The sequence below is a fragment of the Thalassophryne amazonica genome, chromosome 4, assembly GCF_902500255.1.
Source record: "Thalassophryne amazonica chromosome 4, fThaAma1.1, whole genome shotgun sequence".
NCBI classification, from domain to species: domain Eukaryota; kingdom Metazoa; phylum Chordata; class Actinopteri; order Batrachoidiformes; family Batrachoididae; genus Thalassophryne; species Thalassophryne amazonica.
This window is the reverse complement of record NC_047106.1, coordinates 102,373,105-103,526,537: the sequence shown is the minus strand read 5'-3', so window position 1 is coordinate 103,526,537 and position 1,153,433 is coordinate 102,373,105. Positions and strand designations below refer to the sequence as shown.

The window sequence follows — 1,153,433 nt, the reverse complement described above, 5'->3', positions numbered from 1 at the left end:
TTTAGGCTGTTCCAAATACGTTTTCCACCTCATGCAGTGCATGAGAGAGAGTGGAAAGAAAAGCTGCAGATGAAACAGTCCTCCGTGATTCCAGAAACGATTTGAGGTGTTTTCAACAGCCAAATTCTGAGTGAAAATGATTAGTCCGCTACAAAATAATTTTTTTATACACAGTGTCCAGCACACAAAGCAGGTGGGATTGTCATGTAGACGTGTGCGAGAGTGCGGTGCCAAAGTAGCCTGTCCAAAATAGCCTGTCCTGTTTGTGTAGCCACCAGGTAGTCGGATAATGGCTTTCTAACAGCCTCGTCCTCACCACTAGCATTCCTCAAAAATCCTTGTTTGTCCTCATAGTACCTCATACACAAACTGCCCCATGATGTTTTTGCTAAATTTTGAACTTCTCAAAATTAGCGCCATGCTCACAGATGAGCCTCGTTAGCCAAATATTCTGCTTCTAAGAGCCTTTAGGAGCCACTATGCTCCCACGTTTGTTGAATACCACCACTCATACCAAAAAAAAAAAAAAATCATTCTATGTTGCTCATTATTCATCGTTCATTACTCGGTGGGACCAGGGCTTTATAGTACTATGTAGTTACAACCTACAGACCCTCTGAAAGATATGGAATGAGGAGTCCATTTTTATTTCTTTAGAGCATTTAAATATGACAGAAACCATTGAACATCGCACTAAAAAGTCTATAGCAACAACAAATGTACTGGACTTGTTGTTCCAGTACTTTCAGTAGGTATTATCGTTGGTTTTGTAGGGTTGATGGTGTAATATTGCCACCACTGATATATGAATAGAATGAATTATTCTAATGAGTGGACCCATGTATTGAATAGGGTCGTCCAGGCATGCCAGTTTCCATGAAAAGCAGCATTGGTATATATTCCATCATTTGTTTTCCATGTTGTTTGTGTGACTTTAGGATCACAGTTATATATGTATCAGTCACACGAAAAGACAGTAAGGCTGAATCTCAATTCTACCCCTTGACCCTTCCCTTCCCCTCTGTTTTGCATGGGCACAAGAGACAGAGGGGTGTCTCAATTCTCTTTTTGGAGTGAGGCGGAGGGGTAGGCGGAGGGCTACAAACCCCTCCGTTTGGAGTGAATCTGGATGCACACTCCGTTTGGAGAGGTAGGAGGAGCTTACTGCTGTCTCAGAAAAAAACAAACATGGCGCCGAAAGAGCTGCACAAATGAAGCGGCTTTCATTACAAATTACACTGTTTAGAAAGTTATAACTTGGCAAAAAACTATGACAGCAACATGTATGCTGCTGGATGCATGTTGCGTAACCACACTCGCCTGTGCGCTGAGGCGTTATAATATGCATACACACGAATGCTACAATAAGACACTTTTATATCTCACAATGGAGAAAATCATGAGAAAGGATAAGCATGTTAATTTGTATGTTCATAAATCTTTGGATAATAGCGATTCCTGCTGTTGGATTTCAAGGTCTGTAACGTGTGTATTTTGTAAACAAACAGGGAGCCCTGAACACACTCGTCTCCTAATAAACTTTCAGGCAGAAAATGAGAAGTTTCATCAATGGGAGTAAGTTGGAAAATATATACACACACATGTATATGTGTAACACATAACCTGACGTCCTAATAGACTGATATTATTTGTCAAGGAAAATTCTAAAGGAAATAGGGCTGGATGCAAAAAAAGGGAGAATTTTAAAAAGAAATATAAGGTTAACAGAACTAGATGCAGCCCAGAACATACATACAGGTGCTGGTCATATAATTAGAATATCATGAAAAAGTTGATTTATTTCAGTAATTCCATTCAAAAAGTGAAACTTGTATACATTCATTGCACACAGACTGATATATTTCGTGTTTATTTATTTTAATTACTAATTAATTAACTGCTTAATTAATTACTAATCAATCAATTAATGATTAATCAACCAATATTAATTACTATTATTGATTAATTATTATTAGTATTATTAACATTAATTAATTAATAATTAATATTAATACAATTAATTATTATTATTATTATTATTATTATAGATTACAAATTAATTGCATTAATTAACATGACATGATTGTGATGCCTCGAAGAAATCTGCGACTTCTATTTCTTTGCATTTACGCAGAAACACAAGAAAATAAAAAGAGCAAACAGGCTACGGCAACAAGTAGCATTTCAGTTGCCATGTTAACAAACAGTGAAGACAGCAGTTTGACACAGGCAATTTTTTTCTCCTAAGACAGAGGGGTGTTTCAATTCATAGGGCTAGAGTCATACCCCTTCGCCTTACCCCTTGTTTTAAAGGGGTAGGTGTAGGGGTAGGGGTAGGGCCAAGGGGAAGGGGAAGGGGTACAAAAGAGAATTGAGATTGGGGGAAAGTGAAAGTATATTTTAATCATTCCATCCTCAGACTATTATCGGCTGGGTTTAGCTCACTTGATTGAAAAATAATGATGTTAAAGGCACAATATGTAAATTCAATGAGACCAATCTACTTCCCAGGAATCTCAATAAATTAGCAGGATTACGTGTTGCTACGATCCACTTTTATCCATGTTGTGGGGCCTTTCTTCCAAACATATGCTGGCTGCTTGTTCAAGTGTAGCGCCAGGTAGTTTAGCTGCACCTGGTGCCAGTGGGAAGTGGAAGTGCCTTTGGGCCTCTGTAGGATTGTTTCTCTTCTTCTGCCTCACATTGAGGTCCCATTTTTCAAGGCGGTTCCTTCAGAGTCTGGGCGAGACTTTTGGAAAAACACCTGTTTTCTTAGTTAAGGTCAATGTACAAAAAAACAAAAAATTGGTTACTGTAATTTATTTATTTTTACCTCCGCCAAGGAGGTTATGTTTTTGTTTGTTTGTTTGTCTGTCTGTCTGTTTGTCAGCAGGATAACTCAAAACGTTTTGAACAGATTTTGATGAAATTTTGTGGAGTGGTTGGAAATGAAAAGAGGAACACATGATTAAATTTTAGTGGTGATCCGGATCACGATCCGGATCCAGGAATCTTTTAAAGGATTCTTCACTATTGCGGGATAGGGGCAATTTTGACATTCTAGTTTATAACTCCACAAAAGGCAGAAAGGCTTGAAAAAAAATTAGGGTGTAACATAGTCAAATGTTCTATCAAACAACAAAGTTTGGTGATGATCGGATCCGGATTCCGGATCTGGTGATCCAGAATATGCAAAAATATAGGGAAAATAGAAAATGTGTCAGTGTGAGGTGAGAAATGAAGCTAGAGATGCACAACTAACACCAAATTTTAGCTGAATCTGTACTCATTCAGTAAGGTGTCATCAGATTTGATGTAGCTTCAAATGTTATGGAGCTAGATCCAGAAGAAAACTGCCATTACCGAAAAATTGTTTTTATACAATAACGTTTGAACTAATAAAGACATAAAAGTGATTCCAAGTTCTAGTGGTATGTTTTGATGGTCAAGGATGTCAAATATAAAGGAAAGAAAAGTGTATGTATCATAGTTTTGGTTGTAACACTGAATTGTTGAATAGATCACTGTGCCAAGGAGGGAATCTTTTTAGGGTCAGTGACCCTATGGCCTTGTGTAGCACATGCAACACTTAAAAAATAGTTCTATCTCAGAATTTAGTTATTTATTTAGAGAAGTGTTTCATAAATGTTAAAAAATTCATATATTTGCAGTTTAGTTGAATAATAAATTGAATTTTCTCTCTTATTTGTTTTTGTCTATAAGCACATGCAATATCAATATCAATGCTCAGATGACAGTAGCTTCTGGGAAAGGTGCAAGTTGCAATAAACTGTGATGCCAAGCGCTAAGGATACATGCTGTCCAGTCACAGCAGATGAAACTTTTTTACTACTGAGCAAACATCATTGTTAGACTTTTTTAGGTTCAGTGATTCCATGGCGTGTAGATGTTATGGTGTCAGTGACCCCATGGACTTGGCGGAGGTTTGCACTCTCCGAGTGCTTCTAGTTTTTCAATAGATTTCAAGAAAAACAGTTTTAAAATTCCATTTGAACTAAATAACCAAACAGAGAGTGTTTGTACAATGTCACTATTTTGATATGTGGCTTAGATCCATATGATTTATGTGGAATGGAGGCAGATTGTGCCTGATTTGACCCATAACTGATGGCTTGGCCTGTAGCATGTTCTTATTTCCCCTGTGTCACTCACATAATCCATCTCCAAGAGCAGTTTCCTAAGCCTCGCAGATACAATATCTGGTGCATTTTTGCGGCCGTGGGCGTAGCACTTGGTGTGTCCTTGACAGGCGAATGGGCAGCTTTGCATACATACACATACAGTCTGTTTGGACTATGTGTTGTACAGAGTGTGTGTGATGATTTGTCTGTCTTATCACCCTTGAAGAAATGCTGTCAAGCAGAGTAGTCAGGACGAGCGACTATCAGAGATCAATAACGGCCGAGATCCTCTCCTCTCATTTCATATGGTGTGTTTTATGGGCAATGCAGTGAATTAGAGGCTGAGCTAAGCAAACACCCAGCTCACCTGGGGCTTTTCTGTAAGCTTTCAGGCCTTTGTTTTTTCCTGTCGGCACATTATATTTTACTGTTCCCTGCTCCCGTGGTCAGTGTCTCAGTTCTAATTCATCACACTTGGGTATTTTTTCTTAGCCTTAGGGTTCCAATATACTTCAAATGATGTATAATAAAACACATCAGTATATGCGAGCAAACACAGGCACAGCATGCAGTACAGACCTTTAAAACCCACGTCTTTTTGTTCCAATCTACACACCAGAAACTGGAGTGCCATAGGGGAACTTTGACATTCTTCAACCTGGGCTTTATTTTTGATTTTTCGGTGGGTTCACCTTTTCACTTGGGCAAAAATTAATTTAATCATTATAATATTGCTTTAGAGCTGAAACACCAACCAGCTACATGCTATGAGGGAATGTGCTCCTCAAAAGCAATCAACTTGTAATGACAGTGGAACAGAGGAACCACTGAATGGACTGGAGGCCAAAATTAATGCATAACTGTATAGTCACTCATCTTAAGAAGTTTCTTTTCATTTAGTGACATAACCATGGGCATGCTTACCTCCATAGGGACTCTCTGTATGCTACCAGAGACTTGTCATGGTGTTTTAGCTTGTTCAGTTGCGTGTTTATAGCTTGCCCCATGCAATTCCATTGTAAGGTAGTACACACCCAAAATTGTCAATTTATGGGGTTTGCCTTGATGAATATGCAATTTGTGGCTTGTCCTCCCGAGTGTGCAAAATTATGGGAGGAAACATGAAAATAGGTGAGGTTTGCACATGTACCATGATTTATCAAGGTCAACAGAACAATAGCAAGTGCTGATAGTGTCGGTATGTTGTGAGTTTGAAACCTTGGCATGAACTGATTGTGCTTGACAAAAAGCTGTTCCAGCATAGAGCCTGCACAGAATTCAAAAACAATATAACATAATGCTAAAATACCCTCGTCCATATGAGCATTGTCTTCTTTATATTTTGTAGTTGTTTAATTGGTATCCCAGTGCATATATATATATATATATATATATATATATATAGTGCACGTTGGCCTCCACCAGGGCTGCCCTTTGTCACCGGTTCTGTTCATTATTTTTATGGACAGAATTTCTAGGCACACCCAGGGTGTAGAGGGGGTCTGGTTTGGGAACCACAGAATCTCGTCTCTGCTGTTTGCGGACGATGTGGTTCTGTTGGCTTTGTCAAATCAGGAACTTCAGCGTGCACTGGAGTGGTTTGCAGCTGAGTGTGAAGTGTCCGGGATGAAAATCAGCACCTCCAAATCCGAGGCCATGGTTCTCGACCGGAAAAAGGTGCTTTCAGGTCGGTGGAGTGTCCTTGCCTCAAGTGGAGGAGTTTAAGTATCTCGGGGTCTTGTTCACGAGTGAGGGACAGATGCAGCATGAGATCGATAGACAGATCAGTGCAGCATCTGCAGTGATGCAGTCGCTGTATCGGACCGTCGTGGTGAAGAGAGAGCTGAGTAGGGGGGCAAAGCTTTACCGATCGATCTACGTTCCGACCCTGACCTATGGTCATGAGATTTGGCTCATGACCGAAAGAACGAGATCGCGAGTACAAGCGGCCGAGATGAGTTACCTCCGCAGGGTGGCTGGGCGCTCCCTTAGAGATAGGGTGAGGAGCTCGGTCACTCGGGAGGAGCTCGGAGTCGAGCCGCTGCTCCTCCATGTCGAAAGGAGTCAGTTGAGGTGGCTCGGGCATCTTTTCCGGATGTCCCCTGGACGCCTCGCTGGAGAGGTGTTCCGGGCACGTTCCATTGGGAGGAGGCCCCGGGGAAGACCCAGGACACGCTGGAGGGACTACATCTCTTGGCTGGCTTGGGAACGCCTTGGGGTTCCCCCGGAGGAGCTGGGGGAGGTGTGTGTAGATCGGGAGGTCTGGGCGGCTTTGCTTGAGCTGCTGCCCCCGTGACCCGACTCCGGATAAAGCGGAAGAAAATAGATGGATGGATATATATGTGTGTGTGTGTGTGTGTGTGTTCAATAAAGCACCTATCAATCAGTCAATCATAAACAATATTTACGTTTTAATGGCGCATACAGGAGGCCGTGCGTGTGTGCATACATGAGCTTTTGACAAGAGTGGAAGTTAGCTTTGAGTTAGCAGAAATTATCCAGGAAATGTCTTGTAAATCACTCCAGAGATGTTATCAGGTTACAATTACAATATTTTACATTTTAACATGTTTATTTTTTGCTAGCTTTTACATAATATATGACAAAGAGGTTATATTTACACACAAACGAAACTGACTTTTCAGCTACGTAGCTAGACCAACCTGTGACATTACCACGGTAACGTCCACGAAATGTCTTGTAAATCACTTCACAGGTGTTATCAGGTTACATAAACAGTGTTTCAGTTTTATAAGTGTTTATTTCTTGCTAGCTTTGCATAATATATAACAAAGATGTGCACAACCTTCTAACAAATAGTTTAGTCTCCTTCTCTGATGGTTTGGATTTCTTAATATTTCTTCAAGGCCTCACTGAAACAGGGACACATCACATTTACAAGACTTTTTGAAAATGATTATATAAGTAACATGACACCTTGCTAAGAAACTAAACTATTTGAGCAAAAGCAAATCTTAGAACAAAAGCAAATGTAATCATAAACATAACACACCTTTAATTAGATAAACACAATACACAGTACACAATTCAACAGCATTCGAACATATAACTCAAAAATATTTGAATATATAGATATCATGTAATTAACCTTAGGTATTGATTATGTGTTTAATAAGCATTGATAAATATTGATCACTATGAGCATATGAGTAATATATTCTTCAACAGCAACAAGCTCTATTAATATATAAATGATGACTTCTAAACATTAAAACACACTCATGTAATAATAGATTTTTAGCTCAATAAAAGATAAATAATATTATGATGATTCTGAATGGGGAAAAAACACAAACGGTTAATGCATATTTAAGCACATTTAGGATATATTCCTTCAGATGTTAAATTTACACACAAACAAGTGTGCAGCTAGCTAGACCAGCCAATCTACTGTGATTGGCTGTCATTCCTGGCCCTAAAAAAATAAAAAGGAACAGAATGGAACTGAATATGACTTTTGAACCTCTTTAACCCTTTAAAGACTGTAGTAATCAGAAGTCCAGTAATCAGACTGGACTTATGCTGAGCATAGACAGACAGATGGACAGACACAAAGTCTTTACAATACCCGATTGCCATACTTGATGGCCTTGGGTAAGAAAAAAAATAAAATAAATAAAAGTATTGGACTGGTGTTCATTTTAACACCATACAAGTTGTATGAATATTTTTTTCTACTTACATGTGTTCTAAATTTATAGATATCTAGGGTTAGGGTTCTCCTTTATGAAGTCTAGCAACATTAAAAGCATTCTAGCAGCATGTTGCTCCACCAGCAGTGGAAGTCATGAAAGAGCCCAGTGAACAATGCGGTTGTGCCTGCTGTTTCATTAATACTGTGTCCAGTCACAGCTGCACAAAGGATTAGAAGTAGAAAATACAAAAGAGAAATTTCTGTTTTGTGAGACTGCACAAAGAACAGTGAGAGAACAAGAATCATCTCAGCTGGAGCTCTGAAAATGTGTTCCTGCTATGAAAATGTGGACGTCACTTAACCATTGTGTTTGCTTTAATCAAGCCCACCTCTCTTTGCTTCTGTCAAGTAATGTAGCCAAGCCTTCAATAATTTTATGAATGGGTTTTATTCATGTTGAAATGTGCACACTGTAATTATTTTGTATTTCTTCCAGTTATTACGCACTCAGCTTTACATGCCTGTTTGTCCCCGTGTTTCCAGGTAAGGACTTCCGGGACGTGATCATGACTGGAAACAGAAACAACAGCATCACGGAGCAGATCACCGACGTGGTGAAACAGCCGGCTTTTATCGCCGGCATTGGGGGAGCCTGCTGGGTCATCCTCATGGGCTTCAGCATCTGGCTCTACTGGAGGAGAAAGAAGAGAAAGGGCCTGAGCAACTACGCAGGTTAGACTGCCCACAGGGTTGGAATTCCTCCTCAGAAAACTGATTTCTCTCTCTCTCTCTGCTGTTGCACAAATATATTCCTACATCTACAAATGCGAACAAGGAAATGGTTTGCTTCATTGTTAATGAGTGGCAGATGAATGGAATGCTGTAAGTGCAGCGAGCAGAGAGGTTGGCTGTGGTGTTAAAGCTCAACAGGCAAACAGATGTCAGTTTGAAACATTTCCCGAAGGCTGCAGCTTTTGACTAATCTACCCACAGCGTTGGTTAATAGCTCACGGCGGTTGAGCTGAGTGGGCAGACTGGACTCTGCTGGTCAGTGAAGTTGGAGATCATCCAGTTCTCCTCCCACGCACTGACCCTGATTTTTTTTTTTTTTTTTTTTTTACTGAGAGACCCCCAAGTTGATACAAGCAACAACCCAAGTACAACATTTAATTAGAGAGCAGAACATTTGACTATATTCCAGCATCAGTTCTCGCCTCATTAATATTTCTGTAAGATTTTAGGCAGCTATGACATGATGGCTTGGTTTCTTTTACGCTTCATTTATGTTTGTACCATTTTTTTCTGTACATGTTTTGTGTGTTTCTTTGCTTTGCGCCACCCTCTCTGCACCTTTGAGCTGGCTGCTTTCCTGGCTGTTGCTCTACACACTGGGCGATAACACACTTGTGTATTTTGTGACCCCCAGTGTGCAGATACTCCTAAAGCACCGCTTATCTCTGCAGGCTTTTAACACACAACTTCTCTGTCTTCTTGTTTTGCAGTTCAGTCCTTCACCTTCACCCCTGCAGGTACTGTTCATTTGTCCCGTCTCCATTTTTCACCCCAGGTTCATTCCCCGCCCGCGTACACTGTGCACAGAGTCGTGGTCATGGCAAATGCAAATGCAAAGCCTTCGACTGATGAATGCACTTTAACCCACCAAATGCCAAGATGTTTTTTGTTTTGTTTTGTTTTTTCCCCCAGATTTTGCAAGAAATCCAGATTTGGTATTGGCCATGACCACAGTCCTGCTCAACCTACAAACTTATTTAGTTATTGTGTCGCATTTGTGTGTCTTTTGTGGCTGTTTTTGAACATCTTGTGTATCTTTCTGTATGGCGGTCCTGTAGCAACACTACATTTCTCATCTTTCCCAAATAGTTTTAGTCCTCTTTTGTTCCTTTTCAACAGTTAAATTATGTTCCACTGGAATTGGTACTAAAATGACTTAGATCAGTCGTTTTTAAAAATGCAGAGACTTGGAAAGTAGGAATTTATTCATGTTTTCTTCTGACGTCATTATTAACAATATCAAAATAAGTTACATTGTTATTATTATCCATCGTCCATCTAGTTTCTACACCCACTTACGTAAATGGTTGGAGTAAGTGGTTGGAGCCAATCCCAGCAGTCATGTGATATGAGGCGGGGTGCACCCTGGACAGGACACCAGTTTGTCACAGGGCCACATGCAGACAGACAAACACATTTACACCCGCACGCACACCTACAGTCAAATTAAAGTTTTCAAAACACAACACTTGCATGTCTTTGGATATGGGAGGAAGCTGGAGCAGCTGGAGGGCACCCATGCAAACATGGGGAGAACTTGCAAACTCCACACAGAAAGACCTTAGGTGAGAAGCGATCCCATGACCTTCTTGCTATGATGCAACAGTACTAACCACTAAGCCACATTGCATTATTATTATCATAGACATTATACAACCCCGACTCCAATGAAGTTGGGACGTTGTGTAAAAGGTAAATAAAAACAGAATACATTGATTTACAAATCCTCTTCAACCTATATTCAATTGAAGATATTTAATGTTCAAACTGATAAACTTTATTGTTTTTGTGCAAATATTTGCTCATTTTGAAATGGATGCCTGGAACACATTTCAAAAAAGCTGGGACAGTGGTATGTTTACCACTGTGTTATATCACCTTTCCTTCTAACAACACTCAATAAGCATTTGGGAACTGAGGACACTAATTGTTGAAGCTTTGTAGGTGGAATTCTTTCCCATTCTTGCTTGATGTACGACTTCAGTTGTTCAACAGTGCGGGGTCTCTGTTGTCATATTTTATGCTTCATAATGCGCCACACACCCCCATACCATCACAGATGCTGGCTTTTCAACTTTACACTGGTAACAATCTGGATGGTCTTTTGTTCTCTTTTGTCCGGAGGACACGACGTCCATGATTTCCAAAAAGAATTTAAAATGTTAACTCATCAGACCACAGCACACTTTTCCACTTTGCATCTGTCCATTTCAAATGAGTTCGGGCCCAGAGAAGGCGGCGGCGTTTCTTGATGTTGTTGATGTGTGGCTTTCACTTTGCATGGTAGAGTTTTAACTTGCACTTGTAGGTGTAGTGATGAACTGTGTTAACTGACAATGGTTTTCTGAAGTGTTCCTGAGCCCACACGGTAAGATCCTTTACACAATGATGTCGGTTTTTAATGCAGTGCCCCCTGAGGGATCGAAGGTCACCAGAGTCTATGTTGGTTTTCGGCCTTGCCGCTTACGTGTAGAAAGCTCTCTAGATCCTCTGCATCTTCTTATATTGTGAACTATAGATGATGGAATCCCTAAATTCCTTGCAATTGAACACAAACATTGTTCTTAAACTGTTGGGCTATTTTTTCACACAGTTGTTCACAAAGTGGTGACCCTTGCCCCATCTTTGCTTGTGAATGGCTGAGCCATTTGGGGATGCCTCTTTTATACCAGTCATGACACTCACCTGTTCCAGTTAACCTGTTCACTTGTGGAATGTTCCAAACAGGTGTTCTTTGAGCATTGTTACCACTGTCCCAGCTTTTTTGAAACGTGTTGCAAGCATCCATTTCAAAATGAGCAGATATTTGCACAAAAACAAAAAAGTCTATCAGTTTGAACATTAAATATCTTGTCTTCATGGCGTATTCAATTGAATATAGGTTGAAGAGGATTTGCTAATCATTGTATTCTCTTTTTATTCACATTTCACACAATGTCCCAACTTCACTGGAATTGGGGTCGTGAAGAGAAGAAGCCACATCAACCGGTACTGCCTATTGGTGCTGACGAGCTGCGGGGCCACCATCATAGACCAGTCATCCGGCCAACTCCACTCAGTGCTGTTTAAGTCTCTGAGTACTAAACTGATTTTCACTCGGGTTTTTTTTTTTTTTTTTTTTTTCTGCAGACATCATATATTGCTGTGATACAGGACAAATGTTTTGGCGTGTTTTAGTATTCATAGTGGGATTAAAGTAATAGAATATGCTGATATAGCCTTGACTGTAGACGGGTATTTTGCAAACACTGTAAACACACACATTATACATATACACACACACAGATATATGATAGAGAAGCAGATAATGGCAGTGAAGTCAACTATTTTAGTAATTTGAAGAGACAATATATGATTAGGCTATATATAAATATTTATACTGACTAATGAATATATTATATTTCTATATAAAACATAGCAATAGATATAAGTTATATATCAGAATATATATATAAATTTTTCAAATTGTCATTATGGGGTATTGTGTGTAGAACATGGAGGAAATAATGAATTTCATTCACTTTGGAATAAGGCTGTAACATAACAAAATATGGAAAAAGTGCAGCACTGTGAATACTTTCTGGATGCACCGTACCAGTCGATTTATGATCCTATCCTCACCTATGGTCATGAGCTTTGATAATGATTGAAAGAATAACATTGTGGATACAAGCGGCAGAAATGAAATTCCTCTGTCAGATATCTGGGATTACACTCTGGGACAGGGTGAAAGGGTCAATTATCTAGGAGGGACCTGGACTAGAGTCACTACTTCTTCGCATCGAAAGGAGCCAATTGAGGTGGTTTGTGCATCTCGTGAGAATGCTCAATGGTCACCTGTCTAAGGAGGTCTTCCAGGCACGTTCAACTGGGAGGAGGCCCCGGGGAAGACCCAGGACACGCTGGAGAGATTATATTTCCCAGCTGACTTGGGAACGCCTTGGGATCCCCCAGGAAGTGCTACAGGACTTGGTTGAGGATAGGGAAGTAGAGTATGAGCTGCCACTGCGACCCGGATCCAGATATGTAGCTGAAAATGAATGAATGAATTGTTCCTATTATTCAGTAAAAGTCTCTTATAATGCTTTGCAAAAATAACATACCAGGAACCAGGAAATCTCTTTTGTTTGGCCAGAGCAGAAACACTTTCTCCTAGCTGCATGCAACTTATGTGATGACATTGGGAAGTGTAATAAAAATATAATTTTCACCTAATACAAAAATTTATTTCATTTTGATTATTGCACAGCAATTCTACAGTTGTGGAATTACAATGACAACAAAATGTGTCTATATTTTAGCTAACTATTAAACATTTGCTTTGATTGTAATTCCATTACTGTAGAATTACCCTGCAATGTTGGTCTTAAATTGCATTGACTTACATTAAAAAGTGTTAAAATGTGTTAAATCTATTCTATCTTGCCTTAAGCTATAGGAACCCTGTACACAATAATCTTGAAAAGATAATATTGAAGTAGGTGTGTAGCTCTGAGATTGTGTGATGATTTCTGAGAATACAGCTGTAGCTAGCTTGCTTAAATTGACTTTTTTGTGTAGGTGGTGAACTGGAGCCATGTTTAAAAGTATAAGAGCATGATCCATGAAGTTAATGTTTCTCCTTTGCTGAAGCAGTCTCGGAGGCACCATCACTTCAAATCACTCTTGTCTGCATCGACTGCACTCTGATGATGACATTCTGACACAGGTTAGGGTCCTTTCTCACTTGGGGTGACTGTTGGAGAGCAGTTGGAGACACGAATTAGCGACCAAACACATGAATGAGCGACAGTGTCGCAGTTGGTACGTCACTGCACACGCACCGATTTGCAGAATGATGTCCATGCTGAGTCTACTGTCCTATCTTTCATGTCCAGCATATAATCCACCACTGGTATGATCCTTTGGTCCGCGGCTCCGACATACATGCACAGCGATTGTTCCCACACTGAGCCAGCCTATTCTCCATGATGCAGCAATTGCCAGCTGCACTTCAGGGATGGGCGTCCTTTGATTTCATTTGATTTACTTGGCAGTAACATTGTCAAGTCCCTCCAGCTGTTCTCTTGTTTGTTTTTATTTTCACTCGGAGTCTACACAGCAGAGCTGAGGTGGATCTGCATGTTGGTTTGGCACAGATACTTCCTCCTCCATCCTCCTGAATTTTGGCTCTGATGGACATATGACATCACATTTCCATGGCACAACATTTAGCAGAAAGATTTTCTGGTTTGAACACACACATGTGCGCTGTTGGAGCTGGATCTGAGCAGAGTGCCGTTTAATGAAAGCATATTTCCTCAGTTTGTGTGTCTCCCCGCAACAAACAGAGATGGATCTGCATGTTAATTTGAAGTTTTACGCCGGTGTCACCGACCAAACGGTACCCCCTAAAAATCAGTCCGCCCTACCTTCACTGCGTCAGCAGCAATTCATCGATTATCGCCTCGTTTCTGCTTAAAACTGACTTTAGAATGATTTAAGAGGTTTTATTTTGTCATCTGATGGTTAATAATAGCATTATTCCCTCTGATCGCTTTGGGTGTAGAGAGTCAGACTTACAGAGTCAGACGCAGACGCGCTGTTGTGGAGCTTTGATCGCTCTCCTGTCTTTTATTATGAAATTATGCTGAATTTATGTGGAAATGATTGTTGTACAAAAGCTTCAGATATCTGTCGCTGAGATAGATGATGACTGGAGTGTAGTTTTCAGCAGAAACGAGGCGATAATTGGTGAATTGCTGCTGACACTCCAAAATGATGCATGCGCAGTAAAGGTGCTGTGAAGGCGGGGGGGACCGATTTATAGAGGAATCGTTCAATCGGTGACACCCGATAACCTTCCTGACACAACTCCACATTACATGGTGAATGGGCAGGGGTGGATCTTCATGGTGGAAGCAAGCGCACTATCCACTTAGCCACCACCCCTGCTGGAAACTAGTTATAGAAACCAATTTTTTTTTGTAAACATGTTTTAATCCTGCTGTAAATCTGAAAATTTTAAAATGGGCTTCTGTGGGCAGTGACTTGCTTTTGGAGTCAGAATCAGGTGGTCATTCAGGGAACTGCAAATTTGACACATCCATATTGGATTAATTTTTCAGCACCATATGTTGCCAGTGACCCACTTGATAAGGCAGCCATGATTCAACTATGGCAGCTGTGATGGAGTCATTCTGTCCCGGATGCAGAACTAATGTGCATTCTGTCATGTTTTTTGTCATTAATGACACTTTTCATGAAAACATAGATGCACCTATATTTCAGAACAGCCTATATATAACTCTGGGCTCCGCAGCAGATGTAATGGCAAACTATAGAATGCCTAAATATGTGCAAGACACAGACCTGGCATTTTAAATGTGAAACACGCCTTATGGAAGGCACAGTTAAGTGAGATTATTGAAGAGTTTGATACGAAGCAATAAACAAGGTTAAAAATAACAGGAGGGAAAAGTGACCACGAGTCAGAATGGGAGCCGCCTTACACTGCTGCTCCTTTCTGTGCAGACAATTAGTTGATGCATTGTAAGTGTCCATCAGCCTCTTAAAACTGTCATTACGGAGGAGATAAATCAGCACACTGTTGCCATGCATGGCCAGCAAGAAGGAGATTTGATGGAATTTTTATATGTTGATTATGTCTTCCCCCTTAATGCTTATTAAAGGAGATTAATCTGCACTCATATTGGAGAAAGTGCTTATCTGGAAGACGGAGGCGAGAAGCACAGCTGTGCCTCCGTGTCACTCTGGCTGACATTAAAGTGTTCCACACCAGAGCAGAAATGTGCCTGAGCACAGATAGGCACTTCTGAGGCCTTCCTGCTGTACAGGCTTCACTCGCCTCCACCTCCTCCTGTCAGTCCTCTCCCAGACATCACTACAACATTTGCCAATGGTGGAATAAAGACAACAAAGAAAGGGGGCTTGGCTACTCTTTCTGCAGCTTCTAAAGTTGCCATATCATTTGTTTTGTGGGGATAATATGGCTGTTTGAAACAACTTTAATTCTGCTTGTTTTCTGGTTTGATGATAATAATAGTAATGATAATGATAATAATGATGATTGTTGTTGTTGTTATTAGTAGTAGTAGAAATAAATTACATTAAATTGAACCATCTGCTGTTCAAACCTGGACAAAAAAGATGAGTTTTGGGGCCCCTGATGTGTTACATGGACACAGGAACACCTCTGTGTCACACATCACAAAATGGAGCATAATACTGAGAACGGAGGGCACATAACACTCAAACTATTTCTGAAAGATTAGACCAGGGCTGGCCAAATGCACTCCTATGTAGGGATAAAAATGAGTCTGGGTGGTGAGGCTACTGGACAAAACAAAAAAGAAAAAAGAAATTTCTGTTATATCAAAGTATATTATATTTTATTATATGGCTACAACGCTAAACTCTCTCTGATTGGCTAATTTGCAGTCTGATATTTTCCCATATTAGTCCGTTACCATGACAATCGGTCCAGATCATGTATCAGATTTGCGACTTTGTTGACAATTTTCATGGCATGAAATAAAACAAAACAAAAAGCGAATAAAGAAAATGGAGGAATAAACAGCAAATGAGCTCGAACTGGACATGCAAAATGAAACACAACAAAATGAAAACAGCTCCGAACAGTCAAGAACAGATTAAAAACTTCATTACAAACCAGAATGCCAAAAACACGATTAGAAAAACCAAGTTGAACATGAACATACTCCACAAATATCTAATCAGCATCAGAAAAAATACACAAATTGAAAGCTTACCAGCTAACCTGACCATCTGTAAAGCTAGTTCTTCATTCCCTCTATTGAGGTTTCAAATCCCGCAAAATCTTGTCAAACTTCGGAGAGGTCGCCGCTCTGCGAGATGTCATTAACACTGAGAACTGCATTGAGTCGGTCTGATCAGGCTGCACACAGACAGCAGCATTAACATCGCAACATAAAACTCTTTGTATATTGTGCCTAAAACTCTTGTGAATATATTGTCTGGGTTTATAAAAGTTGTTATTGTGTTTGTTTTATGTAAACATGAGAAGCTCAGGTTGTTCCTCTGTTATTTTCAACGGGAATCGGTGTGAGCTGCGATTGCTTCCTGTTCTTGTGGTTCTGGGGGAAGTGAAGTTTGCTCTTTAACGTCCTGCTTATTGTCCTTTACAACACTGTTTGTCCTGTTTCTTTCAGAGGAATATATATAAAATGAATTCAGTTTGTGTTTATTAAATTCCATGCAGATTAAATGTAGCAGACACAGAATATTTGGAATATTTGTTTTAGCAAGTTTTCAGGCTCTCATGAATGCAGTCTCTTATTATCATGATGAAAAGCACAAAAAATTACATTTTGGTAATATAATGCTCATTTGCAATTGTCGTCATGTGGTTTCTCTGTGTTCTGTAGACTGCAGTGACTCTGTGGTGCATAGGGATGTGTATCGAGAACCAGTGCTTTTCGGGTATTGTTAAGCAATGACTCGATCAGCCGACATCAATAGCCTTTTTGCTTAACGATCCCCTTATCTGTCCTTCAGAGTGGCCGTTGTTTTTGGGGGTATTTGTTGGGAAAATGATCATTTCTCTACATTGATTACAGACCCTGCAGCGGGGCTGTAATCAACCGTTTCTGCAGCGTGGCTTTGCTTTGAACCTTCAACCAATGAAGCAATGCTTCAATCTCCTGCTTCGCTGGTTCATTGTTTTATTTTGCTTTATCTTATTTCCCCCACTAAAACCCTAAAGAGCATATGTCTATGTTTATGTTAAACTGACCTGTTATGTTCTTCGGAAACAGTTGATAGATGTATTTTATAACTTAAAAACAGGACCGATGCTAATGCGTTAGCAAGTCTACACCGTTTTCAATGTTAAAGTTAGCATTAAGCTGTTCGCATGTCAGCACATTTGCGTGCATTTGTTTTCTGTATAATAATTAATGGCTTAGCATTTTTTGTCGTAAAAGAGTCAAATGTATTACAAATTGTAATATTTTTTGAAATTTACTTTTATTTATATATTAATAATGCAGCTGATCTGCTCTGTGTCAGCCTGATCCCATCAGATCTCAGAAGCCAAGCAGTGTGGGACCTGGTTAGTACTTGGATGGGAGACCTCTTTGGAACACCAGCGGATGTGTGTGTTTCTCCAGGTAAAACTGGAGTTGCATCAGGAAGGGCATCCTGCGTAAAACTTGTGCCAACTACCTGTGCGGATCTGGCTGTATCTGCAGTGGCGACCCCAAACACCAAACAGGAGCAGCCGAATGGACACCACCACCATTTATATATTAATAATAATAATAGCAACAACAACAGCAATAATAGTAATAATAACTAATAATGCTACAACACAATTTCAGAGAAAGAGACAAAAAGAACCTGATAAAACAAAACACAACAGAAAAGATAAAACCAACTAACAATGAACATAAATAAATAAATACAGAAATAACTGTTTCCTGTGAACACCAAGTGACTCTTACACCTCCACTTCATCACTGTTTTATTTATGTTGAATGACAATTTGTTTCGGTCAAACCATATTTTCTATTTGTTAATTTCTTCAGTGATTTCCTCCAGAACTATCTGCCAAGGTAGAAAACTGCTGCATCCTAGTAAAAGCAGAATACTACTGGAATGAATTTGAATAAGGACAGTTGGGTTTTTTCCTCATCTAAATGGATGCTGCACTCACTGCAGTTTATTGTCTGGAATAGTCCCAGATTGCACTTCAGAGCTTCTAGAATTCAAACATTTTCATGCGGGTGGTGTTGGGGAGTAATTTTGGGTTACAGCTTTTTTTTTGTTTTTCATCACTTTCATCACTGAATATGTGAGTCACTTTTGTGAGGATTAAAGTCACTAATTGGGGCTCCTGTCTTGTTACGAGAAAGTTCTGTTCACACAGCTCCAAACGCTGTGCGACTCTCTGCCGAGTCAAGTTAGAACGATAGAGTCCAGTCGGAATTAGTAACTTCATAGCGAAACGCCATTTAAATCGATTGACACCTCTTTCCAAATGTAGTAATACAAACTGCAATTGATCAAGACGTTTTTTTTCCTCCCAAAATGAGACGTCCTGCGCTGACATGCAGCAGCCGGCTAAGCTCAGCTCAGAGATATGGAGTGACATTCATGCCAAAATGTCTGAAAGGAAATGCTTTTGACAAAAACTACAGATTTTATATTTTTATTTATGTCCAGAGATCAAGGATCCAGTGATTAATTTAAAATGTTGACACAGAAAACCTGTAAAGTCTACTTTTAGTACACAGAAAATTCACAAGTGGTATCGATAAGGGAATTGATAAGCAATCGGATCGATAAGTGGAATCGATAATGGCATCGATATCGATAAAATCTTATCAATACCCATCCCTAGTGGTGCGCAAGGGATTATGGGATATCTCAATAGGGTGAGTGGAGGTGAAGACAGCAAACGGGTCTGGCTACAAGCCCAACACCATCAGCAGCTTTCATATTTGGGAGATACCGGAAATTTGTGTGTTTTTATATATATCTATATATATAAAACAGTATGTATGTATGTATGCGCATGATTTGTGTTCGGCGTGAACTTCTGCAACGATTCAGCGATCGACACCAAACTTGGTATGGTGACTGTGGGCATAGAGGCGGCCGTCATTGGGGCCTTTGTGTTGAAAACACACGTGTGCGAACACACGTAAATATATACACACACACACTAGATTAAAGCATCACACACACATTACAGTAATAATGATTAAAGCTGAATTAAATAAATAGACTAAAGAGAATAGATTAAAGCATTAAATTATTTGTTGTCCAGTAACCATAAAGGATTAAAGTGAAAGTTCTTTTTGTCTAAGATTTCTAGCAATAATGATTAAAGCTAAATTCTGTAATAGATAAATAGATAAAGAGAATAGATTAAAGCATTAAATTATTGGTTGCCCAGTAACCATAAAAGATAAATAGATAAAGAGAATAGATTAAAGCATTAGCCCAGTAACCATAAAGAATTAAAGTGAAACTTCTTTTTGTCTAAGATTTTTAGCAATAATGATTAAACTGAATTCTATAATAGAGCTGTTGATTATTTCTAGCAATAATGATTAAAGCTGAATTATGTAATAGATAAATAGATAAAGAGAATAGATTAAAGCATTAAATTATTGGTTGCCCAGTAACCATAAAAGATAAATAGAAATGCTTCTAAATTATAAACAGTAAATGCTTGTGGGCAGTGCTACGTACAGGCCCGGCATATGTACTACAGCATTTTCAAGTGGTGTCACAGGATCTGCTAGAACAGACATATTTCATGAATGGAACAATTTTGAAAATGACAAAGAAAAAGACTGCATGGGGAAGCCTTTAAACTGTAAAATAAATCATACATTTCTGAATTTGTCAGCATCTACTGGACACGGAAGTAACTGGATTATTTAATGAAAGATTTTGATGGGAGCTTTTTTTTTTCATTTTCAGCTCAGAGCGGAGAGTGACGCTTCACTTTGTTGATCAAAGCTGTACACTTACGGCAGTAATGCGTTTCTCTCAGTGCATTCCTACGCCAGCCTTTCACTGGTGTCCGGCATGACGAGCACAAAACAAATGCAGCGAAAGCGGTAACTAGTCAGCGATGTTATTACGCATTTCCTGCTTTTTAATTAGTACGTGAACTAAATATATTAATTAATTTTTCCAAACTACTTTGTTGATTGAAGCTACACAGTTACGGCAGTAAAGAGGTTTGCTCAGTGTATTCCTATGCCAGCCTTTTGCTGGTTTCCGTTTCTACGCCATTTCTATGCTCATGCACCTTGGTCTCTCCCATCATACGTCCTGTGTACTTCCTGTTTGCCGTGACGAAAGTACTTCCGGTGAGTGGTCATGAAAACGGAGTTGGATGGACTACGACACTCACGCTCGTCTGTCATCATTCTCACTAAGCACGCCTGCTCCACCACTTTGCATGCTGCTCAGTGTTAACCTCTCCTCTTAACCTTGAAAAATTGATGAAAATATTTACAACACTTGTTATGCATTACAAAATGCCCACAGATAGATCTTGCATTGCCATTTTCAGTGATGTACTAGCAATGGCATAATGAGACATCATAGAGAATTTTGGAGGGGGTGAAGGAGCGAAATTTGTGAGCCCACTTGATGGCTGCTCATTGCAGAAACTCCACAGGCTCAGCAGTTAGTGTGCCTCTTTCCAGAGTGGAACATTATTTGTTCTAAACCACCCTTGCTCATTGCTCATTTCCATGTAATGTGGAGTTGTAGCATAAAATCTGTGCCAAATCAACATGCATATCCATGTAGTATTTGCTGTCGTGAACCTGAGTGAAAATGGGAGAAGGTGAAGGGACATACGTCACAGAAACATCACATCACCCCACAATTTTTACATGTAAAATTGTAGTCAGTGATGGAACTGCAGTAAACCTGGAAAGACCACTGATGGAGTAGAAATGGTGGGGCAGACATGCCCGTGGGCCCCAAATTGGAGAGCCCTGAATTAGTGCACAATCATTCAAAATTGTATATATCCACTACAAAACCATGAAATTCACCATCACAATGAACAGGGAGCCTGTGAAAGGGGGCTAACTCTGGACCACCAACACGATATGTTGCTATCGGTATGCGAAACACAAGCACAAATGTGTCCCTCACTATGTTCAAGATTTATATGATGAGGCTGCTTCATCCACATGTTGATTGTGTGCAGTGGATATTCTATTCTGACATCTGAGAGGAAAAAAAAAAAACATATGCAGGGATATTGTTTCCGGTCACGTGTGTCTGTTTGTCCAATTACGGTGAGCAAAATAACTGGAAGAGCATTGAGCTGATATGGACCACGTGTGGTGGAGGGACCGAGAGTCAGCCAACAGCAAAGTAACATAATTTTGATAAACATGGCTATTTTGAAGAATTGGTAAAAGGTGCACCTACGGTTACTTTTAAGCACTAATATGAAGTCATATATCAACTTTCTTTTGATCAAATGGCCTTTGACATTGGATGGCCTTAAAAATCAACCTCAGTGTCATAAGCCAGAGAAACGTGATGGATGGGTTATGTGTCCATCAAGGATGAAGTGGTTAATTTTAGACATAAATGATCAAATGTCAAGAAACATATTGTGCTTGTGCTCTTCCTGGCCCTGGGGTCAGGCCTCGCCTCTTGTCTGGGGGCTGGGCCCCGCCCTCGTGTGGCTCGGTGGTCCCTACCTTGTGCTTTGGATTCGGTTGCGGTGGCTTCTTTGCTCCCTGTCCTTGCCACCGCTCGCTCCCGCCCTCGGGGGCCGTGGCCCAGGTGGCGTGGTTCTGGGTTTCCCCCTATTGGTGGGCCCATGCCGGCGCCCTGTGTGCTTCCCTCGGGTTTGGGGCAGCTCCCTGTGACCCCATGGGGGGTGTTGTCGGGGTGTGTTCCGGCGCTGTCGGGCCGCTCCCCTGTTGGTTTGCTGTGCTGCCCCGTGGCTGCGGGGGCTGCCTTTCCTGGCCCCCGTGCCCTTCCACTGCCCCTATTCTCCTGGTTCCCCCAGGACCCTGCATCCTGGACCCACTTCTGTCGTTGGTCACGGCCGGCCACGTGGCTTCTGACGTGCCGGAGTGGTCCATGTCATATGGTAAGGTTCTGTACTCTTGTCTTGGCCCAACACACCAGCCACAGTAGTGATCGGATATTTAGCTGTGATCGGGGTCTCTGTGTGTGGATGGTTGCGTGTTTGTGGCCGTCACCACAATTCGTTTTTTTGGGTGCTCTTAAGGGGATTAACACTATGGTGTTCTGGATTAGGGCATGGATGCTCACTAATTAGACAACAGACTGTTGCTGTCACTGTTTGTGACAACTGTATGTTGTATGGTTGGGGCCCCGTCTCCTCAGTGTCTCATATCACAGTTATTGTCTTCACCACTTGTCTCTCGTTCTTGTCTGTCTTTGTGTGTTTTGGTAGTCGGCCCTTCCTGATAGAAGCTATCGGTTGGCTTTGAGTAGGATGTTGTAGGCTGAAGTGTAAAAATGACAAAATATATTATGTTTCCACCTAAATTAGTTAAAGCTGAGAAAAACCTTTTACCACTAAGGAGTTTCATTCATTCATTTTCTATACCTGCTTACTCCTGGAAGGGTCACGGGGGGTGAAGCCTATCCCAGCAATCATGGGGGCAAAGTAGAGTATACCCTGGACAGGACAGCAGTCTATTGCAGGGCCACATGTAGACAGACAAACACATTCACACATGCACACCTACCATCAATCTGGAGTCACCACTTCACCTAATCTGTATGTCTCTGGAAGTGGGAGTAAGCCGGAGCACCCAGAGGGAACTCCAATGTGGGGAGAACATCCAAACTCCACACAGAAAGGGCCAGGCAGGAAACGATCCCAGGATTTCTTGCTGTGAGTTAACAGTGCTAACCACTAAGGCACTCGTGCCGCCCCACTAAGAAAAGATTCACTAAATGTTCTACTTGTGGAAAATGGCTCACAATTCTCCCGCCTCATTGCTAGTAATCATGTAGAGTTCTGAGTCAAATAGAGATGTGTACAACAAAATACTGTGATTTCCTTCCTGTGTCCTTTGAGCCAGAATGTTCAAAATGAGAAAATATTAAAGAACTGCATTCATATTTGGTAGTTTGCACCAAATGACGCAAACTTTGACGCAACACGTCACATAGTGATGCAAAGGGGCACTGACCGAACCTGAAATTGTGATGATTTGGGAATGAGAACATCTAGTTCTTTCAAATCTCAGTAATATGTTGTCTCCATTTCATGTTAAATTGGATGAATTTGGTTTCCTAAAGACAAAACACACACAAACAGTATCTCTCCTGGTGCTGTAGGTGACACTTGTCGCTCCAGTGGCAACACACATATAAAAAGACAAACAGCACTGGAGATATTCTCAGAACGATGGAGATGTACAGCAAAGTTTTTTGTGGAATATAAACAAACCAGCGAGTCTTGTGTCCCGTCTAAAGTCCTACAACTATTCCAAAAGTAAGAGAAAAAATAAAAATAGGATGAAATAAGCTCAGGGAATGTTTACAATCTATCAAAATTTCCTGTTAACGCTCCCCTATAATTATTTTGGGGAATTTCCTTTCCCTATCAGGTGTGTTAGTGCATCAGCAGCCCCTCTGTGTGGCCCGTGTCTGGGCTTGTTGTTGAATCAGCCTGAATGAAGCAGAAAGACAAGGAATGTTCAGCCTCCTTCTCCCTTTAATCTCCATCAGTGGAACAAACTCTCTCTCTCTCTGTATCTGTCACACACTTTTTCTCTTTCACAAGGTGATTTTCCAAACTCCTGCTGCTTTTTTTTTGTGTGTGTTTTCTGCCATTCATTGAAGTTCTTAAAAGTCTTGATGCCTCCTTGTCATGGCGGCCACTGAACAGAGATGAAATGAATCCTTTCCAGCCGTCTCTTGAGTTCTTTCCGACAAAGTGCGGCCCTTGTTATCTCGAGATCACTGCAATGAACGGCCCACATGCATGGCTTGTGGGGAGCCATGCAAACTGAAGGATCAGTAACTCAGCCATCACGCCCGTAGATAGGAAATTCAACGTGATTAATGAGCCCTCTGCCGTTTCTAATCATTTTTTTGGCTGGAGATTTAATCACAACTCTGATAATAACTCAGGAGCAAAATAAGAGCGGCGAATGAGTTTTCTCTCTCATCAGGCGTCATGTCCTTGAGGAGCACATGACGTCCTCCACTTATGAAGAGCAAAGCAGCGCTCATCATCACCACCTGTTTTTATTTTAATGAAAGGCAGTGGACACAGGGGGACGTCTGCATCGCTTTATGAGTCCATCAACAAGCTGCATATGAAAGAAAATGAACAAAAGAATACATGGCAGTGAAAGCACATGGGCAAATCTAGATACTGTTATGTTATAATAATTATGGAAATTAAGCCTGCATCACTGTCAAGAAAAAGTTCTCCGATGTGTCAATGTCTCATTTTCCCACTTTTTTTGTCTTTCTTTCTCTTCTGATTTTAGTCACATTTCAGAGAGTTGATGGTGGTCTGATGAGCAATGGAAGGTGAGTCATACCACAAACAAACCACAAGAACAACAAGATGTATTTATTTATTTTAGTCATATCACCGCCAACGGAGTTGGAGGACGTTATGTTTTGTCCGTGTTGTGAACAGCCTGGAGCCCACAATTTTTCAGATAGTTATGATTATTTATTTATTTTATTTTTTTTTACTGAAGACTATCCTGATAGGCAAGAACTGATTCAATTGTCAAGGTCAAAGTCATCTGATCCAGATTACAGATTTTGTAGCCATTTAAATTTAACATTGAAACCCCAATTAATGTATATTTTACATTATATCTTCATCAAATGTACCCTAATCACTCTCATATTTGAAAGTGAGGTGCAGACTGGCACTCACTATAGCCTGGCAAAGTTTTATCCAGATTGTGGATTTTGTGGACATTTGAATTCATATTGAAAAGCCCATTTGGTGTACATTTTGCATATATCTCAATCAAAAGTGCCTCAATCACTCTCATTTGAAATGACTTGATCTTGAATTTTTTTTTTTTCAAGGTAGAATTTGGAATTGGAAACTAGTGTTGGAGGAGATCTGCACTATCCGAGTGTTGTGCTGTAGTTTATTTATGCCATCATGGTGTTTACAATGTGTCTAAATTTGGAACCTTATTCTGAAGCAGTTGGTTTATTTTGTGTTTCAAAACAGGGACTTGTTCCCTGAAGGAAGGAATCCCCACTCTTCACTTGATGTATCCACCATAGTACTTTCAGCATTTTAAGCCAATAATCATTATTTTGAACAATTGTCCCATTTAGTAATTTAACCTTTTCTGGCACACTGCATCACTAGCTAATAGAAGTCTCATGAAGAAAATACAGGGTGGCCTTTACTGGTCATAAAATGTTCAAATTAATAAAGTAATTATTAAACAAGTGCCACATATATGAGTATTGTTTCCATTCTGTCTATCTGATTTGGACAAAACTTGGGTGACAGGACTGAAGTAGCTGAAGTGATTTGATTTTGGGAGAAAATTAATGCTAATGTAATATGCATATGTCGCAGACATGAATGAGCGAAGCTGTTCAGCATCTCACCATGTCATTGAGGTCCTTCATACTTTCTTTGAGCAAATGCTTCAGGGAGGATTGGCATGGCTAAAACCTTTCAGCTTCTGGGGGAGCTCTGCACCCCAGACCCCCCACCTTTTTAAACATTTTTCTTTATTTGCCTCTCACATGCCTGGAAGCTCCTCACCATCTAACCATGGCTTTTAGGTCCTTCATAATTTCTTTGAGCAAATGCTTCAGGGAGGATTGGCATGGCTAAAACCTTTCAGCTTCTGGGGGGGGGGAGCTCTGTCCCCCAGACCCTCCCTAATTACAGCCCTCTTAAACCCCTGTCACTTTAAGCATTTTTAATGTAGATGTAAATTAATATTCAAAGTTTTCAGCTTGTTGACAGTAGGGCTGTACTATAAGGCTAAATTATATGTCAATATTGTCATATCAGTATGATATATAATATGACTATGATTTCACACAAAGTGCATAAACAGTGAAATTGTTGAAACAGTGAATTATTGCTGTTAACAGCTCTCCCTGCATCCCAGTTTTATGTCTTTTTTTCAGGACAACCCATGCTTTCAGAAATATATGTTTTGTTGTGTTTTATAAGTATAATAAAGGTTTAGAATCAAAATAGGCAAAGAAAAAATAAAGCAAAAAATAATTTTCCACACACATTTATTCAAACACACAGCAAACTATAAAAACAACTATTTATAAGGTAATTTGAGGTCTTGTGTGAAAGACTGTACAACAAAAAGGTTCCACCAATAAACACAAGTGCACATTTTGAACAATATATACAAAATGGTCTATGCGTTTTGTTGTCCATTGATATGGTAAACAATGCTTTATGCAGACAAAGCAACAGAGTTATCCAGTAACATTCACATGCAAACTAGTGGAGCAATCCTGATAATTACACTTTCTTTGTTTGAGCACCTGAGATTGTCATCAGAGGCTCTCTGTCTGCTCCTGCTTTCACTGATCGCTGTGCGTAATGGCGCAGGGCACACTGAGTATGTACTAATAGTATGTACTCATTGGAGCACCTAGGGGGCTATTCAAATGGGCCAACTAGTAACATATCACTCCTGAAAACGATCTTTGGCTTTTCACGTGAGGTAAATCTGCCGTACGATTGGATTTTGAAAAACCATGTGACGGTGAACAAGTTCTGATTGGACACTCACATTGCGCACATCATCACACAGCTTCTATGAGGAGTACAAAGATGGCCGATGGCTGGCTCGAAAGTCTGCGGAGTTAACTTTTCAGCAAAAAAAAGTAAGTTTCTATCTCATATCATTAAAAGTTATTTATAATTTAGTAAAGCTTGGTCTTAGCCGTCGTATACGATGGTGTCAGCCCCAGAGGGTTAAAACAGTATTAATAACACTCATTTTGCACTCATCATAAGGTTAGAGTACTGTGCCCTCCAAAAGTATTGGAACACTTGGTATTTCACACATTTTAATTTGTTTATGCCATTTAAAGTGCAAGAAATACAAAAAAATATAAAGAATATTCTAAAATTATCTTCCTCAAACTCAAAGCAAATATCTAAAACTTGATAATACCTGTAAATAATAATGAGTTTTATTGCCAGTTTTCTTCAGACAAGTCAGGGGATGGAAACATGAACATTTCCAAGTCACTGAATATGTCTTGGACTATATTTACATCAATTATGAAAAAATACAAACTTTCTTTCACTAAACATTAAATTTAAGCTTTCATCTCAGATGTTCTTTCTGGCAAATTGTAGCTGAATGTTCAGGGTCTTCTTTTTAAGAAAATCCTCCTCTACACCACTTCATCAGGAACTTGGATTTTATAGTTTTAATTTATATCAAGTTGTAGAGATTTGCTTTCAGTTTGAGTTTAAGGAAGATAAATTTAAATTTATTATCTAAAGTTGTCACTGGTCTGTCACTCAGACAGCAAAATTAAGAGGTTAGTTAATCAACAGCTGCCTGCTCCTTTAAAAATTACTGGAAAAACACATATATAAGGCAACCCGAATTAAAGGAGAAATGCTGTTTTTAATAACCTGGACCTCATTTCTGGCTCTTGATCTCACCTTATGGGATCCAGAAAGTGTTTGACATTTGACATTTCCCATTTCAGTGTGGACTCAAAATTTCGCAATTCCTGTTTGGGACTCACTGTAACATGAGCAAGCTTTGTGCCGCTGCGTGTCGCTTCGCTCATATAATGGGATTTTTAAAATTGCTACATTGAAGAAATGCTTTAACATACACTATGAAACATTAAGGGCCTTAACTTCCACCATGTGCAGAATGGTACACTATGCAACACAAGTGTCATTGCAAGGTTCCAACTAATGTAGTTGTCATTTTCATGCCCAGCACCAATTTTCCTTTGTATGTAGGTAATATGTAGGTTAGGTGGTACTGGAGGACCATGGTTAAGAACCACTGGGCTGGACAAGCATGGAAGAATTCAGTTCTAAAATAGGTCAAGATACATTTGAAAAAAAAAAAAAAAACATATCATCTTATAATAAATGCATCATTAAGATGTGTAAAAACCCATGCTTTACCACAAAAACACATCTAACAGACTAATCACACACTCAACTTTATAACAGATGCATGAAACTCACTCCAACTGCTTCACAATGCTCAGATACAACAAAACGCGGTTCATGAAAAATTAACAGTTCTTAACTTACCTTGCAAAGGGTCATGCAAAGGGTCATCTGCGTGGATGAGGTCCAAATCAAAGACCCCCATGCTCATTCCTTCCAAGCTCATCCATTTCTCACCAGTAACTTCTACACCATTCAGCACCACAGTGTAGTGCATCTTGTGTGCAAGTTTAACAGGTGACATTCTGATTGCCCATGATAGTGTGCCATAGGACCCGAGGTTAGGGCCCTAATATGAAGTCATATCATTCCCCTGTTTGTCACATGATCTTTGACATTGGGAACTTGAAAGGTCAAACTGAATAATAACTGTTAAACTTTTGATCAAATTTCATGGCCACACAGAACCATATATCTTGGTGTAACTGAATCAGAAAGATTTTTTTTTGTATGAATCACTGTCAAAGGTGCAGAAAAAGGAAGGTGCAGAAAAAGGAAGGTGCAGAAAAAGGACTGAGTGGCCTTTCTAATTTTAACATGGTGTTTGTTTTCATCAGCAATCATTACATTTTTTTTTTAAAGATATTTTTTTATAAAGTAAAATGTTCATTTACATTGGAATAGTTGAGGGGGTTGAAACTGAAAACACACCTCATAACTATCTTAGATAACAATGTCCATGACATTGCATTAGAGCAAACATTAAAGTACAGTAGCTTCCCATCATTGCAACTTTACGTTAACTCTGCTCCTAAGCTTCGTATGGCATATTTATAACATGCCCTCGACAGCCACGCCTTACATAATACTAACACTGATGAATGGCTGATAAATTGATAGATCACCAATACCTGTTTGTGTGCTTTTTAATGCATGCCCTGTGTGCAAATATACATTTTCAAACACATCTCCTTCATGCATCTACAGATGAACTCATAAATCTCCTAAACAGAATTAGAGAAACATTTAAGCAGAGAGTGCTTTTTATTTTGTCATTTATCTTCTGCTGCTGGCTACAGGCAACCCAGAAGCCCCCCAGGTGATAAATTTGCCTGTCACCTCGCTTGGGCGGCTGGGATCTGAGCACATGTAATAATGTAAAAATAATTACCCAGGGAGAGGTGTGAGGAGGTACCCCCCGCGTGCACCCCCCATGCAGCCTGCTCTGTTTCTGTAAAAGAGAGATGGGCTACAGAGACTGGGCACGTCTCAATGACACCAGTTACTGAGCCTTTGTGGCTATCAACAGACTCCCCAGAGGATCACCAGTTCCATCTAGCTGCTGCTTATCACACCTCGACTAGGTAAACCTCCAAGATCTCAAACAATCTGTGAGATTGCCAACAAATCTCAACCTGTACAGCTCTGCACTTTGGGGAATGTGTCTATTCTACAGTTTGTTTGTTTTTTTCTTCCTCGCCTTCTTCATACTGTTTGCCTGTCACTGGATGCTACAATGGAGACTTTTGCCTTAGACTGTTCCGTGTGCTGCAGGCAGGCTCTCAGTGAATTAGCCCACCACTTGCCGCGCTTTTCCCATCTACTTTATGCTGTAGTGTTTTCCTTCAATTTTCCACATAACTGCTTTAAAGAGCAACAGGCTACGGCAACAAGTAGCATTTCAGTTGCCATGTTAACAAACAGTGAAGACAGCAGTTTGACACAGGCAATTTTTTTCTCCTAAGACAGAGGGGTTTTCAATTCATAGGGCTAGAGTCATACCCCTTCGCCTTACCCCTTGTTTTAAAGGGGTAGTGTAGGGGTAGGGTAGGGCCAAGGGGAAGGGGAAGGGGTACAAAGAGAATTGAGATTGGGGGAAAGTGAAAGTATATTTTAATCATTCCATCCTCAGACTATTATCGGCTGGGTTTAGCTCACTTGATTGAAAAATAATGATGTTAAAGGCACAATATGTAAATTCAATGAGACCAATCTACTTCCCAGGAATCTCAATAAATTAGCAGATTACGTGTTGCTACGATCCACTTTTATCCATGTTGTGGGGCCTTTCTTCCAAACTATGCTGGCTGCTTGTTCAAGTGTAGCGCCAGGTAGTTAGCTGCACCTGGTGCCAGTGGGAAGTGGAAGTGCCTTTGGGCCTCTGTAGGATTGTTTCTCTTCTTCTGCCTCACATTGAGGTCCCATTTTCAAGGCGGTTCCTTCAGAGTCTGGGCGAGACTTTTGGAAAAACACCTGTTTTCTTAGTTAAGGTCAATGTACAAAAAAACAAAAAATTGGTTACTGTAATTTATTTATTTACCTCCGCCAAGGAGGTTATGTTTTTTTTGTTTGTTTGTCTGTCTGTGTTTGTCAGCAGGATAACTCAAAACGTTTTGAACAGATTTTGATGAAATTTTGTGGAGTGGTTGGAAATGAAAAGAGGAACACTGATTAAATTTTAGTGGTGATCCGGATCACGATCCGGATCCAGGAATCTTTTAAAGGATTCTTCACTATTGCGGGATAGGGGCAATTTTGACATTCTAGTTTATAACTCCACAAAAGGCAGAAAGGCTTGAAAAAAAATTAGGGTGTAACATAGTCAAATGTTCTATCAAACAACAAAGTTTGGTGATGATCGGATCCGGATTCCGGATCTGGTGATCCAGAATATGCAAAAATATAGGGAAAATAGAAAATGTGTCAGTGAGAGGTGAGAAATGAAGCTAGAGATGCACAACTAACACCAAATTTTAGCTGAATCTGTACTCATTCAGTAAGGTCATCAGATTTGATGTAGCTTCAAATGTTATGGAGCTAGATCCAGAAGAAAACTGCCATTACCGAAAAATTGTTTTTAACAATAACGTTTGAACTAATAAAGACATAAAAGTGATTCCAAGTTCTAGTGGTATGTTTTGATGGTCAAGGATGTCAAATATAAAGGAAAGAAAAGTGTATGTATCATAGTTTTGGTTGTAACACTGAATTGTTGAATAGATCACTGTGCCAAGGAGGGAATCTTTTTAGGGTCAGTGACCCTATGGCCTTGTGTCACATGCAACACTTAAAAAATAGTTCTATCTCAGAATTTAGTTATTTATTTAGAGAAGTGTTTCATAAATGTTAAAAAATTCATATATTTGCAGTTTAGTTGAATAATAAATTGAATTTTCTCTCTTATTTGTTTTTGTCTATAAGCACATGCAATATCAATATCAATGCTCAGATGACAGTAGCTTCTGGGAAAGGTGCAAGTTGCAATAAACTGTGATGCCAAGCGCTAAGGATACATGCTGTCCAGTCACAGCAGATGAAACTTTTTTACTACTGAGCAAACATCATTGTTAGACTTTTTTAGGTTCAGTGATTCCATGGCGTGTAGATGTTATGGTGTCAGTGACCCCATGGACTTGGCGGAGGTTTGCACTCTCCGAGTGCTTCTAGTTTTTCAATAGATTTCAAGAAAAACAGTTTTAAAATTCCATTTGAACTAAATAACCAAACAGAGAGTGTTTGTACAATGTCACTATTTTGATATGTGGCTTAGATCCATATGATTTATGTGGAATGGAGGCAGATTGTGCCTGATTTGACCCATAACTGATGGCTTGGCCTGTAGCATGTTCTTATTTCCCCTGTGTCACTCACATAATCCTCTCCAAGAGCAGTTTCCTAAGCCTCGCAGATACAATATCTGGTGCATTTTTGCGGCCGTGGGCGTAGCACTTGGTGTGTCCTTGACAGGCGAATGGGCAGCTTTGCACATACACATACAGTCTGTTTGGACTATGTGTACAGAGTGTGTGATGATTTGTCTGTCTTATCACCCTTGAAGAATGCTGTCAAGCAGAGTAGTCAGACGAGCGACTATCAGAGATCAATAACGGCCGAGATCCTCTCCTCTCATTTCATATGTGTGTTTTATGGGCAATGCAGTGAATTAGAGGCTGAGCTAAGCAAACACCCAGCTCACCTGGGGCTTTTCTGTAAGCTTTCAGGCCTTTGTTTTTTCCTGTCGGCACATTATATTTTACTGTTCCCTGCTCCCGTGGTCAGTGTCTCAGTTCTAATTCATCACACTTGGGTATTTTTTCTTAGCCTTAGGGTTCCAATTACTTCAAATGGTTATAAAACACATCAGTATATGCGAGCAAACACAGGCACAGCATGCAGTACAGACCTTTAAAACCCACGTCTTTTTGTTCCAATCTACACACCAGAAACTGGAGTGCCATAGGGAACTTTGACATTCTTCAACCTGGGCTTTATTTTTGATTTTTCGGTGGGTTCACCTTTTCACTTGGGCAAAAATTAATTTAATCATTATAATATTGCTTTAGAGCTGAAACACCAACCAGCTACATGCTATGAGGGAATGTGCTCCTCAAAAGCAATCAACTTGTAATGACAGTGGAACAGAGGAACCACTGAATGGACTGGAGGCCAAAATTAATGCATAACTGTATAGTCACTCATCTTAAGAAGTTTCTTTTCATTTAGTGACATAACCATGGGCATGCTTACCTCCATAGGGACTCTCTGTATGCTACCAGAGACTTGTCATGGTGTTTTAGCTTGTTCAGTTGCGTGTTTATAGCTTGCCCCATGCAATTCCATTGTAAGGTAGTACACACCCAAATTGTCAATTTATGGGGTTTGCCTTGATGAATATGCAATTTGTGGCTTGTCCTCCCTGTGCAAAATTATGGGAGGAAACATGAAAATAGGTGAGGTTTGCACATGTACCATGATTTATCAAGGTCAACAGAACAATAGCAAGTGCTGATAGTGTCGGTATGTTGTGAGTTTGAAACCTTGGCATGAACTGATTGTGCTTGACAAAAAGCTGTTCCAGCATAGAGCCTGCACAGAATTCAAAAACAATATAACATAATGCTAAAATACCCTCGTCCATATGAGCATTGTCTTCTTTATATTTTGTAGTTGTTTAATTGGTATCCCAGTGCATATATATATATATATATATATATATATAGTGCACGTTGGCCTCCACCAGGGCTGCCCTTTGTCACCGGTTCTGTTCATTATTTTTGGACAGAATTTCTAGGCACACCCAGGGTGTAGAGGGGGTCTGGTTTGGGAACCACAGAATCTCGTCTCTGCTGTTTGCGGACGATGTGGTTCTGTTGGCTTTGTCAAATCAGGAACTTCAGCGTGCACTGGAGTGGTTTGCAGCTGAGTGTGAAGTGTCCGGGATGAAAATCAGCACCTCCAAATCCGAGGCCATGGTTCTCGACCGGAAAAAGGTGCTTTCAGGTCGGTGGAGTGTCCTTGCCTCAAGTGGAGGAGTTTAAGTATCTCGGGGTCTTGTTCACGAGTGAGGGACAGATGCAGCATGAGATCGATAGACAGATCAGTGCAGCATCTGCAGTGATGCAGTCGCTGTATCGGACCGTCGTGGTGAAGAGAGAGCTGAGTAGGGGGGCAAAGCTTTACCGATCGATCTACGTTCCGACCCTGACCTATGGTCATGAGATTTGGCTCATGACCGAAAGAACGAGATCGCGAGTACAAGCGGCCGAGATGAGTTACCTCCGCAGGGTGGCTGGGCGCTCCCTTAGAGATAGGGTGAGGAGCTCGGTCACTCGGGAGGAGCTCGGAGTCGAGCCGCTGCTCCTCCATGTCGAAAGGAGTCAGTTGAGGTGGCTCGGGCATCTTTTCCGGATGTCCCCTGGACGCCTCGCTGGAGAGGTGTTCCGGGCACGTTCCATTGGGAGGAGGCCCCGGGGAAGACCCAGGACACGCTGGAGGACTACATCTCTTGGCTGGCTTGGGAACGCCTTGGGGTTCCCCCGGAGGAGCTGGGGAGGTGTGTGTAGATCGGGAGGTCTGGGCGGCTTTGCTTGAGCTGCTGCCCCCGTGACCCACTCCGGATAAGAAGAAAAAAATGGATGGATATATATGTGTGTGTGTGTGTGGTGTGTTCAATAAAGCACCTATCAATCAGTCAATCATAAACAATATTTACGTTTTAATGGCGCATACAGGAGGCCGTGCGTGTGTGCATACATGAGCTTTTGACAAGAGTGGAAGTTAGCTTTGAGTTAGCAGAAATTATCCAGGAAATGTCTTGTAAATCACTCCAGAGATGTTATCAGGTTACAATTACAATATTTTACATTTTAACATGTTTATTTTTTGCTAGCTTTTACATAATATATGACAAAGAGGTTATATTTACACACAAACGAAACTGACTTTTCAGCTACGTAGCTAGACCAACCTGTGACATTACCACGGTAACGTCCACGAAATGTCTTGTAAATCACTTCACAGGTGTTATCAGGTTACATAAACAGTGTTTCAGTTTTATAAGTGTTTATTTCTTGCTAGCTTTGCATAATATATAACAAAGATGTGCACAACCTTCTAACAAATAGTTTAGTCTCCTTCTCTGATGGTTTGGATTCTTAATATTTCTTCAAGGCCTCACTGAAACAGGGACACATCACATTTACAAGACTTTTTGAAAATGATTATATAAGTAACATGACACCTTGCTAAGAAACTAAACTATTTGAGCAAAAGCAAATCTTAGAACAAAAGCAAATGTAATCATAAACATAACACACCTTTAATTAGATAAACACAATACACAGTACACAATTCAACAGCATTCGAACATATAACTCAAAATATTTGAATATATAGATATCATGTAATTAACCTTAGGTATTGATTATGTGTTTAATAAGCATTGATAAATATTGATCACTATGAGCATATGAGTAATATATTCTTCAACAGCAACAAGCTCTATTAATATATAAATGATGACTTCTAAACATTAAAACACACTCATGTAATAATAGATTTTTAGCTCAATAAAAGATAAATAATATTATGATGATTCTGAATGGGGAAAAAACACAAACGGTTAATGCATATTAAGCACATTTAGGATATATTCCTTCAGATGTTAAATTTACACACAAACAAGTGTGCAGCTAGCTAGACCAGCCAATCTACTGTGATTGGCTGTCATTCCTGGCCCTAAAAAAATAAAAAGGAACAGAATGGAACTGAATATGACTTTTGAACCTCTTTAACCCTTTAAAGACTGTAGTAATCAGAAGTCCAGTAATCAGACTGGACTTATGCTGAGCATAGACAGACAGATGGACAGACACAAAGTCTTTACAATACCCGATTGCCATACTTGATGGCCTTGGGTAAGAAAAAAAATAAAATAAATAAAAGTATTGGACTGGTGTTCATTTAACACCATACAAGTTGTATGAATATTTTTTTCTACTTACATGTGTTCTAAATTTATAGATATCTAGGGTTAGGGTTCTCCTTTATGAAGTCTAGCAACATTAAAGCATTCTAGCAGCATGTTGCTCCACCAGCATGGAAGTCATGAAAGAGCCCAGTGAACAATGCGGTTGTGCCTGCTGTTTCATTAATACTGTGTCCAGTCACAGCTGCACAAAGGATTAGAAGTAGAAAAACAAAAGAGAAATTTCTGTTTTGTGAGACTGCACAAAGAACAGTGAGAGAACAAGAATCATCTCAGCTGGAGCTCTGAAAATGTGTTCCTATGAAAATGTGGACGTCACTTAACCATTGTGTTTGCTTTAATCAAGCCCACCTCTCTTTGCTTCTGTCAAGTAATGTAGCCAAGCCTTCAATAATTTTATGAATGGGTTTTATTCATGTTGAAATGTGCACACTGTAATTATTTTGTATTTCTTCCAGTTATTACGCACTCAGCTTTACATGCCTGTTTGTCCCCGTGTTTCCAGGTAAGGACTTCCGGGACGTGATCATGACTGGAAACAGAAACAACAGCATCACGGAGCAGATCACCGACGTGGTGAAACAGCCGGCTTTTATCGCCGGCATTGGGGGAGCCTGCTGGGTCATCCTCATGGGCTTCAGCATCTGGCTCTACTGGAGGAGAAAGAAGAGAAAGGGCCTGAGCAACTACGCAGGTTAGACTGCCCACAGGGTTGGAATTCCTCCTCAGAAAACTGATTTCTCTCTCTCTCTGCTGTTGCACAAATATTTCCTACATCTACAAATGCGAACAAGGAAATGGTTTGCTTCATTGTTAATGAGTGGCAGATGAATGGAATGCTGTAAGTGCAGCGAGCAGAGAGGTTGGCTGTGGTGTTAAAGCTCAACAGGCAAACAGATGTCAGTTTGAAACATTTCCCGAAGGCTGCAGCTTTTGACTAATCTACCCACAGCGTTGGTTAATAGCTCACGGCGGTTGAGCTGAGTGGGCAGACTGGACTCTGCTGGTCAGTGAAGTTGGAGATCATCCAGTTCTCCTCCCACGCACTGACCCTGATTTTTTTTTTTTTTTTTTTTTACTGAGAGACCCCCAAGTTGATACAAGCAACAACCCAAGTACAACATTTAATTAGAGAGCAGAACATTTGACTATATTCCAGCATCAGTTCTCGCCTCATTAATATTTCTGTAAGATTTTAGGCAGCTATGACATGATGGCTTGGTTTCTTTTACGCTTCATTTATGTTTGTACCATTTTTTTCTGTACATGTTTTGTGTTTCTTTGCTTTGCGCCACCCTCTCTGCACCTTTGAGCTGGCTGCTTTCCTGGCTGTTGCTCTACACACTGGGCGATAACACACTTGTGTATTTTGTGACCCCCAGTGTGCAGATACTCCTAAAGCACCGCTTATCTCTGCAGGCTTTTAACACACAACTTCTCTGTCTTCTTGTTTTGCAGTTCAGTCCTTCACCTTCACCCTGCAGGTACTGTTCATTTGTCCCGTCTCCATTTTTCACCCCAGGTTCATTCCCCGCCCGCGTACACTATGCACAGAGTCGTGGTCATGGCAAATGCAAATGCAAAGCCTTCGACTGATGAATGCACTTTAACCCACCAAATGCCAAGATGTTTTTGTTTTGTTTTGTTTTTTCCCCCAGATTTTGCAAGAAATCCAGATTTGGTATTGGCCATGACCACAGTCCTGCTCAACCTACAAACTTATTTAGTTATTGTGTCGCATTTGTGGTCTTTTGTGGCTGTTTTTGAACATCTTGTGTATCTTTCTGTATGGCGGTCCTGTAGCAACACTACATTTCTCATCTTTCCCAAATAGTTTTAGTCCTCTTTTGTTCCTTTTCAACAGTTAAATTATGTTCCACTGGAATTGGTACTAAAATGACTTAGATCAGTCGTTTTTAAAAATGCAGAGACTTGGAAAGTAGGAATTTATTCATGTTTTCTTCTGACGTCATTATTAACAATATCAAAATAAGTTACATTGTTATTATTATCCATCGTCCATCTAGTTTCTACACCCACTTACGTAAATGGTTGGAGTAAGTGGTTGGAGCCAATCCCAGCAGTCATGTGATATGAGGCGGGGTGCACCCTGGACAGGACACCAGTTTGTCACAGGGCCACATGCAGACAGACAAACACATTTACACCCGCACGCACACCTACAGTCAAATTAAAGTTTTCAAAACAAACACTTGCATGTCTTGGATATGGGAGGGAAGCTGGAGCAGCTGGAGGGCACCCATCAAACATGGGAGAACTTGCAAACTCCACACAGAAGACCTTAGGTGAGAAGCGATCCCATGACCTTCTTGCTATGAGGCAACAGTACTAAACCACTAAGCCACATTGCATTATTATTATCATAGACATTATACAAACCCCGACTCCAATGAGTTGGGACGTTGTGTAAACGGTAAATAAAAAACAGAATACATTGATTTACAATCCTCTTCAACCTATATTCAATTGAAGATATTTAATGTTCAAACTGATAAACTTTATTGTTTTTGTGCAAATATTGTGCTCATTTTGAAATGGATGCCTGGAACACATTTCAAAAAAGCTGGGACAGTGGTATGTTTACCACTGTGTTATATCACCTTTCCTTCTAACAACACTCAATAAGCATTTGGGAACTGAGGACACTAATTGTTGAAGCTTTGTAGGTGGAATTCTTTCCCATTCTTGCTTGATGTACGACTTCAGTTGTTCAACAGTGCGGGGTCTCTGTTGTCATATTTTATGCTTCATAATGCGCCACACACCCCCATACCATCACAGATGCTGGCTTTTCAACTTTACACTGGTAACAATCTGGATGGTCTTTTGTTCTCTTTTGTCCGGAGGACACGACGTCCATGATTTCCAAAAAGAATTTAAAATGTTAACTCATCAGACCACAGCACACTTTTCCACTTTGCATCTGTCCATTTCAAATGAGTTCGGGCCCAGAGAAGGCGGCGGCGTTTCTTGATGTTGTTGATGTGTGGCTTTCACTTTGCATGGTAGAGTTTTAACTTGCACTTGTAGGTGTAGTGATGAACTGTGTTAACTGACAATGGTTTCTGAAGTGTTCCTGAGCCCACACGGTAAGATCCTTTACACAATGATGTCGGTTTTTAATGCAGTGCCCCCTGAGGGATCGAAGGTCACCAGAGTCTATGTTGGTTTTCGGCCTTGCCGCTTACGTGTAGAAAGCTCTCTAGATCCTCTGCATCTCTTATATTGTGAACTATAGATGATGGAATCCCTAAATTCCTTGCAATTGAACACAAACATTGTTCTTAAACTGTTGGGCTATTTTTTTCACACAGTTGTTCACAAAGTGGTGACCCTTGCCCCATCTTTGCTTGTGAATGGCTGAGCCATTTGGGGATGCCTCTTTTATACCAGTCATGACACTCACCTGTTCCAGTTAACCTGTTCACTTGTGGAATGTTCCAAACAGGTGTTCTTTGAGCATTGTTTACCACTGTCCCAGCTTTTTGAAACGTGTTGCAAGCATCCATTTCAAAATGAGCAGATATTTGCACAAAAAACAAAAAAGTCTATCAGTTTGAACATTAATATCTTGTCTTCATGGCGTATTCAATTGAATATAGGTTGAAGAGGATTTGCTAATCATTGTATTCTCTTTTTATTCACATTTCACACAATGTCCCAACTTCACTGGAATTGGGGTCGTGAAGAGAAGAAGCCACATCAACCGGTACTGCCTATTGGTGCTGACGAGCTGCGGGGCCACCATCATAGACCAGTCATCCGGCCAACTCCACTCAGTGCTGTTTAAGTCTCTGAGTACTAAACTGATTTTCACTCGGGTTTTTTTTTTTTTTTTTTTTTTTCTGCAGACATCATATATTGCTGTGATACAGGACAAATGTTTTGGCGTGTTTTAGTATTCATAGTGGGATTAAGTAATAGAATATGCTGATATAGCCTTGACTGTAGACGGGTCTTTTGCAAACACTGTAAACACACACATTATACATATACACACACACAGATATATGATAGAGAAGCAGATAATGGCAGTGAAGTCAACTATTTTAGTAATTTGAAGAGGACAATATATGATTAGGCTATATATAAATATTTATACTGACTAATGAATATATTATATTTCTATATAAAACATAGCAATAGATATAAGTTATATATCAGAATATATATATAAATTTTTCAAATTGTCATTATGGGGTATTGTGTGTAGAACATGGAGGAAAATAATGAATTTCATTCACTTTGGAATAAGCTGTAACATAACAAAATATGGAAAAAGTGCAGCACTGTGAATACTTTCTGGATGCACCTGTACCAGTCGATTTATGATCCTATCCTCACCTATGGTCATGAGCTTTGATAATGATTGAAAGAATAACATTGTGGATACAAGCGGCAGAAATGAAATTCCTCTGTCAGATATCTGGGATTACACTCTGGGACAGGGTGAAAGGGTCAATTATCTAGGAGGGACCTGGACTAGAGTCACTACTTCTTCGCATCGAAAGGAGCCAATGAGGTGGTTTGTGCATCTCGTGAGAATGCTCAATGGTCACCTGTCTAAGGAGGTCTTCCAGGCACGTTCAACTGGGAGGAGGCCCCGGGGAAGACCCAGGACACGCTGGAGAGATTATATTTCCCAGCTGACTTGGGAACGCCTTGGGATCCCCCAGGAAGTGCTACAGGACTTGGTTGCGGATAGGGAAGTAGAGTATGAGCTGCCACTGCGACCCGGATCCAGATATGTAGCTGAAAATGAATGAATGAATTGTTCCTATTATTCAGTAAAAGTCTCTTATAATGCTTTGCAAAATAACATACCAGGAACCAGGAAATCTCTTTTGTTTGGCCAGAGCAGAAACACTTTCTCCTAGCTGCATGCAACTTATGTGATGACATTGGGAAGGTAATAAAATATAATTTTTCACCTAATACAAAAATTTATTTCATTTTGATTATTGCACAGCAATTCTACAGTTGTGGAATTACAATGACAACAAAATGTGTCTATATTTTAGCTAACTATTAAACATTGCTTTGATTGTAATTCCATTACTGTAGAATTACCCTGCAATGTTGGTCTTAAATTGCATTGACTTACATTAAAAAGTGTTAAAATGTGTTAAATCTATTCTATCTTGCCTTAAGCTATAGGAACCCTGTACACAATAATCTTGAAAAGATAATATTGAAGTAGGTGTGTAGCTCTGAGATTGTGTGATGATTTCTGAGAATACAGCTGTAGCTAGCTTGCTTAAATTGACTTTTTTGTGTAGGTGGTGAACTGGAGCCATGTTTTAAAAGTATAAGAGCATGATCCATGAAGTTAATGTTTCTCCTTTGCTGAAGCAGTCTCGGAGGCACCATCACTTCAAATCACTCTTGTCTGCATCGACTGCACTCTGATGATGACATTCTGACACAGGTTAGGGTACTTTCTCACTTGGGGTGACTGTTGGAGAGCAGTTGGAGACACGAATTAGCGACCAAAACACATGAATGAGCGACAGTGTCGCAGTTGGTACGTCACTGCCACGCACCGATTTGCAGAATGATGTCCATGCTGAGTCTACTGTCCTATCTTTCATGTCCAGCATATAATCCACCACTGGTATGATCCTTTGGTCCGCGGCTCCGACATACATGCACAGCGATTGTTCCCACACTGAGCCAGCCTATTCTCCATGATGCAGCAATTGCCAGCTGCACTTCAGGGATGGGCGTCCTTTGATTTCATTGATTTACTTGGCAGTAACATTGTCAAGTCCCTCCAGCTGTTCTCCTTGTTTGTTTTTATTTTCACTCGGAGTCTACACAGCAGAGCTGAGGTGGATCTGCTGTTGGTTTGGCACAGATACTTCCTCCTCCATCCTCCTGAATTTTGGCTCTGATGGACATATGACATCACATTCCATGGCACAACATTTAGCAGAAAGATTTTCTGGTTTGAACACACACATGTGCGCTGTTGGAGCTGGATCTGAGCAGAGTGCCGTTTAATGAAAGCATATTCCTCAGTTTGTGTGTCTCCCCGCAAACAAACAGAGATGGATCTGCATGTTAATTTGAAGTTTTACGCCGGTGTCACCGACCAAACGGTACCCCCTAAAAATCAGTCCGCCCTACCTTCACTGCGTCAGCAGCAATTCATCGATTATCGCCTCGTTTCTGCTTAAAACTGACTTTAGAATGATTTAAGAGGTTTTATTTTGTCATCTGATGGTTAATAATAGCATTATTCCCTCTGATCGCTTTGGGTGTAGAGAGTCAGACTTACAGAGTCAGACGCAGACGCGCTGTTGTGGAGCTTTGATCGCTCTCCTGTCTTTTATTATGAAATTATGCTGAATTTATGTGGAAATGATTGTTGTACAAAAGCTTCACGATATCTGTCGCTGAGATAGATGATGACTGGAGTGTAGTTTTCAGCAGAACGAGGCGATAATTGGTGAATTGCTGCTGACACTCCAAAATGATGCATGCGCAGTAAAGGTGCTGTGAAGGCGGGGGGGACGATTTATAGAGGAATCGTTCAATCGGTGACACCCGATAACCTTCCTGACACAACTCCACATACATGGTGAATGGGCAGGGGTGGATCTTCATGGTGGAAGCAAGCGCACTATCCACTTAGCCACCACCCCTGCTGGAAACTAGTTATAGAAACCAATTTTTTTTTGTAAACATGTTTTAATCCTGCTGTAAATCTGAAAATTTTAAAATGGGCTTCTGTGGGCAGTGACTTGCTTTTGGAGTCAGAATCAGGTGGTCATTCAGGGAACTGCAAATTTGACACATCCATATTGGATTAATTTTTCAGCACCATATGTTGCCAGTGACCCACTTGATAAGGCAGCCATGATTCAACTATGGCAGCTGTGATGGAGTCATTCTGTCCCGGATGCAGAACTAATGTGCATTCTGTCATGTTTTTTGTCATTAATGACACTTTTCATGAAAACATAGATGCACCTATATTTCAGAACAGCCTATATATAACTCTGGGCTCCGCAGCAGATGTAATGGCAAACTATAGAATGCCTAAATATGTGCAAGACACAGACCTGGCATTTTAAATGTGAAACACGCCTTATGGAAGGCACAGTTAAGTGAGATTATTGAAGAGTTTGATACGAAGCAATAAACAAGGTTAAAATAACAGGAGGGAAAAGTGACCACGAGTCAGAATGGGAGCCGCCTTACACTGCTGCTCCTTTCTGTGCAGACAATTAGTTGATGCATTGTAAGTGTCCATCAGCCTCTTAAAACTGTCATTACGGAGGAGATAAATCAGCACACTGTTGCCATGCATGGCCAGCAAGAAGGAGATTTGATGGAATTTTTATATGTTGATTATGTCTTCCCCCTTAATGCTTATTAAAGGAGATTAATCTGCACTCATATTGGAGAAAGTGCTTATCTGGAAGACGGAGGCGAGAAGCACAGCTGTGCCTCCGTGTCACTCTGGCTGACATTAAAGTGTTCCACACCAGAGCAGAAATGTGCCTGAGCACAGATAGGCACTTCTGAGGCCTTCCTGCTGTACAGGCTTCACTCGCCTCCACCTCCTCCTGTCAGTCCTCTCCCAGACATCACTACAACATTTGCCAATGGTGGAATAAAGACAACAAAGAAAGGGGGCTTGGCTACTCTTTCTGCAGCTTCTAAAGTTGCCATATCATTTGTTTTGTGGGGATAATATGGCTGTTTGAAACAACTTAATTCTGCTTGTTTTCTGGTTTGATGATAATAATAGTAATGATAATGATAATAATGATGATTGTTGTTGTTGTTATTAGTAGTAGTAGAAATAAATTACATTAAATTGAACCATCTGCTGTTCAAACCTGGACAAAAAGATGAGTTTTGGGGCCCCTGATGTGTTACATGGACACAGGAACACCTCTGTGTCACACATCACAAAATGGAGCATAATACTGAGAACGGAGGGCACATAACACTCAAACTATTTCTGAAAGATTAGACCAGGGCTGGCCAAATGCACTCCTATGTAGGGATAAAAATGAGTCTGGGTGGTGAGGCTACTGGACAAAACAAAAAAGAAAAAAGAAATTTCTGTTATATCAAAGTATATTATATTTTATTATATGGCTACAACGCTAAACTCTCTCTGATTGGCTAATTTGCAGTCTGATATTTTCCCATATTAGTCCGTTACCATGACAATCGGTCCAGATCATGTATCAGATTTGCGACTTTGTTGACAATTTTCATGGCATGAAATAAAACAAAACAAAAAGCGAATAAAGAAAATGGAGGAATAAACAGCAAATGAGCTCGAACTGGACATGCAAAATGAAACACAACAAAATGAAAACAGCTCCGAACAGTCAAGAACAGATTAAAAACTTCATTACAAACCAGAATGCCAAAAACACGATTAGAAAAACCAAGTTGAACATGAACATACTCCACAAATATCTAATCAGCATCAGAAAAAATACACAAATTGAAAGCTTACCAGCTAACCTGACCATCTGTAAAGCTAGTTCTTCATTCCCTCTATTGAGGTTTCAAATCCCGCAAAATCTTGTCAAACTTCGGAGAGGTCGCCGCTCTGCGAGATGTCATTAACACTGAGACTGCATTGAGTCGGTCTGATCAGGCTGCACACAGACAGCAGCATTAACATCGCAACATAAAACTCTTTGTATATTGTGCCTAAAACTCTTGTGAATATATTGTCTGGGTTTATAAAAGTTGTTATTGTGTTTGTTTTATGTAAACATGAGAAGCTCAGGTTGTTCCTCTGTTATTTTCAACGGGAATCGGTGTGAGCTGCGATTGCTTCCTGTTCTTGTGGTTCTGGGGGAAGTGAAGTTTGCTCTTTAACGTCCTGCTTATTGTCCTTTACAACACTGTTTGTCCTGTTTCTTTCAGAGGAATATATATAAAATGAATTCAGTTTGTGTTTATTAAATTCCATGCAGATTAAATGTAGCAGACACAGAATATTTGGAATATTGTTTTAGCAAGTTTTCAGGCTCTCATGAATGCAGTCTCTATTATCATGATGAAAAGCACAAAAAATTACATTTTGGTAATATAATGCTCATTTGCAATTGTCGTCATGTGGTTTCTCTGTGTTCTGTAGACTGCAGTGACTCTGTGGTGCATAGGGATGTGTATCGAGAACCAGTGCTTTTCGGGTATTGTTAAGCAATGACTCGATCAGCCGACATCAATAGCCTTTTTGCTTAACGATCCCCTTATCTGTCCTTCAGAGTGGCCGTTGTTTTTGGGGGTATTTGTTGGGAAAATGATCATTTCTCTACATTGATTACAGACCCTGCAGCGGGGCTGTAATCAACCGTTTCTGCAGCGTGCTTTGCTTTGAACCTTCAACCAATGAAGCAATGCTTCAATCTCCTGCTTCGCTGGTTCATTGTTTTATTTTGCTTTATCTTATTTCCCCCACTAAAACCCTAAAGAGCATATGTCTATGTTTATGTTAAACTGACCTGTTATGTTCTTCGGAAACAGTTGATAGATGTATTTTATAACTTAAAAACAGGACCGATGCTAATGCGTTAGCAAGTCTACACCGTTTTCAATGTTAAAGTTAGCATTAAGCTGTTCGCATGTCAGCACATTTGCGTGCATTTGTTTTCTGTATAATAATTAATGGCTTAGCATTTTTTGTCGTAAAAGAGTCAAATGTATTACAAATTGTAATATTTTTTGAAATTTACTTTTATTTATATATTAATAATGCAGCTGATCTGCTCTGTGTCAGCCTGATCCCATCAGATCTCAGAAGCCAAGCAGTGTGGGACCTGGTTAGTACTTGGATGGGAGACCTCTTTGGAACACCAGCGGATGTGTGTGTTTCTCCAGGTAAAACTGGAGTTGCATCAGGAAGGGCATCCTGCGTAAAACTTGTGCCAACTACCTGTGCGGATCTGGCTGTATCTGCAGTGGCGACCCCAAACACCAAACAGGAGCAGCCGAATGGACACCACCACCATTTATATATTAATAATAATAATAGCAACAACAACAGCAATAATAGTAATAATAACTAATAATGCTACAACACAATTTCAGAGAAAGAGACAAAAAGAACCTGATAAAACAAAACACAACAGAAAAGATAAAACCAACTAACAATGAACATAAATAATAAATACAGAAATAACTGTTTCCTGTGAACACCAAGTGACTCTTACACCTCCACTTCATCACTGTTTTATTTATGTTGAATGACAATTTGTTTCGGTCAAACCATATTTCTATTTGTTAATTTCTTCAGTGATTTCCTCCAGAACTATCTGCCAAGGTAGAAAACTGCTGCATCCTAGTAAAAGCAGAATACTACTGGAATGAATTTGAATAAGGACAGTTGGGTTTTTTCCTCATCTAAATGGATGCTGCACTCACTGCAGTTTATTGTCTGGAATAGTCCCAGATTGCACTTCAGAGCTTCTAGAATTCAAACATTTTCATGCGGGTGGTGTTGGGGAGTAATTTTGGGTTACAGCTTTTTTTTTGTTTTTCATCACTTTCATCACTGAATATGTGAGTCACTTTTGTGAGGATTAAAGTCACTAATTGGGGCTCCTGTCTTGTTACGAGAAAGTTCTGTTCACACAGCTCCAAACGCTGTGCGACTCTCTGCCGAGTCAAGTTAGAACGATAGAGTCCAGTCGGAATTAGTAACTTCATAGCGAAACGCCATTTAAATCGATTGACACCTCTTTCCAAATGTAGTAATACAAACTGCAATTGATCAAGACGTTTTTTTCCTCCCAAAATGAGACGTCCTGCGCTGACATGCAGCAGCCGGCTAAGCTCAGCTCAGAGATATGGAGTGACATTCATGCCAAAATGTCTGAAAGGAAATGCTTTTGACAAAAACTACAGATTTTATATTTTTATTTATGTCCAGAGATCAAGGATCCAGTGATTAATTTAAATGTTGACACAGAAAACCTGTAAAGTCTACTTTTAGTACACAGAAAATTCACAAGTGGTATCGATAAGGGAATTGATAAGCAATCGGATCGATAAGTGGAATCGATAATGGCATCGATATCGATAAAATCTTATCAATACCCATCCCTAGTGGTGCGCAAGGGATTATGGGATATCTCAATAGGGTGAGTGGAGGTGAAGACAGCAAACGGGTCTGGCTACAAGCCCAACACCATCAGCAGCTTTCATATTTGGGAGATACCGGAAATTTGTGTGTTTTTATATATATCTATATATATAAAACAGTATGTATGTATGTATGCGCATGATTTGTGTTCGGCGTGAACTTCTGCAACGATTCAGCGATCGACACCAAACTTGGTATGGTGACTGTGGGCATAGAGGCGGCCGTCATTGGGGCCTTTGTGTTGAAACACACGTGTGCGAACACACGTAAATATATACACACACACACTAGATTAAAGCATCACACACACATTACAGTAATAATGATTAAAGCTGAATTAAATAATAGACTAAAGAGAATAGATTAAAGCATTAAATTATTTGTTGTCCAGTAACCATAAAGGATTAAAGTGAAAGTTCTTTTTGTCTAAGATTTCTAGCAATAATGATTAAAGCTAAATTCTGTAATAGATAAATAGATAAAGAGAATAGATTAAAGCATTAAATTATTGGTTGCCCAGTAACCATAAAAGATAAATAGATAAAGAGAATAGATTAAAGCATTAGCCCAGTAACCATAAAGAATTAAAGTGAAACTTCTTTTTGTCTAAGATTTTTAGCAATAATGATTAAAACTGAATTCTATAATAGAGCTGTTGATTATTTCTAGCAATAATGATTAAAGCTGAATTATGTAATAGATAAATAGATAAAGAGAATAGATTAAAGCATTAAATTATTGGTTGCCCAGTAACCATAAAAGATAAATAGAAATGCTTCTAAATTATAAACAGTAAATGCTTGTGGGCAGTGCTACGTACAGGCCCGGCATATGTACTACAGCATTTTCAAGTGGTGTCACAGGATCTGCTAGAACAGACATATTTCATGAATGGAACAATTTTTGAAAATGACAAAGAAAAAGACTGCATGGGGAAGCCTTTAAACTGTAAAATAAATCATACATTTCTGAATTTGTCAGCATCTACTGGACACGGAAGTAACTGGATTATTTAATGAAAGATTTTGATGGGAGCTTTTTTTTTTCATTTTCAGCTCAGAGCGGAGAGTGACGCTTCACTTTGTTGATCAAAGCTGTACACTTACGGCAGTAATGCGTTTCTCTCAGTGCATTCCTACGCCAGCCTTTCACTGGTGTCCGGCATGACGAGCACAAAACAAATGCAGCGAAAGCGGTAACTAGTCAGCGATGTTATTACGCATTTCCTGCTTTTTAATTAGTACGTGAACTAAATATATTAATTAATTTTTCCAAACTACTTTGTTGATTGAAGCTACACAGTTACGGCAGTAAAGAGGTTTGCTCAGTGTATTCCTATGCCAGCCTTTTGCTGGTTTCCGTTTCTACGCCATTTCTATGCTCATGCACCTTGGTCTCTCCCATCATACGTCCTGTGTACTTCCTGTTTGCCGTGACGAAAGTACTTCCGGTGAGTGGTCATGAAAACGGAGTTGGATGGACTACGACACTCACGCTCGTCTGTCATCATTCTCACTAAGCACGCCTGCTCCACCACTTTGCATGCTGCTCAGTGTTAACCTCTCCTCTTAACCTTGAAAAATTGATGAAAATATTTACAACACTTGTTATGCATTACAAAATGCCCACAGATAGATCTTGCATTGCCATTTTCAGTGATGTACTAGCAATGGCATAATGAGACATCATAGAGAATTTTGGAGGGGGTGAAGGAGCGAAATTTGTGAGCCCACTTGATGGCTGCTCATTGCAGAAACTCCACAGGCTCAGCAGTTAGTGTGCCTCTTTCCAGAGTGGAACATTATTTGTTCTAAACCACCCTTGCTCATTGCTCATTTCCATGTAATGTGGAGTTGTAGCATAAAATCTGTGCCAAATCAACATGCATATCCATGTAGTATTTGCTGTCGTGAACCTGAGTGAAAATGGGAGAAGGTGAAGGGACATACGTCACAGAAACATCACATCACCCCACAATTTTTACATGTAAAATTGTAGTCAGTGATGGAACTGCAGTAAACCTGGAAAGACCACTGATGGAGTAGAAATGGTGGGGCAGACATGCCCGTGGGCCCCAAATTGGAGAGCCCTGAATTAGTGCACAATCATTCAAAATTGTATATATCCACTACAAAACCATGAAATTCACCATCACAATGAACAGGGAGCCTGTGAAAGGGGGCTAACTCTGGACCACCAACACGATATGTTGCTATCGGTATGCGAAACACAAGCACAAATGTGTCCCTCACTATGTTCAAGATTTATATGATGAGGCTGCTTCATCCACATGTTGATTGTGTGCAGTGGATATTCTATTCTGACATCTGAGAGGAAAAAAAAAAAACATATGCAGGGATATTGTTTCCGGTCACGTGTGTCTGTTTGTCCAATTACGGTGAGCAAAATAACTGGAAGAGCATTGAGCTGATATGGACCACGTGTGGTGGAGGGACCGAGAGTCAGCCAACAGCAAAGTAACATAATTTTGATAAACATGGCTATTTTGAAGAATTGGTAAAAGGTGCACCTACGGTTACTTTTAAGCACTAATATGAAGTCATATATCAACTTTCTTTTGATCAAATGGCCTTTGACATTGGATGGCCTTAAAAATCAACCTCAGTGTCATAAGCCAGAGAAACGTGATGGATGGGTTATGTGTCCATCAAGGATGAAGTGGTTAATTTTAGACATAAATGATCAAATGTCAAGAAACATATTGTGCTTGTGCTCTTCCTGGCCCTGGGGTCAGGCCTCGCCTCTTGTCTGGGGGCTGGGCCCCGCCCTCGTGTGGCTCGGTGGTCCCTACCTTGTGCTTTGGATTCGGTTGCGGTGGCTTCTTTGCTCCCTGTCCTTGCCACCGCTCGCTCCCGCCCTCGGGGGCCGTGGCCCAGGTGGCGTGGTTCTGGGTTTCCCCCTATTGGTGGGCCCATGCCGGCGCCCTGTGTGCTTCCCTCGGGTTTGGGGCAGCTCCCTGTGACCCCATGGGGGGTGTTGTCGGGGTGTGTTCCGGCGCTGTCGGGCCGCTCCCCTGTTGGTTTGCTGTGCTGCCCCGTGGCTGCGGGGGCTGCCTTTCCTGGCCCCCGTGCCCTTCCACTGCCCCTATTCTCCTGGTTCCCCCAGGACCCTGCATCCTGGACCCACTTCTGTCGTTGGTCACGGCCGGCCACGTGGCTTCTGACGTGCCGGAGTGGTCCATGTCATATGGTAAGGTTCTGTACTCTTGTCTTGGCCCAACACACCAGCCACAGTAGTGATCGGATATTTAGCTGTGATCGGGGTCTCTGTGTGTGGATGGTTGCGTGTTTGTGGCCGTCACCACAATTCGTTTTTTGGGTGCTCTTAAGGGGATTAACACTATGGTGTTCTGGATTAGGGCATGGATGCTCACTAATTAGACAACAGACTGTTGCTGTCACTGTTTGTGACAACTGTATGTTGTATGGTTGGGGCCCCGTCTCCTCAGTGTCTCATATCACAGTTATTGTCTTCACCACTTGTCTCTCGTTCTTGTCTGTCTTTGTGTTGTTTTGGTAGTCGGCCCTTCCTGATAGAAGCTATCGGTTGGCTTTGAGTAGGATGTTGTAGGCTGAAGTGTAAAAATGACAAAATATATTATGTTTCCACCTAAATTAGTTAAAGCTGAGAAAACCTTTTACCACTAAGGAGTTTCATTCATTCATTTTCTATACCTGCTTACTCCTGGAAGGGTCACGGGGGGTGAAGCCTATCCCAGCAATCATGGGGGCAAAGTAGAGTATACCCTGGACAGGACAGCAGTCTATTGCAGGGCCACATGTAGACAGACAAACACATTCACACATGCACACCTACCATCAATCTGGAGTCACCACTTCACCTAATCTGTATGTCTCTGGAAGTGGGAGTAAGCCGGAGCACCCAGAGGGAACTCCAATGTGGGGAGAACATCCAAACTCCACACAGAAAGGGCCAGGCAGGAAACGATCCCAGGATTTCTTGCTGTGAGTTAACAGTGCTAACCACTAAGGCACTCGTGCCGCCCCACTAAGAAAAGATTCACTAAATGTTCTACTTGTGGAAAATGGCTCACAATTCTCCCGCCTCATTGCTAGTAATCATGTAGAGTTCTGAGTCAAATAGAGATGTGTACAACAAAATACTGTGATTTCCTTCCTGTGTCCTTTGAGCCAGAATGTTCAAAATGAGAAAATATTAAAGAACTGCATTCATATTTTGGTAGTTGCACCAAATGACGCAAACTTTGACGCAAACACGTCACATAGTGATGCAAAGGGGCACTGACCGAACCTGAAATTGTGATGATTTGGGAATGAGAACATCTAGTTCTTTCAAATCTCAGTAATATGTTGTCTCCATTTCATGTTAAATTGGATGAATTTGGTTTCCTAAAGACAAAACACACACAAACAGTATCTCTCCTGGTTGCTGTAGGTGACACTGTCGCTCCAGTGGCAACACACATATAAAAAGACAAACAGCACTGGAGATATTCTCAGAACGATGGAGATGTACAGCAAAGTTTTTTGTGGAATAAACAAACCAGCGAGTCTTGTGTCCCGTCTAAAGTCCTACAACTATTCCAAAAGTAAGAGAAAAAATAAAAATAGGATGAAATAAGCTCAGGGAATGTTTACAATCTATCAAAATTTCCTGTTAACGCTCCCCTATAATTATTTTGGGGAATTTCCTTTCCCTATCAGGTGTGTTAGTGCATCAGCAGCCCCTCTGTGTGGCCCGTGTCTGGGCTTGTTGTTGAATCAGCCTGAATGAAGCAGAAAGACAAGGAATGTTCAGCCTCCTTCTCCCTTTAATCTCCATCAGTGGAACAAACTCTCTCTCTCTCTGTATCTGTCACACACTTTTCTCTTTCACAAGGTGATTTCCAAACTCCTGCTGCTTTTTTTGTGTGTGTTTTCTGCCATTCATTGAAGTTCTTAAAAGTCTTGATGCCTCCTTGTCATGGCGGCCACTGAACAGAGATGAAATGAATCCTTTCCAGCCGTCTCTTGAGTTCTTTCCGACAAAGTGCGGCCCTTGTTATCTCGAGATCACTGCAATGAAACGGCCCACATGCATGGCTTGTGGGGAGCCATGCAAACTGAAGGATCAGTAACTCAGCCATCACGCCCGTAGATAGGAAATTCAACGTGATTAATGAGCCCTCTGCCGTTTCTAATCATTTTTTGGCTGAGATTTAATCACAAATCTGATAATAACTCAGGAGCAAAATAAGAGCGGCGAAATGAGTTTTCTCTCTCATCAGGCGTCATGTCCTTGAGGAGCACATGACGTCCTCCACTTATGAAGAGCAAAGCAGCGCTCATCATCACACCTGTTTTTATTTTAATGAAAGGCAGTGGACACAGGGGGACGTCTGCATCGCTTTATGAGTCCATCAACAAGCTGCATATGAAAGAAAATGAACAAAAGAATACATGGCAGTGAAAGCACATGGGCAAATCTAGATACTGTTATGTTATAATAATTATGGAAATTAAGCCTGCATCACTGTCAAGAAAAAGTTCTCGATGTGTCAATGTCTCATTTTCCCACTTTTTTGTCTTTCTTTCTCTTCTGATTTTAGTCACATTTCAGAGAGTTGATGGTGGTCTGATGAGCAATGGAAGGTGAGTCATACCACAAACAAACCACAAGAACAAACAAAGATGTATTTATTTATTTAGTCATTATCACCGCCAACGGAGTTGGAGGACGTTATGTTTTTGTCCGTGTTGTGAACAGCCTGGAGCCCACAATTTTTCAGATAGTTATGATTTATTTATTTATTTTATTTTTTTTACTGAAGACTATCCTGATAGGCAAGAACTGATTCAATGTTCAAGGTCAAAGTCATCTGATCCAGATTACAGATTTTGTAGCCATTTAAATTTAACATTGAAAACCCCAATTAATGTATATTTTACATTATATCTTCATCAAATGTACCCTAATCACTCTCATATTTGAAAGTGAGGTGCAGACTGGCACTCACTATCGCCTGGCAAAGTTTTATCCAGATTGTGGATTTTGTGGACATTTGAATTTCATATTGAAAAGCCCATTTGGTGTACATTTTGCATTATATCTCAATCAAAAGTGCCTCAATCACTCTCATTTGAAAATGACTTTGATCTTGAATTTTTTTTTTTCAAGGTAGAATTTTGGAATTGGAAACTAGTGTTGGAGGAGATCTGCACTATCCGAGTGTTGTGCTGTAGTTTATTTATGCCATCATGGTGTTTACAATGTGTCTAAATTTGGAACCTTATTCTGAAGCAGTTGGTTTATTTTGTGTTTCAAAACAGGGACTTGTTCCCTGAAGGAAGGAATCCCCACTCTTCACTTGATGTATCCACCATAGTACTTTCAGCATTTTAAAGCCAATAATCATTATTTTGAAACAATTGTCCCATTTAGTAATTTAACCTTTTCTGGCACACTGCATCACTAGCTAATAGAAGTCTCATGAAGAAAATACAGGGTGGCCTTTACTGGTCATAAAATGTTCAAATTAATAAAGTAATTATTAAACAAGTGCCACATATATGAGTATTGTTTCCATTCTGTCTATCTGATTTGGACAAAACTTGGGTGACAGGACTGAAGTAGCTGAAGTGATTTGATTTTGGGAGAAAATTAATGCTAATGTAATATGCATATGTCGCAGACATGAATGAGCGAAGCTGTTCAGCATCTCACCATGTCATTGAGGTCCTTCATACTTTCTTTGAGCAAATGCTTCAGGGAGGATTGGCATGGCTAAAACCTTTCAGCTTCTGGGGGAGCTCTGCACCCCAGACCCCCCACCTTTTTAAACATTTTTCTTTATTTGCCTCTCACATGCCTGGAAGCTCCTCACCATCTAACCATGGCTTTTAGGTCCTTCATAATTTCTTTGAGCAAATGCTTCAGGGAGGATTGGCATGGCTAAAACCTTTCAGCTTCTGGGGGGGGGGGAGCTCTGTCCCCCAGACCCTCCCTAATTACAGCCCTCTTAAACCCCTGTCACTTTAAGCATTTTTAATGTAGATGTAAATTAATATTCAAAGTTTTCAGCTTGTTGACAGTAGGGCTGTACTATAAGGCTAAATTATTATATGTCAATATTGTCATATCAGTATGATATATAATATGACTATGATTTCACACAAAGTGCATAAACAGTGAAATTGTTGAAACAGTGAATTATTGCTGTTAACAGCTCTCCCTGCATCCCAGTTTTATGTCTCTTTTTTTCAGGACAACCCATGCTTTCAGAATATATATGTTTTTGTTGTGTTTTATAAGTATAATAAAGGTTTAGAATCAAAAATAGGCAAAGAAAAAATAAAGCAAAAAATAATTTTCCACACACATTTATTCAAAACACACAGCAAACTATAATAAACAACTATTTATAAAGGTAATTTGAGGTCTTGTGTGAAAGACTGTACAACAAAAAGGTTCCACCAATAAACACAAGTGCACATTTTGAACAATATATACAAAATGGTCTATGCGTTTTGTTGTCCATTGATATGGTAAACAATGCTTTATGCAGACAAAGCAACAGAGTTATCCAGTAACATTCACATGCAAACTAGTGGAGCAATCCTGATAATTACACTTTCTTTGTTTGAGCACCTGAGATTGTCATCAGAGGCTCTCTGTCTGCTCCTGCTTTCACTGATCGCTGTGCGTAATGGCGCAGGGCACACTGAGTATGTACTAATAGTATGTACTCATTGGAGCACCTAGGGGGCTATTCAAATGGGCCAACTAGTAACATATCACTCCTGAAAACGATCTTTGGCTTTTCACGTGAGGTAAATCTGCCGTACGATTGGATTTTGAAAAACCATGTGACGGTGAACAAGTTCTGATTGGACACTCACATTGCGCACATCATCACACAGCTTCTATGAGGAGTACAAAGATGGCCGATGGCTGGCTCGAAAGTCTGCGGAGTTAACTTTTCAGCAAAAAAAAGTAAGTTTCTATCTCATATCATTAAAAAGTTATTTATAATTTAGTAAAGCTTGGTCTTAGCCGTCGTATACGATGGTGTCAGCCCCAGAGGGTTAAAACAGTATTAATACCACACTCATTTTGCACTCATCATAAGGTTAGAGTACTGTGCCCTCCAAAAGTATTGGAACACTTGGTATTTCACACATTTTAATTTGTTTATGCCATTTAAAGTGCAAGAAATACAAAAAAATATAAAGAATATTCTAAAATTATCTTCCTCAAACTCAAAGCAAATATCTAAAACTTGATAATACCTGTAAATAATAATGAGTTTTATTGCCAGTTTTCTTCAGACAAGTCAGGGGATGGAAACATGAACATTTCCAAGTCACTGAATATGTCTTGGACTATATTTACATCAATTATGAAAAAATACAAAACTTTCTTTCACTAAAACATTAAATTTAAGCTTTCATCTCAGATGTTCTTTCTGGCAAATTGTAGCTGAATGTTCAGGGTCTTCTTTTTAAGAAAATCCTCCTCTACACCACTTCATCAGGAACTTGGATTTTATAGTTTTAATTAATTTATATCAAGTTGTAGAGATTTGCTTTCAGTTTGAGTTTAAGGAAGATAAATTTAAATTTATTTATCTAAAGTTGTCACTGGTCTGTCACTCAGACAGCAAAATTAAGAGGTTAGTTAATCAACAGCTGCCTGCTCCTTTAAAAATTACTGGAAAAACACATATATATAAGGCAACCCGAATTAAAGGAGAAATGCTGTTTTTAATAACCTGGACCTCATTTCTGGCTCTTGATCTCACCTTATGGGATCCAGAAAGTGTTTGACATTTGACATTTCCCATTTCAGTGTGGACTCAAAATTTCGCAATTCCTGTTTGGGACTCACTGTAACATGAGCAAGCTTTGTGCCGCTGCGTGTCGCTTCGCTCATATAATGGGATTTTTAAAATTGCTACATTGAAGAAATGCTTTAACATACACTATGAAACATTAAGGGCCTTAACTTCCACCATGTGCAGAATGGTACACTATGCAACACAAGTGTCATTGCAAGGTTCCAACTAATGTAGTTGTCATTTTCATGCCCAGCACCAATTTTCCTTTGTATGTAGGTAATATGTAGGTTAGGTGGTACTGGAGGACCATGGTTAAGAACCACTGGGCTGGACAAGCATGGAAGAATTCAGTTCTAAAATAGGTCAAGATACATTTGAAAAAAAAAAAAAAAAACATATCATCTTATAATAAATGCATCATTAAGATGTGTAAAAACCCATGCTTTACCACAAAAACACATCTAACAGACTAATCACACACTCAACTTTATAACAGATGCATGAAACTCACTCCAACTGCTTCACAATGCTCAGATACAACAAAACGCGGTTCATGAAAAATTAACAGTTCTTAACTTACCTTGCAAAGGGTCATGCAAAGGGTCATCTGCGTGGATGAGGTCCAAATCAAAGACCCCCATGCTCATTCCTTCCAAGCTCATCCATTTCTCACCAGTAACTTCTACACCATTCAGCACCACAGTGTAGTGCATCTTGTGTGCAAGTTTAACAGGTGACATTCTGATTGCCCATGATAGTGTGCCATAGGACCCGAGGTTAGGGCCCTAATATGAAGTCATATCATTCCCCTGTTTGTCACATGATCTTTGACATTGGGAACTTGAAAGGTCAAACTGAATAATAACTGTTAAACTTTTGATCAAATTTCATGGCCACACAGAACCATATATCTTGGTGTAACTGAATCAGAAAGATTTTTTTTTTGTATGAATCACTGTCAAAGGTGCAGAAAAAGGAAGGTGCAGAAAAAGGAAGGTGCAGAAAAAGGACTGAGTGGCCTTTCTAATTTTAACATGGTGTTTGTTTTCATCAGCAATCATTACATTTTTTTTTTAAAGTATATCTTTTTTATAAAGTAAAATGTTCATTTACATTGGAATATGTTGAGGGGGTTGAAACTGAAAACACACCTCATAACTATCTTAGATAACAATGTCCATGACATTGCATTAGAGCAAACATTAAAGTACAGTAGCTTCCCATCATTGCAACTTTACGTTAACTCTGCTCCTAAGCTTCGTATGGCATATTTATAACATGCCCTCGACAGCCACGCCTTACATAATACTAACACTGATGAATGGCTGATAAATTGATAGATCACCAATACCTGTTTGTGTGCTTTTTAATGCATGCCTGTGTGCAAATATACATTTCAAACACATCTCCTTTCATGCATCTACAGATGAACTCATAAATCTCCTAAACAGAATTAAGAGAAACAATTTAAGCAGAGAGTGCTTTTATTTTGTCATTTATCTTCTGCTGCTGGCTACAGGCAACCCAGAAGCCCCCCAGAGTGATAAATTTGCCTGTCACCTCGCTTGGGCGGCTGGGATCTGAGCACATGTAATAATGTAAAAATAATTACCCAGGGGAGAGGTGTGAGGAGGTACCCCCGCGTGCACCCCCATGCAGCCTGCTCTGTTTCTGTAAAAGAGAGATGGGCTACAGAGAATAGGGCACGTCTCAATGACACCAGTTACTGAGCCTTTGTGGCTATTCAACAGACTCCCCAGAGGATCACCAGCTTCCATCTAGCTGCTGCTTATCACACCTGACTAGGTAAAACCTCCAAGATCTCAAACAATCTGTGAGATTGCCAACAAATCTCAACCTGTACAGCTCTGCACTTTGGGGAATGTGTCTATTCTACAGTTTGTTTGTTTTTTTCTTCCTCGCCTTCTTCATACTGTTTGCCTGTCACTGGATGCTACAATGGAGACTTTTGCCTTAGACTGTTCCGTGTGCTGCAGGCAGGCTCTCAGTGAATTAGCCACACCACTTGCCGCGCTTTTTCCCATCTACTTTATGCTGTAGTGTTTTTCCTTCAATTTTCCACATAACTGCTTTTGATTCTCACTCCAGTGAATGGGATTTGAAATGTCTGTATTTCTGGTGCTCTATATTTGTCATATCTTTAGTCTGGAGGAGCGGCTGACACAATTTTCACAATGCTGGAATAGGATGCAGTCTGGAACCCTTATTCGACCATGAGCCTCTGATCCGCTAGTCACTCCAGTGCCATCAAATCCCAGATGTTGCAACTTCCCCATCTGCCCCAAGACTGAAAATATGAGGAAAAATGTCACTGGGAAATGCATTCATTTGTTAGATGAGATGTTTATTGCATTAATCAGACAATAGCAAATGAAGCTGCATCTGTTTCCAGTTTCTCTTTGGCTCCTGCCAAATTGCCCTGACTGAACAATTACACTTAATCGATCACAAAATAAATGTTTCATGGAAGATGAATAGGCTGCAGATTAGTGGACCTGGACAATTTGACTTTGTCTGCTCAATTGAAATTGATAAAAGCCAATAAAGCCTCATTCCTAATCCCTCTGCCAATAGGGAGATGGTAATTAGGAGCTAGTAATAACTTCCTGTCTCAAGTTTTGATCAATATTTTAGTAAAGGAGATTTATTCCTATAGGCAAGACGAATCGGTGGAGTAGTCGTGAGCAGATTTGACTAAGACTGTTGCTATGGAGATTCCTGTATATCTCAGGACCTGAATGCTAAATGACAGCATGTTCCCTCAGAGTTAATTTAGAAAGTAATCTGTGTTTTCCATCGCTCTAAGTGTTACTAATGTCTACATTTTTAATCTAAGTTCCATTCACTCGTCTGTAGGACCATAAACACCTGATTTATGAACTTGCTTTTGAATGAATGTCTCGCCCGATGGATTATTTATGGGATGCCCGGTGACAGGCGTCTTAGCTGGTATTTACGACTCCCTACCTATCACAAGTAACTGAAATGTCGAACGCGTAGAGGAAAAGCTCCAAATCAAATTTTATCTGCCAAGGTTGCCATTCATCTTGGGTTAGGCAGAGATTAAAATTTGGACATCAACTTTTCATTATATATATGACCCTGGAGGTACCCTCACCCACTCCCCTATTACCCTGCCATCAAACACAGTCTCAAAGAGTCACCCACCCGCATAACAAATATCCTCTGCAGAAATCAGTTCTGTTCTAATTATCCATAGTGGGAATACTGCTGTGTGATAAACACAAGGACGATACTGCCATTTCCAGTGTCGGCTCCTTGTCTTTGAAATGGTCGTTCTCTAGTGGGGAGGGCGCAGACTAACTTGAGTTGATAATAAAGGCACAGCATTTTTGTGCAGGCAGTACACATTCAGAGTGTAGTGTAGCTACTGTGGATGAAGGAAACAATGCCCTCTTGGTGTTAAGCTGCTTTGAGGCTTCAGTTAGAGAAAATTAAAGTGTGCAGAAGGAAGGAGGGATTGAAAACAGTGGTGGTGCATGGAGGAAAATAAAGGACAATGGTGTTAGGGTGGGATGGGTGTGCAAAGAGAGAGAGAGAGAGAGAGAGAGAGAGAATGATGAGCGTGAGGGAACACAGCGGCCAGAAACAGAAGGATGAGCAGAGATGTATTACCCTATAAAAGTGCATGTGTCTGATGCAGGGCCATCAATTTGAATGACTTGTCTCCCCCGAGGGTCTGTTTTGGCATTCAGGAACCACAGTGAAGACTCTTAGCTTGCCAGTGCTGCAAGTTCATTTGAACCCCCCTTCTGTGGAGTAGCTCTCCTCATTAGTACCTATAGCTGAGAGAGAGAGACTGACTGCGGTGTGCTCATTTACCTGGTCTTGTCCTTAGGGCCTGTCTCTCTCCCAGACCATCCGATTCTACACATCACCCCGTTGGAACTCAGACTCCGCCAGGCAGCCAGGTTGCTAACTACCGTGCTCCACAGCTGCTCTGAGTGCTCAATGTGTCTAAAGTCTGCTCCACATGCTGCTTCTAGGCACTGATGATGCACTGTTTTGTGTTTGGAAGCAGACAAAGCCATTCACCTCACCACATGTGGCACTTTAGGTAGTCTGCAGCCATCTCAGGGTAGAAGAGTTAAAAAAAAAAATGAAAGTAAAAACAAAACACACAAACAAAAATCAGCTTGATTCTCATATTTTATTACACCCATGCAGAATAGTGCATGGGGGGGTGGGGGTGTATGTCTGACACACTGTTAATCACAAAAATGAAGTTATCTATCACCTTTGTGTTGGTCATATGACCTTTGGTTTTGCGTGTCACTGAAATGTCAGATTCAAGTTCATAACCTTTTAACTCAAAAATATTAAACAATATGGATTAAACGTGGTTGTAGATGTTCATCAAGGAAAGAATTATTTATGAAATGTCAATGCCACACAGAACCTTATATTATCAAGTCAAATCTGGGGCCATATGCTGGTGTTGCACTTCACCGTATCCACTACACAGCTTTGGTAACCACCCAGACAGAGAACTCGTCCATCCCCACATCTTTAAAGTGACCATTTCTCTGCCACAGCCAGGTGAAGCATAAGCATCCCCATGGCCTTACTCAAAAAACTGACTCACTTGATTGAATTTCCATCTAATAAATATATGTAGTCTCAACTAAATTAAATTAAATTATCTTGCATGGATGTGTTTTTTTGAGTTGGTGCTACATATAATTATCAGATGGAAATCCTGCAAATAATTTAATTGTGTTCATCCAATAAGTCATTTTTTTGTGTGTACAGGGTCCTCAATGCTCAGGCATTTATGTGCTGGATCATGCATAGAAAAACATGCCATATGTCCAAAATGTTGAAGGTGACACTCCATCACAATTATATTCCTCATCTTAGTCTCCTTCTGTAACTACTCATTTGACACAGTCATTCCAGCATTAACGAAGGATCTTTCAAAGAGACTTGGTACCAAAGACATCCAGTCAGCAACCTTATAAGGTTGAGGGATGCTAACCAATGTCATATATGACAATGGTTAGCATCCATGTCTCACAACCATTCAGTAAGACAGGAAGCACCAGGACCCATAAGACTTGGACCTTTGTTCTCCTGCAAAGATGTTGACGTCACCAAACACCTCTCTCCAGTGACCTCATGACTCCATTATCTTGTCCCAGCTGTGTTTCAACCTCAAAGGCTGAGAACTCAAAGACATGAATGTCACATGAGAAGTAAGTGAATATCACATGTTCAGCACTTTCACAACATACAGATACACTTCTCTGCAGGAAGTCTTTCAAAGCCTAGATCATACTTGGTTCATGACAACTGCAAACCCAGATTCTCTGATTCCTCAATCAGCTTCTCAAGTGCTACAATCAAAGTATCCATCGGTTCTACAAAGATCACAGTATCGTCCAGGATGTCAAGGTCAGTAAACCATTCCTTGCCAACAAAATCAACTGCTGGATACCACAACCTGACATAATACCCAGTCCCTACACCCACTGAACAGTGTAGGATGAAATGTCAATGCCACACAGGACACATTCCTGATGAATGGCAGTTTTCACTGGGAAATGTCCAGCTTTTTGGGGATCCCACTAATTCTAAGGATGTCCCAGACGGCAGTCGATCAACACAATTGAACACTTAGAAAAAATCAACATCGTCTGCAAAGAAGCACTATCGATATTCATGCTTGTGTTGTATGAGTTCCCACTGGGATAAAATGTGGTCTATTGAATTCTTCAATGTAAAGTCAGACTGTTCCAATTGCTGAGCAGCAAGTAACTAAAACTAAGAATAATTCTTGCAAGCACCTTCCCTGGCTTTAGAGAGAAGTGTAATACCCCTATAGTGTTACAATCCATGTGATCACCATTTCTTTTCCAGATTGAGACAGCGTCATTTCGTCTAGTCTATAGGGATGACACCGGTCTCCCAGACTGAAAAAAAATGATTGTTTGCTGCAGTGTCAGAAGAACAGCATCTCCACCCGGCTGAGGAGCTCAGGTTCAATGACACAGATCCCTACAACTTTTCTTGCTGTCAGCTGTTTCACAGCTATTGCAATGTCACAAACACTTGGTGATTTACAGTTAACTGGAGACTCATCCATATATTATATATTCACTTAATAACAAAGAAATAATTTCCTTGAACTGCTGTCAAACATGTCTGTCAGTCAGTAAGTAAGCCATTTACATATGCTTGAATTTGTAATGCATTCACCTTCAGTTATTTATTTCACTAATCAATAAAAATTAATAAAGCATGATGTATCACATAAATAAAAATCTTTGACTTCATCTCACATTCTCAGTGAAACTCCACCCGTGTCACTGTGGTAACAAGCTTCAGACGTGATTGTACAGTAAAGTGGCCATAATGGCCTCCCAGCAGTCATCCATGGCAGGTTAAAGTCTTAATAGCTGCTTTTTATGATTCCCGTCTCCTCAGGAGGGAGGCAACACCTGTTAAATGGTGCTGCCCTCGCCCATATGCATGCATCCCACAAGTGGGCTGGGGGGATCACAGTGGGGCTTGGGCTGAGGTTTGACGTCTCATCAAGTAAGATTTAAAGTGTCTGGTCATCACCACAAGGGGTTGATGGAAAAACGCAGCAGAACGTTTGAGATATTAATGAAAAAGAAAATGTATACAGTGTGTGGGTGTGGGGCGGTCAGTGGTGCACATGTGTGCAAACAGCTGATCCATGCATTCTTGTCTCCACACAGTGGTTTTGCATTAATAACGCAAAGGATGGGACAAAGACACAGTGGGAGAAACAGAGTGATAAAGGGCTTTGTTTCCAATTCACCTGACCTGCATGTGTTTAGATGTGGGAGGAAGCCAGAACACCCAGAGGGAACCCACGCAAACATGGGGAGAACATTCAATCTCCACACAGAAAGGCGGGAATTGTTCAGGTGGGAATCAATCCCATGACCTTCTTGCTGTGAGACAACAGTACTAACCACTAAGCCAACATGCTGCCCACAATGGACCACAATGGAAATACGTGTTTTCACTCTCTTGTGTCATCCATGTATTTTAACGTATTTACAATTATATTATGTACTTACATTGAACTTACTAAATAAAATGATGCATGCATGCACTCACGCTTTTAATATAAAGATGATTTACCATCCCCTGCTGGAATGGTGTGTTAGTCCAGAATGTAATTAGCAATGTTAGCAAATATCTGTAGTTTCTCAAAAAAATATTAGTCCTATCAACATTCCATTATTCGGCATTCATCCTTGACCCAAAATACATAAGCATACCAAACGGCAAATGTCAGCTCTCCACAGTTTGTCCATGATTGAAGATATACACACACGCGCGTGCATGCATACATGGATGACTATTTGTCTTTTCTGCTTTCTGCAGCAAGCAGGTGCTTCTATTTTTAGACATGCACAAACAGAGGTGGTGGCAGAAGACATTAAAGGCAATATACTTTTCACTCATGTTAGCAACAGGACACTTAACTCACTCATGGTAATGGTACCATGATGCTTAATTAAACTGACTAAACCAGTTGAACTACAAAAACACAATAAATCAATAACACAAACAACACTGTTAAACTAACATGAACCACAATAATATTTAAAACCCCAAAACCCCCAATGGTACATTGCGGCATTGTTTACTCGTTAGCTAAAATCACAAATTTCTCAAAAAGTATTTGTCCTATCAACATTCCGTTATTTGGCATTTATCCTTCACCCAAAATACATAAGCATACCAAACGGCAAATGTCAACTCTCCCTGGTTTCTCTGTGATCAAAGCCAAATGCGCGCATGCACACACACACACACACACACACACACAGAGGCCACTTGGCTAATATAATATACAACCCCAATTCCATTGAAGTTGGGACGTTGTGTAAAATGTAAATAAAAACAGAATACAATGATTTGCAAATCCTTTTCAACCTATATTCAGTTGAATACACCACAAAGACAAGATATTTAATGTTCAAACTGATAAACGTTATTGGTTTTGTGCAAATATTTGCTCATTTTGAAAGGGCAATTATTATTATTAAGCTGCATGTCAAAGGTTGTCTGTTTGCTTCTTTTCGGACTCTTCGGTTTTGATTAAGGGGTGTGAAAACTATCCTGGACCAGGCTCCTGATGAAGATACTTTTTTAGTCTGACCAAATGCTTTTTGTTGTTGTTGTGGATTAGATAGTGTCATGGTTTGGTTTGTGTGCAGTGTGGAAATAGGAATTACCAAGAGGTAGTGGATTATTTGCTCCTTAGTTTTTCTTGTCTGCAATGAGACAGTTTTCACAAGATTATTTATTTGATGAATTAAACAGTCTTGTGTATTGTATGTAAAGTTGTTGCTGCTGGTAATAATACCATAATAATGCTATCACAGTGGCAACAAAATGAACTGAAATTAATGCGCTTACTTTTCCACAACTTAGTTAGACTGTAATATTGTTTGAATTGACATCATGCTGATGTCAAATGCATGACCATCTACAAACATAACATTTACAAGCATGAGAAAAACAAACAAACCAACATACAAACAAACAAACAAAAACAATTACAATCAAAGGTACCACAAGTGAGGATGACAGGGCAAGCATATGCCTGTGGGATCATCTTTCTCATGCTCAGATAATTGCAATCTAAAACCAATCCAAACTGCAACAAAATAAAATAAACAAACAATAAAATAAACCAACTAACTTACAAAAACATCCCAAACAAGAAGTATGTTGTGACACTGATGTCTTTGCAGGAGAATGAAAGCCCAAGTCTTCATGGTCCTGCTGCTTCCTGTTTTACTGTATGGTTGTGACACTTTGATGCTAACCAGTCACCTAAGGCAACAACTAAATGTCTTTGGTCTCTATGGAGAATCCTTGGGTTCTGCTGAAATTACTTTGTTTCAAGTGAATAGCTATTTAGGAAGATTAAGGTGAGGTATATCACAATTGCACAGTTGCATCATGAGGATATGTCAGCTACAGCATGTTGGCCATGTGGTGTGTTTCTCTGGATGTGACCCACTGCACAGCTGCTTCAGTGTTGAGGACCTTAATGACTGGTAAACATCAAGTAGCTGGCCATGGTTCACCTGACTATGGCATATATGGTTATTACTGAGAGGTATGGATGGACGTTTTGGCCGCCTGGGTAGTTACCATCCAGGACATGAGGTGGTTTCCTAGTTCCACCTGACCTGACCTGACCTTAGTGCAGACTTTGGCCTAATATCTATCTGTGGTGACAGTTTGTCAAAATCTCTGCAGTCGTTTTGACGTAAGCCTGCGAACAGACAGACAGACAGAGACAGACAAATACATAAATGCCGATGAAACTGACAAATAAGCTCATGTCAAGGATGTTTACCATGAAACTCTATTCACATTTAACCCTACAAAGTAGACTTAAAAGTTCTACCTTTAGTACATGTTTCTAACAATATATTAGGGACATTTGAGGTTAAAGGAATTTACATCTTATATTTAATGTTAGATTTAATTAATTTTCAACCCTGTGTTTATACATAGCCGGCCAGGACTACTGAATGCAAGTGACCCAGGTTACCCCTGGTTAGCAGATTCCTGGCCAGCTACCAGTCTGCCTGTCAACAGCAACTCAGGGGGACCCAATGACCTGAGCAACTTTGGCCGAGGAGGTGAGTGGAGGTCTGCTGTGGTAATCTCCCAGGCAATTTACTCTCAGAGATTAGAAAGAGATCATTAAAGATTAACATTTATTGTCTGACCTGCTTCATATTCCACAGGATCTCCTGATCATCATATTTTCATTACTAACAGAGCTGCAGGAATGCATACATATATGAATATTGCATGTGTTTGTTTGCATATATCACATCGGAGGTGAGGTAGAGCATTAACAGCAGGGCGTCTGCTGTCAGCAGGCTCAGTAATATTGCAGCCTGGTGTCACAGCCCATACCTCAGAGCAGGAGAACGTGAGGGGAGAGACAGGCAGAGGAGGCACAGAGCAGGGGGTGGACGGTTGCTCAAAAAGGATGGTCTTGAGCAGCCAGTCATGAAGGACAGGCACAGCTTGACTGGCGCAGATGCGGACACTTCCGCCACGACTCTACATCATCTCCCCTTCAGTGGATATGCAAAGCAGGCATTCCAGAGGGTCTGCTCACTCTTTTCCAGTTTTTATTTCATTCTCTTTCAGTCCCATCACATACGCTCATGCAGGTATTTTACTTCTTAAATATATCAAACAAAAGAGAGGGGAGTGAGATATCTCCACATGAGGAGGGAGTAATAAGAAGACTAGTCTTCCATGTAACGAAAAGAAATCTCTTAGAAGTGAGCTGCAGTAGTGTGAACCTTCTCTGTGTGTGTTTTCCAGATCTCCCCAGTGGGCAAGGGGATAAAACAGGGACCATGCTCTCTGATGGAGCCATCTACAGCAGCATAGACTTCACTACAAAGGCCAACTATAACAGTCCTGGACAAGGATCTCAGGCCACTCCTTATGCCACCACCCAGATACTCCACTCCAATAGCATCCATGAGCTGGCTGTGGATCTGCCTGAATCCCAATGGAAGGCCTCACTCCAGGCAAAGCAGGAGATGGCTAACTTGGGCTACTCCCTGCCAGACAAAAACTCATGTAATAACAGTAAGTTGAACTGAGAAACTGCAAGCAAAACAATTCATATGTTTAGGTTAGCATCTGAAGGCTCATTTATGCTTAGCATAAAATACGGACAGAGCGTTCTCTGCACATTACTGTTATTATGAGTCCAGTCTTGATCTCAACTTGATTTTACCTCCTTCAAAGACTCAATTTGGTCTCAACTATTCCAAAATCAAGTCCAAGTCCAAGTCAAGGCCAGGTCTCTGGAAAAAGGGTTCAAGTGCCACAAAGTTACAATGTAGCCAGTAGTTAGAGAGAGACACAACCCAGGAACAAAGGTGGTTCATTACTGGAAAATGTTGGCAACGGTTTTATATATGCAGTGGGTAAAATAAGGATTTACACATCACCCTTTTTCTCTCGAAATACATTTCCAAAGGTGCTATTGAAATTAAATTTTCACCAGATGTTGGTGTGTAATAATGCGAAATGACACAAGGAAAAATATTGAAAACCTGAAGAAAGAGGTGCAAAAAAGCATGGAAAGCCACGACACCAGCTGGAATCCATCCATAATTAGAACGCAATCCTGCTTCTTGTCAAGACAAATTGGTTAAGTCCCAACTGATAGCCTATAAAAATGTGTATAAAAGCAAAGAGCTTTCTCAAGATCTTTGTAATCTTATTCTTGCAAAATATACTGATGGCATTGGTTACAGAAGGCTTAGGTTCCAGTGACTGCTGTTGGAGCAATAATTCAGAAGTGGAAAGCACATCATTTCACCATAATCCAGCCATGACCAGGTGTTATATATATATATATATATATATATATATATATATGAAGTCTGCTAGAAAAGTATCGGACCTTTTTATTTTTTGCAAAAACCTGATGGATTTGAATCACGTGTGCTTGCATGAGCCAACCTTGAACCTTCGTGCGCATGCGTGAACTTTTTCACACCTGTCGATTGCATAATTTTCTAGTAAGCAGCCAATGTGTGAGGACGTGCAGTGCGCTCGGCAGATTTTCATTTCAAGGAAAAAGACGGAACGACTGGAGCAGCTCCACATCAAGTTTTGCCAGAAACTGGGCGACAGCCAGGTGGAAACCATTCGGATGATTCAGACAGGTTTCGGTTACTTTTCAGTCGTGTGACTATCCGAGAAATTGTGGAAGAGGTCGGCATGTCACAGCATGTCCTGTGAAACTTCCAACACGGAGGCGCTTTTGCACCATCGTCAGCAGCAGCATGAATTTCACCACCAATCTTTTCATGACAAAATCTTCTGTCACAGTGGAATGTACTGAAAAAGTATTGATGTCCACCTCTTCCGCAATTTCTCGGATAGTCACACGACGGTCCCACATCATCACAGCATTCACTTTGGAAATGATCTGGTCATTTCAGCATGTTGATGGCCGACCGGAGCGTGGCTTGCTCTCCACCATTGTGCGGACATCTTTAAACCGGTTGTACCGCTCCTTAATCTGTGTGATGCCCAAAGCATCATCACCGAAAGCCGTCTGAATCATCCGAATGGTTTCCACCTGGCTGTCGCCCAGTTTCTGGCAAAGTTTGATGCGGCGCTGCTCCAGTCGTCTTTTTCCTTTTTCCAGGAAATGACGCAATCAACAGGCATGAAAAAATTCACGCATGCACACGAAGGTTCAAGGTTGGTTCATGCAAGCACACGTGACTCAAATCCATCAGGTTTATGCAAAAAATAAAAAGGTCTGATACTTTTCTAACAGACCTCATATATATATATATATATATATATATATATATATATATATATATATATATATATATATATATATATATATATATATATATATATATATATATATATATATATATACGCATATTATCCACACACAGTGCATCCGGGAAGTATTCACAGCACTTCACTTTTTCCACATTTTTCTTTGTTACAGCCTTATTTTAAAATGGAGTAAATTTATTTTTTTCCCTCAAAATTCTACAATATAATAACATAAAAAAGTTCTATTTATTTTATTTAATTTTATTTTTATTTTTTATTTTTTCAACTGTATTCAAGATAAATAGCAAATAAAACATATACATTGTTGATGCACCTCAAGTCTTCTTGAATATGATGCCACAAGCTTGGAGCACCTATCTTTGGGCAGTTTTGCCCATTACTCTTTGCAGCACCTCTCAAGCTCCATCGGGTTAGATGGGAAGCATTGGTGCACAGACAATTTCAGATCTCTCCAAAGATGTTCAATCGGATTCAGGTCTGGGCTCTGGCTGGGCCATTCAAGGACATTCACAGAGTTGTCCTGAAGCCACTCATTTGATATCTTGGCTGTGTGCTTAGGGTCACTGTCCTGCTGAAAGATGAACTGTCGCCCCAGTCTGAGGTTGTACATTGCTGCATTCATCTTTCCCTCAATCCTGACTAGTCTCCCAGTTCCTGCTCCTGAAAAACATCCCCACAGCATGATGTTGCCACCACCATGCTTCACTGTAGGGATGGTGCCTGGTTTCCTCCAAACATGACTCATGACATTCACGGCAAAGGGTTCAATCTTTGTCTCATCAGACCAGAGAATGTTGTTTCTCATGGTGTGAGAGTCTTTCAAGTGCCTTTTGGCAAACTCCAGGTGGGCTGCTGAGTGGCTTCCATCTGCCCACTCTACCATACAGCCCTGATTGGTGGATTGCTACAGATTTGATTGTCCTTCTTGAATGTTCTCCTCTCGCCATTACAGTTGCCCCAGAATCCTATGGGCTCCTGTCATATCACCATGCTGCTGTCTTGAAGATAAAATCTCTAAATGAAATTTTAGCAGCAAAAATAATGTGGGCCTATTTTTCATGAAATTAAAAAAAAAAAAAAAAAAACGTGGGGTGGGGGTCTATTCATGCCTTGTAGTAACAGGCAAAGATAGAGGTGTTTTATAAATAATCTTTATTTAATATTTATTTACTGATGAGGTCAAAAAGCTGCTGTTTAGTTCACACAAGTTAGGTTTTTATCTCAGTGAGGGTGCACGTCTGTTTCCAACGCAACATAATTACTAATTGTGTGCTTCGAGGAAATAAAGAACATGTATGGATGAGGATGTATGTTATGACTGCAGCAACACATTGTATTTGCAGTTCCATTCTTCTGCCAGTAGATGCTGAATGGTCAGGTATGTGTGTACATTTACATACATTCCTAATTCAAAGTAGAAATGGATAAAGTCTACATTTTGCGTAGAAATGTTCATATGCATATGTTTAAGCACAAGTACATCTGTGTGTACAAATAATTGATAAATGAGACCCCTGGTCTAAAGCTGAGGACAAAGTTTTCCTGATATTTATAATGAACATTTTTTAGATACACCTTACATAAGTGGGTTCATTACCAGAACATGGTAAGCTTGTCTGTCTTTATTTTATATTATGGCCATTGTGCATATTAAAAAATGGCAAGATGGCCTAAAATAGGAGGCTCGCTGGTCCTTATGTGTATCTACCAGAACCCAAAATTTCAGAAATGAATATGCAGTTGTTATATGGATTTACTTACAGAAATTAAACAGAACCACTGACTCAGTTGTCTGATTGGCTCTATTTATCCTTTGCTATTCCCAGGGAATAGCAGAATGTACTTGTACACACACCAAATGCACATGCACTATGCACTGTTGATCATGCTTCACAGATCATCAAGAAAGGGTCCTTTGTGGTTTGTCCCATGTTTTCCCCCAACAGGTGTAATTTCTACAATAAATCCACATTTCAGATAGCTTGCTGACTGTATGAGCCCTGCAGAGAAACTTTCCTGTGTGTCTAATGCTTGCTAAATGCCCTAACTGCATGATTGCATGTGCTTATGCTAACTGCCAGTCACCTGATACCACTGTGATTTTTGCCCTTTAACCTCCACTGTAGCACTCCTTTTCATTCCTGATTACCGATTGGCCGACGGATTGTCTAATAGAATACCACACAACCAATCACAAGATTTCAGCACCACCAGCTCTCACAACAGCTCAGAGCGAAGCGGCAGTCTCTCAGGTTGGTTTCCACAGAAGACTTTTTTTTTTTTAAACAAAGCCCAGTGGGTTGTCTCTAGGGTCCCACTGGCCGAGTTTATGATTGACTGATTTGTTCATGGTTTCATTGATCTGTTACTTGCATGTATACCACTGACACATTATTTGCACAGCCCCACTCCCCTTTTCTCACTCACTTCATGTTGCTTAATGTTCATTACATGTTGATGTTTATTCAGTGGAATTAGCTTGTGATTACAATGGTTCCCATTTTGTGGAGTAGGATATTGGGATTTACTGGAGTTTTTAAAAGCAGCATATTGAAACAAAGCTTCAACCCCCGAAACCAATGCTGAAGTGCCAAAGCCTGCAGTTTCTTGAATGGCCTTTTGTGGCTGGCTCCAAAAAAGAAATCAGTCCCCATAACCCCATGCAAAAATGGACAACATTACAGCATTAATAAATGTGTTTACATCCTGGTACAGTTCATAAGTTTGGTCGCTATTGCAAGTTTACCAATTCAAAACATCTATATACAAAATGGGAGGGGGACTTCCTTATAACTCAATATAAGCTGTTTTAAGTGGTAACATTATGAATAATTTGAAGTGTGGTCACTTTTAGTGACAGCTAATGTGTGACACGTCCAGATAGTCACTGCTAGCCACCTCTGCTAGTGATTGCCCACTAGCTGTGGAGTTGACCATGTTTGTTACTTATGAACCGTTAACTCTCTGGGGTCAAAGGTATAATTGCCCGTTTTTGACTACTTTTGGTTTTACCTTCAGAATTTACCTTAAAAAAACTGTTTACCTTGCCTTGTTTGGTGTCGTTTTTTTCAGCACAACCTCACCTATGTGACTTTACAGTTTTTCTTTCATTCTGACATACTAAATTCACACAAAAACAAAAACAAAAAAAAATCTGAATAGAAAAAAGGGTCACACTTTATATTAACTGCACACTGTAAAGCATTATTAAAGCATTTATAAAGTGTAAGTAAATGCTTAAATAGCTACTTGTAAAACATTTACAAAGCTATTTTATTAGCTACTCATTGGTAAGAACATAAATAGATGGCTTAATAATTATTAATAACAAAATATGTAATGTCTTTATAAAACATTTATAAATGATTTTTAAATTCTCTATAAACCATTTAAGAAAAGTTGATCATTAATAGTTCATCATTTACAAACGTAAAATCACACACTATGCATTAGTGATAAAAATACGTTACAAATCATATTTTTAGAATCTTTACATTTTTTCCTCACAAATTATTAAGCCTTTACTAAGCATTAATAAACCTTTAGTTGATGCCCAATGTATCAGTTATAACATTTGTAAAGACTGCATTAACTACTTTTCCTTATTCCTCAATACTTTATGTATCATTTGTTAATGTACAAACCTAAAGTCTCTTTCCCCATCACTATAAGTATGCAGTTTTAAAGACTTTATCTATGTACGAGTTCTTCTTTCAATGTATGAATAAGCCTTAACTGAACATTAGGTAAGTATTTGTAATATCCTTGTGGTGATTAAATTTGTTTTATAAGTCATTTGTATATGCTTAATATATATTTTAATCACAATTTCAAACAGTTGACCAATTCACTTTTATATGTCCATTTATAAATGCTTATCAATACATTAATAAACTTAAAAATAGTGTTATAAAGCCTTTACAAGCTGTTAGTAAAGTATTTGGTGTGACCTTAACTAAAGTGACGGTTAAATTTGCATTTTAACTCATTTGTAGATGCTAATTACATATTATACTCAGAGTCAGCAACAGTTGACCAATTCACTTTTATATGTCCATTTATTAACGCTTATCAATACATTAGTAAACTTAAAAATACTATTATAAAGCGTTTACAAGCTGTTAGTAAAGTATTTGGTGTGATCTCAACTAAAATGATAGATAAATTTGCATTATAACTCATTTGTAGATGCTATTTATATGCGTTTCACAGAATCACCAATCACTTTTATATATCCATTCATAAATACTTATTACGCATATTTTGTTTTGAGGAACTGGTACGGTACCTATTAGTGGTTCATCACATTCCTCTTCTGTCTCTACTTCTTTCCTCTTTTCCTTTTTAGCTTTCTCAAATACTGTACCTCCAGGTAAGGAGGTCCTCATATTGCGCTTTTTCCCAGTGCCATTTTTTTTATTTTTATTATTAATATTATTATTTTATTTTTAATTATTTATTTATTATTCTTGTTATTTATTAGTCCTTATTTTTATTTTACTTAATTCACTTTCTTATTTTAAATTTTTACCACCCAATCGTTTATTTATTTTATATTTTATTCACCCGAACCCTATGTTTTTTTTCAAACCAAATAAGATGTGATTTTATTTACCTCGCTGACAAATGGCTGCAACACCACATGCAAATGATACTATATCACTGAAAGATGGCAGCACCTCACGCAATTGTTCAACAAATTAAAATGGCGAGGAAGGTGTCCTACGACACTTCCTATTTTTGTTCTCATTGACGATGAACGTCCGAGGAGAAAGATTAAAATGAAAAACTGGTTTTAACCATTTTTCGGACCGTATGGACTAATGTTGCTTAATCACTGGTGTTCTCACACACACTTTCAGCGGACACCTCACTGAAAACGATGGTTAATCAGCTATGTGCGTAAGTGTTAGTGAAAGCTAAGCTAAAGCTGCATTGGCTAACCGTTGTCATACTAAACCTAACTGCTTAACGTATTCCAAGGTTGAAAATCATCAAGTGGATGCTTTGTTTCCATCCGAGAGGCTATCCACTTGATCGATGTGAGTTTATATTGTCGGATGTAAAGCCTTGTTAGTTTTTTTAAGACCAGTTAGCCAATTAGCTGCTATCACTTAGCGGCTAACGACGACCCATTCTGAATAGGGATGTCCCGATCAGGTTTTTTTGGCCCCGATCTGATTCCGAGTCATCTTATTTTGAGTATCTGCCGATACCGAGTCCAGATCCGATACTTTAAAAAACTGAATGAACAATGAACAAATGTTAAATATATAGTATTTTTATTTTAATCACCTTATTTTATTATTTATCACTTAAACAGTGCACTTCTCCTTGAGGTAGCTTGAACAATCAAGTAATAATCTACCAGACTTAAAAATGTACAAATTCCCATGTTATTTTATTTGTCTAAAAATAAATGTCCGATGTTCCTTATGTTAAATAAATAAATAATGAAATAACAGGTGGTTTTAATTTACAGATGAAAGGTTTCTAAAGAACCATTTATTGATTTAGCTATTTTTAATTACAAGTGTTCTAAACTTTTTTTTAAACAGTAATCAGAAATTTTGAGGTAACAAACAACAACAACAAAAAACATTTCTGAGGATTTTTCTTCAGAAAACTGCTCCTGTTTTGTACAGATCAGTGGTTTCTGCCACTAGTCTTCCGTGTTTTGGCCCGACTCATCTTTCCTATTGGACAGCGCAAAGCTATGTCACAGCTCAGAGCGTTGAAAGTTGGATTGGGTTGAATTTATGTTTTTTCTTTTGTTCAATAAAAAAATAAAATGAAATTAAAAAAAAGATTGGGTGGAACTTTGACCACGTCAACCTGCTGACAAGCGGCAATGCGTGCTCCTGTCAGAAGCATCGCTTTAGTTTGGCTTTTGACGCGACGCTTCTGACGCCTCTAAAAAGCAACACGTCTCATTGAAAATAATGCTTTTTAGACCGATTCTTGACGCCTCTGATGCTTCCGACGCGTGAAAGGCCCATTAATCTGCAGTAATGAGCTTGAAATAGTGCTGATCAAAATAATGAGGATGAAATCTATATTGGATTCCTGATCGGGATGCAATGTCCGATTTCGATCAAGTATGAAACCACGTGATCGGGCCTGATTTCCAACCATGTGATCGGATCGGGACATCCCTAATTCTGAACCCACGTTTACCCATTGGTTAGCAACTAATGGCGGCTCAATTCCTCGCAAATAGACACCACCTCCTAACCGAGCATCATTTTAACATTTCACGGCGAATATCCGCACTCCTCGTCTAATACCGCCATACCAGTTCCTCAAAACAAAATATGCATTGATAACTATTTCTGAACGATATATAAAAGTGAACTGGTCAACTGTTGGTGACTCTGTGTATAATATGCATAATATATAGAATCTACAAATGAGTTATAATGCAAATTTATCTATCACTTTAGTTGAGCTCACACCAAATACTTTACTAACAGCTTGTAAAGGTGTTATAATAGTATTTTTAATTTTACTAACGCATTGATAAGCATTTATAAATGGACATATAAAAGTGAATTGGTCAACTGTTGGTGACTCTGAGTATAATATGTAATTAGCATCTACAAATGAGTTAAAATTGCAAATTTAACCGTCACTTTCGTTAAGCTTACACCAAATACTTTACTAACAGCTTGTAAAGGCTTTATAACAATATTTTTAAGTTTACTAATACATTGATAAGCATTTATAAATGGACATATAAAAGTGAATTGGTCAACTGTTTGAGATTGTGTTAAGGTTTATTCATATATTGAAAGAAGAATTTGTACATAAATAAAGCCTTTAAAACTGCATACTTATAGTGATGGGGAAAGAGACTTGAGGTTTGTACATTATTAACTAATGATACAAGTAGTTAATGCAATCTTTGCAAATGTTATAACTGATACATTGAGCATCAACTAATGGTTTATTAATGCTTAGTAAAGGCTTAATAATTTGTGAGGAAAAATGTAAAGACAATAAAAATATGATTTGTAAAGTATTTTTATAACTAATGAATAGTGTGCGATTTTACATTTGTTAATGAGGAACTATTAATGATCATCTTTTCTTAAATGATTTATAGAGAATTTAAAATCATTTATAAATGTCTTATAAAGACATTACATATTTTGTTATTAATAATTATTAAGCCATCTATTTATGTTCTTACCATTGACTAGCTAATAAAAACAATGCTTTGTAAATGTTTTACAAGTAGTTATTTAAGCATTTACTTACACTTTATTAATGCTTTATAGCATGCAGTTAATATAAAGTGTTACCGAAAAACAAAGTTTTGTTTTTTTTAATAACCACAAACATGTTTAACAAACCATTGTTATAACTTAGAATGCAAATATAAATTGTTAATTTAAAAAATATATGTATAAATGTACTATTTGGAAAATGTGGGAAATGTTTCAGGCATTTTTGTACAACTATTTCCAAAACAATAAGACTGCACACAAATTATTTGTGCCACTCAGCAAAAGAATTCCTATCCCACACAAGACCTTTCTGTCTTGTGTTGGACATGTCACAGGCCTGACACTTTGCCATTCCTCCTGTTGTCCACCTGGAGGCAGTGTTGGCACCTTTGCCTGTCTTTGGTGGCTTTTTTTCACCTCTGTCCTACAGCTTGATGGTGCTTACTCAATAAGGAAATGAGACTCCCCTTTGGTGTGGGTTTCAGCAAGTACAAACACCAAAAATTACAATGATATTCAGGAAAAAGCTCTGCATGTATTATTATTCAAGTTATACTAGGCCTATCAACAGAATTTAAAATCTCGTATATAGTTTTAAGTCCACACTTTGAACATACATTGAAATGGAGACTCAGAGTTTGATGGGAGGACCGCTTAATTCGGTCATGTGACTTTTATGCGGAGACACATCAGACAACTGCGAGGGGTCAGTTACAGTGCCTATGATTATATGTTTGTCTGTTTTGTTATTTGTAATAACAGACCATCTAAGAAGTCAGTGCTTCAGTATTTCCATAGAGTGAAATTTTAATATACTTCAATTTGTATATGAGAAGCACAGTGGCTTAGTGGTTAGCACTGTTGCCTCACAGCAAGAAAGATCATGGGATTGCTTCCCACCTAGTCCTTTTGTGTGGAGTTTCCATGTTCTCCTCATGTTTGTGTGGGTTCCCTCTGGGGGCTCCAGCTTCCTCCCACTTCCAAAGACATGCAGGTTTGGTGAACAGGTGTCTCTAAATTGGCTGTAGATTTGTATGTGAGAGTTTGTCTGTCTATATGTAGCACTGTGATAAACTGGCATCCTGTCTAGGGTGTATCCCACCTCATGCCCTATGACTGTTAGATTGTCTCCAGCCCCCTTGATTGGAGTAAGCGGGTATAGAAAATGAATGAATTGGCTAATTTGTATGTTAGCACCATGAGCACTAATTATCAGGTATCAGTAGCTTGATGACATTAGTTACCCTGTGTAATGAGGCTGTAGCCACTTGTTATAAAAACCACCCATTCCCCAAAAAATATATTAATTCCTTGCTTGTTAACCTTAGCTAGCTTGGTAACTTTGATATAGGTGCACATGGTTGGACTTCGTTCATCCCGGACTAGTTGTGCCAGTCATACTCATGCTCCACATGCTCTTTACATATTTATGAATCAGTGGGGAATTAGGAGGAGTCAGGCAATGCCTCAATAGCAACATCCAACACCAACCCAAACCAGCTGTTCAGAAAACCTATGGGTGACATCACACATGGTTTGTCCACTATATCTACATTCTACTCAACAAAAATATAAACGCAACACTTTTGGTTTTGCTCCCATTTTGTATGAGATGAACTCAAAGATCTAAAACTTTTTCCACATACACAATATCACCATTTCCCTCAAATATTGTTCACAAACCAGTCTAAATCTGTGATAGTGAGCACTTCTCCTTTGCTGAGATAATCCATCCCACCTCACAGCTGTGCCATATCAAGATGCTGATTAGACACCATGATTAGTGCACAGGTGTGCCTTAGACTGCCCACAATAAAAGACCACTCTGAAAGGTGCAGTTTTGTTTTATTGGGGGGGGATACCAGTCAGTATCTGGTGTGACCACCATTTGCCTCATGCAGTGCAACACATCTCCTTCGCATAGAGTTGATCAGGTTGTCAATTGTGGCCTGTGGAATGTTGGTCCACTCCTCTTCAATGGCTGTGCGAAGTTGCTGGATATTGGCAGGAACTGGTACACGCTGTCGTATACACCAGTCCAGAGCATCCCAAAGATGCTCAATGGGTGACATGTCCGGTGAGTATGCCGGCCATGCAAGAACTGGGACATTTTCAGTTTCCAAGAATTGTGTACAGATCCTTGCAGCATGGGGCCGTGCATTATCCTGCTGCAACATGAGGTGATGTTCTTGGATGTATGGCACAACAATGGGCCTCAGGATCTCATCACGGTATCTCTGTGCATTCAAAATGTCATCAATAAAATGCACCTGTGTTCTTCGTCCATAACAGACACCTGCCCATACCATAATCCCACCGCCACCATGGGCCACTCGATCCACAACATTGACATCAGAAAACCGCTCACCCACACGACGCCACACACACTGTCTGCCATCTGCCCTGGACAGTGTGAACCGGGATTCATCCGTGAAGAAAACACCTCTCCAACGTGCCAAACGCCAGCGAATGTGAGCATTTGCCCACTCAAGTCGGTTACGACAACGAACTGGAGTCAGGTCGAGACCCCGATGAGGACGATGAGCATGCAGATGAGCTTCCCTGAGACGGTTTCTGACAGTTTGTGCAGAAATTCTTTGGTTATGCAAACCGATTGTTTCAGCAGCTGTCCGAGTGGCTGGTCTCAGACGATCTTGGAGGTGAACATGCTGGATGTGGAGGTCCTGGGCTGGTGTGGTTACACGTGGTCTGCGGTTGTGAGGCTGGTTGGATGTACTGCCAAATTCTCTGAAACGCCTTTGGAGACGGCTTATGGTAGAGAAATGAACATTCAATACACAAGCAACAGCTCTGGTTGACATTCCTGCTGTCAGCATGCCAATTGCACGCTCCCTCAATTCTTGCGACATCTGTGGCATTGTGCTGTGTGATAAAACTGCACATTTCAGAGTGGCCTTTTATTGTGGGCAGTCTAAGGCACACCTGTGCACTAATCATGGTGTCTAATCAGCATCTTGATATGGCACACCTGTGAGGTGGGATGGATTATCTCAGCAAAGGAGAAGTGCTCACTATCACAGATTTAGACTGGTTTGTGAACAATATTTGAGGGCAATGGTGATATTGTGTATGTGGAAAAAGTTTTAGATCTTTGAGTTAATCTCATACAAAATGGGAGCAAAACCAAAAGTGTTGCGTTTATATTTTTGTTGAGTGTATGATTAAAACCAAAGAATAAGTAAAATAGTGCCCTGATATGACAGATTATAGCTAATGCTAGGTTTTGTAAAGGCTTTTTAAAGACAAAATATAGAAGAAGAGAGTATAGACTATACACACTACACACATACTTACATTAGAGATGGTTGGCTGGATAAAGTGGTGAAAGTACCTCCTTGGCTGGCTGCACTAAAACACATGTTCAATGAATTACAATGTCATTTACAGGACACGGTAGCAGCCTCTGCCTGCCACCTCTCTGCTCTCCTCTTTTATCTAGTTACAAGCCGCTACCTTAACTGGTGTTGAGTTCAAAGTAGTGCCAAACTGTGGGCATGGGGACAGACCGATTATTCTCATCACCCCAGAGGTTAGAAAAAGCCCTAATTGGACACGGACCACACTATAATGCTTATTATCGCACAAGATAAGAGTTCAACTCAAAAATACATTCTTTCTTGAGCACTGTTTCTGTGACAAGACTGTACTATTGAAAGTATTGTCACAGAAGAGGCATTAAAATGGTTCCAGTAAATTCAGAGAAGAAAAGAAAGATGCTCAGTTCAGTCTCCAGTACACTTCAGAATAAGAAATATCAAATCAAAAACATCTTTGTCAGCTTTCATTGCATCCGTTGTGGATGGCCTTTTATTTCTGTACCCTCCCAAAGGCAATGGTGCTATTGGAAGGTGTTCGAGTTTGGATTGAAAGTACTGCACCGGGTGTCTGTTAAAAATAGGCTTTTTTGAAGCGTAGAACCAAATGAAACTGCATCACAAAAATTTTCTAAATGCTGTGAAATCCATATTGATGTTCCTACAACCTTGGCTAGTGGGCAATTCCCTTTGGCTGACCTGGTAGACCATTGGTCTTGTGAGCTACAAACCGGGTGTTTGAATGCCACCAAAACCACAAAGATATATCACTCAGTTAGAAAATAATTGATTTCTTCAAAATACATCAAACACTGACATGAACTGATTTGAGGTTTCAACACTTCGAACAAGGACAAGAGATGGTCTAAAGGTTTGAGAATGGGGTTTATTACATGTCTACACAGATAACCTGGATTGAGTCTTGTTGTAGAACAGCACTTTTCGGACTTTAACATACGAGTACCGCCATCAGCCTTTCTTTGAGCAAGGCTCTGGATCTCAAACAGCTACAGTGGAGCTGCTCAGGGTCCAACTCTGGATGTTCTGGGCAACGTCCAGGTGTCAGTGTGAAAAATGTGTGCATGCATATATACCAGATTTTCCAGAGTATACAAGTAAGTCACCAGTGTTTGGAAAATTATCTCCAAAATGTAACACATTATAGACTACTAGTTACTATTATTTCAAAGTAATTGGTTACATTGCATTACTGTCATTGATTTATAATGTTTTACACAACTCCTGTATTACTTTATGAGTTACTTTCACCAAAATAACTGCAGAATTAGGACATGGCATTCTAAAATGCTAAAATGTAGTTTACTGCAGCTCATTATACATCCAGTGGAGGGTGATGTGGTGTAACATAATTACAATGACTGTAGGTCCTTAAGACTCCAAACAACAATATAATTAACATAACTGGGACAGTGAAGGCTCAAGGCGCATCCAAATAACAATCTCAGCAAGAATCTCAGGATTAAAGTCTGGCAAAATCATGACAGAGATGGTGTGAATATTTAAAGTCTCGGCCAATTCATATTAAACACAATGGAGCTATAGCTCACTATAATGTAACCTATAGCCTAAATGACACAATCTATATATTTTCATTTCCATTCCTTTATTCTCTTTCCATTCAAGAGGTTCACAGCACAAAATTGGCCTGACCAAAGCTGGTACACTGGCATGATGGAAATAATTTATATTTTTAGGATTATGAAGTGCACTTGGACATTTAGCTCTCGGACTCAAGGGATGTAGCTCAGTCATATTAGTCCAACTTCAAAAATTATCATATAGGCTAAACAAAGCCTGCAACTGCTAAGAAATAAAACACAGGCCAAGCAGAAAAACCTGACTAGGCCTATATGTCTATATATATATATATATATATATATATATATATATAAAAACACTTTTGCCTACATGGAATCAGACTCCCAGCAAGATGGAAATCATCTGAAAATGCAGATACTGATTTTTCAAGCGTTATTTATTACCATGTGATTGCACAAATTCTTCTGGCCATACCTGTGGAGTTTCAGCCAGCTCTGCTGTGCATGCTCGATTTAGGAGGCTTAGACTAAATCACTCAAAACCAGTCTTGTTACAATAAGAATAATAATAATAACCAGATTCTCCTACTTTGAAGAAGTAATATATTTAATGTATTATTGTTATTATTATTATTATTATTATATGCAAAATCTGTCTTTAAAATTTCTTTAAAATGCCTTCAAAAGTGGACCTTTAGGGAATTTGGGGGCAGGGAATTTCTCATCCCTCACCCCTATGGGTCTGCCCCTGTATGATCTGTGTGCAAACTGCAGAACACACACGAAGAGAAAGAGGGTGCGCTGGTTGTTTTTAAATCTCTGTCTCGACTCTGCATGTTTAGTACTATCAAATAGAGAGACAGACATGCTTTGTTGATGATCCAAAAGAGACTTACTGTATATTTAACCCCTTAATGCCCATTGTCGCATATATGCTACAGTCTCTGACTCAAATATGCAACTTACCAAATTGACCTGTATGCCCGTTGTCGCAAATTTGCAACATACCATCATTATTATTATAACATTATAACATAAAGTCATTACCAGAATACCCAATATTACTATCTAGTTTTTGTGCAAAAGTGAAATTAATAATCTCAACATTATTTACCATCTACTTTAAGGCAAAAACACACACAAAACATTTTTTTATATACAGCTATATAAATTCGGGCGTTAAGGGGTTAAACTGAAGCAGTGTGTTCATCTATTAAAACACACACACACACAGAGTGCTGTGTGATGATCCCACCTGTAAACATTGGCTGCTCGCTCCACCTCGCAGATGACGCGACAGGACGCACTTTTTTAGTGAATTAAGTTTAACTTACTAATTAAAAATTGCCTTTATCGGGTTTATCCTTATTGGATTTGATCTGAGTTTTGATCGATTTGTCAACAGGCCACACAGCGGATTTGTGTTCTAATGCGTGTTATTGTAATATGTAATGAGTATAATATTACTACTTGAAATTTATTAGTAATGGCTTACATTACTTTGTTACAGCAAACAGAAATGCATTACTGTAATTGTGTTACTTTTGTAACGTATTACTTCCAACACTGTAAAGGCACCTTGACGCTTGTATGAATTTGATCCGTGCAATGGCACTCAATCTTGCGTGCCAATGAGTAAACTCATCGTAAACTGTGCATGGTGCAGCTGTGTGCCAGTGCACAAAGAAAACTTTGAAATGCTCAAAGTTTGTAGCACGCATTAATTTCGTGCCACTCATGTGAACTGTTATACTGTTATACAAAGGAGTTTTATGGCGACATGTTAGCGGAGCCATAAAACAGCTTTTTGTGACTGTATAACAGCATGAACGTCTGCAAATCATCAGACACAAGGGGGTTATTCCCATTCTAATTCAATTCCATCGTTTGCACGGTTTATTTTTCTGTAGGTAATATGATCGTGAAAATCGTGAAAATCCATCAAATCTATCAAATATGAAACGGTAATTCTGTGTCGGAATCCACATCAATACTTTGGTATGGTAGCTTAAATTCACCCATTTAGGTGGCGGTGTCGGTACATGACTTTCTCTCACTCTCAGCTAACAGCGCTAACAGCTAGCAACATGCGCAGCTGGTGTTCTGTGGAATTGTGCGTGTTGTCGCATAAATCGACAGTTCCGCGTCCTGACAATGAGAACACACATGAATACTTTCGTATAGTAGCGTAAATTCACCCATTTAGGCGGCGGCTTCGGTACTCGACTTTCTCTTGCTCCCAGCTAACAGCCAAGCAGTGCGCACGGCCAGTGTTTTGTTGAATTGTGTGTCTCGTCGGTTTTGTGTCCCGACAATACTGCACATGCGTATGCGTGCACGTGTGCACATGCGCAACTGCGCAGAGAACAGGAATGATATTCGACAGGAATGACATCTCATCAGAACTCCAGTCAGGGCACGGAGTAATACATCCAAATGTGAAACGGTCGAATATTTTGCTACTGTTACCCCGATATTATACGGTCTGAAATCTCACACGATTAACCAATCAGATTCGCGGAAAAAATGTAATTGGATTACAATATTGGTTATGATGTGGTGGATGTGATGATGCCTGACAGCACATGGTGCTAAATTTGACTTTAATGTTGAGAGAGTAGAGTAAATGTTTCTTCACAATTTATGTCTTCATTTATTGTTTCTGGAGACGTTAGCAAATTCACATATATTTTGAAACAATGTTTTTGTGTAAAAACAATTCAGCTGGGACTACAGTAGTCATTCAGAGTGAATGATCAGAGGAACATGTACTAACTAATTTGAATTGTACTAGTGAGGACCACAGTGGAAACATGTTTTTGTGCTTTTTTTTTTTTTTTTTTTTGCTATCTTCATGATATGTACATGTGGATAGTACGTATGCACCTTGACATGTATAAGTATTATGAAATAATGCAATCCGAACTGCATATTGATTACTGAGGGAGTACTGTAGGTGATTGGCATTGCTTATTAATAGCAAAGAAAAATGTATGGTGAATAATTTAAGATTTGTATTTTCTTAATCATGTTTATTCATATTGTATTCATTGTACCAAACAATATAAGCATAAGAATCAGCTCCTGCTGACGTACTCCACTGTACATTACACTCTCTGCAGAGCAGCACACAACATCAATGGAAATTTGAATCAGCACAAGCTGAGCTTTGAGTTAGAGTTCGACCGAAGTAAACTCAGCATTTGAAGTGGAAAAAAGTTGCTGTTCCATTGCCTCGCTCTCCCTGTGAGGAGACAGAACGAATAACGAATGTCAGGTCTGAAGGAGGAGAGTGGGATGAAAAGGAACAGAAATAGAGCAGCTTTCATGGCAGTGTGTGTCTCCGCTGGGGACATAAGGCTGCTCATTAAAGCCTATCTTCATGCAACCAAAATGTAGCTGTTGTTTTCTGCAGTGTGCTAAGACCCCGTGCAAGCCCCGCCCGCCCCTCACCATCACTCTGTGCCTCAAACTGCAGAGTCCATGATTATATTAGGTTGGGCACTCTATCAAAACGGCATCTCCCTTCAGTATCTAACAACATTCTTTGCCTAATTTATTTCCTTAAATACCGCAAAATGAATGTTGCTAAAATAATCGATACACTAAACTAACCATTTTCAATCTCAAAAAAGAGATCGATGCCTTTCAGCTTGTTCAGATGGCCGGTTTGAGATTATTCTCTGCTTCCTAAATTATATGCAGCTGCATAATCTTGCTGGAATTTCTGCTCTGCATTTTTTTTACCCAATGAAAACAATGCAAGCTCCAAGGCTCTGCAGCAGTACACTTATAGGCCAGGAGTGTCCAAAACCTTAGGAATAAATAGCCAACTCTGAATCTATATTTAGTAGATGTTCTCCTTTGAAGAGAGGCCCAGTTTTGTCAGAGGAGATGGGTTTGCTGTGTGATTCGTGTCTAGCTCCGAGCCTCAGCCATCCTCTGTGTTTTCATATTTGGGGCTAGCTGGTGTAATTCCAGAGCCCGTTCACCCTTCTCTAGAAGTGTCTTATTTGCAATATTGATGGCTGGTCTTGTGCAGAGAGACTAGAGATGATTGAACAATCGTGTCAACTTTCCATTTTTTTGGTTAAAGTCAAGTGTCGCCCGGAGGTACGATTAGGACAGACAATTACTTTCATATTGTACTTTCACTGTGGTACTTTCTGCCCTGGGCTTACAGTTGTTTCTTTTATTACTTCCATTCTTTATTAATATCATTCTGTCATCACCTGTATCTCAGGTTTGATATTTCCTCTCCTGCCCAGCACTTCTATAATGTGTCACTGGTGCTTTTGTTGGTGTGCTAGTAAATGTCTACTTTTAATGCACGACTGACATATTCTTCCATCTAAGAATCAATAGGAACACATCTTGTCGCTTCTGTAAATTTTGATGGCATTTATCCACTTATAAATGTTGCGTTAGTCAAGCTGGGCTGTTAAATTGCAGTGCATGATGTAACTTTGCACAAGATGCAGTATTAGCAGTGTTTCTGTGTCTGTGGCGAATGCAATTACAGGCTTTTGACAGTGAAGGCTAACCAATATATGACACATACAGATGTGTTCAGCAGTTTTCCAGAGATCATTTTTATTACCTTGTGTGGCTGATGACATCAGTTTGTGGCTTTTTTTTTTCTGGATGGAGATGTAAGCTTGAGTTGACCACAAATGGACTTATATTTGCAAATGCTGTATGTCTCATTTCCTTCCCATATGTGTAGTGCAGGAAGTGTGCTATATCAATGGGACAGTACAGGATTACATAGCAGTCAGATAATCAATGCATGACAAACATGATGGATGGTGTGATGCAATGTAGGTTGCAATAAAACAGAAAGTGGGACTGATAATGTGCCTGTAATTGTGTGATACATGTGAATGAATGAATGAATGAATGAATGAATGAATGAATGAATGAATGAATGAATGAAAATTGTTTATTTCGAACATTTGATACAACAACAACAACAATACATACAACAACCTTCCCACTGGAAGGTTTTGTTAATGGTCTCATGTGTCTCCATATCAGTCATCTCACTAAACTCAAAACCGATTAACAGTAATAATAAAACATCTATGACAGACGAGTGAACTGCCCAAAAAATGCCCTCGGACCCCAGAGGGTTAAAATATTTCATGCATGGGAGAGTGGCATGTAATGCAACAACAATCTCTCAACCAAGGGCATACAGTAGGTTTGGTCTTAATATTGGTAAAGACACAACCATGGGCAAATCCAGGAGGTGACTAGGAGTGATGGCCACCATGCTTAAAGTACTGCCAGTTCACTAGACCCCACAACTAAAAGGATGTAAGTCCCTTCGGCTGCTCCCTTGTTTTGTACTCAGGGTCTCCACAGCAAATCCAACGTGGATCTGCATGTTGAATTGGCACAAGTTTTACCAAAGGATAAATGTCATAAAGATATTAAAGGTAGACTGGTGTCCTGGGTCTACCACACCATTCACCCAGTGATCGCTGGGATAAACTCCAGCTTCCCTGTTACTCTCCAGTTCCCCCATGACCCTTAATTGAAATAAGTATTATAGAAAATGAACGCATGTCCACTTCTTCAAGGGTTCATCACTTTACATACACCAAGATGAATCATGCCTCCATAAACAGCATAGAAGATTCCAGAAACTGATGCAGTTAGTACTTGTAAAAACTTCAAAATGACTAACAGGCATTCAAGGATAATTGGGGAACTTTTGGTTGTATTTGTGGGCCTACTTGTCAAACAAATGCCTTCATGCATTAAAGTGTCTACTCACATGAGCCACCTTAGATTTGGAACTCTTGGTTCCAAACTCTTGGTTTGTTTGTTTGTGATAATGAATGACTCTTCGACCAATGTCGTGTATCAAAATTGGGTAGTCACATAAAATCAAACAATTAAACAACATGTAATTTATGACACACAATACATTTAAATGAGCTTGTATACAGCAAGATTTCAAAAAAGGCAAATAAAAAGGATAAAATGTAAAGGAGCAAAATCAAAGAAAACATTTTGATCAATTGATTTTGTGTTTTTTCCCTCGTGTTAAAAGTTGGTTTGGATTCATTTTTGTTTTTGGAATTATAATTAAAAAAAAACACAAAAAAAAAAAAACAGGAAAAAGTATGAAGAATAGGTTAACTTGTGGTTTACATGCAAGCAGTTTTTTTTCACAATGGAGATTAGATGTGGTTGCTCAGTATGGCTGTACACCAAGGTCGGGGCTCTGCTGCTGGTGGGCATTGTCAGTCTGACTTGTTGAAATTGTGGTTTTAACCATCCATTCGTTTAAAAACTGACAGACTGGTAGGGAACAGATTCATATGAGCTCATAGAGCTCATTCAGGGCATGTCTACAGCATCTATATGGCTTATTGAGTAATTGGAAATCAGGGTCATTCATGTTTACATTTCATGATCATGTAGACTTGCAAAACTGAATTATGTGTATCCAAAACTTTGAAAGACAGATGAGAAAAAAAAAGCATATAAAAGCATATTTACTGCATATTTTTGCTTTTGTGTGGACTTAGTGTGATGGCTGCTATAAATACATACGGCATATATCGCAACTTAAAAACACATTCAGACTTAAAGTATCTTTAAATGAAAAAAAAGGTGTCTCCTAGTGACCAAATCACATAAAACCCAATATTGACCTGGCTGGCAGATTTATAAAGATGGATGGGGCAGAGGAGAATCTGGTGTTGGAAGGGTATGAGTGGAAATGGATGGGGTTAGCTGCTCTCTGGTGTAATAAAAGAAATGAAAGTAGTAATAGACTCTCAGTGGATTCCATTAGGGACACACTGACACTACACAACCCATTCATTATGATGATGCTGTGAAGTGAGATATTTCAGAGTGGAACCCAAAGACGGGTGTGAAAGGGGACACTGAGGGATGGGTAAAGAATAAAGGTCTGTCTCAACCTCGTTTACTGCCATTTTCTCCTGTTTCTATGGAGATTTGAGGCTTTTCAGCCAATCAATCAATGGAAGCATGCTTTTCATCAGGAACCTTGAGGTTTTCTATGGATGCACTGATAGACAGGAGCCCTTTGGAATTCATGTTTAAGCTTTCGTACAAGTTTCCAAGGTTGTGTTGCAACTGAATCAAAATGAATCTGTAATCTAAGTTGTGTGTGCATTAAAACAGGATTTCTTTATACTACATATGTGCTATTTTTGCAATGCATATGATGTTACAACATACTGAATTTTAATAGATCTCTAACACTCCAATATCAGTGAATGTGCCAGTCATATCCAGTCCTGCACTTTTTATAGGTGGAAAGGGAGGAAAGAAGAAAAAGACCAAGGCTGCCTCAAAACCCACTAAAGTCAACGGGTCCAGCTGGGCCAATGTTCCTTTGCCTCCTCCTCCTGTTCACCCTTTGCCTGGCACAGAGGTGGACCACTATCCCAATGATCATCATGACGGAGGAGGGTATGTCAACTAATTTAATCTCACCAGCAATGTTGTCTTTTCTTTGTCTTGATTAGTGTGTATCATTTGTAATATGTATTCTTCCCTCTGAAAGTCATGTTGTATCTTCAAAGAATAGTCAGCTAGCCTTGTCCTCGAAGCTTCATCCCACTGATTAGCTGTTTTAAGATAAAATCAGTAATCATACAAAACATATACATGAACCCATCAGTATGAATATTTGTTCATTGTGTCTCCAGGCAAGGTCATAACTAGAAAATAAAGTGAGGACCGTATTAGGGTGATTCTTAGACTATGGGCACTTATTATGTCCTTTGATCATATTGTATGAAAAACAGAAAAAAGGGGAAATTTCACACTTTTATAGTTATCTTTACAATGAAAGTGTGTTAAGAAATTTGTTCTAGTAGTCTATAATGACTTTTTCACCTTTTTTCAGCATCATTATATGCAAATATTGCCATTTTGTGCTTGTCCCACACCCAGACTTTTGATCTTCAATGATAAAAATGAATGGTAAAGAAACATTTTTTCTAATGTTTTAAAATATCTCTGAATAAAATATCAGTAAAATAATCAAAACATAATTGGGGTATTCAATGTCATACAACTGTTGTGATTTTTTTAAACAAAATGTAGTTGTCCCACACTATTGCCGTAATTTCCACCACAACACTGTAATGTCCCTTTAAACAGTTTGTATGAAAGATTGTTTGGGTAGTTTCTATGGAGATAAACAGTGACATCAGAGCACATGTATATAGCGCCAAATCACAACAAACAGTTGCCCCAAGGCGCTTTATATTGTAAGGTAATGGTGTGGTGGAAATTACATTTACAAGGCCAATAGTGCCTGTAGTTAAAGAATCACCCATTATGGCATTACTATTGCCAAGGCATAGATGGTTTTGGAGTCATCATTAGGGAACAATCCTAATTGTTGACTTCCATAACCTACAGAGACTACAGAGATTATACCAAGAAAGTGTTTTTCACCAACATAGATAGAAGTTGAAGTTAAAAGCACCATACTTTAATAATAATTTGTTGTTTTAACACACTTTACTGTGCTTTTTGTTGGTACAGCATAAGATATGCTTATTTAAGCGATAGTGTTTATGTCTCTTTGTCGGTCTTGTAGGTGCTTTGCCCTCTTACTCCCACTCCCAGCCTGGGAGGGTCATCTGCTTTAATGGGCTATCTGGCAAATGACGAGTTGTGCACACTGTAAATCTGAGGCAGCTCTTAATAGCAACAGATTAAAAGTGTTATGTCCTATGGAGTGTGCACTGACAAATTTCTTTAATGAACATTTTCTTTACGACTAGTATCATTTCAGCATCACGAAAGCACAGTTATGAGGAAGTGAAGCTTGTAATTCTGCTCAGGGCTGCTGTAAAACTGATTCGTTTGAAAGTTGGACAAGGTCACCAAGCTGTAATCCTGGCATAAATGAACTCCTCCTAAAACATCCCCTACCTCCGCTTCCACAGACCCATAAATTCACACTTTTTTATTTGCTATAATACATTTCTCAGTTTATTTATGTCTAATAGCAACTATCTGACTGACTACACAATTTTATACATCAGCTGTGATGAGTCACCATCTCTTCTTTCTACAGATATGAGAGTGATGGTTGGGGCCCGGCCATGCCCGTGCAGACTTATCTTCATCAGGGCATGGAAGATGAACTGGAAGAAGAGGAAGAGAGGGTTCCCACTCCACCCATCCGTGGGGTCGCTTCTTCCCCAGCTGCAGTGTCTTTTGGTCAGCAGTCCACAGCCACCCTCACGCCATCTCCCAGGGACGAGATGCAGCCGATGCTCCAGGCCCATTTGGATGAACTGACTCGAGCATATCAGCTAGACATGGCGAAGCAGACATGGTAATCACCAAAAACATGGCTATAGTACTCATAATATCAGTTTTAATGCATTTGTATTAAGATAGATAGCCTGTTGTTGTTGAATATATTTGTGGTGTAATTAAAAAAAGAATAAGTCTTGTATAGGCCCTGAGGCCTGTTGATGCTGTTACATATCTCCAGACGTCTGTAGAGTGAAGTGGATAAGAGTTAATGACTTCCCCTGGACAGAAGTACAGTCTGATGCAGTTATTTTCTTAGCCAAGGGTGATACCCATTTCGAGCTGGGTAGACCGGGATAATGAGGATACACTATCTTGTCCAAAATCATAGACAAGTTGATGATTGCTAATCAAACCCGGGTCTGTATAATGGTAGCCCAACTCCTTATCCCATTGAGCTACACGGTCTGCACATAGACATGTGGTGAAGAGGTTTTAAAATGAACACTCTACATTTTCTTGCTGCCAGGATTTATTTTGTTCAGCACTCTTCCTTATGTCAGCCATGTGTGCACAGTGGAGATAAACCCATTAGTCATTTCATTTTAATGGCCAATGCAACCGCTTAGGTGACGGCGGTATGTTGAGACAATTTCGTACACATGGATGTTTACCCCCACCTTATAGCACATTCCATTGTTGTGCTCATGCAAGTCAGATGAAGGCCATGCTTCATTCTGTCTACAGAGCAGCAAGAATGAGAGGCTGCTAATCATTCATAATAGTGAATGGGGGTTGCAAGGAAGCCTTGTCAGGAAGGCGACGTCACGTTACCCAGTAATGACTATGTTGGTTGGAGCACGTCCCTGACAACACCACAGTGCCAGTAATTACAACCAATTCCCATTGCAAACCTTGTCAAAGACACTACACCCCTCAAACGAGTGTGGCTGTGAGCGTAGCAGGCTGACAGCGAGGTGACAGTCATGTGTCGACAAGCCTGAAGAGCTTTCCTTTATAGCATGTGTGAATGCAATTAGTGAGGCATTGTGTTAGCATGCATGCTGCAGCATAGAATTAGTGGAATTGTCTAAGTTTTTCAGCACATCAAAAATGAATGCAGTTTCGATTAAGATCAGCTGTTCCACACGTTTATGTTTGTATTTTTGTTTATTTCATTTTTAAACCATGTGGTTAGAATGTTTTGACCATCAGTGGTGAATAATGCAAGTACACTTAGGGTGTGTCGAACTTCAGTTTCCTATTTAAAAGACACATAATGTGAGCACAAAGCAGGATGCAGAGCTCAACAGGGTTTGATTTAGTTACTTAGTCATCGGTATGTTTTGGGCATTACATGAAATATGCCAATCATAGTGTTATCAGTAGTTCTCTTCAGAGCCAGAGGGTGTCAAAAACCAATATTGAATAAAATGAACTCAAGTGAGACATTAAACAGCTCTCCAACAATGCTTTAAAGTTCATAAGTAGAAAGTAGCCACCAAAGCCCCCTGAGGTGAAGCAATGACGCACAAAGGTGAAGTTCTGCATTTTTACTAGTTTATGTTGTTTAATGTTGTTTTAAGTTCAGATTTTTGTGTTGACAATCAGAGTGTACTTGTGTCAGGAATCTTTCTATGTATGTAAGGAAAGTCTGACTGTTGTACTGTATTAGAACATATTTGTGCTTTAGACCAAGTTTTTTCGTAGTCAATTGCACAGTCAGTTTCTACTACTCCATGATAGCAATGTTCCAGCACTGTGCCTGACAATACCTCGTATTAAGTCCAACACACTCATGGGCGCTGGGCATGAAAATGACAACTGTGCAGTTGCACTAAATTAGTGCCATGCAGAAGATAGGGTCAAAAGTAACAGACAATGCTTTTCCTGACAGGCACATGCAGGGCGGCTCTCTTCCTCCTCAGGCTCCAGCTCCTCCGGTGGGCTATGTGTCTAGTACACTGGTTTCTGACCTGGAGACTGACCTGGCTGATGAGGATGAGGAGGAAGAGGATGAGGATGAAGGCTATGGGGCAAGACATCCTTGTGGTATTGAGCACACGCCAGGTTCGAGCATGGACAACCTGGACAGCTCTTTGACAGGTAAGACAGCTGAATTCCAAGCTGGTTGTCTTCTTTTTTTTTTTTCTTGGATGTACTGATGTTGATGTTCAAAAAATCTATAAAAATCTTATGTGTGATTCAAAAAATAATTGTAAAGCAGAAACTAGAGCATCACCAACAGTAGTTTCCAATTCCACAAAATTTTACCTAATTTTTTTCCAAGGTCAAAGTCCTGTTAGAAGTGACTTTTATAAGCTAAATTAGATGTGATCAAATGTCAGGAGTATGGGTTTAGTTCATGTACTTGAATCTAAGTTGTTTTTTTTTTTTTGTGGTGTTGTCAGATTTTTTTTTTTTTTTATTTTTTTTTACTTTTTTGGTTTCTGAATTCTTTTTCAGATAATATTCACAGAACATTGGTTATCTCTGCTGTGCACAATTTGCCATTGCTTTTTGACACTTGGTTTCCAAATGATAACTGGAAGACAGACAGCGAGGTGACAGTCATGTGTTGACAAGCCTGAAGCCAATCAGGCATCAGGCATAAAATTTGAACTTCCATCCAATTTTGGTGGTGTAGGTAAATCCATAACAGAAAAATGAGAGTGACTGAGGCACTTTTGACTGAGATATAATGCAAAATGTACACCAAATGGGCTTTTCAATATTAAATTCAAATGTTCACAAAATCCACAAAACAGATCAGATCCAGATCAAACTTTGTCAGGCGATAGTGAGTGCCAGTCTGCATCTCACTTTCAAAAATTGGGGCATGTTTGATTAAGATATAATGGAAAATATACATAAAATTGGGTTTTCAGTGTTAAATTTAAATGGCCACAAAATCTGTAATATGGATCAAGGCTGAATCAAACTTTGTCATTCGATAAAGGATACCATCCTACATAACACTCTCAAATATGAAAGAAATTTGATCTTTTTTGACAGAATTCTGAATTTTTGAAAATTCTTTCAATGTTGAAGAGAGGGAGTATTCCAGTATTGTAAGATTTTCCCTGACTTTGACCTTTGACCTATGAACCTGAAAATTGAACCAGTTCTTGCCTATCAGCATATGAATCTTTGGTTAAAAAAAAATCTCAACAGTATATGAAAAAATTTGGGCTCCAGGGTCAGGTCTGTTTGTTCACAAATAAACAGACAAACAAACATAACCTCTGCTTAACTTCATTAGCAGAGGTAACAAACGGGCAAAGCCAAGACCTCCTCCAACTTTATTGGTGGAGATAACAATCTGAATATCAAATAATATGCAATAAAGAGTCCAGGCATTAAACGATAACCAAAACAAATATGGCAAAGGCTATACGCCCAACCGTTGGGCAGATAAATATAACGTCTTACCTTATTCGCCCAACTGTTGGGCAGATAAATATAACGTCTTACCTTATTCGCCCAACTGTTGGGCAGATAAGTCATACATTGAATGTTACATGCACAACCGTTGGACAGATAAATATGATGTCTTATCTTAGTCGCCCAACCGTGATCGTGTATTTGACACGTTTTGTGCATCTAAACTACATTTTTTACACCACTTTTTAAGGCTCTATTGCGGTGTATGTTTGACACATTTAATGGCGCCGTCTTTAATTAATGCAAAAACACCGATGAAAACATGATGTTTGTCTGGATGAAAACAGACAAACTTCATAAGCATTTTGAATGGAAGCCTGTTAACGATGAAACAGTTTTTGAACAAAATGCTGCTTGTTGGCTGTAAGATGGTGTTAGTTTGACACAGTTCCCCATGAGCCAAACAGAACCACTTTAGATTTAGATCACAGCTCCTCCGCGGGCTGAGAACCCTCCCGCAGCCGGCGAGAAAATATCCGCCTTTTTTCCCTCTCGCGTTGAAACCGGAAGTGAGCTTACAAGCGCGCTCATTGGTCGGCTGTGGTTGGGCGTATATGCTCGCAAATTTACTTTATTGACCCAACGGTTGGGCGTATAGCCACTCCGAACAAATATCTTTGTGACTGCCATTTATGTATAAATATCTACCATTTGTGTATGAATTTGAATTTGAATCCTAAAAGTGTGCGGCGCCTTGTTTATATAGTGTATCTGGATAGATAGATATTCATTCATTCATTCCATTTTACAAGGTACATGGCAAGGCTTTTTCTAAAGCCCATAAACAAACAAATAAATAAATAAATAGCATAACTAATGGTTTCTATTCATACTTTTAGTCACTTCTGAATTAATGTGTTAAACACTTGTGTACAATGAATGGGTAAATTGTATTCATGTTGCGTCGTTGTTGTCTTGTTGTACAGTAAATGGTTTGTTGTTTGCCACATGTTCTTCCCAGGTCTGTTAGGTTCTAATTTGTATGTGAATATGCTTGCTGCATCTGCCTCAATCAAGTTTTTAAGCACTTTTGTCAGAGTCTGGGGAATTCTAATTATCATTTCCAAAAAAGAGATAAGAAAGTCCATGAATTTTAAACAGGATAGTGAGAGCGAAATTAAGAAGTGGGAGGGTGAGGCGGTGCGAGTGGCTGTGATTTAAGTCACATGCAGCACTAGAGCCAGCCTCACCCATATCTTCCCTGGGAGATTTGAAATAAATTTCACGTGTGGCATATTCCATTCCAGACTGGAGGCACCATTTCCATTTTTACAACTCGCTGAAAACTTTTACAGCCATCTGTCATGGGGATGGCTGAAGGGCGTGACATTGCAGTGGTGCAGACAGCAGAGCTGCTGCTCTCACACTGACCAGATCACCTCATCCCCCTATAAACCAGAGGTCAAAACATGTGGAGTGATTTGGGAATAATGTGTGAAATGTGGCTCTTGTGTAGAAGACGGTGTGAAACATTCTGAATATCCACCTCAGATTTCCCAAACAAATGATCATCTTGTTGGTAGAAACTTCGTGGGTGAAAATAAAGAGGGAGAACTGGGGAGGTGATGGTGAAGATATTAAGACAGGCTTGTGATCAGACAATCTTTGGTTCCATTCCTCACCAGGCCATAAATTCATAAACGGCCCTTGGGTAAAGTCGTTAATCTGCAAATTGCTCCTGGGGTGCAGTTCAGTTTATATTATCAGTGTGTGAATGGGTAAATGTGAGGTAGCAGTGTTCATTTACCATTTAGAACATAGATCATGTAGTGACATCCATAAGTATTTGGTCGGTGACAATCCCCTCTGTACACCACCATAATGGAGTTGAGATTAAACACTCAAGATGTACTTGTATTGCAGATTTTTAGATTTAATTTAAGGGTGGGCATGGGGATGGGGGGGTTGACAGAAATATCAGATTAATATCAGATCATCCGTTTGGAATTATGACCATTCATACATATAGTTCCTCTGTTTTCAGAAGCCATAAATAACTGGACAATCTAAATACAAGGATTAATACTGTTAGATAATATCTGTGCTAATTCTTTATTTTATGTTAGCTATCAACTATTTGTGTTATTTGTTTGGAAGTTCTGAGAAATATAAGTTAAGTTTTACTTGATTATGTGTCCAATTCTCAGACACAGGGAGATCTCCCCGTTGGTGAGAGCCAGTAAAATTAGAAATGTGAGACTAAACCACACCCATGTTAACACCCACAAGGTATAAAAAGTGTTGTATGACTCATTTTAGGGGCCTTTTCACAAGATGGACACTGTCTGTGAGGGTCCCAGGCCTGGTTTCTAATGTGACCTTGAATAAACTCAGAATGAGGAATACAATTGTTTGGTTTATGGTAAGGGGCATCATTTTACATAAAAGAACCAGGTAGAAATAACAATACCAATCATCAATTTCACAGCCAGTTTTTTTTTTTTTTTTTTTTAGACAAGTCAGAGGATGAATATGTGAACATTTCCAAGTCACTGAATATGTCTCAGTCTTCACTGACATCAGTCATTCACAAATACAAACAGTAAGATACTGGTAACTTACCAGTAACATACTGTTTGTATTTACCAGTGGTAAATCTGTCACAAAAATGAGTGACCATGTAAGGAGATGAGCGAGGAAAGCCACCAAGACCCCTAGACATCTCTAAAGGAGCTATGGGCTTCTGTGGCTGCATCATGAAGAAATACAAGAGAGAAGGCTTTCCATAGAAGAAAACACATCAGATCAAGTCTCCCGTGTGCCTTCTGATGAATTGTATTTGACATTTGACATTTCATTGTTCAAAAAAAATTCTTCTGCAATTCCTAGATAGTTAATGTGGGATTTAACAAAAAGAGAAAAAAAAAAATCTTGATCATTTCTTTTGAAAGGGACACGAAGGCAGAATTGTAGAAATTGTGTCAATGTCCAATACTGACTGTGTGTATTTCCAAAGCCATAGAGTCAGAAAGGAGTAGAATAAGAAGGCTGACATCTTTTTGATCTGTGTTGTCAGCAGCAGCCCTAAAGACTAGTTTTCCACGGGATGATGGAACTGCGGTTGAGCTAACGCTGACACATGCTCCTGCTGATGTATTTAGTGGAATATAAAGCAGCAGCCGGGCCCTAATCTGCGGCATCTCCTCCACTGTATTACTCTGAAGACAGCACTATTTCTTCTTATCTCTCTGCAAGTCTGCCTCGCGCCCTGGCGTCTGACAACGCAGACACACTCGCAGCTCCAGGGTTAGCCGGAGAAACAGAGGGAGAATTAGGCGGGAGGGCGGTTGAGATTTATTGCGGCCACCATTTTGAGGCCATCCAATTGGGAGAGGGGTGGGCGAGTGAAATTCCTGTCAAGCCTCGCGTGATAGATTTGTCGTTGTTTTAATAATATGGAAATAGGTCTGTTTTCATAATGATACACCAAAGGCCACTAAATCATACATTTTCACTGATGCAACAGAATAAAGCCAGAGCTCTCCTTGGGGGCCATTTTTCAGCAGCAGACTGTCTGTACTGACTTCCTAATGTGTTATTCTCTGTTCTGAGATAATACAATCCGTTATATTGGAGATAAATGTAAATCCTGGTGTTGGGTGGTCTTAACTGAGCCTGAGAGACAAACATGCAGGTATTACCCGGCTTTGTGTGTTGAGTAGGTGGTATAGGTCGCGTAAATCCGACACGTGTAGCTGTACAGCTTGTTATGCCTACAGTGAGCTGAAAGCCGGGCTGTTTTAGGCGATTACTCTCCCATAAAGCCTTGCCAAGTTTGTGAGGAGCAGGGTCACATCTCCTGACGGCAGGTAGAGATGCCTGTTCATCAGGGCAAATGATTTTCCCATTTAACGACATGCAGATTAGGGTTTCCGTCAGCATAAATCAGTTTTAGTGGCAGGAGGGACCTTGACCGGTTTTACTGCCCCCTGACCAGCTTCTATTTATGGGATTTGCTCAGCGGAGAGCAAGAGGTGTAGCAAAAGGTGTAGCAAGCGCTTTTTCCATGACCCTTGCTCTGTTTCAGAATGTGATCAAATGAGTCACCCGGTGTGAAAAACTGAGCGAGAACCACCAAAAAAAGAAGCGGCACACTTCGACAGCAAAAAGCCAAAGTTAGATTGACTTTTTATCAAATTATTTGACAGTGTTCCCAGTTTGATTGGACTGGTGTTTCTGAAAACAGAAGTGCTCCAGAGCTTCGGCAGTAGAAAGTGGCAGTTAGTGCGGCCGAAAAGTCATTCTGTGATGTGATTTGCTGAGGCAGTGTTCCTCTGCTGAGCCAGAGGAGTTGGAAGCTTCACTGCTTTGGCTGGCACTGCCTATACTTCATTATCTGGTCTATTCTTTGTGGGAGGACTGAACCCAGTGGAATTGCTGTCTTTCGTTCTTACAGGAAAAAAAAAAACTCTTGGAAAAGAATTTGAAAGAAAATTGCTAAGCAAGATGGAGGTCTCACAGTAGTCGGTAGCTGTGGATTTCAGGCAGCGTGATAAAAATGGAATTTATAAGGAGGTTTCTGTGTGGGAGCCTTCTATTCTATTCACATGTAGCATCTGAGAAGGCACTTCTTTGTGACTAGTGATTGAAGAAATGAAGAAATCAGAAAACAGAATAAAGTTGATTTCATAGTGAATTTGACACGACAAATTACAGACAAATTTACAGTTACTGCATCCAGTGTTAAATTTGTTGTAATCCACATTAAGTCCGATCTGAGAGGTCCAACTATCACTGCAGTTGGGGGTTGTCTTTATTTTAACCTGCAAGTCCGGCAGTTTGGATTAGGTCCTTCTGCTAACTTTTTGTCGACCCTTACCCACACTCCTCCCTTGTTCTGTGTTACATCAGGCTGTTCACTCGCGCCACTTTTGTGTTCTGTGTGCATGTGTGAGAGAGAGTGCGAGAGTAGAGCAGTTGGGTTAGTGCCGCTTTACAAGCTCTGCCAAAGCAGTCTTACAGAAAGCTGCCACATTAGCCGACTGTTCTCCGTGCTCTTGCTTGCCAAAGTGGCAAAATGTTATTGGCAGACTGATACTTTTATGTTTTAAATGGTGGACTGTATTGCTCTTTATCTGAAAACTTGAACAAGTGAAGTAATTCTGATATATATACATAAACCTTTTTTTTTTTTTTACATAATAATAGAATTTGAGTTTTTTGCCTGGAGCTCAATTGGGCTGTCTTTCAACAGAACTGTGTCAAATTTGGCACAGTGGTCCTCCACAAACTGAGTCAGTGCACATTTCATTTTCATTAAGATATTACTGGAACCTGAAAATAACCTCTTCTTTCCTTATTGGATGGACAGTTGTGGTAAGATGTTTAAATCCACTCATTGTGTACATGAAAGCCATTGCAATGTTGGGCTTACTATGATTTCTATCAATTGTTGTTTTTCTAGAGCACAGTGATTGTACAACATACATATTAAACACAAAAAAAATTATACGTCTTTTGGGTTTTCTGAAATCAACACTGCATCAAGATACATACGGGATCAAAAACATACTTACAGCCTCTTAGATTCATTCTAAAAGTTCCTAAATGCCAAGAACTAATAACTTCTTGTTAATGATGATGTTTGAAGACAGCTGGTAGTTTCTCTGTGCCAACATGAAAACTGTGTGTTTGACAGCACTCATCAGATTGACCAACACACAGTAAAATTAGAACGTTCAAACAGCGCGGCTCACAACTGAGAGGGAAGATTAGAGATTCACACATCAGGAATGTTTCTTGGTATAATTTTATTTCCTTTATATAGCGCCAATTCACAACAGAGTTGCCTCAAGGCACTTCAATCAATCAATCAATCAATCAATTTTTTTATATAGCGCCAAATCACAACAAACAGTTGCCCCAAGGCGCTTTATATTGTAAGGCAAGGCCATACAATAATTATGTAAAACCCCAACGGTCAAAACGACCCCCTGTGAGCAAGCACTTGGCTACAGTGGGAAGGAAAAACTCCCTTTTAACAGGAAGAAACCTCCAGCAGAACCAGGCTCAGGGAGGGGCAGTCTTCTGCTGGGACTGGTTGGGGCTGAGGGAGAGAACCAAGAAAAAGACATGCTGTGGAGGGGAGCAGAGATCGATCACTAATGATTAAATGCAGAGTGGTGCATACAGAGCAAAAAGAGAAAGAAACAGTGCATCATGGGAACCCCCCAGCAGTCTACGTCTATAGCAGCATAACTAAGGGATGGTTCAGGGTCACCTGATCCAGCCCTAACTATAAGCTTTAGCAAAAAGGAAAGTTTTAAGCCTAATCTTAAAAGTAGAGAGGGTGTCTGTCTCCCTGATCTGAATTGGGAGCTGGTTCCACAGGAGAGGAGCCTGAAAGCTGAAGGCTCTGCCTCCCATTCTACTCTTACAAACCCTAGGAACTACAAGTAAGCCTGCAGTCTGAGAGCGAAGCGCTCTATTGGGGTGATATGGTACTACGAGGTCCCTAAGATAAGATGGGACCTGATTATTCAAAACCTTATAAGTAAGAAGAAGAATTTTAAATTCTATTCTAGAATTAACAGGAAGCCAATGAAGAGAGGCCAATATGGGTGAGATATGCTCTCTCCTTCTAGTCCCCGTCAGTACTCTAGCTGCAGCATTTTGAATTAACTGAAGGCTTTTTAGGGAACTTTTAGGACAACCTGATAATAATGAATTACAATAGTCCAGCCTAGAGGAAATAAATGCATGAATTAGTTTTTCAGCATCACTCTGAGACAAGACCTTTCTGATTTTAGAGATATTGCGTAAATGCAAAAAAGCAGTCCTACATATTTGTTTAATATGCACTTTGAATGACATATCCTGATCAAAAATGACTCCAAGATTTCTCACAGTATTACTAGAGGTCAGGGTAATGCCATCCAGAGTAAGGATCTGGTTAGACACCATGTTTCTAAGATTTGTGGGGCCAAGTACAATAACTTCAGTTTTATCTGAGTTTAAAAGCAGGAAATTAGAGGTCATCCATGTCTTTATGTCTGTAAGACAATCCTGCAGTTTAGCTAATTGGTGTGTGTCCTCTGGCTTCATGGATAGATAAAGCTGGGTATCATCTGCGTAACAATGAAAATTTAAGCAATACCGTCTAATAATACTGCCTAAGGGAAGCATGTATAAAGTAAATAAAATTGGTCCTAGCACAGAACCTTGTGGAACTCCATAATTAACTTTAGTCTGTGAAGAAGATTCCCCATTTACATGAACAAATTGTAATCTATTAGACAAATATGATTCAAACCACCGCAGCGCAGTGCCTTTAATACCTATGGCATGCTCTAATCTCTGTAATAAAATGTTATGGTCAACAGTATCAAAAGCAGCACTGAGGTCTAACAGAACAAGCACAGAGATGAGTCCACTGTCCGAGGCCATAAGAAGATCATTTGTAACCTTCACTAATGCTGTTTCTGTACTATGATGAATTCTAAAACCTGACTGAAACTCTTCAAATAGACCATTCCTCTGCAGATGATCAGTTAGCTGTTTTACAACTACCCTTTCAAGAATTTTTGAGAGAAAAGGAAGGTTGGAGATTGGCCTATAATTAGCTAAGATAGCTGGGTCAAGTGATGGCTTTTTAAGTAATGGTTTAATTACTGCCACCTTAAAAGCCTGTGGTACATAGCCAACTAACAAAGATAGATTGATCATATTTAAGATCGAAGCATTAAATAATGGTAGGGCTTCCTTGAGCAGCCTGGTAGGAATGGGGTCTAATAAACATGTTGATGGTTTGGATGAAGTAACTAATGAGAATAACTCAGACAGAACAATCGGAGAGAAAGAGTCTAACCAAATACCGGCATCACTGAAAGCAGCCAAAGATAACGATACGTCTTTGGGATGGTTATGAGTAATTTTTTCTCTAATAGTTAAAATTTTGTTAGCAAAGAAAGTCATGAAGTCATTACTAGTTAAAGTTAATGGAATACTCAGCTCAATAGAGCTCTGACTCTTTGTCAGCCTGGCTACAGTGCTGAAAAGAAACCTGGGGTTGTTCTTATTTTCTTCAATTAGTGATGAGTAGAAAGATGTCCTAGCTTTACGGAGGGCTTTTTTATAGAGCAACAGACTCTTTTTCCAGGCTAAGTGAAGATCTTCTAAATTAGTGAGACGCCATTTCCTCTCCAACTTACGGGTTATCTGCTTTAAGCTACGAGTTTGTGAGTTATACCATGGAGTCAGACACTTCTGATTTAAAGCTCTCTTTTTCAGAGGAGCTACAGCATCCAAAGTTGTCTTCAATGAGGATGTAAAACTATTGACGAGATACTCTATCTCCCTTACAGAGTTTAGGTAGCTACTCTGCACTATGTTGGTATATGGCATTAGAGAACATAAAGAAGGAATCATATCCTTAAACCTAGTTACAGCGCTTTCTGAAAGACTTCTAGTGTAATGAAACTTATTCCCCACTGCTGGGTAGTCCATCAGAGTAAATGTAAATGTTATTAAGAAATGATCAGACAGAAGGGAGTTTTCAGGGAATACTGTTAAGTCTTCTATTTCCATACCATAAGTCAGAACAAGATCTAAGATATGATTAAAGTGGTGGGTGGACTCATTTACTTTTTGAGCAAAGCCAATAGAGTCTAATAATAGATTAAATGCAGTGTTGAGGCTGTCATTCTCAGCATCTGTGTGGATGTTAAAATCGCCCACTATAATTATCTTATCTGAGCTAAGCACTAAGTCAGACAAAAGGTCTGAAAATTCACAGAGAAACTCACAGTAACGACCAGGTGGACGATAGATAATAACAAATAAAACTGGTTTTTGGGACTTCCAATTTGGATGGACAAGACTAAGAGACAAGCTTTCAAATGAATTAAAGCTCTGTCTGGGTTTTGGATTAATTAATAAGCTGGAATGGAAGATTGCTGCTAATCCTCCACCCCGGCCCGTGCTACGAGCATTCTGACAGTTAGTGTGACTCGGGGGTGTTGACTCATTTAAACTAACATATTCATCCTGCTGTAACCAGGTTTCTGTTAGGCAGAATAAATCAATATGTTGATCAATTATTATATCATTTACCAACAGGGACTTAGAAGAGAGAGACCTAATGTTTAATAGACCACATTTAACTGTTTTAGTCTGTGGTGCAGTTGAAGGTGCTATATTATTTTTCTTTTTGAATTTTTATGCTTAAATAGATTTTTGCTGGTTATTGGTAGTCTGGGAGCAGGCACCGTCTCTACGGGGATGGGGTAATGAGGGGATGGCAGGGGGAGAGAAGCTGCAGAGAGGTGTGTAAGACTACAACTCTGCTTCCTGGTCCCAACCCTGGATAGTCACGGTTTGGAGGATTTAAGAAAATTGGCCAGATTTCTAGAAATGAGAGCTGCTCCATCCAAAGTGGGATGGATGCCGTCTCTCCTAACAAGACCAGGTTTTCCCCAGAAGCTTTGCCAATTATCTATGAAGCCCACCTCATTTTTTGGACACCACTCAGACAGCCAGCAATTCAAGGAGAACATGCGGCTAAACATGTCACTCCCGGTCCGATTGGGGAGGGGCCCAGAGAAAACTACAGAGTCCGACATTGTTTTTGCAAAGTTACACACCGATTTAATGTTAATTTTAGTGACCTCCGATTGGCGTAACCGGGTGTCATTACTGCCGACGTGAATTACAATCTTACCAAATTTACGCTTAGCCTTAGCCAGCAGTTTCAAATTTCCTTCAATGTCGCCTGCTCTGGCCCCCGGAAGACAATTGACTATGGTTGCTGGTGTCGCTAACTTCACATTTCTCAAAACAGAGTCGCCAATAACCAGAGTTTGATCCTCGGCGGGTGTGTCGTCGAGTGGGAAAAAACGGTTAGAGATGTGAACGGGTTGGCGGTGTACACGGGGCTTCTGTTTAGGGCTACGCTTCCTCCTCACAGTCACCCAGTCGGCCTGCTTTCCCGGCTGCTCGGGATCTGCCAGGGGGGAACTAACGGCGGCTAAGCTACCTTGGTCCGCACCGACTACAGGGGCCTTGCTAGCTGTAGAATTTTCCACGGTGCGGAGCCGAGTCTCCAATTCGCCCAGCCTGGCCTCCAAAGCTACGAATAAGCTACACTTATTACAAGTACCATTACTGCTAAAGGAGGCCGAGGAATAACTAAACATTTCACACCCAGAGCAGAAAAGTGCGGGAGAGACAGGAGAAGCCGCCATGCTAAATCGGCTAAGAGCTAGTAGCTACGCTAAGCTAGCGGATTCCTAAAAACACGCAAAGTGAATAATGTGTAAATAATTTAGAGGTGATTAAGCAGAAGGAGTGCTTTAGTTAAGGCACGTAAAGATTACACTGGGAAACAAATCGTAATCTATATAACTAGATCAATCTAACTGCGCAGATTAAACAGCTAACAGATACAGAAAAACACCGCTGTGCTCCGGAACAGGAAGTGATACAATACCGCAGTGAGAGCCAACTACCAGTAGAGGCAAGCAAGGTACTTCACACAGGTAAGGTCTAACCTTACCAACCCCCAGAGCAACAGTGGTAAGAAAAAACTCCCTCTGAGGAAGAAACCTCAAGCAGACCAGACTCAAAGGGATGACCCTCTGCTTGGGCCATGCTACAAACATAAATTACAGAACAATTCACAGAACAATTCATGGACGAATACACAAGAATTGCTGTTGGTGCACAGGACAGGAGGCTCGCCAACACAAACACAACTCCCGTCTTTGGATGGAGCTGCACCTTAAACAGAGAAAAAGCAGAATCAGGCATCAGAAAGACAAAAAATACTGTATAATTTGACAGCATTAATCAACAAGAAAAACAAAAGAAATACTAAGGTGATCGCCGGCCGCTAGCCCTAAGCTTCACTAAAAGACCCAGAATTTAGGTGAAGTTGAGGCCGCGGCCCACTTCAATTACTAATAACATGAATTAAAAGAGTAAAAAGCATAAAACAAAACTGCACCAGTATGCTAGCCATATGAAAGGGAAATAAATGCATCTTAAGTCTGGACTTGAAAGTCTTCACAGAATCTGATGTTTTATTGACGCAGGGAGATCATTCCACAGAACAGGGGCACGATAAGAGACAGCTCTGTGACCCGCAGACTTCTTATTCACCCTAGGGACACAAAGTAGTCCTGCACCCTGAGAACGTAAAGCTCGGGCCGGTACGTAAGGTTTAATTATGTCAGCTAGGTAGGGAGGTGCCAGTCCATGAATAATTTTATATGTTAGTAGCAGAACTTTAAAATCTGATCTCACTGGGACAGGAAGCCAGTGAAGAGACGCCAAAATGGGTGTAATGTAGTCAAACTTTCTGCTTCGTGTCAAAAGTCTGGCTGCTGCATTCTGAACCAATTGGAGACCCCTAATGCTAGACTACGGTAAACCAGAAAATAGAACATTGCAGTAGTCCAATCTAGAAGAGATGAACACATGGATCAGGGTCTCAGCATCAGCCATAGACAGGATGGGACGAATCTTCGCTATATTTCGCAGGTGGAAGAAAGCAGTCCTAATAATATTTCTAATATGGAAGCCAAAGGACAACGAAGGATCAAAAATTACCGCAAGGTTCCTCACTTTGTCAGTGTGATGTATGACACACGAGCCTAGGCTGAGTGTTAACTGGTCAAATTGATGCCGATGTCTCACTGGACCAAGAACCATCATTTCAGTCTTTTCAGAGTTTAAAAGTAGGAAGTTTCTAGACATCCAACTTCTCACTGCTGCAAGGCAGTCTTCTAAGGATTTTATGTGAACGAGATTACCAGCAGTTATCGGCATATATAACTGAGTATCATCTGCATAGCAGTGAAAGGTAATCCCAAAACGCCACAATATGTGCCCAAGGGGTGCTATATAAAGGGAGAAAAGCATGGGGCCTAAGGCAGACCCCTGATGAACCCCAAATTTCATGTCACTAAGGTTAGAGGTAGTGTTACTGTACAAAACACAGTGAGAACGACTGGTCAGGTATGACGTCAGCCATGCAAGGGCACTGCCAGTAATCCCAAAATGATTTTCCAGCCTATCAAGTAGAATATGATGATCCGCTGTATCGAATGCAGCACTGAGATCTAACAGCAACAGAACCATAGTGGTGTCTGAATCCATTGTAAGCAGAAGATCATTCACCACTTTAGTGAGAGCCATCTCTGTGAAATGATATTTTCTAAAAGCAGACTGCAGCGACTCAAAGAGATTATTCTCAGTAAGATAGTCTACAAGCTGCCGTGACACCACTTTTTCCAGAATTTTAGAGCAAAATGATAGATTTGATATTGGCTGATAGTTTTTCAATACACTAGGGTCAAGATTAGGTTTCTTAAGTAATGGTTTAATCACTGCAGATTTGAAACCTTTAGGAACAGATCCAGAAGTTAAAGAAAGATTAATCATTTCCAGCACAATCGGCCCAAGAGTGGGCCACAGGTCCTTAAACAGTTTTGTTGGTATAGGATCAAATAAACAGGTTGTGCTTTTTGTTGACGTTACGAGTTTTGTCAGCATGTCTAGAGAGATACCATCAAATTCTGTAAATCTAGGTAATACCTCAGTAGTGGCACCCACCTCAATAGCAGGGTGTAGTGGCTGGGTTAAGGCATGCTGGGATATGTTCAACCTAATGTCATCTATTTTCTTCTCAAAGTAATCCAGGAAATCTTGTGCTGTAAAAGGAGAGCGAACTACAGGTAGTTGTCCATGAATAAGTGTTGCCACCGTGTCGAACAAGAACATTGAGTTATGCTTGTTTTTGTTGATCAAATTAGAGTAATAGGTCCGCTTTGTAGCCAATAATGCATGCTTATAGTCTAAGATAGCATCACACCATGCAAGGTGGAACACTTCTAATTTTGAACGATGCCATTTCCGTTGTAGACCTCTTGCTTTATGCTTGAGGTCACACAGGTAATCATTGAACCAGGGTGACTGCGATTTGGGGGAGCGCGGTTTCAACACAGGTGGTGCAATCATGTTGAGTGTTGTTTTGAGCACTGAGTTTAAACTATCCACAAGTCTGTCTACTGACTGGGTATTTGTCAAAAGTGAGGCTAAGACATCAGGCAGTCCAGCTTCTAGTTCAGTCTTAGTTGAGGAGTTGATGCATCGCCGTAATGATAAATAAGGTTGTTGTTCCACTAAACACGGCAGTGAAAGTGTAAACTTAATAAGTGAGTGATCAGAGACCACTGATGTAAGAGGCATGATGTCAATATTCGTGACAGCAATACCACGTGCGAGAACCAGATCCAGGGTATTTCCACTAATGTGCGTCGAATCCCGAATGCATTGCCGAAATCCTAATGCATCCACAATTTCCATAAATTATTTGCAGAGGGGATCAGAAGGCTTATTTATATGAACGTTAAAGTCACCAATGATCAGAATGTTATCTGCTCTCATTGACAAGTTAGAAATGAACGCACCAAATTCATCTAAGAATTCAGAATATGGGCCAGGAGGCCTATATAAAGTGACAAAGTAATACGGCTGATTTTTATTCTTCTGACCTTGGCAATGCGTAATATCCTGAGTGGAGCAGAGAATCAGATGCTCAAATGAGTTATATTTGTGACCCCCAACAGCTAATAAGCTAAACCTAGATTTATAAATAAGAGCTACACCCCCGTCTTGCTTCGCATCATGAGGGATGTGACTAAATGTACGAGGTCTGTCCGTAAAGTATAGGTCCTTTTTATTTTTTTCAAAAACTATATGGATTTCATTCATATGTTTTTACGTCAGACATGCTTGAACCCTCGTGCGCATGCGTGAGTTTTTCCACGCCTGTCGGTGACGTCATTCGCCTGTGAGCACTCCTTGTGGGAGGAGTCGTCCAGCCCCTCGTCGGAATTCCTTTGTCTGAGAAGTTGGTGAGAGACTGGCGCTTTGTTTGACCAAAATTTTTTCTAAACCTGTGAGACACATCGAAGTGGACATGGTTCAAAAAATTAAGCTGGTCTTCAGTGAAAATTTTAACAGCTGATGAGAGATTTTGAGGTGATTCTGTCGCTTTAAGGACTTTTCACGGTGCGAGACGTCGCGCAGCGCTCTCAGGCGGCGTCATCAGCCTGTTTCAAGCTTAAAACCTCCACATTTCAGGCTCTGTTGATCCAGGACGTCATGAGAGAACAGAGAAGTTTCAGAAGTCGTCGGTTTCAGCATTTTATCCGGATATTCCACTGTTAAAGGAGATTTTTTTAATGAAAGACGTGCGGGCGGATTGCAGCATCGGCTCGCAGCCGCCGCGACGCTCCGCCACAGGAAAAACACCTCTGTTGGAAGCCTTGAGGACAAGTTGGAACATCTCCAGCTGATAAACAATTTCTCATATACTCACTCCACTGAAAGCCATCAAAAGCCAATTGGATTTTAACAAATGGTTGTCAACACGGAGGTGTTTTTCCTGTGCCGCCGCGTCACTGAAGACCAGCTTAATTTTTTGAACCATGTCCACTTCGATGTGTCTCACAGGTTTAGAAAAAATTTTGATCAAACAAAGCGCCAGTCTCTCACCAACTTCTCAGACAAAGGAATTCCGACGAGGGGCTGGACGACTCCTCCCACAAGGAGTACTCAAAGGCGAATGACGTCACCGACAGGCATGGAAAAACTCACGCATGCGCACGAGGGTGCAAGCATGTCTGACGTAAAAACATATGAATGAAATCCATATAGTTTTTGAAAAAAATAAAAAGGACCTATACTTTACGGACAGCCCTCGTATATGCTGGTGGGCAGGCTTCATTTAAGGGGAGGACAGCTGTAGGTTTAAGCCAGGTTTCACATAACCCAATCATATCTAAGTGATGATCAATAATTAAATCATTAATCAACAATGATTTTGAGGACAGTGATCTTATGTTAATGAGACCCAGTCTAAGGACCTCAGTGGGTTGACAGTTGAGCTGTTTGGGTTTAGGGGTGGTTCCAGAGTGGCATATATAAGATGCCTAGAAGTAGGTTTAGGTTTGAGACATTCCACACGTGTTGTAGGTAGCAGACATGAAATCTTTGATATTGCTGGAACAACCATTGGGCCATCCTCAATTTCAACATGATCCAATATAGTAATGGGTATTAAGTTTGCAAAGCATATCCCTCTATGATTTTTATGTTTTTTATGGACACGGCTACGGGAGCAGGCCACAGTCTCAACTTGTTGAAATTCTCTCCTGGCAGATAAAATGCACTATCACCATAGTGGATTTTCTGCACTAATTTCCCCGCTAAGCTAATGGATTCCACATCCACATTTGTTATAAGCCTTGCAGGGTCTCTAATCACCTGCTCCGTCGCCTGCTGTAGATTCCTAATGTTACCCTCCCTGTAGAGCTCTATCTATGTTCGCAGACAAGATGGCGGCGCCTTCCCCAGTAGGATGGAGGCCGTCCGGCATCAGCAGGCCACGGCGGACCCAGAACAAAGGCCAGTTATCAATAAAGCTAAAGCCTTGCTGTCTACAAAACTGCGCCAGCCAACTATTTAATGATGTCAGCCTGCTAAACCTCTAGCCTGCTAGTCCTCTCTATGTCCATTTTTGTGACCTCTGAGTGCTTCATCCTGATATCATTGGTGCCAACGTGAATAACTATGTGACCATATCTCATGGCATGTTCCTTCATCTGTCTTCCCTTCTGCAGTGTCAGCACCCTAAGATGAGATGCAGTGTTGGGAGCTCTGGCCCCAGGAATACATTTAACGTCAGCCGACGTCTGTAACCTGAGTTTGCAGGTGATAGAATCCCCTATCACTAAAGTCCGGTGTTTCGGCCTGGAGACAGGAGTGGAAGTCACTCGTGGACTCAGAGAATTTACATCTGGCACATCCAAGGGGGAGAACCGATTCACAGCTCACACTGGCGAGTGTGATCAGGGTGCCACAACCGGGCACCAAGCCCTACGGGGCTTCCTCCGCCTAGCCACAGTCCGAAAGCCGTCCTCCACAGCCGGCGTTTCTAAGCTGATGCTAATGGGCTCGCTAGCCGGCCCAACACTAACCTCATCTGGAGTGCCCGTAACATCTAACTCCACTGCGCTAAGAAGCTGCTCTAACGTAAGGACACGGCTCTCTAAAAGAGCCACCCTATCTTCCAACATCACGCAGGATTTACGGAGGGTGTAAAGTAGAATTAGTAGTGTACTTTGTGCACTAAGAAATTCAAAAATGTAGCCAAGCAAACACGAGCTAACCAATAATGGATAAGCTAACCACTCCTAACGCTCACACAGAAGCAGATAAATGAATTAAAATTCACAGCAGTTACACCGAAAAACTAACAGAAGTATTAAACAGGTAAAAAAGCAGCAGCTATAAAATACACTAAACAGATAATTAACTATCAGGAGTGTAAAAAAATGAAATGAAAAAATGATGACAGGGTCAGAAATAGCTAACGCAAGCTAACCACTAGCGAAAATGCTAGCCGCTCCTAAGATTTTACACAGGAGTAAAAATTACTTAAAATTCATATCAGTTCAACTAAAAACGAACAGATGTATTAAACTGGTAGAAAAGAAACAGCTATAAAAAGTAACAACGGAGAGGGGAGGGGTCGACCTAGCTAGCAAATGCTAACCGCTAGCGATTCACAACAGGACTGTTGTTAAATAACGTTCAGAGTAGATACAATTAATAACCAGAAGAGTGCTAAACAGAAATAAAAGAAGCGTATACAACCGTGTGAAGTTCAGAGTGCCATCACAGCAACAAACAATCCATCAGAAGCAAGTTGCCAGATCTGTGACACAGATGATCACAGCTCCACCAAACTACTCACACTACTACTACTGGTATGATTTCTAAACAGCTAACAATTTTAAGATCATCAGTACAAGCGATTACAAGGGTGATGGGGTCGTGGGATTGCTTCCCACCCTTTCTGTGTGGAGTTTGCATGTTCTCCCCATGACTGCTTGGGTTTCTCCGGGCACTCCGGTTTCCTCCCACAATCAAAACATGCTTATTTAGGGACTGCTCCTTTCTCTGCCCCTGACCAAGGCAGCGTCTCTACATCTGGAGTTGGTCCCCGGGTGCCGGACTGTGGCAGCCCACTGCTCCTAGTGGTTGGATTGTGTCTAACTGTAATTAGGATGGGTTAAATGCAGAGGGCACCTTTTGTTGCAGATATGTAGTGACAATAAGGCTCTTCTTCTTCTTCTTCTTCTATTATTGGCTGTAGCTAATTTGCTAGGATCGAGAAGAAAAAAAAACTTTGACCCTTCAATGAAAGGAAATCAGATTGGAATGTCAGGAACGACCCAGGAACCACTAAGGTACAGGTCTGCGATGAACTGGAAGCTGCTAGAACATCAATGTCACTGTCAACACTCAAGCCAATTTTAAATTATCATTATTCAGGTTCAGTATGTAATTTTGTTGGCCTCTTGGGGGGAGGAGGGAGGAAACTGTCAATTTTTTTTGGAAAAGTTTATTGTGTAAGTATTCAGAAAAAAACTATTTCCATTTGCATTAGAACAGATTCACACCGGGGTGAATGTGAGGCATTGTAAAGTGCCTTGAGCGTCTGATGCAGATGGAAAAGTGCTATATAAATGCAGTCCATTTACCATTTACAAAATGTAAAAGAATTTCAAAACACAAATTTCACTTTATTTATGTAAATCTGTTGCTGTGAATTCACATTTTCAATTGCATTGTTCCCCATTTGAGAAAAACAGGTCTTTTGAGTTTTGCATCTAAACTCTTCATATGTAATGTCTGACCACAACTGTACGATATATCCCTGTATGATGTATCCCATTGAAATGTGGCACACAGATTCACCTCAGAGGTGACCGGTGCACACCATTTTTATCACAACCTAACCCGAGCCTCATAAATGACTGGGGTTAAAAAAAAGCCTATTGTCAGAGTTTCTTTAGAGCTGGACAGTTTTTGTAAGTCATGTCAAAAACCATTTTATGATTGCAAGTGCAACATCTTACAAAATTGCAATTTAACATATGTATATCAGTGTTGTAGTTGAATCATTAAAACTCAAGTCCAAGTTAAGTATTGGGTCTCCAGTGTTCGATTCATAGTCCATAAGACATGAGAGAAGAGTCAGAGCTGAGTCCAAATTACAGGATTAAAATTAATATAACCATCAAAACCCCTATCAAGGAGAGTGGTTCCTGGCCATGGAGCAACTGACCCGTTCTTCACTCTCACAAGTATCCTGGAGGGTGCCTGGGAGTATGCCCATTCAGTCTACATGTGTTTTGTGGATTTGGAGAATGCATGATATGGTACCCCAGGGGATGCTGTGGTAGATGCTGCGAGAGTATGGAGTGAGGAGGTCCCTTCTGAGGGCCATCTAACCCCTGTACTCACAAAATAAGAGCTGTGTTTGGGTGCTCGGCAGTAAGTTGGACTCGTTTCCAGTGGGGGTTAGCCTCCACCAGGGCTGCATCTTGTCACCAATCCTGTTTGTAATATAATGGACAGGATATTGAGGCGTAGTCTTTGGAAGGAGGGTGTTCATTTTGGTGAGCTCATGGTCTCATCACTGCTTTTTGCAGTTGATGTGGAGCTGTTGGCTTCATCGGTAGCTTAGCCGCCGTTAGTTCCCCCCTGGCAGATCCCGAGCAGCCGGGAAAGCAGGCTGACTGGGTGACTGTGAGGAGGAAGCGTAGCCCTAAACAGAAGCCCTGTGTACACCGCCAACCCGTTCACATTTCTAACCGTTTTTCCCCACTCGACGACACACCCGCCGAGGATCAAACTCTGGTTATTGGCGACTCTGTTTTGAGAAATGTGAAGTTAGCGACACGAGCAACCATAGTCAATTGTCTTCCGGGGGCCAGAGCAGGCGACATTGAAGGAAATTTGAAACTGCTGGTTAAGGCTAAGCGTAAATTTGGTAAGATTGTAATTCACGTCGGCAGTAATGACACCCGGTTACGCCAATCGGAGGTCACTAAAATTAACATTAAATCGGTGTGTAACTTTGCAAAAACAATGTCGGACTCTGTAGTTTTCTCTGGGCCCCTCCCCAATCAGACCGGGAGTGACATGTTTAGCCGCATGTTCTCCTTGAATTGCTGGCTGTCTGAGTGGTGTCCAAAAAATGAGGTGGGCTTCATAGATAATTGGCAAAGCTTCTGGGGAAAACCTGGTCTTGTTAGGAGAGACGGCATCCATCCCACTTTGGATGGAGCAGCTCTCATTTCTAGAAATCTGGCTAATTTTCTTAAATCCTCCAAACCGTGACTATCCAGGGTTGGGACCAGGAAGCAGAGTTGTAGTCTTACACACCTCTCTGCAGCTTCTCTCCCCCTGCCATCCCCTCATTACCCCATCCCCGTAGAGACGGTGCCTGCTCCCAGACTACCAATAACCAGCAAAAGTCTATTTATGCATAAAAATTCAAAAAGAAAAAATAATATAGCACCTTCAACTGCACCACAGACTAAAACAGTTAAATGTGGTCTATTAAACATTAGGTCTCTCTCTTCTAAGTCCCTGTTGGTAAATGATATAATAATTGATCAACATATTGATTTATTCTGCCTAACAGAAACCTGGTTACAGCAGGATGAATATGTTAGTTTAAATGAGTCAACACCCCCGAGTCACACTAACTGTCAGAATGCTCGTAGCACGGGCCGGGGCGGTGGATTAGCAGCAATCTTCCATTCCAGCTTATTAATTAATCAAAAACCCAGACAGAGCTTTAATTCATTTGAAAGCTTGTCTCTTAGTCTTGTCCATCCAAATTGGAAGTCCCAAAAACCAGTTTTATTTGTTATTATCTATCGTCCACCTGGTCGTTACTGTGAGTTTCTCTGTGAATTTTCAGACCTTTTGTCTGACTTAGTGCTTAGCTCAGATAAGATAATTATAGTGGGCGATTTTAACATCCACACAGATGCTGAGAATGACAGCCTCAACACTGCATTTAATCTATTATTAGACTCTATTGGCTTTGCTCAAAAAGTAAATGAGTCCACCCACCACTTTAATCATATCTTAGATCTTGTTCTGACTTATGGTATGGAAATAGAAGACTTAACAGTATTCCCTGAAAACTCCCTTCTGTCTGATCATTTTTTAATAACATTTACATTTACTCTGATGGACTACCCAGCAGTAGGGAATAAGTTTCATTACACTAGAAGTCTTTCAGAAAGCGCTGTAACTAGGTTTAAGGATATGATTCCTTCTTTATGTTCTCTAATGCCATATAACAACACAGTGCAGAGTAGCTACCTAAACTCTGTAAGGGAGATAGAGTATCTCGTCAATAGTTTTACATCCTCATTGAAGACAACTTTGGATGCTGTAGCTCCTCTGAAAAAGAGAGCTTTAAATCAGAAGTGTCTGACTCCGTGGTATAACTCACAAACTCGTAGCTTAAAGCAGATAACCCGTAAGTTGGAGAGGAAATGGCGTCTCACTAATTTAGAAGATCTTCACTTAGCCTGGAAAAAGAGTCTGTTGCTCTATAAAAAAGCCCTCCGTAAAGCTAGGACATCTTTCTACTCATCACTAATTGAAGAAAATAAGAACAACCCCAGGTTTCTTTTCAGCACTGTAGCCAGGCTGACAAAGAGTCAGAGCTCTATTGAGCTGAGTATTCCATTATCTTTAACTAGTAATGAGTTCATGACTTTCTTTGCTAACAAAATTTTAACTATTAGAGAAAAAATTACTCATAACCATCCCAAAGACGTATCGTTATCTTTGGCTGCTTTCAGTGATGCCGGTATTTGGTTAGACTCTTTCTCTCCGATTGTTCTGTCTGAGTTATTTTCATTAGTTACTTCATCCAAACCATCAACATGTTTATTAGACCCCATTCCTACCAGGCTGCTCAAGGAAGCCCTACCATTATTTAATGCTTCGATCTTAAATATGATCAATCTATCTTTGTTAGTTGGCTATGTACCACAGGCTTTTAAGGTGGCAGTAATTAAACCATTACTTAAAAAGCCATCACTTGACCCAGCTATCTTAGCTAATTATAGGCCAATCTCCAACCTTCCTTTTCTCTCAAAAATTCTTGAAAGGGTAGTTGTAAAACAGCTAACTGATCATCTGCAGAGGAATGGTCTATTTGAAGAGTTTCAGTCAGGTTTTAGAATTCATCATAGTACAGAAACAGCATTAGTGAAGGTTACAAATGATCTTCTTATGGCCTCGGACAGTGGACTCATCTCTGTGCTTGTTCTGTTAGACCTCAGTGCTGCTTTTGATACTGTTGACCATAACATTTTATTACAGAGATTAGAGCATGCCATAGGTATTAAAGGCACTGCGCTGCGGTGGTTTGAATCATATTTGTCTAATAGATTACAATTTGTTCATGTAAATGGGGAATCTTCTTCACAGACTAAAGTTAATTATGGAGTTCCACAAGGTTCTGTGCTAGGACCAATTTTATTCACTTTATATATGCTTCCCTTAGGCAGTATTATTAGACGGTATTGCTTAAATTTTCATTGTTACGCAGATGATACCCAGCTTTATCTATCCATGAAGCCAGAGGACACACACCAATTAGCTAAACTGCAGGATTGTCTTACAGACATAAAGACATGGATGACCTCTAATTTCCTGCTTTTAAACTCAGATAAAACTGAAGTTATTGTACTTGGCCCCACAAATCTTAGAAACATGGTGTCTAACCAGATCCTTACTCTGGATGGCATTACCCTGACCTCTAGTAATACTGTGAGAAATCTTGGAGTCATTTTTGATCAGGATATGTCATTCAAAGCGCATATTAAACAAATATGTAGGACTGCTTTTTTGCATTTACGCAATATCTCTAAAATCAGAAAGGTCTTGTCTCAGAGTGATGCTGAAAAACTAATTCATGCATTTATTTCCTCTAGGCTGGACTATTGTAATTCATTATTATCAGGTTGTCCTAAAAGTTCCCTAAAAAGCCTTCAGTTAATTCAAAATGCTGCAGCTAGAGTGCTGACGGGGACTAGAAGGAGAGAGCATATCTCACCCATATTGGCCTCTCTTCATTGGCTTCCTGTTAATTCTAGAATAGAATTTAAAATTCTTCTTCTTACTTATAAGGTTTTGAATAATCAGGTCCCATCTTATCTTAGGGACCTCGTAGTACCATATCACCCCAATAGAGCGCTTCGCTCTCAGACTGCAGGCTTACTTGTAGTTCCTAGGGTTTGTAAGAGTAGAATGGGAGGCAGAGCCTTCAGCTTTCAGGCTCCTCTCCTGTGGAACCAGCTCCCAATTCAGATCAGGGAGACAGACACCCTCTCTACTTTTAAGATTAGGCTTAAAACTTTCCTTTTTGCTAAAGCTTATAGTTAGGGCTGGATCAGGTGACCCTGAACCATCCCTTAGTTATGCTGCTATAGACGTAGACTGCTGGGGGGTTCCCATGATGCACTGTTTCTTTCTCTTTTTGCTCTGTATGCACCACTCTGCATTTAATCATTAGTGATCGATCTCTGCTCCCCTCCACAGCATGTCTTTTTCCTGGTTCTCTCCCTCAGCCCCAACCAGTCCCAGCAGAAGACTGCCCCTCCCTGAGCCTGGTTCTGCTGGAGGTTTCTTCCTGTTAAAAGGGAGTTTTTCCTTCCCACTGTAGCCAAGTGCTTGCTCACAGGGGGTCGTTTTGACCGTTGGGGTTTTACATCATTATTGTATGGCCTTGCCTTACAATATAAAGCGCCTTGGGGCAACTGTTTGTTGTGATTTGGCGCTATATAAAAAAAAAATTGATTGATTGATTGATCGGCCTGTGACCTCCAGCACTCACTGGAGTGGCTTGCAACCGAGTGTGAAGCAGCTGGGATGAGGATCAGCACCTCCAAATCTGAGGCCATGTGTTGGGAAAGTGTAGGAACACGGACCCACAACAGGGGGCGCAAATGAACGGACAATGGAGTAAGTCAAAATAACAACGCTTTACTGTTGTGAATGTGCACAACGAATACAACCAATCACAGCAATGGACAACAGTCAATTCACAAAAGTGTCGTGTGGGCAGGCTCGAAGATAGGAGACGCTTCTCCAAGGTAAGACCGGAACCACACGGCTTCCTCCGCCACAGGACCCCGGGAATACTGGAGCCGCCAAGTCCCGAACTCCCAGGTGGCCACTGCCTCCGCGTGTCGGACCTGGTACTGCTGGCGAGGAGCAAAGAACAGTTAGATGGGGGCGCGTATGCACCCAGGACTCCGAACAGCAGGAAAGGTACCTCCACCTCTCGTTGGAACAGTAATCCAAAAAACTAGCTCAATCCAAAAGATGCACTCTATTTGCTTTGATACGTTACTTCTCTGGTAGAAACGATATCTCGGCAAATGAGGTGGAGATGCCGTCCTGCTGATATACCTCCGTAGTGATTGGGATCAGCTGTCTCCGGTGATGGGTAACAGCTGTCATCCTGGCTGCTCCTGTAAGGCGGCAGCGCCCTCCGGTGCCTGGAGCCCGCACTCCAGGCAGGGCGCCCTCTAGTGGTGGTGGGCCAGCAGTACCTCCTCTTCAGCGGCCCACACAACACCATGGTTCTCAGCAGGAAAACAATAGATTGCCTATTCCGGGTAGGGAATGAGGTGTTGCTCCAAGTGAAGGAGTTCAAGTACCTTGGGGTCTTGTTCACAAGTGAGAGGACAATGGAGTGTGAGATTGGCCAGAGAATCGGCGCAGCAGGGGTGGTATTGCATTCACTCTGCCATACTGTTGTGACATAAAGGGAGCTGAGCCAAAAGGCAAAGCTCTCGATCTACTCATCAGTCTTAGTTCCTACTCTCACCTATGGTCGTGAGGGCTGGGTCATGATCGAAAGAACTAGATTGCAGGTACAAGCAGCCAATATGGTGTAGTGTATTATTGAATTTATTAGAGCCTCCACACGGAACCAAAATAATGTAGTGTTTAATAAATTTACAGATATTCAGGCCATGCAACGGGGGACGATAAAGATGTAACCCAATTATTAAATAAAACGTCACACATGAGCACCATAAGAATGTAGTGAATAAGCAGTTAAACTCCCAAATTTAATTAGATCTGATTAGGCCCATCTGATGAGTCATCAAAATAATTAACAATTTAGGGTTTAATACTTATTATTTAATTATTACTCGGGGCACCACCTATTTATAGCATAGGTACTTTAATTTAAACATTCATTAATTTATCAGTCTCAAATGAATTAATCAGTCTCAGTTTAATTAAATCAGTCTCTGATCTGAAGTTTGAATTCACAATGGGATCAACCAAGGGTTTCCTTCTGAACACAAAATGAACCACAGCAGAAATATTTACAATTTATTTATAAGTAATGAACAGTTTACTGGCATTTTCGTGGACAGTGATTAAATAAGTTCATTCGTGGAAACAATTTTCTTACTCACTCATGAGACGTTGGAAGAGAAGGAGAGATACATTTAAAGGCTTTAAGTAAATCTAATTCGAATTTAAAGATGAAATTTGAAGCCAATTATTAAGAAAATTATTAACCAAGCATATAAATATGCTTAAAAGGAAGAATAATAATAAGGAGGAGATACTTTGTATCCATTAACAACAAACCCTTTTTCTGGAACCTTTAACTGGGTCACTTAGCTTGTCCATTTGAAGAGATGGTTCGGATGATCCATCCATCCGTCGTTGATGTTCATGCTCTGGGCAGCGTGAGCTCACTTGGGTCAAGGGGTTAATTCAGTGGTCTCCCTGGCGATTCCAATGGCTTGTGTCGGCTGGCTTTACCGACAGGTTGGCTGCGGTTTTGAAATCAGCTCCATCGTCAGCTTGCAGGAACCCAGAGGTAGAAGGTGTTTGTTGAAAATGGTTTGTGGTAGCTTTTAAAAAGTGTGTTGGAACCAGATTAAAAGTCTTTGTGAATTTAGAAAAAGGTTAAAACTTTAAAAGCATTGAAAAACAAAATAGGAAAAGGAGAATCACGTTTATGTAAATTTGCTATTAATTTGAAAAGCTCAGCTTGGAAGTTCTCTTAAAAATTCAAAAGACTTGATGCACCTTAAAGCATCAGGTTAAAACTTTAAGTTTGTCAAAAATAAAGAATGAATGAATGAGTGCCACATGATAGCTTAGCTTAGCTTAGCAGTGGGGCCTTGGCCCAAAAATAAAAATTAGGCATTTAAGGAAGAGAGAGAAGAAAAGAAGCGTTACCGGCAGAAGAAAAAGAGAGAACCGAGGAAGAGGGTGGAGAAGGGTCTGTCCTAAACTTTTAAAGGGGAATTACATCATTAAATTCCATCCATTTAGGGTGTGTAATCTCACAGAAAACCTCATGTCCTCATGTGGCAGACAGATATGATTCAACTATTTAAACGCATTAACAATTTTGGTATACTATTTGTTCTCAGACATTCAAATGGACACACATTATTACTCGTCAGACACATCCTTTGGATAAACAGAATATTTCACCATCAACATAATAATGCAGAAAGATCACGTTCTGTGTGGCAGTTGTAATGAGATTTAAACAGCGTTGTCCTCCTGTACAGACAGCAGACTCAGCACACATCAGGATCCAAAATCTGACAGACTCTTGCAATAACATATCCCTGACTTTTTCCAATGTAAGAAATATATGGATACACACAGCCTGCAGAAACAGCATTGTGGTGGTGTTTCAGCTAAATGTCCAAACAACCAGTTAAAAGAGCATCGTGGAGAGTTTCACATGCGCCTGCGTTAATTGCGGCAGTTATAAGGGGATTGATTCAAACAGCGTCGTCCTCCTGTAGAGACAGCAGACTCAGCACCCATCAGGATCTGAAATCCGACAGACTCTCTCAAAACATTAAAAGAGTTTGGGGTGAAGTGTGTGAAGAAGTCTTTCAGAAAGCGCTGTAACTAGGTTTAAGGATATGATTCCTTCTTTATGTTCTCTAATGTCATATACCAACACAGTGCAGAGTAGCTACCTAAACTCTGTAAGTGAGATAGAGTATCTCGTCAATAGTTTTACATCCTCATTGAAGACAACTTTGGATGCTGTAGCTCCTCTGAAAAAGAGAGCTTTAAATCAGAAGTGCCTGACTCTGTGGTATAACTCACAAACTCGCAGCTTAAAGCAGATAACCTGTAAGTTGGAGAGGAAATGGCGTCTCACTAATTTAGAAGATCTTCACTTAGCCTGGAAAAAGAGTCTGTTGCTCTATAAAAAAGCCCTCCATAAAGCTAGGACATCTTACTACTCATCACTAATTGAAGAAAATAAGAACAACCCCAGGTTTCTTTTCAGCACTGTTGCCAGGCCGATAAAGAGTCAGAGCTCTATTGAGCCGAGTATTCCTTTAACTTTAACTAGTAATGACTTCATGACTTTCTTTGCTAATAAAATTTTAACTATTAGAGAAAAAATTACTCATAACCATCCCAAAGACGTATCGTTATCTTTGGCTGCTTTCAGTGATGCCGGTATTTGGTTAGACTCTTTCTCTCAGATTGTTCTGTCTGATTTATTTTCATTAGTTACTTCATCCAAACCATCAACATGTCTGTTAGACCCCATTCCTACCAGGCTGCTCAAGGAAGCCCTACCATTATTTAATGCTTCGATCTTAAATATGATCAATCTATCTTTATTAGTTGGCTATGTACCACAGGCTTTTAAGGTGGCAGTAATTAAACCATTACTTAAAAAGCCATCACTTGACCCAGCTATCTTAGCTAATTATAGGCCAATCTCCAACCTTCCTTTTCTCTCAAAAATTCTTGAAAGGGTAGTTGTAAAACAGCTAACTGATCATCTGCAGAGGAATGGTCTATTTGAAGAGTTTCAGTCAGGTTTTAGAATTCATCATAGTACAGAAACAGCATTAGTGAAGGTTACAAATGATCTTCTTATGGCCTCAGACAGTGGACTCATCTCTGTGCTTGTTCTGTTAGACCTCAGTGCTGCTTTTGATACTGTTGACCATAAAATTTTATTACAGAGATTAGAGCATGCCATAGGTATTAAAGGCACTGCGCTGCGGTGGTTTGAATCATATTTATCTAATAGATTACAATTTGTTCATGTAAATGGGGAATCTTCTTCACAGACTAAGGTTAATTATGGAGTTCCACAAGGTTCTGTGCTAGGACCAATTTTATTCACTTTATACATGCTTCCCTTAGGCAGTATTATTAGACGGCATTGCTTAAATTTTCATTGTTACGCAGATGATACCCAGCTTTATCTATCCATGAAGCCAGAGGACACACACCAATTAGCTAAACTGCAGGATTGTCTTACAGACATAAGGACATGGATGACCTCTAATTTCCTGCTTTTAAACTCAGATAAAACTGAAGTTATTGTACTTGGCCCCACAAATCGTAGAAACATGGTGTCTAACCAGATCCTTACTCTGGATGGCATTACCCTGACCTCTAGTAATACTGTGAGAAATCTTGGAGTCATTTTTGATCAGGATATGTCATTCAAAGTGCATATTAAACAAATATGTAAGACTGCTTTTTTGCATTTACGCAATATCTCTAAAATTAGAAAGGTCTTGTCTCAGAGTGATGCTGAAAAACTAATTCATGCATTTATTTCCTCTAGGCTGGACTATTGTAATTCATTATTATCAGGTTGTCCTAAAAGTTCCCTGAAAAGCCTTCAGTTAATTCAAAATGCTGCAGCTAGAGTACTGATGGTGACTAGAAGGAGAGAGCATATCTCACCCATATTGGCCTCTCTTCATTGGCTTCCTGTTAATTCTAGAATAGAATTTAAAATTCTTCTTCTTACTTATAAGGTTTTGAATAATCAGGTCCCATCTTATCTTAGGGACCTCGTAGTACCATATCACCCCAATAGAGCGCTTCGCTCTCAGACTGCAGGCTTACTTGTACTTCCTAGGGTTTGTAAGAGTAGAATGGGAGGCAGAGCCTTCAGCTTTCAGGCTCCTCTCCTGTGGAACCAGCTCCCAAATCGGATCAGGGAGACAGACACCCTCTCTACTTTTAAGATTAGGCTTAAAACTTTCCTTTTTGCTAAAGCTTATAGTTAGGGCTGGATCAGGTGACCCTGAACCATCCCTTAGTTATGCTGCTATAGACTTAGACTGCTGGGGGGTTCCCATGATGCACTGTTTCTTTCTCTTTTTGCTCTGTATGCACCACTCTGCATTTAATCATTAGTGATTGATCTCTGCTCCCCTCCACAGCATGTCTTTTTCCTGGTTCTCTCCCTCAGCCCCAAGCAGTCCCAGCAGAAGACTGCCCCTCCCTGAGCCTGGTTCTGCTGGAGGTTTCTTCCTGTTAAAAGGGAGTTTTTCCTTCCCACTGTCGCCAAGTGCTTGCTCACAGGGGGTCGTTTTGACCATTGGGGTTTTTACGTAATTATTGTATGGCCTTGCCTTACAATATAAAGCGCCTTGGGGCAACTGTTTGTTGTGATTTGGCGCTATATAAATAAAATTGATTGATTGAATTGATTGATTGATTGTGCTGTCTCCTGTCTGGACTGAATGATCTGAATGATGCGTGTGTGTGCTCTTCTACACATTCGTGAGCCGGTAGAAAGTCCTGAAGATAATTTATTCCTGCCTTTTTCCAAGTATCTGCTCACAGGTCCACTGATCTGAAAGAATGCTGAGTGATCACTTTCATATGAATGGTCAGTAGTTTCATGATCTGATGTTGCAACACTCTGTCTGTTCACCATTTTGCTGTTTCTGCATTTGCTCGGACTGGCGTCACCTGCTGAGAAATGGCTAGAAATGCAGAGTAAAATGTTTTCCAAAAATGTACTTTCTGACTCGCCAAGGGAGAGCTTTTATTCTAGAGGTCGGCGCCACGTCACTTCAGCGAAGTGGCCAATCCGAAGGCAAGAATTCATACCTCCATGACTGTCCGCTTGGTGGAAACACACTCGGGCTGTACGCTCTCCTACTGAAATCAGCCGGTTTGCTTTTGTCTCTAACTTGGTTCTATCAGCCAGCTAACAGGGGCCATACTAAAACATGAAATGGAAGAAATGGAGCAAAATGGGGACTGATAATCATGAAATGGGGTAAAAAGTAAGGAAATGGAGCAGAGTGAATCACACTTACTCCAAATAAGTATTTTTATTTAATTGTTTGGCTTTTGTGTTTACTGTGAGATGCACTCAGTACATGTAGTAGGGGCAGGTGCGTCATCTGGTGTTCAATAGATGGAACTTCAGTCAATGGGTCAGTCTGCTCCATTTCGTTACGTTATACCCCCATTTCTTTATTATCAGTCTCCATTTCATCCCATTTCGCTAAAAGAATGAAATAAAAGTACTTTATTGAATCATATTTGGAGACAGTTTGCTCCATTTTGCTATGTTTTACCCCCTTTTTGTTATCATTTCCCATTTTGCTCCATTTTGCTTCAAAATAATTGAATAAAAGTACTTAATTGAATCATATTTAATCATATTTGGAGTTAGTCTGGGTCAGTCTGCTCCATTTCGTTACATTTTGAAATGGAGACTGATAATAATGAAATGGGGGTAAAACATAATGAAATGGAGCAGACTGACCCATTGACTGAAATTTCATCTATTGAACACCAGATGGCGAAACTGCCCCACTACATGTGCATGCCCTGAAATTAACTATTGTACATTAAATTGACTTTATTGATGAGTCTGTTTTCACAGACAAAACTTGCCCCTAGAGGTTAAATGCCCGGATGACTGACCTTGAGAATTAGCAATGAAGTACGTCAACAACAGTGGGGGGAACAGCTAACCAAAAAGTTAGCTTTGATAACCATTAAGTCGCTAACTAAAAAGTTGACTTTTATAACGCTAAACCGATAAACCACTAAAAACGTTAGCGGAAGTTATCGCTAACTTTTAGTATTGACGCAGTCGCAGCCACATCGTATTGTCGGCTGTCACTGTTGGCTACTGATAAGCCAGTTTCGCGTTTAAGCACTGCAGGGGCTGCTGGGCATTCCCAGGATCACAAACACAAAATGAACGCATGAAAAATAAATAAATAAAATAAATTACAAATAAAACACTATCATCATCTTTATCAAAAGTAGTAAATCACAGTATTAGAAGTCACAGTTTATCTCTATAGTATATATTTAGAAACCATAAATGGCACTATGGCTCACCCGTATTGGATTCACAAACACAAATACATGAAAAATAGCTAAATAAAAATACTGACTTTTGAGCTGGTTACATACCATTTTTGTCCAACAGTGTAACTTCTTTTGGCTATATGTTGCAACAACAGCAACGCTTGTGTGCTTTGACCGGTTAACCAGAAGTGTTCGCTAGCTCTCTGCATTCATAAACAGGAACTAATATGTATGATTTTAGGGTTTACAAATTTTTTGACCGTCACTTAACCAGCAAAAAAAAAAAAAAGTGTTAGCAGACTGAAAGTTCGTGGAATTAATTCAGCGGAAGCTAATTGTCTGCTGATGGTTTTCAAAGTTAGTTGAAAAGCTAATCTACTAATAAAAACATTAGCTTAGCTAATTAGTGGTTAGCAAAACTGTTCCCACCACCGGTCAACATGTCCACTGATTGACTTACAATCAGGAATACTGTGATGTTATGTCATTAAATAGCACATTACATAACATGCAACATGTCCTTTAAACTTTTGAGTCCAAATACACTCAATGCCCAAGTCCCAGTACAAGTCTGAGTCATTAGTTACCATCAATCCTTGACTCAAGTACTGTAAGTCTGGTGTTTGGGTGGATGTTTGAGGTATATATGACTTGACTACAAAGTAAAGGGCAGCTGTACGTGAGAAAACCTGATCCTGAATTGCAGACAGCATTAGTTGTGTACTTTTTTATAGAAATAGCAAGGCCAGGTTTGTTCTCACACTACTTCATCTGTGTCACCTGAGGCAGTTCAGCAGTTAACTCTGCTCTACATAGGTGTATTTGTTGTTCTTTATCAAAAGAAGAACAGATTCTGCTGCCACTCAACAGTGCACATGCCGACGTGTCCTTGTGTGTACTTGTGTTTGTGTGCATGCAGTGTATGTATGTGTGTTTGTAACAGATGACAGAAGGCAGGCTGGAACAGCATGATTGAAGCACTCATCTGCAAGAACAGCAATGCCCTGCAGGAAACAGAAATCCATTAAAGTGTGGGACATTAAAATACCTCTTTTTATCCGATTACACGACTCAAGTATCCATGTAGATGTGGAGCCACTGCACAGATGTTTATTATAGCAGAATACATATTCATTAAGGTTATGGCCACTGGGCTGAGAATTATGAAAAGGATGAGGCTGAATTTGAATGCACACAGTTTTCGTCTCACACTCATATGTCAGTTTTCTGAAACCTGCGGTGTTCCATAGGATCAATGGTGAATGGATGGGGCTCAGCCTCAGAGGATGAGCGTAATTTCTCCAGCCATCGGTCCAGTTTGGGCAGCTCATCTGATGGCTCCATCTTTACCCACTGTAGCTTTGCCCAGGCCCTAGTGGCGGCTGCAGACAAGGCAGGCTACCACCTGGAGGGCACTAGTCTCAGCAAGAGAGGTTGGTGTATGTGTACGTGGGAGGCTCACTGCCTACAACCTGCTGGTTGGAACCTCTACCCGTGGCAGATGATTTGTTCCTTTCTGCTCTGATCATTTCTGCCATCATCCATTCCTCTCTACTGCTTATCCACTGTCTAATCAGTTTGTGCATGACACCTATTCTTTATGGCTGGACTTTGGTTGATGCCTGTTCTTAATTTTAACTCGGGCCCTCTTTCACTACCACTTTCTTGGGTTGAAGAAATGTTGTCAAGGTGATACATTATGTTGTAACCTTGTGCTTTCTGAACTAATAAAAAGCTCTGCCTTTGTTTTGCTGTCAGTTTTAGGTGCTGATTGATAACCTTAGCCTTTTTTAATGACAGCATAAGCCACACTGACTTGGCCTTGGCTCCTTAATGCCTTTATTAACCAAATGGCCCGTGTGTCTGCATCCCCCCTGCAGGTAAAGGCTTGTCCCACAGGCCCAGGCCCAGCAGTCCATTCTCTACAGATGGCAGCACAGTCGGCACACACAGCTTGGGCCACCAGAGGGCCACCAGGCCCACACGGAAACCCCGAAGCCAGGGCATGGCAGCCCACCGGAAAGATGCTTGCGCAGATGGTAAGACCAGCTGATTGAACACACACAAACACCCGCATCTTCAACTGCTTATCCAAGACGGGGTCACTGGGGGTTGGAGCCTATTGCAGCAGTCATAGGGCGTGAGGCAAGGTACACCCTGGACAGGACGCCAGTCTATCACAGGGCCACATATAGACAAACAAACACATTCACACATGCACGCACACCTCTGGACAATTTGAAGTCTACAATCCACATAACCTGCATGTCTTTGGATGTGAGAGGAAGCCGGAGCACCTGGAGAAAACCCACGCAAACATAAAGAGAACATGCAAACTCCACACAGAAAGCCCACAGGTGGGAATTGATCCCATGACCTTCTTGCTGTGAGGCAACAGTGCTAACCTGTAAGCCACCATGCTGCACCCAATTGAACACATTATATTAAATGCTGTGTGTAGAAATGTACACAAAACATCTGTTACAAACAATAATTCATAGCAAAGTTGCACAGAAATGATACGAGTCCAGTCTAGTCTGGGAGCATGTGCTGGTGCCACACATTGCCACATTCACCACACTGTGAAACCTGCTTGGGTCCTGGATGGCAACTATCCCAGCAGGCAACCAGTCGATCCCCACCTCTCAAAAGTAACAATCTATGTATATGCCACAGCCAAGTGAAGTGTGGGCATCCCCTTGGCCTTCTCCACCCTCTGCAGTCCTGAATGCTGAGGCACCAAGGATCCTCTAAATTGGGTATAAGACTGAGTTGAGTGGATGGCATCATATCACTTGACTGTGACAGACAGTTTTGACTTTCTGGACATGATGATGGACCAGTTGTCTGCTTGTCTGCAACAGTTTTGTGGTGTGATGGATGCAGCAGCACACAGCACTAGCGTGTGTCCCCAGGCTTGACATAATCACTTGTAATACATATCTTAAACATTTGTGGTGCATTTACAGTGAAAGTATTCATAGCACTTCACCTTTTTCCACATTTTGTTATGTTACAGCCTTATTCCAAAATGGAGTAAATTGATTTTTTATTGTCACCCTCAAAATTTTACACATAACATCCCATAATGACAGCATGGAAAAAGTTTTTTTTGATTTTTTTTTTTTTTTTTTTGGCAAATTTATTAAAAATCCAAAACTAAGAAATCAGATGTACATAGCTACATATTCACAGCTTTTGCTCAATACTTTGTTGTCCACCTTTGGCAGTAATTACAGCCTCAAGTCTTCTTGAATATGATGCCACAAGCTTGTTGCACCTATCTTTGGGCATTTTTTTCCATTCCTCTTTGCAGCACCTCTCCAGCTCCATCAGGTTGGATGGGGAGCGTCGGTGCACAGCAATTTTCAGATCTCTCCAGAGATGTTCAATTAGATTCAGGTCTAGACTCTGACTGGACCACTCAAGGGCATTCACAGAGTTGTCCTGAAGCCACTTCTTTGATATCTTGGCTGTGTGCTTAGAGTCAGTGTCCTGAAGTGTCACCCCAGTCTGAGGTCAAGAGCGCTTTGAAGCAGGTTTTCATCCAGGATGTCTCTGTACATTGCTATATTCAGCTTTAGTTCAATCTTGACTAGTCTCCCAGTTCCTGCCACTGAAAAACATAACCACAGCATGATGCTGCCACCAGCATGCTTCACTGTAGGGATGGTGCCTGGTTTCCTCCAAACATGACAGCTCACATTCACACCAAAGAGTTCAATCTCTGTCTCATCAGACCAGAGAATTTTGTTTCTTATGGTCTGAGAGTCTTTCAGGTGCCTTTAGGAAAATTTCAGGTGGGCTACCATGTGCCTTTTTATAAGGAGTGGCTTTTGTCTGGTCACTCTATCACACAGGCCTGATTGGTGGATTGCTGCAGAGATGATTGCCCTTCTGGAAGGTTCCCTGATTAAGGCCCTTCTTCTCCAATCACTCAGTTTAAACAGGGAGCCAGCTCTAGGAAAAATCCTGGTGGATCTGAACGTCTTCCATTTATGGATGATGGAGATCACTGGGCTCACTGGGACCTTCAAAACAGCAGAAATGTTTGTGTACCCTTCCCCAGATTTGTGCATCAAGATAATCCTGTCTCAAAGGTCTACAGACAATTCCTTTGACTTCATGCTTGGTTTGTGCGCTGACACGCACCATCAACTGTGGGACCTTATATGTAGACAGGTGGGTGCCTTTCCAAATTATGCCCAATCAACTGAATTTACCCCAGGGGGACTCCAGTTAAAGCTATAGAAAGATGTCAAGGATAATCAGTGGAAACAGGATGAAGCTGAACTCAATTTTGAACTTCATGGCAAAGGCTGTGAATATTTACGTGCAAGTGATTTCTTTTCTCTTTTTTTAACAAATTTGCAGAAATCTAAAAAAACCAACAACTTTTTTTCAAATTGTCATTATGGGGTATTATGTGTAGAATATTGAAAAATGAACTTCATCCATTTTGGAATAAGGCTGTAACATAACAAAATGTCGAAAAAGTAAAGAGCTGTGAATACTTTCCAGATGCACTGTAACCTGTTTCCAGCACTTTCACATTTTGTCAGGTTTGTTTTAGCACAAAAAAAACCTTCAACATCACAAAACAATTTTACGCAAAAAAGTGATTTTCAAGTGATTTGAAAAGCCTTATTTTGAAAAAATACAATGGGAACACTTTTTCTGCTTTTCAAGGTTACACAAAGTGCAGAACGTGTCACTAGACTTTCTAAAATACATGACACAGCATATGTGGATGAAGTAAGAGATGGACAGCTTTTTAAATGTTATAAGATGATTTTGTGGCATTATTGGATTTAAAAAAAAATGTCAGCATTTTGCAAGACTGACAGTTCTGTTGCCATGATGACTGGAATTAGAGTTTTTGTGAGAGCATTGTGAGAATAACAGTTATTGTGAGGGGACAAAACCCAGCACTTTCATTCAATGGAACAACCAGTCTCACACCCAAGTCGTCACATTATGATGTAAATGGCTCAAATTGACTAAACATCAGTCTGTGACCAGTTGCGTACCCCTAACCCTAACCAAGACCATAACCACCACCGAAACAATGATGAATGTTCGCTGATGATGCGGAACTGGAGCAGATAGTTCTGTGCGCTGTCAGAGAGAAATGATACATCATATACATCACTAAAAGGTCCCTTAGACAGAACAGCATCCTTTGAGAGTCCATTGTGCACCCAAAATATCTGCCAAGACATACAAAGGATGCAAAAACATCTTTCTATGTAAGTGCTTCACTGTCCCCTGTGCATTGTTTCAGCGTTCTAAAAAGTAAATTTCTTGGAGATCTATGTGTTCACAGAGGAACCTCTGTGCCTACTCCATGTGACCACCAGTGACCATGGAGTCTTGTACATCTACTGAGCTTCCTTTGAGCTTCCTATGTGCATCTTCTGTGCTTCCTCTGTGACACATTGCAGCTGCAAATGGCATGGTTTGAGCATCTATTCAACTGTGTTTTTGCCTCCTAGTAGACCCCTGAGCATTTTTTGGGCGACACTCACGTTTTGCCTGGCTGTTGAAGAAGAAACATCCTCTGTCTAATTTGTTGGACTTATTTTAGACACGAGCCTTGGGTTATGCTGCTGTCCAAGGTGCTGAAACAGTCGAGCGAAAACACCCCCTGTGGGTCTGTGCTGCATAGCGCTCCAGCAGTCATCACCACGGACATCACATGTCTGATCACATCGCCTTTCTTAAAAAAAGAAAAACCTTGTGCATCAATTGCTTTTCCAGTGTTTATACAATAGCAACTGATTGGTCAGATGAATTTCGCTTGCCGTTGCATTCGCTACATTGTAAATACAACAACAACAGTGATAATGAATTTCATTCATAATAATCATGGCAAGCAGCCCCAATTGTGCATTCATTCAGCATCCACTGGCCAACCGTGGCATTATCTGTATCATCTTTCGGCATCGTCTGTGCCTTCTTTGAGCATCCTCCAGCCTCTGCATCCCTTCTGTGCTTGTTTTGAACATGCTCCAAAAGTCAGACTACCAGAGCAAGAATTTTAGCTGAGGAAGCTTCTGTGATTTGAAGCGAAACATCCTCACGTCAAGCAACCCAGTCCAGTCGAAGATTCAAGCTTCTCTACTATGCTGAAAAATTTGCGGCGATCAAGGCGCCCTGTGTGTTTCCACTGAGCATGCCTTGTATGCCCTAGACATGCGCTGTGCCGTCCTTTAGTGTCCTGTGGAGACATCCCCAATTTTCTGGTCACATAAGGGTTGTAGAAGGGACTTCATCCATGTATAAGGGGGGTTTAAATGATACAATGTGGCTGCCAAAGTCATCACATCATGACAGAAAGGGGCACTGACCAAAATGTGACAAGTTGGGAGTGAGAAGGTGTAGAATGGAAATGCTGTCATTTTGTAATTTGTTTTTCTTTTTTAAATTTTCATTCTGAAAGTATGCTAAACTTTGCACAAATCTGTAATGGAAATCCAGCAAGAGTAATATCAGTTTTTTTAGATGTGAAAAGCCTCACTTTTTTTTTTCATTTTATACATTAACACTCAAACGTAATACCATGAGTACATCATGCATGCATTTGCTTATATTTTGGGCTTCCCGTTGCACAGACCTACCTCCTCCGCCTGAGCCTCCCCCCTGCCAGGGGCAGGGTTGTATCCAGGGAGCCCGCAGTGTAACCAGCGTGGGGCCATCTTCAGACAGAAAGGCTTCGTCTTTAGAACGCACGCCATTGTCAGGACCCCTGTCTGCGCAGGAGGACATAAAGATCTCCATTGACAGACAGACTCGCACATCTCTGGAGCATCATCGCCAGGTTCAAGAAAGGCTGGGATCCATTGAGCGAGCTGATGATGGGCGCAGAGGACACAAAACAGGTATGACTGACACCAGAATAAAAGCGTCAACAACTGTTTCACTTATTAGGTACTGCAAAGCAAAACTGATGGATACTTGACAAGGTCTATGACAACTTACACCTGCAGAACACACAATAGGTCCCTTGGTACTGCATCCCAGGCATTATGTAAGTATTTTGTGGTCACTTGAAAATGGAGGTAAAGATAGAGAACCCTAACAAAGATTTAATGCTTTAATTTTTGGAATTATTTATGCTATTATTTAGGCTATTTATGCATATATATATATATATATATATATATATATATATATACAGAGAGAGAGAGAGAAAAAACAGCAAGGTTGCAGCATTTGTGGTGATGCTGTGGCGAACAGATTGCGCTGTCTGCCACCTGTTCTGGTTTCCAGAATGCTCTCCTTGTCCCTCCCTCAGCCCCTGTAACTGTTGCCAATATTGGTCTGCTCCACTCCAACTAAGGCAGCAGGCTCCCAGCAACTAAAAAACACTCTAATTGCTTTGGTTTTCTCTTCTCACTCAAACACCATCCACTCTGCACACCATCTGTGTGCGTCTGTGCTCATGTGACGTGTGGGACCTACATGTGCGTGCTTTTGTGGCCATTAGAGATCTCTTCACTGTGCGCCATGTCCTGCTTGTGCCAGGACTTTAACAGTCAGTCAGTTGTGGAGATACAGAGGCTGTGCAGCAAGGACAGGTGCTACAATCAGCATGTTTGCAGAAAAAAACCCATAGGTGGATTCCCATAAGTGTCACAGTGCTGACTGATGCTCCATGGCATTTGGGCCAGCCTCTATTACAGTCATTAGTGAAGCGGTGGGGAGCACTTTGATGAGATTTCATGCAATGATGAAGACTGCTGAGGGTCAATGTTATGCTGCCCTGCAGCAGGAGGTGCTACAGCAGCCACTGGCCTCTCTCTGAGTCTATTTACCCCCATATAATGTACTGCATCCTCATGGCCATGTGTGAGGCTGAAGGTCCTCTCTGTGGCACAACCTGGCATCGCCTGTTGGCACCACCACTCTGCAGATGTCAGAAAGTGTGGGGGTTAGCAAAGTGATCTTTGTCTCCAAGCATCAGCTGTTAGTCGCCTTGTGTGTGTGTGTGTGTGTCTGTGAATGTTAGCAGGATTACGTCAAAACGACTGCACAGATTTTGATGAAATTTGAAAGATTACATCAAACTACTTCACAGATTCTCAATAAATCTGCACCACAGATAGATATTAAGAAATGGAAGACTCCACTGAATTTTGGAGGTGATCCGGATCCAAATCCGGATTCTGGATTAAGATTTCCCTTTATATCGGCTTTGAAGGATTTCTTCAAAACTACTTCACAGATTCTCACCAAATTTGTACCACAGATAGATATTAGGGCATAGGTGATCTGGATCTGGATTGGCAGACATCAGAAGTCTCAGATTGTTTCTTTTTGTTTTTTTCTCTGCTCCATGCTGCCTATAATGTAAAAAATAAATAAATAGGGATGTAACTGTACACAACAATCATAGTTTTTTTTACATTTTCAATTTAGTGGCAACAAAAAACACAATATTAAATATATTTTGATTCTGTTCTGCAGCCTCAGGTGTGAGTGAATTGTCAGTTATTGTTACAAAATGTTTTATTCTTCATTTCTTGTGAAATATATGTTTCAAAAATCAGTGTGACTCATGTTCCGTTCTGATTTACATTTTTTTCTCTCGTTCTTTCTTTCTTCATGAGACATTTTTACATCCGACAAGGATGGAATAAAATCATCAGTGTTTATTTATTTGTCTATTTTGACATGCAACATACTCCCGTGCAATTTGTATCATATGTTTATATCATATTTAGAAACTCTAGTATTAATTAGGTTACTCCAGCTGAAACTACTGTCATCCTGTTCAAACAGGACGCAGATAAGATGGCATATTGGGTGCTGATTTGCAAACACGTCTAATGTCTAAATCTTGTCAAGACATTACACAAGTCAAGTACTTGTTTGTATAGGTATGACCAGTACTAATACACACAATGGTAAGTCCACTACTAATGCAGTGGATTAGTTCGAATTATTTCTTTCTTTTTGCTTTCTTTTCAGTTTGCTTTAGGCAAAACCATATCCAATCCAAAGCATTGGCAAAAGCATCTGGTGTAAAACTTGTACCAAATATTCAACATTTAAGCATTTGAATTGTGCCGAAAACAAATAAAAAACTTGCTCTTGTTTTCACTGTTTTTCACTCTTTTTCACTGTAATAGTCAAAGCTGTGCTTTCTATTGTACACACATAATAAACACCTTTGGGTTGTTCTGTGTGTTTTTAGAGGAGGGATGCCTGCCCTACAGTAAGCCATCATTTCCCTCCCCTGGTGGCCACAGCTCCTCTGGTACAGGCTCATCTAAGAGCTCAACAGGACCACGCAAGCCTGAAGGCCCACGACAGCCACATCAGTGGACAGCCACGGAGCACGCTGAATTCTTGGGGACCAATGGACAGGGACAGTACTCAGGAGATTTATGTATGTAGTTTGCATTATTTATGTGTGTTGTGGCTTTTTATTTTTTAACAATGGATAACAGGGTTTCATTGCATAAATGTGATTATGTTGGTGTTACTACTGTATTATTGCAATCGAGTCCAATATAACAATTTTAAATAAAAACTACATTTCTTATTTTGCTCACATCTGCTTTTGTTGTATTGATTCACATTAAATATCATTTGTTTTTCCACAGAGTGATCCCCAGGGAGTTGAACTGGAGAAAATCCTGGCCTGTGCCAGAAAGAATGGCACGTCGCTTGCGGCGGTGACCTCTGCCCTTACCCGTGTGCTCTCAAAGGGAAGAATTGAAGCCGAGGGCGCCGGGGAAATGCAGTCACAGAACTGTAAATGTGATGTATAGACACAGACATACTGTACATCTCACTATGTTTTTGTCCTTGAGAAAATATTTTCCACCTCCTACCTTATTGTAATTTTCATGTTGTTAGAAAAAGGCAAGTTTAAAAAAAATGAAGACATCTATATCAGAATAGTTTTTCTGACTAACTGCCCTTTGCAGGAAGTGGGACATTTTTTGTTTGCTGTAAATATTTTCTTTACCTTGTTGTTGCATTGCTATGCAAGCCAAATTCAGTTTGAGCTTTTGATTTACATATACAGGTCTGGTTATTTGTACTATATGTGAATTGAGTGGCTGTTGTGCCATAAGATAATTGTTTTATAATCCATTGTTTGTTAATATTTCCCATTAATTATTATTATCATTATTATTGTTAATTATTGTTTTTGCACTGTAATTTTTGGTGATAAGCACAAAAACATAGCTCCTGCTGACATGAAGAACCGGACAAATATGTGAAGAGGAGTTTCTGTACTGTAAAGTAGAGAGAAGAAAATTATATACTAATGTACAGAGAGATATTAAAAGAGTAAAGATTTGCTCAAACACAGCAACAATTAAAGCACCCATTTCCATATAAGCGGGAATAACTGGGTGGCAGGCACAAAGTTCCTGAGGCTGGAAGAATAATACACACAACACACTATACTCAGTTGGTTATTTCATTCTTAATTAATGGTTCAAAAATAATAATATGTTCACAGTAACATTCAACTTTCAGTGCTTTGTGCACCTCCAGGCATTGTCTTGTTTTCACAAATGAACAGGATAACCACTATGAGTGGATATAAATGTGTCTCCAAGCATTTCCAGTATTTTATTTTATTTTATTTTTATTTTTTGCCACACGGAGTTTACACTTTTCATTCAGCACAAGTGTGTGATTAAAAACTGGGAGAAATGTGCACACAGACAGTCAGAGTGCTTACAAATGTACATTTAGGATTCTTCCTGCAGCCTTAATAATAATGTTGACATCAAGGGAGTATTAGTGACAGCCAGTCATATGGCAACAATACTCACAAACACACCCAAAATATTACAAGTGGAGCAACATTTGTTTACATTTCCTCTCTGTTCATTTTTTTGTCTTTTTGTTCAATCCATTTGCAATATTTCTTTCTTTTTATTATTTCAAAGCACTTAATTGTTTTATGTTTGTTGTATTGCTGTCATAGAAAACAACACATTGTCATGTTGAGCCCGGCTGAGTCCTGTAAATGTGGTGACATATTAAAGGGGTCATATTGTGCAAAATCAGTTTTATTCACCTTTTACAGTTAAAATGTGTTTGGGGGTTCTTGTTTAACATCCTCAAAGTCCTACAACTATGTAGCTGTGCAGGTATACCCTGCTTGAATATATCTTCAGGCATGAAACAGCTCATTGCACACGTCACAGAAGTCCAGTTCTGGATTCCTGCTTACACCCAATGAGATGCACCCACTCAGCCTGCAATCTGTGCAGTATGACTGCACATCTGTGGGAGGGTAAGTGTATAATATAACCCCTTTAAAGTGGCTTACGCTATAATCAGCACAGTCTTGTGTCAGTTCTGTTCACATTTGAGAAGAAATGTTCACAATGTAGCTTTTGATCCCAAACTGTACAGTAGTTTAAAAATGGAGAAAAGCCTTGTACACTAATGAGCAGGTCCCACTGCCTCCTTGTCCACAGTCACAGTGTGGAGTGGAATGCTTTCTACCTGCTGGACCACCACAACACAAATGCACACTTGCAATCTGCAGCTTTTGACTTCTCAGCCTGTGACTCTCGATTTAGATTTTTCTGATTTGATTTGTTGTCCTTTTTAAGGAGAAGCTTGTTTCTTTGTATGCCTTTTATGAAATCTGAAACGCTGCTTACAATGTTTTCAATATTAATGTTCAGCATATATGTGGATCAATGACTGTTTGTCTCTTTTTTGTACTGCTAATGTTGATAAAGGAGGGGTAGAAACTAAAGGCCATCAGAAGCTGTTGTACTGTTGTGGTCATGCCATCGTCATTTTATATCCTCCACTCAGTGACCAGTGTTCTGGAAATGAGGTGCAAAGAGTATCTCAGGTTATTTTACATTTTGGTGGTGTTTATGTACATGTATAAATTATACATACATAATCGAATCGTGTGTGTGTGTGTGTGTGTGTGTGTGTGTGTGTGTGTGTGTGTGTGTGTGTGTGTGTGTGTGTGTGTGTGTGTGTGTGTGTGTGTGTGTGTGTGTGTGTGTGTGTGTGTGTGTGAGTGTATATATATATATAGATAAAGTTGGAATGACATGGGAGAAAATGCACATGGTTACTTCTACTTTGTCTTCTATTCCGTTGCAAACAGTATGAACCTGAGATATTTCATGTTTTGTCTGATGAGCTTCAGTTCATTTATTAAAATACTCCTCTTCATGCATTTCAGGTGTACAATACTTTCCAAAAAGGTTGGGTCTATAGTATTAGTAGTAGTAGTAGTAGTAATAGTAGTAGTAGTAGTAGTAGTAGTAGTAGTAGTAGTGGTAGCAGTAATACCATGAATGCAGAAAAGTACACTGAGATTGTAGAGCAATATATGCTGCATTCAAGATGACATCTTTTCCAAGGATGTCCATGTGTTTTTCAACAAAACAATGCAAAACCACATTCTGCACATGTAACAAAGGCATGGCTGCAGAAGAAGAGACTATGGATACTAGACTGGCCTGTCTGAAGTGCTGACCTGTCCTTAAAAAAGAATGTGTGGATCATTTTCAAATGAAAAATGCAACAATGACTACCTTATTCTGTTGTACACCTCAAAACATGCTTGCCGAAAGAATGGGACAAAATAAAATGTGAAATGCTTCATGGCTTGGCATCATCAATGCCTAAACCTCTTTTAAGTGTGATGAGAAGGAATGGAGATATGACAAAGTGTTACATGCTTTGGTATGCCAATTTTTTTTATTTTTTTTTTTGGGGGGGGGGGGGGGGGGGGTTGCAGACCTGAAATGCAGGAATGGATATATGTACTGCATATTAACAAATAAAATGAAGTTGACCACACATATCTCAGGTTCATATGTCTGCAGTAAAATAGAAGGCAAAATAAATTAAGGAATCACTGGGTGGGGTTATCTGAATTTTCCATACTGGCCCAGCTTTTCTGATTTGGGAATATATGTATATATATATATATATATATATATATATATATATATATATATATATGCACACACCACATAGATGGGTGATTCTTAGACTACGGGCACTTATTATGTCCTTTGATCATATTGTATGAAAACAGAAAAAAGGGGAAATTTCACACTTTTATAGTTATCTTTACAATGAAAGTGTGTTAAGAAATTTGTTCTAGTAGTCTATGATGACTTTTCACCTTTTTTCAGCATCATTATATGCAAATATTGCCGTTTTGTGCTTGTCCCACACCCAGACTTTTGATCTTCAATGATAAAAATGAATGGTAAAGAAATGTTTTTTCTAATGTTTTAAAATATCTCTGAATAAAATATCAGTAAAATAATCAAAACATAATTGGGGTATTCAATGTCATACAACTGTTGTGATTTTTTAAACAAAATGTAGTTGTCCCACACTATTGCCGTAATTTCCACCACAACATGTAATGTCCCTTTAAACAGTTTGTATGAAAGATTGTTTGGGTAGTTTCTATGGAGATAAACAGTGACATCAGCGCACATGTATATAGCGCCAAATCACAACAAACAGTTGCCCCAAGGCGCTTTATATTGTAAGGCAATGGTGTGGTGGAAATTACATGTACAAGGCCAATAGTGCCCGTAGTTAAAGAATCACCCAGATATGGCATTCCAACTTCATTGCTATAAAAATATCCCTCTCATGTGTCTGTCATCCATTCTTTTCTTTCTGCTGTGGATTTTGATTGAGTACAATGTGCTGGCTTAACCGCTTGAAGACAAGATGTCAGTGAAAGAACATACCAAATCAAGATTGATATTTCTAATGTCTAATGCGTTTTAGTGTCTTTTTTAAATACTCATTGATTTAAATCAGTGTCGTTTTTGTATTTATTAAAATGATAATAAAAGTATATTGTGAAATATGCATAAAGATTTGTGGAATATAAAACTTTTTTTTTCTTCTGAAGCTGTCAGATCTGAGCAGCGAGACCATAAGGAGAAGATATGATTGATGGTGAAATGCCACATCAGTGCTTCTCCAAATTTTTTGATTTACTCTGTGTCCTGCATGTTCAGCACACTGCTTCTTTAATGTTGAAAGTAAATAAAACCATTTTGAACATGAGGAGTAAAACTGGTCACAACATTCTTGTCATTAAAAAAGTCATTATGGAAGGATGGATTTGCCTCTTTAGTTGGCTTTCTTAATATTGTTGGTTCTTTGTAGCCTATGTGTGTGTTGCCTTTTTGCTATAAAACAGGATTAAAAATGACAAAAAGAGAAAGTTGTTGGGTGAAGTCTTTATGTACAGTGCAGGGTGAGATGACACCCTAATCCAATGCCATTTCTACAGTACATTCTGCTTTTTTTCTGTGAACCACTTTCGATATTCCCTTGCATGTCTTTGTCAAAACAAGAGAGTGGATCTTGAAAATAAACTTTTACAGCCTCATTCCTGTAAGATAAATCCACATTCTTTTTTCCTTGTACCTGGATCAATATCAAATAAAAATATTTTTGAAAAATGAAAATGCGCAAACTTCTATGATTAATGAATTTAGTTTAGGGTCGACTGAAGCTGAGGTGGTAGAGGTAGTTGTCTATTTAATGATAAGTTCAGTTTTTGTATGTCCCACGTATATTAAACTGCAATCAAGCATGCTTTGTTTCCCCCTAGAAATCCATTTGTTTCAGAAAGAATGAATGAAAGTGAATATGACATCACAGGAGTTAAAAGTAAACTGCTAAAAAAATGTATTTTTATTACAGTTAACTGATAACTGAGTATTGATTCGGAAGTGGCCACATCAGATTACACTGTCGGCTTCTGATAAATCAGTTTCACTTTAAGCGCCGCAGGGGCTGCTGGGTAAATTCAAGGAACACAAACACAAAGAACACACAAAAAATTAATAAATAAAAAATAAAACCCCAAACACTGTCATCATCTTTCAAAAGCAGTAACACACAGTATTAGAAGTCACAGTTTATCTCGATATTAAATACACCGTCATTTATGAACTAAAAGCTGCCAATTTTTTCACATGCTTTGAACCCTGCAGCTGGGGTCTGAGGGCATTTTTTGGACAGCTCACTTGTCTGGTATAAATGTTTTATTATTGCTGTGAACAGCTCTCTCTGCATCCCACAGTCAGGTTTTATGTCTCTTTTTTTCAGGACAACCTGTACTTTCAAAATATATATGCTACAGTTGTGTTTTATAAGTGTAATACAGGTTTCCAATCAGAAATAAGAAAAGTAAAGCAGAAAATAATTTTCCACACATTTATTCAAAACACACAGCAAACTATAATAACTGTTTTGAAACTTTATAAAGGTAATTTGGGCTCTTGTGTGAAAGACGGTAAAACAAAAAAGGTTCAAACAATAAACACAAATTCACATTTTGAACAATATATACAAAATGGTCTATGCGTTTTGTTCATCTCTCAGCAATTTCTGTTTGCTATAACACAAAGGTCACATCAGAAACGTGTACTATGAAGTTGACTGTGTGTTTGTTCTCTCCTGCTCTGAAAGCAACATTCACACTTCAAGGCTCATTCAGTTTGAGGAGCACCCCTCCCCCCCTTGCTCCATTGATATGGTAAATAGTGATTTACGCTGGAGCGAGAGAGCTTGCCACAGGCTTATCCAGTAACATTCACAGGAAAACTAGTCAAGCAATCCTGGTACTCACACTGTTTGAGCACGTGAGATTGTATGAGAGGCTCTCCGTCTGCTCTGTCTGCTCACTTTGACTTTCGCTGTGCGTAATGGCACAGGGCACATTGGAGCACCCAGGGGGCTATTCAAACAGGTCAACTAGTAACACATCACTCCTCAAAACAATCTTTGGTGTTTCACATGAGATGAATATGCCCTAAGATTGTATTTTGGAAAATGTGACGGTGAGCCAATTCCTATTGGACACTCACATTGCTCACATCATCACACAGCTTCTATGAGGAGTACAAAGATGGTGGATGGTGGCTCGAAAGTCTGCGGAGTTAACGTTTCAGCAAAAAAAAAAAAAAAAAAAAGTTTCTATCTCATATCTTTAAAAAGTTATTTATAATTTAGTAAAGCTTTGTCTCAGCCATTGTATACGACGGTGTCGGCCCCAGAGGGTTAAACTGTTGAAATATGTCCATTAATGCATTTATTGGCAGAGTAAAAGACACACGTAGTAAATATTAATTCTTACCTGTTAGTTTCAGTGGGATCCTCTGAAGAAATAATCCATATAAAGTGTCCTGCTTATCCAAACGGTGTCTAAATGGTGAAGAGAAGTCCCTGTGCACAGCTGCACCGTGATAGCCCCTCTCTCCCACCGAGTCTTGGTGATTAAATTATCCCGTGCCACAAAGAAATAAAATAATGTTAAAATTAGTCCATTTTGTTTTTCACACTTTTATAGTTGAAAAGCTAATCTGCTAGCAAAAACATTAGTTTTGATAATTATCAGTTATCGGATTAGCTGAACAGTGCCCACCACTGTATATTATAATAGCAAAGTGGCCTCTGTATGTGTTTGTGCATGCGTGTGTTTGTATGGCTTTGGTCACACAAAAACCGGGGAGAGCTGACAGCTTTGATGTTTGGCATGCTTAAGCTGGGTAGACACTGTACGATATTTTCAATCATTGTACTTGGCTCCAGCTCAAACTGTGCGACAAAACTGCACGGTGTAAAAGTTCAGAGCGCACAATTTATGTTCTCACACTGTACAGCCCGATGCTCTGATGCGATCTGACTGCTCACATTGTACGTTCAAAAACCACACGTCGGACTCGTGTTTCCAGAAGCAAAATGTAAACAGAAGGTTTTTTCTTTTTTCTTTTTTTCAAACTTTATTTACATTTCTTATTTTTACAAAAACTCGATGGGAGACGTCAAGTTTTTTTTTTTTTTAAACAACAACAAGACTTTACATGAGTTGAAGAATAATGGGGGGAAAAGAAACAGAAGCTGCTGTCCCAAAGAGATGATCACTGTTTGCTCTCTCTGGTGTTTGCACATGCACAGTGCGAGGTAATCAGCGCATAGACGCTTGTAGCGCTTGAGCAGTGGGATACCCTCACGATAGCCGACCAGAATATCAAACAGGTTTGATTTTCATCCGACCATACGATTGCTGATCAGGAGGTGGTCGTGAGATGTTAATCGCAGCTCGTTACTCCATGTATACTGCATGATGTAGGACGCATGATTAAGCTGAAACTCGGCGCGATCCAAAAAATTCTCACACAAGTGAAAAATCAGCTGAAAAAGGGCCAAAACTCACACAGTGTAAGCCCAGCTTTATGTATTTTGGGTCAGGGATGAACGCTGTGAAAACAGAAAGTTGATAGGAAATGTTGATAGGAAAATATTTTTGGATAAATTAGCAATTTTAGCTCACCATTTAACAATGGACATTGTGCTCCAATGTACCATGGGAGTTTGCAGTTTTGAGGTTTTAAATGTTGTTATTGTGGTTTATGTTAGTTTAGCAGTGTTGTTAGCATTATTGATTTCTTGTGTTTTATAGCTTAGTTTAGTCAGTTTAGTTAAGTATCATGTTGCTATTACCATGAGTGACTTCATGTTGGTACTATGAGTGAATTGTGTAGTGTTTTTAATGTGTTATGCCATTGCCTTTGTTTGTGAAATTAAAAGCACCTTCATACTGCGGCTGCACGTGCATGTGTGCACGCAACTTCGATCACAGAGAAAGTGTGGACAGATGACATTTGCTGTTTGGTATGCTTATGTATTTTGGGTCAAGGATAAACATGGAGAAAACTGAACAATGGATGTTGCTAATTACTTTCTCGACTCACACGCCATTCCAGCAGGGGGTGGTAAGTCATCTTTATACGAGCGAAGCATCATGCAGCGGCGCAAAACTCGCTCATGGCACAGGGAGTCCCAAACAGGAAGTGCCAAATTTTGAGTCTACAGTGAAAAAGGAAATGTCAAACACTTCCTGGATTGACAGATGACATCACATGGAATCTCGCAGGAACTTAGTTGACAAGTTCACACTGAAAAAGGAAGCGCCAAATTTTGAGTCCACAGTGAAACAGGAAGTGTCAAATGTTGAACACTTCCTGGCATGGATGGAGCTAGAGCAGAGGCCAGGGTTGCACTGGACTCCCCTGAAATGATGGGACACAGATGAATGACATGTCACAGCACCACACGTCTGATTGAAAACAGCTGCATTTTGAAATCGGTGAGTCACATTGACTGCTAGGTTCCTCCTGTCCAGTAGTTCATGCTGAGTGCCACAAAAAGTTCTAATCCACCTTAGTAGAAGAAGAAAAATGTTTGCCTCAGATTTGAACTGAAGACATCATTTGAACCATGGACTAATAATGACACCAAAGTTATATTGGTGAGTAAACAACTATATTTTATGCCAGAAATGAGGTCCAGGTTGTTAAAAACGTCTCCTTAACGTCTCATTCTCCTTAAGAATTTCTCCTTTAATTTGTGTTGCCTTATATATACACGTGTATTTCCAGTGATTTTTAAATGAGCAGGCAGTTGTTGATTAAATGGCCTCTTAATTGTGCTGTCTGAGTGACAGAAGTGACTAGATTTAATGTTTTGATGAAAGAAATGTTTATATTTCTTCATACGTGATATAAATATAGTCCAAGACACATTCGGTGACTTAGAAATGTTCATGTTTCCATCCCCTGACTTATCTGAAGACAGCTGGCAATGTTGTTGTTGTTCATTCGGCTGCTCCCGTTTTGTGTTCGGGGTCGCCACAGTGGATACAGCCAGGTCCGCATTGGTAGTTGGCACAAGTTTTACGCCGGATGACCTTCCTGACGCAACTCCAGTTTTACCTGGAGAAACACACACAGCCGCTGGTGTTCCAAAGAGGTCTCCCATCCAAGTACTAACCAGGTCCCACACTGCTTAGCTTCTGAGATCTGATGGGATCAGGCTGACACAGAGCAGACTGCTGAAGAAGGCTGGCAATAAAACTGATTATTATTTACAGGTATTATCAAGTTTTAGATATTTGCTTTGAGTTTGAGGAAGGTAATTTTAGAATATTCTTTATATATATATTTTTTTTTTTGTATTTCTTGCACTTGAAATGGTATGAACAAATTAAAATGTGTAAAATTCCAAGTGTTCCAATACTTTTGGAGGGCACAGTACTTTAACCTTATGATGAGTACAAAATGAGTGTGGTATTATTACTGTTTTGTTTAAGAATGTTTAATTTTCACTGTTGCTGCACTTTGTGTGAAGTCATAGTCATATCGTGTATCATACTGATATGACAATATTGACATACTATAATTTGGCCATATTGTACAGCCTTACTGTCAAGTAGCTGAAAACTTGAATATCAATTTACATCTACATTTAAAAAAAAATGCTTAAAGTGGCAGGGGGTTAAGAAGGCTGTACTTAGGGGGGGTCTGGGGGGTGGACCCCCCCACCAAAAGCTGAAAGGCAAAAAAAGAAAAATGTTTAAAAGGCAGGGAGTTGGGGTGGAGTAGTGTGCTCTTAGCTGTCCGCTGAGTGTGTGTCAGGGCTGTGAGGGACGGAGTGGACAAAACTGACATCCGCCCACCTGCTGCTACTGCTTTTTACCACATAATATGCGATTTATTTAATTTTTTTGTTTAAGTCATTATCATCACAATTAATCAGCTAGGCGAATATCTCCGTTTGACAGACTCAGCTGTCTCTAAAATTTGCAACCCTATAAAAGTAGTTGTATTAAAAACCAGTGTGCAAATACGAGTAAGTGCAAATGCTAAAGTGCTAAGTAAGATTATGTCCACCGAGGATGTAATAAAATCATCTGCATTTATTTATTTATTTGTCTGTCTGTTATGTCAAAACTACTGTAGGCTTTTAAGGATTACAGTAAAGCTACTTCACAGATTCTCACCAAATTTGCACCAGAAATAGATATTAGGACATGGAAGACTCCACTTAATTTGGGAGGTGATCCAGATCTGGATCCAAATTCTGGATCAAGATTTCACTTTATACAGTCTTTGAGAGATTACGTCAAAACGCCTTCACGTATTCTCACTAAATTTGCACCACAAATAGATATTAGGGCATGGAAGACTCCATCAAATTTGGGAGGTGATCCAGATCCGGATCCAAATTCTGGATCAAGATTTCACTTCATATAGTCTTAAAGGATTATGTCAAAACTACTTCACAAATTCTCACCAAATTTGCACCACAGATAGATATTAAGGCATAAAAGACTCCACTGAATTTTGGAGGTGATCTGGATCTGTTTTGATGGACGTCAGAAATATCAGATTGCTTTTGTTAAGGAGTGTAATGGACATTGGAATGAAGGAGTGCTTAAGACAGTTTTAGATTTGATCACTCTGTACCATCTGCCTGAAGGTTGCAGCAGGTCATACTCAGAGAACAGAATGTATGATGGTATGGTCTGTTGGGATGGCTAATCTTTTATGCCCATCATTTTCATTGCTGTTTTCACCATATACATGATTTTTGATTTTAACTGAACAATCCAAACTATGCTGCCGCATGTGTTGCTCCAAAACCTGGATGTACCTTTCAGCATTGATGGTGCCATCACAGGTGTGTAAGTTGCCAATGTCATGGGCACTAACACACCCCCATACCATCACAGATGCTGGCTTTTGAACTTTGCGCTGGTAACAGTCTGGATGGTGTTTTTCCTCTTTTGTCCAGAGGACACGACGTCCATGGTTTCCAAAAACAATTTGAAATGTGGACTCATCAGACCACAGCACACTTTTCCAAAATGACCTTGGATCCAGAGAAGGCAGCGGCGTTTCTGGATGTTGTTGATGTATGGATTTCGCTTTGCATGGTAGAGTTTTAACTTGCACTTGTAGATGTAGTGATGAACTGTGTTAACTGACAATGGTTTTCTGAAGTGTTCCTGAACCCACACGGTAAGATCCTTTACACAATGATATCGGTTTTAAAGCAGTGAAGGATCAAAGGTCATGGGCATTCAATGTTGGTTTTCGGCCTTGCCGCTTACATGTATAATGTTCTCCAGATTCTCTGAATTTTCTGATTATGGACTGTAGATGATGGAATCCCTAAATTCCTTGCAATTGAAGATTGAGAAACATTGTTCTTAAACTGTTGGACTACTTTTTTCATGCAGTTGTTCACAAAGTGGTGATCCCGCTCCATCTTTGTCTTGTGAACAACTGAGACTTTTTGGGATGCTCCTTTTATATCCAATCATGAGTGTCCTCAGTTCCCAAATGCCTTATTGAGTGTTGTTAGAAGGAAAGGTGATGTAACACAGTTGTAATAACATACCACTGTCACCAGGCTTTTTGAAACATGTTGCAGGCATCCATTTCAAAGAGCAAATATTTGCACAAAAACAATAAAGTTTATCAGTTTGAACATAAATATCTGTGTTTGTGATGTATTCATTGAATATAGGTTGAAGAGGATTTGCAAATCATTGTATTCTGTTTTTTTATTTACATTTCACACAACATCCCAACTTCATTGGAATTGGGGTTGTACTTTATTTTGTCTCTGCTGGTTTTCTGTCACTGTCATGTTTGATTGGAGTTTTGGTGGAGGGACTTTTCTTGTCTGCTGTCTAATGTTTGATGATGGGTGTAACTGGTTCAGATGCAAGTCTTGCAACCACACAGTTAAAATAGGAGCACCAGGAACCTAAACACTTGGACCTTCATTCTCCTGTAAAGATAATGCTCTGTCCAACAACAACATCATGACTCGCCTTATAACACCTTTTGTGAAAAGAAAGTGCATGCAAACAGAAGTCAAACCATATTGTCAGCTGCATAGAATGTTTAAACAGCACAAGAAGGCTAATAAATGCTGAGGTCCAAAGCACCATGGCATGTTTCCCACCAAAATGCTATCATCCATAGTGCTTTCCCATTGCTCCCTCACAAATTTAGCAAACATAAAATAAGCGTAAGCAGGGACCTATTTACACCTTTTCCCCTGCTTGTGTATGGGTAAGAGGTTGAGTAGGAGGAGTAATAACTGCTCTTCTCCAAGCCAACAAAGCAACTTTCCATCTGCACTCATCTTTTATTTCCCGCTGTTTACTGCTGGGTGCTCTTTCCTCATTTCTCACTTCCACCAAAATGTGCAAGAGATTTGCGGTTTGCAGTAATGTGTCTCCATCTCTGCATCTTCCCTGTAGCTACTGATGCACGGGCTGTGCAGCTTTGTAATTGTTGCATCAGATACGGTTGGACATGGTCTGTGGAGAGAGCAAAAACTGGTTAGCCAGGCAGAAGGAAATAAGCTTTGCTCAGCAAATACACGTGGCAAGATAAAAGTTATCAGCGTGTGTCTGAGAGAGTGTGTGCACTGTGCAGTGGAGAGTACTGTGTGTCTGTGTGTGTTGATCAAAGGAAGCATCTATTGCTTGTGCTGAGGGATTTTTTTCCTCTTTGTTTCTGGACTGGTGACAATGAGTGGAGGTGAGAGGGCAGCGGTGCCAATGCAACACCATTCATCACACATGTCAAACAGCTACAGCAGCTGCTGGAAACAAGAGGCAGGAATTAGCAATTCTTCTCTCCTCCTCTCTCTCTCTGCCTCTCGCTCACTCTGTCTCACCCTTAATCTCGTGCTATATTACCGTAATAGCGCCCCATTTGATAAATGACTCCAGGAACCACATCATTTTCCACCTGTTTGGATGAAAACATGGCATTATTGAACAAAAGTATATTGAGCTTTTTACTGCCAAATAGCGCAACCGTGCTGGCGATGGAATGACATTTAAGTCAATATTAAATAAATAACTAAATATATGCATAAATACATTAAAATGGCCTGTGAAATAAATACAGCTCTGAAATAAATCCTGAAATACATAAATGATGCATTATTTATGAATAAATGTACATATAAATATTTAAATTGCTGAAAACAGCTCAATAAATAAATTATTTCTTATTTCAAAATGACATTTTTCAAAGGACTGCATTTATTTATTTCAAGATACTCTTATTTCTGGATCCCACAATTTTTTCTCAGCTCTTTTATTACCTCCGCCAATGAAGTAGGAGGAGATTATGTTATTGCCCCTGTTTGTTGATGTTTGATTGTTGTTTGGGTGTGAACAGCCTGGAGACAACAATTTTTCCATATATTGTTATGAAATTTTTATTGAGTATTCATATCTTGACAGACAAGAACTGATTAATTTTTCATGCTCATACGCCAAAGGGCAAAGTCAGGAAAAATCCCTATCTTTAACTGAATGATTTTTTCAAAAAATGATAACTTAAACTTAACTAAACTTAACAAAAAATGATGCTATTTCTTTCATCTTAGAGGGTGCTAATGGTATCCTTTATCAACTGACAAAGTGTGATCCAGATTACAGATTTTGTGGCCATTTAAATTTAACAATGAAAACACCATTTAATGTACATTTTACATTATATCTTAATCAAACATGCCCAAATCACTCTCATATTTAAAAGTGAGGTGCAGATTGGCACTCACGATCACCTAACAAAGTCTGATCTGGATCTGATCCGGATTGTGGATTTCGTGGGCATTTGAATTTAATATTGAAAAGCCCATTTGGTGTACATTTTGCATTATATTTCAAAAAGAAGTGCCTATATTTAACCCTAACTTTTAAGATTGATGTAATTTTATTACATGACAAATTCCCATTTACTTTTTTTTTTTTAGATAATTTTAATACAAAACTACCAAATAAACCTTACATGATGCATATTCATTACTGTAATAAATCCTGTTTATTTGAAATGAATAATCCTCAGCTTTATGTATTTATATTAATAAAATGTAATTACTCTAAATCAATAATAAAGACAGTATTTATTTAAAATACATAAAGTATATTGTTTGAATTGCATAATAATAATTATGTTACCTCTACAAGATAAATGGCATAGGTAACATAATTATTTAGAGTCATTATATTTCATTAATACTAAATACATAAAGCTGAGGATTATGCATTCCAAATAAAAGGATTTATTACAGTAATGAATATGCATCATGTAAGGTTTATTTGGTAGGTTTGTATTAAAATTATCTTAAAAAAAACTAAATAATAATAAATTTTTCATGTAATAAAATGACATAAATCTTAAACGTTAGGGTCAAATATTTCTGTGAGTGTAGACATCTGATATGTACTGCGGATATTTGATTTTTTAACATTGAAAAGCCCTTTTGATCAATATTTTGCATTATATTGTATCTTATGTAAAGCCACTTCTAACAGGACTTTGGCCTTGAATTTTTTTTTCCAAGGTAAAAATTTGTGGAATTGTAAACTATTGTTGGCAGAGGGTTGTGCTCTACGAGCGCGGTGCTCTAGTTTTCCATCTGTTATATGAAAATGAATGGAGCATAGTTATCTCACAGATTCAAGCCAAAGTAACCAAAACATTGGTGAACTCGACATGGAGGGACAATAAAACCTCAACATCAAGCTAAGGCAGCATTGTGAAAGGCCATTGTTGTAACATTGAACTGAAAGTTGTTCCTGTGCCTCCAAAACTGGCCATCACTGGGCGCTATATTGGCATCACTAAACACATCTGTCCAACAACATTATGACTCCATAAGCTCTTTTCAGGCATCTCTCAATCTTAAAGGTCAAGGACCCAGAGATATGAATGTCGCTACCGACATAAGTGTCATGGTTGGGCTTGTGAGGTGGTTCTTAGGTTTTCTTCTTGGAGTTTCAGTTGGTGTTTTTCTGATTGTACCTTCTTGTTCTTTGTTTGGGGATGGATCTGGGTGTGTCTGTTCCTTTTATTTGTCTCACCCTCTTCCTGGTTGTTCTCCTGCACCTGTGTCTCATTGTCAAATCATCACTCCTGTTATTTAAGCATCACGTAATTCCAGGTATGAATTAGATGTTAATTCTGACCTGGACCAAGGACCACTTTGTGAAGTGGTCCTTGGCTCTTGGCCAATTCTTCTGATAATTCTTTTCACTCCTCCATCAGAAATCTTGTGAGGAGCACCTGGTGGAGGCCAGTTTATGGTGAAATTATTCCACTTCTTTCCACTTCTGGATTATTGGCCCACAGTGCTCACTGGAACATTCAGAAGTTTAGTAATCTTTTTGTAACCAATGCCATCAGTATGGTTTGCAACAATAAGTCTGTGAAGATCTTGAGAAAGCTCTTTGCTTTTACACATCATGAGATGTTTCTTGTGTGACACCTTTTTATAGCCCATCAGTTGGGACTGAACTACCTGATATTAATTTGCACTGACAAGGATCAGGATTGCTTTCTAATTACTGATAGATTTTAGCTGGTGTCATGGCTTTCCATGTGTTTTTACACCTCCCTTTCTTTAGCTGTTCAATACTTTTTTTTCCTGTGTCATTTCACATTATTATGCATAACTTCATTTGTAAACATCTATGGTTTGATTTCTTTGTACGCATGGATTACTTGGGTTGTTACCGACATCTGGTGAAATTTTTATGTCAACAGCACCTTTAGAAATATTTTCTGAGAAAAATGGTGATGTGTTCCATCCTTATTTTACCCTCAGTAAATGTGTCTTCTGGGATGATTCGAATTCTGGTGTTCACACAATGTCTGACTAACTTTGGTAATCAATCTCTGGAAATGACATCATGTTTTGAAAAGGTATCTTTTGTGAATCTTCCATTTGAACCTTTTTGGTTTGAGAATGGTACTGCATTTCTATTGCACTTTTCCATCTCATGCAGAGACTCAAAGTCCTTTATAATGAATGATACCTCACATTCACCCATTCACATACACCACTTGAGCCACCACCTATCCAGAAGTGAAAAGCATGGTTATCAGTTCTTGTTTAATGTACACGTACCACCAATTTCTATTCATTTCTGTTTTTGTCTCTTTTGTTTCACAAATATTTGAACCTGCGATTAGTTTTTTTGAGTTTTCATTTGGGTTGTTTCCCCTGACAACTGAGGGAAAGGAGGGTGAATTAGCCCTGCTTTTCTTGTCTCAAAAACTGGTTCATGCAATGTATTACGATGACATTTTGTAAAGTAATCAGGGAAAGTTGAGCAAATTTTGGTAGTGCTGTGAATGTAGATTTTTTTCTTCTTCTTCTTCTTTGGGGGGTTTCAATATTTTTAATATTCCTTTTCTCTTCTTGTTTTTATTATTTTTTCTTCCCCCAACAGATGGATGGTAACTGTCAGACTGGCATCCTGCAGAAATGTTATTCTTCGTCCTCTTCTCTTTTCATACACTCCAGCATCCTTTCCTGCCTACACACTGATTTCTCTGTGCTATCGGCTCTCCTTGAGATTTGTTGCTCTGTTAGGTGTGGAGTGGATGGCAGCATTACATTTCACCTTGCAGTCTTTTCAGAAAGCAACCATTCATACATGCTGAGCAGCCCAGTTGCACGCTTTGTTTTTCGTATCCCATCACGAAAATAGTCACATTTTCATGACGCTTTTTTAAAACAATTTACTATTTCTAACCCTCTCCCTTCCCCTAACCCTAACCATAACTCTCCCAAAACCCTCCCTGCCGTGTTGCCCCGCATTTTGTGCTCCCGTCACAAAAGGTACCACATTTTTCATAGATTGACTTTTTGTGATGTTACTACAAAGTGGCATGAGATTGGGTTGTGCTGAGAGCAGGGACGTTCATGAAAGCAGATATTTTATTCAAAAGAAAACTGTTGGCACAAAATAAATATAATTGATTGTCATCTATTTTAATGGCTCCCAGTACACAAAAACTGTTGAAAAGAAACCGTAGAAAGGATTTAACTTTCCTGACTTTAATAGTCTGTTTGTAGGCCATTGCCACTAGGTGTTCGTAAAACGTGTGTCATGTACAGACGAGTTGTATGAATTGCTTGTTAAAATACCGTAGATGCATCTTGTTCCTGTGGGTTTTAGCATGCTTGTGGCTGTTGGTGGGGCGGTTTGATGAACAATCTCTTAATCAAAGCATAATTGTTTTGCATGATCCTGAATGACCTGCTTAATAGAACTCCCCCTTGATTAATGATGTGTGGTAACGAACACAGTGGGAGACACCCCAAAACCTTCAGTGCGTCTCACTAATTAAAGGCTGCGTTTCTACAGTGACTAGGTCTGGATTATGCAGCGTGACGCCTCTAAAGTTGTGCTTGTCAGTGTTCGTAGGAGTGCAGAACAGCTGTGAAACTGGTTATTTTTCTGTTGCTGAATCACATTCAGTTTGATGCATGAGTTGCTGGGATTTGCAAGACCTTTGCATGCAAACTGTAAAATGTAGAGCTGACTACATACAGAGCGATGTGAATGAGTCCATTCCCTCCAGATTGTTGCCATAAGTTAAAAACAGTAAATGTTATCATCATGTATGTCTCCATATTAAAAGAACATACGGTGCTTTTAACCTTAACATTATTCATAAAAGGGACTAATTTAGCAGGGTTTATTACTGATAGAAATATCAATCAATGATAGTGTGGCAAGGTGGAGTTAAGTTGGGTTTGTTTGTTCTGATTAAAAAGAAACTGTGATTTAATTTTAATCTTAGGGAAAAGGACCGACAACACCAACCAGGGCCCACGGACCATTCAAAGCCCAATTTGTTACAAATAGGCTGCGCTAGGTACGGGAAACAGAAAGGTGTGTTTATCACAACGTAGATTTATTCTTCACAATTGATTTAAAATATATAAAACATATCACAAATTACACATTTATCATTTCATAGCAACGTTTTTCACAGCTTTACCATCAGGCTTTTATAGGAGGTGGCGACTCGAACGTGCGCCATCTGCTCTGTGGTTCCTCATGCCTAAATGAGAGACATTAGTATAATTAAACAATGACTGCATTAGGTCAGCCTGTGTGGATGGCATCTTACCTGCCGGTGGAGGCGCGCGCACCCGGAGACAGCCGGAGGAGAGAGAGCCGTGACGGACTTAACAACGAGGTCCCATATCCCAGGCTCTAAAGCAGAATTTAGCATCAGCCATAACAAGCGCCCAAAGCCAATGCGACAATGAACACACTTACCCCAGTAGAGAGTCTTACAGCGCATGTCCACCCGCACTCTCAACAACCATGAAGGAATCCCCCACACAGACCAGACCTCTGCCCCGGAAATCGCAGCGTTTGGCGTAACACTTGCCCAGAGTCACACACAAGCGCGCCGCCACCCGGAACCCACTCCAGGTGGTGTGTGTATGACACGCAATGTGCACGCTCCGGCTTTCAAGGCCCTGTTAGCACCACCCACCATTTACCTTAAAGGTACACCACACACCAACATACCACAATAGTATTACTTTTCATGGTACAGGGAGGCCAAAACAGAAAGTGTCAAATTTTGAGTCCACAGTGAAACAGGAATTGTCAAATGTCAAACATTTCCTGGATCGACACTTCCTGGTTTGACAGATGAGATCTCATGGAATCTTGTGAGAACTCAGTGTTAAGTTCACACTGAAACAGGAAGCGCCAAATTTTGAGTCCACAGTGAAACAGGAAATGTCAAATGTTGAACACTTCCTGGCATGGATGGGGCTAGAGCAGAGGTCAGGGTTGCACTGGACTCTCCTGAAATCTGATTGGACACAGATGATTGACATGTCATGGCACTGCATGTCTGGTTGAAAAGAGCTGGATTTTGAAATCAGTGAGTCATATCCTCCTGTCCAGCAGTTGGTGGTGTGTACCACAAAAAGTTCTAATCCACCTTAGTAGAAGAAGAAAAATGTTTGCCTCAGACTTGAACTGAACACATCCTTTGAACAATGGACTAATAATGACACCAAAGTTATATTGGTGAGTAAACAACCATATTTTATGCCAGAAATGAAGTCCAGGTTGTTAAAAGTGGCATTTCTCCTTTAATTTGGGTTGCCTTATATATACACGCGTTTTTCCAGTGATTTTTGAAATGAGCAGGCAGTTGTTGATTAAATAACCTCTTAATTTTGCTGTCTGAGTGACAGACCAGTGGCAACTTTAGATAATGTTTCCATCTCCTGACTGGTCTGAAGAAAACTGGCAATAAAATTGATTATTATTTAGAGGTATTATCAAGTTTTAGAGGTTTGCTTTCAGTTTGAGTTTGAGGAAGCTAATTTTAGAAAAAAAAAATTATTATTATTATTTTTGTTTTTGTATTTCTTGTATTTGAAAAGGCATAAACAAATTAAAATGTGTGTAATTCCAAGTGTTCCAATATTTTTGGAGGGCACAGTATCCTAACCTTATGATGAGTGCAAAATGAGTGTGGTATTATTACTCTTTCGTTTAAAAATGTTCACTGTTGCTGCACTTTGTGTGAAGTCATAGTCATATCATACTGTATATCATACTGATATGACAATATTGAGATATGGGAATTTGGCCAAATTGTACAGCCCTACTGTCAACTAGTTGAAAACTTTGAATATTAATTTATATCTACATTTAAAAAATGTCTAAAGTGGCAGGGGGTTAAGAGGGCTGTAATTAGTGGGGTCTAATCCCAGCCCAACCACATTGGTGAAGCAAGATGGCTGCCTGAGTGCAATGCTAAAATAATCAAACAAGGATGAATGTAAAGTCTAGATGTGCATATGAAAAGGGCAGGGCAGACAGAGACAGGGGAAAAATGGTGAATGATCATGGAGCTACATGAGGTACATGATGTTGTGCTGGTTTTAATATAAAGGCACCAGTACCAAAACATGTTGCGTGCATAGCAATCTAATTTGTGGAGTTTTATTTCACCATGGGCATATTTTTTCTTTTCTTTTCTTTTCTTTTTTTTTTTTTGGTGCCATTTCTGGTTTGTGGCTTCATCTACCATTGAGTGAGCTTACGAGAATTTTTTTTGTGCCATTTCCGCTCAAACGTGATTTCATCCAGTGGGCATATTCTTTGTGCCATTTCCAGTTTGTGCCTTCGTCCACCATTGAGCGAGCTTGTATTAGTGATGTTGATGATTTACATGAGCATTTTGCTCAATGTTCACAGTTTTAAGAAAGCATTCCATTTCCAATGGGCCTGTTTTGTGCAATAAAGTGAATATTAACCTCAACTCAGACTCAACTTCCTTTTTACCATCTCCAGTCAGAATAATTCTATATTTGTCCTCCATTGGCCTCTAGTGCTGTTCTGAACTTCAAAACGGGGATCCTCTTTCTTTCATGTTAGCAGTAGCAGTCTGCTCAAGCAATGGGACAAGGTGGCATATACTGGCTTCTTGCGTCCTGTTGCAGGATTACGATTGGTCATACGTGTTGAATGGAGCTTCCTGGTGCAATGGAGCAGCTGGAAGCTGAAAGAGAGTGATGAAGTGATGTAGTGAGCTTTTATTCTGTCTCTGTCATCATGGCCATGGCCTTGGGGGTGGTGGTGGCTAGGGGCACTTTAACATGGCATTGTTACATTGTTTGGTGCATGCCTGCACTCCGCAAGTCGCTCATGTGGAATGCTGTGGGAAGCAAGGCGTGTTAATGTGGACATCCGTGCTCTGTGTAATTACACAGGCATGCCTGAATTTATGAATAAGATTGTAACTTGCCCCACAAAGAGTGGACAAAGTTCCTTAAACATGTCCCAGATATGACAATCAGCAGAATAAGACGATATTTAGTACAGAACATTGGCGCTGGCAACTGTAATCCTGTATGCACTGTGTGCACATTTTTTTCATGGCAGTATTCATGAAAATCATTCAATATTACAACAATAAAAATAACTTCACTTAACTATCAGAGGAGATGTCGGTCTTGGATCTGGAGGGCATCAGCTCCTGCGCTCTGGAGACCCACTCTGCAGCTGTGTTTTGGAGGAATATGCACTTAACACTGTGCTCCCTGGGCTGACAGTGGAGCTGGGAGTTCACGCTTTGTCGCATGAGATGTAAACACCACTGAGCATGCCCAATGAAGATGTAATAACGGTCTGTTGCCCCATCATAAAACTCATACCCAGGCTGACTTCTAAACTGTAGGCCTTCATTATTCAGAGCACATGGTCTGAGGGCTCAACAGCTGAATCTACATGTAGCTTGTCTGCCACCTGTTACACATATCTTTGCTTGCTGCAGGGTATAATCTTATCATCACATGCACAATAGCTTGAAACACATTTGCCTGTAAGTTTCTTTTATTTCCCAGGCTGAGGTCTGGTGGTCACCAAGTCCGCCTCCGCTTGACATCACGCATGCTTTAGAATATCTACAACATTTTCTTTAATATGGTACTTTTATCTGTTCTGATCAGAGTTCTGAAACAGATGAATACACAAATGTTTTCACTGAATGTGGACAAAAGTGACACCTGCACCTTTGCATGCCCTTCACCAAAGAAAAAAGAAACAGCTCTACCAAGGCCAGCTTTGGTTTCTAGGTGTATGAGGTGAGATGGAAATATGCAGATATTTTCTGTTGTTCCTTTCACACATGTACATAATGATGCACTGCATCCAGAAAGTATTCACAATGCTTCACTTTTTACACATTTGTTATGTTACAGCCATATTCCAAAGTGAATGGAATTCATTTTTTCCTCAAAATTCTACACACAATACCCCATAATGATTTTTGCAAATGCATAAAAAATAAAAAATAATAAATCACATGTGCACAAGTATCCACAGCCTTGCCATGAAGCTCAAAATTGAACTCGGATGCATCCTGTTTCCACTGATCATCCTTGGGATGCATAACTGCCAACGTTTGAATTTACCAATGCGGGACACCCAAGCGTAACTAAGGGCATGTGCAGGCCCACACAAATGTGGGACTATTGGGTGTCCTGCACACACATGCAGGGTTGCGGGACACAGGGGTAAATACCAAGACTGTCCCACCCAACGTGGGATGCACTGGAGATGTTTCTCCAGCTTAACTGGAGTCCACCTGGAGTAAATTCAGTTGGTTGGACATGATTTGGAAAGGCACACATAAGGTCCCACGGTTGACAGTGCATTTTCAGAGCACAAACCAAGCTGGAAGTCAAAGGAGTTGTCTTTTATACCTCCATGACAGGATAGTCTTGAGGCACAAATATGTGGAAGCAGACAGAAATATTTCTGCTCCTTTCAATGTCCCAATGAGCATAGTCATCTGTTAATCGAAGAAATTCAGATCCACCATGACTCAGTGCTGGTTGCCCTTTCTCCCAATCACTTCACTTAGACGGGCGCATGTGTCCCTTTTGTCCACATTCCTCTGTGGACAGAGGAGAACCTTCCAGAAGCAGTATAGCATGCAGAATTTTGAGCAAAGAAATTAATTTACTCCATTTTGGAATAAGGCAGTAACATAACAAAATGTGGAAAAAGTGAAGTGCTGTGAATACTATCCGGATGCACTGTAAATAAAATGACTGAGTTTATCACTTTTATTAAACAAAATATACTTAATTAAGTGACCGTAATTGAGTAAAAAAAAAAAAAAAACATGGTGAACTATAAATGTGAATTTATTTATTTTAAAATGTGTGAAATTAACTTTTAAAATGTGTGAAATGAACTTTGAACTTAAGCCTTGTCCACACGAGCTTTCCCTATGAAATCTTTTTCTTTGTCATTTCACAAAGTATTCCATTAACATTGCACCATTTCAATAAATCTCTGCATCCAAATGAAAACATTCAAATCACCTGAAAGTGCAGTAGTACATATGCCAGGCCTTTATGTGGCGGTGTAACATTTCCCAAAAAAATTGGAGAAGACGACACAGAGCATGCACATAACCAATGTTACGGCCTCTCCCCCTCCCTCCTGCCAGCGGAACTGATTAGTTACACCTGCAGCTGCATCAAACCTGCTTCAATCAGCGGCGTCCTATATAAGCCTGGGCTGAACTGAAGGATGTCACCAGATCTTCCTGTTCCGGAGCACAGCGGTGTTTTTCTGTATCTGTTAGCTGTTTAATCTGCGCAGTTAGATTGATCTAGTTATCTAGATTACGATTTGTTTCCCAGTGTAATCTTTACGTGCCTTAACTAAAGCACTCCCTCTGCTGAATCACCTCTAAATTATTTACACATTATTCACTTTGCGTGTTTTTAGGAATCCGCTAGCTTAGCGTAGCTACTAGCTCTTAGCCGATTTAGCATGGCGGCTTCTCCTGTCTCTCCCGCACTTTTCTGCTCTGGGTGTGAAATGTTTAGTTATTCCTCGGCCTCCTTTAGCAGTAACGGTACTTGTAATAAGTGTAGCTTATTCGTAGCTTTGGAGGCCAGGCTGGGCGAATTGGAGACTCGGCTCCGCACCGTGTAAAATTCTACAGCTAGCCAGGCCCCTGTAGTCGGTGCGGACCAAGGTAGCTTAGCCGCCGTTAGTTACCCCCTGGCAGATCCCGAGCAGCCGGGAAAGCAGGCCGACTGGGTGACTGTGAGGAGGAAGCGTAGCCCTAAACAGAAGCCCCGTGTACACCGCCAACCCGTTCACATCTCTAACCGTTTTTCCCCACTCAACGACACACCCGCCGAGGATCAAACTCTGGTTATTGGCGACTCTGTTTTGAGAAATGTGAAGTTAGCGACACCAGCAACCATAGTCAATTGTCTTCCGGGGGCCAGAGCAGGCGACATTGAAGGAAATTTGAAACTGCTGGCTAAGGCTAAGCGTAAATTTGGTAAGATTGTAATTCACGTCGGCAGTAATGACACCTGGTTACGCCAATTGGAGGTCACTAAAATTAACATTAAATCGGTGTGTAACTTTGCAAAAACAATGTCGGACTCTGTAGTTTTCTCTGGGCCCCTCCCCAGTCGGACCGGGAGTGACATGTTTAGCCGCATGTTCTCCTTGAATTGCTGGCTGTCTGAGTGGTGTCCAAAAAATGAGGTGGGCTTCATAGATAATTGGCAAAGCTTCTGGGGAAAACCTGGTCTTGTTAGGAGAGACGGCATCCATCCCACTTTGGATGGAGCAGCTCTCATTTCTAGAAATCTGGCCAATTTTCTTAAATCCTCCAAACCGTGACTATCCAGGGTTGGGACCAGGAAGCAGAGTTGTAGTCTTACACACCTCTCTGCAGCTTCTCTCCCCCTGCCATCCCCTCATTACCCCATCCCCGTAGAGACGGTGCCTGCTCCCAGACTACCAATAACCAGCAAAAATCTATTAAGCATAAAAATTCAAAAAGAAAAAATAATATAGCACCTTCAACTGCACCACAGACTAAAACAGTTAAATGTGGTCTATTAAACATTAGGTCTCTCTCTTCTAAGTCCCTGTTGGTAAATGATATAATAATTGATCAACATATTGATTTATTCTGCCTTACAGAAACCTGGCTACAGCAGGATGAATATGTTAGTTTAAATGAGTCAACACCCCCGAGTCACACTAACTGTCAGAATGCTCGTAGCACGGGCCGGGGCGGAGGATTAGCAGCAATCTTCCATTCCAGCTTATTAATTAATCAAAAACCCAGACAGAGCTTTAATTCATTTGAAAGCTTGACTCTTAGTCTTGTCCATCCAAATTGGAAGTCCCAAAAACCAGTTTTATTTGTTATTATCTATTGTCCACCTGGTCGTTACTGTGAGTTTCAGACCTTTTGTCTGACTTAGTGCTTAGCTCAGATAAGATAATTATAGTGGGCGATTTTAACATCCACACAGATGCTGAGAATGACAGCCTCAACACTGCATTTAATCTATTATTAGACTCTATTGGCTTTGCTCAAAAAGTAAATGAGTCCACCCACCACTTTAATCATATCTTAGATCTTGTTCTGACTTATGGTATGGAAATAGAAGACTTAACAGTATTCACTGAAAACTCCCTTCTGTCTGATCATTTCTTAATAACATTTACATTTACTCTGATGGACTACCCAGCAGTGGGGAATAAGTTTCATTACACTAGAAGTCTTTCAGAAAGCGCTGTAACTAGGTTTAAGGATATGATTCCTTCTTATGTTCTCTAATGCCATATACCAACACAGTGCAGAGTAGCTACCTAAACTCTGTAAGTGAGATAGAGTATCTCGTCAATAGTTTTACATCCTCATTGAAGACAACTTTGGATGCTGTAGCTCCTCTAAAAAAGAGAGCTTTAAATCAGAAGTGCCTGACTCCGTGGTATAACTCACAAACTCATAGCTTAAAGCAGATAACCCGTAAGTTGGAGAGGAAATGGCGTCTCACTAATTTAGAAGATCTTCACTTAGCCTGGAAAAAGAGTCTGTTGCTCTATAAAAAAGCCCTCCGTAAAGCTAGGACATCTTTCTACTCATCACTAATTGAAGAAAATAAGAACAACCCCAGGTTTCTTTTCAGCATTGTAGCCAGGCTGACAAAGAGTCAGAGCTCTATTGAGCTGAGTATTCCATTAACTTTAACTAGTAATGACTTCATGACTTTCTTTGCTAACAAAATTTTAACTATTAGAGAAAAAATTACTCATAACCATCCCAAAGGCGTATTGTTATCTTTGGCTGCTTTCAGTGATGCCGGTATTTGGTTAGACTCTTTCTCTCCGATTGTTCTGTCTGAGTTATTTTCATTAGTTACTTCATCCAAACCATCAACATGTTTATTAGACCCCATTCCTACCAGGCTGCTCAAGGAAGCCCTACCATTATTTAATGCTTCGATCTTAAATATGATCAATCTATCTTTGTTAGTTGGCTATGTACCACAGGCTTTTAAGGTGGCAGTAATTAAACCATTACTTAAAAAGCCATCACTTGACCCAGCTATCTTAGCTAATTATAGGCCAATCTCCAACCTTCCTTTTCTCTCAAAAATTCTTGAAAGGGTAGTTGTAAAACAGCTAACTGATCATCTGCAGAGGAATGGTCTATTTGAAGAGCTTCAGTCAGGTTTTAGAATTCATCATAGTACAGAAACAGCATTAGTGAAGGTTACAAATGATCTTCTTATGGCCTCGGACAGTGGACTCATCTCTGTGCTTGTTCTGTTAGACCTCAGTGCTGCTTTTGATACTGTTGACCATAAAATTTTATTACAGAGATTAGAGCATGCCATAGGTATTAAAGGCACTGCGCTGCGGTGGTTTGAATCATATTTGTCTAATAGATTACAATTTGTTCATGTAAATGGGGAATCTTCTTCACAGACTAAAGTTAATTATGGAGTTCCACAAGGTTCTGTGCTAGGACCAATTTTATTCACTTTATACATGCTTCCCTTAGGTAGTATTATTAGACGGTATTGCTTAAATTTTCATTGTTACGCAGATGATACCCAGCTTTATCTATCCATGAAGCCAGAGGACACACACCAATTAGCTAAACTGCAGGATTGTCTTACAGACATAAAGACATGGATGACCTCTAATTTCCTGCTTTTAAACTCAGATAAAACTGAAGTTATTGTACTTGGCCCCACAAATCTTAGAAACATGGTGTCTAACCAGATCCTTACTCTGGATGGCATTACCCTGACCTCTAGTAATACTGTGAGAAATCTTGGAGTCATTTTTTGATCAGGATATGTCATTCAAAGCGCATATTAAACAAATATGTAGGACTGCTTTTTTGCATTTACGCAATATCTCTAAAATCAGAAAGGTCTTGTCTCAGAGTGATGCTGAAAAACTAATTCATGCATTTATTTCCTCTAGGCTGGACTATTGTAATTCATTATTATCAGGTTGTCCTAAAAGTTCCCTAAAAAGCCTTCAGTTAATTCAAAATGCTGCAGCTAGAGTACTGACGGGGACTAGAAGGAGAGAGCATATCTCACCCATATTGGCCTCTCTTCATTGGCTTCCTGTTAATTCTAGAATAGAATTTAAAATTCTTCTTCTTACTTATAAGGTTTTGAATAATCAGGTCCCATCTTATCTTAGGGACCTCATAGTACCATATCACCCCAATAGAGCGCTTCGCTCTCAGACTGCAGGCTTACTTGTAGTTCCTAGGGTTTGTAAGAGTAGAATGGGAGGCAGAGCCTTCAGCTTTCAGGCTCCTCTCCTGTGGAACTAGCTCCCAATTCAGATCAGGGAGACAGACACCCTCTCTACTTTTAAGATTAGGCTTAAAACTTTCCTTTTTGCTAAAGCTTATAGTTAGGGCTGGATCAGGTGACCCTGAACCATCCCTTAGTTATGCTGCTATAGACGTAGACTGCTGGGGGGTTCCCATGATGCACTGTTTCTTTCTCTTTTTGCTCTGTATGCACCACTCTGCATTTAATCATTAGTGATCGATCTCTGCTCCCCCTCCACAGCATGTCTTTTTCCTGGTTCTCTCCCTCAGCCCCAACCAGTCCCAGCAGAAGACTGCCCCTCCCTGAGCCTGGTTCTGCTGGAGGTTTCTTCCTGTTAAAGGGAGTTTTCCTTCCCACTGTAGCCAAGTGCTTGCTCACAGGGGGTCGTTTTGACCGTTGGGGTTTTACATAATTATTGTATGGCCTTGCCTTACAATATAAAGCGCCTTGGGGCAACTGTTTGTTGTGATTTGGTGCTATATAAAAAAATTGATTGATTGATTGATTGATCTTAACATCCCTGGAAGTGGTAACCTGGCCTCCTAAGTGTTCCTAGATTCAGTGTTGTTTTTTTCTAAGTTTGCTCTTGGGCCCAGTTTCATAAATCAGTCTAATCTTGTTTAGTCAAATAAACTCACTGAGTTGACTAGTTTTTTGATGTTAGTTGTTGCACAAAGCGCTTAGTCAGCTGAAGTTTCACGTTACCCGACTAAAGTTTTTAGCCTGGTACAGAGGAGGCTAATCCTATTTTCGTCAATAAAACTTCAATGACTACGTTTACATGCAGCCAATAACCCTTTCATAACCAGAATATTATCAATAACCCAGTTGCGCACGGCCATGTAAACACCCGCAAAAACCCGAATATGCTCATATTCCGGTTTGTGAAAACCCAAATAAGACCCCTGAGTTACTCCTTTTCTAACCCAAATATCAGGTCATATAAACGCGCATCTGGATATCCCCATAGAAAGGAACATTATTTTGTGTTCTGTGCATGTCCTATCCGCAAGGAATCTTGGTCTTTTGAGTATGGCAACTACTTGTATGTGGCGCGCGCAACCCACCGGACACTACAGAAGCAGACATAAACAGCGCATTGTGTACTGCATTCTTATCAGGCGTGCCGGTCGCGGCACCGTTCACCGCGATTGCTCTGCCTCCGATGCGCTACTGAGTCTGCAGGGTCGGTAAATGCCGCAGTGGGCCACTCACACCGCTCCCCTCTCTGCTGTGCGGAGCTGCGCCAGCTGTGGCGACGGGTTCAGAGACTACGCTTGCTGTTTTGATGCAGAGGCAGCCCGCAAGGATAGATTTCTTGTGGAAAAAAATCCACAGCACCGCAGGGTCTCGGTATACTGCAGCCACAGAGCTCCGTGGTCATGACATGGATTCTTTGCGGGTCTCGCATCCGTACCCCCGGAGGCAGTGAGCGAAGGGACAGCACGCGCATTGTGTTTTGTGTGTGTCTATTTATAATCTTCTCGCCCGGAAGAAAAAAGAGAGTGTTTACACATGAGAGAAAAATGAGAACATGTTAATGCCTGTTTGAGAAAAGTGTATAAAGTGTGTAGTGAGGGGTTTTACACGAAGCAGGATTTGCACGAATACCAGATCAAATCAAGCACCGGTGGAAGACGTGCATCGCTGTTTAGATGGGGATATTCCAAATGATACCAATGACCATGTACACAGGAGTAACTCTGTCTGCTTAAGCATGTAAACGGGTTATTCCTAATGATTCAGAAACCGGAATATTGACCTTAACCCGAATATTAACAGCATGTAAAAGTAGTCAATGTCTTACCTCAAAAAATGGCAGCTACCATGTACCACCACTTGATGGAACACTCACCCCTACATTGCTCCTGTTCTTTCAAAAGGAGAGCTTCCTCTGCTTTTGGCCGTGGTTGCAGTAGACGACTGTCATGATGTATTTGTGACAGTTGTCACATGAGCCACCAGGTGTCGCTGTTACGCTGAGCAGTGTTGTGTGAACAAAAAGTTTGACAAAAGTATAGAAGTATAGAAGAGTGAAACTACTAGGTTAAGTGCAAAGCACGTCGTTCTGCAGTTCTTATGGGTCTGTAAATGTTAATACAGCCAGTTAACGAAACACAGGTTGGATAATTCATGACAACGACCAACCCAGAAGTAAACAAAACTGTCGCACATTGGAGCTGTCTCTCGGCAACAGCACGCGCAAGGCCATTATGCCCATGAAAACAGTGGACTAAGGTAAGATAGCTAATCTACAAATTTAGCCATCGATGTGAAACGATGATTAGACAGATAATGTTGGGTGACTAACTCTATCTGGTCCACTAAGAAAGTTTAGTCGACTGAAAGATGAGATTGCTTTATGAAACCAGTGTAACAATTTATCCCCCCCGGATATCTTACCCCCAGCGGTAAGATATCCTAGGATATCTTACACCCGGGGAGGAAGATGTCCTAGGATATCTCACCCCCCCCCCACCCTGGATATCTTACCCCCCACCCCAGTATCTTGCCAAAACGAAGTTTTGCAAAATATATTTGTCAATATGTATGTTTTTTTGTTTGTTTGTAATCATTACATTTTTCACCTTTAACTTGCTGTGCAGCACACAGTTTACATCGCAGACTCTTGCAAGTTCACATATAAGTAGCCCGAGTAAGGTACCATTCAGTACACAAATTTCCAGGGTGGGGTGGAAGATATCCTAGGAAGCTATACTGTTACACCGGGCCCTGGAGTATGTGTCTACCTACTCATTTTTATTCTGTTCTTTTTCGCAGTCGTTAGGCGCCACCCCGCTCCGCTGGCCCACCTGGGAACCCTCTTCCCGGTGGCTCCGTCTCCCTGGTCTCCACTTTGGCTGCTCAATCTCATTGCACACTTTTTACAATTCATTTTTACCATTGTTTTCCTCCACTCTTGCCTGCCTCATTTTGCATTTGGATCTGCATTCAGTTCCTGGTTGACACAATATAATAAATGTAGCAGCAGAAGCGAGAACTTTACAAAGAGGCACACTAAATAAATATAAAGTCTTAATATGACCTGTTGCGTCCTTTCAGCTGGATTCATCATCACAGACAAAAACTGTTATACATGTGATGCTCTCTAGGCATTTTATTTTCAAGAACAAGGGTGATGTGCAGAGCTGCAGTAACTACAGAGGCATAAAGCTGATCAGCCACAGCATGAAGTTATGGGAAAGAGTAGTAGAAGCTAGGCTTAGAAAACAGGTGAAGATCTGTGAGCAGCAATATGGTTTCATGCCGAGAAAGAGCACCACAGATGCAATGTTTGCTCTGAGAATACTGTTGAAAAAGTACAGAGAAAGACAGAAAGAGTTACATTGTGTGTTTGTGGACTTAGAAAAAGCTTATGATAGGGTGCCAAGAGAAGAGTTGTGGCATTGTATGAGGAAGTCTGGAGTGGCAGAGAAGTATGTTAGGGTCGTGCAGGACATGTACAAGAATAGTGTGACAGCGGTGAGATGCGCAGTCGGAATGACAGACTCATTCAAGGTGGAGGTGGGATTACACCAAGGATCAGCTCTGAGTCCTTTCTTGTTTGCAGTGGTGATGGGCAGGTTGACAGATGAGATCAGACAGGAGTCCCCATGGACTATGATGTTTGCAGATGACATTGTGATCTGTAGTGAGAGTAGAAGAGCAAGTTGAGTCTAGTCTGGAGAAGTGAGATATGCTTTGGAGAGAAGGGGAATGAAAGTCAGTAGAAGCAAGACTGAGTACATGTGTGTGAATGAGAGGGAGCCCAGTGGAATAGTGCAGTTACAAGGAGTAGAAGTGGTGAAAGTAGATGAGTTTAAATATTGGGGTCAACTGTTCAAAGTAATGGAGAGTGTGGTAGAGAGGTGAAGAAGAGAGTGCAGGCAGGGTGGAGTGGGTGGAGAAAGGTGGCAGGAGTGATTTGTGACCGAAGAATATCAGCAAGAGTGAAGGGGAAAGTTTACAAAACAGTAGTGAGACCAGCTATGTTGTATGGTTTAGAGACAGTGGCACTAACAAAAAGACAGGAGGCAGAGCTGGAGGTGGCAGAGCTGAAGATGTTGAGATTCTCTTTGGGAGTGACAAGATTGGACAAGATTAGGAATGAACATATCAGAGGGACAGCTCAGGTGGGACATCTTGGAGACAAAGTCAGAGAGGCGAGATTGAGATGGTTTGGACATGTGCAGAGGAGGGACCCAAGGTATATAGGGAGAAGGATGCTGAGTATGGAGCCACCAGGCAGGAGGAGAAGAGGGAGACCAAAGAGGAGGTTCATGGATGTGCTGAGAGAGGACATGCAGGTGGTTGGTGTGACAGAGGAAGATACAGAGGACAGGGTGAGATGGAAACGATTGATCTGCTGTGGCGACCCCTAACGGGAACAGCCGAAAGACAAAGAAGAAGACTTCTTGAAACACTTAACCTCCTTATTGTGGAAATTACTTATGAATAAACACAGCATTTTTAAAGAAGTCTCTTGGTGCATTTCTCAGCCTCAGCTGGAGGACGCTGGTGCTTTTTCCTACCACAAACAAGAAGAAGAAAAAAAAAATTTTAATAGCTGAAAGTCTTTTCTGCATTTATTTAATTTGTGTCACAATGGTCCCTTTATTCAGGACTAGCCCCCAAAAATGGCAGTTCCGTGTGGACGAAATGCCAATACGATAAAAACTTTTGTGGGTACACCTAAACCCCTCTCGATGTGGACGAGACCTTATTCAGGATGTCCACAGTGGTGTGTGATGTAAAATCTTTAGGATCCACTGATGAATGTTACCTATGCCATTTATCTTGTATAGGTAACATAATTATTATGCAATTCAAACAATATACTTTATGTATTTTAAATAAATACTGTCATTATTATTGATTTAGAGTAATTATATCTTATTAATACTAATACATAAAGCTGAGGATTATGCATTTCCAAAAAAATAGGATTTATTACAGTAATGAATATGCATTATGTAAGGTTTATTTGGTAGGTTTGTATTAAAATTATCTAAAAAAGTAAATGGGAATTTGTCATGTAATAAAATTACATAAATCTTAAAAGTTAGGGTTAAATATTTCTGTGAGTGTACTGATTTACAACAAAAAAAAACAATATAAAACAGTATAACAGTGTAGGCAGTGTAAGTATAACAGTATCATGCTGTAGAATAGAATTTAAAATTCTTCTTCTTACTCATAAGGTTTTGAATAATCAGGTCCCATCTTATCTTAGGGACCTCGTAATACCATATCACCCCAATAGAGCGCTTCGCTCTCAGACTGCAGGCTTACTTGTAGTTCCTAGGGTTTGTAAGAGTAGAATGGGAGGCAGAGCCTTCAGCTTTCAGGCTCCTCTCCTGTGGAACCAGCTCCCAATTCAGATCAGGGAGACAGACACCCTCTCTACTTTTAAGATTAGGCTTAAAACTTTCCTTTTTGCTAATGCTTATAGTTAGGGCTGGATCAGGTGACCCTGAACCATCCCTTAGTTATGCTGCTATAGACGTAGACTGCTGGGGGGTTCCCATGATGCACTGTTTCTTTCTCTTTTTGCTCTGTATGCACCACTCTGCATTTAATCATTAGTGATCGATCTCTGCTCCCCTCCACAGCATGTCTTTTTCCTGGTTCTCTCCCTCAGCCCCAACCAGTCCCAGCAGAAGACTGCCCCTCCCTGAGCCTGGTTCTGCTGGAGGTTTCTTCCTGTTAAAAGGGAGTTTTTCCTTCCCACTGTAGCCAAGTGCTTGCTCACAGGGGGTCGTTTTGACCGTTGGGGTTTTACATAATTATTGTATGGCCTTGCCTTACAATATAAAGCGCCTTGGGGCAACTGTTTGTTGTGATTTGGCGCTATATAAAAAAATTGATTGATTGAATTGATTGATTGATAGTGCAAATGGCAGTGTATGAATGTAAACAGTATGACATCAAATACGATGCAATGGATAACAGCATAATACAGTATAACTAGAAGCACTCAGAGAGTGCAAACCTCTGCCAAGGCCATGGGGTCACTGACGCCATAACATCTACACGCCGTGGAATCATTGAACCTAAAAAAGTCTAACAATGATGTTTGCTCAGTAGTAAAAAAGTTTCATCTGCTGTGACTGGACAGCATGTATCCTTAGCGCTTGGCATCACAGTTTATTGCAACTTGCACCTTTCCCAGAAGCTACTATCATCTGAGCACTGATATTGATATTGCATGTGCTTATAGACAAAAACAAATGAGACAAACTTCTATTTATTATTCAACTAAACTGCAAATATATGAATTTTTTAACATTTATGAAACACTTCTCTAAACAAGGCCATAGGGTCACTGACCATAAAGAGATTCCCTCCTTGGCACAGTGTTCTATTCAACAATTCAGTGTTACAACCAAAACATGATACAGACACTTTTCTTTCCTTTATATTTGACATCCTTGACCATGAAAACATACCACTAGAACTTGGAATCACTTATGTCTTTATTAGTTCAAAGGTTATTGTATAAAAATGATTTTTCGGTAATGGCGGTTTTCTTCTGGATCTAGCTCCATAACATTTGAAGCTACATCAAATCTGATGACACCTTACTGAATGAGTACAGATTCAGCTAAAATCCAACAAGACCAAGCATTCATGATATGCACTCTTAAGGCTATGAAATTGGGTGGTTAGTAAAAAAAAAAGTAGGAAAGGGGGTGTTCACAATAATAGTAGTGTGGCATTCAGTCAGTGAGTTCGTCCATTTTGTGGAACAAACAGGTGTGAATCAGGTGTCCCCTATTTAAGGATGAAGCCAACACCTGTTGAGCATGCTTTTCTCTTTGAAAGCCTGAGGAAAATGGGATGTTCAAGACATTGTTCAGAAGAACAGCGTAGTTTGATTAAAAAGTTGATAGGGGGAAAACTTATATGCAGGTGCAAAAAACTATAGGCTGTTCATCTACAATGATCTCCAATGCTTTAAAATGGACAAAAAACCAGAGACGTGTGGAAGAAAACAGAAAACAACCATCAAAATGGATAGAAGAATAACCAGAATGGCAAAGGCTCACCCACTGATCAGCTCCAGGATGATCAAAGACAGTCTGGAGTTACCTGTAAGTGCTGTGACAGTTAGAAGATGCCTGTGTGAAGCTAATTTATTTGCAAGAATCCCCCGCAAAGTCCCGCTGTTAAATAAAAGCCATGTGCAGAAGAGGTTACAATTTGCCAAAGAACACATCAACTGGCCTAAAGAGAAATGGAGGAATATTTTGTGGACTGATGAGAGTAAAATTGTTCTTTTTGGGTCCAAGGGCCACAGACAGTTTGTGAGATGCCCCCCAAACTCTGAATTCAAGCCACAGTTCACAGTGAAGACAGTGAAGCATGGTGGTGCAAGCATCATGATATGGGCATGTTTCTCCTACTATGGTGTTGGGCCTACAACTAAATACTAGTTTAGTGATTCACAGGATTGCTAAAAAAGCAGTTTGAACATATTAGTTTTGAGTTTGTAGCGTCAACAGCAGATGCTACTATTATTGTGAACACTCCCTTTTCTACTTTTTTTTTACTAATAGCCCAATTTCATAGCCTTAAGAGTGTGCATATCATGAATGCTTGGTCTTGTTGGATTTGAGAGAATCTACTGAATCTACTGGTACCTTGTTTCCCATGTAACAATAAGAAATATACTCAAAACCTGGATTAATCGTTTTAGTCACATAGCACTACTATTATTCTGAACACTGCTGTAGGTTGAAGAGGATTTGCAAATTATTGTATTGTTTTTATTTACATTTTACACAACGTCCCAAGTTCATTGGAACTGAGGTTTTACCAAGCTGTAGAGATTTGCTATGAATTTGAGTTTAATTAAGCTAATTTTAGACATTAGAAAACTGCTGTTTACTCACCAATACAACTAGGAGTCTGTGGTTCAGGCAATATGTTCAAATTCAAAACTGGCTCAAACCTTTTTCTTCTTCTTGTAAGGCGGATTAGAACTTTTTTTCTGGAACACAGTACTAATACTACTATGGAGGATGAACCTCACAGTCAATATGTGTCACCAATTTCAAAATGGCGCTTTTCAACCAGACGTGTGGTGCAGTGACATGTCAATCATCCGGGTGGCACCTGGGGTGTCCAATCAGATTTCAGGGAAGTCCAGTGCAACCCAGCTACACCCATGCCGGGAAGTGTTCAACATTTGACATTTCCTGTTTAACTGTGGACTTAAAATTTGGCACTTCCTGTTTCAGTGTGAACTTGCCACTGAGTTCCCATGAAATTCCATGAGATCTAGTCTGCAGTGATTCACTAGTATAAATATTACTTGTTTATAATTATACAAATAGAGCCCAAAAGAGTTGTCCATCGGCCATTGACCCATGGGATTGTTTGGGCCATGAAGGATACACCTGTTGTGTCCTATGTTTTCAGGAGAAAGAAGGCTCCACACATCAGGCACTCCATAAGCAGCCTTTGAAGCAGGACAGGCGAGTCGCATCATTTACGACATAAGTGGCTGATGTTTACAGCCTTTGAGGTGTGCAGCTGCTGAATTAGGACACAGCTTATAGCAACTCACTCATCCAAGACAGTGTTGTAGTGTCTTCATGTACAGCATTCTACCTCAGGTACCATGTCCCCTACCTCCCACAGACCTTGGTCTTGGTTTTCGATGCTTTGACAGTTAAAAGCGTTTATCATCTCAAGCAGATTCAAGGCATTTTCAAGACATTTGGAATTTTGCTATTATTAAATACTCATTACTTAGAAAATACAGAATGTTGCTTTTCCTGGAAACAAGTGGTGCTCTTGAAGATCGTTTATGAATTTTAATATTGATTCAATTTTGTTTTGGTTTTGACTACAACACTGATCTAATTGGCTTCTTCAATTTTAAAAGTCAAAGTGTCATGAATAGACTCAACAAAGCAGTTTATAAGCAAGATGTGTTTGGGACAGATGGCCTTCAGCAATTTCACTCTCTGATGGGGAATTGTACTTAGGATCTACTGGTCACAAACCCACCTTTCTAACCTCAAGACCCCATCACTTCCCCTTAATGCGACACAGAAATAAAGATAAATATTCTTTAGTGCTTACATTTAATATAGTCAGATGAAAGAATGAGTGGTTTCTCTTTGTTCAGCAAAAAGCTTTCCAACATTCACTATTGTGACACGTTCAAGATTCCAGGATTTGTTGACCCTTTTCGGAATGTATAGAGCAGAATTTGCTGACATACATATGCAAGAGGAAATAATAATTGAAACAGTCAGCTAAAAGATTTATTAGATTATCAACAGATGTAATCCTATCAGTTACTGTGTGAAGCACCATTTAATACAGAGATTGCAAGTTACAGTATGTTTTCCATGCAGCCAGCACAATTCACTCAAGCCTTTTCCCCATGATTATCTTGTTGGTTTTGTTGGCTTTTGTTACTGCCTTCTTGTTCAGACCCAAGAACAACCACCTCAAACCATTGGCTGTTTTTGTGTTGCAGTATATCAACCATTGGTTTCTTGAATTCTTGAAGTTCTACTATATATTGCAACTTGGCGCATCAAGAAAGTATTCACAGCACTTCACTTTTTCCACATTTTATGTTTCAGCCTTATGCCAAAATCAAGTAAATTAATTTCTTTCCTCAAAATTCTGTACACAGTACTGCATAATGACAAGGTGAAAAACAATTATGAGATTTTTGCAAAAATATAAATAAATTAAAAAAAATCTATGAAATCACATGTACATAAGTATTCACAGCCTTTGCCATGAAGCTCAAAATTGAGCTCAGGTGCATCCTGTTTCCACTGATTAGTTGATTGGACATGATTTGGAAAGGCACACACCTGTCTGCATATAAGGTCCCACAGCTGACAATGCATGTCAGAGTACAAACCAAGCATGAAGTCAAAGGAGTTGTCTGTGGACCTCTGAGACAAGATTGTATCAAAGCAAAAATTTGGGGAAGCGTACAGAAACATTTTTGATGCTTTGAAGGTCCCAGTGAGCACAGTGGCCTCCATCATCCGTAAATTGAAGAAGTTCGGATCCACCAGGACTCTTCCTAGAGCTGGCCACCCATCTAAACTGAGCGATCAGGGAAGAAGGGTCTTAGTCAGGGAGGTGACCAAGAACCCGATGGTCACTCTATCAGAGCTCCAGCATTACTCTGTGGAGAGAGGAGAACCTTCCAGAAGGACAACCATCTCTGCAGCAATCCACCAAACAGGACTGTATGGATGAGTGGTCAGACGGAAGCCACTCCTTAGTAAAAGGCACATGGCAGCCCACCTGGAGTTTGCCAAAAGGCACCTGAAGGACTCTGACCAGGAGAAACAAAATTCTCTGGTCTGATGAGCCAACAATTAAGCTCTTTGATGAAAATGCCAGGTGTCATGTTTGGAAGAATCCAGGCACCATCTCTACAGTGAAGCATGGTGGTGGCAGCAACATGCTGTGGGGATGTTTTTTCGATGACAGGAACTGGGAGACTAGTCAGGATTGAGGGAAAGATAATGCAGCAATGTACAGAGACATCCTGGATGAAAACCTGCTCCAGAGTGCTCTTGAACTCAGACTGGGGCGAAGGTTCATCTTTCAGCAGGAGAATGACCCTAAGCACACAGCCAAGATATTAAAGGAGTGGCTTCAGGACAACTCTCTGAATGTCCTTGAGTGGGCCAACCAGAGCCCAGACCTGAATCTAATTGAACATCTCTGGAGAGATCTGAAAATGGCTGTGCATTGATTCTCCCCATCCAACCTGATGGAGCTTCAGAGGTGCTGTGAAGAGGTATGGGTAAAACTCCTCAAAGATAGGTGCTCCAAGCTTGTGGCATCATATTCAAGAAGACTTGAGGCTGTAATTGCTGCCAAAGATGCATCAACAAAGTACTGAGCAAACGCTGTGAATACGTATGTACACGTGATGTCAAATTTCAAATCCATGGTAAAACAGGAAATGTTCAAATGTCAAACACTTCCTAGATTGACAGACAAGACCCCATGGAATCTCGTAGGAACTCAGTGGCAAGCTCACACTCAAACAGGAAGTGCCAAATTTTCAATGACAGTGAAACAGGAAATGTCAAATGTTGAACACTTCCTGGCATGGGTGGAGCTAGAACAGAGGCGGGTTTCACTGGACTGAAATCTGATTGGACACAGATGATTGACATGTCACTGCACCACACGGCTGGTTGAAAGAGCTGCATTTTCAAATCAGTGAGTCACATTGACTGCTTGGTTCCTCCTGTCCAGTAGTTACTGCTGTGTACCACAAAAAATTTCTAATCCCCCGTAGCAGAAGAAGAAAAATGTTTGCTCCAGATTTGAACTGAACACGTCGTTTGAACTATGAATTTCTAATCACACCAAACTTATACTGATGAGTAAACAACCATATTTTATGCCAGAAATGAGGTCCAGGTTGTTAAAGCAGCATTTCTCCTTTAATTCATGTACACATGTTTAAGCTAACAGTCAGCAGCTGGTTCATGCTCTGTTGGCTTATTAGTGCAGCCGATAACTGAAACAACCCTTCAAATGGGGATACAAGCACCAAATTCAGCACAAATATGGCTGGAGGAAAATTAATGGAGCAACTTTAACTTTTGACCCCTGTACAAACTGAAACTGAGCTTTGTTACCATTCCTGCTGCTTTTACCTCATAACTCCATAACATTCAGTCACAGATTGTCCAAACAATACCTTTTTGGAATCTTTATGATCAGGCAAATAATGTGGTTTAGTTTTCTATATAATTGGAGCATCTTTTAATTTTGACCCCTGTGTAATTCTTCAATTGACCCCTACCTGGCTGCCTATTGAAAAGTCAAGTGGCCAATCAGTTTTTTAAAAAAGTTAATGTCCCTGATTATTTGTGTCAAATTTGATGCTTGTATCACTATTTGCAGGATTCCACTCTAAATATTCTCTTATCTGTTGCACTATATATATGAGATGTATGATGCTGCTCCTCAGTGTTTCTCAATTGCCCTCAAAAGTATTGGAACACTTGGTATTTCACACATTTTAATTTGTTTATTCCATTTCAAAAACATTTTTTTTTCTAAAATTATCTTCTTTAACTCAAACTGAAAGCAAATCTCTACAACTTGATTTAAATAAATTCAAAATATAAAATCCAGCTTCCTGATGAAGTGGTGTAGAGGAGCCTTTTCTTAAAAAGAAGACCTGAAAGTTCAGCTACAATTTGACAGAAAGTACGTTTGAGATGAAAGCCTAGGTTTGATGTTTTGGTGAAAGAAACTTTTGTATTTCATCATAATTGATGTAAATAAAGTCCAAGACATATTCAGTGACTTGGAAATGTTCATGTTTCCATCCCCTGACTTGTCTAAAAAAAAAACTGACAATACAAATGAATATTATTTACAGTTTTTTATCATGTTTTAGATATTTGCTTTCAGTTTGAGTTTGAGGAAGATAATTTTAGAAATTTTTATTCTTTATTTTTTATTTTGTTTGTATTTATTTTATTTAAAATAGCATAAACAAATTAAAATGTGGGAAATTCCAAGTGTTCCAATACTTTTGGAGGACACAGTATCCTAACCTTATGATGAGTGCAAAATGAGTGTGGTATTATTACTGTTTTGTTTAAGAATGTTTAATTTTCACTGTCACTGCGCTTTGTGTCAAATCATAGTCATGTCGTATATCATATTGATATGAAAATTCAGTAAGGTATATCTTCTATTATACATTCTAAATCTAAGGTGGAACTCTACTAGTGCATACTAAGGTACACCTTGTAAGTAAGTCCCTTCGTCTGCTCCCTTGTTTGCACTCGGGGTCACCACAGCAAATCCAAGGTGGATCTGCATGTTGAATTGGCACAGGTTTTACGCCGAATGCCCTTTCCGACGCAACTCCACATTACATGGAGAAATGTGGCAGGGGTGGGATTTGAACCCGGAACCTTCTGTACTGAAACCAATCGCTTTAACTACTTGGCCACCACCCCTGCCAGTAAGGCACACCTAAATATCTTTCAAAAAAATGAGAGCGTAGAGCCACTTAGGTGCCTGGTCTTGAGAACCAGGGATGGTAGGTTAAAAAGCTTTGTTATCCGATGGGATCTCTCCCTACCCACCTAAGTGGCTCAAGAATATGGACAGCATGTATACAAGTGACATTTACATGACAATTTATATGGCAATATTGAGATACGATAATTTGGCCATATTGTACAGCCCTACTGTCAACTAGCTGAAAACTTTGAATATTAATTTACATCTACATAAAAAAAAATACTTTCAGTGGCAGGGGGTTAAGAGGGCTGTAATTGGCTATCAGCTGAAAAGCAATAAAGAAAAATGCTTACAAAGGTGGGGAGTATGTGGGGCAGAACCTCTCCAGAAGCTGAAAGGCAAAATAAGGAAAATGCTTAAAAAGGTGGTGGTGGTGGCGGTGGTGGTGGGGGGGGGGTCTGGGTGGGCGGAGCTTCCCCAGAAGCTAAAAGGTTTTTACCATGCTAATGCTCCCCTGAAGCATTTACTCAAAATAACGTCTGAAGGACCTAAATGACATGGTGAGATGCTGACTCACTCATGTCTGTGACATATGCATATTAAATCTGCAAAAAAAAAAAAAAAAAACAACATTTTATGTTGTCATTATGGGGTGTTGTGAGCAGAATTTTGAGGGGAAAAAACTGACTCCATTTTGGAATAAGGCTGTAACGTAACAAAATGTGGAAAAAGTGAAGCGCTGTGAATACGTTCCAGACAACCCTGTCTCACAGCAAGTCGTGATTCAGGAGCACAAAATATACATTAATCTATTGGTTTGTGATATTGCGACGAAAAGTGACTCATTTTCATCACGGCAGCACAAATTCATTCTCATTCATTCCGTGATGGCTGCACAAAATTAAAAGTGAAGCGGGGGGTGGTTCTGGTTAGGGTGGGGCAAGGAGTACGATTAGGTTATGGTTAAGGTTAGGGTTGGGGGTTGGAGTAGAGTTAGTAATACTGAGTTTAAAAAAGCCCCGTCTTGAAAATTTGACTCATTTCGTGCCGGGAGCACGAAAAAAAAAGCGTGAGACTGGGCTGTTCCAGATGCACAATCTTCATACCAAAAACAGGTCATTTCACTGTTCAGCTCATCTACCAGCCTGAAGCATTTAAATAATTAGAAGAAGGTGGTTTATTGGGTGAATGGAACAAATATGTGGTCGGACTTCAACTCACTGAATTCGGAATTACCTACGGGTTTCCCACCTGTGATTATGCTGAAGGTGAATCTTGCTCATGAATGACATGGAATTCATTGTGAGAAAAAAAAAAATGCAGATTGAATTGGATAAATTGAGAAAATTTTGCAGTTAGAAACTTTTTTTTACCACTATAATCAATAAGGCATGGGAAATGAAATTGTGCATGCAATTGAAGGATGAACTGTGGGATAAAGCTATTGATAGAGTAAAATCGACTTTTTCTTGTTCACGTCTTAGACTTATTCAGTTTAAAGTACTACATATGGTTCACTTTTCTAAATCAAGACATTTGTGAAATATGTCATGCCTGTCCTTGCCATCTAAGTCATATGTTTTTGCTTTGTCTGAACTGACATACTTTTTGCCTTGGTTTCATTGACATTATGTCCAAGGTCCTTGGAGTCACTCTGCAGTGATGCCTATTGTTTGCTATATTTGGAATTCCTGATAGTTCAGTTCCATTAACCTCCATACAGAAATATATTTGTGCTTTTGTAGCATTAATAGCTAGATGTACTATTTTGTTGCATTGAAAATCAGATACATGCCCCACAATTTGTCAATGGTTTAAGGAAGCCATTTTTCTTATAAAACTGGAGAAAATTAAATGTACATTGAGAGTAGAATTACTGTTAAACAATTAGAAAATTATACTTTATTTGGTTGATTTAGTAGATATAAATGTGTGGGGAAACACCCTGTGTGTAATTTGCTCAATGAGAGAGGATAGATCTAGCAATCCAGCCATCTAGGTACTCTGTCTAGGCTTTTCAAAAAATGAGGAAAAACAGACTAGTGTTGGCTTAGCCATTTAACCTGCAGGCATTTCATAACATTGCAGGCATAGCAAATCATGATGCTATGTGTATCTTGTGCAATAAAGGTTATCACTGTACTTTGCTGCTGTAAGTCCAATATATGTTATGGTTAGGGGTTCTGGTGGAACTGAACCATTTCAGACTATGGACCCAAATGCAGGGAGCTGGACACGGAGAGGAGTACAAAAGGAAAATATATTTATTTACAATATATTAAACAAAATGCTGAGCTGTGGTGCCTGCAGTATGGAGAGTGGCCTGCCCTCTAATGGTGAAATTAGGGAGCTGCAGTATCCCGAGCCAGTCTTGAAGGAGTGTGTCAACAAAGGATTCTATAGTCTGGGCCAGGTGGGATTCTCGCCTCTGCAACCAGGAGCTAAGGAAGAAGACACACAGGGTGAGTGAAATGCACTCATAACGCTGGAGCTTCAAACAGTCACAGTTCATGAAAGGGTTAACACAGGTTGTTTCGCAGTTTGTGAAATAGTTCGTGTTACTCCATGCAGTCTACATGGAGTAACGAGCTGCGTTTAACATCTCATGACCACCTCCCGATCGGGAATCGTATGGTCGGATGAAAATCAAACCTGTTTGATATTTTGGGCAGCCGTCGTGACTCGTGAGGGTTCCGCGCTGTTGAAGCAGCACTACAAGCGTCTACGCACTGATTACCTCGCGCACTGTCCATGAGCAAACACCGGAGAGAGCAAACAGTGATCTCATGTAAAGTCTTGTGTTTTTTTTTTTTATTGCATTCCCTCGCAATAACCTAATATCATATTAAAGGTCATGCCTATCAGCGCGCACAGTGAGTGGAATCAGGTGGGGGAGACTGAATGTATGTGCGCGCGCGTGCACACACACACACAGCTGACAACAACAGGATTTACGACAGATGAGGGAGTAAGTTGCTACACCTTGCACAGCTGTATGACTCCTTATGAAATATAGTTTATTTATACAACAGTGTAAGTAGCAACACCTGTTATGAATGTTTATGTTTTCTTTTTTTACCGTCCTCTCATGAATCATGTTGCTGTTTGCTGTGTTGAAGCACAGCGCCAATTAAGCAGGACTTGATACAGCTGGGCTGGGTTCTTCAATTGTTTGATATTAGAGTTCATGCAGTTCTTAAACAGAGTTCTTGGAATAGTTCTTTATCATAGCACAGTCACAAACAAGGACAAGTGAGAACGGGATCCCACTGAGATGAAGGAGAACTTAACTGGCGTTTAGTTGAGACACGTGCCACGCCAGGAGCCGAGGAGTTTCCAAAATGACATTGCGCTGCAGGTAGTTAGTGTGAGCCATACTGGAATCGTCTGGAACATCAGGAAAAGACAGTTTGCTCTAATGAAGGAAATAAAGGGGGAGGCCAGCGTTACCTGAGCTTAAGCTGTGGAAAGTGTTGCCGTCTTGAGCGCACAGCTGTTAAGGTCACAAGGCAGCAATCAGGTTTGGTCCTCCTGGTATCTGTCTGGATCATAGACAAGGCTTCAGAAGCTGGTGAGGGAAAATGAGGAAAGCAAGGCAACAGACAACAAAGGACATGCGACATGCAAGTATCTGGCAATTCTCTAACAGAAGCTCTGAGTTTATATAGTCTCTCAAATCAGTCACTCATAAGATCCAGGTGAGAATAAAAACTGAGGGCACCATCTGGTGGGGAGCAGAACACATAACATGAGTTAAAAACAGAGTTCAGAGCAGATCCTGACAATATAGGCCCTGAGGCCCACTGGTACGAGCACTACTGTAGCATGATGTGCATGACAGTCTATAACTCGCCATGGACAGCACAGCATTCCATCACAGGTTCACCAACTAAGGCTGGTACCCAATTAAAGCTGGGTTGACTGGGACAATGAAGATAAAGTTGTTGTCTGATATAGCCTTATCATAGAGTCTGATAGAGCCTTAAATCAGAAGTGCCTGACTCCATGGTATAACTCACAAACTTGCAGCTTAAAGCAGATAACCCGTAAGTTGGAGAGGAAATGGCGTCTCACTAATTTAGAAGATCTTCACTTAGCCTGGAAAAAGAGTCTGTTGCTCTATAAAAAAGCCCTCTGTAAAGCTAGAACATCTTACTACTCATCACTAATTGGTTTCTTTTCAGCACTGTAGCCAGGCTGACAAAGAGTCAGAGCTCTATTGAGCCGAGTATTCCTTTAACTTTAACTAGTAATGACTTCATGACTTTCTTTGCTAATAAAATTTTAACTATTAGAGAAAAAATTACTTATAACCATCCCAAAGACATATCGTTATCTTTGGCTGCTTTCAGTAATGCTGGTATTTGGTTAGACTCTTTCTCTCCAATTTTTCTGTCTGAGTTATTTTCATTAGTTACTTCCTCCAAACCATCAACATGTCTATTAGACCCCATTCCTACCAGGCTGCTCAAAGAAGCCCTACCATTAATTAATGCTTCAATCCTAAATATGATCAATCTATCTTTATTAGTTGGCTATGTACCACAGGCTTTTAAGGTGGCAGTAATTAAACCATTACTTAAAAAGCCATCACTTGACCCAGCTATCTTAGCTAATTATAGGCCAATCTCCAACCTTCCTTTTCTCTCAAAAATTCTTGAAAGGGTAGTTGTAAAACAGCTAACTGATCATCTGCAGAGGAATGGTCTATTTGAAGAGTTTCAGTCAGGTTTTAGAATTCATCATAGTACAGAAACAGCATTAGTGAAGGTTACAAATTATCTTTGTATGGCCTCAGACAGTGGACTCATCTCTGTGCTTGTCCTGTTAGACCTCAGTGCTGCTTTTGATACTGTTGACCATAAAATTTTATTACAGAGATTAGAGCATACCATAGGTATTAAAGGCACTGCGCTGCGGTGGTTTGAATCATATTTATCTAATAGATTACAATTTGTTCATGTAAATGGGGAATCTTCTTCACAGACTAAGGTTAATTATGGGGTTCCGCAAGGTTCTGTGCTAGGACCAATTTTATTCACTTTATACTGTACATGCTTCCCTTAGGCAGTATTATTAGAAAGCATTGCTTAAATTTTCATTGTTACGCAAATGATACCCAGCTTTATCTATCCATGAAGCCAGAGGACACACACCAATTAGTTAAACTGCAGACATAAAGACATGGATGACCTCTAATTTCCTGCTTTTAAATTCAGATAAAACTGAAGTTATTGTACTTGGCCCCACAAATCTTAGAAACATGGTGTCTAACCAGATCCTTACTCTGGATGGTATTACCTTGACCTCTAGTAATACTGTGAGAAATCTTGGAGTCATTTTTGATCAGGATATGTTCTTCAATGCGCATATTAAGCAAATATGTAGGACTGCTTTTTTGCATTTGCGCAATATCTCTAAAATTAGTACTGCACTTTAAATTTGACATACTGTACATCCAGGACAATAAGTTATGACTGGAGGTAGTGTGATGCATCCCTACAACAGGATTTCAAAATCTGTAGCTTTCCAGGACATGTGCTTATTTTTAATACTTTTTTCTGTTTAAAAGTGTAATTGCATGGCAAAAAACAAAACCAAAAAAAAAACAAAACTGCTTGGCCTTCCTGAGTACCATGGTATTTACAAGCTTCACTGTCCTGTGCACATTTGAGAAGGTTAAGTACAGACATTTCTACCTGAACATATTTCCTGCCTTCTGTTCCTCTAAAGCATTATGTCCACTGAGGAGGACACCACTGGTCTTTTATCCATGAAGGTCACAACCCCCTGAGGCATAAACCGCCCCCAGACAGGCAAGGTCAGCATAGGTGCACGCTTCCCAACACTTATCCTCCCAACTCAAACCACACAGGAAGCAAGAGAGCAGCTGCAAACAAGACATGGCCAGATGCTTAAACTAAAAAAAAAAATGATGTCCAGATATCACATCTAATATATTTGACTTCACATAATCTAAATTATTTCATTTCACAGAATCTAAATTATTTAACTTCCTATAACCTGATTATTTTATGTTAATATAAACAATAATATTTCAATGGATTCTATCTAAATGCTTTGACTTGATCCAAATTAATGTTTTTGTTATTGAATCAAATTAATAAATTAAAACTGACCTAACCTATCTAAATCAATATTAATGTAGCTAACTTAAATATGGCTATTATTGACAATACAAAACACTCAAACTTGAATTATCAGCAACAGCTTTGCTACTACGTTTATTGTTGGACAAAATCCACATGGTGCATCCACATCTGCCTGGCTCCCCGAAGGCGAATGAGACCAGTGCAATGCACATGCACAATTCACATTTGAGTCAAACTAAAAATATTAATTGCAGGTGATAAAGAAGAAGAAAACAATTGAGCGAACTAAAAAAAATTGTTTTGAGTCCATTAGCTATATATTTAGTTCAGTTCAAATCAAACTTGATGTCACTAAATGTAAAAAAAAAAAAAAAAAAATGAGTTTCACAATCAAATCAATATTTTTATCTTGTTTTAAATGACAGTTTTTAGTTCGAATGAACAACTGCATGTTACACTTTTTTACAGTGTAAATAAAAGTTTGACATTGTCCTGTATCTACAAGGTTTGTTTTTGTTTATTTTGTTTTTTGTTTTTGTTTTTTTTAAGCAAATTAAATATCAATTTGGCACAATTGTGGTGGCACAAGGGTGGTGTATTACTACATTCATGAGCAGAGCAGGTTGCACAATGTAATAAGGAGTTGGACAACCGATATGTAGACCTACGTAGGTTCGATTCCTCACCACACTACTGGTCTGTGTCCTCAGACAAAACATTTCCTGTGCATTGTTCCAGCCCACCCAGCTGTCAGTAACCTGTGATAGACTAGCATTCTGTCTAGGGGGAGTCATAGAATATCATGTGCTTTGGTATCCTGCAGTAAGCTCAAGAAACAATAGGCATCGGGCCCTGTACAAGGACTTAATACCGCATGCATGCTGTAGGCTGCAAGATGGACATGCCTAAATAGGGCAGTGCAGTCTCGTTTGAACCCCTGCATGACACAGCATCACTTCACACGGAAAAACGGCTGCAACCACTGAAGCAGTCGCAAAAAGTGCAGGTTTTTTGTTCCCAGTGGAGATGGCAAGACAAGGCAAATAGCAGAGGTCATGTCGGTAAGTTTACCCTACACAATTTGACAGAGTAGCTGCGTTCTCTTGCCTGCACAACCGCCTTGACATGTTTGAGCTCCAGGTCCTAAACAAACCACAACACATGTCCACTTTCCACCATATCGTCACTTTTTCTGTGTGTTACCAGGTTTTAAATACGCAGACAGTCAACAGTATAGTCTATATTATTTATTTGCACTCAAAATAAATATATCACATTCCTGCTTCAACTGCGCCACCCTGAGGACACTTTGTGCACAACCCAATCACAAACACACCAGTGTCAACCACGGCAAACTGCAGACGGACCAGTGTACCACATTTACATCACAGCACTTCAGAGGATTGGGAGACAAAAAGTTTACCTCGGCAGTGCAGGTTTAGGGAAATGACCAAACAATATAAACAAAAAATAAACTAATTAGTCCTTACAAACACTAATTCATACATCAACAGGCTAAAATTTAGACGGACTAACTAGGAGAAAACAAAACACAGCAGAAGACAGTGTATCACTGTAAAAGAAAAAACAAGACATAAATCAATATTTAAATCCCAACTACTTTAATAAAACTAAAGTAGTAGAACGGATGTACCTGTGTGTTGAATTCCCACACACACACACGTCTCGCTTCTTACTGCATCTGTTGTTCAGCCAACACGAAGCGTCGAATCAAATGCAACCCTGTCATCAAACAATAAAAAAGATTTACTTCTGCGCTAATAATTTAGACCATAAAACAATAAAAACTCACCAAACAATTCATTGCATCAGCACAAAACATGGACCCAGGTAACGCCCGGCCTCCGACGGAAACTCGCACTTGCCACCCCACTTCCGCTTCTTATAGTAGTCCGTGGGGCAACAGCGACACCCCACAGTTCCATCCTCAACATGTGCATTTTCACTTTGTTTGCAATGTAATTTGCCCAAAAAGAGAGAGAAAGTGCTATGTTTCTGATGGGGACATATGAGGGCTGTCCCCAGATGTAGGATTACTGCATCATACCCATCATATTTGAACCCTTTAGCGCCCAGCCTCAAAGGAGACTGTGCTACCCAACAGGTGTCGCTCACTTCCCTCGAGGTCTCACATCTGTGTTAGTCCTCATTGCTTTAAACCAAACTCAGGAGGTGTGTTAGTCACCTGCTCACCAATGCCTTCTCAAAATTTCGCTTTGACTTCCTTCACTCAACATTTTTTTGTGACAGACAACAGCAGATAGTGCAGCTGCCACTTTAATTTTCTTTATTAAAGAGACGTCTGCTTTTTGCGGTTTAAACCCATGAAACTGCAACATCATCCAAACAGTCAGGCCCTTTTTTTATGGCAAAATAAACATGGACCAAGTGACCAACCAGGTTAGGTAATAGAGAAGCTTGAATCTTCAACTGGACTGGGTTGCTTGACGGTTCTTCTCTACAAGGATCAAGACAGAAGTCAGACTACCAGAGCAAGAATTTTAGCTGAGGAAGCGTCTGCGATTTGAAGCAAAACGTCCTCGCGTCAAGCAACCCAGTCCAGTCGAAGATTCAAGCTTCTCTACTATGAAAACCACCTGGACAACTGAGAGCCTACACAGAAACAACCAGGTTAGGCTTCAGTTTGTGTTGCTCCTAGAACAAAACACACTGAACATCATTGTGACTATGTTTTCATCTTGCCATCTGCTACAAGTAATGTTTCCACCCGTGAAGAAGCAAATCCCTGTGGCTGTGTTCAGTTATTTTCTGAGCGGGCGAGATGTGTTGCGCTGAGGCAGAGACCAAGGGAGAAAGCGGCAGATGTTAGGCTCTGACAATCCTTTATGTCTTGAATCCGCAGCAACAAAGCAGCTGAGGGAAAATGTCATCCGTGCATCATCCCAGACAGCCCCGCGGGAATGAATAATTACTCTACTTTGACTTGGGTCAGGAAAAAAAATGTTTAAAAAAAAAACCCTCTAAGCCTCTTACCTTGAAACATTTTCATAAAAGCTAACCCTGCATCATGACGTGTGATAAGACGCTGACACAGAGGAGGCTGTGACATGTCGAGATCCTTCAAAAATAAAAGATTTCTCTCTCGGCAGAACGCTCAGGGAAATGAAATGATTCACCCCAGCAATTCAGTACGTGCTCTTCCACAAAAAAAAAAAAAAAGAAGGATGAGGAGGGGACAAGGGGTTCATCTGTGGAGAGGAATGAGGCCGGATTGGTTGGCTGTATTGAGCTAACTGCATTGGTGCCAGGAAGGAAGCAAGGCTTTAGAAATGCGTCACTGTCACCATTATGTTTAATAATTTGAATGACATCTTGGCGCATGACTCAGAGGCACTTGTAAGGAGGGGCGGGGAGCTGATGAGGTTATTAGAAATGACTCCCCCAATGATGCGTGTCACTGAAGCAGCAAATTAACACAAGGAGACGGAGGCATGTTAAACGCGGCGGCGTGCGGGCAGGAGGAAGGAGGAAGAGACGTGGAGGGGAACGGTGGAGATGCCGAGCGAGATGTTGCTATTTTTGCCCTCTTTGTTAGCTGAGATGCTGCAGTTGTGGCATTTCAGCTCCTGCTCTGTTCGAGCGTTCTCTCTGAACGCCAGGTGCTCCTTTTGTGATAAATGATTCTCAGCTGGGCGAACAATGGGAGAGGCGTCGAGACATATCCCTCGTCAAATAGCTTCGCAGCTCCTTTCCACAAAGTGCACCGGATTGCACTCTGGTTGTTTGTCTTGCCACCACATAAAACTCAAGACATTTTTTTCCCTCTCTCCTGTGTTTGGCGCGCTGCTCTTACGGGAGCCAAAAGATGATACAGACAGATTCTGTAGCCCGTTGACCGACCAATTCCGTCTCCTTCACTTTGTGTCTGATTCTGTGCATCTCTTCCTCTCTCTTGGTCATATTACATTTTGCCCATTCTTTTTATCTTGCTCTCCTCAGCTCCTGTGCCCGTCTTTGTTTCCCTGTCTGCTGTGTCTGACAGCAGAGGAGGGATGATACATGTATGGCGCCTTCACCTTTTTCCCGTCTGGTAATTTATGCTGTCAGGGGGGTTTTCCTCTGTTTGGATGGTCAGGCTTTCATGTGTGTGTAGAACAGTATCTTGGGATGTTGACATGCTCCTCTGTGTTCAGCATGAAGCAGCCTACAGCAGGTAATTGATGGGGGCGGACTGCCACGGGCATGCTGCACAACCTGGGTGGAACCCCACCCGTCAATTTAATCTCACCAATTCCATGACCACAAATGTTGCCTCCATGAGCTCTTTCCACATTTCTGTGTCCTAAAACTTGATAAATAGGCAGTCCCTTTCTGAAGATGCAATGGCTCCAGTTACCCTCAGGTTCTTAAATATTTGCATATTTACCACAATTGTTATTTGTGGTTTTGATCACAAAGTATTAGTGCAGCAGATAAGTGAATATTTACTGAGGGATCCTTCAAATGGTGATGCAAGCACCAAATTTGGCACACATACTCCTTAGACATGACTCTTTTAAAGATGCTGGGTACCCACGTGAACTGAGCACTATCAATAGGCGGCCAAGAAGGGGTCAATTGAAGTATTATACAGGGGTCAAAATTTAAAAATACTCCAATCATATTGAAAGGTATTCCATATTATTTGTCTGATCATAAAGATTATAAAGTTATGGGGTAAAAACAGCAAGAACAGTGACAAAGGTCAATTTCAATTTGTACAGGGGTCAAAAGTTAAAGTTGCTCCAATTTTGGTAAAAAGTGATGCAAATTATTAGTTGGGTGAATACGGTTTTAAAAAGGAATAGTTTGCATCATGTATCATGCTTAGTTATCATGTTACAGGGTGGCATATGTCACATGTCATAGAATCCAATGGATGCTGATATTGTTTAACCTTTACTTTGGAAACCAAGCACGCAACACAGTCAAAACTATTCCATTTATTAATCCTATTAGCTCAACCAGTAATTTGCACCACTTTTTTTTTACCAAAATTGGAGCAACTTTAACTTTTGACCCTGTACAAACTGAAATTGACCTTTCTCAGTGTTCTTGCTGTTTTTACCCCATAACTCCAGACCATTCATTCACAGATAGTCCAAACTATACCTTTTTGGAATCTTTATGATCAGACAAATAATATGGAATACCTTTCAATATGATTAGAGCATTTTTAAATTTTGACCCCTGTGTAATTCTTGAATTGATCCCTTCTTGGCCGCCTATTGATAGCGCTGCGGCTATGACCCAAAAAGAGCCTTAAAAATGGATTTAGCTTGCATAACGTTAGAACAAAACAAATTAGGTATCATTTTGTTCGTTGGGATGTCTACTATAAGGAAATTGAGGTTGTACTCGTCAAATCTACTTTCTACAATGTTTATTAACCCATTACGTGCGGCAACCATGAAAACTCTGAAAATTTATGTCATTTGTTTGTGTTTGCTACTTTGCACCGACAGGTGGAAATAAATCATATCTGTTTCCTCTGCTTTAGTTTCAGACATGTACACCCCTTCCTGCTGATTTGAAACATTTTCATAGGTTTCTACTCAATATTAACCCTTTATTTTGCAGGACAAAGTACACATCAAGAGCTAGATTCAGCTCTTCTTGAAATGACCTTCAATGGATAATGATTATAGAGTAACCAATTAAATATAGATGGCTGTACTGTCTGTCTTTTGTTTCTTATTCAATGAGGTGAAGCCATGATGACCTTGAAGTCTCAATTTAAAGTAACATTTGACAGAATTTGACCTAAAAGTGGAATTTGTAGTGGTCATATCAGGTGAATTTCAAGTGCTACAAACAGGAGAAAATTCATGAAATAGATGACAGTTTGTAGGTCTTACATCTTAAAATTAGCACGTGTGGTTTCATAATATTCAGTGCTTGCCATGCAGTACATGTGATATGCATACACTATGTGTATATGATGTTGATTCATAATCTAGAGAGAGAGGTCTCCTGCCAGCCCCTATGGTATCATGAGTTACTGCAACCCATACAAATATTGCTGAAATCTCATTTTTTATCATCCTACAGGTAGATGAAGTCATATCATAGACAATTTTGATGAAACTGTTGCACCTCAGCAGAGACATTTGGTGTTCATTTCAGTAACTAAAATAAATGCTTCTCCTTATGGGCTTGTTCATTAAAGTGACGTTGAAAAAATCATCCGACCTCTGCAATGTTTTTGCACCGAGAGCAAGTCGGGTACTGTTACCACTGGCGGCGCCTGTACCCATTTTGTCTTGTTCTAAATTTATGCAAGGTACCCCAAAATTAAGGTCCCTGAACCACAGCACTATGAAAGTCCATGTGGGTATCCGGCAATTTTAAAAGAGTAATAATGTCTAAGGAGTATGTGTGCCAAATTTGGGGCTTGTATCACCATTTTAAGCATTTTTTTTTCAGTTATCCGCTGCACTATATGAATTACAGCAAAGTATTGGCCATGAGACTTTAATTTAGATGGGAAGGGACTCTCAGAGAGTACAATACCTGTACTTTAATTGTTTGCCACTGATTCATGCATAGAAAGTCTTTATGTTTCAGTGATACTCTACAACATAAACCAATAGCCATGTCATTGTGACCACCATGACACTGTATCATGCTGGCCACCATGGTGGAACAGCCATGACACTGTGACCAAAGGAGGACCAATACTGTTGTATTGGTCCCCCTTTAGCCATGAAAACAGCTCTGATCTATTGAGGCATGGATGATGCTACACCTCTGAAGATGTACTGTGGTATCCTGATGCTGTGGTTGGATTGGACCACACAGGCCAGCCTTCACTCCACAAGCACATCAGTGAGCCTTGGCCACCAATGACCCTGTCACTGGTCCACCAGTTTTTCTTCCCTGGACAACTTTTGATAGGTACTGACCACTACAGCCCAGGATCATGCCACAACAGCTGACATTTTGGAGATGTACAGGTCCAGTTGTCTTTCTATCAAAATTCTTTATCTTTATGGATCCCTGTGTTTCTTGCCTCCAACACATCAGCATCAAGGACAAAATGTAAATGCATTTCCTTATTTTCTTAAATTTTTATTAAAAAATAAAGAGTTGCATTTCGTGTCATAAATGTGATTTACCAAAGGTAAAGGAACAAACTTAACATATGTGTTGTTTATATTACTTGGAATTGGGATGAAGTAAACATCTGGTGAATATTTTAACAAAAAAAGTGTGATTATGTTGAGTTAAAAGACCCAAAATGCAATGGGTCCACCAGACCCCGCAGAACTCCCTGTGTAACAAAAAAAAAGAAGATCCTAAAAGGGTTAAAAATCATAACAATGTGATTTTCAGGAGATATATATATATATATATATATATATATATACACACGAGGTCTGTTAGAAAAGTATCCGACCTTTTTATTTTTTTCAAAAACCATATGGATTTGAATCACGTGTGATTGCATCAGCATGCGTGAGTTTTTTCACGCCTGTCGGTTGCGTCATTCGCCTGTGAGCAGGCTTTGTGTGAGCACTGGTCCACCCCTCTCGTCGTTTTTTTATTGCGAATAAATGTCTGAACGATTTGGAGCTTTGCTGCATCAATTTTTTCCAGAAACTGTGAGAGACCTCCAGGTGGACACCATTCGGAAAATTAATATGGCTTTCAGGGATGATTTTATGGGGATTACACAGATTAAGGAGTGATCCAGAAGGTTTAAAGACCGCCCACAGCTGCTGAGAGCGCACCGCGCTCCGAGCGCCGATCGACAGGCTCAAACCCTGCTGAAACAACCAGATCATTTCCAATGTGAAGGCTTTGTTGATCCGGGACGTCGTCTGACTTTCACAAAAAGGCAGAAGGCGTGGGTATCAGCACTTTTTTGGCACATTCCACTGTTACAGGAGTTTTTTTTCATGGAAAGAAAGGTGGAGGGACGCGCCACGGAGCCGTTCATAACGCGGCACAAAACCACCTCTGTGTTGGTCTCACAGGACGGCTTTCAGGTGGATTTCAGACGGCTGTCGGTTGCTTTTCAGTCGTGTGATTATCCGAGAAATTGAGCATGAGCTGGACATGCCCCAACATGTCCTGTGAGGCTTCATCACTGCGTTGCTTTGCGCCATGCGGCTCCACCGCGATGCGCGGAATTCCGTTCCTCTTTCCATGGCAAAAACCCCTGTAACAGTGGAATGTGCCGTTCATTTCTAAACTGGACGCTGTCTTGATCTGGTATGTCGTCTGACTAGCACAGGAATTGTGAAAAGACGTGGACATCAGCACTTTTTCAGCACATTGAGACAGACGTGCAGAGGATGGCGCAAAGCAACGCCATGATGAAGCCTCACAGGACATGTTGGGGCATGTCCAGCTCATGCACAATTTCTCGGATAATCACACGACTGAAAAGCAACCGAAAGCCATCTGAAATCCACTTGAAAGCCATCCTGTGAGACCAACACGGAGGTGGTTTTGTGCCGCATTATGAACGGTTCTGTGGTGCATCCCTCCGCTTTTCTTTCCATGAAAAAAACTCCTGTAACAGTGGAATGTGCCGAAAAAGTGCTGATATCCACACCTTCTGCCTTTTTGTGAAAGTCAGACGACATCCCGGATCAACAAAGCCTTCACGTTGGAAATGATCTGGTTGTTTCAGCGGGGTTTGAGCTTGTCGATCGGCGCTCGGAGCACGGCGCGCTCTCAGCAGTTGTGGGCGAATGACGCAACCGACAGGCATGAAAAAACTCACGCATGCGCACGAAGGTTCAAGCTTGGTTGATGCAGTCACACGTGATTCAAATCCATATGGTTTTTGAAAAAATAAAAAGGTCAGATACTTTTCTAACAGACCTCGTATATATATATATATATATTCTGTCTCTCACAGTTGAAGTCTACCGACAATAAAATTTCATACCTCTCCATTCTTTGTAGGTGGGAAAACTTACAAAATAGACAGTGTATTAAATACTTATTTTACCCACTGTACATGTACACAGATGCCAGTTGGCTTTTAATACATTGTGGTGAGCTGCGCGGAAGAACAAAAACCAAGCCAGAGCTTTTTGTCTTTTCTGCACTCTGCTGCAAGCAGGTGTTTATTTTACACACCCGCAAACAAAGACAGTGGCAAAGATACCAAATACAGTACACTTCTCACTCACAGCATGACACTTAACTAGACTGAGTAAACCAACTGAACAACAAAAACACAATAAATCAATGACACTAACAACACTGTTAAACTAACATGAACCACAATAACAACATTTAAAAGCCCCAAAACCCAGAAGAAAATGGTCAAACAAAGTCTGTGACATTCCTTGACTGATTTATTAATATAAATATGACAACAAGTTGATCTGGACATACTCGCTTGTTTGTGGACCACAGAAGATTAAACAATTCAAGGAATCTGGAGGAATTTCAGCACATATAGGGCAAGGGCACAAGCCTAAGCTGAATACCAGTGATATCCAATGAAAACTGAATCATGAACCATCATTCACCAATAGCTGATATATCTACATGGTCAAGGGATTACTTTGGGAAACCTTTGTCGACACCAACACACAATGCCACTTGCAAGTGCCACTTGCAAATTTACTGTAATATACAGTTTTGCCCACTCAACTTTCCAGCACCTCTCAAGCTCCATCAGGTTGGATGGGGAGCGTCAGTGCACAGCAATTTTCAGATCTCTCCAGAGATGTTCAATCGCATTCAGGTCTGGGCTCTGGCTGGGCCACTCAAGGACATTCACAGTTGCCCTCAAGCCACTCCTTTGATATCTTGGCTGTGTGCTCAGAGTCATTGTCGTGCTGAAAGATGACCCATCATCCCAGTCTGAGATCAAGAGTGCTCTGGAGCAGGTTTTCATCCAGGATGTCTCTGTATTAAATTTAACATTGAAAACCCCATTTAATGTATATTTAAAATTCTATCTTTATCAACTGTGCCCCAATCACTCTCGTATTTGAAACTGAGGTGCAGACTGACACTCACTATCTATCACCTGACAAAGTTTAATCCAGATCTGCTCCAGATTGTGGACTTTGTAGACATTTGAATTTAATATTGATGTACTTTGGTGTACATTTTGCATTATGTCTCAATTCAAAGTGCCTCAATCACTCTCATTTGTGACAACAAGGTGCAAGGCACTCTCAATGAATAAACTAAGTTTGATCTGCATCTGATCCGTATTACGGATTTAGCGGATACTTGATTTTAACATTGAAAAGCCCTTTTGATCTATATTTTGTATTGTAATTTAATGTATGAAAAGTTGCTTTTAACAAGACTTAGACCTTGAAAATTTGGTCCATGTTAAGTAAAAGAAAAAAATGGAATTGTAAACTAGTGTTGGCAGAGGTTTGTGCTCTGTGTGCACAGTGCTCCAGTTGTAATGTTTTTGGATGTAAAAAGAAATGTTAAAAAACCCAGACAGTATAAATTATTCCATGGTATCAGTCCTGTTGGCTCTTAGCAGATGTCCATCCATCCATCCATCCATTTTCTATAACCGCTTACTCCAATTTTGGGTCATGGGTCATGGCTGGAGCCTATCCCAGCAACCACAGGGTGTGAGGTGGGGTACACGCACCTACACCTACAGTCAGTTTAAAGTTTTAGATTCACCTAACCTACATGTCTTTTGAGGTGGGAGGAAGCTGGAGATCTTAGCAGGTGTTTGCACTCTAAATATTTCTTTAGATGTATCTTGCATCCATCAAAGCATCTAGTATCATTTGCATCATTGCATTTGCATCTAGTATCATTTTATTCAGGTGTTACCTTAAAATTTTTGCATATTTGTATTTTCTTCTCATGACACTCATTCTCCCGCAGCTTCTTGTCCTCAGACTAAAGCCTGTTCCCCTCAGTCCTCACACTACTGTTTGAGGCGTACTAACCAGGAATGTGATAAAACCCCATTTATCAGATGGAATGATCAGATGACTGCAGATATGTCCAATCTCTGTGTTTTTGATGCCAGTATCACACCAGTATGAATTTGGCCGCCTTGCAGACCCCCCCCCAATTCATTACGCGCTCAAGCTCAGGATCTCATTACTGAATGACTCTACTTGCTAATGAAATTGTCTGTAATCATGTTATTTGTAACAGTCACACACAGTTTTGGATATAATCCCAACAGGAACAAAAGAAACATGCATTTCTCTCTGGGATTTATTCATTTATTCTGTTCTGGTTGATTTTGCAGTTTATTTCCAGAGGTAGTTAATAAAAATGTTAGGAAGAGTTTTGCAACAGCTGAATGATGAAAATATTTGGATTATTCATTATAATTATTGTTTTAATTGTTCAAAAAATTGTGGTTTATTTTATTTTATTTTTTACTTTATTGCTGGACCTGTTAGCATTTGCTCGTAAACATTCTGTGCATGTCATAAAGCTTTTTGAAAATGTGCAGTAGCAGCTTTGTTCTAATCGCTCTGCAAATATTGCCTCGGAGGAATAAAAATCACATCACGCTTAGATCCAATTTGTGCTACACTCTCCAATTACTTTCACGGTCCACTTCCCGACTAATACAGAAAGGCCAGATTATCCGGGAGATGTCTGGATTCTGCACACCCTAATTACAAACACAAACTGGAAAAATGCAACTTGTGACGAAAAAAAAAAATGTAGCATGTGATTGTCTGCTTTCCAAAAAAAAAAAAAAAAAATTTGCAGTAATTTATGTTGACTGTTGTTGACAAAAGAGCTGGTTCCTGAGAAACTGATGTCATTGTTTGAAGAAATGTGATTTTTTTTTCCATCTCTTTCTTAGTCTTTTGCAACTATCAGCAGTGCATCACTGCAACCTATGATGATTTTCGGATGTATGATTCCTTTGATCACTTTGATCTCTGGGACATCTTGAGAATTTGTGGGACCATCAGACATACACGTCACTAAAGTGGTGAACATGTAAAGATATTAACTTATTTCTTCAGTGACATTCATATGCTGGATCCTCAATGTGAAAAACCTGAGGAGAGTCTTTTGGGTCAAGGTGTTTCCTACTTTACCGTGTACTTGTGAGGATAACCAGTAACTGTCAGGTTCCTGTTTTTTTGGGTTGTGTTTGTATTCTCTGTCTCTTGTTCCCTGGGACAACGAGTTTGGCTTTCCACGCGCCACCTGCCACTGCGTGGAGTGCCTCGGAAACTAGCTCCCAGGTTCTTTGGCCCATTCCCGATATCCAAGATCATTAACCCTGTCTCTGTCCATCTCCGCCTTCCAAGGTCCATGAGGGTTCACCCTACTTTCCATGTCAGCCACCTGAAGCCTGTGCGGTCCAGCCCTTTGTGTCCGCCGGCTGATCCCCCGCCTCCCGCCCGCTTCGTGGATGGGGGGCCCGCCTTCACGGCGCAGCGCCTTCTGGGTTCCCAGCGGCGGGATCGTGGTTTCCAGTATTTGGTGGATTGGGCGGGTTATGGCCCTGAGGAGCAGTCCTGGATTCCCTCCCGGTTTGTGTTGGACCCCGCCCTTATTCGTGAGTATCATGCTTCTCACCCGTCTGCTCCTGGGCCGTCAGGGGTCGGCCCTTGAGGGGGGGTACTGTCAGGTTCCTGGTTTTTTGGGTTGTGTTTGTATTCTCTGTCTCTTGTTCTGTCTCTGTTGTATCCTTCTTCTTGGGTTTTCTCTGTCCTGTTGTTTCTTGCCTTTCTCTCCTGGCTCTTGGTGGTGGGTGTCTCCCTCTGTCTGGCCACACCCTGGTTCTGGGAGTTTCTCCACACACCTGTTCTGAATCTGCAGTTAATCACCCAGGTGCTTTATAAGCCTCACAGTTTGTCTCTGTCCTTCACCAGATCAATGTGCCTTGTGCCTCTTTCCAGTTCAGTTCCTTGTGTTTTTGCCTTGATTGCTTTATCGTGTTTTTGATTACCTGCCTGTGTACCTCGACCACGCCTAAGCCTGATGATTTTGTTACTGTTGCTTCTTTTGGACTGCTTATCTGTGTACCGACCTCTGCTACTGAACCAAGTAAATGCTTTTTACTCCACTGAGCTGTGTACTCGCGTCCTGCATTTGTGTCCAGCCTGCTTCACCAGCCAACCCTGATAGTAACCTAAGGTGATGACTAGATGTCACAAGGTCTGTTTGGAAAATCCTTGGGTACCACTGGAAAGGTATTATGTCAAACAAATAGTTACGTAGGGAGACTCAGATGTGGAGTATTACTTGTAATATGTATATGTCGCAGACATGAACAAGCAAAGCTCTTCAGCATCTCACCATGTCATTTAGGTCCTTCAGACTATTGTCATTAAATGCTTCTGGAGAGTATTAGCAGGACTAAAAATCTTCAACTTCTGGGGGGCTTTGCTCCCCACACCCCCAAACTACGGCCCTCTTAAGCCCCGCCATTTTAAGCAGTTTCTTTAATTGCATTTCACATGTCTGGAAAAGAGTCCTCACTTGTTTTTCAGTAAATGATTCTGGGGAGCATAAGCATGGTTAAAAAAAAAAACACTTCAGGAGCAGCACCCCTCTTAACCCCCTGCCATTTTAAGCTTTTTTTTTTTACGTAGATGTAAATTCATATTTAAACTTTTCAGCTAGCTCACGGTAGGGCTACACAATATGACCAAATTAGCTGAACTTTCAGGTCTTCTTTTTAAGAAAATCCTCCTCTACGCCACTCCACTAGGAAGCTGTATTTTATATTTTTAATTAATTTCATACCAAATTGTGGAGATTTGCTATCAGATTGAGTTTAAGGAAGATAATTTCAGATTTATTTATTTATTTATTTTTGTATTTGAAACGGCATCAACAAATTAAAATGTGTGAACTACCAAGTGTTCCAATACTTTTGAGAATGAGTGAGAAACACTTGGGCAGCATCTTACATTTCGAATAAGCAAACAGAGCATGAATCAGCTGCTGCCTACTCATGTTATGAATCTAAAATCACCAGAGAAACATGTATATATAAGCCGAGTTAAAGGAGAAATACTGCTTTTAACAACCTGGACCTCATTTCTGGCAAAAATGCAGCTGATTTCTCACCAATATAACTAGGAGTCCGTGGTTCAGATGACGTGTTCAGGTTCAAATCTTGCTCAAACATTTCTCTTCTTCTACTAACATGGATTATAACTTTTTTGTGGAACACAGCACCAACTGCTGTACAGGAGGAATCTGGCAGTCAATATGTGTCACCAATTTCAAAAAGGCTCTTTTCAACCAGATGTGTGGTGTTGTTACATGTCAGTCATCTGGGTGGCACCTGGGGTGTCCAATCAGGTTTCAGGGGAGTATCCAGTGCCACCCCGCTACACCCATGTCAGGAAGTGTTCAGCATTTGACATTTCCTGTTTCACTGTGGACTCAAAATTTAGCACTTCCTGTTTCAGTCTGAACTTGCCACTGAATTTCTTTGAGATCCCACAAGATCTTGTTTATTGCCAAACCAGAAAGTGTTCAACATTTGAGATTTTTTTTTATTATTATTTAATGTGACAAAAAAATTACACAGAAACCTTACAGAAGATTAAATACAATGGCAAACACATCATACCAAGGAACAGGTTAATTAAAAAAAAATAAAACAGCTCAAAACTAGGGGGAGAATTACAAAAAAAAAAAAATAATTCCAAAGTTAAACACATTTTACATTTCCTGTTTCACTGTAGACTCAAAATTTGACACTTCCTGTTTCAGTCTCAAATTGCCATGGAATACCCATGAGGCCCCGTCAGATTCAATTTATTTCATTTGTTCAATGCATTTCATGTATATAGAGCCAAATCACAACAAAGTTGCCTCAAGGCACTTTACACAAGTAAGGTCTAACCTTACCAACCCCTAGAGCAAGCACACAGGGAACAGTGGTAAGGAAAAACTCCCTCTGAGGAAGAAACCTTAAGCAGATCAGACTCAAAGGAGTGACCCTCTACTTGGGCCATGCTACAACACAACTGACAATACACTATAAAAGAAATTTTGGGAGTCCATGCTGGTCCACAGGATGGGAGGTCTACAGAAGAAGGCACCCACTCCCATCTCTGAATGGAGCCGCACCTCAAACAGAGAGGAAAAAACAGAATCGGGTGGTCAAAAGACAACAAATACAGTATAATTTGTCAGCATTAAGCAACAAGAAAAACAGAAGAAATACTAAGGTGATCGCTGGCCACTAGCTCTAAGCTTCACTAAAAGACCCAGAACAGAATTTAGATAAAGTTGAGGCCTGCGGCCTGCTATGTTTACTAATAAGATTAATTTAAATGGGTAGAAAGCATAGCAACATACTATGTCGGTATACTAGCCATACGAAAGGGAAAATAAGTGCATCTTAAGTCTGGACTTGAATTTCTCTATAGAATCTGACTGTTTTATTGATGCAGTGATGAGATCATTCCACAAAGCAGGTGCACGATAAGAGAAAGCTCTGACACTCGTAGACTTTTTATTTACCCTCGGGACACAAAGTGGGCTCCACATTTGGCACTTCCTGTTTCAGTGTGAACTTGCCACTGAATTCCAGCAAGATTCCATGAGATCTCGTCTACTGTCAATCTAGAAAGTGTAGATCCAGGAAGTGTTCCGCATTTGACATTTCCTGCTCTCTGTGGACTCAAAATTTGGCACTTCCTGTTTGGGACTCAATGTGCCATGAGCTGCTTTGTGCCTCTGCGCAGCGCTCTGCCCATATTATGAAGGAATGTTAGCTATGAAATTTTGGCCATGTGGCACTTGGTATGATCTACCACCCTGTTGCTGCAATGTTGAAGACCCCAACATCTGAAAAGATCCAAGGGGACAGCCATGTTTCTCATGGCTGTGGCAGATAGATGGTTACTTTCTAGAGGAGACCAGTTTTCTGTCTGAGTGGTTGCATAACAGCATCCAAGGCATTTTTCTGTAGTGTGGTTGATGCAGCAAAGCACCCAAACTTGACCTGAATATCAAATCAACATGTCTGCCACCTGTTAAATGGTTAGTAGATGATGAATTGATTATTGCAAATTTAAACAGCTGTGGCAGTTATGAGGGGCGACTGAGAACTTTTGAGCCTGACCCAGAAAAAGTAAGGGGTAATTCTCCATATTTTGCATCGTTTGAGAAATGTTGGTTTCTCAAAATACTAAAGATGGAGACTCAACCCTTACTTTTTCTGGGTCAGGCTCAAAAATTTGCAATAACGTGTCATACATGCAGCTAGTCTACCCCCTGCTGCCACTGAGCACATTGTGTGCTTGTCAGTGCATTGTGGCCTTTATGCCAAGCTTGCAACAACAGGGATAAACATAATACCCAGTACATAGTCATTCATTATGTAGCACTCTTTCCACTATTATCAGATTGCGAATCAATATGACTGATGCTCTTCCATAGCAGACGATTCTGGGACAAGTTGTTTAGTAACTGCCAGTCAGAGATGCCTGTCCAAGTTTTGATGTTGTCCTACCATCTCTGTTTTGGCCTTCCTCTCCTGCGTTTGCCCTCATGGTCGAATAGTGGCTGAAATGTACAATAGCACAGTAAAACCAGAATTGAAGAGTTGATGGAACGTGAGCCTGGGAAAAATGAAAACATTTTGCGAGTACTGCTGTGGATACCTTTGACATCCTCTGGGATTATTTTTACCTGCTCCTCCACATGGCTGCAGCTACTCTAATAATTAGTGCACAGCATTTTAACATGCTTGCTACTTCCAATTCCATTGTGGTTTACTCTCCAGGGTTTGGTTATTGCTGCTTCCCTGGTTTTGTATCCTGCCGGTTAATTTTGATCTGTCAAGCCACCAACCCTTGTCTTTTGAGCCTGTTCCTCCCAACTTTGAGATCAACCTGAGCCCTGAAGGACTCATCTGTTATTTTTGCATTTTCCAGTTCCATCTCTGGCTTGCTTATGGGCTGCTACACCCTGCCTACTGAACAAAAGGAGCTTCCTGATGCATTCAGTAAGCACAATTGCGGTGAAGAGGATTATGATGGCATCTATGATTATTGGGAATGTACAAATTACAGTCTGTATGTTGGTGAAGAGGATTTATTCTCTGCCAATTTTTCTGCTCTGTATTAACCTCTGTGGATTGCATTCCACTGTATACAGGATTGCAATACTCACCATGCAGAAGTTGTAGTCTGTCCATTCACTCAGCCCAATAGAACAGAGCAGAAATAAGTACCGTTCCTTGCATTCAGTCTGTTGTCAACGTGATGCTTTGGGATTCTCTTGTTACTCACAAAAAGTACTGTCAGTTAGTGAAGGCCAGCTCAAGACACTGCTTCTAAACATTTCAAAACATTTGAAGGATCTCTGTTACAAAATTGGGCCAGAATCCATATGTTAACTTCCTTTTCTCTCAAAAATTCTTGAAAAGGGTAGTTGTAAAACAGCTAACTGATCATCTGCAGAGGAATGGTCTATTTGAAGAGTTTCAGAATTCATCATAGTACAGAAACAGCATTAGTGAAGGTTACAAATGATCTTCTTATGGCCTCAGACAGTGGACTCATCTCTGTGCTTGTCCTGTTAGACCTCAGTGCTGCTTTTGATACTGTTGACCATAAAATTTTATTACAGAGATTAGAGCATGCCATAGGTTTTAATTGCACTGCGCTGCGGTGGTTTGAATCATATTTATCTAATAGATGACAATTTGTTCATGTAAATGGGGAGTCTTCTTCACAGACTAAGGTTGGTTATGGAGTTCCACAAGGTTCTGTGCTAGGACCAATTTTATTCACTTTATACATGCTTCCCTTAGGCAGCATTATTAGAAAGCATTGCTTAAATTTTCATTGTTACGCAAATGATACCCAGCTTTATCTATCCATGAAGCCAGAGGACACACACCAATTAGTTAAACTGCAGGAATGTCTTACAGACATAAAGACATGGATGACCTCTAATTTCCTGCTTTTAAATTCAGATAAAACTGAAGTTATTGTACTTGGCCCCACAAATCTTAGAAACATGGTGTCTAACCAGATCCTTACTCTGGATGGCATTACCCTGACCTCTAGTAATACTGTGAGAAATCTTGGAGTCATTTTTGATCAGGATATGTCCTTCAATGCGCATATTAAGCAAATATGTAGGACTGCTTTTTTACATTTGCGCAATATCTCTAAAATTAGAAAGGTCTTGTCTCAGAGTGAAGCTGAAAAACTAATTCATGCATTTATTTCCTCTAGGCTGGACTATTGTAATTCATTATTATCAGGTTGTCCTATAAGTTCCCTGAAAAGCCTTCAGTTAATTCAAAATGCTGCAGCTAGAGTACTGACAGGGACTAGAAGGAGAGAGCATATTTCACCCATATTGGCCTCTCTTCATTGGCTTCCTGTTAATTCTAGAATAGAATTTAAAATTCTTCTTCTTACTTATAAGGTTTTGAATAATCAGGTCCCATCTTATCTTAGGGACCTCATAGTACCATTTCACCCCAATAGAGCGCTTCGCAGTCAGACTGCAGGCTTACTTGTAGTTCCTAGGGTTTTTAAGAGTAGAATGGGAGGCAGAGCCTTCAGTTTTCAGGCTCCTCTCCTGTGGAACCAGCTCCCAATTCAGATCAGGGAGACAGACACCCTCTCTACTTTTAAGATTAGGCTTAAAACTTTCCCTTTTGCTTAAGATTATAGTTAGGGCTGGATCAGGTGACCCTGAACCATCCCTTAGTTATGCTGCTATAGACTTAGACTGCTGGGGGGTTTCCCATGATGCAGTGAGTGTTCTTTAAACTCAGCCACATGGGGTGTGCAGCCAGTACATTCTGAGTGCCGGTCCCAAGCCCGGATAAATGAGGAGGGCTGCGTCAGGAAGGGCATCCGGCGTAAAACAAGCCAACCCAACTATGCAGACTCAGAATCGAATTCCCATACCGGATCGGTCGCGGCCCGGGTTAACAACGTCCGCCACCGGTGCTATTGCCCAACAGGGTGCCGGTGGAAATTGGGCTACTGCTGGGCGAAGACGACAACGAAGAAGAGGAGGAAAACGTTGCCACGAACAGTGGGAGAATAAGAAAACTACAAGGGTGGAAATGAGAGTGGGGACTTTGAATGTTGGTAGTATGACTGGTAAAGGGAGAGAGCTGGCTGATATGATGGAGAGGAGAAAGGTAGACATATTGTGTGTGTGCAAGAGACCAAGTGGAAGGGAAGTAAGAGCAGGAGCATCGGCGGTGGGTACAAGTTGTTGTACCATGGTGAGAACAGAAAGAGAAATGGTGTTGGGGTCATTTTAAAGGAAGAGTATGTTAAAAGTGTGTTGGAGGTTAAGCGAGTGTCTGACAGGGTGATGAGTGTGAAGTTGGAAATTGAAGGGGTGATGATGAATATCATCAGTGCATATGCCTCACAGGTAGGTTGTGAGATGAAGGAGAAAGAAGATTTCTGGAGTGTGTTAGATGAGGTGGTGGAGAGTGTGCCCAAGCATGAAAGAGTGGTGATAGGAGCAGACTTCAATGGGCATGTTGGTGAAGGGAACAGAGGTGATGAGGAAGTAATGGGTAAATATGGTATCAAGGATAGGAATGGGGAAGGACAGATGGTAGTTGATTTTGCAAAAAGGATGGAAATGGCTGTGGTGAATACCTACTTTAAGAAAAGGGAGGAGCAAAGGGTAACATATAAAAGTGGAGGAAGGTGCACACAGGTGGACTACATTCTTTATAGGAGATGCAAGCTAAAAGAAATCACAGACTGTAAGGTGGTAGCAGGAGAGAGTGTCACTAGACAGCATAGGATGGTTGTTTGTAGGATGACTTTAGAGGTAAAGAAGAAGAAGAGAGTGAGAGCTCAACAAAGGATCAGATGGTGGAAGCTGAAGGAGGAAGACTGTTGTGTGAAATTTAGCGAGCAGGTGAGAGAAGCACTAGTTGGAGGGGAAGCAATTTTGGACAATTGGAAGAGTACTGCAGATGTGGTGAGGGAGACAGCTAGGGCAGTACTGGGTATGACATCTGGACAGTGGAAGGAAGACAAGGAGACTTGGTGGTGGAATGAAGAGGTCCAGGAAAGCATAAGGAGAAAGAGGTTGGCGAAAAAGTTTTGGGATAGTCGGAGAGATAAAGAAAGTAGACAGGAGTACAAGGAGATGCAGCGTAAGGTGAGAAGAGAAGTGGCAGAAGCAAAGGAAAAGGCATATTGCGAAGTGTACAAGAAGTTGAATAGTAAGGAAGGAGAAAAGGACTTGTACCGATTGGCCAGACAAAGGGACAGAGCTGGAAAGGATGTGCAGCAGGTTAGGGTGGTAAAAGATGCACATGGTAATGTGCTGACAAGTGAGGAGTGTGTGCTGAGAAGGTGGAGGGAATATTTTGAAGAGTTGATGAATAAAGAAAATGAGCGAGAGAAAAGGCTGGATGATGTGGTGAGAGTAAATCAGGAAGTACAAGAGATTAGTAAGGAAGAAGTGAGGGCTGCTATGAAGAGGATGAAGAGTGGAAAGGCAGTTGGTCCAGATGACATTCCAGTGGAGGCATGAAAATGTCTAGGAGAGATGGCAGTAGAGTTTCTAACCAGACTGTTTAATAAAATCTTGGAAAGTGAGAGGATGCCTGAGGATTGGAGACGAAGCGTGCTGGTTGCTGTGTTTGTGGACTTAGAAAAAGCTTATGATAGGGTGCCAAGAGAAGAGTTGTGGCATTGTATGAGGAAGTCTGGAGTGGCAGAGAAGTATGTTAGGGTAGTACAGAACATGTACAAGAATAATGTGACAGCGGTGAGATGCGCAGTCGGAATGACAGAATCATTCAAGGTGGAGGTGGGATTACACCAAGGATCAGCTCTGAGTCCTTTCTTGCTTGCAGTGGTGATGGACAGGTTGACAGATGAGATCAGACAGGAGTCCCCATGGACTATGATGTTTGCAGATGACATTGTGATCTGTAGTGAGAGTAGAGAGCAAGTTGAGTCTAGTCTGGAGAAGTGGAGATATGCTTTGGAGAGAAGGGGAATGAAAGTCAATAGAAGCAAGACTGAGTACATGTGTGTGAATGAGAGGGAGCCCAGTGGAATAGTGCAGTTACAAGGAGTAGAAGTGGTGAAAGTAGATGAGTTTAAATATTTGGGGTCAACTGTTCAAAGTAATGGAGAGTGTGGTAGAGAGGTGAAGAAGAGAGTGCAGGCAGGGTGGAGTGGGTGGAGAAAGGTGGCAGGAGTGATTTGTGACCGAAGAATATCAGCAAGAGTGAAGGGGAAAGTTTACAAAACAGTAGTGAGACCAGCTATGTTGTATGGTTTAGAGACAGTGGCACTAACAAAAAGACAGGAGGCAGAGCTGGAGGTGGCAGAGCTGAAGATGTTGAGATTCTCTTTGGGAGTGACAAGAATGGACAAGATTAGGAATGAACATATCAGAGGGACAGCTCAGGTGGGACGGTTTGGAGACAAAGTCAGAGAGGCGAGATTGAGATGGTTTGGACATGTGCAGAGGAGGGACCCAGGGTATATAGGGAGAAGGATACTGAGGATGGAGCCACCAGGCAGGAGGAGAAGAGGGAGACCAAAGAGGAGGTTCATGGATGTGCTGAGAGAGGACATGCAGGTGGTTGGTGTGACAGAGGAAGATACAGAGGACAGGGTGAGATGGAAATGATTGATCTGCTGTGGCGACCCCTAACGGGAACAGCCGAAAGACAAAGAAGAAGTGAGTGTTTCTTTCTCTTTTTGCTCTGTATGCACCACTCTGCATTTAATCATTAGTGATTGATCTCTGCTCTCTTCCACAGCATGTCTTTTTCCTGATTCTCTCCCCTCAGCCCCAACCAGTCCCAGCAGAAGACTGCCCCTCCCTGAGCCTGATTCTGCTGGAGGTTTCTTCCTGTTAAAAGGGAGTTTTTCCTTCCCACTGTCGCCAAGTGCTTGTTCATAGGGGGTCATTTTGACCGTTGGGGTTTTTCTGTAATTATTGTATGGCTTTTGCCTTGCAATATAAAGCTCCTTGGGGCAACTGTTGTTGTGATTTGGCGCTATATAAATAAAATTGTTTTGATTTGATTTAACCCCTTAACGCCTATTGTTGCATATATGCTACAATATTTGACTCAAATATGCAACATACCAAATTGACCAGTATGCCTGTTGTCGCAAATTTGCAACATACCATTATTATTATTATAACATTATAACATAAAGTCATTACCAAAATACCAACATTACTATTTATTTTTTGTGCAAAAGTGAAATTAATAATCTCAACATTATTTACCATCTACTTAAAGGCAAAAACACACACAAAACATTTTTTTATATACAGCTATATAAATTCGGGCATTAAGGGGTTAAGGACGCCATCACCATAAGTGCCATAACTTACAGCAGAATAGGAAACTAAAACTGGAATTAAAGAATACATTGAACTTGTGGCTGAGGATGGTGACAAACTTCTCATTGGTACTGAAATTTGAAAATAACTCAGAACATTGCTTCACAGTATTTTGAAACACCATGTTTCAAGCATTGCTTTGGAGTCTGCATGAAAAGGAAGCGATCACTCACAGCTTGTTCAGCTTGTTCAATCATGAATTCCAGAATTAGAGTACAGTCACCACAGGGTCAGGATGTAGGGACAGAAATTTGACTTTGATCACTGTCTGACATCTATTTCTTTATCTGCTTGTTACAGTTCAGGGTTATGGGGGCTGGAGTCTTAAGCCTATCCCAGTGGTCAATGGACAAGAGGTGTATCCACCCTAGACAGGCTTACTCGCTGAACATTCATTTTCTAAACCCACTTAATCATGTTAAGGGTCACAGGTGGGTTGGCAGCAGTGGTGGGGGGGGGGGGGGGGATTGCTGAATAACCCAACCAAAGTTAAATATACCTGCAAATTTGGTCAAAATTATTTGAAGCATTTTTAATGTACAGTACCAGACAAAAGTTTGGACACATTTTTATGGGAAAGTCTGTTGAAATGTTTGGTTAGTAGTGTATTCCTTTCAATGAACAGGGCAAACACAGGAATAATGGCATGAGTGCCCTTATGGCCATGAAGGACATTGTTATTTGTCTTGCTAACATAAAAAAAATAAAAATATTTATGATAGACACGCCTGTCTTTTTCTGGTGTGGTCGTTGTGCTGATGTGAAGATGCCCACCTGGCCTAAAATAGGAGGTTCACTGATCACCTGTATCTATCAGAAATCAAATATACTGTAAACGTCATGGAGTTAGACAATTTTATGAACCCATTGACTGACTCACTCAGTCACTGACTCATTAATATGACACAGAGAACATAATTTTGGAGACCAAGGTGATCACAAGACCATGTGATTCAAGTGGGGTAGCTAACAACTTAATCAACAGGCAGCTGAAGTGACTGTTGATTACATTCATTTTAATGCCACTAATAGAATCAGTAATTAATAGTATCCCTAATCCACATCGGTGGATTAGGATTCCTCACGTCAAGGAAAACTAAGTTCACATTTGCAGGTTTCAAAGGAGAATTTGCTCCAATGAAATCTCCAGACTCGTGCAGAATCGTATCTGCTGCTGAGGCATTTGGAGCTTTTTGAGACAGAGCAGCTCTGCTCAGCCACTCAGGAGATAGATGCTTCCCACCACTGTACTAATTGGCTGTCAAAATCATTGTCTGAGGAAAAGTGGCAATTGCTGGGAAGCAAAATGGAAGTGACAATGATGGAGAAATGAGAGAAAGAAAAGAGGGAGAGGGTCAGAAAGGAAGAGAATGTGAGGTGCATGCTGGGTAAAGGTCAAGGTTGGTGTTAACTGGGTGGTAGACTTGGTCACTGTTTAAAAGATGTGCAGAGAGGATATGGCTTATAAATATTTGAGATATACATTTGTGTGTGTATGTATATATATATATATATATATATATATATATATATATATATTCTAAAGTTAAAAAGTTAAAAGTTCAATGAATAATTAATGTATTGGACACTCTTCTGTGATGAATTACGATTAACTGCACATAAAGAGGGCAACACATTGGATTAGTGGTTAACACTGTTACCTCACAGCAGTAAGGTCCTGGGATCGCAGGACCTGGACCTTTCTGTGTGAAATATTCTTAGGCATTATGTTGTTTGCATGGGTAGGGGAGGTGATGGTCTAGTGGTTAAGCGTTGGGCTTGAGACCAGAGGATCCTCGGTTCAAATCTCAGCCTGACCGGAAAATCACTAAGGGCCCTTGGGCAAGGTCCTTAATCCCCTTGTTGCTCCCGTTGTGCCGTGAGTACCTTGTATGGCAGCACCCACACATCTGGGTGAATGTGAGGCATTATTTGTAAAGCGCTTTGATCGTCTGATGCAGATGGAAAAGCGCTATATAAATGCAATCCATTTGTTTGCATGGGTTCCCTCTATGTACTCCAGCTTCCTTCCACCTCCGAAGACATGCATGTTGGGTAAATTGGTGACTAAATTGGCCATATGTGTGAATGTGTTCTATATGTGGGCCTGTGATAGACTGGCGTGCTGCCCAGTTTTCCCTCACCCATCTCTTTCGCCCCTGCCCCGTGACCCTTGATTGGAGTAAGTGGGAATAGAAATTGAATGAATGCGCCTAAAGTTTACATTAAAAAATTAACATGGAATCAACTGAAAGGATGTCCATTTTAACATTTTAATTTAAATAACTTCAGATTAGCACTCATGACACGCAAATTATTAATTATTCACAACAGAAACAGTACTTGATCAAATACAAGCTCAATTTCATACAAAGTCACATGAACAGAAGGTATTTTTTAAAGAGACTGGATGTATCACATAGAAAAAAAAAGAAGAAAAAAAAACTTTACTTCAGCTGGAGATGGAAGGAGAGAGCTAATGTACATTTTAATTACTTTTTAAATGATAAACTATCATGAAAACACTATTTTACATAAAATTAAACACGTCTGTTCTGTACTTAAAAATGACAATATTTATGGAAATTTGAATGTGGGTCTCAAGCAATGTACAAACAAAAACCAGTTTAAAATGAAGTAAAAGGGCATGATTCTCACTAGGTACTAGGCTGAGGTGGAGGATTGATAATTATTAAAATTATATATATATATATATATATATATATATATATATATATATATATATATATATATATATATATATATATATATATATATATATATGTAGTGTGTTAGTCCCACTGAAATCAGACCTGGACAAATGTGGAGGGAAACCGGAGCACCTGGAGGAAACCCATGCAAGCAGGAGGAGAACATGCAAACTGTTGTGCTTGGGACTCAGATGAGGGCGGTCGCATCTCCTCCACTCTCCCTTAGCGTGTTTTGTCTGAGGCTGCTAGCCCTTCTCCTCTGGAAAACGGCAAAATGGATCTGATCTAGTGGTCTCTGAACGCAATTGATACTATTTTTTCCACAAGACACTCGGGAGCGGATTACCCGACCTGTCCTGCCGGGACACATGTGGCAGGTTACGTGATGGACAGCTGGAGGTGGCAAGTCATGTGCCTGTACACATTGTCTGTGGAGGACGTTGAAGATGTTTACTTATTTGGAGCTGTGGTGACTGGGTTTCTGCTGTGTGGAGCGGCTACAGCACTGGTCTACCGGAAAATTAAGAAGGTGGAGGCGGCATTAATCGGCCCATCCAGGCTGCCCCACATGATTGATTCGATTGGAAGGGCAGTGTCAGCTCAGTCGGCGCGTGTCAACCGCACATTGGAATCCATCTCGGGGAGAATGGCTGCACTGGAAAACCGCTTTGATCGTCTGTAAGACCACATCTCTCCTCTATTCAGATGTATTGGGAGCCACTCTGAAGTTTCAGACTGTGGAATCTGCCAGGCGTCTGTTAATCTGGACATCTATTTGGTTTCCAAACACCAGCTGTCCTTCAAGGCCGCTGGGATAAAATCCTCCCCCCGAGGAACACTCCTGATAGCTTCGCTCCTCGTCCCCCCCCTTGTCTCCCCCCCTTCCTCCCTCCCTTCCCAGTCCTGAGATGTTGACTGTGGGACCTTGAGACTCTGGTGGACTGATTCAGGACTGGGATCCCCTCAGGATGGACAGATAAGGCCTGTCGATGGCCTTATTGTTGCAAAGCATACTGATGGCATTGGTTACAGAAGTACGTATTTCTAAACTTCTGAATGTTCCAGTGAGCTTTTGGGGCCATAATCCAGAACAAATTTCACCAGGTGCTTCTCACAGGATTTCTCACAGAGTAGTGAAAAGATTTATCAGAAGAGATGTCCAAGAGCCAAGGACCACTTGTGGAGAGCTTCAGAAAGACCTGGAATTAGTACGTACAATTGTTCCAAAGAAAACAATTGTAATCATTCAACTGCCATGGCCTGTATGCACGCTCATCTGCAAGACTCCATTGCTGAACAAAAACCATGTTGAAGCTTCTTTAAAGTTTGCTGCACAACATTTAGACAATCGTGTGAATAATGGGAGAAGATAGCCTGATCAGATGAGACCAAAACTGAACTCTTTGGATGCATAATACATATCATGTCAAATGGCGCCAAAAGCACCTTAGCAATGTTTCAAGGTACTAACATCATGGTGAAAGACTATTTTTCAGCACATGGCACTGAAAAATGTCCCATAATTGAAGGGAGGATGAATGGATAAAAATCTACTGCCATCTACCAGGATGATGACAATGAAATGAGGGTGGACATTTCAGAGAGACAATGATCCCAAACACAGAGAATGAAAATAAAGCTGCTGGAATGGCCCAGCCAATCACCTAACTTAAATCCAATAAAAATTATCAGATCAGAGTTCATAGAAGAGATCCATGACTGTTTGTGAGTAAGAATGAGCCAAAATCACACCTGAGCAATGAATACAACTAGTTTCTCCATACAGGCGGTGTCTTGAAACTGCCATTACAAAAAAAAAAGTATTTTGTACCAAATAAAATTTCTTTACTTATTTGTTTTGGTTTATTTGTATGTATGGATTACTTGTGAAAATTTCATGTCAATAGCACCTTTACAGATACAATTAACGTGTGCAATACTTAATTTACTCACTGTGTGTGTACGTATATATATATATATATATATATATGAAGAGCAGGGTGGCTTTGTGTTTAGCACTGTTGCCTCAGAGCAAGAAGGTCATGGGATTGATTCCCACCTGTGGCGTTTGAATGTTCTCCCCGTGTTTGCATGGGTTCTCTCCAGATGCTCCGGCTTCCTCCCATATCCAAAGATGGTGGATCGCAAACTTTAAATTGTCCATAGGTGTGCATGCGGGTGTGAATGTGTTTGTATGTCTATATGTGGCCCTGCGACTGATCGGCATTCTGTCCAGGGTGTACCCCACCTCACGCCCTGTAACTTCTGCGATAGGCTCCAGCTGCCTATCACCCTTAAATGGAGTAAGCGGGTGAAGATGAGTGATTGATTGAGAGACAGTTCTTTTAGAGATGTGGGAATGGACCGGTTGTCTGCCTGGGTGGTTGCCATCTAGGACCCAGCTGTGGTTCTGTGGTGTCATGGATGTGGCAAAATGCAGCAGCAGTGCATTCTCAGATTTGATTTGTAATGCTTTAATCACCCCTACATGGCTATATAGCTACCACCCTGGGTCGGCCACCAAAGACTTTTGTCTAGGCCATGGTAGACTCATGCTGTACAGTAAGTGTTGTTTAATCTACTTAAGTGGTACCATTTGGGTCAAAATTGGCTTCAGACTCATGGAATCATACAGAGAGAGAGAGAGAGAGAGAGCATTGTTTTAGCACATCTCATTAAAACAATGGTGATTACTGGGACATTTTTCCTTGCTGTTATCTACTTGTACATTCCAAACACTACAGCAGCCTCACTGTTAAACAATGACTGCCAGGAATTCAGGTTGATCAAACAACAGCAGTTAGTCAAAGGATGTGGCAGGTCTGATAAAAAATAATGAAACTATATGACTTGGCACACTTGCTTCATGTTTAATGCAGGACTTACCAACTAGGGGTGGAAGTTATTGGGGGTTTCTTTCCCCTGCGGGATGTTAAAGTGATTCGGTCTTATGCAGATGTCTGCCATGCAGAAGTACAGATAGTAGCTGTTAGCTGCAAGATGGATGAGTTGAGGAAATGAGAGAGACACAGCCTAAAGATTGGCCCATGATGAGGATACCAGCAACAGACGCAGAGTGACACAGTTCAATGCTAACAACAACGAGGAGAGGAAGAGCGCCGCTGTCACATCTTCGAGTTGTTAATGGCAATGTCATTCCAGGAATCACCTAGTATAGCCAGAAGATAAATGTGAGTCTCTTTAATTGCCTGACCCATTAGCGTACAGGCAGAAACCAATCACATGATCCTAAAAGGGCCTCTATCATAAACAGCACCAGCTATTGACACACTGCGATAATGGCCCACCTTAGGCTGGAAGCTTCACACAGACTGATGACCCATGCTCACCTGCAAGCCGCCACTTTTCTCTTCATCGATGCAATTACTGCACTGAGGCATGGCTTGGTAGAGCCCCTTAGCAATGAGGGGATCCCAATTCGCGCTTCCCTCTCTTAGCGCTCATCCTACAGCAAAAAATGCCTCCGAAAGCAACAGTGTGACTGCAAAGTGGGGAGCTAATTGGTTAATTTGTAATACTGAAATGGATACAGGGGATGCTCTGCACACAGGTTGTCATGAAGCATTCATTATTGTTGATGCTCACACTCGCATGCGTCTTTGACCCCCACCAGTGAAAAATGAGATGACAAAAGAAGTAATTTCCCCTTTCTCTCAAGACGGTGTGTAATTGTGTGAGGTAGTGAAAAAGAGAACGGGCTTGTGCAAGGGTTCTACCGCCCCGTTCCTTATGACAAAGACTTTAAACACTGTAATTATACAGATGGATTGAAATATACAGCAAGACAGGGAATCACTCCAATTATCCAGAGCTGATTAAAATTTGGACCCCATTCCAGGGTGCTGCAGGAGCATGGGAGGAGCTGAGATATGCACCAATGAAATACAGCGTCATTAACATCTGCACCATGAGGTCCAACACACAGGTTTGTGTATCTTTAAAAAAAAAGAAAATTATCTATCACCGTGATGGGAAGCTGAGAGGTATCGATACACAACTTGATGGTCTGGTGCATAGAGAAGGGTTTGTGTTCATGACAGAAGGCAAAGTCGTCATGTTGAAATCTCTTAGGCTCCTAATGAAGATGGATCAATGCTGTTCCTTCACTGACAACCGCACACAGCGTACGGCACAGCCCGTCTCCTGTGCCGCATCACGGCTTATAGCCACAGTGTTTATGCGCAGAACTGGGGATAAGTCCCTGGCATCTGGAAACCATGGTCAGCAGAGAAGAACGGGGAAGGAGGAAAATGGAGAACAAAAAAACGGAGCCTAAAAGAGAAACTGACACGGAGACAAAGAGAATGAGCGGGAGGTACGAAGTGAAAAGGGCGAGACATTTGTCACCCCCTCCTGTAGGATCATAAGAAGAAAGAACAATATCATTAATCTCCTGACATTTCAATATTGTATTAACCTTTCTAGTGAAATTCCTGGGGCTCATTAGTCTTTTCTGAGGGAGAGAAAAATAATAATCAATACTACAGGCTCTGGAAATATATGGCAGTCCAATAACATATAACCTCCAGCCAGTCGTGTGATGTCGAGCCGTCTTCGGCAATCGTTCCGTTGATCTATGATGAATCAGTTGGTTAAAATACAAGCATATCAAATACAAAGAAGAATGAAGGTGAAAGGGAGTTGGTTCTGGTAGTAGGTCACCATCACGGAGGAGAAAAACAGCGGGGCTATAAAACAACAGCTAAAATGGCAACACAAGTGCATCAGCCGTCTCGTGTGTGTGTGTGTGTGGGGGGGGGTAACGTGCAGCCCAAGGCCACACAAAACGTGATGAACTCATGTCTCATCTCCTCAGCTCGGTCCGTCAGCAGCCTGTCACAGAGAGAGAGAAGAGAGAGAGAGAGATATTCTTGGAGAACGGATATCGGAGGAATCCACATCCTTCAAACTCCACCTTCTCCATGATTGTGACCTCCATCGCAGTCTCAGCCATGAAGTCTCAACCTTCAATCAACAATCCTTTAAGAACACCAGCCATTCAAATTGGTGCCACTACCCAGGCATTTTGATTAACCAAACACTCTAATTTATCCCCCGTTATGTACCCGAATGGAACACTGATTGCTGCCAGGTCTTTGGCATGACATGCATTTAGCCTCTGTGATTGGGCGTGTCAGTTTTTGGTGCTTTTAGGAAAACACAATGCTTTGAGTGCTGTGATTGTATGTTTATCTTTGGCATCCTTAACCTTAGAGGAGGAGTCAAATGGATTCACAGGTCATTTCCAAAACATTATAATGGATTCATCCAAGGCCTTTGCTTATACCCCCGTCACACTAGAGGCCGAATCAGCCAGAATGCCGCCTGAATGGAAATTCAACTCACATTCGGGAAGTGTCGAGGTGCATTCCAAACAGTCGGGCACAGTCGTGTGGCCAGCTGAATGTCGAGCACATGCACCAAACTGTCGAGGTGCTTTTGAGGTGGAAATATATTGAATGGCAGTCAAGGTGGACTCTAACTGCATTCTGACTGCATTCTAAATGTTGTCACGGTGTCAAAACAGCATTCAAAACAGTCTAATCACATTCGAGGGAAACTCGCCATGAACAGGCATGTCAACTCCTGCCGGCATGTCCCGGTTGTGGCAGGAAGAGCCGGACTTCACCCTGGTGCATCCTGTTTGGGCTGCGCAAAGGAAATATAGTAATGTCTAGGATAAAAATTCACAAGAGTTCAAAAACAACAACAACAAAGCATTTCATTTAACTTCTGCTAAATTTTATTGTGGTTTAGTGTTATAAATTTAACTTTTCAGTTAGTGGATTAGCGGTTATCAAAGCTAACTTTTTGTTTAGCTGTGCCCACCACTGCTTGTGATACAGTTTTATATAACGGCTGAGAAGATTCTTGTAATTTGATTGGTGGTTTGTATGTCACTTAACATGGGTTATTCGTACCATTTGCCATTGTGTTTCATTTACCATGCAATAGTGCTTTTTAGCATGCAACTTTGGCATTATAAGAAATGTACTATTGCACACCCCGACCACCTAGCGCTCTCACACTACCAGGGGTGGCATTTAGCTAAACATGGCAAAGTTTGTTTTGCTGACGGACGACGATTTGACGCAACTACTTGACGGTGCTAATTCTTCTAACACACAAAAAAACAAAACAAATCCACTAAGACGTAAGCCATCTGGGGGTATGAAGAGCTGCTAGCATTCAACAAGGTGAAGCTGTTCCATCTTTCACCTCAATAAATATTTGTACCATTGAACTCATAAACATTCATTGTATAATTTTTGTGCTTTAAATGCATATATCCAGTCTGCAGTTGCACATCAGACTTGAACAAAGTTGGCAACCCGGCATCTGTAAAATGTTGAAGCTTGCATTAGCTGAATCCAACTGTGTCATGAACTAGTGCTTCGTAGCACCTTGTGAGCACAAACAGTGAAGTCAGGGACAGGAAGCCAAGATGCAACATGACTATTGGTAATAAAAATGGCAGCTGGCCAAAGAAAATAAAGTCACTGAGTACTGTTTCATTTGGTGTCGAAGCCGTGACTCCCGGACTTCACTAAAAGCTTCATTATTTGAAGTGTCATATTAATGTTTTCTTCTTTTGGCTAGTGTGTTTGGGGTCACTACAGCAGCTCCTTATCATCATGGCCTCTACTGGTGGTTGGCTCTCACTGCGGTATTGTATCACTTCCTGTTCCGGAGCACAGCGGTGTTTTTCTGTATCTGTTAGCTGTTTAATCTGCGCAGTTAGATTGATCTAGTTATCTAGATTACGATTTGTTTCCCAGTGTAATCTTTACGTGCCTTAACTAAAGCACTCCTTCTGCTGAATCACCTCTAAATTATTTACACATTATTCACTTTGCGTGTTTTTAGGAATACGCTAGCTTAGCATAGCTACTAGCTCTTAGCCGATTTAGCATGGCGGCTTCTCCTGTCTCTCCCGCACTTTTCTGCTCTGGGTGTGAAATGTTTAGTTATTCCTCGGCCTCCTTTAGCAGTAACGGTACTTGTAATAAGTGTAGCTTATTCATAGCTTTGGAGGCCAGGCTGGGCGAATTGGAGACTCGGCTCTGCACCGTGGAAAATTCTACAGTTAGCCAGGCCCCTGTAGTTGGTGCGGACCAAGGTAGCTTAGCCGCCGTTAGTTCCCCCCTGGCAGATCCCGAGCAGCCGGGAAAGCAGGCTGACTGGGTGACTGTGAGGAGGAAGCGTAGCCCTAAACAGAAGCCCCGTGTACCCTGCCAACCCGTTCACATCTCTAACCGTTTTTCCCCACTCGACAACACACCCGCCGAGGATCAAACTCTGGTTATTGGCGACTCTGTTTTGAGAAATGTGAAGTTAGCGACACCAGCAACCATAGTCAATTGTCTTCCGGGGGCCAGAGCAGGCGACATTGAAGGAAATTTGAAACTGCTGGCTAAGGCTAAGCGTAAATTTGGTAAGATTGTAATTCACGTCGGCAGTAATGACACCCGGTTACGCCAATCGGAGGTCACTAAAATTAACATTAAATCGGTGTGTAACTTTGCAAAAACAATGTCGGACTCTGTAGTTTTCTCTGGGCCCCTCCCCAATCGGACCGGGAGTGACATGTTTAGCCGCATGTTCTCCTTGAATTGCTGGCTGTCTGAGTGGTGTCCAAAAAATGAGGTGGGCTTCATAGATAATTGGCAAAGCTTCTGGGGAAAACCTGGTCTTGTTAGGAGAGACGGCATCCATCCCACTTTGGATGGAGCAGCTCTCATTTCTAGAAATCTGGCCAATTTTCTTAAATCCTCCAAACCGTGACTATCCAGGGTTGGGACCAGGAAGCAGAGTTGTAGTCTTACACACCTCTCTGCAGCTTCTCTCCCCCTGCCATCCCCTCATTACCCCATCCCCGTAGAGACGGTGCCTGCTCCCAGACTACCAATAACCAGCAAAAATCTATTTAAGCATAAAAATTCAAAAAGAAAAAATAATATAGCACCTTCAACTGCACCACAGACTAAAACAGTTAAATGTGGTCTATTAAACATTAGGTCTCTCTCTTCTAAGTCCCTGTTGGTAAATGATATAATAATTGATCAACATATTGATTTATTCTGCCTAACAGAAACCTGGTTACAGCAGGATGAATTTGTTAGTTTAAATGAGTCAACACCCCCGAGTCACACTAACTGTCAGAATGCTCGTAGCACGGGCCGGGGCGGAGGATTAGCAGCAATCTTCCATTCCAGCTTATTAATTAATCAAAAACCCAGACAGAGCTTTAATTCATTTGAAAGCTTGTCTCTTAGTCCTGTCCATCCAAATTGGAAGTCCCAAAACCAGTTTTATTTGTTATTATCTATCGTCCACCTGGTCGTTACTGTGAGTTTCTCTGTGAATTTTCAGACCTTTTGTCTGACTTAGTGCTTAGCTCAGATAAGATAATTATAGTGGGCGATTTTAACATCCACACAGATGCTGAGAATGACAGCCTCAACACTGCATTTAATCTATTATTAGACTCTATTGGCTTTGCTCAAAAAGTAAATGAGTCCACCCACCACTTTAATCATATCTTAGATCTTGTTCTGACTTATGGTATGGAAATAGAAGACTTAACAGTATTCCCTGAAAACTCCCTTCTGTCTGATCATTTCTTAATAACATTTACATTTACTCTGATGGACTACCCAGCAGTAGGGAATAAGTTTCATTACACTAGAAGTCTTTCAGAAAGCGCTGTAACTAGGTTTAAGGATATGATTCCTTCTTTATGTTCTCTAATGCCATATAACAACACAGTGCAGAGTAGCTACCTAAACTCTGTAAGGGAGATAGAGTATCTCGTCAATAGTTTTACATCCTCATTGAAGACAACTTTGGATGCTGTAGCTCCTCTGAAAAAGAGAGCTTTAAATCAGAAGTGTCTGACTCCGTGGTATAACTCACAAACTCGTAGCTTAAAGCAGATAACCCGTAAGTTGGAGAGGAAATGGCGTCTCACTAATTTAGAAGATCTTCACTTAGCCTGGAAAAAGAGTCTGTTGCTCTATAAAAAAGCCCTCCGTAAAGCTAGGACATCTTTCTACTCATCACTAATTGAAGAAAATAAGAACAACCCCAGGTTTCTTTTCAGCACTGTAGCCAGGCTGACAAAGAGTCAGAGCTCTATTGAGCTGAGTATTCCATTAACTTTAACTAGTAATGACTTCATGACTTTCTTTGCTAACAAAATTTTAACTATTAGAGAAAAAATTACTCATAACCATCCCAAAGACGTATCGTTATCTTTGGCTGCTTTCAGTGATGCCGGTATTTGGTTAGACTCTTTCTCTCCGATTGTTCTGTCTGAGTTATTTTCATTAGTTACTTCATCCAAACCATCAACATGTTTATTAGACCCCATTCCTACCAGGCTGCTCAAGGAAGCCCTACCATTATTTAATGCTTCGATCTTAATATGATCAATCTATCTTTGTTAGTTGGCTATGTACCACAGGCTTTTAAGGTGGCAGTAATTAAACCATTACTTAAAAAGCCATCACTTGACCCAGCTATCTTAGCTAATTATAGGCCAATCTCCAACCTTCCTTTTCTCTCAAAAATTCTTGAAAGGGTAGTTGTAAAACAGCTAACTGATCATCTGCAGAGGAATGGTCTATTTGAAGAGTTTCAGTCAGGTTTTAGAATTCATCATAGTACAGAAACAGCATTAGTGAAGGTTACAAATGATCTTCTTATGGCCTCGGACAGTGGACTCATCTCTGTGCTTGTTCTGTTAGACCTCAGTGCTGCTTTTGATACTGTTGGCCATAAAATTTTATTACACAGATTAGAGCATGCCATAGGTATTAAAGGCACTGCGCTGCGGTGGTTTGAATCATATTTGTCTAATAGATTACAATTTGTTCATGTAAATGGGGAATCTTCTTCACAGACTAAAGTTAATTATGGAGTTCCACAAGGTTCTGTGCTAGGACCAATTTTATTCACTTTATATATGCTTCCCTTAGGCAGTATTATTAGACGGTATTGCTTAAATTTTCATTGTTACGCAGATGATACCCAGCTTTATCTATCCATGAAGCCAGAGGACACACACCAATTAGCTAAACTGCAGGATTGTCTTACAGACATAAAGACATGGATGACCTCTAATTTCCTGCTTTAAACTCAGATAAAACTGAAGTTATTGTACTTGGCCCCACAAATCTTAGAAACATGGTGTCTAAACCAGATCCTTACTCTGGATGGCATTACCCTGACCTCTAGTAATACTGTGAGAAATCTTGGAGTCATTTTTGATCAGGATATGTCATTCAAAGCGCATATTAAACAAATATGTAGGACTGCTTTTTTGCATTTACGCAATATCTCTAAAATTAGAAAGGTCTTGTCTCAGAGTGATGCTGAAAAACTAATTCATGCATTTATTTCTCTAGGCTGGACTATTGTAATTCATTATTATCAGGTTGTCCTAAAAGTTCCCTAAAAGCCTTCAGTTAATTCAAAATGCTGCAGCTAGAGTACTGACGGGGACTGGAAGGAGAGAGCATATCTCACCCATATTGGCCTCTCTTCATTGGCTTCCTGTTAATTCTAGAATAGAATTTAAAATTCTTCTTCTTACTTATAAGGTTTTGAATAATCAGGTCCCATCTTATCTTAGGGACCTCGTAGTACCATATCACCCCAATAGAGCGCTTCGCTCTCAGACTGCAGGCTTACTTGTAGTTCCTAGGGTTTGTAAGAGTAGAATGGGAGGCAGAGCCTTCAGCTTTCAGGCTCCTCTCCTGTGGAACCAGCTCCCAATTCAGATCAGGGAGACAGACACCCTCTCTACTTTAAGATTAGGCTTAAAACTTTCCTTTTTGCTAAAGCTTATAGTTAGGCTGGATCAGGTGACCCTGAACCATCCCTTAGTTATGCTGCTATAGACGTAGACTGCTGGGGGGTTCCATGATGCACTGTTTCTTTCTCTTTTTGCTCTGTATGCACCACTCTGCATTTAATCATTAGTGATCGATCTCTGCTCCCCTCCACAGCATGTCTTTTTCCTGGTTCTCTCCCTCAGCCCCAACCAGTCCCAGCAGAAGACTGCCCCTCCCTGAGCCTGGTTCTGCTGGAGGTTTCTTCCTGTTAAAAGGGAGTTTTTCCTTCCCACTGTAGCCAAGTGCTTGCTCACAGGGGGTCGTTTTGACCGTTGGGGTTTTACATAATTATTGTATGGCCTTGCCTTACAATATAAAGCGCCTTGGGGCAACTGTTTGTTGTGATTTGGCGCTATATAAAAAAAATTGATTGATTGATTGATGACATCGACTGGCCAAATAATTTGTAGGACAATACAATAACATTATGATTAAAACTCAGTTTGTTTTAGCTTTGCCAGCAAATAGCCTTATAGCCACTATTGACTAGATATATAGAGAAACTCCAAATCATCTAGATCTTAAATTAACTGCTACAGATTTTTTTTTTAATCTATTGTAGGTCAGCAGATAACACAGCTATGTCACAGAGAAAACTAGTACAACACAAGTACATCGAAAATCACAGTACAAATCAGTATGAGAGCTATTTTGAAGTGAGTGATTTTCTTTTTTTTCCCCCGGTGCTTCATCGCTGCACTGGATATAATGGTTCCCCCACCTGCCAAATCCCACTTTACCCCCTGCTAATAAACAAGCAATGTACACACTACCACATGGACACACCATGCTCTGACTATCGCCTTCAAACATGAAATTCATAATTAGCTATGGTTATAGACAGGTGTGCACATAACTGGTACACATGGTGCTTGTATGTGCAAAAAAAACAAAAAAAAAACATTAATGCACAGAAGAGGGAAACACTTTTCCTACAATCTGTCATTGCTTTCCTCTTATGAAGCACTTCTGATGGGGAATTTTCAAGATACTTATCAATTATTAATGTCTTTGATTATGTCTTTGATCCTGTCTTTGTTTCTGTCATATATATATATATATATATATATATATATATAAGTGTGATCTCACTTAATATTACTTTCTAAATTAATCACTGAACTGCTAAAGTAATCATTAAACTGCTCACACGGGAAGATGAACTTTTGCTCACATGGAAAGTGTGAGAGCAGTAGCCTTGTTTTTCACTAAGCGCAGATGTACATTTTAACTAACAAAGCAGCCTTGGGCAGAGAGCGATGTGACCTGCACACTAGCTCAGGGTTGGCGCTGTTTTGTTTCATGAGACTGGAGGTGGAGAGTCATAATACTTTTCATATCAATGTGGGAAGGGCGCCGCTCTGTTTGTATGCTGTCTGCTCCATATGTCTGTATGTAACTTTGTTTCAATAAATACAGGAGCAGAGTGGGCAGACCCTTCAGGGCTGACGGGACGTTAGTGATGACGGTCTCCTGATTGGGAAAGAAACTCAGTGTTTCCTGCGTGATCATTCTCTGTGTTAATTGAGTTGTTCTCTTTCTGCAGGCTCAACTCTGACAACTTCCCTTTGGTTTTCTGCTGTGCATCATTTAGTATTAGCATGCACAAGCACCATGAGTACCAGTTATGTGCATGCCTGATTATAGAGGGTCTACACATAATATTCCAAAATCGCGGTCCTGACATCCTCCTATCAAACAGTGCCACCTGGTCTTTTAATTTCAGTTAAGTTTGACAAAATTTTCGCATTAATCATTTAGGAACTGGGGCCTTTCTATTTTCAGAGTTCATAAATAATCAGACAAACTAAATATCTACAACCCCTGGCAATAATTATGGAATCACCGGCCTCGGAGGATGTTCATTCAGTTGTTTAATTTTGTAGATCACAGACATGACACAAAACTAAAGTCATTTCAAATGGCAATTTTCTGGCTTTAAGAAACACTATAAGAAATCAAGAACAAAAAATTGTGGCAGTCAGTAACGGTTACTTTTTTAGACCAAGCAGAGGGAAAAAAAAATATGGACTCACTCAATTCTGAGGAAAAAATTATGGAATCATGAAAAACAAAAGAACGCTCCAACACATCACTAGTATTTTGTTGCACCACCTCTGGCTTTTATAACAGCTTGCAGAGATATAGGCATCTGTGGCTGTGACATGTTGCATTTTGGACTTTAGTCTCGGTTTTTACTTTTAATAAAGTGACTTCGGACTCCTATGTCTGTCTCCATAAAGTTTTAATTGTATTTTTTCTCCACCCTGTGCATCAATGGTAAATTTGGCAAATTTATCCAACTAATCAAATAGCTTTATGACAATATTAATGGCTATCATAAACAGAGTGATGATTCATTGACGATATTAAAGTTTAAAATGATGAAATCAGCTTCCAGAGGCGGAGAGGACAGCAAGCTGAGAGAGGAAAGATTCTCGGGGACAGTTGGAGGAGGTTATATTCCTCTGGGTTAATTGTGCGAACCCCCTCAGCACTAAATAAGGACGTTAGAATGACTGGCTAAGTGACAAATGGATGTACAAATCACCTAGATTACTCCCCAGTTATTAAAAAAAAAACTTGAATTTGGCTCTGTTCCACACTTCCTCTTTCATATGTTGGGAGTCCTGCAGTCTTTTGCAATTGCTCATCTCATTTCACTTTTCACAAGTTAAAGCGAACTCAAGTGTTAGCATTGATTCCAAGCGATTTTGTGTAATGATGCAAATTGGTGATGAGTTGATTGGTGAGATCACTGAGCGAGGAATGAATTTTGATTGATTGTCTGAAGAGGTGGCGTTTGACCTGCAGCTGGAGTGTAAATGGCCATGGAGAGGCGCCGCTAAGCTCTGTAAATGACGAGCACCTGTGATGACGAGCTCCTTGGTGGCAGCCTTGCAGAGAGTAGCTGCAGTAAGATGAGTTGTCAGACAGTACACAGCTGTTCACTTAATTACCTCCTAGTTTGGGAAGGAGGTTAATGAAGCAGTTTGGCAATCACAAACGAGAGGCAGCCTGAATGTGCACAAAAGAAATTAGTTTCTGGCTGATGCAACAATGTGGAACACAACAGCAGTTAACATATTTGATTAGAAAAACTGAAACGGTGAAACCATAACGGAGGCGGAAGAACTGCACTTTACAGATTTGCATGATTAGCATATTCCTGCATGGAATAATAAAGCGTCATTCTCACACAAGTACAGTATATTAGATCTCATATGTGCATCTTAAACATAATTAAACATGAAAATGTTTGAAGAGTGATAGATTACCCACATTGACAATGCTGCTTTTCTGTAAAGTGAAGAGAGCCATATGACCTGGTAGAGGAGACAAAAGGTTAAGTAAATGTCCAACTGCTCCTATTTCAACAAATACAAAATACAAGATGTTTTTATCATTATTTCATAAAAGAAATGAATCAATCATCAAATTATATGACTCAGTTTAGTAGAAAATATTTTCTGCATGGTGCATGTCCACACACAGATAGTTGGAGACAATCACTCAATAAAATAATTGTAAAAACCTGATCAACTTCAACATAATTTCCTTATAAATGACCTCAGAATGCCTACAGTAAATTATGTAATTCCCTCACCTAATTGGAATATATCTAAAATGCAAAAAAATATATATCTTTTTTATGTCTCATTGATATTTATTTAGAACATTACATATTTCACAATTTTGACCATAATGACTCAGGAGGCAAGAAAAAGTTACAGATTTGAATCCATAGTAATAATGTATAGGATGGTTGAACTGTTTTGGCGGTGGTCCCCATCACAATGGGAGTGTAGATCTCAGCACACCTCAGCCCATCCATTAAAACCTGCTATGGAGGAGAGTCACGTGGGACCGCTGACCGTGATGGCCACCTAAAGCAGATCTCCTGAGAAATCTCCATTTTCCCCTATGTTTTTCAAGTGACTCCTTACTTTCTACAACATAAACGTCTGGTCGCGTTGAGAGAGCACTGGTACAACTGTTTTTTCGACGGGTATATCATAAAATGTCAACTATAATGAGGCAAGCAGCGAAGCAGGTGGTGCGAAGCATTATTTCAGAGACACTGGGCGTTGATTTGTCGGATACTGAGCTGCAGCGAGTTCACCGCACATCTGGCCCACTACCGAACGAGGGACAACCTCCGAGACCCATTGTTATACGTTTTCACAACTTCTTGGAGAAGGAGCGAGTCCTTGCAGCTGCAAGACAAGGCGCACGAGGCGGAGGGAGGATTCTGTGGAATGGCAGCAGAATCTCTTTCTTTCCTGATTTCACCAAGGACGTGATGGAGAAGAGGAGAAAGTTTAACGAAGTCAGAAAGAAGCTTCACGAGCTGGATATAAGATTTAGCATATCCGGCCATTCTCCATTTTACATGGGAAAAGGAGAGGAAACGTTTTGAGGATCCTCGGAAAGTGATGGAGTTCATTAATAGTCGTTAGGACAAGCGAGCGGTACCGCTGATGCTTTTCAACGGGAATATGACTGGGTTTGTCTTTTATTTGTTTGTCCATCAGCAGTGGCTGATGGTGTAATACGGAGTGGAGTTGCTGGAACAGAGCAGGACTTGGAGGCGGACAAGTTGGTTACTTTTTGAAAACAAGAAATGGGGGGTCCATTTTGACTTAAGGGGGATTTGTTTTGAGTTCAAGGGTTCGACGCAATATTATTGTTTATACGGTGGGCAAGCACAAAAATGGGTAGAAAATAAAAATCTAAATTATGGAGACTTGGTGGGATATTTGTGGAGGTGACCCATGGTTGCGCCTCACGGACCATTGAGAGGGGTAGTGGATAGGATGGTTGGCTGTTTTTATTTTATTTTTTGGGAGGGGTTGGGGGAGGGGGGGTTGACCATCTCAGATTTTCTGCACAGTTTGGTTATTATTTTTATATGTTCTTAACGTGTGTTTGTGGTTGGGTTGGGTTTGGTTGTTGTGCACAGACTTGAGTTTTATTACAGCAAACTGCAATTGTTTTATGTCTCTCCTTGATTATAGTGAGGGTGCTACGTTTATTAACATTCAGCTGATAGTCATAAAAAGTGGCAATGGCTAAGAACCTCAGAATTATTACTTGGAATGTAAATGGTTTGTCCAATCCTGTTAAAAGGAAAAAATGCCTGAGTTATCTAAATTCTCAAAAGGTTGATATTGCATATCTCCAGGAAGTGCACATGATGGATAAAGAAGTGGTGAAACTTAAAGGCATGTGGGTAGGTCATGTTTTTCACAGCTGTTTTAATAGTCAGAAACAAGGTGTTGTCATCTTGGTACATAAGAAGTTAAAATTTGAGAAATTAAATCAACACAAGGATGAGGAAGGCAGGTTAATTTGCATTGAAGCAAGGATTAATGGAAGCAGGGTTGATCTATGTAACATATATGCACCAAAGATGGAAGATACCATTTTTTTCACAAAACTAATAGTATTCTGGGAGCACTGGGCAGGGAAAAATTAATATTAGGAGGGGACTTCAACCAGGTTCAGGATGGTATATTGGATAAATCAAATTATACAAAGCGGGTCCCTAAGGACAGGCAGGCAAGTCATCAGCTAATTGAGGATCTAAGTTTGGTGGATATATGGCGGCTTATCAACCCTAGAGAAAAATAATATATGTTTTTTTTTCCCACAAGCACAAGTCAGCTTCAAGAATTGATTACTTTTTAATTTCAAATTGTTTGAGTGGTGCCTGTGTTGATTGTAGGATTGGGGCCATTGCACTTACAGACCACACAACTGTGGTGCTGGACATGATGCTTGGGGAGGAGGCAGCTAGGAGCAGTAGGTGGAGACTCAATACATCTTTATTTTGGGACCCAGGATTTACTGAGATGTTGAATGTAGAAATTAAATCATTTTTCCAGATTAATACTGGATCTACAGAGAAATTTAGTACTGTGTGGGATACTTCCAAAGCTTTTGTTCGGGGCAAAATTATTGCTTACTCAAGTAAGAAGAAAAAGGTAGATGAAGCAAAACTTATAACTTTGGAGTCCCTGTTGAAAGAGAAAGAAACTCAGTTGGCCACAAACTATTCTGAATCTCTATCGCGACAAGTCTGCAAATTAAAATTGGATTTAAATGAGATTTATAATAAGAAAGCAGAATATGTACTCTTTAGAACAAAGGCAAATTTTTTTGAGAATGGGGAAAAGGCTAGAAAGTTATTGGCAAGACAATTGAAACAGCAAGAGGCATCTTATGTGATTCCTGGGATTCCAAATGAACAAGGGGAAGTAATAACAAAATCACATGAAATTAATCACAGATTCCAAAGATTTTACTCAAACCTATATTCTTCAGACACAGCAATAGATAAACAAAAAGTGGAAGATTTTTTTGGCTCCAATTGATTTACCTCAACTCTCCTTACAACAGGCTGGAGCAATAGATGCAGCAATAACTGAAGCAGAAGTTGGGTCAGCAATACGGGCCATGAAAGTGGGAAAGTCTCCAGGAGTTGATGGATTCCCAATAGAATATTATAAACACAATTTAGATGTCTTGGCCCCGATATTAACAGAACTCTACAGTGAGGCGGTATCATTGGGATGTCTTCCTGAAACCTTTCACAAAGCCCTCATAACATTCATTTTTAAGAAAGATAAGGCCCAATTAGATCCTGGCAGCTTTCATCCAGTCAGCTTAATTAATGTAGATTGTAAAATTCTTACAAAAATATTAGCCATGAGACTGGAAAGAGTTTTACCCTGCTTTATTTATTCTGATCAAGTAGGTTTTGTTAAAGGGAGGTCCTCTTCTGATAACCTAAGGAGGTTACTTCACTTGTTTTGGCAAAGTCATGAGAAAGACGTTCCAGTGGCTGCCTTCTCCCTTGATGCAGAGAAGGCGTTTGATAGAGTCGAATGGAGGTTTTTGTTCTGTGTGCTAGAAAAATGTGGATTTGGGAAGGTTTTCTTGAATTGGATTAAAATAATGTACACAAAACCAAGTGCAGCTGTGGTTTTTTTTCAGGCTCTTTAGGGGAACTAAGCAGGATGATCCTATTTCCCCAATTTTATTCATATTAAGTATTGAGCCATTAGCTGTTTCAATACAGAAGGAGACAAACATTAAAGGGGTTGTCGCAGGCGGTAAAGAACACAAACTTTTTCTTTATGCTGACGATATATTGTGTTTGGTGTCAGATCCTTTGGCCTCTACTCAGGCTCTTCTTGATAAGGTTGATTTTTTTTTCTACAGTATCTGGCTATAAGGTTAATTGGCATAAATCAGAGGCTATGGCTGTGTCCAAAGTATGCCAACCAGCTATGGTTAGTGCAAGTAATTTTAAGTGGCTTTCAACAGGCATGAAATATCTGGGTGTGAAATTATGCGCTAACTTACTAGAAATAATGCCAATCAATATGACTTCTCTCCTCACTAAAATCAAGAATAGCCTGGAAAAGTGGAAAATGTTGAATTTAACCCTTTTGGGGAAGATTAACACTATAAAAATGTTATTGCAACGCAATTCAATTATCTGTCAATGATGCTTTGAATGAATGAATGAATGAATGAATGAATGAATGAATGAATGAATGAATGAATGAATGAATGAATGAAAACTGTTTATTTCGAACATTTGATACAACAACAATTACAAGCTAGATCAGTAAAGACAACAACAAAAAAGTTCCTACTGTGTACCCAACATGTCCGAAAAGGGGTAGGTGAAGCATCAGCTTATTTATCCCTACCCCTTCTTCCCACAACCAGTAATACCCTTTGCCACATATCACATAAATTCCTACACACCTAAACCGATATCAATATATATATATATACATATATATACACACACATACATATACACATCAACATACACATATATACACATATATATACACAAACATAAATATACACCTACACATACCTACTTACATACAAAATACTATATATTTACAAGCCGAAGCAAACAACAAAAACACCCTAACCCTCATTACCCTTCCTCCTCCCTATACCCAGAAAAAACCATATTTTTGTACCGCTGTTTGAACTGGTTCATGCTTGGACATTGCTTGAGCCCCACTCCCAATCTGTTCCACATCCTCACCCCACAGACAGAAATACAGAAACCTTTTAATGTTGTTCGTGCCCACTGATGCTTTAAATTAAATTTCCCCCTCAGACTGTAATCCCCTGATCTGTTAAAAAACATATTTTTAATATTTGCTGGAAGTAAATTGTTTATTGCTTTATACACAATTGTACTGTTTGAAAATGAACCAAGTCTGTGAATTTTAAGAATTTGGATTGTAAAATAGTGGATTTGTATGATCTCTATAGCCAGTATTATGAATAATTCTTATAGCTCTTTTCTGCATTACTGATAGTGATTGTGTTGTACCTTTATAAGTATTACCCCATACCTCTGCACCAGTACTGTAAATATGGTAAAACCAGTGAGCAGTAAAGAATGCGGAGTGAGTTGTGGTCCAGAATATGTTTCGCTTTGTTTAGAACTGAAATGCTTCTTGACAGTTTACTTTGTATATGTTTTATATGAGTCTTCCAGTTATCTTATCATCTATTATCACCCCCAGAAACTTATTTTCATGTACCCTTTCAATATCTACCCCCCTCGACTTGTAACTGAACCTGTATATCTGTATTACAATAGCCAAATAACATGTATTTTGTTTTACTTAAGTTTAATGATAATTTATTTCTGTCAAACCATATTTTCAATTTTCCCATTTCTATACTGATCCTCCTCAGTAACTCCTGCAAATCCCCCCCTGAACAAAAAATGCTTGTGTCATCTGCAAATAATACTAATTTTAATATTTGTGAAACATTGACAATATCATTTATATAAATTAGAAACAGTTTGGACCCAATACTGACCCCTGTGGGACGCCACAAGCATTGTCCAAGCATGATGATGTATATTCCCCCAACTTCACAAACTGTTTTCTGTTACTTAAGTAGCTTCTCACCCAGTGCAACACCAACCCCCTAATCCCATACTGTTCAAGTTTATTGATTAATATGTCATGATTAATTGTATCAAAAGCCTTTTTAAGATCTATAAATATTCCAACTGAATGTAATTTGTGGTCTATGGCGTTTGTAATCTCCTCAACTGATTCTATTAATGCAAGTGATGTTGAACTATGTGCTCTGAATCCATATTGACTATCAGTAAGTAATTTATGTTTATTTATGAATTTGTCTAATCTATTATTGAATAACTTTTCTAATAATTTGGAAAATTGTGGAAGCAAAGAAACAGGTCTATAATTTGTGAAGTGGTGTCTATCCCCAGTCTTATACAGCGGCACAACCTTAGCTATTTTCATTTGATTGGGAAATTTACCGGTTTGAAATGATAAGTTACAGATGTATGTTAATGGTTCTACAATCCATTCAATGACCTGTTTTACCACCACCATATCAATTTCATTTAAATCGGTAGATGTTTTATATTACAATTATTCACAATGTCTATAATTTCATTTCCATCCACTGCTGTGAGGAACATTGAACAGGGATTTCTTTCTATGAGATTATTATCCAAATCCTCAGGTTGGGAATCGGGAATTTTTTCTGCCAAGCTTGGTCCAATATTTACAAAAAAATTATTAAAACCGTTGACTACCTCATCCTTATTTTCCTTCTTGACATTATTATCAATGAAATACTGAGGGTAACTCTGTTTTTTATTACCATTTTTGATAATGCTATTTAATATATCCCATATTCCTTTAATATTGTTTTTGTTATTATATAATATGTTACTATAATATTCCTTCCTACATACCCGTATAATATTAGTTAATCTATTTTTGTATTTCTTATATCTATTTTCTGCCTCTTTAGTCTTTAGTTTTATGAATTCTCTATACAGTGTATTTTTCTTATTACATGCATTTCGTAACCCTTTCGTCATCCATGGTCGAGCTTGGATTTTTTGTTTTCTGTAGTCTTGTTTAATTGGACAATTTTTATCATATAATGATGTAAATATTTGTAAAAAAGTTTCATATGCACTATCAACATCACTTTCACTGTATACCTTTTCCCAGTTTTGCTCCTGTAAATCCTTCTTTAGTGTGTTCATGTTTTCCTCTGTCCGCACTCGCCTGTATTTTATTTTCTCCTCTGGCTGATTCCGCCGATGGTTTCTATTATAAACGATGAAAACTGGTAGATGATCACTAATGTCATTGATTAATAATCCACTCACAGTGTTATTCTCAATATCATTGCTGAATATATTATCAATTAAGGTGGCACTATGGGATGTAATTCTGCTTGGCCTGGTGATTTTTGGATATAAACTCATACTGTACATTATACTGATAAATTCATCTGTTATTTTATGCTTATTTGGATTGAGCAGATCAATATTTAAGTCACCACAAATGAACACAGTTTTTTGATTAGTTTTTGAGAACATTTTTCCCATACAGTCAGTGAATGTTTCAATACTAGATCCTGGTGCTCTATATATACAGCTGACCAATACATTTTTGCTTTTTTCTTCACATATTTCAATAGTTATACATTCTAATAAGTTATCAATCACAGTTGTCATATTGTCTACTATTTTATAATCCATGTTCTTATCCACATACACAGCCACTCCTCCTCCACTCTTATTCTTTCTGTTTACACAATTAAATTCATATCCATCCAGTTCAAAATCCATTCCTTTATCTTCATTGATCCATGTTTCTGATATAGCAATTATGTTAAATATTTTTTTAAACTGACTTAAATATTCTTTAATGTTGTTAAAGTTTGCATATAGACTTCTGCTGTTGAAATGGATTATTGATAATTTGTTATCCGTTTTAATGATCCGATTAAACTGTTCATCTGTATAATAGCAACAACTGTCATTGATATTTGAGAAGAAATTATTGTCTGGGTCTATATCGTGCTCCAAGTCCAGTACATTGTGGTCTGTGTATTTAAATGTTCTCAGTTCTACTTTTCCATGATCAGCAATCCTTTGAGTTATATCCTTCTTGTCTCCAGATGTAGATGAATAGGTAGTAGATGAATAGGTTCCTCTGGTCTGTGTCATGGTGTTGTGATGTGTTTGTGTCCTCATACCTTATTGGTCATATCAATATGATGCTTCCTATTTTAATATCTGAATATTTTAGGCAATACAATCAAATGGTAACAGATTACACTATGTAACACAATTTTTGATCCTGGCTTCTAAGTGTTATATTTCAACTGCTTATGTCTAAAGTCTATGGAAAAATGAATACATTCAGCACAAACTTTGATTTTATTTTATTTATTTATTTATTTATTTACATTCTAGAAAGTTCTAAAAGTTTCTTGAATTTTCTAGATAATTCTGGAAACTTCTAGAAAATTCTGGACAGTTCTAGCGGTTAAAGAATATTCTAGAAGACTATTCAGTAGTAGTGAAGGCGAATCAAGATTATTCTTGAAAACAGACAAATTTAAAAATATCATTGTCCTGATCACAGAAGCAAAGTTTCTGTGGAATAACAGTTATTTTCTATTTATTTAAGGCATAACAGGTTAGGAAAACACACTCTGTACCCAGGAACAAAACAAAAATAAAAATTTGTTACATAGTGTTATCTGTGGAATGGCAAAAATCCAAAGATAAAATTACAGAAGTTGTATATAATACGAAGGGATGGCGGGTTGTCATTGCCAAATGTGGAACTGTACAACATTGCCTTTGAGATGAGCAAGCTTGTGAATCACTGTAAAAGGGGGGGATACTGATATCAGATGGGTAGCTATTGAGCAGGAGAATACCGCTCCCTTTAGTCCATTTGATATACTGACACAAAAAAAAAATCCATGCAAAGGCCAAGAGCCTAATCCAATTTTGCGACATTCTAAAAATGTTTCCCCATATACGAGTATACAATTATATTCATCACTTTGGAACAATCCAGCAATAAAAATGGGAAGGAAAGTTGTTTTTTGGGCTTCCTGGCTGTCTAGGGGCATCAGAAGCATATCGGACCTTGTTGAGGACAAAACAGTCAAAGCTTATCTGGATTTCAAAACAAAATTTAATTTGGGAAATAAATGTGAATTTTGGAAATATCTGCAAATGAGAAGTGGTTTGAGTAAGATAGTTAAGCAGATATCTGATCAAGACAATGTTGTACAGGCTTACCTTGAGTTACCCCAAAAGTCTGTCAGCCTCTATGTTTTATAAAATGTCATCTAGAGCAATGTATGATAAAAGTGACAGTCTAAGACTCGTTTGGCAGAGGGATCTGAATTAGGATATTGATAAGGACTCATGGCAAATGATAATCTCCTCTGTGGGATGGTTCACAGGAGAAGCACGAGGAAAACTCACTCATTATAAGATTCTTCATAGATTTTATTATACACCTACATGACTTTTTAAAATGGGTATCTTTAAGAATCACATGTGTTGGAAGTGTAACCGTCAAGAAGATACTTTTACTCATGCTATGTGGGCTTGTCCTGTGGTTCAACCATTTTGGAAAAGAATGGTTGGGTACACGCTTGCCTGAGTCTGCTCAACTCTGTCTGTTGGGAGACAGAACCTGTCTTCCCAATATTGCTAAAAGTAGTAGTGCTCTGGTGCTAACAGGCTTTGTTCTAGCTGCTAGAGTTATTCTTCGAAAGTGGAAAAATCCAGAGGCTCCTGTCTTTAAGGAATGGGTTAAATCCATGACGGATATAGCTTCATATGAACTTTTGGTTGCCAAACTGCAGAATCAGAAAGAATCATACTTACAAGTCTGGGAAGTATTAAGATCTTATCTCTTATCTAAGGAGTTAGACAAATTTTGTTTTATTTCTGGTTAATTCGGTATACTTGTATTTTGGTTTTAATGTACACCTGGAGTAGTGTTGCTGTTATGTTCAGTCTGTGCTGTTCTGTTTTTGTTTGATGTTAAAACTGAATAAATACTTTAATAACAAAAAAAAAACAAAAAAAAAAACTGCTATGGACGTGGGTGCTACCACTGAGGTGTTACCTAGATTGACAGAATTTAATAGTATCTCACTAGACATGCTGACAAAACTCATGGCATCTACAAAAAGCCCAAATCGTTTATTTGAGCCAAGTGGTTAATGCGCTTGGTTTCAGTTCAGAAGGTTCCAGGTTCAAATCCCACCCCTGCCACATTTTTCCATGTAATGTGGAGTTGCGTCAGGAAGGGCATCCGGCATAAAACTTGTGCCAATTCAACATGCAGATCCACCTTGGATTTGCTGTGGCGACCCCAAGTGCAAACAAGGGAGCAGCCAAAGAGACTTACTTACCAACAAACCTGTTTAAGGACCCGTGGTCCACTCTTGGGTCGACTGTGCTAGAAATGATCAGTCTGTCATTAACCTCTGGATCTATACTGAAATGTTTTAAATCTGCAGTGATTAAACCATTACTTAAGAAATCTAATGTTGACCCTAGTGTATTGAAAAATTACAGGCCAATATCAAATCTATCATTCTGTTCCAAAATTTTAGAAAAGGTGGTTTCACGGCAGCTCGTAGACCACCTCTCTGAAAATGATCTTTTTTGAGCCACTGCTGTCTGCTTTTAGAAAATATCCTTCCACAGAGACAGTGCTCACTAAGGGCCCTGTCCCACTAGGGAGAGGATTAATTGCGCATGAATTGAGTATAGAAAGTCCAGGCGTTCCTTGTCGTCCGCAACAAAAATGGCCAAAAATGACAAATGTCCCAGTATGAATTATGGATATATTAATAATATATAGTGAATATATGATGAACAATCACGGTTGTATAACGCATATAGTGAGGAAACGGAGCAGACGCATTGCGATTATCACAGCAGTATTACGGGTGTATTATGATGCAACGTGCACATGTTGCTGTTGTGTGGGCCGCTGAAGAGGAGGTACTGCTGGCCCACCACCAGATGGTGCCCTGCCATGCGGGCACCTTTTTGCCCTGAAGAGGCAAAGAGGCACTGGCCTGTTGGCCTCTTTTGGCACCACCAGGTGCACACCGCTAGGCTGTCATCAGCTGTTTTTCATCATCATCACCACACCATAAAAGCCTGGGAGAGACACCATAACTCTGCCGAGTTATCAGCTTACCCTACAGGTAAACCTACTCAGCCTTTTTGTGCCGTTCACACATTTATTGTTTCAGCTTGGAGCTGGGTTTGTGGAAGTTTTGGAGGAGCTGGCGTTTCCACTCCTCACCTTCCACATTTCTAAGTATACTACTGGTACTGCACGCTCTCAGTTTTCCTCTGCTGTCTGGGAGTTTCTAGTTATTTCCTACCCGAGGATTACTGTGTTTTGCTGACTGTTTGCTGGGTGTACACACATCCACCTAATCTGTTTTTGCTCCTGCCTACAGTACCGGTCCGACAGCCTCGAGCGGTGGCCACCTGGGGTACCAGGACTTGGCGGTTCTGGTGTGTTGCAGACCTCCAGCTGGCGGAGGAACTACGTGGGTCCCGGCTCTTCTCTGGATAGGCGTCTCCTATCCTCGGGCCTTCCCACGTGTCACCATTGGTTACTGAATTGGACTTTGCATATTTGAAACCTTGTTTGCACCTTGCATAATAAATTGTGATTTATTCGTATCCTATTGACCGCTCATTTACGCCCCCTAACGTGGGTCCATGCATTCACTTTCCCAACGCATGTTGCGCGTGCACGGCATCTGCATTGTGGTCATAAATGAAGCACACTCAGGCCGTCGGCATCACTATTCACACCAACAATACAGCCTCTGGAGCATTTTCTGGACTTGGACAAATTGATTGGAGTAAAGAAGCAGTGAACAGGGTGAGTGGTGACGTCAGCGGATCGTACCAGAGTGCAGCTCGTCTGAACGATTATAACAAGAAGTTAAATCTGTTATAAACACAAGAATAAATACTGTAACAGCTGCAGACAAGAAGGAAAAAAACACGCAACTGTTTTATCAAGCCTTGACAATGTAAACAAGTCAAATAATTACCTTTTTAGACGGCTCAAAATGCTTTCTGCAACTGGAGCCGTTCGCGCGCATGTGCACGCTCCAGCTGCAGAAAGCTCCCTCTGTGATTCAGGAAGTGATTAGAGCCGTTTTCAACAGGCAATTTGCAGAATAAAATGATTAATCCACCACGAAATAATTATTTTATATAGGCAGCATCCAGCTCAGAGCACATGGCAGCCAGTAGAACAAAGAACGGCGTCCAGTTGTGAACACAGCGCATCTGATTTGCATCCGCCACAAATCAGATGCAAAGCAGACGTAATAAAATGCTTTATTCGTGGACAATCTGTATGCAGTCGCTACAACTAATTATAGTTTGTGATGTGGACATGATGGACACGCAAAATATCCATTTTACACACTGTCCCAGTCCGCTGCCAAGCCGCAAACCCTGTCAGTTGCGGATATCAACAGATGACAGCAAATATACAGCACATATATGAGTATGTATTTTGTATGAATTGAGTATGTATGGAGTATGTAAGGCGGATGTCATCCGCAGCCAAAATTTTGTGCAGCTCAAAAATCCTGGAAACGGAAAAACGTGCCTCTGCGGATAATTGCGGACGTGCGGGTGTCGGCCGACTCATACAAGCATGTTTCACGCATATTGCGGATGTTAAGCGAATATGAGCCAATTTTGTGCGCAATCCATGTGCTGAGTAAGATAAGATAATCCTCCTAAACGCCAGTGGGACAGGGCCCTAAAGTAGTGAATGATCTTCTGCGAGCAATGGACTTAGACACTACTACGGTTTTGGTGTTGTTAGATCTCAGTGCTGCGTTTGATACTGTGGATCATCATATTTTGCTCGATAGGTTGGAGAATCCTTTTGGGATTACTGGAAGTGCCCTTGCGTGGTTGACGTCATATCTGTCCAGTCATTCTCAATGTGTCTTGTATAATTACACTACTTCTAACCTTAGTGACATGAGATTTGGGGTTCCACAGGGATTCGTTTTAGGCCCCTTGCTTTTCTCCCTGTATGTAGCACCCCTTGGGCGTATACTGCAGAGTTTTGGGATTGCCTTTCATTGTTACGCTGATGATACTCAGTTGTACATGCCGATAACTGCGGGAAATCTCACTCCCATAAAATTCCTGGAGGACTGTCTTCTATCAGTAGAAGTTGGATGTCTAGTAACTTCCTACTTTTAAACTTTGATAAGACTGAAATGATGGCTCTTGGTCCAGTGAGACATCGGCAATCAGTTTGACCAGCTGGCACTCGGCCTGGGTTCATGTGTCATACATCATACGGACAAAATGAGGAACCTTGGGGTAATTTTTGATCCCAAGCTGTCTTTTGACCTCCACATCAGGGATGTTACTAGGACTGCTTTTTTCCATCTGCGAAATATAGCGAGGATCCACCCCATCCTGTCTATGGCTGATGCTGAGACCCTGATTCATGCTTTTGTTTCTTCTAGATTAGATTATTGTAATGTTTTATTTTCAGGGTCACCGCAGTCCAGCTTTAGGGGTCTTCAGCTGGTTCAGAATGCTTTTGACTTTTGACACATAGCAGAAGGTCTGAACATATTACACCCATTTTGGCATCCTTGCACTGGTTCCCTGCCTCTGTGAAAGCAGATTTTAAGGTTTTGTTATTGACTTATAAAATTGTTCATGGACTGGTGCCGTCTTATCTGGGTGATCTGATGGAAATTTACGTGCCGGCCCGGGCTTTGCGGTCGCAGGATATGAGACTTCTCTGTGTTCCCAGGGTGAAGAAGAAGTTCACAGGTCAAAGAGTCTTTTCTCATCATGCACCCACCCTGTGGAACAGTCTTCCAGTGACCGTGAGGCAGTCAGAGTCCATGTACATTTTAAGTTAACACTGAAAACCTATTTTTATTCTCTTTCTTATGAATATTTTTTTTTTATCTGTTTTATTCTTTTACTTCTGTTTTTAATTATGTATTTTAAATTTTTTATTCATTTTTAATTTATTTATTTAAATTTTATGTTGAATTGCTTGCGTGTAAGGCACCTTGAAATGGCTTTTGCTGTGATTTGGCGGATTATAAGCTAATTAAATTGAAACTGAATTGAGTGTAGGGGTACGTAGATCTTACATCCTGCTGTAAAAAGAAGGACAAGGCTTCAGCCAGGGACAAACTGGTGGTGATGGTGGTGTTGATGATGGAGGAGGTAACATCGAGGTCAGTGACTGCAAGCAACACGAGTTAGAAAGGGCATATTTTAAAAAATGTGCACATTTCCTACTGGTTGTGAGTTGATGACTGAAAGGGGGACCAGCCACTTCCCATCAGAGATCATGGCAGTTATTGATAAGGTGAATCTGAATGAAACCTTTGAAATCTGAGTCTTCTTAGCATGGCTTTGACTATGAGACATGTCTCTGATTACACCTGCACATAGTATTTTTTCAATTTATTTTCATTTATATAGCGCCAAATCACAAGAAAGTTGCCTCAAGGTGCTTCACACAAGTAAGGTCTAACCTTACCAACCTTTATTGTGCAAAAAACGTGCCTAAAACACACTGAAATTCAATTTGTGAAATGGAATGTGATCATTCTTATGCATATGTAGTATGATGCTACAACAACAAATCTGTTTCTATCCTATATTTTGGAATTGTTGTCAGACGTTTACATAAATCTATTGTGAGCATGGGTGTCAATCAATCAATCAATTTTTTATATATAGCGCCAAATCACAACAAACAGTTGCCCCAAGGCGCTTTATATTGTAAGGCAAGGCCATACAATAATTATGTAAAACCCCAACGGTCAAAACGACCCCCTGTGAGCAAGCACTTGGCTACAGTGGGAAGGAAAAACTCCCCCTTAACAGGAAGAAACCTCCAGCAGAACCAGGCCCAGGGAGGGGCAGTCCTCTGCTGGGACTGGTTGGGGCTGAGGGAGAGAACCAGGAAAAAGACATGCTGTGGAGGGGAGCAGAGATCGATCACTAATGATTAAATGCAGAGTGGTGCATACAGAGCAAAAAGAGAAAGAAACAGTGCATCATGGGAACCCCCCAGCAGTCTACGTCTATAGCAGCATAACTAAGGGATGGTTCAGGGTCACCTGATCCAGCCCTAACTATAAGCTTTAGCAAAAAGGAAAGTTTTAAGCCTAATCTTAAAAGTAGAGAGGGTGTCTGTCTCCCTGATCTGAATTGGGAGCTGGTTCCACAGGAGAGGAGCCTGAAAGCTGAAGGCTCTGCCTCCCATTCTACTCTTACAAACCCTAGGAACTACAAGTAAGCCTGCAGTCTGAGAGCGAAGCGCTCTATTGGGGTGATATGGTACTACGAGGTCCCTAAGATAAGATGGGACCTGATTATTCAAAAAAAAAAAGAATTTTAAATTCTATTCTAGAATTAACAGGAAGCCAATGAAGAGAGGCCAATATGGGTGAGATATGCTCTCTCCTTCTAGTCCCCGTCAGTACTCTAGCTGCAGCATTTTGAATTAACTGAAGGCTTTTTAGGGAACTTTTAGGACAACCTGATAATAATGAATTACAATAGTCCAGCCTAGAGGAAATAAATGCATGAATTAGTTTTTCAGCATCACTCTGAGACAAGACCTTTCTGATTTTAGAGATATTGCGTAAATGCAAAAAAGCAGTTCTACATATTTGTTTAATATGCGCTTTGAATGACATATCCTGATCAAAAATGACTCCAAGATTTCTCACAGTATTACTAGAGGTCAGGGTAATGCCATCCAGAGTAAGGATCTGGTTAGACACCATGTTTCTAAGATTTGTGGGGCCAAGTACAATAACTTCAGTTTTATCTGAGTTTAAAAGCAGGAAATTAGAGGTCATCCATGTCTTTATGTCTGTAAGACAATCCTGCAGTTTAGCTAATTGGTGTGTGTCCTCTGGCTTCATGGATAGATAAAGCTGGGTATCATCTGCGTAACAATGAAAATTTAAGCAATACCGTCTAATAATACTGCCTAAGGGAAGCATATATAAAGTGAATAAAATTGGTCCTAGCACAGAACCTTGTGGAACTCCATAATTAACTTTAGTCTGTGAAGAAGATTCCCCATTTACATGAACAAATTGTAATCTATTAGACAAATATGATTCAAACCACCGCAGCGCAGTGCCTTTAATACCTATGGCATGCTCTAATCTCTGTAATAAAATTTTATGGTCAACAGTATCAAAAGCAGCACTGAGGTCTAACAGAACAAGCACAGAGATGAGTCCACTGTCCGAGGCCATAAGAAGATCATTTGTAACCTTCACTAATGCTGTTTCTGTACTATGATGAATTCTAAAACCTGACTGAAACTCTTCAAATAGACCATTCCTCTGCAGATGATCAGTTAGCTGTTTTACAACTACCTTTTCAAGAATTTTTGAGAGAAAAGGAAGGTTGTAGATTGGCCTATAATTAGCTAAGATAGCTGGGTCAAGTGATGGCTTTTTAAGTAATGGTTTAATTACTGCCACCTTAAAAGCCTGTGGTACATAGCCAACTAACAAAGATAGATTGATCATATTTAAGATCGAAGCATTAATTAATGGTAGGGCTTCCTTGAGCAGCCTGGTAGGAATGGGGTCTAATAAACATGTTGATGGTTTGGATGAAGTAACTAATGAAAATAACTCAGACAGAACAATCGGAGAGAAAGAGTCTAACCAAATACCGGCATCACTGAAAGCAGCCAAAGATAACGATACGTCTTTGGGATGGTTATGAGTAATTTTTTCTCTAATAGTTAAAATTTTGTTAGCAAAGAAAGTCATGAAGTCATTACTAGTTAAAGTTAATGGAATACTCAGCTCATGGCAGTTTTGGGATTTCAGTAATTTCTTTCAAATGTTCTTTTGCTGGAGCAAAATGATTGCACATGTACATCTTTAACAAAATAATTACCTCAAGTATTGGTGCACAAGTTTGAATTCAGTTGAGCTGTTCTGAAATCAACACAGGGTCAAAATTGTACATACACATTCAACAATATATGTGTAGAACACCTAATATTTGGCTGAAAGTCTATTTGCAATTGTGACCGTAGGACCTTTGTGGCCGGGACGGTGGTGGGATCGAACCCGAATGGCTTGCACTAAAGACCATTCCTCTACCCGGTCAGCCAAAGGGGAATTCCCCTTTAGCCAAGCTAGTGGGAACGTCTTTTCAATCAGGACCTGGGACCTTCATCCCACTACACAAGTTTCACTTTGACCACACTTGGCAACCATCAACAAGTTTCTTGCAGAATTTTGACTGGGTATTTGTTCACTCTTATCAGCAGAATTGGTAAGGTTCAGTAGGTAGTCTGGCTTCTTTGGTTTTGCATACAAGTTGTGCACTAGTTCCACTGGCAGGAAAACAGTGGAACTGATTCCACCACACCAGTTGTTAAATGTCCTTGGGGCTGAATGTCTCACAGTGGCTCCTCAAAAGATCCTTTGGTCACTGTAGCTAACAAACTCCTCCAGAAGATTTTTTTCTTTGTTCTTGTGGTCAGATTTAAACATGAGTCGAGCTTGGAGGTGTTGGTTTTGCAGCAGGTGAGGCTTCTTTCTTGAATGAAGGCCTCAGTCCATATTGTGTTGTAAAAGTCACTTGACTGTAGACAATGACACCGATGTTCAAGCAGCTTCCAGTTCATAGTAAACGTGCTGAGGGTGATAGTTTGGTCTTCTTCCGGCAAAGTGGTTCCACCTCCCAATAACCTGTACTGTAAACGATGTTTAAAGATTGATATTGACTAGTCACTTATCACACGGTTATGGCCATCATCGCATCATTATGGCATCCCATAACTCACCCCAACTTCATGAGATTTTCCCCAACAAGAGAGTCAGACAGTCCATGAAAAGCCAGGAGAAGTGGCCAACCAGTAAATTCATGAGGACTGACCCAAAATTCATGCCATTCTCCTTGTGGTCTTCAGCACTGTGCATGCAAAAATTATGACTGGAAGGACGACAGCATTGAGAGAAAAAGCTTAAAGCCAGTGTCATGCCAGGCACCTCATTAGGACACGACACACCAAGATCAGTACATGTCCATCAGCGTGATGGACCACAGGCAGTGTGTGAAGCATGGTAATATATGATCTCAATATGAGACAATGACCCGGTTTTTCAGTGCAGGAAACAACAACAGGCATGACACTATAGTGGTTACGACGGTGGTCACCCCTTGTTCTACAAACCACCAGCAGCCACTACCATCCACCGCTGGCTCAAACCACAGCAACAAACACTGTGATGCTTTCCAAACATCTGGACCACATTGGATACTTACACTAGAAAAGAATGACCACAAGCTTCAAAAATTTCACACAGTGTACACGGACATTTTCTGCCTCTGTATAAACAAGGACAACTTAGCACAAAATATCACCTCAGCTACGCACAAGTGAATCTTGAGTGAGTTAATTGTCTTTTACGTTGACATTTTATTTATTTTTTATTTGACATGTCAGCTTTTTTCATCTTTTTTCACAGTTAAATGACACTTCTAGTAGACACGTGTTGTTATTTCTACTTGTTTCTGCAAAAATGTGTTTTAAGCCATCAGCATGTTCGTAGATACAGATTATTGCTGGCACTTCCTTCTCAAGTGATTTTGTTAATGATGTCATCAGCAGCTAGTCAACCTCAATTCCACTTTTTTATGTGCGCAACTCCTAATTGTTATAGATTTAAAAATATAATTATTTTCATAGCAGTAACATTAAATCATGAAGCTTTTAAGTGTTGATGTGAAACAGTTAACAGAAATGAACAATCCTTTGTAACAATCTTTTGTAGAGTGTGGTGTCAGTATACAACCATTAAGTATCTCACATTTTTCGGGCATCGGAGGGAAAGTGTAGCACGCACACATTCATACTTTTCCATCCTTCGTGAAAATGTCTTGGACCTGTCACGAGCCCCTGGAGCTTCCTCCAGGCACTCAGATAGGGAAAGTGTAATGGCCAAACCAGGCACCATCCTGCCTCTGCTTCTCATTGTGCATATTCATGCCATTATAGGGTGAGTAACCTTGGCAACCAGTGTCCCCGCTTAATGTCCTTAATCACCTGCATCTTACTGTATGACCTAGACACACCTCCACTCATTAAAATGATGGATGGAGGCATGAAGGGATGGTCTCCTATCTTCCAGATTTGTTCTTATTTAGAAAGGTGCTTATTAGAGAACACCTGGGGGAGTGCAGGCGGGAAGGAGCTCCTAAATCTCAGGCTGTGGAGGAGGCAAGCGCAAATCGTGGCACTAGTCATACCAAAAGCACTGCAAAAGATAAAATATATATATATATATATATATATATATATATATATATATATATGTGTGTGTGTGTGTGTGTGTGTGTGTGTGTGTGTGTGTGTATATATATATATATATATACCACTTTTCTGTCAAATAATTTATGTTGACTGATTTATGAAGAAAAAATATTGAAGTGCTTAACTTTTTCCACATTTTGTTATGCTACAGCCATATTCCAAAATTATTTTTTTTTCTGTCAAAATTCTACTCACAACACCCCATAATGACCCAATGATAAAGTTTTTTTTTTTTTGGCAAATTAATGAAAAATAAAAACTAATAAATCACATCAGTTATTAATGTAACATGACTGACGACTAACATGACTGAATACAAGTCTTCAAATTCTTTGTTCAATACTTTGGGGATTCTTAGGTTTTAATCTGGCTGCAGCAGATAGATGGTTACTTTAGAGATGTTGTAATAGACCAGTTGTCCAAATGCCTGGTTATTATCCAGGAATCAGTGTGGTTTCATGGTGGTGGAGCGTGCTCCCAAATCTGCCATCAACTTTGCTTTTTATAAGGTGGGTAATCTGAGCACAAAGTGGGGTGCAGAGCGTAAAGGGGTTATATTTACAAGTAGTTTCTTGCGGGTGTCTTTTTTGGGCAAGAAATAAATGAATTAGATTTTTGTCTATCATTTCCTTTAAGAGTTGGTGCCCTTGAACCCGAAGCACAGCCATTTCAACAAATGAAAGGCTTTCTAGTGAGTTAATGGATCTGCATGCAACATGCCAAAGCTTCCAAGCACAGACCATCCACCAAAGTTCCCTGAGGTGAAGACGTGAGGTGAAGTTTTGCATTGTTTCCATCATAGTTTACTTTAAAATTACTGTTGTTTCAATTCTGTGTCATTATGTGTATCCAATGTGTGTAAGTGCATCATAAATCCACCTATGTAAGACAAATTTGAACACTGCACTATATAAATACTAGAAAAAACACTGCACTTGACTTCAAACCAGGTTTTGGTGGTCTATAGCACAACTGCTTTATGATGTTTCTCAATGCCAATGGTCCAACACCTCATTTTAAGACACACATGCCCACGGGCATTGGGCGTGACAATGACTGTTTCATTGGGTGGAAACTAACAATTGCACTCACACTGTGCTGTTTACTATTGTTTTGTGCCATGTGAAAGGTAAGACTTTATGTTTGTGCAACCACAGCATATATTAGATGTTTGACAAATAGTGGTGGTTGTTGAGCCTCCTGGCACTGATGGCTCTTTGTAGAGTCAAAGTCATAACTAGGGTGGGCAGCACTCATCATTAGCCTGCAAATATAAGACTTCTGCTTCAGCTGCTTGAGACACAGAAGGGAGCGTAAAGGGTTGGAACAATCTCTCTTTCTTCATCACTGATGTTTGAATAAGCCAGACAGACAATGGTTGACATTAAAGACTCCCAGAGGCCAGGTTATTGCCTGTGTGAGAACAAGCAGTCAGCAGGTTAGATGTAATAAACTGGAACAAATGTATTTCGGTCTCCAATTAGGATAAGTCACTGTCGAGAGTCACTCTTTGGCAGCAGTGTCATCTTCTGATTTTATGGATATTTTGTTTTGCCATGTCAGCAGCTGTCTTGCCAGCTAGAGAATGATGGGTACTGTATGCTCTTTCTTATGTAACCTCATTCAAGCCTCCTTATGCCTAATTGGCGGCAATCTAGGCCTGTCAAATTGAATATAATCCCTTCACCGATGGTTTTAGCTTCCCTCTATGGCTCCAAATGCCTTTAGTGAATGACATGGGAGGCTGATATTATGAATAATGGTGCACACTAATGGAATTGGCATTAGGTAATACATTTGAATAGCTGGCGTGGAGAACAGAAATAGCTGTTTAGCCACTGAGCTGAGGGTATTGATAGTTTCCTTTGACAGAGTGGAAGGAGGTTGAGGATGAGGCCAGTGCAGATGGACTGGAAATTAATATGCAACAGATACAGTGACATGGAATTATATTGCAGTGATGACAGATGTGAATATATCTACAGATGTGTCCAAATATTTACTGAATGGTCTGCAGATCTAAAGTTTCCAGTATATAAATAATGAATGTTTATGAGTTCAGTGGTACCAATATTTTTTGTGTCCAAAAAATGAGGTGGGCTTCATAGATAATTGGCAAAGCTTCTGGGGAAAACCTGGTCTTGTTAGGAGAGACGGCATCCATCCCACTTTGGATGGAGCAGCTCTCATTTCTAGAAATCTGGCCAATTTTCTTAAATCCTCCAAACCGTGACTATCCAGGGTTGGGACCAGGAAGCAGAGTTGTAGTCTTACACACCTCTCTGCAGCTTCTCTCCCCCTGCCATCCCCTCATTACCCCATCCCCGTAGAGACGGTGCCTGCTCCCAGACTACCAATAACCAGCAAAAATCTATTTAAGCATAAAAATTCAAAAAGAAAAAATAATATAGCACCTTCAACTGCACCACAGACTAAAACAGTTAAATGTGGTCTATTAAACATTAGGTCTCTCTCTTCTAAGTCCCTGTTGGTAAATGATATAATAATTGATCAACATATTGATTTATTCTGCCTTACAGAAACCTGGTTACAGCAGGATGAATATGTTAGTTTAAATGAGTCAACACCCCCGAGTCACACTAACTGTCAGAATGCTCGTAGCACGGGCCGGGGCGGAGGATTAGCAGCAATCTTCCATTCCAGCTTATTAATTAATCAAAAACCCAGACAGAGCTTTAATTCATTTGAAAGCTTGACTCTTAGTCTTGTCCATCCAAATTGGAAGTCCCAAAAACCAGTTTTATTTGTTATTATCTATCGTCCACCTGGTCGTTACTATGAGTTTCTCTGTGAATTTTCAGACCTTTTGTCTGACTTAGTGCTTAGCTCAGATAAGATAATTATAGTGGGCGATTTTAACATCCACACAGATGCTGAGAATGACAGCCTCAACACTGCATTTAATCTATTATTAGACTCTATTGGCTTTGCTCAAAAAGTAAATGAGTCCACCCACCACTTTAATCATATCTTAGATCTTGTTCTGACTTATGGTATGGAAATAGAAGACTTAACAGTATTCCCTGAAAACTCCCTTCTGTCTGATCATTTCTTAATAACATTTACATTTACTCTGATGGACTACCCAGCAGTGGGGAATAAGTTTCATTACACTAGAAGTCTTTCAGAAAGCGCTGTAACTAGGTTTAAGGATATGATTCCTTCTTTATGTTCTCTAATGCCATATACCAACACAGTGCAGAGTAGCTACCTAAACTCTGTAAGTGAGATAGAGTATCTCGTCAATAGTTTTACATCCTCATTGAAGACAACTTTGGATGCTGTAGCTCCTCTAAAAAAGAGAGCTTTAAATCAGAAGTGCCTGACTCCGTGGTATAACTCACAAACTCGTACCTTAAAGCAGATAACCCGTAAGTTGGAGAGGAAATGGCGTCTCACTAATTTAGAAGATCTTCACTTAGCCTGGAAAAAGAGTCTGTTGCTCTATAAAAAAGCCCTCCGTAAAGCTAAGACATCTTTCTACTCATCACTAATTGAAGAAAATAAGAACAACCCCAGGTTTCTTTTCAGCACTGTAGCCAGGCTGACAAAGAGTCAGAGCTCTATTGAGCTGAGTATTCCATTAACTTTAACTAGTAATGACTTCATGACTTTCTTTGCTAACAAAATTTTAACTATTAGAGAAAAAATTACTCATAACCATCCCAAAGACGTATCGTTATCTTTGGCTGCTTTCAGTGATGCCGATATTTGGTTAGACTCTTTCTCTCCAATTGTTCTGTCTGAGTTATTTTCATTAGTTACTTCATCTAAACCATCAACATGTTTATTAGACCCCATTCCTACCAGGCTGCTCAAGGAAGCCCTACCATCATTTAATGCTTCGATCTTAAATATGATCAATCTATCTTTGTTAGTTGGCTATGTACCACAGGCTTTTAAGGTGGCAGTAATTAAACCATTACTTAAAAAGCCATCACTTGACCCAGCTATCTTAGCTAATTATAGGCCAATCTCCAACCTTCCTTTTCTCTCAAAAATTCTTGAAAGGGTAGTTGTAAAACAGCTAACTGATCATCTGCAGAGGAATGGTCTATTTGAAGAGTTTCAGTCAGGTTTTAGAATTCATCATAGTACAGAAACAGCATTAGTGAAGGTTACAAATGATCTTCTTATGGCCTCGGACAGTGGACTCATCTCTGTGCTTGTTCTGTTAGACCTCAGTGCTGCTTTTGATACTGTTGACCATAAAATTTTATTACAGAGAATAGAGCATGCCATAGGTATTAAAGGCACTGCGCTGCGGTGGTTTGAATCATATTTGTCTAATAGATTACAATTTGTTCATGTAAATGGGGAATCTTCTTCACAGACTAAAGTTAATTATGGAGTTCCACAAGGTTCTGTGCTAGGACCAATTTTATTCACTTTATACATGCTTCCCTTAGGCAGTATTATTAGACGGTATTGCTTAAATTTTCATTGTTACGCAGATGATACCCAGCTTTATCTATCCATGAAGCCAGAGGACACACACCAATTAACTAAACTGCAGGATTGTCTTACAGACATAAAGACATGGATGACCTCTAATTTCCTGCTTTTAAACTCAGATAAAACTGAAGTTATTGTACTTGGCCCCACAAATCTTAGAAACATGGTGTCTAACCAGATCCTTACTCTGGATGGCATTACCCTGACCTCTAGTAATACTGTGAGAAATCTTGGAGTCATTTTTGATCAGGATATGTCATTCAAAGCACATATTAAACAAATATGTAGGACTGCTTTTTTGCATTTACGCAATATCTCTAAAATCAGAAAGGTCTTGTCTCAGAGTGATGCTGAAAAACTAATTCATGCATTTATTTCCTCTAGGCTGGACTATTGTAATTCATTATTATCAGGTTGTCCTAAAAGTTCCCTAAAAAGCCTTCAGTTAATTCAAAATGCTGCAGCTAGAGTACTGACGGGGACTAGAAGGAGAGAGCATATCTCACCCATATTGGCCTCTCTTCATTGGCTTCCTGTTAATTCTAGAATAGAATTTAAAATTCTTCTTCTTACTTATAAGGTTTTGAATAATCAGGTCCCATCTTATCTTAGGGACCTTGTAGTACCATATCACCCCAATAGAGCGCTTCGCTCTCAGACTGCAGGCTTACTTGTAGTTCCTAGGGTTTGTAAGAGTAGAATGGGAGGCAGAGCCTTCAGCTTTCAGGCTGCTGTCCTGTGGAACCAGCTCCCAATTCAGATCAGGGAGACAGACACCCTCTCTACTTTTAAGATTAGGCTTAAAACTTTCCTTTTTGCTAAAGCTTATAGTTAGGGCTGGATCAGGTGACCCTGAACCATCCCTTAGTTATGCTGCTATAGACGTAGACTGCTGGGGGGTTCCCATGATGCACTGTTTCTTTCTCTTTTTGCTCTGTATGCACCACTCTGCATTTAATCATTAGTGATCGATCTCTGCTCCCCTCCACAGCATGTCTTTTTCCTGGTTCTCTCCCTCAGCCCCAACCAGTCCGAGCAGAAGACTGCCCCTCCCTGAGCCTGGTTCTGCTGGAGGTTTCTTCCTGTTAAAAGGGAGTTTTTCCTTCCCACTGTAGCCAAGTGCTTGCTCACAGGGGGTCGTTTTGACCGTTGGGGTTTTACATAATTATTGTATGGCCTTGCCTTACAATATAAAGCGCCTTGGGGCAACTGTTTGTTGTGATTTGGCGCTATATAAAAAAAATTGATTGATTGATTGAATATTTCATGAGATGAAAGCTGGAACATACCATTCAACGAGGCGAAGCCGAGCTGAATGGTTTGTTCCAACTTTCACTGAATTAAATATTTGTTCCATTGAAAGAATGTTAAAACATTCATTATTCGTTTTATATAAGGGCTAAAATAGATCCTTGTCATTTGATATTTTATTAATTTCTAAACAACAGAAAAGGACTTACATTTTGGAGTCCCACTGGTGCTAAAGTCCAAATTGTGATGTGTGGTCTGGTGAATGACTGACTTCGGACTTCCATAATAATAAAAAAAAAAATGACTGTGTAGTTCCTCAGTCCAGCCAAAAATCACATCAGCTTTTCATCTGAACAGTTCTTCATGCATCCAGATGGCTTACAGCAGAGTGGATTATGTGTGTGTGTGTGTGTGTGTGTGTGTGTGTGTGTGTGTGTGTGTGTGTGTGTGTGTGTGTGTGTGTGTGTGTGTGTGTGTGTTATAAGAATTTGCACCATCAGTTAGCTCAATCAAATCATCGTCTCGCTTGTGTCATTGTCCTGCACGTATGAGTATGCTCACACAGTGGCGTCAGTGCTTGTGCGTACATGTACTACAAATAAATAAGACTGTGTACATCCTCAGTGCAACGAAAAAAAATCACGTCAGAAATTAGTCTAGCTTTTCATTCTAACTTCCTGCAAACAGCCTCCAGATAGCGCAGTGGATTTGTTTTGTGTGTGTGCGCATGTGTGCACACATGTGTGCGCACATGCGTGCACGAATTTATGTGTATGCGTGTGTGTAGGTGTATGTGTGTGCAGAGTGCAATGTATCAAACGTATAGAACCAAATTTGCACTCTAAATGGAACCAAATTACACTCTAAATGCAATGTAACACAAATGGGACGAATATTCCATGTCATGTGACATACAAAGCACCAATCAAATGACAAGGATCCACTCAGTTGTTATATAATGTCACATATTATGCATGACCTTTCAATCAGAGTAATAGAAGCCCATTTTTCGAAAGTGCATTTATTCATTGTCATGCATGACACTCTGTAAAATTGCAAAACATATTTTCATTTTTTTTTCTTGAACATGTCTATAATTTGTGAGCAAATACCATATTTATCCAGTCTTATTCCTGCATCATGTGCTGACATGTTTTATGTGCATGAGTTTCAATACTATACTTTTTAGCACTTGTGCAATGCACAAAGTGAATCACACAAGTGCATTTGGTGCATGCCCAACACCACTTTGCTATTTGCGCAGCACTTAATCTGAGCACAAAGTAAGCCTAAGGGGTTGTCTTTAGTAAATAAATGTTGAGTGTGCTTTGGGTGTAATATTAGATTACACCCAAAGGGATTAATAAAGATAGCACTTTATTAATCCCTTGGGAAGACTCCCTCTGGGAAATTGAGGATGAATATGAATTAAAAACAAAGTTTCATCTGTCATTATCTTTAAGAGCTGGGTATTCTGGAACCTGGCACATTACTGTTTAGGTAGGAGATTTAGGGGAGAGGTTGTCTGGAGAGGTAACAGTATGTGGAAACTGTCAAAGTGTGTTGCAGATCACTTACAGTGAAGCAGTAAGAAGAAGTTGTGCATTTGTACTAGGGATGCCAAAGTTAACAAGATAATGCATTAATGCAAATTCCTTCCTTTGATACAGGATTAATGTATGCACCTTCTGTGACCCTCAGCCTGTGAGTTAGTTTGGGACATCAGGAATGCCTGCAGCAGTGTGTGGATGGCAGTGAAACAAACCTCTTTCAGCAGAAATGATCAAGCAAGCCATTTTTTGATTGAACTCTATTGGATTAATTAAACGTGAGTCACCAAATATAAATGTGCTCAAGTTGTCTGTTTTACTATGAGCTCGGTGTCAGATCTTTAAACAGTGTGAGTCTGGCTCCATTTCATAAGTGGTCACAGGTTCAGAGGTCCCACAGTGAATTCTAAAAAAAAACAACAAAAAAAAACAACACTTCAAATACACACTATGTTTCTGACTGACTGTGTGTGTGATATGACCTTCCTCCTGTCCAATCATATACTGATTTCCACCAAAAAAATAAAAAAAAACTTTAAAAACTAGAAGCACTTTATGTCTTTATTAGTTCAAAAGTTATTGTATAAAAACAATTTTTTTGGTAATGGCGGTTTTCTTCAGGATCTAACTCCATAACATTTGAAGCTACATCAAATCTGATGACACCTTACTGAATCAGTACAGATTCAGCTACAATTTGGTTTAGTTGTGCATCTCTAGCTTCATTTCTCACCTCACACTGACACATTTTCTATTTTCCCTATATTTTTGCATATTCTCGATCACCAGATCTGGAATCCGGATCCGATCATCACCAAACTTTGTTGTTTGATAGAACATTTGGCTATGTTACACCCTAATTTTTTTCAAGCCTTTCTGCCTTGTTTTTATGGAGTTAGAAACTAGAATGTCAAAATTCCCCCTATCCCACAAAGGTGAAGAATCCTTTAAAAAATTCCTGGATCCGGATCGTGATCTGGATCTCCACTAAAATTTAATCACTTGTCCATCTTGTCATTTCCAACCACTCAACAAAATTTCATCAAAATCCCTTCAAAACGTTTTGAGTTATCCTGCTGACAGACAGACAAACAAACAAATGCGACCGAAAACATAACCTCCTTGGTGGAGGTAATAAACTTTTCCTTGCCACCATCTGTTTAACTCCCGTTTACATAGGCAATGCACAGGCATGGAGAGAAAGTCAAAAGGGCCCTGCCCCCTTGTGAAACTACAGGTCCACTATGGGTCCATCATCATTCAGCCACTGTTACTCTGACTGTCCTTGTTTTACAACCACAATTTTGCACTAAGTTTAATTTATTTATCCTGTGTTAACTATGGACAGTAATGCTATTAATCTATTTAATCAGTCTCATACTCCAACCTACTCCCACTAAGGAACAAGGCCCTGAGAGGAGACAATCTACCCTTTTCTGACAGAAGACCATGTACTCAGATTTGGAGGTGCTAATCCACATCCCAGTCACTTCACAGTTGGCATCAAACCTGTCCATATCATATCATATGCAAACAACAGAGATACAATTTTGAGGTCACCACTTTGGACACCACCCAGTCCTCACTGTTCTTTGAAATCGTGTCCATGAACATCAGGAAGAAGTGAACAGGGGCTGTCTTAGCAGAGTCCAATACCCAGTGGAAACAGGTGTGATATGTTGAGGATGCTCCTACAGCTCATACTTTGTACATATGGAGTGCGCGTTCAGCAGTTTCAGGAACACATACTCCCACAGCATCCCCCACAGGACACCTCGAGGGACCCAATTGTATGCCTTTTCCATGTACGTGAAGCTTGTAGACTGGTTGGTCATACGTATTCCCAAGCTCCTTCTAATATCCTTGCAAAGGTAACAAGCTAGTCTGCCGTTCCATGACCAAAACTGAACCTGGATTGTTCCTCCAGGTTCTGAGGATCAGATAATAGGCAAAGTCTCCTGTGTGATCTTCTATAATTGGAACACATTCTCTTCCATCCCTACAGGACCTGTATGCCTGCAGGGCCCTGAGACGAGCAGGGAAGGTTGTGGCTGATCTCTCCCATCCAGGACATAAACCTTTTGTCACCCTCCCCTCTGGCAGGAGGCTGAGGTCCATTAGAACCAAAACCTTACAAAACAAAAAACAGCTTCTTTCCATCTGCAGCTGCCCTCATAAATAATGCCAGAGACTCCTACTTTCTCTGCCTCCCTCCTCCACTACCGTAAACCACAGATTTGGTCACCGCTACACCGAACTGCACTGTACATCTGTACACCGATCACCTGTTTTTGCAAACTGTCCCATTCCATTATGGTTAATTTAACAGTGAATACAGTTTTTTTCTTGTATATACTTTATTTCTTGTTTGTTTTTATGCACTAACAACATCAGATCAAATTCCTTGTATGTGCAAACTTACTTTGAAAATTGATTCTGATTCTTCTATAAAGATGGGGACAATCACCCAAGTTTGCCAATCCAGAGTTTGTTTGGTTTTTTTTTTGTTTTTTTTTTTTGTCTACCTCAGTGACTTCCATTAGGATGATGGTGTGAGATCTGCCCAAGTATTCCATTTAATTTAATTTAATTTAATTTATTTCATTTATGTAGTGCCAAGTCACAACACAGTTGCCTCAAGTTGCTTCACATAAGTAAGATCTAACCTTACCAACCTGAACTTGAACATACAACACACACACACACACACACACACACACACACACACACACACACACACACACACACACACACACACACACACACACACACACACACACACACACACACACACACACACAGTGTACCGAAGAGATACACACATTTGTTCAGCTGACATCTAATGCTTTCAAAAACTGCCAAGCATTGTGGCAGTTAAAGGAAAGCTTTTGAATTTCTCATTTGAATTGAAAAATTGTCAAATAGAAAAATTGTATGCAAATTGTACAATTTTTCTGTTACATGAACTGTTCACACCTTAAAATGTATCAAGCTAGAAAATGCATTGTCCACTGTTTGAAAGGCGTCTCATTGTCTCAGCTCAAGGCCTCTGACCCCTCCCATTAGATGATGTGTGCACAGTTATTCTGTGCGCATGCCTTTTTTCTTTTCTCTTTCTTTTCTCTGCAAACTGCATGTATACAGAGTGACCTGTTTTTGTTTGTTCGAAGCTTTGAATAAATACAAGACAACAAAGACCATTGAGCTTTAAGACAGCTGATGTAGAGAACCTTTATTATCATTTTTCACCGTATTCAGATAAAACATATGTTCCACAACATGTTACTGCTGTGCATTTATGATATGATGCCACTTACAGTAGTGTTCAGAATAATAGTAGTGCTATGTGACTAAAAAGATTAATCCAGGTTTTGAGTATATTTCTTCTTGTTACATGGGAAACAAGGTACCAGTAGATTCAGTAGATTCTCACAAATCCAACAAGACCAAGCATTCATGATATGCACACTCTTAAGGCTATGAAATTGGGCTATTATTAAAAAAAAGTAGAAAAGGGGGTGTTCACAATAATAGCAGTGTGGCATTCAATCAGTGAGTTCGTCAATTTTGTGGAACAAACAGGTGTGAATCTGGTGTCCCCTTTTTAAGGATGAAGCCAGCACCTGTTGAACATGCTTTTCTCTTTAATAGCCTGAGGAAAATGGGACGTTCAAGACATTGTTCAGAAGAACAGTGTAGTTTGATTAAAAAGTTGATTGGAGAGGGGAAAACTTATACGCAGGTGCAAAAACTTCTAGGCTGTCCATCTACAATGATCTCCAATGCTTTAAAATGGACAAAAACCAGAGATGTGTGGAAGAAAATGGAAAACAACCATCAAAATGGATAGAAGAATAACCAGAATGGCAAAGGCTCACCCATTGATCAGCTCCAGGATGATCAAAGACAGTCTGGAGTTACCTGTAAGTGCTGGGACGGTTAGAAGATGCCTGTGTGAAGCTAATTTATTTGCAAGAAACCCCCGCAAAGTCCCTCTGTTAAATAAAAGACGTGTGCGGAAGAGGTTACAATTTGCCAAAGAACACATCAACTGGCTTAAAGAGAAATGGAGGAATATTTTGTGGACTGATGAGAGTAAAACTGTTCTTTTTGGGTCCAAGGGCCGCAGACAGTTTGTGAGACGACCCCCAAACTCTGAATTTAAGCCACAGTTCACAGTGAAGACAGTGAAGCATGGTGGTGCAAGCATCATGATATGGGCATGTTTCTCCTACTATGGTGTTGGGCCTATATATCGCATACCAGGTATCATGGATCAGTTTGGATATGTCAAAATACTTGAAGAGGTCATGTTGCCTTATGCTGAAGAGGACATGCCCTTGAAATGGGTGTTTCAACAAGACAATGACCCCAAGCACACTAGTAAATGAGCAAAATCTTGGTTCCAAACCAAGAAAATTAATGCCTTGCAGATATGAAGAAATCATGAATAACTGTGGTTATACAACTAAATACAAGTTTAGTGATTCACAGGATTGCTAAAAAAGCAGTTTGAACATAATAGTTTTGAGTTTGTAATATCAACACCAGATGCTACTATTATTGTGAACACCCCCTTTTCTACTTTTTCTTACTAATAGCCCAATTTCATAGCCTTAAGAGTGTGCATATCATGAATGCTTGGTCTTGTTGGATTTGTGAGAATCTACTGAATCTACTGGTACCTTGTTTCCCATGTAACAATAAGAAATATACTCAAAACCTGGATTAATCTTTTTAGTCACATAGCACTACTATTCTTCTGAACACTACTGTATGTGCTTTAATGATTTGATGTCACTTCTGTGCCTTTATGATTTTATGATTTGATGTATGTTTCCTGCCCTACCTGTGTCACCCAATGACATGGACCATTAACTCTTCACTTATGTCTAGTTGATATTTTCCACTGCTAGACCAATGTCTAGTTAAAATACTTTTCGTTAGTGATTAAAATTGTTAGACAAGACTGGGGATTTTTTTTTTTTTTTTTAATTTGCACCTTAAAATAATGAGATTATATTGACCTGCACGGTGCCGCTCACAGTCACACCCACACATAGAGATGTGTACCCACACCACTGACTTCATGAATGAAACTCGGTCAATAAAGGATACTTGTGTAAAAATATAATATGTATATAAATGTATTGTAATGGTTTTAGGAACTGCGTTGAACAGCAGCTGCAGGACGCCTCAGCTCAGCAGCTTGAACAGCACAGATCCGTGTAACTTTCAACACTAATATTTGGGAATGTGTGTGTGTGTCCGAGTAAGTTTAATACTTTCCTGACATAATTTAATGTAATTTAATTTTACTGGCTCAATATCCAGGTCAAAATGGCATTTTAACATGTATTTTGCGAGCATTTTTCTGAGTGTGTTCAGTCGCGGATCTCCATTGAAAATGCATTAAGATCCGTGTACTTCATCAATATTTTGCCCGGTTAGGAGACGTCATGTCGCTGTCCATGAAGGGACGTTTTCGTTTCAAAGAACAAAAAAAATATATACAGATTATATCATAAAATGCATTAAAATTGTAATCCTGCGAAGTAATCCCCATTTTTACTAAATATACCTGTAATCTGAATAAATCTTTTTTTTTCTGTAACTGTAGCGGCATACAATTACGTAACGCCATTACATGTATTCCGTTACTCCCCAAGCCTGTTTATATAAGGTCGACTGTGTGTGTCACTTCTGTACTTTAATGATTTGATGTCATTTCTGTGCCTTTATGATTTGATGTCACTTCTGTGCTTCAATGATTTGAAGTCACTTCTGTGCTTTAATGATTTGATGTCACGTTTTTATGATTTGAAATCAGAATCACCTTTATCCTTACGAAAAAACTTCTGAAAATCCACTATGGTGTCAAAGTCTTTACAGTAAGTAGTAGGCACAAAGGAGAGGCCTTTACTCAACGCTGATACACAGGTCTCAGATAACGTTTTACTCGACAAAACTGTACATGAGTAAAACGTTATCTGAGGATAGGCACGGATAGGCTTACAATCATAAATAGTATTGATGCTGTCTTCATAACTGGGATGTTAAAAAACATGAGACATGTCCTTTAAACCTGATGGCTTCTCTTACCGCAGGTGTCCATGAGTGGGTTCTTGGGTCGCCGCCACGACAAGCACTGAACAGTCTGGCCACAGTTCACCAGTTCAAGCAGCCACCTCAACAATGGAGGTCTTGAACACAAACTGAATTTTGATTCATATTCATTTCATTTCCTCCTTTTGTATCTGCGATTTTGTTCTTTCGGTCATTACCCAAAGTTCATAACCATGGGTGAGGACAGGCATGTACATCAACTGGTAAATTCAGTCTCACCTTCATTCTCACTTCTTTCTTTCCACGACAATCCGGTTCGGCGTCCACAGGGCCTGACACACCCAGCAGGTTTTTGAGACCTTCAAAGGAGCAGAAATGTTTCTGTACCCTCACAGATTTGTGCCTTGAGACAATCCTGTCTCAGAGGTCTCCAAAGAATTCCTTTGACTTCATGGTTTGTTTACTCTCTGACATGCACTGTCAACTGTGGGATCTTATATGTAGACAGGTGTGTGTCTTTCCATATCATGTCCAATCTCCAATCAGCTGAATTTATCCCAGGTGGACTTCAGTTAAGCTGTAGAAACATGTCTCGGATGATCAGTGGAAACAGGATGCATCTGAGCTCAATTTTGAGCTTTATGGCAAAGGCTGTGAATATTTATTTCCAGCGATTTTTACCCGAGGCCATCAAATATGGCCATTGGGCATTGCAAAGGCTTTTCATCCGCTCATCCGTCCGTCTGTGCTCAGCATATGTCCAGTCCTATTACTGCCAGACCTTTGAAATTCACAGGGAAGATTCTTGGGACACAGACCTTGGACAAGTTTAAAAACATATATGTAAGATGTATCATATATTATGTACGTTGTAAAAGCTAGCAAGAAATAAACCCTTCTAAAACTGAAAACACTTTTTGGAACCTAATAACACCTCTGAATTTATTCACAAGATATTTCATGGAGGTTAGCACGGTGATGTCATTTCCTGATGTAGCTACTAGCTAACAGCTTCCTTTCTGGTATGCAGTGGTGGGCACAGTTCCACTAATCCACTAACCTCTAATTATTGAAGCTAATGTTTTCATTATTGGATTAGCTTTTTAGATAATTTTTAAAACCATCAGCATAATTATCTTCTGATAAATTTTGGTCCGATAATTTTTAGACTGCTAACATTTATAAAACCTCACATCAAAGATTTGAGTATAGTGGATGGGCAGTTTTATCCTCTGCAAACAGAGGAGAGCTAGTTTCAGAAGAAACTGCTCTATCCTATGCAGAGAAAGGAGAATTGCTCACAGAAAAGAAAAAAAAAACTCATTTTTTTGACCCCATACTAGTTTGCTGGCAATATCACCCAAGTCATCCAGAGGCATACAGTTTTAACTTATGGTTAAAATTTTAACCAAACTAATTTTGGACAAGTTATTTAAATTAACATCACGTCCTAAGTTTTATAAAGTGGGAATATCAGCTATACGTTTTTGTTTTAGTAGTAGTAGTAGTAGTCTTTATTGTCATTGTTACTTTTTACAAAGTCACAACAAAATTAAAAGTGCTTCGGCTCATGAGTTAAGAGCAATAAATAGTTTAAGAACATATAAAAGAATAAAACATATTGCACTGGCTATGAACAGGAATAAAACATCTAAAAGAATAAAACATATATTACACTGTTAAGGACAGGAATGGTATGATCACAGATCGTACCATTTTAAAGTATTGCATTAATTTTGAAGGTTTTAATGTGGAAATGCTGTGTCCAGGTGCATTATGGGTAATCTCAGTACAGTCACGACAGGAGAAATGCATTTGGGACGCTCTGATCAGGCTCCGCATGGACAACAGCATTAAACCCTTTGTATATTGTGCCTAAAACTCTCGTGATTATATTCTCTGGGTTGATAGACATTGTTATTGTGTTTATGTAAAAATGCTCAAAGAAGCTGAGGTTGCTTCTCCATTATTTTCAATTGGAATCTTTGCGAGCTGCAACACTCCATGTTTGTTCTTTAACATCTTGCTTTTGTCAAACACTGACTGTCCTCTTTGTTCCAGAGTAATATATATAAGATGTCTGAAATTTGGTTTGCGTTTATTAAATTCCATACATCTTAAACCTAGCAGACATGGACAGATTATTTATTTGGAATATTTGTTTTAGCAAGTTTTCAGTCTCTACTGCCATCTACTGGCCAGTAGTGTTCATGACAATATTTGCCTTAAGTACTAACCATCTGGGCACCAGTAGATGGCAGTGTTCTATTTATTTTGACACCGGTTTTATATATATAATCACAACTTGGCTTTGTTTTGCAAATGAAAAAGTGCAGCACTGTGAATACTTTCTGGATGCACTGTATTGTTCAGGTTAAGGTTTTGATTAAAAAGTTATACTTTTTAAAATGATTCACATGTAAGGGGATGATGACAAAAGACAACATTAGCATGTGTTTGATTTTTTTATTCATCTTTTTTTGGTTCTTTTTACTTTTTTTGCATTACGAAACAAATGTTTGCAGATGTTCTATGAATAAACAATAGCACCCTTTCCCCTTAGAAAAGGGTCCTTTGCCACGGCCTCACCCTGAAAAGAGACTCTTTTTGTCCAGTCACATCCTCTCCAGTTTCCAAAATGACTTCCTGTATTTGACATTCATTTAAGTGCATTAGCAGTCAAAACAACCCTCGTGATTAATGTGCAATAGCTGGATTTATGTTCAATGTGAAAATATATTTACATTGCAGCTATGGCTCACATTAACTGTCTTGATCATCGGTCAAGCTAGCATCAGAATCGGAGAGGGAGACTATTACAATGCAAGGAGTCTCCTTTCAAACAGTCTTTGTAAACAACCGTCTGCCTTTACCTACATCATCATCATCATCATCATCAACATCATCTTCAAGATTAACTAGACACTTTTGTCATACCTGTTTTCCTCCAGTAAGACAAAAAGGTTAATAGATCGAATGGTTTAAAATAAAGTTTAGTGATTGTGCTTTTAAAACCAAAGTAAAACAAACATTGACAACACAAAACATAACAGTGCATTACAAAAAGAAAAAGAAAAAAAAATCCCAAAGTGGCACTTTCTTGGGGCAGCTAAATAATATACATTTACAACAAGGATGGAAATGATAAAATAATAATTATATTTACTGGCATAATAAAATTAGAATTTGCAAAACAAGGAAGACAAACATTTTTTTTTTGAGGTACCACATTGGGTAAAACAAGAGGACATGATGTTTACATGTATATTTACAGACAGTCCATCCCTCTCTGCTTGCAGCTTTTTAAATTACAGTAACATGTCACTGTATGGGGCTCTCGAAGTTTTTGTCAAGGCAAGCTGAGTCATGTCAATGTCTGGAGTAACACTTCACCCCATATTGCATTGGAATAAAACATATATATATACTGCTGTGTATTTTGTTTTCAATGCACCATTCTTTTTCTTCACACTTTTTTTTTAAAATGGACATAAAAATGATGTTAAGAAAAAAAAAAAAAAACAGTGGTCTGTTTTCCAGATGAAAAGAAACACTACTGAAGTATGGTATGATTTCAGCCCACATGATGGTGAAATACTGAGTTATTCAAAATAGTAAGAGAAACAATGGTGCTCCACTGTTGGAAAACTCAGGACAGTTCTTCCTCATCCACATCTCTGTTCTTCAGCTTTCTACCATCTGGGTAAAATGGGGACAGGAGGAGAGAAAAATTATTTTTGGTTAACATGAATCTTTCCTGGCTGTTCCTGATTAATGCATAAATCTGCTCAGGTCCACTGATTTTATCCTCTGAATACCCTTCAGTACCTGTAGGTCTTCATCTCCTTGTTGAAAGGCCCCCGAAGTGTGGAGGCCCATGTCTGCAGGGTTCCTGCGACCCCCTGGTCTCCCCTCTCTCCGTCGGCCTCCTGAGCCCCTGGAGGACATGGAGCTGGAGGAGCTTGGGTCTCTGGGACTATTGACTATAGGGAATTGTGGCCGGCTGTAGGGCATAATGTCCTCTGTACCTATAGGGAAGTAAAATAAATAATATGTAATTTGCAGGCAGCACTGACCTGGGCTGCACACCCTAGCCTCTGGTCATGAGCAGATTTGAAGCTGATCCAGTGTCCACAGGACACACTGCAGAAATGATGCAACAGCAGGCCCATTTTGTTCAAGTGCACACTGCTATTTAAACAGTGGAAAATATCAGTACAAACAAGGGTGCAGGGCAAAATGGGCCTGGTTTAATACTGCACATTATTCAAGGGCGTTTTCTGGGAATATCATGAAATTAAGCAACCAAATTGGCATTTGTCTTCCCCTTGGTCTGCATAGAACCTGATGAACACAGGAGTAAGTTGTTTAGTGTGGAGGAAACCAATTTGGTACACAATGTGTGTCTGAAACTAGCAGTCAGAAGAAGAATACTGGAAGTTAGAGTGACTGGTATGATTAACATGGGTAGCATCCACTATCAAGTCAAGTTCAAGTTCATTGTTTATTCGCCTCATCATATATACAGATACATACAATGTGGAAACCATTTTAGTCCTACGCGCTCTCTTAAAAAAAAAACAAAAAAAATTACATAATAAATACATTCACCACGTTAACACAAAACAATTTTACAGCAAATAAAAATCATATATAAATACTCTACTACAATTTGCTTGTTAGCAGGCGGACGGCTGAGGGGAAAAATCCAGAATAAGATCTGGTTGAAGTGGTTGCTAATGACCGGTATCTTCTACCTGATGGGAGTAGCTTGAAAAGTTCGTTGGCGGGATGAGACTTATCAGCCTGGATCTTTCTAGCTCGCCTCTCCATGCGTTGCAAATATAAATCATTCAGCGGAGGAAGCTCCACTCCCACAATCTTTGACGCCGTGGAAACCACGGCATCCAAAAGACTATGGTTTTCAATGGTAGCTCCTCCGTACCACACTGTAATCGAGAGTGCCAAGACGCTCTCGATGACAGAGTGATAGAATTTCAGGAGAAGACTACTGTCAACGCCAAATCCCCTCAACCGCCACAAGAAAAACAACCGGCGTCTGGCCCTCGCAACGCAGTGCTCGACATGCACCGACCAGGTCAAGTCGCTGGAGATGTGGATGCCGAGAAACTTGAATGTATCTACAAACTCTACCTCAGAGCCATTTATCACCAGAAGTGAAATTGGAGTCTTATTCCTACGGAAGTCGACTACAATCTCCTTTGTCTTGGCAACGTTCAGCTTGAGGTTGTTCTCGGCACTCCACCTCAACAACTCGTCTACCTGGCGGCGGTAGTCGCCCTCATCTGCATCACGAGTGAATCCGGCGACGGCCGTATCATCTGCAAATTTGATGACTAGATTGTTATCAGAAATAGCTGCACAGTCTGACGTCATCAGAGAGTACAAAACACAGCCCTGTGGTGCGCCAGTATTCAGAACAATACTCTTTGAGACGTGCGTACCAATTCTAACTACCTAATATTTGTAAAATCCAAAATCCATTTACAAATATTACGAGGTAAACCTAATTCAATCATTTTATAGTACAGTTTACACGGTAAAATTGTATTAAAAGCGGAACTAAATCAATAAATAACAAACGGACATAGGTACGAACATTTCTGAGATCAAGATGCTTCATTACATTGTATAAAGTCAAAGAAACTGCATCGTCCACCGACCGGTTGGCCCGGTAAGCAAACTGGAATGGATCCAGTGTTGATGGAATCAGTGTTCCGAGAAACCTCAAAAGATATGACTCCATCACCTTCATGCCCACAGAAGTGAGCGCAACCGGGCGGTAGTCGCTCAGTGAAGTAATTACAGATTTCTTTGGCACAGGAATAATACATGACTTTTTAAAAACAATCAGAATATGGAGAGTGCGCAGAGACCAATTGTAAATTTCAGTAAAGATGCCAGTTAACTGATTAGCACACATCCTAAGAAGTCGCGGGCTGATATTATCAGGCCCGGACGCTTTACGTACATTTAATTTACTAAAAGCCCGCTGGGTGTCTCTCATTGATACAATGAAGGGCGCTTCTATGCCCTGTGTTTCACTAAAAATACCACTCCCATTTCCTGGTTTATCAAACCGACTATAAAAAGTATTCAACTGATCAGGCAGTTCTGGATCATCAGGTACCCTAGCGGCCGATTTAAACTCATAGTCCGCTATTTTCTGAACACCTTGCCAAAGTTCACGCGAGTTATTTGTATCAAGTTTTTTCTGTAACTTATCTTTGTATACCCGCTTAGCGCTTCTAATAGCACGGGACAAGTCCTTCTTGGATTGTTTGAATAGGGTCTTGTCACCGGTCTCATAAGCAGCAGCCTTGGCCTTGACCTTGGCATGGAGGGATGAGTCAAACCAAGGCTTCTGATTCGGGTAGGAAACAACAGTTTTGGTCGGAACACACAGATCTTCACAAAAGGTCACGTAGTCTGTTACTACTTCAGTGCATTCATCCAGTGAAGCTGACGACTCAAGGAAAATATCCCAATCAGTACATTCAAAACATCCACGGAGTGATTCAATAGCCTCCGAGCTCCACTGCCGAACGATCCGCTTGACTGGTTTTTCACATTTCAGTTTTGACTGATATACTGGAACTAAATGGATCATATTATGATCAGAATCCCCAAGGGGAGCACGACAGTATGACTTATAGTCACCTTTCATTTTCGTGTACAAGTGGTCTAGAATTCGTTCCTGTAGGCACAGTGACATGTTGAAAGAAATTTGGCATAAATTTCTTTAAACTAGTATGATTAAAGTCACCGGCGACAATAGGAGTAGCAAACGGGTGGCCTGCCTGATGTTTTGTGATGATCTCAGTCAGTTGTGTCATAGCTGATTGTGCACTGACTTCAGGAGGAATATAGGCCACGGTAAATATGATAGAGGACAGTTCACGGGGCATGTAGAATGGTTGGCAGTGGATGGTGAGAGTTTCCAGCTCAGGAGTACAGGTCCGTGACAATATTCGACAGTCCGTGCACCATTGGCTGTTCACAAGAAAGCATACACGACCACCGCACTTCTTATCTATGTCATCGCACACACAATCTGATCTATAAAGGACGAATCCAGGGGGCGTTACTGCAGAATCAGGGATATCGTCATCCAGCCAAGTCTCGGTAATGGCAAAAACGTTACAGTCTCTAAAGTCTTTTCGGGCATCTAAAAGACAGGCGAGCTCATCAGTCTTGTTCCGCAGCGAACGGACGTTGGCTAGATACACACTCGGCAGCGGGATGTGAAAATTACGCCTGCGTAGCTTAACTTGTACACCTCCGCGCCAGCCTCGCCTCCGCCCCTTTTTGCTGAGCCCGGCACTACTGGTATTTACAGGCATGAACAGAACTTCATCGATGGATTTTAGACGTTCAGAGAGAAAAGAACTTGGCCCACCGCAGCTGGTCCTGATGTGCAGTAATTCCTCTCGTGTATAAGTCCAATTTGCATTAATTCCAACAACCAGAAAGAACAAAAACAACACAAAAATCAGGGAGCGCAGGACCATGTCGCCAAAATTGATTGATTGATTGATTGATTGATTAATTGGCGCCATCTTGGAGGGGTCCGTAACGTGATAACTAAGCCTATGTATGAAGGTTTTTGAACAAGACGCAACTGTTGCAGCCTTTGAGATTGTCCTCACATCAGTTTCCTGAATGAACTGAGACCCATCGGCTGCACTACTTATGAAGGTCATCCAAGCTGCCAAATGCTCCTAGTGGCTGGATTGTGTAATTAGGATGGGTTAAATGCAGAGGACAAATTTCATTGTATGTATGTATAATGACAATAAAGGCCCTTCTTCCTCAATGTTACAATACTTTCAGTAATTCCCCTTTTAAGGTACTTTTCTATATTATTATAGCCATGTGACCTCTGTATGTGTGTATGCATGCATGCATGCGTATGGCTTCGATCACGGACAAACTGGGGAGAGCTGACATTTGCCATTTAGTACGCTTATGTATTTTGGGGCAAGGATGAACGCTGCAGAAACAGAAAGTTGGTAAGACTAATATTTTTGGAGGAATTAGCGATATTAGCTAAAAACAGTGAACAATAGAAGTTGTGCTGCAATGCACCATGGGAGTTCGGGGTTTAGGGGGGGTTTAAATGTTAGTTTAATAGTGTTGTTATTTGTCACATTCTTCCTGCAAATATGCCCTGAGGTGTGCCACAGTACGTTGCAGTTTTGAAATTCTCCACACATTTCCTATTGGGGACAGGTCAGTAGGTCTGCCATAACTTTTGCTGGACGATAAATATATTGTACAATTTTATCATTGGTGTAGTTTTTAAGACCATTTTATGCCACTCATATAGTGATAATATAGCAAAAAAATATGCAAGTACATCCTTTCAAAGAGCAATGAATTTATAATTCTCAAGAATATTCAACACTGGAATTGAAATGTGAAATCAGTGTGAAATCTGAAATCAGTGATTCAAAAGGTTGGTATGAGGTAATGGCTCTCAGTGGCTGAAATAATGGGCCTTTTCTCCATATGATGGGCCCTTTTCACATATCAATGGACCTATGCAAAGCAGAATAATATAAACATATTACATACATACACAAATAAATTTAATCGAACTGAATTGAAGCATTTCAATAAATTTCTCATGCATGAGAAATTTAAGAGAGAAATTTTCATGTTGACAAACTGAAGATCTGCCCATCTTTGCTCATCAAAGACTCAGCCTTTCAAGGATAATACTTTTCTATGAAACCATGACTAAAATTATCTGTTTGAAATGACAGTATTTAAATTTCATTACTTGCTCTAAATCGCACTCTCAACTTTTTTTTTTTTTTTTAATGTGTTGCAGACCTGAAATGCAGGAATGGAATTATGTTAACAAATGAAGATAACCACATCAAACATCAAATATATTTGGTTCATACTGTTTGCATGGGGCAGTGGTGGATTGTGTATTTGTATTTTGCCATTCCAACCTTTTGGAATGGGGTTGTATTTGTTTTGACTGATTCTGAACAAATGAAGCCATCAGTGAAAATGTCCCTGCATATGAATGAAGAAATCAAACATTTGTTCATGTTGTACATGGTATTTTACCTGGTTGTTGGTGTGTCTTCCCAGCAGTGCTACTCTCATGTTTACTCCCCTTCCCTCCATTAGCAGTCTTTTTTCTCTCCTCAAGATATTTGCGTTCATTTGAGCTGGTTCTGGGGTCGGAACCCTCTCTGGGCCGACTGCCTCCTGATCCTCCTCGCCTGTCTCGACCCTCACTTGCCTTGGAGGGAACCACTCCCCGGCCCTCCAGTGCTACCTTGGAGGGATGTGTTGGAGACTTAAGCACCGCTGGAGGTGGAATGGGAGGAGGTGGGAGATCTGAAGGATAAACACAGGACGTATGATCACATTAGCCACCATGATCAAAAAGTCTGGTTTTTGGTAACACAAGCAGGAGGAACAATAACCTGAACCCTTAAAAATCACAACAACTTCTCTGGGAGTGCGCTACACTTTGCCAAGTCAAGTCGAATGTAGGAGCATGTGCTGATGTTGCATATCGCTGCATCCACAATACCAAAAACTCCTGGATGGCAAACACCCAGACAGACCACAGATCCATCCCCCCCTCTCAAAAGTGGCAGCTACAGACCACTGTAAATATCCACATGGGTATAACTGTCCTCCATGTTTGACTCTTTGATGTTGCTGTCATGATGATCATCACTTCCTGGCACCATGGTATTGCTGCTGGAGGCTGTTCCTGAGGTCACTGATGGGATTTTGTAGCTGGGGTTGATGGGGTTTAAAAGGGGGGTTGTCCATGTGAGTGACAGCTGAGCTAACAGGATCAGTCAACTCAAGCTCATTCATGGCTGCAGCCTGGTGAAGTGTGGACATCCACTTGGCCTTCTCCAGCTACTGGGTTCCAGAACATTGAGGCAACTGGGTGATGCATCATGCACAGAAGAATGTGCCCTATATCATCGTTTCTATTTTTTATGAAACTGCAACATAGAAAAATCAATGAAAAGTTTACTTTCCCTGCAACAAAATGAGCCCACTAACAACAGTCTTTCATACCATAAGCCTCATAAAAAATAATAAAATATGTATTTTTTAATACACTAAAAACTCATAATATATTCCAGGTTAAAAAGCAGCTTCCTTACATCCTGATGATGTTACTTCTGTCTATATTTAAAGTCCTTCACTGTACATTTACAGTAAGATGGCAGTGGATTTGATTCATGGGTTGGTGGCCCAATTAGCTTTTATTTAGCAACTGCAAAGGCAGGTTTCCTACGGGTTAAATAATTATGTAGTTTTCTCTGGGCCCCTCCCCAATCGGACCGGGAGTGACATGTTTAGCCGCATGTTCTCCTTGAATTGCTGGCTGTCTGAGTGGTGTCCAAAAAATGAGGTGGGCTTCATAGATAATTGGCAAAGCTTCTGGGGAAAACCTGGTCTTGTTAGGAGAGACGGCATCCATCCCACTTTGGATGGAGCAGCTCTCATTTCTAGAAATCTGGCCAATTTTCTTAAATCCTCCAAACCGTGACTATCCAGGGTTGGGACCAGGAAGCAGAGTTGTAGTCTTACACACCTCTCTGCAGCTTCTCTCCCCCTGCCATCCCCTCATTACCCCATCCCCGTAGAGACGGTGCCTGCTCCCAGACTACCAATAACCAGCAAAAATCTATTTAAGCATAAAAATTCAAAAAGAAAAAATAATATAGCACCTTCAACTGCACCACAGACTAAAACAGTTAAATGTGGTCTATTAAACATTAGGTCTCTCTCTTCTAAGTCCCTGTTGGTAAATGATATAATAATTGATCAACATATTGATTTATTCTGCCTAACAGAAACCTGGTTACAGCAGGATGAATTTGTTAGTTTAAATGAGTTAACACCCCCGAGTCACACTAACTGTCAGAATGCTCGTAGCACGGGCCGGGGCGGAGGATTAGCAGCAATCTTCCACTCCAGCTTATTAATTAATCAAAAACCCAGACAGAGCTTTAATTCATTTGAAAGCTTGTCTCTTAGTCCTGTCCATCCAAATTGGAAGTCCCAAAAACCAGTTTTATTTGTTATTATCTATCGTCCACCTGGTCGTTACTGTGAGTTTCTCTGTGAATTTTCAGACCTTTTGTCTGACTTAGTGCTTAGCTCAGATAAGATAATTATAGTGGGCGATTTTAACATCCACACAGATGCTGAGAATGACAGCCTCAACACTGCATTTAATCTATTATTAGACTCTATTGGCTTTGCTCAAAAAGTAAATGAGTCCACCCACCACTTTAATCATATCTTAGATCTTGTTCTGACTTATGGTATGGAAATAGAAGACTTAACAGTATTCCCTGAAAACTCCCTTCTGTCTGATCATTTCTTAATAACATTTACATTTACTCTGATGGACTACCCAGCAGTAGGGAATAAGTTTCATTACACTAGAAGTCTTTCAGAAAGCGCTGTAACTAGGTTTAAGGATATGATTCCTTCTTTATGTTCTCTAATGCCATATACCAACACAGTGCAGAGTAGCTACCTAAACTCTGTAAGGGAGATAGAGTATCTCGTCAATAGTTTTACATCCTCATTGAAGACAACTTTGGATGCTGTAGCTCCTCTGAAAAAGAGAGCTTTAAATCAGAAGTGTCTGACTCCGTGGTATAACTCACAAACTCGTAGCTTAAAGCAGATAACCCGTAAGTTGGAGAGGAAATGGCGTCTCACTAATTTAGAAGATCTTCACTTAGCCTGGAAAAAGAGTCTGTTGCTCTATAAAAAAGCCCTCCGTAAAGCTAGGACATCTTTCTACTCATCACTAATTGAAGAAAATAAGAACAACCCCAGGTTTCTTTTCAGCACTGTAGCCAGGCTGACAAAGAGTCAGAGCTCTATTGAGCTGAGTATTCCATTAACTTTAACTAGTAATGACTTCATGACTTTCTTTGCTAACAAAATTTTAACTATTAGAGAAAAAATTACTCATAACCATCCCAAAGACGTATCGTTATCTTTGGCTGCTTTCAGTGATGCCGGTATTTGGTTAGACTCTTTCTCTCCGATTGTTCTGTCTGAGTTATTTTCATTAGTTACTTCATCCAAACCATCAACATGTTTATTAGACCCCATTCCTACCAGGCTGCTCAAGGAAGCCCTACCATTATTTAATGCTTCGATCTTAAATATGATCAATCTATCTTTGTTAGTTGGCTATGTACCACAGGCTTTTAAGGTGGCAGTAATTAAACCATTACTTAAAAAGCCATCACTTGACCCAGCTATCTTAGCTAATTATAGGCCAATCTCCAACCTTCCTTTTCTCTCAAAAATTCTTGAAAGGGTAGTTGTAAAACAGCTAACTGATCATCTGCAGAGGAATGGTCTATTTGAAGAGTTTCAGTCAGGTTTTAGAATTCATCATAGTACAGAAACAGCATTAGTGAAGGTTACAAATGATCTTCTTATGGCCTCGGACAGTGGACTCATCTCTGTGCTTGTTCTGTTAGACCTCAGTGCTGCTTTTGATACTGTTGACCATAAAATTTTATTACAGAGATTAGAGCATGCCATAGGTATTAAAGGCACTGCGCTGCGGTGGTTTGAATCATATTTGTCTAATAGATTACAATTTGTTCATGTAAATGGGGAATCTTCTTCACAGACTAAAGTTAATTATGGAGTTCCACAAGGTTCTGTGCTAGGACCAATTTTATTCACTTTATATATGCTTCCCTTAGGCAGTATTATTAGACGGTATTGCTTAAATTTTCATTGTTACGCAGATGATACCCAGCTTTATCTATCCATGAAGCCAGAGGACACACACCAATTAGCTAAACTGCAGGATTGTCTTACAGACATAAAGACATGGATGACCTCTAATTTCCTGCTTTTAAACTCAGATAAAACTGAAGTTATTGTACTTGGCCCCACAAATCTTAGAAACATGGTGTCTAACCAGATCCTTACTCTGGATGGCATTACCCTGACCTCTAGTAATACTGTGAGAAATCTTGGAGTCATTTTTGATCAGGATATGTCATTCAAAGCGCATATTAAACAAATATGTAGGACTGCTTTTTTGCATTTACGCAATATCTCTAAAATTAGAAAGGTCTTGTCTCAGAGTGATGCTGAAAAACTAATTCATGCATTTATTTCCTCTAGGCTGGACTATTGTAATTCATTATTATCAGGTTGTCCTAAAAGTTCCCTAAAAAGCCTTCAGTTAATTCAAAATGCCGCAGCTAGAGTACTGACGGGGACTGGAAGGAGAGAGCATATCTCACCCATATTGGCCTCTCTTCATTGGCTTCCTGTTAATTCTAGAATAGAATTTAAAATTCTTCTTCTTACTTATAAGGTTTTGAATAATCAGGTCCCATCTTATCTTAGGGACCTCGTAGTACCATATCACCCCAATAGAGCGCTTCGCTCTCAGACTGCAGGCTTACTTGTAGTTCCTAGGGTTTGTAAGAGTAGAATGGGAGGCAGAGCCTTCAGCTTTCAGGCTCCTCTCCTGTGGAACCAGCTCCCAATTCAGATCAGGGAGACAGACACCCTCTCTACTTTTAAGATTAGGCTTAAAACTTTCCTTTTTGCTAAAGCTTATAGTTAGGGCTGGATCAGGTGACCCTGAACCATCCCTTAGTTATGCTGCTATAGACGTAGACTGCTGGGGGGTTCCCATGATGCACTGTTTCTTTCTCTTTTTGCTCTGTATGCACCACTCTGCATTTAATCATTAGTGATCGATCTCTGCTCCCCTCCACAGCATGTCTTTTTCCTGGTTCTCTCCCTCAGCCCCAACCAGTCCCAGCAGAAGACTGCCCCTCCCTGAGCCTGGTTCTGCTGGAGGTTTCTTCCTGTTAAAAGGGAGTTTTTCCTTCCCACTGTAGCCAAGTGCTTGCTCACAGGGGGTCGTTTTGACCGTTGGGGTTTTACATAATTATTGTATGGCCTTGCCTTACAATATAAAGCGCCTTGGGGCAACTGTTTGTTGTAATTTGGCGCTATATAAAAAAAAATTGATTGATTGATTGATTGATTATCAAATACAGAGCTGCCAACCATCCCGCATTCGGCAGGATTTACCCCCGTGTCCTGCATGAGTGTGTGTGGGATGCCCATTAGTCCCACAGTTGTGTTGGTCCAGGCACGTCCCCAGACCCCTCTAGTTAAGCCCTGGTCCCACCGAATAATAAAGGCATGAATAATGAGCCACATATAGATTTGTCAGAAATTTCAGTGACTATTTGAATAATGAGCCACATATATGATGATCTTCTGAAGGAATTGCAGGAAACAGATTTTAAAAAAGGCTACAAGAGCTTTCTCAGAGTGGAACCTGCTCTGTTTGCAGGTAGCCTGTCCTATCCTTGTAGCCGCCAGATACTCTAACAGCCTCGTATTCACCACTAACATGCCTCTAACATCCTCGTTTGTCCTCGTACACAACTTGCCCCGCGCTAATTTCACAAAATTTTGAACATTCTTGGAATTAGCGCCACACTCAGAAATGAGCCTCGTTAGAGCCACTGTTCTCCCACATTTCTTAACTTAACTACACTCATACCAAAAAAAAAAAAAAAAAACCATAACACGCTATGTGGCTCATTATTCATCGTTCATTATTCGGTATGAACAGGGCTTTACGCTTTGGGCTGTTGGCACTCGCTGCCACGCATGGGTGTCCTGCATTGTGATGTCAAATGTTGGCAGATGTTTAAATGATGGTTCCCTGAGACAACTAAACAGCTGTGTGTAAAGGCCCCCTGACACGAGCATGCCTTTGACTCATGCACTAGCACGACCTGTGTCGTGCTGGAGAGTAAACTCGTCTTTAACGGGTGCAGACAGGATGCGAGAGGGGCGCCGGGAATTTTGAAATGTTAAAAAATCTTTCATGCAAAAATGTTGTGCTACATGGCGCGATCTAATCGCCAGAACGATGTGCAGCTCGTCAAGTGGCGTAAAGAAGTGAAGAGAGCAAGTGGTGACGTCAGTGGATCACATCAGAGCGCAGCTCATCTGAACAATTATAACAAGATGTTAAATCTTTCAAAAACACACTTTAACAGCTGCACACAAGAAGGAAAAAACACACAACTGTTTTACCAAGCCATGACAAATAATTACCTTTATAGATGGCTCAAAATGCTTTCTGCAGCTTGTTAGGCACGTGCATGCGCTCGCAAGAACAGCTGAAGCTGAAGTGATCCTCTGTGATTCAGGAACTGATTACAGCCATTTTCAAAGGCCAATTTGCAGAGAAAATGATTAATACGACACAAAATAATTATTTTATATACTGTATTTTCCGGACTATAAGTCGCACCGGAGTATAAGTCGCACCAGCCACTTTATCCATTATAAAGAAAAATAAACCATAAATAAGTCGGACCGGAGTATAAGTCGCACCAGCCACTTTATCATTATAAAGAAAAATAAACCATAAATAAGTTGCACTGGACTATAAGTCCCATGGACATACAGGTATGTTAACTTAACATGAAAAGTTCAGATGATAATATTGTGACGGCTACCGTTTTCAGATGCATATTTCACCAGTCGTAACTTACAATCTGCAGAGTATGATTTTCTTTTTGGTGGCATTTTTTCGGGCCTTCTCCGTTGTCTTGTTAAGTTATCAGTAACGTTGAAATTTTTATTTTTCTATGGTAGTCAGAAGTCGCAGGAACAGTCACACAAGCCTTGAGTGCCCTCTCGTGAGCTGCATTTTACCTACAGATATGTTTGTATTTTGCGGACCACATTGCGAGCCGAACCATGCAGCACCTACCTGCGCAGCTCATGACCACCCAGCGTTGTCGATCCAGCTCCTTCCAAGTGCAGACGCTAATCCTCCGCCGTCGCTCAGTGCTCCCATGCAGCTCTCAGCGTCAACTCTGCTCACACTGATATCCAAGGGTTGAAGCTGTTTTGTTAGCCGTCCCGGAATAAACACCATGTTCGTCTGCTTCAAACGCTATTCACAATCTTCGACGCCAGCTCCTTCCAAGTGCACACACTAATCCTCCGCCGTCGCTCACCCGGTGCTCCCACGCAGCTCTCAGCGTCAATTTAAACACTCTGCTCACACTGATATCCAAGGGTTGAAGCTGTTTTGTTAGCCGTCCCGGAATAAACACCATGTTTGTCTGCTTCAAACGCTATTCACAATCTTCGACGCCAGCTCCTTCCAAGTGCACACACTAATCCTCCGCCGTCGCTCACCTGGTGCTCCCACGCAGCTCTCAGCATCAACTTAAACACTCTGCTCACACTGATATCCAAGGGTTGAAGCTGTTTTGTTCGCCATGCCGGAATAACAGCAAGCACCGTATTCGTCAGCTTCACACGCTGTGGGTGAGGTGAGGAATACGCGTCCAACGTTCTGTTCTCTGATTGGTTATCGCGACCAGCGTGACTTATAGGACGGCCGCCATACTACAGTGTCCATGATGCATTGCATTTCCTTTTCTGGTGGCCATTTTAAAACATAGATCGACTCTGTCACGTAAAATTGTTTTGTTACAGTAAATTAATTGAGATCCTACCGGTATATTTTTCATTTATAAGTCGCACCGGAGTATAGGTCGCACCCCCGGCCAAAACATGTAAAAAAGTGCGACTTGTAGTCCGGAAAATACGGTACACAGCGTCCAGCGTAGAGCGCATGGCAGCTGGTAGAACAAAGAATGGTGTCTAGCTGGGAACATCATCACGACGACGTGCATGCTACTGCGTGAATCAAAGACATGCTCATGTCAGGGAGCCTTAAGGAGAAAAAAAACAAAACAAAAGGCTTTAAAAAACAAGTGTGTGTTGGTGTTTTTCCAATGTGTGAAAATGATGTAAGTTTGCATTTGTTTTTATGTTTTTGTTGGGAAGTGTTGCAAAATTCGCTTTTGGTACAACATTGTCTACTGTCCAAATGCGAGAATACTTTTTTCAATTTGTTCAATAGTTCCAAGTCTTTTTGCAATTATCCACTTTACCCAAGAGATAGATTGCTTTATTCATGAACTATCCATTTCAAAAAATGTGAAACTTAAAACAAAATGCAATGTTCAGCTAAATATTTTAGTGATTTTGTCATTGTTGAACCTGTTGAAATGTTTTCTGTTGGAACAGTAAATAACTCCTTTATTACATATTCAAGCCTCTACTTTTTGGTATTTCTTTTAGGTACTTTTTGGTATTACTTTTAAGCATTTCATTGATGCATACTGCTCAGAAAAGCTTCATAGGCCATAAAGGGTTGAGTGTATCTGTCACTCAGCTTACACCTGCAAGGTGAAAGTCGTGTAGCAGTAGTGTGCATACAATTTGCTGAGAGGAAGCTCCTCTGAACAAACAGTAAACATGACAGCTAACACTAGACAGGCCAAACGTGAGCAGAGACTTATGAGAATTGAGCGAGCTGCAAGACAGGACAAAGAGGGGAGTGTGACGTTCAGCAGCTGGTTCCGTGACCTGCTCGACTTCCCCTGTCCATGAATCAATGCAGCTTGTCCTTGAGCCATTATTCATATGAACCCGTTTGTGGGTTTCCTGGACACTTGCACATCGCACAACCACCTCAACAAATGGCAGAGAGAAAAGACTTGTCTCTCAGCCAGCGCCTGCAATCGATGGCTTTTCATCTTCTAATCAGCTTCTGACCTGAGAGATGGCAGTCAGGCCCACGAGCCGCACAGGATTACAAAGTTAATAATCATCAAGTGTCAGCTCTCACACCGAGCATCCCGATGGCTGCCTTAATCATTTCTGGGATTGTACAAAGCATGCAACTATTTGAAAAGAATCTGAGCTTGTATTCTATTCTCCTTTTCCCACAGGCCTACGGGCCAGGTGGTGTCTTTGCTGAGTGTTGTTGAAGAGAAAAAAGAAAAGGGCAGCTTTTAATACACTTTTCTGATTGTCTTCTGCCGCAGTCCACTCCTCCTGAATACAAAAGGGGGCAGTCAATATCATACAGCATGGAAGCAGCTGGACTTTTTTTAATATCTCTCCCGCCTCTCGAGTCCTGCCTTTGAGTCCGATCAATGCCATAGTCTGTGAGATATGGCATGCTACAAGGGAAGTCCAGCGCCAGTGTTAGATTTATGAGAAAATATTGGTGAGGACGGAGCTCCGATCTGAAAAGCCTTTCTGAGGGTTAGCTGTGGAAGGTGTATCTGAGGTCCTAGTTGTTAATAAGACATGGCTCAAAGAGACAGCAAAAAGGCTGAGGTCAGAGAGGAGTGCTGGAGTCAAATGTAATATGAATCATGGGAGAACATAACTTGGGGGTTTCCACATCCAATGTGCAAACAAGAGAGAAATTAGGAGGTCAGGCAGGAGTAAGTGTGGGGGTGTAGGAGCACTGCTTCCCTGGTCATTCACTTATCTTCTTCAGTGATCATATTTATAGCAGTGTGCAAAGAAGCACGCCGGTAGTTTTGTTCAGTAGAGTGTCATTTGAAAAAAATTGGGCAATGTCTACAAAAATTTACATTAAAAAATAGACAATGTCTATTTTCTTGAAGAAAGCAATTTATGTTGTGAGGTTCATAAGTTGTGGGGCATTCACACAGTTTTTGTAATTTTACCTCTGTACATCACGATAATGGACCTGAACACTGTCATGTTTTAGTGTTTGGGTTTAATCTCCTTGTACTTATACCCGTAGTATTATTCTTTGTGTTATCACTATTCTCCATGTTTTCTGGTTTATTTTCCCTCATAGAAAACAATCTCAATCTCTGGCATATTACAATTCATGTGTTTCATTATTTCTCTGGCCTCTTCATTGACATCCTTTCTCCTTCTCTCTGTTGCTGGTCTCTGGCTCCCTTTAGGTTCCTCTGTCTGCCTGTCTGCACTACATGGCCTCGGATGTTTTCAATGAGTAATTTCCATAGCTGACTCCATCATTTTTGGTTTCTAGAGTGGGACTACCAATTTATAGGCTGGGGTTAATTTCTCAGTGTGTTCTTCAAGCTACCTCTCTGTGTGCATAGACATGTTACTGGCATTGTTCCTGTCTCACCAGCTGTAAATGGATACTGGCCCTGGCTGAGACAATAACCTGCAATGGACAGCCTTCCTATCCAGGGGGGATCATATTTGGGGCTTAACAAAGGTCCAATGGGCCTCAGGACCTGTATAGGACTTACTTTTTCATCTTCTGAAAATGGAAGGAGTGTGTATAAAAAATACCTGTAATTCTGTAATGGTTAATGAAATGCTTTTGTTAAATACCTTGAAATAAAGTTGAGAATACACACTACAAACACATCCTGAACATTTTATCACAATTTTAAGTCCATTTTGCACAGAGGCAAAACTACAACAATTACAAAAAAATGGGACTGTCAAAACACTACTGCACCCGACTATACCTTTTACAAAAAGAAAAATGTGATTACTTTTTAGTTTTACAGAACAATGGATGATTCTACAAAGATAAGAAATAATAGTCACAGAATAATAAAATAATAACATCTTGTAGTTATTAGTAGGGAATGACATGTTTAGCCGCATGTTCTCCTTGAATTGCTGGCTGTCTGAGTGGTGTCCAAAAAATGAGGTGGGCTTCATAGATAATTGGCAAAGCTTCTGGGGAAAACCTGGTCTTGTTAGGAGAGACGGCATCCATCCCACTTTGGATGGAGCAGCTCTCATTTCTAGAAATCTGGCCAATTTTCTTAAATCCTCCAAACCGTGACTATCCAGGGTTGGGACCAGGAAGCAGAGTTGTAGTCTTACACACCTCTCTGCAGCTTCTCTCCCCCTGCCATCCCCTCATTACCCCATCCCCGTAGAGACGGTGCCTGCTCCCAGACTACCAATAACCAGCAAAAATCTATTTAAGCATAAAAATTCAAAAAGAAAAAATAATATAGCACCTTCAACTGCACCACAGACTAAAACAGTTAAATGTGGTCTATTAAACATTAGGTCTCTCTCTTCTAAGTCCCTGTTGGTAAATGATATAATAATTGATCAACATATTGATTTATTCTGCCTAACAGAAACCTGGTTACAGCAGGATGAATTTGTTAGTTTAAATGAGTCAACACCCCCGAGTCACACTAACTGTCAGAATGCTCGTAGCACGGGCCGGGGCGGAGGATTAGCAGCAATCTTCCATTCCAGCTTATTAATTAATCAAAAACCCAGACAGAGCTTTAATTCATTTGAAAGCTTGTCTCTTAGTCCTGTCCATCCAAATTGGAAGTCCCAAAAACCAGTTTTATTTGTTATTATCTATCGTCCACCTGGTCGTTACTGTGAGTTTCTCTGTGAATTTTCAGACCTTTTGTCTGACTTAGTGCTTAGCTCAGATAAGATAATTATAGTGGGCGATTTTAACATCCACACAGATGCTGAGAATGACAGCCTCAACACTGCATTTAATCTATTATTAGACTCTATTGGCTTTGCTCAAAAAGTAAATGAGTCCACCCACCACTTTAATCATATCTTAGATCTTGTTCTGACTTATGGTATGGAAATAGAAGACTTAACAGTATTCCCTGAAAACTCCCTTCTGTCTGATCATTTCTTAATAACATTTACATTTACTCTGATGGACTACCCAGCAGTAGGGAATAAGTTTCATTACACTAGAAGTCTTTCAGAAAGCGCTGTAACTAGGTTTAAGGATATGATTCCTTCTTTATGTTCTCTAATGCCATATAACAACACAGTGCAGAGTAGCTACCTAAACTCTGTAAGGGAGATAGAGTATCTCGTCAATAGTTTTACATCCTCATTGAAGACAACTTTGGATGCTGTAGCTCCTCTGAAAAAGAGAGCTTTAAATCAGAAGTGTCTGACTCCGTGGTATAACTCACAAACTCGTAGCTTAAAGCAGATAACCCGTAAGTTGGAGAGGAAATGGCGTCTCACTAATTTAGAAGATCTTCACTTAGCCTGGAAAAAGAGTCTGTTGCTCTATAAAAAAGCCCTCTGTAAAGCTAGGACATCTTTCTACTCATCACTAATTGAAGAAAATAAGAACAACCCCAGGTTTCTTTTCAGCACTGTAGCCAGGCTGACAAAGAGTCAGAGCTCTATTGAGCTGAGTATTCCATTAACTTTAACTAGTAATGACTTCATGACTTTCTTTGCTAACAAAATTTTAACTATTAGAGAAAAAATTACTCATAACCATCCCAAAGACGTATCGTTATCTTTGGCTGCTTTCAGTGATGCCGGTATTTGGTTAGACTCTTTCTCTCCGATTGTTCTGTCTGAGTTATTTTCATTAGTTACTTCATCCAAACCATCAACATGTTTATTAGACCCCATTCCTACCAGGCTGCTCAAGGAAGCCCTACCATTATTTAATGCTTCGATCTTAAATATGATCAATCTATCTTTGTTAGTTGGCTATGTACCACAGGCTTTTAAGGTGGCAGTAATTAAACCATTACTTAAAAAGCCATCACTTGACCCAGCTATCTTAGCTAATTATAGGCCAATCTCCAACCTTCCTTTTCTCTCAAAAATTCTTGAAAGGGTAGTTGTAAAACAGCTAACTGATCATCTGCAGAGGAATGGTCTATTTGAAGAGTTTCAGTCAGGTTTTAGAATTCATCATAGTACAGAAACAGCATTAGTGAAGGTTACAAATGATCTTCTTATGGCCTCGGACAGTGGACTCATCTCTGTGCTTGTTCTGTTAGACCTCAGTGCTGCTTTTGATACTGTTGGCCATAAAATTTTATTACACAGATTAGAGCATGCCATAGGTATTAAAGGCACTGCGCTGCGGTGGTTTGAATCATATTTGTCTAATAGATTACAATTTGTTCATGTAAATGGGGAATCTTCTTCACAGACTAAAGTTAATTATGGAGTTCCACAAGGTTCTGTGCTAGGACCAATTTTATTCACTTTATATATGCTTCCCTTAGGCAGTATTATTAGACGGTATTGCTTAAATTTTCATTGTTACGCAGATGATACCCAGCTTTATCTATCCATGAAGCCAGAGGACACACACCAATTAGCTAAACTGCAGGATTGTCTTACAGACATAAAGACATGGATGACCTCTAATTTCCTGCTTTTAAACTCAGATAAAACTGAAGTTATTGTACTTGGCCCCACAAATCTTAGAAACATGGTGTCTAACCAGATCCTTACTCTGGATGGCATTACCCTGACCTCTAGTAATACTGTGAGAAATCTTGGAGTCATTTTTGATCAGGATATGTCATTCAAAGCGCATATTAAACAAATATGTAGGACTGCTTTTTTGCATTTACGCAATATCTCTAAAATCAGAAAGGTCTTGTCTCAGAGTGATGCTGAAAAACTAATTCATGCATTTATTTCCTCTAGGCTGGACTATTGTAATTCATTATTATCAGGTTGTCCTAAAAGTTCCCTAAAAAGCCTTCAGTTAATTCAAAATGCTGCAGCTAGAGTACTGACGGGGACTAGAAGGAGAGAGCATATCTCACCCATATTGGCCTCTCTTCATTGGCTTCCTGTTAATTCTAGAATAGAATTTAAAATTCTTCTTCTTACTTATAAGGTTTTGAATAATCAGGTCCCATCTTATCTTAGGGACCTCGTAGTACCATATCACCCCAATAGAGCGCTTTGCTCTCAGACTGCAGGCTTACTTGTAGTTCCTAGGGTTTGTAAGAGTAGAATGGGAGGCAGAGCCTTCAGCTTTCAGGCTCCTCTCCTGTGGAACCAGCTCCCAATTCAGATCAGGGAGACAGACACCCTCTCTACTGTTAAGATTAGGCTTAAAACTTTCCTTTTTGCTAAAGCTTATAGTTAGGGCTGGATCAGGTGACCCTGAACCATCCCTTAGTTATGCTGCTATAGACGTAGACTGCTGGGGGGTTCCCATGATGCACTGTTTCTTTCTCTTTTTGCTCTGTATGCACCACTCTGCATTTAATCATTAGTGATTGATCTCTGCTCCCCTCCACAGCATGTCTTTTTCCTGGTTCTCTCCCTCAGCCCCAACCAGTCCCAGCAGAGGACTGCCCCTCCCTGAGCCTGGTTCTGCTGGAGGTTTCTTCCTGTTAAAAGGGAGTTTTTCCTTCCCACTGTAGCCAAGTGCTTGCTCACAGGGGGTCGTTTTGACCGTTGGGGTTTTACATAATTATTGTATGGCCTTGCCTTACAATATAAAGCGCCTTGGGGCAACTGTTTGTTGTGATTTGGCGCTATATAAAAAAACTGATTGATTGAAATTGATTGATTGTAAAACTAAGGGCGCATCTCGATAAACCACCAGCAATACGATACATACAGCGATACATGACGATACTGATGATACGATGCAATATGATTCACCCCTGTTCCCAATTCAATGTGATTTGATATGTATTTGATGACGGTTCAGTTCCTCACAATGCGATATAATGCGATTTGGTGCGATTCAACATGATGCAAAGAAATTATAGCAAAAATTTAAATAGAAAATAAGAAGCTGCATTTCAGTATGGTACTATGGTATTCTTCTTCTTCTTCTGATTCTGCTAGAGGCAGAGGATTTGTTTTACTCCTTATAAGCAGCAAATTTACCAGATTCAACATTACGGAACAGGAATCAGTTCCCTCATATGTGGAACCTGCTTCATCACAAAGTAAGAACTTAAACAGTAAACAGTAAGACAACATCACTCTCAATGAGTGACTTAAAGTGAGTCACTCGCTGACAGAGTACCGCCTTGGCAAAAGTAATTTGACATACTTTTCTCACCAGAGTTTTGCTGGAGCTCGCTTGAGAGTCTGAGGAATATCCGAGTTGCGCAGCGGCGGCCATATGGTTTAGCAGCACACCGTTCTTTACAAACGACCTGTGTATTGTGAAGTTTCCCATCTTTTTTAAAATAACCAAAGTATCTTCAAATGCCTGATTTAAATGTTTTAGGTGTGTCAAAAATCTCAAACTGCTCGCGGACCTCCATTTTGTTGTGGCAGAAATGTGCTTTCTGGCTTCTGCCTGTGTTCAAAACAAAACGCGAAGCAGGGATTCATTCATTGTGTCTTGGAAAAAAATTGACGCAAAGACACAGCGAGCGATGCGATCACGATTTCACCTGTCAATTGAATCGATGCACACTTGCATCATGCATGTTTGTATCTAGATACCGATTCGTATCGATTAATCTCCACGTGCCTATTGTCCACCCAAAGAATTCAGGTTTAAAAAGAAAGGGTTGTCACAAGACAGGTTTTTGTTGTTGTTTTTTGTCTTCAGTGATTAACACTAAATTATAAATGATTATGAAGGAAAATTTTTTTTTTTTTCATGCATAAGAATTCTGCACAGTATTGTTTTCCATGTTTTCCAGCAATGTTGAATGCATAGATATTTTATTGTGATCTGCATTATGACGTAGAGGTACTTCAAGTATTGTAGTCCACAAAAGGAACAAAAAATATGACATTCGGTGTGCAACAAAGACAGTTTGCGCCTTTTCTTTTCCTGCCCTCTTTGAAATTTGATTAGACCACCTCCCCTTACCTATCACCTTAGCACTGGCCTTCTAGATGACAGGCGGGGCATGTGGAGTGGGGGTGGGACAAAGGACAGGGGAGGCAATAACCACCAAATGAAAAACAATCCATTCAGATCAAATGCAATCAGCAGCAGCACTGATGGACAGATGGAGCTACGGAACTGTCAGTCCGACCCTGACTGCTCAAACAAAGACGGACGAGAGAGGGAGGAACATGAGAGGAGAGAGGGCGGAGGAGATCCCTCCAAAGGGAGGGGCAGAGGATGGAGAAGATACAAAGAAGATGGCTGGAGGAGGGAGGTGGATTTTCTGCAGTGATATAGCTGGTCTGTCTCCCAGTGAGCTGGATATTAAATCTCCCTGTCAAGTGCTTCCAACACTCAAGGACACCTGACACTACGAAGAGCGCCATCTGTGGTACAGCACATTGTGTGCACATACTCAAAGACAAATTTTAAAAAATGATAATGGTGAGGAATTGAAACTGTGAAACTGCTGAAACAATCGACTGCTCGTTTACTTTAGGTTTAAGCTTTTGAACCGACACTTCGCTCCCGTTGGTTCGTGTCCGGCTCCTCAGGATGAACTGGAGCACATGGATCAGGTTCACCAGTGTCTACCGTGGAGACACATCCTGGTATCAGTACAGCTCAGTCGGCACAGCTCCCTCGAGACAACTGCACTTCCCTTCTCTCCAACATGATCCTGGCCTCTAGCCGAACAGCTCAGTGCCGCTGCCGATGAGGAGTGATGCCATGTGTGCATGTGCATAAACGTGAAAGAAGACGATTAAAACTCTGGCTCACGACACATTTCCATCCATCTGAGGACACTCCATCATAGTAAACTGCACTTTTCTTCCCATAACTACAGAAGGTCTGGATGGACAGCCATTGAAACAAACTGGCCATCTGTGTGCTACTGCCATACATCAATCCAGCTACACATCTCTGTTTTTGCCTAGTGACACTGTAAAATCACAAACACATGGCAATGTAGTGTTTCTAAATTATAGATATTTTTGGTACCTGCACAAATTTTGCTGAGTAAAATTTACTCTGCTGGGATTTTGTCCCAGTCTAAACGGAGTAAAATATACTCTCCCACAGGGCTAAATCAACTCAACATAGTGTGAAATCAACTCTTATTGGAGTAAAACCGCTTTCATTGACTAGACGGTGTCGCCGACCGAACATCCGCCCTAAAACTTGGTCAGCCCAGCCGTCATGCATCATCAGCCGCGGTTCACGGATTAACACTAGAGCCCGACCGATATATCGGCCGGCCGATATTATCGCCCAATACAAGCCTTTTTAAAGTACTCACTATCGGCCAAAATTTTGCCAATAGAACGCTGACAATTTCTCATAAACAGAACAGTTACTGAAATAATGTTTGTGTCAGCAATGTAAAATGTCCTTGCACCGTTTATCCAGTAGATGGAGCTCTGACTCCATTCAACTGAGAGCTGCTTACACCCCTGCTTAAATGTGTTCATCACTGCTTAAATGTGTTCATCACTGGCCCCCGTAGTTCGCCGTTACACTGCACTGTTTGGCTGACAAAAGCATACAAGTTTATAAGGATGTTGTTTGTAAACTTTGCGATTACATTCACCCCACATTTCTCCCATTTCAGTTCAACTCAGTTTGATTAACTCAGTTTATGTAGTAATGTGTCAAATGTGCTTCATTGCGTCGGTCAGGCTTTTTATTAAGCCCACGTTGTGTAGACCTTATTTCTAGCATGAAAAACTTTTGTTTACTGCTAAGAGGTTGAAACATTCAGATTCACTGGTCGTCCGGAAGGGTTCTGGGAATTACTGCCGTTTGCCATAACCCTCTGGGGCCGACGCCATTGGATACGATGGCTGGGACCAAGCTTACTAAATTATAAATAACGTTTTAATGATATGAGATAGAAACTTACTTTTTTTTGCTGAAAAGTTAACTCCGCGGACTTTCGATCCACCGTCGGCCATCTTGGTTACACCTCATAGAAGATGTGTGATGACGTGCATAGTGTGAGTGTCCAATCGGAATTGGTTCTCTGTCACATGGTTTTCCAAAATCCAATCGTAGGGCAGATTTACCTCACGTGATATGGCAAAGATCTTTTTCAGGAGTGATATCTTACTAGCTGGCCCGTGTGAATAGCCCCCTAACTGCTCCAATTGCATTTTTGCATTTTTTGAACTTGAAAATTATTCTCTGTTATAAAGTTAATCAATATGAGGACAAAGCTTCAGCTTTTAGCTCATACCTTTTTTGTTAAGGGTCCAAAAAGAACATTTTATTCATAAAAAAAAAAATAATAATAATATCGGCTGATTTATCGGCTATCGGCAAATCAGCCGATTTATTGATCATCTGCATTTTTTCATCCAAATATTGATACGGCATCGGTCTCAAAAATCCATATCGGTCGGGCTCTAATTAACACCTCGTTTCTGTTTAAAACTGCACTCCAGTCATCATCTATCTCAGCAACAGATATCTGAAGCTTTTGTACAACAATCATTTCCACATAAATTCAGCATTATTTCATTAGATTAGGCAGAGGACGCAATCAGAGCACCACAGCTACACGGCTGCTAGCTGTTGCATTCAGTGACCATCCGTCATTTCAAAGCATCACAGATTAACACCCCGTTCCTGATTAAAACGGCCTTGTTTCTGCTTAAAACTGACTTTAGAATGATTTAAGAGGTTTTACCTTAATCTGATGGTTAATAATCACATTAATCCATTTGATCGCTTTGGGTGAAGACAGTCCATCCACAGAGCGGCTGTGTTCCGAAATGGCACCTGCGCAGTGGAGGCAGGACGGGGCGGGGGAACTGTTCGGTCGACGACACCAGTAGAGCTGATTTCACTCTACAATAGTGTTTTTTACTCTATTTAGACTGGGACCAAATGTTATCCCAGCAGAGTAAATTTTACTCAGCAAAATTTGCTGTGTGATGTACTACATTTCATGCACTAACACAGCAGTGGAACTAGTCTTGTAACAAAGATGTAGCATTGACGATCTACAGGCATAAAAGCTCTTCTAACATTTCCACACAGTAAAAATTAAGGGATTCTGAAACAAATACATGCAACAAGCAATGTGTGTGCTAACTATAGCCTTTAAATATGAAACGGTGTGATCCTAGGACATTCACTTATGGATGATTATGTTTCAGCTATGGCTGTCAAAGTAATTCATTAATTAAGATTAATTAATTACAGCATCAAGAATGGATAAATGTTTAAAATGTAGAATAATTGCAGTCCGATCCTTCTTGTTTTGATGTCACTGACTTGGTTTGTAAATAGTGTTTTTGAGAGCAATAACTGGTTTGGATGTGCATGCCTTTGAACACGTTTTAGCATGGTTTAAATAACAGCACCAGGCCAGAATTATTATTTTATCAATAGCACCAAGGAAAAACAACATTCTTAGCACATCCACAGTACATCGATTATCTTGTGTTGTTCTCTAACATGAGCAATAAAAGAGCCTTGTTATGTTTACTCCTGCTCAGCAACACATGTAGGTGAAATACCTGTTAAATACTTTTCATACCAAAGAAACATGCTTTAATAACTGTCATTGCTATATCTGCAATCATTAATTAACCACCACACAGAGCCCTTGCAGGTTTAAAACAGTGTAAAAACTGATCTTCCTCATGCAGATTTTAATGTTCAATGGGTAGATTTAAAAATGAAATGGTGTTGAATCAATAACATAATTTTTAAAGGGGTCATATTGTGCCAAATCACTTTATCTCTTTTACATTTTCAGGTTTGATATTTATGTTCAATATCTCCAATGTCCCACAATTATATGAGTGTTTCAGAGATAATCTCTGGATTAAGCAGAATTTATGACTCACTTGTTTAACACCTCTGTGGCATATGTAACAGAATAACTCAGCCCTCAATTCGTCAGTAATCAGATTAAAGTTACTTCTCCAAGTCACTGTGCGTTACTATTATTTTGCATTGGGGTCGATAGCAGCATAAACTCGGTCCGCGGGAAAGGGGTCGGGGTTCTATTGAACTGCCCACTTTAAGCGAGCTGTGAGCTTTTCGTCCGTGGTTTTCTGCAGCAGCTACGACTCATCCTCACCTCTTAAAGCACGGTGACAACATCACACCTGCACTGAGACATTTTTATGCTTTTTTCTCCTTTATTTAGAATTCTGAGCTGAGCCGCTCGTATCTGCTCGCTAAAAACAGCTGATCCTCCGCGACGCGTCAACAACTAACACTATTTTCCACTCAAATGCACCTAAACTCTCCTTCTGAGGACCACATGATGTGAAACACAATAAAACTTCTTACCTGTAAATTTGGTCATGTTTCTGCTAAATAAATGTTATCCATTCTTTGTGCTCAGACGCCAAAGCAGGGGGAGAATCCAGATGGAATGATAGATTAGAGGTAGATCTAACGATTAGATTAGATTAGATTATCAGTTGAACATTAATATCTTGTCTTTGTGGTGTATTCAATGAATATATAGATGAAGAGGATTTGCAAATCATTGTTTTCTGTTTTTATTTACATTTACACAACGTCCCAACTTCATTGGAATGGGGTTTTAGTAGAATATATGAAAAGTTTTGTCACCATCCACAGCCACATGTTGCATTGTTTAAATCCAGTTTTAGTTTCCTTTTCTTGTATATTTTATCCAGTACTGTTGTAGCAGTTTCGTCGGGTCTTAGTCTTGCCATCTCCAAAGAGTTGGTCTCTCATACACGCCTAAGTCAAGAGGTCAAGACTGAACTTTGGGACTCAACTGGACTAGACTTTACAGCACTGTAATCCAATACTTGTCCATGTAGAGGGCTGCATGTTTCATCCGGCAGTTGCTAGCTTGTTAGCTGGGCAGAGAGCAGTGTAGGATGTGTCCCATGTTCAGAAGGCAAACAATATGTGAATTGTTTGGAATTTTTGACAATTTATCCAATCCCAATGTAACAGTTGGTAATTTGTTTAACTGGTGCTGAAGTGAAGGCAGGTGACTCCACGAGCAATCCAGCAGTGGAAAACACACCTGTGAGATACTATGACAGTACTCCCAGAACGTTTTAAACTTTTACACATTTGAACTGTGTAACTACATTAAAACAACAACAACAAAATTAGGCTTCTTTATGTTAAAATTTTCTAAAATGATGCTCTATAAAATCAACTAATGAAATAAAATGACATAAATGAACAGGAAAATAAATGGTAAATGGACTGCATTTATATAGCGCTTTTCCATCTGCATCAGGACGCTCAAAGCGCTTTACAAATAATGGCTCACATTCACCCCGATGTGAGGGTGCTGCCATACAAGGGCTCAATACACACTGGGAGCAATAGGGGATTAAGAACCTTGCCCAAGGGCCCTAGTGATTTTCCAGTCTGGGATTTGAAACTAAGGATTGTCTGGTCTCAAGCCCAACGCCTTAACCACTAGACCATCACCTCCCCCATGATGAACTCATCCCATCTGCTGTTGATCAGTGAAATCACCTGTGGAGTTGGTGGTTACAAAGAAACCTGCACCCCCTTTGCCCTTTTCTGGAGTCAGACTGACACCTATGAATCAAAAGATGAATACATGAGCATTTCTAAATCACTGAATATGTCTAGGGCCAATCTTGTCTTTGCATCAGTCATTAAGAAATGCAAACGGCATGGTACTGTGTGGTAAATCTGTGTCAAGTAGGCTGTTCTCAAAAACTGAGTGACCATGCTGGAATTAGACAAGTGAGGGAAGCCAACAAGACACCCCATGACAACACTGAAGGAGTTCTAGGCTTCTATGGCTGTAATTGGAGAAATTGCGCATGGTGCAGCTTTGTCTCTTGCATCAATACTCACGCTTCATGGTTCAGAACACTCTGCATAAGTCATGATTTAGGTGTTATACTTTAAGGTATGCATACTTATACACGTCATTGTTCAGGTTTTAATTTCTATTTAATTATGCCATGTTGGAGAGACTAGTTTTCAATCAGAGTGTCATTTATTGTTTTTGAATTATTGTCTCAATCAGATGACTGGGATGGACTAATGTCCCTTTCAGATGAAGGTGGCAATTAACATGCATCAGTGACATCAGTCATGTAGGAAGTAGTGTTAGATATATTTGTGTGTTTATTGTTTCCCAATATTGATATTAAGGTAGTTATTTTACTTAGAATTATATTCTTAGTTTTTACTCTTATACTTATTTTTACTTTCCTCTGCTGGATGTGCATGGTGAACGGGATTGGCAAGTTCATACCATTTAAGACGAAGAGAGTTAGGTTACATTATAAATCATATATGTCCCTTTACTGCGCGGGTCCTGGGCAGGGGGTTGGACCTCCCTTGAATGCCCACAGGGACCAATAAGGAAAGGATTTTGCAAAATAAGGTCTGCCTTTGTCATGCCTATGAAATGTTTTATAAAAACTGTTTGTGTCCATTGTTTGAGATTTTGTAAGGGCGGATCTTGTCTGTGAGAGACGTTCTACAGAATCCAGGCTGATATTTTCACTGCAACTTTGAATAAATTTAAAAGTGTGGAATAGTTTGAGTTTGTACTTTGTGAGGGGCAGTGTTACAGAAAGAACCATGGGAAAAAAATAACAGTAGTAAGGGGGCAGAGTTTGCTACATCACAACTTGAAAAAAGCTGAGCGATCACCATCTTGGATTTGCCATCTGTAGAACCACAAAAAGCTTTAAAAAACAGCAGTTAGAATGACTCTCCCATCACTCTACTGGGAGAAGCTTTTTTCAGCTACTTTTTGGAGTGATGCCGAGCCGAGGGAGGACTGACGACTTGGTGGGGTATCAATCGAACATGACAGTGGGCAAAGCCCGCACGGAGGAGCCAGAGTTCATACCTCATCGCCGGGCAGAGCAGGCAGGCAGCCGGGATGATGGCACAGAAACGATTCAATCCGAAATTCCCCACTTTTGGATATATACAAACACCACTTTGACCAACCGAGCTTAGTTCTACAGCTTACTCAAGGTGAGAATATTTTTAAAAATAAAATGTGATGTTTATTGCACTGCTGAAGTTTTTAATCCTCAGCTAATGTTATCTTAGCCTTTTAGCACAGTGAGCTGAGTGAATGCTTAATTTGTAAATGGTATTATTTTTTTCCAAATAAAGCTACAGATTTTTTTTGTTACTCCTGTGACCACAAAATTCTCAACTTTAAATAACTTAGATTTTTTTGAGTGTTTTTCCAAGGTTTTTTTTTTTTTGTTGTTGTTGCTTTTTTTTAACTGTTTAATGTTTCTTTATATTATTTGTTATTTGTTATATTATTTGTCCCAATCAGGAACATTGCTGTGCAAGCAACCAAAATTCAGACGCACTTCAAAACTTTCAGTGATGAGCTGAACACCATGAATTCCAGTCAGACGAAACCATCTCTACTCTTCAAAATGGGACCAAGTGTCTTCAACAACTCCACCCAGAGGTCAAAGCTTCAGAAGGACACCTTCATCTGGTTAAATGTCCTGAGAATCCAGCAAACCAACCACCTGCTTCTATGCTTCTAAATAAAACAAAGGTGCTGTAAACCAGCCAACTATTTTATTTTATTTTATTTTTTTTTAAAAGCTTTGTCATTTTATATTTTAACAATAAATAAATGGATCATTAAAATTGTCCACAAATCAAAGTTAAGTCAAAAGACATTTGCACAGGTTAGAAGCCCTGTCCCTATTGTGAACAGTTTTAAAACATTCACAATCACTAGTCAAATTCATATTTTGGAAATGACTCTGTCCTGATCACAACATTAAAGGATATCACATACTCTGACGTAATTACAAGTTGAAATGACTCAATTAAAAAAAAAAAAAATGATTTCATCATGAAGTTTATGTCACAGAAATCCAACTTTACAATCACATTGCAGTCACTGATAAATTATCACCTGTTCCATTTATAATAAACATTTGTATTTATTTACAGTGTCTGTTTTTCTGGTTAAAATGAGATATGAATAATCTCTTATTTGTCTAAAAATAATGTCCAAGGTTCCTTATGTTAAACAATAAATCATCTAATATGAAATAAAAGGTAAGTTATGGATTAATTTACAGATGAAGAAAGGTTTTCTAAAGAATCTTTTTTTTTTTTTTTTTTTTTTTACTATTTAATTACAAGTGATCTAAACCTTTTTTTTTTTTACAGTAATCAGAAATTAATTTTGAGGTAAAAAAAGAAAAAAAAAGGATTTTCTTCAGAAAATTGCTGTGTATAAATGAGTAGTTCTGTGACCACATTTCTGCCACTGATCTGTATATAACAGTGTTTTATACAGATCAGTGGTTTCTGCAGTCTTCTGTGTTTTGGCCTGATGCCTTATTTCTATTGGACAGCGGAAAGCTATGTCACAGCGCACACTAGCGAAAGTTGGACTGGGTTGAACTTTGACCGTGGCAGCCTGATGACAAGCAGCAACGCATGCTCCTGGCGAAGCATCACTTTTATCTCGGGTTTGTGATGCCCCCACCTCTCATTGAAAATAATGCGTTTTCGACTGATTTGCGACGCTTCTGCCACGGCTGACGCTTCTGGTGTGAAAGCCCCCATAAGTCACTCCACTTCATGTACATTTTTGCTGTCCAAGCCCTACGCTGTACCAACACAGGAAATTTACATTAAAACAACAACAACAACACACACTCATCTTCAACTGCTTATCCAAGATCGGGTCACGGAGGGCTGGATCCTATCCCAGCAGTCACAGGGCATAAGGCGGGGTACACCCTGGGCAGGACGCCAGGGCCACATATAGACAAACACACACATTCACACGCACAGGCACACCTACGGACAATTTAAAGTTTTCAATTCACTTAACCTGCATGTCTTTGGCTGCTGGAGGAAGACGGAGCACCCGGAGAGAACCGATGCAAACACAGGGAGAACATGCAACTCCATGGTGCTCACAGCATGGCTTCTACACAGAAAGGCCACAGCTGAGAATTGATCCCATGACCTTCTCGCTGTGAGGCAACAGTGTAACCGCTAAGCCACCGTGTTGCCAACAACAACAACAAAACAAAAAAAAAACATGTGCAGCAGCAAATTTTATATTTCACTCCAGGACACAAGTTAAGAACTTCAACAATATACTTCTCATTCCACCGTCATTTAAAACCTTTTCTTGATAATTACCACCACAGTGCAAAATTTCAAGAATAAGTAAGATGTGACATAAGACCCCAAAAAATGAAAATGTTTTCTCTAAAATTATTTCTTCTCTTTTGCTTGCTTGTAGCAAAAGAGAGTGAAAATGAGGTGAAAGAAAAAAATGTTCTTGTGTTAGGTGGTACAAGGTCCATGATTGTTTCAGGGTCATTTTGTAATCTGTTTTTATTTGCTTCTCTGCTTGTCTTTTACTGTTTCATTTGAGTATATGTAGAAATGCTGCAATAACAAAAATCTTGTCCCAAATGACTTTAGACTTTCCACTTTTTCTTAAACTGTGACCCAATGAGTCAGTTTGCACTCTGTGACATGATCATGATGACTTTGGGTAAAAATGTCATGACAAAGAGAAAAGGAAGAAGTGTCTGCTTTCGCTGCATTCATAGAAAATCTTATCTGCAGAGTTGTATGATCTTGTAACAACTGTTAAACAAGCAGAAATCATGTTAACAACTGAAGGGGATGGATTCATTGTTTTATCGAGTTCACTGCAATTTACAGGGTACATACCTAAACTTTTCCCAAACCTAAGCCCAGGGAGAAAAGTAATAAAACAGATAACAGTCTTTAGAACAGGAGAAATGGGACAGTTCTTTTGTACACTATACATCATTGCAGACTTGCGGATTCCCTGAACGGCCTTGGGTACTGGATGGCAGACAACCAGTCCAGCCCCACCTCTTGAAAGCAACCATCTAGCTGCAATATCAAGTAGGGCCACATCCGCCCACTTGGCCTTCTAGCTGCTGGTGTCCTCATAAGGATCCTGCAAGTTGGATGATGCTCAGAGAAACACCCCACCCAAATATTGTAGTCGTCATCCTGTCACAATTGAGTAAAAATCTACAAAAACAGTGTTTGCAGTACGTTCAGAGTGCACAGTTCCTACAGGAGCTGCGTACTTATCAGGATCATCAGTTAATGTATTTACCGCTTGTGTAACAGTGTGTACCTTCGTTATAACCTTCACGCCGCTGGTTCCCAGGATGCCCTGCAGGGTGCTGTTTCTGCTTCTTAGGAGGCCTCCTGTGTACTGCTGCCATACTCATGTTGCTGTCTGTAGACACCGGGCTGCCAGGACGGTGGCCTGATGGGGCTATTTGGTATTTTCGTGCTGAGAAAACACAAATGTGTTTCTTAAAATTCTTGGGCATTGTGCAGCAGCATTTCTTGTGGATGTGCCGACACTAAACTTACCTGAAGCTCCTCCTACTTCCTGGCCCTCTGTGTTTGGATACTTGGGAAGCCTGATGCCTGAATACTCTGCAGCTGCTGCAACAGCTTGAGCAAAGTCGGCATCTGTGAAGAAGGATCCATCTGACGAGCTGACGGCGCTGGACCTCCCTGAAGAGACATTGTCCTCTTCAGAGGCTGATCCCCACCCATTGATCATAGAGCCGGTCACAGAGCTTTCCAGGTCGCCCATGCTGGATGCAGGCGTCTGTTCAAGCCCTCGCAGTAACAACCGTCGTGGATGCATCTGGGGGTGATGGGGGTGTGTGTGGGGGTGGGTGTGATGGTAGTGCATCTTGGCCACCTCTGCATCTGTGTCATCACCTTCCTCTTCCTCTTCTAGTATCTCCTCTTCCTCCTCCATACCGTCAGTGTCCAAGGCCAGTGGGCTGGAGATATATCCATACGTGTGAGGAGAGACTGGGCGGGGAGGGGGTGGGGGGCTCACAGTGTGGCGTCTACAAGAAGGGAAAAAAATTAATAAGAAGATTGGGTAAAGTGTGAATTGTAACAATTTGAGTGGATGTACGGCGCATCCATAAAGTATCACAGCGCTCACTTGTTCCACATTTTATGTTACAGCCTTATTCCAAAATGGAATAAGTTTTTTTTTTTTTTTCCACTCAATTTTTTCCTCACAACACCCCACAATGACAACATGGAAAAAATGTTTTTTTGGAAATTTTTGCAAATTTATATATACATATATAAATTTATATATACATATATATACATACAAGCCCCTAAGAAATCACATGTACATACGTATTTACACCCTTTCCTCAATACTTTGATGATGCCCCTTTGGTCGCAATTACAACCTCAAGTCTTCTTGAATATGATGTCACAAGCTTGGTGCACCTATCTTTGGGCAGTTTTGCCCATTCCTCTTTGTAGCACCTCTCAAGCTTCATCAGGTTGGATGGGGAGCGTCACTGCACAGCCATTCTCAGATCTCTCCAGGGAGTTCAATTGGATTCAGGTCTGGACTCTGGCTGAGCCACGCAAGGACATTCACAGAGTTGTCCTGAAACCACTCCTTTGATATCTTGGCTGTGTGCTTGGGGTCACTGAGGTCAGGAGTGCTCTGGAGCAGGTTTTCATCTAGGATGTCTCTGTACATTGCTGCATTCATCTTTCCCTCAATCCTGATTCGTCTCCCAGTTCCTGCTGCTGAAAAAACATCCCCACACCATGATGCTGCCACTGTATGGCCACTCTACCATACAGGCTGGATTGGTGGATTGCTGCAGAGATGGTTGTCCTTCTAGAAGGTTCTCCACAAAGGAATGCTGGTGCTCAGACAGAGTGACCATCGGGTTCTTGGTCACCTCCCTGACGAAGGCCTCTCTCCCTTGATCGCTACTTTAGACAGGTGACCAGTTCTAGAAAGAGTCCTGGTGGATCCGAACATCTTCCATTTATGGATGATGGAGGCCACTGTGCTCACTGAGATATTGAAAGCAGCATAAATGTTTCTGTACCCTTCCCCAGATTTGTACCTCAAGACAATCCTGTCTCAGAGGTCTCCAGACAATTCCTGTGACTTCATGTTTGGTTTGTGCTCTGATATGCACTGTCGATTGTGGGACCTTATATGTAGACAAGTGTGGGTGCCTTTCCAAACATGTCCAGTCAACTGAATTTACCCCAGGTGGACTCCAATTAAGTTGTAGAAACATCTCAAGGGTGATCAGTGGAAACAGGATGCACCTGAGCTCAATTTTGAACTTCGTGGCAAAGGCTGTGAATACTTATATCCAGTGATTTCTTCATTTATTTTTAATAAATTTGAAAAAAAAAAAAATCATACTGTCATTATGGGGTATTGTGTGTAGAATTTTGGGGAAAAAAATTATTTTGTCCATTTTGGAATAAGCCTGTAACATTAAAAAAACTGTGGAAAAAGTGCAGCGCTGTGAATACTTTCTGCATGCGCCGTATATGAGTCTGCTCTGATGCTTACAAATAGTGTTGCCACAGTTACCTTGAAAAGTTACTTTTTAATTACTTGATACAGTTACTCCATTAGCAGCTTTATAAAGTTACTTTATTAACAGCTGCTGCTCTATGTAACTAATCTAACTTGGTTACTCTTAAGATTGAATAATTAGCAAAGTAACTAATCAGCTGAGTACTCAATCTTAAAAATAACCAAGTTCAATTACTAGTTACTTTATTAGTTACATTCAGCAGCTGCCAACAAGTTGTCCACAGCTGCTAATGAAGTAACTGTATAATACAACTGTATAAAGTAACTAATAAAGTAACTTTTCAAAGTAACTGTGGCAACACTGTGTACAAAACCATTGAAACTCGGGGTAGTAACATATTGTAAAGTAGAAGATCGCATTATTTCCAGTGCTAGCAACACATAGGGCTTGGTCAGCAGAAATCGGACCCGGCGCCACGAGTGGGCGTTTGGGGGCGACGCCCCCTCACGTCATCAACCCTCGCCCCCTTGGATGTAAGAGTTATCAAAAAATAAAAATAAAAAAGAAAGAAAAAGAAATACTGGAAAATATAGCAAAATATTAGTTATTCAATAATATCACGTATTTAACAAATAAACCAAATTAATTAACCAAAGTAATTAATTTTAAAACAAATGGATATGGCGTGTGTCTGTGTTCAAGCAATTTGATAGGTTGAGCGTTGGTAAAAGAGATTAGCAAGGAAGAAGTGAGGGCTGCTATGAAGAGGATGAAGAGTGGAAAGGCAGTTGGTCCAGATGACATTCCAATGGAGGCATGGAAATGTCTAGGAGAGATGGCAGTAGAGTTTCTAACCAGATTGTTTAATAGAATCTTGGAAGTGAGAGGATGCCTGAGGAGTGGAGACGAAGTGTGCTGGTTCCTATTTTCAAGAACAAGGGTGATGTGCAGAGCTGCAGTAACTACAGAGGCATAAAGCTGATCAGCCACAGCATGAAGTTATGGGAAAGAGTAGTAGAAGCTAGGCTTAGAAAACAGGTGAAGATCTGTGAGCAGCAATATGGTTTCATGCCGAGAAAGAGCACTACAGATGCAATGTTTGCTCTGAGGATACTGTAGGAAAAGTACAGAGAAGGACAGAAAGAGTTACATTGTGTGTTTGTGGACTTAGAAAAAGCTTATGATAGGGTGCCAAGAGAAGAGTTGTGGCATTGTATGAGGAAGTCTGGAGTGGCAGAGAAGTATGTTAGGGTAGTGCAGGACATGTACAAGAATAGTGTGACAGCAGTGAGATGTGCAGTCGGAATGACAGACTCATTCAAGGTGGAGGTGGGATTACACCAAGGATCAGCTCTGAGTCCTTTCTTGTTGCAGTGGTGATGGACAGGTTGACAGATGAGATCAGACAGGAGTCCCCATGGACTATCATGTTTGCAGATGACATTGTGATCTGTAGTGAGAGTAGAGAGCAAGTTGAGTCTAGTCTGGAGAAGTGGAGATATGCTTTGGAGAGAAGGGGAATGAAAGTCAGTAGAAGCAAGACTGAGTACATGTGTGTGAATGAGAGGGAGCCCAGTGGAACAGTGCAGTTACCAGGAGTAGAAGTGGTGAAAGTAGATGAGTTTAAATATTTGGGGTCAACTGTTCAAAGTAATGGAGAGTGTGGTAGAGAGGTGAAGAAGAGAGTGCAGGCAGGGTGGAGTGGGTGGAGAAAGGTGGCAGGAGTGATTTGTGACCGAAGAATATCAGCAAGAGTGAAGGGGAAAGTTTACAAAACAGTAGTGAGACCAGCTATGTTGTATGGTTTAGAGACAGTGGCACTAACAAAAAGACAGGAGGCAGAGCTGGAGGTGGCAGAGCTGAAGATGTTGAGATTCTCTTTGGGAGTGACAAGAATGGACAAGATTAGGAATGAACATATCAGAGGGACAGCTCAGGTAGGACGGTTTGGAGACAAAGTCAGAGAGGCAAGATTGAGATGGTTTGGACATGTGCAGAGGAGGGACCGCGGGTATATAGGGAGAAGGATGCTGAGGATGGAGCCACCAGACAGGAGGCGAAGAGGGAGACCAAAGAGGAGGTTCATGAATGTGCTGAGAGAGGACATGCAGGTGGTTGGTGTGACAGAGGAAGATACAGAGGACAGGGTGAGATGGAAACGATTGATCTGCTGTGGCGACCCCTAACGGGAACAGCCGAAAGACAAAGAAGAAGAAGGGTTGCGCTTGTCAGTCCGGCAGAGGGCAAGGATCCTGAGTCCAGCAATTATGGCAAGGTGGACGAATTAAAGCATGCTCGATTTATTCAAGCAGTGTCAGAGCTGGAGTTCCTGGGATTCATCAAGTCCACCAAGCAAAAGGCAGATCATGTAGCATGACTCACTTAGGGTGTTAAGATTTTGCACAGTGGAAAAAGCCTAGTGATCACAGACGCAGCATGCTGCATGAACGAAAGGCAAACTTAATAAGGCTGGCATTTGAGAATGACCTAACCAGGAAATTCAACAGAGAGTGGCGAGATGTCCTTCTCAGAAGATTCAACGCGCCATCCAACCGAAGGCTTCAACTCTTCTGAGGTAGGCTAGCATCCAGTTTCCACACAGAATTTTATGTTAGGATATGGACTTTTATGGTAAGATAAAAGTTATGTATTGTTGTAAATACAGTGGTCCCTCGCTATAAATTGGTTCACCTTTCGCGGCCTCGCAGTTTCGCGGATTTTTTTAGTCCAATTTTGCATCCTTTTTTTTTTTTTTTTTTACAGTGCATTGTGTTCTGCGTCCTCATCAAGCAGGCTGGTTGCGGCACCGCAAAGGGAGAGTACGCGCATTGTGTTCTGCGTGTCTGTTTATAAGAATCTTCTCGCCCAGAAGAGAAAAGAGCGTCAACAACTACCCATAACTGTGTTCTTCACTCGGAAAAAGACACCTGCAGCGAGGCCTTCAGCGGAGCGGCGCCACGATGAAGAGGCGCGATCAGAGGAACTGTGAAATACTGGTCAGTCACTATTAATAATTTCTTATGTGTCCAACCTCGTAGGTTGATCGTTAAAATTAAATTTGTTAGTTCTAAAAGCCATCATAATTATTTATAGGAAAACGTTCTATTTTTATTTCTCAAACAAATGTTTGGGCCTGAAAACAGGTTGGTCTTATTTTTCTACTAAGGTTTGAACTTTGAGCGTGTTTACACACGAGAGAAAAGTGAGAAAATGTTAATGCCTGTTTGAGAAAAGTGTATACAGTGTGTAGTGAGGGGTTTTACAGCATTAAAACGTCTATAATAATTGTAAAAAATAACGCTGACTACTTCGCAGATTTCGTCTATTGCGGGCTATTTTTAGAACGTAACTCCCGCGATAAACGAGGGACCACTGTATATCTACATGAAAGGTTTATCTTTGACCCGTTGTGTGACTGTCATGCCCAATTGTGCTGTCTTTGCGCTTGTGATGGAGGGCTGTATGTGGGGTTAATCTACTGTCTCGTGTCATTTCTCAGATCAGTTGTTGGTTTGGTTTTGTGGTATGCAGGAGATCACTTGACCGAGGGTCTATACGTTCAAATAATAATTAAAAAAATACTGTCATCACTCTTTACTCTTACTCAGTCAGTCTCTTACAACGGTGTAGCCTAAATACACGAGCTTTCTAGGAGCGCACCCAATTCATTACGCACGCTCAGAGGCAGGTACCCTCCGGTGCGCACTTTTTTTTGGGGGGGGGGGGGACCCCGCCCCCTGTGATAAACTCATCGCCCCCTTAATTTTTTTTTTTTTTCTGGTGCCGGGTCTGCACCAGTGACACCAGATCAAATTCCTTGTATGTGAGAACTTATCTGGCAATACATTTGATTCTGATCTGCTGCCTGGTCAGTGGAGTACAAACAGCAAAGTCCGTATGCAGAAGTAAAAACTTTGTTTGTTTGTTTTTGATTGGGGAGAATAAAACAAATGACTGCAGATATACTGTATCAACAAAAGCAAAAACACCTTCAATATTGGTCTGCTGTTTTATTTCCAGTTAGGTGTAGCCTTGAATTTTTTTTTTTTTTGGTATTGAAATTATTAGTTTGTGACTTGCTTGTTTCATTTGTGCAACATTAACTTGGTGAAAACAAAGGTCCACCACATGTCCTTGTCCATCTAATGTTGGCAACATCATAAAGGTCTACTAAACAAATACTTTAAAAAAAAAACTTTTCTGAACCACTTTTAAAGCATACTGCATAAAGATAGCTTGTGACAATGTGGGAATTACTGTACATCTGTTGTCCTGAAATAAGACTATGAACTGTGAAACTCATTACATTTTTTTGAAAGTGAAACCTGAACTATCTGTAATGTTCTTGAAATACCAAACTAGGAAGCAAGATTCCAGATCAGTTCTGACCACAGTCTCTGTATACTGGACAAACCCTCCGTTATACCATCCAGAGGTTTTCTAAAGATTGGCTTTGAAGCTGAAATGATGCACCTTTGGATGACAACATCTTGTCACTGCTGAACTCCACGTAACTCCTAGCCCAACCAAAAAAATGGGTAAACAGGCAGAGTGTGGGCATGACCTGGACTGTACGAATGAAGCTCCAACATGACCCCCATCTCAGAGCTCCTAACAGGCTATGGCTAACAGGTTAACTTTGATTTTGGTGTTTGATCAATGGATATTATGGTGGACTAGGCGGTGGTGTTGATCACTCCTCACTCAGGGGGAGGAGGAGTAACAGGAAGACAGAGGACGGGAATGAGAGGAACAGTAGTAGCCAGTAAACCAGTAGCAAGCAGTATTTCTGGTATTTATATTTGTGTATTTGTATATTTGAGACAGACACCCTCTCTACTTTTAAGATTAGGCTTAAAACTTTCCTTTTTGCTAAAGCTTATAGTTAGGGCTGGATCAGGTGACCCTGAACCATCCCTTAGTTATGCTGCTATAGACGTAGACTGCTGGGGGGTTCCCATGATGCACTGTTTCTTTCTCTTTTTGCTCTGTATGCACCACTCTGCATTTAATCATTAGTGATCGATCTCTGCTCCCCTCCACAGCATGTCTTTTTCCTGGTTCTCTCCCTCAGCCCCAACCAGTCCCAGCAGAAGACTGCCCCTCCCTGAGCCTGGTTCTGCTGGAGGTTTCTTCCTGTTAAAAGGGAGTTTTTTCCTTCCCACTGTAGCCAAGTGCTTGCTCACAGGGGGTCGTTTTGACCGTTGGGGTTTTACATAATTATTGTATGGCCTTGCCTTACAATATAAAGCGCCTTGGGGCAACTGTTTGTTGTGATTTGGCGCTATATAAAAAAATTGATTGATTGATTGTATTTATATTTGCAAATTGTTTTTTTTTTTTTTTGCTTTCACTTTTGATACTCTATCTAATTTAATCTAACTGCCAGCATGTAACAACTGATGATGTAGGAAGGAAATGCCCATTGACTGTGGACAGTGAGTGTCCTCTGTAAAGCATCATGAAACTGTGCAGCTGCTTTCTGCAGAATACTGAACTTTGTGTTTGTACATTGATGTTTTATTTGTAGCTGTTATATTGCACAGATGTAGTGACTGACAAACTGACATGCTGCTTGCACATCTGAGTCACCACAACGAGTGCTGGACGAGTCAAGACAAATTTGTTTTCTTACTGTGCTGGTATAATTTCAATACTTAAGTAGTACCCATAAAAACGAGCCATGATTGCTGTTTGTGCATCCTTTCTGATAGTACGATCATTGTTTCAAGTCACAACAAAAGGCATGTCCACTTGAGCTGCAGTCACTGCTCCTAACAAAGCTCAGAATTCAGCATTCCCTTCCTAATGCACATTTAGAAGAACCTGTGCAATGCAGCACCCCCTCCCCCTCCCAAAAAAAAAAAAAAATCCATGACGGTTCTGTCATTTACTTCTGGTGAAGGTAACTTGAACACTTTCCAAAATACAATGTGTTTTGATTGATTGATTGATTCATTCATTCATTCATTCATTATTAAAATACCATTGTATAAAATAGATACACATAATAATAATAAAAGGATAACACAATAAAGCAACTAGCACTTATTTCCATTGTGGTCTCCTTCTCTCACTCAATAAAATTAATAACAAGGCTTTGCAATTATTGTTGACATGTCTATGGTGCCCCCTACTGGACAATACAATAATGACAAAAGCCTAATTGTTGATCCTGGTGTTGATTTTGGAAGCAGCATGAGAATTTCACATTAAAGTAACACTTCTTTTGATCATCAACTAAACAGCTAAATAATTTGGATTGTACAGATGTTTTTCATTTGCTGCGAACAAAGTAATAGTGCGTTGCTGAAGGAATCCATATGAAAATACATGATTGTATTTCATTGTATGCCTTTCTTTACTCTGCAGGAAATGAGCTATAATAAAATCCCCCACAGCTCAAAAGGCACAGCAGACACTAGAACTCTGATAGCTTGTGGTATGCTTTGAAAGTTGAACAATAGTGATTTAAAGTGTATGAATTTTGCCGTTAATGACATTTAAAAACATTTTAAGACTTACTGTCTCTATTGTGGTTCCTTAGACACTCAAGAGGGAATGTTACTGTATCTATATTTTAACAGCCAAATGGCCTCTGTATGTGTGTGTGTGTGTGTGTGTATATGGCTTCGATCACAGACAAACTGGGAAGAGCTGACATTTGCCATTTATTATGGTTATGTATTTTTGGTCAATAATAAATGCTGCAAAAACAGAAAGTTGATAGGACTAATATTTTTTTAGCGATATTAGCTAACACCAGAGAACAATGAACAATGTGCTACAATGCACCATGGGAGGTTGGGGGTTTTGTGGTTTTAAATGTTGTTATTGTGGTTCATGTTAGTTTAACAGTGTTGTTAGCGTTATTGATTTATTGTTTTTGTAGTTCAATTAGTTTAGTCAATTTAGTTAAGTGTCATGTTGCCGTTACCATGAGTGAAAACTGTACTGTGTTTGATGTCTTCTGCCACAGTCTCCGTTTGTGGGTTTGTAAAATTAAAAGCACCTGCTTGCAGCAGAATGCAGAAAAGACAAAAAGCTCTGCGTGTGTGTGTGCGTGCGTATAACTTTGATCACAGACAGATCACTGAGTGTGGAGAGCTAACATTTGCAATATGGTATGCTTATGTATTTGGGTCAAGGATGAACGCAGCCAAAATGGAACATTGATAGGACTAATATTTTTGGAGAAACTACGGATATTAGCTAACAACACTAAACAACGGATGTTGCTAATTAGATTCTGGACTCACACGCCATTCCAGCAGGAAATGGTACATCATCTTTATGTTAAATTTATTATTATTATTATTTTTTTTTTTTATTTAGTAAGTTCAATGTAAATACATAATAAATTGTAAATACATTAAAAACACATGGATGACACATGACAGTGAAAGCACTTATTTCCATTGTGGTCCATTTAAAAAAGAAATGTAAAATGGTAAATGGACTGCATTTATATAGCGCTTTTCCATCTGCATCAGACACTCAAAGCGCTTTACACATTCAGTGCCTCACATTCACCCCGATGTGAGGCTGCTGCCATGCAAGGTGCTCACTAGACACCGGGAGCAACTACACAGTAAAATCACCAGTGTTAAATTAACACTGGCAGTGAACATGTGGTCCCATTCTGACCAGAGTAGGACCATATGTACTATGTACCCTGGCAGTGTTAATTTAACACTGGCAGTGAACATATGGTCCCACTCTGACCAGAGTAGGACCATATGTACTATGTACACTGGCAGTGTTAATTTAACACTGTCAGTGTTAGTTTTACACTGATGATTTTACTGTGTAGGGGATTGAGGACCTTGCCCAAGGGCCCTTAGTGATTTTCCAGTCAGGTTGGGATTTGAACCAAGGATCCTCTGGTCTCAAGCCCAATGCTTAACCATTAGACCATCACCTCCCCAAAATAAATGACACAATAGAAGTAATCATAAAAAAATAAATAAATAAATAAAAATAATAATAATAATAGTGTGTATATGATAACAAGAACCTAATAATTTATAAATACATTAAGAGCATATTAACATAAAAAAATTGGGTACTGGACATGAACAACTGCATTGGACGTACATGAAGAATGACGCTGTACTCTATGCGAGGTACACAGCACCCCTTATGATGCTTGAAATTTGACATCATGCAGATGTACCTGCGCTCATGGTTGCTGGGTGGGTCCTGGAGCATCGGCTGCATCTCCTCCTGGGGTGAGGGGGTGAGAGTGGCTGTGGACTGGTGGCTATAAGACACAGCTGCCGGCGATGAGGCGGCCCCTCGGACAGGAGGGGTGGGTCCCCTCTCCATCTCCTCTTCCTCCTCGAGGTCATCAGGCTGCAGGTACATGTGGGAGTTGGGCACGGCGCACTGCATGTCTGGGTCACAGCTGCCAACGCAAACAAACAAGCCTCATTACCTTCACATCACTCACAAAAAAATGCTTTCACATACTGAAGGCAGCAACACACAATAAATATTCATGCACTCCTTCACTCACGGATAGACATGTAGCGAGCACGAATAGATGGAGCAGCTTCAGGGCACATACTTGTAGTGAATGTGAGAAACGGCAAAAATGGCATAAAGAATAAGTTGCTACTTAAGTACTGCATAAGTGTGTGTGTGTGCATTCTAGTCTGATTGTGTCTTTGTGTCTGAGCAGACATGTCTCACCTTTCTTCCATGGACAGTGAGAACTCCTCTGCGTTCCGACTAGGGGGCGGGTTTGCAGGAGGAGGGGGCAGGAGGTCGGCCCAATTCATTGTGCTCTGTTTGGGTAGTTTGGGGGTGCGCATTCCCTTCTTCTGACCCTGACTCCCTACTCAAAAATGTGACGGAGACAGAGAGAGAGCGAGAGACTCCTTCAGTCATAAAGCAACCTGCAGACATCTATTATTAATGTTGTAGAATTTGCACAATGATGACGATGGATTGGAAAGCGGGTAAAATGTTAACTGATGACGAGAGTGCAAAACATAAAAGTGAACTGCTTATACAACCCTTCATTTGTGTGTTTCTATGTTGATGGGAAATACTGTGAAAAACATTCCTGTAATGTTACTAAATACCAAGATGAAAATGCAATAAAAGGCTCCAACTGATGCCAAATGATTAGAATCATGAATCAATGAGCTGTGAAGTGTAGCAAGCATTAAGGGCTTCTCTTTAATGGCTTGAACTTCAAAATGCAATACCAGAATGGATACGTAGCATTAAGGTGGCAGTGTTGCATGCCGCCTGCAATATGTTTTCATTTGTCCTTGTCCACAGACAGACATTGAGGCACTGATGAAATTAAACTGGTGCATACCAGAATTAAAGGAAAGCCAATTAATGGATGCAATGCATACTAACAAAGGACATAGAGAACAGAAAGAAATAGAATGGGCACTCAAAGTGCAACATGCACACCTTAAATGCTTGTTACAAATTTATGCAAATTAATTCTTGTGATTCAGTGTTTGCATAAGACTTGATCAAATTCCTCAGTCCAAAACTGAACCACTTTATTCATGACTAACACACAATCCTTTCACAGTGTTTAACCGATATTGGGTCAAACCTCTGAGTTAAATGTTTATAACCTTGAGCTTGACCTCTCAAGGTCACCCGAGGTCAAAGGTTCATGTGACCAGCCGGAATTTGTTATGACTTCATATTAGTGTTTCACAGGAACCACAGGTGTATCACTAACCAAGTTATCGAAATAGCCGTTCAAAATGAGTTTGACCTTTTAATTTCACCAAAAACTCGAAGTTTCTGTGATCATTAAAATATGATATACGAAGACATATCACTACAGGTGTAACCTAAAAATCTATTGCTTTTGTCTTCTCAAATTTTTGGTTGTAGTCATGACAGCAGTTCTAGTATATCTCATGGCGTTTTCCCTGTTTTATGCCGGATTCCCTTTCCTGATGTAAATCCGGATCGACAAGGACACTGGGGCATCGGTGGCCTTGAACTGGTGACCTTCCCATTGGGAAGCAAGCATATGAACTGCTTGTACCACAGTGTTGCCCATAGATGCATGTGTGAAATAGCTATTTTAAAAGACTGACAGTTCAAGGTCACCTAAAGTCAAAAGTCAAGTGACCAATAGAAAGGAGGCACAGGACTTCATATTAGTGTTAAATAGTAACCACAGATCTGCATCAACACAGGGGAACAAAAGCCATCCCTAACTAACCCATGCACTACTGCTACATGTGAGAATATAGAATACAAAACAAAAAGGAGAGTCACCAGAAAATGACACTTTCATTGCGTGTATTTTAAACACATCTTGGATGACACTGCACCCTCAAAACAAAAGGGACCAGAAAATTACTGGCATCCTGTTCATGCCTTTGTTTGGCGGCATTGTTGTGAGTCTCCTCTTCTTTTTTATTCAGCAATTTTCCACTTCCTGCAGGCATCTCCTTTTCAATTCCTCCTCAAGAAAGGCTGACATGGAAATTAATCAAATTACCATTTTAAAGCAGGCATTATTAGCATCTCAATGTGATTTATTGCTTTTGAGGAAAAGTGGGCTCTTTAAATTGAGCTTGGGGGTGTAATGTGAGTGTGTACAATAGTTCACAGCCATAATAAGCTGAGAAAACACTCAGACATTTAAACGAGAAATGCTTCCAAGAATTGAAAGTTCAGACAACAAACCAAATGTTGATTCCATACCCTCTGCACACCTTTCCTTCTGTTGTCCCATTAAGGTGCCTTGACACTTGCACGAATTTGATCCGCGCACTGGTACACAATCTGCCATGTAACCTCGTAAACTGTGCACGGCTTCGTGCAAATGTGCAAAGAACATTTTGAAATGTTCAAAATCTCTGGCACACATTAATTATGTAAACTTCACGTGGACATTGCGCAAACAAAAACACAGAGTGTCTGTGCGAGTCACTGCGTCAGCACAGCGCACCACAACGCAAATCATCTGAACAATTATGACGAGAAGTTGATAGTGCAGCGGATAAGAGAATATTTAGAGGGGAATCCCGCAAATGGTGATAAAAGAATCAAATTCGGAAGAAATACTCCTCAGACAATCCTCTTTTGAAATAACCGATTGGCCACTTGACTTTTCAATCGGTGGTCAGGTAGAGGTAAATTGAAGAATTACACAGAGGTCAAAATTAAAAGATGCTCCAATCATATTGAAAAATATTCCACATTATTTGCCTGATCATAAATATTCCAAAAAAGGTATAGTTTGGACTATCTGTGACTAAATTCTATGGAGTTACGGGATTAAAAACAGCAAGAATGGTGACAAAGGTCAGTTTCATTTTGTACAGGGGTCAAAAGTTAAAGTTGCTCCAATTTTGGTAAAAAGTGATGCAAATTACTAGTTGAGTTAACACGGTTTGAAAAAGGAATAGCTTGGCCCATGTATCATCCTTACTTATCACGTTACGGGGTAACATATGTCACATATCATAGAATCCAATAGACATAGACCTTGTTTGACCTTTACTTTGGAGACCAAGCATTCAGCACTGTCAACACTATTCCATTTATTAATCCTATTAGCTCAAGCAATAATTTGCATCACTTTTTACCAAAATTGGAGCAACTTTAACTTTTGACCCCTGTACAAAATGACACTGACCTTTGTCACCATTCTTGCTGTTTTTATCCTGTAACTCCATAGAATTCAGTCAAAGGTAGTCCAAACTATACCTTTTTGGAATCTTTATGATCAGGAAAATAATGTGGAATATTTTTCAATATGATTGGAGCATCTTTTAATTTTGACCTCTGTGTAATTCTTCAATTGACCCCTACCTGACCACCGACTAAAAAGTCAAGTGGCCAATCGTTTTTTCAAAAGAGGAGTTTCTAAAGAGTATTTCTGCTGAATTTGATGCGTTTATCACCATTTGCATAATTGTTTCACTTATCTGCTGCACTATGAATTTATAACAAACATAATTTTACAGATACTCATAAGAAGGAATGAAAATGCAACTGTTTTACCAAGCTATTACAATATAAATATTACAAATTATAGGGCAGCGCAGTCTCGTTTGAGGGTGGGCACTAAAGGGGTAAAATATGATGTATTATGTAATTTCTCTACTTCCGGGGTATAAACCACGGCAGTTTCAATGGGGTTTTGGGCAAATTACACGCAAACAAAGTGGAAACGCAAAGAAAAAGTGACGATGCGGTGGGAAAGTGGACGTGTTGTGGTTTGTTTATGATCCGGAGCACAAGTGTGTTGAGGCGGTTTTGCAGGCGAAAGAACGGAGCTACTCTGTTTAGTTGTGTAGGCTAACACTTACCGACATGACGTCTCCCACCTCCTTGCCTTTTGTTCTCCACTGGGAACCAAAAAAAAAAAAACCTTTTTGCGACTGCATCGGTGATTGCAGCCAAAAACAAAACAGTACACCATTTATCCATGTGAAGTTATGCTGTGTAAATATTAAATGGAGGTCCCCGTAAGTGGTCAAATCCCGTAATATCACAGAGGGTTCAAATGAGACTATGGTCTCCTATTACCTTTTAGACAATTACAAATGCGTTCTCCACATCATGAAGCGCACAAGAGAGAGAGAGAAAAAAGCTGCACCTGTAGAAAATTGCTCTGTGATTCCGGAAGTGATTAGAGGTGGTTTCATCAGCCAAACTCTGAGAGCAAATGATTAATCTGTGACGAACTAATTATTGTATATAACACAGCGTCAGCGGCACAAAGCGCAGCATCCAGCAGAACACAGCGGGTCGCACTGACATGACGAATTGTGCGGCAGTGCGGGGGTTAAATGCATACAAGTGTCAAGGCACCTTTACTGTCCATGCTGTTGTGTGTGCTTCTTACCGGAGGTACTGCTGCTGCCTCGGTCAGAGCTGTTGTAGCAGCCTCCAGTGTGGCTGTCGTGGGTCTGGTTGTAGGGAATGGTGGCTGGCATTGGGTTGTCACCTCCTCTGTAGCGATCTGACGGTAGAGACAGTGTTGTTTATGGTGACTACAAACCAGGGCAGAAATTTAGCTAACCCCAGTGGTGGGCACAGGTAACCTGAAAGTTAGGTTCGATAATTGTGAATCCACTAACTGAGAAGTTAACTGTGATCATGTCAACTCATAAACCGCTAAAATATTTAGCTGAAGCTATTTCTGCTATATTTTATTAAATGTATGCAGATTTTTTTGGCTCTTAAACCCTGAAAAACAGACCTAAAGTGCTGAAATTTTAATATGTTGAAGTGTAAACATGAAGGTCACCAAAAATGGTTTACCATGCCAAGATGAGTTTATACACATTTTGTTTACAGCACAGAAAGTATTGGGTGAATAAAAAATATTTTTAATAATCTAATTAATGCATTTTCTCTAACTTGACCTCCTGTTCCTTCATCTCCTCCTGATGCTTCTCGCCTGCATGCCATGTATCAGTTTTGTTAATTAGTGTATGAGTCAACAGGAAAAAACAAAAGTATGATTATAGGGTTTACAAACGTTTGTGACCATTAAATTTTATTTTCAAAAAAAATATGAGTTGACTTCAAGTTAGCGGAACTGAATTTAGTGTATACTAATTCAGGGTTGGATCCAGAGTGAAAATCTGACAGATGCATTTTTGCCCAATGATAAAATAAAAATCATACGCGTCTTGTTATTCATTAATCTTCATTCTTTTATTCGTGTGCAACATACACTGTCACACTTCTTTTAATATATTTATTATACTTCATGGACCATAGTGAACAATTCTTATTTGTATAAATATGATGTCCTAAAAAACAACACTATAACAAAAATTGACTGTAAACAGGATCAAATTTATTGCCAAAATCTTTCAATTATACCTGAATCTATATATGATTTTTTTTTCAATTGATAAAATCAATAAAAATATGACTGCATATATTCTTAATAATAATATATTGAGATACAGACAGTTCACAGAAGACATTTTCCATTGATACCAATCAAAATTAGAAACAGTACAGCAGGTAACAATATTCATCATGTCCATATACATCACAATTGTACACATATCACAGTTGTGATATGTGTACAGTTGTGATGTGTTTGTTTTAGTATATTTAGATTTTGTTGTGATTTGGCACTTTATAAGCTGATTCATTTGAAATTGAATTGAAATTGAACATTTTATTGAGTCTTAAAGTAAATAAATATGAAATTGGTTACTGGATCCTTAAACTTTGGACATAATAAACTCTACATGGTGGATCCTTGATCTCTGGACATAAATAGGAATAAACAAAATCTGTAGTTTTTGTCAAAAGCATTTCCTTTCAGACATTATTGGCATGAATGTCTTTCCATATGTCTGAGCTGAGCTCTAACAGCTGCTGTGCTTCACTTCAGGATGTAATTTGTAAAGAAATACAGCACGTTTCATTTTGCGAGGAAAAATAACATTTTAGTCGATAGTAGGTTCTTGTCTGTATTATGACGTTTGGAAAGAGGTGTAATTTTATTTAAAGTGGTGATTCATTTTGAAGTTATTCCGACCGGACTCTGTCTCGACAGAGAGCCGCGCAGCGTTTCGAGCTGTGTGAATGGAACGGAGGACGATTCTCGTTTCTTGACTGCAACAAGACAAGAGTCCCAGTTAGTGACTTTAATGCACACAAAAGTGACTCACGGTATTTTAATGGCTTTGAGAGGGGTTAAGAAGCGGACTTGCCATTTTGAAGAGCAGCGAATCAAAGAACCAACAAGCTACTGGATCAAAGCATTGCTTCAATGGTTCACGGCTGCAGAAACTGTTGATTACAAAGCCGCTGCAGACAAAACCCTGAATATCCGACTTTATTTGTATGTCCAAATGACTCTGAAACTCGGAAAAATCTGTATAATTTAGGGACTATAGGTTGACATGAAAACCACTGAAAAGCTGTGTTCACCGCGGGGACACGTTCGGCACTATTTGGGATTATTCAACTTTTTTTTTTACCGATGACGAACGATGCATAAAAAAATTTCAGTCCAAACCGGTCTGGATCCGGGCCTGCTAATTGATCCAATAATGGTTTTCAAAGGTAGCTGAAAAGCTAGCTTCGCTAATTAGCTGCTAGCTGACTAGCTGAACTGTGCTCACCACTGGTCAACTCGTGCTCTTTTGTACAATGCTTCTGCCTTGTAATATCTAAGGGACATGAAGGTACAAAATATTTCACATTGTGCATGTGAAATGACTTTACGTTCACCACAACAGCGTCGTATTGGCATTTCACTGACCAGAGAGTGCAGTGCCACTGGTGACATGAGGCATGCAATTCATGCTTGATAGTTTTTAAATGACCATTTTAACACATGCATCATGCACAAAAGTCTCTATCCCATCACACCACGTCGATCCTTTCTGTGTGTACAAGGTGATGATCGCTTCATTCAAAGAGTCTGCAGATCCAGGAGTTATCTTTGTCTTTTCCCTTAGAAATCTGACACCAAAGATAAACCCCCACACCTGCCCTCATTGCAGAAAGACAATCCCAACACCATACAACCATAGAAAGTCAAGTGCTGCCCACATTCAGCTGCAAAGATTATGTGTGATTGCGTGGAGGCTGATGAGGGGTTACATGAAAGCGATGCAGACAGAGGTTAAGGAAGAAAGAGCGATGGTGCTTTTGTTGGAAGGCGTAAAGCAGAACCAAGAAAAATATGATGACACTCTTCTACAGACACCTGAAGTGCAGATGAAAGTGCTGGGAGGGGAGAGGACAGAAGGAAATATCATGTGGATGAAGCTCATGGCTCGGAGTGGAGTGCTTTAACCATGGCTGCTGGGTATTCCACTCACCCTTATTGAGCTTGTTTTGCTCCATGATGTTATACTGTAGCTGAGAACCTATTTCCTGTTTCTGTTGCTGGGCTGTGGTGGGCTTCCAGCAGTGTTTCTCATTCATATCCCCGCCACCCCCAAGACCAACTCCACTCCCTCCGGTTCCTCTGTCTGCGTTCATGTTGTTGCCCACGATAGACGACTGGATGAGCTGGGTGGTGGCATAAGGTGTCGGCTGGCCCCCAGGGCAAACAAATCTTCCATCTTTCAGGTTGGGGCTATTGAAGGTCTTCATCTCATTGATCTTGTTGGACAAGTCTATATCTCCATAGACACCAGATTCTGGCACCATGAGGTTGGTCTGCTTGTTTTCCATCTGGTTGTTATAATTGGCGATGCAGTCAGCTGGAGGACACGAGGAGGTTATTTAGTTTCATGTGGCACCCAATACTGACTAGGGATGCACCGATCCACAATTTTTCACTTTCGATCCCCATATCTGAATTTGGATATCTGCCAATACCGATACTTTTCTGATCTGATACCAGAGCTCTGTTTGCTTTAATAATATTAATTTTCATTAATGTTGATTTTATATGAGGATTTTCTTAAAAAGGAGACCTGAAAGTTGAGCTGCAATTTGCTAGAAGGTGTATCTAAGATGAAAGCCTAGATTTGATGTTTTGGTGAAAGAATTAAGTACTTTTTAATAAACTTTTATAGCCTTATTTTTATAGACTTAAAGAGAAAAGACAACACTCTCTCTGACTGTCTCTCCTTCTGCCTGGACGGACAAAATTCCAGCAGACAAAATCCCAACCCCTTATTACAAAAGTGGACAAAATCCCAGTCTCATGAATAAATATAAATATAAAATATATATGTATAAATATAAAATAATAACACATATATACATTCAAAATATTTTATTTATAGTTCATCACACACATTTAATTACATTTTTTTCACACTTTCAAATAGAATATCACAGTTACTTTAAACAACTATGGTGTCACCTCAACACAACACTCAATACTTTGAAAAAGCTGAAACCTCTTAACAAGTGAAATGAGACTTTGGAATGAGACTGGGATTTTGTCCAATTTTGTAATAAGGGGTCGGGATTTTGTCCGCTGGGATTTTGTCCATTGGGATTTTGTCCTGTCACCGTCTTTCTCTCTCTCTTGCTGTCTTTCTCGCTCGCTTTCTCTCTCTTGCTCGCTTTCTCTCTCCCGCTGTCTCTCTCTTTTTCTTCCTCTCAAAAACAGTGGTTTTCGTGCCGCGCAAACTTCAAATTTTTGGAAACACGAAGCCTTGCAACTGTAAAATAAATGTATCATCAATGACACTCACGCACAGGATTTTAATGGAAACTTTTTCCCTTGCAGCGGACAGAATCTCTGTTCACTGTCCTCCTCGGCTGCACGCTGAGCTGGCGTTTTACATGCTCGGGACAGTGAACTTTTTAGCACACATTTTCAGCAACAATTCAGTCAATTTTTCTGAAAATCCGTGCTCGATAAACAGACAATCTGAACCCGAGAGCTGAGCAGAAATTTGCCGCTAACTGCAGCTAGAACACTGTGGAAGAGAGCTCTCTCAAACAGCCCGGCTTCGGAAAAACTCCCCCCTCCTCCCGCTCGGCAGTAAACAAGCAGAGAGCAAACAGCAGTAGTTGAGAGGATTCACAGTGGCTCTTCTCCAGTGTCGGAAAATGTCACATGTTGGATCAGTATATTCTGATATGTGAATTAAGTCGGTATCGGGTTCCGATACCGATCCGGGATCGGATTGGTGCCATCCCTAATACTGACTGCATGAGAAACAACGTGCCACGATGGTGAATGTTTGAGGCAATCGGGCACAATCACACCAACTCTTTAACTTAAAGAATTTATTTCAAGAAATATGATGCACAGGCATGTATTAACATATTGCTCTGAATAGAACACAACCTTGATGATAAAGAAGACTGACACCCCCCCCCCCAAGACATATTTTTGGAAAAAGACTTTCTGAAGTAATTTATGCTTATATTAGCAATAATGCAAATGGTATAGAAAGCCCCTCTCTTTTTTTATTTATTTTAGTCAATTTTGCTTGAAAGCAGCCTTTTTTAGGTTTACAGTAACTGTTGACATTTTAAAGATACTGTTTTTGAGCTTGGTCTTCTCACATTACACTCTCACACTGTATTTCTTGGCTGTTTGAAAGTTGTTTCATGATGCTTCTGCATTTATTGCCATGAGCATACATTTTGATCATATCATCTCTTTTTTTCCAGCAGAAAAGTCTTGGCATGCTGCTGTGGGTTTTCTTCAAAGCCGTCATTGTTATCATCTGTGATAACAATGAGCAGCTAAGAATGAGCTTACAATGCAGATGGTTGTAAACACAACACTTAGTAACATTTAGACCCAGTCCACCTGCTTCCATAGAAAAGTAAAGGGGTGGGTTGCTTCAACCCTGGGGTGCACAGTCATTTGATGGGTATTTGATGCCACCTACTGTTTTGATGTATTGACCTCTAGACCCATAATATGAGAATGTTTTTCCCAGATGTACTTGAAAAATGGAAAAAAAAAATGCTGTCTTACGTTTGGAGCAATATAGTAATTGGAAACTGTATTTATTTTTCATTCATTTTTGGAACCACTTATTTAAATTAAAGATCATGGGGGGCTGGAGCCTATCCCAGTAGTCACTAGGCAAGAGGCGAGGTCCAACCCGAATGGGCCACCATTCCATCGCAAAGCCTTACTTATGTATTTATTTAATTTACTAAATCATGACAAAACTGTTGGGTGGCACGGTGGCTTCATGGTTAGCACTGTTGCCTGACAGCAAGAAGGTTGTGTGATTGCTTCCCACCTTGTCCTTTCTGTGTGGAATTTACATGTTCTCCCTGTGTTCATGTAGGCTCCCTCTGGTTGCTCTGGGTTCCTCCTACTTCCAGGTTAGGTGAATTGGACGCTTTAAATTCACTGTAGGTGTGCATACAAGTGTCAATGTTTGTCTGTTTACATGTGGCTCTGTAAAAAACTGCAATCTTGTCCAGGGTGTACCCTGACTCACACCCTATGGCTGCTGGCGTGGGCTCCAGTCCCCACTGAGCCCATGATTGGAGTAAGCGGTTACAGAAATAAATGATAAAACTGTGAATGACACAGGTGTTGTTACACCTTTCTGCTCATTTTAGTTCCCTTTTTGCCTCTTCTTGGTCACACCCATGACTCTGTGTGGTTGTCACCTTTGTTCTTTTCCATCTGATGGCAGAAGCAGCTCTACTCATTGAGTGGGACAGAGAAACGTCTGTATCAAAGACCGAGAATGAGGCGTGCAGTAAAGGCACAGCTCCACTGACAGATCCAATTTTCCTTGGCTCATAAAATATTCAAATCCTCCCGCAGATCTGAGAGCCAGCCCTTGCAGTAAATACCAAATGCGGCCATAGGTGCATGCCGCACGTGCCATGTGCATCACATTTTAGAGGCATGGAACAGCTCGACACTTCAAAGGTGGTTGTGTGAAAGCTCCCCTATGACTGAGATAAAGGGACATTAACTCTGATTTCTTTGCTCTGTCACCTAGTCAGTGATCCTCTTAATGTTTTGAGTTTAGGTTTGGCACACACACAAAGCATGCGTCTGGCAAGCTCCTTAGTGTCATACAGTGGGGTGTCATGCTCAGAGTCAGGGCTGCCTTTAGCCTGTTAGACATCTCACACCGTGTTAGGCTACAGTTAAACCTTAGAAGAGTCTTTAGCACAGTGAAAAAACACAACCTGATGGCTAAAGTCTACAAAATGAATTATTAATCCTCATTGGGAAAGGTCTGAAGTGAGAAAGTATTGAATGGCTGGATGGTTATTAAGCAGAACGGCTGGATAGGAATTATGGGCTGCCCTTAAAGGCATTGTCCCAATGTGCATAATTTAGCACATAAAGTGCTACGCTACAGTCCAAGTTTCCGAGAATACGGTTCTTTAAAACTGGCTGAAAATTAATAATAACATTAAGGCCGAGTCAACCAAACTATATCAGATATTTTGCTGCCAGTTTAATTCTGTTCTGCTTTAATTAACATAGGTCACCACTGAATGCCCGTGTGCAAATTTTGGCCAACCAGTCTACTCTACATTGCTTCTTTTATGTAGCTTTGCAGTTGAGTGCAGGCTTTCTGCTTCTTCATTACTTGTTTCTCTGCTCATCCATCTAGTCTTTCAGGTGTACCTTTTTCTCCTCCGTCATTCTTTTTCTCTTTCGCCTGCCTCCTTTAGGTCTGGCCTCCGTCTGCAGTCCAGCCTTGACCTCTACACCCGCTGCACATTTCTTAAATAACTGAGCACTTAGAGGAAATTACATTACTGGCTATAACAACAGTATGGAAATCAGCAGAGCAATTCGATTAGCAACAGAGTAGAGCCATAAGCCCCTCTCACTGTGCTCCTTTTATTTCCTGCCTAAAAGAACTCTACTTTAACCTTAGATAAATCAAATGCATGAGCACACGGCATGCTTAATCCTGATATTCCTGTAGGTTTCTTGCATGGAGGCCGACAGAAAGGATGAGATCCACTGAACAACTCTCCAGGGAGCTAACCTAGATATCGGATTTTACTTCTTTCGCTGAACTCTTACGTGTTAGGGAGGGTATTTTGTTAAGGACTGCATTCTCACATTAGAAGAGGGTTGCCTAATTATGACATGGCTGCCTGGACTTACCTGGGCGGCTGTATGTTGCCAGGTTGCTGTCACTGTTGCCATTGCCTGCGGTGCAGCAGTTGATACTGCAGTCATTGTGGTTGGAGCAGGTGTTGGGCCACGTGTCCGCCAGCCAGGGCTGAGTGGCAGACTCTCCGATGTTTAGCAAGCCAGGCCTGTACACATCACAACCAAGAGTACGAAACAGCATCACAACGGTGACATTTGTTAGCCCGATGTGAGCAGCATTATCAGATTTGAAAGAGCTTATTGCAATGGATTTCTCTTCCCAGTGACTGAGAACAGCAGAATGAGAAATGCAGCTTTTGTACTTTGCCGTTTTGTCACATTGGGTTCCAGACAATAACAGACAAAGCTAAATATACGAGGTCTATTAGGAAAGTATCCGACCTTATTATTTTTTCAAAAACCATATGGATTTGAATCACGTGTGATTACATCAGACATGCTTGAAGCCTCGTGGGAATGCGAGAGTTTTTTCACGCCTGTCGGTTACGTCATTCGCCTGTGGGCAGTCTTTGAGTGAGGAGTCGCCCACCCCCTCGTCGATTTTTTCATTGTTTAGGAATGGCTCAGAGACTGCTGCTTTGTTTGATCAAATTTTTTTCAAAACTGTAAGGCACAACTGAGTGGACACCATTCGATAAATTCAGCTGGTTTTCGTTGAAAATTTTAATGGCTGATGAGAGATTTTGGTGTGTAAGTGTTGCTTTAAGGACGGCCCACGGTGCCTGATGGCGATCTGCGCTCTGAGGTGGCGTCATCTCGCTGTTTCAAGTTTTCAACTTGAAACAGCGGACAAGTTGGAACATGCCCAAGCTGTTAAACAATTTCTCAGTTACTCACTTGTTGAAAGCCATCAAAAGCCGCCTGAATTTTACAAATGGTTTTCAACACGGAGGTGTTTTTCCTGTCGCGGCACACACAGATTCGCCGAGTCGTCACGGAAATGACTCGGCGAATTTGCGCGCACGTTCTTTCATTACAAAATGACCTTTAACAGTGGAATGTCCGCATAAACTCATCATGCCGGCCTCTTCTGAATCTTCTCTATTCTCCCACGACGTCCTGGGTCAACAGAGCCTTAAATTAGGATGTTTTCAGCTCAAAAGAGTCAGACGACGTCGCCTGGGAGCGCTGCGTGACGTCCCGCTCCGTGGGAAGTCCTTAAAGCGACAGAAACACCCCATAATCTCTCATCAGCCGTTAAACTTTTCACCGAAAACCAGCTGAATTTCTCGAATAGTGTCCACTCAGATATTCCTCACAGGTCCAGAAAAAAGTTTGATAAAGCAATGCGCGCCGTCTCGAGCAGCGTCTCAAACAAAGGAATTCAGCCGAGAGGGCGGGACCAGTGCTCACTCAAAGCCTGCCCACCGGGAAATGACGTCACCGACACGCGTGAAAAAACTCACGCATGCGCACGAGGGTTCAAGCATGATTGGTGTAATCGCACGTCATTCAAATCCATATAGTTTTTTTTTTTTTATTATAAAACTGCCGGTTAGTTTTATAAGATACCTCGTATTGTGTGCACTCTGCTTCCCCACAGATGACACGTTCTCTGAGCACTGGCATTAGCAATCTGCCCATATTAGAAAGCAATAGTTCCCTCCAAATGTTGCAGAATGTGGATTCTGAAACACTTCGTGAACTATTAACACAGTGCCATGAACATATTCATCACTCTGAAGGGTTTTTTAGATGTGCAAAATGAAAAAAGTTCCACAACACAAACTCTTGTAGGATGGTTCTAAACAAAATCTGGTAAATTAACTCATTTTTTTTTCTATGCCTTGCTGTTTTTTTATTTAGCATCTAAAAGCCATCAGCAACTGGAGTTGTAGCTGGTCTACAAGACATTTTGCATACTCATACGCAAGTGAGTGTAATCTGCGTCACTTCACCCCACACTGGGCTTGAACTCATAGCCCACATAATAGGACGTAGGCATCTTACTAAGGGAGCTACGAACACTACCTTTGCACCCCCCCTCCAGGACTAAACCAAACCAACTGTTTTAGGTTCCTTAGATGACCTCAAAACACAATCACGATGTTCCCAAAAATAAAAACTGGCCTCAAGCAGGCGCAAAGCAACGCCGTGATGAAGCCTTCCAGGACATGTTGGGGCAGGTTCAGCTCAATCACAATCACAATCGGATAATCACATGACTGAAAAGCAACCAGAATCCATCTGAAATCCACCTGAAAGCCGTCCTGTGAGACCAACACCGAGGTGGTTTTGTCCCGCGTAATGAACGGCTCCGTGGCGCATCCCTCCGCTTTTCTTTCCATGAAAAAAAATTCCTGTAACAGTGGAATGTGCCGAAAAAGTGCTGATGTCCACGACTTCTGCCTTTTTGTGAAAGTCAGACGAGGTCCCGGATCAACAAAGCCTTCACGTTGGAAATGATCTGGTTGTTTCAGCGGGGTCTGAGCATGTCGATCGGCGCTGAGAGCACGCCGCGCTCTCAGCAGTTGTGGGCCGTCCTTAAAGCGACAGTAACACTCCTTAATCTGTATAATCCCCATAAAATCGTCCCTGAAAGCCATATTAATTTTCCGAACGGTGTCCACCTGGAGGTCTCTCACAGTTTCTGGAAAAAAATTGATGCAGCAAAGCTCCAAATCATTCAGACATTTATTCGCAATAAAAAATGACGAGAGGGTGGACTATTGCTCACACAAAGCCTGCTCACAGGCGAAAGACGCAACCGACAGGTGTGAAAAAACTCACGCATGCGCACGAAGGTTCAAGCTTGGCTGATGCAATCACACGTGATTCAAATCCATATGGTTTTTGAAAAAAATAAAAAGGTCAGATACTTTTCTAACAGACCTCGTATTTTAAGTTTAAACTTTGGCAAAGAATACAAGAGTCATCTTCAACATTGCCCTTAATTTGGATAAACACGTCAGCTGAGTTGTCAAAACTAGTATCTATTTTAAGATGAGCATTTTAAGTATTTTATCGCTGCTCTTTTGCTCTTGAAAGATACATGAAAATGTGACCTGATCACTATCCGCTCTTCCGGTCCACTTCAGAACTGAATACGACTGCAAATGCTACACTTAAAAACCAACATGGGTGTTGTTGGTTTATATGAAACATGTAGCTTCTACGATACAGAATCAAGTTTTATAAAATTATGGAAAGCATTTAAACCCAAGTAAAATGCGTTAACGTAGCCAGAAACAATTTTGTTGAGTGACCTAAATGTAAATTTGTTGGATCAACATGATGAATTTGCGTTACTGTTACTTAAATACCATGAGTTAGGCCAACTGACCCATGGTAATTAACTCACTTTTTGGCTTTCAAATCAGACTCAGTCTGATGTATTAAGTTTTTGTTTGTGTTTTAGCTTTGGAGTTTGATAATTGTTTTCTCTTACTTCCTGGTTGGCTTCTTCTGAGAATTTTATGGCTCCTACACAATTGCACTATATTTCTTTAAAGCATTTTGCTTAATACCTGTTTCCAGTGTGCTTCAGAAGTAAATCAGAGTTGAGCTGACATTGGGTTAAGAATGTTTAAGAAAGTAATGAAAACCTTCCCTACAATATAAAAGAAAGTGAAGAAAAGAAAGAAAGGAATGGTTAGAACCAGATTCAGATCACTACAGAAAATCGCACAACAGTTCCTTGATCTGAGAACTATCTCCCCTCAAAATGTGTCTCTATTCTGTAAACCACTTATGGAGTAGTAGCATCCTCTACTAACAAAGAAACACAAACGGTGGATTAAGTTTACCTCCACACTCTGTCAGCTAGCAGCAGCAATAATGTAGCTTAAAATGACTGAATAAAGAGCCTTTTATTCCTCATGAAACAACTCAATCTACCGTAGAAGAAAAATACCAAACTATGGCCATAGATTGTTTCAGTATTCAGATTTCCACAGAATGACTCCCAGTTTGCATATTCCACAACTGCATTAGCTTTGGATCACTTTCCCTCTTTCCCAGTCTCACGACTCATTTGTTGGATTCATTTTGGGTAATGAACACATTTGTCTTGTACAGCGAAATGCAATTTCACAATAGCTCTTCAATCACCTCTGCTGTTGTATGTTAATGCTGAATGGCTATTGTCTTTGAGCGGCGCTGACACAGCCGTGCCACATACATGTATCAGTCACACAAAACAGAATGAACACAGACATACTGAGCTCATGACTCTGAGCTTACTGCTCATTAACACACACCAATATAGACATACAGTATTGTGTATATTTTGAACAGGAAAAAAAAAAACAGCATTTTTTTCAGATTTTCAGTGTTTCTGACTGAAAACACACCACATGACACCCAGGGGAAATGCAAATGAGCCAGATAAAGTGTTTGTGGTGCCTAACCCTACACACGCTCACTGCTTTTTTCCACAATGCACCATTTCACGACACATGAAGGTGGGTTGTGTCTGCTCTGTGGGTGTGTGTATTTGGGTTTTATGGTGACGCTCTGGCACAGCCTTGTGGTCGTCTGTGGCTCTCCACCATCTGGGATGAGGATGGGCTGTTGGCAGACTGTGCTGGGCTTTGTTCGTGTTCCTATCATAACATACTTAATGCACCTCCTTACCCATCCTCTGCTCTCTGAAAGTTACAGCACTCCCCCTAGTGTTATACAAAAGAAACTGCATTTGCAGCCCCACCCATCTTTTCATGCACACAATTTCTTTAATGCTCCTTACTGTTAATACATTCTTCATGTGTTTTTAAGAATTGGAATATTGGGATTGACCCAATAAAGGGTAAATAGAGTCTTACCTTCCAGCGCTGCTTACAGCTTCTCCCCCTCTCTGATATGCCACTGAATAAAAGAGAAAGACACAAATGAGGTTCCTTCATGATTTCACCTCTTGCTGTTTTCATTACATCACTGGCATTGCCATTCCCATTCAAGGTGAACAACCTAGCGGACGGTGATGTTGGCCGCCACCTCAGTGTGCATGTATGTGTGCACATGACCAAATATATGTGGTGTGATTTTTGGTCGAGTCACCCACAGCAACTGGAGGAAGCACCATAAGAGGCTTATAAAGAATAGAGCTGCAGAGCTGGTTGTCTGGCTTCGGCGTGTTTGAAGCTCTGTGTGCTGCAGCAGCCGCACGTTTTCAACGAGCTCTAAGCTGGCAGCGTGCAAAGGAGAGATAAACTTCCAACTTTAATTACAATATTTTTCCCAGAAAGGAGAGCAAAAGGGAGGTAGTCAGGCCTTAGCTGTGACGATTCCCCCGGAGGGGAAAAATCTTGTGGCTTTGGCCACAATCAAGGCTGCTGAGTTGTTAGATCAACTCTGTCTATTGCAAACTGAAGTACTACAGTTTTTATTGCAACATCCAGGTTTTGCATCACACACCTGGGTATGGAATCTCTGCAAACTCCCACCACATTTAGCTCAGAAGGATGTCTCTGCACACTATGAAACAAGTTTGTATGAACAAAAACGAAAGTTCTCAGAGGGCTGATGCATACCCTACACACTCTACACATCACGCTATAGATACAATATCTACAATACTATACAACACAATGTATATATACAATATGCATGTGTTTTTGACATTGCATGAATAAATCATATTAATTTTGAAGTCATTCATACCAATCAATTACAAATATTTCTGCTGATGAATATATGCTTTAGATCATCTATCTCGGGTTCTTGGCTGTAATGTGGTTTTCATGCCAAAATTACACCAAAATTTAATCACCTCTAGACCTCTATCCAAGGCATATTCGCACCATGCTGAGTGAAAGACAGAAACAGTCTGAACAACAACAGATCAACAGATCCTCCACAAGGCTGAAAGAATCTTGTCTTTGTCAGATCTTGCTCTTTTAGGGGAGTTTTCTCTGCTTCCTTCAGGACGTCGTTATGCTTCACCAGTTTGTACCAACCGTTTTTTAAAGTCATTTATCCCTTCGGCGATTCAGTTTATTCTGGCTACCCATTTTAACTCAAGTCTGTTTTTTTTTTATCTGTTTTTATTCGTTTTATTGTTGTTATACGAGGTCTGTTAGAAAACTATCCGACCTTTTTATTTTTTGCAAAAACTATATGGATTTGAATCATGTGTGATTGCATCAGCCAAGCTTGAACCTTCGTGCGCATGCGTGAGTTTTTTCACGCCTGTCGGTTACGTCATTCACCTGTGAGCACGCCTTGTGGGAGGAGTGGTCCAGCCCCCTCGTCGGATTTTCATTGTCAGGAAATTGGCTGATTGACTGCCGCTTTGCTTCATCAAAATTTTTTCAGAAAGTGTGAGAGACAGCCAAGTGGAAACCATTTGGAAAATTCAGATGGCTTTCGGTGAAGATCTAATGGGGATCACACAGATTAAGGACAATTACAACTGGATTAAAGATGGCCCACAGCGGCGGATGGTGCGCCGCGCACCGAGCGGCGATCAACAGGCTCAAACGACCAGATCATTTCCAAAGTGAACGCTTTGTTGATCCGGGATGTCGTCTGACTACCAGAGAAATGGCAAGACAGCTGAACATAGCACTTTTTCAGCACATTCCACTGTTACAGGAGTTTTTGTAATGGAAAGAGGAGCGGAGACATTCGCCACGGAGCCGTTCATGGTGCAGGATGAAAGCACCTCCGTGTTGGTGTCACAGGACAAGCCCTAACATGCCCAGCTCTTGCACCATTCAGAAAATTCAGATGGCTTTCGGTGCGGTGGCTTTTCAGTCGTGTGACTATCCGAGAAATTGTGGACGAGCTGGACATGCCACAACATGTCCTGTGAGGCTTCATCACGGCATTGCTTTTTGTTCTGTGCCCTGCGCCTCCGTCCCGACGTGCGAAGTCCTCTGCACGTCTTTTCATGACAAAAAAACTCCTGTAACAGTGGAATGTGCCGTTCATTTCCAAAGTAAACGCTTTGTTGATCTGGGACATCGTCTGACTCCCACAGAAATGGCAGAAGAGTTTGACATCAGCACTTTTTCAGCATGAAAAGACGTGCGGAGGACTTTGCGCGTCGGAACGTAGGCGCAGGGCACAGAACAAAAAGCAACGGCGTGATGAAGCCTCACAGGACATGTTGTGGCATGTCCAGCTTGTCCACAATTTCTCGGATAGTCACATGACTGAAAAGCCACCGAAAGCCGTCTGAATTTTCCAAATGGTGCAAGAGCTGGGCATGTTAGGGCTTGTCCTGTGAGACCAACACGGAGGTGCTTTCATCCCACGCCATGTGCGGCTCTGTGGTGAATTTCTCCGCTCCTCTTTCCATTACAAAAACTCCTGTAACAGTGGAATGTGCCGAAAAAGTGCTATGTCCAGCTGTCTTGCCATTTCTCTGGTAGTCAGACGACGTCCCGGATCAACAAAGTGTTCACTTTGGAAATGATCTGCCGCTGTGGGCCGTCTTTAATCCAGTTGTAATTGTTCTTAATTTGTGTGATCTCCATTAGATCTTCACCGAAAGCCATCTGAATTTTCCAAATGGTTTCCACCTGGCTGTCTCTCACACTTTCTGAAAAAATTTTGATGAAGCAAAGCGGCAGTCAATCAGCCAATTTCCTGACAATGAAAATCCAACGAGGGGGCTGGACCACTCCTCCCACAAGGCGTGCTCACAGGCGAATGACGCAACTGACAGGCGTGAAAAAACTCACACATGCACACGAAGGTTCAAGCTTGGCTGATGCAATCACACATGATTCAAATCCATATAGTTTTTGCAAAAAATAAAAAGGTCGGATAGTTTTCTAACAGACCTCGTATGTTATGTTATTGTGTTTTTTTTTTTATGGGCTGCTAGAATTTCATTGCCCCTTGCGGGATTAATAAAGTTGTTTGATTGATTGATTAATTGATTGATTGATTGATGCTTGAGCCATCTAGGCTTCTTGGTTATTTAGATATACAAAAAAAGAGAGATTTTTTTAAACCATGTTATCCTTGATCTATGACCAAACCACTCCAAATTGTAATCACCTCTAGATCTCTATCCATGTAATAGTCACACCAAGTTTCATCTATGCTTCTTGGTTGTTGATATACAAAAATTTAGTTTTGTTTGCTCTTGTTTTGAGTATAAGTCACTGTAGTTTTTTTTTTTTTTTTTTTTAACTAGTTTGGGAGGCCCTGCAACTTGTACTCTGGTGCATCTTATGTACCAAAAAATCACACTTGTTTTTTGTAATAGTAATTATAGCAACTATTTATAAAGGATTTTCCCAGGAATCAAAGCACAAAACAAAATAAACTCCAATAATAAACTAGAGACATTCGTCATGAACTGCCCAGCGAGCAGTACTATTTTCCATGTATAGTGCAGTAATATGTACATGTGTGGAGTAGGTATTTGATTGAACCCTCATGCGTTTGATGTAAACTGGGATACACAGTGGAAAAATTAGAGATTGACATTATATTTTTTTAGAGAATGTGGCTAACAGTGAACATAAAAAGTCAGTAGCCTTCGAACAAATGCAACTATTGGTAATTTTTTAAAAGTAGGTCAAGGTCACTGGCCTTCGAACCCATGCAAAGTACTCCTCCAAGGCATGTACCCACCAAATATGAAGTTTCTGCGAGCAATAGGTGCAAAGCTACGTTGCGGTGAAGGATTTGACAGTTGTGACCACTAGTGACCTTGAAAAGTAGGTCAAGGTCACCGGCTTTCGAACCCATGTGAAGTACTCCTCCAAGGCACGTACCAACCAATTATGAAGTTTTTGCGAGCAATAGGTGCTGGGCTACGTTGCAGCAAATGAATTGCGGCTGGACGGACAGACGGATGAACAACCTGGATGCTATATGCCCCGCCTTGCGGCGCAAGCGACGCGTGGGGCATAAAGAATGAATGCCAATTATAAAAACTGCACTACAACAATGCACAAAAATCCAAATTTAAGAGCTGATAATACAGATAGAAGGCGTGAATTATAATCTGGTGTGATTTATACTTTTTCCTCTTCGAGAGGCATTTTTCTCACAGGTGTGAATTATATTCCAAAAAAAGTGGTAATTATACATCTATGGAAAGACAGAAACAATACTTGTGTTATGTGTTGCCTTTGCACAGAAAGGTTTAGCCAGAGGAATCACAAACACACACTTAAGGCTGTAACTTACACCCGGTAAAATCAACACAAATGGCACTGCTAGTTTAAAACTGAACTAGTTACAATTTCACATATAGCACACATAAAGTGTAAGGTGACAGTGTACCTGTACTCATCTGTGCACCCATGAGAGTGTTGGTCTTAAAATGAGTTGTAGTCATAAATAGTGCTGTTGCACTGTTGTGTAACAGCAGAGAGTGACTGCGCAATAGGCCACCAAAAACCCGATCTAAAGTCAACTGCAGTTTTCTCCTGTCTACACACCACAGTATTCAGGTACACCTTACATAGGTGGATTCACAAAGCACAGGCACTCCACTTGTACACACAGGAACTCACATTATCACATCAAACTACAATGAAACTGAACTCAAAGCAACAATTTAAAATGATATAAAAGTTCAATTAATTGAGAAGTACATACTTTAATCACTTGTTTGTATGATATTTTACAGTATTTTTCATCCTCCCACACTCCATGTAGTTGGGCTGTCAATATGGAGACCTGGGTTTGATTCCTGGTCAAGCTACCTGTCGGTGTGTTTGGATAAGATACTTCAGCAGCATTATCTCAATCTACCCAAATATGAATGTGTATCATCCTTGGGTGGGGAGGTAACCTGTATCAGATTGGTGTCCCCTCCAGAATTAGCTGTAGAGTGTCATACGCTTTATTCTACAGAATCCAGGAAAAGCTCCGGCATCAATGGATCTTGGGCCTGTAGAGGACTACTGTAATTTCTGGACTTTTTTCACATGCCTTGAACACTGCAGTTTTTACAATGATGCGGCTAATTTATGGATTTTTACAGGCTTTTTCATAAGTCAAAATAGGTCAATTGATGCTGTCAATTGATTTCCTGAAAGCTATGCTCCTCATGCGGTGTAAATTCACACACAGTGTAAATATAAGGTCTTACCCGTTCATTTTAGTGAAGAAAAGTCCCTCTCCGGCACTCTGCACCGTCAGATCAGTTAGCAGAGCGCAGTCTTCTCCCCCCACCCTTCCAAACCGGTTCTCTGTCTTGGCGCAACAAGTTGAAAAAGTCACAGCGCCTCATTAACGACTCATTTACCATTTATCATTTACTCTATCTGATTCTGGCTGCACGCGATGAAAGTTAAAAAAGTTGCAAAAACTTAAAATTACTCAGTTCCCCGTGTGGAGCAGAGACACCGTGTGCGCGCGTGCTGCATGATGTGTTTATCAATATTTATGTGTAACACTTCAGGGGAAAAAAGCATTTACGGTACATATTTAATTAAAAGTTAAAAATCTTTCTGTCTAACATATTTCTGTTTAAATATCTCATGTTACAACGTGGAGACCCGCGACTTATTTATGTATAATTCCTTTTTTCTTTTTAAAATTGGTGGGTGCAGCTAATATTCAGGTGCGCTCTACAGTTTTTTTTTCATTTATATAGCGCCAAATCACAACAGAGTTGCCTCAAGGCGCTTCACACAAGTAAGGTCTAACCTTATTAACCCCTAGAGCAGCAGTGGTAAGGAAAAAACTCCCTCTGAGGAAGAAACCTCAAGCAGACCAGACTCAAAGGGGTGACCCTCTACTTGGGCCATGCTACAGACACATATGACACAACAATTCACAGAAACAATTGACAAAACAAATATACAGGTTTCACAAAATGAATATACAGTCTATAAATTATGGTAACTACTACTTTCATCCTCCTTGGGTTTGCTGGCAGAGAGCACTAAAATACACAATGGGTGGGGTAGCGTGGTGGGGTCTGACTGTAGCTCATGGGAGGGAGGAGATGAGATGGTTGGCAATGGGGGACGATGTGTTGCAGGAATGACCCACCCAAATGCTACACTACACCTTAAGGAGCTGTGTGGCAGGTAAATGATCCACTCGCGCTTTGGACACTTTGCGCACAGGTCAGTTTCCTCAACAGAAAACCTCTCACTTCACTCCATCTAAATAGCAATGCACCTGGCTCCCAAAGATAAAGATGACAATGTGATTAGTGTAATACCTGTTCTGTCCAAAACAAACCGAGATCAACTGACTAAATACAACCCTGACCCAAGATGATGGGATTTACCCTGTGCACTGTACATCATCTGGATACAGACCTTTTGTCTGTTTTCTAGCACCCACTTTAGCTTTATCTCACCCACACACTGGCTCAAATTTACCTTTGCATTGAGTACTGCCAACATGTTTGACATGCCTCTGGGCAACACAAAAATGTCAGTCTGATGAAAGAAATGCAAATGTTAGAGAGTGAAAAGAGACAGAGAAAGAAAAAAATAAGCTTTTCTATCATCTGTTTAACACTGTCACTTCAGATCACAGCTAACCCCTTTAGGGCCCCCCCCACACACACACATCTATCTAATTGGTGTGTTGGAGTGGCTGTGTGTCATTCTCTTAAATCCCATCTGAGGCTGCCAACAGCCCTTTGATCAAGTTACTACTGGAGAGCTTCTTGGTGGAGTGGCCCACTCCTCTTGAAGCACCGCGTTCTGACATGACCCAAACATTTGATGGAACATTTATTTCTTGGTGGATCCTTAAAGTGCAAATAACCGGCTCCTTTTAACAGTACAAACTGAGTGGCTCTCCTTCAGCTCTCTGCACTCGTTCCGTTGCTCTCAAACATCACAAAATGTCTTGTCCTTGGGCTTGAAAAGTGAATAAAACCAATCGTGTGGTGTATGAAAACACTGCTTACCTGTTGGTGTGAACGTGAATGATGGCACTGTAGGAAAATACAATAAAGGAAATGAATGAGCACTTTGATGTTAAGAGTACGACATACAACATTTTCCTTCTTCAACATGTTTGCACTTTGTTTTTACAGGCTGTTTGCTGCCCCCTGCCTTTGAGCTGCTCAAATGTCCAACCAGGGAAAAGTGAGTGTTAAATCAACTGAAGCTTGAACTCCCCACCCCAAGTGTCACAAGCCTGATGGGACGGGGCCACACACTGGAGAGCAATCAGTTCTTTTCACTTAATCGCTTCCATAGCTCCATTACCCACTTGTGTGTCATTAGCATTAAAGTATCGCACGACCTGAAATATGTGATGTCACTCCTTGCTTTCAACTTGACGATGCCTCAGAGTGTGAAGTCTGAGAAGAAAGATGTTCCCGTAAACAGTATGTCTGATAACATTGTCAACAAATGTTCTATAAATACCATCTTTTTTTGACTGTCACAGAGGTCTAAAGATTTGTGGGGGTGGTGACCAAGTGGTTAGTGTGCTTGGTTTCAATGTGGAAGGGTCCCGGTTGGAACCCCACCCCTGCCACATTTCTCCATGTAATGTGGAGTTGTGTCAGGAAGGGCATCCAGCCTAAAACCTGTGCCAATTCAACATGCAGATCCACTTCTGATTTAGATTTGTGCACTTGGATGTTTTTAATCAGGATGATGAATACTTTGAAGAGGAGAAAGCCCAAATTTGAACAGCGAGGTATTTTGTGATAAGCATGTACTGTATGATATTGTAGAATATAAATGAGATTTCCAATCGTAACAAATGCTCCGTCACACACCAGATGGAACGGACTGCTCTCATGTCTTTCAATTCAATTCAATTCAATTTAATCATCTTATAATGCGCCAAATCACAACAACAGCTGTCTCAAGCCGCCTCACACAGAACAATTCAATATAAAAATTAAATAAATAATTAAAAATGAATAAAAAAATTCAAATACATAATTAAAAACAGAAGTAAAAGAATAAAACTGATAAAAAATAAAAACTATTCATAAGAAAGAGAATAAAAATGGGTTTTAAGTCTTGACTTAAAAATGTCGACGGACTCCGACTGCCTCACGGAAGATGGAAGACTGTTCCACAGGTGTGGGTGCATGATGAGAAAAAGCTCTTTGACCCGCTGACTCCTTAACCCTGGGGACACAGAGAAGTCCCGCATCCTGCGACCGCAAAGCAATGCACCTGTTGTTTGTCAAGTAACTGTATGGTAGATACAAGTTCTGGCTTTAGTTAGCCAATTTGTTGTTGTTATTATTCTTCAATGCTTTTGAGATCTTCACAATTTTAATTAACTAAATTGACAATGCACAATGTGGTCATAAACACAGGAGCATGTCTTTCCTGACTGCATTCATTGGTAGAGAAATAATGAAAAATGATGTAACTTTTGAAATAAGTTGACAAATTTGAATATGAACTTTTTTTTTTTCTTTTGGGATGGAAGACAGCACTAACAAACACTTTAGTTGTGCATCTGCACACACGCACGCACACACACTTCAATTTGTTTCATCCTGAGTGCAGAATATTGCTTCATGTGTTTGCAATTACACTCTTCTCAAAACATTCTTAGTTACCAGTTCCAACAAAGACCATGGCCTCTTGAGGTCTAGGTACATGAAGAGGAGTAGGAGGAGGAGGAGGTGCAAGCCAGTGACTACTGTTGCCCTGAAGAGCTGTGGGAATTTATATAAGCAAACATCAGCCTAAACACTCACAGAGATCAATCAGCCCACACATTATTTCACTCGCTCTCCATTTAGCTACTGAAAATGACTGCGGTCATAAATTCTTCATCTGGCCTCTTCTCAAATGTTCTGATTTGTCTGAATACCTTCAAAGCCTGCTTCCACACCTGGGAGAGTTCAGCGCCTCAGCATGCCTCATGTTTGTCCCAGGGAGAGTTAGTACAAGTTGGGAAAGGCCAGTTAAAGTTGTGCCAATTTTTCATGACCTCAACCAGACTACCAGCCTCGCCCACAGCCTCATGCTCTGCTATGATTGGTCCGGTGCAAGTTTAATGCAATTTGGCATCCAGTATTCACACTAGGCAATGAAAAAAAAAAAAAGACCTTGTGATATAGGTAGACGATGGCATGTACGCTAACTTTGCTGAGAATTACACCGAGAATTACACCGACTCAAACCATTTCTGCCCTGTCAGGGATGAATCCACTAAGAAAAAATGACTTTTCCCCACTTTTGCAGAGTACTGTTTCTGCTCAGGAGGACTCCACCCTCAGCACTGCCAGGCAAGTACTGCTCTGGGAAATTAGTCAAGCTGCCAGAACCTGGCCCATTACAGTGAGGAACAACAAAAAACACAACCAAGTGTGAGAGGTGCTTTACTGGTACAACACAGTTGAAATTTTCAAAACCAATTCAAGCCTTAAATGGGGGGGAAGTAGCTGTTCTGACATTACTGAGCACATGGGTATGCATAAAGGAGCTGTCACACTGTGATACATTGAGGAAATGTATGAGTAATAGATACGACATTTTGATATCGGTTAGTGTCTGTTTTTGTCCTGTACAAAATTTCTCATTCATTACATGTGTTTCTTGTAAGCTGATGTCCAGCTTGTCAGATGGAAAGTTTTGTGCATGCTCAAAACTTGTGCCTCTAGCTTTATGACCACTAATCATTCCAATGTTTGGCAATGTTGCAGTAGATTCAGATCCATCCTGTTTATTCTGTGTGACAGCAACATCTAAGCAAAATATGTTGTCTGATGGTGTCATGGTTTCAGGGTGCCTCTCCTATGACTGCAGTAGTTATTGGTGAACCTGAGCACAGGAGTGTGACTGGTGCAGGTAGCACTCACAGGCAGCAGCTGCACAGCCCAAGGCCACACATTAAACCAGCCCACACATAAATGAGACACAGAGAGAAAGGCTAATAGCTCTCTTTGTACTCTAACTATTGTGGCTAGAGGTTGGGCATGTCATGAACTCTGTCACTTCAACTCAGATCAGATAAGAACCCAGTAGGTTATGTGGACGTCACTGTGAAAGGGTTGAAATACAGCCAACACATAAACATGTAGAGCTTGTTGGATTATCAAAACATATTAATGTTTAACTCCTCCATGTCCAAGCATCACTTTATAATGACACCAAGAGTATTTCAAGCATGTGAAAATGTCAAGATGTCCTTGATAAAGAGAGATTACAACAAGCAACGCCAGAAGGGAGTTGAAAGGGGGAGTTGTTTGGCCACAAAATGCACTTTTGAGAAAACACTCTTCAAAGACACCACAGCACCATCAGTGTGACACAACTATGAAAAGAGAAATAAAGAAGATGACTTCATGTGGCACTGTGTGGGAGCTAACATCATATCTTTAAAGTACTTTCAGTTACACTTTACTGAGCGTATTCTGAAAAAAAAACAAAAAAAAACATCAGTGTGTGTGTGTGAGAGAGAGAGAGAGAGAGACAGAGCAGCATGAGATATTCTGAGAGGCTTTTGGGTAGAAGATAATGAAATGGCCTTGCACTGTCTGAACAAGCTTAACCTTTTATGACCTCTGTGTTATTAAGCAATTTCTGCATGAATGACATAACCAAAAGCAAAGTCTCTTAGACACACGATATACGACTTATTCACTTTGTGCCAAGTCACAAAAATCCTTTGAAAAGCTCAGGAAAATGAGTTGGCGTCAAGTTTCAACATCATCAGATTCAACAAAGATGATGAAAATACTCAGATATTTTGGTTAACATGAGTTGTTTTTTGTTGTTGTTGTTGTTGTTGTTGTTTTATGTTTTTTATTTCAGGTGATACATTTTTCAAAATGGTTGCTGCCTGTGTAGAATTTTGAGGAAAAAAATAATTTCATCCATTTTGGAATAAGGCTGTAACATAAAAAAAAAATGTGGAAAAGTGAAGCGCTGTGAATACTTTCTGGATGCACCGTAGGTTGGGCTGAATTTGTTTCAGATAAGGTACACTTTACAAACAGTGCCCTGAAAAAGTATTCACCTCCTTGAGTTTTAATTTTTTTTTTCTGTTCTTTCAGATGCAAAAAGTAATTCAGGCTTTTCTTTTTAAAATTTCTAAAATTATCATCCTTAAACTCAAGCTGAAAGTAAATCTCTACAATGTCATAGAATTCTATAAAAACATCAAAGCAAAATGAAGAGTTGCATAAGTAATGACATCCTTTAATATAACAGAGGTAAATCATTGGTTTTATTGCCACTATTCTTTAGACAAGTCAGGGGATGGATACATAAACATTTCCAAGTCACAGACTATGTCTAATACTTCATTTACATCAGTCATTAAAAATACAAACAGGATAGTACTCTATGGTATATCTGTCTAGAGGAGACAGTTCTCAAAACTGAGTGACTTTATGCTATACCATTACTTATGCAACCCATCATCTTAGCTTTGAAATTTTTACTTAATTTATTTCAAGTTGTAGAGATGTGCTTTCAATTTGAGTTTAAGGAGCAACATTTTTTGAAATGGTAATATACAGAAACCTGAATTTGTTTTTGTGTTTGAAATGGCATAAACAAATTAAAATGTATAAAAGTACAAAAGAGTGAATACTTTTGCAAGGCACTATATATTGACATTTCATTGAGACATATCAATTATAATTATATAATATATAGTTTAATAAATGCTACTTATTGGGTGCTGGACCGGCTGCTGGTCACTGTGGTTCTAAGGGCTTTTATGTGAGAAAATAACCCTTGCAGTGTAACATAAATCAACAATTCAAGTAGAGAGCTCTGGTTGTGTGTATACTTGTACTGACCTTTGCGTATGCCTGCATAGCTGCTGGAGAGGCCATTTCTCTTCTTGCGGTGTCGGTATAGCCAGATGCTGAAAACCATGAGGATGATCCAACAAGCAGCTCCTATGCCTGCTATAAAGGCCGGCTGTTTGACCACATCAGAGATCTGCTGGGACAAGGGGTTCTGCTGGTCCACCACACTGTCTCTCATTCGACCAGAGGCATCTGAGGATGTGAAGTCAGAAAGGGAAGAGCGGAATAAAATAACAGCAACAAAATAACAGATCTACATTTCTGAAGTTCAATAATTAGGTGGCACATCACTTACTGGAACTTCAAATTTGAACTTTCGGAACAAAAAAATGTGTTTTTATGGCCTCAGATGCTGTGATTTATGTTCAAGAAACAGTAAGATTTTAGTACGTTATTGGCATGAGTGAAACACATCCTCTTTCATCACAGTGTGGCCCATGATCATGTGCATGTTTATATACAACCCCAATTCCAGTGAAGTTGGGACGTTGTGTAAAATGTAAATAAAAACATAATACAATGATTTGCAAATCCTCTTCAACCTATATTCAATTGAATACACTCAAAGACAAGATATTTAATGTTCAAACTGATAAACTTTATTGTTTTTGTGCAAATATTTGCTCATTTTGAAATGGATGCCTGCAACACGTTTCAAAAAAGCTGGGATCACCTTTCCTTCTGACAACACTCAATAAGCGTTTGGGAACTGAGGAACTCATGACTGGGTATAAAAGGAGCATCCCCAAAAGGCTCAGCCATTCACAAGCAAAGATGGGGTGAGGATCACCACTTTGTGAACAACTGCATGAAAAAAATACTCCAACAGTTTAAGGGCCCTGTCCCACTGGCGTTTAGGAGGATTTGCACATGGTTTGCGCACAAAATTGGCCCATATTCGCCAAACATCCGCAATATCCGTGTAACATGCCTGTATGAGTCGGCCGTCATCCGAACTTGCCCGTGATCATCCACAGAGGCACGCATGTCCGCAGCCAGGATTTTTGAGCTGTTCAAAAATCTGGATGCGGATGACATCCGCCTTACACACTCCATATATACTCAATTCATACACAATACATACTCACTCTATGCGCTGTATATCTGCCGTTAACCGCTGATATCCGCAACTGACGTGGATTTGCAGCTTGGCAGCGGACCGGGACAGTGTGTAAAACAGATATATATCATGCCCATCATGTCCACATCACAAACTAAAATATGCTGTAGCGAATGCATACAAATTGGCCACAAATAAAGCATTTTTATTACATCTGCTTTGCAGCTGATTTGCGGACAATCTGTGAATGCATAACAAACACGTCACATAAACCCAAAGTACTATATGTGGCAGAAAGCGACATACCTGCCAGTCAGTGCCGGTCCAGCTGTGTAAATCCACAAAGACGTAGCTGCTGCAATCCAGGACTTTTATGTAACACCAACAAAAGGAAGAGCTGCTGTTTATCAACAACTCAAGCTGAAGTATGTTTTCTGTGACACTTTCAAAAAAAAAAAAAAAAAAACACTGTCTCACACCCTGAGCAGCTTCCCCCCTCCCGCTCCCCAAACTCATGAAGCGTTAACCCTCGCATGACAAAATGAACATTGACTCTGTGATCAACTTTTCCAAATCCACCAAATGCTCCAGAGGCTGTACTGTTGGTGTGAATAGTGATGCCGAAAGGAGCGAGTGCGCTTATTTTATGACCGCAATGCAGATGCCGTGCACGCGCAACACGTGCGCGATGCATTCATAATACACCCGTAATACTGCCATGATAATCATCAATGCTGAAAGATACATCCAGGTTTTGGAGCAACACATGCTGCCATCCAAGCAACGTCTTTTTCAGGGACGTCCCTGCTTATGTCAGCAAGACAATGCCAAGTCACATTCTGCACGTGTTACAACAGCGTGGCTTCGTAGTAAAAGAGTGAGGGTACTAGACTGGCCTGACTGCAGTCCAGACCTGTTGCCCATTGAAAATGTGGTGCATTATGAAGTGCAAAATATGACAATGACAAATACGACAACTTCAGTTGTTCAACCCCGGACAACAACTGATAAACGGGTGATAAACTTTTTTTTTTTTTTTTTATGGGGCCTTATTAAGTCATAGGCAGTGGGTTAAATGGTAGCAGCAGACTGTAAACTGTCAATGAGAGGATGTAAAAATTAATCCAATATGATCTGAGAGCACGGACTGCATACTGTGTTGCCACTTGCCATCAAAAGTAAAAATTTTCAACTTTTACTGCTTACGAGAGCAACAATAACACAAATACTTTCTATGAACTATAAACAACAAATCAACACAAAAACTGATAAACCAGTGACAATTTATTGTGAAAATACCATGACCAAATACGTACTATTGATAAGTAAAGGACTGAATGTTTTATCACAAATTCACTATTATAATATCACAGGCAATAATCAAACTATCACAATATATATTCTGTTTCCATCAATATTGCATCATTTTGTATCCACCATTTCACAAAACAATAATAAAATGTCATATCTGGTGTGTCCCAACATGGTGTCACAGAGATTCCCAAGTTTGAAAAGTATTTGAAAAAATATTTGTAAAAGTATTTGGAAATACTTGGGATCGGCAATGTATTTGAAATACAAATACAAATACTCTGAATTCAAAATCAGAAAATACAAATACTCTGAAAAATGTATTTAAGTATTTTCAAATACAAATACTTTTGTATTTGGCCCCATGTCTGCACCCACCACCGACCTTGCCCAGCCACTGGCGTCCTCCACACGAGGCACTTGTATGCTGGATCACGCACAGAGAAATGTGCCACATTTCAAAATGTCATGGCTGACATTCCTTTATAATAATATGAGGTCTGTTAGAAAAGTATCGGACCTTTTTATTTTTTTCAAAAACTTGATGGATTTGAATCACGTGTGCTTGCATGAGCCAACCTTGAACATTCATGCGCATACGTGATTTTTTTCACGCCTGTCGGTTGCGTCATTTGCTTGTAAGCAACATTTGTGTGAGGATGGGTGGAGCCACTCATCGTTTTTTCTTTGCAAGGAAATGGCGGAACGACTGGAGCAGCGCGACTGCATCAAATTTTGCCAGAAACTGGGCGACAGCCAGGTGGAAACCATTCGGATTATTCAGATGGGTTTCGGTGATAATCCTCTCGGCATCACACAGATTAAGGAGCGGTACAACCGGTTTAAAGAAAGCCGTCCGAATCTTCCGAATGGTGCAAGATCTGGGCATGTCAGGGCATGTCCTGTGAGACTTCAACACAGAGCTGCTTTTGCTGCACCACCAGCGTTGTGCCGATGAATTTCGCCCCGCTCTTTTCATGGCAAAATCTTCTTTCACAGTGGAATGTGCTGAAAAAGTGCTGATGTCCACCTCTTCCGCAATTTCTCGGATAATCACACGACGGTCCCACATCACCACAGCGTTCACTTTGGAAATGATCCGGTCGTTTCAGCGTGTTGATGCCGATCGGAGCGCGGCTCGCTCTCCGCCGTTGTGCGGACGTCTTTAAACCGGTTGTACCGCTCCTTAATCTGTGTGATGCCCAGAGGATTATCACCGAAACCCGTCTGAATAATCCGAATGGTTTCCACCTGGCTGTTGCCCAGTTTGTGGCAAAATTTGATGCAGTCGCGCTGCTCCAGTCGTTCTGCCATTTCCTTGCAAAGAAAAAACAAGAGACTCCACCCATCCTCACACAAAGGCTGCTTACAAGGAAATGACGCAACTGACAGGCGTGAAAAAAAAATCACGCATGCGCACGAAGGTTCAAGGTTTGCTCATGCAAGCACACGTGATTCAAATCCATCAGGTTTTTGAAAAAAATAAAAAGGTCCGTTAGTTTTCTAACAGACCTTGTACAATAACATGCTTTTGGAGGGCAGTATGCATTTTCAGAGGCCCGATGTTCACGCCCAGTCACCCAAAATGACAGATATTCGCCCGAGTTAGACAAGGGCGAATATCTGTCATTGTGGGCGACGGCATGGACGGAGGGACTCAGAAAATGCATACCGCACGACAACAGCATGTTATTGGCATTATTATCACTTTTTCCTGAGATACACAACACGTAACGCGTACAAAAGTTGGCTCACTTAACTTTTGTCGTGTCGGCTGGCGCGTGCTGCTCTCCAAATTCGGCAGTGCGTCCTCATCAAGCTGGCTGCTTTGGCTGCTGTTCATTGTTGTACTATCCATGAGAAAATCATCCTGAATATCCATATTGGGACCAACACACACTTCTCGCCTTTTCATCTTTTCCTCTGTGGAGTTCTTGGGCTGCGTGCGTGATATGACGTCATTTGTTTACGCACAGCGGGCGGATATAGCCAGGTTCCGTCGACGTAAATCTACGATACCGGCCTAGCAACGCCTCGGTAAAGTGATAATAATGTACAATACTTCTCATCTAAGTCTCCCGAAGTAACCACTCATTTGACACTAAGTCATTCCAGCAGTACAAAGAATCCTCCACAGAGAGCTGGAACCAAAGACATCCAGTCTAAGAACTACACTGTACTAGCAGAAATACCCATTAGTTAAATGCAGAAGCACGGACCACATTATATTAGTCAGAGAAAGTGGCAAAACAAAGGTTATTGTGATCATCTTTGAGCATACTTCTGCTTACTTTGCTGAAGCAATTTGAAAAAAGTATTTATTGTCTTTGAGACATCATCATGATCATCATGTTCACTCTGACATTCACAAAAGACTTTTATTTGTTGTCCTGCACAGGTAAGGTTTCACCTACACTTCACCTTTTTACCCATATGTGGGCTGTGGGCACACGCGCACGCACACACACACACACACACACACACACACACACACACACACACACACACACACACACACACACACACACACACACACACACACACACACTATGTTTAGCACTTTATATATAGGATATTGTTCACTGATCGCTGCTTTAGACTTTTTGCATTTCGTCCTCTGAAGTACATTGACAACTTTCGGTAAAAAGACCCAAATAAGGCAAGAAGCTGTGATTGTTCAAAATCTAAAGGAAAGTGAAAAAGCCCACCATAGGAAACACACATTTCATGTAAATGGAGGCAGCAAAGCACATAAATATGACATCCCCCTTTCATCTGGAGCTCAGAAATATTATGGTCTCAGTGTGTGAAGGTGAGGCTGGTTTTCTTCTTTCTATTATTCAAAAGGCTTTCATAGCAAATCCCAGCCAACAATGGCAGGTGAGCTGACAAAAGCTCGAGCAGACGCTCAAGCAGCGCCTGTGATCTACACACATCTGATGAAACCCGACAGAAAATCACGCCAAGGCTCCGTTTTCACCAAGCACCGGCGGCTTCACGACTGCGTGAATACAACCGATGACATCACTGGCGTTATTTAGCACTACGTTAATTAGCAAACAGAAGCACAGCCGTGAAAAAGCCAAGGTGAGAATGCCTTGAAGCTGTTTCTACTCTGCAATTCTCTGAGTATAACGGAACCAACAGTGTGCACAGGCGCTCGCGACTATCCATCTGTTTTTCTCATCTGTTTATTCTCTCCGCTTCAGCCTCGTGCGACACAGGAAAGACTTCTCAGCCGTGCCCCGCCCCCTGCCACTCTAAAATTTCTTTGCCGTTCCTCATACGCCTTCCATGGTGGAGTCACTTTTTTTTATTCAATCCACAGCCACCTCCCCCCCCCCCCCCCCAAAACACACCCCAAAAAAGCAAAGTGACTCTCTTTCTCTCCACATCCTGTATGGCCATGTGCGCGGTGTGCACCGACGTGAAGAAGCAGCCGCGGGGGAGCGTACAGGTGGCGTGGCTGGGATGACGCGTTACAAGCTTACAGCGTGACAAATGCATTTGGGTAGAACCGGTTGATCCCTGAGGCACATTGTTCCACTCCAGCGTTGAAACGTGGCAACGATCGCCACAGGAACTCTTGAAGTAAGAGGAATTGTATCAGTCACAGCCGACACTGCTTCGTGCCCATCCCGGCCTACTCAATCACACATTTAAAACCAGATGGAGCTCTCTCTCTCTCTCTCTCTCTCTCTGTCTCTCTTTCTCGCTCTCTGCCTCGTACCACTGTTCATGCATTTTTCATCCGTCTCTGAAGCGGTCTGCTTGCCTGCTTTGGGGAATAAAAGTGACAAGCTCACTCAAAATATATTTGTCTCAAGGGGTAAAAAAAAAAATCAAGAAATAAATTAAAACAACTAACCCTGATAGAATGTTTGCTGTTTCCTAGCATTGATAACATGACCCGTCTGAGCCTGCAGTGCAGAATTCATTACCGCCTTTGTTGTTTGAAGGAAAGCTGATGCAGGAAACATTGCATCCTTGACTGGATCAAGGCGTAGGGTGGGGCCGCAAAAGAGCTCTGCTACACAGGAATGCAATGTGCCATGGTAACCACCGCGCCAGTTTCACGGTGCACAAAAACAGAAGGACCTGAACCCACAGATTTCAAACTCATCAACGACTTCTGTGGCAAGTTTGATGTTGGTGTGACTGTAATCATTTCAATTACAGTTTTTAAGCTTTGCTGTTGGTAAAGAGGAAACAAGCAGAGGCTTGAACGTGCCCTTTTCTACAAAGAAAGGAATGAGGGGAAACTGGGGCATGGTGAATCACAGGGCAAGTGAATCAGTAGCTATATCTGCAAAACTACATAAATATTTGCAGCAGTTATGCCATATTTTTATGCATAAAGACATCCCCCTTATAAATTTGTGTGTTTTTTTTTTGTTTTTTTTTTGATACATTAAGGATAAAACTAAGCGGCAAGTGAAGTCAGTTTTTTCCTATCAAAAGTGAATTTTGTGGATGTCAGTGTCTTTGTATTTATTTCTCACAACAGAAGAACGGTGGTCCAAAAAACTGTTATTAGTAAGAAGACTACCCCATCCAATTGATGAGCATGTGTTATGTCTTCCCCAGACTATCAGCTATTTGATAACATGACTCATGTGTGTCACATGCACCCAGAGCACAGTGAATCAGTCTAGAAAGTGATTTACTAAGCCCCAGCATCAAGTGGATGACAAATATGACTTGTTGAAGGTTATACATTTATTTTTCCATGAATTATTATTATAATATGTGTATATAAACAACTGTTTTCACATCTGAATAGAAATTATGACAGCTGTATTTATAATAGTTTTGAAAGGACTCATATTACTATATAAGACATTCACACATTACATAGCTGGTTTGCTGGATTATAGTTTGTATGTGCATCAGCATATATTTAATAATTTTGGATAAGTCTTTATAATCGTGTGTTTTTTCATTATACTCCAAGTTGATTCACTGTGCCCTGGACATTGAGTCACTGAATCAAAAATTTTAAAATCGATTTTAAACACCTGTAAATTACACTTGGGGAGACATAAATAACACATCCTTATAAACAATAACTTGCTGTATTAAATCCACAATAGAATGACGTAAACCTATGCATAATGTGTTTATGCTGCCACAAAACAACATTTCTGATCCACTGTGCTCCGGCTTCCTCTATATAAATGCATGTTTGCTTGACAGACTGGTGGAAATTAAAAAAACCTTTAGTTTGAGCTCAGTGGATTAATGCCACAATTATTTGTTACAATTACAATTCCTTGTACAGTATCTCATTGAAGCACAACTGGTGGCCAAAGAGAATTAGAGTAAGTCGACTTGAATAAATCTAAATAGTGCAGCCGATAACCAAAACAATTGTGCAATGGTGATACAAGCACTAAAGTTGGTACAAATACTCTTAGATATTACTCTTTTGAACAAACTGACTGGCCACTTGAATTTTCAATAGGTGGTCAGGTAGGGTCAATTGAAGAATTACACAGGGGTCAAAATTAAAAATGCTCAAATCATTTTGAAAACTACACCACATTATTTGTCTGATCGTAAAGATTGCAAAAAGGTATAGTTTGGACTATCTATGACTGAATGATCAGGAGTTATGGGGTAAAAACAGCAAAAATGGTGACAAAGGTCAGTTTCAGTTTGTACAGGGGTCAAAAGCTAAAGTTCCTTCAGTTTTGGTAAAAAGTGATGCAAATTATTGGTTGAGCTAATAGGATTAATAAATGGAATAGTTTTGATTGTGTTGAATGTTTGGTCTTCAAAGTAAAGGTCAAACAAGGTCAACGTCCATTGGATTCTATGACATGTGACATATGTTACCCTGTAACATGATAACTAAGCATGATACATGGTCCAAACTATTCCTTTTTAATAACCCGTTAACTCAACTAATAATTTGCATCATGTTTTACCAAAATTGGAGCAACTTTAACTTTTGACCCCTGTACAAACTGAAACTGACCTTTGTCACCATTTTTGCTGTTTTTACCCCATAACTCCAGAACATTCAGTCATAGATAGTCCAAACTATAACTTTTTGGAATCTTTACGATCAGACAAATGTGGTGTAGTTTTCAAAATGATTTGAGCATTTTTAATTTTGACCCCTGTGTAATTCTTCAATTGACCCCTACCTGGCCGCCTATTGAAAATTCAAGTGGCCAGTCGGTTTTTTCAAAAGAGTAATGTCTAAGGACTATTTCTGCCAACTTTGGTGCTTGTATCACCATTTGCATGATTTTGCTCTAAATATTCTCTTAGCTGCTGGACTAAAAGGTTATTTGTACTCACCAAGCCAGAAGAAGGTGATGTCACTTTTAACTCCTGGCCCTGCTCCTGTGCTGGCTGCTACCTCCACACTGTAGCGAATTCCAGGTGCCAGACTGGGAATCACCACGGAAAAGGTTGAGCCATCAACTGTTCTGTTGATGTGGTATCTGCTCTCATTCCCTAAGCACCAAATCTGTTGGAACATAGACACAGAAATTGAAGCATGAGCAAAATAATGGTCTACGTGACATTTAGTGCCCTATTAAACCATCTTGAGTGCACAGTGTAAAGCGTGTAGGGCAGAGGTGGGCCGAAGTCACTGTCAAGTCATTCTCAAGTCATCAATCTGCAAGTCCCAAATCAAGTCTCAAGTCAGCTTGCAAACAATTGGTGGCCATTATGACTTGAAACTTGACTTGGGACTTGCTGATTCATGACTTGAGAGTGACTTAATGGTAACTTTGTCCCACCTGTAGTGTAGGTCAAGTGCATTTTAGGGCTCAAAGCACATTGCTATTAACATGACAGGCTCAGTAGGTAGTGGCAAGGAAGCAGATCTTTGAAAAAGCATCACAGCATTCAAGCAGATCATTTACAGATCTGCAGTCATCTGCCAAAGCTTCCTGAGGTGATGCAGTTTAGTGCCTCATTCCTACAACCCTCCTTCACCTCCATCTACCCAATCACCTTCATAATCCACTATGTGCAGAAAGCCCCCACACTTGGACCATCCCATGGTTAGTGCTGTATTGTTGTTACCTACCTGTGAACCCGGGGAGGAAAAACATTGAGAACAAATATGGTACAAACCATACAAACAGTTTTTTTCTGTTCGATTTAACTTTGGCATCATTTTAAATTTTTGTTTTTAAATACAATCTGATGAGTGAACAGGAGGAAATTGATTGCTAATGTACATCTTTGAGTATACAAACAGAGCATACATATGTCACAAACCTGCCTATGTAAAGTGTCTGAATATTGTGATCTATAAGTAGCAGAACAACTCTTTAACTTTAGATCAGGGTTTTGGTGGTCTGTGGTGCAATCACTTTCTGCTACCTCTCAACAGCAATACACCATCACTGGGCCTGGCCACGCCTTAACTTAAGATCAAAACACAATTTGCTAAGATAGAGCTATTATTCTGGTTACTGGAACCTTCTATTTGGTTGGTGCCACACTATTGTATATCATATCAAGCATACAGTATGACTATGTTTTCCAGCCAGTGATCATTACACAGTTGGCTGGGGCAGGCATAACATAACTTAGTATAACCTTCAGCCTAAGAAAAACAAACTCTGAATAGGAGAAAACTGCTGTCACTCCCCACAAGGAGGGTGGGCTTCCTCACAAACTCAAACCAGGTATATCGGCAGCACCTCAACACCCGACCCCCATATATTCACCCCACCTCTCCCTACCAGTTAATTGATTAACGTACACATTTCCTCGAGTTTACTTTGAGAGACTTTTTACTTCTGTGATGGAACTACAGAGCCCTGACATTTTCTGTATATCAAAATTGCAGTGGGGAGAAATGCCGCGAGGGAGTGGGTGCAGTAATGAGCAAAGAACATTCTGGAGGTGGACTTAAAACCCATGAAATTACTCCAAAGCCTATCGCCAGAAAACATTTACCTGGAAAATTAACAATGGATTAAATCTGGCTCTCCTCTCCTACCACTAACCTATACTCTCTTTGACACAAACAGGCTTACCACAGCATAATGTATGAGAGGACAATGCTGTCCAAAGTGAGGCATGGATATTATCAGGTAAGGAGGAGCAGAAGGGGTCTTTGACAGAGGTGCTATAGGTTGAAGGATAAATGAACACAACCCCAGACTGAAGAAATGACTAGAATCATAAAATAAATCTTTATCATTCTTTTGTCCTTGTTTGTTACGATAGTCTACTGTCCTCCAATCCACCACATATTACTTGCTTGTAAATCAATGCCCACACTAAACCCTTACATCTAAGTAGTTTTACTCAGTTTAAAGTAGTTGTGGATCTTGACATTATGACTTCTTTTGAGTGTGATAAAATAATTACACCATTTGATAAGTTATAAATAATTTGAGTAATTTAGAAAGAAAAGTATTAAAATTGAATCTGTAGATTCAAACTCTTTTAGTTTGGTGATAGCAAAAATGATCACAACACCATTTAACATGCTTCGTTGTATTTAAAACAGTCAAAACTAAAGGTGAAATGTTTCAATGACCTTTATTTTGGCTGATTTACAAATAACCTGGTTGTAAATTGCTCTGACCAGAAAAAATACAGGTCTAATTTAATAGAAATGATTTTAAATTGTCTTTAAACCAAATACTGGTTGTCTCTGAACTATTTTTAGACATCTATATGTCATCAGTGAACTGGTTTGAACTGCAAGTAAAGCAGTTGTATGTCTGAAAAATGTTTTGGATTGTTTAGTCGAAGTAATCTAAAGTTATCTCTTTGGACTCTTTGAAATTGTCTTGATATATTTAGAGTTTAGAGAATAAACAACCAAGGGTAAAGAATAACCAACAGAATATTGGTTGTGAAATTAAGGCATGAGTTAAGGCCCCCCTGACACTTGCATGACTTTGATGCACGCACTTGCACGCACGTCACTGTGACAATCCCACCCGCTGTGTTCCCAGCTAGAGGCTGTGCTTTGTTCCACAATGACTGCCATGCGCTGTGCACTGCATATATAAAATAATTATTTTGTAGTGGATTCATCATTTTCTCTCCGAGCTGTCTGTTGAAAACAGGCTGGGGAAAGCATTTGTAGCCATCTAAAAAGGTAATTATTTGTCATGTTTACATTGTCATGGCTTGGTAAAACAGTTGCATGTTTTTTTTCCTTCTTGTGTGCAGCTGTAAAAGTATGTTTATGACAGAATTAACATCTCGTTATAATCATTCAGACAAGCTGCACTCTGATGCCATGCGCTGACGCAATCACTCACACTGTTCACTTCTTCTTTACTTGACTTCATGAGCTGCATGTAGTGTTGGTGAGTTGATCGCACAACGTTGCACTACATTTATGCGTGAAAGATTTTTTGAACATTTCAAAATTCTCTTTGCCCAACCGCACGTGCCGACGCCCCTCTTGCGTTCAGTCTACACCCGTTAAAGACGAGTTTACTCTCCTGCACGACACACGCCGTGCAAGTGTGTGCATCAAAGTCGTTGCAAGTGTCAGGGGGCCTTTACTATGCCCCTAATGCCCATAAATATTGCACCTAACATATCTGTGACACAACGCTAACCATTTCATGTCCATTAACCCTCCCCCCCCAAACAATTATCAAAAGTACCCACCTTTCAATGAAAATAGTTATTAACAACCACAGTTTATTTTTCCACATTTACAGCTGAGGGGGGTGATGACAGCTCAGTCCTGACTCCCTAGAGCAGAACGTGTCTTTGAGCAAGAAACTGAACTGCTGCACTGCTCACCTTTGGGGTATAATTCCCCCTTCAACCTAAGACATATGTGGGACAAAGACATGAGAGAGAAAGATGACTGAAATGCCAAATGGTGTTGACCATATCCAGCAGATGGCAATGTTTCACAACATTTGTCCAGCAGCTCCTCTCCTGCTTCCACTCTCAAAGCCTCTATCAGCACAGCAGAACAACACAGACCAAACAAAAGTGCCTCAGCCAGGAAATCATTACCTGTCTGTGCCTGTGCAGTCTCTTTTTTCTGGCGCCGTGTCTGCACCCTTCTTATAGTTATTTGTGTTTCTCACCTTCTTTTTGTGTCTTTACATTACGTCTCACTCTTGGATAGGCTCAAGCTACCTAATCTGACTTTTTTGTGGTTGTTCTTTGTTTTTTACCTTGTACTCTTGCACCACACCATTCTGCTCCTCTTCTGGAGGAGGTTGCCAGGAGACCACGATGGCAGTTCCATTGTCCCCGCTCTCCATCACCGTAACCTCGCGAGGAGGGGCACTAGGAGCTATGGAGGGCAGACAAAAGATATATATTGAAGAAGAAAAAAAACCTTTCTACTGGTTCCAGATTGTTTTTCATTTTCATAACTCAGTCTGTTGTGTTCCCTTCATCCAATTTAGTTGTCAGAATGTGGATTTATCTCTGAGACTGAAGCTGAGGTGAGAACAAAGGACTAATTACCCAAATTAAAAATGTGGGCGCTTTCATCTGTTAACTGTTTAATGTAGGCGCCTTTATAACGGCACGCAACTGTGCAGACAGGAGCACTACGACGATGGAGTGCGTGCTAATGTGCGAACAGCAAACCAGTGGTCCGGTGGTAATTAAACTCAAAACATTATGAGCACAGCTTCAAAGGCGTAACAACAGTCTTCCAAATATGAGCCGTTTTCTGCTTAAGTGAGAACAAACATTATCGTAGTGGCTCAGAAAAACAACTATCAACATGGCTGTGAAGAAAAAAGAATTCTGCAGGAAAAAAAAAAACATCAGAGTCCCGTACATGCAACACATGCGCACACACCTGGTAAACACAAATTTCTCTTAAATACTCCCTACAGATTTATACTTGGGTTTCATCCAAACCTCAAAAGTCAGCCACGACCAAACCTGGTGTGGCAGACCGAACGGTCCCCCTAAAAATCGGTCCCCCCGATGACATGGTTCACAGATTAACACCTCGTTTCTGCTTCAAACTGCACTTCAGTCATCATCTATCTCAGCGACAGATATCTGAAGCTTTTGTACAACAATCTTTTCCACATAAAATCGGCATTATTTTATCATAAAAGGTGGCGGAAGCGGTCACAGCACCGCGGCTAAATGAGCTGCTAGCTGATGCATTCGCAGAGCATTGAACATTTCAAAGCATCACAGAATTTTGCCTCGTTTCTACATAAAATGGCCTTGTTTCTGCTTAAAACTTACTTCAGAATGATTTAAGAGGTTTTACCTTTATCATCTGATGGTTAATAATCCCATAAATCCATTTGATCACTTTGGGTGAAGAGACTCCGTTTCAGGCGTGCTGCTGTGTTCGAAATGACGCATGCGCAGATGTAAAAGGCGGACCGATTTTTAGGGGCGGACCGTTTGGTCTGCGACACCGGCAAAAAAAAAATAGTACAACATGTGATGGGTTTCCATAAGACCCTTTCCAGAGCAAATGTCCCAGAATACACACCATTTTTACACAAGACAATCACACACCTGCTGAGTACACACCTATCATTCACACTCGCATATGCATGCTTTGTATTTAAAACTGTGTCACCACAAAAGCATACATGCGCAAACATTCTCTTACCTTCCTCTAGTGTTTTGCCAATTTTAACATCACTGTCAGTTCCCTGGAACTCGTTGAAGAAGGGACGGACTTTGAATTCATATGTGACTCCCTTTCGAAGATGCGGGACGACGGTGCTGTCCTCGCCAGGGGTGCGAACCTCAAACACAGCCCAGTCGCTCCTCTGTGATCCCTCCGGAGAAGGGCGGTACATCACCTTGTAGCCTTGGATGTACTGGGACTGCTGCTCCACCTGGTGAATGGCAAAGGGAACACAAAGGTCAGATAGGGTCACTGTTGTTGTTTACCGTGACAAATGACAGTGAATGTCCTCCAGCTGTGATGGGCAGCCATGTTCTATCATGTGTCAACACCTTGCATTGCAGGTTATTGATCCAACTTATCCCAGATGAGATGCTCCAAGAAACTCAAAGCAACCTACTGAAGTGACCTGTTGGATCAAAATCTGCAGACTACCACCCTTTCAGGTTACATAGAGTAGCTGCCCATCGATATTTTCCCACTGCAGTATTACTGAACAGCTAAGGCTTTATAAGCCTCATACTGCAGACACTGACTGGAATGTGGCACAAACCATCACATCACCCCTGTTTATCCATCCACATCTATATCTTTCCTTTCAACTGAATGTCTATGCGTCATTTGGAGCAGCAGCGATTTGTGCAAACCACAGCATGAGGTCATCGGCCAGAGGTTCCGCTAAGTCTGGAGCTGGTTAAACAGGGCCCAAGCTTCCAGAACAGCCTGTCTCACCCTGTCGATTTCTCCAGTTTAACGACTGACTACCGAAGGCAAGAGGATAGGAGGAAAAAGTGGACCAATGCAAGACGTTTAGATAATGTTTAAATATAGAACGGGTAGGGATTTGTTTATTTAATACAGTGCTGGGTTATGTTGCACTGGAGGAAAAAAATAATGGTTACCCAGTACACCAATGCCTCCAAACATCCCTGTGGAAGGCAGGCAGCGCTGGCTTGTAAAGACTTTAGTGATTTTCTTCATACCTGTAATATACGTTGCCAGCTCAGGTGGTCTTCATTAGCCTGAACACTGTGCGACCATTTACCACAACACAAACGAAAATATAGCACCAATAAACCTCTCGTTGGGGATAGATTTAACTCTATGAAACATAGAAATTATACTCTTTAACTACAACTTCAGTATCCCTTATGTCACTTTTTTCTCCCCTTTTTTGGAACATTCCAACCAGACAGGGTAATTGGGCAGTGAAGTTTTAAATCAGTCTTGACATGTCACATTTCCTCAGTTCCATCCATCACTCAGCGTGACAATCCATAGTACCTGGGAATGCAGAGGTAACCTTACTTCAGAGGAGCCAAGAGTCATGCTAAACACTGCAATTGTGTCCAGGTAGCTGTGCTCTGTCAGCTTTAATGTCACATTCTCAGCTACAAGTGGACAACAGTACTTCATATTTAGCTTCCAGCAGCAAAGAAACACCTCAGGAAACCTTCTAGTTCTCCTCTGTCCTTTCCAACCTACCCCCTGGAACATCTGTAAGTGATTTCCACTTAAGAGCATGAGTTAGCCACCTCTTCCTTCTCGCTTGTATTATTTTAACAGCTGTCAAGTGTTTTCAATCTGAGGGGGCACAGCCTGGCACGCCACACACTGGATTACAGTATGAACATGGTCTCTCTCAGAAGGCTTTGTTCTGTAGTAGAATGTAACTTTTGGTAGTTATTAGTTACTGCACATAGCTGCTGACCAGCACACTCATTTCTAATTTATAATGTATTTTTATAAAAATAGTTCTAAAGATGTGCTTATGTTCGCCTTTATAAATATCAGTCATTGAAAAATTGTACATACATGAATGAGCGCGAGTTCTGCTCCCATCTTGAGCCATGAAAGGATGTAGACAATCCCTCAATAAATCATTGCGATATAAAAATGCTGTGCGCCACATGTTACTAGACCTTTCACCCATTGTGAAACTAACATACCCATTGGAGAGATGGAGAAAAGGGAAACACGTTTTATTTGATGGTCTCTACTGAGGAATCATGAACAAAAGAAAAAGAACCAGATTGCAAAATGTAACACGGTGCTCATCTTGCATAGAACATATGGTTACAATTCTTTATAGCATTATAGCACCTACAATTAGAAAATAGTAAGTACATAAATGATTAAAAAAAACACTAAAGGGGCTATTAAAGTTTCCTACACACTTACTAATTCAGTACAATGCCATTTGGGAATGTAAATCATATATAATAATATAGGCATGTGTCTGATCAGACACAGTATTTTAATGATAATCAGAAATGCATCCTCTATGTCAAATTCTGTCTTGCCTTACTTTTCATTTTCATTATATCAGGCTTGACGATGTGAAAAACGTGAACGCATGGTCTGAAGAATGTATGAGATATTCACATTCTCACTGCACATTCTTCCTTTTACAAATGCCAGTTCACATGTGGTGAAAAGGCAGACATGTTTTTTGTTCTTGAAGATTAGCATTGCAGGCGCAGGATTAATGGAGTCAGTCGGTAAGTCACTGACTCACTGAGCAGGTCCACAAAATTCCCATAAGTAACTCTGCAAAAACTACTGCATATTCAGATTTGAAACTTTGAGTTCTGATAGATATAGATGAAAACCAGTGATCCACCCCATTGGGGCATGATGGCAAAATGGAGAAAGCCCATAACATAAAAACAGACAGACCTATTAAGTTACTTGTAAAGCCTAGTTGAGAATTACAAGATCCTGATGGCCACAAAGGAAAGCACATTATTCCTTTTGTGTATATATTATTTCTAAATGAGTCCCCATATTGTGAATTATTATTATTATTGAAATGACTCCACTCTGCATATTGTGGGGCACGAGCCTACATAAAAGTAAATGCAATTTAATCACAATCAGCTGCATTTATGACTATCAGAAGAGTTTTTAAATATGACATATTTGACAAGAGGGCATGCTTTTTATGAACTTTGCCCTTTCAAATATGAATATAGGAAGCATTTAAAACAATAATAATAAATAAATGGAAGAAAAAAATATACAAAAAGGAAAAGATTAATAATCACAAGAAAATGGACAGGAAACAAAAAATGAAATGAAAAAAGAAATGCAATTACTTACTAAGACCTTAAAATGAATAAATCCAACCATACAAAATAATACATTAGAAAATTATCTCACTGATGAAGTGCCCTACTTCTTTTTTTCTTTTATTTATTAGTTGTACTCTTTTGCCATCGTGTTTATTCTGTTTTAATGTTTTCTTATTTGCTTAGTCTTTTTTCTCTATGCATCTCTTATTGTGCCTAATTTTCAGAATTTTTTTGAGTTTAGAAGGATTATAACTGCCTTAAAGTTTATACATTTGAAGTTTACAGTGAAGAAAGAATTTTTTTAAAAAAGTAGGTAAAAAAGGGGTGAGAATAAAACGATCCAAGCAGAGAAACGCTGACTCAAACCTCTGCCATGATGACTCTTCTGATAATGGAACATAAATATAAACACATGCGCACTTGATCCCATGTGTGTTTATACAACCCCTGGCAAAAATTATGGAATCACCGGCCTCGGAGGATGTTCATTCAGTTGTTTAATTTTGTAGAAAAAAGCAGATCACAGACATGACACAAAACTAAAGTCATTTCAAATGGCAACTTTCTGGCTTTAAGAAACACTATAAGAAATCAAGAAAAAAAGATTGTGGCAGTCAGTAACGGTTACTTTTTTAGACCAAGCAGAGGAAAAAAATATGGAATCACTCAATTCTGAGGAAAAAATTATGGAATCACCCTGTAAATTTTCATCCCCAAAACTAACACCTGCATCATATCAGATCTGCTCATTAGTCTGCATCTAAAAAGGAGTGAACACACCTTGGAGAGCTGTTGCACCAAGTGGACTGACATGAATCATGGCTCCAACACGAGAGATGTCAATTGAAACAAAGGAGAGGATTATCAAACTCTTAAAAGAGAGTAAATCATCACGCAATGTTGCAAAAGATGTTGGTTGTTCACAGTCAGCTGTGTCTAAACTCTGGACCAAATACAAACAACATGGGAAGGTTGTTAAAGGCAAACATACTGGTAGACCAAGGAAGACATCAAAGTGTCAAGACAGAAAACTTAAAGCAATATGTCTCAAAAATCGAAAAATGAACAACAAAACAAATGAGGAATGAATGGGAGGAAACTGGAGTCAACGTCTGTGACCGAACTGTAAGAAACCGCCTAAAGGAAATGGGATGTTAGATTATTAGCCTGGTTGAATTGCCTAACAGTACTACAATAGATATCACAAATCTAGCCTCCAAACGTTAGTGAACAGCTCCAAAACGGATCCAAACGGGAATCTGTTAAAAATGACGTTACCATTGGGCTGTGTTGGAGAAAGCAATACTCACTGTCCACTGCACCCTGACAGAAGAGGAGGAAAGAATGGTAGGGTTGTGAAGGTGGATGACAACTTCTCCCAACTCCCTCTGGATCTGACGGTGGTCCACACCTTGACTGGTGGGTGGGATATCTGTACAGAGATATACTGGCATTGAAAAATTATGACCTCAAACTTGCATTAATGTTCATAAACAATCATCTCGCACCTTGTGTTTTCACAGCATCAGTGATGGGACTTGGATCACTCAGTCCATAGGCATTGGCTGCCCGCACTAAGAAGAGGTAGACCGCACTGGGCTTCAAGCTTTTCAGTACAAATGACTCTGTTTTCACATGCTCTGCCAGGGTCTGCCAGCTGCTCCCTGATGAATGACTGTGGACATGCAACAAGAAGGGGTTAAATGAGTCATGGGAACATAGGAGGTCTGTACAATATGACATAAACCTGAGATATGCAACATCACTTCATTACTGCAATGACGATATAACTTTCAATAAATGAACAAATACTTAGATGACAGTTAATGGAACCTTTGTGGTCAAGCACATCAGGAGAAGATGAAACTTACAAATAAAATTTACTTCCCATCCAAAAATGGCCAAATATAAACTGTTGATCAAACAGCCTATTTTATGCTTCTGTGAAAAATAAGTAGACTTTATCTGATGGTGAAATTTAATGATTTCCAGTAGTAAACCTATGAAGCTCAGGCTGTTTGTTTCTTTTACAGGTGCTGGTTAAAATCTTGCCCTTCCAATTTCAATACTCACTCACTCACTCACTCATCTTCAACCGCTTACTCCAATTAAGGGTTGCAGGGGCTGGAGCCTATCCAGTGGGGTACATCCTGGCCACATATAGACAAACAAACACATTCATACCTGCACGCACACCTACGGACAATTTAAAGTATCCAATCCACCTAACCTGCATGTCTTTGGGTGTGGGAGAAAGCCGGAACACCCGGAGAGAACCCATGCAAACACAGGGAGAACACGCAAACTCCACACAGAAAGGCCACATGTGGGATTCGAACCCATGACCTTCTCACTGTGAGACAACAGTGCTAACCACTAAGCCACCGTGCTGCCTCAATTTCAATACTATCAGTTCAAATTACTGTGAAATTTATATATTTCCAGCTTATACTTAAAACAGTAAGTTGACAAGCATTTATGTGTGCTCAACCAATTAAGAGCTAACAACCAATTTTAGCACCTTTTAATAGCACCCCTTTAGTCTGCTTGTAGGCTATTCATAGCAAGGCTGTATTTGATCATTTTAATTGTATATTTATTGTATTATCATGTCAAATGACAATATGGCCAGAGAGGAGAAAGGAGGAAGAGAACTCCCGTTCGCGTGCATACTGCACGAAGCACCGCAGGAAGTACCGCTCTGCACGAAGTGCTGCTCCACACATTACCATAACATAAAAGCAAAAGCCTGGTGAAAATTATTTATCATGATTCCAGTTTTGTTGGGCCTATCAACAAAATTTTAAAACTGGTATACGAGGTCTGTTAGAAAAGTATCCGACCTATTTATTTTTTTCAAAAACCATATGGATTTGAATCACGTGTGATTGCATCACCGCGTAGTGGTGGAGCCGCATGGCGCAAAGCAACGCCGTGATGAAGCCTCACAGGACATGTTGGGGCATGTCCAGCTCATGCACAATTTCTCGGATAATCACACGACTGAAAAGCAACCGACAGCCGTCTGAAATCCACCTGAAAGCCGTCCTGTGAGACCAACACGGAGGTGGTTTTGTGCTGCGTAATGAACGGCTCCGTGGGGCATCCCTCCGCTTTTCTTTCCATGAAGATAACTCCTGTAACAGTGGAATGTGCCAAAAAAGTGCTGATATCCACACCTTCTGCCTTTTTGTGAAAGTCAGACGACATCCCGGATCAACAAAGCCTTCACACGTTGGAAATGATCTGGTTGTTTCAGCGGGGTTTGAGCCTGTCGATCGGCGTTCGGAGCGCGGCGCCCTCTCAGCAGTTGTGGGTGGTCTTTAAACCGTCTGGATCACTCCTTAATCTGTGTAATCCCCATAAAATCGTCCCTGAAAGCCATATTAATTTTCCGAATGGTGTCCACCTGGAGGTCTCTCACAGTTTCTGGAAAAAAATTGATGCAGCAAAGCTCCAAATTGTTCAGACATTTATTCGCAATAAAAAAACGACGAGAGGGGTGGACCAGTGCTCACACAAAGCCTGCTCACAGGTGAATGATGCAACCAACAGGCGTGAAAAAACTCACGCATGCGCACGAAGGTTCAAGCTTGGCTGATGCAATCACATGTGAATCAAATCCATATGGTTTTTGAAAAAAATAAAAAGGTCGGATACTTTTCTAACAGACCTCATATAGCTTGATGTCCGCACTTTCAACATACATTCAAATGGAAACTCAGAGTGTGGTGGATTTAATGGGAAGACCACTTAATTCAGCCATGTGACTTTGACATGTCTCCATGTCAAATGACTCCAGAGGGTTAATGCCCCCATCACTCCATAGTGAGAAGGGAGTCAAATCAAGTCAAGTTTATTAATATAGCACATTTACAAGAAGCAAAGCTGCCCAAAGTGCTTCACAGGTACAGAATAAAAAAATATAAAAAATACAAAAATGCAAAATCCAAACACTAATAAATACAACAAAAATTAAGAAATGTTAATTCATTTATTTATCTTCGTTTGGCTCTGCAATGATCTCAAATATGCTCTTTCTGGAGTTCAATTGATGGAAATCCATCAAGGTGATGGATAACCTTGGGTACTGCTGCAATGAATTTCTGTCAAATGAATGCTTACTTTGAAAGACTCAGGTGAGGAGTAAAACTCGCATTGTGAGGGAATGCCAGAGGTGGGACCACCAGCAAGTCACCAGCAAGTCACTCTCAAGTCATGAATCTGCAAGTCTCAAGTCAAGTCTCAATCAAGTCCCAATTCAATTCTAAGTCACAGTGACCACCAATTGTTTGCAAGCTGACTTTGTTTGTCCCACCTCTGGGGAATGCTACCTGCAACATTTTGGCCAAATGGCATTTTCCTCATGGGATGATTTGGATGGGGATGGACTGCTTGTCTGCCTGGACCTAAAGTGGTTCCATAGTGTGGTGGTAGATGCTGCAACACGTGGCACCAAACTTGAATTTTCAGATTAAAAAATATTTAAACAAAGCCCTGCAGTGATGATCTGCTTTACCTAAAGGCCTCTATCACATAGGAGGTGGGTGTGGCTCCAGCATTCAGGTTGGGTTTCCAGGAAAGGGTGACAGACGTTCGGGTAACATCAGTGACCTCAGGTTTTGAAGGAGCGCTGGGGATCAGGTTTGGGTCAGTGGGTCTGTTTGGCTGTACCGGGACTCCAAACTCTAAATGCAGAACAGAAGGAGAAATGTGAGAATGTTGTTCATTACATTGTCAATACCCAAAGTCAACAAATTCACATCAAACAACTCCAGACTCTGACATCTTCTTTTAGACCTACTTTCAAAATGTAATAATTAAGGGTGTCACAGATTACAAAAGCCACAGTTTAAATTGGTTTTTAAACCACGGATCCGATCGTTTTTTTAAACCATGGATTGGATCATTTCAGATCAGCCAAAGTAAAATACAATAAATTAATTTTAAAAAAAGTTTAAAAAAATACAAATACTTCTTTGTTTTACATTTATAAAAAGAACTTAATGGTCAAAGAAGAAAGTTTTGCCTGCAGTCATAAAGGAAAACAAGGCGTCCAATTAAGGGTCATGGGGGGGGCTGGAGCCTATCCCTCAATGTTTTACATAATATTTCAACATAAAAATATTTCACTGTTATATTAAACTGCAATATGAACAGTAACTAGTCAATAAAAATTGCTTTGCTCCAAATCATGAAAAGTAAAAAAAAAGAAAAAAAAAAGAATTGTCTGGTGGGAAGGAGAACAATTATAACAATTATAATTATAACATTATTTGGAAAAAGTTTTACTTGGAAAAAGTTGGGAATATAGTTCTCATTATTTTCTGGAGCTGTGGACTTTCTGCCAGCTCGACTGTGTATACACTTTGAGTGTGACAGTCAGTTCAGTGAGTCTTGACCGTACAGTGAAGAGATGATGGACACTGCATCATCAAATCCTTTATCTTTGGATCCAGACGTATGCAGAGCCTGTTTTCTGTACCAGAGCTGTTTGAACCAAGTTTTAAGAGGCTGCATAAATGTGCAGCTGTATTTCTTCCATTCACACATTTCACCATTACTACATTAACAACAGACACTTAATGAGCGTACACCAAGCACTGTAATGGAGCGTGAGGCTGTTTTTAATAGGTTGTGTTTGAGACGGAACAATGTGCATTCACATCAACAGCTCCTCATCTCAGTGTGATTTTATCATCGAAATTAATGCAGTTATCACTTTAAAAACAAGTCATTACAACACAAAATCTACTTACATAGACTAATTAATCCATGGTTTCTGAACCATACAGCCCACAGATCAACTGTGATCTGTTATAGCACTAGTAATAATAACAACACCTGTTCTCAGAAAACAGCTCCTAAAGCAAAAATCCTACAAATCCATCCAATAACACTTACCTTGAACCTCCAAGTAGGCTTTCCATGATGCCTCTCCACTGGGAGTAGACGCAATACATGTGTAGGTGCCAGTGTCACCAAGCTGGATAAAGAAAAGATATTTCATTAAATGAAAATTCTTTCAGTGTATGCCACAGGCTCCTAAAGTCACAGTGGTTTCTCTCTTTTTCCACCTCTTGCAATCTCCCACCATCACAGCTCTGCTCATTGACATTCTGGTATCATCTGCAGCAGGCAGCTGTCATTGCCTGATAATCTCACTATCATCCCTTTCATCGCACAAACTGGGGAGAAGCAGCTGGAAAGGCCAAGTGGCAGACCATTCTTAGTCAAATGGAAAAGATTTTCACAGGATCAGAGACTAATTGGAGACCTTTTTTACTCTTCGTCGTCCCCTTGAGTACCAAAACATGGAAGTGACTGCTGTGCGCAACAGACGTGCTGACAATCTGTGCTGTCGATATATCGTGCCACCTCCAGCATTGACAAACTTTTGCAGCTTTTATTTTTGTTGTGAACAGTGAGGTAAATTCTCAGAGCTTATTTAAAATGGAACGTCTGTGCACTCATATTGTAGATTTATCTTCTTCGTCGCTGTTTGCCATAAATAATTCTTTATAAAATACTCAGAACTCAAACCACTCACTTTCTCCAAAACAAGACAGACCATACGTGGACCTTTTTGTTTGTTTGTTTGCTTGCTTGTTTGTCTGTCTGTTTGTGAACAGCCTGCAGCCCATAATTTTTCACATATGGTTATGAAATATTTCGTGAAGATTCATATCCTGATAGGCAATATCCTGCAATGATTCAATTTTCAAGGTCAAAGATCAAAGGGCAAAGTCAGAAAAAATTTAGAAAAATTGGAAAATCCCTACTTTAAACATTTAACACATTTTCAAAAATTCAGAACTCTATTAAAAATATTTTTTTTTTTTCATATTTGACAGCATTATGTAGGATGGTATCCTTCATCGACTGACAAAGTTTGATCCAGATCTGATCCAGATTACAGATTTTGTGGCCATTTAAATTTAACATTGAAACCATGAACTGTGAATCGGTTCTCCCCCTTGGAATTGCCTGATGTGAATTCTCTGAGCCCACGAGTGACTTCCACTCCTGTCTCCAGGCCGAAACACAGGACTTTAGTGATGTAGTTTTTAAATGTAACATTCTTAAGGGTCCCTTCACACATAACACAATGTTTTGCGAAAGACACAGAAACCGGAAGAAAATCCATGAACCAAAAATGAAATGGGGAACCGTGACACATTACACCTGCTGTCGGGAAGGACACACGGTCGGACAGGCATGCACAATACCGCTGCCGTATCATGCATGCTTGTGTTCGTGCGCACGAACATAGTGCGAGCACATGGGAAGTCGTGCACACATCAGTGGAGCAAAATATATATATAAAAAAATAAACACCACAATTTATAATATTTAATTTTTGTTACAAAGAGCAGACTTAGAAGCCACATAGTCATATACCAGGAAGTCATGAAATGACGTGGATTACTGTTCTCCCTTTTATGTTTTACATGAATTACCTGATGCGCCCTCTCATGAAGACATCAGCCGGGCTCCCGTCTCATGAAGAGTCAGCTCCAGCATTGACGTGTCTAGCAGCAGTGACCGCGTTGCAAATGTGATATGTGTTTTAATTATCACAATGTGGGGAAATCCCTCAGTGACACACGCCAAACAGTGATTTTCTGCATGACACGGTATTCACCAGCATTGCGCTGCACTGACAAGGTGGTCAGCTGAAGTGATATATTTTAATTTATTTCTACATGAGGACAGCATGCTGATGTCCGCGCTTCACGGTGAAGTTATGCAATGTCATATTCTACTAGCCACTACAGGTGTTCTGCAGCTGTGACTTGCGAGCACAGATATCTCAACAGGTGCCAGTCGCTGGGACATGCCCCCCTTTGTCTGCAGATGTCACTGCTGTGGGAAAAAAAATAAAAACCACACACCATAAAACAACACCGCAATTTATAATATATTACAATACAAGCATGAACCTTCTGTTCCTCTGTATATGACCCATGGTCATAGACGTACAGTCATGAAATGATATGAATGAAGCACTGTGCTCCCATCATGTCCACATCTGCTGGCCCGGCATGTCCAGATGGCCTCCTCCTTTGCTAAGGGCTATCCGGTCCCTGTACGACCGCAGCAGGAGCTTGGTTCGCATTGATGGTAGTAAGTCAAACCTGTTTCCAGTGCACATTGGCCTAAGCCAGGGCTGCCCTTTGTCACCGCTTCTGTTCATTACCTTTATGGACAGAATTTCTAGGCGCAGCCAGGGTGTAGAGGGGGTCCAGTTTGGGAACCACAGAATCTCATCTCGATGTTTCTGTTGGCTTCGTCAAATCAGGACCTTCAGTGTGCACTGGGGCAGTTTGCAGCCAAGTGTGAAGCATCTGGGATGAAAATCAGCACCTCCAAAATCCGAGGCCATGGTTCTCGACCGGAAAAAGGTGCCTTGCCCTCTTCAGGTCGGTGGAGTGTCCTTGCCTCAAGTGGAGGAGTTTAAGTATCTTAGGGTCTTGTTCACGAGTGAGGGACGGATGGAGCGTAAGATTGACAGATGGATCGGTGCAGCGTCTGTAGTGATGCGGTGTCCATAGTGGTGAAGAGAGAGCTGAGCAGGGGGGCAAAGCTCTCGATTTACCGATCAATCTATGTTCTGACCCTCACCTATGCTCATGAGATTTGGCTAATGACCGAAAGAACAAGATCGCGAGTACAAGCGGCCGAGATGAGTTTCCTCTACAGGGTGGCTGGGTGCTCCCTTAGAGGGATGGTGAGGCGCTCGGTCACTTGGGAGGAGCTCGGAGTCAAGCCGCTGCTCCTCCACAATGAAAGGAGCCAGCTGAGGTGGCTCGGGCATCTTTTCCGGGTGCCCCCTGGACGTCTCGCTGGAGAGGTGTTCCAGGCACGTCCCATCAGGAGGAGGCCCCGGAGAAGACCCAGGACATGCTGGAGGGACTATATCTCTCAGCTGGCTTGGGAATGCCTCTGGGTTCCCCCGGAGGAGCTGGGAGAGGTGTGTGTGGATCGGGAGGTCTGCGTGGCTTTGCTTGAGCTGCTGCCCCCGCGACCCGACCACGGATGAAGCGGAAGAAAATGGATGAATGGATGGATGGATAGCTGGATAGATTTATCACAAAATAAATTTTGCAGGGTAAAATAAGTACAAATGGTTCCACTCAATTGTGTTAAATCAACTCAGCACTATAATAGGGCAGATTTAATACTGCCACAGTGTTCTATGTAGCTGATTATCTGGCAGGGAAGTAGCTGCAAGGTGCTAGCAAGGAATAGATGCTTCATTTACCAAATAAAGAGACTTGTCTGCTTGCCACAATTCAAATACAGTAGTTTCAAATGAACACTACTGCAGTGTAAAATCAACTCCACCACATCTTCTACTTTCACAGTGTTGAATCGAGTGACTGAGTGGCTGAGTGGACCCAAGAAGGAGAAGAGAGGGTTCCTTATTCTTTCTCCGGTGGAACTTGACAAATGGGATTGATGAAAATTATATGGTTCTTGTTCTTTATTTTTGTTGTAATATGTGATAAATATCTAATTACATGTCTGTTTATGTGTCATGCCCTGTATCATGCTCTGATGTTTCTGTATCAGCCAGAGTCCAAAGGACGAGGGCTGATACAGGATCCAGATAATTTCATTCAACCAAGAGATGTCTGATCAAGGCGAGAGAGTTTTAGCCTCCACAGCATTCTACAACTTGATTCTCATACTGAAGTTGTGAGGCATCAATGAAAAGGACACTTTATAGAGAGACATAAGAACATTATATGGTTCTTCTTCTTTATTTTTGTTGGTATATGTGATAAATACCTTCAGACGAGGGCTCATACAGATACGAGGGACATGATGCAGAGTGTGATACATAAACAGACATGATAAGGTATACATACTGTATATATAACACAAGGTGCATGCAAAAGGTTTCCAACCTTATGCTATTCCATGAAATCAAATGCAGCATGGGAGGTGTCATTTGATGTAGGGAACCTTGTGGCACATGCGTGGATTTTTTCTATCCCACAGCGCATGTCAGACATGAGCACCAAATCGATATCCATGACAGAATGACTTGAGGCCATCCACAAGCCAAAATCACTAAGTGATTGACAGAATATGGATTTTGGTCATGGATGGCTATCATGTCATCATACAAGAACTTGCAGAGGATGTGGGGATTAGCACAGATTCCATTTTGACAGAGCATTTTGGCATGAGGAGAGTGTCAGTGAAATTTGTGCCAAAACAGCTGACAGCAGAGGAGAAGCACCTGCGTCTGGATGTCTTCATTCTGCTCAGTTGATTCTGACTTTCCTGGCCAGACACCACATTCCTGTGATTCGTCAGACTCCCTACTGTCTCTCACACACTCCTACCAGTGGTTCTGCTATTGATATAAGCATTTTGGGAAGTCCTCTTTTGGAATGGTGTTCATTTGGGCCATCGTGACAAATTGAGTAGCTCTTTGTGTAATTTTGAACAGCCAAAAATCAGAGACAGCCATAACAGTAGAGTAGGAAGTCTGACAAATTACAGGAGTGATGTGTTTGACCAGGAAAGCCTGAATGAGCATGCCCAAATCATCCGTCTAACGTCCCCGCCTCAAGTCTTTCCATCATGTTAAAATCTGACGGAGGCACATTACATGTCTACACTCTCTGGTTTGGTGCTCAGGTCTGACATGTTCTGAAGATGAGAAGACATTCATGCATGCTCAAGAAGGTTCCCTTCACCTCTCCACCAAATGACAACTCCCACACTTCATTTGTTTAAGTATATATAATATATATATATATATATATATATACATATATATTCAGGTTCCATCATCAAACTTGTCATGAGAGAAAACAAGGGGAAAAGGATAAAATAAATGCTTTAATGTTCAAATTTATTTCATTTTAATGAAGCTTCTTGGATCTGCACCATAATTGTTCTGTGCACATGGAAATAATTCAACAAAACTCTATTGAAATCTGTTGACAGGTTTTCCAGATATTATGTTATTTTCCAGACAAACAAGCGCTGGAAACACATCCCTTTTGGCAGTGAGAAAATGCTAGGCCATATTTTCTCACAGCCCTATAAATAAACAAATATACAAACAAACATCTGCTCTCAAGTACATTGGAGATCTGTGTGTAAGACAAATAGTTTTGTTGTGTTTTACGGGTGATGCATCATATGCCAAGGGCTACTGTTTGTGACTGTGTGTGTGTGTGTGTGTGTGTGTGTGTGTGTGTGTGTGTGTGTGTGTGTGTGTGTGTGTGTGTGTGTGCAGGCGCGCGCACGGGTATGTGTAAGCTGAGACAAACAGAAAGATAAATGGTTTGGAGTAAATGAGTGTGAGTGTGTCCTGCCAACATCCCTCAAGGTGTGCTTGGATTTATTTTATTTGCCTGACAGGTAAGAAAATGTATTAAAATTCAATAACAATAACCCTCGCGTGACAACATTAGTAAAATAAATTACCTTGTGCATCAAAAACATCTTCATTAAAATGCTGTCAGGCAGAAATGACATTCATTAAAGTGCCTGCAGAGTTTATGGGACTACAGAGTGTGTGTTGCTTGGATGCGCCCCCTTCTGTCTGTCTCTTCCTGTCCACCCAATCACACCACGACCTGTCAGCACCACACTCGCCAGCATTCATCACAACACCACACAGTGATGTGACCTCTGACCCCCTGACGCCTCTGTCTCGATTAGGCGTCAGCACCCCCTAATTGTGTCTCCCTAAGAGTGTGTTGAATGTCACACAGCATGCCATCTGTACACATGAAACCAACTGTGCTTGCTGAGCTACAGACTGTTCGACTTCACAGAGTCCATTTCAAACCCACAACAACTGAGTGACAGCCCACTGAAGTCTGCTGCAGGCAGGGAACACATGCCTTATTTACCAGCCAGCAGGGACTCATACACAACTTTATGTGATATGTGATAACTCTGAAGTTACTTCAACGTGTTTAGGAATTAAAGGCATTCTCATGGAAAATATATTAAAGGCCCAATTACAGATGTATACTACAAAGTCATTTACTTCAGTAGATATGGGCAAAACAAATCATTTTGCAGTGTTTAAGAAAATCTTATTTTTTCCCACTTAGAATGAAGTCATGATAACAAATTCTGCTGGATGATATATTGTCTCAGAAAATATTTACATAAATGATAATATCACTATATTATCATCAATGTCATTTTCAGACTATTTTATGCCATAGATATGATAATATAGCATAAAAATGCAAGTACAGTGCAACTGGAAAGTATTCACAGTGTTTCACTTTTTCCACATTTTGTTATGTTACAGCTTCATTGCAAAATGGATGAAATTCTTTATTTGCCTCAAATTCTACACACAATACCCCATAATGGACAATGTGAAAAGTTTTTTGTTTGTTTGTTTTTATTTGTGCATTTAAAAAAAAAAAACCTAAAAAAAAAAACCACTGAGAAATCACATGTACATAAAGTTATTCACAGACCCTTACCATGAAGCTCAGGTGCATCCTGTTTCCACTGATCATCCTTGAGATGTTTCTACAACTTAAACAGAGTCCACCTGGTGTAAAATCAGTTGATTGGACACCTGGGATAAAATCAGTTGATTGGACATGATTTGAAAAGGCACATACCTGTCTACATACAAGGCCCCACATTAGACAGCACATGTTAGAGCACATACAAAGCATGAAGTCAAAGGAATTATCTCTAGACCTCCAAGACAAAATTGTCTTGAGGCACAAATGTGGGGAAGGGTACAGAAATTTGTGCTGCTCTGAACGTCCCAATGAGCAGAGTGACCTCCGTCATCAGTAAATGGAAGAAGTTTGAATCCAGCAGGACTCTTCCTAGAGCTGGCCGCCCATCTAAACTGAGCAATCAGGAAGAGGGACCTTAGTCAAGAAGGTGACCAAGAACCCAATGGTCACTCTGTCAGAGCTCCAGTCCTCTGTGGAGCGAGTAGAACCTTCCAAAAGGACAACCATCTCTGCAGCAATCTACCAATCAGTCATGTATGGTAGCGTGGCCAGACGGAAGTCACTCCTTAGGCAGCACTTGGCAACCTGTCTGGAGTTTATGGAGTTTGGAGTTTGCCAAAAGGCATCTGAAGGACTCTCAGACCACGAGAAACAAAATTCTTTGGTCTGATGAGACAAACATTGAACTGTTTGATGTGAATGCCAGGTGTCATGTTTGGAGGAAACCAGGTAGCATCCCTACAGTGAAGCATGGTGGTGGCAACATCATGTTGTGGGGATGTTTTTCAGCAGCAGGAACTGAGAGACTACTCAGGATTGGGGGTAAGATGAATGCAGCAATGTACAGAGCCATCCTGGATGAAAACCTACTCCAGAACACTTTTGACCTCAGACTGAAGCAATGGTTCATCTTTCAGCAGGACAATGACTGTAAGCACACAGTCAAGATATCAAAGGAGTGGCTTCAGGACAACTCTGTGTGGGCCTGGAATCTCAGAATGCAATTGAACATCTCTGGGGAGATCTGAAAATGGCTGTACACAGATGCTCCCCATCCAACCTGATGGAGCTTGAGAGGTGCTACAAAAAGGAATGGGCAAAACTGCCCAAAGATAGGTGCACCAAGCATGTGGCATCATATTCAAGAAGACTTGAGGCTGTAACTGCTGCCAAAGGTGCATCAACAAAATATTGAGGAAAGGGTGTGAATACCTATATACATGTAATTTCTTCGTTTTTTTTTTCTTTTTCAATAAATAAAAAAAAAAAAACTTTTTCATGTTGCCATTATGGGGTGTTGTGAGTAGAATTTTGAGGGAAAAATTGAATTCACTCCATTTTGGAATAGGCAAAGGCTATTCGCCCAACCGTTGGGCAGATAAACATAATGTCTTACCTTATTCGCCCAATTGTGATCGTGTATTTGACATGTTTTGTGCATCTAAACTACGCTTTTTACACCACTTTTTTAAGGCTCTACGAGGTCTGTCAATAAAGTAACGGTCCTTTTTATTTTTTTTCAAAATCTATATGGATTTCATTCATATATTTTTATGTCAGACAAGCTTGAACCCTCGTGTGCATGCGTGAGTTTTTCCACGCCTGTCGGTGACATCATTCGCCTGTGAGCACGCCTTGGGAAGGAGTGGTCCCGCCCCCTCATCGGATTTTCATTGTCTGGAAATGGTGGAATGAAAAGGACTTTTTTTCCATCAGAATTTTTTCAGAAGCTGTTAGAGACTAGCATGGCACCTGGAAACCATTCGAAAAATTTATCTGGCTTTCGGTGAAAATTTTACGGGCTTCACAGAGAATAAGGTCTGTTACTACAGCTTTAAGGACCCCTTTAAGGACGCTTGGCGCGCCATGCTCCGAGCTGCGACGACGCGGCACAAGCCACCGGACCATTTCTAAACGGATGGCTCTGTGGATAAAAGACCGTCATGTGCTCTTTCTCTGGTTATCACAAGAGCTGGACATCAGCCATTTTCCGGCAGATTTCACTTTTAACAAGAGATTTTGTCATGGAAAGCCGCGCGGAGGCTTCCCGCGTCATGACCGATTCGCTTTGGAGGCGAGACAAAGGAACACCTCCGTTTCGGCGTGTCAGAGGACAAGTTTGGACATGTCCAGCTCTCCACAATTTCACTGATACTTACTGGACTGGTAAGCATTGATAGCCGAGATAGACATGTCCAAACTTGTCCTCTGATATGCCGAAACGGAGGTGTTCCTTTGTCTCACTTCCAAAGTGAATCGGTCGTGACGCGCTAAGCCTCCGCGCGGTTTTCCATGACAAAATCTCTTGTTAAAATTAAAATCTGCCGGAAAATGGCTGATGTCCAGCTCTTGTGATAACCAGAGAAAGAGCACACGACGGTCTCGTATCCACAGAGCGATCCGTTTAGAAATGTTCCTGTGGATTTTGCCGCGTCATCACAGCTCGGAGCGTGGCACGCCGATTGTCCTTAAAGGGGTCCTTAAAGCTGTACTAACAGACCTTATTCTCTGTGAAGCCCGTAAAATTTTCACCGAAAGCCAGATAAATTTTTTTGAATGGTTTCCAGGTGCCAGTCTCTAACAGCTTCTGAAAAAATTCTGATGGAAAAAAAGTCCTTTTCATTCCGCCATTTCCAGACAATGAAAATCCGACGAGGGGGCGGGGCCACTCCTTCCCAAGGCGTGCTCACAGGCGAATGACGTCACCGACAGGCGTGGAAAAACTCATGCATGCGCACGGGGGGTTCAAGCATGTCTGACGTAAAACATATGAATGAAATCCATATAGTTTTTGAAAAAAATAAAAAGGACCGTTACTTTATTGACAGAACTTGTACTGCGGCGCGAAAAGCGGCGTATGTTTGACACATTTAACGGTGCCGTCTTTAATTACTGGGAAAAAAAAACACCGCAATGGATGAAAGCAAACTGCATTTTGAACGGAACCCTGTTGTTGTGTGGGCCGCCAGAAGAGGAGGTACTGCTGGCCCACCACCAGAGGGCGCCCTGCCTGAAGTGCGGGCTTCAGGCACGAGAGGGCGCTGCCGCCATGGACACAGCCGGGGGTGACAGCTGTCGCTCATTACCTCTTGACAGCTGTCACCCATCTACTCAACATCATCTCACTCCATAAAGACCAGACGTCATCTCCACCTCGTTGCTGAGATATCACACTTCATAGGAGGTACTACTCTCAGCCTTTTTTTGAGATTTATAAATCTGTGATTGTGAGTGTTTGCAGGAGAACCGGTCGTTTTGGTGGAGGCTGTGCATGACGGCGCTCCTTTTCCTCTGAGACCACTGCAACGTGTTGAGTGAGAGGTGGAGGTGGCATTCCCACCATTGTTGTTACTGGGTGTACACACACCCACACTTGACTGTCTTTGTTCTTCGCCAGCAGTACCAGATCCGACAGTCGGGGACGGTGATCACCTGGGAATTCGGGACTTGGCGGCTCCAGTATTCACCAGGTTCTGGGGCGGCGGAAATCGTGTGGTTCCGGCTCTTCTCAGGACAGACGTCTTCTATCCCGAGCCTGCCCACACGTCACCTCTGTGTATTGACTGTTATGATATTCTGTGATTGTCTGTATGTTCGTTGTGCACATTCACAACATTAAATTGTTATATTTTGGCTCATCTATTGACCGTTCATTTGCGCCCCCTGTTGTGGGTCCGTGTCACTACACTTTCCCAACACCTGTTAACAACGATGAAAGAGTTTTATGAACAAAATGCTGCTTGTTGCCTGTAAGATGGTGTTAGTTTGACACAATTTCCTGGGTGTGATGAGCCAAATAGAACAGCTTTAGATCACAGCCCCTCTGCGGGCTGCAAACCCTCCCACAGCCTCAGAGAAAATATCTGCCTTCCCCAGCCCCCCGCACGTTGAAACCGGAAGTGAACTTACAAGCGCGCTCATTGGTCAGTTGTGGTTGGGCGTATATGCTCGCGTATTTACTTTATTGAACCAACGGTTGGGCGTATAGCCACTCCGTTTGGAATAAAGCTGTAACATGAATTTTGGAAAAAGTGAAATGTTGTGAATACTTTTCCAGATGCACTGTACATCCTTTCAAAGAGCAATGATCTTTTATTTTTCAAAAATATTCAATATTGGAATTGAAATGTGAGAAATAAATAATAAAAAAAATCTAAATGAATGAGTCATATTTCTAAATGGTGGTATGGGCTAATGGCCTCTCAGCACATGAAATAAGTTATTAAAGTAATTAAATAAATTTTGTGACCCCAACATATCGTAAAAAGCAAAAAAAAAAAAAAGCAAAAAAAAAAAAGTTTTCACAAGAATTTCTCTTCGCTTCTATGTCTTTCCTGTGATGACATCATCATTGTGCGCTGGTCTTTCCCAGAGCCCAGTAAATGTACTGGGTGACCCTAACTTTTGCTTTACTTGGAGAATTATTTATTTAGTTTTAAATTCATTAACTATTTTACACATGCATGCATTTTTTTTTTGGGGGGGGGGGGGGGGGGTGCTTGTTTGTTTTCTTTTAATCAGCAGTAGTCACATGACAATGATGTCAATTTCAGCTTTTGGAGTATGAGAGTTTTACACACATGTGAAACAGATTGGCAACTGTCTGGTATGAAACGGATAAGTTATTTGTGATGAAATCATATGTGTTACTGTATAACACTGTTTTATTAAGTATTATTATTACATATTTGTATGTACAAGCCATTCACAAAAACGGTAGCTCAGCGGGATAGCAGTTGGCTACTGATATGTAGATCTACCAATACACAGACCTGAGTACATGTCTCGGTCACCCTCCCTGTCTGTATCCTTGGACAAGACACTTCATCCACATCGTTCCAGTCCACTCAGCTGTAACTGGGTACCACCCTTAGCTGTGTAAGTAATTTGTGATGGATTGACATCCCATCCATGGAGAGCTTAAGACTCATCCGCTTCATGAAAATTCAGTAAGGTATATCTTATATATTATATTCCAATTCTAAGGTGGAACTATGCTAGTATATTAAGGTATATCTAAATATCTAAAAAGGAAGAGTAAAATAGAAGAGTAGAAAAGAGTAGAGTAGAGCTACTTAGGTGCCTGGTCTTGAGAACCAGGAATGGTAGGTTTTTCTCCCTACCCATCCAAGTGGCTCAAGAAAAAAGTATATATAATGATAATAAATAATAAGACATAAGAAAGATAAGACGTCATATATATAACTATATTTAAATATTAAGGGTAATAAACAACATATACAATAAACATGGCACTATATAATATACAGGAGTAGGTATTAAAACCTAAATATTAATACAGGAGAAGATTTGGTCATGGTCATGGTATTTTATTATAGAAACAGAATCTATGATGTAATGTGGATTGTTATCTGTCTAAAGTAACTCTGCTAGCATACTATAGGAAAATAAAAAGCATAATCTATATGCTATCAAATGGAAACCTAAGAACTAAGGTACTATATGTTGATATCTTTAAAAAGAACACATAAACCGATGAATCATTAAAAATCTACACCATGTAAAATAAAATTGTAAATAACGAAAATAAGCTAGTTCTAGTTAGAAGAGCTAAATTAGCCATTAATAAGCCAACTGTACCTAGCAAGCTAACAAGATAAACAAAAACGGTAATTAGTGTATAAAGTATAATAGCGTAGTTAAACCTACAATAACGGTATTAACAAATACATATAAAAATAAATGTGGACAAAAGTATGAATGAATGTGGGTTATCAAACAGAAAAGAACCAATTATTTTGTAAGCTACGTTATGCTATGTTATTTAAGGATAAGTACTGGCACCAAAAGGCCTTGGGCCTGTTTAGGATATACTTGTTTTTTGATTATTCATATAATGCAGTGTAAATAAACATGTACTAAGGTGTCTAAGGGTGTTAGTCGTTAGGGTGTAGTATTATTATTTCTCTTATTTGTTCTGTTAATTGTGCATGCCATGTGCTGCTCATAAGTTGATCAGCTCCATTATTTTTGCCATTCCGTGGCTTTTCTTTTGTTTGTCATTCCAGAACTATTCATCCATCTATTTTCTGAACTCACAACAGGTCACAACAGGACAACAGGTCTAACACAGCTTCCAGTGTTTTGCGGTACTTTGACAGGAGCTGTTGTATTGTCCATGTCCATGCCTAATGCTTCTGCTTGCGTGCATTTTGTGTTAACATATATCCTTGCCAGAAAACATCTTACTTCTGAGTTTGTCCTCTGAATAGTAATGCATCAGATGTTGGTGCACGTATGGTATGTCTTAAAGAAAACGTTAGATAACATTCTTAGATAACATCCTTGTGGAGGTGATGGTCCAATGGTTAATTAAAGCAGTGGATTTATGACTAGAAAATCCTCAGTTTAAATCCCGGTCCGACTGGAAAATCGCTAAAGGCCTTTGGGCAAGGTCCTTAATCCCCAAGATGCTCCCGCAGTGCAGTTGAACGACTTGCATGGCAGTACGCCGACACCGGTGTGTGTGTGCGAGGTGAATTTGAGGCATTACTGTGAGGCGCAATGAGCATGAAACCACTATATAAATGCAGCTTATTTCTATTTACCATTTTATGGCTTACGTATTTTGTGCTTACGCTGACACTACACTCCCCAAGTTGATTTGTGCTATGTGCTTTGGACTGTGTATCTCAGACAGCCAAGATGGGACCTTTAATGTGCCTAAACTACAACACAATGAGATTTCACATTAATAATTTCATAGTATAAATGTGACAGTGGAACACATAATACTGTGTTGTATATGTTAATATCATTGTACATTAAAAATGCATCTGTGTGTGTATGTCTTACCTTTGCATAGCGTATCTGCAATGCGCCCGTGTCCAGCTGTTTGACCCTGGAGTCATGAGTGGACACCAGCGTGCCATCTTTTCTCCACAGTATTGTGGGAGCAGGGTTATCTGATGCCATGCAACTGAGGACAACCGTGCCATCAACAGCTACCGTCTGATTGGTCGGGCCCTGCCGAATAACTGGCGGAGGGCGGTCTGACACCACTGCGGAAGGAGCGAACAGAATCGGATATTACATGGAGAATTAACAAGAGGAGGAGAAATAATATAATGTAGCACAGCAGGGCCACACAATTACACGGAGGTTGCGTGAGGAAATGCGCTGTGAACGGTGAGAATGTGACAAACATCTTGTCGGCACGTGAAAACTGTAAAATGCGATCCAATTTTCGGAACTGGAAGCAATTTTCTAATCATTCAGCAGCAGGAGTCGAAGTAAGCCAAATAAAAGCAGAGCAATTAAAACGAAGCAGCCTCGGATACTTCAGCGCTCTCAGTGCAGCTCGAGCAGATGCCTGGCACAACACACATGAACACTCGCAGCCAGAAAGCCAACGGTCCATCCCCCAGCCGCACAACACAAAACCAGGGGGAAAAAAAAGTGCTTCAAAAGCATCGCACAGCAACAGACAGTATTATTAGCATGAGGATTGTTCGAACTCCTCGTCACTACCTCCCAGGGTGTGATCCTAGGGGAGGAAAAAAAAAAGTAACAATGATGTCTGTAATGCAAAGGCAAGCAAACACAGGAGAGGAACAAAGGAAGCAAAAGAATTAAACAATTCTTTGTCTCCGTTGTGTCTCATTCATCAAGTGTCTTTCACAGTTTGTCTCCAGCAAACTGATTATTATTTTTATTTATACCACTGTACATGACGATTGCTGTCATCTCCTCTGATTTGCAGTTTAGATCCAGCGAAGAGTGTAGGCTGCATTTTAAACAGGGCTTCCTAATGATGTATGCATGTGTGCATAGATCGTCCCAGCTAAACTGCGGTGAGTAATCTCTGGTCTGCTTTGTCTTTGCTTTTGTGCTGGGGATGGTGCAATTACTAAAACACTGTCAGCATGACCTGTAATTACCAGATCTGCCTGCGGAGAAGCGGTGGCCTCAGAGCGGCCTGCTCACTTTAATAACTGTTATTATTATCCAGAGAGCACGGCAGAATGAGTGGGGGAGTGTGGAGGGAGAGAGAGGGGACATACCATTGTAGGCCTGAAATGAAGAAGGACATTTGGCAAATGAAGGGATGACTCAAGGTGTGTCTTCAACAAAATAATAGCTGCCTGATCTCTGTGGGAATGAAGCCAAGGTTAGTCCGCCGGGCTGCCAGAGATGGGCTAGCAGAGCAATTAGAGGACTCGTTCCAGACCTCGCCACATGGCCACAGTCTTCCATCAGAGACATTAGCCAGTGTGAAGCCAGCGAAGACCAACAGTGCGCCGCGCTCTGGGTGCACAGGCACCAGACAGTCTCTACCTCTGACAGAACACATTGAACGGGCCAGACCCAAACCTCACAAACCTCAGTTCGGATATTAATACACTCTGGAGCACTGCTGCCACATTTCAGATGAACAGCACTGTCCTCACAAGCCAGAGATTATCTGAAGCACCAGCATTTATTCACTTAGGGTTTCTTTTAGTGTTCCTGTCTTTGAGGCATTCATCCACGCAGACACTATATCTCGAAGGCTGTCGCTCACCATCAGTAACCTCCAGCAGAGCCTTGGTGATCACGCTGCCAGCAATGTTGAGGGCCTGGCAGCTGTAGTATCCCACGTCTGAGCGTTCGGCATCAGTGATGGTCAGGTCTCCACTCTGAGATACAGAAAAGCGGCTGGATGGTTGAGGTGGCTGGTAGGAGAACAGAAGGTTCTGTTGGGGATGAAAGTCAGAATTTTAACAGCTGCGTGGCATTCTTTTCAGAAGAAATTTGTTTGATGGCTTGAAAATTGTCACTCCGAAATGGAATATGCACTTTCCGAAAACCTACAACGTTTTTAAAAGATAATTTTAAATAAAGCAAAAAAAAATCTCTCACATGAACTGACTGAACTACAAAACTTTGCCCAAAGGATATAATTCTGAAATTATGAAAGATCAGTCTGAAACGGCACCATTTAGAAAACAGCATCAGAGCATTCTTTGGCTGGATAATCTGGTTTACTGATAGCATTACAGAGCATTAAAGTACAGGTCTGAGAGCTTATTAATTTTAAGATTTTTCAATAGGTCGCCAATGAAAGCACAACTAATCATGAATCATTGTAAAAAAAAAGGAACAAACTTAACAACTGATCATAAAGTGCCCATACAACTAAGGATTGTTGGCTTGAAAGTCAAATGAGAAGCAACTGATGAAAATGATTGTCTTAAGCTACTATCAATGAAACAGAATTATTTTTCCAGTTGATGAACCAATTAAAATCCTGAAAAGATCACAGAAAGCTTTACTGATTACAGATGCAGGAAGGTTAAGAATCACTGACGTACCCAGGTACACAGAAGACCTGATTTACTAAGCTCCCATATAGTAAGACCATTCAGCTGCTCCCTTGTTTTGCCACAGCAGATCCGAGGTGGATCTGCCTGTTTTTTTTTTTCGTTTTGTTTTTTTAATGCAAGATGCCCCTTGTGATGCAATTTTGTATTACATGGGGAATGTGCAGAGGTCAGTTTTGAACCAGGAACCTTCCTCACTGGAAACAAGCATAATTAACCACTTGTGTACTACCCCTATCCACTAAGAGCACATATATAACGGGTGCTAAATTGCGTAGGCCTTCCAAGCATTTGTACGTTGGGGTGGAGAATGTTTTGTGCAACATAAGACAAACATACATTTTTTAACTGAAAATGTTATTTATTGAACAATTTAAAAAAAATATTTACCTTTGAGAATGGTTTATCACAGGAGGTAGGCAGTGTTTGACACAACCCCACTTTCAGCACTGTTCTCATTTAAAGCCCTGGTCAGGCTGGATAACAAACAATGAATAATGAGCCACGTAGCATGAAATTTTTTTGTGCGAGTGGAGTTATTCAAGAAATGTGGGAGAATAGTGACTCTTAGAGTTAGATTATTCAGCTAACGAGGCTCATCTCTGAGCGTGGCGCTAATTTTAGCAATGTTTAGCAAAAATAACGCGGACGATTTGATTTCTATGAGGACAAACAAGGATGTTAGAAGGCATGTTAGTGGTGAGTACGAGGCTGTTAGAGACCCATTATCTGAGTACGTGGTGGCTACAAGGACAGGATGGCTACCTGCAACAGAGCAGACTCCACTCTGAGAAAGCCCTTGTAGCCTTTTTGAAACATCTGTTTCCTGCAATTCCTTCAGAAGAACATCTTATACATGGCTCATTATTCGAATAATCAGTGAAATTTCGGACAAATCCATACGTGGCTCATTATTCATGGCATTATTATTCGGTCTGACCATGTCTTAACTGTCTGTTTAAGGCAATGATCTTCAAATGTGCATCTCCACGACAACATGATCACTTCAGTGTTAATATAGTGTCTTCATGTTCACATAACTGGAGGGGATGGAATGAGAATCGTTTGTGTATGTTGTTATATGTGGGTAGCTGTGGCTGCTGTCCACACTGACCATGGAACTGTAACAAGTCTTGACCATAGTATGTGGTGACCAATGACAGCCACTGTGGGCAACAATGCATCACAGCTGAACGGACATGCACAACATAGATACACACAAGACGATCAATTTATTTTTCTGTTACATGAAAAGACATGATAAATGCAATGTTTAATTTGATTTATTCATTGAATGTTTTGTTTGATAAAACAGGCCATTATAAAGTCTAATTATAGTGTATTCTGTGTTAAAGATTACTGAGTTTAAATTTAAAAACATGCATACCCAAACAGCTCACAGGGAATGACTTTAAATCAGATTTATGTATGGTGGCATTAATCGCACTACACTGGATAAGTGAGCACCCAGATTTCAAATGTGCTAAATTAGAGATGCAATTTCAGCCCCTGAAATTGCTTTTAATCATGTTGCATGTTCAACACCCACAATGTAGTGCACTCCGGTGGACACACCCCAAATTGCATATGCATGAACATAAAAATTTCCACATTGGAAAGATGCAATCCTCTGTGTTAGTAAATCAGCATGTACATATATTTGCAAGTGCTACAGTGTTTGTACATATTTTTACAAACTGTGCCCTTAAAGAGGGATAGACTCCATGGACACAATGAATCAAAGCTGGACTCCCACATTACATAGGGCCCCTTCACACATAGAATGAATGTGGTCGAATTGCGCATGAACTGCGCATGAAGCAGGAATCGTATGCTAAACATTTCATAGCTGCCTCCAATGCCTCGTACACCTGTTGCTACAACTATTTGCGCACACCAGTGGCTGAAAAGACAGCGTGTGTGCTGTACGAGCCCATGGAACCCTCTCATGGCAGGTGTCGGCCAAATTCCAGGTGACATGCACGCACATCTAACACCGCTCGTTTGGTACTTAGAAAATGGGTGACCATTCCCACTATTAGCATGAAAGCAGTCAGCAGACAATCATTGTTGAGCTGTATGTGAAATTTGTCTTAGTGCCCCACGACTGTGAAGTTCCGTGCTCCTGGATGTCCCAGCTGGAGACTATGTACCGTGTTTTGAAGGACATGAACTTCCAACATTCCTCCGTGAAGCGCCTGTCTCTGCCGGCTATTCTCATGTGGGAATACATAAAAACATACTGGAACGGACCGTCAGATCATGTGGACACACAGCAGGGGATCTGAATGTCACGTGTGTCCTGGGAGCATTGCAGGACCATATGACAAGCCAACAGTGTGACAAATATGCCACTTTCAATCATGTATCAGCAGAAATAAGCCGTAACAAATGCTGTTTGATCAGTTGTCACAGCGCTTTTTTCTTTTTTTTAAAAATACATTTATCTGCTTGTTGATTTTAGCCATTTCACACTCCTGTTATAAGACAGTGATTGTACTGCAGTGGTAAACGTTCCATCTGGTAATCAGAGGTTGTGGGTTTGAATCATGTGAGTGGCATTTATTTATTTTTATTTAACCGCGGGGTTCTGTATTGTGTCCCCTTTTATTTATTATTTATATCAACCCGGTGATATTTACCAATTATACAGCTGGTTTTTATATTATTGTTCTCCACATCAGCAGCACGATGTGGTGCACCACGTCCCAGCTGCTCGTACTGTGTTCCTGCTCGCACAACACTGTCGGGTGCATGATACCATTGCAGAGGGATCGTGCACGCCTGCCCGTTGGCTCCATGCTTTCGAGGTTTGCTCATACAAGCTGTTCTGCCGTGATTCGCCCTGAGTTCGTATTATGTGTGAAGGATGCCCTTAACCATGTGACTTGCAGAAAAATCACATCATAATCAACCTATATCCAGATATCATGTCCCCTTATCAAGAATGCAATCTACGTTTATTCAACTGGCTCAGCACCGCTGTAGTACAATTGTTACCTGGGTACGATATTAACACCTCAGATTGTTTAAGAGAAGTAGAAAAGTATGTGTATGTAATCCATTAAATTGGCCAAAAGGGCAGAGTGCAAACTTGTAGTTTAAAGTGAGTTCTTTACTGATTTACAGGGAGTTAAACTGTCCAAAAAAAATTAAATAAATAAATATTGCACATTTTATGTTTACTTCTTGCAACAACATGACTTCTTGTTCAGATGTCTTTGAGTCATCAGGGTTCATTACTTGAACCTTCATTTAAGAGCTCATTACAGATGACTAATATCTAAGGGTTAAATAATATGCAGCACACCTCATATGTTATTACAGCCACATAGCACAATTGTTTTGAAATTTAACAGCAAACAATATTCACCTTATTCAGGAAGTAAAGGTGGGCAGCTCCATTTTGTCAAGGAACTTCCGGTTTGCCACCGTGTCTAATGATTAGCTATGTGGGAACACAGTACGCTAGAAGTGTCCAAACATGAACAACATTAATTGTTCAGTTCGTGGGTGCCACAACAACTGGAAGAAGAGGAAACTATTGCTTTCAGAATGATGTTTTGAACATGGAAAGCAGTGATCTGAGTGCTGTGGACAAGCATTTAACTTGCTCCCTCCTCCATCGAAAGACGAGGATCTCTGATGCTCGCTAAAGGCGCTGAATTTGAAAAATCCACCCAAACGTCCCTATGGCTGTTCTTTTTATTTTATGGAGAAAAAAACCCACACCACTGGATCTTTACCCAGAGAAATGGTTGGACTATAACGCTCCATTGAAGAAGCCACGGCGGATGCTAGTGAGACAAATGGGTAAACTGTGTTTGTAGTGTTAGCTGCTATCTAATTTACTCATTTTGTGGCATTTGATACAACCAAGCACTGCATGAAATAACACCATATGTATATTAACGTTACGTAATCTTGGCATTACAGTGGTACTACTTGTCGGGTAGTATTTTAACTTGATTGTGCTTGTATACGAGTAGTTCCTCATAGCCAAACCATCCACACTGAGTGACAACACAAAGTAGTTAAAAATAATCGAGGGCCACTTTTTCATGTCATCTTCCCACTCTGTTATGACCCGTGGGTGAGCCAGAGTTGTTCCCTTTGAGCTTTTCAAAAAGGTTTTTGTTTCTACCCATGGAAGATCTTCCGTTGTTCTGTATTGAAAACACGCTCAGCGGAAGTCCTAAGACAAAACGGATATGTCTCTGTTGTAAAAGTGGGTGGGGCTGAATAAGGTGAATAAGACAGCAATATCACAGTAATTTATGACTGCTATACTCTGCTGGATAGATAAGATTACATCAACTACAGAACAGTAAGTTTTGTTCATATCAACTGAGAAAATGAATATGAGAATTAAATTAACTCTTAAAACAAGATAAATTATGTAACACTTCTAAATCAGCATTTTTTTTTAAATCTTGGTAAGAACCAAATAATTTGCAGTGTACCAACATAAAAAAAACAGATTAGAAGTGTTATCGTGTTTTTGTATTTTAAGTGTTCAACATGCTTATTTCTAGATTTAACAATCTAAAGCCCCTGTCACACCTTGACGATTTAGCCTGATGATTTGCCAGCCATATTAAAAACTCTGGCACATGCTGTCGTACGTCTAATAAATTAATGCAGCTGTCACACCTTGACGATTATCCAGCGTCTACCGACAACCCCGTCGGACCTGGCGCCACGAGGGGGCGTTTGGGGGCAACGCCCCCTCACATCATCAACCTCGCCCCCTCGGATGTGAGAGTTATCAAAAATAAAAAAAAAAGAAAGAAAAAGAAATACTGGAAAATATAGCGCCTCGCAGTTTCGCAGATTTTTTTAGTCCAATTTTGCACGCTTTTTCTTTTTTTCTTTTTTTTACAGCGCATTGTGCTCTGCATCCTCATCAAGCAGGCCGGTGTTCTGTCGAGATGATGGGACACCTGTTGCGGCACCGCGAAGGGAGAGTAGGCGCATTGTGTTCTGCGTGTCTGTTTATAAGAATCTTCTCGCCCAGAAGAAAAAAAGAGCGCCAACAACTACCCATAAGTGTGTTCTTCACTCGGAAGAAGACACCTGCAGCGAGGTGTGAGTGGAAAAAGGCACGACAGTGGCGTGGCGCCACGATGAAGAGGCGCGATCAGAGGAACTGTGAAAAACTGGTCAGTCACTATTAATAATTTCTTATGTGTCCAACCTCATAGGTTGATCGTTAAAATTAAATTTGTTAGTTCTAAAAGCCATCATAATTATTTATAGGAAAACATTCTATTTTTATTTCTCAAACAAATGTTTGGGCCTGAAAACAGGTTGGTCTTATTTTTCTACTAAGGTTTGAACTTTGAGCGTGTTTACACACGAGAGAAAAGTGAGAAAATGTTAATGCCTGTTTGAGAAAAGTGTATAAAGTGTGTAGTGAGGGGTTTTACAGCCTTAAAACGTCTATAATAATTGTCAAAAATAATGCTGTCTACTTCACGGATTTCGCCAATTGCGGGCTATTTTTAGAACGTAACTCCCGCGATAAACGAGGGACCACTGTATATCTACGTGAAAGGTTTATCTTTGACCCGTTGTGTGACTGTCATGCCCAATTGCGCTGTGTTTGCGCTTGTGATGGAGGGCTGTATGTGGGGTTAATCTATTGTCTCGTGTCATTTCTCAGATCAGTTGTTGGTTTGGTTTTGTGGTATGCAGGAGATCACCTGACCGAGGGTCTATACGTTCAAATAATAATTAAAAAAATACTGTCATCACTCTTTACTCTTAGTCAGTCTCTTACAACGGTGTAGCCTAAATACACGAGCTTTCTAGGAGCGCACCCATTTCATTACGCACACTCAGAGGCAGGTACCCTCCGGTGCGCACTTTTTTTTGGGGGGGGGGGTTCAGGTTGGTACTGCACCGTGTGGTGTGCGTATTTTATTTTTTTATTTTCCGTTTTTTATCTTGGTGGACCATTTTCATTGTGTACAGAATGCTGATGAGTGGACTGGCTGTGGAAAACGCTGCCGTGAATGAATGGAGGGCTATGACCCTTTAAACTTTTAAAGCACCGAGTGGCTGCTTCCTGATTAGCGGACCTGAAAGTGCCAAGTGGCAGCTTTCAGGTACATTGATCAGACCTGAATAATGAAAGCACCAGTCGACCACGATCAGGTGTGATCTGAAGGAAGTACTGTGTGATCTATCGGTGTGGTGATCACCGACAGCCACTGCACTTTAAATGTTTAAACAGTGCATTAATCAATCGATCAGGTCATCTGATGATCACACCACAGCGATGGCTTTAAAAGTTTAATCATCACAGTGCTTCTGTGTGATCAGAGGGCACAGCACGGGCATAAAAAATGCACCTGCAGCAGAAAAAAAAACAACAGAGGGACTTGCTTTAAAACGCTGCATTTACAGCCACGAATTAAAGTATTTTCAGAGGTCATTTTCAAAAATCAGGAGTTTTATGTGGATTCATGTCCATCTGTGATGGTGAATTGGACTGAAATGAACAGCTCAGACATTATATTTTTTTCATGTGTGAGTGAAACAGTCGTTCTGCATACGGACCGCGGCTTTTAGCCAGTCAGTCGCCAGCATGAATGGACGGATGAGTAAATTACAACAAACGTCTGCCAACAATCACATAACTTACCTACAACTTATGTCCAGCATGTGTGGGACGTATGAGTCACACGCTGGCACCCATTGAAAATTTTCAGCATGCCCAAAAATTTTTGAGGAGCTCAGCTTATCTGGACGTACATGAGCGAGCTTCAGTGTGTTTCAACGAGCTTCAACTTGCTCTTAACTTATAAAAAACTTACCCTTAACTTATTGGACTTATGCCAGCGTTTGTTAATATGGTCGGCATACGCTGGCTAAATGGTCATGGTGTGACAGGGCCTTTAGTTCAACACATCTTGTCAAGTGAAATTATCTGTCCATGCAGCAAGATATTTTCCCTTAGATTTAGTGTTTTTATCTTGTTTTGAGACACCCGGTTTTTTTACAGTGTAATACTGAGGCCTGGCTGTGGAAACAGACTGTGAATCACACAACATGGGTTCTGTTGTTTATGGGAACTTCACTTTTTGCATAGTGAATATAACTGAACATTCCACACTTAATTTTATGATCCTTGTAGTAAAAAAACACAACCTGATGATTCTCATTGATGTCACACAGCCAGAGATGTACAGAAACCCGGATGACATATGAAAGTGAACATATTTGGACCACTTCAGCCTGAAATGTAAACACAGTGTTACCTGACTGCCCTCTCTCTGCCAGAAGATGGCTGGCTGGGGATTGCCAGTAGCCTCACACTGGAAGGTGACGGTTCTGCCAACACCAACCACCTGGTTCCTCGGTCTCACCACAAAAGCTGGAGGCACTGGAGGACAGCCATTAAACAAATTAGTAACAAAACACCTGAATACCATCTTGTACAATGCTACTGTTATCTATAACAGTTGGGTTATTCAAGAAAAAAGAAATGGTGCCAGTATTAAAATGTTACTGAAGACTCAGAATGTCTTTCAAAACTTGCTGATGCTGTGTCTGTTTGGCAGATTAAAACAGTGAATTATTCAAATTCAAAACACAGGTGTATTATACATGTAATGAATAGTACCAGAAAACAAAACAGAATTATTCTCATGTCCCCTCATTTGCATGAACAAGGGCAAAGACTATTAAAATTTACATGGAAATGGGGAATAAATTTGAGCCATCTGTCCATGCTGACACTCTCCAATAGTGGAGGCCTCAAAAAGGATGCAGCATCCATGCATCTTAATGACAAAATCCATCTCACACTAAGTGTGGTGCCAGAAGAACACAATGTCATCTGTGTAGCTTACACAGTGACACCAGGTCTCGCTCGTCCAGAATGTAAAGGTCAGGAGGCAGGCCAGCTACATCTTCAATAAAAAGGATGCTGGACAAGTTCTCAAAATATCACACAAACGTTGACATTTTCATTCCTTTAAGCAGGCGTTGTGCGATGCATAATGATGATCGACCTGATGACTGTCATTTGAGATACGTAACGTAACGTGCCCATGGAGAAGATGGCGTGTTTGGTGATGCATAAAGGGGAAATGATAGAATGAAATGCTGTGGCTTTACCTTGGTGGCCCAAGCTGAGCACCGTTTTACCCAATAATGTCCTTTTGTCCCTGTTGCCCGTGACAACAGAAACATGAAGGCTGATTGGGGGGTGGAGAAGTGATGAGAGGTGGATGGAGGGGGTTGTGACAGCTTCCTGTTTGTGTCACGGTAGTGAAGAGATGACAGATGACATTTCAACTTACCAGACACGACTAAAAGGAAACAAAAAAAGACAACAAGAACCCAAAGATAAATAAATAAATAAATAAGTTAACAGCATGGCATAAACTGGAGAGATAAAGAAAACAATGTGATGGATACAAATAATAATACAGTCAAATACAGTTATAGTTAAATACAGTCAGCTCTGATGTTAAGAGTAAACTGTCAGTACATACTGTACAAGTTTGCATGGTAGCATATTTTGTAACTTAATTGGTATTAGTCTTGATAAGTTTGGTACTGCATGGAGAAAGGCGCACAGATGTCTTTTTAAATTACCATACACTACTCATAACAACTTACTACCCCATATTTGTGATATTCTTCCACATGATATTTTGATACATACGAGGTTTATTAATCATGTTATTGCAGGACTTACACATGATAATCCTCTTGTACACCACTTGTTTCAATTGTGTCTAGGGACACAATTGTCAAGAACAGGTTATAATTTGCTATACTTATGTCATTTACTCATACATGGTTTAGACCGGTTTCAAATAAAAAATATGAGTAAGGGTCATGTCAAAGCTTTAATACACAAGAGATTTGTGGAGCCAACAAATGAAGTTGATGTTCAACAAGGTGTACAAATCAGAGAGCTTGTACAAATTAGGGACTCTGAGTTTAATAATGATTTTTTTACTGTCAAAGGATGAAGTATGTGAGACAATAATGTACCTATGTACTAAATAAGTTGTTACCTTTGTGTTATTAATTTTTAAATTTGATTTTACTTCACTTTTAATTGTACATGTCTATTTTTGGACAAATAAAATGTTATATATAATTATGTTATTTACTAAATACAACACATCTAGTTTCTAGTTTCAAGGCCCTTAATCCCCTAGTTGCTCCCAGTGTGTAGCAGGCACCTTGCATGGCAACAGCCTCACATTGGGGTGAATGTGGGGCATTACTATAAAGCGTTTTGAGCGTCTCGTGCAGATGGAAAAGCGTTATATAAATGCAGTCCTTTTACCATTTATTTACCCTGCACTCAAATCGTATGGATCACATGCACCAGAGAGTAATTACAATGAGTAGTCAGGAATACATTAAAAACACAAATAAATGACTGAAAACCATCTTCTGCAACTTTTTGTTTTAGGTCTTGGGAAATGACAACGCATACACACATCACAGAGCAAAAAAGACAGATGTTTTATGCGTAGTAGCATTATTTCCTTGTTTATTTGCTGGCTCTTTGGAAGTGTCATGTGAAGGTGAATGTCTTTGCACACTTAATGAGGTTTGGGACAGCGAGACCACAATCCCTACAATGTTGCCTTGAAAATGTAGCCTCGTCCATAAAAGCACAAGGTGAATGTTAACTGTTACTCTTTGGTCATAAATCTCTCACAGCCAATCACTCACCTTATCTAATCTGTCTGCTTCAACGGCTCCCATGGAAACATAAATGCTGTCAGTCAGATTAATAACCGGGCCATCCCTCCTCCTTCCACCACCTATTGCCTATCACTTGGCCTTTAAAATGCAGATAAGGCTTACATCAAACAATCCGAGGAGAAGATGCTCATGGTTATGTGTGTGTTGGACCAGGGGAAAGGCCCGGCGCAAACACACTAACCCCTACGACACTTACAAACATCTATTCATGTGTGTCTAAGCCTTTAATGAGGAAACCCGACCTGACCCATGCTGCTGTGATCACAGTTGCGTACCTTGACGGGGATGTGAGTTTTAAATATGACTGGGTTGCTTTGTTGTGGGCTTTTAGTGCTGAGGGCAGTCGATCAATAAGCTGGTCAGAGACACCAAAGACTTTTTCATACATACTCTGCCACTGTGAACTTGTCTAGTAGACCAGGGGTCACCAACCCTGTTCCTGGAGGGCACCTGCCCTGTATGTTTTCTAACTCTCCCTGTTCCACTCCCAGGCAATTAACTCTGTCAGGTGTGTTCCAATCAAGAGCTGGAAAACACCACTTTAAAAAAAATCAGGTGTGACTTGAGTAGGTGGACGTGGAAAACATGCAGGGCAGGTGCTCTCCAGGAACAGGGTTGGTGACCCCTGGTCTACACCTTACCCTGAGGATCTGTACAGAGAAACACAAATGTCAAGACACAAAACAGACCTTAACGTGCCAGCTCCCATGTCAGGTCAGGAAAGATCTCGAAGCATATGCTGGTACTGCACATCACCTCATCCACCACAGTAAAGAACCACATCGAGCCCTGGTTGTCAAATAACTACACAGACAAATGGCTGATCCCTATCTCGCCAAAGCAGCTATCTGTCTGTTTCAGCCAGGCGATGCATTGGTATCCTCTTGGTCTGCTCCAGTTGCATGGTCCCCAGGACTGAGGCACTTTGGTCTTTGATCGTACTTAGAAAAGCAAGCCAGGTGGTCATAGTGCCATACTGTAGCTGCCATTCTCTCACAATGAAAGTAGAATGCCTGAGTCCAGATTTCACTTTAGGTCACTGGTGAGCAGCCAAGTCTCAGAACCTTGAAGTGAGACTGCAAGTAACAGGACCTGGAAGACTGGGACCTGCCTATTTCTATCTGCCAGATACCTCTGTCCAGCGATTTCAAAACTCCATAAGGTTTTGCAAGTCATCTTTCAGATACAAGTGAATCTTGGTCCAAATTCAACAAATTCTACAATTTCACCACAGATTTCTGACGGCTAAGTCCAGGAAGTTATTGAAAGTGCATATGTTATTCTTGATCTTGGACAGTGCTTCGTAATGCAGCTCCTCTGGGTCCAATGTACTGCATAATTTACATTTAACCCTGAACAAATCAGAGTATATCATATCAGTGAGGGTTGTTCAGCTAATCACCAGCTGACTGAGCAATGAAGCACATCTGACTGAACCGATCTGCTCTGATTAGTTCAGTGACAAATGGAAAATGTGCAGTATGACTGGGAAACACTCATCTATCACAATTGCAAACAAGCATCTCCAGCTCTAATGCTTCTGTGGTGCAACCAGCACATCCATTGGTTCCATAAAGATCACAACACCATCTCCAAACTCAAGTTCAATTAACCTTTCCTAACCATATAAAGCACGCATCTGATGAGTGTGAGAATTCATTCAGAAGAAGTCATAGATCCTCCTCCTGCTCTGCACAGTACTCACAGTTCCTGTGTATAGGTCAGCTATCATGTCCAGCAACTTACTGGGATCCTGCAAATTCCCAGGATGACCCAAAAAGGAGCCCGATCAACTCAATCAGAATCTTACCTAAAATCAGTATGGGTTACAAAGAAGCACTACTGATATTCATGCTTGCATTCAATGAGGACTCACAGAGCTGGAATTCAGTCACTAGTAGACTTTTGTGACCATGAAACCAGACTGCTCTATAGTTGCTTAGCCAGACTGAATCCTGTTGGGACCCACCCTTGTAAATTCATGGCATGGCACAGAGAGCAGTGTAATTCCCCTGTAGTTGTTGCTATCACCCTTTCCATTCCAGAGAGGGACAAGTCCCTTGATCCAGACTGTGAAGGTGATACTTGTCTCCCATATGGAGGGAAAATTGTTTGTAGTTCCAAGAGAACTGCATCTCCACCTGCTTAAAAGAGTATAGCTCAAATTTGACAGTTCTCAGCAGATATGCCCACCCACAGCTCTTTCACCCACTTTGTAGTCTCACTAAGATTTGGTGGGGTGAATTGGTGGATCAGCTACTAGAGCTCTGGCACCAGAGAAACGTTTGACGGACAGGTGATTTTCCAATAAAATGCCCTCTGTGGGTATCCAGACTTGGATGAATGTAGCTGTGGATATCACAATGCTGTGTGTGAATACATGCAGTGATTATTTAATTGATATTAATACAGAACATTAAGACTAATTGTGACTTAAAAGTAGAGCTACAGACAAAGATAAAATGTTAGCTGTGTGCGAGGAACTCCTCACCGACAAAAAAAGCTTTCTCTTTCACTCACTCCTGACCTTTTTCCAAACCCTCTACTTGGCTTATTAGCAATACTGCCCTAGGAACTACCATTGTATTCATGGCATTTCTACACAAACCACTGCAAACTGCAAATTTAACGGGCTTAGAATATTAAGGAACAAAATGTATTCAGGGATTACCAGTATTCCTGTGATATAGGTTCACTAATACCAAAACACTGCAAACACTATGTGACCTCATCAGGCCCTGATCAATATGGCATTGCCGAATTCTGAAATGTTACATGGTATACATTAACAAATACGCACATCTGTAAGCACACTCTTGTGTCAATTTCTTCACCTGTACATTTTCATGTGGCATAGATTATCACTTTGCCCATTCATCTTGACATCTTCATACATCCAAAGGAGTGTAATAGCGTTACAAATACATGTGGAAGACAATATTTCAGTGATAGCACCAGTAACAAGAGCAGAGCCCATTGAAAGAAAAATAGCCCAAGGTGCTACTGCACAACATCCAAACTGATCTACTCCATTCTGTGCAACAAAATAAAATAAACTAAATACCCCCCCCCCCCCCCCAAAAAAAATAAAAAAAAAATAAATAAAAAAAAAAAACGCTTTGTCCTGAAAAATACTTATAATAACATAGCTACCTTCTACAGGGGATTTTCTTTGAATGGTCAAAACCTGCAACATGTGTAGCTTTGCTATCCAACCAATACCATCACATATTGCATGACAATGATATGCAAACTGCAAGAATGCATTGCAGGAAATTATTTTGATATTTAAACATTTAAAAAGTTTCACATCAAATTTAATTCACTTGGTTTAAGCTTTCATTATTAGAGATTTGTTAAAATGTGACTTCAAAGAACATTCATTATATTTAAAAAGACATTTATTATATTGTGCAATTGTTCTGTCTGGAGTTCACACTGAAATGATGGTGAGCCACTGCTTGACGAAATTTCATTCTATACCTCAGCAATACAGGCTGACAACACTGCTGTCTGAACCCCTGCATCTGCTTTATTTGTCTTTCCTACTTCAACAACATCTTCCTACCTATACATCCTTTCTGCAACTTTGGCCTATTCAGACCTAGAATTACCAGGATTTTCTTTCCTTTCCTAGGTCAGTGTCTGTAATTAGAAGCATGTTATTTCCGGGCGTGGGACTGTGGCCTGCTTGTCTTTAATTAGGTGGACTACTCAGTGCCCACAGCTTCCCTGGCCTTCTCAGTTCCTAGTCTGGATCATGCTCAGGGAGATTGGGACAAAATGGAAAAGGTTACAGGAATTTAAAAAGCTTGCCATAATAAAGGTTCAGCCATCAGTCTGATGTAACCATGAGAGATCTGCAGTCAGATTATTATTTATAACCCATTATGTGAATCATTTGACTCTTACATTCTCCAAAAGCAAACTTCTGTTTCTATCCATTTGAAATAAATGATGTAAAAACAAAAAGGGGCTTGATGTTTAAGAACATCACATCCACTGAAGAAGACACATGAGCTGTTTAGCATTTATCATTTTGATTATAAGCCCAGCTGGCTGCTTATTGAATGTCTTGATCAATGCAGTCCTTTTTCATTAACTGAGCTTTCACTAGGATGGGTAAGAACCAAAAAATAAATAAATAAAAGAAGCAGAGAGATATATACTGATGAGTGTGTATTGGCAGGTGAGTTTAAACTTGCTTTTCAAACTATTCTAAACATTGTGGAGAAAATCAAGAAACTATTGTAAAGTGTAGCCATGTGAAGATGAAATATGTATTTTATGGGTGGGGGTTTAATTGCCTTGCCTCGTCTTTATATCTCTGCTGTGCCAACTGCTGGAAGTGACATTAATATGACTGACCCCACCACAGAAACCTCTTTACCACACCAGACTTTTCACCACATTCACCCGCAGTCCCAATTCACAAGTCATTCTGCATCAGTGATGAGCCACCACCAAGACCAACATACTATCCTTTGACCCAATCCCCATCTCCAGCGTACCAAATATACTCCTCTTTGCCTTCCCTCTTCTCTCACCCTTCTCCTGAAATTCCCATTAGTTTGTCATTAAATGGCTCCTGTGTTTCTCTGATTCTCCAGAGGTTTTGGGGGATCCCAGCCCCCAGTTGTACTGAATGGTTTCTTTCTGGATGTTCACACTCTGTGACTGGCTGCTTTATATTCTAAGTGTGTTAATAAGACGTCCAGTGGCGAGCGCCACAGGGGACACACAGATATTCCATAGGCTCACAAATAATGCTGTAGGTTTTAACCTTGATGGAAGACGGGCCTCTGGAGAAATGCCACTTGTGTACGGCAAATGAAATCAATTGATGGTTTGCTCCCATGTGCACATCACTATGGCTGGTATGGATTTTTCTGTTACTTTTTAAAAATTAAAAATCAATCAGCTAATTGAGAGAGAATAGCTGAAAGTGTTGAGCTTGTAGTAGTAAGGCTGAAGGCTATTATTGCAATATGGCCTGGCCTAAATTGTATTAAACATATTGAACTTATCAAATTGAATTTAGCATCACAACAGATACAATGAGACACAGAACTCATAGTTGGCCCAATGCAAATGAAATATGCCACCAGCAAAATGTTACTGTGAGGCAAGCTGCATGTGCGGTGGTCATACCGTGGACAGTGAGCGTGGCCGATGCCTCTGCCTTGCCCACCATGTTCTCTGCTACACAGGTATAGGAGCCTACATCAGCTGAAGTCAGACGACGGATCTTCAAGGTATGATCCTCACGAATCTCATATCTGGATTGAAACATGTACACACACATATCAAAGGTAAGCCAAGGATACAAACACATAATGCAAAAACTGAAGCAACAGAAACAAGTGAATAGGGTATTTCAAATTGATGAGTCATACCTTCCTTTCGGCAGGTCACCATCGTCTTTCCTCCATCGCACAGTTGGAACTGGGTCACCTCGGGCTTCACACCTGAACTCCACACTTTGATCCACTAACACCACCTGGCTACCAGGACGACGTACAAAGCTTGGACGTTCTGTATGTATTTAGAAATGAAAAACTCATTGAGAAAATATCCCATAGAACAGTTTCAGTAATGAATATTATTCATTCATTTAAAGTTCCTGCACATGCAGGAAGCTTATATCAGCATTGGATGGTGGCTTGTGAGTCAGGCACTGGGTGGAAGAGAAAACATTGTGGATAACGGCACAACTACTGTATAAGTGGTGAGGGAGACTGCTTGGTAGGTACTTACTGCCATTGTAACATCCAGACAATAAGTGGTGAAATGGAATTGGGATATCCAAAGAAACGAAGGAAGGAGACATGGGGATTAGGAGGTGCAGTGTAAGGTGAACAGTGAGGAAACAAAGGTTAAGGAAAGGGCAGATTGTGAGCTGTATGTGAAGCTGAACACTAAGGAAGATGAAAAAGCCTTGGACTAATTAGCCAGACAGAGGAACGGAGCTGGAAGAGATGTGGTGTAAGGGTGATAAAGGATGCAGAAAAAAGTGTTGAGAAGTCAGGAGAGTGTGTTCAGAAGGTGGAGGAAGTACTTTGAGGAGCTAGTAAATGAAGAAACAGATACTGGATGATGTGGAGACAGTGAGTCAGCAAATGGGATTAATTAGTAAGAATGAAATGAAGGAGGAGGCGTAGAAAGGTAGGTGGTCCAGATGACATAACACTGGAAGCATGCAGACATTTAGGAGAAACAGCAGAGTGTTCAACAAAATTTGGAAAGTAGTACTGCTTAATAAGGGTAATGTGCAGAGCTGTAGTAATTAGAAACTATGAAGTTGATCAGTCACATCATGATGTTAGGAAATGAACATGGAAGCTAGAATGAGAAGAGAAGTCAAGCTCTGTGAGCAGTAATATGCTCTCATGCCAAGAAACAGCATCACAGACACAATGTTTGCTTTAAGAGTGTTTACATAGAAGTGTAGAGAAAGCCAGAATAAGTTGAACTGTTTGTTTTTGGATTTAAAGAATGCTTATGACAGGGTGCAGAAAGAGATGTTGTGATACTGCATGAGGGAATCAGGAGTGTCAGAGAAGTACTGTATGTGAGTGTTGTACAGGATAGACAGTTTGACAGCAGTCTCCATGGACTATAATATTTACAGATGACATTGTGACCTGGGAGCAGGTTGAGATGAGCCTGGAGAGGTGCAGATACACTCTGGAGAGGAGGGGAATGAAAGTCAGCAAGAGCACGAGAGAATATATGTGCATAAATGAGAGAGAAAGCTATAGAATGGTGCAATTGTAAGGAATAGAGGGGAAGATGGTGGATGAGTTTAATTTGTAGAGAAGTGGTGATTTTCACAAAAATGCAGTGTTTGAGGTGATAGAGATGACATGCTGTAATTTTCTTTAGTAGTGACAAGGATAGATATGACAATCAATGAACAAATATGAGAGACATAACATTGTGATAGTTTGGGCACATGCAAAATGAGAGAAGCAGAGTATATCTGTATATCTGGAGAAGGACGTTGAGGATGCATTATATTTGATGATTTATATTTAGGCTTTAATGCTGTTTATCCAAGTCAAATTCTAATATACTATAGACAAGTTGCCCTGTGATAAATTGCCGCTCTGTCCAGGGTGTACCTCACCTTGTGCCCTATGACTGCTGGCATAGGATCCAGCGCCCCCATGACCCTTAATTGGAGTAAGTAGGTATAAAAAATGGATGGATGTAGACAAGTTATGGCAAAGGACACTACATATAGAAGAAACTACAAAAGGACTGGACAATACATTAAGGGAACAACATAAATTAAAGAGCAAAATTTCCAATGCTACAGTGTGTATTGTGTAAAGCATATGATATACTGAACTTGGATAGTGATTTCTCCAATATGTATCCAGAACTTTTAAGAGCTTTCCTTTTTGTGCCAACAAGCAGGCCAATCACTGGCACCAATGGTCCCTGAGGCCCACTGCTGCCGGTGACCATCAACAGATTTTGTAGTGTGAGCTGGATGAGAGTCTATGATTCCCCCTGGGTGTGACGGCAGTCCAGTCCAGATATGGACCGTACCTAGCCCATGACCTAGTTGTCATGCCCACTGATGAAAAGTCACAACATTAGGTTTCACAAGCAATCCATGTCAATTTGGCAACTTGTAGTCGCTCTGCTATCGTTTACTGATAGGCTTGGTCCCAAAATTTAAAATTGCTTCAGGAGTGTTAAAAGTAGTTTATGATGGTCACTCGGACAGATACAAACAAAATGGAAGAGCGTGCCTATGCCTCATTTCAATATGAGGAGCTATGTTTCATTTATTTTGATGATGTCGGCTTTGTTGTTGTTTCTTGTGAAGATTGCTAGAAAGTCTATGTAGAGAAGAGGTGAACTCTGTGGAAAAACAAGGTGATACAATCTCCTATTTGCTGTCTGCTTGGAACACAGGAGAGGTCAGAGGTCACTCATGGTGAAATAGGGTGCAGCTGCTCAGAGGAGACAGCAGTGTGGGCTTCACCGTTATGTGTGACATCAGGGGTCAGCTCGCACTCTATTCGATAAAGGTCAGTAACACCATTTAGTTTTCTGGGAGATAGACAATCACACATTCACATCTGGATCCTGCCTCACAGCAGGAGAACAATGTGGATGTGTGCAAGCGTTTGTTTGGGGTGAAATGCAGAGAGAGAGTGACGTGTAAATCAGGTACAGAAGAGTTAATTACCGAGTACAGTTAGTTCAGCTATTTCACTTTCCCGCTCTCCAACCATGTTGGTGCCGACACACACATACTTCCCAGCATCACTTTTCCGTGCGTTTGTGATCATCAGCTTCCCTCCACGTATCTGAGGAACAGAAGAGGATGTGAGTGGGGAAACAGTAGTATATCTGTCCAGATCACAGTTGTAGACCATGGAGAGGATTGTGTTCAAACCTGTTAGTGATTGCACTTACATATACCTAATAAATTTGGTCAAAATGTGTAATTTGGACCAGCACAGCCCATCTGAGTCTAACCTGATTAAACCTCTATTATGTTCCCTTCTGTCATCAATCATCAAACTGTTTCAATACAGCTGCCCTGATAATAGGGTCATTTTTGCTCCCACGTGCACTAATGCATGCAGGGCTGTTGGTTTTGGTCTTGACTGTTCGTCCATCTGTGTGTGAGAAAAATGTATAATAATAAGAAAGTAAGACTTTTCATATGATTTCGGACCAAATTTGGTGGAAAGACTGCGGGACAGCTAAGGTCAAAGTGCTTTGATTTTGAGTAAATTTGGTTCAAGGTCAAGGTCATGACACATCAACATTATGGCTCAGTGCTTATGTATAAGGTATGTTTAGAACAGAAAATCAAAATTTAAAAGTGGTCTTTTTTTGTGAAATGTTATTTTAGGTATGGTTATATATATCAGAGTTTTAATATTTCTATTGGTCTCAGTTCAGTCATTGCTAGAAATTATCAGTGCATATATACTATAATGTGCATAACGCTTGCGACAACAGTTGGAGGTATCTTCTTTAGTCTGCAGAAGCCTGAAACAAAGACATTCTGTCTATTAGTTCCTGGTATTATTGAACAAGTAATATAGTTATTCTATTGAAGCAGAGTAGGAGATATAGCTAAGGTTTTGACACAAATAAATCAAGGACTTAATCTCAGCGTTATGCTTGTGACAGTTTTACCTTGCTTTAGAAACATGATGTTTTTTTCTAGGAAATTACATGTCTACCTTTACAAAAATGTATTATTGTGTGTTAGTATGAAACACAAACAAACAAACTTACTCCCTCGTCTCCCCCCGCCCTCAGCTTCTCCAGCTCTGACGTTGACTGTGGACAGTGGACTGTTCAGGGCTGGGCCCCTCCTCCCTCCAGAATGGACGAACAAGGCCATTGATGGCGCCTAAAGGCGGCCTCCGGAGTGTTCTGTCTGATAACTGGACTCTTACAAATCTTGGTCGTCGTCTCTCGTCCTGTTGTTGTGTGTGATCATTGTTCATTGTGCTGATGGGTTTTTTTCCCTGCATTGCTGCTGCATGATTCAATGCAGCAGCAATGAAGGTTTTTCTTTCCCAAGTTTTACCTTGTGTGTGCTTTTTATATGTGTTCATGTACCGGGCCGGCTTATGTGTGTTGTGTGTTATGTGTGTGTCGTCTGTCGTCATGAGGCTGGTCATGGTTTGCTCAGTCCTGCTGTTGACCTATGGCAGGATATACATCTGGAGCTGGTCCCTGGGCGCCTAAAGGCGACTTCTGCTCCTAACTGGCAATTAGGGTGGGTTAAATGCAGTAAACACATTTCATTGTGCCGGGAACATGTTCCTTTGTGCATATGACAATAAAATTCTTTTGAATCCTTTGAATCATTTGAATAATGGCCTCTCATTTAATGCTCATGTAAGGGAATCGGTAAAGAAAATTAAGTTGTCTTGGTTTTTGTTTTAGACACAATTCTTATATCTCAGTTCTGTTTCTTCAACTCTTTTTTAAATCGGCACTTAATTATAGTGATGCTACTGATCCCGTTGCCTTGGCTCAGTCATTCTTTGCTTTAGATTCTGTTCATCATAGAGTTTTAAGAATCATGACTAATTATGTAGCAAGTACATATTATACTTTGTATGATTGTGTTGGGTAACCCCTCCTTGACTAACACTTTGGTTCATTAAAAAATAAATAAATAAATAAATGTTTCTTAGATATTGTCACCCAACAGAGCTAGATTAATAATGTTTGGGTTACTGGTCTTACTGCTGCCACTGTTGAGATAGCTATCACACTCTTGCAGCACAGTATAATAAGATAAGATCAAATCAACTTTATTCATTTATTATTATTATTTTTACATTATTTATATAATGTGTGTATGCAAGGAATGTATCATTCTCGCAATGCCTTTAATTCAGAGGTTACATGTGCATTCGCGTAGTCTTTAAATATTTTTTCCACTTTAACATATTTAAACATAAGCCAATGCAAGTAAACCTGTATTGAATGTGAAAAGCTTCTCATCTGCTGACCCTTTCAAATCAGCTTCACACTTGGGGATGCACGACTGCCACAGAGAAAACACAAAGTGGCACAGATGGAACATAAAATGCTTCCTGATTGCGCTCAATGAGCACCGACTTATCGATGGCCCGCCATGAAGAAAAGTACTGGCACACTTTGTAGTACTCACCATTTGTGAGTACAAGTACTCTCTGTGCTGAACAGCCCAATCTTCAGCTTCTCACTGTGCTGACCGAGACAGACACCAACCCAAGTACTATCTTGCTCAGCATTTTGTGATACTCCAACTCGAATTCCATTTGACATCTTAATCGCTGTCAGTCACCCTATGAGCCAAAAACAAAAAACAAAAAAAAGCTTTCCTTGTCCAACACAACTGCAGGACCCCGAGGGTACACCTGAGGCACTGCAGTTCAGGAAGTGCTTTTGTAGACCTTCAGGTTCACAGTACTGGGGTGAATGCTTCAGGAAAGGTTTTCGGTGACTTTTCTTCTGTGTACACATGCCTACACGTGACATACGATCACAGATGAACATGTGCTTGTCCAGGTGAATGTCATGTCTGTCATTCCCCAGGGCTGTGATTACAGGCCAGAGGGGGTGCTTTGTTGTCAGAGAGTCCGACAGGCAGCCTGCACCCAAATACAGGTCCCATCATCCTATCAACTGACAATCACACCAGTCAGTGCAGCCACAGACAACAGCACAGTGCACCAATGATATCTGCCTTGATGGCTTAAGGTTTTAATAACACATCTCATTCTTTAAGACCAGGATCATCACCTGCAAACATGTAATCGATACCCTTACTGGAGGAGCAGTTTGCAGACATCTTGACATGCCGTACTGTAAACCTGCTTCCTCTGTCAGTATTGTTTAACCGTACAACATGGGTGTTGACTTGCATGCAGTGCAAGGTCTTGGTGTAAGAGCTCCAAACGGTTTGCATATTGACAGTCACTGAGCAGAACATTTTAATCACTGTCCCATAATGACCAGAATTCATTGGGTCTGTATTGAGTTGACTTTACAGAGCAGCTGGGGTAAATCTGGGATTCTTGAGGGACAATACAGCCCGCTTTTCAAACAGACATATTTTTTTTCTGGGTTCTAAAGCATTCCTCAACCCTTCACCCCTGTTTAATATTCATGGTGAAGCAGGAGGCAGAGAGACGTGAAGACGCTTTGGATGTCCGGCTTATTTAAGGAACCCTGCAGTGCCTGAGGGTTTGAAGTATCATTATGTTACTGTTTGTTTGAGGAAAGGCTTAACAGCTAAAACACTGTGACACTCACAAAGGCCCAAGTTCAGGGCAGACTATACAGCAGAGACAGAAGGGGGGGGGGGGGGGGTGTACTGTTGGTCCCATTGGGCTTTGCCATGAGGATCCACTTAAAGCCCAGTCCACTCCATCTATATTTTTACATCTGAGTGTCTGTGGCACTTTGCCCATTCTCCACAGGCATATTCGGAGTGCCAGAGCTGCAGGGGTTCTGAGAGCTGGCTGAAGTAAATGAATGCAGCACCAATCCTCCTTTTCTCTACATTTGTATCCTCTCGACACCACCGTACTCACAGGCCGCTGAAAGCTCACACAATCGGACCATTATCTGTACAATACAGGGAGACCGCTCTATCATGTTGCCTTTTGTTTCATGACATTTGGCAATACTGATAATGCAGGCATTTCCAATCACCATGCACTTTGTTGGTATTATGACAACAGTTCATTTTCCAGAATGATAATTAGTTTGGATTATTATACAAAAGGAAAAGGACAATGTGCAGTAATTTTGTCATTTAGGATCTCACCAACCAATGTTCTTGGCTTAAACAGTGGCATTGTTTCTGCTTATTTATCCTGCAATCGTTGTTCGTGAAAGACTTTTTCACACTCACCTGGCATGAAGTCTTAAATACATGTGAAGACACAAGAATAGGGGTATAATTTCCAGACCAAAAGGTACAATAGTACATCGAACAGGTGTGAGGTGAAATCCTGGATATCTCATGCCATCAGTCTCAATCTCAAACCCAGACACTTCAACCCCTCACTCAGCTGCTCAAGTGCTGCTAAAGAGCATCCATTCATTCTGCAAAGATCATAGCATCATCTGGAAAGTCAAGGTTAATAAAAAATGTCTTACTGACAAATCCAACACCTACACCAGTATTCCAGAAAGGACAACTTTGTGCAGATAGGATGAGTTCCTCAGTGTTGGAGTCAGTGGCTGCAAAGAAAACCTGCACCCTCTTGGCTCTTTCTGGAATAATTTGGACACCACTGACCTACACCATGCAACCGTTAGAGTAGGAGCCACAAATGCCAATGGAAAAAACTCATAGATACTCTGCCACTACTTTTCACAATACTCACAGCACCTGTGTATAGGCCAGCCATAATGTCTAGCAACTTTTTACATCCGCCAAGGGTGTAATAAAATTATTGGTGTTTATTTATTTATTTGTCTGTATGTTAGCAAGATTACGTCAAAACTACTAAAGAGATTTTGACAAAATTCTCACCACAGATAGATATTAGGTCATGGAAGACTCCATTAAATTTTGAAAGTGAACAGGATCTGGATCTGGATTCTGGACCAAGGTTCAAGGATTGCTGTTAGCAGGATTACGTCAAAACTATTTCATGGATTCTCACCAAATTTGCACCACAGATAGATATTAGGGTATGGAAGACTCCACTGAATTTTGGAGTTGATCCGGATCCGGATTGGCGGACGTCAGAAATGTCTGATTGCTCTTGTTAGGGATGTCATGATTGTTAGGATGTCAAAGACAGCCAACTTAAATTACTTTATGAACTTCAGTGTAGGCACTGAAGACATACTGCTGATATTCATGCTTGTGTTTAATGAGTACTTGCAGACCTAGGATGCAGTCAATGGTTGACTTCTAGGGTGTGAAGCCAGCAGAGAGAGCAATGTAATACCCCTGCTGCTGCAATCCCAGTGATTACCATTTTCTTACCAGAACAGTGGGATATTTTGAATATAACATGAAATAAACCAATGTCATCTGTCATTCCCTTTAAGGTCCAAAGTGTGCCAGGAGAAAAGTGCTCTGCTACTGAGAAAGCAGAGTCAATTAAAAGGTTTTTTTCTGTTGAGTAAACCTCTATTCTACAGGGTTTCATTCTACTACGAGAGTTCATGATCCCCAAAAAAGTGTAAAAAGGGGATGAAATGGTTTAAAATCTGGCTTAAAAATGCAGACCTGGTAATCTGCCTGAAAATTAAGGAAAGGAGCTCTGCCCTCAGTCAACCATGATTAAGTTGTTCAACTTTGAACAAAAATCGCAACAAACACTGCTTCAGCTTCAGATTTTTACCCCGACAGAGCACAATCAAACAAGTTTCAAGCTGTAGCCACAACGAAAACCCTGTTTAAAGAAGTTCAAACATGACTGAAGCCCTTAAGACTGTGAATAACCTGAAGTTACCATGTACTATCAACAATTTCAAGAATCGTGATGAAATTTTTGAGTAGTTCGAAAATTGGTTCCCAATTCTAAATCTGGTGCTGATGTTGGCCGTGACTACTGTGTACCAAATTTGTTCAAGACTGATAAATATGGATCAAGAAGTTACTATGATGCTTCAAAACATTTTGTAATTAAATGGGAAGGAATGACGGTCTGAGGAATAGTCCATAATAGACATGCAGCAACCTGATTTTGTCCAACAGTGGAAAACAACAGCAAAAGCTCCCTGAGGTGAAGCAGTGATGCAGTACAATCAAGTTTGTATTCACACAACGGTGTTTATTTGTACTTTTATTCTATTTTATGGTTGTTTTCAACTCAGATTCATTGTATACACAAGCAGGAGGTATGTGCACCATGAACCCACTCATGGAATGCACGATTGAGTTTTGCACCTTATAATAGTACAAATACAATACACTGGACTTTAAAACAGAATTTTGCTGGCCTACGGCAAAATCACATTCTGTTGTAAGATAAAACCAATGTACCAGCAATGCACCTGACTTCACCTCATTTTTACATCAACACACCCATGAGCGTAGGCATGAGGGCAATTCTAATCAGTATTTAGATTTGGAGTGGGCAATACTGTGTCATGAAGGGCCCAGTTGGTGAAGGTTTTCCTTGCTACTGATCACCTCAACAGGCGCTTTCGCAGATGATCAGGACTTTATGTTGAGGACAGGAGCTCATCAATGAAACCACCTGCTGAGGTGATCAGTTGAAAGGAAAACCTGTACTGTGCCAGCCCTTGCTCAAAATGACAAATAACATTTGCACTGCACTGTGTGCCACTTTGCATCAGGTGTAAGGCAAGGCCCCATACTGACAATTTGATACCCTTCATCAACTGTCTGTATACTAAAACCTCTGTCAACTTGGGTGATGTTCTCTGACATGTACAGATAAATAAGGGGCAACAGCATTTGTAGTGTTTTAGGACAACTCTTGTACATTGATTGATATACAGGCTGCCACTGGAGTTCATACACAGTTGACTAAAATAGATTGGAAAACCAAAGGGCACCTTCATATGTATCTGCCTCTGAAGTTTTCTCCCTCTTTTTATAACTTGGAGCCAAGTGAGCTTTCCCAACAAAGTGTAGTATGGAGAGAAAATCCCCACTGCAGGTGGTTAGGGATCTTGCTGTGATGATCAGTGATCACCAAGGAGACCACACGTTCTGGCATGTTGGATTGTGACGAAGACTGGATTCAACCAAACACAACAATGTAGGCTGGGGTGAGGGGCCTTTTGACGAGCTCAGCTGTTCATCACATTAAAAATGTTCCAGCCTCTACTTTTCCCTCTACATTCCCACATTAACACAGATCAAATTTACAACACCATAAACCTACTCTAGACATCAGCCAACCACTGCTCTGTTTGTAATACAACTTGGGCCATCCAAATTAATTTGCTCACACTCATTTTGTGCTTATTATGGAGCATACTGTGTGAGCTCCTGCAATTAATGGATACTGTACAGTAAATGACATCAGCAGGTTAGCACAGTGCCATTAAATCTTGCAAACACTGTTCTCAGTTCCAATGAAGGTATAAAACTGCCGCAGGCTGTAAGGGCACAGGGCAACATTCAGTGTTTTAGCAAAACACTTCATGCAATGTACAATAAATGCAACTATAGCCTTGGGCGCCATCACACCTGCACTTTGTAAAAGACACAAACTGACAAACAAGCTTATTTCAAGGTACATATAATTTCAAAACCACACACATGTTGAGAGAGACAGAATGGAGAAGTGTCTGCTTCGGCTCCTTTCACACAGAATCCTTTTCATTGAGTTGTTTGGAGACCTGACTATTATTCGACTTTTACAAGGTAACATGTTAAAGAATGAAAAATAATGGTTATTTCTACAATTTAGTAAATTTCTGTGTGTAACAGTCAATATTACTGATAACCACACAACTAAATCATCATCACTCCAACATTCACTAATACCCCGTCACACATAGCCGGAATCATGCAGAGTGGCGTCGGAATTATGAATTGGCACCATGCGAAATGTGTCGGATTTCAGTTCCAAAACGTTCAGACAGCCATCTGCGGAAGTCAACACAGTTGGTCAAAATCGGCCGGTGGCCCAGAGTGTAATGCACATGTTCAAAACTCTCCAGGCACCGTCGAGATGGGACACCTGTCTGACAGCGGTCCATGTATAATCTGACGACCATCTGACCGCAATTTACATAATCTGATGGCGGCAAAATGGGATCCGAATGATTGAGCGCATACGAGGAAACCTCGAGATGGATCTGGCATGGTATGCCTGCCCGTATGACCTGCATGTGCCACGTATAACAATGTCTGTCTGAGCTCCAACACTGCTGGCCACGCCTCTTTTCCTCCCAACTGTGTCGGATTATGGCAATATTTGCCATGTCGGGCATGCTTCTGGCAAATTCTTGCTACGTGTGACGGGGACTTAACTATTCACTATGTGGCAGACACTGTAGGATAACAAAAGAAAAAAGTATTTATTTTGATTGATCTGATGCACCAACATTCACCAGAGCTGAATGAGTGCATTTACATTATATGCTCTTTTACTCTTGTGAATAACAAGATCAGGTATTACGAAACAACCTTGGGTCATCAATGGCAACCACCCAGGCAGCATCTTAAGTAGAAGAAGAGCATTTATTATCATTGTACGTGCACACATACAACAAAACTTGACCTTTGTGTTTAACTCATCCCAATTATAGGTAGACACAATTCAACCACTAGGACCAGTGAGCAGCCACAATCCAGGTCCAGATATATACACCGTGCCTCGGCAGGGAAAGGAGCATGACCCTAATGTCCACATTTTGATGTGGGGAGAGCATCAGTGGAATTGAACCCAAGACCTACCTGCATAAGGCAAGAATGTTCACCACTGGGACACTGCTCTGCCCTTCTGTGGATCTGCCTTAACATTTAATAAACTCTTCCATTGACCAAGGACGAGCTTGCCAAAACTTTTCATTGAAAACTGTCCCCTGCTTTGAGAATTATCATGTATACAGCCAGAAAAACGAACACAGGCAGTCACATGTTCTCTGCTTTCCCTTGGCATTTGGCAAAGGTAAAGCAAGCAGCAGGAAGGACAGAATTCATTGTGGACACTTTATCTAAACAACAGAAATGAATGGGGTGTGCTGTATTCAGCTGGACAACAACATAGTGTAATTAGGGGGAAGGCCACATGCAGGAGAGCTGTACAGTGTATTCATCTCATTTGATACCTCACAAGTTGATCACAAAGACATTTCACATTTTACACAGTAAAAGTCACAGATAGTTTTCCATTATGTGATAACTAAATGAATGACATTTTGTCAAGCAATAAGAATGGCCAAGAATTAGTACATCTAACAGACAGAGAAGAACGGCTTAACACTGAGTCATGGCCCTATTAGACTGGCTTCCTACCATGGCCTTTATGTAAGCAGACTGGGGGTTACTGCTGAAACACCTCCCATTTACTACACTGTAGCCAAAAGAGGATTCATTTTTGGTTCTGATTCAGTTTCAATTTAATGTGCATTTCTGTGCACAGAGTGTGTGCTGTTAACTCACCATGTCAGGCTTTCTGAATATTGTGTTTTTTGAATAGTAGCACAGTAGTGGTGTTAACACTTTCTACTACTACACAGCTTAGTTTAAGACCAACATTGTGCCATATGGGAAATTGAACCCATGGCCTCTTGTTTCTTCCAAACAGAAAAAAAAACTGAACTTTTTAATAGTAAGAACTGCTTTCATTGACAACCAGCCCTCACTGAGAAAAAAAGTGTTCAGTTAACTAAGTTTGTCCAATCTTCAGAGGAGGGCATTACATATGTCTGGACTTAGTCATGAAAATATATGAGTACAACAAGTACAGTGCAATTTCAACACCACACTAAAGGCGTACAGATAATTATTATCTGGTAAGATTTGATTTTCCACGACAGTACCATGTTAGTAACTGGAGGACAATTAATTTGATTTTATAACAAATCCACAATGTGCATCCACATCCAGACTCACTGCTCAATCTACACTATCTGCTCATGTGGGCTGAGGACTGACTAAGAAGTCTGACTTCCCTCAAGGACTCATCCAAGCAAACTAATCAAACAAAAGTAAAAGCCTGTTTCTGCACAAGAAAAATGAAAGGAGTTGTGTTGAGTTGAAATAATCTGAGTCAGGATATTCAATTTGTTATTATTAAACTTATAGAGCGCCAAATCCACGACAGTGTCGTCTCAAGGCGCCTTCACATAAAACAACTCAACAATAAAAGCCAAAACAATTCAATCAAAAAAATCAGAGCTTGATGAAAAAGTTAAAAACATGATGAAAAAGTTAAAAGGTTAAAAAAGGATAAAGAATAAAAGCATAGTAAAACAATATATTATCATATAAAATAGCAAAACAATTGTGTCTTCAGACCAGACTTAAAAGGTCTCCACAGAGTCTGACTGCCTCACTAAAACAGGGAGGGTCATTCCACAGGAGTGGGGCACAATTTTTATTCACTCTAGGGAAACAGCAATCCTGCATCCTGTGAGCACACAGACCAGGCCGGTACGTAGGGCTGAAGTAGATCCACCATCTTTTTGTGCCATAGTGACTGATGACTGATCTATGGATTCATGCTGACCTCTAACCTAGGTCGCTGGCTGGAGTCCGGCTCTCACCAGTAAGATAGTAAGACTGCAAGTACCAGGACCCTGAAAACCTTTGTTCTCTTTCCCACCACAAGTCTACAGCTTGTGACTCCATCTCAAGAGCTAATAGGCCAAGATCACAGAGACATGAATGCCCTGCCCAGATAGTGCACTGTTAATATTTGACATTTTCAGCACATATAAATAAACTTGTGATGGTTGAGGCGAGGGTGTCACTGTTAGATCTTAGTGTTGCAATCACAGCATCATCCCCAAAGATAAGATGAATCTCTGCCTCACTGACAAACACACCCATGTCACTGAACTTCCCAACCCCACCTAGCACCCAGTCAATGCAAGCACTGAGCACAGCAACAACAAGAGCACATCACTGACAAACACTAGAATTCACTGGGTAGTGCAGGCAGAGCCAAGCACAAGCACTCACAGTGCTTGGCTGTGATGTCCATCCATTTTATGAGGAGACTGTGTAAGTCTCATGATATTCCGACGATCAGCTCAATCAACTGAATGGAACACTTTTTCAAAAATCAACACAACCTAAAGAAGATGATCTGCCAAGATTCACACGTGTTCAATGAATCCTCGCAGAGTCATGGTTGACTTCTTGGATGTGATTGCAGATAGCCAGGTTGCAGAGAATGACCCTTATAATTATCACATGGCCAGCATAGTAGCTGTTGTAACACAAGTGATCATCATTTCCATTCCAGGGAGGGACAATAAGACCTGTCTTCTTTTTGTTAGGATGATACTTGCCTCCCAAACGGAAGCAAAGACTGTTTGCAGAGAGATATAAACAGCACCTACACCCACCTGAAGAAGTTAAGCCCTGACACCACAGATCCCTGCAGCAGTACCAACCCTCAGTTGCGGTGGCAGCATTGTTAGGAAGTCCCTTCACCTGCTCCCTTGTGGTTTTTTTTTTTGCACTCAACAAAAGTGGATCTGCATGTTGAATTGATACAAGTTTTACACGGAATGTCCTTCCTGACGCACCTTCACATTACATGGAGAAATGTGGCAGGGGTGGGGTTTGAACTGGAAACCTTCTGCATTGAAACCAAGCACACTAACCACTTGGCCACCCCAACTTTGGTAACAATATTGTTGATTTATTTAAGATGGAATATTTGGTGATGTAAATTAAATATACAGATGTTTGAAGGTGTTACCTGTATCACAAAAAATCATCCAGTTCTTTCCCCCATCCTACGTAACTGCCTACAAGCTGATTTCATCAGCAAGACATCGCCAATCAATCCACTTCTGCTGACAAATGGAGCAGGGCTAACTCTATTCCTCACTCATTAAAGGATTCTAGTCACCAAAATGGACTCCTCTGGGTTTGGTAATGGCTTTATGTGAATAATGAGCCAAACAAATCAGTTTCTCAACACCAACACTGGTGATGACTTGGCCTGCATCACTGGGTCATTCTCCATGAAAACACAACATCCTTAAATAAACATCAGTCTTCATGCATCAACAAGTGTGTCTATGTGTCTGTAACAACATTAAAATAACTAAACTAATAAAAGAATTTGAGTTGATTTACACATAAAATGGTCAACAGGGGTACTCACAGTGATTCGCTCGTCTCGGTCATCAAATGTTGGTTCCATCCTTTTTCCAGGATATTGTGGGTTCAGGATGGCCGCGTGGAGGCTGACACTCGAGGACTGCTGGCTCTCCTGCTGCTACTATCACATCTGCAGGGTTCTGTCTGAAATCATCACGCAGAACTGCAACGGGACACAAAGAAGAAAAAACATGAATGAAATGTCAACATATACCCAATAACACTTTAAGCACTTTCTGCATTCTTAAAACTGTGAGGAATACGCACATCATTACAGGCCATCTGAAAATAAAATCTGAGACCATCCAAGAAAACTGCAACCATTCAATAGTTATGACAGAAAGTAAGTCTAAGAACATGCAAAGAAACTCAAATGACTCAAAAGCTGTACTGTGGCTTATAATACCCATGCATTCATCCAAGAACCTACTAATATATATTTGCTTCACATTTTGTGGAACAAGTTATCACAACAAAACCACTCTTACGGCAGTCTCCCATTACCAATTTTAGCATCCGTATATCCCAGCATCACATATTTTTTTAAAACATGTTCATAATTTTTCCAATCACTCATAATGTTGTTACTTTTACCAGTGCATACATCAGGCGGGCAACTGGGTATTTGATGATTTATTTGTGCCAAAAATGTAAATATTCAAGCATCAGGATTCATCATCAAGATACAGTGAGATAAATAAGTATTTGATCCACCATCGCTTTTGCTAAGTTTTCCCACCTACAAAGAATGGAGAGGTGTAGGTACTGTGAGAGACACTGTAAGATTTTTAACTAATTAATTTGCATTTTATTGCATGAAATAAGTATTTGATCACCTACCAACCAGCAACAATTCTGTCTCTCACAGACCACTAACCACTAATCCACCGTGTTGCCAGTGTAGCCATACTCAATGCATAAAAATCATCACCTCTTCATCTTGCCATGACATCACATATTTAAGTCCTCTGTGCTGATACACCAAAGACGCTGACACACACAGAATTGGAGATTTGGTTGGCTAATCTATCAGCGTGGACTTTTGCAGGAGGTTTCTTATGTACATTGATTTTCCCTGCAGGAACTGCAGAAGCAATGACGGCTTAATAGATTTGGAATGATGGAATTTCAGCATTTGGAGACAGCGGAGCTCCACATCATCCTATTTCTAAATGGATCATGTTATCAAGACAGGAACTGATTTGGGGATGAATGCCGTAATAGGAAAGTTGCCACACTGACAAAGTGCATCACATTAGAAACAGTATTGATAACTTTGGTTTTCTAAGAGAGGAGAACACAAAGAAACGGTAACTTTCTGCAGCTGTGCCGTGCCACTAATCATTTTCCAGCTGCTCCGCGTATATAACACAGAAAGATGATGCTTTTTAAACTTTTGGCTGATGTTCAGACTGTACACTGACTGCAGTAAGTGAGGTGAGAGTAACATTGTTATCTTTTGTATATAGAGGACGGTAATGTGAATGGTGTGCCGTCGGGTTCGTCTTCGGAGGATGAAGCGATAAAGTGTCTCACGTTTATCGACTTGCTCCAGGTTATCTCAGCCCCAGATCAAAGTCAGAGCGACTCGAGGACCCCCTTCACCTGACAACTGGCGCATTCCTGACTTGAAGCACCTAGTTGGTCATTGCAAATCCAGATATCACACTCTGTTTCTTGCAATGAGGAGTAGGAGTTCAATTCATATAAACCAGGTTTTGGAGTAGTATACGGGAAGCCAACAAGGCATCCATAACAACGCTGAAGGAGTTATAGGCTTATGTGGCTTGATTTGAAACTGTGCATATAAGGCAACTTTTGTTAGTTGTGTCACCACACAAGAAGTAATACAGAGAACAATTTTCTTAAACACTAGAACTGAAAGTCTACACTTTAAGTACATTGTAATTGATTCATTTCGACTCCACTGTGGGGCTGTAGAGAGGGAAAAATACACAAATTAGGTCACTGTCTAACTACTTACAAGCAAGATTATATCTGACTTTGCTTCTGTTGCATGCAAACCTTATCAGAAAAAACACACACGCATTGATTTTTTTTCTGTGCGTCATATCCTGTTGCAGTGACTGAGGAGGTAGAAATAAATCAATAATAATTACGTGTGCAACACAGTTTTGCAGCACTCCCTCACATTCAGCTCAGCAGCACAGCTGCTTGGTGAGTGAATTGATTTTCTGTGCTTAAAAGCAGATACGGTCATCCAAGAATGCAAATACCAAACATCCGCTCCATGAGAGCTCCATGTGAAGAAACACACTGTTTATATGATCAATGCCAACCAGCTCTGAAGAGCCTTATTATAAAGTCACACTCAAATTCAAATGTTGAAGAGGCTTAATCAGCTTTGGTTTATATACGGTGCGTCCAAAAAGTATTCACAGCACTTCACTTTTTTCCACATTTTGTTATGTTACAGCCTTATTCAGAAATGGAGCAAATTCATTTTTCACCTCAAAATTGTACTCACAACACCCCATAATGACAACATGAAAAAAAGCTTCTTTTTTTTGTGTTTTTGCAAATTAATTAAAAAAACATAAGAAGCCACATGTACAAGTATTCAAACCCTTTGCTTAATACTTTGTTGATTCACCTTTGACATTCTCCACCAAAAACACTCCAACCTCTCTATGCCAGCCCCCACCTGTCAGTGGATCTCCAACTTCCTGACTGACAGGACACAGCAAGTGAGGCTGGGGAGCATCACATCCAGCACACAGACAATCAGCAGTGGTGCCCCTCAGTGGTGTGTGCTCTCCCCACTGCTCTTGTTCCTCTACACCAGTGGTGTCCAAAGTATTCCAGATTACTGATTAACATCACTTTGAGCAGATTGGATGAGTTCATCAGTGGAACCACCTGCTGGAGTCAGTGGCTGCAAAGAAAACCTGCACCCTCTTAGCCCTTTCTGGAATACTTTGGACATCACTGCTCTACACGAACAGCTCCGTGATGCTACAAAATGTAGGGAACCAGAATTGGATGGTAAATGGCACAAAATGGCAAATGGATGAATGATCAATATCACGTGACATACAAACCACCAATCAATGACAACATCTATGCAGGTGTTATATAAGTGTGTTGTGCACAAATAGCTACACTGAGATACACGGAAGCACAACATGAAAGTGAGGCTTTCTCAGCATTAGTCAGTAGCACAAAAGTCTGGTTTGTCAAAAAGGATGTTTGTCATGATATATGCATACAATTATGGCACAGAAATGGACACTGAAAGACATTCATGGGTATTTGAACAAAAGAAATGTCATGACAAACAACTACAGTAAAAGCAGAATTACGATGTAGTTGAGTTCACAAAAGCTAATAGCTTAGCATTCTGTCACAGAAAGTTGGTTAAGAGCAGGACAAACAAAGACAACAATCAATGTGATGTGATGGGAGAATGATTTTGTTATTAACCCTCTGGGGTCTGCGGGCATTTTTTGGACAGTTCAGTCGCCTGCCATAAATGTTTTATTATTGCTGTTAACAGCTCTCCCTGCATCCCACAATCACGTTTTATGTCTCTTTTTTCAGGACAACCCCTCCTTTCATAATATATATGCTTTTGTTGTGTTTTATAAGTGTAATAAAGGTTTACAATCAAAAATAACAAAGTAAAAAGTAAAGCGAAAAATAATTTTCCACACACATTTATTCAAAACACACAGCAAACACTTTATAATGGTAATTTGAGGTCTTGTGTGAAAGACTGTGCAACAAAAAAGTTCAAACAATAAACACAAATGCACATTTTGAACAATATATACAAAATGGTCTATGCGTTTATGCTCCGGTCTGAGGAGGGGCCCCTCTTCCTCACCCCATTGATATGGTAAACAGTGCTTTATGCCAGAGGGAGAGAGCCACAGAGTAATCCAGTAACATTCAAATGCAAACTAGTGGAGCAATCCTGATAGTTACACACTCTTTGTTTGAGCACGTGAGATTGTCATGCGAGGTTCTCTGTCTCTTTCACTTTCGCTGTGCGTAATGGTGCAGGGCGCACTGGAGGAGTTAGGGGGCCTATTCAAATGGGCCAGCTAGTAAGATATCACTCCTGAAAATGATCTTTGGTTTATCATGTGAGGTAAATCTGCCCTACGATTGGATTTTGGAAAACCATATGACGGTGAACCAATTCTGATTGGACACTCACATTGCGCATGTCATCACACAGCTTCTATGAGGAGTACAAGATGGCCGACGGTGGATTGAAAGTCCTCTGAGTTAACTTTTCAGCAAAATAAAAAAGAGTACGTTTCTATCTCATATCATTAAAAAGTTATTTATAATTTAGTAAAGCTTGGTCCCAGCCGTCGTATACGACCCCAGAGGGTTAAGTATCAGAAATGTCCAGATTTGACCACTGCTGAATTTTTTTTTTCCTGACTGCCACTATGAGAACAACAGCCTTCCAAACTTCTTCCGTACGTCAAGACACATGGTCAGTAGTGGGAGACATTAAAAATATTGTAAGGAAAGTTACTGATGTTTCTGTTTGGAGGGGTTCTGTTTGACTGATGCTGAACTTGTCCAAGTAGGTGTGTTGTGCGTCTGGGTACCAAAACACTGACACGTGCACACACGGTGCCACAGCCCTAACTGCAATATGGACCAAAGTTACTATAATTTCCATCCACCCCAATCAAATTAAATTGTTTGCCAGTAATAACTGGCAACAGTTGTTGAAATGCATAATCATAAAATCATTTAAGTGTGTTTTGTTGTGTGGGCCGCTGAAGAGGAGGTACTGCTGGCCCACCACCACCAGATGGCGCCCTGCTTGGAGTGCGGGCTTCAAGCACGAGAGGGCGCCGGAACCAGTGGAGTGACAGCTGTCATCATCACCACCAGCTGTCACTCATCTACGTCAACCTCCATAAAAGCCGGACTGCAACTCCACCTCCCCGCCGAGAAATCATCTACCATACAGGTAATTTCTCTGCTAAGCTTAACTGTGACTAATAGTCTGATCTCATTTGCAGCCGTTTTCCTGTGACGGTGTCCTTATCTGCGGTATTGGCGTTTGGTGTGGACTGCGACGGCTTCGCCTCACACCCCAAACCAGATAAGTGGTTTCACAGGAGCTGTACGAGTGTGTGATTGGAGGTGGAGGTTCTCCCTCCTAACTGAACACAGACTGTGGGATTACTGAGTGTGCGTACTCACACTCATCAAACTGTTTCTGTTCTCTGCCAGCAGTACCGGGTCTGACTGCTGAAGACAGTGGCCACCTGGGGCGCAGGGCTTGGCGGCTCTGGTGTTCTTCAGATCCGTTGCTGGTGGAAGCTGTGTGGGTTCCGGCTCTTCTATCACCAGACGTCTTCTATCTTCGAGCCTGCCACACGCCACCTTGTGTATGATTGACATTCCGCAATATTGTTATTGTCTGTACTTCGTTGTGCGCTTCACAACATTAAATTGTTACTTTTTGGCTTATCCATTGTCCGTTCATTAACGCCCCCTGTTTTGGGTCCATGTCACGACACTTTCCCAACATGTTTTACCCCACCTAAACACTTTGGAGGCATCATTTTTAGCAGCAGCTATCAAAATACATGATATGCGTGTTTAAGAAAAACATTTACGGAGGAAATTAACTTAAGCAGCTAAAATTTCTAAACAGGTCATACAAGCTGATGGGTCACAGTTTTGGTTTAACACCATCTTAGCATCTAGTTACCGTACAACAGCTGCAAGAGTTGGCCCACCCCCACTGAACGTACCACATAATCAAATATTTGCTTGTGCACATTTTGACAATGCTCACTATGTTTAAATTCCATGCTCAAACACATGGTATCTTCACAAAGAAAAAAAAAGTTTTTAAAATCAATGAAATTCAATGTACAAATTTATGCCAACTCGTCTCTACCTCACTGCTCTGTTAAAATAAAAATATATGTGTGTTCATCCACCGAATAAAGACTGATGTGTGGGCTAAAAAATGATGCTGCGCTGACTGGTTGGAGGCTTGCGGGAGAGCAGGCATCGTCGTGTGTTTACATCAACAGCATTGTGACCTCCGCCCCTCCTCAACAGCGCTCATTCCTCCACCTCACTGCCCTCTGTCCTCCTCCAAACCAACACCTCTTTGTTATAAACACAGCTGAGCACAGCTCAGTGGACAGCCTTGAACATCTGCGTGGTGGAAAAACAAAATCCTCTGGGATGGAGGCACAGGGAATAAGACGGCGAGAACGAGGCTGCCAGACAATCTGTCTGACAGACGGACAGACCCAAAATGTGGATGAGGAGGTACACAGCACCTACTCTTCTGCCAGGGGCATGTGATATCTGGAGCTGCAGTGGATTCACTTGCCTCATCTCACCTCTCTCCCCAAACTGGTGTCCTCCTCTCTGTATAAATAGCTCATAAGGCCTTAGCTGCCTGCCTATTGTGTTTGGGTCCCAGATTTTAGTAAATAAAATAATGGAACGTGGCTCTCACGCTGTGTGTTGTCCTGAGTGTGTGTGGTGTGGTCCGTGTTTGAGATAATGAGCCCACTCCACCATTCTGTATCTCTCTCGTGAGCCTGCAGCTGTCCCCTCGTAGATAACATTTCCTACACTATTAAAAGGGAGGCCAAGCTCAGTGCGTGGATGTGTTTGTATGGCTGCAGAATTGGAGCTTTTTTGGCTTAAGGTGTGGAAATGTGCCAAAGTCCAAGGTCTTGGCAAGAAGACGCCTCTTTGTCCATCCAGGATTTGCTCAAATATTCTGATGATGGAGAGAAAGAGAGTGGATATCCTGATGAGGATAGATGCTGTATGTTGAGGTGAAGGGATACATTTACGCTTTTACATTTATCCCTTGCTGTCAGATTATTAGATGACTAAGAACAAAACAAGTTCACATACAAGTTTACATTCACCTTGATCAAATACTTTCAAACAATTTCTCCAAGGCTGAGCAGTACCCCAGTGCTCCCAATGCTACATTGAGTGGAGAAACTGTTAACCTGTTCATTAGTTGTGCAAGATCCCACAAATCTAAATGGGCACCAAGATAGCAACTATTATGAAAATATCCAAAAATGTTCCCTCCCCATTGGCATTGATTTTAGTTTGGGTTTGGTATCAAGTCATTTGAGGGTTAAAATCAAAAAAGTTCATCTATAAAGCTACTGGTCGTTTGGGAACCATAAGTTTAGATGTGTTAAAGTGCAAATCATACTCTTCAAAATCAGATATCCCAGTGTCCCATATCAAGTTAATTTTAAAGGTCAAGATGAAACAGAAATGGGAGATGCAAAACTACAGACCACTCCCTATTCATATGTAATCAAATTGCATTTGTATCAGCAGGCATCTGGGAGTAATCAAGGGAACAAGACTTTTTGACATAATGCCACATGGTTGCACCCCAGACCTATAGCTTCTACAGAACCTAATATAGGTAAATTATGTTTTTTTTTCTTCCAGTTTTTATTCATTATGTCAGATTTTCAGTGGGTCAGTAGCTTACATACAGTGGCTTGCAAAAGTATTCAGTCCCTTGGTATTTCACACATTTTAATTTGTTTATGACATTCATATACAAAAAGTAAACCAGGCTTCTCAACATAAAAAATTCTAAAATTATCTTCCTTAAACTCAAACTGAAAGTAAATCTCTACAACCTGATATAAATTAATTAAAAATATAAAAGCCAAGATAATGGGTTGTATACGTAATGGCCACTTTGGTATAATACCTGTAAATAATCAGTTTTATTGCCAGTTTTCTTCAGACAAGTCAGGGGATGGACACATGAACATTTCCAAGTCACTGAATATGTCTTGAACTTTATTTACAGCAGTTATGAAGAAATACAAACAGTATGGCACTCTATGGTAAATCTGTGAGGAGTACACAGTTCTGAAAAACTAAGTGGCTGTACAAGAAGGGGAAGAGTGAAGAAAGACCCCAAGACCCCTAGACAACCCAGAAGAAGTTATAGGCTTCTGTGGCTGTGACTGGAGAAATTGCGCACAGTGCACATTTTGGATTTTATATCCCCAGTTATACAGCTTCATGATGAAGTGGAGCAGAGGAGGATTTTATTAAAAAGAAGACCTGAAAGTTCACCTACAATTTGCCAGAAGGTACATCTGAGATGTAAGCCTAGATTTGATGTTTTAGTGAAAGAAGACCCTCCTCTATACCACTTCATCATAAAGCTGTATAACTGGAGATGCAAAACACAGAATTTGCACTGTGCACAATTTCTTCAATCACAGCCACAGAAGCCTAAAACGTTTTCTGGGTTGTCTGGGTGTCTTGGTGGCTTTCCTCTGTTCTCCTTCTTGCACAGTCACTCAGTTTTTGAGAACTCTCTACTCCACACAGATTTACCATAGAGTGCCATATTGTTTGTATTTCTTCATAACCGATGTAAATAAAGTTCAAGACATATTCAATGACTTGGGAATGTTCATGTATCCATCTCCTGACTTGTCTGAAGAAAACTGGCAATTAAACTGATTATTTACAGGTATTATATCAAAGGGGCCCATTACTTATGCAACCCATCATCTTGGCTTTTATATTTTTAATTAATTTATATCAAGTTGTAGAGATTTGTTTTCAGTTTGAGTCAAAGGAAGATCATTTTAGAAATTTGTATATTGAGAAGCCTGATTTACTTTTTGTATTTGAAATGCCATAAACAAATTAAAATGCGTAAAATACCAAGGGGCTGAATACTTTCGTAAGCCACTGTACAGAGTTGACTGTCTCTTTAAACAGTATGGAACATTCCAGAAGATTCCAATGGCTAACTGACATAATGAATGTTTATTAGGGCACCTGCAGCTGAATTTAAGGGCCTACCTATAGAACCAGTGCCGACTTGCTTTTAGAAGTAATGTTACCTACATAGGCCATTAGCATCCATGGATGAAAGAACTTTTAAGTTCTAACAGAGATACATGACTATGAAACTGATGAAAGTGTTGGAAGCATTACCTAGAAGTGTGTTATCCTCCTCCACTAAGAAAGCACTGTGTCACCATAGTCTATAAGGCCGTCAACCAATGAGGAAGCCATTAATCTAAAATCAACATTAGGAAGTTAAACTAAAGTTTATCATCAGGACAAAGGCCAAGTCTTTTCGAAGCATGTTGTCTGGTCAGATGAGACAAAATAGGAGCTGTTTAGTCATCATAATCAGTGGTATATTGAGAGGAAAAAGAGTGATAATCATCATCCAAAGGACATCATCTCAACTGGGAAGCATCAAGACATCAGCTACAAACTTAAAGCTTGGTCAGGACTGTGTCTTCCAGCAGGACAGCAATCCCAAACATGCTTCCAAAGCTGTTACATGATGGTTTGCAAAGAAGAACGTTGAACAGTTGGTGAGGCTATCCAAAAGCCCTGACCTAAATCCCACAGAAATGTTTTGGACAGAACTAAAAATGATTTAAATTAGTTCTGTCAGGAGAAATGGGCCACAATTTCATTAAAATATTAAATTAGCTTGTGGAAGGCTATCGCATCCGATTCAGTTTAAGTTACTAAAAGGCATAACCACCAAATAATAACAAACTGAAAGCTTCCATCCTACTGGAAACCTTATAAGTACATAAATGTTGTAATAACTCTATCTCTGAGTCATTATTTTAAATTACAAGACACAGGGAGGCTGACACGAGAAGTTCAACATTTTACTACCTAGACTCTACTTTTAGAGATTATGCCAGTCATCTTTTCACAAACAGTGCCATGGGCTAATGTTGTTGGAACGGGGAGTATGTAACCCTCATAGTCTTGTTGCCACTGAACAGATGAAAATATCACTAGTGTGTCCAGCTGCATGGACAGTTTCCCTGATGAACTTATGCATACTTACATCACTAAAGGTAAATAAACTTTGCAAGATGACTGATTGCAGAGTTAGCCGCTTGCCTTTGCGTCTTTGCTGTCAGCTGGTGCTGTTGGCCACTGAGACATTATAATTTGGTTGACGATGAGCGGCTGGGTTTTGCTGAACAATTTGCTGGTAAGTGGCTAACTGTATACTTGGTCATCTTAAAACATTTATTCACATTTAGTGAGGTAACAAGGCACACGTTTAATACTACAGGGAAACTGTCCATGCAACTGGGCAATTCTGTTATTTCCCCATCCAACAACATTAACTAAAGGCAGCACAGTGGCTTAGTGGTTAGCCTGTTGGCTCACAGCAAGAAGGTCATGGGATCGATTCCCACCTGTGGTCTTTCTGTGTGAAGTTTGCATGTTCTCCCTGTGTTTGCGTGGGTTTCCTCCCACATTTGAAGACATGCAGGTTAGGTGAACTGGAAACTTTATAATTGTCCAGGTCTCCCTTGCAAAAGAGATCTCAATCTCAACGGGACTAACCTAAATAAATGTTAAATTACATTAAAACGGTCAACGTCTGCTTGCTTGCAGGGGTGTTTGTGTTTTAATTCAATAGTAGAGAAGCTTGAATCTTCGACTGGACTGGGTTGCTTGACGCGAGGACGTTTCACTTCAAATCGCAGAAGCTTCATCAGCTAAAATTCTTGCTCTGGTAGTCTGACGTCTGTCTTGGCTCTTGTAGAGAAGAACAAACAGAAGCCACAAAAGCTGGAGTTTTAAACCTAACCAGACCCCTCCTATCGAGAGGCAGACTGCTATTGGCTAGTGACTAAACAATTGCTTTAATTAGCACCTATTGTGCTGTAGTTAACACCCTCCTAATGACAGGGTAGCTGTCCCTCCTAACAATGGGACTGACGCCTCTCTTAACGGCTCTCCTGATGACGTGAATGACTCATTACCATGAACAAAAGACTGAAACTGCTTTGATCTGAGTAAACAGGGGACAAAGCATGTCTCAGACCTCCTCCCCGGTTAAGGCTGGGTTTCAACTGTTTCACATACAATGCCTCCTTCACCCCTCTCTCAAACCATTTCTTCTCTCTGGCTAAGATTTTAACTTCCTTGTCCTCAAATGTGTGGTTAGTGTCTTTAAGGTGGAGATGAACTGCAGACTGAGGTCCACTGGTGCCCTCTCTGCGGTGCTGGTATAGCGTTTTGTGTAACAGCTGCTTAGTCTCACCTATGTAGTGTTTGTTACAGTTTTCCTGACATCTGATAGACTACACTACATTGCTCTGTTTGTAACTAGGGATCCTGTCCTTAGGGTGAACTAATTTCTGTCTCAAGGTGTTAACAGGTTTAAAGTAAACTGGGATTTTGTGCTGTCTGAAGATCCTCTGTAGTTTTCCCCTACTCCTGCTAAATAAGTGAGAGATACTCCTCTTCTTCTTGTCTCCGTCTCCTGTCTGGTCTTTGAGACCACACAGGAGCTTTTCTACTATGGAAACCACCAGGACAAGTGAGAGCCTTCACAGAAACTTTTAAATCAATAATGTGCAGATTCAAGTCATTTTTGTCCCGAGTGAAAAGATGACCCTAAAACATTTAGTAAAAATACACAGAGCCTAGGTTGAAAAATGGTGGATGTCTTCTTTACACATGAACTGTTTTGTAACGCAATGTGCGGAGTTGGAAATAATTATGCTGGAGACTTTTTAGCTGAGGTGTACAGTGCATAGCGGATTAGTGAGCAGTGGCAAACATCTGGTAGGTGCTACTGAACTGCACTCTAATGTACCATGTGATTAATCACTCCATAGGTCCACCGTGGCAGATTTCAGCTGCACCGGTAGTAAGACAATTAGCTGCCATCAGTTCTTAGCATCACCGCCCCTCTTTAAAGGTCAGCTGAGATGGCTCCTCTCAGTTCGGAAAACTCCCAGGCCCATCTCCCCCACAGTCTATTGAAAACAGATGCTTAAATGTCAAATTAAAATGAGATTCCATTGCTGCCCCTCCAACATTAATGAAAATGGAGACTTAATGCCACACATAAGTCTGGGTGGGAAGATCAGATGAGCTTTGTTGTGAGGAAATTAAAGCGATTTGAACATGCATCCCCACAAATCTTTGAGAGGATACAGAAACAGGCCTGCTGGAGAAATAAAGATTTATCAGAAGGCACCCGCAGTGAGTCCTGCTGAAGCACAGAGCGCAGCGTGGGTCCTGCCTTTGGCTCTGGATTCGTTCTTGAAACAGAATGGACATGGTTAGCCCCAGGGAGTGAGAGGAAAGCAAATTGAATGATAGTGCAGGAAAAAAAAAAAAAAAACGAGTGAGAAGGAAGAGGCAGAAGAAGCAAAGTTAAAGAATTTGTTCCACATAGTGGAAGAGAATGTGTGCTTTTCAGGAGTAAAAATATAAAATAAAATATACTGTATGTGGAAGAACAAGCTGCTGCACTATGAAGCTGTCAAATTTCTAATTTAACACTGCAGAATTATGAAATGATTAAGCACCACCGGATGTTCAAGGTTACATGAATCATGAAATATTGGAACAAAAGTTCTGTTCCTTTTTCATTTGTTTTCCAACCAGTTGTTTTAAAATTGATGTCAAGACTTCAGTGTGACACAAAAAACAGCTAAATCAAAGCTATGAGACAGAAAAATGTCATGCTGTTGCTGATATTTCACACTAAAACCTGCTGTAGTCATTCCACCCACTGATACTGACAATGAAAACACAACTATAAAACACTTTGTTAGAAGGTTAAAATACTTCCTAAAATGAAAATGCCTTGCAAATATTAGTGGTTCAAATGCATTGAAAAACAGCCACATAAGTGTTCTATGATGATTTTTTTTTTTTGTTTGTTTTACCAGACACACACTTTGAATAGGATTTTGTGACGCATGTAAGGCCCCATTCTGATATCCATGGATCTACATCCTGGAAGATCACATTATTTAACTGTGACAAACCAGCATGTGAAGTTCATGGTTGCACATGAATGTGACCCAGTGCATGGTGCGATGACATAACCCACTGGGCTTGCACCATGCAATGTGTACAAGAACTGTGCCACTCCTAAAGTATAACTTTGGCACAACCAAGGCACTTCCAGAAAACATCCTTATGTTGTCACGACATGTACGCTAGCATTACATGGTCCACAGAAATGCAAGGAATAACCAAAGCATGTCAACGGTCGCAAAGGAAAAACATGTTTTAAACATAATGAAAATTCACCCACACACAGGACCACCTTTGGTCCTGGATGGCAACAATGCAAGCGGACAACCAGTCCATCTACACAGACTCAAAGTATTCATCCGTTTGCTGTAGTTGGAGTTGGCCTTCTCTAACTGATGGGATATATGTATTAAGGCACATGCATGCTGGATCATGCCCAGAGCAACACACCACATAGCCATAATGTTGCTGTGTGGTTTCGTAACGTGGTAGATGCGGCATAAACGCACGCTCTAAGACTTAACATGAAAATTCTGCCACGGTCGACACAAGACCATCACAAAATGACAGAATATCCAGAATAATTTCTGGTATTTATATTTCTATTTACATTTTGCAAATTGTTTTTTTACTTCTACTTTTGATACTCTGTGTGCTTCTTACCCTGTGTGCTGCTATCCAAAGCTGCTGGAACCTCACTTTCCCCGAGGGAGTCTTCCAAAGGGATTAATACAATTCCATCTAATCTAATCCTGTTCATCACGAACATCCTCTTCCAGCCTCTAACGTTTTTCAAGGTAAGGACAAGGCTTCAAACTGTGAGCTTCTGGGATTCATTATCTGTGAAAGTGAGAATAGTGCTTCAAGTCTGAGGAGGGGACAATCAAATGTTCTTTCTTAAATAATTTTTAGTGGCCATCACTTCATTTTTGTTTTCCCTGGCCAAATGACAGATTTACAGCAGGGTGCACCTGGTTTGCATTTGCTCAACTCCCCTCCAGTGAATTTCTACTCACTGTACAACATAATTCCATTTCATGCACGTTGTTTATGCCACAAGCAAGAACGGACTTTTTTCACAGTGGAGTTTTGTTTTGTGGCAAACAGCTGAACACTGATGCTTTCCACTGAGCCTCCAGCTCTGGTTCTCTGCCTGTATGCATCTCCCATTTTGCCTCTGAATTTCACTCTTAACCTCTGAGCAGCTGACCCCCATATCTTATTTCTCCCTCAGCTCACACACTGAACACCTTACATCAAAGTGAGGCTCATAGCAGTGGAGTGTTAACCACTACCACAGTATTGCACAGACTGCAGGTGAATAATTTGCCGGCGGCATGCGTACAGTGTGTGTTTGCACTGCATAAATCTGTTCTTTTGCTGGTGAGTGTGAAGGGAAAACAGGAAACCAACTGTACACCCCATCCCCCTCCTACACACACACATACACCTCCACATTTCCTTTGTCGCCCCTGACCTCTCCACCAGGTAGTCAAGCTTGGATACAGCAGACTCCTGTCTCTTTGTCAATCTAGCCATCATTGCTCACCTCCAAGATCATGCCTTCCTTACAGGTGCTATCTCAGCCTGAAGACACAATCCCAGCATGTGGGCAGTATCCCAGCATGCACACAACATCCCAGCCTGCAGATTCCACCTCATTCCCTGTTGACACTACCCCAACCTGCAAATGCTATTCCAGATTGCAGACACAAACATATCCTGCTGACTCTATACCAGTGTGCAAACACTGTTCCAGCCTGCACACACTATCCCCAGCTGTGGTCGCTCTCCCAGTGTTCAGATACTATCTCAGCATGCAGACATTAGATCAGCATGTAAGCACTATCCCAGTGTGCAGATACTCTTTCAGTATGCAGACACTCTCCAATCATGCAGATACTATTCCAGATTACAAACACGATCCCAGTGTGCAATCATGATCCCACCTTACATACACTACCCCAGCAAGCAGACACCATTCAATCATTAATTTTCTGCCACTACTGCAGGTCCGGGTCATGGTGGCAGTGGACTAAGCAGCTCAGCACACACTTTCCAATCTTCAACCAAGTCCTGTAAATCTTCCTGGGGGATCTTGGGGTAGTCCCAAGCCACCTGGGAAATATAATCCCTCCACTGCATCCTGGGTCTTCCCTCTGTCCCTCCTACCAGTTGTAGGTGCCTGGAAAACCTCCCTAGGGAGATGTAAAGGGGCATCTTCACCAGATGCTTAAACACCTTAGCTGGCTCCTTTCAATGCGAAGAAGCAGCAGCTCTAGTCTGAGTCCCTCTTGGATATTTGAGTTTCTCACCCTGTCCGTGAGCATAAGCCCAAATACCTGACAGAGGAAACTCATTTCCGCTGTTTGTACTGTGACTGTTTTTCGTGTGTTTGCACCGAACAGCAGTTTGGAGTATTCCGCCTTCTTGTCCCATACTTCATGCCCCATTGTTCTGCTGGGGAACTTCAATGCACATGTGGGCAATGACAGAGACACCTGAAGGGGTGTGATTAGGCTCTAAACCCGAACAGTCATTTGTTATTGAACTTCTGTGCTAGTCATGGACTGTTCATAACAGACACCATGTTTGAACATAAGGATGCTCATAAGTGTACATGGTATCAGAGTACCCTAGGGTGAAGGTCAATGATCGATTTTGTGACCATATCATCTAATCTGAGGCTGCATGTTTGGCTCGCAACAAAGTGTGAAGTGGCAGGAATGAGGATCAGAACCTTGAAATCTGAGGCTATGGATCTCAGCAGGAAACCAGTGGACTGCCTACTTCGGGTAGAGAATGAGATCTTGTCCCAAGTGAAGGACTTCAAGTACCTCGGGGTCTCGTTCATGAGTGGGAGGACAATAAAGCCTGATATTGGTTGCAGAATCGGTGCAGCAGGGGCAGTGCTGCATCCGCTCTATCGTACTGTTGTGATGAAAAGGGAGTTGAGCCAAAAAGCGAAGCTCTCCATCCACTGGTCAATCTTCATTCCTACTCTCACCTATGGTCATGAAGGTTGGGTCATGACCGAAATAACTAGATCTTGAGTACAAGTGGTGGAAATGCGCTGCCTCAGGAGGGTGGCTGGTGTCTCCCTTAGAGATAGGGTGAGAGGCTCAGTCATTCATGAGGAGCTCAGAGTAGAGCCACTGCTCCTTCGCATTGAAAGCAGCCAGCTGAGGTGGTTTGGGCATCTGGTAAGGATGCCACCTGGGCATTTCCCTAGGGAGGTGTTCCAGGCACATCCATCTGGAAGGAGACCCTGGGAAGACTTAGGACTAGGTGGAGAGATTATATCTCCACACTGGCCTGGAAACATCTCGCTATCCACCAGTCAGAGGTCGTTAATGTGACCCAGGAAAGGGAAGAGTGGAGTCCCCTGCTGGAGCTGTTGGCCTGTGACAAAACCTGTGACAAATCAACATGTGGTTCCATACTGGACCCACTGTGGTGACCCATAACAAAATGGGAACAGCAAAAGACTATTAAAATGTGGTTAATACTAAATATGAACTACAGCAAGGTGATAATACAACCAATGCTTGCCACATTAAACTTCAACCACTCACAAATGTTTTTCAGAAATGAAGTCATGCAATTGAAATGCAATAGTGCCCAATCATTTTCCAAAAATATTGCCTCTCTAAACAACTGTGACATGCAATATGAGGTCACATCTGGAGAGTCACATCGGTTAAAAAGCCTTGACAGCATAAGTGCCTGGTTCACCACAAGTCGCCTTGTGGACACCCGTAAATATGTCAACAAGAGCAGAGAGACTATTACCAAACTGGCCTTTAGGGTTTGCACCTGCATGCCATGAGGTCATCCTCCAAACTCACAAGTGACATCATGGACCCAAACCGAGACAGGATGCTCCTGTTAACTCCTGTAAACACGGGGTAGGGACGTACGTTCATTGTTAAACAGCCAGACTCTTGCAGGATCCATTTGAGACATATTATTCCAAAAATATAAAGATTTTATTTAAGTGATAAATGTCTTGGCCTTCAGATATTGTGAGAATACATTTTGATCAGCCTTCAGATAATAAGCAGTGCATGTGCTGCCAATTCTACATAAACACACATACAAATGTAAACCATGCCATGTAGGGAAATGAGTGTGGCTCTGCCTGCTGGTGTGTACATGGAAGCATAGAGTGCATGGGGTGGGTTAAAGCATTTACTCTGAGCTGTGCCAGGTGATTACAGGCTATACCTGGCACCAGCAACCCGGGGCAGATGACTTTGCAGACCTTTCAGCGGCGGAGTTGAGGGGCATGCCTGCACTCGCCGTGGCACAGCGAGGCTGTAGAGAGCAGAGCGTTCAGCCTTGCTGCTTCCTTCTTTAAATTACACACTTCAAAAGACAGATGTAGACCTCATGTGCATCACAACCTAAAGGCAAATTACATCTGTACGTAAAGATACACAAATGTGTGCACACACACACACACACACCACATAAAGGCAGCCTGGTCCAGCAGCCTCGCAGACAGAGGGGGCATTGAGTGCCTGTGTTTGTTTAAATAGTCATAAGTCTTCTCTGTGGGCTTGGACAGAGGGGCGGCGTTTGGAGAACGCAAAGGAGCGTCTTGGAGCGCCGCGGGGAGGCGAGTTTATGTGAGTAACTGAGTGAGTGAGTGAGTGACTTGGCACCTCATAGTTCAATAAACAGTGCCCATTTGGTTGGAGTGTCGGGTGAGCAGGAGTTGGACTAAAATAAAGAACTCATGAAGTACTGGTGCTGCACAAGCATGACTGTAAGAAAAAAATACACTGTGAACTGCATTCTCGGAACCCCCCCCCCCCCCCCCCCCCCAAAAAAAACAACCCAAATCCTGATCGAAACACTGTCTGCTGCTTTGCATTTTAATAAACAGCTGCCTGGAATTATGACATTCACATTTTATGATTGAACAACGCAGACGAGCCATTTGAGGCCTTGTCAGGCCGCGTCAAATCAGCTCATATACCTGATCTGCACATGAAAGCGATTACAGTGCTGCTTTGATTTAGATGGAGATCACGTTACCTATTGTGGAAACTGAGCTCCAACTATTAAAGGTTATTAAATTAAGTCAGACACATACGGGTGACTCATTAGGGGGCTGGCCAAGCCCAATCAAATATTCCGTTTACACGGCACAGAGATGATGCCAATGGGAATGAATGTGTTTCCATTCTCAGGCAGCGTTTTTCAGGTTCTACAACGCAGTAAAATAATGAGGGATAAGAAACGCAGGAGAAGTGGGTAAATAAGCTACCTGTGGAGGAAGGGATAACACAACAGATATAGCAGCAATGCAGAAGTACACACGGAACTGTCACGGGTGTCCTTCAGTTTTTGAAAACACCACTCATCTTCGAGCCAGGCTCAGCTGGACCGCATGGTCGTATCCAAAACAGTCTTAGTCTTTTCTTGTCAGTACACACAAACCTGTATTGTGCACAAACTCGCATCATGCTGATTGAATGGAGCTCTGTCCTGTGCATCCCATCTTATACATGAAGTGATGACAGTGGCGACATCCAGGCAAATATATCTGGTCACAAAATGATTTTATTAACATTTCAATGTGCAGCCAAGTAAAAAATGAAAATGCTCCACATTTCTTCATTAATGGCAAAACTGTTAAATTAGAATCAGGGAGTGGCTATACTCTATTAAGCAATGAAAACTGGATAAGTAAATAAATAAATATATAATGAAATGAAACAAAAAAAAATTAACATATCGGTGCATAATGTGTCAAAATAAAAGCAGCCACCAAAGATCCCTGAAGTAAAGCAGTGAAGCAGTAAGGGGAAGTTTTGTAACTTTTTATCACGTCCGCCAAAAACTACTTCATGGATTCTCACAAAATTTGCACTACAGATAGATATTAGAGCATGGAAGCCTCCACTGAATTTTGGAGGTGATCTGGATCTGGATTCTGGATCAAGATTTCACTTTATGTAGGCTTTGAAGGATTACGTCAAAACTACTTATTAATTCTGAGCTCAGCATTATAGTAGCATTCACATGAAGATTATGTCATTTATTAGGTGTCAGTACTTGGTGGTAATATGATCACTGTTGTGTGTTGGGGGTGTGGCTGGATATTTTGGTGTTCTTTTCTTTTCTTTGCTCTCCAGGTGGCATGCGAACTGATTTGTCTGTGGAAAAGGTGCTGGCTGAAGAATCCTTCACCCTCATCAACATCATGTGCAGCACGTGTGAATGGTGCTCACATGCAACCTTAAAGACTTTCAGCTGAAGCAGAAAATTGGATGGCGTTCTGCATTTAAGTCATGTGTGATTCAAGCAGAACTGCCGGGAACTCGACCTTGTGATGTTCGTTTGTGCGACGCTGAGGACCGCGCCTGGGTTTGACACATCGAGCCCGTGAAGCAAGGAAGGGTGAGGGACACATGCTGTCAGCACACATCAAAGGTGATTAAGTGTTTGACTAATTGTTGATAGTAACTTGGTATTTTGTTACGCAGTATACTTGAATTGTGATGAGGATTGTGCAGCTTGCTTCTCACTGCTGTGGCATGCAGACAAGCGGTCCTCCACCTGTTGTGAGAAGCTGCTCATTTGCATAAAGCTTAAAATTCAGACCTGCATGTGTTGCTGATAGTGTGTGTCTTTTGAAGGATATTAGTTGTAACTGCTGACTTACCTCACCTCTTCTGTGCTTCGCAGGGGGTCGGTTTGTCGTGTCCACCTGGGGGGTGTTTGGCGGTGGTAGTGGGTCCAGGAGTGCCGGGCTTCGATCCTTTTGGGCGCTGGAGAGCGTGCCAGCCTTCACTCCACCAGAGGGACGCTTTTTCAGTTCTTGCACTTTATTATGCACCAGTGGGTGTAATAAATACATTGTTTTGTTATTGGAACCGCTTTCTGGTTATTTTTAGCGCTGGGTTCCGTCTGACGCAGGTCCGCTCCTCAACCCGCGTCGACACATAACAATCACAGCTGTCAGTAGTAGAAGATGACTGGATAACCAAACACAAATTGACATCAAAATTACAAGGTATGATGTGGCTTCCTTAAAAAATAGAAAGTTTGTGTATTTGTAGAGACCACTGGGGGTGATCTTGAAGGCACTGAATGGCGTATTGGCCATCAACTGTTGACACATCATTTCCAAAACAGACCACAGATGGACTGTGGCAAGACTCATGTTGATTAAAGCCAGTTCTGATTTATCCAATACCGATCTTTGAGTTAAGTTTGGGACACCCCTTTGAGAAATTAATTCCTGGCAATGCCCCAGCCTGTACAGACAATACTGTAAGATACGGTGAGTAGTTAACATTATTTAACTACCGCATGATCCAACTGCTTGACTGCCACCAGCTGGATTACGTTTCCATCATTTCTGACATGAGGAATAGCCAAGTCTCAGTCATTGTAGGGTTTCCTTTCAACACCAGGATCCCATTCTCCCCTCTCTGGCCCTGTTTGCACAGCACAGCTGTAGAATAACACAGTTTGTTGTGCATTTGTTTTCAGAAGATGAGCAAGACATTTGGACATGTGCTTTAATCTCATCCTGAGATCTCACATGGTCTGAACAGATCTGAAGCAGATGTTTGTGTTGTAAAACGCTCCGTTGAGGGTCCACAGCAGGTCAAATCGGGCTCGACGGGAAAGCGCATCATGTTTATTGATGTAATTTTTGCGTTGGTGAGCATTAGCTCACTGAAAGACTCGGGATGAAGACCTGTCCACACAGAGCAAACGAGGATGTCACGTCATATCAGGAGTCTTTGATGAGGGTGTAAACTCACTTATCCATCCCGAGAACTTCATCCTATCTCTCTCATCCTTCTGTCTTTGCAATAAAGAGATGAACACTCAGAAAACAGGCAACCACACAGTCATGTTCAAGGGTTGCTAGTCTGGTTGCAACACTGTTTTTTTGCCATTGTAGAGCTCAGGAGAGGTGCGGCGTGGAGGAGGTCCAGGAGGAGGGCTGAGTGGTGCTCCGGGGGCAGAGGAATGTTAATTGGAATGATTGTTTTAATAAGGCCGTCATCGTTTCAGGCGCTGGGAGAGTGTTTGCTGGTGGGGCCACACAGAAAGGAGGGTAACTCACACAGAGACTATGTCAGCAAACATCGCTGACACAATGTGAAGTGAGCTGTGCAAAACATGTCACAGGAAATAGGCTCAAGTGGATAAAGATATTCTGTGGCTGCTGGCATGTTGACGCTGGCTTTTATGAAGGTAAAGGGATTTGCTTTAATGAGCATTCTGTGGTGACAAATATGCAATGTGCATATATGCGCCAGTGTCACTGCTGTGTGAAATCCTGTTATACTGTGAAGGCTCACACAGACTAACACACAGCCAAGAGCCAGACAGTTCACAAAGCTGAATACCACACTCAATAGTTTTTGAACTGTATATATGAATACAATGGATTGTTCCTTCCCTGATTTAGCATGTTTCTGTGTAGAAATGATCTGTTTGTCTCACTGATAACCACACCTCCTCCTAATACATCATCAGTTCAACATCCACTAACCACACAGTGGTTAGTCAGGTCTAGGATCATGCACTGGTGCCTGGTGGTGGTGTCACACACACACACACACTATATATATATATATATATATATATATTTTTTTTTTTTTTTTGTTGAGTATATATATATATATATATATATATATATATAAACAAAAATATAAACGCAACACTTTTGGTTTTGCTCCCATTTTGTATTAGATGAACTCAAAGATCTAAAACTTTTTCCACATACACAATATCACCATTTCCCTCAAATATTGTTCACAAACCAGTCTAAATCTGTGATAGTGAGCACTTCTCCTTTGCTGAGATAATCCATCCCACCTCACAGGTGTGCCATATCAAGATGCTGATTAGACACCATGATTAGTGCACAGGTGTGCCTTAGACTGCCCACAATAAAAGTCCACTCTGAAAGGTGCAGTTTTGTTTTATTGGGGGGGGATACCAGTCAGTATCTGGTGTGACCACCATTTGCCTCATGCAGTGCAACACATCTCCTTCGCATCATCCATGAAGAGAACACCTCTCCAACGTGCCAAACGCCAGCGAATGTGAGCATTTGTCCACTCAAGTCGGTTACGACGACAAACTGGAGTCAGGTCGAGACCCCGATGAGGATGACGAGCATGCAGATGAGCTTCCCTGAGACGGTTTCTGACAGTTTGTGCAGAAATTCTTTGGTTATGCAAACCGATTGTTTCAGCAGCTGTCCGAGTGGCTGGTCTCAGACGATCTTGGAGGTGAACATGCTGGATGTGGAGGTCCTGGGCTGGTGTGGTTACACGTGGTCTGCGGTTGTGAGGCTGGTTGGATGTACTGCCAAATTCTCGGACACGCCTTTGGAGACGGCTTATGGTAGAGACATGAACATTCAATACACGAGCAACAGCTGTGGTTGACATTCCTGCTGTCAGCATGCCAATTGCACGCTCCCTCAAATCTTGCGACATCTGTGGCATTGTGCTGTGTGATAAAACTGCACCTTTCAGAGTGGCCTTTTATTGTGGGCAGTCTAAGGCACACCTGTGCACTAATCATGGTGTCTAATCAGCATCTTGATATGGCACACCTGTGAGGTGGGATGGATTATCTCAGCAAAGGAGAAGTGCTCACTATCACAGATTTAGACTGGTTTGTGAACAATATTTGAGAGAAATGGTGATATTGTGTATGTGGAAAAAGTTTTAGATCTTTGAGTTCATCTCATACAAAATGGGAGCAAAACCAAAAGTGTTGCATTTATATTTTTGTTGAGTGTATATATATATACGAGGTCTCTTAGATAATAAACCGACCCTTTTATTTATTTTTTTAACTATATGGATTTGAATGACATGCGATTACACCAATCATGCTTGAACCCTCGTGCGCATGCGTGAGTTTTTTCACGCGTGTCGGTGACGTCATTTCCCTGTGGGCAGGCCTTGAGTGAGATGTGGTCCCGCCCTCTCGGCTGAATTCCTTTGTTTCACACGCGGCTCGAGACGGCGCGCGTTGCTTTATCAAAATTTTTTCTGGACCTGTGAGGAATATCCGAGTGGACACTATTCGAGAAATTAGCTGGTTTTCTGTGAAAAGTTTAACGGCTGATGAGAGATTATGGGGTGTTTCTGTCGGTGTAAGGACTTCCCACGGAGCGGGACGTCGCGCAGCGCTCCCAGGCGACGTTGTCTGGCTGTTTCGAGCTGAAATCATCCTAATTTAAGGTTCTGTTGACCCAGGACGTCGTGAGAGAACAGAGAAGATTCAGAAGAGGCCGGCATGAGGAGTTTATGTGGACATTCCACTGTTAAAGGTCATTTTGTAATGAAAGAACGTGCGCGCAAATTCGCCGAGTCGTTTCCGTGACGACGACGCAAATCTGTGTGCGCCGCAACCAGAAAAACACCTCCGTGTTGAAAACCATTTGTAAAATTCAGGCGGCTTTTGATGGCTTTCAACAAGTGAGTAACTGAGAAATTGTTTAACAGCTTGGGCATGTTCCAACTTGCCCGTTAAGATTTCCAACTGAGGTGTTTTTCCTGCCGCGACCCCCCGCGGTCGGGTCCAGCCCGACATGCGACTCTGCCCGCACGTTCTTTCATTACAAAATGACCGTTAACAATGGAATGTCCGAATAAACTCCTCATGCCGACTTCTTCTGAAAGTTCTCTGTTCTCTGACGACTTACTGCGTCAACAGAGCCTGAAATGTGGAAGTTTTCAACTTGAAACGGCGAGACGCTGCCGCCTCGAAGCGCAGATCGCCGTCAGGCGCCGTGGACCGTCCTTAAAGCGACACTACCAGACCAAAATCTCTCATCAGCCGTTAAAATTTTTACCGAAAACCAGCTGAATTTATTGAATGGTGTCCACTCAGTTGTGCCTTACAGTTTTGAAAAATTTTTTATCAAACAAAGCAACAGTCTCTGAGCCATTCCTAAACAATGAAAAAAATCGACGAGCGTGTGGACGACTCCTCACTCAAAGACTGCCCACAGGCGAATGACGTAACCGACAGGCGTGAAAAAACTCTCGCATGCCCACGAGGGTTCAAGCATGTCTGATGTAATCACACATGATTCAAATCCATATGGTTTTTGAAAAAATAATAAGGTCGGATACTTTTCTAATATACCTTGTATATATATATATATATATATATATATATATATATATATATATATATATATATATCCAGATTCTGGATCAAGATTTCACATTATATAGGCTTTGAAGGATTGCACCACAGATATATGTTGGGGACATGGAAGTCTCCACTGAATTTTGGTGGTAATCCCGATCCAGATTGTGGATCAAGATTTCACTTTACAGTATATAGGCTTTGAAGGATTATGTCAAAACTACTCCACGGATTCTCACCACATTTGCACCTCAGATAGATTTTTGGGCATGGAAGACTCCACTGCATTTTGGAGGTGATCCGGATTCAGATTAGCTGACGTCAGATTGCTCTTGTTTCATATTAACTTCATTTTGGTAGTCAGTTCAAGTCTGGTGATGACTGAGTCAAGAATAGTTAATAAATCCTTTTTTACAGTGTGTTTTTATCAGTACTCATGTTCAGGTAAGTGTGTTTGTGTTTTTTGTTCTTGTGCATGTCTAAAAGACCTCTGCATCCTTTTGTTTGGACTATGTCTAATTAATGCATGCTTAATGAGATCCAGTGGACTTTAGGATGTTCTCTGTGCAACAAATGTCAAACAATTTAATCCAAAGCAGAATATTTACAAGCCTGCCTTTCATCCTAATTCTCTGTAATGGAATTCTTGGACTAATATGTTTACTTTCCAATGGAAGTTGAATGTGATCAAGGTTTAGGGAACAGTAGGAGTGAGGGATTGTTGTGGGGAAAAGTATGTCTTGGTATGGAGAGGATCATAAACGGGGATTACATCAGTGGCTGTTACGGAGGTGACTAGGGAAGAGTAACATGATATAGGGACCATGTGGAAGGAAACAGGCAGGCAAAGGAGGAAAAAAAAAAGATGCTAAAAAAGAGGAGGGGTTCCACTGTAACGCTACAACAGATCCCTCAGTCTTCCGTCATGGCCACTTTCATTTCCAACATGCTGATCCTTCTGCTATCCCCCAGGCATTGGGGGGAGACACCGAGGGTGAGGCAAGAGAGGAGGAAGACGGACAAAGACAGGAAGAGGTCGTGGGGGTTATGTAAAAAGCATGGAAGTGGGGGGTCTCCCAGAGGTAGTGGGTGCAGGAATGCTCAAGAGGGTGAGACAAAGCAAATAAGGGTGTTGAGAGCCAAACATATGCTGCAGCTCCAGAGGGGCACATCTTTGTACGATCAGTTGGCGTCCCTATTTCAATCACTTCCACATGCACCCTGAACTCTCCCATATGGAGCAAGAGAAGATGAAACGGCATCCGCGTTCGTATCGAAGAGAGGATCTGTGATGGGGGGAAGAGATACAAAATGGAGTGGAGTGAAATAAAATCTCACCAGACATGGAAGAGAGGGAGAGAGACAAATTGAACTGGAGGTGAAATTATATCTATACCACTGATCTGGCACTCACGCCTACACTATCACTGACACTTCACTGCTGCTGCTTTTCACTCCACTTGTCATGCTGTCCAACGCTCAACATCGAGCACGGCTGACGCGGAGGAGAAAGTTCTATAAGTGTGCCAGAAACGACTCCCATCCCTGCCAAATTGACGTTGTGTACGGTTTGAAGACGAATGTTAAGCCCTCGATTTTCCATCTCGACATTATCATGACATGAGGCACAGCCAAAAAAAACAAAAAAAAAAGAACAAAAAACAAGCACTTTCATAGTTTTTCTGCTTTGCTTTATGGGACACTTTGCTACTGTTAGCACCGCTGGGCCATCACAGAAAACTGATTTATGATCCCGCTCTCCAGGGTACAAAGACCAACTCCCCAACGGAGAGAAATTTAAGGCCGGAGCACCAGCTCTGCTCACTAAATAGCTGTTAGATTTACAGAAGTGAAAAAGAAGCCTTTTCTTCCTCTGTGCCTCTCAGGCAGACTCTGTGGACATGAGGCAGCCTGGGACTAACCTGATAGATTGAGAGGAGTGTCAGGGTGCACTGAGTCTAAACATATTGTAGCTGCAATTTCTTTTCCTTTCTTTATTTCTGCCTCAGTGTTGATTTGGTTTCTTCATTTAAAAATATATCTTCTCTATCGTTTTATCCTACAATCCTTTCATGAAGCTCATTTTTCAGAAACCACAGAAGAAAACTTCTCTTGTTTTGTTAAGTTTTTTTTAAAGTCATCTTCAAGTAAAGACATTTTTATGCCCCAAAGGCAGTCAGGACTTGAAGGGGGTTATAGAATGTCACTACTCCTGTGCATTTATGCATACGTCATTCACATGTTCTTGTGCACATACTGAATTGCACGAAATGTGCCTGAAGTTCCTAAATGAGTGGATGTCAGAAGGGTCTAAATTTGACCAATATCTCTGAAGGATGATCCACTTTATTGAAGACTGTATTGATTATTGGAATTTGGTATCCTCTGGCAGTATCAGCTGGCTTTTTAAAATATCCTGACGCTATGTGGCAGAGCAAGCAGCTCAGTGGAAAAGGAGTTGGATTTGATTCCTGGTCACGCTACCTGTATGTACCCTTGGACTAGACACCTTATCTGCCTTGCTTTCTTCCATCAAGCTGTAAATGTGTGGGCTGACTTTGGCTTGGGAACTGACCAGGAATGTATCAGCATGCCATCCTGGGGTGGGGAGTAATACACTGTCATACAATTCAAACTATGGATTGCGGAGATAAGCACCAACAGCCCTCATTGCCCATACTGGACTTACTTCTTCTTCTTAGTGGTTGCTCAATGGTCTAGACTAGGGGTGGGCAATGAGGGCTGAGACACTGCAGATTTTCCTTGCAACCAATCACCTCAGCAGGTGGGTTGCTGATGAGCTTCTCCCCTGAACATAAACACCTGGTCATCAATGAACTCACTTGTTGAAGTGATTGGTAGCAAGGAAACCTGCAGTGTCTCAGCTCTTCATGGCACAATGATTGCTTACTCCTGGTCTAGACATTGGGCTTCCTGTTCACGCTACCTGTCACTGTCCTTGTACGACACTCCACTACCTGGGAATAACTTCCAATGGACTGTGTCCCTTCCTAGAGGAGTTACAGACTCTCATTTGCTTCATGTGACTTAATCTTGGGATAACCACTAGGACCAATAGGCCTCAGGGATTATATAGGATGTACTTCTACTGCAACCAATTTCTGAAGATATTACAAGCATTAAATTGCAACAGGTGAGATGTAACAACAGGAGACCACATCCCCTTTCTATTTACTCTACCTAAATCCCAATGTGTTAGCTTGGTTAGGTCAGCATCACAGCCAGTTGTTTTCTCAAGATGTTTTTCATATGATATACAAAAAGCTAAGCATGATATTTTTGCAGCTTCATCTGAATTGCATGTACACTGGGTATATTGAATTTAATGTTCAGAAATGCATGGGTAAGGGTTAGAAAAGTAAGATAATAATTAAACAATTTCCAATTTTATATATATATATATATATATATATATATATATATATATATATATATATATATATATACACACACACACAGGAAATCCGCCATCTTGCTTTCAGTGACATCATCACTGCCTTTTGGCTGATAAATATGTGGCATATGTATGTATCACCTTAGTATTTCTTTTGTTTTTCTTGTTGCTTAATGCTGAGAAATTATACTGTATTTATTGTCCTTCTGATGCCTGATTGTTTTTTCTCTCTGTTTGAGGTGTGGCTTCATCCAGAGATGGGTGTGGTGTCTGTTTCTGAAACCCTCCTGTACTGTGCACTGGCAACATTTCCTGTATAATTGTTTTGTGAATTGTTCTGTAATTTATGTCTGTAAAATGGCCCAAGCAGAGGGTCACCCCTTTGAGTCTGGTCTGCTTGAGGTTTCTTCCCCAGAGGAAGTTTTTCCTTATCACTGTCACCTGTGTGCTTGCTCTGGGGGTTAGTCAAATTAGACCTTACTTGTGTGTAGCGCCTTGAGGGAATTTTTTTGTGATTTGGTGCTATATAAATGAAAATAAATTGAAATTGAATTGAAAACCAGTTACAGTATTAGAAGACAAAAGACATCCATCCATCTATTTTTTAAAATTTGCTTATACCAATTAAGGGTCACAGGGGGCTGAAGCCTATCCTAGCAGTTGTTGGATGAGAGGCAGGACACACCCTGGACAGGCCGCCAGTCTATCACATATAGACAGACAAATGCATTCACATTCTCAGTCACACCTACGGTCAATTTAGCGTCACCAATTCACCTAAACTGCATGTCTGAAAGTGAGAGGAAGTCTGAGTACTGGGAAAGGACCAGGTGGGAACTGATCCTGAGACCTTCTCACTGTGAGCCAACTGCACCCATCACTAAGTCACTGCCCTGCCTTACAAAAGAGATGCTTCTTATTTATCTATGAATGTGATCAAGTCAACATGAACCCAGTTCAATGCCATGGCACAGAATAATTATGGGGGATGCTTTTTCTGAAAATCCGGCAAAAATGTTATAATATAGCTTTTATACATTTGCAGGTTTACACCGCCATGTAGTATACAATGCATTACATTGCATTGTGTTAAGTATTGATTTTATGACAGCTGGCATGAATCTACAGGCAATTCTGCCAGCAAAGATGCTACTAGTCATGATCAGGACACCAACTTGAAACTGGACACATTGGGAGATTATTAAAGGGATGACGGACAGCCGTTGCTTTTATTGGGTGACATTAAAGGAGAATTTTAAATACAGACCTCATATCTTTTCAATCCCATTCCCATCAGACTCTCTCTGTAATACAGTTGGTGATACATCTTCAAAACACTGACATCTGAAAATTAATAAATGAGAACCCAATCACACTGAAAGCAGCTTCCTGTAGCAGTTAATCCTCTCTGGAAGAAAGGAAGCCCTGGCAAGGATGGTATGAAATTTATCAAATGTACAATACAATGAAGTTATTAAAGCTCAGCCATTGGCATGCTTCAGCTTTCTTTCAATAACAGTAACTCATCCCCTGCTTCATCTTCATGCTTTAATTTTCTCTGTCTCACTTCTTTGTTGCCTGAGCTGTTCCCCATTATCATTTGTATATGGAGATGTTGTTTCTCTTATGAAAAAAAATATATATTAAGCATTTAAAATCTGGCCTTTAAATCCAATGTTCCGATTTCACATCAGTTCCTCAAATCTTCTGTACTGTGTTGTTGAGCAGGTGTCAACACAGACCATCACCAGAGAGCAGAAACCTCGATTTGACCCTTATTCATTAAAAAAATCCTACATCGATACCATTCCCAACTTCCAAAGACATGTGGTCAGCCCCAGAGCCCCTGTACATCACACACATATTATTGTCAAAGGAAAAGAAGACTCCATCTGGAAGGGAAGGGGGGTGGGTGTGGGGCAAAGAGCGAGAGGGAGAGGAAATTTAAGAAATAGACGAGAACAAAAACTGGCTGGATGATTTGAAAAATATGAAAAAAGCCCCATTTATGAAACTCACAACAACATAATCACTAAAACTGTGCGCAGGCACAAAGGCAGAAGTGTGCAAATGTACCAGAGTTATAACGCATGGTTCTCCTTTATAAATCTCAATCATCAAGAAAACGTATGCACATACAGGAACCTACTGTCTACTCCCATCTGTAGCCATGAATGGAAGTAGATACGCCCTCAAATAATCAGCTGCATGTAAAACCAGTCTGTGTCTGGTGCTGTAAAGGCGCACCTCTTTCCTCACACAGCTCACGGAGAACAACACAGAAGTAAATTTAATACAGAAAAAAAAAAAAAAAAAACACAATTACACCATAAGTGAAACTGAACTCCTGATTATTAAGGTGGAGAAAAGGAAATATGTTTCATTTGGAGGTCTTGGTGCTGGAATAGCAAACAAAAGAAAAGTCTCTGAATGGGAAAAATAACAAATGAAAACTTGCACGACTGCAACTATCGTACCTACAATCAACATATCGTACCCACAATCAACAAGGCACGCACATACACACAAATGCACACACATCAATAAACAACAGTAAGAGTATTTTTGGACCAAATCAATTGCAAACTGAAAAAATAATTTGTTGTTGCTCCTTGTCTCATTTAAAGTTATGTTAAAATAATATGTCTACTTTACTTTGCTCAAACCTGGGCATTTACAGTCTTGTTAAGAATTACTGGCACCCCTATAGTTCAAGTACACTTTTTAAAATATGTTCAGAAATAAATGTAAGCAAACTCATTTTGTACAATCAACATATTTTCATGAATTTACACTACATCATGCTTCACGTGAGGTGTTATTTCCACAAGTGAGGGGATAAATACATGATAAATACCTTTCCAAATTACATCAATCATTAAGAAAGAGAAACAGTACAGTACTGTATGTCAAATCTACATTAACATAAATTAACTCATTCAAATCAACAAAATAAGTTGTCTGAGTTAAGTGGAATAAAAAAAACAGCAATAATAATATTACTTATCCATGTTTGGAGTCAGTGGTTGTGTGTACACACACAGCAGCAGTGTGTTAAGGACTGCTGGATTGTGTGGTCAAAGGCACATCTCATTAGCGCCTGCTGACCCGACCAGTTCACCACACTCATGGGGCAGAACTGGGCTGTAAAACAAGCCAGCGTAAAAGCAAGTGCACAACACACTTCTGTGCCAGCGAACTATCAGAGAGACAAAAACAGAGGAAGAGACCAACAGGGGAGGACGTCCTACTCCCTCAGTATCTCCAAAAAAGCGAACATCCTCGTCACGGAGAGGTCAGGAGTCCGTACACAGATAATCTCTGCTTCCTGAGATAAGACGTGGGTAACGTGCCTCACAGATTGCCAAGGGCTGCAGGTATGACCTCCCCTCTCAGCAAATCTTCAAACAGATCCATGTTTAGTTTCTGCCAAGCCCAAGTATGCCAACAACACTGTGATAAGCGAGCTAAAAAGCTACATTGTGCTCAAGAGAGGAGAAAACCCAAATCAGGGTGAGGATGTGATGGGGCTTGTTGTCCTCTGAAGCAGACTAGATGAGGGTTATCTGTCTGTTATGAAGAACTTAAAAATCTGCTCATGTAATGTGGGTCAGACCAACCTAGGGGCAGCTATGAATCAAATATCACTACAATTGTGCCTTTTATGGTTAAATTACCAAATTTTCACATTGAAGTATGACTTTTTTTTTAAAGATATCATATGTAATTTTTTTAAAATCAATATAATTGTGGTCTGAATGGATACAGCATGTAAGAATACTATATCACATGTCTGTTTATGTATCACGCCCTGTATCATGCCTAGGGTTGGGTATTGAGAACCTTTTCTTTTCAGGTATCGTTAAGAAATGATTCAATCCACCGACATCAATAGCCTTTTTGCTTAACGATTCCCTTATCGATCCTTCAGAGCAGCCGTTGTTTTGAGGATGTTTGTCAGGAAAATGATCATTTATCTACGTTGATTACAGATCCTGCGCAGCTCTGCTTTGAACCTTGAACCAACGAAGCAGAGCTTTGATCCACTGCTTTGTTGGTTCATTGCTTCAATCCTCTTCAGAAGCGGCAACTCCGCTTCTTAACCCCTCTCAAAGCCATTAAAATATGCCAATCGTGAGTCACTTTTGTGTGGATTAAAGTGACTAACTGGGACTCCTGTCTTGTTGCAAGAAAGAAACAAGAATAGTCCTCCGTTCCGTTGCTCCAAACGCTACGCTGCGCTCTACTGAATCTAGAGTCTGGTCGGAATTAATTCAAAGTGAATCATCATTTAAAACAAATGACACCTCTTTCCAAATGTTGTAATACAAACAGCAAACTATAAACTGCAATCGATCAAAAATTTTTTCCTCCCAAAATGAGACATCCTGCATTGATGTGCAGCTGCCCAAGACTGTATGGCTGCAGACCTGCAGAATGGCTGCAGACATGCAGACTCCAGCAGCCGTCTGGAGTTCAGCTCAGATGTATGGAAAGACATTCATGCCATTAATGTCTGAAAGGAAATCCTTTTGACAAAAACTATAGATTTTGTTTATTTCTATTTATGTCCAGAGATCAAGGATCCACCATGTAGAGTTTATTTATGTCCAGAGTTTAAGGATCCAGTGACCAATTTCATATTTGTTAACTTTAAGACTCAATAAAATGTTATTGACATAGAAAACCTGTAAAGCCGACTTGTAGTACAGAGAAAATTCACAAGAGTTATCGATCAGGGAATCGATAAAGAATTGGATCGATAAATGGAATCGATAATGGTATCGATATTGACAAAATCTTATCAATAGTCATCTCTAATCATGCCCCGACGTATCTGTATCAGCCCGAGTCCGAGTTTTTGTGATAAGCTGTCCCAACATCACGTCATCTCAGCTGCATATCAGGAGAAGTTGATTAGCCTGCCAAATACTCTTAAATCCTCTTAAACTCTTAAACCCCTGTTTTGGAATATTTGAACACTCATACCTAACCAATGCTGACACCAACATACACTTATTATACATCATGTCAAGGGAAGTCTCCTCTACAAAAGTACCCACCCTAATCACATATCAATTAACCACAGCTGAAATGCCAAGCAAATAAAGACATAAATCGGAATTCATTTTTTTGTTAAAAAACCTCATTTACTCCTACAAAGTATTATTTACTTTCAATTTTTTTTTGCATCCACAACATCCCCTAGGACCTGTCTTTTAGCTGATCCAAAGTTTTGCATTTTTAACCTTGTAAAAGCTGAGAAATAAATCATAATGTATGGGTATGTGATTTTGGTGAGATAGGCTCTAGGGCTTAAGGGGTTAAATAATTCTGTTTTACTTGTGTAAAATTAACTGGCACAGGCCATGTTGCCAGGTTATCGGTGTCAGATGTTGGGAGACAACAGTGCACAAGCAACAGACACGTTTTGAGCATGGCATTGAGTCACATTACTGGGCAAGTGTTGGAATGCAAACAATATATTTCCACACAACTCTCCGTTTTTGCCCACACATTTTAGCAGTGTTTGCAAACACACAGTCCCTTATCGTAAAAGTCCACATGCTTTCTATTGTTGGAGTCCACACCCAGTTGTCTCTATCTGTGGAAGATAGCATCTCATCAAGGCTTCGCTGCAGCTCTCTGCGGTTTTCTCAGACCTCCAGAACTTGTGGTTGTGGCACACCTGCACCACAGACAATAGAAGGCTCCTATGGATCTTGCTGGTCTTTGAAGTGGCGATGGATGTGACCTCCAAACTTCAAGCTCTTTTATCACAAGCATTGCTCTGCGGTTTCAGCGTGCAGCCTTTGTGATGAGAGGCGGCTTTGAGGTGAGTCGATCAGAGCTTTTAAGGACATTTAAGTGTTTGGGGTGACCAACCATTCCATATCAGACGAGCTCTTTACATAAGATGTACATAAACATATCTGAGCACAATCCGCTGGAAAGTTTGAGCCAAGAAACAAAGTACTTTGGCTCGGAATGAAGACAGGTTTTAAATTGGAGACAGTGGAGTCTGGGAAACAAACCGTAAAGATGATGGCGAGTGCGAGGTGAGGAGAGAAAATACCCTCTAGAATATTTTGCTTTCCCCGTCACAGTATCAGTCATGTGTGATTTATCTTCCTTCAGTGTGCTGTCAAACTACACTCACACACTCCTCAGCACATACCAGCTGTGAGATATGACATCACAAAAAGCAGTGGATTTTTCAATTATGAAGAATTTATGAATTATTCAGAAGCAACTCTGTATCCAGTGGTTTCCCAAAATCGATAGTTCTGCCTTTCTCACAATGTCTCTGCCTTACTAATTCACCATATATCTATCATATCTACACCTGGCGCTGTGGGAGACGGCTGCCTCTCCAGTTGCTGTCCAATTTTACCTCCTTTTTTATTTCTTTCTTCCTATTCTTTCTATCCTTCTGCTCTTCTCACGGAGACAGTGTGTTATATACATATCCCATGGATATTTTTAACTTTGTAATGCTACCAGGAGCCATCTTTTTCACTTATTCAAGAGTAGAACTGCTGGCTCTGAAAACAAAGGGACAAGCCGGGATATGGCATCCCATCCCGGCAGACCTGAGGAGGAGGAGCTGCAAGGCCAGGGCTAAGCTAAAGGTTTGGCAAGCAGACAACCGGAGGAGTAACAAACCATCGATTCCATCCGTGATCATGGGAAATATGAAGTCGGTGCCAAACAAGATCGACAAGCTGTCCACACTGAAAAAACAGCAGATTTACCACGAGAGCAGCTTGTTTATCTTTACAGAGACGTGGCTAACCCACCTCGTACCGGACACTAACGTTGACCTGCTGGGATTCACTGCTGTAAGAGCCGACAGAGACACTAAAGCATACCAGAAAAGCTAAGGTGGGGGACTCATCATGTATGTTAACAACCGCTGGTGTAACCCAGGACATATCGCCGTATGAAGATGGGCTTGTGTTGCTGGGACCTCGAGCTACCACCTGTTAGCCTGCAGCCATACTATCTACCGAGGATCTTAGTCACATGTACACCATCTGTGTTTACATCCCTCTGAGATCAGATGCAGCCACTGCATGTGAGAAGATTCACTCCATCATAGCAAGGCTGCAGACACAGCGCCCTGAGACACTGATGAGCCTTTCTAGGAATTTTAACCAGGCAATTTTAGACTCTACTTTGGCTGCTTTTCACCAGGTTGTGGACTGTCCAACAAGAAACAACAGCAGAGTTGACTTGCTGTATGTTAATGTAAGAGATGCATACAGTCACACCCCTCACCCCTCTAGGGAAGTCTGAACACAACGTGGTCCACCTATGACCACAGTATACCCCCCTGGTCCAAAGGCAGCTGGTAACCATTCACCCCATCAGGAAGTGGTCCGCTGAAATGGAAGGTGCCCTGAGAGACTACTACAACACTACATTGCAGGGTGACATGGTTCCGAGGTCCAGTTACCATTTCATTGTTTATCTCACATAATATTTGTTCTGTCGTCCTAAATTTATTTATTAATGTGGTGTTCCTCACATCTCAAACACAATTAATATGATATGCATTTAATACGCACTCATCTTGCATAATTGTGCTGTCATGCTAAATTTATTTATTAATGTGGTGTTCCTCAAGTAGAAACAGTTCAGCGTTACTCTCCATGAGTACAAAAATGTCATTAAAAACAAATCTGCAGTGTACTTTACAAGAGCAGTGATAGAAATGATGTTAATTTCAAAATGATTTTTTTAATGATGGAAAATTGCTGTCATCAACAAGTGACCCAGTATTTTCTCACAAAATTATATGCTTTTTGTATTTTTTAGGGTGCAGTTGAAAAGTAAATGCAATTATTCTTTATGGCTGCCTATTATAATTATATATTATAAAAAGCTATTATAAAGTTATTATTTATTTATTTATTTATTTATTTATTTTTACAAATTAGAGTCTGTTTTTAAAAGTCACATTTTGTGGTGCTGACTCTGGACCGATAGTAACCTTTGTTGATGGAGGAGCACTTTAAAGCTCCTTCACGACACTGACATTAATTGAGTGTTTATCCCTTTTGTTTTTCTTGTGTTTCTTCTTCTTCTTCTCCTTCTTGTGTTTGTAGTGCTTCTTGTTCTTGTGCTTTTTGTCTTTGCTCTTTATGCACACTTTGACCTCTCCACTGGGGACGGTGGCGCCTCCTCTGGCATGTGCAGACAAAAGAGGCAGCAACGTCGGCCTATGTGACAGATTCCGAGGTCTCCAGTTACCTTCAGTGTGCTGTTGATAAAATTCAACATGTGACTCTTGAAGAGAATTATGTGAGGAACGCATTTAAAAAAAATAGCACACTCTTATACTATGTGTGCTTCTTACCTTGTGTGCTGCTATCCAATGCTGCTAGAACCTCAATTTCCCTAAGGGAGTCTTCCCAGGGGATTAATAAAGTTCTATCTAATCTATTCTAATTTCTTTCTTCCATACGTTTTTAGTCATGTCTTTATAATCATAATTTCCATTTAGACAGAGTCTAGGCTGTGCATGGCTGACCTTTTGACATCTCCCACCTGCAATCTATCATCCACTCCTGTGTAGTTTAAAGACCAGCTCATTCTTCCATTCCTTGCCAGTTCATTGGCGTACACTTGGTTCACATTCGTAGATCTCAGATCATTCTGTTTTGGTGTGAACTCTTTTGTTTTGTCTCCTGTGTTTTCTCAGCTGGACGCACCCAGCCTCACCCCCTGTTTGTCCACACTGAGCCTCCAGACTGAGCCTGCACACCACCCTGACCTTTGCACTCTTTATAAAATAAATCACTTATCATTTTTACTTAAAGCTGTGTCTGTTGTCTGCATGTTGGTGTCTGATTCATACATCTACATCACAGTATCATCCATTTTTTTAGACAGTGACAGTATTTTTATCACAGTAGTACAGGTTTTGCACTATATGAATCTTTAAAAATCATCTAAGACTTTAACCTGGACAATTTTTATTTTCAAATCTGCTCCTCCAAAGGTTAAAAACAATGAAAATCTTCATAAGATTTTTATGAATTTAAATAGTTAAAGCCTGACTCTGCTGGTTCAGTTTAGCCATTTCCATAAATGTTTATTCTTGTGAAAATGACTTTATAGCCAGTTACACCTATAAGAAAACTATTTAAGAGGTGTTTTGACTTGTGTGGACCTCAGCACAATAGGGAGGAAAAAATGATTAATGGCCAAACAGACCACCTCCATCCCAGCTCTGGTTAGCACAGCCTCAGTGCTGCAGTGCTGATCAGAGCTGCACCAAATTAATGGATATTTGTGTTTGTGTTTTCATTGCTCTTATGTATCGTACTGCCATGACAAAAAGTATTTCTGGTCTAGCATGGTTCTATACTGTTATAGGCCAAAAAAACTGATTTATTTCAGCATTGATAGAATTTAAAAATCCATATCACAGCACACTATGCCACCAGTGATTACGATGACACCAATGTACTACCCATACCTCTGCCATATGCACTCAGAGTATATTTAACACTGCAAAATATCCTATGAAATGAGGTTAGTGTCTGTGGGCTTCTTGAGGAAATGGGATACGATAATCTCAGCACTCAAACCGCACTCACATCTTCTCTCTCTCTCTCTCTCTGGTACAGAATGTAAAATGTACAGTTCAGAACAAGGGTCTTTTATTGAAGTTTGTTCTGTGGAACCACTTTGTAAAATGTTCAAATTCCTTGGCTTGTTTAAATGACCAAACACAGCAAAACTTGTATCTGAGCATATTTTTTAAAAGAAAATTAGAGAGTGCTCCAAGAGTACATATGTCCACCAACATTTTAGCAAGATTACGCAAAAATTGCAAAAACAGTTTTCTGGAAACTATAGGAATGGTGGCGTATGAGCCAAGGAAGAAACCACTACATTTTAGAATGGATCTGATTACATGGGAGGATCCAGGATTTTTTTCCCCTCACTTTATTAACATAGTGGGATATGGTTTTCTTCAACATTTTTGTAAATTTCTCAGCAGATAATGCAGAAATTAGCATCCATCGCACTCTGCATATAACTGTTTTTTCATAAAGATCTGTGCATTATATGTTGACAAATTCACAAAAAAAAAAAAAAAAAGAAAAATGCCCTATATCGCAATGTTAAAGCAAGTGGATAAACCTATTCGTGGATCCAGTCTTAACAAAGGCCCTTAGGCCACAATGTTCAGAATGCTAGTTCAAATCAGATTTAAAGCATATCTGATCTCACTAAGTGACTGTTCACATGATAAACAGCAAGTGACCAAATCAAAGTCTTACACATGTAAAGTCATGTGAGTGCTGTCTAGTATGACTGCACCCTGCAACACTGCAACTTCAGAGCTCTGACTCACAGAATATGGATTATAATCAAAGCTGGTGTGTTTGTATGTAGTTACATAATTAATATTAAGTTTATACATATATTATGAAATGACAATGGGTGTGGTGTCAAGTGACAATTTGATCAGCCAAACAAGCCAATAGAAAGAAATGCATACGTGGAATAAAGACAAATGATGTGGACAGCAGCAGCTGCAGTGCAGCCAGATAAGCAGACAGATATGAGAGACTCTTGCTCGTGTGAGGAGCATGTCCGACACAACGCAATGCGCACAATCCCATCCCAGCATTCCTTTGGGAGGTGATTTTACAGGATAGTTTGGGCTTTTGTGTGTGTACACCTGTGCAATTTGATTTTATTCTTTTTATGTCATCCATCTGTGAGGCTGAGAGCAGTGGAGGGAGAACAGAGCCACCAGCTCTCAGCAAGTAAAGCTCACAGGGGAGCGTGGGGAGAAAAGTCACATGCATAACAAAACAGAATATAATCTGTGTGTTCAGAAAAAAATAGAATTGCAAAAATACAATTTGTATCATATTTCAAACAGCCTACAAATAAGGTTTGAAACTCTTTTGGAAAAAGGTAATTTTACAAGATTCTAAGAAAATTGGTTCAATAGTTTTTGCACAATCTTGCTAAGAGCCAAACAAAGAGCACCTAAAATATTACTTCCTGGGCGGTTGATATGATGTCTGAATTTTTTCTTTTTCCTCACAGAATGTCAGTGTCTGCTGAGTGTGCAGCGGTATTTCAAAGTAACTGGACACAACAGCAAAAGTGGTCACATGCCGAGGCAGTACCCACTGCAATTTTGAGAAACACAGACAGCGTGATTGAGTGGAGCTAAAGTGGACACCCGACCCCATGGGAGGACGACCGCTCAAGGCTACAACAAAATTAAGTGGGTAACAACCTTGGCTAATAAACTGAGACATCCCAAATAGGGTTGCCAACCGTCCCTTGAAAAACAGAATCGTCCCTTATTTGGAAATAAAAGTGTGCGTTCCGTATTGACCTGAAACAGGACGCAGTTTGTCCCGTATTTCTGTGAGAATCAAAAAGTCTGTAAAATGTCAATGGAATTGACTTGCGCTTTATATGGAAACTTACAGTAAATTTGATCCCAGCCTCTCTCCTGCTCTTCACCAATGAGCTGACAGACACGAGTTGACGATACAGAATCACTCTTATCTCACTGGTTGAGGGACATCTGCTCGCAACAAGATCCCGGACGAGAATCATGAGCCGACAACGGTCGTCGGACGACCATAACAAAGTAGCATGGCTGACACCGACACCGACACTGGCACTGCAGATACGCCTACGAACAGCAATGTCTGTAACGTCGTTACTCCTCCTCGAAAAAACAAAACAAAAAAGAAAGCAAAAATACATGGGCAAATGGGAAAAGGAAAATGGCTGGGTGGAAAAGGTGCGCGACAACAGCTATAAGTATTGTAAGTATTGTTTACTTTTTCAGACTTTCACTGTTACATTGTTTTGGATGATATATTTTTTGTTAATTTATACACTTTTAAGTTAAGCAATAACACGACAGAGAAAGATTTATTTTTAAAGAAATTTTTTTTTATATTTTGAAGCAGGACAGGATGCTCATATTGAAATTGTGAGTGAAAATTTATTTTGCACTAAAAATAAATTGCTAAATAATTTGTTTTCCGCATGTTCATATCATAACAAATGCATGTGTGCATCTATTTAAATTCAGGGTCAAGTCAATAGTCAAATGGTTAAAAATCGTTTCACACACACGCTGGGAAGGGTGAAGGCAATGGTCAGTTGGCCGGTCCATGGAACTACGTGGTGTGTCCATAAAGTAACGGCCCTTTTAATTTTTTTTTAAAAACTATATGGATTTCATTCATATGTTTTTACGTCAGACATGCTTGAACCCTCGTGCGCATGCGTGAGTTTTTCCACGCCTGTCGGTGACGTCATTCGCCTGTGAGCACGCCTTGTGGAAGGAGTGGTCCCGCCCCCTCGTCGGATTTTCATTGTCTGGAAATGGCGGAATGAAAAGGACTTTTTTTCCATCAGAATTTTTTCAGAAGCTGTTAGAGACTGGCACGTGGAAACCATTCGAAAAAGTTATCTGGCTTTTGGTGAAAATTTTACAGGCTTCACAGAGAATAAGGACTTTAACTACAGCTTTAAGGACCACTTTAAGGACGGTCGGTCCTTGCCGACAAGTTAGAGGACAAGTTTGGACATGTCTAGCTCTCCACAAGTTCTCTTATACTCACTCAACTGGTAAGCACTGAAAGCCGAGATAGACATGTCCAAACTTGTCCTCTAACACTCCAAAACGGAGCTGTTCCTTTGTCCCGCTTCATCAGTGAATCGGTCGTGACGCGCGAAGCCTCCGCGCGGCTTTCCATGACAAAATCTCTTGTTAAAAGTGAAATCTGACGGAAAATGGCTGATGTCCAGCTCTTGTGATAACCAGAGAAAGAGCACACAACTGTCTCGTATCCACAGAGCCATCAGCTTAGAAATTATCCAGTGGTTTGTGCCGCGACGTCGCAGCTCGGAGCGCGGTGCACCGACCGTCCTTAAAGGGGTCCTTAAAGCTGTAGTTAAAGTCCTTATTCTCTGTGAAGCCCATAAAATTTTCACCAAAAGCCAGATAACTTTTTCGAATGGTTTCCAGGTGCCTGTCTCTAACAGCTTCTGAAAAAATTCTGATGGGAAATAAGTCCTTTTCATTCCACCATTTCCAGACAATGAAAATCTGACGAGGGGGCGGGACCACTCCTTCCACAAGGCGTGCTCACAGGCGAATGACGTCACCGACAGGCGTGGAAAAACTCACGCATGCGCACGAGGGTTCAAGCATGTCTGACGTAAAAACATATGAATGAAATCCATATAGATTAAAAAAAAATAAATAAAAAGGACCGTTACTTTATGGACACACCATGTAGAGACTGGAATGGACGTCACGTGACTAGCGGCGTGCCCCACGGCGGCCATTACTGAGGGTGGAGAGAGACCTTGATCCTGTTAAACAGAAGCGATATGAGGAGAAAAAAGGCAGCCAGTGCTCCACCATCAACTGCACGAACCACAAAAACAAATTCTCCAAAACTAAAATGAACTGTACAAGAGCCTTAATGTAATTATGTAAAACAAATGTCTATTTTAAAGTCGTTATGCTGCAATTTAATGTCAATATACTGAGACTATAACTCAACGCCATAAGTTCTTTTCATTAAGCTGCGTTCACATGCAGAAACAAAAATGTTTAAATATATTTATGTCTATATATATACTTGCAGCTGTTGTTTAATATGATATATACATGGTGGTCACAGGAGGCATTTAAATTTTAACAGTGTGGTTGGAGGGGATGGAGGAGGTACTTTTTACCTTGACTGAGGGTCACAAGTCACAAATTCTGAATGGCTTTATATCTACTTGTAATAAAATGTTAGTAAAAATCATATATATGTTGTTGTCTTCAAAAGACTAGCAGTAATATTACAGTGGAAAAAGCAGCAAGGTAAATGAGCACAATGGCAAGGCATACTTCAGATTAATATTTTAATACATAAGGATTTTTTATCCAGACATGTATGGGTTCATTAGACCTTTTAATTAGCATGAATACAACTTACAAGCGTCATTTATAAAATCCATCGAGAATTATGATGACAGGAAAAAAAAAATCACAGTAAATGAACAGAATGGAATATTTTCCACAAATTTCCACACTTTACATAAAACATTTTTTTCTACCTAGACATGTATGGGTTCATTAGAAAGAGCAATTAAAGGGCTTTAAAACAAGCCTACCTTTATTAAAATCTGTTAACAAATAGCGACAATAAAGTGAGAAAAGCAGCACAGTTTGTTGTAATTTCCCCAGATTTCTGCATTTTACATAAAAGTTTTTTTTTTTTCACCCACACAGAAAGAGCTTTCAAAGGGCTTTGAAACAAGCCTACATTTATTAACATCCATTAAGAAATAGTGACGCTAGTGCAAAAAAAGCAGTCAGTTTATTATTGATGAGCTGCACATTTCCACCCTTAGTAATGGCGCCTTCCTGTCCTGAGTAACGCTAATAGATAGAGGCGTGTATGTCCATTCCAGTCTATAATTCCATGGGCCGGTCAGCCCTGCCAGTGAGGTGTCCCTTATTTATTTTTCAGAGAGTTGGCAACCCTAATCCCAAACCTACCTTTGTGTCAGTAAGAACTCTGTCATTGAGGGGCTAAACACCCTCCTCAGTGGTGCCTCCAAAAACCAAGCGACTGTCTATCAACCATTATTTTACTGTTCCTGCTTAACGACACACAATCAGCACCCAGCATTTTGATCGTTAGCTCCTTACTGTACATCACAGTGTTTTACTCTGCTTGCCTAAGCATGATAGTGTAGGAGCCATTAGGGACTGAACTAGTCATCAAAGTGCCTCTTCCCTCAGTGATGACAAATCAGGCCACGCGGTGTGCCTCCTCTCAGTCAGAGGAGTAATGATTTCTCTGGGGCGCTTGTACTGCAGCAGCTCATTATTGCCAACAACATACCAAAGGACTGATGTGTATTTAGCAGTTATATTTTCACATACAGGAAGGAGAAGCGCAGAGCTCCCAGGTCTTAATAACATTTTTTATTATATGGCTGCAACGCTACGTCCGCTCTGATTGGCTGATTTCCAGTATGATATTTTCAAACTGGTTACCATGACAATGAGTCCGGAACACGTATCACATTCGTTACAAACCAGAAAGCTAAAAACACGATTAGAAAAACCAAGTCGGATATGAACATAGTCCATAAATATCTAAACAGCACCTGAAAAAACACACAGATTGAAAGCTTACCAGCTAACAACCCGACCATCTTCAAGTTCTTCATGGAGGTGAAGCAAACAGGTCCAACTACGAGCCCAAAACCGTCAGCAGCTTTCATATTCGGGCAATACCATAGGTTATAATAGCCATATAATAAATGAATTATTAAGCTCGCTTGCTCAGTTATAATCCTTTAATATTCTCACCAAACAGTTAGTACACCTACCTCCAAAACAGAAGGTTCCTGTTTCAAGACTTCCCATACCCATTATCCATGTAATGCGGACTTACAACAGAAAGGGTATCCTGCATAAAACCTGTGCCAAATCAACCAGCAGATCCATATCAGCTCTGCTGGAGCAACACAAAGCTAAAAAAAGGGGGGAAAAAAGAAGGGAGAAGTCAAAATAACTTATTTTTAATCTTCAATCACTTATTAAAAATAATAAGTGATATAAGTTTTACAACACTTTATGTGACTGAAAATAATCCATTTCTAAGATTGCATGTGCATATTTTGCTCAGTTTCGGGCGGATATGTGGAAAAAAAAACATTAACAGTTGTGAGCAGAATCTGTTATCACAGTATGGCGGAACTGGTTTTCCAAAGAAATAGACTGGGGACAGTCAAATGTACTCATTTTGATCACATGCTCTGAATTCATTCCAGTGTCATATATAATATCGACCCCCTGAAATATGGTGCATTCGTTAAGTATTCACGGCGCTTCTGTTTTTTCAACATTTTATGATGTTACAGCTTTATTACAAAATTAAATTCACTTTTTTTCTCGAAATTCTACACACAATACCCCATAATGACAATGTGAAAAAGCTTTTTTGGGGGGGGGGTTGAAGTTTTTGAAAATTTATTAAAAAAGTAATAACATGTACATAAGTGTTCACAGCCTTTGCCATGAAACCCAAAATTGAGCTCAGATGCAACCTGTTTCCACTGATCATCCTTGAGATCTTTCTACAGCTTAACTGGCGTGCACCTGGGGTAGATTCTGTTGATTGGACATGATTTGGAAAGGCACACACCTGTCTACATATAAGATCCCACAGTTGACAGTGCATGTCAGAGCACAAACCAAGCATGAAGTCAAAGGAATTGTGTGTAGACCTCCAAGATAGGATTGTCTCAAGGCACAAATCTGGGGAAGGGTACAGAAACATTTCTGCTGCTTTGAAGGTCTCATTGAGTACAGTGGCCTCCATCATACGTATGGAAGAGGTTCAGATCCACCAGGACTCTTCCTAGAGATGGCAGCCCATCTAAAGGACCTTAGTCAGGAAGGTGACCAAGAACACAATGGTCACTCTATCAGATTGCCAGAATTCCTCTGTGGAGAGAGGAGAACCTTCCAGAAGGGCAACCACCTCTGCAGCAATGCACCAAACAGACCTGTATGGTAGAGTGACCAGACATAAGCCATTCCTTTGCAGCCTGCCTGGAGTTTACCAAAAGGCACCCGATTGACTCTCAGACCATGAGATCAAAATACTCTGGTCTGATGGGAACAGGCATCATCCCTATAGTGAAGCATGGTGGTGGTTCTCAGCAGCACAGTGCCTTAGTGGTTAGCACTGGTGCTCACAGCAAGAAAGTTGTGGGATCATTTCCCGCCCTTTCTGAGTGGATTTTGCATGTTCTGCCCGTGTCTGCGTGGGTTTCCTCTGGGTACTCCGGCTTCTTCCCACAATCAAATACATGCTTATTTAGGGTCTGAGCCTTTCTCTGCCCCTTTCCCAAATGCTTGAGTTTCATTGCCAGCTAGCCATGATATTGTTTGGGCATAATTTTTCTGGTAACATCATGGCTAACCCAGATTACCACGACTGCGCATGTGCATCATGGACAGAAAGGCAGCGGAAGGTACAGTGGCAGTTTTGAGAGAAAAACAAAGGTAAAAAAACATAAACGATGATGTTGATTATTAAATAAGTCGCCCAAAATTTTGATAGTCAATGTAATCATGACTAGTCGACTTACTGTGGCAGCCTTAACAAGAATATCTTGATTCTTTTATTTAAACTTCACTGCGGTGGACTAAAGAGACAAAATTACAAAAATCGTGTCTGTCGAAATATCTTATGGACCAGAATGTTTGTATTTATGTTTCTAGGAACCATTTATGCATAAGTTTCACTGAGTAGCTCCCAATATGATGGATGTGACCTTTGGGCCAGATATTGAATTATCACTGTTTAGGAGCAGCATAAATATGAGTCATTGCAGGTTATTTGTTCTCTCTCATTTATCTACAGTCCATCTCTGCTCCAAATCAACTAAACATGCTGCTCCCGCTGCGCCGGTGCAGCAGGCGCTGGCAGACGGCCAGACAAAGAGGATGGACACAATCCACAAAAACTTTATTTCCTGAGCCAAAGCACTTTCTTCTTCTCTATAATAACTTGAGTAATGAGAAAGAAAATGAAATAACCTCTCATAATAGATGGAGCGTGACATCCATTCATCAACTGATTCTGTTTTTTCATTCAGGAACACTGAGGACGACACATTCACTGGTTGACATACACGTGTTGGAAATACCGCACGGGTGTGTCGTCCCAGTGGCACTGATGCATCTCTCACTAATGCACTTCAAATTATGTGCTTCATGGGGGTCACCTACGCTAACAGCAGCTATTCTTTAGAACAGTGATGAAGCTGAATTGTTCAGTAAGAGTTATCCACGTCCACTCTGCGTGAAACAGAAGAGCGGCGTCCACGCTGAAGAGGGCCTCCACCCTCTCAGCTGTCTACTAAAAGCAGTCTGTCCCCCGCTTTCTCCGAGCGTCGCTGTCCCGTACAACCCCTAAATGAACCCTGGGCTAATGCAGAAAATAACACAATTAAAACCACAATGGGAATGTCGCCACTTCAGCGTGCTACAGAGCACTCACTGCGCTGTGTTTGCCCATCCAACACTGCATGCTCCGCCGCTCGCGTGTGCGTTCGCTGTGAGAAGCAGAACAAAGTTGACAGCTTTGGCTCCGGCCCTTTGACCTGTGGCCTGAAGCCCTCGCATAAGACAGCAGCGCTGGTTTGCTGTTAGTTCCTCCCTCTGGCACACAATCCATAGCAGGTCAACATGAAACTCAAAGGCCACAGGCACATGGACCTGACCCAAGATGCCACGCTTGGTTTGAAACCTTTCTATACAAAAGAAAGCGAGAGAAAAAAATCCCTATAGAAAATGCAAGAAGGAAAAAATTAAATTACCGTACAAAGCAGTGTTTTGATGCTCACTAAATATAAGTCCGACATCTACTCTGGCACATTGACCTTAATGATAGCTTCACAGAAGCAATTTGCATCCAACTATGTCATTCAAGTTAAACTTTACCACACAATGGCACGTGTTAAATCTCCGATACTTCAGTGCTTTTCTTCCCCTCCTCCTGGCCAAACAAAAAAATTGACCTCGGCTTCCCGCTGCCTTGCATCTCTCCGTTTCTGCTGCAACTATCATTTCAGGAAATCTGAATCCTGTTTTTTTTTGTTCCTTTTCAATTTCCTTTTCAGCAAAGCCTGAGCTTTCCCTCCTCACATGTCAGCCACCTCTTACTGGGCAGTACAATGAGACAGAAATATCCTCGGACTAAGTTTCTAACAAATACTGAAAAGTGCTTTCTTGAAAATTCTCAGTCTTCTTCAAAAAAGGTAGGAGCATTATGGAAGATGAAGAACACCAATCCTGGGTTTTTCACCAGCTCCAACCTAAGGTACAGTGGCCACAGGCCTGGCTTTAAATCAGACAGTCCTGTTTTAAAAAGGCCTGTCCACCTACCAGTACAGCCTTGAGCTGGGCGTTCATATGTCCACTTTTTGAGATAATCACTATTTGATCCATGATTGATTTTGCAAGTTTTCCCACCTACAAAGAATGGAGAGGTCTGTATTTTTTATCATAGGTACACTTCAACTGTGAGAGACAAAATCTAAAAAAGAAAAGAAAATCACATTGTAATATTTTTAAATAATTAATTTGCATTTTATTGCATTAAATAAGTATTTGATCCAACATAAAAACAGACCTTAATATTTGGTACGAAAACCTTTGTTTGCAATTACAGAGGTCAGGCTTTTCCTGTAGTTCTTGACCAAGTCTGCACACACTGCAGCAGGGATTTTGGTCCACTCCTCCATACAGATCTTCTCCAGAGCTTTTCAGGTTTTGAGTTTCAGCTCCATCCAAAGATTTTCTATTGAGTTCAGGTCTGGAGACTGGCCAGGCCACTCCAGGACCTTGAAATGCTTCTTACTGAGCCACTCCTTAGTTGCCTTGCCTGTGTGTTTGGGGTCAATGTCATGCTGGAAGACCCAGCCGTGACCCATCTTCAATGCTCTTACTGAGGGAAGGAGGTTGTTTGCCAAAATCTTGCAATACATGACCCCATACATCCTCCCTTCAATACAGTGCAGTCGTCCTGTCCCCTTTGCAGAAAAGCACCCCCAAAAATGATGTTTCCACCCCCATGCTTCACAGCTGGGACGGTGTTCCTGGGGTTGTTCTCATCCTCCAAACATGGCGAGTGGATTTGGTCTCATCTGACCACATGATCTTCTCCTATGCCTCCTCTGGATCATCCACATGGTCACTGGCAAACTTCAAATGGGTCTGCACATGTACTGGCTTGAGCAGGGGGACCTTGCTGCCCTGCAGGATTTTAAACCAGATAGCGTTGTGTTTTACTAATGCAATCTTTGTGACTGTGGTCCCAGCTCTCTTCAGGTCATTGACCGGGTCCATCCGTGTAGTTCTGGGATTCCTCAGAATCATCCTTACCCCACGAAGTGAGATCTTGCATGGAGCCCCAGACCGAGGGAGACTGGCAGTCATCTTATGTGAGTGTCGACAGTGGATCAAATACTTATTTGCTTTACTGTATGTTAGCACATTCTTAGCGCTAATTAGCAGATGGCTTCCTAACATCCGGTTGACTGATTGGCTTGGCAACTGACCAGTTGTTAAGCCAATATGCCACTCATATATTTTAATACCAACCCCAGCCACTGCTAAGTTCACAAAAATATGCATTAATCAAATTTAGTCTATTAGCCTTCACGCAGATTCTCTTGTTAGGTAACTGTGAGATAGGGGCATGTTTGGGCTTCATTTATCCCACCTAGGTCATGCCTATCTTGTCCACACTCCACCTCTTTGCACATTTATTGACTGTGAGTTAGGCAGATTTAGGAACTGACAAGATGGCGATATTTGGAGCCGCCCCACTTCAAAACCACTTTTCAGAAAATCTATCGATGACATCATGGAGTGTTTGTCCAGTATATATACAGTTTATGTTTTCTCACTGGCCTTTATGTCATTCTGTATATTTATTCTTGTGATAATGCTTGTTTGAGCACTTGCTTGAGAAAGACTTCTTCCAAGGCATCTCTCAAAGACCATAAGAGTTCCTTTCCTGAAGATAATTTGCACACTAATGGAGGAGAAGAAAGCATCTAATTGACCTGAAATCACAGCTAATTGGCCAGTATTTAGCTGGTTCCTGTCCTACAGCAGTGGGGACACCATGGGGAATATTCTTTTAGCAGCTTCAGAGAGTACCACCAACAAACTGAGGTAATCGGCAGTGTGAAGTGTTGTGCCGGAATTGGCTTGTATAATACAGGGTGTGGTGGGCTCTCGGCTGTTCTGTTCGCTACAGGCGACTTCACCTGCGTTTGCCTGTGAGCTGCAGTCCTGGCTGATAGAAATCTCTGGCAGTTCCCAGAGAGGAGTTGCCTCAAAGCCTGCCCCCAACTCTCCATGGATCATTTTCTAAATTTCTTTCCGGCATAAAACTGTGACATTTCCTTTCTGTTCATTAGTGTCTGTGTGTGACTGGGTACTACGTAATGTGTGTATGGCCTGGACAAAGACGCTGATCTAATTTCATCTAGGCTCCATGGGTGCAGTGAAACAGAAGAGATGAAGCCAAGCAAGATACTCATATTGGTGCAAATGCAAGGGGGGTTAAAAAAAAATCATAGTCAATTGTGATGGATAATAAAGCAAATGAAGCAAGAATCTAATGCTGAATGCATGACCTACATGAGTAGAGTGGAGGAATTCTAATCCTTATCTAATGTAGGCTATTGCCCGAGGACAAGACAAGTCCTCTTGGCACACAAACCTCTGTTATTCTCTGTAATCTTCTCATTCACTGTGTTTTCAAATACAAGTTGCTTCAGACTCAACACGTGCTGCTTTAATTGATGCACCAAAGATCAACAAGAGGTGCCATGAAGTATCTGATTTGACGTTTCCCTTCAGTTGGTTTCCTTGAAACTTCAACAGTCCACAATGCACAATCCCAACTTTCTTGCTTTGTGACACATGCCAAAGTCATTGTTGCTCCAAGGCTGCGTTTCAGAGAGAAAACCTGATTTTACCGGCTTTTCGTGTCACCAGCGCCACCCCCCACCCCCCACTCCATCCTCCCAGGTCATTTAATCCCATCTCTTGCTTTCAGGAATGCACTTCAGTCATTCTTTCTTATTCTCCCTCTCTCTTTTCTCTGGACCCTGGTGCCTGAGGCAGTCTGGGGTAGTGCGTATTTGGTTGTCTCAGATCTATTCATCCTCACTGGTGAAACAGAATACAGTGGCCTCCTGTGTGTCCGGTGGTCCCCATCGCAGTCTCCTGTCTGGTAAGTGCCAGAGATCGAGAACCCGCAAGGGGAGGGGGCAGTAACTTGATGGCTGGTTGGGAGAGGAGCCAAGAACATGAGCCTGTCAGGCACCACAGAGAGATGATACTGGATCGCTGTGAATGGTGCAGCAAGAATGTTGTGCGGCGTTGATGTTGACTATGCCTCAACACTTGAACCAAATTCTCAAAGCCATCTGCGGTGCTGTCACCATCAGACTCTCTCAAACAAGGCAGCCAAGTATATATATCTCAGAAGCAGACCAGGACCAATAAATGATTGCTGCAATATGCCATGCTGCACGTAATGGATGCCATTTCTGTGCTATTTTAACACGCTGTGACATACTTCAACACCACATGCAATCCCCTCACTTCCCATTACGGGACAAAACTAGGGGCAATTATAGAATGGGTTTGCCCATTATGAAGGGAGACTACATAACACCCCCTACCTCACGAGACATGACAACCTCTCTGCACCTTGCATTAGCATAATCTACATTTACCATGTGAGCTGCAATTTGTCTGGAAAATCTATCCCCCCACAGGTTTATTATTGAGAGTGTGTCCATTAAAAACAACCGAATTACCATTTCAACTGGCTCACCATAAGGCACAGCGTTGCCAGTCTTTGAATGAGTAATTGGATCCATTAAAGCATGAAAAAAGTAAGACTTTGTGCTGTGTTCTTTTGTGTGCCTTGGGTGTGTGTGTGTGTGTCTCAGTAGATATGTGTGTAACTGCCAGCACGTGTATGTTATACTTGACTGATTCTGCTGTAGTAATAAAATAATGGTTAATTGGGACCAATTAAGATAAAGGTTCATAATTTACTTTGGAATTCTTTAAAATTAATTCAAGCACAGGGAGCTTTACTGATAATTCTTAAAATGAGGTGCAATGAATGTCAACACACTGCTGGTCAGTCACACATTTATGGGAAAAGTCCAGTAATGCTAGAGATGACTTCTGTGTGACATTTCATCACATAGGAATTTTGTTTTAGTCCAGTGCCACATGGTTTGGATATAGTGTCTGAAGTTATGTAAGATATGTTAAGCAATCTGTGAAACAACCTGAGACTGAATATTACTAAAACAAAAATGTTTTAATAATATTTGAGAGGTTTTTTTTCTCGCTCCTTCTCAAAATACACGTAATGTGTATTTTGCAGTGTGCACAGAGCTGGGGAAAAGCAGGGTGGTGGCCAAGTGGTTAATGTGCTTGGTTTCAGTGGAGAAGGTTCCTGGTTCAAATCTCAAACCTGTGCCAAGTCAACATGCAGATCCACCTTGGATTTGCTGTGGTGACCCCGAGTGCAAACAAGGGAGCAGCCGAAGGGACTTACAGAGCTGGGGAAAAAGTTTTTTTCCTTCTCAGACCCTTCGACCTGCAGGACCTGAAGCTCTCCAGTCTGGTCACAGTGGGAGAATTTAGAGTTTTATTAAAACATTTAGAGAATGTGTCTATAGGATACTTTTTGTTTTAGTCAGATATTTAATTTAATGCTGTTGTATTTGTGATATTTTAACAAATGTTGTAATACTGTTTTTTGGAAATGCAATTTGTGACACAGGTCTCTCTTACAAATGAGGCGTTGAGTCTCAAGGAACTGCCTGTATAAATAAAGTGTCAATAATTAAAATGGACGGCATTTTATATCGTGCTTTTCAATAGTCAAAGCGCTTTACAATAATGCTATATTATAATATATAATAATTCTAATATATAATAATATAATAATAATAAAATAATAATATAATAATGCTAATAATCACACTCACCCCAATGACAGGGTTCTGCCATGCAAGGTATTCACTACACACCGGGAGCAACCAGGGGATTAAGGACCTTGCCCAACAGCCCTGAGTGATTTTCCGGTCAGGCTGGGATTTGAACCGAGGATCCTCTGGTCTCAAGCCCAACGTTTAACCACTTGACCATCACCTCCCCTGTGTTTCCATTACGCCTATTTTTCCAATTCGCTACTTCAAATTACACACTTTGAAGGACAATGGAAACCCACCTACTGTGTGTGATCAGCTGCTGTGCCATTTGCAACAGAATTTTTGCAAAACACATGCCGTTTGAGAGGGTGACAGAGGGAATATTGCAAAAGAGTGACCGATAAGTGAGGTGATCCATGGCATAGAGTTTACGTCTGTATATACCAGCTCAGTGATGTGAAGCCATTTCACAGTTTAGCCTTAATAAAAGCCCCTTAACTCTGCAAGACCTGTAGCACCGGACAGCTCATCATGCTAATGTTAACACGGCGAACAGGAGGTGCGCTCGGTGATAAATCAGACCTCAGTCACAGAAAAAGCTCCTCCAAACAGCCTTCCTTTAATGATGAATGAACAAAGCGGCAAGAGACCTTGAAGCATTGGTTGTGGTGGGGGGGGGGGGGGGGGGGTGTTCGACACAAACCATTGTATTCGGTGGCCTGCGATTGCTACGACCACATGCAGGAATGTATGTGTGCCAGCGCACGTGTCCCAGAAAAGAATGAACGCTGTAAAACCTATTACCTGGCTGAAACGCTGGCCCAATTATGACAGTCTCCTTCAGCATGCAGCCTTGCAAAACCAAACTCCATGAAATTGATTACCCGCACACCTGGACCTCATTTGTGACTCTATTTTTCTTGCTCTCCTCTGACAGTGACTCTCTGCTGTGCCCTGTTCATTTCTCACCGCAGATATGCATATGAAGGTTTTAGAAATTAATCCTACCCACTGCGGCCGTAGTTATGTTAGAAGATAAAAAAGCAGTTTTTTTTTCTTGTTTTTTTTTTTTTTTTTTTTTTTTTTTTTTTTGCTGATGGGATATAAATCTTTATTTTTTTGTTGTTTTATTGCTGATGGGATATAAATCCAACATTAGCTTGTCCAGACCTATTTGAGAGAAATGGAGAAAATAAGAGAATAAAGAAGAAAACGACAAAGAAAGAGAAGTTAGTTGAACGTGCACATGAAAAATAAGCTTGAAATAGAAACCTGATTCTTTTGCACACTCTAGTGTGTGCTCTCCCCCCCCCACGGTTCAGACTGAATGCCTCCATGATACTGAGAGTTTCTGTGGAGGGCACAAGGTCATTCCTTTGAGAGAAACAGCAGCGCTTCCTTCCCCCTAAATAAATACAGATGGTTTATAGATACTGGTGACAATACAACCTCATGATCTGACAATGTATATCTGCTGAGTTATTTGCAATATGCAAAGGGGAAATGCTGTGTGCTGTAAACCTGATTTAAAGATGACCAATAAGAGGTTATACTATGGCTCTTTGGCCTTAAAATGCACAACACAATTGTGAAAGGAGAAAGTACACAATATTGGTCCATTTTGGCCATATGGCTCCTTTCTATGTGCATGATGCAGCACATAGATGCCTGAGCGGTGAGGAAGAAAAGGATGACCACGCTTCACCTGTCTGCAGCAGATGCATGGTTATTTTAGAAATGTGGGGATGGACCGGTTGTCTATCTGGGTGGTTCTGTGGTGTTGTGGATGTGGTGATGCTCTGCACCAATGAATGATCCGAGATTTGACATGATCCATGCATAATTTCAACATTACTGCAGAAACAGCTTCTTATCTATTCAATATCAATCAATCAATCAATCAATTTTTTTATATAGCGCCAAATCACAATATGTAGACGTAGGTTTGATTCCAGTCACACTACCTGTCTGTGCCCTATGTCAAGACATTTTATTTGCATTGTCTCAGTCCACCCAGCTGTAAATGGGCTTTGGCTGGGAATGTAACCTGAGCTGAACTGTGAGTTTAATTGCTGGCTTCTCCAGGGGGAGTCATAGACTCTCATCTGCTTCACGCTACACAATCTGAAGATAAACACCGGCACCAACGGGCCATAGGGCCTATGTTGCACTTCCTTACGACGGCAGATATTAAAAAGTTCTTTGAGCCTCTGCCTTTATGCTCATGTCACCACAGCAGATCTGATTTGGATCTGTATGTGGTTTTTAGACAGAGAATGGGCAGGGGGCTGTCTTGAACTGGGAATCTTGTTTTGGAAGCAAGTGCAGTACGATGGATTTAAAATGGCAAACACACACACAGTGGAGGGTTTGGATGTTACAGAAATAGTGGCAAACTTTTGCATTTGTACCCTTTAGGTCCATTCCCGTACCTTTAAAGAGGCATCATTTCTGTACCAAAAGGTAAAGTTGTCAGAAATGTGATGTGAAACTGACCTTGAGATGATAAATGTGGATCTTTTTTCAATTTTAAAGGTACAAAATCATTGCTGATCATGTACAAATGTACACTGTTCACACCCTGCTTGGGTACTCCTGCCACAACTAAACATTTTACCCTTTCGGGTCAATTTCTGGAACTTCATTTCTTAGCGTGTTGCACATATCCTGTGGTTCTCTGTGGTCTCATATAATGAGCTTTCACTTCTTGACAGACTCATCAGACTGGGAGGTGGAGGAAGCAGGCACTGTTCTCACTCCCTCACAGAAAAAGCCTATTTGTGTTCTGCTGTTAACCTCCGTCTCAGTGGGTAAACCTCTGGAGACTCCCGCCATCTCTCCATCGCTACATCCTTCCGTCTGTCTTTTCCTCCCTTCATCACCGACTGGCCAGCAGCTATGCATATCTGCTGATAATGTTACAAAGCATTTCCTCAAAGGGATACCTCACAGCGAAATGGGATGGCAGCATGACACAAATCAAATTGTGGACAGATGTATCACAGAATGTTTTCAAGGAGCATTATTCTTCTCAGAGTGGAGGATCTTGGCATTTTTTCTGAGGTGGCCTCAAGGGACGAGCTGAACTCTAACTCACAAAGCTTAAATAAGAGAGGCCTTGCCTGTAAGCTGTGTTTAGACTGCAGTATAAAATGTGGTACAGGGATGTCACATTTGTACTTTAGCCTTGCTGACAGACTACACCAGGTAGGTAAAACACTGTTTGAAGCAAAAACCCAACAAATAACACCGTGCGGGAAGTACATAGTGCTACGATTTAGATTGAAAAATGACTTCAGATTAAGCCGTCTGTAGAAAATTTATCCAGTGGTGGGCACAGTTAACCAAAAAGTTAGCTTCAATAGCCATTAATCCAAAAACTTAAACGTTATCTTTAATGACGCTAAACCGATAAATTGCTTAATCTTTATTACAGATAATAGATAATTTGTAGTATTGATTCGGACACGGCCACATCAGATTACACTGTCGCCTGCTGATAAACCAGTTTCGCTTTAAGCACTGCAGGGGCTGCTGGGTAAATTCAAGGATCACAAACACACACAAAAAAAAAAATGAAAAATGAATGAATAAAATAATTAAACCCCAAACACTGTCAACATCTTTCAAAAGCAGTAAAACACAGTATTAGAAGTCACAGTTTATCTCGGTATTATATACACTGTCATTTACAAACTAAAAGCTACTGCTTTTTTCACATGCTTTGAACCCTGCTGGTTAAACAACCAAAATACGTCCATTAATGCATTAATTGGCAGAGTAAAAGACACGTAGTAAATATAAATTCTTACCTGTTAGTTTCAGTGGGATTCTGTTGTGTGGGCCGCCAGAAGAGGAGGTACTGCTGGCCCACCACCAGAGGGCGCCCTGCCTGAAGTGCGGGCTTCAGGCACGAGAGGGCGCTGCCGCCACGAACACAGCCGGGAGTGACAGCTGTTACTCATTATGTCCTGACAGCTGTCACTCATTCTTCATCATCCCACTCCATAAAACCCAGACGTCATCTCCACCTCATCGCCGAGATATCGTACTTCAATGGAGGTAATATCCTCAGCCGTTTGTGTTACAATATAATCTGTATATTGTGAGTGTTTGCAGGAGTACCGGCCCCTCTGTCTGGGGAAGCTGAGTGAGTGCTGGACGGCACTCTTTTCCCCTGAGGAATCACTGCGGTACTCATCAGCATATTGAGTGAGAGGTGGAGGTGGCATTCCCACCGTTGTTGTTACTGGGTGTACACACACCCACACTTGACTGTCTTTGTTCTTTGCCGGCAGTACCAGATCCGACAGTCAGGGACGGTGATCACCTGGGAATTCGGGACTTGGCGGCTCCAGTATTCACCAGGTTCGGTGGCGGCGGAAATCGTGTGGTTCCGGCTCATCTCAGGACAGACGTCTTCTATCCTCGAGCCTGCCCACACGTCACCTTTGTGGATTGACTGTAATCATATTCTGAGATTGTCTGTGTATTCGTTGTGCACATTCACAACATTAAATTGTTACTTTTTGGCTCATCTATTGACCGTTCATTTGCGCCCCCTGTTGTGGGTCCGTGTCACTACGCTTTCACAACAGGATATCTCGGCCAGCGTCATGGATCCCGAGGGGCGTCATCCATCTGTTGGACAGCCAATGGAAGAGCAGGGTGCACAGGCGTCTGCAGGAAGCGTGCTCGGTGAGTTGCAGCAAATCCTCACCACCTTTACCGCTCGGCTGGATTTGATGTCCGAGCAAAACATCATCCTTAATCGCAGGATGGAGGCTCTCACCGCACAGGTGGAAGCGCGCGATCAGAGCGCTGCTGCGGCTCCTCCTCCTGCCGACCCGGTGCCGGGTATTAACATTCCACTGGTCGTTCAACAAACCCCCCCACCATCCCCTGAAGCATACATAAGTCCCACTGAGCCATACGGGGGTTGTGTGGAGACGTGTGCGGACTTTCTGATGCAGTGTTCGCTCGTCTTTGCACAACGACCCATGATGTACGCGTCTGACGCCAGCAAGGTGGCTTATGTTATTGCTTTGCTTCGGGGTAAGGCACGCGCCTGGGCTACGGCGCTCTGGGAACAGAACTCATGGTTGTTATCAGCATACACTGGGTTTGTGGGGGAGTTCAGAACAGTGTTTGATCACCCTAACAGAGGAGAGACCGCTTCAACAATGCTGCTGTCAATGCGACAGGGGCGCCGGTGCGCAGCCAAATATGCAGTCGACTTCCGCATCGCGGCTGCGAGGTCCGGCTGGAATAACGTTGCGCTCCGCGCCGCCTTCATAAACGGACTGTCATTGGTCCTGAAGGAGCATCTGGTAGCTAAGGAGGAACCGCGGGATTTCGATGGGCTTATCGATCTCGTTATACGGTTCGACAATCGGTTGGAGGAACGCCGTCGAGAGCGAGGCGAAGGACGTGGCCGGATACGCGCCGTCCCTCTCCCTTCCGGGTTCGAAAAGGGGCCGCCCTCCCCACGCTCCACAGCCGCAGCGCTCCGTGGGGCAACAGCTCCCCCTGTTGACGTTGTTAGGGAAACACACAGGGCCAAAATGAGGAGGCTGGTCCGCGGGGAGTGTTTTCTCTGCAGCTCGAAGGAGCATATACAGAAAAACTGCCCCAAACGGCCACAACAACAACCGCCCTCAGAGACTGGGCTAAGGGGGGGTCAAAACATTCACGTGGGACACACACAGATTGCCACACGACTCCCAGTTACAATCCTGAGCGGGGATTTAACCCTTCAAGCCCCAGCACTGGTGGACATGGGGTCAGAAGGGAATCTGCTAGACAGCAGATGGGCAAGGGAGGTAGGGCTCCCTCTGGTGGTGCTTCCTTCGCCATTGCAGGTGCGGGCACTAGATGGCACCCTCCTCCCTTTAATCACACACAAGACACAACCAGTAACTCTGGTGGTGTCTGGAAACCATCGGGAGAAGATTGAGTTTTTTGTAACTCCTTCTACCTCCCGCGTGATTTTGGGCTTCCCATGGATGTTGAAGCACAATCCCCGGATTGATTGGCCGTCTGGGGTGGTGGTTCAGTGGAGCAAAACCTGCCATCGGGTGTGTTTAGGATCCTCGGTTCCTCCCGGTTTACAGGCTAAGGAGGAGGTCAAAGTCCCTCCCAATCTGACGGCAGTGCCGGTTGAGTACCACGATCTTGCTGACGTCTTCAGCAAGGATCTGGCACTCACCCTTCCCCCGCACCGTCCGTACGATTGTGCCATTGATTTGGTTCCAGGCGCTGAGTTCCCGTCCAGCAGGCTGTACAACCTCTCACGACCTGAGCGCGAATCAATGGAGACCTACATCCGGGACTCATTAGCTGCCGGGCTGATCCGGAACTCCACCTCCCCGATGGGGGCAGGTTTCTTTTTTGTGGGCAAGAAAGATGGCGGACTCCGTCCATGCATTGATTACAGGGGGCTGAATGAGATTACGGTTCGCAACCAATACCCGTTGCCATTGTTGGATTCCGTGTTCACCCCCTGCATGGAGCCAAAATCTTTGCTAAGCTGGATCTTAGAAATGCGTATCACCTGGTTCGGATCCGGAAGGGAGACGAATGGAAGACGGCATTTAACACCCCGTTAGGTCACTTTGAGTACCTGGTCATGCCGTTCGGCCTCACCAACGCCTCGCGACGTTCCAAGCCTTGGTTAATGACGTCTTGTGGGACTTCCTGCACCGATTCGTCTTCGTATATCTGGACGATATTCTCATCTTTTCTCCGGATCCTGAGACCCATGTCCAGCATGTACGTCAGGTCCTGCAGCGGTTGTTAGAGAACCGACTGTTTGTGAAGGGCGAGAAGTGCGAGTTTTCACCGCACGTCTTTGTCCTTCCTGGGGTTTTATCATCTCCTCCAACTCCGTCGCCCCTGATCCGGCCAAGGTTGCGGCGGTGAGAGATTGGCCCCAACCAACAAGCCGTAGGAAGCTGCAACAGTTCCTCGGCTTCGATAATTTCTATAGGAGGTTCATTAAGGGCTACAGTCAGGTAGTTAGCCCCCTGACAGCCCTGACCTCTCCAAAAGTTCCCTTCACCTGGTCGGATCGGTGCGAAGCCGCGTTCAAGGAGTTGAAACGACGGTTCTCTACTGCACCAGTTTTGGTGCAGCCCGACCCCAGCCGCCAGTTCGTGGTTGAAGTGGACGCCTCTGACTCAGGGATAGGAGCCGTGCTATCCCAGAGTGGAGAGACTGATAAGGTTCTTCACCCATGTGCCTACTTTCACGCAGGATGACCCCGGCTGAACGGAACTATGACGTCGGCAATCGAGAACTCCTTGCGGGTGAAAGAGGCTCTTGAGGAGTGGAGACACCTGTTGGAGGGAGCGTCTGTTGCCGTTCACGGTTTTCACTGACCATCGGAACCTGGAGTATATCAGGACCGCCAAGCGGCTGAACCCCAGGCAAGCCCGCTGGTCACTGTTCTTCGGGCGTTTTGACTTCCGGATCACCTATCGCCCCGGGACCAAGAACCAGAGGTTGGATGCCTTGTCGCCGGGGTACACGATAGAGGAGGTCAAACACTGCACTGTCGGATCCCACCGGAGGCCCATCTGCCTGAGTTCCACTATCGTGGCCACCCTCACCTGGGATGTGGAGAAGATCGTCCGGGAGGCCCTGGCACGAAGCCAGGTACCTGGGACTGGATCAAAAGACAAGCTATACGTCCCACCAGAGGCCAGGGCTGCGGTCCTGACTTCTGTCACGGTCCATCGCTCTCCTGTCATCCAGGTGATGCGAAGGACGTGGCAGTTGTCCGGCAGCGCTTCTGGTGGGCGTCTATGGAGGCGATGTCCAGGAAGTACATCCAGGCACTGTACCCACCTGTGCCAGGGCAACGGCTGACACAGGCAAGTCCAAGGTCAGCTCCCAAACCGCTTCCTGTGCCTCATCGCCCCTGGTCCCCACATCGGCTAGATTTTGTCACGGGTCTCCCACCGTCCCAGGGAACACCACCATCCTCACGATCGTGGACCGATTCTCCAAGGCGGCCCACTTCGTGGCCCTCCCGAAGCTCCCTATGGACCCAGGAGACCGTGGACCTCCTGGTCCCACCACGTCGTCCGTCTGCATGGATCCCACTGACGTAGTCTCGGATCGTGGTCCCCGTTTTCCTCTCACATCTGGAGAGTTCTGCAGGGAACTGGCGGCCACCGTGAGCCTCTCGTCCGGGTACCATCCACAGACGAACGGACAGGCCAGAGCAGGCCAAACCAGGAGCTGGAACAGACCCTCCGCTGTGTAACATCCGCGCAACCCGACGGCCTGGACGTAACCATCTGGCCTGGATCGAGTATGCGCGATAACAGCCAGGTGTCTTCTGCCACCGGCCCTCTCCCCATTTGAGGTGTGTTTGGGGTACCAGCCCCCATTATTTCCCATGGTGGAGGGACAGGTCGGTGTGCCCTCGGTCCGGGCCCACCTTCGGAGGTGCTGTCGTGTGTGGAGCACCGCCGTTCTGCCTTGTTGAAAGGTCGGACGAGGGCCAAGACCCATGCAGACCACCGGCGGTCCCGGCCCCTGCATATCAGCCCGGGCAGGAGGTGTGGTTGTCGACGAAGGACATTCCACTACAAGTACAGTCAAAAACTGTTGGACAGGTTCATCGGCCCATTTCGCATCCTCAAGGTCCTCAGCCCTGCCGCAGTGAAGCTGGGAGCTGGAGCTTCACTGCGGATCCACCCGGTGTTCCACGTCTCCAAACTCAAACCGTACCACACCTCACCCCTCTGTGCTCCCGGTCCGGCGCCGCCTCCTGCCCGGATCATTGACGGGGAGCCGGCTTGGACAGTGCGCCGGCTCCTGGACGTCTGTCGAATGGGCCGGGGGTTCCAATATCTGGTGGACTGGGAGGGGTATGGACCCGAAGAACGCTCCTGGGTGAAGAGGAGCTTCATCCTGGATCCGGCCCTCCTGGCCAATTTCTACCGCCGACACCTCGATAAACCTGGTCGGGCGCCCGTTGAGGGGGGGGGTCCTGTTGTGTGGGCCACCAGAAGAGGAGGTACTGCTGGCTCACCACCAGAGGGCGCCCTGCCTGAAGTGCGGGCTTCAGGCACGAGAGGGCGCTGCCACCATGAACACAGCCTGGAGTGACAGCTGTTACTCATTATGTCCTGACAGCTGTCACTCATTCTTCATCATCCCACTCCATAAAACCCAGACGTCATCTCCACCTCATCGCCGAGATATCGTACTTCAATGGAGGTAATATCCTCAGCCGTTTGTGTTACAATATAATCTGTATATTGTGAGTGTTTGCAGGAGTACCGGTCCCTCTGTCTGGGGAAGCTGAGTGAGTGCTGGACGGCACTCTTTTCCCCTGAGGAATCACTGCGGTACTCATCAGCATATGAGTGAGAGGTGGAGGTGGCATTCCCACCGTTGTTGTTACTGGGTGACACACACCCACACTTGACCGTCTTTGTTCTTTGCCAGCAGTACCAGATCCGACAGTCAGGGACGGTGATCACCTGGGAATTCGGGACTTGGCGGCTCCAGTATTCACCAGGTTCGGTGGCGGCGGAAATCGTGTGGTTCCGGCTCATCTCAGGACAGACGTCTTCTATCCTCGAGCCTGCCCACACGTCATCTTTGTGGACTGACTGTAATCATATTCTGAGATTGTCTGTGTATTCGTTGTGCACCTTCACAACATTAAATTGTTACTTTTTGGCTCATCTATTGACCGTTCATTTGCGCCCCCTGTTGTGGGTCCGTGTCACTACACTTTCACAACAGATTCATTCAATTCTGAAGAAAATATTCCACATAAAAGTGTCCTGATTATCCAAAATCGTGTGTAAATGGTGAAGAAAAGTCCCCCACAGCTGCACCGTGAGATCTCCTCTCTCCCACAAAGTCTTGCCGATCAAATTATCCCGTGCCACAAAGAAATAAAATAATGTTAAAATGAGTCTGTTTTGTTTGTGTTGAGCAGACAGTAACAGTGTAACATCCAAAGTGAACGTGAACTACACTACCCACAATGCTCCCTGCGTCAACTTGCCAATCACGTCTTGCGCTTAATGATGACATCATCAGCAAGCGATAGACAGTTTGCCATAAACCACTGATCTACACACCACAGGGATTAAAATGTTTGATTTTAGGGTTTACAAATGTTTTGACTGTTAAACTTTGCTCACTTTACCAGAAAAAAAATAAATAAAACGTTAGCAGACTAAAAGTTATCGGAACTAAATTTATCGGAAGATAATTGATCCGATGATGGTTTTAAAACTTATCTGAAATGCTAATTCGCTAACAAAAACATTAGCTTCGATAATTATCAGTTATCAGATTAGCTGAACAGTGCCCACCACTCAATTTGTCAACATGTTGGTGTGCATTTGGTAAGTCAAGTGGTAATGGGGCGGCGGGTCTCACACAGGTGAGTAAAGGTTGCTGTAGGATGACTGCAAAGCAACTTCGCCTGTTTCTCCTGACTGCTGTTTGCATTCTTCTATAATTAGAAGCACTCAAGCATGTACGCATTCCTAATAGAGGTGTTTTACACTTGCTCCTGACACCATCACTCAAGTCTGAAAACCAGTGGGCCTTTCCCAAAGGTCAACAGCCTAGACTCTCTGCCTTCGTGGACACCCCCCTCTCCTAAGATGTTTTGTTTCCTTCCATCCTGCCCTACCGTCCTTAAACCCTGACAACTAACATGGGGAAAATGTACTAGTTAACCAAGGCTCCCATTTGTGATAAATGAGGTCCTCTGCAACGTGGACCAATGAAGAGGAATGCGAAACATGAATTATTAAAGGCCAGAGCACAGCAGGATATTTGGATATTGAACCCCTTATGAATAATTCCAGCAGGGTTACCCAAATGAATTACCTTATCCTCTGCATAATGGAGAAGGTGATGGTGCTCTTTGTCTCCAGGGATTCACATAGTGGAAAGAGACATTGAATGCAATACACTGCACATAAAATCCATCTCTCTCACCCAGTATCTCATACTGATGTTTGGTATTGGGAGAGAGGCGAGAATTGTCTAAGATGTACTGTATAGGGACACTGAGATTGTGTATTCCCTTTGATTCAGCAGTCAGAGAAGAATCTGCAGAGATCCTCTCAGTGGGATGAGGAGCATGTTGGAATTACTAAGAGGGCTGCAGAGTGCAATGTTTGGGATATGAGGGCTGGGGTTGCATGTTCAATTACCCTAGCAGGCAAGGAGAAAGGGGAGCTGGCCAATTAGAAGAAAAAGGGCGAGACCTCTGCCAAAGACAGCGTATACACCCCCACAGAGAGTCAGAGGGAAACGGCAGGAAAGAGAGAGAAAAAATAAGCTCAAATCAACACAGAAGCATAAGATAAGAAAGGGTGAAGATGAAGGAAAAAAAAATTGTAAAAGCGTACTCCATATAATGCAGACCTGCATTTAGGCCAAAATGCCCCTCTATATAATGTCAATATAATATGTTTTTCACAGGTATGAACCAAACATGTAATCACTTCTATCTGAAGTCACACCACAGCACTAAGTTTGCACAAAGTTTAAGAATTTTATTAAAGACAGGTCGAGTAAACTGAATGGAACAAATTTAAATAATTTGACTTGTGGTAAAAATTGGGCAGCGCAGTCTCGTTTGAGGGAGGGGCACTAAAGGGGTAAAATATGACGCATATGATGTAATTTCTCTACTTCTGGGGAAAAAAATATGGCATTTTCTCTTGGGATTTTGGACAAATTATCCGCAAACAAAGTGAAAATGCAAAGAAAAAGTGATGATGTGGTGGAAAAGTGGACATGTGTTGCAGTTTGTTTATGACCCGGAGCTCAAACGTGTTGAGGCGGTTTTGCAGGCGAGAGAACGCAGCTACTCTGGTTAGGTGTGCAGGCTAACACTTACTGACACGACGTCTCCCATTTGCCTCGTCTTCCCTTCTCCACTTGGAACCAAAAAAAAAAAAAAAAACAGTTTTTGCAACTGCTTCGGCGGACTGGCAGCCAAAACAAACAGTACACCATTTTATTTTCCTGTGAAGTTATGCTGTGCACAATGGGAACGGCATCCCCATAAGTGATCAAATCCCACGATAAGGATCACACAGGGTTCAAACGAGGACTGCGTTTGCCCTATTGCCTAATGCAATGGTATACGAAAACTATTCCAGAAAGGGCCGAGAGGGTGCAGGTTTTCTTTGCAGCCACTGACTCCAGCAGGTGATTTCACTGATGAACATCACTTTGAGTAGATGGGATGAGTTCATCAGTTCCTCAGTTCATCAGTTCATCAGAATCGTGCAACACTTTGCTGATTGGAGTGGAGATCAGGAAAGCATTAGAGTCCCACTCACTATTTCAACCAATCAGAATGCAGCTCCGCTCATGCGGAACACAGTGGCGCAGTATACACAACACACACACACACAACACACACACACACACACACACACACACACACACACACACACACACACACACACACACACACACACACACACACACACAGGTTTATATATTTCATGATACAGACTTTACAGAGAGCAATTATAAATGAACAGAAAGCAGTCTCTAACCATATTTATTTATTTATTTATTTTTAATCAGCAGCATCCACCATTATTGCCAATGGCTTTGCTGACTGCTGGTGCCATACGGAACTCTATGGTGGTCACATCAAAGCCAAACGTACAATAGTGTTCAGAATAATAGTAGTGCTATGTGACTAAAAAGATGAATCCAGGTTTTGAGTATATTTCTTATTGTTACATGGGAAACAAGGTACCAGTAGATTCAGTAGATTCCACAATCCAACAAGACCAAGCATTCATGATACGCACACTCTTAAGGCTATGAAATTGGGCTATTAGTAAAAAAAAAGTAGAAACGTGGGTGTTCACAATAATAGTAGTGTGGAATTCAGTCAGTGAGTTTGTCAATTTTGTGGAACAAACAGGTTGTGAATCAGGTGTCCCCTATTTAAGGACGAAAGCCAGCACCTGTGCACATGCTTTTCTCTTTGAAAGCCTGAGGAAAATGGGATGTTCAAAACATTGTTCAGAAGAACAGCATAGTTTGGATTAAACGTTGATTGGAGAGGGGGAAAACTTATATGCAGGTGCAAAACATTATAGGCTGTTCATCTACAATGATCTCCAATGCTTTAAAATAGACAAAAAAAAAACGAGACGCATGGAAGAAACAGAAAACAACCATCAAAATGGATAGAAGAATAACCAGAATGCAAAGGCTCACCCATTGATCAGTTCCAGGATGATCAAAGACAGTTCTGGAGCTACCTGTAAGTGCTGTCACAGTTAGGAGACGCCTGTGTCAAGCTAATTATTTGCAAGAATCCCCCGCAAAGTCCCTCTGTTAAATAAAAGACATGTGAAGAAGAGGTTACAATTTGCCAAGAACACAGCAACTGGCCTAAAGAGAAATGGAGGAATATTTTGTGGACTGATGAGAGTAAAATTGTTCTTTTTGGGTCCAAGGGCCGCAGACAGTTTGTGAGACTACCCCCAAACTCTGAATTCAAGCCACAGTTCACAGTGAAGACAGTGAAGCATGGTGGTGCAAGCATCATGATATGGCATGTTTCTCCTACTATGGTGTTGGGCCTATATATCGCATACCAGGTATCATGGATCAGTTTGGATATGTCAAAATACTTGAAGAGGTCAAGTTGCCTTATGCTGAAGAGGACATGCCCTTGAAATGGGTGTTTCAACAAGACAATGACCCCAAGCACACTAGTAAATGAGCAAAATATTGGTTCCAAACCAACAAATTAATGCCTCGCAGATGTGAAGAAATCATGAAAAACTGTGGTTATACAACTAAATACTAGTTTAGTGATTCACAGGATTGCTAAAAAAGCAGTTTGAACATAATAGTTTTGAGTTTGTAGTGTTAACAGCAGATGCTACTATTATTGTGAAACACCCCTTTTTACTTTTTTTTACTTATAGCCCAATTTCATAGCCTTAAGAGTGTGCATATCATGAATGCTTGGTCTTGTTGGATTTGTGAGAATCTACTGAATCTACTGGTACCTTGTTTCCCATGTAACAATAAGAAATATACTCAAAACCTGGATTAATCTTTTTAGTCACATAGCACTACTATTATTCAGAACACTACTGTACGTGGCTCTGCTTCATTCATGTGTCCTGCATGCACTACACAGCAACACAGACAAATGATCTGTAGATATTTGACATCATAATGGCAACATTAAGTAATTAACACTTTTTACTGAAATATCTATGGCTGGGAAAGACGTAAATGGACTGCATTTAAAATGGACTGCATTATATAGCACTTTTCCATCTGCATCAGATGCTCAAAGCACTTAATGCGCTTACCCCAATGTAAGGGTGCTGCCATGCAAAGTACTCATCCCCCGTGAGCAACAGGGGGATTAAGGACCTTGTCCAAGGGCTCTTAGTGATTTTCTGGTCAGGCTGGGATTTGAACCGAGGATCCTCTGGTCTCAAGCCCAACGCTTTAACCACTAGACCATCGCCTCCCCATCACATCAGACAGAAATAATAGATAACGTTGTTTTTAAAACCATTTCAGTGATGGAAAAGAAGTCATATGACATGACTGCTATTGGGCTCCAAGAATCCACTTTTCTGCTCTTCACTTTTACCAAAGTCTCACGGAGCTCTGTGATTCAGATTACAGCAAAGGAACATTCAATGGTAATATTGTTAAGTTATATATTACAAAATGTTTGACAGGAGGTACAGCGGATGGCTGTATCAGCTGCAAGCAAAGTACAAAGTACACACAAACAAAGCAAAAAGTCAAAAAATGTAAAAACATGACTATGCACAAAACAATGACCTTCTTATCTTCTGTGATCGTATTTTGGTCACAGAAGATAAGAAGAACAAGACCAGTGTGGCAAAAATGGCTGAAACGCAGCCAGACAGAAAACCATGTGTGCTGTCTGATACACAGCACCTGTAGCCAAAAAAAAAAAAGAAAAAAAAAAAGAGTATCCTCCTGGTCAGCCTGTCGTAACCCTTCTTGTACAGAGGCAGGAAATCAGAAACTAAAGCCAGCCAAATCCATCACTTAATAAGATTTAAGGGGTTATTACTAATAAATAATGTCATGTTTTCTCCTTGACCAAAGCCCTTTGTGTAGCTGCCAGCGCCCATGAGGTTTTCCATTATTTATAGACAAGCTGATTATATTACTCTTGCTTAAGGAAACTTGTCAAACTGACTGAGATTAAATCCAGGGGTAAACAAAGAGTAAAATGACATCTGTTTTTAATGACACAATGTCATGTTGTCTTTCTGGAGACATTTCATCCATTCTCAAGTGGAAGGATGCTGAAACCTGTGCCCTCCAGCCCATATGGAGATGAAGATAAATGGAACAATTAAGAATAATCTATTCTAACTTCCTCATTAAGGGGGTCAATGAATTATTGATTTTCAGAATGCAACTAATTGCTCAATTAACACTTAAACTCTCTGAATGTCTACAATTTAGGGTAATTTAATTTCTTTCCAATTGAAAGCAGTTAAGGCTTATGCACAAGGCAGTAATGGCTGTAGAGTTTATATATATTTAATATGGAATCATCATGCTGAATTCTAAAGATGAGCAACTGCTTTTACATATATCTACTGGATTATTCAGAGTGTACAGGCACAGATGATCAAACAAATAAATTGTTATCTTTGACCTTAATTATTTCACCATAAGCATGGAACAAGACGCACTTACTGTAAATGACTGAAATTACAGTCAAGTTCAGAAAATCATTTCATGATCATATGTAACATCTAATCAGTCCAAGAGGTACCTACGTTGTAATTGTCAAGTGACTGACACTGAAAAAAAGAGAATATTTGAACCATCTTAAATGAGTTGTTTTAATTGGTAACATCTAAATGAATTAAGTTGTTTTAACTTAAAGTAGACCTGCATTGAAATAAATGCAGTCAGATCTTTGGACCAACAAATGACTTATATTTACACATAAGATCCTTCTGAATGTAGTAAAGTAAATCTGCAAGCCCAGATCTGTCAGCTTTAATCATTACTGCTAGATATAATCTATAGATCTATTACAGAAGTCAGCTTCAATCATTATTGCTAGAAACCTTAGACAAAAAGATATTTCACTTTAATTCTTTATGGTTACTGGAGTAATGCTTTTTTCTATTATCTTTGATTCTATTCGCTATGATTCATTAATATTTACATTTACTGTTACCTATCTTTTGTGTGTAATTTTGTTATAAATTTGATTGCAAAACAAAGTCTGCATGAAGGACAAACTTTAGCCCATTAAATATTACGTTTGTAAGACATCAGCATTACAAAAACAAATGGTGGGCAATTGTTTTGATTAAAATGATTGGCATTTGGCCTATGTCTAAAACAGGTTAACCCGGGTAGCACCGGGTACCCCAGCTAGTTAACTTTATAAAAGTCAACAGTTATGGACCTTCTGATTACTGCTGGTAAACTCTTCCACAACGTATCAAGGTTGGCTAAAAAGTTCAGTCTTCAATGTGATCACTTTGATAACAAGCACGATATTAAAGTGGTTTAAGAATAACCCTGTATTTATTGCCCATAGCTACACCAAATGGTTTTCACCTGTAATTTAATGCACACATAGAATTTCCTTTGACATAACATTTGTGCACTGCAGTTGGCTAGCAGCATATATGTTTGAAACAATGTGCTGTTACTGAATCCTCAAAGGCGCGGTGCAGCAGGCGCTGGCAGACGGCCAGACAAAGAGGATGGACACAATCCACAAAAACTTTATTTCCTGAGCCAAAGCACTTTCTTCTTCTCTATAATAACTTGAGTAATGAGAAAGAAAATGAAATAACTCTCATAATAGATGGAGCGTGACATCCATTCATCAACTGATTCTGTTTTTTCATTCAGGAACACTGAGGACGACACATTCACTGGTTGACATACACGTGTTGGAAATACCGCACGGGTGTGTCGTCCCAGCACTGATGCATCTCTCACTAATGCACTTCAAATTATGTGCTTCATGGGGGTCACCTACGCTAACAGCAGCTATTCTTTAGAACAGTGATGAAGCTGAATTGTTCAGTAAGAGTTATCCACGTCCACTCTGCGTGAAACAGAAGAGCGGCGTCCACGCTGAAGAGGGCCTCCACCCTCTCAGCTGTCTACTAAAAGCAGTCTGTCCCCCGCTTTCTCCGAGCGTCGCTGTCCCGTACAACCCCTAAATGAACCCTGGGCTAATGCAGAAAATAACACAATTAAAACCACAATGGGAATGTCGCCACTTCAGCGTGCTACAGAGCACTCACTGCGCTGTGTTTGCCCATCCAACACTGCATGCTCCGCCGCTCGCGTGTGCGTTCGCTGTGAGAAGCAGAACAAAGTTGACAGCTTTGGCTCCGGCCCTTTGACCTGTGGCCTGAAGCCCTCGCATAAGACAGCAGCGCTGGTTTGCTGTTAGTTCCTCCCTCTGGCACACAATCCATAGCAGGTCAACATGAAACTCAAAGGCCACAGGCACATGGACCTGACCCAAGATGCCACGCTTGGTTTGAAACCTTTCTATACAAAAGAAAGCGAGAGAAAAAAATCCCTATAGAAATGCAAGAAGGAAAAATTAAATTACCGTACAAAGCAGTGTTTTGATGCTCACTAAATATAAGTCCGACATCTACTCTGGCACATTGACCTTAATGATAGCTTCACAGAAGCAATTTGCATCCAACTATGTCATTCAAGTTAAACTTTACCACACAATGGCACGTGTTAAATCTCCGATACTTCAGTGCTTTTCTTCCCCTCCTCCTGGCCAAACAAAAAAATTGACCTCGGCTTCCCGCTGCCTTGCATCTCTCCGTTTCTGCTGCAACTATCATTTCAGGAAATCTGAATCCTGTTTTTTTTTTTCCTTTTCAATTTCCTTTTCAGCAAAGCCTGAGCTTTCCCTCCTCACATGTCAGCCACCTCTTACTGGGCAGTACAATGAGACAGAAATATCCTCGGACTAAGTTTCTAACAAATACTGAAAAGTGCTTTCTTGAAAATTCTCAGTCTTCTTCAAAAAAGGTAGGAGCATTATGGAAGATGAAGAACACCAATCCTGGGTTTTTCACCAGCTCCAACCTAAGGTACAGTGGCCACAGGCCTGGCTTTAAATCAGACAGTCCTGTTTTAAAAAGGCCTGTCCACCTACCAGTACAGCCTTGAGCTGGGCGTTCATATGTCCACTTTTTGAGATAATCACTATTTGATCCATGATTGATTTTGCAAGTTTTCCCACCTACAAAGAATGGAGAGGTCTGTATTTTTTATCATAGGTACACTTCAACTGTGAGAGACAAAATCTAAAAAAGAAAAGAAAATCACATTGTAATATTTTTAAATAATTAATTTGCATTTTATTGCATTAAATAAGTATTTGATCCAACATAAAACAGACCTTAATATTTGGTACGAAAACCTTTGTTGCAATTACAGAGGTAAGGCTTTTCCTGTAGTTCTTGACCAAGTCTGCACACACTGCAGCAGGGATTTTGGTCCACTCATCCATACAGATCTTCTCCAGAGCTTTTCAGGTTTTGAGTTTCAGCTCCATCCAAAGATTTTCTATTGAGTTCAGGTCTGGAGACTGGCCAGGCCACTCCAGGACCTTGAAATGCTTCTTACTGAGCCACTCCTTAGTTGCCTTGCCTGTGTGTTTGGGGTCAATGTCATGCTGGAAGACCCAGCCGTGACCCATCTTCAATGCTCTTACTGAGGGAAGGAGGTTGTTTGCCAAATCTTGCAATACATGACCCCATACATCCTCCCTTCAATACAGTGCAGTCGTCCTGTCCCCTTTGCAGAAAAGCACCCCCAAAAATGATGTTTCCACCCCCATGCTTCACAGCTGGGACGGTGTTCCTGGGGTTGTTCTCATCCTCCAAACATGGCGAGTGGATTTGGTCTCATCTGACCACATGATCTTCTCCTATGCCTCCTCTGGATCATCCACATGGTCACTGGCAAACTTCAAATGGGTCTGCACATGTACTGGCTTGAGCAGGGGGACCTTGCTGCCCTGCAGGATTTTAAACAGATAGCGTTGTGTTTTACTAATGCAATCTTTGTGACTGTGGTCCCAGCTCTCTTCAGGTCATTGACCGGGGTCCATCCGTGTAGTTCTGGGAATTCCTCAGAATCATCCTTACCCCACGAAGTGAGATCTTGCATGGAGCCCCAGACCGAGGGAGACTGGCAGTCATCTTATGTGAGTGTCGACAGTGGATCAAATACTTATTTGCTTTACTGTATGTTAGCACATTCTTAGCGCTAATTAGCAGATGGCTTCCTAACATCCGGTTGACTGATTGGCTTGGCAACTGACCAGTTGTTAAGCCAATATGCCACTCATATATTTTAATACCAACCCCAGCCACTGCTAAGTTCACAAAAATATGCATTAATCAAATTTAGTCTATTAGCCTTCACGCAGATTCTCTTGTTAGGTAACTGTGAGATAGGGGCATGTTTGGGCTTCATTTATCCCACCCTAGGTCATGCCTATCTTGTCCACACTCCACCTCTTTGCACATTTATTGACTGTGAGTTAGGCAGATTTAGGAACTGACAAGATGGCGATATTGGAGCCGCCCCACTTCAAAACCACTTTTCAGAAAATATATCGATGACATCATGGAGTGTTTGTCCAGTATATATACAGTTTATGTTTTCTCACTGGCCTTTATGTCATTCTGTATATTTATTCTTGTGATAATGCTTGTTTGAGCACTTGCTTGAGAAAGACTTCTTCCAAGGCATCTCTCAAAGACCATAAGAGTTCCTTTCCTGAAGATAATTTGCACACTAATGGAGGAGAAGAAAGCATCTAATTGACCTGAAATCACAGCTAATTGGCCAGTATTTAGCTGGTTCCTGTCCTACAGCAGTGGGGACACCATGGGGAATATTCTTTTAGCAGCTTCAGAGAGTACCACCAACAAACTGAGGTAAGCGGCAGTGTGAAGTGTTGTGCCGGAATTGGCTTGTATAATACAGGGTGTGGTGGGCTCTCGGCTGTTCTGTTCGCTACAGGCGACTTCACCTGCGTTTGCCTGTGAGCTGCAGTCCTGGCTGATAGAATCTCTGGGCAGTTTCCCAGAGAGGAGTTGCCTCAAGCCTGCCCCCAACTCTCCATGGATCATTTTCTAATTTCCTTTCCGGCAATAAAACTGTGACATTTCCTTTCTGTTCATTAGTGTCTGTGTGTGACTGGGTACTACGTAATGTGTGTATGGCCTGGACAAAGACGCTGATCTAATTTCATCTAGGCTCCATGGGTGCAGGTGAACAGAAGAGATGAAGCCAAGCAAGATACTCATATTGGTGCAAATGCAAGGGGGGTTAAAAAAAAATCATAGTCCAATTGTGATGGATAATAAAGCAAATGAAGCAAGAATCTAATGCTGAATGCATGACCTACATGAGTAGAGTGGGAGGAATTCTAATCCTTATCTAATGTAGGCTATTGCCCGAGGACAAGACAAGTCCTCTTGGCACACAAACCTCTGTTATTCTCTGTAATCTTCTCATTCACTGTGTTTTCAATACAAGTTGCTTCAGACTCAACACGTGCTGCTTTAATGATGCACCAAAGATCAACAAGAGGTGCCATGAAGTATCTGATTTGACGTTTCCCTTCAGTTGGTTTCCTTGAAAACTTCAACAGTCCACAATGCACAATCCCAACTTTCTTGCTTTGTGACACATGCCAAAGTCATTGTTGCTCCAAGGCTGCGTTTCAGAGAGAAACCTGATTTTAACCGGCTTTTCGTGTCACCAGCGCCACCCCCCACCCCCCACTCCATCCTCCCAGGTCAGTTAATCCCATCTCTTGCTTTCAGGAATGCACTTCAGTCATTCTTTCTTATTCTCCCTCTCTCTTTTCTCTGGACCCTGGTGCCTGAGGGCAGTCTGGGGTAGTGCGTATTTGGTTGTCTCAGATCTATTCATCCTCACTGGTGAAACAGAATACAGATGTGCCTCCTGTGTGTCCGTGGGTCCCCATCGCAGTCTCCCTGTCTGGTAGTGCCAGAGATCGAGAACCCGCAAGGGGAGGGGGCAGTAACTTGATGGCTGGTTGGGAGAGGAGCCAGAACATGAGCCTTGTCAGGCACCCAGAGAGATGATACTGGATCGCTGTGAATGGTGCAGCAAGAATGTTGTGCGGCGTTGATGGTTGACTATGCCTCAACAACGTTGAACCAAATTCTCAAAGCCATCTGCGGTGCTGTCACCATCAGAACTCTCTCAAACAAGGCAGCCAAGTTATATATCTCAAAGCAGACCAGGACACAATAATGATTGCTGCAATATGCCATGCTGCACGTAATGGATGCCATATTCTGTGCTATTTAACACGCTGTGACATACTTCAACACCACATGCAATCCCCTCAATTCCCATTACGGACAAAACTAGGGGCAATTATAGAATGGGTTTGCCCATTATGAAGGGAGACTACATAACAACACCCCCTACCTCACGAGACATGACAACCTCTCTGCACCTTGCATTAGCATAATCTACATTTACCATGTGAGCTGCAATTTGTCTGGAAAATCTATCCCCCACAGGTTTATTATTGAGATTGTGTCCATTAAAAACAACCGAATTACCATTTCAACTGGCTCACCATAAGGCACAGCGTTGCCAGTCTTTGAATGAGTAATTGGATCCATTAAAGCATGAAAAAAGTAAGGACTTTGTGCTGTTTTCTTTTGTGTGCCTTGGGTGTGTGTGTGTGTGTCTCAGTAGATATGTGTTAACTGCCGCACGTGTATGTTATACTTGAACTGATCTGCTGTAGTATAAAATAATGGTTAATTGGACCAATTAAGATAAAGGTTCATAATTTTACTTTGGAATTCTTTAAAATTAATTCAAGCACAGGGAGCTTTACTGATAATTCTAAAATGAGGTTGCAATGAATGTCAACACACTGCTGGTCAGTCACACATTTTGGGAAAAGTCCAGTAATGCTAGAGATGACTTCTGTGTGACATTTCATCACATAGGAATTTTGTTTTAGTCCAGTGCCACATGGTTTGGATATAGTGTCTGAAGTTATGTAAGATATGTTAAGCAATCTGTGAAACAACCTGAGACTGAATATTACTACAACAAAATGTTTTAATAATATTTGAGAGGTTTTTTTTCTCGCCTCCTTCTCAAAATACACGTAATGTGTATTTTGCAGTGTGCACAGAGCTGGGGAAAAGCAGGGTGGTGGCCAAGTGGTTAATGTGCTTGGTTCAGTGGAGAAGGTTCCTGGTTCAAATCTCAAACCTGTGCCAAGTCCAACATGCAGATCCACCTTGGATTTGCTGTGGTGACCCCGAGTGCAAACAAGGGAGCAGCCGAAGGGACTTACAGAGCTGGGGAAAAAGTTTTTTTCCTTCTCAGACCCTTCGACCTGCAGGACCTGAAGCTCTCCAGTCTGGTCACAGTGGGAGAATTTAGAGTTTTATTAAAACATTTAGAGAATGTGTCTATAGGATACTTTTTGTTTTAGTCAGATATTTAATTTAATGCTGTTGTATTTGTGATATTTTAACAAATGTTGTAATACTGTTTTTTGGAAATGCAATTTGTGACACAGGTCTCTCTTACAAATGAGGCGTTGAGTCTCAAGGAACTGCCTGTATAAATAAAGTGTCAATAATTAAAATGGACGGCATTTATATCGTGCTTTTCAATAGTCAAAGCGCTTTACAATAATGCTATATTATAATATATAATAATTCTAATATATAATAATATAATAATAATAAAATAATAATATAATAATGCTAATAATCACACTCACCCCAATGACAGGGTTCCTGCCATGCAAGGTATTCACTACACACCGGGAGCAACCAGGGGATTAAGGACCTTGCCCAACAGCCCTGAGTGATTTTCCGGTCAGGCTGGGATTTGAACCGAGGATCCTCTGGTCTCAAGCCCAACGTTTAACCACTTGACCATCACCTCCCCTGTGTTTCCATTACGCCTATTTTTCCAATTCGCTACTTCAAATTACACACTTTGAAGGACAATGGAAACCCACCTACTGTGTGTGATCAGCTGCTGTGCCATTTGCAACAGAATTTTTGCAAAACACATGCCGTTTGAGAGGGTGACAGAGGGAATATTGCAAAAGAGTGACCGATAAGTGAGGTGATCCATGGCATAGAGTTTACGTCTGTATATACCAGCTCAGTGATGTGAAGCCATTTCACAGTTTAGCCTTAATAAAAGCCCCTTAACTCTGCAAGACCTGTAGCACCGGACAGCTCATCATGCTAATGTTAACACGGCGAACAGGAGGTGCGCTCGGTGATAAATCAGACCTCAGTCACAGAAAAAGCTCCTCCAAACAGCCTTCCTTTAATGATGAATGAACAAAGCGGCAAGAGACCTTGAAGCATTGGTTGTGGTGGGGGGGGGGGGGGGGGGGTGTTCGACACAAACCATTGTATTCGGTGGCCTGCGATTGCTACGACCACATGCAGGAATGTATGTGTGCCAGCGCACGTGTCCCAGAAAAGAATGAACGCTGTAAAACCTATTACCTGGCTGAAACGCTGGCCCAATTATGACAGTCTCCTTCAGCATGCAGCCTTGCAAAACCAAACTCCATGAAATTGATTACCCGCACACCTGGACCTCATTTGTGACTCTATTTTTCTTGCTCTCCTCTGACAGTGACTCTCTGCTGTGCCCTGTTCATTTCTCACCGCAGATATGCATATGAAGGTTTTAGAAATTAATCCTACCCACTGCGGCCGTAGTTATGTTAGAAGATAAAAAAGCAGTTTTTTTTTCTTGTTTTTTTTTTTTTTTTTTTTTTTTTTTTTTTTGCTGATGGGATATAAATCTTTATTTTTTTGTTGTTTTATTGCTGATGGGATATAAATCCAACATTAGCTTGTCCAGACCTATTTGAGAGAAATGGAGAAAAATAAGAGAATAAAGAAGAAAACGACAAAGAAAGAGAAGTTAGTTGAACGTGCACATGAAAAATAAGCTTGAAATAGAAACCTGATTCTTTTGCACACTCTAGTGTGTGCTCTCCCCCCCCCACGGTTCAGACTGAATGCCTCCATGATACTGAGAGTTTCTGTGGAGGGCACAAGGTCATTCCTTTGAGAGAAACAGCAGCGCTTCCTTCCCCCTAAATAAATACAGATGGTTTATAGATACTGGTGACAATACAACCTCATGATCTGACAATGTATATCTGCTGAGTTATTTGCAATATGCAAAGGGGAAATGCTGTGTGCTGTAAACCTGATTTAAAGATGACCAATAAGAGGTTATACTATGGCTCTTTGGCCTTAAAATGCACAACACAATTGTGAAAGGAGAAAGTACACAATATTGGTCCATTTTGGCCATATGGCTCCTTTCTATGTGCATGATGCAGCACATAGATGCCTGAGCGGTGAGGAAGAAAAGGATGACCACGCTTCACCTGTCTGCAGCAGATGCATGGTTATTTTAGAAATGTGGGGATGGACCGGTTGTCTATCTGGGTGGTTCTGTGGTGTTGTGGATGTGGTGATGCTCTGCACCAATGAATGATCCGAGATTTGACATGATCCATGCATAATTTCAACATTACTGCAGAAACAGCTTCTTATCTATTCAATATCAATCAATCAATCAATCAATTTTTTTATATAGCGCCAAATCACAATATGTAGACGTAGGTTTGATTCCAGTCACACTACCTGTCTGTGCCCTATGTCAAGACATTTTATTGCATTGTCTCAGTCCACCCAGCTGTAAATGGGCTTTGGCTGGGAATGTAACCTGAGCTGAACTGTGAGTTTAATTGCTGGCTTCTCCAGGGGGAGTCATAGACTCTCATCTGCTTCACGCTACACAATCTGAAGATAAACACCGGCACCAACGGGCCATAGGGCCTATGTTGCACTTCCTTACGACGGCAGATATTAAAAAGTTCTTTGAGCCTCTGCCTTTATGCTCATGTCACCACAGCAGATCTGATTTGGATCTGTATGTGGTTTTTAGACAGAGAATGGGCAGGGGGCTGTCTTGAACTGGGAATCTTGTTTTGGAAGCAAGTGCAGTACGATGGATTTAAAATGGCAAACACACACACAGTGGAGGGTTTGGATGTTACAGAAATAGTGGCAAACTTTTGCATTTGTACCCTTTAGGTCCATTCCCGTACCTTTAAAGAGGCATCATTTCTGTACCAAAAGGTAAAGTTGTCAGAAATGTGATGTGAAACTGACCTTGAGATGATAAATGTGGATCTTTTTTCAATTTTAAAGGTACAAAATCATTGCTGATCATGTACAAATGTACACTGTTCACACCCTGCTTGGGTACTCCTGCCACAACTAAACATTTTACCCTTTCGGGTCAATTTCTGGAACTTCATTTCTTAGCGTGTTGCACATATCCTGTGGTTCTCTGTGGTCTCATATAATGAGCTTTCACTTCTTGACAGACTCATCAGACTGGGAGGTGGAGGAAGCAGGCACTGTTCTCACTCCCTCACAGAAAAAGCCTATTTGTGTTCTGCTGTTAACCTCCGTCTCAGTGGGTAAACCTCTGGAGACTCCCGCCATCTCTCCATCGCTACATCCTTCCGTCTGTCTTTTCCTCCCTTCATCACCGACTGGCCAGCAGCTATGCATATCTGCTGATAATGTTACAAAGCATTTCCTCAAAGGGATACCTCACAGCGAAATGGGATGGCAGCATGACACAAATCAAATTGTGGACAGATGTATCACAGAATGTTTTCAAGGAGCATTATTCTTCTCAGAGTGGAGGATCTTGGCATTTTTTCTGAGGTGGCCTCAAGGGACGAGCTGAACTCTAACTCACAAAGCTTAAATAAGAGAGGCCTTGCCTGTAAGCTGTGTTTAGACTGCAGTATAAAATGTGGTACAGGGATGTCACATTTGTACTTTAGCCTTGCTGACAGACTACACCAGGTAGGTAAAACACTGTTTGAAGCAAAAACCCAACAAATAACACCGTGCGGGAAGTACATAGTGCTACGATTTAGATTGAAAAATGACTTCAGATTAAGCCGTCTGTAGAAAATTTATCCAGTGGTGGGCACAGTTAACCAAAAAGTTAGCTTCAATAGCCATTAATCCAAAAACTTAAACGTTATCTTTAATGACGCTAAACCGATAAATTGCTTAATCTTTATTACAGATAATAGATAATTTGTAGTATTGATTCGGACACGGCCACATCAGATTACACTGTCGCCTGCTGATAAACCAGTTTCGCTTTAAGCACTGCAGGGGCTGCTGGGTAAATTCAAGGATCACAAACACACACAAAAAAAAAAATGAAAAATGAATGAATAAAATAATTAAACCCCAAACACTGTCAACATCTTTCAAAAGCAGTAAAACACAGTATTAGAAGTCACAGTTTATCTCGGTATTATATACACTGTCATTTACAAACTAAAAGCTACTGCTTTTTTCACATGCTTTGAACCCTGCTGGTTAAACAACCAAAATACGTCCATTAATGCATTAATTGGCAGAGTAAAAGACACGTAGTAAATATAAATTCTTACCTGTTAGTTTCAGTGGGATTCTGTTGTGTGGGCCGCCAGAAGAGGAGGTACTGCTGGCCCACCACCAGAGGGCGCCCTGCCTGAAGTGCGGGCTTCAGGCACGAGAGGGCGCTGCCGCCACGAACACAGCCGGGAGTGACAGCTGTTACTCATTATGTCCTGACAGCTGTCACTCATTCTTCATCATCCCACTCCATAAAACCCAGACGTCATCTCCACCTCATCGCCGAGATATCGTACTTCAATGGAGGTAATATCCTCAGCCGTTTGTGTTACAATAATCTGTATATTGTGAGTGTTTGCAGGAGTACCGGCCCCTCTGTCTGGGAAGCTGAGTGAGTGCTGGACGGCACTCTTTTCCCCTGAGGAATCACTGCGGTACTCATCAGCATATTGAGTGAGAGGTGGAGGTGGCATTCCCACCGTTGTTGTTACTGGGTGTACACACACCCACACTTGACTGTCTTTGTTCTTTGCCGGCAGTACCAGATCCGACAGTCAGGGACGGTGATCACCTGGGAATTCGGGACTTGGCGGCTCCAGTATTCACCAGGTTCGGTGGCGGCGGAAATCGTGTGGTTCCGGCTCATCTCAGGACAGACGTCTTCTATCCTCGAGCCTGCCCACACGTCACCTTTGTGGATTGACTGTAATCATATTCTGAGATTGTCTGTGTATTCGTTGTGCACATTCACAACATTAAATTGTTACTTTTTGGCTCATCTATTGACCGTTCATTTGCGCCCCCTGTTGTGGGTCCGTGTCACTACGCTTTCACAACAGGATATCTCGGCCAGCGTCATGGATCCCGAGGGGCGTCATCCATCTGTTGGACAGCCAATGGAAGAGCAGGGTGCACAGGCGTCTGCAGGAAGCGTGCTCGGTGAGTTGCAGCAAATCCTCACCACCTTTACCGCTCGGCTGGATTTGATGTCCGAGCAAAACATCATCCTTAATCGCAGGATGGAGGCTCTCACCGCACAGGTGGAAGCGCGCGATCAGAGCGCTGCTGCGGCTCCTCCTCCTGCCGACCCGGTGCCGGGTATTAACATTCCACTGGTCGTTCAACAAACCCCCCCACCATCCCCTGAAGCATACATAAGTCCCACTGAGCCATACGGGGGTTGTGTGGAGACGTGTGCGGACTTTCTGATGCAGTGTTCGCTCGTCTTTGCACAACGACCCATGATGTACGCGTCTGACGCCAGCAAGGTGGCTTATGTTATTGCTTTGCTTCGGGGTAAGGCACGCGCCTGGGCTACGGCGCTCTGGGAACAGAACTCATGGTTGTTATCAGCATACACTGGGTTTGTGGGGGAGTTCAGAACAGTGTTTGATCACCCTAACAGAGGAGAGACCGCTTCAACAATGCTGCTGTCAATGCGACAGGGGCGCCGGTGCGCAGCCAAATATGCAGTCGACTTCCGCATCGCGGCTGCGAGGTCCGGCTGGAATAACGTTGCGCTCCGCGCCGCCTTCATAAACGGACTGTCATTGGTCCTGAAGGAGCATCTGGTAGCTAAGGAGGAACCGCGGGATTTCGATGGGCTTATCGATCTCGTTATACGGTTCGACAATCGGTTGGAGGAACGCCGTCGAGAGCGAGGCGAAGGACGTGGCCGGATACGCGCCGTCCCTCTCCCTTCCGGGTTCGAAAAGGGGCCGCCCTCCCCACGCTCCACAGCCGCAGCGCTCCGTGGGGCAACAGCTCCCCCTGTTGACGTTGTTAGGGAAACACACAGGGCCAAAATGAGGAGGCTGGTCCGCGGGGAGTGTTTTCTCTGCAGCTCGAAGGAGCATATACAGAAAAACTGCCCCAAACGGCCACAACAACAACCGCCCTCAGAGACTGGGCTAAGGGGGGGTCAAAACATTCACGTGGGACACACACAGATTGCCACACGACTCCCAGTTACAATCCTGAGCGGGGATTTAACCCTTCAAGCCCCAGCACTGGTGGACATGGGGTCAGAAGGGAATCTGCTAGACAGCAGATGGGCAAGGGAGGTAGGGCTCCCTCTGGTGGTGCTTCCTTCGCCATTGCAGGTGCGGGCACTAGATGGCACCCTCCTCCCTTTAATCACACACAAGACACAACCAGTAACTCTGGTGGTGTCTGGAAACCATCGGGAGAAGATTGAGTTTTTTGTAACTCCTTCTACCTCCCGCGTGATTTTGGGCTTCCCATGGATGTTGAAGCACAATCCCCGGATTGATTGGCCGTCTGGGGTGGTGGTTCAGTGGAGCAAAACCTGCCATCGGGTGTGTTTAGGATCCTCGGTTCCTCCCGGTTTACAGGCTAAGGAGGAGGTCAAAGTCCCTCCCAATCTGACGGCAGTGCCGGTTGAGTACCACGATCTTGCTGACGTCTTCAGCAAGGATCTGGCACTCACCCTTCCCCCGCACCGTCCGTACGATTGTGCCATTGATTTGGTTCCAGGCGCTGAGTTCCCGTCCAGCAGGCTGTACAACCTCTCACGACCTGAGCGCGAATCAATGGAGACCTACATCCGGGACTCATTAGCTGCCGGGCTGATCCGGAACTCCACCTCCCCGATGGGGGCAGGTTCTTTTTTGTGGGCAAGAAAGATGGCGGACTCCGTCCATGCATTGATTACAGGGGGCTGAATGAGATTACGGTTCGCAACCAATACCCGTTGCCATTGTTGGATTCCGTGTTCACCCCCTGCATGGAGCCAAAATCTTTGCTAAGCTGGATCTTAGAAATGCGTATCACCTGGTTCGGATCCGGAAGGGAGACGAATGGAAGACGGCATTTAACACCCCGTTAGGTCACTTTGAGTACCTGGTCATGCCGTTCGGCCTCACCAACGCCCCCGCGACGTTCCAAGCCTTGGTTAATGACGTCTTGTGGGACTTCCTGCACCGATTCGTCTTCGTATATCTGGACGATATTCTCATCTTTTCTCCGGATCCTGAGACCCATGTCCAGCATGTACGTCAGGTCCTGCAGCGGTTGTTAGAGAACCGACTGTTTGTGAAGGGCGAGAAGTGCGAGTTTCACCGCACGTCTTTGTCCTTCCTGGGGTTTTATCATCTCCTCCAACTCCGTCGCCCCTGATCCGGCCAAGGTTGCGGCGGTGAGAGATTGGCCCCAACCAACAAGCCGTAGGAAGCTGCAACAGTTCCTCGGCTTCGATAATTTCTATAGGAGGTTCATTAAGGGCTACAGTCAGGTAGTTAGCCCCCTGACAGCCCTGACCTCTCCAAAAGTTCCCTTCACCTGGTCGGATCGGTGCGAAGCCGCGTTCAAGGAGTTGAAACGACGGTTCTCTACTGCACCAGTTTTGGTGCAGCCCGACCCCAGCCGCCAGTTCGTGGTTGAAGTGGACGCCTCTGACTCAGGGATAGGAGCCGTGCTATCCCAGAGTGGAGAGACTGATAAGGTTCTTCACCCATGTGCCTACTTTTCACGCAGGATGACCCCGGCTGAACGGAACTATGACGTCGGCAATCGAGAACTCCTTGCGGTGAAAGAGGCTCTTGAGGAGTGGAGACACCTGTTGGAGGGAGCGTCTGTGCCGTTCACGGTTTTCACTGACCATCGGAACCTGGAGTATATCAGGACCGCCAAGCGGCTGAACCCCAGGCAAGCCCGCTGGTCACTGTTCTTCGGGCGTTTTGACTTCCGGATCACCTATCGCCCCGGGACCAAGAACCAGAGGTTGGATGCCTTGTCCCGGGTACACGAAGAGGAGGTCAAAACTGCACTGTCGGATCCACCGGAGCCCATCCTGCCTGAGTCCACTATCGTGGCCACCCTCACCTGGGATGTGGAGAAGATCGTCCGGGAGGCCCTGGCACGAAGCCCGGACCTGGGAACTGGATCAAAAGACAAGCTATACGTCCCACCAGAGGCCAGGGCTGCGGTCCTTGACTTCTGTCACGGTTCCAAGCTCTCCTGTCATCCAGGGATGCGAAGGACCGTGGCAGTTGTCCGGCAGCGCTTCTGGTGGGCGTCTATGGAGGCCGATGTCCAGGAGTACATCCAGGCCTGTACCACCTGTGCCAGGGGCAAGGCTGACCACAGGAAGTCCCAAGGTCAGCTCCAACCGCTTCCTGTGCCTCATCGCCCCTGGTCCCACATCGGCCTAGATTTTGTCACGGGTCTCCCACCGTCCCAGGGCAACACCACCATCCTCACGATAGTGGACCGATTCTCCAAGGCGGCCCACTTCGTGGCCCTCCCGAAGCTCCCTATGGCCCAGGAGACAGTGGACCTCCTGGTCCACCACGTCGTCCGTCTGCATGGGATCCCCACTGACGTAGTCTCGGATCGTGGTCCCCAGTTTTCCTCTCACATCTGGAGGAGTTTCTGCAGGGAACTGGCGGCCACCGTGAGCCTCTCGTCCGGGTACCATCCACAGACGAACGGACAGGCAGAGCAGGCCAACCAGGAGCTGGAACAGACCCTCCGCTGTGTAACATCCGCGCACCCGACGGCCTGGAGTAACCATCTGGCCTGGATCGAGTATGCGCATAACAGCCAGGTGTCTTCTGCCACCGGCCTCTCCCCATTTGAGGTGTGTTTGGGGTACCAGCCCCCATTATTTCCCATGGTGGAGGGACAGGTCGGTGTGCCCTCGGTCCGGGCCCACCTTCGGAGGTGCTGTCGTGTGTGGAGCACCGCCCGTTCTGCCTTGTTGAAAGGTCGGACGAGGGCCAAGACCCATGCAGACCACCGGCGGTCCCCGGCCCCTGCATATCAGCCCGGGCAGGAGGTGTGGTTGTCGACGAAGGACATTCCACTACAAGTACAGTCACCAAAACTGTTGGACAGGTTCATCGGCCCATTTCGCATCCTCAAGGTCCTCAGCCCTGCCGCAGTGAAGCTGGGAGCTGGAGCTTCACTGCGGATCCACCCGGTGTTCCACGTCTCCAAACTCAAACCGTACCACACCTCACCCCTCTGTGCTCCCGGTCCGGCGCCGCCTCCTGCCCGGATCATTGACGGGGAGCCGGCTTGGACAGTGCGCCGGCTCCTGGACGTCTGTCGAATGGGCCGGGGGTTCCAATATCTGGTGGACTGGGAGGGGTATGGACCCGAAGAACGCTCCTGGGTGAAGAGGAGCTTCATCCTGGATCCGGCCCTCCTGGCCAATTTCTACCGCCGACACCTCGATAAACCTGGTCGGGCGCCCGTTGAGGGGGGGGGGTCCTGTTGTGTGGGCCACCAGAAGAGGAGGTACTGCTGGCTCACCACCAGAGGGCGCCCTGCCTGAAGTGCGGGCTTCAGGCACGAGAGGGCGCTGCCACCATGAACACAGCCTGGAGTGACAGCTGTTACTCATTATGTCCTGACAGCTGTCACTCATTCTTCATCATCCCACTCCATAAAACCCAGACGTCATCTCCACCTCATCGCCGAGATATCGTACTTCAATGGAGGTAATATCCTCAGCCGTTTGTGTTACAATATAATCTGTATATTGTGAGTGTTTGCAGGAGTACCGGTCCCTCTGTCTGGGGAAGCTGAGTGAGTGCTGGACGGCACTCTTTTCCCCTGAGGAATCACTGCGGTACTCATCAGCATATTGAGTGAGAGGTGGAGGTGGCATTCCCACCGTTGTTGTTACTGGGTGTACACACACCCACACTTGACCGTCTTTGTTCTTTGCCAGCAGTACCAGATCCGACAGTCAGGGACGGTGATCACCTGGGAATTCGGGACTTGGCGGCTCCAGTATTCACCAGGTTCGGTGGCGGCGGAAATCGTGTGGTTCCGGCTCATCTCAGGACAGACGTCTTCTATCCTCGAGCCTGCCCACACGTCATCTTTGTGGACTGACTGTAATCATATTCTGAGATTGTCTGTGTATTCGTTGTGCACCTTCACAACATTAAATTGTTACTTTTTGGCTCATCTATTGACCGTTCATTTGCGCCCCCTGTTGTGGGTCCGTGTCACTACACTTTCACAACAGATTCATTCAATTCTGAAGAAAATATTCCACATAAAAGTGTCCTGATTATCCAAAATCGTGTGTAAATGGTGAAGAAAAGTCCCCCACAGCTGCACCGTGAGATCTCCTCTCTCCCACAAAGTCTTGCCGATCAAATTATCCCGTGCCACAAAGAAATAAAATAATGTTAAAATGAGTCTGTTTTGTTTGTGTTGAGCAGACAGTAACAGTGTAACATCCAAAGTGAACGTGAACTACACTACCCACAATGCTCCCTGCGTCAACTTGCCAATCACGTCTTGCGCTTAATGATGACATCATCAGCAAGCGATAGACAGTTTGCCATAAACCACTGATCTACACACCACAGGGATTAAAATGTTTGATTTTAGGGTTTACAAATGTTTTGACTGTTAAACTTTGCTCACTTTACCAGAAAAAAAATAAATAAAACGTTAGCAGACTAAAAGTTATCGGAACTAAATTTATCGGAAGATAATTGATCCGATGATGGTTTTAAAACTTATCTGAAATGCTAATTCGCTAACAAAAACATTAGCTTCGATAATTATCAGTTATCAGATTAGCTGAACAGTGCCCACCACTCAATTTGTCAACATGTTGGTGTGCATTTGGTAAGTCAAGTGGTAATGGGGCGGCGGGTCTCACACAGGTGAGTAAGGTTGCTGTAAGGATGACTGCAAAGCAACTTCGCCTGTTTCTCCTGACTGCTGTTTGCATTCTTCATAATTAGAAGCACTCAAGCATGTTACGCATTCCTAATAGAGGTGTTTTACACTTGCTCCTGACACCATCACTCAATCTGAAACCAGTGGGCCTTTCCCAAAGGTCAACAGCCTAGACTTCTCTGCCTTCGTGACACCCCCCTCTCCTAAGATGTTTTGTTTCCTCCATCCTGCCCTACCTCCTTAAACCCTGACAACTAACACTGGGGAAAATGTACTAGTTAAACCAAGGCTCCCATTGTGATAAATGAGTCCTCTGCAACGTGGACCAATGAAGAGGAATGCGAAACATGAATTATTAAAGGCCAGAGCACAGCAGGATATTTGGATATTGAACCCCTTATGAATAATTCCAGCAGGGTTACCCCAAAATGAATTACCTTATCCTCTGCATAATGGAGAAGGTGATGGTGCTCTTTGTCTCCAGGGATTCACATAGTGGAAAGAGACATTGAATGCAATACACTGCACATAAAATCCATCTCTCTCACCCAGTATCTCATACTGATGTTTGGTATTGGGAGAGAGGCGAGAATTGTCTAAGATGTACTGTATAGGGACACTGAGATTGTGTATTCCCTTTGATTCAGCAGTCAGAGAAGAATCTGCAGAGATCCTCTCAGTGGGATGAGGAGCATGTGGAATTACTAAGAGGGCTGCAGAGTGCAATGTTTGGGATATGAGGGCTGGGGTTGCATGTTCAATTACCCAGCAGGCAAGGAGAAAGGGGAGCTGGCCAATTAGAAGAAAAAGGGCGAGACCTCTGCCAAAGACAGCGTATACACCCCCACAGAGAGTCAGAGGGAAACGGCAGGAAAGAGAGAGAAAAAATAAGCTCAAATCAACACAGAAGCATAAGATAAGAAAGGGTGAAGATGAAAGGAAAAAAAAAATTGTAAAAGCGTACTCCATATAATGCAGACCTGCATTATAGGCCAAAATGCCCCTCTATATAATGTCAATATAATATGTTTTTCACAGGTATGAACCAACATGTAATCACTTCTATCTGAAGTCACACCACAGCACTAAGTTTGCACAAAGTTTAAGAATTTTATTAAAGACAGGTCGAGTAAACTGAATGGAACAAATTTAAATAATTTGACTTGTGGTAAAAATTGGGCAGCGCAGTCTCGTTTGAGGGAGGGCACTAAAGGGGTAAAATATGACGCATATGATGTAATTTCTCTACTTCTGGGGAAAAAAATATGGCATTTTCTCTTGGGATTTTGGACAAATTATCCGCAAACAAAGTGAAAATGCAAAGAAAAAGTGATGATGTGGTGGAAAAGTGGACATGTGTTGCAGTTTGTTTATGACCCGGAGCTCAAACGTGTTGAGGCGGTTTTGCAGGCGAGAGAACGCAGCTACTCTGGTTAGGTGTGCAGGCTAACACTTACTGACACGACGTCTCCCATTTGCCTCGTCTTCCCTTCTCCACTTGGAACCAAAAAAAAAAAAAAAACAGTTTTTGCAACTGCTTCGGCGACTGCAGCCAAAAACAAAACAGTACACCATTTTATTTTTCCTGTGAAGTTATGCTGTGCACAATGGGAACGGCATCCCCATAAGTGATCAAATCCCACGATAAGGATCACACAGGGTTCAAACGAGACTGCGTTGCCCTATTGCCTAATGCAATGGTATCGAAACTATTCCAGAAAGGGCCGAGAGGGTGCAGGTTTTCTTTGCAGCCACTGACTCCAGCAGGTGATTTCACTGATGAACATCACTTTGAGTAGATGGGATGAGTTCATCAGTTCATCAGTTCATCAGTTCATCAGAATCGTGCAACACTTTGCTGATTGGAGTGGAGATCAGGAAAGCATTAGAGTCCCACTCACTATTTCAACCAATCAGAATGCAGCTCCGCTCATGCGGAACACAGTGGCGCAGTATACACACACACACACACACACACACACACACACACACACACACACACACACACACACACACACACACACACACACACACACACACACACACACACACACAGGTTTATATATTTCATGATACAGACTTTACAGAGAGCAATTATAAATGAACAGAAAGCAGTCTCTAACCATATTTATTTATTTATTTATTTTTAATCAGCAGCATCCACCATTATTGCCAATGGCTTTGCTGACTGCTGGTGCATACGGAACTCTATGGTGGTCACATCAAAGCCAAACGTACAATAGTGTTCAGAATAATAGTAGTGCTATGTGACTAAAAAGATGAATCCAGGTTTTGAGTATATTTCTTATTGTTACATGGGAAACAAGGTACCAGTAGATTCAGTAGATTCTCACAAATCCAACAAGACCAAGCATTCATGATACGCACACTCTTAAGGCTATGAAATTGGGCTATTAGTAAAAAAAAAGTAGAAACGTGGGTGTTCACAATAATAGTAGTGTGGCATTCAGTCAGTGAGTTTGTCAATTTTGTGGAACAAACAGGTGTGAATCAGGTGTCCCCTATTTAAGGACGAAGCCAGCACCTGTTGAACATGCTTTTCTCTTTGAAAGCCTGAGGAAAATGGGATGTTCAAAACATTGTTCAGAAGAACAGCATAGTTTGATTAAAACGTTGATTGGAGAGGGGAAAACTTATATGCAGGTGCAAAACATTATAGGCTGTTCATCTACAATGATCTCCAATGCTTTAAAATAGACAAAAAAAAACAGAGACGCATGGAAGAAAACAGAAAACAACCATCAAAATGGATAGAAGAATAACCAGAATGGCAAAGGCTCACCCATTGATCAGTTCCAGGATGATCAAAGACAGTCTGGAGCTACCTGTAAGTGCTGTCACAGTTAGGAGACGCCTGTGTCAAGCTAATTTATTTGCAAGAATCCCCCGCAAAGTCCCTCTGTTAAATAAAAGACATGTGAAGAAGAGGTTACAATTTGCCAAAGAACACAGCAACTGGCCTAAAGAGAAATGGAGGAATATTTTGTGGACTGATGAGAGTAAAATTGTTCTTTTTGGGTCCAAGGGCCGCAGACAGTTTGTGAGACTACCCCCAAACTCTGAATTCAAGCCACAGTTCACAGTGAAGACAGTGAAGCATGGTGGTGCAAGCATCATGATATGGGCATGTTTCTCCTACTATGGTGTTGGGCCTATATATCGCATACCAGGTATCATGGATCAGTTTGGATATGTCAAAATACTTGAAGAGGTCAAGTTGCCTTATGCTGAAGAGGACATGCCCTTGAAATGGGTGTTTCAACAAGACAATGACCCCAAGCACACTAGTAAATGAGCAAAATATTGGTTCCAAACCAACAAAATTAATGCCTCGCAGATGTGAAGAAATCATGAAAAACTGTGGTTATACAACTAAATACTAGTTTAGTGATTCACAGGATTGCTAAAAAAGCAGTTTGAACATAATAGTTTTGAGTTTGTAGTGTTAACAGCAGATGCTACTATTATTGTGAACACCCCCTTTTCTACTTTTTTTTTACTTATAGCCCAATTTCATAGCCTTAAGAGTGTGCATATCATGAATGCTTGGTCTTGTTGGATTTGTGAGAATCTACTGAATCTACTGGTACCTTGTTTCCCATGTAACAATAAGAAATATACTCAAAACCTGGATTAATCTTTTTAGTCACATAGCACTACTATTATTCAGAACACTACTGTACGTGGCTCTGCTTCATTCATGTGTCCTGCATGCACTACACAGCAACACAGACAAATGATCTGTAGATATTTTGACATCATAATGGCAACATTAAGTAATTAACACTTTTTACTGAAATATCTATGGCTGGGAAAGACGTAAATGGACTGCATTTAAAATGGACTGCATTTATATAGCACTTTTCCATCTGCATCAGATGCTCAAAGCACTTAATGCGCTTACCCCAATGTAAGGGTGCTGCCATGCAAAGTACTCATCCCCCCGTGAGCAACAGGGGGATTAAGGACCTTGTCCAAGGGCTCTTAGTGATTTTCTGGTCAGGCTGGGATTTGAACCGAGGATCCTCTGGTCTCAAGCCCAACGCTTTAACCACTAGACCATCGCCTCCCCATCACATCAGACAGAAATAATAGATAACGTTGTTTTTAAAACCATTTCAGTGATGGAAAAGAAGTCATATGACATGACTGCTATTGGGCTCCAAGAATCCACTTTTCTGCTCTTCACTTTTACCAAAGTCTCACGGAGCTCTGTGATTCAGATTACAGCAAAGGAACATTCAATGGTAATATTGTTAAGTTTATATATTACAAAATGTTTGACAGGAGGTACAGCGGATGGCTGTATCAGCTGCAAGCAAAGTACAAAGTACACACAAACAAAGCAAAAAGTCAAAAAATGTAAAAACATGACTATGCACAAAACAATGACCTTCTTATCTTCTGTGATCGTATTTTGGTCACAGAAGATAAGAAGAACAAGACCAGTGTGGCAAAAATGGCTGAAACGCAGCCAGACAGAAAACCATGTGTGCTGTCTGATACACAGCACCTGTAGCCAAAAAAAAAAAGAAAAAAAAAAGAGTATCCTCCTGGTCAGCCTGTCGTAACCCTTCTTGTACAGAGGCAGGAAATCAGAAACTAAAGCCAGCCAAATCCATCACTTAATAAGATTTAAGGGGTTATTACTTAATAAATAATGTCATGTTTTCTCCTTGACCAAAGCCCTTTGTGTAGCTGCCAGCGCCCATGAGGTTTTCCATTATTTATAGACAAGCTGATTATAATTACTCTTGCTTAAGGAAACTTGTCAAACTGACTGAGATTAAATCCAGGGGTAAACAAAGAGTAAAATGACATCTGTTTTTAATGACACAATGTCATGTTGTCTTTCTGGAGACATTTCATCCATTCTCAAGTGGAAGGATGCTGAAACCTGTGCCCTCCAGCCCATATGGAGATGAAGATAAATGGAACAATTAAGAATAATCTATTCTAACTTCCTCATTAAGGGGGTCAATGAATTATTGATTTTCAGAATGCAACTAATTGCTCAATTAACACTTAAACTCTCTGAATGTCTACAATTTAGGGTAATTTAATTTCTTTCCAATTGAAAGCAGTTAAGGCTTATGCACAAGGCAGTAATGGCTGTAGAGTTTATATATATTTAATATGGAATCATCATGCTGAATTCTAAAGATGAGCAACTGCTTTTACATATATCTCTACTGGATTATTCAGAGTGTACAGGCACAGATGATCAAACAAATAAATTGTTATCTTTGACCTTAATTATTTCACCATAAGCATGGAACAAGACGCACTTACTGTAAATGACTGAAATTACAGTCAAGTTCAGAAAATCATTTCATGATCATATGTAACATCTAATCAGTCCAAGAGGTACCTACGTTGTAATTGTCAAGTGACTGACACTGAAAAAAAGAGAATATTTGAACCATCTTAAATGAGTTGTTTTAATTGGTAACATCTAAATGAATTAAGTTGTTTTAACTTAAAGTAGACCTGCATTGAAATAAATGCAGTCAGATCTTTGGACCAACAAATGACTTATATTTACACATAAGATCCTTCTGAATGTAGTAAAGTAAATCTGCAAGCCCAGATCTGTCAGCTTTAATCATTACTGCTAGATATAATCTATAGATCTATTACAGAAGTCAGCTTCAATCATTATTGCTAGAAACCTTAGACAAAAAGATATTTCACTTTAATTCTTTATGGTTACTGGAGTAATGCTTTTTTCTATTATCTTTGATTCTATTCGCTATGATTCATTAATATTTACATTTACTGTTACCTATCTTTTGTGTGTAATTTTGTTATAAATTTGATTGCAAAACAAAGTCTGCATGAAGGACAAACTTTAGCCCATTAAATATTACGTTTGTAAGACATCAGCATTACAAAAACAAATGGTGGGCAATTGTTTTGATTAAAATGATTGGCATTTGGCCTATGTCTAAAACAGGTTAACCCGGGTAGCACCGGGTACCCCAGCTAGTTAACTTTATAAAAGTCAACAGTTATGGACCTTCTGATTACTGCTGGTAAACTCTTCCACAACGTATCAAGGTTGGCTAAAAAGTTCAGTCTTCAATGTGATCACTTTGATAACAAGCACGATATTAAAGTGGTTTAAGAATAACCCTGTATTTATTGCCCATAGCTACACCAAATGGTTTTCACCTGTAATTTAATGCACACATAGAATTTCCTTTGACATAACATTTGTGCACTGCAGTTGGCTAGCAGCATATATGTTTGAAACAATGTGCTGTTACTGAATTCCTCAAAGTGGAAGGTTGTACACCCATTAACATTCATCGACAAATGATTGTCGCCAATGGCAACACCTGTGTGGATGTCAGTACAGTCAGGAGGTGGGCAAGATGTTTGAAGGGCAAAAATCTAGCCACAATGAGTCTGCATGACCAGGCTCTTTGCTGGCACTTCATAACAGTCACAGAAGCACAGCATCAAGTGTGGTTGGATAAGCTGATTCATGCCAATCGCTGCGCCAAGCAAAAAGACATTGCCAAAGCAGGTTCATCCTGGGACAGATTGCAATTCTTCATCATGAAAGCTCATTCCACACACGAGTTCACAAACACGAATCATATCTTACCACACTCACTGTACAATCTGGATCTCGCTGTCTCTAATTTTCATTTTCCCAAGCTGGAAGAACACCCGAAGGAACACTGTTTCAATAATGATGCAGAGATGGAAACAGCTATGCATAACTGATGCAGAGAGAAGACAAACTGATTTCTATACAGACAGGATGCAAAAACTGTTGTTGGTGTACATGTGTGGAAAGTGAAGATGAATGTGGAAAAGTAATTCTACTGTCTGATTGATATCCAATTGATATCCAATTCATGTGAGTTTGTTGTTTGATGTTGAAATAATTTCATAGGAAGCAGAATGTTTCAGCCAGCCCTTGTAGGTGCACAGTGAGCAAAGCCTCTAAATCTGTCTGATGTCTTAACCATGCACACACAAAGAAAACATGCATGTTAGGAGTGGAGGGCATGAGAAGGCACATAGGGCTTAATAAGTTATGAGAGATACTGCAGGTTTAGGGCCTTGAAACTAAGCAGCAATCCCTAAAGTTTAAAGTGTGCTCTTAATTCACAAGAAGTTATATATATATATATATATATATACACACACAGTGGTGTTCAGAATAATAGTAGTGCTATGTGACTAAAAAGATTAATCCAGGTTTTGAGTATATTTCTTATTTGTTGGATTTGTGAGAATCTGCTGAATCTACTGGTACCTTGTTTCACCTATAACAATAAGAAATATACTCAAAACCTGGATTAATCTTTTTAGTCACACAGCACTACTATTATTCTGAACACTACTGTGTATACATATATATGTTTCACTTTTGATACTCTGTGTGCTTCTTACTCTCTGTGCTGCTATACAATGCTGGTGGAACTTCATTTTCCCTGAAGGAGTCTTCCCAAGGGATCAATCAAATATAATCTAATCTAAAAGGGATACCAAAGCAGATGTGATGTGTTTGATAGGTACAGTGTGAGGAACTACAGCCAAAACTGATCAGATTTAAATAAAAGAATGGGGCCATGCACTGGTGCCACACCTCACTGGATCAAACTCGCTACAGAACGGTCCTAAGATTTGCTGTGCAACCACCCAAGCAGAATACCGGTCCATTCCCATGTCTTAAAAGTAGCCATTTCTTTGCTGTATCCAGGTGGTATAAAGGGATCCACTTGGTCTTTTCTAGTTGGAAGCCTCCTCAAAACTAGGTGGTTTTCAGATTCATACAAAAATGAAATGATTATTTTCAGAAGGCTGAGGAAAAACATTTTTTGCAATGTTTTTGTTTTTTTGTGTTTTTCCCAAAATACACACATTTCCATTCAGCATATTTCATTTTGCTGCTTCAAATTGTACAATTTGGAGGACTATGTAAACCAGCCTTTTGAGGCACTTTGCACTTATGTGCTGGTTCATGCCCAGAGATATGTGCCACATGACCAAAATATCACACTAGACATTTTCTCATCACAATATATTTCTTTTGGCTGCTCCCATTTTGGTCACCACAGAGGACCAAGTACAGAGTTGCATGTTGATGCCACAAGTTTTATGCAGAATACCCTGGCTGACATGACTCCAGATATAAATGGTGAACAGTGCATCGAATCTTGAATCAGAGACCTTAAATTTGGGAGGCAAGCACTCTAACTGCTTGAACCACAAAGCCTTCCACCGACATGTCACTTAGATAGTTCATGTTGTTTTGGAGCTATGCAAAGACACAAAGACAATCCCTTCACCTTGAGGATGGGGCGACGGTCCTGTGCAAAAATCTCTGAAAACGCAGTGTATTTCAATAAGCCAAAATAGTATTTCTGGTATCCCGTAAACCTGTGTCCTACCTTCAGCATCCAGCAAGTCATTCCATTACTGTGTCATGTGAGCATCTTAACAAAGAATGATTGCTCACTCACTTCAGGAATGTCTGGCGATTTCTTATGTCTCATTTAAGTCAAAGCAAATTGAGGGGTTTTGAGCTTTGCAGTGCTGCACTGTGTGGCCAAGTCAAGTCAAAACAGCCGAGTCCGTTGTTTCAGACCAGCTGTATAATTTCTGACACCGCAGGAATGGAGCCACAGCGCTAAACTGAGACAATGCACACTAACTCACACACACACACACACACACACACACACACACACACACACACACACACACACACACACACACACACACACACACACAGTCAGTCAGTCTGCCATTCACTATCGTACAATGAGATAACAGAAGATGGCATTCTCTGCAATCAAGACTGTAGGCATTCTCTGGAGGCACCTGCATCGTAGATTATCATCTGCTTCCAGGCTGCAGGACATGCCCAATCATCATCAAAACAGCAGCCTCCGTTCAAGCCCTCCAGGAATGCTTCTCTCTTAAATGGGGACACATTTCGATTTTCAAACAGTATATTAAAGAACTTGAGTCTCTGAGTCTTACAGCCGGTAACCAGCACAAACAGTCTTGCAAGGCAGTAATTAGCTGTAGCTCTACTTCACACGATTTCCTTGACCCTTGACCTTTTTACTCACCACTACTTCCTCTGAGCATATTGTGGAGCCAGTTGTAAATGACCCTTTGATCAGGAAGCAGCACAGACGTATAATACATGCAAAGCCATTAGAAGGCCTTTGTGTTTTAATGGATCATAATTTGGACTTAAGAAGAAAAAAAAAGGTCAAGAGATCACCTTGGCTTGACCTGGGAAGGCCCTCGGCAGGTGATCGGTGGTTGTTTTTTAAAAAGTTTCTTCAAAGACAAGCACTGTGCCAGCTCAGGGAGGAGCGGCACAGACAGGACCGCTTGGTGATGTGTGAAGCAAAACAATTTGCTTCAAATCAGAGCAGAGATTAAAAGAAAATATTAAAAAGACAGGGTCATCGGTCTTCAGGGAAATGGTTCCTTTTAAAGCTCTACACGAGCACTGTCTCATCAAAGCTGTCTGAGTATAACGGCCATAAACGGAAATCAAAATGAGCAACGATTAAGCATGTTATCACTTATAGCATACTCAATAATGTACTCCATGAACATCAACAGATACACCCCTGTCTCTACCTTATCAATTAATTCACTCATTCATTTTCTACCACTTATCCAGGTGCGGGTCGCAATCCTGCAGCAGGTGGTACTGATTTGTTCAGGCGCACGTAACTGAGCAGTATCACATGAATATTAAAAAGTCCCGTGCGATTTGGTTGACTGAAATAGACATTTTCTCAGCAGCCATGCATTTAATCTTCCTGAAACATGAATACACAGACATGTGAGAAATTAAGTGATAAAATCTGACCAGACTGTCCTACTCAGGCTGCACAGTCAGAGACGGGATACATATTGATCAAGAACCACACAGAAAAGTGATTTTTTTTTTTTTTGCTTTGTTTTAAGACTTTGGCTTGTTCATAGTCAGAAAATCAAATCTGTGTTAGTAGACCTAGGCTACTTTAATGTCTAATATTAACATAGTCTGACATTACGCCATGCATACAAAAACATTTATACGCAATAGAGACCATGAAAGTTTTCTTGATATCATTAGATTTGCACATTTTTGTCATACACTGTTAAATTATTACGCCGTGCTTTCACTAAAGATGGGCTATCCTAACGGAAACGCAAGCTGATGTTACACTAGCATTAGCATATTAACAGTTAGCCTGCCCACAGTACCAACATTAATGTTATGGTAACCACTGATAGCATGGTTAGCATGACTGCATATGACAACCTCGGTTAGCATGATTGCATGTGTCTGGAGTTTTCTTTCAGAATGCGTGTCATTAGTCATTCTTGAAGTCGGCGCTACATCACTTCAGCAAAGTAGCCAATCCGAAGGCGAGAATTCGTATGCATTTCTATTGAAATCAGCTGGTTTGGTTTTGTCTCTAACTTGCTTCCAACAGCCAGCTGATAGTTCTCATTGCCTGGAATGATGAGATTTATACACCAAGCTGGCGTGAAATGAAATTGATTGTACATTAAATTGACTTTATTGATGAGTCTGACCCCGTTGAAAAGTGACCAAATTATATGTATTCACCGACAAAACCCACCCCTAGAGCTTAAATGCCCAGATGACCGACCTTGAGAATACCTGACATGTAGCAATGTCCAGCAGAAATAGCAATTTGTCTTAAACCCAGAACTTGAATGTATGAAAGTGAGTGAATGTATGAAACTGTCTAAAGTGGAAAAGGTAAGCCTCATTCTCACTTTTAGGGACATACACTCCAGAAAGTCACTATTTGAAATGTTGTCTATACCTGAGTAAACCTAAGAGGTTTTCGGAGTGTGTTATTTCATCATTGTGCTGTGGATTTGTTTTAACCCAAGCAAAACTTGGACATACTCTCGTACTCTCTTGCATTTCTGATGAGCTCATAACATTGTTGTGACTTCAATAGGAGATTTTTGTAAAGCTTCAACATTGTGCTAAAGTTATAAAACCTGTGCTGTCAGTGTTTTTGCACACATCCAGTGCTTCAAGCCTGATGAGTTACTACATCAATAAATCACTCACTAGTTGCAAACTCATGAACAAAAGAACAGGACTTGAGACTCTAATGTTTTTTTTCTTCTTCCTTACAGCATCGACTTAAAAGAGAGTTTAAATATTTCTGGACATATGGCCTAGTTTTTAGATTGTTTTCAACTAGACGTTTCACTTGGGATCGAAAAGATTTTGATCGGTGCAATATTTTGTTGGGGAAGTGTCGTGACACGGACCCACAACAGGGGGCATTAATGAAGGGACAATGGAATAGCCAAAAAGTAACAATTTAATGTTGTGAAGGTGCACAACGTAATACAGACAGATACAAATATGCGTTATATCAATCCGACAAAAAAAGGTGACGTGTGGCAGGCTCGAAGATAGGAGACGTCCGGCGAGAGAAAAGCCGGAACCCACACAAGCCTCACCGCCAACGGACCTGAAGAACACCGGAGCCGCCATGCCCTGCGCCCCAGGTGGCCACTGTCTTCAGCAGTCAGACCCGGTACTGCTGGCAGAAAACAGAAACAGTTCTGGATGAGTGTGAGTTCGCACACTCAGTAATCCCACAGTATGTGTTCAGTAAGGAGGGAGAACCTCCACCTCCAATCACACACTCGTGCAGCTCCTGTCTAACCACTTATCTCACTTATCTGGTTGGAGTGTGAAGCGAAGCCGTCGCTGATCACACCAAACGCCAATCCCACAGATAAGGCAAACACCACAGGATAACGGCTGCAAAAGAAGTTCAGACTATTACACAATGTTTTGTTCAGCAGAGAAAATTACCTGTAAGGTAGACGATTTCTCGGCGAGGAGGTGGAGTTGCAGTCCGGTCTTTATAGTGGTGGTGATGGGTGACAGCTGGTGTTGATAGATGACAGCTGTCACCTCCAGCGGCTCCGACGCCCTCTCGTGCTTGGAGCCCGCACTCCAAGCAGGGCGCCATCTGGTGGTGGTGGGCCAGCAGTACCTCCTCTTCAGCGGCCCACACAACATATTTAGTTTGAACTTTAAAACTGAGGAGGCCCCAGCATCAAAATTCTACTTTAACTTTTCACAGAGGAGTACTGGGGAGTGATGAAAAAAATCTGTTTCCTTTAAACATGCAGTCAAATAATACAATTCCACCTAGTGGAGGTGGGAGACTTGAAAATGCAATCACTAGAGTGGAAGGCCTTTGCAGAAGGCTGATGTGCAGTTGCAGCTCATGACACGAGCAGAAAGTCAGAGAAGCTTTTATCAGCTTGTTAAAATGGCATAGAAATGGTTGCTATGTATACAACCAAATGCATCATGAAACATGACTCGATTCAAACTCCCCAAACTTGCTCACATGTGATCTTGTGTTGCTTCATTTATTTAAGTCATCGTGAATAACTTTGGGAAGACTTCCTGTGAATTGCCTCCATACACCCACTCTAGGATGATCTATTTACTCATCATTTGCTGTCTCACACTGCATCCTCTTTTTCTGCTCATTAGCCCTCTACGTCAACCATCTCTAATATCTGCTGTTGCTCTCCAAATCCACATAAATGCTTTTTCCACACATGCTGAACCCTGTGGTAATAATAATAATAAAAAAGGGTACATAATAGACACTCTTCATTTTAGGTCCCCCAAATAAAGAGCTGAATAATAGCATGCACACTGATGGATTTTGTATAAATAATCAAAAGTGTTGCAGTTTGCTTGGTGTGCTGATGTGGATCTCAAATGAAGACATCAATAAAAACTGTTATGAACCCTGAAAACACATTATGATCGATGCTTTTAATAAATCAATCTATTCCTGTGCTGTAGTAAAACAGCTATTTCTCTGTCAGCAATTACAACGCTGGATGAAGCAGTCGTATAGTCATTCATCATCAAATGCATCCAGTGATTCATGCAGAGCCAAACAGCTATGAATAATTCCACCCCTTCCTACAGACTTAAAGGACACTATAAAATTTCACACAAATAAAACAAGATGTATTAACATGTAGGATGAACAATTCCAGGGTGGCATCTGGGCAAATTAAGATGCAGGAATTTTACAGCCCAGCATCTGTCTCTTGTGTCCTCGTGTTTTAAAGAAGACCTCGGCCCAAACATCTATCTGATTGTGATCTGCATGTGACCACAATCAATGAAGGTCCCTGTTCTTCAGCTCAGTGGAGGACAGCATGCTGCATTGGTTTTGTGTGTGCATGACATAATCACAACACATCTGTACACAAGATGCAGAATCCATGGACAACAGCCCTCCTGCTGACAGTCACCTGACTGACTGGAAGTCATATAGTATGTAATAAGGGGCATACTAGGAGAAACCCATGGTGTGTGTTGTGTAGCATAGTTAGGGGAGTATCTGTCAACAGGAATACAGTAAATTTATAAAACTAGAATAACTGTTGGGGTTATGATAAACATACATTGGTCAACAATGAGGTGAATCTGTGGGAGAAAAACAATGGAAATATGTCATATAAGAGTAAATTGAGACTCTGGAAGCACCATGTTCAAAAGAGAACCTCAATAACTTTAAGGGTTCTGGTTGTGTCAATTATTTATGCATTAACCATCACTTAGTTGATAATGTGGGTCAACTTTCTATTGGATGTCTAACACAAGTGAAGTGGGACTGCAGACAGCTGTATGTCGAATAGGACTATTTTGAATCCCAATGACAATTAAGTGGACACTCTCAAATGTGAGTCTGCTGGTACACTGACTGGTTGGTGGCAGTAATGTACCAACAGATTTGCTAACCGGCATTAGAATTGTAAGAAGAAAACGGACGTCATGCTAATTTAGCTAATGGTAGATTAACTTTAATAATCAATGAGAAATCCATGGGAAACTCTGACAATTAACTTTGTTACAAAGTTAAAAATTGTAAACAAAAGTAAAAACAGAAGGGTTCAGAAATGCATATCATTTATGTATGACAAAAACATCTCAAATGTGCAGAAGTATCACCAGAATTACTGTTTGAGTTGAAGAAACACCAGGAAGGATGAAAGCAGCAGTGCCCATCCATAAAAGGCTGGACTCGGAGGGATAAGAGGAGAGAATGTAGGCTACTAATCCTCCTAAATTTAAAGTGAAATTAAAAAAAAAAAAGATTATCTCGATCAAAGGTCTCATTTTTACACCAGTGCACTACTACCTTCAACTTGGCTTACTTTGTTTCTATTCAAACAACTTTACAATCCACATTATTTGCTTAAAAATATGACATGTCAGTTGGGTCGAGCATTAAAACACTAATAAAACACAGCAGAGTAGCTCACAGGAATGTATAAAGGCAACTCTTAAATCTTCTGCAAAATCTTAGACCCATACACCAACATGTGCACATAGTAAGACATTATGCACGCTCACCTGCCACTACCATGGCTACACTGTCATTAGCATGATAAACCGAGTGGAACGCACTCCTGCAAATGCATATTACAATTTACCACTGGAATATGTCACAAAGAACATAGCAGGTTTACTGGAATCTATGGGTAAGCACCAGTTAAATGCGTTTACCTCCCCTTTAACAGTTGTCTAAATGCATCACGGCATGCAAATGGCTGTTCATCCATGGGCATAAAACCGCTGACCTCGCTTGCATCCTTGGGTGAATTTTAAAATAAAAAACAAGAGCATGGCGTGCATATGTTTAGCACTGGGTGTGTGCATCTGTCCCTTAGAACATGATAGAATACATACATATCTGGACACATGAGCCACCATACAATTCTGGGTCAATACTTTTTTAATACAAGGAAGAATTCGATTTGAAGTGATTTTACTGCATGCAATACAATGCAATCCAGTGCAATCTTTCATTTAAAGTGGATATGACACCTAAAAAATTAGGTAAAACTGATATAAATATCAAAATATACATACAGTATAGTAAGTTGAAAGTGGTTTTAAGTATTATCACTGAGAAATAAAGTTTGTACAGTTTCTCAAAATTGTGCTTCTTGGAAAGCGCGCTGGTAGCATTCCATCAGTGGTCACGTGACGCCGTGACGTCACAGAATGTAGAGTCCCGTCTTTGTCTGTTAGATTGACAACAGGAACAGCTGGACCTCAGCATGGACAGTGACAAGATCAAGAACTTTTCTGACTCCTCTTCAAGTGTGGATTATTTCTGACTCGGATCCTGAGGATGGCGCAGCAGTGATTAGACCCTACAGATTGGAGCCGTATCTTTCGGACAAACATTCAAATAGGAGCATTCTGGCAGCGAAAATAATGCAGACGGTGTTTATGGTAGAGCCAAAGCAGAGACAAGAGACGTGCCAATTCCGATGGATTTTGAAAGGCTGCAGAATATGGAATGGTAAGGTAGGCTTTGATTTTTGTTGCTGCTGTTTATAACACTCTAATTACTGTATAGCATTTTTGATTCGAGCGTCTGTTTACTGCCTGTTATTGTTCCGGAACCGTGACAGTGTAGCTATTACTTGTGGACCACCGTCATTACCTTCGGGTTTTTGCCGTTTTCGAGTGCCTGGCATTGCATTCATCCGTGTTTAGTTATGTTATTTTCATGAAAGAATAGGAAATAAATGGTGAAGGTTTCGAAAAAGATCACCGAAAACAACACTGAACATGCCGCCGCCATGTTTACATGCCACTGCGGTGTTTACATGCCGCCGTGTTTACCTGCCGCTGTTGTGTTTACATGCCGCTGTTGTGTTTACATGCCGCCGTCGTGTTTACATGCCGCCGTCGTGTTTACATGCCGCTGTGGTGTTTACACGCCACCGTGTTTACATGCCGCCGTCATGTTTACATGCCGCTGCGGTGTTTACACGCCGATGTGTTTACATGCCGCTGTTGTGTTTACATGCCGTCGTTGTGTTTACAAGCCACCGTCGTGTTTACATGCCGCCGCTGTATTTACTACGTAAGTTCCTTGACCATCTCAAGATTATTGTGAACATATTATTTGGGGTTGACATTTTATGTGTTCCTGGGAGCAGTGCGAGAACATGGAGACGGTCGGGAGCAAATGTGGGTGTGCGAGCGGAGCCAGCGGCAGCCGGACATTTTGTGCATCGCACAACACCGCGGCTTTTGATCAATCTGCCTGAACTTGAAAAGGCTAAAACCTTTCGCCCTTGTGTTTGTGCAATATGCTGCGACACACTGGTCAGGCATATCAACAAACAAGTCCCTGAGAGCTGTGTTTAATCAAAGTTTCTGCCGCTAAAAAAAATGTAAACAATGGCCACCAGGCACGCGAGCTGATACGGTCTACATGTAGTGACGTATTTTAGGCTTGGTGCTCAGCGGGTCACGGGGCGTGCACATTTTTCAGTGGCGGGACGTTCAGATGTTATATATAATGGGAGAACTGCGTCCATTTTCCCAAAACGCTTAGGGTGACCGAATTATATAACCTTTGTTACATGTAATAAGACTATGTTGCCTTTAAGTGTAATATCCACTTTAAAGTAGACATTCAATCAATCAATCAATCAATTTTTTTTATATAGCGCCAAATCACAACAAACAGTTGCCCCAAGGCGCTTTATATTGTAAGGCAAGGCCATACAATAATTATGTAAAACCCCAACGGTCAAAACGACCCCCTGTGAGCAAGCACTTGGCTACAGTGGGAAGGAAAAACTCCCTTTTAACAGGAAGAAACCTCCAGCAGAACCAGGCTCAGGGAGGGGCAGTCTTCTGCTGGGACTGGTTGGGGCTGAGGGAGAGAACCAGGAAAAAGACATGCTGTGGAGGGGAGCAGAGATCGATCACTAATGATTAAATGCAGAGTGGTGCATACAGAGCAAAAAGAAAAAGAAACAGTGCATCATGGGAACCCCCCAGCAGTCTACGTCTATAGCAGCATAACTAAGGGATGGTTCAGGGTCACCTGATCCAGCCCTAACTATAAGCTTTAGCAAAAAGGAAAGTTTTAAGCCTAATCTTAAAAGTAGAGAGGGTGTCTGTCTCCCTGATCTGAATTGGGAGCTGGTTCCACAGGAGAGGAGCCTGAAAGCTGAAGGCTCTGCCTCCCATTCTACTCTTACAAACCCTAGGAACTACAAGTAAGCCTGCAGTCTGAGAGCGAAGCGCTCTATTGGGGTAATATGGTACTACGAGGTCCCTAAGATAAGATGGGACCTGATTATTCAAAACCTTATAAGTAAGAAGAAGAATTTTAAATTCTATTCTAGAATTAACAGGAAGCCAATGAAGAGAGGCCAATATGGGTGAGATATGCTCTCTCCTTCTAGTCCCCGTCAGTACTCTAGCTGCAGCATTTCATGTAGAATGTATTCATGTAGAATAAGCCAGCAGTGGTACTGCTTAACCGTCAAATACGTATTTCATGAAAAAACAGGGACATTTTTCAAGTTTTTACACCTGCTGCAGCATGTACTTGCTACCTTTGCTCACCATTTCTTCACCACTGGGGGCAGCACCATATACAGTAGAAGAAAGAGCAACACAGAACAAGACCAGAAGAAAAAGCAAGTTGACGTTAACATAGCATTAATACTATAGGAGAGGACATGCTTCCGTCACGTCTTCAGTCCAAAATTAGTGCAGATGGAGCAACTATAAAATGAAAACTCAGTAGTACACTGACAAGTCTTGTGGAAAGGTCTTTTTGGTCTTTTTTCTCAGCAATAACGGAAAGCTGTACCTCCAGTTTTTGCCACAAGACAACGCCAGCTTGAAGCAAAGATCACAACAATAACACAGGTGGCTTTTCATTTATTTTCTCAGAATTTGTGAAGTTTGACCCAATTATCAATGGTAAATATCATTGTAACCACTCAGAAAACATAGACAAACTGCATAGACACTGCCACTCTTCACCCTTTCACCAAATTTCAAGTCAATCAGATGAAAAATACAAACTAACAAACAAACAAACCAACAGACAGACCAAAAAAGTCTTGTCAAATGACTGACAAGACTATCAATGGGGCCACTGCAGTTTTCAGAGGTTAATAATTCAATTGGGGAGGTGATGGTCTAGTGGTCAAAGTGATGGTCTTGACACCAGAGGATCGTTGGTTCAAATCCCAGCCTGACCAGAAAATCACTAAGGGCCCTTTGGCAAAGTCCTTACTCCCCTAGTTGCTCCCGGTGTGTAGTGAACACCTTGTATGGCAGCACCCTGACATCGGGGTGAATGTGAGGCATTACTATGTAAAGCCCTTTGAGCATCTGATGCAGATGGAAAAGTGCTATATAAATGCAATCCATTTACCATTTCGTCATCTAGCTGAATGTCAATGACATCGTCTAACCGTGGCGGTATCAATGAACTGTGCTTAACTCAGCAATCTAATGTCCTTCCAGTCTGTAAATCAATGTAATGAATCGATGTTATGAACTTTTATTGCATACAATAACGGCGCACTACACACAGATCAATGTAAATGGTGCTGGCATCGGGCTGTGACTGCTCAACGCACAGTAGGAGCCGCGTTAAACCCAACAACATGAGACATTATGATCTGAAGCAGAGCAGATATTTGCATGTGGGGAAACTGGAGGAAAACTGCAGAGGGCAAAACGCACCCGAACCTACATCTGTCCCAGGTAATGACAGAGAAGAGCTTCAAAATGAGTAGGCGAAGAGAAACGTGGAAAGATGAGTGAACTAAACAGAGAGCGAGTCAGAGGAGGCAGAAAGAACTCCCAGTGAGATATGTTGTCAAATGGGATTTGTGACTTTGTATCTCATGAGGAGAAGTTACCCAAAATTTCCCTTGAAGAGAATGTTCAAAAGGACGAGGATGTCCTCAAATATCTGGAGCTCTTTTATTGTACAGCTAATTACCGCTAACACGTCTGTCAGAAAAGGAGGCCTCAAAGAAGTGTTTTATGAGAGAAAATGCATAAAATACATAAAAGATGAAAACCACGGGGAATAGAGGAAGTCTTCACTTTTTTGGGAACGCACTTACGAACATCTTCCTCTGTGTTGTGTTTTCACAACCCTCCCTTCAAATTCAGCAGATCTGAAGGTCTTCTGGAATCTCCCAAATGTCTTTCAGCAGGAGGTGCTGCCTGGAGCAAAACCACATCCCAAGGGAAATGTATGATGGGAATGCTTTTATCCATCAGGAAAAATGTCTCCCGGCACGGCCTTTATTCTAACACTCTAACTTTGGACACACACAGAGGGTGTCGACCCCTGATGAGGCTTCAAAGAGTTCACTATCGTTGGATTCCAAGAGGTGATGTTGACCCATCTAATAAGAAAAAAAATGAAAGCGGCTAATTTTGCTGACAGTGGAGGACTAATTAATATCAATATTATCTTGTAAATCTGCCCCTCTCATTCCACAATTACTTGTCGCTGCTTTTCTAAAAGATTAAGTGGGAGTAATTTGTTATCAAGAGAATGAATCCAGCTGTCTGACAAACACTTGGCTCTGCAACTCTACTGATAACAGGAACGAGGCTGCAAGAGACAAATTATAAGTATATTAATTCATCTGAAACAGGAAAGATCAAGATAGAGGAAACAACATCACACAGCTTCATCTTCATGGGTCCAATTACTGCAGTCACCAAAATACAACATGTTCTTTGTTCTGTGGTGGAGTTCAGACAGATCATTATTATTTTTAGTGAAGATATAAAGCTGGAAGTTGCCACTTTTAAACTTCCCTTTTATTAATGCTGTCAATAAGGCTTTCAACACTGTCTCTGTACTTACAACAGCTTTCCTACATTTTAGTTAATGTCCTCATTTTTTTTGTTAATTCAACACTTGAAAGTCTTCATAGTTACGCTTATGTAAACAATTCTCTTGTTAATTATGTTATAGTTTTTCTTCTCCATGAGAATGCTATATGTTTTTTTGTGTGTGTGTGTGTATTGTATTTTATTTTACAGTGCATCCGGAAAGTATTCACAGCACTTCACTTTTTTACATTTTGTTATGTTAACAGCCTTATTCCAAAATAAAGTAACTGCATTTTTTCCCCTCAAAATTCTACTCACAACACCCCATAATGATAATGTGAAAAACCTTTTTTTTTTAATGTTTGTGAATTTATTAAATACTAAGAAATCACATGTACATAAGTATTCACACCCTTTGCTCAATACTTTGTTGATGCACCTTTGGCAGCAATTACAGCCTTGGCACACCTATCTTTTGGCAGTTTTGTCCATTCTTCTTTGCAGCGCCTCTCAAGCTCCATCAGGTTGGATGGGGAGCATCGGTGCACAGCCATTTTCAAATCTCTCCAGAGATGTTCAATCAGATTCAGGTCTGGGCTCTGGCTGGGCCACTGAAGGACATTCACAGAGTTGTCCTGAAGCCACTCCTTTGATATCTTGGCTGTGTGCTTAGGGTCACTGTCCTGCTGATAGATGAACTGCTGCCCCAATCTGAGGTCAAGAGCGCTCTGGAGCAGGTTTTCATCCAGGATGTCTCTGTACATTGCTGAATTAATCTTTCCCTCAATCCTGACTAGTCTTCCAGTTCCTGATGCTGAAAAACATCCCCATAGCATGATGCTGCCACCACCATGCTTCACTCTAAGGATGGTGCCTGGTTTACTCCAAACATGACGCCTGGCATTCATGCCAAAAAGTTAAATCATCAGACCAGAGAATCTTGTTTCTCATTCCGTTTGTTTTTCATGTACTTTTGTGTTGTGAAAGTGTAGGAACACGGACCCACAACAGGGGGCGCAATGAACGGACAATGGAGGAAGGTGAATAACAAGGTTTACTATTGTGAAACGAGCACAATGAATACAACAATCACAATTTGGGGTCGAATCCGCTGGTGTCGTGTGGGCAGGCTCGAAGGTAGGAGACGTCCGTCTCAGTCGAACCGAAACCACCCAGATCTCCTCTGCCACCGAACCCTGGAAATACTGGAACCGCCAAGTCCCGAATTCCCAGGTGGCCACTGCCTCCGCTCGTCGGATCCGGTACTGCTGGCGGGAGAGAGCAACAACACAGGCGTGGATGCGACAGCACCCAGCAACGGAGAGGGGAGAAGCCGCCTCCACCTCCAGTTACAGTATGACAGGCAGGTGAGTACTTATCTAAGCAATTCAGCTGTCCTGAAAAGGTTTAACAAATCTGTTAGCTATTTAGTCAGAAAATAAATGCAGAGAACGTTACCTTCGTCTAAAGGCGATATCTCGGCACTGAGGTGGAGACACCGTCCTCCTGATATACCTCTGTGCTGAGTGGAACAGCTGTGTCCGGTGATGGGTGACAGCTGTCACCCAGGCTGCTCCCATAAGGCGGCAGCGCCCTCTGGTGCCTGGAGCCCGCACTCCAGGCAGGGCGCCCTCTGATGGTGGTGGGCCAGCAGTACCTCCTCTTCAGCGGCCCACACAACACTTTTGGGGGTCTTGCAGTTCAGTATGATATAGAATGAGATCATCTGTTCTGTTTGGACCATAATTTGGTTGTTTGATCCGGAAAATGGACTGAGGATATTTTTACCTATCACCAATCCACCGACCCAACTGAAAAGTCTTAAAGTGTGAAACAAACAAGGACAGTGAGAAAACGATGTTAAACTAGCATTCAGTGTTTCTGCATCTGATAACCAAGATATTTTACTTGACAGATACCCTAACGACCTATGCATTAAAAACTCAACACCAAGAGGACAGTTGTTCGTCTACGAACAGTTGACGGGCACACATGCTCATAAAGCAATGCGGTACTATATTTACACCTGAGAGATACCAACAATCTGTGACTGTTGGCTCCTTTCCAGCCCTACAACAATACTTACAGTATAAGTTACACTTCCACAGCAGCAGCTGCTGGGGAAGCACAGAGTGGAAAGGTAGCAGCGTAGTAGAAAAACCCTAATCTGACATATTTACAAAGCCAAAGAGCTGGAGTAGGGAAAAATAAAAACACATCTGTAAGATGATGATGATTATTATCATGTCAAAATAACATTAAGTTACCATACTGTTACAGGACTGAGTTGTCCCGCATTATGGGTAAATGATGCTTCTACAGATGGCCCAGGTCATGGAGCTGACCTTGGTGAGAGATTTCAGTTCCAGGATGAAGGAGATGATGTGAAGTGACACAAGGTTGTGCTCGGTGACTCAGACTGTATTTACTTCCAACAGGAGACTCCTCCATCTGACTTAATATTTTCATTGAAAGCAAGATCATTAAGTTGACACACACATCATAGTAGCAAGGTCATACAGGCCTACTTAAAACCCTGACCTTTTCTGGACACTGCCCAAAGGAGCTGTTTATGAGAACGAAAATGTCCATATCAGTTGGACTTGATATTAACCAGACTTTTGTGTCAGCGACTTGGTGCAAAGACTGTGTTATATCTGACTGTCCATGTATAAGCAGTGGACGTTACTGTCCAGAGGACTCACAGCCAGCTAGTGAACATGTAGATGACATTTCTATCATGAGACTGATATCACACTGGAATAATACAATGAAGAAGGGCCATTTAAAGTAATAAACCAATAAAAATGTTTCACTGGAAAGATGGCAACATTTTTTAACCTTTGTCAATAATGCTGAAGTCGTGCAACAGATTCAAGGAATGGCAAGACCCAGTTCTACAACATACATTCTGCATCATGCTATGCCTCGTGCACACCTCTCATGCAAACAAATTGGAGTATTTCTAGTACATGAGTATGCGTCTTCCATGCACAACCTCCTGTTGTGTTCTACACGTTTGAAAGGGCAACTCTAGACAATGTCCAGACCTGAATTTTCAGAAATTTTCCAGGCATCCATCCTAAACTTTTTCTGATTGGACAAAAACAAGTTTGACAATTTAACATCATTGTGATCTACTGTTCTTTGTTCTTGCATAGCTTGCAAGAATTGTGAATAACCCTGAATCTAACTTGGAAGAATCAAGGCACCAACACCTATGCAAGTAGGAATCAGTAAATACTTTCAAACTGTGATACCTATCTGGCTATATATATATATATACACACACAGCTGGATTGGTCTATGCAAATTATACCCCAAATTAGCATATTTCTATATCACTGTATCACAGTTACCAGAATATGCATGCAGTATGAATATAAAATATTTTATAAACCATTCCTGAGTATTGGCCTAAAACTGTAATAAGAGTTAGTAACAAAGTTAACACTAGGCACCCCTGATGTAGATATTAAGGATTTACCATGTATGTATCAACAAGGTGTTGTATTCTGAGAAACAACTTCATCCTTGGCAGCACGGTGGATTAGTGGTTAGCACTGTTGCACAGCGAGAAGGTCGTGGGTTCAATTCCCGTGGCCTTTTCTGTGTGGAGTTTGCATGTTCTCCCCGTGTGTGTGTGGGTTTCCTCCGGGTGCTCCGGTTTCCTCCCACATCCAAAGACATGCGGGTTAGGTGGACTGGAGTCTTTAAAAATTGTCCGTGGGTGTGTGTGTGGGTGTGTCTGTGCTTGTTTGTCTGTTTGTGGCTCTGCGACCAACTAGTGTCCTGTCCTGGGTGTACCCCGCCCTCTATGACTGCTGGGATAGGTTCCAGCCCCCCACGACCCTTAATTGGACTAAGTGGTAGAAGATGAATGAATGAATGAATGAACTTCATCATCATTTGTACGAAAAAAAAAGGTCATTGCAGTTTGAAAATCCTTATAGCAAACAATTCTAACATGTTATAAACAATTCTATTTAAAACAGGGTACCTATGGTATATAAAATCTCACAAGATAAATCACTTCATCCTCATTAACATGCAAATGTTTACACGACACAACTCTACTGTCCAGAGTTCCAATGGTATCATGTATTTGCCATGCATTGTTTTCAAGTTACCATGTTCCCTTGTAGGGACAATGTCTTATGAACATGATTATTTCCCATAGGTTGAGAATTTACTTGATTTTTTTATTCCGCTAGAGGTCGCCACAGCAGATCTGATTTGGAATTGCATGTTCATTTGGCACAGGTTTTACACCGGATGTCCTCCTTGACATAATTCCTCATTACACAGAGAATGGGCACAGGTGCCAGGTGGCCTCTCTGTACGTGTATGAGTGCATGCTTGTATATGGCTTCAATCACAGAGAAACTGGGGAGAGCTGACATTTGCTATTTTGTATCCTTATGTATTTTGGGTCAAGGATGAATGCCGCAAAAAGGGAACATTGACAGGTCTAATACGTTTGGAGAAATTAAAGATATTAAGTAACAACAGTGAACAATGGACATTGATAATTATACTCTGGACTGACACACCATTCCAGCAGGGAGTGGTAAATCATCTATATATTAAAAGCCAAGTGACCTCTGTGTATGTGTGTGTATGTACCTTCAATCATGGAGAAACTGGGGAGAGCTGACATTTCCCGTTTGGTAAGCTTTTGTATTTTGGGTCAAGGATGAACATCACCAAAACAGAACATTGATAGGAGTAAGATTTTTGGAGAAACTATGGATATTAGCTAACAACAGTGAACAATGGATGTTGATAATTACATTCTGGAATCATGCACCATTCTAACTCATTATAGAAATGTTGCATAATTTATTACCACCCTTGAAAACTATCAGCTACCTAATTTAAAAACAATACCCAATTTAGAGCCCATGGATCCCCAAGGGCAATTCGCTAGTAAGTAAATAATTTGAGTAACAGTGGACTATTTTCATTTTCAGGTCTGCTCACTGAAAGTAAAACCCTGAATCAAAAACTACCTAATCATGCAGGGATTTATACATATTTTCTCCTCACCATTTTGTTTAACCCTCTGGAGTTGTCTGACATGTCTCCACGTCAAAGTCACATGACCGAATTAAGCGGACGTAACATTCCATCTGCCACAGTCTGAGTCTCCATTTGAGTGTGTTGAAAGTGCGGACTTCAAACTACATGCCAGTTTTTTATTAAATTCTGTTGATAGGCCTAGTATAGCCTGAATTATGATTAAGAAATAGATGCACTGTGCAGAGACATGCATGTCTACTTCCTTAACGAGCAACCAATTCTTAGTGCAAAACGTCCACTATGAAAACGATTTTATCATCAAAGTCATGCATGAGAAAATGAAAGTGCAGGCAGCAGAACAGGGATGGAGTAACTGGAGTTGCGCTCCTACTTAAAGTGAAGAAACTCCACACTCAAGGCTCTTATCTTTCTTAAAAAAAAAAAAAAAAAAACTCCCACAAAGTGTGAATCCTCTGGAAGGTGAAAAAACAAATCTGTCAGAGCTGATGCATGTTGAATGAATCACGCTTGTGCGATGAGGTGCTTGGAGCTGGAGGGCAGATAATCTGTGTCTGCTGTAAAATTACATTGTTGATCGGAAAAAAAGGGAATTCTGATTTTATCTTCCTGGGCAGGTCGTAGATCCTATATATGGAAAACACTGAACATGCACCCCCAGACTGACATGAAGACAGATGCAAGCATGACATTACATCCTGCATAGACGCTCAATCAATAATGCAACTGTGTATTTGGATAAACAATCAGCAATGACATGTCACAAGCTGTATCAGGTGCACGCTACCTTTTTTTTGGTGCGTTAAAATGGGGGAGGCTTTGTTTGTTCCTACATGAAACATGCAACTTACAGTTACAATCTGCCTACAGGCAAGTAGGGACGTTCAAGGATCCTCTACTGATAAATGAAGAGAATGACAAGTGCTGAGGAACACTGCTGTTACACAGCTAACGGTAACCAAGGGGAACCAATTAGTTATTCAAAACCTCAATCCCTCACACTTAACGTGAGTATAATGATGAAGTATCTTTTCGTGCTTCCCATTTTATCTACACGTGTGCCTGTGTGTGTAACCCTGTGTGTGTGTAGGAGACAGATGTACGAGAGTGGGAGAGGTTGCACACACACACACATCAGACTTTGAGGTATGGTGATGAAGTGCGTTAAACAGACCTTATTAACACAGTAAAGCTTTGAGGCCCGTCTCGCCCCATCTCCACCTAAACACTCCAAAACAAACAGAGTGACCCCTCTTTAACCCCACCTCTGTCCATCCATCACCCAGCAGTGTGCACATGCACGCGCGTCACTGAGCGCCATATCTCTGTATTTTCGACACCACATTAGGCCCACCCTGTGGAGAGGTTCCTGTTGCTACACTCCATTAATATTTCCAGTGCACATACGCGCATCCAGAGTTCACACCGTGAGCTATCTCACAATCCACCCAAGCTGCCCCATTTGACTAGACTCCTGGGACTTTTGTCAATCTTCGATAAAAAAGAGGTTGTAAAATGACAACCCAAGGGTTCAAATTAAATGGTGACTGTATGAAAAGTTTTTAGACTTTCTGTTTTAATGGCTTTCCACCTGCTTGTTTACATACATGGCTGTTAGTTCTGAAAGAATACTTGGCAGCAGTTCCGTCAACAGCCAAAGACTGTTTTCCCTCTTCAACAGATTTACAGTGCTGCCTGCCCCACCTAAAACACTAACCGTCCTCCCAACATCCCAGGGTGGTTTCTCCACTTTAATCAAACACACTTTGATTTAACACTCTTTCATCACATGTCCATACCCAGGATCGGAAGGCGTTGCCAGACATACAGGTTCTGTTCACGCAGCGGTTGTGTTTCCAGTTTTTGAGTCCTGATTTGCTTCGTTAATGCTCACTGGTACCCATTAGGGCTTTTCTCCACAATTGTTCACACAGTAAAAGTGGAATGTGAAACCCTGTCAATGAAAGCAGAAACTTATCTAAATCCTAAAACAAAGTCTGCAAATCTGCAAGGATGATTTCTGCTTGACACTCAGTTTTCAATTTCAAGTCACAGGGTTTATTCATTTATTTGCAGAAACTCTCTTCAGTAGGCACAGCGGTCAAAATTCAAATCTCCTGTATTCTATTGGAAATCAATTAATCACAACGCAACTACAACTCATCGTAGGTATAACTGCTCGTGACTTGACTGTTGGTGAAGTCACAGCTTTTTCACTATGGTCAATGGTGAAGCAAGAGCTAGAGGTAAAGCATTGAGACACTAGACACTTGCAAATATCATAGCTGCATTCACAAATGAGAACCGGTAAGTTATCTACTATCTACACTGCTGAGAACCCCAGCAACTGGAAAAGCACATGCTGATGTATCATCTGGATGCGACAGATAGATGGTTCATTTCAGGAGGTGGGGATGGGTCTGTTGTCTCCCTGGGTGGCTGCCAGCCAGGAGGCAGGGTGGTTGCGTAGTGTGGTGGATAGAGATATTAATGTGTCAGTCTTTTACCACCGGCCACAGTGTAAAACAAAATTTAAAAAAAGAAATTGGGGGAGGGGGTAACTACTGACAAGAAGTGTTGTGTGTGTGTGTGTGTGTGTGTGTGTGTGTGTGTGTGTGTGTGTGTGTGTGTGTGTGTGTGTGTGTGTGTGTGTGTGTGTGTGTGTGTGTGTTTGGTAGAATGGTCTGTTCATGTATGTTTGTCACTTTGATGCAAAACATCAATTTGTAAAAAATGTTTTGAATGCAGTATTTGGTTTTACTAGAGTAAACATAAGTAGAGTTTAGCATTTTGTGTTTTTGTGGCATTGAATTTAGGGTTTATGGTTTTGAAAATGAGACAGACTCAAAAATGTGCGTAAACAAGAGTCATCAAGAGATGACACATCCCCCGGTGACCACAAATCAGTAATACAATAAGTGTCAGGGGATCACCCAAGTTCACTTTTATGCGAAATATGAATGAAATTGGTCAACTGATTCTTGAAATATCATGGTAACAAGGGTGGCAATGATAATATCTTGAATATCTCACTGTGACCTGGAAATGAACTCCAAGGTCACCATAATCGACTGGTGTTGGTGGATCACTCAAGTACACCCTTATACTAAATATGAACAAAAATTGGTCAACAGAAATAAGAAATAAGAACAAAAATTGGTCAACTGGTTCTTGAGATATTACGTTAACAAGCAAAAATGGATGGACAGATGGACATGCTGATTGCTATATCCCCTCTCTTGTATTTCCTACCAGGGGGATAAAAATGCTCTTTTAGAAGGTTAATTGCTTTGTAAAATGAAAATGCCTTGCAAATCTTAGTGGTTTAAAGCTTGCTACATTCTGATAACATTTATGTGATAGTTGATTTCAGAATGCAGACACCAACTGATGAAACTGGCAATGTCCAGGTTTGTTAATAAAGGGTCATAACTATGGTAAAATGTGCTCAACATGAACAATATGACAATATGCGTATTACCAACAAGGACTTGTACCAAGTTAATTCCTTGTATAAATGTGAGTTGACTTCAGAATGCCTGTACCCTTTTTTGGACAGACAGACAGACAGAAAGATGGAACTCGCCATGATATAATCCTCCATTGGGCCGCTGGCCAGCGGGGGATGAAAACTGTAATCATCTCTATGCAATTCTCCCTACCACATAGTCATATCCAGGGCACTGTTGTAGGGGCCTTATTATTTTTTGCCTTATTTTGAAGAGATTTACAGTCAGCCCTTCTTCTGGTTGCACTGTAACTGGCACAGCCAGTTTAAAAAAAAAATACATCAAATAAGTGTAAACCAGACTCGACAAATAAGTAACAAATAATAAATACATACAGTATCTCACAACACAACTGCATCCCAGTGACTTTATGTCTGTTTAAGCAGCAAGAAGCACACATGGAGAATGTTGTCCTGCTGTCTGCCGCTACTTCTGGTTTCAAAGGGGTTCATATATATCCATATTTCAAGGTTCCACATTGACAGTCACCTTTGTGTCTTTAGATTCTTTCATTTGTCCAGGCATAGTCAATAAGATGGTAAATATTGACATTACTAACAGCTAGCAGTGCTAACTACTCCACAGTTCTGTGTCCACACCATAGCTGTCCGGTTGAGATCGCTAACCTGACGTCTGTTTCTCTCTTCCTGATCACACTCTTGCAAATAGAGCTAATCAAGTTAATTGATTAAAATTGATTATTAAAATAGTTGTCAACTAATTTAGTCATCGATTAGTTGCTAAATAACTTTGTTTTACCACAAATGTTTTGTTTCTTCCTTATAATCAACCAAGCTTTATTTTGAATCTTGAACCAATGAAGGAGTGCTTTGAGCTGCTGCTTCGTTGGTTTCATTTATTTTATTTTGCTTTACCTTAATTTTTCCCCACTAAAAGACTAAAGAGCATATGTCTGTGAGGAATATTTACCTTTTTTATGTTAAACTGACCTGTTATGGTCTGCTGAAACAGTTGATAGATGTATTTTATGCTAATGCATTAGCATTTCTATGGCGTTTTCAATGTTAAAGTTAGCATTAAGCTGCTGGCATTTCAGCATGTTTATGAATTTGTTTTCTGTATAATAATTAATGGCTCAGCGTTTGTTGTCATAAAAGAGTCAAATGTATTACAAATTATAATATTTTTTAATTTATTTTTATTTATATATTAATAATAATATTAGCAACAATAATAATAGTGATAATAACTAATAATGCTACAATACAATTTTAGAGAAAGAGACATGAGTAACATGTGTCATTGTGAAATGACCACATAGTTTACAAGTTATACAGAGAATGTTGCACATATAATGAGTCAGGCCACAGTTTTTGATTTAGGTTTTATGGTTAACTGTTATGCTAATTGCTCATTTGCTGCAACAAAAATACCTCTTTTTTCACCATATATTTTATAACATTTATATGTTTCAATGTTGTTTTATGGCAACTCAGAACTTTGATAAAGCAATGCCATTTGAAATAATTATTTTTTTTTCTTTATTATAAACTGTTTTATTCTTTATTATTTTAGATTTCAACAGCTAAGGGACATTTGATGATTTGTTGATTTTCAAGTATTTTAAGTTTTCAAATAATGTTCTGTTGTTAAATAAAATGATGGAAGGAGAGAAAAATTGTTTCCCTGGCACATTTTTAAAAAATTTCCCACTAACCCGATTAATTGATTAATCGTGTCGAAACCCCATCAGATTAATCAATGATCCAAATAATCGTTTGTTGCAGCCCTACTTGCAAAATCAAATAAACCTGCGTAGCTTTCTTGTGGACATGTCAAAATAAAATGGAAAACAACAGTAACATTTTGTTTCAGAAAGTCTTGTCAAAGAGACAGTAGTGACAGCATCGAACCAAAGAACACAGGGTTGGGAAAAACCACATCCAGGTGGAAGATGTCAGTCTGTAAAGCGTGGCTGGCTGCTAAGTCTTAAAGATTTCATGGTTTGACCATTTTCGTTTTATAGAAAACAATATTCCATCCAACTGTAAGCATTCTCTAAATGTGTAAACAAATATATATTGCATAATGCAAATAAGGAGCACCGGCTACAACATTTTGGCCAATGTTGCATCTGTCTGAGCACAATCCAACACATATGTGCCTCAGTGTTGAGGAATGCAGGGGTTGGAGAAGGCATAGCAGATGCCCATGTTTCACCTGGGCCCGGTTTCATAAAGCATTCTAATCTTTCAGTCTACTGAATTTACCTACTCGATTATGGTCAGCCTTCCAACATTATCCATTTAATCAATGTTTCACATTGATGGGCAAACTTGTAGATTGGCTGTCTTACGTTACGCAAGGGTTTTCATGGGCATGACGGCCTTGCGCATGCCGTTGCCAAGATACAGCTCCAATGCATGACAATTTTGTTTACTTCTGGGTTGGTTGTTGTCGTGAAGTATCCAGCCTTTGTTTTGTTAACTGGCTTTATTAACATTTACAGACACATACAAACTGCAGAATGACGTGCTTAGCACTTAGCCTAGCAGTTTCACTCTTCATTTTCTTCTTCTACACTTCCGTCAAGCCTTTTTACACACAGTGTTGCTCAGCATAACAGTGACGCCCAGTGGCTTATGTGAGAACTGTCACAAACACATCATGACAGTCGTCGTCTGCTGCAACCACGGCCAAAAGCAGAGGAAGCTCTCCTTTTGGAGGAATACGAGTGATGTAGGGGTGCTCTTGAGTGTTCCATGAAGTGGTGGTACATGATAGCTGCCATTTTTTGAGGTAAGACACTGAAGTTCTGTTGACTAAAATAAGATTAGCCTCCTCTGTACCGGGCTAAAAACTTTAGTTGGAAAACGTGAAGCTTTAGCTTGCAAGTGCTTTGTGCAACATCCAGGGGCACCACTAAGGATTTTGGGCCTCATGAACAGAAATCTTACTGGGCCACCACCCTTATTTTTTGTCAGTATTATAATTGTATTAGGGGCCTCTCCGGGCCTCTGTCACTCATGGGCCCTAAGAATCCTTCTCCTTATTCTCCCCTTTTCAGCACCCCTGGCACCAACTCACGTCAAAAAATTAGTAAACTGAGTTTATTTGACTAAACAATATTAGACTGCTTTATGAAACCGGGCCCTGACTGCAGCAGATGGATGGTTATACTGGTTATATTAGAGAGGTGGGGATGGACTAGTTGTCTGTGTGGGACGTTACCATCCAGGACCCACGATGCATCCATGGTGTGGTGAATACGACGACATGTAGCAACTGACTTCAGTAAAATCTTCAGTCTTTGAAGTCTTCTTTTCATAAAAGTTGACATTATGTCAGTGGATTGTACCTGCATGCATTGCACTTTTGCACAGTACTTCAAACTGGCTCTTGGTATTCTGGTATATCTCTGGTATATCTGACTTGCCAAAAAAAAATTGTTTTCAGGGTAAATACTGAAAGAAGTTGTAAAGCTGTAAAAAGATAAATGCCGATGTTATGACAGCCAGTGAAATAGAGAATGCTCTGTGATCCCTCGACTCTTTAAATTTCTGTGTCTTACATTTCAAAACTATGAGCATCACACTTGTCAGTTAGATTGTCCTTCCCCAAGACACAAGGCAGGCAGATATAAGATAAGGACAGTCAGACAGTCAGACGTGGTCAGTGAGGCAGAGGAAATCCCAGTCATTTGTCTGGAGCACTACGGACGTATGTTCAAGATCAAGTCTCAACCCCCCTATCGCTATCTCTCACTAGTTTAAGGTTCACAGAGAGGTGAGGGTTCCTACACTCCCCTCCCTCTCCCGTGACCCTGTAACTCTGTCATCCCGCCATGTCTCAGTGCAACAGAGCCCCTGAGGGATCAATGTCTATCCCCAACAAACAAAAAGCACATGTGTACCCACATACTCTGCTGGGGCGTACTCTGCAGGTGCTGCAGCACTGAGTCATGCTTACAAATTTACACCACATGCACACACTAACATGACCAAAAAACACACACCACAAAAGACAGATCAGAGTGATGAAAAGCTTCAATAGAGGGAGCCGACAAAACTCTTTCTCTGCATGTGTTGAAGCAGGTGAAACTTCATTCTGCAACGACCGAGTGCTAAATAAGGTCTGTGATTTTGATTTAAATGGCAGGTGTCGTATGTACCCTTTTGTTGCCCAGTGGATTTAAAGAATTAGGCGGTGCACGATGTGCTGTAAAGCCTTGAAGGAAGGTAATTGTTGCAATTCGATCCTGAATCGTTTTGGAAACATGGATATTAGAGTAGAAACTGGCATTTCTGCTTGATGTAAGCACTTTCCAGGGTAAGTGGTCAACAGACCTCAGGTGACCCTTAGAATCAGTGAGAACTATCGGCCAGGAGCCACGGTCTTTTTAAATCACTAAAAATTTCTACGCACCGCCTGTCTGTGCATGCATGTGATGAATAATCAGTCACAGTGTGAGTGTTCGGGTCATGTTCCTATTAAGCTCTCGCCCACAAACCCAGTACATCCCTCCTGTTTTTCCCACACTGTGTGTGCTTTGGTTCTCTTCCACCAAATAATTCCCAGAAATTGAGCAACCATACCATCATACGGCTTCATTACAAGTTAAAAAGCTTCTGTAAGCCTCCACAAAAACCACGCCGACCAAGTGTGGCTCTGCATTTTCTTATTTACAGTATCTCACAAATGGAAACGTAAACTTGCTAAAATGGAGCCTCAGTTCATCAAGATAAGGATGTAATAAATGCAATTTTCTTCTAGCTTTTCTGTTATTTTGTATGTTTAGATGTAAATAAAAATGATTCGCAACAAACAGTGCTTCAGAATAGCCTGATGAATCATGTTGAAAATTGCTTTTACTATAGAAAGCTGACTGAGTGAAAGTAGCTAGAGAGAACAGATATCATTCTAATCCAATTCCATCGTTTGCACAGTTTATTTTTCTGTAGATAATTCGGTCTGTGAGACTTACCGTCGAGACAGCGCCGGTCCTACAGCAGTCAGGGCGCGGAGTAATACATCAAATATAAAAATCCATCAAATCCATCAAATGTGAAATGGTAATTCTCTATCAGAATCCACATCAATACTTTTGTATGGTATCTTAAATTCACTCATTTCAGCATAGTCATCAGTACGCGACTTTCTCTCGCTCTCAGCTAACAGCGCCATTATGACGTCTGCCGAGCAGCATGTGCGGCCAGTCAGGGTGCAGAGTAATACATCCAAATGTGAAACGGTTGAATATTTTGCCACCGTTACCTCGATATTATACAGTCTGAAATCTCACACGATAACTAATCAGATTTGCGGAACAAATGTAATTGGATTAGAACTATATTATATACTTACACCTAACTTACTAAATAAAATCACTCGCCTCACTCACACTTTTAATATAAAGATAACTTACCGCCCTCTGCTGGAATGGCATGTGGAAAGTGGTTAGCAACACCCATTGTTCATTGTTGTTAGCTAATATCCATAGCTTCTTCTTCCGTTCATTCCATTAATTAAAAAAAATAAAATAATAAAATAATAATAATAATAATAATAGTGTGTATATGATAACAAGAACCTTAACTTATAAATACACTAGCTGGGGTACCCGGCATTGCCCTGGTTAACCTGTTTTAGACATAGGACAAATGCCAATCATTTTAATCAAAACAATTGCCCAACACTTGTTTTTGTAATGGTGATGTCTTACAAATGTAATATTTAATGGGCTAAAGTTTGTCCAGCAGAACTAAGTGGAAATACTTGGTTAAAAGACAAACACATCTGAAGTCCTTCATGCAGACTTTGTTTTGCAATCAAATTTATAACAAAATTATACACAAAAGATAGGTAACAGTAAATGTAAATATCAATGAATCATAGAGAATAGAATAAAAGAGAATAGATTAAAGCATTAGTTCAGGAACCAAAAAGAATTAAAGTGAAAGTTATTTTTGTCTAAGGGGGGTGTAATTAAAATTCTGACCACTTTACTCAGGCTTTCTTGATGACATCATCAGGATGGGGGGGGGGGGGGGCAATTTATCTTTTTTGGCACTGGTTGCCCAGTAATTCCATGATTAAAGGTCTATAGATCTACAGACCTGGGCAACCAGGGCAGCTTGACCCGGTTGCCCAGTAACCATAATAAAAGATAAATAGATAAAGAGGATATATTAAAGCAATTAAAGCAAGTTCCCCATGTCATGAGGATTCAGAATATATCTAGTTTTTAGGGCTACATACGAGGTCTGTCAATAAAGTATAGGTCCTTTTTATTTTTTTCAAAAACTATATGGATTTCATTCATATGTTTTTACGTCAGACATGCTTGAACCCTCGTGCGCATGCGTGAGTTTTTCCACGCCTGTCGGTGACGTCATCCGCCTGTGAGCACTCCTTGTGGGAGGAGTCGTCCAGCCCCCTCGGAATTCCTTTGTCTGAGAAGTTGCTGAGAGACTGGCGCTTTGTTTGATCAAAATGTTTTCTAAACCTGTGAGACACATCGAAGTGGACACGGTTTGAAAAATTAAGCTGGTTTTCAGTGAAAATTTTAACGGCTGATGAGAGATTTTGAGGTGATACTGTCGCTTTAAGGACTTCCCACGGTGCGAGACGTCGCGCAGCGCTCTCAGGCGCCGTCGTCAGCCTGTTTCAAGCTGAAAACCTCCACATTTCAGGCTCTATTGATCCAGGACGTCGTGAGAGAACAGAGAAGTTTCAGAAGAAGTCGGTTTCAGCATTTTATCCGGATATTCCACTGTTAAAGGAGATTTTTTTAATGAAAGACGTGCGGACGGATTGCAGCGTCGGCTCGCAGCCGCTGCGACGCTCCGCCACAGGAAAAACACCTCTGTTGGAAGCCTTAAGGACAAGTTGGAACATGTCCAGCTGTTAAACAATTTCTCATATACTCACTCCACTGAAAGCCATCAAAAGCCGCCTGGATTTTACAAATGGTTATCAACACGGAGGTGTTTTCGAGTGCTGCCGCACCGCGCTGGCTGCATCCCGACGCTGCAATCCGTCCGCACGTCTTTCATTAAAAAAATCTCCTTTAACAGTGGAATATCCGGATAAAATGCTGAAACCGACTTCTTCTGAAACTTCTCTGTTCTCTCACAACGTCCTGGATCAATAGAGCCTGAAATGTGGAGGTTTTCAGCTTGAAACAGGTTGACGACGGCGGCTGGGACCGCTGCGCGACGTCTCGCACCGTGGGAAGTCCTTAAAGCGACAGTATCACCTCAAAATCTCTCATCAGCCGTTAACATTTTCATCGAAAACCAGCTTAATTTTTCGAACCGTGTTCACTTCGATGTGTCTCACAGGTTTAGAAACATTTTGATCAAACAAAGCGCCAGTCTCTCAGCAACTTCTCAGACAAAGGAATTCCAACGAGGGGCTGGACGACTCCTCCCACAAGGAGTGCTCACAGGCGAATGACATCACCGACAGGCGTGGAAAAACTCACGCATGCGCACGAGGGTTCAAGCATGTCTGACGTAAAAACATATGAATGAAATCCATATAGTTTTTGAAAAAAATAAAAAGGACCTATACTTTATTGACAGACCTCGTATTATACTTTGTGAGTTTATCCCGGACAGACAGACAGACAGAATTAGCCCTTTATGTATATAAATTAAGAATGTAAATTAACATTAGAAAATTACATAATTAACAGAAAATAAAAGATTTGACTTCCTCTTCTAAAAATTGTTGAGGTCTACGGTTCTAAAAACATTCTGGACTCACAAGCCATTCCAACTCATTATCCAAGCTTTGCATAATTTATTACCACCCTTGAAAAATGTCAGCTCCTTATTTTATAAACACTACCCAATCTAGAGTGCGTAGATCCCCACGGGCAACATGCTAGATTTAAAGGAAATAAGTGTGTTTGTGAACTTTTAAAACGCACTGCGGCTGTGTCTAACTCAGTAGCAGTAAATGATTGGCTGCTCACCACATTGGCAATGTGCATACAAATCAAAGTGAGAGGAAAAGCACAATGATTGAGTGATTCGGGTTTAATTTATGTGATGCTGATCAATCAAAAAACACTTTCATTGAGACATTTCTGATTGGGACATTCCTATTGCAAATAATATTAACTATCTGAGATATTTCTTGGACATGTCCCTCATGCCGGCAGTGTGGAACATTTAATCTGTTAACATGGCCGCCAAAATGAAATATACTATGTTGCGTTTGTGATGCTGGTGGTAAATTTCAGGCCTAACTCATTTAATAAAAAGAAACAGGATAACAAGCTCACATTTGGTGTCATTTTTTTCAGAAATGACTGTCATTTTTTAATATAATGTCCTATTAACCCATGACAAAGAAAACAAAATCAAAGTAATATAGCTGAATTTTCAGTTCAACATAATAATAATAAAAAAAATCAATAACTTTATTATCCACTTTCCACGCACAATCTTGTCATCATAACTGGATCTACAGTATTTAATCCTGTAAAACTGTGACATCCTTTGGGGAGTAACGGAATGTCACTGTTAATGTGGGTATCTGACAGATGGTCACGGCTGTATATGCATCATTATGACATGACTGCAGGTTCCCTACACACAGAAACTGTTATGCAAGTCACCCAATCAATCCCCATCATGCATAATCAATATCAAATAACACTAAATTTTCCTCATGTATGAAAATGCAATGGATGACTTGTAACCATATTTCTAAGCCTCACTGCAGGCTTAAGGAACAAGTATACCTTGACCCATCTTGATCAACAGCTGCCAGTTCCTGGGCAGCACCCTTGGGCCTGAGGTGGTAATGAGAGGGCAAGGGGACACAAGGCTTGGGTTCACTCATAGAGCAAGGGGCAGAGGCCATGCAAGACACACCACAAATATGCAGACCAGATCTCAATGCTAATCAATTATAAATCCCATTACCAGCACTCATTGTCAGTCCCATCACCACTAATAAAACTGCACTATGATCCAAAAAAATACTGCTGAGCATGGAAAACCAAAAGGGACTAATTTGCATATCTTAATCCCCCCATCAAAGGTACCGCATCTCATCATTAACTGCTCTTGTCACCTTTTGGTGGGGGAAGGTTGATAGGAGGTGGAATCCCCCCCCCCCATACACACACACACACATATCTCCACCCACCCATCATAAGTGGCAAGAGATGAGCAAGAAATATACTGAATATATTTCAATATTTGATTTATAATACATTAAAACCTATACAAGAATGACATTTAACTACAGTGTGCACCCTAAAGAGAGAGCACACAGAGTCGTTTAGCACCGCAACGGCAGCTTTCACCCCATAGGGCCGTGTGTTAAATGACAGCTTGGACCCAACACTAAGATGAATGGTTGTGTCTTACAGAAGGTCTTTTAATTAGCTCCACAAGCTGCCTTTTATGAAGCATGCACACGCACACACAGTTATATGCACATATAGTCAAAAACATCTAAAAGCAAGCAAATTCAAGCACAGATGTAATGATTTTTTATTTTATTTTTTTTATTATTTTACAGGTTGTGCAATTCAATTTTTACAGAAAATGCTAAAAACACCTTCAGAAACTCCCACCCACAACCACATGCTACCCAAAAAATGTGGGTGTTAAAAAGTGATTTCTGTGAGGTGAGATCAATCCATCATCAGTTTAGTGGCAGTAAGGGGGGGCAGTACTGGACTGACGGAGGCAGGCTGTGCAGAGTCTGACAACCAGATGGTACCACTGTGACCAGGATAGGAAGCAAACAACCACACTCCACTTTTCCTCTCATTCCCTCTACTCTTCCTCCCCAAATCTTCCTCCACACATGGTTGGGAAAGACAAGCCCCATCCACTATTAGAGCATGGGTGGGGCTATAATAGGGCCTGGGAAGGCTGCAAGGAACCACCAGGGCGGCTCCAATTACAGAGCGACTGATACCAGATGATGAAGTTTGTGGAATCTCACATTAACGTCCACCATATCCACAGAATCTACCCAGACGAAGAGACGGAGAGCGATCCTGAGCTCCACACATGCATCACCGTCCAATTAGGGGCACTGCCATCCATCCAGCATCATGCTGGTGTGTGTATATGTGTGTGTGTGTGTGTGTGGGGGGGGGGGGGTGGCAAAAAAGAGTGGGACTCCACCTGAGCCACAGAGCCATAGAAGCTGCAACTGTGCTACACCTTCTCTTGAGCCAAGGGTCCTCTTTTGGGCTGCAGTATCACAGCTGAATTGTGAGCGTGCACTCATGTACATGTGAGATTGAGGCCATGATAACATACGAGGTCTATTAGAAAAATATCCGACCTTATTATTTTTTTCAAAAACCATATGGATTTGAATCACGTGTGATTACATCAGACATGCTTGAACCCTCGTGGGCATGCAAGAGTTTTTTCACGCCTGTCGGTTACGTCATTCGCCTGTGGGCAGTCTTTGAGTGAGGAGTCGTCCACCCGCTCGTCGATTTTTTTCATTGTTTAGGAATGGCTCAGAGACTGTTGCTTTGTTTGATAAAATTTTTTTCAAAACTGTAAGGCACAACTGAGTGGACACCATTCAATAAATTCAGCTGGTTTTCGGTAAAAATTTTAACGGCTGATGAGAGATTTTGGTCTGGTAGTGTCGCTTTAAGGACGGTCCACGGCGCCTGACGGCGATCTGCGCTTCGAGGCGGCAGCGTCTCGCCGTTTCAAGTTGAAAACTTCCACATTTCAGGCTCTGTTGACCCAGTAAGTCGTCAGAGAACACAGAACTTTCAGAAGAAGTCGGCATGAGGAGTTTATTCGGACATTCCATTGTTAACGGTCATTTTGTAATGAAAGAACGTGCGGGCAGAGTCGCATGTCGGGCTGGACCCGACCGCGGGGGGTCGCGGCAGGAAAAACACCTCCGTTGGAAATCTTAACGGGCAAGTTGGAACATGCCCAAGCTGTTAAACAATTTCTCAGTTACTCACTTGTTGAAAGCCATTAAAAGCCGCCTGAATTCTACAAATGGTTTTCAACACGGAGGTGTTTTTCCTGTCGCGGCGCACACAGATTTGCCGAGTCGTCACGGAAACGACTCGGCGAATTTGCGCGTACGTCTTTCATTAAAAAAATGTCCTTAAACAGTGGAATGTCCGCATAAATTCCTCATGCCGGCCTCTTCTGAATCTTCTCTGTTCTCTCACGATGTCCTGGGTGAATTAAGCCTTAAATTAGGATGTTTTCAGCTCGAAACAGGCCGACGACAGCGCCTGGAAGCGCTGCAGGACGTCCCGCTCCGTGGGAAGTCCTTACACCGACAGAAACACCCCATAATCTCTCATCAGCCGTTAAACTTTTCACAGAAAACCAGCTTAATTTCTCGAATAGTGTCCACTCGGATATTCCTCACAGGTCCAGAAAAAATTTTGATAAAGCAACGCGCGCCGTCTCGAGCAGCGTGTGAAACAAAGGAATTCAGCCGAGAGGGCGGGACCACATCTCACTCAAGGCCTGCCCACAGGGAAATGACGTCACCGACACGCGTGAAAAAACTCATGCATGCGCACGAGGGTTCAAGCATGATTGGTGTAATCGCATGTCATTCAAATCCATATAGTTAAAAAAAAAAATAAAAGGGTCGGTTTATTATCTAAGAGACCTCGTATATCACTATGTTGATTTGATACATCTAAAGATGATCAGTGAAGTATGATGTCAAGATCTCCTCCTGGAATGTTCTCATGTTCTTCTACCTTCAAGGCCAGGCAGTCACACACACGCTTTCTGAGCAAATTTCAGTTTCATTTCAGTGTAAAGTTGCTCAGCACTCAGAGGATTTGTTTAGATTCTATTCTTTGGGAAAATAATGACCACAAGAGTTTTTGAGATTTGCACAATTTGGTCATAAAAATTCTGTCAACACCCAATCACAAGCTATCTTGATATTAGTCACCTACAAGGTATCCGAAATTAACAAAACGCTCAAAACATTGCCTTGGTTGGAATGAAGCTGGACGCTCTGGTGACGGTGCAGATAAGACAACACTGGACAAACTGTTGAACATTATGAACCATGCCAGTCACCCTCTGAACACCATCATCAGCAACCAGAGGAGCCTCTTCAGCCACAGACTGCTCCTTCACAAGTGTAGGGCCAACAGACTGAAAAACTCCTTTGTCCCTCAGGACATCAGACTGTACAACTCCTCACTCAGGGGAAGGAGGAGTAACAGGAAGACAGAGGACAGGAATGAGAGGAACAGCCGTCAGTAAACCAGTAACAAACAGTATTTCTGATAGTTATATTGTGTATTTATTTATATTGCAAGTGACTTTTGTTTTTAACTTTCACTTTTGATACTCTGTGCGCTTCTTACCCTGTGTGCTGCTATACAGTGTTGCTGGAACTTCAGTTTCCCTGAGTGAGTCTATCTAATCTAATCTAATCTTGACTAATTAGGTGTCTAAATACAAGCTTGTACTGGTGTTCTGCTTTGCGCTCAGATTACCTGTCTTATAAAGTTGTAGTCCCGCTGTTACAGTTTGAGTAAACTGATTAGTAACAGCTTCAGTTAATTTGTCAAGTGGAGGGGAGGCTCTAATCTGTCGGTTTCTGATGGAAAGAGTGGACAACCATGCGCAGCACTTATGCACGTGAACAGAAGCTTACCAAATAAACTTTCTGATGGACTCGCTGGATATCAGATGAAAAGGAATGCATTAAATTAATGAGAAAAGGATTTGCACAGGGGAAAATGGACACAAACAGATATCTAAATTTCATTTCCACTTGCTCATATGCTTCTTCAATCAGTCACACTGTGACAGCTGCTAAAAGAGTAAAGTGAAGTTGAGCACTTCTCAAATGCACTTGGGCTATGTTCTTTAAACTATGAGACACATGCCATCAAGATAGGGCCCTTTATCTTGCTTTGTCACAAGTATGGTAGTTGTTGAACGACCTCCCAGCAAAGTGTGGTGGGAGGTCGTATTGACAGGTTTAGGCCTGCTGTTGCAAAGACTTGAGCCAGTGCCGGAGACTTACTGACGTTATGACCTTCAGCTGTGCAGCTGCTGTTGCTTTTACATTAAAATGCTTTTAGTGTGAAGCACATTGAGAAAATATCATGAGCAGTAGCAGAACATATTTAACTTTACTAATGGCAGGAAAGGAGGCGGAACTGCTCATAGGAGCTCCAACTCGACTCTCTTCATTTAAAGTATCTTTGCTGAAAATTTCAGGCCTGGTGGCTTCCATTTGCAAGCCAGCGGCCCAGCGGGTCTTCATAATGGCCAGGAAAAACCCTGTAGCTGACGCCAAAACAAGCTTGTTAAGGACAACTGCAACCACACAATATTTTCTCACAATATGTGCTCGTTAGTTCACCCAGTTAGCGATGTAGACTGTAAAATGCACAGTTCTAACTTTAGAAATTGTGTGTGTTTTAGTGCCACAGCGACAATAACTGCAAAAGGAATAAAGCCACAGTGTCACTAACCGTCCGGTTCGCTGCCTGAGTGTTTCTTCTGCAGACACGTCAATCTCCCCAATATGCACACATGCACGTGAAAGACATGCAGATAATTAATGCAGTAAAGTCACCAGCAGCTGTTGTGAAGCCTGGGCTTAAGATTTGCTCGTAGACCGTTGTTTTCCTTGTCCTATCTTTCACTCCTCCATTTCAATTTACTCAGATAGTCGCTAACAGAAAAGAAAAGAAAGAGGCGTGTCACTGACCACAGGCCTTTGAAGAGCAGGCTGAATGTTGGTTTAGTTATCTGAGAACAGTTTAAAGGTGAGAGCGCTAACTGCTCTGCTGGTTCCACATCTACTGCACACACATACTACACAGTACAGGACGGTCGAGACAAAAACAACAACAACAACAAAAAGACGTGAGGACACTGACTGTAGCATGGCTAAAATATACCGCAGCTTTACAGTATTACAATATTTAACACCTCTACAGACACATTATTTCAGTGTTGAAGTGCACCCCCACCCAATATCAATTGTTATACTTTTAAGGAAACCACTGTTTTTAATAAGTTTGTACAATGACGGCTACATGGATTCATGGAGCTAACCAGTGAACTTTGTCGATATGATTTCAGTGTAAAGCAATGTCAGTGTTCCATGATGCACATCACAAAATGGCCAACGCACATCCAAAATGTCGTTGTAACTATCTGATCTTAACCTAGCTGGTTTTCAAAATGGCTGACGCACAAAATATCCTTGAATTTGGCTCAACTATCTGATATTTTTTACAGCTGTCTAATTGATAAAATCAAAGTATTCACATTTATTTGGACAGCATGATTTATTGGTTGGCATCAACATACACAAAGACTACAAGATTTTTACATACAGCCTTGAACGCAATGTGAGCAGACACCTGTTTATAACCGCCTACTTCACTTTTGCAGTCAATCACATAGCCACTGATTCATGACAGGCTAAGGACCACCCACATGGGGGCCGGCTTTGGTACAGAAATAAAAGTTAGAGTCGAAAGGAAATCTGAGCTCTTTGTTCTAGGTGTCTGCATGTGATCTGGTTCAGAGACTCCAGCACTGTTAGATGACTCTCTGTATCAGGGTTTGAACTTTTTCAATACAACATCTAAACTTTGACGTCCGTTTCCTGTCCAAATCTTTTTGAGATCACTCACCACAATAAAAGAACCCAACAGAATCACAGAGCAGGTACTTTTCTTCAGTGGTGGAGGATCATACCTGCAGATTTTATGTCCATTTACTGTATGTACGCCACATAAAACTTCTTTACAACAGGCAGATTACAGGAGTCTTTCATGACTCGCCTTTTTATTAAACAGCTTGATGGCTCTGTAGAATTTTTTGCTTTGAATTACAAGCACAGTGATTTTAAAAAGTGCTAATATTAGCTTACTAGTTAGCTAAACTATCTGCCTTGTTAGCTTGCTGAGAGTATACGAGGTCTATTAGAAAAGTATACGACCTTATTATTTTTTTCAAAAACCATATGGATTTGAATCACGTGTGATTACATCAGACATGCTTGAACCCTCGTGGGCATGCGAGAGTTTTTTCACGCCTGTCGGTTACGTCATTCGCCTGTGGCCAGTCTTTGAGTGAGGAGTGGTCCACCCTCTCGTCGATTTTTTCATTGTTTAGGAATGGCTCAGAGACTGCTGCTTTGTTTGATCAAAGTTTTTTCAAAACTGTAAGGCACAACTGAGTGGACACCATTCGATAAATTCAGCTGGTTTTTGGTAAAAATTTTAATGGCTGATGAGAGATTTTGGTGTGTAAGTGTCGCTTTAAGGACGGCCCACGGCGCCTGACGGCGATCTGCGCTTCTAGGCGGCAGCGTCTCGCCGTTTCAAGTTGAAAACTTCCACATTTCAGGCTCTGTTGACCCAGTAAGTCGTCAGAGAACAGAGAACTTTCAGAAGAAGTCAGCATGAGGAGTTTATTCGGACATTCCATTGTTAACAGACATTTTGTAATGAAAGAACGTGCGGGCAGAGTCGCATGTCGGGCCGGACCCGACCGCGGGGGGTCGCGACAGGAAAAACACCTCCGTTGGAAACCTTAACGGGCAAGTTGGAACATGCCCAAGCTGTTAAACAATTTCTGTTACTCACTTGTTGAAAGCCATCAAAAGCCGCCTGAATTTTACAAATGGTTTTCAACACGGAGGTGTTTTTCCTGTCGCGGCGCACACAGATTCACCGAGTCGTCACGGAAACGACTCGGCGAATTTGCGCGCACGTCTTTCATTACAAAATGTCCTTAAACAGTGGAATGTCCTCATAAAGTCCTCATGCCGGCCTCTTCTGAATCTTCTCTGTTCTCTCATGACGTCCTGGGTGAATTAAGCCTTAAATTAGGATGTTTTCAGGTCGAAACAGGCCGACGACGACGCCTGGAAGCGCTGCGCGACGTCCCGCTCCGTGGGAAGTCCTTACAGTGACAGAAACACCCCATAATCTCTCATCAGCCGTTAAACTTTTCACCGAAAACCAGCTTAATTTCTCCAATAATGTCTACTCGGATATTCCTCACAGGTCCAGAAAAAAGTTTGATAAAGCAACGCGCGCCGTCTCAAGCAGCGTGTGAAACAAAGGAATTCAGCCGAGAGGGCGGGACCACATCTCACTCAAGGCCTGCCCACAGGGAAATGACATCACCGACACGCGTGAAAAAACTCACGCATGCACACAAGGGTTCAAGCATGATTGGTGTAATCGCACGTCATTCAAAGTGTCGGTTTCTTATCTAATACACCTCGTATATTTCAGTAACATACCTAGTGCAGTTCCCACATAATTCCTGTTGAAATTAATTCCAAAATAACAATTTCTATAATGCCTAATAATAATTAATAAAGAATCATTTATCAAAGATGTAGGAGTGACAGTCCCGCAAGCACCTATTCACTTGGGACTGACATCTCTTCAAGCCAACCTTAGAAAGCATGCTCTGTACATTGAGTGCCTTTCTGTTTACAAATGGGGTTGTTTGTAGGTGTTTGTTTCTCATTCACTCATTCATTTTCTGCTGCTTATCTGAGTCTGGATCACATGGCGGCAGACCAAGCAGCTCAACTTGGAAATATAATATCTCCAAGGTGTCTCGGGTATTCCTTGGGGCTTCCTCCCAGTTGGATGTGCCTGGAAGACCTCTTTAGGGACATGACCAGGGGGCATCCTCACAAGATGCCCAAACCACCTCAGCTGGGTCCTTTTGATGTGAAGAAGCAGCTGCTCTACTCAAAGTCCCTCCCAGATAGTCAAGCTTCTCACACTGTCCAGGAGTGTAAGTCCAGATACATGATGGAGGAATCTAATTTCTTGCCACTTGAATCTGCATGTATCAGGTCATTACCCAAAGTTCATGACCACAGGTGAGGATACAAGCATAAATCAACTGATAGATTGAGAGCCTTGCCTTCTGGCTCAGCTCATTCTTCACCACACCGGTCTGGTACAGACATCAGACACTGCCCCAATCCATCTGTTGATCTCACGCTCCACCATACCCCCACTCATGAAAAAGACCCTGAGATACTTAAACTCATCCACTTGGGGCAATAACTCTCCCCTGGTCAAGAGGGACAATCCACAGTTTTCCAACAGAAGTCCATGGTCTCAGATTTGGAGGTGTTGACTCTCATCCCAATTGCTTTACACTCGACCTCAAAACTTGCTCAGTGCACACAAAAGGCCAACAGAACCACATCATTTGAAAAGAGCAGAGATGCAACTCTGAGGTCACCGATCTGGACACCCCCCGGTCCATGACTTGAAATCCTGTCCATGTGAACAGCATTGGCGACAAGGTTAGCTGTAGTGAAGTAAGAAAGAAAGAAAGCTATGTTGGTCATACAGGTCATAAAGAAACTGGATTGCACATTGGAGCACCAGACTGATACTCAGTGTTTGATTTTTTTTTTGTTGTTGTTTGTTTGTTTTTCCTGCAAAAAAATAAATAAATAAATAAAATAAAATACTTTACATGCTGTCATTATGGGGGTTCTGTGAGTAGAATTTTGAGGGAAAAAATGAATTTACTCTATTTTGGAATAAAATGGTGAATGGTAAATGGACTGCATTTACATAGTGCTTTTCCATCTGCATCAGACACTCAAAGCGCTTTACAATAATGCCTCACATTCACCCCGATGTGAGGGTGCTGCCATACAAGGTGCTCACTACACACCGGGAGCAACTACAGGATTAAAGACCTTGCCCAAGGGCCCTTAGTGATTTTCCAGTCAGGCTGGGCTTTGAACCGAGGATCTTCTGGTCTCAAGCCCAACGCTTAACCACTAGACCATCACCTCTATGTGTGTGCGTGGAGGTGATGTTCGTGGAGGTGATAAAGCTGGAACATAACAAAATGTAGGAAAAGTGAAGCTCTGTGAATACTTTCGAGATGCTCTGTGTATTGGACAACTTAGAAATACATGTGTTTCTGCTATTTGTGTCCTCATCTCCTTGTGAAAATGAAATAATTCTTTATGAGAAGAGCTTAAACAGCTACAATCCTCTAAATCTGTCAGGTATACTGTGAGCAATCACATTCCGTTGACTCAATCATGATATTCTCTCTCTGCATGGAAAATGGTCATAGCTGCCGGGCAAGTCAAACAGATTTGATTTCACTCATATCTCGTAACAGTAAGTTTTTCTTTCTCCTACGCTGACAGTAACAGAATACGCCTTGTTGCCCTGTTGCCTCAGGAGAAATCTGCCAAAGAGGACTGGAGATGGACAGAGAGAACTCTGAATGACTGTGGATTGTGGCTGATCTTTGGGGAGAGTGGACTCATCAGCCGTCTACTGGAGAGAAATGGATGGATAGAGGGAGGGAGTGCGGAAACAAGAAAATCAATAACCCAGCCAAGTGTGTCCTTTCTCTGGCATGAACTGGTCCAAATTTCCTTTTTCATTTTTTGGCATACAGAGATGGGCCAAAACACAGCAATCATAGAACTATTTCAAAAAAAAATCATATATTACAGGCAGTCTTAGGAGGACAAAGAATCCAATCATACACCCAGTGTGTCAACAACTTTTCTTCATTTTGACCCAAATGTATTATTCTGAGCAGTCTATAATATTCTTACTAACATAGCTATGGGCTGTTTCTTCAAACACACCAACAGACAATATTCTCTGACAGGAAGTATATTAGTCTATTAAACACATGGGCTTTCTTTGTTTTCTCCCATAGACTTTTTTTTTATCTTTTTTGGCTGTCTCAGTATGGGTGTAATCATTCTATCTCTCTAATGGCAGTAAATGGAAAGTAGAAGTCCTGAAAATGATGAGAAAAGCTGGACTCCTGGGGTAAGACATAAACATATAGAATCTTTTCACAAGTGCCCTGACACTCCAGACAATCCTCTTGAGAACTGAAACTACCTACTGAAAATGTTACTGTGCATTTGTAGCTGAAGTCAAAGTATATATAGAGCAGGAAAATATCAATTTCTTAGGAATACAATTTGGAAATCTCAGCATTTAGTCACGTGTAAAAAGGCCATGTGTGTTAGCTCTGTCATTAAATAAGAATGCATTAGTCACGCTGGCATTAACACTTATCCTCTGTCCACGGAGTCATCAAACGGCCAAATCGATCTCGTCAGATCAGCAGAGAACAGCAAACAATGGCCAACAGTCACTGGGAACTTTGTGCCATTGGTTAGGCTGAAAGCCTCTCCCACAAGGTCAATATTGGAGCCACTCTGCCTCGATAAGGAAGCAATGGGTGATAAAGAGAGGGCAGGGGCACTGAAGGCAGACACGCAAGAGTTGACACTGTGTTGTGGTGCTGTCCACCTGAGATACAAACAGTTGTGACCTCATATCTTCTTTCAGGACTGCTGTTGCAGCAGTCTAAAGAGCTTTCAAACATGTTTTATGTTTTCCATTTCCCCCCAGGTGTTGTGTGATTATTGTAGTATACTAGCTGAGTTACCGGTTCTACGCACGGGTAATAGACAATAATTTTCCCATGTTATTGTATATTTCATGTCACAGAGCATTTGGTGACATTCATGAGACTGAACTGAATGAAGATAAACAGGATAAACTTTATGAAGTATAAGTCACACCAGAGTATACGTCACACCTATTAAAAAAGACTTCATGAAGGGTAAAAACCCATGTATATACAAGTCACACTGGAGTGTAAGTTGCACCATTTTTCTTATCAGCCCAATAGTTTGGTATTTTTTGTGCATTTCTGGAGCGTACTTCTTATTATTGGCATATATTCTGTCAATATTGGAGTTTATTTTGTTTCATGCTTTCATTCCTGTGGAAGTCCAATATAAATAGTTGCTATAATTATGATGAACAGCAAATGCCTGACTTTTGGGCATATAATTCACACCTGTATATAAGTCGCAGTGCCTCCCAAACTCGTCAAAAAAAAAAAAAAAAATAATAATAATAATAATTATATATATATGTGTGTGTGTGTGTGTGTGTGTACACACACACTGGAAAAACGGTAACATGAAAAATAATAAAATACAATAAAACATAAATGTTTAAATAATGAGCCTTCTAGTTTCTTCCAGTTTCAGTTATTACCAGAATACTTTTCAAACTTATTAAATTATATATCATGAAATATTAATATGATCAATATACTGAAACAACAGTTTCTGTCATATCATTGATTCATTTGCTATACCTACTTAATACTCCAAATTTTGTTCACAGGAAGGCTGGAGCCTATCCCAGTAGTCATCGGGCAAAAGGTGTGATACATCCTGGACTGGATGGCCACATATAGACAGACACTTTTGCACCTATGATCAATGTGGATTCATTATTTCCCTCTAATATGCATGTCTTTGGATGTGGGAGGATGCCAGAGCACGAAGAGGGAACCCACACAAACATGAGGAGAACATGCCAACTTCACAACCAGAGGACCAGGTGGGAAGCAATCCCAGGACCTTCTTTCGGTGAGGCAATAGTGTTAACATTAAGCTACTATTCTGCTGTAGTCTGCCAATAACAATAGTAGTCAGGCGTGTACATGCAAACTTGCATGTGTGCGCACGCACACACACACACATTCAAAACTGTACTCCAGATCATTCTTGTCAAACACAAAGTAAAACACTCCCACTGATCTACCTGTCCAGAAGCTTTGAGGAATGCCTCTCACACTCTTATCTACATTGCTCCAGGCGATCAACCCTCTTAGCAGCCACTGGTGAACAAAAACTGGGAGCTTTGTTTAATTTTTTTGGAGTGATGGTATTTTATTTACAGAACAAAATCAATACATCAATTCTACCCTGACAGCACATGAAGTAACACTGCTACTCTCTGATTGCTTCCAACAATCTCAGCTGATCATTATGATGAAATGAGATGGTTAATCTGCAGGGACAAATGAATAACCTAATGTAGAGCAATGTAGAGCAGGTAGCTCAGTGGTATAAGGATACTTATACAACTTATATCACTGACCGAGACACCTCATCTGCTTTGTCCCAGTTCACTCAGCTGTACATGGGTGCCAGCTTTGGCTGGGGAAGTCACTTATGTCACACATTGGGCATTCTGGGCATTCTGCCCAAGGGTTAAAGGACAAGCACTAGCACCAATGGTCCTCAGGGCCTATATATGACTTACATCTTGTTCTTCTTAAACACCTTTCTTTCAGTAATGTGAATGCTCTCAACTGCTGTTGTTTGCTCTTTGCTTGTTTACTGCTGAGCAGGAGGAGGAGGTTTTCTGAAGCTGTGCTGTTTGAGAGAGCTCTCTTCCACAGTGTTCAGTTGTGGTTAGCGGCAAATTTCTGCTTGGCTGTCGGGTTCAAATCATCTGTTTGTCGAGCATGGATTTTCCGAAAAATTAACTGAATTGTTGCTAAAAATGTGTACTAAAAATTTAACCGCTTCACTTTCCCAAGGCTGTAAAATGTCATCTCAGCATGCAGCCGAGGAGGACAGTGAACAGAGATTCTGTCGGTAGAAAGGGAAAAAAAACGACTCCATTAAAATCCTGTGTGTGACCATCACTGGTGATATATTTATTTTACAGTTGAAAGGCTTCATGTTTCCAAAAAGTTCGAAGTTTTCGAAGCACGAAAAGCATTGTTTTTGAGAGGAAGAAAAAGAGAGAGATGGAGGGAGAGAGAAAGTGAGTGAAAGAGAAAAAGAGTGAGAGAGAGGCAGAGAAAGAGAGACAGGCAGCGAGAGAGAGAGACAGAGTGCTGTCTTTTCTCTTTAAGCCTATAAAAATAAGGCTATAAAAGAGTATAAAAAATAAAAGTACTTCATTCTTTCACCATAACATCAAATCTAGGCTTTCATCTTAGATACACCTTCTGGCAGATTGTAGCTGAACTTTCATGTCTACGTTTTAAGAAAATCCTCATATAAAATCAACAATAATGATAATAATAATATTAAAACAGAGCTCTGGTATAGGATTGGAAAAGTATCAGTATCAGCAGATATCCAAATTCAGGTATTAGGATCAGATCGGAAGTGAAAAATTGTGGATCCTTGTAGCCCTACTCTCTGGTACATTTTCAACATCCTGATGCAGTACAGCATCACAGAGCAGCTGGCTTGCCAAACATATTCATGCTATCTGTGGGCGAGCAACATTTTTCTAGCAATATCCATGAATGAGCTTCAATTTTCCAAATAGTTTTCTCTCACTGCTATTTGGCGCTGCCAATGTGTGACTTGGCGAGCATAACCTAAACATCTAAAAATAAAGGAAAGTGTTGAACAGGCCAAAACCCTGAGATTAGACCTCGACAGTAGCAAGAAAGGGGGGAAAAGCAGCAAACATTGGCATGTGTCTTGCTGGTTGGGAGTAACATGCAATCAAATTGTGTTCTCCTTTTCATCTTTTTTTTTGACAAGGGCTTGCAAACAAAACCACATAATTTGAACAATAGAGCCATGACTGTTGTGGGCATGAAATGAAACTTGTCTGTCACGTAGTCCTCTTCCAATATGCAGCCGTGTAGCTTTCAGAAAGAAAAGAAAAGCCAAAAATGTCCCTCCGGTACAATAGCGGTCTTTGTTAAACCACCGCCTGATACATAGCAAACAAAATGGTAAATGTTTGAGCAGTGAAACTCAATCTGTGCACACCACTCACAGCAACAGCTAACCTGCTCACGTATCTGGCAGGCTCTGTGTCTGAGAAAAGTATTAATATGTGTATTCCCCCACTTTACAAATCTCAGGAAACTCTTTCTGCTTCTTTTGGCTTTGTTTGGCCTGATGTCACTGGGTGTTTGTCTTTTTTTTCCTTGATCTTTTCTGAAGTTATGTTACAAATACAGATTAAGACAGCAATAAATAATCCCATCAAGAAGAGCCAGGAATATTAACAGCATTTTATAGAATGTGGCATCATTTAATAAGTACAACATTTTGCAAAGGTTTTTGGCACTTTTAATCCTGAAACAAATTTATAAGATGTTAAATGCCACAATTCATTATGGGTACATTAGTTTCCTGATGTGTCATCTACTGCCAGTAGATGGCAGTGTTCATGGCAGGGTGAACAGCCACACATTCGCATAAAGTGATGGACTTAAACAGAATTTTCAGTTTTCAAATGAAAAAAATGACATATTTCCAAATACAGATTTATTTGTAAAACCCACCACACATTTCAGTAAATGTGTGTTATACCGACCAACCAACCACTGACATCAGGAAACTAATGTACCCACAATGAATTGCAGCATGTGTGCCTAAATGCTAAAACTTCAATATTAGTGCACTGATTTAAAACTAAAACATATCGCTGATATTTTCACTTTGTAAAATGACAGACGTGATGCTAATTTCAATAACTTGTCTGGAATTAGTTTGTTTAAAATTATAACCATAAGTCAAAACTGTCTGCCTGTGCAAGACTCCAGTGAAATGACTGGCAGGTCTGTATGGTGTGAAAAGAAATTATCCCCCCCGCCCTCCCTCCTTTCTTTCTGGTAGTTAGTTCTCTTCTGCCTGCTGAAGATAGAGCTCTACCAATGGCTGTCTGTCTGCTACAAAACATGTAACAGACAGGCACTAAAATCTGTATAATAACTGTTAAGCTTTATTCACTATGCCTGCAAAAATATGTTAGTGGTCTAAAAGTTATCAGAACTAAATTTATTGGAAGCTAATTGGCCGGCTGATGGTTTTCAAAGTTATCTGGAAAGCTAATCCGCTAATGAAAACGTTAGCTTTGATAATTAGCAGATTAGCGGAACTGTGCCCACCACTGTTGAAGATGAATGTATTCTTTCAAGTTGGCTCCTGCAAAACCTAAGAAATCAATCCCTCTGTCATGCCCCCCACCCCCCCGCATCCTGTAAAATGCTTTGAATGAATGAATGAGCCAGACCCCATCTATGTTAACACAATAACTCAAAACCAAGAAATGCTACAAGTTTGTAAATCCTTCAATTAAAAGGGCATACTGTATATAAAAATTGATGTCCTATATTGATATAAAACTAGCTTATGTAATATATCATGCAGTGTATCCAGAAAGAATTCACAGTCCTTCACTTTTTCCACATTTCTTTATGTTACAACCTTATTCCAAAATGGAGTAAAGTGTATCCCCCATAAAAATAAAATTCCACAAACAAACAACACAAACAAACTAATAAATCACATGTGCATACGTATTATAAGTATTCATACCCTTTCCTCAATATTTTGTTGATGCACCTTTGACAGCAATTACAGCCAAGTCTTCTTAAATATGATGCCACAAGCTTGGTGCACCTATCTTTGGGCAATTTTGCCCATTCCTCTTTGCAGCACATCTCAATCTCCATCAAGTTGGATGGGGAGCGTCGGTGCACAGCCATTTTCAGATCTCTGCAGAAATGTTTATTCGGCATGACGGCTTAGTGGTTAGCTCTGGTGCCTCACAGCAAGAAGGTTGTGGGATTGCTTCCCACCCTGTCTGTGTGGAATATGCATGTTCTCCCAGTGTCTGCATGGGTTTCCTCCGGGTACTCTGGTTTCCTCCCACAATCAAAATATACTTATTTAGGATCTGCTCCTTTCTCTGCCACTGACCAACCAGCGTCTCTACATCTGGAGTTGGTCCCTGGACGCCAGACTGTGGTTGCCCACTGCCCCTACTGGTTGGATTGTGTCTAACTGTAATTAGGATGGGTTAAATGCAAAGGACAAACTTAACTGTATAGATGTACAATGACAATAAAGGCTCTTCTTTTTCTTCTTCAGGTTTGGGCTCTGGCTGGGCCACTCAAGGACATTCACAGAGTTGTCCTGAAGCGACTCCACTGATATCTTGTTTGTGTGATTAGGGTCATTGTTTGAGAAAGATGAACCAGAGGTCAAGAGCGCTCTGGATCAGGTTTTCATCCAGGATGTCTCTGTACATTGCTGCATTCATCTTTCCCTCAATCCTGATGAGTCTCCCAGTTCCTGCCATTGACAAACATCCCCACAGCATGATGCTGCCACCACCATGCTTCACTGTAGTGATGGTGCCTGGTTTCCTCCAAACATGATGCTTGGTATTCACACCAAAGTGTTCAATTGTTGTCTCATCAAATGAGAGAATTTTGTTTCTCGTGGTCTGAGAGTTCTTCAGGTGTCTTTTGCCAAACTCCAGGTGGGCTGCCATGTGCCTTTAACTAAGGCGTGGCTTCTGTTTGGCCACTCTACCATACAGGCCTGATTGATGGATTGCTGCAGGTTTTCCTCTCTAAACAGAGGAATGCTGGAGTTCTGACAAAGTGACCATTGGGTTCACAATTGTATTTATTTATATGTGACCTGCAATTAGCAGGACCAAAACAGGATTAATGGAGTCAGCCACTGAGTTAGTGAGTGGGTGTGCAATATTCCCATAAGCATCTCCATAAAAACAATTGGCTTTTCACTTCTGAACATGACATCTCTCCGTGTCCCTTTCTGGATTCTGTTGGACACAGGTGAGGACCAATAAACCACATGTTTTTGGCCATCTTATAACATGAAAATGACCATAATATAAAATCAAGAGAGACAGACCTGTCAAATTGCTTGTGAAGCCTTGCTGCTAATCGTGCATGTTTGCATGTTTATTTAATGCAATTTCAACATTTTCATTAGCTCAATTGATCCCATGTATCTATGGAGTCATATGTATTACTTTAAATTTGATTTTGGATTTGGATCGGTTAATTGTTACACACCTACAAATTAGAGTTTCTGTGGACCCACATAACAACAACAACAACAACAGAGCAGCATTATGTAGCTAAATATCATACACACCACTGTAAACTAATCAACCTTTTGGTGAAGGTCTGACTCTGTTGGGATATTTAATAAGTGTTTTGGTTTGATTTGATTTGAAATGGTCATTTATTTTATCCAAGTGAAGAAAAACCAACATGATGGAGGAGTCATGATTGTCTGAAACGTGTCTGGATGTGGATGAGATTCAAATGACTTTTATGGCTCTGCGTGGTGAATCACCTGCTTACACTGGTGAGCTGATCTTTTGCAGCTGTGTGTCACCACGAGGACGTTGAGGTCCTATTAGTTCCTAAATCTAGATTAAAAACAAAAGACAACCTTGTGAGTTTTGTCATGAAAGGTGCTATGCAAGTTTAATTTATTTATTGTTGTTATTATTATCATTATTATTATAAGAGCACTCTGAAGCTGACACGAGGAAATCCAGAATACTCTTTTTTTTGTTTGTTTCTCAAGGGACAATAATTTGGAGCCAATCTTTGGCATACTTGTCCACAATAAATGCCATGGTCATGTGTTTCTCCTCCATTGAGAATGACCAGGTTTGTCCTCTTTCACAGAATCACAGACGGGGATACAAATTGCTCGTGACACAGCATCATAAAGACACTGAGCAGAGCCGCAGCAGGGAAGAAGGCATGAACCAGAGGAAGCATATGATGAAAGGACACGCCAAAATGTCACAGTGGGTCTTTTGTCGACTTTTTCCAGACTCTACATGACCTAAACCAACCAAACCTGTCTGCATGTGTCTCACAAGGAACAACTACCACCTGCAGGGTGATGCACATAGGAAATAACCAACGTATTTTACTTTCTGAAAGCAACTTTTCACACTGCGTTGGCCCAGTCCAAAAATAGACTTGACCAACTGGTACAATATAAACTTAAAAACGAGTTGTGTCTTCCAGCAGCATCTGCCATCAAGTAAATCTGCGCACAGCCTGCAGCTGTCAACAGGAAGCCCAGAATGACCTCCACAGACACACAAATGCTCACAGACACACACACCACTCTTTCATCTGTCCAAAACTGGCCTGGGTCCAGCACCGTACACGTATCTGTTTCACTAATAAAAGTTACATTCAGTCTTGTGCAACATTGCAGTGGCTTATTATTGCAACAAAATGGAATTAAGCAAACACACTCTGTCAGTGCACCATTAGACATAAGCAGATGAAAAAGCACTATCGGGAATTCTGTAAACACATGCTATATTTAAACAGCAGTGCCAGCCCGTATACTACTCTGCAGCACGGTGACGACTAACGCACAAGAAAAAGGGTTCTGGTTTGTGTCACTGCAGTAGCTCATTGCACCTCAAATGCTGTGTCTAGCTTGTCAGTTTGCTCATATTTTCCCCAGCCTGTTGGCAGAAAATTTACAAGAACGTTTTTAGCACTTTGTTATTTCATGGCCTGGCAGAGTGAGTTCTGCTGAGGGCCTTGTAAATGTCATTTAGGACCTCAGATACTCAGGGCCACTCTAGGTACTGCACAGAAAGTGGAGTACATGAATGTAGTAGATTCCAATCATTTCTCATGGAAAGAAAGAAAGAGGAAAAATATTATTTGTGTTTGTGTCTGTGTGTGTGAACTGCCTCTATCACATAAATTCATGCTATAATATTACATCTGGACGAGGTAGCACATGCAGGGGACTGTTTGTTGTCAGGCCCATATTCATGTGCGAGTGGACAACATAGATTTAAGTCTTTTGACTCAATGTGGACCAAGGTTCATGAAGTGACTGAATCAGCCAAAGTCAAAAAGATTTGATTTTGAGAAAAATCTGATAAAAGGCCGATGTCAAAATTTGGGCCCAATCCTTATAACAGAAATTCCAAAACGTAAGAGCATCGCATCCCACTTTGAAATCTGAAAATCTGTAGAATATTCAAATCTTTAATAATAATTTGAACTGACACATGAGACTAAGATTAATGAATTTCCTATGTATAGAATATTGGCACCATGGTGGCTTTAGCGGTTAGCACTGTTGCCTCACAGGAAGAAGGAGTTTGCATGTTCTTCCCACGATTGTGTGGGCTTCTTCCAGGTGCTCTGGCTCCAGTTAGGTGGATTGGAAACTTTAAATTGTCTGTTGGTAAATAGACTGCATTTATATAGCACTTTTCCATCTGAATCAGATGCTCAAAGCGCTTTACAATGCCTCACATTCACCCCGATATCAGGGTGCTGTCATACAAGGCGCTCACTGCACACCGGGTGCAACTAGGGGGTTAAGGACCTTGCCCAAGGGCCCTTAATGATTTTCCGGTCAAGCTGAGATTTAAACCAAGGATCCTCTGGTCTCAAGCCCAACGCTTAACCACTAGACCATCACCTCCCACCCACATAGGGAGTAGGTGTGAATGTGTTTGTTTGTCTATAATTGGGCCTGCGACAGACTGGTGTCCTGTCCACGGTGTACCCCGCCTCACATCCCATGACTGCTGGGAAAGGTTCCAGCCCCCCGTGACAGTTAATTTGAGTATGAATGAATGAATTAATTTTATTAACTTTATAAATATAGTAAAAGTTCATTACAAAACTGAAAAGCATAAATGTTTTCATTTATCTTCAATGACCTCTCACAGGCCTCCAGCAGTACTTTCATGGCCCACCAGGGAGCTGCAGTCCATATGTAATGGCCCTTTTGAGGAAAGGGCCATTAGAGATGGGAACTGAGAACAGGCTGTAGTTGAGAACTGGGTCCAATTTTTCAATTCATGATAATTGTATGCCTCAAACATTACCAATTCTACACAATGCTGCCAGGTTATTTCTGGTATGTTTAATTGCAAAAACGTGTGTCATGATGCCACATCTGGCATTAAAACATCAAACTCTGCAAATAGTAACAAGGGAAACAGATTGCATCAACATTGAAACCTATGTTGACCTACGTTTTCACACAGAAAACTGATCAGATGATAAATTGATAAGAATTGATAAAGAAACAAGCAAAAATGAAGAATCAATAATAGAGTGGCTATTGATGATATCTTATAAATGTCAATCCCTATTAAAAATACACTCATGGCTGAAACACTAAATGAAGTCATGTCACATTTCCATTGGCCACATGACCTTTAACCTTGTATGCCCTGAAAGGTCAAACTCAACATTATAAATTTGTCATTTACACAGTTTGGAGCCAGTATGGATTAATCATGGAGTCAATGTTGTGTGTTAGTCAAAGATAAAGTTTTCAATTTTGGACAGAATAGATCAAATGTCAAGTCCACACAGAAGCATATTATAGTCTGCCTGAGGCACAAAGAATTAATTTACATGAGTCAGCTTCAAACGTGTAAGTCGTGGTTGCTGCAGGCTTTGATTGCCCCTTCATGTTATTGATTTGTTTATTTATTTTAACTTTTTCTAACAGAGTTTCTGTGCAGATGGATTTCTGTAAATTGACAGCTGAAGCATCCGTCCTGTCCAAATCAAAGGTCTCATCACTTTTCATTAAGTAGACAAGTAAACACAACCAACACTGTTTACAAAACAACATGAAGAGAAAACATGCACAGCCTTGTGGGTAGTGTCAACACAAGTCAGGAAAAAAACAGAGATCCATTAACAGTAATGAGCAGATATTAGTTGAGGGAGATCTCTGTGTGTCGGACAGGGGTGGGGGGGGGGTGCACCCCCTTCCCGTGCCAACCTGCCATCTGCGCCCAGTACTGACTGAGTTAATGAGGGGATTAGGCCCACATGCACAGCTCTGGGACAGACTCCCACCCTGCCACCAGCAGGAGCACCACCACACCGGCTCTTTAATACGGAAAATATAACAGCGGCAAGGTGGGCTACTGTGCACGTGCTGAGGCGGAACCGCACTGATAGTCGAACGTGCAAGGGCATGTGGGTTGACTGTTTGCCCATTCCTTTGTGAATAGGACAGTGCTTGCAAGTGTGCAAGGAGGCGTTTGTGCAATTCCGAGATACACAAACGTACTATTCAACGGCTGAACGAATGCAAGAAGTAGGTAAAACACAAAGCTGCCAATGTGTTCGATATGGAAGATCGGAACAGCAGGAATCACTCTGCCTCACGCCGCTTTCCCCTTTCCACAGATTCCACATCACGCACAAACAAAAGAGCTGCTGAGAAACCTGATGGCAAAACAAAACTGTCCACTTAGAAACAATCAATGCAAGGAGAGAAATCTGTTGACTAAAACAGGAAAATGAAAATAACATTGTTTAAAAATTACTTTAGTGGCAGAAATTGGCACACAGAAATTTTAATGTCTAACGGCAAAATACATAAGTACTTTTGAAACAGTCATAATATATACCTTGTAAGCAAGACAATACAAATTGCTAGATTTAAACATCTGTGACATATGTCATGTTAATCTAATATAACCAATCTCAGGTTTAAAATTTTTCAAAGTGTGCATTCAGAGAATCATATATCACAAGCACATAAAAAGCTTATTAAGCACAATACAGTTTAATTATAAGCAGAGAAACACAGGACAACATCAATCTCACTCATTATTAGTGCTCTTGGACCACAATGACCAGCCTGCATTGCACCCTGTAACGATGGACGTATAGAGTTTTATAATTAAAAAAAAAAGAGCGGACATCATGTTTGTTTCTGTGATATTTTCTTCTGCCATCTTGTATAAGGAGTGGCCACGATTTTTGTTGTGTTCACGTTTTGGCGAGAAACTCTATAATTGTAAATGATTTCCAGCAGCACTTTTTTAAAAACAGCCTCTGTTGTTCATTCCCGATACTGCATCATCACTGTCCTCAAATTTGTGAGAGAAGAATATTAGCAATATTAGCTACTTCTTCTTCTTCTCAACAAGTGCCTTGTTTCATCACAGACTTTGGTGCACAAGCATCACCTACAATAAGGTACGGTTAAGTTAGGTTGAGGGCACAGCATATGAAAAGTGGTGTCCATCTCTCCCTTTCCTTTCCAAACTCTTATGAGAGTCACTTTCCCATTGGCTGCTGGGCTGGCCTAGATTTTTCCAGTCAATGGTCCAAGTATGATTTGAACCAGTAACTTTCTGAATCATAATCAAAAAGTCTAATTCAAGTACAAACCTCTGTCAGCCTGGAAAATCTGTAATGGCCTTTTGGGAAAGTCCTTAACCCCCAAGTTGCTCCCAGTGTGTCGCGAGTGCCTTGCATGGGAACACTGACATTGGTATGTGAGTGTGTGTGAGAATGGGTGAATGTGAGGCCTTATTGTAGAGTGCTGTGAGCTTCTGATTCAGATTTAAAAGCACTATATACATGCAGTTTACTTACATTTCAATTTCAATTTATTTTCATTTATATAGCGCCAAATCACAACAAGGTTGCCTCAAGGCGCTTCACACAAGTAAGGTCTAACCTTACCAACTCCCAGAGCAACAGTGGTAAGGAAAAACTCCCTCTGAGGAAGAAACCTCAAGCAGACCAGACTCAAAGGGGCGACCCTCTGCTTGGGCAAATTACAAAACAATTCACAAAACAAACATACAGGAAATTTAGCAGGTGCAGCACAGGAAGGTTTCTGGACCAGATACCACACCCATCTCCCGATGGAGCCGCACCTCAAACAGAGAGAAAAGAAAAAGCAGAATCAAGCATCAGAAAGATAAATACATTATAATCTGTCAGCATTAATCAACAAGAAAAAGAGAAGAAATTAGATAAGAAGAATTTAGATAAAGTTGAGGCCACAGCCCACTCCGTTTCCTAATAAAATCAATTAAAAGAGTAAAAAGCTTAGAAACATACTATGCCAGTATGCTAGCCATATGAAAGGGAAAATAAGTGAGTCTTAAGTCTGGACTTATTTAAATTCCGAGTTAAAAGTTCAAGGTTTCCCCCATTTCTTCTTTTAATGGTGGAAACATTGCTTTTGTTGAAATACTGCCACCACTAGGGCAAAGGGATCTATTGCATGCCAAGTTTGGCAATGCACGCCATCCTCAGGTCCTGGAGGCACAAGTGCTTGATATAGCTTCATCAAATTTGTGGGATCTTGCAGTGATGCCACAATGATGACACGGGCATACTGTATACTCACACAATATTGACTTAAAAATACAAAGGCAGTATAAATGTTTAATGTTTAATCATACATACTCCCAGAATTACAGAGTCCCACTTGACAGTCAGTCAGTCAGGATGGCTTTTATTCAGTGTCCTCAGCCATGGTGGCACTGCAAAGACAACACTGTTGACACCCAATACACCATCATCCTCATTTAAGACTACCATGGGTCAACTTGGCAAGCTAAAGCAGAGGAGGTGAGGGGCACTCCAAATGCACAACAGAGATTAAAAAAATAAACCTTTAAAAAGGTTTAGTACAAATTAGATTAACAGATAAATAATAAAGCCACTGACGTTGCTTGAAATGAGCTCTTATCTACAGTATAACATTCCTTCTGAGGTACAACTGAAGAGCATAATGGAAAGAAGCAAGAAACAATATTTAATAAAATATCTACCGGAAAATAATCACTGATTATCCTTGACCAAATCCTTGTCTTTTCTAGCTATATTTTATGCATTGTTGAGAAGTGTTGCAGAATTTCTCTGCTTGGAAAGGTCACAAAATGAATGGATACACAAGAAAGACAAAATAAGTGATTGTTTCTGTGTCATAAGAGTCAAACAACCTTTTTGTTATGACAACTTCTGGAAATAATGAAATGTGAACACAACAAATATTAATATGCCAGTGCCACCAAAAATGTATGTCTCTGTCTCATCATTATGTCAAACATTTTACGATGACCCTTTCATTCCCAGTATTGCCTCTTTATCACAGAAAAGAAACTAACTGGCTCTCGGGAAACATTTGAAATTGCTCTTTTTTTTAAATCATGGTCTGCTGGTTCAGCACCTGCTACTAAGATGGATGTTTTTCTCTCCTTTATAGCTGTGGAAACCGTCATTACCCTGCCCACTACCCTTTCCACCAACGCTGTACCACTTCTCTGAGGTCAAAAGATACGAAGAGACAAATTCCAGCACCTATATTAACTTAATAGTCAGCTAAAATTACAACATTTACAGCTGTATGACTCATGCACACCATGAATAAATGAGGGAAAAATCAAGAATTCAAGAAATCTCACTGAATTTTACAGCATACATACCTAAGCTTTTCCAAAACGTAGGAACAGTGGCGGGGCCAGGACATTTTTGTTGGTGGGGCTGAGGGGGAGCTGGGGTAAAAGTTGGAGGGACTTCACAAAATGTCGTCGAAATGAACAATATATAGTAAATTGCTTTATAAATACCAAGGTATATGTTTTAGTCACCCGTGCACCTCTAAAATGGGGTATCAATGCACACACACACATCACATAGAATGATTGCAAGTTCAGTAAACTTGCACATAGGTATAAATAAAGATAAGTGAAGTTTTAAGAGTGGCCGTAATAAATATTTAGGAAACCTAAATTTTTGGAGTATGGAGTTAAATTTGTCTAATTAAGACTTGCAAATGCACAGAGGGTGATTTACAAATATCCTTTGATTTGTACACGTGCTTTGTAATCCACAAACACAAATTTCTGATTTGTAACTTGTGTGTGGGTTTTTACACATAAATATTTATTTGTAAAACTGAAAATTCTGTTTGTGAAGGGTGATTCAGCATCAGTGGATCACCAAACACACACATTCATCACTTTGCTCAGTTACATAATATTCAGACATTCGCAGCACAAAACTGCAGTTGAGATCCACAAATATGTCAGTCATTATTCACATTATTGGCAGAATTATTGGGGGGAGCTGAGGGGGGCTTAGCTCATTATTGGGTGGGCTTAGGCCCCCCAAGTCCCCCCTCGGCACCGCCACTGCATAGGAACCAAGACTTTCTCGGTAAACCAAAGGACAGCGCAAAACCACGACTGTCCCTTTCTCCTTCCACTCTTCTCTCCGATCTGACATTCTCTCCATGTTGGCTGATCAAGTTTTTGGGAGCCCGCTAACAAAAGTTTCTTCAGCCACTGACCACTAATCATCAATTTCAGCCTCCTGTGACCTCCAATAGAGAGACCTGAAGGAGATGCTGACAGGCTTGGTTGTCTCGATCTTTTTATTCACTATACAAACCATTCACAAATTGCTCATTGTCTCCAGAGATGTCTTGTCAAATAGCCCCAAAGACACAGAAACACTGTTGGCAAACAACCAAAAACGGTAACATATAATGTAATGACAAATGCTCTTTTCTGTTAAACTAAGTAAAACCACTGGTGCTCGAAGACAAGGAGTGAGTCATCATTATGTAACCTAAACCTAATAAAGAGACACAGACGCTAGAATGGACTGGAAAAGAATGAATGTCATGGCTTTTCTATGCCTTGTAACAACCTATCAGACCACTGGCAGAGCTGGCGGAACATTGTCCAGCGGTGGTGTTTTATTGGAGGCTTGTATTTGTTAATGTGTCTGGGCTCCTGCACTGTTGAGACAGAGAGAAGCTAACAGAGAGGCTGTTGTGCCTCGGCCTGGATGAGGTCCACCAAACCCTCCAGCCAAACAACACATTCATGCTTTTTTTTAACAGCCTTATGAGATTGGGGGTACTCTGGTCATTCTACCTTTTCACACTTAGCATGCACGCATTCCTTTTTAGGGTTCAGAATGCCAGATGGGCTACTCCAGTGAGGGTACTTTTGCTTTTTTTCTTGCACTTTTTCTCACCCAGCCTTCCTTCGTGTCTTTCCGGACCAATGAATAGCCGCCTACGCCCTCTTTCATGGTGCCATCTCTGTTGCTAGAACTGGGATGCCTATGCAGTGCCCCGGTCTTAAATAAGGCCTTGAGGTTTGACACATGTGGCCTGTGAACTGACAGCAGCATTGTGGCAGAGGCACAGAGGCGGGAGTTTTGGGGACCTGAGGCCAGGGACACTCGGTGTGGAGAGACAAGCTGAAAGAGCCCCTTGAGAAACAGTCTGGGCCAACAACCACAACAACACCTCAACAAGGGCTCCAGTCATTAAGCAGAGTGGTTCTGGAAAGGAAAAAAAAAGAGTGATAGATGCCAGTGTGAAAAAGCAACCCTTAAATGGACACTGAGGCAAAATAAAAAGGTTAAGTTTCAATGATCATATGGTTTGACAAAGAATGAAAGGAAGGTGTGGACAATATGAGAAAGTACATGAGGCATTAAATAGGCGAGAACAAAGAGTGCTTCACTGAAGTGTGTGATGGACCACACACAGGGGTGAAATAATTAGCCGATAGGAATTGATTTTAAAGTAACCGATGTAACTACTGTACATCAATATGGCAACCTCTGAATCACTCAAAATGCATGAACCAGTCCATGGCTTGATTTTAATGCTATAAATTATCTGAATTAATTTTGTTTCCCTCTTACTTCCACGTCTTTAAACTTTTGTATAACTTCAAAGGTTAGGGTGAGACTCACAAGACTGATCACAGAGACACTTAACTTTATGAGCTCAAAACAAAATCAACATCTCTTTACAGTGGTATGTGGTGTCATAATTAAATGGACCCATCTGAACTCTATGTTCGGTAAGCAGTTTCTTAATACTGTCATACTGGTTCAGGATCCAGTGCTGAACAAAAGGTAGCACTAAAACACTGTTCCACAGCAGAAAAAAAACACAAGGAAAGTCCCTGGTTTTTCAAGAAGCACATATTTGAAAGTCAGCAATAACAGTTTTGGCTTATTTGGATTTACAGCGAGTAAATAAGCATTATAAACAGCACCATTTTTCTCAGAAAATATATTTCTAAAGTTGCCATTGATGTGAAATTCTCGCCAGATGTCAGTAACAACCCAAATAATCCATACATGCCTAAATGTATGCCATACTTTTAAAAATGTTGTGCAGCAAACATTAAATGTGCTTCAACATACTTTTTTTTCCATTAATGGAGTCTATGGCGTTGAGGTGCATTACTTATTGTTTTCTTTGAAACAACTGTACCTGCTAATTCTAGTTCTTAATGAAATGGTTCTTGGCTCTTGGACAACAATTCTTTTCAGTCCCCTGTGAGAAGTCTTGCGAGGAGCACCTGGTTGTGGCCAGTTTATGGTGAAATGGTGTTCTTTCCACTTCTGGATTACTGGCCCAAAGTGCTTATTGGAACATTAAGAAGTTTAGAAATCATTCTATAATCAGTGCCATCAGTAAGTTTTGCAACAATAAGGTTGTGAAGCTCTTCAGAGAGCTCTTTGCTTTTACCCATCATGAGATGTTTCTTGTGTGACACCTTGTTAATGAGATACCTTTTTATAGGCCAGCAGTCAGGACTGAACCAACTGATACTAATTTGCACTGACAAGGGGCAGGACCGCTTTCTAATAACTTATGTATTTCAGTTGGTGTCTTGGCTTTCCACTTCTTTTTGCATCTCTCTTTCTTCAGGTGTTCAATACTTTTTCCTGTCATGTCACATTATTACACATAACTTAATTTGTGGACATCTTTGGTTTGATGTCTTTGCATGTGTGGATTACTGTGGTTGTTACTGACATCTGGTGAAAATTTAATGTCAATAGCACCTAAATAAATTTACTGAGAAAAATGGCAGTGTGTTCAATACGTATTTTACCTGGTGTATCATGGAAAATGAATGTCTACATTGAACACAGAAATATCTAACTATCTCATCTCTCCAAATCAGAATGCATTGAATTAAACCATTCCAGGGCAGCATGCTGGCATTGTATTTAGCACTGTTGTTTCACAACAAGAAGGTCCTGGGATCACTTTCCACCTGGTCCATTCTGTGAGGAGTTTGCATATTCTTCCCATGTTTTCATGGGTTCCCTCCGGGTGGCTCCGGTGTCACAGACTGAGCGGTCCCCCCTAAAAATTGGTCCACCCTGCCTTCACTGTGCATGCATCATTACCTAATTTCTGCTTAAAACTGCACTCCAGTCATCATCTATTTCTGTGATAGATATCTGAAGCTTTTGTACAACAATCATTTCCACATAAATTCAGCATTATTTCATCATAAAAGATGGAGGAAGCTATCAGAGCGCTGCAGCTACACAAGCTGCTAGCTGATGCGTTTACTGTGTGTCGGTCATTTGAAAGCGTCACCAATATTGCCTCGTTTCTGCTTAAAACGGCCCTGTTTCTGCTTAAAACTGACTTTAGAATGATTTAAGAGGTTTTATCTTGTTGTCTGATGGTTAATAATCCCATTAATCCATTTGATTGCTTTGGGTGAAGAGACTCTGTCTCAGAGCTCAGAAATGACGCATGCGCAGTGGAGGCAGGGTGGAACAATTTTTAGGGGCAGACTGTTCGGTCTGCGACACTGGCTTTCTTCTACATGTGGGTTAGATGTACTGGAAACTTTAAATTGACCGTAGGTGTGAGTGAATTTGTTTGTCTGTCTGTATGTGGCCCTGCAATAGACTGGCACCCTGTCCAGAGATCACTAGGATAGCCTGCAGTGCCCTGTGACCCTTAATTCTAATAAACAAAAATATGAATGAATGAATGAATGAACCATTCCACCAGAAAAAAAGTATTGTTTCTGAATTATATCATAGCCCATGTGTCTAGATACGTACTGAATTGCATTGTTTTATAAGGAAGAGATGCACACCACAAACCACAAAGCGTATCTCAATAAGCTGCAGCACATGTGAAAAGGAAGACAGCATGAAACAGATAAGGAATAAATAAGATGCTTTTGAAATTATTTAGAAACTAGCTGGTGTACCCGGTGCTGCCCGGGTTAACCTGTTTTAGACATAGGCCAAATGCCAATCATTTTAATTGTGTGTAATTTATAACAAAATTCCACACAAAAAGACAGGTAAAAGTAAATGTAAATATCAATGAATCACAGAGAATAGAATCAAAGAGAATAGATTAAAGCATTAGTCCAGTAACCATAAAGAATTAAAGTGAAAGTTCTTTTTGTCTAAGATTTCAAGCAATAATGATTAAAGCTGAATTCTGTAATAGATAAATAGATAAAGAGAATAGATTAAGGCATTAAATTATTGGTTGGTATAAAGTGGTCAATTCTAATTTCACCCCACCCAAACTATAATATGTAGCCCTAAAAACTATATATATTCTCAATACTCATGACATGGGAAACTTTAATCAAAATTAGAATTCTGACGGCTTTATACTTTTTGTACTCAGGCTTTCTTGATGACATCCTCAGGATTGGGGGGGAGTGGAATTAGAATTCTGACTGCTGTATATTTTGTACTCAGGCTTTTTTGATGATATCCTCAGGATGGGGGGGGGGGGGTGGTCTGTTTATCTTTTATGGCCCTGGTTGCCCAGTAATCCCATGATTAAAGGTCTATAGTTCTATAGATCTATAGACCTGGGCAACCAGGGCAGCTTGACCCGGTTCCCCAGTAATTCCATAAAAGATAAATAGATAAAGAGAATAGATTAAAGCAATCATTTTTTGGCTATGTTCAACTTTTTAAAAAATGGTACCAGTTTGTTCCCCGTGTCACGAGGATTCAGAATATATATATAGTTTTTAGGGCTACATATTATAGTTTGGGAGTTTATCCCGGACAGACAGGCAGACAGAATTAGCCCTTTATGTATATAGATGGATCAGGATCTGCAAAATCCATGTGACTAAAAAAGTCATTTGTGTGCTCCGTTATTACTTAGTGGATTCGAGCAAAAGCTTGATGATGCTGACAGGACTTGGAGCGGTAAAACAGAATGGGAGGAGGAAGAGTGGGTGGATTTTTAGGAGAGCAGACAAAGAAAACGACCATTACAGAGGCTCCAAAATCTATTCAGTGTGATTTGCTGGGAACCATTTCTTCTATGTCTCCTCATCTTCCTGGCCCAAACCCAACCTAATCCTCCACTTTACCTCCATGTCAGATGATTTCACAGCTGTCACTGAACACATAATTTCCTCTTTCTTCCCACAAATGTTAACTGGTAGACATGCTAAGATGGCGCCAAGATAGCACGCTGGTTACAGTGGGGAAGGAGGGGGGAGGGCCCCCACCCACCCCAACTGGCGGATGTTAGCATTCCCCACTACAGCGAGTTAACGCACTTGGATAATAGTGTCATTTACCAGCTGAAAACATTCATTGTGTCTTTAAAGTCTGATTGTGAGTCCCAGCAGTGGCTGTGCCAGCTTAATGTTCTTCACCCAACATTAGGACCATCAACATTTCACTAACGAGACAAGAGACCCTCTGTGGGGCCAGAGGTTCACAGCAAAGAGCGCATACACACAAAGACGCATACGCAAAGACACAAGTACACACTGGAGGTCATAATAACAACTACACCTGTCTTCAACTTATCATCTCAAGTAGAAATGTTGCAGTGGAAATCACAGCTGAGACGAGGCTGAAGCAGTTCTTTCTGCAGCCAGTGGGGAATTACCAATAATAAATCTTGCCTTAACAAACCATGAGATTTATATGACAGAAAGAAAGGAAAAAACAAACAAAAAACAAAGCTGTGTAACATGTATAGTTTGGTTAACAAGACAAGCAATGGTGGCTAATGGTTTAAAATGGTGCTGAGCATTAAATCCCGTCTGTCATGTTCACAATCGCCCCCATTCATTCCCTCCTGCAGCTGCATCACTGTTTTGTGTTCTGCACTTCAGATCTCTTGAGCTTTATGCCAAGAAGCTATGTCACTGGTATGTGACTACTCTGTGTGGCGGAGCGAATAACATTGGAAACGGGGTCAGAATAACTGCAATATTCTTGGTGCAGACATCGCCATGTGTTACCCGCTCGTTGCCACTACAGACAGAGGAGTGAGGTGTGGTGACAGTAAAGAGCCCAGACGCAGGAATGCACAGGGCAGTAAAACACTATGCAGCTCCATTCATCATAGCAGCCAGCGCTCGGCAGGGGCACAAACAGCAGCGGTTCCCAGCTCCGGTCCACACGCCCTGTTCCACAAACACATTTCTGCATACCTTTGTCTCCCTTTGTCTATCATTCATTCCATGCACTTTTATGTCTATATGCTATAACGGAGTGCCCAGCATTCTTTCTGTCTGGACCGATGTGCCTGTCAGTGATTTTTATTAATAGCTCTTTGAGTAAACCATTTGAGGTTTAGCACAACACCAACGATGTCTGAGGGGTCACCTCTGGAGTCAGGTATCTGCAAGGTTAGGCAAGCAAAATATAAAACACTTATTGACTTTTTAATGCATTTTAGAATATAATGTAAGACATATACATCACAGTAAAAATATAAATAGCAAAACTACTGACTTCAACAATCTGAAAAGAAATTTTGCATATATATTTTTTGTTTAAAGCTGTACGAACTCTTTCATGCCTGCCCGTCGGCGCAATGTTTTGTGCGCTAATTTCGAACTGTCTCGCGCTGTTTCACCATTTTCATCCAAATGCCATCCAAACTTTGCACAATGTGTGAAGGGGCCCTTATGTTGTGTCCAAAACACACCCACGACTAATACAGTGACTAAAGACAGCACCTTGCACCCTGCACTTTACTTTGTTCTCTCATCTGCTAATTAGCCAAGTGCAGTTAGACACGCCCCAAATGCATTTGTGCAATGGGCTTGAGACTGTGCATTATAGATCATGAAGCTTTGGCATAATATATCGTAATTCAAGAAACAAAAAAATATTTGAAACATAAGCGTTTCTGTCATTTATGTCTGTAGCATGGCCCAAGCAGAGGGTCACCCCTTTGAGTCTGGTCTGCTTGAGGTTTCTTCCTCAGAGGGAGTTTTTCCTTACCACTGCTGCTCTGCGGGTTAGTAAGGTTAGACCTTACTTGTGTGAAGCGCCTTGAGGCAACGCTGTTGTGATTTGGTGCTATATAAATGAAAATAAATTGAAATTTACAAAAATTAAGAGTGACAGCTAAAATTTGCTCAAGTGGACTTGATTTAATGAAACAGATTTGACTTTAACAAGTCAAATAATTCCAGAGTTGATCTGTATTTTGATACAGATAAACTGACAGACAGAATCAGGAAGCTAAGTTAGCATGTAGCTGGAGGCAACACCTGAATGCTGCAAACATTTTCACTTCCAACTAATGTTGAAAGGAGTCCACACTGAACAACTCAATGCAGCATCTACAGCTTACATTTACTGGCTTAAATCCAGCATGTGACTAGATTTATGACTTACCTGCAAAACAAAACAAAAAACTGCATTAAGAGGACATAAAACTTTTTTCGTTATTCAAAAATGGTGTTAGTGTCGCACTATCAAGAGAAACTTCACTTACAAAGGCGGCAAACTGGCAACCAAATTCACCAAACAAACCTGTACTTTACAAGATGTAGTCTCACTCAGATAAACAAATATCGAAAAACAACCTAGAATATTCCCAGGCTGGTGAATATTAACAGTGAACAAAAACGCAAAATATTAATGGAAGTATAGCTGTTGTCCAGTTTCAGCTTTTCAGTTCATGGTGACAATTGAAATTTTCAACAAAACTAAATTTAATCAAAAATAGTCACTTCTAATTGTAAGGCACACACTTTATCTTTTTTATTCTTAGAATTTTATATTATAGTTTATTTAACCCAACATGACAGAAGGTTCTGCTTAGTTTGTTTATCAAATATTTACAATTTGGGGTGGATGGTATATATACCATCCACCCCTTTTACACTGCAGTTTGTGGTATAAAAGGAATTCATTTGTCTAAAGATATGGCTTTTGTCTATACAGTCTGACCAGCAGAGTGGGCTTCGAAGTCATCAGCCTGTGATAGTGGATTATCTAAAAAATGTGAGTGCTCATGATACCCCTTCCCCCATGACAAAAAAGTCTGAAAGTGATATTCATGTCGAAAAGTCATCAGTCTCAAAGACCAGTGAAACATCTGTTGCTTAGGCATGGTTCAGATTTAAAAAGTCAGACAGTGAGGAGAAAATGATTTCCAAACTGCCGGGGAACAGTTATTGCAATTGTTTCTGTCACCTCAAATCAAGACATGTTGTGGAGTATGAGGAATGCAGGTCAAATCTTATTTTCACTCTGTGCAGCTTGTTATTGTATTCCATGAAGATGTTTTTCAAAGGCTGGTTACTTAAGAAAACCTTTGGCTTCGGTTTAATTTAGTGTAGTTTTGCAGAATGAATGGTCTTAAAATACCCCTGTACTGTATAAAATATGTTGTAATAGAAGCATTCCCGTTGACAGTTTAAGAAAAATAAATATGCTGTGATGTTTGGCTAGGGATGGGTATTGATAAGACTTTTTCAATACCAATACCATTATCGACTCCGCTTATTGATCTGATTCCTTATTGATTTCCTTATTGATACCTCTTGTGAATTTTCTGTGTACTAAAAGTAGGTTTTAAAGGTTTTCTATGTCAACAACATTTTATTGAGTTTTAAAGTAAATAAATATGAAATTGGTCACTGAATCCTTAAACTCTGGACATAAATAAACTCTACATGGTGGAGCCTTGATCTCTGGAAACAAACAGAAATACACAAAATCTGTAGCTTTTATCAAAAGCATTTCCTTTCAGACATTATTGGCATTAAATATCACTCCATACCTCTGAGTTGAGCTCTTGCAGCTGACTGTGCTACACGTCAGCATCAATTCATAAAAGACTCAGGACATCTCAATTTGGGAGGAAAAAACATTTTAGTCAATTGTAGTTTCTTGTTTGTATTACAACGTTTGGAAAGAGGTGTCATTTTACACTTTGAAGTTATTCATTCCAACCGGACTCTAACTTGACTCGACAGAGAGCAGCGCAGCGTTTGGAGCTGTGCAAACAGAACGGACAATTCTAGGTTCTTGTCCACAACGAGACAAGAGTCCCAGTTAGTCACTTTAATCCACACAAAAGTGACTCACGATTGACATATTTTGATGGCTTTGAGAGGTGTTAAGAAGCGGAGTTGCCGCTTCTGAAGAGCAGTGAATCAAAGAACCAACAACGGATCAAAGCACTCCTTCATTGATTCAAGCTTCAACACAGAGTCGCGCTGTAGAAGCGGTTGATTACAGTCTGTAATCAACGTAGAGAAATGATCATTTTCCCGACAAACACGCTCAAAAACAATGGCCGCTCTGAAGGACAGATAAGGGAATTGTTAAGCAAAAAGGCTACTGATGTCGGTGGATTGAATCATTTCTTAACGATCAAAAAGGCTACTGATGTCGGTGGATTGAATCATTTCTTAACGATACCCGAAAAGAACCGGTTCTCGATACCCAATCCAATGTATGGCGTTACATTTGTGCTTCAAGTTAGGCTGTGAAATAAATTTTAGGCCATACTGACCAGTTCAATAAACACTGATGAATATAGAACTCCGTCATTAAAATAATGAAACTGATGCTGTATTTTTGTTGTTGTTAAAAATAAAAAGTTAGTTAGTTAGTTGCAGTCCTACTTCACTAAACTAAAGGTGCTAACAATTTCTCCATCTAGTTTGATGGCATTCTAAGAAGGACGCTTCAGCACTGTTGAGCCATGAAAGTACGTCTACTTATGGTATAGCTGTAGAGCTGAATGCTGAATGGTGCTCAGTCCTGTGTTCACTGATGCTTGCATCTCTGGCGATGATGACTGAAATAAAAATAGAAATCCCAGGTGGCTGTTGATGGTTTTTCCCTGCTGCTATGCGCCTTTCACCCTGTGAGTTGTTATGATTTAACATCATGCAAATTAAGAGGAGATATGAAGGTAGGCGGCTCACACATCATTTGCTGGTTGACAGATTGTGGTTTGCAACTTTTTAAAAACAAAGGCTGGTGTACGAAATACATAATTTTCTGGGTCCTATCTGTCATCAGATACACACCAAGTCAGGTCTGGGAGCACGTGCTGGTGCAGCATGTCTGTACATGCATGACACTATGGAAATTCTCTCAGCTCTGGATACCCACCACACAGGCAGACAATTGTTCCACCCTCGGTCTGTCTTCTGCAGCCAGGTGAAATGTAGCTGTCCTCTTATATCACGCCCAGAGAAAAGGCCAAAATGCAACAGCTGATGGTCCCTCACAAAGCAAATGATACTCCTCTGATCTGAGCAATACCCTATAGAATCGTAGGTGTAGTACTAAAGCGATCCAGGTGTCACCTTAGCTCCCTGGTTACATCTGAGTCTTACAACCAAAATAAGACTGGAAACACCATTCGACTAAAGACTTGGACCTTTGCCCTCCTGTAAAAATATCATATCACCACTCTGTTCACAAACTTCATGACTCCATTGGCATCTCTGGATCTCAAAGACTAAGGACCCTGTCATGATCTGGCCCGTTTGGGCCAGCTGTTCTGATTCTGGACTTTGTTTTTTCCTCTTTCATGTTCTGAGCCTTTTGTCTTTTAGTCATGTATAGTCCCGCTTAGGTTATGTCTGATCTTGCTTCATGTTCATGTCAGGTTGTCATGCTTATGTTATCATTAGTTTTATTTCTGTTATCCTGGTATTTGTCATTCATGTTCACTTAGTCACTTCAGTCCTAGTTTGTTTTTGTTCATTTATGCTTTGGTCTACAGTTCGGTTTCACATTTTTGGTATTTTGCTTTTGTCACAGGTATTGGTCATTATTTATCTCTGATTATGTTCCATTTATTGTTTATCTAAGTCCTTTTATTTATATCTTATAGTCACTGGCTGTCATTCTGTTCATTATTCAGTCTTAGTTTATACTGTCATCTCACCATTGTTTATTGCATTGACTTTTATATTTTGATCCATCTCACTCAGGTTATAGTTAAGATAATTGATTTCTTTGTTTACTGCCATCTTAGTTCTGTCAGGTATGGTTTATATGATTCTGTTTTAGCTCTGTTCATTGTTCTACGTTTCTTTCATGCCAGTCCAAATATGTTCCCACTCCATATCACTGCACCAGCCATTGTGTTTTTGTCTCACACTTTGTCTGCTTTGTATTTTCACTCACTCCCGCTCTTGCACTTGCTCACGTGTCTTTGTTACTTTCATCACTCCACTGTGTTTTCCTGCCTTCACTCTCTTGCACTTACCTTTGTCTTCCCTGGTCACGCCCCCTTCCAGAACCTTCCCTGACACCTGTGTCTTGTTCCACTAATTACATCACCAGTTATTTAAGCCCTCACAGTGCCTTGCTCGATTGTTGAATGATTTCACTTTCCAGCACTCACGTCCTTGCCTTGTTTTGCCTTGTATTCAGCCTGCCGGTATCTGACTTTGTTTTGCTCTCGACCTTGTACTTGTCTTTGCCTCTGATTACCTCCACGCCATGTTTTTTGACCACAGCCTGTTTTTTGGACCAAGGCTCAGCCTCACGTCTGTCTGTACCTTTGCCATCGCTACTGGACCTCCTGTGTACCGAATCCCAGCTTGTAATTAAACCTTTTTCTTACACCAATCTGTTTGTGAGCTTTTTGCATTTGTGTCCTGCTTGGTTTGTGCCACGCCTGACAGACCCAGGGACATGAATGTCACTGCCAATATTTAACCATGCAAGATATTTTTTCCTTCATGCGTGTCCTATTTTTAAGTCCACCAAAAGATAGAATTGTGATATTTTAAGGCCCTGTTTTCTGTTTTGATTAATATTAATAATACAGGTAAAAAACAAATTAGCCAAGCTGATAATGGAAAAATCATACACTTGGTGGTACAAGCACCAAGTTTTGCATGATGATTCTCATGGCAGTACTCAGCATATCTGGTCAAATGGCCACTTGAAAATCACAAACAAAATCACCTAGTGGAAATGATTTTTTTTTCTTGCATAGAAATGCTCCTATTTGATTAAAATGATTAAATGATGTCAAATTCCATTTAGTTATATTTTATTTTATTTGCTATTTAAGGTATACTTTATGTTTTATTTTGCTTATGTTCCAAATTAGAGAAAGGTTTATTGCGTAGGATTAACGGATTGCATCCAGCATGTTTGAAAATGTTCATCCCTTGAAATTACTGCACGTAGATCTATTAAAAGTTGTTAGTGTTGAATATATCGGGTTATAATTTTTAAAATCTGAATGTAACATGGCCAAATGGCAATTTATATCACTAAGAGCATCATATTGTTGTTGGAACATGAAAAATTAAATCTGCCATGTCTGAAAACCTATAATGACCGCAAGATCACACATATCAAATAAGTATTGGCATTTTTGTGAGGAAAAAAAAATATATATTTGGGGGTCAATTTGGTAGCCACTGTAATATAAAGTGTCATCTTGGATTTCATGCTGTAAAACAGATCTAGCATTTCAACACAATAAGTCATTTTTCAGTTGGTCATTTTGTTGACAGATAGAAAAATGGCTGCCATTTTGGATTTCCAAAGGGGCCAATCAGCGAGATTTTTTAAGTACCATTTTGAGAATCATCACTCCAGATTTGGTGCTTGTACGAGCATTTGCACAATTTTGCACTGCTCCACTAAATATAATGCAAATTAAGATTTTGTAGATCAGCAATCCCCTTATAGGACAGAACCTTGAAAATTTCTCCACAATACAGGATTCTACCAGCTTTTGCCTTTGGCAGTGTAAATAAATGTTGCAGGAAGGGCTGGAGAAAGAGATCTTGACTGACATCAAAGTAAACTGTACTGTACAATGTGAGCGAATGATGATGTTGACCAACCTGGCAAATTCAATAAAAAGCAAGTGGTTGTGACCAATGAGATGTAGTGCGGTCCATACACACAGCTACGGATCATTTAGTCCACCATCAACAGAGTCGGGCAGCAGAACTAAACATGTGGGTGACATTCAGGAGAGCTAGAGGTGTGTAATCGTGTGTTTATAAGATGAGTGTGCATACTCCAAAAGCTTTGGCAATAAATCCAAACAGTTACGGCCAACTAAAACGCAACATAAATCTGCCGCCTGTACACGTCAGCAACCAACAGCCTCGGGGACAGATGTGGAAGTATGAAAACACAAAAACTGACAGCGAGGAATTTATTCATGGCTCAATATGTCCTTCCTCGTGGCGAACGCAATCATAGTTTATCTCGTTATGGTGCTTAAACTTTCAGTACCCATCTGCTCCATTTCCTAAATGTCACTATAGCAGAAAACCCGCAGTAGGAAGCAAAGGAGTAATGCAGGCACCTGTGGTCATACTCCAAACACACTGACACTCATGTATGTACCAACATCCATTGCGTTGTTTTAATTCACACACAGATTCCCAAGGATATTGGCTCGTTGAATGACTTCACAAAGAGCTGGGATTAAAACAATGTGAAACAAGGTGCTTAATGCAAAAGAAAGAAAGAAGAAACAATAAGCGATAAGGAAGACTGTGCTGGGAAGATAATTAATGAATAGCTGTGTCAAATAATACAAGCTGTAACAGTGGGACCGCTTGTCCTACTTCTGCTCAATACTGCACACACAAAGGCACACACAATTACAGGCAGGAGGAAGAATGAAGAATTGGCTCGAAACAGGAATTTAGTAGTGATTTACCAACAGGATTTTCTATATAAATGTCCCGAGGAAATAAATTATGCAGCTGCATGGAACATTAACAAAAACAATAAATGGAGGAAGAACTGGCAGAATGGTGAAGCCATGCTGCAATTCAAAACTGACTGGTTTCAGTTAATGGCCAACCTTGGTACTTTAGATTAAGGATGCGGGTTTGTGGGCTCAGGGATTCTGTTCTGCAAAGTGGGCGTGAGGTCCATTTTTCTTTGTTTTCCCATGTGAACCAGTTGGGCCACACGGGACAAACTGGACATAACAAACAGTCCGAATTCTAGCTTATGTGGAAATCCATTCAGAACACACTGTGCAGTTGATGGAACCGGTGTCACAGATGTAAAGTTAGGAAACAATGTGCTTTGTGAATTAATATTCAAATATATTCATTTCACGTGCTGTGCCTTGAATTGTCTGAGGTAATTTTGATATTGTCAAGGAAGTGCGTTATTTCACGGCAGGATTGAGAGCGATGATGTGAATAGAGTATCGGAGATGGGGAAGGCCTGATTCTTCTTTCAATGTCTCTCTGAGGCCCAGGAAAGAACTATTGTTCCATCAAGGGACACAAAAAGGGGATTAATTTGAATTTGGTTTACAATGTCATGCCTTTCAACTTAATCCTTCTGGCCTGTGCCCTGGAGTTCCCAGCTACTCTCTGCATTCGGCATTCACTCTGCCAGTCCTTTTTGTCTAAGGGAAGGGTAAATGTCAACTCTACCACTGATAGACAGACAGTCCTGAAGAGACACTCAGCAGAAAGATTCACAGATGGACAAAACCAGAGTGCATATACTGACAAAGTTTTTTTTTTTTTTTAAATAATCAGTTGAAATCTGTCTCCCAGTTTGATTGATATATTTAAGATGGATCCAGTAATTAATTCAAAACACATTTATCTCTGAATGCAGAGAAATTATGCACAGCACTGCTGTAATTTGCCTTTAACAGATGGTGATCTGGCATTCAGATTTTGTAAATAACAGGCTGTGTGGAATAAAGAATAATAATTTTCTTCCTTCCTGTGTAGCGAGTAAGTGCCGTCGCTCATCTAGCACCCCTGCTGAGAGTGTTGAGATGAATCTGCCCATACATCCATCATCTGTGGTTCTTACCTTCCCCCCACTAATCTACATTTTACTACATTACTATCATGGGTCAACACTTTGGTTGCATTTGTTGTGTTGGCTCTTAGGAATACCTAATGTCCAGTGGTAAATAAAGGAATCTATCCTCTTTGGTGTCAAAATGTCAACATGACTTATGTTTAAAAATGTTGTGGCAATTTGTGTTTCTGAAAGAGGCAAAAAGTTCATTTTGTTGTGTGGGCCGCTGAAGAGGAGGTACTGCTGGCCCACTACCACCAGAGGGCGCCCTGCTTGGAGTGCGGGCTCCAAGCACGAGAGGGCGCCAGACCCAGAGGAAGTGACAGCTGTCACTCATTACTCCAGCTGTCACTCATCTACACCACTATATAAGCCGGACTGCAACTCCACCTCCCCGCCGAGAAATCGACTACCAGTACCAAGGTAATTTCTGTGCTGACTGACACATTGTGTAACCAACTGAACTTCTGTTGCAGCCGTTTTCCTGAAGTGTTGCCTTGTCTGGAGGATTGGCGTTTGGTGTGACAGTGACGGCTTCACCTCGCACCCCATCCTAGATAAGTGGTTGATCAGGAGCTGCACGAGTGTGTGTGATTTGGAGGTGGAGGTGCTCCCTCCTAACGGTGTCTGGACTGTAAATTACTGAGTGTGCGGACTCACACTCACACATCATCTTTCTGTTTTCTGCCAGCAGTACCAGGGTCGACAGCCGAAGACAGAGGCCACCTGGGGACTCGGGACTTGGTGGCTCCGGTGTTCTTCAGACCGTTGGTGGTGGAGGCCGTGTGGGACGCGGCTTCTCTCTCGTCGGGCGTCTTCTATCTTCGAGCCTGCCCACACGTCACCTGGTGTTTATTGACTGTGAAAATTACGACACATTTCGTTGTGTATTATCACAACATTAAATTGTTACCTTTTGGCTTACTCATTGTCCATTCATTTGCGCCCCCTGTTGTGGGTCCGTGCTACGACACCTTCCCAACAGGATTTCTCGGCCATCGTCATGGACTCCGAGGGGCATCAACTCCAGCTTGAACAGCCAATGGAAGAGCCAGGAGCGCAGGCGTCAGCGGGAGGCGGGTTGAGTGAGCTGCAGCAGATCTTAACCGCCTTCAAGGCCCGGTTAGAATTAGTGACCGAGCAGAGTGTCCTCCTTAATCGGAGGGTGGAGGCTCTCACCGCCAGGGTGGAAGCGCGCGATCAGGGCGCTGCTGCAGCCACTCCTCTGGCTGGTCCTGGGCCTGTATTAGACGTTCCACTGGTCGTTCAACGAACCCCCCCACCGTCCCCTGAAGCATACATAAGCCCTCCGGAACCGTACGGGGGCTGTGTCGAGACGTGCGCGGACTTCCTCATTAAGTGTTCGCTCGTCTTTTCACAGTGCCCCGTTATGTACGCATCAGACGCTAGCCGGGTGGCTTATGTTATTAATTTGCTTCGAGGAGAGGCACGCGCATGGGCTACGGCGCTTTGGGAGCAGAATTCACGGCTCCTAACGTCTTATACTGGGTTTGTACGGGAATTCAAACAAGTGTTTGATCATCCCAACAGAGGCGAGACCACTTCGAACATGCTGCTGTCGATGAGACAGGGGCATCGTAGCGCAGCCGAGTATGCAGTCGACTTCCGCATCGCGGCAGCGAGGTCCGGCTGGAATAACGTTGCGCTCCGCGCCGCCTTTGTAAATGGACTGTCACCGGTCCTCAAGGAGCACCTACTGGCTAAGGAGGAACCGCGGGATTTTGACGGGCTTGTCGATTTGGTTATACGTTTAGACAACCGTTTAAGCGAGCATCGTCGGGAGCAGGCCGGGAGGCATGACCGGGCACGAGTCGTCCCTCCCCCTTCCGGTTCCGACAAGGTGACGTCGTCCCCACGCTTCACTGCCAGAGAGCTCCGTGTGGCTACAGCTCCCCCTGCTGAGGAGGCTAGGGACACGAGTAGGGACAAATTAAAATCAAACATCAGACAAAGGAGGCTGGCCCGTAGGGAGTGTTTCGTCTGCGGCTCTTGCGAGCACATGCAGAGGGATTGCCCTAAAACGGTCAAACTACAACGCCCGTCCTTAGAAACTGGGCTAAGGGTGGGTCATAACACACACGCGGGAAAACCCCGCAAATCTGCACGAATCCCAGTGACGATCCTTTGTGGGGATCTAACCCTTCACGCCCCAGCACTGATAGACACGGTGTCTGAAGGGAATCTGCTGGATAGCAGATGGGTAAAGGAAGTAGGGCTCCCTCTGGTGGCTCTGCTGGCACCATTGCAGGTGCGAGCACTAGATGGCACCCTGCTTCCATTGATCACACATCAGACACAACCAGTGACTTTGGTTGTGTCTGGGAATCACAGGGAGGAGATAGTGTTCCATGTAACACCTTCTACCTCCCGAGTGATTTTGGGCTTTCCATGGATGGTGAAGCACAATCCCCGGATAGATTGGCCGTCTGGGGTTGTGACGCAGTGGAGCGAAACCTGCCACCGGGAGTGCTTAGGATCCTCGGTCCCTCCCGGCACTACGGCTAATGAGGAGGTCAAAGTTCCCCCCAATCTATCGGCGGTGCCAAAGGAGTACCACGATCTTGCTGACGTTTTCAGCAAAGATCTGGCGCTCACTCTTCCCCCGCACCGACCGTATGATTGTGCCATCGATTTGGTCCCGGGCGCTGAGTACCCGTCCAGTAGGTTGTACAACCTCTCACGTCCGAAACGCGAATCAATGGAGACCTACATCCGGGACTCCTTAGCTGCCGGGCTGATCCGAAACTCCACCTCCCCGATGGGTGCTGGTTTCTTTTTTGTGGGCAAGAAAGACGGCGGACTCCGTCCATGCATTGATTACAGAGGGCTGAACGAGATCACGGTTCGCAACCGATACCCGTTACCTCTGTTGGATTCAGTGTTCACGCCCCTGCATGGAGCCAAAATTTTCACTAAATTGGATCTTAGAAACGCGTACCACCTGGTTCGGATCCGGAAGGGAGACGAATGGAAGACGGCATTCAACACCCCGTTAGGTCATTTTGAGTACCTGGTCATGCCGTTCGGCCTCACTAACGCCCCCGCGACGTTCCAAGCATTGGTAAACAACGTCTTGCGGGACTTCCTGCATCGGTTCGTCTTCGTATATCTGGACGATATACTCATCTTTTCCCCGGACCCTGAGACCCATGTCCAGCATGTACGTCAGGTCCTACAGCGGTTGTTGGAGAACCGGCTGTTTGTGAAGGGCGAGAAGTGCGAGTTCCACCGCACTTCTTTGTCCTTCCTGGGGTTCATCATCTCCTCCAACTCCGTCGCCCCTGATCCGGCTAAGGTTGTGGCGGTGAGAGATTGGCCCCAACCAACAAGCCGCAGGAAACTACAGCAGTTCCTTGGCTTTGCAAATTTCTACAGGAGGTTCATTAAAGGTTACAGTCAGGTAGTTAGCCCCCTGACTGCCCTGACCTCCACCAAGGTCCCCTTCGCCTGGTCGGATCGGTGCGAAGCCGCGTTCCAGGAGTTGAAACGCCGGTTCTCGACTGCACCAGTTCTGGTGCAGCCTGATCCTGATCGCCAGTACATAGTAGAAGTGGACGCCTCTGACTCAGGGATAGGAGCCGTGCTGTCCCAGAGCGTGGAGGCTGATAAAGTCCTCCATCCTTGTGCCTTTTATTCCCGCAGGTTGACCCCAGCTGAACGGAACTATGACGTTGGCAATCGGGAACTTCTTGCGGTGAAGGAGGCTCTTGAGGAGTGGAGACACCTGCTGGAGGGGGCATCATTGCCCTTCACGGTTTTCACAGACCATTGGAACCTGGAGTACATCCGGACCGCCAAGCGGCTGAACCCCAGGCAAGCCCGCTGGTCTCTGTTCTTCGGGCGCTTTGACTTCCAGATCACGTATCGCCCCGGGACCAAGAACCAAAAACCAGATGCATTGTCCCGGGTGCACGAAGAAGAAGCCAAAGCGGGGCTGTCGAACCCCACCGAGACCATCATCCCCGAGTCCACTGTCGTGGCCACCCTCACCTGGGACGTGGAGAAGACCGTCCGGGAGGCCCTGACAAGGAGCCCGGACCCGGGGACTGGCCCCAAGAACAGACTGTACGTCCCACCAGAGGCAAGAGCTGCCGTATTGGACTTCTGTCACGGGTCCAAGCTCTCCTGTCATCCCGGAGTGCGTAGGACCGTGGCAGTAGTCCAGCAGCGCTTCTGGTGGGCGTCCCTGGAAACCGACGTCCGGGACTACGTCCAGGCCTGTACCATCTGCGCCAGGGGCAAGGCAGACCATCGGAGGACGACGGGACTCCTCCAACCCCTGCCAGTGCCTCATCGCCCCTGGTCTCATATCGGCCTGGACTTCATCACGGGCCTCCCGCCGTCCCAGGGCAACACCATTATTCTCACGATAGTGGACCGGTTCTCCAAGGCGGCCCACTTCGTGGCCCTCCCGAAGCTCCCGACGGTCCAGGAGACGGCAGACCTCCTGGTCCACCACGTCATGCGGCTGCATGGGATACCATCGGACATTGTATCAGATCGTGGTCCCCAGTTCTCTTCGCAGGTGTGGAAGAGTTTCTGTAAGGAGCTGGGGGCCACCGTGAGTCTCTCGTCCGGGTACCACCCCCAGACCAATGGCCAGGCAGAGCGGGCTAACCAGGAGTTGGAACAGGCCCTTCGCTGCATCACCTCCGCGCACCCGGCGGCCTGGAGTCACCATCTGGCCTGGATCGAGTATGCCCATAACAGCCAAGTCTCGTCTGCTACCGGCCTCTCCCCTTTTGAGGCATGTTTGGGGTTCCAGCCCCCATTGTTCCCGCTGGTGGAGGGAGAGGTTGGTGTGCCCTCGGTCCAGGCCCACCTCAGGAGGTGCCGCCGGGTGTGGCGGACCGCCCGCTCTGCCCTGTTAAAGGCCCGGACGAGGGCCAAAACCCATGCGGACCGCCGACGTTCCCCGGCCCCCACATACCAGCCCGGGCAGGAGGTGTGGCTATCAACAAAGGACATCCCCCTCTGTGTGGACTCACCCAAGTTAAAGGACAGATACATCGGACCATTCCCCATCCTCAAGATCATTAACCCGGCCGCAGTGAAGCTCCGACTCCCAGCTTCACTGCGGGTCCACCCTGTTTTCCACGTGTCCCATATCAAGCCACACCACACCTCGCCCCTCTGTGCACCTGGACCTACGCCGCCTCCTGCCCGGCTCATCGACGGGGAGCCTGCTTGGACGGTCCGCAGGCTCCTGGACGTCCGTCGTAAGGGCCGGGGGTTCCAATATCTGGTGGACTGGGAGGGGTATGGACCTGAGGAACGCTCCTGGGTGAAGAGGAGCTTCATCCTGGACCCGGCCCTCCTGGCCGATTTCTACAGACGACACCCGGACAAGCCTGGTCGGGCGCCAGGAGGCGCCCGTTGAGGGGGGGGGTCCTGTTGTGTGGGCCACTGAAGAGGAGGTACTGCTGGCCCACTACCACCAGAGGGCGCCCTGCTTGGAGTGCGGGCTCCAAGCACGAGAGGGCGCCAGACCCAGAGGAAGTGACAGCTGTCACTCATTACTTCAGCTGTCACTCATCTACACCACTATATAAGCCGGACTGCAACTCCACCTCCCCGCCGAGAAATCGACTACCAGTACCAAGGTAATTTCTCTGCTGACTGACACATTGTGTAACCAACTGAACTTCTGTTGCAGCCGTTTTCCTGAAGTGTTGCCTTGTCTGGAGGATTGGCGTTTGGTGTGACAGTGACGGCTTCACCTTGCACCCCATCCTAGATAAGTGGTTGATCAGGAGCTGCACGAGTGTGTGTGATTTGGAGGTGGAGGTGCTCCCTCCTAACGGTGTCTGGACTGTAAATTACTGAGTGTGCGGACTCACACTCACACATCATCTTTCTGTTTTCTGCCAGCAGTACCAGGGTCGACAGCCGAAGACAGAGGCCACCTGGGGACTCGGGACTTGGCGGCTCCGGTGTTCTTCAGACCGTTGGTGGTGGAGGCCGTGTGGGACGCGGCTTCTCTCTCGTCGGGCGTCTTCTATCTTCGAGCCTGCCCACACGTCACCTGGTGTTTATTGACTGTGAAATTTACGACACATTTCGTTGTGTATTATCACAACATTAAATTGTTACCTTTTGGCTTACTCATTGTCCGTTCATTTGCGCCCCCTGTTGTGGGTCCGTGCTACGACACCTTCCCAACACATTTGACAAAAACAAAAATGGCCTTGCCCTATAGTAAGTAAAAAGCTGGCCACTAAATTATGCAGACTGTCAGACTTTGTAACGTCAAAGGGTCACACTAAATGTGTATTTATCTCAGAACAGATCATAGAATCTGATTGGTCAATGAATTTCAGTGCGGACACATTTTGTAAACAGTGCTACAGTGTCCATTTTATTCAACAGACTAAACTGTTCCGACCCGTACCATACCATGTAGTACCGACCAGGACCACTCGGTAGAAACAGGACTGTCATTATAAACTGGCTAAATCATCATGGTGTGACAGCTGCATAACCTATTATATTACATATTACATAATATAGATATTACATATCCAGCGTATTCAACAAATTTTTCCCAAGTCAGCATATGCTGGCTAAATCGTCAAGGTGTGACAGGTCCTTAAGTAATAGTTCTGAGGGTCCAATAGCGGCCATGGATCCTCCAAGGAGAGCTAGCATCAAAGGCATCTAGTTGTCACTGACCACAGCTAGTAGCTGCAAAAATCAACATTATTCTCTGCTTTGATCTGTGGGATTCCAGTTGTTGAAAATGGGTTCCCATTTACTTTGAAAAGGACCATCTTGGGGCTGGGGGAGTATTCATAAGGGCTATTATTATTTAAAAATATAATTATTATTTTAAAAAAGAAATACATCTAGCTACAAAGCAAGAAATGTCTGTGTGTGGGGTGTGTGGATCACATATTTCTCTGACTGTGTCAGATTGACCTTAGCTTTCGGATATAGCTTGTGCATGGCACAATTATGTGCATCCTTTATTATAAAAATTTTGAGGATTCATTTTCAAAACCTTTATTTTGAAACCTACTTCCAAGATGGCGTTGCTTGCTGATGTTACTGGTAGCAAAGATAAACATCAGATAGATCATGTTGCTCGCACCGTTTCACAATCAAATGTTTAATGCCAGCATCCCAGCAAATACATTTACTGTGAAAGTCAGTGTTCCTTGTGACTGAGATGAACTTGACAACACTGAGGAGACATTAGCTAAAATCAGTTTTTTGATAACACCAACAAATTTACCACTATTTGTACAATGTCTCGGTAAGTACATAAGCTGAATAAAATCTTATATTTAACACAATTTGTACAATGTTTCAGTACGTACATAAGCTGAATAAAATCTTATATTTAACACAATTTGTACAATGTTTCAGTAAGTACATAAGCTGAATAAAATCTTATATTTTACCACAATTTGTACAACGTTTCAGTAAATTTGTACATTTCAGTAAGTACATAAGCTGAATAAAATCTTATATTTTACCACAATTTGTACGTTTCAGTAAATGTATACATTTCAGTAAGTACATAAGCTGAATAAAATCTTATATTTTACTACAATTTGTACGTTTCAGTAAGTACATAAGCTGAATAAAATCTTATATTTTCCCACAATTTGTACAACGTTTCAGTAAATTTGTACATTTCAGTGAGTACATAAGCTGAATAAAATCTTATATTTTCCCACATGTACACTGTTTCAGTAAGTACATAAGCTGAATAAAATCTTATATTTTCCCACAATTTGTACATTTCAGTAGGTACATAAGCTGAATAAACTCTAATATTTTACCACAATTTGTACAATGTTTCAGTAAGTACATAAGCTGAATAAAATCTTATATTTGCTGTGAGTTCAAGTTTAAATAACTGTGTTTAACTGTGATCAGGAGGTGGGGGCACTGATTTGCTGTTTCAAATATTCTAAATGTTCTGTTTAATTTTGTCTGACTCTCTTCCAATAAAGTGATTAATAGGAATCCATTAATTTTCATATAATTGATAATAAAACTGATTTTAAAAATAATATGAAATACTATATTCAAATAATAATATAACATAAGTACACCTCTTTGTACATTCCACCTTCAAACACAGCCTCATATGACCATCCATGATAAATCTACTTAAGCTCCCAATTTTCTATAAGGAATACACACTTCCTACAGGCACTGCACTAGTATATCAAATGTTACTGGAATATCAAGGCAGCTGCAGGGATCCAAAAATTCTTCATCCGAAATGATCCAACCAAGAAGATATTTTTGCAGAGTGAATTTGAGAAGTGAGAGGGGGCAGCAATACAAGAAATGTCTTCAGGCACAACTTAAGGACAAGGACACAAAATAAAAACAATCACATGATTGCTTTCTAAGTAACAGTCCCATCCTTCTGTCTCTGTGTCTCCCCTTCTTTATCCTTTGGTTGGTGCCTGAGGGACAGTACGGCGATGTGGAGCTGCCAGCCATATAAATATAATTTGACTCAGTAACATGTAATAACGTGAAAGGTTTCATTTTATAACGTGATATTTATTACGTTATAACGTGATATCTATCACGTTATTTCGTGATGCACAACTATCATGTTATTTCATGATATGTTATTTTCACATTTTATCGTGAAATTATCATGTTATTTCGTGATAAGAAATTATCACGTTATTCCGAGATATGAATCTATCACGTTATTTCATAATATGAAATTTTCATGTTATTTTGTGATAAACATTTATCACATTATGTCATGGTATTTTTACGTTATAACGTGAAAACAATATAGTTTTACTTTGATACACAGCCATATACCTGTTCTGCTATTCTGCCACTAGAGGGCGCTAGAATACCAGTAAAGGGCGCTACTTATCTAAGACTGCTTTTTTTTTTTTTTACTCTGATTATAGTGAAAACAAATAGCAAAAGTATTGGCTCATGCTTTTTATTGATCCTTAAATCCCCCTACATCACAGACGAGCCATGTTCCTTGACTGAACCTGGGAAGTGTTGAAGCGCTGAATTACCTGAATAGCCTACATATCATGAAATAACATGATAGATGCTTAACACGAAATAACGTGATAGTTGCATATCTCAGAATAACGTGATAATTTCTTATCTCAGAATAACGTGATAGTTGCATATCTCGGAATAACGTGATAGTATCACGTTATAACATGAAACTTTTCACGTAATTACATGATACTGAGACAAATATATTTTAGGGCTTGGCAGCTCAGAGCTTCCGTAGGACAGCAACCTGTGCTTTGGTATGAAGCTCTGCACACACCCCTTAAGGACAGACGTCTCAGAAGATCAGAGGACAAACTGCAGGATGCAGGACAACTGAAAGCCACAAAGGAGGTATTTGAACTGTCCTGGCCATTACCTTTCAGTTGTCACGCATGACAATCTACAGCAACAAACATCACTAAACACAGGAAAATGATTCATTTGGAGCGGAACTTAATTAATGCAATTTACCTCACTCCGTCGAGATTGAAGCAAAAAAAAACAGTTAATATATACAAAGAACAACAGAGAGGAAACACAGGTTTTAATTAGGGATGTTTTATCAAACAAGTCCACCGTATGAGCCGATGTCCTTCTGGCGCCACTTAAATGCTTCTTTGCATTAATCAGGAAGTTGAGATTAGATCATGCATAAAAGATGTCAGTATAACTCGCCAGGCTATTTTAACTCATGGTAAAAGTTCTCTATGGCCTTTTTTCCACTTAACCTCAGCTCCAGGAACAGAACTTTTTACTTTGTCCTTATTATAGTAAGTAGATTTAATATAACAAACACGACAATCCCTTACAAACCAAAGATGACTCAAGCCTACTTTGATATTTTATTCACGTGTTGTCTAATTGTACAGCTGAGCCTGGGAACTAAATGCATATCCAGTTCTTGTTTCCTTAAAGCAAGAATTCTGAAATTTGAAACAGTGGTTCTGTTCAAATTCTAAATCCAGTGACCGAGTTCAAATTTCAGTTGGCCATAAAATTTTAAATCTTGCAGTGTTTGATTTAATACTGAACACATGGAGAATGTTTGCCTGTAAATGGCACTGTAGTCTTTTTATACCTATCTTTCTACAAAATTGTCACACCATCAGAAAAAGTCCTTTGTTCGGTTTTACAAAAAAAAAAAAGATGCAAAAACGGTGTAAGCAGAAAAGAAATGCTGTGTATGAGAGAAAGACTCATGAGCTGACATTAGAGTTACTACCTCAACAACCTACAAAATGGTCAGTGGAAATATCCTTCAGGGTATAAGTCCAGGTTCATGGGTAAAGCCCTGTTTTTGCTTACCAAATGACACTGGCATTATCTCAGCTGATCTTTGGAAATGTTCACACTGCAGCTCACCTTTACAGTTTTGCAGGAGCAAAGGTCGGTACGAGAGAACACAGGCAAAGAAGCCCAGAGTGAAAACAGACTTCACTATAAAACAGAAGGTGCAGAATTAAGTCTCATATAGGCCCCGAGGCCTGTTGGTGCAGGTGTTTATCACATGATTCTACAGAGTGATGCAGATGAGAGTATATGTCTCCCCCTAGAATAAAGGTGCTTCTCCAGGTAATAAAAGGGGGAAAAAAAACAAGGTTAGAATCAGTTAATTGATCAAACTATTTCTGGAAGGAGGCATGTACATGGATTTAGGGCATTGTTCTGTAAATACAGGTTCATTCATCCATTCATTCATTATCTATACCTGCTTACTCCAATTAAGGGTCACGTGGGGGTTGGAGCCTATCCAAGCAGACATAGGGCGAGAGGCAGGGTACACCCTGGACAGGACAGCAGTCTGTTGCAGTGCTACATATGGGCTGACAAGCACAATCACACTTGCTACCACACCTACGGTCAGTTCAGAGTCACCGCTTCACCTAACCTGCATGTCTTTGGAAGTGGGAGGAAGCCGGAGCAGCTGGAGGGATCCCAAGCAAGCACAGGCAGAACATGCAAACTCCATACAGATAGGTCCAGGTGGGAAGTGATCCCACGGCCTTCTTGATGTGAGGCAACAGCACTAACCACTAATCCACTGTGCCGCCCAAATACAGCTTCAGTATTACAGTTATTGTTACCATACAAATACCCTACCTACCATAATTATTTCTTTTTAGCTTTGCCTACCTAAGCAATAAAGATTTGCCAACTGAGAAGGGTTTAGCAATGTAGCCCTTTCACTACAAATGCCATTACCGCTCTGTTTGGCCAGCTTTCACTTTATGGCCAATGACAACGCAGTTCTTGGGCGACGGCACAACCAGGCTCACAGAATGCAAGACAACAAGCACTGTACCATCTTTCAAATTAGTACTATGATGTATTAAATGACAGAAGTGATGTGTAAGCTGACTTGCAGAGAGTTAGTTTCCCACATGTACGGCACTTTGTATTGCCTCCATTGTAAAATGGTAAATGGACTGCATTTATATAGCACATTTCCATCTGCATCAGATGCTCAACACGCTGTTTTGTTTTAAAGCAACAAAATTTTAACAATATCTTGATCAGTTTTGTAAAAATTACATTTAAAACTCATGAATGGTTGTTGGTATATACCGTATTTTCCGAACTATAAGTCGCACCGGAGTATAAGTTGCACCGGCCACTTTATTCATTATAAAGAAAAATAAACCATAAATAAGTCGCACTGGATTATAAGTCGCATGGACATAGAGGTATGTTAACTTAACGTGAAAAGTTCAGATGATAATATTGTGACGGCTACCGTTTTTGGATGCATATTTCACCAGTCGCAACTTGTAATCTGCAGAGTATGATTTTCTTTTTGGTGGCATTTTTTTGGGCCTTCTCCGTTGTCTTGCTATCAGTAATGTTGAATTTTTTTTTTCTATGGTAGTCAGAAGTCGCAGGAACAGTCACACAAGCCTTGAACACCCTCTCCGTGAGCTGCATTTTACCTACGGATATGTTTGTATTTTGCGGACCACATTGCGAGCCGAACCATAACCCGCACCATCGCTGAACGGTTCTTTTCTAACATATTACCCGCTGTGGACCATAGTACACACCAGGTGTCAGCTGCCGATGTTCGTGCAGCACCTACCTGCGCAGCTCATGACCTCCCCGTGGTGTCGACGCCAGCTCCTTCCAAGTGCAGACGCTAATCCTCCGCCGTCGCTGACCCAGTGCTCCCACGCAACTCTCAGCGTCAACTTAAACACTCTGCTCACACTGACATCCAAGGGCTGAAGCTGTTTTGTTAGCGTGACCTATAGGGCGGCCGCCATACTACAGTGCTCATGGTGCATTACATTTCCGTTTCCGGTGACCATTTTAAAACATAGAGCAACTCTGTCACGTAAAATTGTTTTATTACGGTAAATTAATTGAGAATCTACCGGTATAGTTTTCATTTATAAGTCGCTCTGGAGTATAGGTCGCACCCCCGGCCAAAACATGTAAAAAAATGTGACTTAAAGTCTGAAGAATATGGTAATTATTCCTTATAATAAGATCTGACCAAATGTTTGACAGTTTATTCAAATACATGAGGAATGAAAATCTGTAATGTCCAAAGGAGCACTGTTTAAATTAGAGATTTTTCTTTTTATGTCAACTCTGTAGCATTGTCAGGAGTTGACTAATACTCAGTTACAGCTTATTTCTTATATAACCCAAGTGATTTGGTGATTTAGCTGTCAGTCAGGGTTGGCAACATACAGCTGGTCCAGCACGAATAAATGGACTCAGTGTTGTGGCTATGTCAGATGTGTTTATCCTATAAAGCTCCAACATCCTGTGTGCACTTCCTGGTACGCGAGCATGCTGTCAACTTTGTTTATGACACAATGTTTTTCACGCGCCTAAATACGTCCGTTGTCTGGCCAGTGTCAGAAGTCAGATTCATGACGAATTTCTTCAATGCTGCCATTCTTCATTGCTCAGTTTGAACATTTGAACCAGGAGGAGAAAACACAGTGAAATTGACTATTTGACAATTGTGATGTGCACAGCCCCCACACAGTCAAGAGGTGTATTAAGGTCGACAGCTCCCACCACCCGCTATCATACACCATTAGTCCTGTCTGTGTGTTGCACAGTCTAGCCCCACTGAGTGTGTCAGGGAAGCGGGGCCCCTCCCTTGTGGGTCCTTGCATAGAGCTCTACCCCACCACTAGGCCATGCAAATCAGGGGATGGCCAAACATATATAAATAACAATGAGTCAAATGTCTCATTTTCCCATTTCGATCTAACACAGGTGTGGAAACAAGACAGGATGGTCATATTCGAGGGCCACTGCAGGCTCAATTATAAAGGTCCTACCTGAAAACAAGTAGTGATTGATTTTAAGCCCTAAAAGTGTCTTTGTGTGCTGATATGAGGTGGGAAATTCATGGTCAGGAAGATAAATATGAGCCTTTGTTTGTTTCCCCCACATGACTGTCAAAAGGCATAAAATTTATAGAGACACAGAGAGATTAATAAGTGCAAAGAGGGAGGTTAACATGCAGGAGTAGGAATACGGAGAATCAACAACACTATGACTATCAAATTGCTGTGGACCCTGAGGATAGTACTGGTCATGCCTTGGAGAGTGTTGAATATTCCTCACAAGTCTCAGTGGTACAAGATGCCAGTTTACAACTGTCTTGAACTTTTGTAGAGCTTTTATGGTATATCCTCTTGCTGCCATACAGCATTCTTTCTTCTTGCTGTAATTTTGAAGGCAATCCTGGACAGTCTTGATGGTGTTGTGATAAATTATGGTGCTTCTTGGTTCAACTGTGACTAATTATTTTTAACATAGGAAACAAAGAATCAGATATGCAATTGCAGGCTGATATCAGGAGTAAGCGATGGTAAATGTAGAACTGTAGAACATAATGAGTGAATTTTTGAACATGTTTAAAAAAATCTGTGATCCAAAAAAATGAATAGTTGGATGTAATTTATGCAGAGCAGGAGGTAATGTTTTGCAAAAGTAATTGAGATTAGATTAGATTAGAGAGAACTTTAATATACTATAAATACAAATACAGAATATAAATACCAGACATACCGATCAATACTGGTTTACTGGCTACAGTACTACTGTTCCTCTCATTCCTGTCTTTTGTCTTCCTGTTACTCCTCCTCCCCCCCAAATGAGGAGTTGTACAGTCTGATGGCCTGAGGGACAAAGGAGTTTTTCAGTCTGTCAGTCCTGCACTTGGGAAGGAGCAGCCTGTGGGTGAACATCTGGGTACAATATGCAGTAGTTGTGACTCTGTGCAGAAGCCTCGGTCTGATTCTTCTCTGCAGCATGAATCCCATGTAAAGTACATTATAATATTCAACTGAAGGCTGTTTTGAGATGTAAAGAGATACATTTTAGCTTTGGGAACAGGGCAGGAATAATGCAGGAGCAGTGTTGTGCACATGCTGATATACGAATATTCAATATTCATGAGGTTACTATGATGCTTCAAAATGTACCCTGATTTGCTATTTGGGATGAAATGGTAATGGCTCTCTGTGGAATAGGTCCATTAGAGAAGACTTTTGAGATGGCACCAAGATTCACCACAATAACTTTGACATGGCGTATTCATGGAGAAAATTCTACACTGTATTTTCTGCAGTGTAAATCACACCTGCTATGCCTCTTGAAGAGGAAAAATGCATATAAGTTGCACTGAAATACAAGTCAGACTTTTTTCTGTATTATTAGGTCTTTAATTTGGGAAGTTTATGCATTGGTGTAGTTTACTTTTTATTATTGCCATTTATTCTTTTATTATTAGTTTATTAGCTTTCATGCTTTGATTCCTGGGAAAGTCCTGTATAAGTAGTTTTTATTCAGTCATTCATTTTCTAAAGCTGCCTAGTCCAGTCAAGGGTCATGTGGAGGCTGGAGACTATCCCAGCAGTCATAAAGCGTGTGGCAGGGTACACCCTGGACAGGATGCCAGTCTATCGCAGAGCCACATATAGTAGACAGACAAATGCAGTCACATACCTACGGTCAATTTTGAAGTTACCAATTCACCTAACCTGCATGTCTGTGGAAGCGGGAGGAAGCCAGAATAGCTGCAAGGGACCTATGCAGACAGGGGAGAACATGCAAATTCCACAGAAGCCCATGGACAAAGGTCCATGGGCTTCTTCTTCTTCTTCTTCTTCTTCACTGTGCCTTCTAAATAGCTATTATAGTAAGTCCCTGTGGCTGTTTCCTTAGTTTTTCACTTGGGGTCACCACAGCAGTTCTGAGATAGATCTGCATGTTGATTTGACACAAGCTTTATGCCGGATGCCCTTCCTGAATAAACCCCACATTACATGGAGAAATGTGGCAGGGGTCAGGTTTGAACCGGAAACCATCTGCACTGAAACCAAGTGCAGTAACTACTTGGCCACCACCCCTACTTAAATAGTTATTATAACTATTATTATTCATATATTATTATTCATAATGAATGTGTTGTACCACAGTATAAGTTGCATAACCTCCCAAACTAGTAAAGAAAAAACTAATGCATTGCTAATACACCCTTGGGTCATGAGCATTGTGTTCTTTATAAAATGAAGTTGTTTAATTAATTATTAAGATCTTATTGTCTTACATATAATTTGCACATATTCAATAAAGCCCCTCTATCAAATAATTAGTCAAGAACAATATTTACATAACGGCTTCTGCGTGTGCACATATATGAACTTTTGAGAACAGCGGAAGTTGTGCAAATCAAGGAATATTTGTTGATCACCCTCTGTGCATTTGCAGGTATTAATGAGACAAATTTAACTGCATAAAATTTAGCTCTGACTTAGTGGAAGTTAGCATGCATGCTAACATCTGTGAATTGTCTTGTAAATCAGTTTAGTGTTAAGTGTTAGGTTCCAAAAATAGCATTTTCAGTTTTAGAAGTGTTTATTTCTCACTAGGCCTTTACACAATGTAGGAGACAGGTGTTATTTCTAGCCAAAAAGAGGCAAAGTTAGCAGCTATCGAAACATAATATATGAGAAAGGTGTTATTTCTAGCCAAAAAGAGGCAAACTTAGCAGCTCTCGAAACCAAGAAGTGACGTCACCACACTAACATCCAATAAATGTTTTGTAAATCTTTCCAGAGGTGTTATCAGGTTACAAAAACAGCGTTTTCAGTCTTATAAGTGTTTGTTTCTCACTAGCTTTACATAATATATGAGAAAGGTGTTATTTCTAGCCAAAAACAGGCAAACTTAGCAGCTGTCGAAACCAGGAAGTGACGTCACCACACTAACATCCGATAAATGTTTTGTAAATCCTTCCAGAGGTGTTATGAGGTTACATAAACAGTGTTTTCAGTCTTAGAAGTATTTGTTTCTCGCTAGCTTTACATAATATATGAGAAAGGTGTTATTTCTAGCCAAAAAGAGGCAAACGTAGCAGCTGTCAAAACCAGGAAGTGACGTCACCACACTAACATCCGATAAATGTTTTGTAAATCCTTCTAGAGGCGTTATGAGCAGTGTTGCCACAGTTACTTTGAAAAAGTAATCCAATTACTGATTACTGATTACTCCTTGAAAAAGTAACTTAGTTACTTTCCTGATTACTCAATTGTAAAAGTAACTAAGTTAGATTGCTAGTTACTTTTTTAGTTACTTTCCCCAGCTGCCGACAACAACCCTCTGCCACCTCAACATGACAATGATACCTGTTTTGCCAAAACTCACTTTATAGTCACCCTTTCTTGACTTCAATGAAAATAAATACTTGTTTTATAAAAAAGTAAAATAAAGACCTCTTTCTTAACCTCATATTTAACTGTTGACAGCACTGTAACAGTAAAACTTGCCATTTCGAACCTACATTGTTTATAAATGTAACTATTAAATTCTAACATTTTTCTAACATTTAAATTCTCTCTAAACATTTTACTTGTCGAAATTATTATTATTTTAAGCAATATTAGTAGTTGTAATAAAAAACGGCTTCAAAACTGGACCTTTAATCTAGGGGTGTTGTGAGGGGGGCACATCCTTGCCCCACGCCCCCATTCCATCTGGATTCGCCCCTGCTTTGGCGTTTGAGCACAAAGAATGGATAACATTTATTTATGCAGGAAAACAGGACCAGATTTACAGGTAAGAAAGTTTTATTGCGTTTTCACATCACTTTAGGTGCATTTGAGTGGAAAATAGTGTTAGTTGTTGACGCGTCGCGGAGGATCAGCTTTTTTAACGAGACGATACGGAGCGGCTCAGCTCAGAATTCTAAATAAAGGAGGAAAAAAAGTATAAAAATGTCTTTGTAAAGCTCAGTGCAGGTGTGCTGATCACCGCGCTTAAGAGGTGAGGACGAGCTGCTACAGAAAACCGTGGATGAAAAGCTCACAGCTCTGCTTAAAGTGGGCAGTTCAGTTGAACTCCAACCTCCTGCCCACAGACCAAGTTTAATGCTGCTATCGACCCACAATGTAAAAATAATAGTAACGCACAGTGACTTGGAGAAGTAACTTTAATCTAATTATTGATTTGGAAAGATTAACGCGTTAGATTACTCGTTACTAAAAAAAGTGGTCAGATTAGAGTATCGCGTTACTAATTAACGCGTTACCGGCATCACTGGTTATGAGGTTACAAAAACAGTGTTTTCAGTCTTAGAAGTATTTGTTTCTCGCTAGCTTTACATAATATATGAGAAAGGTGTTATTTCTAGCCAAAAAGAGGCAAACGTAGCAGCTATTGAAACCAGGAAGTGACGTCACCACCCTAACATCCGATAAATGTTTTGTAAATCCTTCCAGAGGTGTTATCAGGTTACAAAAACAGCATTTTCAGTCGTAGAAGTGTGTGTTACTCGCTAGCGTTACAGAATATATGAGAAAGGTATTATTTCTAGCCAAAAACAGGCAAACTTAACAGCTATCGAAACCAGGAAGTGACGTCACCACCCTAACATCCGATAAATGTTTTGTAAATCCTTCCAGAGGTGTTATCAGGTTACAAAAACAGCATTTTCAGTTGTAGAAGTGTTTGTTACTCGCTAGCTTTACATAATATATGAGAAAGGTATTATTTCTAGCCAAAAAGAGGCAAACTTAACAGCTATCGAAAACAGGAAGTGACATCACCACCCTAACATCCGATAAATGTTTTGTAAATCCTTCCAGAGGTGTTATCAGGTTACAAAAACAGCGTTTTCAGTCTTAGAAGTGTTTGTTTCTCACTAGCTTTATATGAGAAAGGTGTTATTTCTAGCCAAAAACAAAGCAAAGTTAGAAGCTAGCGACACCAGGCTTGAAGTCACCACGCTAACATCCACAAGATCATACCTGTTAATTTGAAGACTGGCAGTAATAGGACTGGACTTATGCTGAGGACAGGCAGATGGACCAATGGACGAAAAGCCTTCACAATACCCAATGGCCATATTTGATAGCCTCAGGTAAAAAAATAACATATTCTGGAAAATATGGTACATGTGTACAGAGTTTAAAGCAGAGGAGGTTCTTTGGAAAAAAAAAAAAAAAATCTTTAGGAGAAGATATAAAAGTTAAAATATATTAGAGTGCTCTATTCTTCATAATTTTTCAGTACAATTTTCTATGCTGTGTAATATGGCATCACATTGAGGAAAAAGTGCAGAAATGGATGGTGGAATACATGCAGTGCTACTAGCTTTTATATTCAGGCAGCATTATCATGAAAATGAGAGTTACTGTAAAACGCATGCTTTTAAAATGATAACAGCTGGGCTTCAGAGAGGGAGACATACCCTGAACATAAGAGCTTTTTAGGGATACTATCCTACTTTCACATCAGAGAGCTGCAACTGAAGAGCCTCCATTTTCATGCGTGCACACTAAGTACTTTGCAAGTGAACCTTCGATATCCCGTTGTCTGACAGCAACCATTTGCATGCCTGACAGGTGCATATGTGAAAATGAATGATTCTGTAACTTACTATGTGCTCTTTCCTGTTATCTGATACACTAATTCCTCCTGAGCACATGTTTGGCTTCCATAAATAACAGAAGAGCCTTGTAAAGCAGTGCACTATTTGTGAACCGGTGATAACACTGAGTATGTCATTAAAACACTGCTTGATAGCACGGCTCACTTGATTACCTTGATGACATCCAGCTAGGTTTATGCTCCACAGCTGAGTCGTATTAACACACTATCTCTGACGGTTTTCAACCAAAAGTGTAATTTCACCTTTACAGTAACATGAATCCCTGTAATTTCACCGGTATTGTGATGGCACTTCTTTGGATTGGGATCATAGAAAAAAAATACTGCAAAGAAAAACACAGCTGGAGGCAATCATTGTCAATCAGTGATGCACGCATATCGGAGGAAGATGAGATCTTTGTCTTCCAAAGTGAGGACCAGAATAATTTATATTCAAGGTGTGATCTGAGGTAGGGCAGAAGGGTAGAGTCTGGAGCCATGGCTGGAGTTGTAGCAGTAATCTATGTGTGCAGGAGTGACAGAGCCAAATTGCTCTCAATCTAATCCCAGTCAGGCCGAAGGGTGGCAAGACACTTTATCCAATCTATTTTTCACAAACACAGAGGTCAGAGAGGTCTGTTGACTTCTTTCAATGGCCTGCAATGGGGGTGCGGCAACATGTGTCATCCTCATGTTAAGGGTCAAGTTCCCCGAGGACACTAATTTGCTGATACTTGGGTTCTGTTTTTCATGATTGTTCTTGTCTGCTTCCAAGCAATGCATACCTGGAATTAAAAACAAACCAAAACAAAACTCCTTGGCATATTAATGCCACTACACACCTCAGTCAACACAGCAGACGTCTGCAGTTATTGAAGTGTCAGAGTTGAATAGCTATAAAATTAATGCTGTCAAATCAAGGGCTTTGGGTGGTTTAAAAAAACCCCTGAATAAACAAAAGAGTATCATGTTCAGCTGAACAATCTTGTTTTCTATTGAGCAATTAAACCACTTAGTGAGTGAAGAGTAGGAGTGTGTAGGGTTGTGATTGTGTGAGATCAACACTAAAATCCAGGCATCCATTACCTTCCTGGACTCAGCCATTAGAGGTATATCTGTATAAGATGAAAGTGAGGTTCACTGATCTTGGCGGTGATGTTCCTCTCTGTGAGTCCTCAGACTTTGAGTTTCAGTGATGTCTGGAGTGGCTTATGGAATTACAAGGTCCCTGGACAAAGGTGTTTGGAAATGCAGATACTTTTCCAGAAGACCAAAGGTTCAGCTTCTTAGGATCATGGAGTGTTGCTTTGTTGATGTGAGACCTGAATGACAATCGGTGACCTAGGATGATGACTGGATGTCTTTGGTACTTGGTCTGTTGAAAGGATCCTTGGGTATTGTTAGAATGACTTTGTGAGAAATGAGCACTTTCCTCAGAAGATGTCAGCTTTGAGGTTTGGGACATGACTCGTGTTTCTCTGGGCATGATCCAGTGCTGAGTTGCATCCATATTGAGGACCCCAGGTACAGAAAAAGGCAAGGAAATGCCTATGTATCACCTGGATAAGGCACAGAGATGGGGATGAACCAGGTGCTTACATGAATGACAGTCACACAGGAGCCAGGGTGTTTCCATGGTGTGGTAAAGTGGTGATGTGCAGCACCAGAGCAAGCTCCCAGACATGACCTGGATTTCTGTCCTGTTTTCCCCCAGGAGTTTGCATATATAAGAGCAATGGGGAACATAAAACAAAAGGTACATCTATACATTTGTTTTCCTTTATGGTAGTTGTTTGCATTTTGTCTGTTAATCCACTGTTTAAGGTTTTGTTACAGTGAACACAGTGAATGATTCCTGCATTGGTTCTCTGTCCAAGATCCTGGAGGAGACATGGCTGTCCTGGCTCTGCTTAGTGGATGAAGATGGCACATGAAAGTGGCAAGGCGCCACCAAGACCTGCATTTGAGGAAGGAGCAGAGGAGTAGGGAGCACACCTACCTGCCAGGAGTCTGTGCCACTGGTGTCTGAGGTAGTTTTTCCATATCACTCTTGCCAATGTGCTTGCTCAGTGGGTGTGTTGGGATTCAACTTTACTCTTGTGTAGCAGCTTGAGGCGACTTCTGTTTTGATTTGCTACTGTATAAATAAAGTGAACTGAACTGAATTCTTAAGCATGTGCACCAAAAATAATCTCGATTCAGTTATTGAGTGTGTTAGTCTTTTTTAATGCTTATTCCTGAAAGTGTTCACTCAGTAAACCAGATCTCATCAATGCACAACATGTACTGCATCCACCACACAGAACCACCCAGAGCCCTTGATAGCAACCACTTGGGCAGACAACCAGTCCATCCTCACGTCCTGAAAGTAGTCATGTATCTGCTGCAGCTAGGTGTAATGTGACCATTCACTTGGCCTTATCCTAGTTTGTTATGGTCCTCAACTCTAAGGAACATGCATGCTAGAGCATCCATAAAGTGCCAGATGGCCAAAATGTGATAGCTGCCATTCCTTACTATGTGTGATACTCCACATTTGAGTTTCCCTCCATTCAACACAAAGTTATTCCAATGGTGCCCAAAGATTCTTTGGAGAGACTTAGAATACCCAGTCATCATCGATGAATTTAAATCTTATTGTACTACCTACTTACTGGAAGGCACAGGAAGTATTAACCACTGTGTGCTGAATCCTAGGGGCAGTATACTGCTGAACTGGGAGCCATTATAAGGTACCATCCCCATAAACCTCAATATGTGTTCTATTCAACTGGCCTAAAGTGTTTATCTCTGTCACACTACTAAGAAGCTGTTGTCAATAAGGAGAGATGAATAAAAGCATGCGATGAACAAAAGCATGATGTCGAGATGAATAAAAGCATTCATATCGACATCTGAAATCTTTCCGGTAATCCAAAATGTAGATACACCAGTCACAGTTTAAGTTTATTTTCAATGTGTGGAACATATGAGCTCTGTTCCACATGACGCGATGTCTGTACTGAGGCGCACCATCCACAAGACACACGTGTCTGGCAGGACATGCGCGCGGGGCCGGTTGGACACGCTGCCAGCAGATGTGGACATGATAAGAGTGCTCTGCTTCTCATTCATGTCATTTCATGACTGTACGTCTGTGACCATGGGTTATCTATAGAGGAACAGACGGTACATACTTGTATTGCCCCTTTGATAAAAGGGATTCAATAAAATGTGGTGTTTTTTATGGCGTGTGGTTTTATTTTATCTTAAATACATGTCCTTGTCCTTCTTGATAACAGGCATTTTCTCGCACCTTTTACAGGACAGCGATGATAGCTCAGTGGTAACGTTTCTGGCTGGTAGTCAGAGATTTTGGAAAGTGCAGGTTTGAATCCTGTGAGTGGCATGTATTTTATTATTTTTTTTTTATTATTTCCCAGCAGCTGCGCGACATGGTGACGCATGCTGCAGCTGCTCTCACTGTGTTCCTGTGTGCACGAAAGTGTCGCAGCATGTAGAGTTAAAACAACTAATCGAGTTAATCGATTAAAATAGATTATTAAAATAGTTGTCAACTAATTTAGTCATCAATTAGTTGCTAAATAACTTTGTTTTACCGCAAATGTTTAGTTTCTTCCATATAATCACCCGAGCTTTGCTTTGAATCTTGAACCAATGAAGGAGTGCTTCGAGCTGCTGCTTCGTTGGTTTCATTTGTTTTATTTTGCTTTATTTTAGTTTTTCCCCATTAAAACCCTAAAGAGCATATGTCTGTGAGGAATATATACCTTTTTATGTTAAACTGACCTGTTACGGTCTTCTGAAACAGTTGATAGATGTATTTTATGCTAATGCATTAGCATTTCTATGGTGTTTTCAATGTTAAAGTTAGCATTAAGCTGCTGGCATTTCAGCATATTTGTGCATTTGTTTTCTGTATAATAATTAATGCCTCAGCGTTTGTTGTCATAAAATAGTCAAATGTATTACAAATTATAATATTTTTTAATTTATTTTTATTTATATATTAATAATAATAGCAACAATAATAATAGTAATAATAACTAATAATGCTACAATACAATTTTAGAGAAAGAGACATGAGTAACATGTGTCATTGTGAAATGACCACATACGTTATACAGAGAATGTTGCACATATAATGAGTCTGGCTACACTTTTTGATTTAGGTTTTATGGTTAACTGTTATGCTAATTTCTCATTTGCAGCAACAAAAATACCTCTTTTTTCACCATATGTTTTATAACATGTATATGTTTCAATGTTGTTTTATGGCAACTCAGCACTGTGATAAAGCAATGTCATTTGAAATAATTATTTTTGTTCTTTATTATAAAACTGTTTTATTCTTTATTATTTTATATTTCAACAGCCAAAGGACATTTGATGATTTGTTGTATTTTAAGTATTTTAAGTTTTCAAATAATGTTCGGTTGTTAAATAAAGTCATGGAAGGAGAGAAAAATTGTTTCCCTGGCACATTTTGAAAAAAATTCCCCGCTAATCCGATTAATCGTGTTGAAACCCCATCAGATTAATCGATGATCCAAATAATCGTTTGTTGCAGCCCTTGCAGCATGTATTTTTTATTTAACATAATCACATTACAGCTTGACAAGTTATCAAGGCATCAAGGTGTCTTTATTATCCCCAATGGGGCAATTTGTTGTGCAGCCGGCAGAGAGAACACATTCATACATAGATAAACTTAAATATGACATGAAAACTCAGCAGGCAATGGCCATAATAAATAGAAATAGTTAAAAACACACATGATAGTGTTTAAAAAACAACAGCTGGTCTTAAAGAGGTCTTATATCTATTGGTCTTACATCTCTTGGACACAAATCTACAACCAGACGGAAGCAGTTTGAACTCTGGGAGCAAGGGGTAAAAATGTAATTCATAATTGGACACACAGTTCCCTACTAGACATACTTCCTCTACATCTGCCACACAGCCTCACCTCTGCTAATGTATACCAGGGCATTCTTCTTGTCTTTCCACTGGTTACCTCAGAAAACCAGACAACCCAAGTAATACATGTGAGCTGTTGATGTCTCATCCACCACTGCCATCCAGAAGTGCTTTTTGCTCCAAGCAGGATGGATGGTCATTGTTCAGGACTGGCAGAGAGGAATAACAGATGGGTAAGGCAGAATCTTATCTCCCTTTCCAGAGCTAGATTAGACATGGACACATGGCGCTGCTCACACACTGTTCTGGAGAGGCCAACCACAAAGGCATCTGAACAGAGAAGCCACACACAGCCACTTCATTGGATTGTTTGTGTAAAACCTGCTTTATGGGTTTATGCTGTGATCTGCTTGCCCTCAGGAATGAGCAGCCAATGGCCACAGGCTCCATGGATGTTTAGAATGGGCACGATGGTCACCTTGATCTCTTCTCCTGTAACAGTTTCAAGAAAACATGAGATAAAAAAAGCTGTCTGGCAAGAACGTTGTCCTAGGTTTTCCTTTACCTCTGACCAGGCTATGAGGTTTCACCTCTTGGGGATATCCTGACAGCCTTTCACATGTGGTATGAATACAAAGAGAAGACCTGTTGTTTTTGCAAGAGAGCAAGCCAACAGATTCTTCAAATCTGCACATAAACAACAGAAAACAATGACTTCATAGACTTACCCAAACTGCAGTCATCCACGGTACGCACACAGACGTTCTACAAAACTATGTTTCTGATATACAGTACAAATAACTTCCCCATGTTAACACACACTGCTGTTGTAGGGCTATGAAGCCAAGCCTATGATGGCTGGAAAGCAGTTACACCAAAATAAATGAATAAATAAATACAAAAAAAAAGACTTGTGGCTTCATCCCACATGTCACATGGTTTAGGACTTTGTAAACATCTATGGTTCAAATAAGTAACAGTTGATATTCAAAATGAATATATTAATATTGATGAGGACAGTTATTCTTGTGCTTTGACAGGACAAAGCTGACTTTATGTGGCTTAACCACTGGGGAAAGAGTGTGAATCTTTTTGCAGAATGAAAGAAATCCATATTTGGTGACAATTCAAGCTTCAAAGCACTGCAGAATTTCTTATGTGGCAAAGTAAAACTGACAAATTGGCCATGTCTGAACCAGCGGCAGTCAAGCTGTGTGTAATCTACTCACTGCAAATGATGTGTTCTTGGCTCTGACAGAGACTCCAAAACCCTTTTCCTACTGGGTACCAATATATAGATGTGAGTTTGATTCTCTCTCGTACTGCCTGTCTGTGTCCATGGACAAGTTACTTCTGCATTGTCCCAGGGCATCCATTAGATTGATGCCCTGTCCAAGGGAAGTTGCAGATTCTTGCTACAGAATCAGGGGATAAGCAACAGCGCCAATGGGCCTATAGGCGACCACCACACTGCATCTAGCTGGTTCCATGGTGGCATGGACACAGCAACATGAAACCCCAGCGCATGTTCACAAACTTGACCATTCATATTAAACATTATTGCAATCAAGCCTTAGAGTCCTCTACTAACCTTTGGCTACTGTGTTATATGAAATAATTCCCTTATTCTGCAAATTGTTGAGTATCTCCCACTGTAGCTCACACAGTCTCTTACAACCTCATGCTCCTCTAGACACAACAGGCGCAGTGCACGTCTGGATCCAAACACAAAAATAATGTCAGTTCATGTTAAGTGTTGAGGACAAAGTGTTTGTCATCTCTTCACTGTGTAGGCAGGATGTCAGTGAACTGAGCATCGTGCTCAAAGCGCAAGCACAGCCAAGCTGGCTGAAAGTCCACACCTGTGGAAATTAAGTATTCCTGACTCTTTCCGAGCATCTGCTTGCCAGGACCACTGATCTGAATGAACTCTGATCAGTGGGTAGGATGAATGTATTTATCCAGAAAGGATTATAAATAAAATTATTCTTGTGAAGTTCTCGCCAGATAATGTAAGCATTCTCATCGCTTGTATAAAACAAAACAAAACACGAAGAAAAAAAATCTGTTATAATCTCAGACCAGTTTTGCTCCTTTTCTCTTTTTTTGTACTTTTCATCATTTTGATAAAGGCAGTTTTTTTTTTTTTAATTTACCGATACAGCTCATATTGCAATTTAATACAACAATTAAGTATTTGATTTTAAAATATTCCGTAAAACAATCGGCACCTTATTTTCATTCAGGCCCGCAGGCAAAAAGTTCTTATTTTCATTACTCAAAGTTATTTTTTTAAATATAGAAAGCAAAGTAAGTTTGTATTGTTTTGGTTTTTTATGATCTGAAAACTGATGATACCTTAAAAACCATATCTGATCTGAACTGCAGCTTCTGTGATCTGGGATTACCCCTAGTTCATAATATCAGCAGGTACAAGAGGGGGGTAGGACACTGCTTAATCAAACTGTGCTCACGGTGCCTTGAAAATAAATAATATAGTAAAAATCTATTTTAAAAGCAGGAAAAACCCTTGATGTTTATGATATGTGAATATGAAGAAGTTGGGTGTGGCAAGGCACTCTAAACAATTAGTAATTATTGATCTGCTGAACACTCTGCAACTGTTAATGACAAAGTTCTTCAATCTAAATAACAGCCTGATGAAGTGTATATTTATAGTGCAAAAGCCAACAGTAATCATGACAGAACAGTGTGTATAAATGACAAAGAATATGGGTTTAATGGGATAACGGTAAGAATAATTATAGTCTTAAAGGAATACTTCATGTCATTATGGGACTTCTTTAACAGCTGAATCATTCAGGGAAAAAGCTCTAATCACCACTGTGATTCATATTTATTGGTCCGCGTAGCTTTACCAAAACATAAATCGTCATAGGTTAGAATATATTTAGAAAAAACGTAGCGACACAGATGGTGTTCATAATCTCAGTGCTTTCATCTTTAAACAATACCAGCAATTTTGCATATGAAAAAGTTCCCTGCTGCAAAAGGGGGGCTTCCAAGTCAAGGTGACCTTTGGGGCATGAAACATCAATGGATCAGGTGCAGGCCAACTGTTCCATTGAAAGAGGAAACCTGAAGGGACTAACAGCAACTTCAAAGAAACCACTGGTAGAACACAAAGAAGAAGACAAAGAAAAAAAAACACTTATTATAGTTGACATCAATCAATAATGGCAGAGGAAATGGATTTCTATTCTGCCAAAAGCAATGCTGGAAGAAAATGTGAGTTGATCTTCATTCTGAGCCTCTGTCAGAGTGCGACGGCCATGAAGAGCAGGAATTACATTTAAGAGCAACCTGCATTGTGACTAAACTCTGCAGCAACACAGATGAAAGCCAGCTGCCGGGCCAGAGTGCGTTACCACGAGGACAGTGTCTGTTTGCCAACAGCAAATAACGGCCTCTGGCCCATTTAGTACCACCTCTTTTTTCTTTCTTTTTTCTTTCGGCAAACAAAAGCAGTCTGCCGCTAAGATGGCATGAGCGCTTCTCAGCGGCTACGGCTGCATCGCTCGATCAAACAAAGAGCTGTATGTGGAACAAGCCCAAAACCAACACAGTAAAGAACTCCAAACTACCCGGGGTACACGTGCACAATACACGGCCAAGCCAGCAAGAGATTTTAAGAGTCCCTTCTGTTTTTAGCTCATCTGCCATGCTAGCATCTGATTTGCATGGATACATGACATATTTTAAATCAACTTTATTTTATTTTACAAACAACATTATTAAGTAAACAAGACTGAAGTCTTTCATTGCCGTCTTGACATTTTCTCAACATCTGTGTTTTCTTGCTTCCTCTTACAGTCATAAGATATATAAATTAGTAGGTGATGAAATTTTCGACGGAAGTGAATGTGATTGTCATGTGGGTGGATGTTAAGATTAGACAAAAGAATGTGGAGTATATTTTATGTGAAAGCTTTTCAGTGATGCAGGGCTGTTCTTGACCTGAGAGCAAAGACTAAAGACTATTTGCTACCTATACTTTGCTATTTAAATAAACTGAGTGTAAAGTAATGCACTCACATTAATAGTAACAGTACTGTAAGGCAAGTAATTATGGGTGTATTTTGTCATCTACCATTCCCTTAAAAATGTATATTTCCTTGAATATGGTCAGAGGTTATCTGGCAAGGGAATGGAAAAGCATGTGAGTGTACCATTTACAGGAGTAGCAGGCATCCACCACAGCTGCCTGAGGTGAAGAGTTGAGTGCCCCCTTCCTGCAGCACTGCTTCTTGCTCCATCTCCATCTACCAGATCTCTATGTCTCACCAGGTGCAGAAAGCCCCTATGCTTTACCATCCCGTGGCTTGCCCTGTATTGGTGCTACCTGCAAAACCAAAGACTATATATATATATGTTTAATAAACCCTCAGTGACGTCACCCATAGGCTTTCTAAACAGACCCAGAAAAAGCCATTTTTAAGGCCAAAAAGTGCTGTCACCATGTCACCATGTGGGCAGTGATTACTTTGCCTATGTCCTGGCTAATCCATTAAAGTATAAAGCGGTAAAGCATGGGTACGATCTTGTGTGACCTGAGTGGGATGAATGATTCTTGAATATGTCCCTATCTTACAGTTATTGAACAAGCTTAAGCTACCAGGCTAACCTTAGTTCAGGCATTTCATTAAAGGATATAGGCTGCCCTTGTTTTGTACAAGGTCCCCAATGCACATCCAGTGCAGATCTGCATCAAGATTTGGCACAGGTTTCACACCGGATGCCCTTCCTGATGTAATTCCAGTTCCAGCCAGAGAAACACACACAGGGCCTGGTTTTCCTAAGTAGTCTAAATACTAATTAGGACTTCATCTGTTTTGCTTCTGAGATCTGACAAGACCGGGTGTACACAGAGCAGATTGGCTGTGGCTTATTTCTGCAGTGGATTAACTGGACCAAATGTCATCCAGCTACCTAATGCTGCTAAAAGTGCAAACACAGATAGCACATGCACACAAACTTATCTTCAAACTCTTATCCAAGATTAGGTTGTGGGGGGCTGGAGCCTATCCCTGCAGTCATAGGGTGTGAGGCAGGGTACACGCGAGACACCTATGCGTGGCAGCACCATGACATCAGTGTGTGAGCATGTGAATGGGTGAATGTGAGGCATAATTGTAAAGCGCTTTCAGCTTCTTTTTTTAGCTTGATGCAGATGGAAAAGCCCTATATAAATGCAGCCCATTTACCATTTAGCCATGCAGTAAGCCATATTATTACAGATGTTTGAAATAAAATGCTCAGAAAGGACAGGCACAGTCCTCCATTATCCAACTGGAGCCCTGGGTTGGTTTAGAGGGACCACACTGGCTTTCACTCAAAGAAAGCACTCTCCTAATTATGCAAAACATTATGGCTTAAAATAGTTTAACCTAAGGAGTTACTACTTAAGAAAAAAATTCACCTCACGCACAGTTGTCATGGAAATGGTAAATGGACTGCATTTATATAGCACTTTTCCATCTGCATCAGATGCCCAAAGCACTTTACAGTTATTCCTCACATTCACTCATTCACACAGACAAACTCACACACACACATGCCGATGTTAGGGTGCTGCTATGCAAGGCGCTCACTACACACCAGGAGCAACTTGGGAATTAAGGACCTTGTTCTAGGGCAAGTTGACTAGACCATCACCTCCCCATGGCGAATGAAACTATATCACTGCTTTTTGTACCATGCTGTAAACATGCCCCCCCCTCTCTAAAAGTTGCACATATTAAAATGAGTGACCATTCAAGAAACTGCACCTTTTTCTTCTGCCAAGTGTGTCATTGTTAACAGCTGGAGATAGGGGGCTTCAATGAAAAACAATGCAAAACATTGGTTAAAAACCAGTCATTCATGTATCCATTTGTGGAGGTGATGGACAAGAGGTAGGCTTGTAACCAGAGGATCCTCGGTTCGAGTTGCAAGTCAGACTAGAAAAATCACTTGGGATTTTTGGGCAAGGTCCTTAATCCTCAAGTTGCTCCTGGTGTGCACTTGAGGGCCTTGCATGGTTACATGGTCTAATCTGGTATGATGTGTATCCTTATGGATGGATACAAGCTGAGTGTATGAGCATCTTGAACATGTTTTAAGGTGAGTCTGAAAACTGTGCTGTATAAGTAGAAAAGAAAGTCTGTGCCTGCCTTTAGACCAGGTTTTTGGTTGGTTGTGGTGTTTTTTTTATTTTTATTTTATTTTGGTGTTGTTATTACCTCACAATAGCAAAGTAACAGCACTACCCGAGACCACAACTCATTTTAAGGCCAACACACTCACGGGCAGACCAATGAACGGGACTACATTTACTACAAAAACAATGTGGCGCTGAGCGTGATAAAGACCACTGTTTGGGTTGGAAACTAGCAATGACATCTGTATCGCTGTACGTTGCGTTTCACCAGAAGCAATTTTGACTACATAACATCCAGTAACAGAAAAACTGATTGGTATGTATGTTGATAGGAAAAACAAACATTTTTATGCAAAGAAACTCTTTGAAGAGTGAGTTCAGTCAGAACTTGAAAATATCTACTTATGTTTCAGACATTACGGATATAATTTTTTAAGAAACCCTAAAGAAATGACACAGGCTGCCACCACTAAAAGGAAAACCAAAAAAAAAAAAAAGAGAATAAAGAAAAGCGTATGTAATTATGAGCTGAGACTGACTTAAGGGAGATAATCTCAGCTGGCAAGTGCTCAAACCACCACCAAACCCAGCGAATGCAGCTATAAACACATACACACAAACAAATGTCACACGTGCAACCACATTCATCTCCACATCCAGACACATACACACAGTTTGTGACAACGCGTTCGTAGCAAGAGAGCTGCCAGCTGTCAGAGATCTATGAGAGAACAGAACACCACCTGTCCCCTTATCTTCCCCTCTCAAGCCAAGAAAGTGTCGTCTTCCAACATGAGATACCTCCTCCTCCTGTCTTATCCTCTGGTTAATGGCAGTGCGTTCACTATTTTGTCTTTCAAAGTTTGTTGCTGTCCTTGTTCCTTCTTCCCATTTCTTCTTTTTCTTACACTGTTTGATCCATTTCTGTCAGACCATGGTCTGGACATTCTGATAATTTCTGGTGGGGGGGTTTCAACAGTCATTCAAACTCTGGTATGGATCAAACAAGCAGAATATAGGCGCCATGAAAAGGCCCAGTTTCATAAAGCAGTCTAATCTTGTTTAGTGGACTAAACTCACTTAGTCGACTCATCTTTTGAAGTTAGTCGTTGCAGCTTAGTTGGTTAAAGTTTCACATTACCCGACTAATGTTTTTAGCGTGGTACAGAGGAGGCTAATCTTATTAGCTGTCAAAACTTCCGTGTCTTACCTCAATAAAGGCAGCTATCATGCACCACCACTTGATGGAGGATGAAGGACAGACTTGTGTTCCAGGACCGGAATAATCCATTGGAGATGTTTACGGAAGCTGAGGTCAGGAGTGCTCCTCCTCTGTTGCAGTGGACTCGGCCATGTTTGTAGCAATGGACCAACCCAGAAGTAAACAAAACTGTCACGCATTGTAGGCGTTTCTTGGCAATGGCACTCACGAGGCCACCATGACCGTGAAAATCATTGACTAACACAAGACGGCTAATCTACATGTTTAGCCATCGATGTGAAACAGAGATTAGACAAATCATGTTGGGCAAATAACCTTAGTCGAGTAAGTAAGCTTAGTAGACTAAAAGATTAGACTGCTTTATGATTGTGGGCCCTGGACAACTCATGGTGAGAACACAAACTGGACCAACAGACCAAATAATCAACCAATACTTGATGTTGTCCAGTTTATTTTGTTATCAAAATACACAATGAGAACTGTCTCTGTTAAATTTGGTCTGATGACTGCAGTTCTGTGCAGCTTGTAAAAATCCAGAAATAGATGTAAAAGCACTATATAAATGCAGTCCATTTACCAAAGTGATAATATTCTCCACCACAAACATCTAATATATTGTAAGCATTTGTGGTCTGGAGGAGTGTCCTATGATCTTTGGGTAAATAGGGATGGTAAGGGCGCAAAACAGACAAAAGCCAATAAAGTTTAGAATGCGTGATTTTGCAATCTGCTGCCCAATCAGCAGGATCAGCTGTTCTGCAAATTTTAACAGAGAAGAGCTTTGACCTGCAAAAAAGACAGAAAATCTAATCTGGACTAAACCAGTTAAGGGTAGCAGTAGGTCTGCCATTAGCACTTCAGTGCACCGGTCTCAGTCTCAATAGTGTCTTCAGATCTGGCCTTTAGTTGCATGTTTTAATCCACTTTAAAATTTAACAATGGAAGAAAACAGAAGCAAAGAAAAATTGCAGCACTGTAACATTTTAGTCTCTGGACCAGAATCAAATGAACAAACTACAGCTACTCTAAAAATTGGACAAATTTGTTGCCATTTTGCATAATTGCTGACTTACAACTCAATGTGGGGCGGCACGGTGGATTAGCGGTTAGCACTGTTGCGTCAAAAAAAGAAGGCCGTGGGACTGTTTCCCACCTGGTCCTTTCTGTGTGAAGTCTGTGTGTTGTTCTCGTGTTTGTGTGGGTTTTGTCCAGATGCTCCGGCTTCTTCCCATTTCCAAAGGCATACATGTTTAGGTAACTTGGAAACTTTACATTGTCATTATATGGCACTGCCATAGACGTTTGTCCTGTCCACGGTGTACCCCGTCTCTTACCCAGTGACTGCTGGGATAAGCTCCAGCTCCGGGTATAAAAAATGAATGAATGACCAATGTATTCGGCACCAAGCCCTCTTGATGGAGCACAGCATTATCTACAATTACTTTTTCTGCAGCTTGGTGGACTCCCAACTGCCTTGACCCAGGTCAGGCTCGGCGCAACTGGGCAAACCTCGTGTATACGCCTCATCTCTTGATAACTTGGGGTAAGCCTGGCTTGAAAATGGGTTGCTGAGTTGTGCTGAGCCTGCACCTAGCTGCTTCAACCTGAGAGCAAGGTTGATGAGGTGGCCTGAAGTTCAGCCAAGCTCCCAAGAATACTGACCAAAACCAGCACAAGCTTAACTGACCTTTTGTGACTAATGTTGACTTATGTCAAGAAGCATTCCAATCTCCCCCGGGACACAGACAAGACACAGACCTCAGCGAGGTGCTGATTGAAATAAACCCAGCGCTGAACATGATCAGGTGTAAGAGCTGCTTAATAGCTGTAAAATCACAAATGTTAGGATGTTCAACTTGGGAGTTTTGGTAATGCTTTAAGCCCGTGAGGTATTGATTTTTATTTTTGAACAGTTTAGCCAAATGCTGTTGCAGTCATTTCCAGATAAGAATGTGGCCATCAGGTCAGTGACAGCGTGTGTGTGTGTGATGGGGTGTAAGGTCAACATTTCAGCCTCAATGTTTATACCGTCGCCCCCTTTCACCTCTCTCCTCCCTGCCCAATTGTTTTACTTTTGGTTAACTGAGCATTTGAGTGCCGACAGATTGATAGAAGCCAGGCTTAAGAACAGGCAATGTCCATCTGCAGCTAAAGACAATTTTGCTGCTTGCTGTCTAAACAGCGGCTAAAGTGATACCCTCAGTGAACCTTTAAAGGGGCGGCCGATCTGGGTCCTAAGTCACAGCACAGTGACTACTGGCTGGTGACTGTGGAGTTAAAACAAGATTTATTCAGCTGAGCTGGAGTCCATGTGCTGATTTAGCGTGTAGTGTTAATGGCACCTTTACTTGAAGTTGTAAAAGCTGTGGAGCGTTTCTGTGCTGGCAGTGAGAATTAATATTGCACAGAGCGCAGAGGGCCATCAGTCAAATAAAAGCTGCACAGTTTCTATGTAACTAGTGAGAATGTGCACATGATGGCAGTGCTAATGGGCCAGAGTTCCTCTCACACACAAAAACAGACACCTTCTTGCACATACTGCGCACACATATACGTACAGACACAGGCGCACTTTAGCCTAGGAAACACTCGTGGAAGAAATGAGTGATGACCTAGCCAGCTGCCTATGAGCTAAACCCCATTTTCCACTTGCACTGAATGTCATAATTTTGTGTTCAGGCGTTACATGGGAATAAAAGGCGAAGTCGCTGATACAGAAAAGCCGACTCCATGTTTCTCCCCACACTGAGCAATGTCCCTGCACTGGTATCAATGTAGATCTTAGACAGAGAAAATATAGAGTGGCTGTGTTAGTTAGTTCACCCCAGCCAGACTGTAAACAACTCTCAAACAATAGACGCTATGATCTTGTAAAGCTCGATTCTCACTTTCATGAATATGCATCCCTGCAGCTCAAGGTCTATAACTGTGACAAATTTGCACAGGCTCTGATAATAATAATAATAATCATAATAATAATACATTTTATTTATAATGCACCTTTCATTAATACAAATCTCAAAGTGCTACAGGAGAAAAAAAAAGATGGGTCAACAAGAGATTCAAACAGAAAATTTTAAGATTAAACAGTCTGTAGAATGGAATAAAACCTAAAATGGATCATAAACATGGAATAAAAAGACTAAGATGCTAGCAGTTCAAAATTATGGACAGCTGTACAGGTACGTCTTAAGCATCTTTTAAAAGCTTCAACACTTTGTGGAGCCGTCAGGTGGTCAGGGAGGGAGTTCCATATACAAGGGGCAGCTGAACAGAAAGCCCCATCTCCCATGGTGCAAAGTTTTGTGCGAGGGGGATGGAAGAGATTAGGATTGTATGAATGGAGGGAACGGGACAGAGTGTGGGGAGTGAGGAGATCTAAGGGGGTAAGGGGGGCATTGCCATGGATGCATTGATGGGAGATGAGAGCAATCTTAAAATGGATTCTGAAGGTGATGGGGAGCCAGTGAAGGTTATGAAGAATAGGTGTAGTGTGTTCTAGTTTATGTATTCTCATCAGAATTCTAGCTACACTGTTGTGGATGTAATGCAGCCTTTGAAAGTTTTTTTTACCAGTGATCCCTAAGAGCGGGGCGTTCCAGTAGTCAAGCCTAGAGGAGACAAAGGCATGATGATGGTGTAACTACAGCAGTGTGTGGTTGGGGATGGTACCAAAACCTTTTGTCAGTATTGCACATTTGTGATGGCCATTTCAAAATACTATTGAATCACAAATGTACATCCATAGCAAATGACAAATTTCATATTTTAAGGCTACAGTTAGCACAGGATTGGTACCTCTGCTAGCATGAACCCTGCTGGCGTCATACTTGACTTGGGTATTTTCATCTGTGGCTTAAGTGGAAGATCTGCTTGGACTGAGATCTGCCGGCAGTTGAGCTCTCTGTCCTTTTTTGCCCCGTCATTTAAACATTTACAGATAAAAGCATAGATTTAAAATGGACTTCTTTGTAAATCCCAGTTCTCTGTTGATCTGTGCCTTTCTGAGAGTTTCTTTGTTTGTTTCTTTGTCTAGCCAGTCAGCCCAGGATGCACAGTGCATAGAAGCAAAGGAAAATGGATTAGGCACCAACACAACGTCTTTTTTGTTTGGCTGTTTGGCACAGGAGTGCACGGCACACAGCACAGAGGTGAATAAAGGAACTGGCACAACATGAAGATGAACGACAGTAGGACGCAACTGTATTAGTCTATGTTCTTCTGTTCTGCCACATGTTGGATCAGCATTAATTGTCATCAGATTAGATGCTTTGCAATTCACAAGATCTGACACTTTTGCTGAATTGTGTGGGAACAGATGATGACAGAAATTCTTCAAGAAGCAAGCCCATGCAGAAATGTCAGGTTTCAGCCATTGTTGGATCAACTTCTTTTAATAAATCTAGCAAGTTCCATGTGGAAAAGCTGCTTTATTGGCTGAATAGTGCAATGCAGCATCATGCTTTTCATGCAACTTGGAAAGCTCCAGCAGATGGTGGTCACCACTATGTAGCATGGATAAAATTAAAAAAAATATATATATCCCAAGAGCTTAGCATGTATTACGTCCAGCCCCTGGGCAGGGAGCCTGCAGCTCACAGGGCCGAGGTGGGAGCTGGGCAGAGACCACATGGGTGTGCAGGGACCAGGCCACAGAAAAGAACTACTAGTAGTTTCACAAAATCAGCAGGGTCTGCTCAGTTTCAGAGCAGCCAACTCCTCTGTGGATACAAGTGAATTTACATGGCAGAGGTAAACATTGGGTAATGTGATTAAATCCCTGCAACACACTGTGTGATGATTAACTTATTTTCTTCCTTCTGTACGCCCTTCCATGCTACTTCTTGCATCTCTGTCAGGCAAATCAATAAGCTATTATAGCGCCAAACAGTGGGGTAAATTAACTTAGGCCTCCACCTGCAGAGTTGGCACTCTGCTAATCCCATTGGCAAGGTAAATTGAGGATGGACACAAAGACCAAGTCCCAAGATCATCTGCTATCACACTGTAATTATTGACATGATGCTCATAGAGAAACCAAAAGAGGTTCTGAGGCCTACATAGTCAAAGCTCTGGGGAAGTCTACATATTGGGTAAACTGACTGTTGCTTCTGAGATGCATTCAACCATTGCATTGCATGCATTGAATATGACAGTGTGTACACTTTCATATTCATGTCAAGGTGATGGTGTTCAACTACACATTGGGAAGAATTCATGGATTAAGAAGTATGTTGGAATAAAGAATTACAAGTGCTTTTCTTCAACAATCTGGTGAGGGAATTGACATTGTAACCCTCTGTTTACAAGGCATCTGAAGGCTTCTCTAGTTATTAGGAAACCACTTCCCATAGAACATCTTTCCTCTTGTGCCCTTGTTCAGTTTAGGGATGCCACACAGTCCCTGAGTAATCTAGTAAATCCCCTGTAGTAAGTACTGTACCACCGAACGACAAATGCAGGATGTACATTCTGGTTAATCAAGCATTGAAAGAGGCATCAATAAATGTCAAATTCTGAGTTATTTTTAGAAGGTGAAAAGCACTTGGGAAAAGAGTAGCTGTATCCCAGCAGGTCACTGAAGGGCTTTCTCTTTCATCCATCAGATGTTGGCCAATCGACTACAGGGAGCGGAGGCACCACTGACAGATTAGAATCTGATACCAGTGCAAGGGGAGAGGGAGTGAGAGAGAGAGGTAAGGAAAGGAAAATGGCAATGTCACCCCCAGCAGCACTATGGTCATACAATACTGGGCCTTTCTGATTCACATGGCAGCTATTTCAGACTTACCCACAGCAACACTGACTACTGTTTGAATTCTGAATAGATCCCGTCCACTTTTCTCCTTTACACATGATGTCCCTGTCTCTCATTCATTCAGCTCTTTGTGGTATATGGTTACATGGAGATTCTTTTGTGACTATGCCACACCCTATTTAGAAAGGTCAAGTAGACACAAAGCAGAGGTGAGGGTGTATCTCTTCTGTTCACTGTTCAGTCAGTCTGTGGGCCTCCTTATAGCCCTAATTAGCCTATTGTAGATGTTTACATACACTTCATTGAAAAGAACCATATTCACTGCACAAGCCTGGGGTGTATAAGCAACATTCTTTTAGTGAATATGCTGAGGCAGAGGCTCAAATAAGCCAAACAAAACCTTTCAGACGTGACCTGCAAACTTCAATTATGGTCAGTGATAACTTGTTGCCATTATGTCCTTTGTCATTAGCATAGCAATACTGTGACAATCCAGAGTCAGCCTCCACGTCTGAACTGTGAACCGTAACATCCTAAATATCTGGGGTTCACAAAGAACTGTGAGCACTGCCAAAAGGTCAGTAGAAAAGGAAGGAAATGTAAGTCTGAAACATGAAGACGAGTAGGATTTTCCTCCCATTCCAGTACTTCAGCTAGTAACTGAAATATTCTTGCATATGATGGGTCAAGCACCAAAACTGGTCAAGAAGGTCCTAGGATCGCTTCTGTTCTGGTTCTTTCTGTATGGAGTTTGCATGTCCCCCATGTGTGTGTGGGTTCCCTCCAAGTGCTCCAGGTTACTCTCACTTCCAAAGATGTGGGTTAGCTGAATTGATGACTAAATTGGCCACAGGTGTAAACGTGTTTGTCTGTCTATATGTGTCTACCCTGCGATAGACTGGTGTCCTGTCCAGGGTGTACCCCGTCTCATGCCCAATGATTACTGGGATAGGCTCCAGCAAACCCCTGACCCTTAATTGAAATATGTGACTATAGAAAATGCATGTACGTACATATATATATATATATATATATATATATATATATATATATAGATATAGATAGATAGATAGATAGATAGATACACACACACGCACACACACTCCTTAAGTATTACTGTTTTGCAGCAGCCTGCAGAACACTTGGATTTTCAAAATGAAACAAAGAGAACTGGCACACTGAGACAGAATTCCACCATGTGGACCAATTTGGATGATGTTTGTGTCCAAAGTAGGTTCATAAATATGAATATGCAAGACCCATGCCAACATTGAGGCCCTCATGCCAGTGTTTATCCTCATCATGACATGCTGCAGATGGCAGTCTTCAACTCTGCATGAATGGCGCGGTCATCACAGGTGACATCCCCAACCAAGGCTGATACCCATTTAGAGCTAGTTGGACTGTGATGACGAATGAATGAATGAATTTATTCAGCACACACAGACCAAAATGACAAATTAACCTCACAGTGAAAACAAAGAAAACAATCTGACTTAGCGCCCATGTTACTGATTGGGTGTGGACAGAAGCAAAAGCTTATAAACACCCACCCCTTTAACCAATATATATATATATATATGTATGTATATATATATATACACACACACCCATGATAACTGATACAAAATTTAAAGTAATCACTAAACTAAGATGTCAAAACACAAACATGCAAATAGCAATGGACCATGCACAAACCCAAAAAACCAAAACAAAATTGATAAACCTAATTCATCATGTTATAACAAGTAATTAAATGATTTTTGAAGAGCCTTTTGAAACCAACCAAGTTACCGAGTGACTTTATGTTATCCGGCCGGGCACAAATTCCAAATATTAACACCTTTAACAGAAACACAATGACTTTTTACTGTAGTTCGAATCTTTAGTTTTTGAAATAATAATGTTCCTCGCAAATTATGACTGGAGTCCCTCATTTTGAACAGTGTCCTGGACATGTTGAGGAAAAAGGTTATTTTTTACTTTAACCCTCTGGGGTCCGAGGGCATTTTTTGGACAATTCACTCGCCTGGCATAAATGTTTTATTATTGCTGTTAACTGCTCTCCTTGCATCCCACAATCAAGTTTTATGTCTCTTTTTTTCAGGACAACCTGTTCTTTCATAATATATATGCTTTTGTTGTGTTTTATAACTGTAATAAAGGTTTACAATCAGAAATAACAAAGAAAAAAGTAAAGCGGGAAAATAATTTCCCACACACATTTATTGAAAACACACAGCAAACTATAATAAACAACTGTTTTGACACTTTAAAAAGATAATTTGAGGTCTTGTGTGAAAGACTGTACAACAAAAAAGTTCAAACAATAAACACAAATGCACATTTTGAACAATATATAAAAATGGTCTATGTGTTTTGTTTGTCTTTAACTCAAAGCAATTTCTGTCTGCTATTACACAAAGGTCACATCACAAATTTATATTTCTACTGTGTTTTGGAGTCTTCTGTCTGACTCTGCAAGCAGCTTTCATTTCACACTTTGGTTCCTTACAGTCTGAGGAGCAGCCCCTCTCCCTCACCTCATTGATATGGTAAACAGTGCTTTACGCCAGAGGGAGAGAGTCACAGAGTAATCCAGTAACATTCAAATGCAAACTAGTGGAGCAATCCTTATAGTTACACACTCTTTGTTTGAGCATGTGAGATTGTTATGCGAGGCTCTCCATCTGCTCTGTCTGCTTTCACTTTCGCTGTGCATAATGGCGCAGGGCGCATTGGAGGAGGTAGGGGGCTATTCAAACGGGCCAACTAGTAAGATATCACTCCTGAAAACGACCTTTGGTTCATCACATGAGGTAAATCTGCCCTACGATTGGATTTTGGAAAACCATGTGATGGTGAACCAATTCCGATTGGACACTCACATTGCGTACGTCATCACTCAGCTTCTATGAGGAGTACAAAGATGGCCAACGGTGGATCGAAAGTCTGGGGAGTTAACTTTTCAGCAAAAAAAAAAAGTAAGTTTCTATCTCATATCATTTAAAAGTTATTTATAATTTAGTAAAGCTTGGTCCCAGCCGTTGTATACAACAGTGTCGGCCCCTGATGGTTACACCAACCAAAGCTCCAAGGATCAGTGTTGCCACAGTTACTTTGAAAAAGTAACTTAGTTACTTTACTGATTACTCAATTGTAAAAGTAACTTAGTTACTTTACTGATTACTCAATTGTAAAAGTAACTAAGTTAGATTACTAGTTACTTTTTTAGTTACTTTTCCCAGCTGCCGACAACAACCCTCTGCCACCTCAACATGACAGTGATACCTGTTTTGCCAAAACTCACTTTATAGTCACCCTTTCTTGACTTCAATGAAAATAAATACTTGTTTTATAAAAAGTAAAATAAAGACGTCTTTCTTGACCTCATATTTAACTGTTGACAGCACTGTAACAGTAAAACTTGCAATTTCGAGCCTACATTGTTTATAAAGGTAACTATTAAATTCTAACATTTTTCTAACATTTAAATTCTCTCTAAACATTTTACTTGTCGAAATTATTATTATTTTAAGCAATATTAGTTGTAGTAAAAAACGGCTTCAAAATTGCACCTTTAATCTAGGGGTGTTGTGGGGGAGGGGGCACATCCTTGCCCCACGCCCCCATTCCATCTAGATTCGCCCCTGCTTTGGCGTTTGAGCACAAAGAATGGATAACATTTATTTATGCAGAAAACATGACCAGATTTACAGGTAAGAAAGTTTTATTGCGTTTTCACATCATGTGGTCCTCAGAAAGAGAGTTTAGGTGCATTTGAGTGGAAAATAGTGTTAGTTGTTGACGCGTCGCGGAGGATCAGCTGTTTTTAACGACCAGATACGGAGCGGCTCAGCTCAGAATTCTAAATAAAGGAGGAAAAAAAGTATAAAAATGTCTTTGTAAAGTTCAGTGCAGGTGTGCTGATCACCGCGCTTTAAGAGGTGAGGACGATTCGAGCAGCTGCAAAAAACCGCGGATTAAAAGCTCACAGCTCGCTTAAAGTGGGCAGTTCAGTCGAACCCCGACCTCCTGCCCACGGACCAAGTTTAATGCTGTTATCGACCCACAATGAAAAATAATAGTAACGCACAGTGACATGGAGAAGTAACTTTAATCTGATTACTGATTTGGAAAGATTAACAAGTTAGATTACTCGTTACTAAAAAAAGTGGTCAGATTAGAGTAACGCGTTACTAAGTAACGCGTTACCGGCATCACTGCCAAGGATGCAGGAAGCGTAGTCAGGAAATTAACAGAGGTTTACATACTGGCAGGAAACACACTTGCCATGCTGAAATAATATTGCTTGAGTTGAGGATTTGCTTGCGGAGTTCCAAATTTTGATGCTATAATCATCAATATTGGGTGAGTCTGTGCATATATTTATGATCAACAGAATTTCAATATCAAGCATGGCAGCCATCTTGGAATAGAAGTATTTTGCCAAATTTCATGCTTGTATCATTTGAAAAATTCCCTTGAAATATTCTGTTATCTGACACACTACAGTATGATTTTAGGACACAATTTTCTGTTACTAGCACAATGAAGAGAACGCCATTAGAAGCCACAGCAGGCAAAGCCAATTAGATGACAGCTGAATATCACAATGCATCCTCCAGTGTATTTGTCAGTGACTGATGGCAAGGCGTTGACTATCAGCTGTCACTGATCAAATGCTGCATTTTATTTGTAGTCAGATAAGATAGATCATTATCAGTGCTTGGCTCAATTGCCTACTGCTCCAGTCTTTCCTGCCTGTCACGCTCCAGGCTCAGCAACACACTAGAACTGTGATAAAATTTCAGTTACACACGCCCCTCGCCCCCACCCCTTTCCCATCACTTCTCTGATGCAGAGGTTGTGGAATCAGCCCCGTCTCTTCACTTCAATCTTTTGTTCTGTATAAATTCACAGGAGACCAAGTGAAAAAGCACAAAAGGTTGAGACATAAGTATAAGTAACAGGCAGGAAAAGGTAGAGAGGTCAGAGAATCTTGGAAAAGAAGACCAAACTCACATTAGCTGATATAGGACGAGTTCGACAGACACCATTTACTCTGTTACAGGCCTATGGAACCTCATGAGAATCAGGCTGTCTGCTGCTCGGCAAGCACCTTGAGGCACCTTTGTTGTGATCTTGGTGCAATATAAATACACTGAATTGAACTGAACTGAGCTGAATTATTTTCAAGAAGTGCAGACTGACTGGTGATCTGTTTGGCAGTTGCCACCATATCCATCTTTGCGTGGTGGATATGTTGATGTGCTGCACAAGCACATGCTCCCAGACCTGACCTGAGGCCATTTAAGAATGACTGAGAAAGCAAAAGAAGAACCACTTTGACGAGTCACCAGGGAAGAGGCGACATGGTACTTGGAATGAAAAGAGTTTTCCTGTACATAGATGATTAATTTTCTGACACATTGTGCCAATGCAAAGGGTACCAGCTCTACAGACACCAGCAAAAACATGATACGCACGTAGTGAATTGGTGGCCTGTGTATTGGTAGTGAATAATTAAGAAAAACAAGAAAACCAGGCCGTCACAAAGTCCCTACACATACACATAATGTAGACACAGTCTTCCCCTTGAGCACATTCTCCTAACTTTGCTAAAACACTGGATGCAAATCCCCAAAGTTCCCATCTCCAAACCCCTTAATTCTCCCTGATTCCATCGTCTCGGACTGGGAAGCATGATAGAAGAGAGGGCTTAACCCAGGTTTAATAACCGGAGCATGTCCACAGAGCAGAACGCTTCGTCATATGACCAGACACCATAATGCAAGCATGTGTGCACGCAAAAACCTCACACACACACAGACATGCACATGTGCAAGCAGTACACACAGACCGCTGACCACAGCAGAGGCTCAGATCAAGCGAAGATTACACCTTACAACAAGAGTAATACCCAGGTCTACACGGGAGAAGTACAGATCAGAGTTAGCGGCGTCCACTCATCCGGTTTTTACTGACACACAGATTACCAACAAGAACATTTAGCACATATGGAGCCCAGGCAGAGACACACCTAAGCAAATGTGGAAACACGGTAATAAAAAAAAACATCCACAGAAAACCCAAGATGAACCTTGCATGTACAAGCAACAGATCACAGTTTTGAAGTAAAGGTACTCTGCAGTGAGCGGGCGTCTGGAGTACAGAACCACGGGACTCAAGAGCAAACATGCTGTATCTTATCTGCTCTCAGCCAGCACTTCATCTTATTAATACAAACTCCAATGTACGGAGAGCCATCACCCATCCTACCTTGATCCTATTCTTTACCATGGCCAGAGGCGAGGATTACACAGCAATGAATAATAAGTCACAGCGAGGATGGGGGGGGACTACGATGTTTAAGAAAGTGTCCAGACACCCAGACACAAAGTGGCACGGCAACTCGGCTTGTTTTTTCTGGGCGATGTCCTCGTGTAAAAGGCAAGACGTCACAAACCACCACCAAGACACAGGAAAGTACTTAAAATGTGGTTTTCTCACGTCAACACTCAGGTCTTGATAAGAGAGTCGAGCTCCATTCTGCAGTGAACGAACAACCAAAAGGCAAAAAGAGGATGCCTGCGCGACTCAGCTTTGTTTAGCAAATCCAATGTACGCCCGTCTCTGCTACTTGCTTTCATTTAAATTCAAACAGCCAAATATCTATCCCCCCGTGACAACCTGAGGCGTCGGCTGAACAGCATGCACTTCATATCCTCATTAAAATGTACCTTCTTCACCCTGTCTCTGTATTTATTTTCTTCTTGTATTCCATCCTGACACTCCGATAGTGTAGGGGTGCTATGAGAAATTAGCTAAATCATTTGGGATTGGGTAATGTGGCATTCCTTTGTCTCAAAATATGCAGCTGTGCCCAACTTTGTGTTCATATTGTGTCTTTTTGTTAAGAAATTTTCTCTGGCAAAAACAGACAGACGCAGCAAAGAAGAGGGTTTGGTACTTTGTGGAGGGCATGTTTCTGTCTTTCCTGGCCCACGAAGCTATGTGTGAGATGGGTGGAACACTCAGTGATTGATGGCACTTTGGGTTGGATCCTTTGCTCTCGTCTGTATACCTGAGCCCTTAGTTCTTGTACTTCACACAGTACTCCAGTATACACACAGCTGCTGATGGAAGCAACAAGAAATACACTGCCAGCATAACCCAGTCTTGTTCTGGGAAAGCTTCACTGAATGAATGAATAAATAAATAAATAAATATTGTGTCATGCAAATCAACCTGTCAAACCTGCATCAGCTTAAAAATGAACTCTCTTGGACCAAGTCAACTGTAGTGGTGTATGCTTAGCTAAAGGTTCCGTAACAATTGTACATTTTGTGATAAAAGAATAGAATTTGGTCCATATATAGCCAAAGGTATCCCAAATACAACTGGATATTGGGCCATCATGAATTTTCAATACGTCACCCATGGCAACCATTTATCAAATTGAAAATTGAAAAATGTTCCAATCATATTGAAAAATAAACCACATTATTTGATCATAAACATTACAAAAAGGTATAGTTTGGACTATCTAGTGAATGTTATTGATTTATGGGGAAAATCAAGAAAAACAATGACAAATGTCAGTATCAGTTTGTACAGGGGTCAAAAGTTAGAGTTGATCCAATTATTTGTCATGCTTCATTCTCATGTTATGGAGTAACATATGTCATATGTCATACAATCCAATGGATGTCAACCTTGTTTGACCTTTACTTAACAGACAAAGCATTCAACACAGTCAAAACCATTCCATTTATTAATTGTAACAGCTCAACCAAGAATTTGCATCACTTTTTTTTTTAACAAAATTGGAGTAACTTACCTTTTAGAATCTATAGGGTATAGCTTTTAATATGATTGGAACATTTTAAAATTTTGACATGTGTAATTTATCAATGATCCCTATAAGTCATTAAGTTAATTTAGAAATGTGTATGCCAAATGTCATGCTTTTATCAAAAAATGCGTAATTATTTGCTTATCTGCTGTACTACTGCGCTCTTCAATAAATGCAAAGTTTATGATCTTTATGAAGAGTCAGTGAGCATATACAGCACACCCAATGTCAGTTTCTACAATGGAATTTAGAATCTTGACCTCATTATCGTGTTTACATGAAGAGATAAATTTTGAGCTAAAACCACAATGCAAAAAATATTTGCTGGACATCTCTTTCCGTCATTTCTGAGCGGCATCAGCGATTCACCGATTACCGCCTCATTTCTGCTTCAAACTGCCCTCCAGTCAACATCTATCTCGGCGAAAGATATCTGAAGCTTTTGTACAACAATCATTTCCACATAAATTCAGCATTATTTCATAATATAACACAGGGGAGCTATCAGAGCACCACAGCAGCACGTTTGAGACTGACTCTCTGAGTCTGACTCTCTACACCCAAACCCATCAAAGGGAATTATGTGATTATTAATCATTCTAAAGTCAGTTTTAAGCAGAAAAATATATTAATCGCTGCTAATGCTCTGAAATGACACATGTGCACTGAAGGCAGGGGGTACTGATCTGTAGGGGGGACCGTTCAGTCTGTGGCACCGGAACTCAAGTAGTTAGTGCGCTTGGTTTCAGTGTGGAAGGTTCCCTGTTCAAACCCCACCTTCGCTCCACTTCTCCGTGTAATGTGGAGCTGCGTCAGGAAGAGCATCCGGCGTAAAACCTGTTCCAGATTAACATGCAGGTCCACTTGGTGGCGACCACATGCGATAACAAGGGTGCAGCGGAAGGGACTAACTTACACAGTTACATTGCAAAATGTTGCACTGTGGGTAATGACAAAAGGCCAAATATAAGTTTTAATTCTGCTTCAAAGCTGTATTGTTGGGCATGAAAATATTGTGCATTATTTATATGTACCCAGTAGCACATCAGGTATTACAAGCTGGTACCAAGGCAGCAGCAACACAGTGAATGCTGGCTGCAGTTTGATCTGGCAATACCAGATAATCTACAGTACATAGAGATCAATGCCAAGCGCCCATTTTGACAAGTTGTAATTTGGGATAAAGTGACTTGCTGAAGGACACTTCACCACAGAGACAGGTGTGCCCTGTATTTGACCTCCTGAGTCTGAAGTAGGAGGACACGTTCTATTCAGCTGCACTCTGTCCATATTATTTATTTCAACTAAGCCAGATCCAAATCCATTCAATGAATTTCTCTCAGTCTGCAGGACATATATGTTGTCTCTTGGCTTCTCGCCAGTGGGCCTTGTAAACGTACGAAAAGCTTGTAAAACTCTTTGGACTTCCTCACCCGGGGTCTTATCTGCTGTTGTACTGCTCCTTCTGTCAGGATGAGCAATTTCAGCTTCTTTGGCTTTGAATTCAGGAGTGTTAGTTGTGCTATGTCTTGGTGCAATATGTGATTGTCATATCTGTGCTCTAAAATCTCCTAAATCAGTCTAACATTTAACACATTTTTACTTGACTGACTGAGGCATGAGAATCATGTGCCCCGCTGTTAATGCAGGGACTGACAACTATGTTCTGGGTCATCAAGCTTAGCTAATATCTGCCAGGATGCATCATCTACAGATTTTAGTCAACAAGCTCAAAATATTAACAAGTACAGCACCACACATAGTTGTAACAGTGACTTTGTTGTGTATCACACTGCTTGGAAAAGTATCACATGTAGAAAAGGGTTTTTTTTTTGTTGTTGTTCTTTTAAGCCTTGGCAACATATATTTATGACATATTTAACTGCAAAATACCTTCAACAGACAAACATATAATGCATGATGAAAGCCTTTCCATTTACATGGATTAAACTTGATTAGAAACTGTAGGTCTGTGATTAAGATAAAATTACCTACCCCACACTGCCACATTAGTTGTTTGCATGTACAGTGTTATACAGAGTAAGTCCCACCGGCTGCTCCCTTGTTATCACTTGGGGTCACCACAGCAGATCCAAGGTGGGTCTGCATGTTGATTTAACACAAGTTTTACACCGGATGCCCTTCCTGACACAACTCCACATTACATGGCGAAATGTGACAGGGGTGGGGTTTAAACCAGGAACATTCCCCACTGAAAACAAGCGCACTAACTATTTGGCCACCACCCCTGCTGTCGTACATTGTTGTACATAAATGTGATGAATTTGTTTTGAAAGTCATGGATTAGCAAACTGGTTAGCAGGTATTGTATTAATTAAATTCAACTGACAACATTAAACTGAAACACAACACAAAATGAAATATAGGAAATCTGACATAAGAACACGAAATACAATATATGGTCCCCCCACTGTTCTAGTACAATCGGCCAATATACAACTGTACACTGCACTCAAACATTTTGCAAGTGTATGAATAACACTTAATTTTTACCAAGGAATGCACAAACAAATTCTCAAAAAGTGTTTCTGTTCCCCTTTAAGAGAGTAAATTAACATAAAGAAATACGCAGTAAACAGGAAAAAAAAAAAGCTTGAGTTGTTTTCAAAAAACTGTGGCGGTCTAAGGTTCTAAAAACATTCTGGAATCACACTCTATTCTAACTCATTATAGAAAATTTTCATAATTTGTTCCCACCCATGAAAAATGTCAGCTACCTATGTTGTAAAGTACACTACTCAATCTAGAGCCCATGGATCCCCACAGGCAAGATGCTCGTACATTTACAAAGGTACAGAGCACAGTATTTGCCTCCTCTGGTTTTGTTGTTGATCCTAGTGATATAGAAATTGTTTCTGGTTTTCATTTTCATTCTTTTGAACCTGTTCAAAAGAACCTGTCCTTGGCATTAAAGACAGACAGACACCCCAGTTATCTTTCCTTTAAGACAACAGACTGGAATTATTTTCCTTCATGTGCATAGTCATGTGTTGTGCTCCCACTTTGTGAAGTTTCCAAAAAAATATACAAATCAGTTAAGGAGGAGTTGCTGTTGCAGTGCTCATGGAAATACATAGTGAAATATATAAAAATTCAAAACACTGGTTGCAGGGGGTATGATAATTGAAATAGGCATATTCTATGTATCTTTCAAACAAAGGCTTAATAAAGGCTCAGTTGACATCTATGTGCTGAAGGGAGTGTAATTAGACAGTAGCCAGTTCTTTTTCCCGTGGATCATAATTTAAAGATTAACAGCATCTGACTGAAATTGCCTCAAACTACACCAACTATTCACAACAGGCAAATGCAAAATGAAAACATAATAACGCCGTGACAAGACTGTACGGACTTTTACCGCCAACAGCGTTTGTGCGCAACTCTGCATAGTGCTCTGAAAGTGAACTCCGCTTTGACAGCTAAACACACACATGCAACAGCGGCATGTGATATTGTGGAAAAGGGTTGACATTCCAACATAAAACAGACTGGAGTGGACGCCAAGCGGAGTCTGTGGTGTTGAGCCCACGCCTTGGCTGCATGTTGACTCATCTTGCAGACGCTGGCTGTGCCGTTTGCACCAATTTGCTCTGAACCTTCCTGAGACAAATAACTGCCACAGAGCTGTAACACTCTGCCTCCAGCCGCCTGGCAGGCTGCCAGCACGTGCTCCTGCTTCTGATAGGGTTTGGCTGTTCTCGTTTTTTTGTTTCTTCTCATGCTCGCTTATTTTTTTTTCTGCCCTTTTCTCCTCTGTTCACTTGTGTTTTCGATTTTTCTGTCCCTTTGTCAGCACATCCTGGTCTCATGTTTGTGTTTTGAACTTTAATCTGTGCTACAGCTGTTTGAGGGCTCACAGCCCAGGATTCTGACACTGGTCTTCTCAGAAAGGTTTTCCATAATGTGAACATTTGTTACAACAACAGTGAGCCAGCATTGTGTTCTACTGAGCCGTAATCCCACTCTGAGTCATTTATACTTCACTCTGACCACCACAGGATGGTGTTATATATAATTTCATAAGAAGTCCATAAAGGCCACTTCACACTTCCGTTATGATCCTCCTGTAGTAATGTAACAGACTACAGTTGATGTGTGACCCATACAGAAGCACCCCAATGATTTACTGGTGTGGTGAAGTGTGACAAAGTGACAAAGTGACAAAGTTTTTATTCGGCACACAAAATATTCAAATAGAAAAAAATGAACAATTCCACAAACAAACACAGACAAAACTAGTGAGTCCGAAAGGGTGTGGGCTGAAGCAAAGCTTATTAAGTGTTTTTAAAGTAATAATTCCATACATCTCGATGCAGGGTTGCGGCAAAATCAAACCAGTTGTGCATTCACATGAACAGAGGATATTAAAAGTATAAGGCCACTGAGTTTTTTAGGATTTAAGGCATGAAAATAATTTTGACTGGGACCACTATTTGCAGCCGATCTGCTCTGTGTAAGCCTGATCCCGTCAGATCTCAGAAGCTAAGCAGTGCGGGATCTGGTTAGTACTTGGATGGGAGACCTCTTTGGAACACCAGCAGCTGTGTGTGTTTCTCCAGGTAACACTGGAGTTGCGTCAGGAAGGGCATCCGGTGTAAAACCTGTGCCAAATATCAATGCAGATCTGGTTGTATCCGCTGTGGCGACCCCGAACACAAAACGGGAGCAGCCGAATGGACAACCAACTACTATAATTTTATTTATTAGCCTTTAAATAGCGGATTCATAACATGACATTATCAATATGATCAAAATTCTCCAAAATAATATTAAAAACAACAATAATAATAATAATAATAATAAGTTCCCCAGAAGGAAAAAAATTGAAAAGAACACATGGCCTCAAACTACAGACAGCTGCGATGGTAGAGACCAATCCAATCTATGACAGTGGCATCACAGATCACAGACTGGACTTCTCCAGACTTGTGCAAAGCATTATGGGAAGTACACAGTGGCAGCCAATCACAGCAGAGAGGTACAGTGACGTGTGTTGGCTCAGCACTCTGTGGCTCTTCGACTAACATTGCAGAAAACGCTCTGAAACTGCAGTGTTTATGTGTAAATCTAAGATGTTTCTCATATATTATGTAAAAGAGTGAGAAATAAACACTTCTAAAGTGAAAAATGATGTTTTGTAACTTGATAACACCTCTGGAGTGATTTACAAAACATTTCACACATCAGTGTCATGCATCGCATCAAGGTAACTTCGATCTTTTCAAAAGCTCATGCATGCACACATGCACGCCCTCCTACAGATGCCATAAAAAAGAAAAGAAAACATTTGTCATGTAATTCCCCCCAGATGAAGGTATTCTCATGATTAAAAGGAACTGTAATTTTACAAGACATTTCAAAAATAACCCAGCATTATAATGCTTGGATTTCAGGAGAAATTAAATTGTGGGTGTCCCTATAGCTTTAAAAGTAGCTCCACTTGTACTTCAGGTCCAAATACAGAAAGAATCACTCAGAAATGTCAGGAGCTGAAGACAGAGTGGGCGTCACATTTTTACTACTCTATCCTGAGCTAGGATTGTGTGTCATTTGTGTGCGATTTGTCAATATGATAAATGCCATAGCAGGGAAGAGCAGAATTTTCTGTTTTTCTTCTTTTTTTTTCGCTCAGAGCGTCTCCAAGCGACAATGACTTTAAATCACTTAGCAATGCAAATATTAAGTCCCTTTAGCTACCCCCTTGTTCTCAATCGGGGTCGCCACAGCAGATCCGAGATGAATTTACATTTTTATTTGGTACAGTTTTACGCCGGATGCCCTTGATGACACAACTCCATATTACATGGAGAATGGATAGGGGTGGGGTTTGAACCAAGTACCCTTCCATACTGCAAACAAGTGCACTTAACTACTTGGCCACCAACACTGCAAACATCTAACTAAATAAATGACAATACTAATGTTAAAGAAATCAACATGGCAGTCAAAAAACAAAAACAGCAGGACACAAGTTAGTTCCCAATGAAATAAAAAAAAACACAAACAAACAAACAGATGTAACAAGTTAATGACGGGCAAACACTATAGAAAATGAATAATTACTCTGCCATCAGGTATTGAAATAACAGTTTCAGTGACAGTGTTGCAGTTCTCTGAGTGGCATTGGAGAAAAGAACAAAAAGAATTGACAAGAAATAAAGGAGAAGGAATAAACTGGCACAACACCAACAAGTTGATTTTGTTCAAGGAGGCGTTTTGCTGAAGTGGTTGACACAAAGTCTTTCGAAGCCAACAGATGTAAAGTAGAAGGAAACTTCCTGTACAGGAGGCAAGCGAATCAGTAGGAGGTAGCCATTCTGTTGTAACAGCGGCGCACGCCAGCCGACTGTCCTCCGCTCTGCAGATGACCCCGAAGAAAAGCCCCAAATCTGTCAAGATGAACGCTGCCTCCCTCAGCGTATTCAACGCACTGACCTTCCCCCCACCGTTCACAGACACTGCAGCCAGCTGGCCGCACATGGTGACAGAGGTTTCACAGCGGCGTCGGGATCAATGAGATTTAGAGATAAACTTGGCCAAATAGAGTTATATACAGTCGACCAAACTCATGTAAACATCCTTTTGCTTCTGTTGTTAGTGAGTGAATAAAGTAAACCCTGAGGAGTCTGTGTGTGAATAGGAGGCCCGCAGCCAGCTCTGTGCGGTCGGCACTGTGTAGTCTGCCAGGCCACTAGACAGCAGGCACTGGGGTTATCACCCGCTCAAGTGGAGCGGTGTGGCGTCCATTACTTCACTTTCCTATCTGTGCACAGAGGAAAAGAGAAATGAACTATTCATAGAGCCTCTCAAGGCCACACGAAGACCACTGGGCACACCAAGCTGCACAGTGTAAGCAACGTAATGTTTTCTTCCCAAGCAGTCTATAATCAATTTAACATGTTCGGATAGAAATACCAGGTCTGTATTCAAAAAGCTTCATCAGATTGTTGTTGACACTTTATAGTATCTTAAAATGACTGAAGACAAATTTGCTGGACTTTTAAATATTTTAGGCCAGATGTTGATGATTTATCGTCCTATTTATACCTGGAATTAAAATGTGTCTCATATTGAAATTGTATTGAGATGGAATATGAACCTGATTTCATTTACACCTGGATTTAAAATGTAACATATACAGATTATACAGGAATGTAGCAGCCGGTCTGCTCTGCGTCAGCCTGATCCCGTCAGATCTCAGAAGCTAAGCAGTGCGGCATCTGGTTAGTACTTGGATGGGAGACCTCTTTGGAACACCAGCGGCTGTGTGTGTTTCTCCAGGTAAAACTGGAGTTGTGTCAGGAAGGGCATCCGGTGTAAAACTTGTGCCAAATACTAATGCATATCTGCCTATATCCGCTGTCAGGACCCCGAACAAAACGGGTGCAGCCAAATGGACAGCAGCAACAGATTATACAGGAATGTGATTTATACCTGACATTAAAATGTGTCTTTTTTTTTATCTGATTACAATTACACCTTGCATTAAAATGTGTCATATCAAGCTTGTGTCCAGATGTGATTTTATTATCCAATTATATTTACACCTTGCTTTAAAATGTGTCATATCCAGATTGTAATGAGATGTGATTTGATTTCGATAACCTTTGTGCCTTGCTTTAAAATATGTCTTATCTAGATTATATGTGGATGTGATTTTTAATCTGATTATATTTACAACTTGCATTAAAATCTGTCTTATCCAGATTGCATATACGTAGATACTGTATGATTTTTACTCAATTAAATTTATACTTTACATTAAAACTTGTCATATCCCAATGTATCTAGATGGGATTTCAACCCAATTAAATTCATACCTTTCATTAAAAAGTGTCTCCTACATATAGACTGAATGCAGATTTGATTTTAATGTGATTATAAATATCACAATTACAGTCCATGGAGATGTGATTACTGTGTCTTCACTTATGTTACACATTATCATCATATTAAAAGAAAATACCAACTGCAAAGCTATGCTGTTGTGCATTCTGTAAACCATCTTCAACAGCTGGAATACTGAAATTGAAAGCAGAGGAGGCGGCCTTTGAAAGTAGCTGGTTTGATTTCAGCTGTGGTCAGTGCCACCACTGTCCAGAAGACAGTCTGAATGTGGGAGCGCATATGTGAGCCAAGAAAGCTTTGATTTATTTGTGGAAAACTGTGGTTAGTGTTATCCCAAAGAGACACGCACTTGCACTCAGCCATGCAGTTGGAGAAGAGGATTGCAGTGTCCATTTGGTACTGCCCACATAATTGTATATAGGTTAGGAATGTATTTAAAATTACAGTGGCATACAATATGAGCATAACATGTCCTTGACCACATCCAGAGGTGGTTTGCTTGATTGGGTCATGAGCTATACTCACTGTGTTTTGAGTGAATTTACACCTGTTCTGTTATGGAGTCAGGTGTCACCCTAATGCAATCCAGTCACCCAAAACACATTTCAATGCCAGGTGTAATTGGAGTCATTGGCACGTGGTCTTAAGCCGAACTCCCATTGCTGATTTGTGGCCCCGATTGTCTTCCCAATTCTAAAAATGAGGGAATCTGATAAAATCCAGATCCAGATTCATGTATACCAATGATAGCCCATCAGTGCTGACTACACCTGAATAGGGATGCGCCCCATGACAAGTACATGTGCACACAAGGTGGAACCAAATGCACACAAATACTCTGTACAGCTTATGTGCTAACGAAGTGGTTATTATCACATTATTACTCAAAAGTAAAAAATGTTAACATCTCAAAACTGCCTTCTGTTGAAGAGAGCGACAGGTATTTCGTAGGATTTATGTTGTCGAGGAGAATGAGAATTAGGCTTATTCTCAGATAATGGTAGGTCCGTATCACTGTATGTTCTACCTGCATGCCCATGTCATCTATTGTAGCCACAAGCCAGAGTGATGAACACCGCTGTGCACCTCGTAAAGCTATGCTAATCTTCCCCCACTCCCCTGTGTAGTGCTACAGCACACCGCTACACACAATCGCTGCCCACCCCGGTCAAGGATATCGCTCATGACTTGCTGTAGTATGCATCATATTTTAATTTCACCCTTTAATTGTAGTCTGGCATCAAAATAACAGAGCAGTCAAATCCATATTCATGCAGCAATGATTTATTTTGCAAGGCACTTATGAAATAAAAATCAGTCTGTAAAATTGACATCAAAGGCACATATTACTCCATCGTCTGCACAAATTACATTCAATTCTTCACTTTTGTGGACCATGATTTCTCCAAATGATACACATTTTTTCAACATGTTCAAAACCTTCTCAGTTGTTCACGTCATTCTACAGTGCTGCTATTACCACAAATGTTATTTTGTTTTTTTTTCTGCCAAGAAAGTTCAGGATTAGATGTCAAAATTAGGCAATAGGAGTTTGGCTGAAGAGACATTGTGCAGGTGCCTTTGGGGCATGGACAACTCATTTATTTCTGATTTACACAGCATTTTTTTCTAAGTGCAAAATAGGGTACAGAGCAAAAGGAGGTGTTATCATTCACTTAATAGCTCTTTGGTGTAACATGAAATAAATTAATCAGTGTCATCTGTCACCGATGCAATCTGCCACACTGCTACTGAGAAAGCGGACTTGTGAAAGGTTTTCTGGTAACTTAGCAGATCCTTGCACTGCATCAGATCACACCAACAGACAGCAGCCAAGAAGGAATGAAGCATTTATGTGAAATTTGGATTTTGGCAGGAGTGTTTGTTTCTATTTTGTTTAATGGTTGTTTTCAATTCAGTATCACTGTGCAAAGCAATGCCCTTTCAGCTTCCTCATAATAGCGTTTCACCTGCACCGTATCTGACCACCCCTCATTTTTACACCAACACACCCATGGGCCCAATTCTACTCCCTATTTACAATAAGTGAGTGCTGGCCATAAGCACTGTGTTGGTTGTTCGTTAGGAATAACACTTGCATTGTGCTGTGCACTGTTTTATATAGGGGTCACTAGTTTTTGCCAGTTTGATGAGAATAATCAACAGCATTTCATGATGAAAAGAATAGATAATACTGTCATTACAGTAATTAACAGTGTACTTTCCTTTTGCACAAGTCATCACTTTTCATACACAATCAAATGACATTCATCATTCAACATTTAAAGAATACAAACCTATAGGATTCTATGACTACATAAGGCAAACAGGACTCATAGTAAATGCATTAATACAAGCTTTGGGTTAAGAGGGTTATCCAAAGAGATGGCCGTACTGTACACACAGTTAATGGTAAACCAAACAAACTGGGTTAGCTCGACCAGCCTAGCAAAACAGCACTTGTTGAAACTGGGATTATGCTGACAATTGCTGCTGAGTAAGAGAAACAGTAAAAGGCAGGCTCTTAGAATAACATCTCCAAAAAGTTGTGTTCCCATGTTTTAAAGTAAAAATGCTGCTGAGCAGAGATAGTCAAGATACACAGGTAAAACCATGACTTCCATATTGAGAGTTTCTTTCAAAATTATGAGCCTGGTTGTCTCCTGGACCGAATAAAACATCAAATCTATAATGATGTTTCACAAAAGTCTGTCACGACAAGACAGAACTTGGAGAGTCCTGTTGTGGCAATTATTAATGCAATCTAAAGTGAATTGTACAAGTGAATTTGTGGCATAATCTGAGGGCAAAGTAAGGTGTATTGTGTAAAGGGGTAGTAATCAAACCCAAAAGTAATCATGAATGTGTTTTGGGCACAGCATAAAGTCAACATTGTCATCTACCATTACCTTTAAGAGTCAGGTGCACTGGGACCTGGCACATTGCTGTTTACACAGACTCAGGTGAAATGCTTTGTTTGTGAGGAAACAGGTCTGTGCACAAAGCACCACAGTGTGAGTGGAGGGCAGCCACCAAAGCACCCTGAGGTGAAGCAGCAAATCAGTAACAGGACGTTTTGTGGTTTCCATTTTTATTTTGCTTTTAATTTTTGTTTTAATTTCAGTTTCACTGTAAGTTGATGTGCTAATGCACATGCTTGTGTGTACATCCAGAATGTGTACACATCAGCAACGTAAGGTGTATGTGTACACTGTGCCATATAAATAGCAGAAAATCTGCTTCACTTTAGACCAGGAACCAGATTTTTTTTTTTCTCTCTCACCGATGATGCAGTTGCTTTCTCCTGCCTTACAATGGCAATGCACAAACACTGTGGACAAGATGGCATTATAAGACCAACACGCCCATGGGAACACAGATGAGTGCAGTTATAAGTGCTACATATACAATGTTGGTGCTGGGTGTAAAAATGACAATGGTCATTGTGTGTTGCTTAGTACTAGGTGTAACACAGTGCTTAAAGTGTTTTAAATCTTGTATTCCATAAAGACTCTGATTTATAGTTTGCAGTTTATTTATCCTAAAGTTTAATTGTATTCTTGCATAGAAAACAAAATTCTGTCTTTCTTTGCTTTTTTTGTTGGATTCGTTTTTCGGCAGGGTTCCCTCTGTGGTCGTCCTGACAACATAATTATATGTAGTTAAACCTGAGTTGCAGAGAAGGGAGTGAGAGACATCAACTAAGTGAGAAAGAAAGAGCGCGAGAGGGCTGGAACACAGTGGCTTGTCATTATGGGACTGTTTGAACTCGAGGTAGAATAAGTAGTCCAGTCCTGAATCCAAGCCAACGGCACTCAGTACTTTGGTCTCCGTGGGTTCCACCGAGTGTCTTGTTTTTCTTCTTGAAAAACCATCTCAGAAATAAACACTGTATATCTTCTACTTTATGGAAAGATATTTTTAGCATTATGACCTCAGGCAGGTTGGAGCCAAAAAGTTGGGATTATATTTTATTGCTCATATTCATATTTTATATACTTTGTCTGCCTCCACGTTTGAAGGAATGAATGCAAAACAGACCAGAAGGTTAACTCCCATTTCTGTGTGGCCAAGAATGGTTGGCATTAAATCTCTTGGGATATATGATGACATCTTTACTTCCATCCAGTCTTACTTCAAAAACTAGAGCTTATGAGATACATCACAGGAATATATCAAAAGATCTTGAAGTGGTCTGATTTTTCGTGCAGTACATGACACTTGGCTGACTTCAAATAAGTGTAACAACTTATGTCTCCTATGTGCAGATCCCACAAACAGCTTTAAAAGCAAAAAAAAAAAAAAAAAGCAGCAAAGAGCCATATTCCATCAGACTGCCCCAAGTACCAAAACCAGTACACTCAGAAGCAAAAAGTCCAAACTACAACCCCCAGAGCCCTCATTCACTCACACATACACACATTCAGAAGCGCACACACACATCCTCTCTTTCCTCAACTTGATTAGATTACTGTGAGAGGAATGGTGACAGCTTCTTGCCGTGCCACAGGAGCAGTTGATATCTGAGCTCTGCTCCTCAGCCTTCAGTCTCAGACAGTCAAGAGGGCAAAGTGATAATATATCTCAAGAGATGACCTCACCAAAGAAAGCAGATTTTATAGGTTACCACTCAAAGACAAAAAGTATGATTCTTCTGTTGCACACATCAACTGCCAATTACGAACATGTCTCCAAACATGCTTGTTGACTCCATTAAAGTTACAATCCACTTTACCTCGTGTAACAACAAGCTACCATTATAGCAAAGAAACTGCTGATATTTCAGTGAAAAAGGGATCTATCATAACTATCTGTGACAAAAAAACAGATAGAGGCCAAACAGAAATTATTTTGTTCCCACTGTAGCTTCTGACCACCTACCAAGACACTGGCCCTGGAATGATCAGGCCATTTCTCCCCCCTAAGGCTTTGTGAACCTATAGAGGCTGCTGAGCTAAACACATCCTGCCCTTCTCCTGAAAGATTATCTAGCTCAATGAGCACATTGAGGACAAACCAGTGAAGGAAATAAGAGCCTGCTATTCAGCTGCACCTAAACCAAAACTCTTCAATCCACACGTATCGTAGAGACCACAGAAAAGAAATAAGATGAGATCAAACAAATACACAGCCCACTTACTGGCTACTTCCAGCGAGGCGTTATGGCTCACTGCCTCTCCCAGGTAGTTGCGGGCAACGCAGACATAGGAACCCTCATCTGGCTTGCTCCGTCGACCATGGACAATGCGCAGGAAGAAAAGGGACCCACTGGGCAGCAGCATGCGCTGGGAACGGACATTGTCCCGGTCTGTTTCCACCCGCTCTCCATCCTTGTACCACTCCACTGTCGGGGTTGGCCTACCCTCTGCCTTACAGTTTAGCGTGGCAGGCTCCCCTTTGGATACAATCAGGTCAGACGGGTGTTCCACAATCCGAGGTGGGGTGTCCTCTTGACGTAGACGGGATCCTGTAAAGGAAAATGACAAAAATTACTGACTATATGACCACTGGCTTCATTCTAACGTCCATAATTTCAAATAGAGGGCAAAGAGGCTTTTGAGTGATGCTGTTATTGTGCCTTTGCTCTACTCTACAACACATAGCATTACTCACCATACAGAAGGTCAGATTTGAAAGGATTTGAATCTTTGTCAAATTTCCAACCAACTCTAAGAATAACAGAGACTTCCCTTTGTAGTTAAAAGATATACAGATCTAACACCCTTAATAATGGCTTTGTTTCATTTATGTATCACACTAAGTATGATAGTGAGTTTGAGGAAACAACTGACACACTTGAATAGGGTGCAGGCATTAAAGATGTTTTAAATTACACTATTGCTTATTTTTGCCATGGCAAAGGCCTGATCTACAGTGCATTCAGAAAGCGTTCACGGGGCTTCACTATTTCCATATTTTCTTATGATACAGCCTGAGGAGTAAAATTTTTTTTAACAAAATTCTACTCACAACACCCCATAATGACAACATTGACAACATGAAAAAAAAAGTGTTTTTTGTTGTTGTTGAAGAAATCACATGTACATAAGAATTCACACCTTTTGCTCAATACTTTGTTGATGCACCTTTGGTAGCAATTACAGCCTCCAGTCTTCTTGAATATGATGCCACAAGCTTGACGCAACTAGAGCGTAGAGCTGCATAACTTAGTGTAGACAGTACGCCACAATACGCAATTCTACGTTGGTCCTGGTGTGAAAGGGGCTTAAGGGTCACTGTCCTCCTGAAAGATAAACCGCTGCTCCAGTCTGAGGTCAAGAGGGCTCTGGAGCAGCTTTTCATCCAAGATGTCTCTGTACAATACTGCATTCATCTTTACTTTAATCCTGACTAGTCTCATCCCCACAGCATGATGCCACCACCATGCTTCACTGTAGGGCTGGTGCTTGGTTTCCTCCAAAAATGATGCCTGGTATTCACATCACACCAAAGAGTTGAATCTTTTACTCATCAGACCAGAGACCTTTGTTTCTCATGGTCTGAGAGTCCTCCAGGTGGCTTTTGGCAAACTCCAGATGGGCTGCCATGTGCCTTTTCCTAAGGATCGGCTTCTGTCTGGCCACTGTCCTCATTGGGATCTTCAAAGCAGCAAAAATATTTCTGTACCCTTAATAGTCTCCGCTAGGGTGTACCTGTCTGCAGTGGTCTACATTATAGTACTAATATCACATTTAGAAGCATGAAGTATATTTTGAAAATAGCACATGAACTTGGTCAAATTCTTTACGTTACAGAAGAGGTGCTGCTGATTAAAGTATTTGTGGGCAAAGTCACCCTTTAATTACAGAAGCATATTCTTTGTCTAGGCTTAGCGATGCTCCAGCTACGCGTCTGTCATTTTTCACATCAAAGAGCAAAAGAGAAGAAAAAAACGGCAACAGTAAACAGGAATCTAACACACCTTAAAGGTAAAGGGAAATTAAACGATGGCAGATAAGACATAGATGCACGGCATCGCTCAGTGCCAAAGCATGTGCATGAGCAGTGATTACAATAGTGAACAAAGAGTCTCCAAGAATGGTGCCAAGGGAGTTAACACCCTGAAGATATCTTAGGTTGTTATACTGCTGCTCTCCAACCAGTCGGCTGTGGTTATCAGACCTGCTTTACATGCAAATTAGCTGACTGTTCTTAACTGCTGAAGCGTTGTCAATATGCATATAAGTGAGCGAGATGGTCAGATCAAAAAACAGAGCTCTTCCCTCCTTTGCTGTATCTCTCTGTCTCCCAGCAGACGCCTTTGGACTCCATTCAGCACCAATTAAAGACAGTCAGGTCTAATTGGAGGCATAGGCCTGCAATTAATTTACCCAGCATCCTTGCCACACTGCCTCATTTCTGTGCCCTCCACCCAACCCCCATCACCCAGGAAATGTGGTGCTGAGACAGCATCTTCTTGTGGTTGCCACAGATTTTCGAGAAAGTCAGCATAATTAGTGAACTCTCTGTGCAACGATTAATCACATCAATGCAAATGTGTAATGTAGTCAATGAAATATAATTAATTCAGAGCTCAATGAAGGACATTGTGATAGTGAGATTTCAAGTGATTCCAAAACTACTGCTCATGCCAACATCTGCCCATCCATGTTTTTTTCCCTCAACACAAGTATAAAACCTATAGCCATTATGATAACCATCAGAGAGTTTTCTTTTTAAGGGTTACCACGTTATCTTACCTTTACTCTGTTTTTATTTCACAAAACTATTGGTTTATATCTACTTGTGTATCTGACTTTCAACCATATAGTACTGGAAAAAAGCCATTGTAGCCAAAGAACTACTGTATTCTTATTCATTAAACTGTTTTTCTCCATATAACCTACAGTTAAAATTAAAGCCTGACCGATATATCGGCTGGCCGATATTATCGGCCGATATAAGCCCTTTTCAAAGTACTCACTATCAGCTGAAATTCTGCCGATAGAACGCCGATAATTTCTCATAAACAGAACAGTTACTGAAATAATGTTTGTGTCTGCAACGTAAAATGTCCTCGCACCGTTTGTCCAGTAGATGGAGCTCTGACTCCATTCAACTGAGAGCTGCTTACACCCCTGCTTAAATGTGTTCATCACCGGCCCCCGTAGTTCGCCGTCACACTGCACTGATTGGCTGACAAAAGCATACAAGTACATTTATAAGGATCTATATCCTTATAAACAGGCTGCTCCACAGCCTGTTCAGTGGATTTTTATTTTATTTTTTAGCACTGTTGTCGTGCGTTACCTGTGCTGCTCCACAGCCTGTTCAGTGGATTTTTATTTTATTTTTTAGCACTGTTGTCGTGCGTTACCTGTGCTGTTCCACAGCCTGTCCAGTGGATTTTTATTTTATTTTTTACCACTGTTGTCGTGTGTTACCTGTGCTGCTCCACAGCCTGTCCAGTGGATTTTTATTTTATTTTTTGGCACTGTTGTCGTGTGTTACCTGCGCTGCTCCACAGCCTGTTCAGTGGATTTTTGTTTTGTTTTTTGGCACTGTTGTCGTGCGTTACCTGTGCTGCTCCACAGCCTGTCCAGTGGATTTTTATTTTATTTTTTGGCACTGTTGTCGTGCGTTACCTGTGCTGCTCCACAGCCTGTCCAGTGGATTTTGATTTTTATTTTATTTTTTTTTAGCACTGTTGTCGTGTGTTACCTGTGCTGCTCCACAGCCTGTCTAGTGGATTTTTATTTTATTTTTTACCACTGTTGTCGTGTGTTACCTGTGCTGCTCCGCAGCCTGTCCAGTGGATTTTTATTTTTATTTTTTTTTATTTTTTAGCACTGTTGTTGTGCGTTACCTGTGCTGCTCCACAGCCTGTCTAGTGGATTTTTATTTTGTTTTAGCACTGTTGTCGTGCGTTACCTGTGCTGCTCCACAGCCTGTCCAGTGGATTTTGATTTAGCACTGTTGTCGTGCGTTACCTGTGCTGCTCCACAGCCTGTCCAGTGGATTTTTATTTTGTTTTAGCACTGTTGTCGTGCGTTGCCTGTGCTGCTCCACAGCCTGTCCAGTGGATTTTTATTTTTATTTTATTTTTTAGCACTGTTGTCGTGCGTTACCTGTGCTGCTCCACAGCCTGTCTAGTGGATTTTTATTTTGTTTTAGCACTGTTGTCGTGCGTTGCCTGTGCTGCTCCACAGCCTGTCCAGTGGATTTTTATTTTTATTTTATTTTATTTTTTAGCACTGTTGTTGTGCGTTACCTGTGCTGCTCCACAGCCTGTCTAGTGGATTTTTATTTTATTTTAGCACTGTTGTCGTGCGTTACCTGTGCTGCTCCACAGCCTGTCTAGTGTCGGATTCCCTGTTTGGGAATCCGCTAGCTTAGCGTAGCTACTAGCTCTCAGCCGTTTTAGCATGGCGGCTTCTCCTGTCTCTCCCGTACTTTTCTGCTCTGGGTGTGAAATGTTTAGTTATTCCTCGGCCTCTTTTAGCAGTAACGGTACTTGTAATAAGTGCAGCTTATTCGTAACTTTGGAGGCCAGGCTGGGCGAATTGGAGGCTCGGCTCCGCACCGTGGAAAATTCTACAGCTAGCCAGGCCCCTGTAGTCGGTGCGGACCAAGGTAGCTTAGCCGCCGTTAGTTCCCCCCTGGCAGACCCCGTGCAGTCGGGAAGGCAGGCTGACTGGGTGACTGTGAGGAGGAAGCGTAGCCCTAAACAGAAGCCCCGTGTACACCGTCAACCCGTTCACATCTCTAACCGTTTTTCCCCACTCGACGATACACTCGCCGAGGATCAAACTCTGGTTATTGGCGACTCTGTTTTGAGAAATGTGAAGTTAGCGACACCAGCAACCATTGTCAATTGTCTTCCGGGGGCCAGAGCAGGCGACATCGAAGGACATTTGAAATTGCTGGCTAAGGCTAAGCGTAAATTTGGTAAGATTGTAATTCACGTCGGCAGTAATGACACTCGGTTACGTCAATCGGAGGTCACTAAAATTAACATTGAATCGGTGTGTAACTTTGCAAAAACAATGTCGGACTCTGTTGTTTTCTCTGGGCCCCTCCCCAATCAGACCGGGAGTGACATGTTTAGCCGCATGTTCTCCTTGAATTGCTGGCTGTCTGAGTGGTGTCCAAAAAATGAGGTGGGCTTCATTGATAATTGGCAAAGCTTCTGGGGAAAACCTGGTCTTGTTAGGAGAGACGGCATCCATCCCACTTTAGAGGGAGCAGCTCTCATTTCTAGAAATCTGGCCAATTTTTTGGGATCCTCCAAACTGTGACTGTCTAGCGTTGGGACCAGGAGGCAGAGCTGTGGTCTTATACACCTCTCTGCAGCTTCTCTCCCCCTGCCATCCCCCTATTACCCCATCCCCGTAGAGACGGTGCCTGCTCCCAGACCACCAATAACTAGCAAAAATCTATTTAAGCATAAAAATTCAAAAAGAAAAAATAATATAGCACCTTCAATTGCACCACAGACTAAAACAGTTAAATGTGGTCTATTAAACATTAGGTCTCTTTCTTCTAAGTCCCTGTTGGTAAATGATATAATAATTGATCAACGTATTGATTTATTCTGCCTAACAGAAACTTGGTTACAGCAGGATGAATATGTTAGTTTAAATGAGTCAACACCCCCGAGTCACACTAACTGTCAGAATGCTCGTAGCACGGGCCGGGGCGGAGGATTAGCAGCAATCTTCCATTCCAGCTTATTAATTAATCAAAAACCTAGACAGAGCTTTAATTCATTTGAAAGCTTGTCTCTTAGTCTTGTCCATCCAAATTGGAAGTCCCAAAAACCAGTTTTATTTGTTATTATCTATCGTCCACCTGGTCGTTACTGTGAGTTTCTCTGTGAATTTTCAGACCTTTTGTCTGACTTAGTGCTTAGCTCAGATAAGATAATTATAGTGGGCGATTTTAACATCCACACAGATGCTGAGAATGACAGCCTCAACACTGCATTTAATCTATTATTAGACTCTATCGGCTTTGCTCAAAAAGTAAATGAGTCCACCCACCACTTTAATCATATTTTAGATCTTGTTCTGACTTATGGTATGGAAATAGAAGACTTAACAGTATTCCCTGAAAACTCCCTTTTGTCTGATCATTTTTTAATAACATTTACATTTACCCTGATGGACTACCCTGCAGTGGGGAATAAGTTTCATTACACTAGAAGTCTTTCAGAAAGCGCTGTAACTAGGTTTAAGGATATGATTCCTTCTTTATGTTCTCTAATGTCATATACCAACACAGAGCAGAGTAGCTACCTAAACTCTGTAAGGGAGTTAGAGTATCTTGTCAATAGTTTTACATCCTCATTGAAGACAACTTTGGATGCTGTAGCTCCTCTGAAAAAGAGAGCTTTAAATCAGAAGTGTCTGACTCCGTGGTATAACTCACAAACTCGTAGCTTAAAGCAGATAACCCGTAAGTTGGAGAGGAAATGGCGTCTCACTAATTTAGAAGATCTTCACTTAGCCTGGAAAAAGAGTTTGTTGCTCTATAAGAAAGCCCTTCGTGAAGCTAGGACATCTTTCTACTCATCACTAATTGAAGAAAATAAGAACAACCCCAGGTTTCTTTTCAGCACTGTAGCCAGGCTGACAAAGAGTCAGAGCTCTATTGAGCTGAGTATTCCATTAACTTTAACTAGTAATGACTTCATGACTTTCTTTGCTAACAAAATTTTGACTATTAGAGAAAAAATTACTCATAACCATCCCAAAGATGTATCGTTATCTTTGGCTGCTTTCAGTGATGCCGGTATTTGGTTAGACTCTTTCTCTCCGATTGTTCTGTCTGAGTTATTTTCATTAGTTACTTCATCCAAACCATCAACATGCTTATTAGACCCCATTCCTGCCAGGCTGCTCAAGGAAGTCCTACCATTATTTAATGCTTCAATCTTAAATATGATCAATCTATCTTTGTTAGTTGGTTATGTACCACAGGCCTTTAAGGTGGCAGTAATTAAACCATTACTTAAAAAGCCATCACTTGACCCAGCTATCTTAGCTAATTATAGGCCAATCTCCAACCTTCCTTTTCTCTCAAAGATTCTTGAGAGGGTAGTTGTAAAACAGCTAACTGATCACCTGCAGAGGAATGGTCTATTTGAAGAGTTTCAGTCAGGTTTTAGAATTCATCATAGTACAGAAACAGCATTAGTGAAGGTTACAAATGATCTTCTTATGGCTTCGGACAGTGGACTTATCTCTGTGCTTGTTCTGTTGGACCTCAGTGCTGCTTTTGATACTGTTGACCATAAAATTTTATTACAGAGATTAGAGCATGTCATAGGTATTAAAGGCATTGCGCTGCGGTGGTTTGAATCATATTTGTCTAATAGATTACAGTTTGTTCATGTAAATGGGGAATCTTCTTCACAGACTAAAGTTAATTATGGAGTTCCACAAGGTTCTGTGCTAGGACCAATTTTATTCACTTTATACATGCTTCCCTTGGGCAGTATTATTAGACAGTATTGCTTAAATTTTCATTGTTACGCAGATGATACCCAGCTTTATCTATCCATGAAGCCAGAGGATACGCACCAATTAGCTAAACTGCAGGATTGTCTTACAGACATAAAGACATGGATGACCTCTAATTTCCTGCTTTTAAACTCAGATAAAACTGAAGTTATTGTACTTGGCCCCACAAATCTTAGAAGCATGGTGTCTAACCAGATCGTTACTCTGGATGGCATTTCCCTGATCTCTAGTAATACTGTGAGAAATCTTGGAGTTATTTTTGATCAGGATATGTCATTCAAAGCGCATATTAAACAAATATGTAGGACTGCCTTTTTGCAATTACGCAATATCTCTAAAATCAGAAAGGTCTTGTCTCAGAGTGATGCTGAAAAACTAATTCATGCATTTATTTCCTCTAGGCTGGACTATTGTAATTCATTATTATCAGGTTGTCCTAAAAGTTCCCTAAAAAGCCTTCAGTTGGTTCAGAATGCTGCAGCTAGAGTACTGACGGGGACTAGCAGGAGAGAGCATATCTCACCCGTGTTGGCCTCCCTTCATTGGCTTCCTGTTAATGCTAGAATAGAATTTAAAATTCTTCTTCTTACTTATAAGGTTTTGAATAATCAGGTCCCATCTTATCTTAGGGACCTCGTAGTACCATATTACCCCATTAGAGCGCTTCGCTCTCAGACTGCGGGCTTACTTGTAGTTCCTAGGGTTTGTAAGAGTAGAATGGGAGGCAGAGCCTTCAGCTTTCAGGCTCCTCTCCTGTGGAACCAGCTCCCAATTCAGATCAGGGAGACAGATACCCTCTCTACTTTTAAGATTAGGCTTAAAACTTTCCTTTTCGCTAAGGCTTATAGTTAGGGCTGGATCGGGTGACCCTGGACCATCCCTTGGTTATGTTGCTTTAGACGTAGACTGTGTTTCATAATTATTGTATGGCCTTGCCTTGCAATGTGGAGCGCCTTGGGGCAACTGTTTGTTGTGATTTGGCGCTATACAAGAAAAAAGTTGATTGATTGATTGATTGATATCCTTATCCTGAACATATATGTAAGTTGCAGCAACAAGAGGTACAAGATCAGATGTATTTCACAACTCTTTTTAAGGATATGTATTTGCTAATTTCACAAAGGTTTAATTCTTGATTGCATTTTTGAACTTTCTTCTCTGTTATAAAGTTAATCAATATGAGGACAAAGCTTCAGCTTAGCTTTTAGCTCATACCGTTTTTGTTAAGGGTCCAAAAAAGAACATTTTATTCATTAAAAAAAATAATATCGGCTGAATTATTTATCGATTATCGGCATTTTTTTCATCCAAATATCGTTATCAGCATCGGCCTCTAAAAATCCATATCGGTCGGGCTCTACTTAAAATATTAAAATACAATCTTGTCAATTTGGCTAAGTCATGCTGCTTGACAATATCCTAATCAACTGCCAGCTGAAGATGAATGTACAGTTTTGCTATCTACTGCAGAGAGAAGATACAGTTCTGCTCAAAGGTTTACATAACCTGGCAGAATTTCTTTTTTTGTTTGTTTGTTTTTGTTTTTGGCCATTTTTGGAGAATATGAATGATGACATAAAAAAATAAATTCTCACTCATGGTTAGTGGTTGGGTGAAGCCATTTATTGTCAAACAACTGTGGTTACACTTTTTAAATCATAATGACAACAGAAACTACTCAAATGACCCAGATCAAAAGTTTACATACCCCTGTTCTTAATGCCGTGTGTTGCCCCCTTTAACATCAATGGCAGCTTGGAGTCTTTTGTGGTAGTTGTGAATGAGGCTCTCTGATGGTAAAGCTGCCACTGAATAATATGTCTTGGACTTTATTTACATCAGTTTATGGTAAATCTGCATGGAGAAGACAGTTCTCAAAAACTGAGTGACTGTGCAAGAAGGAAAAGTGTGAGGAAAGCCACCAAGACACTCAGACAACCCAGAAGAAATCATAGGCTTATGTGGCTGTGACTGGAGAAATTGTGCACAGTGCAAATTTTGCATTGTGTATCACCACTCTTAGCTTCATAGTAGAGTAGAGCGGAGAAGGACATTCTTTCACCAAAACAGATCAAATCTAGTAGTGCAGCAGATTAGAGAATATTTACAGAGGAATATTTCAAATAGTGATACAAGCACCAAAGTCGTCACAAATATCCTTAGACATTACGCTTTTGAAAAAAAAACAGACTATCCACTTGATTTCTTAAGAGGCAGCCACGTAGGGTAGGGGTCAATGAAGAGTTACACAGCGGTCAAAATAAAAAGATGCTCCCATCATACTGGAAACTATAGTCTGATCATAAAGATTCCAAAAAGGTATAGTTTGGACCATGTATGACTAAATGTTATGACATTATGGGGTAAAAACAGCAAAAAATGGTGACAAAGATCAATTTCAGTTTGTACAGGGGGCCAAAGTTAAAGTTGTTCCAGTTTTGGTAAAAAGTGATACAAATTATTGGTTGAGCTAATAGGATTAATAAATGGAGTATTCTTGACCATGTTGAATGTTTACTGTCTAAAGTAAATGTCAAACAATGTCAATGTCCATTGGATTCTATGGCATATGACATATGTTACCCTGTAACATGATAGCTAAGTATGACACATGGTGCAAACTATTCCTTTTCAAAATCCTATTCACTCAACCAATAATTTGCATCACTTTTTACCAAAATTGGAGCAACTTTAACATTCAATCAAAGATAGTCCAAACTATACTTTTTTTGGAATCTTTATGATCAGACAATAATGTGATATATTTTTCAATATGAATGAAACATTTGTAAATTTTGATCCCTGTGTAATTTTTCATTAACCCCTACTTGGCCACCTATTGAAAAATCCTGTGGACAGTCTGCTTTTTCAAAAGAGTAATGTTTGAGGAGTATTTGTGCCAAATGTGGTACTTCTATCACCTTTTGAATGATTGTTTTAGTTATCTACTGCACTCACTACAAGCTTACATCTCAGATGTACCTTCTGGCAATTTTTAGCTAAACTTTCAGGTCTTCTTTTCAAGAAAAGCCTCCTCTATACCACTTCATCATCAAGCTGTATAACTGGTGATACAAAATGCAAAGCTTCTATTTTCTTCTTTCATACTTTCAAATTCTGGTAAAAAAAATTCTGGTGTCTCAATAATTTTGGATACATATTAATAAAAATTAAAGCAAGTGATTAATGCACTTGGTTTCAGTGCGGAAGGGTCCTGGTTCAAATCCCACCCCTGCCACATTTCTCCATGTAATGTGGAGTTGTGTCAGGAAGGGCATCCGGCGTAAAACTTGTGCCAATTCAACATGCAGATCCATCTTGGATTTGCTGTGGTGACCCCGAGTGAAAACAAGGGAGCAGCTGAAGGGGCTTACTATTAATAAAAATGAAAGCATTCCTGAGAGACTCACAGACCGTGCTGCATAAAGGCTTTAGTGAGAATGAGTAAGTCTGTGGCTAACACTGAATAAAGTTTATAAAATATACATATGTGTGCTTTGTGGCTATCAGAGCTGTCTGAGCCATTGCAAGTATAATTAATCATCATTTTTTATCTCCAGCCCCCACCTTTGAACCTTAGACCTTAAGCTACCACAGCCGAGCCCTTCGGTCAGGAGCTAACGCAGATCACTGTGCTAGCAAAACATACAAGCCCTCATAACCAGCAATTGCACCAGTGCAGCACCGCCACTCCCGCGTTTCATCACACCAGAGCTGCTTAATATGTTTTATTAAACACAACTTTGAAGATTTCTGCTACTGACTGGTCTCCCCATTCCCTTCTCCATTTTAGCTAGCTCCCCTCTAATTTAAAACGGTCTGAATTTTTGAGTTTTATAGGCCAACCATTAACTATTCAGATGTGGACTGCTGTGAGGAGTGTATTTGATCATTGCGTGTTTACCGTACATGATTACACCCGACTTGCAGAGACTGTTGGAGGACACATAGTGGGACGCAATATGTTATCACAAGGGAGAAGGGATTGGGAGGAGGCGGGGGAGGGGAATCAGTAGTACAAATAAAATATAAAATGTGAGTCAGAAGAGGGTGTTTTTTTTAGCAGCCATGGCGAGCTAGCATGTATCAGTTACACAATGCTGTTACACTTTCCTGATTAATATAAATGCATTGTTTTGTTCAGGCATTGCCTTGTTGATGCCCACAGATGCATTGAGCGACCCCACTTACTTCAGCTCCATTAACCCCCAACAGGGGGAAAAAGAGCAGATTGGATTGCGGCGCAAACACACACTCCCCAGTCCACAGGTACATGGATTCAAAACATGAACACAAACCTGCCTTCCCTTCTCCTCCACAGCACCAAATGTACAACCGCAAGAACAGAGGAGCAGAGTGCAAACTTCATTTGTACAAGCCTTCAACAGAACCACCAGGCTCCCTCGCCTCACTTTGAGATGAACTTCTAACCCTCCCTTTATTTCAAAATGCTGCCCTTCTCTCTCCACTCCTACTTTCAACCACCCTCGCTCCTATTTTCTATCCCCCTCTACCCCTCTTCTTTGCTTCCAGACAGAGAATGTGAGATGAGCTAATGCAATACCCAGCTTCACCAAAGGGAAGCTGGGACTTCTACCACTAGCGTCTGATCGATCGAAGCCTTAGGCAAGATTCTTCTTCTCTCATAACCCTCTTACTCGCTGGAGCCCTCGCTTTCTTTTTTCTTGTTTACTCTATCTCATTCACACACACGGAGTGTGTGAGTGCTTGAGGGAGCTTTTACTTGCTGTGGTGGTAATTAAAAAAAACCTACAGTTCTCAGTGACTTTTCTTTCACGGCTAAAAACAACATTCTTCAATAGCAATAACGAGCACACTGACTTCAGCAGGTTCGAGTCTGTCCATACAGTCTTTACTAGAGTCCAGCCCCTGACACTAACCTATACACTCTCGCTATCCAATAACGTGCAAAATCCTTCAAGGTTTCTGCCCGCTATAACCACTCACCCCCACCACCTACATCGATGGCAGACAGTGCATAATTCTAAGATTTGTAATGGATCTCAGGAAGTCAAGGTCATTTGCCCATCCATTAGCGTACTATGCTTAACATCAGAGCTACCAAATCTCTATTGATTATTTGTGTCTTGTGGCTAAACCAGATTTTCACCAAGCAAGCATGACTTGATGTACAAGAACTATCCTGTTTAGTAAATAGACTGCATTTAAATTCAGTATCTTATATTCTCCTAGGTATCTAAACTAATACCAGATCAAAACGAATACACACCTTGAATTGCATTGTACCACATCCCAAAAATGTTGAACAGTACTCACATGAATCAAAGAAAACCATCAGACTAAAAAAACTCAAGAACTGAGTTAAAGGATGCATTTTGAGTGTATTTCATGGTTTTCGCCACAGCCGGTTGTCCATGTTTTCCCTACAATTTTAAATTTCAAACTTCTGTAAAGAATTATGAGCAGTGTTTTGATGATACAAGCAAAATCATTAGAATCAAAACTGGTCTAAAGGAGAAGAAGCACTTTCTAAGAATTATGGCTGTAAGAGTGATGGATGGACAACAGACTCTTCACCATAACAGTAGCTGATTGTGCCGCTAGTCTGGATGAGGTAAAAAAAAAAAAAGCCCCTGCAGAAGGAACACCTTAACCCTCATTTGTAATCCTGATATCCAATTGCATGATTATGTAATTGCAAGCATGCCATTTAAATAAATAATTCACCTTCAGCTCTGCACTGTTTGTATCTGCCCTTTTCAGGTTTCAAATCCTGCAAAACCTCGGAGAGGTCGCCACGCTGCGAGATCTCAGTAACATTGAGAACTGCATTGAGACGCTCTGATCACGCTGCACTTTAACCGCTGCACACAGACAACAGCATTAACATCGCAACATAAAACTATTTTTATATTGTCCCTGAAACTCTCGTGAATATATTCTCTGGGCTTATAGACGTTGTTATTGCATTTGTTTTATGTAAACATGCGTGAATCACAGTCTGTCTCTCCGTTATTTTCAATGGGAGCTGCTGTGAGCTACAATCGCTTCCTGTTCATGTCGTTCTGGGGGAAAGTGAAGTTTGCTCTTTAACATCTTGATTATTGTCCTTTACAACACTGTTTGTGCTCTTTGTTCCAGACTAAAATATATAATATGTCTGAAATTCGATTTGCGTTTATTAGCAGACACAGATTATTTGTTATAATTGTTTTAGCAAGTTTTCAGGGTATCATGCAGCAGTCTCTTATTAACGTGATGAAAAGCATAAAAAATTACATTTTTGTAGTATAATATTCATTTACAAGTGTCATCATGTGGATTCTCTATGTTGTTTTGACTGCAGTGACTCTCTGGCGCGCAAGGGATTATGGGTTACATGAACACTGAATGAGTTGCTGTGGCATGTGTGGACCACCATCAAAATGCATTTTTTTTTCATGCTCCATTGGATTCACTTTTTTATACGTTTGTTGCAGACTTTAACTGGCTTAAACAAATGATAGAGTCAGGAGTGCAGCTCCCCTCCTGTTTGCATGTGACTCAAATAGGTCCTGGTCATTTTCTGAAGGCTTTATATGGCTACAAAATTATTTTCAAGTAAAGGCAGAATTTCAAGCTCATAGAAATGCAGTGGAACCTCGACATAGGAGTGACTCAATATACGAGTTTTTTGAAATACGAGCCATCACGCATTTTTGTTTGGAATATGAGCAGAAATCCGAGTTATGAGTTGCACTTCGAGACGCCACCGGATAGAAGGACGAGAAGCTTCTGTTGCAGATGTTAAGGCAGTGGATGAATACGTCACACGTTTTGCTGCACTTGTTGCAATGGAAGCTTATGTCCCGCAGCAAGTGTTTAACTGTGACGAAACTGGATTATTCTGAAAAAAAAATGCCATGGAGGACGTATATAACAGCAGAGGAGAAGAAGCTGTTTCACTGAAAAGAAACACCCAGAGAAAGTGTGCTTCAGCACATTTTGACACTTCCGTCACATTTCCGCAACATTTTGAAAGGCAGGTAGAAGCAAACCTCCTTGAATAGGTTTTTATCCAAAAGACCTGCAAGTTTACAATTAAAGTTACGTCTGTATGATCCTTTTAAGGATCTATACTTTAAGTTTAGTTTGCATTTAGTTAGGGGATGTTTGACAAGGCTGGAACAGAATAAATTATTTTAATTATTTTCACTGAGGAAAATTAGTTTGAAATACGAGCAGTTTGGCTTACGAGCTTGGTCACGGAACAAAATAATCTTGTATCTCGAGGTTCCACTGTAAGGTTAAATGTGACTTTTTTATTGTGTGGATGTTTGCACTAAAAAGTGTACGCTGCCAAACATGCAGTGGTCAACAAGAAGGCATGTCTCTTCACAGAGCCACATAATTGTAAAATTTACATTTCTCCAAACTTGTACTTCAATCTGTAGTGCAGAACTTTAGCAGTGCAGCATGCACATTTCTTATGGGAGTTATGGTGTTTGTGCATATTTTTATACATGCATACCTTTAGTAAATCAGGACTGAAATGTTAAACATAATTCACATTCTTCCTCATGTAAACTAAAAAATATAAAGCAATGTTAAAATACCCTGGGCAGGGCTGTATGAGCATTGTGTTCTTTATAATTTGTAGTTGTTTAATAATTATGAAGATCCTGTTGTCTTATTTACAATTTGTACATGTTCAATAAAGCCCCTCTATTAATCAATTAATCAAAAACAATATTTACACTTTAAGAGGGGAAGTTGTGTAAATCAAGGAATATTTGTAGATCACCCTCTGTGTGTTTGCAAGTATTGCGTAAGATGTACATCGGGACATTGGTCACATGATCTGCAGTGTGCCATCATCACCATTTTAAAGTAAGTGAAAAGGAAGGGTAATTCTTCATCTTCTGTAGTATTTCAATCGATCTTTTGTTTATCACGTGAGGTAAATCTGCCCTACGACTGGATTTTGGAAAACCATGTGACGGTGAACCAATTCCGATTGGACACTCACACTGCACACATCATCGCACAGCTTCTATGAGGAGTACAAAGATGACCGATGGCTGGCTCAAAAGTTCGCGGAGTTAACCTTTCAGCAAAAAAAAAGTAAGTTTCTATCCCATATCATTCAAAAGTTATTTATAATTTAGCAAAGCTTGGTCTTAGCCGTCGTATAGCCGTTGACGGCGTCGGTCCCAGAGGGTTAAATATTAGGGCCAAAAGCAATTGACAACATTTTTCTGCTGTGCACAAAGTAACACTGTCACCTGTTTTGAAAACGCTATTCACATTTAATTGGTAAAATGCTCTCACTTGTAAAATAAACGTAGAGTACTGCAAGTTAAACTTCGTGAAGCCATTTAAAGATATCAATCGTGACTCACCTTTTTGTAGATTAAAGTCGCTAAACAGGACTCTTGGTGCGGGCAAGAAACGAGACTCATCTGCCGTGCCACACCAGAGTTTTTATTCGTTCATCATTAACGTGGCTTTTTCATGGGGCAGCCACATCTCAGACCTGGACTGGACCATTAATATCTGCCACTTCACTGGTTCATCAACTGAAGTAAAAAATAATGTCCTTCGTTTTGTGGGATTTGACTCATTCCATCAAATGCTGACACTGTTACTGGTGTCATATCAGCTCACCGACAAACTGAAGTTCCGACCCCTTGTGTAAAAAAGGGAAGAGAAAAAAACCCAATATCCTTCATGTGTGGTTTTTGTGGAACTTCACTGAATAAGCGCTCGTTCTCTGCTGCTGTCACCGCATCTTTTAACATCTGTTACCGACTGGGAGTCTGTCTTCCAGGCCACAGGTCAGACTGATAAAATCTCTCTCTCTCCCTCTCCGCTGGACTCGCTCCTGCTGCACTTTTGGCCCAGTTCTTAATGTCAAGGTGTTGGCTTGCTTCAGGCTGTCTGCTGGAGCATGTCTGAAGCCCACTTGCCATAGAAAATCACTTACAAATACAACTCTCTTACCATGAGAAACCAACAGTAACGTGATCGTGACAACACGTCGTCTGCCAACGCCTCACCACCGAAATTAAGTAACACCACTCACTTGACACTTAGAAAATGTGTGGCCATTCGCGCTGTTAGCATGAAAATAGTGAGCAGACGATCACTTTCAAGCTGGCTGTGAAATTTGTCTAAGTGCGCCCACACACATGGCATGCCAGAGTGTCGGCTCCCTCCGCAACACGTGCCATGTATGTGAATCGCGCATGTGTTGCACTCCCCCTCATCTGCCACACATGTGGCGTGCTGGGGGTGGGGGGAACGCACGTACATGAACTGCTGATATGGATGTACAGATGGAGTGACCAGCCACATCAGAGAGCACACAGCACAGCGAGCCGCCTCCCAGCTGCTGACCAGAGACTCACCGACAGCTACAAATGACGGGCTCAGTGCACACGGAGTGTCACATTGAAAACACAGAGACCACAGCCAGGAAAGGTATATCACACTATACACAATTACATAACAAATAACTAAAAATAAATGATCACATAACACAGACACAGGGTGACACGTTGACGTGTGCGCTGGATGGACAGTAAGGATGGCCGCTGACAGCAGATCTCTGGTTATGGACATCCCAGCTGGGGAACATGTACCATGTTTGGACAGACATGACCTAACAACTGTCCACTGTGATGTGCATGTCTGCTTGCTGTCCTGGACATACATCCATGGACATACATAAAAACATATTTCACTGTTGCAACGGGCTGCAGCGAGCGTGCACACGTGTGTACACTGAAAGGCTACCCCAGGTGAAAGGGACTGTCAAGAGCATAACATGCAGCAGGCGATATGAATGTCACATCACCCACGTGAGCACTATTCCACATGACGCAGTGTCTGTCCTGCAACGTGCCGTCCACCGGACACGCGCATGGGGCCAGATGGACACGACGGGTTCAGTAGATGTAGACATGAAAAGAGTGCACTGGTTCATTCATGTCATGCCATGACTGTACGTCTGTGACCATGGGTCATCTACAGAGGAACAGACGGTTCATAATTGTATTCTCCGCTTGATAAGAGGGATTGAATAAAATGTGGTGATTGTTTATGGTGTGTGGTTTTGATTTTTACCTCCGCCAAGAAGGTTATGTTTTTGGTCACGTTGTTTGTTTGTCTGTCTGTCTGTTTGTCAGCAGGATAACTCAAAAAGTTTTGAACTGATTTTGATGAAATTTTGTGGAGTGGTTGGAAATGACAAGAGGAACAAGTGATTAAATTTTAGTGGTGATCCAGATCACGATCCGGATCCAGGAATTTTTTAAAGGATTCTTCACCATTGCAGAATAGGGGGAATTTTGACATTCTAGTTTCTAACTCAAGGCAGAAAGGCTTGAAAAAAATTAGGGTGTAACATAGTCAAATGTTTTATCAAACAATAAAGTTTGGTGATGATCGGTGATCCAGAATATGCAAAAATATATGGAAAATAGAAAATGTGTCAGTGTGAGGTGACAAATGAAGCTAGAGATGCACAACTAACACCAAATTGTAGCTGAATCTGTACTCATTCAGAAAGGTGTCATCAGATTTGATGTAGCTTCAAATGTTATGGAGCTAGATCCAGAAGAAAACTGCCATTACTGAAAAATCATTTTTATACAATAACTTTTGAACTAATAAAAACATAAAAGTGATTCCAAGTTCTAGTGGTATGTTTTCATGGTCAAGGATGTCAAATATAAAGGAAAGAAAAGTGTATGTATCATAGGTTTGGTTGTAACACTGAATTGTTGAATAGATCACTGTGCCAAGGAGGGAATCTCTTTAGGGTCAGTGACCCTATGGCCTTGTTTAAAGAAGTGTTTCATAAATGTTAAAAAAAATTCAGATATTTGCAGTTTAGTTGAATAATAAATTGCATTTTGTCTCTTATTTGTTTTTGTCTATAAGCACATGCAACATCAGTGCTCAGATGACAGTAGCTTTTGGGAAAGGAGCAAGTTGCAATAAACTGTGATGCCAAGCGCTAAGGATACATGCTATCCAGTCACAGCAGATTAAACTTTTTTTTACTGCTGAGCAAACACCATTGTTAGACTCTTTTAGGTTCAATGATTCCACGTTGTGTAGATGTTATGGCGTCAGTGACCCATGGCCTTGGCGGAGGTTGGCACTCTCTGAGTGCTTCTAGTTTTAAAATATGTTCATCTCCTTGTTGATTTCAGGAATTTTACACACCTTTTATAGGACAGCGATGGTAGCACAGTAATAAAGTTTCTGTCTAGCAATCAGAGCTTTTGTAAATTGCAGGTTAGAATCCTGCGGGTGGCATGTATTTTTATTTGTATTTTTTGCCACAGCAGCTGTGTGATGTCGTTCCACGAGCGTGCATGAAACCGTCGTAGCGGGATTGTTCATACCTGCCCGACCATGTGTCCCTCCTGACGTCGGCTCAATGTTTTCGTGGTTTGCTCAAATGAGCTGTTTTGCCGTGATTCGCCCTGATTTGTATTAATTCATACTATGTGTGAAGGGGCCCTTAGTTAGTTATTTATAAAATATAACACAATGTTTGTCGCCAAAGTAAGAAGCAGTCCTGTCAATGGCACTGCAAACATTTAATTTCAGGGAAACCATCAGTATAAATATCAAAGATATCAACAAGAAGAAAATGGAAATGAAAATGTTGCTTGTGGTGGCTGCAAGTCTTCATGGCATTAATTGGTTTAACCCATGGAGATGAGTGAAAAGATAAAAGCCCCTGAAAGGAGACTGTGAAGATGCTCAGGCAGGGTCGGCTGTTCCAGAGCCAGGGTTAGTCAAACACAGAACATTTGTTCTTTGCAAATAAAATAGAACGTTGTGGATTTTTATTACTCATCACTCTGAGATGAACTGAAATAATTTATCCAATGTATGTAAAAAAAAAAAAAGAAGAAGAAGAGGAAGGTGGAAATAAAGACGGAAATATGCAGGGAAGCAGGCAAAGAAGACAAAAGAACTCACCTGCCTGTAGTAATAAGTTCTGGTCCAGTGACTTTCCCTAACTTCTAAAGGAAACATGCCTCTGTCTCTCTGAGTTTTTTTTTTCCTTTCTTTTTTTATCTTGGCAGTGTTAGGAAGAGGGAATGAACCAGGAACCTGCCTGTTGCACTGAGAACTCACAGGGGACCAAAGACTGGGAGTCAGTTATTCCCAGAGACATTAGAACACGTCTACTTCTTTGAATGATAAAACAATTTCAAATGTTACTTCATTCGGACTGCATTTATATACAGCTTTTCCATCTGAATCATAAGCTCAAAGCGATTTACAATGATGTCTTGCATTCACTCATTCACACTCACCCACCAATGTCAGGGTGCTGCTATGTAAGGCGCTCACTACACACCGGGAGCAACTTAGGGATTAAGGACCTTGCCCAAGGGTGCTTGGTGATTTTCCGGTCAGGCTGAGATTTGAACCTAGGACCCCCTGGTCTGAAGCCCAACACTGAACCATTAGACCATTACCTCCCCATTCAGTCCAACAGTGGTTAGAGCACTCCCCTCACACCAAAATGGTCCAGATTCAAGCCCACCAATACTGTGTGTGTGTGTGTGTGTGCTTCTCATGGGTTAGTGGTTTCCTTTCATCATTAAACAAACAAACATAAGAACAAGAACAAAATGGAACACGCACATTAAGTTCATGTTCCTTGTAGATCTAGAATTTTGTCGCAAAGGGTATCCGGCTTAAACAATGTGGCAAATCAATACACAGAATTGACTTACAATGATAAATAAATTGCTCACTGTTAAACTAATTGACAATTGCCTGGTTCTGCTGGAGGTTTCTTCCTGTTAAAAGGGAGTTTTTCCTTCCCACTGTAGCCAAGTGCTTGCTCACAGGGGGTCGTTTTGACCGTTGGGGTTTTACATAATTATTGTATGGCCTTGCCTTACAATATAAAGCGCCTTGGGGCAACTGTTTGTTGTGATTTGGCGCTATATAAAAAAATTGATTGAAATTGATTGAACTATTCTGATAATCATTTAATAATGTTGCGTCTTTAAGAAAATCTAAATTCTTTGATTTCAGCTTTTTAAATGGTGTTCTGGTTTAATTACCTTGCTGTTTTCTTCTATCTAGCCGTAAACTGAATATCAGGCTGCGGAAAATACAAGACATTTGAAGCCATTGTGGATAATAGTGATTGAAATTTTTCAGCTTTTTTTTTTTTTTACAAGGACCAAACAGCTAACTGACTGAGAATATAACTGATCAATTAGTAGATGATGAAAATAATTCTTAGTTGCAGCCTGAATCCAGATCCATACTGAATCCACTGTGGAGACTTTGAGCAAACAGGAGCAGGCAAAAATAAAAGAAGACTTCATTAAGTCCAGCAGACTGTACACTGCATAACAATCTACTGTGTGACTTCTTTGTCAGTATTATGGTAACATTCATAAGCCCACTGAAACGTTTCGTAAGAACCTGACTCTTCCTTTTTTTACACTGTCACATTTTAAAATAATAAAGTGATCACACAAAACACTCATATTTAAGACATCTGGGGCCTGTACTAGGAAGCGGGGTTAACTTACTCAGATGTAACCCAGGGTCAACCTCTTAAACCGGGGTTGACAAAACCTGGTTTTCTCAAGTGGTGTTAATCGGTACTACGATGCTGAATAAGATGTTGATTTGTTAAACCTGTGTTAACCTAAGTGGAGTTTGTGCACGTTCACATAAAAGGGGCAGGTTGCAGCACACGTCACCATTTTTCAATGATGGCGCGGTCACCTTACTTTACCGAAGAAGAATGCACGATTATTATGCGGAGCTACGAGGAATTTAAATTAACGTTAAGGGGGAAATCGAACACATCGTCTGCCAATAAAGCAAGACAGGCTTGTTGGCAACGTATTTCTGATTGGGTAAATGCGTAAGAACAATTTAATTGTTCTCCAAATCTGTTACAGATGATTAACCTGTGGAATGTCTAATATGTGTAAAAAAATGACCTTCTTTCATTAATTACGCCCAGATGCAACACGATTCAGAAGTGGGCATAGGTCTACTAATAAATGTTAGGTTAATTTAATGTTTCCTAAATAGGCTACCTTGACTGTATGATTGCTATTCCTAATCCTGTCAATATTTCAGATGCAATAGTAGTGCCAAACGCACCTGGCAGCAGGTGAGGATGAAATATAAAAACATCCTTCAGAACGGTAGGTTTATATTCATAGCTTGATAAGCCCCACTTCGCCTAATTAATGGACATGCATTAGACCTATTTTGATATTAGTAATTACCCGCGATTGCATAAAACCCTTCTTTGATTTGCTTTGCGGATAAATGGCCAGGGAAAACGACAAATGCATCCAACAGTTTAGACAGAGTAAGTACAACCTTGCGAATCTCAGATGTTCAGCATCACCGATGGAATACATAAATTGTCCACTGGCAAAATAGGCACAAGGCACATTATCTGCTCGATCGTCGGGGCATTGCTACACTGTAAAAAATGACTTGTTTTTACAGGAAAACGCTGGCAGCTGTGGTTACCAGGGAATTCCTGTAAAACATACAGAAGCACAGTAGATAACATTACAGACATAATGTGTATATGGATTTACAGTGAATGAACCACGGCTGACTCACATTAAAAGAACTGTTAAATCTACAAACAAGAGCTCTCTTTTTTGTACATTTAACTGCTGTATTTTTTACATGGTCTTGGCCATGGGGGTTAGGTTGGAGTGTGATTGATTGAGTGTGTGGACAGGTGTCTTTTATACAGGTAAGTAGTTCAAACAGGTGCATTTAATACAGGCAATGAGTGCAGATTGGGAGGTCTTCTTAAAGAAAAATAAACAGGTCTGTTCTTGCTGGTTGGTAGGTGATCAAATATTTATTTCATGTAAAAAATTTGTAAAAAATTTTTTTTATTATTATTATTCTGTCTCTCACAGTTGAAGTGTACCTACTCTGGATGTGGAGATTAATTGATATGAACCGGTATCTAGATACAAACGCGCGTGATGTGAGTGTATCGATTCATTCAGTGTGCATCGATTCAATTGACGGGTGAAATCACGATTTATCAGTTGCTGCATGCTTGCATCGATTTTTTCTGAGGCACATTGAATGCACCCTCACTGCTTTGATTGAAGCCTGAAAGCACATTTCTACCGCAACAAATGCATTTAAAAATGGAGACCCGCGACAACAGCAGTTGTATTAGATTTTTGATGCACCTAAAACATTTAAATCAGGTATTTGGAGATACTTTGGCTTTTTTTTACAAAACATGGGAAACTTGACAACACGCAGGTCGTTTTGAAAGAATGGCGTTCATTCAGTGTGCATCGATTCAATTGACGGGTGAAATCACGATTTATCAGTTGCTGCATGCTTGCATCGATTTTTTCTGAGGCACATTGAATGCACCCTCACTGCTTTGATTGAAGCCTGAAAGCACATTTCTACCGCAACAAATGCATTTAAAAATGGAGACCCGCGACAACAGCAGTTGTATTAGATTTTTGATGCACCTAAAACATTTAAATCAGGTATTTGGAGATACTTTGGCTTTTTTTTACAAAACATGGGAAACTTGACAACACGCAGGTCGTTTTGAAAGAATGGCGTGGTTGCCGCTGCACCCCCTAACTCTGCAAACTGGTAAGAAAGTATCTCAAATTACTTTTGCCAAGGCAGTACTCTGTCTGAGTGACTCACTTTAAGCCACTCATTGTGAGTGATGTTGTTTTACTGTTTAAGTTCTGACAGTGTAATCAAATGGGTTCTAAATATGAGGAAACCGATTCCTGTTCCTTAATGTTGAATCTGGTAAATTTGCTGCTTATAAGGGGTAAAACAAATCCTCTGCCTCTCGTAGAATCAGAAGAAGAAGGAGAATACCATAGTATTGCAGCTTCATATTTTCTATTCAAATTTTTGGTATAATTTCTTTGCATCATGTTGAATCGCACCAAATTGTATCGTATCTCATTGTGAGGAATTGAATCGCCATCAAGTACATATCAAATCGCAATGAATCGGGAACAGGGGTGAATCATATTGCATCATATTATCAATATCATCATGTATCGCGATGTGTATCGTATCGCTGATAGTGTATCGAAATGCGTATCGAATTGTTGACAGTGATGAGATTCACATGCCTATTACCTACAATAAAAATTACAGACATCTCCATTCTTTTTAGGTGGGAAAACTTGCAAAATTGACAGTGGATCAAATACGTATTTTCTCCACTGTACCTTTTAAAGTGCAGTGAGTGAGTCTATACCCTACAGTTTTTATCCCTTGGTGGTCCAGGGGGATTAAGTTGTGGCAATTTCGTCCATCCATCCTTCCCAAAAAGGGTAACTTGGTACAAGTCCTTGTTATAGGTTGGTAATATGATATTGTCATATCGTTTGAGTTGGGCCCGTTTACTAGAGTTACAGACCTTGATTAACAAATCTACACTCCGTCAGGTTCGTAAGTGGGTGCCTGCATTCTGAAATCAACTGTCACACATTTGGGAGGAATTTTGTGAAACTTCATACAAGTCCTTGAAATGTTAACAGAATGCAGCAAGCATTTGTACCAAAGCAGCATTTGCCAGTGAGGAATATTGTGCTCTCAGAGCACTCTTGTTTAACATAACTCAAAAATAGCAAACATCATCATCTTATAACTCACCATATTAAAAGGGCATATAATGATGATTAATGATATATTAATAACTTTGCATGAGATCAATCTAAAGAGCAACTCCGTTTTGTCCAAGGAATACACCATACACCTGTCTGCTGTCTTATGAAGACTGCCAACAGTTCAACATGTCTGGGCTTGTTTCAGGGATTAATCTTATCCCATATGCCAGTCTCATAGCTGCTGGACATGTCTGGACTTGTCACAGAGAATATTTGTAACATTACTTGCATGATGGAAATTAGGAGCAGATGTGGCTGAAATTCAGTGTAGATTAAAATTTATTGGTCAGTTTCCAAAGCCAAGATCATCACTAAATTGCAATACAGAGAACCAATGAATGCATTGTTGATCACATTACAAACACTGAAGTTTGAGATCCTAATGTTGCCTTAGGTGCAATGTCAAGACACTGACATGACACTTAATGTTAGCATGAGCCAACTGACTCCACTGTGAGCAACGGGATATACAGTGCATCTGGAATGAATTCACAGTGCTTCACTTTTTGCACATTTTATGCACATTTTCCAAAATGGAGTAAATTCAATTGTTATCCCCTCAAAATTCTACTCACAACACCCCATAATGACAACATAAAGGTTTTTGAAATTTAATTAATTTAATTAATAAATTTTATTTTAATTTAATTAAAAACTGACAAATCACATGTAAATAAATATTCACTGCCTTTGCTCAATACTTTGTTGTTGCACCTTTGGCAACGATTACAGCCAAAATTACCCAGTTCACTTTGATGCCACAAGCTTGGTGCACTTATCTTTGGGCAGTTCTGCCAATTCATCTTTGCAGCACCTCTCAAGCTCCATCAGGTTGGATGGGGGCATCAGTGCACAGCCATTTTCAGATCTCTCCAGAGATGTTCAATCAGATTCTGCTATGGGCTCTGGTTGGGCCACTCAAGGACATTCACAGAGTTGTCCTGAAGCCACTCCTTTGATATCTTGGCTGTGTGCTTAGGGTCACTGTCCTGCTGAAAGATGAACTGCCACACCAGTCTGAGGTCAAGAGCACTCTGGAGCAGGTTTTCATCCAGGATGTTTCTGTACATTGATGCATTCATCTTTACCTCAATCCTGAGAGGTAGGGGAGGTGATGGCCTAGTGGTTAAGGCGTTGGGCTTGAGACCAGAAGATCCTCAGTTCAAATCCCAGCATGACTGGAAAATCACTAAAGGCCCAGTCACACAGCACTTAACGAAGGATGACGAAGCCCTGACGAAACAAGAAATCTGGACTTTCGTTGACTGTTATTGGCATCGTTTAACTTTCGCGCAGCCTCATTCCTATGTCAGGATTTTTAAACTGTTGAAAAATTTGAACGAAGGGCAACGAAAACCTCATTTCGTCTGTCTCGTTTTGCTGTCGTTCTTGACATTTTTTTAATCGTTTGTGTAGTTTTTGTAACATCATTGTTTAATTTCACTTCGTTGGAGCAGCTGAATGTTTTCACACAGCGCAGAAGCCGGTTTGTGAGCGCTGAGGCTGCTGCTGCTTCATGTACCGTCGGAAATTACATGGCAAACTCAGCTTGCTTGCTTGGATTTTTTTTATCTGTGTGGGGGGGCAGCTTCAATGGGCTCAGGCACATTAGGCCAGAATTAGTCTTTTGTGTGGATATAATTAATTATTTTTGCCACAAGCAACTGCTGAATTTGAAACAACAAAAAATTTGTGTAATTTTTGACAGTACTTGAATGCAGCATCAGCGGCAGCAGGAGCTCCTGCATGCACTTATTATTTTTATTAAATATAACAATCTGAGTGTAGGAATGATAATCCAGCCCTTCTGTACATGTGGCAACAGGTAGATGAATCAAAATGATTATATAAAGAGCTGTTCTGGAAGGAAGAATTTACGTTGTGGATCAGTGATCAGCCGGTGGAATAACCGCACGAGTCAATGTGTGCGTTCACACGCACTGATTAATTTACTGCTCTGATATATTCAACCATCTTTACACTTATATTTATATTTATTCTCCCTTTTGGCAGTTTTCTGTTATAAATCAATATATATGGCTTAGAACATAATACTGTGATACAGCAGTGACCACAGTGCACTTTTGTTTTTTTAAATTGTAGGAAGACGGAGTGCGCAGCGTGTCGACAGACAATGTGGATTCTGATAATGATAGAGATGATCCCTCTTTTGTTCTGGACGAGGAACCAGAGCAGGTGGTCCACCGACGTGCACACAGATCTCCACAGATTCTGTTTGCAGTTTCTCAGGACTCAGGTGCTATGAGCTCCGTCCCAGCACCAAGTCCTGGAACGCAGAGATGCAGACACACACTGCTCCAGCTGTGGCTCCAGGCGCGTTTCGTTGAGATCGTGAGCTTCGGTTTTGTTAAGTTCCTCTTTCGTCCCTTTTGCTCTCTTGCTTCGCAGATGGTGATAAAAGCTCTTTCGTCGACCCTTTCTCAACGAATTGCGACGTTTTTTACTTTTTCCCTTCGTTCAGGAATCGTCGTGTGCCGTGTGACTGGGCCATAAGGGCCCTTGGGCAAGGTCTTTAATCTCCTATTGCTCCCGGTGTGTAGTGAGCACCTTGTGTGGCAGCACCCTGACATCGGAATGTGAGGCATTATTTGTCAAGCGCTTTGAGCGTCTGATGCAGATGGAAAAGCGCTATATAAATGCAATCCATTTCCCGACTAGTCTCGCAGTTCCTGTCGCTAAAAAACATCCCCACAGCATGATGCTGCTGCCATCATGCTTCACTGTAGGGATGGGGCCTGGTTTCCTCCAAACATGATTCCTGGCATTCACACCAAAGAGTCCAATCTTTGTCTCATCAGAACAGAGAATTTTGTTTCTCATGGTCTGAGAGTCTTTTAGGTGCTTTTTGGTAAATTCCAGGTGGGCTGCCATGTACCTTTTACTAAAGCCGCTTTCACACCGGGGCTGCTCCCAGTTGCTCCCTGTGGCGTCATGACGACGCAGGAATTTCTGCGTCAGGTGCGCACAGCAGGGGGCAGAGAGGAGGTGAGAACGCAGCCTGCAGGTCCTCTGCACAGAGAAGTCAGAGTGCACAGTTTGGTTGCAGCCAGACTGTGCACTCTGACGTCTCTTCTGCTTGTTGTGCTGAGCTGTAGGGCTGCGCTCTGAGTTCTGTTCTGTTTATCTTTCCTCTCTTCACCGCAAGATGCGCGCACATGCACGTGTGCGTGCACATGCACGGACTGTCCTTGAGCAAATGTGGAGATTGTTGGAGTTCTACTTGATGTTGACATGTCCTGGACTTATGTCCTTTTTAAACTGTGATGAGAAAGGGAGGAAAGAAAGGAACTAACTGCCTGCAGACAATTTTATTTTTCTTTACTTTCCTCCTTTGACCGCGAGATGCGCGCACACGCGTGCGAACCGTCAAGCAATGCGGAGATGTCTGGATTCTACTTGATGTTGACATGTCCTGTCTCAGGACTTATGTCCTTTTTTGTCCTTTTTTTAATTGTGATGTGAGAGTTTGAGCAAAGAACAAGGAACTAATGCCTGCAGTCAGACATTTTTTTTTCTTTTAATTGTTCACATGTGCGTGCGTGAACGAATGTCCATGAGTGGACTAGAGATGTCCGGAGTTTTTACTGGATATTTCTGGCAATCAGTCTGCTTTTTTTTTTTTCTTCAGCGTGTAATTTTTACTGCATTGAGTAGATGGTATAAAAACAATCCTGTGTGATTTATACTGCGGGAACAACGGAACACAGCAGGAATCATAAATTGGCTCCAAGTCACGCCGGGTAACGCCTCTTTGCCCCGGCTTGTGCTGGAACCACTTCCTTTCTTCGTCGGGCACAGGACGCCAAAAAAATTAAATATTTAATTTAATTTAATTTTTTGGTGCCCGACTTGCTTCCTCCTTTGCGCCCTCGCGCTGTTGTGGCGCCGAGCTGCATTGCCTCGGCACTGAGTTGCTTCCATGCGGCGGCGTCATAATGACGCACGGCGCAACCGGGAGCAGCCCCGGTGTGAAAGGGGCTTAAGGAGTGACTTCCGTCTGACCACTCTATCATACAGGCCTGATCGGTAGATTGCTGCATAGATGACTGTCCTTCTGGAAGTTTCTCCTTTCTCCACAGAGGAATGCTGGAGCTCTGACAAAGTGACCATTGCATTTTTGGTCGCATCCCTGACTAAGGCCCTTCTCCCCTGATCGCTCCTGGTGTCCTGGTGGATCTGAACCTCTTCCATTTATGGATGATGGAGACCACTGTGCTCATGTGGACCTTGAAAGCACCAGAAATGTTTATGTACCCTTCTAAAATTTTTACTTCAAGACAATCTTGTTTCAGAGGTTGACAGACAATTTCTTTGACTTCATGCTTGATTTGTGCTCTGACATGCACTGTCAGCTGTGGGACCTTATATATAGACAGGTGTGTGTCTTTCCAACTCATTTCCAATCAAATTAATTTACCCCAGATGAAGTCCAAATAAGCTGTAGAAATATCTCAAGGATGATCAGTGGAAACAGGATGCACCTGAGCTCAATTTTGGGCTTCATGGCAGAGACTGTGAATACTTATGTACACGTTATTTCTTCAGGGCATTTCACAATGAACGCGTTGGTCGATCATTTTGACACGTTAAATGCGTTGGAAGTGGCAACAGTGCACAGAGGCGGGTGGAGATTTCTATGTCACTATCTGGCTTTTCAAGGGCCTGGTGAACAATCCGGACAATAGTGATCTTGGATTTGCGTCAGGAAAAAGCAAAACAGCCTGCCAGTCATAGCCACAATATTAAAAGAAAAAAAGCAGAAGAACGAGTGATAGAGAAGCTTTTTCAGTGACTGTTCAGAGTGAGGCTGGGCTGAAGGGGGACTGATCCGACAGGGGGACTGATCAGACCACAATACCAGGCAGACAGACACACACAGCAACCAGTATTATTGAGCAGACACACTCAATCCAAAATTCTTCAATTTTGGATATATACTCACACATAATTTGAGCAACGGAGCTTCTGCAAATTTGTCTGAGGTGATAATAAAGTCTGACTTAGTGCACCGCTAAAGATTTATACGCTAACATTGGCTTAGCCATTAGCTGCAGAATCACTCAATCAAGCTGCATGAACTTTATATATGTAAAGCGTTCAATCTATTATTATTTTTACCAAAAAGCTATTTTTTTATTGTTACCGCTGTGACTACAAGAAAAGTCTCAAATTTAAATAACTTGGATTTTTTTATTATTATTATTATTTTTAACTGTGTTTCTTTACATTTTCAGAAATACATTTCTTCACTTGTCCCACATCTGGAACATTTCAACATTTGTTGTGCAGCGAACCTTGTAAATACAGATGAATCTAGTTATGGAGCTGAGCACCAAAACCTGAAGTCCAGATGGAAGAAAAGAACATCTTAACATGGTCGAAGCTACAGAGGACACCCTCATCTGAGAGTCCAGGTCACCTGTTCTTTTTGAAAACCAACACCTGCTACTAGGCTTCTAAATAAATCACAGGCTCTTTATATACATATCAACTAACCACAACTGAAACGCCAAGCAAATAAAGACATAAATCGGAATTCATTTTTTGGGGAAAAAAACCCTCATTTACTCCTACCAAGCATTATTTACTTTCAATTTTTTTGCATCCACAACATCCCCTAGGACCTGTCTTTTAGCTGATCCAAACGTTTGCATTTTTGACCTTGTACAAGCTGAGAGCAACTATTTTATTTACATTTATTTACATGAATGAATCATTAAACATGTCCATGAAGTCAAAGTTCAGTCAAAAAGACACTTGCACAAGTAGAAGAAGCCCGACCCCTATTGTGCACAGTATCAATGCATTCACAATCACTGGAGTAGCAAATTCATATTTTAGTATTTACTCTGTCCTGATTACAACATTAAAATCAATCACATAGTCAACAAAGACATAATTAAATGTTGAAATGACTAAATTAAAAATGATTTCATCATGAAGTTTATGTCACATTTTGAAATCCTAATTAACAGACACAGTGCAGTCATTATTACGTAATCTCCTGTTGTGTTTATAATAATATTTTTATTTATTTACAGTGACTTTTTTCCTGGTTGAAATGTAAATATGAATGAATGAATCTACCAGACTTAAAAATGTACACATTACTTTTCGTGCTATGATTATGTCTAAAAGTAAATGTTCAAGGTTCCTTATAATGTTAATCAAGAAATTATCTCATCTGAAACTACAACATATACGTTATGGTTTTAACTTACAAATGAACAAAGAGTTGTGAATAATCTTTTTTTTAACTTAAAACTATTTTAATTAGGTTTTCAAATGTAAGCAATGGTTGTTGTTTTTTTTTTTTACTTCAAAATGTACAGTAATCAAATTAATCTTGAGGTAAAAAAAAAATGTCAGGATTTTCCTCAGAAAACTGCAGTGTATTCGGGGTTTTCACGTATCCCATAATCCCTTGTGCACCAGAGAGTCGCTGCAGTCAAAACAACATAGAGAATCCACATGATAATTGTAAATAAATATTATACTACAAAAATGTATTTTTTTATGCTTTTCATCACGTTAATAAGAGACTGCATGCATGATACCCTGAAAACTTGCTAAAACAATTATAACAAATGATCCGTGTCTGCTACATTTAATCTGTGTGGAATTTAATAAACACAAACTGAATTTAGTCTGAAACAAAGAGGACAAACAGTGTTGTAAAGAACAATAATCAAGATGTTAAAGAGCGAACTTCACTTTCCCCCAGAACGACATGATCAGGAAGCGAGCGTAGCTCACAGCAGCTCCCATTGAAAATAACGAGAGACAGCCTGTGATTCTCGCATGTTTACATAAAACAAACGCAATAACAACATCTAAAAACCCAGAGAATATATTCACAAGAGTTTTAGGCACAATATAAAAATAGTTTTATGTTGCGATGTTAATGCTGTTGTCCGTGTGCAGCGGTTAAAGTGCAGCATGATCAGAGTGTCTCAATGCAGTTCTCAATGTTACTGAGATCTCGCAGCGCTGCGACCTCTCTGAGGTTTTGCGGGATTTGAAACCTGAAAAGCCTCAATACACATTTCTGCACTCTGGCGTCTGCCGTGTTTTGTCCTGATGCTGTGTTTCTATTGGATATGCAAAGCTACATCACAGTGCGCAGCATTGAAAGTTGGACTGGGTTGAACTTGCACGACAAGTAAAAAAAAAAATGATGCTTCACATTGAAAATAATGGGTTTTAGAGTGATGCACAATGCATTTAATGCCTTGAACGAGTTTAATATGAAAAGGCCTTTAGTTTTTTTTCTTCAATAAATTTGTGTAAATCTAAAAAAAAAACCTTTTTTTCCACATTGTCATTATGGGGTATTGTCTGTAGAATTGCGAGGGAAAAAATAAATTAAGAAAAACATACTTGTGGTGGCTGAGGACATGAGAGAAGGAAGCATTATTAAAGTAGTGATTCACAATGGATATAACTGTTATGTCTTGTGATGCTAATAGGCTAAAGTTAGCGCTGAGTGCTTCCATTATGATCAATGAGACTTTTAATGTGCTTAAGAAAAATACATAGAGTAACAATTTTGCGAATGGGTGCAAATGGGTGAAAAGCATGACTTTGAACCCACAACAGACACAGATTTGCGCCCTAGAGAATTATGGTATAAACTAGTTTATTATATGGCTGTGGCGCTCTGATTGGCTGGTTTCTGGTACGTTATTGTCCCATGTCAGACCATTAGCATGACAATCGGTCCGGAACACGTATCACATTCGTTACAAACCAGAAAGCTAAAAACACGATTAGAAAAACCAAGTTGGACATGCACATAGTCCATAAATATCTAAACAGCATCGGAAAAATCAAACAGATTGAAAGCTTACCAGCTAACGACAGGACCTTCTAATAGCAAGTTCTTCATGGAAGTGAAGCAAACAGGTCTGACTACAAGCCCAAAACCATCAGCAGCTTTCATACTCCGGTGATACCTTAAGTTTGTGTGTTTATATATTTAATAGCCAAACAATAAATGAATTATTAACATATGAGACCTCATTGTTTGTGCATGGGCCGTTAGCACCTCAGTCAACACCTCAGTCTGATATTTTCCCGTACAGACCTCACACTCAGTTAACCTCTTAAACCCCACAGTCCCCAAATTTGGGGACTTGCCTGTTTTGGAATATTTGAACACTCATAACTAACCATGCTGACACCAACATACACTTATTATACAAGTACATCAAAAGGTCAAGCAAAGTCTCCTCTACAAAAGTATCCACTTCAATCACACATCAACTAACCACAGCTGAAATGCCAAGCAAATAAAGACATAAATCGGAATTCACTTTTTGGGAAAAAAAAAACTCATTTACTCCTACCAAGTATTATTTACTTTCCGTTTTTTTGCATCCGCAACATCCCTAGGACCCATCTGTTAGCTGATCCAAACTTTTGCATGTTTGACCTTGTACAAGCTGAGAAATAAATCATAATGTATGGGTATGTGATTTTGGTGAAATAGGCTCTAGGGCTTAAGGGGTTAATAATCCTTTAATATTCATATACAGTATGTGTTTAGTTTTGATATAGATTTTAATGTAGAATCAAAGTAAAAGCATTCAACCCTGTGTTTTGAATGGCAGTGTACCCAGTACCAATGCACAATATAATACAACAACTATGCACAATATTTCAGAGTCTCTAAAGATAAGAGATTTTGTGCAGCAGGCCTCAAACTGTCAGCAAGTATCAGACATGAGTGATGGCAGAAATGTGGAATATGAATCTGTGATATGGCAGGCCAAATACAGCAGGGCACTCCCTATCTACAGCCCCATTAATCTGTGATTAGGGGATTTTAGAGGGATTTATGGCAGAGATAAGAGCAGAGGACGTGTCTCTCGGGATAGCCAGGCGACGCCTGCAGCCACACCTGCTCCGGACGAGGCCAGCCAATAAAATGACAAAGCAAAAGAAAAGGCTCTCTTTTCTTTTGAATAAGAAGAGATAACTGAAAGAGAGAGGGACATGATAAGGAGAAACAGAGGAACAGCAGGAGAGAGGAAACGAAGGCAAGATCCCGTAAGTCTTGCCGATCGGGTGACATTAACTGGAATCTGAATCTTATTCAGTGTCAGAATCCCACCCTGGACTGCACCACACGAATGACTGCCAAATGTATCAGATCAGACCTGATTTTAACGTTACACAAGGCTATCACTTTCAGTCCTAAGAGGCAGGATTAAAGCCCCGTGTGTGACCGTGTGTGTGGGGACAGAGGTGGGGAGCTGGATATCTTTATAGCCTCTTTCTTTCCTCATCTCTTTGTCTCTCTTTGCCAGACTGGGGTCATCTTACCTTGCTGATACACTCGAGAAGAGATATCACATTAAAAAAAAAAAAAAAAAAAGTACCGCCATCAAAATTTCTGCTTCGATAATCAAAGCAAAACTGAAATGCTAATTAAAAGTTTATGCAAAACATTTTAATACAACACTGGAATGACAGATGATGCAATAAAGAAAAAGGGTTCCAGTGGATTGTTTTCCAAATTCAAAATTAAATTTTATATGATCTATTGCAATACTTCCGATCATAAATATACAAAACCATTCTAATCTAATACACATTGTCTGAAGGATAAAAATCTCTTCTTGCATTATTAAAGAAGGGGTTTTTATTTTCTAACTTTCATCACAATCAAAACCACTGTTTACAATCAAGCCTGGACAGATTGTTTGTCTGGGTGGTTGCCATCCAAGACCAAAGGCAGTTGGTGTCAGTGATTTGCTGCACCAGCACATTCTCACAGGCCTGACTTGACTTCATTTGGAGCATGCAGTGCTGCCACATGTTGCCACATCCACTATGGTACTGAAATAGTTCCTGGAGGTCAACCACCTAGGCAGACAACTGGTCCATGCCACCTTTCAAACGTAGCCATCTATCTATTCAGGTGAAATGCAGGTGTCCCCCTTGGTCTTCTGCAGCCACTCGTTACCTCAACACAAAGGCAACTAACTACATGCTGGATCATTCATTTGTTTATCTTCTGCTGCTTATCCACATCCGGGTCAGGGTGGCAGTAGACTGAGCATGATCTCTGGATTATGGCAGAGAAATGTACCACATGGGCAGGCCAAAATCTCATAACTAACATTCCCTCAAAATGCAAGTGATACTCCTCATCTTAGCCTCCACAGTAACCATTCATTTGACACAAAGACATTTCAGTGTCACCCAAGGATCCTCCAAAGAGACCTAGTACCAAAGACATCTAGTCAGCTGCGGTAACTGGTTCATGTCACAGCTGTATGGTCAGACAGGAAGTATCAGAACCCTAAAGTCTTGGACCTTTGTTCTCTGGCAAAGATACTGGCATCACCAAAGGCTTCTGTCCAGTGAACTAATGATTCCATAAGCTCTTCCAACGTGCCTCTCAACAGCAAAGGCAAAGGACCCAGAGACATGGATGCTACATTCACACGATACACTTTTGTTGGCTGAGTTTCGGAGTTCATTGAAAGATTGGATCTTACTTTTGCGTACATGTTGACTGCTTTGAGGGTCCACCTGTACGAGGTCTGTCCATAAAGTATCGTACCTTTTTATTTTTTTTTTAATTATATGGATTTGAGTCATATGTTTTCACATCAGACAAGCTTGAACCCTCGTGCGCATGCGTGAGTTTTTCCATGCCTGTCGGTGACATCATGGCCTTGTGGAAGGAGTGGTCCCACCCCGTCGTCGGATTTTCATTGTCTGGAAATGGCGGAATGATTTGGGGGTTTTTTTCCATCAGAATTTTTTCAGAAGCTGTTAGAGACTGGCACCTGGAAACCATTCGAAAAATTTATCTGGCTTTCGGTGAAAATTTTACGGGCTTCACAGAGAATAAGGACTGTAGCTACAGCTTTAAGGATGGCCCACAATGGCACTCGGCGTGCTGCGCTCCGAGCCACGACGACAGGCACGAACCACCGGATTATTTCTAAACGGATGGCTGTGTGGAGCTGGGACCGTCGTGTACACTTTCTCTGGTTATCACAAGAGCTGGACATCAACCATTTTCTGGCAGATTTCACTTTTAACAAGAGATTTTGTCATGGAAAGCCACGCCGAGGCTTTGTGCATCACGACCGATTCGCTGTTCGAGCGAGACAAAGAACACCTCCGTTTCGGCGTGTCAGAGGACAAGTTCAGACATGCCCAGCTCTCCACAATTTCTCTTATAACTCACTCGACTGGTAAACATTGAAAGCCGAGATAGGCATGTCCCAACTTGTCCTCTGACACGCCGAAACGGAGGTGTTCCTTTGTCTCGCTTCCAAAGCAAATCGGTTGTGACACGCGAAGCCTCCGCGCGGCTTTCCATGACAAAATCTCTTGTTAAAAGTGAAATCTGCTGGAAAATGGCTGATGTCCAGCTCTTGTGATAACCAGAGAAAGAGCACACGACAGTCTCGTATCAACAGAGCCATCAGCTCAGAAATGGTCCGGTGGCTTGTGCCGTGTCGTCGCAGCTCGGAGTGCAGCGCACTGAGCGTCCTTAAAGGGGTTCTTAAAGCTGTACTACCAAACCTTATTCTCTGTGAAGCCCGTAAAATTTTCACAGAAAGCCAGATAAATTTTTCGAATAGTTTCCAGGTGCCAGTCTCTAACAGCTTCTGAAAAAATTCTGATGGAAAAAAAGTCCTTTTCATTCCGCCATTTCCAGACAATGAAAATCCGACGACGGGGCGGGACCACTCCTTCCACAAGGCGTGTTCACAGGCGAATGATGTCACCGACAGGCATGGAAAAACTCACACATGCGCACGAGGGTTCAAGCTTGTCTGACGTGAAAACATATGAATCAAATCCATATAGTTTAAAAAAAATAAAAAGGTACGATACTTTATGGACAGACCTCGTATAATGAACAAAATAAAACATACCTCAGAACTTCATCAAGTGTATTGAAAATCACCTCACTAGTGCCGATGTTGCAGACTGGCATGTCGATGATCCTCGACTTCGCCCCTGTGTTTATTAGGGATGGGTATCGATAAGATTTTATCAATATCGATTCCGCTTATCGATCCAATTCCTTATCAATTCCCTTATCGATACCTCTTGTGAATTTTCTGTGCACTAAAAGTAGGCTTTACAGGTTTTCTCTGTCAGCGGGTCAAAGAGCTTTTTCTTATCGTACACCCGCTCTGTGGAACGGTCTTACTGGGACCGTGAGGCAGTTGGAGTCTGTGGACATTTTTAAGTCAAGACTTAAAGCCTATTTTTATTCTCTTTCTTATGAATAGTTTTTATTTTTAATCTGTTTTATTCTTGTACTTATTTATTTATTTTGATTTTTTATGTTGAACTGTTCTGTGTGAGGCACCTTGAGACGGCTTTTGTTGTGATTTGGCGCTTTATAAGCCGATTAAATTCAAATTGAATTGAAATTGAACAACATTTTGAGTCTTAAAGTAAATAAATATGAAATTGGTCACTGGATCCTTAAACTTTGGACATAATAAACTCTACATGGTGGATCCTTGATCTCTGGACATATATAGGAATAAACAAAATCTGTAGTTTTTGGCAAAAGCATTTCCTTTCAGACATTATTAGCATGAATGTCACTCCATACTTTTGAGCTGAGCTCTTACAGCTGTGCTATACATCAGCAAGTAATTTGTAAAGAATACAGCATGTCTCATTTTGGGAGGAAAAAGACATTTTAGTCGATTGTAGTTTGTTGTCTGTAATACAATGTTTGTAAGTGTCATTTTATTTAAAGCGGCAATTCATTTTGAAGTTATTAATTCTGACCGGACTCTGTCTCAGCAGAGAGCCGCGCAGTGTTTGGAGCTGTGCCAATGAAAATGAGGACAATTCTCATTTCTTGACTGCAACAAGACAAGAGTCCCAGTTAGTGACTTTATTCCACACAAAAGTTACAATATTTTAATGGCTTTGAGAGGAGTTAAGAAGTGGACTTGCCGTTTCTGAAGAGCAGCGAATCAAAGAACCAATGAACTAGTGGATCGAAGCATTGCTTCATTGGCTCACGCATCAAAGTGAAGTCGTGCTGCAGAAATGGTTGATTACAGAGCCGCTGCAGACCAAACCCTGAATATCTGTAAGACTTTGTTTGTACATCCATATAACTCTGAAACTCACAAAAATCCGTGTAATTTACGGACAATCCGTATAGGTTGACATGTATGCTTTTGATCCAGGACAGTTGCAAACCCAGACATTCCAATCGCTCTGGTTTCAGCAAAATGCTGAAAAGGAAATATCTGCATTAGACCTCTCAATAAGTTCAACCCACATTTTTGTAAACCTTAAAATTGCAAGGCAAAATTACTAAGATTTTCTTGCATTTCATCATTACTTATATTTGCTGCAAGGACAATTTTTTTGTGTGCTGCATCTGGGGTAAATTAACTTATTGGATCTAACTTATGAGGCTGGTGCAGTTAATATATTAGCTGGTATGCTTATGTGTTTTTTTAATAGGTTGCTGGCATTCTTTTTTTGAATGTACCATGGATTTCTGCAACTCCCAGGAGGGCTGCCCCTTGCAAACTCATGGATTAACTTCCTCAACAAATTTTTCAACAAAAGATTTCTCGCCAAAGGATAAAAGGTGAATGCAGCACTCAAATCCTATATCATAAAAAAAAAAGTTTTGAATATCACTGTGGTTGTTAAATTTTTTTTTTTTTTTCCTGGGTACCAGGAAGCATCAAAGGACAAAGATTATTTATTTATTTTGCATTTTCTCCATTAACCTCCATGCACTCGGTCCACTGATGTTCAAGCTTCCTCATCCCTTCGCAGAGGACTGTAACACCTTAAGCCTCCAGATGCTTTGGTTTTCGTTTGAGGCAGAGAACCTTCTGAAGTAGCCTCATACATTGTTGTGTGTTGGGGGGTTTGGCTGGATGGTTTTGTGTTGTTTTCTTTTCTTTGCTTTCCAGGTGGTATGCAAACTGGTTTTTGTCTGTGGAGAAGGTGCTGGCAGAAGAGTCCTTCACCCTCCTGGGTTGTGGGGAGGGTGCCTCCTGGGGTTGATGGTACGGTCCTCTGGGGGGCGCTGTTCCTCCGTGTAGACTTGGGGACCTCTGTAAGATTCTGGTTTTGGTTGTCTCTCCTGGAACTGGCGGTAAAGGTCTTCTGGGGGGGGGGGGGGGGGGGGCTCTGCATATCGTTCTGGGGGGGGGTTGTTTGTTATTTTTCTTTGTGAATTTATGTTTGTATTGTGTTGTTGGGACTGTGTTGGGTTATTGCATTTGGGAGTTTTTCTTTTCTCCCCGGGGTTGGATGGGACGGTCCCCTGGGGAGGGTTTGGGTGGGCTTTGTGTTTTTCTTCTATGTTGGGTTGTATAAGGGACTTTTTGGGGTTTTTTGTTGATGCCAGCCGGCCTTCCAGCCGCGGTGCCCTGTCCTGCCATCTGCTTTCTGTCATGGACCCCGGAGGGAGGTGTTGTTCTCGGGCCTGGTCTGTTCGGTCACCGGGAGGCTTCCCGTTGATGGGGGGGTACTGTTGTGTGTTGGGGGGTTTGGCTGGATGGTTTTGTGTTGTTTTCTTTTCTTTGCTCTCCAGGTGGTATGCAAACTGGTTTTTGTCTGTGGAGAAGGTGCTAGCAGAAGAGTCCTTCACCCTCATCAGCATTATTAGCTGCACCTGTGGAGGATGTTCACGTGCAGGCTTACTGACTCGCAGCACCTGTGGATGATGCTCACGTGCAAACTTAAAGACTTTCAGCTGAAGCAGATAATGAGATGGCGTTCTGCATTTAAGCCATATGAGTGGTTCAAGCAGAACTGCCGGGAACTCGACCTTGTGACGTTCTTTGTGAGAGGCTGAGGACCGCGCCAGGGTTTGACACATCGTGCCTGTGAAGGAGGACGGGTGAGGGACACATGCTGTCAGCACACATCAGAGGTGATTATTGTCTGAATGATCGTTAATAGTAATTTGGCATTCTGTTACGCAGTATATTTGAACATTGATGAGAATTGTGCAGTTTGCTTCTCACTGCCGTGGCGTACGGACTGATGATCCTCCACCTGTTGTGAGAAGCTGCTCATTTACATAAAGCTTAAATTCAGACCTGAATGTGTTGCTGATAGTGTGTGCCTCTGAAGGATATTTGCTGTAGCTCTGTTGACTTACCTCACCTTTTTCCATCCTTCACAGAGTCAGTTTGTCGTGTCTACCTGGGGGGTGTTTGGCGGTGAATCTGAGTCCAGAAGCGCCGAGGCTTCGATCCTTTTGGGCGCTGGAGAGCGCGCCGTCCTTCACTCCGCCAGACAAACCAAATATTTATGTTGTACACTAATTATTGCACTGGAGGGGAAATAAAACCGTTTTGTTTGTGGAACCGCTTTCTGGTTATTTAGCGCTGGGTTCGGTCAGACGTTGGTCCGCTCCTCAACCTGCGTCTGCACATAACAGTAGTTCCCGGCTATTCCAAAATGGACCCAGCGGCAGAAGCGGTTCCATTTGCTGAAAGAGTTCAAGAACACTTGGAGAAAATATGGGAGCAATTACAGCATCTCGCAAACCAAATTAAACAAACAGATGCCCGCGTTACGGAGCTTGCAGCGCAAGACGTTCCGCTTCCTGCTGCTCCAGCTGCGGCACTATCGATACCCGTGCAGATAACTCCGTCACCCAAGGGGAGGTGGAGTGTGGCGGATTATTCCGTGGATTTCCGAATTTTTTCTGCTCAGTCCGGTTGAGATGCCGCAGCTTTAAGAGAAGTGTTTGTGGATGGTTTGAACGATTCATTAAAAGACGAGCTAGCAGTCCGTGACGAACCAAAAGATTTAGATGAACTAATATCTTTGGTTATTCATCTAGATGATCGGATAAAGGAGCGTGGACGCGAGAGAGGGCGGACATCAGAGCGGGTCTTTTCGTCTCGGGGCTTTCCCCGACACAGATCTGGGCTGCCTCTTCTTCGCCCCACTGAGACTCCTCTGACAGGACCTCTGGCTCCTCTTGCGGATGAGCCCATGCAGCTCGGACGAGCTGAAGCCGCCATATTGCCCCGGTCACATAAGCGTCAAGAAAGATAGTGATGACGTATCTCCAGGTGTTCTGGGACAGGCATAATAATGGACACACACAAAAAAAACCTTTGGTTGTTTAGTTATTTGGGCTATTTTAGTTTTTTTTTTGTAAGGGGTTATAAATTGTTTGGGGATTTAGAGGCGGTTCTGGTGGAGTGAACGACTGGCAGTTCGGAGCTCGGCTGGACTCAGGTAATTGTTTGTTTTCATTATTTGGACTTAGGTATTTTCTGTTTGAGGATTGGGTCATTTTGTTTTGTTGTTTTTTATTTCCCTGCTTCCCTAACCCCAACCTCACATTGCTCTGAGACCGTTTGTCTTTTGGGATGTGGGGTGGTGCAGGTTGGTCACGCTGAGCGTTTCTCAGAAGACCTCTGCACCTGAGGGGGGTTGTCAGGGGCATTTTTTTGGGTTTGGTTAGGGCCCGGTTCCTCTCCAGCCCCGATGGGCCTTTGACCATTCGTCATTGGTGTTACCGGGGTGTGGTGCAGCGGGAACATACCTCAGTCGGAGTGGTGGGCCGATCTGTTGCCGTTCGCCATTTCGGTAGTTCCACCCCTCCCGATAGGCTGGTGGCATGGTCGGGTAGGGGCACCGGACGTATTTCCAGTTTTCCGCTGCGCTTCGGGGATGGGACAGGGTTAGTTTTTCCTGTTTCCTTCCCCAGCTTAGTAGTTTTGTGCCGTTCGCCAAAACTGTGCTAACGATAGGCTCTGGGAGTGATCTGGGGTCTTTCGGGGTGCTGGGGGGGGGGTAACAGGGTTTGACAGTTGTTTTATCTTGCCCCCGGGGTGTTTTAATGAAGTCCGCCGGGGTTGGATTTTTGTGTAATGTTTCCTTCCAGGTTCCACCTCCAGGGTTGATGGGACGGTCCACTGGGGGGGAATTGATCGTGGGGCCGATTAACCAAGTGTGGCCGGTTCTGGGGTTCCTGGGTTGTGGGGAGGGTGCCTCCTGGGGTTGATGGTATGGTCCTCTGGGGGGCGCTGTTCCTCCGTGTAGACTTGGGGACCTCTGTAAGATTCCGGTTTTGGTTGTCTCTCCTGGAACTGGCGGTAAAGGTGTTCTGGGGGGGGGGGGGGTGGGCTCTGCATATCGTTCTGGGGGGGGGGTTGTTTGTTATTTTTCTTTGTGAATTTATGTTTGTATTGTGTTGTTGGGACTGTGTTGGGTTATTGCATTTGGGAGTTTTTCTTTTCTCCCCGGGGTTGGATGGGACGGTCCCCTGGGGAGGGTTTGGGTGGGTTTTGTGTTTTTCTTCTATGTTGGGTTGTATAAGGGACTTTTTGGGGTTTTTTGTTGATGCCAGCCGGCCTTCCAGCCGCGGTGCCCTGTCCTGCCATTTGCTTTCTGTCATGGACCCCGGAGGGAGGTGTTGTTCTCGGGCCTGGTCTGTTCGGTCACCGGGAGGCTTCCCGTTGATGGGGGGGTACTGTTGTGTGTTGGGGGGTTTGGCTGGATGTTTTTGTGTTGTTTTCTTTTCTTTGCTCTCCAGGTGGTATGCAAACTGGTTTTTGTCTGTGGAGAAGGTGCTAGCAGAAGAGTCCTTCACCCTCATCAGCATTATTAGCTGCACCTGTGGAGGATGTTCACGTGCAGGCTTACTGACTCGCAGCACCTGTGGATGATGCTCACGTGCAAACTTAAAGACTTTCAGCTGAAGCAGATAATGAGATGGCGTTCTGCATTTAAGCCATGAGTGGTTCAAGCAGAACTGCCGGGAACTCGACCTTGTGACGTTCTTTGTGAGAGGCTGAGGACCGCGCCAGGGTTTGACACATTGTGCCTGTGAAGGAGGACGGGTGAGGGACACATGCTGTCAGCACACATCAGAGGTGATTATTGTCTGAATGATCGTTAATAGTAATTTGGCATTCTGTTACGCAGTATATTTGAACATTGATGAGAATTGTGCAGTTTGCTTCTCACTGCCGTGGCGTACGGACTGATGATCCTCCACCTGTTGTGAGAAGCTGCTCATTTACATAAAGCTTAAATTCAGACCTGAATGTGTTGCTGATAGTGTGTGCCTCTGAAGGATATTTGCTGTAGCTCTGTTGACTTACCTCACCTTTTTCCATCCTTCACAGAGTCAGTTTGTCGTGTCCACCTGGGGGGTGTTTGGTGGTGAATCTGAGTCCAGAAGCGCTGAGGCTTCGATCCTTTTGGGCGCTGGAGAGCACGCCGTCCTTCACTCCGCCAGACAAACCAAATATTTATGTTGTACACTAATTATTGCACTGGAGGGGAAATAAAACCGTTTTGTTTGTGGAACCGCTTTCTGGTTATTTAGTGCTGGGCTCGGTCAGACATTGGTCCACTCCTCAACCTGCGTCTGCACATAACATACATAGCATGGACCAACAGTTCATGATCATACAGATTCACTAACCACTGCTGCAAAACTGTTTTCCAACAGTATCACATTATTTTCTTCTGTGTTGGCTTTGAGCATCCTATAGATCATCTGTCATATTCATTCCAGAATTGACATATTTGCCAATGATTCCAAAAAGAAGAATTCCATTATCCCTTGCTTAGGGCTCTGGGTCACTAGACTCGGACACATTAACCATCACTCATCAGGAAACAATCCAACATCGGTCTCAAGGGCTAGAAGATTAACTCAGCTGGGAAACACATCCCTGGCAAGACAATCTAAGAGAGAGCTCTTTTGGGAAGATGGGCCCCATCTTGCACTGGGGCCTACATCTGGAGCTCAGACAACAGGAGCGGTGTTTTCCTCAACACTCCATTTGGAAGACAAAACATATGATTGAAGAGAGGTGATGCTCGTGAAGCACATCGTAAGACAACAAGGAAATCTTTATTTCATCTGTCTCGGCATAAAACCTGAAACTTCTGCACAAAATAACTATTTCACAAATGCAGCTTCCCTCCTAAGGTTTCAATATGTGTAACGATTTTCCAGAATGTCAGCAACCTAACAACAAAGAGTAAATGTGAAAAGACATGACATTGGGAAAGTACACTCTGCAATAATGAATTTTGAGCGGAAACCCAGGGGACACAATTGTGGATGAGTTGTAGCTCCTCCCGATGCCAAGCTGCTGCAGTGAATGTCATTAGACACAAATAAAAGCTGTCAAACTCTGCGGAAGGCCACGAGGGCAGAATTCATTCCTGCAGGATAAATGCAGTTCCTATGCTTTATTATATCCATTCTCTGAGACATAGAGGCAACCTGCAGTGGAAAGAACTGGAATGCTTGTTAGGAAGCTGCCTGTCAAATTGGCTCTGGAGACCAGGCAGATGGGCTGAACAGAACAAAGAAGGGAAGCAAAGACTCGGCCGCACTGTATTTGTGGATGCGAGTCAGTCTAATATCCATCAATCAATCCATCCACAATTCACACGTCCATGTCAAACTTCAAGAAGTCACGCACAGACTCTGCAAGTTGACCCTGCATATTTACAGTGGTGACCTTTGAAGAAAACAGGACTGCTTCACAACAAAGTACTCCACCACTGGTGTCATGGATGTCATTCTGTCAGCAGAGCACAGATCTCGTCAACAGAGCAGTAATTAATGTGGAGCACAGACAGCACGCTATTATAGTACTGTGCATAATAAGACCTTAATGTTAATTTCTAAATGTTTTCTTTTTGTTATTTTATTCTTCATTAGTATGCAAGTAAAACAACAAATGTGAATTTCTAATTGCTAACTGGATTTTTTTAACTGGAGCAGAAAGACAAAATCAGCCAGGTAACATCAATTTACCCAGACTGACTTCAAGTACGAGTAAATTAAGTATTTTTTATAAAATGTTTTTGTGGCTTCATGTTGAGTTTTGTAAATGAGGAAGTGACCGTCCTGAAAGCGCTTCATGTATTCAGAGCAGGTGTGCCATCTAGTGTTCAAGAAATGAAACTTCAGCCACTGACCATAAATTTATTTAATTCTTTCACCAAAACATCAAATCTAGGCTTGCATCCGAGATGTACCTTCCTCAAATTGTGCCAGCAGTTTTGAGATCTGCACAATAAATATTTAAAATTTATAAAATTACATAATATCTGTTTTTATTTTTTGTTGTCATATATGTCATATACGAGGTCTGTCCATAAAGTATCGTACCTTTTTATTTTTTTCAAAAACTATATGGATTTCATTCATATGTTTTTACTTCAGACATGCTTGAACCCTCGTGGGCATGCGTGAGTTTTTCCACGCCTGTCTGTGACGTCATTCGCCTGTGAGCACTCCTTGTGGAAGGAGTGGTCCCGCCCCCTCGTCGGATTTTCATTGTCTGGAAATGGCGGAATGAAAAGGACTTTTTTTCCATCAGAATTTTTTCAGAAGCTGTTAGAGACTGGCACCTGGAAACCATTCGAAAAGGTTATCTGGCTTTCAGTGAAACTTTTACGGGCTTCACACAGAATAAGGACTTTAACTACAGCTTTCAGGACCCCTTTAAGGACGGTCGGTGCGCCGCGCTGCGAGCTGCGACGATGCGGCACAAACCACTGGATCATTTCATGAAGCGAGACAAAGGAACACCTCCGTTTCGGAGTGTTAGAGGACAAGTTGGGACATGTCCAGCTCTCCACAAGTTATTTTATACTCACTTGACTGGTAAGCACCGAAACGGACGTGTTCCTTTGTCTCGCTTCATCAGCGAATCGGTCGTGACGCGCGAAGCCTCCGCGCGGCTTTCCATGACAAAATCTCTTGTTAAAAGTGAAATCTGCTGGAAAATGGCTGATGTCCAGGTCTTGTGATACCCAGAGAAAGAGCACACGATGGTCTCGTATCCACAGAGCCATCAGCTTAGAAATGATCCAGTGGTTTGTGCCGCGACGTCGCAGCTCACAGCGCGGCACACCGACCGTCCTTAAAGGGGTCCTGAAAGCTGTAGTTAAAGTCCTTATTCTCTGTGAAGCCCGTAAAATTTTCACTGAAAGCCAGATAAATTTTTCGAATGGTTTCTAGGTGCCAGTCTCTAACAGCTTCTGAAAAAATTCTGATGGAAAAAAAGTCCTTTTCATTCCGCCATTTCCAGACAATGAAAATCCGACGAGGGGGCGGGACCACTCCTTCCCAAGGCGTGCTCACAGGCGAATGACGTCACCGACAGGCGTGGAAAAACTCACGCATGCGCACGAGGGTTCAAGCATGTCTGACGTAAAAACATATGAATAAAATCCATATAGTTTTAAAAAAATAAAAAGGACCGTTAATTTATGGACAGACCACGTATGTTGTCATAAACCAGGTCATAGAGCTTTCTCTTATTGTGACCCTGTTCTGTGGAATGATCTCCCTGCATCAATAAAACAGTCAGATTCTGTGGAGACTTTAAAGTCCAGACTTAAGACACACTTATTTTCCCTTTCGTATGGCTAGCATAGTGGCATAGTATAGTTCTGTGCTTTTTACTCTTTTAATTCATTTAATTAGGAAACAGAGTGTGCCGCGGCCTCAACTTTACCTAAATTCTGGGTCTTTTAGTGAAGCTTAGGGCTAGTGGCTGGCGATCATCTTAGTATCCTGTTTTTCTTGTTGTTTAATGCTGAGAAATTATACTGTATTTCTTGTCTTTCTGATGCCTGATTCTGCTTTTTTCTCTCTGTTTAAGGTGCAGCTCCATCCAGAGATGGGTGAGGTATTTGTGCTGGTGACCCTCCTGTCCTGTGCACCAACAGCATTTCTTGTATATTCGTTTTGTGAATTGTTCTGTAATTTGTGTCTGTAGCATGACCGAAGCAGAGGGTCACCCCTTTGAGCCTGCTCTGCTTGAGGTTTCTTCCTCAGATGGAGTTTTTCCTTACCACTGTTGCTCTGGGGGTTAGTAAGGTTAGACCTTACTGGTGTGAAGCTCCTTGAGGCAACTCTGTTGTGATTTGGCGCTATATAAATTAAACTAAATAGAAAAAAATTGAAATATATATGTATTTCTTTTGATCAATTTACCTTTGCAAAGGGACCCATTCAGAAACACATTATAATTTTTACACTTAGGCTTATATCGCAATATATACCGTTTCCCTGAAGGGATTCAATTTACACCGCAATATGAATTTTAGGTCATATCGTGCAGCGAGTCCGAGTGAGGTTTGCGATTCAATGATCAGATCAGAGAAACAATTTTTTTTTGTTGTTGATGTTTTAGATCCCACTCTGAAACAGGGCAGGATCAAACACAGGTGGAATCGCGTGTGCATGATTCATTTGCACTTTGAATGCGGAGAAGTGTAAATCTCTGTCCGCTCTGCTCCCAGTTCCTTCCAGCTGCCACGGGGATGGGGCACACTGTGTACTGACTGCTTGTGACTGCTTTGGGGCACAGCAGCACCTGCTGCTGCTTGGTGAGAGCAGAAACTGTAGATCAATACGTGCTTTAATTTTTGAGTCGCCAAACACCAGAAAAGTCTTCAATGATGCCAGGAAAAATAGCTCAATTTGTCTCGAGTTACTTTTGAGACAATAAGTTGTCAAGAGGGTTTGGAAAGTCGCCAGATACTGGACAAACCCTCTGTGATTTCTAATGACCGCTTTTGAATAGGGCAGGTCTGAATGTTGGCATCTTAGCAGTACCTGACTCCGCCTAAGTCGTGGTCAACACATAAATGGGCAACGAAGTGGAGTATGTGTAGGACTGCTGTGAAATGGACAAGGTGAATAAATCCTGAATACACACACCATCTTGCAGTTACCAAACAAGTAAAACTAAGGTAAGGCTAACAGGTTAACTTGTGTCAACGGTGTGATTAACACATATTCTTGTGGACTGGATAGTGGTTGGATGAAGGTATAAGCCAAATCATCATGCATGTGCCATGACTGTGTCAAATCTTTCTGTTAAGGTTCATGCTTACATGCTTATTTAGGGTCTGCTCCTTTCTGTGCCCCTGACCAAGGCAGCACCTCTACATCTGGAGTTGGTATCCGGGTGCCAGACTGTGGTTGCCCACTGGTCCAAGTGGTTGGATTGTGTCTAACTGTAATCAAGATGGGTTAAATGCAGAGTTGACAAATTTCATTGAACGTATATATGTACAACGACAAAAGCTCTATTCTATTCTAAATTTCCAATATTTACAATGCTGTCAGCACTTATGTGTTTTGGGCAGTTGTGAACTTTGACCAGTCCACCATGCACTGAGATGCTGAATTGGCTCAGTCGAAGGTATGATCTGCATATTCTGTTATAACTGGTGCACCAACAGTGGATAAGGTTGGGTATTGATAAGATTTTATCGATATTGATACCATTATCGATTCCGCTTATCAGTCCGATTCCTTATCAATACCTCTTGTGAATTTTCTGTGTAGTAAAAGTAGGCTTTACAGGTTTTCTATGTCAACAACATTTTATTGAGTCTTAACGTAAATAAATATGAAGTTGGTCACTGGATCCTTAAACCCTGGACATAAAAGAAAAAAAAACTTTACATGGTGGATCCTTAATCTCTGGACATAAATGAACTTTACATGGTGGATCCTTGATCTCTGGACATAAATGAACTTTACATGGTGGATCCTTAATCTCTGGACATAAATGAACTTTACATGGTGGATCCTTGATCTCTGGACATAAATGAACTTTACATGGTGGATCCTTGATCTCTGGACATAATAAACTCTACGTGGTGGATCCTTGATCTCTGGACATAAATAGAAATAAACAAAATCTGTAGTTTTTGTCCAAAAGCATTTCCTTTCAGACATTAATGGCATGAAAGTCTTTCCATACATCTGAGTTGAGCTCTTGCAGCTGGCTGTGCTGCACGTCAGCATCAATTTAATTCATAAAGAATGCAGGACGTGTCATTTTGGGAGGGAAAAAAATGTTTTAGTCGGTTGTAGTTTGTCTGTCTCACAGCGTTTGGAAAGAGGAGTCATTTTATTTAAAGTGACGATTCGCTTTGAAGTTATTAATTCCGACCGCACTGTAACTTGACTCAGCAGCGAGCAGAGCAGCGTTTCAATGGAATGGAGGACTACTCTAGTTTCTTAACTGCAACAAGACAAGAGTCCCAGTTAGCGACTTTAATCCGCACAAAAGTGACTCACGATTGACATATTTTAATGGCTTTGAGAGGGGTAAAGAAGCAGACTTGCCACTTCTGAAGAGCAGTGAATCAAAGAATCAACGAAGTAGCGGATCGAAGCGCCACTTCATTGGTTCGAGCTTCAAATCGGAGTCGCGCTGCAGAAGCGGTTGATTACAGAGCTGCTGCAGGGGCTGTAATCAACTTAGAGAAATTTGTTGTGTGGGCCGCCAGAACAGGAGGTACTGCTGGCCCACCACCAGAGGGCGCCCTGCCTGAGGTGCGGGCTTCAGGCACGAGAGGGCGCTGCCGCCACGGACACAGCCGGGGGTGACAGCTGTCACTCATTATCTCTTGACAGCTGTCACCCATCTACACTACATCATCTCACTCCATAAAGAGTGAGATGATGTAGTCATCTCCACCTCGTTGCCGAGATATCATCTACCTGTGAAGGTAATTCTCTCCTGTATCTAAAACTGTGTCATAGTCTGAACTCTTTTGCAGCCGTTTTCCTGTGGTGTGCCTTATCTGCTGGATTGGCGTTTTGTGTGATCAGCGACGGCTTCGCTTCACACCCAAACCAGATAAGTGGTTTAACAGGAGCTGCACGAGTGTGTGATTAGAGGTGGAGGTGACTTTCCACCTTCTGACTGTTTTTGTTACTGGGTGTGCACACACCCACATCTCACTGTTTGTGCTCCTCGCCAGCAGTACCAGATCCGACCGTCGGGGACGGTGATCACCTGGGAATTCGGGACTTGGCGGCTCCAGTATTCACCAGGTTCTGTGGCGGTGGAAATCGTGTGGTCCCAGCTCTTCTCAAGACAGACGTCTTCTAACCTCGAGCCTGCCCACACGTCACCTTGGTGTATTGATTGCTATCCGATTCTGTGATTGTCTGTATAATCGTTGTGCACATTCACAACATTAAATTGTTACCTTTTGGCTCATCTATTGACCGTTCATTTGCGCCCCCTGTTGTGGGTCCGTGTCACTACACTTTCCCCAACAGAAATGATCATTTTCCCGACAAACACCCTCAAAAACAGCGACTGCTCTGAACACCGATAAGGGAATCGTTAAGCAAAAAGGCTGTTGATTTCGGTGGATTGAATAATTTCTTAACGATACCCGAAAAGAACTGGTTCTCGATACCCATCCCTAACAGTGGATGTAATCTCACCAAGCTACCCGCTAATTAATGTTAACCTGGTGCTAATTTATGACCCCATCACACTTCATTTACCATTTGTGTGGGATGTTGTTGTCATTCCTGGAGACAGTGAGTTTGTTTCACAAAATACAGACCTATTTGTTGCACGTATTTGACAGAACGAGCAGGGATCCAGATATAGACATCCCTGACATATGTCGCAGAATTCTGAAAAAAGCTGCTTCAGGGCAAAATTGAAGTCCGCAGAGTTTCTTCATGCATATCTAGAACTAGGCGGCTTTCAATATGTTTGATATGAAACTACTGTAAAAGGTACATAAAAATAGATTTTTCATAATATGAAGCTTTTAAAAGTAAATTGCTTTGCACATCATACCTAGGCGTTTTGGACGGAGCTGGGTTACACAGTGAATATATAGGCTTTGATTTGATTGTGGGGAAAAAGCAGATGGGAGCGTAAGTGGCCTATTACTGTTTGTTTTCTTGCATTTTCAGGTTTTAAATGAGGTTTGACCAGCACGATCTCAGTGATACATCAAAGCACTCTTCAACAGCGGGATAGGAGAAACAGGGTAATTGAATATGCTGCTACATTTATTTCCCAACAGGGAACAGCCAGACTCTCACTGCTCACTCCTTCCGTCACGCTTTATTGAAAACCCTCAAGAGATTAATGAAATTCATTTTCAGCACAGCAATTTGTGTCATATTTTGAAAAACAAAAAAGGTTTAAAAGCAACTTTATATAAATCCACTCAACATTAACCAATGGGTATGGCAGTGGTAGTACTGTGAGGTAAAACCTATTGTGCGCTCAGTTGTGCGTCCATAACAATTTGTTGCCGTGGTCACCTCTCACAAGGTCATTCTCCGGACTGGCTGAGGTATTTCTGAGTGTCCATGAGCGAACGCGACAAAGCAAGGGGTAATGAGAGGACTACTACACTCAGATGGCACAACCCTATACAGGGACTACGGCATTTAGGCTCAAGGCCAAGAAAAAGAAGTGGTTTGAAAAGATGCCAAAGTGAATTGGGGCAGGCATGGCCAAAAAGCACCTAATGCTTTTTAAATGTTATTTAGCTGATGGCAGTGGCTGATACAGGCCTACTGCCGGAGTGGTGTTTCATTACAGTCCCTGAGAGCAGAGCAGATGACCTTAACTGCTTATGTCGACTATTCCAAATGTTCGGCCAAACACATAATAAAGCAAATCGCAGACAGCTGGGTGTTGACAGGAGATATCAATTACAGCATTCAGGCAGTGGTACGCAACTGTAATGCCTGAGCGAAGCAACTTGGCACATTTCGTTTAGGCACCTTTAAGTTTAAAAGGGCAAGCACGGAAGTCATAACACCAGTGTGTGTGTACATGATAGTGGTTTGTACACTATAGCTGTGGATTTGAGGAATTATGAAAGTGAAATGTGGCTTTTAGAGTCACAGTGTAGGTCAAGACTGAGTGGAGCCAGTTACTCTGGTGGCAGAAACCCAGAGACACCAGCATGGGTCTGCTGAGTGGGGCATGGCCTGAGTCCAGAACACAAATCCCCCAAAACTGTTCAAACCTGGCCTGGAAAAAAGAAAGGCGGGACGTAAGGCATGCCATGTGATGCACAGTAAATATTTGGTCAAAATTAATGAAGGGGCAAAGTCTGCCAAGAAGCCTTTTCGAGACAAGTCTGGCAATAAAATGAAATTTCCTTCTGCAGACAACTGCTCACTAGCCTGACTGTTTTCCAGTGAGCACTTACCACGTCCTCTCCTCAAAGCATACACCAACTGTCCAGACACACAGGATATCTAATGAGATGCTCTCTTTCTTGTAGAATATAACTGAAAGTGACTTGTTCATCACTGTATTTGAGTTCTTTTATTCCCATCTGTCACTTTTCACTGTTCCTTTGACAGCAGAAACACTTGTCAAACATCTGAAAAATATGTCTGAGAAAACCTGTTTTTCTCTAGACTTGACGATAAAGAGGCCAGCAGATCGGTCTTAAGACAGCACTGGTGACAAATACCGGAAAATCCTTCAAATATTATGTTTAGTGGAATTAGTGGGCTGGTATTGAACACCAGCAAAACAAAGGAAATGATAGTTGACTTTGGCAAGAGGAAAGCACAACACCTACCAGTCAGTATAGACAATGTGGGCATTGAGGTGGTCTCCACATACAAGTACCTTGGCGTCCACATTGACAATAGATTGGACTGGTCGGTGCAGGTAAATGCAGCGTATAAAAGGCGACAAAGCAGATTGTTCTTCCTCAGAAGACTGAAATCTGTTGATGTTTGTAGCGATATGCTTTTCCTTTTTATCCATCTGTTGTGGTCAGCGCTCTACTATTTGCTGTTGTGTGTTGGGGGAACAGCTTGTCTGTTAGGGACAGTAACAGACTGGACAAATTTGTCAGGAAGTGCGTGTCAGTGATGGGGAGGGAGACGGTCTCTGTGGGTGAACTGGTGGAGTGTAGGTTGAGGTGTATTATGAAAAGCAACTGCAGTGACAGATTCCTCTCCATGAGATGCAGGACTGAGAGGTATAGAAGATAATTTGTCCCGGCCGCCATGAGATTGTTCAACGCTTCTTGTTAATGTAGTTTTACTTCCATGTGTTTTATATTTATCTTATTTATTGGTATTTTATTGTATGGATGAATTGTGTATGTATGTATGCTCTCGGGCAGATGAATTTCCCCTTACAGGGGATGAACTAACTAACTATCTATCTATCTATCTATCTATCTATCTATCTACCTATCTATCTATTAACGATATCAATGTGTCGCTTCTTCTTTCGACTAATCCTGCGTTCCGCTGATTTTTGCTGATTGAGTGTTTTGCAGAGGACGCTAAAAATTGGAGGTAGGTAATGGCTATAATGGAAAACATGTGACATGTGAAAACTTTCAATTGCATTCACACTGTGATGCAGGAGACATGAGCAGATATTCAACAGAGCAAAAGTAGGAGCAGACTTTAAGAGGGGTAGAGACAGCTTTGAAGATTGCCTGCATTGCTCAGGTAGTCACATGAAGCGCTCAAGATCAAACACCTGATGAGGAAGGTGTTCTTTCATCAGAACAATGCCCCAGCTCACAAATCAGCAAATCAGGGTAATGTCTGTAATTCCAGTTTAAAAACCCTAATGCAGTGTATTTGTACATGAACTCCTGCCCACCTCTGCCTCTGGCTGGCTTACCATAAAATTTTATTCTTCCTTAGCCAATCATCATCACTTAAGTAGTTGTCCCACCCCTCACCAACAAGAAAGAAAAAAAAACTGCACATCCGGCTGCTGAGAGTCTCCAGATGAAAACGGTTTATAAGCCTAATTATAGTAATGCACTGCATTCTTTTGTCAGTAACAATAATGACATTGTAACGATGGAAACAGTAATTAGTTCCATTACCTGTTACTAAAAAATAACAGTGTTAATAACAGCATTTATTTTAACAGTGTTATTCCCATCAGTGGTAACTGTGGTATCCAACTGGTTGTCCATCCACCATTCTCCACCGATTTGACACCTTATGACTTCCAGCCATTTCTGAATATAAAAATTGGAAAAAAAAATTGTCTGGGAAGAACAGGTTAGAGCAAAGATAACATAAGTACTGCTCTTTTTTTTTTTTTTTAAAAAGCTATCAATTTGAAAGTTTCTACACCAAGTGATTCCAAGAGCTGGTCCAATGAAGAAATACAGTATGTGTTTAAAATGGTCCTCCAGGAGGACTATCATAAAAAACGCTCACATGTCATCCCACAAGGGCATCAAAATTACCCAGTGCACTTTAATGCCACAAGCTTGGTGCACCTATCCTTGGGCAGTTTTTCCTCTGCAGCACCTCTCAAACTCCATCAGGTTGGATGGGGAATGTCGGTGTACAGCCATTGTTAGATCTCTCCAGAGATGTTCAACTGGATTCAGGTCTGGGCTCTGGCTGAGTGACTCAAGGGCTGTGTGCTGAGAGTCATTGTCGTTGTTGTGTGTTGGGGGGTTTGGCTGGATGTTTTTGTGTTGTTTTCTTTTCTTTGCTCTCCAGGTGGTATGCAAACTGGTTTTTGTCTGTGGAGAAGGTGCTGGCAGAAGAGTCCTTCACCCTCATCAGCATTATTAGCTGCACCTGTGGAGGATGTTCACGTGCAGGCCTACTGACTCGCAGCACCTGTGGATGATGCTCACGTGCAAACTTAAAGACTTTCAGCTGAAGCAGATAATGAGATGGCGTTCTGCATTTAAGCCATGAGTGGTTCAAGCAGAATTGCCGGGAACTCGACCTTGTGACGTTCGTTTGTGAGACGCTGAGGACCGCGCCAGGGTTTGACACATCGTGCCTGTGAAGGAGGACGGGTGAGGGACACATGCTGTCAGCACACATCAGAGGTGATTATTGTCTGAATGATCGTTAATAGTAATTTGGCATTCTGTTACGCAGTATATTTGAACATTGATGAGAATTGTGCAGTTTGCTTCTCACTGCCATGGCGTACGGACTGATGATCCTCCACCTGTTGTGAGAAGCTGCTCATTTACATAAAGCTTAAATTCAGACCTGAATGTGTTGCTGATAGTGTGTGCCTCTGAAGGATATTTGCTGTAGCTCTGTTGACTTACCTCACCTTTTTCCATCCTTCACAGAGTCAGTTTGTCGTGTCTACCTGGGGGGTGTTTGGCGGTGAATCTGAGTCCAGAAGCGCAGAGGCTTCGATCCTTTTGGGCGCTGGAGAGCGCGCCGTCCTTCACTCCGCCAGACAAACCAAATATTTATGTTGTACATTAATTATTGCACTGGAGGGGAAATAAAACCATTTTGTTTGTGGAACCGCTTTCTGGTTATTTAGCACTGGGTTCGGTCAGACGTTGGTCCGCTCCTCAACCTGCGTCTGCACATAACAGTCGTGTTGAAAGATGAACAGTTGCCCCAGTCTGAAGTCAAGAGCACTCTGGAGCAGGTTTTCATCTAGGGTGTCTCTGTACATTGCTGCATTCATCTTTCCCTCAATCCTGACTAGTCTCTCAGTTCCTGCCGCTGAAAAAACATCCCCACAGCATGATGCTGCTACCACCATGCTTCACTGCACAGATGGTGCCTGGTTTCCTCCAAACATGTCACCTGGCGTTCACAAATATATATATATATATATATATATATATATATATATATATATATATATATATATATATATATATATATATATATATATATATCAATCTTTGTCTCATCAGACCAGGAAATTTTGTTTCTCATGGTCTGAGAGTCCTTCAGGCACGTTGTCATGTGCCTTTTACTAAGGAGTGGCTTCCATCTGGCCACCCTACCACACAGGCCTGATTGGTGGATTGCTGCAGAGATGGTTGTCCTTCTGGAAGGTTCTCCTCTCTCCACAAAGGAACGATGGAGCGCTGACAAAGTGACCATCGGGTTCTTGGTCACCTCCCTGACTAAGGCCCCCTCTCCCTCGATCGCTTACTTTAAACAGGCGGCCAGCTCTGAGACACGAACTTCTTACATTTACAGATGATGGAGGCCACTGTACTTAATGGGACCTTCAAAGCAACAGAAATGTTTCTGTACCCTTCCTCAGATTGTGTTTTGAGACAATCCTGTCTAGGAGGTCTACAGTCCAATTCCTTTCACTTTGTGCTTGGTTTGTGCTCTGACATGCACTGCCAACTGTGGGACCTTATATGCAGGCAGGTGTGTGCCTTTCCAAATCATGTCAAATCAACTGAATTTACCCCAAGTGGACTCTAATTAAGCTACAGAAACATCTCAAGGACGATCAGTGGAAACAGGATGCACCTGAGCTCAATTTTGAGTTTCGTGGCTAAGGCTGTGAATACTTATGGACATGTGATTGCGTAGTTTATTTTTAATAAATTTACAAACAATGTAAAAAAAAAAGACACTTTTTCATATTGTCATTATGGGGTATTGTGTGTAGAAGTTTGGGGAAGGGGAAAAAACTGAATTCCATCCATTTTGGAAAAAGGTTGTAACACAGCAAAATATGGAAAAACTGAAGCGCTGTGGATACTTTCCAGATGCACTGTAAATGTTACCTGCTTTGCATTGTAATGCATATATGTACAGTACTCTTCTGATTTCTGATTGTAAAATCAAGTGTGAATGCACATAGAGAAAGACCTCCACTTTAAGTGATTCAATTGTGACCCACATTTGTATAATTCCTCTCTAAAAAAGTAAGATAGTCAAATATGTTCCAGGTCTGAGAGGAAAATTGCCCACAATTGGAGAAGACTGTATATGGAGGCAAATTTGCCAGTATCTGAAATCTGTGAGACAGATCAGGTCATGAAGAAGCTGGAGGGAAAAAGTGGCGCAGCAGGAAGAAATGTGGGCATTTCTCTTTCTGATTCTATGCTGATGAAGAAGAAGTTGAAGTAAGTCCTATATAGGTCCTGAGACCCATCTGGCTGGTGTTTATCCTTTGATACTGTAGCATGAAGTGAATACAAGTCTCTGACTTCCCCAGATGGGATGCCAGTCCATCACAGGTGAGCCAAGTCCGGTACCCATTTATAGCTGGGTCAGCTGGGATAATGCAAATTAAATGTTTTGTTCCAGGCCACAACAAGGTATCATGAAGCACAGACCTGGAATCAAACGTTGGTCAACAGATATGAAACCAACTCCTATTCACAGTTGCTCTAAGCCGGGCTCCAACATCACGCAGACACCAATCTTTTGCACAACACAAAATACAGTATAAACACAAACGGTAGCACGCCACAAGGCTTTTCTGTGCCACCTCCTGTGCACATCTGTGACTGTTTTGAAGAGTCCTCTTGGTTTATAATTGCTACGCCAGTTGTGTTTTGGTGAAAGCAGCTGGTCAGAATGTCTACAGAATTTTTTAATAACCATATAAATGCATAGTCACCTGAATATGTTAAACAACCGAGTATGTTAAAAATACAGTTTAATGTATTTTCTGTCACTTGGCTTAATGTTAGCACAGCTAACCATGCGGGCAGCCAATGTAAACAAGTCATGCTAGTTCCAAGCAAGAGCAGCCTGCGTAGCCAAATTGGGTTTCTTGTCCAACTATTCATGAAACACTGATTACGAAAATGATGAATAATTGCAGCCCTGACATGAACTGCCAAAACACACAACACAATTAAGGTTTATGGACATTCAATCAAAATTCCTGAAGAAATGCAAACTACAAAACTCTCAGAGACTGTATACCTCCACCAAGGACCCAAAGTTTAACTTTTTAACAAATCAAAAGTGCAGATGGGGGAGATCAATGGAAGATCAATCATATATATATATATATATATATATATATATATATATATATCTACTTATTATTATCCCAAGAAGTTCAGCCTTCTTATGTCTGAAATCTCCAAACTGCAACTATTGATCACCGGAATGATAAAATGACAGTATAGTAGAGCTCACATTACAAATTTAGTGATGTCACTTAAATTTTCTTATTTTCTTTGGCATTTATGTTATACGCAGATATGCAGTAGTGACTGCTGGGTAGTATACAAATTGATGTTATCCAGTGTCTCTATTTGATCATATGATGTGACGAGGGATGTGTCCTACATCAGAGGGGGAGGACATCTCTGACTGGTCTTTCCACTGAATGGGTGGGCTTTGTTATCACGACCATGATCACAGGTACTGCCTGCTGTGTGGACATGATTTAGTGCTGCACAATTAATTGGATTTTCACCTCAAATAAACTCAATTTGAGTCCAGCAAGTGCTGTTACCCAAATGGCTATTCTGAAATGGTGATCATATGTTAGAATACAATAGAGCCTTTATTGTCACTGTCAGTGTTGCCACAGTTACTTTGAAAAAGTAATCCAATTACTGATTACTGATTACTCCTTGAAAAAGTAACTTAGTTACTTTTTCAATTGAGTAATCAGTAAAGTAACTTAGTTACTTTACTGATTACTCAATTGGAAAAGTAACTAAGTTAGATTATTGTTACTTTTTTAGTTACTTTCCCCAGCTGCCGACAACAACCCTCTGCCACCTCAACATGACAATGATACCTGTTTTGCCAAAACTCACTTTATAGTCACCCTTTCTTGACTTCAATGAAAATAAATACTTGTTTTATAAAAAGTAAAATAAAGACGTCTTTCTTGACCTCATATTTAACTGTTGACAGCACTGTAACAGTAAAACTTGCCATTTCTAACCTACATTGTTTATAAATGTAACTACTGAATTCTTTCTAACATTTTTCTAACATTTAAATTCTCTCTAAACATTTTACTTGTCCAAATTATTATTATAAGTAGTATTAGTAGTTGTAGTAAACAAAAAAGGCTTCAAAACTGGACCTTTAATCTAGGGGTGTTGTGGGGGGGGGGCACATCCTTGCCCCACGCCCCCATTCAATCTGGATTCGCCCCTGCTTTGGCGTTTGAGCACAAAGAATGGATAACATTTATTTATGCAGAAAACATGACCAGATTTACAGGTAAGAAAGTTTTATTGTGTTTTCACATCATGTGGTCCTCAGAAAGAGAGTTTAGGTGCATTTGAGTGGAAAATAGTGTTAGTTGTTGACACGTCGCGGAGGATCAGCTGTTTTTAGCAGCAGATACGGAGCGGCTCAGCTCAGAATTCTAAATAAAGGAGAAAAAAAAAGCATAAAAATGTCTTTGTAAATCTCAGTGCAGGTGTGCTGTTATCACTGCACTTTAAGAGGTGAGGACAAGTCGTAGCTGCTGTAGAAAACCGCGGATGAAAAGCTCACAGCTCGTTTAAAGTGAGCAGTTCAGTCGAACCCCGACCTCCTTCCCACGGACCACGTTTAATGCTGCTATCGACCCACAATGCAAAAATAATAGTAACGCACAGTGACTTGGAGAAGTAACTTTAATCTGATTACTGATTTGGAAAGATTAATGCGTTAGATTACTCGTTACTAAAAAAAGTGGTCAGATTAGAGTAACACGTTACCGGCATCACTGATCACTGTATATATATATATATATATATATATATATATATATATATATATATATATATATATATATATATATATATATATACACACACACACCTGTGCACTAATCATGGTGTCTAATCAGCATCTTGATATGGCACACCTGTGAGGTGGGATGGATTATCTCAGCAAAGGAGAAGTGCTCACTATCACAGATTTAGACTGGTTTGTGAACAATATTTGAGGGAAATGGTGATATTGTGTATGTGGAAAATGTTTTAGATCTTTGAGTTCATCTCATACAAAATGGGAGCAAAACCAAAAGTGTTGCGTTTATATTTTTGTTGAGTATATTTGAAAACTTTATTTACAGACTTGTAACAGAAGCATCAAATTAACATTTGATACCAAAGGTTTCCCACTTTGTCTCTTGTTTTCCACACAGTTCAATAACTGATGACATGTTCAATCCAAGCTGCTCTTCTTTGGATTATAGCTGCAATGCGCACAATGAAGTTTGTGATGACATTGCCACACATCTCAAGAGGGATGGATTACAGTCAGACACAATATAACCACGAGAAGCAGTGGGCAGCCACAGTCCGGCACCCGGGGACCACCTCCAGATGTAGAGACGCTGCCTTGGTCAGGGGCAGAGAGAGGAGCAGTCCCTAAATAAGCACAGATAACACAGGGAAAGCATGCAAACTTCCCACAGAAAGGGCACAAAGCAGTCCTACAACCTTCTTGCTGTGAGGTACAAGTGCTAACCACTAAGTCACCGTTAACAGACTGGATCACAACCATAGGACTGGGCATAGCACCTGTGTGATGAAGCATAGTAACTGTTTCTGAGGACAATAATGCAACTAAGCAATATGTCTGAACACTGCAAAAATGCGTTTTTTTTGCACAGCAAAAATGTCACTGAGCATTATCAACTATGTGTCTGAGCACAGAAACAATGTGACTAAGCACAGCACCAACGTGTCCAAGTACAGCAACAATGTGACTAAAGGCCCACTGACACGAGCATGCCTTTGCTTCACGACACATCACGACACAGGTCGTGATGTGTCATGCTAGAGAGTAAACTCATCTTTAACAGGTGCAGACAGGACGCCAGAGGGTTGCCGGTGCGTGCTATTGCACACAGAGAATTTTGAAATGTTCAAAAAATCTTTCACGCACAAAAGTCATTCTATGTGGCGTGATCTAATATCCAACACAACGTGCAGTTCGTCAAGTGGAGTAAACAAGAAGTGAACAGAGCGAGTGGTGACATCAGCGTATGGCATCAGAGCACAGCTCGTCTGAACGATTAATAGCTGAGACAATATAAACATGACAAATAATTTAAAAATTTTTAGATGGTTCCAAATGCTTCTCCAGCTCCCTCAGCCTGCATGTGCAAGAAAAGCAGCAGTTGCAGCACTCCTCTGTGATTTCGGAAGCAATTACAGCCGTTTTCAACAGCCAACTCAAAGAGAATATGATTAATCTGCTACAAAATAATTATTTTATATATGCAGCGTGCAGTGCACAACATGTGGCAGCCAGTGGAACAAAGCACGGCATCCAGCTGGGAACACAGCGGGTGGGATCATCATGACGATGTGTGTGCAAGTGCGCGGAACAAAGTCGTGCAAGTCTCAGGGCACCTTAAGCATAGCACCAATGTGTCTGAGCCAGCGATGGGCACAGCAAACAAAAACTTAGCTTCAATAACCGTTAATCAGCTAACTGAAAAGTTAACTTTTATAAAGCTAAACCTATAAATCTCTAAAAAATTTAGCGGAAGTTACAGATAAAGCTAAAGCGATAATTTTCAGTATTGACTTCAGTACACAGCAGCTACTGTCTCAGTTCAGCCTTCTCTCAGCAGAAGAGACCTGGTGATCAGAGAGAAAAGAGAGCGGAAACAACAAAAAAAGATAATTTCTCTTCACACCATACAGACCTGCTGGTCATTTCGCTGGAGTCTTGCACAGGTAGACAGTTTTGACTTATTGTTATAATTTCAAACAAATTCCTGGCAAGGTATTGAAATTAAGATCACGTCTGTCATTTTGCAAAGTTAAAAATATGAGCTATATGTTTTAGTTTTAAAGTAATGCACTCATTTTGAAGGTTTTAGCATTTAGACACACATGTCACATTGCATTATGGGTACATTAGTTTCCTGACATCAGTGGTTGGCTGGTCGGTATAAAACACAGTTACTGCAACGTGTGGTGGGTTTTACGAATAAATCTGTATTTGTAAATATGCCATTTTTTAAAGGCAATTTGAAAACTGAAAATTCTGTTTAAGTCCATGACTTTTAGCAAATGTGTGGCACACTCCCATGAACATTGCCATCTAGTGCCAGTAGATGGCAGTGTTCATAGCAACAACAATGTCACTGAGCATAACAATTATGTATCTGAGCATGTTTGTGCTAGCAACAATGTGGCTGAGCACAGGAACAGAGTGTCAGTGTATAGCAAAATGATTTGAGTTAATAGTGACACAAAAGAAAGGATTTTTTTCATGAATGTTTCAAATGAAAAGCATAGCAATTTAGCCTTTTTCTTGAATAACACCTGTCTTTTTGGTAGCAATGTGAAGATAAAGTACAAAACCAGATGGATCACATGCAAAATGCAACATTCCATAAATACTGTGGTTTGTGTTACTAAAAAAAGATGCTCGGTACTCTGTAAATGGAACCACATGAAAAATGCCAATTTTTATGTATAACACACCCAATAACATGCATACATTTTTCGAGGAATTTGCAAATTCCTGGCTTCAAAAAATTACAGGAAATGCTGAAGGCAGAGGCCTGAATTTTCAGTCCTACCTTGCAATTTAGTTGCTGCTTAAAAAAAAGATTAAGGATATGTATCTGGATCAAATTCAAACAACTCTTGTTTTGCCCAAGATGTACCTCTCCAACAAATTTTAATAAATTCTGTTCATGTATTCATGAGACATCCTGCTAATGTCAAACACAGACAAGCAGATGAACAAACAGGGCAGAGAACAAAGTCAAGAAATAACTAAGTAAATTTGGATTTCACTGTCCAGAGAAGCAAAGAACAGAGACAGAGTGAGACCAAATATACTTCAACATGCCCAAAGGATGTCATCATTATATTTAACGCAATAAGAGGAGGTGGAGACTGTGAATGGTAGGCTCTAATTATACGGGATAATGAGACACGATAAACACTGGCTGTCAAGAAAGAATGTCGAATAAAAAAAATCACAACACTCAGAAGTTGGACGGCATTCATCATGGTGCACCTATAGACATTTTTGTAATATTGTTGCAGAATAAAAGAGAGGTTACTGAAGTAAAGTATATGTTGGGAAATGGAGGTGAGGGTTTAAAGCTAAAGTGCACTTTTAATAATTTGTGCTGCGAGGCTTCCGATTTAGACGTGGTGACAGACATAAAGCCAAATGCAAAAGCAATCATGTGCTTAAAGCCTGAAGAACCCGTCTCTCACCCAGCAACTACAAATGTTATTCAATTAGAGCTTTCATTGTGTGAGCACAAAGACGCAACGTGGGAGGAGGGGAGACGGACTGCAGAAAAGACGGAATTGTATGGACGAGTGATAAACACAAGCTCTTAGAAAAAGCAAAATCCTGAAATTTTCACCATTATTAAAAAGAATGACTTTTTTCAAAGTGGCTGTAATATAAGTGATACATCATAGACCATCTATATAGTAAATGGACTGCATTTATATAGCGCTTTTCCATCTGCATCAGACGCTCAAAGCGCTTTACAATAATGCCTCACATTCACCCCGATGTCAGGGTGCTTCCATACAAGGCGCTCACTACACACCAGGAGCAACTAGTGGATTAAGGACCTTTCCCAAGGGTCCTTAGTGATTTTCTGCTCAGGCTGGGATTTGAACCAAGGATCCTTTGGTCTCAAACCCAGTGCTTAACCACTAGACCATCACCTCCCCATAGTATAATGGGAAAACCCTGGGTGATGTCACCCATAGCCTTTCTGAAGAGCAGGTTTGAAGCTCAAATGAGACTGCACTATGTTTATGGCCAATACATAAATTGGTAAAGAGATAAAGTGTGAGCAAGACTGACATAACCTGAGTGGAAAAATTAAGACCAAATACATCCATCTGTCTCAAAGTTACTAAGGCTAAAGGCACCTTGACACTTGCACGAATTTGATCCCTGCACTGGCACCCAATCTGGCATGCCAGTGAGTAAACTCGGCATAAACTGTGTGCGGCTGCACGCCAATGCACAAAGAAAATTTCAAAATGTTAAAAATTTCTGGCATACATTAATTTTGAGCCACTTGCGTGAACTAGTCATGGACATTGCACAACCTATTTGACAACACTGCATGTCACTGCGCGCAGGGCATCTGAATCTGAAAATAAATTATGATGAGATGTTACATCTATAATAAACATAACGTTACAGATACATTATCTAACTCATAAGAAGGAATGAAAATATCCATATATTATTATAAATAATAACCTTTGAGACAAGATTCCAAATGCGTTCTCCACCGCACTACACACACAAGACAACCTGCTGCTGTAAATAATTTCTGTATGATTCTGAGAGAGATGAGAGGTAGTTTCATCAGCCAAACTCTGAGAGCAAATGTGTCATCGACTACAAAAGGATTATTTTATATAGAGTGGCATCAAGTGGGACAAAGTGGGTTGCATTGGCACGATGACTTGTATGGCAATGCGGGGATCAAATTTGTGCAAGTGTCAAGGTGCTTTAACAGGCTAGTTAATTTTCGGTTTGGGTGTTGATGCATATTTCCTGTGGCTTGGCCGGTGGTTCTTCTAACAGATGGGTTGGTTGAGTATATTCAAAACTATGACTGGCATCTATCCTCATGAACAGTGGCACTTTCTTGTTGTGAAGCAACAGTGTGAACCACTAAGCCACCATGCCACCTACATTATCGCAGATATTTGCAATAAATTCTCAGTAAGGATGAAGTCAAGTCCACAGCTAGTGCCCACCCACAAGCAGATGGCTGCCATGAGCAGTGGCTGGCTGCACTAGCACAGACTGTCAGTCAAAGCAACCATGCCCCTAATTATTCTTAACTTCAGGGCTTAAAATATCTCAAACTGATGATTTATATCTATATACATAAATGGGCTAATTCTGCCTGTATTTCTGTCTGTCCAGGATAAACTCCCAAACTATAATATGTAGCCTTAAAAACTATATATATATATTCTGAATCCTCGTGACACGGGGAACAAACTGGTACCATTTTTTAAAAAGTTGAATGTAACCAAAAAAAATGATTGCTTTAATCTATTCTCTTTATCTATTTATCTTTTATGGAATTACTGGGCAACCGGATCAAGCTGCCCTAGATGCCCAGGTCTATAGATGTATAGACCTTTAATCATGGGATTACTGCGCAACCAGGGCAAAAGATAAATAGACCCCCCCCCCCCCCATCCTGAGGATATCATCAAGAAAGCCTGAGTACAAAAAGTATAAAGCAGTGAGAATTCTAATTCTATCCCCCCCAATCCTGATGATGTCATCAAAAAAGCCTGAGTAAAGTGGTCAGAATTTTAATTACACCCACCTTACGCGAAAAGAACTTCACTTTAATTCTTTATGGTTACTGGACTAATGCTTTAATCTATTATCTTTGATTCTATTCTCTATGATTCATTGATATTGACATTTACTGTTACCTATCTTTTGTGTGTAATTTTGTTATAAATTTGATTGCAAAACAAAGTGTGCATGAAGGACTTCAAATGTCTTTGTCTTTTAACCAAGTATTTCCACTTAAGGCGCTTTTCCACTTCACAAAAGTAGCACTACTCGGCACTACTCGGCTCGACTCTACTCGGTTTTTCCGCTTTTCCATTAGGGTAGTTTTTAGTACCGGGTAGGTTTTTTTAGTACCTGCTCGGGAGCGGTTCCAAGCGAGCCGAGCCGATACTAAAATGTGACGTCAACAGGCTGCCGGCCACTGATTGGTCAGAGAACGTCGTCACTGGATGAGTCATGAGTGCGCCGTCCGAGAGGAAAATCAAAACCCGCCATTTTTAAATAGTCACAGCGGCGTTACAGTGACCGTCGTTTTCTTTCGTTTCACGGCAAGTTTTTTTTTTTTTTACTCGCACAAAACCACACCGTGGTCTGTGGATGAGCTGCGGATGTTTATGTTTGGTGGCGGAGGAGAGAATACAGAGTGGATGAAGCGATCCGAAATGAGGCCGCACTCGGCTCACCGGACATTACAGCAACTCAGAGAACAGCTGAAAAAGCTTAAAAGTGATTAAAGGACCACAATGACCGGAGTAGGTCGGACCGTAAAAGGGCTGGAAAAGGTACGACTGCAGGAACACTGTTTACGGACAACACCGGCGAGCAACGGGAGGCAGGATGACCGGGACTCGGCTTTGTTGGAAGCGACGGATGATAAGTGTTTTTGTGACTGTAGTCTGCTTGAAACCACCGTTTAACGTTCCTTTTCCCATTGGTGGGAAGCACACTTTAACAACCGAAGATTGTGAGTCTAAACTTGTGTTAAAGTAACATCGTTGTCTCATGTACGCGGACACAGTGAGCTAGCTGACTACTAACTAGCGAGCTAGCTAACTCTGTGCTCCGCTTTAAAGTATTAACTTCTGACAGAAAAACACCTCAAGTCAGCAAGACAACAAACGTGTACATTTGACTCATTTAGTGCCATTACGGTGATGTGTTGTTTTATTTTTTTTTTTTGACATGTCGCCATTTTGTGTTTTTGTTGAAGAATCCAGTTCCATAAGCGAGAAGGGTTCGAACACCAGCTTCAACATCTGTATCAATGTCCAGCACCACACAGGAACGTGTCATCACAGGTAAGAATAACGTGTCTGATCCAGGACGTCGTGAGAGAACAGAGAAGTTTCAGAAGAAGTCGGTTTCAGCATTTTATCCGGATATTCCACTGTTAAAGGAGATTTTTTTAATGAAAGACGTGCGGACGGGTCCGCGCGTCGGGACGCAGCCGACGCGGTGCGGCGGCACAGGAAAAACACCTCCGTGTTGATAACCATTTGTAAAATCCAGGTGGCTTTTGATGGCTTTCAGTGGAGTGAGTATATGAGAAATTGTTTAACAGCAGGACATGTTCCAACTTGTCCTTAAGGCTTCCAACGGAGGCGTTTTTCCTGTGGCGGAGCGTCGCGGCGGCTGCGAGCCGACGCGTGGACCCGTCCGCACGTCTTTCATTAAAAAAATCTCCTTTAACAGTGGAATATCCAGATAAAATGCTGAAACCGACTTCTTCTGAAACTTCTCTGTTCTCTCACGACGTCCTGGATCAATAGAGCCTGAAATGTGGAGGTTTTCAGCTTGAACAGGCTGACGACAGCGGCTGAGAGCGCTGAGCGACGTCTCGCACCGTGGGAAGTCCTTAAAGCGACAAAATCACCACAAAATCTCTCATCAGCCGTTAAAATTTTCACTGAAAACCAGCTTAATTTTTCGAACCGTGTCCACTTCGATGTGTCACAGGTTTAGAAAAAATTTTGATCAAACAACGCGCCAGTCTCTCAGCAACTTCTCAGACAAAGGAATTCCGACGAGGGGCTGGACGACTCCTCCCACAAGGAGTGCTCACAGGCGAATGACGTCACCGACAGGCGTGGAAAAACTCACGCATGCGCACGAGGGTTCAAGCATGTCTGACGTAAAAACATATGAATGAAATCCATATAGTTTTTGAAAAAAATAAAAAGGACCGCTACTTTATTGACAGCCCTCGTATACAGGGTGACCCCCCCACTTCACCAAAAAAAAATAAAAAATCCAGAACCCAGAAATATTGTCATAAATCCCACAAAGGTCCAGCAAATTTTGCTGGACCTTCCCAAAGTTCCAGTTATCTTGATCGCTTTGCATAAAAGTCATGTTCTTTCAAAATGATGCTCCAAATGATCTGATTTGTTGGAGGATAAGTTTGAAAGAACATAATTTTTATGCAAAGTGACCAAGATAACCGCAACTCTGGGGAATGATCATACAGAGATTGAAGGTTTTTTTTTTTTTTAACTTTCTTTCCCATTTCTACCTTCATTATTGTCCAGGCAAGAGATAAAGGGAGCCTGTTCCAGCAGGAGAATCTGACCATCTTGAGTGACGTTGAGGCTGAAGCTGAATTGGTTTCAGTGGGCCTCATGTATCAATGTTGCGCACTTGTGGCGTAAATTTATGGCGTAAACTTGAAATACACCAAAGTCGCCGTGACATGTATCAAGCAGTGCGCACCTGCCCATTTCTGGCGTACGCCTGACGTGATCTTGATAAATGCGGCGGGTGGAAACGATCGTAATTATAATAAACACGCCCATAAATATTCAGACTCTGCTTCAGACACACCCGCGTGCCAATAAAGCGTCAAAAGCGGCCGTCGTATCAATTGTTTTGTAGTATATAATCAGTAAAGTGTTACAGTGGTCCCTCATTAATCGCTGGAGTTACGTTCTAAAAAATAGCCCGTAATACGCGAAACTGCGACGTAGTCAGCGTTATTTTTTACAATTATTATAGACGTTTTAAAGCTGTAAAACCCCTCAATACAGTTTATACACTTTCTCAATCAGACATGAACATTTTCTCACTTTTCTCTCGTGTGTAAACACTCTCAAAGTTCAAACCTTAGTAGGAAAATAATACCAAACTGTTTCAGGCCCAAACATTTGTTTGAGAAATAAAAATAGAAAGTTTTCCTATAAATAATTATGATGGCATTTAGAACTAACAAATTAATTTTAATGATCAATGAACGAGGTCGGACACATAAGAAATTATTAATAGTGACTGACCAGTATTTCACAGATCGCTCCTCTGCGTCCTGACGCCGTGCCTTTTACCACTCACACCTGGCTGCAGGTGTTTGTTTCCGAGTGACAAACACAGTTATGAGTAGTTGTTGGTGCTCTTTTTCTTCTGGGCAACAAGATTCTTATAAACAGATATGCAGAACACAGAACACTGTAAAAAAAAAAAGGCATGCGAAATTGGACTAAAAACTCCGCGAGACTCCGAGGCCACGACAGGTGAACGGCTTTATAGCGAGGGACCACTGTATATTCTTTTCACATGTCAATAATTCTTGACATGTGGATATTTGCTCGCTCAATTAATAAGACACGCCTAATCTGTCAGATTTCTTTATTTTTTAAATGTATTTCTGTATTTATTTTATTGTGACAACCGAATGGAGACGACAAAACCTGATTGCAGCACGGGCGAATTAAGGGAATGATGAAACTACAATTGTTATTATCAATTTCATAGTCTAAAACAATCACACCACATAAAGTTAAGCTCTGTCTTTGCAGTCAGCGCTGTAGCCACGGATCGTGCTCCATAACAATCCCGCAAAAGTGGGATTTGTATTGATTATTATGTAGTATAATCAGGAAAGTGTTATTTATGTAACATATGCATTGATTTGTATAATGGCACTGTTTATCACGTTGATCATCTTCATTTTTATGTGGATTCCAGCGCTGGTTCATTTTGGTGTATAATTTACGCCACCTCTCGACCTGGTGTATATTTTCAGCACAGCGTATGCCAACGACCACATTGATAAATGCCAAGTAGCGCAGCCGTTTTGGCGTACACCCCATATACGCTCAAATATCGTCGTACGCAACGTTGATACATGAGGCCCAGTGTGATCGACACATCCGGCTGATCCTTGAGGAAGCAATGGTGGTGGAAGCTGCATTTAATCAGGCATATCTTGGCGTGCTGGGTGACCTTGTGCACGCGATGCATGACCGCATGTGACCTGCGCCCCCAACCCAGACTACAGACACATGAAACTTTTGTATAGTTTGTGTTGCTTTTTTTATGTGTGTGTATTTGCTCTTTTTTGTTGCAGTAAACAATTTGACTCATGTGACTGTATCATAATTTGTCATTTCATTCTGAGTCAACAGTAAAAAACATTTTGGTTTATTTCTAAGAATTTTTAATTTGGGTTTTGCCTCTCCAGAAGACACTGCACACTACACCTGGCTGAATCTTTACACAGATGCTGGAATAATCATGTCTAAACTGAGATTTTACCAAATGGTATTTAACATAAACAAAAAGGTTTAGTCACTTCAGTGAAGGCACCATTACATCAAGGAATTTTGAACAACCAGTTTTACTGTCTGTTACATTTACATTTATGACCCCATTAAACGTAAAACTTATTTTACTACTGGATTATGCTTCAACAGCTTTTCAAACTGTTACCCTTTAAATCAGTAAGCCTTGGTAACTTTTACAAATCAAACTGATGTTACACAAAAGTGGAGACATTTTAGCAAAAAGTACAATAATTTATTCAAACTTCACAGTGAAACATAACTGGTGTATAACATGATAATGACAAAGGTGTCCCATTCTGTGGCATGAACCTCTGAAGCGGTGACTCTGAGTAAACCATCTGAAACACACACATATACAGCATACATATTTTAATTAGTGCTGTCAGGTTATTAAAAAATAATGTGATTACAAGGTTTGTGATTAGTTAATCTAAATGAATCATTTAATTGCAGGTATATTAAAAAAACCTCAGATCTGTGTGTGTTTGGGACATTTAATAATCAGGTAAAAAATGATCAGGGTTATTTTTTTTTACATATCAAGGAGGTATTAAACAAGCCGTAAATTGGTCTTAAATTGGGAGAACTGTCTAAGTGTAATTTGGATGGGTTAAATGCAGGCAGATTTCATTGTATTTATGTGTACAATGACAATAAAAGGATATATTATAAAGAATGTCTATAAAAACAGAATTGTGGGAGTTTGGAGGCTGATTCTTTCTGCACAATATGACTCCTTTAATAATGATCTTATTAGATTTCATATTTTAAATTTGTCCATTGAACATTAAAATCTGGATGAAAAACAAATGTTTTTAATGTGTTTTAAGCCTGTTCGAGTTCAGTGACGACGTTAATTAAAACCGAATCAACATTTTGTGCGTGAACGTCTATAAACGCACAAACTCCCACATTTGAGATTTAACAATAAGTTATCAAAGCAAGTTACTTTGGTAAAAAAAAGTATTGACATTAACACGTTTATTGCTCAGAAACGCATCTTTATTCACAGATCAAGTCACTGACGTCAAAACAAAATGGAGCAAAGTGTGACTGAAGGCGTGATAGGTATTGTATTGTAATTAATCTAAATTAACGCTTTATTTTGACAGCCACAATTTTAATAGTTAATAGCGACAGCCTGCAGTTATTAATTATTTACGAGCTACTTAGGAAGCTAACGATTAGCTTACCGTCATGTTTTGCCTTTTCATCTCTAGCAGCTTGTATCTTCTTGTCTTCATCTTCATATGAATTCCCAAAGTCTTCTGTACGTCTCAAGTGTGTTTTTCTCGCCGCCAGCAACTTTCTCTTAAAAACTCACACAGCAGTAAACACACGGAGTCCACCATTGTTTGTTTGTGTCGTGTATAAAACGACATCACTGCAGTTTGCTCTGCTGACCCCGCCCACGTTGAAGAGGTACTATTTGCAGTAGAAAAGCTCGCGCTTGGAACCAGACCGAGTAGAGCCGAGTAGAGTAGAGCCGAGTAGTGCTGGAGCTTTGTAGTTGAAAAGTGGCTTTAATTTGGTCCACCTCTTATAGTTCTGCTGGACAAACTTTAGCCCATTAAATATTACATTTGTAAGACATCAGCATTAGAAAAACAAATGATGGGCAATTGTTTTGATTAAAATGATTGGCATTTGGCCTATGTCTAAAACAGGTTAACTCAGGCAGTACCGGGTACCCCAGCTAGTAATTATATAAAAAGTCACCCCTTGTACAGTTGTCAAACAGAGGAAGTAGCGATAGAAACCAAAAGCATTTTGCTCTTTTTAAACCAGGCTGTAACCATGTTTATTTCTACTCTAAACCTGTGCAATTTAGCATGGGGGTCTATGGAGACTGACCAGCTTTTGGAGCTTGCATCAAGCAGCCACTCAAAGAACTGCAAGATTTGGCACTTCTATGCTGGCCTCATTTTTCAGCACAGACGGTTGCCACTTGCTCAAAGTGCCTACAGAAACAGCATCACATTATCCGCAGCATTACAACTGCAGATAAAATATTTTTCTTGGGGGGGAGATTACTGTGCTCATTTTAGCACTGACATCAGATTGAAGGAAAATGTCACCAGTTTTACAGAAAGTGAGTAAACCTGATCATAGATTAGGATTAGAGTTAATCTCTTAACTCAGACCAGTTCTGTATTTACATGTTGTACATTCACCCAGTGATTTTCTGATCCCAATACATAATCTCAGCCACCTCACTGTGGTTACAAGTGAAAAGCAGTATGACCCCAGTGAAATTCAAGTTATCTACTGATTATGTTTTCCAGTGTACGAGGTCTGTCCATAAAGTATCGTACCTTTTTATTTTTTTTTAACTATATGGATTTGATTCATATGTTTTCACGTCAGACAAGCTTGAACCCTCGTGCGCATGCGTGAGTTTTTCCACGCCTGTCGGTCACATCATTCGCCTGTGAGCACGCCTTGTGGAAGGAGTGGTCCCGCCCCGTCGTCGGATTTTCATTGTCTGGAAATGGCGGAATGATTTGGGGGTTTTTTCCATCAGAATTTTTTCAGAAGCTGTTAGAGACTGGCACCTGGAAACCATTCAAAAAATTTATCTGGCTTTCGGTGAAAATTTTACGGGCTTCACAGAGAATAAGGTCTGTTAGTACAGCTTTAAGGACCCCTTTAAGGACGCTCAGCACACCGTGCTCTGAGCTGCGACGACGCGGCACAAGCCACCGGACCATTTCTAAACGGATGGCTCTGTGGATACGAGACTGTCGTGTGCTCTTTCTCTGGTTATCACAAGAGCTGGACATCAGCCATTTTCCGGCAGATTTCACTTTTAACAAGCGATTTTGTCATGGAAAGCTGCGCGGAGGCTTCGCGCTTCACGGCCGATTCGCTTTGGAAACGAGACAAAGGAACCTCCGTTTCGGCATGTCAGAGGACAGGTTTGGACATGTCCAGCTCTCCACAATTTCACTGATACTTACTGGACTGGTAAGCATTGAAAGCCGAGATAGACATGTCCAAACTTGTCCTCTGACACGCCACAACGGAGGTGTTCCTTTGTCTCGCTTCCAAAGCGAATCAGTCGTGACGCGCGAAGCCTCCGCGCGGCTTTCCATGACAAAATCTCTTGTTAAAAATGAAATCTGCTGGAAAATGGCTGATGTCCAGATCTTGTGATAACCAGAGAAAGATGAAAAATGAAAAATGTTTTATTGAGATTTTTGCAAATTTATATATTAAAAAAAAATCACATGTACATAAGTATTCTCAGCCATTGTCATGACGCTCAAAATTGAGTTCAGGTGCATCCTGTTTCCACTGATCATCCTTGAGATCTTTTTTTTTATAGCTTAAATAAAAAAAAAAGCCTTTTCATGTTGTCATTATGGGGTGTGTGAGTAGAATTTTGAGGGAAAAAAAATGATTTACTCCATTTTGGAATAAGGCTGTAACATAACAAAATATGGAAAAAGTTAAGCTTGTGTGAATACTTTCAGGATGCACTGTAGATCTTTTACTTCAACTCATAAAAAATTAGAGTAGAAAGTAATGTTGCATTTATATTTTTGTTGAGTATATCTTACTTATCAGGTCAGTAATGACCACAACATTGCTTACTTTTACATGTCCACAGAAAATGTGCTATTGCATGTCACCACATGATTATTTGACCAGTAGATGTCAGTAGACTCCAATGAGCCATCTTCATCTTGGTATAGCAAATTATGCTGTGTGACAGTTTTTTTTTTTGTTTTCCTTTGGCCAGCTTTGCATTTACTGGCAACAAAAACAATGTGTCTTGGCTTGTTGTCCTTAGCACCATTGTAAGTGCTAGTGAGGTGCTATTAGCACGGTTGTCAACAACATTCAAAGACTGTACAGTGTTTGAGATTGATGCCAGGCTGCCTGATCTGTTTAGCCAGAGGTGATATGCAACCTGACTTGAAGCTAATTAGCTTTCCACATATGTTGCCTTATCGTCATTTTTTTTTCCCAAATACACATTTTAGAAAACACTGTTGCAGTGTTAGCATGCATACAAGCTTGTATCTATACTGACAGAGAGTTGCCTTGCCTAGTCATGTAGAGAGGTCATGGCAGAGGACAACAGTCATGTGTTGTCTGGCACACGTGAAATGTCTGTGATAATTGGAATCAAACACAAAGATTGCTGAAACCTTTGAACATTTTAATTGGTGTTTTCACCCATGAATACCAATTTAAAGGGTATTTGTCACTTGCAGAGAAAAACTATGAAGGCCAATTCTGAGGGGTTCCTGCGAAATTACAAGTCCCAACCTCTGACACCATCCAAAAGAGGGAAAAGTTGCAGTTCCTTGAATGACCACTTGAGCCTGTTCAACTGTGAGCAGCTTGCCAAGAAGTCCAAATGGTTTAAGAAATAGTTTTAGTCTCTATAATTATTTCCCCCCTCCATGAGAATTGTATGGGGGGGATTTTTAAGAACTCTTTAGTTTAAGACATTTTAAGCCATAAAGTTATGAATAATTAGGGGTGTGGTTGCTTTGCGTGACAGCTGCTAGTTCCTGAACACCTTATAAGTATCTTTAACCCTCTGGGGCCGATGCCATCGTATACGATGGCAGAGACCAAGCTTTACTAAATTATAAATAACTTTTTAATGATATGATATAGAAACTTACTTTTTTGCTGAAAAGTTTACTCCGCGGACTTTCGAGCCACCGTCCACCATCTTTGTACTCCTCATAGAAGCTGTGTGATGACGTGAGCAATGTGAGTGTCCAATCGGAATTGGTTCACCATCATATGGTTTTCCAAAATCCAATCGTAGGGCACCAAAGATTGTTTTTAGGAGTGATGTGTTACTAGTTTATTTATTATAGTTTGCTGTGTGTTTTGAATAAATGTGTGTGGAAAATTATTTCCTCTTTACTTTTTCCTTTCTTATTTCTGATTGTAAACCTTTATTACACTTATAAAACACAACTATAGCATATATATTTTGAAAGTACAGGTTGTTGTGAAAAAAAGAGACATAAAACTTGATTGTGGGATACAGGGAGAGCTGTTAACAGCAATAACAAAACATTTATGCCAGGCCAGTGAACAGTCCAAAAAAATGCCCTCGGACCCCAGAGGGTTAAATATACCGCTTGCTGAGCAGTTAACGATCTCAGCAGATGTTGTACAATTCTGTGCACCAGCATGTTTGTCAAATGATACTCAACATTTTTAGTAGCTATCGATAGCTTGATGACAGTTAATCCATGATTGCTAACGAAATAAGTGAGTTTCCCATTTAGCCTCATGCCTCAAGCATCATGCCAACTTCTTGATCCATCTTTGTCAATCTTGAACAAACTTAGTATACGTAGTAGTTACAGTCATCACCAGCACTGGTTTTGAAATTTTATCCCGATTCGCAAAATCGTTGCTAGTGCATGGTAACTTCCAAGTGTTCATACTCTTAACAGCTTCAATCATGTTTGAACGTCTTTAAACGGGGCAGTCCTAGTGAAACGTGTTTGATCGTGCTCCATTGGGGTAAAAATTTGAAGTAGAGGCAGCGTTTGTTGTGGTTCTTACTGAACGTGCAACTGGGCACAGCTCCTTACTTTTGTTTTTGGGTGGGTTACCAGGTATGTACTTTATAAGCCAGCAAGTGGCCAGGTCTGCATGTCCAGGCTTTATTCATTGTGCCCAAGTCATGCAGGGTCTCGCCCACACTCCACCTCTTTATCCATTTATGGGTTGGCAGTGACGTAGGTGGAGTAAGCAAAATCAACATGGCAACACACAGAGCATCACTTTCTGAGCTTCAAAACTGTTCTTCCGGGTCTGTTCAGAAAACCTATGGGTGACGTCATGGAAGTCTGAAGAAGAAGAAGGCTTCTCACAGAAGAATCTCAACTATGCGAGGGGGAGGAAGGTTAGACATTAATCAACTAATTAGCAGTCTCTCTTCTAACTGATAATTTAATCCATTCCACTCAGTCTCTTTCATGGCATTTGCCCCTGTCAGTTATAACCAAAGAGGGGTTTAGCATTTCAAAAGTGTAGCTGGGCCTTGTAATGCGCAGGTAATAGAATGGTCACTGAAGATAGGAGGAGGCCTGAGCTCAGGGAGGAAGAAAGAAAAGGATACTGAGTAAAAGCTGTCTTCAATGCCATTTTTTGTCTCTCCAGTGGAGAAAATGAAAAGAAGGGAGGTGTGAGTCTTTTTAAAATGCACAAGGCAAAGCACCCCATGTACCACAGCTTCTCCACCATGCCAGGTTCAGAGGTAGCCTGGTGGGAGTTCCTGAGCATGCAGAATTCAGATACATGAGGGCTATTTGCCACACCAGACCAAACCAAAGCCACAGCACCACAGTGAAGCTTGGTTATTCAGTCAGCTCTTTTATTTAAAAAAAAACTTAACCTCGCCTCTCCACAGATGTCCACCTTTAAATGGAAAAACACCAGTGTCCTTGTCTCGCCGTTTCCACCACTACCGTCCTCATCAGCACATTATGTGCCATGAGGGAACTGAAGGAATATGCAACATGAGCACAGACAGTCAGATCGGGAGAATTCCCTGAGTTGGTGGATGTTATATTCAACTGCTCTGCCCACCCCCACCCTACCCGACACCCTTCCACACCCCGGGGTAGCCTTTGTGCATCCCCACCCCCCTCCGCAGCCTCCACACACCCTCGGCCCCTGGTGGACTATTCTCTTCCCCTCCTCCATGTCTTGCAATCACCCCGTTAAGGAGACACAATGTGGTCTCCCTGTCGCCATCCCCACAGGCCTTTCTCTGTGCATTGGCCTGATTTATTTAAAAAAAAAGGCTCTGCACTGACCAGCTACAAAAAAAAAGAAAAGAATGGGGGGTAAGGGGGGCAAGTCTTAAAAAACTGAGCCACAAAAAATACGGGGGATGGGTAAAAGGATGAAAAGATTCCTTAAGCCTTCATCAGTCAACACCACATGCAATCGCACGTCTTATCTCTCTGTCCCGTCTTCTGACTCACATCTATATTAGCGGAGTCGGTACAGGAACCGATTCTTCAGTACCAAGTCCATAACAAAACTCTGAAAACATGACCATACTAGTTTATCTAAGCGGGAGGTGATGGTATAGTGGTTAAAGCGTTGGGCTTGAAACCAGAGGATCCTCAGTTCAAATCCCAGCCTGACCGGAAAATCACTAAGGGCCCTTGGGCAAGGTCCTTAATCCCCTAGTTGCTCCCGGTGTGCAGTGAGCACCTTGCATGGCAGCACCCTGACATCAGGGTGAATGTGTGGCATTATTGTAAAGCGCTTTGAGTTTCTATGGTGTTGATAGTATTGTAGGTCCCGAGTATGCAATTATTCCATAACTGTTGTTAAATGCCAAGCACGGAAAAACAACTACCACTATAGGAGCAACAGCTCTGCTCCGACTCATTAACAAAAGTCACAAAAGTATGTCTGAAACAGGTGACCAGTGATTAATGATTAATACTGATAATTAAACTGACCTTGAATTGGATTCACACTGTGAAATTTATTGGCGTATTAATGTGTTTGCAAAAAAAAAAAAAATTCAAAACTGTACATTTTTATGCCGATGTCAGGGTCTCAGCAATTCTCTACTCTAGGGCATGCGTAAACCTGGTGTCGCAGTCTGATCGGCCCCCCGGCCTTCACTGCGCATGCGACATGTTAGCGTTAACAGTAATTAACTGATTATTACCTCATTTCTGCTTAAAACTGACTTTAGAATGATTTAAGAGGTTTTACTCTGTCATCTGATGGTTAATAATCACATTATTCCCTTTGACTGGTTTGGGTGTAAAGAGTCAGACTCAGAGAGTCAGTCTCAGATGCACTGCTGCGGCGCTCTGATCACTCCCCCCATCTTTTATTCTGAAATAATACTGAATTTATATGGAAGTGATTGTTGTGCAAAAGCTACAGAGATCTGTCGCTGAGATAGATGATGACTGGAGTGCAGTTTTAAGCAGTAACAAGGCAATAATCAGCGAATTGCTGCTGATGCTCCAAAATGACACATGTACAGTGAAGGCAGGGGGACTGATCAGAAGTGGGGGGACCGTTCTGACTGTGACACCGGGAAGCAATGTTGCATTTAAGAATTCAGAATCCAGACAACACCTTCCATTCTATAAGGACATTTATCACAATAAAGAATATTTACTTTTTATATCAACTGTCAGAAGATGCATTAACTGTTCTGGCTGTTCAATGAGTCTGTTATCCAGCTCCAGAAACAAAATATTTTTTTATGAAATGATGTTTTATTCTCAATTTATTAGGCTTCAATGTCTGAGCAAACATTTGGCAAACAAACTGATTTGCAAAATAAGACACAACATTCGAGCAATTGAGTCAGCAAGCAGGGTGCACTTCTGCCACGGGCTAAACTGAAGCCAGACTACCTACCAGCACCCGAGTATTATAAAATACCAAACAGTCTGCTCAAAGCATGTGGGGATGCCTCCAGCTTCTTAAAATGACCTAAAACTTGCAATTCTTCTTGCAGACAGGCATATCACTCAAGTTACAGTCATGGCAAGTTACAAATTACTAATGCCAGACGGATTTGTTAATTAATCTAATTAAGCAGCTCTTTTAGGTCATTAAAGGGAGAGCTGTTGGGGGAAAACACATCATTAAGGACCAACTGTCTAATTTGTCTCGCTTCAAACAAACTGCTTTGAAATGTTTATCTAGTCCATCATTAATGACTTAGCCACGGTTCCTATGAACAAAAACTGAAAACGGGCTGCCTTCCTGTAATTCCTCCTGTGGTTTCACTAAACCAAAGTCTGCCTAATCCTGGATCATATGGTGTAAACCCTGCTTGATTTGGATTAGGATCAGATTAATGTGTATGTATGGAGGTTAGACAGAGTGGACACTGTCACTTGACTGTTATGTGACAATGAGGAAACCCAGCGGTCATTAAAGAGACATGTCTTTAGTACTAGGTGACTTCAGAGGATCCTTGGGTACTGCTGGAATCACATTTCATATGAACAGTTATTAGGGAGACTCAGAAAATGAATATCAGTTGCATTGTGAGGAATAACAGCAACAATACTGTAGACATGTGGTGCATATGTCTTATACAGTATGTCTTATTATTATATATACTTTTTTCTTGAGCTGCTTGGGTGGGTAGGGAGAGTTCCCATGGGATAAAAAAGCTTTTCAACCTACCATCCCTGGTTCTCAAGACCAGGCACCTAAGTTGCTCTACTCTACCCTATTCTACTCTTCTATTTTACTCTTCTTTTTTAGATATTTAGATATACCTTAGTATACTAGCATAGTTCCACCTTAGAATTGGAATATAATATATAAGATATACCTTACTGAATTTTCATGATCTAGCAGCGGCTGAAGCAGACGAAAGGAAGCCTATGTTTCAACTGGTCGCAGCAGGCAGATGCTTACTTTCAAGAGATCAAGATTGGACCAGCTGTCTGCCTGGGCGTTTGCCATCCAACAACACCAGCACGCGTTCTCAGACCTGACTTATAATCCCATAATGTTAAAGACCACCTCCAAAATCCTACTCTGCCATTGCTATAACAAGCAAAGGCAGACAGATGGTGCTTCAAACAGGAAAACCTTTCTCTAGAATTTTTATAGAATTCCACAGTTCCCATTGCTAACTGATTGAGGAAAAACAGAGGTTATGTGTAGAGAGAGGTACAGTAATCCCAGATTCCATGAGTAAAAGTCCTACCATGTATGTTGTCCAATCATGCGTGTACCTGTGCACATAAAACTGATTAGCTCATCTATCTTCCTGAATTTAAACTAATTTGAATTAGCTGATTCAGTGGGTGGATGGAACCAATATATGGTTGGTCTTTTACTCACTGAAGCTGATGTTACCCATCTCTTGTTATGTGAACACTGATGTCAGCCCACGTGTGGAAGCTGTAACTCACGAACAAGGTAGGAGTGTAATGACACACAAATTTTTTGTTTGTTTGTTTGTTTGTTTTTGGAGGGGAGGGTTGTATAATGTGGTCAAAGTATTTGTATTAGAGGCACATTTTAACATAGAATTCAACCGGGGAAGTGGGGTACTAGATCAGACATGTGACAAACGGCACTGTGATTCGTTGGGAACCGCAAATGCATAATGGGAAGTACTATTTTTAGTGCACTTAGCCTGCAGAAGGTTTTATTAAAATTCATTTTTCAATTCTTGGCTGACGTCCTGAGGGAAGGGAGTGACTGGAAGCAGTGATTCTCAATGGATTTAATTGTTCATATCTCAAAAACGTCATGTTTTACAACTCGCTCACTCCCGTCACGTAATGCAATGGTAACTTGCTAACATCACCGTGTGGTGACTGTGTGAGCGTGTGTGTGTTGAAGCAACTTTGACATGCCGAAATCTCTTTCTGAAGAGCAGATGTTACATTTTGTGCAGGAAAAACCTGTGTCTGATATTGAAACAAAAAAAACAACAACAAAAAAAGCTGAAGTTGTCATTGAGCTGAAGATGATGGCTACAGTTTATGTTAAGGATTAAATATGATATTTTTATATAATAGCTGACTGTCACATTCAGGTCACAGTTTTATAGTTCACAGAATGATACATTTAGGGTTGGGTATCAAAAACCGGTTCCTGCTATGAATCGATAAATGATTCAATCCACCGACATAAATAGCCTTTTGCTTAACGATTCCCTTATTGGTCCTCAGTTCACATTACACCGGAGCGGCTGTTGTTTTTGAGGATGTTTATTGGGAATTCAATTTCAATTTATTTGAGCTATATAGCGGCAAATCACAACAAAGGGAAAATTATCATTTCTCTATGTTGATTGCAGACCCACTGCAGAAGCAGAGATGTTTGTGTGGTTGTTTGCCTTTAAAGTTCTACATCACCACTGGGGGCAGTGGTTAGGGGAGGTGATGGTCTAGTGGTTAAGGTGTTGGGCTTGAGTCCAGAAGATCATGGGTTCAAATCCCCGCCTGACTGGAAAATCACTAAGGGCCGTTGGGCAAGGCCTTTAATCCCCTATTGCTCCCAGTGTGTAGTGAGCGCCTTGTTTGGCAGCACCCTGACATCGGGGTGAATGTGAGGCATAATTGTAAAGCGCTTTGAGCGTCTGATGCAGATGGAAAAGCACTATGTAAATGCAGTCCATTTACCATTTACCATCATTATCAGAAAATGGAGCTCTGAGTGGAAACACTTTCATTGTTAACCCAGCAGAGAACCATGTTATCCTGCAGGAAGCATAGCAAAACAAAGTAATTACTTTGGCTTCCTGGACACTCAAATTTGTCAGTATTTCTCAACATTTAATATAAAAATCAAGCGCCTCTGTGTACTTTTTATTGTTGTTGTGGTTCAAGCCCATCATCAGTCCAGACCGGTTAATTATCCAATCAGCTTCTTTCATCATGAAGCAGACAACAAAAAAATTCTCAGGTTGAACCGAGTACCCATAATTCACTTCCCTGTGCCAATCAAATCAATGTAGAGGTGTACCGCAGCACCGAAAACAACACAGAGCTGCTACACAGATGGTTTGATTTGACTTTAGTGTTGCTGCTGTGTTGTCCATCATTACACACATTTCATCTGACAGTGATATTGGGATACTGATAACACTAAAATTTGGGGGTGCTGTTTTGTCCTTGAGAAGTCATAAAGGGGTTTCCAATTTGAATTCTTCCACATTTTATTTTTCAAGACTTTGAAAGTCTGAAGGCCCCCCGATACTTGCACGACTTTGATCCGCACCCTTGTGCACACATCTTCATGACGATCCAACCCGCTGTGTTCCCAGCTGGACGCCATGCTTTGTTCCACTGGCTGTCACGCGTGGGGCACTGGATGCTGCATATATAAATAATTATTTTGTAGCAGATTAATCACTTTCTGTCTGAGTTAGATGTTGAAAATGATTCTAATCACTTCTGGAATCACAGAGGAGCACTCCAGCTGCTGCTTTTCTCACATGTGCGCTCTGAACAAGGTGGAGAGAGCATTTGGAGCCATCTAAAAAGGTAATTATTTGTCATGTTTATTTTGTAAGGGCTTGGCTAAACAGTTGCATGTTCTTTCCTTCTTGTGTGCAGCTGTAAAAGTATGTTTATGATAGATTTATATAATCATGTAATAGATTTATAATCATTCAGACGAGCTGCGCTCTGATATGGTGCGTTGATGCAACCACTCGCACTGTTCACTTCTTTACTCAACTTGACTGGCGAGTAGATTACGCAACGTTCACTACCACTTCACATTTATTGCACGACATTTATGCGTGAAAGATGTTTTGAACATTTCAAAATTCTCTTTGCCCAACCACACGCGCCGGCACCCCTCTCACGTTCAGTCTATACCCGTTAACAACGGGTTTACTTTCCTGCACGACATAGTGCGTGCAAGTGCGTGCATCAAAGTCGTGGAAGTGTCAGGGGGCCTTGAGAATCAATCTGAGGTTTTGGTCTTTCTGAGGTCACAGTCCATCATTATCACTGCTGCATATGTATGTGAGAAAGGTTGGCTTTAATGAGCGTGTTTTTGGGGTCGTGTAAAAGGTAGCAGTGAGCAGACAGGAGAGAGAGTGAGAGAGAGAGAGAGAGAGAGACAGAGAGAGAGAGACAGGTCTCACCTGTGTCTGCGGTCATTAATTGGCTCTGGAGCCTGCTGTGTCCTGTCATATTGTCGTGATGTAGGAGGCAGAAGAGCTGCACAATTTATAAGCACTTACAAGTCAATTTGTCAGGACCTCAACAGCTTGAAGCTGTCGGTGCTCAGGCTGATTACTCCCACAGTCCAGCCCTTATCAGTGCTGGTGTCAACGTGACGCTTGGAAATAATCATGCTGAGAATTTACAGCAAAGCTGATGCAAAGTTCCATTAATTCTCATTGTGTAACCGGCAACCACAAGTATTCTAAGAAAACTTATCTGGTAAAATTATTTACCAGATAAAAGTCATCAACAGTATCATATTCTGAGAGAGACAAAGCGCCTTCCCAAATCTGAAGGGAACCAACGAGGTTGGACAAGCACTTGTAGGGAGAGATAACAACCATTTAGTGAGGATAGATCACCTGATAACAGGGCAACACATGATAAATGGAGGTATCAATTTGCAACCTTCAGACCCAGCAAGGCGGTAATGTGCAAGTTAGTGCAAGCCAGAAAAGGGCAAAGATCAGCTTATCCCCTCCACCTCAAATTTAAATCACAAATCCAAAACTACAGCAAAACTCTAAAGTATATTAGCAGCATATGTCCCTTTTTTCTTTTCCTGACAACCAAGACCTAATCTAGTAGGAACCTGTTGTCCATTCTAGAAACTATTGTGGGTTTTGTTTCAAAGCTTTGTCAAAGAAAACCACCAGACATAGCTGCTGCTCAGGGTGTAACCAAAAACCCTCACTCAGACCATCACAAACTCACAGCGATCACAGGCTCCGGCCGAGGGTGGAGCAGATGGAGCGGCCACCTAGCGCTCGGCATTCACCTCTGACCCTACTTCCCATCGAGGTGCTGCACTGTTTCCTCAGCTAACTGCGCTGTCACAGTCTCCTCCATCAGCACGTCCATGCCTCTCCCCGGGAAACAAAGACACAATTCACAAAAGCAGCAAGGAAGCAGAAGTTCAATTCAACTGATACAATCGGGGAAAAGTAATCAGGGCTAACAGCAATACTTCACTTTTTTGGGACATGTGGAAACAGACTTCAGCACAGACATATAAGAATGCCCTTTCGGGTTTAAACTTGAAAGCAGTTACAATGACTCTTACTTAGTTAATTGCATCAGTGTGTTGCAGCTCCAATAAACAGCAGTAAAGTGCAGATGTCACAGCTGTTCCTTTGCTACATTATATTTGAAAGGAGTGTACCATTTAACAAACTTCTAAACCAACAGCATTGGCCTTTGTGGCCACCTGGGCCCTGTGATTTACAACAAGGCTTCATAAAAGCACATGCAAACAAAAGGCCTATTTTACATGCGCTTACTTGAAGACGCTCAGACACGTCCCACTGTGCCAACCTTCCTATTTCAGCCAGCAAATAAAATAAGAAATGCAAATAGTTATGTTAAAATAATCCAACATGATCCAAAATAGGAGGTTCAGTCAAGTCAAGTCTGGAAGCATTGGGTGGGTACCACATCCACAAAATCACAGAACCACCTCGGGTCCTGCATGGTAACCGCTCAAGAAACCAGACCATTTTAGCCCCTTGAAAGTATACATTTATCTGCTGGCGTGAAGTGGACCGTGGGCAGCCCCTTCAGGCTATTCCACAGGGTGTCATTCTACTACAATCGCCCACTATTTTAAAAACTGCAAAATTGGGGTGAAACGGCTTAATCCGGCTTGCCTCCTAACAGGCTGGCATATAAAGTGCAGATCTGGCAACCCACTCAAAAACAAAAGAAAGGTGCTGCAACAAACGCGGCTTTGACTTCACATTTTTACCATGATACAGCACGATCAAACAAGATTCAAGCCGTATTTACAAGGAATACCCCATTAAAAAAGTTCTAACATGGCTGAAGCTGTTAAGACTGACTACCCAAAAGTTACCACAAACTAACAGTTTCAAAAACTGGGATGAAATTTTGTAACAGATTAAAAACTGGATCCTGATTTCAAATATGGTGCTGATGATGTCCGTAACTATTACGTATACCAAGTTTGTTCAAGATTGACAAAGATGGCTCAAGAAGTTACTGTGATGTTTCAAAATGTTCCGATTTGCTATTCTGGATTAAAACAGGAAGGAACAGTGCTGTGTGGAATAGCCCCATAATAAGATGCATGCATGCTGGATCAAGACCAGAGCAATGTGCCACATGGCCAAAATGTTGTAACTGATGTTCACACACAAATTGACACTCCTCATCTGCAATTCTCTAAGTGTATATTTGACAAAGTCATTCCAGTGGTACCCAAGAATCTTCTAAAGAGACCTAGTACCAAAGACATCCAGTCATCACCTTAGGCAGGATGCACCAGGACCCAAAAGACTTCAACCTTCATTCTCCAGCAAATGCATTGCTGTCGCCAAACCTACACTGGAGGTTCACTGGTCCTCACCTGTATCTAACAGAATCTGTGGTAGTTTGTGGTAGTTTTTACATGGTTCCTGATGGAAATTTTGTTGACTCAATCACTGACTGTCTCCATTATGGCCATACTCTACAAACTGCATGGAATGCGGTCAGTAAGGCATCAGCTTCCTCATATGAGGAAGAATTGAGGCTGAAGAATATGAGGAATGAAGAATAAGAATATGAGGCTGAAGAATTTAGAAAGCAAAGACAACTGAGAACTGTGGAACAACCGGCAAAGACCCTTGAGGCACTTTTTGGACTATTTAAATAGACTTGAGCAGAATCTAGACTCCTAGAACCTTATTTGGCAATTCAAAGCTATTAAAAATGATATAAATCTAACAGATTCCGTTAAAAGTTAACGGCACACTGTGGATTGCTTCATTTCTCCAGCAAACATCTTAAAGCATTTTTAAAAAATATTGCACTCAGCAACAGCAGTGATCCAAGTGCAGTATTTGACAAACATGGGAGCTCCACAGGGGTTAGTGCTGTCTGTATGAGCAATGATAGCTGCTCTCACCACTGATCCCACATGGCTTCAGCACTTTATGTGGGACTTTGTGCGTACTCAGCCTCTTTTACCCTGTTCTTCCTCTGTTCCAAAGACAAAATGTCAGTGGTGTGTGCATCAAATGATGGCTCCTCATTACAGGGCACAGGGAGGGAGGAATTATTCTGCAACTAAAACCCAGTGTTACAAATGTATTTTTGCATAGTTGGAAAGATTTGCTCTGTACCTTCCATATTTCACAGTGTAATGAAGAAAAAAAAATCTTATTTGTACTTAAAGTGCATGTGTTTTTTCACTATAACTTTAATAATAAAGCTGCCAGTATGTCACTTACTCACCTGAGCACACATGCAGAATTCCTACTAGAAGTACAATTCCAATGGAAGTTGGAGACATCATTCAGCGTCTCTCTATGTATGAGAAGAAAATCCCTGCGTAATCCAAATTATTCAAAAATCACTTTAAAAATCCGATCCTTCATGTCAAAATCCAAGAGAAAAAAAATGAGAATCCAGAGTTTGAAAGAGTACAACCCCAGTAAATTGTTGAAAATAAAATATCTACAGTTTGCTTTGCAAACCTGAACTGGTGTGTTTGCGTAAAGTGCGCAGCAGTATTTCTATCCTTTCTTTGAATTCATCCCGGTGCTGCCGTGCGCTCCAGCCACACGATCCCAAATCAAATCATTTTACTTCTGGAGAGAGAGAGAGGAAAAAAAAAGTATAGAAAGCATAAATCCACCGCAGGATAAAGTCAGAAAGAAACACTTAAAAGCTTCTCTCGTTGCAGTCACATTATTTCTGTCCACTTTTCAAATCTGTCAATGGAGAGAGGAAACTTTGCGAGTTTGGTCCTGTCCTCCCTCATCCAAGAGAGGAAAAAAAAAAGAAAAAGAAAGAAAGAAAAAATAAAATATCAGCGCAACTTTGCCATCACTTTTTCCACCGTTTCTCCTCTGCTGCGACTCCGACTGAACGCAGAGTCCGAACCTCAGACGAGAGGCTCGAAAGACCGATTCATATTCACGGCGCTTCATTCAGGCAAAGAAGCGGAAAGCGTCGTCGGTGCGCCTCTCTGCCCCTCCACCGAGCCAGTTAACCTCTTCTCTCCTGGTTTCCTCCTAACGGCTCCCAGCTGCTCCCACAAACCACAATAAAACCTCCAGTTTTGGGCATACAATGTTTTAATTCATCCCCCCAAGGTGGAGCCAGAAAGGTGAATTTTAGGTTTAAACTCGCCTCAAAATATATATTAATAACAGTAACAGCAGAAACAAGGCTTTTTGAAACTTTGAAACAAATAAAACATATGCTTCAAAAATTATTCAGATGTGAAACACAAGAAAACAAACACATTTCTTTAAAAAAGGAATGTTTCCGACACCGTTTAATAATGGAGCCACAAACTAATTTGCTGTTTTAAAACATTGGAAATATAAAATGAACTTTCAGAAAACGATTTGCTTTTCTTTCAAATCATCCAACATTAAAACAACTGATTCACAAAATGATATGCCCTTTCAAAACACTAGAAAAAGTAAATGAACCAACTGTTTTGTGAAAGGATGTGCATTACATTTCAGTGTGTAAAACACTATATGCATCACAATTTACTGTTTGAAAATGCAAGAGACTAAATAAAACAATCTAAAAAAGTATTTGATTTTGTTTGGAAATGTTCAAAACAATACTGAACAAGTGAGTCCCCAAATGATTTGCTGTTTCAAAATACTGAACACTAAATGAAACAATTGCTTTGGAAAATGACTCACTTTGTTTTGAAACTTTTAAAGAACTGCATGGAACAAGTGAGTCCCCATATGATTTGCTGTTTCAAAACACTGAACACTAAATGAAACAATTGCTTTGGAAGATGACTCACTTTTGCTTTGAAACTTTCAAAGCACTACATGAAACAAGTGAGTCCTCAAATGATTTGCTGTTTCAAAACAGTGAACACTAAATGAAACAATTGCTTTGGAAAATGACTCACTTTTGTTTTGAAACATTCAACATGGAACAAGTGAGTCCCCAAATGATTTGCTGTTTCAAACCTTGAACATTAAATGAGGCAACTGCTTTGGAATATTACTCACTTTTGATTTGAAGCTTTCAAAGAACTACATGGAACAAGTGAGTCCCCAAATGATTTGCTGTTTCAAAAACTGAACATTAAATGTGGCAACTGCTTTGGAAAAGTACTCACTTTTGTTTTGAAGCTTTCAAAGAACTACATGGAACAAGTGAGTCCCCAAATGATTTGCTGTTTCAAAACACTGAACACTAAATGAAACAGTTGCTTTGGAAAATGACTCACTTAAAAAAAAAAAAAAAAACTTTCAAAGAACTACATTTAACAAGTGAGTCCCCAAATGATTTGCTGTTTCAAAACTTGAACATTAAATGAGGCAACTGCTTTGAAAAATGACTCACTTTTGTTTTGAAACTTTCAAAGAATTACAAGGATCAACTGAGTTGCAACATGACTTGTTTCAAAACATGGAGAACACTAATAATGAGGTGTTGTTTCAAAACACTGGCACAATGAATGAAGCAGCTGCTTCAGAAAAGGATTTGCTTTGTGTTTGAAACATTTAAAATCACTGCAAAGTGTATTTGAAGCATACAGAATGTATCACAAAATAATATGCTATTTCAAATCTCTAGAAACACAAAGAAGTGCTTCAGAAAAGTATGAGCTTTTAATTTGAACATTGTATAGTACAAATGAAAAATGAGAATAGCTGAAACAACTAAAATGAATTGTTTCCACTGGTAACATCTAAATGAATTAAGTTGTCTTAACTTAAGTTTGTAAGTTAGAGTTGATCTAACTTACAAACTTAAGTTGTCTTAACTAAAGTTTGTAAGTTAGAGTTGATCTAACTTACTAACTTAAGTCCAAACAACTTAATTCATTCAAGTGTTACAAAAAGAAACAACTTTTTAAGTTTGCTCTTTTTTCACTGCAGATCACAAAATCATTTGGTGTTTCATAATACTGGATACCAAATAATATAATAAAAAGTATTTGATTTTCTTTGGAAAATACTACAAGGAACAACTGAGTTACAAAATGATATGTTTTTTTCAAATGCTGTGTTCACAAAATGAAGCAACTGTTTCAGAAAAGGATTAGGTTTTCTTTTGAACTGTACAAAAATACCCTTAACTGGAATAAGCCTGTTAGAAAATTGATGGATGTACAAACATTATAGGGAATAAGTGCATCACAAAATGATGTGCTGTTTCAAAACACTGGAAACACTAAATGAACCAGCTATTTTGGAAAACAATTGACTTCTCTTTTGAAACCGTTACAACAACATGAAACACCTGTCATAAAATGATTTGTGGTTTCAAAACACTATGAACACTAAATTAACCAATTGCTACTGAAAAGGATTTGCTTTACTTTTGAAGTATTTGGTTTCAAGAATGCTGGACACACTAAATGGGTTGAAAATGTTGAAACACGCAATGAACTGACTGCTTCAGAAACAGAAATCATTTGCTCTGTGCAGTCATTGCCCATTTAAAAAAGTATATACGATATTACTTCAGAAGTAGATCTACCTTTGCTAATGACACTAAATACAACAGCTGCTTTGGAAAATGGTTGCCATTTTAAACTGATGGAAACAGCTATTGTACCAAAATGCTTAATAAATCATTTGCCATTCCAAAATAACTGGAAATCCAAAATGAACTAATTACTTCAGAAAAAAATATATATTTGTTTTTGACATTGCTTAAAACACGAAATACAACTGTTTCAGAAAATGATTTGTTGTTTCAAAACTCTTAAAAACAGTGAGTTAAGAAGATCTCTCAGTGTCAATTTCTGGCACCAGATTGGTTACTATAGTGACTTAAAAAAAAAAAAATCAATCAGATACCCAGTCGGGGCATGCTATAGTGAGTAATATGTCCTGATTGTAGCACTGCATACTGTTGTAACCCATCCTAAACATTTTGAAAAAGTTCAAAAACTTTGTGAATTTCTGACCCACAAAAGCAAAGAGTGGCAAGTCCTTATAGTGCCTGAGGCCATCAGGCCAACACTTATCTCCAGTTTCCGTGGCGTGAAGTGAGTGAGAGCCCACGACTCCTGCTGCACAGGACACCAGTAGATCACAGGTTACTTTCTAGCCAAGGCTGGTCCCCAGTTACAGCTGGGTGGACTGAGACAATGTAGATCATCTTGTCCAAGGACACAGACAGGTAGCACAAGCAGGATTCAAACTCAGGTCTAAAATAAATGGTAAATGGACTCCATTTATATATAGCACTTTTCCATCTGCATCAGATGCTCAAAGCACTTTACAAATAATGCCTCACATTCACCCCGATGTGAGGGTGCTGCCATACAAGGCGCTCACTGTACACCGGGAGCAACAGGGGATTAAAGACCTTGCCCAAGGGCCCTTAGTGATTTTCCAGTCAGGCTGGGATTTGAACTGAGGATCTTGTGGTATCAAGCCCAATGCCTCAACCACTAGACCATCACCTGAGTGGGTAGTAGATCATATGCAGTTGTGTGCAGTAGCAATTTTGCAAGGGAAGATGAGCACGGTTTGGCTGGAGGCACAGCAGCTCAACTGGAGGCACAAAGACACAGCGGCTTGGCGCCGTGAGCTATAAAGCATAGTACCTTGCCAAGACACATGGTGGCACCTTGCCGAGGAATACAGCTCAGTCCTCTGGCAAAAACACTGCAGAGGTTTGTGCATATGCCATATGGAGTATTTGTTGCATATCAGTACTGGACGACACACAATGCCAGGCTACAATGTACACTAATATTAAAATACAATGCCGACTGTGTTATTTGTGAAATAACTGCAACAATCAGTGTGTGTGCAGTTTAAAGACTCAGTGCTTTTCTGACCTCTTTTCCTCTGGAAATATACTCACTCACACACTCATCTTCACCCGCTTAGTCCAGTTAAGAGTCGCGGGGGGCTGGAGCCTATCCCACCAGTCATAGAGCGCAAGGGGGGGTACATCCTGGACAGGATGCCAGTCTGTCGCAGGGCCACATACAGACAAACAAAGACACCCGCACACACACCTACAGACAATTTAAAGTTTCCAACCAACCTGCATGTCTTGAAATGTGGGAGGAAGCCGGAGGACCCGGACAGAACCCATGCAAACACCAGGAGAACATGCAAACTCCACACAGAAAAGCCACAGGTGGGAATCGAACCCACCTTCTCACTGTGAGGCAACAGTGCTAACCACCAAGCCACCGTGCTGCCTGGAAATATAGTATATATCCATAATCCTATGAAAATCATGCCACACTCTTCAGAAGAACGCATTTTCTCAGATGTTAACACATACATTTTAGCTTTGTAACATATTATAACACAGACATTAGCACACAGTGAGCATATAGTGCTGCATTCAATGCCACCTATAATCAGCAGTGATCTGGCAATAACTGTGTGACACACAATGTAGGCTACTGCTATAGACAATCAGACCCAATTACCTTGTGACTGGAATATAGATGTCAATTGAGGCAAAAAATTGCCCTTCAAGAAGTGAGCTTGTGACTTATAGGTTGTTTGTTTCATACTCAGGCTGAACAGATAAATTTGAATGGAAAAGCTGGAACAAAATGGCCTCATTGCCACCACAAAGGTGCTGCTTAGGAAGACCCTGATTCCTCGGCTGTTCCAGTGAAGCTGGTCCATTGACCAGCAGATCAGACTGAGTGTATTTGACAGCTTCCAGGTGTGAGCATAGCTGTGTGATCAGTGTGGGCTAGTCTGTCTCACAGAGGTCTTTGGATTGTCAAACAAAAAACCATACCCAAAGCTAATTAAAATATCACATGCAACTGAGTGGACTTGATTTATATGGCAGATTCAAAGTTTCATGAACATCTCGCCACAGTTTTCAACAATGTTGACCTTAAATATGACTAAAATCAGGCGAAATCAGAGCAGTTGAGCGTGTGCTGAACACTTTGGATTGCCGTCTCTGTGAAAGATGTTGGTTTGTCTTTGCAATGCAAAGACCTTTGACACCTTCACACGCTGCAAAATCATGCAATGACTCCCTGAGAAAAACAGGGCACAGTTTTCACTTCATCTTCAAACTAGAAGTTCTGAATAAAGTCCTATATAGGCCCAGAGGCCAATTGGGGTGGGGGATTATCCCTGGATTCTATAGCGTGAAGTGGATAGAGTCTACAACTTCCTCTAAATGGGGCACCGGTCCAATGCAGGACTTCCCCAGCTCAGGCTGGTACCCAATTAGAGCTAGGTGGACTGAGACAATGCAGATTATGTGTACTGCCCAAGGACACAGACAGGGTAGGGTGACTGAAAATCAAACCCAGGTCTGTCCTACCTACTTATCTTCAAAGTATGTACATTATTTTTCCTTTCAGAAACTCTTAAAATGATTTAAATACATCAATAAATAAAACTGAGGTTTTGACATATGTGGTTTGGTTTGACATAACAGGCGATTTGGCCAAAGGCCTTCATATAAATTTGCAAAGACTTCTGGGAAATTCCTTGTAGACCACTTCTGGAAAAGAAATTTTACTTCAAACATAACTTCTCTAAGTAATTAATTTAAGGCAGACAAAATTAAATAAACCTATTATGTCATAAAATAAGTCTTTTCTTTTTTTTAAATAATTGCTTCAAGAAGCTATTCAATGTTTCAAGATGTTCAAAAGGTGACAGCCACTGAACAGTGGGACCCAACCAAAAATCAATTGCTGGCAGCACCCCTAATCTGTTGTAATTCTAGATTTAGTTTTACCATTAAAGTTCAAGCTATAATCTATGATTTGATTGCTACTATTGATTGGGATCTTTGACATAAAATTGGCATGTTAGTCTTAAAAAGTAGCCTTTTTATATGAAACAATTTATCCATGTTGTGTACACAAATAACAGCATGTGTCTTACAGCATTATTAAAATAGAGTATACATCTTTTGTAAAAACAGGTAAATTAACATAGTATCCTCAGTATAGTGAAGCTGGAGATGTGCATTCATTCTTTTTCCTTCAGCTTTTTCCTTGTTTCACTTGGGGTCACCACAGCAGATCCAACATGACCGATGTGGAACTGCATGTTGATTTTGACACACGTTTTATGCCGGATGCCTTTCCTGGTGCAACTCCACATTGCATGGAAATTGGGCAGGGGTGGCGTTTGACCATAAACCTTCCACACTGAAAACAACTATATATATATATATATATATATATATGAAAGACATTCATGTACAATGTTCACCCATATGGGCACAAAGACTGTAATAATAAATTGATGTGACCCATAACGCCCCCCGTTTCTTTTGTAATTCCCCCGTGGAACAAGAAATTCAACTCACATGAAGTCATCCACATATTTTCGCCATCTTTCTTTAATTGCAACAACTGCAAGCTTCTCTGAAAAAATATGCAACAACACTGTGATCAAATCTGTGCCAACAGTCTGTGCATCCTCAGCAACTTTAAGGAATAACCAAATCCAGACAGAGTAAGACTGCATGCATAATTTAGAACTGTGTAAGTTCTTTACAAAGGTAAAACATGGGGAAACAGTGTGACAAAGAGACAGCAAGAATTCCATATTTTCTTAGTTGAGCCCAATGTATCTCTGGATTCTCTGCTGAACATTTGTTACCGAACAGCACCCTCTAGCGAAGCTTATGTGAAGTACTTTAACTGATTTATTGCTCATCCTTCCGAAAATGGATCTGGTTTCAAATGGGCACTTCACTCACCACAGACACATTATGAATCTAGTCTGAATACCATTTTATTCTCAGGACAGTGACCATCAGAAGTACCTACCATCAAATGCCAGTTTTACTTGAAAAATTCCCATTGCTATGGACTGCTGGGAGTCAAGGTTTTATATATATATATATATATATATATATATATATATATATATATACACACACACACACACACACACACACACACACACACACACACACACACACACACACATAGGGGGAGGAAGATGGGTTGAAGAGCTTACTATAGAACCCTAACAATATACTATAGATAATCAACATAAAGATATTAGGTTTATTTAAAATGGAAATACATAAGTCCATAAAGCTTTTTCTTCAATTGAAACACTGAAATTTATGTGTGTGTGTGTGTGTGTGTGTGTGTGTGTGTGTGTGTGTGTGTGTGTGTGTGTGTGTGTGTGTGTGTGTGTGTGTGTGTGTGTGTGTGTATACTGTAGATATATCATTGTTTTTCTCTAACAGTTTGTCAAGGTTGTGGTCCACTGTCCAAGGAGTGGCAACAAAGTATGTCAACAGTGCAACTTTGGTCAACTTTGTCACCCCCTACTGGCTGCCACCTTTGGCCTCCAAGGAATTTTCCTGCTGCGGATAGTAGGACATGTGCTCTGCAAAGGAATGCAAAGGCACTCAAAATTGATTAAAAAAAAGTGATATGAGTACCATCTATATTAATCCCCTTATATCCCCTTGCTATAAATACTAAAACTAGAGAGATGTGCCCCTGTATAATTGATTATTGAAGAATGTTGTTTGGAAATTATGAGAGAATCTTTGAGGGCCAACAAATTTTGTCAAACAAAACTATACATTTTGTCATTATTTCTGTGACAATACACACATTTGATGTTTATTTTGGTGGTAGGCACTTCCTGTGGCATACATTGGAAGAAAATCTGAGATGGTCATCATCATAACCTGTCTGAGTGAGCCTTTCAGAAATATAAAATTTCAAATCCACAAATCCATCATCTTCAACATTGACATGACAGCACCTCAGACAGCGGTTTAACAAAGAATCATGATGAACTCTGTGATATCTTTACGCACCTGAAAAACAACAACAAAAACAAACAAACAAAAAAAACATTTTAAAGCCTGGGATCTGATGCATTCATATCAGCTGTATGCAGCAGATGGAAAATAAGATTTTGCACTGTTTTCAGTAAGAGATTGATGTACAAATTCCACCACCTCTGGCTGCGAGTGCGGCTGCTGTGCACTGAGATGGCATTTGCCATCAAAAGTTAAAAATGTTCAAGTTTTGCCACTTAGTGTAGCAACAAGAAGAAGGATGGAAAAGAGAGATGGATTATTTAAGTGCAGAGAGTCACCTGGATTTAAACAGCTAAATATTAATAATTTTTGGTGATATTACAGAAAGGAATTAATCTCCAACCTGACAAAAAGTTTCCTTTTTAAGATGCTATCAGAGCCTCGGCTTCCTGTTTTAATATAACACTGAAAATGCTAACACTCTGTTGTATCTTTCATTTAAGTAAATTGTTGTTGTTGTTAGCATTCAAAAATGGCCATGCTTCACATAGTCACCTGCAGACTGCCGCTGCAGATGATAAGAATTCTTCTATAGTTTTTCTTCCACAGATAGGCTAAGTAGCTGCCCAGCAGAATACTTCAAACTGCCCAGAAGATTCAACAAGCAGCAGGAAAGGAGTGCAATGCAATAACAATTACTACCAAAGTCCTCACATGGACCATATCAGCAGACTGAGTGATACATACATGATGAAAATGCTGGCTGGGGAAAAAGTCACAATGTAGACAATGTACTCAACTCTGCATTAATATCATTAAATGTGTGAAATATTATGTGGATAAAATGATTGATACCCCTATATTTTATGTACACATTTTAATATATGGTCAGAAATAAATGCAAACAAGGCAATTTAATCAAAATATATTTAAAATGTCCAAAACTATTTGGAAACAAGAACAAAATACTTTCATAAAGCGCAAAAAAAAAAAAAACAACAAAAAAAACAAAAACAAACAAACAAAAAATCCTGACAGGAAACATATGTTTGACACAATTACTGGCACCTTTTGGTGAATTTATAATAATTCATCACTTTTACAACTAGTTTTCTTTCAACAAGTTAGGGGATGGATACATGAACATTTCCAATTCACCGAAAATGTCTTGGACGTCATTTACATCAATTTTTAAGAAATACAAACAGTATGGTACAATATGGCAAATCTGTCTGGCGGAGGCAGTTCTCAAAGACTGTGATCACGCAAGAAGGAGACTAGTGAGGGAAGCCACCAAGACGCCCAAGACAACTCTGAAGAAGGGATAGGCTTCTGGGGCTGTGAATGGAGGAATTGTGCATAATCCTTCTTGCACTCAGTTTTTGAGAACTGTCTGCTCCAAACAGATTTCCCATACAGTACTGTTTGGTATTTCTTAAAGACTGAAGGAAATGACATTCATGACATATTCAGTGACTTGGAAATGTTTACATTTAATGAAAACAACATTAAACACAAAAAGTGACTTAATCTATTGGTTCATGATACAGTTATGAAATGTGTTACATTGTCATAACAGTATCACCAAAAACAAACTGTGAGACGAAGAGCGTTCCAGCTTTCAATTTGTGCAAATATTCTTACTATTGCACTTATAACCATTCATTATTTGCATATTATACAACAGCTGAGTGGATCCTTGTCATTTGATTGGTGGGTTGTATGTCATGTGACATGGATTATTTGTACCATTTGCCATTGTGTTTCACTGACCGTGCAGTAGTTCATTTTAGCCTGCAATTTTGGTGCAACATGAAATGTGCTGTTGCAAGTTCCAACCACTCATGCTCAAACTACCGGGGGTGGAGTTTAGCTAAACATGACAGAGTTTGTTTTGCTGGTGGACAATGATTTGAAGACGCTAACTGATGCTGCTAATTCGTTTAACAAAAAAAATAAATAAATAAATAAAAAAATCCACCACGCTGTAAACCATCTGGAGGCATGAAGAGCTGTTAGGATGGAAAAGCTGGACAAATTTCTGATGCAATTTTTCACTGGAGTGGAGTACACAAAGTCAGTGCACGGACTACTGAGAACAATTTTGGACTCCTATTTAAAGTTTGTGTTGGACTTTTAAGCACCAGTGATGAACACCAAATGTCTTTTTTGTTGTTTATAAATTAATAAAATATCAACTGACAAGGGCCTATTTTTGCCGTTATATAAAACAAATAATAAATATTTTTCCATTCTTTCAATGAAAAGGATGGAGTTAGGATGAAAAGCTGGACAAATTTCTGATGTGATTTTTTTTTTTTCTTTTTTCTGAAGTGAAGAAAGCAGACAGAGGTCTGTACACGAAGTCAGTGGGTGGTATCATGGACTACTGAGAACAATTTTTGACTCCTATTTAAAGTTCATGTTGGACTGTTAAACACCAGTGATGAACACCAAAATGTAAGTCCCTTTTCTGTTGTTTATAAATTAATAAAATATCTATTTTAGCCATTATACAAAACAAATAATAAATGTTTCATTCATTCAATGGAATGAATATTTAATTCAGTGAAAGCTGGAATGTACCGTTCAATGAGGCAAAGCCAAGTTGAATGGTACGTTCCATCTTTCACCTCATAAAATAGTCATACCATTGAACTCATAAACATGTATTATTTGTATATATAACACCTAAACAGATCCTTGTCATTTGATTGGAGGTTTGTATGTCACTTGGTATTGATCATTTGTGCCATTTTGTTCCATTTACTGTGCAATTTTGATTCCATTTACTGTGAAATTTTGGCTCCATATGATATGTACCATTGCACACCACCACCACCTTAATGTAAAAAACACGGCGACTGCGCTTAGTTTAAAATCAAACATGGCAGGGTTTGTTTTAGTGACAGATAACAAATTGAACAAGCTTATTGATGATGTTCATTCTTCTAACACAAAAAACAAATCCAGTAAAAAAATTGTTACATACAATATTTTCTCAATTCACAAATCAAATGACAAGGATCTATTTAGGTATAATGTAAATTTGTTTGATTTATTGTGATGCTATAAAGTAATGTAAGAGACATGCGAGAGCCCTACTGTGTGTACAGTTTTTCTTGCCAGTCTACTTGGATGTGACATTCTGGTTTCTGTTTCTGTGATGTTCTCTTTATTATCACATTTTCATATTTCAGCCAAAACCTTTATAAATTTAGTTTGATTTGCGCCTTCTCCTGTGCTGATAACAGCTGAACAGAAAAGATCTCCACACTCTTTCTCTCCTTGTAACACCAATCAGACAAGCACAGGCAGGAAAAAGTGATATGTTCTACTGCTTGTGATGGCAGTAAAGACAGATGCAAGCTTTTAAAACCATGGCCAAATCAGTTTTTTTTTTTTTTTTTTTTTTTTTGTTTATACAAAACAATTTCAAAGAAAGTAGAAAAGGAAAGAAAAGCATTCTTCTCCCTGACTGCAGGGGATGTTTAGGTTTTAATGCATTAACATTAGTCAAGAAAAACACATTTTATTAGTCATCACTTTGGGTTATTAGTTATGTAATACTGTACTTGTACTTACTGTGCAAGAGCTGGTTACACTTTTGTGGCTTGCTGTGTGGGTGCCTGAAATTCTGGTGGTTGTGGTGAAGTCCAAAATGATTAGGCAGCCGTTTGCACCAGTGAGACTTGGTGTTGTGTGAGCCAGTGAGCTGATGGGCCCTGTAGGACCCCTGATAGTCTTTGGGGAGACCCAGCATGACCAGCATGGAGAACAACACCACCAGCAAACATGCAAGCTGCATGTCGACAGCCAGTGCAGATGTGCGCTTGATCGATCTATCGTGATAACGTACCTTTGATGATCATTTTCGAAAAGAGTGTCAAGCATCCTCCATAAGTCCTTATCACCCAAATGACATAATTAGAATGCTTTAATAGTAACACATCCTACAGCAATTCCAATTCCAAACCAATTCCAAAGTTCTTCTCGAAGGTTCTCAAAATAAACTGGAAATAATGCTGTACTTCCCAGTAAGAGTCCTTCATGCTGCTGCCCATGAGAACTGCCAAATACGTAAACCCCTGCAGGCTTGGCAGCCTTCTAAATCCTGTGGCAATGTTTCCCACAAAGTACGATGGGATCTTAATGAGGGCAAGTCTTTATACAATGTTCAGAATGAAGTTTACTCCCCTCTCCATCTCACCATCCCATCACTCAATGGATGAGCTCTCTCTCATCTTCCCGTCCTATTATCCCTGATAATTCCCCTTTTAATATTCAAAAACAGTATGTAGCTGTTCGGTCTTTTCTGATGATGCTTCAGTGTATGCAACAGGACGGGGGGTCCTGCAGGCTACACGCTGAGTCCCATTCAGATGAGTTGGACTCATCACAAAACCCGGGGCAACTCGGCATAGAGGTGACAGGGTGACACACAGGCTGGGTGAGGCAAAGAAGCCCACATCTCCTTTCTTCTAACTCAGACTATTTAATGGCTTTCATTCCTGTATCACCAACAAACAAGCCGGTCTAAAAGTGTTTTCTCTCAAAAAGACACTCCCTGCCGAGAGGAAAACCCACCAATCGGCCACAAGTACATTTTCACTCAGAGGGATTTTGAGATTCGACATTCTACAAGTTTAAATTTACCTTTAATTTAAATAAATGTGAGTAAACATACTGGGTCATGTTTGGATCACCTTGAATGGAATACTGCAGGTATCACTGAGTTTGTACAAAGATGGAATTCATCCCAGTGTTCTCAAGGATGGACTCTGTTTTCAGTCATTGAGTTGCTTTTCTTTTTAAAAGGCTGTGATTCAGATTTGAATCCTTCTCAGTTGGCAATGGACAGCACATCTCAAAGCATTTTGACAAGATGAACATGAATAAGAAGCGGTAGAATGACTGATTTAGTGTTCCTTCAAGACAATCGGTCAGTAGCTGAAACATATGTTTGAATTGCTTCAGTTTTGTGGGTTCTGATCCATTAGGGCTATTCCACAAAGTGCTGTCCCTTCCCATTTAATCCTGAATAGCAAACTGGGGAATGTTTTGAGGGATCATAGTAACTTCTTGATCCATCGTTGTTAATGTTGTTCAAACTTGGCGTACGTAGTAGTTAGGCCCATCATCAGCACCAGATTTGAAATCGAGATCCAATTTTTGAACTTTAAAATTTTATCCTAATTTCTGAAATTGTTAAAAGTATGTGGTAACTTCTGGGTATTCTGAAATTGTTAAAAGTATGTGGTAACTTCTGGGTATTCTGAAATTGTTGAAAGTATGTGGTAACTTCTGGGTATTCTGAAATTGTTAAAAGTATGTGGTAACTTCTGGGTATTCTGAAATTGTTGAAAGTATGTGGTAACTTCTGGGTATTCTGAAATTGTTAAAAGTATGTGGTAACTTCTGGGTATTCATACTTTTAATGGCTTCAATCATGTTCGAACTTCTTTCAGTCATAGTGACTACGACTTGAAACTTGTTTTGATCGTGCTCCATTGGGGTAAAAATTTGAAGCTGAAGCAGAGTTTGTTGCAGTTTTTCTTCAGAGTTGAACAGCTCAAACTCCTTTCTTTCGATTTCTGGCTGGTTGCCAGGTCTGCAATTTATAAGATGGTGGGTTGCCAGATCTGCACATTATAAACCAGCCTGATTAAGCCAGATTAAGCCTTTTAATCCTATTTTTGTAATTTTTTGGATCATGGGTGATTGTAGCGGAATGGTGCCCTGTGGAATAGCCCTGTTACAGTGACACAAATACTCCATTACAAATCAGATGGTGCAACTAACTTGACTGAACAAACCACTTTCCTCTGACAAGAAAAGGTGCAACTCTCACAGATATTTTCTAACCAGATTTGAATAGCAGAGTGAGAAATGAGAGTATATTATACAAAAAATTAATGTTTATGAGTAGTACCATTGCACTCTACACACACACGCACACAAACACACACACACACGCACACATGCGTTAGCAGGAAGTTAGAATGAAAAGCTGGACTAATTTCTGACATGATTTTTTTTTTCGTTGCACTGAGGAAGTATACAGTCTCTTTTTTTGTATTGGCCACTTGACTTTTTAGTCGGTGGTCAGGTAGGGGTCAATTGAAGAATTACACAGAGGTAAAAATTAAAAGATGCTCCAATCATATTGAAAAATATTCCACATTATTTGCCCGATCAGAAAGATTCCATGGAGTTACAGGATATAAACAGCCAGAATGGTGACAAAGCTCAGTTTCATTTTGTACAGGGGTCAAAAGTTAAAGTTGCTCCAATTTTGGTAAAAAGTGATGCAAATTATTGGTTGCGCTAATAGGATTAATAAATTGAATAGTTTTAACAGTGTTGAATGCTTGGTCTCCAAAGTAAAGGTCAAACAAGGTCGACGTCTATTCGATTCTATGATATGTGACATATGTTACTCCGTAATGTGATAAGTAAGGATGATACATGGTCCAAACTATTCCTTTTTAAAACCGTGTTAACTCAACTAATAATGTGCATCACTTTTTACCAAAATTGGGGCAACTTTAACTTTTGAACCCTGTACAAACCAACACTGACCTTTGTCACCATTCTTGCTGTTTTTATCCCATAACGCCATAGAATTCAGTTACAGATCATCAAAACCATACCTTTTTGGAATCTTTATGATCAGGCAAATAATGTGGCATAGGTTTCAATATGATTGGAGGATCTTTTAATTTTGACTCCTGTGTATTTCTTCAATTGACCTCCACCTGAACGCCAACTGAAAATTCAAGTGGCCAATCGTTTTGTTCAAAAGAGGATTGTCTGAGGACTATTTCTGCTGAAATTGATGCTTTTATCACCATTTGCAGGATTCCGCTCTAAATATTCTCTTATCTGCTGCACTATGTGTTCTCGCACGTGTACGTTCAACACAAGGGCCCCAAAGACGTCTGCCTTGGTGCACCCAGTTACCATACCAAGTTTGGTATCAATCACTTAATCACTGCAGAAGTTCAGCCCGAACACAAATCATGCTGTATACATACGGGGCATTGTGTAAAATGTAAATAAAAACAGAATACAATGATTTGCAAAGCCTCTTCAACCTATATTCAATTGAATACACCACAAAGACAAGCTATTTAAGGTTCAAACTGATAAACTTCATTGCTTTTGTGCAAATATTTGCTCCTTTTGAAATGGATGCCTGGAACACATTTCAAAAAAGCTGGGACAGTAGTATGTTTACCACTGTGTTACATCACCTTTCCTTCTAACAACACTCAATAAGCATTTTGGAACTGAGGACACTGTTGAAGCTTTGTAGGTGGAATTCTTTGCAAACAAACAATTTGAAATGTGGACTCATCAGACCACAGCATGCTTTTCCACTTTGCATCTCCATTTTAAATGAGCTCGGGCCCAGAGAAGGCGATGGCGTTTCTGGATGTTGTTGATGTATGGCTTTCGCTTTGCATGGTAGAGTTTTAACTTGCACTTGTAGATGTAGCGACAAACTGTGTTAACTGACAATGGTTTTCTGAAGTGTTCCTGAGCCCACGCAGTAAGATTCTTTACACAATGATGTCGGTTTTTAATGCTGTGCCGTCTGAGGGATCAAAGGTCACAGGCATTCAATGTTGGTTTTTGGCCTTGCCGCTTACGTGTAGAAAGTTCTCCAGATTCTCTGAACCTTCTGATTATATTATGGACTATAGATGATGGAATTCCTAAATTCCTTGCAAGTGAACATTGAGAAACATTGTTTTTAAACTGTTGGACTATTTTTTCATGCAGTTGTTCACAAAGTGGTGACCCTCGCCCCATCTTTGGTTATGAACGGCTGAGCCTTTTGGGGATGCTCCTTTTATACCCAATCATGACACACAACTGTTTCCAATTAGGTGTTCTTTGAGCATTCATCAACTTTCCCAGTTTTTTGTTGCCCTGTCCCAACTTTTTTGAAATGTGTTGCAGGCATCCATTTCAAAATGAGCAAATATGTGCACAAAAACAAAAAAGTCTATCATTATGAACAGTTATCAGAACATTATCAGTATGAACATTAAATATCTTGTCTTTGTGGTATTCATTTGAATATGGGTTGAAGAGTAATTGCAAATCATTGTCCTCTACTTTTATTTACATTTTACACAGCATCCCAACTTCATTGGAATTGGAGTTGTACCGTTCAGCAGTGATGGAATCATCACAGATGTGTAGGTTGCCCATCTCATGGGCAGTAACACACCCCCATACCATCACAGATGCTGGTTTTTGAACTTTGCACTGGTAACAATCTGAATGGTCTTTTTCCTCTTTTGTCTGGAGGACACATCGTACATGATTTCCAAAAACAATTTGAAATGTGGACTCATCAGACCACAGCACACTTTTCCACTTTGCATCTGTCCATTTCAAATGAGCTCAGGCCAAGAGAAGGCGGCGGTGTTTCTGGATGTTGTTGTATGTCTTTCGCTTTACACGGTAGAGTTTTAACTTGCACTTGTAGATGTAGCGATGAACTGTGTTAACTAACAATGTTTTTCTGAAGTGTTTCTGAGCCCATGCGGTAAGATCCTTTACACAATGATGTCGGTTTTTAATGCAGTACTGCCTGAGGAATAGAAGGTTATGGACATTCAATGTTAGTTTTTGGCCTTGCCGCTTACGTGTAGAAAGTTCTCCAGATTCTCTGAATCTTCTGATTATATTATGGACTGTAGATGATGGAATCCCTAAATTCCTTGCAACTGAACGTTGAGAAACATTGTTCTTAAACTGTTGGACTATTTTTTCATGCAGTTTTCACAAAGTGGTGATCCTTGCCCCATCTTTGGTTGTGAATGGCTGAGCCTTTTGGGGATGCTCCTTTTATACCCAGTCATGACACTCACAATTAGTGTCCTCAGTTCCCCAATGGTTATTGAGTGTTGTTAGAAGGAAAGGTGATGCAACACAGTGGTAAACATACCACTGTCCCAGCTTTTTTGAAACATGTTCAGGAATCCATTTCAAAATTAGCAAATATTTGCACAAAAACAATAACGCTTATCAGTTTGAACATTAAATATCTTGTCTTTGTGGTGTATTCAATTGAATATAGGTTGAAGAGGATTTGAAAATCATTGTATTCTGTTTTTATTTACATTTTACACAACATCCCAACTTCATTGGAAATAGGGTTGTATATAGATTAACAGATCATTGATTACTGGCTGTGTCCCTCAGTATTTTAAACAGGCTGTTATTCACCCTCTTTAAAAAAAAAAAAGCCTAACCTTGACCCTTCTCTTCCTCGGAATTTTAGACCAATTTCAAAATTGCCTTTTATCTCCAAAATTTTAGGGCAAGTGGTGGCCAAACAGCTTAACAACATTTTAACTAAACATATTATTCTTGACAAATTTCAATCTGGGTGCCATCACGTGCACTCTACAGAAACAGCTCTTCTTAGAGTTTCAAAAGCTATTTTAATGTGTAGAGGTGCAGGTGAATATTCAGTACTTGTACTTTTGGATCGCTCTATAGCTTCTGACACTGTTGATCATGGTCTTTTAATTGTGAAATTAAGGACATGGGTGGGCATTTCTGGGTCACCCCTAGATTGGTTTTTATCCTATCTCTCCAACAGGAGTTTCTCAGTTGCTGCAGCTAAATATACATCCTCTTCTGCCATTCTGTCCTGTGGTGTGCCCCAGGGTTCTGTTCTGGGACCTATTCTACATATTTACATTATACTTGCTCCCACTTGGACATATTTTGAGTTCTTTTAATGATGTATCATATCATTGTTATGCAGATGATATACAGCTGTACATCTCCTTTCCTCCACAAAATGTTTCTAGGGTAAATATTCTTCAGTACTGTATTAATGTCACAAAAACAGTCGATTTCAATTTATTTTCATTTATATAGTGCCAAATCACAACAGAGTTGCCTCAAGGCACTTCACACAAGTAAGGTCTAATCTTACTAACCCACAGAGCAACAGTGGTAAGGAAAAACTCTCTCTGAGGAAGAAACCTCAAGCAGACCAGACTCAAAGGGGTAACCCTCTGCTTGGGCCATGCTACAGACATAAATTTCAGAACAATTCACAGAAACAATTCACAAAACGAATATACAGGAAATGCTGTTGCTGCACAGGTACAGGAGGGTTTCCAGCACAAATACAATTCCCATCTCTGGATGGAGCTGCACCTTAAACAGAGAGAAAAAAACAGAACCAGGCATCAGAAAGACACAAAATACAGTACAATTTCTCAGCATTAAACAACAAGAAAAAAAAAAACAAGAAATACTAAGGTGATCGTCGGCCACTAGTCCTAAGCTTCACTAAAAGACAGTATTTAGGTAAAGTTGAGGCTGTGGCCCGCTCAGATTCCTAATAAAATGTAGAGTAAAAAGCATAAAACAAAACTGTACCAGTATGCTAGCCATACGAAAGGGAAAATAAGTGTGTCTTAAGTCTAGACTTGAAAGTCTCCACAGAATCTGACTGTTTTATTGACGTGGGGAGATCATTCCACAAAACAGGAGCACGATAAGAGAAAGCTCTGTGACCCGCAGACTTCTTATTCACCCTAGGGACACAAAGTATTTTTTTAGCATTTTGAACCAATTGGAGAGCCCCAATGCTGGACTGCGGTAAACCAGAAAATAGAACATTGCAGTAGTCCAGTCTAGAAAAGATAAACGCATGGATCAGGGTCTCAGCATCAGCCAGCTATGGGACGAATCTTCACTATATTTTGCAGATGGAAAAAAGCAGTCTTCGTAATATTTCTGTGAATTGTTCTGTAATTTATGTTTTGTAGCATGGCCCAAGCAGAGGGTCACCCCTTTGAGTCTGGTCTACTTGAGGTTTCTTCCTCAGAGGGAGTTTTTCCTTACCACTGTTGCTCTGGGGGGTTGGTAAGGTTAGACCTTACCTGTATGAAGCGCTTTGAGGCAACTCTGTTGTGATTTGGCACTATATAAATGAAAATAAATTGAAATTAAAAATTTAAATTGAAATTTCTAATGTGGAGGTCAAAGGACCATGTAGGATCAAAAATTACCCCAAGGTTCCTGACTTTGTGCTAATGTTTTGTCGCTTAATACAGCAAAAACTGAAGTCCTTGCTTGTGCCCCTGAGGAGTTTGTTCCCTCAGTGATTACAAAACTTGGCTGTCTGTCCTGTTTTGTCCACTCAGCAGTCAGAAATTTGGGTGTTACACTGTCCAGGCTCTCAAATTTGATGCACATGTTACCCGTCTTGTGCAATCATGCTTCTTTCATTTACGCAACATCGCTCGCTTTAGAAACATTGTGTCTCAAGCTGAGCTGGAACAGATCATTTATGCTTTTATTTCTTCACATCTTGATTACTGTAATTCGCTGTTCCTTAGCCTCAGGAAGTCTTCACTGGACCGCCTACAAATGGTCCAGAATGTGGCTGCAAGGCTCCTTACAAGGTCATCTAAGCGGTCCCATTCTGTCCTCTTTGCACTGGCTCCCAATTCAGTTGAGACTGCAATTTAAAATATTGGTGATGACCTTTAGAGCTTTGCACAGTCAAACGCCACTTTACATTAGTGAACTCTTATACCCTTGGGTGAGAAGCAGGTCTCTGTGGTCCTCAGACCAGAACCTGTTTGTTGTACCAAGGTCAAGGCTGAAGACCAAAGGAGACTGCACATTTGAGGTCATGGCACTCAAACTGTGGAATGCACTGCCACTACACCTACATTCCATGGACTCTGTTGGAACTTTGAGAAGCTCAAAACCTATTTATACAAGCTTGCTTTTAACTAGTTTTATATTATTGCTGCTTTTAGTTTCTTCTACTCTTTCCCATAACGTCATGCTGTGGCTGATCAGCTTAATGTCTCTGTATTTACTGCAGCTCAGCACATCCCCCTTGTTCTTAAAAACAGGAACCAGGACACTTTGTCTCTACTCCTCAGGCATCCTCTCACTTTCCAAGATTTTATTAAACAATCTGGTTACAAAGTGCACTGCCATCTCTCCTAAACATTTCCATGCCCCTACTGGAATGTTAACTAGACCAACTGCCTTTCCACTCTTCAGCCTCTTCATAATTGCCCTCACTTCACCCTTACTGATCTCTTGCTCTTCCTGATTTACTCTGTCCACATCATCCAGCCTTTTCTCGCTCTCATTTTCTTCATTCATCAGCTCCTCAAAATATTCTTAGTACTCTGCAGCTTTGTTTTTGGCTTTATTTAAGTTGGATGCCCTTCCTGACACAACCCTACTTATTTATCTGGACATGACACCGGCACTCAAAGGCCACTGGCTGCACACCCCATGTGGCTGAGATTTGACAAACTTTGTTTGCAGCCTGCCTACTTCTACCCTCCTCATTTATCCAGGATTGGGACACCCCATGTTGCTGAGTTAAAATTTTGACCAATGTTGCAAACTGAAATTGAACTTTGTCACCATTTTTGCTGTTTTTACCCCATAACTCTGTAACATTCAGTCATAGATAGTCCAAACCATACCTTTTTGGAATATTTATGATTAGACACATAATGTAGTATAGTTTTCAATATGATTGGCACATCTTTTAACTTTAACCCCTGTGTAATTCTTCAAGTGACCCCTACCTGGCTGCCTATTGAAAATTCAAGTGGCCAGTGTTTTATTTTTGTTGTTGTTTTTTTTTAAGAATAATGTCTAAGGATTATTTGTGTCCAATTTGATGCTTGTTTCGCCATTTGAAAGATTCTTCTGTAAATATTCTATGTGCTGCACTATCTGAGTCTGATCTGCTTGAGGTTTCTTCCTCATTATCACCAGATTAAGTTTTTCCTTACCACTATCAGCTGTGTGCTTGCTCAGGGGGTTGGTAAGGTTGAACCTTACTCGTGTGAAGTGCCTTAAGACAGAGTTGTGATTTGGTGCTATATCAATAAAATAAATTGTATTAAGTTAGCAAATGTGTTGATTGTCATTATTTCAAACACTGGTGGTCACCTCTTCTTCAGAGTATATAAGGCTGTGTTAGGTCTCCTTCCGTCTTACTTGTGCACCTACCTGAGATGGAAAACTATGAGGACATACAATTTACGTTCACAGGACCTGTATTTAATGTCTTTACCTAAAGTCCACACTGTTTTGTGCAAAAAGGCTTTTAACTTTGCTGCTCCATCTGCTTGGAATCAGCTTTAGGATGAGCTGCAACTTCAGGACTTGGTCTCTTTTAGTTGTTTTAAACATCTTTTAAAGGAACTGATGAATCAAAGGTCCATTTGTCAATGTTTTTAGATGTTGATTATTTTAAAATGATGTATGTAATATGTATTTATGTATGTATGTGTTTTTGTGTGCTGCCTCTTGGCCAGGACACTCTTTTAAAAGAGATTTTTAATTCAATGAGTTTTTTTTTAAATCCTGGTTAAATAAAGGTTTGAATGAATCAAAAAGAGTTAATGGTTCACTAAAATCTGCACATTCACATGTAACTGAACCCATTTCACACCAATCCAATGACTTAGAGCAGATGGGAAAATGTTTTATTTTTACACTTCATGACAGGAAGTATAGTCCTCATCTGCATTATTGGGATTTTTAAAGGCAGATTTTAAAATATGTTCAAAAATAAATAAAATGAACAATTCTGTACAATGTAAATATTTAATAAAATGTCCAAAGTGACTGAACAACAAAAAATGATTTTATTTCAGACAGACATAAAATTGATGTTTTGCACACACACAAACACACACACAGTATGCAGTGTGTTGCATACTGTGCAATATTGCAGTATATAGGTTGCAATATGTCCAGAATTCTGCTGCGAGGCTTCTGACCCGCACCAAGAGGAGAGCCCACATCACGCCTATCTTGGAATCCCTTCACTGGCTCCCTGTTGCCTCCAGAATTAATTTTAAAATCTTGGTTTTGACTTTCAGAGCATTACATGGTCAGGCTCCTGATTACATTGCTGACTTGATTCAGCCTTACACCTCAGCCCGCAGCCTCAGATCTTTAGGTCAGAACCTGTTGATGGTTCCTCGAACCTCCTTTAAAACTCGAGGAGACCGATCTTTTAAAGCCATAGCGCCTCGTCTCTGGAACGAGCTCCCTCTGTCCCTGCGATCCCTGGACTCTGTTGAGATGTTCAAAAAGCAACTAAAGACTCTACTTTTTAAACAGGCTTTTCATGGCCAATAATCTTTTAGTACTGAGTATTTTTACTGTATATTTTTATTGTTTTACCTTGTAAAGCGCTTTGTGACCCATCTGTGAAAAGCGCTATATAAATAAAGTTTACTTACTTACTTACTTACTTACACACACACACACACACACATATATATATATATATATATATATATATATATATATATATATATATATATATATATATATATATATATATATATATTTATACTAAATTATTTTCATAGCCAGTTTTCTTTAGGCATGTCAGGGGATGGATACATAAACATTTCCAAGATACTGAGCATGTCTTGGACTACATTTCCATCATTTACTCACTCACTCACTCACTCACTCACTCACTCACTCACTCACTCACTCACTCACTCACTCACTCACTCACTCACTCACTCACTCACTCACTCACTCACTCACTCACTCACTCACTCACTCACTCACTCATCTTCAACCGCTTTTCTGGGTTCAGGTCGCGGGGGCAACAGCTCCAGCAGGGGACACCAGACTTCCCTTTCCCATGCCACATTGACCACCTCTGACTGTGGAATCCTGCGGCATTCCCAGGCCAGTGTGGAGATATAATCTCTCCACCTAGTCCTGGGTCTTCCCTGGGGTCTGCTCCCAGATGGACGTGCCTGGAACACCTCCCTTGGGAGGTGCCCAGAAGGCATCCTTACCAGATGCCCGAACCACCTCAGCTGGCTCCTTTCAACGCGAAGGAGCAGCGACTCTACTCCGAGCTCGCCACGGATGACCAAACTTCTCACCCTATCTCTAAGGGAGACACCAGTCACCCTCCTGAGGAAGCCCATTTCGGCCGCTTGTACCCGCGATCTAGTTCTTTCGTTCATGACCCAACACTCATGACCATAGGTGAGAGTAAGAACAAAGATAGATCAGTAGATCGAGAGGTTCATCTTTTGGGTCAGCTCCCTTTTCGTCACAACAGTACGGTAGAGCGAATGCAATACAGCCCCTGCTGCACTGATTCTCCGGCCAATCTCACGCTCCATCGCCCCCTCACTCGTGAACAAGACCCCGAGGTACTTGAACTCCTTCACTTGGGGCAAGGCCATATTCCCTACCCGGAGTAGGCAATTCATCGGTTTCCTGCTGAGAACCATGGCCTCAGGTTTTAGAGGTGCTGATCCTCATCCCAGCTGCTTCACACTCGGCTGCGAACCGATCCAGTGAGTGTTGGAGGTCACCACCCGATGAAGTCAACAGGACCACATCATCTGCAAAAAACAGTGATAAGACCCTGAGCCCACCAAACTGGAACCCCCCCTCCCCTCGACTACACCTCGATATCCTGTCCATGAATATTACAAACAGGATTGGTGACAAGGCGCAGCCCTGGTGAAGGCCAACCTCCACCAGAAATGAGTCTGACTTACTGCCGAGCACCCACACACAGCTTTCTCTTTGCAAGTACAGAGATTGGATGGCCCTGAGAAGGGACCCCCTCACTCCATACTCCCACAGTATCTCCCGGGGTACCCGATCATATGCCTTCTCCAAGTCCACAAAACACATGTAGACTGGGTGGGCATACTCCTAGGCACCCTCCAGGATCCTTGTGAGAGTAAAGAGCTGGTCGGTTGTTCCACGACCAAGATGAAATCCGCATTGTTGCGCTTCAATCCGAGGTTTGACTTTCGGCCGAACCCTCCTTTCCAGCACCCTGGAGTAGACTTTACCAGGGAGGCCGAGTAGTGTGATGCCCCTGTAGTTGGCACACACTCTCTGGTCCCCCTTTTTAAATATGGGGACCACCACCCCAGTTTGCCACTCCTTAGGCACTGTCCCAGACCTCAACGCAATGTTGAAGAGACGTCTCATCCAAGACAATCCCTCCACACCCAGAGCCTTCAGCATTTCTGGACGGATCTCATCAACCCCCAGGGCCTTGCCACTGCAGAGTTTTTTGACTACCTCAGTGACTTCCACCAGAGAAATTGATGAAAATCCTCCATCAGCTTCCAGCTCTGCCCCTACTATAGAGGGTACTCCGGTTCCTCAAAGTGTTCCTTCCAGCACCAGATTGCATCCTCAGTTGAGGTTAACAGAGTCCCATCCTTACTGTAGACAGCTTGGATGGTTCCCCATTTTCCTGTCCTGAGGTGCCTCACGGTCTGCCAGAAGCACCTTCGTGCCGACCGAAAGTCCTTCTCCATGGTTACTCTGAACTCCTCCCACAGCCGCTGCTTTGCCTCCCCCACAGCAGAGGCTGCTTCCCTTTGGGCCTGTTGGTACCTTGCAACTGCCTCTGGAGTCCTCTGAGGCAACATATCCCGGAAGGACTCTTTCTTCAGTCGGACGGCTTCCCTGACCACCGGTGTCCACCACGGTGTTCGAGGGTTGCCGCCCCTTAAGGCACAGCTCCCCGCTGCAGCTTCAGCAATGGAAGCTTTGAACATTGCCCATTCTGGTTCACTGCCCCCAACCTTCACAGGGACGCTAAAGAAGCTCTGCCGGAGGTGTGAGTTGTGGATCTGTCAGACAGTGGGCTTCTCCAGATGTTCCCAGTTCACCCGCACTATCCATTTGGGCTTACAGGTGTATCCACAGTCCTCGCCCACCCTTTGATCCAACTCACCACCAGATGGTCATCAGTTAACAGCTCTGCCCCTCTCTTCACCTGAGTGTCCAGAACACGCGGCCTCTACATCTGCTTACTCCAGTCAAAGGTCACAGGTGGCTGGAGCCTATCCCCCATTCATAGGGCATGAAGCAGGGTACACACTGGTCAGGACACCAGTCTATTGCAGGACCACATACAGTACAGTCAGACAAACCTATTCACACTTGCACTCACACCTACAGTCAATATAATGTTTCCAGTTCACCTAACCTGCATGTATTTGGAAGTGGGAGGAAGCAGGAGCACCCCAATGGAACCCATGTGAACACTGGGAGAACATGCAAACTCCAAACTGAAGGCCCAGGCCGGAAGCTATCCCAGGACCTTCTTGTTGTGAGGCAACAGCACAAAGCAACTCTGACCACCCTCATTTACAATGCATCAATCATTAAATAATACAAACTGCACTGTAGCTGTCTGGAGGAGGCGGTTCTCAAAAATTTAGTGAGTGTGCAAGGAGACAAGTGAGGAAAGCCATCAAGACACTGAGACAACTCTTTCGAAGTTTTCATCTTCTGTGACTGGGCTACACTGAGCAGATAGTGCTTCATCTGTCTGGTGCGTCACTAATCATAGCTTCATTATGGAGTGGACTAGAGAAGGATTTCCATCAAAAAGACAAGTCAGACAAAATAAAACTGGCTGTTATAGCAATGATTTACCATAAATTAATCACAGTGTGTTCGATAACTCTGTCATGTTCACATTTTATGGCTGTATTTTTTTATTGCACTATTTGAAAACTTTTTTATAAATTGTTGTTTAATCAATTGTAACACTTTCTTAGATATTCTGATAATCCAAAATTAATTTATTTGCATTTATTTCAAAATGCATTTTAGAATTTGTCTTTATAGCCTGAAAGACCAGTAATGCTAACAAGGACAAAAAGCATTGCATGGTTGATAAATGTGCAAGATATATCAGGCACCCAGTACAAGGAGAACTCACATATCCATTCATAATGAAAGGCTTTCAAGTGGAATGACAGATTCTTCCCACAGAGCTGGCATAGACCAAAGGAAGAGGTGTCACAAGTTTGACGAGGAGGATAGAAGAGAACTTGGAAGATCTTGAGATTGGTCTCTCGAGGCAATATATCTTCTATGATTGTACATCTTTTACAAAGTAATCCACAACTATGTCACTGCATGAGCCGCACCCATATTTACAAATTTGAAACATCTGATTTTAAGTGAGACGAACATAATTTTCTCATGAGTGTCTGACATCATAGCTTCAAGAAACAGTTTGACTTGGAGTGTATTTTGTTGTGAACAATGTTTCATATCAAGGATAAGGTTACGCAATGTGATGTGTACACACATTATTACCTCCAGCATGGAAGCAATGCATTCACTTTTGTCTGTTTACTTGCAGAATAGGTCAAAAAGCCATGGTCAATGAAGAGGTGATTAGGTTTTGAGCCAGATGCTGATCAGCGCAAATTTATAATTAGTATTTTTATATCTTGACAGCAGTAGAAGATGGCCATCTTCACTCAAACGCTATTCAGTCCTTGCATGGCCTGGATGTTGGGCAGGGTTGTGGAAACCAGTGACTCGGGTGCTTTTGTTGCTTGGGAGAGGTTTACTGACCTTGACTTTTCAGATGATACTATGATGTTTACAGAATCAATGAATACCTTGCATGCAGCACTTGACAAGCTGAGTGAGGAATCGGAGTGTCTGGGTTTTACATAGTCTTGGAATATCACAATGATCCAGGCTCCTGGACTCAGCCATCACAAATGTATCTGTATGTTTTTATTCATTTGCAGTCACTGGACAGGGGTTTTTTGGTGATGCCAATATCTTTGCAGAGGAATGACGGTCCAACTGTTTAGAGTCCTGGTGCTACCTGTACTACTGTATGGGACTTGGGTGCTTACCAGTGACTTACGGAGACAACTGGATGGCTTTTGTACCAAGTCTCTTTGGAGGATATTTGAGTACTGCTGGATTGACTGTGTTAAGGGCCCCTTCACACATAACACGATTGAGACAGAATGGTGCATGAAGAAGTCAAATGACATTCATGGGAAATCAGAGCCGCATTCGAACAGCAGTCGCCACATTCATTCGGGCACGGCACATGCACCCTTTATTCCAGGGGTGGCCAAGTTCGGTCCTCGAGAGCCACCTTCCTGACACTCTTAGTTGTCTCCCTGCTCCAACACACCTGAATCCAATGAAAGACTCGTTAGCAGACTTTTAATGAGCCTTTCATTGGATTCAGGTGTGTTGGAACAGGGAGACAACTAAGAGTGTCAGGAAGGTGGCTCTCGAGGACTGAACTTGGCCACCCCTGCTTTATTTGCATGCCGCCGGAAACCCATTCGAACGGCTTTGCATGATGAGGTTGCACTGCCATCTGATTGTGTTTGGAGCAATTGAACGGCATGTCGTACGCAGGTCAGACATATCATGCTGCAGCCGAGCACCTGCACAAAATCAGCATCCATGTCAAATGTGACTGAAAGACGCCATTGAGGCAGCCTTCAGACCAGCGCCCGAATGTCATCAAATGCAGAACGAATGACCATTTTAACCACTCTTGGCCGGAATCAGCTGGAGTCCAAGTGCCACCCATGAACATCCAACACCACTCGTGGGGCACTTAGAAAAGGCGGGGCCATTCACGCTGCCAGCACAAGAGTAGAGCAGACCACTTTTGACCTAGGTGTGCGAATGGCAGCACAGCCAGTGCCCCACGAGTGTGCTGTTATCAAGCAACACGTCCTGCAACCCACCCCTGCAACACTGATGTCATGAGGAGTGTGTCGTTCCCCCCAACACACCATTGTTGAGGTGGCTGCAGTGCAATTGTTGTCCAGCGTAGCACGCATCTGGACAGCTGTAATGTCTGGAACACCTGACCGCTGTGTACTCACAACTCAGCTGGAGGACATATGTTGTGCAATCAACAACATGAGCCACATGCCACTCAATGCATATGTGTGCATTAAGTGGCATGTGGCTCTCATGCTCTTGTCAGGACAGTGGCTCTCATGCTCTTGTAATTTCCAGCTGGCAGCAGCTCAGTGCACATGGGCATGTCCACTCCAGCCACTGCTGTTGAGATCTGTGGACTCCCAAGTTACAGCTGGAGAACACATACCGTGTTATAAAGGACATAACCTTACAACACTCCACCGTGAGGCACGTACATGTGCTTGCTGTCCTCATGTGGAAATACATAAAAACACATTGCTTTTACAACAGGCTGGAGCGACTGTGTCAGAGTGCACATTGACAGGATGTGCCATGTGAAAAAAAACATCTGATCATGTGTACACTCAGCTGGCGATCTGACTGTCACGTCTCCCATGTCAGCTATGGTTCACAAGAAGCAGTGTTTTTCAGTACACTGCTCGCTGGACACACGGGACAGGCTGGGCACTCAGGCCAAGCTGGACATGTGGGGCCAGCAGATGTGGACATGATAAGAGCGCACTGCTTCATTCATGTCATTTTATGACTTGATATTTATGACTATGAGTCATATAGAGAGGAATAGAAGGATCACATTTGTATTGTCCACTCCATAAGAATGATTAAATATTAGAAATTGCAGTGTTTTTATTTGGTGTGTGTGTTTTTTTTCCCCCAAACAGAACCGGCGCAATGTGGTGTCACACGTTCCAGGTGCTTGCACTGTGTTCATGCACACGCACATGTGCACATGAAACCATCGCTGTATACCGTTCATGCCTGTCTGACCATATGTCCCTCATGACAGCAGGTGGAATGTTTCGCTGTTCCCCATTTTGTTTGTTTTTCACAGTTGGGGGTGTGCATGTTCTACTGAGTGCCCTTATTGAATTAATACATGTCTTGCAGAATCAACACACAGAACATCAATACAACTAAAATCATCCATGTCATTTCACATATCAGCACAGTCAAAAAGTGAAAGATGTCATAATAGAACACTTGAGAAACCCTGTGAAGCTTCTTTATCTTGCCTGTCCATTGTTTACGGTCCTTCTGTCCTTTCACTAGACAACCCAAAAATGTGTCATCCTGGCCTTCAGTCCACTCAAATGATTTTCATAAAGGAGCCAAAAATTGTCTGTTTTCATCATACAACTGAGGGACTGCCAAGCACAGACACATCTACTCAATTTTCAATTTCAATTTATTTTCAATTATACGAGGGCTGTCAATAAAGTACAGGTCCTTTTTATTTTTTTCAAAAACTATATGGATTTCATTCATATGTTTTTACGTCAGACATGCTTGAACCCTCGTGCGCATGCGTGAGTTTTTCCACGCCTGTCGGTGACGTCATTCGCCTGTGAGCACTCCTTGTGGGAGGAGTCGTCCAGCCCCCTCGTCGGAATTCCTTTGTCTGAGAAGTTGCTGAGAGACTGGCGCTTTGTTTGATCAAAATTTTTTCTAAACCTGTGAAGCACATCGAAGTGGACATGGTTCGAAAAATTAAGCTGGTTTTCGGTGAAAATATTAACAGCTGATGAGAGATTTTGAGGTGATACTGTCGCTTTAAGGACTTCCCACAGAGCGGGACGTCGCGCAGTGCTCTCAGGCGCCGTCGTCAGCCTGTTTCAAGCAGAAAACCTCCACATTTCAGGCTCTATTGATCCAGGATGTCGTGAGAGAACAGAGATGTTTCAGAAGAAGTCGGTTTCAGCATTTTATCCGGATATTCCACTGTTAAAGGAGATTTTTTTTAATGAAAGACGTGCGGGCGGATTGCAGCGTCGGCTCGCAGCCGCCGCGACGCTCCGCCACAGGAAAAACACCTCTGTTGGAAGCCTTAAGGACAAGTTGGAACATGTCCAGCTGTTAAACAATTTCTCATATACTCACTCCACTGAAAGCCATCAAAAGCCGCCTGGATTTTACAAATGGTTATCAACACGGAGGTGTTTTTCCTGTGCCGCCGCACCGCGCCGGCTGCGTCCCGATGCACATTCTTCTTCTCACTAAAGCCTCTGTTCTGCTTTCAGACGTGACAAAAAAAAAAGACCGGGGTCCAGAGAAAGAAAATGACGGCGGGCTAAACAAATCTGTTTCTGTTCAGTCTATGCCACCATGCATGACGCTGCTGCACGAAATGTGAGAAGGGGGCGCAGAAGCCGAGGAGAAAGAAAGAGGGGGAGCTTCACAGGATGTCGCTGCGAGGTTTGGAGCACAACGGCGATAAACAGGCTGTTGCTTTTCCGCCTGCCTGCGCAAACTGAATCCTTCTTTCCCCAAGTCTTTTAAAAGGCCCCACATTAGCATCTGTTTAGTGTCAGCCTCAGCATGGCCCGTGGAGGCTGATTAATATAACCCAGCTATCACATAATAATATCCTGGCAGCAACATCAAAACTCTGACTTTGAGTATCTGCAGCAACATACTCTGAGGAAGGCACAGTGAATGTTATACACTTCTGATGCCAGAAAACACATTTATTAGGTGCTTCTCCATGTCTGCTCTTGTATTTTGCAACAGATAAAGTATTATGTTCATAATCACAAAAGAGGTGTGATAATATTTATTATTTTCCCACAGTTGGTGCTACGTGTCTGTTTTTGGTGTCCTTGGTTTCAATGAATGCATCAATTCTGAATGATAACCCCCCCACCACCACCATCACCATTTCCTTGAAATGGATAACAGCCAAACAAAAAGCACTGTGTTTCACGCTTAATTGGCTTAATTGGTTTAATTGGTTTTTGAGAAGGGAGAGCTTTAATGACTGACAGCGGGATTCTGGGTAACTACGCCAAGAGATTCCTGTGTTGTTATTGTTCCTGGATCTCAGCCAATCACTGAGTTCATCCACAAGATCCTGACAGAAAGCAGAGCTCAATCAGAGATACGATCTACAACCATTACTACGGCGAATAACGATAATGAACAGGTTGTACAGCAGCTTGCATGTCAGAAATGCACCTTCAAGTGTTTTGTTTCAAGATAAGTTCAAAAAATAAACACAACAGCAAGTAAAATACACACATGGGCTCTCCCAGTTAGGAAAAAATAGGTAATTAGTAGTATTGCCTTGCTGGATCCTGCATGTCTGTTCACCATGGAGTCTGAAGAGTACTGACGGGTTCCTCCTGCCAAACCCTATTTTTTATATTAATCGCTATCAATATGTCATTATACGGTAGCTGACACGTTCAGTAAGTTCTGTGGTCATCAGAAACATGTCAAATGCTTTACACATAGGTTCACAGCACGTTACTCATAGGTTAGAAATAAGTTATAAATAAGGTACGCTAAACATGATCTTGCCGTATTTCGACTTATGAGTCACTTACAAATAACAAATCTGGGTGTGTGCATAACGTACCTACAACTTATGTCCCGTGTATGTGGGACATATGAGCCATACACTGGCATACGTCAAATATATTGTGCATGCCCAAGATTTTTCGACAACCTTGCCATACTATGACATATATTAGTATGCTTCAATGTGCTCTTAACTTATATAAATGTACCCAACTTATTACACAGACACCATCACATGCCAGTGTTTTTAATATGCTTGGCATACATTGGCTAAATCATCAATATGTGCCAGGGGTTTTAAATCTCAGGTTCCTATTTGGGCTGTTGTGCTCTGCTATGCACAGAGTAAATGTAAGTGATGAACATAGTGTGTATATATACTGGACAAATCCTGTATGACATCACCTGTAGGTTTTGAGCCCCAGAAGACCTGATATGAAACCCAAAAATGTTTGCACTCACCCTGCCTATGTCATGAGTAATCTGTATTTGGATATAGTGGTGGAGAGTGGATATGACCCTGCATGGTCTCAATGGGATGCATGAAGCCTGAAGACGCCCATATCTTTGAGTCCAAAGCCAAGCTAAGCTAACAGGCTAACCTCAGTTTGGATGTTTATTAAATATTTTTGAGGACTGTGAGATGGTTCTGATAATGTTTTGCTTTGGTGTTGGGATAAAAAAAAATTACAACCTGCTTATTTTTTTCAGTAATCACAGATTAAGAGCACCTAATTGATCAAGTTTTATTGTGGCCAGCCTAAGGCACACCTGTGCAGTAATCATGCTATCTAATCAGCATCTTGATATGCCACACCTGTAAGGAAGGATCAAGTATCTCGGCAAAGGAGAAGTGCTCATTATATAACGGCTGAGTGGATCCTGGGAGACGCAAGTTCAAGGCCCCAAACTGTCACCTGTGGGGTTCCTCAGGGGTCTGTTCTTGGCCCCATCTTATTCACTATCTATATGCTCCCCCTGGTCACATCATCGGCAAGCATGGAGTTTCCTTCCACTGCTATGCCGATAATACTCAACTCTACCAGCGAATCGACCCCGCATCCCCAACAACCATTTTGTCTACACTTAGAGCCTGCCTGGAGGAGATAAAGGCGTGGATGGCAGGAAATTTCCTTTAGCTAAACAGCATCAAAACAGAAGCCATCCTTGTTGAGATTGTAAACTGAGTGCTTTTTACTGTTTACACTGTTACTCTACTGGTGGTTGGCTCTCACTGCGGTATTGTATCACTTCCTGTTCCGGAGCACAGCGGTGTTTTTCTGTATCTGTTAGCTGTTTAATCTGCGCAGTTAGATTGATCTAGTTATCTAGATTACGATTTGTTTCCCAGTGTAATCTTTACGTGCCTTAACTAAAGCACTCCTTCTGCTGAATCACCTCTAAATTATTTACACATTATTCACTTTGCGTGTTTTTAGGAATCCGCTAGCTTAGCGTAGCTACTAGCTCTTAGCCGATTTAGCATGGCGGCTTCTCCTGTCTCTCCCGCACTTTTCTGCTCTGGGTGTGAAATGTTTAGTTATTCCTCGGCCTCCTTTAGCAGTAATGGTACTTGTAATAAGTGTAGCTTATTCGTAGCTTTGGAGGCCAGGCTGGGCGAATTGGAGACTCGGCTCCGCACCGTGGAAAATTCTACAGCTAGCCAGGCCCCTGTAGTCGGTGCGGACCAAGGTAGCTTAGCCGCCGTTAGTTCCCCCCTGGCAGATCCCGAGCAGCCGGGAAAGCAGGCTGACTGGGTGACTGTGAGGAGGAAGCGTAGCCCTAAACAGAAGCCCCGTGTACACCGCCAACCCGTTCACATTTCTAACCGTTTTTCCCCACTCGACGACACACCCGCCGAGGATCAAACTCTGGTTATTGGCGACTCTGTTTTGAGAAATGTGAAGTTAGCGACACCAGCAACCATTGTCAATTGTCTTCCGGGGGCCAGAGCAGGCGACATTGAAGGAAATTTGAAACTGCTGGTTAAGGCTAAGCGTAAATTTGGTAAGATTGTAATTCACGTCGGCAGTAATGACACCCGGTTACGCCAATCGGAGGTCACTAAAATTAACATTAAATCGGTGTGTAACTTTGCAAAAACAATGTCGGACTCTGTAGTTTTCTCTGGGCCCCTCCCCAATCAGACCGGGAGTGACACGTTTAGCCGCATGTTCTCCTTGAATTGCTGGCTGTCTGAGTGGTGTCCAAAAAATGAGGTGGGCTTCATAGATAATTGGCAAAGCTTCTGGGGAAAACCTGGTCTTGTTAGGAGAGACGGCATCCATCCCACTTTGGATGGAGCAGCTCTCATTTCTAGAAATCTGGCTAATTTTCTTAAATCCTCCAAACCGTGACTATCCAGGGTTGGGACCAGGAAGCAGAGTTGTAGTCTTACACACCTCTCTGCAGCTTCACTCCCCCTGCCATCCCCTCATTACCCCATCCCCGTAGAGACGGTGCCTGCTCCCAGACTACCAATAACCAGCAAAAATCTATTTAAGCATAAAAATTCAAAAAGAAAAAATAATATAGCACCTTCAACTGCACCACAGACTAAAACAGTTAAATGTGGTCTATTAAACATTAGGTCTCTCTCTTCTAAGTCCCTGTTGGTAAATGATATAATAATTGATCAACATATTGATTTATTCTGCCTTACAGAAACCTGGTTACAGCAGGATGAATATGTTAGTTTAAATGAGTCAACACCCCCGAGTCACACTAACTGTCAGAATGCTCGTAGCACGGGCCGGGGCGGTGGATTAGCAGCAATCTTCCATTCCAGCTTATTAATTAATCAAAAACCCAGACAGAGCTTTAATTCATTTGAAAGCTTGTCTCTTAGTCTTGTCCATCCAAATTGGAAGTCCCAAAAACCAGTTTTATTTGTTATTATCTATCGTCCACCTGGTCGTTACTGTGAGTTTCTCTGTGAATTTTCAGACCTTTTGTCTGACTTAGTGCTTAGCTCAGATAAGATAATTATAGTGGGCGATTTTAACATCCACACAGATGCTGAGAATGACAGCCTCAGCACTGCATTTAATCTATTATTAGACTCTATTGGCTTTGCTCAAAAAGTAAATGAGTCCACCCACCACTTTAATCATATCTTAGATCTTGTTCTGACTTATGGTATGGAAATAGAAGACTTAACAGTATTCCCTGAAAACTCCCTTCTGTCTGATCATTTTTTAATAACATTTACATTTACTCTGATGGACTACCCAGCAGTAGGGAATAAGTTTCATTACACTAGAAGTCTTTCAGAAAGCGCTGTAACTAGGTTTAAGGATATGATTCCTTCTTTATGTTCTCTAATGCCATATAACAACACAGTGCAGAATAGCTACCTAAACTCTGTAAGGGAGATAGAGTATCTCGTCAATAGTTTTACATCCTCATTGAAGACAGCTTTGGATGCTGTAGCTCCTCTGAAAAAGAGAGCTTTAAATCAGAAGTGTCTGACTCCATGGTATAACTCTCAAACTCGTAGCTTAAAGCAGATAACCCGTAAGTTGGAGAGGAAATGGCGTCTCACTAATTTAGAAGATCTTCACTTAGCCTGGAAAAAGAGTCTGTTGCTCTATAAAAAAGCCCTCCGTAAAGCTAGGACATCTTTCTACTCATCACTAATTGAAGAAAATAAGAACAACCCCAGGTTTCTTTTCAGCACTGTAGCCAGGCTGACAAAGAGACAGAGCTCTATTGAGCTGAGTATTCCATTAACTTTAACTAGTAATGAGTTCATGACTTTCTTTGCTAACAAAATTTTAACTATTAGAGAAAAAATTACTCATAACCATCCCAAAGACGTATCGTTATCTTTGGCTGCTTTCAGTGATGCCGGTATTTGGTTAGACTCTTTCTCTCCGATTGTTCTGTCTGAGTTATTTTCATTAGTTACTTCATCCAAACCATCAACATGTTTATTAGACCCCATTCCTACCAGGCTGCTCAAGGAAGCCCTACCATTATTTAATGCTTCGATCTTAAATATGATCAATCTATCTTTGTTAGTTGGCTATGTACCACAGGCTTTTAAGGTGGCAGTAATTAAACCATTACTTAAAAAGCCATCACTTGACCCAGCTATCTTAGCTAATTATAGGCCAATCTCCAACCTTCCTTTTCTCTCAAAAATTCTTGAAAGGGTAGTTGTAAAATAGCTAACTGATCATCTGCAGAGGAATGGTCTATTTGAAGAGTTTCAGTCAGGTTTTAGAATTCATCATAGTACAGAAACGGCATTAGTGAAGGTTACAAATGATCTTCTTATGGCCTCGGACAGTGGACTCATCTCTGTGCTTGTTCTGTTAGACCTCAGTGCTGCTTTTGATACTGTTGACCATAAAATTTTATTACAGAGATTAGAGCATGCCATAGGTATTAAAGGCACTGCGCTGCGGTGGTTTGAATCATATTTGTCTAATAGATTACAATTTGTTCATGTAAATGGGGAATCTTCTTCACAGACTAAAGTTAATTATGGAGTTCCACAAGGTTCTGTGCTAGGACCAATTTTATTCACTTTATATATGCTTCCCTTAGGCAGTATTATTAGACGGTATTGCTTAAATTTTCATTGTTACGCAGATGATACCCAGCTTTATCTATCCATGAAGCCAGACGACACACACCAATTAGCTAAACTGCAGGATTGTCTTACAGACATAAAGACATGGATGACCTCTAATTTCCTGCTTTTAAACTCAGATAAAACTGAAGTTATTGTACTTGGCCCCACAAATCTTAGAAACATGGTGTCTAACCAGATCCTTACTCTGGATGGCATTACCCTGACCTCTAGTAATACTGTGAGAAATCTTGGAGTCATTTTTGATCAGGATATGTCATTCAAAGCACATATTAAACAAATATGTAGGACTGCTTTTTTGCATTTACGCAATATCTCTAAAATCAGAAAGGTCTTGTCTCAGAGTGATGCTGAAAAACTAATTCATGCATTTATTTCCTCTAGGCTGGACTATTGTAATTCATTATTATCAGGTTGTCCTAAAAGTTCCCTAAAAAGCCTTCAGTTAATTCAAAATGCTGCAGCTAGAGTGCTGACGGGGACTAGAAGGAGAGAGCATATCTCACCCATATTGGCCTCTCTTCATTGGCTTCCTGTTAATTCTAGAATAGAATTTAAAATTCTTCTTCTTACTTATAAGGTTTTGAATAATCAGGTCCCATCTTATCTTAGGGACCTCGTAGTACCATATCACCCCAATAGAGCGCTTCGCTCTCAGACTGCAGGCTTACTTGTAGTTCCTAGGGTTTGTAAGAGTAGAATGGGAGGCAGAGCCTTCAGCTTTCAGGCTCCTCTCCTGTGGAACCTGCTCCCAATTCAGATCAGGGAGACAGACACCCTCTCTACTTTTAAGATTAGGCTTAAAACTTTCCTTTTTGCTAAAGCTTATAGTTAGGGCTGGATCAGGTGACCCTGAACCATCCCTTAGTTATGCTGCTATAGACGTAGACTGCTGGGGGGTTCCCATGATGCACTGTTTCTTTCTCTTTTTGCTCTGTATGCACCACTCTGCATTTAATCATTAGTGATCGATCTCTGCTCCCCTCCACAGCATGTCTTTTTCCTGGTTCTCTCCCTCAGCCCCAACCAGTCCCAGCAGAAGACTGCCCCTCCCTGAGCCTGGTTCTGCTGGAGGTTTCTTCCTGTTAAAAGGGAGTTTTTTCTTCCCACTGTAGCCAAGTGCTTGCTCACAGGGGGTCGTTTTGACCGTTGGGGTTTTACATCATTATTGTATGGCCTTGCCTTGCAGTATAAGGCGCCTTGGGGCAACTGTTTGTTGTGATTTGGCGCTATATAAAAAAAAATTGATTGATTGATTGATTGTTGGCACACCACATCAGCTCCACTCTTCCCCCATTACAGCTCTCTCATTTTCAGGCCACTCCATCCCTTTATCTCCTCTGTAACAAACCTCGGGGTCAGGTTTGGCCTACCCTCTCCTTTGATCATCATATCCACCACCTCTGTAAAATCTCATTCTTCCACCTTAGAAACATTTCTAAGCTCTGCCCCTCCCTCTCCTTCAGTGATGCTGAAAGGCTGGTCCACAGCTTTGTCTCCTCCAGGCTAGACTATTGTAATGCCCTCCTCATCGGGATCTTGGGCAGGTCCATGCAGAAGCTCCAGCACATCCAGAACTGTGCTGCCTGGGTCCTGATGAAGAGGTGCAAATATGACCACATCACCCCATACTACAGTCCCTCCATTGGCTCCCAGTTCAGCAGAGGACTGATTACAAGATCTGCCTGCTGACCTCCCAGTGTCTCCATGGCCATGCCCCCAGGCCCGACGCCTCCAGTCCACTGACTCAAATCTCCTCTGCCAACCGGACCCAGCGCCACGAGGGGACGTTTGGGGGCGACGCCCCCTCACGTCATCAACCTCGCCCCCTCAGATGTTAGAGTTATCAAAAAAATAAAAAGAAAGAAAAAGAAATACTGGAAAATATAGCAAAATATTAGTTATTCAATAATATCACATATTTAACAAGTAAACCAAATTAATTAACTAAAGTAATTAATTTTAAAACAAACGGATATGGCGTGTGTCTGTGTTCAAGCGATTTGATAGGTTGAGGGTTTCGCTTGTCAGTCTGGCAGAGGGTGGTGTGTTTCCAATGCGTCGTGACGTCAGACGCGTCACTTCGGAAGCGGCAAGGGGGCAGAGATTGCGGCCACGTCACACTCTGGCTGTTTCCACAATCTGAAAAAAGTTCAGCGATCGCTGTCTTGAACTTCGGTCGCCTGAACCACAAAAAACCCTTAAAAAACAGCAGTAGAACGATTCTCCCATCACCCTGCTGGGAGAAGCTTTTTTCAGCTACTTTTCGGAGTGACGCTGACCGAGGGAGGACTGACGACTTGGTGGGATATCGATCCAACCGTGACAGCGGGCCGACCCGCACGGAGAAGCCGGCCTTCAGGCATCATCACTGGGAAGAGCGATCCAGGCCGCCGGGGTGATGGAGCAAACCCACTCAGTCCGAAATCTCCCACTTTTTGGATAATGTAAAAATAAAACGTGACGTTTACTGAACTGTGAAGGTTTAATGATCGGCTAACGTTAGCGTAGCCTTTTAGCACAGTTGATCCGAGTGAACACTTTAATTTCTAAATGGTTCAGTCTTTTTAATTTTTACCAAATAAAGCTACAGCTTTTTTCAGACACCACAAAAGCTCAACTTTAAATAACTTATTTTTTCGGGCGTTTTTTCCATCGTTTTTTTGCCGGTTTTTCCCCCTTTTTAAATATATAAACTGTTTAGTGTTTCTTTATATTTAAAAAAATATTTTTATTTGTCCCAATCAGGAACATTTGCTGTGCAGACAACCAAACGTCCATTGATGAACTGAACACCACGAAGTCCAGTTGATTTTGACGAAATTACAAGTTTAAATGACTATATATATATATATATATATATATATAACATCATGAGGTTTATGTCACAGAAATCCTACTTTACAATCACACTGCAGTCATTGTTAAATTATTTCCTTTTGCATTTATAATAAACATTTCTATTTATTTGTTATATGTTTGTTTTTCTGGTTGAAATAAGATATAAATAATCTACCAGACTTAAAAAATATACAAATATCCATGTTATTTTATTTGTCTAAAAATAAATGTCCAAGGTTCCTTATGTTAAACAAGAAATTATCTAATCTGAAATAACAGGTGGTTTTAATTTACAGATGAAAGGTTTCTAAAGAACCATTTATTGATTTATGTAGCTATTTTAATTACAAGTGTTCTAAACTTTTTTAACAGTAATCAGAAATTATGAGGTAACAAACAACAAAAAAACATTTCCAATGATTTTTCTTCAGAAAACTGCTCTATAAATGAGCAGTCCTGTCACACGTTAATGTTTTGTACAGATCAGTGGTTTCTGCACCAGTCGGATTGGTCCGATCCATTTTGTAGAGATCAGTGGTTTCTGCCACGAGTCTTCCGTGTTTTGGCCCGACACGTCGTTCCTATTGGACAATGCGAAGGTACGTCACAGCTCAGTGTGTTGAAAGTTGGCGCACCTCATCTCGACAGAACACCGACTCTGTGTGGTATGCAGGAGATCACTTGACTGAGGGTCTATACATTCAAATAATAATTAAAAAAATACTGTCATCACTCTTCACTCTTACTCAGTCAGTCTCTTACAACGGTGTAGCCTAAATACACGAGCTTTCCAGGAGCGCACCCAATTCATTACGCACGCTCAGACAGAGGCACGTCTCCTCCGGTGCGCACTTTTTTTGGGGGGATAAACTCATCGCCCCCTTAATACTTTTTTCTGGCGCCGGGTCTGCTGCCAACCTTGGACCAAGCTCCGCACCATGGGGGACAGATCTTTTCAGGCAGCTGTCCCACTACTCTGGAATGCACTGCCCCAACACCTGAGACCACCACAGTCTGTGGAGTCTTTTAAAAACAGCTTAAAACATTTTTATTTAGAATGGCTTTCAATGTATAATTTTAATGTGTTTCCATTCATTTTTTGCTGTAGCACTTTGAGAATTTAAGTGCGTTATAAATAAAATTTATTATTATCCTTGTCATTTGATTGGTGGCTTGTATCAGACTCAGACTCAGACTCACTTTTATTGTCACTCAACCCTTACAGGCAGAACGAAATGCAGTTTCTCCAGTCTCGGTGTAGTTAACTGGGACAATTTTTTAACCTAACCTGTTGTATAAGCTTTTGCAATATAAACTTTTGCAATGTACAATATGCGCACCCCTGTGGCTAAAGAATATATATACAAGGCACAGGGTCGGCGGCAGCAGGAGCAGCGTTAGAGTATTTAGAAGGTGACAATGTGCATGTCGTGCAATGTTCACAGTTTGGTGGTGGATGTTGAACTGTTCAACAGTCTGACAGCATTCGGGTAGAAGCTGTTTTTCAGTCTGGACGTTTTTTCCCGGATGCTGCACAGCCTCCTTCAAGAAGGAAGGCGTGTGAACAGACTGTGCGCAGGGTGGGTGGAGTCTCGTAGGATGCAGGTGGCTTTGTCTCTACATCTGGAGATGTAGATGTCCTCAGTGGGTGGTAAGCTGCATCCGATGGCACTCTGTGCAGACTTCACCACCCGCTGCAGCGCTTTCTTCTCCGCCACCGTGCAGCCACCATACCACACAGGGAGGCAGCAGGACAGGACACTCTCCACTACACAGCTGTAGAAGGCCCTGAGGACGTCTGTGTTCAGTCCGGCCCTTCCCAATGTCCTCAAAAAATAGAGGCATTGGTGGGCTGTCTTGATGACAGCCGTGGTGTTGGTGTGCCAGGTGAGAGTGTTGGAGAGGTGGACTCCAAGATACCTGATGGAGGAGACGATTTCCTCTGCTTCTCCATTGATGTAGAGGGGGGAGTGGTGGGGGCTGACCTGCGGAAGTCAACAACTATCTCCTTGGTCTTCTGGGTGTTGAAGATGAGGTTGTTGTCTCTGCACCACCGTGTCAGGTTCTCCACTTCTCACCTGTACGCTGTCTCATCCCCTTGGCTAATGAGCCCGATCACTGCTGTATCTTCTGCAAACTTAACAACAAGATTATTCTTGTGCTGGGCTCTGCAGTCGAAGGTCATCAATGTGTAGTGCAGTGGACTGAGCACACAACCCTGGAGTGAGCCAGTGTTCAGGATGATGGTGGAGGATGAGGTGGTGTTGATCCTGACACTCTGTGGCCTCCCAGTCAGGAAGTTCAGGATCCAGTTGCACAGTGCTGAGGGGGCTCCTATTTCAGCCAGCTTGGAAACCAGTTTCTGTGGGATGATGGTGTTGAACACAGAAGTGAAGTCCAGGAACAGCAGCCTTGCATAGGAGTCCTTGTTCTCTGTGTGGGAGAGGGCCTGATGCACCACGGTGGAGATGGCATCAGCTGTGGACTGGTTTTGCCTGTACGCATACTGGTGCGCGTACATGTCACATGACATGGATTATTCATAGCATTTGCCATTGTGTTTCATTGACCGTGCAATAGTTTGTTTTTAGCATGCAATTTTGGTGCTATATGAAATGTGTAATTGCATGTACTGACCACCATGCAAGCTCACACTACCAGGGTTGGTGTTTCGCTAAACACAGCGTTTGTTATGATGGCAGATGACAATTTGGAGGAGCTAATTGATGCTGCTAACTCTTCTAGCACACAAAAAAAACAACAAATCCACTACACTGAAAGCCGTGTGGAGGAATGAAGAGCTGTTACAAGAAAAGCTGTACAAATTTCTGATGTGATTTTTTGCTGGACTGAGGAACTATATGAAGACTTTTTTTTTTTGGAAGTACACAAAGTCAGTGGACGGCATCATGGACTACTTCATCACAATTTTGGACTCCAATTTAAAGTTCGTGTTGGACTGTTAAGCACTAGTGAGGAATACCAATATGTAAGTCCCTTTTCTGTTGTTTAAAAAATAAGAAAATATAAAATGACAAGTATCTACTTTAGCCGTAATATTAAATGAATAATTAATGTTTTTTTCATTCTTTCAATGGAATAAATTTGTGAACAATATTTGAGAGAAATAGGTCTTTTTTGTATATAGCAAATTTCAGCTCATGAAAAATGGGAGCAAAAAAACACCTTTCAGAGTGGCCTTTTATTGTGGACAGTCTAAGGCACACCTGTGCAATAATCATGGTGTCTAATCGGCATCTTGATATGGCACACCTGTGAGGTGGGATGGATTATCTCAGCAAAGGAGAAGTGCTCACTATCACAGATTTAGACTGCTTTGTGAACAATATTTGGGGAAATGGTGATATTGTGTATATGGAAAAAGTTTTAGATCTTTGAGTTCATCTCATACAAAATGGGAGCAAAACCAAAAGTGTTGCGTTTATATTTTTGTTGAGTGTATATATATGTATGTATGTATATAAGCAGGTGTACCGGCTGCAAAGCAAATATAATTATAAGACTGACTGTGTGTGTCACTTCTGTACTTTAATGATTTGATAAATAGATAAAGAGAATAGATTAAAGCATTAAACTACTGTTTGCCCAGTAACCATAGAAGAAAAATAGATAAAGAGATTAGATTCAAGCATTAGCACAGTAACCATAAAGAAAGTTCTTTATGTCTAAGAATTCTAGCAATAATGATTAAAGCTGAATTCTGTAATAGATAAATAAAGAGAATAGATTAAAGCATTAAATTATTGGTTGCCCAGTAACCACAAAGAATGAAAGTGAAAGTTCTTTTTGTCTAAGATTTCTAGCAATAATGATTAAAGCTGAATTCTGTAATGGATAAATAGATAAAGAGAATAGATTAAAGCATTGTTATTGCTTCGCAGTGGGTATACCTGCTAGTTACATATATACTGTATAATTCAACAAAAATGACAAGCTGCCATCGAACTGAGAACTTATAGCACATTATCTTTCCCCCCAAAGTTATTCCTCCCAGAAAGTTTCCAGAACAGCATTTCTAATATCATGTGTAGTAGCTGTGGTTTTAATGGGGCTTGAGAGCCAACATCAGTGATTGATGTGTCTCTATGGCAGAGAGAAATGCAAAGATACCGCTAGTACTAAAAGCATTCCCCAGCTCTTACACAAAAAATATTCTTCCTCTCTCTTTCCATGGCACAGTCAGCTGCCAAAACACACTGCTCCTGTGATGAATGTAATAAATATGATCGATGGGATATCTGGCACTGCTGACCTCACACCACGAGCTGGAGTCCAGGGAGCAGGTGTTACTCAGATTCATAGTACGCCAGCGCACACAACCTGCTGAGACAGACCCACACAGCGAGTCTGACAGCAATACTGGCTCTGGCTGAACTTCACGAGAAACATGGCTGTGCAAGAATCACATCACCACTAGTAAAACCACCAATTGTTTTATGGATCACAAAGCAATCACTCATCATGGCTGACATTTATTACAGTAATTTCTGCTGTAGTGAGATGAGCAGGTGAAGAAGCACACTTTATGGTCTTGCTTCTAAATAACACTAAAAGAACATTACACAAAGGTAGCACAAGAAATTAACACATGAACCATCTTCTTTGATTCCACAATAACATCAAATACCCTGTTCAGGATAGGCCACTTATAAATCAATGAGAGGTACAGCCTTAAAAGTGTGATAGAGTAAAGAATTTACATGATCACTTTGGCTGGTTTTATCAATTAACTACCAGAATCAAAACAATTACACATGTAAGTATCTCAGCTTGGGACTGCGATGAGGGCAGTCACATCTCCTCCACTCTCCCTTATCTGTGTTCTCTGTTTTAACCTTCAACTCCCTACTTCACCAGACTGTGAATTCCTCAAATTATATTGGCTACTGGATCTATTGGACTACTATTGGATTAACCATGAAATTGACCAGCTGGTCTCTGAACACTATTGACACCATTTTTTCTACATGAAGGTCAGGACAGGGGGATCCTACCTGACCTGAACGCATCCTGTGGGCTATGTTCTTGACTCCTGGGGCTCTTGGCGTGTGGCATGCTTGGCGCCTTTCTCAGTTGAGGACGTTGAGGATTTATTCATTTTGGTCTTATGGTAGCAGGGCTGGTACTTTTTGGTTTATGTGCTGCCCTGATCTCCCGAAAAATTGGCAAGACGGCGGCATCAAGAACCATAGCCCCTCGCTTGTCCATCATGAATAACGAGGTTGGCAAGGCAGTGCATTCTCAGACTGCGATGACTTTTGAACTTGGACGCAAATTGGATGACATATTGGAACAGATGCGTACCTTCCAATTGAAGATGAAGATTTCAGAGGCTGGTGAATATTCTTAATTCATAATTGGGAATATTCTTAATTCCTAATTGAGATTTGGTTGTTCAAGTGAAACTGTTAAAAGTGTTTTTCACTGCTCAAACCACAACATTACAAGCTTATCAAGCCTGAAGGTCAAATTGCCTGACTGTTTTCCCTCCAGAGGAATTTCTTCGGCCTGGGGATCATTTGGCTGTTTCTTATCTCAACTCACAAAGACAATGAACTGTTTTACACAGGACTGAAGCATGCTCCACTCCCTCCCCCCACCCCCCCTCCTACCCCCCATTAAACACCCCCCACCCCGGCGTCTGCTCACGTCATTCCTTTCCCCTTCTGCGGGGGCGGTGCAGTTTTAGCTGTGGCAGGTCCCCATCCCCCCCAAGCTGATGGCAGCGCATCTCAGTATTGCTGCGTGACCTTCACCCACTTGCCTCAATTCGGAAAACGGACTTCTTCAAACTTAGTGTACATAAACAATGTCAAATGTGTATGTGCTGTCTTTAATTCTGATGTGTGCCATTATTACGGTAAACAAGTAATAATTGTGGACTAATTGCTGTTTGAGATAACTGGAATGTAAACATAATTTCTCCACTGTGAGATCAATAAAGTACTAATCTCATGTCATCTCATTAAGTAGTACAGTAAGTATAAGTATTGACCCAACACCTCTTTTCTTCAGAGGTAAACATGACAATGTTCATTACAATTCTGCATTTGCACTTGAGGGCTCGCAAGTCATCCTTATGCCAGGATATCAACTTCTAAGACTGACATGTTTTAATTTTAACAGGAGCAACCAAATCAAGCAAGAGTGCTGCACTGAGATTTTCAGTAAATCAACTGTATTTCTATTATATTTTTCATTTGGAACAAATGCTCAAAGTACCTTACAGTGATGCCTCACATTCATCCATTCAGGCATGCAGAAACTCAGGCACCAATGCCAGCATGTTGCCATGCAAGGTGCTCAACTGCACAGCAGGAGCAATTTGGGGATTAAGGACCTGGCACTCCCAGGGCCTGTAGTAATTTTTCGGTCTGACAAACTCAGGATCCTATGGTATCAAGACCAATGCGTAAACCGTTGGACCATCACCTAAAGAAAGCAACAGATCCATCCTGTTCAGAAACTCTCTGAACAACCTCCAGCAATCAAAAATTAACATAACTTGAAAAGGTGGGGCTAAGTTAATAAGATGTTGAAACCATTACTTTGATATTCATTTTCAGGACAGCAATATTACATATTCAATGTAAAAGTGATCAGAATAGACAAAGCTTTAGGGGAAAAGACTGCAAAATAATAATAATATTAATAAAAAAAAATCGTTATGAACCAAAATCACATCCAAAGTACTTCCACTGCAGTGAGTGGGACCATCAACACATTACTGGATACTGGCAAAAAGACTCTCTCCAAAACACAATGGAGCCTATCTTCATGGCGACTTCAGAACAAGTATCCCTGTGGCAAAACCTGAGAGAAAAGCTAGGTGGGTTTGATTCACTCACATCATTAGTAATAGGTCTGGTGTAGTCTGAATGTAATACCAACCACAAAACAATCTGATTGATATTATCATTAATGAGATATTATACAAATAATGAATGTTTATGAGTTCAGTGGTACGAATATTTCATGAGGTGAAAGCTGGAACATACCATTCAACAAGGAGCAGCTGAGTTGAATGGTATGTTCCAGCTTTCACCAAATTAAATATCCGTTCCATTGAAAGAATGTAAAAATATTCATCATTTGTTTTATATAACGGCTAAAATAGATCCTTGTCATTTGATATTTTATTAATTTATAAACAACAGAAAAGGGACTTACATTTTGGTGTTCCACTGTGACATGTAGCCCAGTGATACTGTGCAGTGAGTTCGGACTTCCATAAAAAAAGACTTTGTGTAGTTCCTCAGTCCAGCCAAAATTCACAACAGTGTTTCATGTGAACAGGTCAGGTCGTTTCAGGTCTTCAGGCATCCAGATGGCTTACAACAGAGTGGATTGTGTGTGTGTGTGTGTATGTGTTACAAGATGCATCCGTTAGCTTAGTCAAATCATTGTGTCGTTGTCCCCGCACACATGCACACACACGCAACCGGGTTGGTTGACTGTGCACGTCCTCAGTGCAGTGAAAAAAAAAAATCACGTCAGAAATGAGTCCGGCTTTTCTTCTCTCTTCCTGCTAACAGCCTCCAGACAGCACCGTGGATTTGTTTTGTGTGTGTGTGTGTGAGATTTAGAAACGTCAGAGAGCCATTGTTCCCAGCATGCGCACGCACACACGGAACCTGCTCGGCGCTTGTGCATGCGGTACTACCAAACAAAGACTGTGTACGTCCTCGGTGCAGCGAAAAAAAAAATCACATCAGAAATGAGTCCAGCTTTTCTTTCTTCCTGCTAACAGCCTCCAGACAGCACAGTGGATTTGTTTTGGTGTGCACACACGTGTGGGCGCGTGATCACGTGCGCGCACATGTGCATGTGCGATCATGTGTGCGTGCCTACACGTGGACATGCACGCGTGCGCGTGTGTGTGCAGAGTGCATTGGAACCAAGCCGCACTGTAAATGCAATGCAACACAAATGGGATGAATTAATCCATGTCATGTGACAGACAAAGCACCAATCAAATGACAAGGATCCACTCAGCCGTTATATAATATGTGTGTAAACGCAGCATTAAAGACAAAGAGGTCTTGTGAGAGCCAGAATTGTTGCTGGTTGGTTGGTAATGAAATACTTATTTCATGCAATAAAATGCAAATTAATTGTTTAAAAATCATACAATGTGATTTTTTATTTTTTTAGATTCTGTCTCTCACAGTTGAAGTGTACCTACGATAAAAATTACAATTGCAAAATTGAAAGTGGATCAAATACTTGTATTATTTATACTTGTAGTATTTGCTACAAGGTGTGAAACATGCATGTCCCCTTGTCCTTCTCCATCCACCAGCGTTCTCAACACAGAGGGAGCTGTCAGTTTCAATTCCATTTATTTTATTTGTATAGCACCTTATCACAAACAAAGCCGCCTCAAGGAACTTCATATGAGTAATGTGTATCCTTAGCAACTACCCTGAGCAAGCACACAAATGACAATTGTAAGGAAAACTCCCTCTGAAATTGTCTACTAAATCAGGGAGAGACAAATGTGCCATCTGCCCAAAATGTTGGAGCAGATGTTCCTTCACAATGCAAGTGATACCCATCATCTGAGTCTCCAAAGGTAACCACTCAGTTCAACCAAAATTCAGTCCAGTGGTACCAAGGATTCTTGCACCAAAGATATGCAGTTCTCACCTTAGATTACTGATTAACAAAGGATTCATAAAATATTTGTCCAAGAATGTGAATTATTAAAAAGTCAATGTGAGAGAACTTTTGCACCACCACCTTCTGATGAGTCAGACAGACAAAACATTTTTTTTTTACTCAGTTGGTAAAAAGTGTGACCCATTTCCATCTGAAGAGCACACGTCTTATCCTTCAACTGACAAATTAAGTGTTTGACTGGGAAGAAGATGATTATTGGCCACTGGTGAAGCCCTACCTTATCTTCCCCTAATGTAATTCTTATGAGAACAATAGAAATAGTTCAAATTTAATTATTGGTCTTTGTTCTTTCTACCACTGCACACTCCTGCTAACTCCCCTTTCAAATGTTTCCCATACGCCAATGCTTCTTGACCACATTATCCCAGTACTTTCCCGAGAAGAGTGGCTTGTAGACCTCTATTCCGAGACACTGCTAAGCTCACCCTTGTGGAACAAAAGAGATGAAAAGAGATTGTATGGGGAAAGGTACAACACCTGAGCAGCAGCAGAGAGACTGTGGGGAAACTCAGACTAGGACACTCCTGCATTGTTACAACTAATTATATCTCAGGTGAATCACTCCTCCAGGCATTGCCAGTGTTCTTGGTCTACTGTTGCTTTGGAAGAAAATGAATGTTGGAGTAGTACTGGGGATAATATGAGAAACCGGGCCTTTCCTGTGTTATGATTACCACTAAGAGTGATGAACATAAGTGGGGGTCATGGAGACTTGCCACACTGATGCTGCACTCTTGGGTAATATATAAGGCAATGACACTGCCTAGGAAATTGGTTTTCAAGGCAGGGATTCAAGGTCAGTGCAGAAGCCCAATAATGATAGGAAAGAATTAATGAAAGAAGCGCAAGAAGCACCCTGGCTGTACCTAGTGAGGAACAATGATATTTTTAATGGGGGGCATTTTATATGCCATTTCTGTATGGTAATATAGGTTATTATGTGCCATAAAAACTAAATATTCAAGTTTGTATCCAATAATACTTCATAGAAACTGAAGTGAGGCACCCTGTATCAAAACTAAAGCACTGCACTCATAGAGTGCAAACCTCTGCCAACACTAGTTTCGAAATCCACAAAATTTTTGAAAAAAAAAAAAAAATTCAAGGCCAAAGTCCTGTACGAAGCGGTTTTTCAGAAGATAAATTAGGTGTGATCAAACACCAGGAGTATGTATTTAGTTCATGCACTTGAATCAGTTTGTGTTTTTTTGTTTGTTTGTTTGTTTGTTTTTTGTGGTGCTGTAAGGTTTTTTTTTTTTTTTTCCTTCAAATTTTTCAGTTTCTGAATTCTTTTTCGGATCATTTTCACTGGAACATTGGTTATCTCTGCTATGCACAATTTGTCATTGCTTTTTGGCACTTGGTTTCTGACTGATAACTGGAAGATAGACAAACAGGCATAAAACCTGTATTCTAATCAATTACATTTTTTCCACAAATCTGCTTGGTTAATCGAGTGAGACCATAAAATATCACGTAAACGGTGGAAAAATATTAAAATTGTTTCAAATTTAATGTATTAGTCCACACCCTGACCGCGCATGCTGCTACGCAGATGTAAAGAATTGCACTGTCACCTGAGGGCGACAGAAACTAGTACAGCGAGGATGATGCCGAACTACATGGATTTAACTGGTTTGAATGACAGAGTTACCGTGGATTTAACTCGATGCAGCTGATGAGATGAAGAAATCTGTGGGTCTGCTCACAGAATTTCCAGTTTGGCATTAAGACGCTGCTGTAATGGTAAGCTTTGATGAGCCGACCACACCCTTTCACAATGATTTGCCAACCGAATTACTTATAGAAAAATAAACCGTGCAAATGCTAGAATTGCATTAGAATGGGAATAACCCCCTTGTATCTCATGATTTGCTGCCGTTAATGCTAGATTACGGTCATAAATAGCCATTTTAACTTAAAACTCAATTTGCGACCGTAAAATCCAGCATTAACATCCGCAAATCATCAGACACAACAGGGTTATTCCCTAATTAATGGAAAGAGTGTTCCATTACAGGTTTGCAAAGTCTGACTTTTTTAAAAGTACCTGAACAGCAGCTTGAATTTCTCTCCTTCAGGGGGAAAAATTCTAAATAGTTTCCAGGCTGTGCAAATTTTGATCATATTGGCAAAATCATATTATGAACCCCTTAGTTAAATGCTGAAGAATAACATTTTAGTGGCTCTAAAGAAAAAATTTTTAAGGGTTAAAAAAAAAAAAAAAAAAAAAAAAAAAAAAACATAGGCCATACAGCTTTAATGCATGCATACTTGCAGTGAACACTAAACCTGCATTTTGATGATCTCTTCAATCAGTAACCATGCATTGACTCCACTCTGCTGGACGCTGTAGTGAAAAGTGCCCTTTCACTCTTCTCTGCATATCTGCATATAATGTTACGTCAAAACACAGCTGTGTGACACACACGCAGTATGAGGTCATCGGTAAGCCTACACAACTCACCATGCTCATAACACACATTATCAAAATAGGCTTTTGTGCTTATTGTTGTTAGGACATAACTGTCACATGACACTTTGAAGTCAGACTTCAGTGATACTGTGTGTTGTTATTATAAGAGTCCGCAGAAACACAGCTGAGGCCTGTTCTCTGCGTTGGTAACAGCGCTTAGCTTGGATAGCAAAAACGTAGATGAGAGGGTGATTTCATCCATTCCAGTCAGCTTATGTAGACAGTAACTCAAAATCAATAAATGCTTTCAACTTGGAACCAAATAAAAAACAGTGCAAAATAAGAATGGACTCATTAGTTTGTGGTGAACTTAGATGCACAAGATTAATCCCAAAAGTAACTTTGTTTCTTATTACATGCAGTTTGTTTGCCTCCTTCTGAAACTCCAACACCATGTGCTTGTCAGTCTGCTGAACCCTTCACGTCAGCATCAGCTAACAAGAAAACCCAACAAGTGTGGGGAGAAATATGACGTCTCCAGAAAAAGAAAGTAAAACTGTACTTAAAGAATGGATAGAACATATGACTGGGGCTGACATCAAAACATTTTGTCTGTACTATAAATTTGTGATGGCTAACTTGAAACACTGCATTGAAACATTTCAAAACCTTTGAAACATGCATATTCAAACATTGCTCTGGAACCTTCATGAAAAAGAAGACACCAAAATAAAACAGAATGGGAAAATAAAATAATTAAAGAATACGAGGTCTGTGAGAAAAGTATTGTACCTTTTTATTTTTTTCAAAAACTATATGGATTTGAATCATGTGCGATTACATCAGCCAACCTTGAACCCTCGTGCGCATGCGTGAGTTCGCACATCGGCACGCAGCCACTCATCGCGCGGCGGCACAGAGAAACACCTCCGTATTGGAAACCATTTGAAAGATTCAGGTGGCTTTCGATGGCTTTCAGTCGAGTGAGTATCCGAGAAATTGTTTAACACCTGGGCATGTTCCAACTTGTCCTGTAAGGCTTCCAACGGAGGTGTTTTCCTGTGGCGCCGCGTCATGAGCGGCTGGGTGCCGACGTGTGAATCCGTCCGCACGTCTTTCATTACAAAATCTCCTTTAACAGTGGAATGTCCGGATAAACTGCTGATCCCGACCTCTTCAGAAACTTCTCAGCTCTCTCACGACGTCCTGGGTCAACAGAGGCTTAAATTTAGAAGTTTTCAGCTTGAAACAGGCTGACGACGGTGGCTTGGGGCGCGGCGCACCGCCCGGCGCCGTGGGCTGTCCTTAAAGTGATAGTAACACTCCTTAATCTCTCATCAGCCGTTAAAATTTTCACCGAAAACCATATGAATTTCTCGAATGGTGTCCACTTGGATGTGTCTCACAGTTTCTGAAAAATTTTGATCAAGCAAAGCAGCAGTCTCTCAGCAAGTAGTCAGACAAAGGAATTCTGATGGGAGGGGTGGACCAGTGCTCACACAAAGCCTGCCCACGGGCGAATGACGTAACCGACAGGCATGAAAAAACTCACGCATGCGCACGAGGGTTCAAGGTTGGCTGATGTAATCGCATGTGATTCAAATCCATATAGTTTTTGAAAAAATAAAAAGGTACAATACTTTTCTCACAGACCTCGTAAATAGAATGTCCCGGTGGGAATGTCCCTAAAACTTTCTTCTGCATGGCAAATTACTGATGCTACGTAACTCAACCTACCACTTTGAAACTTTTTGCAACCTTTGCTATGCCCATGTTTCAAACATGCCCATATGAAAAGGAATACATAATGTGCTGCCACCTGCATAATACTCACACCTGTTGGACAGATTTCAAAATAAAGGCTATAAGGGACAGGGTCTGTATGTACACTTGCATATCTTTGCTTGTTTAAATGAAATAGGGGGAAAAAAAACCCTACAGTCCCAATTCCAGTGAAGTTGGGATGTTGTGTAAAATGTAAATAAAAACAGAATATAATTATTTGCAAATCCTCTTCAACCTACATTCAATTGAATACACCACAAAGACAAGATATTTAATGTTCAAACTGATAACTTTATTGTTTTTTGTGCAAATATTTTTCTAATTTTGAAATGGATGCCTGCAACACGTTTCAAAGAAGCTGGGACAGTGGTATATTTACCGCTGTGTTACATCACCTTTTTATCTAACAACACTCAATAAACTAATTGTTTAAGCTTTGCAGGTGGAATTCTTTCCCATTCTTGCTTGATGTATGACTACAGTTGTTCAACAGTCCGGTGTCTCCGTTGTCGTATTTTGCGCTTCATAATGTGCCACACATTTTCAATGGGCAACAGGTCTGGACTGCAGGCAGGACAGTCTAGTACCCATACTCTTTTACTACGAAGCCACGCTGTTGTAACACGTGCAGAATGTGGCTTGGCATTGTCTTGCTGAAATAAGCAGGGACGTCCCTGAAAAAGACGTTGCTTGGGTGGCAGCATGTGTTGCTCCAAAACCTGGATGTACCTTTCACTATTGATGGTGCCATCACAGATGTGTAAGTTGCCCATGCCATGGGCCCAACACACCCCCATACCATCACAGATACTGGCTTTTCAACTTTACACTGGTAACAATCTGGATGGTCTTTTTCCTCTTTTGTCTGGAGGACATGACGTGTATGATTTCCAAAAACAATTTCAAATGTGGACTCATCAGACAACAGCACACTTTTCCACTTTGCATCTGTCCATTTCAAATGGGCTTGGGACCAGAGAAGGCAGCAGCGTTTCTGGATGTTGTTGATGTATGGCTTTCACTTTGCATGGTAGAGTTTTAACTTGCACTTGTAGATGTAGCGACAAACTGTGTTAACTGATAATGGTTTTCTGAAGTGTTCCTAAGCCCACGCGGTAAGATCCTTTACACAATGATGTCAGTTTTTAATGTGGTGCTGCCTGAGGGATCGAAGGTCACGGCATTCAATGTTGGTTTTCAGCCTTGCCGCTTACGTGTAGGAAGTTCTCCAGATTCTCTGAATCTTCTGATTATATTATGGACTGTAGATGATGGAATCCCTAAATTCCTCCAATTGAATGTTGCAAAACATTGTTCTTAAACTGTTGGACTATTTGTTCACGCAGTTGTTCACAAAGTGATGATCTTCACCCCATCAAAAACAGCTTGGATCTCCGAAAAGGGCGGTCGCATCTCCTCCACTCTCCCTTACCCCTCTCCTATCCCCCATCAAACACTCCCCACTCCGGCGTCTCCTCACGTCACTCCTTTCCCCTTCTGCGGGGGTGGTGCAGTTTTAGCTGCAGCCCCCGTTCCTCCCCCCAAGCTGATGGCGGCGCATCTCAGGGTTGCTGCTTGGCCTTCATCCATTTGCCTCAATTCGGATAACAGACTTACGTTACGGATAACTTAGTGCACATAAACAATGTCAAATGTGTATGTGCTGTCTTTAATTCTAATAACTCTTAATTTTAATAATAATGTGTGCCATTATTACGGTAAACAAGTAATAATTGTGGACTAATTGCTGTCTGAGGTAACTGGAGTGTAAACATAATTTCTCCACTGTGAGACCAATAAAGTATATCTCATCTCATTTTTGCTTGTGAATGGCTGAGCCTTTTGTGGATGCTCCTTTTATACCCAATCATGACACTCACCTGTTTCCAATTAGGTGTTCTTTGAGCATTCATCAACTTTCCAAGTTTTTTGTTGCCCCGTCCCAACTTTTTTGAAATGTGTTGCAGGCATCCATTTCAAAATGAGCAAATATTTGCACAAAAACAATAAAGTTTATCAGTTTGACCATTAAATATCTTGTCTTTGTGGTGTATTCAACTAAATATAGGTTAAAGGGGATTGGCAAATCATTGTATTCTGTTTTTATTTACATTTTACATAACGTCCCAACTTCAGTGGAATTGGGGTTGTACATGGAATGTAGTCCTGGAAAGATGAAAGATGAGAAAAAGTCCAGTTTGTTGTAAAAATAATAAGAATAAGAAAATGAAGAAAAAAGTAGCAGTAGTAGTAGTATTTGTGTTGTACCACTGCTGGTGGTCATTAACAAAGTTTGGCCTATCCTCCACCTGGTGCAAAGCAGCATAACATTATGTACAAGTGTCATTATTATTTACCAACAGATACATTTGTAATTTTCACCAAGAAAACTCACATTTTTTAAATAGAAAGATTGCTTTCACTCATTTGTGCACCTGTGTGTGTTGGACTTGTGCCAGCTGTAGTGTTGGAGCATTGCTATCACGCGGAAGCAGAAAGCTAATGCACCATAAGGCGTTCCACTCCTGAAAGTCCAGAACCAGGTGTAAACTGAAGTCCTAGTTTTTGTTAGTGTATGGGTTTGGTCCATTTAGTTTGGTTTCACACTGCAATGTTGCGTTTGCACTAAAGAACTTTTCAAGACATACTTACCTTCTGATGTCATTTATCTAGGATGCACTTCTCTATACTTGATATTGATTGGTTTGAAGATGTGTTTGTTTTATGTTGGCTTTTTGTGAGTTTGGCAATAGTCCATCTGTCACTGGACTATTTGAGTCCAAAGAGTCACAAGAATTTTTATTTATTTATTTATTTTTATCATCTAAATGTGAATCATTTGTGTAATATTACAGAGAAGTATTGAGTTACAGTCACACAAAAAGTTGAAATTTTAAGCAACCATCAGATCCAGATCCACATCAGATCCCTTATGTTTTAATATGCAAAATGCCAAAAACTCTGTTGTATCTCTCAGTTAATTAAATTATTGCCTATTATGTTTGTTCTCCTATTGTTTAATGGGTGATGATAACCTGCCATAACCTCCTGGAATTGGTCAAAGTCTGACTCCAACAAAAACCAACCATGTTTCAGTTTGAACCAGACTGAGACCAAAATTTTGTCATTTGGTCCGCAAAATGGTCCACAACATCTTTCACACCTGCTATCTAGGTCTGGACCAATCTGAAAAGGCTCGGAGCCCGTCAGTGGTATCAAGGTCTGTTGCAAACAAAGGTAGGTGTGAAAACACCCATAAACCAACAAATACCTGGTCTAAAGTGAAGTTTGCATCTTTGTGTGAGATGGTCCTGATGTTCAGGGACAAATACTTTGGTAGAGGGTAAAGTTTGGTCGTACAGCAGGTTTGACCTTTCTATTCTGGAACCAATCAATGCTGATAATGTGCCAACGTTCAATTCCCTCACCTTCTCTGTGTCTTGGTTTCCATAACCTGACAAATGGAGCAGCTCTGTGAAGTTTGCATCCTTTGTGATCTGTGACAAATGTAATCGAAGCTGTCAGCAGCAGGGGGATGTGAGTGCTGATGGGCTCTCTGAGGTTTACACTTATTTCATTACAACACAGACAAACCAAAGCTTCGTCGCCGCTCAGCCTGCCACACATGAGGATAACAAAGAGATTTACAGCAGCATGACTGTAATGTACAGCATTCTTACAGGTCGGCCTCATTCATTATGAATGTGAAGTTCTGTGCAATGCTTTTCTAATATCGGGAAACAATTTAGAACTGGCTAAGACTCTGTCTTGTGGGACCAATAAAAACACTTTTAATGCATTGTGAACTTCTGGTCAACATGTGGTCCTTTATAAAGTTCACAGTATGCTGTACTAGTCCCAAGTGACTACCTTACAGGATGTTATTGGCCAATGCCTGGTACCGTGCCAGATGTTTTTTGTTTTCTACTTTATAATATGGGCCAACAAGTAAAGGTCGACTTACAGTGTCAGGCACATTGTTGTAACAGTCTTCACTCACTGTCATGCAGCTCATATAGTCCTGGTGAGGATTGTTTGCACTCTACACATTTTAAAATACATTCAGAAATATGCAAACAGACCAGTTTTGTAGAATCAATATATTTTTTGAAAAAGTCCTATGTTATCGAGCAACAACAAGAAAACACAATGTAGCTTTAAGATCTGCACCATCTGTGACATGAACATTTCCAAGTCATTGTCTATGTCTTGGACTTAATTCACATCATTCATTAAGACATACAAACAGTGAGGTACTAGAGTATAGGGTAGATCTGTCTGGAATATGTAGTTCTCAAAAACCAAGTGACTGTGCAGGAAGTACACTAGTGAAGGAAGCCATCAAGAAATCAATGACAACTGTGAAAGAATAAACATCTGTGGATGTGATTGGAAAAACTGCACACAGTGTAACTTTGGTCTGCTGCATCAAGTCACAGCTTTATGCTGGAGTGGAACACAGAAGGATGTTCCTATAAGAACACATGTCAAATTTAGGTTCAACTCTCCCCATATGCCTTCTGGCAAATGATAGCTCACATTTCATGGTTTTCATTTTTAAGAAAGTTTCTCTATACACCTTTGAGTTTTTGTGAGCCCCTTTTGGTACTTCAGCCCGATATGATATTTGCTTGTGTTTTGACTTCTTGTTTCCTTGTGGACTGTCATCACTTTGTACACTGACCTATGCTTGCCTTCTGACAATGACTGAAGTCGTTTTTAAATTGCGCAAAGGTGTTGTTTCCTGCTATGGGGTCCCCAGTTGTGCTTCAACTATCACAATCAGAAGTAATCAAACAAAACAAAACAAAACAAAACCATATACATACATTATGTTAAAGTAGGCCAGATAAATGAAGATGACAACAATTTAAATCCCATGATTAGGATGAAAAACAAAAAAATATTTTTCAGTCATTTTAAACTATTACAAATCTGAAAATCAGAGATGGTTTCATTTATTCATTTTTAATGATCTCTCATGAACCATCTCCATTATTTTTTTATTTTATTTATTTTTTCTTTTACTGCAGTAATGGAACTACTACTCAAAGTTGGGATTAAAAGGCTTGGATGGACTCCAGATGACTTTCAGTTTTCAAAGTGGGCTCAGCCTTTTTATGTTTGGAAATGGCTGGGCTAGAGTTTACCAGAAGACATGATGCCAGAGACCCTCATGTAAATGTGTCTCCGGCCTGCTCTTGGCAGGTATCCCACACTGTGCCACACTCTTTACATTTCTTAGTGATTAACTGAAATCCACTGGAGAAGCAGTGGTGGGCACAGCTAACCAAAAAGTTAGCTTTGATAACCGCTAATCAGCTAACTGAAAAGTTAACTTTTATAACACTAAAATGATAAACCATTAAAAAATTTAGCGGAAGCTACAGCTAACCACTAACTTTCAGTATTGTCTCCAGTACACTCTCAGCTACTGACAAGCCCATTTTGCATTTAAGTACCACCAACACTTCTGATTAGAATCAAAGATGATCACAAACCCAACACAACCAATCAGTCAATGCTTCTGTCTTTGTGTGCCCAGTGGTTCTGACATGAGGCGGAAGTCACGAAAATGAAAGCAGGTTTGACTTATGGTTTTGATTTGTAAACCAAATTAATCCAGATAGTTTAACTACATGAATGTCAACTTTGTCAAGTGAAAATATAACACATATCTTTTTATTTTAAAATAATGCACTAATTCTGAATGTTTGAACATTAACACACACAGATGCCAAAATGCATTGTGGGTAAACCGAGATTCCACTCATCACTGATTCAGTGATTTATTATATGTAAAAACCAACACACAAGTTACTGTAACGTGTGTTGTTTTTTTTTTACAAATAAATGTGTACAAGGTCTATTAGAAAAGTATCCGACCTTATTATTTTTTTCAAAAACCATATGGATTTGAATCACGTGTGATTGCGTGGCTTTGAGTGAGGAGTGGTTCACCCCCTCGGCAGATTTTCATTGTCAGGAAATGGCGGAATGATTTGGGCTTTTTTTCCATCAGAATTTTTTCAGAAACTGTTAGAGACTGGCAGCTGGAAACCATTAGAAAAATTTATCTGGCTTTCGGTGAAAATTTTACGGGCTTCACAGAGAATAAGGACTGTTACTACAGCTTTAAGGACGGCTTTAAGGACGCTCGGCACGCCGCGTTCCGTGCCGCCATCGAGAGCCACAAACCACCGGATCATTTCTAAACGGATGGCTCTGTGGAGCCGGGATCATCGTCTGCACTTTCTCTGGTTATCACAAGATCTGGACATCAACCATTTTCTGGCAGATTTCACTTTTAACAAGAGATTTTGTCATGGAAAGCCGAGGGGAGGCTTCGCGCGTCACGACCGATTTGCTGATGGAGTGAGACAAAGGAACACCTCCGTTTTAGTCTCACAGGACGGCTTTGAGATGGCGTTCAGACAGCTGTCGGTGGTTTTTCCATCGAGTGATTATCCGAGAAATTGTGGATGTGCCTGGACATGCCAGAACATGTCCCGTGAGGCTTCATCACGGCGTTGCTGTGCGCCATGCGGCACCGCCGCGACGCGTGAAGCCTCCGCTCCTCTTTCCATGACAAATACTCCTGTAACAGTGGAATGTGCCATTCATTTCCAAACTGAACGCTGTGTTTTATCCGGGACGTCGTCTGACTAGCACAGGAACTGTGAAAAGACGTGGACATCAGCACTTTTTTGGCACATTGAGACAGACGTGCGGAGGAATTTCGCGCGTCGCGCGGGGCCGCATGGCGCAAAGCAATGCCGTGATGAAGCCTCACGGGACATGTTCTGGCATGTCCAGGCACATCCACAATTTCTCGGATAATCACTCGATGGAAAAACCACCGACAGCTGTCTGAACGCCATCTCAAAGCCGTCCTGTGAGACCAAAACGGAGGTGTTCCTTTGTCTCGCTCCATCAGCAAATCGGTCATGACGCGCGAAGCCTCCGCTCGGCTTTCCATGACAAAATCTCTTGTTAAAAGTGAAATCTGCCGGAAAATGGTTGATGTCCAGCTCTTGTGGGGGAGGTGATGGTCTAGTGGTTAAGGTGTTGGGCTTGAGTCCAGAAGATCATGGGTTCAAATCCCTGCCTGACTGAAAAATCACTAAGGGCCCTTGGGCAAGGCCTTTAATCCCCTATTGCTCCCGGTGTGTAGTGAGCGCCTTGTATGGCAGCACCCTGACATCGGGGTGAATGTGAGGCATAATTGTAAAGCACTTTGAGCGTCTGATACAGATGGAAAAGCGCTATATAAATGCAGTCCATTTACCATTTACCATTTGTGATAACCATAGAAAGTGCAGACGACGGTCCCCGCTCCACAGAGCCATCCGTTTAGAAATGATCCGGTGGTTTGTGGCTCTCGATGGCGGCATGGAGCGCGGCGCGCCGAGCATCCTTAAAGCTGTAGTAACAGTCCTTATTCTCTGTGAAGCCCGTAAAATTTTCACCGAAAGCCAGATACATTTTTCTAATGGTTTCCAGCTGCCAGTCTCTAACAGTTTCTGAAAAAATTCTGATGGAAATAAAGCCCAAATCCTTCAAACCCTTCCAAATATGATCTTACTGCACTAACTTAATCTGAGCTCATACTCACAGCTTTCAAGATCACCCTCATGGTCCATTCAGTAGGAAATCACTTTCTTCAGAAATGGAACTTTTGGCATCTATTCACTTTGTTCAATCAGCAGCAGGCTGAGGAATTAGGGCACATTAGTCTCATTTCCAATTCACTGACTGGGCCAGATCGATTTCCTTCATTTTCATGCACAGATGGGATTAAATGGCCAGATAAAAGATGAACTCCTGGCACTGTCCACCTAACAGATTTTCCATTCTAATGAGAAACACTTTGCAGTGAGACACATATGACACACAATTTTCTCCTTTAACCCTCAAAACAAAACCAACAAAAACCAAGAACATTTAAGATGTGACAGCTCTGAGCTGAAATGTAGAGAATCCTATATGATGTTCTGTTTGCATCATGGACACAGGACTGATTTAAAATGAGAGGTGATGATCTTTGCCATAAAAATAAGTAAATAAAAGAGTAAAACAAACAAACAAAACTCCTACTCCATTATTTTGCTGCTGAGAATTAACTTGTGAGTTGTTTGTTCCAATTTCTGCTCTGTCTCTTGTTTTTGTGGTGCTGTTGATCTTCAATGATTGCTGAACTACCTGGTGGTCCCCTTTCTGACCACGCGGTGTTTGGATCAAGTTAGGACACTTGTTTGGTCTGTTTTGTGATTTATTTTGTGTCAGTCTGTCCTTTGGACTCGGGACTTTGGGCCCGGTTTCATAAAGCAATCTTATCATTCAGTCTACTAAACTTACCTAGTCGACTATGGCTAGTTGTCCAACATTATCCGTCTATTCACCCTTTCACATCCATGGGTAAATTTGTAGATTGTCAGTCTTACATTCGTCAACATTTCCACGGGCATGTCATTGCCAAGAAACAGTTTTGTTTACTTCTGGGTTGGTTGTTGTCATGAACTATACAGCCTTTGTTTCGTTAACTGGCTGTATTAACATTTACAGACACATACGAACTGCAGAATGATGTGCTTAGCACTTAGCCTAGCAGTTTCAATCTTCAGTTTCTTCTTCTACACTTCCGTCAAGCCTTTTTGTACACACAATGCTTCTCAGCATAACAGCGACAGCCAGTGGCTAATGTGAGAACTGTCACAAACACATCCCGACGGTCGTCTGCTGCAACCACGGCCAAAAGCAGACAAAGCTCTCCTTTTGAAGGGGGCGCTCTTGAGTGTTCCATCAAGTGTTGTTACATGATAGCCACCATTTGTTGAGGTAAGACAATGACATGTTGTTGACTAAAATAAGATTATTCTCCTCTGTAAGAGGCAAAAAACTTTAGTCGGGTAAAGCTAAACTTTAACTGACTAAGCGCTTTGTGCAACGACTAACGTAAAAAAAAAATTAGTCAACTAAGTGAGTTTATTTGACTAAATAAGATTAGACTGCTTTGTGAAACCGGGCCCTCATTCTTGCTATGTTAGCACAGCCAAAGCAGTTGGTCATGCCTCTGAGTGTGGTCTGCTTGAGGCTTCTTCTACAAAAATGCTTGAGGGAGTTTTTCCTGACCACCGTTTCTTCAGGGGGGTTGGTCCGGTTAGACCTTACCCTTATGAAGCTCCTTGGGGTGACGTGAATTGCCGCTACTTGAATAAAGTGAATCAAACTGAATTGTATTGTGCCCAATTGGAATGTTTTAAATGGTTGCTGCTCTTCTTCTTCTTATGTTACATTAAAACAAAAATATTTGTTTTTTTGGGGGGGGGGTACAACAAAAATTCTAACTAAAATCCACAGTACATCTCGACAGTAAGGCACATGTATCCAAACTCTGAGTAAGCGAAGTGTGCATCTTGGGCCGCGCAATGCATTATGGGTACGCTACATTTTTCAGCTACAAATCCACAATGAAAGACAGCAGAAAGCAGCGAGGAGTGCTATGATTTGGACCATTTCAACCGCTGGAAAGTTGACGATTTAAAGTGTTTTTGTATGCTCCGCAGATTGCCTGTCACAACCAGGACTGCGTACGGCAGTAGAGAGAAACGTTAAGAAGAGCTGGCTGCCTTTGCGTACGCTGCATCGGTACAGAAACTACCGTTGATGCTAGACAAAGGAGAAAAAGAGAGCTGCTGTCGAAACTGACTACCAGTCCTTGTTGATCGTTGGAGACAAATAAATTTCTGACCCCTTGAAGGCAACTGACGGATGGTTAGATGAAGTCCAGGGTCTGATACTGTGCACATTGCAGAATATTTGCTAAGTAGGGATAAGAAATCGCTACTCCATTGGCTTCGTAATGACGACAAGGAAGGTGGGTCTCACATATAACCTCTTTGGTGTCATGTTTGTTTTGATAGGTTGACAGACATATTATATGAGGTCTGTCAATAAAGTAACGGTCCTTTTAATTTTTTTCAAAAACTATATGGATTTGAATCACGTGTGATTACATCAGCCAACTTTGAACCCTCATGCGCATGCATGAGTTTTTCCACGCCTGTCGGTTGCGTCATTCGCCTGTGGGCAGGCTTTGAGTGAGCACTGGTCCACCCCTCTCGTCTTTTTTTTCATTGTTCAGGAATGGCTCAGAGACTGGCGCTTTGCTTTATCAAAATTTTTTCAGAAACTGTGAGGCACATCGAAGTGGACACCATTCAAGAAATTCAGACAGTTTTCGGTGAAAATTTTAACGGCTGATGAGAGATTATGGAGTGTTACTGTCGCTTTAAGGACTCCCCACGGAGCCACAGGGCACGCCGCACTCCGAGCCGCCGTCGCCAGCCTGTTTCAAGCTGAAAACTTCCAAATTTAAGCCTCTGTTGACCCAGGACGTCGTGAGAGAACAGAGAAGTTTCAGAAGAGGTCGGGATCAGCAGTTTATCCGGACATTCCACTGTTAAAGGAGATTTTGTAATGAAAGACGTACGGACGGATTCGCACGTCGGCGCACAGCCGCTCATGGCCCGGCGCGACAGCAAAACACCTCCGTTGGAAGCCTTACAGAACAAGTTGGAACATGCCCACCTGTTAAACAATTTCTCGGATACTCACTCGATTAAAACCCATCGAAATCCGCCTACATCTTAGGAATGGTTATCAACACGGAGGTGTTTTTCCTGTGGCGCCGTGCTGCGCCGGCTGGGTGCCGACGTGTAAAACCGTCCGCACGTCTTTCATTACAAAATCTCCTTTAACATTGGAATGTTTGGATAAACTGCTCATCCTGACCTCTTCTGAGACTTCTCTGTTCTCTCACGACGTCCTGGGTCAACAGAGGCTTATTTGGAATTTTTTTGGAATTTGGAAATTTTCAGCTCGAAACAGGCAGACGACGGCGGCTCAGGGCGCGGCGCGCCCTGCGGCTCCGTGGGGAGTCCTTAAAGTGACAGCCGTTAAAATTTTCACCGAAAACCGTCTGAATTTCTCGAATGGTGTCCACTTCGATGTGCCTCACATTTTCTGAAAAAATTTTGATAAAGCAAAGCGCCAGTCTCTGAGCCATTCCTGAACAATGAAAAAAAAGATGAGAGGGGTGGACCAGTGCTCACTAGAAGCTTGCCCACAGGTGAATGACGCAACCGACATGCGTGGACAAACTCACGCATGCGCATGAGGGTTCAAGGTTGGCTGATGTAATCACACGTGATTCAAATCCATATAGTTTTTGAAAAAAATAAAAAGGTTTAAAGAACATGTCAATTTTACAATATTACGTGCCACGTCATTCATGGCACGACATTACAGTCATAAGCCGATGCACGAAAATGGCGCCACCAACCACATTATTATTCAGCACGGTTTCAGGATATTGACAAAATAAATGTGTGCAAGAAACTTACAATTTTAGTCCATCTTTTACATCCATCTGGATATTTGTTTTCTGTGGGGAAATTGTGTAGAATGAATGTAAAATTACAACCACATTTCTTCTTTTTTCTGTCTTTGGGTGGACTCTGCGGAACCTTGCAAATGTGTGTTTTCAGCCACCTTTCAAGCCTATAAATTCCATTTGAGCATTTGAAAACAACACAATGTGCACCTGTCATTAAGGTATGCGTCGCTTAAGGCTTAAAGCCTTTGAAACAATCCCTGTAAACCTTAACTTTTACAGTCAGCTAATGTTACCGTATACGAAATTCAATGGTGGCGGTGTGAGTTTGGTAGCTGGAATTTCTGACCCCGTTAGACCCATGCATGCGCAGATGCACTTCGCTTGTTCCTTGACTAGAGACCACAGCCTGAAAAGGTGAAAGTGCAAGACTCCAGCTGGATGGAACCCTGGTCAACAAAAGCTCGCTATGTGTTTACAGTGGGGTCAGATGGAGCTATGGATTAATTTTATTTTCCAGTGACTCATACAGGTAGATTCAAATACATACACCTGTTTCAGTCTAGCGCATATCTTTGAATAGAAGAAGAATTTGTTCTAATAAGACCTACGTAACTCTGAAGCACACACTTGGAAATGATCTAAATTCAATATGGCAGTTTATTAATTAATTAATTTAAAAGCTGGGCTTCTCTTAAAATCTCAAGGCTGCAGTGTAGCTGATAAAATTGTGATTATTACTGATATAATAACTTGAAAATATTTTGAGGTAGGAAAAAAAACAGTGTGTGTGTGTGTGTGTGGTGGGGGGGTTATATTTAAATTGTGGATGGAGGTTGGATAATTACAGAGGAGTTGGGGTTTTGGGGGGAGGGGTCAGACTTCCTTGTCCCTTCTAGTTCATTCACACATACTAGTTTTAACTAAAGATTTGAAGATGTCTTCTTATTTTTTGACAAATTTATATTATTGTTATTACTGTCTGAAATTTGAGCACAATAAATCCAGAGTTGCTGAGTTGCAGTTAATTTGGACTTTTCTGCTGAATCTTTTCTGAAGGACAGAGAAGCTGTGTGAGGTCCACTAAATCACCTTGGTTTACTTACTTGGACAACATACGTATATTCATGTCACTCTAGGGGGAAGAACAAAAACATGCATCATCATTAATTTTCTGCACTGTATATCTTTCTGTGTGTGTGAATGCATCTCCAGGTGAGAACCCCATTTCAGGCTCCTCATTTCCCCACAGACCTCTTTAGTCTGAGAGGCTACAGAACGTGATGCTCTTGGAGCGGTGCAGTGTGACCTTTTTTCCACAGTTCTCCTCTTTCAACACATCAAAACTGAGGAAGTGATTGCAACAGCTGAAACAAGGGGACCATGTTTGAATGGTCTATGTTTGCCATGGAAACACATGTGGAAGCCATTCTTCTTGCTTATTTAGTCGGTCTAAAAGCTCTTCAAATGTAGAGTGAATTCTGTATGAAGAATGTAAACAATTACAACCACCCCAAATGTATTTTCTAATCTTCTTGAGTCCACTGTTAATAAAGACCTTCTATGTAGCAGGTTTGTTTACCTGGTGCATGAGGAAACATATGGATTTTGATTATATATCAGAGCTCTGGGGGTCATGTGACCCCTTCTGGTGTGAGCTCCACATTGGCAGGAGGAAAAAGGTGATCCTGCTTATTTAAATTAACTGGACCAAGTTCAATTTCAAGCCCTCAAACTCTGATGTACACTTTAATTAAAGAGAAAATCAATGCTGTGTCACACAGCCAAATAAAAATGTCACAGGCCCTTAAAATGTTCCCAGAGTGCCTTTAACAGATATTAAATGAGCCAATTTGGATTAGATTAGGCAGGACACTTCAAGGAGGCAAAGAAAAACTATACAAAGCTGGAATCATTACAGATTACTGTTCAGGAAATGCTGATGGGAAAGCATCATTCTGTTTTCCAGAGTAAGTTTTTCTTCCAAATATGGGAGTTCCTGTGACTTATATATGGGTTTTTCTTCTTCTGGACTTATGCTGACTTTCGGAGGGATGGTTTAACCATCGTCCAGCTTTGCTGTTGTAGCTGGCTCAGAATTTACAAACTGTTGAAAAATGTGAACGAATTCCGATGACAACCTCAATTAGTCCGTATTCCATTTTGCTTTCGGTCTTGTGGGTTCCTTGTCGTTTGCGTATTTTCTGTGATGTAAGCGTTCTGTTTGACTATTGCCCAACTTCGTCCAACCTCCTAAGTCCGACATCTTGCACGAATGTTGACAAGATCTGAAGAGATCAACAACTAAAGCTTCGATGAGTTGAATGTAACATCCTTGTGTTGCTGATGACTCGTCCATGTGTGGGACAAAAAACAACGTTGTCATACAGAACAAAACAGCGGCAAGAATGTTTTATCAACTACTTTATCTATTTACGCACGTTCCAACCGTTTGTGGCTGCCCTGTGTGCACAAATAACATCTCTCACCTGTTATGGAGACAACCAGATCCTGCATCTGTAAGCACTGCAGACATGAGGACAAGGCTGGCTGAGCTCAGTCTCATAACCGCTGTCGGTCACATGACTGTGAAAGTTTTGCTTTGATTTTGTTTCAACCATCGAGGTCGACGTTCATTTCATTTTTCTTTCTTTAGTTTCAGTTTTGTGTTGTTCTTTTGTGCGCTCTTGATTCGCAGGCTTTTCGGTGATGGGAAAGGTGCAGGATCATTATCCACGTTTTCTTGATGATTTGTGACTTTTTGACTTTTTATCCTTTGTTCAGCTATTGCTGTGTGCCATGTGACTGGACCCTAACAAATGCCATTTATACTCCGATGTAAATGATATTCTGGAAAATGCTGTAATCTCTGAGGGTTCAACAGCTATTTTGTATTGTTATAAAGATGTACAGCAGGTTTCCATCTTGAAGATGCACAGTTAGATCCATAATTTGTTTTTCTTTATTTCAGGCACTTGGCCCATAAGAACGGTAAAAGAATAACAATTAAATCTACATACAAACAGACAGAAAAAAAAAGTTAATTTAAAACAAAAATTTAAATACAATTACTAATATCCCTGTCACACTAGAGGCTGAATGTCATCTGAATGAATGTTCGGCTCACATTCGAGGATGTTGTACAGCATTTTGAGTGCAGTCTAAACAGCCGGCCAGATTCCTGTGGCTGCTCTGAAAGTTTTGCACATGTCCAAAACAGTCAAGGTGTAGTCGAAGTGGAACAATATCGAGCAGCAGTCAGAGTGCAGTTTGACCGCAATATGACTGTAATCTAAATATTTGTAAGGCATGAAAACCACATTTGAAGCATTTTGATCACGTTCAATGGCAGTTCGAAATGATCTGCCATTTCAGATCCTGGCTGAATGCCCAACTGTGCTTGAATGCACCACGAGTGCACCTCAAGTGCTACTGGATTATATTTCATCCACCTGTAATCGGTCCTTACTCGTACAGCAATGTAAGTGCATTTGTTTGTATCACGTTCGGGGGCTTAATGCGCACAGCGTGTGCATAAATCATTCAGGGTGGGTCACAGCGCAGTCTGAGTAGTCAGACGGCTGTCTGCCTCAATTCTTATTCCCTCGCAGATGTGGCACGAATTATGGCTTTTTTGACATTCCGCCTTGGTCGACTTGATTCTTGCTAAGTGTGATGGGGCCTTAACTAACTGGACAGTGACTTTGTGCATCACCACAATGAAGTTGAAATGAAACAATCAAGATGTGTGTAGTAGATAATCAACTTTAATTCAAGGGATTTAACAAAAACATCACATTTAAGAATTACACACATTTTTATACACAGTGCCTCCAATTTCAGAGTCCACTGTAGGCCCTGAAGCACACTGGTGCCAGTGGTTATATTGGTATTCCATAGCCAAGGCTTGTACCCATTTACAGATGGGTGGACTGAGACAATGCAAATAAAGTGTCTTGTTCAAAGACACATTGGTAGCGTGAATGGAAACTGAAGTAATGTGCTTGTGGTGTACACTTTCAGCATTCAAGTGTTTAACAACAAAATCATATTAACAATTTAGGAATTATAGCCATTTTTGCAAGTGTCACCAAAGGCAAAACACGACTAGGAATTGCTTGAGTTTGTGTGTGGATTTGTCTGTGTGTTGTCTGTGCATTAATATTTGCACCATTTTCACAAAGACATTTGTGAAACTTGGTACACAAGGTCACCTCATTTTACATGTTGGACAGCTTCAATATTGGGTGTGTTCTGATTGTAACTGTGGTCACCAGGAGACAAAGCCTTGGAAATATTTTGTATGTCACGTCTTGACAAAGACTTTGTATATTAGGGTAAAACGTGGTACACAAGGTCACTATACCGAGACCTCAGAAATTCTAATTGTCCCCACCAGGGGGCCAGAAATCTCAAAAGTCTGACGTTGGGAGTATTTTGATCCTAAAAGTAACCACCAGAGGTAGAAATCTATCTGTGTGATATCTTGACAAAGACTTTGTGTATAAAGGTGATAGGCATGGTCATCTCACCAAGACATTAAAAGTTTGGCTCTGCGCTTGTTTTGATTTTAATTGTGGCCACCATAGGGAATATCTCAGAAACCTTGTGTATACAATATCTTATCAAAGCATTTGAATGGCAAGCTGAAACTTGGTACCTCACTGAAACCTTGGAAGTGTTCAATGTTGTTTTTTTGGCTGCCCAGATCCAGTACAGATCTGTAATGTGATGTGATCTGGCATGTTTTACATCAGATGCCCTTCCTCATGCAACTCAGGTCAGGGGAGTATCCAAGCTTTCTTATAAGGGGGTGGGTTGACTGGGGGGGTGCGGGGGCATGTCCCTCCCCGGAAAATTTCAAAGTTGAAGGTGCATTTTCCTGCAATCTGAGGCAATTCAAGCATGTATTTTGGACATTTCAAACAGGTAGCTGTTATAATTTTATGAACAAGTTAAGAGGAATGATACACACACACAAAAAAAATTATTTCAGTATCTGACATCAAATGTCACAATATTGTTTTACACTCTGCATAATGGTCAAGTTCCACACTAACAACCAGGCAGTAGAAAGTTAGAAATAGCACATCATTATTTGGAGATATTAATGAGCCTCCATAGGATTTTTAAAATTAAAAAATTTGAACGAAGGCCGTCAAAAACCTCAATTCGTCCGTATTTCGTTTTGCTGTGGTTCTTGACTTTTTATCGTTTGTTTAGTTTTTGTAACATTAGAGTTTAGTTTGACTTTGTTCAACCAGCTGAATGTTTTCATACAGTGCAAAGCCGGGTGCTGCCACTGGTGCATTCATATGCCATCGGAACAGGGCAAACTCAGCCTGTTTGCTTGTATTTCTTTTTTTATCTGGGTGGGGGGTCAGCTTCACTGGGATCAGGCACCTTATATAAGCCAGAATTAATCTTTTGTGTGGATACAATTAATTATTTTGCCACAAGCAACTGCTGAATTTGAAGCAACATAAATGTTGTGTAATTTCCAATGTGAACGCAGCATCTCGGACATGCCTCAACTTGCCTGGACACGCAGATGTACAGTATGTCTCCTATTGGAAAAACGCAGAAGACGCTACTTTCAGGAGAGAATGGAGTATTTAATGGGCCACTACTGGACAAGTGGATGTTTCCACGCATATGATGTGTGCGTGAGGCCTTCTTTTTGCTGTGGACTTTATTTGGATATCTTTACACTGGGTTGAGGTTGGAATGTTATTTTTTTCTTCAACTTTTGCTTTGTGTTTTAAATGATACGGAGCCCTGGAAGTGTCATCGCAAAATGATTTGCATGTGCAGAGAATGTGCGCACGTTTTATTATTGTTGCGTGGAGATCAACGTTGGCTTTGGTTTAGTTGTGTTTCAATTTTTCAATTTTCAATTTATTTTTATTTATACAGTGACAAATCACAACAAATTTGCCTCATGGCGCTTTACACAATTAAGGTCTAACCTTACTAACCTAAACCTGGACTGATTTGATTGTCAAATCAGAATCAGACTCAAATTTATTGCCAAGCAAGTTCTCACATAAAAGTAATTTGATCTGGTGTTATTAGTGCATAATGAAAAAAAATACTTTTGTAAGAAGTAAATCTGCTCTTTTAAAGATGAAACCCTGGATGAAAAACTTTCTGAATCAGTTTTTTGCACTTTACTGTTTCTCTCTCTATTATCTCTCTATTCCCAAGCTGCAAAACTAATTGCCCCATGGGGGACACAAATAAAGTGGGGTGAAGTGCCAGCAGGGGAGGGACAACCAGGCAGCACAAACAGCCTGGCTGGATTAAAAAAATATGTGAGAGCAGGGCACAGTATAACGGCGCTGTGGTAACAGTAAATGGCGCTACGCCATTGTTCCATTGTCTGGGGAGAACCCTGGATGTTTACTGGGATGCCAAATCAAAAGGGGCACAGCTTGAGGGGGTTAACCCCCCCAGATCCGCCAGTGCAAGTTCAACATAGAGAAACACACACAGACTTTGGCTTTCCCAAGTGGCTTCCCAGCCTAGTACTAATCAGGACCTACTCTGTTTCAATTCTTATTTCTGAGGGGATTTCTGGGCACAGATCAGAATGGCTACTATTGTACCCATTCAACATTGGACATATTTCAATTCTAATTTTGGCCACCAAAGGGAAGATGGACCTTGGGAGGTGCTGCAAAGAGGAATGGGCAAAACTGCCTAAAGTGTGCCGAGCTTGTGGCATCATGGCTGCAACTGCTACCAAAGGTTCATCAACAAAGTATTGGGCAAAGGGTGTGAATACTTATATACACGTGATTTTTTTAAATGTTATCATTATGTGGTACTTTGAGTAGAATTTTGAGGGAAAAAATAATTTACTCCATTTTGGAATAAGGTTGTGACATAACAAAATATGAAAAAGTGTGTGAATACTTTCCAGATGTAGTACTTTGTGTGGATTATTGTTCATACAAATTATCCCATTTACAGCCAACTCTCTATAGAAAAGTTGGAGGATCAATTCATGGAGTTTTTCAAGTCACATCTCAGGCTTCATTTGCATCACTTATTAAGACAAACAAACAGCATGGTATTGTCTAGTAAATCTGTTTAGAGATGGTAGTTATCATAAACTGAGTGACTGTGCAAGAAACAAGTGAGGAAAGCCACTAACATACCTACAATTCTGAAGGGGTTAAATGCATTTGTGGCTGTGATCTGAGAAACTGCATACTGAAATTTTGTCTATTCTATCATATACAGCTTCATGGTGAAGTGACACAGAGCAGGGGTTTCTGAACATGAAGGTGTGAACTATTACTACTCTTATTTGCCAGAAAGCAGTAGGCAAGCCTATTTGATCTGTTTCCTTCATTGAAAATCATCCATCATCAGCTGTTACTGCTGGTGCCTTCCAAAACTGTAGGGGCGATGTGCAAAAATGGCTATAATTCCAAAATGGCTAATTCAGTTTTTTTTTTTTTTTTTTTTTTTTTGTTAAAGCTCATGAATAAAAGTTAAAAGTACACCACAACTACAGCTTGTTTGTTTTATTTTAACTCTTTGTGGTGGTTGACAGAGGTAAAAAAAACAAACAAACAACTGTCACTATCCAAATACAGTTACCTGAATCTGAACAGCCTTATCTGAATATTGTCCTGTATAAATAGTAGAATAGTGCTTGACATTAACTGTTGAATGTTGATAGAGTGTTACAAAATCTCTGCACTGAATATCCAAGCAAATTTACCTCTGCATATTCTCGTTTTTTTTTTTTTTTTAAATCAGTGTTACTCTGCCTTAAATTCTGCCTTAAAACGCTTGTCAGTTGTCACAAAAGATAATTTTTTTATCTTGCAACAAATTAATGAAAGTTGTTAACCCCCAAAACGTGAATCAACTGCAAATCGTGAATTATCCGCAAACAGTTAAGTACATGTGAATACTGAAAAAAATACCTCCCAAAATGTGAATGCAGGTCTCGCAAAGTAGTTTTTGGACTTCAGTTAACGGATCAGTTACTGCAGGAAATTTTGATCGCAAACCCTATCAAAAATTACATTTTTTTTGGGTGGTGGGAGCACTACAGCCAGTGAGTCAGGGAGGTGAGCCCCAAGTAGGCTCTGGCTTCTGGTGTCAAGCGCCTGGGCCCACTGGGCATGTCACACTCCGGGGACAGCAGTAGGTGAGATGTTTGACTGGGACGGAACACCTCTCAAACGGTAACGTAGGTGTCAAACTCAGGGAGGACAGAAACTTTCCGTGGAGACTTTGGTAAAGTTAAAAAGATATTCACAGATTCGAAGTTCATGGCTCAACAATCTTAAGAGAAATGTTGTAGAAAAACAATACTAGTTTCTAACCTCAGGAAGGTAGACATCAAGCTACAATCTTATTTTTATCCATATGAGCCGTCCTCTGAGCTAGACCATCTATAAAGTGCAAAACCAAAAAGAGACACCAGAAAAATATTTAATAAATTTAGGTGTGGTGTCATCAAATACCCTGAACACATCCGTGGTCTCCTGCTGGTTACACTACAGCACCCACTTTGGAAAAATGTCATTGTGAAAAACTATGGAGAATTTTTTATTGTTTAAATTTGCAATCGCATCAATGTTATACGGTGTAATGACACGCAGAGTTTACTCATGACAAATGTGGAACATTTAAGAATAAAAGCACAAGAAAATGCCTTGTTAAATTTCCTTAGACATTCTATGTAGAAAATTTTACCATGCTTTTTGAAATATTTTTTATTGCACTTTTTCAACTGTTAACCATATTTTTTTCAGGTTTAGCACAATTGGTTTCTGCTGCTTCAAGATAGTAGTTCAAGACTGCGCCTGACCGCGGCCGCAAAAATGAAAGCAAGTGTGCTTGGTATTTAAAGAATATGGATGCTTGGCATAGAAATTGCAACTGTGTTTGTTAGAAAGTGACAATAACGTGCTGTGTGCTGCTTAGCAGTGGGTGGAAGATATGGCCCATAATTTTCAAGATATCATCCAAGGTATTTTGTGGAAAGTACTGTATAAGTGGTGCCAGAAAACACATCTCAAGGAGGCTTTCTGACCGCTTGAACATTGAGGAATCAGATTTTTTTTGTTTTGTTTTGTTTAACACAATGGAACTATTGGTACCAGTAAGAAGAAGATTCAGTCAAATTCTGATCAAGATCCAGATGTGGATGCAGGAGTTAATTATCTCTAACATTATGAAATGGAGCATTCCCCTTATCTGGAAAAGTTCTGTTCACAAAATTCATGCGCACGTCATGTTAAACAGTGAGGGCATATATGTTGCTGGGCTGATAGTTACCAAATGCTGTTTGAGTTGTAAAATTAAAAGCAGTTAAGCTGATACTAAAATTACAACACACTGCTCCATTCTGTGTAGCTCTTTATGACAATGTATTGAAATTCACGATGAAATTCAGCCATGTGTGTCATATATAATAGAACATTTGCTGACATTTCTTTTACAGAAACAGTTTCATGTTTAAAGTAAAGCTGAAAACCTAAAGTGGGGTCATGTTGCAGCTTACACAGGGATGCTGAAGAACTATTTTGCTTGAAAACAACTTTTCTTTTGCTTGATAATAGACAGCGGATTGACACTGGGATCCGCGAATACTGTTATTGGGCAACTGTGTATGATAATTACTTAGAGATCTACAGGAAAATCCATGCATATTAAGGTGGGGAATGCTTTACACTTTAAGCAACTACAATTCATGAGTTTATTCACATGATATTTCATCAAAAAGGGAAAGCAGCAGCAGTACCTGTGTAGCCCAGAGAGTTGTCATCTTCGTGTTCGGTGTTGGGGGCCGGTGTTGTTCCTTCACTGACCCCATCCTGAGCGATTCCCAGTTCTGTCAACAATAACACCACAGGAACTGAGAATGCAGATCCATTCTGCACGGCTTCCCTACCCATGGTCCCAACTTCCAACCCCCTGCACCCATGGCATAGGCAGAAACAAAACACACTTAGCAGTGGGATGCAGCCTTGTCCACGCAATCTAAACTCCAACATTGCAGTAAAAAGCAAAGTAAAGATCCACAATTCCCCTCGCCAGCAGTCTACCATGAGCATCAAGTCAACAGACAAATAGCTTCGGACACTGGTCAATCATTCAATGAGCACAGAACTGTTAAAGAGGCATACAGCTACTGAGGCAGTTGTTTCTGTGGGCTCAGCAGGAGCTTGTTCTGTGTCCCTGCAGAACTGAGCTATCAGCAGCCATAAGTGCCTGCACCCCAATGGGAGTGCATGTGCAGGGCATGGGAGGGAGGTCGAGGGCACATGCAGCATGATTGACAACACCACTCGGTGTGTGCACACAATCTGATGCAAATGCAATGACGCACCATTAATTGCTAATCAGTGTCTGCTGATCCTGGCCCATCTTTGTGCCTGCGTCTTCTTCAGAGTGACCGGCTGAGTGTGGGTGACAGGCGGCACTGGGCGAGACGGTGGGGGTAGGTGATAAAAACCCAAGAGGCCAAGAGGGCTTTCGGGGAAGAAGGGAGACCAACTGTGCACTTACGATGGCTGAATGTGAAATAAATCAGACTCAGCCGTGCAGCACTCTTAGTGGGACAGTGACAGGGGGCTCATTTGGGCGGGCAATTGGGGTGGAGACCTAAGAACAATCTGAATCAAAGATCGTCAAACAGTGACAGACTGTCGGAAGCATCTTTTCCTCAGTAACACCTGGCATTGCTTTTGATAAATAGCAGATGATGTCCAGACTTTGAAAAAGTGGGGGACCTGTCACTTCATCTGCACCACCCACCATTCAGCAAAAACCTAAGCAGACTTTCCAAATGTAAAAACAACCCAAAAGCTTACTTTGTACCAGCACTTTTCACATTAGTAATGAAAAACATACAGCAGATAAGAGACTATTTCAGTGGAGCTTTTCAAATGGTAGTATAAGAACCAAATATGGCAAATAGATAAATAAATAAATCTTTGGCAATACTCTTGAAAACACCACAGGCCACTAAAAGTTTCTAAATTACAGCCATTTTCCAAGATGGCTACCATGGTTGGTATGAAATTCATCTTTCAGTGATAAATATGCAAAGACACCCAATCCTGATGATCCCAGCATCATGTCATTGCATTTTAACTAGGGATATCCCGATCCGATCACGTGATCAGAAATCAGGCCCGATCACGTGGTTTCAGACTTGATCGAAATCGGACGTTGCATTCCGATCAGGAATCCGATATTGATTTTATCCTCATTATTTTGATCAGTGCTATTTCAAGCTCATTATTGCAGATTAATGGGCCTTTCACGCGTCGGAAGCGTCAGAGGCATCAAGAATCGGTCTAAAAAGCATTATTTTCAATGAGACGTGTTGCTTTTTAGAGGCGTCAGAAGCGTTGCGTCAAAAGCCGAACTAAAGCGATGTTCTGATGGCAGCGCGCATTGCCGCTTGTCGGCAGGCTGACGCAGTCAAAGTTCAACCCAATCTTTTTTTAAAATTTCATTATTATTATTTTTTTATTGAACAAAAGAAAAAACATAAGTTCAACCCAGTCCAACTTTCGACACTCTGAGCTGTGACGTAGCTTCACGCTGTCCAACAGGAACGACGCAGAAACCACTGATCTGTACAAAACAGGAGCAGTTTTCTGAAGAAAAATCCTTGGAAATGTGTTTTGTTTTGCTGTTTGCTACCTCAAAATTTCTGATTACTGTTTAAAAAAAAGTTTAGAACACTTGTAATTAAAATAGCTAAATCAATAAATGGTTCTTTAGAAACCTTTCATCTGTAAATTAAAACCACCTGTTATTCAGTTTAGATAATTTCTTGTTTAACATAAGGAACCTTGGACATTTATTTTTAGACAAGTAAAATAACATGGAAATTTGTACATTTTTTAAGTCTGGTAGATTATTACTTATTCAGAACCTCCATGACCAGTAAAAGATCAAGGACCGTGACGTCGCCCGGTATGGCGGAGTCGGGGTCCCACCCTGGAGCCAGGCCTGGGGTTGGGGCTCGCGCGTGAGCGCCTGGTGGTTGGGCCTTAGCCCATGGGGCCCGGCCGGGCTCAGTCCGAAAGAGTGACGTGGGCCCGCCCTCCTGTGGGTTCACCACCTACAGAGGGGGCCATGGGGGTCGGGTGCAGAGAGGATTGGGTGGCGGTCAAGGGCGGGTGGCCCGGTGGCCCGGTCCATGCTCACAGCCCCTGGCTGTTGGGACGTGGAATGTCACCTCGCTAGGGGGGAAGGAGCCTGAGCTTGTGCGGGAGGTTGAGAGATACCGACTAGAGATAGTCGGGCTCACCTCCACGCACAGCTTGGGCTCTGGTACCCAACTCCTGGAGAGGGGCTGGACGCTTCATTTTTCTGGCGTCGCCCACGGGGAGAGGCGGAGAGCTGGGGTCGCATTGCTTATTGCTCCCCAGCTCAGTCGCCAAGTGTTGGAGTTCACTCCGGTGAACGAGAGGGTCGCGTCCCTACGCCTTCGGGTCGGGGACAGGTCTCTCACCGTTGTCTCGGCCTACGGGCCGAGCAGCAGTGCAGAGTACCCGACCTTCCTGGAGTCCCTGGGATGGGTACTAGATAGCGCTCCGACTGGGGACTCCATTGCTCTCCTGGGGGATTTCAATGCCCATGTGGGCGGCGACAGTGAGACCTGGAGGGGGGTGATCGGGAAGCACGGCCTCCCCAATCTGAACCCGAGTGGTGTTCAGTTGTTGGACTTCTGTGCTAGTCACAGTTTGTCCATCACAAACACCATGTTCGAGCACAAGGGTGTCCATAAGAGCACGTGGCACCAGGACACCCTGAGCCAGAGGTCGATGATCGACTTTGTAGTCGTATCATCTGACCTTCGGCCACGTGTCTCGGACACTCGAGTGAAGAGAGGGGCAGAGCTGTTGACTGATCGCCACCTGGTGGTGAGTTGGATCCGCTGGGAGGGTAGGAAGCCGGTAAGACCTGGCAGGCCCAAACGTATCGTGAGGGTCTGCTGGGAACGACTGGCGGAACCCTCTGTCAGCGAGGTCTTCAACTCCCACCTCCGGGAGAGCTTCTCCCAGATCCCGGGGGAGGTTGGAGACATGGAGTCCGAATGGACCATGTTCTCCACCTCCACTGTCGATGCGGCTGCTCGTAGCTGTGGTCGCAAGATCTCTGGTTCCTGTCGCGGCGGCAATCCCGGAACCCGGTGGTGGACACCGGAAGTAAGGGATGCCATCAAGCTGAAGAAGGAGTCCTACTTGTCTTTGTTGATAGGTGCGACACCAGAGGCAGCTGACAGGTACCGGCAGGCCAAGCATGCCGCAGCCCGTGCGGTTGCAGAGGCAAAAACTCGGGTCTGGGAGGAGTTCAGGGAGGCTATGGAGGACAACTATCGGTCAGCCTCGAAGAGATTCTGGCAAATCGTCTGACGCCTCAGGAGGCGGAATCAGCTCTCCACCAGCACTGTTTACGGTGCGGGTGGGGAGCTGTTGACCCTGACTGGGGATGTTGTCGGGCAGTGGAAGGAGTACTTCGAGGACCTCTCAATCCCATCGTCACGTCTTCCGAAGAGGAAGCAGAGACTGGGGACTCGGAGGCGGACTCATCCATTACCCAGGCCGAAGTCACCGAGGTGGTTAGAAAGCTCCTCGGTGGCAAGGCTCCTGGGGTGGATGAAATCCGTCCTGAGTACCTTAAGTCTCTGGATGTTGTGGGGCTGTCTTGGCTGACATGCCTCTGCAACATCGCGTGGCGATCAGGAACAGTGCCTCTGGATTGGCAGACCAGGGTGGTGGTCCCTCTGTTAAGAAGGGGGACCGGAGGGTGTGTTCCAACTATAGGGGGATCACACTCCTCAGCCTCCCCGGTAAGGTCTATTCCAGAGCACTGGAGAGGAGAATTCGACCGATGGTTGAACCTCGGATTCAGGAGGAGCAGTGTGGTTTTCGTCCTGGTCACGGCACACTGGACCAGCTCTACACGCTCCATCGGGTGCTCGAGGGTTCATGGGCATTTGCCCAACCAGTCCACATGTGTTTTGTGGATCTGGAGAAGGCATTCGACCGTGTGCCTCGGCGCACCCTGTGGGGAGTGCTCCGGGAGTACGGGGTCCGGGGTCCTTTGCTAAGGGCTATCCGGTCCCTGTACGACCGCAGCAGGAGCTTGGTTCGCATTGCCGGTAGTAAGTCAAACCTGTTTCCAGTGCATGTTGGCCTCCGCCAGGGCTGCCCTTTGTCACCGGTTCTGTTCATTATTTTTATGGACAGAATTTCTAGGCACAGCCAGGGTGTAGAGGGGGTCTGGTTTGAGAACCACAGACTCTCATCTCGGCTGTTTGCGGATGATGTGGTTCTGTTGGCTTCATCAAATCAGGACCTTCAGCGTGCACTGGGGCGGTTTGCAGCCGAGTGTGAAGCGTCCGGGATGAAAATCAGCACCTCCAAATCCGAGGCCATGGTTCTCGACCGGAAAAAGGTGCTTTGCCCTCTTCAGGTCGGTGGAGTGTCCTTACCTCAAATGGAGGAGTTTAAGTATCTCGGGGTCTTGTTCACGAGTGAGGGATGGATGGAGCGTGAGATCGATAAACGGATCAGTGCAGCATCTGCAGTGATGTGGTCACTGTATCGGACCGTCGTGGTGAAGAGAGAGCTGAGTAGGGGGGCAAAGCTCTCGATTTACCGATCGATCTACGTTCCGATCCTTACCTATGGTCATGAGATTTGGCTCATGACCGAAAGAACGAGATCGCGAGTACAAGCGGCCGAGATGAGTTTCCTCCGCAGGGTGGCTGGGCGCTCCCTTAGACATAGGGTGAGGAGCTCGGTCACTCGGGAGGAGCTCGGAGTCGAGCCGCTGCTCCTCCACATCGAAAGGAGTCAGTTGAGGTGGCTCGGGCATCTTTTCCGGATGCCCCCTGGACGCCTCGCTGGAGAGGTGTTCCGGGCACGTCCCACTGGGAGGAGGCCCTGGGGAAGATCCAGGATACGCTGGAGGGACTACATCTCTCGGCTGGCTTGGGAACGCCTTGGGGTCCCCCCGGAGGAACTGGAGGAGGTGTGTGTGGATCGGGAGGTCTGGGCGGCTTTGCTTGAGCTGCTGCCCCCGCGACCCGACTCTGGATAAAGCGGAAGAAAATGGATGGATGGATGGAGATTATTACTTGATTGTTCAATCTACCTCAAGGAGAGGTGCACTGTTTAAGTGATAAATAATAAAATAAGGTGATTAAAATGAAAATATTCTATATTTAGCATTTATTGTTCATTCAGTTTTTTAAAGTATCGGATCGGGTTTCTCTGCACGAAATTAAAAGTGAAACGGGGGGATCGGGGTGGTTATGGTTAGGGGAAGGAGTAAGATTAGGTTATGGTTAAGGTTAGGTTTGGGGGTGGGAGTAGGGTTAGGAATAGTGAGTTAAAAAACACTGTCACAAAAATTTGACTCATTTTGTCACGGGAGCATGAAAAAAAACCCAGTGAGACTGGGCTGCCCATCCACGGGGTGTTGTAGACTCTCATCTTCTTCATGCTGTGACAAACAGGGATAAACCCCAGCCCAATGGCCCTCAAGGCCTACGGTATACATATATAGAAATTACTTCTTAATAGTCAAAAGCCTACTTTTGTACAACAAGATCATCTAAATTGGCCCATGTGGTGGGATTCTGTACAAATTAATGTAGCAGAATGACAGCCAGTTTTCATCTTTTCTATTTGTTGAAATCTTAAAAAAAAAACTGCGTAGTCTCTTATGGCTTTTTCAAAAGAGTAATATCAAGGAAAAAATATTTTGTTTTTGGTGCTCATACAACCATTTGGGAGATTATTTCAGTTCCCTGCTGCACTAATTTGAAATGTCTCCCATCCTGTTCCTGCAGTGCTGGCAATTATTGTGACACTTAGATGGCGTCATGTTGGGCCACTTTTTTATTAGCTGCCATTTTCCTGTCTCTCTGTTTATCTAAACAACAACATTTTGACTGACAACATTACAGGAGAGCAGAGACACAAAAATACCACTGTGGCTTACACTCATGCACATCAACGGAAGTGTGGTGACAGCGTGCGAGATGACAACATGCTTGACACGAACAAACACAGACATCAAACATCGGTTTGTCTGACACAGCATGACACCATTTGGACATATGGTTCTCTTTCAAACCTCTCATCACAGATAATTTAAACGTCAGTATAATATGCAGTGTGATACCAAAATTATTTGACATTGACAGCAGGTTTGCCTTTAGACAAGTGGTAGCTTACCAAATTTTTACATCAACACAAAAAGCTTTTTGACACATGTCAACTCAAATATTTAAATGATCCATGTTCTATGAAGTCTCCTTTTATAATTTTGTACAGTTGAGTTTCATGTTAAACACCTTCAAAGTCTCACAATTCTATGTAAAATCTTTCTTCTGCAGTAAGTAAAGACAAAAACACACTATTTACTTGGTAAGCAAATAAAAATGTAAGGTTTATTTTGTTTTACTCCTGAGTGTGATAGCACGTGTTGGAGTATTGTCTTTGGTCCTGATTGTCTGTCTGCCTGGGTGTGAACACAATGACTCAAACAACTGTGCTCCAATTTGGACTGATTGTGGCAAGACCTTCTCCTTCCCGATGTGTTATATTTTGACATTCAGCCACTGCCCTTTTTGTGTCACTAAATAGTACCTTCACACTACATAGAGAAATGTGGCAGGGGTGGGATTTGAACCAGAAACCTTCCACACTGAAACCAAGCACACGAACCACTTGGCCACCATCCTTGCCTTTGTGTCACTAAATGATGCACAGTAAAAAAGTGTTTTTTTCATGGTAGCCGCATTTCTTTCTAATAGAAAGAAATGATGGAAAGGATAGAAATCTGCTTGACTTCCATGTTGCTTGACTTCAATGTTCCCAAGGAACATTGACTTATGCATCGATTATGGTTAAGGTCATGATAATCCAGGAAAAGAAAAGACTGCATCATTTTTGACACACATAAATGACCCATGTTAGCTCATTAAAAGGTCGAGAAAATTACTTTTATACGGTCTTGCAGACAAAATATAAATGTTACGCCTGCTTCTGATGGCATAATAGTTGAAACAAAAAAATCTGATTAAATGCTATTAAAATGCTCAAAGTGCTTAATTATAATTTGAATCTTAATATTCAGTTACGTGATCATTTTTGACAACACATTTTATCTTCCCCTCCTGCCCTGTTTAAGTGCACTGTGTATTTTTGTCTGCACAATTCCCATCTAAAGCTCTCAGTTGGCCACAGTCAGTGACCTAATTAGATCATACTTCAGAGCTCATTAACAGGTGGTGTACTCTGCTGCCTGTGGGCCATCTCAATTGAATCTCAAGACCCCAACATAACCTCACTAACCCTATTTTACCCTCAGCAATGCTCTCAGCCACAGCTCCCATTCTGGCTAATTATTGGTGCACATATGCAGATAAATGCCTTCATGTACATCCGTTCCCTTCTGATCATTCCTGCAGAGCCCTGATCTCTGAATAAGAAGTTGAGCTACCAATATGTAGACTTAGGTTTGATCCTTGGTCACACAACTTCTATACTACATCTGCATTGTCCCAGTCCACCCAGTTGTAATGTGTATTGGCCTTGACTAGGGAAGTAAAGTGATGGACTCACGTGCCATCCAGCTGGATGCTATACACTCTTCTACTTCTACAAGTGGGCCTTAAGTCCAATGTAGGACTTATTTCTTCATTTTCTTGTTGAATTAAGACTTGGACATTTAGATCACCTTAATAAGCATGACCGCTTTTCTGGATCATACTTGTTTACGCACAGTCAAGATCATGGGGTGCCAGGTGTTGAGGTGTTTTCTATGCAGTAATTCCAAAACATGAGGGCTACTCCATGCAGATTTGATGTGAGTAACTATTTGTCACAGTGTGGACTTTATCAGTACCAGAGCTGCTGATGAAGACAGTAAAACTGATGACTAACTTACTGCCCCTGTGGTTGAGTTTGTTTCCCTGACAAATGCTTGGAGCCTTTAGCGTGAATGAAGAACCATCACAACCTGAAGGTTGCCTCACTGCTTTCTTGTCATGTACTAAGCAGTGGGTCGGCCCCAACAGCCTGTGTAAGTGATGGATAGGCATAAAATGATGAAAGAGTCTGATGTTGGGGATTTGTAACAGAACAGACTGACTGTTTGCTGCAGGACAAGTTTTCTCACATGGTGTAATAACAGAAGTGGCATATTTCTGCAACAACTTCAAGCAAATGCAGTGATTAAATCAGTTTCTGAGAAAAAAAATTCCAAAAACATCTGTTTGGTGTCTCATGACAGAGGAACAACAAAACAAAACAAGACGTTAACAAGAAAAAAAAAAAAAAAAACTATGCCAAGATTCAATACAATTGTAATAAGGCTTGTACCAAGCGGAGTCCACAGACAAGAAACACAAAAGACACACAAGCTTTGGCAAAATTAAAACAAATGTGAAAATGGTCCTTTAAAGCCTTTGAGTGTCTGAACATGATTAATGACATTGTGGGCCTGGGAGATGACACCAACAATATTCATCACCTTGACACTGGGAAAACCGCAAGTTGAGGCTAACCACATCCTGATATTTTTAATTGCTGTGTCACCAATAATAATCAGGCAGTGTCATCTGATCAAGGCCAGACAGGCCATGTCATCCGATGAGGAGTACGTGGTGGTATGGAGGCCTGCAAGTATGGCGGTACAGTGACATTCTAGCCGAGCGGATTTGGAAGCTGACTACAGCAATTTTCAGGTTGCTTCACCTTCAGTGGATTTGACATCACCTGAAAGAAAGACATGCTTTAACAAAGGATCTAGTATGGAGCTGGTCTTTCTGGCTAAGGGGCAACACCCCTACATGATGGTCACGGAAGGTCATGACTTGGTCAAGGAAGGCCATGAACATTATGCTTAAATAACTGGCCTCCCCTAATTATGAAGCCCTAGACATCCTTATCTCTTTGAGCAAGCCCTGAACAATCTCATACTGTTGATTCTGACATGAACATTGGTTATTGTAATAAAAAATGAAATGATAAAAGTAATCATGAAATTTAATAAAAATGGAATGAATTAAAATTGAAATTGAATTAAAATATGAGGTCTCTTAGAAAAGTATCCGACCTTTTTATTTTTTCAAAAACCTGATGGATTTGAATCACGTGTGCTTGCATGAGCCAACCTTGAACCTTCGTGCGCATGCATGAATTTTTTCATGCCTGTCGATTGCGTCATTTGCTGGTAAGCAGCCTTTGTGTGAGGACGGGTGTAGTCTCTTGTCGTTTTTTCATTTCAAGGAAAAAGATGGAACGACTGGAGCAGCGCGACTGCATCAAATTTTGCCAGAAACTGGGCGACAGCCAGGTGGAAACCATTCGGAAGATTCAGACGGCTTTCGGTGATGATGCTATGGGCATCACACAGATTAATGAGCGGTACAACCGGTTTAAAGACGGCCGCACAACGGTGGAGAGCGAGCCACGCTCCGATCGGCATCAACACGCTGAAATGACCGGATCATTTCCAAAGTGAATGCTGTGGTGATGCGGGACAGTCGTGTGACTGTCCGAGAAATTGCGGAAGAGGTGGACATCAGCACATTTTCAGTACATTCCACAAAAAAGATTTGGCCATGAAATGAGAGGCAGCAGAATTCTTTCCTGAAGCTTCTGACGGCGGCGCAAAAGCACCTCCGTGTTGAAGTCTCACGGGACATGCTGGACTCCGAAAAATGATGCCCACCTCTTCCACCATTCGGAAGATTCAGACGGCTTTCGGTGGCTTTTCAGTCGTGTGACTATCCGAGAAATTGTGGAAGAGGTGGGCATGTCACAGCATGTCCTTTGAGACTTCAACATGGAGGTGCTTTTGCTCCGCTGTCAGAAGCTTCAGGAAAGAATTTCGCCACCACTCTTTTCATAGCAAAATCTTCTGTCACAGTGGAATGTGCCGAAAAGTGCTGATGTCCACCTCTTCTGCAATTTTTCGGATAATCGGGTGAAACACACACGCACGCACGCATGCATGCACGCACGCACGCACGCACGCATGCGCACGAAGGTTAAAGGTTTGCTCATGCAAGCACATGTGATTCAAATCCATCAGGTTTTTGCAAAAAATAAAAAGGTCGCAAAAACCTTTCAGCTTCAGGGGGGGCATTTTTCTTTATTTGCCTCTCACATGCCTGGAAAAGCTCCGATCGCCCTCTGACCATGTCATTTAGGTCCTTCAGACTTTTTTCAGTAAAATTGTTCTTGGGAGCATGAGCATGACTAAAACCTTTCAGCTTCAGACCCCCCGCCTTTGTAAGCATTTGCCTTATTTTGCCTTTCAGCACTGGAGGAGCTCTGCCCCCCATACTCCCCACCTTTTTAAGCATTTTTCTTTTTTTTGCTTTTAAGCTGACCCCCTTAATTACAGCCCTCTTAACCCCCTGCCACTTTAAGCATTTTTTTATGTAGATTTAAATTAATATTCAATGTTTTCAGCTAGTTGACAGTAGGGCTGTACAATATGGCCAAATTATCGTAGTTCAATATTGTCATATAAATTGTCATGTAAATGTCACTTATATACATGCTGTCCATATTCTTGAGCCACTTAGGTGGGTAGGGAGAAGACGATCAAATATGACTATCTAGAGGAAGTAAAAGTCGTAACAAGGTTTCCGTAGGTGAACCTGTGGAAGGATCATTGTCCAGACTTAAGACGCACTTATTTTCCCTTTCATATGGCTAACATACTGGTATAGTTTTGTTTTACGCTTTTTACTCTTTTAATTCATTTTATTAGTAAACCGAGCGTGCCGCAGCCTCAACTTTACCTAAATTCTGGGTCTTTTAGTGAAGCTTAGGGCTAGTGGCCGGCGATCACCTTAGTATTTCCTCTGTTTTCGTTGTTGATTAATACTGGCAAATTATACAGTATTTCTTGACTTTCTGATGCCTGATTCTGTTTTTTCTCTCTGTTTAAGGTGCAGCTCCATCCAGAGATGGGAGTTGTATTTGTGCTGAATTTGATGCTTGTATATCACCATTTGAAGGATTGTTTCAGTTATCTGGTGGACAAAAAGCCAACATGTTTGCACTCTTAAACAGCTAAAGCCGTGGTCCCACCAAATAATGAAGGATGAAGAAGGAGCCACGCACCCTGTTTTTTTGTTTAGTGAGCTATCGTGGCAGTATAGTGGCTCAGAGTAGCTCTTAGAGGCATTATTGTTGTGTGCTGGGGGGCTGGGGTGGACATGGTTTTTTTGGATGTGTGTTTATTTTCCTTCCTAGGTGGTTTGGAACTGATCTCTGGGAAAGCTGTGCTGCAGAAGAGTCTCTCACCTTTATTATGATGATTGGCTGCACCTGCTGTGATCTCGTGCGGCTCTCTATTAGGAGGAAGTTACGACACCTGTGATATTCACGTGCAGATCTAAGGGCTTTCAGCTGGTACCTATGTGGTAATGAGAAGCTGCATTTAAGCCAGCAGTGAGTTGGACTGGATTGCCGGAGAATTGAACTTTGTTGCATTCTTGTGACGAGTATGTGAGGACACCGAGGGCTGCTCCAGAGGCTGACATCACGTCTGTGAAGGAGGATGAGGGTGAGAGGCAAGCGCTGTCAGCACACGTCAGAGGTGATTATTCCTAAAAGCTAAATTGTTTATATGTTGTGGCGTTTGACGCAGTTAAAATTAAAGAATTGAAGATAATTGTTCTGATTGCTCCTCACGGCTGTGGTGAAGGGATTGATGATCTTCCACTCGCTGTGAGCAGCTGTTTGTGTGAAGTAGGTCCACAGTAAGATCTGAACGTGTTGCTGATAAGTGTGCCTCTGTGGAGAAAATTGTGGATAATGATAGTATGAATAACCTCACTTCTGCTCCTCCTTCACAGAGCATTGTTCTGGAAAGCCACCTGGGGGGGGGGTGTTGACGGAACGATTGAGTCTAGAAGATTCGGGCTCGGATCTCTTGTGGCGCTGAGAGAGTGCGCCACTTGTCCACCTCACCAGACTTTTATTATTTAGATTTTATGTACAGCACAGGATGACAGTAATAAATCTGTTTTTCTTTCTGGAGCTGCTTCTGGTCAATTAGTGCTGGGTTCTGTTGGACTCTGGGCCGCTCCTCGGTCCGCGTCCCTCACATAACAATTATCTTCAGTTAACGAGGCTCCTCTCTGAGCGTGGCGCTAATTTCAAGATGTTCAAAATTTAGCAACAACAGCGTGGCGCAGTTTGTGTTTGAGTTACTGCGACGGCGTAGAGGCATTTGCATGGTGCTTACGAGTCTGCAAAAAGTCCATTATCCGTGCGCCTGGCACCTTCGCAGGACCTGAGAGGCTATTTTTGGAACAGCTCTCCTCTTGCACACACAATTCCACCTGCTCTGTGCGCTGGACTCTATATAAAATAATTATTTTGTAGTGGATTAATCATTTTCTGCCAAACCTTGGATGCTGAAAACACCTCTTCTAGAATCAGTGGACTGTTTCATCTGGACGCTTTTTTTCCTCTCTTTCCTGCTCCATGTGGAATGTATTTTGAACAGCTTAAAGTAATTATTTTTAATGTTTTTTATAGCTTGACAAAACAGTTTCTTGCTGTAAAAGTATGTCTGTATATTGATGTCTGTTGTATGTAAAAGTATGTTGATTTAATATCTTGTTAATGGACCACATGAGCTCCGCTGTGTGTGCGCACTGAGGCAGGACCTGAGAGGCTATTTTTGGAGCGGCTCTCAATTGCGCACACAATTCCACCTGCTCTGTGCGCTGGACTCTATATAAAATAATTATTTTGTAGCGGATTAATCATTTTCTGCCAAACATTGGATGCTGAAAACACCTCTTCTAGAATCAGCGGACTGTTTCATCTGGACACTTTTTTTTCCCCTCTCTTTCCTGCTCCATGTGGAATGTATTTTGAACAGCTTAAGGTAATTTTTTTTAATGTTTTTATAGCTTGATAAAACAGTTCCTTGCTGTAAAAGTATGTCTGTATGTTGATGTCTGTTGTATGTAAAAGTATGTTGATTTAATATCTTGTTAATGGATCACATGAGCTCCGCTGTGTGTGCGCACTGACGCAGTGACTCATCATCACGCTTCAAACGAGCATTTAGGCAGAATGCCAGCTCACAAAAGAGTGATATTTCAGTCAATATTAGACGAACACAAAGTTAAAATTTGGGTGACTACATGAAAGTGAATGTGTGTTTCAAGCCATGGAAGATAATAACTCCAGTGGAGCAGCTAAGAGCAGGAGCTGTGCGACAACACAGGTGGAGAGCGTGCAAAAGACCGATTTTGAAGACATAACACAAAGTTAAAAGTTGTATCATGATAACTTGTAAGCTGTGGAAGAAATAATGAAATATATATATATATATATATATATATATATATATATATATTTTTTTTTTTTTTTTAAATGATCCACAGGTGTATATAATAAAACGGCCACCTCATTCTATATGCAGAACGGCACTGCGCGCAAAAGAGCGCTTTTGCAGAAATAAACGGACAAACACAAAGTTAAAAGTGGATTCACGTTGTAAAAATGAATGTGTTTAAAGCCAAGGAAAAAATAAAGCCAGCAAGCCATGGACTGAAAGGAAGCCACTTAGAAAGAGCAGAGAGGCGGCTGTCCATGAAAGGACAACAGCAGCGTGTGCGCAAAAGAGCGATTTTGCAGAAATAAACGGACAAACATAAAGTTTTGTGTGTTTAAAGCGCAGAAGAAAAGCCAGAGAGCCGCGGAGCCAGCGAGGAGCACAGAGGCAGCTCTCCAGGAACCAATGGTTCGGGTCTAGCTGGTCTGGTGCATTACAGGTGGACAGCAGCCTGGCGCACAGCGCACAACTGCGGAACTGTGCTGGAGTGTTTTGGACTGCGTTTAAAAAAAAGAAGGGACATCTTTAAATGCTGCTGTGAATCTGTGAAAACCCACGCTTTGAAGGGACCAGGTGTGGGAGGGCTGGAGGTTTGGACCAAACTCATGCCTAAACGTGTGCCAACATGGCGTTATCATGGCGTTATCATGGCTCTATCATGGCGCTATCATGGCACTACGTGGCTTAGTGTGGCTGATGCGAGCCATTCGAGGCTGTAATGGCAGGTCGGTCGTGGCTCACTAGAGGCTGCTACGCGGCACATGTGGGGTACAAAGAGGCACATAGTGGCACCTTCATAGTAGATACGTGATAGATCAAAACGTGGGTCATTCTTTGAATAATCACCCCACACCCATGCGTGGCTCCTTCTTCAGCCTTCATTATTCGGTGGGACCGAGGCTTAACAGACAGACAAGGCAACCTGAATTAAAAGAGAAATGCTGCTTTAACAACCTGAACCTCATTTCTGGCATAAAATACAGTTGTTTACTCACCAATATAAGTTTTGTGTGATTAGGAGTCCACACTTCAAACGACGTGTTCAGTTCAAATCTGAAGCAAACATTTTTCTTCTACTAAGGTGGATTAGAACGTTTTGTGGTACACAGCACAAACTACTGGAGAGGAGGAACCTAGCAGTCAGTGTGACTCACTGATTTGAAAATGCAGGTCTTTCAACCAGACGTGTGGTGCCATGACATGTTAATCATCTGTGTCAAATCAGATTTCAGGGGAGTCCAGTGAAACCCCAGCCTCCACCCTTGCTCCACCCATGCCAGGAAGTGTTTCCTTTTCAATGTGACTGAGAATTCGGCACTTCCTCTTTGAGTGTGAGCTTGCTACTGAGTTCCCGCGAGATTCCATGGGATCTCGTCTGTCAATCCAGGAAGCATTTGACATTTGAACATTTCCTGTTTTACTGTGGACTTGAATGTTGGCACTTCCTGTTTAGGACGCCTTGTACCATGAGTGAGCTTTGCGCCACTGTGAGACGCTTCCCTCATAATAGGGATGGTACAAAAAATTGGAATTTGATGGTCTAATACATTGTTGCTTGCCTTATCTCATGTGAGTATCATAATCGCATATTCATGAGAAGAATCAATAAGTATAACAGTATGCAGTTTAATATACGCTAAAAGTATTTTCTTTACTTTTGTGTTAACGTGAAAATCATGTTTTTTTTCTAGGTATACAGAGGAGGAAGGGTGTTGAGGGTTAGGGTGTTTTGTTGATCATTGTTTAGTTGTGTGCACTTTGTCTTTCTATCTTGTAAATATGTAGTATAAAATCACATACATTGCATATATATGTACGTATGTGTAGGTGTATGTAGGTATGTGTATATATGTATGTATCTACACTAGAGATGTTTATAATGACGGGACTTGAGTTTGTGTTGTGTTAAATGTGTTTGTGGCATGTCCCAAGCAGAGGGTCACCCCTTAGAGTCTGGTCTGCTTGAGGTTTCTTCCTCAATACATCAGAGGGAGTTTTTCCTTACCACTGTCGCCTGTGTGCTTGCTCTGGGGGTTGGTAATGAGTATATATGTATGTTTGTATGTATATAATGGGTGGGCGTTTATAAGCTTTGCTTCTGCTCACCCCCTTTTGGTCACACATTGTCACTGTGGAATTGTCTTGTGTATCATTTTTTTTTTGTTATTGTTGAGTCTGTGTGCCAAATAAATCCATTCATTCATTCATTCATTCATTCATTCATTCATTCATTCATTCAAATCCTGAAAATCCCTTTATGCTGTGCAGGCCTTTTAGTGCCACATCCAAGGATTCTTCAAACTCTTGGTCAATGAAAATATCAAACGTATTCCCCAGCAGAATGGTAGGTGCTACACTGAGGGCACAAAATAGATTTAACTACTTCTTTCACCTCCAGCAGTGAAGCTATGGTCAGGTTAGGTATAAATGTGAGCAACGAGCAGTTGGAGTTTGATGGGTGTTCCCGCGGAGTGGCTGGCTTGTGGTTACTTGCCATTACTGTGCACAATGTTTAAATAGATTATAAAAGACAGGGAAACCTGACACCGTCACTGAGGACTTTTACTTCATGCTTGACTGCTTGATGGAAACAATGTTCAATTGATTTGTTTCAGTCCAACATAAGATCTCTTGTAAATTAGTATTTCAGAAGTATTATCTGGTAACAAAAAACAGCTTCTCATCTATTTTGGCCCTGCCAACCTGGTGCTGTAGTGACCACTCGTCTCCTTTCACTGTGAAATGGCCACTCTGAAAATGAATGGCAGCTTGTCGCTTTGCCTCTGTCACTTGTAGCTAATGTGACCAAGGGGTGATCTTGGATGGAGGAGTGGAGCTCATTGGTTTTTGGTCACATATCTTGGACCATGAAGCTCTGACATGGCCTGCCAGAAAGTGTAAGCAAGGGACCACAGACTCAAGTTCATGGTCTACATTTCACCAGCTCCAAGAGAAACCTCTTATTCAACACAACCCTACTTACTGCAGGTATTACACAACACAGGCCATATTCACTCAAGATCAACAATACTGCAACTGAGCCAGGTGCCAGCTGCTGCAGTCACCGGCAAGTGGTGCCATTGTTAGTCTTCATCAGTCAGTCATTGTCAAAGTTTTGCTGTTTGTTGTCGGATTGACATTACATAACACTGTCATGGTTTGGGAGTTTTATTCATACATATGTTTAGGAACTATGTTTAGGATACATATGTGCGGATCGGGAGGTCTGGGCGCCTTTGCTTGAGCTGCTGCCCCCGCAAACCAACCTTGGATAAGCGGAAGAAAATGGATGGATGGATGGATGGATGGATGGATGGATGGATGGATGGATGGATGGATGGATGGATGGATGGATGGATGGATGGATGGATGGATGGATGGATGGATGGATGTTTAGGAACTGGTTGGTGATTTTCACAACTAATGGCTTGGGTGCAGGCATTAAAAATTATGACCAGCATATTGCCAGAGTAAGCAAGTGACAGTGTGACTAACATCAACAAGTACTTGATACCTACTAGCTAGCTAATTAAATAATATTAAAATTCACTCAACAGAATACTTAGATTATGAGTTTGTGCAATTAACCACTGAGCTTGCTGGCATACTAGCTGTCACTCAAACTTACCATTCATTCATTCATTCATCATCTATACCTGCTTACTCCAATCAAGGACCATGGGGAGGCTGTCATAGGGCAATAGGCATGGTATAGCAATCCATTGCATGGCCAAAGTGACAGTGCCACTAATTCATAAATTTATGGCTTAAATGACCTTAAACTGATGTGTTATATAAAAATTCACACACCCCCACTCCCCATAGTTGTCATGAGACATCACAGAGGACAAAACTGTTTATTTTGTACCAGGCTGTAAACATGTTTATTTCTGCTGTAAAGGTGGGAATTTTAACATGGGTTTCTACAGAGTCTGAACTGCTTTATAAACCAGGCTCAAGTGGCCATTTAAGGAACCACAGGTTTTGCCATTTCCATGTTGGGTTAATTTTTCAGCATCTGAGGTTGGGCCTTGACTGAACATTTAAATTAACTCTTTAACATCAAACTGAAAACATTCTAATCATCATTTCACACTTGGATTCGATACTCTTTATCATTATTAAAGACAGACAAAAGAGAAGGAAAGTGATTAAAACAAATCTTTGAAAGAGATCTTTTTCTGCAGAAAGCAGTGTGAAAGCACTGCTTCATCTACTTCTACAGCACCGTTACACTCATTTCCATTTTGATTATGCCTTTTTTGTTTTCTGTATGACTAATGGGGGTTTAATCAGACCTTGAGATAATACATCCAGTGACAACACACTGCTGGAGAAGAAAAGAAAACTCAGACCGAAGAAGCATTCTTGTATAAATAATTGGCATATTTATTTTTGGCCCAACAACCACTGATCCCTGAAGCTGAGAAAGAAAAGACTGTATGAATAAGGTGATCGTGTTAAAAAATGAACACATTACAAGTACTGCAATTAAATGGTATTAATACAAAGAACAAAGTGACAGGTACATTTTTGCCTCATTATTTCTTTAACAGAATGAGAAAAATGTCCAAACAGGACATAAAATACACGGAGTCATTTCCTTCTACATTCAATTCCTTATTGTCTTTGAACCTGATTTTATTCTAATGTGCTCACATAGAAACAACGCTTTTGAGTTGAATTTAGCTCCCTTCAGTGCTTAGATGGGCTGCGTGGTGGCCATGTGATTAGTGCACTTGCTACCAAAATAGAAGGTTCCCGGTACAAGACCACGTATGTCCATTCTCCATTTAATATGGAGTTGTGTCAGAAAGAGCATCCGGTGTGAGACTGGTGCCAAATCAACATGCAGATCCATATCTGATCTGCTGTACTGCCCCTGAGGTACAACAGTGACAGGCTAAAAGAAGTTTCTATTTTTTTGTGTAGAAATGTGTAACTACACACTAGCTGTTAAAAAGTCTCCCCACACACTTTTCCATTTAACTGAATGAGAAACGGTGTCCAAACATTTTAGGCCAGTCACAATTAGTACAAATGAGCACGAGCCAAGCTAAATCATGAGGAATGTAAAAACAAAATTTTTCAAACATTTCAAACTGCCCCTCAAACACAATCAGAATGTTTCTACTGGTGTTTTCATGCTGTACGAATATTTATAGTGCAGTCAGATTGCGGACAGACTGCACTCCGACCACCATTCAATATTTTTCCACCTCGACTGCACCTCAACTGTTTTGCACATGTGCAAGACATCTGGGGAGCCAGAGGAATCTGCCTGACTGTTTAAGGCACCCTGACACTTGCACGACTTTGATCCACGCACTTGCACACGTCATTGTGACAATCCCACCCGCTGTGTTCCCAGCTGGACACAGTGCTTTGTTCCACCGGCTGCCACGCACTCTGCGCTGGACGCTGCATATATAAAATAATTATATTGAAGCGGATTAATCATTTTCTCTGCAAGGTGCTTGCTGAAAACATCTCTAATTGTTTCTTGAATCACAGAGGACCGCTCCATCAGCAGCCGTTCACGCCTGTGGGCTAAATGGGCTTGAGAAAGTCTTTGTAGCTGTCTAAAAAGGTAATTATTTGTCATGTTTACATTGTCATGGCGTGGTAAAACAGTTGCATGTTCTTACCTTCTTGTGTGCAGCTGCACAAGTATGTTTATAATAGATTTAACTTTTTGTTATAATCGTTCAGATGAGCTGCGCTCTGATGCGGTGCGCTCACGCGATCATACTGTTCACTTCTTTACTCGACTTGATGAGCTGCATGTAGTGTTAGCGAGCAGATCGCGCCACATTGCACGACATTTATGCGTGAAAGATTTTTTTGAACAATTCAAAATTCACACGTCGACACCCCTCTCACGTTCAGTCAGCACCCGTTAAAGACGTGTTTACTCTCCTGCACGACACAGGGCGTACAAGTATGTGCATCAAAGTCGTGCAAATATCAGGGCACTCTTAGACTGCTTTCAGAATGCTGTCCAGCATCCTCGAATGCACCTCGACACTTGTGGGTCGAACTTTCATCTGGACGGCATTCGGCCTCATTCAGCCTCTAGTGTGACGGAGTATAGCAAAATTCCTACATATCCTTCTGAATTCAATGGTGACATAATGTCAAATTGTTGCATTAAAATAACATGCTGTTTCTATCTCCTTAAAAATCTAACTTTGGACTCTAGTTCAAATGTGCACACTACAATTATTTCCTGTGATTAACAGGGCAAGCATAAGATTAATGTAGATTGTCAGTGAGTCAATAAGTGGCTCTGCAAAATTTCCCAAAGTCAGTCCATAAAAGATGCTGCATACTTCTTACCTGCATCACCCCGAATCTAAAATTTCAAAATCAAATATGTCATAGTTTTAATCAAGCTACTGAAAAAAAAAAAAAATGCAGAGCCACTCACTCACTGACTCACTGATTGACTCCATTATTATACCTATATGCTTCAACCTGCTAATTGCAAGGAACAAAGTCTCCTTTGTTAAAAAGTCAACCATAAATAATCCTCATTTCTGCATTGTAGCTCACTTCTGTCAACATGATTGGTTGATTGTGGTGAAATAAAAACGCACGTCAAAGAATAAATACATTTCCCTACTGAGAGTTTTGCTTGCAGGGTATGAGCAACCAACTGCAAAGAGAAAAACAGAGACATCACCACGACAAATAATGAGGATGGGCTTGAAGCGTACGTAATATTGTATGGTCACTTGACAGAACGCATGTGTCAACACTCGAATCAATGCCAATCGAGCTGACAGTAAGTTAACACCTCACACGTGTAGGTGTTCTCACACATGATGTTTCTTGATCCTGATCCCAGGTATTGTTGCTGTGGAGGCAGTTTTAGCGACACTGTGCATGTTAACTTCCAGGAAGGGATTTTGAGCAAGATTATTTGTAGTCATTTTAATCCCACACCTTCACCTTCAGTATGAGAGAGACTCTGTGGAAACACCTGCAACTTTTCTTCTCAGCTGTGTGGAACAACACTGGTGTCAAAGGAGTTCAAAGCCTGCAAGAAGTCTGAACTTGCTCTGACGTCCCAGCAGAGCCGAGAGAAATAGTCTGAAAGCTGCCAAAAGATGTCCATCTGTGTGACCTTGCCACAGTTTTCCCCCAGAGAGAAAGAGAGCAAAGGGAGAGACTTTCAAGCTTTGAAATAGCAAAGGCGAGCAACTTCTAAATGCACTTCTAATGCTCTTCTAGTGTCTGCACCTTGTGGTCATGACTCCAAACTAGCTTTTCAGCATCCAATCCAGCACAGCCATCTGACCCAGTAACATTCTGTGGCATTTCACAAGATAAGAATATGCTGCTTCTTGCGAATCGTGCACTGTCGCTGCATTGATCGGCTTTTTGGAGGTGTCGATTGACTGAATAAAGGCAGTTTCTACTTAAAGTATACCTGGAAAAAAATGCTAGAAAAGATGAAAGAACAGGTCACAGAACATGACTACAAGTATATGCTCTTTGACCATCATCACTGTGTCACACAACCACATAATATGTGTCATAATAACCACATCACAGCTATAGAATGGGGGGTAAAGAAGAAAATGTGGTGTTGGTGAAGTGTAAGGTTGAAATGGATGTTTCTTATTTGTCACTGAAAAGGGAGAAGGAGATGTTATGCTAGATACACTGGAAATGTTTTGCTTCAGTATATCCCATGTTTTACACAGATGATCTGTGTACACATGATGACTGAGCTGCTGAGCTGCTGTGGCTCAAGAATGTGCATGTATTTACATGTTTGTGCTGCATTTTTCCTTAGTGTCACTGCTACAGTGAACTGTTTCCACATCATTTCTCTTTGATAATGGCTTTTTCCTGGCTTTTAGACTGGTTTTCCTTGTTTTGTTTTGTTTTTTCTTAAATTACCATGGGCAAGTCATCCACCTAGTTGAATGTTTTAGTTAATTTATTTATTTCTTTTTATTTATTTATTTATTTATTTAATGTTTAGTGAGGTTGTTCTGTATGTCTGCAATTTTGATTTGTGATGCCCAATTGTGGATATTTTTGGCCCAAAAGATAATCAGAAATCAATGACATCCTAACAGCGAGCATAAGCAATGGCAAAAGTATAGTGTTGAAGAGCACTGTGAATGATCAGGAAACTTTTGAACATGTTTTAAAAAATGTGCCATGTCTGGATACACTGTGATCCAAAATGGTGCACACTCTTTGACACAATTTGTGCAGCGCAGGGGTAATATTTTCAAAAGAAGGCGATTCTGGCAGGCATGGACACTCGAGTTCCAGACTTGCAGTGCATCCGGAAAGTATTCAGTGTTTTCACTGTTTCCATATTTTGTTATGTTACAACCTCATTTCAAAATGGAGTAAATTCATTTTTCCCCTGAAAATTCTACTCACAACACCCCATAATGACAACATGAAAAAGCTTTTTTTTAATTTTGTAAATTTGTTAAAAATAAAAAAAACACTAAGAAATCACATGTACATAAGTATTCACACCCTGTGCTCAACACTTTGTTGATGCACAGTTGGCAGCAATTAGAGCCAAAAGTCTTCTTAAGTATGATGCCACACGTTTGGTGCACCTATTTTTGAGCAGTTTTGCCCATTCCTCTTTGCAGCACCTCTCAAGCTCCATCAGGTTTGATGGGGATCGTCCGTACACAGCCATTTTCAGATCTCTCCAGAGATCAGATTCAGGTCTGAGCTCTGGCTGGGTCACTCAGGGACATTCACAGAGTTGACGTGAAGCCACTACAACAAGATTGGCCATGATCAGCTGTTGCAGACATGACATGACGCAGCCATACCTGGTGTGAATGCTGATTCATTTTTCAATTAGAAGGTCTTATAGAGAAACAAAGAAATTATTCAAATGTAACTTCTTTTGATTTTTCTATTTTTGCTTGGTGTCACCACAGCACATCTGGTATGAGTCTGCATGTGGATTTTGCATAAGTTTTACACCAGATATCCTTCCTGACAACTGCCAGAGCTTTCTGTTTTGGAAGCAAATGCATGCATATTAATTTGCCAGCTTGCTCCCTTTGTTTTCTTGCTACAATGATTACAGTGTATGTATGTATGTGTGTATTAGTGGTTTAAAAAATTATTTACGTCAAAATTGAGACTCTTATCCTCACACATTCCCAATCAGTTTAAAACTTTCATAAATAGATTTTAAAACATCTCCATTTTGATTCAGTTTCTCATCACAGCTGTAAATGTAGAGTTGCTGTCACGCGTGTTTCTTGACTTCCATACAACAGTTCACACCTCATTAGCAAGTTAGCTCATCTCATTAGCATAGATCAGCAAAAGTTAAACCCATTCAGTCAATGTTAAAAGCAAGGCTTTTGGCACACTTTCTATTATATCCAAGGTAAAAAAAGAAGTTCATGTGTACAATTAAGTACGCAAACTGTGTAAAATGAAGATCAAGCATTTCAGAAATACAACAAATGCTCGAATGCATTTAGCAAATCTTCACCCCAAGCTGAAGGAAGTCCATCAACCGTAGCGGAAAAACGCGTCGTGGTGCAACCGCTCGGTGCAAAGAAACGCCGTGATGAAGCCTCACAGGACATGTTGGGGCTTGTCCAGCTCAAGCTCAATTTCTCAGATATTCACATGACAGAAAAGCAACCGGAATCCGTCTGAAAGCCGTCCTGAGAGACCAACACCGAGGTGGTTTTGTGCCGCGTCAAGAGCGGCACGGTGGCGCGTCCCTCGGCTTCTTTTTCCATGAAAAAAAAAACTCCTGTAATGGTGGAATGTGCCGGAAAAAGTGCTGATGTCCACGTCTTTTCACAATTCCTGTGCTAGTCAGAGGACATACTGGATCAAGACAGCATCCAGTTTAGAAATGAACGGCACATTCCACTGTTACAGGAGTTTTTGTCATGGAAAGAGGAACAAAGGTGGAGGAATTCCGCGCGTCGCGGTGGAGCTGCATGGAGAAAAGAAACGCCGTGATGAAGCCTCACAGGACATGTTCTGGCATGTTCAGCTCATGCACAATCACAATCGGATATTCACACGACTGGAAAGCAACCGGAATCTGTCTGAAATCCACCTTTAAGCCGTCCTGTGAGACCAACACCAAGGTGGTTTTGTCCCGCATAATGAATGGCTCCGTGGCGCGTCCCTCGGCTTCTTTTTCCATGAAAAAAAAACTCCTGTAACGGTGGAATGTGCCGGAAAAAGTGCTGATGTCCACATCTTCTGCCTTTTTGTGAAAGTCAGATGAGGTCCCGGATCAACAAAGCTTTCACGTTGGAAATGATCTGGTTATTTGTGCGGGGTGTCAGCCTGTCCATCGGCGCTGGGAGCGCGCTGCACTCTCAGCAGTTGTGGGCCGTCCTTAAAGGGGCAGTAACACTCCTTAATCTGTTTAATCTCCATAAAATTGTCCCTGAAAGCCATATTAATTTTTCGAATGGTGTCCACCTGGAGGTCTCTCACAGTTTCTGGAAAAAAATTGATGCAGCAAAGATCCAGATCGTTCAGACATTTATTCGCAATAAAAAATAGACGAGAGGGGTAGACCACACCTCACTCAAAGCCTGCTCACAGGCGAATGAAGCAACCTACAGGCATGAAAAAACTCACGCATGTGCACGAGGGTTCAAGCTTGGCTGACGCAATCACACGTGATTCAAATCCATATGGTTTTTGAAAAAAATAATAAGGTCGGATACTTTTCTAACAGACCTCGTACATGTATAACTAATTGAGGTGCACAGAATGAATTAGAACAGATGACAGAAAATATGTGGTGTGGGATCCCGCACAAAGAACACATAAAATTGCCATATGCTGTCTTTTTGCTGTGAAACATACCTCTTTTGACATACACTGTTATCTATAATTGTCTTCCTCTCGTCCTTTACCTTAATATATGATAAATATGTTCAGAAATCATATAAAAGAAAATGAAGCACATGGCTAGAGTAAATGAGCTTCAAAGCAGATAATTCAGACAGTATTTCAAGGCTGTGGAACATTAATGACCGTCAGGATTTGAGTTTTGTCTGCTTTTATTTCTTTGCTTTGATTTGTTTTTATCAGTTGCTTTCTGTTTTGTTTATTCTCTTGCTGGGTTTTTTCCTAATTGGGTCTGTCTGTCCCTTTCTCTCTTGTTTGTCTCTGCTGGCTCTTGGTGGTGGGTGTTTCCCTCTTTTTTGGCCACACCCTCATTCTGGTGCATTCCACAAACACCTGCTCCCAATCTGCACCTCATCACCTGGGTGTATTTAAGCTCCTCATCTTGCCCTGCTCTTTTGCCAGATTGATGCATCTAGTGCCTTCTCTCCAGCTCTGTTTTGTGTATTCTTGACCTGCTCGCCTCACGCGTGTTACGACTACCTGCCTGTATCCTCGACCATGATATTGCCTCATGTTTTGACTGCCTTACTGTGTACCGGACCCTGCTTACTGCTTCAGTAAGCTGTTTTTACTTATAGAGCTTGTTGTCTGAGTCCTGCATTTGTGTCCAGCCTAACCTGTCAACCAGACCTGATAAATGACAAAGTAATGCTACCTTCCCATGTACTTTGATAAGCTTAATCATCTGCACATGCTCTAAAAATACAGACAAATTAAAAGTTGAAGGCACCGCCCCACCAAAAAAAAAAAAAAAAACAACAAAAAAAACAATTCACATGTTTTTGTATCAACCATTAAAATCCCATTGTTGTGTCAATGTGAGCAAATTTTGACCAAAGATACAAAAGACCAAAACCCATCTGTCATCTCTCACACAAACACACACTGGAGCTGCATCACTGACAAAGTACTATTTCTTATGCTTAAAAAACAAGCCATTTTAAGTTTGTACCAAAATATTCCACAAGTGCTTCCATAAACTGAAGAAAAAACGAGATCAACATCAAAAGTGGTTCAAACAACACAGCCACTCTGCAGCATGTAGAGGGCATGTAGAGAAAATGATACATGGGCTGATCATGAACAATCATGAAAACATCTGAATTCCTTCTCATAAAATCAGCTATTTTCCGATATATTAGCATGTTGCTGGAAATGTGACTTTGACCTGACCTCTGTCACACCTCCATCGGCATGACTGTGATGTTTCTTGATCCTGAAGCATATTCCATCATAACAGTAACTGTTTTTGCATTTAAAAACTGGCCACATCACCCGCAGGCTTAAGTGAAGCTGTGTAAAAACTGAATAGCCTTTAAGTGCTCTGCTCATGTTTGAGCAAAATGATACACATTTTGTTTCAAATTGATTTGTAGGCTAGAAATAAAAAGCTGATAATTGTTTATCAAATTCACTTAATCTGAAACCTAAAAGCCATACAAAGTGTCTGGTGCATTCCGTGTCGTTATTAGGCATATTTTTTATTGTGGATTGATAGACGTGAGAAGAACCACCGCTGACATGTTTCATCCTCAGTCTTGTGAGGATGATGCTCGGCTTTCAGTTCACACTCAGCACATCAACTAATCTCTTTCTTCTCTCAAGCTGTGTTATGGTGCAAACAATTGAAGCAATAAATGATGTGTGTTGGTGTGGAGCCAAAGAAATGTGGTAAACCTTCAATTGTGACTAAATGTGGAGTTAAAAATCAAGTACAGCCCTGGGACAGACTGGCAGCCCGTGCAGAGTGTACGTTGCCTTTCACCCAGTGACCGTTGGATAGGCTCCAGCCCCCATGACCCTTAACTGTAATAAGCAGTGATAGAAAATGAATGAATGAATTTAAATACAAAGAGTCTGGCAAGAAATCAAACAACTAAAATGATGAAGAAAACAGTAAAACAGAATGCAATAACAGAATATGAATTCTAAATTAGTCCTAACGTACCAAAAAAAAGGTCTCAAAATTTTGACAATCAAGTTAACACAAAAAATACAACTAGCAACTGCAATAATCACCCATATAAACACTGCCAAACAGCAGGGGACTAATGATAAGTGCTAAGAAATTTACTCTTAATCTAATCCTAAACAAATCAACACAAGTCAGTCCACATCAGTTACAAGATGGAAAACCAATGAGTATTTAAGCTCAATTTAAATGTCTAAAAAGTCGGTCTGTCTTACTATCTCAATGGGCACAAAAATGGTACACAATATGAAAAGCCTGTATGACCTGCTGACTTCTTCTTCACCCTCAGAAGACACAACAGTCCTTTTTCCTGAAAGCGCACAAGCGTAAGGGTGCTAGTCCAGGAAGAATCAATAATACCTTAAAATCAGACCTCACATCAACATGGAGCCAGTGAAGAGACACCAAGCCCACAGTAATATGGTCAAACACTCTTTGTCAAGTTAGAACTCTTGCTGCAGCATTCAGAACCATTTGAAGACCAATAATGTTTGCATTTTGCAAGTCAGAAAATAAAATTTTACAGTAATCAATTCTGGAACAAAGGCATAGATCAGTGTTTCTGCTTTACTTAAATTACACAATGTCAAGCACAAAAGAGAAATTGGACATGCCTCATCTGCACGTTACACTGTGTATTATACATTACCCTTCGTGTAAAAAGGATTAATGGTGTTGGACAATCTGTGAATGACAATCTTTTGTAAATGTAACCGGTGATGTCTACTGTCATATCAGTAAATCCTGATGTAGATAAAATAACATGATGTTACCTGCAGTGTTTTTAACATTTTCTGAAAACTGCTGGTATTAAGTAAACCCATGCAATAGGCTTTGTGTTACTTGAGACACAGATGCGATGAGGCACCCAAAGGCCAGAGGCTGAGAGGATGATTGTAAATCCAGAAAAGGCATGAAACAAAATAAAGCCCTAAGTGCAAGCATTCACACCTCCTGTCAATACCTCCCTTCTGTCACATTCACAAAACCAGATGTACATAGCTTCAGTATGGACCAATGAGCAGCAGTGTAAGGTGTAGCATTGCCATATGTCAAACTTTGACAAAATAAGACAAAATCCAAATTAAGTGCAGTTTGCTCAGCAAAGAAGTCATTCTGTCCTTTTAAGTCAACAGCATAGAAGTGACTTGTGCAACAGACCATTGTTACATTCTCTATGCACATACTCAGTCGTGTGTAAATCTGTAGTGACTAAGTGTAAACTGCCACCTCCGCTGTCAGCATGGGGGGGCGTGAATTGCCTATTCATCCAAAAGACGTATGAGTAGTTGCTCTCACAGCTTATTCCACAGGGTGCTGTTGTACTATGATCGCTCTCAATCCACCAAGGTGGTAAAACAGGATGAAACGGTTTAATCCGGCTTGCCTCCTAACAGGCTGGTTTATAAAGAGCAGACCTGGCAACCGCCTCAAAACAAAAATAAGGAACTTTGCCCTCGGCCAGAAATTCAGCAGCTTTCAGTGCACGTTTTACCGTTTCTAAACACTTGAATATTCACTCTAAGAAATAAAACGTTGAATTTAATTGATAAAATTAACTTAATCCACATAACATTGTCAATTAAGTGCAAAACAATATTGTAGTTGAAATGAATTAAATCAAATTAAACATTATTACTTAAATCCCTAAAATTAATAATTGCAAGTATATTGAAAATAATAGTATTAATTACATTTTAAACCCCTGTTTTTCATTTCTTAGAGTGTTGAGTTGCTGTCTTTGTTATATGGCTGGGGGGGGCCTGGCTGCCGGTTTGTTTGTCTGTTTGTTTTCCTCCCAGGTGGCGTGCATTTGGGACTGAGTGGCTGTGTTGCTGAGGCTGTCAGGACCTCACCCTGATCACCTGCGACTCGTCAGGACTCACAGCTGAGGTGCATCTGGATGGATTGGAGCATGTTGGCATTTAAGACTGGAGTGCACAGTGTGTATTTGCCAGAGACTCGACCTTGTGACCAGACGGGTGAGATCGTCGTCTCGGGAGCCATCTCATCAGCAGCGGATGCTGAGAAACGTCCAGGTTTGATGCACAGTCTGTGAAAGAGGAGGGGGTGAGGTCTCACGCTCGTCAGCACACTTCCTGAGGTACGTTAGATTTTGTGACTAACAGTTATACAGTCAGTAAATGTGGTGTCCCTCACACCTTATTGTATTGAGCTGTACGTTAGTCATGTATCAGCTTCCACTGCGGTGGAGTTTTGTGAACTGGATGTTCCATGCCTGCAGGTTGGAAGCTGATCAGCAATCAAGCCAGGAAGTGTTTGCTGTTTGTACACCTTTAAGTGTTCTGTGTGTAGAGTGTGGACTCACATAATGGTTCCTTCTTTCACAGACTCGGTTGTTGCGGCCACCTGGGGGGTGTCGGCGGGGTCCTTGGGTCCGAAACAGCTTCTGGCTCCGGACCGTTAGCGCTGCTGGGAGCGCACCACGCCAGACCGCACCTTTCTGTATTATCACTGTTATGTATTAAATTCAGTTAGCCTTTGTACCGTGCTCTGCTTATTTCATACTGGGTCCTTCAAACGCTGGTCGGTTCTCCGAGCTGCGTCCGACACATAACAGTCTTGTTTTCATGATGACTGGAGTAATACACTTTCATATTTTTAATGAACGAATGGAGAGTTACATTTTTATAGCATTCTGCAATCTCCCTGACAGTGATTCCTGATGGAAAAGTCCACTAATTTTCCAGCTTTCCTCCCAAACATAACTGTCATTTTTTTTTGAAGTACGTTTCAATCAAGACATTAAATGTAGTTTCACACAAGCTGATTTTCTGTTGTCATATTGAATGATTCAATCTTCTCTATTAATTATTGTCTTATTGTTCTGATTGTCACATCTGGGACATGTTTAAGGGACTTTGACCACCTCTCTTTGGGCAAGTCACAGGCATTTATCACAGTGTTATCCATCGATTCAGTCATGTCCGTGTATTTACATGGAGGATGCATGCTGCATTAAAAGGTGCTGCTCCCCACGGCGTTCTACATGAGTGACTTGCAGAGTACACAGTGCGCATGCACCAAACAATATAACAACAGTCTGTTGTTCATGCTTCAATGCTGTAATGTACCTCCTTGTAAGTCGTACAAGTCATCAACATTTATGAGGGCAACATAGTGGAAAAAACTAACCACAGCCACTTGTCTATTATCTGATGCTAATATGTCCAATCATTCCTTCACGTGGTGTAGGGCTGTTTGTGCCAGTTGTGTGTTTGTGCTGTGTAGATCAGTTTCAGACTGTAAACAAAGGTGGATGACACCCCCATTCACTCACACTGTGCAAAAATAAAGTCAAAATATAGATAAAACTGGTGCCATTCTCATGTTCTATTGACCTCATTAGGCTTTCCATGGTAGTGGAGGCCTGACCTTTTCAAACATATACAGTAGTGTTCAGAATAATAGTAGTGCTATGTGACTAAAAAGATTAATCCAGGTTTTGAGTATATTTCTTATTGTTACATGGGAAACAAGGTACCAGTAGATTCAGTAGATTCTCACAAATTCAACAAGACCAAGCATTCATGATATGTACACTCTTAAGGCTATGAAATTGGGCTATTAGTAAAAAAAAAGTAGAAAAGGGGGTGTTCACAATAATACAACCCCTGGCAAAAATTATGGAATCACCGGCCTCAGAGGATGTTCATTCAGTTGTTTAATTTTGTAGAAAAAAGCAGATCACAGACATGACACAAAACTAAAGTCATTTCAAATGGCAACTTTCTGGCTTTAAGAAACACTATAGGAAATCAAGAAAAAAAGATTGTGGCAGTCAGTAACGGTTACTTTTTTAGACCAAGCAGAGGAAAAAAATATGGAATCACTCAATTCTGAGGAAAAAAATATGGAATCACCCTGTAAATTTTCATCCCCAAAACTAACACCTGCATCATATCAGATCTGCTCGTTAGTCTGCATCTAAAAAGGAGTGATCACACCTTGGAGAGCTGTTGCACCAAGTGGACTGACATGAATCATGGCTCCAACACGAGAGATGTCAATTGAAACAAAGGAGAGGATTATCAAACTCTTAAAAGAGAGTAATTCATCACGCAATGTTGCAAAAGATGTTGGTTGTTCACAGTCAGCTGTGTCTAAACTCTGGACCAAATACAAACAACATGGGAAGGTTGTTAAAGGCAAACATACTGGTAGACCAAGGAAGACATCAAAGCGTCAAGACAGAAAACTTAAAGCAATATGTCTCAAAAATCGAAAAATGTACAACAAAACAAATGAGGAACGAATGGGAGGAAACTGGAGTCAACATCTGTGACCGAACTGTAAGGACTAAAGGAAATGGGATTTACATACAGAAGAGCTAAACGAAAGGCATCATTAACACCTAAACAGAAAAAAACAAGGTTACAATGGGCTAAGGAAAAGCAGTTGTGGACTGTGGATGACTGGATGAAAGTCATATTCAGTGATGAATCTCGAATCTGCATTGGGCAAGGTGATGATGCTGGAACTTTTGTTTGGTGCCTTTCCAATGAGATTTATAAAGATGACTGCCTGAAGAGAACATGTAAATTTCCACAGTCATTGATGATATGGGGCTGCATGTCAGGTAAAGGCACTGGGGAGATGGCTGTCATTACATCATCAATAAATGCACAAGTTTATTTTGATATTTTGGACAATTGAAAGGATGTTTGGGGATGATGAAATCATTTTTCAAGATGATAATGCATCTTGCCATAGAGCAAAAACTGCAAAAACATTCCTTGCAAAAAGACACATAGGGTCAATGTCATGGCATAGGGTCAATGTCAATGAGCAGATCTGATTTGATGCAGGTGTTAATTTGGGGGATGAAAATTTACAGGGTGATTCCATAATTTTTTCCTCAGAATTGAGTGATTCCATATTTTTTCCTCTGCTTGGTCTAAAAAAGTAACCGTTACTGACTGCCACAATCTTTTTTTCTTGATTTCTTATAGTGTTTCTTAAAGCCAGAAAGTTGCCATTTGAAATGACTTTAGTTTTGTGTCATGTCTGTGATCTGCTTTTTTCTACAAAATTAAACAACTGAATGAACATCCTCTGAGGCCGGTGATTCCATAATTTTTGCCAGGGGTTGTAGTAGCATCTGCTGTTGACGCTACAAACTCAAAACTATTATGTTCAAAGTGCTTTTTTTTAGCAATCCTGTGACTCACTAAACTAGGATTTAGTTGTATAACCACAGTTTTTCATGATTTCTTCACATCTGCGAAGCATTAATTTTGTTGGTTTGGAACCAAGATTTTGCTCATTTACTAGTGTGCTTGGGGTCATTGTCTTGTTGAAACACCCATTTCAAGGGCATGTCCTCTTCAGCATAAGGCAACATGACCTCTTCAAGTATTTTGACATATCCAAACTGACCCATGATACCTGGTATGCAATATATAGGCCCAGCACCATAGTAGGAGAAACATGCCCATATCATGATGCTTACACCACCATGCTTCACTGTCTTCACTGTGAACTATGGCTTGAATTCAGAGTTTGGGGGTCGTCTCACAAACTGTGGCCCTTGGACTCAAAAAGAACAATTTTACTCTCATCGGTCCACAAAATATTCCTCCATTTCTCTTTATGCCAGTTGATGTGTTCTTTGGTAAATTGTAACCTCTTCTGCACATCTTTTATTTAATAGAGGGACTTTGCGGGGGATTCTTGCAAATAAATTAGCTTCACACAGGCACCTTCTAACTGTCACAGCACTTACAGGTAACTCCAGACTGTCTTTCATCATCCTGGAGCTGATCAATGGGGGAGCCTTTGCCATTCTGGTTATTATTCTATCCATTTTGATGGTTGTTTTCCATTTTCTTCCATGCGTCTCTGGTTTTTTTGTCCATTTTAAAGCATTAGAGATCATTGTAGATGAACAGCCTATAATTTTTGCACCTGTGTATACGTTTTCCCCTCTCCAATCAACTTTTTAATCAAACTACGCTGTTCTGCTGAACAATGTCTTGAACGTCCCATTTTCCTCAGGCTTTCAAAGAGAAAAGCATGTTCAACAGGTGCTGGCTTCATCCTTAAATAGGGGACACCTGATTCACATGTTTGTTCCACAAAATTGACGAACTCACTGACTGAATGCCACACTACTATTATTGTGAACACCCCCTTTTCTACTTTTTTTTACTAATAGCCCAATTTCATAGCCTTAAGACTGTGCATATCATGAATGCTTGGTCTTGTTGGATTTGTGAGAATCTACTGAATCTACTGGTACCTTGTTTCCCATGTAACAATAAGAAATATACTCAAAACCTGGATTAATCTTTTTAGTCACATAGCACTACTATTATTCTGAACACTACTGTACATTAATTTAGGCAAGCCACAAATTTGCAAACTGTAAAAACAAAAGTGTAAATGAGGATCAATTTGAGTACTGTAGTATGGGAGGCATAAGAGGTCAAGGATTCATTTATTTTTTTCCCTTTGTTTTCTTGAGAAAAAGTTAATTGTCTTGTTATCACAAGGGAACAAAGCTCATTTTCTCACACTAATATGATAAATGATCTCATTAGCATAAAAAAACATTTCTTTTTCAAGATAGAGATAATTTTTCAGCTTCCTATTGGAATAAACATTATGCCTGCCTAAGACATTATTCAGCGTAGCAATGTCAACAGGGCAAGCAATTATGGATGGCTGCATCACATATCTGTTCAATCACTAAATCTATATGCACTTTTTGTTGCAGTTGGTTTTGGTGTTTGCACACATTTTCACACATCTCAGTGTTCTTTCAGCTTGCTACAAATGCAATGTAAAGGCACCTTGACACTTGCACAAATTTGAATCCCGCGCTTGCACACAATCTGGCATGTCAGTGAGTAAACTTGTTGTAAATTACTGTAAACTGTGCATGAGCTGTGTGCGTCTGCAAGCCAGTGCATAAAGAAAATTTTGAAATGATCAAAATGTCGCACGCATTCATTGTATGAACTAATAGGCAAACATTGCCTAACCTATTCGAAAACACTGTGTGTCACTGCATGTCAATGCATCTCATCGCTGCAACGCAGCACATCTGAAGATGTTACATCTATTTTACAGATACATTATACAACACCTAACAAGGAATGACAATGTAACTGTTTGACCAATCCATTACAATATAAATACTATAAATAATTACCTTTTGAGACAAGAGTCCAAATGCGTTCTACACTGCACTATGCGCACGAGAGAAGCTGCATGATTTCTCTGTGATTCTGGGAGCGATGAGAGATGGTTTCATCAGCCAAGTTCTGAAAGCAAATGCGTGATCGGCTATGAAATGATGATTTTATACAACGTGGTGTCTAAAGGGACAAAGCGCGGCATCAAATGGGACAAAGCGCAGTGTCCAGTGGGACAAAGCGGGTCGCATTTGCACAACGAATTGTGCAGCAGTGCGTGGATCAAATTTGTGCAAGTGTCAAGGTGGCTTAACTCTCTCAAGAGGTTGAGGAATGAGAAAGAAGAGTTCTTGTGTTGCATGTCATTTGTATTGCTGTTTCCTCACAACAAGGAGGTTGCAGGTTCAAAACTAACATAAAAGCTTTGTCTGTCATATTCCAGTATGCAGTATCCAACAATTACACTTTTAAATCCAAATCTCAAAAATGTTGACAATATACTTTCAGATGTCATGAAATGACACTGCGAATATCAGAAATGTAACACTATTAAAGAGTTATGATTTCAACAGTGTAAAAACAGAACTCAGTGAGAATTTCCTCAGTTTCTCAATGAGAAACTGAGATGAGTTTGAATCCGTTTTGTAACAATAAGGCACATCTCAGCTGGTTTCTCAAAGCAGCTCTCTCCCAACCATGTTTGGCACTGAGTCCTCGTGAGCAGGCACACCTCTCAGCAAACATTAGGTTAGAGCTTCGTGAACCCACTCCCTGGTCCAGTTGACAATCAGTGTTGCCACAGTTACTTTGAAGAAGTAATCCAATTACTGATTACTCCTTGAAAAAGTAACTTGGTTACTTTACTGATTACTCAGTTTAAGAGTAACTAAGTTAGCTTACTAGTTACTTTATTAGTTACTTTTGCAAGCTGCCAACAACACGCCCACCACCTCAACATGAAAATATTGACCTGTTTTGCCAACACTGATGTGGTACTCACCCTTTCTTGACCTCATGAACATAAATACTTGTTTTATAAAAAATACAATAAAGACATCTTTCTTGACCTCATATTTAAATGTTGACATCACTGTAACAGTAAAACTTACAATTTCTACCCTACGTTGTTTATAAATGTAACTAAATTAAAACTAAATTCTTTCTAAAATGTAAATTCTTTCTAAACATTTTAGTTGTTGAAATGATTATTATTAAGTAGTATTAGTGTGTGAAAAATGTCAAAAGTGGACCTTTAATCTGGATTCACCCCTGATTTGCTGTCTGAGAAGGAAGAACGTTTAATGTGTATTTATGCAGAAAACATGACTAGATTGACAGGTAAGAATGTTTTATTAGCGGTTTTTACATCACGTCATCCTCAGAAAGAGACTTTAGGTGCATTTGGGTGGAAAAAGAGCGTTAGTATTTGTTGTTAACGCATAACGGATCAGCTGTTTTTAGTGAGGAGACAGACTGGCACAGAGTTTTAAAGGAAAAAAATGTAAAATGTTTTTGTAAAGCTCAGTGCAGGTGTGCTGCTGTCACTGCGCTGTGAGAGATGACAGCTGTTTCTTCAACTTGGAGATGCTGAACAAAACCACAGATTAATAGCTTGCAGCTCGCTGAAAGTAGGCGAAGTGGGCAGTTCAGCCGAAAATCGACCTCCCCCTGCCCAAAGGCCAGTTTTAAAGCTGCAATTGACCCACAATACAAAAGTAATAGTAACGCACAGAGACTTGGAGAAGTAACTTTAATGTGATTACTGATTTGGGAAGATTAACGCATTAGAATACGCATTACTGAAAAAAAGCGGTCAGATTAAAGTAACGCGTTACTGGCATCACTGCTCTCAACTCACCTTGTTGCAACAAATGCCTCCATACCCAGAGCTGAATTAATAAAACATTGAAAAATACTTTTTATTTCACTTGAACACAAATGTGACAAACCAACTATTCTATTCATTCTGCCATTTGGCTGCAACAGAGAATTAGTGTGCCACAATCCAGCTGCATCAGAGGTTGGTCATATATGAGGGGAAGTAAAGAGGTGCATCAGCATCAGATGGTCTGACACAGCATTTGCACACATCATTTAATCACAACAATCCCAAGCTCTGTCTGCCAGCATCAGCACAGTCATGATGGAAATATATGCTTAATTCAGAGCATGTGGTTAATGCGTGTGGAGACATTAAGGCCAGCTGTTTCTGCTGGTTTGAAGTCCACGTCACTTGGTATCTTGGCATCAGTGAATGGAAGCACAATTCAAGGTTGTGTGTAGGGGTAAAGCTGTACCCTTTCATTCTGACATCTAGTTGTCTCACATGCAATTTTTCTTTTGCAGAATTGTGTTCTGTTCCACCAAAATGAGTGAACTCTCAAAAACCAATATTACAACATACACTGCTGGCTTGTATGCTGACTACAGTGTGAATGAGGGAGCAATAAAGAATCACCAGAAAGTCAGGACTCACAGGAGAGGCCAGGCGTGAGAGCAGCACTAATCAGACTTAATGAAGACTGGCAGCTAGGCCTCACGTCGTAAAAAGTGAAAATGAACCTCTGTAATTAATTTGCTAATTGGATGTCTGGAATCAGACAAGGTCAGTATTATTTTACTGAGCATTCCCTTTGTATGCCCATTTTGAAATAGCAATTCCTTTGTCACAAATGTGTCAAAGAACGGGCATAAATACAGTTTCCAATTATGTGAAGTACTATTCATATGCCAGCTGCACTTTTCTTCTGTTTCTGAATATTTATCGCACTTCATTGTTGTGCTTCTGAAATGTAAAGCCCAAATGTCTCTATTGACACAAGTGGCTGATTGCAGTACTTCAATTCTATGAAACTTGGACTTAAAAGAGGAGAGAGGGAGCTGGAGAGAGAGAAAGAGCTATTCAGTTCAGTTACCCTGAAAATCATGTTATTTATCTTTTAATTTTTTGAAAATGCATATTTCAGATCATTCTGCATTCAAGATGTTTTTAGCTGACATTCACAAGTGCAGTATTCATCTCTCTTGCTTCCATTTTGATAAGCCAAGGGTATCTGTGATTGACGGTTACACCTGACCACTGATTAACAGGACGTCCTGTTCCATTATCCACAATGAGGAGGTTCATTGGGCTGAAACTGTTTGTAGTATGGTATTTTTGCACGGGTTTAACCTGTTAGCATCGTAGTTGCAGATGGAATTACTGACAGCTTTTTAAGAACAAAGTGAGAAACTACTGCCAAAGAATAGCCAACAAGGTCTCCAGTGTGTGTGTGTGTTTTAGAGCTGAACTCATGATACCCAACTCAGAAGAGCAAGTACAGCATACTGATTCCAGAAAATAAAGATTATGTTGTCAATCTGCAGCAGCTAAGGTAGTTCAACCTGCCAAAAAACAATTATGGTGAACTTCTACACTGCCATCATTGAGTGACCATCTGGTATGCTGCTGCCACTGCTAAGGACAGGAGCAGACTGCAGCATATCATCCACGCAGCAGAGAAGGTGACTGACTGCAATCTGCCATCCCTGCAGGACCTGTATACCTCCAGGACTCTGAGGCGAGCAGAGAAAATATATATTTATTTGACAGTGAACATAGTTTTGCCTATTTGTCTATTTGACTCCTTTATACCCCCGTCACACATAGCCAGAATGACGTCAGAATGACGAATCAGTGCACATCCGAAATGTGTCACGTTTCAGTTCCAAAACGTTCTGACTACTATCTGCGAGAGTCCACACAGTTGGTCAAAATCGGAAGGCAGCCCTGAGTGTGATGCACATGTTCAAAACCCTCCGGACACCGTTGAGATGGGACACCTATCAGACGGCGGTCCATGTGCAGTCTGTTGACCATCTGACCACAATTTATGTATTCTGATGGTGGCAAAACAAGATCCGAAATGATTTGAGCACATACGAGGGAACCTCGAGATGGATCTGGCACTGCAAAGCCTGCTGGTAAGACCTGCACATGCCATGTATAATAATGTCCCCACTCCCAGAGCGCAAAGGAACTGTTGAAATGCATGTGGCATGCTTCATCATGATAATAATTCATGTACAGTGAATGTGAACAGCGGCTATCAAAATGAAGCAGCAGGACCTTCGTGGCCGGGACGACGGTGGGGGATCGAACCCACGCGGCTCGCACCAAAAGACCATTCCTCTACCAGGTCAGCCAAAGGGGAACTCCCCGTTAGCCAAGCTAGTGGGAACGTCTTTTCAATTGGGACCCGGGACTTTCATCCCACTACACATCTCCCCACCATTTCTGACTTCGTCCCGAAGTCACAGGTACATGTTAGCAGACACTGTGATCCACATCCTGTTCGTGACGCCAGATTGAAGCAGCAGGACCTTCGTGGCCAGGATGACGGTGGGGGATCGAACCCACGCGGCTTGCACCAAAAGACCGTTCCTCTACCAGGTCAGCCAAAGGGGAACTCCCCGTTAGCCAAGCTAGCGGGAACGTCTTTTCAATTGGGACCCGGGACTTTCATCCCGCTACACAAATGAAAGCACTGCACGCTATTGTACGCAAAGCTGAACAGGCTGTTATATTCCCAATAGACCTTACAGTACAGATATTTGTCCATTCCTTCCCATGGGTGACATAAATAATGTGAATTATTGTTTCCATCATATCTCTATATACTGCACGTGTCAGGCTCAGAGCTGAACGGATCTCACCATGTAATATATGATCACCTTCTAACTGTGTAGGAGATATGACATGGAACTGTTGTGCCAGGCGGTGACAACATTAATAAACATGAATCTCACCTCCAACAGTGGCCTAGGAGTGTTTCACAGCATGGATGTGGAGCCGAGCCCACAGCCTGTGGTTAAAATCCTCTCACCCAGCTGCTCTGTGTTGGAATGAACCACGGCAAAAACAAACCCCATGTGATAATCCAACCATCGCGGTGTCCAGAGTTGCATTGTGCTGCTGAAGTGAGCTAAGACACCAAAAAAATAATAAAGTTCCCTGGAAAGGCTGCGTCTGACGCATGGAACAGCATGGCCCACTGCCAGCAGTGTCCAGCAGCTGGCAACAGCATGCTCGTGTGCTCCCCACACCCACACTCGTGCACACATGGCTGCTCATTCAGCTATTGTGAACACACATACACCCAGCGATCACATCATCAGTCCAGCTCTGCTCTACGCACACACACACGTGAGGTCAGTAGCGCTGGGAAGTGGAGGATGAGTGCAGATGTGATTGCATGACTGACTGAGTGACCGCATCATGCTGGCTTTGACACATATGGTGTGAGTCCGGTCCATACGTTGGTTGTACGCCGATGTCCAGTACCGACAGGGACTGTGCAAAGGGAGGCACACAGCGCTCCCTCCCATTCTGGCCCCGTGTTTGCCATCCAGACGTTTGGACATCGGGCAGTCTTCAGCGCCTTTTATGGCATCTGACAGCAGTCTGTGTCGTGTCTGTGTCTGTGCCATCCTGCAGGTGTGGATGAGGTAATCTGGATACATTCTGACACTGCTGACCACGCTTCTTTTCCTCCCGACTGCGCTGGATTCTGACAATATTTGCCGTGTTGGGCTGGCTCCTGCACATTCTTGCTATATGTGATGGTGGCTTTACTTCTTACAGAAGTATTTTTTCCTTTTCTTTTTATTCTTGTTTATGCACCAATGACACCAGATCAAATTCCTTGTATGTGAGAACTTGGCAATAAATTTGATTCTGATTTTAATTTTGATTCTGAACATGCATGGTGAATGGACTGCAATTCTATAGCTCTCAATACAGACAGTTAAAGTGCTTTACAATGCCCCACATTCACACAATGTCAGCATCTCCCCATGCAGGCACTCAACACCGGCAGCAACTTAAAGATTAAGGAACTTGCCCAAGGGACCTCAGTGATCTCCCTCTCTCATGTGGAATTCTCTGGTCACAGATCCACCTCTCCAACCTCTAGACTATGTTCCTCAATAGAAAACTTAACGTGTTCAACAATATAGTATATAAAAAATATATTTTGGAATGGCCGGTACGTAAGGTTTAATTAGGTCAGCTAGGTAGGAGGGTGCCAGTCCATGAATAATTTTATAGGTTAGTAGCAGAACCTTATAATCTGATCTCACTGGGACAGGAAGCCAGAGAAGGGATGCCAAAATGGGTGTAATTTGGTCGAACTTTCTGCTTCGTGTCAAAAGTCTGGCTGCAGCATTTTGAACCAATTGGAGACCCCTAATGCTAGACTGCGGTAAACCAGAAAATAGAACATTGCAGTAGTCCAATCTAGAAGAGATAAATGCATTGATCAGGGTCTCAGCATCAGCCATAGACAGGATGGGACAAATCTTTGCTATATTTCACAGGTGGAAGAAAGCAGTCCTAGTACTATTTCTAATGTGGAGGCCAAAGGACAATGAAGGATCAAAAATTACCCCAAGGTTCCTCACTTTGTCAGTGTGATGTATGACACACGAGCCGAGGCTGAGCATTAACTGGTCAAATTGATGCCGATGTCTCACTGGACCAAGAACCATCATTTCAGTCTTATCAGAGTTCAAAAGTAGAAAGTTTCTAGACATCCAACTTCTCACTGCTGCAAGGTAATCTAAGGATTTTATGTGAATGAGATTACCAGCAGTTGTTGGCATGTACAACTGAGTATCATCTGCATAGCAGTGAAAGGTAATCCCAAAACGCCGCAATATGTGCCCAAAGGGTGCTATATAAAGGGAGAAAAGCAGGGGGCCTAAGACAGACCCCTGTGGAACCCCAAATTTCATGTCACTAAGGTTAGAGGTAGTGTTACTGTACAAAACAGTGAGAACGACTGGTCAGGTATGATGTAAGCCATCCAAGGGCACTCCCAGTAATCCCAAAATGATTTTCCAGCCTATCAAGTAGAATATGATGATCCACTGTATCAAATGCAGCACTGAGCTCTAACAGCAACAGAACCGTAGTGGTGTCTGAATCCATTGTAAGCAGAAGATCATTCACCACTTGAGTGAGCGCCGTCTCTGTGGAATGATATTTTCTAAAAGCAGACTGCAGTGGCTCAAAGAGATTATTCTCAGTAAGATAGTCTACAAGCTGCCGTGACACCACTTTTTCCAGAATTTTAGAGAAAAATGCTAGATTTGATATCTGCCGATAGTTTGTCAATACACTAGGGTCAAGATTAGGTTTCTTAAGTAATGGTTTAATCACTGCAGATTTGAAACATTTAGGAACAGATCCAGAAGTTAAAGAAAGATTAATAATTTCCAGCACAGTCGGCCCAAGAGTGGGCCACAGGTCCTTAAACAGTTTTGTTGGTATAGGATCAAATAAACAGGTTGTGCTTTTTGTTGACATTACGAGTTTTGTCAGCATGCCTAGTGAGATTCTGTAAATCTAGGTAATACCCATCAATAGCAGGGTGTAGTGGCTGGATTAAGGCATGTTGGGATATATTTAACCTGATGTCTTCTATTTTCTTCCCAAAGTAATCCAGGAAATCTTGTGCTGTAAAAGGAGAGTGAACTACAGGTGGTTGTCCATGCAAAAGTGTTGACACTGTGTCGAACAAGAACTTTGAGTTATGCTTGTTTTTGTTGATCAAATCAGAGTAGTAAGTCTGCTTTGTAGCCAATAATGCATGCTTATAGTCTAAGATAGCATCACGCCACGCAAGGTGAAATACTTCTAATTTTGAACGACGCCATTTCCGTTCTAGACCTCTTGCTTTATGCTTGAGGTTATGCAGATAATCACTGAACCAAGGTGACTGTGATTTGGGGGAGCGCGGCTTTAACACAAGTGGTGCAATCATGTCGAGTGTAGTTTTCAGCACTGAGTTTAAACTATCCACAAGTCTGTCTACTGACTGGGTGTTTGTCAAATGTGAAGCTAAGACATCAGGCAGTCTAGCTTTGAGTTCAGTCTTAGTTGAGGAGTTGATGCATCGCCGTAAAGATATATAAGGTTGTTGTTCCACTAAACATGGCAGCGAAACTGTAAACTTAATAAGTGAGTGATCAGACACCACTGATGTAAGAGGCATGATGTCAATATTCGTGACAGTAATACCACGTGCGAGAACCAGATCCAGGGTATTTCCACTAATGTGCGTCGAATCCCGAATGCATTGCTGAAATCCTAATGCAGCCACAATTTCCATAAATGAGTTGCAGAGGGGATCAGAAGGCTTATTTATATGAATGTTAAAGTCACCAATGATCAGAATGTTATCTGCACTAGTTGACAAGTTAGAGATGAACACACCAAATTCATCAAAGAATTCAGAATATGGGCCAGGAGGCCTATATACAGTGACAAAGTAATACGACTGATTTTTATTCTTCTGACCTTGGCAATGTGTAATATCCTGAGCAGAATGGAGAATCAGATGCTCAAATGAGTGATATTTGTAACCCCCAACAGCTAATAAGCTAAACCTAGATTTATAAATAAGAGCAACACCCCCGCCTTGCTTTGCATCACGAGGGACGTGTCTAAATGTATATGCTGGTGGGCAGGCCTCATTTAAGGGGAGGACAGCTGTAGGTTTAAGCCAGGTTTCACATAGCCCAATCATATCTAAGTGATGATCAATAATTAGATCATTGATCAGCAATGATTTTGAGGACAGTGATCTTATGTTAATGAGACCCAGTCTAAGGACCTCAGTGGGGTTGACAGTTGAACTATTTGGGTTTAGGGGTGGTTCCAGAGTAGCATATATAAGATGCCGAGAAGTAGGTTTGGGTTTAAGACATTCCACACACGTTGTAGGTAGCAGACACGAAATCTTTGCTATTGCTGGAACAACCACTGGGCCATCCTCAATTTCAACATCATCCAATATAGTAATGGGTATTAAGTTTGGAAAGCATATCCCTCTATGATTTTTATTGACATGACTACGGCAGCAGGCCACAGTCTCAACTTGTTGAAATTCCCTCCCTGGCAAATAAACTGCACTATCACCATAGTGGATTTTCTGCACTAAATTTCCCGCTAAGCTAATGGATTCCACACCCACATTTGTCATATGCCTTGCAAGCTTATGACAAAATAATACAGCATTTACATGGGTTAAACTGGAAAAATGAACTTTAGTTTTGATCACATGTAATACTTCTGTGAACAGAATCAATGTTAAATTGAGTATATTAACTCTCATAGACTTTAACCCTCTGGGCCTGACGCCATCGTATACGACGGCTAACTTTTTAATGATATGAGATAGAAACTTACTTTTTTTGCTGAAAAGTTAACTCTGCGGACTTTTTCGAGCCAGCCATTGGCCATCTTTGTTCTCCTCATAGAAGCTGTGTGACGACATGCGCAATGTGAGTGTCCAATCGGAATTGGTTCAACGTCACATGGTTTTCCAAAATCCAATCGTAGGGCAGATTTACCTCACGTGAAAAGCCAAAGATCGTTTTCAGGAGTGATATGTTACTAGTTGGCCCATTTGAATAGCTCCCTGGGTGCTCCAATGAGTACATACTATTCCCATGCGCCCTGCGCCATTATGCACAGCGAAAGTGAAAGCAGACGGAGCAGATGGAGAGCCTGTGATGACAATCTCACGTGTTCAGCCAAAGAGTGTGTAACTATCAGGATTGCTCCACTAGTTTACATGTGAATGTTACTGGATAACTCTGTTGCTTTCTCGGCGTAAAGCACAAACAAAACGCAGAGACAAACAAAACGCATAGACCATTTTGTATATATTGTTCAAAATGTGCATTTGTGTTTATTGTTTGAACTATTGTACAGTCTTTCAGACAAGTTGTTTATTAAAGTTTGCTGTGTGTTTTGAATAAATGTGTGTGGAAAATTATTTTTCGCTTTATTTTTTCCTTTATTTCTGATTGTAAACCTTTATTACACTTATAAAACACAACAAAAACATATATATTCTCAAAGCACAGGTTGTCCTGAAAAAAGAAAGACACATAAAACTTGACTGTGGGATGCAGGGAGAGCTGTTAACAGCAATAATAAAACATTTATGCCAGGCGAGTGAACTGTCCAAAAAATGCCCTCGGACCCCAGAGGGTTAATAAACAAGAGAATATTTCTCACTTGCTGTCTGGTTTTGATTAAAGAAAGACTGTACTGCCCTCTGAGTGGACTGGGTAGTGGAAATCTGTCACTTTACCCCCAACAGCAGCATTCAACCAGAGCACATAGCTCATTTAACAGGTTTGCCTTCATGAATATGCAATTTGGGGTGTGTCTACCACAATGCACAAAACTGTGGGTGTTGAACATGCAAATAGGTGAGGTTAGTACACCAACAAGATTTATCAAGGTGAAAGCAATTTCAGAGTCTGAAATTGCGTCTGTAATTTGTCATGTTTGAGAACTTGGTGCTGACTTACCCAGTGTTGCACAGTCTATTCAGCCACACATATATCTGATTCAGCATCATTCCCCGTGTGCTGTTTGGGTGTGCATTTCTTTATTTTCACTCAGTCTTTAACACAGAAAGCACCAAGATTAAACAATTTATAGTGGCCTAATTTTAGGAAAATGAAACATCCACTGCCTAAATATAAATAATTTGATATGTTTTTCAATGTAACCAAAGTTCAAGTCGAAAGTTTTTGCACATCTGTCTTGTACAGTCTCACAGCTCTGTAGACAGCCACCTACATATATTAAAACATCCACAAATGATTCTCATTCTACATCACCTATTCGATATTACATCTTATGTCAGCCTGAATAGAATAGATCAACACTGGGGTCAAATTCAGTCCATTGTGGAAACATACATTTGAAAATGTCTGTGTCATGTTATCATACGCTGTCCTGTACGCAGTTATTCTTCATAAATCCATCCATTCATTTTCTTCTGCTTTATCCGGAGTCGGGTCACGGGGGCAGCAGCTCAAGCAAAGCCACCCAGACCTCCCGATCCACACACACCTCCCCCAACTCCTCCGGGGGAACTCCAAGGCATTCCCAAGTCAGCCGAGAGATGTAGTCCCTCTAATGCGGAAACGTTTGGAAAGCCTGCGCACTTTAGCATTCATTATATGTGATCTTTGTAAATTGGCCCTGATAATCTTAACTATGAGACAGTAGATGTGTAATCATGCAATTACAACCCCACATTCCTTTCTGGTGCCCTGAGGTTACTCGCCTAGGTAATCCTGTAAACAAAATGTAGATGATAATGAAATAGAAAAGCCCAGCCAATTTCCCAAATTATATATTCTATGTTCATTATATTTCCCCACACTGCTAATTATACTGTATTTCCCACACAGAGTATAACAACAAACTGGCAAATTCCTCACCCTGCTACAAAGTCAGGTAATCTGGCACCTAACTGGTGCCTTGGAGCCAGTTGTAAGTTGTGTCAAAATGTTTGGGTGGCTAACTCAAGTAACATAAGCTCTATGAGCCAAAATATATTTTCATATTTTCTGTATATATGTAGGCGGCACGGTGGTTAGTGGTTAGCACTGTTGCCTCACAGCGAGAAGGTCGTGGGTTCAATTCCCATGGCCTTTCTGTGTGGAGTTTGCAGGTTCTCCCCGTGTTTGCATGGGTTTCCTCCGGGTGCTCCGGTTTCCTCCCACATCCAAAGACATGCGGGTTAGGTGGATTGGAATCTTTAAATTTAAATCCTTAGGTATGCGTGTGGGTGTGTCTGTGTTTGTTTGTCTGTTTGTGGCCCTGCGACAGACTGGCGAACTGTCCTGGCTGTACCCCACCTCACGCCCTATGACTGCTGGGATAGGCTCCAGCCCCCCCGTGACCCTTAATTGGACAAAGCGGTAGAAGATGGATGGATGGATGTATATATGTACAGTAGTCCCTCGCTATAACGTGGTTCACCTTTCGCAGCCTCGCAGTTTCGCGGATTTTTTTTTGTGTGTGCAATTTTGCATGTTTTTTTTTTTTTTAACAGCGCATTGTGTTCTGTGTCCTTATCAGGCGGGCCGGTCGCGGCACCGGTTGGCATTACCGCGATTGCTCTCACTGTCTCCGATGCACGTACTGAGTCTGCGGGCTCGGTAAGCGCCACAGTGGGCCACTCACACCACCCCAGTCTCTGCTGTGCGGAGCTGCGGACAACTCTGGCAACAGGTCCAGAGACTACGCTTGCTGTTTTGATACTGTTTCCACTGCATGGTCTCGGTAACCGCAGCCGCAGAGCTCCGTGGCCATGACTTGGATTCTTTGCGGGTCCCGCATCCGTACCCCTGGAGGCAGTGAGTGAAGGGAGAGCATGCGCATTGTGTTCTGCGTGTGTCTGTTCTAATCTTCTCGCCCAGAAGAAAAAAGAGTGTTTACACAGGAGAGAAAAGTGAGAAAATGTTAATGCCTGTTTGAGAAAATTGTGTAATGAGGGGTTTTACAGTCTTAAAACATCTATAATAATTGTAAAAAAAAATAACGCTGACTACTTCGCAGATTTCGCCTATTGCGGGTTATTTTTAGAACGTAACTTCCGCGATAAACGAGGGACCACTGTATATGATATATGCTAGATAGTTAGTGAATGGTGGATTGATGGTGAATTAGGAACAGGTGTGGTTGTCATTGAGAGTGACATAGTGTTTCCACATAGAAATATACTAAATCTGACAAGTAAATATGGCTTTCTGATTGGATCACAGCAGTTACATTCTAAAACACAAATAACACATTCACAAGTCAGTGAGACCCAAGGGAAAGCTTGTCTGTTCCTTTCATTTCCAAAACCACCAAGGCCACCACTGCTTGTAAAACACAGACCTGTATTTGGAAGACAGTAAAAGCTACAAAGATTATCATTTATTTGGAGTTTTGTCCAAGTCTTCTTTTGAAATGAGATTGCTATATTGTTATATATTCTACAATAACATAAATAATTCAGTCACCTACATATGAGCATATACAGGGGTGGTGGTTCAAGGCAACCCCACTCTCCATGTAATGTGGAGTTGCATCAGGAACAACATCCAGTTTAAAACTCATGTCAAATCAACATGTAGCTCAATTCCAAATCTGCTGTAATGATCTTGAAAAAGAAAAAAAAAAAAGCATAGAAGACGATGGGCCTTTTTTCTTACATACTACTGTATGTGCATATAGAACTTTCTTTGTCTGTGACAACTCAAGATTCACATACAAACATATCCTAGCGGTGTCACAGACATTCCTAATTACTGTGCAATGTTTATAAAAATTAAATAACCCTTTCTTTGTGTCATGTGGAGCCACAATGCCTCTGGTCAGTAGCGTGACCAAAATGTGTCTGAGCCAGACTTAAAAAAGCACCTCAAGCAGAAAGATGTTCTGGTCTGTGGAGGTGTGAGGCTGCCCCTATAATTACCACTTCATCAGTGAAGTATTGGAAAAACACAGGCCCTTGTACATTTTTGTCAGGAATGGTAAACAACTTATCCTGTTTTTTTTTTTGTATTTTTTTTTTCCTGTGGTGGGATGCTGCTTTCAGCCAGACAGACTGCCTGCCTGAATGAGTGAGTTTATGTTTGCATGACCTATGCATTAAAAAAAAAAAAGACAAGAGAGTTTCTCATCAGAAAAAAAACAGCAAAGGACAGTTTTTGAATTGAACCCATTGTGTCAAATCTGGATAGTTTGTGGAAACTGAAATCACAGAAATCTCTAGTATTTCCTTAACCATGAAAGAACATAAAAAGTACAACATTTTAAGGCTATTTGCACTTGTCCAGTTAAGTAAGAGTTTTCAGATTTTCCCGTTAATGACTAATTCTGAGTACGTGGTGTGTCCATAAAGTAACGGTCCGTTTTATTTTTTTTTAAAAACTATATAGATTTCATTCATATGTTTTTACGTCAGCCATGCTTGAACCCTCGTGCGCATGCGTGAGTTTTTCCACGCCTGTCGGTGACGTCATTTGCCTGTGACCACGCCTTGTGGAAGGAGTGGTCCCGCCCCCTCGTCGGATTTTCATTGTCTGGAAATGGCGGAATGAAAAGGACTTTTTTTCCATCAGAATCTTTTCAGAAGCTATTAGAGACTGGCACCTGGAAACCATTCGAAAACGTTATCTGGCTTTTGGTGAAAATTTTACGGGCTTCACAGAGAATAAGGACTTTAACTACAGCTTTAAGGACCCCTTTAAGGACGGTCGGTGCGCCGCGCTCCGAGCTCCGACGTCGCGGCACAAACCACTGGATCATTTCTAAACAGATGGCTCTGTGGATACGAGACCATCGTGTGCTCTTTCTCTGGTTATCACAAGAGCTGGACATCAGCCATTTTCTGGCGGAGTGTTAGAGGACAAGTTTGGACATGCCTATCTCGGCTTTCAGTGCTTACCAGTCGAGCGAGTATAAGAGAACTTGTGGAGAGCTGGACATGTCCAAACTTGCTGGACATGTCCAAACTTGTCCTCTAACACTCCGAAACGGAGGTGTTCCTTTGTCTCGCTTCCAAAGTGAATCGGTCGTGACCCGCATCGACTGTCCTTAAAGGGGTCCTTAAAGCTGTAGTTAAAGTCCTTATTCTCTGTGAAGCCCATAAAATTTTCACCAAAAGCCAGATAACTTTTTCGAATGGTTTCCAGGTGCCAGTCTCTAACAGCTTCTGAAAAGATTCTGATGGAAAAAAAGTCCTTTTCATTCCGCCATTTCCAGACAATGAAAATCCGACGAGGGGGCGGGACCACTCCTTCCACAAGGCGTGCTCACAGGTGAATGACATCACTGACAGGCGTGGAAAAAACTCACGCATGCGCACGAGGGTTCAAGCATGTCTGACGTAAAAACATATGAATCAAATCCATATAGTTTTTAAAAAAAATAAAAAGGACCGTTACTTTATGGACACACCACGTATAGGTCTCTGTGACTCAAACATCATGGCAGGGCCTGATGATGACCAAACTTTATGCATGCGACACAGCCAATCAATAATCTGTCCATCCATTTTTGGAACCCGCTTTTTCCAGTAAAGGAGCAAGGGGGGGGGGGGCACAGAGGGTGCAGAAGCCTTCTCAGTGGTCATTGGGTGAGAGACAGGGTACACCCTGGACAGGGTATCAAAACTCAACCCCTTGTCCACATTGTAATTACGGGCAGTGTTGGGCACAGCTAACCAAAAAATAGCTTTGATAACATATAATCAGCTAACTGAAAAGTTATCTTTTATAAAAAATTTATCGGAAGCTACAGATTGTCTCCGGTACACTTGCAATTACTAACAAGCTGATTTTGAGTTTTAACACCACGATCGCTTCTGGTAGCATCAAAGGCAACTACAGACCCAAACAATGAGTCAGCACTTCTGTCTTTGTGCATCCTGCCCACTGCTGGAAGATATGTAATAAACAGGAGCTTCCAGCAGTGAAGGAGCTGAGAGGAACAGCAAATCTCAACGTTCTACTCAATAACAGCGTCTCCGTAAGGTGGAGGTGTTGGAAAATAAAGCAGTACTGACAGTATCAATTTTATTTATAAACCAAACCAGAACTCCATTAATGTCAATTCTGTCATTTGTACAAAGTTAAAATATAATATATATCTTTTAATGTTGAATAATGCACTAATTCTGAAGTTTTGTAACAAACACAGACAGCTGCCAAAGGATTATGGGTAAAATGTGCCTCCACTAATACTGACTGGTTGACTCATTCATTCTATGTAAAAACCAACACGTTAATGTGAGGTGTGTCATGTGTTGGTGTTTACAGATAAATGTGCTTGTGTAAAATATGCCATTTTTTATTTGTAAAAAAAAAAGGCATTTTCAAAAAAAAGCCAAGTTGTAATTAGATAACCATCTGATATAACCGGTGTCAAAATAAATAAAACACTGCCATGATCTACTGGTGCCCAGACGCTCAGTACTTAAGCTGTGCTTACACTGTGTGAGTTTTGGCCCTTTATCAGCCGATTTGTCACTCGTGCGAGAATTTTTGGGATTGCGTCGAGTTTCATCTTAATTGCGCATCCTGCATCGTGTAGTATACACGGAGTAATGAGCTGTGTTTAACCTCTCACAACCACCTCCTGATCGGTAATCGTATGGTCGGATGAAAATCAAACCTGTTTGATGTTCTGGTGGGCCGTCGTCAGGGTATCCCGCTGCTGAAACGCTACAAGCGTCCAACCTCTCGCACTGTGCATGTGCAAACACCAATGTGGAATTGGAGAGAGCATAAACAGTGATCATCTCTTTGGGAGAGCAGCTTCTGTACTACTCTACACTCTATACTACACTACTGGCCACTAGATGGCAGTAGAGACCATGAAAACTTGCCAAAACAAAATTCCAGATAATCCGTGTCTGCTACATTTAAGATGCATGGAATTTAAATAACACAAACTGAATTTCAGACATCTTATATAAATTACTCTGGAACAAAGACAACAGACAGTGTTTGACATAAGCAGGACTCTAAATAGCAAACAGGAATTTATTGCATTGATTCCAGTTGAAAATAATGGATGAGCAACCTGAGCTTTTTCTGACATTTTTACATAAAACAAACACAATAACAATGTCTATAACCCAGATAATATATTCACAAGAGTTTTAGGCACAATATACAACGAGTTTAATGCTGTTGTCCGTGTGGAGCCTGATCGGAGCGTCTCAAATGCATTTCTTCTGTCGTGAATGTACTGAGATACCCATAATGCACCTGGGCACAGCATGTCCACACTAAAACCTTCAAAATTAGTGCATTACTTTAAAACTAAAACATATATCTGATATATTCACACTTTATAAAACTTCAGACGTGATGTTAATTTAAATAACTTGTCCAAAATGAGTTTGGTTAAAATTTTAGCCATAAGTTAAAACTGTATGCCTCTGGATGACTTGGGTGATATTGCCAGCATATCACTATGGGGTCAAAAGAAATTAGCTTTTTTTTTCTGTGGCCAGTTCTCCTTTGCCCGCAGAGGATAGAGTGGTTTTTTCTGGAACCAGCTCTCCTCTGTTTACAAAGGATAGAACTGCACAGCTACTACACAACATTTAACATGTAAGTATCCAACTGATTTTAGATTTCATAAATATTTGTAACTATTCAGCTTTGTTTACCATGTCTGCAATAATACGTTAGCAGTCTAAAAATTATTGGACCAAAACGTATCGGAAGATAATTAGTCCACTAATGGTTTTCAAAGTTATCTGAAAAACTAATCCGATAATGAAAACATTATCTTCGATAATTAGCGGTTAGCAGATTAGTGGAACTGTGCCCAACACTGATTAGGGGGTTGTCTATTGGGATGAAATACTGTCAGGACCTTGTGTGCCCCATGGCCATTAGGGTAACTATGAAAGCTCAACAGGAACCCTGAACACAAGACGGCTAAAGGAGCTCTGGTAAAAAGAGAAGTCCTCAAATGTACATCAAGGCAGAGGAGATGATGGCTGTAACCCAACATCTGTAAAGGTGGATGAAGGCTGCAGTGATTCCTCAGACACCACTCGTCTGGGATTACCCCAACCATCAAACCAGGTTAAGCATCTATAAAGGACCATGTGTTTGTCAGCTTGCAACGACATTGCCATGAGAAACAAACTCACACGCAGGTGTCTCTAGAGCAGTCTCGACCCTGTATGTTGATTTTCTGTGATGTGCTGCACACCCACACGTTTTCTGGTGACCAGCAAACAGTGACAGGGGCAGGATTGTGTATCTGGAAGTTTTACGCTCAGACCTGGCATGGAAGTGGCAGATGTGTAATTCAGTCATAAGACCATTAGAAGAAGCAGGAAGGTTTTTTGTTAGCTGCATGTGTGACTGAGCAGCCCTTGTTAGGATCCACTCTGCTCACCTTGAACAGGGAGTGGCCTAGAAAAGGTGTCCTAAGCATAGTCTGCTGCCTGTAGACTATGTTTAGGACTATGCACCTGTCTGGATTACCATGTCCTGAGGGTCACCAGCTCTGCGCTACAAAAACAAAACCACATGAAAAAATTTGGTACACCCTGATGGACAACAAAAGTTCAGGCAACCAGAAAGGTGAGCAGCTCTCATCTAATGTGACTTCCAGAAACCAGAGCTCAACATCATTGCCTTGAGTGAAACAAGAAGAGCAGGCAAATGCCAGCTATGGGAGGAGCAAGGAGGCACACATTGTTCTGGAAAGGACTTCCTGAGGAGAAATGATGAAGAGTACCAAAGACATAGAGAAGTCACCTTCAGTCACTTGTTAGAGTCCAAGTCTCACAACCATATCATAACACAGGAAATATGAGGACCCTAAAAAGTTGGACCCTCCTTCTCCTGCAAAAGTATTGGTATTGACGCAACAACAGCAGAAAAAAAAGAAAAACTATTTTCCTGTCATTCTATACCTTTCTGATCCAGATGTGAGTGGAAAAACGACCAGCAGTGTCTGCCTAAGTTTAAAAACATAAAAAGAAAGTGTGTGAAACACGAGGAACAAAACATCAAGAAGCAGCACCATTCGTTTTTAACCTCTTAACACCACTTAATAAACCCTTGAACTTACATATGGTCAAGATTTCAGATACCTGTATTTTCACTCTGGCCCACGCCTGTCACAGGCTCATATTTATAGACCACGACTGATCAACAGTATCCACCTGTTTGTTTTTTTTTCCTCCCTGTTAAAGAAGTTTCAGTTCCTGTCGTAATTCACAGCTGGCAGAGTCGTTTTACTCCTCGACCTTAACACTTGGTCTTGCACAGGAGAAATGGAGAAACAGATACACTGATGTTCAGGATTGCAAAAGAAACCAATATATATAACCTTAATGTAATATTACCATCTGTGAAAGTGATATATTTCTATCACCTTCGTTTATTTATTTACACATAGTGGTGAGAGATGATGGAGTCAGACAGCTCATGCTATGTGCTCTACTGAGATGAATATTCACATGGCTTGCCCTCATTACACCCCCTCACCTTCTCAGCCCACTGCAACACTAACTGACCTTCAACAGCCTTGTTCCTGACCTTGTGTGTGGCACACAGTAATTGATATTCCCAGCTCATTGTTACCTCATTAAAAGTATTGGAACATTTTGGAGACATGGAGAGAGAAAAATGGTACAGGATATGATGAAAAGCAGAGGCATGGGATACATTGTAGTCCATCAGTGGATGGACTACAATGGGCACTCAGAGAGTGCAACACCTGTGCCATATATAGTGCATCTGGAAAGTATTCATAACGATTCACTTTTTCTACATTTTGTTATGTTTCAGCCTTATTCCAAAGTGGATGAAATTCTTTTTCCCCTCACTCACCATCACCATCATGCAGAGTGTAGTAACTCTGCATGATGGTGATGGACATGTCTCAGAGCAGTTCTTGCCACGTAACGCTCTTCCTGTCAGCTCATGGCGAGAAACGTCACAAAACACACCCAGAATCTGATCTGAGTCTTCAGACCAAAAAAGGATTTGCAAAAATGTGATTTGAATCACATTTCAAATGACCAACAAATGAGTCTTGAAACAGATTTTGGAAAAAAAAAAAAGACACCATGCAACTTTTGACTGTCCACACTTGCAGCATGGAATCCGATTCAAATGGGATACACACATAAATCTAAGTTATACAGGTAGTCTGCATTACATGCACTAGTTGTACATCTGTTATATTTCAAGTTATATATTCTTTGTTGCTACTATTGCTGTGTGTGTGTGTGTTTGTGTGTGTGTCAAGAGCTGCTGCTTCTGAATTCTATTGTGTTTATTTTTACCAATTTGTTAACTTTTTCTATATTTTAATTTTATACAGCTTGAGAGAAGCCTTCATTAATTTCATTATACATATGTATAATGATAATAAAGATCTTTCTGATTCTGATGTTAATATGTCTGACTTTAGAGGAGACATATAAATATGTTTACACCATGGAAAAAAAAATGCTTTGGTTTTGATAGTTTCTCCAGTCATGATAGCAATAAATGTGTATGTGTGTGTGTGTGTGTGTGTGTGTGGGGTGTGGGGGGGGTTATTTCTTTATTTTACAAATCATCAGAATAAGATGTTTTAAGGTTTACTATTACTAGTAATTGGGAGCAGTTTGAGTGTCAAATAGTGTGTGCCAGTGAGCCGAGTCCACAAGCCCGACTACCAAAGACCACTAGGAGTGACTGCTAGCTGTTGTGGATCTGAGGGAGGGACTAACTCACTCACTCTTTGCTGTGTTGCCAGTGAAGGGAATGTTTGCATTTGAAAATAAATTTTGACCTTGGAATGTGAACTTGACTTTTTTACCAATTGTTTTCAAAAATAAATAATTTTAGTCAGTTGACCCTAAAGTCATTCAACCACATTTTGTCCAAACTGGATCAAATGGATGGACATAGAGGAGCAAAAATCATAAACTCAGCATGATCTAAGTATAACGTAATGCTAAAACACCTTCAGATGTAGGAGCATGTAATCAATGAAAGAGTGGGCAAAAAGAACATGACCTTTTGACCCTTGAGAATAGGTCAAGGTTAGCCATCTTTGAACTTTTCCAACGTCTGTGTCCCAAGAATGCCCCCTGTGAATTTGAAGACCCTGGCAGTAATAGGACTGGACTTATGCTGAGCACAGACAGACGGACAGATGGACAAACAGACTGATGGACGGAAGCAAAGTCTTCGCAATACAGATGCCGAGAGAGTTTAGCCTCAGGTAAAAATCATTCAGAAGATGGGTGTGTACTGTATTTTCTTGATTAAACAGCGGACCTTGAATAGGGGCCTGCCTCTTTACGGACTTTCCTGCCAAACATTTCTCTATTTGATACATGATCAAAACGTAATCGCCGTGCGCACTGGAAAAACTTTTAAAATATGACTGGAGAGGAAGAAGTGAAACCAGAAAAATGACCAATCACAGCCCTTGCTGTCTCTGTCATTTCAACAGGGCTCGGAGAGGGTACACAGCCATGCAGAGGGCTCTGATCTAAAGAGGTCTGGTTCGTCACACCCAGGGTATGTGTGAAACTTAACACCATATTACAGTTCAGGCAGCAAGCAGAATTTTGTTATTAATCACCAGCCTTGGAGAAAGACCTGTCTCATTTAGGTGCCGTGTCTATTTTTTGAAAAAAACATCCATACCCTGATATTTAATCAAGGAAATACAGCAAAATATTTTGATATTCAGGAAAATGAGCTTGCTTTTAAAATATTTTGTTGAGGCAGTAATTATGACTTTTCCCCCCATATAGTTTAGTATGTGCAATGTTCTACATCACTGCGAGTCTTCTGGTTTGTTGCTGATGAGAGCGTCTGTGTGGCTGAGACTGTCTGGCCTCTGATCTAAACCACAGGACTCGCTCCACAGCTCATTAGCACTCATCCATTCCAGCCAGATCTCAATGAGCATGAACTCCATCAGGCTGGAATGTCACTGTTGCCATCTATTGGATAGATGGGTTCATATCCCTGAAATTCACATCATGCATAAAAGTCAAAACCCCAAAGCACGTTAATCACAAGAAGGTCTCACCTATTCCAGCAAGTAAAACACACATCTGTGGAGGCACATAGTGAAATTCCAGGTTTTTGTAGTTTATCCCAAACAGCACACAGGAGACAGCACTTTTCTCTCTTATTTGCGTTCTTTGTGGTAATGGGTAAATAAGAACCATGAAAGTAATAGTAAAATTATTTTAAAAAAACATGCTGGGTATAGCTGACCATGTATTGATTTTGGATAGTGTTTCCCCAGGATTGTTTTGTTGGCTTGGTGAGACAGTTCAGCGTGGACCAAAGATTAGTTGTTATTCTGCTTCCTATACTTATTGAAATATTATTCAAACTGTGGGAAGCATTTGTGTGTTCTTGTCAGAACTTCACTTCTGTGAGTTTTGCCTCTCTTTCTGTCTTTTTCAAAGAATCAGCAGAGTGGCCTTCAGCTCTTGAATCTAGGTAGCTAAGAGTTTGTTGGAGTAACACTACCATTTAAAAGCTTGGACACATGTGATCAAGCCTGTTTTGGACACACAATATTCTGAAATGACTTCACGGTAAAATATGCTGATACGGATTAACCCTCTGGGGTCCAAGGGCATTTTTTGGACAGTTCACTCGCCTGGCATAAATGATTTATTATTGCTGTTAACAGCTCTCCCTGCATCCCACAATCAAGTTTTATGTCACTTTTTTCAGGACAACCTGTGCTTTCAGAATATATATGTTTTTGTTGTTTTATAAGTGTAATAAAGGTTTACATTCAAAAATAGGAAAGGAAAAAATAAAGCGAAAAATAATTTTCCACACACATTTATTCAAAATACACAGCAAACTATAATAAACATCTGTTTTGACACTTTATAAAGGTAATTTGAGGTCTTGTGTGAAAGACTGTACAACAAAAAGGTTCAAACAATAAACACAAATGCACATTTTTAACAATATATACGGTAGTGTTCAGAATAATAGTAGTGCTATGTGACCAAAAAATATTAATCCAGGTTTTGATTTCTTATTGATACATGGGAAAAAAAAGGTACCAGTAGATTCAATATATTCTCACAAATCCAAAAAGACCAAGCATTCATGATATGCACACTCTTAAGGCTATGAAATTGGGCTATTAGTAAAAAAAAAAGTAGAAAGGGGTGTTCACAATAATAGTAGCATCTGCTGTTGACGCTACAAACTCAAAACTATTATGTTCAAACTGCTTTTTTAGCAATCCTGTGAATCACTAAACTAGCATTTAGTTGTATAACCACAGTTTTTCATGATTTCTTCACATCTGCGAGGCATTAATTTTGTTGGTTTGGAACCAAGATTTTGCTTGTTTACTAGTGTGCTTGGAGTCATTGTCTTGTTGAAACACCCATTTCAAGGGCATGTCCTCTTCAGCATAAGGCAACATGACCTCTTCAAGTATTTTGACATATCCAAACTGATCCATGATACCTGGTATGCGATATATAGGCCCAACACCATAGTAGGAGAAACATGCCCATATCATGATGCTTGCACCACCATGCTTCACTGTCTTCACTGTGAACTGTGGCTTGAATTCAGAGTTTGGGGGTCATCTCACAAATTGTCTGCGGCCCTTGGACCCAAAAAGAACAATTTTACTCTCATCAGTCCACAAAACATTCCTCCATTTCTCTTCAGGCCAGTTGATGTGTTCTTTGGCAAATTGTATCCTCTTCTGTACATGTCTTTTATTGAACAGAGGGACTTTGCGGGGGATTCTTGCAAATAAATTAGCTTCACACAGGCATCTTCGAACTGTCACAGCACTTACAGGTAACTCCAGAATGTCCTTGATCATCCTGGAGCTGATCAGTGGGTGAGCCTTTGCCATTCTGGTTATTCTTCTATCCATTTTGATGGTTGTTTTCCGTTTTCTTCCACACGTCTTTTTTTTTTTTTTTTTTTGTCCATTTTAAAGCATTGGAGATCATTGTAGATGAACAGCCTGAACAGGTGCTGGCTTCATCCTTACATAGGGGACACCTGATTCACACCTGTTTGTTCCACAAAACTGAATGCCACACTACTATTATTGTGAACACCCCCCTTTCTACTGTTTTTTTTACTAATAGCCCAATTTCATAGTCTTAAGAGTGTGCATATCATGAATGCTTGGTCTTGTTGGATTTGTGAGAATCTACCGAATCTACTGGTACCTTGTTTTCCATGTAACAATATGAAATATACTCAAAACCTGGATTAATCTTTTTTGTCACATAGCACTACTATTATTCTGAACACTACTGTACAAAATGGTCTATGTGTTTTGTTGTCCATTGATATGGTAACAGTGCTTTACGCAGAGAAAGCAACAGAGTTATCCAGTAACAATCACATGCAAACTAGTGGCACAATCCTGATAGTTACGGCACTCTTTGTTTGAGGCATGTGAGATTGTCATCAGAGGCTCTGTCTGATCCTGCTTCACTGATCACTGTGCGTAATGGCGCAGGGCACAATGAGTATGTACTAATAGTATGTACTCATTGGAGCACCCAGGGGCTATTCAAACGGGCCAACTAGTAACATATCACTCCTGAAAACGATCTTTGGCTTTTTTCACGTGAGGTAAATCTGCCCTGCGATTGAATTTTGGAAAACCATGTGATGGTGAGCCAATTCCGATTGGACACTCACATTGCGCACGTCATCACACAGCTTCTATGAGGAGTACAAAGATGGCTGATGGCTGGCTCAGACGAGTTATTTTAGCATGACTGCCCAGGTTCTCTCATGGTTGATCTTACTTATCAATTCATCCCACACTTTCCTATCTTTGGCCAACTCCTGTACTCTTCCCAGGGGATCTCGATGTATTCCCAAGTCAGCTGGGAAATATAATCCCTCCAGCATGTCCTGAGTCTTCCCCTGGACCTACTTGGCCATGCCTGGATGACCATCTAGTGAGGATGACCAGGGGGCAACCTCACCAGATGCAAGAACCACCTAAGATGACTCCTTTTGATGTGAAGAAGCCACGGCTCTGAGTCCCTTCTGGATAGTCTCACCCTCTCCAGAAGTATAAGTCCAGATACGCGATGGAGGACTAATTCCCATAGCTTTATCTACGACCTTATTCTTTTGGTCATTACCCAAAGCTCATGACCATAGGTGAGGATAGGAACATAAATTGTGTGTTAAATTGTGAATTTTTCCTTCTGGCTCAGCTACTTCTTCACCACGATGGACCGGTACATAATCTGTGAAAGATCAGATGCCACCCCAATCCGTCAATCAATCTCATGCTCCAATGTACCCCCCACTTGTGAAAAAGACCACAAGATGAAGCAATAACTCTCCCCTGACCCAAAGGGTCAGTCCGTGTTTTGTACCAATGTACCAATGCAGGTGCTGGGGCTGAGGAACTTGCCAGACTGATGTTGAGGATGGCAACAACATACAGTGCATCCAGTAAGTATTCACAGCACTTCACTTTTTCCACATTTTGCTGTGTTACTGCCTTTTTCCAAAATGGATAATTCAAATAAAAACCAAGAAATCACATGTACATAAGTATTCACATCCTTTGCTCAATACTTTTTTGATGCCTAACCTTACTCATCCTATTGAGTACCTATCTTGGTGATTGTGGTAAGGAAAAACTTCCTTAGGCATTTTGATTACAGTGACAAACCATAGGCAGATCTGCCCCTACTCAGTAGTCGACTTGTAATGAATGCCTCAGTAGACAGCTGCAATGGAGTTGAGCTGCCAGGCTAAGGTAAGTAGCTAACTGTAATTGGTTTGCTTTGAAAAGTTTATTTCCACTAAGTGAGGTAAATGTACATGTTTATCTCCACATTGAAACAATCCATGAAACCAGACACTTCTAACAGCATTTTCTCCTTTTCAGTGATGACGAGAAGCTGTCTACTCACTACTCTATCCAACAACATTAATGAGCCATTTAGCTTCTGTAGTGCTTGTTTTCAATAAATAATGCATTGAATGAATTTATGTTTATCACGAGTGAAGCGATGCCCCTCAAAACATCTAAACATACAACCAAGATTGTAATTTCCCAGAATTCTCCTTTAAATATGTAACCACATCATGTTCATAGAGATCACATCAGAATGTAGTGTTGCTTGTTATACAAAGACAAGATTCAAAACTGCCTCAGAAACAACTTGTTGTACTGAAGAGTTAGGCAGTCATATTTATATGGTTTCTATTAACATCCAGAACCCACTAAATCATCCACAAATCCTATAATCTACCTCATCCATCACAAAGATGAGCAATTGTCAAGAAGGAGAATCAAAACCTCAGCACATGGCCATCAGACTGCTCTTTGGACTTGCAAGTACATTACAGCCAAAATCTCCTCTTTATGCATGAATTCTGTCAACATGTTGGATTAATTCTGTATGGTGATGTCACTTAACAACAGGGTCAGTCAATTGCATTAATGCTGTAATGCAACAAACCCACTCCTGATGAGTGTCCGAAATTATCCAGACACAAACCTGGTAATATGGGCAGGCTTTAGTGGGTCAGGCTCACCCTTGGAGTCAGTCAGACTTAGAAGAAAAAACTGGTTGTGGTTAAAAAAAAAAAAGTTGGAACATAGGGTTTTAAGACTTAATTAAACTGATTAATTGATTTATTTAGGTCCATGCATTGGTGGGAGTTCCCACAACGAACACAGCTGTGACACAAACATGACATTTGCTGTGTGCTTCAGGCCATAGGCGCAGCACAGCGACGGACTTGCTGCTGTTATCTCACATATATATATCACCCGAATCTTCACAAATTTTTATACTTTTTTTAATGATACTGTATAATTAGCCATGCAGATGTCTGATGTGAAAAGCAGTTATTGAGAAGAAATTTTAACTGTAGTTAACAGTGAGAACAAAGTTTTAATAGCACTGGATAGGACTGCGTTTAAAGAGCCCATCAGACTGTGGGGCATTTAACGGGACCCTGGCCCACGCACCATTTAACAGGACCACTGGATTGAGCAGCATTTAATGGGAACACCGGATCACCTGAACAGAGAGCGTTTCATAAACATCTGCAGATGCGGATAGCAGCAGGAGTTTTTTGTGATCTATCACTGACTTGAGAAACAGCTAAACAGTTCTCTTTTCTCTCCCTCTGATTGACTGCCTGAAAAGAGGCTGCAGTCAGCACAGAGCACTTTTCTGAAGAGTTTCAACTTCAAGTGCTCAGTGCGGCCGAGAGCGGAGCACTGTGGCAAGATGAAAAATCAATTCACTGACTGGTGATCCGTTTTGGGAATGTACTATGCATCAGCTTTCAAATAAAAAGGCTTGGTTTGCAGGCTTATAATGGGGTATGTTGTGTTGCCGGAGTCGCAGACCAAACGGTCCCCTCTAAAAATCGGTCCGTCCTGCCTTCACTGCATGTGTCATCGTTCACTGATTAACACTTCATTTCTGCTTCAAACTGCACTCCAGTCTTCATCTGTCTCAGCAACAGATATCTGAAGCTTTTCTATAACAATCATTTCCACCTAAATTCAGCATTATTTCATCATAAAGGATGGAAGAAGCGATCAGAGCGCCACAGCTACACGGGCTGCTAGCCGTTGCGTTCACTGTGCATCCGTCATTTCAAAGCGTCAGTGATTATCGCTTCTTTTCTGCTTAAAACTGACTTTAGAATGATTTAAGAGGTTTTACTTTGTCATCTGATGGTTAATAATCACATTAATCCATTTGATCGCTTTGGGTGAAGAGATGCCCCGAAATGATGCATGCGCAGTGGAGGCAAGGCCTACCAATTTTTAGGGGCAGACCATTTGGTCTGCGACACACATTTTCTTTTTTTCTTGGTGGCAAAATAGCATGGGATGGTCAAGTTACCAGAAACAAAAGATTTTTTTCTGATAGGCCCAGGGCCAAACATGGATTCAAGAGCCCGTCAGCAACCCCACGTCAGATCAACCACTAGTATTGTTTTGTTTGGTCAGCATTTTTTTTTTTTCACTTATTACTTTGTTACTTTTGCTTTACTTTTTTTATCCATATGCTACTTTTATTAAATATTGATATTTTGGTTAACCACAACTTGTGAATAAAAAATGGTGTTTGTCTGAATTTTATAAAAACTATTTTGAAAGACTTTGATTGATTTGTCAAAAATGATCTGTTTAATAAATGGAAATTATGTGAAGTATGGCACTTCAAGAAACTAACCTTTTTAGTGAAGCCTGGGAGTCAAGCCTTCAACCCAAACAGCACTTCAAGGAGCCACAGTTTAATCTCATCATATCTAACGATATGTCCTGGAAAGACTCTGCGTTACAGTTATGTAATATCTGCATCATTCTTACTTTTTTTGGCTGGGGGGGCATTTTGTATACATATGAAAAGTAAGTCCCTTAAGCTGCTCCCTTGTTTTCACGTTATGCCGGATGCCCTTGCTGACGCAACTCAACATTACATGGAGGAATGTGGCAGGGTGGGGTTTAAACCGGGAACTTTCCGCACTGAAACCAAGTGCCCTTTACAGTATATAGATATGAATTCAGTGTTCATGTGAGAGATAATGTTATGCAGTGAGATTGATTTTATTTGTGCCCCTGTGAAAAAAAAAAAAAAATGAAAAAAAAAGTCTAATGCCCGTCCATTTGTGTTTCACACTGGGTCTATCCAGACAACTGGTGTCGATCTGAAGAGGATGTTAAAGCAGAAAGTACAGTTACAGGAAGGAATTGCATGGAAGGATATGTCTAAGCTGTGCACTCTCACACATGAATAGGTGCACAAACATAAAAACAGTTCATGTATTGGTGTGTCTTCATATACCTGCTATTTGACTTTCTTAGTGTGTGTTTGTTGTGTGTCTTCTGCGTCAGAATACTGATATGAGTGGGCTACTTTCACTCCATTTCAATCAATTTCATTATATTCTGCCACTTTGTGCGTACATCACAGCTCACTACTTTTATTAGCCAAGACACATGTTACATAAAGACGTACACTTGTATGCAAAAGTTTGGGCACCCCTGATAATTTTCATGATTTTCCTTTATAAATCATTGGTTGTCTGTATCAGAAATTTTAGTTAAATATATCATATAGCAGACAAACACACTGATATTTGAGAAGTGAAATTAAGTTTCTAGTATTTACAGAAAGTGTGCAATAATTATTTAAACAAAGTTAGGCAGGTGCATAAACGTGGGCACCCTTGTTGTTTTATTGATTTGAATACATTTAGCACTAATTATTAGAACACAAAATTGGTTTGTAAGCTCAGTGACCTTTGACCTCCTTACACAGGTGAATCCAATCACGAGAAAGTGTATTTAAGGTGACCATTTGCAAATATTTCCCCTCTTTGCATCTCTTTTAATGAGTGGCAACATGGGACCTTCTAAACAACTCTCAAATGACCTGAAAACAAATATTGTTCAACATCATGGTTTAAGGGAAGGATACAAAAAGCTATCTCAGAGATTTCAGCTGTCAGTTTCCACTGTGAGGAACAGAGTGAGGAAATGGAAGACCACAGGCACAGTACTAGTTAAGGCCTGAAGTGGCAGGCCAAGAAAAATCTCAGATAAGGTGAAGCCAAGGATGGTGAGAACAGTCAGTCAACCCACAGACCTGTTCCAAAGATCTACAACATGATCTTGCTGCAGATAGTCCCTCTGTGTATCATTCAACTATACACTGCTATTTGCACAAAGACATGATGTATGATGCTGTAATGCAGGGACTGGATCTTTCAACAAGACAAAGACCCTAAACACTGCTCAAAATCTACTCAGGCATTCATGCAGAGGAACAAAGACAATGTTCTGGAATGGCCATATCAGTCCCCAGACAGATGTTTTGTAAAGAAGAATGGTCCAAAATACCTTCAACAAGAATCCAGACTCTCATTGGAAGCTATAGGAAGCATTTAGAGGCTGTTATTTCTGCAAAAGGAAAATCTGCTAAATATTGATTTATTTTTTTTTCCCCCTGTTGGGGTGCCCAAATTTATGCACCTGCCTAATTTTGTTTAAAGAATTATTGCACCTTTTCTGAAAATCCTATAAACTTCATTTCACTTCTCAAATATCAGTGGTTGTCTGCTGTATATAGATTTAACGAAATTGCTGATCCAAACACCATGAGTTATAAAGAAAATAATGGAAATCATCAGGGGTGCCCAAACCTTTGCATACAACTGTATTGTGATGCTGGCACATTTGAGAGGTTATTACAGATAACTGCATCCATAATAAACTATATTTATCTTTGAGCTGGCTGAGAAGTACAGGGAAGAATACTGTGACATCCTGCACCAACAAGGATGATGTGGTTCTTTGACATCACGGGATGACTTGCAAATAAATACAATCCCAGTTCCAATTAAGTTGGGACGTTGTGTGAAATGTAAATAAAAACAGAATGCAATGATTTGCAAATCCAACCTATATTCAACTGAATACACCACAAAGACAAAATATTTAATGTATCTAACTGATAAACTTTAATTGTTTTTGTGCAAATGTTAGCTCATTTGCAATGGATGTCTGCAACACGTTTAAAAAAGCTGGGACAGTGGTATGTTTACCACTGTGTACATCACCTTTCCTTCTAACAACACTCAATAAGTGTTTGGGAACTGAGGACACTAATGTGAGTGTCATGATTGGGTATAAAAAGGAGCATCCCCAAAAGGCTCAGCTGTTCACAAGCAAAGATGGGATGAGGATCACCACTTGTGAACAACTGCATGAAAAAAAATATTCCAACAGATTAAGAACAGTGTTTCTCAATGTTCAATTGCAAGGAATTTAGGGATTCCATCATCTACAGTCCATAATGTAATCAGAAGATTCAGAGAATCTGGAGAACTTTCTACATGTAAGCAGCAAGGCCGGAAATCAACATTGAATGCCTGTGAAACACAATCACTTAATGCTAAGGTTTCAAATTATCAAAAAAAAACAAACAAAAAAAAACAGACATTCTAATCCAATTACATTTTTTTTCCACGAATCTGATTGTTCAGACCGTATAATATCGGGGTAACGGTGGCAAAATATTTGACCATTTCACATTTGGCTGTATTACTCCGCGCCCTGACCGGTGTTCTGACGAGATGTCATTCCTGTTGAATATCATTCCTGTCCTCCATGCAGCTGCGCATGAGCAGTATTGTCGGGAGGCGGAACGATCAGTTTATGCAACAAGACTCACACTTCGACAGAACACCGGCCGTGTGCGCTGCTACCCGTTAGCTGAGAGTGAGAGAAAAGTCGTGTAACGACGCCGCCGCCGCAAAAATGGGTGAATTTAAGCTGCCATTTGAACATATCGATGTGGATTCTGATTCAGAATTACCATTTAACATTTGATGGATTCGATGGATTTTCACATTTGATGGATACTCCGTGCCCTGACCACTGTTGGAGCGATGCTGCCTCGACAGTAAGCCTTGCCGACTGAATTACCTACAGACAATAAACCATGCGAACAATGGAATTAGATTAGAATAGGAATAACCCCCTGTGTCTGATGATTTGTAAGTGTTCATGCTGTTACATGGTCACAAATAGCCGTTTTGTAAAACTCCTTTTTACCGGCTCCACTTAAGCGTCGCTGGTAAAGCTCAATTTGCGACCGTATAACCAACATGAATGCCTGCAAATCATCAGACACAACATGGTTATTCCCTACATATCAGCAGCAGAGATTTTATTTTTATATTGTCTTTTGTTCTTTTACATTACAGTAACTTGTGTGTTGGTTTTGACAAATAAATAAACCAACCAACCAGTGATGAGCAGATGCTCATTTTCCCATAATGCTTTTTGACATCTGTGTGTGTTAAGGCTCAAACCTTCAGAATTAGCTCGTTACTTAAAACAAAAATATACGTGCAATATTTTCACTTTATAAAAATGACAGAGTTGACATTAATTCAATAAAGTGTCCAGAATTAGTTTGGTTTATAAATCAAAACCATAAGTCAAACCTGCTTTGCTTTTAATACCTTCTGTGACATGTCTGTACTATTCCATGTTGAAAGTAAATGACTCTTCTTTACAGCAGTGGGCAGGGCACTCAAAAACAGAACATCTGACTTTTGTTTGTGATTGCCTTTGTTTTTACTCAGAAGCATTGGCAGTGCTTAAACTCAAAACTTGCTTGTCAGTAGCTGACAGCGTACCAATTAGCGGTTAGCTGTAGCTTCTACTGTAACTTCAAGAAAATTAAGTTGACCTGAATATGATGGATGAGCAAAACTAAAGAGAATTAAGCTGTCACTTGAGTACTGGATGCACACAGTAAATAAGTTACTGTAATCTAATTTATTTGAGTACTGCAAACTCAAAATAAACAAGTTACTATAATCTAGTTATTTAAGTTTATTTGAGTACTGCTAAATCAAAACGAACAAGTTACTACTGTCCAATTATTTAAATTAATTTGACTACTGCACACTCACAATAATTAAGTTAATCAAATCTGATTAATTTAAGTCAACATAAATTACTTTTTAAGACAGCAAGTTTGCATATGTTTTTTTTTTTTAGTGAAGTCATCATATTATATTTTACAATGTACTGTCTATGTTGCATACACACACAAAAAAGGTGTACAAACTGCCATGTATGAGATGCACACATTCACCCTGTACATTCATCATTTCACATGGGGGGAAAAACCTTGCACATCATTTTGTGGATACACATTATTGATAAATGAGGTGCCTATTGACCTGTACATCTGCAGACTATAAAGGTGCATCATATAGTAAGTCCCTTTGGCTACTCCCTTGTATGCACTTGTGGTCACCACAGCAAATCCAAGGTGGATCTGTATGTTGAGCTGGCACAAGTTTTATGCCGAAGCCCTTCCCCGACTTAACTCCACATTACATGGAGAAGTGTGACAGGGGTGGGATTGAACTGGGAAACTTTTGCACTGAAAGAACACAAACTAGCCACTTGGCCACCACCGCTGCTATAAAGGTGCATCATATGAACATTTTAAATAGCATTTCACAGATGGTTAAACATAATGGGAAAAATAAAGAAAAAAGTCCACCCTTTTAAAAGAAAATAGCTGCCAGTTACATATTGTAGCCAGGTGTAAATATTGTCATCAAACATCAAAATAGCTAGTATGGTCCTTTAAAAATTATATATCATTGTAAGAAACGTGTAAGAAACATTTTTTTTTTTTTTGCAGTGTCACAAAGTTGGACACTGTCACTGAACAATTTGAAAGTAGAAGTTTAATTAATGATAATAATGCATTTTATTTATAGGTGCCTTTCTAAACACTCAAGGACACCTCATAATGAATAAAAACAAATTAAACAATAGGAAAGGCAATTATAAAAATACATAAGAAGTAAAAAGAGGTTAATACTAGAGCACTGTGCTCATAGATCACAAACCTCCACCAACACTAGATTCCAATTGCACAAACTTTTACCTTGGAATAATTTTTCATGGTCAAAGTTCTATCAGAAGTGGTGTTTCATAAGATAAATGAGATGTGATCAAATGTCAGGACTATGTATTTAGTTCATGCACTTGACTTGAAGTTGTTCTGTGGTGATGACAGTATTTTTTTAACTTTCGGTTTCTGAATTCTTTTTCAGATAATTTTCACAAAACATTGGTTATCTGCTGTGTACAATTTGTCATTGCTTTTTGGGTGCTTGCTTTCTGACTGATAACTAGAATATAGGCAGACAGGCATGAAATTGAACCTCCATCCAATTTTGATGGTGTAGGGTAAACAGTGATTAAGGCACTTTTGAGTGAGATATAATGCAAAATGCAAACCAAATGAGCTTTTCAATATTAAATTCAGATGTCCAAAAAATCCACAATCTGGATCAGATCTGGACCAAACTTTGTCAGATGATAGTGAGTGACAGTCTGCACCTCACATTCAAATATGAGAGTGATTGGGGCACATTTGATTAAGATATAATGTAAAATCTATATTAAATGGGGTTTTTCAATGTTAAATTTAAACGGCCACAAAATCTGTAATCTGGATCAGATCAGGATCAAACTTTGTCAGTCGATAAAGGATACCATCCTACATAATGCTCTCAAATATGAAAGAAATTGTATCTTTTTTTTAATAGTTATTTTTTGACAATTTGTTCAATGTTAAAGACAGAGATTTTTCCAGTTGTTCAAGGTTTTCCTGACTTTGATCTTTGACTTATGACATTGAAAATCCAATCAGTTCTTGCCTATCAGGATATGAATATTCAATAAAGATTTCATAATGATATATGAAAAATTGTGGGCTCCAGACTGTTCGCAAACAAAGAGACAAACAAACAGGAGCAGCTTTGTTGATGCAGGTAATTAAGCAGTGAAAAGGTCAGATTAGTGCAGTGAAAAGGTCAGATTAGTGCTCTGAAAAGGTCAGATTATGTAGCATATAACTGAAACAATCCTGCAGATGGTGATAGAAGCACAAATTCGGCACAAATACTGGTTCTGTGCTTCTGGTGTTGATATGGGCAGATGAATTGAACAAACCAAACTTTATGGAGGTGTTTCTGAGGGAGACCAAAGAGGAGGTGAGATGTGACAAGGCTGTGAACAAGGACAGTTGGAGTGTGGGGGGAGGGGGGGTGAGCAGCGGAGGTGGTTAATGTCATGTAGGTTGATGTATGCAGACTGGGTGATGTTACTGCTGTAGGATTGGAAAGATAGAGTACTGTCGATGATGAAACCCATACTTTTAACCTGTGGGGAGGGGGAGACAGAGAAGTTGTCAATATCGAGAGATAAACCATCTGTTTTGGATGTTTCTCTCCCAATCAGTGAGAAAGGGGGGTGGGAGAGCAGAAGTGGGTTTGCTGGAGCAGTACAGCTGAGTGTCATCCGCATAACAGTGGAAACTGATGTTGTATTTGTGGAAAATTTTGCCAAGAATGAGGTAAATGATGAAGAGAAGGGGCCCCAGGACAGAGCCCTGAGGAACATCTGAAATGGCAAGACTGGGATGTAAAGATTTTGAGCCAGATTAACTGAGTGCGGCCTGAGCAATGGGGTTTAAACCAGTCTACTGAAGTGTGGGTTATGCCAATGAAATATAATCTATTGATGAAGGTGACGTGAATGGTGTCAAAAACCACACTTGTGCACATTGGGCCACACAAAGCTTCAAATGTCAGTGATACTGTAAGTGGATATTAAAAGAATGATATTCCATGTTACTTTTCATGTCTGTGCTGTGGGAGCACTGATACATGAAGAATGGCACAGAATCATGAATGGCACCATGAGATTATAACCCCTGTGATAAAACCCCACGTGGAATCAATAAGGCAGAGTGACAGAGAGAATGCACTCCAGTTTCAGTGTGCAGTGAAAAAATACCTGAAGTCAGCATGTGGAAAAGCTTTGACATACAGCTCTAGCTGACAGTGGTAAGCATATGAAAAGTACTCTTGAAAATATTTTTCAGCGGCTGCAAATCACAGTTTAACTCATGGTCTTTAAAGTCCACAGGGCTGATGCACAAACACTTAATGAAGCATCAGAGGTTTTTATTTGGACATAAAAACTGTATAATCACTTTCATCCTCCTCCTGGATCGAGACCAACGGGTAACTGGACTAAAGGTTTGTATACATTCAAAAAAAAAAAAAAAAGTCATGTGAGTCACTCTTATTTTGAGATAGCACCCCAAAACAGCAACATTTTCCCAGTTATATTTTGATATAAATATTTAACCTTTATTTAACCAGGAAAGTCCCACTGAGATTAAACATCCTTTTTGCTATCTGTAGTTGCATGTAAAAGTTTGGGCACCCCTAATGATTTCCATGATTTTCCTTTATAAATCATTGGTTCTTTGGATCAGCCATTTCAGTTACTCATATTACTCAGTTACTTATATGACATAGCAGAAAACAATGTGATATTTGACAATTTATAGGATTTACAGAAAGTGTGCAATAATTCTTTAAACAAAATTAGGCAGGTGCATAAATTTCGTTACCCCAACAGAAAAAAATACATCAATATTATCAATATTAGTGTAGAGGAGGATTTTATTAAAAAGCTACAATTCAGCTACAATTTGCCAGAAGGTACATCTGATATGTAAGCCTAGATTTGATGTTTTGGTGAAAGAAAACCCTCCTCTGTCCCACTTTATCATGAAGAAGTATAATTGGGGATATAAACTGCAAAACATGCACTATGCACAATTTCTCCAATCACAGCAACAGAAGCCTGTAACTTCTTCCAGGTTGTTTGGGTATCTTGGTGGCTTTCCTCACTCTTCTCCTTCTTGCACCGTCACTTAGTTTTTGAGAACTATCTCCTCCACACAGATTTACCATAGAGTGCCATACTGTTTGTATTTCTTCATAACAGATGTAAATAAAGTTCAAGACATATTCAATGACTTGGAAATGTTCATGTATGCATCCCTGACTTGTCTGAAGAAAACTGGCAATTAAACTGATTATTTACAGGCATTATACCAAAGGGGCTGATTACTTATGCAACCCATCATCTTGGCTTTTATATTTTTAATTAATTTATATCAAGTTGTAGAAATTTATTTTCAGTTTGAGTCTAAGGATGATAATTTTAGAATTTTTATATTAAGAAGCCTTATTTACATTTTGTATTTGAAATGCCATAAATAAATTAAAATGCATGAATACCAAGGGGCTGAATACTTTTGCAAGCCACTGTGTGTAAATATATATATATATACACACACACACGTTTTAGTGCGGAAAGTTCCTGGTTCAAGTCCCACCCCTGCCACATTTCTATCAGGAAGGCGTCTAGTGTAAAACCTGTCCCAATTCGACATGCAGATCCACCAAGTGCAAACAAGTGAGCAGCTGAAGGGACTTACTTACTATCATTTCCACACAGTTTTGTTCAACTGGTCTATACACTCAGATGTGTTTTGTCATACTAATGCTCTCCCATTTTTGGGGACTAGAAACAGCTTTCTGTTTAATATCTTGCTCAAGGACATGGTGACATGTAGAAGTTGCCAGGAATTGAGCCACTGACCTACCTTTTAGCACACTAACAGCTCACTCCAGGATCTGAGCCACAGCAGCCAACAGGATGACAGAATCACAAATCTAACGAGTGATGACATTTTTATTTTGTTATTTCAGGGATATATTATACCAGCTGTTCTCAGTTCTGTATGAGGTTTTAATGTCATTACGACACTGAAATAATAACACTACAAGCAGAGGGAATCTCACATTTTGACATCATGATAGAACCAAAACATATATTAATGTACCCTTACTATAAGGCGTTACCAGTTACACTATGTACAGTTTCTCTAATCTTAGCCACAGACTCCTAGAAGTCTTTGATAGTTGTCTAGGTGTGTTCTGTCATGTACCTCCTTGTTGCTCACTCTGTTTTTGAGAACTGCCTCCTTCAGACAGATTTACTGTGCAGTACCATACTGTTTGTATTATTATTATTATGATTTTAATAATTTACAAGCATGTAATCCAAGCAATATTCAGTGACTTGTAAAATGTTCACGTATCCATTCCTGGTTTATCTAAAGAAAGCTGGATGAACAGTAATCCTCACATTAATTTTGTCAAATTGCTTGTGGCCCCTCAAAATAGAAGGACTATGTGTCAAAATCAGAGTAAATCTGAAATGGCGAATGTGATGTTTTTGTTAAACCCCAACTGAATTAAATCTCAAAGTCAACACAACAAACACTGGATTTTTTTTCATTTCCACCCCACTGTGGAGGCATATAGAGTAACATTTACCACCCCCCACCCCCCAAAAAAAATTGCACCACTCTCCAAATACTTATGGACCGGACTGTATAATTCTTAAGGATTTTGTTTTTCAGAGCAACCTCAGAGCAGCTGGTATCTCCTTGAGAAGGCAATGACCTCCTCTGTAGGTTGACTTAGCGTCGCTCTCATCCCATTCCAGCCATTTAATCTTGGAACAGCAATCAAGATAGTGATCTCCCTTTAACCTCCACAGAGGGGACAGACACAAAGGAACACGCTTGCCCCTCCATCACTCAGTGTCATGCGGCGATGGCACACCAAACAATCCCATTAGGCCGCGGCCAAACGGCCAGGGGACAGCTGGGCCATCCTGAATTAGTTCATCATCTTCTACTGAGAAACATCCCCACACTCATGTGTCAGCACATTTAATGAACTTGCGAGGAGGCAGATTCAGCATTTACTCTGAGGAAATATGCAGCCCCATCACTCTGAGTAGCTTTTAACAACTCAACACTGATCAATTAGTGGCTAAGAACGGGACCATGAAAGAAAGGAGAATATTTGAGAGATGCTGAGATAAAGAAGAGCCCAGGCGTGGGATAACACCAACTCATAGCAGCTGCAAAGCCAACAGCACGGAGAGATAATCACAGCCACGCTTCTTATACCTGGAGACACACTCCAAGGTTGTTACCCTCATAAATATGATTTATCTCTCTCATATCTAGGTGTCTGTCACAGAGAAATGACACGCAACAGCAGCCAGAATAATCAAGTTGGTGCACATTGCTTAGTGCTTCCAAGAAATATAAAATAAAAGGAGCAAGAGCCTGGTTTTGTACAATGAGACATTATCAGATTAGCGGTGTGCACGGTGCGGCAGAGGTAGGAGGAGTTACTCACGGCTCCTTTCACCTTTCCATCTCCAGCTTCCTCTGTGTTTCCCCGAGCCGTCCCCCGGTAAACACACTGCCCTCTTCACCTCCACCAGCAGCACTGGCAGCACCAGCAGCACCAGCAGGGGCACCTGCTTGCCCGCCATGGCTGCTCTCTGAAGCTAGAGCTGAGATCAGAAAGCCGTGAGCGCCGCTGTCCCACTCATGTCTCACACAGTTGTACAACAGATCCCAAAAACATCACCTCCTGCTGCGTGTAAGCCTGGAGGGTTAGCCCTCGGCTAAGGCGCTGGAGCCCTAGAGGGGTCACAGACTTGGAGTAAACACTCCCTCTGCCTCTTCAGGGATTCGATCGAGTCTTCTGTAGGTGTCTGTAACAGCAGTGTGGAGCAGTAATTCCAGCATTGACAGCAGCATCACTCTGAAGTATTGATCTCGTCCTTCTCTCTCTCTTCTACTCTTACTCCTTGCCTTTGGTGCACTTCTTGGAGGTACTTATTGTGAGCCCAGTGAAGTGCTCAAAGTCCCACGAGCAAACTCTTCTCCCTCACGTCCAGCGGAAGCCGCCGAGGTCAGAGAGTGATGATGACGGTGTGATGTCACCGATCCTGCAGCGGGCAACTCCTGTCACCTGGATAAGCACTGACTGAATGAATGAGTGCGTGCATGTAAGTACATGTGTGTCCTTCCCCCTCTGTCGCTATCCATCAACCAACCAGTCAAGGATCACATGAGGCAGTGTTGACATAAAGTAAGGTATAAATCACAGATAGTTCACTGTAGAGCAGCTCTGACTTGTCAGCTGAGTGCAAGAGAGAGAGAGGGAGTGCATGTAGCAAAAAGAAGGAGGGAGGGAGATGTGTAGGAGAGCGGCTAAGTGAGACAAGCATGGGGGGGCGGTGTGAATAGCAGCTTCCCAACTGTAAAGACATTTGTGCTTTTGCATGTCGGTGATGCTTGTTCATAATAGAATAGAATAGAATCTTTATTATCATTGTACATATATATACATAGTGAAATTTGCCTTCTGCATTTAATCCATCCTAATTACAGTTAGACACAATCCAACCACTAGGAGCAGTGGGAAGCCACAGTCTGGTGCTCCAGATGTAGAGAACATGGAAACTCCACACAGAAAGGGTGGGAACCGACCCCACGATCTTCTTGCTGTGAGGCACCAGTGCTAAGCCTGTTGTACACCACTGTATACTGCCCACTTGTGGTGCAGTTATAGTAAGGCCAAGATGCAGAAGTTACAAGTGGCATATAATGATGCACTACGGATCCTGTTGAAGGTCCCTCGGTGGACTAGTGCCAGCCAGTTGTTGTGCAAAATAATTGTCCTGCTCTAAATGCTGTGACCTAAATCTTGTGTACAAATTTTTACTTGCGACTGGAGGACTCAAAAAAATTTAATAATTGTTGTTTTAATAATGGCACAAAAGAGCAGCATCAGATACACCTCTTGTTATTGGAGACACTGGAGAATGTGTCTGTATGGACTGTAGTGTTCAAAGAGTATGTATTCTCTATTTTTATATGTTGTCTGTTGTTTTAAATTTTATATGGACCAATAGTGTCTGAAATAAAGTTTGATTGATTTGATTAACCACTAAGGCACCGTGCCGTCAACAGGAATTGAGTCAGTCTTCTAACATTAAACACCACACAAGAAAAATAACATACTCGTCCAACGACAAGTTCAAACAAACAACCTACTGAATACACACCTCCACAGGAAAACATGCAGATAAGTTTGATTGCGGCAAATTAATGCTAGTAATAGGAGTTTTTTTTTTTTTTTTAGTCGGAAGAGTAACTTTTGTACAAAATGGGTCAGCATGTACATGTTCTGGGCACATCCTTCAGGTGACAAATGAAAAAAATATCACCAAGGACTCAACTACAGGTTTCACAGAAAACCAGCACAAAGTGATAGATGCATCTTTCAACAGTTTTTTTTTTACATAATTTTGCATATGTTGTAACCTAGCAATTAATGTCATATAGAGTAATATGTATGTTATATGCACATTTACCATCCCTAAAACGTTTTAAATACTGAAAAAAAAATATTAATATGCAATAATTAAAAATCCATTTAAACAAACAGAATGTGTTAACACTTCTAAAACTACATGAAGTTTTGTCACAAAGCAACAATTTCTTTTCAGTGGTTTAGTTTAGCCTCCACTGCGCAAGCATCATTTGGGAGCCTCAGCAGTGATTCACCGATTATTGCTTTGTTTCTGCTTAACCCTCTGGGGTCCAAGGGCATTTTTTGGACAGTTCAGTCACCTGGCATAAATGTTTTTATTATTGCTGTTACAGCTCTCCCTGCACCCCGCAATCAGTTTTATGTCTCTTTTTTTTCAGGACAACCTGTGCTTTCAGATATATATGCTCTTTGTGTTTTTAAGTGTAATAAAGGTTTACAAACAAAAATAAGAAAGAAAAAACTAAAGCGGAAAATAATTTTCCACACACATTTATTCAAAACACACAGCAAACTATAATAAACTGTTTTGATTTATAAAGGTAATTTGAGGTCTTGTGTGAAAGTCTGTACAACAAAAAGGTTCAAACAATAAACACAAATGCACACTTTGAGCAATATATACAAAATGGTCTATGTTGTTTTGTTTTTTTTTTTGTCTTCATGGTAAAAGCAACAGAGTTATCCAGTAACATTCACATGCAAACTACTGGAGCAATCCTGATAGTTACACACTCTTTGTTTGAGCATGTGATATTGTCATCAGAGGCTCTCCGTCTCCTTTCACTGATCGCTGTGCGTAATGGCGCAGGGCGCATATTCAAACGGGCCAACTAGTAACATATCACTCTTTGGCTTTTCACATGAGGTACATCTGCCCTATGATTGAATTTTGTACAACCATGTGATGGTGAACCAATTCCGATTGGACACTCACATTGCGCACGTCATCACACAGCTTCTAGGAGGAGTACAAAATGGCCGATGGCTGGCTCGAACGTCCGCGGAGTTACCTTTCAGCAAAAAAAAAAAAAAAGTACGTTTCTATCTCATATCATTAAAACATTATTTATAATTTAGTAAAGCTTGGTCTTAGTCATTGTATACGACGTAAATCGGCCCCAGAGGGTTAAAACAGCCTAGTTTCTGCTTAAAACTGACTTTAGAATGATTTAAAAGGTTGTACTTTGTCATCTGATGGTTAATAATCACATTATTCCCTTTGATTGCTTTGGGTGTAGCGAATTGGACTCAGACGTGCCGCTGTGGTGCTCTGATCGCTCCTCAGTTTTTTATTATGAAATAATGCTGAATTTATGCTGAAATTATTGTTGTACAAAAGCTTCAGATATCTGTCAATGAGATAGATGATGACTGGAGTGCAGTTTTAAGTAGAAACGAGGCGATAATTGTTGAATCGCTGCTGATGCCCGAATGATGCATGCACAGTGGAGTGCAGGGGGGACTGATTTTTAGGGGGAACTGTTTGGTCAGCAACACGGCACTTGCAAGGGTGTGGGTGACCATTTGGTCTGCGACACCGGATCTGGGTTGATGGACATCAGAAATCTCAGATTGCTCTTGTTTTCTATGTGTGTTTGTAGTGTTTTTGTTTTAACTCTATGACATTGTGTTGTTAGTGTGGAGAATCATTTATCACAAATGCTCTGCACTGAGCTCTGTCAACCACACAGACACAAAAACATAAAAAAAATAAATAAAAATTCAGCAACATTTGGTTTATTTAAGAAGATTTCAAATAACAGGAATGTTCAGGACCAAACACAAAAGCAGCTGTAGGAGAAATTAAGTCTGCGTAAAATAAATCACACAATACTCAAGAGTAGAAACAATTACTGAAACAAGAGACCTTTGATTGCCAACTAATTCTTGAAACCAGTTTAAAAAACCCAACACACACAAAAAAGTTTTTTTTTGGGTTTTGAAAGCATTGTTCAACAAATCATGAAATTTAAAATCATAACCTTGGGCCTTAGCTTTGTTTACTGACATTTTTTTTTAAATGATTACTTACATCTAAAAGGAAAAAAGTCAACAGATTAAACAATACTGACATAATTATGAAGCACAGCCCTGTGATATCATCTAATCTTTAAAATAAGTAGATAGTAGAATCTGACTGAAAGTCTCTTTTTGGTGTAAATGAGAGAAACAAGGACATTTTTTGAACATAGTCTCTATAGAAGGATCACACCACAATTATGTTAAAGTGCCTCAGTTTGCTATATTGTGTTTCTCTCTCTCATACACACACACACACACACACCATTTGTGAAAAACGAGCTCAGCAAGTATGAGTTTCGAGTTCCACGTCGTTTCCTGCGGCTGTCAGGAGGGAGGTGAGTGCAGGTTACCGTGCGAAACCGGAGGTGTCAGCAGTACCTCCCGCTTATCCCTCTGATGTACCTTCATAACTGTTGTGAAAAATTATATCAGAATGTGTAAAACGCTCCGAAACCCACTGACTACAATTGACCGGAGTAAGAATTTACAATATATAAAGTCAGTGTATGGACATGTTAGTAATTTATGTGTTTACAAAATATTTTAAAAATATTTTAAATGATAAGTTATGTACATCTTATGCATCTCCCGCTATACACTGACTTTGATGTAAGTCTTATTAAAAATGCATAACAGCATGTGACCAGTGCTAAGCAGTTTGGTGTTGGTACATCTACTACAGCTCTCAGACATTTACACACACCTGTCATGGACATGAATGTCACTGCAATATTGAGCTTTCAGTTATTTGTTTGAACTGCATTTTCTGAGGAAGAATGATTGTTCAACATCCATCTTTAATTTAAATAAATTTAGTACACCATTCAGGTTATTCTTCTATCCATTTTGATGGTTGTTTTCCATTTTCTTCCACGCGTCTCTGTTTTTTTTTTGTGTCCATTTTAAAGCACTGGAGATCATTGTAGATGAACAGCCTATAATTTTTTGCACCTGCGCATAAGTTTTCCCCTCTCCAATCAACTTTTTAATCAAACTACACTGTTCTTCTAAACAATGTCTTGAACGTCCCATTTTCCTCAGGCTTTCAAAGAGAAAAGCATGTTCAACAGATGCTGGCTTCATCCTTAAATAGGGGACACCTGATTCACACCTGTTTGTTTCACAAAATTGACAAACTCACTGACTGAATGCCACACTACTATTATTGTGAACACCCCCATTTCTACTTTTTTTAATAATAGCCCAATTTCATAGCCTTAGGAGTGTGCATATCATGAATGCTTGGTCTTGTTGGATTTGTGAGAATCTACTGAATCTACTGGTACCTTGTTTCCCATGTAACAATAAGAAATATACTCAAAACCTAGATTAATCTTTTTAGTCACATAGCACTACTATTATTCTGAACACTACTGTACACACAGACATAGAGGCAGCAAGAGTTACCATAGCAATGAATCTTTTTATTAATAGCCTAAATGACATGTTTTCTCCCATGGGACAGGAGGAGACACAAACTCAATGCATGTCTATTACTGTGGAAGCATAAATTCTCAGAGATTCCCGGGTGTGGGTGGGACTAAAAATACCCATTGCGGGAACAGATGGGAGCGGGACAAAGAAATTAGTCCAGCGCAGGGCTGTACATTCAGGCATCTCCAGCCTCACATTTTACCTCAGTGGATTTTGTTGCTAGATGTGGAACATCTCAGTAATTCATATTTCAACACAGCCTGCATCACTGATGCATAAAAGAATGCATCAGAAGGTTTTTATTTTTTTCTCCTCTCCTCCTGGGCACATCTGCTCTGAGTTAAACATTTTTTGCTCTAGGACACATATTAGTTTGAAATAATTTTCATGTGGAGACCATTGTTGCTTGTGACAAGAAGGATATAACTCAAAGGATTGCTGATCATGGAAAAGTAGAACTGAGAACATTTAAATACACAGACCACAATGTACTGGACTTGGAGCACGATATAGACCCGGACAATAATTTCTTCTCAATATCAATGACAGTTGTTGCTATTATACAGATGAACAGTTTAATCGGATCATTAGAACGGATAACAAATTATCAATAATCCATTTCAACAGCAGAAGTCTATATGCAAACTTTAACAACATTAAAGAATATTTAAGTCAGTTTAAAAAAATATTTAACATAATTGCTATATCAGAAACATGGATCAATGAAGATAGAAGGAATGGATTTTGAACTGGATGGATATGAATTTAATTGTGTAAACAGAAAAAATAAGAGTGAGGAGGAGTGGCTGTGTATGTGGATAAGAACATGATTATAAAATAGTAGACAATATGACAACTGTGATTGATAACTTATAGAATGTATAACTATTGAAATATGTGAAGAAAAAAGCAAAAATGTATTAGTCAGCTGTATATATAGAGCACCAGGATCTAGTATTGAAACATTCACTGACTGTATGGGAAAAATGTTCTCAAAAACTAATCAAAAAACTGTGTTCATTTGTGGTGACTTAAATATTGATCTGCTCAATCCAAATAAGCATAAAATAACAGATGAATTTATTAGTATAATGTACAGTATGAGTTTATATCCAAAAATCACCAGGCCAAGCAGAATTACATCCCATAGTGCTACCTTAATTGATATATATTCAGCAATGATATTGAGAATAACACTGTGAGTGGATTATAATCAATGACATTAGTGATCATCTACCAGTTTTCATCGTTTATAATAGAAACCATCGGCGGAATCAGCCAGAGGAGAAAATAAAATACAGGCGAGTGCGGACAGAGGAAAACATGAACACACCTAAAGAAGGATTTACAGGAGCAAAACTGGGAAAAGGTATACAGTGAAAGTGATGTTGATAGTGCATATGAAACTTTTTACAAATATTTACATCATTATATGATAAAATTGTCCAATTAAACAAGACTACAGAAAACAAAAAATCCAAGCTCGACCATGGATGACGAAGGGTTACGAAATGCATGTAATAAGAAAAATACACTGTATAGAGAATTCATAAAACTAAAGACTAAAGAGGCAGAAAATAGATATAAGAAATACAAAAATAGATTAACTAATATTATACGGGTATGTAGGAGGAATATTATAGTAACATATTATATAATAACAAAAACAATATTAAAGGAATATGGGATATATTAAATAGCATTATCAAAAATGGTAATAAAAAACAGAGTTACCCTCAGTATTTCATTGATAATAATGTCAAGAAGGAAAATAAGGATGAGGTAGTCAACGGTTTTAATAATTTTTTTGTAAATATTGGACCAAGCTTGGCAGAAAAATTCCCGATTCCCAATCTGAGGATTGGGATAATAATCTTATAGAAAGAAATCCCTGTTTCAATGTTCCTCACAGCAGTGGATGGAAATGAAATTATAGACATTGTGAATAATTGTAAATATAAAACATCTACCGATTTAAATGAAATTGATATGGTGGTGGTAAAACAGGTCATTGAATGGATTGTAGAACCATTAACATACATCTGTAACTTATCATTTCAAACCGGTAAATTTCCCAATCAAATGAAAATAGCTAAGGTTGTGCCGCTGTATAAGACTGGGGATAGACACCACTTCACAAATTATAGACCTGTTTCTTTGCTTCCACAATTTTATTAGAAAAGTTATTCAATAATAGATTAGACAAATTCATAAATAAACATAAATTACTTACTGATAGTCAATATGGATTCCCGAGCACATAGTTCAACATCACTTGCATTAATAGAATCAGTTGAGGAGATTACAAACGCCATAGACCACAAATTACATTCAGTTGGAATATTTATAGACCTTAAAAAGGCTTTTGATACAATTACTCATGACATATTAATCAATAAACTTGAACAGTATGGGATTAGGGGTTGGTGTTGCACTGGGTGAGAAGCTACTTAAGTAACAGAAACCAGTTTGTGAAGTTGGGGGAATATACATCATCATGCTTGGACAATGCTTGTGGCGTCCCACAGGGGTCAGTATTGGGTCCAAAACTGTTTCTAATTTATATAAATGATATTGTCAATGTTTCCAAAATATTAAAATTAGTATTATTTGCAGATGACACAAGCATTTTTTGTTCAGGGGGGGATTTGCAGGAGTTACTGAGGAGGATCAGTATAGAAATGGGAAAATTGAAAATATGGTTTGACAGAAATAAATTATCATTAAACTTAAGTAAAACAAAATACATGTTATTTGGCTATTGTAATACAGACATACAGGTTCAGTTACAAGTCGAGGGGGTAGATATTGAAAGGGTACATAAAATAAGTTTCTGGGGGTGATAATAGATGATAAGATAAACTGGAAGACTCATATAAAACATATACAAAGTAAACTGTCAAGAAGCATTTCAGTTCTAAACAAAGCGAACATATTCTGGACCACACTCACTCCGCATTCTTTACTGCTCACTGGTTTTACCATATTTACAGTACTGTGGCAGAGGTATGGGGTAATACTTATAAAGGTACAACACAATCACTATCAGTATGCAGAAAAGAGCTATAAGAATTATTCATAATACTGGCTATAGAGATCATACAAATCCACTATTTTTACAATCCAAATTCTTAAAATTCACAAGACTTGGTTCATTTTCAAACAGTACAAATTGTGTATAAAGCAATAAACAATTTACTTCCAGCAAATATTAAAAATATGTTTTTAAACAGATCAGGGGATTACAGTCTGAGGGGGAAATTTAATTTAAAGCATCAGTGGGCACGAACAACATTAAAAGGTTTCTGTATTTCTGTCTGTGGGGTGAGGATGTGGAACAGATTGGGAGTGGGGCTCAAGCAATGTCCAAGCATGAACCAGTTCAAACAGCGGTACAAAAATATGGTTTTTTCTGGGTATAGGGAGGAGGAAGGGTAATGAGGGTTAGGGTGTTTTTGTTTTTTTGCTTCGGCTTGTAAATATATAGTATTTGTATGTAAGTAGGTATGTGAAGGTGTATATTATGTTTGTGTATATATATGTGTATATATGTATATGTGTATATATGTGTATGTATATGTGTATGTATGTTGATGTGTGTATGTATATATATATGTGTATGTGTATGTATATGTATATATATATATATTGATATCGGTTTAGGTGTGTAGGAATCTATGTGTATATGTGGCAAAGGGTATTACTGTTGTGGGGAAGAAGGGGTAGGGATAAATAAGCTGATGCTTCACCCTACCCCTTTTCGGACATGTTGGGTACACAGTAGGAACTTTTTTGTTGTTGTCTTTACTGATCTATCTTGTAATTGTTGTTGTATCAAATGTTCGAAATAAACAGTTTTCATTCATTCATTCATTCATTCATTGACATCAACTGTAAAATGTGTTTCTGTTTGAATCACAGAGTTTTGCATTAAAACACTAAACAGTTAAAAATGTAAATGTGCAGAAAAAACATAAAATATTCATATATTCATTCAGATTTTAACTTGCAGAGAGCAGATTTGAAAAACAGAGCCCAGATAAATCAGCCCAGATTTAAGTCTTGCTCACAATAAACCTTGAACCTCAGACTGAAGAGGAACAATACGGTTCCGTCCTAGCTGTGGAACAACCAATCATCTCTTCACTCACACAATGATCCTGGAGGGTGCCTGGGAGTACGCCCATCCAGTCTACATGTGTTTTGTGGACTTGGAGAAGGCGTATGATCAGATACCCCGGGAGATACTGTGGGAGGTGTTGCAGGAGTGTGGAGTGAGGGGGGTCCCTTCTCAGGGCCATCCAATCTCTGTACTCACAAAGTGAGAGCTGTTTTGGGTCATCAGCAGTAAGTCAGATTCGTTTCTGGTGGGGGTTGGCCTCCACCAGGGCTGCGCCTTGTCACCAATTTTGTTTGTGATATTCATGGACAGGAAAATTGAGACATAATCGGGGGGCGGGGGTCTTCAATTTGGTGGGCTCACGGTCTCATCACTGCTTTTTGCAGTTGATGTGGTGCTGTTGGCCTCTAGTACTCACTGGGTTAGTTCGCAGCCAAGTGTGGAGTGGCTGGGATGAGGATCAGTACTTTTAAATCTGAGGCCATGGTTCTCAGCAGGAAACCAATGGACTGCCTCCACCAAATGAAGTCTTGCCCCAAGTGCAAGCTCTCGATTTACAGGTCAGTCTTTTTTCCTACTATTACCTGTCATCATGAGAGTTGGATCATGACTAAAAGAACAACATTGCGAGTACAAGCGGCCAAAATGAGTTCCCTCAGGATGGGGGTTGGGGTCTCCTTTAGAGATAGGGTGAGAAGCTTGGTCATTTGTGAGGAGCTTGGAGTAGATCCACTGCTCCTTCGCATTGAAAGGAGTCAGTTGAGGCGGTTAGGACATCTGGTAAGGATACCCCCTGGCCACCTCCCTAGGGAGGTGTTCCAGGCATGTTCAGCTGGAATTAGAGCCTGGGGAAGACCCAGAACTAGGTTGAGAGATTATATCTCCACACTTGCCGGGGAATGCCTCGGGATCCCCCTGTCAGAGGTGGCTAATATGATCCAGGAAAGGGAAGTTTGAGGTGCCCTGCTGGAGCTGTTGCTCCCCGAACCTTGTCCTGGATAAGGGGTTGAAGATGAGTGAGTGAGTGAGTCACAATGAATTAAGTATTAAAGAGATTATATTTTGCAAAACCAGTTTTTTATACATTTACATTTTAATGTCTTTGAGGTTTAATGTGAAATATTTCCAAAGTCTGCCAGTTCTGTGTTTTTGCAGAAATGATCGTCATAAACATCATTTATGCCTGACCCAGCTTATTTAAAAGCCATGAGATGTATGCAACAAAACACTCCCAAATTTTATGTCATATTACTAAAAGACAGACTCATTAAAGAATCACAATTATACCCATGCACCTGAAACAAAGATTAAAAAAAAAACACAAGTCTTGAATTATTAATTTTATTCCACTTTGCATAGGCTAACTGATGTCTGAGAAGGGCTCATCATATGGAGAAAATGGCCCATTACTTCAGGCACTGATGGGGCCGTTAGCCCATATCACACTTTTGAAATATGATTCACTGCAACGTCACTCGTGGAGGTGGTTTGCATTTAAAAAAAAAACAGATATCAGTCATTCCTCCACCCCCCCACCCCCCCCCAAAAAAAAAAAAAAAAAATTGGAGTAAGCAGTTGAAAATGAGTGAGTGAACATTTAGAGAATCACTTATTTTATTAAAGAAAGCCTGCAGTTGCACAGATTTATACCAGTATGTACGAGGTACATACTCTTGCCATATTGGTACAATCTTTTTTGTACCAATATGGCAACAGTATGTATCTATGCTATTTGATGCCACAAAAACACCTGATATGTACAGCAGGCATCAGTTTCAGAAAAATACCTAACTACAGCAACCGTATTTCCTGGTTGTAACAAACTGTAATTATTATGTGACCGTATTTGTATGATACAGACAATGACTAACAAAAGTGTCACTGTTAGACAGGCCAACCTTGTAGAGGCCCTTGAGGACTATTCTCCTGGAAACATAATTAATCATATTACATGTGTCACTGATGGTGGTGGTCTGATTAAAACTGCTCTCTAATAATTAAGACTCTGAAATTATGAACACTGCAGTGAAGACAGACCAATTCAACCCTTCAACACATCAATTCAAGTCTCCTGGGAAATATCTCTTTCAGCACCAACTTAGAATTCACAATGCAAAGTGAAAACAACAACAAACAAAAAATTCTATTAAAAAAAGAGACAGAGTCTGCCTTACATGTGTGACACACAGTCATGCAAATTAGTTCTTTGTGATTCAGTGGATGCGATATTAATTTGCATGCTCGTTTTCTGGATACCTTCCAGATGCAAATGTAGTGGAGAAAACCGCACAGGTCGCCTTGAACTGGCGACTATTTTAAAGTCACACACTACCAACCTCTACCACTGTGCTGCACATTATCATTACAATTATTTATTTATTTTCTATACCCATTTACACCAATCAAGGGTCACTGGGGGTCTATCGCAGGGCCACATATAGACAGACAAACACATTCATACACTCACATGCACACCTATGGTCAATTAGAGTCACCAATCCACCTAACCTGCATGTCTTTGGAAGTGGGAAGAAGCCAAAACACCTTGAGGGAACCCACGCAAGCATGGAGAGAACATGGAAGCTCCACACAGAAAGGACCAGGGGCCTCATGTACAAGGGTTGCATATGCTCCAAAACGTGGCGTATGCCCTTCTCCACACTAATGTTCAAATGTATTAAAAGTGAAATGACCGTGGAAATGTGCGGTGCCCCACGCCAAGTTCATGGCTGGCATAAACACCTTTCTACAGCTATTGTTCCTCTGGCGACAGAGGTGATGCTGGGAAACTGTTAAGGATGTGAAAACAAGATGTCAGTGATGTGCACATCAGAGACACACTTATGAACAATTAACACATGGTGTATTGTATTCTGCCTTCATCTGACCCCAGGGGTCCATGGCTCCCCACTATTAACATGGCTGATGACCACGTCAACAAACCCCAACACCGACCAAGAGAGGATGTACAATGACCTCCATTTCTGCACTCAGGCAGCTGTGGAGAGTGCAATTAGCCTGCTGAAAGGACAGTGGTGCTGTCTGGACAGGTCAGGGGAGCGGTGCTGCTGTACCGACCTGAGAAGGTGTGCCAGATTGTGCTAGCCTGTGGTGTCCTCCATAGCGTGGAATAACACCATGGCATACCACTGCCAGAGCAGTACATCCTCCCACCAGAAGAACCAGATGTCAGACCAGTCTACTTCAACCCACCCCTCGAAGTCATACAGGCCTGGAAACAGTGATTTCAACCATGTAAAGAGGCAAGGATGGAATTCACTTATTCACAAGTGCATTTATTGCTGTACTGATATCACCAAGGATATGGATCATTTGATCTAGATGTTCACTTCGCTGATGCCATCAATTGCTCTGACAATTTCCTGTTGTGATTCCTATATACAGCTGGGGTAAGGACACGCCCAGTCGGGCAGATGTCTGCAGCTGGCGCGGAGACGCTGGGGCCAGTGGAGCCAATGTGTGTGTGCTGCTTTTGAGCCTACACGTTCCCACTCACGTCTTTTCTGTTTCATGTTTATTCTGTTTGACAGGGTACCAAATAAAATATTCCTTCATGTCGCGATTTCATTTACTAGTGTCTTTTGATCACACTTCTGTTCACCTCTGTTCATGTTGACTGATCAGCCAGAGAGGGGAATCCCAGGTCCCAGGGCCTATTTAAATTCATTTGCATATTTAAATAGGGGTGTAAACAGGAAGGAGTTTGGTACTTCTGCATGTGCGTTCAGTTCCACATTGATTGGGATGTACAAAAGGACCATGCTTGGATCCATGCGTATGCACACTTTGATACGTCTGCATTTTTTGTATGCACAACAGTTTCTGGGTTTTAGCGTACACCATGTTTCAGTAGGAAATCCACACAAGTCTTGGTACCTGAAGTCCCAGGTGGGAAGCAAACCCCTGACCTTCTTGCTGTAAGGCAACACTAACCATTAATCCACTGTGCCGCCCATTTATTATTACTACTACTACTACTACTACTACTACTATTGTTCCTGATGCCCCAGGGGAAAAAAACACACACACTTGAAAGAAATCCAGAATGTATATATACAGGACAACCCCCCTGTAACATCACCAATAGTTTTTCTGAAGAGCAGGTTTGAATTTCATACAGAGTAGCTCCAAAGTACAGAGTTTTGGCAGTGCTAGGGTCTGCCTAACTCTCGGCAATTCCATAAAATGGGTAGTGAGGTGGAGCCTCAGGAAGATCGGTGTGATGAATGAAGTCCAAGAATCTCTTCAGTATCTGTCACACCTTAATGATTTAGCCAGCATATGCCAACATATGAAAAATGTGCCGAATATGCTGAATACGTTAATGCAACTGTCACACCTTGAAGATTTAGCCAGCATATGCTGACAGCCCCATTTCCACTGAGCGGTTCAGGTCGGTACTGCACAGTATGGTGCGGGTTGGAACAGTTAAGTCTGGCTTGGTTTGCGTTTCCACTGCTGGCAGAACCCTTTTGTTTGGCTGGCAGAACACTTTAATAATGACAAGCACATCATCAAGCACACGTATGCTGTCGCATGGCCCTGCCCCTCCACACAGAAGCCAGTTTTATTTTATTTTTGTCTTGGATCATGGGATTTATTTTCATTGTGTGCAGAATGCTGACAAATCGACTGATGCCTGTGGTAAACACTGATGTGAATGAATGAAATGCTGTGACTATTTCAACATTTTTTCAACAAGTGCTGGCATTCTCTGGTTCTGGCTGAGAAACACACCGAGAGTAGACAAACACAGAAGGACGTCTTTAGAAATGCTACGTTTCTTCAGCCACCACAAGGAAATAAATTATGATGTCTTTTTCCAAAATCAGGACGCTTTATGTGCATAAGTTTTCATCAGGCTGTGATGATGAATCTGAGTGAAATGAACAGGTAAGATATATGGGCCTTTCACACATGACGCATCAACGCCTCCCAACGCGTCAATGACGTCACGTCGGAAGCGGCAAGAGGCGTAGATTTTCACTCTGATTTCTTTCGAAACCCGAGAAAGCTGAGCGATTGCCATCTTGCATTTGTGTCTGCAGAACCACAAAAAAAGCTGAAAAAGACAGCAATAGAACAAGTGTCCCATCACACCTTTTTTTCAGTGACTTTTCGGAGTGATGCCGAGCTGAGGGAGGACTGATGACTTGGTGGGATCGATCGAACTGCGATAGCAGGCAGTGCCGCACGAAGGAGCCGGGGTTCAGGCCTCATCCCTGTGCAGAGCAAGGCAGGCAGCCGGGGTGATGGAGCAGACCCACTCAGTCCGAAAATCCTCACTTTTGAATATATAAAAACACCCAGTTTAAGCAACGGAGATTACTTCTGCAAATCTGTCTGAGGTGAGAATAATTTAAAAATAAATTGTGACGTGCACTTCTGAAGGTTTAATATTTGGCTAACATTAGCTCTAGCCTTTTAGCTGCAGAATCACAGTGGAGCTGAGTAAACATTTTTACTTGTAAATAATTTTTTAAATGAAATAAAGCTGCAACATTTGTTCTAAGACCATAAAAACTCAAGTTTAAATAGCTTTTTTGAGTTTTTTTTTTTTCATCTTTTTATTTTCATTATTTTTAACTGTTTAGTGTTTCTTTATATTTTAAGATATCTTTTTTATCTGTCCCACAATCAGGAATATTTGCTGTACAGATGCACTTCAAAAACTTCAAGTGATGAGCTAAACACCAATACCTGAAGTCCAGTTGGAAGAAAACATCTCTGCTCTTCAAAATGGGAGATAAAGTGTCCAGAAAGTTAAGAGAGTCCAGCAAACCAACACCTGCTTCTAAGAAAAAAGCAACTATTTTATTATTTTTAAAAAGCTGTTTCATTTTAGATTTTAACATTAAATGAATGGATCGTTGAACATGTCTGTGAAGTCCAAAGTTCAGTCAAAAGACATTTGCACAGGTAGAAGAAGCCCTGCCCAGATTATGCATAATTTTAGAACATTCACAATAGTCAAATTCATATTTTAGAAATTGTTCTGTCCTGATGCAACATTCAAAGCAATCACATAGTCAACGAGGACGTACATAATTAAATGTTGAAATGATGAAATTAAAAAAAAAAATTCATCATGAGGTTTATGTCGCATTAACAATCACACTGCAGTCATTGTTAAATTATCTCCTGTTGCATTTATAATAAACATTTGTATTTATTTACAGTGTTTGTTTTTTCTGGTTGAAATGAAATATGAATAATCTACCAGACTGTGTTCATAGTTCTATACCATTTTATTTGTTTAAAAATAAATGTCCAAGGTTCCCTATGTTAAACAAGAAATCATCTAATCTGAAATAACAGGTAAGTTATGGTTTTAATTTACAGATGAAGAAAGGTTTCATCTATCTTAATTACAAGTGTTTTAAACTTTTTTTTAACAGTAATAAGATATTAATTTTGAGGTTAAAAAACATTTACAAGGATTTTTACAAGGAAAACCGCTGTGTATAAATGAGCAGTCCTGTGACATGTTTCTGCCACTGATCTGTATATAACACAGTGTTTTATACAGATCAGTGGTTTCTGCACTGCAGTCTTCCGTGTTTTGGCCTTGTTTCTATTGGACAGCGCGAAGCTATGTCACAGCTCAGAGCGGTGAAAGTTGGATTGGGTTGAACTTTGACCCAACCAGCCTGACGATGAGCGACAATGTGCGCTCCCGGCAGAAGTGTCGCTTTGGCTCGGTTTTTGCCACGACACTTCTGCTGCATCAAAAAAGCGACACGTCTCATTGAAAATTATGCTTTATAGACCAATTCGCAATGCCTCTGCCATGGCTGATGCCTCTGGTGTGAAAGGCCCATAAGACTTTATATTTACTCTGTGTGTGAATGGTCTTAAAATTTGAGCCAGTCTGAACTTTTCACAACTGCAGGTTTCAGTTATTCAGCCAGTAAATGAACAGCATTAATGCACTTATTTTGAATTATGAGTAACATACAAGAAACATGTGTCAACAATCATTTAACTTAACTACAACTTATGGTCCGCGTATGATGGACGTATCAGCCATATGTTGGCATACGTCAAAAATATTGTGCATGCCCAAAATGTTTCGAGGTACTTGCCATATTACGACGTATGTCAGTGTGCTTCAATGTGCTCTTAACTTATACAAAACTTACCCATAACCTATTAGATGTATGCCAGCATATGCCAGTGTTTTTAATACATTCTGCATACACTGGTTAAATCGTCAATGTGTGACAGAGGTTTTACTTACCAAAACAAGCTAAAGCTAACAGGCTAATCTTGGTTGGATTTAGTGTTGGTGTGATTAACATATATTTGTGGACTGGGTGATGATTTTTCATAACTGGTTTCTTGGGTGTATTTGTTAAAAATTATGACTGTGAGGTGCCCATGGTTGAGGGGCGCAACCACAGCCAAAATTGGTAAAGTGTACAATCTGCATCATCCCACAGTTTTAATTTTGACTGGAGTCTTTTGTGTGTACCTCTAACTCCATGTTTTCTATGATAAAGATTGAAATGTCCCAAAAACATGGCAGTGATATTGCCTTAGTAACAGTAGAGTCCGTGTACACTTCCTCATTGGCTTCATTTCTTAGCATCAGAGGTTGCTGCCTGGAATGGATCCACTAATGACAGATTGCTACAGTATATAAAATCTCTGAACAGTGATTATAGATTTTTACTTTACGAGCCTCATACCTATCAGACGAACCAGCTGTATGGGGCTGATGTCACCAATTAACCTTTTTATTTTGTCACAAAGCATATATAATGTTTTTGTTATTTCACACTTCAATTCATCTTAGTTATATTTATTTAGTTGTTATACCTTTCACAGAAGGTGTCTTGAAAAGGTTTAAAATGTGATTTGCCCAGTAACCTGTAGGCTGGTGTTTGCTGTAAATCTGTGGGATAGTATATGCTATTTTAATGTACCTTCAGCTGGAATACGAAAACAAAAAAACTACATTTGCTAAATAATACTGATATCCTGCATAGCTCTTACCTTGATTGCCCCAATGATTCCCCCAAAACCACACAGTTTTGACTTTTATGTTCATACTGAGGAAATGCATCATCTAAAGGACAGTTGGGCAAATCCTCATATATCTCGGGAACATTTTGTACTTTAAAAGCTGACTCTGCATCTTGTGACTGATCTCGATGCAAGTGGTTATTCCATCCCCCTTTAGTACTTCCACCACACATTTGAAGTGTGCATCATTTTGGACTGCAGCCACTCTTATCTGACAAATCTCATTTTTCCTCTGATAGGAGATCACATGTTCTACACTTATCTTGTTCAATGTGCTGCCCTACAAGGGTCACTTTTCTGTCCTGTGCTGTATCTTGGTGCTCCCTATTTCTCATGCTGTCCATGCTATGCATATACAACAAGTTCCTTCGGCTGCCCCCTTGTTTCTTCACTCAGGGTCGCCACAGCAGCCTGTTGATTTGGCACAAGTTTAATGTCAGATACCCTTCTTGACGCAAGTCCACATTACATGGAGAAATGGGCAGGGTTGGGGTGTGAACCAGGAACCTTCTGCGCTGAAACCAACCTAACCGCTTGTGTTGTGAAAGTGTAGGAACACGGACCCACAACAGGGGGCGCAAATGAACGGACAATGGAGTAAGTCAAATAACAAAGCTTTACTGTTGTGAAACTCGCACAACAAACACAACAGATTACAATTTCGGGAACAAGCCGGATTCCAATGGTGTCGTGTGGGCAGGCTCGAAGGTAGGAGACGTCTGTCCAAGTCGAACCGGAACCACTCGATTTCCACCGCCACCGAACCCCGGGAATACTGGAGCCGCCAAGTCCCGAACTCCCAGGTGACCACTGCCTCCGCTTGTCGGATCTGGTACTGCTGGCGAGGAACAAAAACAGTCAGAGGTGGGTGCGCTGCACCCAGCAACACGGACGGTGGCAACACCACCTCCCCTTCCCGTCAAGAAAACACTGAAATGCAGGAGTGTGAGTACTTATCCAATACTGTCTCCTGCTGCTCTTCTCTCTCTCTGAATAAAGGCAAAAAAGTATTCAAGGTTGATATAGTCGGCTGGATACGTTACCTCCTCGGTAGAAACGATATCTCGGCAATGAGGTGGAGATGCCGTCCTGCTGATATACCCCTCTGATGATTGCTGTCAGCTGTCTCAGGTGATGGGTGACAGCTGTCACCCTGGCTGCTCCTGTGAGGCGGCAGCGCCCTCTGGTGCCTGGAGCCCGCACTCCAGGCAGGGCGCCCTCTGGTGGTGGTGGGCCAGCAGTACCTCCTCTTCAGTGGCCCACACAACACGCTTGGCCACCATCCCCCTGCCATGCTCGGCTAATCACACATATAAAAAGGTTCCCTCACACAGACTCCTCTATCTCAAACAGGCTTGAGGAAATAAATGCATGGATGTGACACAGCTTCATATTAAAAAAATAATTAAATCTTCAAGTTCTTTTCATTTAGATGGATCAAATACTGATGCAACCATACATTTGGTAGATTCTCCTCCATATCATTGGGATACATTGGGAAATCTCATCTCTCTTACTCAGGCCATGCCCAGTGATGGAGCCAAAACTAATCTGAGGGGAGAGCTTCCCGTCAGCTGGAGGGGATTAGGTAATGCCCCTATTTCACAGGGTGACATGATTGCCCACAATCTAAAAAAGTGCTGATGAAATGGCTTAATCTGGGTTGCCTAACAGGCTGTCTTATGAATGCAGACATGGCAACTGGGTGGCTTATAAAGTGCAGCGCTAGTAGCCCGCCAGAAGACAAAAGTAAGGACCTGTGCCCAGTGTTTTTACTCTGACCAGAGTAGGACCATATGACACTGGCAATGTTAATTTAACACTGCCAGTGTTACTTTTACACTGGTGAATTTACTGTGTACATTTAAAAATGCTCCAGTCATAATCCAAAGTAGACCGCATTATTTGTCTGACCATAAAGATACCCAAAAGGTATAGTTTGGACTATATATTAGTAGATATTATGGAGTTATGGGGTTTAAACAGCAAAAATGGTGACAAAGGTCAGTTTCAGTATGTATATTGGTCAAAAGGTAAAGTTGCTCCAATTTTGGCAAAAAAAAAAAAAAAAAGTGATGCAAATTATTGGTTGAACTTTGTTAAGGAATAATCTGCACCATCAGTTTATGTGTAGGCTCTCAGTTGTCCAGGTGGTTTCCATAGTAGAGAAGTCTGAATCTTCGACTGGACTGGGTTGCTTGACGCGAGGATGTTTCGCTTCAAATCGCAGAAGCTTCGTCATCTAAAATTCTTGCTCTGGAAGTCTGACTTCTGTCTGACTCTTGTAGAGAAGAATAAAACAGAAGACAACAAAAAGGCAGCTTTTGTTGGCTTCTGTTTTATTCCAGTCGAAGATTTAAGCTTCTCTACTATGCACCATCAGTTGTGCTTTGTTATCAAGTTACAGGGTAACATACATCATGGAATCCAATGACATGTCAGGGCTGGTGAAGGTTTGATGCAAGAAGCAGCAGGAGACCCATGCAAACTCGCAGACATGGTTGGTTGCGGAGAATAAGTATCTTTATCTGATGACCAGGCAGTGGGTTCAGTACACATGAAGTCAGACATACAAGCAGAGGTATCAGACATGAAACAGGCAGGGTCGTGGCCAAGATATGAGCAGGGTTCATACCAACGACGTCAAGGCATATAGCAGGCAAAGCAAAGGCAGAGTCAAAAACAGGCAGAGTTCAGGGCTATGGTGAGGCGGAGGATGGAGTACACAAGCAAGGTCAAAAATACTAGAACGCAAACTGGACAAGACAAGAGGCAAGAAAGTGATCAAAGTCAACAATCGGGCAGTGAGTTGTGGAACTGTGAGGGTTTTAATAGGAGCAGACTAATCAGGGTGATGTGGAGCTGGTGTGTGGAAGGTTCTGGAAGGAGGTGTGGTTTAGTGAACAAAGAAGAGGGAAAAAAGGGGGCAAAGCAAAGCGGTGTAAAGCAAGATAATTAGTTGACAGAAAAACTACCTGAATAACGTGACATGTTCTAGACAAACAATAATAAGTGAGCGAAACAGAAAGGGGCAGAATTAAGAAATACGGTGACAAGTCTAAAGAGAGAAAAAACAAGGAACTTTATATTCAATCAACTTCAATCAACTTTTTTTTTATATAGCGCCAAATCACAACAAACAGTTGCCCCAAGGCGCTTTATATTGTAAGGCAAGGCCATACAATAATTATGAAAAACCCCAACGGTCAAAACGACCCCCTGTGAGCAAGCACTTGGCTACAGTGGGAAGGAAAAACTCCCTTTTAACAGGAAGAAACCTCCAGCAGAACCAAGCTCAGGGAGGGGCAGTCTTCTGCTGAGACTGGTTGGGGCTGAGGGAAAGAACCAGGAAAAAGACATGCTGTGGAGGGGAGCAGAGATCGATCACTAATGATTAAATGCGGAGTGATGCATACAGAGCAAAAAGAGAAAGAAACAGTGCATCATGGGAACCCCCCCACAGTCTATGTCTAAAGCAGCATAACCAAGGGATAGTCCAGGGTCACCTGATCCAGCCCTAACTATAAGCCTTAGCGAAAAGGAAAGTTTTAAGCCTAATCTTAAAAGTAGAGAGGGTATCTGTCTCCCTGATCTGAATTGGGAGCTGGTTCCACAGGAGAGGAGCCTGAAAGCTGAAGGCTCTGCCTCCCATTCTACTCTTACAAACCCTAGGAACTACAAGTAAGCCTGCAGTCTGAGAGCGAAGCGCTCTAATGGGGTAATATGGTACTACGAGGTCCCTAAGATAAGATGGGACCTGATTATTCAAACCAAACTAGGATGAAACAGACACTGGCTGAGAGAATACAATAAGTGATGAAGGCAAAATGACTATGGATTAAAGTGCAAATAACCAAAACACGGAGAATACAGAATAATGCAATAAATAAAACAAGATAACTCATAAACAGAAAATGCCATGAATAACAAATGGAACATAATCTGATGAGCAACACCAATGATAAAAAAATAATAACGTGACTAAGCATATACAATAAATGTGATAAACTCATGATAAAAATGAAAACACAAACTGGCAGGACAAAACTAGAATGGAACTGAATCATGACAAAGGAATACAAAGTGACAAAGAAACAAAATGACAAAGCAAAATGGAACACAGAATAAACACATGATGAAAATAATCCACTAATAAAACAAAGCAAGAGCCGAAGGGGAGGAAAAGAAAGAAGGAATCAAAGCCTTGAACAGGGCCAAACCATGACAGGATGACAACCTTGAATGACCATGAATTGGAGACCAAACATTCCATTCATTAATCCTGCACAGTGCTCTTGTATTGCAAATGTGAATACAAGAGGTTTTCTGGTGGAGTAAAAGAGCAACATCAAACTGTCAGAGCACAACAGTGAAGAACGGCCACTAAAGCTCCCTGAAGTGATGTAGTGATGCTTTATGGTCGAATGTTGTATTTTTCAGAGAGTGTTTACTTGTATTTAATGTCTGTTTTCATTTCATTTTTGTTGCCTGTACAGTGTATGCAGAAAGTATTCACTGCGCTGCACATTTTTCACTTTATTTTTTGTTACAGCCTTATTCCAAAACACTACATACAATACAGCATAATGACAATGTGAAAAAGTTTTTATGAGATTTTCACAAATTTATATTAAAAAAAACAACTAAGAAATCACATGTATATACGTACTGACAGCCTTTGCCATGAAGCTCAAAATTTAGATGTTTCTACAGCATAACTGAAGTCCACCTGCTGCTTTGAAGGTCCCAATGAGCACAGTGGCCTCCATCATCCGTAAATGGAGGAACTTTGGATCAACTAGAACTCTTCTTAGAGCTGGCCAACTGTTTAAAACTGAGCGATCGGGATAGAATGGTCTTTATCATGGAGGTGACCAAGAACCCGATGGTCACTCTGTCAGAGGTCCAGCATTCCGCTGTGGAGAGAGAGAAAAATCTTCCAGAAGGACAACCATCTCTGCAGCAATCCACCAATCAGGGATGTATGGTAGAGTGCCCAGATGGAAGCCAATCCTTAGTAAAAGGCACATGGAAGCTTACCTGGGATTTGTCAAAAGGCACCTGAAGGACTCTCAGATGATGAGAAACAAAATTATCTGGTGTGATGAGACATAGATTGAACTCATTGGTGTGAATACCAGGCATCATGTTTAAGTAAACCAGACACCATCCCTACAGTGAAGCATGGTGGTGGCAGCATCAGGAACTGTGAGACTAGTCAGGATTGAGAGAAAGATGAATGCAGCAGTGTACAAAAATCCTGGATGAAAACCTGCTTCAGAGCGCTCTTGACCACAGACTCAGATGATGGTTCATCTTTCAGCAGGACAATGACCCTAAGCACACAGCCAAGATATCAAAGGAGTGGCTTCAGGACAACTCTGGGAATGTCCTTGAGTGGCCCAGCTAGAGCCAAGACCTGAATCCAATTGAACATCTCTGGAGAGATCTGAGAACGGCTGTGCACCGACACTCCCCATGCAACCTGATGTAGCTTGAGAGATACTGCAAAGAGGAATGGGCAAAACTGCCCAAAGATAGGTGCACCAAGTCTGGGCAGCATATTCAAGAAGACCTGAGGCTGTAATTGCTGCCAAACGTGCATCAACAAAGTATTGTGCAAAGGATGTGAGTACGTATGTACATGTGATTCATTTTTTGTTTGTTTGTTTTTAACAAATTTGCAAATAATAATAATAAAAAAAATTCTTGTTGTCATTATGGGGTTCTGTGAGTAGATTTTTGAGGGAAAAAATAAATTTACTCCATTTTGGAATAAGGCTGCAAATTAAAATTTAGATAAAGTGAAGCTTTGTGAATACCTTCTGGATGCACTCTACATGCAGCATGTCCATTGTGAACCCACTTTTGCCATCCTGTCCAGGGTGTAACCTGCCTCTTGCCCCATGACTGCTGGGATAGGTTCCAGTACCCCAGTGACCCTTAATTGGAGTAAGCAGGTATAGAAAATGAATGAATGAATGATCAGCCACATGGCCCTTTCCAAATAGCAGTCAAGACAGCACAGATGTGCAGCTGCACTGAATTCAAAGTCAACAAAGTCAACCCATCATGCACAGGAGCTAGGCCTCAGGATGCGTCCACTGCAACATAAAGCTCACCAGGTTCCTTTGCAGGAGCCACCACACACTGATGCACATTCTGTGCAGCAAGCATAACTGACAAGACCATGGAATAGGGTAGGGCAGTCTCGTTTGAACCCCTATGTGATATTGCAGGATTTGAACACATCTGGGGACAGCCGGAATGAACAGGGCAGAAAATCCCCGGGCGGAGTGTGACAGTTTCAGCACAACCCATTCAGCCCCACTCGCTAAACTTAAAAGCATACTCGCTATCACCTAGCGTACATTCCCACACTCTGCAGGGGAATTAGTCTCTTCCTAGAAACAGCATCATTTCTCACAGGAAAATAGTGTACTGTTTTGTTTTCGGCGATCACTGAAGCAGTCGCGAAAAGTCCAGTTTTTTTCAGTCCCAGTTGAGAAGGGAAGACGAGGCAAATGTGAGACGTCACGTTGGTAATTGTTAGCCTACACTGTTAACCAGAGTAGCTGTGGTCTCTCACCTGCACAACTGCCTCAACATGTTTGAGCTCTGTGTCATAAACAAACACAACACATGTCCACTCCACCGCATCATCATTTTTTCTTTGCATTTTCACTTTGTTTGTGTGTAATTTGCCCAAAAACTCAAAGTGCCATGTTTCTGTGCCTGGAGGGAGAGAAATTGTCATGCTCACTCAGTTGCTTCTGCTTATTGTAACATTAGAGTTATCTCCATTCATGTTAACATTATTCTTAGTATTACAGCTCTGTACTCATGACTGCAAGAACAATGAGCCATAAATTCTGTCTGCAGGAGTATTGATGGTTAATATAGAATCTAAAGCAATAAGTACATTTTTCCAATGCTATTTTGGCTTGTTTATTCATTTGATCTTTTACTATCTCGCTTATTTATTCTCTGTGAACATCTTTTATCATTTTTATATGTATTTTTGTCATCCATAAAACTGGAGAAAATCAAATTGAAGGTGAATGTCTGATTTGCACAGACCAACAAAGCATGTCTTGCTGCTAAGTCACGATGTTGACAATTGGGCCTTCCGTGCGGCTCATCTCCCCCTGCCCGTGTCAGTATGGTGTTTACCAAGCTTCCATTTGGGCTCCTCTGAGTCTTGCCAAAGCGATGTGGCAGCAGGGTTGTTGGGTGGCACAAAGACAACCAGCAGAGATGAGCAGATGGGGGAGTGGGCATTATGACACAGCTTGGAACGCAGCAAGAGACTGGGGAATTGGCGTGCACTTGCTACCACTCACATGCTGCCATACGAATAAAAAGCTGTCCATTTGAAGAGAAACAACACTGTTCAAAAATGTATTCTGAATTTACATGTGGATCTGCAGTGTTGGACTCATCAGCATTCTTATGCCAAACGAGTGCTACAGGGGATCACTGGAAAATCCATCATGGGAGGTGATGGGGAGGGGTGTGGAGGGGCGAGGGAGTGAACACTTGGGAGAAAAATGTGAATTACAAACACAAGGTTAATTAATCTGAGCCATGTGGGAGCAATAAACAAGACCACACTGGTCCTGTAAGTCTATCAAGACTGGTAAGCTACAAGTTACTTACACAGGAAAGAAGAAAAGAAAGGGAAGAAAAGACAATCAGGTTCAGATTTCAAGAAAATGGTGATGCGAGGATCTCCTGCCAGTGTAAAGAAAGCCTCACCTCAATTCATATTTTGTAACGAAGGTGACAGAAAATGTCCACGCTTCATATAGTTATTTGGAGCATTTACAACAAATCATTGCTGTAAAAGACAGAAAACCACTGAAATGATTTGGGCCAGAAAGACTGCAGATGTGTGCTGAGGTGTTAAAAGTGAAAACTCATGGTGTATTGTGGTAACTCCTGCACTCTGCCTGACTCCAGATGTTGCAGTGAGATTCACGGGATAACACAACTGTGGTCATTTTCTAACAACACCTCCACCACTCTTGCTGAAGTTGCGACAGGCTTGTTGGCAGTTTTCATTACTCTTTCATTCCTTGAAGCCATTTGTGATGCATCATGGGAAATTTTCAGCCATGGTAACATAGAAGTTGCCACAACCTGTTACAGACTGCATAGTGAATTGCTACATGTTGGTATGATTTGTTATGACAGCAGCAGGAAAATGACAAATGAAGATGTGAAAGTTATTTATGGTTACTTTGGGCCACCCACGGAATATAAAGAGTGATGTGTTGGCCCCGAATGGCCCCACAAGCCGCATCAGTAGTCATCCAGTAGCTAATGATATCAGTGGTGGTGCAGTGAACAAAGCTAGCAAAGAAGTGTCCACCGATGTAGGCACATAAATACACTTCAGCTCCTCACTCAGCTCCTCACTCCGTATTGGAACTAACTGGAATCCTCACCATCAGCCAGAAACATTCACTGCAATGTTTAAATCACTTCTTTACTTTAGGAGCCTCAAAGATGATGTGCCCCAACTTCTTCTCAACTTTGAAGCAGATAATCTCAGACCAGCAAAGAAATACGAGGTCTGTGAGAAAACTATCCGACCTTTTTATTTTTTCAAAAACTTTATGGATTTGAATCACATGTGATTGCATCAGCCAAGCTTGAACCCTCGTGCGCATGCGTGAGTTTTGTCCCACCTGTCGGTTGCGTCATTCACCTGTGAGCAGCCTTTGTGTGAGGAGTGGTGCTATGTGCTCGGCAGATTTTTATTGAGCATAAAATGGCTGAATGATTGGAGCAACGCCATTGCATCAAATTCTGCCAGAAACGTGGCGACAGCCAGGTGGAAACCATTCGGAAAATTAAGACGGCTTTCAGAGATGAAGCTATGGGCACCACACAGATTAAGGAGTGGTACAACCGGTTTAAAGACGGACGCGTAACGGCGGAGAGTGAGCCGTGCTCCGGCCAGCCATCGTCATGCCGAAATGACGAGATCATTTCCAAAGTGAGTGTTGTGGTGATGCAGGACCGTCGAGTGACCATCAGAGAAATTGCAGAGGAACATTAGTACACATTAGTACTTTTTCGGCACATTCCATCGTGACAGAAGATTTGGGCATGAAGCGAGTGGCTGCAAAATTTGTGCCGAGGTTGCTGATGGCGGAGCAAAAGCACCTCCGTGTTGAAGTCTCACAGGACATGCTGGACTCCATTCACACTGATCCCAGCTTTATGGACACCATTATCACCGGTGATGAGTCCTGGGTGTACGGGTACAACCCGGAAACCAAATTCCAGTCGTCACAATGGAAGCATTCCACGTCGCCACGACCGAAGAAGGCGCGCCAAGTGCGCAGCAATGTGAAGGTAATGATAACTGTTTTTTTGATTCCTGCGGTATGGTACACCGCGAGTACGCACCACAGGGTCAAACAATAACGAAGGAGTATTACAGGGATGTCCTCCGTCACCTCCGTAATGCTGTATGGTGCAAGAGACCAGAGTTGTGGGCCACAGGAACTTGGCGCATCCACCACGACAATGCTCCAGCACATTCCTCCAACTTAATTCTGACTTTTTTGTCTAAAAACCAAACTCCTGTGGTTTCACAGGCTCCATACTCTCCTGACATGGCCCCTTACGACTTCTGGCTGCTCCCAAAAATTAAAAGACCATTAAAAGGAAGGCGTTTTGAGACGAGGGAGGACATCATGGCTGCAATGACGGCAGAGCTGCACTCCATCCCAAAAGAGGCTTTTTTGGAATGCTTCCAACAGTGGCGACACTGCTGGGAGAAGTGTGTGGAGTCCCAAGGAGACTACTTCGAGGGTGATTAGGTTTCCAACCCTCCAGGTAAGCCAGTTTTTTTTTCCCCGGCCAAAGGTCGGATATTTTTCTAACAGACCTCGTATAGTATAGTACCAAGTAGACATGGCCCGATAACCGGTTTCATGGTATACCGCGGTATGAAAAAGCCACGGTATCAAAACCACTAAAATTTTCTGTTATACTGTCCCTACGGTATGAGCAGGTTTTGACAATTCTTGACAGGCAGAGCGGAGGCAGCCACTGCTGCCCTTCCCCCCTGGTGCGCACCTCTGTCTCTGTTTACAAACAGGCAGCTAACGTTAGCTAGCTCTGTATCATGGCTGAAGGAGGCGAAGCCTGCACTGAACTTTTCCCGCCGTCTAAAAGGGCCAAGTCGGCTTTTTCATTTTATTTTCTGCTGAATAGCACTTCAAGCCAAAAAGTGTGGCAACAAAGCACCGTAGCTATGGCCTGTGTCAGACGCAGAGCAATTCAAGATACCTGCAAAGGATTACATTTGCATTTAATCATTAGTGATCGATCTCTGCTCCCCTCCACAGCATGTCTTTTTCCTGGTTCTCTCCCTCAGCCCCAACCAGTCCCAGCAGAAGACTGCCCCTCCCTGAGCCTGGTTCTGCTGGAGGTTTCTTCCTGTTAAAAGGGAGTTTTTCCTTCCCACTGTAGCCAAGTGCTTGCTCACAGGGGGTCGTTTTGACCGTTGGGGTTTTACATAATTATTGTATGGCCTTGCCTTACAATATAAAGCGCCTTGGGGCAACTGTTTGTTGTGATTTGGCACTATATAAAAAAATTGATTGATTGATTGATTGATTGATTACATGGAAGGAGTAAACTTTATCTCATCTTTGAAACCACTGAGAAGTACAAGCGGTGGACTCGACTTATGCTTGTGGTCGACAAAATTTCTCCCACAAACATGTCAAGAAGATCAAATCTATCACATCTCACATCTATTCCAAGCACTTTGTTGGTGAAGCTGGGCCAAGTAGTGAGCATACGGAGTTCCAGACCTTATTCCAGCCACGTTTCACCCTAAGCAAGTAAGTCACGTTTCCCACGGGGCAAATGCTGGATGTCTAAAAAGAAACTATCATTTTGGTATTTTCTCTAAAGTTATCAGTGGTATAGTGCTTGTAGCAGTAGACATTGCGTGAATTAGTGCGCCTGAATCAGGCGTGCTTCATATGCAAACAGCCATAATGTTGGTAAAGCACATTTTAAAGCTATACATAATACCGTGAAACTGCGGTATTTTTGCCCACGGTTATCATACCATCCAAATCTCATACCGGCCCATGCCTACGACCAAGTGTTTTTCCCCCAGCAGAGTTGGTTCAAGCATCCAGTGAGGATGCACCTGGTCATCTTTCTTGGGAGGTCGTCAGGCACATCCACCTGGGAGGAGGCCCCGGGGAAGACCCAGGACAGGCTGGAGGCATTATATGCCCCAACTGGCTTGGGAACACCTCAGTATCCCCCACAAATTAGAGGGTCTGGCTGAGGAAAATGAAGTGTGGGGTGAGCTGCCTTGTCTGCTGCTTCTATGACCAAAACCAAGATAAGTAGAAGAAAATAAACAAATTATGAGGTATGTTAGAAAAGTATCCGACCTTATTATTTTTTTTAAAAACCATATGGATTTGAATCACGTGTGATTACATCAGCCAAGCTTGAACCCTCGTGGGCATGTGAGAGTTTTTTCCACGCCTGTTGGTGACGTCATTCGCCTGTGAGCACACCTTGTGGAAGGAGTGGTCCAGCCCCCTCGTCGGAATTCCTTTGTCTGAGAAGTTGCTGAGAGACTGGCGCTGTGCTTGATCAAAATTTTTTCAAAAACACCTCTGTTGGAAGCCTTAAGGACAAGTTGGAACATGCCCTGCTGTTAAACAATTTCTCAGATACTCACTCAACTGAAAGCCACCAAAAACTGCCTGGATTTTACAAACGGTTATCAACATGGAGGTGTTTTTCCTGTGGCGGGCGCACCGAGCCGGCTGCGAGCCGACGCGCCAATCCGTCCGCACGTCTTTCATTAAAAAATCTCCTTTAACAGTGGAATGTCCGGATAAACTGCTGATTCCGACCTCTTCTGAAAGTTCTCTGTTCTCTCACGATGTCCTGGGTCAACAGAGGCTTAAATTTGAAGGTTTTCAGCTTGAAACAGGATGACGACGTCGCCTTACAGCGATAGAAACAATCCAAAATCTCTCATCAGCTGTTAAAATTTTCACAGAAAACCATCTGAATATCTCGAATGGTGTCCACTCGGATGTGTCTCACAGTTTTGAAAAATTTTTGATGAAGCACAGCGCCAGTCTCTCAGCAACTTCTCAGACAATGAAAATCCGACGAGGGGCTGGACCACTCCTTCCACAAGGCGTGCTCACAGGCGAATGACGTCACCAACAGGCGTGGAAAAACTCACGCATGCGCACGAGGGTTCAAGCTTGGCTGATGTAATCACACGTGATTCAAATCCATATAGTTTTTTAAAAAAATACAACTGTCGGTTTCTTTTCTAATAGACCTCGTAATGATATATGACTCCATTTTTACATGGAGTAGTCACAAAGCATTGATAATATTAAGTTATATATAGTAAAAAACACACACAAACACCAAACTTGACTATGTGTGGCTCCTCAAAGTTCACTGCATGTGCTGCTAACAATAAGAATTTCATAATATAAAGTTAAATCTCAACGTGCAGTGTATGAATCTGCACTATGATGCCATTCATTTCTCCTGTCTTTACATACAGTCTCAACCTTTTAGGAATGACATTTTGTAATCACTTTGGAGAAAGTCAAATAGATATTCACCATTAGAATTTTGGCACTACAGTGTCACTATGTGGTGACAGAAAATGTTGCAGCCTCAAGACTTGCACACAGCAATCAGATTTCAGTCACTTGCATATAGAGATGAGGTGTGAACTAGAGCTGAGTTTTTACGTGTGCTACCTCACAGTGACGTCTAATCAGGTTACATCTTGTTGCATGTGCTGGTGCCACATGTTTCCAAATTCACAATAGTGATCATCATCAGATCTGGACGGCTGACAGCATGCGCTGCACCGATCATTCTGGTGGTGAATGAGTTATGTGCTGCAGGATGATAAACATGACCACACCCTGCATTCTTTGCATGGCCAGGTTACGATGAGCCAGTCAATCACCAAGTGTCCCGCCCATGGCTCAGCCCCCTACTGGGCTTCTCCTCCCTGCACCGCTCACAAATCAATGGAAGGTCACAGGAGGAATCTGCTGTTAATGAGTGCAGGCAAAAATATGTGAGCACCTAAAAAAACAGAGCGTGAGAAACACCGCACAATGAACAGCAAATATTTATTGTTCTAATTAAGAACGTGTTTCTCTTCTGAACAGGGACTGCAGGCGTAAGGTGTTATTGCTTGCATACGTTCACTCTTAATGACCTCCATGTTCACTGTGGGCTAATTCTGATAACCTGCAATAAACTGTGTTTAACATCATAAAGTAGGGAAGTCACAACAAGACATTTAGTAGCCGCTGCCAATACCAGTGAAATGACACCTACTGAACTCTGTACAGCTAAAAAAAAAAGAAAAAGTCAAATAGCATGCAAAACATTCAAAAATAGCTACTAATGAAACATATTGACTAAATACAGACAAAAATAAATCTACAGCAGTGAAACAAATTTTTATTTATTTATTTAAATTTTTAGTTGCTCATCTATCTCATTATATATATATATATATATATATATATATATATACAGTATATACGAGGTCTGTCAATAAAGTATAGGTCCTTTTTATTTTTTTCAAAAACTATATGGATTTCATTCATATGTTTTTACGTCAGACATGCTTGAACCCTCATGCGCATGCGTGAGAGAATTCCTTTGTCTGAGAAGTTGCTGAGAGACTGGCGCGTTGTTTGATCAAATTTTTTTCTAAACCTGTGAGACACATCGAAGTGGACACGGTTCGAAAAATTAAGCTGGTTTTCAGTGAAAATTTTAACGGCTGATGAGAGATTTTGAGGTGATACTGTCGCTTTAAGGACTTCCCACGGTGCAAGACGTCGCACAGCGCTCTCAGGCGCCGTCGTCAGCCTGTTTCAAGCTGAAAACCTCCACATTTCAGGCTCTATTGATCCAGGACGTCGTGAGCGAACAGAGAAGTTTCAGAAGAAGTCGGTTTCAGCATTTTATCTGGATATTCCACTGTTAAAGGAGATTTTTTTAATGAAAGACGTGCGGACGGGTCCGCGCATCGGGATGCAACCGGCGTGGTGCGGCGGCACAGGAAAAACACCTCCGTGTTGATAACCATTTGTAAAATCCAGGCGGCTTTTGATGGCTTTCAGTGGAGTGAGTATATGAGAAATTGTTTAACAGCTGGACATGTTCCAACTTGTCCTTAAGGCTTTCAACAGAGGTGTTTTTCCTGTGGCGGAGTGTCGTGGCGGCTGCGAGCCGATGCTGCAATCCGTCCGCACCTCTTTCATTAAAAAAATCTCCTTTAACAGTGGAATATCCAGATAAAAGGCTGAAACCGACTTCTTCTGAAACTTCTCTGTTCTCTCACGACGTCCTGGATCAATAGAGCCTGAAATGTGGAGGTTTTCAGCTTGAAACAAGCTGACAACGGCGCCTGAGAGCGCTGTGCGACGTCTCGCTCCATGGGAAGTCCTTAAAGTGACAGTATCACCTCAAAATCTCTCATCAGCCGTTAAAATTTTCACCGAAAACCAGCTTAATTTTTCGAGCCGTGTCCACTTCGATGTGTCTCACAGGTTTAGAAAAAATTTTGATCAAACAAAGCGCCAGTCTCTCAGCAACTTCTCAGACAAAGGAATTCCGACGAGGGGCTGGACGACTCCTCCCACAAGGAGTGCTCACAGGCGAATGACGTCACCGACAGGCGTGGAAAAACTCACGCATGCGCACGAGGGTTCAAGCATGTCTGACGTAAAAACATATGAATGAAATCCATATAGTTTTTGAAAAAAATAAAAAGGACCGTTACTTTATTGACAGACCTCGTATATATATATAAGTAAGTCCCTTCGGCTGCTCCCTTGTTTGCACTCGGGGTCACCACAGCAAATCCAAGGTGGATCTGCATGTTGAATTGGCACAGGTTTTACGCCGGATGCCCTTCCTGACACAACTCCACATTACATGGAGAAATGTGGCAGGGGTGGGATTTGAACCCAGAGCCTTCTGAACTGAAACCAAGTGCATTAACCACTTGGCCACCACCCCTATACGTAATAATGCAAAGCAAGATGGCGGCTGCCTGGCAACAGCTCAGAGGCTGTATCCACCATCTAGCAGATTAAATATAAATCGATGAGTACAACCAAGAACATAGCAACATTTGGAACATGATGAATTCCTTTCACGTGGCAGAAAAACTCTCACATGCACAATAACAACAGGCATTGCTACCCAATGCAAATATGATCACCTCCTTGCTATGCTGATTTCAGCTTGTGTAATACAGTGCTAAATGAGACACAGTTATCTTGCCATATCTAAAACTAGCATGAGTATGAATTCAATCCCAGGTCTACATATTCCCAGGCAAAGTCCTTATCCACTGAGCTACCAGCTCTGTATAATCCTGCATCTTCGGAAACAGCTTTTTAATAAGAACTTTCCATGTTACTGGTGAAACATAGAACAGATATTAAGATGTGTTGGTATGAAAAACAAAAAGACAATATGAATTCATCATGAAAACACTCTCCCAGCTGTTGATGTCATCACATTGATCTGACAGAAGTTGGTACAACCATTAGAATTCAGCAAATCATAGAAACTGAAACAGACAACATAATAATACAATAACATGCTTTTGGAGGGCGGTATACATTTTCAGAGGCCCGACGTTCATGCCCAGTCGCCCAAAATGACAGCTATTCACCCGAGTTAGACGAGGGCGAATAGCTCTCATTGCGGGCGACTGGATGGACGGAGGGACTCAGAAAAATGCATACTGCACGACAACAGCATGTTATTGTATTATTATCACTTTTTACTGAGATACACAACACGTAACGCGTACATAAAAAGTTGGCTCACATAACTTCAGCATTATCGCCTGGCGTGCATGCTGCTGTTCAAATTCAGCAGTGCGTCCTCATCAAGCTGGCTGCTTTAGCTGCTGTTCATTGTCGTACTAGCCATGAGAAAATCATCCGGAATATCCATATTGGGACCAAAACACACTTCTCGCCTTTTCATCTTTTCCTCTGCGGACAGTTTTTTTTTTTTTTTATTCCCTCTGCGGATAGTTCTTGGGCTGCGCGCATGTTACAACGTCATTTGTTTACGCACAGCGGGTGAGTATAGCCAGGTAGCATCGACGTAAATCTACGATACCGGCCTAGCAACGCCTCGGTAAAGTGATAATAATATCAGATAAACACCATTTTAATATATTGTAAACCACAGTCCTATTGTGGGGCTGCACGGTGGCTTAGTGGTTAGCACTGTTGCCTCACAACGAGAAGGTCGTGGGTTCAATTCCCGTGGCCTTTCTGTGTGGAGTTTGCATGTTCTCCCCGTGTTTGCGTGGGTTTCCTCCGGGTACTCCAGTTTCGTCCCACATTCAAAGACATGCGGGTTAGGTGGATTGGAATCTTTAAATTGTCCGTAGGTGTGTGTGTGGGTATGTTTGTGTTTGTTTGTCTGTTTGTGGCCCTGCGACAGACTGGCGTCCTGTCCTGGGTGTACCCCGCCTCGCGCCCTATGACTGCTGAGATGGGCTCCAGCCCCCCCGTGACCCTTGACTGGACTAAGCGGTAGAAGATGAATGAGTGAGTGAGTGAGTCCTATTGTGCACAATGATAATATACTGTATCATGAGGATGGTAAATGTCATTGCTGTAGGATCAATGACCTGTGTAGTTTTCACTGATCATACAGTATGTACGTAATACAGAATAATGTGAGGAGGAACGGGACTATATTGTAAAATACTCTCTCTGTGTACGAGTACGTCAGAAAAAAAACACCTCAACTGGCATAAATACAAGGTTTAGATTTAAAATATAGCAAAAAAAATCACAAACTATCTTATGTTTCTTCTTAGAAGTTCTGGAACCAGTTTGTTTGTTTATTTGAATGATTAGAGCTTTCTATTCTTCCAAAGAAGGGCAGTGCCCATCCCACCCAACAACATGACTGTGTCAAAAAAAGCAACGTGCATGTCTGTTTTCTGTTGAAAACAGTAAAAGTACACATACAGATAATGGCTCACACAAAGATGATTTATGCAGTCTGAGGGACAAGCAAAGCCAAGATGTCTCTGAAGCAGGTCAGGTTCTCATTAATTCAGCTTAATCTTAAAATCACTTCTGCACCTTCTCCTCCATGCAGGTTTCTCAAACACAGATGCCATCATCAACTCTCGTCTTCTGATTCATAACATCCAATCACACCGTCGGTGTGCACGGTGGCCTTATTACAAGCATGCTGCTTCACCACATGCAAATATAGTTTGCTGCTGAAGCTGCCTTCTACAACCTGACCTCTTTCTGGCCATCAAATATGGCCATCGTGTATTGCGAAGGTTTTGCATCCATCCGTCCATCTGTGGTCAGCATAAGTCCAGTTTACTGCCAAAGTCTTCAAATTCACATGGAACATTCTTGGGACAAAGAACTTGGACAAATTCAACGATGGCTAAGCTTGACCTATTTTAAGAGTTATTTTAAGAGGTTAAAAGGTCACATTTTCTTTCAATCTGCTTTTTTTTTTTTTTTTTTTTGAGTTGCTGGGGTGACAGCCAATCAGAGTAGAGCTGCACCGTGATGTCAGTGGCTGGTCTCGCCAAAACTGCTTTGTTTTGTGTGTTTATATACATGTGTCGCATATGTTATGTAAAGGCTAGCGAATAATAAACACTTCTAAAACTGAAAATGCAGTTTGTGGAACTGAATAACACCTCTGAACTTATTTACAAGACATTTCACGGATGTTAGCATGGTGACATCACAGGCTGGTACCTAGCTGCAAAACTCATTTTGTGTGTAAATATATCCTCATTGTCACATATAAAGCTAGCAAGAAATAAACACTTCTAAAACTGCAAACGCTGTTTTTGTAACCTGATAACACCTCTGGAATCATTTAGAAGACATTTTGCACCGTTAGTGTGCATGCTAACTTCTGCTAACTCAAAGCTAACTTCCTATGGAGTTAATTTTGTCTCATTAATACCAGCAAATGCACAAAGGGTGATCTACAAATATTCCTTGACAATATGATCTTAATAATTAATTCAACAACTGCAAATGATAAAGAACCCAATGTTCATATGGCCGCGAGTATTTGAGCATTGTGTTATATTTTATATTAACATAAGCTTTCATTTTTTTTTTTTTTTTTTGCAAGGCTACATGAACACGTGTGTTTTGGTAATGTTGGGAAATTAGTTTGCCCAAAAGAATATCATGAAATAAAACAAGATTTCAAGTCAATTTGATTCGTCATGTCCTTGTAGAAGAAGAACAACTTACTTACTGTAAATAAGTGCAACACTAATCTCTAAACAGGACATTTATCCCCAAGAGCATCAAAGGTCCTCGTCTCACCCCACCCGTAATGGCTGTTGTCGCCGTTCTCAGTGTGTAGTCAGCCTGCCGTCTTATCGTCTACATCACAAAACAGACTGTGATTTACTGCTGCTGGAGCTGCAATGCCATCTGCACCATAACTATTCTGAATGCAAAGCATTAAACTCCACATCTGGGTATACACTACATGGCTGTTCTTCTCTGCTGAATCCTCATCCAGTCTCATTGTTTTGTTGTGAAACATTTCCGTTAGTATGTGCTCAAAATGTGAGAATTAGTTACAAACCTGATGCTAATTATCTTTAATTTGTGGTGTTTGATGTATTCACATTTCGGCTCTAAAGGCATGACATCAGTTGTTCCCTTAAATATTGGATTACATTAAATACAGTTTTTTAATATAATATACTAATAATTTGCTTATCCCATAGTAAATGAATGAATAAAAAAATGAAAGGCTCTGATTTTTTTACTTTTACTTTTGATACTCTGTGTGCTTCTTACCCTGTGTGCTGCGATACAATGCCACTGGAACCTCAATTTCCCTGATTGAGTCTTCCCAAGGGATCAGTAAAGTTCTGTCTAATCTAATCTCACATCACAATAAAAATGTACATGTAGATATCTGTCTGCAATGGTGGTTTTGACAATGTATGAGTTCATCATATGACTTCTGTGTGACTTCATTATGAAGTCATTCATACCAAAGATATTTTGTTGCTCAATCATCCATGTAGACTTTTTGGTTACTGGGATATAAGGAGAGGGGGTTGGGGGGGTGCAAGGAGGAGTGCTGTTACAGATCATGTTTTTCATGGCTTTATCCTTTGACCAAATTCCTTTGAAATCTAATTTCCTCTGCATATCTATACATCTATCCAAGAAATAGTCCCACCAGGTTTGAAGAAAATCTGTTGAGCCGTTACGCACACATGCACACACACACACACACACACACACACACACACACACACACACACACACACACACACACACACACACACACACACACACACACACACACACACACACACACCGAGCAGTAAAAACAATACCTTGCTGTTCCCTTTTTGTCGATGCACAGGGTATTGAATTAATAATTTTATTTTGGTTGTAATATAACTTTGCATGATTGAACATATAAAAGCAAATACACAGAAAGAAATAGTTTCACACGGTCCAGAATGAAAAAGGCATTGCAATAACAATAACAATATTAAAACAATAAGTCACTTAATTCATAGAATTCTTTCGCTTGCTCTTAAAAACTCTTGGATACATTCTGCCTAAAAATGTAGCTGCGTTTTTCGTTTCTGACAGTGGGGGGTAAGGGATAAACCCAATATCTGGCTTGGTTTATGCTCATAAAATGTTTTTCCTCTTAATTACAGTATGCCTTTCCTTACACATATACAACCCCTGGCAAAAATTATGGAATCACCGGCCTCGGAGGATGTTCATTCAGTTGTTTAATTTTGTAGAAAAAAAGCAGATCACAGACATGACACAAAACTAAAGTCATTTCAAATGGCAACTTTCTGGCTTTAAGAAACACTATAAGAAATCAAGAAAAAAAGATTGTGGCAGTCAGTAACGGTTACTTTTTTAGACCAAGCAGAGGAAAAAAATATGGAATCAGTCAATTCTGAGGAAAAAATTATGGAATCACCCTGTAAATTTTCATCCCCAAAACTAACACCTGCATCATATCAGATCTGCTCGTTAGTCTGCATCTAAAAAGGAGTGATCACACCTTGGAGAGCTGTTGCACCAGGTGGACTGACATGAATCATGGCTCCAACACGAGAGATGTCAATTGAAACAAAGGAGAGGATTATCAAACTCTTAAAAGAGAGTAAATCATCACGCAATGTTGCAAAAGATGTTGGTTGTTCACAGTCAGCTGTGTCTAAACTCTGGACCAAATACAAACAACATGGGAAGGTTGTTAAAGGCAAACATACTGGTAGACCAAGGAAGACAGAAAACTTAAAGCAATATGTCTCAAAAATCGAAAATGTACAACAAAACAAATGAGGAACGAATGGGAGGAAACTGGAGTCAACGTCTGTGACTGAACTGTAAGAAACCGCCTAAAGGAAATGGGATTTACATACAGAAAAGCTAAACGAAAGGCATCATTAACACCTAAACAGAAAAAAACAAGGTTACAATGGGCTAAGGAAAATCAATCGTGGACTGTGGATGACTGGATGAAAGTCATATTCAGTGATGAATCTCGAATCTGCATTGGGCAAGGTGATGATGCTGGAACTTTTGTTTGGTGCCTTTCCAATGAGATTTATAAAGATGACTGCCTGAAGAGAACATGTAAATTTCCACAGTCATTGATGATATGGGGCTGCATGTAAGGTAAAGGCACTGGGGAGATGGCTGTCATTACATCATCAATAAATGCACAAGTTTATGTTGATATTTTGGACAATTGAAAGGATGTTTGGGGATGATGAAATCATTTTTCAAGATGATAATGCATCTTGCCATAGAGCAAAAACTGCAAAAACATTCCTTGCAAAAAGACACATAGGGTCAATGTCATGGAATAGGGTCAATGTCAATGAGCAGATCTGATCTGATGCAGGTGTTAATTTGGGGGATGAAAATTTACAGGGTGATTCCATAATTTTTTCCTCAGAATTGAGTGATTCCATATTTTTTTCCTCTGCTTGGTCTAAAAAAGTAACCGTTACTGACTGCCACAATTTTTTTTTCTTGATTTCTTATAGTGTTTCTTAAAGCCAGAAAGTTGCCATTTGAAATAACTTTAGTTTTGTGTCATGTCTGTGATCTGCTTTTTTTCTACAAAATTAAACAACTGAAAGAACATCCTCTGAGGCCGGTGATTCCATAATTTTTGCCAGGGGTTGTAGAAAGAGCTGCTAGGAGCAATGGAATTAAGTATGTTCAGCATGTACATAAAAAGGGCAACATAGTATTTATTGAAACCAAATCTGTGCTACAAGATGCAGAGTATTTTGCACATCTAAAAAACCTCATCTATCCATCCATTTTTTAAACATGCTAATTTCTGGAGCCTCCAGCATTCGCTTGACAGTCACATGTGAGCAATCACACCCATGTGCCAGTTTAATACAAGGTCAATGCATGTAGACAGAGAAACATTTTCCAGACTCTCCAGAAATTTGTGATGCCAGGATTTCAACAACTAATTCAACAAATAATGCAACCAATATACCTGTTCATACATGGAGAGACAGCTGGAGATATTGCTATATACGTAGACAGCCTTGAGACAATCCTGTCTCAGAGGTCTACAGACAATTCCTTTGACTTCATGTGTGGTTTGTACTCTGACATGCACTGTCAACTGTGGAACCTTATATGTAGACATGTGTGTGCTTTACCAAATCATGTCTAGTCAACTGAATTTACCCCAGGTGGACTCCAATTAAGCTGTAGAAACATCTCATGGATGATCAGTGGAAACAGGATGCACCTGAGCTCAATTTTGAGCTTCATGGCAAAGGCTGTGAATACTTATGTACGTGTGATTTCTTAGTTCTTTTATTATTTTTTTAATGAATTTGCAAACATCTCAAAAAACCTTTTTCACAGCCATTATGGAGTATTGTTTGTAGATTTTTATTTTTTTTTGGGGGGGGGGGGGGGGGGTTACCTGACAAAATGTGGAAAAAGTGAATACTTTCTGGATGCACTCTATATAAATATTGGTTGAATTTGTTGAATTAATTGTAAAAATCCTGGTATCACCAATTTCTGTAGGGTCTGACATTCACACTCAGTCACAGTCAGTTTAGGCCTGATCACAATACTCTCCCTTCACTCTACCACTTCACCCTTTCCCTTCATTTTGCACACTGGGCCTCAGAGTCACCATTTCACAGAACCCGCATATCTGTCTGAGGCAACAGTGCTAACCACGAAGCCGCCGTGCTGTGCAGCATTACAAACAAACACCTACAATTCAGCAGAACAAACCATGTGGAACCAGACACTGGTGCTGGTAACCTCCACCTAGGGTTGCCAACCGTCCCTTGAAAAACAGAATCGTCCCCTTATTTGGAAATAAAAGTGTGCGTTCCGTATTGACCTGAAACGGGACGCAGTTTGTCCCGTATTTCTGTGAGAATCAAAAAGTCTGGCGCTTTATATGGAAACTTACGGTAAATTTGATCCCAGCCTCTCTCCTATTCTTCACCAATGAGCTGACAGACACGAGTTGACGATACAGAATCACTCTTATCTCATTGGTCGAGGGACATCTGCTCGCAAGAAGATCCCGGACAAGAATCATGAGCCGACGACGGTCGTCGGACGACCATAGCAGCATGGCTGATACCGACACCGACACTGGCACTGCAGATACGCCTACGAACAGCAATGTCTATACATTGGGCAAATACATGGGCAAATGGGAAAAGGTGCGCGACAACAGCTATAAGTATTGTAAGTATTGTTTACTTTTTCAGACTTTCACTGTTACATTGTTTTGGATGATTTTTTTTTTTTTTTTTTGTTAATTTATACACTTTTATAACAATAACACGACAGAGAAAGATTTATTTTTAAAGACATATTTTTTTTATACTTTGAAGCAGGACAGGATGCTCATATTGAAATTGTGAGTGAAAATTTATTTTGCACTAAAAATAAATTGCTAAGTAATTTGTTTTCCGCATGTTCATATCATAACAAATGCATGTGTGCATCTACTTAAATTCAGGGTCAAGTCAATAGTCAAATGGTTAAAAATCGTTTCACACACACGCTGGGAAGGGTGAAGGCAATGGTCAGTTGGCCGGTCCACGGAAATAGAGACTGGAATGGACGTCACGTGACTAGCGGCGTGCCCCACGGCGGCCATTACTGAGGGTGGAGAGAGACCTTGATCCTGTTAAACAGAAGCGATATGAGGAGAAAAAAGGCAGCCAGTGCTCCACCATCAACTGCACGAACCACAAAAACAAATTCTCCAAAACTAAAATGAACTGTACAAGAGCCTTAATGTAATTATGTAAAACAAACATTTTAAAGTCGTTATGCCGCAATTTAATGTCAATATACTGAGACTATAACTCAACGCCATAAGTTCTTTTCATTAAGCTGCGTTCACATGCAAAAATGTTTAAATATATTTATGTCTATATATATACTTGCAGCTGTTGTTTAATATGATATATACATGGTGGTCACAGGAGGCATTTAAATTTTAACAGTGTGGTTGGAGGGGATGGAGGAGGTACTTTTTACCCTGACTGAGGGTCACAAGTCACAAATTCTGAATGGCTTTATATCTGCTTGTAATAAAATGTTAGTAAAAATCATATATATATTGTTGTCTTCAAAAGACTAGCAGTAATATTACAGTGGAAAAAGCAGCAAGGTAAATGAGCACAATGGCAAGGCATACTTCAGATTAATATTTTAATACATAAGGATTTTTTTATCCAGACATGTATGGGTTCGATAGACCTTTTAATTAGCATGAATACAACTTACAAGGCTTCATTTATAAAAATCCATCGAGAATTATGATGACAGGAAAAAAAATCACAGTAAATGAACAAAATGGAATATTTTCCACAAATTTCCACACTTTACATAAAACATTTTTTTCTACCTAGACATGTATGGGTTCATTAGAAAGAGCAATGAAAGGGCTTTAAAACAAGCCTACCTTTATTAAAATCTGTTAACAAATAGCGACAATAGAGCGAGAAAAGCAGCACAGTTTGTCATAATTTCCCCAAATTTCTGCATTTTACATAAAAGGTTGTTTTTTTTCACCCACACATGCATAGGTGCATTGGAAAGAGCTTTCAAATGGCTTTGAAACAAGCCTACAATTTATTAAAATCCATTAAGAAATAGTGACGCTAGTGCAAAAAAAGCAGTCAGTTTATTATTGATGAGCTGCACACCCTTAGTAATGGCGCCTTCCTGTCCTGAGTGACGCTAATAGATAGAGGCGCGTATGTCCATTCCAGTCTATATTTCCATGGGCCGGTCAGCCCTGCCAGTGAGGTGTCCCTTATTTATTTTTCAGAGAGTTGGCAACCCTACCCCCACCTCCCCATGGTAGAGACGGTGCTAATGACATAACCTTCAGTGTAAATGTGGCTCCTTCATGATTATAGTGGTGTCATAACTGCAGAAGTGTGTGTTTTAATGTTCTGTGCCTCTGACTAAATGCGTCTCTAAAGAGCCTTCTGTTACACTGCATTCGCTGGAGTGGGCAATGAGAACCAGGTTAAACATCTGGTGTCATATAAAAGGTGTTTAAGCATTAAGAGCAGACCAATACAAGCCTCAAAAGAGCTGCAGCAGATCTAAGGAAGGGTGCTGCAGAGGTCAAAGGCTGCAATACGATACGCACCCAGCAGGAGGCAGCCTTGACTCAGTTGATTTTAAAGTCAGCACCACGATTCCGCTCCACAGAGTCTGGGACACGGCTCGGGAATTAAGGGCGGAATTGACATCTTGCAGAGGAGTCTTACATTAGAAGCTTGTTAGATTTGCTCTGTCAGTTGGTTGCTCTTTGAGATCGCTTACTCCACAGACTGAGATCAATTATATACACGTTATACAGAGGAGCAAACTTGGATCCTCGAAGAGCTTCAAGGATAAATGCTGACTGAGGAGATCAGGTAATGGAGAGTACCAAGAGAAGAAAGTCATAGAACAAATGACTGTGGAGAGCAGAGGTTATTTGGTCACTCATCTTAAGTCTGGCTGTTTGTGGACAATAAAGCTCAAAAATCTCTGGATGGATTTCACATCAGTTGTAACTTGTATGAGGGAAGTGTTGATTTCATTTCACCTTTGTCATAGATCGATAGATAGATAGAGATGCAGGTCCATAAATATTTGGACAGTGACCATTTTCATAATTGTGACTCTGTACACCACCATAATGAATTCATAATGAATAAGGAATTACATGAAGCCTTTTTTTTTTTTTTTTTTTTTTTTTTGGAACACAGCATCACAGACTACATCGGAGCAATTTTGGACTCCAATTTAAAGTTTGTGTGGACTGTTAAGCACCAGTGGAACACTAAAATATAAGTCCCTTTTCTGTTATTTCTAAATTAATAAAATGTTATATGACAAGGATATATTTTAGGCGTTATATAAAAACAAATAATGAATGTTTTTACATTCTTCCAATGGTATGCACAGTTCATGAGGTGAAAACAGGAATGTTCCATTCAACACTGAACTCTTAAACATTCATTATTTGTATAATATATTATACAAATATATTATCAAACATATATCCTCAGTGCAGCAAAAAAAAAAAAAAAAAAAAAATCAAGTCAGAAATGAGTTGAGCTTTTCTTTCTTCCTGCTAACAGCCTCCAGACAGCACAGTGGATTTGTTTTGTGTGTCTGCGTGCATGCACGAGGACGTGAGTGCATGCATGTGTGTGTAGAGTGCAATGGTACCAAACATATGGAACCAAATTTGCACTCTAAATGCAATGCAACTCAAATGGGATGAATTAGTCCATGTCATGTGACAAAGCACTAATCAAATGACAAGGATCCACTCAGCCATTATATAAATTAACGTAATTCTGGATAGCACCAAAATTTGATTTCTCCAAGTTTGGTAAAAACAACTGAAAACATTTTGAATAACCCTACCAAAAGACAGACAAACAAAATACCAACTGCACCGTGTATTTCATCCATATTTTACAACTAGATAGGATATATTTGGAGCATTTGACCGCACAGGAAATACAAGGCCCTCTTCAAAGTGTCACAGTTGGTGCATTAGTCAGAAGTGTGCATCTCTGACCACCAGGTGGAAATGTCTCATGCGCGCACGCACACGCACACACTTTCCAGCAGCCTCTCCTCTGCACTGGCTGCAAAGTGAAGATAACAAAACACCACGTAAGCCGCTTACATGTTTATCATTATCTTGAATTCATTCCTTAGCTTTGATACAAAACATAGACTCCCATCACAGGCCGGCTTCAGAAAGCAGGTTCAACAAACTCCGTTGTTAACCTGAACTCTGGCTTGACTAACGCTGAGATGGAAATCTCAGACTTTTGGTTTCATAGCTCCAGTTAACCCTGAGTAAAGCACATGCATGAGGAGATAAAAAGCTCATATAAACTGACCACACAAGATTCACTATAGCAGCAAGTGAAAAAATAAATGAACGCTATTTTGTCTGAGGCGTTAGAACTAATAATGAACGTGTATGCAGAATATAAGTATTTATTATTACATTACCAGCAACAAAAGAATGAGAGCTGGCATGGTTTTCAACTGCTAACTGAGGCAATGTGCAAGTATTAATTTAAAACACAAATGGTTTTATTATTATTCCATGAGCCAAGCAGCATTTCAGGATCACTTCAGATGCCCAAGTAATAGTTAGTGTACCATGGCCTACTCAAAAACACAACATTCAGTCTTTGATAACCACACCTTTTTGGAATCTTATGATCAGACAAATCATGCAGTATACTTGTCAATATTATTTGAGGATTTTTAAATGTTGACCCCTGTGCAAACCTTCATTGACCCCTACTTGGCTATAGCTGCCATCCTGGGATGACTGCCATACTTTCTGAGTAGACATGGTATGCTCAGGCTGGATTATAAGTGTTGTTTCAGAAAATTAACTGGTATAAATTAGGTCAAAACTGGCTGATGGACTATAGCGTTCCAGTTGGTCAACATTTACATTTTTTTAACACATTATGTATAGACAGACAGACAGACAGATGGGTTTCAGACAGTAATTTGAATACATGACTGATTCAGTGATTTCAGAGTAAAAAATGTAATCTGCAAGGCACGCAAATTAAGTAAATCAGATTTTATATTTGTTGCAAATAATGGGTAGCATTAAGTAAGTGCTAATGCATCTTAAAATATCTGAAACAAAACAATAAGCTAAACATACAAAGTTCACCCCCACCAATCCCCCCCTACCCCTAGAGTGCCTTTATTAGAGAGAGTGGCGACATGACGATTCGAAAAAAAATCAATCACGTGACTCATGGTGCCATCTTGGGGTAAAAATAGCATTGGCTGTTAATCTGTCCGCATGTAAATCCAGCTATTGTATTTATTTATTCCCTGAAAATGACGGGTTGCACATTTGGAGGCACAAATAGACACAACAAGGGTTTAAAGATGTACAGATTCCCTTCAGATCCGAACAGAAGAAACATTTGGGAAAATAAAGTCAGTCATGTGGGATGGAAGCCGACTTCATCATCAAAGCTTTGAGAGGTAAATTTATCGTTCAGTCCCATGTACAGTAAAACTCACCTAAACCGTCATCGTATAAACCAGATATTCACAGTCACCGGACAAAAAAAAGTCCCAAAGTTTTTGTATTGATTTCCATGTAATAAACATCATATACAACTGATTTTGTACAGCAGATTTTTTGCTCACATCAGATAAAAATGTCCCGTCAATTGCAATGTATTTCCACTAAAAACTCAGAGCAGTCTGGATGTGCAGAGGTACAAATTAAAGTTCAGCTCTGACACTCACTGTTTTGTGGAAAGTGGGAGAGGAATCATTTCTGTGATTAAAACTCAGACCGGTGTTCAGACTCGGACCCACAGCCAGACATGCACCTGTTAAATCAAACACAAAAGGCTGTAATTTGACACTTTTCTGCTTTTAATCCTTCATCTGTCATCATATTATACTAGTTTTTATCACGCACACGCTGATAAATGGATCAGGAAAGTCTGCATCACATTTACAGCACGAAATCAGTAAAAGAGGAAAATGTACAGCTTACCTTTGATGTGGAGGTGATGATTTTAGAAAGAAAAGCTTGTTGAGGGTCAGATTAGTCCATAATAAAGCACAATCCAGAGACAGAGAACTTTAAAACTGTCACACGTTATTGCATGACACGGAGTTACAGCTGTGCAGCTGCAGAAATCAGGCTTTAAAATAATTAAATAAATAATCATAAATTGTAAATTTGATAACTATTTTTATATTTATTTTTATAGCACCTGTACTTGGATGTATTGCTGTATGTGGTTAAATTATTTAAAAAAAAATGTTGAAAACATAAAAAAGTTCATTCAGTAGTTCAGTGCAATTAGACCCAAGATGGTGCCATGTTCTGAGTTGATGCCACTCTCCAATCAAGGCACTCTACCTACCCCCACCATAAAAAACAAACAAACAAACACATCAGCTTGGACCATTTAACATGGGGTAGCAAAGTTTGTTGGAGGAAATCACTCCAGAACAGACCCACTCTTGACCACCTCTTTGCACAGGCAAAATCAGTATCACTCAATGTGCCATTACAGCAGTGACCAGGTCCACGTCATCCCCCCCTAAGTGGAAATGGATTCCACAGCCTATGGCATGTCCACAGTGTCGTATGAGCCATTCGAAGGCTGAAAATATACTTCAGATCAGTGATTGCTTGTTCCGAAAAACCGGTCCTGATCACCCTCTCCCGTGTCAGAGAGCCTACCTCTCGTCCGAAAGTTAAATTAAAGACAACAAACTCGAGGTTCCTGGAACAAGCTGCCAGTGAGCAGGTTGGAAGCCAAATTTTGCTTCAGCTCACAGACAGCTAATGAGTTTTTTTTTACTAAACCTGCTTTCTGAAACAGGGCTCACATGTCCTCACCTACTTCTGTTGATTGTGTTATATTTTGTGATGCTCAGAGGAATCTACTTCCAAATTAATTCTCACCATCTCCTGTAGCAAGGCTGCAGGTTGCATGTTTGAAAAATCTCAACGGGCCTACAAAGCTTATTACAAATATAAAACTGCATGCGACTTGGCGCACAAACACACACACACACACACACACACACACACACACACACACACACACACACACACACACAAAATATAAAAACAAGTTTTATTTGTTGTAAATCAAACTTTATTGCGAGCTGATGGGGAAGGATATGAGTAATGCACATTTTGCCCAGACGATGGCGCTGTGTCACAGCAAAACAAGGTTGAAGCCTGAGCTCGCTGTCTGGAATGTTGTTTTGTTAATCAAGATGTCTTTTCTCAGAAGACACAATGCAACTTTGAACAGAAATATATTAGTGTGTGTTTTTAAGGCTTTTTCTGAGTGAATCAAATTCATTTCATTATCTTTTGCTTCGACAACAAAACAGGCTGACAGAATAAAGCAGCAGAAAATAAACAGAAATTAAAGTAATATCTGGATTTGTCTTATTCATATAGCTGCTAGACGTATTTTGCATACATGTACAATGCTGTACAAAACCTTTAAGTAGCTTAAAATTTTGACAAAAAATAATTACTTGTGTAATTTTCTCCATCAATGATTTAAAATAAAATCTAACATGAAATCTCCAACCAATCTAATTTTTGAATGTTATAGTTCATGAAAAATCTTATTCAACAATATTATTATTATTATTATTATTAGTAGTAGTATCATGGTACAGTATGTACATGCAGTAGAATAAACAGTTTAAGAAGAAACATACTTGTGCTGTACTATTTTATTAATATTCGGTTGCATATGTACTATTTATACTATACTGTGGAATGAATTGTGTGTCAGTGTGATTCTATTGAATCTTTTAAATTTAAAATTCAGACACACCTCTTTTCTGTCATTTATAATCACCATATATTTTATTCTATTCTAATTATTATTATGTTGTACTTTATCAGTATTGATCTATAAATATTCCAATATTTTATTTACTTGTTTGGCTGTTGTGATGTTTTATACCTCTGATTGTTTTGTTGTTTGACATCGACTGCAATATATACATAAATTTTGGTATTTCATTAATACAACCCCTTTAATATTAAGAACTGCCAGATCACATCTAAAATATATTTAGTTTTATTATCCAAAACAATACATTGCCTTTTTAAAAGTGGAAAGCAGACATACATTTTCATAATTATATCACCACACTACATAATATTATAGAATATTATTCCAACATTTTCAAAAATTACATGTGTGGTGAATTTTTTTTTTTTTTTAAATTGCACAGTACTTTCCATACTGTGATATACCATAGCATCAACGGATGATAAACACTGAATTGCAGTTATGTTTGTTATTTATCTTTACTAAATGTAAGAGCTTACAGCATCTTTTAATTTAATTACTTACTGTAATTGCACAATGAGGTTAATTTCTTAGAGACAAATGAATAAAATCGTTGCAGTTACAGTGAGCAGACGCAGCCCTTAGAGGGCAGCAGAGTGTAGAGCATCCTCAGAGTTCTGACTGGTCTGGACATTGAGCACAGCCTTCTCATGGTGTTTCACTGGGACTAATTATAGTGTCATTCATCAAAAGCAAAACGACAGCTCATCTTTGTTCCCAAATAATTTCCAAAAGCCCGTGCCGGCTAAGCATTTACTAATGTATACGCTGACATCAAATGCTCAAGACTGCTTCTCTTAGAGCACCGTTATCTGTTATATTTCTACTCTCTTTCACACTGGTTCCCTTCTTTCTCCCTGTCAACTGACAGACCAGTAAGCTCTTAATCTCCCTAATTCAAACTTCCAACAGAATCGTTTTTTAATTGTATAAAATAAACACCCAACATGAATCCAGATCTTCTCTCAGGATAGATTTAGCGTGGCTGCAGAGAGGGGATTAAATTGAAAAGTAAGCCTGCAAGTTATTTTGAGGAAAAAAGATAAAAGAGCAGAGAATAGTGCAGGATGTCATAATAAGTCTTGTGCAGTAGCTGCAAGTTAGCCAGTGCATGAGGGGAATAATCATATGGAGATTATGGTGGTGGCTCTGTGATTAATGGGCCCATTTTCCTTGCACAGCTTGGATAGTGGGACTACTTAGCCCCATTAGGAAGACTACTAAAGTCACTCTGGTCCTCTGGAAGCTATACACCAGGTAGGATTCAGCAATGGCTTATTCTCAGCATATCGGAGGTACTGCCATGCTTTTTGTGTGCAATGCATGCTGGGAATGCAAGGTGACAAACAGCAGCAACCCCAGACTTCACTACGTTCAAGGTGTAACAACTGAAAGACTTCTTAAAGCAGTCCAAAATAGTCATGTTTTCGAGATGCTTATCTCCTTTAGCAAAGGCTTTACTTTCCTCCTTTCCTTCGGCACGGGTGGAGGTGGTCACCGTGCCAGAAATAAATAAAGGTTTTTTTATGTCTGTCTTTAAAAACATTGCTGCTGATCACCTGGATTAACTAATTTGCATGTTAGATTCCTGTTCTAGCACCATCATGAAGTTTCACAACTGAACATCAGATCATTTTTAATTGAAGACCAATCTATCACGGTGATATGATGACAGAGACTGCATTCATGACTGCATCGTATGAGTGTGAGAGATGTTTTAAAGACAGAACTAAAAACTTGAGGTTTTTTCTCTCGTCACATCGGGATGATAGATTAGTCTTAAATGAATGAATGAGCTGAATTTATTTCAAACAAAGAAAACACACACACACAAAAAATCCACAAGAAAAATACGTCAACCAAGAAACAATGCTCAAAAAGGAGTAGGAAGACAAACACTTCTAAACTCCTACCCCCTTCTTACTATTCACATATTAAGATAACACCAGTAAAAATGATCTGACATGCAGCTGGGAACATAGTTTTTACTAACGCCAGGAAACTTCACGACTGAGCTAGCACAGGAAGGTAACGTGTAAATCAATTAATCCAGGTGATCTGTGGTAATGTTTTTAAAGACAGACATACAAATTTAAGTTATTTCCAGCACAGTGATGACCTCCACCCATGCTGAATGAAATGGGGGGGTGCAAAGCGTTTAACGAAGGAGATAGGTCTGTTGAAAAGTCATTTAAATGGTCCCTTGCCTTCCCAGGGTGCATTGCGTACAACAAACATGGCCAAGTCAGCTAATATATATATATATATATACGAGGGCTGTCAATAAAGTATAGGTCCTTTTTATTTTTTTCAAAAACTATATGGATTTCATTCATATGTTTTTACGTCAGACATGCTTGAACCCTCGTGCACATGCGTGAGTTTTTCCACGCCTGTCGGTGACGTCATTCACCTGTGAGCACTCCTTGTGGGAGGAGTCGTCCAACCCCTCGTCGGAATTCCTTTGTCTGAGAAGTTGCTGAGAGACTGGCGCTTTGTTTGATCAAAATTTTTTCTAAACCTGTGAGGTACATCGAAGTGGACACGGTTTGAAAAATTAAGCTGGTTTTTGGTGAAAATTTTAACGGCTGATGAGAGATTTTGAGGTGATACTGTCGCTTTAAGGACTTCCCACGGTGCGAGACGTCGCACAGCGCTCTCAGGCGCCGTCATCAGCCTGTTTCAAGCTGAAAACTTCCACATTTCAGGCTCTATTGATCCAGGACGTCGTGAGAGAACAGAGAAGTTTCAGAAGAAGTCTGTTTCAGCATTTTATCCAGATATTCCACTGTTAAAGGAGATTTTTTTAATGAAAGACGTGCGGACGGATTGCAGCGTCAGCTCGCAGCCGCCGCGACACTCCGCCACAGGAAAAACACCTCTGTTGGAAGCCTTAAGGACAAGTTGGAACATGTCCAGCTGTTAAACAATTTCTCATATACTCACTCCACTGAAAGCCATCAAAAGCCGCCTGGATTTTACAAATGGTTATCAACACAGAGCACAACACAGGATCAATAGAGCCTGAAATGTGGAGGTTTTCAGCTTGAAACAGGCTGACGACGGTGCCTGAGAGCGCTGTGCGACGTCTCGCTCCGTGGGAAGTCCTTAAAGCAACAGTATCACCTCAAAATCTCTCATCAGCCGTTAAAATTTTCACCGAAAACCAGCTTAATTTTTCGAACCGTGTCCACTTCGATGTGTCTCACAGGTTTAGAAAAAATTTTGATCAAACAAAGCGCCAGTCTCTCAGCAACTTCTCAGACAAAGGAATTCCGACGAGGGGCTGGACGACTCCTCCCACAAGGAGTGCTCACAGGCGAATGACGTCATCGACAGGCGTGGAAAAACTCACGCATGTGCACGAGGGTTCAAGCATGTCTGACGTAAAAACATATGAATGAAATCCATATAGTTTTTGAAAAAAATAAAAAGGAGCTATACTTTATGCACAGCCCTCGTATATATATGTTTTTCTGAATAGAGTTCAACAGTAAAAACATTTATAAACCTGAAATTCATACAACAGGATCAAACTGACACATTGTGCAAAGGCACCATTACTAGGAGGACAGAGAGGAGCAGGAGGTCAAGCCAGAGTTTTTATTTAATATTTATCATTCAGTTAAGGCTTTCTATATTGCCAATAAGATGTATGTTGAACGTAAACTAGATTATATTAAATGGAACTTTATTGATTCCTTGGGAAGACTCCCTCAGGGAAATTGAGGTTCCAGCAGCACTGAATTGCAGCACACAGGGTAAGGAGCACACAGAGTATCAAAAGTGAAAGTAAAAAAAAATTGCAAATATAAATATACAAATATAAATGCCAGAAGTAGTGATCACTATTGGTTTACTGGTTACTACTGTACCTTCCCTTCCCCTGTCTTCCTGTTACTCCTCCTCTCCCTGAGTGAGGAGTTGTACAGTCTGATGTCCTGAGGGACAAAGGAGCTTTTCAGTCTCTTGGTCCCGCACCTGGGAAGGAGCAGTCTGTGGCTGAAGAGGCTCCTCTGGTTGCTGATGACGGTGTGCAGAGGGTGACTGGCATCATCCATAATGTCCAGCAGCTTGTCCAGTGTCATCTTCTTCACCAGAGAGTCCAGCTTCATGCCAACCACAGAGCCAGCCCGCCTGATCAGTTTGTCCAGCCTGGATGTGTCCTTCTTGGATGCACTGCCCCCCCCAGCACACCACGGTGTAAAAGAAGACACTGGCTACTACGGACTGGTAGAACATCCAAAGGAGTTTCCTGCAGATGTTAAACAACTTCATCCTCCTCAGAAAGTTCAGCCTGCTCTGTCACTTCCTACTGTTTATTGTGTCCATTTAACTATTTAGCTACATCTTGGTCATTATCTGATCTAGGTATGCAAAACATTTTTGTGAATCTGTATGCTTCAGCGTACAATTTGTAGCTCTTCAAGTGTGTTTTGCAGGGTTTTAGAGAGAGAGGAAAAAAAAAAAAAAAACAAGCCAAAACTCAATTCAACCATATATTTTAGTGTTATCATGGTTAATTTTCAGTTTGCAGATTAGCAGTTTTGGGTTAGCTTTTGGGTTAATTGTGTCCACCACGGCATACAATCTACTGCACAGATTCTGTTCTTTATAATGTCTGCATCAGTACTCACAATATCTCTTGAATGCTAAACCAGATTTGGGGGGGGGGGGGGGGGGGGGGGGGCAGAGTGACTGAACTATATCTTCTATTTGGGTCTGCAAAATTGGATGCAGTCAACATTGGGAGCGAGAACAGCGAATGCTGGCCAGACAGCCGCAGACATGCCAGTCCCCCTTTTAGAGCAATATGCAAATCCCCTGTTAAATTTCATTTTTGTAATCCCTTTAATCAGAAACAGGGGAATGATGCCAGCTGGTAGGAACCCATGTTAAGATGTAATTAAGCATCTGATTGAATTTCAGTGCATACCAGAATGTGTGTGTGCCAAGGCGACTGCAGGAGTAGGAGGAGGGGGGGTAGAAGATAGAAGGAGGGAGGGATGGGTACTTGTAGACCAGATTGAGTGCTCGGGTTGGTGGTGGTGGTGGGGGGGGGCATGTCACGACGGGGGACCTGGAGCTCGTGGTGGGTTTCGGTATTTTGCAGCATGCTCTACTGCATGAGTGAGCATCGATCAGAGGCACATTTTTTTTACATTACAGGGAAGCTACCGTGTCAATCATCTCCCTGCTGGCATCAGAATGGATTTCTCCTACTCGAGTCTCAATGCAGATACAGTTATAACGTGCCCCCTCTATTAACAGCGGTGTGAAAGGGGAGAAAAAAGAAGACAGCACTGTAGATTTGGTTATGGGACTTTGTGTGCTCGTTGAGTGGATTCTGACGCAGCCTTTTTTTTTTGCTCTTCCATTTCAATCAGCGCAGCCCGGCTGTCGCTGCGCACCTCTGTGTCAGTGTTGATAGATATACTGTGTGCACACATCTCTCATCCCACCTGGGAACAGGCCGAACATGTGACCTAATCCATGTCGAACTGACAAAGATGCATGCGAGCGAACGAGAGGGCACACACAATGAAATTCATTCTCTCACAATGTATTCACTCGTGGACAGAGACAATCTAAGGCCTGGTCTGGGGAGAGGGAAGAGGTGTCACACTAGTTTAGTCAGGCTCCGATACAGAAAAGACGTATTACTGAGGCCTTTCATCACCAAACATTGTGAACTACCTGTGGGGCTCTGAAGCTGACTGTGGTAGCAAGGGGGGTGACCACACCGAAAAGGAAGGTACACAAAGAAAAGGTGACAGAAAGAGTGGATTCCCTCCCACTTTCCTTTTCCAATCATTCTTCACCATTGCTCTGTGTTATGGCTGTCAGCACCCACAGCACATGCTGAACAAGCTGTCTGGTGACCAACGGGGTTAAAGGAGCCCCAGACTATTCCAGATAGCACAAACTCACAACTGGTCAAAAATATAACGCACAATGCTGTGTTACATGCCGATAAGTTTATCTAAAAATGCTTGATAGTGACTGTTCATTTCTTCACTTCAGTGTGTGTGGACTACATTTGATGAAAAACTGCTGGTCAAAAACACTGAAATCTCTGAATTTTAACTACAGAATTTATATGTTCAGAAAAAAAACATAGTAGAGGGTGCCCAGTTTCATGACCTCAGAATTGCATCTCTGCTTTCTGTGGGTGATGTGGTTCTGTTGGCTTCAAACAGTGATGCCGATGTGCACTGAGCACATTTGAGGCCAAGTATGAAGCGACTGAGATGAAGATCAACGCCTCCAGATCTGAGACCACAGTCTTCTGTCAAAAAAAAAAAAAGTTTGTATTGTCCCATCTGGATCAAGGGAGAATTAGTGCCCTAAGAGGAGTAGTATAAGTATCTTGGGGTCTTTTTCACGAATGGGAGTGAGATGGAGTTTGACATCAACATACATAACATGGACATTGCTGTGTCTGAGGTCCTGTAGACACCATGCACCAGACCAACATGTTGAAGAAAGAGTTGAGCTAGAAGGAGAGGCTCTCGATTTATGAGGTGATTCACTTAGCTATCCTCATCAATGTTCACAAACTTTAGGTTACGACTAAAAGAACAAGATTGTGAATCCAAGCAGTAAAAATGAGATTCTTCCATTAGGTATGGGTATCTGCGATTACTCTCTGGGACATGGCAAGAACCTCGAATATCCAGGAGGGACTCTGACTACAGCCTTTGCTTTTTTGCATTTAAAGGAGCCAACTGAGGTGGTTTAGGCATCTGATGAGGATGGCCCATGGTCATCTCCCTAGGGATGCCTATAAAAGTACATTGAACATATGAAGACATTGTCATGTGATTGACAGAAACTGAATAATGAGGGTTCGAGGGGAAAGTGAGAATTTTTATTGTTGTTTGATCTGCGAAAGCCCCTTTCACACCGAGCCTGCTTCAAGTTGCATATGCTGCGTTGTATCTAACGCAGGAATGTCTGCGTCAGTTGCACACAGCGGGGGGACTTAAAGGAGGTGAGAGCGCCGAGGACCTCAACTCAGCTGCAGCCAGACAGTAAAATGAGCAGATGTGTGCTCTGATTGCATTCTAGTTTATATTTCTTCTTGTGCAGCACTGCAGGGCTGCGCTCTGATTGCTCTTCTAGTTTATATTTCTTCTTGTCACAACAGAGCTGCAGCTGGCGTTCGCCCACAAACCATCCGTGAGTGGACGTGGAGATGTCCTCCGTGAGGAGTTATACTGGATGTGGACATGTCCTGTCTCTGGAAATCAGTCTGTGAGCAGGATTTATGGACTTTAACACAATCATGAGACAACTTGAGGTGAGAGCAATGAGCTGCAGCCAGGCTGTAATGAGTTTTTTTTCTTTTAATTGTTCACATGTGCACTTTGAGCGGTGTTGTTTTACTGCATTATGCACACGGTATAAAAAGTTCGACAACACTCCCGCATGATTTATAGCTCGGCAACAATGGAGCACAGCAGGAATCATAGATTGACGTTGGGTACTGTTATATTGTGTGGGTGTGGCATCCAGTCACATGAAGTACCATTAAGTTGCCTCAACTTGCGAGAAAACGACGTTTCTGCGCCCTGTGCTCGATGCAGAAAAAAATCAGACGTTTAATTTTTTTAGCATTGGCTTCGCTTCGCCCCTTTGCCTCGCTCATGGTGTTATGGCGTTGAGCTGCATCATCTCAGCACTAGGTTGCATCAACTTGGCGTCCGCATGACAACTCGAAGCAGGCCCGGTGCGAAAGTGTCTTAACATTAATTTTTGGAAACAAAAGTTGCAACTGCATGGTATTTCCAACCACAGTCACTGAAGCCGACAACTCGTTCAGCGTTGCTATTGTGTCTTGGTGGCTTCCCTAAACATTTTCTTCTTACTCAGTTTTTGAGAACTTAGACAGACTCTAGACAGATTTACCATCCAGTACCATAATGTTTGTATTTCTTAATGACTGATGAAAATGAAGTTCAAGACATATTTAGTGATTTGGAAATGTTTACATATCCATCCTCTGAAGTAGCTGGAAAAGTGATGATCTTTATTCAGAATAATCCTTATGTTTATTCTGTCCTATTACTTAGGGGCTATGAGCAGTCATTCTTCTCTACGCACACCTTATTCCCTGCAGCTCTGGGACTCTGATCACTGTCTGATCCACTTCATCTCCACTTACAGACAGAAATTAAAATCTACAAAGCCTGTAGTAGTGAAGACGGTAAAGAAGCAGGCCAGAAACAGGCTGAAGCCCGTTTCACACCGGGCATGCTTCGAGTTGCTTCATGCGGCGTCATGACAATGCAGGAATGTCTGCATCAGGTGTGCGCAGAAGGGGGCAGAGAGGAGGTGACGGCACAGATAAAGGCACTCTAGGTGCAGAGGAGGTGCTGCAGACAGACTCTGCTGCAGCCAGTCTGTGTGCGCTTTGATTTCTCTTCGAGTGTGTTGTGCTGAGCTGCAGGTCGCGAACCGTCCATGAGTGGACATGGAGATGTCTGGAGTTTAGAATGGATGACAAGGTGAGCGCATTGAGCTGCAATCTGAGCATTTTTTTTTTCTTTTAATTTTTAAGTTTTACTGCATTGTGTACACAGTATAAAAGGTTTGTGTCAACAATGATGCTCGGGAACAATAGAACACAGTAGGAATCATAAATTGGCATCGGGTGACATTGTATTGTGTGGGTGTGGCATCCAGTCACGTTGAGTACTGTCGCGTTGCCTGGACTTGCGTTGAAACTACTTCCTTTCTATGTCCTGTGCTCAATGCAGAAAAAAATTAAACGTTTAATTTTTGGCATCCGATTCACTGCGTCCTTTGCATCCGTTGTGGTGTTGTGGCGTTGAGCTACATTGTCTCAGCACAAGGTTGCATCCACGTGGTGTCATCATGGTGCCGCATGGCACAACTCAAAGTGGGCCCGGTGTGAAAGGGTCTTAACAAAGGTGATCAGAATAGCTAAGTGGAGCTACTCTGATAAACTGAAAAAGCAATTCTCAGCCAGCAGCATGGAGAAGTCTTCAGCATGTCACAAACTACAGGAGACCAACCCCCAATCTGTGGAGAACCCCTGACTGGCTGAGGAGTTGAATCTGTTTAAGCCCCTTTCACACCGGGCCCACTTCGAGTCGGACACTGACCCTTTGATTGTGCAGCTAATGTAGTTTCCTCAGCGGAGCATGGGTGAGACAAAAACAAATGGGTTTTTGTCATGGCGAGTGGTCGGAGCTATCTCCAACCACCAAGCTAGCTCTGGCGTAATGTGAATTGAATAACCAATAAGGGAATCGTTAAGCAAAAAGGCTATTTGTTGTGTGGGCCGCTGAAGAGGAGGTACTGCTGGCCCACCACCACCAGATGGCGCCCTGCTTGAAGTGCGGGCTTCAAGCAGAGAGGGCGTCATAGCAACCGGGAGTGACAGCTGTTACTCGTCATCAGCACCAGCTGTCACTCATCCACATCACCACCACCATAAAGGCCGGACTGCAACTCCACCTCCCCGCCGAGAAATCAGCAACCTTGGAGGTAATTTCTCTGCTGTATTCACAACGAATAATAGTCTGATCTCATTTGCAGCCGTTTTCCTGTGACGTGTTCCTTATCTGCTGTATTGGCGTTTGGTGTGGACTGCGACGGCTTCGCCTTCCACCCCAACCAGATAAGTGGTTTTCACAGGAGCTGTCCGAGTGTGTTATTGGAGGTGGAGGTTCTCCCTCCTTACAGAACACAGACTGTGGGATTACCGAGTGTGCGTACTCACACTCACCTGTGCTGTTTCTGTTCTCTGCCAGCAGTACCAGGTCTGACAGCTGGAGACGGTGACCACCTGGGGACCCAGGACTTGGCGGCTCCGGTGTTCTTCAGATCCGTTGGCGGTGAGGGCCCTGTGGGATCCGGCTCGGTTCTAGACGGGCGTCTCCTATCCTCAAGCCTGCCCACATGTCACCCAACGTGTAATTGACTATAGTCCCAAACTGATTGTTGTCTGTATTCCGTTGTGCACAATTTACAACATTAAATTGTTACTGTTTGGCTTATCCATTGCCCGTTCTTTTACGCCCCCTGTTGTGGGTCCGTGTTCCTACACTTTCACAACACTATTGATGTTTTTGGATCAAATCATTTCTTATTGATTCTTAATAAGAATTGGTATTCGATACCCATCCCTAACCTCAGGGAATCCCTCTGTTAAATTCCTGAAGTTTGCAGATGACACCACCATCATTGGACTCATCCAGGATGTTGATGGGGCTGCATACAGACGGGAGGTGGAACAGATGGTCCTCTGGTGTGGTCAGAACAACCTGGAGCTGAACTCGCTCAAGACTGCAGAAATGATAGACTTCAGGAAGAACCCACCATTACTCCCCCCCTCCATCCTCAACAACTCTATGCCTTCCGTGGACACTTTCTGGTTCCTGGGATCCACCATCTCCCAAGATCTGAAGTGGACCTCCCACATAAACTCCATCAGGAAAAATGCACAGCAGAGGATGTACTTCCTCAGACAGCTCAGGAAATTCAGCCTGCCCCAGGAACTGCTCATGATCTTCTAAACATCCATCATCAAGTCTGTCGTGTGCCATCTCCATCTCTATCTCTGTTTGGTTTCCCTCTGCCTCCAAACATGACAGGCACAGACTTCAACGAACCTCACTAATTCACATACCTCATTAACAGCTTAACTTCAATCTGTCTGTCTCACACATCTTTTTCTCTTATTGCACAATTTATTTTCTTGCACATTTTATTACTGTGAATTATTCTTAGTGTATATTTATACATGCCGTACAGAGAGAGTGCAGCTCAAAGCAAAGACAAAATTCCTTGTATTCTGTGGATACTTGGTGTATAAAAGCTATTCTGATCTCAGAAGTGAAGCAGAGTAGCTCCTGGTTAGTACTTGTGAACACCAGCGGCTCTGTGCGTGTGTGTGTGTTTCTCAATGTAAAAATAGAGTTGTGTCAAGAAGGGAATCTTATGTAAAACCTGTACCGAATCCCAGTGTTGATCTATCAATCAATGTGTGGAATAAAGGGATAGACAACCATGTGAGACTGCAGGGACACCGCTTAAAAAGGGACATATTGTCATTTTAATATGTTTATTGTAATGACATTTCTCTGAAGTCTGAACCATTAATTTTTTCCCAGATACATTTGAGTCGTGAGCAGAGATTTCTTGATGTGCATCTACACAATCTTTCACCCATAACCTTAACAACAGAAGACTCATAATACTGTTGGCATCATATGTTTGGATTCATTACACCCACAAAACTTGTAAAGATGGTGGACAAAGGGATGCTTTTCCCATACTGGATGTGACTAAAACAGAGTTGCAAGCAAAAGCAGAAACAAGATCCTGATGAGTATAACAGATTGCTTCAGGTCCTGAAATGACAGCAGAGTTTCTGAACAAACTTGTGTGATGTCTCTGTTAGCAAATTGAGCACATCATTACTTTAGTAATGCCAGATATGTGAAGCATCTTCATTTGAAAAAAACAAAACAAAACAAAAAAACAACTTTCAATTCTGCACATTTTCTGTCATTACTAATAGATTTAATGTGGCTTTTCCAAATGGTTTAATGTAATTGTAAAAAACTATGAATAAATGTGTCCACAAAACACAAGAAGGGATACATTTGTTTAGTTTTTTGTCAGAGATGCACAGCTAGACAAAAGAATGGTGATAAGCAGCAGTTCATAGAATGGTGATGCATGATCAAACGTGAAAGTAGTATTGATTTTCCACAATTGTGTTTGCTGTGTTTGCTACTATTAAATATGGATTCTCAGCAAATGCCATTGTGAGTTTGTCTTGAAACTGACACTCTCTGAATAAAAGCCTGTATGCAGAAATAACCAGTCTACACATTTGAATTGCTACAGAGGAAATTCATCAGTGATTCTGCAAGATTCAGGTCAGCAGACACTGTAATTACATACTAAGGCCCGACAGCGTTAATGCATTTACAAGCACATCTTTACAATCCCTGCACTGGTTGCAATGTGGGGCATGGACAGCAAAATGTTAATGAGGAAGTGAGTTCGTCCATCCCAGCCAGCTTGTGTAGACAGTAACTCAAAAACGATAAATGCTGTCATCTTGCAACTAACCAAAAAGAACACATAATGAGAACAAATCTTCTTGCATCTTTGATGCACCAGATCAAACAAAAGAGCATCCTTATTTTGCCAAAGTAATATCCCAAAGGTATATGGCTCCCCTCTGGCTTATCAGTGGAGACAGCCATCTTCAGGTGAGCATCAGTTAACAAGTTATACACAGTAAGTGGATGCTGGATTAATTCATGGGAATGACTAACATGACAACGAATAATACAATTGATTTACACTCTTTGGGTAATGACCAAAAGAACAGATATCTAGCAATTCCTTACTTTTAAAGTCAGACAAGAACCAAATGATGGTCCTTGGTCCAGTGAAACATTGACATCAGTTTGATCAGCTAACGCTTAACCTAGGCTTGTGTGTCATACATCAAACTGACAAAGTGAGGAACCTTCCGGTGATTTTTGATCTCACACTGTCCTTTGACCTACAACCCCAATTCCAATGAAGTTCGGACGTTGTGTAAAATGTAAATAAGAACGGAACACAATGATTGGCAAATCCTCTTCAACCTATATTCAACTGAATACACTACAAAGACTTTTTCTGTTTTTGTCTTGGGAACCACAGAATCTTATCTCTGCTGTTTGCGGACAATGTGGTTCTGTTGGCTTCGTCAAATCAGGACCTTCAACGTGCACTGGGGCAGTTTGCGTCCGGGATGAAAATCAGCACCTCCAAAACCGAGGCCATGGTTCTCGACCGGAAAAAGATGCATTGCCCTCTTCAGGTCGGTGGAGTGTCCTTGCCTCAAGTGGAGGAGTTTAAGTATCTCGGGGTCTTGTTCACGAGCGAGGGACGGATGGAGCATGAGATCGACAGACGGATCTGTGCAGCGTCTGCAGTGATGTGGTCGCTGTATCGGACCGTTGTGGTGAAGAGAGAGCTGAGCAGGGGGGCAAAGCTCTAAATTTACCGATCGATCTATGTTCCAACCTTCACCTATGGTCATGAGATTTGGCTCATGACCGAAAGAGCGAGATCGCGATTACAAGCGGCCGAGATGAGTTTCCTTCTCAGGGTGGCTGGGCTCTCCCTTATGCCGTGTTCACACCGAGCGCGACCAGACGCCACAAATTTGCGTTGGTCGAGTGGCGACAGATGCGCCACCATCACCCGGTGTGTTGCTCTGCTTTTGCTGCAAAAATTCGCCCCAGTGTGTCATCAAATAGGAGGAGCTTCCATTCTGCTCGCCGGCTCCAGTTGTCAGTCAAGTTAACATGATGGACCTTGATCACACGGAGTGAGTTGTTGTGGAAAGCTGACAAACATCATGAGACGTTCCCAATTCAGGGAGTATCATTATTTGGTGCAGGAGCTGCGTCTGGATGACGGCCGCTTTCAGCGGTCCTTCCACCTCTGTAGGACCCAGTTTGAGGACCTCCTGTCCCGTTCATGTGCGCATATGTAAACAATTAAAAAAAAAACTCTGCTGCTCCTGCTGTGGGGCTGCTCCTCGCTCTTCCCCCAAAAACTCTGTCATAATTGTGTTTATAAACCAGTCACCATTTGTTTTATTATACTTTTGTGTAGTTAATAAATAAAATAATCTTCATGGATGATTCGCTCTTGCGTGCACGTGAAAGAAAAAAAAATGCTCCCCCTGCTGTGGGGCCGCTCCTCGCTGTTCCCCCAAAAACTCTGTCATAATTGTGAAATAAAGGACAAAAGGGACATAAGTCCTGCTCACAGGCTGGCTACCAGAGACAGGACATGTTCACATCCAACTCAGTCACACTCCAGACATCTCCACGTCACAACATAACCAGTCCCTGATTGGTCATCGCAGCGCGACAAGACGAAAAAGTTCCGATTTTTCAACTTGGGGAGGAGGGCAACATGACGTGACGCAATATCACGCCCCAAACGCGCCAATCGCTCAAAATCGCTTCACTCGCATCGCTTCATTCGCGTCCATCGCCTCCTTCCATAGGGATTACATGGCAACCTGTCGCTGCTGTCGCTCATGTCACATCCGGTGTGAACGCGGCTTAGGAGACAGGGTGAGGAGCTCGGGGTTGAGCCACTGCTCCTCCACGTCGAAAGGAGCCAGCTGAGGTGGCTTGGGCATCTTTTCTGGATGCCCCCTGGACACTTCGCTGGAGAGGTGTTCCGGGCACGTCCCATTGGGAGGAGGCCCCGGGGAAGACCCAGGACACGCTGGAGGGACTACTTCTCTCGGCTGGCTTGGGAATGCCTCGGGGTTCCCCCGGAGGAGCTGGGGAGGTGTGTGTGGATTGGGAGGTCTGAGTGGCTTTGCTTGAGCTGCTGCCCCCACGACCCGACTCCAGATAAAGCGGAAGAAAATGGATGGACACTACAAAGACAAGATATTAAATGTTCAAACTGATAAACTTTATTGTTTTTGTTCAAATATTTGCTCATTTTGAAATGGATGCCTGCAACACAGTTCAATAAAACTGGGACAGTGGTATGTTTACAACTGTGTTACATCACCTTTCCTTCTAACAACACACATAAGTCTTTGGGAACTGAGGCCACTGATTGTTGAAGCTTTGTAGGTGGAATTCTTTCCCATTCTTGCTTGATGTACGACTTCAGTTGTTCAACAGTCCAGAGTCTCCATTGTCATATTTTGCTCTTCAAAATGTGCCACACATTTTCAATGTGTGACAGGTTTGGACTGCAGGCAGGCCAATCTACTATCTGCACTCTTTTACTATGAAGCCACGCTTTTGTAACACATGCAGAATGTGGCTTGGCATTGTCTTCCTGAAATAAGCAGGGACGTCCCTGAAAAAGACATTGCTTGGATGGCAGCATGTGTTGCTCCAAAACCTGGATGTACCTTTCAGCATTGATGGTGCAATCAAAGATGTGTAAGTGCCCATGTCATGGGCACTAACACACCCCCATACTATCACAGATGCTGGCTTTTGAACTTTGTGCTGGTAACAATCTGGATCGTCTTTTCCTCTTTTGTCCGGATGACACCACGTCCATGATTTCCAAAAACAATTTGAAATGTTGACTCATCAGACCACAGCACACTTTTCCACTTTGCGTCTGTCCATTTCAAATGAACTCGGGCCCAGAGAAGGCGGCGGCATTTCTGGATGTTGTTGATGTACAGCATTTGCTTTGCATGGTAGAGTTTTAACTTGCACTTGTAGATGTAGCAACAAACTGTGTTAACTGACAATGGTTTTCTGAAGTGTTCCTAAGCCCACGCAGTAAGATCCTTTACACAAAGATGTCGGTTTTTAATGCAGTGCCGCCTGAGGGATCGAAAGTCATGGGCATTCAGTGCTGGTTTTTGGTCTTGTCGCTTACGTGTAGAAACTTCTCCAGAGTCCTCTGAATCTTCTGATTATATTATGGACTGTAGATGATGGAATCCCTAAATTCCTTGCAATTGGATGTTGAGAAACATTGTTCTTAAACTGTTGGACTATATTTTCACACAGTTGTTCACAAAGTGGTGATCGTCTCCATCTTTGCTTGCTGAGCCTTTGCGGATGCTCTTTTTAAACCCAATCATGACACTCACCTGTTTCCAATTAACCTATTCGCCTGTGGAATGTTTCAAACAGGTGTTCTTTGAGCATTCATCAACTTTCCCAGTCTTTTGTTGCCACTGTCCCAAATTTTTTGAACCACGTTGCAGGCATCCATTTCAAAATGAGCAAATATTTGTCTTTGTGGTGTATTCAGTTGAATATACTGTAGGATGAAGAGGATTTGCAAATCACTGCATTCTGTTTTTATTTACATTTCACACAACGTCGCAACTTCACTGGAATTGGGGTTGTACGCATCAGATATATTGCAATGACTACTTTCTTCCACCTTCTAAACATATGGAAGATTTGTCCAATCCTGTCTAGACTTGACTACTGCAATACCCTATTCTCTGGTTTACTGCAGACCAGTAGTAGGGGTCTCCAATTGGTTCAAAAAACTGCTGCCAGAGTTTTGACAAGAAGCAGAAAGTTTGACCACAAGCACCTCTTCACTGTCCCAAGGTCTGCATTCACATGGTGCAGGACTACTTTGTGTCCTTAAGGTGAATAAAAAGTCTGCGGGCCACAGAGCCTTCTCTTATCGTGTCACTGTTTTGTCTTGTCCTTCTCGTATGGCTGGCATACTGGCAGAGTAATTTAACATTATTTTATTTTATTTATTTTTTTATCTTGGTGGACCATTTTCATTGTGTACAGAATGCTGAATGGATTGGCTGTGGAAAATGCTGCTGTGAAAAAAGTCTATCAGTTTGAACATTAAATATCTTGTCTTTGTGGTCTAGTCAATTGAATATAGGTTGAAGAGGATTTTGCAAATCGTATTCTGTTTTTATTTACATTTCACACAACGTCCCAACTTCATTGGAAGTGGGGTTGTAAACTGAAACTAAACAATAGATAGAATGTGTGGCTGGGGATAGTACAGAACTTTTTTTGTCTCTACTACATATTAGTGACAGGTAACTCAAAACACTGATCTGGAATCTTTTGAAATCCATTTCAAACATTGTACTGGAGTCCGTATCAAAACATGGACCTCATGAGCTCAACAGATCATGACCTGATTTGAAAAAAAAGTTTCAAAATTTTCCAGTTTTAAAGGCTACAGTCAGTGCAAGGTCTGTACTACCAAGTATGCTAGTTGTTAGGGTTGAGCCAGATACTCGTTTCAGACAAGTATCCGGTCCAGATGAAGCATTTTTGATGAGTATGAGCACGATACGAGTAAAACTCGTCAATATCTGTGCTTGTGCTGAAGGAAAATTCTCATTGCCTAACTGACTGTCTTCATGCTTTGTGATTGGCCAGTCACACACAACGCCCGCCCCTCCCTACATAGACACGTCTCACTGCAGCGTCTCTCTCTCTCTCTCTCACACACACACACACACACACACACACACACACACACACACACACACACACACACACACACACACACACACACACACACACACACACACACACACACAGGATCTCGCTCTCTCTCTGCTTGGCTTGATTCTGCCTCACGTTGCTCTGTCAGTACTCTAAGTTTTCTTCATCTGGACTTTTTCAGCTTGTATGATATTTAAAGTTACTTGGTGAACTTGTTTCATATCATGTGCTGTGCTTTTGACAAGACAGAATGAAAATGGTTCGTGTCGCATCGGTCACTGCCTCCACTCCGCTCGGGTTTATTTATTTATTTTTAACCATTTGTTTGCTCTTCATTTTGCTGGTGATATAAAGTCAGTTGGAAAACTTTGCTCCTACTGAATGCGATGTGTTTGAGAAGAATACAGTGAACAAGGCTGACATATTATTTCCCTGTTTGCTGTCACTGGATGTTTGCATGAATCACCAAGTTCACACAGATCATTAAAAAATAAACAGTCTTAAAGACCACTTACACACATGCACACATATAGCTGAACACACAAAGTAGCTTATATTAATATTTTTATTGAATATGATTGCATGCAGTGTCTGACACTTTCTCAATGCATTTCATAAAAATAAATTGGTCAGTCGAACAACCTCTCTCTCTCCCTCTCACAATCACTCACTCACACACACATGCACACACAGACAGACAGACACACACACACACACACACACACACACACACACACACACACACACACACACACACACACACACACACACACACACACACACTCACACACACACACCTTAATCAATATTGTTTAACTTTGTGTTGAGAAAAATGCCAAGAACGTTAGGTAGTAAAAATAAATAACTGAAAAAAAATCACAGTTTGATCATAAAATTAAAAAAAAAAATAAAGTTGTATTGAGTATGACCACACTTGTTCATGCATACTTGGTAGTTCTGTAAATATTCATTCATACACTTAAGAATATTCATGTTCTAAGTTCATAAAAAAATGTAAATTCTTCTCTTACTTTTGTGATCAAAAACTGATTTTAATCTCAATTTTGAGGCTGTTCTGTAAATAGTTTTCAAATAAACAATAAATATAGCAACTTCTGATCAATCCATATCAATTTCAGACTTAAAATAATGTACTGATTTAAGCCCCAGCAATTTCTGGTTATCCACACCCACGCCCGGGTTAGGCCCCGCCCACTACAAGTACAGATACAGATACAGATAATTTAGACAGCTGAACAGATACAGATACAGATAGTAGAGTACTCGCTCATCCCTACGAGTTGTTAATGTAAGTGGCAGGAAATAGGGCAACCAAGGGCATATAGCAAAAAGAGACTGGTTTAATGCCACATATTTTCCAGAAGACATTTGTAGGCTTCTGAAATCAGACTCGAGTGGTGGTGGTCTGAAAGTTAAAGTGGTGGGCTTGAGACCAGAGGATCCTGGGTTCAAATCCTTAATCACCAAGTTGCACCCGGTATACAGTTGAAGACCTTGCATGGCAACACAATGTCCTCAGTGTGTGAATGCGTGAAAGTGAAGCATCACTGGAAAGCAATTTGAGATTATTAATACTCTGATTCACTGTGTTCACATATGAACAGACATACACGCTGTTTAATGGCAAAGTCATGCCCACTGTCAACTCACTTTCTCCAAAGGTATGCTCCAAACATAAAGACCAAGGCCCAGTGAGTAGAGGTGATTAATCTTTGTTAAATGGTACAATGACATTGCCTTGATTCCCCCAGTATCAGTATCTCGTTGCACCACCCACCCCTCAGTTACTGCAGCTCAACTACCGACCTTCAGCTGCATAGAGCGGAAAACATGAGCTACGGGATTATTAGAGAGAAATGTTACACTGTCACAGTTTTCTTCCAATGGCTTGTTTGGAAAATACACAACATTGTTATGGACATAAATGAAACCGGGCCTTTAGCAAAACAATAACCGTTTAATGTTGTGTGGTAGAACAAATCCAATAGCACATAAACCAATAGAGTGACCATAAGGTTAGTACATTCATTTTAAGACTGTATCCTGGGGTTAAACCATCTTTTACTGATTCCTCAAACAGACTGTCATACCGAGCATCTGTGTGCAGTGTGGTTTCCACCAGACAATAATACATCTCTGCACTCACTGTAATAACCAAACACCGTGTCCATTGCTGTTCCTTCCTTTGTCTGGAAATGGATAAATCTAAGTTGATGTCCATGTAATGTACTGCTGAGAGCCATTTCCTCTGACAAATTGCACATTATATCACAGCACCATGTCCTTGTGTTGTTGTTCCTCCATTGAGTCATCTATTATATACACTGTAAGTTTGGTAAATGAGGAAATAATTAGAACAATAACAACACCAAGAAGAAGATGACACGTTGTAGCTTCAAAAATTTGACATGATGAAAATTCAGAGAATAAAGATGTAATCCACAACAGTAATATTTTGTTATGCTTCTAAAAGGTCTGCTTAAATGATTAGTCCTCAGTCTGGCTCTGGGAAATCCCACAGTACTGCAGAGTTTTCATCTCTTCCTATACATCAGAAACATAATTATGTAGATCAGGTGCATTGTGCCAATAAAGAACTCAGGCATATTAACCGTTGATCAACTTAACACACCTAATTTAATGAATTAGATGTGAATAAAAACAGGAGAAATACACATTATGCACCAGGGGAAGTCCCAGGAAGACAACTGAGAACAGCTGGCTTTGTATGCAAAGACCAATATCAGTTGAGAAATACACACACATGCACACGCACGCATGCACAAACAAAAACAAACAAACACTAAACAACATATCTATATATAAAATAGCCCATATGTATGTATGTATGCAGCACGATTTGTGTTTGGAGTGAACGTCCACAGCGATTAAGCGATCAACACCAAACTTGGTATGGTGACTAGGGACACCAAGATGGCCTTTGTGTTGAAAACGCACATGCGCGAAGACATGTATACACACACACACACACACACACACACACACACACTAGATTAAAGCATCACACACATTAAAGTAATAATGATTAAAGCATATTGTTTATAAAGAGAACAGATTAAAGCATAAAATTTTTCATTACCCAGTAACCATAAAGAATTAAAGTGAAAGTTATTTTTGTCTAAGATTTCTAGCAATAATGATTAAAGCTGAATTCTGTAATTGATAGATTAGATAAAGAGAATAGGTTAAAGCATTAAATTATTGGTTCCCCAGTAACCATAAATGAAAAATAGAAAACAGATTAATGCATTAGCCTAGTAACCATAAAGAATTAAAGTGAAAGTTCTTTTTGTCTAAGATTTATAGCAAAAATGAATAAAAGCTGAATTTTGTAATAGATCTATAGATTATTTCTAGCAATAATGATTAAAGCTGAATTACGTAAAAGATAGATAAAGAGAATAGATTAAAGCATTAAATTATTGGTTGCCCGGTAACTATAAAGAATTAAAGTGAAAGTTCGTAAGTACTGATGTGACATCAAATCAATAAGGTCCAGAAGTGACATCAAATCATTAAAGTACAGAAGTAACATCAAATCATAAAGGCACAGAAGTGACTTCAAAGTGACACACAGTCGACCAAGTAACTATACTTGCTTCAGAATGGGTACACCTGCTAGTTACATATATAAAGCAACTAATTACTTATTTTAAAGTTTGAAATATCCACAGTACATAGTACAACAATTGCCTTTATGGTCAAGAAATACAGCAGTGAAAAAACTTTTTTAATTTACTTGATATGCTAATTTTGTGCAAGCCACTATGCTAGACATTTAAACTTTTTTGTTAATTGACTTTATATACAAATTTAATGCAAGTCACTATTGATGTAGACATTTTTACATCAACATGTCTCATTTTATGATCAACTAGCCTTTAAAAAGAAATGCCAGCTCCAGTTAAGATATGTATACAATGATGTCAACCACAGACAATGCTAACAGAAGCTAACTAATTATATGTGTTGCTAACCACAATCATGCTTATGATGAACATATATGGTCATGCTAACTATTGTTGTATGGTGAGCTGGCAGAAGGCACTCGTTTGGCTGGCCGACCACGCCTGCACTTCAAAGATGTCTGCAAGGAGGGTATGAAAATGTGCAGCATTAATGTCAGTATGTGGGAGCAGTGTGCAGAAGACCAGGCAGCCTGGTGCCTTACTGTCAGAACAGGTGCAGAGAGAGCTGAGCAGGAGAGGAACCAAGGCCTTGCTGAGCAATGAGCTGGGAGGAAGGCGCAACAAAGGCAACCTCAGGAGGCACCACAGTACACGTGCAACAAAATGTAGCAGAGATTGTCACTCTCGCATTGGACTGATAATTCATTCGAGCAGGTGCAGAGAGAAATAAAAGACAAAAAAATTGTGTATATTTATATTATCAACTGTGTTAGTAGCATGGCCCAAGCAGAGACTCGTCCCTTTGAGTCTGGTCTGCTTGAGGTTTCTTCCTCAAATCATCGGAGGGAGTTTTCCTTACCACGGTCTCCTGTGTGCTTCCTCTAGGGGTTGGTAAGGTTAGACCTTACTTGTGTGAAGCACCTTGAGGCAGCTTTGTTGTGATTTGGTGCTATACAAATGAAATAAATTGAAACTGAATTGAAAAACTGTATTAAAAAACAAACAAAAAACAAACCAAAAATAAAGCAAAAAACAAACTGGACGCTACACCATCATCCCCCACAGACAGATGGATGCTGGACAGTTATGCTAACTACTGTTAGCATGATGATATATATTAATTGTTAGCAATCCTTGAGTACTGCCTGAATGACTTTGTATCAAATGAGCGTTTAGAGAGAGAATAGGCTGAGGAGTATCACTTCAAATGTGAGAAAGCATCAACTACGTCACTTTGTCCATGTGGCACGTTTCCCAGTGCGTCATCCACCATACAGGTGCCTGACTGCTGAGTACCCCAGCCAAGGGGATACTCACGGTTCACCTGGCTTCAGCAAATAGATGGTTATTGTAGAGATCTAGGAAAGGACCGGTTGTCTGCCTGGGTGGTTGTAGCAAAGTGCAGCACCAATGCATGATCCCAGACTTGAGTTAACACAGAGACAGGCAGCGCAGTGTAATAAGAAGCTGGCCTACCAATATGTACGAGGTCTGTTAGAAAAGTATCGGACCTTTTTATTTTTTGCAAAAACCTGATGGATTTGAATCACGTGTGCTTGCATCAGCCAACCTTGAACCTTTGTGCGCATGCGTAAATTTTTTCACGCCTGTCAATTGCGTCATTTGCTGGTAGCAGCCTTTGTGTGAGGACATGTGTAGTGCGCTCAGTGGATTTTCATTGCAAGGAAAAAAACGGAACGACTGGAGCAGCGCCGCATCAAATTTTGCCAGAAATTGGGCGACAGCCAGGTGGAAACCATTCTGAAGATTCAGACGGCTTTCGGTGACTTTTCAGTCGTGTGACTATCCAAGAAATTGTGAAAGAGGTGGGCATGTTACAGCATGTCCTGCGAGACTTCAACACGAAGGTGCCCTTTGCTCCGCTGTCAGCATTGTCGTGCCGAAGCCTTCGGCACGAATTTCACCACCACTCTTTTCATGGCCAAATCTTCTGTCACAATGGAATATGCTGAAAAAGTGCTGATGTCCACCTCTTCCGCAATTTCTCATATAGTCACGTGATGGTCCCGCATCACCACAGCGTTCACTTTGGAAATGATCTGGTCATTTCAGCATGTTGATGGCCAACTGGAGCGTGGCATGCTCTCCACTGTTGTGCGGACGTCTTTAAACAGGTTGTACCGCTCCTTAATCTGTGTGATGCCCAGAGCATCGTCACCAAAAGCCTTCTGAATCTTCCAAATGGTTTCCACCTGGCTGTCGCCCAGTTTGTGGCAAAATTTGATGCGGCACTGCTCCAGTCGTTCCGTCTTTTTCTTTGCAATGAAAATCCGCTGAGCGCACTACACATGTCCTCACACAAAGGCTGCTTACCAGCAAATGACGCAATCGACAGGCATGAAAAAAATCACATATGCGCACAAAGGTTCAAGGTTGGCTGATGCAAACACACGTGATTCAAATCCATCAGGTTTATGCAAAAAATAAAAAGGTCCTATACTTTTCTAACAGACCTCGTATACCTGGGTTCAAACTCTGCTCATGCTACCTGTCTTTGTCCTTGGACAAGACACTTAATCTGCATTGCCCCAGTCCACCCAGCAGTAAATGGGTATCTGCATCAGCTGAGGAATAAGTGATGCATCACTGTAAAGTGCATCTTTACAATGATTCCTTCACAATGTGCTTGATGGACAAGCTTCATAGAAATGCAGTCCTCTTCAGCATAAATTCATAATGTGTTCATTTTTTTAAACTTTAATTTCTGGTAAAGCCTAGGGCCAGAAAAGTGTGTTGATTTGTGATTTTATATCCAAAGGCATGAATTCCAAATCCAGAAAATTCTTTCCAACCTATATTGTAATTTTTATGAATTCAAAAGTTTTTGTGGAACAAATAAACATATTTATCTTTGCACATTTCTGTTTTTTTGTAAGCTTATTCCTCCTCATGGCTGAATTATTTTTGCCAAGGAAGCTTTTTATAAGCCCCACGGCCCCTCGAGACTGCAGTGTGAAATGGCTGAGAGACCACAACTCCCCCTGAATGGGATGCCGGTCCATTGCAGGTTAATCCCCAGCCAAGCCTGGAACTCATTTGCGGCTGGGTGGACAGGGTATTTGAGCTGACTGTGGACAGAATAAGAGATTTTAAGAAGCACTAGTTCTTGCTCATAAAATTGACAATTAACTAAATAACTGTTGGACTGGATCATTATGAGCCAAGTGAAAATTTCCAAATATTACAGGACATAACATGACAAGAGATTGAGCTTATGGACAACACAGTTTGACTTTCAAGACAGAAAACATTGTCAAAGGATGTCAAAATACAAAAGACGCAAAGATGAACACAGACACACACACACAGAGAGAGAGAGAGAGAGACACAGACACATAGTGGCCAATCTATACCCAAACAGGTATGTTATCCCTCCAAAGCTGGTCTCATTATTGTGCTCCTCCTAACATTTCAGCACCACGGAGAGATCCCATATTAATCTTGAATGGCACGCTCCCGCTTCCTGCACTGCTGTGGCTCTAATGACAGTTTTATCACAACTTATTACTGCTGCCCCAACTCTGAGCTGAAATTATGTAAATGTTGCCTGTTTGGTACGGAAAACATCTTTATGTTTTTCTCAACAGTTGCTCAAGCGGGAATCCAATTCTACTCAACGACAGTTTAAATGAATCGGCTTGTTATGGTTTGAATAATGGTCTAAGTAGCAGGAGACGAGGTTGGCTGGATGAAGGTTGAGAAGGAGAGACCCACTTAGTTAGGTACCGCCTTATCGGATTGTGCCTCCGCCTCATTCATTACCTTCCATCACTTCTCTCATTTGCAATAAGCAATATCATTAGAGGATGATTTGCCTGAAATGTGTGGTTGTAGTAACATCTCTAGGCAGGAATAACTGCTCCAGTTTTGTAATTTGGAATGCAATATAGGTTGGCAATAAAGCTCACACATACACACACACGCACCTTGTCTGCAGTGTTTTGCCTCTCTTCCCTCACCCACGTCAAGACGTACACTTATTGAACCCGCAACGTATAACTTTAATAGGATTTTCTTGAAAGCACTTCCTTCTAATTGCCATAAATGCAATAGCAGGTGTGTATTTTCTGTTTCTATCTATCATTTTGATTAATTATTTCTCTTTCTTTCCCTCTCTTCTCCTTACCCGACCTATTTGCAGTCAAAGACAACAAGCTCTGTCCACCCGATTTATTTAGGCACTTAACAGAGCAGCCTTACAAACGGGCTGCCTGATTTCCAATTACGCTTTTTTGTTTTTCTATCAGGAAGACAACACTCACATGTAATGCTGAAATTATATGTTAAAGATTTGTGGTCTTTGGTCCATTATTCTTTCATTTTACCTTGGCCATTCACTAAACGGTGATGCAATATGATTGCACATTTTGTTGGTTTCATACAGAAACGTTAAGTCCTATTGCAACATCCATGCAGAAGCAACACTCTGAATGTGTCTTGGTGAGATACACCCACAACACTGCAGCATTTCAGAAATGCTGCGGTCAAAAAGTTCTGTGATGTGGCTCATGCTGGTTTTCTGAATTAATAACACTGCAAGTTTTCTTGCATGGAGTTTTCCAATGGATTTTGGGTAATTTGGGGGTGCTGAATCCGAATCTGGTGTTAGTTTTTGCCAGTCACCTCAAAAAAACAATTTTTTTTAGTTGATTTTTTTTTTGCCAAAAGTTAAAAAAAAATCTATTGTTGTATTTAAGCACTCATATGCAGAATAATGTTTGCAATGGAAGGCAGCTACTCCTTTAAGAATGCATTTCCAAAACTATGTTTTATCAGGTCTGGAGGTTGGATTCGGCTGGACGCAATTGCAGGACTCTGACAACTGGCTCTGTAGATAAAAGCAGTTTACTAAAACAGTAAACTGGGTCCGGTACACAGTGAAGCACTCCGAAAAGAGTAGCAAAAACAGAATCATTAGGCAGAAGGCGTGGTCGAGGATACAGGCAGGTAGTCGTAACACACTTGAGGCTAGCAGGTCGAGAATACAAAAACAGAGCTGGAAAGAAGGCACAGGGTGCATTAATCTGGCGAAGAACAAGGAGAACTGAGGAGCTTAAATACACCCAGGTGATGAGGTGCTGATTAGGAACAGGTGTGCATGGAACGAACCAGAAAGAGGGCATGACCGGAGAGAGAGGGAAACACCCACCACCAAGAGTCAGCAGTGAAAGACAAGAGAAAAAGGGACAGACAGACCCCAACAGGAAACAAGATGAACAGTATCACTTGCGAGTTGAGGGAGTGCTAGCTTCAACATTTTGTTCATGTGGTGCATTTTTCTATGTGTGATCCAGCACATAGGTGCCTAAAGCCTCCATTACACATAGCAAGAATGTGCAGGAACCAGGCCAACACGGCAAATGTGGTCATAATCCATCTGCAGTCAGGAGGGAAAGAGACGTGGTCAGCCATGTCAGAACGCAGCCAGACTGCCTCATGCACGCCTGTAGGATGCAGCCCAAACATATTTCAGACAACAGTCAGATGACACAGACTGCTGTCAGACGGGACCAACATTGGAGCTGTCACTCACCCACGCAATCAAATCTTCGCTCGTCCTCACATTCTCAGCGCTGAACCAACCTCTCTCTTCATGAGGAGGGTGCGCTGGCAGGAATGTGTGTGTCTCACATGATGGAGTGCCCGTGTGTACGTGCCTACAACAAGTGATACAAACAGTGTGCGGGTGTGTGGCCGAAATGTTCGCTCAGCTGCGTGTATGTGTTCATAATGGCTGTGCCAGCCACTCTGCGTGCACACGTGGGGCACATGTGTGTGTGCTAGCACAGGAGCTGTCCATCCAGAGAGTGCACATAAAAAGTGAACAATCCCTTTAGCTGTGTGATCAGTATATACCTGCATTGCTAGATTTTATTTGTCTGGCTGGATTCCATAACTGCTGCTGAACTGTGCTGGCAGTGCACCAACTTCCCACATGTGCGCAACATTCTTCAGATGCAGCCAGCAAACGTTTTCTTCTCTCTTTTATAAACTCTTTTTAGGTCTTCACACCGCACCTTAATGCTTCCCGATTGAGGCCATTTTCTATACCTGCTTATTTCAATTAAGAGTCATGAGGGAGTTGGAGCCTATCCCAGCAGTCACTGGGCAAGATATGGGGTACATCCTTGATAGTCACCCAATCTATTGCAGGGCCATATATAGACAAACACATTCACATGCACACCCACCAATTCACCTGGGAGGAATCTAGAGCAACTGGTGGAAACTGCTGAAAACACGTGGATAACATTTAAACTTTACTCAGAAACGACCTTCTCATTGTGAAGCAACAGTGCTAACCACTAAGCCACCATGCTGCCAGCACTAATGCAGCTCTTGCTCATCCTTTGCTGCTTGGATACAGGTACTCCATAGCTGTATTGTGTGTGCTGTGTTCTGCATTTCTTCTGAAATGTGTTTCTACATTGCACTGATATGGTACTGAGTTCCACTGATGTGACACAGTCTCACTGTGCCATCTGTAAGTAGCCAGCTATAGTCGTGGCCCGCTTCCCAATCATCCAACATTTAAACTCATCCAGGGACCAGAGTTATTGTAGACAAATATAAATCTGGGCCTGTATCTGAGAAGCAACTCAAAGCCCTCTCAAACAGCTCCTAACTTAGCCTAAAATTTCCTGGCAAGGAATCTTAGTCTAAGACAGAGCCAGCAGGTGTCTAAGAGCAAGTCTGAGCAAGGAGTGGACAGAAACTCCTGTCTGTGTGAGGAGACAAGGTTGACCTCATTGCTAGGTATAACACAGTCCTCTAAAAGCTGTGATTGGTTTTCACAGAAAGGGGAGGAGAAATTAAAAAACAAATGCGCTCCACGCTCCTAGTCCTGAATGGACAGTGAAGTCAACCGATTACATAACCTGAACTGCATTAAGACGTGTAATCGTGACGATAACGTTATTATAATGATGAAACTCAGCAAAATTAAATGAATTTTTACACAGCTTGAAAATGTTTGAACGTACCTCATTCCCATGCCAAATATCTATATATTAAAAACATGCATGTGTATATTTAGTGCGTTATTTGTGAGTGCATAATATAATTGTAAATACAGTAAAAAATACATGCATGACACAAGAAAGTGAAAACACTTATTTCCATTGTGGTCCATTTAAAATCAAATGACAAAATAGATGAAATAATAAAAAAATTACAATATTAATAATACTGATAACAATAATAATTAAAAGAATAATATCAATAGTGTGCATATGATAACAAAAACTGAAACTATGAATACATTAAGACAGTAAATGAACAGAAAATAATGACATAGATCAAGTGGGTAGCATGTTACTGACTCACTGTCATCCTACATACGGAGAATTTCTCTGCTTCCTCTCTGTCTTTTCTGCCATCTTCATTGTTTAAGACACTCTTAGGCTTCCTAGAAGTCCTCCTCCCTCCTCTTAGCAGTTTGGGACCTTAAGTGCTCTCTTAAGGCCTAAGGTGCTTTGCGGACAACTTTCATCTTACCAAGGGAAAATTCTAAGAAATATCTGTTAGATAATATCTGTGTTTATTCCTTATTTTATGTTAGTTATCAAGTATTTGCTTTTGTGATCTGTTTAGAAGTTCCTGGAACCTAGTTTTAACTGGATCAAAGTCTCAGACAGAGTTAAGTTTCACTTCCATTATGCATACACAGGCTTCAGATATGTGGAGGTCTTCCCTCTGTCTATGGGGAGCCTGTAAGATTAAGTTTGTGAGAATAAAATCCACCCAGTCTACTACCTATATTGTCTTTTATAAAAACTGCTTGTCGGCCATGGTCAGGGTCTCTCAGAAGCTGCGTCCCTGGGGATCCAGGCATATTTTTCCATGTGACTTTCAATAAACTCAAACTGTGGAATATATCGAGTTTGCTCTTTTGTATTACAATAAGAGCCGGGGAGTTTTAACATGTCTAAGAATTCGAGGAATTCTAAAAATTTTTCTTAGAATAATGTCACTAGGAGCTGTTTTTAGCCTTAGGCTGCTTTGTGGATATGGGCCCTGATATGTATTTCTGGATGACATTTAGCACCACTTGCACTTTATTTTCTGGCTAAATATTTCACTTGAAGAAAGTATGTTTCTAAATACTTGCAATTTGCTGCAAATGGGATGCTTTTATTATTATTATTATTATTTTTTATAAGGATACAGTTTTTCAGCTGAGACCATGAAGAGAACAATCTGTTCCTGATCAGCATTTACCTTCTTGGGAATGACTGGAAAGAGTGTACAGGGACATCGGCGAAAGGAAATTAAACTGCATGCGAGAGAAGTTTATTTGCTGGGGTAAAGGCTGTAGATGGTAAATTCTCATGATGAACTTGCTGTTTACTGTTGGTAAACATAAATCAGATAATCTCTCTTCTGTCTTCTATGTTATGAGGTGCGTTTGTTTGATGGAGGATGCGGGTTTGGTGAGGTGTGGAATGGTTGATGAGACAACAGACACATATAGAGGCTTATAAAGAGTAACAGAGCTTAGAAGCAATGACCCACACCAGGAGAATTTCACCCGTCTTGTCTGGTCATCGATTGTAATGGGCCACTCACAGGAATCTCATTTGTGCGACCTTGTGAATGGATTGTACTGGAAGGTGGGAGACGCACAGATGCCTTTTTCAGGTCCTCACAGTGTTTTAGTGTGAAAGTAATCATCATATATTTTTGTCATAATATCACAACTGTAAATGGGGTTTGTGATTCTCCTGGATCACGACTAAGATCTGGGCTGTCCATGACGACTCAGCCATCAGAAGTGTATCTGTATGTAGTGAAAGTGTTCAACTTGTAGAGACATTCACTCATCTCAGCAGTATTCACCTCTCTGGGTCATCTCCCTTTGAGATCAACAAACACCTGGGAAGAACTTGTGGTGTCATGAGGTCTCCATACAGAGGTGTTTGTCGATGTTGATATCTTTCCAAGAGAAAGAATTTACAAGACCTTTGGGTCCTGGTGCTTATTTTGCTTTATGGTTGTCACATGCTCAAAGACCTGATATTAATTTTGTTTCTGAAAATGGATTGACTATGATTTAAAAAAGTGGTTGTTAATGCAATATTTTTGTTTAACCCCTTTAATTAAAGCCAGAACATCTATACAAACAACATTTCAACTCCACTGGTGTCAGGTTTCGGCCCAGATCCAGGTTTTGATTCTATTTTTTTCCCTCTTTCATTTACGCACCATCTGCCATCTTTGATTTATTAGTTGTTTTATTTTTGTCATGTGTTGGTTCTCTGTTCTGTTTTGCTTTGTCACTTTGTTTCTTTGTTACTTTTCATACTTTGGCCATGGTTCTGTTCCGTTCTTGTTTTGTTCAGTCAGTATGTGTTTTCATTGTTTATCTTTTAGTTATCATTTGTTTTGGGGTTTTTTGTTGTTGTTGTTGTTCTCATTTCTGTTAGTATCTGTTGTACTTTAATAGTGGATTTTGTTTTCTGTTATCATGTAGTCTCTGTTTTACTTAGTTTCTTTAGCCACTTTGTTTCCTTAGCCATTTCTAGTTTAGTTTTGTCTTAGTGTTTATTTCCTTATTGTTCTTTGATCAGTTAATGCAGTTTTGCTTCAGTACTTGTTTTCTGATGGTTTGCCTTCCAGCTCTTGTTTAGTTCATTTCTTATCATAGTTGTATTATATTCTGTCCTCTAGTTTTGATTTGTGTGTTCTCTTTAGTCCTCATTCCATTTGTTTGTTCTCACTCCACGCCCCTGCACCTGCCATTATGTCCATCTTTCACTTTGATTCTTTCTGCTTTGTGTTTTCATCCACTCACGCTCTTGCACCTGTTCATGTGTCTTTGTCTCTTACATCACTCCACTTTGTGTACTCACTTCCTCACTATCTTGCACCATGTATAATCATTGTCCTTCAGCCACACCCCCTTTCTAGATTGGTCTCCTCATGTGCACCTTTTTACCTAAACAGCCCCTGCTTATTTAAACTCCTCCCTGCCACCACGCCTTTGCCACTTTGTTGTCTACAAGTAATTACCGGCTCCCTTCACAGTCCTGATTTGCCTTGCTGTGTTTGTTTTGATCCTGCTCTGTATATTTACTGCTTCTTTTGCCTCATCCCTGATAACTGTGTTTGCTTGTGCCACTGATCCCTGTTTGAAGATAACTGCATTTTTGCCTGATTGATAACCTGGGCACCGAACCTAAGCCTGTAATAAAGACGACGACAACGACTTCTTTTACATTAACGCCTGGTCTGGGAGTCTGCATTGAGGGTCCACCCTCTCCGGGTGGCAGGCACCCTCACAGCCTTACAACTGGCATGGTTGTGGAGACAAAATTATATATATATATATATATATATATATATATATATATATATATATATATATATATTTACAAACAAAAAATGTTGCTGTCCAACTACACACATGGACAAAATTGTTGGTACCCCTATATTTTCTGTATACATCTTAATATATGGTCAGAATTAAATTAAAACAAAGCAATTTTATTTAACAAATGTATTTTAATTTATTCATTTTTAATTATTTATTTAAACTTTATGTTGAATTGTTTCATGTAAGGCGCCTTGAGACGGCTTTGCTGTGATTTGGTATTATAAGCTAATTTAATTGAAATTAAATTGAATTGAATGAAACATTTTTTAAAATATCCAAAGTTATTTGGCTACAAGAACAAAACAAAATGCTTTCATTATATGAAACCAAAAATCCTGACATAAAATGTATGCGGGACACAGTTATTGGCACCCTTTGATGAATTTACAGTACATCATTAGTTTTACAGTGTTTTCTTTCGACAAATCAGGGGCAGGACACATGAACATGTACAAGCCACTGATTATGTCTTGTACATTATTTACACAAATGACAAAAAAATATGGTACAGTATGATAAATCTGTCTGCAGCAGATGGTTCTTAAAAACTAAAGGACTGTGCAAGAAGGAGACAAGTGAGGAAAGCCACCAAGACACCCAGACAACCCTGAAGAAGTTATAGGCTTCTGTGGATGTGACTGGAGAAACTACACAGTGCAAGTTATTAATTTTGCATCACTAGTTATACAGCTTCATGGTGGAATGTCACACAGAAGGATTTTCCTAAAAAAGAAGATGTACAATTTCACCTACAGTTTGTCAGAAGGTACATAAGAGATGCAAGCCTAGATTTGATCTATTTTGTTGTATGAAAATCCTTCTTTGCTCCACTTCACTCCGATGCTGTCAGACAAAAGTTGCACTTTGCACAATTGTAAGAGTGTGGCCATGAAGGCTGGGAGTGGAAGCTACATCAGATTAATGATCTCAAGAGGACAGCTGGTGCATGGATGCAGGACTTTAAAACACTTAGCAATGTCTATGCTTACTGACAAATGAAAGAATCAAAAAGACAAATGTGATGACGGCAAATCGAAGTATACAAAGCTGTGCGAGGCCCGAAGCAGCATGGGTCAGCAGGATGCCGCTTCAGGAGATGTACAATCAGCAGGATGCAGTTAGGTTGCAAAGTATGTGCTGTTATTTAATTTGTCCAGTCTGATTTACACTGACAGCACTGACTACTTTTAAAACTGGCTATGTCAGTTACAGTGCACTCATAAGTAAGGGTGACTGTAACTCCCAGCAAAATAAGGCAATAATAATAGTGTGCCCCCCATCATATGTTCAGAGGTGATAGTATGCGATAGGAAGAACTGGACTGATCACCCATGCTTCTGACCTGTAGCCTTGTTTTGTTCAATCTTGTTTTTGTCTGCTGCGAGGTCAGCTAGCTGTTTATTGAAGTGCACTTTATATGAGCTGACTTTTGTATAAAGGACATGTCAGATGTTTTTTCACGTCCCAGTTAGCAAGACAACATAAAAGTACTCATGACTGTGAGTCTCTGTAAGTCATGTGCTAATAATTAGTGATTAGTGATGTATTTTATTCCTCTCACTCTGAGCATTAGCAGGTGCATTTCCGGAAAACATCTCACTTGACAGTTCTCAATTTTTCAGCATGTTACACACGTTAGAATGAGCAGAAACATCCCGATGAGTGACAGACTGAGGGAAACAAACCTGCTCCGTATGAAAACGAAACTTCTGAACTTTCACTCGAAAGTGATGGCTCAGATTTACAGAGGATTTACAGACAGGAGACGACACACATCACCCCGAAACTCTTAACTTTTTCAGAGTGTCAGATTTTGGAGCCTAAAGTGTTGTCATGCGCTGTTTGTGTGGTTCTGGTTTACTGATGCTGTGGACATGGATGTAGGGACATCTGACACTGTTTTTAACAGACTGCCTGGACATGGAGATGGATTTGTTCATTGGAAAAATTCTGAATACATTATTTCCATGAGCTAATGGGCTTTACATGCCATGTGACAGAACTAAAGGAGGAGCAGCAGCCAAAGATCGCGTGGCGTTTACATTTGGTTTTTCTGGAAATAAATCTACCTCTGGGTGAGTCTAGCATGTTCAGGATTTTACCCCTTTTGTGTTTTGTGGCAAGCTTTTTTTTTTTTTTTAACTTGAGTGTGAATTTGGAGGTGGAATGTGTGTGTGTGTGTGTGTGTGTGTGTGTGTGTGTGTGTGTGTGTGTGTGTGTGTGTGTGTGTGTGTGTGTGTGTGTGTGCGCGCACGCACTGTGCAGCCAATGAGAGGCTCCTGATGCTGTGAACATGAACGTCTCATGACATTTTTTCCCCAGCAGCAGATGTATTTTTTTCGATTTTATTGATAACAACACTCAAAATTAATTGTGCTCAAAGTTGATCCTCCAGCAGAGATTGTTATTGACAGGCTGCACTTATGACTCATGGCTGCAGGTGCACTGAATCGTCTAAGGGCTGCTGCTTTTACTATGACTGCATCAAAATGAACAGTTTTCACTTGAAAATGAGTTGTCATAACACAACATCACACTTATGTCATTGTCATTGTGTCAATTGCATTGAAGCACACGCTGGGACGCTACACACAAGTACTCATGAGTACTTTGTTTACGGAAGTCTCTGTAGCTGTTTGTTGCAAATGTCGCATACTTTGAAACTGGTCACAGAAGTGCACAAAGTAATCCTGGTGGCTCATTGGATGGTCACTAACAGCCTAAATCTAAATTGTGATGATTTCAGTGCGACATGTCCTTTAATAGAAAAATTAAGATGGGTGTGTCCAGAGACGGTGTCACCGACCGAACGGTCCCCCCTAAAAATTGATCCGCTCTGCCTTCACTTCCCCTGCATCATTTCAGAGCATCAGCATCGATTCACTGACTATCACTTCGTTTCTGCTTAAAGCTGCACTCCAGTCATCATCTATCTCAACGACAGATATCTGAAGCTTTGGTACAACAATCATTTCCACATAAATTCAGCATTATTTCATAATAAAAGATGGGGGGGGGATCACAGGGCCACAGCAGCATGTCTGAGTCTGATGTGCTGCTATGCCTACATCATTTCAGAGCATCAGCAGTCAGTCACCATTTATCACTTTGTTTCTGCTTAAAACTGACTTTAGAATGATTTAAGAGGTTTTAATTTGTCACCTGATGGCAACAGCGCGCAACAATGTGGAACATTATTCTTGGCTATGCATAATGGTTCCTGATAATTCTCCAGCAACATGTGCCATTAATTGTAACATGTGGTAACAGGTTGCAGCAGTTCCTAAGGACACCTGACACCTCTGCCTCAAATCATCACATTCGTGATCAGTGGCCAAGAATGTATACTTTGTTGCATTTGTGACTTGTCGTCGTTATGTGTAAACACAGCTTTACTCTTGTGTAACGTCTTTGGGCAACTTATCTTGTGATTTGGGACTGTATGAATAAATTGTCTTGAATTACTTTCAGGAAGTTGAGATGGACCAGTTGTCTGTGTAGGTGGTTGCCATTTGGTACTCCAGGCAGTTTCCCTTGTGGGGTGGATGCATAGCACCAGTGCATGCTCCCAGACCTGATCTGCCCTTACCAGCACCTAAAACTGACAAAAAGTAGCTTGCAGAAAGGGACAGATTGTGTCAGTGCTTCTCCAGCACACAGGCAACTTGCACTCTGTCTCTGCTGTCTGGACAGGGTGCACCCATATGGGTAAGAGGACATGGGACACTGAATTATGAGTGATGCAGAACTATCAGGTAAGCACAGCAGCACATCTATCATAATTTAGGTTGAAATGGCTAAGGAATTGAATTTTCAGCACAGTCCAGAGCACTGACATAGTAATACAAAAATAAGCAACACAAGAGTGTATTCAAGCTGATAGTCCAACCAGGACTGAATGAGAAAGCAATACTACCCAAAGGTAATTTCAAACTGTGTTTATGATATTTTTATTTATTGATGTGCCCCCCCCCAACCCAAAAAACCCCCAAAACAAAACAAAACAAAAAAACTGATGCTCTTGTAATCTTCTCTGTATTTTCAAGGTGTGCCTGAGCCATATCCTGTTCACAAAATACACAAAGAACAGCTTCTCACCTCTCTTGGCAAATGCCTAGAAATGAACACGTACTGTAGATACACACTTCTCTGCCTCTCCTGAACTGGAGGAAACTCCTGATTCTGTAGACACATCTGTATGTTTAGGAGAGTGGAGCTGGAGCGCTTCTCCTTAGCTCCAGGTCAGGGGTTTTGTCCGCCAGGAATGCACACTTCCACAGGCTTCTCAGCGCTCTAATGGGGTGCTAAGGGAGAAAAGGTTTCAGCCAGGGCTATCTACCTCCTGTGGCAGGCTTAATTGGGTATAAAGAGACGCAGCCTTCCCTCCACCCTCCACCTTGGGGTAAATCGCACAGTATGTTTAAGTAAAGCCTCGGAACGTGGTGTGCACTTTCAAGCGTGCCTGCCTAGAAGGGTGGATGGACGCACATGCCTTTGTATTCTGGAAGTGTTCAGAACATTAGTCTCAGATGAAGAGTTTTCACTTTTTCCTGATGACCACAGTGGTGCACTTAAGGCTCTGTTGGAATTGCCCCCGTTTCAAGGAGAAAATGGCCTTTACATTGATGAATGGACTGGAAAGCGACTGCTCTCCTGCTTTCTTCAATTCCTTCTTTAAACAGATAAATCAAGTCAGAATCCATTCAGCAGTGCAGCAGCACTGGGGTATTTTCAGGAGTATAACAACGCATAAAAACCACAACGCACACAGGCAAATACAATCCCAATAAAGAGATGGATAAATCACTCAGAATCTACAGGTCAATAGGACTGGACAATTTCCACCATTCACTGCTATGAGCGGTGGGGGTTGGTTCAGCATGGGCAGAAGTGTTAATGTGTGTTAATACACTAAAAGCCATGGGGTGTCTTCTAGATGATGAATTGTCACTTGTAAATTAATGCGGCTGACAGGCCTCAGTGCTGCACTACAGGTCAGAGGAGGACTGTCAGCATTGCAGCAAGTAAAGGTTATAATCAGAATTTATTTATTGTCAAGTTCTCACATACAAGGAATTTGATCTGGTATTACTGGTGCATAACAACAACAATTAAAAAGAAAAGGAAAAAATATATCTGTAAGAAGTGAAGAGTTGAATACAATACAAGCTGAGTTTTGGTTTATGAGAAAAACAGGGACAGGGACAGGAGGTCCTCAAACTGGGTCCTGCAGAGGCGGAAGGACCGCTGAAAGCACCTGCCATCCAGACGCAGCTCCTGCGGCAAATAATAACACCCCCCAAATTGGGTACATCTCATGAGGATGTTGTGAACCCAGGGACGGCGCCGCTGGCGACGTTTGTCAGCTTTCCACAACAATTAAGAGCACAGCAACTCGTTCCATGTGATCTAGGTCCGCCATGTTGACTTGACTGACAACCAGAGCCGGCGAGCAGAATGGAAGGTCCTCCTATTTGATGATGCACTGGGGCGAATTTTCGCAGCAAAAGCAGAGCGACACACCGGACGATGGTGGCGCGTCCGTCATACCATCGCCTGAACCTGCATGTTCTGATTACCCGATGGAAACTTTACCACTGCACTACAATCACCATCGCTTGGTGTGGCATTGCGTTGCGCCCGGTGTGAACGCAGCATAACATTTATGAATATGGAATTTACCAAACAATATTAAAACATTGATAATTCAATGATCTGTCCCACAATGTTTTTTCCAACAGCATCTGTGATGGCATCATACCATGCAAATAATATGCAAATTCAATGATGATGTCATCTAGCGACTTCTGGCGACTTTTAGGACAGCCAATAGCTACTTTTTTTACTGAGGATTTGGCAACACTGCGTCCCATTAGGATGCGCAGAGAGAGGAAGCACTAGGGTAAATGCTGGCTAGGTAAAGCTAATGCTACAGACAAACCCTCCCCGTCTGCAGTATTTGCATCATGAATGTAAAATCACTGGTCAGCAAAATGGAACCTTCTAAATAAATGTAGTAAAACAGAATTTCTCCATTATGATTATTAAACATGGGTCAACCCAACAATGAATAGAGGGGCTAACAGGCTAAGTGCAGGACGTGAAGCTAATTGCTATGACAGGAAAATGCTCTGGTACAGAGCAAAGGAGGGCTTTGCTCCATATAAAATAACTGTTGTGAAAACATAAATGTCAGTGATTAATATAGCTCTTTAAAGCTGGAGTATTTCTGAACAAAATGTAACCATTATGTCAGTGCAAATTATTTATATCTCAAGAGAATAATTCCCTGTTTGCTTGTTTCTGGTCTGTGATGCCATCCATTAGTGAAAAGTAACATGTCACTGTCTTTAAAGTGAGTAACGTAAGAAAAAATTAAATCCCAATTTTCATTTGTATACACACATTGAAAATATAACAGTTTAGCTGGTGATGTTGTAGTGGATGTTGGTCATAGTGATAGTTAATTCAGAGCTACACAGTTACTAAAAAAAATGTCAATGAAAAGGAAGAAATTTTCTGAACAAAAGTGTTGACTTTTCCTATTCTGTACAGACCCCATCAGTTCTACTTTGATGTTAGATTTGATAAACTGCATTTCCCCATTATCTATCTATTGTAAGTATTCCTGAGTGTTGCATGTGGCATCAGTACAGGACTGATGGCAAATCAATGCAAAGCAGTTCCGCTTTCTGTCGAACGTATGGCGAGTGAGAGCAGAAACATCTGGAATTTGTCAAGATATTCTGAAAGCTTTGGACCGATGTGGCCAGTGTGCAACAGACCCAGCAAAGAGCAGAAAAAAAACAAAATGTAATGAAACCAATGTAGGTAAAGAGGATTGCATTTTATGTAAGTATCCTCAGTGAGGGGCTGATGTTTGATGGCACGTGTCACATGTACTGAGGACATGTCACACAGGAGTGATGTGAGCCCTGTCAGCTCGTCACACACAGCCTGTCCCGGAGCGCTGCGTCAGCTACCTCAATATTGATTGTCAGGTGTCTTCAGGGAATTCATTTCGATTTATACCCAAGGTGCAACACAAAACCAATTGAACAGGGAAAGCAGATGTATAAATAAGGAATGTTCTGCGTGAGAGTGTCCAGAAACAGCACAATGACACAGTCACCTTGACGTAACCCTGCAAGCTGCCACCCAGAGTGTCAGCATGGGTTGGCAATGGAAAGCCCTTTTCCACTGACAGACCCACATTGATAATGAGTATGAATGTGCTTTTAAATGGATAAAATGTCATTGCCTTTCACAGAGTTCAGTCGTAGGCTTTCTTCACAATGGCAGGCAAATTCCCTCATCGATTATATTACTACTATAAAATTATAAGACTAGTGTTAGAGCTGTCATTAAAGGCTTCATTAATGTCTGTAATTCCCAAGTGAGATATGTTTGGGGGTTGTTAAAAAGACTGTCCTGAAATTCCTTAGGGGCCCACACATAGTGCAAATATGTACAACTCAGGGTGACTCACGGTGGTAGAGCTCGTATGAGCGAACCAGAAAACATTGCACCGATGGGCAGGCATGCACGATGCTGGTGCGACAGTTCGTGCATGTGACAGTGTCTTTCAAGCAGGAACACAGTGCGAGCTGCTGCAGCTGCTCGCCCTGTGATGCACATGTGTTGTGTGGGGGGAGCCGACACTCTGGCATGCCGTATGTCCAACTTCACAGTCGTGGGGCACTTAGACAAATTTCACTACCAGCTTGCGAAAGATTGTTTGCTGACTGTTGTTGTGTTAATAGTGCAAATGGCCACACATTTTCTAATTGCCAAATGAGAGGTGTTACATGTTCGTGTGCCTCAATGGGAATTTGGCCGACACATCCTGCGAGAGGGATCGATGGAGGTGCACAGCGCACACCCTCTATTTTAGCCGCTGGTGTGCGCAAATAGTTGTAGCAACAGATGTACGAGTCAGCTATGATTTTACACGTTTTGCACACAATTCTTGCTTCATGCACACTTTATGCGCAAATCGACCAAATTAGCACTATGTGTGAAGGGGCCCTTAGGGATGCAGTCACAAACTGTGATTATGTTCAATACACTGTTAGGAGACTTATGCAAGTGCGCCATTATTTTTGCATAATAATTCACATTTGATCAGGAAGAAAGAGCATGACAGCAGTAAAAGACGCTGGTACTACACCAATAGATTTAGAATTTTTAAACAGATGATGAATGAGGGGATGTTTGGTTTATCTATCTCACAGGTGGCAATATGCACTTTCAAGACATGGGGACAACATAAAAACCAAATCTTATAATTTGCACAACACAACTAATAAACTAGAAGGGCAATGAGAATCCATACATCTGTCAAGTTCCAATTGTCCTTTGATCATGTCATGAACATTCTTAGATCCTGAAGGCCAACCTTTGATTTTGGTCTTTGTTCCTGATTATTCATCTTTGAACACTGATCTTTGACCCTGTTTGCTGACCTTTGATCCTGATTAATCATCTTTGGGCTAAATTGAATTTGATACTGACTGGTTTCTTCCTCATAGCTGACCTTTGGTCCTGACCTTTGATCCCGACTGTTGGATCCTGACCTATGAGCATGATTAATGTTCTCTGATACTTAGTGTTGGTGCTGATTACTGATATTTGATCATTATTGATTGATTTTGTTCAAGACTGCCCATCTTTCATCCTGAGTTTGAGTCTTATTTAATCCCATAGCTCATCTTTGGTCCTAATGACTTGTTTTAGAACCTGATCTTCGATCCTGAGGATTGATCCTGACCTTTGCGCGTGATTGCTGACCTTTGATTCTGAGGGGTGATCCTGACATTTTACACTAATCAGTTGACTTTGGACTTAATCGCTCATCTTTCAACTTGAACTTGGTTTTTATTGTCAAGTTTTGATCTCATATCTGACCTGTGGTTTGATCACTCATCTTTGATCCTGATTGCTGAACTTTGATCCTGACCCCTCACATTTTATCCTGAATCTGATCTTTGATCTATCTCTAACATTATGCTGTTGTTATTTGTTTGTTTATCTTGCTTTGATATTGTCATTGAGATCAAAGGAATCAAAATCATAGAGCAGATCATGACCTTTGATCATAGTCACTGATTTAATGGACAATCATAAGATTGGTGATGACTGTTCTACTAAGATCCTGACCGAAAGCAAGATCAGGATCAGAGGATTACAGGGCAATGCTCAAAATTCAAAGCTCAAAGGCAAACTCTACACCTTGATCTGGATCTGCAAGCATGGCCAACAGCATGCATCTACACCACAGGTAATAAGCTGTAAGTATGGAAGTGGAACTAAACCATTTAAGACTCACTGAAATGGCAATTTCTGCTGCTCACAGTTATATGATGGAAGTGAACTGAATCATTCACGTCATTGCGCATATTTACTGCTGTTGCCCGTGAGGTCAGGAAACACAAGCTCAGAACCTTGACCCCTCTCTCTCTCTCAGACCTGCATGGAGTGGCCAACTCAGCATACCTTCTGGACTACAGCACTACATGTTCAGCATGTACCACTGTAATTGCACTGAACAGAGTAACAACATCATTTCCAGTGCATGGAAAGCACAAAGACAGACAAGAGATATGTGATGTAGTGACCAGAAGATGAGTGGAAAAGCTAATTCAAAGTGTGTATAAATATGTCACAGGTAGAGATGAATCCAGCTATCAGTTTTTGTCAGAGGGTCCAAATCCATTTAGTGCACCTCTTCATAAAAACCCGGTCTGACCAAATGATTACTTGAGTGGTTTGCAGTTGAAAAGAACCGGCTGCTCTTTGCAGCCATCACTTGTCCCGGGTGCTCAGGAGAAAGCAAGAGAAAGGTGAGGACGAGGCAAAACATACTTGCAGTGACAGGTCACCGACAGGAAGATTAATGACCCAAACCGCAAAGGTCCAGAGTAGTGCTGCCTTTTGATAAGACAGCGGTGACCACCTCCTCCGCCTGGCTGCAATCCATACAAATCGAAGTCATGTAGATTCCAGTGGCTAATTAATGAGCGGCCCAGGCAAACAATACCATCCTTCACACCTGCGTCCCCACAACTACATAATCTGATAGTGTGACAGAAAAAGAATGAAGAAAATGTGCTACCAGTGAATGCAAGGAACAGTTTTCTGTTGTGAGGTGCTGTTTGAGTATGGATGAATGGAGGGAAATGTGAGTATAAAGTTGTGTGTTTGTGTGGTGCAATTTATGAGCGGAGCAGATGTAAGTCAGCAGGTTGAAGATCTCTTCAGTGTGGTTCATCATAAGGAAATCACAAATAGCGCTGTCTGCCTCACATCTCTCATGATGAAGGGTACTGGAGATACTTAATTTCAGTCAAAAATATTGACTACTAAATGACAAAAGTGATGTCAGACAGACTGAGGAGTGGACGTGGCACCGCTCTGGAGCATTATGTCCTCGCAAATCTATCACGACAGTCACAAAATGATTTAGCCACAAGCCTTTACCAGTTAATAAATCAAAACATTTTGATGTATCCTTGGAGGAATGAAGAGTGTATGGCATGCATTAGTTTTCCCACAATTTTCTTTTATTAATAATATATGCATATAGTACAGGAAAACAAGAGTACCTCAGCATCACGACAGTTCTTATGCAAAGAAAAGTGTTATGGCCAGCCTTTTGTCTGCCTTTCTCCCCTTCCCTTTTGTCTCCTCTTGTGTGTTGTTTGTCTGTTTCCCCTCCAGGTGGCGTGCTGCAGAGCCAAGGAACACCTGCTGCTCATCATCTACTCGCACCTGACGCTCATGAGTGGCTCATTAGGAGCAGGTTACTAAAACCCTGGCTTTGAGCTCAGTCACTGCCAGACTCCAATGTCTGAGCTTTCCACAGCTCATCTCCAGGTAACCTGGCTACCTCTAATTTCTGTATTAGAGTTCGGTGACCTTTAGGTGTTTCCAGATGCCTTCCTGCGCGGCTCCCATGCCACTACAAAGCACTACGTCACTTTGGAACTCATCTGCTCTCAGCATCAGAGTGCACAGCTCTGCCACGGTCAGCTAAGTTCCTGCATAACTCTGAGTTTGTGAGATCCCACTCTCACCCTGCCCCTGTTTGTGACTGTGCATGACCAAGAATTGTTTCCAAGAACTATTTCCAAGAATTGTTTCCAATAACTGTATGAACTCATATGCAGAACTGTTAAGAACTTTCCAAGTCATTTCTGAAGCCACGTCCTGCTTAATTGGAACTGCGTCGTAAGACATGCAGCATCTGACCTCTGACGATAATTCATGAACTGTGAACAATTTCTGAACAGTGAACTTTATTTCCTCAACAGTGATCTTTATTTCCTGAACTATGACCATGCCTACAGTGAACTGTTTATTATTAACAGCTTCCAGTGTTACGAGTGCAATCACTCACCTCTGTTCTCCTACTCCTCCTAGTTCCTCGTCCTCGGCTCTCTGCATCTGACTTGGCGCAGGTTCCAGTTCCATATACTCCAGGACTCCAGCTCGTTATCTAACTTTCAAGTCTGGCTCGGGTTCACCTGCAGCTCCCCAATTTCCACCACTATAAGCAGGCTGTCTCTTCACTCTGCAGGCATCCCCAGCGCAGCACCTTTTGTTTATTTATGTATTTATTCTAAATAAATCTCTTCCTTCACAACCAGTTCTCTTCCTTGCTCCCCGCGTTTGAGTCTGAAACGGTTCAGTCCTATCTGGACCTCTAACCACAAAAAAGAAAATAAATAAAATGATAATAATAATAATAATAATAATAATAATAATAATAATAATAATAATAATAATAATAATAATAAAACAGTTACGCAAGTTTAGTTATGCATCTGTGGATAGATTTGGGGAACCCTTGTTCTTGTTTAAAGGATTAGTTTATTTTTTTAAACTTAGGTCATTTAAAACATTGTTAAAACTTTTTTGGAAATGAAGTGAAAACAATGGGACTCACAGACTGCCCCTCCCTGAGCCTGGTTCTGCTGGAGGTTTCTTCCTGTTAAAAGGGAGTTTTTCCTTCCCACTGTAGCCAAGTGCTTGCTCACAGGGGGTCGTTTTGACCGTTGGGGTTTTACATAATTATTGTATGGCCTTGCCTTACAATATAAAGCGCCTTGGGGCAACTGTTTGTTGTGATTTGGTGCTATATAAAAAAATTGATTGATTGATTGATTGATCATTGCTCCAATGGGTATGACCAACCAGTCAAAAGGTTGTGCTCATACATTTACATACCCTGGCAGAATTTGTGATTTTTTTTTTTTTTTGGCCATTTTTCAGAGAATATTAATGATAACACAAAAACTTTTTTTTTTGTCCACTCATGGTTAGTGTTTATGTGAAGCCATTCATTGTCAGACAACTGTGTTTGCTCTTTTTAAATTGCAATGACAACATAAACTAACCTAATGACCCTGATCAAAAGTTTAACCCGGTGATTTTGGCCTGATAATATGCACACAAGTTGACAAAGATGGGTTTGAGTGGCTACAAAAGGTAACCATCCTCACCTGTGATCTGTTTGCTTGTAATCAGTGTGTGTGTATAAAAGGTTAGTGAGTTTCTGTGCTCATAACAGACCCTTGCATCTTTCATCCAATGATACACTGACGTTTCTGGTTTCTGAGTCATACAGAAATGAAAAGAATTCTCAAAGAATCTGCGGGAAAAGGTAATTGAACTGTATAAAACAGGAAAGGGACATAAAAAGATATCCAAGGGACTGAGAATACCAATCAGCTGTGTTCAAACTCTAATCAAGAAGTGGAAAATGAGGGAAACCAAACTACGGTCAGGTAGACCAACAGAAACAACTGCCAGGAAAATTGTTTGGGATGCAAAGAAAAACCCACAAATATCTTCAGCTGAAATACAGGACTCTCTGAAAAAGAGTGGTGTGGCTGTTTCATGATGTACAATAAGGAGGCACTTGAAGAAAAATGGTCTGCATGGTCAAGTTGCCAGAAGAAAGCCATTACTACGCAAATGACATAAAGTATCCCACTTACAATATGCCAAACAGCACAGAGAACAAAGTCATTTGGAGTGATGAGACCAAAATTCAAAAACGCTTGGAGAGGAGTCAACAAGGCCTATGATGAAAAGTACACTATACTTACTGTGAAGCACGGAGGTCAAACTTGGTCAAAATTGATGGCAAGATGAATGCAGCATGTTATCAGAAAATATTGGAGGAAAATTTGCACTCATTAGTCCAGAAGCTGCACATTGGATGTATTTGTACGTTCCAACATGACAAAGATCTAAAACACAAAGCCAAGTTGACCTGTCATTGGCTACAGCAGAGTAGAATGAAGGTTTTGGAGTGGCCATCTCAATCTCCTCAATATCACTCTGGGGAGATCTGAAACGTGCAGTTCATGCAAGACAGCCCAGAAAGTTACAGAACTGGAGACTTTTTGCCAAAAACAATGGGTAGCTTTACCATCAGAGGAAATAAAGAGCCTCATCCACAACTACCACAAAAGACTACAAGCTGTCATTGATGTTAAAGGGGAGTACATGGTTAAAGAACTGGGGTATATAAACTTTTGATCAGAGTCATGTGGGTAGTTTGTGTTGTCATTATGATTTAAAAAGAGTAAATGCAGTTGTTTGTCAATTGCTTCACTAACCATGAGTGAAACAAAAGTTTTTGTGTTATCATTCATTCATATTCTCTGAAAAATGGGCAAAAAATTTAAAAATTCTGCCAGGGTATGTAAACCTATGAGCACAAGTGTATCTGGCACTACAACATGCATTTCATGAGTGAAGCCTATCAAGATGAGTCCTCTGTGTCCTTCATTTAGTGTCCAAATTATGGATAAGCATCTTCTGGCTATGCACCATCAGAGTAGGAGGCTCCAGTTTTTGGTTGAGTGCGAAGGCCCTGAAGAGCAATCTTGGGAGCTGGCAAGTAACATTCTTGACCCGTCTCTTGTTCATGATTTTTATCATGACCTACTATGTTCTCCTACACATTATATTTTTCATGTTTATCTTGTGTTTTCTATCCATCTCCACTGCATCATCAGCCATGTAGTGCTATTTCTTCTATATTGTTATTCTCACCATGCTTTTACTTTGACAGTTCTAATCCTAGTGCATGTTGCTGGCTTCATTTCTGAGCACTTGGTTGTCCAGTTATAAGTGCATGCTCATTTTTAGTGAACTGAATCATGCATTTTTATGCACCACAGCCTTTCAATTCAGTGCCAGATTGTCTCGTTTATATGCGTGCTCGCTCTCATTTATTTTTGGTGTTTGATCTCCATTTGCTGGCTCCTCTTGCCTTGTTGTGCCTTACACAATTAGCCTGCCATCTAAAGTAATTCCTACATGGCATGTTTGATTCCTTTGTTCTGACCCTCGGCTGGTTTTACTGGATTCTCCTTTGGCTGCAACCTTCATAGACACGTTTGCCATTTGTACTGATGAACATTGTTATGAACCCACGACTCACCAGTTGTTTCTATACAAACACTATTGTGAACAGACCCCAACTTCCTGGTGTTGCAACTGCTACAGTCTCCTGGCATAAATAAACATTGTTCCTCTTCCATCAGCATTTTCTGCTCACTGGTCTGTAGGTGTGCTAGTCATTGCTTTCTGCTATATGTTAGCATATATATACATATGACATCAGTGTTAAAGAAAGTAACTGGAATTGACTACTTTGTGTCCCTAGGGTGAATAAAAAGTCTGTGGGTCATAGAGCTTTCTCTTATTGTGCCCCTGTTCTGTGGAATGATCTCCCTGTGTCAATAAAACAGTCAGATTCTGTAGAGACATTCAAGTCCAGACTTAAGAAGCACTTATTTTCCCTTTCGTATGGCTAGCATACTGGCATAGTATGTTACTATGCTTTTTACCCTGTTAAATGAATTTCATTAGGAAGCAGAGCGGGCTGCTTTTAGTGAAGCTTAGGGCTCGTGGCCGGCGATCATCTTAGTATTTCTTGTGTTTTTCTTGTTGCTTAATGCTGACAAATTATACTGTATTTGTTGTCTTTCCGATGCCTGATTCTGATTTTTTCTCTCTGTTTGAGGTGTGGCTCCATCCAGAGATGGGAGTGGTGTCTACTTCTGCAATCCTCCTGTCCTGTGCACTGGCAAAATGTCCTGTATATTCATTTTGTAAACTGTTTTGTAAAATATGTCAGTAGCATGGCCCAAGCACAGGGTCACCCCTTTGAGTCTGGTCTGCTTGAGGTTTCTTCCTCAAATCATCAGAGGGAGATTTACCTTAACATTTTCACCTGTCGTCTTGCTCTGGGTGTTGGTAAGGTTAGACCTCACTTGTGTGAAATGTCTTGAGACAACTTTGTTGTGATTTAGTGCTAGAAAATGAAAACAAATTGAAATTGAAAAACGGGTGCTGCAGAACTGCGATAAAATTATATTAGAAATACGCATAGCTGATAATTTTTCTTCAGACATTATTGTGCCACTGACATATTGATGATTACAAGGAGGTTGCTGTTATTAGGTCATTGTTATTTTTGAACATATGGTAGATTTTATAACTCTTATGATCAGTGGTGGGCACACTTCCGATAATCCGATAACAGATAATTATCGAAGAAAATGTTTTCATTATCGGATTATCTTTTTAGATAACTTTAAAAACCATCATCGGACTAATTATCTTCCGATGAATTGCCTACCAATAACTTTTAGACCGATAACATAATAAACCAAGCTGAACAGTGAAAAACATTTTTAAAACTTAAAAGCAGTTGAGACCTACCTGTTTAAAGTTTCCTAGTAGATATATAAACTGGGTTTATAGACGTTATTGTATTTGCGTTTAAATTCCACGCATCTTACAAATCTTACAAATTAAGTTTAAAAACAAAACAACAACAACAAAAAAAACATTACAAGACAGCTCTGCGGTTGGATGCAAATGTACCAGAGCCAATACTGGAATTTATCGGTTATCAATTATCTGTAACTTCCGATACATTTTTGGGTGGTTTATCGGTTTATCTTTATCAAAGATAACTTTTCAGTTATCTGATTATCTGTTATCGAAGTAAATGTTTTGGTTATCTGTGCCCACCTCTCCTTATAATAGAGTCCATTTATTTACATATATGTTGTCCAATTAGTTTTGACAATGTGATATTACTGTTAAACCTCTAAAAGTCTACTCCGTGACAACATCAAGATAACTTCATTTTAACTCTGTTATGGTGGTGTAGAGGCACAATTCCGAAAATTATGTCACGCTCCACATACTTGTACGAGGTCAATTAGAAAAGTATCCAACCTTATTATTTTTTTCAAAAACCATATGGATTTGAATCACGTGTGATTGCGTCAGCCAAGCTTGAACCTTCGTGCGCATGCGTGAGTTTTTTCACGCCTGTCGGTTGCATCATTCGCCTGTGAGCAGGCTTTGAGTGAGGAGTGGTCCACCCCTCTCGTTGTTTTTTCATTGTTTAGGAATGGCTCAGAGACTGCCCCTTTGCTTGATCAAAATGTTTTCAGAAACTGTGAGGGACATCAAAGTGGACACCATTCGTGAAATTCAGATGGTTTTTGGTGAAACTTTTATGGGCTTCAAAGAGATTACTACCAGAACATGTCCTGTGAGGCTTCATCACGGCGTTGCTTTGCGCCATGCGGCACCGCCGTGATGTGCGTAATTCCTCCGCACGTCTGTCTCAATGTGCCGAAAAAGTGATGATGTCCACGTCTTTTCACAATTCCTGTGCTAGCCAGATGACATCACGGATAAAACACAGCGTCCAGTTTGGAAATGAACGGCACATTCCACTGTTACAGGAGTTTTTGTCATGGAAAGAGGAGCGGAGGCTTCGCGCATTGCGGTGGTGCCACACGGCACACAGCAACGCTGTGATGAAGCCTCACGGGACATGTTCTGGCATGTCCAGGCACATCCACAATTTCTTGGATAATCACTCGATGGAAAAACCACCAACAGCTGTCTGAACGCCATCTCAAAGCCGTCCTGTGAGACCAAAACGGAGGTGGTTTTGTCTCGCTCCAGTAGCGAATCTATTGTGACGCGCGAAGCCTCCGTTCGGCTTTCCATGACAAAATCTCTTGTTAAAAGTGAAATCTGTCGGAAAATGGTTGATGTCCAGCTCTTGTGATAACCAGAGAAATTGCACACGATGGTCACGGATACAGCCATCCGTTTAGAAATGAAATGGTCGCTCAGCCTGTCGATGGCGGCTTCGGAGTGCGGCGCACCAGCAGTCGCTCTGGGCCATCCTTAAAGCGACAGTAACACTCCGTAATCTCTTTGAAGCCAATAAAATTTTCACCAAAAACCATCTGAATTTCTCGAATGGTGTCCACTTTGATGTCCCTCACAGTTTCTGAAAAAATTTTGATCAAGCAAAATGGCAGTCTCTGAGCCATTCCTAAACAATGAAAAAAATGACGAGAGGGGTGGACCACTCCTCACTCAAAGCCTGCTCACAGGCGTGAAAAAACTCACGCATGTGCACGAAGGTTCAAGCTTGGCTGACGCAATCACACATGATTCAAATCCATATGGTTTTTGAAAAAAATAATAAGGTCGGATACTTTTCTAATAGACCTCGTAGACCTGATTATCTGTCTATCAATCTATCTCGAGTTTTCCAACACCTATAGGAATACTGTTATATAGAAAGACATTCGAATTTAAACATTTTGTTTGATGTTAGGCTGTGGCTACAATGACGTTGTGGGAGATGAGACACCAGCAAGTACTGTACTATTAAGCATATTAAACAGTAGTTATAATCCTAACCCATATTTCAAACATGCACAGGTGATGTTTCCATGTGGAATAAAAACCCAGCAGATTGAATCCATTGTCTGTATTCACAACCACTGTGGACTCACTGAGTGAAATGTCGTTATTCAACCAATTTAAAGGTTGTAGCTTTAAATAGGTAAACCCACGTGACTACTGAATTTCGGCACAGTGACATCAGGCCTGTCACCATGGCTACCACCTTCAAGTTTGAAGATTATATTTTATAGTGCCACTTGAAATAGTTTAAAATAGAAAAAGAGAAAATAAATATATAGAGATTTTGCTTTTCTTAATTCCTAAAGAAGAATAAATACGAACTTTAAGATCAGAATTTGGCTTCATTCAAACGTGTGACTCAAATTATGACCTGTGTATTGTGTATCAAACCGTCGCTCTTGAAGATAGGTTTATGTTACACACATTACATGTGACCTATGACACCTAATGGGACGAGTTGAAGGGATTCAGAAAGCTGAATGCTAAACACAGACTATAAGCTTGAACAAACAAGTTAGAAATCAAACAATGGTCACCAAAGACTCACCATCATATCCACTGAGGCATGTCAGGCTGTGACTAATACTAATGTTACACCAATAACAGTGGCGTGAAGAAGATAGTTTATCATTTCGTGTAGCTTTTGTTCATGGGGTGCTGTAACCTTCAAGGTGTGCAGACAGCAACGGCATTCTGAAAAAAATTCGATGTACTTAGAATGCCACTATGGCAGACACAGAGACACACGCACTAAAACTCAGAAAAGAGCAACAAGACGGTGGAGGCTGTAACTTCTTGTGTTCAGCACGTGACATTAACATGAGGACAGACCAAAAGCAAGAGACGTGCACCACACAGTTCCGAGAGGAGGAAAAATGTAGTCGCACAAGGTGACACATAAAGCGTCGCGACTCCCACCAGCATCATTATACTATGTACAGATCTATGCACGATGTCCACGTCTATGCCTCGCTGGGTAGAGCTGGGTATCAATCAAAAATTTTCGATACCAGTACCAATTTCGATATCTTCACTTCCTGAACAATACTTTTTTCGATACCAATTTTATAAGATCAATTCTAACAAAAACAAAATGACATTACACAGAGTAAAAATCTTGAGTTTTATTTTTCAGCTTTGGTCATTTTCCACTCCAAGCAGTTTTCTTACAGAAAAAAAAAATAAGCAACAAATAATTTCCAGTGCAAAAGAACACTTGAAAACACTGTAGTTTTTGTCAAAAGCATTTCCTTTCAGATATTTTAGCATGAATGTCTCTCCACAGAATCTGAGCTGAGGTCACCTGGCTGCTGCACATCAGTGCAGAACATCTCATTTTGGGAGGAAAAAAACTTTTGATCGATTGCAGTTTATTGTTTGTATTACAATGTTTGGAAAGAGGTGTCATTTGATTTAAATGCCGATTCGCTTTGAAGTTATTAATTCCGAACGGACTCTATCTTTCTAATGTGACTCGCTCGACAGAGAGCCATGCAGCGTTTGGAGCTGTTTGAACGGAACGTTTCTTTCTCGCAACAAGACAGCAGTCCCAGTTAGTGACTTTAATCTGCACAAACGTGACTCACGATTGACATATTTTAATGGCTCTGAGAGCGGTTAAGAAGCAGATTTGCCATTTCTGAAAATCAGCAAAGCAAAGAACCGAAGCAGCAGGTTGGAACAGTGCTTCATTGCTTCGAGCTTCAAAACGATGCACGTATTAAGTTTCAGTTGAAGCGGAGTCCGGTGGTGGAGATTTCGAATCAGGCTGCTCGTGCTCTGTAACGTCAACAAGTGGACTTGAATTCTGAGAAGAAGATGGCTGTGGACCATTCTTGCATGTGATTAACCTCTGGATACCGAAGCTGGCACTGAAAGACGAGACATGTTTCGATACTAGGTACTATCGAAGCATTTCGGTCGGTGCCACAAAAGAACCAAAGTTTGGTACCCAGCCCTATCGCTGCGCGCATTTTTCTTTGCAGCGTAGCTGTGTGTTTAACCCTCACACTTGGTCCTGCCACAGGTCTCCTCATCCAGACAAACACATGACAGAGGCCAATGTCCTCTCAGCATCCTTGAGTGCTTATGATGGGCAACCAGCCAGTGACTGATCACCTGCTCATTCCCGCTCGTCAGCACTTTCCCTCATCCAGCCCGTCATTGATGCTTCGTGGCAATAAAACCAATGTCATCCTGCTCCTTGTGAAGTTCACACACAGAGATAAGGGGGAGGGAAATATGTCACTGGCTTTTGTTCCAAATTAATTTCCACATTATGTACTCCATTTCCTGGGTAGTAATAACTGCTGATAGCAGGCTAATCTCACATGCTGCCTTGATTGATTTCAGCCTTCATTATGAAAATTTGCTGTTTTAAAGTCATTTCCCATCATTTTTATAGTCAAATGTGTGCATATGTGTGTTTCTAAATTGAAATAATTGTTCACATGTGGTTGTCTGGGAGCAACAGGAGTACCTTTTTCGTTAATTAAAGCTGCAGGTGGCTGCTGTAAACATTAAGGAAATGGGGCTGTACATCAGACTTATTACCTGGACACGACCATCAGTGTGCACACTCTGTTACACAGTGGTATTTCTGCTGCTGCGAGCAGTGCAGGCAACATCTGGAAGACTTTAGTGTAGAATCAATTGTAAAAAACAGAAAAAGAACTGTGCAAGTGCAAAAGCAGAAATATGGATGCACAGTTCTTTTTAAGAAATTTTTGTAAGCTCTGGTGCCACAGCTGGAGATGTTTTATCAATGTCACAGATGATGAAATGTTACACACATGCTCTACTCACATAGTTAGCCATAGATGATAGTAAACATGTTTAACCTCTGCATTGTGTATGCGTTTCTCTCCTCTCTCACTCCACTTGGTACGCAAAATCACTAATTCTAGCATGGGAGACAGAAGCTCAAGGAGGCTAAAACCCATGAGCCTTGGCATCTGTGGCCAGAGCGTCTTTTGGCGTTAGGGACTGAGGTTTACTGTCTACCAATATGCACAATGACTCCTGTTGACCTCTGTCACAGGCACCATCTTTACAGTGAAGCATGGTGGTGGCAGCATCATGCTGTGGGGATGTTTTTCAGCGACAGGAACTGGGAGACTAGTCAGGATTGAGGGAAAGATGAATGCAGCAATATACAGAGACATCCTGCATGAAAACATGCTCCAGAATGCACTTGACCTCAGACTGGGGTGAGGGTTCATCTTTCAGCAGGACAATGACCCTAAGCACACAGCCAAGTTATCATAGGAGTGGCTTCAGGACAACTCTGTGAATGTCCTTGAATGGCCCAGCCAGAGCCCAGACCTGAATCTGACTGAATATCTCTGGAGAGATTTGCAAATGGCTGTGTCACTGTAGGGATGGTGCCTTTTGGCAAACTCAAGGTGGGCTGCCATGTGCCTTTTACTAAGGAGTGGCTTCCATCTGGCCACTCTACCATACTGGGCAGATTGGTGGGTTGCTGCAGAGATGGTTGTCCTTCTGGAAAGTTCCCCTCTCTCCACAGAGAATTGCTGGAACTCTGACAGAGCAACCATCAGGTTCCAGGTCACCTTCCTGACGAAGGCCCTTCACCCTCAATCGCTCAGTTTAGACGGGCAGCCAGTTCTAAGAAGTGTCCTGGTGGATGCTAACATCTTTTATTTTTAACAAATTAGCAGAAATTTAAATAAATAAATAAAACAAACACTTTTTTTTTCACATTGTCATTATGGGGCATTGGGCCTCATGTATCAACGTTGCGTACGGCAATATTTGAGCGTATATGGGGTGTACACCAAAACGGCTGCAATACTTGACATTTATCAATGTGGTCATTGGCGTACGCTGCGCTGAAAATATACACCAGGTCGAGAGGTGGCGTAAATTATACACCAAAATGAACCAGCGCTGGAATCCACATAAAAATGAAGATGATCAACCTGATAAACAGTGCCATTATACAAATCAATGCATATGTTACATAAATAACACTTTCCTGATTATACTACATAATAATCAATACAAATCCCGCCTTTGCGGGATTGTTATGGAGCACGATCCGTGGCTACAGCGTTGACTGCTCGCCTTTTTCTCCAGACTTCGTGCCTGGAGCCAGACCAGCGCTGAGCTTAACTTTATGTGGTGTGATCGTTTTAGACTATGAAATTGATAATATCAACTGTAGTTTCGTCATTCCTTTAATTCGCCGGTGCTGCAATCAGGTTTTATTAATAACTATTAATAATTTCTTATGTGTCCGACCTCGTTCGTTGATCGTTAAAATTAATTTGTTAGTTCTAAATGCCATCATAATTATTTATAGGAAAACGTTCTATTTTTATTTCTCAAACAAATGTTTGGGCCTGAAAACAGTTTGGTATTATTTTCCTACTAAGGTTTGAACTTTGAGAGTGTTTACACACGAGAGAAAAGTGAGAAAATGTTCATGCCTGATTGAGAAAGTGTATAAACTGTGTAGTGAGGGGTTTTACAGCTTTGAAATGTCTATAATAATTGTAAAAAATAACGCTGACTATGTCACTGTTTCGCGTATTACGGGCTATTTTTTAGAATGTAACTCCAGCGATTAATGAGGGACCACTGTAACACTTTACTGATTATATACTACAAAACAGTTGAAACGATGGTCGCTTTTGACGCTCTATTGGCACGCGTCGTGATTGGTGGAGTTCTTTTTCATTGCCGTCTTTCCGGCTTCTATGTCGTAAAATGAGGGTGTGTCTGAAGCAGAGTCTGAATATTTATGGGCGTGTTTATTATAATTACGATCGTTTCCACCCGCCACATTTATCAAGATCACGTCAGGCGTATGCCAGAAATGGGCAGGTGCGCACTGCTTGATACGTCACGGCGACTTTGGTGTATTTCAAGTTTACGCCGTAAATTTACGCCACAAGTGCACAACATTGATACATGAGGCCCATTGTGTGTAGAATTGTGAGGAAAAAATATTTCTTCCATTTTTGAATAAGATTAGAACATAAAACGTGGAAAAAAATTAAGTGCTGTGAATACTTTCTGGATGCACTGTATACATGTATGTATATACACTGTATACACACACACACACACACACACACACACACACACAGAGATGCCTTTTGTATATAAGTTGTTTTAAAATGCGGACAGTAATCTTGTTTTTTCGGTGTGGATGAGTGTTTGTCCTGTGGTTTGTCTGCACTGGGTCAGCTCAGAGAGGTAAGTCTGATGTTTCATTTAAATAAGAGCAAACTGAGTTGGTGGGTGTCTAAAGGAAACACGGAGGGAGATTAAATTTAAGTTTTGGCAGTCTTTAGCCATAAATCATGTCAGAACACAAGCAAGCGTATTTTCTTTTTGTCTTTTTTTTTTATCTTTTTGTGTTTTTATTTCCTATTATATCAAAGCAAAATAATTCCTTCAGTCCCAACAGTAATTTCATCTCTCAGGGTCACCGGACATTTATTCTCCAAATCATCACAAGTGCACCGCATAGTAGTATGTTGAGACGGAGCTCAGAGTGTCTGCAGAGATTACAGAGGTGCATGTGAGAGAACAATATTAGATAAGGAAAACTCATAATATAGCAGCCATCCATTTCCTAAAAACACAATAGATGCTGGGTGTGTCTGACACGCTATCAGCTGGTTGTAGAATCACAGTGAGGCCATCGCTGTAGTGAATGGACCACATCGACAGCTGTGGCCAGAATGATAATGTTCACTCAAAAATGAATAAAATAAAAAATCAACACACCTTGACAACAACATAGTGCAAAATTCTGTCAGATGACCTAATTATCGAGAAATTACAGCCTGTTCCCCATTATACTCGGCTTCCTTTACAATCATTTGTACCTCCCCACAAAACTGTTCTTCTACTCCAGAGCCGCAATGAACATAAATATTTCATATCGCAAACATGTTCTGTCTATGTATCAAACCTCACATTGAGTAAAAAGTGTCTAAACCACAGCCTACAACACTGCTGCGGCTTCAGACTGATGGAGAAACGGTATTGCCTGTGCTCACGGTTCCAAGGAAGCACAATTTTAATGCTCAACTTTATGTAAAATAAAAACAGCTGTGTTTCATGGTCACAAAAAAACCCACATGTTGGTGATACCTACAACCCCAATTCCAAAGAAGTTGGGACGTTGTGTGAAATGTAAATAAAAACAGAATACAATGATTTGCAAATCCTCTTCAACCTATATTCAACTGAATACACCACAAAGACAAGATATTTAATGTTCAAACTGATTTATTGTTTTTGTGCAATCATTTGCTCATTTTGAAATGGATGCCTGCAACACGTTTCAAAAAAGTTAGCACAGCGGTATGTTTACCACTGTGTTACATCACCTTTCCCTCTAACAAAACTCAATAAGCATTTGGGAACTGAGGACACTAATTGTGAGTGTCATGATTGGGTATAAAAGGAGCATCCCCAAAAGTCTCAGCCGTTCACAAGCAAAGATGGGGTGAGGATCACCACCTTGTGAAAAAACAGTTTAAGAACAATGTTTCTCTATGTTCAATTGCAAGGAATTTAGGGATTCCATCATCTACAGTCCATAATATAATCAGAAAATTCAGAGAAACTGGAGAACTTTCTACACATAAGTGGCAAGGCCGGAAACCAACATTAAATGCCCGTGACCTTCGATCCCTCAGGTGGCACTGCATTAAAAACCGACATTATTGTGTAAAGGATCTTACTGCATGGGCTCAGGAATATTTCAGAAAACCATTGTCAGTTAACACAGTTCGTTGCTACATCTACAAGTGCAAGTTAAAACTCTACCATGCAAAGCGAAAGCCATACATCAACAACATCCAGAAATGCCGCTGCCTTCTCTGGGCCCAAGTTCATTTGAAATGGACAGACACAAAGTACGCTGTGGTCTGATGAGTCCACATTTCAAATTGTTTGTGGAAATCATGGATGTCATGTCCTCCGGACAAAAGAAGAAAAAGACTATCCACATTGTTACCAGCGCAAAGTTCAAAAGCCAGCATCTGTGAAAGTATGGGGGTGTGTTAGTGCCCATGGCATGGGCAACTTACAGATCTGTGATGGCAACATCAATGCTGAAAGGTACATCCAGCATTTGGAGCAACACATGCTGCCATCCAAGCAACGTCTTTTTCAGGGACGTCCCTGCTTATTTCAGCAAGACAATGCCAAGCCACATTCTGCACGTGTTACAACAGTGTGGCTTCGTAAAAGACTGCGGGTGCTAGACTGGCCTGCCTGCAGTCCAGACCTGTCACCCATTGAAAATGTGTGGGGCATTATGAAGCGCAAAATATGACAATGGAGACCCCGGACTGTTGAACAACTGAAGTCATACATCAAGCAAGAATGGGAAAGAATTCCACCTACAAAGCTTCAACAATTAGTGTCCTAAGTTCCCAAACGCTTATTGAGTGTTGTTAGGAAAGGTGATGTAACACAGTGGTAAACATACCACTGTCCCAGCTTTTTTGAAACGTGTTGCAGGCATCCATTTCAAAATGAGCAACTATTTGCACAAAACAATAAATTTTATCAGTTTGAAGAGTAAATACCATGTCTTTGTGGTGTATTCAATTAAATATAGGTTGAAGAGGATTTGCAAACCATTGTATTATGTTTTTAATTACATTTTACACAACATCCCAACTTCATTGGAATTGGGGTTGTATGGTCACCTACTCACACTGCAGTGAGGAAAGATTATTTCAAGTGTCCGAAATGGTGACATTTGAAAAACAGAGCAGGCAATATGCCTCACCAGCCATGAAAATCAATAATTAAGCTTCAGTGACGCAGATTAAATATGAACTAGTGTGTTCCCCGTGAGGATCCACAGCCTCTAGGTTGGGTAGTGTATAAAATACGTAGATGACAGTTTTCAAGGGTGGTTATAAATTCTGCAAAGTTTCTATAATGAGTTGCAATGGCATGCAAGTCCAGAATGTTTGTAGAACCTTTGACCGCAACAGTTTTTTGAAGAACTCAACCCTTTAAGTGAATTATGTAATTTTGAAATGTTAATTTCCTGTGTTAATGTATTTATAAATTGTTTAGCCTCTTGTTATCATATACACACTATTATTATTATTATTGTTATTATTATCATGATTATAATCAGTGGTGAGCACAGTTAACCAAAAAAGTAACTTTGATAACAATCAGATAACTGAAAACTTATCGTCGATAAAGATAAAATGATAAACCACCCAAAAATGTATCAGAAGTTACAGATAACAGATAAATTCCAGTATTGTCTTCGGTATAATGGCAACTACTAACAAGCTGATTTTGAGACCCAAACAATGAGTCAGCACTTTTGTCTTAACCTGCCCCCTGCTGGAAGCTCCAGTTTACTACATGGCTTCCAGCACAAACTTCACTGAGAAGAACCAGAAAGCTCAACTCTGCCCAATCACCATGCTGCCATCAGGCTGAGGTCTTGGAAAATAAAGCCCTGCTGACTTATGGTTTGGTGTATAAATAAAATGAATACTGATAGAATAACTCCATTAATGTCAATTCTGTCATTTGTGCAAAATTAAGATATAACATATATCTTTTAATGTTGAATAATGCACTAATTCTGAAGTTTTGTAACAAATACAGACAGATGGCATTCTGGGTAAAATGTGCCTCCGCTACACTGATTGGTTGATTCATTCTATGTAAACCAACACGTTAATGTGAGGTGTGTCATGTGTTGGTGTTTACAGATAAATGTGCTTTTGAAAATTTGCCATTTTTATTTGTAAAAAAAAAACAGCCATTTTCAAAAAAAAAAAAAAAAAAGCCAAGTTTTAATTAGATAACTGTCTGATATAACCGGTGTCAAATAGAACACTGCCAACTACTGGTGCCAATGCGAGTTTTGGCCCTCTTTCAGCTGATTTTTCATTCGTGAGAATTTTTTGGATCGCACCGAGTTTCAGGTTAATCACGCGTCCTGCATCGTTTAGTATACATGGAGTAACGAGCTGCATTTAACATCTCATGACCACTTCCTGGTTGGCGATCGTATGGTCAGATGAAAATCAAACCTGTTTGATATTCTTGTACCTGTGCAAACCCCGCAGACCTGTCTTTTAATGTTTTTTTTTTTTAAACTCTGATGTCTCCCATCGAGAGTTTTTGTAAATTAAGTTTGAAAAAAAAAGCATCTGTTTACATTTTGCTTCTGGAAACACGAGTCCGACGTGTGGTTTTTGAACGTACAATGTGTGTGATAACATAAATTGGGCGCTCTGAACTTTTTTCCCCGTGCGGTTCTGTTGTACAGTGTCTGCCCAGCTTGAGTCTGGGCACTGCCATGAGCACTACTGGCTAGTAGATGGCAGGAGAGACCTTGAAAACTTGCCAAAACAAAATTCCAGATAATCTGTGTTGCTACTTGCTATGTTTAAGATGTGTGGAATTTAATAAAAGCAAACACAAAAACAATGTCTATAAACCCAGAGAATATATTAACAAGAGTTTTAGGCACTAGCGGTTAATGCTGGTGTCCTGATCAGAGTGTCTCAAATGCATTCTCCTGTCGTGAACGTACTGAGATTACCGTACTGAGATTACCCTATCCTACCCATAATGCACTGCTGGACACAGCATGCCCACACTAAAACCTTAAAAATTAGCACATTACTTTAAAACTAAAACATATATCTGATATTTTCACTTTATAAAACTTCAGAAGTGACATTAATTTAAATAACTTGTCCGAAATAAGTTTGGTTAAAATTTGAACCACAAGTTAAAAATGTATGCCTCCAGCTGACTTGGGTGATATTGGCCACGTATCAGTAGGGGGTTAAAAGAAATGTTTTTTTTTTGTTTTTTTGGTGACTAGTTCTCCTTTGATTGTAGAGGATGGAGCAGTTTCTTCTAGAACCAGCTCTCCTCTGTTTTTAGAGGGTAGAAGTACACATCTGGTCACCTTTGTTTACCATGTTAAAGGTCTAAAAGTTATCAGACAAAAATTTACCGGAAGATAATTAGTCTGATAATGGTTTTCAAAGTTATTTGAAATATAATCTGATAATGAAAACTTTATCTTCGATAATTATCAGTTATCGGATTATCGGAAGTGTGCCCACCACTGATTATAATTATTACTGGTGTTATTATTATTGTTTTCTCTGGGCCCCTCCCCAATCGGACCGGGAGTGACATGTTTAGCCGCATGTTCTCCTTGAATTGCTGGCTGTCTGAGTGGTGTCCAAAAAATGAGGTGGGCTTCATAGATAATTGGCAAAGCTTCTGGGGAAAACCTGGTCTTGTTAGGAGAGACGGCATCCATCCCACTTTGGATGGAGCAGCTCTCATTTCTAGAAATCTGGCCAATTTTCTTAAATCCTCCAAACCGTGACTATCCAGGGTTGGGACCAGGAAGCAGAGTTGTAGTCTTACACACCTCTCTGCAGCTTCTCTCCCCCTGCCATCCCCTCATTACCCCATCCCCGTAGAGACGGTGCTTGCTCCCAGACTACCAATAACCAGCAAAAATCTATTTAATCATAAAAATTCAAAAAGAAAAAATAATATAGCACCTTCAACTGCACCACAGACTAAAACAGTTAAATGTGGTCTATTAAACATTAGGTCTCTCTCTTCTAAGTCCCTGTTGGTAAATGATATAATAATTGATCAACATATTGATTTATTCTGCCTAACAGAAACCTGGTACAGCAGGATGAATATGTTAGTTTAAATGAGTCAACACCCCCGAGTCACACTAACTGTCAGAATGCTCGTAGCACGGGCCGGGGCGGAGGATTAGCAGCAATCTTCCATTCCAGCTTATTAATTAATCAAAAACCCAGACAGAGCTTTAATTCATTTGAAAGCTTGTCTCTTAGTCTTGTCCATCCAAATTGGAAGTCCCAAAACCAGTTTTATTTGTTATTATCTATCGTCCACCTGGTCGTTACTGTGAGTTTCTCTGTGAATTTTCAGACCTTTTGTCTGACTTAGTGCTTAGCTCAGATAAGATAATTATAGTGGGCGATTTTAACATCCACAAAGATGCTGAGAATGACAGCCTCAACACTGCATTTAATCTATTATTAGACTCTATTGGCTTTGCTCAAAAAGTAAATGAGTCCACCCACCACTTTAATCATATCTTAGATCTTGTTCTGACTTATGGTATGGAAATAGAAGACTTAACAGTATTCCCTGAAAACTCCCTTCTGTCTGATCATTTCTTAATAACATTTACATTTACTCTGATGGACTACCCAGCAGTAGGGAATAAGTTTCATTACACTAGAAGTCTTTCAGAAAGCGCTGTAACTAGGTTTAAGGATATGATTCCTTCTTTATGTTCTCTAATGCCATATAACAACACAGTGCAGAGTAGCTACCTAAACTCTGTAAGGGAGATAGAGTATCTCGTCAATAGTTTTACATCCTCATTGAAGACAACTTTGGATGCTGTAGCTCCTCTGAAAAAGAGAGCTTTAAATCAGAAGTGTCTGACTCCGTGGTATAACTCACAAACTCGTAGCTTAAAGCAGATAACCCGTAAGTTGGAGAGGAAATGGCGTCTCACTAATTTAGAAGATCTTCACTTAGCCTGGAAAAAGAGTCTGTTGCTCTATAAAAAAGCCCTCCGTAAAGCTAGGACATCTTTCTACTCATCACTAATTGAAGAAAATAAGAACAACCCCAGGTTTCTTTTCAGCACTGTAGCCAGGCTGACAAAGAGTCAGAGCTCTATTGAGCTGAGTATTCCATTAACTTTAACTAGTAATGACTTCATGACTTTCTTTGCTAACAAAATTTTAACTATTAGAGAAAAAATTACTCATAACCATCCCAAAGACGTATCGTTATCTTTGGCTGCTTTCAGTGATGCCGGTATTTGGTTAGACTCTTTCTCTCCGATTGTTCTGTCTGAGTTATTTTCATTAGTTACTTCATCCAAACCATCAACATGTTTATTAGACCCCATTCCTACCAGGCTGCTCAAGGAAGCCCTACCATTATTTAATGCTTCGATCTTAAATATGATCAATCTATCTTTGTTAGTTGGCTATGTACCACAGGCTTTTAAGGTGGCAGTAATTAAACCATTACTTAAAAAGCCATCACTTGACCCAGCTATCTTAGCTAATTATAGGCCAATCTCCAACCTTCTTTTCTCTCAAAAATTCTTGAAAGGGTAGTTGTAAAACAGCTAACTGATCATCTGCAGAGGAATGGTCTATTTGAAGAGTTTCAGTCAGGTTTTAGAATTCATCATAGTACAGAAACAGCATTAGTGAAGGTTACAAATGATCTTCTTATGGCCTTGGACAGTGGACTCATCTCTGTGCTTGTTCTGTTAGACCTCAGTGCTGCTTTTGATACTGTTGACCATAAAATTTTATTACAGAGATTAGAGCATGCCATAGGTATTAAAGGCACTGCGCTGCGGTGGTTTGAATCATATTTGTCTAATAGATTACAATTTGTTCATGTAAATGGGGAATCTTCTTCACAGACTAAAGTTAATTATGGAGTTCCACAAGGTTCTGTGCTAGGACCAATTTTATTCACTTTATATATGCTTCCCTTAGGCAGTATTATTAGACGGTATTGCTTAAATTTTCATTGTTACGCAGATGATACCCAGCTTTATCTATCCATGAAGCCAGAGGACACACACCAATTAGCTAAACTGCAGGATTGTCTTACAGACATAAAGACATGGATGACCTCTAATTTCCTGCTTTTAAACTCAGATAAAACTGAAGTTATTGTACTTGGCCCCACAAATCTTAGAAACATGGTGTCTAACCAGATCCTTACTCTGGATGGCATTACCCTGACCTCTAGTAATACTGTGAGAAATCTTGGAGTCATTTTTGATCAGGATATGTCATTCAAAGCGCATATTAAACAAATATGTAGGACTGCTTTTTTGCATTTACGCAATATCTCTAAAATCAGAAAGGTCTTGTCTCAGAGTGATGCTGAAAAACTAATTCATGCATTTATTTCCTCTAGGCTGGACTATTGTAATTCATTATTATCAGGTTGTCCTAAAAGTTCCCTAAAAAGCCTTCAGTTAATTCAAAATGCTGCAGCTAGAGTACTGACGGGGACTAGAAGGAGAGAGCATATCTCACCTATATTGGCCTCTCTTCATTGGCTTCCTGTTAATTCTAGAATAGAATTTAAAATTCTTCTTCTTACTTATAAGGTTTTGAATAATCAGGTCCCATCTTATCTTAGGGACCTCGTAGTACCATATCACCCCAATAGAGCGCTTCGCTCTCAGACTGCAGGCTTACTTGTAGTTCCTAGGGTTTGTAAGAGTAGAATGGGAGGCAGAGCCTTCAGCTTTCAGGCTCCTCTCCTGTGGAACCAGCTCCCAATTCAGATCAGGGAGACAGACACCCTCTCTACTTTTAAGATTAGGCTTAAAACTTTCCTTTTTGCTAAAGCTTATAGTTAGGGCTGGATCAGGTGACCCTGAACCATCCCTTAGTTATGCTGCTATAGACGTAGACTGCTGGGGGGTTCCCATGATGCACTGTTTCTTTCTCTTTTTGCTCTGTATGCACCACTCTGCATTTAATCATTAGTGATCGATCTCTGCTCCCCCTCCACAGCATGTCTTTTTCCTGGTTCTCTCCCTCAGCCCCAACCAGTCCCAGCAGAAGACTGCCCCTCCCTGAGCCTGGTTCTGCTGGAGGTTTCTTCCTGTTAAAAGGGAGTTTTTCCTTCCCACTGTAGCCAAGTGCTTGCTCACAGGGGGTCGTTTTGACCGTTGGGGTTTTACATAATTATTGTATGGCCTTGCCTTACAATATAAAGCGCCTTGGGGCAACTGTTTGTTGTGATTTGGCGCTATATAAAAAAAAATTGATTGATTGATTGATTATTATTTAATTTTTAATTTCTATTTTGTCGTTTAATTTTTAAATGGACCACAGTGGAAATGTTTTCACTTTCTTGTGTCATCCATGTATTTTTAACGCATTTACAATTATATAATGTACTTACATTGAACTTACTAAAATCACACACACACACTCACGCTTTAATATAAAGATGATTTATTGCCCCCAGCTGGAATGACATGTGAGTCCAGAATGTAATTATCAATGTTCAGTGTTGTTAGCTAATATATGTAGCATCTCTAAAGATCTTAATCGTATTAACATCCAGTTTTGGTGCCTTTCATCCTTGACTCAAAATACAGGAGGATTTTCTTTCACCAAAACATTAAATCTTGGCTTGCATCTCACACGTACCTTCTGGCAAATTATAGCTGAACTTTTAGGTCTTCCTTTTAATAAAACCCTCCTCTGTACCACTTCATCATGAAGCTGTATAACTGGGGACACAAAATGCAAAATATGAACTATGCACAGTTTCTGCACTCACAGCCACAGAGGCCTGTACAACTTCTTCTGGGTTGCCTGGATGTCTTGGTGGCTTTCCTCATTCATCATCTTGGCTTTCATATTTTAATTAATTTATATCACATTGTAGAGATTTACTTTGAGTATTTGAAATGGCATAAACAAATTAAAATGTGTGAAATACCAAGGGGCCAAATACTTTTGTATGCCACTGTGTGTGTGTGTGTGTGTGTGTGTTTATATATATATATATATATATATATATATATATATATAAAAACAAAAATTTCTTGTGTATTGCATTGTCAACTGTGCCGTAGCATGGCCAAAGCAGAGGGTCACCTCTTTGAGTCTGGTCTGCTTGGGGTTTCTTCCTCAAATCATCAGAGGAAGGTTTTCGTTACCACTGTTGCCTGTGTGCTTGCTCTTGGGGTTGGTAAGGTTAGACCTTACTTGTGTGAAGCGGTTTGAGGCAGCTTTGTTGTGATTTGGCGCTATATAAATAAAAGTTGATATATATATGAATTGAAATTGAATCGAAAAAGTGTATAAAAAAATTTGATGCAACACCATCGTCTCTTGCAGACGGACAGATGCCAGGAATAAATAAATACACATACACACGCACACACACACGCACACACACACGCTGCATCCAGCTGCATCCGGCTGCATCCAAGCCTTTGGCTGACTCTTGTCCGGCCCGGCTCTTGGTGTGCAGGCTTTTTGGTGACAGGATAGGTGCAGGATCATTTGTCCACCTTTTCCCAACGATTTGTAACTTTTTCTTCTTCCTTCAGCTGTCGTGTACTGTGTGACCAGGCCTTTATGACTGAACTAAAACCCCATTGCTTTTATTTTGAAGCTTGTTTTTTTTATTAATTTGTTCTCTGAAATGATTAATCCAATCAATGTGCATTGCTCCTCAAAAATGTCTGCTCGTGCCAAAAAGAGAGAGGTGCTGAATGCCAAATTTTGATGAAGTTGAATAAATCCAGGTGCAGGTCCTCTCTCACTGATGATCATCTGTCGGCTGTGCTTCACATCTCCACCTCAGACATTCAGCATGACTTTGACTTTACACTTGTTAAAGAAAAACAGAGACTAGATTTCTCTCACTGAACAAGAAAAAATAACTGAAAAACACTAAAATGTGGAAAGTGGTGGAAAATACAAATGTAGTCATACAAAGACATGATAAGAACAAGTGGACTGGGACACCTTTCTCTTTTTTCTGCACAGTTCAGTGACAATGATAGTGACTTGTCTTTAATATCTGGTTTATACGGAACCCGGGAGAGGTCACTTAAAGTGATATTTTTTTTTCTGACCATGATAATTTGTGTGCATGTTTTCCTTTAACTGAGCCCACGAATTAATAAAATGTGCTCTCAAATTAATAAAACGTGCACACGTTTTCCTGGCCGTGATAATTTGTGCGCATGTTTTAATGGCCGTGATAATTCGTGTGCACATTTTCCTTTAATCGAGCCCTAGAATTAATAAAACGTGCGCACGTTTTAATGGCTGTGATAATTCGTGCGCACGTTTTCCTTTAATTGAGCCCTCGAATTAATAAAACGTGTGCACCTTTTAATGGCTGTGATAATTCATGTGCATGTTTTCCTTTAATTGAGCCCTCGAATTAATAAAATGTGCGCACCTTTTAATGGCTGTGATAATTCATGTGCACGTTTTCCTTTAATTAAGCCCTCAAATTAATAAAACGTGCACACGTTTTCCTTTTGTTCAAAATGAAATTCATAATATGACTTAAATTGTCATCCTCACGACGGGGAGAAGCTTCGCCCTCAGCATCCTTTTTAATGTGCTTAAACTGCAGATGATGCCATGCTGGGCAGCTGGAGTTCTCTATATGTCCTTGTGCACCCAAAACATGATGATACACCCTGACCAGATCCATTTCTAAAGGGGAAATGTATTACACTGTCTGCTGGTTTGTTGGCTAATAGCCAACATTTATATGTCACGACAATATTGAATGTATGTTTGTGCACACAATGTAATAAAACGAGCGCACAATATAACAAAACGTGTGCACAATATAATAAAACGTGCGCACATTCTCTCCACATGCAAAATATTTTGCAATGACACTTCCAGGGCTCCATAGGTTTACAATGACAATTGATGTGATGTCTTTAGAAAGCCAATAACCTCCTTGTTCCAGCAGTAAGTTTCAGTTTCAACAGTATATTAAACTCAATATGCATTTTGGGGTCAATGTGACTGAAAATGATCACAAATGTAATGTTCACTATTGTCTTGGAAAATTTGACTGAATAAATTACACTTCTGTAAGGAAACTTCTTTTTTCATTGCCTAATCAGAACATCTAACAGTTTGTCAAAACAATGCCATTTACTGCTTTTTATATAGGAATACATTTATTATTGTGTTGACTTTAATTTAGCATTTTGGCCTGACCCACCACAATGTTTTCTGTTTCTCATTTGGCCTTTTGCTAAATATAATTGCCCACCCCTGGCTTAGGGTGTACTAGAAATGCTGCTTCATTCTGTACACAGGACACCATTATGACACAAAATCTTTACACAAAAAATAATTCTTGGCTGCCTTATTATTTCACAAAATCAGAGTTGGAGCACCTATAAACATAAGTGACCAGGATAAAAGCCAAGCTCTGAGATCACAGGTCAACAATTGCTATCACAAAATATTAAAGATGTGATAAAAGAAATAACACAATGAAACAGTCAGTCTGATATAGCCCCTGATATGGTAGCATAGAGCAAACTTAAGTCTCAGACTCCACCTGGATGGGCCAATGCAGTGCAGATCTTGTACACGGACACAGACAGGTGATGCGAAGTACACACCTTGAATCAAATGCTGTTCTGTATATTGGTAGATAATGAAAAATAAAGGCATGAAAGAGAAATATCAGAGGCAAAAAGAGGTCTGTGAACCTTGGCAGAGGTAAGCAGGTTGTGAGTGCCCTTCTAGTTTAAGAAGTATGCATAAAATTGAAGATCAGAACGGTTCTTCCTCCTTTCATCTTCCTCATCAATTGTCTGCGTGTCTATGCCTGTGTCTCATGACAGCAGACGCCAAAGTGATGGAGACAAAAGGTGGTTTTGGTATTAATTCAGGGCTCAAAACCTCTTTGGAGATCCTTTCACATGCAAAATGCTGGGCAGAAGGGGACGCTGACAATTACAGCCTCACATTGACTCACTGACACTTCAGACTGACTGACAAATGAAAGAGCAGAAATACCTTCCATTTAAAACAGCCACTTACCAGAATGGGGAGATCATCTTCAATATCTTGTCTCAAATGGGAAGGCGTAAAAATGAGTGTGCATGGGAAATTGAGCTCACATTCATTGCTTTACAAAAGCCATTTAGGCTACATACACAGAATACCCAGCGGTACCACCGGGGCATTAAAGCCTCGATTCAATAGAACATCCAGACAGAGCAGCCGGTTTTCTGAGGAGATTTGCATCCAGCTGCTCTTCCTCCTCAATCACAAACTTTCAGAATTTGCTAACTAATCTACTCCTCTGCTCACAGACAGATGAACATAACTGATAGCAAACATGTGCACGCTTTCACAGACAAACACATAAAATCTACACTGATTAGTCAAAATTGCCTTGTTCGTAAAGTCGAAAATCAACAAATACGGCTGGAAATCTAGTATGTGATTTCTGTGGGGAGACAAACACAAACGTCAATTGTCCTGCCAAGCACATAGACCCAAAGATTTCCAATCACGGAGGTTGCTCAGTTTGTCTTCCAGCCTTCAATGTATCCAATCTACACTGCTTAGTATTGAATCTACATCAGCGGTTTGTGCAGATGGAGGCCTTTGTGTGTGTCTGTGTGTGAGTGTGTGAGTGAGAGAGAGATGCTCAACACATGCAAGACCAGAATGCTACAGCAACACTTCATATTTTAACTTTTCATTTTCAGTCCAGTTAACAGAAGCACTGGATTATCTGAGCAAAGAATCAAGATATTTTAAAAAGGAAGAGTTTTCCTGTCAGCACAAATCATCTTGGTTCATTTCATGTAAATCTCAGTTGGTGGAGTCAAGACAATTAGTGAGGAACAGCCAAAACTGTGAAAGAGAATGAGCAAAAAAAATCCCCTCCAGTCCCACTGGCAACACTAAAGGGGGTCTTAATGGGGTTATAACCCTGCCATTAATTTCAATAGTCCCACCATAAGTCCACTAGAAACTGACATTTGCCATTTAAAATCCAATATATTTTTAGCTTCTCCATCTCATATCCTCTGCCTCTGCCCATATAGCACCCCTCAGTTTATACAGCAGACATGCAGTATTGTCTTTGGACTGGGCTACAATCATCTGGCACATCATACTGCTCACATAAGTCAAAATGTATTTAGATTAGGGTAGATAGATCTATCTAGTCACAATTGAGACAGATAATTCTATTAAAATAGATCATTTTGTTGACATATATGTAACTCAGCATTAATCCATAGAAAAACCATTTCTAATTATGACATGAAAATGTGACACTACATTGTCACTGCTGAACCTGAAAATCTCTAAATTTGAAACCAACTCATTTTACTGAAAATGAGAGGTTTTCCTGTCAGTTGATACAAAATAAACTCCTTTGTCATATTTTTCAAGAGTACCACAACTTATTTTTGAGTATGTAAATTAGGTGGAAAATACAATAAAAAAAAGAAACACCCATAGATCATAAAATGTTCAACCACCAACCTATCAATCATATTGTATGTGTGGATTACATGTACGAGGTCTGTCCATAAAGTATCGTACCTTTTTATTTTTTTCAAAAACTATATGGAATTCATTCATATGTTTTTACGTCAGACATGCTTGAACGCTCGTGCGCATGCGTGAGTTTTTCCACGCCTGTCGGTGACGTCATTCTTCTGTGAGCACGCCTTGTGGAAGGAGTGGTCCCGCCCCCTCATCGGATTTTCATTATCTGGAAATGGCGGAATGAAAAGGACTTTTCCATCAGAATTTTTTCAGAAGCTGTTAGAGACTGGCACCTGGAAACCATTTGAAAAATTTATCTGGCTTTCAGTGAAAATTTTACGGGCTTCACAGAGAATAAGGACTTTAACTACAGGTTTAAGGACCCCTTTAAGGACGGTCGGTGCGCCGCGCTGCGAGCTGCGACGATGCGGCACAAACCACTGGATCATTTCTAAGCTGATGGCTCTGTGGATACGAGACCGTCGTGTGCTCTTTCTCTGGTTATCACAAGACCTGGACATCAGCCATTTTCCAGCAGATTTCACTTTTAACAAGAGATTTTGTCATGGAAAGCCGCGCGGAGGCTTCGCGCGTCATGACCGATTCGCTGATGAAGCGAGACAAAGGAACACCTCCGTTTCGGAGTGTTATAGGACAAGTTGGGACATGTCCAGCTCTCCACAAGTTCTTTTATACTCACTCGACTGGTAAGCACTGAAAGCCGAGATAGACATGTCCCAACTTGTCCTCTAACACTCCGAAACGGAGGTGTTCCTTTGTCTCGCTTCATCAGCGAATCGGTCGTGACGCGCGAAGCCTCCGCGCGGCTTTCCATGACAAAATCTCTTGTTAAAAGTGAAATCTGCCAGAAAATGGCTGATGTCCAGCTCTTGTGATAACCAGAGAAAGAGCACACGACGGTCTCGTATCCACAGAGCCATCAGCTTAGAAATGATCCAGTGGTTTGTTCCGCAACATCGCAGCTCAGAGCGTGGCGCACCGACCGTCCTTAAAGGGGTCCTTAAAGCTGTAGTTAAAGTCCTTATTCTCTGTGAAGCCCGTAAAATTTTCACCAAAAGCCAGATAACTTTTTCGAATGGTTTCCAGGTGCCAGTCTCTAACAGCTTCTCTAACAAATTCTGATGGAAAAAAAGTCCTTTTCATTCCGCCATTTCCAGACAATGAAAATCCGACGAGGGGGCGGGACCACTCCTTCCACAAGGCGTGCTCACAGGCGAATGACGTCACCGACAGGCGTGGAAAAACTCACGCATGCGCACGAGGGTTCAAGCATGTCTGACGTAAAAACATATGAATGAAATCCATATAGTTTTTGAAAAAAATAAAAAGGTACGATACTTTATGGACAGACCTCGTACATGCTCATTTATTATGTTACTTGTTGAATCATTACTGAATTGTCATGGTGAAAACAACATTTCTCTTAATCACTTCCCTGCTTCAAGGATGGTTTAGAACAGTGGTGACTGACTTCAGCAGGTGATTTCACTGATGAAAACATCCCTTTGAACAGGTGGGATGAGTTCATCAGTGAAATCACCTGCTGGAGTCAGTGGCTGCAAAGAAAACCTGCACCCTCTTAGCCCTTTCTGGAATAGTTTGGACACCACTGGTTTAGAACATGACTGAGTCAGCTTATATTTTGTTAGTCAAAGAAGAAATAAGGTATATGTCATTTATTGTATCTGGTGTGTCTTTCAAATAACCTGAAGCCAAGTGGGCAGAGCTTATGACCATGTGCATAGCCTCTTTAAGATGGCACAAACAAAGAAACTTAGCATTAGGGGTTTCCAACTGGTTCAAAATGCTGCTGTCAGACTCTTGACAAGAAGCACAAAGTTCAAACACATTACACCCATTTTGGCGTCTCTTCACTGGCTTCCTGCCGCTGTGAGTTCCCATTTTATGGTTCTGCTATTAACCTATAAAATTATTCATGGACTAGCACCTCCCAGTTTAGCTGACCTAATCAAAACCTACATACTGAACCGGACTCTGCATTTTCAGAGCGCAGGACTACTTTGTGTCCCTAGGGTGAATAAAAAGTCTGTGGGCCACAGAGCTTTGTCTTATCATGCCCCTGTTTTGTGGAATGATCTCCCATGCATCATAAAACAGTCAGATTCTGTAGAGACATTCAAGTTGAGACTTAAGATGCATTTATTCTCCCTTTTGTATGGCTAGCATAGTGGCATAGCATGAACTATACTTCTTGTCTTTTTAAATTTAGTTTACAGTATTAGTAATGGAACAGATGTCTGCCTCAACTTTATCTAAATTTGGGCTCCATTAGTGAAGCTTTGGGCTCGTGGTCTGCAATCAACATAGTATTTTCTCTGCTTTCTTGTTGATTTAATGTTGATGAATTATACCTTAGGTGTGGTTTTTCTGGCCAACTGATTCTGCTTTTTCTCTCTTTGTTCAAGGTGTGGAGGGAATAATGCAAAAGTGGCGTCTGTGGACAGCGGGATACTGGACTGATGGCGGGATCCCATGCCTGAAATTGCTGCAGGTGATGTTTTGTTTGTTTTAAACTTTATAAAACTTTGTTAAACTTTGTAAAAAACTTATAACTGTTCAAATGGCCTAAGCAGTGGGTCACCCCTTTGAGTTTCCTTTCTTCCTCAATATCATCTTATTAACTCACCCCATCTGCTCAAAGTGATGTTAATCAGTGAAATCACCTGCTGGAGTCAGTAGCTGCAAAGAAAACCTGCACCCTCTTGGCCCTTTCTGGAATTAGTGACTTGCCAAAATGTTGACATAATTCAAGTACTAAAATGTAATGGGAATTACTCATCACCAAAAGCTAAAAAAAAAAAAGAAAAAAAAGAAGAATTCAGACTTACTTATGGGACTTGTGTGATGAGCACTGGTAAAACACAGGTATGAAGTGCTTGTTTCCGAGAGCTGGGGAACTGCACCGTGCTGCTGAGGAGCACAACATGTTCTTTAATGGGGAGCCGGATGTGAGGAGAAATTCACTGGTGAGATGACACTCTGCTGAAGCCACACAGCACAAAGCTTGGGCTGTTTGGAGGATGAGGACTGTGTGTGTCTGGGGGAGGGGGGGGGGGGGCAGGTAAGAATACGCAGAGGTGCCTTTGTTGTATCTCTGTGCACATCAAAAAACTATTACATGCATTGCACAAATGTGTGTGTGTGTGTGTGTTAGAAGCAGAGTCCTGTTGATAAAAGTGGCTGCAATCATGTTGTTGTATTATGTGTTTTGATTCGATTTTCTATTTGATTTTAAATTATTGATTCAGAATGGAAATGATATCAGAATGACATTTAAATGCCCTGAAATGCACCAGTAGACTCTTTATTAAAACTGGCTGGGTCATCTGAATTTTTAGCTTTCAAAAATGACTAACTCCTGATTTTGCAGGTAAATATATCAGTGTGAACGAACATTGACAGTGACAACCTTTTCAGTTTGTCCTGCCATCGCTGACTTTAATTAATCAGGTGTTTACATTTTGACCACTTTAATCAAAATTCACACTGATGTTTCTTTTTTTTTTTTTTTTTTTTGGAGAAGCTCTTTGTCTTTGGGCACTTTGCATGAAGTGTGACATCCCTTCCCTCTCACTCTCCCCTTAAACTACTGTAAACACAGATCGAGGTCTCAGCAACAGTAAGTCAACGCTCAAGGAGAAGTCATACTCAGTGCGTGTGCAACTTAAAAAAAAAGAAGCTAGTGGTTTAGAATGAAGAAATCGAATCTTCACTTTCAAGCCTGACAGCAAAATATGACAGAATTAGTCATGGACAGTGCGTGCACAGATGGCACCTTTTATATGCAAGCGCACACCTCTGTGGCAGAAAGAGAAAAACAGGCCCACAAAGTAAAAAAAACAAAAAAACAAATGTTCAAACCTCCTGGAGCAGATTTTTCATCATTAAATGATGGCCTGAGGGTGGATGGAGTGCGATGATGAAACGTTGGCTTGCGCCCTGTTCTGTAATTAAATGGTGGCTGGGTGGAGAAAGAGGCAAGGAGATGATAAGAGTTGGGCTGTGTGCCCCAGGACAGAAGAACATTGGGAAAAGCTTTAAACAACAATAGCGTATTTGTGAGCAAAGTTGTTTCTTCAAGTTTTTTTGGAGGGAGGGTGGAGAACAAAACTATATAAGCTAAGTGGCCTCTGTGTGTGCGTGCACGGAGAAACGACATTTGCCATTTGGTATGCTTATATATTTTGGGTCAAGGATGAACATCATGAAAACAAAGTTGATAGGTCTAATAATTCTGGAGAAATTAGGAATATTAGCTAACAACAGTGAACAATGGCCATCACCAATGCAGTGGTCCTGTTGAGAAACATTAATATGCACATCCTGCAGGGGTCCTGATTAGAAGGCATCAATATGTACATCTCAGCTTGTTAACACATGTAAGGCAGGGAATGCACTGTAACCACAAGTGGCGACACTTTAATATGTGCTTTGCTTTGATGTGCTATTACATGCAGAACAGGAAACACTGTAACCACAGGTGACAACCTGGTATGGTGAATTATGTCTGCCCTGTCCATTGTGTGTTGTGGGCCCACTTCACTCTTAACACAACAGAAGGCAGAGGGAGATGTTTCCTCTCCAAACATTGCAGTCTGTGCTAATTTATGTAGCAAACAGACTGACATGAGGTATGAAACTTTGCTTACATCATCACACTGTGTGCTAGTGTGGTATGTTGCATCAGCAGTGTGTGCTCCAGAATCATGTTTATGGACAACTGTGATCTCATGTCAGACTGTCACAGCCGCAGACCATGAGCTGCAAATTCATGAAAGTGAGACCAAGGCAATCACATGCATGTACACCTCTGGTGGTGTGATTAATAATACTGGTTTGCTGTGAGAAATTAATAATGTAAATGTGGACAGAGCTAAGAGAAATGTTGTAAGTGTAAGACTTTCTCTGACAAAGCTTTTTAATACTTGTTGGAATGATTGGTGTCAATAATTTGCATGGTACTCCAGTAATCCATTCTGTCACAAGAATTTCATTATACGTAAAGCCAAGAGTTCAGTCTTTTTCTTTCTTCAATCATGTTATAATGTCCCTTGAGAAAGACAAAGAAAATGCAACAGAGAAAGCGAGGATTTTTCATCTAAACACAATTACGGGACATTTTGCAAAGTGCCATTTAAGGCAGTCAGGAATCATTCTTGAATGTTGGCAAGGAGAGAAAATACTTTGTTTTTCATGTCTAGGCCTTTTATTTGAGCTTTCTCATTGGTTAAAAAGCTTTTGTCTGCCCTTTGCCAAACAAAATTGCTGTATTGCTGCCAGCTGCATTTGAAATTCTCTCGATGTGGACTGAAGATGACTACTGTCCTGCCTGCTACGACTCCATGAAGTCATGCAACCGATGCCAAACCAGACTGCTTCATTTTTCTGGCTTTACCTTCAAATTAGATCAGACATCAGAAATGACCTTCAGATATCAGCTGAGCCAATATGCTGAGGGGGGTACTGGAGAAATAAAGCCAGTGATGAAGATTTATGGAGTGAGGCTGCACTGTGTGTCAAACCTGATACGTGTCTCATCAACGGTGAAATGAAATGTCAAATTAGTTTGTATAAGGGCATGCGTGTGTTTTAGCTTGTCTGAAAGAAGAACTTTTTTGTTTGTATAAAAGACACATAAGACAGTCAAATTAAACCAGAGTGAGAGAAAGAAAGGACAGTGCAAGTATCAAATTGGATGGTTATAGTGCAGAACACTAATAAGGAGGGTGTCAGCAGGAAAGCTGCAGCAGATCCATTCTCCTCCAGGCACCATCGTGGCAGTACCTGTTATAAACTTCCTCTGCCGTCTTGCACAATTGGTTCTGTAATTTAAAAAGGTCAGCATGGCTCCTGTGTAATCCAATACTCACGGTGGTGTATTAACCACATATTTAATCACCCTTGGGGTGCTGTGCAAGTTGAATACTGAATGTAAAGAGAAGAACATACAGTCCAACACGGGGCCCAACTCACTCAAACTAGTTAATCTGTCCTTGTTGTTTTAAATGGTAAACAGGAGTGGGGGTGACAGGAATGTCTCAAAAAAGAACAGCAGCACTGAAGTGGTGAATGTATATAGTACTGTACTGTGAGTGTATGAAGGTCATTTGAAGATGTAGGAGGAGTGATAGTACTGAGACAAATCAAGTAGACATTGTTATTTTGGCCCTGTCAGTGGTAGATGTCCAGGAAATGTGTTTTGTTTGTTTGTTTTTACAATCAATCAATCAATCAATCAATTTTTTTATATAGCGCCAAATCACAACAAACAGTTGCCCCAAGGCGCTTTATATTGTAAGGCAAGGCCATACAATAATTATGTAAAACCCAACGGTCAAAACGACCCCCTGTGAGCAAGCACTTGGCTACAGTGGGAAGGAAAAACTCCCTTTTAACAGGAAGAAACCTCCAGCAGAACCAGGCTCAGGGAGGGGCAGTCTTCTGCTGGGACTGGTTGGGGCTGAGGGAGAGAACCAGGAAAAAGACATGCTGTGGAGGGGAGCAGAGATCGATCACTAATGATTAAATGCAGAGTGGTGCATACAGAGCAAAAAGAGAAAGAAACACTCAGTGCATCATGGGAACCCCCCAGCAGTCTACGTCTATAGCAGCATAACTGAGGGATGGTTCAGGGTCACCTGATCCAGCCCTAACTATAAGCTTTAGCAAAAAGGAAAGTTTTAAGCCTAATCTTAAAAGTAGAGAGGGTGTCTGTCTCCCTGATCTGAATTGGGAGCTGGTTCCACAGGAGAGGAGCCTGAAAGCTGAAGGCTCTGCCTCCCATTCTACTCTTACAAACCCTAGGAACTACAAGTAAGCCTGCAGTCTGAGAGCGAAGCGCTCTATTGGGGTGATATGGTACTACGAGGTCCCTAAGATAAGATGGGACCTGATTATTCAAAACCTTATAAGTAAGAAGAAGAATTTTAAATTCTATTCTAGAATTAACAGGAAGCCAATGAAGAGAGGCCAATATGGGTGAGATATGCTCTCTCCTTCTAGTCCCGTCAGTACTCTAGCTGCAGCATTTTGAATTAACTGAAGGCTTTTTAGGGAACTTTTAGGACAACCTGATAATAATGAATTACAATAGTCCAGCCTAGAGGAAATAAATGCATGAATTAGTTTTTCAGCATCACTCTGAGACAAGACCTTTCTGATTTTAGAGATATTGCATAAATGCAAAAAAGCAGTCCTACATATTTGTTTAATATGCGCTTTGAATGACATATCCTGATCAAAAATGACTCCAAGATTTCTCACAGTATTACTAGAGGTCAGGGTAATGCCATCCAGAGTAAGGATCTGGTTAGACACCATGTTTCTAAGATTTGTGGGGCCAAGTACAATAACTTCAGTTTTATCTGAGTTTAAAAGCAGGAAATTAGAGGTCATCCATGTCTTTATGTCTGTAAGACAATCCTGCAGTTTAGCTAATTGGTGTGTGTCCTCTGGCTTCATGGATAGATAAAGCTGGGTATCATCTGCGTAACAATGAAAATTTAAGCAATACCGTCTAATAATACTGCCTAAGGGAAGCATGTATAAAGTGAATAAAATTGGTCCTAGCACAGAACCTTGTGGAACTCCATAATTAACTTTAGTCTGTGAAGAAGATTCCCCATTTACATGAACAAATTGTAATCTATTAGACAAATATGATTCAAACCACCGCAGCACAGTGCCTTTAATACCTATGGCATGCTCTAATCTCTGTAATAAAATTTTATGGTCAACAGTATCAAAAGCAGCACTGAGGTCTAACAGAACAAGCACAGAGATGAGTCCACTGTCCGAGGCCATAAGAAGATCATTTGTAACCTTCACTAATGCTGTTTCTGTACTATGATGAATTCTAAAACCTGACTGAAACTCTTCAAATAGACCATTCCTCTGCAGATGATCAGTTAGCTGTTTTACAACTACCCTTTCAAGAATTTTTGAGAGAAAAGGAAGGTTGGAGATTGGCCTATAATTAGCTAAGATAGCTGGGTCAAGTGATGGCTTTTTAAGTAATGGTTTAATTACTGCCACCTTAAAAGCCTGTGGTACATAGCCAACTAACAAAGATAGATTGATCATATTTAAGATCGAAGCATTAAATAATGGTAGGGCTTCCTTGAGCAGCCTGGTAGGAATGGGGTCTAATAAACATGTTGATGGTTTGGATGAAGTAACTAATGAAAATAACTCAGACAGAACAATCTGAGAGAAAGAGTCTAACCAAATACCGGCATCACTGAAAGCAGCCAAAGATAACGATACGTCTTTGGGATGGTTATGAGTAATTTTTTCTCTAATAGTTAAAATTTTGTTAGCAAAGAAAGTCATGAAGTCATTACTAGTTAAAGTTAATGGAATACTCAGCTCAATAGAGCTCTGACTCTTTGTCAGCCTGGCTACAGTGCTGAAAAGAAACCTGGGGTTGTTCTTATTTTCTTCAATTAGTGATGAGTAGAAAGATGTCCTAGCTTTACGGAGGGCTTTTTTATAGAGCAACAGACTCTTTTTCCAGGCTAAGTGAAGATCTTCTAAATTAGTGAGACGCCATTTCCTCTCCAACTTATGGGTTATCTGCTTTAAGCTACGAGTTTGTGAGTTATACCACGGAGTCAGGCACTTCTGATTTAAAGCTCTCTTTTTTAGAGGAGCTACAGCATCCAAAGTTGTCTTCAATGAGGATGTAAAACTATTGACGAGATATTCTATCTCACTTACAGAGTTTAGGTAGCTACTCTGCACTGTGTTGGTATATGGCATTAGAGAACATAAAGAAGGAATCATATCCTTAAACCTAGTTACAGCGCTTTCTGAAAGACTTCTAGTGTAATGAAACTTATTCCCCACTGCTGGGTAGTCCATCAGAGTAAATGTAAATGTTATTAAGAAATGATCAGACAGAAGGGAGTTTTCAGGGAATACTGTTAAGTCTTCTATTTCCATACCATAAGTCAGAACAAGATCTAAGATATGATTAAAGTGGTGGGTGGACTCATTTACTTTTTGAGCAAAGCCAATAGAGTCTAATAATAGATTAATGCAGTGTTGAGGCTGTCATTCTCAGCATCTGTGTGGATGTTAAAATCGCCCACTATAATTATCTTATCTGAGCTAAGCACTAAGTCAGACAAAAGGTCTGAAAATTCACAGAGAAACTCACAGTAACGACCAGGTGGACGATAGATAATAACAAATAAAACTGGTTTTTGGGACTTCCAATTTAGATGGACAAGACTAAGAGTCAAGCTTTCAAATGAATTAAAGCTCTGTCTGGGTTTTTGATTAATTAATAAGCTGGAATGGAAGATTGCTGCTAATCCTCCGCCCCGGCCCGTGCTACGAGCATTCTGACAGTTAGTGTGACTCGGGGGTGTTGACTCATTTAAACTAACATATTCATCCTGCTGTAACCAGGTTTGTGTAAGGCAGAATAAATCAATATGTTGATCAATTATTATATCATTTACCAACAGGGACTTAGAAGAGAGAGACCTAATGTTTAATAGACCACATTTAACTGTTTTAGTCTGTGGTGCAGTTGAAGGTGCTATATTATTTTTTCTTTTTGAATTTTTATGCTTAAATAGATTTTTGCTGGTTATTGGTGGTCTGGGAGCAGACACCGTCTCTACAGGGATGGGGTAATGAGGGGATGGCAGGGGGAGAGAAGCTGCAGAGAGGTGTGTAAGACTACAACTCTGCTTCCTGGTCCCAACCCTGGATAGTCACGGTTTGGAGGATTTAAGAAAATTGGCCAGATTTCTAGAAATGAGAGCTGCTCCATCCAAAGTGGGATGGATGCCGTCTCTCCTAACAAGACCAGGTTTTCCCCAGAAGCTTTGCCAATTATCTATGAAGCCCACCTCATTTTTTGGACACCACTCAGACAGCCAGCAATTCAAGGAGAACATGCGGCTAAACATGTCACTCCCGGTCTGATTGGGGAGGGGCCCAGAGAAAACTACAGAGTCCGACATTGTTTTTGCAAAGTTACACACCGATTTAATGTTAACTTTAGTGACCTCCGATTGGCGTAACCGGGTGTCATTACTGCCGACGTGAATTACAATCTTACCAAATTTACGCTTAGCCTTAGCCAGCAGTTTCAAATTTCCTTCAATGTCGCCTGCTCTGGCCCCCGGAAGACAATTGACTATGGTTGCTGGTGTCGCTAACTTCACATTTTGCAAAACAGAGTCGCCAATAACCAGAGTTTGATCCTCGGCGGGTGTGTCGTCGAGTGGGGAAAAACGGTTAGAGATGTGAACGGGTTGGCGGTGTACACAGGGCTTCTGTTTAGGGCTACGCTTCCTCCTCACAGTCACCCAGTCGGCCTGCTTTCCCGGCTGCTCGGGATCTGCCAGGGGGTAACTAACGGCGGCTAAGCTACCTTGGTCCGCACCGACTACAGGGGCCTGGCTAGCTGTAGAATTTTCCACGGTGCGGAGCCGAGTCTCCAATTCGCCCAGCCTGGCCTCCAAAGCTACGAATAAGCTACACTTATTACAAGTACCGTTACTGCTAAAGGAGGCCGAGGAATAACTAAACATTTCACACCCAGAGCAGAAAAGTGCGGGAGAGACAGGAGAAGCCGCCATGCTAAATCGGCTAAGAGCTAGTAGCTACGCTAAGCTAGCGGATTCCTAAAAACACGCAAAGTGAATAATGTGTAAATGAATGAATGAATGAATGAATGAATGAATGAATGAATGAATGAATGAATGAAAACTGTTTATTTCGAACATTTGATACAACAACAATTACAAGATAGATCAGTAAAGACAACAACAAAAAAGTTCCTACTGTGTACCCAACATGTCCGAAAAGGGGTAGGGTGAAGCATCAGCTTATTTATCCCTACCCCTTCTTCCCCACAACCAGTAATACCCTTTGCCACATATACACATAAATTCCTACACACCTAAACCGATATCAATATATATATATATACATATATATACACACACATACATATACACATCAACATACACATATATACACATATACATATATACACGTATATATACACAAACATAAATATACACCTACACATACCTACTTACATACAAAATACTATATATTTACAAGCCGAAGCAAACAACAAAAACACCCTAACCCTCATTACCCTTCCTCCTCCCTATACCCAGAAAAAACCATATTTTTGTACCGCTGTTTGAACTGGTTCATGCTTGGACATTGCTTGAGCCCCACTCCCAATCTGTTCCACATCCTCACCCCACAGACAGAAATACAGAAACCTTTTAACCCACTGATGCTTTAAATTAAATTTCCCCCTCAGACTGTAATCCCCTGATCTGTTAAAAAACATATTTTTAATATTTGCTGGAAGTAAATTGTTTATTGCTTTATACACAATTTGTACTGTTTGAAAATGAACCAAGTCTGTGAATTTTAATAATTTGGATTGTAAAAATAGTGGATTTGTATGATCTCTATAGCCAGTATTATGAATAATTCTTATAGCTCTTTTCTGCATTACTGATAGTGATTGTGTTGTACCTTTATAAGTATTACCCCATACCTCTGCACAGTACTGTAAATATGGTAAAACCAGTGAGCAGTAAAGAATGCGGAGTGAGTTGTGGTCCAGAATATGTTTCGCTTTGTTTAGAACTGAAATGCTTCTTGACAGTTTACTTTGTATATGTTTTATATGAGTCTTCCAGTTTATCTTATCATCTATTATCACCCCCAGAAACTTATTTTCATGTACCCTTTCAATATCTACCCCCTCGACTTGTAACTGAACCTGTATGTCTGTATTACAATAGCCAAATAACATGTATTTTGTTTTACTTAAGTTTAATGATAATTTATTTCTGTCAAACCATATTTTCAATTTTCCCATTTCTATACTGATCCTCCTCAATAACTCCTGCAAATCCCCCCCTGAACAAAAAATGCTTGTGTCATCTGCAAATAATACTAATTTTAATATTTTGGAAACATTGACAATATCATTTATATAAATTAGAAACAGTTTGGACCCAATACTGACCCCTGTGGGACGCCACAAGCATTGTCCAAGCATGATGATGTATATTCCCCCAACTTCACAAACTGTTTTCTGTTACTTAAGTAGCTTCTCACCCAGTGCAACACCAACCCCCTAATCCCATACTGTTCAAGTTTACTGATTAATATGTCATGATTGATTGTATCAAAAGCCTTTTTAAGGTCTATAAATATTCCAACTGAATGTAATTTGTGGTCTATGGCGTTTGTAATCTCCTCAACTGATTCTATTAATGCAAGTGATGTTGAACTATGTGCTCTGAATCCATATTGACTATCAGTAAGTAATTTATGTTTATTTATGAATTTGTCTAATCTATTATTGAATAACTTTTCTAATAATTTGGAAAATTGTGGAAGCAAAGAAACAGGTCTATAATTTGTGAAGTGGTGTCTATCCCCAGTCTTATACAGCGGCACAACCTTAGCTATTTTCATTTGATTGGGAAATTTACCGGTTTGAAATGATAAGTTACAGATGTATGTTAATGGTTCTACAATCCATTCAATGACCTGTTTTACCACCACCATATCAATTTCATTTAAATCGGTAGATGTTTTATATTTACAATTATTCACAATGTCTATAATTTCATTTCCATCCACTGCTGTGAGGAACATTGAACAGGGATTTCTTTCTATGAGATTATTATCCCAATCCTCAGGTTGGGAATCGGGAATTTTTCTGCCAAGCTTGGTCCAATATTTACAAAAAAATTATTAAAACCGTTGACTACCTCATCCTTATTTTCCTTCTTGACATTATTATCAATGAAATACTGAGGGTAACTCTGTTTTTTATTACCATTTTTGATAATGCTATTTAATATATCCCATATTCCTTTAATATTGTTTTTGTTATTATATAATATGTTACTATAATATTCCTTCCTACATACCCGTATAATATTAGTTAATCTATTTTTGTATTTCTTATATCTATTTTCTGCCTCTTTAGTCTTTAGTTTTATGAATTCTCTATACAGTGTATTTTTCTTATTACATGCATTTCGTAACCCTTTCGTCATCCATGGTCGAGCTTGGATTTTTTGTTTTCTGTAGTCTTGTTTAATTGGACAATTTTTATCATATAATGATGTAAATATTTGTAAAAAAGTTTCATATGCACTATCAACATCACTTTCACTGTATACCTTTTCCCAGTTTTGCTCCTGTAAATCCTTCTTTAGTGTGTTCATGTTTTCCTCTGTCCGCACTCGCCTGTATTTTATTTTCTCCTCTGGCTGATTCCGCCGATGGTTTCTATTATAAACGATGAAAACTGGTAGATGATCACTAATGTCATTGATTAATAATCCACTCACAGTGTTATTCTCAATATCATTGCTGAATATATTATCAATTAAGGTGGCACTATGGGATGTAATTCTGCTTGGCCTGGTGATTTTTGGATATAAACTCATACTGTACATTATACTGATAAATTCATCTGTTATTTTATGCTTATTTGGATTGAGCAGATCAATATTTAAGTCACCACAAATGAACACAGTTTTTTGATTAGTTTTTGAGAACATTTTCCCATACAGTCAGTGAATGTTTCAATACTAGATCCTGGTGCTCTATATATACAGCTGACTAATACATTTTTGCTTTTTTCTTCACATATTTCAATAGTTATACATTCTAATAAGTTATCAATCACAGTTGTCATATTGTCTACTATTTTATAATCCATGTTCTTATCCACATACACAGCCACTCCTCCTCCACTCTTATTTTTTCTGTTTACACAATTAAATTCATATCCATCCAGTTCAAAATCCATTCCTTTATCTTCATTGATCCATGTTTCTGATATAGCAATTATGTTAAATATTTTTTTAAACTGACTTAAATATTCTTTAATGTTGTTAAAGTTTGCATATAGACTTCTGCTGTTGAAATGGATTATTGATAATTTGTTATCCGTTTTAATGATCCGATTAAACTGTTCATCTGTATAATAGCAACAACTGTCATTGATATTTGAGAAGAAATTATTGTCCGGGTCTATATCGTGCTCCAAGTCCAGTACATTGTGGTCTGTGTATTTAAATGTTCTCAGTTCTACTTTTCCATGATCAGCAATCCTTTGAGTTATATCCTTCTTGTCTCCAGATGTAGATGAATAGGTAGTAGATGAATAGGTTCCTCTGGTCTGTGTCATGGTGTTGTGATGTGTTTGTGTCCTCATACCTTGCACGGGGCAAGGTATGAGGCAAATAATTTAGAGGTGATTCAGCAGAAGGAGTGCTTTAGTTAAGGCACGTAAAGATTACACTGGGAAACAAATCGTAATCTAGATAACTAGATCAATCTAACTGCACAGATTAAACAGCTAACAGATACAGAAAAACACCGCTGTGCTCCGGAACAGGAAGTTCAACAGCGAGGTAATTTCATGATGGTTTATTGAAATCAATATGGCATCACATACAGTGATATGACAAATTGATGACATTAGCTGATCGACAAAAGCTTTGGATAACCTCTCTAGCACTCTTGGTTGTGGAGATATCCTGGAAAATGTATTTGTTGTCTCGACCATAAGATGATCCACACGTTAATCATCTGGAGACACTCATCCAATAAGTATTCAGACCAAATTTGGTGAACATGTGCTCTTCCATTCCTGAGTAATGCTGTACACACACACACACACACACACACACACACACACACACACACACACACACACACACACACACACACACACACACACACACACACACACACACACACACACCACAATTGTAGTCTGGGGTATTAATATTCTGTTATGTGGTATTTTGACGAGTGATGTAGGAGTGCTCTGGAGTGTTCCATGAAGTGGTGGTACATGATAGCTGCCATTTTTTGAGGTAAGACACTGAAGTTTTGTCGACTAAAATAAGATTAGTGTCTGCTGTACTAGGCTAAAAACTTTAGTCAGGTAACGAGAAACTTTAGCCGACTAAACGCTTTGTGCAACGATTAACATCAAAAAATTTGTCAACTAAGTGAGTTTATTCAACTAAACAAGATTAGACTGCTTTATGAAACAGGGCCGTAGACTTTCTCTCAGCACCCCCAACTCTGACCAACTTCCAGCATCCCTCGCAATGTGTTAAACTCTCTACAGTGTTGAAAATACACTTTCATGTTATAATGCATCACTGGGTCAGAAAGGTAACACTGTTAATAAATGAACAAGATTTTTTTTAAAGAACAACTTAGCTTTTACTTAGATCCAGTGACATTCATATAAACAATGTAATTGCATAATTTTTTATCATTATGGCAGTTGAAGTAACAGTGAGGATTTAGCTGTGTGGCCCACGGTAGTTACTGAGATATAAAACAGCCATTATGTCAAGGTCAACATCAAAAAAGCATTACAAATCTGAATGCTTTAAGCCGACAATCTGCTCTATAACCTTTGTGATTACTGACATCAAGGTAGTGGGTAGGCGAACATTTAATGTTTTGTCGATTGCCATGGTAATGCTTCAGTTTCTGACAAAGGAGAAAATTAGAATGTAATATGACATGGATGCACGCAAAGATCAGCAGGCAGACCATCAAACCTTTGGTGTAGGGTGCATCCTGAAAGTATTCACAGCGCTTCACTTTTTCCACATTTTATGTTACAGCCTTGTTCCAAAATGGAGGAAATTCATTTTCACCCTCAAAATTATTCTCACAACACTCATGACATAATGAGATATCATATTGACAATGTGAAAAAAGTTTTTTTTTTTTTTTTGGCAATTTTAGAAAATTTATTAAAAATAAAAATAACTAAGAAATCACAGGTACATAAGTATTGACACCCTTTGCTCAATACTTTGTTGATGTACCTTTGACAGCAATTACAGCCTCAAGTCTTCTTGAATATGATGTCACAAGCTTGGCGCACCTATCTTTGGTCATTTTTGCCCATTCCTCTTTGCAATACCTCTCAAGCTCCATCAGGTTGGATGGGGAGCGTTGGTGCAGAGTCATTTTCAGATCTCTCCAGAGATGTTCAATCAGATTCAGGTCTGGGCTCTGGCTGGAACACTCAAGGACATTCACAGTGTTGTCCTGATGCCACTCCTTTGATGTCTTAGCTGTGTGTTTAGGGCAGTGGTGGGCACAGCTACCCAAAAAGTCAGCTTTGATAACAGCTAACTAAAATGTTATCTTTTATAAAGCTAAACCGATAAACCACCCAAAAATTTATCGGAATCTACAGCTAACTGATAACCGATGACTTCCAGTATTGTCTCCAGTTCACCTGCAACTACTAACAAGCTGATTTTGAGTTTTAACACCACAATCGCTTCTGGTAGCATCAAAGGCAACCGCAGACTCAAACAATGAGTCAGCACTTCTATCATTGTGTACCCTGCCCACTGCTGAAAGCTCCTGCTTACTACATAGCTTCCAGCAGTAAAGCAGCTGAGAGGAGCAGCGAAGCTCAACTCTCTACTCAATGGCAGTGTCGTCGCGAGGCGAAGGTCTTGGAAAATAAAGCAGTGCTGACTTATGGATTTGATTTATAAATAAAATTAATACAGATAGAATAACTCCATTAATGTTAATTCTGTCATTTTACAAAGTTAAAACATAACATATATCTTTTAATTTTAAATAATACACTAATTCTGAAGTTTTGTAACAAACACAGACAGATGCCAAAGGGATTATGGGTAAAATGTGACTGACGTGCCTTAATGCTGTTGTCCGTGTGGAGTCTGATCAGAGCATCTCAACTGCATTTCTTCTGTCGTGAATCTACTGACAGTACCCATAATGCACCTGCAGACAGCATGTCCACACTAAAACCTTCAAAATTAGTGCAATATTTTAAAACTAAAACATATATCTGATATTTTCACTTTATAAAACTTCAGACATGACGTTAATTTAAATAACTTGTCTGAAATTAGTGCAATGTTTTAAAACTAAAACATATATCTGATATTTTCACTTTATAAAACTTCAGACGTGACGGAAATTTAAATAACTTGTCTGAAATTAGTTTGGTTAAAATTTTAACCATAAGTTAAAACTGTATGCCTCTGGATGACTTGGGTGATATTGCCAGCATATCAGTATGGGGTCAAAAGAAATTAGCTTTTTTTTTTTTCCTTTTCTGTGACCAGTTCTCCTTTGCTTGCAGAGGATAGAGCAGTTTATTCTTCTCTGTTTGCAGAGGAAAGAACTGCACATCTACTGCAAAAAATTTAACAGATAGGTACTCAACTGATTTGAAACTTAATAAATGTTTGTAACTATAAAGCTTTGTTCACCACGTCTCTAAAAATATGTTAGCAGTCTAAAAATGATCAGACCAAAACTTATTGGAAGATAATTGCTCTGATGATGGTTTTCAGTTATCTGAAAAGCTAATGCGATCATGAAAACTTTATCTTTAATAATTAGCGGATTAGCGTAACTGTGCCCAGCACTGGCTTAGGGTCATTGTCCTACTTAAAGATAAACTGTCCCCTCAATCCTGACTCGTCTCCCAGTTCCTGCCACTGAAAACATCCCCAAAGCATGATACTGCCGCTACCATGCTTCACTGTAGGGATGGTGTTTGGTTTCGTCCAAACATGATGCCTGGCATTCACACCAAAGAGTTCAGTCTTCATCTCATCAGACCAGAGAATTTTGTTTCTCATGTTCTGAGAGTCCTTCAAGTGTCTTCTGGCAAACTCCAGCCGGGCTGCAATGTGCCTTTTACTAAGGAGTGGATTCTGTCTGGCTGCTCCTTAGACTGGCTGCCATACAGGCCTGATTGGTGGATTGCTACAAAGATGGTTGTCCTTCTGGAAAGTTTTCCTCTATCCACAGAGGAATGCTGGAGCTCTGACCATAGGGTTCTTTGTAATCCCCCTGATTAAGACTCTTTTCCCTTGATCGCTCAGTTTAGACTGGCAGCCAGCTCTAGGAAGAGTCCTGGTGGATGCAAACTTCTTCCATTTAGGGGTGATGGAGGCCACTGTGCTCACTGGGACCTTCAAAGCAGCAGAAATGTTTCTGTACCCTTCCCCAGATTTGTGCCTCGAGACAATCCTGTCTCAGAGGTCTACAGACAATTTCTTTGACTTCATGCTGCTTGGTTTGTGCTCTGACATGCACTGTCAACTGTGGGACTTTATATGTAGACAGGTGTGTACCTTTCCAAATCATATCCAATCAACTGAATTGACCCCATGTGGACTCCAATTAATCTGTAGAAACATCTCAAGGATGAGTAGTGGAAACATGATGCACATGAGCTCATTTTTGAGCTTCATTGTAAAGGCTGTGAATACATGTCTACATGTGATTGAGTTTTCCATTTTTAGTAAATTAGCAAAAATCTGCCAAAAACTTTTTTCATAGCCTCCTAACAACCAGGGAGGTAGTCAGGAGAGGAAAAGAGGAAAGAAAATCCATCCATTTTGGAATACAGCTGTAACATAACAAAATGTCCAAGTAGAGAAGCTCTGTGAATACTTTCCAGATGCACTGTATTTTTTTCAGTTAATATGTGGGTTTTGCAAGATACAGCTCTGAGGGTGAGATGACATAAAATGTGACATTGTGTAAGACAAGTTGTATTGGATTTCTTATTTCAAAGCAATTTGTACAAAAAAAAAAAAAAAAAGACTAATAAATGCATGTTTGAAGTAAGGTTTGGGGTATGAGACAGGCTCTATATGGAGCTCTGGAGAGAATGAAGTTAAATGGCAGATTCACCATGAAAAAACAACAACAACAAAACAAACAAACAACAACAACAAAAAAAATCCGAAGCCCTCGGTTATGAAAAAAATCAGCACACATAAATCATACATGCTTCTCGGTGCAAGTTCAGTTATGATTTGTAGTCAAAAAAAATCCTGTAGACACCAGCAATATTGTTAAATCTATATAAAACAAACAAAATATATTTTCTAAAAAGTGAGATTTCAAGAAAATTTAATCTCATCAATTTTTTTACACTGCAGCTCCACCAGACTTCACAGTTTCAGCTCCATCAGTTTGTGGTACATTCTTACTATACATTTTCCACCTCTGCTAGTTTGGTTGTGAAGTTTGGTGTTTCCGAGCAATTAAGTGGCTGAATATACTTGACTGAGTTAATATGTGATCTGGTGGTCATCTGCAATTAATTAAGGAGATACACTGGATTGCAGTTATGTCAGAATGGTCAAGCACATGATGAGCCAGGGCTATGGAAAAGCCTACACAATGGAAGAACAACAATAAGAAAAAATAAATAACCGTATTCAATGTTAATTATTTAAAAAATACGAGGTCTGTCAATAAAGCAACGGTCCTTTTTATTTTTTTCAAAAACTATATGGATTTCATTCATATGTTTTTACGTCAGACATGCTTGAACCCTCGTGCGCATGCGTGAGTTTTTCCACGCCTGTCGGTGACGTCATTCGCCTGTGAGCACTCCTCGTGGGAGGAGTCGTCCAGCCCCTCGTCGGAATTCCTTTGTCTGAGAAGTTGCTGAGAGACTGGCGCGTTGTTTGATCAAAATTTTTTCTAAACCTGTGAGACACATCGAAGTGGACACGGTTCGAAAAATTAAGCTGGTTTTCAGTGAAAATTTTAACGGCTGATGAGAGATTTTGAGGTGAGACTCCGCCACAGGAAAAACACCTCTGTTGAAAGCCTTAAGGACAAGTTGGAACATGTCCTGCCTGTTAAACAATTTCTCATATACTCACTCCACTGAAAGCCATCAAAAGCCGCCTGGATTTTACAAATGGTTATCAACACGGAGGTGTCTTTCCTGTGCCGCCGCACCGCGTCGGCTGCGTCCCGACGCGCGGATCCGTCCGCACGTCTTTCATTAAAAAAATCTCCTTTAACAGTGGAATATCCGGATAAAATGCTGAAACCGACTTCTTCTGAAACTTCTCTGTTCTCTCACGACGTCCTGGATCAATAGAGCCTGAAATGTGGAGGTTTTCAGCTTGAACAGGCTGATGACGCTGCCTGAGAGCGCTGAGCGACGTCTCGCACCGTGAAAAGTCCTTAAAGCGACAGAATCACCTCAAAATCTCTCATCAGCCGTTAAAATTTTCACTGAAAACCAGCTTAATTTTCGAACCGTGTCCACTTCGATGTGTCTCACAGGTTTAGAAAAAATTTTGATCAAACAACGCGCCAGTCTCTCAGCAACTTCTCAGACAAAGGAATTCCGACGAGGGGCTGGATGACTCCTCCCACAAGGAGTGCTCACAGGCGAATGACGTCACCGACAGGTATGGAAAAACTCACGCATGCGCACGAGGGTTCAAGCATGTCTGACGTAAAAACATATGAATGAAATCCATATAGTTTTTGAAAAAAATAAAAAGGACCGTTACTTTATTGACAGCCCTCGTATATGTTTCTGTTTCAGAACATGAAAAACTATATAAAACTATAAAGTATGTATCTGTGACTAAAGTTTCTTGTTTTCAATTTTGAACCCCAACCCATTCAAAAAAAAAAAAAAAAAATCTCGCTTTTGCAGGTGCAAATAATGTTAAACATTACCTCAATGACAGTTTTTTGTAACTTTGAATGCCACCACCACCATGAAAAACTGATAAAATCTACCCTTGATTCTTCCTCATGCCTTTTGCTAAAGTGTAGTAGAATTGCCACATTTTCTTACGGAAATCATTCCTTAAGCCAGTCCACCAGATTGCACTCAGAGTTTCTTTAGTCACAACAACAGATGCCTATATGCTTCACAGTTCCCATGTCTTGGTGGCTTTCCTCACTAGTCACCTTCTTGCATAGTTACTCAGTTTATGAGACTGGCCAAATGCAAATTTACCATTTTGACTGTGGAAGGTAACTGAGGAGCAGAAGGAAACTCACGCAGACATGGTTAGACATGCAAACTCCACACAAAGGCCCAGACGGCAAGTGATCCCAGGACCTTCTTGCTGTGAGGCAACAGTGCTAACCACTAAGGTACCATGCTACCATATGTTTTTGAATATCTGAGTGATTCTTTATTAAATATTCTTAATGAAAGGACAAGACCTAGTGACAAGGAAATGTTTGTGTATTCATCCTCTGACTTCTTTAAAAAAAAAACAGGCTGTAAAAGTGATTATTTGAATTAACAACAGTAATTAACAGAGGCAAAAACTCGGGTCTGGGAGGATTTCGGGGAGGCTATGGAGGAGGACTATCGGTCGGCCGCGAAGAGATTCTGGCAAACCATCCGACGCCTCGGGAGGCGGAAGCAGCTCTCCACCAGCACTGTTTACGGTGCGGGTGGGGAGCTGTTGACCCTGACTGGGGATGTTGTTGGGCGGTGGAAGGAGTACTTCGAGGATCTCCTCAATCCCATCGTCACGTCTTCCGAAGAGGAAGCAGAGACTGGGGATTCAGAAGCAGACTCATCCATTACCCAGGCCGAAGTCACCGAGGTGGTTAGAAAGCTCCTCGGTGGCAGGGCTCCTGAGGTGGATGAAATCCGTCCTGAGTACCTTATGTCTCTGGATGTTGTGGGGCTGTCTTGGCTGACATGCCTCTGCAACATCGCGTGGCGATCGGGGACAGTGCCTCTGGATTGGCAGACCGGGGTGGTGGTCCCTCTGTTTAAGAAGGGGGACCGGAGGGTGTGTTCCAACTATAGGGGGATCACACTCCTCAGCCTCCCCGGAAAGGTCTATTCCAGAGTACTGGAGAGGAGAATTTGACCGATGGTTGAACCTCGGATTCAGGAGGAGCAGTGTGGTTTTCGTCCTGGTCGCGGCACACTGGACCAGCTCTACATGCTCCATCGGGTGCTCCAGGGTTCATGGGAGTTTGCCCAACCAGTCCACGTGTTTTGTGGATCTGGAGAAGGCATTCAACCGTGTCCCTTGGCGCACCCTGTGGGGAGTGCTCCGGGAGAACGGGGTCCGGGGTCCTTTGCTAAGGGCTATCCAGTCCCTGTACAACCGCAGCAGGAGCTTGGTTCGCATTGCCAGTAGTAAGTCAAACCTGTTTCCAGTGCACGTTGGCCTCCGCCAGGGCTGCCCTTTGTCACCGGTTCTGTTCATTATTTTTATGGACAGAATTTCTAGGTGCAGCCAGGGTGTAGAGGGGGTCTGGTTTGGGAACCACAGAATCTCGTCTCTGCTGTTTGCGGACGATGTGGTTCTGTTGGCTTCGTCAAATCAGGACCTTCAGCGTGCACTGGGGCGGTTTGCAGCCAAGTGTGAAGCGTCCGGGATGAAAATCAGCACCTCCAAATCCGAGGCCATGGTTCTCGACCGGAAAAAGGTGCTTTGCCCTCTTCAGGTCGGTGGAGTGTCCTTGCCTCAAGTGGAGGAGTTTAAGTATCTCGGGGTCTTGTTCACGAGTGAGGGACAGATGGAGCGTGAGATCAATAGACGGATCAGTGCAGCATCTGCAGTGATGCAGTCGCTGTATCGGACCGTCGTGGTGAAGAGAGAGCTGAGTAGGGGGGCAAAGCTCTCGATTTACCAATCGATCTACGTTCCAATCCTCACCTATGGTCATGAGATTTGGCTCATGATCGAAAGAACGAGATCGTGAGTACAAGCGGCTGAGATGAGTTTCCTCCGCAGGGTGGCTGGGCGCTCCCTTAGAGATAGGGTGAGGAGCTCGGTCACTCGGGAGGAGCTCGGAGTCGAGCCGCTGCTCCTCCACGTCGAAAGGAGTCAGTTGAGGTGGCTCGGGCATCTTTTCCGGATGCCCCCTGGACGCCTCGCTGGAGAGGTGTTCCGGGCATGTCCCACTGGGAGGAGGCCCCGGGGAAGACCCAGGACACGCTGGAGGGACTACATCTCTCGGCTGGCTTGGGAACGCCTTGGGGTTCCCCCGGAGGAGCTGGAGTTGTTGTGTGTGGATCGGGAGGTCTGGGCGGCTTTGCTTGAGCTGCTGCCCCCGCGACCCGACTCCGGATAAAGCGGAAGAAAATGGATGGATGGATGGATGGATGGACCACGGTAATTTTATTTAGTTCAGCCAATTACTTATGGCCTTTAAAGTTAAAGGAAGTCTGTATAAACATGGTTGTGAATCCTAAATGGTGAATGCTATGTTTTTCAGGAAAACTACACCACAAGCAGATCATGATTTAAACTCAATTGCGGTTGGTCTACAGAGGGAATGCTCCAAAATGCTCTAAAAATTGTATCACTGAACATATACGGATGTACCTGACTTCATTTATTTTTAAATTTTAGTTTTGTTCAAAGTTTGAGTGAAGAAGAGGAATCTGAATGCTAACACACATGCCTGTGTGTACAGAGTGTATGCACATGGCCAGCAAGCCTACGTAAAGCCCATCTGAATATTATACAAATAATGAACATTTATGAGTTCAATGGTATGAATATTCCATGAGGTGAAAGATGGAATGTTCCATTCAACAATGCGGATGGTACATTCCAGCTTTCACCAAATTAAATATTTGTTCCATTGAAAGAATGTAAAAACATATTTTGTTTTATATAATGGCTAAAATCCTTGTCATTTGATATTATATTAATTTATAAACAACAACATTTTGTTGTTCGTCACTGGTGTTTTGACATCAACAGTCCAACATGAACTTTAAATAGGAGTCCAAAATTGTTTTCAGTCAACTTGGAAAAAAAACAGATACAAACCCAATTCCAATGAAGTTGGGACGTTGTGAAAAATGTAAATTAAAACATAATACAATGATTTGCAAATCCTCTTCAACATATATTCAATTAAATATATCACAAAGAAAATATATTTAATGTTCAAACTGATAAACTTTATTGTTTTTGTGCAAATATTTGCTCATTTTGAAATGGATGCCTGTAACACATTTCAAAAAAGCTGGGACAGTGGTATGTTTACCACTGTGTTACATCACCTTTCCTTCTAACAACACTCAATAAGTGTTTGGGAACTGGGGACACTAATTGTTGAAGCTTTGTAGGTGGAATTCTTTCCCATTCTTGCTTGATGTACGACTTCAGTTGTTCAACAGTCCGGAGTCTCCATTGTCGTATTTTGTGCTTCATAATGCGCCACACATTTTCAATGGGTGACAGGTCTGGACTGCAGGCAGGCCATTCTACTGTAGTACCCATACTCTTTTACTACAAAATCACACTGTTGTAACATGTGCAGAATGTGGCTTGGCATTGTCTTGCTGAAATAAGCAGGGACATCCCTGTAAAAAAGACGTTGCTTGGATGGCAGCATGTGTTGCTCCAAACCCTGAGAAACATTGTTCTTAAACTGTTGAATTATTTTTTCATGCAGTTGTTCACAAAGTGGAGATCCTCGCCCCATCTTTACGTGTGAATGGCTGAGCCTTTTGGGGATGCTCCTTTTATACCCAATCATGACACTCACCTGTTTCCAATTAGGTGTTCTTTGAGCATTCATAAACTTTTCCAGTCTTTTGTTGCCCCGTCCCAACTTTTTTGAAATGTGTTGCAGGCATCTGCTTCAAAATGAGCAAATATTCACACAAAAACAATAAAGTTTATCAGTTTGAACATTAAATATCTTGTCTTTGTGGTGTATTCAATTGAATATAGATGGAAGAGGATTTGCAAATCATTGTATTCTGTTTTATTTACATTTCTCACAATGTCCCAACTTCATTGGAATTGTGGTTGTAGTTCAAAAATAATTCAGACGATGTAGTCCGTGCACTGACTTAGTGTACTTCCCCCCCCCAAAAAAGGCTTTGTGTACTTTCCTCAGTCCAGATAAAATCAAGTCAGAAATTTGCCAAGGTTTACATCCTAACATCATCCTAACAGCTCTTCATGCCTCCAGATGGTTTACGGCAGGGGTGCTCAAGTTCCGTCCTCGAGATCCACCTTCCTGACATTCTTAGTTGTCTCCCTGCTGCAACACGCCTGAATCCAATGAAAGGTTCATTAAAAGCCTCCTAACGATTCTTTCACTGGATTCAGGTGTGTTGGAACTGGGAGACAACTAAGAGTGTCAGGAACGTAGATCTTGAGGACCGAACTTGAGCACCCCTGCCTTACGGCGTAGTGGATGTGTTTTGTGTGTTTGTGTGGGTGTGTTAGAAGAGAAGAAATAGCTCCGCCAAAGCGTTGTCCATCTGCAAAACAATCTCCACCATGTTTAGCTAAATGTCACCCCCATTAGTGTGTGCGTGGGTGGGGTTTTCAGCATGCAATGGGACAAAACATATGGCACGAAACTGCATGGTAAATGGAACCAAATTTACACGCTAAATGCAATGCAACATAAATGGGATGAATAATCCATGTCACATGACATACAAAGCACCAATCAAATGACAAGAATCCACTCAGCCATTATATAAATTCTGATATATTCATATGGCTTGATCTGTATCAAACTGTATGAAAAGCATCAAAAAACCTTTTTGACTTTCGAGGGTTGAACTATTCATTGGCGTAAATGCTTTCTGCTGCCTCATGATGCCAATGCACCAACACTGCACGATGACCACACCTCATTGTTTTAATGACACTGAATGCGATGAAGGTTCCAATGCAGAGAACAAGCAGTGTAAGGATCATGATGAAAACCTGCACTCCTCAGAGTCAGACACAGAGATCAGTCAGTATGGCAAAAGGTATTTGTGAGGAGGGCTTAATCTGAGGCAGTACAGAGAAGTGGGCCAGAGGGACATTAAGCATGGCAACAATAATAGAATGGCCAGGCAGTGACAGTTTCCAGAAGCAGGCAAGATGGCAACTCAAAGTTCAGGCAATCAGCCCAGGCAAGAGAAACACTGTCAAACAGGAACAAACACTGATCGCCACCAAGGAATCACTTGGAAAAAATACACACACACTGGTGGTCATAATGAATTGTACAACGTACTGGCAAAGGGGAGCATGTGAAATGCCTTAAATACACTCTGAGGAGGAACACTACAATAACAAACAGGCGTGCTCTGAAACAAAGTGAAGCAAATAAAAAAGGCAAGGGAAGGTGATGTCAAAATACAACAGGAAGACAGGCAGAAAAACTGCAGACCATGGCAACTGTTAGACCAACATGCCCACGAGTGCACAAATGACTGCAAGTTTATTTAGCATTTATACAACATGGGTGCAGAGCATGAAACTGACAACTGCATCAGTTGAAACAAGCAACAATGCCTGTGTTGTGCACGGCACAGTGCCTGTTGTAAGATGGGTTCACATTATGCTGGTTTGGTCCATATTTCACTGGACTACAACAGAACTTTTGTGAAACATGCAAGGTGAAGTGCATTCTTCTCTCAAAAGTCGCAGGGCATCACTCCCGAGTTGGTTGAATTTTGAACTGTTCAAAAATTGTGCAGTGATAAATTTTCTCTCTAAACAGAGTCCTCGTGAGTATCTCAAACCCTTGTTGATTTAGTTTTCTTTAGTCAGAAAGTGCACATTTTTCCTTTTATATGATTAGACAGGAACAGCATTTCTGCAAGCAGCTGAGTGAGTCCAGCAGCTTCCAGCCACGTTGCTCTGTAGCAGAGCCGGCTCTGAGCTGCCATGCACATAGAGTCAGCAGGCTGGACAAGTCCTGTCCGACAGCGAAGGAGCTGCCTGATTAGGATTTATCCAATAATTTATCTATTGGAGGACTACAATAGAAATAATGTTTATGCCCCAGCCTAGTGGTTCAGCAGGCTGGACAAATCTGGTCCAGTGGTGAAAGTGCCACACAATCTGGATTTTTTTTTTTTTATAAGTTGAGGACCACAATGGAAGTAAGGTTAATGCTTTATTGTGTTATCCTTGGCAATTCAAGAAGAGGTGGGCATTACAGCACTTCCGCGAGTGCTTCCTGGAGGATCCCGGAGCACTTCAAGTAGATCCTGGTGCCTGAGGAGAGAAGGATCATATAAGCAAAGGATTGTATACTGGTCATTCCTTGATGAAGAGGACAGTGGATCCAGCGCGGACAATAATATTAACAAGATGCAGCAGGCTGTCGCTCTCCTCCATATCATTCTCCAAGTCAGTGAATGTGCTGTCCACACTTTTCTTCATTTTTTTTCATCATACACTAGCCACACTAGCCTTTTTATCATGACTTTTTTATTATTTACAGGGCTTTGCTTTCCGTGGTTACATTATGGGGTATTTCCACAGCCTCTTTTCACATAGTAGCAGCATAATAGCAGTCCACAGCCATCCTGAGCACTTTGTTTGCAAACACATCATCATTTGCATGCCATTCCGTGTACCTGCAAAGGCTGCATGAGTGCTGCTCGCCATTCGCAAGAGTACTGCGTTGTATTCACGCAGCACTCACAGACTATGTATGAAGATGGCCTTATTTTCACCACCAGTCCATGTGGCATTCGGCCTACATTTGGGTGACGTAGTAATGTGTCGGAAATACCAATTAAGTGATATTCCAGCTGAAAAAACTGTGACTAGTTCATGTGTTTTGTCACCAATTTGTGTGTCCAACTACTCCCCAAAAGTCACAGCCAAATGATTCTTCATGGCTTTCATTATTTTATCAATTTACCATCTTTATACTCATACACAGTGTTGCCAGAATTACTTTGAAAAAGTAATCCAATTACTGATTACTCCTTGAAAAATTAATTTAGTTACTTTACTGATTATTTACTTTTAAAAATAACTAAGATTACTAGTTACTTTATTAGTTACTTTCAGCAGCTGCTGACACTACCCCTGCTACCTCAACATGAAAATAACTCGTTTTGCCAATACTCACTTTATAGTTGCCCTTTCTTGACTTCAATGAACATGGTGAGCCATGTCTCCCCCCCACCCCCCATGCAGCTTTCCCGCATGGATTCACCTCTGGCTTGCTGTTTGAACAAGAATGGAAATGTTTATTTAGAGGTGTCAAATCCAGCTTCAGAAAGTAAAAGTCCAGCCACATATTTGTTCCATCTTCCCAATAAACCAGCTTATTTTAATTAGTTCAGCTCTTCAGACAGGTGGATGAGCTAATTATTGAGATCACCAGTTTTAGGTGCACAGGTAGAAGCAACACATGGGAGGGTTTTTACTTTCTGAAGCCAGATTTGACACCTCCGTGTTCATTTGTGGTAAATGGGAGAGGCGTAAATGGGTTTATTTATGCAGAAAACATGACTAGACTGACAGGTAAAAAAGTTTTTATCAGCATTTTTATTTTAACAGGAAGAAACCTCCAGCAGAACCAGGCTCAGGGAGGGGCAGTCTTCTGCTGGGACTGGTTGGGGCTGAGGGAGAGAACCAAGAAAAAGACATGCTGTGGAGGGGAGCAGAGATCAATCACTAATGATTAAATGCAGAGTGGTGCATACAGAGCAAAAAGAGAAAGAAACAGTGCATCATGGGAACCCCCCAGCAGTCTAAGTCTATAGCAGCATAACTAAGGGATGGTTCAGGGTCACCTGATCCAGCCCTAACTATAAGCTTTAGCAAAAAGGAAAGTTTTAAGCCTAATCTTAAAAGTAGAGAGGGTGTCTGTCTCCTCCCTGATCTGAATTGGGAGCTGGTTCCACAGGAGAGGAGCCTGAAAGCTGAAGGCTCTGCCTCCCATTCTACTCTTACAAACCTGATTATTCAAAACCTTATAAGTAAGAAGAAGAATTTTAAATTCTATTCTAGAATTAACAGGAAGCCAATGAAGAGAGGCCAATATGGGTGAGATATGCTCTCTCCTTCTAGTCCCCGTTAGTACTCTAGCTGCAGCATTTTGAATTAACTGAAGGCTTTTCAGGGAACTTTTAGGACAACCTGATAATAATGAATTACAATAGTCCAGCCTAGAGGAAATAAATGCATGAATTAGTTTTTCAGCATCACTCTGAGACAAGACCTTTCTAATTTTAGAGATACTGCGTAAATGCAAAAAAGCAGTCCTACATATTTGTTTAATACGCGCTTTGAATGACATATCCTGATCAAAAATGACTCCAAGATTTCTCACAGTATTACTAGAGGTCAGGGTAATGCCATCCAGAGTAAGTATCTGGTTAGACACCATGTTTCTAAGATTTGTGGGGCCAAGTACAATAAGTTCAGTTTTATCTGAGTTTAAAAGCAGGAAATTAGAGGTCATCCATGTCTTTATGTCTGTAAGACAATCCTGCAGTTTAGCTAATTGGTGTGTGTCCTCTGGCTTCATGGATAGATAAAGCTGGGTATCATCTGCGTAACAATGAAAATTTAAGTAATGACGTCTAATAATACTGCCTAAGGGAAGCATGTATAAATTGAATAAAATTGGTCCTAGCACAGAACCTTGTGGAACTCCATAATTAACCTTAGTCTGTGAAGAAGATTCCCCATTTACATGAACAAATTGTAATCTATTAGATAAATATGATTCAAACCACTGCAGCGCAGTGCCTTTAATACCTATGGCATGCTCTAATCTCTGTAATAAAATTTTATGGTCAACAGTATCAAAAGCAGCACTGAGGTCTAACAGAACAAGCACAGAGATGAGTCCACTGTCTGAGGCCATAAGAAGATCATTTGTAACCTTCACTAATGCTGTTTCTGTGCTATGGTGAATTCTAAAACCTGACTGAAACTCTTCAAATAGACCATTCCTCTGCAGATGATCAGTTAGCTGTTTTACAACTACCCTTTCAAGAATTTTTGAGAGAAAAGGAAGGTTGGAGATTGGCCTATAATTAGCTAAGATAGCTGGGTCAAGTGATGGCTTTTTAAGTAATGGTTTAATTACTGCCACCTTAAAAGCCTGTGGTACATAGCCAACTAATAAAGATAGATTGATCATATTTAAGATCGAAGCATTAAATAATGGTAGGGCTTCCTTGAGCAGCCTGGTAGGAATGGGGTCTAATAGACATGTTGATGGTTTGGATGACATAACTAATGAAAATAACTCAGACAGAACAATCTGAGAGAAAGAGTCTAACCAAATACCGGCATCACTGAAAGCAGCCAAAGATACACGATACATCTTTGGGATGGTTATGAGTAATTTTTTCTCTAATAGTTAAAATTTTATTAGCAAACAAAGTCATGAAGTCATTACTAGTTAAACTTAAAGGAATACTCGGCTCAATAGAGCTCTGACTCTTTGTCAGCCTGGCTACAGTGCTGAAAAGAAACCTGGGGTTGTTCTTATTTTCTTCAATTAGTGATGAGTAGTAAGATGTCCTAGCTTTACGGAGGGCTTTTTTATAGAGCAACAGACTCTTTTTCCAGGCTAAGTGAAGATCTTCTCAATTAGTGAGACGCCATTTCCTCTCCAACTTACGGGTTATCTGCTTTAAGCTGCGAGTTTGTGAGTTATACCACGGAGTCAGGCACTTATGATTTAAAGCTCTCTTTTTCAAAGGAGCTACAGCATCCAAAGTTGTCTTCAATGAGGATGTAAAACTATTGACGAGATACTCTATCTCACTTACAGAGTTTAGGTAGCTACTCTGCACTGTGTTGGTATATGGCATTAGAGAACATAAAGAAGGAATCATATCCTTAAACCTAGTTACAGCACTTTCTGAAAGACTTCTAGTGTAATGAAACTTATTCCCCACTGCTGGGTAGTCCATCAGAGTAAATGTAAATGTTATTAAGAAATGATCAGACAGAAGGGAGTTTTCAGGGAATACTGTTAAGTCTTCAGTTTCCATACCATAAGTCAGAACAAGATCTAAGATATGATTAAAGTGGTGGGTGGACTCATTTACATTTGAGCAAAGCCAATTGAGTCTAATAATAGATTAAATGCAGTGTTGAGGCTGTCATTCTCAGCATCTGTGTGGATGTTAAAATTGCCCACTATAATTATCTTATCTGAGCTAAGCACTAAGTCAGACAAAAGGTCTGAAAATTCACAGAGAAACTCACAGTAACGACCAGGAGGACGATAGATAACAACAAATAAAACTGGTTTTTGGGACTTCCAATTTGGATGGACAAGACTAAGAGTCAAGCTTTCAAATGAATTAAAGCTCTGTCTGGGTTTTTGATTAATTAATAAGCTGGAATGGAAGATTGCTGCTAACCCTCCACCTCGGCCCGTGCTACGAGCATTCTGGCCGTTAGTGTGACTCGGGGGTGTTGACTCATTTAAACTAACATATTCATCCTGCTGTAACCAGGTTTCTGTAAGGCAGAATAAATCAATATGTTGATCAATTATTATATCATTTACTAACAGGGACTTAGAAGAGAGAGACCTAATGTTTAATAGACCAAATTTAACTGTTTTAGTCTGTGGTGCAGTTGAAGGTGCTATATTATTTTTTCTTTTTGAGTTTTTATGCTTAAATAGATTTTTGCTGGTTATTGGTGGTCTGGGAGCAGGCACCGTCTCTACGGGGATGGGGTAATGAGGGGATGGCAGGGGGGGGAGAAGCTGCAGAGAGGTGTGTAAGACTACAACTCTGCTTCCTGGTCCCAACCCTGGATAGTCACGGTTTGGAGGATTTAAGAAAATTGGCCAGATTTCTAGAAATGAGAGCTGCTCCATCCAAAGTGGGATGGATGCCGTCTCTCCTAACAAGACCAGGTTTTCCCCAGAAGCTTTGCCAATTATCTATGAAGCCCACCTCAGTTTTTGGACACCACTCAGACAGCCAGCAATTCAAGGAGAACATGCGGCTAAACATGTCACTCCCGGTCCGATTGGGGAGGGGCCCAGAGAAAACTACAGAGTCCGACATTGTTTTTGCAAAGTTACACACCGATTCAATGTTAATTTTAGTGACCTCAGATTGGCGTAACCGGGTGTCATTACTGCCGACGTGAATTACAATCTTACCAAATTTACGCTTAGCCTTAGCCAGCAGTTTCAAATTTCCTTCAATGTCGCCTGCTCTGGCCCCCGGAAGACAATTGACTATGGTTGCTGGTGTCGCAAACTTCACATTTCTCAAAACAGTCTCGCCAATAACCAGAGTTTGATCCTCGGCGGGTGTGTCGCCGAGTGGGGAAAAATGGTTAGAAATGTGAACGGGTTGGCGGTGTACACGGGGCTTCTGTTTAGGGCTACGCTTCCTCCTCACAGTCACCCAGTCGGCCTGCTTTCCCGGCTGCTCGGGATCTGTCAGAGGGAAACTAACGGCGGCTAAGCTACCTTGGTCCGCACCGACTACAGGGGCCTGGCTAGCTGTAGAATTTTCCACGGTGCGGAGCCGAGTCTCCAATTCGCCCAGCCTGGCCTCCAAAGCTACAAATAAGCTACACTTATTACAAGTACCATTACTGCTAAAGGAGGCCGAGGAATAACTAAACATTTCACACCCAGAGCAGAAAAGTGCGGGAGAGACAGGAGAAGCTGCCATGCTAAACCGGCTAAGAGCTAGTAGCTGTGCTAAGCTAGCGGAGTCCTAAAAACACACAAAGTGAATAATGTGTAAATAATTTAGAGGTCATTCAGCAGAGGGAGTGCTTTAGTTAAGGCACGTGAAGCAAATCGTTATCTAGGTAACTAGATCAATCTAACTGTGCAGATTAAACAGCTAACAGATACAGCAAAACACCGCTGTGCTCCGGAACAGGAAGTGATGCAATACCGCAGTGAGAGCCAACCACCAGTAGAGTGGTTGGCTCTCAGACATCACAGCTGCAGCACACATCTCATGTTTTGACAGACATGAGCGTGTGTGATTGTGTAGAAATACATAAAAACATATATCGCTTTTGCGATGGGAGGAAAAACAGACCATCAGTCTGTTTGGACACACAGCAGGCGATCTGAATGTCACATTTGACAGGACACAAGTGTCGGGCCGTGGAGTCTGGGAGCGATGCACCACAGGACCAGGAAAAGCCATAAATATGCCACAAATACGTTCTGTTGATTTTAGCCATTTCACGCTCCTGTTACAAGACAGTGATTGTGGTGCAGTGGTAAAGTTTCCGTCTGGTAATCAGAGTGTGTGGATTCGAATCCTGTGGCATTTTTTCTTTTTATTTAACCACGGGCCTCTGTATTGCATCTCCTTTTATGTATTATTTATATCAACCCAGTGATATTCACTAATTATACAGCTGGTTTTTATTTTATTTTCTTCCACATCACCTCGTCCCATGGAACACAGTACAAGCAGCTGCAGCTGCTCGCACTGTGTTCCTGCTTGAAAGACACCGTCGCATGAACGAACCATTGCACCGGCATCGTGCACGTCTGCCCGTCAGCATGATGTTTCGTGGTGCGCTCATACAAGTTCTACTGCCGTGAGTCGACCTGAGTTGCATGTATTTGCACTATGTGTGAAGGGGCCCTTAGTAATGCATTACCGGCCTCACTGCTCACACGTTATATGGTTGTTTGATACATACTCATTAAAAATCCAACCTTGCAAGTAAAGCCACAGAGATGAATCATTTTGCTCATCAGCAAAAATGAACTGTTGCTCTCGCAATTATACCAAATGACCTACTGTGAAACACAGAATTTATTCTAGCCATTTGAAAGCATTCAGGAAAAATATGCTACATGTCATGTGCAGCTGATTCTGTTCACATGAATGTGCTTTTGAAAGAAACAATTTGCCAGATCTTTAATGGTTGACATTGTTCAAGTATCAATTAGCAGATTAAGTGCAAAAGTATTTTAAGAACTACAGACTTAACGCACATAAAGTTGCAAGTGAATGTGCAGTAATTTACAACTTACAAATAACATTCTGCCAGTTTGATTTTAGAATGCAGACTGCAAGTGAGCTGGAGAGAACACTGACTTTAGCCACTGGATCGAGAGCGTTAACAACTATAGGCCAGAGGATGATAATGCATTTTAGAAAAAGAATACGGAGTCATGACTTGTGGGAACTGTTGATATTTGCTTAAAGGGGAGGAAATTAAAAGACCTGTCAGTCAGCAAGTATGCAGAGAAATAAAATCAAAGCGATCTCTTGACATTTGTGCCTCAAGGAGAGACACTGGGACAAGTGTGGTCCCGGGAGAATTGAGCTTTCCCGGCTCTAGATAGTGATAACAGTTACAGTTTACACTGCTGAAAAGTACTGTGCATGGCTCAGATCTGAAATTCCTCTCAGGCTTTGAGTGAAGTATCATTGAAGCTTGCTACCTTGCTTGAGGCATCATGTACCTTACATAAAAAGACCATCTATTTCAAAATCTTTAGTCCTCCTATTACTGATACCTTGTTGTGCCTTTTTTTCCATTATGCATTGATCTGCTAAAGTTAGAACAAAATGTGAGTTGGAAGTCCTGCAGGCAGAATCTGGTACTACAGTACAACCCAAATTCAATCTAAACACAATTTTAACTGCTGACAGTTAAAAAAACTGCTCCAACACCAACAATGAGACTGAAAGCTCTTTTCCCATAGTGGTGATGTCACCCCCCCCCCCCCCCCCCCCCCCCCGCCATATACACACACACACACACACACCATTAAATGAGAACTCATGGAGCCACACCACTGTCCTCTGCTTGACAAGAAAATTGGTTCCGAGATAAGTGCTGGCAAAAGCAAACACAAAGAACACAGCGGAATGTACAATGTTAACGAAAATGAGTGAGAGGTGACAGGGAATAGAAAGTTGCAAAGGAACAAGAATAAGATTAGAGATTAGCAGCGATGTGAAATGCTTCACTGAGCAGTCCTGCATGAATTATGTCCTAATTGATAAAGGAATGGACAGAAAGAGGGTGAAATCAAAATGGCGTGACTGAAATTACTAGCAAGTGCACTGATAATCAAAAGCCAATATGTGCTTCCCTTTTCTCTGACAGAGACACGTTTCAATAACATGACTGTGAGAGATACATTCTGCAAAAACTGATTAATGGAGCAATGGAAAAACAGGTGCGATATATCATAAATAATCTGATAAAGGTGCTCCATTTTAAACATTATTGATTTTATGGTACTAATTAATTTTTATATATTATATTATATTATATCACTGCCATTCTTTTCATGGCCAAATCTTCTGTCACAGTGGAATGTGCCGAAAAAGTGCTGATGTCCACCTCTTCCGCAATTGCATGTTGATGGCCGACCGGAGCGTGGATCACTCTCCACCATTGTGCAGATGTCTTTAAACCGGTTGTAGCGCTCCTTAATCTGTGTGATGCCCAGAGCATCGTCACCGAAAGCCGTCTGAATCTTCCGAATGGTTTCCACCTGGCTGTCACCCAGTTTCTGGCAAAATTTGATGTGGCGCTGCTCCAGTTGTTCCATCTTTTTCCTTGGAATAAAAAAATGCCTAGTGCACGACACACACCTCACACAAAGGCTGCTTACCAGAAAATGATGCAATCGACAGGCGTGAAAAAGTTCACGCATGCGCACGAAGGTTCAAGGTTTGCTCATGCAAGCACACGTGATTCAAATCCATCAGGTTTTTGAAAAAAAAATAAAAAGGTCCGATACTTTTCTAACAGACCTTGTGTATATGATTAGTGCACAGGTGTGCCTTAGACTGCCCACAATAAAAGGCCACTCTGAAAGGTGCAGTTTTATCACACAGCACAATGCCACAGATGTCGCAAGATCTGAGGGAGCGTGCAATTGGCATGCTGACAGCAGGAATTTCAACCAGAGCTGTTGCTTGTGTATTGAATGTTCATTTCTCTACCATAAGCCGTCTCCAAAGGCGTTTCAGAGAATTTGGCAGTACATCCAACCAGCAGACCACGTGTAACCACACCAGCCCAGGACCTCCACATCCAGCATGTTCACCTCCAAGATCGTCTGAGACCAGCCACTCGGACAGCTGCTGAAACAATCGGTTTGCATAACCAAAGAATTTCTGCACAAACTGTCAGAAACTGTCTCAGGGAAGCTCATCTGCATGCTCGTCGTCCTCATCGGGGTCTCGACCTGACTCCAGTTCATCGTTGCAACTTCGCACAGCCATTGAAGAGGAGTGGACCAACATTCCACAGGCCACAATTGACAACCTGATCAACTCTATGCAAAGGAGATGTGTTGCACTGCATGAGGCAAATGGTGGTCACACCAGATACTGACTGGTATCCCCCCCCAGTAAAACAAAACTGCACCTTTCAGAGTGGCCTTTTATTGTGGGCAGTCTAAGGCACACCTGTGCACTAATCATGGTGTCTAATCAGCATCTTGATATGGCACACCTGTAAGGTGGGATGGATTATCTCAGCAAACGAGAAGTGCTCACTATCACAGATTTAGACTGGTTTGTGAACAATATTTGAGGGAAATGGTGATATTGTGTATGTGGAAAAAGTTTTAGATCTTTGAGTTCATCTCATACAAAATGGGAGCAAAACCAAAAGTGTTGCGTTTATATTTTTGTTGAGTATATATATATATACGAGGTCTGTCAATAAAGTATAGGTCCTTTTTATTTTTTTCAAAAACTATATGGATTTCATTCATATGTTTTTACGTCAGACATGCTTGAACCCTCGTGCGCATGCGTGAGTTTTTCCACGCCTGTCGGTGCCGTCATTCGCCTGTGAGTACTCCTTGTGGGAGGAGTCGTCCAGCCCCTCGTCGGAATTCCTTTGTCTGAGAAGTTGCTGAGAGACTGGCGCTTTGTTTGATCAAAATTTTTTCTAAACCTGTGAGGCACATCGAAGTGGACACGGTTCGAAAAATTAAGCTGGTTTTCGGTGAAAATTTTAACGGCTGATTAGAGACTTTGAGGTGATACTGTCGCTTTAAGGACTTCCCACGGTGCGAGACGTCACGCAGCGGTCCCAGGCGCCGTCGTCAGCATGTTTCAAGCTGAAAACCTCCACATTTCAGGCTCTATTGATCCAGGACATCGTGAGAGAACAGAGAAGTTTCAGAAGAAGTGTTTCAGCATTTTATCCGGATATTCCACTGTTAAAGGAGATTTTTTTTAATGAAAGACGTGCGGACGGGTCCGCGCGTCGGGACGCAGCCGGTGCGGTGCGGCGGCACAGGAAAAACACCTCTGTTTTGATAACCATTTGTAAAATCCAGGCGGCTTTTGATGGCTTTCAGTGGAGTGAGTATATGAGAAATTGTTTATCAGCTGGACATGTTCCAACTTGTCCTTAAGGCTTCCAACAGAGGTGTTTTTTCCTGTGGCGGACCATCGCAGCGGCTGCGAGCCGACGCTGCAATCCGTCCGCACGTCTTTCATTAAAAAAATCTCCTTTAACAGTGGAATATCCGGATAAAATGCTGAAACCGACTTCTTCTGAAACTTCTCTGTTCTCTCACAATGTCCTGGATCAATAGAGCCTGAAATGTGGAGGTTTTCAGCTTGAAACAGGCTGACGACGGCGCCTGAGAGCGCTGCGCGACGTCTCGCACCGTGGGAAGTCCTTAAAGCGACAGTATCACCTCAAAATCTCTCATCAGCCATAAAATTTTCACCGAAAACCAGCTTAATTTTTCGAACCGTGTCCACTTCGATGTGCCTCACAGGTTTAGAAAAAATTTTGATCAAACAAAGCGCCAGTCTCTCAGCAACTTCTCAGACAAAGGAATTCCGACGAGGGGCTGGACGACTCCTCCCACAAGGAGTGCTCACAGGCGAATGACGTCACTGACAGGCGTGGAAAAACTCACGCATGCGCACGAGTTTTCAAGCATGTCTGACGTAAAAAAAATATGAATGAAATCTATTTAGTTTTTGAAAAAAATTAAAAGGACCTATACTTTATTGACAGACCTTGTGTATATATATATATATATATATATATAATAGCCATTTTGTGGTTTGATAACCAGTGGGTCCACTTTATTCATCTTTGTGCAGATTCCACAGTGTAGAAACCTTCCAACTTTAGGGCCCGGTCCCACTGGCGTTAGGAGGATTTGCGTATGGATTGCACAAAATTGGCTCATATTCGCTTAACATCTGCAATATCCGTGAAACATGCTTGTATGAGTCGGCTGACACCTGCACACGTCCATAATTATCTGCAGAAGCACGTTTTTCCGTTTCCAGGATTTTTGAGCTGCACAAAATTTTGGCTGCAACGATGACATCCGCCTTACGTACATACTCCATACATACTCAATACATACACAATACATACTCAATCTATGCACTATATATCCGCCGTCATCTGCTGATATCCACAACTGACAGGGATTTGCGGCTTGGCAGCGGACTGGGACAGTGTGTAAATGGATATTTTGCATGCCCATCATGTCCACTTCACGAACTAAATTAAGTTGTAGCGACTGCATACAGATTGGCCACGAATAAAGCATTTTTATTACGTCTGCTTTGCATCTGACTTGCAGCGGATGCAAATCAGATGCGCCGTGTTCACAGCTGGACACCGTTCTTTGTTCTACCGGCTGCTACGCGCTCTGCGCTGGATGCTGTGTGTATAAAATAATTATTTCGTGGTGGATTAATCATTTTATTCTGCAAATTGGCAAATTGAAAATGGCTCTAGTCACCTCCTGAATCACAGAGGAAGCTGCAGCTGGAGCCGTCTAAAAAGGTAATTATTTATTGTCAAGGCTTGATAAAACAGTTGCATGTTTTTTCCTTCTTGTCTGCAGCTGTTACAGTATTTATTCCTATGTTTATAACAGATTGTGTGATATAACCAACGGGTCTAAACAGACTTGTTATAATCGTTCAGAAGAGCTGCACTCTGGTGCGATCTGCTGACGTCACCACTCGCCCTGTTCACTGCTTCTTTACTCCAATCAACTTCTCCAAGTCCAGCAAATGCTCCAGAGCCTGTACTGTTGGTGTGAATAGTGATGCCGAAAGGAGCGAGTGTGCTTCTTTTATGACCGCAATGCAGATGCCATGCGCGATGCATTCATAATACACCCGTAATACTGCCGTGATAATCACAATGCATCGGATCCGTTTCCTCACTACATGCGTTATACAACCGTGATTGTTCATCATATATTCGCTATATATTATTAATATATCCATAATTCATACTGGGACATTTGTCATTTTTAGCCATTTTTGTTGCGGACGACAACGAATGCCCGTAATTTGTATACTCAATTCATGCGCAATTAATCCTCTCCCTAGTGGGACCGGGCCCTTAGTTCCAATTTAGCAGCACATTTCACACATTTACTAGGGCTGCATCTAACAATACACACACATCTTCAACCGTTTAGTCCAATTGAGGGTCGCGGAGTGCCGGAGCCTATCCCAGCAGTCATAGAGTGTGAGGCGGTGTACACCCTGAACAGGACGCAAGTCTGTCCAACTAAAAATTATATTCATAAATGATTAATTAGTCAGTTATTGTTGTGTGGGCTGCCAGAAGAGGAGGTACTGCTGGCCCACCACCAGAAGGCGCCCTGCCTGAAGTGCGGGCTTCAGGCACGAGAGGGCGCTGCCGCCTCAGGAACAAGCCGTGGTGACAGCTGTCACCCATCATCCGTGACAGCTGTCACTAATCAACACATCTGGTATAAAGCAGGAAGACACCTCCACCAACTGCCGAGATATCATCTTCATCTGGAGGTAATACTCTCAGCCCCTTTGTGAGATCGATAAATCTATTATTGTGAGTGTTTTGCAGGAGAACCGGTCGTTTTTGAGGAGGCTGTGCAAGACGGCGCTCCTTTTCAGCTGAGACCGCTGCAACGCGCTGAGTGAGAGGTGGAGGGGCATTCCACCATTGTTACTGGGTGTTCACACACCCACCCTTTGACTGTCTTTTGCTTTCTGCCAGCAGTACCAGATCCGACACGCCGGGAAGGTGGCCACCTGGGGACTCCGGGACTTGGCGGCTCCAGTATTCCTCGGGTTCAGGTGGCGGTGGAAATTGTGTGGTTCCGGTTCGTTTCCAGATGGGCGTCTCCTATCGTCGAGCCTGCCCACACGACACCTTTTATTAATTGACTGTTGCACATTCTGATTCTGCTGTGTTTGGTTGTGACATTCACACCAGTAAAGTGTTATAATTTGACTCCTTCCATTGTCCGTTCATTTACGCCCCCTGTTGTGGGTCCGTGTCACTACACTTTCCCAACAGTTATTTTCTCAATTAGTAGATTAGTTGTAAGGTTCATAAAATGTCAAAGAAAGGTGACAAAAGTCAATGTTATCCAGGGTGCAAAATAACCCTTCACACATTTTCTGCAGCTCCATCCAGAGATGGGTGTGGTGCCTTCTTATGAAACCCTCCCATCCTGTGCACCGGCAAAATTTCCTGTATATTCGTTTTGTAAATTGTGTCGGTAGCATGCCCCAAGCAAAAGGTCACCCACTTGAGTCTGATCGTTTGAGGTTTTCTTCCTCAATCATCAGAGGGAGATTTTCCTTACCACTGTCACCTGTGTGCTTGCTCTGAGGGTTGGTAAGGTTCGACCTTACTTGTGTGAAGCGCCTTGAGGCAACACTGTTGTGATTTGGTGCTATATAAATGAAATGAATTGAAATCAAATTGAAATCATTTTTTTTCCACAGCTCAAGATATTTAGTTTACTGCCAAATAGAAGTAAAGCTGCTTGTAAAATAAACTAGACAATATTCACACTTACTCTACGAAACTGAAATCAAACAATTTGGATTTTTTTAATGACTCAAAATACTTATCTATTAATTTAATAGTGGGTTAATGATAAATAACAATAATAATAATAATAATAATTGCAGCTCTAAATTTTACACTGCTACATGGGAGCTCACCTCATAGAATCATCTGGAATTTTTCACTCTTGTGTATAATGGTGATTGAATCAACAAATAAGATGAGTTATTTCCCACATTTCTGGAGGGCAAGTCACATAAAATGTTGTCCCTGTCAAAAAAAATGCCTCTTGAAGAGGCTGCACCAGAAAATGTCTCACCTTTTTCTGTATAATCACTCTTAAATTTGAGATTTTGTGCATTGTTATGGTGTATTTTTTATTACTGGCATTCTGTTTGTTTTTTGATTACTAAGAAGACCCTAGTTATTATGAGTATTATTTATAACAAATTGTAATAATTTTTCAGTGTAGAAGTTGCACCACAAGTAGACGGGTCGCAGAACCTCACAGATGAATTTTAAAAAAATGACATACTTCAGGAATATGGTATATATATATATATATATATATATATATATATATATATATATATATATATATATATATATACCAAAGGAATCAGTTACTAAGTATTTAGGCATTTTCAGATGTAATAAAACAGTCAAATGCAGGCTTAAAGCACTTTCAAGTACATAGAAGTAGGTTGTAAGTGGGTAATCAAGTGAAGGTATTTCCTGATAATTTGGAGTAGTTAGCAAACACATGTTCTGACTTAGTGTATTATGGCAGACCATTACAGTACACAGATCAAAAAATCTGGAAGACAGCTTTGGGCACAGTCGTGTACCTTAAAGCTGGTGAAAAGTGAAATCACCCCAGTGTTTCCACCTATATAATATATATTAGTACAGCAGAAAACTGAAACATTTGTGCAAATGGTGACACAAGCATCAAAGTTGACACAAATACTCGTTTGAAAAAAAAAAAAAAATGACTGGCCACTTGAATTTTCAATAGGAGGCCAGGTAGGGGTCAACTGAAGAATTACACAGGGGTCAAAATTAAAAATGCTAAGATAATTTTGAAAACTATCCATCCATCCATCCATTTCCTTCCGCTTTATCTGGAGTCGGGTCGCAGGGGCAGCAGCTCAAGCAAAGCCGCCCAGACCTCCCGATCCACACACACCTCCCCCAGCTCCTCCGGGGGAACCCCAAGGCGTTCCCAAGCCAGCCGAGAGATGTAGACCCTCCAGCATGTCCTGGGTCTTCCCCGGGGCCTCCTCCCAATGGGACATGCCCGGAACACCTCTCCAGCGAGGCGTTCAGGGGGCATCCAGAAAAGATGCCCAAGCCACCTCATGTGACTCCTTTCGACGTGGAGGAGCAGCGGCTCGACTCCGAGCTCCTCCTGAGTGACCGAGCTCCTCACCCTATCTCTAAGGGAGCGCCCAGACACACTGCGGAGGAATCTCATCTCGGCTGCTTGTACTCGCGATCTCGTTCTTTCGGTCATGAGCCAAATCTCATGACCATAGGTGAGGATCGGAACGTAGATCGATCGGTAAATCGAGAGCTTTGCCCCCCTACTCAGCTCTTTCATCACCACGATGGTCCAATACAGCGACCGCATCACTGCAGATGCTGCACCGATCCGTCTATCGATCTCACCCTCTATCCATCCCTCACTCGTGAACAAGAGATACTTAAACTCCTCCACTTGAGGCAAGGACACTCCACCGACCCAAAGAGGGCAAAACACCTTTTTTCCGGTCGAGAACCATGGCCTCGGATTTGGAGGTGCTGATTTTCATCTGGACACTTCACACTCAGCTGCAAACCGCCCCAGTGCACGCTGAAAGGTCCTGATTTGACGAGCCAACAGAACACATCGTCCGCAAACAGCAGAGATGAGATTCTGTGGTTCCCACAAACCAGACCCCCTCTACACCCTGGCTGCGCCTAGAAATTCTGTCCATAAAATAATGAACAGAACCGATTACAAAGGGCAGCCCTGGTGGAGGCCAACGTGCACTGGAACAGGTTTGACTTACTACCAGCAATGCAAACCAAGCTCCTGCTGCAGTCGTACAGGGAGCGGATAGCCCTTAGCAAAGGACCCCGGACCCCGTACTCCCGGAGCACCCCCCACAGGGTGCCCCCAGAGACATGGTCGAACACCTTCTCCAGATCCACAAAACACATGTGGACTGGTTGGGCGAACTCCCATGAACCCTCGAGCACCCGATGGAGCATGTAGAGCTGGTCCAGTGTGCCGCGACCACGACAAAAACCACACTGCTCCTCCTGAATCCGAGGTTCGACTATCGGTCAAATTCTCCTCTCCAGTACCCTGGAATAGACCTTACCGGGGAGGCTGAGGAGTGTGATCCCCCTATAGTTGGAACACACCCTCCGGTCCCCCTTCTTAACCCCTTAACGCCCGAATTTATATAGCTGTATATAAAAAAATGTTTTGTGTGTGTTTTTGCCTTTAAGTAGATGGTAAATAATGTTGAGATTATTAATTTCACTTTTGCACAAAAACTAGATAGTAATATTGGGTATTCTGGTAATGACTTTATGTTATAATGTTATAATAATAATGATGGTATGTTTCAAATTTGCGACAACAGGCATACAGCTCAGTTTGGTAAGTTGCATATTTGAGTCAGAGATTGTAGCATATATGCGATGATGGGCGTTAAGGGGTTAAACAGAGGGACCACCACCCTGGTCTGCCAATCCAGAGGCACGGTCCCCGATCGCCACGCGATGTTGCAGAGGCGTGTCACGCAAGACAGTCCCACAACATCCAGAGACTTAAGGTACTCAGGATGGATTTCATCCACCCCATGAGCCTTGCCACCAAGGAGCTTTCTAACCACCTCTGTGACTTCAGCCAGGGTAATGGATGAGTCCACCTCTGAGTCCCCAGTCTCTGCTTCCTCTTCGGAAGATGTGACGATGGGATTGAGGAGATCCTCAAAGTATTCCTTCCACCGCTGGACAACATCCCCAGTCAGGATCAACAGCTCCCCACCCGCACCGTAAACAGTGCTGGTGGAGAGCTGCTTCTGCCTCCTGAGGCGTCGGACAGTTTGCCAGAATCTCCTCGAGGCCGACCGATAGTCCTCCTCCATGGCCTCCCCGAACTCCTCCCAGACCCGAGTTTTTGCCTCTGTGACCGCACGGGCTGTGGCACGCTTGGCCTGCCGGTACCTGTCAGCTGCCTCCGGGGTCCCACCTACCAACAAAGGTAAGTAGGACTCCTTTTTCAGCTTGACGGCATCCCTTACTTCTGGCATCCACCACCGGGTTCGGGGATTGCCGCCACGACAGGCACCAGAGACCTTGTGACCACAACTATGAGCAGCCGCATCGACAATGGAGGTGGAGAACATGGTTCACTCAGACTCCATGTCTCCAACCTTCCCCGGGATCTGGGAGAAGCTCACCCGGAGGTGGGAGTTGAAGACCTCGCTGACAGAAGGTTCCGCCAGTCGTTCCCAGCAGACCCTCACGATACGTTTGGGCCTGCCAGGTCTGACCAGCTTCCTCCCCTCCCAGCAGATCCAACTCACCACCAGGTGGTGATTGCTCGACAGCTCTGCCCCTCTCTTCACTCGAGTGTCCGAGACACGTGGCCGAAGGTCAGATGATACGACTACAAAGTTGATCATCGACCTCCGGCTCAGGGTGACCTGGTGCCACGTGCACTTATGGACACCCTTGTGCTCGAACATGGTGTTCGTGATGGACAAACTGTGACTAGCACAAAAGTCCAACAACTGAACACCACTCGGGTTCAGATCGTGGAGGCCGTGCTTCCCGATCACCCCCCTCCAGGTCTCACTGTCGCCGCCCACGTGGGCGTTGAAATCCCCCAGGAGAACAATGGCGTCCCCAGTCAGAGCGCTATCTAGTACCCCTCCCAGGGACTCCAAGAAGGTCGGGTACTCTGCACTGCCGCTCGGCCGTAGGCCAAGACAACAGTTAGACCTGTCCCCGACCCGAAGGCGTAGGGACGCGACACTCTCATTCACTGGTTCATTTTGAAAACTACACCACATTATTTGCTGATCATAAAGATTCCAAAAAAGGTATAGTTTGGACTATCTATGACTGAATTTTCTGGAGTTATGGGGTAAAAACAGCAAAAATGGTGACAAACGTGAGTTTCAGTTTGTACAGGGGTCAAAAGTTAAAGTTCCTTCAGTTTTGGTAAAAAGTGATGAAAATTATTGGTTGAGCTGATAGTATTAATAAATGGAATAGTTTTGATTGTGTTGATTGTTTGATCTCCAAAGAAAAGGTCAAACAAGCTCAACGTCCATTGGATTGTATGACATGTGACATATGTTACCCCGTAACATGATAACTTAGCATGATACATGGTCTAAACTATTCTTTTTTAAAACCCTGTTAACTGTTGACCCCTGTGAAATTCTTCAATTAACCCCTACCTGGCCGCCTATTGAAAATTCAAGTGGCCAGTCATTTTTTTCAAGAGTAATGTCTAAGGAGTATTTGTGCCAGCTTTGGTGCTTGTATCACCATTTGCACAATTCTGCTCTAAATATTCTCTTAACTGCTGCACTATATGTGGATCACCAACACATCATGTCTAAGACACAAGAGCTAGATTGTCACTTTAGCAACAAATGCTCCAAATCTTTCATTCTGCTCTGTATACTTTATTTGTTCTTATCCTGCTTGGGGTCAGGGGTGGGTGGGTGGGGGGGGTCTGAATCTTAGAGTATCTTACTGTGCACAGTTTCCTGAGACAGAAGAGAATAGTTTGTCAAAGCGCTACCAAAGAATGATTACGCTGTCAAGAAGTGATCGAAGTGGTAAAAGGCTGTTTCATTTCAAACTGTAAGATAAAAAAAAAAAAAATTACAGCTACCTAAAGGTGTCAAGAAAAGTCAGACAAACACACAGACCGACAGAAACACTGACAAAGTGGGATGATGGATCCATTGAGAATGACAGGACATGCCAGTGGACAGTAATGTAATACAGGCCTTACCTGGGACGATAGGAACATCTTCGCTGTGTGCCAGCCTGAGAAGAACTGTTATAAGGAGGGGCGCCGCCCTTGACCATGTGATGTGCATTGTGCTGCTCACTGTTGTTGCATCACTGGGCATCAATCTGGATGCAAAAATTAAAAAAAAAAAAAAAAGAAAAAGAAAAGAAAGTCTGGTCACTGGACTAGCTGTCTCTCACTGCATGACAAATAAAAGCAAGTTTTATTTTATTTTGAAAGAACCAATAAGCTATTCAACTACATGAATAAAAACAGACTGTATATAAAGCCCCACATGACATAACATGTCAGTTTTCTGAAGACCCGGTCTGACACTCAAATGGAGTGTTTCCAAATATCAGCAGAATCATGTCAGTTAGAGATGGGATTTATGGCTCTTTGGGGGGATCCGGATCTTTATGGCTCGTTCCTTTCAAAGAGCCGTTCAAAAAACTGGCTCATATGGCTTTTTTTTTTAAAATTATTTTAGGCTTAATTATCCATTTCCGCCATGTGCGCATTCGTGAGCATGCACCACCACCACCATGTAGAGAGAGAGAGAAATGAGCCATCTCAATGTCACTTTCAAATTTGCTCCCCTATTCTGTGTCTCCCTACCTTTTCTGCCAGCAGTGGACATATATATACGAGGGCTGTCCGTAAAGTAACGGTCCTTTTTATTTTTTTCAAAAACTATATGGATTTCATTCATATGTTTTTACGTCAGACATGCTTGCACCCTCGTGCGCATGCGTGAGTTTTTCCATGCCTGTCGGTGACGTCATTCGCCTGTGAGCACTCCTTGTGGGAGGAGTCGTCCAGCCCCTCGTCGGAATTCCTTTGTCTGAGAAGTTGCTGAGAGACTGGCGCTTTGTTTGATCAAAATTTTTTCTAAACCTGTGAGACACATTGAAGTGGACATGGTTCGAAAAATTAAGCTGGTTTTCAGTGAAAATTTTAACAGCTGATGAGAGATTTTGAGGTGATTCTGTCGCTTTAAGGACTTTTCACGGTGCGAGACGTCATGCAGCGCTCTCAGGCAGCGTCATCAGCCTGTTTCAAGCTTAAAACCTCCACATTTCAGGCTCTGTTGATCCAGGACGTCGTGAGAGAACAGAGAAGTTTCAGAAGAAGTCGGTTTCAGCATTTTATCCGGATATTTCACTGTTAAAGGAGAATTTTTTTAATGAAAGACGTACGGACGGGTCCGCGCGTCGGGACACAGCCGACGCGGCGCGGCGGCACAGGAAAAACACCTCCGTGTTGATAACCATTTGTTAAAATCCAGTTGGCTTTTGATGGCTTTCAGTGGAGTGAGTATATGAGAAATTGTTTATCAGCTGGAGATGTTCCAACTTGTCCTCAAGGCTTCCAACAGAGGTGTTTTTCCTGTGGCGGAGCGTCGCGGCGGCTGCGAGCCGACGCTGCAATCCGCCCGCACGTCTTTCATTAAAAAATCTCCTTTAACAGTGGAATATCCGGAATAAAATGCTGAAACCGACTTCTTCTGAAACTTCTCTGTTCTCTCACGACGTCCTGGATCAACAAAGCCTGAAATGTGGAGGTTTTAAGCTTGAAACAGGCTGATGACGCTGCCTGAGAGCGCTGCACGACGTCTCGCACCGTGAAAAGTCCTTAAAGCGACAGAATCACCTCAAAATCTCTCATCAGCTGTTAAAATTTTCACTGAAGACCAGCTTAATTTTTCGAACCATGTCCACTTCGATGTGTCTCACAGGTTTAGAAAAAATTTTGATCAAACAAAGCGCCAGTCTCTCAGCAACTTCTCAGACAAAGGAATTCCGACGAGGGGCTGGACGACACCTCCCACAAGGAGTGCTCACAGGCGAATGACGTCACCGACAGGCGTGGAAAAATTCACGCATGCGCACGAGGGTTCAAGCATGTCTGACGTAAAAACATATGAATGAAATCCATATAGTTTTTGAAAAAAATAAAAAGGACCTATACTTTACGGACAGACCTCGTATATATATATATATATATATATATATATGTATATATATATATATATATATATATATATATATATATATATATATATATATATATATATATATATATAGCAGCCTGTGAGCAGGACTTATGTCTCTTTTGTCCTTTATTTCACAATTATGACAAGAGTTTTTGGAGCGAGCAGCAGCCCCACAGCAGCGGGTAGAGGAGTTTTTTTGTTTTTTCTCTTTTTATTTTACGTGTGCGCGCGAGCAAATCGTCTGTTGAGAATATGTTATTAATTAACTACACAGATGTATAAAGCAAATGGTGACTGGTTTCTAAACACAATTATGACAGAGGTTTTTTTTGGGGGGGGGGGGGGGAGAGCGAGCTGCAGCCTCAGCAGCAAGCAGCGGAGTTTCTTTCATTCTTTTTTTTTTATGTGCCCGCGCGAGCGAATCGTCTGTCCAGAATATTTTATTAATTAACTACACAGATGTATAATAAAACAAAGGGTGACTGGTTTCTAAACATAATTATGACAGAGTTTTTGGGGGAAGAGCAAGCTGCAGTCCACAGCAGGCAGCAGTTTCTTTCTTTTTTTTATTATTGTTTACATGTGCGCGTGTGAACGGGACAGGAGGTCCTCAAACTGGGTCCCGCAGAGGAGGAAAGACCGCTGAAAGCAGCCGTCATCCAGACGCAGCTCCTGCAGCAAATATACTGCAGGAAAAATAATCTCTGTATTGGGAGCTTTCCACAGCAACTCGCTCTGTGTGATCAAGGTCCGTCATGTTAACTTGACTCTGACAACCGGAGCTGGCGAGCGGAGTGGAAGCTCCTCCTATTTGATGATGCACCAGGGCGAATTTTCACAGCAAAAGCAGAGTGACACACCGGGTGAAGGAGGCGCGTCTGTCGCCACGCGACCCACACAAATTTGTAGCATCTGATCGCGCCCGGTGTGAACACGGCATAAGACAACTCATTGTATACCATGGTGAAAATACAGGCTAAATGTATGCTGTTCTCAATTAATTCAGAAATTTACCTCAGCACCTCCGTCCGTATGTGGGTGGCACAAGACTGGCCTGGCCTGACTCTGGGTGACTTTTTTTCCCTCACCGTGTGTGCGTGTCGGTGTGGCGCTGCTTATTCGTGCCACAAGAACCCCCCTCCCCCCTGCAGGAGAAGGCACATGCTGCTGCTGCCTGTGCGTCTCCCCCCGTAGCTGCTCTCTTTCTATGCGGGGGGAGCCACAGCCGCAATAGCAACTGGATTATGTTCCTGGGAGCGTGTGAAACAAACGCGCATGGGAAAAAAAAGAACGACAAAAAGAACAGCTCCCGTGCAGCCGCGACTCGGCTCCCTTCGTTCATATTAAAGAGCCGTTCAAAAGAATCGGCTCGTTAGCTAATGTCACAACACTAATGTCAGTAAACTATACCCAAGTTCCAGCAACACTATGAATCGGTTAACAGGTGCAGCATGAGCAAAACATGTGATCTGGGTGGGACCAATGAAGCTGAAACACATCCTCCATTTTGGAGTTACACAACAACCTTAAGCTAACAGTCCAAGTCTGGTTTGGGTGTTTTAGCAACATAGCTTTTTGCAGACTAGGCAGTGGTTTTGCTAGCAAGTGGCATATGTACAGGTATGAAAAATTATGGCCCGCATATTGCCTCAATAATGACAGAGATAACCTCACCAAGCTCTCCATACTGGCCAATTAATTAGGTATGTGTGTATGACCTAAATATGGCGTCCACTGCTGTGGATGTGTCATCTGTACATGGCCTGAGAGACTTTCCAGGCAGTAGTGCTGAGTTTGCATTTCGTGGAATGTGTTTACTTTTTGACAATCTGGAATCCCCCTATTTGATGATGTAGTTGAACCAACCCCACTACTACCTTATTTTGGAATGGCATTCCTGTGACAAGTAGAAGTTAGGAAATTCCATGATTGAAAAATTGTTGAAAAAGTTGAAGAAATTCGCCTTGAAGGCGAGTAAGATCGTTTTTCAAATCATATAGAACATTTAATTCATGTAATTACATACCTTTCTGCAAAGTTTGGTGGTGATCGAAGCCTTCGAATGCATATTTTTATGAGCCGCAAAACCAATGTCTCATCGGCAAGATGGTGGACATGGAAAAATTGAAAACAATTATTTTTATTATTGAATAAAATTATTTTTACCTTGAAAACTACTGTCAGAAAACTGTTTATACAGTGGATCATTGCAAATCACACATTAAAATGAGATAACTAGGTTTGACAGAGTACCATCATTTTGAAATGTAAACAATGAGACACCAGTCATGGCTTTCTGGTGTTTTGTCCCGTAAATTACCAAGATCTTCCCACCTTCAAATGCTCATAACTTTCTTCATATTTGACATAGAACAAATATTTAAACACCATTTTGAAGGTTTCTATAAGCTCCTTTGCAACCACCATTTCTGTTACAATTCCTTTATTTTTTTGTCACATACCTAAATTACTCACTCAGCAGAAATACTGTAGCACAAACTTCTTAATGGTGATGTGAGGGTCAGGATTTTTTTTTTTTTTTCTAAACACCTACCAAAGTAATCATGAGAGCCAATCTGATTTACGACCCAAACCTGACGTGACCTGCAGGGGGAACCATCGGGTCTAAACAGACTTTTTTCTCTCTCTCTGCCTCTCTCTCTCTCTCTCTCTCTCTCTCTCTCTCTCTCTCTCTCTCTCTCTCTCTCTCTCTCTCACACACACCAAAACCATGACATTTGGCATCTTTAAAAAAAAAGGCTACAGACTTTTTTTTTCTTAGCCAAAAACAATTCATGCCAGAGTATTTCACATGTATGATGCAGAGAGATGAGTAAAATGTAGGTTAGGGAACTTAGAATTTAGGAAAGCAACACTCTCTGTAGCCAGCAATCAATTTACCTTATTGAGGTTTCAAATCCCACAAAATCTCGCAAGATCTCAGAGAGATGGCTTTCATTGTGAGATGTATATTATTATATATTATTATAATGGTGTCACAGCTACGTAGTCATTTTCTAGAATTTATCAAGCATTGTAGTGCGCACACAGTCTGTGTTAATATAATGCCGTGAAAAATGGTGTATCTTTCAAGTCACTTATAGCCTGCTCTGTCACACGAAAGAAATTCTGCTGTGATGATGTGAATGCAGCACATCAAGCAGACGATGAGTACACACTCACTGGCACAAACGTGAGAAGAAGAGAAAAGAGAGAAGACAAAAAAAATCACACAACTTAGCTTGTGGTATGGTGTTTAGAGAGAGTGTCAATACATTATTAATTACTTTGTCAGTTTTTGACCTGTTCCACACACACCTGCAGCATTTTCTCACCACGTTTACCCACACCTGCCTGACTTGCAGGTCAACCGTTGGGTGTCAGTAGGTTACCGGTTGACCCATGCATCACTGCTTCTTAGATAGTCCTTTCATACAATTAACAGCAAAGCAAGTTCTGTTATCTCACATATTTTTAATAAAATGCTCGCAAGGGACAAACATGAGTCCAAAGCACCCACGACTGACTACGACCTCCAATGTGGACTCACCTCAAAGCAATCACATCCCTAATTGGTCATATCTTTATGCTTTAAAATACCTCAGACAGATAGACAGACCATGAGAGGTCAACAGGGCAGGCTAGGACAGAGCACTTCACTTCAGTATAATAAACAAGAGGCAGTGAAACTGAAATATGTTTTATTCTCCAAGAACAGAAGCAGATTTCAAGACACTTGGGTCATTAATTCATTTCAAACATAATCCCATAATCAATTTAAAAAATCACAAAGATGAAAAAGTGTCTTTCCCAACTCAAATTCTTAAAAAAAAAAAAAAAAAAAAGTCAAACATCACTTGGCTCTTCCTCCTTTTAACTGTTTTGAGAATGGCAGTACTTTACTGAGGTCTTTTCCTCTCATCTTTGTCTTTTAGCTTTTTTTCTGGCTCCTACAAAGTGTTCAGTCCTGTTGCAGTTGGTTCCAGCTGCAATCAGGTAGTCATGTGGCAATTAAGTGAAAATATAATTAAGCACACCTGTCAGAGTGGTGATGCATTCTGGGAGATGTAGTGACTTCCACTTTGGAGTATCGTAGCCAATACTGTTTAGGGACGACTTGTCCATTCACTTGTCCCGGTGTGATATCTAGGGTGACCATATTTTGATTACCGAAAACCAGGACACTTGGCCCGGCAATGAGATACTCAAAGTATGCTCTAAGTTTACTCAAAGATGCTCAAAGACGAAAAACAATGAAAAGTAGAACATTTTCATCACTTTAAAAAAAAAAACCCTGGATGGCCGGAACATGTCCTGGGAAAACAGGACATTTGGTCACCCTTGTATCCAAATAATGAATGTTTATGAGTTCAGTGGTACAGATATTTCATGAGGTGAAACATACCATTCAAGGAGGCAAAGCCGAGTTGAATGGTATGTTCCAGCTTTGACTGAATTAAATATTTGTTCCATTAAAAGAATGTAAAAACATTCATTATTTGTTTTATATAATGACTAAAACAGATCCTTGTCATTTGATGTGTTCCACTGCTGCTAAAGTCCAACACAAACTTTAAATAGGAGTCCAAATTGTGATGTGCTTCCAAAAAAAAAAAAAAAAAAAGACTGTGTAGTTCCTCAGTAAAGCAAAAAAAAAAAAAAATCACGTTAGCTTTTCAGCTTCACAAACTCCGCCATGTTTGTTTTAAAGCTAAGCTAGGTGCTTGTGCACATGTGTACTTCCAAAAAAAAAAATGTGTGTATTTCCTCAGTACAGCGAAAAACATCACTCAGAAATTAGTCCAGCTTTTCATTCTAACTTCCCACTAACAGCTCTTCATGCCTCCAGACAGCTTACAGCGCAGTGGATTCGTTTTGTGTGTGTGTGTGTGTGTGTGTGTGTGTGTGTGTGTGTGTGTGTGTGTGTGTGTGTGTGTGTGTGTGTGTGAGCAGAATACAATGGTACAAAATGTATGGAACCAAACTGCACTCTAAATGCAACGCAACACAACACGTCCAATATAACTTTTCTTCATTATATATATATATATATATATATATATATATATATATATATATATATATATATGCACACATGCACACACACATCTATACTGGCTTCATTTTTCAGCAGTTGAGGTTGGGGGTTGAATACAACAGGAACTGAATGACAGTGTTGCCACAGTTACTTTGAAAAAGTAATCCAATTACTGATTACTGATTACTCCTTGAAAAAGTAACTTAGTTACTTTACTGATTACTCAATTGTAAAAGTAACTAAGTTAGATTACTAGTTACTTTTTTAGTTACTTTTCCCAGCTGCCGACAACAACCCACGTCAACATGACAATACCTGTTTTGCCAAAACTTACTTTATAGTCACCCTTTCTTGACTTCAATGAAAATAAATACTTGTTTTATAAAAAGTAAAATAAAGACCTCTTTCTTGACCTCATATTTAACTGTTGACAGCACTGTAACAGTAAAACTTGCAATTTCGAACCTACATTGTTTATAAATGTAACTATTAAATTCATTCTAGCATTTTTCTAACATTTAAATTGTCTCTAAATATTTTACTTGTCGAAATTAATATTATTTTAAGTAGTATTAGTAGTTGTAGTAAAAAAAGGCTTCAAAACTGGACCTTTAATCTAGGGGTGTTGTGAGGGGGGCACATCCTTGCCCCACGCCCCCATTCAATCTGGATTCTCCCCTGCTTTGGCGTTTGAGCACAAAGAATGGATAACATTTATTTATGCAGAAAACGTGACCAGATTTACAGGTAAGAAAGTTTTATTGTGTTTTCACATCATGTGGTCCTCAGAAAGAGAGTCTAGGTGCATTTGAGTGGAAAATAGTGTTAGTTGTTGACACGTCGCGGAGGATCAGCTGTTTTAACGTGCAGATACGGAGCGGCTCAGCTCAGCTCTAAATAAAGGAGGGAAAAAAAGCATAAAAATGTCTTTGTAAAGCTCAGTGCAGGTGTGCTGATCCTTTAAGAGGAGACGACGAGTCGAGCAGCTGCAAAAAAACCGCGGATGAAAAGCTCACAGCTCACTTAAAGTGGGCAGTTCAGTCGAACCCCGACCTCCTGCCCATAGACCAAGTTTAATGCTGCTATCGACCCACAATGAAAAATAATAGTAACGCACAGTGACATGGAGAAGTAACTTTAATCTGATTACTGATTTGGAAAGATTAACGCGTTAGATTACTCGTTACTAAAAAAAGTGGTCAGATTAGAGTAATGCGTTACTAAGTAACGCGTTACCGGCATCACTGCTGAATGAGCACAATTAGGGAAATACTAGCATTTCAAATGATACCATTTTCAAGTATGGATGAATACAAAGCAGCTTTTATGACAGAGGACTAGCAATTCTGTACTGAGCTCCCCTGTGTTATAATTGTATGGCAACTGAATCCCTAATTTATAATCCTCAGGGATTCCAGTTTTAGAATACCAAGAAGATCACAAACTGGCTTTCTTTGTTGCAAAAGTCTGACCCTACCTCACGTTATTCCCACAGCCACATGCCGACACACACACACAAAATGTCTCCATGTCAAACTGATTTCAGAACGGGTGAGACAAACATATCAGAGTTTAGCGGTGTGTGTGAGACACTGTCGGCAAACTGACATCACCTGCACAGTGACATGGACCGCCTGTAGCATGGAAGTAAATTGGAGATTCTGTGAGTCAGCCATCTGTGGAACAACCTGTTCACCCTTGTTTGATTACACACACCAGTCCAAGCATCTTTAGCTGCAGCGTCTCCTTGCTCTTTCGTCATATCTCTCTTTCACGCTTCTTTTCCAAGACACTGTGAGTTTCTTTATTCAAGCCTTTTCCCAGGCATGACATGGAACTTGAATTGGACATGCTCCAAGTAAAATATGATGGACTTGGTTCATCGTGAATGCTACATCACTGCGGCTGAATCTGTTCATGTCAAGCGTTTCAGAGATGATGCAGTGTTGAACACATCATCTCTACAGCAACAATGGAAAGGCACACAGCAAAGAAAGGGGAGAAAGTGCCCACTGAGCAAAAGTAAATGTCTTGCACTTTAGCTTATTTCAATGCAATGGCACAAATATGCCCGTCTTTTGTTTATGGTGCAAGTTGGAGTGACGTATTCAATAAATAGCAGCAGAACCTCTATCTAACATTCATTGATCTCACCACAACCTTCGATCTAGTTGAAAGGACCATTCTATTCCTCATGTCACAGAAACCTGGATGCCTAGAGACACTTCTAGCACTGATTAAAACATTCCATGATAGAATGAAAGGTCAATTACAATTCAAAGTGACATCTCCAACTACTTTCCAATCAGAAGGGGAGCAAGGCAAGAATGCTCCAAAACTCTACAGCATACATTTCACCTTCTTCAAGATCAATACCTCACACACAGAGAATCTGGGATATCACTACTCAGTCATGATATTGGAAATTTATTCAGTCTTTTTACTTTAAATCCAAGATGAGTGTACAGGAGTTTGTCAGTGAGTTTCTATATGCTGATGATGCTGCATTATTTGTTACTCCAATAATTATTTCACCGTTTCTCCCACTCATGCAAAGACTCCAGGTTCAACATAACACCCCATGTCACACACAGCCAGAATCACGCAGAATGACATCAGAATGATGAATCGGCACACATCCGAAAAGTGTCAGATTGAAGTTCCAAAACGTTCTGACAGCTATCTGCAGAAGTCCACACAGTTGGTCAAAATTGGCTGGTGGCCCCCACTGTGATGCACATGTTCAAAACCCTGCGGGTGCCGTCAAGATGCGACACCTATCTGACGGTGGTCCATGTGCAATCTGAGGACCATCTGACTGGATTTTACATATTCAGATGGTGGCAAAACAGGATCCTAAATGATTTGAGCACATACGAGGGAATCTCGAGATGGATCTGGCACGGCAAAGCCTGCCGGTATGATCTGCACATGCCACATATAATAATGTCCACCTGGAGTGCAAAGGAACTGTTGAAATGTATGTGGCACGTTCCATCATGATAATAATTATGAATTATTATCATGTACAGTGAATGTGAGCAGCAGCTATCAAACCAAAAGCACCATGCGCTACTGTGCACACACCGCCACAAATCTGAACAGGCTGTTATTTCCACAATAGACCTTACAGTACAGATATTTGTCCATTCCTTCCCATGGGTGATGTAAATAATGTAAATACTGTTTCCAGACTATAGAGCGCATATGAGTATTTGCCACACCCACCAATTAAAAAAAAAGCTGTGGGTCTCCACATTGTAACATGAGATATTTACACCGAAAGATGTTACACAGAAAGATTTTTAATTACCGTAAATATGTACTGTAAATGCTTTTTCCCCCTGAAGTGTTACATGTAAATATTGACGCGCACGTCACCCAGTGCATGCACGGTGTCTCTGCTCCACATGGAGAACTGAGTAATTTTAATTTTTTCTTGAGATTTCATTGCGTGCAGCCAGAATCAGATGGAGTCTGTGGTAAATGAGATTTTAATGAGGTGCTGTAACTTTTTGGACTTGTTGCGCCAAGACAGAGAACCAGTTTGGAAAGGGGGGAGAAGGCTCCGCTCCGCTGATCTGACAGTGCAAATCTGGCGCAAAGTGCCAGAGAGGGACTTTTTTTCACTAAAATGAACAGGTAAGATCTTATATTTACACTGTGTGTGAATTTACACCGCATGAGGAGCGCAGCTTTCAGGAAATCATTTGACACCATCAACCGACATATTTTGACTTATGAAAAAGCCTGTAAAAATCCATAAATTAGCTTCAATATTGTAAAAGCCGCAGTGTTCAAAGCATGTGAAAAAGTAGCGGCTTATAGTCCAGAAATTACGGCATTGTCTCTATCATTACTATATATAACACGGGCAGCTGTGCCTCTCCATGGAGTGCAGTAATGCGTCATTACATGCATCAGGCTCAGAGCTGAACAGATCTCATGCTGCAATATATGATCAGCTTCTAACTCTGTAGGAGATATGACATGGAACTGTTGAGCCAGGCTGCTACAGCATTAATAAACATGAATCTCACCTCCAACAGCAGTTCAGGAGTGTTTCACAGTGTGGCCGTGGACATGGAGCCGGACTGCAGCCTGTGGTTAAAATCCATCCATCCATCCATCCATCCATCCATCCATCCATCCATCCATCCATCCATTTTCTTCCGCTTTATCCGGAGTCGGGTCGCGGGGGCAGCGGCTCAAGCAAAGCCTCCCAGACCTCCCGATCCACACACACCTCCCCCAGCTCCTCCGGGGGAACCCCAAGGCGTTCCCAAGCCAGCCGAGAGATGTAGTCCCTCCAGCGTGTCCTGGGTCTTCCCCCAGGGCCTCCTCCCAATGGGACGTGCCCGGAACACCTCTCCAGCGAGGTGTCCAGGGGGCATCCGGAAAAGATGCCCAAGCCACCTCAACTGACTCCTTTCGACACGGAGGAGCAGCGGCTCGACTCCGAGCTCCTCCCGAGTGACCGAGCTCCTCACCCTATCTCTAAGGGAGCGCCCAGCTACCCTGCGGAGGAAACTCATCTCGGCCGCTTGTACTCGCAATCTCGTTCTTTCGGTCATGAGCCAAATCTCATGACCATAGGTGAGGATCAGAACGTAGATCGATCAGTAAATTGAGAGCTTTGCCCCTCTACTCAGCTCTCTCTTCACCATGATGGTCTGATACAGCGACCGCATCACTGCAGATGTTGCACCAATCCGTCTATTGATCTCACGCTCCATCCGTCCCTCACTCGTAAACAAGACCCCGAGATACTTAAACTCCTCCCCAAAATAAAAAAAAATAAATCCCATGTGATAATCCAACCATAGCGGTGTCCAGAGTTGTGTTGTGCTGCTGAAGTGAGCAAATAAGAAATTAAAGTTCCCTAGAAAGGCGCATGGGACAGCATGGCCCAATGCCAGCAAACTTTCAGTGAAGCTGTCCAGTGGCACACGTGCACACGCTTAGTGGCTCATGCAGCGTTATGCATATACACACACATACACACGGCTGAGTGCTAATTGCAACCCCACGCATGTGCATGGAGTGCACATGTGCCGCGTTCACGTGCGCGTGAGTAACATAGCGCTGCCTCCTGCTCTGGGCCCCTGTTTGTCATCCAGACATTTGAACGTCGGGCAGTCTTCAGCACCTTTTATAGCCATCTGACAGCAGTCTGTGTCATCTACCTGTTGTCTACATGCACTTTGGATGCCATTGTGCAGGTGTGGACGAGGTAATCCGGATGTGTTATGATACTGCTGACCACACCTCTTTTCCTCCTGACTGCATTGGATTATGGCAATATTTGCTGTGTCGAGCATGGTTCCTGTGCATTCTTGCTATGTGTGACAGTGACTTTAGTCTCAGGAAAACTGTCACAATGTCTGTTATAATAGCCAAGTGGCCTCTGTGTGTGTGTATGCGTATGTGCACAAACGTGTGTATGCACAAACGTGTGTATGGCTTTGATAATGGACAAACTGAGGAAAGCTGACGTGCCGTTTGGTATGCTTATGTATTTTGGATCTAGGATGAATTTTGCTAAAACGGGAAGTTGATGAGACTAATATTTTTGGAGAAATTACCGATATTAGCTAACAACAGTGAACAATGAAAATTATGCTGCAATGCACCATGGGAGTTCAGAGTTTTGGGGTTTTAAACGTTGCTATTGTGATTCATGTTAGTTTAACAGTGTTGTTAATGTTATCAGGGCTGTGAAATGAAAATTGTAAAATCACAGGGGAAAATTCACAGAGGGTCTGGGGGGCGCAGCTCCCCAGGAGCCGGGGTCTCGGGCCTTGTGGGGCCCCAGAAACCAAAATAAATTTTCATCTACTGATACATTTTCAACATCTCCTGGAAGAACAAATCTCAAAATTAGTGCATATTTAAATGATCCTAGATTCAACCTTTCATTTGAACCGTCAGTGATCATATTGAAATAATAGAATATGACATGGAAGTAGGACCTGGAATGATTTCCTTTTAATTGTAAACCAAATGATGCATTAACTCAGAACAATTAAACTACATGAAATTAATGAAGACTGAAAACACTGTTAAACCATGTCAAAAATCACAGCTAAAGCTTGTAGAATATTTTAAAACTCAGGGTAAAATATCAATAACATACCTTATAGTAAAAAAGCTACACATTCTTGTGTAAATTCCTGTAAATCCACTCAAAGCCACAGTGTCTTTTTTCCCATGAAAAAAGTCTACATTAATAAAAACTAATTTGCACTGTTGTGTAAATTCATGTAGCCTAAATTCATTCAAAGCCACAATGTCTTTTTTTTTTCAATGAAAGAAAGTCTAGATTAATGAAAGAAAAAAAAGGCACATAATCTTTTCTGAAATCCTGTTTGAACAGCACAATGTTTATTTTCCAGAGAGAGAAAAAAATCCTTATCAGTTCGCTTTTCCCGTTCAACTTTCAGGTGTGTTGATGAAGCCAGCAACAATTCCACGGATTCTTGTCCTTATCACACTTTTTCAAACCGTCTTTCTCGCCATCTTCGCTCTGTCTGATGTCGCTCCGTGACATAGACATGCTGCAAAATTCTTCTTTTAAAAACTTGAAAGTTCTAAAAGTGTGCGATGTCCACATGCTATGTTTAGCTAAGCTTCGCACATGAGCCACACAGTGTCACCGCAGCAACCAACCAGTCCCACTTTACGACAACTGTCGTAACAGCCAGGCTTTGAGTGGCATTTTTCCTCTGCAAAACTCCGCAGATCCGAGGAAACTGATATGTATCTGTAACACACAGATCAGTGTCCGCGGACTTCTAAAACTTGCATGATGTCATAAAAAGAACGCTTTGCTATAAGCATTTTAATAACTCAGTAACGATCACGATTAAAGAGTATAACACTAACACCCCCCCCCCCGCCCATGATGAAATCCACGGAATCCCGCGGATCCGCGGAGTTTTCACCCTGTGTTATTGATTTATTGCGTTCTTGTAGTTCAATTAGTTTAGTCAGTTTAGTTAAGTGTCATGTTGCTGTTACCATGAGTGATAAGTGTAGTGCACTTGATGTCTTTCACCACCATCTCTGTGGGTGTGACAAAAGGCACAAGGCTGTGTGACAAAAGACAAAAGGCTCTGCATGCATGCATGCATGCGTGCGTGTTTATAAATAACTTTGATCACGGACAAGCTGGGGAGAGCTGACATTTGCCATTTAGTATGCTTATGTATTCTGGGTCAAGGATGAATGCCACCAAAATGGAACACTGATAAGACTAATATTTTTGGAGAAATACAAATATTAGCTGACAATACTGAACAATGGATGTTGATAATTACATTCTGGACTCACATGTCATTCCAGCAGGGGGTGGTAAATGATTTATACATTAAATGTGTGCGTGCTTGTGTGCTTGCATGTGTGTGTGTGCGTGTGTCTGTGTGTGTGTGTGTATGTGTGTGTGTGTGTGTGTGTGTGTGCATGAAGCATTACAGGACAAGTTTGAACATGCCCAGCTGTTAAACAATTTCTTGGATACTCACTCGACTGAAAGCCATCGAAAACCGCCTGAATCTTACGAATGGCTATCAACACGGAGGTGTTTTGCTGTGGCACCGCGCCATGAGCGGCTGGGTGCCGACGCGCGAATCCGTCTGCACGTCTTTCATTACAAAATCTCCTTTAACAGTGGAATGTCCGGATAAACTGCTGATCCCAACCTCTTCTGAAACTTCTCTGCTCTCTCACGACGTCCTGGGTCAACAGAGGCTTAAATTTGGAAGTTTTCAGCTCGAAACAGGCTGACAATGGCGGCTCGGGGAGCGGTGTGCCGTCCGGTGCCGTGGGCTGTCCTTAAAGCGATAGTAACACTCCTTAATCTCTCATCAGCCGTTAAAATTTTCACCGAAAACCGTCTGAATTTCTCGAATGGTGTCCACTTGGATGTGCCTTACAGTTTCTGAAAAAATTTTGATCAAGCAAAGCGCCAGTCTCTCAGGAAGTTCTCAGACAAAGGAATTCCGACGGGAGGGGTGGACCAGTGCTCACTCAAAGCCTGCCCACAGGCGAATGACGCAACCGACAGGCGTGAAAAAACTCACGCATGCGCACGAGGGTTCAAGCTTGTCTGACGCAATCACACGTGATTCAAATCCATATAGTTTTTGAAAAAAATAATAAGGTCGGATACTTTTCTAATAGACCTTGTATGTTAAAAATACATGCGTGACACAAGAAAGTGAAAACACTTATTTCCTTTGTGGTCCATTTAAGAATCAAACAACAAAATAGAAGTAATAATAAAAATATAACGCAATGCTAAAATATCCTCGGCTGGTTCAGCATAAGAATAGGAAACATAATGTGACCTTTTGACCACTTAAAATAGGTAAAAGTTATCCATCTTTGAACTTGTCTAAAGTCAGTGTCCTAAGAATGCTGCCTGAATTTGAACACCCTGGCAGTAATATGAATGGACATATGCTGAGCAAAGACAGATGGACAGACAGACGGACAGATGGAAGGACGGACAGATGGATGTAACGTTTTCACAATACCCAATGGCTGTAGGTTGACCTTGGGTAATAAAATGATCATAATAATGATAATAAGAGTATGTATATGATAACAAGAACCTAAACTATTGATAAATACATTAAGACAATAAATTAACATTAAAACATTATGAAATAAACTGCAAATAAAAGGGTTAAGTTCTTCTAAAAACTGTTTAGGTCTAAGGTCCAACTCATTATATAAACTTTTTACCACCCTTGAAAAATGGTCAGCTACCTATTTTATAAACCTGTGGATCCTCATGGGCAACACGCTAGTAGCAATATAACAGTCCACAGCCATCCTGGGCACTGTGTGCACAAATGTGTCATCATTTCAGCCATACTAGTGATGCTCAACATCCGTGAGAGTGCCACACGGTATTTGCACACAAATCCTTGCACCTACAAAGGCTGTGCCAGTGTCGCTTGACTTTCGTGTGTGCACTGCGAGGCATGTCAGTGGCTCTCGTGCAATATGTGTGTGGACTGCTCAAGATTTGTGGCCGTATTTTCGTTATCACGCCAGACGGCATTCAGCCGATAGCCGGCCAACATACGCAAACATGTCAGAGTGACCAGTTCAGTGAGATTCCACATCACATCAAAACGTTGTCTCCTATTCACCTGTTTTGGCACAATTTTGTGTCTCTGCCTCCTCTGTACCAGTTGCGCCCATGTGAGATACTCCCATTAGTGTCAGAGTCTCACAACTGCACAAGAAGCACCAGGATGCAAAAGACTTGGAGCTTCATTTTCCTGCAAAGATATGGGCATTGCCAAGCACCTCGGCCCTCATGACTCCCTAAGCTCTTCCCAGGCATCTCTTGATCTCAAAGGCAGAAGGACCAGAGACATAAATATCACTGCCTGATACGCTTCTGATGACTGAGTCCAGGAGATCACTGAAAGCCTTAATTATCATCTTGATCCAGAATAACTGAAAACCTAGACACTACTATTCCTCACTAAGCTTTGTGCTGCAATCAGGGTATCCACTGATTCCAAAAAGATCACATAATTGTCCATGAAGCCAAGGTCCGTAAACCTTTCCTCACCAACAAAGGCATCTAACCCTTTGGTTTCCACAACCCTACCCAACACCCAGTCTATACATGCTAGGATTACGTTGGAAAAAGTAATGAGAAAATTTTTGACTTTGCAAATCCCAACCTCTATCTTCTCAAATAAGTTCATCAATATCAGATGCAACTGCCTTGTTACAAAAATGCTACAGACCAGAACACCTCATAACATAACACAGAAAAATCTCTCTCTCTCAGAGATACACACAAATTTAATGGTTCAAGAATGGCATATGCTGAATAAAATGTCAGTGTTAATATGCAGCTATCTTCAAAGCTGTTCCAAATCACGTGCACTTGGCGTTTGTATCACTGTCTGTGATGTGAGATTGCAAAGTCAAGCAATGTTGCTTGTTATTGAAAAAAACAAACAAAAAACACTACCACCTAAGCAAGAACCTAAACAATGTATAAATACATTAAGACAGTAAAAATTAACATCAACAATTATGTATTTAACAGGAAATAAAGTTATTATTATTATTATTTGATTATTGCAGCTGATCTGCTAGCCTGATCCCGTCAGGTTAGTACTTGGATGGGAGACCTCTTTGGAACACCAGCGGCTGTGTGTGTTTCTCCAGGTAAAACTGGAGTTGTGTCAGGAAGGGCATCTGGCGTAAAATTTGTGCCAAATTCCAATGCGGATCTGGTTGAATCCGCTGTGGCGACCCCGAACACAAAAACGAGAGCAGCTGAATGGACAACAACATTATTTGATTATTATTAAACTGCTGGTTGAAAGCAACAAATCTTCAAAAGCATGTTCCCATGATGGATGTGTTTTGTTTTTTTTTTTGTTTTTTTAAATGGTACATGATGCGACTCCAGTGTCAATATGAAACTGAAGAGAATCATTATAGGCTTCTGTGGTTGTGGTTGGAGAACCTGATGCAGTAAAATGATATAAATGTATATGTATAATATGTAAGCAGCTATCCAAGGAGCTGTCCAAGGTCCTGACCACTGACTGTGTTGCTGACCGCTGCATTGTTGGACATGGATGCTGCTCTGGACAAACACACATCAGATTTTCTACTTATAGTTCTATTACACAGAAAGACAATAAATGTCACATTAAATTTTATTTAGTCAGTGGATGTTCTGTATTGCTAAAAATAGACCAATATAAATTAGTATTTAATTGTGGTATTGTGTGAGTTAAAGAAGATTATTGAATGAGAAATGTACACCCAAACAGCTTACCGGTAATGATTTTCAATCAGATTTATGTATGTCTACATTGATAGCACAACACTGAGTAAGTCAGCACTGAGGTTTGTATGTGCTAACTGAAATTTCTTTGAGCCATGATAGATCATGGTGCATGTTGCAAACCTCACCTCTACGGTGGCCCTGAAGTACAAAACACAACAGCAAATCACACAGCACAACAACAAATCACACAGCACAACAACAAATCACACAGCACAACAACAAATCACACAGCACAACAAATCACACAGCACAACAGCAAATCACACAGCACAACAACAAATCACACAGCACAACAGCAAATCACACAGCACAACAACAAATCACACAGCACAACAACAAATCACACAGCACAACAACAAATCACACAGCACAACAGCAAATCACACAGCACAACAACAAATCACACAGCACAACAGCAAATCGCACAACATAACAACAAATCACACAGCACAACAGCAAATCGCACAACATAACAGCAAATTAAAAAAAAAAATACAGCAAATCACACAACAGCAAATCGCACAGCACAACAGCAAATCGCACAGCACAACAGCAAATCGCACAACACAACAGCAAATCACACAGCACAACAACAAATCACACAGCACAACAGCAAATCACACAGCACAACAACAAATCACACAGCACAACAGCAAATCGCACAACATAACAGCAAATTAAAAAAAAAAAATACAGCAAATCACACAACAGCAAATCGCACAGCACAACAGCAAATCGCACAGCACAACAGCAAATTGCACAACACAACAGCAAAAGAGAAACAACAACAACATTAACCAAAACGGAAAAGGTAGTTACCTTCGGGCGACACAAATCGTTGCTGATTGGACAGCCCACCATCCAATCAGTGACACGAATCGTTGCTGATTGGACGGTGGTCCGTCCTGTCCTGTGAACATGTTTTCAAAATATGAGCGCCGCTAGTGAAAATGTACGTGCTCTTATTAAAGAATATTTTGATGCAGGACATGAATATGACGTTATATTGGATATGCTGACGATAATTCATAACATAAACATTAGTCTTCGTACACTGAAGACACTTTAATAAGAGCACGTATGTTTTCACTAGCGGCGCTCATATTTTGAAAACATGTAAACCTTCCGGTTCACAGGACAAGATGGACCACCGTCCAATCAGCAATGATTCGTGTTGCCCGAAGGTACCTACCTTTTCCGTTTTGGTTAATGTTGTTGTCGTTTCTCTTTTGCTGTTGTGCTGTGAGATTTGCTCTTGTGTCTTGTGCAATTTGCTGTTGTGTTGTGCAATTTGCTGTTGTGTTGTGCGATTTGCTGTTGTGTTGTGCGATTTGCTGTTGTGTTGTGAGATTTGCCGTTGTGCTGTGCGATTTGCTGTTGTGTTGTGCGATTTGCTGTTGTGTTGTGAGATTTGCTGTTGTGCTGTGCAATTTGCTGTTGTGCTGTGCCATTTGCTGTTGTGTTGTGCAATTTGCTGTTGTGTTGTGCGATTTGCTGTTGTGTTGTGAGATTTGCCGTTGTGCTGTGCGATTTGCTGTTGTGTTGTGCGATTTGCTGTTGTGTTGTGAGATTTGCTGTTGTGCTGTGCAATTTGCTGTTGTGCTGTGCCATTTGCTGTTGTGTTTTTTGATTTGCTGTTGTGCTGTGTGATTTGCTGTTGTGTTGTGCGATTTGCTGTTGTGCTGTGAGATTTGCTGTTGTGCTGTGCGATTTGCTGTTGTGCTGTGAGATTTGCTGTTGTGCTGTGCGATTTGCTGTTGTGCTGTGCGATTTGCTGTTGTGCTGTGCGATTTGCTCTTGTGCTTTGCACTTCAGGGCCATCGTACGTATCTGCATGTTCAACTCTCAAACTTTTGTGCAATTGGTTGGTCACGCCCCAAACTGCATATTCATGAAGGAAAACACGCTAAAAGCAGTATATGTGCTATTTTGTGCATTTCAAAGATACATTTCTCAGTGTGTTAGTAAACTTGAATGCACATTTTTTGCTTTGCACATTTTTTCTTTGGGGAAAGCTATGGTGTTTGCATACATTTTTACATACACAAACCTTTTGTAAATCAGGCCCACAATGTCAAAAAAAAAAAAAAAAAAAAATCACATCACAGTGTTTTGTTGGAAGTGTTGCTCAGTACATTTGCCCCTTATATTGAAATACTTTTTAGATTATATGTGTCTCTGTGTAATAGATTTACTGGAGAAAGGACACAAGCATACCAATTTGCTGCTCCGGATTTTATTCCCGTATCTAAGAGTACTCCGTGGACATTCCAGCTGTTTATATGCATATTTGGTTGCCAAAATTACAAAAGACTCTAGAAAGAGTGTCTATCAGTCCCTGGGCCAAAGAAACCTCACCACAGCACCATTTTATCATCAACTCTCATTCAACCAGTGTCACTGTACAGAACTGTGTTTTGTATTTGCATGTAATAATGACCAGCATATCCCTGGCTAATTATATGATAAAGAAAACCCCGTGAGGTTCCAATGCGTTCACTGCTGTTGGCTACCTGAAGCAATAACACTCCAGTATCCAGGAGGAGCAGTGAGCGTGGTCTTCCATTTTTCTTGATAATTGTGTCAGATAAACACTGCATCGTCCTCTCACAGGCAATCTGATAAATTCCCAATTACCAGTTAGAAGATGAGCATGACAGGTGGGTGCCAGGGGTCTTCGGCTTGTGAATGTGAGATGCAAGGCATTGAGATGGCCTCTTAAATCCAGAAGCAAGTAGACAGAATCATAATTCAAGCATTGTTGTTTGATTAATGATTGTGCAGATTGGAGATAAAGGAAGATTTATGTGAGTCTGCTCCTCTAGCCACCACAAAAACGTATGTGAGGATGCCGCCCAGTCTAATCAATGACCGTACATCTGTACTCATTATTATACCCACTGCCATCAAATGAAACAAGCATGTTTTACAGGAGCTGTTTCAGTGGCTTCCTCTGTGATCACAACTGATTCCGTTTGAGAGGAATGAAAAGCTCTCATTGTCTCTTTGTATCTGATCTGGTAACTGTTGAGTGGATTGAAACCATTTAATCAAGCAGTTACAAGAGGTGTTGCTGCAAGCTCTGATGACATCCTATAAAAGAGACAAATCATTAGCTGAACAGCAAGTCCCTTATTTAAGGTTACTTCAAAAAGTTCCCCATCTTACCAAGAAAACATCACAGGAGAAAGATTGTTCTTGCATTAATTTGCAACATAGTCTCCCTTAAATTCAATGCACTTGGGTCACCGATGTTCAAGCATTGTATCTTGAGCCTCCAGATACTTTTGTTTTTGGGTGAGCCTGAGAACTTTCTGAAATACCCTTATAGGTCCTGAGGCCCACCTGTGCTGGCGCTTATCTCAATGTACAATAGTGTGAGGTAGATCAGAGTCTATGGCTTCCCTGGACAGGATGGCAGTACATTGCAGATCACTTCCCCAGTGAGGGCCCGTACCCATTTACAACTGGGTGGACTAGAACAGGGCAGACAAAGTGTCTTGTCCAAGTTAACGTGGCTGAGAATCAAACCCAGGTCCATCACTTACTCATCTTCAACCACTTACTCCAATTAAAGGTCGCAGAGGGCTGGAGCCTATCCCAGCAGTCACAGAGCATGAGGCTGGGTACACCCTGGACAGGACGCCAGTCTGTCACAGGGCCACATATAGACAAACAAACACATTCACACCCGCACGTACAACTATGGACAATTTAAAGTTTCCAATCCACCTAATCTGCATGTCTTTAATAACCTTTATTTAACCAGGTAGAAATTTCATTAAGATCAAAACCTCTTTTACAAGGATGACATGGCCAAGAAAGGCAGGAGCACATGTCATAATGGACAAGATAACATCAACATGAGAAGGTTGGTGATAAATAAAATACAATCATCTTGGTCATAGTAACATTGCACATGATGTAAAGTCTCAGGCAGATTTAGATTTAGAAGCACAGGCATTGCACAAAAGAATCCCATTCACAATCTCGTAACATACACTGGAAGGTGTTCAAGGAAGTCAGTCTGAACAGTTTCAGTTTGGATTTGAGAATGTTCCAATCAGAGAGAGCTGAAAAACTGAAAGCATTCTTTGCCACTTCAGTGTGGACATGAGGTACCCAAAAACGTAGCATGTCATTCGAGCGCAGAGCATTATGACTTTCGGATCTCTGAAGTAAATTGGATACATATGTTGGAACCAGACAAATAAGAGTTTTGTAATGTGTGTAATGTGTATAACATCTGACAGACAAAGAGGGCATGCCAGCTTTGGCATACAACTCACAGTCGTGGGTGAGGTGGCTGCAACCAGTGATGAATCTCAGGGCGCAATATTGTTTTGGTAGAATACTAAGCTACCTGCTCAGCAGAACAGTCCTAAACAGCACCTGAGGTCTCTGAGGCCCATTGGTGCCAGTGTGCATCTCCAAAATCTGTAGCATGAAGATTTCAGACAGATTTTACTTAGATTTGGACTTTTACTTGGACGGATTTTACTTGGTTTGGAGTTTACTTAAATGCATGTTTGCATTCACTCTCTTTAACCCCACAGTCAACTCCAGAGTGTGCTTCCAGCATTATTTTGTGGCAAGCTTCAAATTTCATGTCATTAGGATCTTGGGACAATGACATCATGAGGGCGTATCTGTGGATTTATTTACATTGCATGATGCACTGTGCTGTTTAGCAATGATTGAGTCACAAGTGTGCTTCCACATCAGTGAGTGCTATAATCCCGAAGCCCCACTATTTCTGTGAGGAAGGTAAGAAATTGAAGTCACCACAACGTGCTTATTTAGGGTCTGCTCCTTTCTCTGCCCCTGACCAAGGCAGCGTCTCTACATCTGGAGTTGGTCCCCAGGCGCCGGAGTATGGCTGCCCACTGCTGCTAGTGGTTGGATTGTGTCTAACTATAATTAGGATGGGTTAAATGCAGAGGACAAATTTTGTTATATTTATGTACAATAACAATAAAAGCTCTTCTTCTTCTTTTTATTCTGTTTTAATTAATAGCATTATTTTAATTAAAAAGTGAACTAAAATAGGTACGTACAGCATTTACAGTGTGTGTAAGCCCATTGTGGGTTTTTTTTATTATTTATTTATGCATAAATACAAACAAAACAAGTACTTTACAAAATCTTGAAATAGCTGCACACACAAAATTAAAAAGTAAAAGAACATAAGTGGCTTATTGTATATTATACAAATAATGAATGTTTATGAGTTCAATGGTACGAATATTTCATGAGGTGAAAGCTGGAACATACCATTCAACGAGGCGAGGCTTCCCGTTGAATGGTACATGGAATTAAATATTCATTCCATTGAAAGAATGTAAAAACATTATTTGTTTATATAACGGCTAAAATAGGTCCTTCTCATTTGATATTTTATTAATTTATAAACAACTGAAATGGGACTTACATTTTGATGTGCTGGTCCTTTGATGTCAACAGTCCCACACAAACTTTAAATAGGAGTCCAAAATTGTTTTCAGTCAACTTGGAAAAGCAGTTAGATAGTTCATAAATAATTCTGATGATGCAGTCCGTGATGCCATGCACCAACTTCGTGTACTTCCAAAAAACAAACAAACAAACAAACAAAAAAAGACTGTCAAGCGAAAAATCATATTAGAATGAAATTAGTCCAGCTGTCCATCCTCTTCATTCTAACAGCTTTTCATGACTCCAGATGGCTTACAGCGTAGTGGATTTGTTTTGTGTGTGTGTGTGTTAGAAGAATTAGCATTGTCAATTAGCTCTTTCAAATCATCATCCGTCAGCAAAACAAACTCTGCAATATTGGGCTAAATGCCACCCCAGTAGTGTGTGCATAGGCAGGGTTCGCAGTGTGCAATGGTACAAAACATATGGAACCAAATTTGTACAGTAAATGGAACCAAATTGTACGCTAAATGCAACGCAACACAAATGGGACAGATAATTCATGTCACGTGACATACATTTACATCTAATAAAAGAAAAGAAAATATAGATCAACTGATCACTCACAGATCAAATTTGTCTATAAAATAAATTAGTTTTGAATCATTATTTGTTTCAATCAATTATAAAGACTTATAATGAAGTTTTAACTCTTTTCTCCAATGAGTAATGTTAGGTTTTGTCTTCAAAAAACATCATTTATGTATTTGGTTAAATTGTGTTCACTCAACATGCACACTGTATTGCATGTCCGAGTACTTTGTGTCCTTTTTGCCCTCTGTGGTAATGGAGTTACGTTAGCAGTATGGGGACTGCACACTCTAACTTTCATATATGTAACTATGGATTCAGGTTACTTCTCCAGTCATAGTTGATACCCATTTACAAATGAGTGGACTGGGATGACACAGATGGCATGTCCAGTCCAAGGTTACATACAGGGAGCATGACTGGGAATCAAACCCAGGTATAAGTATTGCTAGCCCAATTCTTATCCCTGCAGAACATAAACTATCAATAAATTGATTGCTTGATGGCGACTTAACTAAGGCCATGTAAAACCTGTCATTTTCTTTAATACCAAACAAACAGAAAGTATGGCAGATTGAGAAGTTAAAATCAACAGTTTTGGGGAGATAACACAAAACTTTTGACTGGTAGTGGATATCACAGAAAAACAAATACACAATAGTATGTTTGTGTTCAGTCAAGTTGTTCAACTGAAATAAGACAGAAGTCATTTCACTCTGACTGAGCTTATTTAAGTCTGTTTGGAGTGGGACCACGTAGTCCCAGCAGGGTCTACTTTACTTTGCAGCATCCATTTGCACCATGTGCATAGCATCATCAAAATAGGGTCCTAAGTCTATCTTCAGAAATTAAGCAGACAAAATATAATTAGTTTGCAATTTGTATGCTCTCCAAGACACTTACAAAACTGTTCAGGGGCAATGGCCATTTAGGTGAGCATTATTTCCACCTGAAGAGAGTATTTCAATCACAGTTAAATGGCAAGAGATTACTACATAATTTCTTTCATCTTCTCTGCATAGCTGGGAAATTGGCCCAGCCTGTGCATCTGTGACAAAACGATCTTTCTTTTGCCAGAATGAAAAGTCAGTGAATTGTTATAGGTTGCCTTTTTTATACTGTAGCTTGCTTTACTGAATACTACAAAAGAGTCAGTGTACAACCCATATTACATTCCTCTAGACTGAAAATAACCAGAACAGAGTCAGAGGTAATGTGCATTTCAATTTCAGGTTCAATTCAATACTGACATTTTAGAGAGTTCCTCATTAATGCAGACATTTCTGTAACAAGCTCGTAAAGCACATGGAGCATGTACTACAGCGGCTGAGGAATTGAAACTACACAATGTATTTGATGAGATGTCTGAATCTCAGGCAGGAAGCAAATGTTTTCATGTGATGCCACGTATCCAATGCATAAACATTTTTGTGGAAGGGTAAAACATATCGCTATTTGTGTGAGGACAGCACACTCACCAAAGTCAGACACAGACAAACAAGATGACAAAAGAGAAAAAGCACAATACCGCATTTGTAATGACAAATCAAGTGCATTGCATGTAATCAAGTATCAAATCATGTTTGTGGCACATGTGACAAGATTAACTTCACATCAAGAGGCCTTCAATGGCTGTTAGGTGAGGGTACTGTGCCACCAGAAAGTATTCACAGCGCCTCACTTTTTCCACATTATGTTACAACCTTATTCCAAAATGGAGTAAATTCATTGTTTTTCCTCTCAAAGCTCTACGCACTACACCCCATAATGACATGAAAAAGCTTCTTAAAAAAAAAACAGATTTATCAAAAAAAAAAAAAAAAAACTATCACATGTGCATAAGTATTCACACCCTTTTTTCAGTATTTTGCACCTTTGCAGCAATTACAGCTTCAAGTCTTCTTGAATATGATGTCACTAGCTTGGTGCACCTATCTTTGGGCAGTTTTGTCCATGCCTCTTTTCAGCACCTCTCAAGCTCCATCAGGTTGGATGGGGAGTGTCGGTGCACAGCCATTTTCAGATCTCCCCAGAGATGTTCAATTGGATTCAGGTCTTGGCTCTGGCTGGGCCACTCAAGGACATTCACAGAGTTGTCCTGAAGCTACTCCTTTGATATCTTGACTGTGTGCTTAGGGTCATTGTCCTGCTGAAAGCTGAACCATCGTCCCAGTCTGAGGTCAAGAGCACTCTGGAGCAGGTTTTCATCCAGGATGTACATTGCTGCATTCATCTTTCCCTCAATCCTGACTAGTCTCTCAGTTCCTGCTGCTGAAAAACATCCCCACAGCATGATACTGCCACCACCATGCTTCACTGTAGGGATGGTGCCTGGTTTCCTCCAAACATCAACTGAGAGTCCTTTAGGTGCCTTTTGGCAAACTCCAGGTGGGCTCTCATGTGCCTTTTACTAAGGAGTGGCTTCCTTCTGGCCACTCTATACCATACAGGCTGGATTGGTGGATTGCTGCAGAGATGATTGTCCTTCTGGAAGATTGTCTTCGTTCACAGAGGAATGCTGGAGCTCTGACAGAGTGAACATCAGGTTCTTGGTCACTTCCCTAAGGCCCTTCTCCCCCGATCGCTTAGTTTAGACAGGCGGCCAGCACTAGGAAGAGTCCTGGTGGATGCAAACTTCTTTCATTTAAGGATGATGGAGGCCACTGTGTTTATTGGCACCTTCAAAGTAGCAGAAATGTTTCTGTACCCTTCCCCAGATTTGTGCCTCAAGACAATCCTGTCTCTGAGGTCTATAGGCAATTCCTTTGACTTCATGCTTGGTTTGTGCTCTGACATGCACTGTCAACTGTGGGACCTTATATGTAGACAGGTGTGTATCTTTCCAAGTCTGAATTTACCCCAGGTGGACTCCAATTAAGCTGTAGAAACATCTCAAGGATGATCAGTGGAAACAGGATGCACCTGAGCTCAGTTTTGAACTTCATGCCAAAGGCTGTAAATTCTTATGTACATGTGATTTCTTTTTTTTTTTTTTTTAATTTTTAATACATTTGCAAAAACCTTGGTTGTAAAGAGTGGATATTTGAGTTACTGGCATCTTTGTATCAATTCAAACCTGTCTGGCTATTCTTCTGTGACCTCTGACATTAATAAGGCACTTTCTCCCAGAAAACTACTCTCTCGATGTTTAATCTTTCTAGACAATTCCAGACAAAATCCCAGCAGAACAAGAGTTTCTGAAACCAGCCTTTCTCGCACAAACAACCATGACACATTCAAAATAGGTTAAATCACATTTTTGTTATTCTGCACTGTTCGAAATTTCTTGTATTTTTACAGGAAATTTGTGGCAACTAATTGCAGTAAGATATATGTATACAGGAATTTTACTGTAAGTTTAATACAGTACAGTGCTGTATTGATATTGGTGGGCTACAGTTATTTATGACAGTAAACTGCTGTAATTTATTATTCACTGTATATTTTCAGATATGAGTTGTCAGGAATATTCTGTAATTTAACAGGCAACTTACCTGTATTCCTGTAATTTCACAGGATGAAATTACAATTCAATATTGTAATTTAATAGACTGTATACTGTTTTTGTAAAACCTAAAGGGTAGCGCAAATTCTCTCAGAAGACTCATAGTTCATCATCTCTCACAATCATCTCATCGAATTGACTCCAACCACGTACACAATCCTAAACACATGCCACCATTAGCAATGACCGCAAACCAATTGGATGCAGGCACATCCTATAAAAGCTTTAAGTCTCAGTAACCTCTCACTGTCTTTCCTGCCTGATGCTCCTACCGCTGCGCCACTGCCACCAGTTGTTCCATGTCTGCTGTGGAGGATGGGCTTTGCATCCTGCCTCCTCCATTGACAGGACTCAAGATCACCTCAACTTATCCCACTGCCGCAACAGGGACTGAGGCCAGAGCAAAGTTATGACTCTGTACTCACTGATGTAAGAAATCACTTTCTTTAACCCACTGACTCTTCTGGTAGGCATCATGTTTCCGTCAATGTGACCTGGTCTCTGCACACATCCTCTCTGGTTAAAAAGGCCTACCGGCATCTGCACTTTCTCTAGAGGTTAAAGAGTGCCCATCTGAGCCCGGCTGTCCTCACCTCCTTCTATAGAGGAACAATAGGGAGTGTACTAAGCAGTAGTATCAGTCTGTCGCATGAAAGTAGCAGCCTTGCAGACAGGAAGGCACTGGGGAGGGTTGTGAGGGTAGCAGAGAAGATTATTAGGGCCAAGCTGCCAACCATTGGTGAACTGGTAGAACAGCACTGCTTATCCAGGGCAAGAAGGATAATCAGGGATACCTCACATCCCTTTAACAATCTGTTTTCTCTCATGCCCTTAGGAAGATGGTACCATAGCCTGAGTTGCAAAACATGCAGATTTAGGGACAGCTTTTACCAAACCGCCATAAGACAGTTAAAAACAAATTGATAGTAAGAACTGTGCAATATAGAATGTAGGTTATAGAATACACTGTAGCATCTGGTAGCAACTTTATCCTTGTAGCATCTTCATATGTGCAATATCCCATATCCTTTATACACTCAACAAAAATATAAACGCAACACTTTTGGTTTTGCTCCCATTTTGTATGAGATGAACTCAAAGATCTAAAATTTTTTCCACATACACAATATCACCATTTCCCTCAAATATTGTTCACAAACCAGTCTAAATCTGTGATAGTGAGCACTTCTCCTTTGCTGAGATAATCCATCCCAATACCAAGATGCTGATTAGACACCATGATTAGTGCACAGGTGTGCCTTAGACTGCCCACAATAAAAGGCCACTCTGAAAGGTGCAGTTTTATCACACAGCACAATGCCACAGATGTCGCAAGATTTGAGGGAGCGTGCAATTGGCATGCTGACAGCAGGAATGTCAACCAGAGCTGTTGCTCATGTATTGAATGTTCATTTCTCTACCATAAGCCATCTCCAAAGGCGTTTCAGAGAATTTGGCAGTACATCCAACCAGCCTCACAACCGCAGACCACGTGTAACCACAGCAGCCCAGGACCTCCACATCCAGCATGTTCACCTCCAAGATCGTCTGAAACCAGCCACTCGGACAGCTGCTGAAACAATCGGTTTACATAACCAAAGAAATTCTGCACAAACTGTCAGAAACCGTCTCAGGGAAGCTCATCTGCATGCTCGTCGTCCTCATCGGGCTCTTGACCTGACTCCAGTTCATCGTTGTAACCGACTTGAGTGGGCAAATGCTCACATTCGCTGGCATTTGGCACGTTGGAGAGGTGTTCTCTTCATGGATGAATCCCGGTTCACACTGTCCAGGGCAGATGGCAGACAGTGTGTGTGGCGTCATGTGGGTGAGCGGTTTTCTGATGTCAATGTTGTGGATCGAGTGGCCCATGCTGGCGGTGGGGTTATGGCATGGGCAGGCGTCTGTTATGGACGAAGAACATGGGTGCATTTTATTGATGGCATTTTGAATGCACAGAGATACCGTGACGAGATCCTGAGGCCCATTGTTGTGCCATACATTCAAGAACATCACCTCATGTTGCAGCAGGATAATGCACGGCCCCAATTTGCAAGGATCTGTACACAATTCTTGGAAGCTGAAAATGTCCCAGTCTTGCATGGCCGGCATACTCACCGGACATGTCACCCATTGAGCATGTTTGGGATGCTCTGGACCGGTGTATACGACAGCGTGTACCAGTTCCTGCCAATATCCAGCAACTTCACACAGCCATTGAAGAGGAGTGGACCAACATTCCACAGGCCACAATTGACAACCTGATCAACTCTATGTGAAGGAGATGTGTTGCGCTGCATGAGGCAAATGGTGGTCACACCAGATACTGACTGGTATCCCCCCCCCCCCAATAAAACAAAACTGCAACTTTCAGAGTGGCCTTTTATTGTGGGCAGTCTAAGGCACACTTGTGCACTAATCATGGTGTCTAATCAGCATCTTGGTATGGCACAGCTGTGAGGTGGGATGGATTATCTCAGCAAAGGAGAAGTGCTCACTATCACAGATTTAGACTGGTTTGTGAACAATATTTTAGGGTAATGGTGATATTGTGTATGTGGAAAAAGTTTTAGATCTTTGAGTTCATCTCATACAAAATGGGAGCAAAACCAAAAGTGTTGCATTTATATTTTTGTTGAGTGTATATTATTACAAGTTCTGTATACACAGATGCAGAGACAGTTATCGATAGATAAAAAAAAACCTGTTTGTCACCATCACACACCTTGGACTGGTATTCTGTACTTTATTCTGTGTTTTTATGTAGTTGTGCAGTGCATCAATATTTAATTATGTGACAGCATCTATGATGTTTTTTACTGAATGACAGTAAAAACGAGTCTAATTACAATAAAAAAAACTGTAATGTTAAAATAAAACAATGGAATAGTCTCTTTTATTGGCACATTTTTGCTTATTAACACACATTGTTTATTAACATGTTAATATAAACTAATGGAGCAACCACATTTAGCTGTTTCCAAGAGCCTCTGTGTTTTAATATTACATTACATTTCACATTCTGATTCACTACTGGGGGGGCAAGGTAGCTTAGTGGTTATGACTGTCGCCTCAGAGCAAAAAGGTTGTAGGATTGCTTCCTACCTGGTCCTTTCTGTGTGGAGGCTGTATGCTCTTCCTGTGTTTGTGCGAGTTCCCTCTGAGTGCTTCAACTTCCTCTCACTTCCAAATGCAAACTTTAAATTGACTGTAAGTGTGAATGTGTTTGTCTATCTACAGGTGGCACTGCGATAGACTGGCAGCCTGTGTGTGGTATACCTGGCCTCTTGCCCACTGATAGATTCCAGGTGCCCCATGGCCCTAAATTGAAATACGCGTCAACAGAAGATGAATGAATTTAACACTGGACAGATTTTGGACACATTTTGTTTGGACACATCAGAACTGAAACGTTGGACATCCAAAAACAGGGCCCAGTTTGAAAAATACTGGAGTTCCCCATTAATTGCCTACATCCTCATCAATTCAACATCCAGCAGTTTCCTTAAGCAGGTGCAGATAGAAGCACTGTGCCTGCGTTTCCTTTCAGCCTTGCTGCCATCTACATCTGCTCTGAAAAGACACAAAACAGAGTTAAAGTTTTGGTATCTGATTGATGTGCCCTTTTGAAATGCTGTGTAGAAACCATAAAAAGTAACCTATTAGCTCAAAGAAGAAAATGAGCTGGATGTATCCTTTGATGGCCTGCATGTGTGTTTTTTCCTGTGTCTGCTAATGAGGTGGTGAGCTCATTGGCTTCAGCTGGCCGGCTTTTGGAGGCCTTACCTTACGGTCAAATTAGCTACAAATGATAGACACAAAGAGATGACCTGCCATTCATTTTCAATCAGAGTGGGCAAACTGCAGCAACAAGATACAACAGTTGCTATGCTGCCAGCTAGGCAGTGCCAAAATAGGTGAGAAATCTATTTTTTGTAAAAATGCTGAATGATGCGACATGGTGAATGCCAATCAGAGTAAAAAGGCAACGTTATGTCACCTGGCTGCTGGCTTAGCGAGAAATAAACACTTCTAGATCTAAAAATGCTGTTTTTGTAACCGGATAACGCCTCTGATGTAATTTAAAAGACATCTTATAAAGAAAGTTGCATTCTAAATAGCGATACAGGACAGTCCCTGTGAACGATGTCGGACTGACACAAATCAAGCGAATTTTGGCTCTGTTAAACAGTCAAGCATGGAGGAAAAATTCTGAGTAACAGTGTCAGGTTTTTTCCATCCTTTAAAATCTATCATTAAACACTGTGCAAATTAACACCACGTAACCATGCGCTGTGGCAAATGGCAACTGCTTGTCACCCTCATTTGGGTGTGGCAGACCATATCCATATTTGTGTCTGTCTGGCTGTTTTTGCAAGTTTGTTAATAAAAATTTAAACTTTTTGCTGGGTTGCTTGTGTCCCCTTATTTCTTGCTGTGGCCTTGCAAGTGGTTCATAACAATCTGCAGCAATTACTGCTAAATGCATATCAGAACAACTTCCTCAAGAAAAAGGTAAGTCCCTTCGGCTGCTCCCTTGTTTGCACTTGGGGTCACCACAGCAAATCCAAGGTGGATCTGCATGATGAATTGGCACAGGTTTTACACCAGATGCCCTTCCTGACGCAACTCCACATTACATGGAGAAATGTGGCAGGGGTGGCATTTTAACCCGGAGCCTTCTGAACTGAAACCAAGCGCATTAACCACTTGGCCACCACCGCTAGAACAACTTCCTCAATAATGCAAAATATTCAAAAATATTCTAAATGATAAATAGAATTAAGTAAAAAAGGCTTATGAAACCATTTAAATTAAACCTAAAATATTATAAAATTACAGAATTAACGAAAATGTAGTAAATGTAGTAAACAACAAGCTGTAGCGTTACTAGCTAAGCAACTAGCTAAACTTAACAGCAACACTTTTTCATCAATTTGAATGTAATTCATCATGCTTCAACAGAAACATTACCTTATATTTGTTAATTTGGTAGGTCCCTACCTACTTTGTTTTTGACTAGCAACAAAATATCACCTGGTACTGCTTTTGCCCACCACTGACCTAATCAGCTAGCTATTAGGCTAACATTAGCTCACAATAGCAATGATACTTCTGGACAGATACAGTAGTGTTCAGAATAATAGTAGTGCTATGCGACTAAAAAGATTAATCCAGGTTTTGAGTATATTTCTTATTGTTACATGGGAAACAAGGTACCAGTAGATTCAGTAGATTCTCACAAATACAACAAGACCAAGCATTCATGATATGCACACTCTTAAGGCTATGAAATTGGGCTATTAGTAAAAAAAAAGTAGAAAAGGTGGTGTTCACAATAATAGTAGTGTGGCATTCAGTCAGTGAGTTCGTCAATTTTGTGGAACAAACAGGTGTGAATCAGGTGTCCCCTATTTAAGGATGAAGCCAGCACCTGTTGAACATGTTTTTCTCTTTGAAAGCCTGAGGAAAATGGGACGTTTAAGACATTGTTCTGAAGAACAGCGTAGTTTGATTAAAAAGTTGATTGGAGAGGGGAAACATATACGCAGGTGCAAAAAATTATAGGCTGTTCATCTACAATGATGTCCAATGCTTTAAAATGGACAAAAAAAACAGAGACGCTTGGAAGAAAATGGAAAACAACCACCAAAATGGATAGAAGAATAACCAGAATGGCAAAGGCTCACCCATTGATCAGCTCCAGGATGATCAAAGACAGTCTGGAGTTACCTCTGTTAAATAAAAGACATGTGCAGAAGAGGTTACAATTTGCCAAAGAACACATTCATTCATTCATCTTCTACCGCTTAGTCCAATTAAGGGTCGCGGGGGGCTGGAGCCTATCCCAGCAGTCATAGAGCACGAGGCAGGGTACACACAGGACAGGACGCCAGTCTGTCGCAGGGCCACAAATAGACAAACAAACACAGACACACCCACACACACCTACGGACAATTTTTTAAAGCCAAAGAACACATCAACTGGCCTAAAGAGAAATGGAGGAATATTTTGTGGACTGATGAGAGTAAAACTGTTCTTTTGGGTCCAAGGGCCACAGACAGTTTGTGAGATGACCCCCAACTCTGAATTCAAGCCACAGTTCACAGTGAAGACAGTGAAGCATGGTGGTGCAAGCATCATGATATGGGCATGTTTCTCCTACTATGGTGTTGGGCCTATATATCGCATACCAGGTATCATGTATCAGTTTGTATATGTCAGAATACTTGAAGAGGTCATGTTGCCTTATGCTGAAGAGGACATGCCCTTGAAATGGGTGTTTCAACAAGACAATGACCCCAAGCACACTGGTAAACTAGCAAAATCTTGGTTCCAAACCAACAAAATTAATGCCCCGCAGATGTGAAGAAATCATGAAAAACTGTGGTTATACAACTAAATATTAGTTTAGTGATTCACACGATTGCTAAAAAAGCAAAATCTTGGTTCTAAACCAACAAAATTAATGTTTTGGAGTGGCCTGCCCAATCCCCGGACCTAAATCCAATTGAGAACTTGTGGGGTGACATCAAAAAAGCTGTTTCTGAAGCAAAACCAAGAAATGTGAATGAATTGTGGAATGTTGTTAAAGAATCTTGGAGTGGAATAACAGCTGAAAGGTGCCACAAGTTAGTTGACTCCATGCCTCGCAGATGTGAAGAAATCATGAAAAACTGTGGTTATACAACTAAATACTAGTTTAGTGATTCACAGGATTGCTAAAAAAGCAGTTTGAACATAATAGTTTTGAGTTTGTAGCATCAACAGCAGATGCTACTATTATTGTGAACACCCCCTTTTCTACTTTTTTTTTACTAATAGCCCAATTTCATAGCCTTAAGAGTGTGCATATCATGAATGCTTGGTCTTGTTGGATTTGTGAGAATCTACTGAATCTACTGGTACCTTGTTTCCCATGTAACAATAAGAAATATACTCAAAACCTGGATTAATCTTTTTAGTCACATAGCACTACTATTATTCTGAACACTACAGTAAATCATTTCAGATAATAGTCATTATGATGCCGAAGAGACAGACTGCACTCAAGAGATAAGTAATATATAAAAATATATCTGATGTCACATACCTGAGACGTGTTCTTTGTCAAGCTCCAATGACAAAAGTACTTCTGTTGGTACTGGTTGACCGCAGAACTTCAAAATACAGGCATCTTTCTACTTCATCACTGTGGCTGTAAAATGTTGGTTTGGCAGCGAAATTACAATAAAATTATAGGACTGTCAATAAATTTCCCATCGGGCATTGTCATTGACAGTAAAAATGTGAATGCATATGTTGTTGTAAAATTTACTCTAAACATCAATTGCTAACAGAGTGGTGCTTGGTTTGACCTTTCGAAGATCACCTAGACCATGCCTGGAGGTCTAAATGAACTGAACTTGTTACATGATTAAATATTTGGCTCAATGAGCAGTTGAACAGTTATACTAAATGAAGTGGACAGTAAGTGTAGCTACTACAGTAACAGCCCTGTTCAGTATATAATATTGTGTTGTTGCTGTGTTTACATGCTGTTTTGATTGATAGGTCTTCTTCTCAAGCAGTCTGTTCACTATGCCACCATGGATACGCCTCATAAAAATGCCAACAACAGATTAAGCACCTCACATTCTCAGTGCTCTATGGTCCTTCAGCTAATTACAATAAAAGGATTAACCTGCCTGAGTTGTGGAAAGTGAAAGTGGGGAGGGGAGATAGCACAGGGCAAAAAAGTTATTCCCATTAGAATATGGCTTGTTTCCTGTCATTGTGGTTTCCTTGTTAATCAACACACAGACATTCAATTTTAGGGCCGCTGCCCAACCTCTAGGGACATACTGGGATTGCTAACATATCTTTTCAGTGCAGTTTGATTACATTATTGCATATGGTCCATCCATTTGAAAGGCAAAGGCTACATGTGACTCAGTCAAGCTTTGTGTTAAATGAGGAAAAAAATCTAATGCAAAAGCAAAAAATATGCCAATATAGTACATACAGCACACACTATTTTGATTTGAAGTAATGTTTCTTTCAGTGTGTACTGAGAAATATTAAGAGCTTTTCTTTCCATACAAAGTTTTTACTCCTGAGAATTTGTGCAATGCATATAGTTGCCTGTTTTGCTCAAATGTGTGTATGTCTTCGGGCTGGGAGGGTAAAGTTAATTCCAGACATGATATGTATTACACTACTTGGGTGCCAATTCAATATATATTGCGACTGTTAAGAAATGTGGTTCTGCAAGTATTGCACTTTGATATTATGATTACTGATCGACAGTGGTGGGCACAGTTCCGATAATCCAAAAAACGATAATTACAGAAGATAAAGTTTTCATTATCACATTATCTTTTCAGATAACTTTGAAAACATTATCGGACTAATTATCTTCCGCTAAATGTTCGTCCAATAATTTTTAGACCGTTAATGTGGTAAACAAAGCTTAACCGCAACAAACATTTATAAAATTTAAAATCAGTTGAGCACCTACCTGTTAAATGTATTGTAGCAAATGTATAGTTCTACCCTCTACAAAAAGAGAAGAGCTGCTTCTAGAAAAAAACACTCTATTCTCTGCAGGAAAGGGGGAACTGGTCACCAAAAAAAAAAAAAAAATAATTTCTTTTAACCCCATACTGACATGACGGGCAATATCACCCAAGTCATCCAGAGGCATACATTTTTAACTTCTGGTTAAAATTTTATCCAAACTAATTTTGGACGTTATTTAAATTAATGTCACATCTGAAGTTTTATAAAGTGAAAATATCAGATATATGTTTTAGTTTTAAAGCAATGCGCTAATTTTAAGGTTTTAGTGTAGCCATGGTGTGTCCAGATGCATTATGGGTATAGGATAATCTCAGTACATTCACGACATGAAAAATGCATTTGAGACACTCTGATCAAGCTCCACGGATAACAGCATTAAATTCTAGTGCCTAAAACTCTTGTGAATATATTCTCTGGGTTTATAGACGTTATTGTGTTTGTGTTTATTCAATTCCACACATCTTAAACGTAGCAGAGTAGCAGCAGACACAGATTATCTGGAATTTTGTTTTGGCAAGTCTTTACTGCCATCTACTGGCTTGTAGTGTTCATGGCAATATTCAAGCTGGGCTGATATTTTCAATCACTGTAGGTTCCAGCTCAAACTGTACCACAGAACCGCATGGTGTAAAAGTTCAGAGCGCACAATTTATGTTCTCACACACATTGTACGTTCAAAAACCACACGTTGGACTCATGTTTCCAGAAGCAAAACGTAAACAGAAGCTTTTTTTCAAACTTAATTTATAAAAACCCTCGATGGGTGACATCAAAGTTTAAAAACAAAACAAACAAAAAAAATTACAAGACAGGTCTGCGGTGTTTGCACAGGCACAGTGCGAGAGGTGGTCATGAGATGTTAAATGCAGCTCGTTAATCCATGTATACTAAACGATGCAGGACTTGCTCTTTTTATTATGAAAATGCCTATTTTTACAAATAAAAAAATAGAATATTTTACAAAAGCACATTTATCTGTAAACACCAACACACGACACACGTCACATTAACGTGTTGGTTTACACAATGAATGACTCAACCAATTAGTATTTACCAGAGGCACATTTTACCCAGAATCCTTTGCAATCTGTCTGTGTTTGTTACAAAACTTCAGAATTAGTGCATTATTCAACATTAAATGATATGTGTTATATTTGAACTTTGTACAAATTACAGAATTGACATTAATGGAGTTATTCTATCAGTATTCATCTTATTTATACACCAAACCATAACTCAGCATTGCTTTCTTTTCCAAGACCTCAGCCTGACGGAAGCATTGTGATAGAGTTGAGCTTCATGGCTCCTTTCAGCTTGCTTCTGTGCTGGAAGCCATGTAGTAAACATGAGAAGCAGGGAAAAAACAACAAAAAACAACAACAACCTGATTTCAGGCTAAGTTTGTGATAGAGCCATAACAAGTAATTTGATCAATTAGTTTGTGATACCATCATAAAACAGAGTACATTATTGTGATGTTTCATGAAAAAATTTTGTGAAGTACCATATCACAAAAGTTGGGGTGGGGTGACATGGTGGGAGGTTGGGGTTACCGTTAGAACTAGGGTTAAAATTAGTAAGCGTATGGGTACTGCATCACAAAAATGTCATACAGTCATGATGGAATCACACACAAAAGAAATCACAGATTTTGCTTTCTAATTCTAGCCACTGGTAGTCTACATGTGGTGCATGACAAAGTAGAAGCACATTAAATCTGTAGAAATCATTAAAGTATTGATGTAAAATTTAAGTGCAATATATTTTCTCTGGCCAAAATCGGCATGATATAGTTCAATTCAGTTGTTCAATTCTTCTAAATTTTAAGTCTCTTTCAAAATTGGTAAATGGCAAAGATGTCAAAAAACCCAAATTAGTATAAATTATAAGAGCTAAACACGAGCGGAGAGATGAGCTTGGTCACATAAGGCCTCCCCACAGCGATCTGTCTTCTCATGAACATGATGTGTGATAAATTAAAAGCTGATTATTTTGTGGAGAAGCCAAGCGCTCGGCCCCAGCCCCTTGCTGTCGATGATGGATTAGTTCACGGTCTGCACTATGGACATGTCCCTGCTGACTACACAGCCACTGACTCCACAAGCCTCCTATCAAGATCCCACCTTTGACAACTCTTAATTTATTTAGATAAATGCTGCACCACTTTTTAAAAAGGAAAATTCATTTTTTCACAGGACCAATGGATGATTCTTTGATTTTTCTTCAAAGTAGCACTTTCTTCAACAGCTGTACTAAGCAGCACTTGTGTAAAGAAATATGATTTCAAAAGTACAGTGTGCCTACAAGTGATGAAATAGCAATTCATGCAATGTTAACAAACATTTGTAAACTAATGCGTAAATAACAATTCTTGAAAACATTAACTTAATAAATGAAAAACACTGAACAGCTTTCTCACATTTGGAAATTATTGTACAAATACCACAATCCTTAAGGCCCTGTCACACCTTGATAATTTAGCCTGCATATGCCAACTGTATTAAAAATGCTGGCATACGCAGGTGTACATCTAATAAATTATGCAGCTGTCACACCTTGACAATTTTACCCAGGATAACTGAGTTTGCACCCCATTTCCACCGGGTGGTTTGGGTCGGTGCTGCATGTATTATACGTGTCAGAACAGTTAAGTCTGTCTTGGTGTGGGTTTCCACCGCAGGTAGAACCCTTTGTTTTGGCAGGTGGAACACTTAAATATTGACCATCAAGGCATCAAGCATATGTACGGTGTCACACGGCATCTCCACTCCACAGGCAAAACATAGTCATTTTAACATTTTATTTTAACTTTTTTTTTTCTTTGTGGATAATGGTATTTAATTTCATCTCATGCAGACATTATTGACTGATGCCTGTGGTAACTGATAAGTGAATGAATGAGGTGCTGTGGCAAACCTCTTGTGGTGCAAATAGAGAGGCCCAGTTGGGGGAGAGGACACTCCACTAACAGCAGAGACTCCAGCCAGCACCCACTACCAGACACCCAACCAACAGATTACACCTGAAGCAATTTGGATGACCTCCGGCACAGAAAGTCCATCGCACAAGGTGTCGGCATCAGAGAGGGACTTTTCTTCAGCCACGATGAGGAATTAAAGTATTTTCAGACGTTGTTTTCCAAAATCAGGAGGCTTTAAGTGGATATGTTTTCATCAGACTGTGATGATGAATCCCACTGAAAAGAACAGGAAGTGTGCGCATGTGTGGGATGTATGAGTCATATGCTGGCATGCATTGAAAAATTTAAGCATATCCAAAATTTTTTGAGGTGCTTGCCATATTATGACATATATAGTAGTGTTCAGAATAATAGTAATGCTATGTGACTAAAAAGGATCCAGGTTTTGAGTATATTCCTTATTGTTACATGGGAAAACAAGGTACTAGTAGATTCAGTAGATTCTCACAAATCCAACAAGAGCAAGCATTCATGATATGCACATTCTTAAGGCTATGAAATTGGGCTATTAGTAAAAAAAAAAAAGTACAAAAGGGGGTGTTCACAATAATAGTAGCATCTGCTGTTGATGCTACAAACTCAAAACTATTATGTTCAAACTGCTTTTTTAGCAATCGTGTGAATCACTAAACTAATATTTAGTTGTATAACCACAGTTTTTCATGATTTCTTCACATCTGCGGGGCATTAATTTTGTTGGTTTGGAACCAAGATTTTGCTAGTTTACCAGTGTGCTTGGGGTCATTGTCTTGTTGAAACACCCATTTCAAGGGCATGTCCTCTTCAGCATAAGGCAACATGACCTCTTCAAGTATTCTGACATATACAAACTGATACATGATACCTGGTATGCGATATATAGGCCCAACACCATAGTAGGAGAAACATGCCCATATCATGATGCTTGCACCACCATGCTTCACTGTCTTCACTGTGAACTGTGGCTTGAATTCAGAGTTTGGGGTCATCTCACAAACTGCCTGCAGCCCTTGGAACCAAAAGAACAATTTTACTCTCATCAGTCCACAAAATATTCTTCCATTTCTCTTTAGGCCAGTTGATGTGTTCTTTGGCAAAATTGTAACCTCTTCTGCACATGTCTTTTATTTAACAGAGGGACTTTGCGGGGGATTCTTGCAAATAAATTAGCTTCACACAGGCATCTTCTAACTGTCACAGCACTTACAGGTAACTCCAGACTGTCTTTGATCATCCTGGAGCTGATCAATGGGTGAGCCTTTGCCATTCTGGTTATTCTTCTATCCATTTTGATGGTTGTTTTCTGTTTCTTCCACGCGTCTCTGTTTTTTTTTTTTTTTTTTTTGTCCATTTTAAAGCATTGGAGATCATTGTAGATGAACAGCCTATAACTTTTTGCACCTGCGTATAAGTTTTCCCCTCTCCAATCAACTTTTTAATCAAACTGCGCTGTTCTTCTGAACAATGTCTTGAATGTCCCATTTTCCTAAGCTTTCAAAGAGAAAAACATGTTCAACAGGTGCTGGCTTCATCCTTAAATAGGGGACACCTGATTCACACCTGTTTGTTCCACAAAATTGATGAACTCACTGACTGAATGCCACACTACTATTGTGAACACCCCCTTTTCTACTTTTTTTACTAATAGCCCAATTTCATAGCCTTAAGAGAGTGCATATCATGAATGCTTGGTCTTGTTGGATTGTGAGAATCTACTGGAATCTACTGGTACCTTGTTTCCCATGTAACAATAAGAAATATACTCAAAACCTGGATTAATCTTTTTAGTCACATAGCACTACTATTATTCTGAAAACTACTGTATCAGCTTACTTCAACGCGCTCTTAACATACATAGAACTTACCCATAACATATTAGCTGTATGTCAGCATATGCCATCGTTTTTTAATACGGTCTGCGTACATTGGCTAAATCCTCAAGGTGTGACACAGCCTTTACACACAGCATTGGTTGTGCCACAGACAAATGTAAGAGATGGATAAAGATTTTGGGCACTCCAATCAAGTGTTGCTTCAAGGTTTGAGAAAATTGAGTTGACAATATCTCGTTATTTACACTGCTGTCCCACACTTTGACCAATTTCATCCTGCAAATGTTTATGTTGGGTGATCTTGAAGAATTATGTCCTAGATATACACTGAGGCACATTTTTGCCAGTGCTTATTTCTAGATTACATAGAATAAAGTGAATTACCAGCCCGTGCCGGCACTCATTTAGAGCTGAGTAGACTGGGACAATGTTGATGACATGTCTTGTCCAAGGACACACCTCTTATCCCACTGAATACCTGCTCCACCAGCTGATCTTGCAGGCTTGAAGGAAATTCTGCTTGATAGAAAATTCTGGGACATCCTGTTCTGTGTGACCTTGCATTGTCGGTTGAGGGAGGAGAACTGCCTGCAAGATCTTGCTGAAGTAACACTGAGCTGTCAGATTTCCTGTGACAAAAATCAGCTGTGACCTGAACTGAGAGATGGCCCCTGAGACCATAACACTATCTCCACTAATTTAGTTGCTTTCCAGGAGACAGGGCTGAACATAGCATTCACCTTCAGGCTGGTGGATTCAAATACTCACAGCCCTATTGTAGCTTAAAAGGGGAATTTCTTAGCGAAAAGTATAATCAAGAAAATATTCTTAGGACTGTAGAGCTTAAGAGGCCCATTGGTACAACTGACATTAAACCTTCATTCAACTAAGACAATTAAGTTTGTCCATCATTTGTTGATTAAGTAACCTTCAGCTGTGACCTACGTCTGGCTGTTGAGTTTATGCTGATGTGTCAAATTTTGGCTTGAATATGATCTTGCTGCAAAAATATCCACAGCTGCAACTCATCTACATGCTACACTGCTTGTCATCTGTCTTCTTTTCATACCAATAGTGTCAGAGACTGTTGCTTCAGCTGTCTGGAACCAATTGGTAAAATGGTGCAAGATAATACGGATGTCCTTCTTGCAGTTGTCATGCTTTGTGCACCTGTTTGTCTTTGATTGTCCACCCTTCCAGGAACTAGATTACAACTCAGAATATGTGACACTGTGGATGGGTGCACATTAAAATGACATACAACCTCCTGCTGTGGTCTTGCATTCCATGATTTCTTTGTTCTTGCATTAGATGTGGAATGAAATCAATGATAACAACAAAGTTGGTGTGAATTATAGAGGGGACAACCTCATGCTTTACACATGTGAAATGACCTTGTCTGTAATGCATGGAAGACAATGCAATACCAATAACTTTGAGGTGATGAATATCCATGAATGTACTGCCATTATTAAAGCCATTGCTTAACCCTCTGGGGCCGACACCGGCATATATGACGGCTAAGACCAAGCTTTCTTAAGTTATAAATAACTTTTGAATTATATAAGATAGAAACTTACTTTCTTTGCTGAAAAGTTAACTCCGCGGACTTTCGAGCCAGCCATCGGCCATCTTTGTACTCCTCAAAGAAGCTGTGTGATGACGTGCGCAACATGAGCGTCCAATCGGAATTGGTTCACCGTCGCATGGTTTTCCAAAATCCAATCGTAGGGCAGATTTCCCTCACGAGAAAAGCCAAAGATCGTTTTCAGGAGTGATATGTTACTAGTTGGCCCGTTTGAATAGCTCCCTGGGTGCTCCAATGGGTACATACTATTAGTACATACTCAGTGTGCCCTGCGCCATTAGGCACAGCGATCAGTGAAAGTAGGAGCACACAGAGAGCCTCTGATGACAATCTTACATGCTCAAACAAAGAGTGTGTAACTATCAGGATTGCTCCACTAGTTTACATGTGAATGTTACTGGATAACTCTGTTGCTTTCTCTGTGTAAAGCACTGTTTACCATATCAATTGACAACAAAACGCATAGACCATTTTGTATATATTGTTCAAAATGTGCATTTGTGTTTATTGTTTGAACCTTTTTGTTGTACAGGTTTCACACAAGACCTCAAATTACCTTTATAAAGTTGTTTATTATAGTTTACTGTGTGTTTTGAATAAATGTGTGTGGAAAATTATTTTTCGCTTTATTTTTTCCTTGCCTATTTTTGATTGTAAACCTTTATTACACTTATAAAACACAACAAAAACATATATATTCTGAAAGCACAGGTTATCCTGAAAAAAGAGACATAAAACTTGATTGTGGGATGCAGGGAGAGCTGTTAACAGCAATAATAAAACATTTATGCCAGGTGAGTGAACTGTCCAAAAAAATGCCCTTGGACCCCAGAGGGTTAAACAACATTTATGCCACAAAAAGCAAAGAGTGTTTAAGTTTTTCTACAGGAACGTATAGCAACTCAACACGATGGCCAACAAGCAGTCCAGATCTCAATCTGACTGAAAAATCTACAGCTGCAACAGCTATTAAGGTAACTGATCCATAACTAGTCTCCATCCTGCACAGCTGATCTTGCAAACACTTGCTGGAAACAGCTTGATTAAGAATATTGGTTTTCATTCCTGATGTCCAAATATCAAAGAATTCATACGATCATAAAAGCCAGACAAGGAGCAACAATGTACTCATCATGGTTTTGTCGTTATTATTATTGTTGTTGTTGCTGCTGCTGAGTGTGAACCTGATCACTAGGCACAAGGGGCTATATTAGTGGTACATATTATTAAAGGGTGTGCTCTATAGGCATCCAGCACATCCGGAAAATATTCACAGCACTTCATTTTTTTTTCCATATGTTACAGGCTCTATTCCCAAATGGAGTGAATTCATTTTTTTTTCTCTCAAAATTCTATTCACCACACCTCATAATGGCAACATAAAAAGTTTTTTGCTTTAAATGTTTGCAAACGTATTAAAAAAAAATGAAATCACATGTATGTAAGTATTCACACCCTTTGCTCAATACTTTGTTGATCCAACTTTGGCAGCAATTACAGCATCAAGTCTTCTTGAATATGATGCCATAAGCTTGGGGCACCTATCATTCACATGAAAGAGTTCAATCTTTGTCTCATCAAACCAGAGAATTTTGTTTCTCATGGTCTGAGAGTCCTTGAGGTGCCTTTTGGCAAACTCCAGGTGGGCTGCCATGTCCCTTTTACTAAGAAGTGGCTTCTGTCTGGCCACTCTACCATATAGGCCTGATTGGTGTATTGCTGCAGAGATGGTTTGCAGAGATATTATATATTATATATAAAAATTTGCGAAAAAAATTTCACAGTGTCATTGTGGAGTATTATGTGTAGAATTTTGAGGAAAAAAAATTTCATTTTGGAAAAAAACGCTGTAATATAACAAATGTGGAAAAAGTAAGTGCTGTGAATAAATTCCAGATCCACTGTATCTACAGTTGTAACATAACATCAACAAATCTCAGATCACCTGTTATTCTCTAAACAATGGTGCTAAAGGTGCACAGTGCTGTGATACTGAAATGATGAAAGTGAGCGACTTGGAAAGGTTTTATGTTGAGGAAACAGATCTGCACACACATCATGAGGATGCACACAGGCACAGAATGTGCTGGCCAAAGTGATATAACACTGGATGTTGCTGTCACAGTTGGGTAAAAATCTATGTGAATACTGTATCTTTGACACCTGATATGCTACTGTGTCAACAGCATCCACTGATCACTGTGGAAGAGGCAGACACATAAGGTGTGGCTATTTCAGCTGGACTTTGGGAGACACCTCACTCATGCAGACTGACCTGTTGCATACAGTATTTTTTAAGTAAATTAAGAACCATTTGCTGCATCTTCAACTGCACTATGCACTATGACACAGTTGGAGTGATCTTTCTTTGTCTGTTATAAGGCTGGAGTGCGTAATTAGTGTTTGTAATGTGTTCTTGTATCAAACCATAGGTTGTTAGATATCATAATGATGTATTATCAACATGCACATTTATTTCATTGTTTAACATTTTCATTTCATTTGAGAACCGAATCTCCCCGTACATCTCTGCACAGTCCCAGCTCTGGCATTACAATATGGTACAAACACAGTTGTTAAAGTTGGGGCTTTCTCAGTATTTCTTACTTTTATTTCTTTAGTCGTATTTTTGTGTTGAATTAAGTTTCAAGTGTTCATTATGTGATGTGTGGTGAATCCCGTTATGTAAGATGCATCTGAGTGCTGCAATCTTAAAATACAACAAAAATCACAGCATTACTGTAGTCTATCAGTGGTCTAAAGCACAAACACTTTCTTGTGAAAAGGGAAAGGAGCATGCCTGCTTTACATGTGACATACCTAATTCATAAATTAACACACCCGTTAGTGCAAGTACATTTGGTATAGAAGAAAAATGGGTACTGGGCATGAAAATAACAACAGTGTCATTTGGAAACTAGAAATGATACAGTGCTTTGTGTGACACTTTGTGCTGCAAAGAAGGTAGAGGATTTTCCCCAACATTGAGTGATTCCATAATTATTTTTGTCTTAATTTGTAAAACAATATACCAGTCTTTAAAATAATTAAATTGTATTTATTTAAGGCATGATTCACAATGCCACAGTTTGATTATTAAACAAAAAAAAAAAATGTTTTGTCATATGTCATATGCCTTGCTTGCCTCTACTGGTGGTTGGCTCTCACTGCGGTATTGTATCACTTCCTGTTCCGGAGCACAGCGGTGTTTTTCTGTATCTGTTAGCTGTTAATCTGCGCAGTTAGATTGATCTAGTTATCTAGATTACGATTTGTTTCCCAGTGTAATCTTTACGTGCCTTAACTAAGCACTCCTTCTGCTGAATCACCTCTAAATTATTTACACATTATTCACTTTGCGTGTTTTTAGGAATCCGTTAGCTTAGCGTAGCTACTAGCTCTTAGCCGATTTAGCATGGCGGCTTCTCCTGTCTCTCCCGCACTTTTCTGCTCTGGGTGTGAAATGTTTAGTTATTCCTCGGCCTCCTTTAGCAGTAATGGTACTTGTAATAAGTGTAGCTTATTCGTAGCTTTGGAGGCCAGGCTGGGCGAATTGGAGACTCGGCTCCGCACCGTGGAAAATTCTACAGCTAGCAAGGCCCCTGTAGTCGGTGCGGACCAAGGTAGCTTAGCCGCCGTTAGTTCCCCCCTGGCAGATCCCGAGCAGCCGGGAAAGCAGCCGACTGGGTGACTGTAGAGGAGGAAGCGTAGCCCTAAACAGAAGCCCCGTGTACACCGCCAACCGTTCACATCTCTAACCGTTTTTTCCCACTCGACGACACACCCGCGAGGATCAAACTCTGGTTATTGGCGACTCTGTTTTGAGAAAATGTGAAGTTAGCGACACCAGCAACCATAGTCAATTGTTTCGGGGGCCCAGAGCAGGCGACATTGAAGGAAATTTGAAACTGCTGGCTAAGGCTAAGCGTAAATTTGGTAAGATTGTAATTCACGTCGGCAGTAATGACACCCGGTTACGCCCCATCGGAGGTCACTAAAATTAACATTAAATCGGTGTGTAACTTTGCAAAAACAATGTCGGACTCTGTAGTTTTCTCTGGGCCCCTCCCCATCGGACCGGGAAGTGACACTGTTTAGCCGCATGTTCTCTTGAATTGCTGGCTGTCTGAGTGGTGTCCCAAAAACTGAGGTGGGCTTCATAGATAATTGGCAAAGCTTCTGGGGAAAACCTGGTCTTGTTAGGAGAGACGGCATCCATCCCACTTTGGATGGAGCAGCTCTCATTTCTAGAAATCTGGCCAATTTTCTTAAATCCTCCAAACCGTGACTATCCAGGGTTGGGACCAGGAAGCAGAGTTGTAGTCTTACACACCTCTCTGCAGCTTCTCTCCCCCTGCCATCCCCTCATTACCCCATCCCCGTAGAGACGGTGCCTGCTCCCAGACTACCAATAACCAGCAAAAATCTATTTAAGCATAAAAATTCAAAAGAAAAAATAATATAGCACCTTCAACTGCACCACAGACTAAAACAGTTAAATGTGGTCTATTAAACATTAGGTCTCTCTCTTCTAAGTCCCTGTTGGTAAATGATATAATAATTGATCAACATATTGATTTATTCTGCCTAACAGAAACCTGGTTACAGCAGGATGAATATGTTAGATTAAATGAGTCAACACCCCCGAGTCACACTAACTGTCAGAATGCTCGTAGCACGGGCCGGGGTGGAGGATTAGCAGCAATCTTCCATTCCAGCTTATTAATTAATCCAAAACCCAGACAGAGCTTTAATTCATTTGAAAGCTTGTCTCTTAGTCTTGTCCATCCAAATTGGAAGTCCCAAAAACCAGTTTTATTTGTTATTATCTATCGTCCACCTGGTCGCTACTGTGAGTTTCTCTGTGAATTTTCAGACCTTTTGTCTGACTTAGTGCTTAGCTCAGATAAGATACTTATAGTGGGCGATTTTAACATCCACACAGATGCTGAGAATGACAGCCTCAACACTGCATTTAATCTATTATTAGACTCTATTGGCTTTGCTCAAAAAGTAATGAGTCCACCCACCACTTTAATCATATCTTAGATCTTGTTCTGACTTATGGTATGGAAATAGAAGACTTAACAGTATTCCCTGAAAACTCCCTTCTGTCTGATCATTTCTTAATAACATTTACATTTACTCTGATGGACTACCCAGCAGTGGGGAATAAGTTTCATTACACTAGGAAGTCTTTCAGAAAGCGCTGTAACTAGGTTTAAGGATATGATTCCTTCTTTATGTTCTCTAATGCCATATACCAACACAGTGCAGAGTAGCTACCTAAACTCTGTAAGTGAGATAGAATATCTCGTCAATAGTTTTACATCCTCATTGAAGACAACTTTGGATGCTGTAGCTCCTCTAAAAAAGAGAGCTTTAAATCAGAAGTGCCTGACTCCGTGGTATAACTCACAAACTCGTAGCTTAAAGCAGATAACCCGTAAGTTGGAGAGGAAATGGCGTCTCACTAATTTAGAAGATCTTCACTTAGCCTGGAAAAAGAGTCTGTTGCTCTATAAAAAAGCCCTCCGTAAAGCTAGGACATCTTTCTACTCATCACTAATTGAAGAAATAAGGAACAACCCCAGGTTTCTTTTCAGCACTGTAGCCAGGCTGACAAAGAGTCAGAGCTCTATTGAGCTGAGTATTCCATTAACTTTAACTAGTAATGACTTCATGACTTTCTTTGCTAACAAAATTTTTAACTATTAGAGAAAAAAATTACTCATAACCATCCCAAAGACGTATCGTTATCTTTGGCTGCTTTCAGTGATGCCGGTATTTGGTTAGACTCTTTCTCTCCGATTGTTCTGTCTGAGTTATTCTCATTAGTTACTTCATCCAAACCATCAACATGTTTATTAGACCCCATTCCTACCAGGCTGCTCAAGGAAGCCCTACCATTATTAATGCTTCGATCTTAAATATGATCAATCTATCTTTGTTAGTTGGCTATGTACCACAGGCTTTTAAGGTGGCAGTAATTAAACCATTACTTAAAAAGCCATCACTTGACCCAGCTATCTTAGCTAATTATAGGCCAATCTCCAACCTTCCTTTTCTCTCAAAAATTCTTGAAAGGGTAGTTGTAAAACAGCTAACTGATCATCTGCAGAGGAATGGTCTATTTGAAGAGTTTCAGTCAGGTTTTAGAATTCATCATAGTACAGAAACAGCATTAGTGAAGGTTACAAATGATCTTCTTATGGCCTCGGACAGTGGACTCATCTCTGTGCTTGTTCTGTTAGACCTCAGTGCTGCTTTTGATACTGTTGACCATAAAATTTATTACAGAGATTAGAGCATGCCATAGGTATTAAAGGCACTGCGCTGCGGTGGTTTGAATCATATTTGTCTAATAGATTACAATTTGTTCATGTAAATGGGGAATCTTCTTCACAGACTAAAGTTAATTATGGAGTTCCACAAGGTTCTGTGCTAGGACAATTTTATTTACTTTATACATGCTTCCCTTAGGCAGTATTATTAGACGGTATTGCTTAAATTTTCATTGTTACGCAGATGATACCCAGCTTTATCTATCCATGAAGCCAGAGGACACACACCAATTAGCTAAACTGCAGGATTGTCTTACAGACATAAAGACAGGGATGACCTCTAATTTCCTGCTTTTAAACTCAGATAAAACTGAAGTTATTGTACTTGGCCCCACAAATCTTAGAAACATGGTGTCTAACCAGATCCTTACTCTGGATGGCATTACCCTGACCTCTAGTAATACTGTGAGAAATCTTGGAGTCATTTTTGATCAGGATATGTCATTCAAAGCGCATATTAAACAAATATGTAGGACTGCTTTTTTGCATTTACGCAATATCTCTAAATCAGAAGGTCTTGTCTCAGAGTGATGCTGAAAACTAATTCATGCATTTATTTCCTCTAGGCTGGACTATTGTAATTCATTATTATCAGGTTGTCCTGAAAGTTCCCTAAAAAGCCTTCAGTTAATTCAAAATGCTGCAGCTAGAGTACTGACGGGGACTAGAAGGAGAGAGCATATCTCACCCATATTGGCCTCTCTTCATGGTTTCCTGTTATTCTAGAATAGAATTTAAAATTCTTCTTCTTACTTATAAGGTTTTGAATAATCAGGTCCCATCTTATCTTAGGGACCTCGTAGTACCATATCACCCCAATAGAGCGCTTCGCTCTCAGACTGCAGGCTTACTTGTAGTTCCTAGGGTTTGTAAGAGTAGAATGGGAGGCAGAGCCTTCAGCTTTCAGGCTCCTCTCCTGTGGAACCAGCTCCCAATTCAGATCAGGGAGACAGACACCCTCTCTACTTTTAAGATTAGGCTTAAAACTTTCCTTTTTGCTAAAGCTTATAGTTAGGGCTGGATCAGGTGACCCTGAACCATCCCTTAGTTATGCTGCTATAGACGTAGACTGCTGGGGGGTTCCCATGATGCACTGTTTCTTTCTCTTTTTGCTCTGTATGCACCACTCTGCATTTAATCATTAGTGATCGATCTCTGCTCCCCTCCACAGCATGTCTTTTTCTTGGTTCTCTCCCTCAGCCCCAACCAGTCCCAGCAGAAGACTGCCCCTCCCTGAGCCTGGTTCTGCTGGAGGTTTCTTCCTGTTAAAAGGGAGTTTTTCCTTCCCACTGTAGCCAAGTGCTTGCTCACAGGGGGTCGTTTTGACCGTTGGGGTTTTACATAATTATTGTATGGCCTTGCCTTACAATATAAAGCGCCTTGGGGCAACTGTTTGTTGTGATTTGGCGCTATATAAAAAAATTGATTGATTGATTGATTGATATGTGATTTTTTTAATAGCTCCAAAGTAAGTACGTTTGGTGAACATCCTCCATAATTTAGCCATGATTGACTTGTGTTAAACTGCACTTATATGTCTTAAATTTTCACTCTTATGTCAGGGTACTGCCATCCAAGATGCTCAACTGTACACCAGGAGTAATTCAGTAAATAAGGACCTTGCTGAAGGGCCCTTAATGATTCTCCTTGCCTGACAAGGGTTTGAACCAAGGATGTTCGGGTCATTAGCCCAACACTTTAACCAATTCAACAAAGGTTCTGAATTTGGGGCAAAATAATAGAAAATGCAAAATGCCTTTATCCAAAAAATTTAACTTCTTAGAAATGATAGGGCATTCTACAAAAAAAAAAAGAAAACCCTTGAAGGATATAACAAGCTTTACTGATTCCCAGTCAGAAAAATCTACATCTCGATATTAATGTTGTCAAAAATCACTAGACAGTTGCTGGTTTCATGGCAGAGCCCAGGTGTACAGTCCATGATTCTTTCAGAAGCAGAGGCGCTTCACATTATGGGTTCATTCTCATATGTCTGAACCATTTTCTGTGGGTCGACATCATTTGGACGGCTCACAGCGCAATTTGTCTGCAGTGATTGGGTCTGCCTGAGCGGGAACAAAGGCGGTCAGGATGGCTATTGTGTTCTTTTGTGTCCCATATGTCAGAAGTCTGCTGCATAAACAATGCAGCAACTGCCAAGAGCATGAGAGTCATTATCTGGTGTAAAATCACTGTCATTATCCCACTGCAATCATAACTCTAATTACAAAAGTTGCTTTGTAAGCAGGAAGATCATGCAATGTTAATTGCCTGCTCACAATGCAACCAATGCATGTTGAAATGCCACTCACTATTGTGTTCCTCACAAAAGCAGCATGCATTCACCCGTTGGCATATGCAAGGCTGTGCTGAGTCCCGTAGTGGCTGGTGGTGTTCACCTGGTGTAATTACTTGTGTTTTGTCATTAATCATATCCAATTAATAAGAGACAAAAATAATTTCCATTCATCAAACCATAACTGATTGACTCTGTTCCATTGTGTATAGAAGCAGGATGGAGATTTGATGTAAACTTGCTTATGTAAGTAGAAGTAAGTACTACATAGGGCCTGAAGCCCACTGGTGCCCATGCTTATTTTTATTATTATATAGGCTGCAACTCCCACTGGACGAGAAGCAAGTACAACACAGCTTACCTCCCCAGCCATGGCCGGTACCCAATTACAGCTGCTCCATTCAATTTTACTACATATAAAAGCAAAGTGTTCTTGTATTCTGAACACACATACAAGATGAAGCAAGTCCTGTTCAGACCTGGAGGGCCATTGTGTCAGTGCTTATCCTCAGATAATATAGAATGAAGTGAATGAGTCTCCATCTCTCCTTGGATAAGATGACTGTCCATTGCATTTTACTTCCCCAGCCATGTCGAGTATTCATTTAGAGCTGGGTGAACTGGGCCAATACAGATTAAGGGCCTGATTTACAAAAAGTTGGCATGTGTCAAAATATGTACAAACACCACTGTACTCACAAATGCTGAATTAATAGCAGTGTACATAAGGATAGCATTTGTCAAATGCGAAAAATAGTGCATATTTTCCATTTGGTGTGTTTACCTTCGTGAACATTCAATTTGAGTGTTCAAAATTTTGGAGTTAAAGGGAATTTAAGGGATGCTGAATGTATCTGTATTATATGAGTTTGAAACCTTGCCATTAATTTATTGCAGCTGACTGACTGTTGTTCCAGCTGTATGTGTCACTGGCAGAATGCACACAACAGACCGCACACAGCAGAATGCACATGCAGTACACGGAGATATGCGCACATCATCCCACATAGACTCTGAGATGTGCCTTTGTGTTTATTTGTGTAACAGTAGCACCAAAATGTAGTCTGGTCCACTTGTTATGTATAGACACATTTATTCTTAAAGATGCAAACACAAAGTAAACCTTTAAAATCTTTAAATATGTCCAATGTTTTCAAAAAATGATTTTTTTTATTCTGTGTTCAAGGAGGCAGTGGTCTCTGCAGTCTGCCAAGCACAACAAATTAACACCAAGGTTTCAAATACACAAACAAGAGATGCTATCAGCACTTGTTAATTTTTTTTGGACCTTGATAAATTGGGTTGTGTGTGCAAACCTCCCCTATTTGCATGTTCCCTCCCACAATTTTGTGCATTTGGGTTGCAAAATCCCAAATTGCATATTCATGAAGGCAAATTTGCTAAATTGACAATACACAAAAAATGAATGTTTATGAGTTCAATGGTACAAATATTTCATGAGGTGAAAATGGAATGTTCCACTCAATGGCTTACAGTGCAGTGGATTTATTTGTGTGTGTGTGTGTGTGTGTGTGTTAGTTAGAAGAATTAGCAGCATCACTTAGCTCCTTCAAATAGCCATCCAACAGCAAAACGCTATGCTTAGCTAAACGCCGCCCCAGTAGTGTGAGCATGCGTGGTAGTCGGGACATGCAATAGCACATTTCATACAGTACCAGTACAGTAGCAGCGGCTCGACTCTGAGCTCCTCCCAAGTGACCGAGCTCCTCACCCTATCTCTAAGGGAGCCCAGCCACCCTACGGAGGAAACTCATCTGGGCCGCTTGTACTCGCGATCTCGTTCTTTCGGTCATGAGCCAAATCTCATGACCATAGCTGAGGATCGGAACGTAGATCGATTGGTAAAGCGAGAGCTTTGCACCCCTACTCAGCTCTCTCTTCACCACGACGGTCCAATACAGGGACCGCATCACTGCAGATACTGCACTGATCCATCTATCGATCTCACGCTCCATCCGTCCCTCACTCGTGAACAAGACCCCGAGATACTTAAACTCCTCCACTTCAGGCAAGGACACTCCACCGACCTGAAGAGGGCAAAGCACCTTTTTCCGGTCAAGAACCATGGCCTCCAGTCATCATCTATCTCAGCGACAGATATCTGAAGCCTTTGTACAACAATCATTTCCACATAAATTCAGCATTATTTCGTAATAAAAGATGGCGGACCGATCAGAGCACAGCAGATGTCTGACGTGTAGCTGCGTCTATGTCATTTCAGAGCATCAGTAGTGAAATGAGGCGATTATAGTCTTGTTTCTGCTTAAAGTGGCCTTGTTTCTGCTTAAAACTGGCTGTAGAATGATTTAAGAGGTTTTACCTTGTCAGCTAATGGTTAATAACCACATTATTCCCTTTGATTGCTTTGGATGTAGAGAGTCAGACTAAGATGTGCTGCTGTAGTCCCAAATGACGCATGCGCAGTGAAGGCAGGGCGGACCAATTTTTAGGGGGGACCACTCGGCCATTTTGTGCCTCTGTCACTGGGCACGTCCAGACTGCTCTGTCTAGTATATGTGAGGGGTTTTTAATGAAAATGTGTTACAATTGGACAGGGTGTTTTGTCTAATGTGAGTGAAAATCCATTATACAAAATCCAGTACATATAGTATTTATTACATGGAATACCACACAAAAGCATTGGGACTTTTACTTTTTTCCGGTGAGTGTGAATATCTGGTTTATATGATGGCGGTTTAGGTGAGTTTTACTGTATTTTAGATCAGATTACTTTGACACAACCATTTCTAAACAGGGCTGCAATCTTAAAGATTTTACAAACAGGCAGAGGACACATGAAACTTTCCCCCAAGCATGGCAGCAGCAGTACAAACAGCCGTTTTTCATTCATCACCATGAGACTGCACTTTAGCAACCCACTCTGGCAAATTAAATCTTGAGAATGATATCTCCATCATTGCTGTATTTCTGTGCTCTGACAGTAGTATCTATCTGGCTTTGGAAAGCATTGCAGCACCGGCTGCCAACTCAAAGACCTGAAACCACAGCCCAATAAAAAGTGACATCAGCTATGGGAAAGTTAATCGTGTGTTGCAGATGCACTTTGTAGAGGACAGGAGCAGCAGCGGTTTCATTCACTGTAAGTGACAGAGGATGGCAATCTCCCTCTGCCTCCCACATGATGATGAATTTCAACTTTCTCTTTACAATAACTCATAAATAGTCAGGACTCCGTAGGGGCGTGCACAGTCTGTGACAGCCTGCAATGCCTAGATCTCTGTGGTGTGGTTTGTGTTTTTGGGTACAGATCACACAAACAGAATGTGATGTTGTATGACAGTTGGCAGGTTTGCAATGTAATATCTGTCACATCGACACACACATACACACAAAAATGGAGCTGTTTTGAAGCTCACATTACTGTATTTCTACGTTTGCAGATGATCATTTGTGCACAGTTGACAGAGTGTGCCTTCGAGGTGAAGAAACAGAATATAGAAACTTGTAGACAGACTGAAGACAGCATGACTGCAGGCGTCTGCACAAATAGAGCCACAGGCGTGTTTTCTGCTCATTGTTTTCTCACAATATGTTGTCTAACTTGTTTTGTAATCTGAAATATGCCTTATTACCGGGGTTGTGAATAAAGTTGTATTATTATGCCTAGCAGCTAAACGTAACTTGGTTGTTAACAATACGACAGCCACTTATGTCAGGAAAGAAAAGACTTGTGCAGTTATATCACAAGCAACAGTGGTACAGGGGTGGTGGCCAAGTGGTTATGGCGCTTGGTCTCAGACCCCAATTCAAACCACAGTTCCTGGTTCAAACATCACCCCTGCCACACTTCTCCAGATATTTATGTTTACACAACATTAATGTCACCTGGCGTAATTTCTGTGGATCGTATTACAGAAGGTAAAAAGTGCAACTGTGTGGATGTGTACAAATTACTGAGGATTTCACCCACATCCCCATGTAAAACCATATAAAATATTTTGCACATGAATAAAAAAAAGAGATATACCTATAAATCATGCAGCACACATGATAAAGTTTTCATGGAGACAAAAGGAAATTTGTTGTGGCTTTGCACTGACCAAGATTCACATTCATCAATAAGGTGACAAACCAGACCTGTTTTAAATACAACCCCTGGCAAAAATTATGGAATCACCGGCCTCGGAGGATGTTCATTCAGTTGTTTAATTTTGTAGAAAAAAAGCAGATCACAGACATGACATAAAACTAAAGTCATTTCAAATGGCAACTTTCTGGCTTTAAGAAACACTATAAGAAATCAGGAAAAAAAAAATTGTGGCAGTCAGTAACGGTTACTTTTTTAGACCAAGCAGAGGGAAAAAAATCTGGAATCACTCAATTCTGAGGAAAAAATTATGGAATCGTGAAAAACAAAAGAACGCTCCAACACATCACTAGTATTTTGTTGCACCACCTCTGGCTTTTATAACAGCTTGCAGTCTCTGAGGCATGGACTTAATGAGTGACAAACAGTACTCTTCATCAATCTGGCTCCAACTTTCTCTGATTGCTGTTGCCAGATCAGCTTTGCGGGTTGGAGCCTTGTCATGGACCATTTTCTTCAACTTCCACCAAAGATTTTCAATTGGATTAAGATCTGGACTATTTGCAGGCCATGACATTGACCCTGTTGTGAAAGTGTAGGAACACGGACCCACAACAGGGGGCGCAATGAACGGACAATGGAGGAAGGTGAATAACAAGGTTTACTATTGTGAAACGAGCACAATAAATACAACAATCACAATTTGGGGTCGAATCCGCTGGTGTCGTGTGGGCAGGCCCGAAGGTAGGAGACGTCCGTCTCAGTCGAACCGGAACCACCCAGATCTCCTCTGCCACCGAACCCTGGAAATACTGGAACCGCCAAGTCCCGAATTCCCAGGTGGCCACTGCCTCCGCTCGTCGGATCCGGTACTGCTGGCGGGAGAGAGCAACAACACACAGGTGTGGATGCGACCGCACCCAGTAACGGAGAGGGGAGAAGCCGCCTCCACCTCTTGTCAATGTACAGCAGGAAGGTGAGTACTTATCCAAGCAATGAAGCTACCAGTAGTCAACAGTCCTGAAAAGGTTTAACAAGTTTAGCTGGTTGTTCAGAATGTAAATGCAGAGAATATTACCTCAGTCTTAGGCGATATCTCGGCACTGAGGTGGAGACGCCCTCCTCCTGATATACCTCTGTGCTGAGTGGAACAGCTGTGTCTGGTGATGGGTGACAGCTGTCACCCAGGCTACTCCCATAAGGCGGCAGCGCCCTCTGGTGCCTGGAGCCCGCACTCCAGGCAGGGCGCCCTCTGGTGGTGGTGGGCCAGCAGTACCTCCTCTTCAGCGGCCCACACAACAGGACCCCCCCCTCAACGGGCGCCTCCTGGCGCACGACCGGGCTTGTCCGGATGGCGACGGTAGAAGTTGGCCAGGAGGGCCGGGTCCAGGATGAAGCCCTTCTTCACCCAGGAGCGCTCCTCGGGTCCGTACCCCTCCCAGTCCACCAGATACTGAAAACCCCGGCCCATCCGACGGACATCAAGGAGCCGGCGGACAGTCCAAGCCGGTGCTCCGTCGATGATCCGGGCAGGAGGCGGCGCCGGACCCGGGGTGCAGAGGGGTGAGGTGTGAAGGGGCTTGATCCGGGAAACATGAAAAACTGGAAGGATCCGCAGTGAGGCCGGAAGCTGGAGCCTCACTGCGGCGGGGTTGATGACCTTGAGGATCTTATAAGGTCCGATGTACCGTTCTTGGAGTTTCGGTGAGTCAACCTGTAGAGGAATGTCCTTGGTGGACAACCAGACCTCCTGCCCAGGACGATACTTGGGGGCCGGGGCTCGCCGCCGGTCTGCATGTTTCTTCGCCCTCATCCGGGCCTGCAACAAGGCAGAGCGGGCGGCACGCCACACCCGACGGCACTTCCGTAGGTGGGCCTGGACCGAGGGCACACCGACCTCTCCCTCAACCACCGGAAACAAGGGGGGCTGATACCCCAAGCACACCTCAAACGGGGAGAGGCCGGTGGCTGATGACACTTGGCTGTTGTGGGCGTACTCGATCCAGGCCAGGTGGGTACTCCAGGCCGTCGGGTGCGCGGCTGTCACACAGCGAAGTGTCTGCTCCAGTTCCTGATTCGCCCGCTCTGCCTGCCCGTTGGTCTGGGGGTGGTACCCAGACGAGAGGCTGGCCGTGGCCCCCAGTTCCCGGCAGAAGCTCCTCCAGACATGTGAGGTGAACTGGGGACCGCGATCGGAGACGATGTCTGATGGTATGCCATGCAGACGGACGACGTGGTGGACCAGGAGGTCCGCTGTCTCCTGGGCCGTTGGGAGCTTCGGGAGGGCCACGAAGTGGGCCGCCTTGGAGAAACGGTCCACTATCGTGAAGACGACGGTGTTTCCCTGGGACAGCGGGAGACCCGTGACGAAGTCCAGACCGATGTGGGACCAGGGGCGATGAGGCACGGGCAGTGGCTGTAGCTGCCCTGAGGTCTTTCTGTGGTCGGCCTTGCCCCTGGCGCAGGTGGTACAGGCCTGGACGTAGTCCCGGACGTCGGCCTCCAGGGATGCCCACCAGAAGCGTTGCCGGACGACTGTCACGGTCCTACGCACCCCTGGGTGACAGGAGAGCTTCGAACCGTGACAGAAGTCCAGGACTGCAGCCCTAGCCTCTGGTGGGACATATAGTCTGTTCTTTGGTCCGTTTCCGGGGTCCGGGACACGGGTCAGGGCCTCCCGGACGGTCTTCTCCACGTCCCAGGTGAGGGCGGCCACGATAGCGGACTCCGGGATGATGGGATCCGGGGGATCCGACGGTTCCGTTTTGACTTCGTCTTCGTGCACCCGGGACAATGCATCCGACCTCTGATTCTTGGTCCCGGGACGGTAGGTAATCCGGAAGTCAAAACGGCCAAAGAACAGTGACCAGCGGGCTTGCCTGGGGTTCAGCCGCTTGGCGGTCCTGATATACTCCAGGTTCCGATGGTCAGTGAAAACCGTGAATGGCACGGCTGTTCCCTCCAACAGATGTCTCCACTCTTCAAGGGCCTCTTTCACAGCAAGGAGTTCCCGATTGCCGACGTCATAGTTCCGTTCAGCGGGGGTCAACCTGCGAGAAAAAATAGGCACACGGGTGAAGGACCTTATCGGTCTTCCCGCTCTGGGAGAGCACCGCTCCTATCCCTGAGTCCGAGGCATCCACTTCAACCACTAACTGGCGGCTAGGATCGGGCTGCACCAGAACTGGTGCAGACGAGAAGCGCCGTTTCAACTCCTTGAACGCGGCTTCGCACCGATCCGACCAGGTGAAGGGGACTTTTGGTGAGGTCAGGGCTGTCAGGGGGCTAACTACCTGACTATAGCCCTTAATGAACCTCCTGTAGAAATTAGCAAAACCGAGGAACTGTTGCAGCTTCCTACGGCTTGTAGGTTGGGGCCAATCTCTCACCGCCGCAACCTTGGCCGGATCAGGGGCGACGGAGTTAGAGGAGATGATGAACCCCAAGAAGGACAAAGAAGTGCGGTGGAATTCATACTTCTCGCCCTTCACAAACAGGCGGTTCTCCAACAACCGCTGCAGAACCTGCCGGACATGCCGGACATGAGTCTCAGGATCCGGGGAAAAGATGAGTATATCGTCCAGATACACGAAGACGAACCGGTGCAGGAAGTCCCGCAGGACATCATTTACCAACGCTTGGAAGGTCGCGGGAGCATTAGTGAGACCGAACGGCATGACCAGGTACTCAAAATGGCCCAACGGGGTGTTAAATGCCGTCTTCCATTCGTCTCCCTTCCGGATCCGAACCAAATGATACGCATTCCTAAGATCAAGTTTGGTGAAGATATTGGCTCCATGCAAGGGGGTGAACACTGAATCCAACAGGGGCAACGGGTATCGATTGCGAACCGTGATTTCGTTCAACCCCCTATAATCAATGCATGGACGAAGCCCGCCATCCTTTTTACCCACAAAAAAGAAACCAGCAACCATCGGAGAGGTGGAATTCCGGATCAACCCGGCAGCTAATGAGTCCCGGATGTAGGTCTCCATTGATTCACGCTCCGGCCGTGAGAGGTTGTACAGCCTACTGGACGGGAACTCACTGCCTGGAACCAAATCAATGGCACAATCATACAGGCGGTGGGGAGGAAGCGTGAGAGCCAGATCCTTGCTGAACACGTCAGCGAGGTCATGGTACTCCGCCGGCACCGCCTTCAGATTGGGCGGGACTCGGACCTCCTCCTTAGCTTTGGAGCCGGGAGGAACCGAGGAACCTAGACACTCCCGATGGCAGGTTTCGCTCCACTGAACCACTACCCCGGACGGCCAATCGATCCGGGGATTGTGCTTTAGCATCCATGGAAACCCCAAAACCACACGGGAGGTGGCCTGAGTCACAAAGAACTCGATCACCTCCCGGTGGTTCCCTGACACCACCAGAGTTACTGGAGGTGTCTTATGCGTGATTGGTGGGAGTAGGGAGCCATCTAGTGCCCGAACCTGCACAGGCGAGGTAAGAGCCACCAGAGGGAGCCCTATCTCCCTGGCCCATCTACTGTCAAGCAGATTCCCCTCAGAGCCCGTGTCCACCAGTGCTGGGGCCTTCAGGGTTGAATCCTCAAACAGGATCGTAACTGGGAGTCGTGTAGCAATGTGGGTGTGTCCCACGTGAATGTTTTGGCCCACCCCTGGCCCAGTCTCTAGGGGCGGGCGTTGGAGTTTAACCGCTCGGGGCAGTCGTTTGCGAGATGCTCACTCGAGCCACAAACATAACAAGCTCCGTGGGCCCGCCTCCTTTGTGCTCCAGGTGCCCTAAATGTTGCCCTGCTCGTGTCCATAGCTTCGTCAGCAGGGGGAGCCATAGGCGCATGGAGCGCAGGAACAGAGGAGCGTGGGGAGGGCGGAGCTCGATCGGACCCGGAAGGGAGAGGGACGACGCGTGCCTGGCCACGCCCTTCGCCTCGTTCCCGACGGCGTTCTTCTAACCGGTTGTCGAGTCGTATGACTAAATCGATGAGCCCATCTAAATCCCGCGGTTCGTCCTTAGCCACCAGGTGCTCTTTTAGGACCAGTGACAGTCCGTTTACAAAGGCAGCGCAGAGGGCAGTGCTATTCCAGCCGGATCTCGCCGCCGCGATGCGGAAGGCGACTGCATAAGCAGCTGCGCTCCGACGCCCCTGTCTTATTGACAGTAGTGCGGTTGAAGCGGACTCTCCTCTGTTGGGATGATCGAACACCGTTCTGAGCTCCCGTACAAACCCATCGTATGTATGAAGGAGCCGTGAGTTCTGCTCCCAGAGCGCTGTAGCCCAAGCGCGTGCCTCCCCGCGAAGCAGATTTATCACATAAGCTACTTTGCTAGCATCAGTCGCGTACATCACGGGACGCTGTGCGAAGACGAGCGAACACTGCATCAGAAAATCCGCGCACGTCTCCACACAGCCTCCGTACGGCTCTGGAGGGCTTATGTATGCTTCTGGGGACGGAGGAAGGGACCGTTGAACGACCAGTGGAACGTCACTTTCACGCGCAGGGTCCTCGGGAGGGAGAGCCGCAGTGGCGCCCGAAGGGCGCGCCTCCACTTGTGCGGCGAGAGCCTCCACCCTGCGGTTTAGGAGAACGTGCTGCTCGGTCATTAAATCGATCCGAGAGGTGAAAGCGGTGAGGATCCGCTGCAACTCACCGATTACCCCTCCCGAAGCCTCCGACGCGCCTTGGTCTTCCATTGGCCGTTCAACAGCCGGTTGACGCCCCTCGGGGTCCATGACGCTGGCCGAGATATCCTGTTATGAAAGTGTAGGAACACGGACCCACAACAGGGGGCGCAATGAACGGACAATGGAGGAAGGTGAATAACAAGGTTTACTATTGTGAAACGAGCACAATAAATACAACAATCACAATTTGGGGTCGAATCCGCTGGTGTCGTGTGGGCAGGCCCGAAGGTAGGAGACGTCCGTCTCAGTCGAACCGGAACCACCCAGATCTCCTCTGCCACCGAACCCTGGAAATACTGGAACCGCCAAGTCCCGAATTCCCAGGTGGCCACTGCCTCCGCTCGTCGGATCCGGTACTGCTGGCGGGAGAGAGCAACAACACACAGGTGTGGATGCGACCGCACCCAGTAACGGAGAGGGGAGAAGCCGCCTCCACCTCTTGTCAATGTACAGCAGGAAGGTGAGTACTTATCCAAGCAATGAAGCTACCAGTAGTCAACAGTCCTGAAAAGGTTTAACAAGTTTAGCTGGTTGTTCAGAATGTAAATGCAGAGAATATTACCTCAGTCTTAGGCGATATCTCGGCACTGAGGTGGAGACGCCGTCCTCCTGATATACCTCTGTGCTGAGTGGAACAGCTGTGTCTGGTGATGGGTGACAGCTGTCACCCAGGCTACTCCCATAAGGCGGCAGCGCCCTCTGGTGCCTGGAGCCCGCACTCCAGGCAGGGCGCCCTCTGGTGGTGGTGGGCCAGCAGTACCTCCTCTTCAGCGGCCCACACAACAGACCCTATGTGTCTTTTTGCAAGGAATGTTTTCACAGTTTTTGCTCTATGGCAAGATGCATTATCATCTTGAAAAATGATTTCATCATCCCCAAACATCCTTCCAATTGATGGGATAAGAAAAGTGACCAAAATATCAACGTAAACTTGTGCATTTATTGATGATGTAATGACAGCCATCTCCCCAGTGCCTTTACCTGACATGCATCCCCATATCATCAATGACTGTGGAAATTTACATTTCCTCTTCAGGCAGTCATCTTTATAAATCTCATTGGAACGGCACCAAACAAAAGTTCCAGCATCATCACCTTGCCCAATGCAGATTCGAGATTCATCACTGAATATGACTTTTATCCAGTCATCCACAGTCCACGATTGATTTTCCTTAGCCCATTGTAACCTTGTTTTTTTCTGTTTAGGTGTTAATGATGGCTTTCGTTTAGCTTTTCTGTATGTAAATCCCATTTCCTTTAGGCGGTTTCTTACAGTTCAGTCACAGACGTTGACTCCAGTTTTGTTCCTCATTTGTTTTGTTGTGCATTTTCAATTTTTGAGACATATTGCTTTAAGTTTTCTGTCTTGACGCTTTGATGTCTTCCTTGGTCTACCAGTATGTTTGCCTTTAACAACCTTCCCATGTTGTTTGTATTTGGTCCAGAATTTAGACACAGCTGACTGTGAACAACCAACATCTTTTGCAACATTGGGTGATGATTTACCCTCTTTTATGAGTTTGATAATCCTCTCCTTTGTTTCATTTGACATCTCTCGTGTTGGAGCCATGATTCATATCAGTCCACTTGGTGCAACAGCTCTCCAAGGTGTGATCACTCCTTTTTAGATGCAGACTAACGAGCAGATCTGATTTGATGCAGGTGTTAGTTTTGGGGATGAAAATTTACAGGGTGATTCCATAATTTATTCCTCAGAATTTAGTGAGTCCATATTTTTTTCCCTCTGCTTGGTCTAAAAAAGTAACCGTTACTGACTGCCACAATTTTTTTTCCTGATTTCTTATAGTGTTTCTTAAAGCCAGAAAGTTGCCATTTGAAATGACTTTAGTTTTGTGTCATGTCTGTGATCTGCTTTTTTTCTACAAAATTAAACAACTGAATGAACATCCTCCGAGGCCGGTGATTCCATAATTTTTGCCAGGGGTTGTATGTGTGAAATGAAGACTGTATTAACCCAATAACATTAGTAGCAATTGTTAAATTGAACTGTTATGTCAATTACATAGGTGCACCTGTGGGTTTGTGCCGACAGAGAAGTCAGGTGGATCGTGCTATGGAAAAATTCCTTTAAAACAAACATTCCACAGAGAAATGGACTCATCAGTATTTCATTTGTATTTATTGGTTTGAGATGTAAAGCCCAGCTGGACCGAACCACAGATCACCTCTGCAAGCTGTACCAGACCTGCTCCAGCAGGCCAGCAGTAGACACAGCCCATAGCCTGCAAACTAATTAACAAAAGGACTTTGCATGCATAACAGGCACAGTCCAGCATCTTGTGTAAGTGAGTTCTGACAACTATCATGTAGACAACTAAGGAGAGTGTGTTGAGAAGGTGGAGGGAACATTCTGAGGAGCTGATGAATAAAGAAAATCAGGGAGCGAGAGAAAAGGATAGACAAGGAAGTGCAACAGATTAATAAGGATGAAGTGAGGGTAGTTATAAAGAAGATGAAGAGTGGAAAGGCAGTTGGTCCAGATGGCATTCCAGTGGAGGCATGGAGGAGTTTAGGAGAGATGGCAGTAGAGTTACTAACCAGATTGTTTAATAAAACCTTGGAAAGTGAGAGCATGTCTGAGGAGTGGAGAAGTGTGGTGGTTCTGATTTTTAAGAACAATCCAATCCACTTTATTTATATAGCACATTTAACAACAAAAATGTTCCAAAGTGCTGCACATACAATAGAATCACGATAGATAAAACCCCAATAGTCAAAAATTAAAAATAAGAAAATTAACAATAAAATTAACTAAAATGTGCAAGATAAATAAATAAATACATACTGCATGCAAAAGATAAAACCAATAAAATCTACCAAAATAAAAAGGGTGATGTGCAGAGCTGCAGCAACTACAGAGGTATAAAGTTGATCAGCCACAGCATGAAGTTATGGCAAAGAATAGTAGAAGCCAGGCTTAGAAAGGAGGTAAAGATCTATGAGCAGCAATATGGTTTCATGCCAACAAAGAGCATTACAGATGCAGTGTTTGCTCTGATAGTGCTGATGGAGAAGTATAGAGAAGGGCAGAAGGAGTTACATTGTATGTTTCTGGACTTACAGAAAGCCTGTGACACAGGGTGGCAAGATAAGAGTTGTGGTATTGTATAAGGAAGTGCGGAGTAGCAGAGAAGTATGTGAAGATGGTGCAGGATCAGCCCAGTCTCACATTTTTTTTCCATGCTCCCGTCACGAAATGAGTCAAATTTTCGTGACAGGGTTTTTTTTTAACTCTACTCCCACCCCCAACCCTAACCATAAGCCCCCCTGCTTCACTTTTAATTTCGTGCAGCCATCACGGAATGAATTAGAGTGAATTTGTGTTGCCATGATGAAAATGAGACGTTTTTCGGCACAATTTCACAAACCAATGGATTAATGTATATTTCATGCTGCTGAATCATGACTTGCTGTGAGACCAGGTTGTGCAGGATATATACAAGGAGTGTAACAGCAGTGAGATGCACAGTATGAATGGCAGATGTGTTCAAGGTGGAGGTGGAATTACATCAAGGATCCACTCTGTGCACTTTCTTGTTTGCAATGATGGTGGGCAGGTTGAAAGATGAGATCAGAAAGGAGTCTCCATGGATTATGATGTTTACAGATGACATTGTGATCTGTAGTGAGAGTAGAGAACAGGTTGAGTCTAGCATGGAGAGGTGGAGATAGGCTCTGGAGAGCAGGCGAATGAAAGTCAGTAGGAGCAAGACTGAGTACATGTGTTTGAATGAGAGGGATCCCGGTGGAATAGTACAGTTACAAGGAGTAGAAGTGGTGAAAGTAGATGAGTATAAATACTTGGGGTCAGCTGTCCAAAGTAATGAAGAGGGTGGTAGAGAGGTGAAGAAGAGATTGCAGGCAGGGTGGAGTGGGTGGAGAAAGGTGGCAGGAATGATATGTGACAGAAGGACATCTGTAAGAAGGGCAAGTCTACAAGACAGTACTGAGACAGAATGTTAGAGATTTTGTATACATGTTATCACTGTTAAACGTTTGTACATTTGCCTTCTTTCTCATGAGAACGGTGTTGTGCTGTTTTGCACTTCACCCTGAGAACGTACGTGTTATTCAACCTTGTTTAGCTTTGTCTTCTTTCTCATGAGAACGGAGATGTGCTGTTTTGCACCTGTCTTAATGCAATCCTGAGAATTCAATTTTGTTTTGACGTTTGTGATGTGGTGTTTAGTGTGAAGGAGTGTGGAAGACAGGACACTTCAGGCAGATGCAGAACAACTGATACCTGCAACAGACGAACGAGATGTGCTGACCTGAAGTGTTCTTCCTTACAGCTGCACTTATTGACGTATGCGTTTATGTTATGAAAAGAAAATTGTCTTGCGTCATTACCCCCACCCTTAGGACAAGTTTCTTGTTTATGTGATGAGGGCGTCTCTTAATAAAAAGAGCGGAAAAGCAGGCCAGACTTTAGTGTAGCCTTGGTGTACAGCCTGGCCGCACTCCGCGCGTAGTATTTGACTTTCTGTCTCACTGGTGTTTCTTGACTCTGTTTGTCTTGTTAAAGGTTTTAAGAATGTTTGGAGGAGAAAATACCCAACACAAACTATGCTGTACAGTTTAGAGATGGTGGCACTAACAAAAAAACGAGACAGTGCTGGAGGTGGAAGAAGTGACAATACTGAGATTTTCTTTGGGAGTGATGAGGATGGACAGGACAAGGAATAAACATATCAGAGGGACAGCACAGATAGGACACTATGGAGACAAAGTCAGAGAGGTGAGATTGAAATAATTTGGACATGTGCAGAGGAGGGACCCATGGTATATAGGAAGAAGGATACTGAGGATGGAGCCACCAGGCAGCAGCAGAACAGGGAGGCCAAAGACAAGGTTTATGGATGTACCGCGGAAGGACATGCAGGAGGTTGGTGTGACAAAGAAAGATGCAGAGGACAGGGTGAGATGGAAACTGTTAACCTGCTGTGGTGAGGAGGAGCCAAAAGTAGGAGAAAAGGGAGCTTTTTCAATGTTGACCTCTGTGTAATCCTTCATTGACCTCATCCAGGTGTGAAAAATTGGAGCTGCACTCAAATGTCTCATACAGCAGTCGACACAACCAGTCGGCCACATCACATGTACTCTACATTTACGTCGTGCTCATGTAGGAAACCCAATCGAATGGCGTCAAGATGAGGTCGTACTGCCATCTGACAGTGGTCGCAATATTCGCACAGCATGTTGTAAGCAGGTCGGACAATTCAGACTGTGGTCGAGGGGCTGCATGAAATGATCGGCAATGTTGAACCCTGGCCGAATATAGAGCCAGCCTTCACACCAGCAGCCAAATGAAGGCGAATGGCGGGTGAATGCCCATTTGACTCACAGTCAAGGTGCTGCCCACAAACTTCCAACAGCAGGGCACTTAGAAAAGTGGGGCTCATTTGTAACACCCAGAATACCACCGTCAGGGTGGCGACAGCTCAAAGGGCATCAGTGTCATGTCCACCCCCAGACAACACAAATGGTGTACAGTGTGTCGGGCTCCCCTCAGCAACATGAATGGGATGTGAGTGTGTCGTGCTCCCCAACAGCAACATGAATGACATGCAAGGGGGCCTGCCCACCTAGCAACAAGAATGGAGTGTGCATGTGTTGTGTGCAACCTCCCCAAACTACAATCCAACATTATTGAGGTGTGGCTGACGTGGCGATAGCTTGAACGGCACCTAGACTGCAGTGCGATCGCTGTGTAGTGCAGTGTACACATCTGGACAGCTATTATGTCCATGATGGAATAGCTGACAACTGTGGAACACCCATCATGGCATATCCAGTATATCCCGATGGAGGTGGAATCACTGGGCAGCAGTATACCCACTCCACCACAACAGAGATAAAAATAAAAACCCAGCTGCATGTCACAGTGCTGGGTGGTGCACACAACAACCATGGAGCAGCCTGAGCTCAGAAAACCATCATCCCATATAAACCCCATATGACGCGGCGTCCTCCGGCCAGCACACCATCCAACCAACCAGCTACATCTGACACGTGATCTCTGATGATCATGGCCCAGGGGCACCCACTGAGGGGATCAGATGATGCCTGCACATGTGGGTGCTCCATCACCATCAGATCACAACCCAGGCATGCCCACTGAGGCGATCAGATAATGCCAGTGCACGCGGGTGCAACAAAGTCATCAGATCATGGCCCAGCTGTGCCCACCGAGGCGATCAGATAATGTCAGTGAATTTAGGAGCAACGAAGCTGCCAGATCACGGCCCATGCACGCCCACCGAAGCGATCATATGATGTCAGTGCACGCGGGAGCACCAAAGCCATCAGATGATCACACGCGTGTTCATCAATTTAATTTATTTCATTTATATAGCACCAAATCACAACAAAGTTGCCTCAAGGTGCTTCACACAAGTAAGGTCTAACCTACCAAACTCTAGAGCAAGCACACCGGTGACATTGGTAAGGAAAAACTCCCTTTGATGATTTGAGGAAGAAACCTCAAGCAGACTAGAGTCAAAAGGGTGACCCTCTGCTTGGGCCATGCTACCGACACACTTGACAATACAAATATACAGGAAATTTTGGGAGTCCATACTGGTGTCCAGGACTGGAGTACAACAGAAGAAGACACCCAGTCCCACTTCTGAATGGAGCTGTACCTCAAACAGAGAGGGGGAAAAAAAAAACAAACAAAACAGAATCAGGCAGCAGAAAGACTCCAAATAAGGTATAATTTATCAGCATTTTCTTATGATCTGGTACTATATAAATATAATTATAAGTGAATAGTATATTGATGTGTATGTCTGTGTGTCGACATGTAGTAGTGAATTTATATTTATGTAAATATGACTGATTAGAATTGTTGGACTTGTACTAGCAGGGGTGGGCGCTAATAAGCGTTGCTTCAGCCCACACCCTTTCGGACTCACTAGTTTTGTCTGTGTTTGTCTGTGGAATTGTTCATTTTTTTCTATTTGAATATTTTGTGTGCCGAATTAAAAACTTTGTCAAACTTTGTCAAACTTTGTCAGCATTAACCAACAAGAAAAACAAAAGAAATACTAAGGTGATTGCCGGCCACTATCCCTAAGCTTCACAAAAAGAGGCTGTGACCCACTTTGTTTAGTAATAAAATTAATTTAAAAGGGTAGAAAGCATAGTACCGTACTCTGCCAGGATGCTAGCCATACAAAAGGGAACATAAGTGTGTCTTAAGTCTGGATTTGAAAGTCTTTACAGAATCTGACTGTTTTATTGATGCAGGGAGATCATTCCACAAAACAGGTGCATGATAAGAGAAACATTTGTGACCCACAGACTTTTTATTCACCCTCAGAACACAAAGTAGTCCTGCACCCTGAGAACGCAGAGCACAGGCCTTTACATAGGGTTTAATTAGGTCAAGTAGGGAGGTGCTAGTCCATTAATAATTTTAGTTAGTTTAGTTAGAATCTGATCTCACAGAGACTGGAAGCCCGTGAAGAGATGCCAAAAAGGGTATAATGTGGTCAAACTTTCTGCTTCCTGTCAAAAGTCTGGCAGCAGCATTTTGAACCAATTGGAAATCCCTAATGGTGGACTGCAGTAAACCTGTAAATAGAACGTTGTAGTAGTACAATCTAGAAGAAACAAATCCATGAATCGGGGTCTCAGCATCAGCCATAGACAGGATGGGACAAATCTTCATTATTTTTCACAGGTGGAAGAAAGCAGTCCTCGTAATATCTCTAATGTGGAGGACAAAGGAGAATGTAACACCAAGGCAATCATGTTGCACCTGACTGCTGTGTCCTTGCAACTCAAAGCTGGATAACACATTTCATGCCATGAAGAATATCACCTCTCAACACGTTACCGCAATGCACGTGTCGGCTGGTTCTCATGACATGGTGAAATGCTACCAATGCATATGCGCTATGCTCTTTTGGTTGTAGATCATTAATGGCCCCTTCACACATAGTGTGAATTTGGTCAAATTGTGCATAAAGTGGACATGAAGCAGAAATCGTATGCAAAACATGGAAAATCGTACCTGCCTCTAACACCTCGTACACCTGTTGCTACAACTATTTGCACACACCAGAAGCTTAAAGACAGAGTATGCACTGTGTGAGCCCATCGAACACTCTCGCGGAAGGTGTCGGACAAATTCCAGTTGACACGCACGAACATCTAACATCGCTCATTTGGCACTTAGAAAATGTGGGACTATTCAGACTATTATCACAAAAACAGTCAGCAGACAATCACTGTCAAGCTGATGTGAAATTTGTCTAAGTGCCCCACAACTGTGGAGTTGCCAAGTGCACTTGTGGCATGCCAGAGTGTCAGCTCCCCCCACAACACATGTGTGCATATGTTCTGCGCTCCTCCCTGCTCTCCCACTCCCCCAATACGTGCGTGTGTGTGGTTCACGCCCCCCCCCCACAGACGAGGTGCCTCTCATCTGATCACAGAGTGACACCTTGTTCTGTGCGCTGAACAGACAGGGGCGTGTCAGCTGTTGACAACTCTGGTCCGGGACATCAGAGCTGCAGAACACGCACCATGTTTTGACAGACACGTGTGTGTGTGCTTGCTGCCCTCACACTGAACTACATAAAAACATATATCGCTTTTGCAACGGGCTGGTGAGCGGGCACTTTGACAGGCTGTCCCAGCTGGACCGGACTGTCAATTCATGTGGACATGCAGCAGGCGATCTGAACATCACGTCTGTCTGTCTGACAGGACAGTGACCGGCGCACCACAGGACCGTATGACAGGCCAACAGTACGACAAATATGCCACTTTCAGTCAACAGAAATACACCGTACCAAATGCCCTTTGGTCAGTTATCACTGCACTTTTTATCATTTTAGAAAATACTTTTACCTGTTTGCTGATTTTAGCCATTTCATGCTCCTGTAATAAGACAGTGGGTGTATCGCAGTGGTAAAGTTTCTGTCTTGTAATCAGAGTGTGTGGGTTCAAATCCCGTGAGTGGATTTTTTATTAACCAGGATTATTTAACCGCAGTGTTCTGTATTGCGTCCCCTTTTATGTATTATTTATATCAACCCAGTGATATTCACTAATTATACAGCTGGTTTTTATTTTATTTTCCTCCACATCAGCAGAGCAATGTGGTGCACCTCGTCCCATAGAACACTGTTCCTGCTCGATAGACACCGTCGCGTGCATAAACCGTCGCACCGGGATTGTGCAGGCCTGCCCATCAGCGCGATGCTTCATGGTTCGCTCATACGAGCTGTTTTGCCGTGAGTTGCCCTGAACATATTTGCATTATGTATGAAGAGACCCTAAGGTGTTAAATGAACAATTTGTTAAGAAGACAGGTGTGAATCGTGATCTGTAACAGTGTGGCCATCGGCTACATTTTTCAAGCATGATCCAGCACTGAGTTTTTTTCTTTGCTGTGGATCTCAGGATATGCTGCTGTTCCACCTGGTTATGGCAGATACATTTTTTAATTTCAGAAGATGAGGATGGGCTGCAAGTCTTCCTGGATGGTTACTAAAGTGGAGGTATGTAGTAACACATGTTACTCACTCCTACATCTGACCCAAGATTACTTTTTAAGAACATTATCCATTTTATAAATACTTAGGTAAAGTTGCAAAGCAATTGGAACTGTGGTGAAGGAGGTGATTGTGAAGCCTCAAACATGCAAATACACATTACTGTGTTCTGTGACATGTCATAGGTATATTAGTTATGTTATTGAAAAATTTGTCATGCAATCTTGCAAAAGCTGCACTGTCTGGAGAAAAAGCTGCAGCAAGTCGGTAGCATGTGTCATGCCCTTAAATGGAATGTCCACATCAGCAATAAGAAAACAGACTGTTTTAAAGACAGGAAGTGACGAGCTGAGCTGTTTTCTTAAAACTTCAGATATAAATCATCTTTCTCCAAACACACATCTCCAAGTGTAAAGACAGGAAAACTTAAAAAAGGGTGCCCACTCCACCAGACCTTTGACAGGAAGCAGAAAGTCTGACCACATTATACCCATTTTGGTATCTCTTCACTGGCTTCCTGTCCCTGTGAGATCATATTTAAAGTTTCTGCCACTATCCTATAAAACTGTTCATGAACTGGCACCTCCCTACTTAGCTGACCCAATTAAACCCTACGTACCAGCCCGGGCTTTGCGTTCTCAGGGTGCAGGACTACTTTTTGTCCCTAGGGTGAGTAAAAAGTCTGCGGATCACAGAGCTTTCTTTTATTGTGCCCCTGTTCTGTGGAATGATCTCCCTGTGCCAATAAAACAGTCAGATTCTGTAGAGACTTTCAAGTCCAGATTTAAGACACACTTATTTTTCCCTTTCGTATGGCTAGAATACTGGAATATTATGTCACTGTGCTTTTTACCCTTTTAAATAAATTTTATTAGGATACGGAGCAGGCCGCGGCCTCAACGTTATCTAAATTCTGGGTCTTTTATTGAAGCTTAGGGCTAGTGGCCCTAAGCTTCACCTTAGTATTTCTTTTGTAGTATTAGTATTTCACCATAGTATTCATCACCTTAGTATTTCTTTTGTTTTTGTTGTTGCTTAATGCTGACAAATTATACTGTATTTGTTGTCTTTCTGGTGCCTGATTCTGTTTTTTTTTTTTTTTTTTCTTTCTGTTTGAGGTGCAGCTCCATCCAGAGATGGGTGTGGTGTCTGTTTCTGAAACCCTCCTGTACTGTGCACCGGCAACATTTCCTGTATATTAATTTTGTGAATTGTTTTGTAATTTGTGTCGGTAGCATGGCCCAAGCACAGGATCACCCCTTTGAGTCTGGTCTGCTTGAGGTTTCTACCTCAGAGGGTGTTTTTCCTTACCATTGTTGCCTGTGTGCTTGCTCTGAGGGTTGGTAAGGTTAGACCTTGTGTGAAGCACCTTGAGGCAACTTTGTTGTGTTTTGGCACAATATAAATGAAACTCAATTTAATTGAATTCAAGGGAGTATTCAGGAGTCTGGAATCTGACTACAGCCTGGTGAAGAACACTCAATAACTCTGTAGTCAGTACCTGTATTTTTTGTCAGTACAAGTTTTCAATTAATTTTCTCGATTGACAAAGAACATGGCAGTCATCCACGATTTAACGAACAAGACAGACAGTGACATGCTCAGTTTGAAATTAGTAGTTGCAGCCTTACAGTATACCTCAGGAATCAGACTACGCAGGTAAAAAACAAAGCTATGAGATACAGTTCTTTCTTCCTCTACAACATTCAAACCACTAGCACTGACAGATCAGAGAAGCAATGTTTCATGCTCCAGCAAATAAGACACAAAGATAAAAAAAAAAAAAAATGTGGTGAGACATGAAAACTACACAGCAATAAACAACTGCAGCCAGCGAGATCATTGCAGACTAGGAAAAAGAAAACAGCCTCGTAGATAATGAGAATACAGTGTGTTTGAGCTGTCTCAGTGCTGACAGGCAGAAGCAGCGGTCCTGAACACGTACGTGGTTCAACAAGCATCTGACATGGTCAGTCCTTCTCTGTGGGACCGTCAGCTTTCAGCAGAGCACATCATCTCTCTTCGACGGCCTCATCATGTTAGTGTGTAACGCCAGGTGCACAGAGAGCAGCAGTGAGTGTATCATCCACCAGCAGGCACACAATTGCCAAATGGCACTGTCACATACACTGTAATTAGTAAGACTGTCTGATTTGAGCTCGCATACAATCTATTCATATCAACCAGATTACAAACAAGCACATTGATCTAATTAGCTTGCATAGTGCACAAGCTTAATTAAAGTGAACACATTGTGATACCCCAAAATCCGGAGATTACAAAGCTCCGAGGTTCTAGTTAATTAGGGCGTTCGTACATTGACAGGCAGGGATCACTCCTATTCCCTCTGCCAATTAAAAATGAGGGTCAGAATTCCAAAAAAAAAAAAAAAAAAAACAGCTTTGTGAATGCACTGAAGGTAACATTCCTCCAGTGTCATTACTCAGCAAAAGACTACTTTTTCCTTTCGCCAACAATATCTGTGCTCCCTTCCAAGCCCTGCTGTGTCTGTTACATGATATGATACTTCCAGCCAAGTCAAATTGGCAATTACAGAGCCTGTCATCCACAGAGCATCGCCTCAGTATTTGTTTACAGAACGCTAACAAGAGGACATTTTTCCGATTCCTGCCGCTGTATTTATCTGGACTGTGGCAGGCAAACAGAGAGAGTACCGAGCCGAATACTCATTTCACCGCAGAGGACTTTCACACTTGGTGGAATTAACTCCCACTCCGTACACTCTGCAAAGCTGCATTAACATAAAGCGGCTCGTTGCAGTATTGCATGGCTGGGCCAGCTTCATTACTAATGCAGGTGGAATGTAAAAGAAAAGCACCAGCGTTAATTTGTTCTCAGGATCCGAGTGTAAATCAGAAGAAGCAGAAAACAGACTCCTGAGACGCTGCCCTTGTAACTATGATACTTGTTCTTCTCTGCAGAGGTGGAAACACCCACGCTGTGCTAAAACAGCAATGCACACGTACATGCATGCACGCACATATATAAAGAGCTTAATGCTCGCTGTGTTTTATAAGTAGATGCCTGAAAAGAGATGCGAGATGACATTTAACGTTTGTCATGGCACAAATTTATTTTTTTTACCGCTCTTCTAAAGGCATCCAGTAACAATGATTTACAACACTACATGGACACTGAAAGAACATAAATCAATCAAATTCATGAAATAATCAAATATAAATAAATATATATAAATAATAATAATAATATATAGATATAATATATAAATAAATATATAAATAATACTAATAATATAAATAATAAATAAATATATAAATAATAAATCAAATCAATAAAACAAAAAACAGGGTTCAATTTTGGATTTGTTTTAGGGAGTTTGTTCTGATGCTGCATTCACATGTTGGCAGCAGGGAAAACAATCATACTGGTCGACGTGAGGTGTGGCAATTTTTAGATGATAAAGACACAGATAGTAATTTACTAAAGTGAAAGATACATCAGAGATTAAATGTCCTGCACAGCATTATAGGAAAACAGGAAGCCTCCATTCTGATGGTATCTTAAAAAAATTAACCTTTTGTGTGGTTACAGATTAATTCCTACCTGAAATATCGCACAAATTATGCATGTTTACCCAATTAAAACCGGGTGACTCTCTTCACTTAAATACAACCCCTGGCAAAAAGTATGGAATCACCGGCCTTGGAGGATGTTCATTCAGTTGTTTAATTTTGTAGAAAAAAAGCAGATCACAGACATGACACAAAACTAAAGTCATTTCAAATGGCAACTTTCTGGCTTTAAGAAACACTATAAGAAATCAGGAAAAAAAATTGTGGCAGTCAGTAACAGTTACTTTTTTAGACCAAGCAGAGGGGAAAAAATATGGAATCACTCAATTCTGAGGAAAAAATTATGGAATCATGAAAAACAAAAGAACGCTCCAACACATCATTAGTATTTTGTTGCACCACCTCTGGCTTTATACCAGCTTGCAGTCTCTGAGGCATGGACTTAATGAGTGACAAACAGTACTCTTCATCAATCTGGCTCCAACTTTCTCTGATTGCTGTTGCCAGATCAGCTTTGCAGGTTGGAGCCTTGTCATGGACCATTTCTTTCAACTTCCACCAAAGATTTTCAATTGGATTAAGATCCGGACTATTTGCAGGCCATGACATTGACCCTATGTGTCTTTTTGCAAGGAATGTTTTCACAGTTTTTGCTCTATGGCAAGATGCATTATCATCTTGAAAAATGATTTCATCATCCCCAAACATCCTTTCAAATGATGGGATAAGAAAAGTGTCCAAAATATCAACGTAAACTTGTGCATTTATTGATGATGTAATGACAGCCATCTCCCCAGTGCCTTTACCTGACATGCAGCCCCATATCATCAATGTCTGTGGAAATTGACATGTTCTCTTCAGGCAGTCATCTTTATAAATCTCATTGGAACGGCACCAAACAAAAGTTCCAGCATCATCACCTTGCCCAATGCAGATTCGAGATTCATCACTGAATATGACTTTCATCCAGTCATCCACAGTCCACGATTGCTTTTCCTTAGCCCATTGTAACCTTGTTTTTTTTGCTGTTTAGGTGTTAATGATGGCTTTCATTTAGCTTTTCTGTATGTAAGTCCCATTTCCTTTAGGCGGTTTCTTACAGTTCGGTCACAGACGTTGACTCCAGTTTCCTCCCATTTGTTCCTCATTGTTTTGTTGTGCATTTTTAATTTTGAGACATATTGCTTAAGTTTTCTGTCTTGATGCTTTGATGTCTTCCTTGGTCTACCAGTATGTTTGCCTTTAACAACCTGCCCATGTTGTTTGTATTTGGTCCAGAGTTTAGACACAGCTGACTGTGAACAACCAACATCTTTTGGCAACATTGCGTGATGATTTACCTCTTTTAAGAGTTGAGAATCCTCTCCTTTGTTTCAATTGACATCTCTCGTGTTGGTAGCCATGATTCTGTCAGTCCACTTGGTGCAACAGCTCTCCAAGGTGTGATCACTCCTTTTAGATGCAGACTAACGAGCAGATGTGATTTGATGCAGGTCTTAGTTTTGGGGATGAAAATTTACAAGGTGATTCCATAATTTATTCCTCAGAATTGAGTGATTCCATATTTTTTTCCCTCTGCTTGGTCTGAAAAAGTAACCGTTACTGACTGCCACAATTTTTTTTCTTGATTTCTTATAGTGTTTCTTAAAGCCAGAAAGTTGCCATTTGAAATGACTTTAGTTTTGTGTCATGTCTGTGATCTGCTTTTTTTCTACAAAATTAAACAACTGAATGAACATCTTCCGAGGCCGGTGATTCCATAATTATTGCCAGGGGTTGTAAACCATGTCTTTTTCTCTTTGTTCATAATAAAACATTTGGTTTGTCATCGTCACTATGGCAGCCAGTAAAAATTTCTGTGTAGGCTCTCAGTTGTCCAGGTGGTTTCCAAAGTAGAGAAGCTTGAATCTTCGACTGGACTGGGTTGCTTGATGCGAGGACGTTTCGCTTCAAATCGCAGAAGCTTCCTCAGCTAAAATCTTGCTCTGGAAGTCTGACTTCTGTCTGACTCTTGTAGAGAAGAATAAAACAGAAGCCAACAAAAGCTGGAGTTTTAAACCTAACCAGACCCCTCCTACTGAGAGGCAGACTGCTATAGGCTAGTGACTAAACAATAGCTCTAATTAGCAACTATTGTGCTCTAGTTAGCACACCTAATGACAGGACAGCTGTCCCTCTAATGATGGGATGGATGCCTTTCTGATGGCTCCCTTGATGACGTGAATGACTCATTACCATGAACAAAAGACTGAAACTCCTTTGACCTGAGTACCCCATTGTAAACAGGGGATAAAGTGTGTCTCAGACCCCCTCCCCGGTTAAGGCTGGGTTTCAAACGTTTCACAAAGAATGCCTCCTTGACCCATCTCTCAAACCATTTTCTCTATGGCTAATATTTTAACTTCCTTGTCCTCAAACGTGTGGTTAGTGTCTTTAAGGTGGAGATGAACCACAGACTGAGGTCCACTGGTGCCCTCTCTGCGGTGCTGGTATAGCCTTTTGTGTAAAGGTTGCTTCATTTCACCTATGTAGTGTTCGTTACAGTTTTCCTGACATCTGATAGAATACACTACATTGCTCTGTTTGTAACTAGGGATCATGTCCTTAGGGTGAACTAATTTCTGTTTCAAGGTGTTAACCGGTTTAACGTAAACTGGGATTTTGTGCTGTCTGAAGATCCTCTGTAGTTTTTCCCCTACTACTCTTCTTCTTGTCTCCGTCTCCTGTCTATCTCTCTTTGTTCTCTGGGACTTCTGCACTTTGTCCAGGGACCATCGTGGGTACCCACATACTGTGAGGGCTTTCCGGACGCGTTGTTGTTCTTTAGCCCTTCCCTCTGCAGTTGTGGGCACCTGTAGGGCTCTGTGTTGGAGCGTCCTGATCACCCCAAGCTTGTGTTCAAGGGGGTGGTTTGAGCCAAAGAGCAGATATTGGTCAGTGTGAGTTGGTTTTCTGTAAACCTGATGGGGATTTTATGAGTTGTTACCATTTGTTTAATTAATCATTGCCTACTTACATGATATTCAATGTAATCAAAAGTAGTCTGCGTTAAGTTTCTGCTTCTTGTGAAATGAACTGTATCAACTATCTGTTATCTGTGTGATGTGGGAGTGAAACCAGCCACAAGACTGAAAGAATATGTGTCTTAGCTGACTTGTTAAAGGATTCTACATTTATTATTGTCTGAATTATATTCTTTTATACTTCATGTACCATTCTCATTCAATCATAATAATTATGTACCCATTCATATATGCTGCATTTAAGCTAAATGATTGCTCAGCCACAGTGATGAACTAAAGGTTGTTTCAGGACTCTGTTGACATCGAAACTTAACTGCTTACTCCCTTCTTTCGGTAAAAGAAACGAGCATGTTTCACAGGAAACCGTAACTCACAAGCAACCGTTCACCCCTCCCTTCCCCAAACACAATGTACCCTGATGCTACGTTGTATTGTTTATGATTTTTTCTTTTTCAATAAAAGAGCAAGCGCCGGGGGGGGCGGGGAGAGGAGGGAAAGCAAGGTTGGTCTTAGGTTTGTACGCTCTCTCCGAAGCTTCTCCCCTTTGCGCAAAGCTCACAAAAGAGATCTCTGTCTAATGTTGTCTTTTTATGTGATTGTGCTTTGAGAAACTGTGTTTTGCAGGATACGATCTCAGGCACAGTTTAAGTGCCAGGTCCAGTTAGGGCAAGGACCTGACATTTTCCTGGCGCCCAACGTGGGGCGTCGACACATCCTCCCTCCGTAACCAGAAGACGACACGCCGCAACCCCGTTAGATGGAGGAAAAGACCACCACTTCAAACGTGGCCGGCGTTCTAGACTGAAGTCGACTTGTGGCTCGGAGGAGGGATTGACGACGCTCTATGAAGCCACTAGAATCACAATTTTGACGTAAGTAAGGAGTCTTTTGTGTGGGATTGTGGACTTTAAGTTAATCACTGCAGTGTAACTAAAACACAGGAAGACCGTTCAACACGTGACCTGTGTAAAACACAGGAAGACCGTTTAATACGTGACCTGTGACTAAAATACAGGAAGACCGTTTAACACGTGACCTGTGACGGGAAGACAGATTTATTCTTGACCCGATGTGATGTTTGCCACAGGAAGACAGTTAACACTTGACCTGGAGGGCAATTCTAAGACTATTATTTACGTCAAAGAGAGACAACTGTGACAACGTGTAGGATTGTTTTTTTTCTCCAAATAATTTCGCAAATTCTAATTGGACATTTTAAAAAGTACTGAAAACCCAAGTTTATCTGAAGGGGTAATGAATGATGAATGAATGGAATGTATGACTGGGAACGATCGTAAGCGAATTCCTGTAACTCCGGTTGCAGTGTAGCTTGCGTGACATTCCATACGCACAAAAACTCAACAGCGACCGCAAGGAAGCAGAGGCATGGTCGACCCGCCCAATCTAAGGATTTGGTAGAAGCTTGGTCGGCACCTCGCGGATGCGCCAGAGTCATTAAAGGGGTCTTGAAATACCACTGATTTAGATGGCCCTAGGCCTAACCCCCTCAGTGGTCTAAAATGGGAAACACACAGGGTACATTAAAACTCGAGGGCAACCCCAAATATATCAATCAATCAGTTTTATTTATATAGCGCCAAATCACAACAAACAGTTGCCCCAAGGCGCTTTATATTGTAAGGCTAGGCCATACAATAATTACGTAAAAACCCCAACGGTCAAAACGACCCCCTGTGAGCAAGCACTTGGCGACAGTGGGAAGGAAAAAACTCCCTTTTAACAGGAAGAAACCTCCCGCAGAACCAGGCTCAGGGAGGGGCAGTCTTCTGCTGGGACTGGCTGGGGCTGAGGGGAGAGATCAAGAAAAAGACATGCTGTGGAGGGGAGCAGAGATCAATCACTAATGATTAAATGCAGAGTGGTGCATACAGAGCAAAAAGAGAAAGAAACACTCAGTGCATCATGGGAACCCCCCAGCAGTCTAAGTCTATAGCAGCATAACTAAGGGATGGTTCAGGGTCACCTGATCCAGCCCTAACTATAAGCTTTAGCAAAAAGGAAAGTTTTAAGCCTAATCTTAAAAGTAGAGAGGGTGTCTGTCTCCCTGATCTGAATTGGGAGCTGGTTCCACAGGAGAGGAGCCTGAAAGCTGAAGGCTCTGCCTCCCATTCTACTCTTACAAACCCTAGGAACTACAAGTAAGCCTGCAGTCTGAGAGCGAAGCGCTCTATTGGGGTGATATGGTACCATGAGGTCCATTAAAACTCGAGGGCAACCCCAAATATATGGAAAGGGTCTCCCCGGGATCCACACAGTACTGTAAAGACTGGAAAAAGAAATATGGTTTCACAATTAAACTTGTGGTGGGAAATTGTCAAAAGGTTGTAAGTGACGTCACACTTCAAGTATCCACAAAGTGCAGGATTAGTAGAAAGAACAAATGGGACAATTAAGAGCAGACTCAGAAAATGCATGGAGGACACAAAAAGACCCTGGCCAGAATGCTTGGATTTAGTCAAAATGTACATGAGAATAACACCCACACATGCAGGACTCACACCATTTGAGATATTGTATGGACGAAGTTTTAAACTTCAGGACTTGCTACCAGACGCTCAGACTATGACTGAAGAAAGAACCTAGCAGTCTATATGAAAGAACTGCTGCAAGAAAAACAAATACAAAGACACATTTACTGCCATCAAACTCTTTACTTCCTACAGACTTACAGACTCTGGAAGTACACCCTGGAGATTGGATCTATATTAAAGTAATCAAAAGGAAATCTTGGTCCAGCCCAAAGTGGGAAGGGCCATTCCAAGTGTTACTAACAACACCAACTGCAGTTAAAATCGCTGAGAGGTCGAGTTGGATCCACCTAAGTCACTGTAAGCTGGTAAAACTCCTGGACAACCCAGAGGAAAAGGCATCCAGCCCAGAGGAAAAGGTCATCTTGGGTGTATCTATCTCACTACAAAGACAAAGACCAAAGGTTGAAGCAGACAAGTAACCAGCTGTGACCAAGGGAGGCCTGTCAACTCAGACCAGGATCAGAAGCAGACGTACTACAAGCTTGAAATAAGAGCACTGAAGCTGACGTGACCAGACCAGGAGACAGAAGCAGACGAAACTGCATCTTTGAAAACAGGAGACAAGACGATCCTGTTCTAATCCTGTGCACCTGGGTTTAAAAGAAACGTCAAGAACAGGGCACAGGACAGAGTACATGACATATTATCTTAAGTCCACTTGCAACATGCCTTACACATACTGATAATAGTACAGATTTATGCACTACAACTGAAGGGAAATAACATAAAAAAGGTTCCAGATTCCCTCAGTCCCTTGCTGAACTGAACTGAGACTGTGAACTATCACCTTCAGCCCCTAAGCCCACATAAACTGCTCCTTTTGAACTGTCACTAAAGATGACGCCTGTACCAGTCAACATGAAGGACGAAGAGCTCCTGCTGAGGAGAGAAAGAGTTAGACGACGTAAGGGAGAAATCCGAGAGGTTCATAGCAGAAAGAAATGCTCTTGTTTTTGTTGTTGTATGATAATGTTGCTTCTGTTAGCAGGGGTAATATGTATTTACTTCATCATTTATTGGAGTTTTGATTGTTTTCTCCTGCTGTGCCATACCCTGTATTAAGGCAATGGTTACCAGGCTGGCAACCAAGCTGTTTGTGCAATTACAATTGGCTCACACACCAACCTATACACTTTTGAACCTCGAGGAGCCACAGGAAGGATGTGATAATGTGGACTAAGGACAAGACACATGATGATAATTGACAGTGTAAAGTAATGAAGTTATGAGTGAAAATGTGTAAACAAGTGCTCATGATGGATGAGTGAAATTATGCTGAATTATTGTCATACACTGTAAATACATTTATTTTACACTAGATTACAAATAAATGCTAAAAGAGGAGGGAAATGATGGGGATTTTATGAGTTGTTACCATTTATTTAATTAATCATTGCCTGCTTACATGATATTCAATGTAATCAAAAGTAGTCTGAGTTAAGTTTCTGCTCTTGTGAAATGAACTGTATCAACTATCTGTTATCTGTGTGATGTGGGAGTGAAACCAGCCACAATGTTATGTGGGCCGCTGAAGAGGAGGTACTGCTGGCCCACCACCACCAGAGGGCGCCCTGCTTGGAGTGCGGGCTCCAAGCACGAGAGGGCACCAGACCCAGAAGAAGTGACAGCTGTCACTCATCCTCAGCACCAGCTGTCACTCATTCATCATCATCACCATCACCATAAAGGCCGGACTGCAACTCCACCTCCTCGCCGAGAAATCAACTACCGAAGAGGTAATTTTCTCTGCTGACTCGAACGTTGAATAATAATCTGAACTTCTTTTGCAGCCGTTTTCCTGGTGTTTACCTTATCTGTGGGATTGGCGTTTGGTGTGACAGCGACGGCTTCACCTCACACCCCAAACCAGATAAGTGGTTTAAACAGGAGCTGCACGAGTGTGTGATTGGAGGTGGAGGTGCTCCCTCCTAACTGAGTGCAGACTGTGGATTACTGAGTGTGCGAATTCACACTCATCCATCCTGAGAAGAGATTGCAGGCAGGGTGGAGTGGGTGGAGAAAGGTGGCAGGAATGATATGTGACAGAAGGCATCTGTAAGAAGGGCAAGTCTACAAGACAGTACTGAGACAGAATGTTAGAGATTTTGTATACATGTTATCACTGTTAAACGTTTGTACATTTGCCTTCTTTCTCATGAGAACGGTGTTGTGCTGTTTTGCACTTCACCCTGAGAACGTACGTGTTATTCAACCTTGTTTAGCTTTGTCTTCTTCTCATGAGAACGGAGATGTGTGTTTTGCACCTGTCTTAATGCAATCCTGAGAATTCAATTTTGTTTTGACGTTTGTGATGTGGTGTTTAGTGTGAAGGAGTGTGGAAGACAGGACACTTCAGGCAGATGCAGAACAACTGATACCTGCAACAGACGAACGAGATGTGCTGACCTGAAGTGTTCTTCCTTACAGCTGCACTTATTGACGTATGCGTTTATGTTATGAAAAGAAAATTGTCTTGCGTCATTACCCCCACCTTAGGACAAGTTTCTTGTTTATGTGATGAGGGGTCTCTTAATAAAAAGAGCGGAAAAGCAGGCCAGACTTAGTGTAGCCTTGGTGTACAGCCTGGCCGCACTCCGCGCGTAGTATTTGACTTTCTGTCTCACTGGTGTTTCTTGACTCTGTTTGTCTTGTTAAAGGTTTTAAGAATGTTTGGAGGAGAAAATACCCAACACAAACTATGCTGTACAGTTTAGAGATGGTGGCACTAACAAAAAAAAACAGACAGTGCTGGAGGTGGAAGAAGTGACAATACTGAGATTTTCTTTGGGAGTGATGAGGAGGACAGGACAAGGAATAAACATATCAGAGGGACAGCACAGATAGGACACTATGGAGACAAAGTCAGAGAGGTGAGATTGAAATAATTTGGACATGTGCAGAGGAGGGACCCATGGTATATAGGAAGAAGGATACTGAGGATGGAGCCACCAGGCAGCAGCAGAACAGGGAGGCCAAAGACAAGGTTTATGGATGTACCGCGGAAGGACATGCAGGAGGTTGGTGTGACAAGAAAGATGCAGAGGACAGGGTGAGATGGAAACTGTTAACCTGCTGTGGTGAGGAGGAGCCAAAAGTAGGAGAAAAGGGAGCTTTTCAATGTTGACCTCTGTGTAATCCTTCATTGACCTCATCCAGGTGTGAAAAATTGGAGCTGCACTCAAATGTCTCATACAGCAGTCGACACAACCAGTCGGCCACATCACATGTACTCTACATTTACGTCGTGCTCATGTAGGAAACCCAATCGAATGGCGTCAAGATGAGGTCGTACTGCCATCTGACAGTGGTCGCAATATTCGCACAGCATGTTGTAAGCAGGTCGGACAATTCAGACTGTGGTCGAGGGGCTGCATGAAATGATCGGCAATGTTGAACCCTGGCCGAATATAGAGCCAGCCTTCACACCAGCAGCCAAATGAAGGCGAATGGCGGGGGTGAATGCCCATTTGACTCACAGTCAAGGTGCTGCCCACAAACTTCCAACAGCAGGGCACTTAGAAAAGTGGGGCTCATTTGTAACACCCAGAATACCACCGTCAGGGTGGCGACAGCTCAAAGGGCATCAGTGTCATGTCCACCCCCAGACAACACAAATGGTGTACAGTGTGTCGGGCTCCCCTCAGCAACATGAATGGGATGTGAGTGTGTCGTGCTCCCCAACAGCAACATGAATGACATGCAAGGGGGCCTGCCCACCTAGCAACAAGAATGGAGTGTGCATGTGTTGTGTGCAACCTCCCCAAACTACAATCCAACTTATTGAGGTGTGGCTGACGTGGCGATAGCTTGAACGGCACCTAGACTGCAGTGCGATCGCTGTGTAGTGCAGTGTACACATCTGGACAGCTATTATGTCCATGATGGAATAGCTGACAACTGTGGAACACCCATCATGGCATATCCAGTATATCCCGATGGAGGTGGAATCACTGGGCAGCAGTATACCCACTCCACCACAACAGAGATAAAAATAAAAACCAGCTGCATGTCACAGTGCTGGGTGGTGCACACAACAACCATGGAGCAGCCTGAGCTCAGAAAACCATCATCCCATATAAACCCCATATGACGCGGCGTCCTCCGGCCAGCACACCATCCAACCAACCAGCTACATCTGACACGTGATCTCTGATGATCATGGCCCAGGGGCACCCACTGAGGGGATCAGATGATGCCTGCACATGTGGGTGCTCCATCACCATCAGATCACAACCCAGGCATGCCCACTGAGGCGATCAGATAATGCCAGTGCACGCGGGTGCAACAAAGTCATCAGATCATGGCCCAGCTGTGCCCACCGAGGCGATCAGATAATGTCAGTGAATTTAGGAGCAACGAAGCTGCCAGATCACGGCCCATGCACGCCCACCGAAGCGATCATATGATGTCAGTGCACGCGGGAGCACCAAAGCCATCAGATGATCACACGCGTGTTCATCAATTTAATTTATTTCATTTATATAGCACCAAATCACAACAAAGTTGCCTCAAGGTGCTTCACACAAGTAAGGTCTAACCTACCAAACTCTAGAGCAAGCACACCGGTGACATTGGTAAGGAAAAACTCCCTTTGATGATTTGAGGAAGAAACCTCAAGCAGACTAGAGTCAAAAGGGTGACCCTCTGCTTGGGCCATGCTACCGACACACTTGACAATACAAATATACAGGAAATTTTGGGAGTCCATACTGGTGTCCAGGACTGGAGTACAACAGAAGAAGACACCCAGTCCCACTTCTGAATGGAGCTGTACCTCAAACAGAGAGGGGGAAAAAAAAAACAAACAAAACAGAATCAGGCAGCAGAAAGACTCCAAATAAGGTATAATTTATCAGCATTTTCTTATGATCTGGTATATAAATATAATTATAAGTGAATAGTATATTGTGTATGTCTGTGTGTCGACATGTAGTAGTGAATTTATATTTATGTAAATATGACTGATTAGAATTGTTGGACTTGTACTAGCAGGGGTGGGCGCTAATAAGCGTTGCTTCAGCCCACACCCTTTCGGACTCACTAGTTTTGTCTGTGTTTGTCTGTGGAATTGTTCATTTTTTTCTATTTGAATATTTTGTGTGCCGAATTAAAAACTTTGTCAAACTTTGTCAAACTTTGTCAGCATTAACCAACAAGAAAAACAAAAGAAATACTAAGGTGATTGCCGGCCACTATCCCTAAGCTTCACAAAAAGAGGCTGTGACCCACTTTGTTTAGTAATAAAATTAATTTAAAAGGGTAGAAAGCATAGTACCGTACTCTGCCAGGATGCTAGCCATACAAAAGGGAACATAAGTGTGTCTTAAGTCTGGATTTGAAAGTCTTTACAGAATCTGACTGTTTTATTGATGCAGGGAGATCATTCCACAAAACAGGTGCATGATAAGAGAAACATTTGTGACCCACAGACTTTTTATTCACCCTCAGAACACAAAGTAGTCCTGCACCCTGAGAACGCAGAGCACAGGCCTTTACATAGGTTTAATTAGGTCAAGTAGGGAGGGCTAGTCCATTAATTTTAGTTAGTTTAGTTAGAATCTGATCTCACAGAGACTGGAAGCCCGTGAAGAGATGCCAAAAAGGGTATAATGTGGTCAAACTTTCTGCTTCCTGTCAAAAGTCTGGCAGCAGCATTTGAACCAATTGGAAATCCCTAATGGTGGACTGCAGTAAACCTGTAAATAGAACGTGTAGTAGTACAATCTAGAAGAAACAAATCCATGAATCGGGGTCTCAGCAATCAGCCATAGACAGGATGGGACAAATCTTCATTATTTTTCACAGGTGGAAGAAAGCAGTCCTCGTAATATCTCTAATGTGGAGGACAAAGGAGAATGTAACACCAAGGCAATCATGTTGCACCTGACTGCTGTGTCCTTGCAACTCAAAGCTGGATAACACATTTCATGCCATGAAGAATATCACCTCTCAACACGTTACCGCAATGCACGTGTCGGCTGGTTCTCATGACATGGTGAAATGCTACCAATGCATATGCGCTATGCTCTTTTGGTTGTAGATCATTAATGGCCCCTTCACACATAGTGTGAATTTGGTCAAATTGTGCATAAAGTGGACATGAAGCAGAAATCGTATGCAAAACATGGAAAATCGTACCTGCCTCTAACACCTCGTACACCTGTTGCTACAACTATTTGCACACACCAGAAGCTTAAAGACAGAGTATGCACTGTGTGAGCCCATCGAACACTCTCGCGGAAGGTGGCGGACAAATTCCAGTTGACACGCACGAACATCTAACATCGCTCATTTGGCACTTAGAAATGTGGGACTATTCAGACTATTATCACAAAAACAGTCAGCAGACATCACTGTCAAGCTGATGTGAAATTTGTCTAAGTGCCCCACAACTGTGGAGTGCCAAGTGCACTTGTGGCATGCCAGAGTGTCAGCTCCCCCCACAACACTGTGTGCATATGTTCTGTGCGCTCCTCCCTGCTCTCCCTCCCCAATACGTGCGTGTGTGTGGTTACGCCCCCCCCCACAGACGAGGTGCCTCTCATCTGATCAAGAGTGACACCTTGTTCTGTGCGCTGAACAGACAGGGGCGTGTCAGCTGTTGACAACTCTGGTCCGGGACATCAGAGCTGCAGAACACGCACCATGTTTTGACAGACACGTGTGTGTGTGCTTGCTGCCCTCACACTGAACTACATAAAACATATATCGCTTTTGCAACGGGCTGGTGAGCGGGCACTTTGACAGGCTGTCCCAGCTGGACCGGACTGTCAATTCATGTGGACATGCAGCAGGCGATCTGAACATCACGTCTGTCTGTCTGACAGGACAGTGACCGGCGCACCACAGGACCGTATGACAGGCCAACAGTACGACAAATATGCCACTTTCAGTCAACAGAATACACCGTACCAAATGCCCTTTGGTCAGTTATCACTGCACTTTTTATTCATTTTAGAAAATACTTTTACCTGTTTGCTGATTTTAGCCAGTTCATGCTCCTGTAATAGACAGTGGGTGTATCGCAGTGGTAAGTTTCTGTCTTGTAATCAGAGTGTGTGGGTTCAAATCCCGTGAGTGGATTTTTATTAACCAGGATTATTTAACCGCAGTGTTCTGTATTGCGTCCCCTTTTATGTATTATTTATATCAACCCAGTGATATTCACTAATTATACAGCTGGTTTTTATTTTATTTTCCTCCACATCAGCAGAGCAATGTGGTGCACCTCGTCCCATAGAACACTGTTCCTGCTCGATAGACACCGTCGCGTGCATAAACCGTCGCACCGGGATTGTGCAGGCCTGCCCATCAGCGCGATGCTTCATGGTTCGCTCATACGAGCTGTTTTGCCGTGAGTTGCCCTGAACATATTTGCATTATGTATGAAGAGACCCTAAGGTGTTAAATGAACAATTTGTTAAGAAGACAGGTGTGAATCGTGATCTGTAACAGTGTGGCCATCGGCTACATTTTTCAAGCATGATCCAGCACTGAGTTTTTTCTTTGCTGTGGATCTCAGGATATGCTGCTGTTCCACCTGGTTATGGCAGATACATTTTTAATTTCAGAGATGAGGATGGGCTGCAAGTCTTCCTGGATGGTTACTAAAGTGGAGGTATGTAGTAACACATGTTACTCACTCCTACATCTGACCCAAGATTACTTTTTAAGAACATTATCCATTTTATAAATACTTAGGTAAAGTTGCAAAGCAATTGGAACTGTGGTGAAGGAGGTGATTGTGAAGCCTCAAACATGCAAATACACATTACTGTGTTCTGTGACATGTCATAGGTATATTAGTTATGTTATTGAAAAATTTGTCATGCAATCTTGCAAAAGCTGCACTGTCTGGACAAAAAGCTGCAGCAAGTCGGTAGCATGTGTCATGCCCTTAAATGGAATGTCCACATCAGCAATAAGAAAACAGACTGTTTTAAAGACAGGAAGTGACGAGCTGAGCTGTTTTCTTAAAACTTCAGATATAAATCATCTTTCTCCAAACACACATCTCCAAGTGTAAAGACAGGAAAACTTAAAAAAGGGTGCCCACTCCACCAGACCTTTGACAGGAAGCAGAAAGTCTGACCACATTATACCCATTTTGGTATCTCTTCACTGGCTTCCTGTCCCTGTGAGATCATATTTAAAGTTTCTGCCACTATCCTATAAAACTGTTCATGAACTGGCACCTCCCTACTTAGCTGACCCAATTAAACCCTACGTACCAGCCCGGGCTTTGCGTTCTCAGGGTGCAGGACTACTTTTTGTCCCTAGGGTGAGTAAAAAGTCTGCGGATCACAGAGCTTTCTTTTATTGTGCCCCTGTTCTGTGAATGATCTCCCTGTGCCAATAAAACAGTCAGATTCTGTAGAGACTTTCAAGTCCAGATTTAAGACACACTTATTTTTCCCTTTCGTATGGCTAGAATACTGGAATATTATGTCACTGTGCTTTTTACCCTTTTAAATAAATTTTATTAGGATACGGAGCAGGCCGCGGCCTCAACGTTATCTAAATTCTGGGTCTTTTATTGAAGCTTAGGGCTAGTGGCCCTAAGCTTCACCTTAGTATTTCTTTTGTAGTATTAGTATTTCACCATAGTATTTCATCACCTTAGTATTTCTTTTGTTTTTGTTGTTGCTTAATGCTGACAAATTATACTGTATTTGTTGTCTTTCTGGTGCCTGATTCTGTTTTTTTTTTTTTTTTTTCTTTCTGTTTGAGGTGCAGCTCCATCCAGAGATGGGTGTGGTGTCTGTTTCTGAAACCCTCCTGTACTGTGCACCGGCAACATTTCCTGTATATTAATTTTGTGAATTGTTTTGTAATTTGTGTCGGTAGCATGGCCCAAGCACAGGATCACCCCTTTGAGTCTGGTCTGCTTGAGGTTTCTACCTCAGAGGGTGTTTTTCCTTACCATTGTTGCCTGTGTGCTTGCTCTGAGGGTTGGTAAGGTTAGACCTTGTGTGAAGCACCTTGAGGCAACTTTGTTGTGTTTTGGCACAATATAAATGAAACTCAATTTAATTGAATTCAAGGGAGTATTCAGGAGTCTGGAATCTGACTACAGCCTGGTGAAGAACACTCAATAACTCTGTAGTCAGTACCTGTATTTTTTGTCAGTACAAGTTTTCAATTAATTTTCTCGATTGACAAAGAACATGGCAGTCATCCACGATTTAACGAACAAGACAGACAGTGACATGCTCAGTTTTGAAATTAGTAGTTGCAGCCTTACAGTATACCTCAGGAATCAGACTACGCAGGTAAAAAACAAAGCTATGAGATACAGTTCTTTCTTCCTCTACAACATTCAAACCACTAGCACTGACAGATCAGAGAAGCAATGTTTCATGCTCCAGCAAATAAGACACAAAGATAAAAAAAAAAAAAAAATGTGGTGAGACATGAAAACTACACAGCAATAAACAACTGCAGCCAGCGAGATCATTGCAGACTAGGAAAAAGAAAACAGCCTCGTAGATAATGAGAATACAGTGTGTTTGAGCTGTCTCAGTGCTGACAGGCAGAAGCAGCGGTCCTGAACACGTACGTGGTTCAACAAGCATCTGACATGGTCAGTCCTTCTCTGTGGGACCGTCAGCTTTCAGCAGAGCACATCATCTCTCTTCGACGGCCTCATCATGTTAGTGTGTAACGCCAGGTGCACAGAGAGCAGCAGTGAGTGTATCATCCACCAGCAGGCACACAATTGCCAAATGGCACTGTCACATACACTGTAATTAGTAAGACTGTCTGATTTGAGCTCGCATACAATCTATTCATATCAACCAGATTACAAACAAGCACATTGATCTAATTAGCTTGCATAGTGCACAAGCTTAATTAAAGTGAACACATTGTGATACCCCAAAATCCGGAGATTACAAAGCTCCGAGGTTCTAGTTAATTAGGGCGTTCGTACATTGACAGGCAGGGATCACTCCTATTCCCTCTGCCAATTAAAAATGAGGGTCAGAATTGCCAAAAAAAAAAAAAAAAAAAACAGCTTTGTGAATGCACTGAAGGTAACATTCCTCCAGTGTCATTACTCAGCAAAAGACTACTTTTTCCTTTCGCCAACAATATCTGTGCTCCCTTCCAAGCCCTGCTGTGTCTGTTACATGATATGATACTTCCAGCCAAGTCAAATTGGCAATTACAGAGCCTGTCATCCACAGAGCATCGCCTCAGTATTTGTTTACAGAACGCTAACAAGAGGACATTTTTCCGATTCCTGCCGCTGTATTTATCTGGACTGTGGCAGGCAAACAGAGAGAGTACCGAGCCGAATACTCATTTCACCGCAGAGGACTTTCACACTTGGTGGAATTAACTCCCACTCCGTACACTCTGCAAAGCTGCATTAACATAAAGCGGCTCGTTGCAGTATTGCATGGCTGGGCCAGCTTCATTACTAATGCAGGTGGATGTAAAAGAAAAGCACCAGCGTTAATTTGTTCTCAGGATCCGAGTGTAAATCAGAAGAAGCAGAAAACAGACTCCTGAGACGCTGCCCTTGTAACTATGATACTTGTTCTTCTCTGCAGAGGTGGAAACACCCACGCTGTGCTAAAACAGCAATGCACACGTACATGCATGCACGCACATATATAAAGAGCTTAATGCTCGCTGTGTTTTATAAGTAGATGCCTGAAAAGAGATGCGAGATGACATTTAACGTTTGTCATGGCACAAATTTATTTTTTTTACCGCTCTTCTAAAGGCATCCAGTAACAATGATTTACAACACTACATGGACACTGAAAGAACATAAATCAATCAAATTCATGAAATAATCAAATATAAATAAATATATATAAATAATAATAATAATATATAGATATAATATATAAATAAATATATAAATAATACTAATAATATAAATAATAAATAAATATATAAATAATAAATCAAATCAAATAAAACAAAAAAACAGGGTTCAATTTTGGATTTGTTTTAGGGAGTTTGTTCTGATGCTGCATTCACATGTTGGCAGCAGGAAAACAATCATACTGGTCGACGTGAGGTGTGGCAATTTTTAGATGATAAAGACACAGATAGTAATTTACTAAAGTGAAAGATACATCAGAGATTAAATGTCCTGCACAGCATTATAGGAAAACAGGAAGCCTCCATTCTGATGGTATCTTAAAAAAAATTAACCTTTTGTGTGGTTACAGATTAATTCCTACCTGAAATATCGCACAAATTATGCATGTTTACCCAATTAAAACCGGGTGACTCTCTTCACTTAAATACAACCCCTGGCAAAAAGTATGGAATCACCGGCCTTGGAGGATGTTCATTCAGTTGTTTAATTTTGTAGAAAAAAAGCAGATCACAGACATGACACAAAACTAAAGTCATTTCAAATGGCAACTTTCTGGCTTTAAGAAACACTATAAGAAATCAGGAAAAAAAATTGTGGCAGTCAGTAACAGTTACTTTTTTAGACCAAGCAGAGGGGAAAAAATATGGAATCACTCAATTCTGAGGAAAAAATTATGGAATCATGAAAAACAAAAGAACGCTCCAACACATCATTAGTATTTTGTTGCACCACCTCTGGCTTTTATAACAGCTTGCAGTCTCTGAGGCATGGACTTAATGAGTGACAAACAGTACTCTTCATCAATCTGGCTCCAACTTTCTCTGATTGCTGTTGCCAGATCAGCTTTGCAGGTTGGAGCCTTGTCATGGACCATTTTCTTCAACTTCCACCAAAGATTTTCAATTGGATTAAGATCCGGACTATTTGCAGGCCATGACATTGACCCTATGTGTCTTTTTGCAAGGAATGTTTTCACAGTTTTTGCTCTATGGCAAGATGCATTATCATCTTGAAAAATGATTTCATCATCCCCAAACATCCTTTCAAATGATGGGATAAGAAAAGTGTCCAAAATATCAACGTAAACTTGTGCATTTATTGATGATGTAATGACAGCCATCTCCCCAGTGCCTTTACCTGACATGCAGCCCCATATCATCAATGTCTGTGGAAAATTGACATGTTCTCTTCAGGCAGTCATCTTTATAAATCTCATTGGAACGGCACCAAACAAAAGTTCCAGCATCATCACCTTGCCCAATGCAGATTCGAGATTCATCACTGAATATGACTTTCATCCAGTCATCCACAGTCCACGATTGCTTTTCCTTAGCCCATTGTAACCTTGTTTTTTTTGCTGTTTAGGTGTTAATGATGGCTTTCATTTAGCTTTTCTGTATGTAAGTCCCATTTCCTTTAGGCGGTTTCTTACAGTTCGGTCACAGACGTTGACTCCAGTTTCCTCCCATTTGTTCCTCATTTGTTTTGTTGTGCATTTTTAATTTTTGAGACATATTGCTTTAAGTTTTCTGTCTTGATGCTTTGATGTCTTCCTTGGTCTACCAGTATGTTTGCCTTTAACAACCTTCCCATGTTGTTTGTATTTGGTCCAGAGTTTAGACACAGCTGACTGTGAACAACCAACATCTTTTGCAACATTGCGTGATGATTTACCCTCTTTTAAGAGTTTGATAATCCTCTCCTTTGTTTCAATTGACATCTCTCGTGTTGGAGCCATGATTCATGTCAGTCCACTTGGTGCAACAGCTCTCCAAGGTGTGATCACTCCTTTTTAGATGCAGACTAACGAGCAGATGTGATTTGATGCAGGTCTTAGTTTTGGGGATGAAAATTTACAAGGTGATTCCATAATTTATTCCTCAGAATTGAGTGATTCCATATTTTTTTCCCTCTGCTTGGTCTGAAAAAGTAACCGTTACTGACTGCCACAATTTTTTTTCTTGATTTCTTATAGTGTTTCTTAAAGCCAGAAAGTTGCCATTTGAAATGACTTTAGTTTTGTGTCATGTCTGTGATCTGCTTTTTTTCTACAAAATTAAACAACTGAATGAACATCTTCCGAGGCCGGTGATTCCATAATTATTGCCAGGGGTTGTAAACCATGTCTTTTTCTCTTTGTTCATAATAAAACATTTGGTTTGTCATCGTCACTATGGCAGCCAGTAAAAATTTCTGTGTAGGCTCTCAGTTGTCCAGGTGGTTTCCAAAGTAGAGAAGCTTGAATCTTCGACTGGACTGGGTTGCTTGATGCGAGGACGTTTCGCTTCAAATCGCAGAAGCTTCCTCAGCTAAAATTCTTGCTCTGGAAGTCTGACTTCTGTCTGACTCTTGTAGAGAAGAATAAAACAGAAGCCAACAAAAGCTGGAGTTTTAAACCTAACCAGACCCCTCCTACTGAGAGGCAGACTGCTATAGGCTAGTGACTAAACAATAGCTCTAATTAGCAACTATTGTGCTCTAGTTAGCACACCTAATGACAGGACAGCTGTCCCTCTAATGATGGGATGGATGCCTTTCTGATGGCTCCCTTGATGACGTGAATGACTCATTACCATGAACAAAAGACTGAAACTCCTTTGACCTGAGTACCCCATTGTAAACAGGGGATAAAGTGTGTCTCAGACCCCCCTCCCCGGTTAAGGCTGGGTTTCAAACGTTTCACAAAGAATGCCTCCTTGACCCATCTCTCAAACCATTTCTTCTCTATGGCTAATATTTTAACTTCCTTGTCCTCAAACGTGTGGTTAGTGTCTTTAAGGTGGAGATGAACCACAGACTGAGGTCCACTGGTGCCCTCTCTGCGGTGCTGGTATAGCCTTTTGTGTAAAGGTTGCTTCATTTCACCTATGTAGTGTTCGTTACAGTTTTCCTGACATCTGATAGAATACACTACATTGCTCTGTTTGTAACTAGGGATCATGTCCTTAGGGTGAACTAATTTCTGTTTCAAGGTGTTAACCGGTTTAACGTAAACTGGGATTTTGTGCAGTCTGAAGATCCTCTGTAGTTTTTCCCCTACTACTCTTCTTCTTGTCTCCGTCTCCTGTCTATCTCTCTTTGTTCTCTGGGACTTCTGCACTTTGTCCAGGGACCATCGTGGGTACCCACATACTGTGAGGGCTTTCCGGACGCGTTGTTGTTCTTTAGCCCTTCCCTCTGCAGTTGTGGGCACCTGTAGGGCTCTGTGTTGGAGCGTCCTGATCACCCCAAGCTTGTGTTCAAGGGGGTGGTTTGAGCCAAAGAGCAGATATTGGTCAGTGTGAGTTGGTTTTCTGTAAACCTGATGGGGATTTTATGAGTTGTTACCATTTGTTTAATTAATCATTGCCTACTTACATGATATTCAATGTAATCAAAAGTAGTCTGCGTTAAGTTTCTGCTTCTTGTGAAATGAACTGTATCAACTATCTGTTATCTGTGTGATGTGGGAGTGAAACCAGCCACAAGACTGAAAGAATATGTGTCTTAGCTGACTTGTTAAAGGAGTCTACATTTATTATTGTCTGAATTATATTCTTTTATACTTCATGTACCCATTCTCATTCAATCATAATAATTATGTACCCATTCATATATGCTGCATTTAAGCTAAATGATTGCTCAGCCACAGTGATGAACTAAAGGTTGTTTCAGGACTCTGTTGACATCGAAACTTAACTGCTTACTCCCTTCTTTCGGTAAAAGAAACGAGCATGTTTCACAGGAAACCGTAACTCACAAGCAACCGTTCACCCCTCCCTTCCCCAAACACAATGTACCCTGATGCTACGTTGTATTGTTTATGATTTTTTTCTTTTTCAATAAAAGAGCAAGCGCCGGGGGGGGGCGGCGGAGAGGAGCAGGGAAAGCACGGTTGGTCTTAGGTTTGTACGCTCTCTCCGAAGCTTCTCCCCTTTGCGCAAAGCTCACAAAAGAGATCTCTGTCTAATGTCTCTTTTATGTGATTGTGCTTTGAGAAACTGTGTTTTGCAGGATACGATCTCAGGCACAGTTTAAGTGCCAGGTCCAGTTAGGGCAATGGACCTGACATTTTCCTGGCGCCCAACGTGGGGCGTCGACACATCCTCCCTCCGTAACCAGAAGACGACACGCCGCAACCCCGTTAGATGGAGGAAAAGACCACCACTTCAAACGTGGCCGGCGTTCTAGACTGAAGTCGACTTGTGGCTCGGAGGAGGGATTGACGACGCTCTATGAAGCCACTAGAATCACAATTTTGACGTAAGTAAGGAATCTTTTGTGTGGGATTGTGGACTTTAAGTTAATCACTGCAGTGTAACTAAAACACAGGAAGACCGTTCAACACGTGACCTGTAATTAAAACACAGGAAGACCGTTTAATACGTGACCTGTGACTAAAATACAGGAAGACCGTTTAACACGTGACCTGTGACGGGAAGACAGATTTATTCTTGACCCGATGTGATGTTTGCCACAGGAAGACAGTTAACACTTGACCTGGAGGGCAATTCTAAGACTATTATTTACGTCAAAGAGAGACAACTGTGACAACGTGTAGGATTGTTTTTTTTTCTCCAAATAATTTCGCAAATTCTAATTGGACATTTTAAAAAGTACTGAAAACCCAAGTTTATCTGAAGGGGTAATGAATGATGAATGAATGGAATGTATGACTGGGAACGATCGTAAGCGAATTCCTGTAACTCCGGTTGCAGTGTAGCTTGCGTGACATTCCATACGCACAAAAACTCAACAGCGACCGCAAGGAAGCAGAGGCATGGTCGACCCGCCCAATCTAAGGATTTGGTAGAAGCTTGGTCGGTACCTCGCGGATGCGCCAGAGTCATTAAAGGGGTCTTGAAATACCACTGATTTAGATGGCCCTAGGCCTAACCCCCTCAGTGGTCTAAAATGGGAAACACACAGGGTACATTAAAACTCGAGGGCAACCCCAAATATATCAATCAATCAGTTTTATTTATATAGCGCCAAATCACAACAAACAGTTGCCCCAAGGCGCTTTATATTGTAAGGCTAGGCCATACAATAATTACGTAAAAACCCCAACGGTCAAAACGACCCCCTGTGAGCAAGCACTTGGCGACAGTGGGAAGGAAAAACTCCCTTTTAACAGGAAGAAACCTCCCGCAGAACCAGGCTCAGGGAGGGGCAGTCTTCTGCTGGGACTGGCTGGGGCTGAGGGGAGAGAATCAAGAAAAAGACATGCTGTGGAGGGGAGCAGAGATCAATCACTAATGATTAAATGCAGAGTGGTGCATACAGAGCAAAAAGAGAAAGAAACACTCAGTGCATCATGGGAACCCCCCAGCAGTCTAAGTCTATAGCAGCATAACTAAGGGATGGTTCAGGGTCACCTGATCCAGCCCTAACTATAAGCTTTAGCAAAAAGGAAAGTTTTAAGCCTAATCTTAAAAGTAGAGAGGGTGTCTGTCTCCCTGATCTGAATTGGGAGCTGGTTCCACAGGAGAGGAGCCTGAAAGCTGAAGGCTCTGCCTCCCATTCTACTCTTACAAACCCTAGGAACTACAAGTAAGCCTGCAGTCTGAGAGCGAAGCGCTCTATTGGGGTGATATGGTACCATGAGGTCCATTAAAACTCGAGGGCAACCCTAATATATGGAAAGGGTCTCCCCGGGATCCACACAGTACTGTAAAGACTGGAAAAAGAAATATGGTTTCACAATTAAACTTGTGGTGGGAAATTGTCAAAAGGTTGTAAGTGACGTCACACTTCAAGTATCCACAAAGTGCAGGATTAGTAGAAAGAACAAATGGGACAATTAAGAGCAGACTCAGAAAATGCATGGAGGACACAAAAAGACCCTGGCCAGAATGCTTGGATTTAGTCAAAATGTACATGAGAATAACACCCACACATGCAGGACTCACACCATTTGAGATATTGTATGGACGAAGTTTTAAACTTCAGGACTTGCTACCAGACGCTCAGACTATGACTGAAGAAAAGAACCTAGCAGACTATATGAAAGAACTGCTGCAAGAAAAACAAATACAAAAGACACATTTACTGCCATCAAACTCTTTACTTCCTACAGACTTACAGACTCTGGAAGTACACCCTGGAGATTGGATCTATATTAAAGTAATCAAAAGGAAATCTTGGTCCAGCCCAAAGTGGGAAGGGCCATTCCAAGTGTTACTAACAACACCAACTGCAGTTAAAATCGCTGAGAGGTCGAGTTGGATCCACCTAAGTCACTGTAAGCTGGTAAAACTCCTGGACAACCCAGAGGAAAAGGCATCCAGCCCAGAGGAAAAGGTCATCTTGGGTGTATCTATCTCACTACAAAGACAAAGACCAAAGGTTGAAGCAGACAAGTAACCAGCTGTGACCAAGGAGAGGCCTGTCAACTCAGACCAGGATCAGAAGCAGACGTACTACAAGCTTGAAATAAGAGCACTGAAGCTGACGTGACCAGACCAGGAGACAGAAGCAGACGAAACTGCATCTTTGAAAACAGGAGACAAGACGATCCTGTTCTAATCCTGTGCACCTGGGTTTAAAAGAAACGTCAAGAACAGGGCACAGGACAGAGTACATGACATATTATCTTAAGTCCACTTGCAACATGCCTTACACATACTGATAATAGTACAGATTTATGCACTACAACTGAAGGGAAATAACATAAAAAAGGTTCCAGATTCCCTCAGTCCCTTGCTGAACTGAACTGAGACTGTGAACTATCACCTTCAGCCCCTAAGCCCACATAAACTGCTCCTTTTGAACTGTCACTAAAGATGACGCCTGTACCAGTCAACATGAAGGACGAAGAGCTCCTGCTGAGGAGAGAAAGAGTTAGACGACGTAAGGGAGAAATCCGAGAGGTTCATAGCAGAAAGAAATGCTCTTGTTTTTGTTGTTGTATGATAATGTTGCTTCTGTTAGCAGGGGTAATATGTATTTACTTCATCATTTATTGGAGTTTTGATTGTTTTCTCCTGCTGTGCCATACCCTGTATTAAGGCAATGGTTACCAGGCTGGCAACCAAGCTGTTTGTGCAATTACAATTGGCTCACACACCAACCTATACACTTTTGAACCTCGAGGAGCCACAGGAAGGATGTGATAATGTGGACTAAGGACAAGACACATGATGATAATTGACAGTGTAAAGTAATGAAGTTATGAGTGAAAATGTGTAAACAAGTGCTCATGATGGATGAGTGAAATTATGCTGAATTATTGTCATACACTGTAAATACATTTATTTTTACACTAGATTACAAATAAATGCTAAAAGAGGAGGGAAATGATGGGGATTTTATGAGTTGTTACCATTTATTTAATTAATCATTGCCTGCTTACATGATATTCAATGTAATCAAAAGTAGTCTGAGTTAAGTTTCTGCTTCTTGTGAAATGAACTGTATCAACTATCTGTTATCTGTGTGATGTGGGAGTGAAACCAGCCACAATGTTATGTGGGCCGCTGAAGAGGAGGTACTGCTGGCCCACCACCACCAGAGGGCGCCCTGCTTGGAGTGCGGGCTCCAAGCACGAGAGGGCACCAGACCCAGAAGAAGTGACAGCTGTCACTCATCCTCAGCACCAGCTGTCACTCATTCATCATCGTCACCATCACCATAAAGGCCGGACTGCAACTCCACCTCCTCGCCGAGAAATCAACTACCGAAGAGGTAATTTTCTCTGCTGACTCGAACGTTGAATAATAATCTGAACTTCTTTTGCAGCCGTTTTCCTGGTGTTTACCTTATCTGTGGGATTGGCGTTTGGTGTGACAGCGACGGCTTCACCTCACACCCCAAACCAGATAAGTGGTTTAAACAGGAGCTGCACGAGTGTGTGATTGGAGGTGGAGGTGCTCCCTCCTAACTGAGTGCAGACTGTGGATTACTGAGTGTGCGAATTCACACTCATCCATCCTGTCTTTGTTTTCTGCCAGCAGTACCAGGGTCGACAGCCGAAGACAGAGGCCACCTGGGGACTCGGAACTTGGCGGCTCCGGTGTTCTTCAGACCGTTGGTGGTGGAAGCCGTGTGGGACGCGGCTCATCTCTCGCCGGGGGTCTTCTATCTTCGAGCCTGCCCACACGTCACCTGGTGTTAATTGACTTTACTGATCTTGTGTGTTTAGTTGTGTGTTGTCACAACATTAAATTGTTACTATTTGGCTTATTCATTGTCCGTTCCTTTGCGCCCCCTGTTGTGGGTCCGTGCTACGACACCTTCCCAACACACAAGACTGAAAGAATATGTGTCTTAGCTGACTTGTTAAAGGAGTCTACATTTATTATTGTCTGAATTATATTCTTTTATACTTCATGTACCCATTCTCATTCAATCATAATAATTATGTACCCATTCATATATGCTGCATTTAAGCTAAATGATTGCTCAGCCACAGTGATGAACTAAAGGTTGTTTCAGGACTCTGTTGACATCGAAACTTAACTGCTTACTCCCTTCTTTCGGTAAAAGAAACGAGCATGTTTCACAGGAAACCGTAACTCACAAGCAACCGTTCACCCTTCCCTTCCCCAAACACAATGTACCCTGATGCTACGTTGTATTGTTTATGATTTTTTTCTCTGATACGGGTAAACAAATCCTGAAGAGGAACGAGTAAAGGAGCCTGGAATTGCCCTTGTGCATTTATCCTAAACGGGAGTACATGATGAAAGTCTTTTGTCAAGGCTGCTCTTACAATTTCAGCAATTTCCTGTCCATTCAGACGGTATGACCGGATTAACCCATCCATGTGTCTTAACCATTCCTCTATATCAGCTCTTGCGACTTTGGTAGCTTCCTCTAAAGTCCAAGGTCGGTGAACATAAATAGATCCACCTAAGTCACTGTAAGCTGGTAAAACTCCTGGACAACCCAGAGGAAAAGGCATCCAGCCCAGAGGAAAAGGTCATCTTGGGTGCATCTATCCCACTACAAAGACAAAGACCAAAGGTTGAAGCAGACGAGTAAACAGCTATGACCAAGGAGAGGCCTGTCAACTCAGACCAGGATCAGAAGCAGACATACTACAAGCTTACTACAAGAAATTAGTTCACCCTAAGGACATGATCCCTAGTTACAAACAGAGCAATGTAGTGTATTCTATCAGATGTCAGGAAAACTGTAACGAACACTACATAGGTGAAACGAAACAACCTTTACACAAAAGGCTATACCAGCACTGCAGAGAGGGCGCCAGTGGACCTCAGACCAACCGTGCTTTCCCTGCTCCTCTCCGCCGCCCCCCCCAGCGCTTGCTCTTTTATTGAAAAAGAAAAAAATCATAAACAATACAACGTAGCATCAGGGTACATTGTGTTTGGGGAAGGGAGGGGTGAACGGTTGCTTGTGAGTTACGGTTTCCTGTGAAACATGCTCGTTTCTTTTACCGAAAGAAGGGAGTAAGCAGTTAAGTTTTGATGTCAACAGAGTCCTGAAACAACCTTTAGTTCATCACTGTGGCTGAGCAATCATTTAGCTTAAATGCAGCATATATGAATGGGTACATAATTATTATGATTGAATGAGAATGGGTACATGAAGTATAAAAGAATATAATTCAGACAATAATAAATGTAGACTCCTTTAACAAGTCAGCTAAGACACATATTCTTTCAGTCTTGTGGCTGGTTTCACTCCCACATCACACAGATAACAGATAGTTGATACAGTTCATTTCACAAGAAGCAGAAACTTAACTCAGACTACTTTTGATTACATTGAATATCATGTAAGTACGCAATGATTAATTAAATAAATGGTAACAACTCATAAAATCCCCATCAGGTTTACAGAAAACCAACTCACATTGACCAATATCTGCTCTTTGGCTCAAACCACCCCCTTGAACACAAGCTTGGGGTGATCAGGACGCTTCAACACAGAGCCCTACAGGTGCCCACAACTGCAGAGGGAAGGGGTAAAGAACAACAACGCGTCCGGAAACCCCTCACAGTATGTGGGTACCCACGATGGTCCCTGGACAAAGTGCAGAAGTCCCAGAGAACAAAGAGAGATAGACAGGAGACGGAGACAAGAAGAAGAGGAGTAGGGGAAAAACTACAGAGGATCTTCAGACAGCACAAAATCCCAGTTTACGTTAAACCGGTTAACACCTTGAAACAGAAATTAGTTCACCCTAAGGACATGATCCCTAGTTACAAACAGAGCAATGTAGTGTATTCTATCAGATGTCAGGAAAACTGTAACGAACAATACATAGGTGAAATGAAGCAACCTTTACACAAAAGGCTATACCAGCACCGCAGAGAGGGCACCAGTGGACCTCAGTCTGTGGTTCATCTCCACCTTAAAGACACTAACCACACATTTGAGGACAAGGAAGTTAAAATATTAGCCATAGAGAAGAAATGGTTTGAGAGATGGGTCAAGGAGGCATTCTTTGTGAAACGTTTGAAACCCAGCCTTAACCGGGGAGGGGGTCTGAGACACACTTTATCCCCTGTTTACAATGGGGTACTCAGGTCAAAGGAGTTTCAGTCTATTGTTCATGGTAATGAGTCATTCACGTCATCAAGGGAGCCATCAGAAAGGCATCCATCCCATCATTAGAGGGACAGCTGTCCTGTCATTAGGTGTGCTAACTAGAGCACAATAGTTGCTAATTAGAGCTATTGTTTAGTCACTAGCCTATAGCAGTCTGCCTCTCAGTAGGAGGGGTCTGGTTAGGTTTAAAACTCCAGCTTTTGTTGGCTTCTGTTTTATTCTTCTCTGCAAGAGTCAGACAGAAGTCAGACTTCCAGAGCAAGAATTTTAGCTGAGGAAGCTTCTGCGATTTGAAGCGAAACGTCCTTGCGTCAAGCAACCCAGTCCAGTCGAAGATTCAAGCTTCTCTACTACAGCCAGTAAAAAATGAAGTTTTATTTTTTGATGGCAAGTGCCATTGCTGCACTCACAGCCAGAGATGGCATAAGTCTCCTTTGGCCACTCCTTGAAAACAGTGGAATATTTGGTTTACCGTCCACTGCTTATCGCCAACATGTAACCACAGCATAAGAGTATAGAAATATAAATTAGAAGAGAAAACTGTACAGAGGTTTACTGCAATTCATTTTGTTGTTACTGTAATAGTACAAGGTGCATGCAAAAAGTGTCCAAACTTATTTTATTGCACAGAAACAAATGATGCATGGGAGTTGTTGTTAGGTGTGGAGGTGTAGGGCTCCTTCTTGTTCATGTTCATGAATTTTTCATCATGTCCGCAGAGCACATCAGACACAAGCACCAAGGCAAAGAGTGAACACAGACATCAGATTTTCAACACAGAATGATTTGAGGCCATCCACAAGTCAAAATGACCAAGTGATTGACAGAATAGAGACTTTAGTCATGGTTGGCTGTCATGTCACCATACAAGAACTTGCTGAGGACATGGGGATTAGCACAGATTCCATTTTGATGGAGGATTTTGACATGCAGAAAGTGTCAGTGAAATTTGTGCCGAAACAGCTGATGATGGAGGAGAAGCAAGTGTGTCTGGAAGTCCCACAGCCGCTCATTCTGCTCACCTGATTCAGGCTTTTCAGGTCAAACACACCAGTCCTGTGATTCCTCAGAGTCCCTACAGTCACACACACTTCTCCCAGTGATTCTGCCATTGACAGAAGCATTTCTGGAAGTCCTCTTTTGGAATGGTGTCCAGCTGGGCCGTCACATTCTGCATGAAGTCTTTTCAGAACTCAAATCGAACCCCTTTTAGTGTCCTTTTGAACAGCCAAAAATCAGAGACAGCCATATCAGGAGAGTAGGAAGCCTGACAAATTAAAGGAGTGATGCGTCTGGCCAGAAATGCCCGAATAAGCTCTCTGCATGCCCAAATCCTCCATCAAATGTCCCTGCCTCAAGTCGTTCCATCATGTTAAAATCTGACGGAGGTGCAGCACACATGCTCACTCTTTGGCTTGGTGCTCGTGTTTGACATGCTCTGCGGACAAGAAAGTATTCACACATGCTTAAGAAGGTTACCTTCACCTCTCCACCAAATGACAACTCCCACGCTTCATTTGTTTCTATGGGATAAAATAAGGTTTCATACTTTTTGCATGCACCTCATATACTATTACTACCAGTAGCAGCAACTTTGCAGGCAATAGACATGAACACTTGCAATTCATCAAATGAACAATCTCCCTGTGTGAAAACTGTGCCAAAACCGAAAGGCCAGGAAAAGAAGAGTGCAAATATGACACACAAATTCCATTTTAGCAGACGAATAAGCAGAGTGATGACAGCCTACTTTACTAAATCTTCCTATGATTGGTCCAAAAGTCTGAATCCCCACAATAAATATTTTACTGTGTAAATGGACTGCACCATGGTAGAGTTTTATCCAGACCAAAGTCATCTCTTTGGTCCAGGCTGTTGTTGAAGGCACATTTGATGCACCTTGGAACAAACTGTAAAGTGTAAAACACTAAACCACACAAAGTGTGGTGAAAGCATGCTTAGATGCTGTCATAAATCATAACACCCCAATCATCCACCCAGTCTTTAGTCCAGCTCAAATGTCACTGATAGTTACCACCCAATGCAGTTATTACCCGAGGCCAAAATATGGCCATCGGGTATTGCGAAGACTTTGTGTCCGTCTGTATGTGCTCAGCATAAGTCCAGCCCTATTACTGCCAGGGCCTTCAAATTCACATGGCTAACCTTGACCTATTTTAAGCAGTGGTAGGCACAGATAACCAGAAAATTAACTTCGATAACAGATAATTATCCCATAATAATCACCCATAATGCACCTGGACACAGCATGCCCACACTAAAACCTTAAAAATTAGCGCATTACTTTAAAACTAAAACATATATCTGATATTGTCACTTTATAAAACTTCAGAAGTGACATTAATTTAAATAACTTGTCCAAAATAAGTTTGGTTAAAATTTGAACCATAAGTTAAAAATGTATGCCTCTGGATGACTTGGGTGATATTGGCCGCGTATGGGGTTAAAAGAAATGAGTTTTTTTTTTTTTTGTGACCAGTTCTCCATTGCCTGCAGAGGATAGAGCGGTTTCTTCTAGAACTAGCTCTTCTCTGTTTGCAGAGGGTAGAGCTACACATCTGTTTACCACGTTAACAGTCTAAAAATTATCGGACAAAAATTTATCGGAAGATAATTAGTCCGATAATGGTTTTCAAAGTTATCTGAAAAGATAATCAAATAATGAAAAGTTTATCTTCGATAATTATCGGTTATCAGATTATCGGAAGTGTACCCACCACTGATTTTAAGAGGTCAAAAGGTCACAGTCTGTTTCCTGTTGTTGCACTCCTATCACCAAGTGTATTTTACCATTGCATTTTTTTTTTGTTGTTTTTACTTCCACTGCCATCATCCTCTAAATTGCAGCACCACTTGTGCTGTTGTGCGCTTGCTGGTCCAAAAACGAGGTGTGATTAGTCACAGAAATGTCAGATTGATAACTTCCTTTAATCTAGACCAGGGGTGCGCAATTCATTTTTACAAGTGGCCACATAGGGAACCTGAATTATGTCCGAGGGCCACACCATCGATAACTCGGCTGTCTCCCATTACAAATTTCACAAAAAATTACCTATTTAATAGCTTTTATAGGTAATTTTTATTATTGTAATAATATGTAAATACAAGATTGGGTAGGATTACTTTGAAATGTAATCCAAAAGTAATAAGATTACAAGTAATCCAAATGTATGTACATATATACATGTAATCCACATGTATTCCTTCAAAGTAATCCTACCCAACCCTGTGTAAATATTTAAATATACGTAAATAAACCTCTCTAATGATTTGCAACATACAAGCTTGACATTTTTAATATATGTAATAATAATAATCACAGACCTCATGAGGGCCGGACAGAGACATGCAAAGGGCCGCATGTGGCCCCCAGGCCACAGTTTGCCCAGGTCTGATCTAGACCATCAAAAACCTGGTGTAAAGTCGAGAGCTGTCAAGCGCTATATAAGCAGTTTAACAACACATTTACATTCTGCTTGCACGCACATAATGGGCCTCATGTATCAACGTGCGTACGGCGATATTTGAGCGTATATGGGGTGTACTCCAAAACGGCTGCGCTACTTGGCATTTATAAATGTGGTCGTTGGCGTACGCTGTGCTGAAAATATACACCAGGTCGAGAGGTGGCGTAAATTATACACCAAAATGAACCAGCACTGGAATCCACATAAAAATGAAAATGATCGGCCTGATAAACAGTGCCATTATACAAATCAATGCATATGTTACATAAATAACACTTTCCTGATTATACTACATAATAATCAATACAAATCCTGCTTTTGCGGGATTGCTGGTCTATCGAGCACGATGCGTAGCCACAGCGCTGACTGCAAAGAAAGCACTGCTCGCCTTTTTCTCCAGACTTCGAGCCTGGAGCCAGAGCAGCGCTGAGCTTAACTTTATGTGGTGTGATCGTTTTAGACAATGAAATTGATAATTACAACTGTAGTGCTGTCATTCCCTTCGCCCGTGCTGCAATCAGGTTATGTCGTCTCCATTCGTTTGTCACAGTAAAATAAAGAAAGAAATACATTTTAAAAATAAAGAAATCTGAAAAATTAGGCGTGTCTTAATAGAGCGAGCAAATATCCACGTCAAGAATTACTGACGTGAAAAGAGAATACAGTGGTCCCTCGCTATAACGCGGTTCACCTTTCGCAGCCTCGCCGTTTCACAGAGTTTTTAGTCCAATTTTGCATGCTTTTTTTTTACACTGTTCTGTGTTCTGCGTGTCTGTTTATAAGAATCTTCTCCCCCAGAAGAAAAAAGAGCGCCAACAACTACTCATAACTGTGTTTGTCACTTGGAAACAGACACCTGCAGCCAGGTGTGAGTGGAAAAAGGCGCGGCGTCAGGATGAAGAGGCGCGATCTGTGAAATACTGGTCAGTCACTATTAATAATTTCTTATGTGTCCAACCTCGTACGTTGATCGTTAAAATTAAATTCTGTAGTTCTAAAAGCCATCATAATTATTTATAGGAAAACATTCTATTTTAATTTCTCAAACAAATGTTTGGGCCTGAAAACAGGTTGTTCTTATTTTTCTACTAAGGTTTGAACTTTGAGAGTGTTTACACAGGAGAGAAAAGTGAGAAAATGTTCATGCCTGATTGAGAAAAGTGTATAAAGTGGTTTTACAGGGGTTTTACAGCTTTGAAACATCTATAATAATTGTAAAAAATAATGCTGACTACGTCGCGGGCTTTGCTTTTTGCGGACTATTTTTAGAATGTAACTCCCACGATAAACGAGGGACCACTGTAACACTTTTTTGATTATACTACAAAACAATTAATACGACAGCCGCTTTTGACGCTGTATTGGCACGCGTCGTGATTGGTGGAGTTCTTTTTCTTTGCCGTCTTCCTGGCTTCCATGTCGTAAAATGAGGGTGTGTCTGAAACGGAGTCTGAATATTTATGGGCGTGTTTATTATAATTACGACTGTTTTCACCCGCCGCATTTATCAAGGTCACATCAGGCGTACGCCAGAAATGGGCAGGTGCGCACTGCTTGATACATGTCACGGCAACTTTGGTGTACTTCAAATTTACACCGTAAATTTACGCCACAAGTGCGCAACGTTGATACATGAGGCCCATTGTCACTAGTCATATACAACAGTATACAATTATTATGACAGTGCATTATGATAGCTCTTAGCAAAAGAAAAAAAAAAGCAAACAGGAAGAGGATGAGGAAAAAATTTACAAGAGACAGGCAACATGATATGCATAAAATACACAATGAAAGTGAATTGAAAACAATCATGAAATGACATACACAAGAGGAAGCATTCATGGGAAAAGACAAAACTTCACCCTGTTGCTGCACTCTTTCACAGGTTGAAGTTATTTCATTAACAAGCTTTTGTTTACTTGATACTGCAGCACTGTGTGTTTGGATGTATTGCATTACAAAGGGACAAACAGATGCCAGTCTGATTCCTTGATATAAAGCTCAGACTGCATCTAACCCTTGATCTGCCTTATGCCTTTATTTTCCACCAGTTAAATAAAAGAGTATTGGTGGACAAACTCCAAATGGGCACCTCTGTACAAGACCTTTTTGCATTTGCTGTTAAAATAGGGCTCCAACAAGCATACGTTCTGTTTATGTGGGAAGTTGATACAAATGCTAAAATATCTTAGGGCATTTGAAAAATAGTTTATTTATGCCTTGGGAGGCAGCATAGTGGCTTAGTGGGCAGCACTGTTGCCTCACAGCAAGAAGGTCCAAAATTCACCTGACCATAGACCATAACTGTCTATAGGTCAGTCCTCTAACAGACTGGTGGCTTGTCCAGCATGTACCCTGACTTTCGCTCAGTAACCACTGGGATAGGCTACAGCCCCACCGTGACCTCTACCTGGAAAAAACAGGTTTACAAAATGGATGAAAGAAAGGATTGATGATACCTTGGGAATTGCGCTTCAAATTTGTTGAACTTATCGTTACATCATGACTCATGTGAAGCACCTTGAGGCAGTTTTGTGTGATTAGGCACTGTATAAATAAAACAAATGGAATTGAAATTGAACTGACTCAGGTCAGTTCATGGAGCATGCATTGTACATATTGGCAAATGTTTCATATCCATCGATTGATACGTATATAACACCACACCAGTCTCCAATGGCATGCGGCTTTGAGCTGTTATATATATATTTTGTGCTCAAAACTTTCCATACTGTGGCAGAATATTTGATTTTTTTTATACCTGTTTTTTTCAGAGAATATGAATGGTAACACAAGAACTTGTTTTCATTCATGTTTAGTGGTTGGGTGAAGCCATTTATTGTCAAACAACTATTTTTAAATCATAATGACAACAGAATGGTCCCGATCATAAGTTGACAATACCTCTGTCCTTAATACTGTGTATTGCCCCCTTTAAAATCAGTAGCAGCTTGGAGTCTTTTGTCATAGATGTGGGCGAGGCTCTCTGATGGTAAAGGTGCCACTGAGTATGTCTTGGTCTTTATTTACATCAATTAAGAATAAATACAAACAGTATGGCACTCTGTAGTAAATCTGCATGGAGTCGACAGTTCTCAAAAATTAAGTGGCTGTGCAAGAAGGAGAAGAGTGAGGAAAGACACCAAGACACCCAGACAACCCAGAAGAAGTTACAGGCTTATGTGGCTGTAATTGGAGAAATTGGCATGAGGAGGTATCATCTTTCCTTGCTCAACTTAATGCCTGAGATATCACACTAACCTTTTTCCAAATTCACACTTTGGTAAATTCAGACCTGCTGTTTTTAACCTCTCAAGGAGATGCTGCAAATATTGAATGTGCTCTTCCCAAGAATTACTGTACACAACTTCATGATCAACGCTGGTAACTACAGAGCTCAGTCTGTTTGCTATGTTGTTGATCATTGAGTGAAAGGTTTTTCATGCCAAATGGAAGAACACTGCATACATAAGGGAATGGAAGCCATTCTTCTTGATCTTCCAGAGCCAACCAATAGATTTTACAGGAGGCTCCTAATTTTGAAGTGATCACAGAGCCACTGACTAACCTCTTGAAGAAAGATGTAAAGTTTATGTCAACCTAAACCTGTGAATGTGCATTTGGAGGAGTGAAAACCATTTTGGTGTGTGAACCTGTATTGTGCACTCCCATTTTTTTTCTGTACTTTTTAAGCTTGCTGTGGATGCATGGCATAGGGGCAGTACTCCTGCAGGAGGATAAAATGGTACTAGACAGACCAGTGGTATGTTTCTCATGAAAGATAAATAAAGATAAGAAGGCTAATTTGACAATTGAGATGGCAGCTTTGGAAGGTGTATTTGTCTCATTCTGTTTGAGAAGTTGAGATGGACACTGGTCACAATTTTTTGTCCTTTCTGGCTAAGTTCAAAACATCAAACCAAAGGGTGTTCGGGTGGGCAATAGCTCTAAGGCCATACAGTTCACTGTGCGGCATGTAGACAGAAAAATAACATCTTGGCTGACACGCCATCTTGCATGCCAGTTGGGGAGGCTCCATGAGAATGTCACTTATCCGTCCTCCATTCAGTTTGCACAACATACTGCTTTCTTTTAGAATATAGACAAATTCATTTATTTTGGTAGCAAACAGTTGTTATGTTGTTGTTCATTTGGCTGCTCCCGGTTTTGTTCGGGGTCGCCACAGCGGATATAGCCAGATCCGCATTGGTAATTGGCACAAGTTTCATGCCAGATGCCCTTCCTGACGCAACTCCAGTTTCACCTGGAGAAACACACACAGCCGCTGGTGTTCCAAAGAGGTCTCCCATCCAAGTACTAACCAGATCCCGCCCTGCTTAGCTTCTGAGATCTGACGGGATCAGGCTGACACAGAGCAGACCAGCTGCTAGCAAACAGTTGTTATAAGTAATCTAAAAGTGTCCATATCATAAATATGTAAATCAGTGGTGTGAAAAATGCAAAAATCATGTATAGGTATTTCCACCTTTTAACTTAAACCTGAACTGAGTGTGAAGCGAAGGTTGGCACCAGAACAGAAGCCGCTGTGGAGAGTGTTTCCAGGTGAAGGGAGCAAGCTGTTCACGGGGACATCGGACGAAAGCTGCTATGGTGGAAACCAAATGAAGAAGGCGGTGAGTCAGCCATACATGCACACACCTTCCCCCATTAACAGATAGGAGAGACCCACATCAGGTGGGGCACTCCCACATTAGTCGCTACACATAGGGAGAAATTTCGAGGTTACGGGTGGGCTAGGTCTGGCGGTGGGTCAGCAAATTATTATTATTAACAACATACATTTCATTGTTAATATTTTTCCTTTACTAGTTATCACAAGATGTGTCTGGCATCCTTTCATTTTATTACAGAAATTGCCTTGTATGTAACACATGGGCGGACCCCATATGCTGGCAGTCACTCTCAGCCGCGCTGCCTGGAGTTTTGCTCACTCACTGTGGCACCTGCATCCATGTGATGCCTAAAGTGATGGTGTCTAACCAGATCCTTACTCTGGATGGCATTACCCTGACCTCTAGTAATACTGTGAGAAATCTTGGAGTCATTTTTGATCAGGATATGTCATTCAAAGCCCATATTAAACAAATATGTAGGACTGCTTTTTTTCATTTACATAATATCTCTAAAATTAGAAAGGTCTTGTCTCAGAGTGATGCTGAAAAACTAATTCATGCATTTATTTCCTCTAGGCTGGACTATTGTAATTCATTATTATCAGGTTGCCCTAAAAGTTCCCTGAAAAGCCTTCAGTTAATTCAAAATGCTGCAGCTAGAGTACTAACGGGGACTAGAAGGAGAGAGCATATCTCACCCATATTGGCCTCTCTTCATTGGCTTCCTGTTAATTCTAGAACAGAATTTAAAATTCTTCTTCTTACTTATAAGGTTTTGAATAATCAGGTCCCATCTTATCTTAGGGACCTCATAGTACCATATCACCCCAATAGAGCGCTTCGCTCTCAGACTGCAGGCTTACTTGTAGTTCCTAGGGTTTGTAAGAGTAGAATGGGAGGCAGAGCCTTCAGCTTTCAGGCTCCTCTCCTGTGGAACCAGCTCCCAATTCGGATCAGGGAGACAGACACCCTCTCTACTTTTAAGATTAGGCTTAAAACTTTCCGTTTTGCTAAAGCTTATAGTTAGGGCTGGATCAGGTGACCCTGAACCATCCCTTAGTTATGCTGCTATAGACTTAGACTGCTGGGGGGTTCCCATGATGCACTGAGTGTTTCTTTCTCTTTTTGCTCTGTATGCACCACTCTGCATTTAATCATTAGTGATTGATCTCTGCTCCCCTCCACAGCATGTCTTTTTCCTGGTTCTCTCCCTCAGCCCCAACCAGTCCCAGCAGAAAAGACTGCCCCTCCCTGAGCCTGGTTCTGCTGGAGGTTTCTTCCTGTTAAAAGGGAGTTTTTCCTTCCCACTGTCACCAAGTGCTTGCACACAGGGGGTCGTTTTGACCGTTGGGGTTTTTACGTAATTATTGTATGGCCTTGCCTTACAATATAAGGCGCCTTGGGGCAACTGTTTGTTGTGATTTGGCGCTATATAAATAAAATTGATTGATTGATTGATTGATTAAAGAGTCACAGAGTGAGTGGAAAAGCATTTACACATGAAAGACATGGATTCCCAGTTAGGTAGCTTCCTGTCGGTCTCGATCTTCCTACATTCACATAAAGCAGTCTGTTATCCTGTATGAAGGAGGAGCATAGCCGCTTGTGAGACACGAGCAGTCCACATACTACATTTGGGAAAACAGTAGCTAATGCTTGATTCAGTGGGGCATGTGGTTTTAATTGGCGTACCACCGAGTATCAGTTATTGCTGCATCCATGGAAATAAAGTGGTGTCTTCATTAATGGCTATTTAGTCAAGTTCATTTAACGGGGTAGCTAAATATGGAAACTAAAAGTATCTGGTGTTTTGAAAAAAAGTAGTGTGTTTTTACGGTCTCAGGGTATACCTCCTTGAATGTAATTATCCATCTACTCACAGTGCCTACCTGTCTACCTACCTACCACACTATGAACCACCAAAACAGCTTATGTGCAGCATTTTACATTTGCAATGAATACTACATATCAATTCCGCATTTGTGCAAATTAATTATTTGTAATTCAGTAATACCAAAATATATGATTCTTCATCATCTTGATATTTGATCATTTCTGAACAAAATGGAACCACTGTGTCCTTGAAGACCACACAACCCTTCCACCATGACCTGTAAAGGTCACCCAAGATCTAAAGGTCATATGACGACTAGAAAGTTGGTATGTGACTTCAGAATTAGAATTTAAAAGTAACCTGGCCTCTGACATCAACCTGAACTGAAATTCCACCATGTGTGATCCAGATTGGAGAAAACTTCTTTGAGTTATTTGGTTCACACACAGACACAGGACCAAAAACAATATGCTTTCCTGTGCACAAGTGTTAAAAAACCAAAACAAACCCGAACACCCATCCATATATACCAACGTGCAGACAACAAACAGAGACACAAACTAGCAGACAGGCACGGGGACTTCTCCTGTCTTCTGCACCCTGATATAGATGGATGCCCTTGGCTGGTGTTCTTGAAACTACATGAGGTCATTACAATAAGCAGCGTGGCCCGATGAAGCCTGTAAAAGTGAAAAAGCAGAGCAGCTTGGGAGGGGAACTACTCGCACAGCCCTGTGGGGGAAACAAGCCTGACACATTCATCTGTCTTAGTTACAGAGGCATTACACTAACTGACACACACACATAGTAGACCTGGTTCAGCCCCTGCAATGTTTTGTTATGATTTTACATTAAATCAACTAATAGGGTGCATCTAAAAACAGTACAAATACCAGGGAGAAAAAGAGGCTGGACAGAGGATAAAAGATGGCAAACAGATTAGCATATTGGGGGTTGCCATCTCCTGGGCAGCTGGTGCCAAATGTGGAGCAAGGCTAGAAATAACCCTCTTTCAACACAGGTGACTTCTGACCCTGAGCATCAGGTGAAGGTAATAAGTGAAGAGAGAGGGTGGAACAGGTCATGACTGACAGGCACAGAAATGAGAGGTCAGCCGGGAGACGAGAGAAGTGGCGGGACAAGGGTGTTACCGCAGCAAGTGAACGCTCACACTGTCACCCTGAGGCTAGCTGTGTTTACGGAGCTGTCAGTCATGTGGTGAGGCATTTCCCCAGGGATACAGGCCACCAGGGCGATGAGAAAATAATAGCTCCTTCTGTCAGAGTTTCAAGGGACGGGGGGTCTGATGGACACCGCTGGGAATTAGAGCCAGCCTCCAAGACAGACCCTGTCCCACACTTAAACACGGACAGGATCAACGTTTATGCAAGCTGAGAACAAAAAAAAAAAAAAAAAAAAAATAATAAAAAAATGCACAAGTAGCACCAAACATCATGACCAAAGCCACAATGGCGCCCACATCACCTCACAGAGCGTTTTTGAAGCAAGAGTGACATAAAACAAATACAAGTAGTACAAGAAACAAAATATTTCCAGATGCCCCTGAAGGGTCAAATATAACAAAGGTGGTTTCATACCACAAGGTCTGGTATGATACTAAGGGATGGGTACCTGATCTAAAGAGCTATTGTTCATGGTTCCACTGGAGGGACTAGAGATAAAATGATAATATATCAGGTAGTTGCATTGTGAACGGCAGCAATTAGCCACTTGTTTTTAGCTCAGTCCCATTCCTTAATATTGAGTGTTTGTTGATCCAAAGTCCCAATCTGATACTTGAATTTTCCTAAAGATTCCATTTGTACTCAGCATAATGCAAGGACATTAAACTGACATGTGTTGTGTGGGCTGCCAGAAGAGGAGGTACTGCTGGCCCACCACCAGAAGGTGCCCTGCCTGAAGTGCGGGCTTCAGGCACGAGAGGGCGCTGCCGCCTCAGGAACAAGCCGTGGTGACAGCTGTCACCCATCATCCGTGACAGCTGTCACTAATCAACACATCTGGTATAAAAGCAGGAAGACACCTCCACCAAACCGCCGAGATATCATCTTCATCTGGAGGTAATATCCTCAGCCTTTTGTAAATCTGTTTATTGTGAGTGTTTGCAGGAGAACCGGTCGTTTTTGAGGAGGCTGTGCAAGACGGCGCTCCTTTTCAGCTGAGACCGCTGCAACGCACTGAGTGAGACGTGGAGGTGGCATTCCCACCAGTGTTACTGGGTGTTCACACACCCACCCTTTGACTGTCTTTTGCTTTCTGCCAGCAGTACCAGATCCGACACGCCAGGAAGGTGGCCACCTGGGGACTCCGGGACTTGGCGGCTCCAGTATTCCTCAGGTTCAGGTGGCGGTGGAAATCGTGTGGTTCCGGTTCGTTTCCAGACGGGCATCTCCTATCGTCGAGCCTGCCCACACGACACCTTTTATTAATTGACTGTTGCACATTCTGATTCTGCTGTGTTTGGTTGTGACATTCACACCAGTAAAGTGTTATAATTTGACTCCTTCCATTGTCCGTTCATTTACGCCCCCTGTTGTGGGTCCGTGTCACTACACTTTCCCAACAGGATATCTCGGCCAGCGTCATGGACTCCGAGGGGCGTCACCAGGTTGTTGAACAACCAATGGGAGAGCAGGAAGCGCAGGCATCTGCAGGAGGCGTGATTGGTGAGCTACAGCATATTCTCACCGCCTTTACGGCTCGAATGGATCAAATAGCCGAGCAAAACATCCTCCTGAACCGCAGGGTGGAGGCTCTCTCCGCGCAAGTGGCGGCGGGCGCTCAGGGCGCTGCTGCAGCTCCTCCTCCTGTCGATCCTGTGCTAGATATTAATGTTCCAGTGGTGGTCCAACAACCCCTCCCACCATCTCCTGAAGCATACATAAGCCCTCCTGAGCCGTACAGAGGTTGTGTGGAGACGTGCACGGACTTTCTTATGCAGTGTTCGCTCATCTTCGCACAACGTCCCGTCATGTACGCGTCAGACGCAAGCAAAATAGCTTATGTGATCACTCTGCTTCGGGGAGAGGCACGCGCTTGGGCTACAGTGCTTTGGGAGCAAAATTCACGGCTCCTTCACACGTACACTGGGTTTGTGAGGGAGTTCAGAACTGTGTTTGATCACCCTAACAGGGGAGAGACCGCTTCAACTGTGCTGCTGTCGATGAGACAGGGACGCCGGAGCGCAGCCGCTTATGCAGTCGACTTCCGCATCGCGGCTGCGAGGTCCGGCTGGAATAACGCTGCGCTCCGTGCCGCCTTTGTAAACGGACTGTCGTCAGTCCTAAAGGAGCACCTAGTGGCCAAGGATGAACCACGGGAATTAGATGGGCTTATTGATCTCGTTATACGGTTAGACAATCGGTTGGAGGAACGCCGTCAGGAACGAGATGAAGGATGTGGCCAGGCGCGCGCCGTCCCTCTTCCTTCCGGGTCCGAGAAGGGTCCGCCCTTCCCACGCTCCCTGGCCTCTACGTCCCGAGGGGCGACAGCTCCCCCTGCTGACGAAGCTATGGACACGAGCAGGGCCACATTTAGACCACCTAATAGACAGAGGAGGTTTCCACGCGGGGCGTGTTTTGTTTGTGGCTCAATGGAGCATCAATTGAGCGATTGCCCCGAACGGTTAAACACCAACGCCCGCCCCTAGAGACTGGGCTTAGGGTGGGCCAAGAACTTCACGTGGGACACACACATATTGCCGCACGACTCCCAGTTACAGTCCTTAGTGGGGATTTAACCCTTCAGGCCCCAGCACTGGTAGACACAGGGTCAGAAGGGAATCTGTTGGACAGCAGATGGGCCAGGGAGGTAGGGCTCCCTCTGGTGGCGCTACCTACACCATTGCAGGTGCGAGCACTAGATGGCACCCTACTCCCTTTACTCACACACAAGACACCACCAGTAACGCTGGTAGTGTCAGGGAATCATAGGGAGGAGATTGAGTTTTTTGTGACTCCTTCTACCTCCCGTGTGATTCTGGGGTTCCCCTGGATGTTGAAACACAATCCCCGGATTGATTGGCCGTCCGGGGTGGTGGTACAGTGGAGCGAAACCTGCCATCGGAGGTGTTTGGGATCCTCGGTTCCTCCCGGTTCCCAGGCGAAGGAGCAGGTCCAAGTACCCCCCAATCTGTCGGCGGTGCCGGTTGAGTACCACGATCTTGCTGACGTTTTTAGCAAGGATCGGGCACTCACTCTTCCCCCGCACTGTCTATATGATTGTGCCATCGATTTGTTGCCAGGCGTGGAGTTCCCGTCCAGCAGGCTGTACAACCTCTCCCGACCTGAGCGCGAATCGATGGAGACCTACATCCGGGACTCCTTAGCTGCCGGGCTGATCCGTAACTCCACCTCTCCAATGGGAGCGGGTTTCTTTTTCGTGGGAAAAAAAGATGGCGGTCTTCGTCCATGCATTGATTATCGGGGGCTGAACGAGATCACGGTTCGCAACCGATACCCGTTGCCTTTGTTGGATTCAGTGTTCACCCCCTGCATGGAGCCAAAATCTTCACAAAGTTGGATCTTAGGAACGCATACCACCTAGTTCGGATCCGGAAGGGAGACGAATGGAAGACGGCATTTAACACCCCGTTAGGTCATTTTGAGTACCTGGTCATGCCGTTCGGCCTCACTAACGCCCCCGCGACGTTCCAAGCTTTGGTTAATGACGTCTTGCGGGACTTCCTGCACCGATTCGTCTTCGTATATCTGGATGATATACTCATCTTTTCTCCGGACCCTGAGACCCATGTGCGGCATGTACGTCAGGTCCTGCAGTGGTTGTTGGAGAACCGGTTGTTTGTGAAGGGCGAGAAGGGTGAGTTTCACCGCACTTCTTTGTCCTTCCTGGGGTTTATCATCTCCTCCAACTCCGTCGCCCCGGATAGGGCCAAGGTCGCAGCGGTGAGAGACTGGCCCCAACCGACAAGCCGTAGGAAGCTGCAACAGTTCCTCCGCTTCGCAAATTTCTACAGGAGGTTCATTAAGGGGTATAGTCAGGTTGTTAGCCCCCTGACGGCCCTGACCTCACCAAAAGTTCCCTTCACCTGGTCGAATCGGTGCGAAGCCGCATTTAGGGAGTTGAAACGCCGGTTCTCGACTGCACCGGTCTTGGTGCAGCCCGATCCTGGTCGCCAGTTCGTGGTTGAAGTGGACGCCTCTGACTTGGGGATAGGAGCCGTGCTATCCCAGAGCGGAGAAACCGATAAGGTTCTTCACCCGTGTGCCTATTTTTCCCGCAGGTTGACCCCAGCAGAGCGGAACTATGACGTGGGCAATCGAGAGCTCCTTGCAGTGAAAGAGGCCCTTGAGGAGTGGAGACACCTGCTGGAGGGAGCGTCAGTGCCTTTCACGGTTTTCACTGACCACCGGAACCTGGAGTATATCAGGACCGCCAAGCGACTGAACCCCAGGCAAGCCCGCTGGTCACTGTTTTTCGGCCGTTTTGACTTCCGGATCACCTACCGCCCCGGGACCAAAAACCAAAGATCGGATGCCCTGTCCCAGGTGCATGAACAGGAAGTCAAGACCAAGCTGTCGGATCCACCGAACCCATTCTCCCGGAGTCCACTATCGTGGCTGCTCTGACCTGGGACGTGGAGAAGACTGTCCGGGAGGCCCTGGCACAGAGCCCGGATCCCGGAACAGGACCGACGAACAGATTATACGTCCCACCAGAGGCCAGGGCTGCCGTCCTGGACTTCTGTCATGGGTCCAAACTCTCCTGCCACCCAGGGGTGCGTAGGACCGTGGCAGTGGTCCGGCAGCGCTTCTGGTGGGCGTCCCTGGAGACTGATGTCCAGGCTTACATCCAGGCCTGCACCACCTGCGCCAGGGGCAAGGCTGACCACCAGAAGGCACAGGGACTTCTACAGCCACTTCCTGTGCCTCACCGCCCCTGGTCCCACATCGGTCTGGATTTTGTCACGGGCCTCCCGCCGTCCTGGGGGCACACCACCATCCTCACGATAGTGGACTGTTTCTCCAAGGCGGCCCACTTCGTGGCCCTCCCGAAGCTCCCGTCGGCCCAGGAGACGGTGGATCTCCTCGTCCACCATGTTGTCCGGCTGCATGGGATATCAACAGACATCGTTTCGGATCGTGGTCCCCAGTTCTCCTCGCAGGTGTGGAGAAGTTTCTGCCGGGAACTGGGGGCCACTGTAAGCCTCTCGCCTGGGTATCACCCGCAGACTAACGGACAGGTCGAACGGGCCAACCAGGAGTTGGAGCAGGCCCTCAGGTGCACGACCTCCGCACACCCGACGGCTTGGAGTGAACATCTGGCCTGCATCGAGTACGCTCATAACAGCCAGGTGTCCTCTGCCACCGGCCTCTCCCCATTCGAGGTGTGTCTGGGGTACCAGCCCCCTTTGTTTCCTGTGGTAGAGGGAGAGGTCGGTGTGCCCTCGGCCCAGGCCCACCTGCAGAGATGCCGTCGGGTGTGGCGCACCGCCCGTTCGGCCTTGTTGAGGGCCCGGACGAGGGCTAAAGCCCATGCAGACCGTCGACGGTCCCCGGCCCCTACTTACCAGCCCGGGCAGGAGGTGTGGCTTTCCACCAAGGACATTCCTCTCCAGGTCAAGTCCCCCAAATTGAAGGACCGCTTCATTGGACCCTTCCCCATCCTCAAGGTCCTCAGTCCTACCGCAGTGAGGCTCCAACTCCCGGCCTCACTGCGGATCCATCCGGTCTTTCATGTCTCCAGGGTAAAACCGCATCACACCTCACCCCTCTGTGCACCCGGTCCGGCGCCACCTCCTGCCCGTATTATTGACGGGGAGCCGGCTTGGACAGTTCGCCGGCTTTTGGACGTCCGTCGAATGGGCCGGGGTTTCCAGTATTTGGTGGACTGGGAGGGGTATGGACCCGAAGAACGCTCCTGGGTGAAGAGGAGCTTCATCCTGGACCCGGCCCTCCTGGCCGATTTCTATCGTCGCCACCCGGACAAGCCTGGTCGGGCGCCAGGAGGCGCCCGTTGAGGGGGGGGTCCTGTTGTGTGGGCTGCCAGAAGAGGAGGTACTGCTGGCCCACCACCAGAAGGCGCCCTGCCTGAAGTGCGGGCTTCAGGCACAAGAGGGCGCTGCCGCCTCAGGAACAAGCCGTGGTGACAGCTGTCACCCATCATCCGTGACAGCTGTCACTAATCAACACATCTGGTATAAAAGCAGGAAGACACCTCCACCAAACCGCCGAGATATCATCTTCATCTGGAGGTAATATCCTCAGCCTTTTGTAAATCTGTTTATTGTGAGTGTTTGCAGGAGAGCCGGTCGTTTTTGAGGAGGCTGTGCAAGACGGCGCTCCTTTTCAGCTGAGACCGCTGCAACGCGCTGAGTGAGAGGTGGAGGTGGCATTCCCACCAGTGTTACTGGGTGTTCACACACCCACCCTTTGACTGTCTTTTGCTTTCTGCCAGCAGTACCAGATCCGACACGCCGGGAAGGTGGCCACCTGGGGACTCCGGGACTTGGCGGCTCCAGTATTCCTCGGGTTCAGGTGCCGGTGGAAATCGTGTGGTTCCGGTTTGTTTCCAGACGGGCGTCTCCTATCGTCGAGCCTGCCCACACAACACCTTTATTAATTGACTGTTGCACATTCTGATTCTGCTGTGTTTGGTTGTGACATTCACACCAGTAAAGTGTTATAATTTGACTCCTTCCATTGTCCGTTCATTTACGCCCCCTGTTGTGGGTCCGTGTCACTACACTTTCCCAACAGACATGAATGTGCATGCTTGACAACTGAACAGCTGTGCAATGGATTGCAAAAAAACTACCTTCAGTCCATGCTGTTCCTTAATGTATGTGTTTTTATTTATTCATTCATTGATTAAAAAAATAAAACAAAAAATGTAATTGTCAATTCCACTCATAGCCGTAGAGTAGTACTAAAACTAGAACACTCCATGTAACATTGATTCTAAACCAATTACATTTTTTTCTCAAATCTGACAGGTTAATCAAGTGAGATTTCAGACCGTATAATATCGGGTTAACTGTGACAAAATATTCGACCATTTCACATTTGGATGTATTACTCCATGCCCTGACTGGTGTTCTGACGAGATGTCATTCCTGTCGAATATCATTCCTGTCCTCCCTGCAACTGTGTTGCGCAGAGGACGCAACTGCACACGCATGCGCAGACATGCGCAGACATGCGCAGTATTGTCAGGATGTGGAATTGTCGATTTATGCGACAAGATGCACACTTCAACATAACACCAGGCACACGTGCTGTTAGCAGTTAGCGCTGTTAGCTAAGAGCGAGAAAAAGACACTCTTAGCTAACAGCAAAGGTAAGCCTCACCGACCAAATTACCTACAGAAACATAAACCGTGCAGACAATGGAATTGGATTAGAGTGGGAACAACCCCCTTGTATCTGATGATTTGCGGACGTTCATGCTGTTATACGGTCACAAATATCAGTTTTATTGCCGGTAAAGCTCAATTTGCAACCGTAAAACCAGCAGTTTCAGTTTTAGAGTAAGTGTGAATATTGTCTGATTTATTTTACGCTGCTTTACTTCTATTTGGCAGTAAACTGAATATCTGAGCTGTGGAAAAAATTATTTCAATTCAATTTCAATTCATTTCATTCATATAGCGCCAAATCAGAACAATGTTGCCTCAAGGCGCTTCATACAAGTAAGGTCTAACCTTACCAACACCCAGAGCAAGCACACAGGTGACAGTGGTAAGGAAAATCTCCCTCTGATAATTTGAGGAAGAAACCTCAAGCAGACCAGACTCAAAGGGGTGACCCTCTCCTTGGGCCATGCTACAGACATACAGAGCAATACACAAAACGAATATATAGGAAATGCTGTTGGTGGACAGGAAAAGAGGGTCTCCAGCACAGTCTCTCGGCTGGCTTGGGAACGCTTTGGGGTTCCCCCGGAGGAGCTGGGGGAGGTGTGTGTGGATCGGGAGGTCTGGGTGGCTTTGCTTGAGCTGCTGCCCCCGCGACCCGACTCCGGATAAAGTGGAAGAAAATGGATGGATGGATGGAGATCAAACAGCACCAGAACCGTAGTGGTGTCCAAATCCACTGCAAACAGAAGATCATTCACCACTTTCATGAGAGCCGTCTCTGTGGAATGATATTTTCTAAAAGCAGACTGCAGTGGCTCAAAGAGATTATTCTCAGTAAGATAGTGCACGAGTTGCCATGACAGCACTTTTTCCATAATTTTAGAGCAAAATGATAGATTTGATATCAGCCGATAGTTTTTCAATACACTAGGGTCAAGATTAGGTGTCTTAAGTAACGTTTTAATCACTGCAGATTTGAAACATTTAGGAACAGATCCAGAAGTTAAAGAAAGATTAATAATTTCCAGCACAGTTGGCCCAAGAGTGGGACACAGGTCCTTAAACAGTTTTGTTGGTGTCGGTTCAAATAAACATGTTGTGCTTTTTGTTGACATTACGAGTTTCGTCAGAATGCCTAGAGAGATACTCTCAAATTCTGTAAATCTAGGTAATACCTCAGTAATGGCGCCCACCTCAATAGCAGGGTGTAGTGGCTGGGTTAGGGCATGCAGGGATTTGTTTAACCTAATGTCTTCTATTTTCTCCTCAAAGTAATCCAGGAAATCTTGTGCTGTAAAAGGAGAGCACACTAAAGGTGGTTGATCATGAATAAGTGTTGCCTCCGTGTCGAACAAGAGCAACATGTCTTCCGAATGGTTTCCACCTGGCTGTCGCCCAGTTTCTGGTAAATTTGATGCAGCGCTGCTCCAGTCATTCCGTCTTTTTCCATCCATCCATCCATTTTCTTCCGCTTTATTCAGAGTCGGGTCGCGGGGGTAGCAGCTCAAGCAAAGCCGCCCAGACCTCCCGATCCACATACACCTCCCCCAGCTCCTCCGGGGAAACCCCAAGGCGTTCCCAAGCCAGCCGAGAGATGTAGTCCCTCCAGCATGTCCTGGGTCTTCCCTGGGGCCTCCTCCCAATGGGACACGCCCGGAACACCTCTCCAGCGAGGCGTCCAGGCGGCATCCGGAAAAGATGCCTGAGCCACCTCAACTGACTCCTTTCGATGTGGAGGTGCAGTGGCTCGACTCCGAGCTCCTCCTGAGTGACCGAGCTCCTCACCCTATCTCTAAGGGAGCGCCCAGCCACCCTGTGGAGGAAACTCATCTCGGCCGCTTGTACTCGCGATCTTGTTCTTTCGGTCATAAGCCAAATCTCATGACCATAGGTGAGGATTGGAACGTAGATCGATCGGTAAATCGAGAGCTTTGCCCCCCTACTCAGCTCTCTCTTCACCACGACGGTCCGATACAGCGACCGCATCACTGCAGATGCTGCACCCAGCCATCTATCGCTCTCACGCTCCATCCGTCCCTCACTCGTGAACAAGACCCCGAGATACTTAAACTCCTCCACTTGAGGCAAGGACACTCCACCGACCTGAAGAGGGCAAAGCACCTTTTTCCGGTCGAGAACCATGGCCTTGGATTTGGAGGTGCTGATTTTCATCCCGGACGCTTCACACTCGGCTGCAAACCGCCCCAGTGCACGCTGAAGGTCCTGATTTGACGAAGCCAACAGAACCACATTGTCCGCAAACAGCAGAGATGAGATTCTGTGGTTCCCAAACCAGACCCCCTCTACACCCTGGCTGCGCCTAGAAATTCTGTCCATAAAAATAATGAACAGAACCGGTGACAAAGGGCAGTCCTGGCGGAGGCCAACGTGCACTGGAAACAGGTTTGACTTACTACCGTCAATGCGAACCAAGCTCCTGCTGCGGTCGTACTGGGACCGGATAGCCCTTAGCAAAGGACCCCGGACCCCGTACTCCCGGAGCACTCCCCACAGGGTGCCCCGAGGGACACGGTCGAACGCCTTCTCCAGATCCGCAAAACACATGTGGACTGGTTGGGCGAACTCCCATGAACCTTCGAGCACCCAATGGAGCGTGTAGAGCTGGTCCAGTGTGCCGCAACCAGGGCGAAAACCACACTGCTCCTCCTGAATCCGAGGTTCGACTATCGGTCGAATTCTCCTCTCCAGTACTCTGGAATAGACCTTACCGGGGAGGCTGAGGAGTGTGATCCCCCTATAGTTGGAACACACCCTCCGGTCCCCCTTCTTAAACAGAGGGACCACCACCCCGGTCTGCCAATCCAGAGGCACTGTCCCTGATCGCCACACAATGTTGCAGAGGCATGTCAGCCAAGACAGTCCCACAACATCCAGAGACTTAAGGTACTCAGGACGGATTTCATCCACCCTAGGAACCCTGCCACCGAGGAGCTTTCTGACCACCTCGGTGACTTCGGCCTGGGTAATGGATGAGTCCGCCTCTGAGTCCCCAGTCTCTGCTTCCTCTTCAGAAGAAGTGACGATGGGATTGAGGAGATACTCGAAGTAGTCTGTCTTTTTCCTTGAAATGAAAATCCGCCGAGCGCACAACACATGTACCCCACAAAGGCTGCTTACCAGAAAATGATGCAATCGACAGGCGTGAAAAAGTTCACACATGCGCACAAAGGTTCAAGGTTTGCTCATGCAAGCACACGTGATTCAAATCCATCAGGTTTTTGCAAAAAATAAAAAGGTCCGATACTTTTCTAACAGACCTTGTATATTCTGAATCCCCATGACATGGGGAACAAAGTGGTACCATTTTTTTAAAAGTTGAACATAACCAAAAAAATAATGCTTTAATCTGTTCTCTTTATCTATTTATCTTTTATGGAATTACTGGGCAACCAGGTCAAGCTGCCCTGGTTGCCCAGGTCTATAAAACATAAATAGACACACCCCCCCCCCCCCCCATCCTGAGGATGCATCAAGAAAGCCTGATTACAAAAAGTATAAAGCGGTCAGAATTATAATTCCAAACCCAATCCTGAAGATGTCATCAAGAAAGCCTGACTAACGTGGTCAGAATTTTAATTACACCCCCCTTAGACAAAAATAACTTTCACTTTAATTCTTTATGGTTACTGGACTAATGCTTTAATCTATTCTCTTTGATTCATTGATACTTACATTTAAAGTTACCTATCTTTGTGTGTAATTTTGTTATAAATTTGATTGCAAAACAAAGTCTGCATGAAGGACTTCAAATGTGTTTGTCTTTTAACCAAGTATTTCCACTTATGGCCCAGTCACATGGCACTTAACGAAGGGTGATGAAGACCTGATGAAACAAGAAATCTGGACCTTCATTGACTGTCGTTGGCATCGTTTAACCTTTGCGCAACCTCGTTCCTGCAGTGGACGCTTCGTCAGGATTTTTAAACTGTTGAAAATTTTGAACAAAGGGCAACGAAAACCTCAATTCGTCTGTGTCTAGTTTTGCTGTCGTTCTTGATGTTTTTTAAGCATTTGTGTAGTTTTTGTAACGTTATTGTTTAATTTGACTTCGTTGGAGCAGCTGAACATTTTCACACAGCGCAGAAGCCGGTTTGTGAGCATTGAGGCTGCTGCTGCATTCATGTACATCGGAAATTACAGGGCAAACTCAGCCTGCTTGCTTGGATTTTTTTTATCTGTGTGGGGGGGCAGCTTCAATGGGCTCAGGCACCTTACATAGGCCAAAATTAACCTTTTGTGTGGATATAATTAATTATTTTGCCACAAGCAACTGTTGAATTTGAAACAACAAAAAAGTTGTGTAAGTTACGAGGGTACTTGAATGCAGCATCAGTGGCAGCAGGAGCTCCTGCGTGCTTATTATTTTTATTAAATATAACAATCTGAGTGTAGGAATGACAATCCAGTCCTTCTGTACATGTGGCAACAGGTAGATGAATCAAAATGATTATACAACCCCTGGCAAAAATTATGGAATCACCGGCCTCAGAGGCCAAAGCAGATCACAGACATGACACAAAATTAAAGTCATTTCAAATGGCAACTTTCTGGCTTTAAGAAACACTATAAGAAATCAAGAAAAAAAATTGTGGCAGTCAGTAATGGTTACTTTTTAGACCAACCAGAGGGAAAAAATATATGGACTCACTCAATTCTGAGGAATAAATTATGGAATCACCCTGTAAATTTCCATCCCTAAAACTAACACCTGCATCAAATCAGATCTGCTTGTTAGTCTGCATCTAAAAAGGAGTGATCACACCTTGGAGAGCTGTTGCACCAAATGGACTGACATGAATCATGGCTCCAACACGAGAGATGTCAAATGAAACAAAGGAGAGGATTATCAAACTCTTAAAAGAGGGTAAATCATTACACAATGTTGCAAAAGATGTTGGTTGTTCACAGTCAGCTGTGTCTAAACTCTGGACCAAATACAAACAACATGGGAAGGTTGTTAAAGGCAAACATACTGGTAGACCAAGGAAGACATCAAAGCATCAAGACAGAAAACTTAAAGCAATATGTCTCAAAAATCGAAAATGCACAACAAAACAAATGAGGAACAAATGGGAGGAAACTGGAGTCAACGTCTGTGACCGAACTGTAAGAAACCGCCTAAAGGAAATGGGATTTACATACAGAAAAGCTAAACAAAAGCCATCATTAACACCTAAACAGAAAAAAACAAGGTTACAATGGGCTAAGGAAACGCAATCATGGACTGTGGATGACTGGATGAAAGCCATATTCAGTGATGAATCTCGAATCTGCATTTGGCAAGGTGATGATGCTGGAACTTTTGTTTGGTGCCGTTCCAATGAGATTTATAAAGATGACTGCCTGAACAGAACATATAAATTTCCACAGTCATTGATGATATGGGGCTGCATGTCAGGTAAAGGCACTGGGGAGATGGCTGTCATTACATCATCAATAAATGTACAAGTTTACGTTGATATTTTGGACACTTTTCTTATCCCATCAATTGGAAGGATGTTTGGGGATGATGAAATAATTTCTCAAGATGATAATGCATCTTGCCATAGAGCAAAAACTGTGAAAACATTGCTTGCAAAAAGACACATAGGGTCAATGTCATGGCCTGCAAATAGTCCGGTCGAATTGAAAATCTTTGGTGGAAGTTGGTGGTGGTGCAACAAAATACTAGTGATGTGTTGGAGCGTTCTTTTGTTTTTCATGATTCCATAATTTTTTCCTCAGAATTGAGTGATTCCATATTTTTTTCACTCTGCTTGGTCTAAAAAAGTAACCGTTAATGACTGCCACAATTTTTTTTCTTGATTTCTTATAGTGTTTCTTACAGCCAGAAAGTCGCCATTTGAAATGACTTTAGTTTTGTGTCATGTCTGTGATCTGCTTTTTTTCTACAAAATTAAACAACTGAATGTACATCCTCCAAGGCCGGTGATTCCATAATTTTTGCCAGGGGATGTATAAAGAGCTGTTCTGGAAGGCAGAATTCACGTTGTGGATCAGTGATCAGCTGGTGGAATAACCGCACATGTGAGTCAATGCGCGCGTTCACACGCACTGATTCATTTACTTTTTCTGATATATTCAAACATCTTTACACTTATATTTATATTTATTCTCCCTTTTGACAGTTTTCTGTTATAAATAAATATATATGGCTTAGAACATAATACTGTGACAGCAGTAAAATTTCAACACTGACAGCAAGCCAAGAACCCGTGCTTTCCAACAGTATGCTACATGTTGCATATATTACGGTAAAGTGCGTTCAGTGACTTTTGAAACGAGGGAAAAGTATGAAAAAGAGTGCAAACGTGACAGAAAAGTACAGAGACAGACAGCAAACATAAATGTAGTAATTTTTGAGGAAAAGGCAGGGTGTTAGTGTCATTTGTGAAGGTGTGTGTGCGTGTTTGTGTGGGTGTGATGGCTCCATCAGCCACAAGCCACTGCCCAGTGCCAACAAGCAGAAACCCACCTTGCCAGCGATCAACAAAGGGGCGGCGTTCTTGCAAGGTGCGCAAGAGGTCAACCTGCTAGATGTGCAAACTTTGTAAAATTGGCCTCTGTCTTCAGCCAGACAGAAACTGTTACAAACAGTACCACACTGACTGATGTAGTTTAGATCTAATTTTGATTCTTGGTTATATATTTGTATATAGTTTGACACTTTGTTTTATTCATATTGTATAATTTTGCACAAAATGAGTGATCAAATGAGTGATTTATTACACATTTTAATAATACAGATAATAACTGATATATTTATATATAGTTTTGCACTTTGTTGTTATTCATATTGTTTGGTTCTGCACTTTAAAATTGGTTACTTTTTGCATATTTTCGCCTTGCAAAATGTTTACTTTTGCACTGTTTCTGCACTGTTTCTGAGTTCTAGACACACAAAATTAATTATTTTGATTGTAAACACTTACAGCTTCCTGTTAAAAATGTGAAATCCAAACTTCCTTTACATAACAATCATTTTTCACTAAAAAACTGAAAAAAAATCAAGTTTGTTTTTGTGTTTTTTCTCATTTTAAATGCTAAAACTTACAAATAATGTATATAAATAGTTAATCAGGCGTAATATAATTGAAATTCAGGTACTCTTGGAAAAGGGTACCAAAGCACACAAACATAGAACATTATTTCTTAATTTTATTGCTATAATAAAAAATTATAACCAATCGTCCATTTATAGCCTCAGTAGGTAAAGGGTTAAAGTGGCAAAAATGGTAATGCGCAATCATGTATCATAAATAAATGAACTAAGGACAGAGGTAAATTCTATACCCATTACTGTACACATAAGAAGAAATAACAAACACTATTGTGTATCATAAGTAACAGGAAGCAACAAGTGAAGAAGTTAATACTCTTTAAAGGCAAAAATGGCAAACCACAATAATTTGTCATAAATAAGAAGTGCAAAAGAAGTAAGAGGAAAACAGTCTATATACCGAAGTTTGCAGGAGGGCATCATAATTGTTTGCCACAGTGCTCACTATCCGTGATGTGAAATTCCATCGAGTAGGAGCATTTCTGGGCAACCTTGAGCAGCCTGCAGACTCAAGAAAAGACATCCTCTTTGTGGATTTTGAGAAAAATGTGGCAAATCCAGAGAGTGATGCAAAAAATATTCTGCACTCAGATAAGCATTTAGCCCCCTGAGACAGAACCAGATTCAGTCTGTGTGCATAGGAATGCACAAACATTGCTCTGGGGGCTATTGCTTTAACTTTGGCCTGCAAACCATTGAGAGCTGAAGCCATGACAGCAGCCATGGCTTCTTCATAAGGAAGACTATCAAATGGCTTCACCAAAATCCGGTCCACAACATTCATATTGTCTGTCATTATGGGCAGCTTGCGACTGGCGCGAGGCTAGTGTGAAGTTTGTCCGCCTGTGAGTGCTTTGTGACGGTGGAGGAGCTCAGCAGCACCCGTTGCTCGGTAGGGACAGAAACTGGGATAGAAGTCAGAAAGAGTGATAGAAATCAGTCTCCAAACACAAGCAGCTACAAAAAAACACACCAGAAATAGAAGCTTGATTTGTCGCTAGTCGTTTTTAACAAAGAAAATGCTGCTAAGAGGATTAGGAAAGTCTCCAGTTCAACTCAGAACAGAATGAAAATTTAAAAATGCTCCCACGGATGTTTACACCAAAAGATCGCTGATTCGCTCATTTTGCTGTCAATCAAAAAGGGATTCAGCCTCAGACAGATCATCCAATCATCATGCAGAAGCTGAGCATCCGGGCCAGCCGAGGCCAGCCCACTGCCCCATAGACCCCCAGACACGCTGAGCGTCCGATGGGCGGGACAAAGCCCAGCACTTATCCAATGACTCGTCTCGTTTCGCTGCAGTCTTTGCTTCGCTAAAGCACTGTGAAGCTGCGGGAATATGTAAATCAATACATACCTTTTTCCTTTGCTCGTTTCTCCTTTTCTTCTTTCTTTTTCTTTCAAAATTGGGCACCTGATGGCTTTGATCATTTCCTATCCATGATTATGTGTTACTCCGTTTCAACCACCTCCTCGTCCAAACATTGAATGATTCCCCTCTCCCGCTGCACAAACTCTGCACTGTGCAGTGTTGCTCACCTAACGCGAGAGGTGAGATGGGGGGAGCGCTCTGCCGTAACATAACCACGGACTCCCCCGTCAGGACAACTCCACCCTGTTTTTTTTTTTTTTTTTTGGGACAGGTTTTTTTTTTGACCGTTTTTTTCTTTTTTTTTCCGCACGCTCGTGCCCCCCCCGCAATGCGGCCCGGGCGGCTGCCCGGTCGGCCCGCCTCCAGGGCCGCCCCTGGCTGTAGGTATAACTAATTGTACCCCACTCCTCCAATTTCTATCATAAATATAATAATATTAAAAAAGAAGAACAAGAAAAAGTTAAAGCATGCTGAAATGTATATGGAGACATGATGTAAGTACTTTAGTGAAAGGATATAAAGGTGGAATTGCTGCCCGCTAAAGAGAGTTCGGGGCTCGTGGCTGCAGAGACATGTAAGCCATGTTAGCCTTAAACTAGCTAGACGGAGAGGGGTAAATTCCACGTAAGCTAACAAACATATATGTAGCTAACATAGACAGTAGTATGCCTAGATACTACATAGGTAGAAAACTAATAGTAAGAAAAAACTATATATTAGACGTCTTCAACTGGTTCAAAATGCTGCTGCCAGACTTCTGACACAAAGCAGAAGGTTTGACCACATTACGCCCATTTTGGCATCTCTACACTGTCTTCCAGTCACTGCAAGATCGGATTTTAAGGTACTGTTATTAGTTTATAAAATTGTTCATGGACTTGCACCTCCCTAGCTCGGGCCCTGCGTTTGCAGGGTACAGGACTTTTATGTGTTCCCATGGTGAATAAAAAGTCTGGTCACAGAGCTTTCTCTTACCGTGCCCCAGCTCTGTGGAAAGATCTCCCAACACACATACGACAGTCGGATACTGTGGAGACTTTTAAATCACGTTTAAAGACTCATTTGTTTTCCTTGTTTTATCATTAGTGTTATGATGTGTTTTTAACTCTTGTATTATTTTATGGTTTTGGCTTTTTATTGTGTTTTTAAATTATAATTCAGTTTTTTTTTTCTGTTTTTATTATGCTGTGTAAAGCGCCTTGAGGTGATCTCATCGTGAATTGTCACAATATAAATTCATAAATTTGATTTGAAATTTTCATGTTGATTTATTTTACACTGTGTGCTGCGTTGGAAAGCTATAGGTTTTGGTGCTACATTGATTAGCTCTTACACGGCTTATGCGCATGCTCTAATCTTCTGTTTATTTTGTTTTTTGTTTTTTTTTTCTGGGGATGTTACAGCACCACACACAGGCCTGGCATTTGTACTACATCATTAAACAGAGCTTCGAGGAACAGAATTTACCTCAAACATTTTTTGTAATTGAATTATTCAAGCTACCCGTCTAATCGTTTCAATCCTACTATGAAACTCAGAGTGGTGATGCAAAATGCAAAACTTGGGCTGTGCACAACTTCTCCAATCACAGCCACATAAGCCTATAAATTATTCTGGATTGTCTGAGTGTCTTGGTGACTTTCCTCACTCTTCTCCTTCTTGCATAAATCTGTTGGTTGGCTTTGGAAGATCTAGAAGAATGGCTTCCATTCACTAATGTTTTCTTCTATTTGGCATGAAAAACTTTTCAATCGATGATGAATAACACAGAAAACAGACTGAGCTCTGTCATTACCAGCGTTGATCATGAAGTTGTGTACAGTAATTCTTTGGAAGAGCACATTCAATATTTGCAACATCTCCTTGAGAGGTTAAAAACAGCAGGTCTGGTGTTGAATTTACCAAAGTGTGAATTTGGAAAAAGGTTAGTGAGATATCTCAGGCATTAAGTTGAGCAAGGAAAGATGATGCCTCCTCATGCCAATTTCTCCATTCACAGCCACATAAGCCTGTAACTTCTTCTAGGTTGTCTGGGTGTCTTGGTGTCTTTCCTCACTCTTCTCCTTCTTGCACAGTCACCCAGTTTTTGAGAACTGTCGACTCCATGCACATTTACCATAGAGTGCCATACTGTTTGTATTTCTTCGTAATTGATGTAAATAAAGTCAAAGACATATTCAGTGGCAGCTTTACCAATCAGAGAGCCTCGTCCACAACCACCACAAAAGACTCGAAGCTGTCAGTGACATTAAAGGGGGCAATACACAGTATTAAGAACAGAGGTATGCAAACGTTTGATCAGGGTCATTTGAGAAGTTTCTGTTGTCATTATGATTTAAAAAGAGTAAACACAGATGTCTGACAATAAATGGCTTCACCCAACCACTAACTATGAGTGTTTTTTTGTGTTATCATTGATATTCTTTGAAAAATGGAAAAAAACAAATCTGCCAAGGTATGTAAACTGTTGACCAGAACTGTACGCACACCAGTGATGCCGGTAACGCGTTACTAATCTGACCACTTTTTTTAGTAACGAGTAATCTAACGCGTTAATCTTTCCAAATCAGTAATCAGATTAAAGTTACTTCTCCATGTCACTGTGCATTACTATTATTTTTCATTGTGGGTCGATAGCAGCATTAAACTTGTTCCATAGGCAGGAGGTCGGGGTTCGACTGAACTGCCCACTTTAAGCGAGCTGTGAGTTTTTCATCCACGGTTTTTTTGCAGCTGCTCGACTCGTCCTCACCTCTTAAAGCGCGGTGATCAGCACACCTGCACTGAGCTTTACAAAGACATTTTTAGACTTTTTCCCTCCTTTATTTAGAATTCTGAGCTGAGCTGCTCCGTATCGTCTCGTTAAAAACAGCTGATACTCCGCGACGCGTCAATAACTAACACTATTTTCCACTCAAATGCACCTAAACTCTCTTTCTGAGGACCACATGATGTGAAATCTGGTCATGTTTTCTGCATAAATAAATGTTATCCATTCTTTGTGCTCAAACGCCAAAGCAGAGGCGAATCCAGATGGAATGGGGGCGTGGGGCAAGGATGTGCCCCCCTCCCCCACAACACCCCTAGATTAAAGGTCCAGTTTTGAAGCCGTTTTTTTTACTACAACTACTAATACTGCTTGAAATAATAATAATTTCGACAAGTAAAATGTTTAGAGAGAATTTAAATGTTAGAAAAATGTTAGAATTTAATAATTACATTTATAAACAATGTAGGTTTGAAATTGCAAGTTTTACTGTTACAGTGCTGTCAACAGTTAAATATGAGGTCAAGAAAGAGGTCTTTATTTTACTTTTTATAAAACAAGTATTTATTTTCATTGAAGTCAAGAAAGGGTGACTATAAAGTGAGTTTTGGCAAAACAGGTATCATTGTCATGTTGACGTGGGTTGTTGTCGGCAGCTGGGGAAAGTAACTAAAAAAGTAACTAGTAATCTAACTTAGTTACTTTTACAATTGAGTAATCAGTAAAGTAACTAAGTTACTTTTTCAAGGAGTAATCAGTAATTGGATTACTTTTTCAAAGTAACTGTGGCAACACTGACGCACACACATTAAATATATATATATATATATATATATATACATAAAAACTGTCAAACTCTATGAAAATATGGAAAAGTGTAAGATTCCACAGATTTCTGTCATCACTCAGATCAGTCAGTACACACAATTTTATCCATACTGTAGAAAAGCACTTACTACCACCTTTCTGTGTTTTTTTTTTTTTTTTTTTTTTTTGCAAACTGCATGGATGCACTGTTGTGTAGTCATGCACTAAACCTTTATGTGTTGTCTTACCACTTAGCAGAGTGAAAATGCCAACAGAAAAAGTTCAGTTGAGCCTTCAGAAAGACAATAGTTTTTCACACTCTTGGTCATTTAGATTTGATGGAAACAGAAGCCATCAATGGAATGTCAGCAATGTCACCAATCCTCGATGTTGCAACATCAGTGAACACATCAATGAGAAAAGGTTTTAAATGGAAAACAAAGTGACAACATTTTCACTTGCAAGAGATAACACTTAATTTCGTATTAGGTTAAAAAGATATTTCAGATTAATGATGTATAAGAAAAAAAAAACTGTACAAATATGTGGTATGATTGTGAAGAGAGTTGATGATGAACTTTGGATAAATTTGTAAATTGGATAAATCTGTCACTCGGAAATGCCTGACAATTTAATTAAACAACAACAAGAAAAACCCTGTTGAAACAGTTTTCCTGAGACCTATTTTTCATTCATTCATTTTCTATAGCAATTATTCCAATTCAGGGTCACGGTGGTGTTAGAGCCTATCCCAGCAGTCCTTGGGTGAAAGATGGGCTACACCCTGGAATTGGCCAATCCATCATAGGATCGACACATATGGACATACAAACAGGTGCAGACAGGATGCTAGAGGGGTGGTGGTGCATGCTATTGTGCACAGAGAATTTTGAAATGTACACGCACAAATGTCGTGCTATGTGGCACGATCTAATCTCCAACACGACGTGCAGCTCGTCAAGTGAAGTAAGGAAGAAGTGAACAGGGTGAGTGGTGATGTCAGCAGTTTGCATCAGAGCACAGCTCCTCTGAATGATTATAACAAGAAGTTAAATCTGTTACAAACATACTTTAACAGCTGCACACAAGAAGGAAAAAACACACAACTGTTTTATCAAGCCATGACAATGTAAACATGACAAATAATTACCTTTTTAGATGGCTCAAAATGCTTTCTGCAGCTTATTAGGCGCACGCGCGAATCGCTCTGGCTGCAGCCTCCTCTGTGGTTCAGGAAGTGATTAGAGCCATTTTCAATGGCCAATTTGCAGAAAAAATGATTAATCCGCCACAAAATAATTATTTTATATACGCAGCATCCAGCGCAGAGCACGTGGCAGCCGGTAGAACAAAGAAGGGAGTCCAGCTGGGAACACAGCGGGTGGGATTGTCACGACACAGGTCGTGCTGTTGTGTGAATCAAAAACATGCTTGTGTCAGGGCACCTTTTGTCTTTGGAAGTGGGAGGAAGTCAGAGCACCCAGAGGGAACCCACGTGAACATAGGGAGAACAGGCAAACTCCATATAAAAAGGACAAAGTCAGAAATTAACCCAGGACTTTGCCACTGTGAAGCAGCAGTGCTAATCACTAATGCCTGGTTCACTCAGCAAGATAATTATGCTGATTTCTGACCCAATCTTCCCCTTCCGATAATCTTTGGGAAGCCCCAACTATCGTGATGGCTCCAAAGATAATCTTATGGGATATTCCTGCTGTGTGTGGTGTGTTAAGAGCACTCCAGTGTGCTCGAAAGGACGCTGGGATGCCTCAGACCTCATATCATGAATATTAAAACTTCTGACCTTTTTCATCAGTACCACAAAAAGAAAATGAGATTTTTGTGTCATTGATAGCACTGATTGTTAGTGTACTAAGAGGTCAGTACATCAATTTCTGGCTACTTCTACATATCAAAATGTCCTTGAGCAAGAGACTAAAAACAAAGTCCCTCCCAGTCCGAAACCTGGTGTACGTTAGTACGGCAAAAAAATTTAAAAAAATGAAAATCTGTCCATAAACATGAATGAGTCAAAAACCCAAAAAGCATGAAGACAAGTCAGGTCATGGCTGGGAACATGTGCTGGTGCTGGATGGCAACCACCCATGCAGACCATCGTAAGATCCCCACATCTCCAAAGTAAGCATCTATATCTGCTCCAGCCAGGTGAAGAGTGTGCATCCACTTGGCCTTCTCCAGCCACTGGGGTCCTCTGTTGGGGTTGACTAAGAAACCTGCATGCTGGACCATGCACAAAAAACCATCCCACATGGCCAAATGTCTCAACTGATATATGGAAATGTTCCATGTTTTTTGTTTGTTCCCATTCAATATTTTAAACAAGCTGGCATCATGGGTGATTGGAAACTACTTCAAACACTTAGGTCTGACACATCAAATGGAATACATGAACACAAACTGAGCTTATTGTACTTTTTGGAATAATTACGCATATTTGAATTATTTGAGCTATCAGTTTGAGGAAACTAATTGCATTAAGACCTAATCTTAATGCAATTATTTTCCTCAGACCATTTGAGCTGCAGAAGCTCATCAGGTTTTACAATGCATTTGTGCTAGTTCTAAATCAAATGATGGCAGACTTGCATGCACTCCCTTCTTTTTCCCCTCTACGCCATATAAAGTTTGCAGAAATACAGTCACACTGTTAAGAGAGTGACAATATAGCCGTCGGTGATGAGCAGCATTGCAAAGCACTGCTACATCCATAAAATCAGACATTAAATCAGGCTGAACCACCATTAAAAGCATTGAAAGATAGCCTAGTGGAGCTCATCATTAGCACAAACAGTCAGAAATCATGGGGTAGCATCTGTTTTCTGCACATCCTCCCACATCAATGCTCAGAGCAGTGGGCCTATAGAGAGCGGGTGGTTGGGGTGGGGAGCAACACGGGGCTATTCCCCTGTCCCTCACCATGAATAACAATCTCTACCTCCAGGTAATTAAACGGGACAAACGATGTCCACAGGGCCACACCGGCACGTCATTAAGCAAAGCAACTCCTGCACAAAGCACGTGAACAGGGCAAAGAAAAAAAAAAACCTTTTCACACAGCTGTCCAGGAAACATTGATTTTGAGTGGGCTGCAAGAGAACATGTTTAACTGTATCTATTATTCCGATTAATCGATGTGTCTTTTTATACATCTGCTTCAGTGCGACACTGTGGCTTTTAAAGCTTTGTTCTGTGCTGCTTCAAAGAGAGTGCCTGCTGCCCTTATCTCTGCTGGAAGCCTGGCCTGAAACCACACGATGGGCTCTTACTGATGACCTGCTCAATATTGTGGGTGACCACCAAACCGCACACTGCTTACAGTTCCGCAAAGATACACAATGAAGGCAAACTCTCATGCTTTCTCACTGCTAACAGATGATTCACATAACGTGTTTTGTTTGTCAGATGATAACATGCACATTATCAGGCGAGAGTGTGAGTGACAGTGAGGTGTTCAATTAAAGAAATGGTGGCAAAATAAATAAATACATCCATACAATAAGGAAAATGGCGTGAGCTCGTGTGTGATGGCTTTCCTTCGTGCTCCGGACACACGGGGGTGTGTCCAGCTCAGACTCACTCTTTCAGCTGACACTGACAGAGTGAACACAACGTGTTAAATTAAAACAAAGAACAATGAATAGAATGATACAATAAATAAATTCAGAATTACATGACAAATACATAACTAAAATAAAACAACAATTAAATAAATAAATGCATAACAAACAAATATATAAAGGACATGAACTTAATAAATAAAGTACAAATAAAGTAAAATAAATAATCAAAGGCAGAAGAGGGAGAAGACCACAGCGCTCCCCTGACACGCCCACCTGCTTGCACATTCATGTGAGCTCGTCGGTGATGTGACGTCTGTATCGACATGATCACACCCACTACAGTATTATGCATTTGTCAGGGGGCTGTGGTTGACATGTAATCATGGGTTGGATGTCATATGAAATCAAGCAGGGAGGTAGCTGATCATGGCCCATGACCAGTGAATGTGCTCCTTGGCTGTTTGCGTCTCTCCACCTGACCGCCGCATCAGTGCAACGCAATGCTGGGGAACAAATATAGTCACATGTGCTCCAACCAGCCATGCGCAGGGCACGGTGGTGTACGAGAGTGTGCAAATGATGACTACATGGGTAAAAATAAAAACAAAATATATCACCTTTTGATCGCCACAGCCATGTTTCAGCGTGCACTGCGATGACCATGCACCCAAGATAGGCAATATGAAATGTTGAAATTTCATTTTATTTCATACATGTAGTTTCATTAAAGTCCGTGGTTACATCTACGGGCATGAATGAAGAGGAACAGATGGATGATATTTCCTGTATTCTCCAATCTTTTTATATCAAGAATTTAATATTCCGTGCTTCCCCACTGCTGTGATGTACGGTTTCACATCTGTCTTTGTATGTTCATGCACGTGCACATGAGCGTGCACGAAACAGTCGCCGCAGGATCGTACACACCTGACCATTTGGCCCTCCAGACAGGGGCTGGAATTTTTCAAGGTTCTCCAATTTATTTATTTATTTATTTATTTTTCACCCAGTTTCTGGTGTCATGTGTGAAGGTGCCAAGTACCTGTTCACAAATGAAATACAAATTGAAACAACAATCCTTTCTCCTTTAACTGACCACACAGGAGAAAGAAAAAAAGTATTACGTCACTGTCCACCTATTTGGTGAAAACAAACAGTCATGTGGAGTCACGTTTGGTTCCAATTTTCCGTACCTCCGGGAACTTATGTTGATGCCACTCAACAAATTGCAGCAGGTATTAGTGCTACTGTTAATCCTTCATTAGGATCTGACTGTTTATTCTGGATAAGTGCTACTCCTCGCTCAGCAAAATCATCGACAGCAGCAACTTTATCCAGGACCTCCTGTGATGACTGGAATGATGGGTCATTGTCCCACTCTGAGGGGTCCTTGATGAGGAAGTCCAAGTTGACATTGAATGCCTCAAAAATGCGACCTGAGGCAGATGTAACAAAATCTGCCACTAATGAACTAATGAACTAATGTATCCAGAACATAACTCAAAATGTCACTCAACATCACAAAAAGCAGGGGCCAAGTAGCAGTGGTTAATATTTTTTCTAATCTCATGAAATTTCTCCCACTTTATTTTTACCCCTAAAAGGAACTAAAAAAAATGAAGAATAACCTTGAAAAAAGTTGAAATTTGTTTTTCAGGACCACCCTGATGACCACTGTGTTTAAGAATAACACACAACAATGTGTCAATAACAGCATATGTCACTCAGATGGAGACTGCTCTGCCCTGTTATCGGCTAACAATGATGAATATTACGGACACAAGATAACTATAGACCTAAAGGAAGAAGAAAAAAGTCTTATAAAGGGCAGCAAAATGCTTTCCAGAAAAATGTGTGTATATATGTTCTCAGTAGCCCTTTGCAGCCTCAGCCCAAAGGCCCACCATGCTGCGAAGGAGGCTCACAAATAAAAAGATACTTTAAAAAGCCTGAGAAAAAAAAAAAAATAAATAAATAAACAAACATGCCAGAAGTGCAGCTCAATGCCTCCCCGTGGGAACCAAGCTGTTTTATAACTTTAAAACCTGTTAAATAATGCAGCAACTTACTGCATTACACAAAATAATAGGCCACAAATATTTGGCCAAATGATGGCTGTTGTGGGAGGCTACCCAACGATGTAAGGGATGTCCTAGGTGCAGCACAGAGTTTTATCACAGCATGGAGTACTGTAAGTCATAGCAAGCTGGGGGAGAGAAAAAAATAACACTGGGAACTCTTAATCCCCTTTGGTGATTTCTTCCAGCTGGCAAAGACCTATAACACTTCGACAAAAATAATCATCAGCTTTTCCGGAATCAATTAAAATATTTTATGCATAAATTTGAACTTGCTCATGCACTTGAGTGTTAGTTAGATTGGTTCCTTTTCTATCTGATTTGAGCTAAAGTGGTTTTATTCTCTTCTTCACCAAGAATGACAGCATGATATAAGTTGCTTTTAAAGGGGGTGACATTATATTTTTTACTCCAAGTTAATGTGTTTCGTGTATGTTAAAATAAATAAATAAATAAATAAAAACGTTTCTAGTCAAACATTTTGCACAGACACTGAAGTGATGCACCCTCAAGAAATTCATTTTCAGCCTTCCCAGAAACAACATGTGTCTGTGCCTGTTGCTTTAAATAGGAAAAAGCTGCTGCACATCCTGCACCCTATCTGAAAGGAGACAGATTTGGAATGGTGCAATGACCATTTCTTCTTTCTCTGACATATCATGTAGGTATGTCATATAGCGTGCAGACTTAAAATAATCTATTTCTGGCCAAAATGTTGCTAACAGAAGTAAATATGGACATGTACAGATATAAAAATTGCAAGAATTCCAAGTGGCCTGTATGTGCATGCTGCTTCCAACACAGTGACCTGACATTTGACGTTTGGTATGCTTATGTATTTAGGGTCAAGGATGAGCGCCGCAAAAGTAAAGTTGATATAACAAATATTTTTGCACAAACATTGTGCTGCAATGCACCATAGGTTTTGGGGTTTCAAATGTTATTGTGGTTCATGTTAGTTTAACAGTTAGTATTATTGATTTATTGAGTTTTTGTAGTTCAATTGATTTAGTCAGTTTCGTTGAGTGTCATGTTGCTGTTATCATGAGTAACTTAAGCATCATGCTCCTGGTACCATAAATGAAAGTGCAGTGCTTTTAATGTATTCCACCGCAGTCTCTGTTTGTCAAACTAAAAGCACCTACTTACAGCAGAATGCAGAAAAAACAAAAAGCTCTGCATGTGTGTGTGCATGCAATTGTGATAATGCACAAACTGGGGAGAGCTGAGATTTGGCATTTGGTAGGTTTATTTATTTTGGGTGAAGAATGGAAGGTGCCAAAACATTGATAGGACTAATGTGAAAGATATAGATATTTACATTCTGGACTCACACACCAATCCAACAGGTGGTAAATCATCTATGTATTAAAAGTGTGAGTGTGTGCATACATGATTTTATTTAGTAAGTTCAATGTAAGTACATAATATCATTGTAAATATGTTAAAAAATACATGGATGACACAAGAAAGTGAAAACACTTATTTCCACTGTGGTCCATTTAAAAATCAATTGATAAAATAGAACAAAGGATTCAAAGGATTCAAAAGAATTTTATTGTCATATGCACAAAAGAACATGTTCCCTGCACAATGAAATGTGTCTACTGCATTTAACCCATCCTAATTGCAAGTAGGAGCAGAAGTCGCCATTAGGCGCCCGGGGACCAGCTTCAGATGTACATCCCTGCCTTGCTCAACAGCAGGGCTGAGCAAACCAAGACCAGCCCATAACAAACGACACACAACACACAACACACATAGGCCGGCCCGGTACATAAACACATATTAAAAAAGCACACACGAGGGAAAAAGGAGAAAAAAAAAACCCTCATAGCCGCTGCATTACACAACAGCAATGAGGAAAAAAAAAACAACCCATCAGCACAAAAACAATAATCACACAGACAAACAAAGACGCAGGACGACAACCGAGATTTGAAGGTCCAGTTTATCAGAACACTCCGGAGGCAGCCTATTAGGCGCCATCAACGGCCTTGTCCGACAATCCTGGAGGGGGAGGGGCTCAGCCCTGAGCAGTCCACTGTCCACAGTCAATGTTAGAGCTGGAGAAGCTGAGGGGATGGGGATAACCAGGGAGCGAGGCTTAAGTGTTGATCTTCTTGAGGAGGTTTTTTATCACAGCGGCCTTGGAGTGCAGCTGTGTTTTGGGGAGGCCAAATGAATATCCAGATTAGCAGACGCCTGAAAGTTTCCACAGTTCTGAGAACAGAGTGGCTCTCAATGCATCTGAATGTAGAATGTGGTCTTTACAGACGGTCAAAGCGGGTTTCCAGAGCTGCAATCCTGCCCGAGATGTTTTCCAGCGTGCGGTTAACACCCGCCGACTGCGCAGCCACTGCCTTCCCAATCGATCAAAGCTGCCTCCACTTTCTTGATTTTCCGGTAAACCAGCGCCATGCCCGCTCCACACAGCAGAAAGCCGGTCACCACCAAGCCAAATATATACACATCTTCGACGTCCTCCACAGAAAGCATGTAAAGGCACATGACCTGCCATCTCCTCCACAAGTCCATCACGTAACCCATCACATGCGTCCCGGCAGGACAGGTCAGGTCCTCCACCCCCGAATGTCTTGTAGAAAAAATAATGTCACTTGCATTCAAAGACCACTTTAACAGATCCATTTTTGTCATTATCCAGAAGAGCAAAGCTGCAGCCTCACAGACAACACACCACAGAAGCAGGAAAGATAAGGAGGGAGGGAGAAGAGAAAAGTGCGTCCGTCTCGGCCGAGTGCAAGCTGGCAAAAAAAAAAAGTAAAAATAAAATAAAATAATAATAATAATAGTGTGTATATGATGACAAGAACCTAAACAGTTTATAAATACATTAAGACGCAAAAAAATTACATAGTTAACAGCAAATACAAGGTCTGAGTTCTTCTAAAATCTGTTGAGGTCTAAGGTTCTAAAAACATTCTGAAATCACACAGCATTCCAACTCATTACAGTAACTTTGCACAATTTATTATCATCCTTGAAAAATGTCAGTTATCCATTTAAAAAAAACACTACCCAATCTAGAGCCCATGGATCCCCCCTGGCAACGTGCAAGTGAAGACGTTTAACATGAAACCCCAAACATAGTGAATAGGAAAAGGTAGGTAACAAGAGTACAACATACAAAATATGAATGTCATTCACAAGATGTCTGCCTGGTGATTGCAAATGCACAATAGTGGATTCTGAAGAAGAAATAATTCTTACACAGATCTTGAGGCCCATCAGCCTAGTGCTTACCCATGGATTCTGCAGCAGGAAGCGAATGAAAGTTTATGGCTCTCCCTGGATGGTATCACAGGTTACTTCCCCAGCCAAGGCTGGTACATAATTGAGATATTGTGATGTCTACAGTAAAACATCATGATTGACGATGAAATGGGAGTGTTGTACTTTGTACATGTACTTTATTTTACAATTTTTAAATGCGAACCCAAATTAAATAATAAATTAAGAGTTATTTACTATTTATTTACCAAAAACTAATTTACCACAATGGGCTGAGCAACCATGCGTCATGGCTGATTTTCCCAAGCATCTCTGTCCTGACCATGTTCAGAGTTGCCTATTCTTCCCAGTGGACACCATTCAGGAAAAACCTGTTTTGTTTGTTCGTTTTTCACTGGAAGCTCACTTAAACTACCCACCATGGCTCAGCTCGTGCTTGGCTCATGACTGCCTGGTGCATCTCCCCCTTAAACTCCAGGCAGGCTTCTTGATATCTTGTGTTAACTTTTTCTGTTCTCAGCATGAAAAGTTGTGTGCCTCCAACGAGCCTGCACCGCACCACTTTGAGCTGAGCAGTTTGGTATTGCCACCCGGGACACTGGACCTCGAGTTTTCTCTGATTCCCCAACTTGACCAAACCCTTGCTCAACATATGAGTAATGACACTGCCTGATAGAAAAGCTTTTCAGCCGACCCTCATCTGTGTGTGTATATATATATATATATATATATATATATATATATATATATATATATATATATATATATATATATATATATATATATATATATATATATATATATATATATATATATACACACACACACATATACACTCATCTTCAACCACTTATCCAAGCTCGGGTAGCAGGAGGCTGGAGCCTATCCCAGCAGTCATAGGGCGTGAGGCAGGGTACACCCTGGACAGGATACCAGTCTGCCGCAGGGCTACATATACACATACAAACACATTCACACCTGCACGCACACCATGGACAATTTAATGTTTCCAATTCACCTAATCTGCATGTCATTGGGTGTGGGTGTGGGAGGAAGCCGGAGCACCCGGAGAGAACCCACGCAAACACGGCAAGAATATGCAAACTCCACATAGAAAGGCCACAGGTGGAAAATGATCCCATGACCCTCTCACTGTGAGGCAACAGTGCTAACCGCTTAGCCACCATGCTGATATAGACTGATCGATAAATATATGCAGGTTTGGAAATTAAGAGAAAACAGCTGATAATTAGTTAACATGACTGAAAATAGACAGCCAGTGTTCCTTTATGTTTATGCGATGAATGAGTGATTTTTACAGTTCAAAAAATGAAATCAAGTTGTCTGAGAGTCAGTGTGAGGTGCCAGGACTTAAACAAGAAACCTGCTTGCCAGAGATTGAGTGACTGTTCAAAGTTCAGCCAGACATTTCCTGACAGTGAAGAAAAGCAATTATAGGAAGTGATGTTGTCACTGTCTCGTGGCACGTAGCATGTGCTGAACAAAGACAAAAACAAAATTTTACAGAGGTACATAGGATAAGTTAACAAATCAGTAACCTCAGTATTTTATTCAAATGTTGATTTGGTAACATTTTATTGAGAAAAGGTATGGTAATGACAGAGCTGCTGTTCAATAAGAGTAAATCACAAAAGCAAAGCACATCCCAAAACATTTTATTTAATGCTTTGCAGAAAACGACTATGGAAAGTGTTCCATTACTTGAAGAAGACCTACAGTGTGGCAGACAAGAGCATCTTAATTACACCAGATTAAAAGAGTTACACTGTTGTGATCTATGGAGTAGTGACTGCATTGCTGTCCTGCAAAAAAATCTTGCTCTCCTGCTGCGACCACCTTTTCGATATTTCCTATTTCACGCTTTGTGGAGCTGGACATCAGTATGACATGAGAGATTTGGGGACAGAATAGACTCCTCTTCCGTGACAAGAAAGACAACAGTGTGGAGAAAAATACAAACCAATCTGGAGTGGCAAAACACAAGACAAGAAAGTACAAAATCTTAAATGTTGAAAAAAATCCATGTATCTGACCTTATATCAAACATGATGTATTGATAGATATAATGTATTGAAATACTGTAAGTGCATGAAAAAAATGTGATGCGACAGACAGACTGATTTACACCACTGTGAATGTGTCCATGAGAAGAAAAAAAAATCCCAAAGATTTCTTAATCTCACCTTTGATCCTCAAGCTCATCTACTTGGTCTGTCAGAAAAGTATCGTACCTTTTAATTTTTTTCAAAAACTATATGGATTTGATTCATATGTTTTTACGTCAGCCAAGCTTGAACCTTCGTGTGCATGCGTGAGTTTTTCCACGACTGTCGGTTGCATCATTCGCCTGTGAGCACGCCTTGTGAGAGGAGTGGTCCCGCCCCCTCGGCGGATTTTCATTGTCAGGAAAAGGCGGAATGATTTGGGCTTTTTTTCCATCAGAGTTTTTTTCAGAAACTGTTAGAGACAAGCAGCTGGAAACCATTTGAAAAATTTATCTGGCTTTCGGTGAAACTTTTACGGGCTTCACAGAGAATAAGGAGTGTTACTACAGCTTTAAGGATGCCCCACAATGGCGCTCGGCGCACCGCACTCCGAGCCGCCATCAAGAGGCAGAAAACACCACATAATTTCTAAACGGATGGCTGTGTGGAGCTGGGACCATCGTGAGCAATTTCTCTGGTTATCACAAGAGCTGGACATCAGCCATTTTCCAGCAGATTTCACTTTTAACAAGAGATTTTGTCATGGAAAGCCGTGCGGAGGCTTCGCGCGTCACGACCGATTCGGTGATCGAGCGAGACAAAGGAACACCTCCGTTTCAGAGTGTTAAAGGACAAGTTGGGACATGCCTATCTCAGCTTTCAATGCTTACCAGCCCAGTGAGCATAAGAGAAATTGTGGAGAGCTGGGCATGTCCCAACATGTCCCAACTTGTCCCCTGGCCGATACTTTTCTGACAGATCTCGTACCATACAGTTGTATGGAAAAGTTTGGGCACCACTGATGATTTCCCTTTATAAACCATTGGTTGTTTGGATCAGAAATTTCAGTGAAATGTCATATAGCAGACAAACACTGAAATTTGACAAGTGAAATAAAGTTTATAGGATTTACAGAAAGTGTGCAATAACTCTAAACAAAATTAGGCAGGCACATAAATTTGGTTACCCCAACATAAAAAAAAATATCAATATGTAGTAGATCCTCCTTTTGCAGAAATAACAGCCTCTAAATGCTTCCTATAGCTTCTAATGAGAGTCTGGATTCTGGCTGAAGGTATTTTGGACCATTCTTCTTTACAAAACATCTCACGTTTGTTTGTTTCTGAGCATGGACAGCTTAAAATCACATGACAGATTTTCAATAATATTCAGGTCTGGGGACTGAGATGGCCATTCCAGAACAGTGTACTTGTTCCTCTGCAGGAATGCCTTAGTAGATTTTGAGCAGTGTCTAGGGTCGTCTTGTTGAAAGATCCAGCCCCGGTGCAACTTCAACTTTGTCATTGATTCATGAACATTGTTCTCAAGAATCTGCTGATAGTAACTGGAATCCATGTGACCCTCAACTTTAACAAGATGCCTAGTACCTGCACTGGCCACACAGCATGATGGAACCACCTCCAAATTTTACTGTAGGTAGCAAATGTTTTTCTTGGAATGCTGTGTTCTTTTTCAGCCATGCATACCACCCCTTGTTATGTCCAAATAACTCAATTTTATTTTCATCAGTCCACAGCACCATATTCCAAAATGAAGCTGGCTTGTCTAAATGTGCTTTAGGATACCTCAAGCAACTGTGTTTGTGGCATGTACACAGAAAAGGCTTCCTCTGCATTACAGCATCTCTTGGTGCAAAGTGTGCTGTATAGTTGCATGATGCACAGAGACACTATCTGCAGCAAGATCATGTTGTAGATCTTTGGAGCAGGTCTGTGGGTTGACTATTACTGTTTTCACCATCCTTCGCTTCAGCTTATCTAAGCTATTTCTAGGCCTGCCACTTCGGGCCTTAACTACTACTGTGTGCGCGGCCTATTTTCTTCACAGTGGACACTGACAGCTGAAATCTCTGAGACAGCTTTTTGTATCCTTTCCCTAAACCATGATGTTGAGCAATCTTTGTTTTCAGGTCATTTGAGAGTTGTTTAGAGGCTCCATGGTGCCACTCATTTGAAGAGATGCAAAGAGGGGAAACATTTGCAAATGGCCACCTTAAATACCCTTTCTCATGATTGGATTCATCTGTGTAAGGAGGTCAAGGGTCAATGACCTTACCAAACCAATTTTGAAAATGACAAAGGTGCCCAAATTTATGCACCTGCTCAGTTATTGCACACTTCTGTAAATACTAGAAACTTCATTTCACATCTCAAATATCAGTGTGTTCATCTGCTATATGATATATTTAACTGAAATTTCTGATCCAGACAACCAATAATTTATAAAGGAAAATCATGAAAATTATCAGGGGTGCCCAAACCTTTGCATACAACTGTATTTCCTGGCCTCCACTCAGCATTCATCCGCTTGTCGTCGTACTGCTACTGCTGGTTTTAATAATTTATTCTTAACTGGTTTTATATTCCTCTGCAGTCCAATTACAAATCCTGTAAATTTTCTGAATCTATGCTGTATGATTAATCAGCATATAAAAGAAACCACTGATTCAAATTTGGAACACTTTCCACAATCATCATAAAAAAGTAACTATTCAATCATTTTAATTTAATAATGCTCAATGAACAACTGCGATATTAAAATAAAATTGCAAAGCAGGTTATTACAGTGGCCTATTCGTCCTCTCATAAAGTGTATAAAAGGTAATTAGAAAGCGTAATCCGCTTTCAGTGCTGAACGCGTCCCCACCTGCAGATGTATGACAAAATCCTCCCTGCAAACACACTTTGACTCCCTCCAGACATGACTAATTGACTTGCCACCATGGATGAGTGACATGCCATCCAGAGGGCACCATATTGGCCATGTCACAAGAGAATGATGAGACCCGCTGACAGCTAGCAGCACTCGACCTTTAGTGTGTGAGGTTGGGTGTCAGAGGGAACAGGATCTCCCCAGCCCTGGGGCTCTGTCGGGATGAGTCACAACACAACAGGGAGCAGGAGGTTTTCAATCAAGGAACCATGCAAGACAGCGATTTCATTCGGGATGGCTTTGAAATGAAAAATTAAAACAATAAAACAGAAATCAATCGTCAGCAGCCCCAAGGCATTCAAACACCTTGAGGGTGGAGAGAAGATGAAGTAGAGTGATAACTTCCTATATTCCACTAAAGACAGGCCCATTACTGTGATCCTGTGTTTTTCTAGTACTGATATTTTGTAGGATTTTCTACTTTATCGCCATGTGAATACATTTTGGTAACATCTTCAGTATTGTATATAAATGGGTTGTACAGCAAGCATACTTGCAAATATATACTTACCGTTTCTTCCTGAATACAGAAGACAGTGTTTTGTTTTGTTTTCATTGGAAATACATCTAAAACAATAAAGTTGTCTTATATTTGTGGTTTGGATTTTTACATGTCATATATGCAGGGATGCATATGCTAAGTAATGCATTACATAGTATTTACTGTTATGTGTCGGATGCAGCCCGGAGAACCGACCAGCGTTTGAAGGACCCAGTATGAAATAAGCAGAGCACGGTACAAAGGATAACAGAGTTTAATAAACATAACAGTGAAGTGATACGAAAACAACAAAAGAGTGCGCGGTCTGGCGTGGTGGATTGAGAGATTTAGAGACGACGATCTCACCCATCTGGTCACAAGGTCGAGTCTCTGGCAAACACACACTGTGCACTCCAGACTTAAATGCCACCATGTTCCAATCCGTGTAGATGCACCACAGCTGTGAGTCCTGACGAGCTGCACGTGATCAGCCTCAGGTGATCAGGGTGAGGTCCTGATAAACTCAGCTACACAGCCACTCAGTCCAAAATGCGCACCACCTGGGAGGAAAACCAAAAGACAGAAACAGTAGACACACAAAAGCCAGCCAGGCACGCCAGCCACAACAGCACCCCACCCTCACGGGAAGCCTCCCGGCGACCACACAAACCTGGCCCAGGAGAAACACCCCCCTCCAGGGACCATGGCTGGAAACCGTATCTGCATTCATCTTCCAACAGAATCTTCATTTAACAGAACGGTTGATGTCTTCTCCTCTGGCTGCATCTTTGCCTTTGTTTCTGTCAGTCACTTAGCACAGGTGTGGCCAGGAGTTCTTAAACCTGTGCGGTCAGCCTTTGTCCAACCATGTTCAGTCTGATTAGTCATAAAACAAAAAAGACAAACACAAACAACCAAACCACCCCCCCCCCTCCCCAGAGGACCGTCCCATCAAACCCCAGGAAGGGGAGAAAAGAAAAACCCAAACTTAAGCTTGCAAATAAAAATGCTAACACCCCCCCCCTAACGACATGTAGGGACCAACACCCCCCAGAGGACATCCCGCCAGCTCCAGGAGTAATAACCACAGCCGAGGTCCCTCTGGGATCCAACGTCACCCACGGGGACTCCCAGCGCCTCCCGGAGGATCATTCCATCAACCCCAGGAGACGCCTCCCCTCATGACCAATGGACCCAGCCCCGGCCGTCTATGGCTAGATGGACCCACAGCCCTTTCCCCCCCAGAGGACACCACAGTCACACCCTGAGGGCAGAAACTGGGGGAAAAAACAAAAGGAAAGAAAAAAAAACATACAAACAAAACAACCCCAACCCCACCCCCTTGGCGCAGTGGAAACTGGAAGCACGTCCAGCGTCACCAACCGTGACTATACCCCAGAAGTCAACCGGGAGGAGTGGAACAGCGGTTATGGCAGGCGGCACAAAACGGCGCCACTCCTCCGACTCCCAAACCAGCCACCAGCTGCGGGTATATTCCACTGCCCCAAACCTCAGCCACGCCGATGGCAGACGGCTCAAAGGCGCGCTGAAGCCGGAGGTGGAACAGGGAATCAACAAACAAAAAAAAACAACAACACCCCGAACCCCCCCCCCCCCAGGTGCAGAGGTTACCTGGGAAACGCCCAGCATAACCAAACTGCACCACTCCAGCAACGCCGACACGTACGGCTCACCCGGCTGGAGTCAGAGGAGAAGAGAGGGCATAACAAAAAACAAACAAAAAAAAAGAAAAAAGAAAAAACAACCCAATTACCCCCCCATCACCCCCCAGGGGACCGTCCCATCAAACCCTGGGGAGGTGAAACTAAAAGAAATAAAAAGAAAGACTAACAGACTAACATAAAGTCGCTTGGGTCCTTTTTTTGCTCCAAACAGACTGCAGGGACACGACCCCAGACACTAATAGTGTAAAAAAAAAAAATCCCACACAAAAACCAACTCAAAAAACACCCACACAAAATGAACTAACACAAAACTAATAAGTGATGTATACCGTTAAGCTCAAACAAATGGAACACACCTGTTCCAACTTAAGAGCTTAACGGTAATGTGACTCAGTCACCAACAGAGGGAGCCAGAGTGCTAAAAATGAAAAAACCCCTTTGGTGACAGAAAATAATTCATGCTGCTTTTCCTGTGAGCAGCTGTGTGTAACACACAACCAAAAATGTGCTCAACTAAATAACGCCGGAGCTAAACAACAGACGCAGTAGCTATCTTTACCCGGGGAAACGGGGCTACAACTGTAACACAGGAAGCTCAGCGACCCGTGCCACAGAGCTCCGCCGTGCGCGTTCACCCATTACAGACACACTCTTGCAGCTCCCGTTTAAACCTCTTATCCGGTTGGAGCGTGACGCGAAGCCGTCGCCAGTCACACTCCACCACGACCCACGGATAAGGCACAAACACAGGAAACACGGCTGCAAGCGAGCACGAATCAGTATTCAGTAATGGGTTCTCAAACACGCACCATCCGGGTGGAGAGCACCCGCAACTGATCCGGATAACTTCTGAACGTCTGCTGCCACCTTCCCGGCGCGTTACCGTCTCTGCTACCGCTGGGTCCGTGATGTTTGGCCAGAGACTACTGTTATGTGTCGGACGCAGCCCGGAGAACCGACCAGCGTTTGAAGGACCCAGTATGAAATAAGCAGAGCACGGTACAAAGGATAACAGAGTTTAATAAACATAACAGTGAAGTGATACGAAAACAACAAAAGAGTGCGCGGTCTGGCGTGGTGGATTGCGGTGCGCTCCCAGCAGCGCTAACGGTCCGGAGCCAGAAAACTGTTCGGACCCAAGGACCCCGCCGACACCCCCCAGGTGGCCGCGACAAACCGAGTCTGTGAAAGAAGAAATCATTATGTGAGTCCACACTCAACACACAGAGAGACCACTCAAAGGTGTACAAACAGCAAACACTTCCTGGCTTAATTGTAAATCAGCTTCCCACCCTGCAGGCATAGAACACCCTGTTCACAAAACTCCACTGCAGTGGAAGCTGATTTAAACGACTAACATACAGCTCAATATAATAAGGTGTGAGGGACACCACATTTACTGACTGTATAAATGTTAGTCACAAAACCAAACGTACCTCAGGAAGTGTGCTGACGAGCGTGAGACCTCACCCCCTCCTCTTTCACAGACCATGCATCAAACCTGGACGTTCTCTGCATCCACTGATGGGAGATGGCTCTAGAGACGACGATCTCACCCGTCTGGTCACAAGGTCGAGTCTCTGGCAAACACACACTGTGCACTCCAGACTTAAATGCCACCATGTTCCAATCTGTGTAGATGCACCACAGCTGTGAGTCCTGACGAGCTGCACGTGATCATCCTCAGGTGATCAGGGTGAGGTCCTGATAAACTCAGCTACACAGCCACTCAGTCCCAAATGCGCACCACCTGGGAGGAAAACCAAAAGACAGAAACAGAAGACACACAAAAGCCAGCCAGGCACGCCAGCCACAACAATTTACTTAGTGTTTACTGCAGCTTTTTCATAAATTACTTTTTTCTTTTCACTGTTCTGAATGGACTTTTCTTAGTTTTATTTCAACATTTATTTTTTTTTCTATTTTAATTGCTTTTTGTCTTTTAATGATCTTTAATTGTCATTTTATTTATGTATTTTTTGCTTTTGTAAAGCACTTTGAATTGCCTGTGTATGAATTATGCTATACAAATAAAATTCCCTTGTCTTTCTTAATAGTGCATTACTCTAATCTGACCACCTTTTTCAGTAATGAGTAATCTAACGCATTAATCTTTCTAAATCAGTAATCAGATTAAAGTTACTTTTCTTCATCACTGTGCATTACTATTATTTTTGTATTTTTATACAGTATTAAGTCAAGGGTGCCCAATACGTTGATCACGATTAATCGCACAGATAGTGTGGGTCGATCACAGAATTAAAACTTGCCCATGGTCACGGGAAGGTCGGAGGTTCGGCTGAACAACCCACTACACCAACCTTTAGCATTTGATGCTGCGAGCTGTTCATCTGCTCTTTTGTTCAGCAACTCAGTTGAAAAAACAGTTGTCATCTCTCAAAGCGCGGTGATGGCAGCACACCTGCACTGAGCTTTATGAAGACATTTTTATGCTTTTTTTTTCTTTAAAACTCTGTGCTGCTCTGAGTGTCCTCACTAAAAACAGCTGAAGACAAGCGACACGTTAACAAAAACAATATGCTAAAATACAAACGCTTTTTTCCCCCACCCAAATGCACCTAAAGTATCTTTCTGAGGATGACATGATGTAAAAACAGATTAAACTTTCTTACCTGTCAATCTGGTTGTGTTTATTGCATACATATATGTTATATATTTCCAACTCAGACAGCAAAGCAGGGATGAATCCAGATGGAAAGGGGGCATGGGGGGATGCAGCCCCCACAACACCTCAAGATTAAAGAATATGTCGCACCAAAATCATAACAATTAAGATTTAGGCTGTCAGTGACCATCCGATGATCCACCGGGATTACTCTGTACACTTCACTGACCAGTTTCAAAGGATACGCCATTCGCAACACACAGCTACGGAGACGTCTGAAAACAAAGTACTTGTGACTACTTGGGTGTTTCCGACAAGTGACGTCGCTACTAGAAGTGTCCCAGCGTGTGCTTCAATGGAATGTAGCTGCTAACATTATGAATGGAGGCACAGATTGATTCCAAAGTTGACATAAGTGTGATGTCATGGTATGATGACTCATTTTTTAGTGATAACTTAATTTTGATGTAGTCACGGTAAAATCTGGGGCTCCAAGAAGGTTGGTGTGCACCTGCACTGCCATGAGTCATAAAGCAGCCTATCAATAACCATCTCTGCTCCAGGATCAGTTTTGTGCACAATTAATTATGAGTGTCATTATCAATAAAATAAAACAAAAAAAATACATCTGCTGCTGGGGGAAAATGAGTGTCTCGTCAGCTGCACAGCGTGCGTGCGCACACACACACACACACACACACACACACACACACACAGCAAGCTTCGCAGCACACATACACACATTCCAGCTCCAAATTTACACTCTCACAGTAAAAAAAAAGAAATAAAAAAAAGAAATCTAGCCACAAAACACAAAAGGGGAACATCCCACCCTCACTGTTGTGTTATGGATTAATTTCCAAAAGTAAACATCACGCAATCAAAGAAACACGTGCGAGATCGCCGGCTGCAGCTCTGCCTCTCGATCGTGGAAAGTAAAATCACGTCCATGAACTCCTGGAAATAATGTATTCTGACTTTTTCCAATGCAACAAATCCATCTCTGTGTCCAGGCAGTCTGTTAAAAACAGAGTCAGATGTCCTGCATCCATGTACACAGCTTCAGTAACCAGCATCCACACAAACATTGCATCACTACACTTCAGGCTCCAAAATCCGACACTGAAAAAGTTAAGAGTTTCAGAGTGAAGCGTGTCATCTGCCCTCTGTAAATTCGAGCAATCACGTTTTTGGATGGAGCAGGTTCATTTTCCCTCTGTCAGTCATTGGGATGTTACTGTTTTGCTAATAAGTGCGTCACACACAGAAATGCTGAGAATTGCAGAGTGAAACGTTTTACGGAAATGCACCCACTAACGCTCAGAGTGAGAGGAATAAAATACATCATAGATCAATAATTATTATCACATGTGTGCAGAGACACTTACAATCATGAGTACATTTATGTTGTCTTACTAACTGGAATGTTAAAAAACGTGAGACGTCCTTTAAAGGTTCCACTTTTGAAGACAATTTTTTTCATGCTACTACTTATAATACAACCCCAATTCCAATGAAGTTGGGACGTTGTGTAAAATGTAAATAAAAACAGAATACAATGATTTGCAAATCCTCTTCAACCTATATTCAATTGAATACAACACAAAGACAAGATATTTACTGTTCCCACTGATAAACTTTGTTTTTGTGCAAATATTTGCTCATTTTGCAATGGATGCCTGCAACACGTTTCAAAAAAGCTGGAACAGTGGCATGTTTACCACTGTGTTACATCACCTTTCCTTCTAACAACACTCAATAAGTGTTTGGGAACTGAGGACACTCATAATTGGGCATAAAAAAGTTGGGATGGGGCAACAAAAGACTGGGAAAGCTGATGAATGCTCAAAGAACACCTAATTGGAACCAGGTGAGTGTCATGATTGGGTATAAAAGGAGCATCACCAAAAGTCTCAGCCGTTCACAAGCAAAGATGTGGCGAGGATCACCACTTTGTTAACAACTGCATGAAAAAATAGTCCAACTGTTTAAGAAC

At 41.3% G+C, this 1,153,433-nt stretch overlaps 2 protein-coding genes and 3 long non-coding RNA genes across 12 annotated transcripts in view; 2 read left to right on the top strand and 3 right to left on the bottom strand.

Annotated features, from left to right (window-relative positions):
• Nucleotides 1–132,592, top strand: part of robo2 (roundabout, axon guidance receptor, homolog 2 (Drosophila)) — a 1,173,428-nt gene extending 1,040,836 nt beyond the window's left edge. For 3 of the 8 annotated variants that reach the window (XM_034168366.1, XM_034168367.1, XM_034168370.1), the window contains 13 exons: nt 8,341–8,529; nt 9,300–9,326; nt 24,609–24,651; nt 65,027–65,154; nt 65,858–66,130; nt 70,006–70,131; nt 87,301–87,460; nt 89,085–89,348; nt 91,167–91,375; nt 124,600–124,758; nt 129,334–129,600; nt 131,919–132,113; nt 132,331–132,592. In XM_034168366.1, the coding sequence (XP_034024257.1) occupies nt 8,341–8,529; nt 9,300–9,326; nt 24,609–24,651; nt 65,027–65,154; nt 65,858–66,130; nt 70,006–70,131; nt 87,301–87,460; nt 89,085–89,348; nt 91,167–91,375; nt 124,600–124,758; nt 129,334–129,600; nt 131,919–132,113; nt 132,331–132,332 (2,042 nt within the window). In that variant the 3' untranslated portion in view covers nt 132,333–132,592. The remainder of the gene's footprint in view (nt 1–8,340; nt 8,530–9,299; nt 9,327–24,608; nt 24,652–65,026; nt 65,155–65,857; nt 66,131–70,005; nt 70,132–87,300; nt 87,461–89,084; nt 89,349–91,166; nt 91,376–124,599; nt 124,759–129,333; nt 129,601–131,918; nt 132,114–132,330) is intronic. The other 5 variants (XM_034168368.1, XM_034168369.1, XM_034168373.1 and 2 more) reach the window with 3 other exon arrangements.
• Nucleotides 132,593–135,665: 3,073 nt separating this feature from the next.
• On the top strand, nt 135,666–137,170 carry LOC117508579. Its single transcript, XR_004560131.1, has 2 exons — nt 135,666–135,716; nt 136,308–137,170. It is a non-coding gene; the product is annotated as an uncharacterized LOC117508579 (long non-coding RNA).
• A 115,537-nt stretch (nt 137,171–252,707) lies between these two features.
• Nucleotides 252,708–769,193, bottom strand: robo1 (roundabout, axon guidance receptor, homolog 1 (Drosophila)). The gene is given in 31 exon segments (XM_034168365.1): nt 252,708–253,952; nt 254,082–254,281; nt 259,359–259,634; nt 284,933–285,094; nt 285,178–285,671; nt 295,324–295,554; nt 295,842–295,986; nt 299,998–300,114; nt 302,954–303,340; nt 307,660–307,814; nt 312,432–312,474; nt 319,457–319,483; nt 324,284–324,487; nt 332,976–333,147; nt 336,806–336,927; nt 338,230–338,461; nt 342,635–342,756; nt 342,833–342,999; nt 345,844–346,012; nt 347,229–347,310; nt 360,611–360,816; nt 362,319–362,490; nt 370,383–370,507; nt 371,430–371,438; nt 378,013–378,140; nt 378,258–378,396; nt 381,068–381,188; nt 393,141–393,164; nt 393,166–393,299; nt 611,706–612,032; nt 769,032–769,193. Coding segments are annotated over 31 exon segments (5,061 nt in total). The 5' UTR covers nt 769,186–769,193; the 3' UTR covers nt 252,708–253,937.
• On the bottom strand, nt 260,917–280,608 carry LOC117508578. The gene is made up of 4 exons (XR_004560130.1): nt 280,520–280,608; nt 275,710–275,713; nt 268,500–268,509; nt 260,917–260,926 (listed from the first exon to the last, which is right to left on the bottom strand). It is a non-coding gene; the product is annotated as an uncharacterized LOC117508578 (long non-coding RNA).
• Nucleotides 769,194–1,067,191: 297,998 nt separating the features above from the next.
• Nucleotides 1,067,192–1,074,196, bottom strand: LOC117508580. The gene is made up of 3 exons (XR_004560132.1): nt 1,074,186–1,074,196; nt 1,070,245–1,070,246; nt 1,067,192–1,067,404 (listed from the first exon to the last, which is right to left on the bottom strand). It is a non-coding gene; the product is annotated as an uncharacterized LOC117508580 (long non-coding RNA).
• Between the last annotated feature and the right edge of the window lie 79,237 nt (nt 1,074,197–1,153,433).